Raw genomic sequence first — 1,121,085 nt, 5'->3', positions numbered from 1 at the left:
CGTTTGTTTCTACTTTCACCGTATTGCTTTTTATCTACTTTTAGAATATGATTTTTTACAGTGGAACTGCCTACAGGAAAGGTGCTTTTAATTAAAACGAAAGAATGGAAGGAATTTCAGCTAGGCCTCTCTAAGAGAGTAAAGCTTTGTGAAAGGTTTTTCAGCTGAAGTTTTGATGAGAATGAGGGTAGTTGGCAGATGTGAAATCAGAAGTTTTTTTAGAAAACAAGAAAATAATACAACTCGAGTGAAAAGGAATGGACTGGAAATCAGAAACAGTTCTATACCTTAATTACCGTAAGAACCAAAGACGGGAGGAAAGTTTTTCCTATCCTATAAAGAAAAATGGGGACCTCCCTCCACCAGCCAGACCTTCCAAAAAGAGGAAAAAATAAAAATTAAAAAACTCTTTCAGATTCTTGTAATGATTTGCTTTTTCTTAGGAGGCCTTCTTCAGGGTAAAAGACATGAAAGTTCTTCTTTCGGCACCTTCTAAAGAAATACTTTTGTAGAAGCAGAATTTCTGAAGGGATAATTTTTGCTCAAGCAAAAAACCATTAAGTAAGATAAGAATCCCTTTTCCTTTGTTTCAGTTTTGCTAAGCCTTCAGGCTGAGGCAAACAGATTATCATTAAACCTTTATTAATGTGAATCCAAAAAAAGATAAAATCTTAAATGCTGGGAAACCCTTAACCTAAAGGAACAAGAAAACCAAGGCCCAGAAAAGAGAGAAAGAGATTAGGAAGCTTTTCTAAGGGGAACCTTTGAACTGTGGGCTGTGAAATGAGTGTCTGTGACTTGCCTTAAACAAATAGGCAATACAAACTAAAGCTGGGAACTGAGAAGATCTGGTCATATCAAATGAAAAGCTTACCTTGTGTGAAACACTGTGGTCAAAGAAGAAAATTCCCTTCATCTTAATTGGAGACAAAAACGTGTATCACTTGTTTTGTGTGTGCTCATAAAACACCTCGATCACCTGAATCCCCTTGGGTGCAATTTTTTGTTGGAGTTGGCATTCCGTAAACTGAATCTTGACTCGGGTTTTGCATGTGAATTTATCCAAAGGCAGATTGTGAGTAATAAGTGTTTGCTTTTAAATCACTTAAATCCATCATTCATTAATGTTAATAATTTAAATAAGTTAATATTTTATTAAATAGTGATTGGCTTTTCCAGGTGTTTTATAGAGTATAAGTTATAATTAAATTATACCAATTTGATGATATTACAAGTGCCTCGTATACAATTGAATTTAACCTTAGTTTGCTAATTTGATTTTCATTTAACATTTCATAGACGATTATATTGGAAAAGATTGTTTGGATTTCAAAAGATATTTTTCTCTCTAATATAAAACCTCAGGGTAGTGAGGATTTCCTGCCACATTGTTACATTACCTGTTGCTAAATCACTGCATAAAAAGACGCAATAGTTAAACAGCCAAATAGCCTCAGCAAATTTATAGTTTTGGAAACTAATTTCAGAAATTCCTCTAAAGACTGTGTCAAAGCTGAAGTGTGGTTGCCAAGATTACTTAACCCAGCTTATTAAGAGGGGACGGTCTTAAAAAATGCAGACTCTTCGACCTAACTGCCAACCAATGAATGGGTAGAGAAATGTGATACATTTTTTATATATATATATTTATTTTATATGTGTATATACACAAACGCACACATATATACATATACATGTCTGTATATATGTATGTATGAATACACACAGACACACACACTCCATGGGATACTACTTAGCTGTAAAAAAGAGTGAAACATTGTCTTTTGCAGCAACTTGAATGGAACTGGAGGCCATTATTCTAAGTGAAGTAACTCGGGAATTGAAAACCAGATATATGTTCTCACTTGAAAGTTGGATCTAAGCTATGGATAAGCAAAGGCATACCGAGTGATATAATTGATATTGGAGACTCAGAGGGGGAGAGAAGAAGGAGGGTTAACGATGAAGGATTATCTGTTGGGTACAATGTACAATCCTTGAGTGACAGGTGCGCTACAATCCTAAACTTTAGCACTATACAATTCATCCATGTAATCAAAGACCACTTGTATCCCTGAAACTACTGAAATGTAAAAAATGTTTAACATTTAAAAACTAAATAATAAAAATAGTAATAGGGAAGATAGAACTCACCAAAAACAAAAAACAAAAGATGGAGATTCTTGTTTTTTTCTCGTCAACCATGTATATGTGTTTATGAAAACTTATGTACATATTTTAGAAGAGGTCTATTTGAAACTATTCAAATCCATAGCACTCTAACCTTTTTAGATATTTGAGGTGGGTTTAAGAGTGGTCACCCTATGTTTTTAATTTTTGGAAACAACTAGACATTCTTAAGTAATTAAACATTACTTTTGAAAGTCCTTTTTTCCATTTTTTATTGTGGTAAAATACAACATAAAATTTATCGTCAATAATTTTTAAGTATATAGTTCAGTGATATTAAATATTCATAATTATTGTGCATACATCACCAGCATCTACCTTTAGAACTCTTTTCATCTTATAAAACTGAAACTCCGTACCCATTAAACAATTAGCTCCCCATGTACCACATATTGATTATCCATTCATCCTTCTGTTAACAAAAGACCAATGATGTCTGTGGAAGCAAAGGAGAAATTTATTTTCTAAAAGCAATCTGTGGATTGGGAAGATGTAATCTCTGGTGTAGATTGAAAGCGTGCCTCAAGGAGGGGTCAGAGAGTAGGAGATTATAAAGGCAAAAACGACAGGATGAGGGTAGGGTGGGAATCAGGTGCCAGGTTTGGACTGGATAAACTAAGCAAGACATCACAAGTGTCTCTTTTTTGGCTGGCCTCAGGTGATCTGTTTGTGGTCAGTTTGAGAACTTCCAGCTGCAATCTATCTCGGTTCCAATAACAGGAACTGGTTTGGCTTGATTGCAAAAAGAAAGACTCTGTGACACTTTTACAGCCTCTTTCTGAGAACAAAGAGTACATGGCTATTCCTTCACCCAGCTATGGTCACCTTGCTCTATTTTAACACAGAGTGCCTCAGCCACAGGGAATTCATTTTAACTGTCAGCCAGTAGCATACTTTAACACTTTGATGGACACTTGGATTGCTTCTATGTTTTAGCTATTATAAATAATGCAGCTGTAAGCATGGGTGTACAAATATCTTTCTGAGACTCTTTTTTCACTTGTTTTAGATCCATAACCAGGAATTGGAATTGCTAGATCATATCGCAATTCTGTTTTTATTTTTGTGGAACTACGATAGTATTTTCCACAGTGGCTGCACCATTTTACATTCCCACCAACAGTGCAAAAAGTTTCAACTATACATCCTCACCAACACTTTTTATTTTCTGTTTTTCTGATTGTAGCCATCCTAATGGGTGTGTAGGGATGGACAGATGTGATACCTTTCCTCATGGCCAAGATTCCTATAACAAAAGAAAAGTAACAAGACAAAAGCATAACAAATTTATTTAATGGAAGTTTTACATGACACAGGAGTCTTCAGAAATGAAGACCAAAAACCTAGGGAAAGCTATTTTTAGGCTTAAGTTTGATTAAGAATGGGCAGCCGTGTAGAATTGCAGTTAGACAAAAAAGATGTGATCTGTGATCTACAGACACGTAGAAATGTGACTGGACTAAAAAAAGAAGAGGATTGGGACTTTCAGTCACACACACCCCACCTTGGGAGAGAAGAGGGGCTGAAGATAAGTTTGATCACCAATGGCCATTGATGTAATCAACCATGTCTACATAATAAAGCCTCCATAAACACCCCAAAGGACAGGGTTTGGAGAGCTTCTAGATAGTTGAACACATAGAGTTTCCTGGAGGATGGTGCACCTAGGGAGGGCATGGAAGTTCTGTGCTTTTTCCCACACACCTTCCCCTCTGTATCTTTTCCAACTGGCCATACATCTGTATCCTTTGTAATATTTGAAAATAATAAATGGGTACACATAAATAAGTGTTTCCTTGAGTTCTACAAGCCATTCTAGCAAATTACTTAAACCTGGGAGTTGTGGGAACCCTGATTAATAACTGGTTGATCAGAAGCACAGATCATAACTTGTGGTTGCAACTGACTGGCATCTGAAGTGGGGAGCACCCATGTGGAACTGAGCCCTCAACCTGTGGGATCTGACACTATTACCAGTTAGATAGTTACAAATTGAGTTGAATTATAGGACAGCCAGCTGGTGTCAGTTGCTGAATTGTTTGTTTCATGGGTGGGGAGAAATTCCCACATACCTTAGTGATTAGACGTGAAGTATTCTCTGTTGTATTGAATGTATAAGAAAAGGCAAAATATCCTTTTTTATATATGTATCTTATACTGATTCAGTTTTGTTAGTAGCCGTAGGTCTACTCAGTGTTTTGTATTTCTTTGTGATTTAGTTTCCATGGGTTTTGCATTTCTAGGAATTTATTTATATCATTTAGATTATCCAATTCGTTGGCATACAATTGTTTATAGTACTCTCATAATCTTTTTTTATTTCTGTAGAATCAATAATAATGTCCCCACTTTCATTTTTGATTTTAGTAATTTGAATCTTCTTTTTTTCTTTGTTCATCTTGCTAAAGTTTGTCAATTTTGTTGATCTTTTCAAAGAACCAACTTTTGGTTCCATTAATTTTCTCTATTTTTTTATTTCTATTTTGTTGATCTATGCTCTAGTCTTTATTATTTCCTTCCTTCTAGTAGTTTTGCATTTAGCTTATTCTTTTTCAAGTTTCTTAAGCTGTAAAGTTAAGTTGTTGATTTGAGAACTTTCTTGGCTCTTGACGTAAGCGTTTATGGCTGTGAATTTGATGCTTACCACTTCTTTCACTAGTGCCATGAGTTTTGGTGCTGTGTTTCCTTTTTCATTTATCTCTAACTTTACCTAATTTTCCTGTGATTTCTTCTTTGATGTGGTGGTTGTGTAAGACTGTTTAATTTCCTCACATTTGTGAATTTCTCCTGCTGTTATTGTTTTCTAACTGTAACTCATTGGGGTTGGAGAATATACGTTTTATGCTGTTTGTCTTTTTAATTCTATTGAGACCTAATTTGTGATCTAACATATGGTCTATGAAAATGTCTCGTGTACTCTAGGGAAGAATGTGTATTCCATTATTGGATAGACTGGAAGGTACATATCTAGCGGATCTAGTTTGATGTACTGTGTTAAGTCTTCTACTGTCCTATTCCATCTAGTTGTACTGTCCATTATTGAGAATAGGATGTTGAAGTCTCCAATTGTTGTAGAATTGCCTATTTCTCCTTTCAATTCTGTCTGGTTTTCTTCCAACATTTGATGGTCTTATATAGGTGTATAAATATTAATCATTGTTATATCTTGTTGTATAAAACTTATTACTAATATGTATTATCCTTTATCTTGTAAAACTTTTTGATGTAAAGTCTATTTTGTCTGATTTTAGTATAACCACCCTTGCTCTCTTTTGGTTACTATTAATATTTGCAGGAAACATATTTTTCCCTCTTTTCACTTTCAATCTATTTGCATCTTTGGATCTAAAATGACTCTTTTGTAGACACAGATACAGTTGTGTGCCATATAATAATATTTTGGTCAACAGTGGACTAAAGATATGATGGTGGTCCCATACAATTAGAATACTTTATTTTTACTACAACTTTGTTGTAGCAGGACGAACTGCAGACAAAACCCCTCAGACACCGAGATAGTGAAGGGAGTGACTTTAATCCGCTGGGAGCATCGGCAGGCTAGCGTCTTAAAATCCGAGCTTGTCAGGTGCTCAACTTCTGTCCCTTTTAAGGGCTCACAACTCTAAGGGGGTCTGCGTAAGAGGGTCGTGATCGATTGAGCAAGCCAGGGGGTAAGTGACAGGGGCTGCTAGCACTGGTGGTCAGAGTGAAACAGAACAGAACGGGAGGTTTCACAGTGTCCTTCCATACAAGGTCTGGAATCTATAGATAACATCAGTTGCTTGGTCAGGGGTCGAATTTTAACTATCAGGCTTAGGTCAGGCAGGCCCAGGCCTGGTTTTGGGTCTGGTTCCTAGGCGCCGTTCTACCTGCCTTTAGTTTTGCTTTTGTTTTCTTTTCTGAGTATAGAGTAATATAAAACAGTATGAGAGGGTCTCTCTCTTCCCTCATTTCCTCCCTTTGAGACTCTCACTTTTTATTAGTGGGAGTTCTCACTCTTATTTTCGCTATTTATGTCTTCTTGTGCAATAGATTGATAGTGATTCATATAGTACACTTGTGCTGAAGCATTCTGGTGAACTAAGTTAGCAATGAAGCTTTTTATCATTTGAAGAAGTACAGGTAGCAAACAAGGGAGCAGTAAGCAGGTTTCTGTTACTATTATAACTCCTATTAAAAGAGTTTTAAATCTTCCTAGTGCTGAGAACCACCTTTTAAACATGGCTTCAGGGTCGAATCCATGCTACACTTGTACAGGCACATGTGTCAGTTTTGTCATATTTTTAACTATACCTCTAACTACTTGCCTTTGATGATCTATGTGTAGACAGTAATTAGGTTAAATTTCTTATAGACCTCTCTTTCATCTGCTAGCAAGTAGTCGAGAGCCAACCTATTTTGATAGATAGCATTTCTTACCTGAGTTTCTTGCCAGGCCAGAATAGTCAAGCCTTGACTGGTTTTATTAGTGATGATTTCTGAAACAGCTTGCAACCGTATGATTCGATTGAGCATGTAAATGTGGGTCCAGTATCCCAATGAGCCATCTTGTGTCTAAGTGGCAGGACTACAGTATTGCATAATTTTTTTAGGAGGCCATTCGTCGTCTTTTTAATTATCTATGGCTACGTTTCACTTTTCTCAGGAAGCATAGACAGGGAAGCCCAAGAGTTTGCCAGTTTTTATGGGCAGTGGGAAGAATGATGGTTTAATAGTGCCAATAACACAACTACCTGTCCACTGGTCAGACAACTTAGCGTAGGCTGTATGTCTGTATATCCAGTATAGCCCAGTGGGGGCCGTCCAGTCCCGGTGGGATTTTGGGTGGGCCTAAATGGTCTTCAACTTTGGAAATTTACTGAATGAATTTTTATCTGTATGATTCGAACGCCACCATGTAACTGTTTTTGTGGTACCATTACCTAGTTTTTGTCCTAGGCAACTAAGTCATCCTACAGAATGAGTGAATTCTTTCTTTTTTTTTTTTAACTATGCAATATTGTCTACTAATTGAGACTTTTAGAACCTAGAAATTATCATGGTGATTCTTTTGGGCCAAGAATTCATCAGGAAGTCTGTAGGCACGAATTCTTGGGCTTCTTATGGCCATTGATCTCTTATTACAATTTCTCCACAAACATAACATGAAGTGACATTTAGAGACTGGGCTACATGCTTGGCTAATTGCAAAAACAAATTTCTGGTTTTTTCCTGGAGTCCCTGGTACTAGCACATTTAGTTCATCATAGAAAGTCTGAAATACTGGTTCCGGAGAGGGTTTACGAACCTCCTTTTTTACTAAGATATTTACTCGGGATCTAGTCCTTTTCTATTGATGCCTAGAGATACGTGTTCTCCTTTTTTCTACCTTGAGTTTAAGGGATTTGTAATTACTAATTTCAAGGGGTTGCAGCTTCCACTCGTACCGGAGGGGCTGCCTTCTCCTTTTTGGAGCTAAACAGGATCTTTTTCATCCTTTTTTCAAGTAGTCTAGATGACACAAGACCAGTAATTACACACATTTGCACATGAGCTTAATTCATGGCAGACATACTTATTTCCTGCCATGTAACTTTTTTTTTTTTTAATTTAAAGAACTGCATCTTATTTTATGCCGATTGCTATTGATAGTGGCACAAGCATTAAATTTTAGGGTTATATGCTTGGGGACCTCTCTTTCTTCTGTCCTAGCTATTACTTTACTTGTGTCGCCTAGAAAAGGACCAGTCCTTAATTTTATTTTTAAAACTGTGATCATGGGAGGCTTAAAATGGGTCATAACGCGCATCAGGTTGGTTATTTCCTGGATAGAATAGTATTTTCCATAGATAAAATAGTATTATACAAACAAGTTTCTTTTAGAGTCCTGGTACACTTATAATAACTGTAAAATAATAGGACTGTAGCAATCTTTTGTCCTACCTCAGTGACTTGATGTATATACGGGGAACAGTCCTCCGTCTGAGGAAGGTCAGTTGAAGTCTTTACTGTACAAGTCTAAGTTTTAAGGAAAACGAATCCTGCGACGAGTTTCTTCATGCTTCAGCTGTGCATGGACCAGTCAGCTTCTGGGTGTGACTGGCGCAGGGCTTGTCATCTTTTTCAGAGTCACTTTGCAGGGGTTGGCAAAGCTGCTTCTATCACGTGCAGCTCCTAGTCTACTGATGTTTAAGGATGGGCTTGGAGGTTGGGCCCGCTAGAATAAACTGAGTCCAATACTTCTACACAGTTAGGTTTAACTGGGATCTCTGATACTAGGAGCAAGGTGGCGGGGTTTAGGGTGTTGCAAACTTCAATGGTTATGAGGGGATTTTCACAGAGCAAGCTTTGGTATCTAGTTAGTCTAGCATTTCTTAGCTAATGGTGTCCTTTGGTATTTATTAAAGTCACCACAGCATGGGGGGACTTTATGTTTAAGTTTTCCCTAAGAGTTAGCTTATCTGCTTCTTGTGCTAACAGGGCTGTTGCTGCCAGGGCCCTTAGACATGGGGGCCAGCCTTTCGAAACATCGTCTAGTTGTTTTGAGAGAGAGGCCACTGGCCTTGGCCAGGGCCCTACAGTCTGGTTTAAAACTCCAACTGCCATTTTTTTTTTTTTTGACACATAGCAGGTAGCCTCAGGGCTGGAGCCAACCTGAGTTTTTCTTTTAACTTATGAAAAGCTTGTTGCTGTTGGTTGTAATAGATGTAGTTTATCTAATTTATATTTTTATTGACTGTCATCTACCAAAATATTGACTTAAATCCTGTAACTATTTGATTTCAAGCTTTAAATTGATCTGGTATTCCTTGTGGGGCTCCAATTGCGTCTAAATAGATATGAGAGTTGAAAGACCTATAAGTGGCTTCTCTCACTTTATGATGTCTTATTTTTTTTCTTCCTCCGGTTGATGAAATGCCAGGGTGAAAAGGATAGCCAAATGGACTAAAGCACAAGTGCCACTCTAGTTATTCGGCAGAGTGCCTAGTAAAGGTCCACCACAATACCACCACACATCTGCTTGGGGATGAACAAGGGCTGACTAATTGATAAGCTCTTGAAAATTCTTAAGCTCACTGCATCCCTCAGGTCTCTAAGGAATGCTAAGTTTCCTCCCTGTCGTGAGAGACACGAAGTGAACTTAGTGTTGGGAGACAGAGGCTGGATGGCCCTCAGGGGCTGACCCGCAGGGGGCTGGACTTTGGGATATAGCAGAGAGAGGTGGACACAACTTATTACTCCAGGCTGTAGAATCCTGGAAAAGAGCTACCATGGAGCCCATGCTTGGTTGACTGGAGGACCACCTTAGTGGAAAGGGGACAATCTGGTCCTCTGGCCTGCCATATGCACAAGCATAATTGCTTTTGTTTAATGTGAGGATGGAATATTTGATCCATTCTAACTAGGCATTTGCATCTTGGTATGCTGTCTTAATTTCCAAAGCTTGTTTTAAGTCTTTAATTTCTATGATCCTCTAGTAAAATGAATGTTTCCTTTAGCACCAATTTTTATTAGTTTTTAGACTAAAGAAAGCTAAACACCATTTTCTATTTAATAATGCTTCTTGTATGATTTTTATACCAGATAGCTAAATTTTACCTTTATATTAGTGTGTTATTAATGTTAAACTTAATTTTAATAAAACCTTATAGACATATTTATCTAATTTTTCATGTTTGACCGTAAGGTAAAACATGTTTGACCGTAAGCATTTTATAGACTCTTTTTTAACTTTTTATAATTTTTGTTAAAGAGCAGGTTGGTGCTTTAAGAAAAACCTGCTGTGTTTTTACTTTAATGTCTAGTTCACAGAAAAACTGGATGATATCTTTTTAACTTTAGCTAATATGTTTACACACAGAATTTTCTTTACAATTAACGTTTTAAAACTTGCTTAAACTTTCAAAACAATGTATTTTTTAATTTTTGAATGTAGGTAAAAATCCACATTCTTATGCCTCCTTATAATCTTTTTACCAAAGGTATATTTTACTTTCTTTATATACCTTACACATAAACTGTTTGTTCAGTAGTACTCAGGAGACCTTATTACTTTTAAATTATACAACAATTTTTGCGTAAAATTTTCAATAACTTTTTTTCTTTCACAAGTTTGGCAGACAATTTTTTGACATGTCTCAACTTTCTGACTTATTACAAACATTTCTTTCTTTAAACAACCAATTATTTTATTTCAGGACAAGAATTTACTGTATGACACTCTTTTTACATAAATTCTGCCTCCTCCTTTTTTTTCCTTTTTTTTAAGATAAACTTTTTTTTTTTTTAAAGCAAACTTTATTTATCTACTCTGTAGACTAGACTGTCTAAGGCCACAAGATTAGAAGTTACTATAATACATGTTACACTGTTAACTTTTAGCAAACTTTACTTTTGTTGAAAACCTTGTAAGTTTGGGATTTCAATTATCCTTTACTATCAATAAGACCTTGTTTAGTCTAAATTAAGTTAGAATTGGTATAGATGGCCCCTTTTTTTTTTTTTTTTTTTTTTTTTTTTTTTTTTTTACTTTTTTTTTCTGTTAGCAAAGCAGCTGCTGCTACAGATTGAATGCATCTGGGCCATCCATGGGTTACTGGGTTAAGGATGTTTGATAGGAAGGCCTCAGTGCTTTCGGGATATGCCTTTGTTTATACTGACAACAAAGTGGTATTAGAGTGTTACAGGGTTATTGAGAATACCTTTAATTATCAATTATAGTTTTTAAATTTACCTTGGCTTTTAAAGGAATAGGGTATACTCTTTTTTTCTTAACTACTTGTATATTTCTCTCTCTCTCTCTCTCTCTCTTTGCCTTTCCTTTTGCCTCTATCTCTCTCTCTCTTTCTGCCTCTCTCTCTGTCTCTCTCTCTTTTCTTGACTCCTTTGCCTCTCTGTCTCTTCCTCTCTGTCTTTTCCTCTCTCTCTCTTTGCGTCTTTTTCTCTCTGTTTCTTTCCTCTCTTTCTCTCTGCTGGTCTTTCCTTGCCTCTGCCAGCCGCTTATACTGCCGTTCTCTTAACTACTGTGGGGAGTAAGGTGGTCTAAAACCAGCTGTAACTAAGTGTCTATGTACGGAAACTGGTCTGGGTGCCCTGGCTTACAGGTTACCTTGTGCCATACCTTTGAAACAAGGGACCTGTCCAGGCTTCCTTCTGACGGCCAACCTACCTCTAATGCTGGCCAGTCTATGTCACACAAAGTTCTAAGTTTTCCTGGTGTCATAGTAACACCATAATCTCCCTTAAATCCTTTCTTGAAATTTTTCAACATAGTTCTTAGTGGGGTGGGCTTATTTGTGCCTGGCCCATGCTTCTTCGAGATAAAACACCATGTTCACACCACACACACACCACAAAACAAAGTACAGGTAAAAAGGGCACACACACACTTCTGCAGTTTACACCAAATCAAAATCAAAACCAAAATCAGAGTATCCAGAAATTCAAGCCAGGTCAAAACCAAAACCAAAGTATCAAGCAATCCAAATCAAGTCAAAAACAAAAACTAAAGTGCTGGCACAGGCACACCATGGGTGATCAGGCCACGCTTCCACTCAAACAGAGTAGACAAGTTCCTAAGACCAGTCCTGTCAAGCAATTCAAACTAAGTCAAAACCAAAACTAAAGTGCCGATAAAGGCACACCTTGGATGATCAGGCCAAGCTTCCACTCAAATGGAGTGGGAACGTTCCTAAGACCAGTCCTGTCAAGCAATTCAAACTAAGTCAAAACCAAAACTAAAGTGCTGATAAAGGCACCCCGTGGATGATCAGGCCAAGCTTCCACTCAAATGGAGTGGGAAAGTTCCTAAGACCAGTCCTGTCAAGCAATTCAAACCAAGTCAAAACCAAAATCAAAACCAAAGTGCCGATAAATGCACGCCGTGGGTGATCAGGCCACGCTTTCAATCAAATGGAGTGGGCAAGTTCTAAAGACTACTCTTACCAAGTTTTAGATGTCTGGACTCCAAGTGCCAGTTCCTTCCCGGTGTTCAACCACTGCATTGATCCTCCATGGGGGCCTGTGACACACTGCTCTGGTGAGGCGTCCCACCAGGGCAAATGCCTACCCAGGAGCCTCTCAGGATCAACATTGCTTTGGCTGGTTAGAGTCCCCCGCAGGGATGTTCCACAGGGCAGGCTAAAGCCGCCTAAGGAGGTGCCTCAACCATCCATTAATCACCTCATTTCCCAGTCAGGGAACCAAGAAATGTAGCAGGATGAGCCACGGACAAAACCCCTCAGGCACCAAGATAGTGAAGGGAGTGGCTTTAATCAGCTGGGAGCATCGGCAGGCTAGCATCTTAAAATCTGAGCTCGTCAGGTGCTCAACTTCTGTCTCTTTTAAGGGCTCAAAACTCTAAGGGGTTCCACGTGAGAGGGTGATAATTGATTGAGCAAGCCAAGGTGTAAGTGACGGTCTGCAAGCACCAGTGGTCAGAGTGAAACAGAACAGAACGGGAGGTTTCAGAGTGTCCTTCCATATAATGTCTGGAATCTATGGATGACGTCAGTTGCTAGGTCAGGGGTGGAATTTTAACTATCAGGCTTAGGTCAGGCAGGTCCATGCCTGGTTTCGGGTCTGGTTCCTTAGGTGCCGGGCTACCTCCCTTTAGTTTCGCTTCTCTTTTCTTTTCTGAGTTTAAAACAATATAAAACAGTATAAGAAGGTCTCTCTCTTCCCTCGTTGTTATGTTTGGATATGTTTAGATTTAAAAAATACCTATCATTGTGATATAATTGCCTGTGGTATTCAGTACAGTAATATGCTGTACAGGTTTGCAGCCTAGGAGCCATAGGCTATACCTTATTGCCTAGGTGTATGTACACTAGACCATCTAGGTTTGTGTAAGTACACTCTATAATGCTCACAGTGAGAAAATTGCCTAATGATACATTTCTCAGGACAAATCCTGGTTGTTAAGCAGTGCATGACTGTAGTTGGGTCCTGTTTTTTATCCATTCTGCTAATCTCCATCTTTTGATTGCAAAGTTTAATTCATTTGTGTTTAAAGTAATTACTGATAAGGAGGAACTTGCTTCTGTCATTTTGCTATTTGTTTTCTATATGCTTTATAGCTTTTTGTATTTCATTTCCTGCAATACTGTCTTCATTTTGTTGAGTTGATTGTTTCTAGTGAAACATTTACATTCCTTTCTCATATTTTTATGTGTATATTCTATATCTACTTTCTTTGTGGTTACATTGGGGAGTACAGTAAACATTCTAAAGTTATAATAATCTTATTTTAATTTATACCAGCTTAACTTCAATAAAATATTGAAGTTATGGTCCTTTAGAGCTACTTTAGAGCTGGGCCTACTCTTTTTGTATTTGTCGATATTATGAATATATATCTTTATAAATGGTGCACCATAAGTGTTCATAAAACATAAACAGATAAAATTGGAAAAGTTATTTTAAAGTTGGGTAATCTCCCTGTCATAACTCTGAAAGTACTGAAGTTCACTATTAAGAATTCTTGCTTAGTAATTAAACCATGGATTCAATCTACATCTGTGTTGACTATAAAGATATATAGTATTTGAAAATAATAGATAAGCCCTCACACATAGATTAAGATTCGTTTTCATTTCTAATGATTTTAAACTTCAGAAAAACAGAAATATATGCATAAATTTTAGTGCATTTTATGATAATATGTTATACAGAGTTTCTAAAAGTTACTATTTTTGATGAAAACACTGTATAACAACTATTCATATTTTAATTCTATAATAACTGAAAAAAGTATTAAATTACCTTTGAATCACAGACCCAAATTATTGACTACATGAAGCTTCTACTACTTTCAGCACATTTTTGGAAAATTACTTTCCTCGTGAAGAATTCAATAGGGAAAAAAAATCCATAAATTAGAATCACCATGCTTGCAGTGTTTTGAGTTTTTTGAAAAAAAATGTATTTGTAAAGAAAGTTATTTATCTTAGAAAGTAGTACTTAGGAAGTATTGACAGTGTGTGTATGACTTCTTGAAAAATAATCAGCATGCAGAAACTATTATTTTCACTAAAATCTGTGTGTTCCATGCGTTTGTCAACCACCTTTGCAGTTATATTAGTCATGCGATTGAGTTCTGGCCAATGGGATGTGGGTAAAAGTATGCCATGCTCTCTTTATTTGTGAATTAAATGTAGAAAAACTCCAGCAGAGGATCCTAGTCTTGGGTCTTTTACCATCAAGTCAGGAAAAATAAATCATGCTTTTTATTCAAAGAGAGGGGATTTAATATCAGAACACTGATTACACAAGTGTGTAATCACTGAAGATGAAGAAGCACAAAGTTACTTTTTAGTTCCGAGATAATAGCAGGAAACAGCTACTACCCTAGGGCTGGTTGTAACAGAGAGCTTATTCAATGGTCTCCAAAACCCCCACTTCCTGATACTCATGTCCTGCATTCATACATGACCCTCCCCTAAGGATAGGCTGGACCTAATGAAGCTTCTAATGAATAGAACTAAGCAGACATAATAAGAGGTCAGTTTAAATATTAGGATATAAAAATACTATGGTTTCTGTCTTGGCATGTTCTCTTTCACTCTTTGTTGGATTACTTACCCTGGGGAAAGCCAACTGACATGTTACAAAGCAGTCTAGCAGGGAGAGAGGCTCATGTGACAAGGAGCTAAAGCCTGCCAACAACCATGTGAGACAGCTTTGAAGCTGATTTCTCCTCTACCAGTCAAGCCTTCAGATGAGTCCACAGCCTCTGCCAACAATTCTAATACAGCTGCATAAGAAAGTTTGAACCAGAGGCATCCATCTAAACTATGTCTACATTCCCAGCCCTCAGAAACTAAAATAATAAACATTTGCTTTAAGACACTAAATTTTGGGTAATTTGTTATGCCCCAATAATAACAAATACATCACGGAAACAAAACGGAACAGGTGGGTTACAAAAACCTAGGAACTCGGAAAATAATTAATCACAAATTATTTGGTCAGTCCTCTGAGAAAGGGCTATACATATTGTCACCATTAAAGGTGGTATAGATCCCCTTCCTATTAGAGATATGATGTAGATGCTGCAGACATTCCACACACCAGATAAACTTGAGAAAACGTTTATTACTCACACAGTGACTCCTAAGGCAATAAGAACAGGCTGTTATGCTCAAGGTTAGGGTCCAGCCCCAGCTGAGATCAAAGGGGTGTGGGTAGATGTGGGGCATGCAGCTGGAAGAACACTCCAGAGACAGCAGGTAAATGAGACATGGCTTTATTCAGCAGCTTTCTCATCAGCAGCTCTCTTACACTGTCCTCTCTGTCATGGCTGCTTGAGCCAGCCGCTCCCATGCACAGCTGCACAGCCAGCTTTCCCTTGCCTTCAGGGTCAGCAGCTTAACTCTTTCTCTCTCTGGGCACAAGTGAGCTGAGCTGCATCCTGGCTTCCCCTTGGTTGTCTGCAAGACAGACAGCTCTGACTCTCTCTTTCTCTGGACACAAGTGCACCCTATACAGTGTCAGCAGGGCAATTATACCTTTTACAGACAATAGTGGCTTAGAGCTAAGTGATGGCCTTCCCATGTTATGGCTACACGGCTGTGATAACAAGTGGAGTTATACACCTGTGCTCTAAACTTGCTGAGTCACTCTGGATGTTTATCTCGGCTTGTTCTTTACCAAAGCATTGTGATCCTTACACAGGCACAAGCAGGTTCATGCTGATGTAAGTCAGGTAGAAGGAATGGGTTAAACCATAATGATGGCTAGGGAGTGGGAATGGGGAAAAGTTCCTATCCATAGGCTGGCTACTTGCAAGGTTTGAATTTTCCACCCGTGCCAAAGGAGGAGGCACAGGTTTTCTTATCAGCATGTTTAGATGTGGGGCCAAATGGGAAGGGGGAGGTGAGGCTAAAATAAGTTAAAAGTCAAACATAAAAAAATGAAGTCAGACTCTATTAAAGGGTGTCTCCTAGCTACTTTCTGTACTTCAGGAGTGCAGAGGAGAGACCCTAGAGGATGGTGCTGTGACCTCTTAACACAGAACACAGTTGGCTGCAACTGATCCCTCTGAGAGAATGTATGACCAGTTCTGAGAATAGTAAAAGACAATTAAGATGGAATCTAACTGCTTCTGCTCAAACCATGCTGACAGGAAAAAAGGAAGTCCTTTTCTTTTCCACCTTCCAAAATCCCTTTAGTGACAACCACCTATTAGCAGAAATTAGTAGATGTCTCAGAAATGTACACCTGTGCTCCAGGTATACTCTAGCACTACAGAAAACACTATGGAAGCATAGATTTGGAGCAAAGTCAATGGGCAAAAAACCTGTACACTCTTTACCTCTGTTATCTCAGCATCTGTGCACATCTTCCTTCCTTCCTTCCTTCCTTCCTTCTTTCCTTTTTCTTTTTTCTTTTATTTTCTTTTCTTTTCTTTTTTTTTTTTTTTCTGAGACAAGGTCTCTTTTTGTCGCCCAGGCTGGAGTGCAGTGGCGCAATCTCGGCTCACTGCAACCTCCGCCTCCCAGGTTCAAGCAATTCTCCTTCCTCAGCCACCCTAGTAGCTGAGATCACAGGTGCGCACCACCACACCCAGCTAATTTTTGTATTTTAATAGAGACAGGGTTTCACCATATTGTCCAGGCTGGTTTTGAACTCCTGACCTCAGGTGATCCACCTGCCTCAGTCTCACAAAGTACTGGGATTACAGGCGTGAGCCACCACTCCCAACCCTCCTTTCTTATTTTTTAACTTCTTTAGCAACAGTTTCATGATTCTGCATTTATTCAGACAAAAATACTTTCACCCTCTCCTCCAAAAGGGGAAATATAGATAAAAATGTTAACATCACCCTCTTGATCTATCAGTTAGCTCAGTCCCTCTACTGATTCAGTCATAACTACCTCAGATACTCTATAACTGAGCCACAAAGTAAAAATGCTAATCGTCAACACTAATCCTTATCTAAATTAATGACATAGAGAAGAAAGAGGGAAAATACTATGTGCAAAGTTACTAGTCCTTGTTTCTGTAACTAGTCAGAAGAATTTTTTTTTCCTTCTTCTTTTTTTCTTTTTGAGATGGAATCTTACTCTGTTGCTCAGGCTGGAGTGCAGTGGTGCCCTCTCGGCTCATTACAGCCTCCGCCTCCCTGATTCCAGTGATTCTCCTGCCTCAGCCTCCCAGGTAGCTGAGATTACAGGCACATGTCACCATGCCTAGCTAATTTTTATATTTTCAGTAAAGATGGGGATTCACCATGTTGGCCAGACTGGTCTCAAAGTGCTGACATCAGGTGATCCACCCACCTTGGCCTCACAAAGTGCTGGGATTACAGGCATGAGCCACTGTGCCCAGCCAAGAAATGTGATAATTATAACTTTTCCCACTATCCACGACATGTTCCGTTGACCTCAGCCAGTGTCTCTGCTGGTCGTAGTTATTAACCTGGTAGAGTAACATCAAATATTTATATCGGAAGATCTAATGACTCAGTCATTTTGTCTTTATTGGACTTCTGTTGTTTTTCCTTAATTTTTACTGTTGAATACGTATATACTAAAAGGTAACTCAGAGAGTCCACTTGTTATCCTCTCTGCCCATTATGTAGCAGGAACTTAATTTTTCCCTGAAAATCAGAGTCAATCACTTCAGCCAATAAAGTATCCCCTTCTTTGACAGTTAATTCATTAAAAATTTATGAAAAACCCAACATAGCTATCTAGTAGTCTCAACATCCGGTTTGATGGAACATGGGTTGTGTCTCCTGGTGGAATTATTCCTAGTTCCTTTGGGAACTGAGGTTGCTAAGTTAGCAGAGTCGAAAGTTTCAGGGATGGAAACTAAACTTTTGTAAATGGATAATTAGATTTAACAGTAAGGGAAGCCACTTTTATTTCTGCCTCTTGACTCTCTGAGCCATGAATTCTGGCTGTGGCAGAAATAGCACTGTATGTGTTCAAAACATATATTGTATGCTATAGCAGATAATCTAAGTCAGTGGCATAGGCGGAAAGACCTGTGACATAGGGGGAAACACTGTTTTTGTCATAAAACAGTGTTGAGTGGGACTTCAAGGTAATAAATTTTGGCATGTTGGAAGTCTATGAATGGTAGTGCTGGCCAAAGCATTGCTGACAAGTAAAGCAAATTCATATCCAGAACAACTGTGCATTTTTGTGAGTTCAAATCGCTGACCTCTCCATGGAGGAGAAACTAGATAAGAAGAGCGTGGGTCCTTGAGTTCTTCCTTAGCGGTTAGACACTAGGAGAGCCACTGAACCCAGAACATCTGTTCTGGACTTTGTGTATGAGAAATAAATGTTTATTACTTTAAGCCACTGAGATTTTGGTGCTGTTTATAACAGCTTTTAGCCTAGTCTGACTATTTCAAGTAGGAAATTTAAAATTTCCCTTCAATGCAAAATTAAAGAACTCTGAAGATCTATGAAAGTGTTAAAGACTTAACAGTTTTATACACAAAATTTTCATTTCTTTAATGTAATATTTAAAATACACATATTTCCATATTAGATCTATGCATTGAATGTTGTTTTTTAAATTTATTTACTTTTTAAAATAGAGATAAGGTCTCACTGTGTTGCCTAGGCCAGTCTTGATCCTGGGCTCGAGCAGTCCTCCCACCTCCGTCTCCCAAAGTGCTGGGATTACAGACAATAACTACCATCGTGCCTGACCAAATTTTGTATGTTCATTCAGAAATGAACTTCCATGTCTGAAATAATGAGGCTAATTTAAAATTTTTGTTACTACAATTACTGTTGGTATGATTGATTGATACATGTATTTTTAAATTTCAAGTAGCTCAAAGAATATCTCCCTCTCTGCCCAAAAGACATGTTTGATTTTTTAAAATTAGAGAACTATTCATGAAATCAAAATCTTAATTACTCAAAAAATTAAAAGTGAAGTGTTTTTTTCCTCCATTCCTCATTTTTTTCTTATGTGGGGTAAAATTTTCTTCTTTCCCCCTTGTGTTTCTGATCTTCCTAAATGGTTTATTTACTAAAAGAATGAACTGTATGATTGCCAATTTTCTTTTTCATCATGTTACAAAGCTTTTAAAATATGATCACATCTTGAAAATCTATTTTTTGCAAAAATTACTGATACAAGGCCAGACTATAAGGTGGAAAAGAGACTTGAGAATTTCTCTCTCCCTGCTGTGTCAATATACCAAATGAACCGGGAAAAAATATTAAATGGTATGTGCAGCCCAAGCTCTGTTGGGCTCTGGCTTACCATGAATATCCGTGAGGATTTTTCATACCAAAGAGTATCTTAAATAACTACAGCAAAGCATTCCTAAATATGATTTAGAATCCACTTTGATATCAAAATACAATGATTGTCTAATGATTAAAAAGAAAGATGACTACTAGAATACAGAATGGTTTTAATGACTGCCTTAGTCTGCTTTGTATGGATGTAACAGAATACCTGAGACTAGGTAATTCATAAAGAAAATAAATTTATTTGTTACAGCTTTGGAATATGGGAAGTCCAAAGCTGAGGGGCCACATGTGATCAGCTTCTGGTGAGGACCTCATGCTGTATCATACCATGGCGGGAGGCATCACAGAGCAGGAGGGGCACGTGAGAGAGAACCAAACTGGATTTTATACAGACCCACTTCTGTAATACTACATTAATCTAGTAAACCATTAATCCACTTATGGGACCAGAGTCCTCATGACCCAATCACTTATTAAAAAAATTTATATATATATATTTTTTTATTTATATATATGTATTTATTTTTGAGATGGAGTTTCACTCTTGTTGCCCAAGATGGAGTGCATCCATGATCTCAGCTCACTGCAACCTCCACCTTCTGGGTTCGAGTGATTCTCCTGCCTCAGCCTCCCAAGTAGCTAGGATTACAGGTGCCCGGCAAATTTTTTGTATTTTTATTAGAGACAGGGTTTCACCATGTTGGCCAGGCTGGTCTCGAACTCCTGACCTCAGGTGATCCACCCACCTCAGCCTCCCAAAGTACTGGGATTACAGGCATGAGCCACTGTGCCCAGCTCCCAATCACTTCTTAAAGGCAGTACCTCTTAATACTTTTACATTGGGGATTAAGTTTCAACATGAGTTTCAGAAGGGACAAACATTCAAACCATAGAAATCATGTATTAAGCCTTGTATAAACAAAGGCAAAATAATCCATCCCAAATATTACATAATTTTTTTCAACTTTCTTTATATAGTGTATATGTTTGAGGTTTCTTCAGTTCACCAATTTCATGATTTTCTACATTAAGTATAAAATTGTATCTATTAATATAACTTTCATCTCTTCCATCCTGACACTCCAGTCTGTGCAATGTATATCTGTTACATTTCTTTTCCTCTGCAATATGTCCTCGCCTTTGGGGAAATGGTTTTCTCTACCCCATATGAATGTGCTAGGACTATCTAGAAAAGGGCCCTACTCTCCATCACCACAGAGGCAAATTCGTGATCTCAAAGCCCCGATACTATATATATACACACACACACACACACACATATAGTCTGTGTGTATATATATGTGTGTGTGTATGTGTGTGTATATATATATAGGTTTTTTTTAGACAGTCTTGCTCTGTCACCCAGGCTGGAGTGCAGTGGCACAATCTCGGCTCACTGCCACATCCACCTCCCAGGTTCTAGCCATTCTCCTGTGTCAACCTCTTGAGTAGCTGGGATTACAGGCTCCTGTCACTATGCTGAGCTAATTTTTGTACTTTTAGTGGAATCGGGGTTTCACCATGTTGACCAGGCTGGTCTCGAACTCCTGACCTCAGGTGATCCACCTACCTCAGCCTCCCAAAGTACTGGGATTACAGGCGTGAGCCACTGTACCCAGCCCCAATACCGTATTTAGGGGAAAGAGAGTTGCAATTATTTATAATGCTGTACAGGCTCTAGGCCTAGAGCTGCTGACAGCCACGTTCCTCACTTCATGAGGAGTCTCTTGAGGAGAGCAGAGCCAAGACAGAAAATGTTCCCATGACACAGTATTAGCTGCCACCTGTGTCTACACCCTTAGACCTCTCAGGTAAGTGAATCATATACTTCCTGGTTTTCTTAAGTGGATTTCTGTCTTTTGCAACCAAAAGTTCTGAAGTTAGAGCCCTCATGTACCACCTTGCACTGCTTATCTTGATGAGGAGTCTTTTAAATTAATTTTATAATATTAAAAAAATATGATGAAGGAATCACAAAAATAAATGTACAATTAGTGAAAGAAAAAAAAAACATGCACAACGTCTTTATACAAGTCTAAGATAAAAAGTATTTTCATTAATCCCAAAATAGGAAAGGGTGAGGCCAAGTTCTTGTTTGGTATTACAAAGCAATGTTGGCTGTGCTTACCCATACTGGGTATCATAGCTTTTAGGCCCTTGCAGTGTACAGAGCACTGATTTCTAATCCAGTACCACATGACTCATTCTAGCCTTTCTCCCCTGCCTGTCTTCTGTCACCTCCCAGTCCAGCACTCCAATCTGCTCTGGGTACAGCATTCCCAGGCTGTTTTCTGTAAGCCTCCCTCCCTTATTGATTATGGTGTCTTCCCCTAACCCTTGCCCTCCAGGTGAGACAGGCAGGATGGATAGGACTGGATTGGGTAAGAGTTGCCCTTTGTCATGGAGAAAATTCTGGGAGGGCTTCACAATGAATACTCTCTTTCTTTCTCCCTGGCAATTCCATGAGGGGTCTTTCTCAGAGACCTCCTCTAAGAATCTGGTGGTTTTCCTGAGGAAAAATCCAAGTATGTAAGGGGCTGTCTTATACTATTTCTCTTGAATGCCCTTCACTGTTATACCAGCATGCACTAAGCCTCCAGCAATTCACTAAAAATGTTACGTAAGTATTTTTACCCCTGCTTTGGAGTCCAGTGGTTTCTGCTTCGGAGAAACAGATCTTGGTGGCTTTATGTCTCTGGATGTACCTGACTCTAAAGTTTACAAGGTGGTGTTTTGCCTTGTGCCCTCTTCCATTCTCTGATGGGTCTAACTTCTTAAGTCACATTAAAAAAATTTTTTTTTCCAAAAAAACATAGCATTAAAAATATAATTATAAAAGTAATTCATTTGCATTAGAGATATTTAGAGTATACAGAAACAAAAAGAAAACTAAAAATCAACCATAATTTCAACATGTAGATATGATGACATATATTTTGACGTCTATCCTTCCCCGAGTTTTTCAAAAATATTGAAAACATTAATTCACTTATGTATCATTAAAAGATGCTTCTAATTTTCCACTGGCCTATGTAAATGCAGAAGAATCTCCTTAGAGCAGATGATTTTATCCCTACATTGACACATTTGGTTGTGCACATTGGTCACAAAGGCAAAGCCTGGGAGTATCATCCTGGAATCTTGAGTATGGTGCCCTTCTGAAGCCTGTGCTGGAACCTGGGTGACTGAGGGCAGCAACAGAGGGCAGAGGTGCTCCAGTTTAGGCAAGACAAAGTTTATACAGCAAATTTAAGTGACAGCAGTGGGAACAATGGCAAGCCTAATGTAAGCCCTCTTAGGGGACTGGTCACAGTTTCCGTTTCTTTCTCTGCCTAAGGTTTTGGATGGTACATAAAGAGATGAGCCTTCAGAAGGAGATCTTGCACTTCCTGATAATGTGGACATTGGAATTCCCAGCAACTAAATAAAAAGAATAGCTCTGTTATCAGTTGTTCTTCTAGGATTAAATGGGTCACATTTATAGTCAGATGCTTTTTTACAAAGTTTACTCCTGTTTTTATTTATTAACATTTCTAAAGACTTTGGAAAATTTAAAGCCATGCCTGCATTAATACAAGCTTCTCTTACTGATATGGTTTGGCTGTGTCCTCATCCAAATCTCATCTCGAATCATAATCGTCATAATCCCCATGTGTTGAGGAAGGGACGTGGTAGGAGGGGATTGGATCGTGGAGGGTGATTCCCCCCATGCGGTTCTCATGATGGTGAAGGAATTCTCACAAGATCTGATAGTTTCATAAATGGCAGTTTTCCCTAGGCTTTTCTGTCTTTCCTGCCACTTTGTGAAGAAGGTCCTTGCTTCTCCTTTGCCTTCCACCATAATTGTAAGTTTCCTGAGGCCTCTCCAGCCGTGCAGAACTGTGAGTCAACTATATTTTTTCCTTTATAAATTACCCAGTCTTAGGTAGTATTTTTATAGAAGTGTGAAAATGGACTAATCAACTTACTTTGGGAAATTCTTGCAAGAGTTTAAAAATTGTAAGTAGTAGAGAAGACCTCAAGTCCTAGAATTTCAGAGCTGGTGTTCCTAGAATGAAGTGATCACAGGAAGCACCAGGAAGGGAATGGAGAAATAAGAGAACAAAGTAGAGGATGCCAAAACAAGTGTGTTGATGAGAAGATTGCTTCATTGGGCAACTGGTGCTCAGTTCCACTGGGACTATAGGGGGGTTACTCCCTGGTCCTCCTAACCTACCCTGTGAACAGGTTGAGAACACTCCTATGATCAGAGAAAGGCGAAAGTTGCAAGAACTTGCAGTAAAAAGTCATCCAAATGAAACCAAAAGGTAAGTGCCTGCAGAGGGGATGTGACTGAGGCACCAAGAGCACCCGCTACACCTAGGATGTTGTTTTCCAGTCCAATTCTACTAAAAGGCTCTGAATGGGAAGTTCTTGAGCCTGGGCTATCTATCAAAAGGTGCTTTTTAAAATTTCCATTGGGCTATGTTTCTTTGCTTACAGATGCCTTCATTGGAAGGGCTGATGGCTAGCTAGCTCTATGCTTGGATTGCACTTGCTCAGAGGCAAGATTCTTTTCAAATGTGTGGACAGAGAGCATCATTTCCCAAGATAATTTCCTTAATAAGGATAACTTCACTCTGGAAATGGAGGTCTTTAGTTTAAATCATTCCTGGTCAGCAGTGTCCTTCCTCCGTCTTCAGCCCTAAACATCTCTCAGTTTATTGTGGAAGTCTGGAATCACCTCAAGCTGTTGTATGATCTATCTTAGGACCCAATATTATAACTGGGTGCCATTACCCCAGCAAACATCCCATTCAATGAGCCTATTTTCTGGCTTTATCTTGGACACAAAAGTTAAGGTATTTTAATTTAACTAATTATATAGTATTTCATATAGTGATAAGTTATGTAACAAAATAAAGCAGGATAAAGGGAAATGAAAGTCTTCTTGGGAACTAATTTAGAGACCTGACATGCTTTTGTGTGGCCAGCGTCAACCTTTCCCTCATGGGTCCACTAGGATCTGAATGCGAGTCTCTTAACAGGATCCAGAGATTTCTGGTCCTCACTCCCAGGCTCTGTTCTAGAAATGTCTACCAACAAGGTGAAAAGGAATGGGAAAAGGCGAAAAGAAATACATCAGACTGGTGTTTCTCCACCAGGGCCCTGTATTATTTAGGCTGCAAGGTAGGCTACTATAATAAAGGGACCAAGAAACTTCAACAAGAAGAAGTTTACCCTTGTCCATGTAATAGTTTAGAGATAAATAGGCAAACTTGTCCTTGTAGTCATCTCTGCCATACTCAACTTATAGCTGTGACCTTCCTGTGCAACTCTGGAAAGATCCTCCATTGATTCTCATCTGCTCACCAGTGGAAAGAATGGCCTATTCCCAATCATTTTTGGCTGTTGAAGTCTCAGAGTGGTACACAGTACCTTTCATTTTCTTACATCCCTTTGAGCAAAGCTTTGTGATGTGGTTACCCTTAACTGTAAGATATCTGGAGATTATAAACTTTGGCTGGGAAGATATGTGACTACTTTCTACTCTATTATATGAAAAGAGAATGGATAGTAACAGATAACTAGCAATCAGCTGCAAATCTCAGCAGAGCCAGAGGCTTTACCAGCACTCACTTGGCTATTAATATCAGTTGCTTCAGACTTGAAGTGTAAGAAGTGGAGGGAAAGAAAATGGCCGTTAGGTCATTACGTTTCTTACATTTTCTGTTTATCTCTATTATAGGTATTTTATGAAATAAACAAAAAGCATCCTAAAGATTTTTAGAAGTAGGAATACTGTACATTGTAACAGTTTTAAATTATTGATATTAGTAGTATCAATGTTGTGGTAGATTAAATTGTCATCCACAGATATTAACTTCCTTATCCCTGAAGCAGAAGTATACAACCATGCCAATTGCTAGGTGAGTTGCAGTGCCTCCCCATGTAAACAATATACATACCTATACCATTCATGCTATGCTTGATCATGCAGATGATATATGCCACATCCAAGCAGGAGTTTTGAGAACCATGTAATAACAGTGTGTCCCAAATAGGGGCTCAGCCCCACATCCTACTCACAGACCGTCAGTTGATATGAAATGCAAGTAACTCATAAACTTTTGTTTGTGTAAGCCACTAAACTTGTGGAATTATCCTTTACCTCAAATCCAATCTGATGAATGTGATAATTATTATTGTATATGAATCTGCAACTTAAGAATAATATATGGGAATGAGTGATATTGACTAGGGAGGGGATGTAGTAGGATGAGAAAAGAGGAGCATCAACGATCACCAACATTTAAGGAATGCAGAGAGGAAATAGATGCTGCAAAGGACACTGAGAAAGAGCAGACTGAGATGTAGGAGAAGGATCAGAATAAAAACCAGAGTATTTTTCATGTAAGCTGACTAGTAAGGCTTTCATCAGAAAAACATAAACATAAACACCTCTAATTATTTTAATCAGAAAGAGATTTATTATAACTTATTAGAAATTTGGACAATTGCTGTTAATAATCACAGCTGACTACGTGTTTGCAGAAGCCTTTACTGGTGCCCATTGATTCCAGAAAAATAATTGATTTTTGCTTCCTCTGTGTTTCAAATCTTAAGCAAGCTCTCATTGTCAAAATGTAAATTACTGCAAAATTCTGGTGGGAAAGAATTTTGAAAATTTAATTCCTGGTGTTTCTAGCTCCAGCAATAATTAGAAGAGAATAGAAAGGAGTGAGGATGAATGTTTACTGACAAAAGAAAAAAAAACACATAACAAGAAAACAAAACAAAATCTTGCACAAAAGCTAATAGAGGAAAGCATTTCAGAAAAATAAGAAAAGTGTCAATGATGCCAAATAACTTAGAGAGGTAAAATGCTATATAAACTGGAAGTAGCCATTAGAATTATGAACTAGGGGGATTATTGGAAATCATTTCCAAAATAATCATATTGAGAAGTTATATATGAAAATCTTATTTGAGTGACTTTAAATGGATATGAGAAATGAAGAAACGTCAACCACTCTTTCAAGATAGGAATAGAAATAAGGATAAGTAGAGAAAGAAAAAGAGATGGCAAAATAAAGAAAAGAGATGATGCAGGATTAAGAAAAAATAGTTTTAAAGTGATCGAGACTCATGTTTCAGGTAGAGAGGAAGTAGTAAATAGAGAAGGAAGGGCTGAAAGTACCAACAAGAATATAGTTAATGTAGCAAGTCCCAGAAGAAAATGTGCATGTGTATAGGCATCAGATTACAAGTAGTAGGCTAACCTCTAAGAGAAGGAGGGATGTCAACATCCTCTAAGACTTAGTTAAAGGAAAGAAATGAAGATGGGTATAATTGTAGATATCCCTGTAGCTATGAAAAGAAAATAGAATGTAAGGAATTTATGCACGAATGATGTTTCTTTTTCTCATAAAAAGGAGGGCAGAGTTATCTGCTTATCAAATGAACAAAAATAAAAATGAATAGTTCTCAGTGCTGGTGAAGGTATTTTAAACTAGAATCTTACACGTTGTTGTTGAGAATGTAAATAATCTATTTTCCTGGTAGTAATATGGCAATCTGGATTGAGAAATTTATGTAAACACTTACCTATAACTGGGCCTATATGTCAACTTTGCCCTGCACCCGCATTGAAGACAGTTGAGGCATAGACTTGCTGAACCGAAACCCCAACAAATTTAAGTACAAACGCATTGGCAAAAAAAAAAAAAAAAAATGCACTGATGAGAATTACATTACAGTCACAATGCAAAACTTTCTATAAAGTTTTTGACTTGGGGAAGGCAATAAAAACTCTTCACCTAATCTTTTGATGCCCCTTAGAATTGTTACAGACCTTATAAATATTCAAATATAAAGAAATGGAAAGTTTGAGTGAAGTCACATAGTGCTTCTTTCCACCTTCTCATATCATCCTTGAGTACTCAACAGACCCAAGTTCAAAAAATGGTACATAATCACCAGATGTCCAAAGCATCTTCTCGCTAGGTTAAGAGGCAGATTTTCTAAACAGCTATGAATGCTAGAACTTGATGGACAGCATATGTAGGACATGCAGACAGTGGCCTGAGAATTTCTTCCTGATCACCAGACTAGTCTACAGCTCTACTTATAGGACAAATGTATGTGTGGGACAGATTTTTTTAAAAGCAGCAATAATAACATTGTATGCTTATTGCACATCAGGAACTATTCCAACTACTTCACATGTGTTAACTCACTTATTTCTAAAAATAACACATTTGAGATATTTATATTGTCGTCTGCATTTTACAGATGGTGCAACTGATCCACAGAGAAGCTAATTAACTTGCCCAAAGTTATGCAGCTAAGGAATGGCTTTAGAAAGCAAAAGAAAATTTTGTATTAAGAAATGAAAAAAAAAAAAAAAGACAGTATGGTGAGGCCCTACGTACAATTTATTCTACAAAAGAAGGTGGTGGGGATCAAATGCAGTATGCATTCATTGAATAAAAAACAGTATATATTGTTGGTCTTTCCTCAGTGCTTTTTAAATTCTCCTGTTCTTTGTCGTTATGGTCTAAAAGAACCTTGATCATGTGGACATGTTACAAAATAATGTATTGGTACACTAGATTTATGACATCTTATTAAGTGAACCTGATGAGCAAGAAATGGAAAATACTCTGGGTACCTTGCTAAGATATATGTTTCAAGAGGTGGGAGATAAACTCTATATAGTTTCAAGGACATGATCATTCGCTGAAGTTTTTAGTGATCTTGTCATCTAGGGCATCTATTCCAAAGTAAACAACAATTTATCACACTACCCACCAATATGGAATAAGTACAAATCTTGGTAAGTTCATTTGGATTTTAGAAGTAGCATATTTTGCACCTGAAATAGTGCCCAAAACCTTCTGTTGGACGGTTTGGGAGTCTACTAGTTTTGAATGCAAACTCAGAGCAAGTAAGGGCTCTAACTGTGGGCTCTGACATGTTTTGACTGTGGTATAGGTAGATCTACTTGGACCATATAACCCATCATGTACAAAGGTACTAGAGAAAGATGCCCTCTTGAGCCTCTAGCAAAAGTGAAAAGCAGAGTCAAAGTGTACACTCTTACATTCTAGAGCAACAGCATGCCACCTGTACTGGCTACCAGTTGATTTATTTTTAGCTCCAAATTTATGTATTTGCCTCCTCTGTATTAATGGAGCTAAGTCCTTTAAATATTTAAATATTTTCCTTTGGAGACCAGGCACGGTGGTGCACGCCTGTAATTCCAGTACTTTGGGAGGCTGAGTCTGGTGGATCACCTGAGGTCCAGAGTTCTACACCAGACTGGCCAACATGGCAAAATCCCGTCTCTACTAAAAATAAAAAACATTAGCTGGACATGGCAGCAGATGCCTGTAATCCCAGCTACTTAGAAGGGTGAAGTGGGAGAATGGCTTGAAGCCGGGCAGCGGAGGTTGCTGTGAGCCAAGATCACACCACTGCACTTCAGCCTGGGTGACAGAGCAAAACTCCGTCCCCACTGCCCATCGTCCCGCACAAAAAAATGTGTGTGTGTGTATACACACACATGCATACATGTATTTTCCTTTTGAAAGGTGGCACTGATTTCTTAGCTGAGAGCATTGGAGAGACATTGCAAGGACAAAATGGTTTTGCTTCCTGTTTCCCAATGCATGGTTGGTTTCCAAACACTCCTGCAGCACACAAAACTTCCCCTGTACTGCTGCAGCATATGAGGCTTCTCTAGCACCAAACTCTTGCAACACTTGTAATTTCTTCAGTGCTGGGCTCCTTCAGTGCACATTGGCCATCATCGTCACCCAGCGGCCAGCAGCTCCCTGCAGAACCTCTCATAGCGGGAGTTTGTGGTAAATTACCTTCATTAAGACACCTTCCTATTCTGTGTTATTTGTCTTTGACTCTAGCATCTCGTGTTGTCTGCCAGCATCTACAAATCTGTTGCAGACTAACTGGTTAGTTGTCAAGGAGGACAAACATCAGACCCTTCTCAGTTCCTGACATAAGGTCTAGATCTCATCTCTGGGTGGAGGGTGAGACTCCTCTGGGTGTTTAATCTCAGCCCTAGGAATAATTAATGTTCCTTTATTTGCTTCTCCTATATTCTGTTAATTTTTCTTACTCTTACTATCTAATCTCTTTATATTCTAATCCCTTATTGTTGCCAATTTTTATATTAAACTTTTCATGTTTAAATTACTCTGTTGTTTTTCTTTTGATAGGACTCAGACTGATAAACCATTTGCATGAGAGAACTATACACCATTTGAAAAAGAGCTTTTTTGCAAGGTGTGGTGGCTCACTCCTGTAAACCTGGCAAATCGAAAGGCTGAGGCAGGAGGATCACTTGGGGCCAGGAGGTGGAGACCAACCTGGGCAATACAGCAAGATCCTGTCTCTAAAATAAATAAGAAAATAAAAGAAAAAGAAAAACAGCTTTTGATATACTACTGTACTCACATAGAAGCCAGTCTTCTGAACCTAGAGCATCAAATGACCACATAATAAAATTATCTGTCTTCAACTGAGTTAGACCATTAGTTAACAAGTCATAACTTTAGGCAACCTCAGCAGCAATCTGTTATAAAATGGAAGTATTATATTAAGTTTTGGGCTCAATTAAGTCCAGAGAGCTTAAGTAAGCTGCAAGAAAGATGACTTGGACCTCCATGTCACCTGAAAATGTTGCATTAACAACACTCCCTCAGCCTCATGGGAGGAGTTCTCCATTACCAGCTGATAGAGAAAGAAAGTTTGAGTTTGATCTATGGATAGATTGGGTTGATACATGGTTACTGGTAGAAAATGAACTGCTATTTTACTATACCCCTTACTTGGGAATGTCTCTGAAAGACAGTTGTGAGGAAAATCCCTTAGGCTGAGTATCTGTCAGTTCATCTGGTCCTTCATTTGTATAGTAAGAAAAGTAGTCCAAACTAAGGGTATGCATGAACTCTTAGGCAATAGTTAATGGTTTAGCTCTCTGGTGAGAAGTCAGGAAGGAGTAAGATAGGAAGATTGTGATCAAGTATGACTAGAAAAGAAGCATATATTTAGACCTATGTATTAGATCAAGTAGGACTAGAAAAGAAGCATGTATCAGACCTATGGGAGTAGGCACATCATGTGAGCATGTTTGTATTGTATGCTAAGTCTCCCTACCTCCTTTTATGCCATTTCTCATTACAGCTACCAAATCATTTGTACTGCAAAATCTCTTATATTTTTCACTAGACTGATTATATGAATGTGGTATTAATTAACATGTTTCTCCACATCCATGTTTTTGCAATAATTTGGCAGTAGATCCAGACTTGATTAGATTCATCTTTGCTTTTTAACTTTTTTGGTAACAACAGACCATAGAGAGGTGATATAATCTGAACTTCCTATTGCATCTCATCAGGAAGAACATAATGTATTCTCTTATTTTTATTTAGGTTAAGATGGTTCAAGTGTTGTCATCTATCCATTAAAATTTTTCCCATCAATCTTCCATCCAATAGTTTTAGCATTTATTATTTAATTCCGGGTGCAAAGTGGTGATGTTTCAATTCTAATATTACTCCTGAGTTTAATTAGTTGTTATTCTTCTCTAAAGAGGAAATTTCATACATTTTTTGGGTGTTCTGAAATATAATCTCAACAGGAAAGCAGAATAAATGTTATCTTTTCTTCTTTTATTATTATAATAATGAGTTCTTAGTAATCATCAAATCTAATGTATGAATTTCCTTTTGAATATTATGAAGTTAATCTTTATGAATATCATTATGATATTTACATATATCTATATCTGTATATCTATATCAAGACATATTTTGATCTATTGCTGTCATCTTTTTATTATACTATTTGTTTCATGTTTGGCAAATGATGTTGGGAAATAAATTTTTTTTTGGAAATAAATACATCGAAAATCTTAAATTTTGGTTTATTTCATTATTTGATTTCATAATTGTATCTCTTTTTCTGTTTGAGAATCCTTATTTTATAATGACATAAGTATATTATTCATTTGCTTTATCCTACCATAAATATGTGTGTACATAAGATATACAATAATGTACATGAAAGTTTCAAAATAATGTAAATTAAAAATGTTAGGCCATCACCAACTAAAAGGATCCCTTTTTGGTCAAGAAAAACCTTAAAAACTGAATTCCTGTCTAAGACAGGAAGGGTGGTCAGATATATGGAATTATACCCCTTCCCTTTTGGAATTTAGGCAAAACCACCAACCAGCATTAATGTTAAAACAGAGATCATAAGACTAACATAATGGACTTTTTGTGACAATAAGATACCCAATTATAAACAGGACCCGAGGCCATGCCAGACAAGGCTGAAGTCACGCACGCTTACAGGTCACTCTGACCCAGTCTATTGGTTAACAGACTTTCTTATCATAAAAATTCCTTTCTGCTGACTCCAAATTTTTACACAAAGATTTACTTCTTTACCCAATTGCAAATTGAAGAATTTCTGAATCTATCTATAACCTATAAGCCCCTACTTCAAAATATCCCACTTTTTCAGACCAAACTAATGGATACCTTCCATGTATTGATTTATGTCTTTGTCTGCAATTCCTCTTTCCCTGAAATGTATAAAACCAAACCGACCACCTAGGGCACATTTTCTCAGGACCCCTCGAAACTGTTTCCAGAAGCCATGGTCACTCATACTGGCTTAGAATAAACCTCTCTAAAATATTTTACAGAGGTTGATTTTTCCATTAACAATAACAGTACCAACAAACCAAATACTGAAATAACGACACCAACATTAATACTAGCGTAATACCACCGAACACAATTTCAGTGTTTTTTTCAGTGAATTTTTCTTAGGATACAAGGACGTAGAGTCAGGATATTATGTTTTGGGATGTAGAGTCAAGCTAACATGTTTGAAAAGTATTTGAAATAATTCTTATCCATGCAAGAATGGTACCAACCAATATATACTTAGGTTTATTTATTTATTTGTTTGTTTATTTGTTTATTTATTTATTTACTTACTATTTTGAGATGGAGACTCGCTCTGTTTCCCAGGCTGGAGTGCAGTGGGCTATCTTGGCTCACTGCAATCTCTGCCTCCTGGGTTCAAGCGATTCTCCTGCCTCAGTCTCCCTGAGGCTGGGATTACAGTCGTGAGCCACCAGGCCCAGCTAATTTTTGTATTTTTAGTAGAGACGAGGTTTCGCCATGTTGACCAGGCTGGTCTCAAATTCCTGACTTCAAGTGATCTGCCCGCCTCGGCCTCCCAAAGTGCTGGGATTACAGGCATGAGCCACAACACCCGGCCTACTTAGGTTTATTTGTTTCACTCTGTTTTCTAATTTTGGGGATGGTTTGTTCTGTCATCCTTTGGACTTATTATTTTTCTGAAGATATGTGTGACATTTACATGATTCTGAATTCAAAACTAGCTTCCACCCCTGGGTTGCTTTTCCTATTCTCTCTTTTCTTATACAGGTAAACCATTTTTACTCATTTTTTGCCTTTTATTATTTTGTATTTGAACTCAGGTAGCATGGTGCTTTAGTTTATAGTCTTAAACAAAATGTTAGACTTAAACTGCCTCATTAGAAATTATCAAACCCTTTTTTACAGGAAAGTGGGTGTTGTTGAAAATTGCATATATTTGTATCCAGTTCTCCTTAACATCTAAACTTGGAAACTATCATTACAGGCCTTTCCATAAGTCCCACCCTCTACCTCCTCCTCCCAAATTTAAAACCACCAGACAGTAGCTAAAAGCCTTTTTTAAGGCTTTTTGTGTTCCAAAAGCTTATAACCTTAACCCAGATACCTACTTTATAGATTCATAGCATGCAAGCTTTGCAGATATGCTTTTGAAGTTTGCATTTATAAGCCTTTGTGTACCAGCCTTAGTAAATTTCCATGTGACCTGTCTGAACTTCTTGAAGACAGTGTGAACAAACATTACAAGCTTTTTGTGAAAGAGAATGTAGGTTCCATAAAAATTTTTCCTAAATCCTATTATATTTCCTTTAAATATCCCTGTTCATTCTCACAAAATTTCACTACCCCTGGTACTATTTACATCTCTTTCCTTTCCTACTTTTGCTCTTACTATTCCCAGCATTTCTAACTTTGGGCTTCTCAAAAAGTTCATTCAGTTCCCATGGCCCACTCAGCATAATAAAAGCCTGAGAGCCGATGGATGGAATAGCTTTAGATAAGAAAAGTGCCAAAGCCAGGGTTGTTAGCAACATTTTAACCACCTATTGTTCTTTATAAATACCCCTGGGAGTGCTCAGTTTATCCAATTACAGTCAAAATTTTTCATGATATTTGACCTCTTATCTTGGGAATATAGCCTAATGGAGTAATTCAAACTGGTACAATGAGTAATGCACAAAAATGCTTATTGCAAAAATTTTACAATCATGAAAATGTATTATTACACAAACATTCAACAAATGGATGGATAAATTTATCCATTTTGTAAATATGCAGTGCATATTTACATTAGGCTATTAAGGATTAGTTATACTATAAAGACATTTTAATAACATCTAAAAATTTGGAGGATGTACTGTTAAATGATAAAGTATAAAAAAATCTGAACAAAAATGACAAAACACTAATGGTGTTGTAGAGGTGAAGGGAATTTTCCCTTCTCCTTTTAAGGTGCATGTTGATGAAGAGTCAAACTCTGTAAAATTTATTCTGAGCCAAATATGAGTGACCATGGCCCATGACACAGCTGTAGGAGATCCTAAGAACATGTGTCCAAGGTGATTTGGCTTGGTTTTATGCATTTTAGGGAGATACAAGACATCACTTAATACACGTAAGACGTATTATGTATTTGTTTGGTTCGGAAAGGTGGGACAACTCAAGGCGGGGGTATATGGGTGGAGGGGTTGTGTGCAGGTCATAGGTGGATTCAAAGATTTTGTGATTGGCAATTGGTTGAAAGAGTTTATCTAAAGACCTAGAATAGACAGAAGGGAGTGTTTAAGTTAAGGAAAGGAATTGTGGAGACCAAGGTTCTTATTATTTAGCTGAAACTTCCAGATAGCTGGCTTCAGAGAGAATAGATTTTAAATGTTTCTTATCAGACTTAAAAAGGTGCCAGACTCAGTTGTTCTCTCCTGGATCATCACAAAGATCTGGAAAATGAAGAGGATTCTATATAAAATGTGTACTTTCTTCACAACAGATAGCCATTTCAAAATGGGTCAAAAAAATGTATTTTGGGGTAAAATACTTTAATTTCTTTTAGGGCCTACTGTCATGTTGGTGTCTTATTGCTTCAAAGAGTCTGTTATTGTCACTCTTATGGTCTCTGTTTTAATATTAATGCTGGTCAGCTGTGCCTGAATTCCAAAGGAAGGAAGGTAGAATGAGGCATGTCTGACCACTCATTAGTCTCATGGCCTGAACTATTGTTTGAGGTTAACTTCAGAATGCCCTTGGCTAAGAGGAGGAGTCTATTCAGTTGGTTGGGGGTGCTTAGAATTTTATTTTTGGTTTACATGTGAGTCTGCTGAAATCAACAGTCAATAGACTAACGGGAGAAAAAAAAAGCAAGTTTATTATGTGCACAGGGAAATCACAGGGAAGTGATTTCCCAATAACCCCAAGGTTGAGAAGGTTGTATGCCCTCTTTCAGAGGAGAGAGGAAGATGGCAGAATATAGGCAATTTTAAGGAGTACTAAATGAATTTTAGAAAATTGAATGGGCCCAAAACAAAGAACAGACAATAATGTGTCAATGATTATTTTAGGAAATTGTATGGGAACTATAAACAGACAATAGCTTGTGACAAAGTCTGTTTAGGTGTGGTGACACTCCTCAGTCTTCCTTCCTGCCATGTAAGTTTAATCTTTCCTGGTTAATGAAATTTCAGGAGGGGATCGAAGGCAATTTTCTTCCTTCTGAAGAAGCTTCAGATAAGGGAACTTCAGAGAGAGTTTCAGCCCTCACTTAGGGAGAGAAACAGGAGAAGGTCAGAAAGTCTTTGGTTCTGAGGATGCTTCTGAAACATTTTCATTTCCTGTAGTTCAAAGTGCTCAGCATGCCAAAGTGCCATACTTTGGGGTATCATTTTTCTGGTCCTCAACAATATTGACAGTAGTAATTTCTGTATATTCAAAGTATTCAAAAATGGGTGTATATCACTTTTATTAACAGTACACACACACATATGAACAGTAACCACAAGAGTATAAGGCTGTGAGATGGATGCTCAAGCTTTTTATGACTATAAGAGACAGATCTGAAGGACAATGGTCTACAGAGAAAAAAAATGGGACTTATAGAGTGTTATGGTTTGAAGATGTGAACTTCAAAGAAGACCGATTTCAAATGAAGGCAGACAAAGAAAGTCAAGATCTGGAAAGAATAATGAGAGAGAATACAGTTGATACCTTGTCACCTCCTGGCCCTATGGTAGCTGGGATATGAGAAAGTAGAACATACACTGGAGAAGTTATAGTGAAATTGGAGTTTTCAATAGAAAATTAGTTTTACATTAAGATAGCACTTTTGAATCATTAGTCATTCAAGATTTTTGTCATTCCTACTTTCTATGTATACTACTGATTTCTCATTGTTTTTCTTTAAATTAATTTCTCCCTTCCTCCCTTTTTTCTTTAATCAAAATACTTCCTTTAGTTTTAACCTATGTGACAATATATGTGCAAACATGACTGATATATATTTTTTGAATATACATTAAAATAAAATGCCAAGTATTACAATTTAAATATTTATACATGGATAGTCTGAAATCATCTTTGGGAAACATTGCTTTAGAATAATAATATGAAGATAATTTTCTCTGAAGAGAATGAATATGCAGAAAAAAAAAAATTGACAGTGGAATGTGACCCCAGAGAACAAAGAAGGGTTTGGAAGGCAGTCAACAATAAGAAGATGAAAGATAGCTTCTATTGAGCAGAGTAGATTTTCAAATGAAAGAACCGAGTAATATGCCAGGAAAGTCTGTGTTTTGGGTAGATAAAAAAGCATGAATAAAAGTATCTGATTTATAACCATTCAAGTTTGGCTAAAGTTATCTTGGACAGTGCTAGGTCTAAGAACAGGTAGCATGGACCCTGCAGATATTATGTCCTTAGAGCTTGGTGGGAAATGCCTTTGTGGCTGAATGGTACAATGACTCCGAGTAGCAACTGAGCCCTGAGCTAGTCAAAGGCAATGTCAAACTGTTGGCTAAAATTCTTACTTGTTTCAAATTTCCTCCCAAGGTATTTATTTCATAACATAGCTAGGGTCAATATTTTACATGGTCCCAAGAATATGCAGCTAATTTTGAAATGGAGAGGAGAGGAAGGTTATACCCACCTGGATATCTCAGTTATTTACCAAAAAATGCCAGAGGTTTCTGGTTTCTGGTTTTCTATATCCTGAGGTACTATTTTACATATGTGACTAAAAGATATGGGAAGAAAAAGTAGGAAGAAAATGAGTGATACTCCCCATATTAAGTAAAAATTTTCTTTAAAGCTGTTAATGGTATTTGAATCCGTGACCTAGAGCCCATCTCATTAGGGAACAAACAATTTAGTAAATATACTTCCACAGTCCATCAGCCTAAAGAGATAAAAAGGAAATCAATAATGCAGCAAAAAGAGAAACCATAGAAATTCACAATTATTTCTGGCTGAAGCCCTCAATAAATAATTTCAAGAATTGTAGTATTGCTCAAATCACTTTCTTTTCTAATATGCTGCCATTTTCGTCCTTACTATAGCTTCAATACAAACTTCTTTTCCTCTGTGTGAGTGACTCAAATATGATCACATCTCTGTTTATCACCACCTTAACTCCATCCTTTTCTTTGAATATGGGGTTTCTCTCTTAAAGTGGCTGATGCCATCAATGAGTGTTACACTGAGCTACTGTGTGTTTCAGGCTCAAGATACAGCCATTCTCCCCTCAGGCTAGTAAATCAGTTCAAGCCACTGAACTGTGACTAAGCCATGCAATGATTTTTCTCAGCACTGTGAGACGAGACTGTTAACACCCATCTTCATCTAAATGCTATGGCAAAGATGAGGCTGCCTTCCCTCTTTTGGGGGTTGGAATATTTTTACTTTTCTCTCATTCCTATTGCCTTCCGCTGTAATCTTCTTCCCCTAAGGCTCAGGACAAATCCCTGGAATACTTCTCCACCATTTATTTAATTATTCACTTAGTCACCTAACAAATATTTATTTATTGAGCCTCTATTCTGTGTCATCTCCTCTTCTGGTTAATGAACACACAGCAGTCAACAAGACAGAAAATTCCCTCCTCACAAGAAAATTATATTTCTGTAAGCAAATGAAATAATATTCAGTGATATGAACAAAGTAAAAAATAGTGCCTGCAAACGGTCAATAAATCAGCTATTAGGCCGGGCACGGTGGCTCATGCCTGTAATCACAGCACTTCGAGAGGCTGAGGTGGGCGGATCACCTGAGGTCGGGAGTTCGAGACCAGCCTGACCAACATGGAGAAACCTCGTCTCTACTAAAAATACAAAATTAGCCAGGCGTGGTGGCGCATGCCTGTAATCTCAGCTACTAGGGAGGCTGAGGCAGGAGAATCGCTTGAACCTGGAAGGCAGAGGTTGTGGTGAGTCGAGATCACGCCATTGCACTCCAGCCTGGGCAACAAGAGCGAAACTCTGTCTCAAAATAAATAAATAAATGAATCAAATCAAATAAAAATAAATCAGCTATTTTAACTATCTCGTTTCTATAGTGTTTATTTGTGGCTCTAATCTATTAAAGTTAATATTCATTTCAATAGATGAGTAGATAAAAATATTTGGGACTAGGTGTATTTCTTTTATTTGCCCATGAATTAGATTGGGCTTTTCCCCTCATGTTTCTTCTTGCAGCTGAACAGTGGCATTTATCTTGGTAACTGAAGTTTCCAACTCCAAGATTACTCTGGAGTCAGTGCTTGCAGGATCTCTCTCTTCTTGTTAGCTCTTCAGGTGCTAGGGTTTCCTCTGTTACCAAAACTTTCCCTGTTTGTGAGTCACTCACTAATCTGTTACCACTATTTGGCTCTATTACCTGAGGCCCAGCTTCTTCCCCCTTTCTACCCGCAACCTCTTTTGTTTCTGGTTTAACATTTTCTCTTTTGAATGGCGTTCCATTGAGATACTTTCACCTACCAGCACCTTTTGAAGACATGTTCTAAGATCAGGAAAGGGGTATATAGTACAAGCAATATTATAGTAATTCTCTTTTCCATGGATACAATTCTATCCTCATTCTCTCCAATGCCTATCTCTTTAAAGAACAGTGTAGCTATCTGCGTTAAAGAGCTGGATGGCAAATGTTAATGAGTACTGGTTATGGACTCAAACTGAGTGGGTTTCAATTCCATTTCTACAACTTATTAGATATGTACATTTGAGTGGAAAAAATAAGTTAGCCTTTTTAAACCTCATTTACCTCTTCTGTAAATGGGATATATATGCCCTGGGGAATGTTGAGAACTCCAAGTGGTGGAGAGTAAGCTTTTCTCCAATCTCACCCTCTAACTAGATAACTCCTAGGTGAGAGTAAAGAGAGAAGTAAAGGGGTAGAGTATAGGCATATTCTGCTTTCAGAACAAGAATGCATGAGGGCTTGTCTGCTGTTTGTAGCTGAATAGGGTACATAGTTTCCAGGATTTCCAGCAAGGCAGAGAAATAGAGAGTATGAATGACCTGAGGAAGTCAGGTGGACAGGAATATAAGAGGGTAATGACACTTTGGTAAATACTGGCATGGATACAATATTCAAAAACACTTTGGACTGTCCTTCACTGCTTCTGTGCTTTAAGCCAGCATTTGAGTATGTCAGGTATCCATCCAACTTCTAGAGGTAGATTGCCTGGGTTTGGATTTGGACTTTGTCATTTACTGGTTCTGTGACCTTAGACAAATAATTTATTCCCCTTGTACCTCAGTTTCCTGATTTTTAAAATAGAATTTATCACATTCCCTACTTCAAAGAATGATTTTCAGGATCTCTATGGTTCTAATGTTTTGGAATTTTGAACACAAATTCCAAATTTCATGTGTTGGAAACTTAATCTCCAATGCCACAGCATTGGAAGGTGGGGCCTAATGGTAGGTATTTGGGTCATGAGGGCTTCACCCTCATACATGAATTAATGTTGTTGGGAGTGGGTGGTTACTGTGGGAGTGAGTTTTTTATAAAAGTAGGTTTGATCTCACTTTGGCCTCTTTTGCTGTCTCTTGCCATGTGATCACAGCAAGAAGGCCCTCGCTAGATGTGTCCCCTTGATCTGGGCTTTTCAGCCTCCAGAACCATGAGCCAAATATGTTTCTGTTCACTAAAAATTACTCAATCTATGCTATTCTATTATAGAAACATAAAATAGACTAAGACAAAGATTAAAAGGGTAAATATAGCTAAAATGCTTAGAACTGTGGCTATAATGCAGTAAGCACTGTATAAATGTTAGCTACTATGTTAGGGGTCCTGAAGACTACCCTCAAGACTCAGAAAAGCTGTTACCTACACAGTCACAGTTTGTTACAGTGAAAGGAAATGGATTAAAATCAGCAAAATAAAAAGTTGCCTGGGATAAGGTCTAGGAGAAGCTAAGTACAAATTTTCTGGTGCCCTCTCCCAATGGAATTGCATGGATATGTTTAATTATCTCAGAAATGGTGTATGGTAATACATATTACTATGATTTGAATGCCTTTTTCAAAACTCATGTTGAACTTTAATTGTCATTGTAACAGTATTAAAAGGTGGGGTTTTTAAGAGTGATAGGTCATGGGGGCTCTACCCTCATGAATGGACTAATCTCATTATCATGGGAGTGGCTTTGTTATAAATATAAGCTCTCTGTATCTCACATGTTCTCTTGCTTTTCTGCTCTTCCATCATGGAACAATGGGCAAGAAGACCCTTACCAGATACCAGCACCATGCTGTTGGACTTCTCAGTCTCCAGAGCTGTGAATCAAGTAAACTTGTTTTCCTTACAAATTTCCCAGTCTCTGGTATTCTGATATAGCAATAAGAAACAAACAAAGGCACATGCAAAGTCTTGCCAACCAGGGAATCTCACCAGAACCATGACGTCCAGGATTTCTATTGGAAATCAGTCATGTATGGATGTAGTACCTGAGTGACCAACCACAGATACTGACTTAGACTACAACATCCCAGAACAAAAAGGGGCATTTACCATAGATCTCATTTTTAGCATAAACTATCTCATCAAACTGGTACTGTGTTGCTAAATGCCTCAGATATACAAAATGTCTTTTATTAGAAAGAATATTTCCAGGGGTCAGAGTTCATATCCCAGGAGTTGGACAAGGGCCAGTCTTGAAAAGATATTTGGGAATGTACAGGGTTAGAGCAAGGCAGGCCTGCAAATCACATTTGCACAATAGTTTTCCTGCACAACTACAATTACTATTATTGCCATAATGTTACCTAGTACTTTGTCTATATCTTGAGGAAAGGAAGAGCCCCAAATGAATTGTTATAAAATTTCTGTCATTCAGGTGGCAGAAAGTTTTAATAAAAAAATGAGTTATTGAAAAGATACAGATTTTTGAATTATGAGCTGCTACACAAACTGTTATTATTGCTATTCTAGGATTCCTGACAGGTGGGAGACAGTTACCCTAGTTTTTAACTAAGATAAAGAATTCTTTGGAAAACCTCCAGTAACAGGGCTCATATATTTCAAATCCTCCAGTCTCATACTTGGGAGAAAAGGGAAAGGAGAAGCTTAACCAGCTCTGTGAGTGTGCTCAACTTTCTTCTGCCTGAGAGTCTTTGAACATACTATTCTGTCTCTTTCAAGTTCCCTCTTTGCTTCACTCTGTTAAAGTGTTGTACTATTTCTTGAGTTTCAGGCCTTGGCTTTAGGGAAACTTCCCCTAACTGTCCTCATCATTGTCTTCTTTTCCTACACCTCGTCTGCTTCATAGCACTCATCACCGTTAGTAATTGTATACTTATTTGTTTTCTTGGTTATTTTCTATCTCTCCCACTAGATTTAAGATCTGCCTGGTAGACAGTCTGTCAACATTTTTATTCTCTTCTCAATAATCAGTGTTCATCATTGTGCCAGGCCCAGAGGTTCAATAACTTTGTTCATGGTTTTATAATAAGATAGGCCATTGCCTCACATGAATTCATACTACATCAATCCATTTTTCTTAGATCAGGGACCAAAAGGATTAGTTTTGCTTTTTAATCCAATACATTATTATTACATTTGCAGGACTAGACAAGTTACAAAAAAACAGATTTGGGTGACAGGTGAAGTTTGAGGGAGTTCCTAGCTAAACTGTAGTTAAACAGATATAAAAGGCAGTGTTTTCCTATATAAAATAACTATTTTGCTTCCAGTGATGTAAAAACAATGTCTAAATTTAAAGAAAAGTAAATCGATAAAGTTATAATAAAACAATGTTTGACTGAAAATTTAATATGTTTGTGCACAGAGCATTTTTAAGTCAGAATAATTTTACATTCCATAAACTGGGGTATCTAGTTGAATGTTTAACTTAACAATGTTTTTATCAAGTTAATGCACTTTTATACACATGCACATTGGTACACTATTAATTTTCCCTTGATGTTTTTATTCCATAATGAAAACTGGGGCATGTGTAGTAGGTAAGGATGAAAGAAAAGCCATGGAGAGAAAATTATTTTGTGTTCTCATTCTCTGTATCTCTTAGAATACTTTTACTCTTCACTTTCACTAGCAAATACAAGTAAAAATTATTGGTGAAAATATTAATTTGTATTTAAATGTCCAAATTTATCCTCTCCTTAATTTATCAAATAATTCACTATGATATAAGCTACAAAATGTTAACAGGAATTCCTGACTGTGATTCTTGGATAACAAGAGAGAATATTTTCAATTGAAATATCATACAGTGGATCTTTTTTTCACTTTCTGTTCTCTTGATGGGAACAAAGGACTAAATAGCAATTGCAGTCCTAGGTCACACCAGCAGCACCTCCCTAAGAATTCCTGTTATACAATGGTGGCTTTGTACCCACAGCTCTGGAAGGGTAGAAAACAATCTGAATGTGTATTTAGAAGTCAAGGATAAATACATCTATCATTTGCATAACAATGATATTTCATGAAAACTGTAACATGAAAACTCTCATATTAAACAATTTTTCCTTTAGTTTAAATGGGAAAATTTATTATGTGTTCCATCTCATCCCAAGGTAACCAAAGATGCTTACAAATAGGAAAGCATTGCTGGGCGCGGTGGCACATGCCTGTAATCCCAGCACTTTGGGAGGTCAAAGGGGGCAGATCATGAGGTCAGGAGATCAAGACTATCCTGGCCAACATGGTGAAACTCCATTGCTACTAAAAATATAAAAATTAACTGGGCGTGGTGGCACGTGCCTGTATTCCCAGCTACTCGGGAGTCTGAGGCAAAAGAATTGCTTAAACCGGGGAGTCAGAGGTTTCAGTGAGCTGAGATCGCGCCACAGCACTCCAGCCTGGCGACAGAGCGAGACTTTGTCTCAAAAAAAAAAAAAAAAGAAAATTTAAAAAAAGAAAAACATGTCAATTAAACAAGTTAATAACAGTAACAATAAAAAATTCAAAAGCAAATATAGTTTGTACCTAAATGCAATGCACTAAGGTTTATTGTATCCGCCAAAAGAGAGAAAGAAAACTTGATCGAATAGTAGGAGAGTGCAAAAAAATAATTATTTGGGGGGTGCATACCATTTTTAAAAATCATTTTTCATAGTTTTCCTTGAAGAGATCCTTCACTTCCCTTGTTAGCTGTATTACTAGGTATTTTATTATTTCTGTGGCAATCGCAAATGGGAATTCATTCATGATTTGGTTCTCGACTTGCCTGTTGTTGGTGTATAGGAATGCTTACAATTTTTGGACATTGATTTTGTATCCTGAGACTTTGCTGAAGTTGCTTATTAGTTTAAGAAGCTTTTGGGCTGAGATGATGGGGTTTTCTAGATATAGGATCATGCTATCTGCAAACTAAGATAGTTTGACTTCCTCTCTTCCTATCTGAATACAATTTATTTCTTTCTCTTGCCTGATTGCCCCGGCCAAAACTTCCAATACTATATTGGATAGGAGTGGTGAGAGAGGAAAACCTTATGTTGTGCTGGTTTTCAAGGGGCATGCTTCCAGCTCTTGCCCATTCAGTATGATATTGGCTGCAGCTTTTCATATATGGCTCTTATTATTTTGACATATGTTTCTTCAATACCTAGTTTATTGAGAGTTTTTAACATGAAGGGGTGTTGAATTTTATCAAAGGCCTTTTCTGCATCTGTTGAGATAATCAAGTCATTTTTGTCTTTAGTTCTGTTAATGTGATGAATCACATTACTGATTTGCATATGTTGAACCAACTTGCATCCTGAGGATGAAGCCTACTTGATGGTGGTGGATAAGCTTTTTGATGTGCTGCTGGATTTGGCTTGCTCTATTTTGTTGAGGATTTTTGCATCAATGTTCATCAAGGATATTGGCTTGAAGTTTTCTTTTATTGTTGTATCTCTGCCAGGTTTTGGTATCAGTATGATGCTGGCTTAATACAATGACTTAGAGAGGAGTCCCTACTTCTCAATTGTTTGGCATAATTTCAGTGGAAATTGTGCCAGGTCTTCTTTGTACCTCTGGTAGAATTCAATGTGAATTTGTCCGGTCCTGGGCTTTTTTGGGTTGGTACGCTATTGATTACTGCCTCAATTTCAGAACTCATTATTATTGGTGTAGTTAGGGATTCAGTTTCTTCCTGATTCAATTTTGGGATGGTGTACATATCTAGAAATTTATCTACTTCTTCTAGATTTTCTAGTTTATGTGCATAGAGATGTTTGTGGGATCCTCTTCATGGTTGTTTGTGTTTCTGTGGGGTCAGTGGTGATATCCCCCTTATCATTACTGATTGTGTTTATTTGAATATTCTCTCTTTTTTCTTCATTAGTCTAGCTAGTGGTCTATTTTGTTAACAATTAAAAAAACAGCTCCTGAACTTGTTGATTTTTAGAAAGGTTTTTTATGTCTGTATCTCCTTCAGTTCAGCTGTGATCTTGGTTATTTCTTGTCTTCTGCTAGCTTTAGGGTTTACTTGCTCTTGGTTCTTTAGTTCTTTTAGTTGTGATGTTAGTTTGTTAACTTGAGATCTTTCTAGCTTTCTGATGTGGGCAGTTAGTGCTATAAGTTTCCCTCTTAACACTGTGTTAGTTGTGTCCTAGAGATTCTAGTACATTATATCTTTGTTCTCATTAGTTCCGAAGAACCTCTTGGTTTCTGCCTTAATTTCGTTATTTACCCGAGTCATTCAGGAGTGGGTTGTTTAATTTCCATGTAGTTGTGCGGTTTTGAGTGAATTTCTTAATCTTGAGTTCTAATTGATTGTGTTGTGGTCTGAGAGGCTGTTTGTTATGATTTCCATTCTTTTGCATTTTCTGAGGAGTCTTTTACTTCTGATTATGTGATCAATTTTAGAGTAAGTGCCAGGTGGTGATGAGAAGAATGTATATTCTGTTGTTTTGGGGTGGAGAGTTCTGTAGGTATATATCAGGTCCACTTGACCTGGAGCTGAGTTCAGGTCCTAAATATCTTTGTTAATTTTCTGTCTTGATAATCTGTCTAATATTGTCAGTGGAGTGTTAAATTCTCCCTCTATTATTGTGTGGGAGTCTAAGTCTCTTTGATGGTCTGTAAGAACTTTATTTATAAATCTGGGTACTCCTGTATTGAGTGCATATACATTTAGGATAGTTAGATCTTCTTGTTGAATTGAACCCTTTACCACTATGCAATGCCCTTCTTTGTCTATTTTGATATTGTTGGTTTAAAGTTTGTTTTGTCAGAGATGACATACACAAATGGAAAAACATTCCATGCTCATAGATACGAAGAATCAATATTGTGAAAATGGCCATACTGCCCAAAGCATTTTACAGATTCAATGCTATTCCCATTAAACTACCATGGACATTCTTCACATAATTAGAAAAAACTATTTTAAAATTCATATGGAACCAAAAAAGAATTCAAATAGCCAAGACAATCTTAAACAAAAAAAAGAAAAACAAACCTGGAGGCATCATATTACCTGACTTCAAACTATACTACAAGGCTACAGTAACCAAAACAGCATGGTACTGGTACAAGAATAGACACATAGACCAATGGAACATAATAGAGAACCCAGAAATAAGATCACGCGGTTACAACCATATGATCTTTGACAAACCTGACAAAAACAAGCAATGGGGAGAGGATTTCCTATTTAATAAATGGTGCTGGGAGAACTGGCTAGCCATATGTAGAAAACTGAAATTGGACCCCTTCCTTACACCATACACAAAAATCAACTCAAGATAGATTAAAGAGTTAAATGTAAAACCCAAAGTATAAAAACCCTAGAAGTATATCTAGGCAATATCATTCAGGCCATGGGCACAGGCTAAGATTTCATGATGAAAATGCCAAAAGCAATTGCCACAAAAGCAAAAGTTGACAAATGGGATCCTAAACTAAATAGCTTCTGCACAGCAAAAGAAACTATCACAAGAGTGAACAAACTACAGAATGGGAGAAAATGTTTGCAATCTATGCATCTGAAAAAGTTCTAGTATCCAGAATCTACAAGGAACTTAAACAAACTTACAAGAAAAAACAAACAACCCATTATAAAGTGGGGAAAGGACAGGAACAGACACATCTCAAAAGAAGACATACATGCAGCCAACAAACATATGAAAAAAAGCTCAACACCACCAATCATTAGAAAAATGAAAATCAAAACCACGATGAGATATTATCTCACACCAGTCAGAATGGCAATTATTAGAAAGTCAAAAAACAACAGTTGCTGGCAAGGTTGTGGAGAAAAAGGAGTGCTTTTACACTGTTGGTGGGAGTGTAAGTTAGTGCAACCATTGTGGAAGACAGTGTGGCAATTCCTCAAAGACGTAGAGACAGAAATACCATTTGACCCAGCAATCCCATTACTGGGTATATATCCAAAGAAATATAAATCCCATTACTGGGTATATACCCAAAGAAATATAAATTTATATAAATTATTTTATATAGATTTCATTGCTATAAATTATTTTATATAGATTTCATTTATATAAATGAAATATAAATATACCCAAATCTAACAATGTGGGACAATTCTTGGTTGTGTAGGACACCTACAGCCCTGACTTCGACCCAGTGAATACTGGTAACTTCTACAAATTATGGGACAAACTACTTCCTCTGCCACTTCCCCCACAGTTCCAAAACATTCCCTAGAGGGCAGTACTGCTTTCATGAAAAACCAATGATTTTATCCACAAATGCCATTAAGAGCAGTAATAATTAGATAGGCAAGATATTATCAAGAGAAGAGAAGAGTGCCAAAATAGCATAAGTAAATTATGTGGATTAATAGATCTCTGATCAACATTTTCCCTCACTACCAAGAAGAAACAATAAGAAACACTCTACTTTGTACATAGACATTGTCTTGGAGACGTGTTTGGAACGGTAACACGTGTCTGAGAAGCTTGAAATTTTACTGATAAAAAAATGAGACCTAATGATATTGTTTAAATTGTCACATAGGACTAAAGTTACTGTACTGGACTGATTTACTTTTACCACTACACATTAGGTGAGGACTTTCGTTTCATACACCTCAGCTCCCCTGAAAAAATAGTTATTAAAAGTTGAAATGTCCCAGGGAATAACACAAAGGCAAATTACTATATAGAGGCTTCCTGTGACTTTAGGGAGCACAGTTTTCATGGAGTTATGTGTTGCCATGGGAGATGTGCTTGGGAGATGAGGATATGGAGCCAAGCAAGCCTGACTGTGAAAAGTGGAAAAATAGTAGCATACTAGCTAGTGAGAGCTAAGAAGCAGGGAAGTATATTTTGTTTTTGAAGATGGGAAAAACGTAGACATTTTTATATGCTAAGGGGAAAGAATCAGTAGAAAGGAAATAATTGAGATAATGAAGAATTGAGCTCATCATTGAAGAGTACATTCCTTGGACATACAGTATGATGAGATAAGCCATGATGAAGAAAATTTCCTTGGATCACAAAAGGGAGCAGACATGGGAACCAAACAAAAATATTTAGGAATTTGAAATCAACTAAACGAAAAAGCTTGGGAATTTCCAGCACATTTAATCATCAAATTTGAATTACATTTTGAGTAGATCTTCAGTAGGTTTACTAACATAGTTTCAAGTAATTCTTCATACTTGAATTGATTTAATTGAACTTTTAAATTATATCACATATAAATAAAATAGCATAAATCATAAAAGTACAGCTCATTTTATTTTTAGAAACTGAACAAATGGTCAAGAGACAGAATGCTACTGGCACCCCAGAAGTTTCCTTTTGCCCTATCCTAGTCACAACCTGTCGCCAAGGACAATCATTAATCTGACTGCTAACCCATATATTAGTTTTGCATGTTTTTGAACTTTATAAAACTCATAGAATCATAAAATACATATTCTATTTTAAGTGACTTCTGCTCAACGTGTTCTGGGATTTGCTGTGTGTAGTTGTATTTTTTTTTTTTTCTTCATTTTCTTGCTGCATAGTATACCACTGTCCATACTTACACCCAATGTATTTATTCATTCTACTGTTGACTGGCTGGCATTTGGGTAGCTTCCAGTTTGGGATACTACAAGTACCACCACTATGAACATTTTAGGTCTTTTTTTTTGGTTTACAAATTTACACATTTCCATTCAGTCTACACTTAAAATGGAAATGGAGGGTAATTAGGCTTTTCTAAAATATTTTTTAGAGACAGGGTCTTGCCATGTTGCCCAGGCTGGCCTCAAATGATCCTCTCACCTCAGCCTCCCAAATAAGTGTGACTACAGTGGCATACCATCATTCTGGCTTTTTGTTTTTGTTTTTTTTAACTGCCAAAATTTGCTGATTCATTTTACTAGCACGGAGAAACAGTGACATCTGGTGCATGAAATAACAAATTTCAGTTCTTAGTGTATATTTGAAATTCAAGGAATCTACTCTTAAAGGTAGTCTGGGTATTATAAGAATCCATACATAGAATGAGTTTATAGTCTGTTTCTACTATTTAAATTAATCTAAATTTCTTTTTTCACTTTGAACACATAAAGAATTTGGGAATTTTAAATCTTTTCACATTTATAGAGACAGGGTTTTGCTATGTTGCCCAGGCTGGTCTCAAACTCCTAGTCTCAAAATACCCACCAGCCTTGATCTCCCAAAGTGCTAGGATTACAGGTATGAGCCACTGCACCCAGCCCAGAATTTGATGTATGAGTCAGCGTTCTCTAGAGGGACAGAACTAATAGGAGATATATACACACACACACACACACACACACACACACACACATATATATGTGTATATATATATTAAGTATATAATAATAAACTCCCATATATATATGTGTGCGTGTATGTGTGTGTATATGGGAGTTTATTAAGTATTACCTCACACAATCACAAGGTCAAACAATAGGCCATCTGCAAGCTGAGGAGCAAGTAAAGCAAGTCCGAGTCTCAAAACTGAGGAACTTGGAGTCCGATGTTTGAGGATAGGAAGCACCCAGCACAGGACAAAGATGTAGGCTGAGAGCTAGGCCAGTCTAGTCTTTTCACATTTTTCTGCCTGCTTTATCTTCTAGCTATGCCGGCAGCTGATTAGATGGTGCTCACCCAGATTAAGGGTGGGTCTACCTTCCCCAGCCCACTGACTCAAATGTTAATCTCCTTTGGCAACACCTTCACAGACACACTCAGAATCGATACTTTGCATCCTTCAATCCAGTCAAGTTGACGTTCAGCATCAACCATCCCAAGTCCACCCCTTGTCAACTTGAACCCATACACATCTCCTGAGATCATACACAATCTTTCAATGGAGGCAATAATGTCATAATTATGCCTAACATAGCACAACTATCCTTTATACAACCGGAATTGCACCAATCCCCAGCCCAAATGCTGTTACATAAAGTTAACAATACTTAAATGCTGATATGAAGTCAATAATCTTATGTAACATGACAAAGGAAAAAGGAAATAAAATATATTTTCCTAATATAAATGTATATATGCACAAACGTGTTTTTAACAAAAGGAGGAGGAAATGCTCATGACAATTACAGTCCTCATTTCTGCAGCTGGTCATGTGGTTGTAGCTGATACTGACGATTACCTTCTTCTACTACCCATTCTGTATTCCCTTTGTCTTCAGCAAGCACCTCAGCAGGTCATGGTTTTTCTTCTGGCAGAGTGACCCAAACCTTCATTCATGAAGGACCTGGGTCATTTTTAGTCCTGCCTGGATTGGGCTGTTGTAATTTCCCGTTTACCTTAATCACATGGCATGATAATACTAAGAGACACCCTAATGGATCTCCTGTATTCCATGCATACTCTTCCTTACCTCCATTGTGGAGTAATGATTTCATTTTGATAGTCCAGGTTAATCACCCCAGCTAACACTGTAACTCCCTTCTTAGCCTGTTGACTTAAAAGTAGGAGGAGCCCAAAGTGTTCAGGTGGCAATCTTAACTTCCAGTTTAATGGAATCATTGTTATGTCACCTGGTGGCAGCATTCCTGCCTCTGGAATTAAGACTTCTAGGCCAGAAGAATGTAATGCGTTGGGAATACGAAGCAAACATTTTCCTAGTGAATCATTAGGGGTGATGGTGCCACTTCCACTTCCACCCCTTGATTCCTAGACTCGTGAATTCTGACTATGAGAGAAATAGTACCATATATAGGATGCTGATTCAGAACACACTACCTTCTGGAGAACTTTGCCCCAGTCCTGCAAAGAATTGTCACTGAGTTGGCTTAGTAATTGTGACTTCAAAAGGCCATTCCACCATTCTATCAATCCAGCTGCTTCGGGATGATGCGGAACATGGTAAGACCAGTGAATTCCATGATCATGAGCCCACTGCTGCACTTCTTTAACCGTAAAGTGAGTGCCTTGGTCAGAGACAATGCTGTGTGGAATACCATGATGTGGATAAGGCATTCCATATGTCCATGGATGGTAGTCTTGGCAGAAGTATTGTGTGCAGGATAAGAAAACCCATATCCCGAGTAAGTGTCTATTCCAGTGAGGAAAAACTTCTGCCCTTTCCGTGATGGAAGAGATCCAATATAATCAACATGCCACTAGATAGCTGGCTGATCACCCCTAGGAATGGTGCCACATCGAGGGCTCAGTGTTGGTCTCTGCTGCTGGCAAATTGGGCACTCAGCAGTGGCCGTAGGCAGGTCAGCCTTGGTGAATGGAAGTCCATGTTACTGAGCCCATGCTTAACTTCCATCCTTGCAACCATGGCCACTTTGTTCATGGGCCAATTGGGCAATGCCAGGAATGGTTGGGAAAAAAGGCTGAGTGGTATCCACAGAATGGGTTGTCCAATCCACTGGATTATTAAAATCCTCCTCTGCTGAGGTCACCCGTTGGTGAGCACTCACATGGGATACAAATATCTTCATGGTTTTTGACCATTCAGAGAGGTCCGTCCACATGCCTCTTCCCCAAATTTCTTTGTCACCAATTTTCCAATCATGCTTCTTCCAAGTCATTGACAATCCAGCTGAACCATTGGCTATAGCCCATGAATCAGTATATATTTGCACATCTGGCCATTTCTCCTTCAAGCAAAGTGCACCACCAGATGCACTGCTCCAAGTTTTGGCCACTGGGAAAATTTCCCTTCACCGCTGTCCTCAGGGATGTCCTAGAAAGGGGTTCTAGTGCTGCAGCTGTCTACTTTCGGGTGGTGCCTGCAAATCGTGCAGACCCATCTGTGAACAAGGCCCTAGTCTTCTCTTCCTTTGTCAACTGATCATAAGGAAGTCCCCATGAGGCCATTTTCGCAGGCTAGGGGAGAGAAGGTAGGTGGCAGGAATGGAGACCATGGGCATTTGAGCCACTTCCTCTGGTAACTTACTTGTACCTTCAGGACCTGCTTGAGACCCATCACATATATGCCACTTCCATTTGATGATAGAATGCTGCTGTGTACGACCCACTTTATGACTAGATGGGCCAGAAAGCACCCAGTTCATTATAGGCAGTTCAGGTCACACGGGTGACTTGATAACCCATAGTCAAATGTTCAGTTTCCAGCAAAGCCCAGTAACAGGCCAAGAGCTGTCTCTCAAAAGGAAAGTGGTTATATGCAGAAGATGGCAGGGCCTTGCTTCAAAATCCTAGAGGCCTTTACTGTGATTCTTCTATGGAGGCCTGCCGAAGGCTCCAAAAAGAATCCCTATCTGCCACTGACACCTCAAGCGTCATTGGATCTGCTGGGTCATGTGGCTCAAGTGGCAGAGCAGCTTGCACAGCAGCCTGTACCTGTTGCTGAGTCTTCTCCTGTTCCGGACCACACTAAAAACTGGCAGCCTTTCGGGTTACTTGATAAATGGACTGGAGTAACACACCCAAATGAGGAATATGTTGTCTTGAAAATCCAAATAGGCCTACTAGATGTCGTGCCTCTTTCTTGGTTGTAGGAGGGGCCAAATGCAGCAACTTACCCTTCACCTGAGAAGGAATATCTTGATAGGCCCCACACCACTGGACCCCTAGGAATTTTACTGAGGGAGAAGTTCCCAGAATTTCAGTCAGATTTATTTCTCATCCTCTGGCATGCAAATGTCTCACCTATAAGTACAGTGTTTGTGCTACTTCTTGCTCACTGGATGCAGTCAGCATAATGTCATCAATGTAATGCACCAGTGAGATAGCTCGCAGAGGGAAAAGCAATCAAATTATCTCTGAATAAGATTATGACACAAAGCCAGATAATTGATATACCCCTGAGGTAGGACAGTAAAGGTATATTACTGGCCTTGCCAGCTGAAGGTAAATTGCTTCTGGTGGGGCTTATGGACAGGAATGGAGAAAAAGGCATTTGCCAAGTCAGTGGCTGCATACCAGGTACCAGGACGTGTGCTAATTTGCTCAGGCAATGAAACCACATCTGGTACAGCAGCTGCAATTGGAGCTACCACTTGGTTAAGCTTACAATAATCCACTGTCATTCTTCAAGATCCGTCTTCTGCACAGGCCAAATGGGAGAGTTGAACAGGGATGTGGTGGAAATCACCACCCCTGCATCTTTCAAGTCCTTAATGGTGGCACTAATCTCTGGAATCCCTCCAGGGATGCAATATTGTTTTTGATTTACTATTTTTCTAGGTACAGGCAGCTCTAATGGCTTCTATTTGGCCTTTCCCACTAGAATAGCCCTCATCTTACCAGTCAGGGAGCCAATGTGGAGGTTCTGCCAGCTGTTTAGCATGTCTATGTCAATTATGCATTCTGGCCCTGGGGAAATGACCACAGGATGATCCTCGCCCCCACCGGACCACTGTAAGTCTGACCTGAGCTAAAACTCCATTACTTCCTTGACCTCCAGAATGCCCTGCTTTAACTGGAGGACTACAATGACATTTTGGGTCCCCTGAAACCAACATCGGCTCAGGATCAGTGTCCAGAAGTCCCAAAAATGTCTGATCATTTCCCTTTCCCTAGTGCACAGTTACTCTGGTAAATGGCCAGAGATCTCCTTGGGGAAGGAGAAAGATTAACAGCATAAATTATTGGTAGTGTGGTGGGGTCCTTCCTCAGTGGGATCTGGTCTCTCTTTTATTCAAGGGGTTCTGGGACTGTAAACTGGCTCAAGTTTGGAAATTGATGGAGGGCCATGAGTCTCTGACACACAGAGAAGAGCAATTACAGAGCTCTTCAAAGATGCGGGTGCTGCCCTTACAAATCAATTTTGCAAGGCATTGGTCAAGGATATATCTTCTGGACCCTCTCAGCTGGGATGAGTAGGTCTAAAGTGACTAATCCACTCCACCATCCCAATCTCCCATAGCCTTTGGATCCCTTCCTCTACATTAAACCAAGGGAGGTTAGGCATTTCCAACACGCTCACAGTGAGCCATCTTTTAATCCATATTTCAGGTAACTAAGCAAATAAATTATTAGAACATTTTTAACTCCCCAAGCTGCAACATTAAATGCAGTGTCTTTACTTAGTCGGCCCAAATAAATAAATTCAGCCTGGTCCAACTCTATGCTTCTTCCACCATTATCCCACACCCTTAATAGCCATCCCCATGCCTATTCTCCAGATTTCTGCTTATATAAGTTAGCAAACTCAAGCAGTTCTTTTTGAGTGTAGCATACCTTCTCATGGGTCACACTCTCAACCTCACCTCTAGGACCCCGCCAGGACTTTAGTCTAGCCACAGGTCTAGAAGAAAACAGGGGTGTTGGTGATGGCTCCTAAGGAGAATCAACATTATCTTTCCTGGCAACTGCCTCAGGGGAGGCCATCACTGTTGCCTCAAGCAGCACAGGGTTTATCTCCTCAGACAAAGGTAGAAAGGCTGATGGCAGCAGGGGTCAAGGAGAGTTGCCGCTACTGGGGATGGGGAAGCTGTTTCTTCTGGCAAAAAGTTACAAACTTAGTGTCCCCAGCTTTATCAGGGTTCTCTCACCACATCCCCATTCCAAGTCACAGTGTTCCCTTCTTTTCCAATCAATATCCTCGCTTTAACAGTAGACACCTGTCGACGCTGCGCATGCACCTTTCATTGCAGGTTAGCCACTCACATGATAAGATCTTGTGTCTGTTTTTCCATAATTTTAGCTCTTTGTCTAAAGAAGATAAGACTCTCGCTCAGGGCAATCTCAGCAGATTTGAGGGTCAGTATCTGAAGCCTTCTGAAGCTGGGAGAAAATCCCTGAGTTCATCATTTTTTTTCATCACTTTGTCCACTGAACTTAGGAGCAACCAACCAGTTTCATTAGGTTTCTTCGTTCTCCACATATGGTTAAAGGTATTATATACATAGTCATTAAATTCCTTGCCTCTCACGAGCCATGAATCAGAAGTGCCAAATGCATTTATTTTGCATAATTCTCTGAACAGTTTAGGTCAAGGATTATCAGTGTTCTCCATACTATTAGAAGTAGAGTCCTTAGTATTTTCAGGTCTAATCATATTAAGCAGCCAATTCCAAAAACCCCAAAACCAACAAAAGAACTCTATCCTTAATATTCTCTTCCTCTATAACCACTCCTGGTGGTACCTAAATCTGTATTAGTTAGGTTCTCTGTAGGGACAGAACTAATGGGATATATACACACACACACATGCACACTCCTATATATAGTTAATATATATATATTAGTTAATATACATATAGTGTGTGTGTGTGTGTGTGTGTGTATATATAAACTCACACAATCACAAGGTCCAACAATAGGCCGCCTGCAAGCTGAGGAGCAAGGAAAGCCAGTCTGAGTCCCAAAACAGAAGAACTTTGAGTCAGATGTTCAAGTGCAGGAAGCATCCAGCACAGGAGAAAGATATAGGCTGGGAGGCTAAGCCAACCTATTCTTTTAACGTTTTTCTGCTTGCTTTGTATTCCAGCTGCACTAGCAGCTGACTAGATGGTGCTAACACAGACTAAAAGTAGGTCTACCTTCCCCAGCCCACTGACCCAAATGTTAATCTTCTTTGGCAACACCCTCACAGACACACCCAGGATCAATACTTCGCATCCTTCAATACGATCAAATTGACACTCAGCATTAAAAATCACATTTGGGAAGTTTATAAGTAATAGATAAAACCAAGTAATTCGACAAGATTAACAGAAGAAATGCTATTGTGATGTGCATTAATGACATTTTTTTTAATGCAAATCACTGCCCTTAAAGTTGTCATATAGTGAAAGATTTTTAGAATTGTGAAATACAACATTTGCTTTCTAAAGTAACCCAGTGGGCCAGGTGCAGTAGCTCATGCCTATAATCCTAACGCTTTGGGAGACTGAGGGGCAAGGATTGCTTAACTGCTTAAATTCATGAGCTTGAGACAAACCTGGGTAACATAGTGAGACCCTTGTCTAAAAAAAAAAATTAAAACAAAACTAACCCAATGAAATATGAACAAAATGAAATATAAATTATGAAATGTGAATTGTATGTTTTTAAGGTAACCAGAAAGTAAAACAAATTTATATATTGGAATTCTTCGGAATTCAACTAAAGGAGCTCTCTGTTCTTTTGTAAATTTCCTACCTTTCCTGAAAGAGATAAACTTTTTTTTATTACAGTATATGATTAGGAAAAATGTATGTCCATTCCATTTTGTGGTTTGTCTCTGATCTTTGCTGTTAACAAACAAACAAACAAACAAACAGGTGGATGAGTCATGTGAAGTATGTCCTTTAAGGCATTACTTGGATTCATGTTTACAGTTCTTGAAAGATAATACTGTTTTCTTCTTTGACATCACGAAGCTCATAAATCAAGGCTTATCACACTGAAACATAATGCTCTTCAATATTTATTTCATAAATGTTTATCGTAACCTCTTATCTGCCAGGCATATTAACTAGTGGCATCCCAAATGAAGTTTCTTTCTCCTCTCATCCTCTCTGACACCCTTCTTTTCTTCTTTCCTTCCTTACCACTCTCTTTCCTCTGTCTCTCCTTAGGAAATATGGAGTAACCTAAGCAAAATTAAATGCTGACAAGAAACTTGATCATGGAAGAAGACATGAGAACTAGAGTGACTGGTGGAGAAGAGAGAGATAAACGCAAAGATAGAAGTCATTTTCCATTTAGTTAAGAGAAACAACCCCTTACTAATTGTGTCAGGGAAGAAGGAAGAAAGAACGAAGGAGTGTAAAATGAAAGTAGAGTGGTGGGAGGCTGAGGCAGGTTTGGCTACTGTTTCCTAGGAAGTGATGATTGAGATCACATTCTGAAAGTGATGTTGGAAGAGGTGCCTTGGTAGTTTAGAGAAAATAAAGAAAGCTTCTGTTAGTAATTGTTGTGAATTAGAGTAAGATAAAGAGAAAGTAACCAGAGGAAATACACAGGATTTCTGAGGCACATTGAAGGCTCAGTGGAGGCAAAAGATCTTGAATTTGTAATGGTGCTAATCATCATCAGTGCTCATTCAGCAAAGTTTAGTCAGAGAGAAGGAGAATTGGTGAATTGAGCTGTTGGTTTTTAAAATTTATACACACAAATGCACACAGACACACAGAGACACATATAACCAACATCATATGTATATATGTACATGCTTATATGTTACATATGTTATTGGTTATATACATGATATCATATATATATGACAAGAGATAACGGTCTAATCTGAAGGATGATTATCAAAATATTTCATGGAATTGATGTGGCTCTGAAAAGGTGTTTTATAGACAAATTATATATAGCTTTTGACAGAGAGAGGTTGATATTTTTTAAGTATGTGGCAATTAGGTAAAGACAAAGTATTACAGTAATAATGAAAGAGGAGAGCTGGGATAGTGAGAAAAGGTCAGAGAAGTGTTGGAAATTTAAGTCTTCAGACTACTTGTAATGATGGCTAAGGTAGGAGAGGCTGAAAAAAATGAAGTGGAGGTAGAAGTCTATGGAAGAAAGGAAGTCAATAAAATGACAAGCAAAGATATTAGATAGATGTTGATAGATAACCAGCATAATTGCAGAAATTAAGAAAGTCTAAATAATTTCACAAAGCCATTACTTAATTAGAAACAGTTATCAGGATGTTAGTAAATGGGAAGAGTGGTAGTTAGGACCAAAAGGAAATGAAAGACACTAATAATTTTCAATAGAAGAAAATTAATTGCTTAATAAACCTATAAAACAAAGTCCAATTTTATAATTAATGAACTAGTAACTAAATTAAAAATTTAAATTTAGCTCAAGACCTGAATTGAAATTTGTTCAATTTAATTAAATAGAAATTAAATTTAGCTCAATAACTAGATTGAAAAAAATGAGAAACCATTTATTTTGTCCATGAAATTAGTGGAGTTTTTAAAAAAGTATTTTCATAGGTATAAAGAAAAACACACTCAATAATGTGAATGTAAAGTATCAAAACATTTTGGAAAGCAATTCAGCTATATTTATTAAATATGTATCTTTGACCAGACAATTATGTTACCAGAAAAAGCGGTCTCAATGCAGATCCCCAAAGAGGGTTCTTGGATCTCCTGCAGGAAGGAAATCAAGGAAAGTTGCAAAGTGCAGTGAAAGAAGCAAGCTTATTGAAAAGTACTCTCGGCCGGGAGCGGTGGCTCAAGCCTGTAATCCCAGCACTTTGGGAGGCCGAGACGGGCGGATCACGAGGTCAGGAGATCGAGACCATCCTGGCTAACACGGTGAAACCCCGTCTTTACTAAAAAAAAAACCCAAAAAACTAGCCGGGCGAGGTGGCGGGCGCCTATAGTCCCAGCTACTCGGGAGGCTGAGGCAGGAGAATGGCGTGAACCCGGGAGGCGGAGCTTGCAGTGAACCGAGATCCGGCCGCTGGACTCCAGCCTGGGAAACAGAGAGAGACTCTGCCTCAAAAAAAAAAAAAAAAAAAAAAAAGAAAGAAAGAAAAGTACTATGTTACAGTGTAGGGCATCCTCAGAAAGCAAGCAGAGGAGTGCCTCTCAGTGAGAAGAGAGTTTATTGAAAGCTACATCATTATAGAGTGTCCTCAGAAAGCAAGGGAAGGAATGCTCTATCTTTTAAGTTTTTATTATATAGAGGTCTTGTCTATGTAAAGACTAAGCTGTGACTATGTGCAGGTGAGGTGACAGCACGACAAAATTTATTGTTCTGTTGATTTAAAGAAAACTGTCCTTGACATTGTACTGTGTGAGTACATCAAAACATAACTACAATTATATATATATATAAAAAATATTATGATGGGTATTTGGATATCTGGGTTCTTTTGATGTAAGAGTGTGTCCTTGTAGGTATCCTTAGGCTGTTTTCTCAACTATAAACATCTTATGACCATGAGTTATGACTAAAGGAATGTGCCTGATTTGTCTCAAGACAGAGCTGAACTTAAAATGGCCTTATTCTGGCTCTCCTAGGTTCACGCATCCCTGACAATTCTACCTCTAAAGGAAGCCAAAAGTACAAAATCACTGCAGAGGCATTTAAAGTAAATAAAACTGAAAGAACATGAATGTTTAACAAGAAAGAAAATGCTTCTCGAATTATGTTAAATGGATAAGTATAATAGTTTACAGTATGATCAAATTATTTAAAACCAAAAATTGTGCATACAAAAGAATATTAAAATAAAATGTCCTAAGATTTTAAGAAAAAGAAAATTTTTTCTTTTGTGTTCCTCAAATTTTTCCTAAATAATGTTTTATCAATTTATGCTAGAAATATAAAGCCAAATGTATTAACAACAGGATCAGCTACCAACAGCCCCACCAACAAAAATTCAAATGGGTTAAAAATATAAAATAAAATTAAAACAAATATAAAACATTTAAATAAAGTAAGAAAACAATATTCTGAATTTAATTCTAATAACATTTAAAAACTGAGTTTGATAAGTTGATTTTAAACTTAATCTTGAAGAGTAAATGAAACAGGACAACATATTATGTAAAGTTGAATTTGGTAAAGGCTATTTGTAAATATCTATACAAATTTTAAATGTTTAGACCCTTTGGCCCAGCAATTTCATTTCTGAGAGCCAAATGTACAAAACAGTTAGAAAAGTAAAAAATACATATTTATAGTATATTACTTATTTAATATTTATTATAACATTATTTCTAATAGCAAAATTTTATAAATAATCATCTTTCTTGAAAAATGGTTAAATAAATCATATTGTTTGTGTTTTGAAACACTATGCAAGCACTAAAGAATGAGCTGTGATAGGCAACATTGCTGAAAAAGATCTCTGAGGCCAGGCATGGTGGCTCGTGCCTGAAATCACAGCACTTTGGGAGGCTGAGGCAGATGGATCATGAGATCAGGAGTTTGAGACCAGCTTGATCAACATGGCGAAACTCCATCTTGACTAAATATACAAAAATTAGCCAGGCTTGGTGGTGCATACCTGTAAGCTCAGCTACTTGGGAGGCTGAGGCAGGAGAATTGCTTGAAACCCAGGAGGCGGAGTTTGTAGTGAGCCAAGATTGCTCCATTGCACCCCAGCCTGGGTGACAGAGCAGGAGTCCATCTCAAACAAAACAAACAAAACAAATATATGTATATATCTCTGAGACATTGTAGTTAAAAAACAAATATAGGATCCTGGCTTATATTAATAAAGGAGTATCAGACTCATCCTCCTGCTGATAACAATTATAAATTCTGGGGAAAATATTCAAAACAGGCCTATTTAAATGCAACCAAAATAAGACAGAAACTGGAAGGATTTGAACTTTGGAGGAAGGAAACCCTGTTCAGATTACGAAAACTTCTCTCTGGGTAGCTCTTTCTCTGAACTCTGAAAAGTGTAGCTGCGTTGGCTTCCAGTCTGTGTTTTCTCAATTCCATGAGATTTTTGTACTCTTTTTTTGGTCTGCTTTCCCTGTGCCAAAATCTGAAAACAGCTTCCACTCAGAAAGTCACAACAATGACAGGACTCACCTCATATGTTTTCAGTTTCTCAGAGATCAGAGTCCTGTGATGCTTATTGCCCCTTGATACAGTTTGCACATGTGTCTTCATCCAAATCTTGTGTTGAATTCTAGTCCCCAATGTTGGAGGTGGGTCATGGTGAGAGGTGATTGGATCATGGGGGTTGATTTCTCATGACTGATATAGCACCATTCCCTTGGTGCTGTCCTCACAATAGTGCATGAGTTTTCATGAAATCTGTTTGTTTAAAAGTGTGTGGCACCTTGCTTGCTCCCTCTTGTTCCTACTCTGGCCATGTGATATACCTGCTCTTCCTTTGCCTTCCACAATGATTGTAAGTTTCCTGAAGCCTCCCCAGAAGCTGAGCAGATGCCAGGATCATGCTTCCTGTACAGCCTGCAGAATTGTGAGCCGATTAAACCTCTTTTCTTTAGAAATTACCCAGCTTCAGGTATTTCTTTATAGCAATGCGAGAACGCATACAGAAAATTGATACTGAAGAATGGGGCATTGTTATAAAGATACCTGAAAATGAAGAAGCAGCTTTGGAACAGGCAGAGATTGGAAGGGTTTGGAGGACTCAGAATAAGTTGGGAAAATGAGGGAAAGTTGGGAACTTCTTAGAGACTAGTTAAAGGGTTGTGACCAAAATTCTCATAGTGATAAAGATAGTGAAGGCCAGGCTGACAAGGTCTCAGATGGTAATGAGGAAGTCATTGGGAACTGGAGCAAAGGTACATGTGCTATACCTTAGCCAAGAGTTTGGCTGGATTGTGTCCATGCCCTATTAATATGTGGAATTTTGAACTTGAGAGTGATGACCTAGGGTATCTGACAGAAGAAATTTCTAAGCAGCAAAGTGTTCAAAATGCAGTGTGGATGCTTCTAACAACCTATGCTCAGATGTGGAAGCAAATAAATAAGTTGGAACTCTTATTTAAAAAGGAAGCAGGGCATAAGAGTTTGGAAAATTTGCAGCCTGGCCATGTAGTAGAAAACAAAATCCCATTTTCAGGCAAAGAATTCAAGTGGGCTGCTGGGCAACCACTTGCTAGCGAAATTTGCATAAACAATTTGTCTTGGCTGATAGCCAAGACAATGGGAAAAAGACTTTGAAGGAATTTCAGGGAACTTTACTACAGTTCCTTTCATCACAGGTCCTCAGGCCTAGGAGGGAAGAATGGTTTTGTGTAATAGGCCCAGGACCCTGCTGTCCTGTACAGTTTCAGGACACTGCTCCCTGCATCCTAGCCACTCCAGCTCCAGCCTTAGCTCAGAGGGGCCCAGGTAGAGCTTGTGTAGCTGCTTTGGAGAGTGCAAGTTATAATCTTTGGTGGTTTCCACGTGGTATTCAGCCTGTGGGTGCACAGATTGCAAGAGTTTATGCTTGGGGGCCTCTGCCTAGATATCAGAGGTTGTATGGAAAATCCTGGATGTCCAGGCAGAAGTCTGCTGCATGTGCTCTGCCCTCATGGAGAACCTCAACTAGGGCAGAGGGGAAATGTGAGGTTAAAGTCTCCACTGGGACACTGACTATTTGAGCTGTGAGAAGAGGGCCACAATCCTCAAGACCCCAGAGTGGTAGATTTACTGACAGCTTGCACCCTATACCTCAAAGCCACAGACACCCAATGCCAGCCTGTGAGAATAGCTGCATAAGCTGCACCCTGCAAAGACACAGGGACAGAGCTGGCCAAGGCCTTGGGACCCCACCCCTTACACCAGTGTACTGTGATTGTGGGAAATGGAGTCAAAAGAGATTATTTTGGAGCTGTAAGATTTAATGACTGTGCTGCTGGGATCTGGATTTGCATGGGACCTGTAGCCCCTTTCTTTTGGTCAATTTCTCCCTTTTGGAACAGGAATAATTACCCAATTGCTTGTGCCCCCATTGTATCTGATATGGTTAGGCTTTGTGTCCCCACCCAAATCTCATCTTGAATTGTAATCCCCATAATTCCCATAATCTTCACATGTTAAGGGAGAGACCAAGTGGAGGTAATTGAATCATGGGGGTAGTTTCCCCCACATTGTTCTCATGATTGTGAGTGAGTTCTCATGAAATCTAACGGTTTTATAAAGGGCTCTTCCCCTGTTGCTTGGCACTTCTTCCTGCTGCCTTGTGAAGAAGGTGCCTTGCTTCCCCTTTGTCTTCTGCCATGATTATAAATTACCTGAGGCCTCCCTGGCCATCCTGAACTTTGAATCAATTATACCTCTATTCTTTATAAATTACCCGGTCTCAGGCAGTTCTTTATAGCAGCATGAAAATGAACTAATACAGTACCTTGGAATTAAATAATTTGTTTTTGATTTTACAGGCTCACAGGTGGCAGGAATTTGCCTTGTCTCAGATGTGACTTTGCACTTCAGATTTTTGAGCTGATGCTGCAATGAGTTAAGACTTTGGGAGGCTCTTGGGAAGGCATGGTTGTATGTTGCAATGTGAGAAGGACATGAGATTTGGAAGGACCTGGGGGTGGAATGATATAGAGTGGATTTGTGTTCCCACCCATGTTGAATTGTAATCCCCAATGTTGGAGGTGGAGCCTGGTGAGAAGTGATTGGATCATGGGGGTAAATTATTCATGAATGGTTTAGCACCATCCCTTGGTGATGTCCTCGTGATAGTGAGTGAATATTTGTAAGATCTGGCTATTTAAAAGTGCAGCACTTGGCTTGGCTCATTCTCTTTTGTTCTTGCTCTGGTCATGGGCAGTGCCTGCTCTCCTTTTGTCTTCTGCCATGATTGTAAGTTTCCTGAGGCCTCCCCAGTAGCCAATCATATGCCCACATCATGTTTCCTATACAGCCTACAGAATCATGAGCCAATTGAACCTCTTTTTTAATAAATTACCCAGTCTCAGGTATTTCCTTCTAACAATGTGAGAACAGACTAATACACCCACCAGTAAATTTTTTATTTTCTAATTGACAGAAAGAGCTAATTCAAGATTATCTTATTTTTTTCATGGAAGCAAGTAGAAGTCTCACCTAGAAATCTAGATTCGGCAAAAATATCTTTTGAAAATGAAAGCAAAATGTTTTCAGAAAAATGGAAGCTGAGAGAATTTGTTGCCAACTGTAAGAATTTGCTACTGTAAAGAAATGTTAAAGGAATGTCTTCACACTGGGAAAATTGATACCAGATGGGAATTCAGATATACAGGAAGGCATGTAGGATACCAGAAATATTAAACATATAGGTAAATATAAAACATTATCTTTTATTTATTTTTAAAATTCTTAAGCCATAGACTATTTAAAACAAAAGTAAAAACAATATATTGTGAGGTTTATAATGTGTAGAAGTAGAATATATAGTATAACATTACAAAGAATATGAGTGGCGAAAATTGGAATTTACCAGTTTTTACATAAAGTGGCATAATATGAATTCAAGAAGTCTGTGATTAATTAAGGATGTACGTTGTAATCCACAGAGGTAATAATGACCCCCCCAAAACTGTATTAGCTAAGCAGCCAATACAGAAGATAATTTGGGCTATTAAAATTTTTATTAACCAAAAAGAAGACAGAAAAGGAAGAACAAAGAAACAAAGAGCAAATAGATAGCAAATGACACTATAATAGACTCAATGTCACTTATGTCAATAATTTAAATTCAGAGTTTATCAGACTACATAAGAAAGCAAAACCCAACTATTTGCTGCCTACAAGAGATCCACTCTAAATATATTGATAAAGACAGATTGAACATGAAGGTACAGAAAAAGGTACACCATGCAAACACAAAGCAAGTGAAAGCTATTGTGCTACATCAATGTCAGATGAAATTGACTTCAAGACAAGGAGTATTACCAGACATAAAGAGGATCATTTTACAATCACAAAGGGTCAATTCATCAATAATATGTAACAATCCTAAGGTGAATACACCTAATAACAATACTTTAAAATTCACGAAGCAAAAATGAATAAAATTAAAGGGCTAAAAAGATAAATCCCCAAAGCTAGAGACTGTAATACTTCTCTCAGTAATTGGTACAACAAGTAGACAAAATGTCAGTACAAATTATGGTAGACAATTTAAACCAACCTATCAATCAACCTGATCGAATTTATGCTTATAAAACACTATTCCAACAACTGTGGAATACACAATCCTTTCAAGAGTACATGAAACATGCAGTAAACTATATGCTGAACCACAAAACAAATATTAACAAATTTCAAAGTTTGGAATCATGTACTCTGTCTATAACCAAATTAAATTAGTAATATAAGCAGCAAAACAATATTTATGGTATGATTCTATATATGTTAAATAATACTAATCCAGCAAACCAATTGCTATGATCTAAATGTTTGTGTCTCCCCAAAATTCATAGGTTGAAATTTTAACCCCCAAGGTGATAGGACATGAGAGTTTGGAAGGTGATTAGGTGATAAAAGCAGAGGTTTTATAAAGGTAATTAGTTCCCTTATTTAAAAAGGCCACAGATAAATCCTGATATGGTTTGGTTGTGTTCCCACCCAAATCTCATCTTGAATTCCCATGTGTTATGGGAGGAACCCGGTTAGAGGTAATTGAATCATGGGGGCAGGTCTTTCCTGGGCTGTTCCCATGATAGGGAATAAGTCTTATGAGATCTGATGTTTTAAAAAACAGGGGTGTCCCTGCACAAGCTCTTTTATCTTGTCTGCTGCCAAGTGAGATGTGCCTTTCACCTTCTGCCATGATTGTGAGGGCTCCTCAGCCACGTGGAACTGTAAGTCCAATAAACCTCTTTCTTTTGTAAATTGCCCAGTCTCCTGTATGTTTTTATTAGCAGTGTGAAAATGGACTAATACAAATCCTTTACCTCTTCTACCATGTGGGAACACTGTGAGAAGACATCCTTTTATCTATGAAACAGGGAATGGGCTCTCACTAGACGCTGAAACTGTTGGTGCTTTGATGTTAGACTTCTTAGCTTCCAGAACTATGAGAAAGAAATTTCTGCTTTTATAAACCACTCAGCTTATGGTGTTTTGTTTTAGCAACCCGAACAGATGAAGATATGAATACATTTTAAGTGTACAAAAGTATGTATGCACATATATAAAAAAGAACTAACAGAATATAGATCAAAGATCACTTCTTAACCGGAAAATGGAAATGAAAAAGGGGATTAAAGAGGGATATCTATGCTTTATTTAAGTGTGTTTTATAATTCTTATTCCTATATTACTTGTGTGTTTAGAATACATAGAAGAAGCCTAGTGAAGAATCAATGCAGGGACTAGCTGACACAAATTTTGAAATAGAAGACTAGTGAAGGAAGATTTGCTCTGCTATTATCAGAATATTTTGTACAGCTGTGGTAATGATAAACTTGAGGTACAATTACAGGAAGCAACAAAACTAAATGGAATAAAATACAGACTGGTAACAGATTCATTACATATGAGATTTTGGTAGATAGTAAAGGTGACATTTAAAATAACTGGGCAATGGGAGTAATCTTTAATAAATGTTGTTAGAAAAGTTGGCTAAGTGCTTAGGGACAAATTAGACCCTGCGGTGGTCATCAGTGCTGTCCATCGTATACTTTTAGCTCTCTATTTTGGGGCCATAGTACAATTGTATTTCCTCACCACCTTTGAAGTTAGATGTGGCCTTGGGACTTGTTTTGGCCAATGAGATACAAACATATGTAGCAGTTGTCACTTTCACATAGAAATAAAATGTGCTTATTGTGGTAGGACACTAGATTTTGCAACCCCAGCATTACCCAACTAATGTGAAAATTGGTGTCTAGAATGTGGGGGATAGTGTAATAAAAAATCAAAATGTTTTGCATTACAGAATGGACTCTGGGAAACAGTGGGGAAGAAAATATTGAAGGTCAGACTGTTTCTCTGTTCTCCATAGTAGAAAACTTTTGATAAACTGTTGCTCTCAATGATGTGGATGGATGATGATGTATCTAATGAACTTTTTGTACTAGGAGAAAAAACATTGCAAAATAGAATGGTGGCAGCATGCTTTCAGAGACATAGCCTGAGTCCAGAAAAAATATTTACAAGAAGGTTAGCTGAAATAGAAATTGCCACTTTGCAAGCACAGATGAATCTGAATTTTTGGATTTTTAAGGATAGAAGCAGCAACTGAAAACCTCAAATAGTTAAAGATAAAGTTGAAAAATAATTCGAACAACAAAAGTGGTTTAAAACTCAGTGTTAGTTTATTTGTAAATGCCAAGGACTGGAAATAACTCAAATGCCCCTCAACTGGAGAATGAGTAAACACATTCCATCCTGTTCGGTGGAACACTACTAAAAAGAACAACTGATACATGAAACAACATGGATGAGTCTCAAATCCTTTTTATTAAATAAAAGAATTCAGGCTTTAAAGGTTATGTACTGTATGATTCCATCTATATGTATCATTTCCAAAGGCAAAACTATAGGAACAGAAAACAAATTAGCAATATTCAGGAGCTAGGAATGAGGGAAGATGCAGAAGAATTTTGGGCAGGTCGGGGTAGTAGTGATTGAATTTTTACATATTTATTTTTTCAGTGGTGGTTACATAACAGTGTACATTTGTCAAGAGTCATAGTACTGTACAGCAAAAAAACAAAAACCAAAAAACAAAAAAAAAACACATTTGTACATATTGGTAAGCCCAGGAGGAGCCTGTTGTGAATGATTAAAAGCTGAGAAAGAGTGGAGGACATTTGATGGTTTTACAGAAGATAAGAGAAATTACCTTTGGTGAGGAAAGACACTTTCTCAGAGACGACAATGACGATGTATTGGACACATTTGATATGCCAACTAGAGCCAATGGACTAAGCACACTTAGTGTATACTTCTCTACAGAGAGGTATCTCTAATCCTTCCAGCATCCTGTGGGGAAGTATTATTATTATCATTTTAATGAAACTGAGGATCACAGAGATTAAATAACTTGCACAAGGTTGCTTAGCTGGTAAATAATGCAACTGGACACATTTGTCTATCAAGCCCTAGCTGCTGCTTCTGTACAATGAAGAAAGTAGAATCTGTGATGATAGAAATTTTCAGGCAGAAATGGAAGTTGAAGAAACTATAATCAGGAGACCTTATTATAGCAACATTATAAGATTATACCATCTGTATGTAGCCAGGGCATTAATGGAGTGACATGAGGTTGAAAGCTTGAGTAGAGTGGGAAAATCGAAGGAGGTTGTGATGATTTCTACATTTATTTCTAATTTTTGTCCTTGTACCTACCATAGGGATAAAGTACCATCCTATCTTCAGTTAGATTTAAGTTTAGGAGACAGAAATCTTGCTACAAGATACAAGAGACCTACAATAGTATTGATTCAGTGTAGATTATCATAAGAATGTGCAACTTGAGAGCTTCTTATTTTACAAAGACCAATTCTTATCTATTTTCCAAATCCCATTTATTTTTGTGTTATGTTTATAAAGAATATGTCTTTGAAATTGTAATGTATTCCTGATGGTGGGAGAAGAACTTTAAAATATATAAAGAAATGGTAATTTGCAGATGATTGTCATACTCATCTCTAATGGATGGATTAATTTTGATTTCTCACAAATTCTTTAGGAACTCAAAAAAGAAGTGGAAAACAAAAGGTAAGATCATAACTTCAAACCTTAAATCCATAACTTCAAACCTTAAATCCGTAACATTAATGAAATAGAGGCTGGGTTCAGAAAGACTTTTTCTATGAATGGCACTCCATTAAATTGTAAAATTTATGTCAATTTTCTTATATAAAGGTACATGCTTTAAGGGACCAGAACATACCACTCCAAAATGTGCCTCTTTGGCGTCAGGATTATTTTGAGAAACAGCAGCCACAAGAATAGGATTTATTCTTTTGTAAGAAACATTTACTTCTATAATGGAAATCTCCATTTGTAAGGGTGTCTCCCTCTCAGTTCCAGGAAGAGAAGGATGACTCTAAGTCACGAGAGACTGTTATCAATGGAGAAGGCATGGACTGAAATCTGTATAACAAACCTTACCATTGTTTGCTGTGCTTTTCCTGGTCACCTCCTCATAACCAGTCTCTGTTCTAACTAAAAATGGTATTTAAGCCTGATTTCAAAACTGTCTTTCTTATATTTACTCATTTCTCTGAGTATCTCCTATGTCTATATGAGGTATATGAGGTATACATGTCAATAAACTGTTTTCCTGTAATTAATCTGTCTTTCATGACTGAGGTCTGTCCTCATTAAGAACAATAAAGGGTAGAGAGAAAATTAATCTTTTTTCCTTCCAGTTCCACCCCAAAGTCCTACATGCTTTCATGGTGAATATGGTGATAACGTTAGCGTGGAAAGCACAAGGAAAGCTTTCATAAAACAAAATTGAATTGGTTCAAGCAGTGTTAAAATGGTGCAAGGGAGAAAAAAAATTGGTTCCTTCTATTCTTCTGAGTTCTTGGCTGGTCTCTGGATTAAATTGGCATAAAACAGATTAACAGGAAAAAGCAATTTTAATTATATATGTATGCACAGGGGTCCTACAGAAATATGAGACTTAAGGAAGTTTAGATAACTGAGACTTTTAAAACAGGGAAGTGGGGAGATAAATTATGGGAAGGTGAGGGGAGGGAGGAAATATAGGGTGAATGAAGATTGCCTGTTAGGCAGATAAAAATCTCTCAGCTGATGAGTAGCTCTCTTCCCGGTACAGATTTACTAATGAAAATTTTCTTTACTAATGAAAATTTCCTCTATAAACTAAATTTATTTTTACAAAACGTGAAATTTATACTTCAGTAAGTTGAGGGGCAAGTAAAGAGCTTTTCTTGTGTTAAAAGAAAAACCTTAAACAAATTAAATTTAACAGAGTTTAACTGAGCAAAGACGTTGCAAATCGGAAAGCCTTTCAAGTCAAAGTAGGTTCAGAGAGACTCCAGTTCAGCCACATGGTGGAAGAAAATTTTTAGAGGGAAAAAGGAAAGCAAGGTACAGAAAGCAGAAGTAAGGTACAGAAATAGCCAAATTGGTTACAACTTGGTATTTGCCTTATTTGAATATGTTTTGAACAATTGACCCCTGTTGATTGGTCAAAACTTGATGATTGACACAAAAGTACATTACAATCTGTTTACACCTCCATTTAAGCTATAGTTACCTATGTACCCAGGTCTTTAGGCTGAACCTAAAATAGGTAAGCAGGCAGCTTTAGGCTAAACTTGATTTAACAACTGTGTTTGTTGGTCCTCAATTTCTTTTAGCTCAAAATAATACCCCAAAATGCTATATATTGGCAAGACATGTTCTAAAACCTTTTAATGGAAAGGTATCTCACAAATCCTCTAGTTTAATTTCTTCATTTTACTTATGAGTAAAATGATCTGGCTTAAACAAATTTCTCTTAACTTGTGAGAATTTATTAACCAATTACAGTATTTCTTTTTAAAAAAATTGTGTTACATTTACATGGGTTCTTATTCCTTTCTTATATTGTGCCTACAAGGTGATAGAAGTAAGGATATAAAAATTAAAAGACAAAATCACTCTGACTAGTAATGGATGAAGGTATTTTAAAATACTATTGTGATATTTTTGTTCACTTTTGAGATGGCATATTATACTGGAAAGAATGAGTTGGCAATCAGAAGATGGAATTTTAATCCTACTCACTCTTTTAAGGATTCAGCTTCTTCATTTTATGTCCCAGTTCTTCCAGAAAATAAAAATCCTACAGTTTTGAAATAATATTATTAATATAAAATTTTTAGAGGGATAACTGCAAGCAACTTTGTAAGTGGAATGATAAAAATCTTAAAAATTATGGAATCTCTGTCCTGCAACATCTTTATGAAGAAAACAAACAACTGTCAGTCTTGAATGGTATTGAAATATTTGAAGAGAAGGGTATAAACCTGAAAGTCTCTGGAGATTTCTTCAGATCTAAAGTCTAACAACTATATCCCCAACATAGTAGGCGAAATGTCACTTAACATGTGAGTACTCATCAGGGCCGAGTTTATTAATCATCGTTTCATGAAATTTTACTGCATTGCTATTGGTTCACACATGTGTCATAGCATCCTGCAGGTACTATCAAGTCATAAGTAGATGATCTTCTGAACTTTTATAAGAAAATAATTTAAGTAGAGCTGAATTGAGTAACACAAATTGAGTATTTACTATATTATAGCAGGTGTATTATTTAGAAGCAGTCATAAGATCATATTTAAAAGTTTCCAAACAAAGACCCTTGATAAAATGGAAAAAGAAACACCTTTAGACATATATATTTTTTTCTTTACACAGGAATGATAATGACAACAGCACTATTCCTTTACAGTCTCTCTGGAGTTATTCTTACCATGGCAGTTGCAGAAGAATGAAAGCTTCATGCTTTGGGAAGGCTGAATTTTTATGTCTGGAGCTCTTCTATTAGGTCGCACTGTTAAAGGCATAGTTCTTTCCTAAGGGAAACTTTTCCTGCTTCATAGCAGTCCCATGTATTCTGCCTGCGGCTGCTCTGCTGCCCTGCACTCCATGCATACCAACCTTATTAAAACAGGGTAAAAATGGTTCTTATGGAAAGTGTATCGTTGTTGCTCAACTGGTTATTATAAATTTTAAAAATATAGTTCTGATTTTCAGAAAAAAGAAAAAATACCATACAAGTTGTATCTGGACATCTCCAGAAATGAACAGACATAAAGCAGGTCTGCTAGAATTTGCACAGCATTTATGTTTGACTTCCTCTCTTATGGTGATATTTATTTCATGGCAAGGTACATATATAATGCCACGCTCCTTGGAGGACACAGAAGGAAAAATTCCAGGTACCAACTCCATTCTCTTTTACCTGCATACTCAACAATGTTAGAATCTTCCCATAGAAGAAAGACAGACTAAAAGTATGGCGATTCTGCACTCTTTTTAATTTTTAATTACTTATATTTATTTCTCTTTTCCTTTTTAGTTGTTCAGGTTCCCAAAGTGTAAAATATTATCTTGTCCTTCTTCAGTCAATGCGAGTTTCCTCTAATGGGATGATAGCTCTTTTCCTTTATGACTCAATGATGTAATTCATCTGAGTTTTACCTTCCTTTTTCTGCTTAAAATCTGTGTACTTTGTGAAAATCACTTTGTTTTTTGAAATATATAGTAAAGCCTTTTTTGTTGTTGTTGTTATTTGTAGTCTTTTTTGTTTGTTTGTTTTGAGACAGTGTCTTGCTCTGTTGCCCAGGCTGGAGTTCAGTGGTGCAATCACAGCTCACTGCAGCCTCAGACTCCTGAGATTAAGGGATCCTCTTGCCTCAGCCTCCTTTGTAGCTGGGACTACAGGCATGCACTACCACACTCGGCTAATTTTTCTGATTTTTAGTAGAGATGGGGTCATGCTATGATGCCCAGGCTGGTCTCAAACTCCTGGCCTCAAGTGACCCTCCTGCCCTGACTTCCCAAAGTGCTGAAATTACAGGTGTGAGCGACTGGACCTAGTCAATAGTAAAGGCTTTCATTTATGAAGATGGTGGCTTGAATATTTCCCTCCAGTCCAAATCAATGACAAACTGTCTTTCCTGAGCCAAGCAGCTGTTGGACCAGCTCACAGGAGTCTCGAGGGTAGGAGCCAGGCGTTGGTTCTTCCAAGAACAGATGGAGAGAAAAGGAATACCTTTTCCCCTTCTGCTCTTAGGGATGCCTTCAGAGACCAGTAATGGAGAACTACAAGGTGCTGATAAAAATTCTGTGAATCCTGAAGGGAGCTTGCCCTACAGAGATCAACAAATCTCCAGGAGGAAAATGAGTGTTCCTAGAAAAATATGCTTGTCTCCTTCTCCAGCAGAAATAGCCAAATGGGTGATAAAGGTCCTTTCTAATGCCAAGGCTTGGAGAATGCTAGCTTTTACACATAAGGAGATTTTAAGCAAAAATAAGTTTCTGTGATTCTTGGATAACAATGTTTCATAGATGGCGCTAAATACTTCCTATTTTATCACCTCTGTAGGCAAATAATATGTAGTTGTACCACTTTTTTCTTTAACATTATTGAATGAATTCAGGTTTTGTCTGTCTAATCAACCTGCCACTGTTCATCCAAAGAGTTTAGTATCCATTGATGATCATTGCTTAGATCCATTATTTAATTAGGGGCTTTCTGGTTAAATATATTTTTTACATCTATACCATGAAAAAATATTTTGCACCTATTATAAATAATAGCTAATGCTTCCATGGCTCTTACTTTGAGTAAGATGTGGTTCTAAGCATTTTATACAGACTAATATATTGTGCTTAATAACAACCCAAGGAAATAGTTACAATAATTATGCCCATATTACAGATAAAAACTCAGAAACAAAATAATTTGTCCCAATCACTGCTACTAAGTGATAAGTTGGGATTCCAAAGAATGAATGAATTATACATATATATATATAATGAATGAGAGAGATAAATATATAATGAATGAGATATATATATATCATATATATGTTGGAAAAAAGAAAGATGTGAAAGAGTTGCATGTAAGATGATTATGCTTTTGTAAAATAAACAATGGTAAATTGATAAATGTGCTTATGAGAAAGATAAACACCACATTATGAATTGGTTACACAGTGACGGAGGGAGATGTAATATTGGGAATGTATAGAGATAGAGTGGGGGACTAGAGGGAAAGAAGAGAGACAAGCAGATGTCCCACAAAAGACAGCACTTACAAAAATTCAAAGTAAAATAACATATACAATATGATTGATTTTTAATATAAAATTATGTATATGTATGTTTATATACACACACAACTACATATGTGTGTATAGATTTATGTTGATAGAGAAATGCACAAACATATGGCTACTAAATTGCTTATGTTTTTGATCTCAGGTTGGTGGGATTTTAGGTGATATATAATCCTTTCTTCACCTTTTTATGTACCACTTAACTATTTTACAATAATCTTATATTTATATAACAAAAAACTCATAATACATCTTTTTCAATTGTGGAAACACACTTAAGAGAGTTAGGAATGAATATTATCTTTTATTTTTATTTATTTATTTATTTTTTGGTGGCAGAAGGACAAACTTTATTGAGCCCCTCATCACTAGTTCTCTTTCTCCTGCACAGTCTCAGCTCCCCGGAGACGTCCAGTCTGGCGGGCAGCAATGCGACCCACTTTATGGCCAGCAGGGGCATCTCTGCAGATGGTGGAGGGCTTGCCGATGTGCTGGCGTTTGCCACCTCTGAAACGATGCTCCACAAGGTTCATGGCCACACCCCGTACTCGTGGCCAGCAGTTTCTCTTTGCCTTATATTTGTGGTGGGCCCGGCCAGCCTTCAAGATGGCTTATGTCAATTCGGCCACCTGTGGCCACTACACCACCCGCAGCTCTGTTGGCTGAGGAGATAACCTTCTTGGAGCCAGAGGGCAGCTTCATGGGTCTTCTGGGTCTCAGGGTTGTGGAAGATAATGGAGGCATCGTTCCCTGATGCCCGGGCCAGCTTGCCACAGTCTTCAGGCTTGGCCTTCAAGCAGCACACGGTCGTACCCTCAGGCATGGTGTCTACACTGCCAATGTTGAGCTGGACCTTCTTGCCGCAATACACACACTGACCCATGTGAATACCCTCAGCGGCAATGAACAGCTGCTTCCACTTCTTAAACCGGTACGAATCCCGGAAGACCACCTTGGCGAGGGGCGCACCGCAGCCCAGGTAGTGGATAGCGTCCTTCACTGTGCTCTTGTAGCAGCTGGGGGAAGTCCATGGCGTGCAGGCGCGCGATGCCCTGGCGGTGCTTCACCTGGGCGGGGAACGCAGACCCGGCACCCTTCCACTGTCCTCAGATCATGCGGCCCATGGCGACGCGTCCCGCTCACAAGCCCGGCCGAAAGACCTAATATGAGTTTTTTTGGTTTTGTTTTTGTTTTTTGACGGAGTCTCGCTCTGTCGCCCAGGCTGGAGTGCAGTGGCACCATCCTGGCTCACTGCAAGCTCTGCCTCCCGGGTTCAAGCAGTTCTCTGCCTCAGCCTCCTGAGTAGCTGGGACTACAGGTGCACGCCACCACCCCCAGCTAAATTTTTTGTGTTTTTAGTAGAGATGAGGTTTTACCATCTTGGCCAGGCTGATCTTGAACTTCTGACCTTGTGATACGCCTGCCTCGGCCTCCCAAAGTGCTGGGATTACAGGCGTGAGCCACCACGCCCCGTCGAATATGACCTTTTCAAACTACTAATATATCAGTTATATAAAACAATTTTACTATTTAAACTACAAGTATAGTTCAAACCCCTCAAAGTTTACGGTTATTAAATACTGAAGGTAATAGCACAGAATTTGAACCAGTAGTAAAACTTCACCAATTAATAGTATTTGTCAAGATCTATCTAAATCCCTGAAAGCACCGAATTATAGAATGTGAAGAAATGACATTTTGTTAGCTCCAAGCTATTTAACAAAAGAGAGAAAGCATCAGTTCAAGAAGAACAATTGCATTTATTCACTGTTCTGTAGTTCATTATAAGAGAATAAGACTTTGTGCTATTGCATCTCAAAATGAAGACTTCTGTGCCTTCCCTAAGACCTTACCAGTTGAACAAAGTTTATGGTAGATTCTTATGTTAACTAAGTTTGAGTCACTGTTTTTTGCATTTTTTCAGATTGTGTAGTACATCTAAATAATTTAATTATCACAGACATAGCAATCCAACATAGAAAGATAAATGACTTGTTTGCACCATTGTTCAAAAAAACTTGTACTATTTTATATTTTTAATAAAATTTTTAGCTTCATTAGTACAAAAGTCTAAACATCCATAGATATGAATGTTTCTGGGACTGAAGAAGTTTCTTCAAATATCAAGTGCATACATAATACTGAGTACCGTTTAAGCATGTTGAATTAATTATCTCTTACAATATACATGATACAACTTTAAGGTAGTTATCTTTGCCATTTAACAGATAAGTAGGTGGACATGTATAGAGGTTACGTAACAATGCTAGAAAGTGATTTACACAGTGTGCATTAATATGTATGTGTGTATATTTACCTACATATTATATTCCACAGATTATTTTATACAACAACTGGAAGAATAAATAAGTAAAAATAAATGTTATCTGCTTTCCTTGAGCCTGTGACTAGGTTCCTTGACTCCTTGTTCAAGAGGATTGCCTGCTCCCTATTTCTTCTATTTAGTTTTGCCTCCTCCTTTTCCTTGTGCTGGATACCAACTCTTGGACCTAGTGCTGTTAAGTCTTCTAGATACTGAACCTACTCAAGTGGGCAGGATGTATAGTGGCAGTCTTCTATAACATGGGTGGAACTGGAGACCATTATGTTAAGGGAAATAAGTCAAGCACAGAAAAATGAGTATCACATGTTCTCACTTGCATGTGGGATCTAAAAAGAGATCTCAGGAAGAAAGAGGGTAAATTGGTGGTAACCAGAGTCCAGGAAGGGTAGGGGAAGAACATCTTTAGGTAAATAGGCAGGAGGGGAGACACATGCCCTTTCTTGTCTGAAGACTCTTATCATTTTTAAACAATCAAAGATTAACAACCTCAAAAATTCAAACTCTGAAATACCTCATGTGTGCAAAAAAGCAGAGATTACAATAATTGGCTTTGGAGCGTGACAGACTTTGGTTTGTAAGTGGGTTCTACTCACTAGCTATAGATGAAACCGCTATACACCCTTTTTTTAAATCTGTGGAATGGGGGATCATAGTTGTTTTTACATAAAACATTTCTTGAAGGATTAATGAGATAATAATGCATGTTATGTAGAAAGCACGAGTCCTAGAATATATTAAGATCTTAATTCGTGTTAGCAATTATTAAAATTAAGATTATTATTACAGTGTTCTCATTGTCCCTATCATATTAAAGTCTGTATTTTCTCCAAATTTTAAGTATCAAACTATAATAAATTGTGTAGTCGATTCTATGTGAGATGGTAGAAATGTTTTTTTTTTCCTAAAGGGTTAAAAGCAGTTCCAAGTGAAAAATGAAAACATTTTGAAATCTTTTTGATAAAGAACAAAATCCTTTAACTGGGAGAATATGAACAAATATTCACACACACACACACACACACACACACACACACACACACACACCCATTTATCTTTGAAGGATGATGCTTGGTAAGCCCACAAAGAAAGAAGGCCTAGAAAAAAAGGGCTTATATCCTTCAGTGAAGTTCTCTTCAATTCATTATCTCCAAAATTATTGCTTTTCCAGGTTAATATTAGGCTTTTTATTTATACCTAAAAATAAGTCATAGTTATTAAAATACTAGTAATAGTATCTAATATTATTAAGTGACATTGTCAACATTTACTAACATACATTCATTAGCTGTCGACATAATGCATGGTAATGGTAAACAATTTGAAAATATGGGACATATAACTAAGAAAATAAATTACTATATTCTAATTACCCAAAGATAATTGGACAAATATTAACATTATAAACTATTCATTTGTATGCCAGTTACTGTCTTTTGGGGAGCCATATGCTACACACTGGAGAGCAATATAGATCCTTCACTGTAAATCTTGGTGAACTTTCCAAGTTAATACATGTAGGTAAACTTTATGTTTAATAGCTACTTAGCATTTCATCACATGCATATAATGTATCTAACCATTTCTACCATATAGGAAATTAGCTGTTTTCACAGTTTTACTTCATCTAATTAGATAAGAATGTAATGTTAATGAGGATAGAGACTTTTTCTATGCCCTGATTCCAGCTTAAAATAGCATTTAAAAGTTAGGCAAACAAGAAAAATCTTGCAGAGTCTGTTGAATAAATAAATAATGTAATATTTAACATAGTTTTAATATTTTTTGAGTTAAAATATATATATAAATTTTACCATCTTTACAGTTCAGTGGTAATAAAAACATTTATATTATTGTCGTCTTCTTCATCCCCCCTTCTTTTTCTACCTTTCCTGGCCTCTGGTTACCACCTGTTTACTCTCTATCTTCATGAGATACACTTTTTAGCTCCCACATATGAGTAAGAACATGTGATAATCATTTTTCTGTGCTTGGCTTGTTTCCTTTAACATAATGATCTCCAGTTCCATCCATGTTATTGCAAATGACAGGAATTCATTGTTTTTATATGGATAAATAATATTCCATTGTATATATATATGTATAACTTTTTTGACAGGCATTTAGGTTGATTACCTATTTTGACTACTGTGAAGAGTGCTGCAATAAATATGAGAGTGCAGATATCTCTTCAATATATCGATTTCCTTTCTTTTGGGTATATTCCCAGCAGTGGATTTTCTGGATCATATGGCAGTTCTATTTGTAGTTTTTTGAGGAACCCCCATACTGTTCTCCATGGTGGCTGTGTAAATTTATATATTTATATTCCCACCAACAGGGTTCCCCTTTCTCCACATCTTTGCCAGCATCTATTGTTACCCGTGTTTTGATACAAACCACTTTAATTGGGATGAATTGATATCTTATTGTGGTTTTAATTAGCATTTCTCTGATGATTAGTGTTGTTGAACATTATTTTTATAATCCATTAGCCATTTGTCTTTTTTCAAGAAATGTCTATTCAGATCTCTTGCTGATTTTTAAATCAGATTATATATATTTTTTCTGCTATTGAGTTGTTTAAGCTTCTTCTATACTCTGGTTATTAAATTCATTTTTAGATAAATAGTTTGCAAATATTTTCTCCCATTCTGTAGGTTGTCTTTTCATCTTGATAATTGTTTCCCTTACTGTACAGAAGCTTTTTAGCTCCATGTAATCCCATTTGTCTATTTTCTCTTATGTTGTCTGTGCTTTTTGGGTTTTATACAAAAAAATTTTGCCCAGATCAACGTCCTGAAACACTTACCCAATATTTTCTTCTAGTAATTTCATGTCTTAGATTTAAGGCTTTAATTTATTTTGATTTGATTTTTGTGTGCGGTGAGAGACAGGGATCTGGTTTCCTTCTTCTACATTGCATCATACAGTTTTCCCAACACTTTTTATTAAAAAGACTGTCCTTTCCTCCATTGTATGTTCTTGGTATATTTGTTGAAAATGAATTGGCTATAAATGCATGGATTTATATTGGTGGTCTCTATTCTGTTCCATTGGTCTATGTGTCTATTTTTATGCCAGTACCATTCTGTTTTGATAGTTTATAGTTAATTTTGAAGTACCTGTGATGTCTCCAGCTTTTTATTTTTTGCTCAGAAATGTTTTGGTTATTTGGTTTTTTTGTGTGGTTCCATATACATTCCAGTATTTTTTTTTCTGTTTCTGTGAAGAATGCCATCGGCATTTTGATAGAGATTGCATTGAATCTGTAAATTACTTTGGATAGTGCTGTCATTTTAACAATATTAATTCTTTCAGTTCATAAGCATGGCATATCTTTCCATGTTTTTGTGTTCTCTTCAATTTTTTTTCTTTAAAAGTTTTATAGTTTTTCTTGTATAGATCTTCCACTTCTCTAGTTAGATTGATTCCTAGGTATTTTACATTATTTTGTAGCCATTGTAAATGGGATTTCTTTCTTGATTTCTTTTTCAGATTGTTCACTGTTGGCATATATAAATGCTACTGATTTTTGTTTGTTGATTTTGTATCCTGCAACTTTACTGAATTTATCAGTTCTAACAGGCTGTTGGTGAAGTCTAGGTTTTTTCTAGGTATAAAATCATATCATTTTTTAATAAGGCTAATTTGACTTCTTTCCATTCTGAATGCCCTTTATTTCTTTCTCTTGTCTAATTACTTTGGCCAGGACTTTCAGTGTTATGTTGAATAAAAGTATTAAAAGTTGGCATCCTTGTCTTGTTTTGGTCTTTAAAGAAATGGTCTTCAACTTTTTCCCATTTATTGCAATGTTAGCTATGAGTTTGTCATACATGACCTATATTATTTTGAGGCGTGTTCCTTCTACAGCCATTTTGATGAGAGTTTTTATCATAAAGGGATGTCAAATTTTATCAAGTGCTTTTTCAATATCAATGGACATAATCATATGGTTTTTGTTCTTGGTTCCATTAATGCTATGTAGCCTGTTTATTGATTAGTATATATTGAATCATTCTTACATCTCTGGGATGAATCTCACTTGATCATGTTGAATGATCTTTTTAATGTGTTGTCAAATTCAGTTTACTAGTATTTTGTTGAGGATTTTTGCTTTATGTTCATTAGTGATATTGGCCAGTAGTTTTCTTTTTTTGTTGTTTTCTTGTCTGATCTTGGTTTCAGGATAATGCTGGCCTTGCGCAATTAGTTTGGAAGTATTCCTTCCTCTTCATTTTTTTTTTAACAGTTTGAGTAGGATTGGTATTTGTTCTCGTTTAAATGTTTTGTAGAATCCAGTAGTGAAGCCATCAGATCATGGGCTTTTCTCTATTGAAAGACTTTTTATTATGGCTTCAATCTGATGACTCATTATTGGTTTATTGAGGTTTTCTATTTCTTCATGGTTCAATCTTGGTAGGTTGTATGTGTCCAGAAATTTATCCATTTTTTCTAAGTTTTCCAATTTGTTGGCATATAGTTGTTCACAATAGCATCTGATGATTCTTTTTATTTCTGAAGTCTCAGTTATTATGTCTCCTTTTTCTTTCTGATTTTATTTATTTATGTCTTTTCTCTTTTTTATTAGTTAGTCTTGCTAAAGTTTTGTTGATTCTGTTTATCTTTAAAAAACCCAACTTATTGTTTCATTGATTTTGGTTTAGTGTCCATTTATTTCTGCTCTGATTGTTATTTCTTTCCTTTGACTAATTTTTGTTTTGGTTTGTTCTTGCTTTTCTAGTTCCTTGATGTGCATCATTAGGTCGTTTATTTTAATTTTTCTACTTTTTTGATATAGGTGTTTATTGCTATAAACTTCAATCTTAGTATTGCTTTTGCCATATCCCATAGATTTTGGTATGTTGTATTTCCATTTTACTTGTTTCAAGACATTTTAAATTTTTCTTCCTAATTTCTTCATGGTTTATTGGTCATTCAAAAGCATGTTTTTGATTTCTGTGTGTTTGATAATTTTTCATATTTCCTCTTGTTATTGTTTTCTACTTTTATTCCCTTTTGTTTAGCAAAGATACTTGAAATTATTTCCAATTTTTTGAATTTGTTCAGTTTTGTTTTATAAAGACCGTTCCTTAGACATGGTTTATTCTGAAGGATGTTTTATGTACAGATGGAAAGAATGTGTATTCTGCAGCAATTAGGTGAAATATTCTGTGAATGTCAGTTAGGCCTATTAGATCTAATGTGTAGTTTAACTCTGCTGTTTTGTTGTTGTTGTTGATTTTCTGTCTGGATGATCTGTCCATTACTGAGAGTGGGGTAAAAAGTCCCTTACTATTATTGTACTGAATTGACTCCTTTGTAGTTGTATGTTGATCTTCTTTGTCTCTTTGCAGTCTTACATTTGTTGTTTTTTCTGACATAAGTATCGCTACTCTTGTTTTTTTTAGTTTTCAATTCCATGGAATAGCTTTTTCCACCTCTTCATTTTCATTCTGTTTGTATCTTTATGGGTGAAGTAGGTATCTTGAATATTGTTGAGTCTTGTTAATTTATCCATTCAACCACTTTTTGTCTTTTACTTGGAGAACTGAGATCCTGAGATTCAGTGTTATTACTGATGAGTAAGTACCTACTGCTGCCATCTTATTGCCTGTTTTCTAGTTGTTTTGTGACAATTTTCTTTCTTTCTTCCTTTCTTACTGTCTTCCTTTGTTGTTAAGTGGTTTTCCTCTGGTACTGTATTAGTTTATTCTCACGTTGCTAATATAGACATACCCACAACTGGGGAATTTATAAAGAAAGAGAGGTTTAATGGGCTCACAGTTCCACATGGCTGTGGAGGCCTCACAATCATGGTGGAAGGCAAAAGGCACATTTTATGTGGCAGCAGGCAAGAGGGAATGAGACCCAAGCAAAAGGGGAAACCCCTCATAAAATCATCAGATCTTCTGAGACTTATTCACTACCACAAGAACAATATGGGAGAAACTGCCACCATGATGCAGTTATCTCCCACCAGGTTCTTTCCACAACATGTGGGAATTATGGGACCTACAATTCAAGATGAGATTTGGGTGCGGACACAGCCAAACCATATCACATAGTATGTTTTAATTTGTCACTTTTTATTTTTCATGACTCAGTTATAGTTTTTTGTACTGTGGTTACTATGAGGCTTACAAAAAACATCTTATAACAAGTTATTTTAAAAGGTGACAACTTTTCTTAAATCACAAATAAAATAAATGAAACAAAGGCAACAAAGAAAAAAATATACACTTTAACTCCATTTCCCTCATTTTCACTTTTCATTATCTTGCTCAGTTCTCTTTTGAACACTAATAATTCTCAGATTTGGACTCTTAAGCTAATTTTCTATCTTATAGGTGGTCTTCATTCCTTTTGCTTTTTCTTTTTTCTCCTCTGACTGTATTTCCAAATAGATGGTATTTGAGCTCAGTGATTTTTTTTCCCCTCTGCTTGGTTCATCCTGCTGTTGAGAGCCTCTAATGAGTTCTTCTGTTCAGCAAATGTATTTTTCAGTTACAGCATTTCTGTATGAGTTTTTATTATTATTTAAACCTGTTTGTTAAATTTCTCTGATAAATTTCTGAATTGCTTTTCTGTGCTATCTTGGAGATCACTGGATTTTCTTAAAACTGTTATTTTCACTTTTTGGGAAGAGAGCTCACAAATCATCATCTCATTAGTGTTGGTCGCTGGATATTTGCTTTGTTTTTTTAGGAGGTCATGGCTTCCTGTTTGCTGGTGTTTCTTGTGGATATATGTTTCTGTTTTTGCACTGAAAAATTAGTTGTTATTCTAGTTTTTTCTCTCTGGCTTGTTTTGATTTTTATTGGATAAATTGATTTAGCAAATATTTACTGCTAGGTCACTGCCTTTTTACTGCCCTAGTTGGTGCCTTAAGCCCAGGTTTGCCTTGGCTCTAGTAAATGATCAGAGAGCTGTCTATTTTGAATGGGGGATAATATCTTTGATTCCAAAGAGAATCAAAGTATGGATTCTTTGGAGTATGGAAAGGCTGGCTAGGACCTGTGAAACACCTCATCTGCATATTTTGAGTTCTGGGTTGTTGCTGATGAAAATCTTGATACTGTATATTTGTTTTTTGTTTTCAGTAGGGGGTGGGGAGTGAAGCTTGCTTCTATGCCACATTTTTAAAACTAGAACTCCCATATTGAGTATCTTTATATAAAATTCTATGTATATTTCTGATTATTTCTTTAAGGTTTTTGTTGTTGTTGTTGTTGTTGTTTTTCCTTAAAGCTAAACTTCTTGGTCAAATAGTCAATAGTGTAGTGCTGCTGTGGAGCAGCCACTCTGATTTAGCATTTCCTTTGGCCAATTTACAGAGCAGAGTTTCTGGAGCTGGGGATGTTATTCCTATCTACTCTCCTTCTCTCTGCCTGTCTTCAGGGATATTTCTCCCTTCAGGCAGTCACAATGTTCCCATGGATTATGGCAACAGGTCTCCTACCAGGGAACCCAAGATGGTGGGAAAGCTAGTTGACCAACTCAGTCTCACCTTTTCCAATGTAGAGTCTGTGAATTGGAAAAGATATTCCTCATATTTGTTGCTTGGCAGAGAAACCGGGGAAGGACCTCCCAGATATGTAAGTTTGATTCTCCTACCATCTGCGTGGAGTTTCTTCACCTGTCTGTGGCCCTGGGATCTGCCTCATGTGCATATTTGAGTTCTGGATTGTTGCTGATGAAAATCCCCATACTGTATATTTGTTTTTGGTTTTCAGTAGGGAGTGGGGAGTAAAGCTTGCTTCTATGTCACCTTTTATTTAATTAATTAATTTATTTATTTATTTATTTTTGAGATGGAGTCTTGCTCTGTTGCACAGGCTGGAGTGCAATGGCGCCATCTCGGCTCACTGCAGCCTCTGCCTCCTGGGTTCAAGCAATTCTGCCTTAGTCTCCCAAGTAGCTGGGACTACAGGTGCGCACCACCAAGCCCGGCTAATTTTTGTGTTGTTAGTAGAGACCAGGTTTCACCATGTTGGCCAGGCTGGTTCCAAACTACTGACCTGTGATCCATCCATCTCGGCCTCCCAAAGTGCTGGGATTACAGGCGTGAGCCACCGCACCCGACTTATGCCACCTTTAAAAAATTGGAACTCCTATATTATCTTTACATAAATTCTATGTATATTTCCAATTATTTCTTTAAATTTTTTCCTTAAAGTGAAATTTTTTGGCTAAATAGTAAGAACTCCATATCTATTTCTTATCTTAGGCACTTTACAGTCTCTATAATTCACTTAAAAATGTTTTAAGTGAAATAAAATAAAAGTATCCATGCACATGGCAAAATGTGCAGAATGTATACTGCTACATACTTACTTCAACCATTTGCTTAGTTTCTTGTTTATGTATAAAATCTGAAAAAGTGGCATACATTATTTAAATGTACTCTAAATTATTTTAAGAAAATAATTATTTAAAAAGGAGATAAAAAGCACACAAAAAAAGAAAGAGCATTAAAGTATCTGTCCAGGAAGACTAAGTCCCAGCTAACATAATTATCAAAAAGTGAAATGATGAAACATATTAATGAAATAACATAAGCAAAGTCCTCAATATGAAGACTCCTATAATCTTTCTTTCACTTTAAAGGCCCTTTGTTTCAGTCTTTACTCAGCAATATTGTCTCTTGTAAAGTTTGTATTATATGTGGTTAATCTCTCTTTCAGTCCATGAGTGTATTTTAGTTCCCTGCTTTATAATATTTGAGTTCTCTCCTTCTCGCTCTTTTCATTTTCCTCATTTCTGCTGCATGCTACAAACATGTGTGTTCTCCTCAAAAAAGAGCCACTCTCCACTCAACCTGGAGATCAATGAGCAGATTCTACTCAAGGATCTGGCTCTTCAGGATTGTTTTCTCCTTGTTGAGATCACCCTTTCCCAATTTTACCTGCAGAACATTTCCAAGATGTTCCAGAACATTACAGTGTGGAAAGGCTGGCTAGGACCTATGAAATACCTCATCTGCATATTTGAGTTCTGGCTTGTTGCTGATGAAAATCTTGATACTGTATATTTGTTTCTGGTTCTCAGTAAGGGGTGAGGAGTAAAATTCGAAATTTTCACCTATTCCAAAGATATCAGCTTAGATCATGTTTTCCTATTATTTTTATCTATCTTTACCCAAGAGCTGTTATACCTGGTTCCTGTGGGATTTATATACTGAAGATACATCTTAAGCAGAATTCAGGATTAAATAGCAGAGTAATAATATAGTTGCCAATCCCCAAATTTACATCTCTTGAACTTTTTCACTCAAGTTCCAAGCTCAAACATCCAACTGCCAACTGTTTTAGCCATGTCAAACCTGACAGGTTTGCTAATTATAGACCTCCTCTCTCTACCGTCTAACCTATTTTTGTCCCATTCTCTTTGTGGTTCTTTACATTCCTCCCATACTGGCCTTCTTTCTTTTACTAGAAAACACCAATCTTGTTCCATATCAGGGCCTTGGCACTATCTGCTCTTTCTGTCTCAAATACTCTTGCCTCAAATCTGTACATGACTGGCTCCTTCTCATCATTCATGTCTCAGCTCTAATGTTTTGCCTCAGAGGGGCCTTCCCTACTAAGGACCTAAGGCAGACCTATTCTCCATATTTTTCTATCCAACTATTCCTCTACTCTGTTTCATTTTATTCATAGCACTTTTTTTAAAAAATGTACTTTTTGAGTCAGGGTCTCACTCTGTTGCCCAGGCTAGAGTGCAGTGGCCCAATCATGACACACTGCAGCCTCCACCTCCCCAGACTCAGGTGGTAATCCTCCCATCTCAGCCTCCCAAGTAGCTGGGACTACAGGGAGTAGTCCCTGCTACTACTCCTACTACTACTACTTTTTGTATTTTTGTAGAGATGGGGTTTTACCTTGTTGTCCAGGCTGGTCTTACACTCCTGGGCTCAAGTGATAGGCCCACCATGGTCTCCCAAAGTGCTGGGATTATAGGCATGAGCTACTGTGCCCTGCCTAGCACTTTTACTATCTGAATTTTTTTTTCATATTTGTTTGTTTACTGTCTTTCCCTCTTCACTATGTACAGGCTCTGTGGGAGTCAGGATATTATACGTATCTTTATACAACGAGAAAATACTATGTGGTACATAGGAGCAACACAGTAAAACTTTTTCAATAAATGACTAAATGATATCATTTTGCAGTAAGTCCAACATAAATGTTTCCCTTTTCACCACAGAACATGTCACTCTTCTTGTGTTGAATATTTAAGAAGTCATTGGCTTGAATTTAGCGTCTATGTTGTACAAACAGTATGTGCTTTTAATTTCCAGACTCAAATGAAGTGTGATAAACTGTGGCATAAAGAATCTGAAACCCAGAGAATAAAAAGCAGACTCCTGTCTTCTGCTTCATTCTTACTCTGTGGCATATGCTTATTGTCAGGAATGGTAGAAAAAACTGATCCCACTATCTAAACTAATTCTCTCTCTTCTGAAAATGTATATGTGAACTAGAATATATTCTATTTATATATGATATTAATCCCCCCAAAATTTCCTAAGTTTTTCATTCTAAGTTGCACCATGGGCATTATTAGGGAACTGACAAACAGGCAGGGTTTCAACCATTCTTAAAATGTTGGTTCTTCCTTACAAAGAGAGCGTTCAATACTTTTCAATTTAAGAAACAAGAACTTTGATTCTTTTGGGCCCTCAGGTTACTTTAGAACCTGATGAGGCAGGGGTAGCAAGTTCGAAAGCTACTGTGCATGGCCTCAATCCATGTACAGTTGGAACAACTTTAGATAAGAGATAGATTTGCACCTACTTGGCTTACTGAGATGCCAAAATTTGACAATAAAATTTGGTTCTTCCTCTAACCTCTACCATCATCAGATTTCTCATCTAAGCTTTATTTTTAAAATGTTTTGTTTTAAATTACTAAGTACTGGAGCATTTCCATTAGAATGTGTCCTTTTCTTCTTCCTGAGATTAATTGTTATAGAGTCATACTTGGATATTAATTATTTTCACCACTATATGAGCAGAGATATATGGGATATTAATATTCAGAACACTGAAAAAAATGAGGGTGCACATAGTACTATAATCTCTAGTGGAGGAGAGGGTTTACACCAGGAATCCCACATATTGGCTTCAACTGGTCCTTTAGGTTTTCCCGCATTATCCTGTATACATTCCATCAAGTTTGATTGAAACTTACATTTATGAAGTTTTAACCATAAATTGGAATGATTTTAGATTTTCATAATCCAGTCACAGGAAACTACCCCCCCCCTTTTATTTTTTTTGCAGTAGCTAAATTTCAAAATCTCTTCTCTAATCCAGTTGAATATTCTACTTGTTCTGCTTGGCTGAAGCTCAGGAATGTCCAATAATCAAATTAGTTATTTTTTTAACCTTAGACTTTTTTTGCACTATAAATAAGACTCTCTTCAGCAAGCTCTTGGTGGTGTTACCAGCTGGTTTGTCACTCACATCTAGGACTTATGTTCTCTTGTGAACAGAAACAATTTCATAGAACCTCAACATATGATAAGACCACTCTGTGACCATAATTGATCAAAACAAAGACTGTTCTAAAATTATGTCTGGACACAAAGCATGAACGTTGTCCAAGCCACAAAATACTAAGTATCTCTCTTTGACTAATATGAATGACCACTGTGCATGTGTGTGTTTTTTCCAATTATAGTTCTAGCCTCAGTTTAGTCTGCCCTCTCTCTAAATAAGATTTATTGAGATACCCAATTATAAAATTATCCCTGCATTGAAATCACACCCAATTCATAGGAAAGTCCTACTTCATTAGACCCTCCTCAAAAATCTCTCAACCATATCCCAAATCCTTTAAGTCTTTTACTGAGATACCCAGGAGTCCCCATGATGTACATTCTCTCTTGAGGCAACACCCAACTTGTTCAACTACATTTGTTCCTGATGGTCTTTGGCTGGAAGGTACTGACAGCTCATTATATCTGCTGGCAACTGATAACATTTCACTTATTCCCAGACAACCTCAATAAAGGGAAATTCTGGGGCTTTTCTTTGGGTTACTTGACAGCAGTATACACTGTACTACCATGCAGACAGCTGCAGCTACTAAGATTGGCTAATAGAAATAAAACTTCTTTCTCCTCCGAAAGACCACAGCCCTGTGTTCTGAAGACAGTAACACTCAGCTTGTAACCTGCACCTGAATCACCTGGCAATCTGGCTTTAAACAATGCAACAGTGCAGGCTTCTCTTCAGTATGTCTGGGTGTGGTCTGAGGTCTGAGATTCTGCTTTTTTCTTTTTTCTTTCTCTCTCTCTCTCTCTTTTTTTTTTTTTTTTTTTTTTTTTTTTGAGGCAGAGTCTTGCTCTGTCACCCAGGTTGGAGTGCAGTGGTGCGATCTCAGCTCACTGCAACCTCCGCCTCCTGGGTTCAAGCAATTCTCCTGTCTCCACCTCCTGAGTAGCTAGGATTACAGGTGCGCGCCACCACGCCTGGCTAATTTTTGTATTTTTTAGTAGAGACGGGGTTTCACCATGTTGTCCAGGCTGGTCTCGAATTCCTGACCTCAGGTGATCCACCCGCCTTGGCCTCCCAAAGTGCTGGGATTACAGGCGTAGACCACCACGCCCGGCCTGAGATTCTGCTTTTCTAACAAGCTCTCAGGTGATGTTGAGGGCCAAACTTTGAGTAACAATTTTTGTTTGTTTGTTTGTTTTTGAGACGGAGTCTTGCTCTGTTGCACGATCTCGGCTCACTGCAAGCTCCGCCTCCCAGGTTCTCTTGCCTTAGCCTGGCGAGTAGCTGGGACTCCAGGTGCATGCCACCACGCCCGGCTAATTTTTTTTTTTTTTTTTTTTTGGTATTTTTAGTAGAGATGGAGTTGCACCATGTTAGCCAGGATGGTCTCGATCTCCTGACCTCGTGATCTGCCCGCCTCGGCCTCCCAAAGTGCTGGGATTACAGGCGTGAACCTCCACACTCAGCCCCAGTAACAAGTTTTTAATGAGCCCACAGGCTATAGATTTGAACTCCTATTCCCCCTTTTCCCACAGGTAGGGAAAAAGATGATGACAAGACAAGGTAGAGGAAGGAGGAAGTGATCCTAATAGGAGTGTAGGGAAGTGCCTTACTCATCTCGGGCTGCTGTAAGAAAAATACTACAGACTGAGTAGTTTATAAACAATAGACATTTATTTTTTACATATCTGTTGCCTAGAAATCCAAGAGCAAAATGGCGGCATGGTTGGGCTCTGGTGAGGAACATTTTCCAGGTTGCTGATTTCTCATTGTATCCTCACATTGTGGAGAGAAGAGAGAAGCAAGTTGTCTTGCTCTTATAAGGGCAATAATACCATCCTTAAGGGTGTCTTCCTCATGATCTCAGCTAATCCTAATTAATTCCCAAGGCCCCACTTCCTAATGCCATCATATTGGAGGATAGAGTTTCAACATATGCATTTCGGGGAGGAGATGGTCCATAGGAAGTGAAGCAGGAAAGGCAAAAAAAAAAAAAAAAAAAAAAAAAAAAAGCCAATAGAGGGCAAATTATCAAGCAAGTTCTGACTGAGGAACTGGAGCTCAAGGCTATTGGAGAACTCTGGGGTCTGGATAGACCATATCTTAGAAGCATCTCAAGAAAGGTGAGGATTCGTTATCAGTTGAGGCCTGACTCTAGACACATTAACTCCTCTCACTTTTGTCTGGCCTTGATAGCACCGTGCTACCAAGCCAAAAACAAAGCAAAACAAAACAAAACAAAAACATCCAATAGAGAGTTGTGTTTATTCATAGTGACCAGCCTTCAGCTTAGAGGTGAACACTGAGAAGATATGGGTGAGACAGGGACATCGTCTGTTACCTGAGTGGTGGGGCCTTTATTAACGCACAGGTGAGAAGCAATTCACCTATTCCCTCAAGAAACTGTAGGTGTTTCAGATGAAAGGGAGAGTATCCTTGAACTAGCTTCTGTCACAAAAAACCTTTTCCACTGTGGGTTGACAGGAGGGCCTCCTTAGGGACGGTGATGCATCATCTCAAGTAGATGAAATCTTGCTGGTCAGATTAAAAAAAAAAGCTCACTTATCTTTGTCCTCATCAGCTGTAACTGCTATCTGGCAATAGCCATTCTGCAAATCTAGCAAGGTGAACTCTAGGTGTTTTTACAAACAGCTAATTGATCACTCCTAATTCAACAATTAACAGTATAATAAGGCACATACTTTCAATTTTTTCTAGTCTCCTTTCTCACTATTGCAATTGGAGAAGCATATGGGCTATGATTCAGTAATGATCCTATTAACCAACAGTTCCTCAAGATGATCCCTGAGGTCATTAATCCCCCACAAAAAGCAATCCTCCTAGATTGTTCCAGAAATGCCCTTGAGTCATTTAACATGATGGTATGCTGCTCCCCTTGGGCACATCCCACAAGCCAGGCATGTAGGGATTGACTTCGGTTTTCATGTTAACCTCTTCGTCTGCTCAGATGCTAAAGAAACCACAAAATGCAAGAATACTAGGCTCAGGTCCTCGGATTTTCTAGGACATGGGTGTTTTTAGGGATTATTTTCTTTTTTTTGTCTCCGTATGTCATTAGACATTATACATTAGACATGTTTGGTGTGACTAAATATCTCTTAGTGGTGGCCATGGTGTGCTACAAGATGAAAAGAGTCATCCTTTCACTACCACCAAATCTAGTATAGGACACATCACATAGCTGCTTCCTAGATATGACTTGACAATCTCTTTGGGGGATTTTAGTACCACAATAATGCTCCTGTTAGGACAAGCTTATTTTACTCAAACTCAATTTTAGTAGATCAGCTGTTAACCCTAAAAGTACCTGGACATCATATTTATCCAGTTTTATATCACATGGCCTTTCTTCCCATTTAATTTCTGGGATGATCTATAATTCCTGAGGGTAAAGGCAACAGATTTAGGTTGAGCGTATTCTTAGGAGAGGCAGGGGTTTTCCACTGTTAAACTCCTATAGTAACTTTTTGATATTCCCATTGTAACCTCCAGTTCCTCTTCTTCCTGATTATAAGAGGATAGATTCCCTAGCGTTACAGATGATGTAGACTTCACTGAAATTTCCCTACATCCCTAGTGGGACGAAAAGTTCGGAATGACTAAGTCTTGTTTCTTTCTCTTTTTTTTTATTGGGGTGGAGGGAAATAAAGAAAATCAAGTAGTACTACGGGGAGAGGAAAAACCATCAGGCCACACATACTTACAAAAGCTTCTATGCCATAGACTTGATTCCAGGTCTATATCCACAGCAATGCCACCCATCAAGGACTGTGCTGGGACAGCTAGTTCTTACACTTGTTCCCACAAGATTCCAAAGTTACTGCTTTTGCTTTCTCTGAGGTAATATTTATTATTTGGGAGAAATGAGAGAAAGGGGTCAGTTCTTCAAGTGTCTCATGCACCCTTAAGCTTCTGAATTTTAAGTTTGAGATTGCCTGTGTTGCTGCTCGAAATGAGACTGATTTGCTAATTTTAATTGTTTTCTTTTCTTGATTACCCTTTACCACAGCTTTTCCAGCACCAAGGTTGAACTGAAGATCTTTCCCTTTCTGCCAGTGTTTTTGTGAATCAAACTTCTAGATCCCTGTCATTTTCACTCGTTTAGTTGACTTCGACCTAATAGGCTATAGTCCTAGAAATTCCCATAAGTGGCCCTAGCCATCCATCACACATCTAGTATGGAGACTGAATTCTGATAGATATCTGCCTCTTTGTACCAGTCCTCTGCTGTGAGAGTGACGATGCTTCATTTTGCTACTGATGCTATTGTGGCTTCTCAGTGCCCAGGACTGATGTGCCAGGTTATCACCTTCTGCACTGGACAGCCTTTTCCACTTCCATACCTTCCCTCTCCTTCTGCACCTGTCCATTCAGAAAAGTGGGTTGGGGATGACTCAAAACATCGCTTTTCTTTTCTGACCAAATACTGTTCACCAACATTTCTATCTGCTTTTGGCCTAACACCCCCATCCAATTTAATGAGCAGGTCCTGTTTCCAGATGTTTACCTCACAAATGTAGGTATTGTCATTGCTATGCTTTCTTACCTGTGAAGCTGGCTTATACTGTTCCCTTATTTAAAGAGTGTGCCATCGGCATCAATTAAGATCTACTGTATTCAAGTGGATCTTCAAGAACATCCATATTTCTACTCTTTTTAATCATGGCTTCCTTTATTATTTGAAATGTACTTTGATTTATCTCCTTCCCCAACTTGAAATATTGAAACTTAGGGTAATATTGTTAGAAGGAATATTAAAAAACATTTACTGTAACCTGTCCTTTCATAGGTGAAGATACTGAGGACTAGAAAAGCTGTGACTAAGCAAATGGTAAACAGCTGGCTAGTGGTGACACTAGGATCTGAATCCAACAGAGCAGATTGGCATTAAATGCCCTTTCCTCAAAGAGAAGCCTTGTAGAGTGTAAGCACCTGACTTTCTGTCAATATATGACACATCACATTTTGCTACTTACGTATCAATATTTATTTTTGTTGGCTTATGTTCCCTGTGAGATTGTAAGCTCTTCATAGGCAGAGGTTGTGTCTCACTCATTTATGTTATTTTCTCTATTATTAAGCATAATGTCCTGCCCTGGGAAACAGCTGGTGCTCACTAATTGTGTAACCAGTAAACAATGCATGAACAAATGAGTGAATGATCTTTTGCTAACAGTTATAAGGCAATATAGCTTAATAAGAAGTAAGGAGTGGTTTGGAATGCCAGTTGTTTTGCACCATGTTACCTAAACAGTTGGTTAATTTAAAAGTAATATGAGTGAAATCAATGTTTTATCATCACATAGACAAAAATGGCTCATTAATTGCATTGTTCACTTTCTAGTTTGTGGCTGTAAGATCATGTAGATAGAAATTCGTAGTGTTTTGTCTTGCTCTCAGATAAAGCAATTTTTAATTGGATGATATTGACCAGGTAAATTGAAATCTCCCTGGGTCTTCTCCTCTCCATCTGCTAAAATGTATAGTCAAGTCAGCCTGCTCACTGCCTCACAAGAAAGTTGTCATGCCAACACTTTTGTAAAAGACGACTTCCTGGAGAGAAATAAAAGGCCAAGTGGCTTAGTTCCTATCTCTGCTTAAGGAAGATTCTATAAATGAATGGTTTTATTCTTATTCATCAACCCAATTTTGTGGCAATTTGTGTGGCCTGGAACTCCTCCTCATCTTTCTCAATTTCACATTCACATTTACCAAGTAATATGATTACAAAAATTACAAATAAGACACTTGATGGATAGTCTGTGGTCCTTTTGTTCCTGTGGTTCCTTGTACATAAACACGCATGCACACAGACATGAAGAGGGGAAGAAAGAGAAAGATATATATATATACACACACACATATATGTGTGTGTGTGTGTATATATGATATATAATCTACAAATATAGATATACATAGCTATATATATAGAGAGAGAATAAGATATTCACTTTTGAATATCTTCAGGTTCTTTAGTTATTGAAACTTTTTGTCAAGAAAAAATACATTAAAAAATAAATTATTAACTTTAACACATAACTTATTCTTGTGAGTCTTCCAAAGGGAAACTTCTAAGACATATGATCTAAAAATCTGACATATTCATATTTGTTATATATTTCTTTTTAGTCTTCATGCTTTATACCATGTCTTCAAGTTCTTTAGTTGTCGAAAGTTTTTTCAAGAAGAAAAGAGAAATAAAAAATTGATTATTGACTTAAACACATAACCTATTCTTGTGAGTTTTCTAAAGGGAAAGGTCTGAGTTCTAAAAGAGATCAACATATGATCTAAAAACCTGACATAATCATATTTGTTATAGATTTCCCTTCTGTCTTCATGCTTTCTACCAAGTCTTTTGAGTCTTAGTCTTCTCAAACTTTCTCTGCCTGTTTTCTCCCTCCTCCAAATCATCATGTATATTACTACTATCATCTAAAAATTTGAAAACACATCCTCAGTTAAATCCTTCTCAAGCACTTTCAATCGATCACATACTATTGAGTACAGCAGGGGTTGGCAAGCCACGGCATGTAGGCCAAATCCAATCGGCTTCCTGTTTTCATACACAAAATTTATTGGAACACAGACATGCTTGTTCATTTACTTATTGCCTATGGCTACTTTTGTCCTACAAAGGCAGCGTTAAGTAGTTTCCACAGAGATAGTATGCCCCACAAAGCCTAAGATAGTCACCATCTTATGCTTTACAGAAAAAAAAGTTTAGCTGACTTCTGGACTGCAACATAAAATCAAAACTCTATAGCCTGGCATTTATTGCCTTTCACAAATTATATTTAGCACATAGTAGATTATGCATAAAACTGTAATCTAGGTGAAAATTCATGTTGAAAATATATCTGCACTATTAATTCCTAGCAAAGTTTCTTAGCTGTAGCAGTCTCCTGCCCTCCTGGGATACAGTGTGCAGTGCATTGTTATGGCAGGCACATTGCCCCTGCAGTCAGACATACAGAAATTCATAGTGTTTTGTCTTGTCCTCAGATAAAGCAATTTTTAATTGGATGATATTGACCAAGTAAATTGAAATCTCCCTGGGTCTTCTCCTCTCCATCTGCTAAAATGTGTTGCACAACATTTGAATGTACTAAATGCCACTGAATTGTACACTTTAAAATGGTTAATTATGTGTTCTGTAAATGTTACTTAAATTTTTAAAAGGCACTAAAAAGTCATGGACATTGTCAGAATGTGTGTATTTTTAAGTTTGCTTTATGATGTTTGAGCAAGTTAGTTTTCTTTTCTGGTTTTCTGGATCCTGATTTCTTCATTTGTAAAGTATTTTTACAAATGAAGGTTCTAGAAATAAACTAACACATTTAAAGTGCCTAGTACATTGGGTGGGGGTGGTGACTCACGCCTGCAATCCGAGTACTTTGGGAAGCCTAGGCAGGCAGATGATTTGAGGTCAGGGGTTCGAGACCAGCCTGGCCAACATGGTGAAACCCACTCTCTAATAAAAATACAAAAATTATCCAGGTGTGCTGGTGCATGCCTATAATCCCAGCTACTCAGGAGGATGAGGCAGGAGAATTGCTTGAACCTGGGAGGCAGAGGTTGCAGTGAGCAGAGATTGTGCCACAGCACTCCAGCCTGGGCAACAGAGTAAGACGCCATCTCAAAACAAAACAAAACAAACAACCTAGAACAATACTTGAAATATAATAATTCACACTCAAGAAATGCTATTATATGCTTTCTTGATAAGTCCAGGAGGTAGCTTAGCTTGGAAGACATGGAGTATTAATCTGCTTAGGCTGCCATAATAGAACACCATAGATTAGGTAGAATAAACAACAGAAATGTATATCTCACAGCTCTGGAAGCTGGAAAGTCCAACATCAAGATCTTGTCCAATTAGTTTTCTGGTGAGATTTCTCTTCTTGGCTTGCAAAACAGCTTTCCTTCTGGCTGTGTCCTCATATGGCAGAAAAAAGAGAAAGTGAGCCCTCCAGTGTTTCTTCTTATAGGGACACCAATCCTATTTGGTCGAAGCCTCGCCCTTATGACTTCATTTAACCTTAATTATCTCCTTATAGTCTCTGTCTCCAAATACAGTCACCTGGGGGTTAGAACTTCAATATATGAATTTCAAAGGGACATAATTTAGTCCATAGCATTTGACATACAGACAATAGTGGTTAATTATTCAGTTTGCACTGCTGGATTGGCCATTGTATCTTCCAAGGAATGGATTTCATTGTTAAGTGAGGTGGGTATTTGATTTTCAAATTTCAAAGCCATGTAATCTTGTTGATATAGTATGATATTTATGTATATTGTTAGGCTGCAAAAGCATATTACACAACCATGTATATGGTATGATTATGCATTTGGTAAAAACACAGAAAAAATCATCACAGGATATATGTCCACAAGTTCACTGTTATTCTTAGGTGGTAGAATAATGAACAATTTTAAGAAAAACCTCTTTTCTTTTTAATTTCTTGCTTATTATACAATGAACATAAACATATGTAAATATAAATATCTGAATAAAAACATCATAAAGCAAACTTAAAAATACACACATTCTGACAATGTCCATAACTTTTTAGTGCCTTTTAAAAATTTAAGTAACATTTACAGAACACATAATTAATCATTTTAAAGTGTACAATTCAGTGGCATTTAGTACATTCAAATGTTGTGCAACCACCACTTCGATCTCGTTTTTAAAAACAACTTTATTGAGGTATAATTAACATCTCATAAAATTATCCCATATAAAATGCACAATTGAAATATTTTTGTTAATACAGTTATACAACCATCACCACAATCCGGTTTGTAGAACCCTTCCATTTCTCCAATAAGATTCTTTGTATCCATTTAGATTTAACCTCCATTCTCACTTCAAAACCCAGGGAACAACTAAGAGCTGTCTGTCTTCTTAGATTTGCAGTTCTTGACATTCTACATATATGGAATCATAATATATGATCTTTTGTTTTTGGCTTCTTTCACTTTTCATAATATTTTTGAGGTTTATCTATGTTGTGTAGTATTTAATTCCTGTTTATTATTGAATAAAATTCCATTGTATGGTTACACATGGATTTGGATTAGCCACTCACTCATGGACATGGATTTTCTTCTACATTTTGTATATTAGGAATAATTCTGCTATTAATATTCACATGTAAGTCTGTATGGACATGAGCTTTCATTTCTCTGGGGTAGGATTTTAGAAGTGAAATTATTGAGTTGTATGGTAAACTTATATATACATTTTTATAAAACTGCCATATTGTTTTCTTCAGAACTAGGCTTTTGATTTACACAGACATGAGGGAAGAACAACTACACTTTTAACTTTTATAAATTATGCAGCATGGGCTAAGTTTCTTATGGCCTCTACATCCATTTCCTCTCCCATAAAATGAGGACATAAATAAAACTTATTTTGCAGAGTTATTGTAAAGATTAACAGTTTATAAAACAATTAATTAGAGGATTAAAGAACAATGCTTATATGTGTGAACCTTAAGTGTTAGCTGTTATTATGGAATATGTTCATATAACTGGGATTCCAAGTCAAATTTCTTGCATAGACATGATATGAAACATTATTTATCAGTTGCTTTTTATAGTTTTTTTTCAGTTAAATAATAACTTGCAGACTCTTATATTTTTAGGAATTTTCTTCCAAGTCTTCTCAAAACATTCAACTATAAAAGTATCTCACAAATTAATCTTCATAGAGACACTAACTTTTATTTATTTTGCACTCACATAGCATATTAATACTTCACTAGTTTATGAAATTATATGTCTCAAATGGCTGGAGCTGACAGCCCACTGGACGTAAGTGTTCGTGTACTGGGGATATTGTTAAGTTTTATGAAGGACATTTTCTGGTAAATCTGGTTGCCGTTTGTGGAAGTTGGCGAAAATCCTTTACTGTATATGACAGTGCCTGAGGAATTTCTACTAGTTGCAAAGTTAAAGAAAAGGAAATGACAATGCATGTTTGACTCTACATTCTGCAAAATCTGAACTAGAACTTAGCATATTTATTACTTAAGATGAAACATAGCCGTATAACCATGAAGCAGTATTTGGGAGTAATTATTAATGACAATGGAAAATATATTAAAATTAAAAAGTTTAATACAAATTAATCTTGAAGAAACTGTGGCTCTAAGTGATGGCATTATCAGTTGATATTTTTCCTGTATATCTCTATGTGTTTCTCCACTAAAATTTTATTACATGGGCAGATATTGCTTTGATAAATGGATAAAAAGTAAATAAAATTTCTGGATTCATCTCTGACATGTAAAACACTTGGAAATCTTCATTTTCTTGCAGCAAGAAAAAGGTAAGCAAATGGAAAACCACAAGTTTTCTTGAATGTCTCAAGGAACAGAGGTTACAGAGCAAACTGACACCTAGAAATCTGTAAAGACTGGCAAATCCGGAGTCATAACCGAGATCTGTTTATCTGGAGTAGAAGTAAGTGGAGCCATAACCTAGAAGGAATATTTAAATGATAATTTTAATGACTTGCTGGAGGCTGAGTGTATACACACAAAAGCTGCAATTGAATATTGGTAGTAGCATTATTCATAATCACCTGAAACTAGAAACAACCAAGATGTCTTTAAATAGATTAAAGAAAAAAAAAAAACCAAATTGTGGCATATGCATATAATGGAATATTATTCAGCAATAAAAAAAAATACCATTTGACAAAAAAGACACAGATGAATCTTAACTTTCTTTCCTTTCCTTTCTTTCCCTTTCATTTCTCTTTCCTTCCTTCCATCCTTCCTTCCTTCCTTCCTTCCCTCCCTCCCTCCATCCCTCCCTCCCTCCATTCTTTCTTTCTTTCTTTCCTTCCTTCCTTCTTTTCTTTCTTCTTTCCTTCCTCCTTCCTTCCTTCCTTCCTTCCTTCCTTCCTTCCTTCCTTCCTTCCTTCCTTCCTTCCTTCCTTCTTCTTTCTTTCTTTCTTTCTTTCTTTCTTTCTTTCTTTCTTTCTTTCTTTCTTTCTTTTTCTTTCTTCTTTTTTCTTTCCCTCCTTCCCTCCCTCTCTCCCTCTTTCTTTCTTTCTTTCTTTCTTTCTTTCTTTTTCTTTCTTTCTTTCTTTCTTTCTTTCTTTCTTTCTTTCTTTCTTTCTTTCTTTTCTTTCTTTCTTTCTTTCTTTCTTTCTTTCTTTCTTCTTTCTTTCTTTCTTTCTTTCTTTCTTTCTTTCTTTCTTTCTTTCTTTCTCTTCTCTTTCTTTCTTTTCTTTTCCTTTCTTTTTTCTTTCCCTCTTTAATCTCATTCTATTATCCAGGCTACAGTGCAGTGGCACAATCTTGGCTCACTGCAATCTCCACCTCCCTGATTTAAGTGATTCTTGTGCCTCAGCCTCTTGAGTAGCTGGGACTACAGGTGTGTATCACCATGCCTGCATTTTTAGTAGAGACTGGGTTTCATCACGTTGGCCAGGCTGCTCTCAAATTCCTGACCTCAAGTGATCCACCCACCTTGGAATCTCAAAGTGCTGGGATTATAAGCATGAGCCACCATGCCTGGCCTTAACTGTATATTTCTAAGTTAAAGAAGTTCATCTGGAAAGGATACATACCATACAATTCCTGTTATATGACATTTTAAGAAAGGCAAAAACTATAGCAATAGTAAGATGTTAGTGGCTTTCCAGGGGTTTGATAGGGAAGCATTAATCACAGAAGATAATTTTAGGGTTGTGAAGCTATTTGGTATGAGACTTTAATGGTGGATACATGACATTATGCATTTTTCAAAACCCGTAGAATTTTACAGCACAAAAGTAAACTTTAATGTATACAAATTTAATTTTTAAAAATTAGGAGGTTGATAGTTCCTAGGAAGGATTGCGCACTGTGACAAAATAATTTAACTGTATCATAAATGAATGAAATAACCTCCCTGAATTGGGTGGGAGTGGAGATACTGATCTTAGCACCTTTGAAAATTAGTGAAGTCTATAAGACTAACAGCAAAAGGAACTGCACGTAAGCACTGTATTCTACTTGATAAAGTTGTTTCCCATGAGGGAATGGGTTAATAATTCTGAAACTTCTATACATATATATTAGAACTGAACAATAAAGTAAATGGGTGCTATATAGTGGGAGCCAGATTTCTTTGTCAGAGTAGGAGTTTACAGATGAGCAAAGGGAGGAGGTTAGAATGATCTCTGTAATTGGTAATGGATTAGAGACAACAGTATAAACTTATATTTAAGTAATATAGATATAGATGGCTACATAAAGAAATACTGACAGCTATACATATATAAACGGTTAGTATATACAAATATATTTCCTTGTTGTGTCAGCTGAGAGGACCTAGAAGCAATGACATAGCTGGCACTCAGATATTTGTTTCTGATAGTGTTTTCCAATAAAAGGACCCAGGGCTGCTTGGAGAAATATTTGATTTGAGGAGCAGATGGTGCAGAAAATATACAAGATTATTCTGGAGAATCTAGTACTACCATAAAGCAAGGAAGTGTTTAAAAAAGAGAAATTAAAACCCACAATAATGAACAAGAGTATGCCAGTGTAACACAGGAGCCAAGTGAAAGAGCACTCAATGACCCAAACTGGAACAATTAATCACTAAAATAAGTAAAGTACTATTGAATTATAAAAGTATAAAATAAGTATGTCAGTTCATATTGAAATAACTTTTTAAAAAGGAAATAGATGAAGAATTTGGGGTAAAAGAATAAGTATAATAAAGCCCAGGGCAAGGTGCATACAAAAATTTTATAATATTTCTAATGTTCTTACAGATGGACTGAATATTCTTTGCTGAGTGTCCTAGCAGACAAAGCAGAGAATCAAGCAGGTCACAAGGTTCTCAGCATATGTATATCTCAAAACAAAAAGGAAGTACTTATTCAGAAGTCAGAAGAAGGTCAATTTCTCTTGAAAATGAGATTCAAGAAATGTTTCTTCAGTTTTCAAAGCAGAGATATTGATAAATGTAGTTGACTCTATACTCAACAACATCTTTATAATAGATAGGGATGTAATAACACCTTTCATTATCTCATAATTAATAAGAAGTTTGTTTAGTTAATTTCTTATGGCAAATGAACAGGATAATACTTATAGCTACCACATAATCTGTATTTATATAAAACCTGAAATTATTACTTGTCTCTAAAAGAAGAGGTTTTTTGAAATCATGATTCTTGAAATCCTAGGTGACAGAAACCAGCAAAATTAAAATGTTTAAATATTACTTCAAATTTTATTTTATTTTTTACTAATATTGACTTTTTCATGACAAGTAAAATATTGCATTCTTAAAACTACAGATTTCCCCTATCTATCATTGGTTTTACACACATGTATTTAAGGAACGGTTAAGATCCCAACTTTTAGAATTAAACTCCTGTTTTAATACTATTGCATCCTATTCTGGTCATAAACCTCTGGCTATCTCTAGTTACTCACACACCTTCATCTATAAGCCAAAGGGGTTATAGATCTATTTAGAATAGCTTGCTTATGGATTGAAACACAAGTATTTTCAGCAACTAGCAGCATTACTCTGAACTTTTTAATTATGATTAGTTTTACTTTCTAATCTACTGGAGTCACAGAACAAAGCTGCAAGATGTCACTGGAAGAGGTCAATTGGCACCCAACAGTGTTCACTTCCTTACGAAGAGCTCAGAGCACCAGTGGGGTTGCTTACACAACATTAGATCTAAATAGAAAACCATTCTATATCCACCCTATTGAGGATTAAAACTGGGAGGGCTAATTTGTTTCAAGTGGGGAAGAAACACTACAGACTCCCTGCTCCAGGCTGTGTGGGTCCTTGTCATTTAACTCATCATGGGGTCTCCCAGAGAATCTGACCTGGGATTGTTTCCGAATGAGGCTACAAATACAGATGCTTGTGTTCCTGTCCTGTGTAACTGTTTCCATCAGTTGTCACATTATATTGCATTATGTTTTAATAGTCATTTGAGTGCTGTTCCTGTAAATGAAGCTGCTGCTTAATTTGTGACACTTTTATTACTTGTAACATTTTATCTAAAATGGGAAGCTATATCTAAGGAGGTGATTGGCAAGTTTGCTGAGGCTCCTTTTCCTTGTGTTAAAAGACCAAGCCCCATACGCTCTTCACTATGTAATTTAGTAGTCTATGATTTCAATGGTTGTCTTAGGTACAATCATTTTGTCAGGTATCAAATAAACTCTACTTAAAACTGAACATTGCCCTCTTGGTGTTTGTCAGTAGGGTATTATTTAATTTAAGATAGCTTTAGCAATTTCTCTTTCAAAGCTTTAGCAGATACTTTGAGAAATAAATTTTCCCAAAGTGTGTCCTTCCCATCATCAAACTTCTGTTATTGTGTGTTTTATTTCCATGGAAATACATTTCTTTGAATATAATTGTGCTTTTTAAAGTGTGTTATCACTTGGGGACATCTTTTCTCATTTATTACCTTGGACTCTTAAGAGAACAAGATAAAAATACCAGATTATTCTGTGGAGCACTTATATAAAACCTAAATATTTATATTTAAGGCAGACCCTTTAAAAATATTTATTGATGAATAATAGTAAACATTGTGATACACTAGAATGGCAAAGGGGCATTGTACTGCTATTATTTTCATGTAAACTAAGCAAAAGAGAATTTCAAATTATAGCAGGGGTTCGTTTAAGTATCTAGAGTGGAAGGAAAACAGTAATAGCATAACTGAAAAGTTAATTGGGGAAAAAGGCACTCACTGACTCACTTTTACTTAAATTGTTATCAGATTCCAAATTTCGTTCTCTCTTGACACTTTCAGATGTTTGCCTCAGATATCCTTTTTCTTTTCTTCTTCCCTCCCTCCCTCCCTCCCTTCCTTCCTTCCTTCTTTCCTTCCTTCCTTCCTTCCTTCCTTCCTTCCTTCCTTCCTTCCTTCCTTCCTTCCTTCCTTCCTTCCTTCCTTCCTTCCTTCCTTCTTTCCTTCCTTCCTTCCTTTTCTCTTTTCCCTCTCTTTCTTTTAGAGACAGGGTCTCACTACATTTCCCAAGCTGGTCTCGAACTCCTAGCCTCAAGTGATTCTCCCACCTTGGCCTCCCAAAATGTTGTGATTACAGGTGTGAGTAACCACAACAGGCTTGGCCCCTTTTTTTTCTATCTTCTATCTCTTTCTCACTGCCAGACCCTTCTTCTGTAAACATTCTGTAGTAATTTTTGTTCAAACGCCATCTTCTTTTGAATCTTGTCCCTTCTTTCTATTACATTGTAACTGTCATCCCATTTTCTTATAAACATGGCAAAACCTTACTCATTTACCATTCCACCCTTTGCAAGCTGACATTTGCGACTCTTTGAATTATTACTATCTTCATATTGTCAAATCTCTTTAAATTGTTTTTTGACATAAACTCCATTCTGTGTACATACCCCATCTCCTTCCCACATGAGATGGCTTCTTTTTCTTGGCTTCTTAGATAGCATTCTATTTTTTTTTCTACTAAGCTTTTTCACTGTTAATGTTTTTGATCTCTCTCTCTCTTTTTTCTTTTTTTTTTTTTTTTGCCTTCTCACTTGCCTGACCCTAAAGCATTGGTTTGCTCTCTCTAGCCTTCTCAATCTGTGTTTCTACCAAGTGATCTCATCCATTACCAGGGCTGCAGCTGCCATTATGTGCTGTTGAATCTGAAATCTAAATGAATCAGCCAAAGGAAAGCTGGATTACTTTAAGAAGAAAAAGTGGATATTCTGGGTAATAAAAATAAAAAGATTTTTTTTTTGACAGATTATGAAAGAACAGTCAATACACGTGATTACAAAGTAGATTGGTAGGCTCTAGCTATTAAAGAAAAAAAATAACCCACAGCACTGAATTCAGAGGATGTAGAAGATAATGGAATTAGTACTTCCATTAAGATAAAGAGGCATAGTATGTTAGAGCTCAAAGATGGTCTTTCTTATGCTCTGGGTGGAGCAGGAAGCTCTTGCCCTACAGGTTACAGGTCGCTTGTACTAAATACCAGAAAACTATATCCTATGAATTTTTCTTGCTATCAATGCAAGGTATGGGGCTTGTGGGGCAAGGGGAGCAACTAGCAAACATTAACAAACATCAGGATTTCTGAATCAGTTGTAAACTATGTTATTACCACATCTCAAAGTGGCAAGGTGAGATGAATAAAAAGATAAGATATAAAGGTAAAAAGGCCAACTTCATTGCTGATTTACCGGGAGTATTAGGCTGGGATGCTGAAGGCAAAGCTTGAAAATATTGCTTGAGTCAGGAGTGGGCATTATGGTGTAGTTGTAGCACATTGGGTCTGTAGTTAAGCTTAAGGAGACAGCCAGAGTTTCATGAAAAAGATCATATACAATATAGCATTAATCTTCATATTTTAGATATAAAAGAAAATGAGAACTTCATTGATTAAGTAAACTGTCCAAAGTCAAGTCAAGGGTTTACTATCAGATCTAATATTTGAATTCAGACTACTGTCTTGCAGGCCATCATATCAGGCAGCCTCTAAAAAATGAGCAGAGATTAGGGACATTTAAGAAAGTTCTTTCTGTTTGAAAATCATTTTAACAATGCTTTGCTCCAATCAATTAAACATCAACATTTATTAAAGAAAGCACCACAATTCACAGGAAAAACCATAGGGTTTCAGGGTGGCTGACAAATATTTCATTGTTCCTTCTACTATTTTTTCCCTGGAGCCTGTTCAGTATTGTTGGTCGCAGGGACGATTCACTCCTTTCAAGTCTCTAAATTTAGTGTTGAACTGCTCAGAAATTCATTCATCACACATAAATGAACAGCCTGATTGTTATTTCCAAAACACTGAAAATCTTGCATAAGAACCGGAACACAAGCTTTCTTTGAAGAATGTCATATCTTTGCTGAGTGGACCTCAGCAGTTTAAGGGCAACTTGGCCTCTGCTTTAGATAATTCATAGCTTATTCCCATTTGACAAGTCTAATAGATTTTTTTTTCAGAGAGATTATTCTTTTGTAGACTTTTTTCTCATTTAGTTTGACTATTAGTAACTTAGAGACATTAAGAAATATTTCAAATGATCCAATATAATTAAAAATACAGTATAGATGAGCTGTATATTTTGAATGAGATTTTGTAATAAAGGAAGTCAGTCTTTGAATTAGAAAAGCCTACTTCATACACAGCCCATGCATAAATTGGCTGCTATCCCGGCTGTTCCATTCTCTCAGCGTAAGAAATTACTACACAAAGTGCTATACAAAGACTCAGGGCTTTAAGGGAATAGGCCATTTTGATTGGGTTTTAGCACTTGAAGTTTTTCATTTCATTTTGTTATGCTACCTGACATTTCTATAATTAAAATATCTGGGCTAAAAAATACCAAATAAAATTGCAAACATTTCTGGGAATGTTAAATGGTGTGTAGGCATTTACATGTTAGTATGAATTAATTTAATGAGATTGTTTGCCTTCTAAACTCAGCAAGGGCCTTGACAATATAAATTTGTTTGGAGAGAAGAAATCAAATAATGTGAAAACAGAGAACACTTTGTTGTGGACTAGGTCTGGGTGGGTCACGTGATGAGACAGGGAAGGGCACTGATCTATTTCAAGAAAAGAGAAATTTAGAAAACAAAACTGTCTTTGTCCTCATTGCATGCACATGTATGTACTCACATATACATACAAACATGCACACACAGAGAGGTTATATTCAAGATTTCTGGGTTGGACATGGTGTCTCACACCTGTAATCCCAGCACTTTGGGAGGCTGAAGCGGGTGGATCACTTGAGGTCAGGAATTCAAGACAAGCCTGGCCAACATGGTGAAACCCCATCTCTACTAAAAAAAACCCACAAAAATTAACCAGGCATGGTGGCACATGCCTGTAATCCCAGCTACTCGGGAGGCTGAGGCACGAGAACCACTTGAACCTGGGAGGCGGAGGTTGCCATGAGCTGAGATCACACCACTGCACTCCAGCTGGGCAACAGAACAAGACTCCATCTAGACAAACAAAAGATTTTTGTACCATTAGGACAAAGAACTCAGGGAATACTAATACCACCATAAAGAAGAGCTATAAGTGACTTAAACAGCTTTTATGGGCTGGCCTACAACATCTTTCTGACTTTCAAATTACAGACCAAATATAATAAACCATTATATTTTAAGTGATTTATATGTTTTAGAATCTCTGGACAAGATAAATAAATGTTCTCTGGATAATGTTTTAAACAATAATTTTTTGTTTTTAGAATTTCATACCCCAGAAGCCTTTCTCTCTTGAAGAAAAAGTTTCCTTTAATCAGGTAATGAGAATTTTGTACCTATTTTGTTCTGGCCTCCAGCAAATTCAAATTTGAGACCCAATCGCAGTAGCAAAACTGTTATGCCACTCACTCCTTCATATTACTTTGATTCTCAATTTCTATTTAAGCAGCCTAATTAGAAGAAGCCTTAACTCTCTATTATAAAAATGGCAACTAAGAAAAGACACAAGAAGAAACAGAATGTTTTTATGTATTATGTGGTTATACATGCATTATCTTAGTTATTCCTCCCAACAGGTTATGACATAGGTCTTATGATCCCATTTTTAAAAATCAGGAAGCTTGGTTCAAACAGATCTGAAGAGACAATGTTGACATTCAGACTTCTTAGTATCTAACCAGTTTATTGAATGAATGATATCCTGATAGGTTATAATCAGGACACAGCTTTATTTTTCTTCTGTGTTTGCATTCCAAAATGCTCCCTTGCATCTCCCCATCTGTTGAGGAGATTGCACAAATTTTGAGTTGCTTTTAACTTAAGGACACTTTTCATTTTCAGGTATTAGCAAATCTAATCTTTCTTAAAGCAAATCTTCAAACGCCTATCAACTCAAAGTTTTCCCCATGCTCTAACTGAGACCTCAGCTGAGCGTCAGAGATTTGAAGGGGTAAAGCCAGGGAAATGTAATATTCTTCTGTTTTCTAGGCTTTTCCACTTTTCCTCTCCACTTACTCAGCAGTTGGCTGCTTCAGACTCAGGGGAGGCTGGAGAGTGATGGAAGTAGGAGGAAAAAGTAACATCTTCCTTGCAGTATGCTATCTGTCAGTGCCCCTTTCAATGACGTTTCCAAATGCTGGCTGATACAGAGGACTCATTTTCTGACTTATGTCTTTAAACTTCACTTCCTCTACTGTGAGGCATGTTTTCAGTTTCTCCTATAGGATACTCTTTGGCAGGGCCCATCAGTATGTTTTTAACCCTACTTTCTGAGGAATCCATTTGGCATAAGGGAGTTCAGACATCTTTGACTGGCCAAATATATAAGTGCAGTCTGATCATTGCTGCTGTGCTCTCTACTTGTCTTGCCATTTAAATCAATTTGGCCATCCTTGCACCTTGAGCATTCTCCAGGTGAGAGGCAGGAGCTGCTTCCATGTTTATGTATGCCCTGCAACACAGGTCAGGTCCTCCCAAATAGCCAGCTGGGGAGTGAGATGCTAGAGTCCCCTTTTAGACATTCCTAATATTTATGTCAATTCTATCAGCAGTCTCCTCACTTACCTTGAACTAGAGAATGATATATACATCAGTAGGGCTGATAACCATACACCCCAATTAGCCTCTTTGATGAAACAACTTTCTTTTATACAGCTATGTTGAATAAGTTACTGGATGAATTTTGCTGCCTTAAGTTAGTCCTGCATGGTTGTGTCTAACACTTTCCTTTAGAATGTAGGGAATATATAGAGTCTATTTTCCTTAGTCTTGGGGCATCAGCTGAAATTCAGAAATAATAGAATAAGCCTCATTTAACAGTTTGTTATTTTGTTTATAAATTTCATAGTCTTTTGCCTATAACATACTGCTTCCAAAAATTCACATTAGGTAAATCTACTCACGTTCTTCACATCTTTAATTTAGAAGTTTATTATGACAAAACATGTATATTAATCTATAAAGTGAGCAGATCTTATATTGTAAAATTTGTTTCTACCTCTGCTGTCTTTTAAAAACATATGTTTTCTGCTACAAATATAAGACTAACTTTCAGCTATAGATTGCCAAATGTGAGTATTTGCCAAACTCAGGATACCTTTGGAGATATTTTCAAGCAAGGATTGAAACCTTTCTTGTTTTAACATGGCCACTAGTTGGCCAGTCAAATGCATTTTGCAAAGAACTGTTAATTGGAAAAAGGTGTGGGTCTTACTTTGGGCTTAATGCTATGTAGCTGTGTGAACCTGAGAACTATGTTAACCTCTTTTCCACTCAGGATTCCTATAATTAAAGACTCTTACTAAGTAATCTTTATAGCCACAAGAGGTTAACCATCCACATAGTGCTGAGATGAACCATTTGAATCAAGCACTGAAATCCTTCTAAATAAAGCCAGAGCCATTGGAGCTGTTGAGAAGAAAATAACCCCTGACTGATAAAATGTCTGGACAAGCCATTATCCAGGAGGGGCTTCTTTGATTTCAGTAAAGTGAAGTGCTGATCTAAGCAGTTAGTTTTTCAGTTTCCAGAGACTAAAAAGGATGCATACCAACAAAATGAGCACACTTACAGAGCATTTATTTGTTAAACGGCCAATACAGTGTGTGTGTGTATGTATGTTTCTGTGTGTGCATGTATGTGAGAGAGTGAGAAAGTGAGTAAACGTGTTTGTCTATTCACAAATTAATTAATATATAATATGCTGATAAAATTTCCACAAGCAATAAATAAATATTTATAAATAAGTAGGTCTCAAAATATAGATGAATATCTATTAGTTTCAGGATAAAAATCAAACTCGATGGCATAGGACTTCCATGGCCTGGCCTCTGATGCCCTCTTTATATTCATCTCTTGCTTTGCCCTGACTCAAATTCTATCATTTGATCATACTGAGCTACTTGTTCTTGCTAGAAAACATCAGGATTTCAGCTTCCATAGCTTTTCATAAGCAACTTACTTTATCTATTGTTCTAGTTATCTATTGCTGGATAGTAAGTCATACTAACACTTACTGGTGGTCCTGGGAGTTGACAGAGCTTAGCTAGGTGGTCCTTACTCAATGGAGTCACTTATGGGAATGCAGTCAGATGGTGGCTAAAACTGTAAATTGTCTGGGACTTGCTAACTCACATGTCTTGTACCTGGACTTGAAAGACTCAGACGGCTGAAATCTAGAACAGCTGGGCTCTTTGGATATTCCTCTCTGTGGTCTTTTGATATGATCTTTCCAGCGTGATAGCTTCAGCAGAGTCAGACTACTTACATGATGGCTCAGAGCTTTAATACTTGTCTCAGTAGAACAAGAGTCAGGTAGAAGCCATATCATCTTCCATGGCTAGTCTAAAAAGGCTTGCAATGTCACTTCTGCTGCATTTTATTCATTAGAAAGGAGTTGCTAAGGACGATTTATGTTCAAGAAGGTGGAATTAGATTCCACTTTTCTATGGGTGGAATGTCAAAGAATGTATGAACATGTTTTCAAATCACCATGTCCACAGAGCAAATACCTATTATTATCTTTTGAGACTCCTGTCTGCAGTCGTCTCTTTTATGAAGGCTTTGGACCATGTTCATATTTCATCTTACCCCTTACACTTTCTCAAATTGACCATTTGCTTCATTATACTTCTATTTTTTTCTGTTCTCTATTCTATTATTACAAGTATAATTTTTTAAATATCTGTATTAGTTTATGCTTGTCTGGTGTATTAGAATACAAATGCCTTAACTGTGAGAAATGTTTCTATATTCTCTTTGCTACCTGTGTTATTTAGCTCAGTATCAAAAAACAAGTCTGTTAACTGAATGACTAATTGAACTGAATAAAGTATTGAATAATAAATATAAGAGAATATAAAAAGCTTACATAAGCCAGAAAATTTATTTATTACAAAACAGACTTACTTTTAAATGATGTAAAATCATTTCTTTCAATGCTACGGACATTTTACTTTGGGCTTTATGAGAAATTACAATTTGCTTACTATTTTGTATATATAGATAAATAAGCGACCAGAAACTCCAAACTTACTTTTTTCTCCCTAGCATTATGGTCATTGAAAGCAAATTATCACATGCCCAGATTAAGAGCTCATGTCCTTAGTTTTGAGGCCCTGAAAAAAATTAGAGAATTCTGTGGAATATACTCATCTTCTTTCTCTCAGAACTTAGTATGCATTCCTCTTATGACTCCTACAGTGCTGATTACAAGAGCCATCAAATGTCCATAAAAACCCAATACAGTAATAGAAGAAGGAGCTTTTCCAAGATGAATTTAAGAAGTGATGGATTTGCAAAATGGTTAACTTCCTGGCAATTGTATAATGAATGATAAGCAGAAATTAAGTAATGCACTTCTATTTGCTCTAGATTTATATGTTTGCCTTTTGGGTACATGTTGGCCATTGAAATTGACAGCATTAATCTTTGGCATCTTTATTTCATCTCCTATATAAAAGATAGTTAAAAAAGATGTTGCAACAGTCACCCAAATTAGTGAAAGCAAGGTTATTTATATTTAATTTTCCCAAGTGCCAGACTTTTTACTTCTCATACAGTTCTATATCAATATTAGCACTTTAGATGTTAAGAAATTTAAAAAGTTGAATAGTTTACTGGCATATTTCAGCAACTCAAGATCTCTGCCACCCGCAATCGATTGTAATTGCATGGGGAATGGATAATTAGTCTTTAATAGTAAAAGAAGAGTAGGGGTCACATTTGGCTCAGAGTCATGGGTAACGTTTTCATTAAATATCACCCTGTAGTCATTACTCACTGCACACTTTATCAAGGCAGTTGATGAGGAAGGACATCAGAAACAGGGACATTTCCATCAACAGGCAGAGCACGCACATGCTCAAGAGTGTAATTTGGTTCAACTAGTACTTGGAGACACTTACTGTCACATTATGCCACCCTACAACTGAAAAGAGTTTAGGGGATAAAAACTATTGTTTAGAGAAAATGTGTGGTTATCCGATGGCACATACTTCAAATTCTGTTCACGAAAGCTAAGTAAGAGATTCTACCATTCTGTTGTTCCTTAGGTGAAATTTGGAACGTTGAATCCCACAATTTCATGTTTCATCAGGCAATACATGCACTAATGTAGATTATTCAACCAGAGTGATATGAAGTGAGAGATATTGCTCCATCATTATACAGAAAGCTTTAACATAAATGGAGATGAAAGCAGGACTCTTGTACTAATTTCTCTGTGCCTTTATATATAATATGAAGAAAATCTTTACACTTGATTTCCACCATCGTCATTTTTATTTATTTTTGCTTTTTCTGTTCAGAAATAGACAAAACTATGATCACTTAGATTAATTTTCAGAAATTTTAATCCCCATATCCTGGCTTTAATATTTTTGGTGCATTTGTAAAATGAAAAACAAAACCCCAGATCTCAAGAACCCAGTTATATGTAGTGTTTGGTGTTAGCACACATAGATGACTTAAGATGATTTATCCCTGTCACAGTCTATCAGCCACACTCCTCTCAAGTTTTCACAAAGCAAAAATACACTCCAATAAAATGGTGAGCGTACACGGTGAATACATCTCCTAGACAAGTCTCTTAGATCCTGATTTCAGCCAAAGTGTTACATCCCATGTCTTTTCTACTACACAGAAGTTCTCCAGTTGCCACTGGTTACATTATTTCCATTGGAATACCTGCTCCTATAAACACTTTCTACTTCTTCATTTAAGTACTTGTAGCGAATGAGAGAAATAACAAGCCTGAATAGTTCTCATTTACGAAATTCCATGATTTGAATTATCATGAAAAGGTAACGTCAGAAATCTGTTATCTCTCTGAGAGGTCTGGAATGAAAATTATTGAAAGAGAATAAAAGGGGCCAGCCATGGTGGCTCACACCTGTAATCTCAGCACTTTGGGAGGCCAAGGCAGGTGGATCACTTGAGGTCAGGAGTTTGAGATCAGCCTGGTTAACATGGTGAAAACCTGTCTCTACTAAAAATACAAAAATTAACCAGGTGTGGTGGTGAGCACCTGTAATCCCAGCTGCTCTGGAGGCTGAGGCAGGAGAATCACTTGAGCCCAGGAGGCAGAGGTTGCAGTGAGCTGAGATCTTGCCACTGCACTCCAGCCTGGCCGACAGAGACTCCATCTCAAACACCAGGCTGGCTGACAGAGAGAGATTACAGCTCAAAAAAAAGGAGAATAAAAGAATGGGTAAGATCATTTATATCTAGTAATAATACTCATTTTAAGTAATTTTAGGGAGTTTTATAAACATATTTTGGAGGAAATTCTCTGTTTTACTTCATGATTTTTCTAGTTACTGATCTGTGTGTTGAGTTAGAGTGATGAGTGCTTGTATGTGATTCTAGCCAGTGAGGGTTTTCTCTCACTTATTAGATGGAAAAAAAGAATAGGAAACAAGGCAAAAGATTGACTTCGAAACAGGAGTCATAATTTGTAAAGTGACAGATAGCAAACATAGCCTCTTTACCTTACCTAAGATTGTCTACCATAGCTTCCCTTTTCCTATCTATTTTTTTTTTAATTTGACTTCTGCCTTTCAGATATCTTTTAGCTCTGTGTAATATCTTTTATTTTTCCTTTTTGAGAAAAAAATTATGACACAAATAGTGCATAAAAGATAGTTCAGTTTAAAAAATAATTATAAATACCTTTTATCCACCGTTTAGGCTCAGTGATGAATCACACCTAGCCCCATTCCTCAATAAATTTACTGCTTATTTGGAAAAAGAAATAAGTGACTAGGTATAAGAAAATGTTACAGGTACTTTAAAAAGTATGCTTCTGGGCACAGTGGCTCATGCCTGCAATCTCAGCATTTTGGAAGGCTGAGGCAAGAGAATTGCTCAAGACCAGGAGTTTGAGACCAGCCTAGACAATATAGTGAGACCCTGTCTCTAAAATAAATAAATAAATAAATAAATAAATAAATAAATAAATAAATAAATAAAAGATACATGCATACATATAAAGTGCAATAAAAAAAAAACAGGCATGGTCAATTATATTTGTTGGGGAAAAAACAGAAGGGACAGGACGGAGATGTCTTCACAGATGAAATTAGAGCTGAAGCCAAACAGATTAATGGGTGACTGCCAGGCAGACCAAGAGTTAGTAGAGGGCTCTAAGCAGAGGAAGCTGCAGTAACAAATAGCAGAGTCATGAACAATACTGGCATATTTTGAAATCACAAGGGAGATTGTGGGATGTGGGGCAGCACCTTACAATTCCTCTGCAATCTCAGTTCTAAAGTTTGAATGGGACAAGTCTGGAAGTAGAGTGACCTGATAAAAAGCTGTTCGGGTAGCCCAGAAAGAAATTAAAGTCTGGATTAAGTAATACGGAGACACTGTGTAAGTTCAAGGAATTTTTAAGAAGTACAATTTTCAAGACCCGGTGATTAGTTGGATATAGAGGGTAATGGAAGGAGGGTTTACGAATCAATCCTAAATGTTTAAGTGATCAGGTTCATGACAGTTCTACTAGGTAAGATGGAAGACTCAGTAAAATTGCTCCCTGGCACAAATTTGGATGTAATGGTATTTGTGATTGGTTCCAATCTTCCTCTGAGACCCACATGTTAATCAAAGAAAGACTGAGGGAGGAACCAACTGGGGGGAAGAACATGGAGCAAGGAGTAGTCGAGAAGTGAGTGCCTTGTGATTATTTGGGGCTACAGTCAGGGTATGGTTCACTATATTTTTCACTGTCTTTATTTTTGTGCCTATTGCAATTTTATAACATGACTTTTAAATTCACCTTGTAACAATATGGCCTCAAATTTTGGCTGATACAATTCTTTCAATCCAACATATAGTATTTTGGTGGTTCTATGTGTAGTTGGAGAATTAGGTCAAAGATGTTGAGTTGAGTTTTGATATTGAATTCATGGCACTTATCAGGTATGGAGATGAAACCCATGAAAAGGAATATAAACATATGTATCCGAATACCAGAGCTATTTGAGCTGCAAAAACAGATTTTTTGGCCATCAGTATATATTGGTACTTGAAACCATTATTACACTTCCTTCGGAAACTGACATTTTAAAGAGTAAGCAGAAGAGGAACCCACACAGAAAACAGAAAATATGAGCAGAAATATTTCACAAGATCAAATGAGTGCAGAGTCATGGAAACTGAAAGAACAGGAGTTGTTTTGAAAAGGAAGTGAGAGAGAAACATTAGAGTGGAACTTTCCCTTGCATTCCATAATTAGGAAGCAATTTGAAACCTTGCTTAGAGCATTTTAGTAGAGTGCCAGGGGTGGAGGGCAGATTGCAATGAGACAAGAAATGATTGAAGCTAACAAATTGAGACTGAGCATATTCTTTCAAGATATTTGAATGAGAAAGAGAGAATAGAATTTGAAAGCACTCATTCAAATACATTGGGTTGGGAGGCTTTAGATGGAAGACACTTGAATTTGCTTATGACGATAGTAGCTAGAAAGAGGTCTAAGATTCAGGAGAGAAAGAGCGTAGACTGTGGAGCAAATCTCTGGAATATTGATGAGAATTGAAAAATGTGCCATGGCAAAGGCTTGGCCTTGAAAGGGGGGAAGCACCTCATTCTCTAAGGCTAACAAAGAGAAAACAATACTGCTGCCGATGGATGTGGGCAAGTGTGCAGATAGGGAATCAGAAGTATAGAATGACCTTGGCTGATGGTCTCTTCTTTCAAGAAGATGGAATGGAATGGTTGATTGATGATAAACCATCAAGAGTGGCTCTTGAATCTTAGTTAACACATGTTTAAGGCTGCTTGATGTGTGTTAGTGAGAATGCTACCAAAATGTACCAAAGTACTTTATGTTTTATAAATATTGTAATAAAAACACTCTGTTGTCTTTGTTACTAGAAGCAAGTAATGACAGAAGACTTGCTATTAAAAAGGGAGCGCTAGACTAAGAGTCTATAGAGCTGGCTTCTGATTAGAGTCCTGTCATATTTCTAACTAGCATGTTAGACAAGCCAATATAATGGGTTTCCCATCTGAAAAGGAGAGAATTGAATGAAATTGTTTCCCAACACCCTTTCCTAATACAAACCTAACATTAACAGTTTTTATTTTGAAAAATGCAACTAAAAAGTATATAGAATTGCCTAAGCCACACTACTTAATTTGTACACCCATGTCATGCTGTGGACCCCTGGTAGCTGAAGACTTAATCTGTAGCATCAGGTTTGGAATAAAGTTTTTTTATTTTTTAAAAAATATTTACAGCATTCTTACTTTGAGTCAAACACTATGCTAGGTGTTGTGTGAATAAAAAGACGTATTCAATGAGTTTGGGTCCTCAAGGGAGTTTACAAACTACTGAAAAAGTGGAATATACATCTTTCAAACGCTGAAACTATAAAACCAAGACATGAAGAGACAATAAACATTCCAGGACTGAGCAAAACAACACAGATAGTCTTTGTTACCAGGCTGTTGGTTAATTGCCAGAGACATTTGCTGTTAATTGGCCAGGACATTTTCCAGTTCAGTTCATGTGATGTGCTTCTAGTGCCCACTTGTCTACTAAATCTGTTGCCGCCATAGCCTGGAGAGATTCTAAAAGTACTGTAGAAGACTACAGAAATGTGATCTCCCTGCAGAGGGAATTGGTTTGGGCATGAACCCCTGAGCAGTTTAATGTCATTTAGCTTATGCTGTGTGTTTTCCTTGAGCTAACTAAACTCTGCCATCAGAAACAGGGTTGCTGCTTGGGGGATGGGATTTGGGGGTTTTAGGTGTAGTATTTTATTAAACTTGGCATTAACTCCTCCTCAGCATATCTAAAACCAAGTGAACTTGAACCTTCCTCTCTCCATCTCTCCCTTCCATTTTTTTTTCTGTTCTTTCCTGTCTCTCTCCCTTTCTTCCTTCATTTGCTCATCTAGTCTATAGATTTTTATCTCAATGTTGTTGGGCCCTGTAGTAGATGATAAGGATACAAAGGTAAAACTATGATTTCTTTTCTCATAGAACTTATAACCATGGGAAGAATATACAAATAAACAGTAATAATGCACCTCAATAACTGTTTGGGAGTATTGTACAATAAACAGGGAGAAGAGGGAGGGCAACAATAGTTGTCAAGAAAGACATTCTGTGTTGGGCCTTGAAACATAGCTGTGTTTGTGTGTATGTGTGTGTGTACGCATACATTTACTTTCTGGGAAGAACTTACTGCATGCTTAGAAGTCCTGAGGCAAGAAAGGGCCATGCATGGGGTTTGATGGAGTTTTGAGCATTCCACCTCCTCTCCAAATGGTGGAAGAGATAATGAGCTTCAATCTTACTTCTGCTACTCACCTGGCTAATTGCAGTATGTCCCTCCTTCTTTCCTATTCTATCACATTTACTTTCCTCTTCAAATGATAGTTTCATCAAGGAACAACTCATCCACAAGTACACCCATACGTCCCAGGACCTTGTCTTAGTCTATTTATCGACTAAAAGGAAAAGAGAATAACTTATTTTTGTTTTTGGTAGAGAAAGTGTTGTCACATATTTTTATTTCCCTGATGACAGCAGGGAAGGGTAATTGTGGAAGTGCCAGTGGCTTGGAAGGACTGTAGGATACAAAAAGGAGTGCAAAGTATGAGATTGGAAACATAGACAGGGGACAGATCCTGAGCTGCCTAGGATGCCACCCCAAAAGAATGGATCGCACCATAAAAGTGATGGGAAGCATCGAAGGCATTCAAGGAGGGGAGAGACACAATCAGATCTATATTATATAATGACCATGCTTCATGTTATATTTAATAGTGCATAGCAAAGAATTTGGCCTTGCCCACAGAGAGATCTCATCTTCAGCTTCTGGGAGGTAATATATGTCAAACCTGGTAGGATTATCTTTGTTCAGGATTATCATGCAAAAATGGCCCAGGGCCAACTCTCTCACACCCATTATTTAGGGTGGGGACTGGCCCACCATATCTTAGGGTGGGGCCAGACACACTCAGTAGTCTTGGGGTAGCGATTGGCTTTGTAAAAAGACCAACCTTATCATTTTGGGTAGGGGTTTTGGGTTATGTGATATCAGTCAGCCTGGAGGCTAAGATTAACCAAATGGGCAATCAATCAATCAAAAATTCCTTAGTGATGGTGCTCTAGTAAGAACTCTGCATGCTAAGACTTGGGTGAGTTTCCCTGGTTGGCAATGCTTCATGCATTTTGTCACACACTGATGCCAGGAGAGCAATGCATCCTGACTCCATGGGAAGAGGACAATGACAGGTCACATTTGGAACTTACCTAGACTCTGCCCTATGCCTCTCTCCCTTTAGCTGATTTTAATCTGTATCCTTTCCCTGTAATGAATCTTAACTATGAGTATAACAGGTTTCGGAGAGTTTTATGAGTCCTTTCAGAGAAGTATTGAAACTGAATATGGTTTTGTGAATGCCATCCCAGTCCCCTCCTCAACTTACAGTTGGTGTCAAAATTCAGGGCAGTCTTGGGAACTGTGTCCTCTAATTTTATACTTGGCTGAAACTTCTTGCATATAGTAATTAAAAGTATAGGCTTTGGAGTCAGACCTAGATTTAAATTCTAGCTTGGTTACTTTGCAATCTGTGTTACCTCTCAAAGCTTTACTTTTTTTTTTTTTTTTTTTTTTGTTGAGACAGAGTCTCGCTTTGTCGCCCAGACTGGAGTGCAGTGGCCGGATCTCAGCTCACTGCAAGCTCCGCCTCCCGGGTTCACGCCATTCTCCTGCCTCAGCCTCCCGAGTAGCTGGGACTACAGACGCCCGCCACCTCGCCCGGCTAGTTTTTGTATTTTTAGTAGAGACGGGGTTTCACTGTGTTAGTCAGGATGGTCTCGATCTCCTGACCTTGTGATCCGCCCGTCTCGGCCTCCCAAAGTGCTGGGATTACAGGCTTGAGCCACCGCGCCCGGCCCTACTTTTTTTTTTTTTTTTTTTTTTTTTTTTTTTTTAACAGTAGCAGATGTCTTTGGTGCTCTGTGTCACCTCTCCTTGGCTTACGTTGAATTTAGCTGCAGCTGTGGTGAGTAATTCCAAGTGAGCTTAGACTCGCCTTTCTCAGGCAATGTTCCAATTCAAGTGTGTGTGCTGTGTATCTTTTCTCCTTCTGTCTCTGGGCCATGGGCGCTTCTCAACAAATGAAAATATGGTCCAGGACCAATTCTCTAACAATGGGGATGGCAGCTATAAATAAACATCTTAAACTCTTATAGTTCAGATGGGCACTTCTTGGATACATTCTGTTGATCTCTCCAATATACCAGTGCCTGTTGCCTGTAGGATCTACCAGGATATTGGCATGGGCTTTTCTGCCCCATTCCCTCACTTCTTTTGACCTGAGACCTTTCACATTTTCTATTTTAGAACCTCAGTGAAGACACTATCACATACCTTTTATGAGGATTAAGTGAGATAACATATTTACTTAAAAGAGATTACTGTAGTACTTAATATATAAAGGCTGCTATTAGAAAATGACATAAATCAAGGCAATATTTATAGGAATGGTAAGAAGGATTGATTTGAGAGATTTGGGGAATTGAGTAGAGAGATTTATTTTTTTAATTTTTATAGTTTATTTTTAATTGATGCCTAATAATTGTATGTATTTCGAAGATACATAGTGATGTTTCAATACATACAATGCATAATAATCAGGTTTGGGTAAATAGCATATCCATCATTTTAAATATTTATCACTTCTTTGTGTTATGAGCATTCAATATCCTCCTTCTAAATATTCAAAACTATATTATTGTTAACTACATTCATCCTACAGTTGTGTAGAACACTAGAAGTTATTCCTCTTATCTAGCTATAATTTTGTATCATTTAATAAATCCCTCTGTATCCCTCTAGTGTTCTTTGCTGTACTTTTCATTTCTACGAGATCAATGGGTCCTTTTTTTAGTTTTTTGTTTGTTTGTTTTTGTTTTTCTTCCACACGTGAGTGAGAACATGAAGTAGTTAATTTTTGGTTCCTGGCTTATTTCCCTTAAGGTAGTGTCCTCCAGTTCCATCCATGTTGCTGCAAATGACAATATTTTTTAAATTTGTGACTGAATAGTATTGTGTGTATATACCAAATATTCTTTCTTCATTCATCTGTTGTTGGACATCTACGTTGATTTCGTATCTTGGCTACTGTGAGTAGTGCTGCAATAAACATAGGGGTGCAGATTTCTCTTTAATATACTGGTTTTCTTTCCTTTGAATAAATGTCCAGTAGTTGCATTGCTGGGTCATCTGATAGTTCTATTTGCAGTTTTTGAAGAACCTTCACACTGTTCTCCATAGTGGCTGTAACAATTTACATTCCACCAATAGTGTACAAGAGTTTCATTTTCTCCACATCCTCCTCATCAGCCTTTGTTATTTTCTGTTTTTTTTTTTTTTTTTTTTTTTTTTTATTTGTACTTTTAGAGACAGAATCTTGCTCTGTCACCCAGGCTGGACTGCAGTAGCATGATCATGGCTCACTGCAGCCTAGAGCCCGAGAGCTCCAGCAGTCCTCCAGCTTCAGCCTCCTGAGTAGCTGGGATTAAGGCACAAGCCCCTGTGGCTGTTTTATTTTATTTTTGATAATTGCCATCCTAAACAGGGTGAGATGATACCTTATTGTGTGTTGATTTGCAGTTCCCTGATGATTAGTGATATAGAGCATTTTAAAATGCATTTGTTGGCCTGATGTATGTCTTCTTTTGAGAAATATCATTTCGGATCTTTTGGCCATTTTTAAATTGGATTGTTTGGGTGTTTTATGTCTTTTTTTTTTTTTTTTTTTTTTGCTGTTGAGATGTTTGAGTTCTTTGTATATTCTGGATATTAACGCCCCATCAGATAAATACCTTGCAAATATTTTCTCCTGTTCTGTAGGTTGTCTTTTCACTCTGTTAATTGCTTCCTTTGCTATGCAGAAGTTTGTTAGTTTGCATAATCCCACTCATTTATTCTTTCATGCCTATGGGTGGGGACCAGGGAGTATTTCTTTCTTTTGTTGGTTTTCCTTTACTCTGCTCATGTTCTTACATACAATTACTTCATTAAATATTCTTCAGTTATCCCATTTGAATGTGTGACCTGTTGAGAAGCCCAAGAGAAAGGCAGCACATATAGGATTGAGACAGTAATTGAGATAGGGAGATAGATACTGAAAAGTTGAAAAAACATGATTTCAAAATCATTTTCTACCAAAAGTGGCTTTTCACATGGGTACCAGTGTTATTTCTTTAGTGACATGTGTCAGCTCATATCACTTCCCTATCCTCAAGCTCTTCAGGGACTTCACATGTTATTCAGAATGAAATCTACAGCTTTGACTGGGTGTAGTGGCTCACGCCTGTAATCACAGCACTTCGGGAGGCTGAGGTGGGTGGATCACTTGATCCCAGTCCTGGCCAATATGGCAAAAACCTATCTCTACTAAAAATACAAAAATTAGCCAGGTGTGGTGGCATGTGCCTGTAGTTTCACCTACTCAAGAGGCTGAGAAATGAAAATCTCTGGAACTTAGGAAGCAGAGGTTGCAGTGAGCCGAGATTGCGTCACTGCACTCCACCTTGGGCAACAAAGCGAGACTCTGAGAAAAAAAAAAAAGAAAGAAAGAGATATACAACTCCTTTCATGGTGACCAAGCCCTATGATCAGGTCCTCTAACTTAGTAAGTTCCTTCTACTCTCCACCTTGCTTACTCTAAAGTAGCCCTCTTGCACTCCCTCTTGCCCTCTCAACTGTCTTCCTTGCTATTCCTTAAGCAAGACAAGCACAACCCCTCTTCATAACCTTTTCATTTACTGTTCTCTCTGCCTGAAAGTGTATTACTTACTCATATCACTACCCAACATCACCTATCAGAGACAACTGTTGTGACCACTCCCTCTAAAATAACATCTTTCTGCCACTATCATTCTTTCTTTTCGTATCCAGATTTATTTTTCTTTATAGTCCTATCACTACATAGCACTTAAACTCTATGAGAGACAGCTATTTATCTGCTCTATTCCTAGAGCCTATAGTAGTACCAGGCATACAATAGATGATCAATAAATATTTCTGAATAAATAACGGGAGAAACAACTTTTGACGGTAACCACCTCTTCTCCTGAGATAGATACTTGTACATGTATACAGTAAAAATTGATATCTATCTATCTATCTATCTATCTATCTATCTATCTATCTATCTATCTATCTATCTGGCATCTTAACTGCAGAGTCCAGATGAAGACTTAGAGTATTAAAAAATCCCCAGTCTCTATTATCATCAAGATGAGTAATGCTCCATTTAACTGTAAAATGGCAATTTCATGGTATGTGAAGTGTGGTGGCTATGATAATGCCTCTCTCAGATCTCCAACTGGGGAGAAGATAATTCAAATATTAGCCCAGCTGCTGCACTTTGGAATTCCACACTGCATTCCTGACAATGCAACATTTCCTAGAGTTGTTCCCAGAACATGACTGAGTGCATCAGGAACACTAAGGCAGGCTCATTACTGGGGGATGTTGGACTAATATGACGGACAACTTTAGTTTGAGGACTCCCCATCAACATTACTAAACTTTTTCAGAAGTGCACACTAGTCCAAGACTCTTCCACACTACTTTCACCTTTTTCTTATCTCTTTTACAAGAGTCAGACTTGCATTAAAGTCTCTTGGTTCTTCCAATCCCCCTTAGTTTCCTCGTAAACACTCCTCTTAGAAATATTTTAGATGTTGAATTCTATATTGGCTTGTGCTTCCTGCAGGACTGGACTAGCAAATAAAAGAACCTCATCCCAAGGCTCAAGAGGCCTCTCCTTCTTAGGAAGGATTTTGATCACAAATTCCAACATATTCAGAAATTCACTATCCAAATCAATGAGTTCTGAAGAGAAATTTCCCCTCTTTGGTTTTTTTGTTTTTGTGTGTGTGTGTGTGTGTGTGTGTGTGTTTTGTTTGTTTGTTTGTTTTTGTTTGTTTGTTTTTTGAGACAGAGTCTCACTCTGTCACCCAGGCTGGAGTGCAGTGGCACGACCTCAGCTCAGTTCCACCTTTGCCTCTGTGGTTCAAGCTATTACCCTGCCTTAGCCACCTGAGTAGCTGGGATTATAGGCGTGTGCCACCACACCTGGCTAATTTTTGTACTTTTAGTAGAGATGGGGTTTCGCCATATTGGCCAGGCTGGTCTTGAATTCCTGACCTCATGTAATCCACCCACCTTGGCCTCCTGAAGTGCTGGGATTACAGGCATGAGCCACTGCACCCAGCCATTTCCTTCCATTTTTTAAGCTAGGGCCATTATTCTCTTTTCTGATCCTCTACACTACTAATTTGTCCATCTCTTCCACTCTAGTTCTCCAAGCTGTCAGAAAAAGCAAAAACATTTATCATAGCTTTAGAACATGCAAATTGGCCTGAATGCCTCTTCATTTGAGAGTCATATGATGAATCACCAGCAGATAATAGTGAACTATGCATCTGGGACTAAAATTTGTTATTTAAAGGGTGTGTCAATGATTTTTTGGCATTCTAGAAATGGCAGCAATGCAGAAAAATTTGATTTGATGTAGTTGTGATGTCAAGTTGTTGGACTTTAGTCCATGACCTGCTAACAAACAGCATATGGCCTCTGATAATTTCCAGTTTGGAGTGTTTCTTCCTTTATCCTGCACTTTGGGTTCTTTTCTCTGTCCTCCTCAGAGGTTTCGCTTTTAAATCTTTCCTTCACTCTTACATAGTACATCTGCTGCCTCTCAAATGGATTTTCTCTGAAGTATATAAACATGCTTAGTTATCTTCCATTTAAACAAACAAACAAATATGACACAAAAGACCATAGCTTCATACCTTCTCTACTTACCTTGCAGAAATGCTATGGGCATGAAACAGAAGTGGCTATAAACTCAATACAAGTAGGATTATGTCTAACTTAATCTGTGCTCTATTCCTAGTTCCCTGCCTGATGGCTAGATCATGACGAGAAAGAAAGAAAGAAGGAAAGATAGAAAGAAAGAAAGAAAGAAAGAAAGAAAGAAAGAAAGAAAGAAAGAAAGAAAGAAAGAAAGGAAGGAAGGAAGAAAGGAAGAAAGAAAGAAGGAAAGAAAGAAAGAAGAAAGAAAGAGAGAGAGAGAGAGAGAAAGGAAGGAAGGAAGGAAGGAAGAAAATGGATGAATAAAATGAGATAATGTGCTTTTTGAAAGATAATACATGTGCTTTGAAAATGGTGTACAATAAAGGCATGCATTATAATTAATTTCTATCTTTTTAAGCAAACTTTTACTAAAGTATAAAATATATGCAGAAAACTACATGCATTATAGCACAGTTCAATGACTTTTCAAAATGTATACACACTTTTGTAGCCAAGACCAAGATTGAGGAACAGCATATTACTGGCATCCAGTGACTCAGAGTTTCTCTTCTTGTTCCAGTCACCAGAAACCTCCACCCATCAAACTCTTTTGTGTCCAATTTTGTTCACTCAACATTTTGTTTGGAAGTTTTATCCTTATTATTTTGTGCAGTTAATTTATCCTCATTGCTATGTAATATTCCATTGTATGAATATACCACAATTTATTTGCCAATTCTACTATAGGCCTTGAGGCTATCTCCAGTTTTGAGCTATCATGAATGGTTCTTCTCCGAATATTTTTGGACTTATCTTACAGTAGGCATATTCATACATTTTTCAGTTGGGTTTATATCTAGGAATGAAATTTCTGGGTCATGTAGTTGTTTTTTAAGACTACATATTAAAATGTATCCTGTAAACACCCCTACAATGTTTAGTGAGGAATACAAACTCAAAGTCACTCAAGTAAAAAGAGTTTATTAAAGTTGCACAAACTCCAAGGAATAAAAAATAGGAAACTATCAAAAGGGGACACATAAACTCAGAAAGTATAGCATTTCATGTTTAAACAGCTCTACATACTTCAGTAGAGGAAGCATTTAAAATTTTATAACTTGGATGCTCAGTAGAAGGCCAATGAGTCATCAAGAGCAAGTTAAATTGGTAAGGGTGTATAACACATTCTAGAAAAAATTTTATTAAAATATTAAGATATAATTTGGTTCTTAATGAGAAAAATATTTAACAATATGGGAAAAATCTATCCCAGTACTGCTTTACTAAGGAGTCTGAAAAGCTGCTATTTAATTGAAAGGGGGAAAAAAACCTTTTTATATAATGAGAAAAAAATATAATGGGAATACTTAAATTTACTGTTAGCATATTTTAACTTTATATTAATATTTTCATATATATTTTATATATTCATTTTATGATGATATATACACAGAAACCATTTAATAACTGTATTCATAAATTATATGCTTTTGTGTAATATACATACAATGAAGTACAAGTAGAAGGACTTTTATTAAACTGTGTTGATTAAATACATAGTATATATAACATATATCATGTAAATTTTATATTTATCAAAAGTTCTCATTGGCCACATGGTTGCTCAAAGGTGACAAATTTATACTGTAATCTTTATTCTGATGTTCACAGTGATATACTACCTACACCATTAGGGAAATAATTACTGTTTTCTCTAGGTGCTTACACAGCTGACCTGGGGCTTTGTTATTTAACCTTCACTGAAATGTGTCATGAGGTTCAAGAGAAATCTATTATATTATTACATAAGCATACCTGTCCCCTGGTTAGTTCAAAATGATATTGTAAGAATTAACGAGACTGTATCATTAAATATCTTTAAATATTACAAAAAATTAAACTGTGTAAATGGTTTAACTTTATAATATGACCACCAAAGGAATATTTTGGGAATTTGATTGTATTCCATTTGAAAATTATTAAGTTAGTAAGTTAGCTTTATAAAGTTACTTCTACTAAATTCAAAGAATAGTGTCTTGAATTAATTTTTGTGAGAGAGACTTTTTATAAAGTGGGATCCTTTCAGTTCCAACTTTGAAAATCCAGCCCAAAAGAACTTAACTATTAAAGAAAATTGATTGGCTCAAGTAATTGTAAAGGCTGGGAGTGGTATAGCTTCAGGAATGATTAGGTATAGGGTCTCAAAGGATGGAATAAAGAAATAGTCACTCACTCACTCTCTTTCTTCTCAGTACTGCTTTCCCTTAGGTTATTATAATTCTCGAGCAAGGACTCCCTAGAGCGAATTGGGTCAATAGCATCTTAAAGAGTTTTTCAATCCTTGGGGGAAAACCCAGAGGAAAAAGAGAGTTTTTCTTTCCCAACAGTTTTATGAAAGTCCTTGGACTATTGCTGGCCCTAAATGGTGATGTGTCCCCACATGGTCAGTGCTATGTGGCCTCTGTTAGCTAGGAGTGGGTCACCAGTATAACCTGGAGTCAGGAGGTAGTTTCAGTATTATGTTCCATATGTTGACTGGGAAATGACTGACTTCCCAAAGTAGAATCAGGTGCTTCTACCAGTGGCCAAGGCTAAAGGCAAAATCAGCAAGTCGTCAAATTTCCTTTCTTACCTGTGTGGAGCCCATAAATCAGAGTTCAAAAAGAGTGTGCCTCCAAACCCAGCTTGTTTTTGAACATTTGTTGAAGATTTACAAAACATTTAGCAATTTGTGTTTAAATGTTCTTCCACTATAAATTACCTCCTTGGTTTGACAAAACTACTTGCCAATATCTTGTTGACCGTGTTTCAGAGACTCCTTGCAACATTTTTTCTCAGTGAGATCACAACTGTACACTTGTTAATTAGCATATTTGGGACCCATAATGGAACACTTAATGAATGTCTAAGATGAAATCATATAACCCTATCATGTTTGAGCAGAATATTAATTAGGAAGCTGTGAAGTTTCAGAGAGTGACACATTACTGCTCCAATAGTTAGAGGAAAACTAGAGCAGTCAACCTGATTTTATCTGTATAAGAGCTTCCCCACAAATAAAAAATTAAAGAGAAATTTAGAGCCCCAAGGGAAAAATTAAAGATCTTATAGAATGGCAGGAAAAAGTAACAAGGGCAAAGAAAGTCAAATTACAACAGATGTACTTTTTGGTGAGTCATTTGGATTTTGCTGGCGGGATAACCCCAGCAGGAGGGGTATTTTCACATCGTTTAGCAGAGGCCACAGCAGGGGTGAGGAGCTCTAATCACTTTATTAGAATTGCAAAGTCATTAAAGGAGGCATGGGCATGTGGAAACTATTTATAGAAATATTCAATGAAATGCTTGTGTGACCACAAGAAATAATGGAAAGTGAATGTTGTTCATGGACACATAAAAATAAAAACTTGATTAATTTTGGCTAAATAGATGGAATCATGGGATTTTCTTTGTTGGGGAAAAGAATTGTTCTGAGAATGAGGTCTTATTACCATAAGCTGGCAGCTTTAGTGCACAATCTTGGACCATCAGCTCCAATTAAATTCTTATACCTCTTTGGTAATAGCAATTAAAATATTAATCTACCTTATAATGTTGATTGTAACATATAATCTTGGATAAAGTTCTTTAAAAACACTTCAGACAGAGAAATTTTGGACTATTTGGGGGCTCTGCTCTTCCTACTAATGATTTCTTAATGAATTGTTTAACCTGGTTACAACAGGTCTTGGTGACTCTATGAACTTAACTCTGATATGTAAAATCTGATGGTTCATAACGCCAAGAGTTTCCAATGCCATTTATACACACAACTCAAGGAAATCAAAGTATACATAAGAGCAGCTGTGTTGGTATAACTCTAATTACCATAGGCAGAGTTACTTTTGCGTAATCTGGGTATGTATTAGTTTGCCATTTCTGCATAACAAATCACCATAAACTTAACAGGTTAAAAAAATAGCCACATTTGTTACCCTACAGATTTCAGGTCAGAAGTCCAGGCGTGGAATGAGACTGGGTTCCCTGCTTACAGTCTTGTGAGGCTGGAGTCAGGTTATTGGCCACCTGCATTCTCAGCTGGGGGCTCTGGGAAACCATTTGCTTCCACATTTCATTGAGGTGCATGGCTGAATTTAATTCCTTGTGGACATAGGACTGCTGTCCCTGTTTCTTTGCTTCCTATCAGCTGAGGGCTGCTCTTCACTCATTAAGGCTGCCTGTGTACCGCACCACATGGTCCCTTTCATCTTCAAATCCAGCAATGGAGAATCTTGTCAAATCTCTCTGATGTTTTGATCTCTGACTTTAGGGAGACCCCAGTCCCCTTTAAGGGTTCATGTGATTATGCAGGCTCACCCAGGATAATCTTTCTTAAGGTCAGCTGTCCCATATGTATAACCTAATAATGGGGGTAAGGTCCATTATACCCACAGTCTTAGAGATAATGCAGGATGTAGATACCTGCTAGTGGGCCTCGGGAGCAGTCATCTTAGAATTCTGCTTACCGTAGAGCAGGACACTATATTTCTTTAACCTAAATGTAGGTAGCCAAATATACAGTGGTCTATGTTTCAAATAAAGACATCATTTTTCAACAGTTTTCAACCTGTTTTCAGTTATCCATCATTGCCTGCTCCCTCCATAGCCATGAAAATTGCCAAACACAATATTAAGCCAGCACAGTATTAAGCAGTGGATTTTGCACAAGTGTCCTGGGGAAAATGTTGTTTGTAGATTTCTGGGTGCCATAGCTAAAAAAAATTTAGCTCAAAAAGTCTCAGAGAAAACCAAGGAATATGCATTGTCACAGTGATTCTGACATATGCAATCAGCATAACACAGTTCAAGAAACACCACTACTTTCAAATCTGTGTGTTGATCTGGCAGTCTAGTGTGGCCACATAAACTTCTCATAGCCTGGTATTCATAGCATTATTGTTCAAATGAAAATTGTGGGGTTTCTGAAAATATTCGAGAACTAAACTTGAGATCTACTTTATTCACTTCTTGAAAATACCAAACTATTTTAATGCGAAGCAACTTTGGATGTGAAACATAAAGCAGAAAAAAAAAGGTGCACATTACAAAATAATCACTGTTTTCAGAGTTTGGATGCGCTTATTTGAGTGTCATCATTAAAAAAAAGTCATTAAAAATATGCTGTATTTTGTTCGATTTACATTGGGCATTCTTCATTGAGAGAAATATCAAAAATATATGGCTGCATTTGTCTTTTATTCATATGTAATGATGATCGCGGAATAAAACATGAAAAAATGTGCTGTAGATTCTGCACTTATGATGAAATACCTACAAATTGTTGCATATATTTCATATGCAGTTTAAACATAGAACCAAAGGCTTAATTTATGAACAGAAATGATAAATAAAAGATGAAAAATACTTTTCCATAATAAAACGCACACTAAAAAAATAGCGTTTTTTAGACAACTGTAAGAGTTACTCTGAGCACAAAGTTGTTTCATTTTTTCTTAATTCTGGTGATTTCAGCTTCTTTGTAGTTTATTTTCCAGCCCTTTTAGCTCATCACTAAATTAAAATTGATTTGTCTCTGGGAAGTATTAAATACTTTAAAGAGGCAATTGTATATTTCAACTAAATCATTTGCAATCAGGCATGTAGTGAATTTCCCTCATGATCGTGACACTCTTTGAAAAACAACGTAGTAGATACAAATTCAGGTACTGTCTTTAAAAATTACAACACATAAACTGCTTACCTTGTCTTACCTGGGGAAATGCAAAGAAATCTTTTCAATTGCCATTAGTAACAATGATCGCTGAAATAAGTACATCTAAATATTCAGCTTCACTTCTACTTACCCATTCACATAAACCAGTATAATACAATTTTGTCACATTTCCAAGCCTACTAATTCTCCTGTTAGATAACAATCTTGGTTTTCTGAAAGCAGAATTTCATTGATACTAAAAAATTTAATATTGTTACCAAAATTAATACAAATATATGTAATGATAATATGTGATTACTGCTAAAGCAAGTGATTTCTAGAATATTAGTGTGGTTAATATAGTTAAAAATTGGTCATATATTATATATATGGGATTTTTTAATACAACTTTTTCATATGATTTTTTTTCCACAAAATAACTTTCATTATTTTTTGAAAAATTTATATCCTCCAAAATCATTCCTAAATGAATTGAAAGGCAGATCAGACTTCTCTAACTTCTCTCCTGAATTTCAAAACCACCCTTTCAACTGTGTTGTTGCACATTTCACAAGAATGTCTTGCCTCAATCAAAATTTCAGCTTGTCTGTAATTGGCACTATTATCACATCAACCAGCCACTTTTCCAATCTGGTGCTTCTTCCTGTATTATTAATCTTTACGTTTCTAAGTCTTGGCATTGGGAAACATTCAACATATGTTGAATGAATAACTTGCCTCCTCTCTATAAATGACCATTCTCTTTTACCTGTTACTTAAATTTAAGCCCATAGAATTTTTTTTGAAATGATTTCTCTTTTAACCAACCATGTGAAGATGGAACCAGACAATTCAATCTCTGTAATCTCTCATGCTGCAATAGTCTTCTTTCTTATTGTTTTTGCCCTCATTTACTAGACTATAAGAAGGCAGGAATGTGAGACTGTATTGTTCACTATTTTAGCCTGAGCACAGAACTTGACACATAGTCAGTGCTCAATAAATATTTGTTGAATTGAATTGAATCAAAGGTTTATTGATTTTTGCATGGACCACTGCAATAGACTTCTAATTGGTCTCCCTACATTCAGTCATTTCTCTAGCCCATCCTGCACACCACTGCCACTTACAAACCACTATTCCCTTGTCTTGGTATGGAAATTCTCACTTATTTGAGGCACATGCCACTCTTTATCCTGCCTCATGGCTATCATTGATCAACTCTTGACTATTCCCAACATTTAATCAAGTTCTGGATACGTGAAACACATTTTGTCTTTCACTTCAAATTATTCCATCACTGCAAGTACTTTATTACCTACATGTATGGCCATGCTATATCAAATATCATAGCTTCTAGTTTGCTGTATCAACCTTCCAGTAATTCTGGTGTATTTTTCAACTTTAATTTTATGAGGAATTTTTATACCATTTTCCACAATGGCTATACCAATTAACATTCCCACTAATAGTGTAGCAGTTCTCCATTTTCTCCACATTCTCACCAACACTTGTTATCATTCATCTTTTTGATAATAGCTATTGTACCAGATGTGAAATGATATCTCATTTTGGCTTTGATTTGTATTTCACTAATGATTAGTAATATTGAACACCTTTTCATATATCTGTTGGTAATTTATATGTCTTCTTTTGAAAAATGCCTATTCAGTTCCTTTACCCATTTTAAAATCACATTATTTATTTTTTTACTATCGAGTTGATTTCCTGATGCATTTTGGCTAAAAATCCCTTATCACATATATGGTTTGCAAATAATTTCTCCCATTTTAAATGCTGTCTCTTCACTTTGTTGATTGTTTCCTTGGTTGTACAGAAGATTTTTAGTTTGATATAATCGCATTTGACTATTTTTGCTTTACTTGTCTATGGCTTTGCTGTCATAACCAAGAAATTGCCAAATCTGATGTCTTGAAATTTCTGTCTATGTTATCTTCTAAGAGTTTTCTAGTTGTAGACCTTATATTTAGGTCTTTGATCTATTTTGAGTAAATTTTTATATATGTTGTTAGGTAAGGGCTACTTCTGCTGTGGACATCTAGTTTTCTTAGCAGTATTTGTCAAAGAGACTATTCTTTCCCCATTTTGTGTTCATAGCCGCCCTGTTTAAGATCGGTTAACTATAGCTGTATGGATTCATTTCTGCTATCTCTCTGTTCTGTTTCATTGGTCTATATGTTTGCCTTTGGGCCAGTGCCATACTGTTTTGATTACTGTAGATTTGTAATATATTTTACAATCAGGCAGTGTGATTCTTCTAGCTTTGCTCTTCCTACTCAAGATTTATTTGGCTATTTGGAATATTTTGTAGCTGTATATAAATTTTAGATTTTTTTTCTATTTCTGTAAAGAATGACATTAGATTTTTATAGAGATTTCATTGAAAATCTGTTGATCCCTTTTGTTAGTATGGATATTTTCTTGATGTTAATTGTTTCAGTCTGAGAACACAGGATATCTTTCCATTTATCTGTGTCTTAGATTTCTTCTGTCAAAGTTTTATAATTTTTAGTGTACAAGTCTTTCACTTCTTTTGTTAAGTTTATTCCTAAGTATTTTATTATCTTTGTCTTGATTGTGAATGAGATTGTTTTTCTAATTTTCTTTGTGAATAGCTCATGGTTTGCGTATAGAAACATGCTGGATTTTTGCATATTGATTTTGTGTCTTGCACTTTACTGAATTTTTATATTAGTTCTAACAGTTTTGTTGTCATTGAATCTTTAAGATTTTTCTGTGTATATGAGCATGACATTTGCAGACAGAGACAATTTTACTCTTCCTTTGTGTTTTGAATACCTTTCATTTTTTTCTTTTGACTAATGGCCCAGCTTGGACTTTCAGTACTATGTTGAAAATAAGCCATGAGGCCAGGAGTTATTGTCTTGTACCAGATCTTGGAGAGAATACCTTCAGTTTTCCCCTATTGATTATGATGTGAGCTGGGGAACTTTAATATATAGACCTTTTTGGATTGGAGTAGGATCCTGCTATAATTATTTTGTTGAGAGTTTTAACCACCAATGGAGTTTGAAGATTGTCAAATGCTTCCTGTGTTAATTGAGATGATCATGTGTTTTTTTCTCCTTCATATTGTTAATTTGTTGTATCATGTTGATTGACTTGCATATATTGAGCCATCCTTGCATCCCTGAGATAAATCCCTTTTAGTCATGGTGTATGGTTCTTTTAGTGTATTGTTAAATTTGATAAGCTGGTATTTTATTTAGTACTTTTTTTGGTCCATGTGATATTGGCTTGCAGTTTTCTTTTCTTGTATTATCTTAGTCAGGTTTCGGTATCTGGGTGATGCTGGCCTCATAAAATGAGTTTAGAAGTGATCCTTCTTCTATATTTTGGAAGAGTCTCAGAAGAGTTGGCATTAATTGATCTTTGAATGTTTAGTAACATTTACCCTTGAAGTCATTGGGTCCTTTTCTTTCTTTTGTTGAAAAATTTTTTATTACTAATTATTATTAATTCAATCTCCTGTTTTTTATTCATCTATTCGGGCTACTTATTTCTTCCTGATGCAGTTTTGGTCATTTAGGTTTCTATAAATATGTAAATTTCTTCTAGGTTATCTAATTTATTGGTGTATAATTGTATATAATAGTCTCATGATTCTTTTTTTTTCTGAGGCTTCTGTTATAATGTCTCTTATTCCTGTTTTTTTAAATTTTTTAATTATAAAAACAATGTGTGGGTACATAGTACGTGTATATATTTAGGGAGTACATGAGATTTTTGATACAGGCATGCAATGTGATATAAGCACATCATGGAGAATGGGGTATCCATTCCCTCATTCATCCTTAGAGTTACAGACAATCCAATTAATTCTTTAAGTTATTTAAAATATACGAGTAAGTTATTGTGGACTATAATCACCCTATTTTGCTATCAAAAAGTAGATCTTATTTATTATTTCTTTTTTTATACCCATTAACATCCCCAACTCCCCGCAAATAATAATTATTCTAAGCCTCTAGTAACCAATCATTCTTCTGTTAATACCTTCTATGTTCATGAGTTCAATTGTTTTAAATTTTAGTTCCCACAAATTAGTAAGAAAATGCCATGTTTGTCTTTCAGTGTCTGGCTTATTTCACTTAATGTAATGATCTCCAGTTCCATCCATGTTGCTGCAAATGTTTGAATCTCATTTTTACATTGATTAGTACTGCATTGTGTATGTGTACTATGTTTTCTTTATCCATCCTTCTGTTGATGGACACTTAGGTTGCTTCTAAATCTTAACTATTGTAAACAGTGCCACAACAAACATAGGAGTGCAGATATCTCGTTGATAGACTGATTTCCTTTCTTTTGGGTATATACCCAGCAGTGGGATTGCTGGATCATATGGGAGTTCAGTTTCTGTTTTTCTGAGGAACCTCCAAACTGTTTTCCCTAGTGGTTGTACTAATATATGTTCCCACCAACAGATATGAGGGTTCCCTCTTCTCCACATTCTTGCCAGCATTTTTTATTGCCTGTTTTTTTGGATAAAACCAATTTTAACCAGAATGAGATGATATCTTCTTGTAGTATTGATTTCAATTTCTCTGATAATCCATGATGTTGAGCATCTTTATATAAGCATGTTTGCCATTTGTCTTCTGATATACTCCATGGAATACTATGCAACCATAAAAAAGAACAAGATCATGTCCTTGGCAGGAACATGGATGGAGCTGGGGGCCATTATCCTTAGCAAACTAACACAGGAACAGAAAACCAAATACCCCATGTTCTCACTTATAAGTGAGCAGTAAATTATGAGAACACATGGACACGTAGAGGGGAACAAAACACACAGGGGCCTATCAGAAGGTAAAGGGTGGAAGGAGGGAGAGGATCAGGAAAAATAACTGATGGGTGCTGGGCTTAATAACTGGGTGATAAAAGAATCTGTACAACAAATCCCCATGACACAAGTTTACCTGTATAACAAAACTGCACATGTACTCCCTGAACTTAAAATAAAAGTTAAATAAATTTTTTAAAATGGAGATATATCTATTCAAAACTTTTGCCCATTTTTTGATTGGATTATTAGACTTCTTTCCCATAATATTGTTTGAGCTCCTTATGTAGTCTGGTTATTAATTCCTTGTCAGACGGGTAGTTTGCAAATATTCTTTCCTGTTCTGTGGGTTTTCTCTTTACCTTGTTGATCATATCCTTTGCTGTGTAGAAGCTTTTTAACTTGATGTGATCCCATTTTTACATGTTTGCTTTGGTTGCTTGTGCCTGTGGGTTTTTGCTCAAGATATTTTTGCTCAGACCAATGTCCTAGACATTTTCTCCAATGTTTTCTTGTGGTAGTTTTATAGTTTGAGGTCTTAGATTTAAGTGTTTGATCCATTTTGCTTTAAATTTTGTATGTGGTAAGAGACAAGGGTCAAGTTTCATTCTTTTGCATATGGATATCAAGTTTTCCCAGCACTATTTATTGAAGAGACTATCTTTTCCCCAGTGTATGTTCTTGGCACCTTTTAAAAAAATAAGTTCACTGTGAGTAGATTTGTTTCTGGTTTCTCTGTTCTGTTCCATTGGTCTATGTGTCTGTTTTTAATGCCAGTACCATGCTGTTTTGGTTACTATCACTCTGCCATGTAATTTTGAAGTCAGGGAGTATGATTCCTCCAGTTTTATTTTGTTTGCTTAGGATAGCTTTGGTTATTCTGGGTCTTTTTTGGTTCCATGTAAATTTTAGAATTGCTTTTTCTATTTCTGTGAAAAAATGTCATTAGTTTGTTGATAAGGATTGCATTGAATCTGTAGATTGCTTTGGGTAGCATGGATGTTTAACAATATTGATTCTTCCAATCCATAAACATAAAATACTTTTCCACTTTTTGTGACCTATTCCATAGGTCTGTTTGTCTGTCTTTATGCCAGTAATATACTGTTTTGATTAGTGTAGCTTTGTAGTAACTTTTGAAGTGAAGAATTTTGAATCTTCCAGCTTTTGTCTTATTTTTTAAGGTTTTTTTTTTTTTTGGTTATTTGGGCCCACTGAGATTCCATATAAATTTTAAGACTTTGTTTCTATTTCTACAAAAAGTGTCTTTGGGATTTTTATATGAATAGCATTGAATTGGTAGATTGCTTTAAGTAGCATGAACATCTTAATAATTTAAGTTTTTAAATTCATGAACATTAATGTGTTTCATTTTTATTTATGTATTCTTTAATTTATTTCAATTATATTTTGTTATTTTTATTGTATTTTTTCTTTTTGGTTAAATAAATTTCCAAGTATTTTATTATTTTTGATGCTATTGTGAATGGAAGCTTTTAAAAATTTTCTTTTAAGATGGTTTATTTTTACTTTTAAGATTATTTATTTTTAGTGTATAAAAATACAACTGAATTTTGTATGTTGACTTTATATCTTGTTACTTTGTTGAATTCATTCATTAGTGTTAATAGTTCCTTTGTTGAATTTTTAGTATTTTTTAAATGCAACATTGTGTCCTCTATGAACAGAGATAATTTTACTTCTTTTGATTCATTTCGAATAGTTTTTGTTTTATTTATATACCTTATTGCTCTGGCAAGGGCTTCTAGTACTCTGTTAAATATAGTGGTAAAAGCAGGAATCCTTGTCTTGTTCCTGATCTTAGAGGAAAAGCCTTTGGTACTTCACCATTAAGTATGATGTTTACTGTGTATTTTTAAATACATGGCTTTAGTTAAATTCAAGTAGTTTTCTTCTATTCCTAGTTTGTTATATGTTTTCGTAATGGAAAAGTGTTGATTCTGTCTAATCACTTTTCTGCATTGATTTAGATGATTGTATATTTTTTTACTTCATTCTGTTAATATGGTATATGACATTGATCATCTTTTGTGTGTTGAACCATCCTTGCATTCAAGAAATTAATCCCACTTGTATATAAGTTTGTTAATATGCTATTATATTTAGATTGCTAGTATTTTGCTGAGGATATTTGCATCAATTGTCATAGAGGATACTAGTCTAGAGTTGTCTTTTCTTCTAGCATCTTTGTCTAGCTTTGGCAGCAAGGAACTATTGACCTCACAGAATAAGTTAGGAAAATTTCCCTCCTCAATATTTTGGAAGAGTTTGCAAAGTACTGTTATGAGTTATTCTTTAAATGTTTGAAACAATTTACCAGTAAAGCCATTAGGTTCAGGGCATTTCTTTTTGGAGATTTTTTGTTTACTGATCAGATCATCTTATTGGTTACAGGTTTGTTCAGATTTTCTTGAGCTTTTTTGTGTGATTTAGAGTTGGTGAGCTTTGTGTTTCTGGAAATATATTCATTTTATTTAGGTTATGCAATTTGTTGGCATACAATTTTTCCTAGTGCTTTCTTATGATTCTTTTATTTCTGTAAATAGGCAATACTGTCCCCATTTTCCTTTCTAAAGTTTGTAATTTGATTGTTCTCTCTTTTATTCTTATTTCATCTAGCTAAAGACTTGCCAGTTTTGATAATCTTTTTAAGCAACCGATGTCTAGTTTTATTGATTTTCTCCAGTGTTTTCCTACTCTCTATTTTGGTGATCTCTGCTGTAATATATATTATTTTCATCATTCTTGTTGCTTTGTGTTTAGTTTGTTCTTCTTTTTCTAGTTCCTTAACTTGTAAAGTTTGCTTGTTTATTTTAGATCTTTCTTAATTTTATGTAAGCATTTATAGCTTATAGCACTTCCTGGGCACTGCTTTTTTATGTTCCTTAAGTTTTGATATGTTGTGTTTTTGTTTACACGCATCTCTAAGTATTTTCTAGTTTCCCTTTTCACTTCTTCTTTGATCTATTGGGTTTTAAAGAGAGGGTGATTTAATTTCCACAAATTTATAAACTTTCCAGTTTTAGTTTTGTTATTGCCTTCCAACTTCATCCCATTGTGGTTGTAGAATACTGCTTTATATGATATCTATTTAAAAATCTATTGATATTTAATTTGTGGCCTACCATATGGTCTATCCTGGAAAATGTTTCATTTGTACTTCAGAAGAATGTGTATTCTGTGCTGCTATATAGAGTGTTCTATATATGTCTATTAGATCTAGTTGTTTTATTGTGTTAAATCCTCCATTTCCTTACATATCTTCTGTCTGATTGTTCCATTCATTATTGAGAGTAGGATTTTGAAGTTTCCAACTCTTATTGTATGTCTCTATTTCCCTCTTCAATGCTGTCAGTTTTTCTTTGTATATTTTGAGGATGTGTCATTAAGTCTATTAAGGTTTATGACTGCTATATATTCTTGCTATATTAATATTTTTATTTATTGTTAGTATTCTTCTTTGTCTAAGTTTAAAATCTGTTTTGTCTTTGGTATAGCCAAACCTACTCTCTGTTGGTTACTATTTGCATAGACTATATTTTTCCAGGCTTCAATTTCAATCTATTTGTGTCTTTGGATTAAAATGAATCTTTTGTAGATAGCATATAGTTGGATAATGTTTCTTTTTATTAACCCCTTCTGTTAATATTTGTCTTTTAGGCATTGAGTTCAATTTATTTACATTTAAAGTAATTACTGATAAAGGGGAAATTCTGTCTTTTTGCAATTTGTTTTCTATATGCATTATTGATTCTTTATTTCGCAATTCCTGCATTACCCTCTTATTTTTTATTTAGTTAATTTATTTGTAGGGAAATATTTAAAATTATTTTTATTTTCTTTATATATACCATAGCTATTTTCTTTGTGGCCACCATGAGGATTACCTTTAACATCCTAAAGTTATCCCACTGTAACTTGAACTTATACAAGACTAACTTCACTAACATACAGAAACTCTGCTTCTTCTTTTTTTTTTTCTTTTTCTTTTTTGATTTTGAGGCTTTCCTTTGAAAAACCCTACTTTTTTTTTAGTAGATACTGTGTTTCTCCTTTCAATTGCTGATGTCACAAAATTACATCTTTACACACTTTGTGTTCAAAAATATAAACTAATAATTTTTGAAAAGCAGCAATCTCTTAAATTGTATAGAAAACAAAATGTGGATTTACAAAGCAAGGTTACAACGATACCAGCTTTTACTAACAGTTGTTTATTATTAAATTTATTAGTCTCTTAATGCTCATGCATTTACCTTTATTGAGATCTTTTTTCTTCATATGACTTCTAGTTACTGTCTAGTATCCTTTCATTTCAACCTGATGTACTCCATTTAGCATTTCTTGCATGGGGTCTCATGCTAATGAACCCACTTAGCTTTTGTTTATCTGGTAATGTCTTACTTTCTCCCTCACTTTTGATGGATAGTGTATTAGTCCGTTTTCTCATTGCTATAAAAAATACCTGAGACTGGGTAATTTATATGGAAACAACTTTAATTGACACACAGTTCCACGTGGCTAGGAGGCCTCAGGAAATTTACAATCATGTTGGAAGGGGAAGCAGATACCTTCTTCACAAGGTGGCAGTGGAGAGATAAGAGTGAAGGAAGAACTTCCAAACACTTATTAAACCATCAGATCTCATGAGAACTCAGTCACTATCATGAGAACCTCATCAGAGAAACTGCCCCCATTATCCAATCACCTCCCTCCCTCGACTCGTGGAAATTACAGGCCACTCCCTTGACATGTTGGAGTTATAATTAGAGAAGCAATTTGGGTGGGGACAGAGAGTCAAACTATATTAGACAGTTTTGCCAGACATAGAGTTCTTGGTTGACAGTTTGTTTCTTTTAGCTCTTTGAATATATTGGACTAATGCCTTCTGGCCCCCAAAATTTCTGATAAGAAATTTATGGATAATCTTATTAAGGATCTCTTGCAGATGATGACTCACTTCTCTCGCTGTTTTCAAGATTCTCTCTTTGTCTTTTTAATTTTTGTTTATAATATGTCTTGGTGTAAGTCTTTTTGAGTTTTTTAACTTGGTGTTTGTGAGCTTCTTGGATATTTTATGTCTTTCATTACATTTGGAAAGTTTTCAGCCATTATTTTTTCAAATGTTCTCTCTGCCCCTTTTTCTGTCTCTTCACTTTCTGAGACTCTGTCAATGCACATGTTTTCTGATTTGATGGCTTTCCACATATCCCTTAGGCACTGTTCACTTTTTTTGTTTCAATAGTTTTTGGGGTTCAAGTGGTTTTTGGTTACATGAATGAGTTCATTGGTAATGAATTTTGAGATTTTAGTGTACCCATCACCCAAGCAGTATACACTGTCCTCAATATGTTGTCTTTTATCTCTCACCCACTTCTCTACCTCTCCCCATCCCGAGTCCTCCCAGTCCATTATGTTGCTTTATATGTTTTTGCATCCTCATAGCTTAGCTCCCACATATATGTGAGAACATACAGTATTTGATTTTCCATTCCTAAGTTACTTCATTCAGAATAATGGCTTTCAGTTCCATCCAAGTTTCTGCAAAAGACATAATTTCACTAATTTTTATGACTGAATAGTATCCCATGGTGTATATATAACACATTTTTTATTCACTTGTTGGTCAATGGGTACTTAGGTTGGTTCCACATCCTTGCACTTGTGAATTGTGCAGCTATAAACATGCATTTGTATCTTTTTAATATAATGACTTCTTTCCTTTGGGTAGATATCCACTAGTGAAATTGCTGGGCTGAGTAGTAGATCTACATTTAGTTCTTTAAGGAATTTTCATACTGTTTTTGATTGTGGTTGTATTAACTTACATTCCCATCAGCAGTGTAAAAGTCTTCCCTTTTCACTACATTCATGCCAACATCTATTATTTTGTTGTGGTGTTTTTTATTTTTTATTTTTTTGACTTTTTAATTATGTCCATTCTTGCAGAAATAAGATGGTATCTCATTGTGGTTTTAACTTGCATGTCTCTGATAATTAGTGATATTGAGCATTTTTTCTTATGTTTGCCAGCTGTTTATCTTCTTTTGAGAAATGTCTATTTATGTCCTTTACTCACATTTTGATGGAATTATTTGTTTTTTTCTTACTAATTTGTTGAAGTTTCTTATAGATTCTTGTTACTAGTCCTTTGTCAGATGCATAGTTCGTGAATATTTTCTCTCAATCTATGGGCTGTTGTTTAATCTGCTGATTTTCTTTTGCTGTGCAGAAGCTTTTTAGTTTGATTAAATCCAATTTATTTATTTTTGTTTCTGTTGCATTTGCTTTTGGAGTCTTAGGCATGAATTATTTGCCTAAGCCAAAGTCCAGAAAAGTTTTTTTTCCATGTTATCTTCTAGAATTTTTATAGTTTCAGATCTTAGATTTAAGTTTTTGATTCATCTTTAGTTAATTTTTGTCTAAAGTGAGAGATGGGCATCCAGTTTTATTGTCTACATGTGGCTTCCCAGTTTTTCCAGTACCATTGATTGAATGGGGTTCATTCCTCAACTTATGTTTTTTATGTTTTGTTGAAGATCAGTTGGCTGTAAGCATTTGGCTTTATTTTTGGATTCTCTATTCTGTCTATTTTTATACCAGTTCCATACTACTTTGGTAACTATAAACTTGTAGTATAATTTGAAGTTCAGTAATGTTATACTTCCAGATTTGTTCATTTTTCTTTGTATTGCTTGGGCTATGTAGGCTCTTTTTTAGTTCCATATAAATGTTAGGGTTGTTTTTTCTAGTTCTGGGAAAAATGATGTTGGTGTTTTGGTGGGAATTGCATTGCATCTATAGATTCCTTTGGGTAGTATGGTCATTTATACAATATTGATTCTTCCTATCCATGAGTATGGGGTGTTTCTATTTGTTTGTGTCATCTGTGATTTCTTTCAGCAGTGTTTTGTAGTTTTCCTTGTAGAGATCTTTCACCTGTGATATGGTTTGGCTGTGTCTCCATCCAAATCTCATCTCAAATAACCATGTGTTGCGGGAGGAACTTGGTGGGAGGTAATTGAATCATAGGGAAAGGTCTTTTCCATGCTGTTCTTGTGATAGTGAGTAAATCTCATGAGATCTGATGGTGATTATAAGGGGCGGTTTTCCTGCACAAGCTCTTTTTGCTTGTTGCCATCCATGTAAGATGAAACTTGCTCCTCCTTGCCTTCTGCCATGATTGTGAGGCTTCTCCAGCCACGTGGGACTGTAAGTCCAATTAAATCTCTTTCTTTTGTAAATTGCTCAGTCTTTGGTATGTCTTTATCAGCAGCATAAAAATGGACTAATACAACTTGTTTGGTTAAGTATATTCCTAGGTATTTTATTTTATATTTTTGTAGCTGTTGTAAAAGAGATTGAGTTCTTGATATGATTTTCAGCTGGGTTGTTGTTAGTATATAGCAGTGCTACTGATTTGTATACATTGATTTTTTAAACTAAGACTTTACTGAGTTTGTTTATCACATCTAGTAGCCTTTTGAATGAGTCTTTAGGGTGTTCTAAGAATAACAATTATATTGGCGAACAGCAATAGTTTGACTTCCTCTTTTCCAATTTGATGCACTTTATTTATTTGTCTTGCCTAATTGCTCTGGCTAGGATTTCCAGTACTATGTTGAATAGAAGTGGTGAAAGTGGGCTTCCTTGTCTTTTTTCAGTTCTTGTGGGGAATGCTTTCCACTTTTCCCCATTTAGTGGGATATTGGCTGTGGGTTTTTCCTATATATATATTTTTACTTTGGTAAATCTCTTCTATGCCTATTTTATTGAGAGTTCATAAAGGGATGCTGGATGTAATCAAATGTTTTTCTGTATCTATTGAGATAATCATGTTTGTTGTTTTTAATTCTATTTATGTGAAGCATCACATTTATTGATTTGCATATGTTGAATCATCCCTCCATCCCTGGAATAAAACCCACTTGTTCATAATGTATTATCTTTCTGATGTGCTGTTGCATTCAGTTAGCTAGTACTTTGTTGAGAATTTTTGCATCTATGTTCATCAGGGATATTGGTCTATAGTTTTCTTTTTATGTTATGTCCATTCCTAAATTCGATATTATGGTGATACTGACTTCATAGAATGACTTAGGGAGGATTCCCTTTTTCTCTGTCTTGTAGAATAGTTTTAGTAGGATTGGTACCAAATCTTCTTTGAATGTCTGGTAGAATTCAGCTGTTATTCCATCTGGTCCTTGACTGTTTTTCTTGACAATTTTTTTAAATTAGTGATTTAATCTTGCTGTTTGTTATAGGTTTTCAGGACTTCTACTTCTTCCTGATTTAATCTAGTGTGGTTGTATGTTTCCATTTGAATTTATCCATTTTCTCTAGATTTTCTAGTTTGAGCATATAAAGGTGTTCATAGGAGCTGTATTAGTCCATTTTCACACTGCTATAAAGAAATGCCTGATACTGGGTAATTTATAGAGGAAAGAGGTTTAATTGACTCACAGTTCTGCATGTCTAGGGAGATCTCAGGAAACTCACAATCATGGCAGAAGGCAAAGGGGAAGCAGGCATCTCTTTACAAGGTGGCAGGAGAAAAAGAAAAAGAGTGAACAAACTAGGAACTGCTGAACAATTATAAAACTATCAGATCTCATGAGAACTCACTCATTATCATGAAAGTACCATGGGGGAAACCACCTCCATGATCCAATCACCTCCCACTAGGTTTCTCACTTAACATCTGGTTATTACAATTCAATATGAAATTTGGGTGGGGACACAAACCCTAATCATATCATTCCACCCTGACCCCTCTAAAATCTCATGTTCCTTTCACATTTCAAAACCAATCATGCCTTCCCAACAGTCCCCAAACATAATAATTCATTCCAGCATTAACTCAAAAGTTCAAGTTCAAAGTCTCATCTGAGACAAGGCAAGTCCCTTCTGCCAAGGAGCCTGTAAAATCAAAATCAAGATAGTTATATGCAAGATACAATGGGGGTCCAGCAGTTTCTCCCATTCCAAATGGGAGAAATTTATCAAAGTAAAGGGGTTATAGGCCCCATACAAATCCAAAATTCAATGAGTCAGTCATTAAGTCTTGAAGCTCAGAAATGATCTCCTTTAACTCTATATCTCACATCTGGGGCACACTGATGCAAGGAGTAGGCTCCCATGGCCTTGGACAGCTCCTTCATGGGCTGGTGTTGAGAGCCTGTGGATTTTCCAAGTGATGCAGCTGTTGGCGTCTCAAGGACCATGGCTTTTTTCTCAGCTCTACTAGGCAGCACCCCAGTGGGCAGTCTGTGTGGGGCCTCCAACCCCATACTTTCCCTCCACATGGCCCTAGCAGAGGTTCTCCATTAGAGCTCCACCCCTGTAACAGACTTCTGCCTGGACATCAAGGCATTTCCATACATCCTCTGAAACCCAGACAGAGGTTTCCAATCCTCAATTCTTAACTTCTGTGTACCTGCAGGCCCAGCACTATATGGAAGTTGCCAAGGCTTGGGGCTCTTGTGTTCTCTGAAGCAATGGCCTGAGCTGTATGTTGGCCCCTTTTAGCCATGGCTAGAGCTGGAGTGGCTGGGATGCAGGGCACCAAGTCCTGACACTGCACAGAGCGGCAGGACCCTAGGCCTGTCCTATGAAACAATTTTTCTCTCCTGTGCCTCTGGGCCTGTGATGAGAGGGGCTACCTTGAAGATCTCTGACATACTCTGGAGACATTTTCCTCATTGTTTGGCTATTAACATTTGACTCCTCAATACTTATGTAAATTTTTACAGCCGGTTTGAATTTCTCCCCAGAAAATGGGTTTTTCTTTTCTACCACATGGTCAGGCTGCAAATTTTCTAAACCTTTATGCTCTGCTTCTCTTTTAAACAAAAGTTCCAATTTCAGATCATCTCTCTTAATTTCAAAGTTCCACAGATACCAAAGGCAGGGGCAAAATGCTACCAGTATCTTGGCTAAAGCATATGAAGAATGAGCTTTACTTCAGTTCGTAGTAAGTTCCTCATCTCCGTCTGTGACCACCTCATCCTGGACTTCACTGTCTACATCACTATCAGCATTTTGGTCAAAACCATTCGTCAAGTCTCCAGGAAGTTCTAAACTTTCCCACATCTTCATGTCTTCTTCTGAGCCCTCTGAACTGTCCCAACATCTGCCTGTTACACAGTTCTAAAGTCGTTTCCACATTTTCAGTTTCTTTATAGCAGTTCTACACTCCACCAGTGCCAATTTGCTGTATTAGTCCTTTTTCACACTGCTATAAAGAAATGCCCGAAACTGGGTAATTTATAAAGGAAAGAGGTTCCACATAGCTAAAGAGGCCTCAGGAAACTTACAATTATGGCAGGATAGAATGGGAAGCAGGCACCACTCCACACGGCAGCAGGAAGAAGAGAGAAAGAGTGAATGAAGGAGTAAGCGCCACACAATTATAAAACCATTAGATCTCATGAGAACTCACTCACTATCACTAGAACAGCATGGGAGAAACCACTCCCATGATCCAATCACCTCCTACCAGGTTCCTCCCTCAACACCTGGGGATTATAATTCAAGATGAGATTTGGATTAGGACACAAAACCTAACCATATAGTAGCCTTGAATGATCTTTTGTATTTCTGTGGTATCAGTTGTAATATCTCTCATTTCATTTCTAAATGAGCTTATTTGAATCATCTCTTTTCTTTTTTTGGTAATCTCACTAATGGCCTGTCAATTTTGTATATCTTTACAAAGAACCACCTTTTAGTTTCGTTTTTCTTTTGTATGTTTTTTGTTTCAATTTTATTTAGTTCTGCTCTGGTCTTTATTTCTTTCCTTGGCTGGCTTTGGTTTTAGTTTGTTCTTATTTCTCTAGTTCCTTGAAGTATGACATTAGGTTGTCAATTTTTGTTCTTTCAGACTTTTTGATGTAAATATTTAATGCTAAGAACTTTCCTCTTAGCACTGCTTTTGCTGTATCCCAGAGGTTTTGGTAACTTATGTAACTATTATCATTCATTTCAAATAATCTTAAAAATTTTCATCTTGATTTCATTGTTAACCTCAAAATCATTCCAGAGCAAATTATTTAATTTCCATGTATTTGTATAGTTTTGAGGGTTCCCTTTTGAGTTGATTTTCAATTTTATTCTACTAGGGTCTGGGAAGATACTTGTTATGATGTTGGTATTTCTGAATTTATTGAGACTTATTTTGAGACTGGTCATATGATCTGTCTTGGAGAATATTCCATGTTCTGTTAAGAAGAATGTATATTCTGTAGTTGTTAGATAGAATGTTCTGTAAATATCTGTAAAGTTCATTTGTTTAAGTTCATTGTTTCTTTGTTGTTTTTCTGTCTTGCTTATCTGTTTAGTAATGTCAGTGGAGTATTAAAGTCCCCCTCTATTACTGTGTTGCTGCCTATCTCATCTGTTAGGCCTAGTAATAATTGTTATATAAATCTCAGAGCTCCAGTGTTGGGCGTTTATAAATTTAGGATCATAATATCTTGTTGTTGAATTGATTCTTTTATTATTACATAATGTTCTTGTCTTTATTTTTATTTTTTTAACTATGGTTGCTTTAAAGCCTGTTTTGTCTGATGTAAGAATAGCTACTCCTGCTCATTTTGGGTTTTCATTTGCATGGAATATCTTTTTCTACTCCTTTACCTTGAGTTTGAAAGAATCCTTATGTGTTAGGTGTGTCTCTTGAGGACAGTAGATATTTGGTTGGCACAATCCATTCTGTCATTCTGTATCTTTTAAGTGGAGCATTTAGGCCATTTACATTCAACATTAATATTGAGATGTGAGGTACTGTTCCGTTCATCATATTAGTTGTTAACCTCGATACTTTGTTTTCTTCATTGTGCTGTTGTTTTACAAACCTTGCATGTTTTATGCTTTCAGGAGGTTCTATTTTGTCATGTATCAAGCTTTTGTTTCAAGATTTAGAATTCCTTTTAGCATTTCTTGTAGTGTGCATTTGGTAGTGGCAAATTTCCTCAGCATTTGTTGCTTGAAAAAGACTCTCTCTCCTTCATTTATGAAGCTTAGTTTTGTTTCATACAAAATTCTTAGCTCATCATTATTCTGTTTAAGAAGGCTAAAGACAGGACTTCAATCCCTTCTAGCTTATAAGGTGTCTGCTGAGAAATCTGCTGTTAGTATAATAGGTTTTCCTTTATGGGTTATCTGATGTTTTTCTCTCATGGCTTTTAGAATTCTTTCCTTTGTGTTGACATTAGTAATCTCATTACAGTATTTCTTGGTGATGATCTTTCTTGCAATGAATTTCCCAGGAGTTCTTTAAAGGTCTTGTATTTGGATATTTAAATCTCTAGTAAGACCAACAAAGTTTTCCTCAATTACATCTTCAAATAAGATTCTAAATTTTAAATCTTTTTTTTTTTCTCTCTCAGGAACACAGATTAATCTTAGGTTTGGCAATTTTACAAAATCTCATATTTCTTGGAGTCTTTGTACATTTCTTTTGGTTCTTTTTTATCTTTGTCTGATTAGGTTAATTTGAAAGCCTTATATTTATGCTCGAAATTCTTTCTTCTACTTGTTCTAGTCTATTATTGAAAGTTTCCACTGCATTTTGCATTTCCCTGTGTCTTTCATTTCCAGAAGTTTCTTTATAATATCTATCTACAACATTTTTCATTAATATCCTGATTTTTTAAGAAAAATTTATTTATGTTGGTTTTCACCTTTCTCTGATAATTCTTTGAGTAGCTTAATAATCAACGTTCTGAATTCTTTATCTGTCATTTAAAAGATTTCATCTTGGTTTGGGTCCATTGCTGGTGAGCTAGTGTGATCTTTTGGGGTGTTGTAGAACCCTGTTTTATCGTGTTACCAGAATTACTTTTCTGGTTTCTTCTAATTTGGATAGACTATTTCTTCAAATTGTTATTCAATTAGCTTTTAATTTGACTGTTTTTTTCTTGAATTCTTTCTTTCCCTCTTAATTATGTAACTTTAATACTTATAGTTTATTATAGTCATATTTTATTCTTGGTGCTTTTGGTGGTGAAGGCTCTGTATGATTTCTTTGGTTATAGAGAGTCTTTGTGTGCTGGCTTTTTCACATGCTGGTTGTAGTAGCTATGCACTTAGTGTATAAGAGTTCATTGTCTCCAATGGAGTTGAAATGGCAAGAATTTCTTATCTAATTCCCCCATGGTGTGAACATTTTTTATTTGTTTAATTTTTTCCCCAGTATTGCATTTACTGAGTTGATGGTTCAGGCTTCAGGTCAGTAGGGGATGTATCCTTGGGTATGAACTGCTTGTAGCTAAAGCAGGTGGGTAGATGCAATACCCAATGGTGGGCAGAGGTCTCTGCCTTGATGAAAGTTGCTGAGGGAGCTCTCACTTAGATGCACTAAGTTTTATCAGGGTGAAGGATAGGAGCTACCGCAGCTCCCCCATCAGGCCAGCAGAAAGTGATCCACTTCACAGTCTCACTCCTATCTCAGTGTCCTGGCTATTCACATCAGATAGGGACCTCTTTTCATCTGTAGGGATATTGATGCTCCAAGTAGAGAGGGATCTGACTCTGCCTCTCGTGCAAGCTCGAACCTGGGAGTGCTTCTCCTGTGGGGATGAAATCACACTGAACTGTTCCAGGAAGGCCGTCTATAGATGCATCCATGCTGACTTCCCATGCAAGAAGCCCCAGCTTTGTCTGTGTGGTTTACAAGAGGGGAACAAGAACCCCTTCTCCAAGACCCTTCATGAGCACAAAGGCTGTCTGCCTGTTTGGGTAACAGTGCAGATTTTCCTTGCTCTGCCCAGCATCACAATTGTGTCTCTGCTATAAGATCCCCAGTGGAAAGATCTGGGACTCAAGGCCTACCATACAGATTCTTTTGTTTCACAGGATATTCCCATGATGTGGTGCTCTCCTGCTTCCCCCAGAAGTAGGAGTTCCTGAAAGCCTCACTACAGTGATTGTTATTGTTCTTGTGGGTCTAGCCACCCAATGGGGCTGCCACACTCTGGGCTGGTGTTGAGGAATGTCTGCAAGGGATCTGGTGATATGACCTGTCTTCAAGTCTCCCAGGAGTAGGTACCAGCACCAACTCTGATGGAAGTGGCAGGAGAGTGACATAGACTCTCTAAAATTCCTTGGTTTTAGATAGGCTTAGTGTATTGACTTTCTTGAATGCTGGTTATAATTGTAGTGAACTTGTCATGTGGACAGACTCAGGACCTCTGGTTAGCCAGGGTGTTATAGAAGGTGGTGATAGCTGAGGCCTCCCAGCCATTTTCTCCTTCTTGGGAACAGTGTTATTCTACCTGGAGATGCTGGAGTGGACTGTGTAAGTTGGCCTCCAGCCAGGAGGTTGTGCTTGCAGAAGAGCAGTAGTACTAGTGGGATTTCAGTTTGTCCTAAGTTGCCCAGAGGAAGTAATCTGGCTTCTCAGCCAATGAATGGGGCTATAAAGCTCCCAAAATTTTATGACCTTTGTGTTAGGCTACCAGGGTGGGTGGAGGGGTACCACCAAGTGGGTGCAGGGTTAGGTGGGTCTGCACTCTTATTCTCCTTCAGCAGTGCAGGCCACAGCTGCTGTGATGATCGGGGGTGTTTCTTAGGCTTCTGGGGTAATGTTCTAGAGGAGTGTACAACTACCTCAGCCTCATGAAAGAGTTCACAATGGGAGTAGGGAGTAGCAGGGGGAGGTAAGCCTTACCTAGCTTCCATGCAGTTGGCAAGGCTGATCTCACTCCTGCAGTACTCTGTGGACAGAACCAGGTTTAGATTCAGACAGTCTGCGTATAAAACTCAGACCTACCCCAGGCCATAAGCTTTCCAAGCAAAGATAGCAACTGTGGCTTTCAGGCCATGCCCCTCCCTGTCTGCCTGCAAGGCCTGGCACCCAGCTCCTGTGCTCATGTCTGCAGCACGCTTCCCATTCGTCCCTCCTCCCCCCAGGTTCTGGTCAAGAGAGTTCATCTCTGCTTGAGATTATATCATGAAATTCAGTTGGGAGCTTCTTTCACCGTGCAATCCATCCCAGAGTTAGTTGGCTGATTTCCCCCTAGATCCCCTGTGAGACATTCAGGTAAGGCTTCCCTGGTTCATACTGGAGACTGGGAATCCCTGCAAAGGACTTCCCATGGCTGCCTTTACTTTTATGTTTCTCATCAATCCCTAAATGTTATGTTCTCATCACTCCCTAAATCAGTTCCACCTCTGGGTAGGGTTAAGGCCTTCTCCCTTGGCCTGGATTTTCAGATTCCCCAGTGGGGATGTGTATTCTGGAGGTAATCTCTCTCCATCTTACACTGAGAATTTACAGTTTTTCACCTGTTTCACGGACCAGCCCTCTCCTTTCTTTCAAAGGGTCTGTGGAGTCTTGAGTTCCTGTACTGCTTCTTGAGAAAATAGATCTCACTGTGAATCTCTACACACTATTCTGTCTTTCTGAGTGGGAGAGGCAGGCCAACACTACCTCTAATCTGCTATTGTGGGGAAAACAAAACAAAACAAAATAAAACTGTTCACTCTTTTAATCTTTTTTTCTTTTTGCTCCTTAGACTACTTCATTTCCATTGTCCTGTCTACAAGCTTGCTGATTCTTTCTTCTGTCTGTTCAAGTCTGCCTTTTAATCTCTTTAGTAAAATGTTTGTTTCAGTTATTGTAATTTTGAGCTCTATGTTTTCTTTTTGGTTTCTTTCCAGGTTTTCTATCTTTTTATTGATATCGCCATTTTGTTCATATGCTGTTATCCTGATTTTTTTCACATCTTTGAGAGCTTTGATCATCTTTAAGACAGTTATTTTGAAATCTTTGTCAAGTAGATCTGGCATCAGATCTTTTTCAGGAGTAGTTTCTGTTTTACTCTTTTTCCTTTGAATGGGCCGTATTTTCCTCTTTCTTTGTATGACTTATGATTAAAAAAAAAAAAAAAATAGCCTTTTACAACTCAAATTCATCCAGTTTCCCAGGGTTTGCTGTTTTTTGTTATTATGTTTTTTTACTTTTTTCTTTTATTGCTGTAAGCTATCTCTGTGCCAACAATCAGTCAGTGGTGTAAATTTATGGTGAGTTTAGGTCATTTTTGAGTCTGCACAATTGTCTTCTCATTTCTCTGCATATAAAGTTGTTTTGAAATGCTCAAGTGTTTAATGTCTATTTCCCAAAAGTCCCCTTTACAATAGCAAAATGAAGGAGGAAAAGGGAACTTTAGCCCTTTAAATTCCTTGAAAGTCACTTCAGCCAGAGAGGGAGGGGTTTGCAACAATGAGGGGAGATGCAACAATATTAGCCACCCAACTCTTTGTCTGTATGCTTGTGCACAGATTACTGGCATTTGGAGTACAAGGTCCTATTTGCCTATCCTGGCTCCTGCGAGATGTGTGCACATCACTTCAGGAACATATGCATATCTGCCTGCTACAGGATTGGGGATGAAGAATAGGTTACTGCCACTGTCCTAAGAGCTGAAATTGGCTAAAATTAACTATAATTTATTGTCCAAGCCTTTCTCTGGAATTTTCAAACCTTGAATAGATCCCAGCATTACAAATTGGTTACATCAGACATACTCTGCCTGTGAAATTGTCTAGGTGGGAGAATGACTCCTGGTGCTTCTTACTCCACTATCTTCCCAGAATTCTCTCTCTTATCTCTGCTTTCTTTTGGCGACTATGTATATGTATTGGGGGAAACCCCACTCCCAATATTTATCATGGGTTCTTTTCTATTTCCTAGGCATCTTGGTTGGTTTGAGAAATAAAGGGGAAGGGCACAAGATAGAGAAATTTAAAGCTGGGTGTCCAGGGGAGACATCACATGTCGGCAGGTTCTGTGATGTTCCTCCAGCCGTAAAACCAGCAAGTTTTTATTAGCGATTTTCAAAAGGGGAGGGAGTGCATGAATAGGGTGTGGGTGACAGAGATTACATACTTCACAGAGTAATAAAATATTACAAAGCAAGTGGAGGCAGGGTGAGATCAGGCAGGGTGAGATCACAGGATCACAGGATGGGGCGAAATTAAAATTGCTAATGAATTTTCAGGCACGCATTGTCATTGATAACATCTTATCAGGAGACAAGGTTTGAGGGCAGACAACCTGTCTGACCAAAATTTATTAGGTGGGAATTTCATTGTCCTAATAAGCCTGGGAGCTCTACAGGAGGCTGGGGCTTATTTCATCCCTTCAGCTTTGACCATAAAAGATGGACGCCTCCAAGGGGGCCATTCATAGATCTACCCTCAGGGTGCATTCTCTTTCTCAGGGATGTTCCTTGCTGAGAAAAAGAATTCAGCAATATTTCTCCTATTTGCTTTTGAAAGAAGAGAAATTTGACTCTGTTCCTTCTGACTCACCAGCAGTCATAGTCCAAGGCCATCTCCCTTGTTCCCTGAAGATTGCTGTTGTTCTGTTCTTTTTTCAAGGTGCCCAGATTTCATATTGGTCAAACACACATGCTCTGCAAACAATTTGTGTGTTAGCGCAATCATCACAGGGTCCTGAGGTGACATTCATCCTCCTCAGCTTATGAAGATGACGGGATTAAGAGATTAAAGTAAAGACAGGCATAGGAAATCACAAGGGTATTGATTGCGGAAGTGATAATTGTCCATGAAATCTTCACAGTTTATGTTCAGAGATTGCAGTAAAGACAGGTGTAAGAAATTACAAACATATTAATTTGGGGAACTAGTAAATGTCCATGAAATCTTCACAATTTATGTTCTCCTGCTGTGGCTTCACCTGGTCCCTCTGTTCGGGGCCCCTGACTTCCCACAACATATATGAAATATTTTTTTTCCATCCCTTCATTTTCAGCCTATGGGCATCTTTAATTCAAAAAAAGGAGAAGTCTAAAAAAACTTTATATATTAATTGCTCACAGTGCACCACTCATCTTCCAGCAATTAAAGGAAGTTTGAAGTAATAAAATCAACATGTAGGCCAAGTGCAGTGGCTCATGCCTATAATCCCAGCACTTTGGGAGGCCGAGATGGGCGGATCACGATGTCAGACATCAAGACCATCCTGGCTAACACGCTGAAACCCCATCTCTACTAAAAAATACAAAAAAAACTAGCCGGGCGAAGTGGTGGGCGCCTGTAGTCCCAGCTACTTGGGAGGCTGAGGCAGGAGAATGGCATGAACCCAGGAGGCGGAGCTTGCAGTGAGCTGAGATCCCGCCACTGCACTCCAGCCTGGGTGACAGAGCGAGACTCCATCTCAAAAAAAAAAAAAAATACAAAAATTAGTCAGGCATGGTGTCATATGCCTGTAATCCCAGCTACTCAGGAGGCTGAGGCAGGAGAATTGCTTGAGCCTGGGAGACGGGGGTTGCAGTGAGCCAAGATTGCACCACTGCACTCCAGCCTGGGTGACAGAGTGAGACTCTGTCTCAAAAATAATAATAATAATAATAAAAACAAAAAATAAAAATAAAATAAAATAAATATGTAATATTGTTTTTTAATTTGATTTAAACAGCTTTTAAAGATAACTTGCTTTAATGGTAATTTAAAAGGTTTTACATATTTCATTTATTTAATATTTAAATGCTAAGCCATAGTAAATTTATTAATACGGAGGTGCCTATATATGTATTAGTCAGGGTTCTTTAGTGAGAGAACCAATAAAATAGATACATATTTATATTTAGGTTTAATATATTATATTTATCTTTATGTATATATACATATTTATATATGTTAAAATTTTGCCCTTGTTTGAAAATTGCTTTCAGTGTATCTTTTGCTTGTTTGATCTTTAACTTTATATTATTATTATCAGGAATCAGAGGTTCAGAAAAGTTAAAGAACTTCCCCATTCCTCAGCTTAAGAGGGTGACCTAGTTGCCAGTTAAACTCTGTTCATCCAAGGGCGCATTTTACAGACAACTTCTCAGGAAAGTGTCTATTCAATGCATATTTTATGAAACCTCTCATTCAGCCTTGAGAAGAAAAAGAAAAGTACCCAACTTCCTAGAACAAATCAACCAATTCCTAACAAGAACAAACAAATATATCTTGCGTAAACACACTTTATTGCCAGCACTAAGGTAATTTGTACTTCAGTTTCTCCAAATTTAATAAGGCTGAAACCAGAGTAGTATTATAGTGTTTCAGTTGATATTATATAGAATCTACTTGTAGCAGCATCATGTAATGGCATAGTGTCAGTGATTTCTTTTAGGACTGCTAGTTAATCACTTTTAATGTATCAGTTCCCACACATATTAGAGTGCGTAGAGTATAAATAGCCTAAATTCCTGTTGCCTAAGCAGTGGTTTCCAACCTTACATCACCAAGGACACTTTTTATAATTTATCCCTCTGCTGATGGTTCAGACAAATATTTTGTTTTCCAAATAAACTCTTTACTACCGTTCACTGTGACCTTATTTTGGAGAAATAGAACTTTTCTCTAAGGACTTTTCCATGTGTAAATTAGTTTGGGGACTACTGTGGCTACTTCTTGAATGTCTAGGTTCCAGGAATTCTAGGTTGTGTCACACCAAGGTTTGTCTTCAGGACCAGCTCACACATCCACACCCACAGATCAGGAAGCACCTCCTTGATGGGACTGGGGCAGTAATGATATCTATTGCTCTGCCCACACTCTCTGCCCTGAAATGCCCACATTTTCACTATTTCCTTGGGTGAATTGAGTATAACCTGTAGAAGGATCTTATTCTTTTAGTCCAGAGATAGCTTTGCATGAAATAATACTGAACAATGTTAGGAGTTAGAATAAAATTGTCCTGGGCATGAAATTGGAAAAGTAAAGGGAAGTTGACTAAATGAGAAGGGGTGGGATGTAGGGACGCTTAGCCTGAGGAGGCAGTCGGAAGCTTGAAGATGATATAAACAGTGTCTAAGTTAGACATTTGGGAGATGATGTTAAGATATTTAGTAGTAAGTTGTAACTTGTGTCTCTGAGTTTAGTTCAGTCCTATACTAAAACAAAACACATCTTTAATTTCATTTGACTAACTTTCAACCACAACTCCAAATGTAGTATTCTTCACAAAATACAAAGTTTTTTCACTCCTGCTTTCATCTTTATTCCTTATTTCTTGCAATGTTGATGGGATAAAGACTTACCTGTAATATCTAGGCTAAAGTTAAGACTGTTAAGAGTTCTCATAATTCTATTGAACTTAGTTTACGGATACAGATTATTAGCAACAGCTAAAGCCTTGAATTAAATGAATTAGCTGCATATTCAAATAAGATTTATTTTAGGTTGCATTATGGTACAAGCACCGCTCTTGGTTTAAGAAAAACCATCTCGTAGCTTTGTAGTCATGTGTATGTCACTGATATCATCTGTACTTTAGTTAGGGCTCTACTTTGGCCTGAAGCAGGGCATGCCTGAGGAAGCTATTGGAAGTGGTATTATCTCACATTTGGTGAGAGAGTACCAAGTTTCCTTGGTAATTTGATTGGGAGACCTTACAGAAGGCAGGTTAGAGGAGCTGATTAGGAAATGTAAAATTATATTGTGAAAAAAAAAAAAACAGAGGAAAATATATACAGTATAATTGTAATCAAACCAAGGAGTTCACGTGGAAATCCTCCTAGCTGAAACTGTGCTTCTTTACATTTATCCAGGTGTTAGAAATGTTTCTTCAATTACAACATCTTTACTGAAGCAGCAAAATAATGTGGAAAAATGTGTCTGTGCATAGTGTTTCTATATGTATGGTACTTTTTAATAGTGGAAAAACTTCCCTTGGAAATGCTTGTTTGGCTTTAGCCCCTGTTTCATATTGGTCAGAGCCATGGTTAGCCAACCAGATGTTAATCATAGTCTCTTAAGCAGTTCTTTTATTAAATTTTAAAAAACTTTTTATTTAAATGTTTAGTTATTATTTTTTTAACTTTATTTTTAGACTAGGTTTAATTGTATAGCAAAATTGCAAGTAGAGATATTATATGTTTTTAAGAAGTATAAAATATACATTCAAAAAGACATAAAACATCAATGTATAGCTCAATCAACCATTATGAATATAACACCCGTGTAGCCACCTCTCAGTTTAAGAAAAGAGAATGTGGACCTTCCCAGTTATAATTCTACCTCTCTCTTACAAGTGACTGTGAACCCAGCCTCTGGGTTCATTACATCTTTGTTTTGCTTTACAATTTTAATGCCAAAGCTTGCATTCCTAAACAATAGAATTTAGTTATGCCTGTTTATGAAGACAATATTTTTTTGGTTAGAAAAGATGTAGCATATGTGGAAGCAGAAGCCATCGCCACTGGGATTGATCAAGCACAGTCAATATGATCCAAAGATATCCTGAGAGACAAAATGTGTTCCCTCTAACAGCCTAGCTATTTTTTTTAATTAACAAGAAGTTAACTTATTTTAAAATAATATTTTTCCTCCATTCTTAAGTTACTATCCTCTTGGTTTTTCTTTTTCGTCTCTCTGCCTTTTTAAAAATGTCACTGGAAATAAGTGTTAAAACAGATTCATCATAATAATGCCTTTTCTTTTTAAAGTCTTGGACTATTTCTATATTTACAGCTACAGACTATTCCAATTATGATTTTGATTAAACTAACCAACTGCCGTTTGTCTATATAACAGTGTGATTAGCAGAAGCTAGGAGGTATTGATTAGTTCAATTTTACTGATATCTATAAAGACTGTTGAGCTGTTCGAAAGAAAGCTGTGGCTTGGACAGTTCTTAGAACCATTCTGCCATCTCCTGTGTAGACCAGTCTATTGATTTCATAAACCTTATGGATGTACTTCGAATTGTTTTACTTGTACAAACCAATCTAAGGAGAGTTTAGCCCTTTAAAAAGGATCTGCCAGGCATAGAGAGGCTAAGAGTTCAATGCCTCAGAGTATTTGGGGCTAGTAGAAAAAAGTGAAGTTATTTTTCTTCAGATCAAAAAAAGACTAAAGGGACAAAGACTGAAGCACATTAATAAATGAGACATGACCCTTTCCACTGATCCCAGTTATTAAAGTTGCTTTTCTAAAATAAGAGTTTTATTTTTCAAGGGAGACAGGATCATGTAGAAAAGACAAAGATCAGAAAATGAAAGGTGATGTTATATCAGAGTAGCTATAATTAATAACTGCTATTGGCAACATTGAGAAATGTCATGAAGGTAAAAAAAGTAATTTTAAATGACTATTATAAGTAGAATGTTGATTTCAAAAGAAAAAATACTTTCAAATATAAACTTGTATGTTTATATTATCAGATATACCTCAGACACAATTAGATTAAATATCAGACACATACCAAATGATTTCAGGGCATGTTGGATTAGCTTTCTAAGTTCATCATGTGGAAAAAGATAAGCCACTCTATGACCAATGTCTCTTTCTGATTTTCGGAATATTATGTAACAACATGTTGAAAGACTTTGAAGTATGGGAAATTTAAGTATATATAAAAATAGAATAATATAACGATCCCATGTTTATATCATTCAACTTCAACATTAATGAATTCAAGACCAATGGCGCCCTGTGTAGATGCTATACCATTTCATCAGCAAATGAAGTTTTAGCATGTGTCTCCAAATACAGAAATGTTTATGGTTTTTTCTTTTTACTTATCTTTGATATTTTATGTTTGTAAAATTATTTCTTTCAAATAATTATTCAACTTTTTCTTCTCCCTCATAATTGTTCTCAAACATTAGTCTGGGTGAGAATCACCAGGCATCCATCCGGAGTAGGAATCAGGTGTTATAAATACATATAATGGAAATATTGATATTGTTGATCTGTGGTGCACACTTTGAGAAACAGGACTATAGAAATTCATACCAGAGTTTCAAAGTAATTCAGTAAAGTTAAGGAAATGTGTTTCATGTGAAGTCCAATTTTAAAGATTTTTTCCATGTCCATAATATATATTTTGAACTCAGCAATATGACTTAATTTATCATATTCCCTTATGCTGATTCTACATTTCTTCTGTGTTTAATCATTTTTAAGTTTGATTTATGTGAAATCTAGAATGTTTTATATAAATTGTGGTTTTACCATCTCTTTAAGGAGGTGACTGTTTTAGAAAGCCGTCGTTTTGGATCTTGTGTATAGTAGTTGCTATAGGAATTATTCCATGTACATTAAGTTGGTAAAATGCACAGCTAATGTGCTCTTTGGAAAGGAAAGAGTAAATTTGGGTTTCTCTTGGAAAAAAGTAAGCAGGAGCTATATATAGAAAGTCATTTCTCTTCTTGATAAAAAACAGTTAGAAAAATCATTCTTCTGGTGGAGAAATGCTTGGGATGCTCTAGTTCCTCTTGCTGCTTATGGAGAGAGAGGTAGGAAAATAAAAGATGACTGGGAAAACTGAAAAGCCAAGCTAACTTTGGGTCAAAATTCTTGGATAAGAAGGATCATTGTGAAAGACAGCTAATGACGGCTCCTTTTACAAGTTGTCAGTAAGCTCTTACGGATTCTCCCTTGAGATACAATCAAAAGCTTTCTTTGTTCAAGGAAGGTTAAATAGACATTAAAAACACCCTAAGCATGCATTGTTATAAATGACTTGGATTTTTATTGGCCAAATGAAAAGATATATGGTTAACAAACATCCAAAAGGAAAACAAAAATCAAAGATCAACCTTCCTGCCCATAAAATACTCAAGATTTTGCCCTCATCCTGGCTGTCCATGCTAGACTCCAAATGAAAGGGCCTTCTCACCAGAGACCTAATTTTTCAGACTTACTTTACTGAATATCCCAGCAATGCATTCCATCTCTTGTTCTTCACTTGATCCCTCGTCTGGCCTCTGATCAGATCCGGGTAAGTTCTTGCTTCATGCCTTCAACTGAGGATAAACTTGAGGGTCTCAGGAGCATGATTCTATAAGTCTCCTCCCCTGCCTCAAATTCTGAGTAGATGGGGAAAGGAGGATAGAGGAGACATCTGGATTGCCTGCCCTAGGAAACTCAGGATTTTTAGGCTGACTCATATACTACTTCCCACATCCTTTCCCAGATATGGGGAGATGCTTTAGTCTTCATGGAATGACGACTTAACCAGTCTTCTAAGAGACATTCCAAATTTCAGAAAAAGAAGGACTTTTTCTACTGGTCCCTCTACAAGTTCGGATAAAGCACCATTTTCTGTGCAACATATGGTGTTTTCCCATCTTGCATTACTCAAGAGGGCCTCTGGAGTCTGAAGTATAATATATTTATGAATGATGACATGGAGATGCTTGAAGGGAGACAATTAGAATTAGAAAGAAAAAGGTTGATAGCTGCCATTATGCTCAGTTTCTTCTGCTTTTAGCATAAAGGTAAGTGTGGATATCACACAGGAAGGCCCAAAGAATATTTAACAGCCAAGGCTTGGTGCTGCTTAATACAATTCTTGTACACTTGAAAGTATATTTGAGGTCCTTCCAGTTCACTGGTTAAAGAAATCACCTGGAAGTTATTAATAGATGTAAAATATATGTATGTGGCACCAGGGTTGAAGGAAAGCGGTGAAAATGAAGCTCATTATTTCTATAGGAGAGAATATCACAGGTAGTGGAATGTAAGGAAGTATATTCAAATTCTATGGTATCAAAGTAGATGGGCCAAAAATGAACTATTATGCACTATAGGAATATAGATCCTCTGTGATCAGCAGATACGTTCCACTAGGACATTGTTTTATGACTTATGAGTTGGGGCTTTATTAATGTAGTCTGTGTCATCAAAAGCCATGAGATATTATAGAGAAGAAATCTCTTATTTTAGTGGATATACGCTCAAGCATTTTACTGTAAAATGTCATAATATTTGCAACTTACATCTACAAAGGTCATTGAAAAGAGAAACAAGTGTGACAAAATGTTAACAATTGGTGAATCTCAGGGAAAGATACAATTCTTTCAGTTCTTCTATGGGTTTGAAAATTTTGGAAATAAAAATTGGAGAGTAAAAGAGACAATACAAGCATATTTATAAATATGAAGGTAAACACCACATAAAATAATAGAAAAGTAGAAATTGATTGTCTCTGGTGATAAAAATCTGATAATAGTGACTGACTACTGTTTATCCTTATATGACTTTTAGTACTATGTGAGTCTTTAAAGCTTGTGAATGTATAACTTTGACAAAAACTAGACACTGACTTCAAAAGGAGAAAAAAAGCAAAAAGACTCACTGGGAGATTAGATTGCCAGATGCTTCATGAAGTCAGAAAAGCTCATTGATAACATGCTGGAACAGTTTTATCTACATGCGTAAGGGAAAAAATGTGCATCATCTAGATGAAGAACACAATCACTGCAAGAAAAGAGTGATGTCTATATCAGGGAACAAGTCAGAAATAAAATACAGGGAATCAAGGGGTCAGGAGAGTAAGCAACCATCTATACAGTCACTGATTTCAGCCTTTCTTAAGAAGTACTACAAGATAATTTATACATGAAGAATTACATGACCTTGGGCATTTCACAGATCAAATGGCATCATTATATGCTTTTACTGATTTGCTGCATCTTGAAGATTATTGTCTATTCCTTAGTTTCCTGGATAGGTTGTAGGTGCCCTAGCAAACTAGTTTAATAGTTAGTGGTTCTGGTTTAAGGGATCAGAGATCAACAAGGTATCTGAGGAAGAATTCCTTACGGATAAAGAGATGCAGGAGGCTACCGTGTTGATAGTGGAAGAGCTCACCATTCTGGTGTTTATATTTTTATTTTAACTGTTGTTTGTTTAACAAAAAACATCAGGTGCCCTGAGATGGAGGGAGATCCTCTGATGATGCTTCTTTGTGTCTCAAAGATTCTGTCAATATACTGACCTCATCCTTCATCCAGAATAAGCAGTAAACTCTCTGGTTAGAACAAGAACTCAGGCACTGATTGACTATGTGATAGTGTTATTCACTATAGGACACACCTGTTTGATTTTTTTGTCTGAAAACCCTTCCTTGCAGAGAGATTATATGTCTGGAGACTTGGCACAAATTTAGCAAGTGATATGATTATGGTGATTGGTTGGGCAGGATATCTAGGCAATAATGGTGATAGGTGGCAGAGATGGCACTGGTACGTGCTAGTATGGCACGCTTCCGCCCTATAGGAGCTAGTGTGGTCATAGGTCAGGGCACAGGGCCATTGAGTAGTTGGGGTAGTGGCCAAGTGGCAGGACTAAGTACGGGGAAATCAACAAGCTTAACTGACCAAGGTTTGGACCATGATGCTGCCAGATATTTCCAAATCTTGGGCCAGTGAATCTGGGTTTCCAGTCCTCTTTCTCTGTTCTTTTATTCCATTCTTGCTTCTGGGTGAGGTGCCAGAACTGCACAGTTTTCGTGATCACTGATCTTGCCTCCTGTCAAAGTTGATAAATGGCCTAAATGACCATTTTATTATAGATTTTTGGGTATAGAGCCAAAACTGGGTAAGACAATAATTGGGGATGAATCTTTAGGTGTAGGAGAAAAGACATTGCTGAGCTACTGCATAGGCCATGTGACCCAAATGGTTTTGCTTCAACGTGGAGGGAAGATCCTGACCCACACTAGACTGTGCAAGTGAGGAATAAGCCTCTATTATGTTAGGCCACTGAGAATCTGGTGTATCTTTATGGTGGCAGCTAGAGATGGTTATCCTGACCAAATGCAATATGATTTGGAGAACTGGAATATCTCCAGGTCCATTGCACAAATACAATGGCATCAGGGACTTCGTATGCATTGGTGGGATAAGAGTTCTTGCTAAGTTCTAAAGTCAGGGTGTAGACTCCACAACTGTGATTAGATTGTGGTTCCTGGCTGGCAGCATTAGGTGGAGGAACTCTTCAGTAGCTGCCACATGTTAGGCTCTGCAGCAAATCTCAATTGATGTTTGGGGAGAAAAATATTACTCACTCAAGAAGATATAGATTCATAAAAGCTGTTATTCTAGGGTATTCTTGTGTGTGGGCCTCAGATGTCTTTCTGAAGGACCTGTGGGGGAAGGATGTGAAATAAATGTCTGATCTCTAGTCCTGGGTAAAAACAAGACTAGGTCAGTTATTTAGTGTTTGCTCAGATCCATCTTCACACTTCTGCTCTACCCTCTATCACAAGGAGTTGGCTCTGGTGGTTTCTATTTTATTCAGCCTATGCATGAAATTGGCAGGATAATTGAAGGTAGAGAAGTAAAAAAGCCAGAATTTTCTTTCCCTTCTTGCTCTCTGACTTGGGAGATATTTATGATTGTGCTTCTTTTTGCAGAACCAGCTTACCAATCAGTACTTCTTTCTGTGGTTCAGGTTCTACTGGCCATCCCTGGCTCCTGCATTCTAGTAATTCCATGTTCCTTTTTTTATTCCTGAAACCCAAGGGGTGGTAGTGACTTTCTGCTATTGCAAACAGGTATTTTCTCATCACTGCTTCTGGTTTTGCATCTCTTCCAAGAATTTTGTAATTAGTTCTTTGTAATTAAGTCATCTTTTGAACTCCCTTGGGATGGTTAATATTGAGTGTCAATTTGATTGGATTGAAGGACACAAAGTACTATTCCTGGGTGTGTCTGTAAGGTGTTGAAGATTAACATTCGAGTCAGTGGACTAGGAGAGGCAGACCCACCCTCAATCTGTGTGGGCACTATCAATTCAGCTGCCAGCACAGCTAGAATAAGGCAGGCAGAAGAACGTGGAAGTACTTGACTTGCTGAGTCTTCTGGCCCTCATCTTTCTCCTGTGCTGGATGCTTCCAGCCTTTGAACATCAGATTCCAAGTTCTTCAGCTTTTGGACTTTTGGACTTACACCAGAGGTTTGCCAGGGGCTCTCGGGCCTTTGGCCACAGACTGAAGGCTGCACTGTCGGCTTTCCTGCTTTTGAGATGTTGGCAATCAGACTGATCCACCACTGACTCCCTCGCTCCTCAACTTTGTAGGACTTTACCTTGTGATTGTGTGAGTCAATTCTCCCTGATGAACTCCCTTTCATATATACATATATCCTATTAGTTCTCTCCCGCTAGAAAACCCTGACTAGTACATCCCTGGAGAGAATTCTGTTTTTCTGATTAAATCTGACTTACTTGGGCTGCAGAGCTTGCTGAGGTCTCAGGAGCCAGGATTGAGAAAATAATGCATGGGGATGAATCTTAGATGTGGAGATAAGACAGAGGGTGATGCTGTTTGGTTTGTTGAGAGATCTGAAAAAGACTCTTGGAAGAATGGAATGTTGAGAGAGGAAGATATTTTTTACTGGTTGTCCACATTTGAACCATTAGGCAAGGAGTGTGCATATTTTATACTCCGTTAATTACATTTTGGCCTCTCAATTTTGAGTAGACATATTTGGGAATTCCTCAGAGTATCTAACTTTTCTCCACCTGGCTTAGTAGCAGGACCTGAGTGTGGGTTGCTCTCCTAATGAACAACCATACTCACTATCCCTCCTGGCATCTAGGAGAAGACCTAGACCTCAGTAACACAGGAAAGTTATTTCTAGGATGTCTAACTTTAAAGGAAAAGCAGGTTTTCTAAGGTCAGCTTTCTTTTCCATCCAGATGGTTTGCTTTTTGCAGATGGTAAGGCCCATATGCAGATTCTGACCCACTTGCTAATAAAGGGATTGGTCTGTGCCAGGGCCTAAAAAACTTGGATTCAGGTTCACAGATGCAATTATTGAGGTGAAAAACAGAGACTTAAAAATAATAGAGCTAGTAAAATTCTCATTATTTTTCTGAACGAGTGAAACATTATTTAAAAGGTAAATGTAGAAAGCACTGCCTATTGATATAATCGACTTAATTTTTGATGAAACATGAAAATGCACTAGGTTCTGCTTGTAGTATTTAACATAGACTTAACCAATGTTCTTTTATATTTTGGATCCTTTCATTATTCTTCCAGCGTGATCTTTAAGCAGTCACTTAGGAACCGATTTACTATTGTTTTTTATTTAAGTGCATGTATGAATTTGCAAAAAACTAATGATGCAATAACAATATCCGTTTAAAAATTCAAATATAAGTATCCAGAGTTTCTACTCTTAGGAGTTCCGCTGTTCACACTGAAATATGAGAGGTAAAGGAAAGAAAGAGGTGAACTTAAGTGCCATGAACTTAAATTTGTTCTAAGCTTTTGGAGAGAAGATAGAAATTGCTAAGGAGGAACTTTAAAGACCAAACTGAAAAACACTCGATTTCTTTGTAGCATGCTTCATTTCATGCATTTTTAAACTTAACCAAGGCAATATATACTCATGGTGGCAGAGATGTTCCAGGATTGTTTGCACAATTCCACTCAGGCAAACTGGGTCAGACAAAAAGACATGATTGACATGACAAATCATTTTAGTTCTCTTTCTATTTTCTCTCCTCTCTATCTGGTTATCAGTTATCTATAATTTAAGGTCAACTCAAATCTCCTATGTGCACATTTCTGTTCTGGGGAAACTTCTGCCTTTCTAGCCTCCAGTTTTACTGTTGGTACCTGTAATTAGCACATGATACAATGAAAAAACTTTTTCCCATTGCTCAAACTAACACATTGTTTTCCTTCAGATATGACATCATTTAAATTGAAGAAAAATCAGAAGGGCATTAAATGCAGATGGGAAAAAAACTCAGTAATACCAAATAGTTATAGTTAAACTGGCAAGTCGTTCCATTTTTTTCTTTCCAGGGACTTTTCCTTCCCAGATGTAACCACCGCCACTCCACAGTTTTTCACATGTGCACCTTCAAGCTTCTATGCCTTTACCTGCCATTTTTTTTTTTCTCAACCAGGAATACATTCTCACATTCTCTGCCCATCTATTAAGACTCATAAAAGATATATACTCTGTACACTCTTCCTTGATACCCTCTGTCAGAATTCAGGGTTTTGTTCTTTGTATTTCCTCAATATGCTGCTTGTACCAGTATTTAACACCCATTTCATTCTGTCTTGTTTTACAGCAAGGTCTTTACCTATCAACTTCATCAAAATGCACTTTCTTGAGAGAAGGAGCCCATTTTCTTCCTCTTTGCATCTCCAATAAAATCCAAGCCAGTGTTATCACATGTTTAAGTCATTGGATTGAACATACACAATATGGTTTATTCATTTTCTGTTTCATGAAGAGTTGTCACAACCAGACTATGAGCATTTTGGGTCATTTACAGAAATCTGTGACTTTTTGATTATGTAATTCCGTAAAAATATACATTAATTAAAATGTTGCAACCAGTCCTGCTGCGACCTGAATGTCCCCTGCATTCATGCGTTGAAACTGAGTTCCCACTGTAGCAGTATTAAGAGGTAAATTCTTTTGGAAAGTGATTAACTCATGAAAGCTCAGCCATCATGAATGGACTAAATCCTTATAAAAGGTCTGGAGGGAGTGAGTTTCCTCTCTTCTGCTCTTCCACCATTGGAGAATATGTGTTTGTGCCCCTTTTCCCCCTTCCATCCTTACTTCCATGTGAGGACACCTAGATAGTGCCATCTGTGAGAAACAGGCCCTCATCAGACACTAATCTGTCAGTGTCTTGATCTTGCACTTCCCATTCCTCCAGAACTATGAGAAATACATTTTTATTCTTTATAAATTACCCAGTCTGTGGTATTTTATCATAACAGCACAAACATAACAATTACTTTTGACTAAGACAAACATTAATGCCAGAGCTGGATGCGGTAGCTCACGCCTGTAATCCCAGCACTTCAGGAGGCCAAGGCGGGCAGATCACCTGAGGTCAGGAGTTTGAGACCAGCTTGGCCAACGTGGCAAAACCCTGTCTTTACTGAATATAGAAAATTTAGCCTGGCGTGGTGGCATGTGCCTGTAATCCCAGCTACTTGGGAGGCTGAGGCAGGAGAATCACCTGAACCCAGGAGGCAGAGGTTGCAGTAAGCTGAGATCATGCCACTGCACTCTAGCCTGGGCCACAAAGTGAGACTTCTTCTCAAAAGAATAATAATAATAATAATAACAGAGAAGAAGGTGTTGCTATAACAAATACCTGAAAATGTGGAAGGACATTTCCAGAGGCTGGAAGAGTTTAGAAGTGCATGCTAGAAAAAGCCTAGATTACTGTAAATGGAGCATTAAGGGTGATTCTGGTGAGGGCTTAGAAGAAGAGGAAAAATATAGAGAAAGTCTAAATCTTCCAAATAATTATCTAAGTAGTTGTAAACAGAATGCTGACAGTAATATGAATAATAAAGGCCATTCTGATGAGGTCTTGATGGAAATGAGAACTATCTTGGAAACTGGAGGAAAGGTAATTCTTGTTACAAAGTGACAAGAACTTGGCTGAATTTTGTCCATGCCTGTCTTACAGCTTTGTGGAAGGCAGAATGTAAAAGTAGTGAACTAGGATATTTGCAGAAGAAATCCGTAAGCAAAGGGTTCAGGGTGCTATGTGGCTTTTTTTTTTTTTACTGCTTATAGTGAAATGATAGAGGAGAGAATCAAATTAAAGACATACTTTATAATCAAACAAAAAGCTGAATGTAAAGATTTGGAAAACTCTCAGCCTTGACATTTGAAAAATAAAAACGCTGTTTGGTAGAGAAAGCCAAGGGTGTGGCCAAGCAAGCATTTAATAAAGAGATTAGTATGGATAGAGAGAGGTCAGATGCTATTCATCAAGAAAATGAAAAAATGACCCTAAATATTCAGAGATATTTGAGACTTCCACTCCCATCACAGGCCCAGACTGGTAGGGCCTTGAGAGCAGAACAATTTTAAAGGAGGTGTACCTCAGGCTACCTTAAAATCTTAGCACTCACTGTCCTGGGCCGTCTCAAGTCTCTTCTCCCTGCATGCCAGAGCAACACTCATTGGCTGCCTCAGCCATGGTTCAAGCAGGCTCAGGTTTGGCTCAGACTGTGTCTCTTGAGAATACATGCTAGAAGTGTTATAACAGCACAAAGGGGCTAAAACAAGTGTTTTGCTTTTATCGACAGTTATTTTACATTCATTTATTCCTTGGAACTTTACAACATTCAGTACGCAGCAGACTGCATTAGTCTGGAGGAAAAACGAGTAAAAGTACTTTGGAGTCAGACAGACCTGACTTTGCATTCTTGCTCAACTACTTGCAGGTTATGAGATCTTAGGAAACTTTTTTTAACCTCTATAAGCACCAATTTTCTCATTATTAAAAACTAAATGTTAGTCCTATAGAATTGTTGGGAAGAATGTCTGATATAAGCATGTAAAGGTATGTATATTAGTTCATTTTCATACTGCTATAAACAACTGCCTGAGACTGGGTAAATTACAAAGGAAAGAGGTTTAATTGACTCACAGTTCAGCACCACTGGGTAGGCCTCAGGAAACTTACAATCATGGCAGAAGGCAAAGAGGAAGAAAGGCACCTTCTTCACAAGGCGGCAGAAAGGAGAAGTGCTGAGCCAAGCGGGGAAAAGCCCTTTATAAAACCATCAGACCTTGTGAGAACTCTCTCACTATCACAAGAACAGCATGGGGGAAACAACCTCCAGGGTTCAGTTACCTGCACCTGGTCTTTCCCTTGACATGTAGGGATTATGGGAATTATAATACACGGTGAGATTTGGGTAGGGACACAAAGCCTAACCGTATCAGTATGTGATACATATTAGACATTGAATATAAGTGAAGATTTCCTTCTCACCTAGGAGATAGAGGCTTAGGTAAGCTAAATGATCATCTAAAAACGTGGATGGCAAAGGGTTGCAAATGGTGGTAAAGCCAGGACTGGAACTGAGGTTCCCTAAATCTCTCTATATATACACACCTGTTCCCTTGTGCCTAACATCTAGTCTGAGAGTGAATATCCTTGCAGGAAACTGAAAACAACTCATTCCTATTATCGTCCTGCTACCATGCATACTCCATAGCCTAAGATATTACTGCAAACTGCTGCCTCCTGGCACTATGATGAAACTCAGGTTTGGCGAGGTTAAGTGACTTGGCCAAGTTCAATCAGCAATCTAGAAGCCATGTCCACCTTGTTCCCCTCACTCCTGCCCCAGAAGTGACTGATACATTGTGATTTAAATCTATATTGACCCTGTGTGGAGGAGACAGAGCTGCAGCAGTAGGAAGGTCGGGAGCCTCACAGAGAAAGACAACAACGTGTTGCCTAAACCAGGATCAAAGCACTATGAGGATGAGAGGGAGGAGTATGAAAATGAGGAGGATAGTAAAGAACGGAGGATGAGCACATGCAGGACATAGATGACTTGAATGATTTCAATAAGTAACCTGGTGATGGAGAGGTCAATGATGTGGACGTGGGAGGCCACAAACAGGATCAGGACAAGTGAACAATCTAGGTAGACAGGGCGGGATGGTCTCAGGAAGCTTCCATGCCAGCTCCAACTTTCCTACACTCCCTGAAGAGCAAACTGATGGCTTTTTTTTTTTTTTTTTTTAAAGAAACATCGCTACAGAAGAGATTTCTGCTTCTCTGCTCTACTTGTAAGGAAATACTATACCAAAGTCATCTCTGAGTAAGAAAATTTAGAAAGTAAAATTGAAAGTGATTTATTAAATTGCATAGTTTATCTGTTTTCCATGAATGAATCTCTCTCTTTTTTTTTTTTTTTTTTTTTTTAGTGTTAGAATTAATGTTTTATTGTCATGCAAATGGCAACTGGGTTTATGTCTTCATATTTTATATTTTCTTAAATTAAAAAAATTACAAGTTTTAAATAGCCAATGGCTGGTTATGTTTTCAGAAAACATGATTAGACTAATTCATTAATGGTGGCTTCAAGCTTTTCCTTATTGGCTCCAGAAAATTCACCCACCTTTTGTCCCTTCTTAAAAAACTGGAATGTTGGCATGCATTTGACTTCACACTCTGAAGCAACATCCTGACAGTCATCCACATCTACTTCAAGGAATACCACGTTGGGATACTTTTCAGAGAGGGAATGAAAGAAAGGCTTGATCATTTTGCAAGGCCCACACCACGTGGCTGAGAAGCCAACTACTACAAGTTTATCACCTGCGATGTTCAAGGCTTCCTGAAAAGCAGCCTTGCTCTCGATCTGCTTCACCATCTTTGCTGCTGGAGTCTGAGGAGTGGCTGTAAGGACCGATGGAAATGGATCCAAAGCACCAGACCGAGCTTCCCATGAATGAATCTCTAGTTAACATAAATTGGTTAAAATCATACACACAGTAATTGAAATTATTACCCATGAGGTGGAACCAGAGAGAAATAGATACTGAGCTGTAATGCATTTCACTCATCCCAACTCATTCTTTCTGTCAACTGTGCACCCTCTGCCTTCCTTTTTAAGATTTGTACAAATTTAAACAAAGTCAAACTAAGCTGGAATAAAGGCAATGTGGCATGTGTATAGTCAAGCAAGAAGTTTGTTTTGTGAGAAGAATCAGCCCTCACATGTATTCAATTACTGTGCTCCAGCATGAGGAGCCTGAAAACCCTTCAGATGATTGGCTATTTAGGATAGTGAAAACTGATCGAAGAATGAAAATAAATAAGAAATTTGGAGAGGCTTGGAGCTCTTATGATGTCAAAGAAATGTTGGCTGGGAGAGTTTTGAGGAAGTAAAATTAAAGCAATTTCTGAAGTGTTTGTAATTCAGATCTAAGCTTCTCAAGTTGCAATGTGCATCTGGGGATCTTGTGAAAATGCAGATTCTGATTTAGCAGGTTCATGGGAGGTCTCTACATTCTTCTTCTCCAACAAGCTTTCAGTTTGCTGACACTGCTGGTCCACAAATCATGCTTTTAGCAATAAGGTTTTAGTTCATATTGGCCATTTCTGGGTTACTGAACTACTGAGATCCCCTAAATAATGACTAATATTTATATTTTGAAAAAAATACATGTCTAAAATAATAGTGTTCTTACCTGGATTAATGATTTAGAAAACCAAATACTAAGTCCAAAGTGAACCCCAAGATGAGCTTGAAATCAGTGAAATCAGCTGTAGAACCAGTTTTAATCTATATGAAGATCGACATACGTTGTATCTCCTGTCTCTAAGTGTTGAATTATTCACATAAATGCTTCAGAGCAGCCTCCCATAAATCAAAGGGAGAGAATTAAATTGGGAATAGTATGGCGAACAATGGTGAGAAATCTTGAGCTCCTAACCTGATTTACCTGATTATTCTCCCAGTTATCTTTCTCTTGTTCTGACCAAATCATTCCTGGTGATTTGCTGGCCCCTAAATTTAGCCCCAGGGACTCTTTCATCATAGTATATGATTTTTAAGTTCTGTGATTTTAAAGGCTTTTCAGATTGATATTAGATTCAATATTGAAATGTCACAAGTTCTTTGTGAGAGAACTTCTGCAGAAGGTTGGCAGTGGTTTATCCAAATGCCTTTTATTGGTTAATAAGTTTGGACAAATGTGGCTCCATCATAACAATGATTATTTCTGATGAAAGTATCTGATCAAACTCAATTTACAGAAATAATGTTTTATTCCATTTAAAAATAATAAAATATTCCTTTTCCCTTCTCAGGACAGTTTGGTTATGTAAGGATTGAATTATTTGTATAAATAAATTCCATTTATTTTCTTCATTTCTCCTGATTTTCTTTTAATAAATGATCCCTGAACACTAGAGGCAAGAAAGTTGACCAAGCATCTTAATACACTGATTCGAACAGTAAAAAGTTAAGTCCATTACAAATTGTATGTAATGCTTTAAATGTAGAGTGAACTAGTCATCAATATGCTACAAGTGGAATTATGATGATACAAAAATAGGCTTTGATAATGCTTTGTCTTACCTGCCTCACGAGATTGCTGTGAGGATCAAATGAGATAGTCTTTGAAAGTAATCACTAAAGCCTAAATGGTATTTCTGGCTTTGTCCTCCTTTTTACCAATCCATTATATTTAAGGTTGCCAGATTAATCTTAAAGCATCAGCTTGATTACATTTTTTCCGGCTCAAATGCCTTCAATTTTCCTCTCAACCTCTTTCTGAAGCATTGGGTTTGGTTTCCCTTGGTATTTAAGAAACATCACACTGCCTTTCTAGTCTTATCTCTAGCTATTTTCTATTCTAACCTCATATATTAAGGCTACTGGGTTACATTATATATCCCCTAATTTCCTGAGTCAAAATTTTTATTGTCTCCTACACATTGTCTCTACCCAGTTTTTCCATAGGGACCCTATTATCAAACACGTCCAAAATTAGGAGCATGTAAGTATGTTCTTTATATATTTCCTATTATCCATTCCAGAAAAATCCATTCCTATTATCTAAGCCAGAAAATTGGAGTTACTGTCTTTCTCTTTCTCTCTCTTTCATCTTCTCTATCTCTGTGTGTGTGTGTTTCCTACACATTTTTTTCAGGCCCACCTTCACGTAGGAAATGTGTAATTTTTCTTTATCTGTTCTTCTCCCTCAGGATCACCCTCGATAGTTAAATGCAACCATTAATTCTATCAGATATTTTTCAAGCCGAATATCTAATGGCTCTTTAATTGGACAGATATTTATGGAGCACATGCCATGTGTTGATGGTTGTGTCAGTTTCCTATTGCTGGTATATTACCACAAGCTTAAAACAACACATTTATTATCTTATACTTCTGGAGGTCAGAAGTCCAAAATGAATCTCACTGGTTAAAATCAAGGTGCTGGCAGAGCTGCTTTCCTTCTGGAGGCTCAAGAGGGAACTCCATTTTCTTGCCTTTTCCGCTGTCTAGGTGTTACTCACATTCATTGACTTGTAGCCCTCTTCCATCTTATTTATTTATTTATTTATTTATTTATTTATTTAGAGACAGAATCTTGCCCTGTCACCCAGCCTGGAGTGCAATGGTGCAATCTCGACTCACTGCAACCTCTGCCTCCCGTGTTCAAGTGATTCTCCTGCCTCAGCCTCCCGAGTAGTCGGGATTACAGGTGCACACCACCATGCCCAGCTAATTTTTTGTATCATTAGTAGAAATGGGGTTTCAGCATTGGTAGCCAGGCTAGTCTTGAACTCCTGACCTCATGATCCACCCACCTTGGCCTCCCAAAGTGCTGAGATTACAGGCATGAGCCACCGCGCCCAGCCCCCTTCCATTTTTAAAACTAGCAACACATTCTTCCAACCTGGGCTTCTGTAGTTATATATCCTTCTTCAACTCTAACTCTCTTTCCTCTCTTTCACGTATAAGACTCCTTGTGATTACATTTAGGGCCCATCTGGATAATCCAGGGTAGTTTCTCCATTTCAGTATTCTTAACAATGACATCTGAAGTCACTTTTTCCATGTTCGATAATATATGCACAGGTTCCAGGGTTTAGAATGTGGACATCTTTGAAGGGCAGTGGTGGAATTATTCTGTCTACTATAGCTGTCTTCCTAAGTAGTGTAAACACAGAAAAATATTATGATGTAGTCCATGCCCTCAAGGAAATCAAAGAGAAAGCAGTCAAATGAGTAAGTAGCTACAATATGCTGTAATTATGGCTCTGGAATTATGATGAAAACTATATAAAATCTGGGGGGATCAGGGGAGTCTTTGGGAAGGAGGGTTATCTAAAACAGAGCCAAAATTCTATTTGAGCCTTTTGTTACATTTTAGGAGGGAGGATAATGGTACTAAAATAAGTTGGTACAATAACCTAGTTTCTAATAGCATCAATCAATCAATCTCATGTTATCACTTTTACAGTGGAACAGACTGGCTTAATATAGATACTAGTTCCACTCCAAAGATATAAATAGGGGTACTACGTGTATATATCATATTCATATACATATTCTCTCTTTTTGCCTTTAGAGACAAGGTCTCATTCTGCTGCCCAAGTTGGCATGCAGTGGCCTGATTATAGCTCACAGTAACATCAGACTCCTGGGTTCAAGCAATCCTGTTGCCTCAAAGAGCTAGGATTGAACTACAGGCGCACATCACCGTACCCAGCTAATTAAAAAAATTTTTGTTTGTATTAGGGTCTTTCTAGATTACCGAGGCTAGTCTTGAACCCCTGACCTCAAGCAATCCTCCCTCCTCAGCCTCCCAAAGCACTGGGGTTACAGGCAAGAGCCACAGCACCCAGACAACATATTCCTTATGTATATTTTGTATACCATTTAACATATATGTAAATGAGAGAACACATATGTACATAGAAAAGGATGTACTTTTCTATGAGTAAAAGGAAATAGAGAAACCAGGAACAAAATTTGCCCTCTGAGAGCTTATACTCTAGAAGGGGAATAAGACTTGGGCATAAATGTTTACTGAAACATAAGGCTGAGAGAGTTGACTGTCATAGAGATATAGATATAGTACTATGTGTATGCAGGGCTGGAAGTGAGTGTTTTCAGCTTAGAGAAAGTAGAGAAGACTTCACAAATAATGTCTTACTTGAGCTAAGGTCTCTAAGGATGGGAGGCTGGGTTTTGGTCATGTTGGTGATGAGAAAAAATAATATAAAAAATGACATATATCTCCACATTGCTATTAGGTAGAGGAGAAAAGAGTTCCTCCTGGAGATCTCTGGGTCTTTGAAACAGCAGTAGAAGAGATGTGAAATCCAATTACAATTTCACGTATACCAAACAGAATTATTCACATATCTCTACTGCTCCCACCACATCTTCAGAAAGATTTCTGCTGCAGTGCTCTAAGGGAAACATGTAGAAATAGATCATATACTTCCTTGTTGGAATAGGAAAGATGAAGAGATTCACAAGGGGGAAAACGTGCTGTGATTGAACATTTTCTAGATAAAACACAGAGAAGTTTATTGCTCTGAGAAATTATTTCACAATAATTCATTCAGTATATATTAAGCACCAGCTCTGCAAAACATTGTGATAGATAACATGAGGAATACAAAGATTTTAAAACATCGTTTCTACTTTTCAATCCATCTAGTGTGGGAGTAAAAACAGAGACTGAGCATATTACAAAGCAGTGTGTGATTCATGCTACATGATTAGGATACAGAAGAGTGGGAATTCAGATCAGTTCTAGTGGGTATCATGAGGGAATTCTCATAGAAGAGACAACACCTGAATCTGGCTGGAAAAATAAGTAGGATTTAATAGACCAACACGTGCACATAGGACTGGGGAGAGAATAAATTGGAAAGGATAAAATTTAGGCAAAAAGAATAGTATGAGAAAAATCACGGGGGTAGCAAAGTCAAGATATATTTAGAAACCGTACATGCCCCTTTTTTCCCCAAATATGAACTGAGCAGTGGGCACAAGGAGAATAACAGCAAATGAGATAGTTCCTGACTTCAAGGAGTTTGTAGCCTTGAGGGGGTACTGAGAAGCAGATAATTAAAATAAAATGTGATTTATATTGTGGCAGAAAAAAAGAAAGTCAAGATTTTACTTAGCCTAGGAGTCACCAAGCAGAGAGGCCTACCTAAGCAGAGCTGTCATCTTAACCGAGTCCTGCCCTGAGGGGTTACTGTGAGTTGGCCAAGGAAAGAGAGGGAAAATAGAGAAATCCATGCAAAGATTCAGAACAGGAAGATCAAGATCACAATGTGTTTGAGGGACTCTAGGCAGTTTCTTTGTGGTTGGAGTCCAGGCTACATAGGAAGAGAATAAGGAATTGGATGCAAACAGCAGCTGGGTCATACAGGACTTTTTGAGACCTCATAGGAGGCTATTTTAACATCTAGGTAAGAGTGGATGAGGGTTTCAAAGTATGAAATGGCAGTGACAATTAATGAAGAGAAGAATCCATATGAAACGATACGGGGCACATGGGAAGGAAATTCCTCAAATCTAGTCTCATTGAGAGAGATTTTATCACAAGAAATTTTCGTGAGTGTATTGCTACAGAGAACAGTGATGAAAGCACACTCAGGAGTAAAGCTAAAGGCTACACCTTAAGAAAGGCAAGGTGGTGAACGCAAAGACAACGGACAGGAAGTTTGTAAGTAAGAAAAGAAAGGTTGGGGGCTGTGGAGAGCAGAAGTGACAAAGGAAAACAGGAAACACTGGATTTGCAGTGAAATGTTATTTTTGCATAGAGGCTAGTGTAGACAAAACTAGGTGGAAGGTTGCCTTTGTAATCAAGTCACCTTAGTTGGGCAAATGCAACTTGATAGATCTTCTTATCTGATGTACAAAAGTATGATTATTTGATTTGGCCAAGATCTTTAAGGCTGAATTCTCATAACAAATTAAAAAATCTCAGGAGCCTCAAATCGCCACTCCACTTTGCTGTACTGCTGGTCTACATAGCAAAGAACGAAGGGTATATTTCCTGGTAGGAGAGTTACCCACATGCTACATGTATATAAATCTACAGTTTTATATTTCTTGGTTTTTTGGTGAGAAGAAAATGTAGTTTAACATGGGATTCGGACTGTGGAAAATTCCAGAGGACGTTGTCAAGATTTACTTGCTGCCAATATTATCTTCAGGACTCCTTCTTCCCTCCTAAGGTTTTTTTCTGCAAATAATAATCCTTTCAGCTTCAGCCCTAATTACTAGGGCCCTTAATCTTTTCCATGGTTTTATAGTCCTTGAAACAAACATATGTGCTTATTATTGAAGGCAGCTTTTGTTTGCCAGAAACAAAAATACTTAGAGATCGTCTTCTTTAACACATCTTTTCACGTCTGCTACACAGCTCAGTTCTCTCCTTCTAACTCATCCTTCACCCAACTCCCCCCAAATTTTTTATTGAAAACTGTTCACACATTGCTAAACTCTTTTGTTTTGTTTCTAAATACACTGTGTAGTATTCGTGTAGAACGGCAACTTAATATAGACTTAAGATATGAACATTTGTTAAATATACTTGACCACCAACTAAAGGGTTTCTTCGTATACACTCTTGCTTACATGGTACCCAATTAACCTTTTATCACTTTTCAAAACATGCATAGCTTTATGGCATAAGATCATTTATCTTTGCTAAAAGCCTTCATAGGAATCTGAACAAAAATAGTTTCTGTTAAATAGTCAACTCTAATGTGGAGCTTTTTATTGCATTTTTAACATTTTTTTCCTGTTCCTAAGCCCTTTAATGATTAGAGTAAAAATGTAGATAAATAATTCATATAGCAGAGTGTAAGCTCCAAGAGCCAGTCTCAAAAAATGATGACCAGAAAACCACAGATGCAGTAGCAATCTTGGACAATGGATGAAGAAATGATGCAAAAAACTTAAATTAGAACTTTCTAAGCAACCAAAAAAAAAAAAAAAAAAAAAAAAAAAGAATCAGAGGACTGCTTATTCTATTACTCTACAAGCTGGGAAGAAACCCAAAACCACCAAGTAGGGTATTTTTAAAATGCCAAGACAACTACTATAGTCTTTAATAGTACGTTACTTGGTGGAAATCACTGGCAATCTTACAGCAGCATCTATGAGACATTTGGTTTAGGTCTGTGACTCCAGGTGCAGGTGAAGGTATACCTCTGTTGTTGCCCGTTCTGACTCCAACCTAGTCAACACACTTACCCATCATAGTTCTTTCATTTCCATTGATTTTCTTTTGATCATAGGGCTGAGAACATTCTTAAGCTATTTTAGTGTTGAGTTTTTAAAATATGGTCTGTTGATGTAAATGTATGTACAGATTGTTATTGTTTAAGTGAGAGAGCCTTCCTTTCACTGGTTGGGTCATTTTCCTTTTTGGGATAGTGTTTGGAATTGGGAGTCACATACTAGGAGGGCAGGTCTTAGTTGTAAGCATGTAAGAAGACACTTAGAAGTAGTAATAAACCTTGTGTGGCTTGGCTAGCATCTTGCTCTTCTACAGTCTTACAGATTTCAGTAGCTGAAAATAAAAAGTCCTCAACTTTACAATAAAACACAATCCACTTAATTCAGGTCTGAATTGCATTCAAACCTTATCTGGGAAAAAATAAACCTAAATCCCTTTCTTACTGGTTATGTCAATATACATTTTAGATGGATCAAAGATTTAACTATAAACAATGAGGCTGTCCATACAGAAGAAAAGATGAATGAATTAAACGTTGAAACGGGGAAGGTCTTTGTATGCAAGAAACAAAACTCATAAAACACAAAGCAAACACTGATATATTTCAATAATTGAACACAAGAAAAAATTTTCTGCCTAGCACAAAATAACATAAAATTCAACGAAAAGTTGAGCAAAATTATTTGCAACACACATGACCAAAAGTACTGATTTTATTTATCTATAGAGAACTCTTATAATTTCATAAGAGATTAATAAACAAATAGAAAAAATATACAAAGTAAAGGAATACATCTAATATAAAAAAGAAATACAATGACTTATAAGCATAAGAAAAGATGTTTTACCTCAGTTTAAACATGCAAATTAATACAATAATGATATTACATTTATATTGAAATGGAAAATATAAAAAATTGATAACCACAGTTTTGATTAGAGAGTAGGGAAATAGATACTTTAATACACTGTTTGTGGAATGTAAATTTGAATAACACCTTTTTAAATCAATTAGGAAATCAGTAGAAAAGAAAACCTTAAAATACACTTTTTCCAAACTTTCTGTTTGTAAGAATTATCTGTACTTACATTCGTGTGCACAAATATATATTCAAAGATTACATTCCATTTCTTGTAGTACTTTCTGTTTTTCTCTGCATTAATAATTTTGATTTTGTGGTGTAGTTTCTACATTCTTTCCAAATTTAACAAAAAAAATGTAAAATCTATACAAATAACACTTTTTTCACTGATGAAACATGTCAGTTTTAATTTTGTTGTATAGATATTCTTTCTACAACTCCCCAGCTTCATACTCTGAGCTGTTCTCCAGTCTCCTGAGCAGTGATCCTGGTTTTTTATTTCCTCTCTCCCCTGAATGTATGCCTTTGTGGACTGATACAGTGAACTTACATTTTGTTTGAATATAAAATTCTATATGTTGATCATAATTCTTTCTTGAAAATATTATGCAATGTCTTCTAGCTTCCAGAGCCGACATTGAGAATTCCTTTTGTTCCTCTTAGGAAGCTTTGAAATTTTTCCTTTTTTCTGATGCCGTGACATTTTGTGATGGTGTGCTTTCACGGGTGGTTTTTCCATCCATTATACGGGGCAGTTTGTAGGCCCTTTCAATTAGTAAACTCATGTTCTTTAAGTCCGAAACATTTTCATGTATTATTTATTTTATTACAATCCTATTTATTTTATTGTAAAATATAATCCAGGTACAGAAAAACATCATGAAATAAATGTTTGGTTTAAAACATCATCATAAGGAAAATGCTCAGGTAAAAAACACCCAGATTAAGAAATAGCACTTTGCAAGCCACTGCAAAAAAAATTCCTCCACGTGGACCATCTCAATCACAGCTTATTTCCTTTGTTATCAATCAGCACTATTTTAGATTACTGCATCTTGCTGTCCTTTATAATTTTATCACCGAGTCGTACTTCCTGAAGCAGAAATTGTTTTAAAAGTATTTGCAAGTTTTTAAAAATCTACGTATTTTCTCTGTATTTTTTTTTTCAATTTATTTACTGAGGAAACAAGAAAATTTAATTGGGAAAATTTTAAATAGTGTGAATTGTCTGATTTCATATCTATGGTATAATTTAGCATGCTTCTTTGATGTACTTCCTGAACCTATATATTTTCTGACAGTTGAACCTAGAGACTTCATCATATACAGGTTTGGTTTTGACTGCAAGCCTTTTCAAAGGTAATCTTGTGTATATCTATCCAGGAGGCACATGATGACTGACTCATTATTTCTAATTTTGTGATGTTTAATACCTAGATCCACTGATTTACTGGAAGCAATAAAACAAGTGACAACTGAAATTCTAATACAATAATTCCCTTCTTTTGTTAGCTGAGATACTTCTACGAAGAGTGAATTCTCATCTACCATTTGGCTACCTTGATGTACAGTTGGTGGAGGAATGGCAGGACAAAATATTTAACTGTTCTTTTTACTTCTGAGTTTTCAAAACAATGAATTATTTTCCAGTTATCTGCCATAGGTGGTAGATGTTTTCTTTTTAATTATTATTCACTTTAGAATTTAAACTCGATTTGTTTTCAATTAATTGAAATTATCCTTATTGATGTTCAAATTGTCTTATCTTTAGATAGTGAGATCATCTTTGTATTGGTTCCGATGTCCTTTAGATATATTCCTAGAAGTCTTTGACAAGATATTCCAGGTTCACCTTCTACAGTTTGTTCCCCAGACCTCTCTTTCTATGTGTGTTTGTGTGCGTGGTGAATTTTTTAAAGTAGGAAATGTTCTTTTAAGACCACAATCTGGTCCTTAGGGATACTCATTGCTACTGGCTTGATCATAGTTTGCATAACATTTTTTAAAGTGTTCATTCTGACAGTTGCACTTTAAAATTGAAACCACAAGATGGGTTTTTACTTAACCTCTTCTACTCTGATTCAGAATATCCTTTCTTCCACATTAAGAGTGCTGGTTCTCAAAGACAGTGCAGTTGATAGAATTAGCATATCACAATATCCCTCTGCTGTATTCTGTTACACAGAAAGCAGTTTCAGAGTAGCAAGAGCACTGCTACCACTGTAAATATGATTATTGAACATAATGAAAATTTTTACCCATGATTTTTGTGTTATCTTTATATTTCTTATAGCTGTACTGTGTCTTCATTGTCAGAGCATGCAACCAGCTTACCCTGTACTCCACCATATAGCCCTCATTTAGTCTTAGCTCACTGGTATTTAGTGCCCATTATCAGTCCTTATGTCCATGTCACCCTTCTGTTTGTCTACAGGTCTTTTTCTGGTAAACTTCTCAGGAGGTGTTCATGGTAACAGTATTCCCTAAGTTCTTGAATGCCAGTAACAGTTTGTCCATGCCCTTTGTACTTGTAGGAAAGTTAGTTTATGACTGAATATAAAAATAACTTGCTTACATTCTAACTTCTTATCTTTCGTATGTTACTTTAACTTTTACTGGTATAAAGCATTGTTTCTGAAGTCTGATGATGATCTAATTATATAACAAAAGAGTCTTCATTTTAAGAGATTTGGTGATTTTAGCTAGATGTGAATGCTTGTATTATTTCTTTGATAGTCAATAATCTTGTTAACATATGTCTTGATGTTGGTCATTTTTGATCAGTTATTGCAGATATTCAGTGTGCTTTTTGAAAATGTGACAACAAATCTTTTTCTGTTGTATTGTAAAAGTGTCTTTGAATATAGCTTTCATTGTATTTGTTGTGTTCTCCTTGTTTTGGTTTTCTTTTTTGAAGGTTTCATATACATGTATATTGAATCTCCTTTTTCTATCTTCGTATCACTTATGCTTGATTTTTTCTTATTTCTCCCTTCCTCTCCCTCTCAGCTCACATCCTCCATTCCTTCCTTTTTGAAACTTTTTAGATTTTTTCGACTGTTTACTATTTATTCCTATTTCTTTTTGAATATTTTTCTGTCTCTTAAAGCATTCTTTGGTCTGCATTTCTTTTAATTTAGTCTTGATTTTAAAAATTATTTTTTCTTTTATTTATAATTCTTTCTTGAGTTATATTAAAGCATCTCTTAACTTTTCTAATTCTGACTTATGTTGTTATTTCATAGGTTGTATTATATTCTTAATGTTTTCAGTTTATCTAATTTCTATCTCTCAAAAACTTATTAGAATTTCTTACCTGCTATCTCTTTTTCTATTCCTTTTTGTTCTGATAAGTTTATATATTTTTTAGTCCTCTCCTTACATTTTGTGGAAATTAGCAACAGGGAAAAAAACACACATGTCTTTTATTCCCAGTATTTAATCAGCTCTATTTTCCTTGTGAATTTGTCCTTTCCTTATTTAAACTACAGGAATTTTCTATCCACTCATATTAATTAATCTTTCATTGCTGATATGTGTTGCAAATACTTACTTTCAATATGTGCTTATCATCAGTTTTTTAAAAATCTTGTTATCTGATGTTTTGACATTTTAATTTTAACTTGTTATTCTTTTTCTTTATTGTTTATGTTGTTTTATGTCTTGTTAATAAATTCTTCCCTACTTCAAGGACATGACAATGTTTTCCTATGCATTCTGAAACATTTAAAATGTGCTTTTATGTTTATATTTTTAATTTGTCTGGGATTGATTTTTGTGTGTAGTATGACATAGGGATGTTTTCTCTATGGGTAGGGATAGCCATTGTTAGCTGAGGCATCTCTCCTTTCTCTTGATTTGTATTTCCCTTTATATGCCATGTTCCTCTTTCTTCATAGATCTGTTTATCCTACACTGGTCTGTAGGATAAACAGACCAGTGTAGGATAAACTGGGTTCACTGTTATCCTACACTGGTCTGTCTCTGAACTGATGTAACACTCTTTTGATTACAATAGTTTTATAGTAAATAATGAAATATGGTAGACAAAGTATTTGCTGCTTATTCGTTCGATTCAAAATAATCTTGGCTATTCCTGACCCTTACTCACCTAAAGTGTGTAAACAAACAGTGTTGAAATTTTGATTAGAATAGCCTTGAATGTAAGGAGAAATTTGAAACTTATTTTTATTTTCTTCTGTTTTGTCCTTAGAGCTGACATATAGTGTCCTCACATGGAACATTTCCAGATAAATTTTAAAAAAGAATATGTATGTATGTGTGTATATATATATATGTGAATATATGTGTGTGTGTGTATATATATGAATATATATATAATGCCCCCCACATACATACACAGAAAATACACCTTTACACGTTTACACATGAATGACATATTTGTAGAGATTTATATACAAATTGGTGATAGTCAATGTCTTTGGGGAAAAAGACTAAGGGATTAGAATCTGTAGTAAAAGAGATGTCTACTTTTCACTTTAAAATATTTTGTTTTATCTTATGTATGTATTACTTTTTCATACAAGGAATCCCACTTTAAGACCACACTTGACTGGCCTAAATCCACATCTTAATTATGATAGGTGATTGGTGTGAGAATGATTTTTCTACATCTTCTAACATTTAATACAATGCACCGGGAACCCAGAAGTTCCCAAATGGAAAGTTTAGAGTAATTATCCAAGTTTTCTTACTAAAGATGACTATGATGTCAGGCAAATATTTCACATGGAAAAAAATATATCCTGCAAATGTATCTGATAGCGTATTTTGTGCTGTGTGTGTAGAAGAGAGGAAGAGTAATCAGTTGACTGCTAGTAATGTGAGAACAGGGACCACATTTTATTCACTTTTCTATCATTGACAACTAGCTCAGTTACATACATAATAGATGCTTAATAATAATCTTTTAAACAATGAATTAGTGAATAAGCACATCAACAGGTATTAAAGATATTTTGAGAGTGGTATGTAGGAGTTTGTTGTGGGGTGCGATACAGAACCTGGAACATAAAAGGGCTTAGTAATTGTCACCTGTTGCTTTTGTAAGTACTTTACACACTATCTCTATTACTATTATTTCAGAGATTTATCCTCAACCTGATTCTGCTGGTATTTTTTTTGTTAGTGACTGGTTGAAGATAGAAGTTTATCACCTTTGTTGATTTCATTACTCTGAGGTGGATAGATAGGTCTCCATAGGCTGTAGTGCTGTACCTAATGAGGTAGAATTTAATAGTGTTTAATATCTTGAACATACAATAAAACTCAAATGATCAAGGGCAGTAGAAAGACAGAATTTGCTTAACAATAGTGCATGTAGAATTTTTAAAGTTTTAGTAGAAAGTACATCTCAATCTGAATTATCAGTATGCTATGGCCAACAAAGAATGTAATAGTATTGCAAGTTAAATTAAAATAAATATAGTTTGTGTAATGAGGAAGTTGATAGTGGAACTCTATTAGGCAGTGATGAACTATACGTAAGTGTTTATTATGGTCAATCCTAGACATTAAACTTTCCAAGAAACTTAGGCTGGGGAGCAAATTTGGAGAACAGTGATTAGAATTGTGAAAAGACTGCACTATTTTGTATTGCAAGTGGGATTTTTTGCTTTGAGGAGAAAATAACTCATGGAAGATATGAAAGCTATCTTTAAATATTTGAGAGCAATTCAGGTGATGAAGACTGTATGACCATAAAAAGAAAACAATGGAGCAATAAATCAATATAAAAAGATATCTAATAGTCCAAAATGTAGCCAGCTGTTTTAGAATTCAGACCCATGGCAGTGTTCAATGGCAGACTTCACAATTACATGTTGAGGTTGTGGCAAAGGGTTAAGGAACCACTTATGGGGCTGGATCAGATGAGATTTATGCTGGAAATTTCATATTCCATGAAATTTGAATTGGCATACTGTAGCATGACTTCAGATAGGGCTGTATTTATTATTTGGAAAGATGGCTGCCAAATACCTTAACTGGTGAACTGGCTCAATAGAATTCAACTAACATTTTTTTTGAACTCAAGAAATGTTGATTTGTGTTTACTGTTTTGAGACATGTAAAATAGACAAAACGAGGAATTGTACAATGATTTGCTACAGAGTATAGCATAGAAAGTGGTCTAAATCAGTCCAAATGTTTGAACCTATTCCAAACTTGACAATGGTTGTATGTTAGTAAGTCATAGAATTGGCCACGTGTTTAATACCCATTATGTTGCCTGACACATAGTAGACACCATTTGTTGAAAGAAGAAATGACTAATTTCTTTCACTGCTTGATTGATGTTCACTAGTTTCTAACCTGCCTGAGGAAGAGAGGAAGCCAATTCCCAAGGCACCAGTTAGTCAGATCCCCTTTTAAGACTTTCAGCACAACTTTACCTCCTTGGAGAAGAGGCCATAACTAGTAATAGGATAAGCCATGGAAATAGGAGCCACAGTAACTGGTAAGAAGATCTCCTGTAGTACAGAGGAAGGCAGCTCTGAGAACAAAGTTGAGTATTTTCAGGGGAGATAGAAATGTTTTAACTAGATAGTCAATCAACTCTCCAAAATTGAGACAGTACTTCAAATTAGAGCATTCCATTAGAAAATACTGCTTTCACATGAACATTCACAGAGTATATTTGAAACTTTTTTTGAACTCAGAAATAACATCCTGCAAACCATAAGGAAATATAAAACTAGTGAAAATGTAATCATATCAAACAACATCAAATTTTACAAAACATCAAAACCTGTTTATGGAAAGTGAAATTGTTAGAATATGTTTTTTAACTGTTTAATTTATTTGGTGCCCATGGCCATGTGTGGCCACAGAGACTTGTAAAGCAATGCTAATTCTTTTATTTAGCCACTGGAAACATTTTTCTTTAGGCTATGTATGAGGAAATTCTATGATGTCCTCTTTGCTGTATTCTTAACTTGGGCTATATACAGATGAGAGATGATCTTACTTCACACAGTCTTCCTACCAAGATCATTACTGATTAGGTAGTATAGAACCATAAACATTTCAGTATAGGTTTTATTTTTATTTGTTTCTGGTGACACGATTTGATCAAGACTTGGATCAAGAATTAAATTTATGATATCTTCCTAGATATTATTAATTTTGTTCTCTAAGAATAATAGGTTTATGATTTAAAGAGATTTATTTAAATTCCTTTTCTCTTCTTTTTAAAAAACTGTCACACATCTCTATTTAAAACACTGTTTGGATGCAAAAAGTCATTAATTCAAAATTGAGAAGTTTTTCTTCTTTTTTTCTCTCTCACTTCCTCCTTTTTTCCATTCTTTTCTTTCTCCTTCTCCCACTTTCCCTCTCTCTTTTCTGAAAAATTGTGTCCAAGCTTCCCAAATCTATTCTCTAAATTCTTGCCCTGCATTCACCAAGAGGTGAAAAGATCAAAAAATATCATTGTTTCTATCAAGTGAGAACTGTCAGGTGTGGGTAAGCAATACAGATTTTTGTAAGAAAACACTTATCTTAGTAATGTTTTTCTGTGAGGCAAACAGAGAAGAAATTATTTCTGAGTTTAAAAATAGTCAACACAACTTGGAAAACATGGTAATATTTATTCATGATAATAAACATGTTTTTAATGAAAGACATAGATGTCCAAACACAAACTGAATCATGACAACCCAATGGTCTTTTTCACAAAAACCGTGACATATGTCCCATTAATTTGCTAAATGATATGAATGCAGAGAAAGGATGAATCAAAACCACTAAAATCCTTTTAAACACACCATCTAGTTTAGATGTCAACTCTGAAAATGGCATTCAAAAATGGTCCCTCTGTTTTACATTTATCTGCTGAGTTTTTGTTACTGTACCCTTACCAATTTCTTAAAAGCTTTAATTGTTATCATTCATTTCAACTCAAAACTGCTAGCAATTTGGTTTGACTTTCCATAGAGGACTAAATTCAGTCACATTAATATATATGTAGGTAGTTATACAATGTCATTTGTAAGTATATGGGTCTGAAAGGGTCATTATAAATGTTATATAAACCATATAGTATATAGGGTATATATACTATGTGGTGTATGTAATAGCTGACTAGAAAAAAATATATACCTATCTACTATATGATTATCTCTAATAGCTTCAGACTTCTTTTAAATTAAACTTAATATTTGGAACATTTTTAAAGTTTGTTAGAGATTTAAATTTTTATTCTTAAGTACCATCAAGCCAGATGCCTATATAATTGTCACTTTCAAAAATTTACCTCAATCTTTCCCAGAAGCCATTTAGATCCATCTGATATTATTTTAAAAATCAAATTAAACGTAAAAATGTCTAAATAAACTTGTCTTATTGGTAATTTATAATATAGTCTTCCTATTGTACTCTTTAAATTGAATTATCAGAATCTGAAAATTTTAAAAAAAAGCTAAGTTTTATAAATAAAATCTCAGGAGGAAAAGGCACTTAAGCCCTGCACGTGGTTATTCCTGTCTGTATTCTCCACAACCCTTATCAAATGGAATTGATTTCTGGCCTGCATACAAATACAGCAAAGTGCCAGAATAAAGTCAAATCAGAATGCTTATGAAAAAGAATCAAGTTGGTCACCAAATGTTTCACATCAGTAGGAAATTTCTTTAGAGACTTCTGATGGCAATTTGAAGGGTATGTTGCTATCAGATCAAGTGCAGGAGAGGTATAAGGCTACTGGAGAAATTCCCTTAGTTTATTGACCAGAAAGCTAAAACATTTGTCGTAACGGGAAAGCTTGACAAGATAATTAAATGAATGATAACAAAATCTCAGCAGGGAAGTGCCCATTAATTGAATGTGTTTGGAAGCATGTTTTCACAAGTATAACCAAATTATCTAATTCCCATTCACATTAAAAAGTGATAGTCTATACCAACTAATTACTGGAAATGAAGGAAAAGGCCAGTACTTTGAACCAATAACACAGAAGAAAACAAAATTACTAACATCAAAAGGCTGCCATATTTGATAGCTTCTTAAGAATTCAGTTCATCATTTCACCCTTTGAAAGTATTTCAGTGAAACTCGCCAAAGAAAAGAATCCCAGTAACTTCTATGTGGTAGTGTCTTTAAAGCTGGAACACATTTCTCACATTCTTTGTATCCTTTTTTGATATTAATATGTGTGTCAGGATGAGTGTGCCAAGAGGTGAAAAAACTGTTGTTATAGATATAACAATTTAGTTTCAGCATTTCACTTCTGTAAGAAAATTAGTGCCATCTGTTTTCCTTTTTAGTGCTACATATAGTTGATAATTTTTTAAAAATGTTGTTGCTGTTTTCATGTACAGATCAGGAAGTCTGAAATAAAGCATCATTTTGGTCAACTTTTATATTTGAAATAAGGAATAAAATAATATATATTCAGATTTTCTGCTTTGAGTTGCCAGCAAGATGTCTCCAAATTGGATATTTTTAATGCTTTAGCAAATTATTTTCCAATTTGCATAAAGTTAGTAATAAACTTTGTTATATATCTGTGGTAGCCAATTAGATTCTGTTCATAGTCAACATGTTCAATAAAGATTTAAGACTATGAAATCTGTCACTTTTATTTTTCTAAACCCATACTCTAAAACATTAATCTGTTGGTAAACATTTGGCAAAAATTTTATATAACAGCAAAACAATGAAATGAAGTTCACTTTAGTGTAATTTTTATATAAATTATAAGCAGCTTTGCCTAATTTTTAATCGGAGCCAGGAGAATCTGAATTAACAAATAATGACAAAAATATTATTTTAATTTTTTACTTATATTGTTTTTCAAAGAAAATTATTATCTAAATAAACACATTTTCAACATACTTTCTAAAATTTAGTAACAGTATTTATTTTCCTTGCATATAAAAATTATGTTTCAGCTTTAAAAACAGTTCTTAATGTTCTGTGTAATTGTGGAACATCCTTTTTCATTCAGAAAACTAGAGACTGGAAATTATAAAAGGAGCAACTAACACTCATTCACAATGACTTTATCACGTGACTGGTGAACAGCTATTAAACCTAGGCTGCTTTATCTTCCATAAAGTTATTCTACCCTAATTTAGAGAAAATAATAGGGCTATATTTTGTTTTCCAAAATCATTTTCCTAAATTAATATAAAGAGGATGACAGTTATGCTATATATAGGTAGATTGATAAATGCAGAGCAATAGATTGGTAGATAGCTATAAATATGGCCATCGTTAAAACACAATATTTAATAGAATGTTTGGTTTTGCCAAATGAAGCAATGCATACAAAAGTATTCATTCATATCTTATTTTGCTGTCATTTCTATTCTGTTCTAGTGTTTTGTTTAATTAATACAGTAAAATACAGTGTTCCAATTAAACAATACTTCAGATGCTAAACAATTATTTCTATTTGTGTACACTGGCAGTTCACAGTTTAAAAGCATAACCACCTCAGTCAAAAACTGCATGTAGATCACTCTGGATTTTGAAGACTTTTGCTTCTAACAGAGATTTTTTTTTTTTTTTTAAATTATGGAGGAATACATACATTTCATTGATAGATAACAATTGGGAGGGGGATTATAATCAAATAAATTCCTTGAAATAGATTTTTATCTTTTAGTGCCAGTTTAATATCTTGCTCAGCACGTTTACATTCTCTTAGCATGGCAACTTTCTATTCATTACTTTATGGTAGTTTAATCACTCCCATTTTATGATCCTAGCTATTTGTATTCCATGAAATATTGCACATTTCTTTTCAATAGACCTTTTCCTTGATGACCAGAAGTGGAACTTATGTTTCTAACTGAAAACAATTGACACTTTATTTCTACAACATCTGTACCTAAGAGATATTTAACAACACAAAGCTAATCTTTCTTTTTTTCATGAATTTCTGGAGCTTTTAAATTCATAACATTAAAGTTTTATGAGTTTCATCTTAGATGAGACTTGCCTTTAAATACATGTTTGTGTTTTCTGTGGAAGTTACCTATGTGTCTTCAAAAACCCGACTGGTCTAATCTAGAAAAATTACTCTTTGAGACAGTCATGTTTCTTTGTTTTTCTTTTCCTTTTTTTCTTTTTCTTTTCTTTTCTTTTTTTTTTTAGAAAAAAGAAAGACAAAACAGCAATAAACATTTTAGCTCTTTAATGAGCAAAGATCATGTTTCTTAGCATTGGACTAATAGTCATTATCCAGATTATCTTTATTTCACACAATGACCAGTGACATGGCCAAGATGTACAAAGTTGGTTCCATCAAGTAGTATACAATTTTTTTGTATAATAATCTTTCATTCTTGAAAAAGAGTAACTGAAAAGAAAGGTTTCTGTTACTGCAGTTAGTTTGTCAGAGAAAGTTCTTTGCATTATCTTATAAACTATCAAAATTGCTAGTCATCTGAAAAAATGTAAAAAAAAAATCACATAACTTTAGTCTAATAGAAATATAGTACAGGTAAGAGAGAAAGTATTTATCAGGATGTGCTCTTTAAGTCCATCTCATTTTTTTTAAATATAAATGTACATCTGATTACATATACAAACATTTGGAAAGGTCTGTGATATACTGTTACTGGTAAACAACAGGGGGATGAAGAGTTTCCTGTGGTCTGAGAATATTCATTTAAAATCACACGTATGTGTAAGACTAAAATCCTCCAGGTGTTGACTCTCCTAGGTTCTGTATCTACGTTGCACTCTACTGAGATTGCGTGAGTAAATTCCAGTGAATGAACCTCAGTGAGAAAGATAAGTGATGTAAAGAGGGACATAACTTTATAATGAATTGTTATTAGTAAACGTTTTGTCATGCAGCATAAGTAAATCAATGAACTCAGAACTATAATCAGAGTGTTAATACTGGGGCATCCTCATATCATGAAAGACTGTTGCAAGTAACTCTTTGGACACACTTCACCTTACCAAAAGGAACAAAATACAGAGTAACAAAAAAAAAAACACAGCAACTTATAGATCCTGTACCACATGTCCAATTAGGGTTATAGTTCTATAAATTATCTAGATGAGAATGAAAAGAACATTGAAAACAGGGAATTTTTTTTCTGGGATTCATATCAGCGAGTATTCACCACTATACCTATAGTTTCTTCAAATACCTTTAATAACTAATTCCTTCTATATTGAAACTACTGTGAATTATTTTATTGTAATTACTTTTGCCCCTTAAAATCTTTAGGTTCTGCCAATTGATGGAGGAAGCTTCTATTAAAAACTCCAATGGGATGAGAAGAATTTTAATTACGGCTTAATCAGCAGCACAGCCACCAAGCATATAAATTATCATGCACATCGTGCTAAAAATATCCAGTTTCCTTTATCCCCACAACTTTATACTGACAGCACTTATGTGATAATGTTGTACCTGCCAGTCTTTAAACTTCTTTGTTTTACTGGCAAATTTCAGCATGAGCCTTTGCTAAGGCCATTAACAGCATTGACGCTTTGTGTACTTATCCAAATATGTAAATATGGTCTACACAATAAAACGGCTCCAAATAAAAACTGGTGAAAATTATCTGACATTCCATTGGTGTGTCCCTTGTGCATATTCATAGTTTTTTTATTTTTATTTTTTATATTTCAGACATAGTTCTTTCCTGTTTGGTGTTCCACATGCCTAATTCCATTATGTAACTTAAATCTTCAAAAAATTAATTCTTGAATGTGAATGAAAAAGTATCATTCGGCACAATTGCTTCAAGCAATTGAAATTTGTTTTTAAAGTTGATTTGTATATACACAATTCATTTTTTTCAAAACCCCCAAAGTTCTTGATATGTATATTCACATAACATACCTCCTTATTTAAATAGTAAGTCTTGTAGGTTGAAAGCCAAGGAATCTTCAGTAATCGTTTACTGCAATCCACCAAAAAAATAGTTTGTTTCTGTTATCTGGCTATACCCTGGTTGTTGAATGTGAATGGGGGTGGGGATGGGGATGGGGCAGAGTATTGTTCTGTCCTCCGGTAAATGTGTTGAATGTGTGTAAGGGCTGAATCCCTGGTATGGTGTTGGGAATCATTGTAATGGTGTTGGGTGTCATTAAGGGAACATCATCAGGTGACCTCCTCATAGCTAGTGTGTAATCTGGGGGACAGGCGGTCCGAAGAACCACCTCATGTGGATGGATGGACTCACATTCATGATCCAAATCAGTGTGCTTCATTTGGAGGGACATGATTTCTTCTTCTTGTGCATGGGTTAGATCATTGGTAGTAGTGCGCTGAGGGCTGCATCTCCTGTGAACATCATGTCTCCTCTTATCCTTTTTGTAGTACAGGGCTGCAAAGGCCAAGATGTTCAGAAACAGCAGTGATGCTCCAACTGCAATAGTGACACTCAGCTCTGTTGAGTAGTCCCTTTGATCCACTGAAAATGGACTTGGTTGTTGTTTGGGATCATCCTGCTTGGCAGTGGGAAAGGCTGACGTGACAGGTACAGAATTTTTTCTCGTAGGTCTGAAAGTGATGTCAGTTGATGGCACTTTAGTTGTTGTAGAGGTATACTGAGAAATGTCATTGAGATTATGCAGATGAGGTACCAACTCCAACCAGAGGTTCACCTTATTGGCTCTGTAATGTTCTTTAACTCTTGGTTTTAATCCAATATGGAGATAAAGTTGGTCTTTCTGGGAATATCTGGTCCATGCTACTTCTTCAAAACGGTTGGGTTTGGTATGAATGAATTTCGTGTCTTGAGGGACTGGTTGATTTGGGTCACTAAAAAGGAAAAGATAAAGTTATTTTGTTTTTTACTTAAAATCACACTACTTTAACATATAATAATTAAAGAGATGACTCAGCAATGCTTTAGATTGTTTTTTAAATTAACTTGGGTCAATTTAGAAATATAAATCTCCTAGCAGGCAGATTGTTCGATGAATAATAATGTAAGGCAATAAGTCTCACATTCTTGTTCTCTCTGCCTATCCTGAGATGGGCTACTATCTACCCAAAGATTTTAAAGAATTATTTAAATACTCACATACGTATGAGTTGTCTCATAGGCAAACTAGCAGAGATGACACGGAATAGTGGAAAGGATTTTTGATTTTAAATTAGTAGATAAAGGGTTGAGACTAGGTTCTGCTATATACCAGACATGTGACCATCTCTATGACACTCCCAGAACCTCAGGTCTCTTTTTCGTAAAGTGGGATTAATAGTACCTGATCTGCCAGATTCAGAAAGGTAGTTGGAAGGATGAAAGAGTGTTGTGAATTACAAAGCACTATAAAATAATATTTTGTACTGCTGAACAATAGTAAGTCTTGTATAATTCAAAAACCAAAAGCATATGTAATTAAGTAATGCAATTGAGATATGTACTTTCTTAACAAGCTTCTAAAACACCAGAAATAATAAAGCAATGACTTTTAAAAACACCATAATGTAGAATTAATTTTGAATAAAGGATTGTAATATGTTGCAGGTATTAATCCAATATGAGATTATCTGGGCATAAATATCTATTATTTTAAAATGGTTAAAATAATATTTTTATTAAAAATAAACTTCATTCCTTAGGTACATACCCAGTTTTAGCAAAATTTGTCCAGTATGTCATTACAACTGCACTCAGCATCACATCATTTTTGGAAAAATTGCAAGGAAATAACTCTGTAGGACCAATCATGGGGATTCCCAGGACATAGGGAACCTCGTCTCCGTGGGCTGCATCAGCCCAAGCTGGAACCTGATCTGTTTGGCAATGATGGTAAAAGGCATAGAAGTACGTAGGTGAACCAAAGTTTGAGTGAAGATCTGCTGTGGCTACAGCTGGTGCCACCCACTGATGGTCCGTAAACAAAGCCAATAATGTCTTTCTTCTGGTTTCAGGGTTATGACGGTCAGCCCAGTCAGTATACATGAACTTAATGGTTTCTCTCAAAACATCTTTGCCTTCAGGATATCCGTATAAATTATCAACAAAATTTGAAACAGCGAAGTCAAAATCACTAGCTGATATACCATCATCGCTATCTACTATATTTTCAACAAATTTTAACCCTTCCCCTTGGTTCACTCCTAACATTATATCATAGTTGAGAAACTCTCCTTGCTCCATCAATATCTGAGGGTCATCTGGTATTACATCACCATCAATCACAGGTCCAAAGGCTATGTGGTATCGAGCTGGTTGAATATCTTGGTCAACAAGTTCTTTGTAAGGCTTCTTCTGTAGGCATTCCACTAACTCTACTGTATCTGAAACATTGCAACCAACTTTTGTGGCCAACATTCTAGCATATTTTGCAGGTTGAAAACTGACAGCCCAGCTGGAAAGGGCTGTTCCACTTTGAGCTATTGCTCGTTGAAAAAGTCCTATGGGAAAATCAACAAAGAATTTTAGATGATCTTTGAGTAATGTTGTGGTAAAACAGTAACATCTGATATTTTAGACATGTATATAAAAACCCAGATACAACTCAAGAAACAGGGAGATAGAGACATTTTTGCTTAAGGGAATTACACAAAGCCAACTGCAGGGTATAGTGGATTAGAGAGGTGGATCTAATTCTTCTGCTTTGAGTGGCACCTGCTTTAGGGATCAAGAAGCCTCAAAGAGGTAGCAGGCAAGAAGAAAAGGAGAAGATGTAGTGGTACAAAGTCCCAAATATGTTCTTCAATGAGTGTGTAAATACTTATCATCAACATTAACCAGATGGGGCCAATTCAATTCTCCTATTCAAGTCCTCAACAGACTCTACATTGACTGTTTGGAATATTTCCTCTAGCTTGGCTGTGCCTATCTTCCTTCAAAATAGTTCTATATATTAGTTTTAACCAGATGTTATTTGAAAAAGAATTCTTGAAGGCTCACACAATGACTGGGGCTGGCTGTTTGTTTATACCCTGGGGTTGGCCCTGAATTCACACAAAACAGAATATTACTTTAGACGTACTCTTTCCAATCTTCATGTCAGACATAGTATGCTGAATATTCATCTTTCAGAAGAAGACATAACATTTGAAGTGTTTTCACTAGGCTAAAGAAAAAACCATCAGCAGACAGATTTAGTGTGGTGTGATTTAACTTTTGCCACTGTTGAATGTACACTACTACTCTTATCATAAAAGATGAAAAGCACATGGTCCACTGCTTTTTACTTAATTGCATTTAAGAATTGTAAATGATGGTTCCATATGCAGTTTGTTAAGTGCTGCATGTCATTAAAATTTACAAATGCACTTTATCTTCTCATTAAGGTATTTTTCTGATAAAATTCCTTTTTTAAAAATATAGTTTATCTATTTGCTTTTAAATATTTAAATTTATTATCAATTTCCAAATACAGCTTTGTGCTTCAGTTATTTAAAAACATGCTTAATTATTCATATGTGTTAATGAGATAAAAACTCTTTTCACAAAGGTGTTGAAGCACTGTCTGAATTAGAAGGAGAGTTTTAGATATTTTTAACCTAATATGCCTATACATTCAACATGTCTGTAACATGTTCCCATACAATTCTAAAGCTATTTTAAAAATCTAACAGTATTAATATACATTTATTTTGGTTTTCTGACATCTTTATAAACATTTTTTAGTTTACTAGAACAAAGTATGCTAGAGCAAATGATACAAATGCAGATAATTTTAAAAATTATGTAGCTGTTTATTAACGGTTGCTCAGGAAAATATTTTAATAAATAAAAATTATATAACTAAAATAGATCTGGTGATTTCTATAATATTATTTCCCATTTCAGGGACTCAACATTAACTAAATATACTGAAAGAGATTTAGAAGGAAAGGCACATCATGTTCAATATATCCTAAAATATACCACCTAGATGGTATTGGGAACACCATATGTTTTATCATTAGTGAAAGTGCCTCTTGTGTGGATGCAAGATGGGGTTTACTCACGGTATATCCAGGCCTGAGCATTGGTGCAGCCCTTTGTGGGGTTTATTGCCTTTAAAGTTTACATGTACATTGGAGGCAGAATCAGCTTGATGATTTCAAGAGATTTTTTTTGAGCATCTCCTGATAAAATCAGGCAGCTCAGTCTGGAGATAGGTTTAGGCCAAACCTAAGTTCATGTCTTTTTCCAGAGATAGACAGATTTCCCTGAAGTGTATAATAAAATGTTGTATTTTCAACAGTTTGCATAACCATTTCCCACTGTTTACCACACCATCAGCTGATGACTAGCAGTGTTAGCTGATGAACTAACTGACTCATCTTTTAAACCGTGCTAGTTTTATACTAGTTAAAGGTGGCTTTCATGTCAATTTTTGATCAAGTGGCCCCGAGAAACCTATATAGGTGGCTTAGTGTTGCTTTAGTCACATAGTGGCATTAGGAAAAATACTGAGATTAGAACAATCTAAAGTATATAGGTGGCTTAGTGTTGCTCTAGCTACATAGTGGCATTAGGAAAAATACTGAGGTTAGAACAATCTAATCTGTTTAATTAAAAACCACTAAATTTATTATTTCAAAAGAAGCCATTTCTTTACAGATGAAATCTCTCTTGGAAATGTTCATCTGTGTTATTTTGTCATCTTGAATCAGAATTGTACTAATATAAATGAAATCTTATATAAACTGTGTTAATAAATTGAGTCTATATATGATTCTCCAAATATACAGATTCATTTAAGGACTGGCTATTCTTTTGAAATTCAACACTCATGTGTTTTTGATACCAAAAACAAATATCATATATCTGGTGTTCCTATCACAAAACTCAACCTTACAAATTAAGATGCTTCATGAATTATATTTGACAGTATATACTTTCTTCTTGGATATAAAATGACAATAAAAGATCAGAAATTAAAAGATGGTCTGCGTTTTTATATATCCTCTGTCTTCCTCTCTATTATACATAAATAATGCAGAAAAAGTATTTGCTTTGCAAATTTCTCCAGCAATACTCTTCTGTTCTTGTGAAATTTCCAATTAATAATGCAGTCGGAATGGGTGATTCTATGCATGGTAAAATGGAGATGGAATTCATAAAGAACAATATGGTAAGCCTTGGACAGGCACTTTGGAAAAAATATGTCAAAGCCAGAAGATGGAAATGAGAAAAATATTTCATGGATTTCAGTAGCCTCAGTACTCCATGCTGCCTTGCCAAGTTTAGGGAGGAAAATAATGCTTTTGGAGTTAAAAATAGAAAAAACACTGAATCAAATGTATTTTTCTTTTTAATCAAAAGCTCTACCAGTGACCTTGATGCTTTGACAATTTTGGATCATGCATGCAAAATAATCAACAGTCCATTCTGTACTCAGACAACAAGCGAAATCACATGTTTTCAGACAAACTAGCTTACGACTGCTTCGTTAGCTTCATACTAATAAAGGGTTTAAAATGTCTATTGTCTTGAAAATAGATGATATACAATCCCTGCATTTAAAAAGTCTCATCTTTGATTTTGATCACTGAATAAACAAAGATGACAGAACTGTAGAATGTCTTTGTCTGATTTTTTCCTCAAATCACCCTTTAAAGGAAAGAAGAGTAACTGTAATGCTAACTATTCTGAAGTGTGCTTGAAAGGGCATCCTTACCAAGCTCCACAGGAGACAAAGAAAAGAGTTTGACGAAAATTTAAACATGCACAGAAAAGCTGAAGAAACAAAGCTTTAAACAGATATTGAGTTCAACCTAACACTCAGTTTGAACAGAGAAATATACAGAGCATCACATACTATTGATGGTGGTGGCATGCAGACACCAAAATTGTCAAAATTTGCAACCTGCATAATACCTTTGGTTGAATTGCTCCAACGGTTACCTTCAGAATAATGGGATAAAGTCAGCAGATTGACACATGAACCCCCAGCACCAGATCCAAAAACAGTGATTCTTAAGGGGTCACCACCAAAGAATCCAATGTTTTCACTAGTCCATCTTAAAGCTTGTATGAGATCAAGGAGTCCATAGTTCCCCTTTGCAGCCTGATCCCCTGTACTCAAGAAACCTGAAAAATATAAATTTGAAAAACACCTTTTGAGCTGACATGAACCAAATAGACATCAAATTTAAATACAAATGAAGCCTACATTAATCAAGGTAAGGACAGTCCAAGTTCATTAGTAAAGATTATTTCCCACCATAATAAAAGAATTTACTTTAGCAAGAATAGCAGTGACTGAAATCTGAAAAATGACATTTATCTTCTCCAAATGCCTCCCAACTTATCCAGGTAACAGGTAACAGGGACAGATAAAGGGAATGCAAACATTCTGAAAACCTGAGGAAAGACATTCCAGGGGCCAAGTTACTCAGTGGAGACATTTGGATAGTATCATGGGGCTTATGTAAATGTGCATTTTGCAGAAAACACTATGTCTGTCCTCAAGTTGCTTGTCATCGAACGTGGTTGAAATGTTAGGCATGTGTGGCAAAGTAGCAGGATGGAAATGTGTAGAGCAGGCGGGTATTTCTCTAAGACTTGTAGAGAAAGATTTGGTAAACTCCATAAAATTATATAGAACTCTGCATGTATATGACTATGTACATTTTTATCAATGATGATCAATGATTAAGAAAGAATTACTGTGCCAGAGATGACTTGAAGACACGGTTAGGACTACTTTACATGTCAAACTGAGGGGAGCTACTCAGTTAGCAAATGGTGTAGAATAATTGAAGGTTTTTGAAAAGTTCAGACATATATTTCTGGAATGCTCAAAGCTCTGCTTTGTAGTAAATCTGAAAATGAGTGGAAAATGAGGTGAATCTGAAAATGAGCGGGAGAGAAAATGGAGGCAGGGGAGAGAATTTAAGGATCTGAACTGACAGAATGGCAAAGGCAATTGAAAAAAAGAAGACGGATAGAAAAAATATTGTGGCATTAAGATCTGAGTAACTGTTTTACCTATGAAAGTTGTAGAAGGGAGAGTCAAACATATTACTTAGCAATATCTTAAACATATTCACTCATTTAGCTGACCTAATAGCTTTTATAGTGTGTTTATTATAACTTGTAAAATAAACATCTATTCTCTAATATATTTTTGCATTTAGTATAAATGAAAATGTAGAAAGTGTTTCATAAAATACTCCATCTTATGGACTATTTTATATTATGTAGAAAATATTTAGAGTCCTATTAGATATAAATTGATTATATTCAGGGATATAATTTCCAATCTCAACAAATTTATAGAACCAATTTAAAAAAATTAATTCTGTTATTGGAGACTTATTATAGAAATTCAATATAATGGGTCAATGTGATAAAAATTATTTTATTCAATTTGAAATATATCTTTTTGAAAAATAAGCTAAGACATTGATTACATTTATGAAAACAAAACCATGATAACACTACCAATCAGGTTAGCAAATAAATCCATAATCAAACTGAATATATGGATAAGAAATTCTTTAGGATCATTATAGAAAGGAATAGATGAAGACAAATCCTCCTGAATAATTTTGAAAACTTTGAAGAAATGAAAGTGCTTAGTTATTCTTTTCCTACAAGATCAAAAATTCTAAGAAATAAAACTGCAGTCTCTAACTCATTGTGTGTGTGTGTCTCTCTGTGTTTGTGGAATCCTTAAAATGTTAACTTTCCTTAAGACTAAAATTGTAAAAACACAGTTCAAATAAACAAATTTTTCTGGTCATACCCATTCTCTTTTATTGAATTTGAATAATAATTTTAAAAAATTTTTATGGTGTCTTCTTAGATAGAAGTATTTGCAAATACTCAATATGCATATAAATTAGAGGACAATAAAATACAAAACAGAAGCATGGCAGGGAACTCTTTTAACTCTATTTGCTATCACATCAACTTTGGTATAAGACAGAATTATTAGTTTACATTTCTGAAAGACTCTCTTACAAATGTTTTGGTCTATAAAGACAGACTATTGGCAAGAACTCTGAAAACAATATTACGGAAGGATTACTGTACATTAGATAGAGAAACTCTTGAAGGAAAAAGGATGTGTGTGTGTCTGTGTGTGTGTGAGAGAGAAAGAGAGAGAGTGAGTGAAAGAATAAGAACATAATACTCTTGTTATTAGGTTGGTGCAAAAATAATTGCAGTTACGTTCAAATTACTCCACTTACTTTCAAATGAATCTTTACATCCATACAGAATTGAATTACTCATAAAATAATCATCATCCAATGTGTAGCATGTAGAGAACCATGGTAATAAGACAATTATTTCCACATTAACTAAATTGTATCCCCTCTATAATTCCAGTTATAGATGCACTCTTTAGTCAAATAGCTTTGTGTTTATATAACAGTGCTGTAAAAAAAAAGAGTTCCTCTGAAGAGTAACTTCTACTTTATACATAGTCTAAAGAAGTCTTGTAATACATTCAAGAAAGAGTTTTAAATAAAATAAATTCAGTTCAAAAATGTCATTATTAAACCACAGCATAGAAAATGGAGTAAACCATTGGGTAGAAGTTATTGTGTTGTAGCCTCAAAATGTCCAAGATTACTCAGTCAAGCTCCATTTTTACCCTTCAGTACTGAATTTCTCTTACTCCTGATTCTAGTGTATTTCATGTGTATGTTATCTATCTATCTATCTATCTATCTATCTATCTATCTATCTATCTATCTATCTGTCTGTCTGTCCATCTATTTATCCATCTATCCATTCATCCATCCATATCATCTATCTGAAACTAACTGATCATTAGAGTGAATTTAGAAGACCACGTTGGGTTTTATTTTATGAAAAACTGATAGCAGCTGTCTTTATTAAGGCCGCTGACCAAGCAAATAACATGTCTTCAGACCTGGTAGAGAGATATATACTTGCATACATTTTTTGATTACTGATGGTATAACATCCTGTGGCTAAATTAAAGGCACCAAATGAGGAAAGTTAAATTGCTGTCTCAAAAGAGATACAGTTTGCTAATTACCCAAGTGATGTACATTGGCAGCATTCTTTATACCTTGCTATCTAGTGAAGCAGTCATTTAAAGTTCTTTTTAAATTGACTTAGCTGTTATGTCCTTAACAGCACCACTATTTCAGATCACTCTAGCTGAAACTTTACATTGAAGTGCTCAACTATAGTCCAGTCATTGGGGAACTCAATTTTGCAGAGTCCTCACTTCATGATTACTTTGGAGAAGAAGGCTTTTCCTTTAATGTCACTTAAATCATTCTTAACAGATAGTCACTACTTTATCTGACTTTTCTTGACACTCATTTTAAGTTCCTGGGATGTGTGGCTAATTATTGTAGTAACACATTGACACATTATTGTTTTTGTAAAATAGAGTAATAATGACTATAAAACAAACTCTTTTCCTTTTCAGAAAAATGCACAGAATTATCCCCCCCAAAATTCAACTACTTAATTTACTTGACTCAGGAATATAAAACTTTAACAATTAGTAATTTTAAACTTAAGGCTAACTCTCAAAATTCATAATTGCAATTATGCTAAAAATTATTTGACTGATTCATCTATCTACTACAATTGTCATTCACCTATTTGTTCAAACAGAATTTAATACCAGTCTTCCCACCTAAAAACTCAGTGTATCAAAAAAACATTTCCATTTGTGGTTCCTACATGAAACTACTAGTTCTACTGAGTTGATTACATCTACTGAGCAGGCTTAGTTTGAGTTTTCTGTTTACCTGAACTGGCAACAAGAGTTAGTTTCAAGTGCTAGAGAGAAACCAGGTAATTGCACATGGGTGCACAGGCTCTTGTAATGGAAAAATAAGACCAGGCCTGAAATAAATTGGACAAGAGGAAAATAAATAAAAACAGATAATTACTGTGACCAAGGTATTGGCTTAGGTTACTGTTGTCTATGGAACTCAGATAACTCTCTGATAGGCAGATCCTAAGGAGTGTGAAAGGAGCTAATTTAAATTGTCAGGCAGTAGCCCTGCGGTTTATTGGTTGACCCAATTTATACTTAGGTCTTTTACAATACAATCAAACAACCATGTACAAATATCTTTAGAATGCTAAAAGCAAAAAAAAAAAAAAAAAGAATGCAGACTATTTACATTTGAGATGACAACTAGAATGTCAGAAATGTAAGATGACAGTGATTCTATACTGTAGCTGTGCTTCCTTCTTTTTTTAAGGTAGGAACATATTTGAGTGTCTATGTTTATAGTTGTTAATTTCTAGAAACACTGAATAGAATACAGTATTATTTTTAGCCCACATTATGTAGCTCAAGCTATAAGGTAGAAAAGAAATTTGCAGTGTTTATCAATGCTGTTGCCTGGATACAGATGACTGTGGTTTGTTCTTTGAGTCACATTGCTAAGTATTTCACAATAGAGACCATACTGAGTATTAAAGAGCCAGGCTTGCAGATATGAGACTCTGAATGATAGTGAGATGTCCTTCTAGGGACTTGGGAATACGGATCAAAAAAATAGCTCTTTAAGGACTTTGGATCTTAAACATAAAAGGATTTAAAACTGTGGAAACAAAACCTTGAATTCATCCAGCTAAAAATCCAACTAGAAATCCTGTGTGCTAACTCTCCTTATCTTTTCAGTTGCCAAGTTCAGTCATGTCTTCCTCTGCATTCTGCCTCTGTCTCGTGCTTTAAACTTTATGTCACGGACTTATTCCAGGTCCTCCTCCTTTCTTCTTAGACCCTTGAAATCATTATAACTAGTCAATTAACCTCCAAACTTTCAGCAAGTAAGTATTCCTTCTATCTGTCACTACTCACGTTTGAAAAATATTCTCTTCTAATGGGGTGACATGGCTATATGGAAATAAAATCCTCATGCTAGAATGTGATTAGTTTCCCTTTATTTCTGTTTGAGTCAAAATTGTTTAAAATATAATGTATTAAAATCCCTACAATTAGGCATATATGACCAAATGATTCTTGACAAAGGTGCCAAGACTATACAATGGCAAAAGAACAGTTTCTTCAACAAATGATACTGGGTAAACTGGATATCCAGATACAGATCAATAAAGTTGGACTCTCAGTATACACCATATAAAAATTAACTCAAAATGAAAAAATCCAAAACTATTATACTCCTAAAATAAAACATGTATTAAAAATTTCAGGAAATTAGATTAGGCAATGATTTCTTGGATATTAAACCAAAAGCACAAGAAACAAAATAAAAAATAAATAAGACTACACCAAACTTCAAAACATCTGCGCATCAAAAAAACAATCAACAGAGTGAAAGGAAACCAACAGAATGGGAAAAAACAATTGCAAATTATGTATCTGATACAGCATTAATATCCAGAAATTTTTACAAGTAAACAACAACAACAAAAAACCCAAATAACCTAATTAAAAAATGGGCAAAGAACTTAAATAGACATTTCTTCAAAGAGATATACAAATGGACAATAAACACATGAAAAGATATTCAACATTACAAGTCATTAAAAAATGCAAATCAAACCCACACTGTAGTATCTGCTCACACCTATAGGATGACTACTATCAAAAACTAGGAAATACTTAGTGTTGGCAAGGATGTAGGAGATTTGCAACCCTTGTTTTGGTAGGAATGTAAAACATGTAGCCCTTATCAAAAATAGTTTGGAGATTCCTCAAAAAATTAAACATAGGATTAGTATATGATTCAGCATCCTTCTTCTGTATATATATGTATATATACAAAAGAATTCAAAGTAGGATCCCAACACGAAATGTGTAAGTTCATGTTCATCTAAGTACTATTTATAATAGCCAAGAGGAAGCAACCCAAGTGTTCATTGACAGATGAACACATAAAGAAAATACAGATAAAGAAGATATACATATGATGCAATATCGTGTAACTTTAAAAAAGAAGCAAATCTTGTTACATGCTACAACATGGATGAGCCTCTAAAGACAATGTGCTATGTGAAATAAGCCAGTCACAAAAAAAGCAAATACTGTCGGATTCTACTCATATGAAATATCTAAGGTAGTCACAATCATAGAAAGAGAAATTAGAAAGGTGGCTACCAAGAGCTGTGGAGAGAGGGGAAGGGGGAATTAGTATTTAATGAGTATAGAGTTTCAGTGCTGTATGAGAAAGTTCTAGAGATCTATTGCTAAACAATGTGAATATACTTAATATATTAATATAGTTACTGCACTGTATATGTACAAATGGTAACAATGATAAATTTAATGTTAATTTTTTTTTACCATAATAATAAAAAAAATTCTCCAAATTGGACAACTTGGGGTCTGTGTGAGGGAAAAGAACACACACACAGCATTTAATTATTCGCCATATACAGCTAGCTTCCTTGCTATTGTGTTCCCTTGAAGGTTACTGTCTAAATTCTTCTTAGAAAGCAATGAAGGACAAAGTAAAAACAATTTCCTTTTCGTGTGTATCTTTTGGGAAAAAAAACCTGGCTCTGAAATGAGGTCAATATCTTAACATCAAACAACTTGGTGGTATTTCCAAAATTTTATGTTTTGGTGAATCTACTTATTAATTTGTTCTAAGATAATCTGCTCTTTAATGACTTGCCTCAGAAATAACACACTGTGTTGCTGCTCATGGCTTCTGATCACTGACAGCTGGACACGGGGGAGTACAGTGGGAAAGAAGAAGATGACTGTAAACAGATGCCTGGAAAGAAAATACCTATAGCTATTTCTTTGGTTTTCAGTTTCCAAATTCCAAAGTGTTACCATCTCCAGGTTAAAGAGGTGAGATTATTCCTTCTATATTACACTCAATTTTAACTTCTTGTGACTTCTTCCCCCAAATAAGACCAAAGTATTTATTTTAACCAGATTTCTTCCCAATTTAGGTTGTAATAGTTAGAAAAAAGGGTCCTGATTTACTTAGCTCTGCATCACATATGCCATTCCCATTTCAAGAATGCCCCAAGATACTAGGGAAAAAGTAATCCCCAGTTCCAGCTCCCATCACCAACCCCATATTCTTCACCACAATTTAAGGCTGTTAGTGTTTTCTGGGTCTGCATCTTAAGAAAAGCTTATCCAGCACTCCCTTCTTTAGGCTATTGTGTACTTCCTGTCTATGTGTATCTGGACAACAAACCTGGTATCAAAGTTCACAAAGTTCCTGTGCATTTTGAATAACTGCTCTCACAAAGAAGTGGAAAAAGAAGAACTATCCCTTCTAAAAGGACTTTTGAGTCAAAAGAAATCACATCCTTCATTTCTAATTGCTCTGATTGTGTGGGAATATGTCTAGTGATTTAAAGACATAGTGCACTTCAAAGCATGACATTAAAGAAACAAGAATGTCTATCATATGAGAAAGTTCCTCAGGAAATATATACTTCAGAATTATACTATGTAGCTTCAGGGACAATACAAACTAAACCTATTTTGCAATTTTCTAACTGTTCAATATTTATTTTTATCTTTCTTAAGTGTTCCTGTTGTAACCTGTGTGTATGTGTGTGTGCTTTGTAATGTAGTATTTATAAGTCATTCATATTCTTTATTTTTTTCTGGACTACAATTTCTATCCACTGTAATTGTCCCCAAATAGTCATTATATACATGTTTGCTGAATGAAGGACAGTAATAATGTTATAATTTTCTATTAACACATGAAGACTAACAATTAAACTTTCCAAATGAAGTAAGTCTATTATCTTTCTTAGATGGCAGCAGTGAAGTGAGAACTTAAGAAAAATCCCTCTCAGCAGCCAATCTTGAGGGAAAGTACTCTAAGATGCAGTGTGGGTGCATTAGCTTTGAAGAGAGAAAAATAGGACAATCCTGGGTGGGGCTTATCCGAGATGAGATAAGAGGACACGTGGCCCAGTAGGCTATCCCAGAATATTGGTCTAGAATACAGGTCAAGGTCCTAAAGTTTGAGAGACTGTTGAGATTCCCTCAACATTTAGTGTGGCAAAAAGACAGCCAGACTTAGTGGGATAACCAGGATGTTGGTATAGCTTGGATATCTGTCTCCTCCAAATCTCATGTTGAAATTTGATCCCCAGTGTAGGAGGTGGGGCCTATTAGGAGGAGTTTGGGTCATGGGAGCAGATCCTTCATGAATGGCTTGTTCCCCTCCTCATATGACACAGTGGTTCCTCTTTGCCTCCCGCCATGAGTGGAAGCCAGAGGCTCTCACCAGAAGTAGATGCTGGTGTGATGTTTCTCGTACAGAACTGCAGAATCATGAGCCAAATAAATCTCTTTTCTTTATAGATTATCCAGCCTTAGGTATTCCTTTATAGCAACACAAACAGACTAACATAGGTTTGGGAGCAAATTACTGTGTCAATTAGTTAGTCCCTCTGAGTTTTGGTTTTCTAATAGACAATATTAATAATAGTATCCATCCCATAAAATTATCATTATTAAAAGAGATAATGTGGCTGGGCATGGTGAGCTCACACCTGTAATCCCAGCACTTTAGGAGGCAGAGGCGGGTGGATCACAAGGTCAGGAGATCGAGACCATCCTGGCTAACACGGTGAAACCCCGTCTCTACTAAAAATACAAAAAATTAGCCTGGGTGTGGTGGCGGGCGCCTGTAGTCCCAGCTACTTAGGAGACTGAGGCAGGAGAATGGTGTGAACCTAGGAGGTGGAGCTTGCAGTGAGCCAAGATTGTGCCACTGCACTCCAGCATGAGTGACAGAGAGAGACTTTGTCTCAAAAAAAAAAAAAAAAAAAAGAGATAATGTTTTTAATATGCAAGGAGCTTAATATATGTTGTATAAAAATACTTTGGCTATAATTAACTAACTGAATTTGACATTTTCTTTATTATCACTTATTAAATAGAATAAACCACTCATCCATTTGTACTGAAAAAAAATATGAAGTCAAGAAGAATTAAAAGAAAAAAGTTTTTAAGAATTACAAAAAGTTAAATATTTATAATATACAAAATAGGGTAAAATTTACCACATTTTTAAACTATTCCATGGAAAGGAGTTGGCACGGCATCTCAAAATACATATATTCAAAAAATAGTATGCTGGCAAGGTTATGAAGCACAGGGAATGCTTATACACTCCTGGTAGAAAGTATATTAGTTCAGCTACTGTAGAAAGCAGTTTGGAGATTTCTTGAAGAACTTAAAATAGAAATACCGTTCAACCTAGTAATCGCACTAGTGGGTATATACTCAAAGGAATATAAATAGTTTTGCCATAAAGACACATGTACATGTATGTTCATTGCAGCACTATTCAAATAGCAAAGACATGGAATCAACATAGATACCCATCAGTGGTGAATTGAATAAACAAAATGTAGTATATATACACTGTGGAAATATGTGCAGCCATAGAAAAGAACAAAATCATGACTTGACATGCGATTTACCCATGTAACAAATCTGCACATACACCCACTGAACCTAAAATAAAAGTTGGAAAGAAAAAAAACAAATATATATATATATATGTATACACACACACACACACACACATACACGTATGCACTGAGGGCAACATATATATACACACACACACATATATATTTAATATATATATATGTTGCCCTCTTAGTTTTAGGTAGAGTAAGAGTATTTTGTTAAACAATAAACAAATTTAAGGAATTCTATTAAGGGTAAGGAACATGTTTGTATTCACTGTAGATAGTTTCTTAGAATTGAAACCAAACATTTAATTGGATGGTATTGTAATAAAAACAGTTTTGTGAACCAAAATACTATGATGATATGAAATAGAGGACATTGTGTCTTGATTTGCTGACAATTCATTACTTTAGAATAGTTTTTTAAAAATTTCTAATACACATAAGTGATGCAAATTTTAGGCTATCGGAAAAAGAGTAGAAAAAAAGCCATCTCCTCCAAAAACAGTGTGAGAATGAGGGAGAATGAGGGAGAGAGAGAATGCGAGAAAGAGAGAGAGAGAGAGAGAAGTGATATGTGAGAAATCTGATCATCATAAAAGAGGTAGCAAGGGTCAACTGCAAATAGCTGGGTCTGAGTGGGAAAGAGGGATGCTATGGTCTTTAATTTCACACTAGCTGATCCCTGAGACAGACACAAATAATAGAAAGATACAAGATAAGGTCTGGGTAATGTATAAAAATGACAAGATAATTTAGTAAGAATGTTGACTAGACTAGATTATTTTCCATATTTTATTTCTAGTATATCAAATTTTTTTGAGAGGATAAATATCTCCCTAATGAATGACTAGGAAAACCTGGTATTTATTATATGCTGCTAATATTATAGTCTTCTCCATTAAAAGCTATTCTGACAGATTTAGTGATTTTAAAGCTTTTGAATACTTTCAGTATTTTTAAATGTAAAACATAGTAGAAAGAACTACTGTCTACACTTCAACCGTATCTCCAACATAATACCTTTTACTCTCCCCTCTTCAACCCTCTCCTTCTTTCCCTTTCCTCCCTTCCCTTTCTTTTCTCTCCCTCTCCTATCAAACCTGAACTCACATGTGGAATTTAGTTTTCTCTTTGGTCCCTTTAACTTTGAACAGTTTGTTGGTCTTTATTTTTCTTGACTTTGACATTTTTTGAGGAATATAGGCTAGTTATTGCATATAATGTCTCTCAATTAGGGTTTATCGGATGTTTCTTCATAATTATATTCAGGTTATGCATTTCTGGTAAAAGATTAGTGAAGGGATGTTGTATCATCTCCATGCACTACAACAGGAGGCACATGATGTTGCTTTGCCCATTGACCATTTGGTTAGGGTGGTGATTTTGCCATTTCTCCATTACAAAGTTACTATCTTCCCTTTGCAGGGGATAAGTATAAAGTATACAGATATATTGAAACCATAAACATTTTCTTTTACATCACTTTTACACATTAATCTTAACATCTGTTGACGATCCTTATCTAAGAAAATTTAATGTTATCATTTGTTTTACTATTAGTTGGAATTGGCTGTTAAAAAAAGCTTTTTCTTCTTTTCAACTTTTATTCACTTTTTCATTTGTTTATATCATTATGGATTCATGGGTTCTTATTTTATTCTAGTGGTTATAATCTTTTACTGCCATATTTTGAGGCTACAATTGTCCCACATATGGCTAGTGGGAGCCCCTCAAAGCTGGTTCCTATGTCATTTTGACAGGTACCCATTACCTTTGAACACATCTTTTCTTTGGCACAATAAATACAGCAATTTTACAAGAAACCTCTAACTAGTAGTTAGGGGACTTTGGCTTTCCTTTATTTGTCTGGTTAAAATTTTTGAATAGTCTTCTCATATATAATTCCTAAATATTTAGTAATTATCAAATTAATTAAATTTACAAAAAAATTAATAAATGAGAATTAATTAAAATTACAAAAGCTAATTATAAAAATTATTACTATTTTTTCCAACTTTTAGTTTAAGTTTGGAGGTACATGTGCAGGATGCAGGTTTGTTACACAGGTAAACGTGTGCCATGGTGATTTGCTACACAGATCATCCCAGGATCAATACTTTGTACCCTTCAATCCAATCAAGTTGACACCCAGTATTAACCATCACACACACATTTTGATTTATATATAGCTAATCCCGATGCTCTCCCTTTTCCCACCTCCACTCTCTGACAAGCCCCAGTGTGTGTTGTTCCCCAACATGTGTTCATGTATTCTCATCATTCAGCTCCCACATATAAATCAAAACACGTGTGTGATGGTTAATACTGAGTGTCAGCTTGATTGGACTGAAGGATACAAAATATTGATCCTGGATGTGTCTGTAAGGGTGTTGCCAAAAGAGATTAACATTTGAGCCAGTGGGCTGGGAAAGGCAGACCCACCCTTAATCTGGGTGGGCACAATCTAATCAGCTGCCAGCATGGCTAGAATATAAGCAGGCAGAAAAATGTGAAAAGAGAGACTGGTCTCACCTTCCAGTCTATGTCTTTCTCCTATGCTGGATGCTTCCTGCCATCAAACGTCAGACTCCAAGTTCTTCAGTTTGGGAACTTGGACTGGCTCTCCTTGCTCCTCAGTCTGCAGATGGCCTATAGTGTGACCTTGTGATACTGTGAGTTAATACTTAATAAGGTCCCCTTTATATAATATATACATGTATATCCATGTCCCTGTGCAGGACATACCTCATTCCTTTTATTGGCTTCATAGTATTCAATGGCCTATATGGACCCCGTTTTCTTTATCCAGTCTATCATTGATGAGCACTTAGGTTGATTTCATGTCTTTGCTATTTGTGAATAGTGCTGCAATGAACATATGTGTGCATGTATCTTTATAATAGAACAATTAATATTCCTTTGGATATATAGCCAGTAATGGGATTGCTGGGTCACATGGCATTTCTGCCTCTAGGTTTCTGAGAAATTGCCACATTCTCTTTCACAACGATTAAACTAATTTACACTCCCATCAACAGTGTAAAAGCATTCTTTTTTCTTCACAACCTCACCAGCATCTGTTGTTTTTTTGACTTTTTAATAATAGTCATTCTGACTGATGTGAAATGGTATCTCATTGTGATTTTGATTTGCATTTCTCTAATGACCAGTGATGATGAGCTTTTTTATATATGTTTGTTGGCCACATGTATATCTTCTTTTGAGAAGTGTCTGTTCATGTCTTTTGCCTACTTTTTAATGGGGTAGTTTTTTTTCTTATGAATTGGTTTAAGTTCCTTAGAGATGTTGGATATTAGACCTTTGTCAGATGGATAGATTACAAAAATTTTCTTCCATTTGATACATTGTCTGACTTTGTTGATAATTTCTTTGCTGTGCAGAAGCTCTTTAGTTTAATTAGATCCCATTTGTCAATTTTTGCTTTTTTAGTAATTGCTTTTGGTGTCTTTGTCATGAAATCTTTGTCTGTGCCTATGTCCTGAATTGTATTGCTTAGGTTTTCTTCTAGGGTTTCTGCAGTTTTGGGTTTTACATTTAAGTCTTTAATCCACCTTGAGTTGATTTTTGCATAAGAAAATTACTTAAAAATTCTAGTAATTACAGGGAACAGAAACTGAAGCTTATTCCTAAGTTTTGGAGTATAGTGGTATTTCATTTCCAAAAAAGAGGCATAAAATGGGGTAAAACCACAATCTAGAACAATACTAAATAATCTCACATACATTGCATATAAAAGTACCAACACACCGCCACACACACACAAACACACATGCACACAACAAGTAAAAATTGAAAGCACTAATGTCTATAATTCATCCTAGCTAAAAAAATACTATTAATGGCTTAAATTTCATAGATTATGGAAATAGCATGGTAATATGAGTTATGTAGATTATGTCATTAGAAAAAATAAAGGTAATGAGGAGGGAAAGAAATCAGCTTTCTTTGAACATTTCCAATGTTGTCTGAGAAGTGGGACAGCATTTTGGAGAGATGTAGAGATGATTAAGCAACCAATCTCTGGATTTACCTCCACTGGCACTCTTGACATGTTGTTGTCACTGGTGTATTGGCCTACGTCCCCTGAATAAACACAGTATACCTTTGTGTTCCTGACACCTAGCTTAATTTCCATGGAATAAATATTTCATGAAATAATAAATAAAAAACGAATGAATCTCCTGGTAAGACTTCTATTATTATACTCTCTTGCCTGATGGAGCATGTAGCTTCACGAACTTGGCCTTTGACTTGATTATCATGATACCCTGGGAATGGGAGAACACTAACATACATTATGCTCAATATATTTAAAACTTCTTTTATAATTTTTGAATAAAAATTTTCTGTTCAAGAAGGCCAGGAGCAGTGGCTCAAGCCTGTAATCTCAACACTTTGGGAGGCTGAGGTGGGCGGATCACTTGAGCCCAGGAGTTTGAGACCAGCCTGGGTAACATGGCAAAACATCATCTATATAAAAACTGCAAAAATTAGCTGGGCATGGTGGTACATGACTGCAGTTCCAGCTACTTAGGAGGCTGAAATGGGAGGATCGTTTGAACCCAGGAATCAGAGGTTGCAGTAAACTGAGATTACACTATTGCACTTCAGCCTGGGCGACAGTGAGACCCTATCTCAAAAAATAAATAAATAAATAAATGAAATAAATAAATAAAAGAAGAAAAGAAAGAAAAAGACTTAGTTCTATAATAACCTAAATATTCTCTCTAAATCTCAAAAGCGATCAAAATATTCTAGTCTTTGCAGTGAGAGGGAGCTTGGCTGATTTTATCACTGTCACTCTCATTCACAGATTCCTCTCTGCAAAGTTCCGCTGCTCTTTGACATGTTTCAATGGTCAACTTCTTCTGTCTCTGAGGCTTGGCTTAAATGTTTTTGGGAGTACTTTAAACACAGTTATCCTACTTTCCTCTAAACACCCAGTTTAATCTAGACATTCATTTGTAAGCGTGTACCAACACTGACTTGGAATTATTTGTTTAACACCATCCCCATATCTGGCAAAGTGTCACACATATAGTAGGTGTATCATAAATCTTATGAAGTTAAAGGTGGTTATTTCTAAGCACTTTTGATTCTGGAAAAAAAAGTAATTAAAATATATATAACAAGGGAGAATTAGTTAATGATTTCTTTTTATACATAGCCTAAATACAAATATAGTTACAAAAACTAGAAATGAGTATGTGAGGCCTGTTTTATATATCTTTATTACATTTTTTGCAGTTAAAAATGCTGATTTTGTTTAGAAATCCTAATATTTCTAAAGGAAAGGAAAAACTGGACCCAATATTTTTTTGTATTGGTAGACATAATGGTAGATTGTATCTGCCATTCCCGACATTATGTAGATAAAATCACTGTGGAAAACCTAAATATCTATAAGATTAACTAAGTGAAGGTAATATGTTTATTTTCACCTAACACAATTATTCATGCTTATGGACATAATAATTAGACTAAAATGTGAGAACCAAAATTGGTGTAAGTATTCTACAACACACGATCTAGAAACACATGTAGAGAGAAAAGCCTCAAGTTAGATGTAGTGAAAGCTATAGAGGAAAGAAAATTACATTAAGCTACTTTTCAGTAATCAGGTCTCTGATAGAACTTGAAAGATAATTCAAGTTTCTCACTACCCCAAATTTTAAATTACCAAAAAAAAAAAAAAAATTAAAAAGGACTTTTCCTAAGAAATTACAATTAGCAGTTTTTAAGAGACAAGCTTGCGAACCCTAAATTAGGGCCATATGGTATGTATTTTGGTGCATCTGCTAAGTGCACATAAAAGCACTAGAACAAGGAACTGAAATATCCTGAGGCAAACTCCTTATTCCAGCAGCCAGTGTAGCAGTATCAGCAGCTAGCTTCAAGGAATCTTGTTTACTAATGCCAAGAGGATATATAATAGTTCTGAGTTAGCTGTTTACAATTAATCCACCTAATATTGAAAACTGGAATAATATTTGGCTTTTGGATTCCACTCAAGTTTAAGCAACATGGTGATATTGGCTTCCGCAATCCTCTGGAGGTGCTGTCTGAAGCCCCAAATCTATTGCTGTGTTAGCCAGTGAAGGCTCACCAAGGAGAAAATTATTCATGCAACTTGGCCTTCAGTTAGAGAAATTTTTCAAAAGTTTTCCCAGGGTTGGAATTACTACAGTAGCTAATATGGATCTTCAGCTCAGAGGGTCATGGAACGCTGTTCAGCAGAGAAGGAAATATTGAAACAAGTAGAAGGTCAATTTAGAAGAGGCAGTGATCTGAATCTCCCCCAGGGTGCCCTCACATTAAGCTCAGATTTATAATTGAAAATAAATCTTTCATGTCCGAGTGACAAGTCTGAGGTCCTGTTCTGGGTGCAGTTTTCACTAAGCATTGTATTTTCCTGCTTGAAGTCACTGTCCTTTTCAGCTGATTTGACCTGTAATGCCACAGTTGGATGTTGGCTGCCAAGTGATTAGCTATTCAAGAAAAAAAGTGAAACTAATCTTTGTATTAATATACATGAGGTGAAATGAGAAGGAATCTGAGACTGGAAGGCACGGAGACTGGTATTACAAACTATGCAGCGAGGCATACTCCCCCAGATACAGTAGCAGAATCACCCGAGAGGAAGGGTGACATTTGGCAGAGATGGTGCAAGAGACAGCTGCTGTGGGTTGAATTGACGGCTTGATTTTCCAGCACTTTACTGTAAAGAGTGAGTCCTTTTTCAGAATAAAATGAGCATATTGTTATTACGCCACTTACCAAAAAGTATACAAGTACAGAATTCATTTTTTTTCTTTTACATTGAAGATTGTAGGGCAGCTATGTTGAAAAAAAGAAATAAATTTTAAAAACATTTGCTAATTTTACAAAGCACTTCTACATCAATTTGTAGCTACTGAGCAACCTAGACTATTTTCCCTCTATTAGAAATAACTGGTCAGGCGCGGTGGCTCAAGCCTGTAATCCCAGCACTTTGGGAGGCCGAGACGGGCGGATCACGAGGTCAGGAGATGGAGACCATCCTGGCTAACACGGTGAAACCCCGTCTGTACTAAAAAAATACAAAAAACGAGCCGGGCGAGGTGGTGGGAGCCTGTAGTCCCAGCTACTCGGGAGGCTGAGGCAGGAGAATGGCGTAAACCCGGGAGGCGGAGCTTGCAGTGAGCTGAGATCCGGCCACTGCACTCCAGCCTGGGCAACAGAGCGAGACTCCATCTCAGAAAAAAAAAGAAATAACCCCTCGTTCTCTTAGAGAATCAGATAATGATGAAAATCAATTAAGATCATGAACATGAAAGAATCTTTTAATGAAAAATAATTCATTAAGTCAACATTTGTTGAGCATCTATTCTTTGCCAGACACTCTGCTAGTTACACAGTTTATAGTTTTAATAAGACATGTCTCCTGTTCTCCCTTTTTCCTGCGATCTCACCATGGAGACCGTATGTGGAAAATGATGCTTTGGAGCTTATGTACTGAATCAGAGTTTCTGGAGAGGGGCCTAGAATCTCTAGGGTGGAATCTGCCTTCTTATCAAATTCCCAGGTGATTTTGATATCCTAAAATTTGAGAACTCTAATGTCTTAAAGAATGTAAAGAATTCTGACAAAAATATTGGGCTGGAAGAGCCTTTAGTAACTAGTGTGACCATATAATTTTTCAAATGAGAAAACCGAGGATCAGAGAGGGAATGTAAATTGCCTGATTTCACACAGCTGGTTAGGATCCTAGTTTTTCTGTTTTCTAGTCCAATGCTAGTCAAGGAAAAAAAAAATAGGTTGTGGATTTCTTTACTCAAACAACTCACTATATTGTGTATGTTCCCTCTCTTTTTTGCTTTACTAGTAAATTATTTCTATATAACAATATTTTGTTATATACGAGTTTTACACATTTCCTGTCCTTTCCACTTTACTAATCTGCTATTTTTATGTAATGGTGTTTTTTGTTATAGAAACATGATGGCAAAAATCTAGTAATTGAAACTACCTACTCTGTTGACCTTTCCTCCAGACTACATTTTATCCACACTTAACTATTCTAGACAAGCAGGGATATTTTTCCATGCAAAAATCCATTTCTCTATGACAAGAAATGAGTATGTGAGGCCTGTTTTATGTACCTTTATTATTTTTTCTTGCAGTTAAGAATGTGATTGTATCTAGAAATTATCCTTATATTTCTAAAGGAAAGGAAAAACTGGGTTTTAAAATGGGCCAATAAAATGCTTATTCTTGCCTTTAAAATTCTATCTACCTTGAGAAAAAAAAGTTTTGTTATAAACTAATTTTATTATTCTCTTTGCCAGGAAACTTTTTCCAGAGCTGAAATATCTATGTAGCTTAAGCCAGTTTTCTTTTTTTTTCTGTACTCAGAAAAGATGGAAAACATCTGGCAGGTTCCTCTGGCAGGATATTCAAAGAAAATACTTTCTTTACTCTTCAGGAAAAGCAATCTAATTCTTTTTTGTCTGCGTTGTGTGGAACTAGTCTCCAACTTTTGTATAAGTGTATCAATACATAATGTAGATGGATATTTGTTGATCGGAGCCAAATTATAGTAGCTTAATTTGCAATTTATTTAAATAAAGTTAATTATAACAAAATCAATGTTATAAATTCTACAGAAAATAGTGTGCTCTTTAGGGTTTTCACCTGTTATCCATGCCAAAAGAAATACCATCATGCAACGAGCTAACTTTTTTTCAAGCGTGTCTTAGAGGAAAGGCCTGGTGGTATATTGCAGTTGCCCAGCTTTGCCCAGGTGCCACAAGGTAGCCCATGTAACAGGGCCACCTCCTGGTTGAGGAGATTGTAATGGCACAAGAGAGGCTGCCTCTAGGAGGTATGTTTTTCTAATTTGCACAGAGTTACTTTATGAATTAGTGGCAGCTCACCAAAAGGTCTACAACAAGCTCTGGCCAGGCGTTCAGCATTAGATTTGAATGTAAACAGGCTTAGACTTTTTTCCCTATATGGTAAGGAAGGTTATCCAACCATTTCTTGCAAAGAATTTTCTTACATCATTACTCATGATATATTGTGAACTGAAAATCTAATATTAAATAATAAATAAACGTGATTTGAAAAATGTTCATTTTGCATTAACCATTTCTGTGAATATTTTAGAGTTATAAATATAGCATTTTCCTATTTTTGTACATAGTTTCCTTTTAGTTTTTAAAATTAGAGTTGATTGATGTTGCTGTGATGGAAGATGGATTCCACCAGAGCACATGTGATGCACGGACTGATAAAAAATCATCAGCACCACTTACAGGTGCAAGTTTGACAATCAGAGGAAACCTTATTCCCTATTAGGCTAAGCTGGTGTACTCGTATTGTGCTCAACAGTAAAACAAAACAAAACAAAAAAGCCTTTTCCTTATTAAAAGCAGCATGTCAGATTCTGCCCAGAGAAACCTCACTTAGAGGAACAAGCAAGGCGCTAAGGGTAGAAAGTGTGATCAGTATTTGATTATCTATATATCCTGGGTCACAGCTTCTTCTTTCCCCTGAGATGGGCTGTAGTTTTTAAATTATTTATGATCAGAGGTAAAGAATGTTAACGTCTCAAACTCAGCTTCAAGGTCCAGCACCAACTCCGCTTCACTACTAAGACCTCCTTCTCCCTTCTTTTTTCCTCTGCCTCTTTGACTCAGGCAGAGCAGACTTTTGTTTCTTCCTTTTCCAGACCTCAGGGTCTTCCTCTAGGCTTTCAGTGATGCCAGTGTCCTTCTAGTTGTGTTTCCTTTGCCATCTTAAAGCTCCCCTGCAACAGATCCTCACTCTTCAAGCAATAATTTTGTTTTTTGCAATGCTTTCCCTCGAGACAATAAACCCCTTAACTGAAATCAAATAAATACAATTCAAATAAAAAACTGATTTGAATACATATATTTATCTGGTCTTTCCAGAATATGAACTAATTATATTTTAGTAATGCCCATTCTATCATATAGCAATTAATAATAATGGTGACTGTTCCTATGTTCTATCACTAGAATTTATTGAGACCATTACTCTGTGCTAGGCACTTGGCTAAGTACTTGTATACCATATTTCATGTAATTGATATAATAGCCCTGATCAGAAGATAAGAATTTAGGTTCCCTAGTACGTTAATGACAGAGTAAGACTTAAGGGCTTTGTCCTGAAAAAAAGTGTGCACTTAATATTTTAATAATGAAGTGTGGCTTTATGCATGATCTTTTTTTTTTGAACAAAATATTCCTCTGCTATAACGACCTAAAAGATTTCCTACTCTTCTCAGTATCTCTCTGCTGAACACTTAACTTTTTCTTCCTTAACAAATCATCCAAGCTACAACCTTCTATTCCTTGATAATATAATCTTCTCCTTTCCAGAGGTCACACATTGGAACAAATGCATGACCCATTTGTGACAATGAAACACAGCAGCCTCCTTCTTATAACACAAAGGCACAATCAAAGAAGAGAAAAATAACTAAGCAAAAAAGGAAAGTGAGAGAAAACTCCCCTGGTTTTAAACATAACTCAATAGAAAATTGGTCTTTCATCAAAAGTATTTCCAGGCTAACGACTTGTGGTTTCTTTAGCTTTCATTTAAGTAGAATAGGACTCACTTTTCACAAAGTAGGTAAGTGGATAAAGTACTCATTCAATTTTACATTAATTTTAAAGGGAATGTGAACTAGCTTCAGTTGATATGAGCACTCATCTCAAAGAAAGCGTTCTGTCAGAGCTCCTGGGGACAGAACTGTCTAGCCTTATTTCAAGGAAGGACCATATTCACTTGTCATGCAATGTGAAGAGACTGACATTGGATCTTTGCCCTGAGAGCTCCATTCTTTACATCTCCTGTTTAGTACTATATGATTCTAAGAGGGAGAAAAAACTATCTTAATTACATTCATAACATATCTTATAGTTCAGTTCAAAAGAAAAGTTATTGGCAGCATGTGACAGGTACCACAGAAGGCACCAAGTGTAGAGAGGCATGGCAAATAAGTAACTTGTGAATTAGAGCAATCATGTTAAAATGAAAATAAAGGAATAAATGCAGTTCTCAACTTATGGCTGCACATAAATGAAGCAATGACATAATAGAAAACATGGGTGAAGGATAGAACTTATGAAAGGTATGTTTTTAATATCTACAAAATAGGACTTGAGATATGCATCATTTTATTCAGTCTAAGGCTGTACTATTAAGAGACAAACACATGGTCACTAATGTAATTGTTACAGCCCCTTTAGGGTTCCTAGCAAATCTCATCTGAAACTTTTAATTAAATATAGCACCATCATAAATTTCCTGGATGTGGAGAGGCCACAGAGTAGGAAGCAAAGGAGCAGGAGTGGAGAGGATGACAGGATGGAAGTAGTGTAAAAAACTCTAATATGAAAATTGTATATTGGATTATAGTGCCCACTTTTGTTCTGATCTCCTACACTATATAGTCTTTATTTCAAGTTCTTTTTTTTTTTTTTTTTTTTTTGAGACGGAGTCTTGCTCTGTCGCCCAGGCTGGAGTGCAGTGGCCGGATCTCAGCTCACTGCAAGCTCTGCCTCCCGGGTTTACGCCATTCTCCTGCCTCAGCCTCCTGAGTAGCTGGGACTACAGGCGCCCGCCACCTCGCCCGGCTAGTTTTTTGTATTTTTAGTAGAGACGGGGTTTCACCATGTTAGCCAGGATGGTCTCGATCTCCTGACCTTGTGATCCGCCCGTCTCGGCCTCCCAAAGTGCTGGGATTACAGGCTTGAGCCACCGCGCCCGGCCTCAAGTTCTTTATTATAGAGCTGTAGCTCCAACATACAGTCTTTTATTTTATTTTTTTGAGACAGAGTTTCACTCTGTTGCCCAGGCTATAGTGCAGTGGCACGATCTCAGCCCACTGCAACCTCTGCCTCCCGGGCTCAAGCGATTCTCGTGTCTCAGCCTCGTGAGTAGCTGGGACTACAGGCACGTGCCACCACACCCAGCTAATTTTTTATATTTTTAGTAGAGATGGGGTTTCCCTGTTTTGGTCAGTGTGGTCTCGAACTCCCAATCTCAGGTGATCTGCCTGCCTCGGCCTTCCAAAGTGCTGAGATTACAGGCATGAGCCACTGTGGCCGCCTATACAGTCTATATTTAGCGCTCTTTATTATGCAATGTGTCCCTAGCACACTTTCTACACATATTACATGCTCAATAAATGTTTGTTGAATTGGTGACTATGCATATTAATGGTGGATATTCTTTATAAACAACTGTCTATTTGCCTGACTCTGTTCCCTATTACACTATAAACATTTGAGAAGGTTGAGGGGAAAGAAAAGAAATCATCCTTATATCACTTACCAATCTCTAGCACACAGTATGCCATATGTACAAATTTATAGAATAAAAAAAAATGTAAATGAATCTGGCTATCATTTTTCCCAAGTGAAAATGGGGTCTTAGCACTGTAATCCTCTCTACATGTCCCCTTACTTGCCTATCAGCTAGTTGAGTTCCACTTGCAAATCTGAAGTTGGAGCTAGAAATCTGGTGCCTATCAGTGCCAAAGCTAAACTGATTCTGCAGTGATCCATGTCAATTGCTAACATAGCCAATATGAATGAATTAGTCATGCCTGGTCTGCTTATTTTTTGAGTACAGACACAGGCTAAAAACATGTCCTGTGGATTAGTATCTTTTTCAAGAATCTAATTAATATACATCACACATCTGCAAACTTTCAGGCAGATTTATAGACCCTTTCAGTTCTTGTTCAGATGAGGTCAGACATTGGAGCAAAGCAGAGCGGGAACCATCACTGTGGAGCCTGAAAATGTCTTGTCTTTCACAGCCAGGGTGGTTTCCAGCTGAGAAGGCTGTTATTGGCTTCCTGGGATAGCTTTAATGGACTGTTGGCTTGGGCTCTTTATCTCATCTCCAGGCTGGGTCACTTGATGAGTGAATAATGAATGCAGGTTGGTCCAGCTGACAGTTGTCAACTACCAAGAGGCTATAGATAACTGTAAGTAAAGTTAAAGGATTGGAGAGACTTCTGGCTGAACTGATAAAATCATTTAGATGAGAGGTCTGAATACAATGTAGAGAGAGAGTGAGAGACAGCAGGAACGAGAAAGACCTGATAAAAGGCTCTTTGGAAGAGTTTTGAGAGACAGACTCTTAACAGAAAAATGTAGGTGGGTTTATCTTTCAAAGCCATCCACACTACCTTTAGCCAGATCATAATGAAGAACCTGTGTTAAATGGAAGCTCAATGAGTGGTGAGCCTGTTAAGGTCAGTGACTAGTTTTACAGCTTCCAGATGACATGTATCCTCAGGACCTGACACATAATAATCATTCAATGAATGTACATTAACTTCAACTGAAAATGGACACAGTTCTGTCAAAACTGGGGAACAACCTTTGATGTCGATCTCCAAGTAACACCGACAAACAATAATACCTCAAAAATGTTGTTGGCATTGTGAAGAGGCATGCACAATCTTTCCTAAGATAGGTTGAAATGAGTCACAGTAATTTAGAGAATGCTTAAGATGTATCAACCTTAAGATCTGGAAATATTCCAATATATAGGCTCTATGCTATTGGTTCTTAGGAATTATTTTGCTCTGTATGTCTACGTGGACCATAGCATAATGAGGCTAAGGATCAATGAGACCAATGGGTGTTTGGGGTGGATTAGTTTAATTTACTTGTCAAATTCCTAGAGTGGACCAGCTATGCTTGCTTTGGTTTCTGCTGATCCAGTCCATCAATGTGATCATCAGTAGATTATCAAGACCAAGTTTTCCCCAGTGCAAACCATTTAACCATCCATTCATTCATGAGTGTATTTCCTCTAAGCTTCAAAAACATAGCTTTATTAAAAATGGCATTAGGAGCTAAAAACAGTGGCTCGCACATGTAATCACAATGCTTTGAGAGGTGGAAGCAGGAGGATCACTTGAGACCAGGAATTTGAGACTAGCCTGGGCAACATTTCTAGAAAAAATTGAAAAACTAATCAGGTGTTATGGCATATACTTGCAGTCCTAGCTCCTTGGGAGGCTGAAGCCAAAGGATCACTTAAGCCCAAGAGTTTGAGTTTGCAGTGAGCTGTGATCAGGCCACTGCATTCTAGGCTAAGTGACAGAATGAGAACCTGTCTCTGTTTTTTAAAAAACGGAACTAGGGCCATCCTAGTAAGTTTTTCCTCAAGAAGAATGGCCTTGTCTATTCTTCTCAAAAATCTTGCATGTGTATAATAAGCTGGTTTTAGAATAATAAACAGTTGGCTTTAAAGATAAGATCACATACAGAGCAACCAATATACTGAAAGATTAATTATTTCATTTTCATTGAATTTGACTGACTCAAAATAGGTAAGTAAAAATGTAGTGGGGATGTTGCCATTTCTAAATTTCTTTCAAGTCTTTCTGCTTTCTTCTAGCCTCAGCAAGTATCCAGTGATGTCTAGAAACAGTACTACAATTCTCATTCCTAGAACATTTGTTTGAGACTAGCTAAATAATCTGTTAAATGAACTTATGCTAAATTATATTGAATGAATAAGGATCATGTAATGTGTCACCCTAGGGCTTGTCACATAATAGAAACTCAATAAATGTACATGGAATCAAATTGACAATGGGCACAATTCTATCAAAGCTAGAGAAAATCACCTTTGATGTCAGTCTCCAAGTAATGCCAATTAACTTCCACAATATGTTATTAGGTTACCATATTAGGTAACATTTCCATGTAATAGGAGACTTTCAGAGACAACATTCAAGGCTTTTCGTACACTTAAGAATGTGTAAGTAAGTGGGCAGAAATATTTGAGGTAAATTGATCAATTTGTTATTATGGAGACCTTATAAAATTTACTTTTAGAAAACACCTCTAGTTATATATAATCTGGGATATCGGTAATATTTATTAGTAATGTTGAGAATTGGGAAGTAATTTTATCAGCACATTATAGTCTTTGTAGAGATAATTTACATGTATCTATTTGGTTACAGTGTAATTAGACACTGGGTTTATTTTCTTCATGGTTTTTAATTCCAGGCGAAAACAAACATACCAAGAATATTTACCCAACTGATACTCATTAGGAAAAAACAGAAGAAGATATTTTAATTCAGTTACTTATTAATGTTAAACAGCTATTGGTAAAATATTTTTCCAATAGTTTTTAGGATTGGTAAAGTAGGATACACAGTAGAGTTCACTCATGTCGCCCTTCCCCACAATCTAGAAAGAAAGCCTAAATAATGTTTTGTATATTAAGCAAAAATAGCTATGTAGGAGACTTACTTTAAAAAATTAATAGGGTAATTGCCTTTTGAACTAAAAATTACAAAGACTGTAAATGCCACTTTAAAAAAAAATATGAGTGCTATTAATTTCCACTTCCCAAACAGAATCTAGGGAGATTAAGCCTCTGCCAGCAGCACATCTGTTACACAAAACAGCAGCGTACAATGGGTATAGATTAAAATAGAAATAGATTGCATAGATGCTCTTTTGGCTCCAGAACATCCTTATAAAACACCTAGTCACACACAGTCTCCCTCTAATTTCTAGCAACAATTTAAATAAATACAAGATGTCAGACAATAATCCCAGTTCAGGGAAAAAAGGGCTTCAATTCCACCCAAGTTAATTGAGGCTAGAATCATTCCTGCGACATCTATGGCAATTTCACATTGGTGCACTTCAATTAAGGAATAATAAGAGTGCAAAGTAATTTATACTCATAGATTAGATGTCGTCTGTGAAAAATTACCGATTAACTCAAAGGCGGCTTCTGGAGTGCTCACCAAGCATTTTAATGGGGGTCTCTCTGTCACCTCTTGTCCTAATATCTGGTCAGAAACTAGCAACACTTTAAATTTGCCTTTTAAAAGACTCAATATACCTATTTTACACATCCATGACTTTCCCTTTTTAAATTTCCCCTAACCACAATTCTTTGTAGTAAGAGTCAATTTTAATCATCTCCTTAAAAAAATTATTTTACCTACACTGTTTCCTTTTATTTTAATTATTCTCTTGTACTTAGTATTAAAGGGCATTTTCTTCAATAAAGTAAAAATTAAAAGACATTTATTTGAAAAACACTGTTCTGTATGGTATTTCCATCTCAGTGAGCATATGTAACTCTCAACAATAAGAAAATGCAGTGTTTATAGTAAAGAGAGGAAAGATTCTTAATTACTGTTTTCCCAAATTAAAATTTCATCTTAGTAGATGATAAGCATAATGCAGAAAATTTTGGGCATCATATTTGACATTTTTAAACTTCCCACAAATTAAACAGGAAGATTATCACTTGATTATCTGTTCTTAAATCAATACTTTCTTCTTTTAGAATCTGGAATGTATGACTAAGAACACAAACTTTTTAATAAATAAAAATAGCTTTATTGGAACTATTCTTTTCCCTTCTTTAGCCATTAGCTGAATTAAAAAGCACACTGAAATATAAAGAAATCCACATTTATTTTATTAGGAAAGAAAAGAGTCTACTTTCAGTTATGAGTTATGTATTTTTAGAGATAAAACACAAAAATGAAATAGAAGTAAAGCAAATTCAGCTTTTTTTCTTTCCCTATAATGAGGGAAGTGTTAGAGGCCCTGGACCTAAAAAAATCAGAAGATCTGAGTCCAAATGAGAGTTCTGTCACCCAAAAGTGGTATGAATTTCAGGTGAGCTCTTTGACTTCTGTGAAACAGTGTTCTCTGTAGAATGAGGCAACATCTCAGTAAGTTGTAAGGACTAAATGTGTTAATATGTGTTGATTGTGTATACTCAGGATAGCTGTCGTTTTTGTAGGGTACTTACTATTCAGATACAATGTCAGAAGAACTACTAAAATGTTTTATCTCTCTGTAGCAAGTATTCTCCAGCCCTTTTCTTAAGAGTAAGGAATTACATATACTGTAATTGATGAGAAACTGCAATATAACCAACCTCATGGGATTTCCAGAAAAAAAAGTTAGAAATGTATAAAAAGAAACTAGAATAGAAACGGAATTACATAGGGGAATTTTTAAGATTTTGTAAGAAAGAGAAAGCCCAAGCATAGAGACCTAGTTAATTTAATATTAACTAAAAGTTTCTAAGCTTACAGTCATTAAAATGTGGTTCTGTGTTTGGTTTAAAAGTGTTGCTTTGTGGCAGCAGCTTATTTATATTACTAGCACTGTTTATTTAAACCTGTCATTGCCATAGTGACTAAATCTCCAGCCTGGCCACCCACGAGCCTAACAAGCCACATTAAGTCATTTTGTGAGCCCTGGATCTGGGAAGTTAGACATGTTTGAAAGGAGGAATTTAAATATAATCTCCTTTCTTAGAGCAAAGGGTTATCAAAGCAATAGGCAAAGGGCATACTTTCTTTTTGAGTATTAGAAATGTCTGTATGTGAACATTTAAATACACCAGTGACTTGGGCCTGCTCAGATAATCTATTCAGTTTTCCAAGACTTGTGATTAAAAATGGTGTCTGACTGAATAACTCCAACATACCATTTCTCATCTTTGCTTCAAATTCAGAAAAAGGACATAGAAAAAATAAAAAGTTTGAAATGACAATGAAAATCAAGGCAGGGAGTTAAGCTATGGCAAGAATCTTTTTTTTGTTTTTTTCTAGAGTCATTATAAAGTTTATCATGCTGGATTTCATTTAATACCTTTAGATCATTTATGGCAGTGGTCACCGACCTTTTAGGCACTGGGGACCAGTTTTGTGGAAGTCAATTTTTCCATGGATGGGAGTGGGAATGGTTTCAGGGTGATTCAAGTGCATTGCATTTATTATGCACTTTATTTCTATTATTACTACATTGTAATACATAATAATTATATAATTCACCATAACATAGAATCAGTGCATCCCTCAACTTGTTTTCTTGCAACTAGGTGGTCCCATCTGGGGAAGATTGGAGACAGTGACAGATTATCAGGCATTAGATTCTCATAAGAAGCACACAACCTAGATCCTTTGCATGCACAGTTCACTATAGGGTTGAGGTTCCTATGAGACTCTAATGCTGTCACTGAATTGACAGGAGATGGAGCGCAGGCAGTAATGTGAGCCCTGGGGAGAAGTTGTAAATACAGATGAAGCTTCACGTGCTTGCCTGCAGCTAACCTCTTGCTATGCCACCTGATTTTTTTTTTTTTTAATTTTTATTTATTTTTATTTTTTTTTGAGACAGAGTCTCCCTCTGTCGCCCAGACTGGAGTGCAGTGTCGCAATCTTGGCTCACTGCAACCTCCGCCTCCCAGGTTCAAGCGATTCTCCTGTGCTGCCTGATTCTTAACAGGCCATAGACTGGCACGGTCCATGGCCTGGGGGATGGGGACCCCTGATTTATGGTGTACCAAGCAGTCTAATCAATTTACAACTGTTGACTCAGTCAATCCCGATGTACTCTAGTAGGCCAGTATTATCATCACCACATTAAAATCACACTGCTGGTAAGTAGCAGAGTCTTAATTCGAACCCAGATTCTCTGACTACAGAGTCCATGCTCAAAACCATTATGCTCCGTTGCTGTGAGAAAATAGGTTAAGAACTGCTTCATGAAGCAGAGAGACTGTGCTCTCTTGGCACACATCCACATTGATGAAGACATGTTGGGGCCGGGCGCAGTGGCTCACGCCTGTAATCCCAGCACTTTGGGAGGCCGAGGTGGGCAGATCACGAGGTCAGGAGATCGAGACCATCCGGGCTAACACGGTGAAACCCCGTCTCTACTAAAAATACAAAAAATTAGCCCGGCATGGTGGTGGCTCCAGTAGTCCCAGCTACTCAGGAGGCTGAGGCAGGAGAATGGTGTGAACCCGGGAGGCGGAGCTTGCGGTGAGCCGAGATCGCGCCACTGCACTCCAGCCTGGGCGACAGAGCGAGATTCCATCTCAAAACAAAACAAAACCAAACCAAACCAAAAACCAAAAAATATATGTTGGGGGGTAGGGGTTTATCAATTCACTATCTGTGTGCCCAAAAGATTGTAATATCCTTGAGAATGAAGACTGTGTTGATTTTATTCTTTTATATATACGGAGTATTAGGAAGGTGCTCTTTTATTTATTTATTTATTTATTTATTTATTTATTTATTTTTTTTTTTTAATTGGTGGATAAGTGCAGGTCTAAATGATGGCTAGAAAACCCCGCTTTAAGAATCCTGGTTCAGAAGTCCAAGGTCAACACACCTAACTGGGCATCCATATCTCTACTGTGGGAAAGCTATTATTAAAAATTTTAATGAAGTATATTTTTACTATAAAAGCAGTACACTTAATAAAATTTAAAACCTGGAAAAGAAAAGATATATAAAACAGGCAAAAATAAACTACCTGTTTCATATTAGAAAAAAATGACACTGGTTATGAATTAGAATTTTAAAACATCATAGAGAGTGATAATAAAATTTCCTAGCAGTTAAAATGAGTATAAAGGGACTTTATCTTCCTTGTTTTTCTAGGAGGGAAATAAATAAAAATGTAGGGTTCAAAGCTATTTTAAACTCTTGAAACTAAGTTTCGTCATTGTTAGAAGGGGTTGGATGAGGATGGCACCTGTTATGTTAAGTAGTCATTAAGTAAATTACCAGAGGCCATCTCAATGGTAAAGTAGAAGACTTGGCACAAGGAACAGATTTTGGAAATTTGTAGAAATGTGGAAGCAGAAAAGAAACAGCAAAGGAATACAGTAGAGCCATGTATATCCCCTGGGTCGCAAAATTCCCCTGACAGGAAGCAGTCCACCTGGATTCTTGAGTTGGAATCAAACAAAGAATGAGAAGACCCACAAATTCTCTTACATATAACCTGTGCTTGAACCACTACTTTGCTTTCAAAATGAATGCAGGGGTGGTACATATTCTGAGTCCTTGAATATTCCAGAATAGAAGTTTTCTTATGTGTAATATCCATGGGTCATGATGTTTTCTCCCAAAACTCTATGGTTGCTGCTCTATCATACTCTGCAATACAGTGGCAGAGAGACTGGGTGTGTGATTTTTTTGTTACTTTCTAGATATTCTATTGTTGGTTTTGTTTTTTTTTAACGAACTTTTTTTCCTATCTGGCCTGGGTAATGACAGCGTTCTTGGTAATTTAAAAATTTTTCAGAATTTATCTAAATGTAAATTTTTTTTAATCCTTGCTTATTATAAGGAGGACTCTTTCAATTTGGATATTTGAGCCAATTTTTCAACTCAAGAAAATTCTTCCATATTACATTTCATTATATTTATATTCCAATTTTTATATCTTTCTTTAGAAAATTCTAAAGTTAGATCTCCATATGTTTAATATCATATGTATTATGTTCTTTCTCTTCATTTCAACTTTGTTTTCTTTTTTTCTATATTACAAGTGAACTTTTTAAGTATGACCTGCATGCAATGAATCAGTTTTCTATTGTATTGATTCCACTCTTTATTAGCATCAATTTTTTTGAAGTTAAAATCTGTCATTACTGTTTAATTCTCTTGATATCCCTCCTTATTATACACACCCATTGTTAAATATTAACCTCATGTCTTTTTATTTAAATCTATTTTCTCTGATTTTTGCCTCTGTTTCAGAGTTAATGTAGTGTACATTCTATAAAGAGTGTCAATTTCTAAAAATTATATTCTGGGGTTCCTGTATTATTTTCAGAGTTCTGCTTTACTTTTACTAGGATAATCCATTTTTTTTGCTTGATAATATTTTTAAAAGGAAAAATATTATTTTATTTTTAATGTTTTCTTTTTCTTTATTTTCCTTGAGCAAGGTATCCGTCCCTGCAGTTTGTCAAAATATGAGTTTGACTTGTTCTTGGTCCTACTCAGTCAGCTTGTCAACTAGCCAAACCCTCTTCTTAGAACTAAGGCTGGATGTCTGATCCATGTACACTCTTGCTGACTCAGTTTTTAGCATTTACAATTATATCGACTACCCTTCTTTCTGCCATGCTAAAACACATAAAGAAATAATAACTATTGTTTTATCCAGGATTTAAAAAATTAATACAAAAGGAAACATTAAAAATGAATCAAGCAAAAAAGAGTAACAAAAGAAACTTATTGCATTACATGATGTAATAACTAAAATGCAATCAGGAATAGCTGAATCCAAATGTTTAACCCCTACTAACAGGACCTTCTCTTGCATAAATTCTAGATGAAAAGGGGCCAAGAGAAATACAGTACAAGCATGCTAGATGCATACATGTAACTTCTTAGAATTAGACAATATAGGCCAGGCTGGGTGGCTTATGTCTGTAATCCTAGCACTTTGGGAGGCCAAGGCAGGCCTATCATTTGAGGTCAGGAGTTTGAGACCAGCTTGGCCAACATGGTGAAGGTCCACCTCTACTAAAAACACAAAAGTTAGCTGGGTGTGGTGGTACATGGTTGTAATACCAACTACTTGGGATGCTGAGGGAGGAGAATTACTTGAGCCTGGGAGGCGGAGGTTGCAGTGAGCCGAGATCTCCACTGCACTCCAGCCTGGGTGACAAGAGTAAAACGCCGTCAAAAAAAAGAAAAAAAAAAGAAAGGAAAAGAAAGAACGGACTAGACAATATATCATTCTGCATTTTAGCTGTAGGTAAGAAACGGATACCTAATGAGCTCCCAGTTAGTCAATAATGACCGTCAAGACATTCCACCAACCCCATTGAGTAGGAAACATATAATCAGTATAGATGACCTTTTATTTAAGTATAGAAAATGAAAGAAAGAGAGAGACAGAGAGTTGATATTATCTTATTATCTGTACAAATAAGAGTGAGTGCTTATCTTTAAAACTGATTTACTACAAGGATTGGAAAACAAATAGAGACATACTATTTTGCATCCTCTGTCTATGAAATTGGGTTCAAAGTCATAAGGATAAATTAAAGCCTTAACTGAAAATGGAAACTGTAAGAGGGAGAAAAAAAACATAAGAAGTACTTCATAGGCTGGGCGCAGTGTCTCACGCCTTTAATCCCAGCACTTTGGGAGGCTGAGGTGGGCAGATCATAAAGTCAAGAGATTGAGACCATCCTGGCTAACATGGTAAAACCCCGTTTCCACTAAAACTACAAAAATTAGCTGGGCATGGTGGCACGCACCTGTAGTCCCAACTACTCAGAAGGCTGAGGCAGGAGAATTGCTTGGACTCGAAGGTGGAGGTTGCAGTGAGCTGAGATCATGCCACTGCATTCCAGCCTGGCAACAGAGGGAGACTCTGTCTCAGAAAAAAGAAAAAAAAAAAAAAAAAAAAAAAAGAAAACGAACTTCATAATAGAGAAGAAATGATTAAAAATATATATATAAAAGAAAGAAAAAAACAGAAAGTAGGGATTGAAGAATTGTCTATTAACCTTAAGAGTTTAGATACAGATTCCAGAGGAACACATTAGGGCAGCTGCAAAGGAGGCAATTAGCAAGGAAAAAAAGAAAGTACATGGATGACACTTACCTGAGTTTGAAGACAAAACAAAACAAAAACAAATGAGTATAGAGGTGAAAAGAACTGTCCTTATTCCAGTGGCCTAGTATATATAGATACCTACGGGAACAAAATATTTGATTCATGAGGATATTTAGCATATCCTACTGTCAACTATATAGGTAAAAATGTTGTCCACAAAGGAATTAAAAGTCTTACTAGCAACTGACTTCTTTGACACATGGAATATCTGGAGGCAACAGAAAAGGTGCTACAGAGTTTTCAGGGAAGGATATCAACTTACAACCTAAAAATTTTATCCTGGCCAGGCGCCGTGGCTCACAACTGTAATCCCAACATTTTGGGAGGCCGATGTAGGCAGATCACTTGAGGTCAGGAATTCGAGACCAGCCTGGCCAACATGGTGAAACCCCATCTCTACTAAAAATACAAAAATTAGCCAGACATTGTGGTGGGTGCCTGTAATTCTAGCTACTTGGGAGGCTGAGATAGGAGAATCGCTTGAACTCATACGGCAGAGTTTGCAGTGAGCAGAGATTGTGTCACTGCACTCCAGCTGGGTGACAGAGTAAGACTCTGTCTCAAGATGAAAAAAAAGTATCCCAACCAAATGTTAATTTACATATAAAAACAATAGAATACTAACTTCAGATATGCTTGGCTCAGATAGTTATGTTCATTTTGCAAATATTACTTGAAGGTGAATTTCAGCTGACCCAGAATGATGAATCAAAAGCAAGAATTTTAACATAGGAAAATTATGTCATTTTGGATTGGTGTGATATAAAATTGTTAAACATAATTAACAGTGTCAGTAATTGTAGTTTTGGATAGACAAATGAATAAAACAAAATGTAATATTGGAATAGAATCTGTATAAACTATGAATAAATATTAATGTAAGCTTTCAGGTCTAAACATGTAGATTGTATTGACAATAACTTTAAATTGGGATGGCAGGGAATAAAAATGAAGACAAAGAATTTGAAATTCCTTACACTAAATTAGAAAAGCAAAAAAGACTTTATTTAATTTTCGACTTTATCAATAAATTAATTATAAGATAATTATTTCTAATTTCTTTAAAGCAACTCACTAGAACACAAGTTCCATGTGTTGCGTATTTTGTTCACTGATGTATTTCAACTGCCTAGAATATTTTCTAGTATACAATAGGTGCTCAATAAATAGTAGATTAATGAACTGATGAACTTAACTTTAGGCTTAGAAGCAGAGTGTGTATAGATGGACTTACTTTTATAGATTTGAAAATTGTTATACTAACTGGGTAACTAAAAGTAAGCCCATAGAAACTATATAATAAAAACAAGGAAAATAAAGTTAACTACCAACAATGATAAATAATAAAATAACAAAAGTTAAAATAAGACTAAACACAGTACAGTTATAATAAATGTAACTGTTATAAATTTTAGTTTTAAATGGCGAAGAATTTGTGACTGGTTAAGAAACAAAATCCAAATACATATTGATTGAAAGTAACATGTTAAAGACATATAAAAATCAATGAATGGACAAAACTTCACAAGTAAACAGAGACTCAAAGCCAGCACTAAGAATAGCATTAAATCTAGAAAAAGTAAAATTCAAGAAAGACAATATAAAACAACTTAATTTTTTTAAAAAAGAGGGACTTTTTTGGATCAGAGTTACAATCTACAATGAAAATAGTTGTCACCAATCTTTACATGTCTCTGATGTTACATTAAAACACGTAACATAAGACTCTTAGAAATATAGTAACTTTAAATATTAATAAAAGGGAAACATCTGGAAAAACAATTATAGGAATTTCATCTAATGCTTTGAGCATTTAACAGACTAGGTAGGAAAATATATATATAGGCATAGAGAATTTGGATTTCATGATTTGAATTACATGTTTGGATCATAGGTTAAAGTAACATACTGGTATTGAACCACATGTATCCTATAGAGAACACAGTTCTTTCCAAGCACCGGAGGCATATTTATCAAAACTGATTGTACGGTAGGCCTCAAATCTTTATAGATCCCAAATAAGCATACTAGTAACATTCATTTGATCATGACTTATTGATATTTATTGAGGACCCACTCTGTGCCAGCACAATCTAAGTATTGAAGAAAGAGCAGTGAATAAGAGTCCAACTCCCTAACTACTTGGAATTTACATTTTAGGTGGAGGAAGACAGGAGTAAATAAATAAGCCAGCAAATATATTTTATATCAGATAGTAGACTATGCTATAGAGATAATAAGGAAGCATAAGGGGAATTGCAGTTGTGGAGTTTTAAAGAGTTAAATTCTATTTCTTGCCTTTTTTAGGTCACGTTCCTGAAACTTACTGGGAATTTGGTCTGTTCTTAGTTCTACTCTTTTAGAAGACACTAGTCTACTCATATTTAAGCCTTTTATGATTTTACATAATCTGTAACACAGAAAATATGTTAACAAATCCACAGTTTTAAAAGGAAAGTAGCAACTCTATGTCCTATTTGTAATCATAAAGAAGATAAATAGATAAAATAATATCAAGCCAGTTGAGAAGGGTGTTCTATTAAAACAGATCCTCTGTTTTCCTTTTTCTGTATCTTAGGAATTTGAACTTATGATGCATCTGCCCAGGGTATTATAGGGAAATCATTGGATGACATGTTCTAAAAATGGTTTGTTAAATCACTAAGCTAGAATCACATTATCTCACACAGATGTAGAGTAGAACTGGAGTGTGAACAAGTAACTGTATTAAGAATGATGTGCTTTCTGTTGTTCCTTTTTCCTCACACCAGGCTTGCTGAAATTAATTACTACTCCCTAGGACTGAGGTCTTAGCCAAGAGGAAAAGTTCAGGAGAAAAGAGATGGTAAGAGTGGGAGTTACATACTTGGTGTACATGAAGGAGTTCTTATTTAATCTCCTGTGTAATTGGGTTAAACATTATCAAGAGTAGATTTCTAAATAAATTTGGAAGAGACAACTACAAACTTCCGGACATATGAAATCTGATTTCTCAGCCCAAGTCAGCAGCAAAGTTAAGGGAATGCAGGTCAGATGCTCCACATGTTGGTTTGATGCTGTGGTAACACTAAAAAAACCTGACTGTCACTAGAATGGTGAGAGCAATGATCCTCTTATTTTACAGAGCCCAGAAGGATGAAATATATATAAAAAAAATGCAACAAAGGAAATATAAAAAAAAAATTCAAACTAAAATATTGGAAAAAGAGGATTTTCTTATATATTTTAAAATTGAGGTTATAAACTATATAATTTTGTTTTATATTAATTTGGTGCTAAAAGCATAACTGAATGATTTAGTGTGGAATGACTAAATTTCATATGCTTTTGTTTCCGTAGGTAGCTAGTCAGACATGAACAGAGCAGGAGAGGGCTCCCCCGACTCCCACCAGGAATGTCAGGCAACCATCAGGTGATAGGCAGTTCTTACATTGTTTCTCTAAAATAATTGCTTGCAGTCAGTTCCAAGAAAAGGCAGTCTCCCAAAAGAAAAAAATCTAAAACTAGTGCTCATCAACTTCATAGTAAGATCTTAGGAGTTTGGCAAGTGGGCTCAAGCACATGCATTAAGAGGTAAAAGCACATGCATTGGAGTTTAACTGGTACACGACCTTCTTGGAACATCTGGATGGTAAGGAAAGAATGCCTCAAGTGAGCATGCATACAACTCCAGTAAATACACTGCACATGCTTCCCTCCCAGTTGCTAGGAGGATGCTGTGAATGCAGACAGCCCAACCCAAGGGAAGAATCAGGGGAGAAGGGATGTAAGACTCCAAAAGCATGCCAACATGTAAAACCCCAAGTCAAAGGTCAAACAGTGCACTTGATCTCTCAAGTCACCTGCTTGGCCAAGTGTACCCTACTTCCAAGTGTACCCTACTTCCAAGTGTACCATATATCCTACTTCCAAGTGTACCCTACTTCCAAGTATATCCTACTTCCAAGTGTACCCTACTTCCAAGTATATCCTACTTCCAAGTGTACCCTACTTCTATGTATATCCTACTTCCAAGTGTACCCTACTTCCAAGTGTACCCTACTTCCAAGTATATCCTACTTCCAAGTGTACCCTACTTCCAAGCATATCCTACTTCCAAGCATATCCTACTTCCTTTTGTTCCTCCTCCAAAACTTTTTAATAAACTTTCACTCCTACTCTAAAACTTGCCTCGGTTTCTTACTCTGCTTTATGCCCCTTAGTTGAATTCTTTTTCTGAGGAGGTAAGAATTGAGGTTGCTGCAGACTCAAATGGATTCACTGCCAAAACACCTCTATTCACATGGAACTTAAAGTAGGTTAATGAAAAGAGCTATAGAAAACTAAAGTTTAAATGCTCATTTAAAGAATAAAAGAAAAAGAAGCTGTATGTCAACATGTAATAGGCACAACAAAAAATAAGTTAGAAATTAGCATGTAATAAATACCGCATTTTTATCACTACTAGAGAATTAAATGGCAACGGTGGTAATATTTTGTGGCAATACCTACATCTGTGGACTTAACAATACTGGTAAATTACATGTCACCTTCAGTGAACTAGTTCTGTTGAAGTTCCCACATCTTTAAGTCAATTCTTTGACCCAAAAAAGATGCTGTGGAGACAAAAGTGACTCCATCTTGGATGCTAATCCACCATGGTGACTTCTGATTAACCTCAGTCCCCAGAATGCCTCCTGATTACAACTTTATGGATGACTGTCCCTAATGTAAGACTATGCCAACCTTGATGTTATCACACAAATTATGTATTACACATATAGCATTCTTGTCTGTTCAACAGGTTTGCCTTTAACTGTTTATTTGTTACTATTATTATTATTATTATTATTTTGAGACAGAGTTCTGCTCTTCTTGCCCAGGCGGGAGTGCAACGGCATGATCTCAGCTCACTGCAACCTCCCCCTCCTGAGTTCAAGTGATTCTCCTGCCTCAGCCTCCCCAGCAGCTGGGATTACAGGCATGCGCCACCACTCCCAGCTAATTTTTTAATATTTTTAATAGAGACGAGGTTTACTCCATGTTGGTCAGGCTGGTCTCGAACTCCCAACCTCAGGTCAAACTCCTCCCGCCTCAGCCTCCCAAAGTGCTGGGATACTGGTGTGAGTCACCGCATCCAGCGCCTTGAATTTTTTTACTGGAGCACATACACCCTTTCCTTAAAGTACATAAGCCCAGAATCTGGGAATAACAGTGCAAAGATCTTCCTGTCTTGCTGCCACCCAAGAGCACCTTTCTGTCTGTAAGTCCCCTCAATAAAACATCCTTTACTGAGAAACTGGATTTGTCTGCCTTGTTCTTTGGTTTTGAAGGAAATTAAAGCATTTTATCCCAAAATACATTTCTTTGTCATATTTTGAAATGGCTGCCACTTGGCCAGCCTGACAGAAGTGGTCTTGCAAAGCTGTCTTAAGTTGGGGAAATTTGCATTTGTAGAGAATTTCCATTAAGGCAGCCTTGTTCCTTTCTCCTTTGAGAGTCTGAACCATTTAAAATCTGAAAGGAAACATTTACCATCTATTCTCCCTGAGGGAAGCTTCATCTACATGACAAGGCCACTTTTTGCTAGCCAAAATCGTCTTTTCTCTCTCTCTTAATCTGTCTTGCCATTAAACTTAATTTACCTGTTTCCGGCTTTTCTCTCTCTCTTAACCTGTCTTGACGTTAAACTTGATTTACCTGTTTCCGGCCATGTTCTGTGCCTGCGTTATTTACTGTGGCCTTAGGATGGCATATTCATTTCTGTAACTATTTGGGAAGTTGAGTCTTCATTCTGAAGGCTCCCATGTATACATGTTAAATAAATTTGTATGCATTTTCTCCTATTAATCAATCCACTTCATGTCAGTAATTTTTAGCAAACCCAGTTTCTTGGCTTCTTCGATATGTGGGGGCTGCTTTGCATATATAGTCCTTTCACAGAACAGATGACTATTTAAATGGTTAGCAATCACTATCCCAAAAGTTAAGGGATATGTAACTTCATAGAGGAGAAAACCTAGACTTAGAAAGGTAAAATAATTCCTCTAAACAACCACCCAGAAGAGGAACCTTGCAGAGTAGAGCCAATACGAAAAGGGAAGCAATTGTGAAAGCGTGTCAACACCAGCTAGGCTGGCTTGACTTGGGAGCAACATGCCAGGCTAAGATTCTGGGCTGGGAGAACGGCATGAGAGCCCTGGAAATTAGGGATCATGAGCCCAGAGACATTTAGATTTGGAAAAGGGCTGCTATGCAGAGAATTAGGAATTACCAAATCCTATCCACGTTGAAACCGCAAACTAAATAGGGCCTGAGAAGGACTCTATACTTCTATATTTGAGTCCTTGTGGATGAACTGTACTCTAGCTTAACAGTCAGACAAAATTGAAAACCTGGCTTAGTAGCATGCACCTGTAACAACAGCTGAGTGTTGGCCAATCCCAGTGACCATACTTCAACCACTCATAGACTGCTGAATGTTCAAACTGCGTTCAAATAAGCCCAACGGTGAGCTGTAACCAATCTCACTGTTTCTGTACCTCGCTTCCGATTGCTGTATGTCACTTTACCTTTTTTGTGTATAAATGTGTTCTGACCACCAGGCACCCCTGGAATCTCAGTGAATTTGCTGTGATTCTGGGGCTGTCCGATTCTCAAATCATTCATTACTCACTTAACTTCTTAAATTTAATTCGGCTGAAGTTTTTCTCTTATTACTGCCCTTTCAAAAATTATAACTGAGCAAATTATGACGGTAAAAGAGATCTGACCTAACTGACTCCATCTTGCTTCTAACCTCCAAGCTGTCCTTGTTCATTCCTGGATGTAGGCAGAACCCACTTTGGGAGGAACTTAGTTTACAGCTTAACTTTGAAACAAGGACAGTAACAGCCCTTTCTCAAAAAAAATCCCTTCCTGCCTGGGGACTAGATTGCCTTTGCAGGACTAACAAATTAGTCACAAGATTCAAAATTAAAAATTATTGTTTGAACAAAACAAGAAAACAATTCCCTACACCATTAAAGCCATTTACAATATACAATATAGTATGTAATGAGAGGATCATATTTTATCTTATAAATGTACTATAATTCGTTAATTTATTTCTCTATTTTTTTTAAAAAAATATTTATCCATTTAGAAAGGAGGATCTTGCTACGTGCTGGGCACAAACGATCCTCTTGCCTTCCCCTCCACCCCCTCAGTAGCTAGAACTACAGGCTTGTGTCATCATGCCGGGCTAGTTCTCTATTTTTGTATATTAGACCAATGCTTCACTAAAACACATAATGCCAAGGTGAATAATTTTGTAGATAATTTTTTTTCTATTCTCATTTTTTAATTGTTGATAATGAAAACACTGAATGAAAATCTATTCATACTTTAAGATAGATAAATATTACAACTTTTTTTCACAGAAAGTTTACACACCAGTAATAGTGAATGTTAGATATATACCATTGTACTACTCTTGGCACTGGGAATTATGCATTTTGTATTTGTCTTTAATAGATTCATTGGGGAAAATGACATCTCATTTTAATTTGTATATCTTTGATTTCTTAGTGAAATTACATGTTTTTCACAAATAAGTTTAAGAGTTCATGATTAAAATTTTCCTAGGAAAATATGCATCTCAATTCTCAGTCACCCTTTAAAGTTTCATGTTGTGCTTTTTCAATTTTGTAATTCCTCTCCCGGGTCGGGTCTCATAGGGCACCCGTCTCTGCATATAGTGGGTGCTCAATAAATCAGTGTGAGAGTCTTACTGCACTTCACCAAACTGCCATGTATGGACCTGTGAGACCTTCACTTGTAGGAGATTTCTCTTTAAAAATGCAGCTGAAGACAACAATGAAGTGGGGGTAAAAAAATAGTTTTGGTTGAGAAGGAATGTAAGGATTTCTCTAAATGTTTAATTAATCATTTTGGGATGAGTATATTTCCTGTCAGATTAGCAGCACATAAGAACTGGAGGCTCAAGTATATTTTATTCACACAGAAGTGGATAGATTCCATACACCGTCAATAAAAAGGAAGAGGCTTATGTAAAACAAGGCTAAGAAATTACAGTTACCTTCCCACCAAAAGAAATTATTTCAAAAGCAACATCACATAATCACAATTACAGTAAAATGGAATCTTGTTATATTCTCTTGCTTTATTCTGAATTAAAACTTCCTTAAATTCATTCACTGAAATTCCAATCATGTTTTAAGGAAGTTGAGCAAATCCTAGAAATACATATATCTGCTAGTTTTTTTCTTTTACTTTTTAGTATTCATTAGAAAGAAAATTTTGCCTAAGACAAAGATATGAAAGCAAATGATGTTCAAATTAAGTAAATGAAATTAAGTAAATTAAGTAAATTCAAATTAAGTAAATGAAAACAAATCTAACATTTCACTTTTATTAATTTGGGGAGGGCATAATTTGACGTTGGCATAAGCAGTAATATTCGTAAATAGACTTTATGGAGATGGGGAAAGAGAAGAGGATGAATGTGTATTATATAAGTGAGGTTTGATGTGTACCAGTCCTCATTTTTATATGAGGAAACTCAGATTGCACATTTTAGAAAATTTGCACAAGATCACACCACTAGTAAATGACAGATTCATAACCCAAATCTACTTCTGCCTGTCACCAAAGTTCACATTCTTTCTTTTTCACTTTTGGCATACTTGATCTTGTTATAAGTACTTCAGAAATAGTAGTGCATTTAGTTCTCTTAATAATTCTATATAACGAAAACTGTAATTACCATTGTTTTACAGTGAAGAAGTTAAAAGACTGAGAGGTGAAAAATTTGTCCAGGTTTACACAGCCAGGAAGTAGCAGAGCTGGAAATTAAACCCAGGCAATTTGAGATGTAAGTGTGTACATTGAAATACAACACGGTGGCATCTCTTGACGTGCTTTGGAAATAAATGGAATCCATACTGTCTTCAGTGGGAATATGATACTGTAGCCTAGTTTCTACAAGGTAATACTCTCCAGGAAGTAATCAATGTCTATATTATAATAAATATAATAGTCTACTTACATGATCAATATTTGTACTATTTCTTGGTTCCCACAGAAACCTAATAGAATAGAAACACCATTTTCTTTGTCCTGTCACTAGATTTGTATAAAAAGGCTTGTTTGTGGGCAGGGAATACTCTGAAGAAGAGTTGTGAAAAGGAAGGGAACATTTATTGCTGTAGTTTGAAATAAAACTTTTTTTCACCCAATTTAGATAAAGAGCAAATGGAATTTTATTTGCAGGAGCATATTAACATGGAATTAAAATGACAAGTATATAGTTACCTAGTGCTGAATAGCATCTATATCTAACCTATGTTCTAAAATACATTTTATGACCCTCTACCCTTGTATGCACAATACAGAAAATACATTGATGTCTCTAGTTCTGTTTCTGTAGCCCCTACCACTTAGTAGGTATTCTGCAAATACATGCCTTCGGGGATGAAGGAAAATGATTTATGCTAACAGAACTATAATTGAACCCATAATTGAGCCAAATCTCTTTTATGTGAAGTTGCATGCCATTTGATTTGCAAAAGTTGTTCTATCTTACTCTACAGGAAGATCCACTGATGATGTATCATTTTAATTTCTTTCATGAGCAGTCACTGGAAAAAAAGTGGCAAATAACGAGGTTGTTTATTTGTTATAGCAGTGCTCCTCCAAAATCAAATGAACAAAAGGTAATCTTAATTTCATGAATCAATTATCTTAATACATAATTAACTGAAGGATTCTCTTTGGAAGAACCAATTGAGAAACAATTTCAATGTAAAAAAAAAAATGGAGAGAGAAAAACACTATAACCCTGAGCTAATAACAATATGTCTCAGTATCAGATATACAAATTTTTCTAAGAATATGTACAAATATATATTAAAAGTCATTTAAGCATATATAATATACAAATAATATCAGATTTGATTCTATTATTTACGCTCATACAGTGAGCCAAATTTAAAGGCAATTAGCCAAATTATATATTTAACACACTTCATATATTTGCATAAGTCAAATAGATATTAGATGATGCTAACATTAACTTCTTTCTTTCTTGTTTGTACTTGAAATATACATCTACTTGAATTAATTAAGTAATGCTATTTCATAAACATTTTTGAAAGATTGTTGGAAATCTACGTGACACATTTGCCACCAGACATTTATGAATCTTTAGGAAATTTTCTTTGACTCTTTTGGTCACAGTTTTCTCATCTGTAAAATAAAAGGTCTAAAGTAGATAAATTGAGGGCCTCTTTCTGTTATAAAAACTACATTTACCTAAAATTATAGCTTTCCTGATAAATTATGAAATAATTTGAAGTAAAACCAAAATAGTTATATTATGTGACATGACTATTTGGGTACTAAAGAAAAATAAAAAGATATTAATAAATTGAAGAGAATTGTGTTTGAATCCTGCTGTAACTTTTACAACCTCTGTGGCCTTCTCTTTAACCTTTCTGAGTCTCAGATCCCTCATGTGTGAAATGGAAAAGGCAGTAAAATTTTAAATATTTTTTCCCCACTATGTAGCAAGGGTGAATATTCCCTTGGATTGCTTTCTTTTCAGTCTTATATTTCACAGGAATTTGGATTAACTTAATGAATTCATAGTATTTTAAGTTGACTTAGATGTTCAATTAGCTAATTGTACACGTAATAAACATGGCTTTGTGTTTTACACCTGAAGACTGTGTGAACGTGGCAGGTAAGTACAGTGATTTCTCCATTTATCAATTCATGCAAAGCTTATGCAATTAGTCCTCATTACTCTTAAAAACTCACCTATTATTATAAACCTTACTAGACCAGGCCTAAAATTATTTTTAATATTAGAATCACTAAAAGGCAACAATCTTATGCATTCTTGCTTTCAGTTTTTGTATACCAGTAATAAACAACCAGGTCTTTATATATGACTTCATTAAAACACAGGTACTCCTTTGTAGCTGGGGCAAATGGAAAAAGTCATCAACTCCAGAAATGAGTAATTCCCAGAACTGCCAATTTGGATAGAATGGTCATAATAAGGCAGCCCAAGGAACAGGGAGAGTATTCACAAAGGAACACCTCAGCAAGTCATTTTTAAAAAAAGTTTAGTGTTATTTTAAATTTCAGTGGATGGTATATAACACTTTTTAATTAAGTAAGAGACATATAGCACCTGGTTCTTATGTTGTAAAATACTTAAAAAGTAGAGGAAGTAACAATAAAATTCAGTGCATCACGAGTCTTTTAAAAGCTGAGCTTGACAAAAACTAGACTAAGAGCATCTTATATATAGTCTTTAATAGTTCCCCAACGTTTCAGCAATATGGAAAGGCATATCCAGTCTAGAACTTAAAATCATGACTTCTGTGTTATGCTACTTGTACCAGAAAAATGCAATAATGCCACCAAGCAAACAAACAACCCCCAAAACAACTGGAAAAATCCCTCTCAACCTATGACCTGTTTAGCTCACTCTTTATACTGAGCTCGTCCAGTCTTTGGCACTGTGTAAGAAATGGATGGTGAAAGCAAACCTAGATAACCGGGGGTGGTGAGTAAGGGGGTGGGGGAGTAGATAATTGTCTACCTCTTGTTCCTAGGACTATTATATGCCTTCAATTAGAACCCATGTACTTTTTTGGCACTCATAATTATTTCATAGCTGTGCTCATAAAGAACTTCCATGCTTTCTTCACAGATGAGGCACTTCTAGCCATATGTTTCCTAATCATCTCTTTGAATACATTTTGATGATCTGAGGCATAACTGAGTCTTGGTGGCCATTAGTGAGTTTCAATTTTGGTTCATAAAGAGAACATCACCTTCAGTACAGAAGGGAAAACTATGGAAATCTGTGATCATGACCACACAACTCCTAATAAAATTAGATCTTTCTGCTATTTTACTAGATGTTATACGGGTATTTCTGCTCTAGAATTTTTTCCTTGACTTGTTTAATAAACCTTGCTACACTAGATTTTAATTGTAATGATGCAAAACCAAAACAACCCCCCCCAAGTACTCCAAATAGTAAAGGTGCTTCATGGTCTTAATTATAAATCATATTTTTCTTCCCCCTTAGCATTTCTCTGACTTGCAAGAATAATCTAATGTTACGGGAATAAAGCCATAGTACAAGACTTGTTATATCACTTTGGATATTCATATTACAGGTTGGCTGGACCAGATACTGGTTGTTGAATTTTCTTTTTTCTTTTTCTACCACACAAAGTAAATGCCCATTAAGCCCTTAGGGCAGAGATTCTTTACATGAGATCCCTGGAAGGGTTTAGTGGGATCTGAGAAACTTTAAGGTTTCAGGTATATTTTTGTCTGAAAAAAGTGGCCATATGTTTTATTGATATTTTAAACAACATTAAAAACTTTGGTATTGGGATTTCTTGAGAATATTATGCTGTGACTAATACTTCAGGCCTCATAGGTAGCCCTTCCCAACCAAAGTACAGGATTACTGAGATACTTAAGATACTTGTATTTTTCCATTCTAGTGGTGGGAGGGAAGAGTAGGAAGGAAAGGAAAGAGTCTACATAAAGTCCAAGATAAAAACTTGGACTGTCTCTTGGAAGGTTTGAGTTTTCCTTTTGACTAAACCCCTAACAAGCTTCTAAATTTAGACCCATCAATTGACCTCTTTGACTTGTCTCTAAACTGAGTGTGTTGGACTACATCAGCATTACACAAAGCTTGTTTATTGAAATCCTGGGGATTCTGGAAAAGTGTTTCAGTGACCATCTCAAGATGAAAGCCTAGTGCAACAAAAGTTTGGTTAGCTTGATGCACCTCCTAGCAGGAAAGGTAGATGTGGTGATGGCAGGTGAGTGCATAAATTTCCTTTTTTTTTTTTTTTTTTTTTTTTGAGACTGAGTCTCACTCTTTCACCCAGGCTAGAGTGCAATGGCATAATCTTGGCTCACTGCAACCTCTGCCTCCTGGGTTCAAGTGATTCTCCTGCCTCAGCCTCCCAAGTAGTTGGGATTACAGGTGCCTGCCACTACACCCAGATAATTTTTGTGTTTTTGGTAGAGATGGGGTTTCACCATGTTGGTCAGGCTGGTCTTGAACTCCTGACCTCAGGTGATCTGCCCGCCTTGGCCTCCCAAAGTTCTGAGGATTACAGGCATGGGCCACCACGCTCGGCCAGATTTCCATTTTTAAGTGAGAAAATTTAAGCCATGTTAGGTGCTTCTTTTTGATTCCCATGTCATTCCTTTCTTGAAATGTTGAAATTGCTCAACAATTTGAGAACATTTGACAACTGCACTTGAATATCTTATGCTCAACAAAATAAGAACATTTTCTGTATGATATAGTAATTAGTTTATAATTATGTTTCCTCTACTGGATTGTAAGTAACTCAGAAGAAGCATTCTTTATTGGCCATTTCTAGAACCCTGAAAGTGGTTGCTCTATGGAATGAGAAAGATAAGCAAACAGAAGGTGATGAAAAATAATTTGTATACCAGTATAGAAGATAGACTAAATATTCACGAGATAGAAAAGAGATAAGCAGAACTATCAGGGTCATCATGCAAAATAGTTCGTGAAGCAGTACGCAAAGTTTGGGTTAAACTAGAGAGACATTTAGGAAGTAGAATGTTTAGGACTTTGTGGCTCTTTCTGAGAAATACAAGAGGGAGGAGTCTAAAATAACTTTCAGATTCCTACATTGGAGTCTCCTTGGGGAGGAAATGCAGAGGGAGGAGCAATTGGAAGGTAATGATTTGGTAAATTTTGGTCATGCTACTGTAGGCACCAAGTCATGTGGTGATTTCGGGCCTTTCGGTATACTTGGTGATTTGAGATGCAAATATGCATTTATTTCTGTGAGCACCAGGCGACAAAGCTTGAAAAACATTTGTTGAAAAGGTATATATAAAATATTCAAGTGCAGTTGTCAACAAAGTAGTTGTTCTGGATCTAGAATACACATTTAGAAGTCAGGAAAAGACATCCAGCTGCACACACTGATTTGAGAGCTGCCAGGGGCAGGTATTAGTTGAAGGCAGGTGAGTGGGTGAGATTAGGTAAAGAAAAAGTGAGAAGGAAAGAAATGCTAGAGGAATACCAATACTAAGCAACAGACAGAGTAAAAGAGGTAGAAAAACAAATGAAAAAGGTGTACTGAAATCCAAGGGAGAAGACCAAGCTTGTCAGAAACTTAATTGTGTTTAGTACTTTGCTTGCTTTCGTGCCAAAAAAATTATAAAGATTAGAGCTTTCCCTGTAGGGACTTCTCATGCAGGACCAAAAAGACCTGTTTGGTCTCATGAAGGATCAAAAAGACATTAATCAGAGTAAGAATAAACATAAAAAGCAGAATTGGCACGGTAATTTGGCACAAAGGGGTAGTGAGCTGGATAAAGCACATATTTAGGTAAAGAAGGCAAGGACGTGAGGTGAAGTGGGAGGTGCAACAAGGGATAACAAAATGAAGTTGTCAGCTCTCCTCTGATCATTGTGAGAACTCTGATAGGAGAGTTAAAGTATCCTCAGTGATTTACAGAAGAAATAAATAAAATCCCTGAAGGAGTTGAGATGATCTGCCCTCCTCTCTGGTGGCACAAAGCATGTAAGCATCCAGGGAAATAAATTAGATAAAGTGAGATGATTGATTTTGAAAATGTTAAAAAAAATATTAGTAGCACACTTTAAAATGTAAAGTACAACCTCAGAAGAGTAGAAGCAGAAGGAAAAAAAAAGTTATATTTTCAAATAAACACTTCCATTTATAACAATTGAACAACTCTATACTGTAAAATAGCAACTGGAGTGGTCTAATCAACACTTGGGAAGAAATGAATGAAATAAATGAGCCAGTGGTGTGCAGAAGGGAGATTACATTTATATGCGTCTTATAAACCTGAAAACTGGAAGAGAATTGCAAATTCAGAGAAAAGAAAACTTTGCTTGCCCAAACAGGAATGTTATTTTGCCAGATATATTGACTGAGCTGAATCTAATGAGTTTTTGTGTCAATGCAAAATAAACCCCAAACCTAACCTAGGAGTCTTTCATTCTAAAAATGATTAGCTCAGAGAACCATGTTGATTGTGAAATAAGAGATTATTTGATTTGTGCGACACATAAAACACCCATTTACTATATAAAATAAAGTGTGCATTGATTTGTGGTGGGGATAAAGGTTTAGAAAACTAATGTTTAGTTCCTAATTTTTCTAACCAAGATTAACATTTGCCTACCAAATATCTATATAAAGTAAAAAAAAAAAAAACAAAAAAAACCTCTTAATTCTAGAATTATTTTGTTAGTTGAAGTATTTGCAAAATAAACTTAGGGAAATAAATATGCAACATGCTTTTACTATAACTAAGGGGTTTCAGGTAACATAAATGCTTGTGGAATAAATTAACATACCATAAAATCACAGACTGCATGAGTGTGTATAACACATACATGTAATAACTCATTAATAGACTCATGATTTAAGTTATCTGAATGCTCACAACTACTTATCTCAAAATACTCAAAGATTTAGGGCTATGTAGGCTATGTGATTTCCCACTGGAGTTGGTTGAATAGAATCCCCCCAAAATTTATATGTGCAAGGAAACTGAGAATGTGAACTTATTTGTAAATAGGATCTTCTCAGACATTAGTGAAATTCAGATGGGATTATACTGGATTAGAAGAGGGCCAAAGTCTAATGATAGATGTCTCCATAAAATGACAAACGAAACAAAAAACATGAGCAACATTCAGATCCAACACAGAGACACAGAGAAGTCCAGGTTATAATGGAGGAAGAGATTGGAATGATGCAGCTACACGTCAAGGAACAGCAGAGATTACTGGAAGCCACTCAAAGCTTTGAAGAAGCAAGAGAGGATTCTTTCCTAGAAGCTTAAAAGGGTGCATGGCCCTGCAAGCAACTTTACTTTGGACTTCAGCCTCGGCACTTTGAGAGAATAAATTTCTCCTGTTTAAGCAACCCAATTTGTTATAGCAGCCCTAGGAAACTCATATGCCCCACTTTTTAGAAAAAAAAAAATTAACGTATGTTTATTTAAGTACCATTTATCTAAGAATCTGGCTTTTAATAAACTTACTGTTCATGATGCCAAAAATTGAGTGCTCAAGGTCATCTGGTAAGTCTGTGTCATAACTGGAACCCAAGACCAAGACCTATTTGGATTCTTTGCTGTAGTCACTGTCTCCAGATGTCTCTAACTTTATGAGGATAATTCTGTAGAAAAATGACTCCATAAATTTTGCTGCCGGTCAGTAGAAGCTGGCAAAGTGCTGGTGCTGATGGTTTTTGTGATTAGAATGCAGGGCAAACAGCCTTACACTCTGGCTTATAAAACAAGCTAAAGTGTCGCCTGCTTCCTCACCTCATCATTTCTAGAATGGTACTTATCTTTCAAGCCACAAAACAGTGCTGTTGCCAAGGCCATAAAAAGTATTATATGGTTCTGCCCGCCATCTTTTCAAGGTGGGCTGGCAAAACAGAGGACCACAGACAGAAAAATGGAGTAATAAAGTGTAAATAGTAGGCAATAATATTAATCTGCTGTGCTGCAGTGCCGATTAAGAGATTGAACCAACTCCCTGCAGTCCTAATTGGATTTTCCTGTGTTTTCTTCAACCTTTAGGGCTTTACCCTGATAAATCCTATTTTTTCTTGCCATTTATTCTCCATGAATGACTCTATGTAATGGAATTATCTGTAAAAACATACAAATGCTTGTATTGCTATAGAATTCCTTTTATGGCTCTCTTTGCAGATTGCAGACATGTTGCTTTCTAAAAGGCAAGTAATTAATACACTGAATTGCTGGGCTAATTGCTGTCTACATATTTCATATGCATAATAAGATATAAGGCTATAATTCAGGTACAGGGAAAGCACAACCATTTGTTAAGTAATGCCCTAGAAAACTATATTATGTTAGGATTCAAAAAATGGATCTACACACTGTTCAGCATAATGTCTGAGGTAACCAATGTAAAAATGAAAGAGGAATAAAGTTTTATACATGCACACATCAGGTGTATTTCTCAAGTATGTAAGGTAATTTTCATATGCTCAATTCACTATTATTTTTGAAATAATGTCACCTTGATCTATATTTGTCTTCAAGTATGTGTGTGTAGCCAGAGTATACCTTTGTTAGGAAATATTGCACATAAGGATGTAATTGCTGTTTGTTTATGATTCCAATAACAACCAGGTTAGCTCTAGTTATAAAATGTTAATTATGTATCTCTAAGCCTATACCAGAGTGTATGAAACAGTCCTAATAGGTTCACTTCTGTAGGAGATCTCCATATTGATTTAGAATCAAAATTTTGATTTTGTTGGTCTACTCAGTTTGTCTGATTTCATCACAGAACTAGTGATTCTGCCACTTTCCTTTGTTATGTTTTTAGTTTTGCCTTTGTCTAGTGCCATCCTTGAAACTATCTAGACTTTCCTACGAGAATCTGCTCACACAGTCCCAAACTCATCCAGGTGCTCAAACTTTCTGCTTTGGACTCTCAGGGCAAGGTCTCTGTTTTCCAGTTTTTGTTGTCTTGCTCTTTAGACTTTGTGGACACTTTTGTCCTGATTGCCAGAGCCTTACATCACCTCCCTGCCTGGTCCCTTCCCACTACAGTGTTCATTATATTGTCTAACTTATTTTTTCTGCTGCCTTCCCAACAGCTTCTCTCTGTCTGACACCTGCTGGCTGCTCTTCTGTACTAATGCTGACATCTGGAAAAACTGAACTGCAGCCAGCAATCTTGCTTATTTTCTGATGGCGTATCTTGCTTCTGTTTCCTATTTTACTTGAAGCAAACATTCCCTGACCATTTTGGTCTTTGCTTTCAGCTCTGACTAGTGATTTCTAACCATTCACATCAAAGAACGTTTATGGAACATCTGATTTGTGCCAAGGCATTGGACTATTGGGGATACAACAGTGAATACACACCAACCTGCTTTCAAGGAACTGATTATCTGTCCAGCGATAGATCTATTTTGTTGTACTCCTACTATGTACCAAGCAGTTTACACTTGTTTCATAGCTGCAGTTCTCTAAGCTTAGCAGGTAATCATCTGGAATGTATGCTAATATGTCAGAGGTCTAGGCCTCATTCCAGATTTATCAATCGGATCTTTAGCTCTGGGGTCTAGTAATCTGCCTTAGCAAGCAACCCCCGTGATTATGTCATTGATGGCCTGAGGACCATGCCTTGAAGAATACTGTCTTAACAGCAACTCAGTGGAGCAGATTTAATAAACCACAATTTCCAGATTAAGATGCTGAGGACTGGAACGTTATGTAATTTTCCCCACTGAAGAGTGGAAGAAGCAGGATTCAAACCCAGTCTATGTGGCTTGAAAGTCCTTGCCATTCCCACTTTACTGCTTCAGAGAACCTTTTCGCTGTATCTTCCATGGGTTCCTGGTTTCCACTCCAGGGTGGTCTCCCAGATAAACTGTACATACTTATGGTACCAGCTGGTGCTATTGACATCATTTGCCAGAATTTCAGAAAACAGGAAACCATTTTTTGGATATCTTGACAAGTTGCCTGAAATATACTTGGATATTTTGTCCTTATTTTAAAATGAGGAAAGATTGAATATGAACAAATATGGTAGAAAATGATCTAGGTCATAATGAATCACCAGCTGAACAGAAACCAGGACTGCTCTGTCAGAACTAGAGCATCATCCCAATCTCAATAAATGGCAATAACAGCCCTGAGGCAATCCTCCCACTTTAGGAAACTCAAGAAATGCTCCCAAACAATAGAAAATGGGCTACTGTCAGCTGGATCCCGGAACAGAGTGGGAAACATGGAGAATGTCAAGAGCCAAGAAAGCAAAATTACAATGAAGCTCATGAAGGGAAAGATAGCTTCACAACCATAGCTTGCTTATCTGATATTAGGCTCAACAAACAAGGCCTCAATTATGCTGTCCTGATACAATTTTCCAGAGAGGGGTCTCACTTTAAAGGGTCACTTTAGCCCGCATATAAGAGAGTCCCAAAGGAGAGGATTCCTTGTCTTGAAAGGGATCTGCTTCATGGACCTTAACTATAATACCATTATGAGGTGAGGTTCCTAAGGTTGTAAGAGATATTTATTGAAAAAGCAACTATCAGTTTGTGCTGAGAAGCAAAGAATAAGAATATTTGTGGTGGGAAAGATTATTGCGTAAATCAAGAAATATTTTTGACTGAGTGAAATAAGGCATCGTTTTACTTCAACCTTTTCTGATGATCTCCTTCCAATTCCTTAACCTCACTGAAGAAAAGATGATGCAGCAATACTAGAAAAAAAAACTGTACTGGGAACATTTTTATCGTCTGCCTTAAATCCTCCCTACTGCAATTTTACCGTATTACTCTTGGGAAGGTAAAGGGTAGTCAATGAATGGTATTAGTCATAGTTTTCTTAGTAAGCTATAATCCCCTGGTGGCAAATTCTATTACCATGAATACTTTCATTTTAACCTTGCTTGATTATTTAAAGGGAACTTAAGTGGTATGGATTCAACTTGTCTAAAGCATTAATTTTTCCCATGAAAAAGCTGGTATAAGCCATAAAAGAGCTGTGACTGGGCCAAAGACAATTTTCCAAGGAAATTATTCATCGACTTAATTTACTTTAAACCGCAAAACTCTACTTCTAAAGTTCATTTATTTTCTGGCTCAGGCAAGCTTATGAATTAGGTGAAGTTTGTCTTCTTTATCCCCTTCACTACTTTTTCTGGCATATTCTTTTGGTGCTTACCTCCAATGCCTAATGTTTGTATATAGTCCCCTGTTTGACCAAGGATTATCTGTTTTCACACCTTACTTAAGCCTGCCATATTGACTTCATTCTAGGTGCCTTCACCCTACTCTCTGTCTCTCTCATCCTGCCCCTACACTTCATCAAAACTGTTTTCCTCCAAAAGATAAGTTGAAGTTCTAACATTCACGTTAGGGACTGAATTTCATGTCCCCCACAAAGTGGAGCTTTTGGGAGGTAATTATGTCATGAAAGTGAGCCTTCGTGAAGGGGATTAGAGCTCTTATAAAAGGGATCGCACAGAGAGGTCTCATGGGATTTCTCTGCCATGTGAGGATACAATAAGTCAGTAGTCTGCAACCTGATAGAGGGTTCTCACCCGAACCCGATCATGTTGGTCCCCTTATCTTGGACTTTCAGTCTCTAGCACTGTGAGAAATAAATTTCTGTCATTTATGAGCTGCCCAGTCTATGGTATTTTGTGAGGGCAGGCTGGCCGATTAGGACAGTTCATTACTATAGATTATGTTTTCATTTGGAAATACGGTCTTTGCAGATGCAAACAGTTAACATGAGATCAGACTGGATTAGAATGGGCAATAAATGTAGCATGACAATGTAGCATGTGGTCCTTATAAAAAGAGAAGATTTACTGATGCATAAGGGAACAACCCCATGTGACATCAGAGGCAGAGACTGGAGTTATGCTGTTACAAGCTGAAAAACACCTGCCACTACCAGAACTGGAAAAGGGAAGAAAGAGCCTTATCTAGGGGTTTTGGAAGAAACATGACCTGCCAACACCTTATTTTTAGATGTCTAACTTCTAGACCTATGATATATGAAATTTTCATTGTTTTAAGCAGCAAAGTTTGTGGTACTTTGTTGCAGCAGCCCTAGGAAACTAGCACAGAGACTAACTTGTTAAATGTTTTTTCTGAATAACTTACATATGTCTACTATAATAAGGCCTTCAGTAGACAATGACATGGCAGAAGCAATACCACTAATGATGTGACTCAGGTAATTGACAGGTCAATGGGAAAGGTGTTTTGAGATGGAAAGGGATCTGGGGCAGTCATCTGGGGCAATTTCACATGACAGGTCCTGATTCCAGGGTTTTCTGAGCTGACCTAGCATTACAACCTGACATCTAAACTATCCTGTTTGGAACTTCACTTCCTAAGTAATGCAAAGACAGAAAGGAACATGGCAAAGGAGGTAGTTATTGGTTGAGAGTCGAGGGTATCTCTCACTCTGGTATATACTTGCTCTTGTCCTGCATTTTTGCTCCTCATACAGTCTTTTCTATTTCAGAAAGGGGCATGTCTATCTACTCAGTTGCCCAAGACCAACACACCTGAAAGATGGGAAGAACTGAGTTTCTTCCTCTTGAATCTTCAGCACCTTGCATAGTTCATGGTACATAGTATGTGTTCAAAAGCTATTTGAAAGAAAGAGTGAAATAGTAATTGATCCGTAAAGCCTGAACTGGCTTATCCTCGTGACAAGAAGTCACCATACATTGTAATTTCATGGGTTCTTTTCTAGGGAGTCCTATGTCCCTCTGCTTGTCTCTCTCACCCATTCTGTGAAGTCGTCTTTGTTTTTACAATGAAAACCCATTTGCGAGGACAGAGGGTGATGCTAAAGAGTCAGTGGAAGGAGTCCAGATCCTGGCCTCAGGTTAGCTACTAATGTGACACCCAAATTTGTAAAGTGCACAATTTAACAGGAATTATTAAAGAACACAGTAATGCAATTGAAAGTGGATTGGAAATCCAGTAAAATTGGATTTCTAATCTCTGTACTGCCAATAACCTACCCCTTGGGTTGTCATGAATCTCTTTTGGGTCACATTTTCCTTCTCTGAATATTAAGAAGATTTGACTGTTGAAAAGGGAGCAAGTATAAAGCCATTTGGCTCTGTGGGGAGAGGAGGTTTAGGAGGTAAAAGGAATGGAGAGAGGAAGGTTGTCCCACTGGGAGGCTGCTGTAGAAAAGATAAAATCACCATTTTATTTGGAGCCAGTGATGAGTGTAGAAATAGTTTTCTCTTACTGTCCTCAAATATATTCATTGGCAACACACTGCCCTTCTGTTAGATTTCCACAGTTTTCTGCGACCTACATTTGCTGTGATGTTTTACTGACTCGTTCATTTGAATTAGCTGCTTTTTTTTGCATGCTTCCAAATGCCATTATGAATCACTGAAGCTCAAGACCATCTATCACAGTTACAAGGCATATAAAAGATGACAATCATCACTCGAATATCTTCTCTCCGCCTGAAACAAAATTTTCTCAATACAAAATAAATACTTTCCCTCCTGCTGGATTAGTTAAGATTTACACTCCTAATATGCAAATAGTCCCTAAAGTTTCAGATGAAGGGAAGCATTCAGTGTCTCAGCTCAATAATAGGCAGGAGGGATAATTTTAAATAGATATTTCTGCTTTGAGGCTTACCCACAGGCTTTTGAAAGTGTCACATTTTTGTTAGTGAGACAGCAAGTGGCACTCTGTGTGCTCAAATATTTCTCCAAGAAGTTCTCAATTTATGTCTTGAGCATACCAGAGGCCTATATGATAGTAGTTAAATCTAAACACCATTTGTGTCTTAGATTAAATATAAATTGCAGTATGAGATTATTGAATTTCTGAACTGAATGAAACCCAAGAAATAATTAAGTCAGAGGGGGTGATCTGAAAATCGAAGTTTAGGTAACTCAACCGAGAAAAACTCCTAGTTAATAGTAGGTGGACTTGATATTCAGAAATTTTGACTTTGAGTTCCCTGTCAATTCCCTGACAGTTTCTAATTATTTAAATGATTAAATAAGTGTGGTAGAAACTGTTCATTGTCACTGAATACCCATTTTTCCCTTCTTTTACAGATTTTATTCTGGGTAGCAATAATGTAACTAACCAAACAAATTACATTGTTTCAGATAAATTTTAGACAGTTACCTATAAGTGTAAGTTTTTGGTGGAATGTCCTAAGAACCAGCATCTTGGACAATAAGATAGCCTTGAAGAAGGAACTCAGGGTAGGGATATGGAATGCTGGGTCCCTAATGACCACCAATACTGACCATTTGTGAACTCCTTTTACTTTAGAGACTATGATTAGCTATTTTAAAAGTCACTTTTACTCAGCTTTCTATACTATAATATGGAGAATTTTAACTGCACACAGATTATTGCCATAGTTAAAAACAAACAAACAAAGCCCAGAAGTCTCTCTAAAAACTAAGTAACTGAATATTTTGATACCTACCATCATGGATAACCAAAAAAAGGCACCAAAAGGACTTGTGAGTGTGGGTCCATTCTTAAAGGTATAAGCATTATTTCAGAAGACAACACTAAAATATGTGCCTATAAATAGGTAAAGCACTTATTAACATATTTAATAGGGAACACTGTTGTTGCATGAGCAACGAAGGCTAAGAATTCACTAGTAATTGCTTCTATAAGCTAGTTTCACTATAATTTACTAAGCATTTCAGAAAAGCTAATGAAAATCCAGGAAAATGACTGAATAATTCAGAAACTCAATACATGGCAAATACGATTCTGAAGAAACAATAAAAATAGTGGAAAAATTTAAATTCTGAAAACATAATGGATATTGCTTAATTTCATTTCTGATAATCGCTGATTTCTGTTGCAAAATTGCAACACAATTTATAGTATTGGCTGTAGTTTTGTATCTTTTAAAATTCCAGACATTAAAAAGATACAAAACTACAGCTAATACCCTCAGAGTAACATTTAAAAAACCCTTGCAGTAAGTCAAAATTCTTTGAATAACATTGTCATAAGCGATTTATTTTAAAGTACTAAAAAAGCATGTCACATATATTATTTCTCACATTATGGGAGAAAAAAGCCCTTTAAGACAAACAATTATAAATTAAATATGGTAAAATAGCATCATGAAACCAGTGTTTTATCCCTAATCTTACATCCAAGGAAGACAAACTCTATGAATCATCATCTACAAATATAATGGTTTTCAAAAGTAAATTATAACGTTAAAATAATTCAGTAATTTAAATTTTTCTTTTAATCCAGTCATTCTTCTTTTAGAATTTATTCTAAAATATTAAGAAAAATTATTCAAAACTTGGAAAGCAAGGGAATGAATGCAGTTCTCTTCAATATAATTGTTTTTACAGGTTTTTCTATGGATTAAAAAATTGTCTAAAAGAATTCAAAGTTCAGACACTGTAATGTTACATCTTAACTAGTAGATTTCTGCCTGGTAGAAAAGAATAACCCAAAGGTTATTGTTTTATGATTATATGGGATATTAAACAGTTTTGCTTCTTATTACTTATTATTATTATTGCTTACTATTATTATTTTGACATTGTTTGATTGATTATATATATCTGTTCCTCATATATTTCTTTGAAGCAGTCTTAGAATCATGGTTTATTTAATAATTAATAAGTTGAATGAAACATTTGACATGTGTTTATCTTAAATTTCAAGGAAAGTCCTATTTTTAATTTTCAGAAAATTACACTCTAACAAAACAATTGACAATGGATATGGACAACTATTATAGCAGAATTTATTAGTACCCAAAATTGCCCACAACTCAAATGGTACCGTATGCTCCAAAATTTAAACCACAGTTATTTTGAATGAGGGAAACATAGTAATTATTTTCATAATGCTTCTTGTGATAGGCAGAACAAAGGCCTCTGATGATGTTCACATCCTAATCCTCAGATTTTGTGACTACGCTACCATATGTGGCAAAGGGGAATTAAAGTTGCATATAGAATTAAGATGGTTAATTAACTGTTATCCTGGATTATCCAGGTGGGTCTAATGTAATCGCAGGGGCCTTTTAAGTGTCAAAGAGAAAGGCAGAAGAGAAGGTCAGAGCATTATGATATGAAAAGGACCGGACCAGCCTTGCGCATTTAAAGATGGAAGAAGAGGTCATAAACCAAGGATTGTAGGTAGCTCCTAGAAGATGCAGGAGGCAAAGAAATGGATTCCCCTTCAGGAAGGATCACAGCTCTGTTGATGCCTCATTTTAATCTAATGGAACCAGTGTCAGACTTCTGACATGTGCAATTGTAATAGAATAACTTTGTCTTGTTTTAATCCATTATATTTGTGGTAACTTACTGTAGCAGCTATAGAAAACTAATAAACATCTCTGTATGTTGATAATGACAGGGATACATTCTGAGAGATGCATCCTTAGGTGATTTGATCATTGTGCAAACATCATGGGATACACTTACACAAACCTAAACGATACAGTCTAGCATGTTACTGTACTGAATACTGCAGGCAACTGTAATATACTGGTAAGTATTTGTGTATCTAAACCTCAAAAAAGTACAGTAAAAAGAATGTGTTATAATCTTATGGGACCACCCTCATATACATCCTCTGTCCTGTTGCTCCGGCGTTGATAAAATGTCATTATGTGGCATGTAATTGTATGTTTTTAACTGCTACTTGATATAAAGCTAGGAAGAAAGTACAGTTTAGAGTGCCAAGCACTGAAGTTGAGAGCTGGTAGGGAGAAGAAAAACAGTGGAAAGACTTTGGATCTATCTCTGTGCTGCCAATTATTAATAAAGAGAACGGAAGATCTTGTTTTCTCTGGGCCTCAAGCTTTTTGCAGCTTTTAAATTCTGTGACATTCCAGGGCTTCAGAAAATCTAGTCATCATGGAAAATATGCAGTCCTGTTCCACCCCCTGCCACCATTACCAACACCAGTTGCCTCCATTAATCTGGCCTACTATACTCTTTGAAGGGCATATTCATTTATTCAGAAATACTTGTTGTACAAATATTGTGTACCAGATACACCTGAAAGTGCTGGAACTACATCAGAGAATAATATAGACAACAGCCTTCATCCCATGTATCTTTCGCAATGGGGAGACACAAATACACTGAGAACAAATAAGAAAGTAAATGTGCTAAATTCAGATAGTGATAAGTGATATGAAAACTTTCAAACAAGGGGATGTGACAAATAAAAACTGACGCTCGAGAGTGAGGATGGAGTTGGAGGATATAGATGATGTGAATTTTATGGAAAACGTATGTGAACTCAGACTTACATGTTAAGGGGAACCTATAATGTGATGATTTGGGGTAAGAACTTTCCAGGAAAAGGCATCAAAACATCTATAAGATAAAAATGATCTGGGTGTGCCTTGAAAGAAAGATAATGCCAAGGTGCTCAGGACATTGTGGTTTGGATGAGGGTGATAGAAGATGCAGGTAGACAGGTAGATAGACAGCCAGGCATGGTGGCTCATGCCTGTAATCACAGCACCTTTGGAGGTCGAGGTGGGAGAATCACAAGGCCAGGAGTTTGAGACCAGCCTAGCCAACATGGCGAAACCAGGTCCCTACTAAAAAGACAAAAATTAGCCGGGTGTGGTGGCGGGCACCTGTAACCCCAGCTACTTGGGAGGCTGAGGCAGGAGAATTGCTTGAAACCGGTAGGTGGAGGTTGCAGTGAGCCGAGATCGCACCACTACACCACTCCAACCTGTGCGAGAAGAGCAAGACTCCATCTTAAAAAAAAAGAAAGGTGGATAGACAGCAGTGGACATGTACCAGTGTGGTGAACATCATCCTTTCTCAAGTGACAATATAAGTCTACTCCAATAAATACATATTCTCATCTGACCTAACAACTTTGTTAGGCATTTACCTGCAGGGATTTGTTTGCCACTATGTGATGGAGATATCCACTGGAAAATATGGGATGAATATTATTTTTATGCTAATGAGTACTGACAAAAAACAAACCCTGTGATGCTCTATATACTGATCTAAAGTGTATATAAAGCATAGTGATAAAGTACAATAAGGAAGAAATAGAGTTATAGTGCAGTCAGAAGGAAGGCTGGAGGTATGTTTTAACAAATCAAAACAAAAGTAGCAATATTTAAGTGGAAAACACAGAATTAGGCCAGGCACAGTGGTTCACACTTGTAATCTCAGCACTTTGGGAGGCTGAAGTGGGTGAATTGTTCGAGTTCAGCAGGTTGAGACCAGCCTGGGCAACATGGCAAAACTCTGTTTCTATTTAAAAAACACAAAAATTAACTGGGCCCAGTGGCATGTTGCTATAGTCCCAGCTACTCGGGAGGCTGAGGTGGGAGGATGTTGAGCCTGGGAGGCAGAGGTTGCAGTGAGCCTAGACCATGCCACTACACTCCAGCCTGGGCGACAGAGCCAGACCGTGTCTAAACAAAGAAAAACAACAACAAAAAAGGAAAACAAAGAAAATAAAATACAGAATTACCACCTGCCTATATCACCACATCATACACATTGCTCCCTGCAACATATAATACTAAACACCCTCACAAAGGAATAAAAAGATAAACATTCAGTTCTTTTAGATCTGCTGATGATATCCTTTGAACCTTTGCTGATTCAATTGAGGTTCGAGACATTGTGTTTACTTTCTGGGCCTCATGATTGATAAATTATTGTTCTCCTTTCCTCCCCACCCCCATAATGGCGTTATCTTGCAATAATCGTACCTCTTTGAAGGCAACATATAAGTAGGCTGCCAGATTTATAAATACAAGCTACTTAGGCTAGCTATGTACCAGTAATATTAGACAGCATTAGAAAATTCCAATGAGAACCTGCCCTATATCTGACCCTAGACTTAGCTTTCTAAAGTAGTGGTGATCAGATCTAAATTGGGTGTTTGGAAGGGGGTCATGTCGGCTGCAATAATGGTGAGTCATTTACCTTCACCTACCATTTGAGTGACCACGTGCTGTTTTATCTTCTTATCTGAATAAACTTATTATTAAGTTACAGTAACAAATCAGATTATCCTCACCCCTGCTCTTTGCTTTGCAGATTTGGTATATCCTTTCTTAAGTGAAATAAAAGTTTGACCTAATCTAATTCAACCATATCTCCCTACCTCCCACAGATGATTCTCTGTTTGAATTGAGAATGTAAAGTCAGACTGCTGCTTTCCTTTGGGTGGTCATGCAGGAAGCATAGAATTGGAAATGAATGATATTTTCATGACCTGGAAATAATGGGGAGCAGATGCCTATTGTGTATCATTCACTTATGTCCCCAAAAGGCATTCTTAAGGAGTCTCTGTTAAAATAAATTGATTTGCTTTTTGCTAAAGCTTTGTTTTATAATGTGTCAACGGGTTTGAAAAATACAGGCAGTATTCAAAGAAAGCAAACCAAATACATGCAGTGTTTGCATTATTTACCAATTAGAACTTGGCAAGCAGTTCTAGTTTGCATGTATTTCAATTAAGAGAAATTCATTTGTACATCTCTAACAAGAATATTAATTCAAGTTTTACTGAAGGCCTAGAATGTGCAAATTTCTGTGCTTGACACCATGAGGGGTTGAAAGAGGAATAAGAGATTGTTGTTTGTTGAGACAGCAAGACACACAAACAAAAAATTATTAATAGCTATGAAAAGGTACAAGCAAATATCTTTGGGGACAATTGTCTCTGACTATCTTACTTGAAGAATGAGATGAGGAAAATATCCTAGAGTACAAAATATTACTATAGTGGAAATGTCTCGTAGCCTGTGGCCTCTGTATATAGAAGCCACATACATTTTGACTATCATAAAGTCCATTCAGTTCACACATTTGGCTTGGCAATATAACATGAATCAATTTCTTTGTAATGAAAAATATTCATTTTATTTTGAATTGAGCTGAGAATAAATCTGCAATCTGTCTGTATCTTAGTATGGGTGCATTCATCTGATAGAAATGTATTGAGTGCCTACTTTATGCCAAGTCCTGCGCCTGTGGCTAAAGAACCTGTTAGGGTCTTATTCTGTGCAGGATCTGGGCAGGGCCATTACACCAGAAGATGTAATGGGGAGAGAGCGGTACACCAGCCAAGCATGTTATCATTACTCATTTTTGCACATTTTGTTTCCAATGCTTGCCATTCTTTTTTTCTTTTTTTCCATGAATGAGCTAAACAAAAAAACACGGTATAAAACACCTCCAAACGTAAGTACCATTCAGTTTCAAAATCTCACCACTCTGGTAGAAGAAGAACAAGAAAGAGAACTTTGAACATTCTTTCACTTCTCCTACAAGTCAACTGTCAGTCTTTGTGGCTGGGCGGGGTTGTTTTATTCATTGTGGATCTTTGATTGATGTGTGTGTTTCCATGGTAATCCTGAGACCAGTCCAGGGGAAATAAGGCAAGTATGCAGGATATTATACTTCAAACTTGCAACCAGAAGTACCTACTCTTGAACCCAAGAGGCTCACTCCAATTGAGAGCCTTGTCTATATTTTGCCTGACCCTGTGCTGGGTTTTGCTGGGCAAACAAAGGCACACCCTTGCTTCCAAGAGCCTATCAGTTTCACAATGACAGGAACACGTGGTGCTCCCTAGGTAATAATGCTCTTTTCCCCGTTCCACACAGGTCTTCAGAATACCAGTTATGCTGGGAAGCACGGCAAACTGTTCTCATCAGAAAAGAACTTATCATACATTATTTTACTGGTAGCTGAAAAGCAAGCCCAGGGAGACTCTGAGAGGTAACTTCTATAGAGCACTGATAGGTTTGCAAAGCAGTTTAAAATGAACAGCAGTGGGGACTGAGTGTAGGACACAGGCCCTCGTTCCTTGTCTTGATTGGGGGCCTTGGTGGACAGTAGGGATGAGAGGTCTTGAGCAAATGAGGGGGGAGGCCTATGAACCCACTAGTGTACTATAAGGTAAAAGATAAAAAGGTGCTCTAGCTAAAACAAAATTCAGTTTTGCCAAGGATCGATCTGCTTCCAAGGTGCCTGATGTTGCCTCTTTGACCTTGGTGGCTTGAAGTTGGTGTGATCCTTGAGCCCAGTATCTGATTTCTCCCCTGTCACTGCATGCAGAGGAGACCAAGTGAAGAAAGGAACACAATGCCTCCTCAGGGATTTTGGAGGTACCTGCTTAGGAGATTATCTGTGATTATTTTGAAAATACATGCTGCATTTTGTTGATGTAAAATCAGAGTCCATGTTCTTATTTGCTGGTTTGAAACAAATGTTGTCATCTTATCAGGAGATTTTTGCCAGATTCATCTGGACTTTAATATTAATAATTGAAGTATTTTCTCAGTTGCTAAGTTTGATTTTGGGTTCTACAGTGAACAAATTAGTCACATAATTTTCATGTCTACTTCACCTATGTTGATTAAAATATTTAATACAAATAATCGTGGCCATTGCCTACTGAGTTCTGGTTGCTGGGCACTGAATTGAAGCACTTAACATGTAGTTATTTCAGTGATACTCATAAGAATCCTATAAGGTTGAACTTAGCAGTTCTGGGACATGTGCTTAAAAATAGGCTTTCTCTAGTATATATTGTGGAAACATATTAAAATAAAAAAGGTGTACATTGTCTAATCAGAATTTAAGTGCCACTGCATTTCCTATTTAATATATACAAATCAGTCATCTGTCTAGGTATTTTCTTTTCAGATGCAAAAACACAGAAATTAGATAAGGGACATATTTACAGGTGATTTAGTTCATTTTTGCTATTGTAAAGCTTCACTTACAAATGCCTATATTAACACAATTTAAAAATATGTACAAAAGACCAACACATATACAGATACTATGACAGCAACATCATTGGAAAGTCCTGAAGAGTTGAAAACCTTAAAAATTACTACCATAATATGCATATTCTTTTCAGTAATAACAATAATTACTTTATTTTTAAATGTTAACTAAAATTAAAACTTTTATTTTATATTACATTTGGAGAGTTTTATGTACTAATTATAAAAGAAGTGCTGAAGTAAGAGTGAGTAATGAAAATCTAAAAAAAAAAAAAAAAGAAAATCTAAACATCTCCATTTTCTTTTTGAAAATTGCAATGTTATAATATTTAACTTTAACCTCAAGCTAATTGTATTCTAAAAACAGAATATGATATAATCAATGCTAAATCTTCAAGTGTTTTGCTCTGACTATCTTAACTTTCTTAAGAGGAAACTTCAGTGGATTCCCAAGAGTAGAAAAACCACAATGTATTTTCATGTTACTCAAGATATTAGTTGAACATATAAAAATATTTTTTTAAAATTTTGAATCATATTCAAATTAATAAAAGTGCCACAATAGTTTGCTAACTATTTTGTGTTCAATACAGTTACATAATTTCTGGATCAAGAGACTTCATGATCCTGTGATCATGTGACTAGTTTTCTATGTTCTATTTCTGCCAACTCATTGGTGCCTATTACATTTAAATCCTTCTTTAATAAGCCCCTGCAAACTAGGATATGATAACTGGAAATGAGTAATCCAAAAGGATTTTCAGGTGACATCTAAAAAAAAACCTGTTTGAAGTTTAGTTAATATGCATTTTAATGTTTTACTTGCCTAGAAATTCAAAAGTTGAAAATTTGTGGTAGGTAATATACTAAGCTGTTTTAGAGATGAAAGAGTATCCACGTTAACGATCAAACTTTTCATTTGTAAAGTTTTTCTAGTGCATTAGTCATGGAAAGACCACAATCTTCTATAATTTACCATGCATAGATACAAATCCTGCTAATCAGATTACATTTTTGCTTCTTCATGAGCTTATGCTGTCTCAAGACTTTCACCCCAAACTTTATTATCAAAAAACCCCAACCCTATGTTTAATGGAGCAAATACCAACAGAATCTGACACACTCTACTGAGAACACATAGGACTTCAGTTAACATCCGTGGATGAGTTTATCCTATGCACTAATCCAGTGGCTGATCGGCTGGAACATTCAATGAAGATTTCTTTACATCAGTGGAAACACAATTAATCCATGCTTTTGCTTAATCACATTTTAGGTTAAATTTTTTTTTTGATATACAAAGAATATTTCTTCCTCTGGAAACAAGTTTAGAGTGTTGTACAATGTTAAAATCTATTCTGATTAATTGTCCTTAAAGAACAACAAAATTGCTCTGGAATTAGAAGTTATCAAGAAAATACTTGAGGTAATAATAGGTCAAGGTTGTAAAATTTAAAAAAAAGAAAAACAGAAAGCCCTACTACTCTAAAAGAAACATTAGAGATTTGGAGAAAAACACATATTTCATTAAAAATCATCATCTGATTTAATTTTACTTATGTAGATACAAGTCTGTTGTCTCTTATATTTAGTAGAAAGATATAAAATTATTATTTTTGGCATGAATTCATTATAAAAGTGTTAATATTAATGCTATGATAAAAATGTCTGTATAATAATTGTAATTTTAAAATAATGACTCCAATAGAAGCTCTATATTATCTGAAACAAATTATAGTATCTACCCAGGAAATTTGTTTTGTGTCTGTGTTGCTATGGAAATCTTTTTTTTAATAAAGAACGATTGGATTAAGTTTCTAATAATAACAGAATAGCCACAGCTATATCATTCAAATCTAGAAATTCTGTAGAAATACACCTTATGAAAAATATGTATCTATCCAAAAGATCCTGCTTTATGAGCTACAATTACACAAGTCCCAGTCAATATTCATGTAAGATGGCATCCTGGGTTGGTGATGCTGAAAGAGTGGTGATGGGATGGTGTTCTTTGATCTTTCATCCATTTTCTTCTTATATGTGGGTACCCTGGATGTATCAGATCTCTATCTGCCTTCTGCAGCTGTAGCACCATGCCGGATGATGGAATATCACTGCCCTGGGCAGCAGAGGAAAGTCCTGAGACAGAACACCCAGGACAGCATACTTACCATGGCTTCCCTGTCTCACAAGACTCATCCACATCGAACTGCCCAAGAACAAATGTACCACAGGCTAATCTGGAGGGGTGAGTGCTTATATTTCACAGAGGGAATGAATACACTTCCTCTGTTCATGGTGAAGTAGATCTTCCAATAATGATTTTAAACATCTCTTTTTGAAGGAAATCCTTAGTAGCAATTAGAATTTTTAACCTTTGAGACACTGCACAGGGCAGAAAATTACTGCTCTTGTCTAGGTCATTGAAGCATCAGTGAACTACTGCTGGTGTCAGCAATGTGAGCTGGTGGGTAGAAATAGCCAAGAACTCTCATAATCATAGGAGGAGAGATCTTAAGTTTAGCTTCAGTAAGCAGGCACATTACACAGACTCATCTTTTTGGGTCAGGTACCTTTCAATGACACGCTCTACCCCCAAAATAATCAATCAATCAATCAACCAATCAATCAATCAATCAAGTGTTTCCCTTTTAAGAAAAATAGTCCACAACCTCTAACAGAAAAATGAGGGCAATTCACTTGACCAACAAGATTTACCACTCACTGAGGACTAACAGCCTGTCCTCAACCACATGTGTGTATCTCTCATTGATTCGCATGGGTGAGATGGGAGCGTTGACCTTTATTATTATTGCTGCAATATTTCTTCTTGAATAACAGATTTTTTTGTATGAGTCACACACAAGTTCTTCTTTTCTTCCCCACAGTAACACAGAATTATTCATTTGCATCTCTGTTGCCATGGGAAAATGAACATTCTGAAAAGCAGTCAGGATTATGAGTTTAAGGAAAATCTAATAGTAAGGAACAAAGAGAACTCAGACTGAAAATATACACACAGCACAACTAATATTACAGAAAAATGACAACTTAAAAAGAACAAGAAAAAGAAAATAGAATTCCAGTGAATCTTTGACCTTTTGGGTAAAATACTCTGAGTCTCAAAACTATTTTTCAGGGTTTTATTTTATTTTTTTTCTAGTAGAAAAACACCCTCATGCTTAGGAATAAAGTAGACATGCTATTTTCACCACCTGGTGTATGGCTGGCAGACACAAAGGCCATTGTGTGCCAAATAGCAGATAATTGGATCCTATCGACACTGGGAACCTGCTAGGTTATTAGCAGACTTTTCATTTGGAAATAGACATGGCTATTTAAGAGGAGCAGGGAACAAGAATAAAATACCAACTCCTCTGTGTTTAGCTTAGTTGGGCAACAGGGTTTGTATTTGGATCCAGGTCATTTTATTCCCAATTCCTCAAGTACCATAGTACTGTGCACAGAAAACACATTTCAAGGGAGAGAGATAAGATGAAAGGTAGAGAGACATAAAGACTTAGAGAGACGGGGACATGTTGAGATATAAAGAAGTGAATTCAGAGCATAAAAGGAGATAAAAAGAAAGAAGGAGGAAGAAATGGGAAGAGAGGAAAGCATAAGAAAAAGAAAGAATGATTAAAGAATAAGAAACACAGAGAGAAATGAATGAAAGAAAATTTGAATGATAAAGAGAACATAAGGAAAAAAATCTGCCTTCAATAAGAAACTTCATCTAAAAGGTCAGGACAAATTAGGGAAAGGAGAACCATGGTGAGAGGGAAAGAAGTGCTGTGGAACACTATCATGGATTCTTAGATTCATTACATTGTCCATATAAATGAGGTTTCCTTACCTAGACACAAGCTTTATTTGGGAGCAGATGGAAATGCTGCTGGGTGACATTTATATGCAAGAAATTTGTTTCAATATTGCCCTCTCCTTTTACATTTAAGCTCAATGAACTTGAGAATTTTCTGACATCTTGAACTTTGCTTCTCAGTGGACCTCATTCATTTGAATTTGCAATTTCTAGATCACTAGGCTGTAATTTTTAATTTGCCTGTCCATGGAGTGAGAACATTGTAAGTGACCTGTTATTGCTGAGAGGGGGTGATGCTGTACAGGAAAGAGAAAGCAGAGCTGGAAGGTGGGAGACCCAGAATCAATCCCAGCCGTACCTCTAAGTAAGTAGGACATTAGGAGAGGCCAAGAGCAAACAGGGCCCAATTTCTTTTCTCTTTCTCTCTTTCTCTCTCCTTCCTTCCCTCCCTCCCTCCCATATTCCTTCCTTCCTTCCTTCCTTCCTTCCTTCCTTCCTTCCTTCCTTCCTTCCTTCCTTCCTTCCTTCCTTCCTCCCTCCCTCCCTCCCTCATCCCTTCTCTTCCCTTCCCATCCTTCCCCTTCCCTTCCCTTCCCTTCCCTTCCCTTCCCTTCCCTTCCCTTCCCTTCCCTTCCCTTCCCTTCCCTTCCCTTCCCTTCGCTTTCTGTTCCATTCCTGTTCCTCTTCCTGTTCTTGTTCTTATTCCTGTTCTTTTTGAAATAGGGTTTTACTCTGTAGCTCAGGCTGGAGTGCAGTGGTGCAATCACAGTTCACTGCAGCCTCAGCCTCCCCTCCTGGGCTCATGTTCTCCTTCTACCTCAGCCTCCCCAGTAGCTGGGACTACAGGTGTGTGCCACCATACCCAGCTACTGTTTTGTAATTTTTGTAGAAAGGAGGTTTCATTACGTTGTCTAGGCTGGTCTCCAACTCCTGGGCCCAAGCAATTCACCTACCTCAGCATTCTAAAGTGCTGGGGTTATGGGCGTGAACCACCATGCCCTGACAGGGTTCAGTTTCTACCCCCAGGCTATACACACTTGTATAGTCTGTGGACACTACTGCTCTAGGGTCAGAGAAAAAGACTAGCAGTGGTTTTTGTTCCATGTAATTAGAATATTTTTGCCTGATGGATAAGGAAAATATATAGTGGAGGAGGAATAACTGGTCTGTTTAGGGCCAAGTAAGATAAAGTTGCCCCGTTCAATAGCTGAGAGGGAGGTTGAAGTGAAATTTTGATCTTAGGTAAAAGTACATATAAAATAAAAAGTTTGTTAACATTATTGCTTTATGATGTTAATAGTTGAAATTAATATTACTGCAACATATAGCACTTTCCATGAAATCTAGCCTATTGAAGCATTTACCACTTTCTACTCTGGGTACTAGTTATTGATGGTCATGCTTAATCTTGTCTTCTAGACTGCAGGGACCTTCGGTGAAGAATCTGTGTCTGATGAATCTTTTGTCTCTCAAAGCATTTAAAACGAGCTTCATATGCAGTAACAACTCAGTTTACTTTTGGTGTATAAATGACAGGAACAATGAAGGAAGTCTTTCTAGATCAGAATGTGAAGACTCAAGCTTTGGGTTTTTCTCTGTGTTAATATTAAGGTTATAGAGTTGAGAACACAGTGTTCAAGTCTTAGAAGTTGAATAGCTAGTATTCTGAGCCATATTTCTGACTCATATTCTGAGTCATTATTTATAATGACTATTAATTATTCACTGCCTATTATGTGCTAGGAACTTTACAGCAGTTACCTTTTCTTCTTGCATGAGCACTGCAAGGTAACAGTCATTACCTGCATTTTACAGATGAGGAAACAGGAAATTAAGTAATTTTTCCAAAGTGATCAAATGAGTAAAGGGCAGAGGCAAAGGAGCTGAAGTCAAACTCAGGGTTCCTGGTCCATTATTGTTAGACCCCAGCACCCCACTGCTGATCACACCAGGAGCTATAAAACTTTCCTGTTAAATCTAGTCCCCAAGGAGAGCTCTCCAGGCCTAGATGTCCAGAAAAGGCCATTGGCAGGAAAAAAATGACAGACTAACTTGACTATAACTGTGGGCTTTGGGTAAATTACTAAGTTCCTATGGTATTTATTTCCTCCTCTGCAAATAATACTGCTCTGTAAATAACATTACTTCTTTCACATCCATTGGGTGTCTTTTTATATAAGGTTAAGATGAGATGTTTGAAAATCTTGTAGAACTGTGCTTACCACATGATAGGCACCTAATAAATGCCATTCCAACCTGAATTTCTGCAGAAGTAAAATGGAATTTTTGGCACCAAAATGATAATGAGGAGAAAGTTTCTTTCCAGGAGCCTTTCAGAGCATGTATTTGACTGTTCCTCTGCCTCTGTCCTTACTGCAGGCAAACCTTATCTAATCATTGTATTTATTTACTGATGCAAATATCTGTCCATTGAGAGGATCCTCTTGAAAAGGACCCTCAAAGATTGTGAGCTGTAGGTCAACTCTTCCACACTGTTCAGACTTACTCCCCTCTGTAAGGCAGTCCACATCCCCAAGAATTAGAAAATAGTGCTTTTTAGAAAAGATCACGTTGGCCACATATCCACCCTCACTCTTACTACTATTACCATTACTACGACTGATAGTAGCTAACATGGACCAAACACTTAAAATGAATTAAACATTGTTTCAAATCCTTTATGTTTTATTAAATCATCATAACAAACCTATGGGGTATGTGCTATTCTTGTCATTATCATTTTACAAATAAGGAACCTGAGGTTTACATCCTTTGTCAAAGCATTGCATACTCTCAGTGTAGCAAGGTTAGATTGACTCCTGGAAAAGCTGCTCATAAAATGAATATAAGAATATGCAGGATGGGCACAGTGGCTGACGCCTGTAATCCCAGCACTTTGGGAGGCCGAGATGGGTGGATCACTTGAAGCTGGGAGTTTGAGACCAGCCTGGACAGCATGGAGAAACCGCATCTCTACAAAAAATACAAAATTAGCCAGGCGTGGTGGCGCATGGCTGTAATTCCAGCTACTCGGGAGGCTGAGGCAGGAGAATTGCTTGAACCGGGGAGGTGGAGGCTGCAGTGAGGTGAGATAGTGCCATTGCACTCCAGCCTGGGAAACAGAGCAAGATTTCATCTCAAAAAAAAAAAAAAAAAAAATATGAAATCCAGTCATGAGGCCAAATCAAAGTAGATTCATGCACATTACCTTCGTCATTAAATAATACTCCAGGGGAGAGAAGTGTGGGCACTCAGATAAATATGGTTCAGTGAATGTCACTTAATTACCATAGAGGAAAAAGTAATGAATTGAAACATAGTGAGTCTCATTTTCAATTGAAAAAAAAAAGAATAAAAATAAGATCCCCTTACTTGTTTTTTTTTCAAATTTGAAAATTTAAATAATTTTATCCAATGATGGGACTACTGTTATGAAATAAGCATCCTCATATTCTGCCAGAAAAAATAGAAATGTATATATTTGTACAGGCAAAATGTATCAAGGGCTTTGTAAATGTTTAGACTTTGATTCAGCAATCTCCCATCTTGGAATTTATCTAAAGTAAATAAGCCCTGCAAATATTTATATGTAAGGATGTACACCACAATATATTTAGTAATAACACAGAGATACAACTACCAAGAACACAGGCTATCCAGAGTATCTGGGCTCAGATCCCAACTCTATAGTCACTAGCTCTTTGATCTTGGGGAAATTTATCTCACTGAACTTTAGTTTCTGCTTTAGTAAAATAAAACTTCATGTAAAGCATGTCACAGAGTATCTGACCCACATATGTACCTGATAAATATTAGCTGTTTTATTTTCTTCTCTGTTACTTACTATTATTACTTACCAACCTAAATATACAACAATGTAGAATGGTTACATATAGATGATTATCTATTTCATGGAATCATGTTCTTAGAGATTAATATATAAACATAATAATCAACTAAGTGGCAAATGTACAATATAAAATTACAGGAACCATCTCACATTTTAGTGTACAGTGTATAGATATATGTGTATGTATAACTACTTGTAGAAAGAAAAAAAGAAAAACATCAAAATGACAATACTAGACAGTTCTTGGGATTATAAGTGACTTTTTATATTTAGTTTCCAAATGTTCTACAGTGAATATGTGTTACTTTTATAATCAGAAATAAATCTTAACGAAATATGATTTTAAAGCAGTTTTTATGACAGATTAACTTACCTACACACACACACACACACACACACACACACACGATGGTGGGAATTATTTTGAAAGTCACAACCATGGATGTCTGTGGGCTTTTGACTGCCTGTACCTATTTTTACTTCCTAAGAGCAGCCTCGGTTGCATTTAGAAAAGTATTGTCCTCATTGAACATAGACTGACAGGGCTGTGTTCCAATCCCCTCCCTCTCTTAGTCAAGGAAGAGTTATGTTACCCAAGCCAGGTTAATTGGATTCTCGTTTTATAGAGTTTAAGTCTTGAGTAGAGCAGCAAATAGACTGAAAATATTTGGAATTCACTTATCCTAGTATGGCTCACTTAATCACTCCGTATCTGATATAAACTATACCTGTAGTTATTTTTCCTCTTCCACCAAGATGGCTTGGTTCCTGTTAGTTTTTAAGCTTGGTTCTGTAGGCTTCCTATAATTCTGTGGCTTTCCACTATTGTACTAAAACATTTTCTTTTGCTTAAGGTAGTCAGAGTTGTCTTCTGTTGCTCCTTAGAAGACAACATATACACTACATTGTTGAAATTTACCCTTGTCTTTTTAAATCCTATGTTCTATTTGTTAAAAATAAGCATATAAAACTTTCTGTCCTGTGGGCATGGGCCACCCAACATTTCAGCAAAGGTGATAGCTAAAAGATAAAGATATTTTTGCCATCCATGCATCCCCAGCAACAGGAAATGCTCCAAATGACTTTGTTATAAATTGACAAAATTAAATATTTATTAAAAGCACAGACTCCGGAGCTTGACCATCTGGGGTTAAGCCCTACTTCTACCACGGCAAGCTGAAAGGTCTTGGGAATGTTACTATTGGGGATAACAATGGTTCTTACAGAGTTGGTGTAAATATGAATAAAGTCAATAAATATAAAGCACTTCAAATACAATCCTGGCGTATGCAAAGTTCTACTTGTGTAAGCTATTTTTTTCTATACATTGTAGATCATGACAGCATTGATTGTTGGCAATTATTTAAAATGTAACTGATTTTTCAAATAGTTAAGTGCCATATGAGTGCTTGCTATAGAAAATAAATCTAGAAATATTTGTTGGTGCTTTTTGATCTAAAATCACTGAAAATGCTACAGAAACAAGGTTCACTCTGTAAGAACGCACCAAATTTCCAATGAAATAACATTTTTGTGCATTAAAGTTAAGATTATTAGCCATGGTAGATGGTTATAAAGATTTTCTAAGCATATTCTCATTTTAATTGGTGGCATTACATGCAGAGTGTATACAAGATGAATAAAACTCAAAATGAGAACTTTTGAAAATAGATTTTAACATAAGTTTACAAATGAATGTAATAGAAAATCTAAGTAAGTATAATTTTGCCTGACTTTTGGGAGATCCTGGGAAATTTGATCTTCAGATTATCAGTGCAGCCAAAAAAAAAAAAAAAAAAGCACAGATTTATCAATAAGTATTAATTTATGTTAGTTTCTGAGGCTAAAAACTGAGTATGACAAAGTTCTGGATTATGAAGAATTCAGACCCTATTGCCAGGCACATAATAGGCAGTTGTGAATAAAATTATGCTTGTTAAGTGAATGTACTAAACTAATAAAAACATTTCTAAAAATCAAAGTTTAAAGTGTGCCAGATTCTGCCTTCTAAAATATAGTCTATCTGAGAGTATAGGCTTACCTAAGATTCAATTTATAGGCTTAAATCTGTTCCCCTCCTGGCTTATCCTCATCAATCTTGACAGAGCGTTAAGGAACCCAGGGAATCCCGGTGACTGATGCCTAAGAGTTATGTTTACTCTCCAGGTGTGGTATTTGGTGAAACGAGTGAGCCCACACCCTAATCCATGTAAATGGTTGACCAATCTATGATAGTACATTTCTGCCTTGACCTCTGATTATACTTAATTTCCCCTGAAAAAGGCATTTTTTCCCCCCAAACTTCACACACTTCTCTAATGGTTTCCAAAAGTCGAATCAGGTTTCCTGTGCCCCTTGCTCTTTAGCAGCATCTCTTCCAACCTAGGTGAAACATGTAGCATCATGATACGGCAATTCAGGCAAGAATATTGTTTGTGCACAGACACTTCGGCTGCATTGGCTGCCATGGATTATGAATTTGGCCCCTAGAGAGATTTCTCTAATCCCTCACTAAGTCCAAGTCCAAGTTCAGAGTGGATTTGGCTTGAGGAGCAATCTCATACACAGATTAGCTTCCTAATCTAATTATTTTTCTGATTTATTAGTCTGTTTTTCAGATTGTCTGTTTGAGTGTAGTTAATAAACTCTTCATTCTTTGTAAGTCTGCTTACTGGAATTTTTAAATGTAAGTTTTATTAATAATTGATGTTAAGAATAATGCCTCTGAAATATCATCAAACATATTTTTTAAATATTCAATTTTCTAAAAAAGAGAGATCTTAAATTTGTTTGTATAGTCCATTTTGAACATAACTTTTCAAAAATTATTATATATGATGAGAAGGGAACTAGTTTAAAGGTCAAGACTTCTGTGTTTGGGTCTAGCTATGACTGTGAATAAAAAACATTATCTTTGGCTGGGCGCAGTGGCTCATGCCTGTAATCCCAGCACTTTGGGAGGACGAGGTAGGAGGAATCAACTGAGGTCCGGAGTTTGAGACCAGCCTGGCCAACATGGAGAAACCCCATCTCTACTAAAAATACAAAATTAGCCGGATGTGGTGGTGCATGCCTGTAATCCCAGCTACTCAGGAGGCTGAGACAGGAGAATCGCTTGAACCCAGGAAGTGGAGGTTGTGGTGAGTTGAGATCATGCCATTGCACTCCAGCCTGGGAAACAAGAATGAAACTCTATCTCAAGAAAAAAAAAAAAAAAAAAGATCTTGAGTTGGGTCACTGAAACTTTCTTCCTGGTTCTCATTTCCTTTCTTTTCTTTTCTTTTTTTTTAAGTGAATAGGCTGTATTTTCTTTATCCCAACATTCCTTATGGGTCTAAAAGATAATGTTGTATCTGTAACTATCTATGTCTATTATACATATATATATATATATACACACACACACACGTACACACACAAATATTTATTTACTTCTTAAACATATCCTCATTTTTTGCTAATTTTTTTGAGATAACTATATTTATCAAAACAATATTTTCTCTACAAATAGCCTGATGATTTTTGTACATCTGGGTTTAACTTAGACTGTAATCTAAATATCTTGATTTAGTTAGAAGTGTATATAGGTGGATTATGTCATAAAAGAATGATGGAGATTGTTTCTTTTTTTTTTTTTTTTTCTTTAAGATGGAGTCTCGCTCTGTCTCCAGGCTGGAGTGCAGTGGCGCGCGATCTCAACTCACTGCAACCTCCGCTTCCCGGGTTAAGCGATTCTCCTGCCTCAGCCTTCCGAGTAGTTGGAACTACAGGTGCACCACCACGCCCAGCTAATTTTTGTATTCTTAGTAGAAACGGGGTTTCACTATATTGGCCAGGATGGTCTCGATCTCTTGACTTCATTAACCGTCTGCCTCGGCCTCCCAAAGTGCTGGGATTACAGGTGTGAAAAATTGCGCCTGGCCAGAAGATTGTTTCTTAAATTTTGATTAAAATTTTGATCTTTTGGAAAACATGTGGGAAGTAAATATTATATCACAATAAAAAATATTGCAGTTTCTTTAGTAGTAAAATAACAGAAGTGGAGGAGGATGGTCATCTAGTGAATGAAAACACCATTCAGCAATGGTATGCTATGGTGTTCCCTTGGTAAATGTAGATAAAGAAAAATGATGAAATTTATTCTAAGCTCTGCAGTGACTATTGGTTTTTAAATTAATTTTTTAAAAATAAAATTTATAAAACAAATAGAAAATGTTACGATGATGTCAGAGAAAAATTTGTAATGAAAATATTCTAAACCAAGCCTTAAAAATGTAATCTTACACAAAATAGCACAGTGATGGTACTTTTAGGAATGAGAGATGGATTCTTTAGTTTTCTCTTTATAAAATAATTATTTATTCAGCTTTCCCATGTGGCCATCCACACTACTTTGCCATGGTAGAATGGAATAATCTTACTAATAGCTTATTTCTTATGTAATAGCAATTCCTCCATCTTTCATGAAAACATCAAGAGGCACAGGACGATCAATGGAGTTGTAAGAAGATTTTGGACTTGTAGGTGTGGCCTCTGACAAAACTATTTCCCTTGTTTCTGCTACTGCTTGAAACCTCACAGTTCGAAACCTACTTTTTTGGTTTAAGGTAATTTATTTCTTGTTTGGATTCAAATACTCCCAGAAAAAGTACCATCACTACACCAATAATCCCTTTCCCAACTTTGGCAGGAGGGTTTTAAGTGAAAAGCTTTTGAGGTAGAGAGTGTATGGAAAAGGTACTCTTGAAAAGTTGAAGAGCAGAGAGTTCAGAGAAAGAGGGATTTGGAAGCAATCGCAAGGCAGAGTGATCCTGCTCAATAGTAAGCAATGACTAATTGTTGGACAAAGCTGTAGCAAACTTTTTAAAACTATTGTATGCCATTTTATTTTGTTCCTTTGTACCAACTTGTATGTCACCTTATAAATGGTCTTACATGGCACTACAGATACAAAGAGGAAAATAAAATCATACCAAACCAAACTTTTAGTAGTTTAGTGACAGGAGTTGACAATTAGTTATATACCAATGTAATAAGTGCTTTAATAGTGGTACATTTAAAGGAGAACTAATTCTGCTTGGTTTGAAGGAAGAGTTAAGTTTATGGATAAAGGACATTAAAAAACAAAACAAAACACACAGGTGTTTAGTAATAGCAATGGCCCAGATAAATGGAAATGCAAATCACTCCAAGGAATAATGAACAGTTCTGTGTGGACAGAGTGGAAGTTGCTGGGGAGGGAAATTGGGAAAAAAAATGAGGGAAGGAAAGTAAGTTATAACAGATGCTTTTCTTAGGCAAATAAAACTATGTATTAATTGAGCTCTTTGTGGGAAGTACTTTGGGGAACTCATGATGCTATACAAATAGTCCCAAGAGCTTATAGGCCGGTAGAAAAGAGAAGACAAAAACACATACAAACTAAGCAGCAGTAAATCGTGACAGAACCTACATTGTTTTTATTACATATACATTTCTCTAGGAGCCAGTCCAATGCTAAGCACAAAGAGGAAACTTACTGAATGAATATTGAATGCAGATTATCTCATTTGGAGATAGATCTTTGAAACTGACAGCAACAACAAAAAAAAAAAACAAAAAAACCCCAAAGAAACAAAAAAACAAAAACCTCAAAATCTGAGCACATGTTTAAGCCATGAAGCCTGGGATACAGCATCTGGGTATTCTTAATGATCCCAATTCGTGGTGCTTTGTGGAAACTGTGATTTTACAAAGCAGACGACACCTGTTAGCAGCTTTTTCATAGCTTGAATGAAGTGGCCTGTTCACACAAGCATAGGAACACCATCAAACAGCATGTGATTTGTAGTTTCATTTTTGGCGAGAGATATTTTTCACAGAATGACAGGTCACAGAGTTGCAAACCAGCTTCATTCTTTGATCTTGGTTAAGAGACAAACTGTGTAGCAAATACAGCTTTGCTCATTTGTCTTTTGCTTCTTAGCTGTATAATTTGACTAACAGCTTAAAAGAAAGTTTAGTTGTACTACTCTACTATGTACTAAAAAAAATTATCTACTATACTTTGATTACTGTACTTTGATTCTCTTGCCTGCATAACAGAACAGTAGTTGTGACATTAACTGCTACTTTCTAACAGCAAGTTGAACCTTGATAGAGCAAAAATATGTTAGGGAGATCATTACACAGGTCTGTTAATTGCATATGAAAATCTTGCAATAAACTTGTGGAATCTTGAAAGTAGATTTTGAAGGAAGACTTGATCCTTGAATAGGCCTAACAAGCCTGGGAACTTTGAATGCCTTTCATAATGCTTGTCATTTTTATCATATGGAAAGGCTTCTGCTAACTGAAAAAAATAAATTTAATACATTGGGTGCAAGTAGGAAAATGGAAGTCACACACACACACAAACACACACACGCTACTGTCATTAGAAAGATGAGACAGGGGGGCGTGCCCAAGATGGCCGAATAGGAACAGCTCCAGCCTCCAGCTTCCAGCGTGAGTGACACAGAAGATGGGTGATTTCTGCATTTTCAACTGAGGTACCGGGTTCATGTCACTGGGGCATGTTGGACAGTTGATGCTGGTCCGTGGGCGCAGCGTGACCAGCGACAGCTGAAGCAGGGCAAGGTATTGCCTCACCTGGGAAGCACAAGGGGGAAGGGAATTCCTTTTCCTAGCCAAAGGAATTTGAGACACACAATACCTGGAAAATTGGATAACTCCCACCCTAATACTGCGCTTTACCAAGGGCCTTTGCAAACAGCACACCAGGAGATTATATCCCACACCTGGCCCAGAGGGTCCCACGCCCAAGGAGCCTCCCTCATTGCTAGCACAGCAGTCTGAGATGTAACTGCAAGTCAGCATCCAGGCTGGGGGAGGGACACCTACCATTGCTGAGGCTTAAGTAGGTAAACAAAGCCGCCAGGAGGCTCGAATTGGGTGGAGTCCACCACAGCTCAAGGAGGCCAGCATACCTCTGTAGACTCCTCCTCTGGGGACAGGGTATAACTAAACAAAAAGCAGCAGAAATCTCGGCAGAGGTAAATGCCCCTGTCTGACAGCTTTGAAGAGAGCAGTGGGTCTCCCAGCATGGAGGCTGAGATCTGAGAACTGACAGACTGCCTGCTCAAGTGGGTCCCTGACCCCTGAGTAGCCTAACAGGGAGACATCCCCCACTAGGTGCAAACTGACACCTCACACTTCACATGGTGGGGTACACCCCTGAGACAAAGCTTCCAGAGCAAAAATCAGACAGCAACACTTGCTGTCCAGCAATATTCTATCTTCTGCAGCCTCTGCTGCTCATACCCAGGCAAACAGGGACTGGAGTGGACCTCAAGCAAACTCCAACAGACCTACAGCTGAGGGTCCTGACTGTTAGAAGGAAAACTAAAAAACAGAAAGGACATCCACACCAAAACCCCATCAGTACATCACCATCATCAAAGACCAAAAGCAGATAAAACCACAAGGATGGGGAAAAAGCAGTGCAGAAAAGCTGGAAATTCAAAAAATCAGAGTGCATCTCCCCCTCCAAAGGAACGCCGCTCATCGCCAGCAATGGAACAAAGCCAGACGGAGAATGACTTTGATGAGTTGAGAGAAGAAGGCTTCAGTTGATCAAACTTCTCAGAGATAAAGGAGGAACTATGTAACCAGCGCAAAGAAACTAAAAACACTGAAAAAAGAAAGGATGAATGGATAACTAGAATAATCAATGCAGAGAAAACCTTAAAAGAAGTGATAGAGATGAAAACCGTAATACGAGAACTACTTGACAAATGCACAAGCTTCAGGAACCAACTGGAAGAAAGAGTATCAGTGATTGAAGATCAAATGAATGAAATGAAGCAAGAAGAGAAGTGTGGAGAAAAAGGAGTAAAAAGAAATGAACGAAGCCTCCAAGAAATATGGGATTATGTGAAAAGACCAAATCTACGTCTGATTGGTGTGCCTGAAAATGATGGGGACGATAATGGAACGAAGTTAGAAAACACTCTGCAGGATATCATCCAGGAAAACTTCCCCAACCTAGTAAGCAGGCCAACATTCAAATTCAGGAAATACAGAGAACACCACAAAGATACTCCTCGAGAAGAGCAACTCCAAGACACATAATTGTCAGATTCACCAAAGTTGAAATGAAGGAAAAAATGTTAAGGGCAGCCAGAGAGAAAGGTCAGGTCACACACAAAGGGAAGCCCATCAGACTAACAGCAGATCTCTCGGCAGAAACTCTCCAAGCCAGAAGAGAGTGGGGGCCAATATTCAACATTTTTAAAGAAAAGAATTTTCAACCCAGCATTTCATGTCCAGTCAAACTAAGTTTCATAAGTGAAGGAGAAATAAAATCCTTTACAGACAAGCAAATGCTTAGAGATTTTGTCACCACCAGGCCTGCCCTACAAGAGATTCTGAAGGAAGCACTAAACATGGAAAGGAACAACACCTACCAGTCATTACAAAAACATGTCAAAATGTAAAGTCCATTGATGCTAGGAAGAAACTGCATCACCCAGTGAGGAAAATAACCAGCTAATATCATAATGACAGGCTCAAGTTCACACATAATAATATTAACCTTAAATGTAAATGGACTAAATGGTCCCATTAAAAGACACAGACTGGCAAATTGGATAGAGTCAAGACCCATCAGTTTGCTGCATTCAGGAGACCAATCTCATATGCAGAGACACAACATAGGCTCAAAATAAAGGGATGCTTGAAGATCTACCAAACAAATGGAAAACAAAAAAAGCAGGGGTTGCAATCCTAGTCTTTGATAAAACAGACTTTAAACCATAAAAGATCAAAAGAGACAAAGAAGGCCATTACATAATGGTAAAGGGATCAATTCATCAGGAAGAGCTAACTATCCTAAATACAAATGCACCCAATACAAGAGCACCCAGATTCATAAAGCAAGTCCTTAGAGACTTACAAAGAGACTTAGACTCCCATACAATAATAATGGGAGACTTTAACACCCACTGTCAACATTAGACAGATCAATGAGACAGAAAGCTAACAAGGATATCCAGGAATTGAGCTCAACTCTGCACCAAGCGGACCTAATCGACATCTACAGAACTCTCCACCCCAAATCAACAGAATATACATTCTTCTCAGCATCACATCACACTTATTCCAAAATTGACCACATAGTTGGAAGTAAAGCACTCCTCAGCAAATGTAAAAGAACAGATATTATAACAAATTGTCTCTCAGACCACACGGCAATCAAATTATAACTCAAGACTAAGAAACTCAATCAAAACTGCTCAACTACATGGAAACTGAACAACTGCTCCTGAATGACTACTGGGTACATAATGAAATAAAGGTAGAAATAAAGATGTTCTTTGAAACCAATGAGAACAAAGATACAACATACCAAAATCTCTGGGACACATTTAAAGCAATGTCTACAGGGAAATTTATAGCCCACAAGAGAAAGCAGGAAAGATCTAAAATTGACACTCTAATATCACAATTAAAAGAACTAGAGAAGCAAGAGCAAACACATTCAAAAGCTAGTAGAAGGCAAGAAATAACTAAGATCAGAGCAGAACTGAAGGAGATAGAGACACAAAAAACCCTCCAAAAAATCAATGAATCCAGGAGTTGGTTTTTTGAAAAGATCAAGAAAATTGATCGTCCACTAACAAGACTAATAAAGGAGAAAAGAGAGAAGAATCAAATAGATGCAATAACAAATGATAAAGGGGATATCACCACCGACCCCACAGAAATACAAACTACCATCAGAGAATACTATAAACACCTCTACACAAATAAACTAGAAAACCTAGAAGAAATGGATAATTTCCTGGACACTTATACTCTCTCAAGACTAAACCAGTAAGAAGTTGAATCCCTGAATAGACCAATAGCAGGCTCTGAAATTGAGGCAATAATTAATAGCCTACCAATAAAAAAAGTCCAGGACCAGAGGATTCACAGCCGAATTCTACCAGAGGTACAAGGAGGAGTTGGAACCATTCCTTCTGAAACTATTCCAATCAACAGGAAAAGAGGGAATCTTCCCTAACTCATTTTATGAGGCCAACATCATCCTGATACCAAAGCCTGACAGAGATACAACGAAAAAAGGAATTTTAGACCAATATCCGTGATGAACATCGATGCAAAAATTCTCAATACAATACTGGCAAACTGAATCCAGAAGCACATCAAAAAGCTTATTCACCATGATCAAGTGGGCTTCATCCCTGGGATGCAAGGCTGGTTCAACATACGCAAATCAATAAACGTAATCCAGCATATAAATAGAACCAAAGACAAAAACCACGTGATTATCTCAATAGATGCAGAAAAGGCCTTTGACAAAATTCAACAGCTCTTCATGCTAAAAACTCTCAATAAATTCAGTACTGATGGAATGTATCTCAAAATAATAAGAGCTATTTATGACAAACCCACTGCCAATATCATACTGAATGGGAAAAAACTGGAAGCATTCCCTTTGAAAACTGGCACAAGACACGGATGCCCTCTCTCACCACTCCTATTCAACATAGTGTTGGAAGTTCTGGCTAGGGCAATCAGGCAAGGGAAAGAAATAAATGGTATTCAGTTAGGAAAAGAAGAAGTCAAATTGTCCTTGTTTGCAGATGACATGATTGTATATTTAGAAAACCCCATCATCTTAGCCCAAAATCTCCTTAAGCTGACAAGCAACCTCAGCAAGGTCTCAGGATACAAAATCAGTGTGCAAAAATCACAAGCATTCTTATACACCAGTAACAGACAAACAGAGAGCCAAATCAGGAATGAACTCCCATTCACAATAGCTTCAAAGAGAATAAAATACCTAGGAATCCATCTTACAAGGGATGTAAAGGACCTCTTCAAGGAGAACTACAAACCACTGCTCAGTGAAATAAAAGAGGACACAAACAAATGGAAGAACATACCATGCTCATGGATAGGAAGAATCAATATTGTGAAAATGGCCATACTGCCCAAGGTAATTTACAGATTCAATGCCATCCTCATCAAGCTACCAATGACTTTCTTCACAGAATTGGAAAAAACTGCTTTAAAGTTCATATGGAACCAAAAAAAGGGCCTGCATTGCTAAGACAATCCTAAGCCAAAAGAACAAAGCTGGAGGCATCATGCTACCTGACTTCACACTATACTACAAGGCTACAGTAACTAAAACAGCATGGTACTGGTACCAAAACAGAGATATAGACCAATGGAACAGAACAGAGCCCTCAGAAATAATACCACACATCTACAGCCATCTGATCTTTGACAAACCTGAGAGACACAGGAAATGGGGAAAGGATTCCCTATTTAATAAATGGTGCTGGGAAAATTGGCTAGCCATAAGTAGAAAGCTGAAACTGGACTTGGAATCAACCCAAATGTCCATCAGTGACAGACTGGATTAAGAAAATGTGGCACATATACACCATGGAATACTATGCAGCCATAAAAAAGGATGAGTTTGTGTCCTTGGTAGGGACATGGATGCAGCTGGAAACCATCATTCTCAGTAAACTATCACAGGAACAGAAAACCAAACACCACATGTTCTCACTCATAGGTTGGAATTGAACAATGAGATCACTTGGACACAGGAAGGGGAACATCACGCACTGGGTCCTATTGTGGGGAGGGGGTAGGGGAGAGGCATAGCATTAGGAGATACATCTAATGTAAATGATGAGTTAATGGGTGCAGCACACTAACATGGCACATGTATACATATATAACAAACCTGCACATTGTGCACATGTACCCTAGAACTTAAATAATAATAATAATAATAAAAAGACAAGAGAATAGTATAAAATCTCAGCTACAAGAGATCTCTGCCCCCAGTCACACCCTTAATATTTGCCTTTGGAAAGATTTTTCTTGCAGGGTTTTTGTTGGCTATAAGAAGAGTCAAACATGACATTCCTTGAAAACAGCATATGGAGAAAAACCCGTTTAGAAACAAAAAGTTCTAAAAGTATGTAGGTAATATTAAAGTGACGAGAAGTTATTCAGTTAAGTTATATACAGCTAATAAGTAAACCATGTATAAGTATAAAGCAGCATGCATGTAAACATAAAGAACTTTCCCTCTTAAATGTATACATACGCATATGTTAATATAGTAATTTTTGAATAAAGTGATTTTGACGAACATAGTTATATAAATAAGTCTAATATTTTTACAATAAGTCTATTAAGTTTAATTTTTTAAATATTTAAAAATATTTTATTTTTAATTTTAAGCAGATTTCATAGATACATCCCAAAGGATAAATGTAATTCTCTGAGTACCTTCAAAAATTACATGTTTTTTTTTTTTTTTCACCTTTCCTAATACTGTTTTGCGATACAATGGGTGTCAGCTCATCAGCAGGTTCATGTTCTTTGCTTTTCAAATTATCTAAACCTCCGGTAGGTGCTATTTCTACACTTGGTATTTTGCTTTAAAAAAGTATGGAGCAAATACTACATTTGAAACCACAAACAAAATAGTCTAAAACTCTTATTCACTACACTACTTAAATACAGCTCAACAAGGGATGAAATACGCTTTCTAAGTCATATAATAATTCCTTTTAAAAACTGAATTGTAGCACAGTGCTCAAGTGTTGTACCTTTTCCACCTTATGTCCTAAGTGATATCATGTTCTCATTTATTGAATGCCCCTGATATTCAAGTCATCTAGCTGTAAATTGACTTCCCTCCCAGCCTAATAACTTGGAGACTTTTTGTAAAACAATTGTAATATTAAAATTCAGACAAGTGGCCCCAAAATGGCCCTAGAGGGCAGCCCTGCAATTTCCTGATTCTCACTTCCCTTATACCCTCATTTGTTAAGTTTTGCAACATCAATTTTTATACTGTTGCTGTTTTATCCTGACCAAACAGTTGTTGAATTTTAATGAACTGTCTCCCTTTGAAAAATGAGTTATTATTTGATATATTACATTAGGGATATAGAAAACAAACTACTTATGGATACTAGATATTTGGATAAAATACATTTACATAATACTAGGCTATTAGTGTAATGAGTTCTATTAGTTGCAAAAAATACAATACACTGCAGATTTGGAAACATGCTGAAGAATGATGGACATATACATAATTTAAATCCCAGTAGCTCAAGTAAAATGGCAAATATTTTCACATTATATAACGTAAGTTTTTTTCCTCTGTTATGGCGCTAGGGACATTTTCATGTCCATGAAATAGATTTGAAGGTTGGGGAAAGGTTCTCTGATTACTGACAATTACTCAAATTGGGTGGTGGATGAATTCATAATGAAATGAAATAGATATTGATGAGTAACTTAAGATGTAGAAAACACTGGAGCTGTGCTCATCTTCTTCCATAATTCTTCTATCCAGTGAAGAAAGACGGGTTTATTTCTCTCATCTGAGGAAATAGGGGTTGGGTTAAGAGTACTCTTTGCTCTGTGTCTTTCATTCAGACCTGATTTCCAGATAATTTAGCTAGAAATTGTTTAGTAAAATAAAACATTAAAAACAAACTCCCACATGTCCAGAAGCTAAATGGTCCAAAGGTTCAAACACCCACCCTTTAAAAATATTATTATATGCTAATTATGTGCATGATAATGAGGCACTTCCAGATTCTGAAGTGCCTTTCTAATCATTGTGAAAAGAGGAAATTATATTTGGTGTGACTTTAATGTTAAGTGTAAGTACATTATTTCATTTTAACTATAGTAAGAACTAAATACAATGATTTTTTTTCCTAACCAAAATACTTAATTACCATTGATAGAAGATAGTGATTAAGGACCCTGTTGTCTTTTAAATAAATTTGGGTCCATTCTTTATTCTACCATGGCTAGTACTGTAAACATGGGCAAGCAGCCAAGATTCTTTAAGCTTCAGTTTTCTCATCTGGAAAATAGAATATCAAAACCTATATTGTTCTAGTATTATTTTGAGGATAAATAATTCACTAAAGGTCTAATACCTGGAAAAAAAAAAAAAGGATGAGTTCATAAATAGTCTTCGTTGTCATTATTTAGGAGTGGGTAGCAGTTTAGTAGGAGGGTGTGAAGAGCCTGGAGTTTGGGAGAAGACAAACTTGGGTTTCAATCCTGGTCTTGCTATTTATTTGCTTTATGATCTTTGATATTCTTTCTAAGATTTATAACTCTGGGTTTCCTTCACTGTAGCAGGGAACTTGCAGTAGTTCCTGTTAAGTAGGATTGTTGTGAGGATTAAATAAGAGGACACCTGTAAAGCACTGGTAGTGGCTCTGAAACATAGCAACTGCTCAGTGAATGGAAGCTCATGGTTTTGTCATCATTGTTATTATTTTTACTATTATTGGTTATTATTTTACACTTTTTCATTTCTCTAAACATTCTAGGTGAGCAGATTTTACTCAAATTCAAACATACCACATTTCATAAATGTACAAATTACAAAACATACCACATTTCATAAACATACAAATTACAAAACCAAAAACCAGGAAAATTATCCAAAAGATGTTTTTAGAAAGGTATAAAGTGTTATACAAATGTGGTAATATTATCATGAATGTTATTTCATCTTTAAAATCATTCAGCAGTTGTTAATTTTGCCTTTGAAACGTTACACCCTTTGATAAACATCAATTAGGTAATAACACTATAGAACTCAAGTAGCTATTTTTAAGAATTATTATAAAAGTCTTAATTTTACTACCGAGTAAGCACTAGAACATATTCATGCAAAATATGTTCATTGATTCATTCAATACACACGTAATGAGTACTTACTATGTGCTAAGAGTTGTGCTTAACGTGGAGGCAAAGTTAACTAAAACACAGTCCCTGACATCTAGCAGTCCACCCTCCCAACAAACCCACAGTATTACCTCTACCAATGAGAAAAACATGCTGTAGGTTAAAGATGGCATGATTCCCCAGGAACCTCTACTAGTTCAAAGACTCCTGTGAGAGTAGAGACCATTTATTTTGTGTCATTGTTCCCTAAGGCACCTAGCCTGGTACTTCATAAATTTTAGACAATGTCTCGATAAACATAATTGTGAAGAAAAATAACAATTTCCAATCTCCTGGCCTTGTGAATTATTGTGGATAGTTGATGCTCTTCTTTTCAGATTTTGACTTTGTATTTTCTATGTCTAAATCCAACAATCTTTCAGTTTCAGACAGAATCCACGTCATCCATACTGCAAAAGCATTATCTCTCTAAACTCTGAGAGCATTTTGCTTATAATCAGGCATTGGCTAAGCATTTTTATATGTGTGCCAGGGACAAAACAATATTAAGGTATCAACATGCTTGGTCTCTGTCATCCTCCACCAGGGGATTTGGGTTCATCCAGATTATAAGTCAATAATCCAGAGACAAAACCTGGTATCATTTTGCAAAAGAGGAAAGTAAAGCACAGAAAGGTTCATGTATTTTGTTTAATGTCACATAATTCCTAATATGGGAGTCAAAATACAAATCCAAGGCAGCTCTAAACCATTATGCTCTACAGTAGGCCCCCATGTCTGAGGGTTCTTCATCTGTGAATTCTACCAACCATGATTGAAAATTTCCAAAAAATGAATAAATAAAAAATAACAATACAACAATAAAAATAACACCAATAGAAAATAATGAAGTATAACAATTATTTACATAGTACTCACATTGTATTTGGTAGTATAAATAATCTAGAGACAATATAAAGTATACAGGATGTGTATAGGGTATATGCAAATAATATGCCATTTTAAAGGGACTTGAACATCATGGCAATGTAGTATCTGGAGGGAGTTCTAGAACTAATCCCACTCAGATATGGAGGAATAATTGTACTTAGCAATTGCTACTTCGTATCTATTACATCAGTATCTTATCTTTCAGTGATGACCATATTCTTGGAGGTCAGGTTCATGCATGATTCATCTCAATTTCCCTTAAAGCACTTAGAACACAGTTTTGCATAGTAAGTATGCAATAAATATCTTTAGAATGACAAGTACAATTTAAGCATCAGCAATCATAAACCTGCTCTTTTATTGATTTCTGAGCCACCTAGTGAAAGGGTAAAAGATATAGATGGTGGCCAAACTTGGCATTTCTTAAGGGAGATATCAAAGAAACCTGTTCTGACTCAGAGTAAAAATCAATGCTCTGAGAAGTGACACTGGCTGACAAATATAAAGCAGACTCTGATGTATCAGAATGATAAATCTGATATGCTAATCTACATGGTAGGTCTGAAGCAGAGGCATTAGGAAAAACTCTTGCAATTTGTTCTGATTAGTCTGGGGTGACATTTTCATACTTCTATACTGTTAACCTGCTACCACAAGGAAGTAAAGACAACTGTATTCACTCTCTTAAGGTAAAGGAAATACTAAAAGAAAATAGTAAAAGAGTCAGAGAGGCTGAAACTAAATTTAAAGCTAAAAGCAATGGGACTTTATAGAATGGCAGGTAGGAGACAGGGAGAATAAGACAGTCATGATTTTGTTTTAGGAAAAAGTTATTTGAAATAACACAGGTTTCTCAAACACAAGGCATAAATGCACACATAAAGTAGATGTTGCAGAATGCTTTATTGTTCACAGTCTTAGGATGTTTTCTAATAGCAATCTTTTCTTTCTGAACATCAACTATGCTAGTTTTATTAAAATAGTTTATTACCTGTCTTATTACTCATTTCACTCTCCCAGTAAAATTTATTGGGTACCTATTGTGTTCTAAGCTTACATTTGGAACTGGGTATACAGTGGGAATAAAAGTCCCTGTTTCAAAGAGGTCACAGTCTAGTGTTTGAAGACTTAGATATAATTAAGGCAGTATAAAATAATGCAAAAAGGCAGTATAAAACATAAACATACAAAGAAGATAGAGTATCAGCATTTCAACGTTTCTTTTTTTTTTGGTTAATTTCTATTCTAGGGTACCTTTACTAATATTTTTTAAAAAAGCAAACTACATTCAAGTCACACTATTTCTCTTTCTCATCTTTCAATAATTATCTTTAGGCACCATCAAATTTGTTGCTTTTTCATATGTCTGATCTTTATATTCATTACTTTGTCAACTACATACTATGATTCTTTCAGATTTGGCCATTTATTCAACAAAACTTTATTGAGTACATACTATGACTGACTATACTAAAGTATATGGATGATAATACATCACTCTTGCCTTCAGGAAGTTCATAGTATAAAACCATATGTCCAGTACAGTAGCCGCTGCCCAGATGCTGTTATTTAAATTTTAATTTAAATCTAAAATAAATAAAATTGAATTCCCTGTCACATCAGCCACATTTTAAGTGGTCAGTGGCCACATTTGGCTAGAGGATCTTGTTTAGGACAGTGCAGATATATTTCTATAATCACAGAAAGTTCTGTTGGTCGGTGCTGATTTAGACAATGTGTGGGATGAGGAGGAGTGAACAGGTAGGATAAAGATTATATGCAATGATTGATATATAATTATGGAATACGGATACATTGTTAATACATGTAGAATGTGATGGAAGGTTGGGGAAAGGGAAAGGCTTCACAGAAGCAATAACATTTGAGTCTCAAAGGATGGAATCAAGTGGGTACAAGGAAGCCAAAACAGCACAACAAGTTGAAAGAGCTGTATAGCAGGGTCTTTGCATCCTGTGCACGTTGTGCAGTTGCAGCTCTACAGGGTCCTATTCCTATATTAGTTGTGTTACCAGGGCCTGGCTGTGCACTATTATTCCTGCCCCTGGATCTGTGGTCATGTTTTTTTCCTGAATCTCAAGAGTGCAACATCTCCTCAGATCTGTTCACTCTGGACTTCACTCCATGTCTGTTCCTTTGGAAATCTTTTTAATCATTCCATCCCCAATTCATAAGACCATGTCCGAGTAGAACTTTTCTACTCTGAATCCTATACAGCAATTTTATCATGAACTACGTGATATGGCTTATGAACTGGCTTCCACAGTTTCTCACTGATCCCACTGTTAGCATTTAGCATTGTCTCCTGACTACACCTTAATGCCCAGGAAAGAAGACCAACTTCAGGCTCCCTGTTTCTTCTATTTCTCTCAGAGCAGTGCTGAGCATGTAGGCAGATGCTCTGGAAAATATGGTTGACTGATTGATACAGTTGCTGATGATAACTCACTTTTATTCAGCTTCAACACATATTGAACCTACAACCTAGCAAGCACTCACTTTTTATCTGGAGATTAAAAATATGGACACAAAAGATGATAAGAGAAAAGAGAGAAAAGTATTAAAATTTTGGGAGTATCAAATGACATTTAGTATAAATAACTTTAGAAGAATGATTTGATGTAATACTAAAGTTAATCCTTATGTAATATGACATTATTCTTTATGAGTAATTGTTTATTGATATTTCTATTTACATTAATATTTGGCTTAGTGTTTTTTGACACACTGAATAATTTTAATCATTTTACTCATTGCCAAGTTTCTTTTATATTAAGAGTGTGAGATTTCCGAGTAACAATAATGCTGATAGTCTAATTTTTTTCAGTATAAATGACAGTCTTTTAAATATTTCATTTGTTTTATTGCATATTATTTTGTCTAGTGTTTTTGACTTTTCTATTTCTTTATGGAGCAATGTTCTAAAGAAAATTCTAAAGATATCCTTCTCTTTTACCAATATGACCATTTAGGTGGCTTTCTTATGAGTTGTGGGGCATGATTTATTTATATTTAGGATTATCTTTTACTTGCTCCCTGAAATTCATGGTTGAGTTTTGCTTTCAACTGAAAAATAATAATTCACAAACATTGTCCATAAGCACAGCCATGCCATCTGTAAATAGGAGGAACATTGACTGCTCTCATCAAGAGACCCTCTTTCATTTCAGTTCAATCCAATATCTGAGACACAACTTCCAGTATCTAGGTGAATAATGACTGGAAAAGAAGGAGTATTAACACACTTTCCTGTCTTTTCTACTGCTTTCTGGGAATGAGCTAAAATTTGGTTGGACTTTTTAGGGCAGTTTAAATTATGAATGTTGTGTGTGCTCAGAAAAGACTTAACATGTAAGTAGTACACGTCTATTTTCCTCATTGCAGTGTTTCTTAGAATTTTCTTCCTCTGTCTTCTCTTTCTCTTTCCCCTTCACCCTAACATTTACTTCTGTAGTGAACTGAAATCTCATCACAGAACACGTTGATTTTGTTTATTAGCGCCATCATAAATTATTTCTTGGTAAAAAGGGATGTTGAGCAAATAGCTAGTTTTATTTATTTATTTATTCTTTTAACAAACAGTTATTAAAACATCTTTTACATTTTGAATATAGCCTTATGGGTAGGAGATGTGAAGAAAGATGAGATTCAGGTCCTTGCAAAATAGGGGCTCACTTGGGAGTGCTGAAATCAGTAGAGATAAATAGAACTCAATAATGTTTTATATGCTATGGAACTCAAAAGGGCATTGAAATACCTAACTCTGCCTGGCAGGACAAGGCAGGCCCTGTGGAGGAGGGAACTTTGGAGTTTCCAGTAAGAATGGATGCACTTTTTCCTAGTAGACAATGTGTATGGGAGGTCCAGGCACAGGCAATGACCTATGACAAGCAGAGGTAAGAAGGAGTGTGTTGAAGGTTGGCTAATGCAGGTGACATATGGTAGAAGTGGTGGAAATTGAGTCTAGAGTCAGGAAGGGGGTTAACTGAGAAGGGCTTTCCAGTGTGGAATTTACATGGCAGGTGATAGAAAGGAATTAAAGGACTTTAAGCCTAAGAGTGGCAAAGTCGGATTAGTATTTTAGAAAGATCTTTCTGAATGTATTAATACTTTAGAGCCTGAATAAAAAGGGGTAGAGAGAGAGCAGCAATGTGAGATTGTACCAGCAAGGTGAGATTGTGTCAGAAAGGCTTTAGAGAGAAGATGAGAAGTGAGTCATCTTATAAGCTGACCAGGAACAGGACATGGGCTTGCATTTTCTCAGTGTCCATTCTTTTCTTATCATGGAGAGTTGTCCATTGTATCATTTACTACTTTCATGAAGTCTGCCTGCACTTAAAATCTTCACTATGAGGTATGTCATATGGTATTTAATGGATTTTAATATTTTTTTCACTCAAAGGATGACCTACAGACCAGTGGCACCCACATCTCCTGGGGATTTGTTAGAAATGCAAAATCTCAGGCCTTGCTCAAGACCTACTGAATCAGTATTTTAGTAACATGCCTAGGTGATGCGTATACATGACGTACTTTGAGAAGCACTGTTTCAGTTCTCCCTGCCCACATGATAGTCTTGTGGGGGTAAAGTTGAAGTTTGTATGCTCTGCTTCTCCTGACTCCCTCATAGCACATAATAAGTTTGGAACATATTGTAGGTGGGCAGCAGGTACTTGCTAGTTGATTTATTTTCAAAATAGAGAGTGTTACTTTAAGCAATTCAACCATTTAAATTTAATAGACATTTATTATAACTGGGAGACCAGTTAAGAGGTTATTGCAATATTGTCCAAGTGAAAAATGAAGTCCCACATTAAGGCAATGATAGTAGAGATAAAATATAAGTGGAAATAATAAAAAATATTTAGAGAAGAAGATTGGTAGGCTCTGCTAATTAAGGATATGAAACGTGAAGGTGAGAGACAAGTACCGAATATATGGGTTAGGTGTGTACACTCACCTACTCATTTTGTTGAACAATGATAATGACAGTCCAAATTTATTTGGAGACATTTATTTTTTATTTTTTATATATTTTTTATTTTTATGAGACAGGGTCTCAATCTGTTGCCCAGACCGGCATGCAGTGGCGCTATCATGGCTCACTGCAGCCTTGACCTCCCTGGGCTCATGTGATTTTCCCACCTCAGCATCAGCTGGGACTACAGGCACACGCCACCATGCTGGGTAAGTTTTGTATGTACATATGTATATGTGTGTGTGTGTATTTTTTTATTTTTTGGAGAGACAGGGTTTCACCATGTTGCCCAGGCTGGTCTTGAAGTCCTGGGCTCAAGCCATCTGCCTGCCTTGGCTTCCCAAAGTGCTGGGATTACAGGTTTAAGCCACTGTGCCCAGCTGTCTACAGACATTTTTTCTACATTTTTATATCTGAATGTTTCCCAGTCAGCAAGTATTAATTGAACCTGGGTCTTCTGCAGGGCAGGCTCTCTTCCTGGTGTTTAATATTATTGTCTTTGCTATCAGAAGATTATAGTCTACAGGAGGAGACTGAAACACCTGTGGATTGAGATAGCATGAAGTAAGTGCTGTGATAGAGGTAACAGGGATGGGCTCTGTGCCCCTGAGGAGGGGTACTTAATTTAAACTTGAGATGGTAGCATTGGACAGAAGCTTCTCAGAAGACAGAACTCCCACAATGAGTCATTAAACTCTAATAAATAGCCAGGTATATGTATGTACGTTCTGTGGATAAAAAGGCAGGGAGAAAGTAGACTTACAGACATATAAGACACTAGGTAAGTACAGAAGGCCTGAGAGTGTGAACATATATGATTTATTTGATGAGTTTATATTGTTCCATGTGACAGCAGTATGCAGAGCCAGGAGAAGTTTTGATATTCTGAAAAGAATGCAGGACAATTCTAAAGTGTCCTGGATCTGGTTATTTCAGATCAAGGTACACAGTATTTTCTGCAACACAGGTCTCTGACATGGAGAACATGGCAATTTAGTGTTACCCCTGCTCTTTGCCTGCAGTGATGTAAATCAAATTTCCATCTGATTTCTCTGCACTCCAATCACTTTTTAGAATCTTAATAATCTTTCAAAACTGATTTAAATACCTCTCTTTTTTCCCCCAAAGAAGCCAGTCCATATCCCTTCTCTCCTGTCTATAGTTCTATATGGTTTTTGTACCTCATTTTTCAAGCATTTATCTTTCCTTTTTTAAAGTCTAAGTCTTCCACTTGATTGTGATCTGTGGGAAGTTAAAATGTTTATCTTATTCATTTTTATAAGCATTTCAGTGGATCATGCTTGGCACAGAGTAGACACACAAGAAAACATTTATCATCTCCAAAGAATTAACTGAATTCTTAATTATTGAACTAAGTAGATAATTAGTGGTAAAAGTGAGAGTTATTCCCTTTAAAATAATGAAGTTGAAAGTGAATTGTTTCCCCAAACTTGCTTAATATATATAAATCATTAATAACTCAGAACTGGCTTTAAGAGAGAAGATACTAGCAACCTTTGCCCCTCATTAAAGCCATTTGTACCCTTAAAATATTTCTAAATTCCACATTTGCTTTTGCAATAATTACATGACATTTCTCTATAAACAGCTCAAAAACAAAATTGCACTTGTTTATTCGCTTTGTTATCCAAATACAATTACGTAGCTAGGTCAGTCTCACACTAAAATTGGACCACACGTTGTAGCCTACAGGAAAGAGACAGAAAGTGATGAAGCTACAAACCTCCAAATTACTGGCAATTTGTTTTTGTGAGGGAACCATTGAAGGCAATATCTGTGTCCTTGATATTTCACTCCAACCTCCCTAATGCAGGCTAAGAGGCACTCTTGCTTTTGTATTGTTTCATTTTTCTTTCATTTGTAACTCTTCTGTGACTCTTCTGCCTCCTTAGTAAATTGAAGGAAGGGGCTACTACAGAAATAGCAGCTGGGGGCATAAATAGTGCCTGACAGCTCTTTTATTTTATTTAAGAAAAATAGTCTCACTGAATCAGCTTGGGATTATATTGCTATAATTCTATTACAATTCTATTACTGTTTTGCAAAGAATGACTCTCGCAATCTGGGGCACCATTAATGATTAACTAGGATCACAGATCGAAATCTGTCACCATATGAGATCTATAGGAAGAGGTCACAGGTTAAACAGTTTATCAGAGGGTAGTCTTGTGGATGCTGCTTCTTAGAGATGGATTTTAAATTAAAGTTCTGTTCTTCAACTATTAAGGGCCTTGTAAGAAAGTTGAGATCACATTTGGATTTCAGTCGTGGGGTAATAACCGCCAGAAATATTCAATTTTTCTAGAGTTCAAAAATATCCATTTATCTAAAATATATACTACTCTGGTTTTGCAACAGACTACATATTGTACTCCTTCCTCTACAGAGTTTACATGGAATTCTTTAAAAATCTATGAAATGATTTAAGTTAAAAAATACATTTATACCATACTAAACTTTTTCCCTGCCAATATCTAACAAACAATATTAAGGCAGTGTGATCTCAGTCTGGGAGACAAAAAATATCTGCTTGATATTTGACCTCAGCTATGTATACATCAGAAACTGTCTGAATACTGATGTTTTTCATTCTTCTATAGCAATACTGTAATATATTTTCATCCCATTGCGCCCTTCACTTTCTGAAACACACATATTCAACTTTACCTGACTACTCTTTTCTTCAACTACTTACATTTCTAAATATTTCTACAGGTACACATGGACCTTGGGATTTCTTTCTTTTTTTTAAAATCAAGATAATAAGCTGCTGTGTGGCCAATAACTCAATTTAATCTTATCTAGGCTTTAACTTAATAGTTTAAAATAGTATTCTATTATGAGGTAAAGAATTCATTTAAAAATAAATACAACATTTCTTACGTAGTAATCTTGGCCCAGGAATTGTTGGATATTTGAGAAATCTACTTACAACCTTTGGCTCATCACTATGATTATCATAATTTCACTGGTAATAATAACTACTGACTTAAAAACTAATTTGAAAAAAGATGATGTGGTAGTTAAAATGAGTTTGAATCATGTATTCTTTTTACTCTTCCCGGAGCTACCACAGAATGATTTCACAACCTTGAGAAAGTCACTGACCTCCTATATGCCTCTATTCTTATCTCTTTAAAGTAAAGCTAATATCTTCACCTTATTATCTACTTCAGTAATGAAGGTATAAAGACTAATAACCATAAAAAGCGCATCAGGCTTTCTGGAAGTCAGGCTCAGTATAAATATAAAGTATTTATGAAGCAGAGCACAGTATGAATTTATAAATCTAAAGACAAAGTTTTTATAGTGTATCTTGGAAAAAAATACACAGGGCAAATAAATCATCTTTGATATTCATTTTTCTGAAGGTACTCCTGTGTCCACTATATTCCTTGCATTGTTAGTCTGAATGAAAGGCCTGAGGAAATTTTTATGTCGTTGCACTTAACATTCAGTTATGGCTTCCCATTGCTAGGCAGTGAAATACTCATCTTCTACTTTAAGCACCGGATTTACTGCTCCTAATGGGAGATTTGCATTTGTTCTAAGATTACAAATAACAATTATGCCGAAGAAATTACTCTTAACCTCAATTTGTAGCTCTTGCTTGCAGCAGGGCACTTTCATCTGTTCCATTTATTTTCATTCTCATTTTGGCCTGGAGGTATTTCTAAATAAATCAATCACAGTAGATGTTGGAACAGGTCTATTGAATAACACCTAGGCTGACTACACACACTGTATTGGAAATAGAGAAAATTATGACTATAACTCAAATGAAAACAGAAGGAATACTTCTGGGGCCAGTTATCTGAATAAATCAAGAGAAAAAGCTTTTGCCCTAGTTCACTAGATAGAATGCATTCCTTCCCACTTATTCTTCTAAATAGTTAACCTTTGTCATAAACGTCCTACTGTGCCAAGCACTATTAAGCCATTTTACCTTTTTTTATTCCTACTTTACAGATCAAGAAACGGAGGCAAAGAGAGATTAAAGAGCTTGGCCAATTTTATAAAGCTAGTGAGTGCGAGAGCTAAGAATTCATCTCACACCTGACCCTGGAATCGATGCTCTTATCACTTCACTGTTCTACCTTCCCATGACGAGGCAAGTACATCTGGGGCAGTATTGCTATCTAGGTTGTTGTTACATTATGGTGAAAGACTAATTCCAACATGAAGAATAAATAAAAAATTTATTAATTATGACTATGCTTTAATGTCTATTATCAAGACCACTCATATTTCTTAAGGAGAATATGACACAATGAAAGGCCATGAGTAAATAATTATATTTTGACTATATGCATATATAATTGAATATAAGAATCTCGTATTTTTCTTTATACTAGGACTTGCTAATCTAGGAACAGTTCTTTAGCTGGCGTTCAAATTATAATTACTTTTAACTGTTAAACTGAAAAGAACTCCATTCCATAAAGTTAACTAATGTTCTTCCTTGCTGAAGACACTGACTTATAATTAGTTATTCCTTCACTTTTATTATATGCAATATATACTTAATGTAAAACTAATAATGGAGCTTCTGAACAGAGGAATCAAGCAGAATTTATTGCCAAAAAATATGGTCATCACTTCTAATCAGAATACTAATTAACATTAAACATTTAAGTAAATATTAAAATTTTGATCTCTAGTGATTTTCTGAAGAAGTTTTTCAAAGCTCATGAAATATGTACTTAGCATAGGAAATCAAGAAAAATAAAAATGTAGAAAGAAGAGAAAAAGTACCTCTATAATGCCCTCTGTTAGAGAAAAATAATGGGTTACCATATATCGTTTCAAAACTTTTCAATGAATATTTTAATAAGAAAATATTTATTGTTGAATTAGAATGTCTATACAGCCCAAATCTCTGAAACAGTTTCCAAATTTTGAGTATTGTGCATAACTAGGAGCGTATAAATAATATTTGTATATTTTCTCTTCTAAATCATTAACTTAGTTTTTTTATGATAGCCTTATTTAAAATTAAATTTTCAGTTTGTCAGATTGTAAATATCTCCTACACTATGCCGGACCAGATAACTCTTTATTTGACGCGTTCCACACAACTTAGCACAAGTATGTGTAGATTAACTCAGAGTCACCAAAACTAAGGCAGCCACTACTTGTTCCTTTTAGTTGAGGCAAGTCATACCCATTACCCATATGTAATGAACATAAATTATGACTAAAGATGAAGCCAAATGATATTAACTGTGTAAGTGCTTAGATGCATTCATGCAGTTGTGTTTAAAGATACATTCTAGATTTTTGAGTTCAATTAAAATGATGTTTCTGGCCCCTGTTCCCTTTGGACAGCAATCTGTATTACAAAGTTACTATTCACTCTTCATTCACTGTTCTGCATTTTAACAAACAGAACAATTTACATCCTTCTAGAAAAACAAAACAAAACTAAACTAAACTAAAGTGCTAAGCTAAAATGGTTCTTTCTTTTCCAAGGAGGCAGTCTGCTTAGTAGAGAAAGGGAGTCTCATCACTGATGGGCTGCAGAAAAACTGTTTACTGTAAATGCAAAGTTTTGTTGCAACATACATCATGGCTGGAACTTTTGAAAATACCACTGATGATTTTTTTTACATCTATAAACAACGAGAATTAATCAATGACAGTAAAACTTTAAATACCGTTTGAAGATTTTTATTGTAAAAATTCTAAATATTGGTATAGGTAACAGAATTGGGGAGACTTGTTTGACTACTTTCTACATTTCATTTAAATATATTTCATTAGACCTAAATTAGGTGCTCTAAAGGTAAAAGATTGATGATGTTTTGCACTAAAAATACATATAATTGTAGGGTCCAACTTCCCAACATGACTTGTAAATTACATAGTAAAATAAAGTATTCAACAAGCCTGATTTCAGGGCCAGAAACCTGACCTGAAAACAGAACTCATGGATGTATATTAAGTACAAAAGTCCTCCCAATTGTGTATGTTTTGAGTTGTTTATGTATAAGTAGGCAGATTTAATATGAAAAACATATGCTCATTGTGGTGAATGAAGACAAATCTAATATTTGCACCATAAATGTGAAGAGAGAAATATCCTGAAGACATTCTCAATGGAAATCATGCCAGTAATGAGCCTGGAAGAGTTATTAGGAAGGCACTGTGATATCTCTAGCATAAAGACCTACAGGATTGGTGTAGCTCTTGACTATATGCCAGGATCATGTAACCATGGGGAAATCTTTTAATCTCTGAGTCTAATTTTCCTCATTCTGAAAATGGTGAAAAAAAATTGTGGTACCTCACAAATCTTTAAAAATAATTACACATTAAGGTACTTTATAAATGCTATAGCACTCAGTGTGTGTGAGATGGAAAGAATCAATAGATATTAGAGGGTTCTAGGAGTAGAAATTGAATGACAATTTTCCATGCAATATTCTTGCCACTAAAATAGGGGTTGGATAATGTAAATGTCAAGAAAACTTCAATAAAGACACATACTGAAAATAAAGGGATTGTAAAAGATATTCCATGCCAATGGAAAGCAAGAAAGAACAGGAGTAGCTGTATTTACCTCAGGAAAAAATAGATTTCAAGACAAAAACTACAAAAAGAGACAAAAATGTCACTATACAACGATAAAGGTGCTAATTCAACAAGAGGATATAATGATTGTAAATATATACACACTCAACACTGGAACACTCAGATATATAAAGCAAATATTATTAGAGTTGAAGAGAGAAAGAGACTCCCATAGAATAATAGTGGAGACTGCCCCCGACCCGCATTCATCATTGGACAGATCTTCCAGACCAAAAAATCAGCAAAGAAACATCAGATTTAATCTGCACTATAAAATATATGAACCTAATAGATATTCATTCAAAAGCTGCAGAGTATACTTTCTTCTCCTCAGCACATGGATCATTCTCAAAGATAGATTATGGGTTAAGTCACAAAACAAGTTTCAAAACATTCAAAAAAATTGAAACAATATCAAGCATCTCTCTGACCACAATGAAATAAAACTAGAAATTAATAGTGAGAAGAATTTTATAAACTATACAAACACATGGAAATTAAACAATATGCTCCTGAATGATTGGGGGTCAATTCAGAAATTAAGAAGGAAATTGAAAAATTTCTTGAAACAAATGATGATGGAAACATTCTAAAATCACCTATGGGATACAGCAAAAGCAGTACTAAGGGAGGAGTTTACAGCTATAAGTGCTTATATGTTTTTTTAAAAAGAGAAAACTTTAAATAAACAACCTGATGATGCATTGAGGACTAATATCCGGAGTCTAAAAAGAACTCAAACAAATTAGGAAGAAAAACAATCCCATCAAACTGGGCTAAGGACATGAATAGACAATTCTCAAAAGAAGATATACAAATGATCAACAAGCATATGAAAAAATGCTCAACATCACTAATGATCAGGGAAACGCAAATCAAAACCACAATATGATATCACCTTACTCCTGCAAGAATGACCATAATCAAATAGTAATAATAATAAAAATAGATGTTGGCATGGATGTGGTGAATAGGGAACACTTCTACACTGCTGGTGGGAATGTAAACTGGTACAACTACTATGAAAAAGAGTGTGGAGATTCCTTAAACTAAAAGTAGAACTACCATTTGATCCAGCAATCCCACTACTCTGTTTCTACCCAGAGTAAAAGAAGTCATTATATAAAATGACACTTGAACACACATGTTTTTAGCAGCCCAGTTTACACTTGCAAAAATGTGGAACCAACCCAAATGCCCATCAATGAATGAATGTATAAAGAAACTGTGGCATATATATACAATGGATTACTACTCAGCCATAAAAAGGAATAAATTAATGGCGTTCACAGTGACCTGGATGAGATTGGAGACTATTATTCTTTTTTTTTTTTTTTTTTTTTTTTTTTGAGACAGAGTCTCGCTCTGTAGCCCAGGCTGGAGTGCAGTGGCCGGATCTCAGCTCACTGCAAGCTCCGCCTCCTGGGTTCACGCCATTCTCCGGCCTCAGCCTCCCGAGTAGCTGGGACTACAGGCGCTGCCACCTCGCCCGGCTATTTTTTGTATTTCTTAGTAGAGACGGGGTTTCACTGTGTTAGCCAGGATGGTCTCGATCTCCTGACCTCGTGATCCGCCCATCTTGGCCTCCCAAAGTGCTGGGATTACAGGCTTGAGCCACCGCGCCCTGCCGGAGACTATTATTCTAAGTGAAGTAACTCAGGAATGGAATTACAAACATCGTATGTTCTCACTCATATATGGGAGCTAAGTTATGAGGATGCAAAGGCATAAGAAAGACACAGTGGACTTTGGGGACCCAGGGTGAAAGAGTGTGAAGTAGGTGAGGGATGAAAGACCACAAACTGGGTGCAGTGTATACTGCTTGGGTGATCGGTGCACCAAAATCTCACAAATAACCACTAAATAACTTACTCATGTAACCAAACACCATCTGTTCCCCAATAAGCTTTGGAAATTAAAAAGAAAGAAAGAAAAATAATTAGATAAAAGAACATAAAAATGTAGATTTGCTTTGGAAAGAGTGCTAATTAATCTTTCTGATTAAATTAAAGAACTGAGAAACACACATACACACACACACACACACACACGATCTTCATTATGACCAAGTGGGATTTATGCCAATGATGCAAGGATGGTTCAACATATGTAAATCAATCAATATGATACATCATATCAACAGAATCAAGGACAAAAACCAAATGATCTTTTCAATTGATGCTGAAAAAACATTTCATAAAATTCATATCCCTTCATAATAAAAAATCCTCAGAAATTGGGTACAGAAGGAACATACCCTCCTATAATCCAAATTCGACAGATGTATATGCAACAGATACATAGCTAATATCACACTGAAAGGGGAAAAACTGAAAGCCTTTCCTCTAAGATCTGGAAGATGACAAGGATGCCCGCTTTCACCAGTATTATTTGACACAATACTGAAGTTTTAGCTAGAGCAATCAGATACGAGAAAAAAATAAAGCACATCCAAATTACAAAGGAATAAGTCAAATTATTATTGTTTGCATATGATATGATTTTATATTTGAAAAAAACCTACCACTCCACCAAAAATCTAGAGCTGATAAACACATTCAGTAAAGTTGCACGATACAAAATCAACAAGCAAAATTCAGTGGCATTTCTATATGCCAGCAGTCAACAATCTGAAAAAGATATTTTAAAAATCCTATGTACAATATCTATAAGTAAAATTAAATACACAGGAATTACCCCCAAAAGTGAAAGATCTCTACAATAAAAACTTTCAAACATTGTTGCTGCACGAAATTGCAGAGGACACAAAAATATGGAAAGATATTCTATGTTCATGAATTGGAAGAAAAATTATTATCAAAATGTCCATTCTACCCACAGCCATCTATGGATGTAATGCAATCCTTATCACAATACCAATGACATTCTTTACAGAAATAGAAAAAACAGTTATAAAATTTTTATGGAGTCTCAAAAGACCCTGAATAGTCAAAGCTATTCTAAGCAGAAAGAACAAAACTGGAGGAATGACATTCTCTGACTTTAAATTATACTGCAAAGCTATCATAACCAAATTGGCATTGTACTGGCATAAAACAGACACATAGACCCAGTAGAAAATAACAGAGAACCCAGAAATAAATTCATACATCTACAATGAACTCATTTTTGCCAGCGGTGCCAAGAACATACACTGGGGAAAGGACAGTCTCTTCAACAGATGGTGCTTGGAAAATTGGACACCCATATGCAAAAGAATAAAACTAGACCTCTATCTCTTTCCACATACAAAAATCACATCAAATTGGGTTAAAAACTTAAATGTAAGACCTTAAAATATGAAGTAGAGGGTAGGTATGGTTAATGGGTATAAAAAAATAGTTAAAAAGAATGAATAAGACCCAGTATTTGCTACTACAACAGGGCGATCACAATAAAAAATAATTTAATTATACATTTAAATATAACTAAAAGAGTGTAATTGGATTGTTGGTAATAGAAAGGATAAGTGCTTGAAGTGATGGATACCCCATTCACCCCAATGTGATTATTATGCATTGCATGCCTATATCAAAATATCTAATATAACTCATATATATGTGATCTATGACATATGACATATGACTGTGATCATATGAAAATTTAAAAACACATACAAATTAAAAAACATTTAAAAGCATCAAGAGAACTTCATAAGAGATACTTAGCAAACTGGAGAAATGGAGAAAACCTTGAACAAAACTCTTAGCATGCAAAGATCCAAAGATTTGAGTCTAAATTCTATCTAAGGATTATATTAGAATTTGGGTCTTAGCAAGTAAATATTGAAATTATTATTATAATAACCAAAATAATAAATAAGCTGTCAGATACATAAAAATCTGAGGGAGGACTAAGAGGATACAGTTATTGTCATCTAAGCTGGTGACCCTGACATGTGGAACCATGAGCTTCTCAAGGTCCCAAACTTGGGGTGAGAGGTGGGAAACTAATGACAAGGAAAAGGTCCTGCGACTGTTAAAGAAGAGTTAAACTGATGGAACTAAATGTTTCACAGACAGAGTGTAAGAAAATACCTAAAGATTCAAAATTCCAAACTATCGTATGATCTGTAGTGCTTGTATTATGACAACTCTGTAAAAATGCTTATGAACTCATTTTACCCAATTTTATTAGCAGCCTCAGAAGGAAATTAAAGACTTTAATATTTAATTTTTCAACATTAAAGATCTCTTTAAGACACTAAATGAGTTATTAGAAAAGGGTAGAAACTATTTTACAAGCTCATATTCTAGATCATGTTTTTCTTTGCCAATATCATAAAGTGTGCCACTACTTATTTTTAACGAGCAAATATTACATTTGGAAAATGATGCAGAAGGGGCATATTCACAATAATAGAAATAACAGGCTTTGTCCTATAGTTAATTTTGTTCATGGTGCTATTTAATTTCTTTTAATAAAGAAGAGAAATGTAGGCAAATTAAAATAAAAATTCAGTCTTTCAAATCTACGTTTTCCATACAGTTCTCTAATAACAACCAATTAGATACCTGATTTTAAGTTATTTTAGATAGAGTGGCAAAAGATATATATTTAAGTTGTTTGCAGAAATATTTGATTTATTACTCTCAAAAACATAACATTACTGTACATTTCAAACAGATTTCTTATAAAGAAAAAAGTGAACTTAGAGGTCTATTAATTCATTCGCCAATCTATTCTTTCAACAAACTTACAACCTTACTAAATTTCAAACATTGAGTAAGTTGATAATAGAGTTCATGATTTGTTTCCCTTGATATGAATGTAAATTTTCATTTCACATTTTTCATGTAAAAATATGTAAATGAATACATTCAAGTTCAGTGATAATTCTGTTATCTGACAAGGATATAAAATGTAGTGTGTGGTTAAACAAACATTTGGCTTAATAGGGCAATAGCACACATTATTGAAGAACTAAAATGCACATATTATAAAACCCATACTAACACTACTTAAATTTCTTCTTTGATTCAGATGATCTAAAATCTCTTTAGTATTTTATGGAATATTGCATTCATTGTGGTCACTGTTATGCACATTAGCTAGTGTCATATGTTTAAAATGAACAGAAAATTCCATCTTGTGAAGAACATTTTGGTAGCTGCTCTCACATGTACCTAATTCAATACAGATCTGAAAGGTATAGTCAGTTTTTCTACTCATCCATACCCATTCAAAACCATTTTTTTTCTTTCATTAAGACTAAAACAATTTATGAAAGAGGACTGTTTGAAGTACTTTCTTTCCTGTCAGCCCTTGGGCTGATGATGTAATGCAATAATTCATCATGGAGATAGGGAGCCCTGTTGGTGGATTACAGCGTGGATCACCCATGTGCTGCTGGGCCCTATAACATACCGTTACTGAGACACAAAAGCAAAGCAGCTTTGAAAAAAACTAAAACTTCCTGGAAAAGTGTTGTTTATAATTTTTTGAAAGTGTTATCAAAGATTGTAGGAGGTGGGAATTGTTGATGGATGAATTAAACAAAACTTAAAGGTGTTTTTTTTTTTTTCAAAGACGATAGATGAGAGGCTTTCAGCATGCCTCAGCCACCTAGCAACAGTAAGATAGTACATAAAGATCAACTCTGTGAGCTTTAATTCCAGAAGGACAACAGGAATCCACTGGAATCTTGAAGGATACCCCAAATCTTGAGAGGAAAACACCGGCAAACAGCTCCCCATGAAGGTGTCTGGTTGTTCAAAGTGAGTGAAGCCCCAATATGTGGGAGAGGCAGAGAAGCTCCCTTTGTGACTCACCTTTATGCTGGGAATCCAAGCAACCCAGGCCAAGGGAGAGTACTTTGCCTCTCCCAAGCCCTGGAATTTACTTAGAGAGAGGCTTGAAAATGCTGTGAGGGAAAGACACTGGGAAAAGCTGCAGACATTTCCCCAGATGTAGTAGGCACTGGAATTGCGGTCTCCCCCATCATAAGCCTGGGGCAAGAAGAGAGCTGCTACAGCTAGTTTCTCCTGAGTGATGAGACTCGTAGCCCTGGCCAGCTTAGTGACCTGGAACTGATCTGATGTGCCATTGCTGGGTGCCCCACTCTGTCTCCCTGAGATTGTGGTGAAGTTAGGCCCTTTCTACTCTACTCTCAGGCAGAAATTCAGGTATCTGGAGCACTTGCTTGCCTGCACCAGCAGCCTGAGTAACCCATCCTTCCTAATCCTTCCTAACACATTCATTGTGGTACAGCAAGACTCTCTCTGCTCCATGCCTGGGCATCCATAGTACTGGCTTACTTGTTTCAGCAGCCTGAACCACCTCACCCTTACTGGACACAGATCTTGGTACAGAGGGACTATCTCTGTTCTAAGCCCAAGCAGATCTTCAGGCATTAGGAGCACCCTGATCATGTGGTTCACCAGTCTGGGTTGCCACACCCTTCCTAATCATAGGTGTGGTACATCAAGGCCCTCTCTGATCTACATCCAGGCAGATCCTCTGGCATTCACAATACTTGTTTGCCTAATTCAGCAGCCTGAACTTCCCCACTTTTCCTGTGCAGAGATCCTTGTGCAGGGGTACCCTCTTTGCTACATGCTCAGGAATATCTCTCAACATTCAGAGCACTTGCTTGCTTGGTCCAGCAGCCTGAGTCACTCCACCCTTCTTGTACAGAGATCTTGGTGAAGGAGACCCCTCTCTGCCTCATGCCCAGGCAGATCATTAGGCATTCAGAGCACCCACTCATCTAGTTCAACAGTCTGAGCTGCCCCACCCTTTCTGGACATAGATTGTAGTACAGTGAGACCCTTTCTGCTCCATACCCAGGCAGATCTCCAAGCATTCTTCAAGACAGGTAGGCTCCAAGCCTGGTGAAGCAGACTGAGTCACCCCACCCCTCCTGTGTGGAGATTTTCGTATAGGCAGGCTTTCTCTGTTCCATACTCAGTCAAGTCCACTAGGCATCTGGAGGACTTACTCTCTTGGATTAAGAGCTTAGACCACCTCCTATCCCCATGCAGAGAACTTGGAGGTAAGGAAGTTTCTCCTGAGTGTTTGTCACACCTCTGAGTGTCTTAGGCTACCCACTGGCTTATTTCTTGGCACTAGTACCATGCTTGCCATCAGGAAACCAGCAGGTGGATATGCCCCAGTTAGCACCCCCTGTTTTGACTCCCCACCCACACCACCCAGGGCTGAGTAGGGAGCTCAGACTATTGTACAGTCTTCAAATCAGCTGATTGCCTGAGGCAACAGAGAACTTCTGCAAATAACCAAGAATCAAGTATATACCTAGTCACATTGGCTGCAGCCAGCTCTTACCTATAAGTGACATTTACGGGCTTGTAGGATGAACTGCCTAGCCCAATAGCCAATATAAAGCCTGCTTAAAGACGTGCATAGAGCTATATAAACAATGTCAAATGACCCTTCCCAGCATTCTCTACATTTCCATCCCCTAGGGAGGGGGAAAATAGAAGGGGAAAGAAAAAAAAATAATTAAAAAATAATATTATAGAAAAAGAAAGAAAAAGAAAATCCTACCTGCATAGAAATAATTACAAAAATTAGAAGTGCCAGCATCTCCAGATGAGAAGGGACCAGCATAAGAACTCTGGCACCACGAAAAATCTAAACGTAGTGACACCACCAAAGAATTGTACTAGCTCTCTGGCAAAGATCCCTAACCAAAATGGAAACTCAGAAATGACAGAGGAATTTGAAGAACGGCTGCAAAGAAGCTCAGTGAGATCCAATACACAGTTGAAAATCAACACAGAGAAATCCTCTAAAGCAGTCCAGGAAATCAAAGAAGAGATAAACATCTTAAAAACAAATAAATCTCAGTTTCTGGAATTGAGAAACTAATTTCTGGAATTAAAAAAATTAAGAAATTTCAAAATATAATTGAAAACTTTATCAATAGACTGGAAAAAAAAAACAGAAAAAATAATTTCAGTGCTTAAAGACAAGTCTGTTAAACTAAGCCAATCTGACAAAAAAAAATTTTTTAAAAATGTGTAACTGAGGAAAGTGTTTGAGAACTGTGGGATTTTGTAAAGTTACCAAACCTATTAATTATTGGTATTTCTGAGACAGAAAGAAAAAAGCAAACAACTTGAAAAACGTATTTGAGGGAATAATAAAAGAAATTTCTCTAATCTTGCTAGAGAGCTAGACATTCAGATATAAGAAATGCAAAGAACACTTGTGAGATACTATACAAAACGAATATCGCCAAGGCATATAGTCACCAGACTGCCCAAGGTCAATGCTAAAGAAAAAAAAAAATCTTAAGGGCAACTAGAGTTGAAAAAAAAAAAGGGTAGATTACATGCAAAGGGAACCCCATTAGGGTAATAGCAAACTTCTCAGCAGAAACCTTATAAGCCAGGAGAGATTGGGAGAGTAGTTTAAGCATTCTTAAAGAAAAGACATTCCAAACAAGAATTTCATATCCCACCAAACTAATTTCACAAATGAAGGAGAAATAAAATATAAACATAGAAACAAATGAATGATACCTGCTACCACCAAAATATACTTAAATGCATAGTTTGCAAACCCTTTAAAGCAAAAATAGAATAAAACACAATAGAAACTACAAAACAACCAGTTAACAACTTCACAATGGGATCAAAATCTCATATATCAATATTAACCTTAAATGTAAATGGTCTAAATGCCCCACTTAAAAGACACAGAGTGACAAGTTGCATAAAATAACAAGACTCATGTTTCTTCTGTCTTCAAGAGACCCATTTCGCAAGTAATGACAACCCATGGGCTCAATGTAAAGGGTTGGAGAAAGGTTTATTATGTAAAAGGAAAACAAAAAAGAGTAAGAGTTGTAATTCTTATATCAGATAAAGCAGACATTAAACCAACAACAGTTAAAAAAAGGACAAAGAAGGGCATTACATAATAACAAAAGGTTATATTCAATGAGTAGATTTAACTATCCAAAATATATACACACCCAACCATGGAGCACCTGTATTAATAAAAAACTACTTATAGACCTACAAAATTACTTAGACAGCAACACGCTAGTAGTGGGGAACTTCAACACCCCACTGACAGCATTAAGACTATTGAGGCAGAAAACTAACAATGAAACTCTGGACTTAAACTTCATATGTGACCAACTAGACATAATAGAAATCTACAGAATACTTCAACCATAAACCACAGGATATACATTCTCCTCATCTGCACACCAAAAATACTCCAAGATTAATCACATATTTGTCCATAAAACAAGCCTCAATAAATTTAAAGAAATCAAAATCATACCAACCATGCTCTTGGACCACAGTAAAGTAAAAATAGAAATCAATACTAGGAAGATCTCTCAAAACCATACCATCATATAGAAATGAAACAACTTACTTTTTTTGGGTAAACAATAAAATTAAAGCAGAAATCAAAAACTTATTTGAAATAAACAAAAATAGAGACACAACATACCAAAAGGTCTCTGATACAGAAAAAGCAGTGTTAAGAGGAACGTTTAATAGTGCTAAATGCCTATCTCAAAAAGTTAGAAAGACCTCAAATTAATCTTAGCATCACCTAATGGAATTAGAAAAACAAGAACAAACTAACCCTAAAGCTAGCAGAAGAAAAGAAATAACTAAAATCAGAATGGAACGGAATGAAATTGAGACCTCAAAATCTGCACAAATATCAGAGAAACAAAAAGTTCTTTGAAAGGATAAACAAGATTGATAGATTGCTAACTGTATTAAAAAGCAAAAAGAAAAAAAAGAAAGAAGAAGATCCAAACAAGCCCAATCAGAAATGACAAACGTGGCATTATAACCAATCTCCCAGAAATACAAAATATCCATAGAGAGAATATTATGAACACCTCTACACACATAAACTACAAAATCTAGAGGAAATGGATACATTTCTGAAAACACACCATCTCCAAGGATTGAATCAGGAAGGAAACACTGAACAGACCAATACTGAGCTCTGAAACAGAACCAGTAATAGAAACCTGCCAACTAAGAAAGCCCCAGACCAGATGGATTCACAGTCAAATCCTACCAGAAATATAAGGAAGAGCTGGTACCAATTCTACTGAAACTATTTCAAAAAATTGAGGAGTAGAGACTCCTCTATAACTCATTATATCAGGCCAGACTCACCATGATACCAAAGCTTGCAAAGACACAGTGGAAAAATAAAACTACAGGCCAATATCCCTGATGAGCGTAGACACAAAAATCCTCAACAAAATACTATTAAATTAAATTCAACAGCACATCAAAAAGCTAATTCACCTTGATCAAGTAGGCTTCATTCCTGGGATGCAAGGTTGGTTAAACATATGCAAATCAATAAATGTGATTCACCATGTAAACAGAATTAAAAACAAAAACCATATGATCATCTCAATAGATGCCAAAAAAAAAAAGCTTTAGATAAAATCCAACATCTCTTCATATAAAAACCCTCAAGAAACTAGGCTTCAAAGGAACATACCACAAAATAAGAACCATGTCTATGCCAAATCCAGAGCCAGGATCATACTGAATGGGCAAAAACTGAAAGTATTTTCCTTGAGAGCTGGAACAAGACAAGCATGTCCATTCTCACCATTCCTTTTCAATATAGTACTGGAAATGCTAGCCAGAGGAATCAGACCAGAGAAAGAAAAAACATTCAAATAATAAAATAAAAAGTCAAAAATAAGTAGCATTTCTATAAACCAATAACGTTCAAGCTGTGAGCAAAATCAAGGATGCAATCCCATTTACAATATACACACACACAAAATACCTAGCAATACATCTAACCAAGGAGGCTAAAGATCTCTACAATAAGAATTTTAAAGCACTGCTGTAAGAAATCAGAGACGACACAAACAAAAGGAAAAACATTCTATGCTCATGGATTGGAAGAATCAATATCAGCAAAATGTCCATACTTCCCAAAGCAATCTACAGATCCAATGCTATTCCTATCAAACTGCCAATGTCATTTTACACAGCACTGGAAAAAAGCTATTCTAAAATTAATATGGAACCAAAAGAGAACCTGAATAGCCAAAGCAATCCCAAGCAAAAGAACAAAGCCAGAGGCATCACACTATATAACTTCAAACTATACTATAAGGCTCCAGTAACCAAAACAGCACGGTACTGGTACAAAAACAAGACACTTAGACAAATGGAACAGAATAGAGAACCCAGAAGTAAAAACACACACCTACAACCATCTATGCTTCGACAAAGTTGACAAAAACAAGCAATAAAGAAATGACTCCCTATTTAATAAATAATGCTGGATTAGCTTGCAAGCTATATGCACAAGAATAAAACAGCCTGTACCTTTTGCAATACAGAAAAATTCACTCGAGATAGATTAAAGAGTTAAAAGTAAGACCTCAAGCTGTAGGAATAATAGAAGAAAAGGCAAAACAAAACCAAAAATTGACAAGTGGTACCTAAGTAAACTAGAATTCCTGCACAGGAAAATAAAACTATGAAGAGAGTAAACAGCCTACAGAATGGGAGAAAATATTTGTAAAGCATGCATCTGACAAAGATCTAATAGCCAGGAACTTAAACAACTGAACAAGTAAAAGCTAAGTGATTTCATTAAAAAATGGGCAAAAGACAGGAACAGACACCTCTCAAAAGAAGACATACAAGTAGCCAACAAACATACACAAAATTATCATCATCAATAATCATCAGAAAAATGCAAATCAAAATGACAATAAGATACTACCTCACACTAGCCAAAATGGCTATTAAAAACTCAAAAAGAAAAAACAACAGATGCTGATGAGGCTGCAGAGAAAAGGGAATACTTCTACACTGTTGGTGGGAATGTAAATTAGTTCAGCTACTATGGAAAGCAGATTGGAGATTTCTCAAAGAACTTAAAACAGAGGTATCATTTGACCCAGCAATCCCATTTCTGAGTATATATATTAAAAAACCCAAATCATTCTACCAAAAAGACACATGCATTTATATGTTAATTGCAGCACTATACCCCATAGCAATGACATAGAATCAGTTTCAGGTGCCCACCAATGGTGGACTGGATAAATAAAACGTGGTACATATATACCATGGAATACTATGCGGCCATTAAAAACAACAAAATCATTTCCTTTGCAGCATTGTTGATGCAGCTCAGCTCATTATTCTAAATGAAATAACACAGAAACAAAAAACCAAATACTGTGTGTTCTCAATTAGAAGTGGAAGCAATACATCAGGTACTCGTGGACATAAAGATGGTAACCATAGACACTGGGGTCTGCTAGAAGTGGGGAGGGAAGGAGGAAAGCAAGGGTTGAAAAACTGTTGGGTACTATGCTCAGTACCTGGGTGATGGGATCATTCATACTCTAAACCTAAGCATCACACAATATACCCAGGTAACAAACACGTATACATACCCCTGAGTCTAAAAGTTGGAAAAGAGTAAATAAATGAAACATTACAAACTAAGACGACCCTTCAAGATGTAACAAAACGGAAAACAAAAGTTTTCTAGGTTCTAGAAATGCCACTTATTTTTGACTTTTTATTTTGTTATTTGAATGTTTTTTTTTTTTTCTTTTGTCTGATTCCTCTGGCTAGCATTTCCAGTACTATATTGAATAGGAATGGTGAGAATGGACATGCTTATCTTGTTCCAGCTCTCAAGGAAAATGCTTTCAGTTTTTGCCCATTCAGTATGGTACTGGCTCTGGATTTGGCATAGACATGGTTCTTATTTTGCAGTATGTTCCTTTGAAGCCATGGAAATTTACTTTGTATGTTTAAGAAACAACAAAAGTTCAATGAGAGAAATTAAGTTTAGAAATATCCATGGGCAGTGCATCTCATGAAAGGAGAAAAAAATTTTAAAGGGGGGAACTTCCTAACCTGAAGAACAAGGTTGATGCTCTCGTTCTTAGAATATTTTCTATTCTACCTAGAAAAAAAGAAATCTAGTCTATTAGACAGTGGTATCCTGTAGCTAGTGATAACTTTAATATAAATAGTACTTGTTAATGAAAATTCTCTTTGTAAGGTTTAATTTCATCTTTTCTCCACTTTAAAATGAAGATCCAGGGAACTTGCTTGTGAACACACAGCTAAAAAATAGTGGCTAAAGATGTGAGTCTAAGTCTCTAGGCTTTAAATCTAGCATGGCAGCGTACAAAGGCTGTTTATATCTTCCTCTCAGAGTTAAGCGTCAATAAAAACTGATATTTAATTTACCTAATCCTGTGCCTGACAGAGAGTAGCCACAGAATTAAAGCAATGTTTTTCTTTTCTTTTCTTTTCTCTCATCCTCATTTAATCAGATGCCTCTTCCTTGAATTATAGGCTATGACAACACACTAGCTGACATGGGAAGCTCACATTTCACAAGATGGTAGAACAGTCATAGGACTGTTTTAAACTTGTCTCATTCCTTAGTGCTAATTCATGGTTAGGATCCACAGTCATTCTCTAATTGAGGGTAACCCAACAGCTTCTTCAGAAAATAAAAAAATAATGAATATAAAATCTAAATATAAAATTTAGAATAATGAATATAAAATCTTGATTATATTCAAGAAATCAATTGCACAGTACAGAATTGGACATAATTCACTTGATAGCAGTCGCTCCTAAAAGGCAGAACAAACATAATGATTTTATCAATCATTGTATTAATGAATGAAAAATGTCAAGCAACTGCTCTCAAAGTTGAGCCAATGGCAATAGTTTCTGATTAGCGAGAAGTTACAGTCCCTCCAAAGTCAATCCATAACTGGATTATACAGATTGCTTCTAGATGTTTTATTGACACAAAATAGAGAATGATGTTACTATCTGGAAACCATTTCATATTAGTAAGAGACAGAAGAACTGATTAAACAGAGCCTAGAGAAAGAAGAAAAAACCTAACAACATGAGAGTTCTTAATTCTATTTGTGTGTGAAAGGTATGATATAACCACATTTATATTGCTCAAAAAAACATATCTAACACACATGAATACAGAATTCTGAGGGGTCAGGTTGTTCCTCAATTTAGAAACTAAAATGCCCAAAACTAGTCTTGGCTGTATTTTTATCTAACTATCCCAGGAGTTAACTGTCATTGTTGAGTTAATGCTGACGATTCCTATATTAGATGGGATTTGGACCATCCATATGAGCTCTTCCAACCCTAGAATTCCCGCTTTTGTAGAAGCAAGTGGAAAGTGAGGCTCACAATTGAAACCAGTCCAATTGTCCCGCAGAACTGATATTTATGGTTTCTTTTAATACATATAGAAATTGATCCTCCCAGCCTTAAAACTTGAGAAAGTTACATTTGTCTTCTATCAGTCCCATTCTCAGGAAACTTACCACCAGACCCCCCACATAGTATTAAGGAGCTGAAACTTACCAGATCACCGCAACTGGAAAATGAGACGCTAGTCCTGTCATATCACTGGCCGCCTGCTTCCTGTTGACTAGCCTTTCTTCCTTACCCCGCCCATTCTTTCTTTTCCTATATATTGTTGGATTTCTTCCCTACTACAGAAACGACTAATTTTAGTCAGTCAGGGAAATGGATTTGAGAGTGATTTCCCATCTCCTTGGTTGTGACACCTGCTTAAAGCCTTTTTCCCTAGCAATACTAGTTGTCTCAGTGATTAGCTTTCTGTGTGGCAAGCAGCGAGACCTAAACTAAACCCCTAGAGTTTTGGTAACACAATCGTAGACATCTTGAATCACAATAAAACAAATTTTCATACAAGCACATAGCATGAATTAAATATTTTGCTCCTTCTCTCTGGCGCGCAAATAAAATAATGCTTTCCTTTGGGAGATGTAGTTCTGACATGTGAAATTCTAACTGTGAGTAACAGCTATATTATTTTTTTTTGTCATTGCATTTCTAGGCTATGATCCATTAGACTAAATATTATTCATAAAGTTTTCCATCACAGATTTAGAGCTGATTTCACAGCACTTCACGCAATTTAGTAGAAAAAAGGAAAAGGTAAAGAAAACACAGTCAGGTTGTTTAACGTTTGGTCAGTATTTTCTCCGTGAAAAGAGAAATGACTACAGAAAGACAAACATCACATGTTTCTGTGTTCACAATTGGTGGGTTCTTGGTCTCACTGACTTCAAGAATGAAGCCGTCAATCCTCGCAGTGAGTGTTACAGTTCTTAAAGACGGTGTGTCCGCAGTTTTTTCCTTCTGGTGGGTTCGTGGTCTTGTTGGCTTCATGAGTGAAGCTGCAGAACTTTGCAGTGAGTGTTACAGTTCCTAAAGATGGCATGAACCCAAAGCGTGAGTAGCAGCAAGATTTCTTGCGAAGAGCAAAAAAACAAACCTTCCACAGTGTGGAAGAGACTGCAAGCGGATTGCCCGTGCAACTGCAGGCAGGCTGCTTTTATTCCCTTATCTGACCCCGCCCACATCCTGCTGATTGGTCCACTTTACAGAGAGCTGATTGGTTTATTTTACAGAGAACTGATTGGTCCGTTTTGACAGGGTGCCAATTGGTGCATTTACAATCCCTGAGCTAGACACAGAATGTTAGAAAAGTTCTCCAAGTCCCCACTAGGTTAGCTAGATATAGAGTACTGATTGGTGCATTTACAAACCTTGAGCTACACACAGGGTGCTGATTGGTGCATTTACAAACCCTGAGCTAGACATAGAGTGCTGATTGGCACGTTTACAATCCCTTAGACACAGAGTGCTAGAGAGAAAAGTTCTCCAAGTCCCCACTAGGTTAGTTAGATACAGAGTACTGACTGGTGTATTCACAAACCCTCAGCTAGACACAGAGTGCTTATTGGCGCCCTCACAATCCTCCAGCTAGACATAAAGGCTCTCCAAATCCGCACTAGACCCAGGAGCCCAGCTGGTTTCACCTAGTGGATCCCACACCTTGGCTGCAGGCAGAGCTAGCTGCTTGCCAGTCCCACATGGTGTGCTGGCACTCCTTAGCTCTTGGGCAGTGGATGGGACCAGGCGCTGCCCTGCAGGGAGCGGTGCTGGTAGCTTGTCAGGGAGGCGCAGGAGCTTATGGTGTGACGTGGGGGGAGGTTCAGGCATAGCGGGCTGCAGGTCACGAGACCCACCCCATGGGGAGGCAGCTGAGGCCTGGCAAGAATTCGAGGGCAGCACGGGTGTGCTGACACTGCTGGGGGACCTGGCGCACCCTCTGCAGCTGCCGGCCCAGGTGCTACACCCCTCACTCCCCAGGCTGCTGAGCTCATGCCCACCCGGAACTCACGCTGGCCCGCGAGTGCCACGCACAGCCTCGGTTCCTGCCCGCGCCTCACCCTCCACACCTCCCCACAAGTAGAGGGAGCCGACTCCAGCCTTAGCCAGCCCTGAGAGGGGCTCCCACAGTGCCATGGTGGGCTGAAGGGCTGCACTGCCAGAGTGGATGCTGAGGCTGAGGAGGCATCAAGAGCCAGGGCTGCTAGCATGTTGTCACCTCTCATTTCTACTTACTTATTGGGATCCAAAAATCAATATAATTGAAAACATGGAGATAGAGAGTGAAAGGATGGTTATCAGAGGCTGGGCAGAGTACTAGAGGGGTTGTGGGCAGGAGGTGAATACGGTTCATGGTTACAAAAAAATAGAAAGAATGAATAAGACCTAGTATTTGATAGCACAGCAGAGTGACTACGGTTAATAATAATATAATTGGACAATTTAAAATAGTTAAAAGAATTGTTTGTAACACAAAGGATAAATGCTTGAGGAGATGAGTAACACTATTATATTGACTTGCAGGAAGGAGATATGATAAATAGTGGAAAAAGAAAAGTGTTCACACTCAAAGTTTTATGCTTTGCAGTCATTTCTTACAAAATATTTTATAGAAGTATAAGGATGAATATGAAGAAATGAGATGTTAGCAAATGAAGAAAAGCTCTTGTGGAAAGAATAATGCTAAATAAGAAATATTCTTCATTGTAAATAAGAAATTCATTGTTAGAGAATGCCAAATATTTTTAATAATAAAAATGTTTAAGTTATTCATTACCATGGTTATGTAAAAGGATTTCCTATTTTTTTGGCGGGGGGCGGAGAGGAATACTGATGTATTTAGGAGAGAGAAATAAGGATCTGCAGGTCTACAACTTCTTCACAAATGGCTGAGAAAAAACAAACGAGATAGAATGTAAATGTGGCAAAATTTTAACATTTGAAAATCTGGATGAATTTCTTTGTCTAATTTTTAAAATTGTTCTGTAAGTGTGAAACTATTCTAAATACAAACTGAGTAAAAAAGTAATGGCTTCTGTTTGTAGAGCACGTGTGTGTGTGTTTGTGTGTCTGTTTATTTTGGGGTTCTAGAGATGAACAAAAGAAAAATAATTCATGCTAAAAATCAGGAATATATTTAAAAACGGAATGTCTTTTGCATAAAAAAGAAAATCTCATAAGAAATTGATTTCATCTGGCTCACTTCAAGTACTCATGAAATGATACTGCTGTGTGGCTTTAATGCTGCATCTAAGAGAATGAAATCAATCCCCCATGGAGGCTGTCATGGCATCTTGTTAAATGCCTAGCGAAGGTTAAGCATAATAATAGCTGAAGAGCAGTGGCTAGTGGATAATTGCTGAAAAGCTCATTGGAATTTCAAAGGTTAGGGATAGCAGGTGATAACTTACTTTGATGACTATAGTACAAATACACTGTGGAATCCAACCAGCCGCCTAACTTGATTAACACATCAGCCTCATAGCCTAGGGAACTTGTCTCTTGCTGCTTGTCTCAATTTTTTCTCTTCTGTGTGATCTTCTCTTTATAAATATTTCTTTGTCTCTCCATCTCTTCTAGAAAATCTCTTACCTTGTTGGGCTTTCTTTCTCTTTTCCATTGCCCACCTATTCACTAGATCCTGTTTTTCTTTTTTGCCCATTATTGACTGTATAATCAGAGCAAACTGTACTTTATAAAATTTAGTTGTTGAGCTTAGTGAATATAATATGACCCTTAAAATATTATAGTCAGAACTGAGTTTTTCAAATGTTTCTCTCAATTAAAAATTGACTACAAATTGGTATTTCCATGGATTTGGCTCTTAACTAATTTGTCTTTGGTTAAGTAACACTTGAAAAATGGACCAAAATTTAATCTTACAGACGTATAGATATTAAGAGTAAAAAAACCTCACAAATATCTCATTTTTTAATTGGCTTTCAAAGTGCCAGGAATTCAGAATAAACTGTCTTACTTCTATGGTAGTAGCCATTTCCTAGGGAGCTGGTGAAGATATTTTACATAGATGCAATACTACCCAGGTTATACTGGAAGAATAGCAGCCTGGCTATTCCTGATTTGACTCAGGAGTTACTCAGTAAAGAATTCTTCTCTAATAACCAGAGAATAATTTTTTGTATCTCTTCATTTTGTACTTCTCGAAGACTGCAAAAACACAATTTTTAAAAAAGGAGACTGAAAAAAGTTAGGTGCACCCAATAGTTGTAAGGAGCTTACCATGGCCTGGATTAAAATAGAAAGTGATGGGGAAGTCCTAAGGAATGCAGACCGTTTGATAATAAGGTGGAGTTCAGGAGCCAGGACATGATAAGCTGCCATCTACACTAAGCCTTGATTGTTTGATTAATGGCTTTTTCAAACTATGGTACATATATCCGGTCTTGCCTCCCCTTATCACCTCCTCCAGTCTCTCACTCTATAAAACACATTTATACCCACACAAAATAACACTATTCCAATTAAGTGTTTCTCAAACATTAATGTACACACAGACACCTTGAGAATTTTGCAAAAACGCAAATTCTGACGCAGTAGATTTGGAACAGGGTCTGAGATTCTGCATTTATAACAGCACCAAGGTATGCCTGGGGCTTCTGATCCATAGACAACACTGAGTAGCAAGGTTATATATCACAATGACTTTCTAGGGCATTTCAATGATATTCTATTTTATATTGTCTCTAATGTTTATATGGTTAGAAATATTATCTCTTCTTTCACCCAGCTTTATAAACTTCTGGGATTTGGTTTCTACTTATATTTTATTTCCACATAATATACATTATAGTTTCAGATACATAGTGGGCATTCAAGGAATACATGCTCAAATAAATTCTACGTTAAATGTATTACTTTACGAAGTCTTTGAACAAAAGTTTTCTTCTTCACATTTGAGAAACTCATGTGTGAAATTTTGTTGCTTAGCTCCTGAAAATAAAAGCAGAGTAAAAACTATAATTGATTTGAGGAGTGAGTGAAAACACACTTAACAAGGTAAGTAAACACAAAGCAAACTGCTGTTCTTTCATCCAATCTTAAAGCCATTTAGACACAGCATTTCATTTGTCACCAATACTCTCTTCTACTTATGACCCTCCAGAAGCCCCATAATAGAAGGGACCTGTGGGCTGGACAACGTACTTTCTATTTAAGGCAGAAGAAAATAAGTAATTTTTGTAAGTGGTATTAGAATCCTGGTTGATGTTTAAGACTAAAAAGTATTAAAGAAAAATAGTGTGGGAGTGAGTTTTCTAAGGGTGGAAAGGAAGAGATCTAACGAAATAGCTTATATACACTTATGATGCTGCTTCTAAAGACTTTTAACACTCTCTGCCTCCAATCTGTTTTCAATCTCCTTGCAGAACTCTTTCCTTGCTTCTTCCCCATGCTTGGAAAAGAGACCACAGAAAATATGATCAAGACAATCAATTTCCAGCAGATGAAGAGGTTTAGGTTGCAAGTAAAAGTTCCCAGCAGCATTAGAGCTTAAAGAGACATTGCAAGTATCTTGTCCAAACTCTCTTTACTACAGATTTCTAACATTTACTGAAGACCATCATTGTATTAGGCATTTTGTTTCCTTTTAGTCTTTTTGAGTGGAGGGCGGTTAGGTCAACTATCGTTGGTGGAAAAATTCAAACACATTTTTAAAAAATGAATATCTGAATTATCTAAACCCACTGATGAGTTTTGTTTTTTTATTAAAAAAACCTTTCATCAATCATATTTAATAATGACTTATAATACTTATTAATAAGCACAAGTGGAGATGTCATATAATAATATACCACACTGTTTATTTTCCTTAATATGCTAATATGTAATGATGAGAAAGAGGGGGAAAAATGTATTCTAAGGTTACCAGTTATACTGGTTTTTGCGTCTATGTTTTTAGTTAAATAAGCATCTTGTTAAGAAGCATCCTTGAATATAAATGATCTAAAAATCTTGTTCACAGCACTTTGGTCAGATTGGCTTTGCGCTAAAACATCCGTTTCTTTCTCCAACACATCCACACATCCTCAGGTCCACCACTCACCAGGTGCCTTTGAAATTCTCACGTTAGTGTAATATGTAATTAAAATACAGGGCTTTTACATTTCATTTAAGGAATATATATATACACACACATATATTTCTACATATATTCCTTAAATAAGACTATGTAGAAAGACAAAGTTTAATTTTTAAAATCATGCAATTTAAAATGAATCTATGCAAATGATAGTGGGATATTTATATTTTCTAGCGTAAGTGGTACTATAGTGCAGAAATATAGTAAATGTAGTTTATAATTAACTTGCCACATAGCTTTGCAATAGTACTATTTTTGGTAATGTTTTGTTTTAAATTTTGACATTAATCACAAATTTTGGGCAAAAGTCAGACTTTGTTAATATTATCAACATCATACTTTTTCAAAATTGCACACTACAAACTGTATTTTACCTCTTAAATATGAAGACCTCCTTAAGTGAGAACCCCCTTATGTTTTATATTAGACTATTTTAAAATTAATATCATTCCTAAAACAATTACCTTTGATACACTAAATATGGAATCTTACTCTCAAATCTGTTAATTTTAGAGAAAAATCTCACACTTTTCCCTGACAAATGACTAGTTATACAGAGTCATTGCATGAAAGGGGTTTCTAAGTGTTCCATTGAAATTACATCGTCTGACTTTCATTTACAGAATGGGCAGCATTAAAAGAGCAAAACAAAACATAGCAGAACATTAGGTCAAAAAGAAAACAAAGGCAACAAGGCTGAACATATTTCTGTGAGCCCAGCTGACTATGCCAGAAATATCTCCTAGATAGCTTTCCCAGAGAAATACAATGTTCCAGATATAGCTGTTAGTTAAAAACATTTACTATAGTATTAAGTCAACTAACTGGCTTAAATGGTATTCCTAAAGTCACTATCCAGCAAATAACAAGTTTCAGCCACCTTTATCCCATATATGCATTAAAGTGGAAAAGAAGCAGGGAATGATGTTATATGTTTAAAAAGAACTTTTCTACCAAGACCTGTACCACTGCTCTTTATACCTTAACTAGTTAAATGTAGTAAATGTTCTTCTCACAGTCTAGGTACTTAAAATAAGCAATATGTGCCTTAAATTTAGCCTCCTGATAGTTTATGTTATTATGTAAAGGTGTTTCAAAGCATTGTAGCTAGATTATAAATGAAGACAGAAACACTTGTAAGGAAATAAATTAAAGGAATAACTTTCTTTCCTTTCTCTAAGGCTTACAAAATAGATTTCACTAAGATTGACTTTCGTCTCTGAAAACACCACAAGCCTTTTTTTTTTTGATTACAAAAAAATAATGTTAGCACATACACCCTCCAGTTCTTGCTACCCTTATTTCCTTATTCATTTTGATATTTCTTTATTCACTTTGCATGTTCTTGCTTATTTTCATAGCAATTTATGCTATATACTACTTCTATAATATAAAGCAACTTTAGCCAGGAAGACATTTCTTTTGTCTGAAAATGAGAACCAAATGGGGGAAAAAAAATCCATTATAACCTTAGTAGCTATGTTATTTGATATAGCATTGAAACCTGAAAAACACACAATAAGATTTCCCTATATTGTCTAATGAAAAGTTTGCAAGTATATTTTCACTATTTATTGTTCACGAATGCTTCAGTCTCCCCTGACAAATGGTCTGTAGCTAATCTCTAAATTCTTCTCTTGCAGTACTACAGCTTAAAAGATTCATACCATCAAACACTGCACCTCAAAGACTAATGTCTACTTTCCAAATTTCAAATACTGTAGCCTAATACAAATTTAAGGAGTCTGAGTTCCTCTCCAGGGAGCAGCTGTCAAGCATCTCTTGAAAGAAAAAAACATAAACAGCCTCCACCTAGAGGATCAATGTCTTGTCTTTGAGAAAAGACATAGTAAGGGCAAGTATTTTTAATAAAAAAATGCAAGTTATGCTATTTGATGTTAAAATGATGGGCTTTTGATCTCTCAATAACTGTGTAACAAAAGCATTCCAAATATTTAAGATGTTTTTATAAAATGAAAATCTTTATATCTATCTACAATATGTATACTGTATATACACATGAATGTATGAATGTATATACATAAAACATATGCACAACCATATACATACACACACACAATCTACTTAGGGGGCATTGTGGGATTTTTCCTATGTAACCGCTTTCATTGTCAGTTTTCTGTGCAAAGTCTGACTTATCTTGCTTATAGCTGTACTTCATTAAGTCATGACTGCCCTGGAGACAAAACAAAGTTCATTTTAGTTCAGCAACATTTCACATTTTGCTCTCATTGCAACACATTTCATCAATGATCCTTCATTTACACTTTCCAGTTCAGTAAAATTCCTTGTAGTAATATTCCTTCATAAAAACTTGATGTGAAAAATCTTGTGTAGAAAGGACCAAATCACTTACTTTATGTCACCTGCAGAACAATTTATTTGAGGACAGGGAGCCCTTGATTAAGTGGGAAATACTGTCACTCTCTTCCACAGAAATGCAGTCTTATGTTTTCCATTACAGCACTTAAAAGTATATTTATACTATCATCCTAAACAATAAAATTTATTTTTAAAAATTTGGTATTGAAGTTCTTTATAAAATGAAGCATAAACTCTTTGGTGATTCATTTTCTGTCCAAGATGCCTTCTGCTGACGTCAACTCTGAGAAGAAAAAAATGCCCATCTTAAAGAATGATGATAGTTCTAGATGTCTTCCTGATTCCATAATAACCCAATATAATTCAGTAAAGATGAGTTATCACCAAAATTTTGCCATGGGCCATTAACCACATATGGAAATGAATCACAATTACATTTTATTTTGGTTACATTGTGGTTCACTCTTTTGTGAATGCCAAACAATAAAATACATAAATAGAGAAATTCACAGCCATTTTGAACTGGCTAGTGTTTGGAAAAGTAGCAACTAAGTTAAAGGAGAGAAATTCAGTTGAATTCACTCAAATCACAGGCATGCATCACCATGTTTGGCTTAAAAAATTTTTTGTAGAGACAAGGTCTCATTATGTTTCCCAGGCTGATCTCAAACTCTTGGGCTCAGGCGCTCCTCCCACTTTCGCCTCCCAAATTTCTGGGATTATGGATGTGACCCACTATACCTGGCCAATTTTGGAATCTTCAGGGCTCAATATATAGCTGATTTAAAAAAAAAGTACTGTAACATATTGTGATTTTAATTATGTGCCAACTTTAACCCAACTTAAATTTAATAGAATCATAAACATTTCAAAGATGTTTCCTGTTTTAAAATCATGAAAACATAAGTGTATATATGAATGTGATTATTAAGTTGGAGAGTTGATGTTAGAAACCAAGATAATGCTTAAGACCTCTGGACAGACAATATGATATATTCATTGCAATTTTCTCTGTAAGCAAAATGCTACATCTATGTATACCTATAGGTATTTTAAATGTATATGGGAAAGTGAATATCATGTCTACCTTCATATTTGTTTCAAACCTAAGGAAAATTAGTTTAAAATTATCCTTGCAATGTTACCTTGCTTACGTTAGTATAATCATCACAATGACCATTGTCCTATGAATGCAACTGTCATAATCTATCAATATTATAAATTGTGGTAAATTCTATGAAGTGTTGAGGAAAAAGTCGAAGAAGGGAGTGACATCTTGAAGAGAGAAGCCTCTTCAAGAAGTGTCATTTTAACTAAGATTTGAAGCCTACGAAATCAGTCAATAAAAGAGCCTGGTTTCCCATGTAGAGGACCTGAGCTGGTATTTTATGTCTGCAAAGCGTAGTGATGGAAATGGGAGGCAGGAAGTAGTCAGAAAGGTAGGCAAGGGCTAGATAAGAATTTAGAAGAGACAGGCTTGCCTATCTATATAGAATAGACTGTACATTTTATTCTAAGTGCATGAAAAGATAGTGAAGACTTTTAAGTAGATGAATAAAATTATTTGATAAACTTTAAAAAGTGATCATATTAGATGATGAACAGATAATAGATGACACAGATGTGGATGGTTCAGCATTATCATGTTATATTAAGTATCTGGTTTTCTTAGTTGAAGATTAAATACAAAATGTTTCCACATAACATTATAGGACTCACCTAATGCTCAATGAATACTATGTGTCAGCCTAAATGATATGTCCTTTAAACCTAATATATTTGATAAACAAAGTACTACTAATTTTTAAATCTTTAAAAATTTATTTGACATTAAGAACATCTGTTTGATTTTCCTTGTGAAGAATCCAAAATACACTAAATATGGTTTAGATGATATATTTATATATATAGAAGGATAGACATACAGATATAGACATATACTATTTTAGTATTTGAATATTATGTGGTACACTTGAGATAATCCTAGATGAAAACTTTAGCTCTACTTCTCTTCAAATATTCTGAAGTTTTAGTTAATGATTTTTATTTCTCACCATTATATTTTGCAATTCAGAAGAAGACAAAAATCAGACTTGTTCTGGATGAATACTTTTGAATGTGATTTGTGATTAAAGCTAATGTTCTGATATTAGAACAGATACGCAAAAGTGCTTTGGTAACTATATTCTTTCTCTAATAGTTATTTTTTTTCTATTCACATTATGAGGTTCAAAAATTGGTATATGGAAGTTCATGGTATATATATTTTTTTCTCAGCAAACTTTTAACTCAGAAATGGAGTTTTAAAATATTTTTTTTCTGTCTATCTGTAGTGTGGAAATCAGTTGAAGAGCAAAAGAGGAACTCTTTCAAAGACTTTAGGAATATCTGTGCCTCATTTTTTAATACTCAAATGGTTCAGGCAGCACATTTGTTCTAGATCAGTCACTCAGTGCTAAATGCAGAAAACTTTGTAGAACTAGGTTACACAAAGGAAACCCATCAACATAACACAATGATCTGAGTAAATCTGTATCGAGCCGTGCATGTTTTCAGAAGGCTATGTAAAGATTTACAAAGAACAAACATTCTAGAGATTCATAGAAACTTAATCTGTCTGTGATACGTTTTTATTAGAACTTTATTTAAAAGGATAAATACATTCTAATTTAGAGGCCTCAGGGCATTCAACATTTCAGAGAAATGCAAGCCCATACTATGGCAAAGATGTCAGAAGAAATTTTAAACATCATGCACATGATCAGCTATTCAGTATTACAGCAACTGTTTCAAATACTCACTGATGGAATTAGGAGATAATGAAGGTAGAAAGTAAAAATTATGACTATTAACAAATACAGATTGATCCATTCATCAACAGATAGCAATCTTTTTATTAACAAACATCTTTTTTATCAGTTATAATACAAAAACAAGTTATTAAGCTTGTAGAAGTGAGGGTAAGTGAGGAATTAACTAATTTTATATAATCCAATGTTTCAAAGTGAAGGAGGATTTTTTTTTTTTTGGCTTTCTATGTGTAAAAGACACCACTCATCAATATATGATATTGCAGCTCTACTCTGTTAGATACACACACTTATATAGAAGAGAGAAAGGGGATTATGTGAGCTGTAGAGATGTTTCAGACTTGGGGGAAAAAAATTGTCTATAAACCAGAGAATTCAAAGGCAGAGGAGAGTGTCCACAATGAGAAAAATGCTATTAAGACAAACGGCCTACTAGATTGAGTACTGCTAGTTTGAGTGGACGGTAGTTTATGCAATTATTGTACTACAATGACAAGCATGCTGCAGGACTAATTTTTGTTCAGGAATTTTTATTATCAATAATTTAATCTTTGATTATTTAACGTTTTCCTATGCCACTGTATTCTCCAACATTACGGCTTTCTACTCTCCATCCCTGTACTTCCTGCTCCAAATAGAAGTAGTGATTTATCATTTCTTCCTAATATTTACCTTTTGAATCTCTGCTAGATAATGGCTATGACCTTTAATGATAGCTGCAGCAATGATCAGATAAGAGACTTCAGTATTCATATGGTTTCTTATTGGATTATGCTGTGCAACTTTCTTAACTTGGGTTTAACTGCAGCTCCCAATGTAATTCTAGGAAGGTAGGGTTGGCTCTGGAACAGTGGTTCTCAAATAGGGGCAATCTTACTCTATAGGATTCATTTGGCAACGCCTAGGGACATTTCTTGTTTGTTACAACTGAGAAGGTGCAGAGATCAGCAATGCTGTTAAACATCCTACAGTGCACAAGAGAGTCCCCTACAACATATAATTTATTTGTCACAACATGTCAAGAACGCTGAAGTTGAGAAACCCTGCACTAGACATACTTATTGTTTTGTAATAACTTTGTTGAAACACATTAACTTTGATACAGAAAAGAGAGGATGCAGAATTAATTATTTTTTATAGGTGCCAGTATATATTTACACTTAAAATATTAAAAATGTCCACTATGTGGTCATATTTCTGATATTTTAGAGAAATAACTAAGTTTCTATTGAATAGCTATGTGTTGTCCATGTTACTAGCTGTACAATGAATGGCAACTTCTACAATGGTAACTACATTGTGACTGGTTGGCTGATTTCCAATTATAGAGCAAAAGAAGACAGGAACAAATAATGTTTTTAAGATTCTTTCAGGGAACAGTAGGAAAAAGTTAGAGATTATGAATCAATAACTGGTGTAATTTATCCATGTGTTGAATAAACACACCTTGAGTTTCTTTACAGGAAAATATGACTTTTTAAGTCATACTTGACAGAATGCAACACCTGTTTAATCCAGCTTGTTTTCCTTTTTTCACCTAGTTATTCAAAAGCTCTCAAACCAATTTAATACCCAACCTCAGTGATGTGCTTATCCAGGTTTTCTACGCTAGCCAATTTTCTTTTCTATAGTCTCTATTCTGTGTTATTATTATCTATCATACCTTGTTCTAGTTTTAACTTGTAAATCACTTCAAATATTTTTAAAGATCTTTGGGTTAACATTTTAGAGTTTTATTAAATTTATCAATGTTTCTTTAATGGCTACATTATTTTCATAAAGTGGTGATAGTTTTAAAGGCCATAAATAATAAGAACCTAACTGCCCTTACATTCAAGGATGCTTATAATTTGATATGAAAATAAAGAAAAGCATGCTAACAACTACTGAATGAAGCATAAACATTAGAGAAGATAGGGACGGACTAAGTGTAGAGAATGCTGAAGTCACTTTTCTTTGTGAAGTAGAGAAATATTAAAGCATTGGAATACAGTTGACTGCTGAAATGTAGAACTTTAATACATGCAGAAGTCAGAAGAAGAAAGCATTTCAAAGAAATGGCATGGAGGGAGGCAGAGCTAAGAAATGGTTAGGTTTGGGTTACAATAAGAATTTTTAGCAGATTGTATTGTTAGCTTACTCCACAGTGCTGGCTAGTTATGACTGTGTGATTCAATTCCGGCCAATGAAACCTTGGGGGACATCAAAGGTGGGTTTAATGCTACTCTGAAAGTTTTTTCTCCTCATTAAATGTAAATGCATGAGAGCTAAGTGAAGTCATGCCTGTTGGATGAAGTTTTGCCTTAGGAACTTCTTTTTTACCCACTAAGAACTTCCTTGTTCACCATGTTTTGCAAATAAAAGTATTCTAATTGATAATGTAATCAGATGTGACCAGAACATTGGCACACATAAAAGAAGAGTAGGAAATAATGTAAGGAAAAAAGTGTCCTATTGTTAACAGGTTTTGAACGATACACTGCAATACCTTGCACTTCATTTGGTATGCCTGTGGAGGCCTGTAATAGCAGAATAATATAATTGTGGAAATGTGTAGTATAAGTAATAAATGCTTTACTTTACCACTGTATCATGCACATACTAGGGCCAGGGATATAGTAAATGCTAAGTAAATATTTGATGAATAACATGAAGGAAAGAAATCACACAAATAGTTATTATAGAGCCTTAATGGCCAACTATCTTTGATTTCTATTTAATAATTCTATTTAGATTTAGAACAAGTAAAGTTTATTCTAACCCACGTAAAAGTGTATATGATGCATTTATCAAACAGATTTACATACTTAATTAGGAGGAGACAATTAAGTGCTAGTAAATTGAGTTATGCTGCTGAGTGTTAATTACATGTTACTTAAAACAGATTTAAAGATAGGCAAGAGAGTGGGAAGGAGAAAAAATGCAAGTGTAGCTATAGGGTTATGGTAATTTGGGATGCATTTCTAAATTAGCAAAGGGGAATGCATATTTATATTTATTTAAGCACTTGTAAAATGGAGATGTACTTACTATATAGTTGTAATTACTTAACACCCTATCGTTTCTTTTAGGAAATGTATGACTTCTATAGGATTGTATTATCTAGGACATATTGTGTCCCCTTTTACATGTAATCTAAGCTACTAAAACTGAACAGAAACCTAACACATTCACAAGTAACACATTTTTCTAAGGACCTCTTTTCTTTTAAACCAGAAAAACAGTGCAACATCTACAAATGGGAAAATACCCATACTCCTTAATCAGATTGAAGAATAACTCATTTGTCACTGAGAAAGTTAAAAATTCATTTTTCAATTTAGTAGCTTGAAACTGTGTTATGCCATGTTCTTCACTGAATGACACACATTCTTTAGTAGAAGTGTTCTTCTGCAAAATGCACACCAGAATGTTGGTAATTGGGGCATGCAAATTTGTTCTGCAACTAAGAACAAGAGGAGGATTTAGAAGCTATTTTAATGTGGTAGTTCATCTATGTTTAAAGTATAATAATATTCATGTCATTATCATGTATTATTCATATGCAGTGTTTGAAGTGGAGGTCTTTCCAAATATATTAAGAAACTCTTATTCACAATAATCTAATTAATTCCCGCACCCTTTCTTCCTCTGATTTCAGCAAGTGTGAATCTTTAGGCTGAATTATATCACAGGTTTTAAACTAGCACGTTTTCGGCCAGATCCAGTGAGCAATGTGTTTTGCTTGGCCCACACAGTTTTTAATTTTCAAAAATTATTTTCCAGAATTTAAAAATATGAAAACCTATCTCTACTAAAAAAAGAAAAAAAAAATTAGGTGGACGTGGTGGCAGGCGCCTGTAATGCCAGCTACTTGGGAGGCTGAGGCAGGAGAATCATTTGAACCCAGGAGGTGGAGGTTGCAGTGAGTTGAGATCGCTCCACTGCACTCCAGCCTGAGCAAAAAGAGAGAAACTCTGTCAAAACAAAAAACAAAAAACAAAAACAAACAAACAAAAAAAGCCGTTACACAAAAATCCAGATTTTCCTTCCCTTTTGGAAGAAAATCAGAACTGGCAACAATGGACCTACACCGCATAGCAACAATTTGCTGTTGCTGGGTAGACCTGTAGGCGGGGTCCGTGCGCTCTGACTCCAGGTAACCTCACTTTTCGTTGGTCTCCTGGCGCCGGGACGGGAACTTTCACAGACGCTACTCGTGACATCCTTACACAAACCCTAGTTCACCTGGGTAGTCTAGGCTTAGCTGTGGTTTGGCATGAATAAAAAATATTGGCCGGAACTAGAATGCTTTTTCTATAACTGGTGATGAAGGAGGAAGCCAATCTCAGCTATCAGGGATTCACCGGGTATCTACATACCGATAAACCATCCTGAACAAAAGTTTCCATTCTGCTTGAAAGGATGTTTTTTATTCTTCTTCAAGCATTATTTTTATGAACGGAATTTTCTTCTCTTAAACCAGTTTTATGTAAACACTACTAAGAAGAGTGGTATACTATATATTGCAAATATTTTTAAACGTCTACTTTGTAATTAAGATTCATGTCAGCCTGGTGCAGTGGCTCACGCCTGTAATCCCAGCACTTTGGGAGGCAGAGGCGGGTGGATGCCCTGAGGTCAGGAGTTTGAGACCAGCCTGGCCAAGATGGTGAAACCCCACCTCTACTAAAAATACAAAAATCAGCCTGGCGCAGTGGTGGGTGCCTGTAATCCCAGCTTCTCCGGAGGCTGATGAAGGAGAATCGCATTGACCCCGGAGGCGGAGGTTGCAGTGAGCCAAGACTGCGACACTGCACTCCAGCCTGGGCAACAAGAGAAAAACTCCGTCTAAAAAAAAAAAAAAAAAAAAAAAAAAAATTCTTGTCAGATATTTTATAAAGAATTTTATTCGAATGATCTTTAAACATTTAAAATAATTTGCTTTTGCTTTCCTTTAAAAGTAAAAATATGTTTGCTGATCATTAACATTTATTGAGCAGTTACCAGTAATTATAAATTGTGCTGATTACTTTATATACTCTATCTTATTTAACCTCACAAAAATCATATTGTGTGTACTATTGCTATTCTCATTTTACACCTAGAGATGAAACAACTTGCCTAACAATGCTTCTTTAAAATCTTAAAATATTTGATAGACAACAATTGTATATACTCAAATTGTACAACGTGATGATTTGCTATACATATGTCTTACATATCCAAGTAGCATTCTTAACCACTTCAGAAGTGTAAAAGAATAAAAGGAAAGAAAGAGGAAGTGAGGGAGGGAAAGGGAAAGAAGGAAGGAAGGAAGGAAGGAAGGAAGGAAGGAAGGAAGGAAGGAAGGAAGGAAGGAGAAAGAGTAGAATAGATTAACAGATTATATTAAGGTACATGCATATATTAATAGTAAATTTTGATTCTTAAACTTTTGATGCAGTTACAAGGTTTGTGCATGCGTGTGAGCAGGCACAAGTGTGTGCACACACACTAGTCATGATGTAAAATATTTTTTCTAACTGAAATTTGGTCAAAAGAGTTTTAAACTACTGCACTATGGCACATTGCTGCCTCCTATTAGAGTTTGTAATATTTAATAAATTGTTGTTGATATTTTAGGTAAAAGTAGAGTTTAGATTTAAACAACTTTTAAAATGTATGCACCTTTAGCCTTACAGTGCTTAAAATTATTAAAATGTATTATAATTTTACTAATCAAGAATGATGGCCATGTCCTAGACTTTTAGAGCATTATCTAGTCTTTTAAAAAGGAGAATTCTATTGGAATACAATCAAATGTGCTGCAAAACACAAGTAGCAATGTCAAAGACAAGAATGATAATTCATTTTTAAAAAGCAGGCATAATGTATGTTTTTCAATATATTTTTGTTTAAATATTTTGTCTATTTTATTTTTTTTTTCCTTTTTTTTTTTTTTTTGAGATGAAGTCTCACTCTGTCACCAGGCTGGAGTGCAGTGGCGCAATCTTGGCTCACCGGAACCTCCGCCTCCCAGATTCAAGCAATTCTCCTGCCTCAGCCTTCCGAGTTAATGGAACTACAAGTGTGCACCACCAAGTTCAGCTAATTTTTGTATTTTTAATAGAGACGGGATTTCACCATGTTGGCCAGGATGATCTCGATCTCTTGACATCATGATCTGCCTGCCTCTGCCTCCCAAAGTGCTGTAATTACAAGCGTGAGCCTGACCGTCTGTTTTATCTTAAACATCTCATTTCTATAAATACAAAACAGGTAACAAAAACAAGCAATGGGGAAAGGATTCCCTGTTTAATAAATGATGTTGGGAAAACTGGCTAGCCATATGCAGAAAACTAAAACTGGACCTCTTCCTTACACCTTATACAAAAATTAACTCAAAATGAATTAAAGACTTAAATGTAATACCTAAAACCATAAAATCCTTAGAAGAAAACCTAGCCAATACCATTCAGGACATACGCATGCACAAAGACTTCATAAATAAAACACCAAAAGCAGTGGCAAGAAAAGCCAAAATAGACAAATGGGATCTAATTAAACTAAAGAGCTTCTGCACAGCAAAAGAAACTATCATCAGAGTGAGCAGCCACCTACATAATGGGAGAAAATTTTTGCAATCTATCCATCTGACAAGAGACTAATATTCAGAATCTACAAGGAACTTAAACCAATTTACAAGACCCCATCAAAAAACGGGCAAAGGATATGAACAGACACTTCTCAAAAGAAGATATTTATGTGGCCAACAGACATATGGAAAAAAGCTCATCATCACTGGTCATTAGAGAAATGTAAATCAAAACCACAATGAGATACCATCTCACACCAGCTAGAATGGTGATTATTAAAAAGTCAGGAAACAACAGATTCTGGAGAGGATGTGGAGAAATAGGAATGCCTTTACACTGCTGGTGGGAGTGTAAATTAGTTCAACCGTTGTGGAAGACAGTGTGGTGATTCCTCAAGGATCTAGAACCAGAAATACCATTTGACCCAGCAATCCCATTACTGGGCGTATACCCAAAGGATTATAAATCATTCTACTATAAAGACACATGCACATGTATGCTTATTGCAGCACTATTCACAATAGCAAAGACTTGAAAGCAACCCAAATGCCTATCAATGATAGACTGGATAAAGAAAATGTGGCATGTATGCACCATGGAATACTACACAGCCATAAAAAGGATGAGTTCATGTTGTTTGTAGGGACATGGATGAAGCTGGAAACCATCATTCTCAGCAAACTAGCACAGGAACAGAAAACCAAACACTGCATGTTCTCACTCATAAGTGGGAGTTGAACAATGAGAATATATGGACACAGGGAGGGGAACATCACACAGGGAGGGGAACATCACACAGCGTGACCTGTCACGGGGTGGGAGGCTAGGGGAGGGATAGCATTAGGAGAAATACCTAATGTAGATGATGGGTTGATGGGTGCAGCAAACCACCATGGCATGTGTATACCTATGTAACAAACCTGTATGCACATTCTGCACATGTGTCCCAGAGCTTAAAGTATAATAATAATAATAATAACTATCAATTGAAACAAGAATGCAATAAAGCATCCAAGTCTAAAATTAAAAAAAGTTGGTACACTAATTAATCAAGCAACGCTGCATTATTCAGCTTCATAGATGTTGCAATTCAGTAATTAATTTCTGCTATGAATAATTTGTTAACCAATCCTAAACTTATGTCTGATGGAAGAAAATATACACATTGAAGGTTGAAATAACTGACCATGATTTTATACATAGATGATTTCTCTGTGGGTTCGCCAAAGAGTGCATTGTGGGGAGATGCTGTATACCCCCGCCAAATCTCCGTCAGCACGTCATAAAGTCAACCTGAAGTAAATATAGAAGGCTAAGTTTTCATTTAAGAGAATTCTTTTTTGCTGGCTGCTTTTTAGCACAAAAACTGTTGCTCAGGCTATACAATCACTGATTCCACTTGGAATACAGAGATTATGAAAAGTGACGTCTTGAGGGAAAACAGATATGCCATTTGTTGAGGTAATAATTGTAAACATATGACCAAATAATAATCATAGCATCTTTGGTTTCTGTCATTCTCTTCACTTTGGTTTCATAACTTGAATGAAGTTCCTAAATAAAAATTTTCCAGTGGCTAACAGGGGCTTCACTTGTCTTTCTGCTCTATAAAATATGCAGCAGCCCATAAATTCCTTATTAAACAGTATTTATGTACTATTTAATATAAATAATATTACCGATTGATATGGTTTGGATGTGCCCTCCTAATCTCTGGGATTTGATTCCCAGTATTGGAGGTGGGGCCTGGTGGGAGGTGATTGGATCGATGGAGTGGATCCCTCATGAATGGTTTAGCACCATCCCTGTGGTGATGAGTGAGTTCTCACTGAATTAGTTCACATGAGATCTTGTTGTTTCAAAGAGTCTGAGACCTCCTTGTTCTCTCTCTTACTCCTGCTCTTGCCATGTGACATGCTGGCTTCCTGTTGCCTGCCACCATGATTGTAAGTTTCCTTGAGGCCTCACCAGAAGCAGATGCAATCACCAGGCTTCCTGTACAGCCTGCAGAACTGTGAGCCAAATAAACTTCTTTTCTTTATAAATTACCCAGCCTCACATATTTCTTTATAGCAGTGCAAGAACACACATATAATATAAATGCACATATATTTGTACCAAAAATTTAGTGTTGTACATAAAATCTTATGTTCTTCTTCCTGATTCCTATTTCAAATGTCCTATTATGCCCTGATTTAACCCCTTTTTTTTTTTTTTTTTTTTTTTTTAGCTTTTAGATGTCTTGCTATGTTTTAGTTCTTTGTCTTTCTTTCTCTTCCTAGAATATGCCAAGCTCATTCTTCCTCAGGGCCTGTGCTTGTATTCTCTGTGGAGAACATTCTGCTTCTAAGTTCACATTTCTGCTGTGAATCAGTACTGCTGCTTGAAACAAACCAGAAAATTTATTTAGAAAATTTGTACTAACATACTTTGTAACTCAGAAACTACACCTAGGCACATACCCATTGAGAACCACTTATACATATGTATGAGGTCAAAAGTGTGATCAAGAAGGATCACAGCTGCATTAGCTGTAATGGCAATTAAAGAGAAAAACAATCTGTAAGCAAACCAATTGCCAATCAAGAGTAGAATGGATAAATACACTGTGATGAATTCATATAGTGAATTATTATGCCTAGTATTGAAAAACAAACAAATATGCATCAACATAGATGAGTGTCTAAAACAAAATATAGACCCTCAAAAGGATGTTATTAAAAAAGAGTATGCTTTCATTTATACAATATATTAAATGTACAAAATGATACTATATATTTAGGTACAGGTATATGTAATAAAATAATTAAACACAAAAGTAAAAGTGGTGGCAACTTCTAGAGGTGATGATGGGGGAAATTTGAGATTAGAAGGGTATGTAGGGGATTTAAATGTTTTATTTCTTCACTAGATTTTAAGAGGCTGTGTGTTTTGGTTTTATATCTGTGATATACACATGAAATAAATAATATAAATGTAGTATTAAATAATAACATTTTTATGTGTTTAACATTTAATTTAAAAACTGAAATATAAACCATTAGTCCTTCTGTACCACATCCTGTTTTATTTTCTCATAAGTTACAATTGCCTGAAACGACCTTATTAATTTAATGCTGATCTATTTATTGTTCATCTCTCTCCACTTCTCTAGCAGACTGCAGGCTTCACAAAGCTGGCACGTGGACTCTGTGGTTGAGAGCTGAGGATAGGAGACACTCTAGCAATTAGTAGGTACTAAACATATTTGTTGACTTAATGAACCACTAGCATATATTTATTATAAATATAACTTCAGAGTACAACGAAGAAGACATTTTCAGGTACATATGGATCTTTTCCTTAAGTACCTTAGATTTTAATTAAATTTGTTCAACTTGCATGTTTTCAGTGAATGAAACCATTTTCTTATCGAATCAAATTTCCTAGACATGCACCCATTGCTCTTCCTTGCATATTTGGTCATTGATATGTGCGATTTTTTTCTTCTTCACATGAGACACTTTGGATTTTGGCATTTAAATGAATCCTAATGTGACAAGATGAAAGATTAGGAAACACTTCAGCAACCCTCCTCTCATTTATTTTATTACTGGATAGGAAAATTACTTATAAATTTCCTGAAGGATATAACCCTGTTCCTGTTAACTGCCTGAAAAATGATTTGCTTGTATTTAAAAAAAAGAAGCCTTTTTCTTGTTAATTTCTTAATATAAAACAGTGTAAAAATGATTACTTAAATGGCATGGAAAAGCCTGAAGTACTTAATTACTAAAGAAAACCAGAAAAATGTTAAGTGAAGTGTGACAATAATTATAAGAGGAGCTAAGAAGCCATTAAACAACATTTAACATATGCCTTTTAAAATTTTGCTTTCACTAAAATTGCACTATTTGGCTTTTAATTATTTTAGAAATAACAAATGATAATACACTTTAATATAGAGATTAAAAATAAATTTCTAACATCAATTCCCAAAATTGAGTCATTATCTAATATAATTTTTCCCAATCATAGAGTTATACAAAATTATTCAACTTTTGGCTATAAAATTTGTGAACACTTAACAAAAGAATAGCCTAAATGAAATGATAACTTTCACCCAGCTCTTTCTTCAAAATTTAATCTTTGTAAAAATCACTGATCTTTAAAAAATAATCCATGACATAGAAAACTAAGGAAGATATTGTCAACCAAGAGCAATTCAAGAATTTTAATGTTCCAGAAAGTGGAAGATGACATATAGTAATGTGGAGTAATAGCTAAGCCATTACTTGGATTTGTACACTATTTCTTCCACTCATGTATGGGTTGTATGACATTCAGAAATTTACTTTCTTTTTGCCTCATTTCCTCATCCATAAAACGGGGATGAAAATAGTATTCCCTGTCTCCTAGGGTTTTGAGGGCTGAATAAAATAATTCATATAAAATACTTAAAATATACCCAGCAAGTAATATATGCTCAATAAATATTACTACCATTTACCCAAACTATGAAAGTTTAAGAATAAAGATTAATTTATCTAACTCAAGTTCTGCATGAAATAAATAATGAATATATTACGAAGTATCTATTAAAACCTAACTCTAGGTAATGAACACATCTAAAAGAAATTTAGAAACTGTACTAGAAATATTCAAGTTAGCATATAAATTTATCTGGCAAAAAAATCACAGATCAACTCTATATTTAAAACCTTATAGGAAAATTTTGCTTGTCTAATATTACGAATGTTTTTTAAAGATGGATTAAATAAATAATATATAGCAAATCACCCTAAAAGTACAGCTAATATTTCAACAGAAGAAAAGCATCTGGTAAAGAGAAGACCAAAACAAACCACAGACTGAAAATACTTGCAAATGACACATCTGATAAATAACTGTTATCTAAAATATACAAAGAACTTTTAAAGCTCAACAATAAGAAAATGAGCAACACGATTTTAAAATTAGCAAAAGACTTAAACAGATACCTCACTAAAGAAGATGTTCAAATGGTAAGTAAGTATATGAAAAGATTAGGGAATTGCTAAGTAAAACCACAATAAGATATTTCTACATATCTATTAGAATGGCCAAAATTCAGAATACTGACAACACCATATGCTGTTGAGGATGTGAAGCAACAGGAACCCTCTTTTATTGCTGGTGGGAATGCAAAATGGTACAGCCACTTTGGGAGGCATTTTGGCATTTCTTAACAAACTAAACATACTCTTACCATACAGTCCAGCACGTTTCCTCTTTTTATTTATCCAAAGGAGTTGGAAACATAGGTCCACACAAAAAACTGCACTGAGATATTTATAGTATCTTTATTCATAATTGCTAAAACTTGGAAGTAAGCAAGATGTCCTTCCATAGAACAATGGATAAATCAACTGCAATGCATCCAGACAACAGAATACTATTCAGTGTTTAAAAAAAAAAAATTAAGCTATCAAGCCATAAAAAGACATGGAAGAAACTTAAATACATATCACTAAGTTAAAGATGCCAGTCAGAAAAAGCTATATACCGTGTGATTCCAACTATGTGTCTTCCTGGAAAAATCCCCAAACTATGGAGACAGTAAAAAAGTCAGTGATTGTCAGGGATTAGGAGGAAGGTAGAAATAAGCAGATATAGCAGATTTTTAGGACAGTGAAACTGTTCTGTATGTTACTACAATGGTGTACATATGTCCATACACATTTGTCCAAACCCACAGAATGTACAACACCAAGAATGAACCCTAAGGTACACCATGGACTCTGAGTAATAATGTGTCAATTATCATTACCTGTGCAAGACATGCAATATACTTAGTTTTAGTACAAGACAGATTTTAATTTTACTACAAAATATTTTGTAACTGGGTATTAAAAGTATGTTTGGCTTCTATATTCTTTAGCCATGATTATAAAACAACCAGATAATTAAGTTTAAATTAAAAAAAAAAAGCTTTAAGTTTACTGCCTGAACTTAATTAAACCAGATAATTTAATTTTTTACTTTGAGCACCACCTTTTCCCTCTTTTCTTTTTTTTCCCATTTTGCAAAGAGCCAAAAACGAGGAAGTAAAGATTGGTAAGTAAAGCAATATACTCAGTGCAGCTATGCATAAAGAACTAAATCTTAAGAATAGTAGAAGCCGGGCGTGGTGGCTCATGCCTGTAATCCCAGCACGTTGGGAGGCCGAGGGGGGAGGATCACGAGGTCAGGAGAGAGAGATCATCCTGGCTAATATGGTGAAACCCCATCTCTACTAAAAATACAAAAAATTAGCCGGGCGTGTTAGCGGGCGCCTGTAGTCCCAGCTACTTGGGAGGCTGAGACAGGAGAACGGTGTGAACCCGGGAGGCGGAGCTTGCAGTGAGCAGAGATGGCGCCACTGTACTCCAGCCTGGGTGACAGAGTGAGACTCTGTCTCAAAAAACAAACAAACAAACAAACAAAAAAATAGTAGAAAGCAGTACTAGTGAATGTAGAATAAATTATAACAAAATAATTCAATTATATTCTAAATTACAACTCAAATGAAGCCTTGAGAGGGTAAAAACAACATTATTGAAAATAATTTGCATACATTGTGGCAACCAGATTTTTTTCTGATAACTTGAATTGACTTACCAAGAGACCCTATACATTGGGGACTAAATTTCTATGCCAAATTTCAAATAACTACTATATATATAGTATATGGGTAAATTCCTTTGAGACCAAACATGCTGTTAAACTATTTATTTACCGCAATGCCAAGTTTTTAACAGTTCATCTAAAACATTATATTAGGGGACTTGTAATAGTCTCCAAATGTAGTGTCATTTCTAACTTAGAGTCAAATGGATTAGCAGAGCAATTGGAGTGATCAATTTCTTCTATGCTAATGGTGTTAACAAGTAGAGTGACACTTTGCCAAATGTTACCAGATAAATGGTTTCCAGAACAATTTAGGCACCATATGTGCAAATAAAGTCTGTTTTTGTTTATTCCCAGAAATCAGGAGCTGGAATAGATAGTAATGCCCCTTTCTACCTAATAAGACCAGAAGTAATGATTTTCCTTTTCAGATTTATGTTTTCCCACATGTAAAATAGATAAAATAATACAGAACTATAGGTATTTTCCCACAAAGACATATCAAAATTATATGGCTGTCTTGACTCATTATGCATATTTACAGTCTTTTCTTATCCTTAGGTATTAAATGACACATATAATTTCTGGTAGAGCATAAAAATAATCCCTCGATGTGAGAGTTTTTAAAATTGTTTCAATACCATGACCTTATTTGAGATTTCCAACAATTCAGCAAGTTTGCCAAAGTAGATTTTAGTACTCTCATATAAAAGATGAAAAACTAAAGTTTGGAAGGTTGACATTAGTTCTCCAAGGTCATATGGCTAGTTAATTAGGTAGAGTCTAGATTAAAACCTAGATTAGTGACTTCTAAACCAATCTTTACTATAAAATTATGTCATATGCAATCCTAATATTCGAATTTAAGGTTTAAACAGCCTTAGGAAAACGTGCAGGGGTTGAAATAAATATTTAGACATTTTGCTTGATGGTATATTCCATTTTCTATTAGATGGAAACACATAGAAACATATTTCAGGAAAAATCCAAGAAAATGCAGAGAGTCCTCAATTTAGGATGGTTTTACTTATGATTTTTCAACTTTACAATGGTGCTTTCAACTGTGAATGTTAATGGTGAGTGTCCTTATAACCATTCTGTTTTTCACTTTCAGCATAGTAGTCAATAAATCACATGAGATATTCAATACCTTATCATATATATAGACTTCTTGTTAGATGGTTTTGCCTCTGTAGACTAATGTAAGTGTTTTGAACATGCTTAAGATAGTCTAGGCTAAACTATGTTTGGTAGGTTAGATGTATTAAATGCATTTTCCATTTATGATATTTTCAACTTATGATGGCATTATTGAAATGCAACCCCATCATTAGTCAAGGAGCATCTGTAACATTTATGGCTGTGTTTCCCAAACTATGTAAATGGGACAGATATTCTGTAAGACAAAAATTAATTGCTTTGGGAAACCTGGCATATTAACACTTTTGAATAGTCAAGGTACCGATAAGTGCTGCAATAATGCTACCTGTTTTTAACATTGTTATGTCTGCAGGCCTACCTGGGCAGACATATTTTCAAATGAAAAAGAACTGGCTTATTCTTGGTAAATAGAGTTGCTTACCTTGAACCTAATGAACACAGTCGAGAAAACAGTATCTCTTCCTTACCTCTAGTAGAATCTCTTCAGCTTCCTCTTGGTAATCAGGTGGTCTGTGCTAGGCATGCATTTCTTTAAAAATTATAAATTGGTAATTTTCACTGTCAAAACAATGTTGCTCTGCCCACCCAATAAGTGTCAATTTTCTCCTGTATTTTATATAACTTTGTGACCTGACAATACAATGACCTAAGTCCCAACTTAATAATACTGAAACGTAACAGTTTAGGGGTAGGGTTATGGAAACAGGCTTAAGTATTTATTCAAACTTAGTTATTTCCTACAGTATCTGAAAGTGGGGGTAACAAACACCCAATAGTATGTATTGCTATGTGCCTTTTATTTTCCTGTTCTTAATATTTATGTGAACATTCCACCAATATATCAGAAATGTATTTTTGGAACTTACAAACATCTGTTGTATCCTGTATCTATTGCATCCTGCTGCAGATGTTTGGAAATTGAGGACTGTTCCAATCTTGCAACTTTGAAATTATTTCCAGATGAAGCAAAGATCAAAGCCCTCCACAGGCATGCATGGCTTTAAACATATTAGAAGATATATTAAGCCATGTTCAGGCAGAAAGAAGCAGCAAGAGGTAGAATTTTAAAATTTAATAACAGCGGCCTGCAAATAGTAGTCAGTTTTTACTTTATGGAATCTTAATTTTCAATGATATAGTAATAATAGTTTCCATTTTATTATTTTACTAGATTTGATCTAGGTCGGAATCTTAATGATGGCTTTTCCAAAAGGTACTAGCTTAAATGAATAAGGAATTATTTAGTCAAGATAGTTCTTGATCAGTAAATTTTGTGTTACATACATAGCAGTATATAAAATTCAATTTTTATTTTAATTAAACTAAGAATCAAATGACCACAGTGACGATTCCAGCATTGGGTCCTGTATTCCCTGGTATTCTATTAGGTCATATTTCAACTTCTGTAAATATGTAAATTCTGTTACACAGAAGATCTGGAAATAACCAAATATTCTTTTAAAAGTCAAAACTGTTAGCACTTCAAACCCATTTACTAAAAACTAGAGTGAATAAAAAAGTTTGCTATTTCAAAGATTTATCTGTGTTATTAATATGAATCATTAACATCTTTCGAGGGTTAGAAAAATATTTGCTTTAAGCCACATATTCTCTAGACAACCACTGCTCACTTTCGAGCATATTTAACTGTCTACCTTGAAACATGTTACACCTTTATGTCCTCTGCCTATCATTAGGATATAACCCAAAACAATTCTATTATATGTTCTAGTTAACTACTTACAATTTTGTTTGTCAAAAAATAAAAACAAATGTTTTTTACCTTATCAATTTGCTCAGTATATTCAGACATTTACCTAATAAACTATTTAAAATAAAGATTCTGAGAAATATAACCACCATGAAATTGCCTCAATAGTGGTTAATTTAGGATACCAAATGTCTGATTAAGATGCATTAGAAATCTTAAGAAACAATAATGTTACACGTGGGATGATCAGAATGATAGGTATTATACTAAAGACATTAGGAAAATGGTTTTAATAATCTCAGAACTTTGGTGGAACACTAAATTGCGTTTTTTTTTTTTTTTCTATGTCAGAAGTACCTACAATTGCTTCTGAAAGGAAAGCATAAATATCAGACAGGGTGCCAGCCCCTCCAGGAATACACTAGAAAGGCACAGCCTTAATCTTTCTTGCATATGCTTCCAAAAATTTGCTGGATATCTGGGAACATGGAATTAGACCTTGGCCTCTGCTTTTACCTGGGCACCCAGTTGTATCTCCAGTGGTCTGGTCGCATTTAAGTGTGTATGAGAAATTGATCCAGTCTTTACTTTCCTGGTGGCATACGAGAGTTTCCTCAGAATTGCCAGGGCCCACACTATCCAGCTTCAAGTCATTTACTTTGAAGTTGCAGGCTTTTCGGGGGCTATGTAGAAATATCAGGATGAATCAAGTTTCTCTCACTACCTCACATGCTTCAGCCTCTTCATGTAACGTCATTTTGGGCACCCACCATGAGACTGGTTTCTTAGTCCTTCAGTATAAAGTCAGGAAGGGGCCAGTATATCTCATTCAGGTTTGTAAAGAAATGTAGATTTTCTTTTCATCTGTAATGTGTTAAATACAGATATAATGTAAATTATAAAGTTCCCCCAAATGATTTATTTAATGTTTTGGCTAAATAAATTGTTTCATGTACATGAAAGTATTGAATTGATAACCAGACAAGATGGGTCATGCTGCTTTTCCATTTCTCTCTCAGTTTCACCCAAAAGCACTGTTGGTTTTTAACCTCACCAATTCCCCAGCAGCCAGTCACTCCTTAATGTTTTGCAAAGTGGCTTTCCCATCTGCCATTTTCTAAAATGATCCTTTGGATTATTTTCTTAATGTTTACTTAAGTCAGTCATTCTCCTATTTCTGTCCTTTAATCACAACTATTTCTTTTGATTTTGTGGCTACAATAAAATATAATGTGTCCTTTTCCTTCACCTTCAAGATTAAAGCTGAAGAAGAGGAAGGCCTTGCCTGAGACCTTGTTAACAGTCTAAAATCTTGTTAGCAGTGGCTTTAAAGCTTTGTCCAGGTATTGCAATAACTTAGAGTTATTCAGATCTGTTTCTAAATCTTAAAAAGGCTCAAGTAAAAAATGTGTGTGTGTGTGTGTGTGTGTGTGTGTGTGTTTTGTGGGGTGTGGTGGGGGACAGATAAAGAAAAAGCACATCTTGTTTTGTATGATAAGAAGACATACTCCATTGTGAGAAAGATAATCTTCCTAATTAAGAAGGCAGTTAGGCAAAGGTTTTATCTTATGGGACTGGACAATCTGTCTCCAAAAACTTACTGCTTGTCTTTGAGAAGTGTGCGAGTTTGCTCTTATAGTCAGAGGAATAACTAAGGCCTTCAGCTCATATGGAGAGAAGCCCTTCAAGGAAACTAGACAAGGATTGTCAAAGCCTCTTCCTCATCCTCAACCTCCTTGTCATCATACTGTCCACCCCCTTCCCGACAAAAGCCAAAATTTTATCTGATTTAAAGGACAAAATACCTCCAAAGATTGACTGGTTTGTTACCCAGGCATTAATTAATACTGAATTTCTTAGATTCCAGACTTACTCTGTTGGGAGAAAGAGGAATGGATCCTGAGGGAAAGATTAAATGGGAGGAGTTTTTATCTGAAAGATGATTGGAGATTCAGACATCAAAGATTAGAAGATATTTTCCAAGTGAGGCTCAAGACAAGAAAACAGGTTAGGATCTGGAAACTTCTATGAAGGAATGAATGGCTTGTGAAGGCTTTAACTTCTTGGCTACTTTTTCTTTGGTTTTACATTGCTCCTCTTCCTACACACTGTAATGTTATTGACCAAGTGATCACTCAGAAAAGTCTAATAAATGCCAAATATTCTTGTGTTTTCACACAAAATTCAAGGAGTGGGGCTAAGTGGACACAGAAGGAACAAGAACCACAAGGCACTATAGACAGATGATCTATAACTGATCATTTTTAATTTACTGGCAGTAGGTTAGAAGAGGCTGAGGTGGAATCAATGACATTCAAGATTTCACAGCAACTTTGGGGAGGGTGTTAAATTTTCCAGGAATCATGGATTAGTGGTTAAGCCTAATTTGTCACTGGCCAAAGGACAGAGTGACCCTAGTAGATCCTTGGGTTACTTACTTGGTAAACATTCTCCATGGCTCTTTTAATTCAGATGGCCTATTTCTGCAATCTCTTCCACTCCCTTGGAGAGCACTGAGTCTTGTATCTGGGACATACTCAATCATTTGTTGGATTGAATTTCCTTGTTGAGATCATATAAAATAATGTATTACTGGATAAAGAACAGAATCATTTTGCTGACTCCTGAGGTAGTGACTGCGTCTACCTTGAACACTGTTAAGCCCATGGTGACTAGTAGAGTACCTTGAACTCTGGGAAGTGCTTAGTAAATGTTTATTGATGATTAATCCAAAAGGTTTCAGAAGCTTTACAGGAGGTTATAAACAGACTGAAAAAATCCATAAATCCCTTAAGACAGGGCCAGACTTACAAGAGTGTTCAAACTGTTTTTTTTCTGAAGCAATCTTAAAAGAAACATGAAGGAAAAATTTTCAATATCCTATTAAAAGAAAAGAAACATGAAAGAAAAAATTTCAATATCCTACCTTTCTGAGATGGGTTTGCAAATGCAATCAGGATGTCAAATATTTATGGGAAGGTTTTGGCTTTTTTATTTAATCTTCTGAGATGACATTACCCTCAACTGTCTAGTTGTTTTATAAATATCTTTAGCCTTTAGTAATCAGAGGCATGTGGAGTTATATACTTCTCCAGGCTGCCAACTATTATGTTATAGTGAAAGCAAGTCTTAGACCAAACTCTCATTTTTATAATGGTTGATTAGTAAGCAGACACAAATATTCTCATACATCCTCTTCTCGTATATTCAAGGGAGCACACACCCGCTGTCCTCGGAACTCTTGAAGAATAACAACTATGAATGGAAATTCCTTTTCTGTTACATCCCAGGCAGATGCAACAAGGTGAGGCCAGCCACTGTTTGAGCTGCAGGCCATGAAATGAGACACATGGTACCAAACAGGCATCCAGACTGTGAACACTTTTCTGAAAGTATGAACCTGTTGAGATTTTACATTCTAGTGCCTCATTTAAGAAAGAGCAGTGATATCAGTACAACCTTTCTAGCCACTGACATATTTTAAACACTTGTCATTTTACCATATAGATTTCTAATATCTCTTGAGCTAATTGGCAAGCTTTCTGGTGTAATTTCACTAATAATATTTGAAGAACTCATGTAGCCACCCTGGAAGGTAGTATCCTGATTTGAGTCCTTCAGTGCTAAAGAATAGATTGTCGTTTACTTAAACAGACATACATAATCACACACTACACTGTTTATATTAAAGTTTTTTTAAGAAGTGTATTATCTTCATATAACATAATGGGTGACTTACTTACATCAATATTATCATTATAAGGCTCATTTTCCAAATGAGAAAACTGAAGTTCAGAGAGTTTAATGTAGAAAAAACTTTACAGCCACCATGTAAATCAGAATTCAGCTCTGGGCTTTTCCTCATCCACAATAAATAGGGAAACATGGTGGTTATGTAGCTTTCTTATGGCTAATAGAAGAACTCAGGGAACTAAGGAATATGTGTGAAAATGTTTATACAAATCTTTTTGTACAATGTTATGGACCATACACTTATTAATAGAGCAGTGCATACATAAAAAGTCTATTATCTTCAGATAAAATAATAGATATGTTACTTATTATTGCTATTAATACTATAATTTTTAATCTCATTTTCCATGTATTTCATACATTAGCTTTGGAGAAAGGCAAGGGCATCATAGTATCTGCATGAGGAATTTAAGTGTGTAATGATGCTTAAGTACTTGCGGGTAACCTGGCTTACTTTAGAGATGAAATTTAATAAATAGATAATTGATATATTCATTACACTATTTTTTTCTCTTCTCAGGAAAGGGGTATGATGAGAAGAATCACATGAAGATCTTTCACAGAAAAAAGTCTATATCCCTGTGACAATTGTTTTCATTGTCTCTGTGAGTATTTGGCAGGAACTGAATGGCAGACACTACAGAACATAATTGCTAGTAAGTAGTTTCTGCCATTGACTGAAGAATGATCTACATGCTCTTAACTTTCAGTATAAAAATCAAATTTTAAACTCCACTTTTCATCGTCTTCTCTCATTTCTCTCCCCTTCATACTCTACTCATTTTTCCATCATGAATGACTGCAACTCTCCTAATGAACAATCCTGTCCCTTTGCTTTTATTCTTGTTGTCTGCATCACCTGCTACACCTTTGCCATTTTCTCTCCTAGCCATCATCTCCCAAAAAGTTCATTTGCTTTTGTGTCTCCTGCACACCATATTGCCTGATATATCACAGGTCCTTTAAACTTTGTGGAGTGAATAAAGGGATGAATGCCTTTATTCTTATCTTTCATTATATTACACCTGGCCCATTTAGAGGACTTAGAGCTGTCAGGCAAGGAACAAATTTTGTTTTGGAAACTGGATCAAGGTTTGGAGGCATGGGGTGAGGGTGGTCTACTATACAGTTATTATTTTTTTTATTTTCTGAGATGTAATTTCACTCTTGTTCCCCAGGCTGGAGTGCAATGGCACGATCTCGGCTCACTGCAACCTCTGCCTCCCAGGTTCAAGTGACTCTCCTGCCTCAGCCTCCCGAGTAGCTGGGATTACAGGTGTGCACCACCACACCCAGCTAATTTTTATATTTTTAGTAGAGACGGGGTTTCCATGTTGGCCAGACTGGTCTAGAACTCTTGACCTCAGGTGCTCCACCTGCCTTGGCCTCCCAAAGGGCTGGGATTACAGGTGTGAGCCACCATGCCCAGCCTCCTATACAGTGATTTGATCTCAGGATAGTGCTATCTGATCCCTGCTCTGAAATTCAGTCTCTTTCCTGGTGTGGTCTGCAGCTGCATTCTGCAAGCTCGCAACAGACAGGCTCTTACAGGTGCTAATGGTTACAAGAGAAGTGTGGATTCAACGACCAACATAGTCTTATCAGTAGTAAATATAAAGATATTGTCATTTGAATATTACACATGAACTTTCAGTGACAAATGTGTTATATCAGAGAGTAAAAAATTATAGTTAGGACCCACTGCAACTTCTTTTACTTACATTTAGGTATCTTATTTTATAAGGCACATTAATTAATTTATCTTTGCATGCTTTAAAAAATATTATTAAATACAAATTTCCCTTCACATATACAATGATAAAGACTTAATTCTCAGCCCTAGGCTTAAAGATAAAGCTATACTGTTTCACTGGCTGGGGTATCCCACTCAGCAGCATAGCTAAAGTATAGCCAGTACAATTTTGAAAAAGTCAATGCCCTCAAAAAATCTAACAACCCCGTCTTAACCCAAATTTCGTATGTACTTTGACTACTAAATTCACCTTTAGTGAACTTTGAAAAATTCTGAGCTTTTCCTAAAAATAAATGTACATTGTGATTGTAAATTTTTTCAGCTCCACTTCATATGTTTTTCGTAGATACAGTAGAATGAATGAATGGATGTGTGTGTGTTGTAAAGCGGGGGTGGCGGGAGTGGGGAGATAGAGCAACAGGTGGTAAGTTGAATCACATTGATTCATCTGTGCCAAAGAAAATGAGATTCTTACCTCTTTAAATTATGAGCCAAAAATTGATTGCTTGGGCCTCAACACTTCTAAGTCTTGAATGTAGAGGATAAAAACTTTCCCTAGCCAACTGATATTTCTGAAACCAAATGAAGGTTTGGTAAGGAGTGGCAAGACAATGCTTTTATATGCTACTTATCTGCTTGTGTTAGGGCTCTTATCGCCAGATTTGACAAGCTAACCATATATGTTTGAATATGTGTTAATTGAAGCTTGTTACCTATAATGTCCAGGTAATGACCTGAACAGATGCAACGTTCTGTTCTCCACAGGACAAGGATGCATTCTGACGAGAAATTTCTCTCTCTAATTTCCTTTGTTTCCTGTTTCTATTTTGATTTCCTGGGCCTGCTGTATTTGGCAGGCAGACACATTTTCCAGATGAAGCAGTGAGGAGGGTGATAATCAGGACATGCTTTATGATGTTCTTTTCAGGTTGCTTTATGCAGCACCATATCTAAAGAACTCAGTCTTCCTGAATGTCCAGGCAGGTGGCTCCTTTATGAAGCCCACTGAAATAGCTTGTCCCAAAATGGACAAGTTACAAGCTACCAACTGAGAAGGTAAAAGCACCATCACTATGGGTTGTCTAAGGTCAGACACTTGGACTAAATGTACAAAGATGAGAACTACATGGACTTTGGGGCTGCTTTTAAAATGGCTCAATAAATAATCACCATTCAATCAGAACAGCAGTAAAGAGACTGGATGTATTCAAAGGCAGTAAAATGGAGGCAAAAGCTACTTTCTTTCCATTTAAGTGAGCCATTGTAAGGATCAAGTAAGGATCCAAATGAAGATATTTCAGAAAATGTTAAAATTTAATTCTTATCTATCCCACATATTATCTTTTCTATTATTATTTTACTATTTTTCATGACTCCAGCTGGAGGGAAGCTGGAAGTCAAATTTAAATTATTATACCTTTACAAAGTTATTAGAAATGAATTACCTCTTAAAAATGAATGTAGGATAGGTAGCACTCCTGCTGGCTCTCAGACTAAGCTTACTGTGTAAATCTATTTGGTCAAAAAAGATCTTTTGTTTTAGGGGACTGACTATCAAAATTAAAAATTCAGAGTGTTTCCAATAAAAATTTCATATTCCTCTGATTTATTGGAAAATTAGGAGGTTTGGTAGCAATAGTTTCTCATTTAGCATTAATTCATTCATTCAGTCACTCATTCAACAAATTCTCATTGAGAGATGGGCACTTTTATACACATTGAGAAAATGACAGAACAAAGTGGCAAAAATTAGCTAGAACTAGCAGGAGCTGCTTCTGTACACAGCTTTTTCTACTTTAGTTTTATCATAGTCCCTACTACCCCTGTATTATATTCAGACAACCAGGCTCACTATACTCATTTCTTTTAACTGCCTTGTTCCTATAAACATTTGTGTTTGTGATGCCTGGAATATACTTTCAGTGTGCACTCAGATTCTAGAAAGAGACCTTAAGTGGACCCAATTTATTGCATTTCAAATAATACATGAAGGATAAAGTTGGAAAGAAAATAGCCAGCTGTTATTACACTCAACTCAAGCCTGTATTAAGTACCTGCTATGTGTACCTTCTTTGAAGGGTTAGTATTGGAACTGAACCTTGACAGGAGAGGAGTTTCTACAGTAGGACACAAGGGGAGGGTGACATTTCAGGTGAAGGTAGTATGACCGACACATTTAAGAATGTTGAAGAGACGAGTTTGGCAGGAACATGGGAAGAAGGAGGGAGTAATCCATTTCAGAGTCCTACACCTGATGCAAAAAATGCAGGGGCTATTGTTACTATGTCAAAAGAATTAGCTATTACAAGTAAAAAATCTGCCAAAAAATAACAAAAGGATAACATAGAATCAAATGGTTTTAAAATATTATGCCCTTATAATGCCTAAATAATAGAAAATAACCACACACTTGGATCGTGTGGTTCTACTCTACTTGTAAAGGTTGAAAGGGGAGGAATACAGATAATTTAGAAGTTTTTAAATGTCTACATTACTTGATCTTATCAAACTCCCACACACTTGGGCATGATTAAACTGTTTAGATAAGATTTTTCACACAGTATTCCAAGATATTAAGCTTGATGAGTCATGATGGTAAAAATATTTATTAAGCCTCAGCTTCAGTCTAGGAAACATTTTTAGTTTCTTCTGGTCTCAAACATAACTGCTAAAATCATATTGTCCCCATGATATTTTCGAAAAGAATGAATATACCCTATTGTGCATGTGTATAAACTGTATCTATCTATCTTACCAATAGAGTTTAGAGCAGTAGTTAAGAAGTTAGCATGCCATGCTAACACATGACATTTTGTAGTTAAGAAAAAAAGCTTCTAATGTCTTTGGGGGCCAAGAAATCTCCTCTTCATTAACATCAAATTTATTTATTTATTTTTAGTAAGTATTGTGTAAATACCATGTGCCTGGTGCTAGATTAGGTACAATGGAAAAGGCAGCTTAGAAAAATCACAGAAGTTGTCCTCCAGGAGTTCATGACTTTCAGGGGTCTCGTTTTCCAATATGGCATTTGCACAGGTTTAAGGAAAGGCAGAATATCTTATTTTATATTATCTTCTCAGTTCCAGGTTAAGGCAAGTTTTCATATGGAGAGTGAATTGACTTCTAACTATATTAACAATTATGATGGGAACAATTAACTGAGGAAGAATTTATTGCCACACACAGTATCCTAAGAATTAAGTTACATAAATATTTAATCTTACTCTCCGCAGTGCATTTGGCTGGAAGGAATATACAGAAATAATAAAAGCCACATTCATTCAACACTTGGCTCATCTGTACCTGTCACTCCTCTAGACACTTCATGGGCATTATGATTTTTAAACTATGACCCAGGTCTGTCAGGTTGCAAAGTATATTTTCTTTCCTCTACACTATGCTCTGGTGCTTGCCCTCAGTGAACTCATAAATCTAATGGGAGAGACAGGGCTACCACACATAAAGCAATAAGAGAATAAACAGAAACTAGTTCTCTGGCCTTGACTTTAAAGCCCAAAGAAACAAACAAACAAAGAAACAGTGACAATACAGCAAATCCAGTTCAAGAAAGGGAAAGGTGAAGGCTCTAATGGCAGTGATAGAGTAAAAGTCTTCTTCTTTCCAGCATCATGCCTGGGTGAACAGATATTTGCCTCCACTCCTTCTTAATGCGTTACCTTGCACTCATATGCTCATTTCTTCATCTGCAACATGACAATATTACTTATTGCACTGTGAGACTAAAAATTTGATGTAAAAGGTCTTGTATGATGTCTGCCCCAAAGTAGAAGCTGTGTTGTTAAATTTAACAGGTATTTTCTTCTTTTTATGATTTAACCTTATAATAGTTTCTGACAAAGTGACTGATGACCACTCTCCGGAAATATTCCTCACTCCTTGTGGCCTAGGATGCTACAGTCTTAAAAGTTTTCTTCCTATCTCTTGAATACTCTTGGTTTTTTTTGGGACTCAGTGCTGAGTTTTATCTGCTTCTTTTATCACTGTATACTTTCTCTATATACAATCTCATGTACAACCATGACATGTACATGTATATTCTGCCAACTCACTAGGCAATATTTCAGACTTTGACCTCTCTTTGAGTCCCAAACTGGAATATGCAGCAGCCTATTCAGTATCTCAACTTAACCATCTTTCCAGCATCCTAAGAAGAGTATGTCCACACCTGAACTCCCTGTAGCACACCACCTCCCCCACCCAAACTCCTTCTCCCTTAGTTTCCTCTAGCTTAGTAAATGGCACGACCATCTTGCTCGTTGTTCAGGCTACACATCTAGGGATCATTTTTGATAATCTTCACCTCCTTGTGCTCATATACAGTCAATCATGAAATCTTTTCATGACTTCCTCTTAAATATATTTTAAATCAAAACAACTTTTTATCTTCCCCTGCTGCAACCTAGTGTAAGCGAACATGGCCTATAGACGAAAATATTAAGTGAGTCTTACTTTTCCTTTCTTCACCTAGATCATCCTACACACAGTCATCAAAGTCCTTTCAAATCTGAAAATCTACTCAGATCATACCTAAACTTTAAGCCTTTTAATGGCTTTTCATTGCTCTTAGAATACAGAAAAAAACCTCAACCTTTGCCTAAAATGCTACCTTATAATCTGGCACTTAAGTATTCCTCCAACTTCATCTCATGCCATTCTCCACCTACTCTCAATATTCTCCAGCTAGACCAGCCTTTGTTACATTCTTCAAGTATCCCAAGCCCGCACCTGAGCCAGGCTCTTTGAATCTGCTGGCCCTTCTGACATTGCCTGGTCAGTTCCCAGTCAAACTTCAAGTGTTAACTTAAACTGTCTCAGAAAACTTTCCAGGAACCTCCATGCTAAACTGGATCCTTTTGTTACATGCTCCCATAAAATTCTGTGTTTCTTCATCCCAGCATTTAGCTCATTCATAATATTCATACATATTTTTTATATGTGTGCAATATATGTATATCCACATATACATATATGTGTATAGTATATTTGTTTCATTTTAATCTCTCCCATAGAACAGGGACTATGGTGATTTTATTTATCAGTGCCAAGGTATTCCCATAAATTAGTACAATGCTCGTACAAAACAGGTGCTCAAGAGTATCTTTCAATGGAAGAATATTCAGTGGATTAATGTTCAATAAACGGTAGCTATTAACAGAGCAGTAGCAATTATATCAGTGACAATGTATAGTAGTCAGCTTAAGCTGTCATAACAAACACCATAGACTGGGTAGCTTAAACAACAAAAATTATTTTCACACAGTTCTAGAGGCTGGGAAGTTTAAGATTAAAATGCCGGACAATTTGGTTCCTTGTGAGGTCTCTCTTCATGGCTTATAGATGGCCACATTCTCACAGAAAGGGATCTCTCTTTCTTCCCCTTCTTATAAGACCACCATCCTACTAGAGTAAGGCCCTACCCTTATGACACCATTTAATCTTAATTATCTCCTAAAGACCCTACCTCTAGATACAGTCACACTGGATGTTAGGGCTTCAACAGATATATTTGAGAGAACATAATTCTGATCACAGCACAATGTTTTATGAAGATATACAAGACTTGAAATGCACCAACATATCTGGAGGAGCAGGCAGGTGAAATACATAGGATATATTAATAAGAGGTTCTAAAAGCTGGACAGATACGTTGATTAGTGAAGGAAGTCTTAGAAATAACTGCAGTTTCACAGGACGATTAGTATGGCATCTATGGGCAGAATAGATCAAATGGGTGCCGGCTATGATATTCACCAGTGTATGAGGCATGGAAGCAAGATCTTCAGTAATGGAAATAGAAATACATGAAAGGGAGTCATTCTAAGAGACTTGCATAGAAAGATAATGCACTATGACTGCTTGGAAGAAAAAAATATGTATTCATGACTCTTTGAAACAAGAGGATAGAAAGAACTCTATGAGAATGGGGGACTATGAAGGGAATGTTTCCAAACCAGGGAAGAAACCCCAAGGCAGAATTGTAAACAAAACAAAAGGTAAACAAAACAACAAAAACAGCCTCTTGACTACAGACTCAACATTGATTAACGCCCAGGCAGAAGTCTTTGACAACCACAGACAATGCATGGGCTCTCGGCTGTCTCTTTTGTAATTCGCCGGCAACAAATCCCAATGTTCTGCCTACTCTGGTGGCCATTAATTTTTCTGCCTTTGTCACTGGTTTTTATTTACAAAGCCTGCCTGCAAATGGCTCTCTGCTCTTTGCTTTGGGATTCTCAATTATGAATCCTGATGAGTTGGAGTCTATGCCAGAAATCTTGTGGTAGGTGAATTTACCTTAAATTAAGCATCCATGGTTTAACATTTCACTTGTCTTCTAGCTAAATGAGTAACTGGTAGCATTTGGCATCCTCTTCTTGGTGGTTCCAAGATATATTCATGTATCAGTTGATATTTGCATATACGCTTGCTATCTTAAAAAAAAGCTTTCTCCTTATCTCATTTTAAAGAGGAAATTTTTATTTACTTATTTATTATTAAATTTTATTTTTGTTAATCAATAGCATGCTGCTGAAACAAATTGACTTAGTACATCTCTGACAACCAAAAACACTGGCGTAGATAGGTATAGCAGATCTAAGAATGAGAAAAAAAAAATCCCTCTTCTGTCTGTTATTTAAAACCCATAAACTAAGCAAGGGTAGGAAACGATTTTCCATGTGAGGGAAAAACCAGAGCAAATGATCTTTGCTTTGGGAGGTCTAGCTCTGGGCTTTGGCTTAAAAACAATGTCATTGTGAAATCTGAAGGGCAAATTTGCCACATGATGATCATGGGGATGCGTAAATTGCATTTTTTCCTTCTCCCTGAAGAGGTTATTACAGAACAAGAATTATTTTGAAAATGTCATCAGAGAGGTAGAAAAAAAATAATCTCCCCCTCTAGGTAGAAGATAATAAAAGACCAAGGGATCCTGGTGGATTTTCAGCTAACAGAGGACATAACCTGTCTTTCAGTTAAAGCAAGAAAGTGTGCAGCAATGTTACATTTCCTTTGTAGGACACTGCTATTTTTATTTTATGGTTATTAAGCCTTTCCTTCATGCTCAGCCTCTTAGAGAACATGCAGAAAACCAGTCTTCCAAATGGGTTAAAACTTTATGTGAAAAAATTTTGATCTCAACGAGGTTACCTGCTAATAGGGGGGAAAATAATTAGATGCAGATGGCATTGAACAACTTACTATGTTTTTACGGAGATTGAAAATGGGCAAAATGACTGCTTGGGAAATACGTTTACTCATTTTTCCTATTATCTATGTTTATAAAAATTCTACAGGGGCCGGGCGCGGTGGCTCAAGCCTGTAATCCCAGCACTTTGGGAGGCCGAGACGGGCAGATCACGAGGTCAGGATATCGAGACCATCCTGGCTAACCTGGTGAAACCCCGTCTCTACTAAAAAATACAAAAAAACTAGCCGGGCGAGGTAGTGGGCGCCTGTAGTCCCAGCTACTCGGGAGGCTGAGGCAGGAGAATGGCGTAAACCCGGGAGGCGGAGCTTGCAGTGAGCTGAGATCCGGCCACTGCACTCCAGCCTGGGCGACAGAGCAAGACTCCGTCTCAAAAAAAAAAAAAAAAAAAAAAATTCTACAGGGTATGTTAAGACAGTATAATTGAAAGCCAGTCCAAAGGAGAAGGAATTTCAAAGCGGAGAAAGAGAAGTCTTTACTTAGGAAAGACGGAAAAACTTTCCACATATATGAAGTAAAGGAATAGATGGAGGAGAGCGTGGGTGTAAATTAGAGGCAGAAAAAGTCTGCTTGATTTACAGAAGAAAATGACAAGTGCAAAAATAGTGAGTTCAGTTTCTCATGTTTATATGCTCATGTAGGCTCAGCTCTACAAAGTAAAGAAATTAGAAACATACGTTCTGGTAGTATATTCTAGTTTATGATTTTGTCCCCATGAAATCCTATGTAAGTTAAATGATGAACGCTTCAATATATGGGCATATAGTTCTCATTGTGTAAGCTCCTGGAGGTATAAGAACTTGAAAGTTAAAACTTATTGTTTGTTTTTTGATAAAAAATACAGTGCTGAGAACTGGATATTTAAGCATCCAGAAGTGAATCTATTCCAAATGAAATTGTATGCCCATAGCTATGGAGCAAATATTATTTTTCTTAGTTTCCTGTGCTGGAAGTCTAGTTTAGAACTTATTCTAAGGCTACTTGAAGCTCAAGCCACAATTGCTGATTACATTAGCTAATTTCATATACTTGCCAACTTGTCTAGAATATAAATGTGGACCCAGTGTGACAGTGTTGCCCTGTGCTTTACGCACAGCATTTTTACACAAAGCACAGGTCACCCTGTTGGGTGGAAATGTGTCTGGTCACTAATCTCAAAATAAAATGCTGCTGTAGACAATAATATTCCGAGTCACATTCATTCCACTTAGGACCTATGGACAGACGAGGTCAAGTAGAGTTGAAAAGGTCAAGTGGCTCTTAGACAGAACTTGCTGCTTTTGTTCTTTCAAATGCTGTCACTAGTCACTGCTCCAAAGCAGCAGAAATAATGAGCATATGTGCTTGGCCTGAACTCTCAATGTATTACCAACTGTAGGGCACACACAAGTCTACCCAGTTAACTCTAAAGGTATTATTCAAGTTGAACTTGAATTTCCCTTGCTCTAAGGTAATTCCTGGTGCATAAGTTACAGAACTTTGAAAGCTGCAGACTACTAGCTTATTGAAGTGAATGGCTAACATAACAAGGCCTGTTGTTCTGCAGATACAGATATATTGAGGGTCAAATAACAGCTGCTGGGCCTCCTTAAAGCAAGAGTCAGGAATACAGCCAGTAGAGTCGTGAGCAGTGAAGCCTGGATTCAAAGTCAATTAGGTTTGAGTTTCAACGCTTTCAAGTTGTGATAACTTGGCCAAGAAACTATCTTATTGAGGTTTAAAACTTTACCTTTTGGGAGCATAACTCTCCTCTGTCAATTAAATCTCCATACTGCTGAGAGAGACAGGGAGAAAGAGATATGTTTCTGTAACTGAAATATGACCACGTCGTATCTTGTTTTGAGATCTCCAATTGTTTCTTAATGCCATAGGGTTAAATTCAAACTCTTTAAGAAGGCAAAGTGGGTCACTGGTAAATATTTTTTAAGAGTCAAATTAATAAATGAATTAATAAGATGACCAGGTGGAACCAGTAATAAATTAGTACTTTTTATTTTTATTTGTTTTGAGATGGAGTCTTGCTCTGTCACCCAGGCTGGAGTGTAGTGGCATGATCTCCGCTCACTGCAACCTCTGCCTGCCGGGTCCAAGTGATTCTCCTGCCTCAGCCTCCTGAGTAGCTGAGATTACAGGCATGCACCACCACGCCCAGCTAATTTTTTTTTTTTTTTTTTGTATTTATAGTAGAGATGGGGCTTCGCCATGTTGGCCAGGCTGATCTCAAACTCCTGACCTTGTGATCCACCAGCCTCGGCCTCTCAAAGTGCTGGGATTACAGGCGTGAGCCACCACGCCTGGCCATAAATCAGTACTTTTTTCAATACTTGCTATGTGCTTGATGCAATGTAAATTGCTTCACATCATCTCATGTAACCCTTAAAATCAACCTTACATTCATTTCTGATTATATTTCAAGCTCTATACTTTTGTGATACTCAGATGTTTGTCAATGTTTGCTATTTTTCATGTCAATGGACATTTTGTGAGGTATTTAAGCATCTATATCAGTGTTTTTCAAACTGTGAATAGCAGTATTTAATAAAATACAGCTATTATTTTAAAAGGAGCTTAGTACTCCTGTTAAATGCTAGGTAAAACAAAGATAAATAAATATCTTTACTACAGGAACTTTCTGGCCTTTAATATAAGTCACTGGACCATGAATATATAAGGGAAAATACGGTAGAATTGTATTATTTGACAAAGGAATTTCTTTGGGTTGAACAACTATTAAGATGTACTAGCATTCCACAAAACACAGTTTGGGAAATTCTGATCTAAGTAAATCTTATGATGGGTCCCAGGCAAATATTCCTAGAGCACTTTCTAAGTTAAGAAGCTAGTTTAGCTTCTAAGTAAGTTGTATAGTAACACTGTAGTCATTCCAGGAAGAAACTCTTGTTTTGAAGCAGTTTTAGAGACTCTAGAAATAGCATGTGTTATAGACTAGACGACCCCAGTGTAAGTCCATAGAATGATTAGGCACATGAAAAAGCTTTCTGATATCCATGTGAAATGAAACTATTTCACCAGTCTAATAGGTTTGCACAAAATTTTAAGACAAAGGGGATTTAAAAATAAATTCTAAAAAATCCAAGCTATGAGATACTTTGAAGTGGTTAAAAGGAGTAAGATAAACCTATGCATAATGTAGAGAATGTTGTCTATATCAAATAATTAAATGAAAGAGAAACAAATTGTAGAAAATACATTATATAAAGATTTTATTTATCATGTTAAGAAACATGTACATTTATAAATGCACAGAAGTGGGTCAGGAAATTCACATACAAAACTCTAATGGTGGCTTCTGAAAAGATGAATTATGGGATGATGCATCGTGGGTAAATGAAGACATTGAATTTTTACTCTACTAACCTTAGTATTATTTGAGATTTCAATAAAAAAGTATTACTTTTATAATAATTTTATTTTAATTTAACCATATATGTTCTAAGCATGAAGAAGAAAGCATATTCCACTGTTTTTTTTTCTATGTCCTCTGCCTTAACTAGAGATATAATACCAATTATTATTGCCTTTCTAGAAGATTATAGAGAATCATGTTGAGATTACATATGGTCATTTACTATATCACATGAAGAATGTCAGGCAATGCTCACCTTCAGTTAGGTAATCTGTACAAGTCAAGGGTGCAATAGGAAAAGCCATATTATGACCTTTAATATGTAATACAAAGCCACCAATTTCCTAATTTGCATTCTACTTGGACATAACATCTCCTCTCCAGACCATTCCAAATGCTTAGATTTTCTTATATTTCTTTTAGATCATGAAGGTAGGCAAATGCTAGAAACCTCCTTCTTCCTACTCCTCACCTATATGTACTTGCTGAATATCTAAGAATACTTCAAGAAGAACTTCAGAATTTTATTCTTTGGTGAAATGTTTCCTCACTAGCTCACTCTCCACCACAAGTGAATACATTATGCTTAAAAAATTTTAAATCTTAACACTTATTGCAACATACTGAAATTGTTGTAGATAGAACCTTAGCTTCTATTACTACATTGTGTACTCACAAAAACATTTCTTCTTCTTCTTCTTTAATTCTCAGAGCCTGCAAGACACAGGCTTTGGAAATTAATCTCAAATTAAGTGTTTCAAAAATCAATGGCTTTGGTCATGGAGTTAGGATGCTATGTGCAAAATATTAGAGTAAGCTCTCTGAGAACTCTGAAGCTGAAGCAGGCATAGATGCTTCCACTAGGTAAACAGGTGAAATAGATACAAATAATACTAAGAAGAAAGTGATTAGGGTCATGAGAAGAATTTAGAGAAAATGCTTGCTGCCCATTCCCCTTAAAAAAAAAATTCCCTGAGCACTGGTAAGTGGCAGTGGCTCAAACATTTTATGAATTTTGAAAAAAAAAAATAAAAATAAAAGAGAGAAAAATGACTGGTTTCTAAAGTACATGAAAAATCAACAACAAATAACTACTAATAACATGGCCTTCATTAACAGAGAGAAGAAACAAAACAAACTCCTGGTGAAGCACATTTAATTTCCTGCATATAGTATTTCTTTCTTCTCTTTGAAGCCAGATTAGTTCAGATCCTGAAATAGAGTATTGGACTTGAGTGTCTGTTAAGATTATATGTTAAATAAAGGACATTTTTTAATGAGTCACACAAACTAAAACCTGCTTTATGAAAATGACAGTAATAGAGTTTCCTTCTAATCTTTGGTTAAATCAATCATCTTTTCATGGATTTCAGAGCTTTCCAGCTGATAGGCAGCAGCACAATGATGTGTTGCAAAGAGGTTTCAGGTGTGTTATGGACTTCTTGACACTCTCATGGCCATTCCTCACCAGCCATAAGCAGGCTGGTTCATTTATCGCAGTGGTTTTTCTTTGTGTGCTGTGATATATATTATATATATAAAACAACTCAAGAAACATTGATCTACTGTCATTCGATATCTTCATTTTTTCACATGAACCAGTTTTTTTTAATAGATGCCTATTACAGACATAATGTAATTGAAGGGAATGATAGCAAAACAAAATAGGCTATAAAGTTAAAAATGTTAAATATCACTGAAAATTCAAGATTATCTGTACCCTTGAAGAAGGCATTTAACCGTTTTTACTTTTAGTGTGCCTGTGCATAAAATGAATAAAATAATATCTGTCAAGCCAACTTTTAAATGATTGTTACAAATATAAAATAAAATAATGGATGTAAAATGCTTTGAACCCTGTGTATTATTAAATTATAAGGCTGTCAATTACAGTATATACTTTCCATTCATGGAATAGAAATATTTTTTCATATATCATTTATTAAGTCTTCTAAGAAATGAGAAGATAGAATAAGTGAAAGTCATTCAGAACTGAAATGAAATTTAACTGAAATATGGCTCATATGCCTTCTATTTCAATTGCCATTATCTAAGAATATTTAAACTCTCCATTTGCACTGAGTTAATATTGAAGTTCATGATCAACATTCATCTTTGTGGTATGTGAGTATGTATACAGTTTCCAAATGCTATCTTAGTCTGTGAGTTCTAAAAATCTTACATGGTGGCCGGGCGTGGTGACTCATGCCTGTAATCGCAGCACTTTGGGAGTCCGAGGCAGGCAGATCACTTCAGACGAGAAATTTGAGACTAGCCTGGACAACATAGTGAAACCCTGTCTCTACAAAAAATGCAAATATTAGCCAGGCATGGTGGCACATACCTGTAATCCCAGCTACTCAGGAGGCTAAGGTATGAGAATCCCTTGAACCTGCAAGATGGAGGTTGCAGTGAGCTGAAATCATGCCACTGCATTACAGCCTGGGCTATAGAGTGAGATTGTCTCAAAAAAAAAAAAAAAAAAGATCTTACATGTCACATTTCACAATGCAGCATATAGAACTTGTGTTCATAAATGTAAGATGATAGTGATGCCGATAATGAGTGGTGTTGATGCTGGTGGTGTACAGCAATGATAATGGTGATAATAATAATATCTCATATTTGACTAAAACATACTTTCCAAAGCCTTTATATTATCTATTTTAGTATTTATAAAAGTGTATTACGGCCGGGCATGGTGGCTCATGCCTGTAATCCCAGCACTTTGGGAGGCCGAGGTGGGTGGATCACGAGGTCAGGAGTTCAAGACCAGCCTGACTAACATTATGAAACCCCGTCTCTACTAAAAATACAAAAATTAGCCGGGCGTGGTGATGCATGCCTGAAATCCCTGCTACTTGGGAGGCTGAGGCAGGAGAATCAACCTCCTTGAACCTGGGAGACGGAGGTTGCAGTGAGCCGAGATCAGCCCTCTGCACTCCAGCTTGGGTGACAGAACAAGACCCTGTCTCCAAAAAATAAAAATAAAAAAAGTATTAAACAAATTCCATGGAGGCTATGGGATTTGGGAATTGAATGGTTAATAATTTTCTTGTTGTAACGGACTTCCCAGTGTTTTAATATTCTCAGAGTTTTTAACTAGGAAATTTTAGATGATAGGTGGCATATGCACGATTCACTATGGGAACATTTTTAACTGTTAATGGAATAAATTTGGGATGCTGTCATCTAATGTAGAGACATATAGAACCTTAGTGCTTGAGGTGACCACAGTCACATGTCATATACTTCAACATCTTCATTGAGCAAATAAAGCATTAAAGCTCAGAGGAGTTAAATGGCATTTTTTGAGGCTACCCAGCAAATTAGTGATATAGGATAAACTGTAGTCCAAACTTTTAAACCCTAGAGTGTTGTCTTTTTTATTATGACATCTGAGATGTAAGAGTATCCCCAGGCTCCCTTTATCTCTACATAGTCTTTTAGGTAACTAACACGATCTCCCTTATCATCTCTTCCCAGCCTCATTTGTACCTTTTACTTCTGGGTCAGGATTCCAAAGTTATCCCCATTACTTCAACATTCTCTGGATGGAAGGACCTCTCCATGAATCAGTTATCTTAATATGGATTCTATAATGTGGTTTTATATATCTGTGTAACACATGACAAAAATAATATCTAGAGGTAAGATTTGCTTAGGGTAATGAAGCAGTCAGCGACATGGAGAATCAGGGATAGAACCTAAATAACAGCTGAGATCTAATCTTGTTTTCTCATGCTTCAATTTTTACAATAATAAAGGCTATTATATATTGTGCTTAAGTATCAGTCATTATACTTAACTAAGCCCTGCAGTTCTCTCATTTAATCTCATTGGAAAATGAGTAAACTCCAGGTGATCAAATCACTTTCCAAGGTCAAGCTGTGCAAAATTTGAACCCAAATCATTGACCATTCTCTACTTACTTTGATTTTTACTTTGAAACTACAAAAATCAAAATATAATTAATTTTGAAAGAGACTGTCCACAATCCCAGGACCATTTTAGATGTCAGTAAAGTCAATAGTCCTTTGTTAACCAGGCAGTAAAGATATGTCTATCAAAGTTTGGAAAATCTAGATTCTGATCCAGTTGTTGCTCTTTATTAGCTATATACTCGAAAGCAAATTACTCTGTAACTCAGTTTACTTGTCTTTAATAGATGCCTGCTATTTTGTAGGACAATATTGAGATTAAGGAATTTAGAAAGTCAGAGATTCCTGATACTTGGAAGAGCCTAGTCTCTTTGATGAGACCTATTATTGTTAGGAACCTTTGAATTGGGGTAAAAATGAACATTATAAAGAAAGATGCATTTTTTCGGTACATATGTGAGGTGGAAAAGTATAATATCTTACAGATAATGTATAATTGCATGTAAACTATGCAGCGTTAGACAAAGTATGACAAATATCACTAGAAGTTATGTGAGCAAAATTAGATTTAACAAAACTGTAATTTAAAAGGAAACATACTGAAAAAAGAAAAGATGCCTACTTTTTTTTTTGTATTTGAAAGATTAATAATTTTTGTGACTTGATCGGGTTGAGACTTAAATCCTCACTGAGTAAGGCATCAGATAAATTGGTATGAAGCATCAATTTTACAATATTTAGAGCACTTCCGGGAGTTTTGAAATTGTTTATATGGCATTTTAAAATTGAGGATTATCCATAATGAGAGAGATCATTTCTCCAACTTCACTCACATTACCGGGGGCTGTAAGTTGATATTCATAGGTTGGTATTTTAATGAATTACATAAAATCTTTCCTCAATGTTTATAAAATATATTTGCTACTGCAATCTTCATTTCTAGAAACTTGCATGTCTAAATACTTCTAGTGTTTCACATGGGTGAAAACAGCCAGCATCACATGGCATAAAAACCAAAGCCTGTGTATGCACGGCACTGAAAAATTAAGGCCAATAATCCAGCCTAGATAAGGATGCAGAAATATATTTCTGTCACACAAGAGGAGTTTTATTTAACATATGTTGGACATTCCTAGCTAATTTTTGTACCACTCAATCTAAAAATAGAGGAGGGGAAAATAAAGTTAGAGAAGAGAGTATCTGGTAAAATAAATTATTTTTATTAGAGTGGTTCCTACTACTACTGTGAGGTAGTTAAGTTCTATCTGTGCTACTGTTATCAGTCCTGATTTTCAAAGATTTCTGTTGTGACTATAAAAAGAGTTGATATAGACTCTTGCAATTATCGGCCTTGAACATTGCAGTTGATTCACCTATGTACAGTTAGTGATAAATAAAACCTTGACAACTAATCAAAATATCAGAAATAATAAAGTGTTATTAATTTTCTAAATATTAGGCATTATCTTAAGACCTATTCAAGAATCATTTTACTAAATCTATAGAACAGGCCTATGACATAAATAAGTGTGATTTGTGCCCATATTTTAAATCATTAAATCCAGGCTCAGAAAAATTAAGTGAATATTCTAAAGACAGACAGCTAATGAATGGCAACAACTGTTGCAAAATTCTCAGAAAAAAAAGGAATTCATTTTAGCTAGGAGATGTAAGAATGATAAGAAAGTTATAGTTCTACAAAGTTTTAAATCAGTTTTTACTGACGTGTTCCCCCAATAAATACTAGAGTAGAATACATTTGAATTGAATGGTGAAGACTATGTCTCATAAAACTTTGTCTTATTTTGGAAATAAATCATATTCTTCTTTTTGTTTTGCTTTCATTTTGTCAATCTTCCTTAGAAACATTTAGAGCTCAAAATCACTATAGGTTATTGCTTGATTTCTTGAAGATCAAATTTTGAAAGTATATAAAATTAGCATCTTAACCTACTGGCATGTGAAAATGTATTTTTTAGAGATTATATACTATTGATAAGTAAATGCTCTTAGAAGGAATGCATTCAAGGTAAGAAAAATGTCAAAGTGCTTACCACATAGAACATAAAAAATAAACATTAAAATCTAGTATGTGTGATGGGATTACTTTAAGTAGCCTCTTCTTCCTTTCCTTACTAATCCCTCTGTCCTATCTAACATTAATATTTCTTGAAAATGGAATTATAGAAGATACTATATATATGTGTTTATATACATAACCTATTAAAATAGCACATACACATATATTTCTGTTTAAACATAAAGACTTTTTATTTGTATCAATTTGTTTAGAGAGTCAACTAAAGGCCAAGCACAAACTCATGAATTCATTTGTTCACTGACTATTCATTGAGTACTTACTATATACTAATCACTGTGTCAAATTCTTTAATCAACAATGGGTCTAAAATAAAAATATATCATATTTTCATTTTAATCTAACATAGTTTTAGAAACATGATGTTATTGGCTTATAAATAAGGACTTCTAGATCAATTTAATCTGGTCTTCTACTATATGAATTCATCATTTTAAGCGGAAGTAATGAGTGACATTTTAAAATGACTTTTCAATACAACAGAAGATATAAAATACATTCTGCATCCAACCAAGGCAGTTAATCTGTGTCATGGATCTATTGAACAGTGAGTAGAATAGAATGATATTAGCAAATAACACTGAAATGGCACTGAGTCTAAAAGGGAGAAATAGAAATTGCAGTGATCAGTTCAGAAGAAAAAGAATAGTGGTTTCTCTCACATTTATTTTCTTGATTCTATCCAATAAGTTCAAACTCTATGTTGTCAATTTGTTGTCATATTATTAACAGTAGTCTGATGCATTGAGAAAGTTTTAAAAAATATTTATAGATATGGTAATGGAGAAAGAGAAATTTTTAATTGATTTCCATTTATTAATCAATCAACTTATCTATTTCACTATCCAGTGACTTCAATCTAGATATTTCAACCTTGCAAAGTTTCATATATAAACTCTTCGTACACAAAGACTCAGTTTTTATACTCAGGCATCTTTCTAAGCCACTAGAAGTTTTCCTAATTTATAATCTAGTGCCAACTGCCACTATATTAATTTGGTAATTATTCAGATATTATTTTGTGACATTTTTTGAGTCATTCTGTTGAACTTTGTCTTATGCATCAACTTCTCACTCACATAATCATCTTGCTGGCTGGGTTTCTGTCTTAGAACAGAAGTTCCAGTAGTCGATACGTTTAGCATGTTTCAATATATTTTTAAATTGGATTTAATATGCATAGAACTTAACCCTTGCTTCATGGCATACTTTCCTTGCAAGTTCATGTGTTGCTCTCTTTTATTTAGTTTTCATTTAATTGATTATTTTAAATAACATAATAGCACCCAGTAACCCTCCATTCAGACCATAAGGCAAAACCATAGTAATAACTAATACTTCATTCCCTTCCTTCCCCTACCAAGTGTAATTACCATTCTATATCCTTGTGTTCACTACACTATTCCTTTGCTTTCCTTTTTTTAGAGTTTTATTGCATAAATATGTATTAATTAAAAGTAGATTTTATAACTTTTAACTTTACCAAATGTAACAGGCCATTTTTATCCTATGATCATTTTAAAATTTAATATAAATTTAATATATGTTAAAATTAACCTGCATTTAGCATATTCCTGTAGCTTATTTTGATCACAGTGGATTTAAAAGCTTGTGAAATAATTGGCAACTTTTAAAAACTGGGAAAGGAGGGTTCATATAAAAATCCAAAGTTCTGGCTTTTATTAAATTTAAAATCTTAAAATTGTAATATCTGGAGAGTTTCGGTCTCCATTCTTACATACGATCAATTTGAGATAAGAAGTAACGACTGGGGAATGGTCTTTCTGGGCCACACCAGTTTCTACAGTCCCATTCTTAGCCTGCTTCACTAGCTTATGTAGCCATACTGTGGAGTATGAATTGGTACTTCCTCTCTTAGACTGGCAGATTAGTAGTTAGCAAAATGTAAAATCTAATAATTATGAAAACTACAAAATGTTAACTCTTTAAGATACCTTTCTCTTTGGATTAAAATAATTATTTAAATAGAGTGTATTCTGGCCAATCCATGAGAAATTTCTGTTGCTTAATGCTGGACAGTGCCCAAGTGTGTATAAGGACTGACGATAAATATTTCTGAACACTTACTTTGGGTGTTTCTGACTGTGGCCTTTAAAAGGCAGCAGTAACTATTTACCAAAGTCCATATAGAGAGACTGTTCTCTGAAATCACATATTTCTTATCTAGTGCTTCAAATTGGTTTAACTTATCTACATTTTACCTTGGGTTTCTTTGGATTGAAAGAAAATATTCTAAGATTCTATGTTTACATATACAAAACATAGTTTAAAATGAAGGCATTTATCCAGATAATTTAGGGAAAAAGTCATCATGTTAGAAAAATAATTCCTTGGTCAGAATTATGTATTTTAACAGACTATATCAAGCAAATGTTCTTTAACCTTTTTCATTATTTACTTGTTTGTACACTGGAATATTTTTAACTACCTACTACGCGCTTGGCATTATCCTTGGGGTTAGTGTCATAATAGTTAACTCTTTTAATAATATTCATTAATTTTTACAATGTACTTAAACCCAACGAAAAATGCTTGAAGAGTTAAATAGCAAGGACTAAAATCATTTGTTTCTTATTGGTTTCAGGTTTTAAGCTTTTTCTGGATGTCAGATCCAGGCGACAACAGGAATAATATCTAACTTTACCTGAAAAAATAAAATGAACATCCCCTTAAAACAGCCAGATAGAGATAAAAACTAAACACAGTAATAATGCAAACAACCAAACATAATGTTATGATTAGTTCATTTGAGAGGTAGAGATGTGGAAAACCTGGAAAAGCAAGCACAAATCTACAGGGAAATATAGCACAGTACCCAGTGGAATAGAGAATTAACTACAAGTCAGGGAAATGTTCACTGAGGAGAAGCCACCCAAGTGAACATCTGTAGTTTCCAGCTTTAACAAGTCTTGGGAAGTATGTAGTGGCAGGATGTTCACTTACAAAAAGGACAAATCAAGTGTATACCACTCTAAAAACCTAAAAAAAAAAAAAAAAAAAAAAAAAGAAAAAGAAAGAAAAAATGAATAAAGGAAGAAAGAAAGAAAGGAAAGAAAAAAAGTGTGGAACATTCTACAGAATTCAACGAATATGGTGATTTAGGTTTTTGCAGTTCTTTAAAATGTCTTTAATTACCAATGGGGCATTTGCATTGGCTCCTTTTCAGTTGACCACACCAGACATAGTTGAGAAAGATGCGGATGGCTTCTGATTTTGCTTCTGACATAAATGCTATATTATCAGCACACACTGAATCCAAATTTAAATTTCAAAGGATTTGTTCCTTGAAAGCAACATTAAACATAACACTGGAAGGAATCTTTATATGCCTAAAATATTTTCACATCTTTGCTTATAATAAATATTCCAATAAGGTACAGTACCTTAACAGCCAATACCTTTTTCTATGTTGGATAAAAATTCAACTGAGCCTAAATAAAGAAGGATAAAAGAAAACATTTAATATGTTAATTTCTTGATGGAGTTATAAGGTCAGATATAGAGAAAAACATTATTACATGAAAAGAGAAAGGATCCTCTTGACAGTTGTAGGTCAAATAAAATGTTCATGAAAATTATGTGGTTCAGTAAAATGCTCATGATCAAACATGAGGAGGGAGTCCTTATAAGTGAGGAATAGAGGATAAAAAATTGAGAAGCAAGTCCAAAAGGCAATAATAACTATTGAGTACAGCGTAACAGCGACTTTATGTGCAAACTAGAAAGTAGTACACAAAATATAATGCACAGTCATAGGAGGGCGCAAGTAAGTATGAGGGAAAATATTTTTAAAACTGAAGGCAAAGGAACTTATTATTTTAAAAATTATCTCAAAAGGATATATCACTACAAAAGTATAATAATATTACTTTAAAATAATTAGAAGGCACTTGTTTTAGATTGCATTATGCTATTAATTGTTTTTCATTTTTCTCTTTTTAAATAAACTAGTTTACTCTAAAATTTTAGCAAAGGAAAAAATTTAATAAGACAATTTATTGTGAAGGTTATTTAAAAGTATTTAGCCTGTATCTTTTCAAATAGTTCTTTAAATTTTATAGGGTACTTTTTGCTGTATAAATATATCTAATATTCACATTTATAAAAAACCCATTATATATGTGTGTGAATGTCTGTATATATGTATATATATATGTATACATATATATATGTATACAGACATACACACACACACACACATATATATATATGTTTCACACACACACATAGAGACAGAGAACAGAGAGACAGAGAGACTGAAAGATGAAGAGCAAGCAGATCAGCAGACCAGTTAGGAACCTCAGACCCAAGAAATGACATGCTGATGACTAAGTCTCTTTCCTCTGTTTAGCCAGGCTCCTCTGACCCGTCTGCTCAATTAGGCTTGCCTTGCCAGACCTGCGTCACTCAGTTTTATTTAGCAAGAAACCTTGCAAGTTGGTTTAGCCAGAACTCCCCCTTACTCCTGATGTTTCCTCTTAGTAACTTCCATGCACTGACCCCTACCCTGTTCCTTGGCTATTAATCTCCCTTGTCAATGCTTTATCCAGAATTGAGCTCAGTTCTATACTGAGGTCTCTTTCTTTCCTATTGCAATAGTTCTTGAATAATTTTTTTTCTTCACCTCTTTAAGTACTGTCCAGCTTTGCTTTTTCTAACAATGGTGAGTTTGCTGTGTTTTCTCTATGCCTTATATAGTCCAGGCTTGGTACTGAAAAAGAGGTACCCGGAAATACCAGGGAGTGCAGACAAAAAATAGTCCCCAAAATGCCTGCTCTCTTTAGTCAAAGGACCAAGAAAGGGGCAACCAAGCAAGGAACAGAAATCTAAGTTTCACATCTTATACAAAAATCAACTCAAAATTGGTGGCAGACTTAAATGTAAAACTATAACACTTTTATAAAAGAATGCAGGAGAAAATCTTAGGGATATACAGTTAGACAAATAGTTCTTAGACATAATACAAAAAGCACAATGTATGAAAGAAAAAAATCAATACAATAGATTTTATCAAAATTTTTAAAAATTGCTCTGGGAAAGATGCAGTTAAAAGGATCAAAAGACAAGCTATAAAAAGAAAATATTTGTAAACTTCATATTTAATGAAATATTACTATTTAAAATGTAAAAATATGGTACAAGGAACTTAAAAATTCAACAGTAAAAGAAGCAAATAATTCAATTTGAAAATGGGCAAAAGACATGAAGAGCCATTTCCATTGAATAGGATATGTTGATAGCAAATACACACATAAAAAGACGTTCTACAGCTTTAGATGTTAGAAAAATGCAAATTAAAGCAATGAGATGTCACTATTCCTGTTGAAATGGCTAAAATAAAAGAGTTAAAACAGCAAATGCTACTGGAGATGCAGAGAAATCAGATCACTCATACATTGCTAGTGGAAATGTAAAATGGCACAGCCTCAGCTGAAAAACAATATGGTACTTTATTTAAAAAATAAAAATGCAACTATTGTGTAATCCAGCAATGGAACTCTTGGGAATTTTTTTCTCAGAGAAAAGAAAATTCATGTTCACCTCAAAATGTGTTAATGAATGTTTATAGCAACTTAATTTATAGTCAAAAACTGAAAGCTATTTAAATGTCCTTCAATGGGTGAATGGTTAAACAAACTACAGTGCATCATTCTATGGAATCCTACTTAACAAGAAATTGGAAAGATCTATTAATACACACAATCACCTAGATAAATCTCTACAGAAATATACTGAGGGAAAAATGCCATGCATAAGTCTTACTTACTTTGTCTTACTTACTTTGTGGTTCCATTTATATAACTTTCTTGAAATGACAAAATTATAGAATTGAAGAACAGATTAGTGGTTGTCATAGGTAAAGTTTAGGAGAGGGTGGAGCTGGAGGAAAGTGGCTACAAAAAGGCAACATGAGAGATCCTTATGGTGATGGTAGTGTTCTTCACCTTGGCTGTATCAATATCAGTATCCTGGCTGTGATGTTGTACTATAGTTTCACAATACGTTATCACTGTGACCCGGGTAAAGGCAACATAAGATCTTTGATGGTTAACTTTATGTGACAACTGAAGTAGGGGATGCACAGATAGATGGTAAAGCATTATCTCTCTCTCTTTGTGTGTGTGTGTGTGTGTGTGTGATTCTTGAAGAGACTGTCATTTGAATCAGTAGATGGAGTAGAACATCCACCCTCACTAACGTATGTAGCCATCATGTAACCTACTGAGGGCCTGAATAGAAGAAAAAAATGGGGAAAGGGTGAATTATCTTTATCATTTAAAACTGGGACATGCATCTTCTCCTGCCCTCAGACATCAGAGCTCTTGGTTCTTAGGCCTTCAGAGTTGGGCTGCATTATACCACTGGCTCTCTGGGTTCTCCAGCTTGCAGATGGTGTATGGTGGAACGTCATAGCCTCCATAATCACGTGGGCCAATTCACATGTAAAAATCTCCTCCTATGTATCTCTCTCTGTATCTCATTGGTTCTGTTTCTCTGGAGATTTCTGATTAATACAGGTCCTGTTCCTTGGCTATTAATCTCCCCTTGTCAATGCTTTATCCAGAATTGAGCTCAGTTTTATACTGAGGTCTCTTTCTTTCCTATTGCAATAGTTCTTGAATAATTTTTTTTCTTCACCTCTTTAAGTACTGTCCAGCTTTGCTTTTTCTAACAATGGTGAGTGTGCTGTGTTTTCTCTATGCCTTATATAGTCCAGGCTTGGTACTGAAAAAGAGGTACCCGGAAATACCAGGGAGTGCAGACAAAAAATAGTCCCCAAAATGCCTGCTCTCTTTAGTCAAAGGACCAAGAAAGGGGCAGGATCTCTCTTTGCCATTTCTTACAATTGCATGTAGATCTATAATTATCTAAAAATAAAATGTTTAATGAAAAAATATAGTATATAGAAATTCATGGCTTTTAATTTATTAGAATAAGTGAATACAATTAATTCTTAAAACCATAAAGACAAGAAGAGAATATTTTGTTGAGGAAGCCTGACCATGGGTGGTTGGAACATTTTTGTATTTTTGCTTCAAGACACAAAAATATTGAGAGAAAAGATCAGATTTAAAAATCTAGATTTAGTTCATAATAGAAAAGTATAACTGATCCTGAAATTTTGAGAAACTATTATATACATACAAGCATAATGCTATATTCTTGGAGAAACAGCATATATTAAAGAGACCCCTAACCTCAAAAGTTAACAGTGAGTATGTAAACTTTATGCCAGCTCTAGATTCTAACATAAGTTAAAATCTTTCCTGGGTGATTCTAATTGAGGCTTTGATCAAATGATTTAACTTTTTTGAACTTCATTTTACACATCTGTAAAAGAAGGCTTATGGTTCTTACTAATAATTAAATAAGATGTTTTGTGTAAAGGTATTATCACTGGGTCAAGTAAAATATAGATTCTCAATCGATGATAATTACTGAATTATTTCCAGGGGCTCCAGCATGTCAGTCAAAAAATGATGCTCTGCTTTATTGAGCAATTAACCAATGTGACCTCAAATAAATCCCATGGCCATGGGATATTGTAGCCATTCATATAATGGCTCCAAAACCAACATTGCTAACAGTATACATTTCCATGGGTCCTTAAGAGTCTTGTGCACTATTATTTTCTATTGGAAAAGGTAATAGGATTTCATTAGGTAAAAAGCTAAAATGTGGAAATGCTAGAAGAGTCAGAGAGACTTATATATATATATATAAGGAAGGATATCTCTCAATATGGTGAAGACAATTGTCCTGAATAAACATGATCTGGTGTCACTGATTTAAAAGAAAAATTCTTTGTTTTCTGGTTTTGTTTGCTTGTTTGTTTTGAGAAAGGGTCTCACTTTGTTGCCCAAGCTGGAGTGCAGTGGCCTTATCATGGCTCTCTGCAACCTTGACCTCCCTGGGCTCAAGTGATCTTCCCACCTCAGTCTCAGCCACCTGAGTAGCTGGGATATGTGTGCGTGCCACCATGCCTGGCTAATTTTTGTAGTTTTTGTAGAGACAGGGTTTAACCATGTTGCCCAGGCTAGTGTCAAACTCCTGGGCTAAAGTGATCCACCTGCCTTGGCTCTCAAAGTGCTAGAATTACAGGCATGAGCCACCATGTCAGCAAGCCAAATTCTTTGATCCAAATAATGAAACTCAACTTCAATTCCTCCCCTTCTTACACCTTTCATATCCAGTCGTAACTTAAGTCCCATACATTATGTCTTTCTAGTCTACTTCTTGGTCTCCCCTTTCTTAGCTATACCCTACTTGGCTAAAACACAAGCATATATTATTTTCACTTGTATTTATGCAATAACTTCCTCACTGAACTCTGTGATGACTCGTTGTTTTTCATGCCTGCTTCTAGTTATAATCTGAGAACACATCCTTTTCTACTCTTGCCACTAGCCATATCCTGAAAACTCATAAGTCATGTAATTTCCCGATTAGAAGCCATCTTTGGTGGCTTCTTATTGACCCCAGAATAATGTCTAAACTCCTCAGCATGACTCTCAGTACCTTCTGTAACCTCACCCTAAGTTCCTGTTTCCTATCTCAATGCAACCTACAACCCTGCCAAAGAAAATATTAAACCTAACCCTGCTGACTTGCACACCTACATGATCATGAGCATCTCTCCAATTCTTCTCCACTTAACAAAATCCTGTTTATCGGTAAGACTGAATTCAAATCCTATCTTTTCTTTGAAACTCTTTTTTTGTCTTGAGTTAGAACAATACAACAAAAATTCAACTTTTTCCGTACCACTATAATTCAAGTGTATGTTTTTATATCATCTCTTTTATTCTTATTTAGATTATATTTAATTTTCCTACATGTCTAACTTATATGCTGTATTTTTAAAACAAGTATTACAAGATACTTAAAGGCAGAATCTATGCCTAGTAAGGCAGTCTTTGAATCCCCAGTATGTTTCATGGTGTTGAGCACATGCAGAACACACAATTCTAAACATTTAATAAATATTTTTGAGTAAAAACATGAATTACTGCACACATCTGAATCATGGTATAAATATACCCCAGTGAAATACATCTAACAGGTTCTCAATAAAAGCCATTTGAGTAAAATAGCTTTGAGTGAAATATTATTATAACATATTAAAGCTCACAAGTCAATTTAAGTGAAATATTACTATAATATTTTTGAAACTCAAATAGCCAAGCCATGGGACATGGATAGAGAGACAAATAACCAAATAACTGCAGAGGAAATAAGGACAAAACAAGGGCTTAAAGAAGGATGATTTGAAACCTGAAAGGAGAAATGAGAAGCTACTGCAAAAGACTGGGAAATGAAAAATTGTATTAAATGTATCAGAGTAAATAAAAGATAAAGTAAAATATCATTACACTATGAGGTGAGAAGAAACAGCCAGGTGTTCTATTTCTCTGCTTTTATACAGAAGATAAACTAGGAATGTTACCAGTAATCTATATAGAAAAAAAATAATAAGTAGCAGTAGTGTGAAGTACATAGTGTTAGGTATAACAGAGAAATGAAAAAAGTAAAAAAAAAAAAAATGTATATGCTCTAGTTATTTTCCTAAAAAACCTTTAGAGACTATTTATAGAAATTTAGCAGGTAAATGCATGACTATGCCATACAGTAAAAACTATATTCAAGAATATTGATGGTGAGGAATTTAGGTGTGATTCTAATAGGTAATAATAATATCTTTATGTTTTGTGCAAAAGTTTACCATACCACTAGTTCACTGCAACATAACAAAAGGCCTCTGATTCAAAGGCACATTTTCTTTAAAAATGCAGGTGAGTTATATTACTTTACTATATTATAATGGCATATTAATACCTGTCACTTCACTAGAACATTTAATTGCCAATTAAAAAACCCATTATCCCATCATTATGTTTAAAATAAAATCTACTCCCATTCTAAAAATTAAGATGGCAAGATTCTCTGGCTATGTATGATGGTCTTTCTTATTGGATAATTTTTAAAGTGAGGAAAAAGATATTTGTATAAGCAAAAATAAGCCTTTATCTATACAATTAACAACTTTAAAATATTTTGAAGGATTTCTGAAATACAGCAATTATTACTCTTTAGAATATTTCCTCTTTCCAGTCCAAATTTTTTTGAAGGAAATTGCTTATCTCTAATCGGTTTTATGTTTAATCAAAACCTTTCTTGAAACATTTCAATGAATGTGACACATGGAACTTCTATGTAGAAAAATGCAATGTTACTCACTTTGACTTCTAATGCAAATAAATCCAAATGTCAAAACAGTGTGAAAGTTATAAATACAACTGCAAGCTGAGAAAAAGATTTACAGTTCTTCCCAGTCCTCCATTTATTGTACAGTTGCCATATGAGATTTTATTTCTGCATGAAAGCTGCATTGATAAAAAGGTTTAATTGTCTGTCAGTGTGCCTTATGGTAAAGTTGCTTCATTTACTTCCAGTGTGAGTCTCATTACCAGTTCAATTCTCCAGACTCCCCTCCATCTTAAGGTGGTGCTTAATTAGTGTAAACCGTAGCAATGACGGCAAATAGGCATGCTTATTCTTCCCCCACTTTTCCTGATGAATCTAGTAGACTATTGATTTTCCATCCTCAAATAGATCAGGCACCATTCAATCATGATATTAACTGTCCATTAACTTGAATTCCCTGGGCTGTCAGAGAATTCATGGGCTGTGTACACTATCAGGGCCATCCAATCAACCAATCAACAGCCAGGTCACACCTGCAATTGGAGAGCTTTTGAAAACCATGCCTAAAATACTATTCTTCGTTATTTTTTTATCCAGGAGAGTTTTTATTCCTATCGTCATTTTTCTTATTTAGCATTTGAATAAGGCTCTCATTTCCTAACTATTATGCTTGGAAAGAGGTGTTTGCGTTTGAAAGGTTGATTGTGTTATCTGCCGACAAGCCATAATTTTACTCAAAACTAATTCTACCCCTTTTCCACATCTGTAATATTTTGAAAATAATCTGACACTATAAACAGTTAGAATTTGTCAAAGCAAATAGATCCTTCTAATTTTAGAAAAAAGATCTTTATTAATTTCAACTTTAGTTTTAAGAGATAATTATCATATTAAAAAGCAAAGGAGAAAAGAACAAACATCTTATACCCCCCTATGCACGAACGTGCAAGAGTTAAACCAAGAGACGGAGAAAAAAAGCTGGCTATGATTTTTTATACTACATATCAACTTAAGAGAAATCACACTCAGCAGTACATTTGTCAGTGAAAAGAATGGCAATCACGAAGGCCACTTTGGAGGGTGGAAAATCTAAACTTTTGCATATAATTGTGGAAATACTTTTTTTGTTATTTTTAAGTACATATCATTCATTAACATATTTATTGTATGATGAAAATATGGTGATCATGCCCTCTGTCTGAAGTACTATTCCATAACACATCTTTCTTCCTAATGAAGCCCTATTTCAACGTCATTTCCTCTGTGAATATTCCCTGATGTCCTGATTGGAAATAGGGTAATTTCTTCACTGTTTTCTTTGTCCTTTTGGGGAGCACTTATGACATAAAGCGTGGCTTATATTAAAAGTACCTTTCTTCCTTTGAGGACAGATAGTATGTTTTCTTTCATTTTTTAGTCAGTCAGTCATTTTTCTAGTCATTAATCCCTTTGATAACTATTTATTATGAATCTATAGTGTGGGCACTACTGTGTGAGGGCCTGAGGAAAAATACATAAAAGACAAAGACACATTTTTGACTTTAAGAAGTATACAGTCCTGTGAAGGAAGCAACATATCATTAGAACACAGTGCTATCATTAAGTTTTTTAAAAGATGTGATTCATTGAGAGTTGTTTACAAAATTAATTGGGAGGCCATTAGGCTGAGATGGCTCCAGCACTTTGGGTTCAGACATAAGCTCATCAAACCTAACTCAGTATAAACAGTAAAACAAAACTTCCGCTGAACCAACCAGAAACTGCCAAGTAATCTCTAACTAGAGACCTGAAAGCTACTGTTCCAGTTTAAACAAGCAAATAGTTTCTGTGTATTAATTCCTCAAACACCTTATACAATTGTTCCTCTCATGCTCCTTTGGTGGAGTCCAAACTGCTTATAGTTTGATTTGCCTGATTCTTGAATCCTTGTCTGAAATAGCTCTTTAACATTGTAATGTGCCTATATTTACCTATTAACAGAACCTAAAATGTACCAGGCACTAAGCTATGTAACTTACTTGCATGGTTGAATTTAAAAATCAGAAAGTACCAGAAGTTAGACATCACTGTCCCAATTTTATAAATAAGAAAATCAATGTCAAAAATTTTCAGCAACTACGTATGTTCAAATCACACAGTTGACAGAGGGAGAAACAGGTTTTGAAAACAGGCCTGGCTGACTCCAAAACAGTTATTGCTCTTGGCCTTGTACTTGCTGGAGAGGGGAATATGGAGCCTCCAGAAGTATGATGGCCATGGAGTGTATTATCCAAACCAGGACAACACACCCCATTGTAAGTGAAAGGGAGTGCTAAATAAATGAAATGATGAGGAAATTGACATAAATTGCAACTTTCTCTGGTGAACCAGAAAAAAAAAATGGTAACTTTACTTAGAAGGGGCACCTTTCTTACCCCTTATGAAGATCTTAGAAAGCAGGAGGCAGAAGGTGACTTCTTAATTGAAATGAAGGGATTTTGAAGAAGAAAAAAACAGGAAAGTGCCTTTTTAGTGATAAACTGCAGCCTATGTGAAGCCTGGTGGCTTAAGAGAAGATGGCACATTGGAAAAACTATTTTAGAATTCAGTGTGGCTGGAAGCCAGCATGTGAAGTGATGGGGTGAGGGGAGAAATTGGGTTATACATCAAGCAGGCAGAGACAGATCCTAAGGGGGCTTGTGGGCCACACTGAAAGGGTTTAACTTTAGGCAAATGCCTTGGGAAAGCAAAGGCATTGCAGGACTTTAAACCAAGAGAGACAAGATTAGCCTTGTACTTTTGGAATAGGTTTCTAGCAGTGGAGTAGAGCTCAATAAAATAAGTTGAATTAAATTGCTAAAAATAAACGAAAATATACTTTATGGTGAACATTATAGAGTAGCTAAAATTAAAATAAAGTTTTTTTTTACCATAAGTATTTATCGATACACGCAAAATTTCAAGCCATGTTGAGAGATTCCTTAGTTGTCTATAGTCTCTGGCATCATGTAATGGAAACAAAAATAACAGCACAAGATTACATTTTGAGTTTTCATTTCAAGTCAAACTCTGAAATTTTTTTTTTTTTCCACCGTATTTTGCTCAGTAAGGAGCACAAACCCCATATTTAATTCATGTAAAACCTGAACAAACTAAATTATACTTTCATACATTTCACAGAAAAATCAACAAGCCGCCAAGGGTCATGGCAAAGTTCTAAGGCACATCTTTAAAAATGATGCATCAACAGTGACAGCTGCCACAAGAAATCCCTGACTCAGCAAAACACATCAGAACTGCATCCTGTCCATACATGAACGTCGAGAAACATTCTATTCCCTGAGAGAATTAACTCTACAGGTATTTTCACAGTTTATCTCTCTTTGAGATAAAAGTATTGACTAACAATAAGTTTTCTTTTCACAAGAGGGCCTATTTTTACTAGCTCATTCTTTTGAACTTTTTTTTCTGAATTAAGCCTTCCCTTTGAATTATTTTACCATGTCATACTAAATGGCTAAAATGATGGCACATAGACCGCCAAGTTAAAATAATCACTGATTTCTATCACTAAATAAGCTTTAATCACTTTCTATAACTGTTTACTCAGATTTGGAATTATATTCTCACCTGTAATCCTCAGAAGTCCAGGGAAAGCCTTCAATAAGAACTAATATTGTTACATATTGCTATAAATTTCAGTGAACTCTGTGCATTTAAATCTATTTTTTGCAGTGAAACTGGGGCATTGTTAAAAATGCAATACCAACTAAAATTGACCACACATATCTTAAAACCTGGAGATCATAAATAGCCTTAAACACTGTGAATTAGCATATGCATGGTATCTACAGCAGAAAATAATATTGCAATTCTAAAAAATGTCTTAGGTATAAGTTATAATTCATTCACAATGCTTACAAATGAATTATCAACTACATATTTAAGAGATTTGAGCCAGGTGTTTATCATCTTCAATTTATAAATAATGGAAACGGGTTTTATGGCAGAACTGGGACTAAAACGTCTGTTTCATAACTTCTACTGTTTTCCCTTGGACATGGCCATTTTGATTTATACATTTGTTGTTAATGACTGTTTTGATTTTAATAAACATGTCCAGTTTTAATAAAATGATTTATCTTTAATATGACCATCAGAATTTCACAGCAGGGAGACCAACTTAGTTGATATCTTAATTTTGTGACATTTTCATTTGTTTCATGAGATCTCATTTAAGTTAACAAAGCTAAAATCTCATTAAATGTATAAACAGGCTCCTATGTAATAAATTTTCTAATGGCTTATGCATTTTTAAGGCATTGCTCACTTTTTGGTGTTTGCTTACAACATGCATTTGCTTTATATTCAGTTATTTAAACTGAAAGTGAGTTTATCTATTAGTAGTTTAATAGATTATACTCTTGTTACTCAAGGTGTGATTGATTTGTGGACCAGTGGCCTTTGTGGGATGTGGTTTGAAATGCAGTGACTCAGGCCTAACACTGGACTGATTAAATCAGAATCTGAATTTTAACAAGACCATCAGGTGATTTCAATGCACAAGAAAGTCTGAGAAGCACTATTCTATACTCTAGTGAAATCAGTCCTCAGTAGGACTGCAGAAAGATGAGACAGCCAGATGTCCAATATCTATTTATTTTCTTACTGTCTACTACACTGGAAAAAACATTTGAGGCAGCAGATTTTCTGAATTTGGTAAAAATGTTTCCCACTGACCCTCCTTTTACCTTCACCAATTTGCTAAGTGGGTATAGAGGTAAATGCTCATAGACATATGTATTATAGTAAGAAAAGTGTGCTCATGCACAAGATTACTCTTAAATTTTTTTCCTTTTGTTGTAAGAACACATTTTACAAATTTGCACAAACTGTGAATTACAAAATGTGAAATATAGGTAATGGAATGTAATAAATGCACAGCCACAAACAAAGGAAAAATGTTCGGGAGGCAAATGAAACTCTCAATGGAAATAGTCCCAATCCTGGATAATCTCATTAAGAACTTTACTGCAAGTAGCAACAAATTAGTAACATTATGAAAGTGATTTGTATGTAAATTTTCTTTTTATTTTTCCCTTAAATGTGTTTGCTGTGGTCCAACATTTATGGAGAAATGCTTTGATTTTATCAGATGAATGTTAATACCACCTCAGTGATATACTGCAGAGAAGCTACTGCAGGAGGATTAACTGATAAAACAGATAATCCAGACACATGCTTAGAGCTACATGAGTTAGTTAAATGGTGGGCAGTTATTTTGCTAACTATGCACCACTCACCCACTAACAATGAATCACCACCTTCTTAGGGTGAACTGGTGTTGGAGTGATAATAAGCAGGTATCCTTGTTCATAATTAGAGACTGTGCCACACCTCTGACCACATCCCTGAGGATTTGATCTCTGTCAAACTCCAGGAGCTATTCCAGTAACTCTTTATAACCACTTTCTTTGTAAACTGGATCAGACATTTTTCCATTACATACTATGTTTTTATTAATAGCTGGCTGGACAAACTCACTCCAAAACACTACATAATTGTGCCCTACATTCACATCAATTGAAATAATTTTAGATTTAATGATTGACTATTCAAAAGGTTGAGTGAGTGACTGGCAGAATTATCTGTTTATAACACAGACTGGATAGAAATGACTCATGCACATTATATTAATACATAAAAATGATTCTTTGCAGCTCTAAATTCAAATAATTTTAAAGGCTCTCTTTTGGGCCATGAATATTCCCTTTGACAATCTACACTGATCAAATAAATTGAACAACTGCCAAGTTTTCAGTTTGCTGTTTGGTGTGTAGACAGTCCAAAGATATTCATATCCATTCACTAATTTTTGCCCTGAAGAATAAATATGAATGATTTCTAAAGTTATTTGAGTTCTAAGCAGAGCTATACTTAAAATTGTGAATAGTTACAAAAATGAAATGATTACGTCTTTGAAATTCTTTGCCATGAACAGAAATATCCCATCTGCTGATTAAGAAAACATTCAGAATATTGGATAATTATAATCATTTATATCTAGCTAGCCTCTTTCTACAGTGGCACCCGTAGTCCTATTGTCTTCTTAACCCTCAAATCGTTCCCAAAATGAATAAATGGAAGCCTTTTAAATATTCAGTTGTGGCAAAAGCCATTAGTTAAAAAAAAGAAAAAAAAAAACTTACAGACACACACGATTACACACATACATACATATACAAAAACTTATTTATTGTCTTAAATTTCACTCCCAGATGTTAATTCCAGTAATATGTTACCTTGTCTTCTGAGGTCACTTATGAAAATCTTTGTTTTTAAATACCACTGTCATCATTTCTACATGTTCAATTACATTAGAAAAATTCTAATATTCTTAATTATAAAAAGAAATATTGAGGGTACTCACTATAATAATATATATCAATATGATTTCTAAAAATTATCACATCTAATAAAAACTTAAATAACATAAAAGAAGCCAGGTGGTTTTTTACTGTTACAAATCACGTTATAATTTGTTTTTTAAATTTATAATGTATTACCAAAAATATCATCTCATTTAAACATTCACCCTGAAAGGTGTAGGTATTTTGGGGAGAACTTTCCCATGTAAAAGTTATCCATTTTCAAACCGACCTTCTATCTACTTTTGTATTCTGATGGTAGAGGTATATTTATAATCTCTTTTAGGGAATTAATGCTCTATAAAATGACATTTCCATGATTATATTGTTTAAGTTAAATGCATTTTAGAAAGTTTTACACTATTACAGTATAACTAGGTTATATCTGTACTTAACTAAATCAAGCCATGTTCCGTGGAGAACCCTTCATAGGTCACCAAGGGAGATGGGAAAGACAACCAAGTTTCTGTTCCTAGTTCCTCTCAATAACAGTATGTTTATATATTACATATATTATATTTATGTGTATTACATACATATATACACATACACACATATATTACATATGTTTTATAAATTATATACACACATATCACATTAATTCCATTTTCATCTATTATATACATTATGTCCATTAAAAATGTTATATCAAAAGCTATTCTGCAGTTAAACATGTTTGTAAACTCACTCTTTGTAAATAAGGCTTATGATAGTGTTTATAACATTATTTTAAAATTACATTTTATTTATTTTTTATTTTTGAGATGGAGTCTCGCTCTGTCACCCAGGATGGAGTGCAGTGGCGTGATCTTGGCTCACTGCAACATCTGCCTCCTGGATTCAAGCTATTCTCCTGTCTCAGCCTCCCGATTAGCCAGGACTACAGGTGCATGCCACCACATCTGGCTAATTTTTGTATTTTTAGTAGAGATGGGGTTTCATCATGTTGGTCAGGCTGGTCTCGAACTCCTGACCTCAGGTGATCCACCTGCCACAGCCTCCCAAAGTGCTGGGATTACAGGCATGAGCCACTGTTCCCAGCCTAAAATTATGACTGTAATATATATAGTAAAATGTGTGTGTATATATGTATCTATAAACACACGTTTACATATGTATACATACATATACACACACACACATTTTATACATGTATGCATATATACAAATACATTTATATATATGTACATATACATTACATATATACACACATTTTATTATATAGATAGATATATTATGGATGTGTGTGTCATATCCATAATTTTACACACACACACGTGCATACACACACATCAGCTCTTGCACAAGAAAAGTGACTCCCTTATCATGTGTACAATTTAATTTAGCATACTTTTTTACAACTGCTAGTGACTTTCTGGGAAGTTAATCTATAAGATATGTGAGGACTGCTCTTAATTTGATTTTCATTGGCTACCTGTTACTAAAATCAGATCAGATTTTTTTTCTTCTTTAGCCAAATTTAGCTCCACACCTATATAATTTTTTTTCATAAAGCACCTTTACGGGTTTTTTTTTTTTTTTTTTTTTTTTAGTTTTTAAAATTTCTTCCACACGTACAAAGTCTATTTGTCTACTTTTTGGACACTGCCAGCAACCTAAAGATTATTTTGCCAGTCATGATGACTATAAAGAAACATCATGAAACAGGTACTGAGGCAGGAAAGGGCTTATCCAGTCCTTGATCCCTCCCCCCTTTTTTTTTTCCATAAATGCCCCGAAAATGGTGCCACAAACATTCGATACAATGGCGGTATATGATGCCATTCTCTTTGACCTTTCCAGGACAGACAGAAATGGCTGGGTGCTATAGTCCAATCTGTGGTCAGCCTGCTTTCTATGCCTCTTCCTACTTATTAGGTCTGCGAGTTTTCAAATGGAGTGACCTGCTGTTCAAGTCCCAAGGCTGATGAAATGAAATGAGAAACAGTATAGTCTCTGTGTCTGGCTCCCTATGGTTTCCTTTTCCCAGCTGAAATATGCTTGACTCTTTTTTTTTTTTTTTTTTTTTTTTTGAGCGGAGCCAAGGAATGATGAGCAGGAAAGCAATTTGTTTTTTCTAGAAACACAGAAGAATATTTATCAAGGTTTAATAGGGTATAACATGGGAGTCCTAAAGAATAAATAATAAATACTATTGTTTATGCCCTCAGGGCAGACTGCCTGCAAGAGAGAAAAGAATAGGCTTTGTAGGTTTTGTAATGATAATGTCTGAATGATTACCAAATTAGTGCTAAGTTAGGAGACAAGGGTTTTGAAGATATCTTGTGAAGCAATGTTAAAAATATATCATAATTATTACAAATTATAACTTTGCTCTGCATAGACATTGCAGAAACTAGTGAATCTTAGGAGAAGTCAATAAACACGCAGCCAGAATTGGCCATGTGTGTATATCACCATGTTAGGAACTGTGATAATAAAAAGAATCCCTGCCCTTAGTATGTTTATAAACTAGTAGGGGGTATAAGCATGTATATAAGAATGGACAAACTCTGGAGAATTGAGATTAATGAGGAGTTCATACAACTTCATTTTCAAATGAATATGAAATAAGAATAAATAAAAGAGACTTTTGGAGGAGAAAACCTATTTGGATGTATGGAGTAAAGAAGATGAAGGACCTAAATTTGATTCCCAAGATTACTCTTACCAGGAAGTAGATGGAGTCATCACAGGAAATAGGCAGAGGATTAAAGATAAGCAGGCTTGGTGGAAAGTACAGAGTGGAGAAATGATGAGTTGAGCTTAAGGCATGTTGAGCTTAAAATGTTAGCAAGAGATCCACAAGAAGTTGTTCAGCCAGCAATTAAAACCACCCAGTGTAATTTTCTGAGATGGCTGCTCTGGACAGATATATTTCATCTGTTGCTTTTACTAATTTATTCATTTATTCAATAGCTATTTATCAAGTGCCTTCTATGTACTAGACAATTTGTTAGGTATACAGAGATGAACAAAACAGACATGATAATCCTCTCTCATGGAGTATATAGTAAACTAGAATAGGCAAACAACAAATTATTAAGTAAAAAGATATATGTACTTACAAAATGAGATAAATGCTATGAAGGGAAAGGAAATAATAAAATAAGTGAGAAGTATTTTGGATTAGGTAGTCAGGAACATTCTCTTGGATCAGGCGACATCTAACCTGAGACTCAAAAGATGAGAAGAGCTGGACATTCCAACATTATTTGGGGCAAAAATAATAGCATGTATAAAGATATTGGGGTCCGTAAGAACTTGTTTGTTTTAGGAATTCAAGAACACTGTGGTATGAGGTGAAATTGGCAGACACATTAAGTTTGCCATGCCCCAATTCCATCTGAATGGAGATGTCAATTATGTGTCCAATAAGAAGTTAGTTTTGTCCAATTACTAGAAAGAGGAGGGAAGTTTACTTTGAAAAGATAACTTTGTTCTCTTGATTTCCATTTAACTATCATCACTCCTCTACCAATTTTATACTATCTCAGTAAAATGAAGCAGAGCAAGCATTCATTAAAGAAAATGCAGGAGTAAATTCTCCATCAAACAAGTAAGTCTGTGCTATGACACAAGGAAGGTGATATCAACATGAATTTTTGTTGTAGTTGTAAAACTACAGAAGTCCATGTGTTTAAAAATACTACCTAACAAGGATTGCATATTTTTTAAGATTTGCTGATTCTAATGGGAATGCAGAATTTCAAGTTTGCTATTTAAACACAAAATAAAGCTCACAATGGCATGGCAATTTCCTCAGTGATATTTTGATTAACATGTGTAGCACAGTTTACAATTTACCAACAACTCATTACAGGATCAATTATTTCTTACAACAACCTAGTGAGCTAGAGCCTGTAATTATTTTATCAAAGAGGAAACTGAGTCTTAGCAAAAAGACAATTGCCTAGGATATTATACTAATCTATGGTTAAAGCCCAGACATTCCTAGAATCCCATATTTATCCCTGAAACAATTATGCCTCACAATGAAAGTTACAGAAGAATCTTTCACAGAGATTTATCATGGTTTAATATAAACTGTAGCCTTCAGATATGAGTCCAAAAAAAATGAAACTGAATGGATATAAATTACATCCTAAAGAAAAATGGTGGTAACAATGAACCTCATTTCACATATGGGAAACTAAGGCAAAGCGCTATGAAAGGACTTGAGCCACAGCTATACTTCCTCCCATCAAACTGCAAGATGATAACTTCACTCTGTAGCAGGGGCATCCAATCTTTTGGCTTACCTGGGCCACATTGGAAGAAAAAGAATTGCCTTGGGCCACATGCAAAATACACTAACACTAGGAATAGCTGATGACTAGAAAAAAATTGCAAAAAAACTCAATGTTTTGAGAATGTCAGCTACGTGCAGTGGCTCATGCCTGTAATCCCAGCACTTTGGAAGGTCGAGGTGGGCGGATCATGAGGTTAGGAGTTTGAGACCAGACTGGCCAACATGGCGAAACTCCATCTCTACTAAAAATATCCCCTCCCCCCAAAAAATTAGCCAGATGTGGTGGGAGACGCCTGTAATCCCAGCTACTTGGGAGGCAGAGGCAGGAGAATTGCTTGAATCTGGGAGGCGGAGGTTGCAGTGAGCCAAGATCATGTAGCCTGGGTGACAGAACAGGACTCCATCTCAAAAAAAAAAAGAATGTTTACTAATTTCTGTTGAGCCACATTCAAAGCCATTTTAGGTCACATGCGGCCCACCAGGCCATGCGTTGGACAAGCTTGCTGTACAGCTACAAGTCTCTAAATAAGATAATGAGTATTTAAGACATAAATGTACAAACATATTAAATGAAAAACAAAAGGTAGAACTTATTTTTTCACTTATGTGTCTATCCTATGCTATTTTGGGGACATAACTTATAAATTGCTTTTTAGATAATCAAATGGTATATCGATAAAATATAAAGTAAATAAACAGTTTAAGAAAATATATAGAACCGGAGGACAGAGCAAGATGGCCAAATAGGAACAGCTCCAGTCTCCAGCTCCCAGCGTGAGCGACACAGAAGACAGGTGATTTCTGCATTTTCAACTGAGGTACTGGGTTCATCGCACTAGGTAGTGCCGGACAATCGGTACTGGTCAGCTGCTGCAGCCTGACCAGCGAGAGCTGAAGCAGGGCGAGGCATCGCCTCACCTGGCAAGTGCAAGGGGGAAGGAAATCCCTTTTCCTAGCCAGGGGAACTGAGACACACAACACCTGGAAAATCAGGTAACTCCCACCCCAATACTGCGCTTTACCAAGGGTTTTAGCAAACGGGCACACCATGAGATTATATCCCACACCTGGCCGGGAGGGTCCCATGCTGATGGAGCCTCCCTCATTGCTAGCACAGCAGTCTGCAATCTAACGGCAAGGCAGCAGCAAGGCTGGGGGAGGGGCACCCACCTTTGCTGAGGCTTAAGTAGGTAAACAAAGCCTCTGGGAAGCTCGAACTGGGTGGAGCTCACAGCAGCTCAAGGAGGCCTGCCTGTCCCTGTAGACTCCACCTCTGGGGACAGGGCACAGCTAAACAACAACAACAACAATGACAACAACAAAAAAGCAGCAGAAACCTCTGCAGACGCAAACGACTCTGTCTGACAGCTTTGAAGAGAGCAGTGGATCTCCCAACACGGAGGTTGAGATCTGAGAATGGACAGACTGCCTGCTCAAGTGGGTCCCTGACACCTGAGTAGCCTAACTGGGAGACATCCCCCACTAGGGGCAGACAGACACCCCACACCTCACACGGTGGAGTACACCCCGACAGGAAGCTTCCAAAGCAAGAATCAGACAGGTACACTTGCTGTTCAGCAATATTCTATCTTCCGCAGTCTCTGCTGCTGATACCCAGGCAAACAGGGTCTGGAGTGGACCTCAAGCAATCTCCAACAGACCTGCAGCTGAGAGTCCTGACTGTTAGAAGGAAAACTAACAAACAGGAAGGACACCCACACCAAAACCCTATCAGTACGTCACCATCATCAAAGACCAGAGGCAGATAAAACCACAAAGATGGGGAAAAAGCAGGGCAGAAAAGCTGGAAATTCAAAAAATAAGAGTGCATCTCCCCCTGCAAAGGAGCGCAGCTCATCGCCAGCAATGCTGGATGGAGAATGACTTTGACGAGATGAGAGAAGACGGCTTCAGTCCATCAAACTTCTCAGAGCTAAAGGAGGAATTACATACCCAGTGCAAAGAAACTAAAAATCTTGAAAAAAGAGTGGAAAAATTGATAACTAGAATAATTAATGCAGAGAAGGCCATAAACAAACTGACAGAGATGAAAACCATGACACAAGAAATATGTGACAAATGCACAAGCTTCAGTAACCAATCCGATCAACTGGAAGAAAGAGTATCAGCGATTTAGGATCAAATGAATGAAATGAAGCAAGAAGAGAAATCTAAAGAAAAAAGAAGAAAAAGAAATGAGCAAAGCCTGCAAGAAGTATGGGATTATGTAAAAAGACCAAATCTATGTCTGATTGGGGTGCCTGAAAGTGAGGGGGAAAATGGAACCAAGTTGGAAAACACTCTTCAGGATATCATCCAGGAGAACTTTTCCAACCTAGTAGGGCAGGCCAACATTCAAATTCAGGAAATACAGAGAATGCCACAAAGATACTCCTTGAGAAGAGCAACTCCAAGACACATAATTGCCAGATTCACCAAAGTTGAAATGAAGGAAAAAATCTTAAGGGTAGCCAGAGAGAAAGGTTGGGTTACCCACAAAGGGAAGCCCATCAGACTAACAGAAGATCTCTAGGCAGAAACTCTACAAGCCAGAAGAGAGTGGGGGCCACTATTCAACATTCTTAAAGAAAAGAATTTTCAAACCAGAATTTCATATCCAGCCAAACTAAGCTTCATATGTGAAGGAGAAATAAAATCCTTTACAGATAAGCAAATGCTTAGAGATTTTGTCACCACCAGGCCTGCCTTACAAGAGATCCTGAAGGAAGCACTAAACATGGAAAGGAACAAACGGTACCAGCCATTGCAAAAACATGCCAAAATGTAAAGCCCATCGAGACTAGGAAGAAACTGCATCAACTAACGAGCAAAATAACCAGTTAATATCATAATGGCAGGATCAAGTTCACACATAACAATATTAACCTTAAATGTAAATGGACTAAATGCTCCAATTAAAAGACACAGACTGGCAAACTGGATAAAGAGTCAAGACCCATCAGTCTGCTGTATTCAGGAGACCCATCTCACATGCAGAGACATACATAGGCTCAAAATAAAGGGATGGAGGAAGATCTACCAAGCAAATGGAGAACAAAAAAAAAGCAGGGGTTGCAATCCTAGTCTCTGATAAAACAGACTTTAAACTATCAAAGCTCAAAAGAGACAAAGAAGGCCATTACATAATGGTAAAGGGATCAATTCAACAGGAAGAGATAACTATCCTAAATATATATGCACCCAATACAGGAGCACCCAGATTCATAAAGCAAGTCCTTAGAGACTTACAAAGAGACTTAGACTCCCATACAATAATAATGGGAGACTTCAACACCCCACTGTCAACATTAGACACATCAATAAGACAGAAAGTTAACAAGGATATCCAGGAATTGAACTCATCTCTGCAGCAAGCAGACCTAATTGACATCTACAGAACTTTCCACCCCAAATCAACAGAATATACATTCTTCTCAGCACCACATCACCCTTATTCCAAAATTGACCACATAATTGGAAGTAAAGCACTCCTCAGCAAATGTGCAAGAACAGAAATTATAACAAACTGTCTCTCAGACCACAGTGCAATCAAACTAGAACTCAGGACTAAGAAACTCAATCAAAACCGCTCAACCACATGGAAACTGAGTAACTTGCTCCTGAATGACTACTGGGTGCATAACGAAATGAAGGCAGAAATAAAGATGTTCTTTGAAACCAATGAGAACAAAGATACAACATACCAGAATCTCTGGGACACATTTAAAGCAGTGTGTAGAGGGAAATTTATAGCACTAAATGCCCACAAGAGAAAGCTGGAAAGATCTAAAATTGACACTAACATCACAGTTAAAAGAACTAGAGAAGCAAAAGCAAATACATTCAAAAGCTAGCAGAAGGCAAGAAATAACTAAGATCAGAGCAGAACTGAAGGAGATAGAGACACAAAAAACCCTCCAAAAAAATCAATGAATCCAGGAGTTGGTTTTTTGAAAAGATCAACAAAATTGATAGACCGCTAGCAAGACTAATAAAGAAGAAAAGAGAGAAGAATCAAATTGATGCAGTAAAAAATGATAAAGCGGATATCACCACTGGCCCCACAGAAATACAAACTACCATCAGAGAATAGTATAAACACCTCTATGCAAATAAACTAGAAAATCTAGAAGAAATGGATAATTTCCTGGACACTTACACTCTCCCAAGACTAAACCAGGAAGAAGCTGAATCCCTGAATAGACCAATAGCAGGCTCTGAAATTGAGGCAATAATTAATAGCCTACCAACCAAAAAATGTCCAGGACCAGATGGATTCACAGCTGAATTCTACCAGAGGTACAAGGAGGAGCTGGTACCATTCCTTCTGAAACTATTCCAATCAACAGGAAAAGAGGGAATCCACCCTAACTCATTTTACGAGGCCAACATCATCCTGATAGCAAAGCCTGGCAGAGACACAACAAAAAAAGAGAATTGTAGACCAATATCCCTGATGAACAATGATGCAAAAATCCTCAATAAAATACTGGCAAACCGGATCCAGCAGCACATCAAAAAGCTTATCCACCATGATCAAGTGGGCTTCATCCCTGGGATGCAAGGCTGGTTCAACACACGCAAACCACTGCTCAGTGAAATAAAAGAGGACACAAACAAATGGAAGAACATACCATGCTCATGGATAGGAAGAATCAATATTGTGAAAATGGCCATACTGCCCGAGGTAATTTATAGATTCAATACCATCCCCATCAAGCTACCAATGACTTTCTTCACAGAATTGGAAAAAACTGCTTTAAAGTTCATATGGAAAAAAAAGCCCGCATCTCCAAGACAATCCTAAGTCAAAAGAACAAAGCTGGAGGCATCACGCTACCTGACTTCAAACTATACAGTAGTTTGGCTACAGTAACCAAAACAGCATGGTACTGGTACCAAAACAGAGATATAGACCAATGGAAAAGAACAGAGCCCTCAGAAATAATACCACACATCTACATCCATCTGATCTTTGACAAACCTGACAAAAACAAGAAATGGGGAAAGGATTCCCTATTTAATAAATGATGCTGGGAAAATTGGCTAGCCATAAGTAGAAAGCTGAAACTGGATCCTTTCCTTACTCCTTATACAAAAATTAATTCAAGATGGATTAGAGACTTAAATGTTAGACCTAATACCATAAAAACCCTAGAAGAAAACCTAGGTAATACCATTCAGGACATAGGCATGGGCAAGGACTTCATGTCTAAAACACCAAAAGCAATGACAACAAAATCCAAAATTGACAAATGGTATCTAATTAAACTGAAGAGCCTCTGCACAGCAAAAGAAACTACCATCAGAGTGAACAGGCAACCTACAGAATGGGAGAAAATTTTTGCAATCTACTCATCTGACAAAGGGCTAATATCCAGAACCTACAAAGAACTTAAACAAATTTACAAGAAAAAAACAAACAACCCCATCAAAAAGTGGGCAGAGGATATGAACAGACATTTCTCAAAAGAAGACATTCATACAGCCAACAGGCACATGAAAAAATGCTCATCATCACTGGCCATCAGAGAAATGCAAATCAAAACCACAATGAGATACCATCTCACACCAGTTAGAATGGCAATCATTAAAAAGCCAGGAAACAACAGGTGCTGGAGAGGATGTGGAGAAATAGGAACACTTTTACACTGTTGGTGGGATTGTAAACTAGTTCAACCATTATGGAAAACAGTATGGCGATTCCTCAAGGATCTAGAACTAGATGTACCATATGACCCAGCCATCCCATTACTGGGTATATACCCAAAGGATTATAAATCATGCTGCTATAAAGACACATGCACACGTATGTTTATTGCAGCACTATTCACAATAGCAAAGACTTGGAATCAACCCAAATGTCCATCAGTGACAGACTGGATTAAGAAACTGTGGCACATATACACCATGGAATACTATGCAGCCATAAAAAAGGATGAATTTGTGTCCTTTGTAGGGACATGGATGCAGCTGGAAACCATCATTCTCAGCAAACTATCGAAGAACAGAAAACCAAACACCACATGTTCTCACTCATAGGTGGAAACTGAACAATGAGATCACTTGGACTTGGGAAGGGAAACATCACACACCAGGGCCTATCATGGGGAGGGGGGAAGGATTGCACTGGGAGTTATATCTGATGTAAATGACGAGTTGATGGGTGCTGACGAGTTGATGGGTGCAGCACAGCAACATGGCACAAGTATACAAATGTAACAAACCTGCATGTTATGCACATGTACCCTAGAACTTAAAGTATAATAATAATAAAAAATACATATATAGAGAGAACCATCTTGTTATGACTAGTTTTTGGTTAGTGTCACTAATTCTTTAAATCTAGTCTATACTATGCAGCACACTAGGGTATACAGATTTTTACTTTTTTGGATTATGTTCAGATTTGTAGATTTATATAATAAAGAAAATTTTCCCCAAATTAATTTCAGTGGAAAGCAAAATTTCCTCACTTAAATTCCCAAACCGTGATACTAAATTTTATTCATGAGATATATGAGATTATATGCAAGAAAAACCGTTAGAGAGGAAAAAAAAGGAAATGTATAAAACATTTTAGAATGCATATATGTTGGAGGTGAGAGGAGCAAAGAGGTTCAATCTCTGTATTTGTAATAGATAGTGACTATTAACTAAATTATAGTGACATTGGCTAAAAGGATTGCCTGAATATTAAATGTACACCAACTAGCAGAAAATAATTATATGTGTGGTGTGAACAATTTAATTATAAGGTCAACCTTGGGAAAGAGGCAATCACACTATGAAACTCACAACTTAAATAAATATTTCCTGTGGTTTCATTTATATCAAATAGGCTAATGTACAGCATTAACCTATTGGTAGGCATTAGCATTATTGATGAGTCTGTGTGTAACTATTAATCAGTTTGCTTCAGAGAGACAAACTACTGTTTTAATTTGTTTTCTAAAATATACTGAGATGAGCCTTTACTTCCATCCTCTAACTGGTATCTCATGCACAGCTTTGAAATGTGTTGCAGCTGCTTAGCTGGAAGCTGTGTGCTTCTAAAATACTCTCATCTTCTAACAGCTGTGTAGAATTTTAGTAAAGAAAGCACTATTCTGTAAACAGGTATCTTTATTACTTGCACTTATTTAGCCATAACAGAATTTTTGTATCTGGTTGAATTTACTTCAGATAGATATCTTAATTCTTGCTTTTCCTTCTCTCCTGCAAAATTGTATTTGCTGAAAATAAGGTTCCGTGTTGGCACAATACCTTTCTGGCTAATGCAAATAAATGGAAGATTGTATTCCTTTAGATCCCTGATATGCCAGGCAAGGTTAAAGCTTCATTTTCATAAGAAAACTAAGCTTTTTAAAGTCATCCCAGAGTTTGATTTATTCTTTGCATTCACTGTTGTTAGGTATGGCCCATGGGACTGGCTAGCTCAAGGGAATGACAATGAGCTACGGGACTGCTTCTTTCTAAATCCTGGTGTGGATCCAGTTCATTTTGATAATGGCTTAGAAAATTTAAGGACTTGATGAATTAAACACTGGAGGGAAGGGAGACAGAGAACAGATTTGAAGTTAGAATCCATGGTCCACATTTGAATTGGCAATTGTCCATAACTTTTGAATAATAATTAAGTTGAATGTTCATATTCTCTTTAGGGACACCTGGAATGGACTAACTATATATCTTCGTGAAGTGGCCAGTATTGTCATGCATCAGAGTGCATATATGGTGCAGATATGGGCCCCAGAGACCCAATTTCCCTGCTGAAGTAAAATAATTATAATAATAATAAGAGAAATGCTATAATGTTATGAATAATGTCACTCTTTGGTTTATCTCAAAAATGGAAAACAGAATTCCATCACTGGTATTATTTTCATTTTTTTAATAATTGCCAAATGGCAAATTGTTGTGACAAGAGTTTTTAATAGGAAGCAAACATAGCTCTTCAAGCATATATGAAGAAATGAAATCTTTTGTGCCCAAATCCTCATTTCATCTTTCACAAAATTTTCCCTTACATTGTTAAAATGACTCCCAATCTTATGTCTATACCTACGGTACCCATTCCCCATTTTTTGGTGAGATTATTCTTTATTTTCTATCATACTTGGATATTTTCCTCTACATGTCTTCTTTCCTCTGGTTTAGCTTATGTGTCTCTCCGCAGCTCATAACTTCCTCCTTCCATTCACCAATTCAGTACCGTCTTACAAGCTCTGAAGAGTCATCTGTTTCTCGTGACTTCTCAGTGCAACTCCATTTTATAGTACATATTTATGGGCTAAGAGGAATGCTTTGCACAAACATATTCCTTTTATTTATCTCTTCATACATATTTATATTCTATATATTTTTATTTGTAATAGTAATTTGGACATATTTATCTTTATATGTTGAAAGATTTATAAGCTCGGAGAGGGTAACAGATTTGTTTTTAAAATTCTTTTACTACAAAACTTCCTTAGTGCAGTACTCTTAGAATAGATTTGATTGATTGCTCTTCCCTTTGGGACTTGGCCATGCTTGGGGAGGCTTATAATAGTAGTAAAATAATCAAAGCCGACATAGCAGGAAGAGGCAGAGGAACCACTAATTAGTAATTAATGAATTAGAAATTATCTTTTAAACATATCAATGTATTTAACTTGTAACAGGAAGGATTTGAGTTTTACAGTATCTTAAATGCAAAAATGAAATACCCTGAACTTTATATATTACTTTTATAAAACCAGGCACTGTAACAAAAGTATGTATTTGGTTCCTGAGAAGGAAAATAAATGATTCATCAACCTATGTTTAAAAACAACATTTTTGGATTAAAAATCATGGTAGCTGCAGCATGACCTCTTCGTTAGCTTGTTGTGAATGAATAAACAATAGTTCCATATCTATTTTGGAACTAGCATGGTCCCTGACTAAATACTATAGTACATTAGTTAAAGAAAATGCTTGTGCCACAGGCAAAGTTTGAAGGCAAGCCCATTATTAGAGTTTTTCTTTTAAGTAACTGAAAGGCATTTGCTTTCATGAGGTGTTAAGTCAGCATAAATCACTTAGAGAAATTTTTAAAAACTCAGAGTAGAATGCATTCTATAATTTTTGAATAAATATAGAAACCACCTGATGATTACAAGAGAAAGCTATAAACACAAAGAGCTGTTTTAAAAGGTTTCACTAGAGATGACTAATGTTGAAGCCCTTGAATCATTCATTTGACAGATTGATTCAAGATTAACTCAAATTTCATCTTGATTGTACAACTCCAGGTTAATTTCCTTCAGGCACCTGGTCACCTAAAATCAATTACTGCCCTGGGAAGGTCAGAGTTGTCTGAAAAAGAGAAATTCTGCCTCCTGGCTGCAGCACTGTACTTCTTCAGCTGCAAGAGCTGATGGTCTAGCAATGCATCAGTGTCACAAGTTTATTTACAATTGTGAAAGTCCAGTGGGCGTGGCAAATATCTTCGAAGGCAAAAATTACTACTCTTAGTTTAGAAGGAGCAAGAATCCCGTGGACGCGCCAGAATAAAGCCTGATGCCGGCATTTCTAAGAACCTCCCTGACGATATCTATACTGCTGGTCTGAGAACCACACTTTGAATAGCAAGGGTCTGAATCATCTGTGGCTTTCTGGAAGATTGCTATAACATCTCGGGGGGGGGGGGGGGTGAGGGGGCGGGGGTGGACAAAACCTTGTTTTCTTAAATTTCACCATATGTCATGTACAAATATTGCCATTTCTCTCGGAGTTTTGATCCTTATGTGTCTCCGTATTCAACCTGAGTTTTACTGGTTGGGTTACAGACAATTTTTCAATTTGGTTCTCAAATGACCAACCTTCTCAGTGTATGAACTGGTCCAAGTATTTTTTCTCCCTTGAAATATCTTTGTGGGTGGGACTTTCTGGAGCAATAAACAATTACTGTCTTAGTCTGTTTTTCTTTTTTCTTTTTTTGAGACAGAGTCTCGCTCTGTCCCCCAGGCTGGAGTGCAGTGGCGAGATCTCAGCTCACTGCAAACTCCACCTCCCAGGTTCAAGCGACTCTGCTGCCTCAGTCCCGAAAGTATCTGGGATTGCAGGCGCCTGCCACCACGCCCGGCTAATTTTTTTGTATTTTTAGTAGAGACGAGGTTTCATTATGTTGGCCAGGCTGGTTTTGAACTCTTGACCTCAAGTGATCTGCCCGCCTCGGCCTTCCAAAGTGCAAGGATTACAGGTGTGAGCCACTTCACCCGGATCTTAGTTTCTTTTTCTTTCTTTTTTCTATTTAAAATTCTAACACAAAATAATTTACATTATGTAAACAGAACACTTTGCTGGTTCACATACACAAAAAGTGATTACATTTTTTGAAAGGCAGTTCAATAAATAAAGGTTTGCTTTTCATTAAGATACATTTCATTATAGAACTACCTTTTGGCTGATAAAGAGTTAATGAGTTAAAATAAACTGATGACTCTAGATAAAGTGATTGTACCACCACTAAAACCTAGGTCTGCCAAATAATATGTTAAAACAAAAAAAAAAGTCTGTTGATGCAGTCCTCAAGGCAAATATTATAGAGCTTACTTTGCCCTCTGAATGCATTTGTGAATTTGCCATAGAAATTCTGGATGCCCATCAATGAGAGAATTACTTCTTCAACTTAACTGGATTAAGTGGATCTGGAGCACACTTCACATGAATACTGTAAAGCTCTCTCTTGAATGATTTATTGGTGGTCTCGCCCTTCATAGTAAGAATAGAAGTCTTGCTGAAGGATCATTTGAATTAATATATATTAACTACTTTAAATTTTTTTAAAGTAGAGGTCCCTTTTACTGCAAGGGCACATAAATACAAAGAGTAAGAAATATTTTCAGGTACTCCGAAAATTCGTTATGCTTCTAAAATTGTGTGTTCCTTTACGCTAAGGAAAGTGTGAATGTAAACTTTTCTTGTATCCTCTCTTATTTTCAAGGAATGCTGCTGTTTTTGTGGACTCTAGGTTTTATGTCCTCAAACCTGAGGCAGAGACTTCAATTTCATGATTTTCTGCTCAAGTTTTAGTAGAAAGAAGGAAAGCAGTAATAAAGAACAGGTTAGCGGAAGAACGACATACTGAGAATGGCTAGATAAGTTTCCAGAGAAAATATTTTAAGCAAATAGTATCCAAGACGGGTTATATGTTTATTTATGGGAAAATCTTCCACGTCTTCTACTATGTTCTGAAGTGAATGAATGCTGATCATGCTCCCGTCCCTAGAACTATATGCATTTAAATTAAAAATATAGAAAGTACGATATACACTGAGGTGGGATCTATTGACTGTGTCAGTAATAGCACTGTTTTCATTTTTCCTTTTGTAATAGAAGCCATTGTGTGTATTCAGGATGGATTCTTAGTGTTTATTAATCTCAGAAGTGGGAGCATTTAGGATTTTAAAACCTATTGATTTTTAAAAAGAGATCGGAGTCTTTATATTCTATGATATCCCCAACTTCTATTTCAAATCTGTCATAAAATAGGTACTCTGCAGAGACCAACACTTAGTGTGATGAATTTCAGGCACCTTCTTTAATGTGTCTTGAAATATTTGGATACTTCTTTATTTTTAAGAAATGAAAAATATTCTAGGTTTTTTTTTTTTTTTTTTTTTTTTTTTTTTTTTTTTTTTTTGAGACTAACTCTCGCATATCGTCCAGGCTAGAGTGCAGTGGTAGGATCTTGGCTCACTGGAAGCTCTGCCTCCGGGGTTCACGCCATTCTCCTGCCTCAGCCTCCCGAGTAGCTGGGACTACAGGCGCCCACCACCACGCCCAGCTAATTTTTGTATTTTTAGTAGAGACGGGGTTTCACCGTGTTAGCCAGGATGGTCGCGATCTCCTGACCTCGTGATCCGCCCTCCTCGGCCTCCCAAAGTGCTGGAATTACAGGCATAAGTCACCGCGCTCGGCCAAAATAATCTAGTTTTAATTAATGATTTTTAAAAATCCTATTCTGTCTCTTTTCTTTTGACAGTTTGATAAATAACGCTCTCAACTGCGGCAATAAAGGCTGTAAAATGGGAAATTGTAACAGGTCCTTCATTTGCATATTCTCCAAAGGCCTCCTGCGTAATCTCTTACTTCCTCTTCTAGTCACCTTTTTATTGTCACTTGCCTTGCTTCTGCACCTTACTGCCTTCTCTCGTAAAGTATCTGAAACTTTGCTAGCCTCTGATATTAATTGCTTACCTTCTGCAAATTCGTCATTTACTTATGTTATTAATGTCAATACAAAATAAGTTTTGAAGCAAAAGAATTTTTATTATTCTATATTACTTTATTTTATACCTTGGCATTTGAACAAAATGTAATATTAGCATATATACGTTATATATACACACACATATATATTAGCATATATACCAGGCAGCAAAACCTATTAACACTTTAGAAGTCTCTGCCTTGAGCAGCAAATGATGCCATATTGCAGGAATACAAAGCAAAAGACAAACAATAAAAAATACTTCTTAAAATGGAGAACCCATTTGCTTTCTTTCCCTGATATGTAATTGAGACTAAGAGAAATTAAATACATGACTGACTGCATTTCTTATTCATAATTAATTATTCAAAAAGGAAATTCATTGAGTGATGGATCCTTACGATCCATTATGAAGTGTCAAATAATTATGTGGGCAAATATAAACATACTAAAATTCATTTTGTAGTGGCCACATGTACAGCTTTGGCATAGAACTTTACATTATATCTAAAGACCAGGATATACAGTCATGAAAAAATGCAGAGAATGTATGTATGCAAAGATGTGAAACCCAGGTCTGGGTTTGGATTTAGGGGTGAGAGTGCGGGACATATTTCGTAGTTACTTACTACTTTGGAAAATTATGCAGGTATGTGTTTTTCTTTCATGGTATAATTGTGGCTTAAAATAATAAAAGCACTTTTCATCAAACTGTTTTCTGAGATACCAGTAGAATATGCATGCATTGGCAGCTTTGTAATTTTACAGTTAACTGCTCCAGAAAAGTTTATCAGCTTGTTATTACCAGGTTAGATATAAAACAAAATGGCTGTAAGGAAATGAGTGCTTCTGACAAACATCCACATATTTTTTTTAATTTTATTTAAGGTTCAGGGGTACCTGTGCAGGTTTGTTATATGGATAATCTAAACTCATGTCATGGGGTTTGTTGTATAGATTATTTTGTCACCCAGGTACAATGCCTAGTACCCAACAGTTAATTTTTCTGATTATCTCCCTCCTCCCACCTCCACCCTCAAGTAGGCTCCAGTGTGTATTGTTCCCCTCTGTGTGTCCACGTGTTCTCAGTGTTTAGCGCCCACTTGCACTTGGGAATGTGCAGTATTTGGTTTTCTGTTCCTGCATTAGTTTGCTAAGGATAATGTCCTCCAGCTCCACGGTTTGTCTATGTAAAGATAATAGTATTCCTTCAGGAAATATTTTACACCACATTTCCAGATTAATTACATTTTGGATGCTAAAAGAGTCTGAGTCTTGACTTTGGGGATTTATAACAAGAAAAATAGAACAACTGCACAAAACACAAACAACTTTGTAGAGATTCTGCTGTAAACTTTTAATTTAAAGTAAGAAAAAACCCAAAGGTTATATATTATTTTAGGTTGTATTATTCAAATATTTATTTTAAATATAGTAATATTTTGAATATTTTTGAAAGTTTTGGGATAGTTTTGGGTGAAATGGGTGGAAAAAAATTCCGTAAATTTCACCACAGAGGTACAAAGGCTATTAAAATTTTTTAGTTTCTCTTTCCAATCATCTTAAGTAACTATATGTTTTATATAGTGGCTTATACTGACTTACAAAATTTATATTCTTTTCTGAAGTTAACTTATGTTATATTCACTTCTCCATGTTTCTACTAAGGCTCATTTTGGAGGATGTAGTCAATATTTTTATATATGTGATTTCTTTCCTTAAGACTGCATATTAAAGCTATTAATAATGTCTCAAGATTAGGCAAAAAAATTAAAAAGTATTTGTTTAACAATCATATAATATAATCTAAAAACTGGTCATATGCACTTAAACATATATATATTATAAATGTATATATGTAATATGTAAATGCATATATGTATATATGTAAATATATATATAAAAACCATTTATAAATGAGTCATCATAGAAAGATAATTCAGTAAATGCAATGAAAGCCTAATAAATGCTATTTTTCTTAATTTGAATAAGGAGTTTTAAACTTCTCTGTTCTAAGAAGCATATTTTTCCCAAGATTTTATCTGGAAAATTTTCAAATATACAGTAAAGAGAATATAATACATATTCATATAACAACTACAGCTAACATTTTGTTACATTTGCTTTATCACATTATCTATCCCTCCCTAAGGAGCAAATTTTAAGAAATACTTTTTACATTTTTATAATTTTAACTTTTGTGAAGTTAAATCTCATTTCACAACCAAAATATATTTTAAATATGGTAATGTTTTCCTTTCAAGAATTTTTACTAATTTGGTAATGATTCTTACAATCAAATATAGTTTGCAATTGAAGAAATATAGTCTTAGTTTTGATAAAAAAGAAGAATTATGGTTCAGTCTTCCTATTGAGTTTCACTTTTAGTTTTTAAAGAAAAATATTTCACATTGTTTAAGTATTTGGAATTAACTTTAGCAAGATATCAAAACTGAAGCTCATTATTCCAATATAAAAACATGAATCATGATTGAATTACAAAAGTGTAGACTTTTATGACATATAAAAGAGTGGAACAAAGATTACAGGAAGAATTTGGAGTATTAAATGTCAGGAACAGTATTTTCTCAGGGAAGTTATTAGGTGGTTGTTATCACTGTATCATTATTTAGGCCAGGATAATCCCTTCTTACCATTTTTTGACTTCTGAATAATGATAAACACAATTATAATCTCTCCCTTATTTTGGTTATCTGGTTTATATTATATTCTGAATTTTTAGAGGACAAAGATTAAATGAATATAATTTGCATCTTTAACTTCTGTTGATTTTTATTCCTCATTTTTCACTTTGTACTGTCTTTTTAGAGAGCAGGAAGGCTTATTTTTTCTTCAATGTAAAATCTGGAGAAAATTTCTATGTGAAGATACGTCAATTTTTGCTGCAACGTATTCACTAATGAATTTTCTTCTTCAATAACTGTTGTTAGTTAGATTGACTCAGCTGTAATGTAAGTGCCTGTAGAATATTTTTTAAATATTTTGAACAGTAAAGGAGGAAAACTCTTTTTTTAAAAAATTGTGATTTAGAATCTCTGTATTGTTACTCAACTATCTGAAATGGTTAAGGAATAAGTTATTTCATGCAATTATTTCTTTCCATAGCCCATCCCACACAAAAGTACTAAAGTTAAAAAAATTCTTTTAAAATGTGTGAAAAAATACTCCTGCTTTCCAAAACAGTGAGTTCCAATCATAACAATAATAATAATTTAGCAGAAGCATCACCTTTTTGTATTCACTCTACAGCAAAATACAAAATGATATTTTCCATCTAAAGGCTGCTTGTCCCTCTACAGAATGAACAGTTCTTGGTTTTGTTGTGGTTGTGGTTTTGTTTCTTTATAATATGCAGCTGGTCTGTCTCTGTTCCCACCATGTGGCTATCAGCTCTTTTTTTTTTCACTGTTGTCAGAGAGACTGTTTCCAATGGCGACCATCTTTTTACCTGTCGCTTGTTCACTGTGGTTATAAGGGGAAAAAATTTCTATATTAGCCGGATATTAGCATTGGAGGCAAAAGAAGAAGAAATTCTCTGAGTGAGAGCTTGAGACTATGTGAAGAATGAATCACATGAGCATCAGTTTATTAACTTTCTGACATTTCTTTTTAAAAAAATATTCCAATACCTAAAATCTATATTGTTTACTTTCTTCCAAATAAAGTTGTTAAGCAAGTAACCTGAATATATGAGATGTTGTTATATATTTTAAATTAAATTCTAGGAATTAATTATGTGTTTTCAAAGAACACCGAATATTAGGTTGTCTGCAATTTTAAGGTGTTTTCATTATAGTATCAATTTCATCATAATAGCTAATACATATTTACTACCTACTATGTGCGAGACACTATTTTAGTTCCATTATATACATAAATACATCTGTTCCTAACAATATATTTATCTTAATTCATAAATTAAGATTACTTGTGTATACCCATTTTATAAATGAATAAATGGAGCTACACAGAGTTGAGCTAATTTGCTAAGAGGAATCACCGTCTAAGTTCTGCCAGAGTCCAGAATCTACAGGATTATTTCCCTATGCCGTATAGCTTCATATTAACATATGTTCATCTACTATACATGTCATTTTCTAACATATATGTTGTATATCTAATATTTATAACATTTATTAGATGCTAATATGTTAAGAACATAATCTATGTTTATTAAATAAAATGATAGAGAAAAAAGTAGAAAAAACTAAACAGGGCCGGGCACTGTGGCTCATGCCTGTAATCCCAGCACTTTAGGAGGCCAAAATGGGCGGATCTCCTGAGGTTAGGAGTTCAAGAACAGCCTCGCCAACATGGTGAAACCCTGTCTCTACCAAAAATACAAAAAAAAAAAAAAAAAAAAAAAATTAGCCAGGAATGGTGGCACGCACCTATAATCTCAGCTACTTGGGAGGCTGAGGCAAGAGAATTGCTTGAACCTGGGAGGCGAAGGTTGCAGTGAGCTGAGACTGCACCACTGCACTTCACCCTGGGCAACAAGAATGAAACTCTGTTTCAAAAAAAAGAAAAAAATGAACAGAAATTCTGTCACACACATAAAAATAAATACTACCAATGTGTTTATATATTTTTGTATTAAAAATATATTGCTTTTTAAAACAAAGCTCCAATCTTATTTAGTAGTTATTGTATATATTCTTTTACTATTGTATATACAGTATATACTATTGTATATATTCTATTTACTATTATATCTTAAACTCTGTTATGTAGTGTTTTTTGTCATTATTTTTAATGACTGAATAACACACCGCCAATTGTTTGCATTTAAAATGGTCTCATTTTAAAGGAAAAGTCATAGAAAAATGATTGCTAACGCTAGTGTTAATAAGCCAAGTAAAATATCTACCCTCCCTATTTAAATTATTATTATTTTTAATTGACTTTTCACTAGCCCAATGATCTAAGTAGGATCTTAAATAAAATAACATTAGGATGGGCACATAAAAAGTGAGTGCTAGGTAGTCATGTCAAGAAAGTATTGGGAATATATGTATATATCTTACATAAATGTGTGGTTTGCCTCATCAGAGAATTCTCAGATGGAAGGCTCTATTAAAGTTGTTTGATATTTTCTCTTGAAATAGAGAAGCAGTTACAAAAGCTCACTTTGAATAATGAAATCAATTTCTTAGATCTTCATTTTAATGACATCACTAGGAAAGTAATAATTACACTGCAGCCACTGCACATTTTTCAGTATCAGTCTTACAGCCTAAATGGCTCACATTGGAATCATCAACTGTTCTCTCATATGGATAAACTGGATAGTAGAAATGTCCCCAAATTCGATTAAAATAATTCAGGGTGGATGGTAATGTCTGAATGTCTGTGTTTCCCACAAATTCATATGTTGAAAACACGGTGGCTCATGCCTATAATCCCAACATTTTGGGAGGCCGAGGTGGGCAGATCACCTGAGATCAGGAGTTCGAGACCAGCCTGGTCAACCTGAAGAAACCTCGTCTCTACTAAAAATACAAAATTAGCCAGATGTGATGGCACATGCCTGTAATCCCAGCTACTCGGAGGCTGAGGCAGGAGAATCGCCTGAACTCGGGAGGCGGAGGTTGTGATGAGCCAAGATCGTGCCACTGCACTCCAACATAGGCAACAAAAGCAAAACTCTGTCTCAAAAAAAAAGAAAGAAACAAAAGAAACAAAAGAAAAGAAAAGAAAACATAATCACCAATTTGATGGTATTAGGAAGTGGGACATGTAAGGGGGGATTAGATCAGGTGGGCGGAACCCTTATTGATGGGATTAGTGTCCTTATAAGAAAGGTGCGATAGAGCTGTCTTGCCCTCTTCTGCCATGCTAATTCTCCCTGAGAAGACACCTTATATGTAACAGGAAGTGGGCCCTCATCAGACACCACATTTTCGGGTGCCTTGATCTTGAACTTCTCAGCTTCTGGTACTGTTAGAAATAAATTTCTCTTGTTTATAAGCCACCCAGTTTATAGCATTTTGTTATAGCAGCCTAAATGGACTAAGACTGGAAGCTTCTATAATTTAAGTATCTCCATTTCACCAAGTCATAAATAAATATAATATGTGTCTTTCTGTCCCTCCAATGCACACCAACATGGAGCAATCCACACTTTTTCTTGTCTAAGTTATAAGTCATGGTTAAGTATATTCCATTACTTGTAAACTGGATTAAGGATGCAACTTATCCACTGATGAACATGAGTTTTAAGTTCAGCAGCTCACCCAACACAGTAACTAGATTTCTGACATTTAATTTTTACTAGAACTATTACAGTAGGTAGCTAGTCAGGTATGAGCAGGGCAAGAGAGGGCTCCCCCTATCACCACACACACACACACACACACACATCAATGTCAGGCGACCATCAAATGATAGTTAGGCAGTTGTTAACTGTCTCTCAAAAACAATAATTGGTCTCAGCCAGCACCAGGGAAAGGCAGTCTCCCAATAGAGAAAAAAACAAAAACAAAAACAAAAAAAACAAAACAAAAACCTGAAACTGATGATCAGCAGCCTCCTGATAAGATCTCAGGAGTTGGGCAAGTGGGTTTAAGCATGCACACTAAGAGGCAAAATGTGGAGTCTAACTTAGATGTTCTCGGAACGACTGATAAGGGAAGAATGCCTCAAGTGAACGTACCTACGACTCCATTAAACACACTGGCCACTGAATTTGCGGACAGCCCACTGCACATGCGCCAGCCCACCCCAAGGGAAGAATCAGGTGGAAGTAATGCAAGACCTCAAAAGTACGCCAACATATAAAGCCCCAAGGCCAAATGTCAAATGGCACACTTGATCGCTCAAGTCACCTGTTTGGCCTTCTTCCAAGTGTACTTTACTTCATTTCTTTCCTGCTCTAAACTGTTTTAATAAACTTTCACTCCTGTAAAATTTGTCTCAGTCTCTCCTTCTGCCTTATACCTCCTTGGTCAAATTCCTTCTTCTGAGGAAGCAAGAAGTGGTGTTGCTGCAGACCCGTATGAATTTGCTGCTGGTAACAGAACTATAAGAAAGGGCTAATTTATTCTATGTTATGATTGAGCATTTCCATCCCATTGGGTATATATTTTGGATGCAGGCACTGGTGAAATGTTTGATTGGACAGAAATTATTACAACAAAGGGCCAAAAGAATCAAATGTAATATATGGAGAGTATGTACAGATTTTTCCATTGTTTATCTTTTAATATTTTTTATTTGACTTTAATTTTAATTTCAGGGGGACATGTGCAGGTTTGTTACATAGGTAAACTTGTGTCAAGAGGGTTGTGGTACAGATTATTCCATCACTCAGATATTAAGCCTAGTACCCATTAGTTATTTTTCCGATCCTTTCCCTCCTTCCATCCTCCACCCTTCAATAGGCCCTAGTGCGTGTGGGTCCCTTCTATGCACCCATGTGTTTTCACCATTTAGCTCCCGCTTATAAGTGAGAACATGCAATATTTGGTTTTCTGTTCTTGCTTTAGTTTGCTAAAGATGATGGCCTCCAACTGCATCCATGTTCCTGCAAATGACAATCTCGTTCTTTTTTATAGCTGCATACTATTCCATGGTGTACATGTCCCACATTTTTTTAAATCCAGACTACCACTGAAGGGCATTTAGGCTGAATTCATGTCTTTGCTATTGTGAATACTGCTGCAATGAACATATGCATGTCTTTATAATACAATGATTTATATTCCTTTGGATATACACCCAGTAATGGGATTGCTGGGTCAAATGGTGTTTCTGTTTTTAGGTCTTCAAGGAATCAGCACAATGTCTTTGACAATGCTGAACCAATTTACACTTCCACCAACAGTGTATAAGGATTCCTTTTTCTCTGAAACCTCTCCAGCAGCTGTTGTTTTTGACTTTAAATTTCTTTAACCATTCTGACAGGTGTGAGATCGTATTTTATTTTGATTTTGATTGACATTTCTCTAAAGATCAGTAATGTTGAGCTTTTTTTCATATGAGTGTTGGCTGCATGTATATCTCCTTTTGAAATTTTTCTGTTCACATCCTTTGTCCACTTTTTAATGGGGTAGTTTTTTTTTTCTTTTTTTCTTGTAAATTTTTTTAAGTGCCTTTTAGATGCTGGAGAGTAGACCTTTATCGAACGCATAATTTACAAAAATAATTTCCCATTCTGTGAGTTTTCTGCTTGAGAGCATATACAGTCTTTAGCCAAATGCAGTAACATTGCAATCTGAGACTAAAGGGAAAAATATATCCACATTTACACACACACACACACACACACCCCGTTGTATCATGGTACTTGTTTCACTAAAAAATAAAGGATATATAATCTTCGTTTATAGAAATGCAGCTAGTATTAAGGAATCATTCTTTAGATTTGTTGGTTTGGAAAGGACAGGGTAAATGCAAGATATTTCCAAAGTAGTAAGTTGCAAAACATGACTGAAATAAAGTTTCTCTAAAATTAACAGATCTGATGTTTCTTCTAATGTGAAACAGCGGTAAACCACTGTGGTTGTCAGTCCTTTTCTTTTTCAGAGACTATTTTGCAAAATAGAGGAAGTAATTTCCAACCTTAAGATCACCCTATGAAGAACGAACCTGCGTCTCAAAAACTAAATAAATAATCCTAATGCTACATAGGTAGGAAGTGGCATCATAATGATTTAGGAGTTACATTTTGGCCTTTGTGACCCCAAAGAGTAAAAGCCTTCCATTAGGTCATTACCTCTTTTTTTTTTTTTTTAAATGTCTATATACTTTTGTGTGAGAAGAAATCTTCTAATCCTATACACGTATAACAGGAAAACAAAATTAAGACAACATATAATTTCAGAGTTGTAAGATACTTCAGAAACAATCTAGTCTAAATTTCTGCCTAGAACCCTTCCAATGGATAGTTGATCACTATTAATACTTCTAATAATGCTACTGAATTCTTCTTTGTTTCCACACTGTGCAAGCTGTGTGGATTCAGGAAACTACATTGACATAAGGATGAATCTGACACATACTAGTCATCCTTTTCCAGCATTACATGCTATAAATTAATTAGCAAATAATCTATCTTACCTATGTTCCTCTCCTTGAAAACCTCACTAGTGATTTTTTTCTAAAAATATAATCGAGACATCATATAGTATGGTTTTTGAAATATTCTACTTAAGTTTTAGCAATATTGAGATTTGTTTTCTTCTGTAGACAAAACACTATGTGGCATATATAGATACATATTTAACTGTTTGGTTTTGTTCCTCCATTTTGTTCCCCCACCTCCAATGGATTAACTTCAGGAAACAGTATTTTAACTCATTAGAGAGTAACTGCACATCTGTGAAATTTTCTGGTTTTTATTCCCTGCAAAGATTAAATGTGTCTTCCTTAGCTGGTATTATTAAAAAGACAGAAGATAGGCCAAGCACGGTGACTCATGCCTGTAATCCCAGCTCTCTGGGAGGCCGAGGCCGGCAAATCATGAGGTCAGGAGTTTGAGACCAGCCAGACCAACATGGTGAAACCCCATCTCTACTAAATTACAAAAATTAGCTGGGCGTGGTGGCACACGCCTGTAGTCTCAGCTACTCAGGAGGCTGAGGCAGAAGAATCACTTGAATACGGGAGGTAGAGGCTGCAGTGAGTCGAGATCATGCCACTGCACTCCAGCCTGTGGAACAGAGAGAGACTATCTCAAAAAAAAAAAAAAAAAAAAAAAAAAAAAAGAAAAGAAAAGAAAAGAAAGAAGATAAAAGTCTAAATATATATATTTCTTCATGTTGTCCAAATATTTTCTGATCATCATATGCTACTATTTATACAATTAATTTCTCTATTATAACAACTTTAAAAGTAAACTGCTTCCTTTAAACAACACAAGTTTTACTTAAAAATCAAGTTAGTGAAGATATTTCACAGATTTCCATGTTCTAATAGTGCATTAAACTCCTATAAAATTAGTCAGGGTATCTAGGTTGATGCATTTGGATCTTAATGGAGCATTACTTTCTAAGTACTATAATGCTTCATTTCCTCCCACAATGTATTCTACATAATCTCATTTTAAAAGTGGGAATAGAACTTTTTTTCCTGGAAAGAAATATATTTTTATCTGCTATTTGTCACTTGATGTGTCCGTCAGCATATTGATTTAGTAGGAAAATATGCATGTAAGATACATAAGGTTAATTTCCTATTGAGAATCAGTTTTAAATGTCCAGTTATTTAAACAAATCAGGATTTATTAACGGCTGTAGAGAATTCTGTATTTAATTGTTTACAAGCTGAACATACTTGGAGCTGCTTTGGATAGGAGAAATTTGAATTATTTAGGTACCATTGTTAGTGATTTTCAACGGCCACAAACAATTTTAACCAAGTGGTGACACTCTTTAACCCTTTAAAAGTAACAGCCGCATAGACAGAATTCATTAGCCATCACCTGTATACAATCTTTGACAAGCGCTGATGGTTTTAGAAACACACATATGTACATACACACATGTGAGGATAAACACACACACACCCGCGCGCACACACACACGCACACACACTCTTTATGGTCCCAGAGGAGAAAGGAACTATTAACACTCTTTAGCAGCTTCAGGAAAGGTTTCATAGAGAATATAACAATTTAATTGGATTCTGAAAGATGTATAGGAATTTATTAGGCAAAGAGAATATGGAAAAACATTTCCAGTTTAGAGGAAAGCTTTGGTTGAGCACAGAGGAACACTGTCTGGGCCTCTTCAGACGCATCCTGAGTCCCCAGAATGCAGAGCAGATTCAAACAAACTGTAAGTGTTCAGGAAATAGCACTGAGGTTTGAATGGAGTGATGCAAAGAAGGGAAAGGCCTTATTTCCCTATGCTCTTCAAGCGGCTAAACCAACAAAGGAAACTGAGTCTAATGGTTATAGACTTTTAAAAATAAATAAATATCTATATATAACATGTGATATTTCATAACATTTCTTTTCATATATACATAGATGTAAAGAAACGTTAAATATATTTCAAAAACTTAGAATTATGTGATTGTCTGTATCACTTCTAAATGAAACAAAATTTATCGGAAAATAAATTATTTTTAAAATGACAAAATGTCTTGCTTTAAAACCACTGGTCAAATTTTGGACACAAAATATCATCTATATTGGACACATAATTAATAAAAATCAGAATTTAATTGCTTTAACAATTATAAGCTAATTGAATGATATAGTGTGGGCAGACATGTGTAAAATAAAGTGATGTTGCCTAGTTTAATTACTTAGATGTTGTTACACCCACAGTGATTCTTCATATAACAATGTAAAGTGTATACTTTTAGTGTTAAATTAGCTATTTTCATGCATGATTTGATACTGATAAAATTAATGAAAGCAATGAAATGTAAATATTAATAGCTTATTTTCAGTTCCACTGAAATTTATATCTAAATGCTGACATGCTGAAGAATCAATAATCCACTTATGCATTATTTTATGTCCTTTTCATTTCTCTTTTTAGCTCTAATGATGAAACATACATATCCGGAAGAAAATTTTATTTTTCCTTAAGACATTTTTTAATATAAAAATGCTTACCAGTCTTACTGTTAAAAACTGAAAAAAGAGTCATATAAATTTGCAGAAATGTCTATGCCTATCTGGCTCCACTCTGCTCTCAATTAGAATGTGCAATTCCTGGGCAAGTCATACTGTCAGGTTGGGCATCAGGAGGAAATTCCGTTCATTTTGTGACATTTTCAATCATGTCTGGCATTTACTTTAAAGGACCGCTTCATCAAAATTATTTCTAATCTAGGAGCTCTGATTATCATTTAAATAGATTTGCTAATTTTTATTGAGTAAGGATCTGAACCAATCAATATTACGTGGTTTAAAATCATTATCTTCATGTAATAGCTTATCTTGACAGTATGCTTTCTTAAAATAAATAATTGTTGATTGTATCATAAATTTCCCCAGTTCCTATGATATGGAAATATATTTCTTTACAAATAGAATAAAATTGTATTTATTTGTAGAAGAGTTAAAAATTAAGTTAGACTATTATAAGAAAATATTTTAAATGCCACCAGAATTCAGGATGCAAATTTATGGTAGATTTTGTACTCTCCTGTCAAATAACATCTATAGCTCATCCAAGGGTCTGTTAGACGCTCCAAGAGATGTTTGGCTTGCTCTGATGCCACAGCACTAGATTCAGGAATGTATTGAGTCCAAGTAAGATAATCTTGGGAAGACCAAGAGTGGTGGATTCGAAGTTTATTCCAAATTAAGCGTGTCTGTTATACACTAGCAATCACATTGTGCAAGGTAGAACTCTAAGACTGACTAAGAAGGCCATGGCTCAGGTGTAGTTGTGGCCAGCATGTATCTGGGCAAGACTGTGTCACAGACTGCTTAACTTTTGTCTTTTTAAAGCTAAGCTGAAGGGAGCAATTGAACTTTCAGAAGGTCTGATGTGCCCCTTACTCGCTAAGAATCATCCACAACTACGTTTCCACTAGTGAATTGGCACTGGGAAGCTCAGAAACTTATACTGATGTTTGTGGTAAAATAATGTTGCTGATTTCTCTGCCTTCAAATTTGATTGTACTGGCTTCCCTTTCTATCCTTTAGAAAAGTAAACCTTGTGTAACTTGCCAAAGTAACGTCCGTGTCTGATCCTAAATATTATGACTTGCATTTTATTCCAGATTTTCAATATGTTTTTAACAAGAAAATAAGTAATCACCCAGAATTTAAACTTACCCTTGTCATCATATAGTTGGTTATTACTATAAAGAACAGTTTGGAATTAAATAATTCCTTTTGTACATTTATGTTTCTACTAAAGTAAACATCATTTAAATTAGTGTGAAATTATAATCACAAACAATACCCAAACCACAGAAGCTTAACCATAAATATTAGCACATTATCATCTTTGCCAATAGGAAATGGGCAATAATTGTGATTTATAAAGTCTATTTGATTCTCTTAATTTTCCTAGGTATTTATATAGAGTTAGTCTTAGAAACACATGAGAGTTATTTACATCTTCAATTCTCCATTTGAAATCAATCCTTTTATTTTGAGATGCTCCCTCTACACTGGATTCCAAACAAGCTTATGTTACAAACATTCCCAAAAGAATCCTATTCCCAACCTTTTCAGTTTTCAATTTCACTGACACCCTTCCTGCATACTGTAATAGACTCCTTTCTGCTAGTGTATCTGATAAATCAATCTCCATTTTTATATTAGATGAAAGCTAACAATTTCCTTATTACCTTATTCCAGGAAACATTTACATTTAAGTCAAGATATTCTTAGTGCCTTAAATATAGTACTTATCATTTATTTAACTAAAAGGACCACTTTATTATTCCTCTGTGGATCTTATGTTTTGAAAGATGTTGACTGTATTTTGCATTTGTGAGGAAATAACTGATGGATATGGGTACTGTGATCGTCAGACATGTGATTCAGGTAAGTGTGTCTGTTCTATCATCATATTCCAGAAGTTTTGGTGATATCACCAGCAGTTAATCTGAGCTTCTGATTAGCATGAATTTAGAATTGTGATACTTTCAACCAAATGGGAAGAAGTAAATTAAGATTTACATTAGAATTTCCAAAACATTGAAAATAATCTTTCAGGCTTCATTGCTACATATAGACTTTTAGAAGGAAAAGAACTCAAACAGAGAATCAGTGTCTTAATCCAAAAAAGTGATGCCAAGATTTGGAATGTTCTACCAGTGGAGGAAATGATTTTAGTTAAACCTCATTAACTCTGTTTAAAAGATGTGCTGCTCAATGTTCATCTTGAAACTATTTCCCTCCCAAAAAAGAATTTCTGAAATTTTGTTGTTCAAAAGTTATTGAAATATATGCAGCATAACCTCTTAGCTAATTTTAATTAAATATAAACTAAAACTTCTAGAAGTTGTATATAAACTTTGTAATTGAATGGAATAATGTTCTAAAAGAATGCCTTCTGTATCCCTAGTATGACTTAATCCTGTTTCTTCACTTGAAAAAAAAACTGATTTTCTTGAACTCATTATATCTAAAATTTTATTTTTATTGGTTCATTATTCTCTTAAAAATATGATTAGATAGTTGTTATATATTTTATATCAATACCATACAAACAAAGTCTAACGAGTTATTTAGGTAATGAAGCCATTTGGTATTTATATGGAATTTCACTCAAGAAAATTCCACTCAAGAAGGCATGTTTTACTCAGAGTCATTTAATTTATTAATCTGAAAATATGACACCCTTTACATTGGGAGTGGCAATATATCTTGCTGTCTTCAAGCTGAGTCATTTATGTTTCAAATCCACTTCATAGGTATGGACATATTAATACGGGCAGTGATTCACTCAGCAATTCTCTTTAGCTTCCTCATTGCTACTCTGCTATGAACTCATTTTGAACTCCATGGTCAGTTCCTTCCGGAGGGGATCCAAAATGAATCTTTGACCTTTTATCTTATGCTAAAGTGGCAAACACCAATACCCTTTTCTCCGTCACTCACTGCGTCTGCTTGGTCGGCTCCTGCTCTGCACTGCAAGCTTTGTGGGAAGTAGTTAGCTTTACAGATGTAGCTGCCCTCACATTCCTGTTGCTCAATTTTAACTCAGACCTCATTATTATGCCCAAATCCTATATTTTGCCATCGGTATCCTTGATGTGCTCCCCATTTTCATGGTTTTATTAACATAAGTTAAAACTCCTGAGTCTATATTTTCCAATCTTATTTTTGTTCTCCTACTGGCACCTGTCAAATAACCATTTCAGCACACACTGTTTGTCCTCATGCCAAAGTTAGTTCTCTGTTGGCTTTCTCCAGTCCCTATCTTACAATGCCATCTTTTAACTCACCCAAGATCAAAACCTTCTCTGCTTCCTTCCCCAAGTTCATAGTTTCTCCTTAGGATGGGGAGTTCTTATATCATACTTTCTTTTTAAGTGATTTTAGGCAAACCCACGAATTCTCTGGTTCATTTGTAGAATGAAAAGAGCATGAAATTGCCACTCAGTGTAACTGCGAGGATAAATACAATAATGTGAAAGTAGACTTAGACTTACTTTTCAAAGATTCTCCCCCTGATTTTCCCTTTTCTGCAATCACGTAACATAATTACTTTTAATTCTCTGTTATCAACTATGCATTTTTCCACCCTTTAATTCATTCTGGTCCTTTCCACATGAGGTGCCTTCTACTCTCTGCCTTCTGAAATCTTCTGTTTTGAAGGCATTCTCAAGGTTAACCTCTTCAGAAAGCTTTCCTGATCTTGCGACTAGATCTTACTTGGACATAAGCTTCTTGAGAGCAAACTATTGTCTCTGTATTCTTGGAAATACTTAGCACAGTTTCTCACAGAACATATGTGCAAAATAAATAACTGAATGAACTGAAAATATTTCTTACTCATTTGTCTGATTCATATTTCCAAATGAACACTTGATTTTTTTTTTTTTAAGACAGGGTCTCGCAAAGGGTCTCGCTCTGTCACCCAGGCTGGAGTGTAGTGGTGCAATCTTGGCTTATTGCAATCTCCTCCTCCCAGACTCAAGCGATCCTCCCACCTCAGCTTCCCAAGTGCTTGGGCCCATACCACCACGCCCAGCTAATTGCTTTTTGTTTGTGCTTTTGTATTGTTTTGTTAGAGAAAGGGTTTTGCCATGTTCCTCAGGCTGGTGTTGAACTCCTGGACTCAAGTGATCCACCCACCTTGGCCTCCCAAAATGCTAGAATTATAGGCGTGAACCACTGCACCCAGTGCCTATTACTATCAATGAATATACCAACTTCATAGTAATTTATCAGTTTATATATTTGGCCAGCCCTGACATTCTCATAAAAATAGTTTTATAATGTTCTAATATTTAAAATGTGAATTTTCTATTTAAAAATGTCAGAGATAAGACGAGGTGCGGTGACTAACGCCTGTAATCCCAGCACTTTGGGTTGCCGAGGTCGTCAGATCACAAGGTCAGGAGTTTAAGACCAGCTTCGCCAATATGGTGAAGCCCCATCACTACTGAAAATACAAATATTAGCCAGGTGTGGTGGCGGGCACCTGTAATCCCAGCTACTCAAGAGGCTGAGGCAGGAGAATCACTTGAACCCGGGAAACAGAGGTTGCAGTGAACCAAGATTGTGCCACTGCACTCCAACTCTGTCTCAAAAAAAAAAAAAAAAAAAAAAAAAAAAAAAAAAAAAGGTCAGAGATAGTGAGGTATATGTTATGAATTATCTTGCAAATAATAACCAAGTATAAGGCATAGTTTCAGGCTTTTATTCTCATTTTAATAGAAAAATATGAGGTAGGAATCTTCTGTCTGGGTTCACTTCAATTTAGCCTTTCATACCCTTAGTTTTCTCTAGAGCTGCAGAAAAATATCAGACTTGCAACACTGATTCTAATTCCTTCCAAAGCTATGATCCTGTGTTCTTTTGGCCATTTTATAACATCATCACCGTAATAACAGCAACAGTTAATATTTATGTACTGGCTAATTACTATACGTCAAACTCTCTCCTAAGTATTGTACATTAGCTATCTCATTTAATCCTTACAATCAAACTATAAAGGTCACTTACTGTTTCTGTTTTACAGATGTGGTTACTGAGATTTAGTGATGCTTAAGTCACTCAACCCAGCTCACATAAGTATTCAGGTTTACAGCTAAATAGAACTCAAAACCTGGTCTTTCTGACTCCAAGCCTATGCTAATAACCATTTTACCCTACTGATTTTCCAGAAATAATATCAAGATTGAAGACTGAATTACTTTCTGGTACTTATCTGACACCTGAGGTGGTTTCCTCATCTTCTTTTTACATTCAGGGCAAATGTTGCCCTAACAGCTGAACAATCAATGACCCCTTATACTGTACCCTGTGTGGGCAGTTTCACAGCTCATGCCCAGCTGTCCACAACTAAGTGTGCTCTGTTTTTCCTTCATCCAGTCTTAAAGTGTTCATTTGCTTTGAAAAATATATGTTTTGATAACATAGGTTTATATAAACAGGTAGTCTCATTAATTACTTTTGAAAATTGTCCCTAGGGCATTCCTTTCCTTATCATTCTCTCTATGATCATCTGTCCCGTCACTGCAATATCCTTCTAATTGGTCTCCCTCATCTGGCCTCCTCTCTCCTGTCTCATGTGGCCTGGGCACAGCTATCAGAGTTACAGTTCCAAAACACTACTTTGATAATACCACACGCAGATTCACAAACTACAGGAAAAACTTTTTATTATTTAGCCTCATATCCAAAGCAGTTAAATTCCTCTTATGCGCTTTACCTCAATTCCCATGAGGTTCTGCTATAGATAATGTGTTACTTAATCTATGATTTATAAAAAGTCCTGTCTATTCTGGCTTCTAAACCATGGGGCTTCTCCTGGATCTTCAAGAAAAATTAAACCCCATTATTTATATCTCTACAAAGTCTGTGCAACATTCTTGTCTTCTAATATGACCCCTGCCTTTGAAACTCTGTTATCCTCCTTCATTCCACCACACAGATTGGCACATAATTAAATACTACTATGTTTAACAATAACTCTTTTCATCCACCAACTCATTTCTCTCTACATGGCATGTTACAGGTGTTAAATAAATCTCTCGAATTAGCCCACACCATTGGCACACACATTAATGTAGAATACACTTGCTATTCAATAAAATGCTTTCTGTTCACATTTTTATATTAAAAATAAAAAATCTATTTGACCTCACCTGTTATCTTAGATAAATATCATTAAAAGTTTTAAAAATGAAGCAGGAGATGATTGAGATTGATTAAAGTGAAATTGTGACTCTAATCATTTTATATCAAATATAACTTCTTTTTGAGGTGCTCAACATTCTCTAAATCCATAATACTTAAAAACAAATTTTGAAAGCCTGCAAATAAAGTCGGTCTAAGGCAAATATTTCTGTTAAGCAAATAACATTTAGCTAATTCTGAGTACAAAATAGACTTAGGTTCAAGTCAAGTACATGGGTAGAAAGCGGGTGACCTTGCCTTAACTACTGGAAATTGGCATTTTAGGCACTGTGAAGATAGCTAAGAGAAAGTATTTCTGAGTAGTAGTAGCCTTTTAGAGCTCCAAGTTCAGCATACAGCTGGCTGCCAGCTCTGCCTAAGCATTCCGGGGTTCTACTATTGGTTTAGAAAGGAGATGCATAGAGGTCAGAATATCTAGCATACTGGGCTGACGGTTGCAGGCTGGAAAGGAGTGGAACAGACTTGAAGCTTTCCTATGGATACCTATGTATTTTATACAACATTTTTGCTGTGCTACCTAATGTGTCCTCAAGATAGTAGAGGCCCAGAGTACTTAGGCAGAGCGCGCAGCCAGCTCTATGCTGAACTTGGAGCTCTAAAAGGCTACTGCTACTCAGAAACACTTTCTCTTAGCTATCTTCAGTGCCTAAAATGCCAATTTCCAGTAGTTAAAGCAAGGACATCCATTTAAAATGCAAATGCATATTTATTGCTAGAAGGAATGACACAAGTGGGAAAAAACACTCCAGTCTCACCTACTTCCCAGTTTGCCTCAGGCCAGCCTGCTGAGAGGCAATCTTATATTACTTCAAAGAACTAGGGTGTGCTATTCATAGAACAAATACTAGAAAACTTTTGTGTCCTGATTCTCAAGACAATTCTCTGTACTTGAACATTCCACATTTTACTTTCTTTAATATTTATGTCCTTTTGAATTTTCCCCAGGTGCCCCAAAGTATTTTCTTCAAATAGAAGATGAATTTGATCATTCCATTTTTAAAGGATATCTAAGTTTAGTCATCAGGGGGCCCCGGCACAGGGTATAACAGATGACTTAAAGTACTAAATAGAACTGATCTGCAAAGATTTGTGAAAACTTTGTCCAATGAAATTCCTCCAGTAGAACATCCTGTGCCCATCAAAGTAGAGGAGACCTGAGGACAGGTATTTTCATAGAAATGTACTCAGATCTGCCTACATTAACAGCAATTAAGACTTCATCTGACTCAGTAACCGTAGAAGAAGGAAAACACCGACTTTCGAAGCAGGTGTTTAAGCTGCATTTTGTAAACAAATGCCACTGTAAATACCTTCTCTAATTTAACACAGAAGGAAATCAATTCTGGGTATTGAATTTGTAATTATTGATCTACTATTTCTAAATACTTGGTAGAAATAAAAGTTACTACAGTTCAGACTGCTTTTATAATCAGCAAAAATATACCCCCTCAAATATATTCTAGTTTTGCTAAATTCCCATTTGTATTATGATTAATTTAATGGAGCTTTGGAGGTAGAGAGGTGGATTTATCAAATTTATTTCAGTCTCTCAGCAACGGAAGAAAAATGATCAGGATTTGCCAAACCTGACAATTTTCAACATAGTATCATATACCTATAATTCCTTTGTGAATTTGTTTTTAATTTTTTTCTTTATCTGAATGAGTTATTTAAGGTAACTTCTCTCAGTGAAACAGTTAAATATTTATGAGGTTTATTAAACAACAAACTCAGAAATACAGAGAAGCAAAAGCTTTTGAGATTAAGTATGTCAAGTAAGTTATCTTGTGTTAATATTATTTTTTTTAATCACCAAGAGCATCACAGGCTGAGAAAAACACTTTAGTTTCATTGAGAATATTTGAAGAACTTACTTACTATTAAATTCCTTTTTTATCAAACACCAGAACAGTCATTTGAACAAACTGTAGATTCTAATCCTTTGTGTATTGGTCATAATTTCCAACATTAACAAGTCATTTAGATTTAAGGTCCTGCCAAATCACACCTTGCCCATAGCAAGGACCCACTTAAGTTTAGCATTTTAAAAAGAGCGTCACCGAGACATAATTTTACCTTTACATCATGTAATATATATTTGTTGATAACACACTGGTTTACTTCACTACAGTGGAACTATCTATAACCTAAAAACAACTAAAATTATGAGATACACACACACACACACACACACACACACACAGAGAGAGAGAGAGAGAGAGAGAGAGAGAAAGAGAAATAGATTTAAATACATCCATTTAAAAACTGTGGCTAGATGAAACTGATATTTGGGTCAAAAGTGAAAGGAAAATAAGAGAATAAACTTTTGTAAAACCACACTTAACCTTGGAATAGGCTGACAGTTTACTTAAAAATATTTGAGATAAATACCTTATCGTGATATGACTTCAGTTTTTCCTTTGAGGCAGATAATTTTAGAATCTTTTAAAAAAAAGCTGTCCATAATTTTCAAGTTACTTTAGTTATCAGATTATCTCTTCTAAATGAGGGAAACAAGAAAATAAGGAAAATAAACTTTCTCTGAAAATTTGTATTAGTGAGACCATAAATAATTAGCCTGCAAATTATTTGTATCGTGGGAAAGCTGGCATCAAGTCTGTTGTAATAACCCTTTTTTAAGGTCTCAGAAATGTCATTAAGTTATTTAGCTCTTTAAATTTGCTTTAAAAAGCAGTCTTACAAATCCAAGTGCATTAGTAATGCTGTGTAACAAATTAACCCAAAACTTCAACTATATTTATTACATCATCGTTTCTATGGATAACAAATTTTGGTGCTGCTTAGCTGGATCTTCTGGCTCACTCGTGTGATTGTTGGCAAGATTCAGTCCCTTGCACGTTGCGGGGCTGAGGGCCTCGTTTCTTGCCGGCTATTGGTCAGAGACTGCCTTTAGTTCTGTACTTTATAGGCCTCTCCAAAAGGAAGGTTACAACATGGCGGCTGTCTTCCTCACAGCATGTGAGAAGAGCCAGAGAGGGAGAGAGTACGAGGGAAACAGAAATGTCATTTTTTTAATGTAACGTAATCTTAGAAGTAACAATTCATCACTTTTACCATATTCTATTCACTAGAAGCAAGTAAGTACATATCAGAAGAAGTGTCTACACACACAAGAACAAGAATATCAGGAGGCAGGAATCGTTGAAACGCATTTTCGAAGCAGGCTATGACACTACACTGAGGAATTCAAATCAATGTCTTAAAATGTTTAAATCATGCTTCAATTATTCTTCTACACCAAGAAAAATTCTCTTTCAGAAGTCAAGATTTGATTATGTATTTTGAGAATATTTACCTAATATATTTCAAAAGATATGATCAAATAATTGACAAATAGTGAATGACAAATTTATACATATAAATTATACATATATCCTCTTTCTCCCTTAATCGCTGTCTCTTTCTGTCTCTCTCTGTTTGCCTTTCTCTCTCTCTCAGAAACACGCATTATCATTTTTATTAAGTTCTTTGATAATACATTTTAGGACTTATATAAGAACCTCACAACATAATTTCATTTATTTTCTCATCATTTGTGCAAATGCTGTCATATTTTACATCTACATATGGAAAAATACACAACATATTATTATTATTTTAAAACAGATAGTAGTCTTTCAAAAAATAAGAAAACAAAATGTTTATCTCTTCTGTTTATTTCAAAAATTAATTTTTTTTCTTTTTAATTTAAGGTTTATATACTGTACTTATTTATAAAATACGTGACACCTCATTGAATATAGTTTTCTTTAAGATATTTTTAATGTTTTATAAGACAGTATAATAGAAGCTGACATTTATATAGTACTATGTGACCACCACTGTTATAAATATTATATATAATATGTATCCATATATATCCTCACATTCTTACTTCTTTTTTACTCTTAATAATTGTCTAATAATTAGTGCTCCAGGAACTGCTATTTCTTTTACTTCTAACTTTTTTATTATTAAAAATTTCAAAACTATTGAGAAGTTGAAAGACTAATGTGATATCTGTAACTGCTTTCCCTAAATTTATACATATATATACATATTCACACATATATCCTATCATACATATACATATTCTCATATATCCTTCTTATTAATATATGTATCATATATTAATATCATAATTAATATTAATGAAATTAATAAGCATTGTAATTCAATTCATTTGAAACTAAGGCATAGAGAGGTTAAGTTATATGTCCAAGATTACACAGCTAGTAAGCAGTGGGGTCAACATTCAAACCCAAACTATTAATCTAGCTCCAGAATTCCTGCTCTTGACCACTGCATTATATGTTAATGTAGTTATGATGATAGGCTAACATTCCGAATTATTTTCCTTTTTCTACTCTTTCACCTCTCAAGTTTCTGTTCATTAATAATTAATAATTCACCAAAAAATATTTTACACTAAATTCCATCACTATATTAGGTGTTGGGAAAAAAATGTTGTCTTCATGAAGCTTTCTATATGCTTTTCCTAGGATCTTCCCTGTTTTTTTTTTTTTTTTAATTGTTGTTGTTGTTGTTGTTTTGTTGTTGTTTTTTGAGATGGAGTTTCACTCTTGTTGCCCAGGCTGGAGTGCAATGGCGCAATCTTGGCTCAGTGCAACCTCTGCCTCATGGGTTCAAACGATTCTACTGCCTCAGCCTCCTGAGTAGCTGGGATTACAGGCGCCTGTCACCATGACTGGCTAATTTCTGTATTTTTAGTAGGGATGGTGTTTCACCTTGTTGGCCAGGCTGGTCTTGAACTCCTGACCTCAGGTGATACACCCACCTTGGCTTCTCAAAGTGCTGGGATTACAGGCGTGAGCCACTGCACCTGGCCCCCTTGTTTTTATTTATTTATTTATTTATTAAATCCTTTAGGATCTGCTTTTCCTTTTACTTCTAACCCTTTTACTATTAAAAATTTCAAAACCATACTAAAGTTAAAAGAGTAATGCAATACATGCCTACATATGTTTGTCCTAAATTTATCAACTGTTAAAATTTTAAAACATCCTTTTTCTCACTTAATCTGTCTCTTTCTGTCTCTGTCTCTCTGTTTCCCTCTCTCTCACACATAAGTACACACATTATCATTTTTGCTAAGCCAGTTGATAACAAATTTTAGTACTTTATATAAAATATAAGAACTTCATGACATAATTTCATTTTTTTCTCATCCTTTGTGCAAATGTTGTCATATTTTACATCTATATATGGGAAAATTCACAATATTTTGTTATTATTTTAAACAGACATTGGTCTACCTAAAAAAATAAGAAAATAAAAGAAGTTTATCTCTTCTGTTTATCTCAAAATTGATAATTTCCAGATCAGAATTTCTATAGATGTCATTTCCCATAGCATCAAGAACTTATTTTAGTTTTTCTTGTAAAATGGGTCTTCAGTGATAAATTTTGCCAGTTGTTATTTATCTAAAAATGTATTTATTTAACCTTTAATTTTGAGAGCTATTTTCCCTGGAAATAAAATTCTGAGTTCAGTTGTTACAGTCTTTCAACATTTTTCAGATGTCATTCCATTGTTGTCCATACCCCATTAATTCTCATGAGAAATCAGCTGTATTCCATATTATTGTTCCTATGTATGCAATGATAGTTTACATCCAACATTATCATGTTAGATTGAAATTGTTTTTCTACATATTTGGTTCTTTGCTAGAAAAGGGAATTTTCTTTCAGAGGAAACTTTCCGAAGCCTGGTATGGAACAATTTCTAAGGGACTGTTTGATGGATGAGTAAATGAATGAATGAGATTGGTACCATTGCCATGAAAAAGGTTCTAGTTGTTATGATCAGTATCTAATATAGTGTTATACTGAGGGAAGAACATAATAAATGTAATATTTTTCCACATGACTATTATATTTAAATCACAGTAAAATTAATAATGATAGTATTCTGAGTAGGTACATTTTAATAGAAAAAGTCGTTTCTAAAGAAATAAATGTATTAATAAATATTGTTTCATCACAAAGATAGCAATTTCAACAACATTTTCATTTTAGAGAAAAAAATTAGAAACAATAGTTTCATCCTCTGAATAACTAGGCTATAGAATGAATGATATATATGACATAGACTATTCTGGTTCTAAAGGGCTGTTGTATAATATTCTGGTTCATATAATTATAATTAATTATATAATTATAATTCTTAATTGGCATTTAATCAGAATTTTTTGAAAGCGAAAATTTAAGAGATGTTGAGATTATTATATATGAACAGCGACAAAAGATTAACTCCACTTGATACATTGGCTATTTAGCCAACATATGGTATTGATGAAGAAAAAAATTAGTTTCTCTATAAAACAGGGTGCCACCTATGGAAAAGAGAACTATATGTAGTCCTTCTACCTTAGATTATGTGCCTTAATACTAAAATACTTGATAATACAACATAATAATTAAATAGAAATTGTCAGTAACCTCCCATTGTCCCTCACTCCCAAGCTTCAAAAGCTTTCTTAAAAGTCACTTTTTCTTTTTTAAAACCTTTTAAACACTCAATTAAGACCAGTGGAATTGAATTAAGTTGAAATTCCTAATAATAGTCTTAATTTTATAAGCCATATCTTAATGACTTTTATCCTTCTACAGAAAAAGCCTTCTTACACTTTCTTCCCCCACAAGCATTCAAATGTATGAATTTAGAAAACACATTAAACTAGTCTTGTGGAATAACTAGGCTTCCGATTTACTTCCAAGTAAAATTCAGAGGGTTGACTTGAGTCAACAGATGGTTTGGGGCTTGTTTAAAGAAGAAATTATCTCACTCCATATGTAAGCTTGTGAGACATGCAATCAACTGCTGCACTTTTACACATAATTTCTAGAATCCCATTTTAAGAAACTGCAAACAGGGAATATTCAATGGAGATCCAGTAGCTGGAGCTTCTGCACCTTATAGAGTAGCCAAGCCCATATTAGCTTACCTTGCCGATCCTTTCTAAATAAATTGACTTGAAGTTGCTGTTATTTTGATGTTATTTTTATGTTGTTATTTTAATTAATTCTGTTGGTTTCTATTTTAAGCAAGTTAATTAGCTATTCTTGTACCTCTGAGCCATTAAAGTTAAAAAAAGAGTCCTTTATATCCTTTAAAGAATTGAAATAATTACTTATGCAAAGTTCTTATCAGACAATTATTTTATATGGATTGACAATACTTCTCAGAGTAGCAACCAGGAAGGCTGACATGCTTTATCCCTCTAGCTCTGCTCTTCTTTTGGCTGGTCTATCTACAGTGCATTTACCAATTCTACCGGCTTTCCTCTGAGTGTAATGACTTCCCTTGTACTCTGTTAAAAATATATCCCCACAAATCAAGAAGAAGCAGATGCAGACTAAGTGGCTGAGAAGATTTACATTCTATTGCTAACCCAGTTATTGCTCTGCTGAAAACCCCATAGCATCAATATAATGAATCCCTCAACTTCTGCAGCAAGCACAATTTTTCTTCCCAACTTCATTGGCTCCCAACTTTCTGCTTGACCTTTTACAATCTGTGTGCAGCAGAACTTCATTACAACCTTTTAATGATGCACAAATGGCACACAACACCAAGGTCACAGAAGATCCCAAGTGAAAACTTTTCAAACACCACCAGAATAGATATTGAGACCTCATTAAAGAGGCAAAATAACCGTATGGAGAAATCATACCTTAGAATTCAGTCTATCTCCCCAGGGCTGATAAGGCAAAATGTTGACAATATGGTAAGCTGAATAACTACCCTCAACAAACCTTTTTTTAAGAAGAAAAGAACTGATTTTCCAACCTGTAAGTGGCAAAGAGATTCTAAATGGCTCCTTAGGTGCCCTAGCTCAGTGCTAGAAGGATAATAGCTTTAGGATTCCAATCCAGACAGGTTTCATTATACAAGTCACAACACTGATGTAAGCTCAAGAAGCCAACACTCATATATTTTTTTCTTATCAGCTTGAGCCAGCAAAAAGCACCTCGAAATCCCATTGTAACATAAGTTGAGGATGTGAAAAGCACAAAATTATAGCATAGCTCTTCACATGATTGATTGACTGAAAGTGGGGGAATCTTGAAGGTGTAAGAGTAAGCAAGTTGAATTGTAGGGCAAGATGGGATGTGGCAAGAGAGAGGTAGGAAGAGCTTGATTCTGATCAGCAATCTCCTTCAAGAAAATGAATATTTGCTTAGGGAGAGACAAAGTAAAGAGAAAAGTTTTGTTCTACTTGGTTTAAATCCTACTGTTCAAGGAGGGTAAAGGGGGGTACATGTTCTGGTTCTTCTTTTTGCAGTTTTAAATCAGATCCTGAGTTGTTTCCCATTTTCTCTTTTCCTGTCCTTCTTCTTCCTCTTTCCCTATTCTTCACATCAACTTGAAAAGTCCAAGTTATGCATGGCTGAGGCTGCGTGATCTGTTAACATATGAGATGGGGCAGTCTGCTCAGACTTAGTGAGAAAAAAGAAAACATTCCAATTCACTGCCTTCCCCACCATTTTCATCAGCTCAACCCCCAATTTTAAAAAATATATATTTTAAAATATTTTATACTGTGGTGAAATATAACCATAAAATAAGTACCATGTAGAAACACAAAATTTTTTTTTAAAGTCTCTGAATTTAAGATCAACATTGGTCCAACATTGGTGGTGCCATGATGATTGTCCTCAATGCCCTTAGAAAATTTAATGACGTTTTTGAGTGCCCCTCTTCCCACTCACAAATTCACCTGCAGCTTTATAAAAAGTGAAGGTAAGAATCCAGAAGCTGCAGAAATTGGTTCCAAACCCATGAGAGTCTTGGGCTCTTAGATGCAGAGTGTGAAATAAATTAAGAATAACTGTTATGCTGCCAAATGCAGCCAGGTTCAAATCTCTAGCACAGAAACTTGCTAGCCATGTAAATTCAGCACAATTACTTAACTACTCTGAACCTAGGTTCCTTCCTGTCAATTTGTAATAGCATTTAACGTGTGGAGTTAATACAAGAATTAGCTATCGTAGGACTTTTTGCACAGAGCTTGCCACATAATGGATTCTCCATAAATGGTAATTGCAGTCATCATAAGACATATGACTTGATTCAAATATTATGAGAAGTCATGGATGTCCATTTTCATCAAGAAAAGCCTCCATATCAGTGAAAAATGTCTATAGGCTTAAAAAGCAAAAGGCCATCTGGTTTAGCTTGGCATACTATTTGATAGGGAATGAAACTGGAAATTGAGGCTGATGGATTTTATATCTCATCCTCTAATTTGATTACTTAACTCCTTTCTTGCCCCACCCAAAACCTTTCATTTACAGTAGTTTCACTTTTAAACCATTTCATCCCATGTGCACTGAAAAACACTGCTAAATGGAGTTCTGATATAATATCCTTTCCATTCGAAGTTGCCTTTCAGGCTGTGACAACCCATGGCTTTATTTCGTAGTCTAAGTCAATGCTGAAGACAAAGTAATCCATTTACTAGATTAACTAGCTAGGCTAGCCCAGGAAGAAGTACTAGATTGCATCATTTACCCTGTCAGGCTCTCTGCCATAGGCTCGGGGGCCCAAGCAGTATGATGGCTGGCAGCTTTGGTAGTGAGCGCAGATGGAGAATAATTGAGGTGCCCAGTTAGCACCAAACACATGATGAAAGCTCAGAAAAGTATTAAACAGCAACGGGAAACTGTTCATATTCTGTCTACATACAGCTGTTATACACATTTGTGAATGTATTTGTAGATCAGATTATTCATATTTCATCCTCAAGCCTGCAGAATTGAGTGTAAAATAACTGGCATTTGTTTTGAGTTCTCAAGATCTTGACCAAGGAAATGCTGAACGTTTGGCAACAGAAATTATCTATAGACAAGGAAGTACTGACAAATTTAATGCTTTATGTATTTTCACATACAAATATGCCTCTTAAAAAATCTCAGTTAAATGACATGGATTACTATAAGGAATGATTTTTTTCACAATAACTACACAAGGTACATGTCTACTGCTAAATACCCTTACAGGTTCAGGCAGAAGTAGGTCAGGTAAAATAATAAGAGATTTGTTAATATTTTTATTAATTTTCAAAATGTATATGAAAAATTGATTTATGATGCAAATTCTTTAAATAGTTTGTAATTAATATTCATCTCTTCACTTATGAACTTTTCAACACATGTATATGAGTATCTACCTATTGTATTTCAGGCAATTTGATAGGCACTAAGAAAGGGTAAGAAAGAAGCAAGATGAAGTACAAAAATCTCTCTGTGTTGTAACATGGCACCCCTTTTGCTCTTTTCTACAATCTGTAAAAGTGAGATTCATCTGCAAGGGGGTGGGAAGTGTGTCCAGTTCATGCTTTTTTCTAATTTAACTGAATCAGGTACTCTCCAGTATAAATGCTTTACCTTGTCATAAACTTTTGTTACAGAATGTGTCAAAACAATGTACAAGCAAATGGAGTTAAAGAAGTTAAGTTTTCATAATTCTGAAAGTCATCTGTGAAAATAAAAACTGCCTCTCTGGCTAATTCCCCATGCACAAACTGCTTATCCATGAATAATGATATGAAAGGCTTTGAAATCACTCACTTGACAAAAGAAGCACAAAAAATACTGGGGAATATATTCTTACCTGCCTTGTTACCACTTGCCATCTGAATTGTTACTGCATTTCTACAGTCACTTCACTGAAAATGCAAAGAAATCATCTTAGCTACAACTGTCTCTTCTCTCAAAATCACAACCTATGCCAATCTTAAATCTTATACTCTTCCTTCTGTATTTAACTCTGCAAGTATTTCTCTTCAATATCTAAGACTATTTCTCCTCGACTGTAAAAGAGGTAGAGTAACTTAGCAAATTATATAAAATTATCTACTCCCTACAAGCAGAGCTAGTTTTGAAATTATACACATAGAATTCAACAACATGACTAAAGATGATTTCTGCTCTTTATAAGGGCATTCTTTTTGATTGAGGTTCGGGAGAGATGTAGATGGAGAAAGAAAGGAGACCCCTCCTACCAAGTCATGAGCAAAATCAATGGAAAATCAATGGGTGATATATGTGGCAACCAGATTGCCCTTCCATCTACATCCGCACCAAAACCATGGCAAGATCAATGTTACTTTCAGCCAAAGTTGACTCATGGTGGCAACAAAAATACACATGGAAGATTAGAAGACTTATCTTATGGAGGGAGGTTTCTCAAATTCTGTTAGAAAGCAACTCATTTCTATGCACCATGTCTTGCTGGAAGATTTTGTTTATATATTAAATTATGCTTTCACCTTTCTGTTTAGTCACCCCCAGACCTAAGGTCATACTGCTACTATGGGATTCCCTGGAGGCCCTGCTGCCACATGCAGGCTCATACACATCTCCATAAGGTGCTGGTTTATTTTCCCAGTAAGAATTGCAGTAGCATTCACACGTCTAGTTATCAAGAAGTTTTCCCCTTCCCCATCAAAAACAGTACCGTGTCACATGGATGCCTCTACATTTTGTTGTGACAAAAAGTACTTAAGTTATGACTTACTTCTCTTCTCCTCTAATTACAATTTAAGGGCAATTTAAAACCAATTAAGTTCTTGTTTTTTTTTCCTCCTCAGTCTGCCATTAATAGGCCCTAAACTACAAGACTATAAGAAGCTGTGGAACATCAATCTATAGTCACAATACTTTCAGTAGAGTTGTCATGAAATTACAGAAGGATAACAAAATGATTGGATGTAATTAGGCGGGAGGAAAATAAGACCGAACTCAAAATGTCAATCAGCAAGTAATTAATCATAATGTAGAAAAATGAAAAAAGTATAGTATATATATGGCTTAAAAGTTAGATTATAAAACTATATTTCCTAGGGGAATGAAAACATCCAAAGATGAATTAGAAAGACTATTAATAATTTGATTGAGTTCATGTTTACCATAGTAAGTGACAAGGTTTCTCTATTAAAACTGCCTGAAAGGAGAATGATTTCCTTAAGTTTGAAATACAGTGCTTGAGCGTATTTGTAAATGGCATACAGACACTTAATGTTTTATTAAATGGTTCATTATGGGAAAATAAAAACATAAATGGCCTTTATCTTTGAGGAATGACTATAAAAATCCCATTATGTATCCTGGTATTAGAGAACTTCCATGATACAAACTTTGGATTCTTGTTTGCACTGAAAGTAAAACCTGCTCCAATGATAGATTCACACGTTACTCGTTTTTTAGGGAAATTATGTCCCTGAGTTAGGCAAAAAAAGTAACAAATAGGTCTGTTTGTTACAATGACATGAGAATAATCATTTTATATGACATACAATTCAATGAAAAGGAAAAGAAATTACTTATTTCCAGTGGGAAAAAATATTATTTAAAAAGAAGGTTTTTTTTGGGGAAAAAAAAAAACAAACAGCCTACATCACACTTTGATAATCTGAAAGAGGAGGAACAATAAAGTATGAAAGAAAGTCAGATATGAGGAATCACCAAACACACTCATTACATCACGGCAAAATATAAAAATTGTACTTCTGGATAAATAGCCATAGAATGTTATGGTTAGGAACTTGCTTTCCGGGGATAGACCTCTGCTCAAAATCCTTTGGACAAGTTACTTAACCCCTCTAAGCTTTAGGTTATACGTCTTTAAAGGGAAGTAATAATAGTATTGGCTCATGGAGCTATGAGAACTAAATAACAGAGGTAACACATGTAAAGCCCAGAGCACAATACTTAGCATATAATCTGCTCTCTTATTCGATAAAACAATTTATTTTCAGATTCTACTAGGACAGAGACAATGGGCTATAACCTACTTGTAAAAATAGCAAAAAAAAAAAAAAAAAAAAATTCAACATCCACTTTTATTGGATAGGCATACCTGACATTAAGAATGTTGTAAACTTATAAGATTAAAAAATAACAAGTCAGGTATGATAATGATTATTGCTGACAATTATTGAGGGCTTGTAATATGCCAAGCATTGTTTTAAGTGTTGCACACATTTAATTCTCACCAAAAGTCTTGAGAATGGTTTCATGTTGCTTGTGTGTCTACTCCACTAGCTGTTTGAAGATGGGGATTATGCTTTAGTAGCAGGACCAAACATAGTATATGGCATTCAGTTGTTGCTTAGGAGCTGTGGACTGAACACAGGAATGAATTTTCCTAGAGTGCCTAAAATCTTTAATGATTTCACACATCCCACAAGTTAAATCTAAATGCCTCCCTCTCCAGATTTTTCTTCAGCCTTATCTGCCAGAGACTCAACATTCTAGTCACATAAGACAAGTCATCGTTGCTTGATCAGATCATAATTCAATGCCCTTTTTGCCTCTTTGTCTTTTCTGCAGCCTAAAATATGTTGTTCCTTCCTATGCCTGCCAACTTTCTCTTCTTTCAAGCGTTAGTTCAAAATGTTTTTTCAGCGACAACTTTCCCAGTTCCCTCAACCAGAATCAATATCTCCCTATTTTGTGGTTTCAGACATGTCTTTTGGTTCATTTGATTATTAATTTATTCAATAATTAGATATTAAATGTAAATGATGACCACAAGTCATTTTAGGCACTGGACAGAAAAAAAAAGCAAGCTCCTTTAAGGAGTCGATATTCAGAAAATTGAGCACACATGTTCAGATCCAGGCAATACGTGCTGTGATATATGCAGAGGATAAGCATAGTAATGGAGTTTTGGATCAGTCTTGAAAGGCTTTCTGGAGGAGGTGACTCTAGTGCTAAGTCTCAACAGACTAGTAGAGGATTAGTTGGGAGCAGAAATAAGGGTCATTACAGGAAGGAGAAACCAAAAGCAAAATGGCAGGGGGCATCAACTGGCTTGCAAACTGCAAGTAATTTAAGAGTGCGCTGATTGGTGGAGAGTGATCCACTAATTCACTGTCAGACTATGCATAGATATAAGATCGGACATTGCAAATAAGTGCTTAGAAACTTTTATGAAAAGTTGACACAGTTATAACATCAACATATCAGTGAACTCATCATCATGGCCTTGAAAATGGTCTGGACCAGTTCTCGTATTGTCATGTGAAATGAGCAGTGTACTAGTCACATGCATGCAGCAGTACCCATGCACACGTCCACAGTGGATTAGAAATGAAATATTCAAACAATCAAAAGCAAATCGTTCTTCCACACAATTTGAAAAGCACCAGTTCAGAACCCCTAAAGCATAGAGAGGAAGGATGGCAAGAAACTGAAATAGAGAAGAAAGAGAGGATCAGATCATGAAGGGTTATTTAAGTCAACATAACAATTTCTTATTATAGAACTCATTGAATTAATCTTTCAAGATTGTAAACTCTTTGTTAATGATTGATTTTATTTTAGATATCACTGTATTTCTCACAACTGCCCAGGTCTTTACTGTCTAATAATTCTTGAATAAAATTACTTGCATGTGAGTGTAATTTGCTGCATAGCAAGAATCTAGTCTGTCTCCATGTAGCAATTGGGACTACACCAAGTCTATTTACCATTTTGTTTTAGTTACTCAGAGCTCCAAGCTAGCAACTAAGTATTTAGCCATAAATTAGACCAAATCCTTGCTCTCTAGTTGCTCATCATGCAGTCAGTGGAAACACTTGAAGCCATACCTATAGTTCACAAAGAAGCTATATTTCGAGCAAATATACTGTTTTATAGAAGTCTGGCAAACTGTTGTTATGTCCCTAAAAGTTCCAGTGATTTTTTTCCCAAGACTACTTAACTTTTAGGAACTTGCTCAGATTTGTATTTGATAATAATAAAAAAAAAAATTCAAGAAGCTTGGCATAAATAAATTCCTTATATTGAAAATTTCAGAAATCCTTATATTGAAAATTTCAGAATTTTCAACATAGGGAATATATTGAATATAAGCAAAGAAAAACAAATTTCTAAAGTAATCAGTGTGTAATGTAATGCCGTGAATGTTTTTTCCTAATAACTAGACACCCAAGGGAAAGGTAGCAAATGAAATGGATGAATTAAAGAGTAAAAGAAGGAAAAGGGCAAGGATTAGGGAATAGGAAAAAAGAATAGAGACAAGATGGCTTGAGTAAGAAAGCAGGGAATGGAAGAGTCAAAGCCAAAAAGGGACGCAACTGTTAAATGCTAGCACCTAAAGGACAGGGATCATTTAGTTTTACCCATTACTTACTGCTCTTTTCCCAAACACCAGCCCATCAAAACAAAAATTTTAAAAATATACAAATGTTTATTTGTAACAGTTTCAAAGTAACTGAAGCTTGGGTAAACCTACTGAAAAAAATATAATAAATGAAATGTGATGTCAAAACTGTATAGATAGTTCATTTCAAATGGTACATTTGTAGTTAATAAAATTGTGTTTACAAGACCACCAGAAGCATACATTTTAAAAATATAATTATGGCCATTGGTCTCTTGTCCTACAGTTTACAGAATACTTTTCATTGTCATTTTTAATTATCATAACAGTCCTGAGAACTGAGTAGAGCAAAATATTTTACTATTATTTTGTTGAGAAGCACACTAAAGCTCAGGGATATTTAGAGATTGGCACCGAATCACCTGGTAGTAAGTTTTAAAGGCAAGAAACTCACCCAATGTATTTATTTCATTTTGGGGGGACTTTCTTCAACACACCACTATCCCCCTAAAAAGATAATATTGCTCTGACAATATGATAACTCTAAGAAGTCCTACACATGTGCTTTGGGATAGTATAAGAAAGGAGTGCAAATAACATCATTCCATAACAGCCTTCATGGGAACAGGTGGCAATTAGCTAGTTGTAAAACATTTACTGCTGCATCTATTTTGTAGGAGCATTTTTGATAGAAAGAACATTGTTGCTACTTGCACAAAGCAGTTGGCTTTGTAAAATAATAATATCCACTGATTAAGCCAAACTGTGAATCCTCTTGGAAATCCACTGACAGTGAATTTTGTTGTCTAATTTCCAGTACTGAAAATCACACAGATCCCTGCCATTAGTGTCAGTGACACAGACAAAAGCACTGTACACTCTCAAATAGAAGCACCTAATTACCTCACTTTGTCCTATTAAATAGACTAGTAAGATAAGATTTAAATAAATGATACAGTAAAATATTAGCCTCAAGGGTCCTATCACATAAATTTGGTTGGTTCCAGTTGATTTTTATTGCCACAATTAAATATACCAGTACATCACTATTTAGTGCATTGAAATATAATGTTATGGTAAGAAATATGAAATGTATTCAAGTTAAAAATTGAATAGGTCAGAATGAACTTTGCTTGTTGTCTTTATAAAGTGTTTTGATGCTTATTTATTATGAATTACGCATTCTCAAGTATATTTCTTGCTTAATTTGAAAAAAAAGTCAATAATCTTGTTGACTCTTCAATGAAATCTCAAGGGAAAATAAAATAATATCCTTATTTAAAAAGTAGAACATGCTATCATAAGGGTCCCAAATCATCTGAATTTGTCTTTGCATTACAGACTACTGCATTGAGTAGTTTTCCCCTATACAACACATGCCCTGCCTTTCACCCCAGATTGAAATGATGACCTCATTTTACATCTCTCACTTGGCACATTCAGTAAAATGGTTCATGGAGAAAAAAAGCCCGGTGACATCTCAATATGGGTGTGAGGCTGCAAGTAAAACAGGAAATTAACATTTTACTGAAGAATCACTTAGATTTTGTGAGCCTTGAGCTAAGTGTTAAACAGATGATGCCACATGAATAACTAATTTTTTTTCACAGAGAGGAGAGGGGGTTCCTTGTTGGTACTGGAAAGACAGAGAACCCAGGGCTAGAACTATTACTGTCCAGCACTGAATCCACGTCCTTTTTCAATTGTATTGTGCTGCATCTTTATTCAGACAAACAGAAAATTAGAGCAAAAACATATGAGACCCGTTTGCCTGTGAGGGATATGCTTTTCTCTTTGGTTGGATGAGGTAAGGATTTTGATGGCACAGAACGTAATTCCACAGTCTTTTTGGAATCCTCACACAAGCTAATGTCACTTGCTCTCAAGAAATATTTTATTAGTTTGATCCCATTAGTTCTTCCCATAGCCCTAAGTACCATAATTACTCTCTAATTTCAGTTTTTGTGACATGCCCTCATTTATGAGCTTTTTAGTCCCATTTATGTCCTCCAATCCCTAAAGCATCCCCTAGGCATCCATGTAGACTTGATTGTCATACATAAGGGTAAGAGCAAAGAGCCATGCCAAATTGATTGTAAGAAATCTACCTTGTAGCCAGTTAGCACTGCTACAGCAAAGCCAGTTCACACAAAGCAAATGGGAGCTCTCCTTGGTTTAGGTGGCAGCTGATCAGCACACATAGGTGAGAATGGAACTGTCTCATCAGTGAAATCTAGGGCTTGGCAACCTTTCCTACGTGGTATGCCAAATCCTCACTTAGCCTCTCTCTTAAATTGAGGCTATGAAATTGAAACTACTTGAGAGTCTCTTCACAAATCAACATGGTAACATGGTGGGTGGCACCCTGAAATTGGAGACAAGGGGAAACTTAGGTGAGTCACTAAGTTACTTTATCTCCCTGAATTCCAGTTACTTTATCTAAGAAAATACTTTTTAAGAGTTAAATTAGAATTCTTAATGTAATAGCATCTGGGATCCCATTGCCTAAAACAAATTAAAGCAGAGCTGGTACAGTAGAACCAGAATTAGGGAGCTGGAGGCCCTCTTGTTTGGTCTCTTAGAAGTACTGGCAAGGACATCCCTTCACTGATTGTATAATTCCAAAGTTAACCAAACCTTATTCCAACAGCTAACCTCTCAGCCCAGCACTCTCTTCTCTCATGGCTGGAATCATCATGCTCAACTGGCCAGACAAATAGACACGAGTGATACTTCTTGCCCTCAGAGCAATACCTCTAGTCCTCATGTCACCATTAGAGCTTTGAATTCTAGAATGTTCTTCAACACTCATATGTTCACTTTAATCTTAAAACTATCAGCTAATAGGAGGAAAAGCTTTAAAGACATTCTAAGTGGGAAGGAGACCAAGCAGCTAGTGTGGTAAGGTTTCAATAAAGGTGGAGGGAAGGGGCCTAAAAGACCAATTTAAATTTATTTCTTATCCTAATCCAAAGCAGAGAGTCCTCTCTGCACCAGGCCATGGCATTAGTTGTCAAACTGTGACATAACTTAGTTTATGCTAAGTGATGTACTATTTTCTTTTTCAATTATTATTTTTTCAGTAGCTTGAGAAAACAAGAAAGTGATACACTATTTTCTAATAGTTTACCATAGACTTTTCATCTATGTTAAATGCTAGGTCTATCTGGTCCATAATCCTGGACTGAAAACAGAAAAAAAAAAAAAAGTTTCAAAGTCCAAATTTCACTGTCAGAATTCTTTCTTTTCATGGCTACTGTTATAGGTAACAAGTAAAAACATGATCCTAAAGTGATCTCTGTGTATTCCAGAGAAATTGACACCTTAATGTCAATGCCATAGTAGCCTACAATGGTGCCCACCCTTTTGAATCCTAGTCACCTGACTTGAATCACTTGAACTCTACAATTCCAGTGACTTGTCTTTGAAATCAAATGTTATTCTATAATGCATGTGTGTATGTGTTGATCACTTTTGATGCAAAATTCAGAATGTACATCGACATACATAACTGTTCTTACAACTTTTTAATAAATGTTACAAATGACCTCTAATTTTCATTTTAAACATTTTTTCTTATTACTTTATAATACTGAACACTGAACCTAAAATACTCACCTTTTCTTTTGAAATTATTTAGTGTAACATAGCCCGCTTTTATCAGTCTTAACTCCCAAATGCATTATCCTCACCTATTTCCCTTCCACTCAGAATCCTTCTATCAATGTCTTTAGCTCTCTACATTAAAACACTATATTGATTACTTAGCTTATTTCCCTCTCAATATTCTTAAACAGTTCTCTCACGTTGGCTAGGCACATCCATCATTCTGTATTCCTCTTTTACACGTAATGAATAATCGTATTTACATAGTGTCCAGTTCCAAAGAATTAAAGCACTTTAGATTACTTTGGACAAATATGCATAATCAATTCTGACAGCATCACTGAGATAGGTAGAAGCAAAACACCATAATCCATTTTTACTAAGTAAGAAAGATGGCAGGGAGTTAGGGAATTAGCCTTAGGGCCCAATGTCATTTGCCAGTAGTTACACACTGACATTCAGTTTCTGCCCAAGTTTGCTAGCCCTCTGGATCTTTTCATTTCTACTGTGACTTCTCCAGTTCAGGCCACCTACACTATTGCCATGGTGTAATGAGAACTCCCATCCCAGCTTATCCCTGCTCAATCCTTTTCTCCTTTGTCCTATCCATAACTGTCACATGCATCTTGCTAAGGGACTGCCCTGATCATGCCACTTACTGGCTCAAAAATCTTGAATAGCTTTTCATCATCCGACATATTAAGTATAACTTTTCTTACTCTGGAATTAGAGGGTCTCAACTTAACTTTTTCAAAAATATCAATAGCTACTGCATTACATATACTCTATGTGAACTACATAGTTACTAGCTGTTTTCTGAAAATCCCAGACTTTCCTATGTCTAAGCCTTTGTCCGAGCTTTTTCTGACATTCAAAAATACTTTACTCCTCCTCCCTTCTTTATTCTTGTCTCTTTGTCTTGTAGGGGTAATTTTTAATTTTTTTCCTTAATTGAACCCACCATGGATGGTTGGCTGAATGTAACCCATCTTTATCAAAAGATGCAGAAATTTTTGTTTATCTTTGGGTATTTGTGATACTCTAGCTTATGATCTGATTATTTTTTACTTACTGCACTTTGTTCCTATAACATATTTTTGAGAGCCACAACTCTATCTTAGAAAAAAAATTCTGTGGTACCTAGCATCTATAGTTACTAATATAATTTTCTTTATGTGTTTAATTTGAATATATCAATTGTATTTCAACACATCTATTATTGTATTTTATCTTCAAGTATTATCTTTGATGATAATTCATACAATTATCATTTATCATTATATACTTTTTAAATGCTTGATTTCTGTATTTCTCTGTCACCTCGTTGGCTCCTCTTTCATTTTGTGACTCTTCTGTCATTCTTTATGGATTAGCTATTGTCTTTTATCTACAGATTTCCCCCAGGAGAAATTTTTTTTTTCATATCTTTAATCTTTGATATGTAGCACTGACCTACATTTATTTTTTCAGCTTCAGTAATTATCTGAGGCCTTGTTTCCAACTGTCTCCTTGAAGTTTCTGCAAAACTGTCAACTTGTCCGTGACCAAACTCAATACCTCTTTTTCCTATCCTTCTTTGCCATCATTGACACCAATGATTTCACCTCTCACGGGCACTTAAACTATAATTTCTTCTCTAAATCATCCAATCAGTCTAATTCCCTCATTGTGCAGATGAGGAAACTAAACTTAGAAACTAAACTAAAGCTTATAAAGGGCAAGTGACTGGTCCAAAATTACACATCACAACTATCTCCAGATCAAATTAACATTAAACCAGCAGCCCATCTGGAGGGATGTCATCAAAATAATCCCATGAAATCTGTTATGTTTATAGCAATGATGTGTTGAGAATGTTGAGTCTATCCCACAATGTTCTCTTTTTGAGGTTAGATAGAAAACAATTCTCTCCTTGCTGAGTATGGAGGACAGATAAGTCCCTCCTGTGCAACTGCTCTATTTAGACTTTTAAAATGACAAACCTAATCAGATCTCCCTTTAATTGCTTTCTAGAAAGTTCATACCTAACAATTTTGCCTACATCTATGAAGTGCTTAAGATTGCAGAACATCCATTTTGAACTCTACCGTCCCTTTGTTTTTAAATTACTTTTTCTAGCAAAGATTTTTCTTCACATGTGTATCTGTGTGTAGAGTGTGTGTGTGCCTGCCCATGTGCATCTGTGCATGTGTGTTTAAGATTTTTTCATTTATCTTATCTCTCCTATCAGATTGCAAAATCCCCAAGGACAGTAATTGTATCAAAATATTTTTTTCGAATTTCTCTAGCAAAAACAATAGTATGTGCATATGGTGGCAACTCAATAATGGATTTGGATGTTTCCAAATTTGTCGCTAAACTCTAATTCCTAATTCAATTCTCAGTCACAATCTCAATTACATATAGAATTGTCTATTGGACCTTGGCTAAAATTGAAATCTCTTACTTGATAGAATAGATATGTAATCCTAGGGTTTACTGTACAATAAATTTCTGTTAGTGGAATCTTGTCTTTCCACTAACTTGTGGAAAATGGAAAAATGTACACTTTATGAAAATATACTATTAGTGCAACCAATATTTAAAATTATGGTGAATTATGGTAAATTCATGGTGAATTATGATAAAATTATAGCCTTCAAATAAATATTAACATTTAAGATATCAGCAATATTGTTTTGTACTTAAGTTAAATATAATAAACATAGTAACTTAAGGCACAGAAAAATGCGACAATCTCTGACCTAATGAACATCTATTTTATACTCTCTTAAAACTTTAGAAATCTTACCTTTTCATCATTGATAACTTTCCTTAACAATTTAATTTACATTCAATGTAAATTATTTTATTAGTAGATTTATTTTTAATACTTCCAAACCTTTTATAAATTTTCTTAACTATACTATACTGCTCTCATACACATTCACTTTTCACTCCTGTAAAATTTGTTGGATGAATGGCATAACACTAAATAAAATTAAGGAATAAGAAAGCAATTCCTTGTTTAGTAATAGAATCTGCCCGTTCATACTTCACAAATATACATTACTTAGCTATTTCATTTGATCCTCTTCTTAATTTTATAAATAAGCAGGGTCTAGGAAGCCCCATTATGAGATAGAACTATAAATCTATTCTTCTACACTTCTAAGGTATAAGCCTTAGGAAACAGTCACAAAGTTGCATGAGATTGTTATCTTAATTCCTTCTAAGCACAGTAAACCATGTGTTTGTTGAACCTAGCAATGTGTGTTCAAACACAGATACAAGTGGTAATTGGAGTTCAACAAATGTCACACTGAGGGAGGGGATTGTGCTTGCAAGATCAAGAGCAAATCCCAGAAGTTCTTCACAGCTCCATTTGCTTTGTACTAATGTAGAACTACAAGAGGCAAAAGTGAACAAACAAAGTAATACAGTAAAATAAAAAGTTGCCTGCTTCTATTAAATGCAGCCATGACTGCTCTTAATAAAGCAGGAAGGAGTATCTTATTGTACCAATTTTCAATTTTCCATTATTATTTAAGAACAAAACCCTTGTATTCAAATCCATTTGAGGAAATACTATTGTCATCTTTTTGTATATGAAAGCAATTTCAAATTACTACTGAATTACATTTAAGAAAATATAGTATGGAGCTTCAGTTTTTTACATGCTCTTGCAAAATAGTTGGTACAATTCTCCTTACGAAGGTATTTGCAATAAATCTCACATATATTAAGAGAGCACCTTTGTCTTTAGGTCATTATTGAAACACTAGGAGTATAATGACCAAATATTTTCTGAACAAATAGGCATGTAGCTTTTGCCCTAGTATGACTTTAAATCACAATGCTTTTCCTCAGATTTCTTGAAACTAAGAAAATCTCATCTGAGATTGGAGCTCTTGTTATAGAAATTATTTCAGAGGACTGAAAAGCCTGTTTTGTTTCAACTGATAAGGAAGAAGAATTTTAAAAGCTCAGCTTTCCATACTTACTCTTGGCTACTTTTATATTACATTTGCAAGCAGATTTATTCAAATACTGTCAGTAAAATATAGAGTAAAGAATAAAAACATAAGTCATTAAGAAAGTGAGTTACCATTTCGAGGAATACTGGTCTGAAATTCCAGTTTCCTCAGGGTAGCACATAGAATCAAATATGCTTATTTTCTATGTAGTAGAAGCAGTCTTAGCTAATGTCTCAGTTACTTCCCACAAAGTAAAATGTATGATTGGCACACTGATTTTCATTAAGGGACATAATATAGTCTGGCTCTGTATCTCCACCCAAATCTCATCTTAGATTGTAATCTGAATTATAATCCCCATGTGTTGTGGGAGAGGCCTCCTGGGAGGTGATGAGATCATGGGGGCAGTCCTTCCATGCTGTTCTCATGATAGAAGTGAGTTCTCACAAGATCTGATGGTTTTATAAGGTGTTTTTCCCCTCTTCACTCATTGTTCTCCTTCCTGCTGTCATGTAAAGAAGGACATGTTTGCTTCCCCTTCCACCGTGATTGTAAGTTTCCTGAGGCCTATTTCTTCCTTCCAGCCCTGTAGAACTGTGAGTCAATTAAACCTCTTTTCTTTACAAATTACCTCTTCTTGGATATGTCTTTATTAGTAGCATGAAAATGGATTAACACAGTCAATTGTAACTGGGTAGTAGGGCATTGCTGTAAGGATACTTAAAAACGTGGAAGCAACTTTGGAACTGGGTAACAGGTAGAGGTTGGAACAGTTCGGATGGTGTATTAATCCATTCTCATGCTGCTATAAAGGACTGCCCAAGAATGGGTAATTTATTGACTCACAGTTCTGCCTGGCTGGGGAGACCTCAGGAAACTTATAATCATGGTGGAAGGAGAAGCAAACATGTCTTTCTTCACATGATGGCAGGAAGAAGTGCCAAGCAAAAGGGGAGAAACCTCTTATAAGATCATTGGATCTCATGAGAATTCACTATCATGAGAACAGCAGCATGGGGGTAACCGCCCCCATCACTCAATTACTTCCCACCAGGTCCCTCCCATGACATGTGGGGATTATGGGAACTACAAATCCGTATGAGATTTGGATGGGGACACAGTCAAAGCATATCAGAGTTCTCAGAAGAAGACAGGATGATATGGGAAAGTTTGAAACTTCCTAGAGACTTGTTGAATGGCTTTGACCAAAATGCTGATAGCGATATGGAAAATGAAGTCCAGGCTGAGAGGCTGAGGTGGTCTCAGATGGAGATGAGGAACTTATTGAGAACTGGAATAAAGGTGGTTCTTGCTATGCTTTAGCAAAGAGACTGGTGGTATTTTGCCCCTGCCGTAGAGATCTGCTGAACTTTCAACATGAGATGGATGATTTAGGGTATCTGGTAGAAGAAATTTCTAACTGGTAAAGCATTCAAGAGGAAGCAGAGCATAAAAGTTTGGAAGGTTTGTAGTCTGGTCATGTGATAGAAAAGAAAAATCAATTTTGTGGGGAGAAATTCAAGCCGGCTGGAGAAATTTGCAAAAGTAATGAGGAGCCAAACGTTAATTACCAAGACTGTGGGGAAAATGTCTCCAGGACATGTCAGAGACCTTCACAGCAGCCCTTACCATCACAAGCCCAGAGACCAAGGAGGAAACAATGGTGTGGGCCAGGCCCAGGGCTCCTCAGGTGAGTGTAGTCTCAGGACATGATGCCCTGCATCCCAGCTGCTTCAGCCATAGCTAAAGGGGGCCAAGATACATCTTGGGCCATGGCTTCAGAGGGTGCAAGCCCTAAGCCTTGGCAGCTTCCTCATGGTGTTAAGTTTGCAGGTGCACAGAATTGAGGTTTGGGAACCTTTGCCTAGGTTTCACAGGATGTATGGAAATACTTGGATGTCTAGGTAGAAATGTGCTGCAGGCTGCAGGGGCAGAGACCTTATGGAGAACCTCTGCCAGGGCAGTGCATAAGGGAAATGGGGGTGTCAAAGACCCTACACAGCATTCCCACTGGGGACACAGTCTACTGCAGCTGTGAGAAGAGGGCCACCATCCTCCAGATTCCAGAATGGTAGATCCACCAACAGCTTGCACTGTGTGCCTGGAAAAGCTACAGACACTCAACACCAACCTGTGAAAGCAGCTGGGAGGGGTGCTGTACCCTGCAAAGTCACAGGGGCAGAGCTAGTTAAATCCATGGGAGCCCACCTCTTGCATCAGCGTAACCTGGATGTGAGACATGGAGTCAAAGGAGATCACTGTGGAACCTTAAGGTTTAATTAATGCTCTATTGGATTTTGGGCTTGCATGGGGCCTGTAGCTCCTTTGTTTTGGCTAATTTCTCCCATTTGGAATGGATGTATTTACCTATGCCTGTACCCCTATTGTTTCTAGGAAGTAACTAACTTGATTTTGATTTTGCAGGCTTATCGGGAGAAAAGACTTGCCTTGTCTCAGATGAGACTTTGGACTTGGACTTTTGAGTTAGTGCTAGAATGAATTAAGACTTCAAGGGACTGTTGAAAGTGCATGATTGTGTTTTAAAGTGTGAGGACATACATGATATCTTGAAGGGGCCAGGGGCTGAATGATATGGTTTGGCTGTGTCCCCATGCAAATCTGGTCTTGAATTGTAGTTTCCATAATCTCCATGTGTCGTGGGAGGGATCAAGAGGAGGTAATTGAGTCATGGGAAAAGCTTCCCTTACACTATTCTCATGATAGTGAGTGAGTTCTCACAAGATCTGGTGGTTTTATAAATATCTGGCATTTCTCCTGCTGGCACTCATTTTTCTCTCCTGCCATCCTGTGACGAGGTGCTTTCCACCATGATTATAAGTTTCCTGAGGCCTCCCCAGCTATGCAGAACTGTGAGTCAATTAAACCTCTTTTCTTTATAAATTACCCAATCTTGGGTATTCATTCATAGCAGCATGAGAAGGAACTAATACATCATAGCACACTGGTTGGGAGAGCCATTTTTGGATTCAGACAGGCCTCAGGTCAAGTTTTGGTTTTGTTGCTTATGAGTTGTGTGGCCTCGACACATTCTACTACTCTGAGCCCTAGTTTCCTTATGTCTAAGTGGACATCATAAAAATGTTTATTTTAAAAAAAGTTTACTTAATAGAGTTTTACAAATGAAATAAAATAATCTATGCTAAGACAATTATCACAGTGACTAGTAAGTGTTGGCAATTGATAGTATTATTTTTCGTTAGGTAAAATTTGGAAAAGAACCCAAATGGCCTTATCAATCAAACATAAGTTCGGACTCATGTCCCTTGATCCACTAACTGAAATCTTGGACAACTTATGTAAAAGTCTGAGAGAAAAGGCAAAGCAATGCAATAGAGAAAGAAAAGTGTTTTCACAAAGGGTAGTCGAATAATTAGATATCCATATGGTAAAAAATAAATCTCAACATCTACCTCATGCCACACACAAAAATTAATTTAAAGATTGACCCAATTGTAAAATATGAAACAGTAAATATTTTAGAGAAAAATGCAGGGGGATGTCTGTATGGCTTGGAGCTAGACAAAGCTTTCTTAAACAGATCATAGAAAAGAATAACTATAAAAGAAAAAAATTAAAACATCAAAATTTAAAACCTCTTTGCATCAAAAGACACCAGTGAGAAAATGAATAGGCAAGCCGCAGTGTAGAGGGAATACCTGTGAAACATATATCTGATAACGAACAGGTGTCTAGGATATGAGTAATTTTAAAATTTAATAATAAAAAGTCCAATAACCTAATTTTTTTTAGACAGAATCTCGCTCTGTCACCTGACTGGAATGCAGGGGCACAATCTCAGCTCACTGCAACCTCTACCTCCTGGGTTGAAGTGATTCTCCTGCTTCAGCCTCCCAAATAGCTGGAATTACAGGCACTTGCCACCACACCCAGCTAATTTTTGTATTTGTAGTAGAGACAGAGTTTCACTATGTTGGCCAGGCTGGTCTCAAACTCCTGACCTCAAGTGATCCGCCCACCTAGGACTCCCAATAATTCAATATTTTAAATGGGAAAAATATTTGAACAAATTTTGCAAAATAATATATGGCCAATATATTAATACAAATGGCCATTAAACACACGAAAAAGTGCATGAAATCAGTAATCATTAGAGAAAGGAAAATTAAAGGCACAATGAGATACCACTCCAAACCCCACCAGAATAACAAATATTAAAAGACTGACCACACCAAATTTTGGTAAGGATGTGAAGTAATTGCAACTCACATCTATTTTTTTGTAAAAATGCAAGATGATACTGTCACATTGGAGAAATATCTCACAGCAATTCCATTCCTAGGTGTTCACATAAGGAATTTAAAAATATGTAGTCACAAAAATATTTGTACAATAACACTCACAGAAGTTTTATTTATAATAGCCTCGGCCGGGTGCGGTGGCTCAAGCCTGTAATCTCAGCACTTTGGGAGGCCGAGATGGGCGGATCACGAGGTCAGGAGATCGAGACCATCCTGGCTAACACGTTGAAACCCCGTCTCTACTAAAAATACAAAAAAAAAAAAAACTAGCCGGGCGAGGTGGCGGGCGCCTGTAGTCCCAGCTACTCGGGAGGCTGAGGCCGGAGAATGACGTGAACTCGGGAGGCGGAGCTTGCAGTGAGCTGAGATCCGGCCACTGCACTCCAGCCTGGGCTACAGAGCGAGACTCCGTCTCAAAAAAAAAAAAAAAAATTAATAGCCTCAAACTGCCTTCAGCCTAAGTATCTATTAATAATAGAATCAATAAGCTCACTGTGGTGTAATAACACAGCGGAATAGTAGTAAACACTGAAAAGAAAAAATACTAACATATTGACAACATAGATAGATCTCAAAATAATCGTGCTGAGTAGAAGAAGCCTTACAGGAAAAAGTGTACACTATTTAATTTCATTAACAAGAACTTCTAAACAGGCAATATTAAACAATCGTTTTAAAAAAATCCACACAGTAGTTAAAACTTTGGAGACAGGTGTCAATGGCTGGAATGGAGCATGATGGTGATGACAATGGTCTGCATCTTGAGAGAAGCTTGGCTTACACAGGTATGGTTTGTATTTTTCAACACTGAGTGAATAAACCTGAGATTTGTGAATTTCATTGCGTACACATATATGTGTGTGTATATTTTATATCAAAATAAAAAGATACATAAAATATTGAATTATAGTTAATGACATACATGTTGAGGTATGTGGGGAGAACTGTACTGTTATCTGCAATTTACTTTGAACTATATATTAAAAATAAAATAGATTGGTGAATAAATTTGTAGTAAAACAAGAATAATAAAATGTTAATGACAGAATCTAGGCAATAGATATATGAACATTTACTGTAAAATTCTTTTCACTTTATTAATGTTTGAGAATTTTGATTAAAAAGTCTCTGAAATTCAAAACCTCTTACTTTCTAAAAGAGGAAAACTATAATTCCTAACACTCCAGAATTTTCTGAAGTAAAATGAGACAATGAGGTCTCAAATACATGTTTTGCAAATATTCCTTTTTATTCTCTCTGTGGATTGCCTATTCATTTTCTCAGTGGTGTCCTCTGATGAGCAGAAACTTCTAATTTTTTTGTTGTTTATCAATTTTTTCTTGTGTAATGTATAAAATGAGATGTCCTACACAAATGTGGTCTTTAATGAGTGGCAGTTATTTTTTCCTTTATTTTGTCTACATTCCCCTTCAAGGTCAAAGATAGCTCCTTTCAGAAGTTTCGAGAATTCATTTAGATTGTCTACTTAACTTTCATTCTTCATCCATTCTGTACATAGTTGCCAAGCAGTCACTTGCTCGGAGTTTCTTCTGAAGGATGTCCTTGACCTCACCTAGTAACAGACTTTGCTCTCTCTGTCATTCCCCTTATGTAACACACAGAGCTAATCAGAAGACACGTGGTGGGCATTTAGCCTTCTTTAGCCCCCAGTCCCTTTTCTCTGAAAAGAAGGGAATAGGGCAAAACAGAAAAACAACAACAACAACAACAACAACAACAACAACAACAGAGGAATGGGCATCCTGTATGTCAAATTGGAGATTACCATGAATAGTGGGGAGCTGAACGCTATGGAAAGTCAAAGATAATTAGGACAGAGTAATGTCTTTGAATTGCGAGAATTTTGAATATTGGCCTCACACAGATCATTTTCAAGGAGGTGGTTGGGGCATCAGAGGGTTGGCCTTATTTCCATTCTGGGCTTATCAGTAGCTCAACTTCAGTAAGCTTTCCAGCTACCACTGCTGCAACACGAAAGTCCTACTTATTTTGCTGTCACTTCTCACATTCTTAGGCAGAAAATTGTTACCTCTCAGCGTTTCTTATCTTCCTAAGCACAGGCAGTCACAGGCCTACAAAGGCACCACAAACACGAATGATTCCAAACACATCTTCCATCTCACCCTTGCTGCCAGAAGCCCTGACTGTGTTGGCCCTGGAAATCACTCTATTGCTATTTTCACTTTTCAGGTGTATATATTTTGTCCTTTGCAATGAGTGAGCGCCAATAACTTCACTAATTTACTGAGTCTTATCTCCCTTACCTGGTGCCTTTGAATGCTTCATCTTCAAAAGATTTAAAAAAAAAAAAAATCATGGAGAGCCAATGAAAACATTTTGGAAATACAAGAATTAACTTAGACATCTTGGATAGTTCTTCCCATAGAGGACTTAGAACACATGGACACAGGCAGGGGAACTTCACACACTGGGGCTTGTCAGGGGTAGGGGGTAAGGGGAGACAGATCATTAGGACAAACACCTAATGCATGTGGGGCTTAAAACTTAGATGATGGACTGAGAGGTGCAGCAAACCACCATAACGCATGTATACCTATGTAACAAACCTGCACATTCTGGACATGTATCTTGGAACTTAAAGTAAAATTTTAAAAATTAAAACAATATATCTATATCTATATCTATATCTATATAACGTTCTGTGTCTGAAGATAAAATGTGTGAGGTAACTAGTATATGGGACTGAATGCCTCCTTCCTAAATAACTGACTCCTAAGGAAATCTCTCTTGTTTTCTCAAGCCTGGGGAGTATCACGCTATGGGAAACAACTTCCAGTGAAATTAGAGCTCACTAAGCGAATTGCTTTTATATTCAATGAGCAATTTTTGATGCTCAAGTCTATGGTAGATCCTGTGGAAAATACCGCATGTTCTTTCCCTGAGAGTTATGTACATGAAACGATTCAAACCCCAAAATAGCTAAGCATCACTGGTTACTGTGGGTATGGAAGGAGAGATATTAAGAGGGCTACGATACATTTTCTTAGTTCTTCAAGCTTCCCAGAAAAGAAGAAGGAAGCCACTCTGAAGAGTGTGAAGGGTTTGTGAACGGCCACCTGGACAGTCAGGAAGTAAAACTTAAGGCAATTAGAACTTCTGAATACCCAGAACAAAATATTTCTCTAAATCATAAATTTAACTCATTGTAGTAGCTGACTTTGCTTATTTGGAAGGAAGGCATTTTCTTAAGTTAACCAGTTATGGACTCAGGGGGGTAACCTTAGAGTGAATATTCCATAAGATGTAGCACATAGAGGAACATTCTGAACAATTCTTAAAGAAGAAAGATGTGGAAAGGTTAGCATTAAACTTTATTTTTAGTATGCACTTAGATGATGTAAGGACCATCATTAGGGTAAGTTATTATAGAAGTGGCTTGCTGCTGAGAATCTTTTTCTGAAAAGGAGTTTCCGGTAAAGATCATGTCCCACGTCACAAGAAGGGCAAATGATGTAGACTCCTTGTCAATCTGGTGCATGAACTGAGAGCCAAGTGAGAGATGGAATGACTGACACCTCATAAAATCAGCCCAGTACACTTGATAAAAAAAGGCTGTCTGTTGGCTGCAGAGCAACTAGCCATGACATTAAAAAAATTTTCAGTTTTGACCAAAATCTAGCAATTCAATGAGGCAATGAAGTTCCATGACTTGCTCATAGCAGCTGAGTGAGATTTACAGAATTAAAAGTAAAAACCTGACAAGAATTATACTGCCTGGATTCACAGCGACTGCCACATTCTCTCTCTTTATTACCTTATTTTAGTTCATATTCTTCAGCAGGCTTCATGCCTCATAACATTCTTTGAATAAGAAACATAATTTTCCATATTTGTGAATGTATTTGTATCATAAAATTCATTCAATATATTTTTAATCATTACTGGAGGCATTAATATCAGGAACCATCTCTGCCCTTTTTGCCTCAACACTTTCTCCTGCAACCTATTAAACCATAGTCCTCAGAATATCCTGCTTCAATAATGTTTCACCACACCGTCAATTGTAATTTTTTATTATTTAAATTACCACCCAACTAATATGCTCAAAGCCACTGCCTTAGCCTTCATCAAAGGCTATTTAATTTCTCTTTTCATGTGTTTACTTCAGAAAAAGCAAAAGGTGCTACAACATGCAAAATAGCATTAGTGATATATTTATTCTTTTAAAATTAAGTATCCTAAATTAACAGGTAACAAAATCTGTCCTTAACTATCAGCCTCAGCAAATATCTAAATAGTTTTCTTTCCTATTTCCTCACCTGTGTTTGTTGGTAAGTAATACTTTGTGTGATGGCACTATGTAAATATACTTGCTCCACAGAGCTTATGTTCTTAACCATTTTGCTTTGAGGGCTATTATATTGCTAGCGCTTTCATCAACATCGTGTTGTCTAACATCAAAAGATAGTTTTATCCAGTATAGCCACGCTAGTAGAGAGAAGCACCTTTGACAGTAAGGTGGTTCACTTGTTCCTGGGGCATATCAAGAAATTATCACTGATGATTATTTAGTTTTTAGATACAAACAAAGGCAAATGAAAGTATACCTATACAATGTGAGTTATAGGTTAAAACCCCTTCCCTTAAAAAGTCAAAAAATAACAGATGCTGATGAGGTTGCAGAGGAAAAGGAACACTTATACATTGCTGGTGAGAGTGTAAATTGGTTCAACCATCGTGGAAGACACAGTGGCGATTCCTCAAAGACCTAAAAACAGAAATATCTCTCAAATCAATAATCCTGTTACGGGGTACATACCCAAAGGAATACAAATTATTCTATTATAAAGAGACATGCACACGTATGTTCACTGCAGCACTACTTACGATAGCAAAGACATGGAATTAACCTAATGTCCATCAGTGGTAGACTGGATGAAGAAAATATGGTACATATACACCTTAGAATACTATGCAGGTATAAGAAAGGATGTCATCACGTCCTTTGCAGGAACATGGATAAAGCTTGAGGCCACTGTCTTTAGCAAACTAACACAGGAACAGAAAACCAAATACTGCAAGTTCTAACTTATAAGCAGGCTAAATGATGAAAACACATGGACACATAGAGGGGAACCACACACACTGGGGCCTATTGGAGGGCACAGGGTGGGCAGAGGGAGAGGATCAGAAAAAATAATTAATGGGGACTAGGTTTAAATACATGGGTGATGAAATAACCTGTACAATGAACTCCCACGACACAAGTTCACCTGTGTAACAAGCCTGCACATGTACCCTTGAAGTTAAAATACATGTTAAATTTGAAAAACAAAAACAAAAACAAAACTATTTCCAAAATACCAGGAGTCACTAGATAAAATGTGTTTGGGTTTTTCCCTACTATCTCTTCCAAGGAATTCGTGGCCTCCAAGCTTGTAACTTAAATGTTCTCATGTGTAATAGAGTTAGAATTACACTATTGATCTTTATTTGCATAGAAACAGTCAACTGAAAAGTAAGAGAATAAGGTTCATATACTAGGAGGTATCCAAGAGCTTTACTTTTCCCACTAAGTCAGTGGTTCCACCTCCATAAGAATCGCCTGAAGAACTTGCTAAATCACATAATCAGTACTACATAAGAGTGTGTTAAATAAAACTAAAGTGTATAAAATAAACTTCAAAAGCCAGGAAGTGTGAGGACTATGACACTGATCTTGATATTAAACTATTTGCTAGTTTGTTTTATTTTGTTTTTAATCTGATCTAGATTTTACTCGTAAAGTCCTTAGTTGAAGAATAATATTTATAATGTAGCATTAATATTTTTCTGCATAATTTAATAAATTGCCATGTACCTTTACAAATGAAGATACCATCTATCTCTTTATTGTAAAAGTATAATAACTCATGTCATTTCTCACATCAGACCAAGTAATACATTGTCTATTTTGTAAACGCAGAATGTGTAAGGTTGGTGGTGCAGAAGGTCATGTAACTTGGAATGAGGTTAGTGGACTTAAACACTAATGTACAGGGCAGTGATAATAGGATCTAGACTTGCCAGCACCTGGATTTCTTCAGGCAGTTTCACCAGCAATACTATAAGCTCTTTTTTATTATGAAATGGAATTGCAGATCACTGACTACAAGAACCTGGACTCCAGCCAGCTCAGCAACACGAAGTCATGCTCCCTCTAGCTCTGCTCTGCAGGACGAGGTGTTTGCAGATGATAAACGGTAGCAGGACACCAAGGCAGGAGGAGCTTCATTATGTGGAGCAAAACCCAACTTGGCAGGCAGATAAAATGTGCTAAGTGCATACCAAACACATCAACCCATGTGGTAAAGCTGTGAGACAATAAAAAGCAGTAGAAACTGCCACCAGGATTACATGTGAGATCACATGGCATCAGCAGCCTGTGAGACAAGATAGCCACAAACCACACAAGACAACAGGCTGGTATAGAAGGTTCTACTGATACGCCTCTTCCTGAGTCTCTTGCCTACCTGAGCAGCAATAGTGTCAGCAGTTTTGAACAGGTTCATATGACAATAATCAATGAAATATACAATTAACCAGTGAAATGGTGTATTGAGTTCCTGTTTGCACCTTTCAAATGCTGATTTTTGTTTGCTGTTGCAATGTAATATAGTTAACAAAAGGAGACCAATTCATAATGCCATTATTCACAGTTTATTAATTTTTAAATCTTTAAACATAGAGTAAATACCACCCACCAATTGTATTTTCAAGAGGGATAAATTAAATAATGTAAATTTAAAAAAAATTGTCATGGTGTTAGACACAGAGCAGGTGCTTTATATGAAATATCCCTCTTAACCCCTGAAAATTGTTCCTTGTCCTGATGTTGGCTTCCTCTGAAATTAACATAGCTACTCCACTTTTCCTTTGATTAGGGTTAGCATGGCATATCTTTCTCCATCCCTCAACTTTTAACATGAGTCTATAAACACATGAGTCTTATCTTTTTTAATCCACCCTCACAATCAGTCTTTTAATTGGTCTGTGTAAACTATTCACAAAACGATTATTGATATCATTGAGTTAATATCTACCTAATTTGTAACTTACATTCCATTTGTTACATTTGCTGTTTTTTTTCCCATTTCCTCAAGTATTTTCTGCCTTGTCTGGTTTTAAACAAGCATTTTATATGATTCCTTTTTATCTCCTCTTTTAGTTTATCGACTGTATTTCTTTAAAAAATTAGTGTTTAGCTTAGAGTTTACAATATGCATTTTAAACTATTGTAAGTCTACCTTCAAATAACACTATACCACTTCACATGTAGTACAGGTGATTTATAATAGCATATTCCCAATTCCTCCTTCTCAACCCTTGTGACATTGCTGGCATTTTACTTATCCATGTACTATAATCACCTAAAATATTATTACTACTATTTTTAATAGTTATATTTTAGGTCAATTAAGTATAGGAAAAATAAAAGGTTATATTTTCCCTTCATTGTCTTTCCTTCTCTAATGCTCTTTTTAAATGTAGATCCAAGTTTCTGACATATATGAATTTCCTCCTGCCCAAACATTTTTTTTTAACATTTTTAATGTAACATTCTTATGTCTGCTGAAAATGGATTCATTCAGTTTTTGTTTGTTTGAGAAAGGCTTTAATTCTCTTTCATGTTTGAAGAATAATTTTGCTAGATAAGAATTCTAGATTTATGAGGCTTTTCTTTTTCAGCACTAAATGTTTCACTCCACTTTCTTCTTCTTTGCATGGCTTCAGATGGGAAGGTTCATGTAATTCTTATTCTTGTTCTTCTATATATAAAGTGTTTCTGTCTGGCTTCTTTCTAGATTTTGTCTTTATCTTTGGTTTTCTGCAGTTTGAATATGACACTCTTAGTTTATTTATTTAGTTAGTTATTTGTACCTATCTTCCTTGGTGTTTGCTAAATTCCCTCAATCTGTGTTTTGCTGTCTGTCACTAATTTTGTAAAGTTCCTGATCATTATTACTTTCAGGATATCTTCTGCTCCACTGTCTCTTTCTTCCCTTTCTAGTATTACAATTATACATGTTTTACACCTTTAAAAATTGTCATATGATTTTTTTGAATATTCTGTTTTGCTTTGTAAATTCTTCTCTTTTTGCATTTCAGTTTGGGAAGTTTCTGTTGTCCTATCTTCACGCTCATTGATTCTTTCCTCCACTGTATCAAGTCTACTCATGAGTCCATCAAAGATATTCTTCAACTTCTCTTAAATTGTTTTTCATTTCTAGCATTTCTTCTTTATTTTTTCTTAGAGATTTAACTTCTCTGCTTATGTTTCCTGTTTTTCATGTTGTCTAATTTTTCCATTAGAGCAACGAACACATGAATCACAGTTATTTTAAAATCCCCATTTGATATTTCCAACATCTGTGTTACATCTGAATCTTGTTCTGATGATTGCTTTATCCTTCTTCTCTTGGTTTAGGTATACATTGTAAGTTTTCCTTGAAAGCCAAATACATATCAGGTACTAGAAACTGAATAAATAAATCCTTAGTGTCAGGATTTATGTTAATTTGGTTAGGAGTTGGGTGTTTTAAACATTTGTGTTTTTGTTCAATGTTCGCAGTAGTTACAGTTCCAGAGGTCTTTAATTCCTTTGTCCTTGTTTTTGTCTTCACTCTCAACTTTAGAATTCCCTAATTAATCCTCAAAGAAAGTCTGTGTGTTGCATCTTTTTACCTGTAATCGTTGTTCAACTAGAGCCCTGTGGTGTGGTGGTACAGTGTGGGGGAGAAGAAGTGTTTTATAATCTTATGATTTAATCTCAGTTATTTGGTGGGCTGTCTTGAGGCTGTGACCTTCACAAGTGATTCTCTAGTAATATATCTTTCTGCTTCTGTCCCCTACTGTTTTCTCTGGCTGCAGCATTCCAAATCTATTTCCTTGAATCTCTGATCCCTGTTGGGGTCAGAAAATGGGAAGGTTAGGGAAAGCTAGCCTGGCTTAGAGTAGAAATAATGCCCTTCCTCCACTGGGATAAGCCTCTGTCAGTCTTTTCCCCTGGGGAGTTGGCCCTCGTTGTGGAGAAGGCACTGGTGTTTTTACATGATTATTCTTCCTTTCCTCTGCTGGAGGCACAAGGACATCATCTTTCTTGGATTTTCACCATAAGATCTTAGTGGAGTTACTGGAGGTAAAGCCCATGAGAGTATGGATCTTTCCCTTAAGACTGCATCCCCTAGAATTTTCTCACTCTTACAGTAGTCCACACTCAGCCTCCAGCAAGTCTTTAAAACATATTTCCATGTCCCTACGATTCCTGAGATACTTCATTTCTAACAAGTTCCCCAGTGATGCCAATGGTACTGCTCCAAGGAGCACACTTCGTACAACAAGCCTCTACACCAATGGTTATCAAACTTACCTATGCATTGATACCACCTAAAGAGCTTTAAAAAATCTGATGCCTGGGGCCCATCACCAGATTTTCTGATTTAATTGGTTCAGTGTGTGGTCTAGCTAGTATTTTTCAGTGTAATACTTTAAGATCCTGTTAAAACATTTCCTTCACAGATTTCCCTTCACATTAAACTGGAAATTCCCTTTGTTCCTCTCTATTGCTGAATTCTTTGTTACTGAATCCTAGGTCTTCATATTTTTTGGCTTACGTTCTTGTTTTGGTAGAGCACATACTCCAGTGGCTTCTTGTGAAAGTATGTGTGAGTTACATATTTTGAGGTTTTGTAGATCTAATTACTCTTTACTCTTACCTTTCAACTTATTAACACCATGCCTGGTTATAGGACTCTTCCTTGGAAATCGTTTCTTTCTTAGAATTTCTTGTTTTTTTAACTTTGAATTTTGTTTTTTAACTTTCTTATGATGCTAAGCAAATATATAATAACTATTAAGTTTTTTTTGTTATTAAATCTGTTTCTTTTCTGAAGTTTTTATAAGTTTTTATTCCTCTTCTAGTCTTCTAAAATTACACAACCTAGGCCTTGTGTAGACCTACTTTCGTCCAGGATACAAGGAACTAAATTGCCTTCTGAAATCTGAAAATTCCTATCCTTAAATTCTGGCAACTTTTCTTAAGTTAATTATTTGATATTTCCTCCTCTATATTTTCTCAATTCTCTCTTTCTAGGACTATCATTATTACTGTTCTTTCTGAGATATTTCTTAAATTCTGTATTCTAAACCTTCCATTAAAATTTTTATTGATTGATTTTTAAAAATTTTAAGAGGTTTTAGTCTGTGAATATTCCTTTTTTATGCCATACAGCTTTTTCTTGTTTTGGAAACATTATAATCTTTTGCATCTCTGAAGATATCAAGTATGACTTGTTGTAGTTTTCTCCTGAAGAGTCTCCTTCAATTTGCCTCTTTCTTATTGATGTTTTTTTAATCACAAACCTTTGTCTCAAATATCTTTTGATCATTGGCATTTGTACACTTATAAACAGAAACTAAAGGTGATGAAAAGCTCAGTGGATGAGGCTTGCCAACTCTGGACTTCTCTTTAGGATGGACCATTTCAATGAAGAACCTTCCTCTCTGAATCTATTGGGGTCAGGAAATGGGAAAGCTAGTGAAAGCCAGCCAGGCTAGGGGTAGAAATAATGCCCTTCCTCCACTGGGATAAGCCTCTGGCAGTCTTTTCCCCTGGAGAGTTGGCCCTGATTGTGGAGAAGGCATTGGTGTGGAGAAGCTTTCTAGGACTGCTTAGATTCTCCCAAAGAAGGATTTCTCACCCATCTCTCTGGAGGGTATAAACTTGACTGCCAGTATTGGGCACTGAAAGCAAATGAATGTAAAGGTTTTACTCTTCCATATGTAAGCCTTCCCTTAAATTTCTTCACCTTCTAACCAGTTTTATACCATAGGCCAGGGGAGAGTTGTGTTCAGGTACTTTAGATGTATGGCAAAAAGAAAGGTTTAACATGGATCTAAAGAGTTTTGACCAATATTTCCTTTTTTCATCCCAATTTTGTCCTCACTTCTAGAGATGACTAATTTGGTAATGTTCTGAGCCTTTGGGGAATTTTGCAATGTAAATTGGGTTACTTATTGGCTTAGAACTTAGTTTCCCTGGTATTATTTAGTCATTAAGTAGATTTGCCCATCTGCTTTCTAGTTTCCAAAATTTTGTTGTTATTTTACCTCTACCACACTGCGACCGCCTGTGGATTAAGCATTTTTAAATATCCCATTACTGCTATTTTACATTTCAGGAAGGAGAATAGGTAAAAATATAAGTTCAATCTGTCATCTTTAACCAGAGGCTAATTCCCTGAGATTAAGAGTCACAATATGATTTAAAAGCATATTTCAGAATCAGACACAGTTTACATGGAAATTTAACTTGCTCACAAACTACACAAATGTTTTTGGGCAAGATACTGAGTCTGAATGTCCTCTTCTATGGAATGTATTAAGAATAGCTAGCTGGGTATGGTGGCTCATGCCTGTAATCTCAGCACTTCGGGAGGCTGAGGCAAGTGGGTCACGAGGTCAGGAGTTTGAGACCAGCCTGGCCAACATGGTGAAATGCCACCTCTACTAAAAATACAAAAATTAACCAGGCATGGTGGCACACACCTGTAATCCCAGCTACTTGGGAGGCTGACGCCAGAGAATCACTTAATCTTGGGAGGCGGAGGTGGCAGTGAGCTGAGATCGTGCCATTACACTCCAGCCTGGGCAACATGAGCAAAATTCTGTCTCAAAAAAAAAAAAAAAAAAAGAATAGCTAACTTAAAGAGTGGTCATAAGGATTAAATGAAATAACCCATGTGTTATCCAGTGCCATAAAATTGTATTGATACTGATTATAGCCAACACTTATTACGTATTTACCATGAGTTATTGTATTAGTCTGTTCTCCCACTGCTAATAAAGACATAGCTGAGACTGGGTAATTTATAAAGGAAAGAGGTTTAATTGACTCACAGTTCAAATGGCAGGAAAGGCCCAACAATCATTGTGGAAGGCAAATGAGGAGTAAAGTCACATCTTACATGTTGGTAGGCAAGATAGCTTGTGCAGGGGAACTCCCATTTATAAAACCATCAGATCTCATGAGACTTATTCACTACTATGAGAACAGCATGGGGGAAATCATCCCCATGATTCAATTATCTCCACCTAGCCCCATCCTTGACACGTGGGGATTATTACAATTCAAGGTGAGATTTGGGTGGGGACTCAGAGCCAAACCATATCATTCCACCCTGATCTCTCCAAAATCTCATATCCTCACATTTCAAAAGCAATTATGCCTTCCCAACAGTCCCCCAAGCTCCTAACTCATTCTAGCATTAACTTAGAAGTTCAAGTCAAAAGTCCTTTCCACCTGTGAGCCTGTAAAATCAAAAGCAAGTTAGTTACTTCCTAGATACAATGGGGGTACAGGCATTGGATAAATACACCCATTCCAAATGGGAGAAATTGGCCAAAACAAAGGGGCTACAGGCCCATGCAAGTCCAAAATCCAATAGGATAGTCATTAAACCTTAAGGTTCCAAAATGATCTCTTTTGACTTCATGTCTTTCATCTAGGTCATACTGATGCGAGAGATGGGTTTCCATGGTCTTGGCCAGCTCTGTCCTTGTGGTTTTTCAGGGTACAGCTGCCCTCCCAACTGCTTTCACAGGCTGATGTTGAGTGTCTGCAGCTTTTCCAGGCACACAGTGCAAGCTGTCAGTAGATCTACCATTCTCGGTTCTTGAAGATGGTGGCCCTTTTCTCACAGCTTCAGTAGGCAGTGCCCCAGTGAGGACTCTGTATGGGGGCTCCAACCCCACATATTTTCCTTCTGCACTGCCCTAGCAGAGGTACTCCATGAGGACTCCACCCCTGTAGCAGACTTCTGCCTGGATATCCAGGCATTTCCATACATCCTCTGATGGCCTGAGCTCTATGTTGGCCCCTTTTAGCCATGGCTGGGATGCAGGGCACCAAGTCCTGAGACTGCACAAAGCAGCAAGGCCCTGAGCCTGGCCCACGAAACCATTTTTCCCTCCTAAGCCTCTGGGTCTGTGATGAGAGGGGCTGCCATGAAGACCTCTGACATGCCCTGGAGACATTTTCCCCATTGTCTTGGTGATTAACATTTGACTCCTCGTGATTTATGCAAATTTTTGCAGCTGGCTCGAATTTCTTCTCAGAAAATGGGTTTTTCTTTTCTATCACAATATTAGGCTGCAAATTTTCCCAAATTTTATACTCTGCTTCCATTTTAAGCATAAGTTCCAATACCAAACCATATCTCTGTGAATACTTAAAACTGAATGCTGTTAACAGCAGTCGAGTCACCTCTTGAACACGTTGTTGCTTAAAAATTTCTTCTGCTAGATGCGCTAAATCATCTCTCTCAAGTTCAAAGTTCCACAGCTCTCTAGGGGAGGGGCAAAATGCCACCAATCTGTTTGCCAAAACACAGCAAGAGTCACCTTTGCCCCAGTTCCTAGCAAGTTCCTCATGACCATCTGAAGCCTGGACTTCGTCGCTCATATCACTATCTGTATTTTTGTCAAAGCCATTCAAGAAGTCTCAACTTTGGGGAAATTTCAAACTTTCCCTCGTCTTCCTGTCTTCTTCTGAGCCCTCCAAACTGTTTCAACCTCTGCCTGTTACCCAATTGCAAAGTCACTTCCACATTTTTGGATATTTTTACAGCAACACCCCACTCAACCAGTACCAATTTACTGTATTAGTCTGTACTCTTTTTAAAGAAAAGAAGTTTAATTGACTCACAGTTAAACATGGCTGGGGAGACCTCACAACCATGACAGAAGATGAATGAGGAGCAAAGTCACATCTTACATGGTGGCAAGAAAGAGCTTATGCAGGGAAATTCCCATTTATAAAACCATCAGATCTCATGACACTTATTCACTAACATGAGAACAGTATGGAGGACAACATCCCCCATGATTCAGTTATCTCCATCTGGCCCCACCTTTGACACATGGAGATGATTACAATTCAAGGTGAGACTTGGGTGGGGACAGAGCCAAACCATATCAGCTAAGCACTGATCTATGAGTTTTATGCAAATCAACTCATATGATCCTTGAGTATTGATGTACAGGACGCCATGCCCTCATCTTCAATTTCATAATTTATAAAGCTATAAAAATTGAGCTTTTAAAAATTCATTAGACAGCAAAACTTGAGCCATTCTGAATACATTTGGGAGTAAAACGTGACCTGAACTGATGTGTCTCTGCCTTATATAGTGTGACTATAAGTCTTGTTGCAGTAATAATAATGTATCATTACTACATCAGTGCTTCCCAGTCCCCTTCGTGGTGTTTATTATGCACCAAGTTTCTTCCTAAAACCTGAAAAATTTGGAATTCCAAAATACATCTGGCACCAAAGAGATTGTGGACCTGTGTATGTATGTATAGTCTTTCCCCTGAATCTACTTGCCAGTCTTTTATTTTGGTGATTAGTAGTGGTTAGAGTTCCAGAGCTCAAAATGATAAATAGAAATAGCTACATTAGGAAGAAAAACTAAACAAATTCAAAAGCTGGAGAACAGGGTATAAGAGAGAAGGGTTGGAGCTTCAGAGAGAGTCCAAGATGATAAATTTTGAAGAGAGCAGTTTGCCAGGATGATAGAACTTTGGGTAGACAGCTGGATAAAGAACATTTTTAGGAATTCCTTCTGTGAGTATGCGAGAACCTCAGTATAAATTTATATTGCTTTAAAGGCTTGGTGAAGATGGATTTCTGTTTTTAGTGCTTTTTTTTCATATTTTTTTTTCTTTTTTAAAATAATTGAACTAGACCAAACTTAGTCAAGCTTTATTTGGCTTATACGTCTAGCTGTGTTGTCCTTGAACATCTAAGACAATCAATCTTTTACATATAATTGCTGCTTAATAAACGTATTTGAATTGAATTACAATATCCTCATTGCATGAATATATTATGTAAATATTTAGTACAAAAGCAGTATGCAATATAAAAAGAGAATAAAATTAGGAACAGAAATTCTTGCAACTTTGCTTCAAGTTCTGCCTTTGCTGCTAACAAGCTGTGTAAAAGAAGTGGTTTTGTTTGATTGTTGGCCCTCAAGTGCAGAGAATTGGGCTAACCATTTCTGATAGTGCATGGGACATAGTCATGATAAGTATTCTAAAATCCTGCTCAAGTTTTATTGTTTTCTTCTTTTGTTCCTGACCACCTGTTTTACCCAACCTCTCCCCCACCTCATACTCTATTAAGCTTGATATATGTTCTGAGTTATGCTTATAAAATATATAGTAATGTTGTGTGTTCATCTGCTTTCATTTACATGAGTTGTGGTTGTGCTGTATTTCTCATTTGAGCTATTTTTTTTCACTTAGCATTTTTAAGATTATCCATATGACTCTATGTATATGCAAGATATTAGGATTTAAAAAAAAATCATCTAGGCCAGGTGTGGTGGCTCATGACTGTAAGCCCAAAACTTTGGGAGGCCAAAGTGGGCAGATTGCTTGAACCCAGGAGTTTGAGATTAGCATGGGCAACAAAGTGAGACCCTGTCTCACAAAAAATACAAAAATTAGCTGGCATGGTGGCACATGTCTATAGTCCCAGCTACTTGTGGGGCTGAGGGAGAAGGATTGCTTGAGCCCATGAGATCAAGGCTGCAGTGAGCAGTGATCGTGCCACTGTGCTCCAGCCTGGGTGACAGTGAGACCTAGTCTCAAAAATAAAAGTAAAAATAAAAATAAATAATCCACATTAAATTTTTAAATTCCCTTATTCATACACAGCTATTTATTAGTATCAAATACATTCAATGCACAATAATGAACATAGTCTTTGGCCTCTGGAAATATAAGCCTAAATAACTATATCTGAAAAAAAAAGACCCTAATTTTAATTTTTAGTTAAGAGTTTGAAACTACAGATAAAATGGCTTCCTTTCCCTCTTATAAGTATTTCCAAAAAATACAAATTCCATCTCTTTGTGAATATAAGAATTTTACATAGCTAAATTCTACCATGTAGCCAATGTCATAAAGCTGCCATATAAATTCATCTCTACAGTGACAATCATTTCCAAAACAGCTAATCCAGTTTACATTCTTATCAACAGTGCATAGTGTTTCCAGCTTCCTACATCCTTAGCAGTCCAGATAATTATACATCTTTCTAATTTTTGTCTATCTGATTGATAAAAAATATATTGCATTGTTATAGTTTGTCTTTTTTCCTATTTACTAGCAAGCTTAAATATCTTATTACATGCTTGTTATCCATTTGGGCTTAACTTTCTGCATCCTTAATTTCATTCTTTGTCCATTTTGTCTTGGAGTCCCTGAAAATGATTATTGATTCGTTGATTTGAATGCATTATCTGTCTATTTGATATAATATTTCCTTTATCAACTCTAGATGCTGAATATATCTTCTCTTAAACTGTTAGCTTTGTATGCAATTTCCTTAATTGAACAGAATATTTTAATATCCTTATAGTCATACTCTTAATTTATTTATGTTTTGACAATTTGTGCACAATTGGTTTGTGCTTTTGAAGTCATGTTTAAGTCATACTTTTAAAAGCAATCCAAGGTTAAAAAGATTACAGGCTAGATACTTAACCATTCTCAGCCTTAGTAACCTCATTTGGAAAAACAGATTTGGCCTAGGTACTTGTGAATTTGTCTTTTAATGCTAAATTTAGAAAAAATTCTACATAAATTTGTGATTAACCAGAAACGAAAAATGCAGTTAAATGAAATAAACATTGGTAAAGCATTTTTAATTCTTGGCCCACAGCAAGCATATACTAAATGGCAGTTATTGCTATTACCATTAGAAACAATTAGCCAAAAAGAACTAACAAAGAACAGCCTAGGCTCATGAAAAATGATGACTGTGATTTAGAGGTGAACATTTAATTTTTATATTTTGAGCTTGTACAATTAAATGCTGATGAAACTGAATATGTTTAATTTATATTTTAAAGATTTAAAGTGGAAGATGCCACAAATCCCAAATGGCATCACTATTAGATCCAAATATTTAATGACAGATTGACAGAGCAGTGGCAATTTTATATTGTCAATGAGCAGATGAAATAATTCAAGAGTCACTGATGTTTATGAAAGACTGAGTCATGGTGCCCCTTCAGGCAATCTGACTTTTTACCTGCATATTCAATGCTTTGGATAGAGGACTTCAGAGCCTTCCATAGCTCTGAATGATGACTATTTTTTATTTATTTTATTTGTTTTTCAGAAATGCCTTGGATGAGTTCTACAGAGGGCCACATACAAATGACACTCCTGGGTACAAAGAGAACATTTTTCTTAGTGGGATATAGAAAATTTAACTCTGTGCATTGTTGTACATAGACCATAAATCTAAAGTGTCCCCAATCCTAGCTTTTTTCTTATTCCTTACAATATAATTGATTCTAGCAGATAACCTATTCCTCTGAGGAGGGATGCACTCCTATTGTCCTCATTGCCTGCATTACTCATTTGGCATGCTAACACTTATGGGGCAAAGTTCTTAGTTGTCTTTTCTTGACAAGCGTAATCTCCTTAACTCGTCTGCAAACTCCTATTGATAGGAATCACGAAATCCCTTTGTTCTCCCCTAAATATTAGCTAATTGATGGATGATCTATGCTCTGCTGTGGCAGTTTAACTATGGTTCAGCCCATGTTTTTTTTTATTCTTAATTTTATTTTTTTTCTAATAGGACTCTAGGAATACCATGGAACCATGGACTGGAGATAGCGGACAAAGCCCTATTATTCTGTTTGGATTCTTGCAATGAAAACTAGATTTTGCTTCTCTCTACACCAGCATCCACATGTACTTACTTGCACCCTGTGATGTTACAAGTGTGTTTTATTTCCTAAGCTTCTGCATGCAATCAGAGGTATACAAGGAGTGGGGAGATGCACTGAACAAACCTCCCCCCAAGGTGTTATTGGCAGTCAGCTCTTCCCATTTTCCAGATCAGTCTGCCCTGCACATAAAACTCACAGCTGCTGACTGCAGGGCCTGTCACTGTTACCAGTTCTGCCTCTTCATCACACAGTCAGCATGACTTTTTTGCTCAATCAAACTTACTCCGACTTGGATTGTTCCATTGGAGTGGTCTGGCTGCTGCTACTGCTATTTCCCAGCTATTAACATAGACATTACAGCGCTCCAGCCACTCAAAGACTGCAGCAACACAGTCATCCTGGATGGCAGCCACTTCAGGGAGTTCTCAGACAGATGGCTGTTTGCAGAGGGCAGAGAATTTAACAGCAGTGCCTCTCCACACTAAGATGATGGATTTCCACCTCAAAGGAAGGAATGGGCATTAATCCCCTTGAGATTTTCCAATACTCATTCTATGCCTTTCTACCCATATCCCATTCTTCACCCTTGCAAACAGCAAGCAGATGCCAGCATTTTTGGAGACCTGAATAAAGGGAGTTCCTATGACTACCAAAAAGCATTACACATATCCTAGGAGAAGCCTGCCTCCAGGCAGACCCCCAACTCCTGCAGATCCTAGGTTTGTGAGCCTAGAATCATATAACTTGGCTGAACTCTTAGTTTCTCATGTGTAAAATGGAAATGATACTATTAAACTCATGAGCTAAGTGAGATGTTACATGTAGAGCACAGAGAATAGTCCTGGCATTCAATAGGTACCCAATGTGAGTTGCAGCAGGGACATGCGAGGTAGGAATGGCATATTGTCTATCTTGCCTCATTTTTCTTTCTGCCTTTTCTTCTTTGTCTCATTGAATCTCTCTTCCAATAATTTATGGATGCTATTGCCTCTGCTAATTTTTTAAATCAATAAAGCTTCTTTCTAGGTATTTTTTCTGTTTAAGTAAAATTGTATTGAAGTATAACATAATTCAGAGAAAAGCACTCAAATCCTAAATCTACAGCTTGATGAACTTTTACAAAGTGAATAAACCTTTGTAATCTACACCCAGCTCTAAAAGAGACCATTACCAGCACCTCCAGAAACCCCTTTGTGTCCCCTTTTGGTCCTGCAAGGTTTGGAAGGACAATGGTAAGTCAGTAAGTGCAGATTCAAAGGCTCTTAGGAAACTTTGTACCAAGGACAAAAGATATCCCCTGCATCAAATGAAAATTCTTCCAGAAAAAAATCTAGACCCATGATTTCCCCAGTGGCTATTTCCCCAAAACAGCCATTCCAACTGGTGTGAAATGGTATCTCGATGTGGTTTTGATTTGCATTTCTCTCACGATTAGTGATGTTGAACATTTTTTCATATGCTTGTTGGTATATGTGTCTTGTTCCACCTACCACAGTACTTGTCAATAGGATTGTTTCAACAACTGACTCCAGGACATCTACTTCCAAGATTTCTTTTCTGCCTTTCCTGAGTCACTATTATTGGCTGTGTTTAAAAGATGACTCTCTCTTTCATCTTCCACAAGCTATTCCATAAATGGTGTCTTGGCAATGGGAACTTCGTTACCAAGAGGCAAGATAAGCCATCACTGGCCAAGACTGTTGGCCTTGTGGCCATCATTAGACATGGATTCTGATGTAAGGCTGTTAAGTAATTCAGAAAAGTGTAAAAGTCTCTAACCATCAGGTTTTATCTGTAAAGACAATCTTAAGATTTTTATGATGCATGCACTCAGATGTGTTAGTACAACTTTAATTATTCAGTTCAATTTGAGGTATAATCGATGAGAGTGACTGAAAGTTTAACTTTTAATTATTACTACAGTGCATGTATGATTACCAGCTTGTTGTAAGATATTTCACAGAACAAGTGTAAATTAAGTTTAGTGCCCTAAAATAATCAGTATATCAATAGTCGGTATGCACATGCAGGTTTATTATATACATATAATATATATATGATATATATGATATACATAATATATTCTATATATTTTATATATATGATATATATATCACATCCAACTTTTATTTTAGATTCAGGTGGCACATGTGCAGGTTTGTTACATGAGTAAATTGCTTATCACTGGGGTTTGGTGCACAAATGATTTTATCACCCAGGTAGTGAGCATAGTAATGAGCATTGTGCTCAATAGGTACTTTCCCCCACCTCACTATACTCCCACCATCCATCCTCAAGTGGGCCTGCTATCTATTATTCCCTTCTTTGTGCCCATGTATACTCAATGTTTAGTTCCCACTTACAAGTGACAACAGGCAGTATTTGGTTTTCTGTTCCTGTGTTAATTCATTTAGGATAATGACATCCAGCTGCATCCATGTTGTTGCAAAAGACATTATTTTCACTTTTTTTTCTTTATGGTTGGATAGTATTCCATGATATATATGTACCACATTTTCTTTATCTAGTCCACCATTGATAGGCACCTAGGCTGATTCCGTTACTTTGCTATTGTGGATAGTGCTGCAATTAACAGATGAGTGCATGAGTCTTTGGTAGATCAATTTATATTTATTTGGGTATATACACAATAATGGGATTGCTGGGTCGAATGGTCATTCTGTTTTAAGTTCTTTGAAAAATCTCCAAATTGCTTTCCATAGTGACTGAATTAATTTACATTCCTACCAGCAGGGTATAAGTGTTCTGTTTTCTTTGCAACCTCACCAACATCTGTACTTTTTTGAGTTTAAAAAAATAGCCATTCCCACTGGTGTGAGACGGTATCTTGATGTGGTTTAGCTTTGCATTTCTCTCACAATTAGTAATGCTGAACATTTTTTCATATGCTTGTTGGCCACATGTATGTCTTCTTTTAAAAAGTGTCCGTTCTTGTCCTTTGCCCATTTTTCAACAGAGTGGTTATTTTTTGCTTGTCAATTTTTTAAATTCCTTACAGATTCTGGATAGTAGGCCTTTCTTGGATGCATAGTTTGCAAATGTTTTCTCCCATTCTGTAGGTTGTCTGTTTACTCTATTGGTGATTTCTTTTCCTGTGTAGAAACACCTTAGTTTAATTGGGTACCCCTTGTCAATTTTCGTTTTTGTTGCAATTGATTTTGGAGTCCTTGTCATGAAATCTTTGCCAGAACCTATGTCCAGAATGGTATTTCCTAGGTTTTCTACTTGGGTTTTTATAGTTTCAGGTTATACGTTTAAGTCTTTAATCCATCTTGAGTTTATTTTTGCATATGGTGCAAAGGAAGGGATCCAGTTTCAATCTTCTGCATGTGACTAGGCACTTATTGCAGCCCCATTTATTGAATAGGGAGTCCTTTCCCCATTGCTTCCTATTATTGACATTGTCAAAGATTAGATGGTTGTAGGTGTGCAGCCTTATGTCTGAGTTCTCTAACCTATTTCATTGGTCTATGTATCGGTTTTTGGACAAGTATCATGCTGTTTTAGTTACTGTAACCTTGTAGTACAGTTTGAAGTAAAGTATTGTGATGCCTTTGGCTTAGTTCTTTTTGCTTAGGATTGCTTTGGCTATTTGGACTTTTTTTGGTTCAATGCGAATTTCAGAATAGTCTTTTTTAAATTGTGTAAAAAGTGGCATCAGTAGTTTGATAGGAACGGCAATGAATCTGTAACTTGCTTTGGGAAGTATGGCCATTTTAACAATATTGGTTCTTCCTATCCATTAGCATAGAATGTTTTTCCATGTGTTTGCATCAGTTCTAATTTATTTTAGCAGTGTCTTGTAATTATAATTGTAGAGATCTTTCACCTCCCTGGTTAGCAGTATTCATAGATATTTTGTTCTTTTTGTGGCTATTGTGAATTGAACTGCATTCTTGATTTGGCTCTCAAGGTTCATGTTATTGGTATATAGAAAGGCTACTGATTTCTATTTATTCATTTTGTATCCTGAAATGTTACTGAAGTTGTTTATCAGTTCTAGAAGACTTTGGGCAGAGAATATGGGGCTTTCTGGGTATCAAATTATATCACCTGTGAAGAGGGAGAGTTTGACTTCCTCTCTTCCTATTTGGATGCCTTTTATCTTTTATTCCTTTCTCTTGCCTGATGGCTCTGAAGATGCAGATTTAAAGTACTCCAAAACTTCAATAGCACCTTAATAATCATACTTATTCATTTTCTCTGTAAAAAAATTTTCCCTTTATGAGAGTGAAGATACATAAATTTATGATAAATTATCTTACTACAAATTGTGTATTACTTGAATTTGAATTTTTAAAGATTTATAATTTAATTGACATTAAAATAATAGAAATATGGGAACTATATGTCATTTGAAGAAAAAGAGGAAAGACAGAAAAATGGAAATAAATACTAGATATATTTTAATAAGCAGTTATCAGGATATAAAATTATACAAGTCTATGTAAATAATATGTTAAAATCATAAAGACCCTTGGTCTCCTCATTTCTGTACTTACAGTTTTTGAAAAATTAAATGCTCATGTATTCCTTTTCATTTTGCAATTCTGGGATTTTCTGGAGTGTTTATGCCACGGTAACAAACATGCTAAATTTCAACTCAGTTCCAGAGCAAACTCTGTAAGGCAAACTGAATAAGCAGAAGCAGCAGCTTTATTCAGACTAAAGACAGACCAAAGGGTTGCCCACTGACTGCTAGGGAGTGCTGGAAATTAAAAGGATATTTATTCTTAGTGGGAGTCAACCAAGCATGAATCAAGAAACTCAGGGAGATAATGGAAAAACGGAAATTTGGTGAAGTAGCACAGATCTCCACCAACTAGAGGTCATCGGCAGAATACCAAGGCAACACAGCCCGGAGCGGGGAGAAGAAACCACAACTGAACCCTATTCTCAGATTTCTGCCACTTTAACTCGGGTCAATAATCGCACTTCTGTATCTCACTGCAGACCTTGCTCTTGAAAGAAAATGTTCAAGGATCCTTCACAGAGAGCTGGAGATTGCCCTTTCCAGAAACTCCTTCATCTGGATGCTTTCATTTGTAAGTGACAGAAATCCAACAGAAACTATCTCATGTAAAAAAGGAATGTATTATTTCCTATAAGTAAAATCAAAAGAAGATAACAAAAATGGAAACCTGATGACTTCTGTCTCTCTGTCTCTTTTCTCATTCTCAGCATGCAGCTTTAATTTTCTCAGATGTGCTTATACATAAGGCTAGAACCGCGTGACTGGCAGTTCCCAGATGTGCTTCTTCACTTGAATACAGAGAGGCACTGCTTTTCTTCTCTTCGTTTCTATTATACTACTTCCAAGATTATTGTGTTTCATGGAATCATAAGATTAAAACGTAAAAACATATATTTGGGAAGCCAAATTATAATTTTTGTCTTATTGTTTTCCCTGGAAGACAAATAAAAAACAAAACTAACTACCTTTCTTCTAGTAACACCATTTAGTTACACAAAAGGATATTTTTAACTAAGAAAAGAGGAAATTTTATAATCTTAGAAGAAAATAAAGTTCTTTAAATAAAATATAGTTTGCTTTATGGAAACTTTATTACTTGCCCTTACTTTTTTCCTTTCACCAATGAATGTATCATCACTGGCCAGCACCAGTCCTTGTATATTATTGTTTAAAGATACCAAGAGATGGAAGCCAGCTGTTGTGGGTACCTGGAGTACTAACATATTTCTCTCTCCACACAATCTTGTTTTAAGTTTCTTATCTTTACCACTAGCCACCCTCCTCAACCATTAGTTTACCAGAAACCAAGGTCAACATAGATTCATTAACAGCAAGAAATCAAGCGGAAAAAGCAAGAGAGGAGCAATAACTGAGTAAAGGGATATACTCAGTGGCACAGTTACTTATGAGAAAGGAATGAAGCTCCTTGTCCTTTTTGAATTATATCAATTTAAATTTTTTCCTGTCTTTGAATTTCTACACAATATGAAAACACAGAACACATTTCTAAATGCTTTTAGCACCAATTAGAGGGTACAAAATTACTTTGGATTCCAGACATTTATGTAAGACTATACATACTAACTTGCTAGTATTGTTTTCTAATTGCATTTTACCCATCTCTCCCATGTATTCATAAACATAATGAAGTCTTTAAACTGAAGATTTCTCTTCACCACTAAAGAACATAACACAAACTACTACACTGAAATACATTCAGTCATTCAACCACAAGTCAAGCTTTCAAATTACCATTTGCATTAGTGAATGACTCCAATATAACATAAACTTAATCATTTATAAATTTATACAGGCATCCTCAACCTGTTACTAAAATAGATTTCTTTAAGAAAGCACATTTATTACATCTTTTTAAGGAGAGTAGCACATCAGGACCTAGACATCAATGTTTTTTAAATTAGGTAACATTTTCAGTGAGAAAAAAATATAAAGTAAGAAGTAAAACAATATTACAATTATCAATATAATTTTCAGTCTTCATAAACACCTGATACAAGTTTTCCATCAATCACTTGGGGACAATTTTTAGAAGGAAAAAAAACTTGTCTTTCCAAACTTGTTGCTCAAGTCTCAACCTAAAATGTTCCTCTTTGAGAAAGAATTATGTCATATTCATTTCACTTCCTCAAACATTTATTACAGAAGGAATCAATTAACAGTAAAGTTAATTGCAAACTATAAAGTTGCTAATTGAGACAAATCACACATGATGGTTCTGTAATTTGGGTAAATGAAAGGTTCAGATGGATGTGTGACCTACAAATGTGTGTGATACAAGTTATTTCTCTTTTTAAAAAATTTTCAAAAGAAATGTGCATTAAAATACAAGAGGAGCAGAATCTACTATAATACAATGTATTAGAGCACAAAGTTAATACATGAAGACTCTAACCTAGAGGCTTTTTTACTTTAAGTTTTAGGAGCAAGTCATTGAACGCTGTTAAATTAATCATACCATCTTGTGACATAGACCTGAGGGCCAGATTTTAGTGAGAGTCAAGGTATACTGTTTAAATGGTTTCTATAATGCTTGCTATTTATATATTACTATTTCAGTTGCAGTCAATCATTTGTTCTAGTGCATAACTATGCAAACCAAATGCTAAGAGAAAATAAAGCTGTTTATGAAAACTAACTTTTCCCATTCTTCTAAGTAGCAAAATAATGCATATTATTTGTAGAAAATCCAAATGAATGAGAAGAAACAACAATTACTGATAATATACTATGCAGAGATACTGTTAAGATGTTGGTGCCTTTCTCTCTACCTGTCTCTAATTATATTTTCATATTTAAAAGTATTTACTTGCAATGAAATATGATATCATACTTGTCTTAGTCTGTTTTCTGTTGCTATAACAGAATAGCACTGGGTAATTTATCAAGAAAAGAAATTGATTTCTTACAGTTCTGGAGGTGGGCCAACCTTGAGGGGCCACATCTGGTGAGGGCCTTCTTACTGCTATAACATGGTGGGAGGTATCAGATGGCAAGACAGCAAGAGTGAGCCAGCTCAGGTCTCTCTCCCTCTTCTTATAAAGCCACCAGTCCTATCATGGCAGCCCCATTTTGATGACCATATTTCATATTAATTATTCTCAAAGGCCCCATCTCCAAATACCATCAACATATGAATTTAGGGATTGAGTTTCCAATACATGAAATTTGAGGGCCACATTCAAACCATAGCAATACTATACACATAATTTTGTAAGCCACTATGTAGTATATCAATATACTAGGAATATACATGCTTGCCTAAATTCAACAACACATACATGTTTTACTGCTGCTTGTATTTGGTGGTGTTGAATACCTAATTTATTAATACTCCATTTTGTGACACTTGGAAGTTTTTATTTTTGATACAATGAACATTGTTGTGATCATCACCTTATTAGCTATATTTGTTTATATTTGGGGCTATTTTTCAGTTTTTCTTCCTTATATTCCAAAATAAATACATTTGCATTTTTATTGGTTTGATTCTAGTTTTTAAAAAATACAATATTAGGTTTAACACACACACACACAATCCACATTATAGTGATCTAAATGATGCACAGAAGTATTTGGATACTTTAATCAAAGGCAGTATCAACTCCTGAACTTTCTGGGTTGCAAATGAGGTTGCAGAGGAAAAGGAAAAGTGGGGAAATCAATGAGCACCACTGGATATTTCAGTGACCTGTAGGAAGCACCCTTGTGTATGATGTCTTCTAAAGGGAATTTTAATTTTGTTTTAAGAATGTTTCTAGATGTACCTGTAGAATCTTATTGTTCAAAAAGTCATGTAGAACCTCACTAAACTCATCCTAAAATGACCACAAACTACCAATTCCTATGATTCCACTAAAATGACAAATGATATGAATGGTTCCGGATTCATTAAAAAACACTGATAGGCTGTCAAGGAAATTATTTACTATATACATCTCAGCAATTAAGGTATATGTGTCTGCTTCATACACTTGGCTTTGAATAAAATGTTCAAAAAGCAACCACAGAGCAGAGAATCTTTCCCTTCTCTGCTCATTCCTCAACCCAATCCAATGTTTCTGGCAAAATAAACCTCCAGTGATAATTCTTCTTTCTGGGCTGGGAGTTTCTAAGTTTCTATTGTCCCTCGTGAGGAAGTCTTCTTGGCTGCTATGTGGCTTCAGGTATTTACTCCTCTCTTGCTAAGGCCTGCAATTAAGATATTCTTTATATTACTTTTAATACAAAAAAAAATAATGAAAATATTCCTTACTATTGCTTTTAATGGTAAAAACTGCAATTACTTTTGCACCAATTTGATAGTTTCTCATGCCAAAAACAGCAACCCAATTATAAGCATCTACAGAGAGTGCAGTCATTTCTTCTGGCATCAACCCTGTCTCCCGATGCTCCTATATTGAGGGTGTTACTCCCTATGCCAAGAAAATTGGCTCCAGCGATGGTTGCTGGTCTCAATCTGCTAATGTCTTGTGCACTCAGTGTCCTGTGGTTATTATAATAAAGCAGTTCTTTCCGAGATATACTTATTCTTTCATTGCAATGCTGTATGAATCAGCCATGACTCCATAGGGACTAGTCATAAGACAGTCTGAGTAATGATTGCTGTCCTGTATTTGTACTTGTACTTTCAGACTCTGGCCCATATACATCCAGTCTCTTTTGCTTTAGAAGAAGTCATAACCCAAAAGTTTCTCTGGTGCTCACTCTAAAAGTCTTCTGGCAAACTGACATTTCTAGGCTTCCAATTACTTTGGAATCTTAGATTAAGCACAGTTTAGACTCAAAATGGAGCATCTGTTACTATAGAGTTGTTAGTTATTAATCAGAATACTTGGAGACTCCATTTTTGTGAGTCACATTATTAGAACCCAACACTATCTACTCTAATTTCTGGGATGTTAGAAATGTTGCTATTTTATATAGAATTCTGCCTTGTCTGCCACCCCTTCAGTGCTGCTTTTGTCTTCCAGATACTGTTCTCTTCCGTTTTCCAATCTCTTGCCACCGCTTTGATGATCATTTTCAGTCCCCCTTTTATTTTACTATTTTCTAAAACGTTCTGTTCTATTTTCTTTACTCTCACTCTGCATGAGCATTTTTAGTGGTTTGTGCCCATGTGTCACTTTATCTGCCACTTATATGTTGAAAATACTAGTTAAAAAATCAAAGAATCTAATTCTACTTTCATTTTGTCTGTTAATTGGTGTAATAACCTTGGACAGGCCATCTAACCCCTCCTGTTTTCTGTTTTCTCCATTGTAAAAAATGGGGAAATTTGGCTAAATGTAACTAAGTCTCTTTAAAATCTATGGTTTTGCTGAGTCTACAATTAAATATACAAATCTTTTTATACACGGTGCAATGAACTGAATTATGTTCCCCCAACATTCATATGTTGAAGTCATAATCCCCAAAGTGATTGTATTTGGAGATGGGGCCTTTGGGAGTTAATTAGCTTTACCTAAGTCCCTAAAAATGGGGCCCTCGTGAGAGGATTAGTGCCCATATAGAAGAGACACCAGAGAGCTTAATTTTTCTCTCTAACTCTCTGTCATGAGGGGGACACAGCTAGAAGGCAGACGTCTGTAAGCCAGAAAGAGAGACCTCACCAGAACCCAACCATTCTGACTCTCTGACCTCAGAGTTCAAGTCTCCAGAACTTTGAGAAACAAATTTCTGTTGTTTATACCACTTATTCTGTGGTATTTTGTTATGGCAGCCCAAACTGACGAAGGAACATAGCACCCAACTTGATAATAGCTTCTGTAAGAATATGGAGTGCTACTTCTTAACTGATAACCATAAAATTAAAATAATGACCTAATGTATTTTATCATAAATTCTATAAGAATAAATATAGCAAAATAGAATTATAAAGATAAAACCACCACTTTGAGACATAAGATAAATAAGACTATGCTTTTCTCCACATGAAAATCACCTACGTTTGTGTTGGTAGAGGCTTCCTACAGCTGTTCAGTTTGTCCCCTCACCCTGTCCCTACTGCTCATGGCCACTCAGGTGGACTTGAAAATAAATGACTTTTCTTCTCATACCCCTTCCTTCAAGAGTCCTGATTATCATTCATGAAGCTGCTACTTGGGGTCAGGAACTGAGCCAAGTGCTTTATATGATCCCTCGCTTGATTCTCACAACAAGCTTGAGAGGAAGGTTACTATCTTCCTTTCACAGATAAGCAAACAGAAGGTCAGAGAGATTGAATAACTTGTTCTGGAACATAATGCTTCTGAACTAGGATTCAAAATCCTACCTTGTTTGTCTAACTCCAAAACGTCTGTATTTTATGACATGCTATTGAGATTAAGGAAAGGGACGAGCCGTGTCTTTTTCTCCTGGAAACGAACAATTTAATGAATGAGATGCATGCAAAGAGCGCAATATAACCTCATATGGGGAGATGGTAAGAAGTATTTCATAGAAGAATGTGGCACAAGTAGCCATTGAGGGTGAGTGATTCTTTCTTCCTAAAGTGGTAACATTTAAATAGTGCCTTGCAGTATAAGTAGAATGTTGAAAGATGGTGAAGAACAGGAACAAGCAATTATCAGATGTGGCAAAAGTCTAAGCAAAATGAGGTCAAATCTGAAAAGCCAGGTAGGCATAATAAAGTAAAAAGATTAAAATGGTGTATTAAGAAGGCTGAAGTTTATTGTGTAAGAAAAAAAGGGCTAAATCAGATGTTTGCTTATTAACACAACAATGTAGTTTACATATCGTAAGATATTTGGAGGCCATTTGACTATTTTTTCTTTTTACATGTTTCATGGGACTTGGGTTATTTTCAATTTTGCGAACCTCTGTTAACTTATATTGTTAACTCTTCAACACTTACAAAATCTTGGGTGAAGTTTCCATTTACCTAAGACATGGCAGTATCAACCATACCTTCGTACTATTGGCAGTATCTTTAGAAAATGCTAGATTCAGCCGGGTGCAGTGGCTCACGCCTATAATCCTAGCACTTTGGGAGGCTGAAGAGAGAGGACCACTTGAGCCCAGGAGTTCAAGATCAGCCTAGGCAACATAGTAAGACACTGTCTCTAAAAATAATTTTAAAAATTGGCCTGGCCTGGTGGCATTTGCCTGTGGTCCCAACTACATGGGAGGCTGAAGTAGGAGTGAGTGAGCCCAGCAGGTTGCGGCTGCAGCAGTGAGCCAAGATCTCACTTCATCTCACTCCAGCCTGGGTGACAGAGTGAGAGCTTGTCTTAAACAAACAAACAAACAAATAAAAAACTCAAAGAAAAGAAAACACTAGACTCAAGATGAGAAAAGTAGAGATTTATTTTTGTCTGGTTTAACAAAAATGTATGTGAGGCATCACATATGCTTGGATTCTGTTGACTAGTCTGGAATTATAAGTTCTATTCAATCACCAATAATTTTAAACAATAGCTAATCTGAAGTTGACCCATTATATTATTGAATTTGATCCTTCTGAAGATAAGCTCTCACTCACTTACATAACTGCCTTTGAGTAATTAAAATACTATTATTTTGCAGAAATATTACTTTATGTTTTCCTTTGTTCATTTTTCATTTCAGCCAGTTTTGAGGATATTGGTCTTAAATCCAATTTGTGTTATTTTGAGGGGGAGTAACAGTCAATTGCAAATCATATAACATTAGAACCTTTCAAAATCTTTATGACAAAATATTACCAGTATGAGGATGGCTAGAGTAAGGACTTTTTCAAGAACACTCAGAATCCCACGTATCTATTATCATCTCAAAGAAAATACCCGTAACCAAAAATTGGACTCACTCAGGATTCACTGCTTTGTGCAAAATCTGGAGGAGCTATCTGGAAGACTTCACCCATTATGTACATTACAGTTTAAAGTTACTCTCATTTCTGAATTTACTATTCTCTCTCATTTTTGCAAAAGCTGCTTTACGTGTTTGAAGATGACAGTTTTGATGATGTTATTGTCCATGTGTAAATATCAATACAGCACCTGCTTTCCCTCCTCACTATCTGATTCAATTTTGTTGCTTTAAGCTCTATGCTCTGCTTCGGCAACTTAATATCAGATCAAAACCCTCAAAGAAATTGAAGCTCTTGGTTAACTGTTATATCCAAATTTAACATCTCTAGTACATCACTTGAAACTGGTATCTACAATCTCAAACTTATTATATATATGACAAGGAGAATGTGGTCCTTTTTGGAGCTAGATCAGTAAAACAGAGTAGACCATCTGCTGTTATCTTTTTAGGGCTCAGCTGTGACCAATATTTGACCCCAATGTCTTTGAAACTATGATGGTGAGGATAGAATGCAAATCTTCAAGTAGCTGGTTTCTAAAGTTAAGGCAAAAGGCAAAGACTGCAGGAATAACCTGTAGAATTCCTCTACTAGAAGATAAACAGTAAAGAGGATGTGGACTGGGCAATAGGTACCCTTCAGATAGTGTTAGTCAAGAATAAATGATAGAGGATGCTTTGTTATATTCTACTAATTATTCGCTCAGAAACTGAAGGTGAGGACTTGTGCCTTTTGAGTGGGAAATGGCATTTCCTCTGAAATCAGTGAGATTTCACACAATCACTCATACTTAAAAATAAGATCAACCTAAGGGACAGAAAATACGAATTAAAGAAATAGATCTCTTCAAGAACAGAGCAGGGCATAAATTCTTCTTCTGTCTAGAGCAATATCTAGGCAATATGTAAGGCCAGGTGAGCTTAGCATTTCCTGAAACTGGGGTGTAAGTGTGGGAGATGGGTGGTAAGGGACACCTTGGGGGCCTGTGCAGGGCCATTCCAAGTACAAGTGCAGTGGCACAAATTTAGCAGCACAAACTCATTGTCATGGTGGTCTGAGGAGGGAGAGAAAAGGAGAGAACTTGAGCCGTTTCTCTGAGCTTACATTAGACTGCTCCTTGGGAGTTCTGAGAGTACTGAAGAAAGCTTTGAGGAGAAGTTGTGGTCTTGCATCTATCAAAATTTGCTATTTGAAAGAATTGTCATTTCATTTTGTTGTTATAGGCTGAAAATATCTGGGAATAATGAGCACCTCCTTTATACCATAAAATTGCATTTTGTTTTCTTGTATGAGAAATGATAAATTCCAGGAGAGAAGGTTTTTTCCTAGGTTTTGTTCTCTCATGTAATTCGTGCCTAGACCAGTGTCTGGAACAATATGAATTTCTATAAATATTATTGAATATAAAATTTTTTTCACCTTTACAATAACTCTGAAGGTAGGTGGTAGTATCTCCATTTTACAGATGAATAAATAAGATTTGGAGAAATTAAGAGAACTCCTAGGGCCCCACGGTTTCAGAGAGAGAGAAGCAGAGTTTACACTTGAACCCAGGTTTCTTCAGTGCAATTACATACTTACAACCATTTTAGTATAGTTATGGGTTCAAGAAACAGAAACTAAAACTTTGATGATTAAATGTAAGCTTTAAACCTCAAAGCTTGTTTGCATTTTGCATTTATATTCACTGTTCTAAATTGAAACTGTGAATATAGATACTTTTTTTTTTCTCTTAGGGTACCAAGTAAATGAAAATAAATGGGCCACATTCACTAATGTGAAATTAGAACCACCTTCCCTCCAGTCAGTTAAAAAAATGAAGGCACATTATAAAACTCAGGAAAGCAGAATGGCTGAAAGAAGGGAAAAGCCAACAAACACTAAAGCCAATTTATTACTCCAATAAATGTCAGGGCAGTAATTGTGTGGGACATAGATTAATACTGAAAAGAATAGATTTGTGCCATTCTTGAAATATAAAGATGAATGCATTTGACCACAGAGTTAATAAAAGTATGTTGTCCACAGTGACTGGTAATTGATATGAAACAGTTACCTTTACTTTACCCTGCAAATGGAAGAAACAAAGCTTCCACTGAGGGGGCTATTCATACGTAAATTGTATTTAATGGTTTCCTGTTAATGTGTTCTATTTCTATAATGAAAGTCTAGCCAAATTATAGGAGAGATGCTCTTAACTCCTTTACTGCTATCAAACTGAGCAGTAATTGAATCGAGCAAGAAATCCCTCTTTGACCTTGAAAGCTGAGATTTAGATTTTACCTTCTCATCCCATCATCAAATTTGAGAGACATGATATTAATTTTTCTAGCCTTTCATATTTTTTATGGTAACCTAAGTGGCACTAAATATAATGCTTCTAAATGCAAAATGCAATGAATCATCAACAAGCTCATCAATTTTCATGCAGGGACAAGAAATTTTGATGCAGCCCAACTTTAATTCACCAATTCAAGTTTTTCATTCATCATTTTACCTGTTATAAAATATTTAATGATAAGCAATTCAGATGTTACGTAAAACCTTCCATAAGAAGAATTGTGACTATATGTAGAACATATTAACAATCAAATCAGAAAGAAATGTTGTGTATGGAATATGTAATATTAAGTATAGATGCCTTAACAAAATTATTCCTGAAGGATTTTGATAATATTTAATTCAACTGGAAAGAGTTTTATGCCTCTGTATTATTTTGTAGTATATCTTGAAAATAAACAGCAATATTTTGGGGGAAAAAAGTGTCAGTAATTGGGATTAACATGTTGAAAGGACTGTCCCTTTACATAACTTAAGTGATTTTCAAGTGAAAATAATTTACATGCAATTGGCAAATTACAAACTACATTAGACAGATCTACCCTCATTTTAAGGGAGCAAACAGCTAATTGCATTTATGCTCATTTGAGCTTCAGAGACTGAGTTGGCCTGAAGCATTATAGAGTTTGTCTTCAGAGGTATTATGTTTTGATTTGAATTTTTTTTTGAATACTTGTTTTAAAGCCATTTTAAAGCTCTCATTTCACGTTCTCAAGAATACCCACTTAAAAGTTGATATTGATTTAGAAGGGAAGTAGTTCTGTGTTGACTTCCAAAATAGTTCAAATTTGCTAGTATAATGATTAAAGTTTTTTTGTAATCCCAATCTTCTCTCTAACCTTACTAGGTTAGAGAGATGCTCTTCACGTAGCATCACCCAGATCCGTGCCCTGTCCCCTATGCATGGCAGCATTTCTCTGACTTTGCTTAAGCTATAAATGCTCTCTGCCTATTGAAATCCCACTTACCCTTTTTGCCCAGCTGAGCCATTGTCCTCTAAAAGAAGGTTTCCCATGTTTCCCTTCTGTTGCCTATTGGAATTAATCACCACTACTTTTCTCTTTTCTCCTGTGGAACTTTGATTATAAGTACATTACTTTGTTTCTACATTTTATTTAATGGAGATACTTAGAAATTCTACTGCCACTCATCGGCCAATTAGATAATAAAGTTCTTGAGGGAATATATCACTGTGTTTACCGTGTGGTTAAGAATGTGAGCTCTGAAGTCAAAGAGACCAGGATTCATGTACTCACTCCACTGATTTGTGGCTAAGTGAATGTGGCACAGGGATGTAGTCTCTCTAAGCCTTTTTTCTTTTACTATAAAATGGTAATAACTATCCCTTAGGATTTTGTAAAGATGAAAGGAAATACTGCATCTTGTAATGCATTTATTGTAGTGACTGACATATAATAAACACTCAATCGTTGTTAGATATTTTCATTAATACTTGCTATGACCTGAATGTCTATTCCCCAACCCTAACCCCTCACTTCTTCCCACCAAATTCATATGTTAAAACCCTACTCCCTAATGGAATGGTATTAGGAGGTAAAGTTCTGGGGAGGTAATTAGAATATTAGATGATGTAGTGAGGGAGCCCTCATGAATGGGATTAATGCCCTCATAAGAATCTTAAGAGAGCTTGCTCCTTCTCTCTGCCATGTGAGGACACAGTGATGATGATCTCCAACTATGAACCAGGAAGCAGGTCCTCACCAGACACCATGTTTGCCAGTGCCTTGATCTTGGACTCCCAATCTCCAGAACTATGAGAAATAATGTTCATTGCTAAGTCACCCAGCGTATGGTATTTTGTTGTAGCAGCCTGAGCTGACAAAGACATTAGTAATTTAGTATCTTTCATGTCAAACACAGAATATAGTACAGGGCAGGTGCTCAGTACTATTAAATGAATGATTGAATAAATGAATGAAATCAAACCAAAAAAAAAGTAAAGGCTTTAATTTGAGAATATTTTTTTTTTATCTCTTTCCAAGAAACACTATCTATACATGCAAGATTGTGAAAGGACCTTACATTTTGTGAAGACATTTGCTTACTCATTGTGCAGGCGATTATCTGGGGCCCTGTGTTCCTGATCTTCCTGGCAAACATTAACGTGCACTTCTCCCTAAATCCACAAAGCACAATCTGAGCTGTAGAGTGAGGATCAGTATTTTGAACACATTCAGGACATGTTCTCCTCTTTCAGCAAGGGGTTTACTATACAAGCAAAACTGAGTACCTGTCTGAAGAGTCAAGAGTGAGGTACTCTTGCTTTGTGTTTAAGGCAAGGACACAGGTGAGGAACAAACAGAAGAAAACACAGGGAGGAAATGATGCTCTGGGAAGCAATGGGAACCTAGGAGTTTTCTTTAACTGCCTAAATGTTCATGCATTTTCCTCAAAATTAAGTGCCTATTGATAAAGAGCTCCTCCATGCGGGGAGGGAGGGATATTATTCCCATCTCAATGACAGCAGGTTTGCCTATGTAACATTCTTTGGCTAGTGGGATGTGAGCAGTAGTGACATATGCCACACTTGAGCAGAAGCTTTAAGAGATATTGTGAGATCTTTCTATTAATCTTTTCCCTCTACCTGGCATTTGCCTGGCAGAAATGAAGAAGAAATGGAACAGAGGCACAGCTAACCCACAAACTTTGCTGTTGCCAAGAATACAGATTTTGGAAGTTATTACTACAGCAGAAGCCAGCAGAAGCTAATGGATACTGAACTCTTCTAAGAGTTCATTCTTAGGGCAAATACCTCCTTCTGCAAAATGCCACAGTAGCTTCTCCCCATCCTCACTTACAACACACACACACACACACACACACACACACACACACACACACACGCACACACACACACTTAGACTGGTCTGGGTCAGCAAAACCAATGTACTCACTTTGGAGAACTCAGCAATTAACAATTGCTACACATCTATCCAGCCTCACTATGTTTGCGCAAGTTCACAAGTCAATGTGTGTGTGTGAATGTGTGTGTGTATACAATGTATAATTCTAACAGCATATTCAGATATGCACTATGATAAAACACGATTCCTGCTTTCTAGGGTTTACAATATTAGTGGGATTACATATGTAAACCTTGAGAACGTAAAAAAGTAGTTATCATTTCACTATGTTGAGCATACTTCATCCAGTGCAGCCTGCTAAATATGCATGTCTTGTTAGATCTGGTTTCTGTTATCAAGAAAATTATCTCCTAGCTGGGGATATAAGTTTGCACATCATTGGATATAACCTATCCTAAGGATATAAACGAAATATTTCCATAAAGGAGGGTGCAACAGAGTACTGTGGGAAGTCACAGTCAGGAGAGATTCAGGCAATGTGGTTTTGAGAAGACTGTTTATTGACAGGACAGTTGCAGCATTTGAGAATGAGAAAAAGGCGTGATTGAAAGCACAGAATGGAAAATCATCACACGTTTTGATTAAAGCGTGGGACCATAAAGGACAGAAGTGTGTATGAGTTTGCTAGGGCTTTCATAAAAACATACTACAGGACAGACCGGATGGCTTAAGCAACAAAAAATTTATTTTCTCACTGTTCAGGAGGCCAGAAATCCTAGATCAAGTTGTTGATAGGTTTGGTTTCTCGAGGCCTCTCTCTTTGGCTTGCAGATGGTCACTGTCTTACTGTGCTCCACATGGTCTTTCCTCTGCGTGCATGCATCCCTAGTGTCTCTCTGTGTGTCTGAATCTTGTCTTTTTGTTTTTGTTTTTGAAATGAAGTCTCGCTCTGTCACCCTGGCTGCAGTGCGATGGTGCAATCTCGGCTCACTGCAATATCTGCTGCCTGGGTTCAAGTACTTCTCCTGCCTCAGCCTCCCAGGTAGCTGGGATTACAGGAACCTGCTACCACCCTCAGCTAATTTTTGTATTTTTAGTAGAGACAAGGTTTCACCATGTTGCCAGGTTAGTTTTGAACTCCTGACCCCAATTGATCCACCCACCTCGGCCTCCCAGAGTGCTGGGGTTACAAGCATGTGACCCCATGCCTGGCCTTGATTTCCTCTTCTTATAAGGATAAAGTCAGATTGGATTAGGGCACACCCTAACAGTCTCATTTTAACTTAATTACTTCTTCAAAGGCCCCCGCTCCAAATACATTCTGAAGTATTCTGAACCGGGGGTTAGGGCTTCAACATACGAATTTTGTCCACAACTGAGGTCTATAACTAGGTGAATAGATAGAATAAAATATAGGTTGGTTTGCAACTAAAATAAACTGAACAATTGTAAGTAGGAGAGAGGGACACACAATTTGAGCTCTGATTTAGAAAGATCATGTCTCTGCGTCAAGTGTCTAGGACTGAGGAAGAGATTGGATAGATCTTTTCAAAGGCACACAGCAGGTGACCCAGTTAAAAAGAATGTCAGTACAGACAGAAAGACAGGGATACATGTGGAAGCCAATGTGACACATAATGAATAATTCCTGAATGAGGGACAGAAAAACAGTAAGATGAAAACATAACTTATTCATTCTTGTGATCAATGACTATATACTGATGGCCACAAAAGGGTGAGATTTATTTGGAAAAGAGTACAAATAGGAGTCTGGAAAATAGAAACAGAGTCTAGAGAAGTAGAAACGTCCTGGAGTGAGCCAAGAAATTGGAGAGGGAAGTTTTTGCAGTCAGTAATAGGGTCTTTATAACTATTTATAGGGCAGAGAGATTGAGAAGAGTTAACTCTGAGAAAGACCATTATATTAGGCAACGAGGGGATGAATGTGTAACCTTATCAAATAGTCCTCTTAGGTTTGGAGGGGGTGAAGGCAGAGGCAGGAGAGGGCAGTTTGATCGTGTAGTAGTAGAGAGAAGTATAGTACATAAACAAGGTCTTAAATATAGTAGAAAATGTAAGAATAAAGATAACTTTGTTAACTATTTGATGAGTTAATCTTTACAAATCTAATGAAGTAGATACTATCACAATCCCCATCATACAGATGGGAAAAATGGGTCACAGATAGATGACACATTTTATCTACTGTTACATAGCTAGTAAATAAAAGAGATCCCAGGCACCTCACTCAGGAATACATATATTAAGTGCTATTCTTTTATTTCTCTATGTAAATTTAGTTTGGTGGTTAAAAAAAAAAGTTCAATTAAGGTGACAAGAAAAACCTGAGCAATTGCATGCATGAACACAGTATTGTGTCTGCTTGTAAGGGGTTGAGGGATTATGTAAACTGAGATCAGCACAGATGCAGCAGAGGGCTTTTGCTGAGTACTCATCACAAGAAATAAGATAGGAACAAGTTGTCAGAGTAAGTATAGTTTATGTATTTGAACTTAACAATAGCAGGCATTTCCTACATGACAGTCATATATATTACATTTCATTGGTACATTCATTTAATGAATATTTATTGAACACCTACTACATGCCAGGCACTTACATTAGAATCTAGAGATACAATGGGAAGCAACACACACAAGGTCCCAGAAATTATGGATTTTCCAAATAGTAACACTTAAAGGGATCATCAGCAACTTTATAAGCAACGGAACTAAACATTTGATATTAGAGATCATAGATTATAATAAAACTACCGTCATAATTAATGGGACATACAATTCAGGGAAAATCATTACACCTCTGGTATCCCAGTTTGTCCATCAATGAAACAGAGATCAAATTATAAGAGGCTATTATATCCTTGGATAAAAGGTACATTGAAGAGGCAAAGTCATATTAATAAATGAAGATAGCATATAATACTATTTAATAAGAAGAAATCTTCATTTTATTTTCATTAGGAAAATATTAATTACTGGATTTGACCCAGACAGACTTGTTATCTTAAATATATCAAATAATCTTTAGAGGCTTTTATCATTTCCTGCAGAAGTAATAAAGACACAACTTGTAAAATCAGAAGTTAATTAAATAAAATATATTCTATAGTAAAATGATGTTATGATTGAGATTTAACATGAACATAATTTAAAACATTGTTATGACTCCCACAGTAACCGTACCTGGCCACACTTAATCATCTCTCTGCATATAACATTTTACTCTGTTTAAACAATAGATGCTAATCTGATGCTTTTACACTTTGATAATTTCCATTCCATTTTAAAGTTTAAGTAGAAATATTGCTTTTCCTATTGCTTATCAAATTATCATCTTTGAATTCAGAAAATAACCAACGACAAAGAAGCCAACATAGATCCACAGAGATTCTTCTTCCAAATTTATCTAATTTTGTTAAATAGAATTACTATATTAGTAAATGAGAGTCCAAGAATGTTTTTATTTTAGCAGAGCACTCCCTTGTGTTGAACCACTTGGGTCAGTTATTTAAATAAGAATAAAAAAAGATATATAAAATTTGAAGATACTACAAAACATGAAATGATAGCTGTTGCAAGAAGTGACCAAATCAAGATTCAAAATTATCTTGACAAATGCTAACAAGCTACTCTAAATCTACACGATGGATAACCTGACAAATAGGCTTTTACTTTCAAAATACCAATTGTGTAAGCCTAGTTTTGTAGTTAATCCTATTAGTAAGAATTCATGGGAAATTATCTGATAGTTTGTACTAATAATATATTTTTAAATGATTCTAACTAATGTTAATAAAGATGCAGTAATAACAAACCTGACAGGAATCTTTAGGCTACACAAATTGAAGTTCAGATTCCAGATTATTGGAAGTGATCACTGCTTGTGGATCTGATGCTTGATTCAATTCAGAGAACTATATTTTAAGTGACACTGGAAAACAAAACCCAATCCACAGACACGGAAAAATAAATTGCAGAATTGGATGTATATTGTTTTAACTCACTTATAAAGTTTATTCCAGCATTAAGATTCTGTGATTTCATGCAAAATATATACTACTATAGAGTATGCTTTCATCAAACAAATCCGATTAAATGCATCACATATAATCTTTGATTATATACTACAGTACTTCTAAAATCTGAGTTTTGCATTGAAAATTATTATTATTTTGATACATTCAATTGCAGAAAAATACCAGTCCTTATCATATTAATCCAGGAGAAGGCATCTAATCCTTTAAGATTTGCAGATAAAATAGATAAATGTCCTTTCCTTAAGAGTCGAATTTTCCATATTTTTTTAAAATAAAAACAAATCCTATTTTTATACTGAAATATACACAGAGAGATATGTTAGAGTTTTTAAAAATTCTTTCTATTCTTGTAGAAAAATATATCTATTGAATTAAAGTCTTTTAAAATTGTTTCCAGGCTAAGCAGGATTCAGAATATGAAATAAAAAGTTTCCACAGATCATTTGGTTTGAATGCATATCTTGACTCCATAATTTACAGAAGTGCTTCTCAAATTTTAATGTGTGTACAATACATTTACATATTTAAAGTGGGCCTCACATTATGTATTTCCGGCAATCTCCCAGGTGATACTAGTGCCACTGGTCCATGGACCACTCATTAACTGGCAAAGATTTAAGAACTCTGCTTCGGTGAAGCTATCAATTAAATTCAAATAATGCCTGCTAAATATATCAGGTAAACTGAAATAAGTTGTTTTCATAAAAAGAAAATAACCTTTGCAATAGTCACTTTCTTGCAAGTCCATAGTCCTTCTGATATTATTCTTCTGAGTAATGTCACTATTATTTCTTTGAAATACTATTATTTCCTCTTCTTTTCCAGCTCCTCCACCTAAAAGTGTGAGCTTCTCCCTGAGCAAACTTGAGCTTGTTCCTTGTTAACCCATTGCCACCCAGCCTTACTCATCCTCAGCTTTCTGCTGTGTTCCTTCGGTATGATTCTCGACTCTTTTCTGCATGCCTTTGAAGTTATCTATATACTTATCTAATTTCTCTCTGCCAAAGCATTGACAGTTGATGGATAAATGGACTACTCAAGACTTTATCCTGACCTAGCTTAAAAATCTTTACTTACAAGTGTAAAACAATTTCTATTTGCAATGAATAGCTTGCAGCTGCCTGACCCGAACGAAGTCACGAATGAGAGAAACTGGAGCAGCACCAGTCTGTTTTACTACCTACCTCCACTTTTCCATCCTTTTTTTTTTTTTTTTTTTTTTTTTTTTCCCAAGGGATGCCATAGAATGACTTCTTCGCAAGGCAAAAAATTTCACTAGAAATTCACTGTGGTCTTTAACATTTGTCAGTTTCTAAGAGATACAAACTAAAGGTCAATTTCATACATTGTTCTACCTATTAGTTATTTCATGAGGGGTAGCAGTTCTCAACTTGTGGTACCACTAGAATAATCTGAGAAGTTTAAAAAAAAAAAAAAAAAGACTGATTCCTGGAAGTGTTAAAAAATACGGATTACAGTAATCACTGATTACAAGTCATAAAGTAAAAATGATTCACTTAACATTTTAAGTGTTAAAAAATACTGATTTTCATCCGAGCATAGTGGCTCACACCTAGAATCCCAGCACTTTGGGAGGCCAAGGAGGGTGGATCATTTGGGTTCAGGAGTTAGAGACCAGTCTGGCCAACATGGTGAAACCCCATCTCTACTAAAAATACAAAAATTAGCCAGGCGTGGTGGCGGGCGCCTGTAATCCCAGCTACTTGGGAGGCTGAGGCAGGAGAAATGCTTGAACTCAGGAGGCGGAGGCTGCATTGAGCTGAGATCATGCCATTGCACTCCAGCCTGGGCAACAGAGCAAGAATCCATCTCAAAAATAAATAAATAAATAAATACTGATTTCAACCTCCTTCCCCATAAAAGTCTCAGGCCTTTGAGTAGGGCCCTAATCTTGGTATTTAAAAAAAAAAAAAAAAAAAAAAAAAAAAAGGTCTGTCTAGGTGATTCTGTTATCCTAACTTAGCCTAATTTCATCCAGGACTCCCATATTTCTATGGCATCTTTTTATCCATGTCATAGCATTTCTTTCTACATCAGGGTTTCTGAAGTGCAGCTCTATGGTCAATTTGGGATGGGAAAATTGTTTGGAGATTATTCTGTACATTATAAGATGTTTTTACACGAACTGTCTCCAGAAATTGGCAAATGTCCCCTAACAAGCAAAATCACATTGAGGACCACTGCTGTACATCATCATCATCATCATCCCATTTCCTTGTCACCACCACCATCGCCATATTAACCAATGCTTTCCATATGCCAGGTACTCAGCTAACTGTTGTACACAGATTATCTGTTTTATTTAATCCTCAAAGTATAGTAATGAGGTACATATACACACTATTGATAAGGAAACAAGGTCAGAGATGCACGGGTGTAGAATATAGACCAACATCCATCTGCTTTTGTCTCAGGGGACTATCCTCTTAACCCCTACAATACGTTTTTCATTGTAGACTTTTCATTACTGATCTCTTCTCAAGACTATAAGCATTCTGGAAGTTTATCACATAATGACTTAACTTCAATTCCTGACACAGAGTAGGTGTTGAATTAATATTGATCAAATTAAATGGATCGAAAGGTGAGTTTATGTTTCTTATCCAAAACTTACTTCTATTCCCAATTTTCTGATTTCTTTTTTCAAAGAAAAAAATCTGTTTCTAGCTCTAGTACTGAGTCATCATTTAACCTCCCTCTCACTGATCCTCTCAGTGTTCAGTCTGTCTTGCCAGTCCAACATTTTTCTGGTCACCTCAGACCTTTGAAATTAAACCAGAAAATGTTAGCTTGGCAATTCAAAAGCCCATTTCAATTTTGCTCTCATCTGTTCTTCCCTTTCTCTTCCCTGAAAAATTTTGTAGAGTGTTTTTTCAAAAGTCTTTTGCTGATGCATTCTCTGTACAATTCAATCTTTCGTCTGAGCCCAACATGCAAAGTATAATTGAATTGTCCGTGGAGGTGGGTGGGGAGCAGGTAGTGTGCATTCATCTGGAGTACCACACCATAGACAATACATGTGGAGTCCTTGACTGAACTCCCAGGATATCCTGTGGTTCAGAAAAAGTCAGGAGAAGACCAGTGTCCACCCATCTGTCCACTCAGCAGAATTTAATTCTGGCGCACTGCTGATCTGACACATGTTTGGATATGGACATGTTGCCACAATGAACAGGTCAAGTCTTACCTTTTCTCTCTTCATCTCATGTATCTATTTAAATCTATCCATTATTTAAGTTCAACTAACCTCATGAATTCATCTTTACTATCCTCCAACAAAGGGATCTTTCCTTTGCCTTCTTGCCCTCATTGTGTGACTTTCACATTTGGTGCTGTATACATTTCACATTATACAAGATGTAAAGATAATTTCTTAATTAATATACTAAAATTATATTAACTAACCTTGATTTACTCAACTGCCTGGATTAACTATGACTCTCTGTTACTCTGTAAAATCTACTGACTGCTTTTCAATACTAACAGAATCCAAAAGGAGGTAGGATTCGCTCGGATTCATCAACTCATCTTTGCCTCCATATCTGGAGTTGTCTGTTTGCCAAAACTATTTCTGACATTGTTTATGCCAGTTGAATTTGTTACATATATAAATTAATTATTTCTTACAAAGATGAAAATGAATGTGAATAGAGCAGTTGTTATGAAAACTAAGTTAAATGTTTTGCAAAAATTCAAGTTGCTGTAAATTGGATGTGAAGGTGCAAAAAATATAAGTAGAAATTCTTGATGATAAATTTTCTTTAAGGTTTTACTCTAAAAAAATAGAATCTGGAAATGTGCAGTCACGGTATTATAGATGAGAAACAATGAGAGGAACCATCATCAGTGGACCAAATCACAGATGAAAATACTCAGTCCTGAATCAAAGATTGGTACAATAATATGTACTTACATGTTTCGAAATAATAAAATGTTTAAGATATCCACCATGTAACCCCTTATTATGATTCTCTGCTGTGATGGGCTTGCAAGATCTAGTTATATCAGAAAAAAAAATCTGTTATTTCTTCAAATTAATGACTCTAGAAATTCAGGCAGTTACGACGTTGTTTAAGACAAATTTTTACTCTTCTTTTGGAAATGCTGTTGTACTTTGAAATGTTTTGCAGAGTTTACTTATTAGTAACATGTTTTCATTCTTTAAGAGTGGATTCAGGTCTTTGGAATCTTTCAATTGAAAGGTCAATTGAAGCTACTTTCGGGAATAAAATAGTGGTCATGCTGGGTAATACCAGCTCTGGGCAAAATGAGGTATAACTAGAAAGGAAATTGATGTCTTTGCCTTACAAATTGGTCCTGCAGGCAAATGAAGAGGTAGCTTCCCAAAATGTTATTGGGATTTTGTTAAAAATGAAGTGGCGTTTGGAGAATAAAGGTCAGTATTTTTTTCCAAACATATTCTATGAAACTTCCCTTACTTGTATCATCTAAGTCTCAGCAATTTTCCCATTATTATAAGATGTACAGTTGAAATTATATTTCTGGTTTTTTACAACATATATTTAGAGGTATCAAAGGTAAAATCATCTCCTAGAACTCCTCTAATGTTATTTATGACCAAGTACTTCAGATGAAATTCAGTCCTAGAATTTTTAAAGCCTTGCTGAGTAAAGTTGGAAAAAAAAAATATATCATCTCAAAGCTTTCTTGAAAACTCCTTGAAATCATTTTGGGGCAAATTGTTCTTGTGTTCCAGGAAAACCACCAAGAAGACCTTTTATTATGAGAATATAAGCAGTCATCTTCTTTGGAAATGGATGAGACTTTTATTCAATTATAGCTCTAAGGAGCTCATCTGTTCTGTCAGGTAACAAAGAGGTTATTTTATGGAGCATCTAGAGTTTCACTGTCGTTCTAGGGATACTAACTCCCATAGAGAGAAGTTTCTAAGTTGGAGAAAACATGCTCTACGCCTGAAGATTATTGCTGATCCTTATAGAAGTAAGTGTGTTTCCTTTGTTGGTGTGTGCAACTACGGCTAAGAGTTTAGAAGCTGAAGATCAACAGGTGAAGGAACTATTTGAAAAGGATGTTTATTAGACTATAATGGGTAATAACACTTTCAGACCCAAGTGATGGCATTCAGCATGAAGTTGGAGGGTGCATGTAAGTGAATAATGTGCAGACCTCAGAATCACACCAATATTTCAGGGGTTGATAGCTTTGAGAGAATTGGAATCAGCATGACCACTGGTATCCTGAAAGGAGCAGTCATAGAACAGAGTGACTCTCTCATGAGAATAAAACAGTGCAAGTAGACTTATAAGAATAAAGTCTTATATGTTTTATTGCCTCATGAGAAGAAAACAGTGTAAGCAGACTTAATTCTTAACACTTGGCAATGTTTTGAAGACTCTGAAACAACTGAATTCTAGGCAATTAAATTCTTAGTGGGCAAGGAAGGATGAAAATATCATAATTTGGGCTTTAATAAAAGTGATGTTTTTTATTTGATACACAAAATCAAGTGAAGCCTCACATTGAAGTTACATTTTATTGTTTCTTCTTAATTTATTTGAGCCACATGCTGAAGGGAATCAGAGCATTACGAAGTACCTCCTCTACTTAAACACTCAAAGAAAATGGAAGTTTCCTCCTAAAGTTGTAACAGTGTGTTTTAAGCTTGGATAAATTCCAAGCTTGGATAAATGGAAAAGCTTCCTTTGAAGTAGGATGTTCTGATTCCCAAAGTAATGTGGCAATGGGGGACCTGGCCACCGAAATAGCGGTGGATGAGGTGAACAGAATAACTGCTTTGAAAGCAGGTTGTCTAGGATGGAAAGGCTGCCTGTGACCCTAACAGGTAACACAGGAAGAGCTATGCATCCTTGTTGGGATTTACTTTTCTCCTTCATGAAACAGTAAGAACAAGAGTGCCTGTCAGGAGGTTTTGTAGATTGTGAAGGTTAGCCATAGACAAATCCTTGGCTAATCTCAAGTATTGCTCAGTCCATAGAGAAACATGTATTGATGTTACCCAGTGTACTGACAATGGGCAAGATCTTGGTCAAATGCTTGTTGAATGGGAATAATATTAAACAAACTGAGGGATCGCAATTCTAGCCCTAAATCTACTACATCTATGGAGTCTGGTTCTAGTATTTTACTTCAGTAAGCTATAAAAACCTTTATAATTAAGTGGCTAGAATAAATAAGGATATTTCTTAAGTGGGTGTTTTTTGAGCTCTGTGGTGGTTTTGCTAGGAGAATTAGAGTATAATGGTTAGAACACAATCTGGAACCTTAGCAATTTACTTAAACTCACTATGCCTTTGTTTCCTCAACTGAAAAATGGGGTGATAATACTACCATCCTTAGAGGATGATTATGAATATTGCCAGGAACATAGTCAGAGCTCAGTAAATACCATCAACAAGACTTAGAATCAATTTGATAAAGAGCTTTAATTCAAACAGGACTAGGGACTATGAGCCCTGGAAATCTCAATAAAACTCTTAGAATTCTGTAAACGTATTTTAAAAGTCACCATAAAAAATGATTCTGGATGTTCCATCCAGCTCAAAAATGCAATGAGTTTTGAAATATTTGAAAGATGCAGAATCCTAATCAATTAATATGGATCAATTAATATAGATGTCTGGTGCCTCCTCTGTTTGACAAATTATCTATAGCCTGGCTGTAGAATGAGTATGGTGGGAATATTGTTTCTCCATCATCATCATTTTGCACAAAAGTGTACTGAGGTCCCATTCCAAGTTTAATTATGTTTTAAAAATAATTAATAACTATTATCTCATCCACTTCAAAAAGTTATTGAATGTAGTTTGCTGTAAATGTTTATGACCACGACCTATATTGTACAACATGTTTCATACTATAATAATTGACCTAAGTATAAGATTTATTCTGCTATTTTCCATTCTATTCAATATTTAAAAAATAGACATAACCCACTAAATTTATTTACTCACTCACTAATAGGTCACAAATCACTATTTAAAAGACATTGTCTTGTATAGATGTGGGACTTCTACTATGCCCTGTTAAAGTGGTTTTGCCAAGGAAATTCCTGGTGTCCTCCACATAAAGTCTCATTGATAGTCACTTCTCACTGACTCAAAGAAGTCATCTCTTACAGTGGTCCCCAACCACCTCCCCTGCCAGAAAATAAAACATAACACAAAGTTTGCAATTCAGATTACTTTGTTGCATATTCTCTTCTTTATAATTTTCCCTTGATTTAGAGTGATCCCTTGGTTACACAGTCTGAAGTAGTCCAAATCGTAGTTCTAGGAACGAAGGTAAAAATTATGAATGATTTGAAATGTTCAAGCGTACCTGGTGAGGCCAGTGTTGTGGAGAGAGTTGGTGTTAGTGTGTAAAACAGTCTCTCCAGGGAAGATCAACTTTAGGAGGGCAGTGGTGAGAACTAAGACTTTAACCTGGAAAGCCTTATTTCACTGGCCAGCTTTGGAGAAGTTGAACTTAATTTTATTTAAGGCAATTATATCTCAAATTGTGGTCCAGGACTAACATTCTCTAACATTCTCTACCACTAAGTTACAAATGGTAACTTACTGGTAAAGGTGCATTACTGGGGCTCCACTCCAGACTAACTGGTTCGGAAACTCTGGGTGTGAGTCAGCAATCTGTGCTTTAACAAATTCTCCAGGTGAATCTGAGGCACCAGACAGTTTGGGAAGCACTGATTCAGGAAAGCAGCATGTCCTTGCACTATATATACAGCAAGGATCTTAAAATAGAAGTAATTTTAAACATGTGGACTAACAAGAAACTATTATGTAAATTATAGATGCTGAGTTACCACCACGGAATAGAAGCAGGAATTAAGAGTTTTCTATCTGGCACCATTCATAATTTTGAAGCTTACTTTTAAATTTGAAAAACGTCAACGAAGAAATACATTAATGCTTAGACTGATACTCTGCTCTTTGTGAGCTTTCAGTAAATATTTGTTGATATTTTAAAACAAATTAAAGTGATTGTTGTGGTTAAAAACAAAACATGAGGGCTGGGTGCAGTGGCTCACACCTGCAATCCCAGCACTTTCGGAGGAAGAGGCAGAAGTATAGCTTAAAGCCAGGAGTTTGAGAGTAGCCTAGGCAACATAGTGAGACACTGTCTCTACAAAAAAATTAAAACTTAGCTGAGTATGGTGGTGTGCATCTGGAGTCCCAGCTACTTGGGAAACTGAGGCAAGAGGATCACTTGAGCCCAGGAGTTCAAGACTATAGTAAGCCAAGATGGAGCCACTGTACTCCAGCCTGGGCAATAGAGTGAGACCCTGTCTCTAAAAAAAAATTAATAAAAATAAAAGGAAAGAAAGAAAAAGAAAAACATCAAAAATAGTCTAACACTAATTGGGGCATTTTGGAGTGACTGATCAATTCACAATACTCTTTCCCTATTTCCCTCTTCACTCAGGGCAGAAAGGTTTCTGCAGCCATTTTGTGCAGTGGGATACCATCTTGACATATTTGATAGAACTAGGAAGAGCACTTGACCTATTTCAGCTCAGTCTCCTTTTTAAAATTTTGGGATTAGGATTCATAAAGATTCATTGTACTCCCCCTTTATGCAGCTGTATTTGCAACATATAACTCAAGAACTGAGGAGTGGCCATGTTTTCTTCCATGTCTGTGTGAAGGAAAGAAAGCCAGTCTACAGAGAGGACAATGAGGCCGGTGGACAGAGAGAAGCAGGGAGCAGAGATGGCAAAGAGTTCACTAGGCTTGAGGCCCCTGATTCTAGTTTCTTCCTTTGGAACAACTGAATTCTGGCTCTTAGGTTTCAAGACACGTGAATAACCTTTGGATAAAATGTTTCTTGGCTTCACCAGCTTTAGTTTATTTCTCTCATATGCAAGCAAATTTGCAAACCTCGGGCTAGCAGGCCGGATAATTTTTAAGAAACTAGCAGCAGGAAAAATGAAATGAATTCTTTGGTCCAAGAAAATCCACAAAATTAGGTGTGTAAATAATGGGAGACAAATATAAACAGAAACTTATACTGACAACCATTTTATATATATATACTAGTTTTTGAGGGTTTGGTGCCTAACTCCATTAACTTTCATCCTTCTCCTTACGTGTCCTCTTTGCAAAGGTAAAGTTTCAAACATTTCTTCTGGAAAGCTGTTGGTGTTGGTCTTGCCTTATGCTTGGTAGTACTGTAATTATTTGACATTTGTAAAATGCTCATGGTGTTCCAAAAACTGTTCAGAATTTTAAAAACAAAAATATCAGTAGCCTTCAGGCAAAGCATATGTGCCCAAATCTAACCTAAAGCCAAAAAATTAGACGCTAGTAGAGAGAAATAAAAGATTAATGCTGTCACCTAATTTTGCCTGGATCTTTGCTAAACAAAATATTTCAAAGTAAGAGAGACATGAATCACGCATGAGCTTAAAATTTTGCCATCAGATGTAAAATAAAGAACTAAATTTTAATAGGTTTTAAAATAGAGCTAATGCATTACTAATTAGGCTCTCTTTTGCTCTCTCTCTCTTTTTTTTTTTTCCTTTTTCAAGGTTAAATTAAAAATTTTCATACAAAAGAAAATCTCACTGAGAATTATCTACCAATACATGCTGGGCACAGTGGCTCACGCCTGTTATCCCAGCACTTTGAGAAGCCGAGGCAGGCAGATAGCCTGAGCTGAGGAGTTTGAGACCAGCCTGGGCAACATGGCAGAACCCCCCAAAATACAAAAATTAGCCAGGCGTGGTGGTGCACTCTTGCAGTCTCAGCTATTCAGGAGGCAGAGGCAGTAGGATCACTTGAGCCTGGGAGGTCAAGGCTGCAGTGAGCTGTGATCAGGCCACTGCACTCCAACCTGGGTGACAGAGTGAGATCCTGTCTCAACAACAAACAAACAAACAAAAGAATTATCTACTAATACATTCTCTGTGTATTTCACAATTTTTAAGTGAAACATTAAACTTCATATTTTTCAAATTTAGGTTAGTTTTCCATAAAAGTTAAACATTCAAAATCCTTTTGGCAATCTACTTATATTGATTGATCTGGAATATTTACTAGCGATAATATGAGACGACAAAGAATTTGCCTTAAATTGGGTTCCTAGTTACTATATATACACATACACACATATGTATATGTGTATGTGTGTGTGCATATATATATAATATATATATAGTATATATACACACATATACACACCAAAATGCATGGATGTATACATTTTGTTTTTGTGCAGGGTAAAGGAAAATATTATATATATACAATACTATATATATATATACCATTTATATATATACTTTATATATGTACTTCATTATTAAATTAATGAATGGAAAAACTGAAGTACTGTTAGTTGGCTCCTGAACTATACATCTATCTATTTATCTATCTATTATCTATCTATCTATCTATCTATCTATCTATCTATCTATCTATCTTTCTATCTATATTCTGTTTTGAATAAGGCCAAAGTATCCAAAAGAAAATAAACATGTCCAGGACCCGCAACTCCATCTACTGACCAAAAGTTACCATAGCATTGTTAGGGACACAAAGAAAAACACACATCATTCTTAACATCTGACCTACACACTAGTAGCTCTATTTACTTCATGCTATGATAATTTGTATCTGCTCTGGAACAAAGAGAGTGAATCATATCTCCAAATTCAACCTGACATTGTGCCACAAATACATCTAGCGCAAAATGCACCATTTAGTGGACACATGGCATGTCTTTTACCAACCGCAAATGGCAACATGAACAACTACATTGGTGATTTGCTTTGGCCACGTACAAATAAACCCATGAGGCATTGATCTTTAAGATGGTTTACATGCTTCCACAACACATTTAAGACATTTCTATGAAGCTGCTATATCACTGAATACAGAATTCCAAGTGTGTCTATGCCATTCATAATGACAGTATTAAACTGTGTCCCAATGACATCAAAAAATAATGAAAATGCCTGTAAGCTGTCCCTCTTCTATTTATTTACATATTTTAACAAGAAACAGGAGGATAATAAATGATAATGAAGAACATTTATCCCCCAGGGATTAAATAGCCTCTTGTACTATTACTCCACACAATCATTAATTTTAATTGCTTCAGATTTGTAACCCACATGGATAAAATTAAGATCCATTCCAACAGGAGAAAAAAAAGAAAAAAAAATAGACTAAGATTGCTGTAAATGGAAATCTCTTCCAGGTTATTTTTAAACAAGCACATATATTGCAGTATTATTTGGCGTAAGGGTCTGTAATAAGTATTTAGGTTCATACAAAGAACAGATGTATAGACTATATGTGTGCTCTCAATATCTTCTTGTCTTTTCTGGGTCTATAAAAATGAAAGAATACATTAAAAACTAACATTACATACCCTGAGAGTGCCTTGAAACTACTCACTTACTGTTCAGCATGAAAAGTCACCACAATATCTATTTTTGGACAAAATCAACATCATACTTTAAAAAGATAAGCTTATTTTACTTATAAAAATAACTCTTTCATGGGACATTTGTGTTTGATTTTTATGGCAGTTACATCATAAATATGTGGTTTATTCTTGAATCATTTAAAAGAAAAAAAGAGCCACTGGTACATTTGTTGAATCAGACATTTCTTAGCCATGGGAGAAGGGTGGAGCAAAAAAGCCTTTCTCAATTTGTTCTTTCTATATCTCTGCCCTAGAGTCTTGTGTGCAGCCTCAGGGCCTGAATTATGGCTTTTCAGCACAACGTTTTTTTGATTTGAGTCCTGACACATTTTATTGGATCACTACCAGATTCTGAAAAATTAAATAAAGTAAAATGTAATTTAAAGGATCAGAGTTCACATAAAAATATATGTATACTTATGAATAATACACATATATTGTGTGCATGTGCGGGTAACAATAAATCTGTTTCTTACTATGAATTGTGAGGAAAAAGGCAAATATGTTTGAAAGTCGTTATTCTAGTGAGAGTGTCTGCTGCTCATAGTCCCTATGGACAGGCAGGGAAGAGTATATAGACACACCCTAGAAAAGACTTTCACAGAGTGTGGTTCTGAGAACCAGTATCAAAATCACATGATCTTAGGCTTTACCCAAAGTCTATTGATCAAGCATTCTGGTGCTGAGGATCTTCATTTAAACCAATTCTCCTTTGGTTTTACATGAACATCAATATATTTTGATTAAGCATCTCTGGTGTTGAGGATCTTCATGTAAAACCAATTCTCCTTTGGGAGGTTGAGGCAGGTGGATCAGCTGAGGTCAGGAGTTTGAGACCAGGTAGACTGACATAATGAAACCCCGTCTCTACTAAAAATACAAAAAATAGCCGGACGTGGTGGCTGTCACCTGTAATCCCAGCTACTCAGGAGGCTGAGGCAGGAGAATTGCTAGAACCAGAATCGCTAGAACCCAAGAGGCAGAGCTTGCAGTGAGCCAAGATTGTGCCATTGTACTCCAGTCTGGGGGACAGAGGGAGGCTCCAAAAAACAACAACAACAAAAACAACAACAACAACAACAACAACAAAACACCAATTCTCCAGATAATTCTTCTGTCCTGATGTTTGCAGACCATTTTATTAAAGAACATCTCCATATCCTGAGAAGGGGCATCCGGAGCCTTCAGTGAGGTATGAAAGAAGAAGTATTCTTTCTCCTACTTTATACTTCTTTCTAAATCTGTGATATCCAATGTAGTAGAACAAGTCAGATATGACTCTTTAAATTTAAATTAATTAAAACTTGATAAAATTGAGAAATCTATTCCCTGGTTACACGAACCACATATCAAGTTCTCAATAGACATGTGTGGCTAGTAACATTGTATTCAACAGGGAAGATATAGAACATTTCTTTTATCACAGAAAATTTAATTTGACAGCCCTGCTCTAGAGGTTTTCAATGAATTACAAAATTTGTCACACAATGTTTTGTCATTGAATATATTCATATGAAGTGAAGAATACTAAATCACATAAAATTTCTAAAAGGTATAAAAGTCATATAGAAAATACGTTTTTATTGATGGTAAAGGTGTTTTCTATTAAATTATATCAATTATTAAGGTTTTTTAGCATTTTAAAAATCAATCTATGGGCAGAAGGAAGGGGTAAACAGGTGGCACACATAGGATTTTTATGGCAGTGAGGTTACTCCATATGATATTAGGAGGCTGGATATATGTCATACGTTTGTTGAAACTCATGGAATGTACAACACCAAAAGTGAGCCCTAATGTAAACTATGGACTTTGTGTGATAATAATGTGTCAATATCGGTTCACCAATTGTAATAAAGGTACAACTCTGTGGGAAATGTTGATAATTGGAGAAGCCCTGCATGTATGGAGGTATATGGGAAATCTCTGTTCCTTCTGCTAAATTTTGATGTGAGTTTAAAACTTCTATAAAGTTTATTAAAATATGTTTAGAAAAAATGTTTTAATGAGAAAATGAAACACAGTCTTAAAAAGTATTTTTATATTCTAATAACCATTACAATTCTTTCTTTTAAAATATGGAATTAATATCTTTTATTGAGATAAAATATTTATGAATATGAATATTCATAACTACGCATGCACATTTCATACCAAAACAGCTGTGGGTTGTTTACTAATTTTCTCTTTAAATTATAATGACATTATCTGAAGAAGGCACATACTGCTTGAACTGCCATTATAATTATGGAATAATCAAGTTGCCAATAAACAGTTTTCAGTATACTGGCTGCATCAAATGATATTTAAAATAGATTAAGACCCTCTGAAAAATTAAACTTTAAAAAGATAGATGATTGCTAACTGGAATTGTTTTGCAAGTGATAGAGTAATATAAAATTTGCACGCTCATTTGCAAAAAAATTTCAAATAAGTTGCAATATTAAGTATGTTTGCACCAAACAAAATGTATTTCTCTATAAGGTACTATTGGTTTACCCTTTTGTGAATGTCTTCACTCAAGATTAGGAGAATAAAGAAAATAGTCAGCAAACAAATAATTTGTAGAGAACTTTTTGATCGAGAAAGGTACCGTAAGCAGTACATGGGGAAAATGGTGAGTTTGCCTAGCACCCTAAGTACTTGCAAATATAGAAAGTCATATAGATAATATGTTTTTATTGATTGACTATCAATAAGACTTGTCACCACGTTGGTCAAGCTGGTCTCAAACTCCTGACCTCAGGTGATCCACCTGCCTCGGCCTCCCAAAGGATAATTGGTTTTACATGAAGATCTCTGGTGTTGAGGATCTTCATGTAAAACCAATTCTCCTTTGGTTTTACATGAAGATCCTCAACACCAGAGATGCTTGATCAATAGATTTTGGGTAAAGCCTAAGACTATCCTAATCACCCAACAGAGTATGGTGTGATAATCTCTGTTGATTGTCTATTTAACAGCCATTCCCACTTCTTGCTTACTAGGGCAACAACATCCTCCATCCCCACCCAAGACAATGTGTCTAGCTGCTGAGGATGGATCATGATTATTCTGAGCCAATACACCAATCTTATTCTTCTTGGCCAGTAATTTTTCCATAAGTGAGCTGGTGATCCAGGTATACCCAAAGAGAAGTAAACTGCAAGGAAGAGCTTGGGCAAGGTAGAGTGCAAAAATGGCTCTGATAAGAGAGTGCTCCGAGATGAGAGAGGCTTTTTATCCCTTCCCTCCCTTCTTGGTTTGTGTGTTGTTTTCTGAGGTCGTAAAGCTATGACAGTCATGAACTCCGAAGCCAAAATGCTGAGCATGGGGAAAAGGAAGGGTGGGGGGAGAAGGTCTTTGATTACATAATTAAGCTATTTGCTGCACCTGCCGTAAGACTGCAAACCATGGGTCTTCTTTGTAAATGTACTTTTATTTTAAGCTACTGTGAATAAGATTTTCTATTATTTTTAGTTGAACACCATCTAACTATTATAGTGAGTGAAATCAGAGATTTACAAAGTCATATTAACATTACAGGAGACTCCTAGATTGGACTATACCTTGATTCATTGCACCATCAGAATTTTTTTAAATATGTTAATCCTAAAGGAGGCTTCTCAGACATGGAAGTATAGAAAAAGAAACATCAGAAATAAAAATAAACCCTGACTTTCCACATTTAAGTGCTGCCCACGGGAGAGGAAATTTTGGCCAAAGATTTGAAGTATTATTATTCTGTGGTCAAAGCTATCTTTATAGTAGACAAGAGTTTTTCAAGGTCCCTTAGCTGAGGATTACTTCTTTTTAAAAAACTGACTTAGATTGTTCTGAGTACAAGCATGCGATTTCCCATGTAGATTTGCCCAATGGTAAGGAATGTGTAAGTCACGCTGATGCTGTTTTATCAGTTGATGTGACCGTTAAGTTTCTCATTCAGAGATAACAACTGCCTTATCCCTTGAGCTCTATGGGTTTAGTTACTGAGTAACAACCTTGAGAGATGTGACAGAATGAAATTAGCTGAGGCAAAGTCTGGTGAATTTACCAAATTAAGTGCCAACTCATCAAAATTATTCTCAATCTGCTAGCTGTTCTCTCCCACCTTATCTTTCCTTCAGCCTCCTAAGTGTGTAAAACAAAAGTGGATTGGGCAACAGAGAAAGAGAGAACAAGGTTGAGAGGGGATTAAATAATATCACAATGATGGTAAGTAGAGATGGCAGGGAGGTTGATAAGGTGTTTAGGAGAGAGTAGTGGTATTAAAGGCAAGAAGAATAAGAGGTGTACATTTAATAAGAAACTTAAAGTAGGATCAATCAGTTCAACTGAAGAAAGTACTAGATAAAAATTATTTGGAGATTAAAAAAATAACTATTTGTGTATGGAATTCTGGGAAGTTAAACATGGAGCAAAAAAAGTAGAAGAGAAAAGGTTAATTTCTGCCTGCATAGCTATTCTTCCAGGAGGCATTATTAATAATTCTTGGGACAAATAGTATATCTTAGAAGTCATGATAGGCAGCCTTGTGCTTAAAAAGTAAGGTCTTGCCACCCTAGTTACTCCTGTTAAGGTCTGAGCAACCTGCTATTTTCCTTCATTCATCCTGAAATGGACTAAAAACAGTGGCTATAGGAAACCCTTAAAAGAACCCGATTATTAATAAAGGATTGGTGATGACATAAACATAGTAGAAGAAAGAATGAAAAACTTTGTACCTTCATCTATTTTGATAGAATGAACTTGTATCTAACACACACAAAACCTGGATCTATACAAAGAAAAAGCATTTAAACAAGGGTCTGTTTTTGGTTGTAACTTTTCTTATATAGAGACAAGTAAAATGACTTTAGGCCCAGATTCTAGTCCCCTGACTAGGGCTATTAGATTATAGACAGATTGTATTTCGTGGACTTGTTCTTGTTTACTCTGGCCTTTGTGTCCCCAGATACATTATATATTTGAAAACTAAATAAGAAATGCACTCCTGTATGAGAAGCTACATTTTAAAAGTGGGCATATTCCATAATTGAGAATCTTTTTATTTTGGGTGATAGAAAAAGGGTGAGTTTTCCCAAAATGTAGCTATGCATCTTTATATTGTTCAAGTAATATGATCAGAGTACCAAACTACTGGCTTTGATAAAATGAGAATATACTTTAAAGTATTACCATTGATAAGGAAAGGCATTTGGAATATTTGACAGTAAAGACATGACTACAATTGACAATTTCATTAGTTGTCAATACAAGTGAGAATTCAGAATTAAGACTTCCCTTACTGAAAAATGCCAAAAAGAATTAAGTCATTTGCTAAGTCCAACTGAACCACAGTATGGCATATTCTCAATACAACTAAAAGTAACTACAGGGTAGAACTGGGTTTAGGCATTGCCTTTGCACAGTTTCAGAAGGGTACCGAGTGACTTTTATTGGTGAAAATGAAGTTAATCATGATAATTGTGGTGTGTAGATGATGATATTATTATTCTATGGTAAGCTGGATTGAAAGAGATAGAAAGAAACTATAAACAGAGAAAACATAAAAGTGGCTCTAATTTTCACAGAGTTTTGGATTCAAGCCTTATTATTTTTCATATTATAATTATTTTCAGATTTTTGTTAACCCTCTTATATTGAGATTAGTGCTAAAGAGAAGTTAAACATGGGCAATGAATTCCTTTTCTAGCTGCAAAACATAAATGGTGACCTAATTTTCCCTGTTCGTAACATTCTCACAGTTGATTTCCTCAGATCTGGATTTCTTGAGTCAATAACAGAGCCAAAGTGAATTTGAAATAACATCTGAACTAATTAGTGACAAGAACAATTTGACTCTTCTCTTTGTTACAAGTGCCATTTTAAAGCTCTGACCTCTTAGTGTTAGGCTGAAGAGGTATAAATTGCATTAGACTGGTCCTCAAAGAACAGTGGTAATGGTAGCAGTAATTTCAGGGAAGATTCACTTCAATTTTTCTATATTACCTGCTTCTAACATCCACTTTAAAAATCTAGGCAGTTTTGCCCAAAATGTTGTCTGGTCAACCTTACAGGGCTGTACAAAGTGGGTTTCAAAGTAATTTATTGCCTTTTATCTTTCCAAATATTTGTAATTTCTTCCAATCTCTGCTTAGTATGACTGAAACAAAATACACTAGAACAGTAAAGGAAGATTCACCAAAATGTTATTAAGAAATCTGCTCCAAGACTTGAGCTAAACCAGCTACTCTAGGGCACGAGAACTAAATAAAGTGGTCTGAGGAAGATTGTTCACTGTCCTGCTCTGTCGTGTCCCAAGACTACTCAAACATTTGGTAGTCTGGAAGGAGGAATTTAGCTGGCAATTGGATCGATTTCTATATAGGTCCCAAAGACTTGATTCCAGCATCTTGACTGTATTCATTTGCTAGGGCTGCTGAAACAAAGCACCTGAAGTGGGCAGCCTAAAGAACAGAAATTCATTATCTCACATTTGTGGAAGTTAGAAGTGTGAAATTTCGGTGTTGGTAAGTAAGGATGATTCCTTCTTGGTCATCTTCTTTCTGTATATCTTTATATTATCTTCCCTTGGTGCATGTCTGTCTTGGTGTCCAAATTTCCCCCACCCTTTTTATTTATTATTTATTTATTATTTTTTTGAGACGGAGTATTGCTCTGTTGCCCAGGTTGGAGTGCAGTGGCCTGATCTTGGCTCACTGCAACCTCTGCCTCCCGGGTTCAAGCAATTCTCCTCCCTCTCAGCCTCCTGAGTAGCTGGGATTATAGGCACGCACCACCATGCCCATGTAATGTTTGTATTTTTGGTAGAGACAGGGCTTCACCATGTTGGTCAGCCTTGTCTCAAACTCCTGACCTCGTGATCTGCCCACCTCGGCCTCCTAAAGTGTTGGCATTACAGGCATGAGCCACCGTGTCCAGCCCAAATTTCCCCCTTTTTATATGAACACCAGTCATATTGGATTATGGATCCACTCTACTCCAGTATGACTTCATCTCGACTTGACTAATTACATCTGCAATGACTCTATTTCCAAATAAAGTCACACGTTGAAGTACTGGGGATTAGGATTACAACATGTGAGTCTTAAGGGAACCATAATTCAAACCACAGCAGCCCTTAATAGTTTCTCTCTTTCTTTCTTTCTTCTTTCTTTCTTTCTTTCTTTCTTTCTTTCTTTCTTTCTTTCTTTCTTTCTTTCTTTCTTTCTTTCTTTCTTTCTTTCTTTCTTTTTCCTTCCTTCCTTCCTTCCTTCCTTCCTTCCTTCCTTCTTTTTCCTTCCTTCCTCCCTCCCTCCCTCCCTCCCTCCCTCCCTCTTTCTTTCTTTCTTTCTTTCTTTCTTTCTTTCTTTCTTTCTTTCTTTCTTTCTTTCTTTCTTTCTTTCTTTCTTTCTTTCTTTCTTTCTTTCTTTCTTTCTTTCTTTCTTTCTTTCTTTCTTTCTTTCTTTCTTTCTTTCTTTCTTTCCTTTTCATTGTTTTTGTTTTTGAGATGGAATCTCTCTCTGTTGCCCAGGCCGGAGTTCAGTGGTACCATCTCAGCTCACTGCAACCTCTACCTTCCAGGCTCAAGCGATTCTCCTGCCTCAGCCTCCAGAGTACCTAGTATTACAGGCATGCACCACCAAGCCCAGCTAATTTTTATATTTTTAGTAGAGGCGGGGTTTCGCCATGTTGGCCATGCAGTTCTTGAACTCCTGACCTCAAGTGATCCACCCACCTGGGCCTCCCAATGTGCTGGGATTACAGGCATGAACCACCGCACCCACACAATAGTTTCTTTTTAAAAAATACTTTATTACAAAACGTATGACTTCAGGGGTACATGAACTTTCCGGCGCAGAGTTATTTAAATCACCTCATGTATGACAATATTGTGCCAGTGATGGTCAAAGAAAAGCTTTTAAAATTCCTTGTATTGTTTACTCAATGCATATTTTCTATAGACAAAAACCAAAATGCTTTCTGTTAGTCTATCTCCTGGCACTAGATTGGGTTCCTGCTACCAAGATAAAAGTTCTCTTGGCCTGAATCCCTTAGTCTTTGCATAGCTTTTTAGATGTAGGACTTGCCTGGATGGAGTGAGAAGGTGGTAGGTAAAGGTTCTAATGAAAAGGGGTTGATCTCACACAGAATGACTCCAAGCCTAGGGAATGCTGATCAGTGATTTCAGCATTGAAAGCAAAAAGGTTCAAATTGTCATAAGTCTCTATTTCACAAATACAGCAGTGAATAAGACAGAGAAACGTTATTGTGCTAGTGGAGTTTCAAATCACCATAATTCTCTATTTTGCAGATGTGAAGCCAGCCCCATGGGGATTACAGAGCTTCTAGAGTAGAATAGATAGCAAACATCCTTGAAATTTAGGACCAGGCCTTTTTTTTTTTTTTTTTTTTTTTTTTTTTTTTTTGAGACAGTCTCCCTCTATTGCTCAGGCTGGAATGCAGTGGTGCTATCTCAGCTCACTGCAACCTCCACCTCCTGGGTTCTAGTGATGCTCTTGCCTCAGCCTCCCAAGTAGCTGGGACTACAGGCACATGCCACCATGCCTGGCTAGTATTTGTATTTTTAATAGAGACAGGGTTTCACCATATTGGCCAGGCTGGTCTCGAACTCCTGACGTCGTGACCAACCTGCCTCAGCCTCCCAAAGTGCTGGGATTATGGGTGTGAGCCACCACCCCCAGCTGGCACCAGGCAATTTTTAACCCTAAGAACCACAATATATAGCATTGAGATAATCTAGTTCAGCACTTCTCATGCTGAATTTTGTGGAATGCTACTGCATAGTTTGTACAGGGTAAAACAAATGCTGTGATTAGATAAGTTTGATAAATGTTGGGTTAAATAAGTGTGAACAAATTTATTTCCTGGAAGATTGTTAGTATTTTAGCACTGCAAATATGTATTGTGAATCTCCAAGTGAGAAAGAGACATAGTAATTTGAATCTCCAAGAGAGAAAGAGACATAATAATTTGAATTTTTTGACCATATGAGCTTTTGAAATATCTTGCATTATTTCTAGGGAGTCAATATTTAGGTCTCAATGAACTAGCATTTTGTAGAACCTAGTATGGGAAATATTAATCTAGTCTCATTCTCTTATTTTAGATATGCAAATATGTAGGCCCCTAGAAGTAAAGCATCTCAACAAAACCCTGAAGTCCATAATTTTTGATTGTTTGGCCTAAGGAAAATACATAGTAAGACGCAGAAGCAGGAGCCAAAGCTATAGTCCCCATCCCAGCTCAGCAAACTTTCACACTGCCACAGGGTTTCTTGATGTAACTAAGTACTCTTGGAGGTTTAGGTTAGATTCATTTGCCTCGGAGAAGAGCCACTTAACCAGATAATTAAAATCACCTGGGGCATTGAGAAACATATGCTAGTCATCCTGAGACATCCTCTAGTCTTGTGCTGCCAAATTTGAGGGCATGTGACAGCCACCTGAATTTTTGTTTAAAAATTCAGTTAGTTAATCCACAAGTATGTATTGGAGTGCCTTCTGCAAATACAGCAGTGAATAAGACAGAGAAAAGTAATTGTGCTAGTGGAGTTTCAATTTTAGTAAAAAGTGACAGACACTAAACGTTAAAAATAAAACATATTGATGTGATAGAAAATGTTATGGTGAGGATGGGGGTTGCGTTAGCTTGGAGAGTCAACGAAATATGGTCTGTGGAGGTGGCACTTGAACTGAGGCCTGAATGAGGGGAACCATTCATGAAAAAGTTGGAAAATAAGAGATCCAGGCAAAGGAAGAGATGTGCATGGCTTTCTAATGGAGACATACTTGGCACGAGTCAGAGACTAAAAGAGGCTGGAGCATAAGGATCAAGGAGTAGGTAGAGAGACAAGCACTGAGGTTAGGTTCCTGGAATCCAGCCCCAGAGACTGTGATTCAGTAGGTCTGGGATGGACTCAGGAATCTGCCTTTCAAACAAGAATCCACATGTTTCTGATTCAGGATGGAAAAAGTTTAAGGAAATTCTGCACTAATCCTTTGGGTGTCTGCCGGACTCAACCAGAAGCTTTTCCTGAGCACAGTGGGATCAGTACTCCTTCACTTACAGCCCATAGATCCAACTCAATAACTGACTTGGGAAAATTAAAGAAAAGGAGTATCCTGGAGTTATGCTATCTGCAAATAATTACAAGTTACTTCTAGCTTATGGCATTTGACATTTGGCATTGACTAGTACATGGCATTGACAATGCCCAACTAAAACTAAGTAATGTGCTGCCCTTCAAATACGAAGGTGAACTAAAAGAAAATTAACAATATTTATGAGAAACATGATAACTTACCCAAAATAGTGAGAAAAAAACAGAAGAACTTGAAAACTTGTATTTTAAAACTTAATTATTCTATATTAGCATTTTTTCCTCGAGAGAAAAAGAATAAAATGGAATAAAAATGTTTTTATAAGAAAAAATGTGGAACTCTATCATACTAATTCTGTCTATGATCTTTAGATGACTATCCACATTCTACCCATTTGTCTAATGACTGATACGTTTTCTAAGATAGGGACCTGGGTATGGAGATGCATCATGTTGGCACACAACAAAGAAAACTTTTTTAGCCACAAGGGAATGTAACACAAGACCCTAAATTGGGGCCTTATATGTTTTATGGTAAACTGCAATCAAAAAGCACTTAAATGTTTCTGGTACATGTCTGCACTGTCTTCACTGAAACTCACAGCAGCAGCAATAGAAAGGAAAACTGGATCAACCTAACCAATATGACAAGAAATTTGACTCAGAAATTGATACAGAGTGTATCTAGCTGTGACCATCAATGCATTCACTGCTTTTCATTCTTAAACTTTTATATTCTCCAGAATGATCAATAATCCTTTACCTTATAGAGTTAACTGCCCTTATTCTAAATTTACTATGTCCATGATATACTCTGGCTCCTTATCTAGGAGGTCTATATTTCTATGGATCAAGCATTTAATAATACATGGTAGAGTTAGAATGCTAGAGAAGCTAAGAGAATTTCATTATTTTCTCCTGTTTTTTAATCAGCCTTATTCTTTCTCTTTGTCTCAAGAAAAAGCAAATATGTAATAATTAAATATTAAAATATAAATTATCCAATTACTTTTTTATCTGTTATTTTAGATAAAGTTTCCTGGTATGTTTCTCAACAGAATTAAATATTTTCTTTTTATCCTCAGAAACAAAAGTGCCTCTGTCCTGGAGTTAATATTTACACCAAACCAAAGAAAGGCACATATTAATGGTTAGAATAAAGCTGATGGTTAAAGACCTAAGTTCTAGCCGTAGTCATTTCATCTTCTATTCATAAGACCATACAAAATGTCAATTAATGCTGTGGCATCTTAGTTTCCTTACTCATAAATTAAAGATACTAATAGGTTTTCTATTCCTCAAATGTTTGAGTTGAATATCAAAATAGATTTTTTTCAAATGTGACAGCTAGTATACTTCAAAAATCATAAATATAATATAAAAATATCAGCTGTTAAAATCATTTCACTTGAAGAAAAAATAAAGCAGTTTGGAAGTTGATTGCTAGATTATGACACTCATATGCATATTACTTAAGTTAGGCAGCGTATATTAAAGAGAAAATGAAAATTAGTAAAATGAATTTTTAAATGGTAAAGTATAAATATGTGTGTTATTGTTAGAATATGATTATATGTAAGAAAATATACTTGGTATGATGATGAATATGAAGAATTGTACTACACAGAGAGGAAACACTATTATATAGGTATAAGATATTTCTCTATACACATATATAAAAATACAGCCCCAGCAAAATTAAACAGCATATCACAACATGGCCTTACATAGCAATACAAGAAACAGAAGACATATTCAGGCAATACTATTAAACAAAAATGTAATGTACCAGATAAAATGAGATCCCTGCTTTAATGTAATATAGAAATAGTTGGAGTTATGTGTTACACCAGTGATACCTGTGAGCCATGACCTCAACTCTTCCAGCACTTTGAGCTAAACCAACTTCATACGGAAATTTATTTGGTCAATATTCTTACTAAAGATTTTACCAGTCTATGTTTTATTTCTGCTGTGAAACCACCCAAATATTATCAATTCCAAAATTTGGTGAATCTACAGGCAGATGAGAAAAATAAAATAAAACCAGTATCCTGGGTTGGCTGATAATCTAAATCAACAAATAGCCGAATATTGTTAAGCACAATGTTTAAATATTTTATATGTAGTCCTCACACAACTGTCATGCTGTTGTTATTCTTATTCCCACATGAGGAAGCTCACAGGATTATGTCACCAGAAGGACAATTAGAGAGGCAGAGTTGGTTTTCAAATCAAGTTTCTCGTGACTCCAATGCCCACAGCTTCAGCTACTAATTTATTCCGACATATAGCTGTAATTAGGATTTGGTATAAATTTATGTAAGAAAATATTTTATGTAGAATTGTATGTAATAAAAATAACTGAACTAAAATAATTGGGAAAGTCTGGACTGAAAAAATATGGATCAAAGGATCAAATTACAAAGTATTAATTTCTCTAAAAGATAAGTCAAATGGATAAGATATAACTAATATTCCTCAAAATCTAAATGGGTCAATCAAAGTACTCAAATTTTGGAGGATTAGTCACATGAGTTTGAAATAATTTCCCCCCTTGCCATTCCATATATATTAAATTAAAAATTTTTATACCTGATGCTGACAAAGATAAGTTTGAAGCACTGATATTGTGTCATTATACAATCTTTTTTGAAAGCATATCAACTTTCATGTGAATGTCTTTTATCTTTTGATTGGTAATCCCAACCATAGGTATGTATCCTAAGGAAACAATCCAACAAGAAATAACTATATTCCCAAAGATGTTCATTAAACTATTATATTGAGGAAAAAATAGAAATAAACTAAATGTCAAACAAAAGGGGAATGGCTGTGTACATTATCATGCATCAACCCAGTGGCATTTTGTGCAGTCATTAAAAATGATAGATATAAAAGACTATATAGCAACGTGGAATAATTTTACAATTTAATGAAGAGTGAAATAAGCTGTAATATTTTATATATACTATGATTAAATGATAGAAAATATGAATGAAAGCTGAAAATAACATGAAGTAAACTTAAAAAGAACATACATTAAGATAATGTTAGTTTTGTTCAGTGTATACATTTTTTACTTTCTATTTAATACATAATATTTTTAATGAGGAGTTTATATGTTAATGCTTTAGAATAATTTTTCAAATTTATTTTTCAGTGATTTAAATTTATCCAACAGGCATAACTGCCTGGTACAACCCAGTGTATTTGTATTGAGTAAGTTGATTTAAACAAGGGGCAACACCTTGCTACTTCTAAAACTTCAGGTCCTTAATACGTCATGCTTCAATCCAGAAGATGAGATGTAAGCAAATGCGTGCTACTGCTACCACTTGGGAGCTGAAGATTAATCACAGGGATATAAATACAGTTATTGATAAGGTGCCAAATGGAAAACTTTACCTCAATCCATTGAACATGTTGAGTATTCTTATATTTAAAACGCTTTGGTAGGCTCAAAGAGATGCTCTAGGGGCTCATAATCTACTCATCTAGACAGATACACAAGCAGTCAGTAACAGGATATGGTGATAGGACTAGTATAGTGACACAAAAGTACTATGGATGTATAGGAAAATAATGTGTCCCTCCAGTAGCAACCTTCAGAATACTCCCAGTTCCATGGTAATCTCAAAAAATTCTGCAATGTGTACCAGGCTTAGCATATGCTATTAATGTTATAACAGATCATACTTTACATACTGGCGCTCGATTACACTAACCATAGCTGTTGTTAATCTCATTGGTGTCTTCACATTGTCACTTCTTTTTACCTCTTACCCATTTGCCATTCTTATCTTCACACCCTTTCTCTTCAATCTAGAGTCTATCAGCCATTATTTTAACAAACTCTCAGGCTTAATAATCCTCTTACTTGCACCTTGTGCTCACCTTGTAAAACATGTACTCTAAATTTCATTCTTTCCCATTTATTAATACTTCTTTTATTTTATGTATCTTTAATATTTACCTGTTTCTTGGATTATTCCTGTCATTCTTTAACATGCCTGGTGTTTCTCATCAAACAAAGTCACCTCTTGCTATCCCACTTTTTCCTTTAGCTATTGCTCTATCTATTTCTCTTTATAATCTGTTCTTCTGGGAGAGTTATCTACATTGCTAAAAAAAGCCCTCCACAGTTCTTGTTTCACCATTCACTCCTCAATTTACTCTAATGTGACTTAATCCCCCTTCCCATTACTTGCCTCCTTTGTCCTTAGTATATCAATGAAACAGTTCCAGACAAGATCACCAATGTCCTCAGTTGCTCATTAATATAGATATTTTATTCATTCTTGATTCATTTTTTCTTTTTTTGAGACAGAATCTTACTCTGTCACCCAGGCTGGAGTGTGGTGGCATGATATTGGCTCGCTGCAACCTCTGTCTCCAGGGTTCAAGTGATTCTTGTGCCTCTGCCTCCCAAGTAGGTGGGATTACAGACGTCTGCCACCACAAGTGACTAATTTTTTTTTTTTTTTTAATTAGAGATGTGGTTTCACCATATTGACCAGTATGCTCTCGAACTTCTGACCTCAAGTGGTTCACCTGCCTACGCCTCTCAAAGTGCTGGGATTACAGGCATGAGCCACCATGCCTGGCCTCATTTTACTCAGTTCTCAGGAATATTTGACAAAGGTTGACCACTGCTTTCTTGAATGCTTTTCTTCCCTTGGCTTTAATGACATTACATTCTTTTGATTTTTCTTCCTCCTGACTGCTACTTTTGGTCCTTATTAATTGACTGTACCATGTGGACCCGCTCCTTAAATACTGAAGTCTCTCAATTCTAGATGTTAAGCCCCCTTAACTTTCTTTGTATGTTTTTATAGGTATTTCCATGAACATTCATGACTTCATTTGCCAGTTTCTTTAATTTTATCTATGTACTCAACATCTGCACTTGGATCTTCACATATCTTGCAAACTTAGCATGCCCATAACTAAACTAAAAATGTCCCTCCTAAACTGCTCTTTCTCTGTATTATTCATCCAGTGATTACACCAATATATAATTATATAATCACTTATCTCCCATCCAATCTATCACAAGTAAAGACAGAGCCAATGCCAAAGGAGGCAGAAGGGAAGAGACATTTGGTCCTTAGTGGCATTGTCTGATGAAGGCTTAAATGAAGTCAGACTGATGCTAGACATTACTATTCCCTGAATCAATAAAAACCATTTATTTGTTCCTTGTAAAACAATGTAGTCATGACCTATTATCTTTTCCTTATCTCTCATAAACATTGACATAATTGATATTTTCTCTTCCCTTGGCTTCAAGGCAATTCTCTCCTGGTTTTCCTGTTGTTACCTTGCCTCTCCCTACTACTCTACTGCCATTCTCATTCCCCTTCAAGCCACAAAATGTTGACATTCCTCTAAGGTTGCTACTCAGCATTCTCTCCTTTTCTCATTTGATGTTTTCTCCCAAAGTGATCTCATCCATGCTCACAGATTCAATTATCATCTAGTCACAACTGATTCATACAGTTATATCTCTAGGCCATAATACTCTTTTGAGTTCCAAAGTTGTTTAACCAACTGCCTACTTTACATCTCATCTTAGGTATCTTACATGCATCTCCAACTTAACATGGTCCAATCTGAATGCATGATTTTCCTTCCCTTGCTCTCCCAGAGTTTGGGCTTTGTCCATAATTTTTTTTCTACGTCAATAAATAGCACCACTAGACTTCCAGGAACACAAACCAGCTTGTTGAAGTCATCCTTGGAACCTCTGTCTTCTAATATAAAGATTGTTAATTCCTCCTTAAAATCTTCAGTGATGGCCGGGCGCGGTGGCTCAAGCCTGTAATCCCAGCACTTTGGGAGGCCGAGACGGGTGGATCACGAGGTCAGGAGATCGAGACCATCCTGGCTAACACGGTGAACCCCCGTCTCTACTAAAAAGTACAAAAAACTAGCCGGGCGAGGTGGCGGGCGCCTGTAGTCTCAGCTACTCGGGAGGCTGAGGCAGGAGAATGGCGTAAACCCGGGAGGCGGAGCTTGCAGTGAGCTGAGATCCGGCCACTGCACTCCAGCCTGGGCGACAGACCGAGACACCGTCTCAAAAAACAAACAAACAAACAAAAACAAACAAACAAACAAAAAAAACTTCAGTGACTACCAATTTCTTCGGGGCTTAAGACACTTCTTAATGTATTATACATGATCCTGCAGATTCCAATTTCTACCTGTTTTGTCAACTCAGATAAAGCTCCCCTTCACTTTTTGTACTCTACCTACCGTTACACTTGTCTTTTGTCTACCCTTCACCATGATCCTTCACATATTACAGAGTTTATGTACGTGCCCTTCCCCCATCTCCACTCTCATTTAAGACATGCTTCCCCCTCCTATTTGCTTAACTGCCATCTGGTCATATTACAGATTTCAACTGAAATGTTGCTTTCTCAGAGAAACCTTTTCTGACCTACTTGGAAATGTCAAATATTCCTATCATAGGTTCACATAGGATGAATATCTTCTATTGTAGCATTTGTCACAGTTGCAATAGTGTGTGTGTGTATGTGTGTTTGTGTGTGTATTGTTTTTCCTCCACTTCAGTAGTCTGTAAACTCTTTTATAAAGGAAGTACTTTGACTATTTGCTCACAATTCTGTCTGCCATACTTAGCATTGTGCCTGGCACATGGTAGGCATTCATATTTGTAAAATGAAATAATGCATGAAAAATGAATGAGTAAATTTTTTTTCTGTAGTGCTTAAAAGGTTGAGTGTGAACCTAGATACAAGTCAGTGAAGTGAAAATATGCAAACTGAGTAAATTGGCAAGTGGCTAAAAATATCAAATTATTAAGAGGTTAGAAAAGTATCTATGAGGAAAGATGGATAGACCTGCCAATGTTTGCTTGAGGAAATGACAGCTAAGAAACATGAAAGGTCATAGACTCCTTAAGGGCAGATACCAGGGAAAGAATCATTGGCTTGTAGAATCATGCTCTTCAATACAGCTGAGAAAAACAAAATGAAATAAAGACAATCAGAGAAATAAGCTCATGGTAAGACACATTTATTCATGGTAGTTAATCAGCAAAAATAATAACTAGAACTTGTAAACACTGAGGGGAAAAATGCTGATTGAGAACCAGAAAATCTGGGTTTCAGTTCCAGCTCTACTATTACCTCCAGCTTGATTGGTCAAATCACTAAAATATGCTGACCCACATCTTCATCAGTACATTGTCTGTAATTGCTCCAAAATTCTGATCCTGGTACTCCAAAAGAGTTTTACATGCAATTAGGCTATTAGCTACCCAAAACTAGGGACCATAGTACATTCATTGTTGTGCTCCCCAGGGTCTAGAACGGAATCTTGTGGAATCTCATACTTAGCTAGTCTGTGTTGTTAAGCCTGTAGAATAATTTATCCTATAGCCAATACTTAAGAATACCTTGGGTCAATAAATATCTTATAAGGGTATATGCAAAATTTTGTGGTGTAGTTTAAATGGGCATTTTTCAGGAAAGGAGGAGAGCAATACATTTTGCAATATAGTTGAATAACACAATAAAAACCCGAATGTAGAGTTGTGGAATATTTATGTTATCTTCACAACTCCAATTGTATAGAGCGCATATCACTCAGCTGGAATTACTCTGATTTATAACCACCTAGCCCACTTTGTATAGTAAATAAATAGTCAGTTAGTAAGTGTATATTGCAGATCTACCAACGCTGTATTAGGTGCTGAGGATACAGCAATGGTAATCAGATTTAGAAACATTAGTGAACAAGATATATGACTGCCCTCAAGAAACTTCATTTCTAGTGGACAGAAACTAAATAATCTCACACATGAGAAAATCAATCCTACAATAACATGAACAAAAAATGCCACCAAAAATATGATAAAGGACAATTAATGGAGCAAGAAAATGATAGTGTGGGAGGGAGTTGGTAGGGTGTTCAGTGAAGACCTGGGCATTCTTGGTCTGAGTAAAAAATGCACTACAAGAGGAATTGGAAAGTATTATCTCAAGATAATATCTCACATAGGCCATGCAATCTTGGGTAATGTCACATGCTCTGTCTGAATCTTAATTTTCTCATCTTTTAAAAGAGATTCTATACTCATCTTTATATACTTCAAAGAACTATTACACTTTGAAGTTTTAGTATTAAGGTATTCACTTTCCTTGAAAATCAATTGCATTTTTGTTCTGTGATCAATATTATCTTTTGGTTTGCACAGCACCAAACTGTCAACTTTTTCTGATATAATAATTCTTGTCTTGTCATTCTCTCCTTCCCAGAGCTCCCTTCCCCAATCAACCACCCTTCATTGATCGGAAAGGGAGGTGGAAGATAGGAGTGAAGGGCAACGAGGAGAGATCTGGAAGAGATCCCCAGTGTTGAGACTACCCAAAAACACCCAGGTAAACTCACTCCCTATTTTCCCTGAACCCCCAAATTGGTGATACATAAACTAGATTGCCTTTAGCCCAAGGCATCCAAGAAGAGACAATTAATTTACCTAAAGACAGCTGTAAGCATAAATGTGCACATCTTACTATAGTGGTTCCAATCCATTTCCATGATGCTGACACCGCCACAGACCCCAGCCCTAGAAACATGTGAACACAATTAAGCCAATTTTCTCTCTGTCTCTAGACTGGTGGGTCCTTGGGTCATTACTATATTTTGAACTCATTGAACCTAGTAATAAATATTTAGGGTGGCATGTGAGAAAAGGGTTATTGGCTCTTGAATCAAAATAAGACTTGAAAGCCTAATATTTATGATTTATGACTCATGGCTTTACTTCTAGTTTCATCCATCTAGGAAATAAGACAATAAGACTATAAAATCAAATATATGCTTTCAATTATAAAGACGATATGCTGGGACTGACAAAACAGAAAATAGGGCTCACTGTAAGGAGTATTGTAAAGCAAAACATTCCTATCTTTGCCAACATATGTAACAAATTCTTCAAACTTAAAAGACTCATGAAGGAATCTTAAAGCTTTCTTTGAAGCCCCCCCCCGAAAGTAATCACTTCTTCCTTTTAATCATTCAAATATTTTATTCATATGTTTCTAAAAAGCTGTTCTACCTCTTCCCACCTTAAATCACAAATTTTTAAAAAACATATTTTAGTTCTCTACTAGACTAAAATACTAAAGGTCAGCATTTGTGACTGTTTTACCTTTACTTTTTTTTCCTCTTTGGAGACTTGTATATAGTAAGTGCTTAATAATTGTTTGTCAGATGAATGAATGAGTCGAAGTTCAAGGACTTATTTAAGTAAATGTGTGTTATGAAAATACCAATGTAATATGAAGAGTCCTAAAATAAATGTTTCTTAAGCAATGTTGAAAAAACATGTATGAGAATTTCCTTTTTCAAAAGTTCAATTACTACTCCAGAATACCAAAACCTTTTTTCTTTTTTTTTTTTTTGGAATGAAGTAAATCTTTCATCAAATACCCTCCTAAAACAGTTTTATCTTTCAACCTTCTTAATCCTAAATGCACAATAAGACTTTTATTAACTCTAATTGCTCTTTGATCAGACTTTTGATTATTTATCCTGAGGCTACATTGTAGATTTCAAGTTGTTCTGCACAGTTGTAATTACCATATGTTTTCATTAATCTAATTCTGTTAGCTGGCTGTTTACTGAGCGGTCTTAGTGTCAATCAATTATCCTGCTAGCCCATGCATCAAAGCAATTACAACAGGGTTTAGTTCTCAAGGTGTAGTCATTAGGGTATTTTATTACATATTTTCAGCCTATTAGGGTGTAACCAGAAAAACACAAATAGTATACTTTTGAATGTGGTTTTATAAGTAATAATAAGCAAAAAACTACTGGGGACTCATCTATGTAGCCAACATTATTACTATCAAATTATTTGGGTCTTGGAAAATATCATTAAATACTTTAAAAATGAAGCCATATAGATCTAAGTAAATGAAAATATAATCAATTTAATTAGACATTTCTTTCAAATGCACTGGAAACCAGATTCTCTAGATACCAAAGAATTTGTCTTTTACCAGGCTACTATATTTGATATGGCTTCCTAGCATTATTTCTCAAAGAAACATTTAAAGTGTTTCCAAAAAACAAAAAACAAAATTTTATTCCCCCAAAATTTGTTATCATATATTTATTTGAAACTCCTACAGAACTTGACTAATTCAATATGCATTTCCCTGCACACATTACTTTGCTTCTTGGTTTATTCTTCCTCCTTTCCTCCATTTCTTTCATCAAAGTAGCCTTATGCTGCTGAAGATGGTGCAGAAAAAGGAAAAGACAACAGGACTCCCGGATGGGCAGGCTTGTGGCAAGGGACTAAAACAAAGAGTCTTGGCTACTAAGGGGTAAATTGTCACAAAGTACATACAGACTAATCAGAACTACCATTGTCTTATATGTATACTTAGAAATTTATTCCATTTTTCCACAATGATAATACACATTTGTTAATTATTATTTCTTTTTTTTTTTTTTTTTTTTTTTGAGACGGAGTCTCGCTTTGTGGTCCAGGCTGGAGTGCAGTGGCCGGATCTCAGCTCACTGCAAGCTCCGCCTCCCGGGTTTACGCCATTCTCCTGCCTCAGCCTCCCGAGTAGCTGGGACTACAGGCACCCGCCACCTCGCCCGGCTAGTTTTTTTTTGTATTTTTTAGTAGAGACGGGGTTTCACCGTGTTAGCCAGGATGGTCTCGATCTCCTGACCTCGTGATCCGCCAGTCTCGGCCTCCCAAAGTGCTGGGATTACAGGCTTGAGCCACCGCGCCCGGCCTAATTATTATTTCAATATGGTAGAGATTCTAAAGACTTCCAGCACATTGAGTAATATAGACTTTACAAAAATACTATGAGTATGTTATTGCTAGGTATCCTCATTTTACAGATGAAGAAACTGAGACAAGGAGAGGTTAAATATTAGTAATTTGCAAAAGACCATAAGTGGCAGTGCTGTGATTTAAACATAGAACGTGTGCTTTAAATCACTAAACTCTTACAGTGGTTCTTAGACTCTACAGTGTGCAGGAGAATCATCAGGAGGGCTTGTTAAAATACAGATTGTTGGGCTCCACCCCTAGAGTTTCTGATTCAAGAAGTCTGGTTGAGACTTAAGGAGTTGGATTTATAACAATTTCGCAGGGGATGTCTGAGGACCACACTTTGAGCACCACTACTCTGTTTCATTCTAAACCTCTCTCAATTTTTAATCTTCCAATCTAATCACTGCCTCACCAGGACTGTTAACTCACAGAAGGGAAGCTCATCAATTCCCAGAAAAAATAAGGCTCATCAAGTCAAATTTCTCCTCATTTATTTCTGTTCTTTTAGCTGTTTGCTCCAACGAAATTTTATCATTATCTTTTCTCATTTTTATCGCTTTCTCTTCTACATTTGTGAAAGTTTGCTATTCAAGGTCAGTTTTCCTAAATGTGGATTCTATCCACTCACACTTCTTTGGGACCTTACTGAACCAAATGTACCAGAATGCCAAATAAGTGTGATTTGTATATTATTAAAATTTAACTGTATTTCTACGTTCTTCTGCACCTTTGCATTTATTCTACCACCACTGTAGAGCTCTAAGCAGTCTCGTGACTTTTCTGGTCATTTGCAGGTAGTAGAAAAACCGAATCACTTTAAATTACGTATAATAAATCATAAAGTAGTAAGCCAGTCCTAAAGAATAATCAAAACTCTAAACTTTTCTCCAAGCTGATGCTTCTGCTGCAAGCAAGCAGGTTTCCTGCCTTCAGGAAGGGGAATGTGGTAGTCTCACTTTTTTACTCTCTGCTCTCCCATTAGGAAAAGAAAGGTGGGATACTCTTACTTTGTTAATGTTCTTTTTAAGTTAAGAGGCTTGATGCCCCGTAGTCCTGTTATATGCTTAAAACTGGCTCTTTCTTGGTGGCGCCTTCTGTGGGCTCTTCAGAAGCTGCTCCTCAGCTGGGTACTTTCCACTGAACTCCCATGCTGTGAACTGCACTTGTGTACTCCTGGTTTCCTGGAGCCCACTCCCCATAGTCTTCTTTATCTCATTACTGTCCTAAGCAGTCCACTTGCACAAGAGTCAGAATGACTGTATAACAGTTTTCAGTTGTAGTCCCTATCTGGTTCAAAGGTAATCCTTACATATCCTTGGCCCTGACACATTCTGGAAAGTCACTTACTTTTTATATGTGCACAAGTCTTGGCTTTTTGGTATGAGTTAGGCACCAGCCCCTTATGGCTTGTGACTGCAAGGAACCCATGTCATGGTCCCGTGGAAGCCCAAGAAACTTAAATCAACAATTCAGTCATCTCAGTGGTTTGATGCCTTACTTTAGCATTTCATATATACTGTTTCTCAGTGTTTGGGGGAAAATTTTTAACTAAAATTTCTATTACAAAATTATTCCCCATTTTCTTGTGTACATATCCTCCTTAATCAACTCTTTTCCTGCATGCAATGTGATAATATGCTCAAATTAAAACTAAAAAGTCCTTAAGCTCTCCTCTCAGTATCATCATCATCATCATCATCATCATCATCTCTCTCCTTTTCAGACAAATCTCTAGACTCTCCATTTCTTCTTGTCTCAATCACTTCCTATTCCACTGAAACTCGATTTTCCCTTTTCCTCTCTGAACACTGACAGTGACTTCCAGTGACTCCTTCTTGTGAATATTTTCTAGCATTATCAAAACTGACATCTCATTGGCAATCAGTATGATAAACAATTTATTTCCTGGAAATCTTTCTTTGACTTTTGTAACACCATTTTCTCTTATATCCCTTTATGATTTCCTCTCATTCAGGGATTTTATTTTCTTTTTCCACATCATTTTCAAATAATAGTGAATGCACGCAGTTTTTCACCTTTGACATCTTCTTGTCTATCTCCTCTATGTAGGCAGTTTCGTCATTCACTCATGGTTTCGTCTGATACCTCATTTGCTAATAGCTCACAAACTAGCATGGATTCCATTGGATTTGCACTTTCGGTTTCAAATTGAACATGTCTAAAATACCAAAATCCAAACCCATTCTTCTTCCTACATTTCTAGTGAATTCTCCAGTAGCACTCTACTCCTCCAATACTGCCAGTATTCAGTCTTCAAGTCCACTTTTTAAGAAGTGGAAGTAGCAGCCAGAATCAGCAGCAACAGCTACTCTTTACTGCACAATAACGACGTACCAGGCGGGTATTTTGCAGATAAGAACACTCAGGTTTAGAGGTTAAATAACATGCTCAAGTCACATAACTCCTAGTAGACAAGGCCTAGATTTATTTTTTTTTATTTTTTTATTTATTTATTTATTTTTTTTTTTTGAGACGGAGTCTCGCTCTGTCGCCCAGGCTGGAGTGCAGTGGCCGGATCTCAGCTCACTACAAGCTCCGCCTCCCGGGTTTTACGCCATTCTCCTGCCTCAGCCTCCCGAGTAGCTGGGACTACAGGCGCCGGCCACCTCGCCCGGCTGGGTTTTTTTTTTTTTTTGTACTTTTTAGTAGAGACGGGGTTTCACCGGGTTAGCCAGGATGGTCTCGACCTCCTGACCTCGTGATCCGCCCGTCTCGGCCTCCCAAAGTGCTGGGATTACAGGCTTGAGCCACCGCGCCCGGCCGACAAGGCCTAGATTTAAACCCAGGTTTAGGCAGGTCCTTTTAGCTGCTATGCTATACTATGTTCTTCTAATAGCTCTGGAATCTACCCCCTCTATAAATCCTCAAGCTTTAATTAACGCCTTAACACTTTGGATAAAATCCAACTTTTCTTTATTGTAAGCAAAGTCCTTCATTATCTGGCTTCCACATCCTTTCCTACTTAATCTCCTCCTACCTGCCCATAAAACATCTGGACTGCAGCCACACTGAACTTCTTGCATTTGGATTCAATACTCCTTAAATTGCCATTCCTTCTAGTTAAAATGCCCTTCACCTGATTAACAACTAAATGGCCTTCGGGACTCAGGCCAATGAGGTGATTGTCCTCTGTTTTCACAATGCACCCTGTACATGTTCTCTCACTGCATTTATCACAAAATATTTCTAGTCTTTACTAATGTTTACCTGTTTCACTCTCCACTAAACAAATGCTTTGTTAGTCTTTAGCAACAAGGACTGTGGTTATCACATCATAGGTGCACAATAGACTAAAGGACTTGTTTAAATAGTTTTGTATTGGGAAAATAGCAACCTTAATTTTATTCCTTTAGATGTTAAAATATATGAAAGTAGTTAAAAAAGAAACGGTAACTATCAGAAATGCAACACTTGATATGCACATACTTAATGCATATCAAGTGCATATAAGTGAACTAGTATACAGTTCACTTAAAAATATTACAGTTATATAATAAAAATAGGCAATTAAAGGTTATATTTATTTTGTGGTTAGATCTTTTTTTTTTTTTTTTTTTTTTTTTAAGCCCAAATATCTTCTCCATACAGAACTCTGAGATTTCAAATAAATTAGTGGGCAATTACTTGGAATGAGTCAAAACTCTTTTTTTGTAGCAATTTTAATTCTACATAGAGGCACCTTTCTATATGAAAGTAGTGACAATAAAAATCAAGTTGCCAGATTTTCATAATAAATGTAAGTTCTGCCATAGATTTATATTAGATTTAAAGAATATGGATCGCTTTCAACAGCATGGAATATTGGCATTCCAGATAGTCATCACAGAATCCAGCCCTGAACTGACTATAACTTAATCCTGAAACAAGCTCACGTAAGTCAAGGATATTTGAGATAGACTTCTCAATGGGCAGGCTAAACCTTGCTCTAGTTTTATATATGTTGTCAATGTATTAATTTAGCATCTAAATTACCTAAATTCTGGATAGTGCCCACTATATTTGCTAGTGATATTTAATTTGTAGTGTTTATGGATGGGTAAATGTAGGAATATTAAAATAATTTTTCTTTTTCCTATAAAATACCTAGCTAATTATGTTACTTTAAAACCCTTTGTAGAAATTTATATGATGGATTTTATTTAGAATTTAGTACTAGGAAAAATCTGTTTCTCCAAATGAACTGGCATGCATTCCTTTATCAAATAATTAAAATCATATCACGTGGCATATTGTCCTTATGGCCCTGACTGAAGGAAAATCAAAATATCTTATAATTTATTTCTGGTTCCTTTTGTTTGGGTCACATTTTGATGTTGAACTCATCCTTAAATCTTTTTTTAGACAATAAGTAAAATATAAAAATAAACAAAATAAAATAATTTTATCAACAAATTAAAAGTAACAAAAAATATTTTTAAATCTTCTTGCATATTCTTTTCTCATCTAAATAACAAACTGGTAATGTTAAAGATGATTTTTAGGCCAGGCGCGGTGGCTCATCCCTGTAATCTCAGCACTTTGGGAGGCTGAGGTGGGCGGATCATTTGAGGTCAGGAGTTTGAGACTAGTTTGGCCAACATGGTAAAACCCCGTCTCTAGTAAAACTACAAAAGTTAGCTAGGTATGGTGGCATGCATCTGTAATCTCAACTACTCAGGAAGCTGAGACAGAAGAATTATATTAACCTGGGAGGTGGACGTTGCAGTGAGCTGAGATTGCACCACTGCACTCCAGCCTGGGTGACAGAGGAAGATTCCATCTCAAAAAATATATATATATGATTTTCAGTAATTGTGGGATGTTAGAGAATGTGAACACATCAAACTTTATTCTGTGATAATTTTCCAGAAGTCTTAGGACTCAATAAAGCATTCATTGTATATATTCTTGCTATAAAGTTTTTTTTTCTGATTAACACACTTAATTATAAGCCTCATCCAGTATTTCTGTCAAAAAAGCAAAAATTGTCATTGACTCATTTTTTAGAACTGCTAAATGTTCTATAGGACTATAATTGGTTGAGGGATAGATATAGATATAGAAATAAATATAGATTCAGATATATCCCATAATCAGTTGTTTTTAAAATTAGGTTGAATTATTTCTGAAAAGCAAAACTCCAGTAATCAAATAGCTTGTATGGAAGATAAAATAATAGTTCAAAATTAAGTCATTATTTAAAATATTCCTTTTCTATAGGGTGAAAAGATGTTCTTCATAGTAACTAAACAAGAACAGGTGTTATGGACTTGAGAAATATGTCAATCATAAGATCTATTCTAAATCTCTACAATTCAAAAACTCCATGATGTTTTCAAGGATTGTAGAATTCTTAAAATGAAATTTTATACCTTATTGTAACTTAGAAAAGAAAAACACACAAGTCTGAACCACACAACCTTTCAGGGATAAAGTTCAAAACTACAGCAAACTCTAGAGAGTAGCATTTGAATTATATGTTACTGGAACATGCATCAGCTACCATCAAAGCTCAAAGGCCCTGAATCCAGTTTGCTTAATGGGATAAAATTAAACTTGAATATGTTCTAATCAACTTTACTGGTTTGGGAAGCCTTCATGCTAGGGCTAAGCTTTATGTCAAATTTCTAAAAAAGACAAATGAAATATATAAAGAAATGGCAGTGAGGATAAAGCACATAACATGTGTTCACTGGATCTCTTATTTGTTTCTTGGCTCCTGTGAAAGTAAAGGCTCATTGAACTGATAAGTTCATAGACAGAATAAAGCAAAAGGAAACAGGATGAAATGCATTTCAGAAGGATTGAGAATCACAGTAAACCTTGAAAATAAGAAGTTAGAATTACAGAGAGCATGCCAAAGAAAACAGAAACTAACTAAACATTTCTGAGAAGCTAAATTATATAGCAATGTGAAAATGTAAAGAGAGGTTACAGGATAGTTTGGGGTAACTTAGGAGTGAAAAATCACTTGTGAGGACCCTAAGGGACAGATTTTGACAAGAATTCTTTTGTAGTAGAAATATTAGTTGTGTTCAAATCAATGCAATAAAGACCTAGCTACATCTATTTCAAAAGGAAAGCATGCCATTATACATCTCTATACAGCTACCTTATTATAGTTCAAGCAAAAGTCCTAGAGTTTGCATAGCACAGTCACTAGAAGGCAGCCACACAAGTTCTGATTGCTGTGCACCAGCATGGTCTGTTTGCTGCTACCACTGTCCTCCAGTCTGAAGTTACGCCACATTGCTTAAAGGCCTTAGAGTACTTCTTTTGCCTACTGTGCTTACAGTCACTCCATTTCAGCAAGTCTATCAGCTGCTTCGCCACCCTGCTGATATCCATCTTCCACACACGTCTAGCCCAGTAAATCTGAATTTCAGTGAGCTTGACTTCCATGCTGATGTCCTGGGATCCCGCTGTTGTTGACCTTGTCTTACCATTAGATGTTAAGTATGACTCGTAGGCAAAGTTGGTGAAACTGTACCAGAAACTATATGAATTTTTTTCAGATTTTAGTCTCCAATTCATCTACTAAAGATATTTGAACACTGTCATCGTTTATAGACCTTTCTCTCTGAATAAACATAAAAACTTAGTTCATGTCATAGGGTGTACACTGACCTTGCAAAATACATCCTGGTTCAGCAAACCACTTTCAGTTTGGGGATTTTACCAAGGTCTGTTACCAAGAGTGCGATGCACTACAATGATGCTATTTTAAGAAAAAAAAAATGTCTATTTTTATATAATGCTTTATTCACTTTGGCATTTCTAAATATATCAAATTATCAAGGTTGATACTGCTGATTAAGCAAGCATCACAACTTATCAAGTTCACTTATCACTAAGTCTGGCTATGCATGGCAGATGGAGTCTGTAAGAAATGGTAGGTGCTTTCAATGACTAGCTGGGGCATCTGAATATTCTTAGACTGATATCTACAGTTTTCCATATTGTTTTATGCAATTAAAAAATAGATGGCAGAAATAATTCATGCACTTTCTTAGTTTATTGTTCAATTATCTTTATGTCCTTTGTTAGATGACACAGTAACATGTTTCAAATGCTAGCCCCTTCGAGATGGACCTTCTACTTCAAAATAGTATTTCAAATCAAAACAAAAGCAAATCTCTCTTGGCATCTTTAGATTAGTTACATGTTAGATTCTTTTTGGGCTTAGGAAAACACGTCACCATTTGTAAGAGGAGTAAGAGGAGTGTGCTGAAGTAAGCTTTGAAAGGCAGAGCTGTGGACTTTTACTGGGCAAATATTTAATATTAAACATGGAAAGGAGAGATTTTAGGCAACTGGTCATTGGCTCTATTGTTACAGAAAGGATAATAAACCAAATTATTATGGAAATAATACTTATTTTGAATATCAGTTGGTGATAACCAAAGTTAAAATCTTTCATTATTATAAAGAAGGCAAGGTAAATACCAATGAGCTATACAAAATTTAGACATTCCCAAAATACGAACAAGCCTAATTAAAAAATAGATATTTGTACTGATAACACCTGCCCCACAAAATGTACACATAAAATGTATACACACACAAAATTTACACATAATGTACATTATGCATATAATATAAAATATATATATTTATATACTGAAAAATTATATTTTACAATGTTAGTATTGATAGAATATAAACGTACTATAGCAAAACATGTCCTTTTTTCTCTTTAGCTGTTTAGCTCTTAGCTCCTTTAGTGTGGCAAATGCACGTTTATTTCAGAGAAAGATAAGTATTTGTGTTCAACAGATGTCTTAAAAATTTGGATACTGAATAAAAGATCCTGAAAAAGAGAAAATCCAGTCTAGAAAATTCTCTGCCAATTGTGGAACACTTTTACTCTTGAGACGATAATAAATGTTTTAGGAATGGACCAGCACGTTGGGTGGTTCACATCTGTAATCCTATCACTTTGGGAAGCCGAGGCAGGTGGATCAGGGAGGTCACGAGTTCAAGACCATTCTGGCCAGCATGGTGAAACCCTGTCTCTACTGAAAAGAAAACAAACAAAAAACCGGGGTCTGGTGGCACACATCCGTAATCCCAGCTACTAGGGAGACTGAAGCATGAGAATCTCTTGAACCTGGGAGGCGGAGCCTGCAGTGAGCCAAGATCACACTACTGCACTCCAGCCTGGGTGATGAAGTGAGAATCTGTCTCAAATAATACTACTACTAATAATAATATTAATAATAAATATTCTAAGGGAAAAAAAGGAAGACAAAACAAAACCTTGCTTTGTGGTTAAACAAGTTTGGAAAACATGGATTCACCAAGATAATTGGAATTCTTAGATGTCTTTAGGTCTTCTACTCTGTAGGATTATTTAGATCTTTAACTTTGCATTGTAATTTTCAAGTAGGGGTAGGAGAGGATACAGTGAAAGTATGGCAAAATTTGACCACAGACTTCTTTATTCAAAAAATACCTATAAGCAACTTGGGAATCAAAATTTGGAAAGCAATGACTCAAATATAAACCAAATTTCAGAATACCACTATTCAGAATTATACTGCATAGCTACTTATGACTGTGAATATTTTTACTCAAAACAGCCTTGAAGGTCTCATATTTGAACAGCTACCACAAAATTCCAAATTTCCTTACTTATCCATGTGATTTCCAATCCCATCCTCATGTACTCATACCTGAAAATGTTTATTTTCCATGCTTGTTTTTCAAGAATATTGGCATACAGTTTCAAAAATATGATCGTTATTTAGATTTGAGAACATATACATATAAAACTATCATGCAAAATCAAACTGCCGTACATCTACCATTTTTAATCCACTTTGGAAGAACCATTATTAAAAATTAAAAGTCCAAATTACAGTTGATTCATACAGATTTCAGGAGTAGGGCAAGTTTAGAAAGCAAGAAAAATTAGTTTTTCTAGTCCTCACCTCAATAAAAGGTGAATTCAATACTCAGGATGCTGTTAAGAAATGCTTTGATATTCTACCACCAGAAAGTATAAACTTGAGTCTGTGTTTCCTGGTGTACCAGAAAGAACATTGAATTACAAATCAGAACAAAATTCCGGTCTTGCTTCTGTCCCTATGTAGTTATCCCACCCGAAGTAAGTCCTTCACTTTCCTGAATATGCACAAATATTACAGCTGGACATTGCCGTAGATAACCCTAAGGACTTTTCTATCACGGACATTGTGTAATTTCAGTATGGTAACAAGACTTTGTGTTGTCTCTCACCCCTCCACTCAGTGCCCTGCAGACGATAATCTGTGGCAGCCCTTCCAGGACAACTTGAGATTTATGCACTGGACTTCCTTCAAGCATCACTCTCCTATCATCTGTCTGCCCTATGTCTCAATCTTCTCTCTCTCTCCACACATAGATGTGTTTAAGTTTCTTTAATAAAAGTTTTCTCTCAATTCTAGCTACTGACCTTTTAACCTCTGCACACCCTGGCTTTTACACTTTCCATTCACTTCCTCACCTACCCACCTACCATTCACTCCTGTGCAGAGATAAATGTGTTGTAGTCTCTCTAATAAAACCATTTTCTTGATTTCTAGCTACCGACCTCTTAATCTCTGCACACCCTTGCTTTATAGAATTTCCATTCACTTCCTCACCTACCCACCTACCATTCACTCCTGAATACACCAGAAAACTGAATTCCAAGTGTGCCCACCTCTGTTCACCAGGAATGGGTGTCTGCAGCTGACTAATTGGTGAGCCAATTAGATACCTTTCAAGCTTCATCTTGCTTGACAACATAATTCAACATTTTCAGCTATTCTCTATCTCATATAATCTTTATTAGTTTTGATCATAACACCCTGTCCTAATTATACCATTATTTATCATTTTAATTGCTTTTTGAATATCCAAATTCCACAATCATACCCTTTGTCCTTTTTTCTTCTCAGTTCACAAAGCTCTTTTAAAATGTCTTATCCATACCTGAGACTTCAACTTATATCATATACTGATAATTTCCAAAGCTATAACTCAGTCAGACCTCTCTCCTGAATTCCAGATCCCTACATAGAAGGGGTAGGCAGTTTCTGGAAATTTCCCACTCATGTAAAATGTAACCTGTGAAGTGGAGTTTATGATTTTTATTTTCTTATGTGTTGTGCTTCGTCTTTCCATATCATCTAAGGCACATGTCTACTACTAAGGCAATTTTAAAACCTAAAACAAATGTTATTACAATATCTTAAAAGCTTTTTAATGAATCCTCTTTTCTGATTGCACCTTCCACCCAATCACTCAACCCCCTGGCGCCCATTGCTTTGTTATTGAAAACCATCCTATTTTCTCACCTCAGCTGCTTTAACTATAGAATTGATGTGATAATTCCCTCTTCCAGTTGTAGCACAAGTCAGATGAGATAATGCATTTTAAAGGCCTAGAACACAGCAAGAGCGAGAGTGTAATAAATGGTAGAATATTATTATTGTTGGAATTATTATTTTTATTACCAGTAAGATTATGAGGTTCCATAAATTGCAACTCGACCATAACTACCACTAACTTTATTTGCTATAGTAATAATAGTTTAGGATTGAACTTGATCTGATTTACTAAATTAGCATTTCTTCAACTGCTACATAGCAGTGAAAGAAGAGATTATAGACTAACTCAATATAAGAGATCCAGCTTAATTTTGAATTGCAGACAGATATGGTAACTGAGCATCAACTTTCAAAATTTTAATTAGAAAGCACCCTTAGGTTATTCTGTATCAGAAGGATAACTTTGTAGTTATTGAGTCAAATCCAAGAATGTATTTGTTAGTTAATGGAAATAACATGCCTTTATATTAATAGAGAATTTTCTAGCTTATTACATTGTAAATTCTTTATCCTTTCAGAACTTTAATTTGGGAACTAAATCTCCCATTCAAAATAATAAATGACAAATTTAGGAAATATTTGACTCAATGTAACATTTGTTTTAGAATTCACAACTATGTTCAAGAGTTTTTAGGTAAAATTAAGAAATACAATGTTCATGTTGAAAGCTTTGAATAAAATGTGACAGTCCATGATAGAGTATTTACCAAACACACATTTGGGGTAACTAAGCCCAGCTTGAAAAAGATGTTTGACCTAATACATTATATTATAGAAGAAAGAGTGAAATTCTCTCTTAATGGGGCTTTCAACTTAAGGTGATGTTTGTCAAAGACACTTCTTATTTAACTTCTTCCTAATATGACTTTCAAAATGTGTCTGAAAACACAGAAAATAATAAAATTCACCTAATATGCAGGCTAAGCTTAATTCACAAATTGCCAGACTGTGGAAGGAAATCCTGCCAACTTTTGATGAAGGCAGACTAAGAAATACATATACTTCGAATTTCACTTTGTTGTGTACTCTTTGTCTTGTGTTTGATTTTCAAAGACCAAATTAATTTTTTTAACTCTCTTCTCAGTAACAAAGGTCCATGAACTAAAAATAAGACTTTTCAAAACTGGACTTTTTTTTTTTTTCATCTCCTTAGCACTTTCTACTTAGAGACCAGAACAAAGTTAAGAAGCAGGAAGCAGAAAAGACAGCTTGAGGAAGAAGATATCCATGGGGGACAAATTAGCCCAGAGTTACTTTTGCGGGGAGAGCTGAGTAGGCAGGAGAGACCTCCCTGTTAAAGTTTAAGGTAGAATTGGTTGATAAAGCTTCTCTAACTTAGGGTAGCCTATGTGAGGTTATGTTATTCATTGATTATAATAAGAAAAAAGAGGAAGAATCATTAGAAGCTTGAATCCTAATATCTGACATTCAAGGTCTAACCTTCCTCATTTGCATAAGGGCACCCGTCCACATTTTTGATGTACTCTGAGTCTTCTATCTTGTCTTATGGTTTTTCTTTAAGACTACACAGAGTTATATCCACTTTATACTTAACACCTATATCTAATGTCCTTCACTAATTTCATCTTAAGTAGTTTACAAAAATGAACTAGTTACATATGCATATATTCCAATGAATATATGACTTCTTTATAATCTTTTCAAAAAATAATCCATATGCATAAACAGTATTTTCACAGCACTCTTAAATCAGCCCAGAGATGAAAGAAGAATCAAATTATAATACATTGTAATTAGTAAAGTTGTAAGTAAATTCAACATGTCCCCAAAACCAAGCTCTGCTAGATGTCCTCAGCGTATGTTCTGGGCACTGATTTTTTAAGGACCTCCTACAATTGTTTCTACCATTTTATTTTTCTGCCTTCATACAGAGCCAATAGGTCTAAAAGGAGAATAAAGCAAGAAGGAATGGGGCAGAAGGTCAACAGACTGGCTGGAAAAAACATATACTGTATATTTTATATTCTATACTTCATGTTTCTGAGGAAAGTAAATTATAAATAGGAAATAGCCAAAAAAAAAAAAACCCACAAAAAATTGGAAAGTAGATTATCACATTGGTTTACAAAACCAAATCTAAATGCTATTCATAAAACCACACCTAAAGAATGACTCACAAGAAAATTAAATGTAAAAAGACAGATAAAGACATATTACTCAAATTCAATGTGAAAACAGGGATCTCAAAAGTATAAATTTAAGTAGTATTTCAGACATTAATGTTGCATCATTGATAATCTGTGAAGTATATATTAAAGATAGATCAGACATAAACACTTGCAAAATGAATAATCTTGCATTTAAATATATAAAGATAAACCCTTTAGAACTTTCAGTGTAGATGGACAGAAATATTAGAGGACTGGGAAAAAAAAAACTTGTCTTCCTATCTATTTTAACTTAAATATGTAACAGACATTGTTACATAATTGTAACCCTCTACAAATATCTAAAACTTAAAAGAAAAAGAACTCCCCGAAGTTACACTGGAGTAAAGGAGAAACAAAAATTCCACTTAGATATTAGTAGAAAAATGACAGTGGGAATAATATATATCAAAAATTTTTAGAATGATCAAAGGTTTCATCAGAAATCAAAATTTTTATCTGCAAATGTTTTTCTTGTTAAGCAAAAAAACCTACAAATAAGTGAACTAACCAATCAATTCAAGAAAATAAAAACACAAAACAAGAAAAACAAAAAGAGAGCCTGTATTGTAGGAAGTAAGTGAATACATTGTAAAGAAGAAAAGTCAGTGGAGATTATTTGACAAAGACAATTAAATATATAAACTTCAGTCTTATGTAATGCCGAGGAAACAGTAATGCGTAAAACTGAAGAGCACTATATTACGAATGAGAAAGAAGATCAAAAATCTGAGAAAATGTTTTTGAATGTCATATACAAATCTGTGTAATCTGATATACAAATCTCAGTATAATATGATTTTCTAAAAACATATGGTTGATTAAAATTGATCAAAAAAAAAGGAAGGCTAGGAATATCAATAATTATGTAAGAATGGAAAAGTGGGTGAAAATATTTAGGCCATAGTGGTTTAAAAGCAATTTCCTTAAAGTTTTCCAAAAACCAATATTTACCTCACATATAAATTATGTAGGAGCACAGAAAATATGGAAGATTCTGAAAATTATTTTATAAATCTAGCACAACTATAATATCAAAACAATTAAAAAATAAAAATTTCAGACTAATAGCACTTTTGTATATTGATGTAAATAGCTTAAATGAAATAGAAACAAACTGAATCTATTGCAAAGTTGACCAAGTAGAGTTTTAATCAAGAACGCAAAAATATTCATTCTTTGATTATTTTATTCAATGTTTATGTAATTCCTCATATTATTAGATAATGGGAAAAAACCATATGGTCATCTTGATAAATAACAAAATTTGAAAGTTAGGGTACAAGAAGCAAAAGTTTTCTTTCGTTCTCATGTATCAACATAAGCATTGTCAGTCCAGGATTCCTATGGTGACTCCAGGCATGGGAGACCTAAGACTCCTTTTCTCTTTTTACTCTGCCATTTCTAGGTGTTTCCTGCTTCTAGTTTGATAAATATGTCTCATTACTGATGGCAGCAGCAGCCCATCTGGATCAGCCACTGCAAAAACACTGGCTGCAGTGGGAAGGAGCAGCTGGGGCTGTGGGCTCCACAAAGCAGGTAGGAGCCCTGCTCTCCCAGGTGCAGCTGCAACCACCAAAGCTGTAACTGTGGACCTGGGCATCCCTGTGCTCTTGGAGGCTGGAAGTAGGCAGGTGTCCTGCCCTCCCAGGCATAGCTGCAGCCACCCAAACCACAGCTGCAGATCCAGGCATCTCTGCACTCTCAGGCGCCTGGGAAGTCACCCCGTTCCCTCATAGGCTCAGAAGTGCCTGCTCCTACTGCCTGGCCTCTCCCTGCTCCTGACACTTGCTCTGATCTTGCAGCAAAGTTGAGACTGAGCTAGGGCACTGTCACAACCTGGCCAGGTGTGTGCATGCTCAGGGCAGTACTGACATGAAAACCCCCTGCTGCCTAGGCCCCCTCCAGACGTTGGGCACCAATGAGCATGGGAGAGAGGCCAAGGGGGTGCTGAGGACAACTCAGCACTGGCCTGCAGGCATCTCTCAGCATGAGCAGCCTGGGTGCTATGAACAGTGGTAGGAGGCAAACAGGCACCAGGGCAGGAAGGGGAGAGTCCCAGTGAAGCCCTGCCTTCAAGCTGGGGAAGGCCTGAATCTTGGGGGACAGGCTGCCAGTCTCACAGACCAGAGTGGGAACTTATGGTGCTTTTTCCAAGCCTACCCATGGCTGCCCTTGGACCAATTGGCTCACACTTCCTCCCCTCAGAAGCCCATAAAAACCCCAGACTCAGTGAGATTCAAGGAGAAAATGGGATGACCTCCCTGCAGAGAGGAGCTACCCATGCCAGGGTCTCCTCTCTGCTGAGAGCTGAGTAAATGAACTGACAACCAGCCGCGGAGAGGAGCTACCCACTCCAGGGTCTCCTCTCTGTTGAGAGCTGAACACTCATCAGGATGCCCTGCCAGTGGAGAGGAGCTATCCACTGTGGGTCTCCTTCCTGAGCTGTTCTGTCATTCAATAAAGTTCCTCTTCACCTTGCTCAACCTCCACCTGTCCATGTACTTCATTTTTCCTGGATGTCAGACAAGAACTTGGAACCTGTCAAATGGCGGGGCTAAAAGAGCTATAACTAACAGGGCTGAAACATGCCCCTTGCTTGCCATGTTGAGGGTGACAAGAAGGAGAGAAGGAGAGAAGAGCTATAGCCCCTCTAGGGATACCAGATCTAGGAGCTCTCCAAGCCAGAGCTGTTACACCTTGTCTGGGGCTCTGCAGTTCTTGGTGTCTCCAAGCTTCTGATGCCAACCATGGAAGCTGCTTGTGGTATGCCTGGTCCAGCTGCAGCCTCACAGGGAGCCAGCACCTGGTGTGCCTGGCTGTGTGCAGTGGCTGGACCCAATGCTCACTCACTCACACACCCCTTGCTGTTTCACGCTTGACTTTCCTTGGCAGGTGTGGGATTCAGGCCAGTAGCACAAGCCGAGCACAGCCTGCCAGGCTGAGTGGACAGAATGAGCCCAGCAGGCCCAAGCAAAACTGAGGCACAGGTGCCACTGGCTACAGAGGTTTCCAGCTGGTGAAGCAACACCCCAAGAATCTCATGACAATACCAAATCTACATTCAGGCCCACAGGAGGGAGCAGAAACTATAAGTAAGATTTATTCTTTCTCTTAAGAGTCCAACCTGTAAGGAGCACATAGCATTTTCTGCTGTGACCCAGTAGGTCAAAATAATGCAGATGTCTCTTGAAATGATTGTTTAGCTGCCTAAAAATTATTGTTTATGAGTCTAAATAATATAGCTGTTATTCTGGGCTAAAAGTCTCAGGTTCTCCAAGAAGGGGAGAATGGATATTGGGGGAAAACTAGTTTTAAATCATGTTTCTTTTACATGTCAGTATTTAGTTGTAACTCATGAGAGAAAAATAGGCAGAGCAAAATAATAATTTTTAAAAGTGTGTAATAGACTCCAGCTATCTAAAATATAATGAGCTATGCTATTTATATCTGCATTATGATGTGCAGAGTTTGAGCAGCTGTTTGGGGAAGAAAATGTTCATAATATTGCCCTTTTTGCTGTAATATAGATAATAATTAATAAATGTTGATTAATATTTGTCTGGATAAACAATTTATCCAGTCAAATAAATACATTTGATTTTCTCAGAAAGACATATACTTTTACCACTAAGATATTTAAAATTTATCTTAAATAGTATTTAATTCTCATTAAATCACTTTACTCTCCAAATATTTTTGCTATATTGTAATATGCATCATAATTCTGTAGATATATCTCTATTTTTGTTATTGATAGCTTTTCATACATGCCTAAAATCACCATTTTATAATGTTCACCATATTATTAACTCATTTAAAAAAAAAATCCAACTCAGTAGGAAACTGTGAGTTCTCTGAAGAAAAGTTCTGATCAGTGGGAAAAATAAATTTTCCCAACTCCATAGAAGTCTGTGAGCTGTTTACTATGTAGGATTTTACTAATCTTTCTTAGGAATCATGAGTGGGAAGATTATATTTAATGTTATTTATCAATAAAATGTTTCAATCATGACTGGTATCATTATGCTTTGTTCTATTTAGAATGTTTACACTGACAACCCTTTAAGAAAACTATCATATCCATACATAAAAGCCACAATTTTAAGTGCATTTAGTACATCAGAAATATTACACCATACAGTTCGTACCACCATCATGTCAGAGTTAATGTTTCATAAAATATAATTAAATTGAGAACACATAAAATTTTATTTTTCATGTTAGCAATAATTCAAATCATATTTATTTTTTCCCAGAATAACATTTAACTAGCTTATGAAGGAAGAAGAGATAAGGGAACAAGGAGGAAGAGGAAGGGAAAGAGGAGGAAGGAGATTACAACAATAAAGAAAAACCTGTTGGTCAATTTCAAACATTCTTATTTCCTCAGATCACAAGCTAGATTTCTCTTGCTTCCTTTGGTTATAGAATATTGTAATAGAAAAAGGCTGTATTCTTGTCTTGATTCACTGCTAATTTGCTGTGTAACCTTAAATAAGTCCCTTTGCATCTCTCTGCTTGATTTATTTATTTTAAAATGACAGGCTTGGACAAACCACATGATGAAATGAAACATTTAAACTCTGCCTTATCAAATTTGGATACTTTAATATTAACATCTTTGAAGATCTACATAAGCTCTAAAAAAGCTTATTGTATGAAGTTTTGTATTTTAAAATATTTATTCCACTAGTAGGAATATAGCATTAATTATATTTTTTGCTAATAATTGATATCAGATTATAATTTATTCTTTCATACATTAAACTATATTTATTCTTATGTATTCTGAATGACCTCTAATTGTACCAAAAATACTTATATTTGTAATAGTGATCTATTTAAAATGACCCATTTGACTAAACAATAAATTAAATAATAATAGAAATTTCCAAGGTTCTTTCTCTCATCATTAGATTACATCTTGACAGTTACAGAAGAAACAATTTTTAGATAATTTCTAATACATTCATGTTAGTAATATTAGTCTTCTTCAACAATTTTTATCTGAAGTTTAAGTCAAGCAATTATTCTCCAGTTTCTTGTTTATATTCCATATTCCAACCTATCAGTCAAAACTGATTATGCCTGAACATAATGTCACACCTATCTATAGTATTATTTGATTGGCAAGGAAGCTGGCTATACATGAAAATGACATCATATCTCTGTATAACAAAGCATTGTTCTGGAGGTGTATTTATCATGGACTCTGTATGTAAAATTAGAAACTGTTGTTTTCATAGCACTTTCCTAGCACTGTAATAATCTGTATTTTCTAAGGGGAAAAATGTGGCACCTCATTTTAACAACATTACATGCATCTTAAAGCATATTTGGGAACCTTTGCTAAATGCCACACACAATTCTTTATTTTTTTCTCCCTGAGAGAGAACTGTATTAGTGCTCTATGAGCAGCATCAGCAAAAGATGGTTCACATACCAAATTTTGCCCATTGACTTATTTTTCCATGGCCTATGAGCTAAGGATGAATGATTTTTATATTTTAAGTGGTTGAAACATTTCAAAAAAAGCATTTGATTTCATGACTGATGATAATTCTATGAATATCACATTTCTGTGTTCATGAATAAAGGTTTTTATGGAAACACAGCCACACTCATTTGTTAGTGTTTTGTCTGTGGCTGCTTTTGTGCCACAATGGTGGAGTCAAATAGTTGTAGCCAAAATCATATGGTCCGCAGAGCCTAAAACTTTTACTACCTGGCCTTAGACTGAAAATAATTGCCAATTCCCTCTCTACAACCTTTTCATACCTAATGGAGATTTTATGGATTTTACAAGTACTCAGTATTATTTCCAGATTCAATGACTAATTCTCGTATTTGTGAGTTAGCCCACTATCCCTGTATGTGTGCATATATATGTATGTTTATGTTGCTATTTAAGATACTCTACATAAAATGATGCAAATAAATTAAAAAGGAGAGTCTGGAAAGAGCAACCTTGGTTTCAGTTTGTCCTCTGTGTCTGAATCTTAGTTTAGTGACCATATGAGCAATAGTCAGTTCTACCTAATCAGTGATTATTTCTCTTATTGCCTCAGAAGTACATTGGTTCTACTGAAAGAACATACACGAAGAAAGTGGGATGTGGGAAGAAGCAACTCAAGAAGTGACATTTGAAATGGTAGGCAGACATTGTGAAATGCTGATTCCACTTCAACTGAACAGTTTATTCAGGAAGCTAGAACTGAAATTTATCTTGCAAAGCAAATTTCCTACAAATTTCAAATGCAGGTTTCCCTATGACAGCAGTTACACTTCTATGCACTTCAACGATAATGATAATAACAATAATAAGCTTTTACACTTCCCTCAAGATTTAAAATTTAGAAAGATTTTCTTATTGATGACTACTGATGTAGATGATTGCACCTGTGCTTCACCTGGCACCAAGTTTTGCTACAGAATGCATAGATATACAGAAGCCATGTGCTATCCCTGGGTCAGGCTTGATTGCTATTTCTGAAGAATAGTTCATTGAGGGTTAGTGGTGCAGCTAAATTCAGCAATAAGCATATGCATTGTTTTTCATTTTTTCTTGTCAATAAGTTACAGTAGCCTGATGATGATAATATTTGGCATTTTTATTGATTTTACAAATTCTTTCCCTATTTACCATTGGTAGTTGTAAAATGTCTGTCAGATACCTCATTTATTTTCAAAGTGTTACGAGTTCATCACTATATCATTTTCCTTTATCATTTAACTTTAGAACATCTTTGGTGGCCATACTTGGGATGAACACATAATTTTTCTCATAACTGGAACACTTTTGATAGCAAAATGGGGGACCATTAGCAATTACATCAGGAAAGCAGATATAAATAGAGATGAGTCAGGTACAGTGGCTCAAGCCTGTAACCCCAGCACCTGGGAGGCCAATGTGGGAGGGTAGCTTGAGTCCAGGAGTTCAAGACCAGCCTGGACAACATATGGAGAACTTTTATCTATAAAATATTAGCCAGACATGGTGGTGCATGCCTATAGTCTCAGCTACTTGGGAAGCTGAGGTGGGAGGATCACTTAAGCCCAGGAGGTTGAGGCTGCAGCGAGCCATGATAGTGCCACTACACTCTAGCCTGGGTGACAAAGTGAGACTCTGGTCTCAATAAATAAATAAGTAAATAAGTAAGTAAGTAAGTAAAAAAATAAATAAATAAAATGGTCCCAGGCAGTCCAGGACTGTCTACCATTAATCAAGATAAATGTTCACCTTAGTTTAGTGCCCAATTGGATAACAAGCAGCTCTAAAATTGAACAGAGCTTAATTCAGAAACATAACAATAACTTTTTTTCTTTTCCATGAAGTTTTTTCTGCAGGAAAATCAATAAGTATTATTTTTTGTTTACACAAAATTCATCTTTTTGAAAAACACCTTAGGTAATGATAACAAGATTTGGTAAGCATCAGGTAAGAGGACCAGGTATTATAACCTGTTTTATAAATGTGAATTGTTTTCTCTGACAGTCACTTATATGTTTAAATACAATAAGTTGCCTTTTATTAGTAATTTTTAAATAGATAATTCTAAGCCTCTCTGAATGCTGATAAACAGCAGAGTAATCATGGAAAGATATAGAGGTTAAAAGTAAATTTTAGGGCCGAGCATGGTGGCTCACACCTGTAATCTCAGCACTTTGGGAGGCCAAGGTGGGTAGATCACTTGAGGTCAGGAGTTCGAGACCAGCCTGGCCAGCATGGTGAAACCTCGTCTCTACTAAAGACACAAAAATTAGCCCAGTGTTGTGGTGTGTGCCTGTAATCCCAGCTACTCGGGAGGCTGAGGCAGGAAAATCACTTGAACTTGGGAGGTGGAGGTTGCAGTGAGCTGAGATCACACCATTGTACTCCACCCTGGGTGACAAGAGCAAAAACTCTGTCTCAAAATAAAGTAAATTTTAACCACTTAAAAAAACTAGTAGTAAGACAAAAAATAAAATGAAGGAAAATAATAAACATTTTCAGTTTATCTTGATATAATAAACACACGGGATCTCTGTAATTAAGTTCATGCTCTTATACATATAGACTGATTTCTGAAAGGGAAATCATGCAACAGCTATCTATTCCAGTCCCTTGCTTTGTAGATGAAATAACCACAGTACAGATGACTCTATTAATCAGGCTTCTTTAAGTTGCAAGGGTTATAAATACAATTCAAGCAAGCTTAAGGAAAAATAAGGCCATTTGTTAGCTTCTATAACTGAAAAATCCAGGATAGCACTAGATTAAAACGTGACAAGATTCAGGAATAAAAAAATGTCACAAAGACTATTCCTTGCCTCACCTCTTGTGTACATTCTTAGGCAACAGCTCTCTTCTGGAGGGCAACATGACTGCTAGCAGCTCCAGGCACACATTCTTCATCTCAGTGACTCTGGAGAGAGTCAAGTCTGGGATTCCAGGCTTGTTGCCTCTTACTGGGAAATGTGCCCACCTTTAAACCTATCTTTGTGGGATTGGCTGGACTGACTGAACAGACCCATGCTACATGCCCATCTACAGACCTGGAGGAAGTTTGCTATGCTGGAAGTACACAGACTGATAAATGGAACAGTGTTTTTCCTACCTGCAACCCACCCCTCACATAAAAATAGTGTCCTTATGAAAAGAAAGGGAAATAATGCTGGCTATAATATCAGGTGCAATATTAAATGTTCTCAACAGTATGCCTTTGTTCACAGACACGTACTTTTATTGCACTACGTGTAAGTTATGCTGTGAAAAATCTAACCAAAATGGTTTAACATTAAGCCACAATAAAATTATGTGAAAATGCAAGGCACACATTAAAATTTGCAAGAATGGTATGGGATATATATACATGAAATGTCGATTTTACTATTTGGAGGACACTAAGATGTATGATATAGGATACAGAGATAAGAATGATACCTGGTCTTGGCCTGGTGCGGTGGCTCATGGCAGTAATCCCAGCACTTTGGGAGGCCGAGGAAGGCAGATCACGAGGTCAGGAGTTCGAGACCAGCCTGATGAACATGGTGAAACTCCATCTCTACTAAAAATGCAAAACATAGCCAGGAATGGTGATGTGTGCCTGAAATCCCAGCTATCAGGAGGCTGAGGCAGGAGAATCACTTGAACCTGGGAGGCGGAGGTTGCGGTGAGCCAAGATCGCACCACTGCACTCCAGCCTGGGTGACAAGGCAAGACTACATCTCAAAACAAAGAAAAAAAAAAAAAAGAATGATACCTGCTCTTAGAAAGTTTACATCTAATAGGAAAAAGAAGACATAAGGTGGACGATGTTGTGGCTTCAGAATTATTAATAAACTAATCAAAATTGCTAAAAAGTTTGAACACAAGTCTTAACCAGAGTCTGATTTTAACAGATGACATATACATGTATTCGACAAATTTTAACAAATTGAAAGACTACCATATAATTTTCCAAAGAAAATTTTCTTCATTTTCATTTTTTTCCAGTCAGGTAGACAAAGAATTGTGCTGAAACTCTCTTTGTATAATTAATAACAGGCCAGGCATGGTGGCTCAGGCCTGTAATCCCAGCACTTTCGGAAGCCGAGCCGGGTGGATCATCTAAAGTCAGGAGTTGGAGACCACCCTGGCCAACATGGTGAAACCCCATCTCTGCTAAAAATACTAAAATTAGCCAGGCATAGTGACTTACTCCTGTAGTCCCACCTACTTGAGAGGCTGAGCTGGAGAATCTCTGCTAAAACTACTAAAATTAGCCGGGCATAGTGGCTCACTCCTGTAGTCTCACCTATTCAAGAGGCTGAGCCGGAGAATCACTTGAACCTGGGAGACGGAGGTTGCAGTGAGCCAAGATCACACCACTGCACTCTAGCCTGGGTGACAGAGCAAGACTCCATCTCAAATAAATAAATAAATAAATAAATAAATAAATAAATAAAATAACATATTTATTTTGTATTGTTTAGGACCTTTTTAGAATAAGTTTGAACATCAGTATATTTTCTTAAACTCTCCTTTGCATATAAACATATGTATTTGTTAGTTCAGTGCTTGCCATTGAAAGTAATGGCAAAACTGCAATGACTTTTGCACCAACCTAATGATAAGATTAAAGTTCCAGCATACACATCAGTATTCTGATACCATATTTTTGTAAATGTGAAAACAAATGTTATAGTTCCCAGTAAATATATTTTTATGTCAGCAAATGCTTACATAATATTTATATGTGAGCTAAAACAAACTTGGCTGAATTAAAGTTTTACATTCACAGAAACAAAATTCCAAGGTGTTTACCAACAGTTCCATTTGTTCAATAGTTAAACGTTTTAGTATACATTACTCTATTAACTACTCTTTGAAGCATTTATAGATAGTAAAGAAAAACAATAATTTTACCAAATTTTTTATTTTTGTTAACTACAAAAGGATACTAAATCTCATTATAAAGTGATCATGTGGTCCCAATGTTTGTCTATGTCACAGTAACCACAGAACTATATCTGTCTTTCAGTTGCTAACAGCTAATAAGTACTCAGTTGAAGCATTTTCCAGGTATATAAATGGAAATCTCTCCAGAGCAGATGGTTAAACATCCATGAAAATCAGAAGACGAAATTTATTAGAGGCCACAAAGGTAATTGATCCAGCAATGCCAGACATAATGATTTCCTCCTCTGACATCTTAAACTCTAGCAACGCTGGTAAACTCACTGTAATAAATTTGTATAAATTCTAGTTCTATTAAATTTTCATTTTAGAATTATGACAATGTCATGCTTCACTTTCTGACATAATATTATACAGATATTTTTTAGTATTTTCAAACTGAATGTTTATAGGATGTCTTCATTTTTTAAGACTTGGTTTTACCAGCTGAAGATTATTTAACAATTCATCACATTCAGTCTGAAAGTAGTAAAGACAAGGTCTCAAAAGCACAATCCAGATGCCTCTTTTACCCCAGAGTCTATAAATTGACATTTATGCATTGGCTATTAGGGGAATTTTTCTGAAAATATAAATAAGCAGAGGAAGAACTTTAAAAATGCCCCAAATCATATAAGAAGATACATCTTTCTAATTATGTCTTATTTACAGTTTTGCTCTTTTCCACTCTGTAGATTAAGAAGTTTTCTCTTTCTTAAATATATCACTTCTGCTAGAAGAGAAAAATGACTAAAGGCTGAATCACACATAAAGCCCCTTTTTGCAACCAATTATTGAACTATTAAGGAATATATTCAGAAAAATATATTTACACCTTGAGATTTGCAAGTATAGTAAAAGACATCTAAAACATGCTATTTTTATATAAAGAGAACTGTGTGTTCAGAAAGACTGTGCTGCGAGCTTTTTATCTAAATTCTCATTTATACTGATTATCTTGTTTAGCTGTTTCAATTTATGAGTTAATATATTTTTACATAGGTTGACCCTAGTTAAAAAAAAAATGGAGTGAAGAGAGGTGTCTGCATATAGGGCAAACTTTTTTGGAGATATAAAACATTATTTTTTTTAAATTTACTAAATTGTATCTTCTGCTTGTTAAAAAAATTCTTTAAAATATATTATTATGAATTTCCCCAATTCTCTTTATTTCATCTAAAGTCTGTCTGGGTTGCCACAAAATTTGAGTTTATCATAATCAAGTATAATGTCCAATCACGGAATCATTCAAAAATAAAACTTTAGGAATAACCAGGCAGGAAAGCATTAATGTTTAACACTCATAAGCACAGGTACTGGAGTTTCAGAACAGTTTGAGACAAACATGTAAATATTCATGCATCTATCTGTACCCATCTTGGTCTATCTTTCTGTTACTATGGCATAGATGTCCTTCTCCCTGTTTATGGAATGTATCCTCTTCCTTTGTCCTAGACACTATTGTCTCTCACCTTTTCAGGGGCAATCTTTCTCCTAAAACTTCTATCCCTGTCCATTTACTCACCCTTCTACAGAGGACAAATTATTTCTCAAACTCTGGTCTTTCCTGTGAGTTTCAGACTAAGAAACCTATGTGTCTTCTGGCCGTCTCAACTATTTTGTCCTGCAGATACTTCAAAGTCAGGTCTTGCACATCAATAAAACACGTGTTGAATAATCTGGCATTGTCTCTGCTGTAATGATAAAATCAACAGCTAACAGCTTAGTTACATGTTCTTGGCCCTGTGCTATGTGCTTGACATTTCTTATTTCATTTAATTCTCACATTAGCCTCTGAGGTAAATACTCCCATTATATAAATAAAGAAATTAAAATTTGGAGAATTTAACTAACATTCCCAGTGCCAACCAACTCTAAAAAGGAAACCTGTGGTTTGAAGATAGGTTTTCTAACAATAAAATATGTGTTCATACCTACACCTCTGTGCTATAACATTGTATCATAGAGTCCTGTGTGTTGATGCTAACCTTAGGAAACAGAGACTCACCTCACTTGAAGCCAAATGTCAGGCCATGAAGAAGCAAATGAACATGGTTAGCTATTTTACCATTCAGTTGCTTGACCTCATATAGCAGCAGGTACAACCATACTACCACTCAGTGAGATGAAGAAATCATTCATTTTTTGATTGTCAAATAAAGTCCCTCTATTACTCCAATTGGTTAGATATTTACTTAACTCTATACTTAATTTGTATATTTCAAGTATGGCTAAGAGAGATATTGGCATTTGATAGTTCAATAATCATTATATTACTTAAAAACCTATTTTTAAACATCTTATAATTTCATCTTACATTAAGCTAAAAATAAATTCTAAGTGAATGTTCATGGTACTCAATGCCTGTATTGTATATTTTAAAGGAATTTAATGTTGATGATTTGAAGATGTTTTGATAAAATTAATTTTCATCCATAAAATTAATCCATGTGCACTTTTGGCAGCACATGTTATCAGAAAAGTTTAATTATTTAAAAAATAACAGTTAACATGTATTGAGAGTTTACTACCTGACAAGCATTGTGCTAAGAGCTTTATATATAGCTTCATAATACAGTAAAAGAGTTAAAATATACAAAGGGCTAAGGACAGTGCCTGGAATACAGTAAATACTATGGAGATGTTCAGGCCATTATTATTTTTCTTATCACTATTGTATGTTAAGACTTGATTAATCCTAACAACTGAGCCAGGTGTGGTGGCTCACACCTGTAATCCCAGCACTTTGGGAGGCTGAAGTGGGCAGATCACCGGAGGTCAGGAGTTCCAGACCAGCCTGACCAACATGGAGAAACCCTGCCTCTACTAAAAATACAAAATTAGCCAGGTGTGGTAGTGCACGCTTGTAATCCCAGCTACTCGGGGGGCTGAGGCAGGAGAATCGCTTGAACCCGGGAGGCAGAGGTTTCGGTGAGCTGCGGTCATGCCACTGCACTCCAGCCTGGGTGACAAGAGCAAAACCCTGTCTCAAAAACAAAAACAAAAACAAAACAAAAAACCTAACAACTGTTAGATAGTTAATCATAACAATCTGTGATTTCATTTCCATTACCGATTACATTATATAGACAAGTGAAGACAATTCCCAGTCCACATGAATTGGGTGAAGTGTTGTGGAGGACCAGGTTTTCTGATGCCCTAGAGCCCTCACTTAAACATGATACTGTGATGCTTCTGAAGTTGCATTTTCTTGTTTGAATGAAGTGACCATTAAACATATGATAAGCATTTGTTCTTGCCGGTGTAAATTAAAGAAACAAGATTCCATATTTCAATGGACATATTGGCAGTGACTAAAGATAATGAGAGACCCATTGAGTAGAGGACAGTGCATAGGAAGAAACTTTCATTCTTTGCTGGTGGAAGTACAAGATTAGTTAATCTTTCGGTAGGTCAATTTGCGATTGCTATAAAAGATCCAACATGTACATAGCGTTAGATCCAACATGTACGTAGCGTTTGATCCAACAACATCATGGCTAGGAATCTATACTAAATACATAACGTGAACTGCACAGAGATAATTTATGAATAGCAAAAACTGAAAAATAACCTAAACATCCATTAATAGAAGATTAAGTAAATTATTTTATTGCCTTATGCTAGAGTGGTATTAAAAATAGTGCTGTAAACAATACTATTGACAAAGGAAATGTTCATAAACTATTGGTAAATAAAAATACGTGCTATGAAAATAATATGCAAAATGCAACCTTCCTATGAAGAAAACAACAAATATCTGTACACACACACAACCAAACACAAATCATTACATAAATGCCCAAAGAAATGCATTAAAATATTAAGCTGGTCATCTCTGCATGATTGATTAAGAGGTGATTTTGGTTTATTGGGTAAAATTCTGTGAATTACTTACATCCTTCACATTGAACGTGTATTACTTCTTTTATTAGAAAAAAAATAATTTGCATTTCTAAATTCTAATTTAACAAAACAAAAAATATTAGGTGGGCCTTTTTCTGTTGTGTTAAAGTGAGTCTGTGTGGAAAAAGCTGATGACATCTCTAAGGAAAAGGGCAGATGGCACAGACACATAAATATGTGCTCAACATCAGTTTATGGCACCAGGCAAAAATCATATTGTATTTGACTCAAAGTTGTAGGGCTTGGACCTACCCTGACAGCCTGGATATACCTGCCTTAAGAAGCACAGTCTGTTTTCACAGGGAGATTGCAGCTCATCCTTGTCCTTTCTTTACAAATGCAACATATAGAGTGGAGGATTGACAGCTTGTTAAAAGCTAATTAGGAAGAATAGGAAAGAAGCAAACCTTGTGCAACCAAGTAGGTACATTTTCTTCCTTCAATTATGCTGACGACTAAACCTCTCATAAATGCGCGTGGGGAAAAAAAAGTACATTTTACATACTGAACATATAATGTTAATATTTGTTAAGAGTAGACATTCTGGTTTCAGAAAAATAATATATGTATAAAATAAACAACTTTTCACTGGCATTGAAAATATGTGTGTATTTCTTACAGTGGAAAATGGCATTCCAGCTCATTAAATTATGTCAAAAATCATAGCTAAAACTCAACACAGACTGTCACCAAGCATCACACAAATAATATGGCATGGGTTGGCAGCTGAATACTACAGACTGCAAATAATGACAAGAAAAGCCTTTATTCCCAAACCACTTAGAGCACATTCCAGCCAGCTCTGCACACTCCAGAGGCACTAGCATTATGCACAGGAAAATTAGGTTTACACCCACATCAAAAAATGTATTTGTTAGGATAGAGGTGTAGGAGGAAACACTGATAGCTGCACAGATGTAACCAACATCACCAGAGAGCAGAGTTTTTGGTTCCTGTTCCCACCACCCCCTCTAAAGGGAGCCCAGGCACGATGGAAAACACCCACCTTTTTCCAATTTTCCAAAGACTTTTGAAATCAAGCAGATGAGGCATAGATTAAAGTCCTTCTATCAAACCGTGTTATTGACTTTCAAATCAGATCAAATGAAGCCCAGATTGGATGAAAGCAATCCAATCAAATTTCCATTTAAGTCCAGGTAAAGGGGGCTTAAGGGTCCAAATTATTCAGTAAGTGGCCTCCATCTCATTTTCTCTTCACCATCAAAGTTTGTCAAATATAAAGTTACCCAAAGAATCCTAGCCAGACAGAACAAATAAAATTTTTGGTTAAAACTCTTCTTTATTACACATCCATTTATACAAATCATGATCACTGAATACCAACTCTCTACACCCCATGTGAATTTGGTAAGACCATTTCCTTCAAGGAGCTAACAGTCTACAAATTACACAGTTAACATAGCCAGCATTAAATTTTCAGACTAGAAAGGAGCAAAGATGTACTCAAAAAGCCGGGCGTGATGGGAAAAAGTAAAAGACAGCCTTAGAGAGGAGTTTCACACTTTCCAGTTGAACCTGAGTTGATGATAGGAAAAGTTATTAAGAGACTTGATTGGAATCATCGTTTTTTCTAGCTCAAATCATATCTCCATTCCTTCTTAGCCTTGCCAGTCAGACTATACCCTTGAGAGCAAACGTCCTAGGTTTAGGACAGGGATAACTGACTGGTAACATTTCATCCAGTGAACTTTTCCAGGGCCAGAGAAGGTTGCCACTCCCAGTTTCTCTCTTCAGTTCTAACATAGAGCACCAAGTAAATGCTGCAGAGATGGTTTCTATTGACTTCACGTTGCCTATATAAACAAAGCTTCAGAGAGAAATTCAATTTCTCTCCTTTTTTAATATGGCATTTTTCTCCACATGTTCATTTGTGATTCATTTTAAATAGGCTCAATTGGGAATTACCGTAAAATAAAATACGAGCATACATTATATTATAAAAAGGAGGAAGGTGATACAATGCTTCCTTTCTGGAAGGTTTCTAATCCTCCTTGCATAGGGACAAAACACACACACACACACACACACACACACATATATACACACACACACACCCATACTATTAACTGGACACTTAAAATGACATTTATAAAACATTATACAATGTTTGAGTTCATTGTTTTGTATTTTTCTTTGTCTAATATTGGCTGGCACATTTGTACATGTCTGTCAAATAGTCGCTCATTATCTGCGTTTCTTGTGACTTCTTTAGAAAATATAAGCAAACATATTTATTACTAATGATGTTGGGAAAGGATTGTTTTTTCTCTGTTTTACTACTTTGTAAATAATTCTTTAGCAGCTGCAAAACATTAAATGTTAAGTAGAAATAAGACGTTGCTTTCTGAAGTGGTTCTAGAATAACAAAATGTCACAGCTTCACACTTGGGAAGCTTTGTTAGGCTTCCTAAATGCTGTTCTCACGTTTCAGCAATAATGCTAAGAGATGTGCAAAATAAAATGGCAGAGAAGAAAATCTGCCTGTAAAACACAAAAGCACAGACCTACCCCTCCTCCCACAAACCAAGAAGCCGAATTCCTCCAAAAGCTTCAATCATTGATTCATTATCAAGTCTTAGAGCACTCTAACAAAATAGATGACACGATATGTTACCCAATTCAAGGGGAGCAGACTCGCCATTACCTAACAAAGAGGAAACAGCTCAAACATAATTCATTCTGAATGTGCTTTCATTGAAGTTGAGTTATAGACTTAGGTGCTTTCCTGGGCTCACTTGTTTTCCAGATGAGAGTTGTAGGGGCAGAACTGAAGCCTTAAGAGCTGTTTGGTTCTGAAATCCAAAGAAAGAATACTTGCCCCCAAAAGGACAGTGTTGGAGTTGCAATAATTAGATAAATTTATAATGACCCATTTAAAAAGTAATTAATATTAAATGCTCACAAAGGAAAAATATATTTTTATATCCTTCATTACTTTTTTTTTTTTTTTTTTTTTGAGACAGGGTCTTCTGTCCCCCAGACTGGAGTACAGTGGTGCCATTACAGTTCACTACAGCCTCTACCTCCCGGGGCTCAGATGGCCCTCCAACTTCAGCCCCCTGAGTAGCTGGGATCACACGCATGCGCCACCATGCCCAACTAATTTTTTGTATTTTTTGTAAAGATGGGGTTTTGCCATGTTTCTCAGGAGGGTCTCAGACTCCTAGTCTCAAGCAATACACCTATCTCAGCCTCGCAAAGTGCTGGGATTACAGGTGTGAACCACCACATCTGATCTGTCCTTCATTACTTTTAGGTCTACCAATATGTTACACTGTCGGTCCAAAAAGAGAATAACGAGTAAATAAATTGTATGTTTAATTAAATTAATATGTGAAAATGTAGTTTTACCATTAACTTACGGGTCTGTATCTTTTACTTCCCTGGTTTTCATAAATATTATTATTTCAGTGGAAGATTTAGTCAGTCATGGAAGGTAATATTTGAGACTGTCATTAACTATGAAAAAAGGGATAACAAATACAACTTTGTTCTCACAGGCATCAGAAAGTTGCACACATCTTTTGACTGTATTTTGTTCTTTTTTGGTTGCATTTTGCGCTTAAGGAATAAAAACTGTTTTTTTTCCTCCAAAGCGAAAAGAAAATGTTGAAACTAAACCTTGAACTATGAAGTCGATGCCACATTTTCAACTCTTGTTGGCACTATTCTGAGCTCAGGATATGCTGGTAAAATCTGAACCATGTAATAATGATCTGAACTAGTCTGAGGTACCTGATTTTCATCCTATAATGGCTACTAGGTCAGTCTTCACTAAATGATACACTGCAGGTTTACACTTATGATCCTGCTTCAAGCCAACACTATTAGAATGGGGTGCTTTTCCGAAGTTACTTTTATAAATTAACTAAGTAGATGTGACCTAAACCTGACCTACCACAGATACTGCTTGGTTCTCAAACAGTACAACAATCATTATAAGATGACAAAAATACAGGCAGTGCTTCACTATGTATGTATATATGCGTCTCTCTGTGTGTGTGTATATATATATACACATATTTTATATATATATACACATACATACACACACATACACACACATATATATACCCCCCAACAGCCAATATTCCTGACCATGATGTTTTCCTGGAAAAATATTCCAAACACAAGAACACACTTAGTAGTAAATAAAGAGGGAACATCAATAGTGGACATCTCTTAGTGTCAGCATTGTAGCTAGGAGTAAACAGCCAGTGCTCCATAGCATCTGTGGATGTCACTTGTTCATAAACAATATGTTTTTAAGATGGATAATGGACATGTATTCATGGTTTGGTGTTAATTAGAAGCTCATGATGGCATGTGATGAATAGGGAAATGGCCAAAATGGGAAAGGCTAAAATCTAAGTAATTCATCAAATGTATAGTTAGTTCCTGAATAATTGCAGAAGGACAGTTAGTTGTAACTTTAGTTCGTTTCCTATAGCAGTTTTTCTACAAATGTATAGTATTTTTATATATATATATATTATATATATACATATTTTAATTGATCTATTATCTATCTGTCTCCATCCATCTATCTAAATAAGCTCTCAAAATCTTTCGTTTTTGTTTATTTGAACATCCAGCACAATAATGTGTTTTGAGGTGGTTAATGTAATGCATGGAAATGAAAGTCAAATCCAGTCAACCTTTTGAGTCGATTGCCTTGTTTAGGCCTCCAACCATTGGAAGGCCGGGGGTCCAACAGGATGATCTGAACAGTCACTCTAAAACATTTGGTGATGCCTGATTCTAATTAAGCATATCAGCTCTGATGCCTGACTTCAGTAAGACAAAGGGTGCCATAATTTGATAAGACTCCGCTAAGCAAGGTTTAAAATTAATTCATAATTTCCTTTATGTTTGTCATGTGTTGTGAAAATGAACTGCCATTCAATTTTTATAAGCCATGCACAAGCAGAAGATTTAATTTCAGGCGGTGTTCTGGAAGGCCTGAATGGTTTGAAGAGCAAATTATGATTCTGTACTATGATCTTGGGATAATTGGAGCAGCAAGCAAAAACTATCTGGCATGTAGATATTGACATTCACTCTCAAAGTATTTACACATTTACACAGTTAGAGAATTCTCACCTGTTTTCTCTTCATAATTAATGTATGAAAGCTACACAAAAGCCTCTTTATAAAACTGTACCAAGTGTAACATTGAAAACTTTTCTTTCTATAATTATGGAAAATGGGGTAAGAATCATGAAGTTTCAGAAGTGGGGAAAGTAAATGGTGACCATTAAGCAATGCATAGTTAGTATTTATAAAATATAATAAAAGTATTTACTAGTATGAAATTTATAACAATAAGCAGTTGGCTAGTTCTAAGAATACGTCATAGACAAAGGCACATAGATACTCAGTCATCTTAAACTACTTATGAGAAATATAAAACTATCAAATATCACTGGGGGAGAAATTGTAAGGCAAATTTATGAAATGAGGAAATAACAGGATATGATTATTGGAAGATCTCAAGGAAATTTTGACATTCTGTCCCCCTATGTGCAAACGTTCTCAGACGGGTCAGACTCCTTCATGCTTGTTTTTGGCACTTGGAGGGAAAGATCTATTTCTAAATTGAATTTTTTCAGGACAGTTTTTCTGAATGACACATACAAATCTGTAGTTTTATATAAATATTAAACGTTTTGAAACAAAATGCAGAAAGATAAACTGGTATTGACTGAGTTAATGACTTCCATTATTTCCTCAAATGAGAACTAGGTATACACTGTAGACCAGGAACCCTGCCTCTACTAAAAAATACAAAAATTAGCTGGGCATGGTGGTGCATGCTTGCAGTCCCAGAAACTCGGGAGGCTGAGGCAGGATAATCGCTTGAACCTGGGAGCCGGAGGTTGCAGTGAGCAGAGATTGCGCCACTGCACTCCAGCCTGGGCAACAAGAGCGAGACTCCGTTTCAAAAACACAAACAAACAAACAAAAAGATATAACTATTTGAGTGTAAAATTTATAAAGAATAGTTTTAATTTCATTGAAGGTTTTAGTTTCTGTTTTTAGTCCAGTGCCTGAAACATAACATTCAATATTTTTAGTGGATTATACACAATGTCCTTTCTGTTTAAGACTAATCATTTTTGAATTAAAAGTGCATTAAATCGATTTTAAGAATCCTAAACTAATGTCGTTCAACTTCTTTTGGATAACAAAAATGGACTCTTGATTAGATATTTTAGGCATTAGTGAGGCAAAACAAAAACAAAAACAAAACCCAGTAATATTCCAAAGGAGACAAAAGGCATGTTTCATTATTATTTGGGGAGAAAAGCAAAACAAGCATTGAATTCTCTATTAAAAGAAATTTTGAAATGTTTTTTTTCATTTTTAATATTATTATAGTGAGACAAGAAAAGTGGATATGAAAACCAAATGTTAAAAACATTTTCCTGCCAGCTGGAAACCCTTCTGTCTGTTTTGACAATCCTATCACACATATACAGACTGTCACAAAGGGAAAATCTTTCAATTTCCTCTCAGGAAGATCGTTATGTGCCTTTTTTATTGATTGTTTCCTGTGGTATATATAATCCTCCTTGTGGTTTTGTGCTGTCCAGGGAACCTGTTGTGTGTAAACAACCACAGGTGATTAGCGATCAATGAATGATTTTAACCCACGAGATAAATGCAATAGGACATGGACCTTCATGTAAAGAGCTGTTTAGTTTTCATTCCCTACAGATTTAACTTGATTCTTTTCAGTTGAAGGGATAAGAACATGGAAAATCAATGTTGCTGGTTGAGTCCAGCACAGTTGAGCTCTTTTCAGGAGAACTCTGTTAGATAAACATTTCTAGCTGAAATTTTAGGGCTATACATATATACATACACATTACATATTTCTGGAAGCATGCAAAAACTATGTACATTAACTGATTTTTGGAGTAAGTCTTACAGTCTAGGTAAAGAAAGAGATGTATGCTTTACATTGTGTAACCTTTTGCTATGGCTTGCATTTTTTCTCATGTGTTCAGTAACACTTTAAAATATTTTTTCAATTTTTTAAAATAGGTTCCTCTGGTCATTGTGTTGACAAGTTCGGTTTGGAAAACATTGATTTACTTATTTCACCCCAAATTATATCTCTGATTCAGTTAGGTTGTAGAATGTTGTGTGGGTTATAGATCACCATCCCTAAATCCTGCTCTTGCCACTAAGAACGTCTGTCATAAATCACTGATGCTGGGAGCCGCTGAGTTGATGCCTGTTCTCAGTACTTCATTCTGTAGAAGCTGATCAGATAAGAAGCAGAGTAGAAAAGAGGGTGCGCTAAGGGCTTCCTCTAATCTGGAGGGTGTTTATTCTAGTCTTCTTGTCAAGCTATAGCATTAGAGAAGCCAAATTAATGATTAATTACTCATTTGATCCTATCTATTACAAGCTTGAGCAGTATGCTCACAAATTTTTCCTTTGTACCTCCTTGACATTTTGTAAGTGCTAGCAGTATATGTCAGCAAGGGCTAAGTCACACTGCAGTAGCAAAGAACTCCAAAATCTCAGTGGTTTAACACAACAAACATACATTTATTGGTCATTATGCATGTTCACTGGAGATCACTAAAAGGCCTCTGCTCATTCTAGTAACTCAGCCACCAAGACCATGTTTCCATGGCAAATAAGTGCTTCAGTACTCAGCATCAAGAGCAAGGGGAAAAAGAAACACGCTGAGTCATGCTCTGGCTCTTACATTTTCTACTATGGAGGGTCACTTCCTCACGTTTTATCATCTAAAACAATTAGAATGGCCATACCTAACTTTGAGGCACTGGGAAGTGTAATTCTACTCCGAGCCTGAAAAGAGGGGAACTGCAGTTCTTGTGAATACCATTAGTGACTACTCAACCATACTCAAAATATGATGCAATTTCTGTTTTCCCTGCTAGAAAATGAGCTCCTTGAAGGAAAGCACCCTCTTTTAATCATCTTTGTATTCCCAGTGTTTGACAATTAATAGGTGCTCAATAACTATTCGGTAACACAATGGCCTATTTATGTTTATCGTTATAAGTTTTATATGTACTTAATATAAACCCAGATAGATTTTTTTAACATCAGAACAACTACATTATTGGGTCACATTGACAAATATTACATTTTAAATTTTGAAATATTAATGGAGCATCTAGGGTTAATGTTGAAAATGTAAACACTAATGTATATTTTCTTACATAATTGACCAGAGAAATTGCCTTGCATTTTTTGATGAAAGACATTTCCTTCTACTATCTTATTTTGCATTAATCACATTTTGACAAAACCCCAACATTTTAGAGATATAATGCAAAGATGTTACAGGTGATATGAATAAAATCACTTGTCAAGTGATTAGTAGCTATTAGTAATTTATCTGTAACAATCACTTACTAAGGGATATGGCATAGATAAGCTGCAGATTATACGTTTTCTCTTGCATACAAGTCCTGTCTAATTTTTTCCATTGTAATTAATTTTAAAAATTCACAGAGTTCAGATTTTTAATTCTCAGTAGTAATAAATAACTTGCAATATAAAAATTTGATCAAGTTATACCTGTTGTTTGAAGTATCATCATTTTCTGAACTCAATGATAAATCTCATCTCCCAATTTGAGCCACTAGTAACATTCATGAAGTGTATTAATTTGTTCTCTGAACTATAATCTTCACTCCATTTGTATATATCTCAACACCTCTCATTGATGGGTGAATTATTTCATAATCTCAGTAATCTGAAATCCAGTTTATAATTAAGAAAAAAAAGTACCTATGAAGCTAATATCATCACAGAGTTCATTAGCTGAAGTTTATGTACACATAATTAATAGCTCATGTTCTTACTCAGAGTCAGTGAATCCTAATTTTGGTCACATTTCTAAAAATCTTTTTGGTCTGGTTGCTCACCGAATGGTCTGAGGCCTATAGGTTGGGATCAGAGGAAGCTGAGGGGGATGGAAGAAGGAAGGAAAGATGGAAGAAGGAAGAAGGAAAATTTCCATAATTTGAAATTTTAGTTAATTTAGAAAACTTTCATTGTGTTTCTGTGTATAAATATGTCCCTGTGTTCAAATGAGTTTCATTTTACATGGTCTTTACATGCTACTTTAGTTAGGGAAGAAACCTGATTATTTTCTTGCATTTCTAAATAGTGAAAATAAAAATATTAATCCAATACAGATACAATAAAACCATTGTCAATTCAAAATTTTCTAATTTTTAAATATACTTACTGCCTAGCACATAATGATGAAAGCTGAAGCAAAAGCACCAATTTTCAAGTGAAAAACTGATACCAGGAAGTCTGCCTTTTCAGGTTATCATGTTATAACAGTGTATTACAACTAAATAAGACATATACCTTGAGGACTTAAAAAATGATAGAATCAATACAGTAATTAATGAAAGCTTATGCAAGTTATTTCATTCTGAAGGTCCTATCTTTAATCTTGTGTCACCCTTTCAGTTGAGAATTTTAATGTAAAAACTTGTGAAAATGCTACAGTAAACTGCAGTTATAACGTCCAAGGGTTGCCATCTGCCATTGTAATCCTAGCCATCCAAGCAAATTCACAGTGGTGTCACACTGCTTAGATGTAATTGCCCTTATAATGCTAGAATAAATGAGAGAAATACTTCTTATAGTGTTTACTGACCTGAAATTTCTAAACCCGTGGTGTAGGGATCTGGAACAATGCAAATTAAACACACAGTAATAAACATAATATGCATGGTACTTATGAGGAAGTATAGGAGGTAGGCATCTACATGGCCATGCTTAAGATGAAAAATGGTGCCCTTAAGGAGAAAGCAGATGTAGAGACTGAATTTATAAACTACAAAACTAGAATAAATGTTTGAAACAATACAGAAACCAACTACTTATTTTAAGTCAATTTTGTGAGAACCTTTACATAAGATCCATGAAAAAAAAAATACTTAATGTGGAAATCCAAAGGTCTTTATAAAAAAATGATAACTTTGCACAACAGAATCCATGCCTATGAAAAGTTTTGGTAACTAATTCAATATTCTCCATGAGGTATTATCCTTGAAAATATGCTTAAGAACTTTTAACTTGCTCAGAACAGCTTTTGCTGTAGGCTTCACACTGTCCAAGGGGATTAGTAGGTCTTAGCGTCTCAAAATCTGTATTAGCTATCAACTTGCCTCGTGATATTATTCAATATTTTCTCTTAGTTTACAAATTCTAGTGATTTTTAATCATTGGTTGCTAAACATTGTTTCTTTCACCAACAATTGGTTTAAAATATTCAAAAATACATACATACAAAATAAAACCAAAACACACTTGTTAGTGTATCCAAAATCTAATTTCTGGTTTTAATGGATTTTTATTGGTCTGAATCAATTTAACAGTAAGAGAGAGAGAGAGAGAGAGAGAGAGTGTTTGTGTGTGTGTGTGTGTTTAGACTATATTCTCATGACAAATGAAACCTGCCACTTTGAACTTCAAGATTCTAGAATGGGCCAACTTTGTGGAAGAGTGTCATTATTGGATTTTTTGTTTCTCTTGGGCTCCAATAAAACTAGTATCTACTGACATGCAGGGCAGGTAAAACAAATCCATATTTTCATGCTGGACTACATAAAAGGAAAGTTTTAGATTAGACTTTAACTATTAATTCTCATTACAAGATTTTAACCAAGAATTGTACCTTTCATTCACGAAGCTGCAGCTAAACTTCATCTCTGATATTTTTAGCTGTATGATCTTAGGCAGGTCCCTTAACCTTTACAACCCCCAGATAGTTTAACTGTAAATTAACTGACATGGGCAAGATTGTGATAGGCTTTGCTTGCTAAAATCTAGGTTGGATTTGATGCAAAATGATGATGGCCTGAACCAAGGCAGTGGGAATAATAACGAAGAGAAAAACTCCAGAACTCCCAGAAGATGGGAACATACCACAGAATTTAAGAGCAATGATTAGTCTGAAAAAGCAGCTTTGCTTGCAAATAATGGAGTGGTCTGGGACAGACAATGTAATCATTAAGCCTTACTTTCCTCATCTGTATAATGGAAATAATAATACCTACCTCACAAAGTTGCAATAAAATTTTGAAACAGAATACTAGGATAGAGACTCTTTTATTAAGAAATTTGCCACAGGCATACATAATATCTTATGTCTTTAAAAAGATATTATTGGTTTTTAAATCAGCCTCATGAAATATTTAAATAGTGACATGTGAGTGACAAAGGTATGGCCTCAACTTGCCTTGTGATTTAATTCTTACCTAAAGGCTAATTTTGTGATGAAGATGGATTCATTACGAGGTTTTCTGAGAAAATACTTTGAGAATGCTCATAAAAGAAAAAAACAAAGAAACTGCTTCTTATTTACAGAATATGGTTTTTCAGGGTGTAAAGGTTCAGGGGAAGAAAAAGTGTGAAATTTGACTTCTGTTTTGAGAAAAGTCCAGAAAGCTAAGAAGCCCAGTGATAAGTGGATAGTTACACAAAGTAACAATTCTTATCCTCCATACAAAAAGTCACCATTTGAGTTTTATCATAATATTAATGTAATCTGTGGTTTGCACGCAGTCAATAAAATATTTGCTTATAATTCAAACGCAAATTTTTACTATTTGCATCACTATTCACTTTTTCTTGAAACCTCTTCATAAAACAATGAAGTGAAATAAGTTAGATATCAATTATTGTATTATTATATAACATAATGGTTTATTATTAAATCATATTAGTATATTAATACTAATACTAATATTAACACTATATAGTATTGTACACTATAATAGTACTGTATTATTATTATTATAACTTAGATATTAGTGTTTTTTTACCTGCCACAGAATGCAAAACATCCCACATTTTTTAATGATTCTGGAAAATTGTCAGATGTTATTTGAAGTTATTCATTTACATATAGTTATTTTATTGCACATACGGTTTTTCTCTAATGATATTATACAGTTTTGCAAAGCAATGCAGTGTCCTTTGCACATCTCCTAATACTAAGAATAGCATTATGCATTATTTAGGTGTTAAACATTTCTCCTTCAATGAGAGGAATAGTTCTTTATTATATTATTATTTAATAAAAGATCCTTATTCACTTATAATATATATTGATAAAAAGAAGTGTGATCTGACAAATATCTTAAGAAAAATTTACCCAAACCAAACTGAACCTTTCAGGTTGAGAGATACATGTGAGATTAACATTTATGAAGTACATTGAGAATTTGCTTGATATTATTCAGAACAAAGAAATAACCTAGTCACTGCCTAATGGGATTTGTATCTAAATCAGGGGAAAGTAAATAAAATATCAGAAGAAAGCTCTGTTGATTTATCTGATAGTCATTATCATTTCATCATATGTTTCTGAAAGAGGAAATAGAAAAGACCAGAAGGAAGAACTATGTCAAATCTGACTCCTCTCAAAATCCTTGGGGTCTTCCCAAGCACCACGGATCTGAAGCACTTGCCATTTGTGGCAAGCTAGATAAACTGTCTCAGATACCTGCTGTCTTTAATTGTCAACCAATTAAAATGACCCTCTGGTCATTTTTCTAACATTTTATTACACTCTAGAATCCCCATCTGTACTCATCAAACTCCCTTAATCCACAGATTCTTTGAAGTTCTGGCCTTAACTGATATGGGGCTTATTGAAAAGTCTCCCACTAGTGGAGGCTCATATTTACCTTTCAAAGATCTAGTAGTGGGAATCAGTCCTTCTCTCCACAATGAGGCTTTTTTTTTTTTTTTTTTTTTTTTTTTTTTTTGAGACGGAGTCTCGCTCTGTCGCCCAGGCTGGAGTGCAATGGCCGGATCTCAGCTCACTGCAAGCTCCGCCTCCTGGGTTCACGCCATTCTCCGGCCTCAGCCTCCCAAGTAGCTGGGACTACAGGCGCTGCCACCTCGCCCGGCTATTTTTTGTATTTCTTATTAGAGACGGGGTTTCACCATGTTAGCCAGGATGGTCTCGATCTCCTGACCTCGTGATCCGCCCATCTCGGCCTCCCAAAGTGCTGGGATTACAGGCTTGAGCCACCGCGCCCGGCCACAATGAGGCTTTCTAATCATTACTTTTCTACCTCCTCTCTCCTGCTACTCTCTGAACTTCTAGTGCTTCACCGGAGGTGCCCTTCTGAATAGTTAATTTGTTTGTCTGCTTTCTTATCTCTTTCATATTGATGCCTATTTTTCCCATTCAATTACTTAATGACTCTCAAGATAACATTTTTCACACTCCACTGAGGCCCCTCCTATTTTCTCTAAAGGTTTTCTGAGCCTTTCTGTTGCCTGCCTCAGAGTTTGTTTGTTTAGGACTTCTTGTGATTCTTTGAGTATCTTCCAATAAATCCCATCCTTATCCACCACCCCGTTACCTTTATACATAAATTAATATTTTCTAATTTCAGATGGCTTATGCCAAAAGAACTGTGGCAGCTATTCTTAAACTTACACAAGAGCTAAGCTATAATACAGCACCTCCCTGGGGCAGCCAGTGTCTGCCATGAGTGACATCTATCTGACTCTTCATATATGCAAATCAGCTATTCCCTGGCACTCAGCAAGTCACCTGGCCAGAAGCCTTCAAGAGTGCCAACAGTTTAATTCTCTTTAGCCTCTAAGAAATTTGATGAAACCATCGCTCTCATCAAGATTAGCAAAGAAAGAACATTTTAGTCATCCCACAAAAAATCTGGTCACACATCCTACCTTCTCAGTCCCCATTGGTGCTGTTACTATCTGGACAATTCTCCTGAGCAATAGTATTAAAGCTAATTTCTCTCTTTCTGTTCTTCTCCAAATTTAATTTGTAGACAAATCCTACCACATCCTTTTTTTTTTTTTTTTTTTTTTTAAATAATATGCACTTCCTTTCTCTCTCATAGACAGATGTCCTAGTTAAGTACTGGTTTGCCTTCTGCTTACACACAACCCATTGCTCTTCAGCATTCTTGAATTAATCATATCAGAAAATTTCCCTATATAACTCTAGCTTAGTGTTAAATAACATGATATGAAAGAGGAGTTATAGATCAATTTATTTCTTCAGAAGCAACTTAAAGAAAACACTGAGAACTAAACTATTGCCACAATGACATAAGACAATTTGAAACAGTACCATTTTTACCTTGATCACAGTAGAAACAGGACAACTGATTACAAATAACTGAAAAAAAATAATCAAATAGCTCATCTAAGATTGATCCTGTGTACCCACATGCTCACCTAGACACAAATGCATTGAAAGAAGAAAACAAAACAAATAAAATAATTCTCCTCTTTCAGTAACGGAAATGCAATCCTTCCATTTGCTCTGGAAAACAAAACAGAACAGGAAAAAATATTTAAAAAAAAAAAAAAAACACACAGAAAAACACCTTAAAGTCATCTTAATTCTGCTTTTGTCTGACACATCAAACTGTGAATAGATTATTTTGGCTGTACCTTCCAAGACAATTTATAGTCTCAGTGCTTCTTACTACTCTTAATGCTACTACCCCTTCCCAATTCACCATTTTCTCTCACTTGGACTATTACAATAGTCTCTTAACTGGTCACCTAATTCCATACAGAAGCCAGAATGATACGGTTAAATGTAGTTCAAATCTTTTCACATTTCCTCTCAAAACTCTTTAGTGATTTTCTTCCTTCTACCCAGGCAAAGTAAAATTCTTCGATGATCTAAAAGTTCTTATGCAATGTGGCTTCCTACTTTCTGACTCTATTTCTACTCACTCTTTCTCTCATTCAGTTTTCACTCCCTCAGTTACTGCTGTTCCTTCAATATCCAGGACACACTCCTGCCACAGGGTCTTTGCAAGTGTGATTTCTTCCGCCTGGAATGCTGTTCCCTAGATAGCCATAAGACTTAACTTCCTAGCTTACTTCAAAGCCTGTCTTTAAATGATCTTTCCTCATTGAAGCCTTCCATGACCAGTCTATTTGAGAATACTGACCCAAGCCCCTCCACCCCTGTAACCCTCCATGTTCCTTATGCTGCTATGCCACTTCCACGCTTTGTTTTTTTTTTTTTCAAAGCACTTCTCACCTACTAACATTTTAATTTTTATGTATTTATGATGTTAGCGTCTTATTGACATCCCCTGAATAGGACATAGCTCCATTAAGGTGGAGACTCTCATTTTGTTTTGTTTATTGGTTTATCTAGAACCCCTAGAATGATGCTTGGAAAAATCATAGGTTTTCATTCAAAATTTATTGACTGAGTTTCAAAATTCATGTATTAATTCATTCTTTACAAAAAGGAAAATAGAAGCAATGAATGTAAAAATGTCAATATAACTAAGCAATCATAGAGATTGAGATTAGGCTCCATAAATGCACTGAAATGAATACTAGCAAATTACAATAATGGATAGTTTCATGGTGCTTTATAGTTTACAAAATACTTCTAAATATACACACACTCTGTCTTCTCAACAAGACTATGTGAGTGAGGAGGTTGTACTATTTTCTCTTTCTAGGTAAGAAACAACATCAGAGAGCTTAGTGACTTACTGGAGGCCACACAGATTTTAAGCAGGCCACCTTGACTTCTTGAACAATGCTATCTCCTGGAGACTGTATTTCATTATCTACTCCGAGAGAACTCTCTAGACCTTCAAATCTCCTCCCAAATTCACATAATTATAGGGTGTTTAAAATACACTGTGTTCTCTTTTATTGTGAAGATTGGACTTCTGAGCACCAGGATGAATATGACAATTGAATTAACACTTCATTTTCTTAATTCGTATTTTGGGGTACAAAAGACATCCTCTAAACTCTATCCTTCTTTCTTAGATTATCTCAGTCTATCCTGGTTTCTTAGCTAGGGTAAAATAGCTTTTCACCTACTTGTATTACACTACCTTAAGTACTTAAATTTCATTTTCAATGAAACCCTGTTTAATGAATATTTATGAGTATGTCCCTGCAGTGTTCATTCAATGTGTAGACTTCCCTTCACAGCAGGCTGCAGTTTTACATTTTGCTTTTTATTGCCGAAATGTTAGTCATACAAATTGATGTTGCTTAGGAAATATGAAAATAACAGTTCCTCCTCTAACTTGAACATTTTTTGCCAGAGTTACCTGGTGCAGCACTGATGGTGCTAAAAAATAATAAATAACAATAATTAGAATAATCAGCCCCAACCTGGAATAATATGCAATTTACATTTTTAATAAATGATATTAAAGTATAACTCTCCCAGTAGGTACGGAGTTTCCAAGCTAAAACATTCATCATTTATAAAAGCATCAAGTGGAGATGCTGAGATAAATATTCTCTTCTCACCGTGACTAGCACCTACTAGTTTTTTGTTTTGTTTTGGGTTTTGGTTTTTTTTGCCATCAGACGTCATCAGAAAAAACCATTGTAGGAAGGAATTTATTTGAAAAAGCTTGGCCGCGCGGTGGCTTATGCCTGTAATCCCAGCACTTGGGAGGCCGAGGCAGGTGGATCACCTGAGGTCGGGAGTTCAAGACTAGCCTGACCAACATGAAGAAACCCCATTTCTACTAAAAATACAAAATTAGCCCAGTGTGGTGGCACATGCCTGTAATCCCAGCTACTTGGGAGGCTGAGGCAGGAGAATCGCTTGAACCCGGGAGGCAGAAGATGCTTGAATCCGGGCGGCAGAAGATTGTGCCATTGCACTCCAGCCTGGGCAACAAGAGTGAAAATCTGGCAGGAAGAAAGAAAGAAAGAGAGAAAAAGAGAGAGAGAAAGAGAAAGAGAGAGAAGAAAGAAAGAGAAAGAAAGAAAGAAAGAAAGAAAGAAAGAAAGAAAGAAAGAAAGAAAGAAAGAAAGAAAGAAAGAAAGAAAGAAAGAAGAAAGAGAGAGGAAGGAAGGAAGGAAGGAAGGAAGGAAGGAAGGAAGGAAGGAAGGAAGGAAGGAAGGAAGGAAGGAAGGAAGGAAGGAAGGAGGGAAAGAAGGAGAGAGAGAAAGAAAGAGGAAGGGAGGGAGGGAGGGAGGAAGGAAGTGGAGAGAGAGAGAGAAAGAAAGAGTGAGCTTATTGGGTAGACATACACTTTAATAAGGAGATTTGTTCCACTCAGAAAATATCTGGGAAATTTTAAGTTGTTTTCTTTCCTTCTTCCTTTTTTTTTTTTTTTTGTAAATGACAGTGATTATAAAATATTCCATTGTAACTACGGAATCTAAAGTCACATAATACCTATCCACTCAGCAAAAGGTAACTCCAATTAAATCTCTCTGTGGGTGGTTTGACTTCAGATATTGTGTGGGCAAATCTGACAACCTGCCATATCCTTTGAATTTCTTTAAGGTGAACACACAACTTAGCTGGTAATTTTCAAGAAAGAAAGAATGTGCAAGAATGCAAAATAAATGACACCAACCATATGGTGCTCAGATTGTAAACCCCTGATAATAAGAAGATAACTGATCATCCTGCAACTGTTACAAGTTTTTCTTCCATCTGAAGCCATCCTGAGCCATTGAATTATGCAAGGAGCACTTTGCTCCTTTCAAATCAGGGAAAAGTAAGAACTTCATGTAAGTTTTGTATATTAAACACATATTAAATGGAATATATCTAATTTTCCCAGTTGATATAAGATGTTTGGATTGGATACATAGAACCTATTTCACTAAAAAATTTAAAAGTTCTTTAATACTGAATTCTACAAGAATAGGATTTATAATAATCGACCTTTCCTTTTTAAATTTTCATCCTCTCAAAAATTAACTATGTCAGGCCAGGTATGGTGGCTCACGCAGGTAATCCAGCACTTTGGAAGGCCTAGGCGGGTGAATCACTTGAGGTCAGGAGTTCAAGATCAGCCTGGTCAACACGGTGAAACCCCATCTCTACTAAAAATACAAAAAATTAGCCAGGCATGGTGGTGCACATCTGTAATCCCAGCTACTCGGAATGCTGAGGCAGGAGAATCTCTTGAACCCAGGAGGCAGAGGTTGCAGCTAGCTGAGATCATGCCACTGTACTCCAGCCTGGGCAACAAAGAGACTCTATCTCAAAAAAATAAGAAAAAAAAAAAAAAAAAACCTATGTCTAATCTATTGTGAGCGTACCTCTAAATATTATTTAATTGAAGGGAGACAGAGAGACCTCACACCAAATACAAAGTTGAAAATTAAAGCAAAGACCTTTTATTTAAATCTGTGAGACTTAATTCAATTCAATGAATATTAAGTGCCTTTTATGTGTCATGCACTATTCCTATCTTTAGGTATTATAGACCTCAGTTATCCCAATACATCTTTTTTTTTTTTTTTTTTTTTGAGACGGAGTCTCGCTCTGTCGCCCAGACTGGAGTGCAGTGGCGCGATCTCGGCTCACTGCAAGCTCCGCCTCCCGGGTTCACGCCATTCTCCTGCCTCAGCCTCCCGAGTAGCTGGGACTACAGGCGCCCGCCACCACGCCCGGCTAATTTCTTTTTGTATTTTTAGTAGAGACGGGGTTTCACCGTGTTAGCCAGGATGGTCTCGATCTCCTGACCTCGTGATCCGCCCGCCTCGGCCTCCCAAAGTGCTGGGATTACAGGCTTGAGCCACCGCGCCCGGCCATCCCAATACATCTTTGAGGCAAGTATTTTTAAGATTCTTTTGTTTTAAGAGATAAGATAATTGAGACTCAAAAAGTTGAAGTGCTTTGTCATGATCACAGAGGATAATGTACCACACAGTTGAGGCTCAGGTCACTCATGAGGCAAAAAGGAAAGTTCCCAGAGAGGCTGTGTGGTGATCCCCAAGAACAGAGCATCAGAAGACTCTGTCACTTAAAAGTGTGTGACCCTGGACAAATTAATTTTCCGAGTCTGGGTTTCCATATATAAATAACACTAGCCAATTTATAAGATTAACAATAGGTAACTCACAACTTAAGTTGTAAAATCGGAAGTTTATATTAAAGTTGTTAAGAATAATCCCAATAACTCTTTTTGGTCATGGTAATACAAACAAATAATGGAGACTTAGCTACGCTTGTATTTCAGAAAATGTGTGTGTAACTCTGAATGTTAGGGAATTTCAACTATTCAGAGGGGTGTTCTACAATTCCTACATAAAAAGCACTTTGCCAGACACAACCAGATCTTCAGAGAAGTAAGGACTCTTGGAGCCCCTCTCCCTATCACTGAAGAAGCATGCTACAGGGATCACAGGGCCCTTTCTGCAGCTGCTCTCGGGTTCAAAAAGAAGAAAGCCTGTTTCTGTGACACTATGAATGTACATGTATGTATGTATGTGTGTACCTGTATCTGTGTGTGTGTGTGTGTATGTGTGTGTGTGTGTGTGTTTTCCGGAGCAGCAGTTGAGAGTGGGAGAACAAGGTCCCCATTGTCTCCTCCAATCCTAAAATGATGCCACTTTTGAAAAATGTGCAAATGCTAACTTCCAAGGGAGGTCTTTCTAACTTCACTCCCCATCTTCTTCCTACACTTTGGAAAGAGCCGGAAGCAGCCTGGGCCGTGAATGGGAAGAAGTGTATAGCATCCAGGAAGAGCAGGAGGAGAAGCTAATTGTGCCCCCATCCCTCCCTTAAGTTTCTGAGCCTACGTCACAACTAAGTTAGAAGGGGAGATTCATACTAGATGAGAGATTTTGGCTTAGATATTAAGCTAAACTCTACACTTTTAAATACTAAAAAATGAGGCAATTCAGCCAGGCGCAGTGGCTCATGCCTGTAATCCCAGCATTTTGGGAGGCCGAGGTGGTCAGATCACAAGGTCAGGAGTTTGAGACCAGCCTGACCAACATGGTGAAACCCCATCTCTACTGAAAATACAAAAATTAGCCAGGCATGGTGGCATGTGCCTGTAATTCCAGCTACTCAGGAGGCTGAGGCAGGAGAATCCCTTGAACCTGGGAGGTGCAGGTTGCAGTGAACCAAGATCATGCCACTGCACTGCCTGGGTAACAAGAGTGAAACTCTTGTCGAAGGAAGGAAGGAAGGAAGGAAGGAAGGAAGGAAGGAAGGAAGGAAGGAAGGAAGGAAGGAAGGCAGGCAGGCAGGCAGGAAGGCAGGCAGGCAATTCATAAATCAGAAAGTGTCAAAAAAATCATTTGCCACTGCACTGCCTGGGTGACAAGAGTGAAACTCTTGTCAAAGGAAGGAAGGAAGGAAGGAAGGAAGGAAGGAAGGAAGGAAGGAAGGAAGGAAGGAAGGAAGGAAGGAAGGATGGAAGGAAGGATGGAAGGAAGGAAGGAAGGAAAGAAGGGAGGGAGGGAGGGAGGAAGGAAGGATGGAAGGAAGGAAGGAAGGAAGGAAGGAAGGAAGGAAGGAAGGAAGGAAGGAAGGAAGGAAGGAAAGAAGGGAGGGAGGGAGGGAGGAAGGAAGGATGGAAGGAAGGAAGGAAGGAAGGAAGGAAGGAAGGAAGGAAGGAAGGAAGGAAGGAAGGAAGGAAGGAAGGGAGGGAGGAAGGCAGGCAGGCAATTCATAATTCAGAAGGTGTCCAGAAAAGCAATGCGAAGTTTGTTGATCATGGGGAGAAAAAATCATTTGCCACATCTGGATAAAAGAGAAAGTGGTAAGAAAGACTCAATTGGCTTTCCAGTTACACTCTACCAAGATAATTCCAGGTAATAGCGCAGTTAATAGTCCTATAACTTTGAAGGTGGTACTAAATTGCCTAAGGGTATGGTTAACAGTGGGTGGGTTAAGGTTTATATTAACATTGGGACTGATAATATTTCCTGCACTTTCCCCACCCACTCCCAAACACAGTTTCTAAAAGTTTCTAACTTGGATGGATGCATATCCTGCCTTCATGGAGCACGATGCCACATAAACATGGAACATTACAAGGTGAGATAAAAGATAGCTGCAGGTAATGAAAATCTTGTGAGGTAAAAGAAATGAGACTCACTGTGCTCTAGCCTAGATAAAGAACTCTGTAAAAGTGGGTAGAATGTGAATAAGTAGTAGAGAATGATAAATATATGCATGAATACACTGGTAGGTTTGTTGGAAACAGACTATTCTCACAATTTAGTGGGAAATAAGGTTGGGATCAGATCATGCGACTCAGCAAATCGCTCAGGTGAACTTGATTCTCTATGGCAAGCTATGAGTTATGCTTCAGTTTTGTGGTTAGGGAAAATGATGAAATAAAACTGTGTTATTTAGAGAAACTAGAGTTGGAGACTTAGACTTCTTTGAGATTTCATAGTATACTTAAATCATAATTAGTAAAATTATCTTTTCCAGAATAGAGATAGTTCTTTTAATAGTTCTTGAGACTTATTTTAAGTTGTTAAGAGTGGTAGTCTTTTTTGACACAGTTATCTTTTTCCTTAGATAACATGAAAGCAGAAAAAAAAATACTATTTAAAGTTTAAAAAAAGTATTTTTAAAAAAATCTTTAGACCTGAAAATCTAAATGTATTTCATTTTTTAGTCACTAAATTTTTAAAAAAATAGAATTAGATTATAGTAATATCTTAGAGTTTTTAGTATACCAAGATTCTAATGAAAATGACAGCACTAAAAATAAGAATGAATGACAGCTAAAGAAGTTTTGAATGACATGTATGCTCTTTGAAAATCTTTACTTTCTAATTGGAGTGAGAGAAATCAGAACAATGACATAGATTTTATTTTTAAAATAATCAACTTTTTAAAGGTAGTGTAATGTACTATTTCTTAATCTGGGTGCTGATTCATTATTATTCTTTAAGCTGTGAATATATATATTTATATTTTTATATCTCTGGTCTACTTTTAAATAATTAATCTCTTGGAATACATTTACATATATGTTTGTCAACAGATCCGCTTTTTGGGAAAAGATACCCAACCTTATCTTCTCCTATTCTGCAGACAGGGTCCCCGGCCTTTGCTCTGGGAGCAGGCTCTTCCTTCCTGTCCTGGTTCCACACCCAACAATTGGACTGTAATTCTTCCAGCTCCCAGGTCAGCAGAAAGTGGCACAATGGTTCCATGAGGGAGGCAGGTAAACAAAACATCTGGGCAATAGTAACTGTTACTACGCTACCCTGGGTCCAGGTGGATGCCATTCGAATCATTCTGAATCGGTGAAATTAAAAAAAGCAGCTGCGGTGGTATTTTCTTCCCTTATTTCTCCCATGGATTGGGCTCATTTGTCAGAAGGTTCCTACTCTGAATTCTTTAAATAAACTTTTTTTTTTTTTTTTTTTTTTTGAGACGGAGTCTTGCTCTGTCGCCCAGGCTGGAGTGCAGTGGCCGGATTCAGCTCACTGCAAGCTCCGCCTCCCGGGTTCACGCCATTCTCCCGCCTCAGCCTCCCGAGTAGCTGGGACTACAGGCGACTGCCACCTCGCCTGGCTAGTTTTTTGTATTTTTTTAGTAGAGACGGGGTTTCACCGTGTTAGCCAGGATGGTCTTGATCTCCTGACCTCGTGATCCGCCCGTCTCGGCCTCCCAAAGTGCTGGGATTACAGGCTTGAGCCACCGCGCCCGGCCTCAAATGAACTCTTTTTTTTTTTCTTTAAAATGTTATTAGTCCAAAACTTGCATCAAAATACCAACATCTCCAAAAGATCCTCAGTGGCTTATTTTCATTATCCAGGTACAGCTTTATAAAATGTCACTTTTTAATTAAGTACTTAAAAATGGATAACATCATTAACATCTACAAATGTGAATTTCTACTACACTAAGTGGTGCTTTAATTAATATTCCTGCATTTTCTCTTCCCCCACCAAAAGAAAAAAATAGGTTTGATACATTTTGTGTTTCAATGTTAGCGTGTTCTTATTTCTTTCATTAACTTTTAGAAAGAATATCAAGATGCCAAAGAAAATATCCACAGGCAAAATAAAAAAAAAAAAAAAAAACTCAAAATTGGTTTTTAAAGATCATACTCTAAATATTTCTAAGGAATTCTAGATAAAAAGTTAAGTAAAATGTTAATAAATACACCAAGCAAGTATTTCATTTTCAAAATAGTCATGCAATCTTAGAACCAGATGATCTTTGAAAGGGTTCAAGTTAGTGGTTTTTATGTATTTTAACCCATATACCTTCTAAAAGAATATTTTAAGAACCATACAACTTAAATGTCTTCTCATAAGTTTAACATTTAAAAATAAAAAATTCCCAACACACAGTAAATATTGGCATGTTATAAAAATTGTTTTGACTCTTTTATTTGTACCTAATTGAATTTTTTTTTTTTTTTTTGGAAACAGGGTTATAGTCTGTTGCCTAGGCTGAACCGCAGTGGTGTGACTATGGCTCACTGCAGCCTTGACATCCTGGGCTCAAGGGATTCTCATACTTTGGCCTCTGAAATGCTGGATTACAGACATACCTAATTGACTCTGAAGGTCACATCAATTTAAGACCTACTAGCATACATTACAAAATAGAATGCATCAAAAAGCCCTGCACAGTTTAAATGGTTTGCATTGTTTCTTTCTCTCTTTGGACTTTTATTTCACCTTTCCCGTAACATTATATTTTAATGAAATACACTTTTCACGTTTGAAAGACCTTTATAAGGTCTTAAAATTTTGTGCAATGAAAATATGTATATAAATAGAAATTTAAATTTTAAAAATTCCTGTGATGACAATCTAAGTGTTAGTATATTTCTTTCAGGTTTTTTGCATAATTATTATTGATATGCATTTGATCCAAATAAAGAAATACATTTGATAATTACTAAACAATTTTTTTAAATGTATTGGGAATTGAGTCCTTAATGAGATGGATGACCTCTGCTCCTCCAATCAGTTTTTGTAGTCAGGGGTGAATTTGTTTGCATTGCTATAAGGTAATATTAAACATAGGTTTATGCTTACTTTTTATTTTTATAGATGTCAATTTTGAGAAAATGAATTCACATAAAGTAAATGAGAATGGAAGAAGTTTTATTCTAAAAAATGCCATTCAATTATTTGAACTTTTTCCAAGTTACATGCCAAAAATCACATAGAGATCTATGATAAAAATTACTGTTAATGATCTCTCAGCTGACAACTCAATTATCATCACCTTCAATTTTGTTGAAAAGAAATAAATGAAGATTAACTGACTTGTCAAAGGATTTTTTACTCAGCCATTCTTTTTCTAAATACAATCACCAATATTTTAAATTTTTTCTTTACTTAATGATCTAAGGATTTTTTTTTCAATTTATTGATCAGATTTATACTGAAAATTTAATGAGATATGAGAGGGAAATTATGTCATATATCATTCAGATAAGTCTAAGAATATTTCTTCAAGATTACTTCGTCTTGGAAGATGTTTAACCCACACCAGCAATTTTTAAATCACAGAAGCAGTAAACTTTAGGAAGAGAGAGATGTACACCATTCTTTATGAAGTGCCCTTCTAAAGAGGGAAGAAGAAAAGGAATACAGTGTAATAGTTCTCTGTGGCAGGCACATTCTCTAGCCAGTTCATTTTAGGGTGGGGTATGTATGACCATTCAAGATGCAGATCTCAATTCCTTTAGAAATGCTGATTCTGAAACTTTTGGAAAGTCCTTTTGAAGTTCCAGAAGTTTAAGAAGAAAACAATTACCACAAAACAGACCCTTCTACTAAGGCTCCTATCTCTGCTGCCTTTCCCACTGCCCATAGCAACCATGGTAGTAAAGTGACTTTTTTCCACCTCTTAGCTTCCTATTTCCTCTTCACTTTTAAGACTCACAGACTTAAAAATATAAAATATAGTCAAATAAATTTTGAAACTATTAGATTAGGTATCTTACCTTTCAGCTTTGTAGGTAAGATTGCTGAAAAAATGTTGATGAAATGTGATACGAAGTTACAATGACAATGATGATGATAATAATTATATCGTACATATGTGCTAGTCATTAGTACAGAAGCTTTTCATACATTAACTTATCCAAATCTCAGAACAGCCTTATGAAGTGGACTCAATTTCTCTTCCCATTTTCAGGTGAAGAAACTGAAGAATAAAGAATTTAATGGAATTGCTCATGGAATTTAACCCCAAGCAGTCTATCTGCTATGTCAGTTCACCTAACAAACACTATTCCATTAAAGTATTATTCTATCAGTTGGGGAAATTGCTTTCCAGAGAAGATACATGGCACTAGAAAAGAAGCCAAAGTAGTTAACTGTTTCTAATAAAGAGCTTCAAGCTTCCTTTTTATCAATAATCCTTACCAAAAATCTTCCATCTCCTCCATTCTGAGAAGATAAATATGCAGTTCCTGAAGTGTGTAAAATTAATATAAATAACCAGCTTTAAAAAAATGTACCCCAAAACTCACTTGGGATGAAATTTTAAATAATTTTATGAAAGTATAATAGTCTTCCAAAACATAATATTTAATATTTTTATTTCCTAGGAAAAACAGAATGTGAACAAATATGTTCAGATACATGATGAGAAATGGCTTTTTAAAAATTTGAGCTGTATTTCCCAGCAAAGGTAACATTATATATAAAAAGTTGTTGAGAAATAATTAGCCATAGCCACTAAGTTGTGACTGATTGGTTTTAAAGTGAATGATGTGATATCTGTACGACATTCAGTTTTCTTATCAATTTTAATTGGAGCACATTTTCTCTCTTAATATTCATGTGGGAATTATAATTAGTTAAAAGCTGTAAAAGGAAAGTATTTTAAGTTCATAGTTGTTAAATGGTCAAAGAAATATATGCAGCTCCTTGGTATTTATACATCATTTTTATTTTGAAGGTTCTATGAAACACATAAAGAAAACTATAGTGAATACAATTGCTTATGTAATTATGATATGAAATCTTTATAAATCACTGTTAGAACTTAAAAAGAGTATTTTTAACATAGTAATACTAGCTTTCATATATTCAGTTTTTTTTGGATTTTGGTTGTATGATGTTGAATTATCCTATCATGTCAAAAAGCTCTGACAATCTGCAGAATATGGTTTATAAGATGTTTATTGTTCAGAAATTTAAAATTTCTAATCTGCTCCTTTTACTGTTGTTATGGGTTAATATTAATAAACAGGACCAGCCATAATTAAAATAACTAAAGATCTATGTCATCAGATAAAGTATAGTATATAAAATTAAGTATGAATGAGCCCTTGTTAGAAAATACAGCTTTGAATTCTTCATGTTTTGTCAAAATAAATCATACATATTTTTTACTGTATTAAATCCGTAGTTTATCTTAAAAGGCATACAATGAGAAAAAAGGTAGTGACATACTTTATCTTAAAAGGCATACAATGAGAAATAAAGGTAGAGAAATAAAGGCAGAAAATCAAATTTGAAAATATATAAAAGTTTTGAAAACTACACGTTTATACAATAATTATAAAATCTATGTTCACATCATTTAAAAAAATTCCTTTCTGTTGGTAACAGGCAAAGGTCTCAAGCCCAAATATTTACAGTGGCTAGGAGGCTAATAAGTATACAGAGTGTGGGGAATGGAGTTTTCATGCCCTATCTAAAAGAATCAGCTATTACTCAGCTGCAGGGAAGGGTGGCCAGAGCTTCCACTGATCAATGGAAAACAGAAATGCAGAATTTTAAAAATGTAAAATCTTTCAGTTTTTCAATATTGACCATTAACTCCATTTCTTTTTAAGCCATAATGTTAGCTTACCTCCATGATGGCCACCATCAACTCTTTATGCCTCATATGCACATGCCTTTCCCTCATGGAAAGTTGCCACAGGTGACTCTGTGTCTTTACACACACACACACACACACACACACATTATGTACATATATATGATGTAAAAATTATGATAAATATATTATATATATATATACTTGTCAACAGATCCATTTTGGGGAAGAAATATCCAACCTTATCTTCCCTATCTTGCCCTATCTAAAAGAGTCAACTGTTACTGAGCTACAGGTAAGGGTGACCAGAGCTTCCCCAGTAGATATGTCTCTAAGTAGCTACAAGGCCAGTTTCAAGGGCACGTAACCTGCACAGTCACACAGGACCCAACGCTTAGAAGGGCCTCAAGCTTGGTTTAATGTTCTGTTCTCACTGTTTTGAAGTTTTTAATAATTGTGGAACATGGGGCCCATATTTTTATTTTGCACTAGGCTCCACAGATTACATGGTGGCCCTTTATAGGACAGTAATTCCTGCTTCCTGGCTCATATTAAGAAACCTTGGCTTAACCTGCTGCAAAACACACTTCATAAAGGAACACAGAGGTATCTAGTATATGAGTAAAGAAGCCATTTTCGTCTTTAAACCCAGTAAAGTTTTCACATGACTTGAAGCACAGACACCATCTGACTGAAAACCCATGAGGCTAAAGCGAGGACTACCCAGTTGAGAACAGTCAACCACAGAACCAGAACACAACTCAAAAGTAAATTGTTGTAAGCCACTACATTTTGGTTGGCTTGTGATGTAGCAATCGATAGGCAGAACAGATAATATGTTGGCTATACAAACATGTGTCTTTGGGCCTCAAGCTTGTGACCTCTGGTTCACTGTCCTTTGGCCACCAGGGTGATTTGCAACCCAGAAATTCAAAATATATTAATAATATATAATTATGTGCATAATTATATTCAAAATAAAATCTAGAAATATATTTAAAACATAATTTTATTTGAGTGTTTTAAAGTTTTATTAGTTTGATTATCTTGATTGAAGGAAGAGTTCAGACAATAGATTTTATTTTTCTCAACAGAGCTGTTTGGTATTAGATAAAAAATTTAAATATGATGTAAATTACTCAAAAAAGTTGCTATAATTTGCCAATTACTTGATATACATCTAATTAGCATATATTGCCAATTCAAAGTCTTTTTGTTGCTGTTTTTATCTGAAGATAACAACTTGAATTGAAGAAATTGCCTCATTACTGAGTCACTCCAGATACCTTTCACAGACATATGCCTAGCAAATCATCAAATCCTCCCTTGAGTTCCCAGTTCCTAAATGTACCTAATATTATTGCATTCTTCCATAAGGCAATTCCTCCACACCTTTAGGCCATGTACCTTAAGGTGCCATGAAAACAAAAGACTAAATAATTCTCTTCAAAGTTTTATAGTATACATGCAGCTACAGGTATACTGTCTAAACTATATTTGTCCCTTTTTCTTCTACAGTGCTTGGCAAATAACATATATTAGCCTGATTCTGTCTACTTAAAGTTCAGGAAACATTTATTAATAAAAATCGATCGAACATATAAAAACATAAATATTTAGTTCTTTATACAAATTTTAAAATTCCAAGTCATAAAAAATATAGATTTCTATATTATTCCCTTAATATGTATAGTTGTATTAACCTGGATCAATGAGCCTGTTTACTTAAAACATTATTTAGAAACGGATTAAATTGCCCAATAACCAAGAAACACCACCACCCCTAAAAGATATTAGGTAAAGTTTAGGAATTATGTAGCACCACCCTGGGTTGCTAAGACCCTGAATTGGGCTCTGCTGTAGCTGTTGGTATAATGTATTCAGAGTGGCACAAAGAAAAACCTTCTGCCTAGAAAATGAGTGGCAAGTTAGAATAAGCACGCCCTAAGGGTCTGTTTCAGTCAGCCAGTGATTCAAATAGCCCCAACTACTACATAGCAATGATAAACACCACTTAATTCTTCATGATGTCAATTTCTGATGACTGTATTTTCAAAGGTTATATACATAGAAGAAGTAACAACCTCATGAGAATGCATACTAGTTGCTAGGAGGGTTCAGCTCATTTCAAGTTTTAACACTCATTAGCTGTATGACTTGGGACAAGTCAAAGAACTCATACACATGCTAATTGTTTCCTTCAATGAGGGTAATATAATCTTGTTGGAAAAATATCTTGATAATCTCTTAACTAAAATAAAAATTTAAGTTAATAAATTTAATTAAGTTTGAGTTGCTGAGAAATAATATTTTCCTAGGGTAAAATAAATGAGATTTGATCACAATCAAAACAGTATAAATGAAGCCTTTAGAGAAAGGAAAGAAAAACCTTTTTTTTAATGTCTAGATGCATTGCTTGTATGAACTGAACTTGAACACAGAAAAAATAAATTACTACAACTGAAACAATATATTACTAAAGTCAACTGAATTATTTTCTACTATATATAATATATAGTAGAACTATATACTGTATATTATATATACTATATATAACATACTATATATACTTAATATAGTATATATACTATATATTATATATAATATTAATTATATGTAGTATATATGCTATACGCTATATGCTATATTTATATACAATAGATAGTATATACTATATATAATATATAATTATATATAATATATATTAATATTATATATAAATACATAATGTATACTATAAATAATTATATATATTAAGGACCAAATTCTAGTGAAATCTATTGCTATGAACTTCATGTAAATTCCGATTGCTTTGGAGGATTTTTGAGGTTTAACTCATTTAAACCCCCAAAACATAAAGCCATCTTAAAAAGTAAGTTGGATAAGTCAACAAAAGATGTTGAAATTGAAACACATATGCTGAATTCCAATTCATTGTTTATATTGTGTTCCTTGAATTTGTGATTCAAAATTTGAAACTATAAGCTTCTCATTTTAAACATATGTATACATTTGTCAGCCAACCACAAGGTTCTAGAACAGTGATTTTCAAACATTTCTCTCTCTCTTTTTCTCTCTCTCTCTCTGTCTCTCTCTCTCTCTCTCTCTCTATCTACCTAAACAAGCTAAGAACTGGAAAGTTCTGACTGACAGAGGTTGAAACACCTGAAGCACTCAAGTCTTCTATTATTCGCCTATCTTTTCTCCTTCAGCAGGTGACTCCAATATTTAAAACCTAGAGGTTGAACCAGGGGTTGTGAATGTTTAATAGAGTGTGATGAGCTACTGACTCTTAAACTTTGAGTTTCAGAGGAAGTTAACAGCAAATGTGATGGCTCATATGCATTCTCACATGTTTGAAGGTGGCTGAAGATGAAAATAACCAAACTAGCAGGTTGGTAGGTGTTATGGTAGCATCTGTCCCTTCAACTAAGAACAATCTGCACCTGTGACATTTGAGTAAACTTTGTGCTAGCCTGTGTCTTCTATTTTTCTTATATGATGTGATACAACATATGGCCCAAATCTGAAAAAAAACAAATTATATTACACTTTTCATTATTTTATGAGCACAGTCAATGGCAGTATAACATTTACATTTGCACTTTCTTTCTAACACACCTGCTTTAGGAGTCCATGAATCATTCAATCCAACGAGCCATTTATTTGGTACTTCATATGCAGTAATCTAGTCTAGCAGTAAGGTAGAACACTTGATAACCATAAGAGATAATCCAAGCCTTTTTTTCTTTCTATCTCACATAAGTCGTCTCAGAGTATCTGTATTTAATCTCTCCTTTCAGCCTGAAGATTAATATTAGAATTTTCAGTTTCATAAGACATTAGGTTTGCTCCTTTTTTCTCAGTGTCTCTCTCAACCTTGCTCTGGGCAGTTTGCAATCTAAAGTCCTAAGACTAAAATTAAAAAAAAAAAAAAAAGCATCCCAGCATTCTCCTTTGATTAAATTAAGTACAAAGCTCTTCAGCATCCATGTTAATATTTTAAACATTGATTGCATATATTTTTAAGATTTATAAAATTTTTAGAAAAATATATATTATCTATTAAGAAAGAAAAATGAGTCCTCTATAGCAAAACTGTGCATATTTAATAGCTGTATATATGTACTAGAACATTTCTGTTTGCATATTTTTCATTATTAGTTCAATAGAAGATAAAATCATGGGTAAAATGTACAAACAATCAGCCATTTAATGTGACGTAGAAATTCTTAAATATTTTATTCATATTTTAGGAATTCTTTTAAACTGTTCTAGCTAAGATACAATGAGTTATAGACAGAGCATGACCTACTTAAGAGTGTGGATTTTTGAATTGGCCAGGCTTATTTCAAATCCTTAATTCTATGATTAACTGGATGATTTTTGACAAATTTTCCTAGGAGTCCTGTTTCCTCTTCTGTGAAATGTGGCTAATTAAGTGAGTGTGGCTTAGACAATTTAATGAAATTGTGTAAATTATCTCGCATGGATTCTGTCATATGGTAAAAACCCAAGAAAATGTTTTTTTCTGCTCTATCCCCTTTGAAATATGCTTGTAAAGTAAAATATGAACAACATTAAACTTGAATCTTTTCCTTAATTTGTCCTTTATGTCCTCAAGGTGATAAACAGCTTTTTCCTTCATCTTCTCTGTAGCAGATAGAAAATGGCCTCCCAAAGATGCTTGAGTCTTAATCTCCAGAATCTTGAATATGTTACTTTACAAATACATTTGTCAGGTGATTTTGCAGATGTGATTAAGTTAAGGATTTTGAGATACAGAGATTATCCTGTATTATCCAAGTGGACCCAGTATAATCACAGGAGTCCTTGTAAGGAAAGGAGAGAGGTAGGAGAGTGAGAATCAGGATAACAGATGTGGTGACTTAAGCAAAATGAGAGAGAGAAAATGACAATTGAACATGCTGAACTCCTAGTTTATTCAAAACCAGCAGAGGAACTAGCCAAGGAATACAGGTAGCCCCTAGAAGATAGTAAAGGCAAGAAAATAGATTCTCTACTGGAGCTGCCAAATGTAATACAATCCTGTAGACACATTGATTTGAAGACTATAAAATAATACATTTATATTATTTTATAACACTAAATATGTGGTAATTTGTTACAGCAGCAATAGGAAACTGATACACTCAATAAAGGCAATAAATGGACTAGAAGATGCTACCATTCTATATATATACATATATACACACACACACACACACACACATATATATATATATATATTTTTTGAGACGGAGTCTCACTATCACCCAGGCTGGAGTGCAATGGCGTAGTTTCAGCTCACTGCAACTTCCACCTCCCGGGTTCAAGCGATTCTCCTGCCTCAGCCTCTCAAGTAGCTGGGACTACAGGCACATGCCACCACATGGGGCTAATTTTTGTGTTTTTAGTAGACGGGGTTTCACTGTGTTGGTCAGGTTGGTCTCGAACTCCTGACCTCGTGATCCGCCTGCCTCGGCCTCCCAAAGTGCTGGGATTACAGGCGTGAGCCACCGCACCTGGCCCATTCTATGCATTTTAAAATTCAGGTGTTTGATACATTTTGTAGATGTGTAGCAAGCTACAGAGAACTGTAATGATAATAATAGTGAGGTCATTTCATGTTGCAACACTTAACGAAGCATTAAGTAAGCACAGTTGAGATTTCACATAAATACGTTTAAAGAACTACAAATTTCAAACTTTGGAAGACATTAATAAGAAATGAATACATTACTTCTATTAATAAATAATAAGAACAAGTACTATAATTGACTGAATACTTAATAGGTGTCAATATGATAACCATCTTACATACACTATCTCATTTAATTCATAAAACAGCCTTAGAGGTAAGTGTTCTTATAAGCTGCAGTTTTACAGACAAGGGACTGAGTTTAAAAGTTTAACTTACCAATGGACAAACTGAAAGGAAGTGAAATGGTTTAAATCATAGCCTGTTGATTTAAAGTCAAGCCATTCATCAACAATAAATCCAGATAAGGGCCAACACACACACACACACACACACGTGCACGTGCGCACGCGCAATGTTGCTTTGTAAGAATTTCAGAGCGCCCTTCCTAAGTTCAGTTGATAAAATTTCGTCGTGTCATGGATATGAGACTTCTCAATCAGATGGAGGCAGTTATACACTGTGTCTGCTGATGGCCAGTTTCTCCAGAATTTCTGCCTTACTTTTGGCTTAGACATCTTACTGACTAGGAAGTAATTGATATAACTATCACTAGGGGACTTAGGACGAGCCATTTTAGGTCAGGGTTTAGAAAAATGTAGAGGCAAAGAAGGATATGTTTACTTTTCTCTTGTTTTAGTAAAATCACTTTTGTATTCAATCTAAGTTCTGGTTTTGCTATTTTCTTAAGAAAAGTATCAGTATCTGTATTAAAAATTTAGGCAAAATTAAACTAATATGTAATGAATATTGATTATGTTCCTGGTGTTATGCCCATCACTACTGAATATTTTATACATATGAATGTTCCCATTTTTACAAAAGAAATAACTAAGACTTACAAGGTTTGTCTAAAATTATAGTCAGTTTAGTTTCATATGTGACTGATTCCAATACCCGTGATAAAGATAAATCCAGAGAAAGTATAAAGTAATCCAAGAGATTATTGTCTCTTTGTAATCTTCCTTTATTATAAAATCCATGAAATCCCTTCTCATATAATGAAGCAAAATCAGATTCTGCAAATTAGATCTTTAAATTTGTCACTAATTTCCATTATATAGTTTATCAACTTGACTTTGGAGTGCACGGATTCAGGTTTTCTTGCTAGAAGTAGTTTTTAAGCAATGTGTGCCTTCTTCCCTTTCTATGCTATTCTCACTTGATTGAGTAGTAAGCTGGAAACTAGCTTATTCAGCAATTGTAGTCTGAAGTTGGAAAACAAAACAAAACAAAACGCCCACATTTACATAAAACAAGTCTGCTTTTCTACTTTCTGCTTCCTTCGACAGTTTGGTCCCATCACAGGAAACCATCCAGAAAAGTTCATTTGTTCTTATTTTTTTTTAATTGTACTAGTTAAGGCATTTTAGATTTGCTGTCAGTATTCAGCAAGATCCAATGAATCCTTAACTTCAGAATATTAGGGTATCTTTATGGATAAACTGGAACACACATCCTATATTCCAGTGTGGTCAAATTTAAGCACTTTTATAAAAAGGTGGCCTCATCTGAAATTTTCATGTTGTTTGTGTATGCCTCACTGGAATATGTATTTCTTTAGGTATTACAATAAATGAAAATAGCATTAAAAGAGTCATTCTACTGAAATTGCTCTCTGGAAGGGCACAATATCTAATGTCTTTCATGTAGTCCTAATTATTGTTATGACAACATTTACAAAAAACTTTGACATGTATCTAAATTATTTGATATAAAATATTATAATTAGGCTATATTGCAATAATGTGCCTCTCCTATCTATTTCCTTAAGCTATAGCTTATATTCTTGTTTCCAGTCCTTCCACTTATGGTGATCAGTAAATGAACGAGAGAATGAATGAGCAAAATATTTGGAGCATGCCACAGCCAATTGTGTTTTGAGCTCTGTACTCCATTAGAGGTCACTCATGAAACTCAGCAATAGTAGGGTAGCTGAAAGGCAACTGAACTTAAACTCCTCATTATCTGATGATCATAGTAAGACATCATAATCATACTAACTTTTAGTATGTGCTACATGCTAACACTATGCTAGTTTATATGATATGCTTATCTAGTCTCATTCTCACAAGAAATCTAAGATATAGGGGATCAGTACCTACATTTCACAAATGTAAAAACTGAGGCTCGGAGGAGTATGACATGCTCATGCTAACCCATTGCAGTGAAAGACAAGGCCTGCTTGGAGCTCCACATTAAAGTCCATGACCTAAAAAACCCTGCTACTTTTCTCACACAATCCTGATTCAGCCTAAAATGCTACTATAATCTAAAAAAAAATAAAAAATAGAAAATAATAAGAAAGACTAGTATAGGCTTTGCATACGAGTATTAATATGAAAAAAAAGCTACATGATCCTTGAAAATAAAAGAATACAAAAATATAAGTACCATGGTTTTTGAAAAAAAAAAAAAAGAGTATTCAATATCTGAATAAGGGACTACCCCATGACAAGAACAGTTATAGAATGTGAGCCTCTAAAACTGTGGGTTTCCATGACTATTTCTAGCAAACCTACTTTACCTCACAACTGTATCTGTATAGATTACAGATAAAATCGGCCTTCTTCATGATATTATTTTGAATAGATTGTATCAACAATGGTGAGAATGATTCTATAAGTTACCTGGTTAGTTATAAGGCAAAGAATCCTTGATAAGGGATATGTTTTCCCTCTCAAATGCTCTTGGAAAATGTTGAAAAGCTTACTTGGACATTATTCAAGAGCAATACATTTTCCGCCTGCAGATATAGACTTCAGACTACTGATCTGTCAAGAGTAAACAATGTTTTTAATGTAAATTTGTTTTACCCTGACATCCTTGTAGACAGCTCCATTTGAAAATGAATTAATTAATTATGTTTCTTCATATGCAGAGGTGCTGGTTACTCATGAGATATAGGTCATAAAATTTGAGTTTTTTCCAATAGGAAATCGATTTTTATCGATTTGTTCATGTGTTCTTACAAAATACTCCTTGATACCAGAAGAATGCATTTCAAAACTTGCGGGCTGAGGTTAGAAGTACAATCCATAATCATGAAATAGAGTCAGCATAGCCGGCCCAAGATCTTCAATGCCTGTGATCTTGGTCCTGTTAATATGTTGCCCAAATCAGCTAATCTTAAGAGCCCAAGTGTAACTGAAGGTATAAATGATTAAAAAGAAAATAATGTCATAATTAATGCTGTTTGTAATGGCAGCAATTATTTTAAAAACCACAAGGATTATTTGCCATTCAAAATAAAATCTTGTGCTCCATTCAAGTACAGGCACATCTTCTAAGGAACACCACCACACAAAGTATGGCACTGTTTTAACTTAAAACAAAGTCAAAACACAAATCTTGAAACAGTTGATTTAGGAATCAGTGATCTTTAGAGCTGACCTAGTGTGAAGGGCCTATGTCAGGAAACTCAAATGGTTACTCCGCTCAACCTGGTGATTTTGCCTCTATTGATTCATGTTTGTTTTAGTGTCTTCCCGTTTCAGTGTCCCTGTGCCTTGGGGCTTCACTTTTACATAATAAACCCATCCCCTGCCACCACACACATACCCTACAAATTCTCTACCTTGTACTTGGTCCCAGAGCTGCTTGACGATGTAAATCTTCATCAAATATATGTGTGTGTGTGTGTGTATGTGTGTGTGTGTATGTATATATATGTGTATATATATACACACACATATATTCATTAAGGCTTATTGTGTGTGTGTGTATGTGTGTGTGTGTGTGTTTCTCTCTATTATCTCCTTTCCCTTTTGCCATTCAAGTAGCCTCCATGCTTCACATTCTTCATTTTCTCCGGGTGAGTATAAGGCTGACCACAAACCAGGCAGAGCCTGTAAGTCTTGCTGGCTTTTGTTTCACAAAAGCCTAAACCCTTTGAAGAAGAGGCAAAGTGAATGTGAGAGGTGGTAGTGGGGCAGAGGCTTCCTTCAGATCCAAGAGTGATTTCTTTAAGGATGTGGGGGAGGGGAGACTTCTGTCACGAAAACAACAATGGGAACTCAGCCACAGGCTAGAGAGTGGTGAGACCTCAAAGAGAGATGGCTGTTGGAGTATCTAGGGAGGCAGAACCACAGCCCAAAGATATCAACTGTGTATTGTAAGGAAGCACAGAGCAACCAAATTTCATGTGATCACTTTGACTTGCTAATGAAGACGCCAGTTGCGACCACACTAGACTGGAGTTTAGATGTCATTTCCTTGTTTTGAGTATACCATATAAGTTTCCTGCAGTGTAGTGTGATTTTGACTTAGTAGGGAACCCTAACAATGACTAACAGAATTTCCATGAAGACCAACAAGATGATTTTCAGTCTATATTTTTAATCGTTTTAGTATATGTTTTTCTGCTTTAAAACAGCAATACTCTTTAACAGAGACTGGTAAATTAAGAAACCTCATAGTCAGGAGCAGACCAGTTGAGATAAGAAGAGTGTAATAAAGCATCAAGCACTTTTCTTTGGCTGTTCCTGAGTTCTTCTGCTCGACATACTTTTTGCATGAAATGAAATGTGGCCTGTCCTTGCTGGAGTAGATAATAGTTCCTGGACACTAGCCAGTTTAGCTGGGATGTTGAGAGAGGAAAGCATGTCAGCATTCACTGAGAGACCTTCCCAGCTGTCCCTGTCAATGTCTTCTTATCTGCCTTCCTTGCTCCATCCTGGGCTGTCAGCACTGAACCTGGCCCTCAGTGAACTGCTCAACTGCCACTTAAAAAGACTCAGCTAGAAAATCCTGTGTCTCTTAGTTCTTGTGGCCATTAGTTCCAGGTTATAATGAACTTCCAGTCCTATGGAAAAGACTTATAGCTGCTCTTCCCACATGCCAGGGTGTCGAACATCTAAATCTTAAATTTGAACACAAATTCATTCCAAAGGTGAACCACACCTTTTAATCAATCTTGCAAATTGCTCTCATTCTCCCACTTTTCTTCCACTTACTCTTTCTTTGTTGTGTAATTTAGAATTCTTTCACACAGGGATTCTTTCTTATAAATAGTTTTCTGTTTTTTCCTTGAGGCAGTACTGGTCACAGAATATCAAGAACATGCACAAAAGTGTTTGCAGAGCCATATTTAGTTAACTTTGCCTCTGCCTCCCATGCACTTGCGGTGAATGGGTATTCTTAAGCGGAAGATAAAGAGGGATTTTAAATGCATTCTAGTTGCTGTTGGTGGTGGTGTAAGCCATTGAAGACGTTCCTCTCACCACTCCAACCTCTATACTGTTTTCTTTCCTTACATTTTTAATGGAAAGGACAGTGAAGTGCCTTAAAGGAGAGATCAATATTAACACAGTAATCACTTGTAATCATAATTTCTATAGTATTTTCATTCAGCCAGTTGCCATCTTCAGACATGTGTATTTTATATAGTGATAGAATATTATAAAGTCCATAATTTTACTTGTGCTCTTTGTAATAGTATTATTTTTGTTATATCATAAAATTCCCCTGTAGTCATCTTTTTAATCAAAATTTTAAATGATTAGATCACGCTTAATTCTGTTGATACATCACATTTATAAAGTTTACTAAGTCATTTTTCTAATTTTTCTCATTTTTCTAATTCTAGTAATACTGATTGTTTCTCCAGTGTTTTTAGAGATGATACTGCACTTAGAAATACCACATACTGAGAGCTCTGGAAGATACAATGGGTATATACCAGATACTTAGCACGTATGATTTATAAGGCTCCTGAACACCGTTCAGGGGGGATACTCTCAAGTCTGTTTTACAAATGAGAAAACTTGAAGCTCATGGAGGAAAAATACTTCCCCAAGGGCAGTCAGTGAGCGAGTGGCAGAACCAGGATTTGAAATTCATATCTGACTCCAAATCTCATTCTTTCTCCTCTATGACATAGAGCTATTCCTTTAGTGAGGTTTCCCCAAGATAAAATCACTCTTTGAATCAAAGAGTGTGACTATCTCCGTGGCCCTTGTTACTTGCTCATCAATGAAAATAACAGCGAAAAGGAGACGAGAAGAATAAAGTGAATACTTATTGTCTACCTTCCTTAAAGATCTCATGCTCTCTTCACATCAGAGGGGAACACTGTCAGGCTCCATTTTTTGCATTTGAAAAAATTATATGCAGGAAATTTAGTTACTGGCTTATATTTCATGCAACCAGATGTCTTGTGATCTTATGAAATACACTAGAAAAAGTTCTGTAAAAAATTTAGTGCATTGTAAATAAAACATTATTATTATCTTGAAAGATTTAAATGCTTGTTGTTTGCAACTCTATTGGCATAGATAGAATTCTTAGTAAACAGAGGGACATATATTTAATCTGTGAATAAATAAGGGGTCTTTGTGTAACAAACATTAGAGGGATCCCTTTAGCCAGCTTAAAAATAAACTTCGAGGAAACAAAGGGATGCTTTCAGGGTTTGAGATACACTATTATTATTATGCCTTTTCAACAAGTATCAATGCTCTCTCTTCCTTTTCACTGCAAACAGTGGAACCTTTGCTGAACTGACAGTCAGTTAGAGCCAGTCAACAGAAACTGCTTTGGGTCACATGGCACCAAGAACTGTTGTTGCCATCGCAACTGCACTATGATAAATTAGCCTGTCTCCACTAAGTATTTGGTTTGCCTACATGCCCCAGAAGGTGTCGTTTTGATATTCTCCTTGACAGTTTTGAGCTAATCTCTGATTCAACCTTTCATCAGGCTTGCTAACATTTACATGTATTGAAGGAGAGAAAAAGGAAATTAATATTTTTGACTCATTAGACATGTGTGTCAGTGTTTCTGGATGATTACAATATTTAAGGAGTATTTTTGCATTCTCATAAAGTTTGATCATTGTTTTAGAAGCCATTCTATACAAGGTTAACATAGATTTATTTCACCTCTTAGATACTTACATATTACTGTCACTTAATAATTGAGATAAACTACTAAATTTAGCAAAGCTAGAGAAAAGGATATTAGCTATAAAAAGCACTGGAGCTTGCAATAGCTTAAACAATTATTTTTCCAAAATTAGTACATTTTTATTGTTTGGGGGATTGCTTTCTTAACAAATTCTCTTTGGATATTGTAACAGTTTGTTTTCTTTCTGGAGATGCAGTGAGTTTAGGAGAATTTTCCCAAATTTAGTCTCTTATCCTTACATTTAGTAATATTCATAAATATTGGTGTGTGAAATGCAATAAAACATTGTGATTTCAGGCAAGGTACATGAAAATGTAATGAATAATTAATAATTAGCAGCTATTTAAAGTGTCTTCAGTTCCCAAAGCATTTCAAATAATTTGTTTTCCTTTTGACTTTCCAACACCCTCTGATATAGTTATCATACCCATTTTATGGATGAGGAAGAACACTTGGAGAAGATAAGAAAATGGCCACAGTGACAATGAGATTAAAACAGCTCCATCTTAAAATCAAGTCTCTCACTCCAAATGGATATTTTTATGCTACATTATTACTGAAATATTTTTGTTTCTCTTTTCCTCAAGGAAGCACACACTTGCTGAGAGCATTATATATTACTTATTAAAATTTAGTGATTTTAGAATCTTAAGAAGTTTAGTAGAATATAGTTGAAAATCTGCATACCTTGTATAGATCTAAATAAAAGGGTACTAGAAAATACGAGCTATATAAAGGGATTACTTAATTATTCTTATTTTATCCTATGTGAGATTAGAAAAGACGAGAATCACTGTAAAGCAAAATAAAATGGTAGCAAAAGTTCAAATTTCAGGCTTAGAATGATCACATGTATTACTGGAATGGGCAATGAACACTGATATCCAGTCTTGTTTCTTGTAGGAAAAGTGTCATTTTTTTCCTGTCCTTGTCCTTCAAGGTTTAGCTCATTTCCCAAGCTCAGTTCCCAAGTATCAACAGATACTAGAGATAAATAACACAAGCAGCAGCATCAAAAGGCTTATTATAATTGCAGAATCTGAAGCCTCACCCCAGTTCTGATGAACCAGAATCTGCATTTTTAGCAGGATCCCAGGTGATTTGTGTGCACATTAGTATTTGAGAAGCAGTTCATCCTCTGAAACTTCTACCAACGATCAGGAAGGAGAAGAAAGAAACTGAGCATGAACAACCCAGTCGTTTCAAGTGCCTGGAATAAAGTCTGAGGAGAGTTTAGGGTTTAATATTAGAGACTCCTGGGTTAGCAAATCTCTCCCCTATTGACCTAACATGTCTTCACCATAAGAAATGTTGTGGAGGCCTGGTGTCGTGGCTCACGCCTGTAATGCCAGCATTTTCGGAGGCCGAGTAGGGCGGATCACCTAAGGTCAGGAGTTAGAGACCAGCCTGACCAACGTGGAGAAACCCATCTCTACTAAAAGTACAAAATTAGCCGGGCGTGGTGGCGCATGCCTGTAATCCCAGCTACTCCGGGGGCTCAGGCAGGAGAATTACTTGAACCCGGGAGGCGGAGGTTGCGGTAGCGGAGATCGTGCCATTGCACTCCAGCCTGGGCAACAAAAGCGAGACTCTGTCTCAAAAAAACAAAACAAACAAACAAAAATGCTGTGGGGAGGGTGGCTGCATCGAAGCTTCCCTTGAGAAGTCCGTACTTAAATGTAACCAGGGGAAGGTGAGAAAATAATATAATCTCCCAGCAACCATTAGCTTCTCCAGGCAAACTGATTGCTCAATAGTGGAAATGGAATAAGTGAGTCTTCATTTCAAATTGTAAGGTCCAGGACACCAGGGACTGTGACTGTGCCTGGCACAGGATACACACAAATCCCTATTTGAATTACACTGTTTTCAGGGAAGGGCCCGAAGGATGAGATGCTTCTGTTTGGGAAAGTCCTCTGATAAAGGATGATTTGCAGTGTAGGTCCCTGGGGAAAATGTATCATCAAAAAGATGGCTAAGCCCAGGGTTAAACTGAAGTTCAAGTCGCTTTTCTCTTCTAGGTGCCAAATGCCATTGTCTGGGCTTTTTTTTTTTTTTTTTTTTCTTTAATATATCTTAACTGAACCTCCCCCGAAACCAAATCTGACTTTCCTTGAATCATTCCACAAGGACTTCCTGACTTAATGACTAGCTAATAGAATGCAATTCATACGCTAGTTATTTCCTTAAAACGAATAATGTTAATCTTGGGAGACAATGTTCTAATACAAATGTTTGCCAGTAATGGAAAAATGATCCATTTTCCCACCTCACTGGAAGAGAGGGAGCCTTTGTGATAGTAAAAGACTAATGATTCTTACGACACTGGGTTTAGGCTACTTGAGTCTGGCCAGTTGATGTTATCACATTTCAATCTTTAGATAAATTAATAAAGCTAAAAACATCTTTAGCCTGCCAATAATTCCTATTAAAAATGCTTTTATGGACATCAAAATTATGTTAACAGAATTCAAAATGAAAGAAAAATAACTTACCCAATGCCATTATCTCAACAAGCCAAATTATTTTCATTTTTCTCTATTTCCTTCAGTTGTTTACAAGCAGTGTCTATTTTTTAACATAATTTCCACAATTACATCAATATTAATTGCCCCTGAGTTTGCCAGTCCCACTAGAGTTATAGACATTGCTACACGTAGGCTGTACCATGCCTGATTTCATAGTCAACTCTGCACTAGAAATACTTTAAAACCAGCATAGGTAGGTGCTGTTATATTAGTGAGTATGGGGTGATGGGGATAGAAATTACTATATTGCACATTCAATATTTAGGCTGTTTAAAATTTTAAAAATAATAAACAACTCTGAGCTTTTCTCATGCAGCTTTTTCCTAATTTCCAGTTTTTTAAAGATAGCTTACCACAAGTGAGATTCTGAGGTTTGAAAACACAAACATTTTTGTGTGGCTATTTAAAGATATTATAAAAATTACTTTTAAAAAGCATCCTTTGTGTTACTCCATTACTCGGAATTTGAGGTTGAGGTGGAAGGTTGGTATTGGTAAGTTGCAAAAACTCCCCAGGTGGTTCTAATGCACAATTCTGGGTTAAGAACCACTAGCTATGTGTGATGTTTTTACTGCAATCAAACTAGCCTAGGTATTACCATTTAAATATACATATTTTTCCAATTTAGTTGGTATAAATGGTCCCTTATTTGTGCCTTATTTTTAGAGTTTTAACTAACATGCAGTAATTAATATTTCTATAAAAGTTGTCCTGTTTTCTCTTTTAGCTCTATAGTAGATTGAAAGGTAAAAGAGATAAAGCTATCTGACAGGCACGGTGGCTCATGCCTGTAATCCCGGCATTTTGGGAGGCCGAGGTGGGTGGATCACCTGAGGTCAGGAGTTCGAGACCAGCCTGGCCAATATGGTGAAACCCCATCTCTACTAAAAATACAAAAATTAGCCGGGCATGGTGGTGCATGCCTGTAATCCCAGCTACTTGGGAGGCTGAGGCAGGAGAATCGCTTGAACCTGGGATGCAGAGTTTGCAGTGAGCCGAGATCATGCTACTGCACTACAGACTGTGTGACAGAGCAAGATTCTGTCTAAAAAAAAGAGAGAGAGATAAAGCAATCTAAGTTACAACTTCTCCTGGATCCTCATTTCTTTCATAGTCCCTAAGAACTCTCTACATGTGATAAAAAGAGAGAGGAGAACTCAGCTCTAATACAGAAATGTAGGGAAATGGGGAAGTAGAGTGCTTGTTCTTAACTCTGAAGAAATTCTCTGTAGAATCCTGGACTCTTGGAAATACCACAAATGAAGTATTCTCCACTAACTGGACAAAGCTATAGGTAGGTATTTTAAGTGATGCCTCACGGTAAGAGGAAATCAACTTTACATAACATTTTGATATGAATAACAAGGAATTGCTGGGGAAAATATCCTTACACTTAAATATTCTTTCCAAAAGAAATATGAGAAGTGCTGGTGGTGGCGTTTCTTTATAATGAAGCAGAGCTTTAGGCTTCCTGACTTTTGACTCTTTCCTGCCTGCTGAGCTTGACCAGGAACAATAAGATGTGGATATTTCATGTCACTAATTATACTTCTTTAAGTTTTAATGACTACCAGGCCTGGGAGATTGGCAAGATCTTCAACTGTTTCTTGCAGGAAAATGCCCAAACCCATAGAAGTAGATAGTTTACAATTAATTTAGTAACTATTTGAGGCTTACAAAGACCTTTTCAAGCATTTATTAATTAAAGAGAGCCTCAGTAACGTGGCTTGCTTGCTTGCTTGCTTGCTTGCTTGCTTTCTGTCTGTCTTTCTCTCTCTCTCTCTTTCTTTTTTTTTGTTTGTCCGTTTGTTTGTTTAAAGATGAGGTCTCACTATGTTAGCCATGCTGGAGTGCAGTAGCTATAGGCACAATCATAGCACACTGCAGCCTGGAACTCAGGCTCAAGTGATCCTCCTGTATCAATCTCTTGAGTAGTTGGAATTACAGGTGCACCTATTATGCCTGGCTAACATTTTTAATATTTAATTTAAAAAGGGAGACAGAAGGGAAATAAATACAGTGTTATAGAAAAAGTAGATTTGAAATAGCCCAAAGAATCACCCAGTTTTGCCTCCATCATGGGAAAGATGAAAAAAATGTAGCAATAATTTTATCACAAATTTGTTTACAAAAATGTGACAGGTTGACTAGATAGATGGAAGCACTGGGCTACTCTGGAATTTTTCAGGGCAGGGGTGAAATTTCTTTTATATCCTTAGAGACTATCCCAAAGTAGGTACACAATAAAGGTCATAAGGCATTGAGTTTCATCAACTGTTAATATAAATCATCAATTAGTTTATCAGAATCTTACTGAGGTCCAAAGTAGAAGAGATCAGATTTCAGTAGAGTAAGATACACACACAGTAAGTGAATGGGATAGGGAGGAGAATGGATGGAAAAAATGCTAATGAAAGAGAACAATGCGATCAAGTGCAAAGGGCACATAGGTTTAGGCACCAGATAAAGTTGGATTCAAATTCTGATTGTGGTGCTAACTTAGCTGTGTGATGTTAAACACAATACTTAAACTCTCTACAGTTTCCTAATCTATAAAACAATCTACAGTAACTAGTGAACAAATACTGGTTCTCTTTCCCCTTGAAATTAAAGATAATTTATTGGTTAAGTTGCCTTTGTTTCCTCAACTAGAAAACAATAGTATTAAAATCCATCGCCCTTGTGTCTGTTCTCAGTCCGAGTTCTTTAATTCTACATTCTGTTTACACAGTAGAGCTCAATCTCCTAGTATACTACAGGAATACATCCCCTGTGATTAAATTTCAGGGACTACCCACAAGCTGATGAAAGAGATTTTTATTTCTGTTAGACAGAGTTGTCAGAACCCCACAAATCCTACCATTCAGTGACAGACATTTTGCTTCAAGGAAAGGCTATGCCCTGAGACTTCTTTTGGAGTTATAGAGGTAAACCTGCTAGGGAAAGTGCTGCTGGATCCATGTCTTCTGTTATTTTCACCAAACATTTCTGTGCTTGCTTGAAATGCCCCAAGTGATGTATTTCTTATCACATCCACCCTTTAAGAGAGAAGGGAGGGCCACATAAGAGGTCTCTCTTCTCTCTTAAAGATTTAGGATGGTGCTAGACCAGGAAAGGGAAATGTCAGGAATGCGTGCCATTATTCCCTTCCCTTGTCTGTGGAATACATAATGGACCAGAGCTCTTTCTCAGTGAACCAGTATGAAGCCTTGAAATCATTCTTAACGTCTTGCTTTAAGTGGGCAGTACAAATTGGGGTTGGAAGCTAATATGGACTCTTTGGCTCTCCTCACTCTAGAGTCTTTTTAACAAATCAGCTGAAGTTGCAAATTTAAACTGTGTACAACAAGAATAAACAAATAACAAGACTTTGCAGTGCCATTCATCTGCAAAAACTAACAGAAGTTGGCATCTGCGGGACTAGACCTCTGGCAGGCCCAAGGCCTCACGCTGCTATGGGGATAGTCCACATGGGAAAGAGAACCCAGGTAAACAGACAGGGCAATACTGAAATTGTTACCTAATTCTTTGCATCAGGCAGGTAGCCAGAACTTTATTGTCAGGAGGAGCCACAAAGGTTTAAAACCCCATGAAACTAGAAAGAGGAGCTTTTCCAAAATTTTGATAGGATTCTCACCTCAAGAAGAGAGCAGAAGCAGCAATATCAGGCTCTTTATGGGCCTGGAAAGCCAGGGCAGGTTGGTCCTCCCACTGGGAACACTGCAATATCACCAGTCTTGTGGAATCAGTGTGTGCTATTGTAAGCTTTTCCTTTACCTACCTGAAAATAACTTGCTCTTGTTCTGTATCTGTTGGCATTTTCTGTCAAATCTTATCACCATCACTTCGTTGACCAGCAAGCAGAATCATAAATGCAAACATATCTTTGTGTGGTCAGAGCTAGTCTAGGGCATTCCCTCTTAGAAAAAAAAGTGGCCCAGAAAAGAAATATGAGCATCTCTTCCCCTGAAATTCTGAAGACATTAGGATGGGTATTTCCCTCAAGTTATGATTCCATATCCTCCTCCAGCTGCCATACTGAAATGGGAACATTCAATGGGCCTATTTATCACATATTCGTGCTTGTGTACTTGAAACTAAATGAAAAAAAAAAAGACCACTTTATTTTCACATATACCCAAAAGTATACTTCATTTAGGAGGAAAAAAAAGGAAGAAAAATTAAGCAAAATAGAAAGAGGTGAAAGTTAAGAAGAGAGAAGCCAGGACAAAGAGATTCTAACCCCTTCACCCTAGAGCTATCCTCCTACGTTCTTTGTGTTTCCAGGGCTAGCACAATGCCTTAAATGTAACTAGCCCAAGAGTAATTTTTTGCTAAACTGAAATTGGAAAGGGGAAAGGGAGAGATAAAAGGAGAGATTAAAAAATGAGAAAGGGAGATATTTACATCATACCTCTTTTATTTTAAAAAGGCCATGCAGGCCGGGTGCGGTGGCTCAAGCCTGTAATCCCAGCACTTTGGGAGGCCGAGACGGGCGGATCACGAGGTCAGGAGATCGAGACCATCCTGGCTAACACGGTGAAACCCCGTCTCTACTAAAAATACAAAAAACTAGCCGGGCGAGGTGGCGGGCGCCTGTAGTCCCAGCTACTCCGGAGGCTGAGGCAGGAGAATGGCGTAAACCCGGGAGGCGGAGCTTGCAGTGAGCTGAGATCTGGCCACTGCACTCCAGCCCGGGCTACAGAGCAAGACTCCGTCTCAAAAAAAAAAAAAAAAAAAAAGGCCATGCAATAATGAAACAAAAGGAGTCCAAAAGAATTTATATGCAAACCAAGAGCCACTGATAGTTTGACTTTCCAAATAATAAAATAAAATTGGCAGCCCACAGTCCTATAAGTTGAATCTATTACGAAGTTCTTAAAAGTTTAAATTGTACTGTCATACAGGAGTCCTTCAAAAATTTCTTAGAAAAGTAAACCTTTACTTTAAAAGTAAACTTTGTAGCTGCTTGGAAATGGAAAAAAAAAAAAAAAAAAAAGAGTCTTCTGAGTCTGTGCTGGGGAAAAAAGACTACAATTATTTTAAAGCCAACTTCTAGAGGGCACATCAGGATTTGAAAGGATGCAATAAAAGATCTCCTTACAGCTCCCTGAAATATATGACAGTATTTCAAGGAATTTGGCTGAGACTGACACCAACTCTCATTTGAGACTTTAAAATAGAAGACTAACTGTCCCAGCTTTCAGCAATCGCTTCATTGTTTCAGGAGGCCCTCCGACGCTCCTTGCCCGCAGGTATACCTTCCTACCTTCTCTTCTATATTCTGTACCTATAGCACAGCTACCTTGATATGTAGGCCTAGCCTCACCAATAGATAATTCTCACTGTTTAATCACCTCTTCCCAATCTGCAGCTTCCATCTGTCCCCTCTAGTAACAAATAGGTAAATGCAGTAGTATAGAGCATTACTTGTTAAATAATTGAGAGAAACATGTTCATGTTTTACATAAATGTATTTCAGATCATCAAAGTACAAAGATTAAATTATCTTTACCATACAAAAACTCTTCAACATAGAACATATGACCAAAGTTAAAAGGTTCATCATCTGTCCACACCATTCTTGACCCTGAGTACTCCATTTCCATCACTCCCTTCATTCAGTCAGTAGCCGAGTCTGGTCTGTTCTCTCTCCTGATAATCGTCTGCTCCCCATACTAATCCCTTTTCCTTAGATCCAGTCACCGGTTTTCCTCCTGGATTACTGCCGATCTGACCTAATAAGGCCGTTACCCTCCAAAAAGCCCATCAATGCTCTCCATTTTTCCCCGGGATAAATTCCTAACAGAACACGCAATGCCTTTTCTGACCTGTCCACTGTTTACTTCACAAGTCTCTTCCTCACGTTAAACTTTTCCAGACCTTTACAGTGCCATTCATCTGCATAGAATGCTGTGACACACCCAAGCCAAGTTGGGTGGTAAACCCCCAAATTCCTATAGCATTTTTATTATAGCAGTAAACACACGGTACTTTTATGTGTTTATCTGTTTTACCCCATGAGACCTCTTTAATACAAATACTAAGCCTCCCTTTGATGCTCTGTTTCCAGCATCAAAACAGTGCCTGGCACACAGTAGTTCACAAAACTCATTTTCGCTAAATGAATGCTCCTGGTATCCTCTCTAGACTTAATGCTGTGGGTTCACAGAATAGTTATAGTCTCATATAATTATAATCATGCTCTCTCTTGGCCCAGAAATAAACCAAAAATCACTATTCCATGCCTACTCTATGATTATCTCCAAGTAATAAAAAAGAATAAGACTATAAAGTCTGTTGAAATAACCACAATCAAATATTAACATATAGTTGCCAGAGGCTTGCCAACTTGAACACTGGGTTGAGTAGCCACAGGTTACTCAAAGTTCATGTGTAATAATAAATGTAACCTTAAATTATTCCATATTGTGGAGAGAAAGTCTATGTAAGAATAACTATCATGAAATGTTGTTATGAAACCAGGTTGACCTGTAACTTTGGGATATAACATTTTTAAAATTCTTATATAAACTCTCTGAAAAATCATATTTTCAGTGTCAAACATAAGCTATGTCTATGTCAATTCTGAAATCCTCACCAGTTGAGGAAATAAGTAAGACATAGGCCAGTCATGTGTGTATTCCTATGGAAAGGTCAGGACAACAGACAGAAGCTGTGACCTCTAAGTGAACTCACCTCCTTTTAATGGATCCTATTCAGGAGGAGTAGAAAAATTATGAGATTTGGAAAAGTTAAAGAAAAAGTATTCAAGCTCAAAGAAGTTAGGAGTATGGGATATGGCAGAGTGCAGGAAATTAATTTTCTTCAAGGTTTCTTGAAAAAGTGTGAGTACTGATTTGGATAATCAAATAACATTCTGTCAAGGGCTATCTTTGTAGGGAACCAAATTTTGGATGCCAAGCAAAGTACTAATAATAAAATCCACATCAGAAGATCCAATCGTCAGTTTTAATACTAGCTTGCCATTAAAATGACTTAAATGTAAAAGCTGTATTTTAGACAAGCAAAATGTATCTGAAGTCTCAATATATACTGTGTAATGTTGTGAGACAAATGGCTCTGACTCTGACACAGCAACTGCAGTACGTCCTTTCAATTCAGCTCAGATTTCTTGAAGGGCAGTGCAGTGATTCTTAGAGCAAATCAATAAAATTCAACAGCATTTTAAGGCCTATTCTCGAAAAAGAAATTAACTCTTCTGTGTAAATTCAGATCATTTCCCAATAAAGTTTCCAAAATGAAATTATCAAATCAGGATGTCTTGAGTACCACAAAGAGAGATATTACTATTTCATACTTCAGTTTTGCAAAACAGAATCCTTTATCATTTCGTATGGAATCTTAGAAATGAGGATCACACATACCGAAGTCTTACATACAGAATACGCATATCCTGAATAAGCAAAATAAGAAATACTCTTTAGTGGCAGCTAACAAATGGAATAAACTCCAAAATGAGATCGTAAACAGATTTAAGAGTAATTTTATATTATCCAAATCTAATATGCAATAGGGAGAAATGCCAAGCCACTGTTTTTAAACACACACACACAACCAAAAAAATACTAGTTTTTCAAATATTCTGTTTCTATTTCTATTTTTTTAGTTACTGGTTTCAGAAACATGTCTATGTATTAACTGTACTCCTCATCTCCTTCCTCCAGCTATAGTGGATTACGTAGCACATGCAAATATCAAGGAGAGCATATATATGTGAGCTTCTAACGCTTTCTTAATCTCAATTCCGTGTCAAACACTAGCAAAGGGATTTTTTTGGAACGCAAGAAAAAATAAATCTGTATTCTAGATTTTTATAGGCCAAATAACATTAAATAAATATTATTTAAATTAGATGATCAAAAAAGTCTTAAGAGTATTCTTAGGTGCTTTTCTTGAACTCTGTGATGTTTCCTTAAACAGTAGTTCCAAAAGACATGAGTCTGGAGTCAGAGGACCTGGCCTTAAACACGGTTACATTAGTTATTACTTTTGTGACTTTGAAAACGCCATTTCATAACTACTAGTTTTATTTCCTGCCATGTCAGGAAAGAACATGCTCCCCTATCAGAGGTTCTATCAGGGTAAAATGTTGAACAAATGATAATTGAGCCTTGATTGTTTTACTGACATCCTAGGAGATTACTCTACTGGTGAAAATAAATTTTGCACCATCCCGGTGTTAATAGACCTCTCTCTGGATCTTTGTACTTTGCATGACCGTCTTCTCCTCAAACTCTGAAGAACTCAAAGTCATTTGACTTTTGAACACATAATCTTAAGTAAATCTTGCCTGTTAATAATTGTAAGTTAAATTCCCTTTTTCTCTGCTCCCATACTTATGAAAACCTAAAAAGAACAGAGATAGAGATAGAGTTATTCTAAACCATATTTAATAATACCATATAAGAAAAGTAATTAAAGGGATTCATGGAAAAAAATCCATGAGTTTTCAAAATCTATTTCTGTCTGTGTTTGGCCAGTCTTAATCTGGAAATAATTACTTTCTTTTCCTCTGGGTTGTTACCCGAACTTGCATATCAGCAGGGCAATGATATTAGGGCATATTCACATCTCTACTGTAACAGATGCACCCAAAGTCACGGTCAGGTCCTGAGAAGGTCCAGTTAATTCCAATCATTGGAAGTTCTTGGTATTTAAAAAATGAAGTAGTTGGCCGGGCGCGGTGGCTCAAGCCTGTAATCCCAGCACTTTGGGAGGCCGAGACGGGTGGATCACGAGGTCAGGAGATCGAGACCATCCTGGCTAACACGGTGAAACCCCGTCTCTACTAAAAAATACAAAAAAAACTAGCCGGGCGAAGTGGCGGGTGCCTGTAGTCCCAGCTACTCGGGAGGCTGAGGCAGGAGAATGGCGTGAACCCGAGAGGAGGAGCTTGCAGTGAGCTGAGATCCGGCCACTGCGCTCCAGCCTGGGTGACAGAGCAAGACTCCGTCTCAAAAAAAAAAAAAAAAAAAATGAAGTAGTAACAAAACTTGGGCACATTTTTTTTTTTTTTTTTTTTTTTTTTTTTTGAGACGGAGTCTCGCTCTGTCGCCCAGGCTGGAGTGCAGTGGCGCAATCTCGGCTCACTGCAAGCTCTGCCTCCCGGGTTCACGCCATTCTCCGGCCTCAGCCTCCCAAGTAGCTGGGACTACAGGCGCCCGCCACTGCGCCCGGCTAATTTTTTCTATTTTTAGTAGAGACAGGGTTTCACCATGGTCTCGATCTGCTGACCTTGTGATCCGCCCGCCTCGGCCTTCCAAAGTGCTGGGATTACAGGCGTGAGCCACCGTGCCCGGCCAACTTGGGCACATTTTAAAGTGTACATTTGACAAGTTAATGTTTTTAGCACTCAAAAATAGAACACAGTATAATTATAAGTTCTTTTTATTTTCTCTGTCTTGAGCATTATCTTTGCTAACCTCTTTTTAATAGCTTCTAAATTTCGCCCTTTTATCCTCTCTGTTCTGGGGAGGAGAAGCAGAAGATTCACCAGCTGCTCAACAGCCTTTGGCTGGAGATGATTGAAAGGAAAAAGGAAAATCTGAACACATTATCTCTTATGAACTCAGTTGATTGCATATGCATCATTTATTTCTTTGTTTACATGTTTCATAATTAACATGTAGCTATTTAATATCCTTAAGAAAACTGTTGATCTCAAATTTGATTCAAGTTAAAGAAAAGGAATTTAAATATCAAATTAAAAATAAGTGTCATTTAGTCCATGGGTAAGCAAACTTACACTGTAAAGTAGCAGATAGCAAATGTTTCCGGCTTTGTAGGCCATATAATGTTTGATAACTACTCAACACAGCTTTTGTGGCCTGAAAGCAGCACAGATGACATGTGAAAGAATGGGTGAAACTATATTCCAATAAAACTTTATTAATGGAAATTTGGATTTCCTATAACTTTCACATGACAAAAATACTATTCTTTTCATTTTTTTCTCAACCATTTAAAAATGTATAAAAATCATTCTTAAATCAGGGGCTGTATAAATCAGCTAGGTGGCCAGGTTTGGCCTACTGGTCATAGTTTGCCCAGCCCTGGTTTAATCTAGCTGGACTAATTTAACTAGAAGTGGTTTAAAAAATTGCCAAGGTTTACCTATGTTCTCAATGATAAAGTTCCATTAAAAAATGTTCTACGCTTATTCTAAATTGTTCTTAAAAACATTGAGTATAATCTACTAATGTAAGTCAGTCCGAAAATTTTTTACTAGTTTGAAAAACTTTCAATGTTTTGATTGCTCTGATTCTATATCAAGTTCAACAAAATTTAAGCTATCTAAGACCCCATTTTAGGTTTTTAAAATGTATTTACCCCAGAACCTCTAAAGCTTCTGCCTTTGCTTAATTAATAGAAACCCACAGTTTGATGGAGGTGGGAATGGTACACTGGAGGAAAAGTTGAAGGACTAAAATTGGGTGCTTGCTTGTATTATTTTGCTAAAAGATCCAGAGATGTACATGTTTAACATTCTGTCTCTGACCTGAATTACTTTAACACTTAACATTTTTAAATAATTTTATTATTCTTAGAAACCACTCTATCTCCTTACCCCAGATCAAGCTTCATTTTTATTGTTGCTATTGTTTTGGTGTTCTCTTAAAGCTCTATCTGAATGGTCCATAGAACAATTTCATTTTTTCCTTTAAAGTTTGTGTAAAGTCATTGGGACAGCTTTAATCCAATGTAGTTTATGAGGTCTCTTTGAAAGTGTGTTGATCCTGTGGCTGATACTCCATTTACTACAGGGAATATTTGTAGTTGGTACCTTGTCAAAGTAGCATACAACCCTACTACTAAAAAAGGATTCACAGTTAATGGTGACAGTTTTACTACAGAAATGAATAAGTCCCTAGTTAACTGTAAAACATACACACCCAACAACAACAACAACAATCAGTCCATTTGACTCCCCAGAGCTAGAAGCTACTACATTGTTATAGAAGTTGTATGTATGTTAACATGCAATACCAGTAGTATGCTGGTTAATGCTTAATACCAGGTCTCTGGGATGAAAAGCCCTGAGATTTGGAGCATTTACTGATTTCTATGGTGTGAATACTTTGCCATGGTCTATTTCTAGCAACCAGAGTGACATCTCTGAATGCACAATGGGAAGAGATGCATACTATTTGCCTTTTAAAGCCAAAATCAGCTGGCTTCAGCACCTCACTGCCTGGTACTAAGAAATGCAGTATTTTTCTCCTGATACCTAAAAGAGAAACTGAACATCAAAACTCTATCCTATGTTTACTTTCTGAAATATTGTATATTTCCACAATAAAATGAAATTATCTCAATGATTAAAAGATTACAAAATGTTGGATTTAAAGCACATCTTCAGGATAACTTACAATTAAAGGTCTTAACACGAGTACAATTTAGAATTGTTAGAAGTAACAGGGAGATGCCTAAGCAGAGAAATTACCATTTATAAATGTCAGTGAAAGCTGATTTTCAAGGCAGAAACTTTTATTAGGATTTTTTTTTTTTGCCATTGAATCATGATAATTCAAGTATAATCTAGAAAAGCATTTCTTTTACACGTGGCTTTAGAATTCCTTAATTTTTCCATTGTTAACTTTTACAGTACACCATGGCTTTTACAAATGCAAATCTGATTGATTGCAATGATTCATGTTGTCTAAAGGGGGCAAGAACACCATGCAATTCTATTAGCATTGATTTGTAACATGAGTGGTAGATGTTCATGACAAAGAGAGAAGAAATCTACGGCTTACTTGTAGAATTGAGTCCCTAAAGCTTATCTGGTTCAGTGAACAGGACTTTCCTCTTACAAGATATCTGTTGTTTATCTTGCCTTCATTAGTTAGAACAAGAATGCCTTATTTGTTTTACATCCAAATGAGGGTATCAGTATAACATTTTACCTAACCTAGACATAATGAGATCAAAATGTAAATTGTCATTGGATTTTACTCCAAAAGTAAAATTGCTTATATTGGGATAAGCCATGCCTACTGGTGACTGAGACTATAGTCTTAGTAGCTCAACAACTCATTTAACCTCAGCTATTTATATTTTGATCTCAATTTCTGTTTCTACAAAACTGCAGAGGACATCAGTGCAGGTTGTTTGTTGAATGATATATTTACAGGAACTAAACAAGGCAACAGCAATATGCCAATGTCCTCTTCAAGGGAAGATACCAAATTTTACTACCTTAATTTAATGGGATGGATATTTGGGAAGATAGTAGATATTTTATGATTTTATTGCAGAGGCATCAAGATGCTAGTCAGGTGATGATCTCTAGAGGGATTGCCTGGAAAGAAAATCAGTGAAAGTGAATCTTGGGGAATCTTATTGCACAGCGAAAGAGTAAAAAATGTGGTGAAGATTTTAATAATATGTAAACAATCATGGGATCAGTGGAATAGAGAGTTTGAAGAAGAAAGTAGCTAAATTTGAAAGGGAAGAAAGTTACTTACTTCTGGATGAAAGAACATTGGTTCTGACAAAGAATATCTTTTGGGACCCTGGTAACAGGTTGAATAAGAAACAAGAGTAGTGTGTAGTGAAGGATTGAGGGATGTGTTTAGTAGTAAGGGTGGTAATCAGGGCAGTTTGTGATCACTAATTGACAGTCAAGTTCAAGGGAAAGGAACAATGAGTGTGGCAGGGAAGAGACTATTTATTTGAATGAAATGATAATTGAGTGTCCAGGTCTCTAGCTGAGGGAAAGGTGATTGGGTGAGAAGAGTGGATGGGAGTGGCGCTAGATAAGGAGGTAGCATTGAGAGAGCTGGAGATTTCAGGGCTGGCTGGCATCTTATAATGAAGCATGTCAGCATCTATGGTATGAATGAGAACTGTGACCAGAGACTGGGATGAAGAAGAGAATGAAAAAGCATAGGTAATGTCAGAGAATATATGCTAATAAAGCATACACCAACTTTATTCCAGATGTTCATATTTTGTAGGATCAAACTAACAAATGTCAAATAAGGTCATAAATACTATGAAAGTAAAATGCCTTCCCAGGGCATGAAGAACTCACCCAAGCAATTTTAAAACTGCTACCGTAGAAATGCAAGTCTATTTCTAGCCTTTTCACAGACACTGCACAACAGGGTGCTCAGAGAACTCAATCTGAAAGGAGAGACTCTACTTCCCAGAACCAGAGAAACTTTTATTCTACATTATCAGGATTCTCCCAGCTCACAGCAGGATCAGCTAGACAGTAATTATTTGGTCCTATGTATGACAGACAGGATCTTTTGGGAAACTGGAAACAGATTAAGAAACAAGCACTTATCAAAGGATGTTGCCATTATAAGCATCATTATCATCATCACATAGCTAGTGTATTCCTCCTAGAGGCCAAAATCAAGCACACTACCTAGCAGAAATCTGAGTGGAACCAATGGAGCACGGTGACTTACCAAGAGGTAAAAGGAAGGCAACCAAGCTAATTGCCAGGCGTAATTCATCTCCAGAGACTCAAGTTGTTAGGAAAAGTATAGTCATTGAGGCCAGGTGCTGTGAGGCCAGGTGCGGTGCCTCACACCTGTAATCCCAGCTCTTTGGGAGGCTGAGGCAGGCAGATTACCTGAGGTCAGAAGTTTGAGACCAGCCTGACCAACACGGCAAAACCTATCTCTACTAAAAATTCAAAAATTAGCCACGTGTGGGGGCGCATGCCTATAATCACAGCTACTTGGGAGGCTGAGGCAGGAGAATCACTTGAACCCAGGAGGCAGAGGCTGCAGTGAGCCGAGATCATGCCATTGCCTGGCACCAGAGTGAGACTGTCTCAAAAAAAAAAAAAAAAAAAAATTGGAATCTGGCAGGTTTTCCTTCTCTGTAAGGTCTTCTTTGGGGAAAATTAATCTATCATTCAAAGAACCAAATGATTACTGGTCTCTGGTCCTTCTGGAAGCTGGGAGGCTCCTGGTAACATGGAATAAAAGCCTCTCTGACACTGGGAAGTTGAGTGTCTCCATTCAGGTTGAATTCTCTGAGTACCCTGTTACATGGTGTCTGCAAGGACATATTTTAAAAATCTTTACCATATTTTGGACTCTTTTTTTTTTTTTTTTTTTTTTTGAGACGGAGTCTTGCTCTGTCGCCCAGGCTGGGGTGCAGTGGCCGGATCTCAGCTCACTGCAAGCTCCACCTCCCGGGTTTACGCCATTCTCCTGCCTCAGCCTCCTGAGTAGCTGGGACTACAGGCGCCCGCCACCTCGCCCGGCTAGTTTTTTGTATTTTTTTTTTTTAGTAGAGATGGGGTTTCACCGTGTTAGCCAGGATGGTCTCGATCTCCTGACCTCGTGATCCACCCGTCTCGGCCTCCCAAAGTGCTGGGATTACAGGCTTGAACCACCGCGCCCGGCCATTTTGGACTCTTTTTGCCTCACAGTAAGATTACCCAAGTTTCAGTTTCATTGCTTTCCTTTCCGGGAAATCCTGGTAGAGATCATCACCTGCCAGCATCTTGATGCCTTTGTAATAAAATCATGAAGTAGTCTCCCAAGAACCTGTGACTATCTTACCTTACATAGAAAAAGGGACTTTATGGATGTGGTACTCAGATGGATCAAGTCTAATCACATCAGTCCTTAAAAGGACTGTGTTCAGAAAGATGCAAGAGGAAAGAGGAGGCAGGAAGGATACAAAGTGGATGTGAGAGGCCTCTGGAAGCTGAGGACCCTCCTCAGTAGTGCAACTACAAGAAACTGAATTAGATCAACAACTCCCCCCAACAAAAAGCAAGGAAACAGATTCTCCCTGGAACTTGTGGTAAGAAATGCAGTCTTTGTGATACACTGATTTTAGCCCAGTGATACCTGTGTCAGACTTTTTAACTATTTAATTATAAGAAAATAAATTTATTGGCTGGGTGTGGGGGCTCATGCCTGTAATCCCGGTACTTTGGGAGGCCGAGGCGGGTGGATTGAGGTCAGGAGTTTGAGACTAGCCTGACCAATGTGGTGAAACCCTGTCTCTACTAAAATTACAAAATTAGCCAGGCGTGGTGGCCCACACCTGTAATCGCAGCTAATTGGGAGGCTGAGACAGGAGAATCACTTGAACCCGGGAGGCAGAGGTTTCAGTGAACCAAGAATGTGCCATTGCACTCCAACCTGGGCAAAAAGAGCAAATCTCCACCTCAAAATAAATAAATAAACAAACAAATAAATACATAAAAGAAAGAAAAGAAAAAATTTGTTATTTTAAACATTTAAAAATGTTTAAGTTTGAGGTAATTTGTATGGAAACAATGGAACCCTCATTTACTATATGACTCTGAAGTATCTATGAGACTGTATCTTTAATAAATATCAAAGAAAAGCAAGACTCAATTTATGTAAATCATACAGGAGAATGAATGACTTAGAGACTCCTTTCTCCACCCCAGGAGACTTGCAAGCTTCCAATAATTATTCTTTTACTATCAACTTGAGTCTCTGGAGATGAATTATGCCTGGCAATTAGCTTGGTTGCCTTCCTTTTACCTCTTGGTAAGTCACGGTGCTTCATTGGTATGACCTAGGTTTTTTGCTAGGTAGTGTGTTTGATGTTGGCCTCTAGTAGGACTACACTAACTATATGATGATGATGATGATGATGATGATGATGGTGATAATTGTAACACCTTGTGAAAAGTGCTATAATGGAAGTCTATACCAAGCCCAACTTGTATAAAAGAGAGAGCAGCCAGCTCACCCCAAGGGATGGCAGGAGAGAGGAGGTGAAGGTGCTTCACTGAGTTTGAAATAGTGAGTAAGGTAAAGTGTGAAAGTTGGACAAACTGGCAGGACATTTCAGGTAGAATTACTGTCACAAAAAAGGCATGAATAGGTGAATGGGAATAAAGGATGCGAGTAGCAGGAGGTCAAAGATGTTGTAACGTAAGTATTCAGGGTCCACACATGCAAGACTTGCTAGGACATAAAAAGGATGTTGGAATTTATAAATAATAGGCAAGCTACCACAGAGTTTTAAGCAGAGGAAAACCAAATTGTATTTATGCTTCTGGGGCAACACAAAAGACAAAGGGAGGTGAGTTAAGTAGGAGGAAAAAAAAATAAAAACAGGTTTGAAGCCCATACAATAATAATTATGCAAAAAATTAATTAGGGTCTAAGACAAAGTGATAGACATAAGGTAAAGATCTGAAAGTATTTAGTTAGAATGTGCAGGATTTGATGCCTTTAGGGTGAAGGATGGTTGAGGAAAAAGTCAAGTATCATCATTAATCATCATGATCATCAGTGTAGCTAATTTTTCCTGTGTCTTAATACCTGCGTGCTATTTCATTAAACACTTTACTTGGATTATATCATATGGCCCATACAACAGTGCTATGAGAAAGGTATGATTGATACAACCATTTTATTGATTAAAAAACTGAGACTTCAAAAGGTAAAGTAACTTTCTCAAAGTCCCAATTTTAGTATCAGAGCTGAAATCTAAACCTTGGTGACTGAACTCAGAATCAACTTACTTCGAAAGCTATGCTCTTAACCACCACATGTCATTGCCTTCCCACAGCTGACATCCAGATTTCTGGCTTGGGTGACTAGACGGATGAATGTCTTTAGTTAGGAAGGTCATAAAAAGAGGGATGAGTAGCTAGAAGTTGGAAACATGTTCAATTTGAGATATGTTGGGTTTGAGGTGCCTATGAGAGGGCCCCTGATTTTCTGGGCCTGATTTCTCAGAAAAGTGTGGATAGGAGATACCTGTTTTCTGTCTGAGTCTCTTGCTGGCTCAAATATTAATGTAATTAGCAGGTATACAAGAGGCAAGGGCTCAGAAGATGCATAGTTATAATACAGATTAATTTTAGATATTAAAAAAGGGAAAAGGCTTCCCCAAGTCTCCAAGGTAGTACAATATTGCCACCTACTGCAATGGCTGTCAAGTACAACATAGCTTCCAAGTCAGGTTAAAACCTAACTGTGGGGTTATGATGGTGCCTCTCTGGCATGCCTTACTTCCTCTTCTCGTCTACCTGCTGCAGTCAGCTTCCTCTGTGCCCTCACATTCTCCTGCCCAGTGACTCCTGAATCACAACTTGGATATAGAGCTGGATGGAAGCCCCACCATCCAGTGTCTGGCAATTGGATATCATGGCAGTGTTCCAGTAGGTAGTGTTAAAAATAATGCTAGTTTAATATAATCTCTTATTCCTCATTTCTTAACTGTCTTTTTTTTTTTTTTTTTTTTTTTTTTTTACGTTGCCTTCTCTTCCTGGTTCTGAATATGATGCTGACACACATTAGCCTGCAGGAAGTGATCTACTTTCTGAGACTCAGTTTTCTCATCTGTAAATTGGGGCTACTCATCCTTACCTTACAGGGCTATTGTGAAAGTGAAAAGGAAAATGATGTATATAAAACATATATAGGAAAATCTGAATAATGTTTTGTTCCTCCCAACCTACATTTAGGAAGGTCCTGAAAAAGAAGTTGCATAAAGTAAAAACAGAGAACAGAGATGCCAGGATCTATTGGAGAATATGACATAGAGACTTATAAAGTAATAAGTTTTCACAGGCCCAAGCAGGACAAAGGATCTAACATAAAAATACATAAAAATAAGGGAAATGCAAAAAAAAAAAAAAAAAAAAAAAACACACCCTTAAATATACGTGAAAAACTCTTTCTGTTTTAATGACATAATATATACTTAACAGGAGTAAATGCTTGTAAAGATAGATGATTTCTCTCACGTATCAGGATTCCATGACATACAAAACCATTTCAATGATGTGCTTAAGTAGAACAGTAATTCAGGTGATTGTTATTTTCCTGTGACTCCTGCTTCTAGAAACATAATTGCTGTGACCTTGGCTGTGGAATATACTTTCTGCCATTTAGTGCACTTGCTTGCATATTCATTCATCAAGTATTTATTACTCACCGTAAGGTGCGAGGCAGTGTGTTAGAAGCAATTTTGTCTTTTCTGCATGATGGGCATTATTGTGACTTGATTAGGACAGAGCTGGAGAGTTTCCTGTATAATTAGATTTCTTTTGAGCACAGGGTATGAGAAAGACCCTGTTGGGTCTAAATTTGATTATGTTGGATTTGAGAAGTGTCCCAAGGATCCCTCAGCGGTGGCCACTCGTATCCACTGCCTTGGTAAGTTTTAGAATTCTGCTGGGGAGGTTGGCAAATGGCCCTGGACATTGGCCAGGAGTAAATCATCCTCAATGTTTAAGGTTTGTGGATGGTTCAGCTAGGAAAACATGGGTTTGGAAACTTTAGAAGAAGAAATAAAGGCCAAACTAGGCATAAGGGGAAGGGAGGTAGACTGGGCAAAGGGCATAACACATATGGAAAAGAGGAACTATTTTAGGATGGCATCTTGCCAGATGCAGTACTGTGAAGAGGTTTTTGCTGCCTAAATATCTAAAATGACTTTCTGACTATGCAGATAGCTTGAAAATCTGACAAAATACCACATTAGGTTAAAGAGAATCTAAGGAGATATTATCATCAGCCCATAATCTTTCCACTTGGGAACTGAGAGATCAGGCTATATATTTGCTATTTTGATAATTGAGGCCATTGCACATGATCAATAATTCAAATAATGAGCAGTGCACAATATTAGCATTGTGTCCAAAGTGCTTTGCTGTCATTACCTGTCAACCTGTATGACATCTCTATGTTGTAGTAAACCATGTGGTTTGTATTATCCTATTTTATCACAGAATTAAACGTGAATAGAGAAGTGCCTTGCTTGAATCAGAGCAAGCTACTTCACCATAAAGAATAAACACGGGAGAGGTTATATCTGCTGATCTCCACTTGTCTTCGGTCCATACATTATTCCCTTCAAGATAAACACTCAGTGATGAAGGATTCAATATTTAATTTCCTTCTAGCTTTTTTCCAAGATCACTTAATTGAACTCTCATTACAGGTGCAACCAATTCTTTTTCAATTTGTAGCTGAGAATTGCCATGGCACATAGATTCCAACCATATTTTAATGAAGGCTTTTATTAGAGCACTGGCTCCTATTGCCATGTGTGAAGGAGCTCTCGGATTTTTCCATTAGAGACCACGCTTTGGATGGGTTTATAACTAGGAAGTAAACCTTTTCGTCAGGTTGAAGTAGGGCAAAAAAGGTTTTAGCCTTAAGAGTACTTTGTTATTTCATAATAATAAATCAATTTTCCTTCAAGATCAGAGTGCAATAACAATTTTCTTTCAATGCTATCTCCTTGTATTTCTCCAGGTTTATATAAATGACCACCTTTCACACATTTATATCTTCAGCAAACATTCATTTGAGGTCAGGGAAAAGGGTGCAAGAGTAAGGCAGTTGAACATTTTGTGCACGATGCTAATGCAATATCTGTAAAGGCCAGTTAGATTTTGCACCAAAGAGAATCTGTGTACCAGAGGCACACACTGCGGTCTCCGGCCCAAGCAGCCTTCTCATAAATGCATTCTGTTGGTCACCCAGGTACTAAACAAGTGTGTGTGGGTGGTTCTGAACAAACCTCTGACCATTAGCTGCAAAACAACTGAAGGGACAGGTCTTAGAAATGAGAGTCAGAATTATTATCTGAACACCTGAAAGACAGTTCTCTGTGTTAATGGTAATACCTTCAGTTTCATAAGGGAATTTCCTCCTGTAACCCAATTTAATGCATGTAGAATTTTAAAGGGAATGGCTTTTGGTTTCAGATTTCTATTCATTGCTCTTAACAGCTAAGTGTGATAACTGAAAATGATTACTGGGTCATCAGAAAATGCTGCAGAGCCTAAATGAACTTATATAATTTTACCTAATGAAACACACACACATGCGTGTGCACACGCGTGTACACACACACACACACCCTCATGCATACAGAAAAGAGTAAGCCCTTATGTTTAGCAAAATCTCTACCAATTCCCACAATTTATTGCATTCTTTATTATGTCTGTAATCTTGAAGAATTTAAACGTTTTCTTTGAGTCATTCAACATTGAAGTTCATGGTGGTGTTTTTAAAAGTATAAATGTATGCACTGTATCTCTTTTGAAGGATGCATATTTTTTTTTTTTTGGATGCATCTGAATTAAACAGCTTTCTCAACCAGTACAACTAGTCCTTATTATTGCTGTTGGCAGGCAAACAACTATCATGGTCGTTGCCAGACCTTATGTTTGCCATGTTCTTTTATTCCTTTTCATGTATCACTGTCTTTTAGTCTCAACCTCCATAGGTACTTTCTTTAACATAAATTGGACAGGATTTTAAAACATCATTTAACAACAACAAAAACCCCTTTTTACTTCTTGACAACTGGATTCTTTTAAAAGGAAACAGACTACCTTAAAAACGACATGTCACAGATAAATGGTCATGCCATTGAGCTATGTAGTAAAAGGTATTAACTCCTTGGAATTCCTACATTTGCCTCTATTTTGCTCTCTTTGTCACAGTTTCTAGTAAAGCAGTGGAAGGTAGCTGGCTAGAGGCTACAGCTATGCAGAAAGAAAGGTCAGAAAGGCAAGATGGCTGCAAAGGTGGGCAATTCACATACCCTCCTCCCAATAACCGTCTTGTCATACTGTCTACAGGCAAAGCTCCTTTTGCTTATATGCAGCTCTGAAAATTATGCTTATTAATGCCATGATCTCAAAAAGGCAAATTATTATTATTATTCATTCTCATGGCCCACTTTCATGCTGAACAATTATGACTTCAGATGAGAAATAACAGTTTCATGTCAAAATGCTCATACATTTATGGAAATACATAGCTGTCACTCTGCATAAAATTAGAAGCCTTCAATTTTCATTTCAAATTATTCTACATGGAGATAGTGAATACAAACAAAAAACTTGTATAGCTGGTTTGAAATGTAGTATTCTACTCTAATAACAGAAAATCTCCAGCCAAAGTGATTAACAGCTTAATTATAATAAATCTGTCTTTGTGCATGTCTTGTAAATGGTGAGCTGTCAATAGTCCATATTCAAATGACAATAAAGGTAACAAAACAAAAACCTCCGAGCTTTCATTTTTACTGGGATATTGCAGAGTTTAAATACTCCTAAACATTTTAATGTCTTCTTCAACACTCAAAAAAGATGTAAATACATAATGTTAGAAAAAAATACATCATGACAAACTTTCCCTGGTTTATATATAGAAGTTTTGGGACATCAAATATTCATATTAATAAAATGTGATAAGTTTATTATATATTCAAAAAATTAGCATGTATTAATATGAACATAACATGAAAAATATGCTCATTGCTATTTAGTTTATGATGTTTTAAAAGCACTTCAGAATAGTTGGCCTCTGTATCTGCAAGTTCCATACCCACAGGTTATGCATCGACAATTCAACCAATGGCCAATCAAATTTATCGGGAACAAAGAACAATAAAAAAATAATAATACAACAATAAAAATATTTTTTAAATTATAGTATAACAACTACTGATATAGCATTTATATCATATTAGGTATTATAAGTAATCTAGGGATGATTTAAAGTATAAGGGAGGATATGCTTAGGTTATATGCAAATACTATAGCATTTTGTATAACGGATTTGAGCATCTGGGGATTTTGGTATCTCTGGGGTCCTGGAACCCATTCCCCCACGGATACTGAGGGATGACTGTATCTCACTGTGCTTTAAGCTATCTATTATTACATCAATTATATTTGGATTAGTAGCTCCAGATATGCCTATAATTGAGAGACTTGGGAATAGAATAAAGGGAACATTGTGATTCACAAAGATTTTATTATGTGCATTACATGGGTGATTCATATAAACCATGTTTCACTGTCACTACAAGCATTTCCTATTGGTGCTAAATATCTGCATTATTTTAAGGAATGGGATATAATTAAAGATCAGTTAGAAATAATTTAGAAAGTTTCAATTAAAGTTTATAATTTTATTTCTTGAAAAGGATCCATATTTAAGTGATGATAGTAATGGTAGAAGTGATTTTCTTTTAGTGTTATTTTTGTTGTAGTTAAATTTTCTGAGTGAAAATTTTACTAATACAGGTTGATGGTTTAAAAAACAGTTATTAAAATAATGATAATGCTTGAAAAGATCCCTTTTAGAGCTGGTTATTTTTAGAAAGCAAAAACTGTTTAACTAGTATATTTTAAAAATGATTGTATTTTAAAACTAACCATGGAAAATTAGAATTTAAACTATCCTAAATAGCAACACAATATATTGGTTAAAGCATTGGAAATGAATCAAGAGACTTAGGTTTTCTATTGGAACTCTGCCTCTAATTAGCTATGTCCCTTTAGAACATCACATATAGTTTTCAAAATTTTAGTGAGGTGAAGAGTGAGAATTAGATAATATTTTCCACGACTTCTTTCAATTCTAAAATTTAAATTTTTTTGATGTTTTAGAAAAAAATTCACCAAGCATTTGTTTTCATGATCACTAAAAATAATAGGTTCGTATTTCTTTTGGACTGAGTCATTATGATCGAGTGTTTAGCTACAAAAGTGAAAGAAGTTGAAAAAGAAAAGACGCCGGGCGCGGTGGCTCACGCCTGTAATCCCAGCACTTTGGGAGGCCGAGGCGGGCGGATCACAAGGTCAGGAGATCGAGACCACGGTGAAACCCCGCCTCTACTAAAAATACAAAAAAATTAGCCGGGCGCGGTGGCGGGCGCCTGGTGTCCCAGCTACTCAGGAGGCTGAGGCAGGAGAATGGCGAGAACCCGGGAGGCGGAGCTTGCAGTGAGCCGAGATCGCGCCACTGCACTCCAGCCTGGGCGACAGAGCGAGACTCCGTCTCAAAAAAAAAAAAAAAAAAAAAGAAAAAAGAAAAGACATGCAATCTAAATTCTGAACTCTTTAGGATTCTAGAATCACTGTGATCCAAGAAATATAGCTAGAATTCCCCCAAATAAAAGCATTTTTTTACTGTGATCAAGTACTGAAAATAAGAAAGGTAGATATTTTCACTCTGCAGTAGTGTCTACAAGCTTTTCAAATGAATATTGTTTAAGAATCACAGAGGTCAGGTAAGAAATGTACTTTATTTCCAATGAAAGAAATAGGCTATACCTTACAATAACTAACGGCAATGATGAATACTGACTATTTAAATTTAGACTTACGTGCTGAAAGGTGAATATCTCAAGGTTGATTGGTATGACAAAGAAGTGTAGAGATATTTTGTCTCTGGCAAATTATGAAATCTAATCAGAAAAAAGCGATATTTTTTAAATCAATTTTTTCTTGAACTCTCCTATATTTATTCTATTTTATAGTGCAAGGAAAATCATAATATGGAGTGATTACAAAGACATGTGGTGGGTTGACGGTTATTTTTATTGGTTTCAGCAGTCTCTGGTCATGCACTTATTATACCTCCTATGGAGTCAGGAGGCCACTCTTCTCCCTAGGAATTGCCTGAGTTGAAGCACCAAGGTGAAATTTTATGACTGACATATTTCTTCATTTATTTTGATTTTTACACTCATCCGTATTTTATATTTTACTGGTAAAATGCATTGTTAGAATTAATTTTCCTTTTAAACTATTTTTGCCTTATATATAAGTGCTCAGTTTATAATTTAAGAGCTGTAGGAATCCTGAGAACCAGACAGATGCTTGCATTTGCCCCCCATTGAATATTATTTGTCTTAATAAAAGAAAAATAATAATTAGTAAAATGGATGAAACTACTGCTGAAAAAATGCAAAATGTACTTTAGAGTATTTCTAGCTAAAGAAGCACATTTTCTTCTTCTTCTTTTTATACCTTAAACTTTTTTTCACATTTGAAAGGCAGTGTTCATGTAACAGTAAATTTGAGGACTAGAAAAATGAGAAAAAAATACTAACAGTCTCTTTTTCATAATGCAAATCACCTTATAATTTTGAAGTACTTACTTTCACTGTTTTTTCATGAGTGTTCTACTTTTGCCTTGCTATAATTATACTATTTTCCCCGTTTTAAATGATGACTTTTCATTGAACAGTAAACATGTCGCCACGATCTTACATGGTCCATATTTGTAGTGGTTACATAATAGTCTGTGTGTGCCACAATTTACCTGAGTACTTATCTACTGATAGGCCCCCAGGTGTTTGGGATATGACCGTTTTAAATAATGTTGAAACAAACATCCCTATAAGTTTCTTCATGTTTTAGATTCATTTTTACTAATAGGTTCTGTAAAGAAAATGTGAAATACAAGAGGAGTTACATAGTTACGTTTTTCATAATTATCACTTCGTGCCTTTGTCCATATATCTTCTGGGTTTTAACATATTCCAGTATTCATGAATACATTAAGTAATGAAGATTTACACAGTTTTTCGTATTTGCTGAAAATGATGTCTCAATTTTTTATTTCTTTCTTCCCTGAAGTTTATTTCTTCTTTGCGTTTTCTCTGCTTCCTAAATTTTGACATTCAGCAGTATACAAATATTCAAGTGTTTAACTATTTAGTGAATGGATTATGGTGGCATAAATTTTATTTTATTTTTTTGGACACTTATCCCTTAGCCAGTTATTGAATATCCTTCCTTTTTATTATAGATACATAATTCCTATTTATTATATATTAAAATAGCAATATATCAAATTTTTATCTGTAAGTGGATCTATTTCTAGCCTAACTATATGGCACTTCACTTACTATGTACAGTATTTTCGTTATACAAAATGTATTAAAGTGTTTCCCTTGACTTTACACTTTAATATAGTAGTGAAAATAAATAACTTAAAAGAGATTCCTTTCACTTCTCAACCACCTACTGTATACCAGCACAGCTACTTTGAGTTTCAATTATGTAAGGTGCCTCAAATCAACTAGGCAGAGACAATATATGTTTGAAAAAAATTACGGCACACAGTATATGAATATGTTCTAAATTGTGCCGATTTGATTATAAAAATGCATTAATAAAATTCAGGGTAAAGACAAAGTATACAACATAATTTCTACAAAATATCAATATTTGCTAGATTGCTCAGTAAAGACCCTCAGATCTATGGAGATAGTGAATTTTCAACTGAATCTTACCATTTTGGTTTCTGTGGTTTGAATGTGTTCTCTAAAATTCATTATATTGAAAAATAATCACCAATTTTATACTATTCAAAGGTGGGGCCTTTAGCAGGTGATTAAGTCATAAGAGTGGGCTTGTATGTATGAGATCAGCATCCTATAAAAGGGCTTGAGAGGGTAAGTCCCTTCCTTACCTCTCTGTGGCCACGTGAGGACAATTCTCTTCAAAGGCTACTCAACAAGGGACTATCTTGGAAACAGGGAGCAGCCCTCAAGAGACATGAACCTACCGGCACCTTAATCTTGGACTTTCCAGCCTTCAGAAATGTGAAAAATAAATTTCAATTGTGTATCAATTATCCAGTCTGTGTTATTTTGTTATAGCAGTACAAATAGACTAAGAAGTTGGTAAATTACATATGTGTTCATCTGATTTTAATTCATGAGATTAAAAAAAGTGTATAAATATAAAGTTTAAAGTCGCATGTATATGCATATGTAGGAAACTTTGTTTCCTCCATATACTATCAGTATGTGTGGGTGTAAAAATTTCGACTAAACTCAAAGTATGTAGTTTCTTTTTAAGTAATCTAAATCAGTATCTTCCGTCACTCATTGTCAACAATATATTACCAGGCACTACAGAAAGTGTTATACTTATGCTACTTACTTAAAGATCATTATGAACATATATAGAGCACATCATAAATCAAAAGTCACCTAAATTCTTACTGTGCCTCATTACAAATAGCACATAAGGATAAAATGTTAAGACTAGGACAGGATGTTTGCACATGCCTAGAAATAGAAATTAGGTGCTAGGAAATCAAATCAGAAATTGCAGTTGATTCCTTATCTCTAATGTTTCTGGCTTACTTTTCATTTTTTTAAAACATAAATTTATAGTTTTATCTCCCCCAGATAATTCTTGTCAATTATTGAGCAGAGAATTCCTTTCAAAGATGATGTAAGTTAGTAAGGCATTGCAAATAAAAGTTTTGGGTCAGCACTTTAGAGGGCAAACAACATCCTAAGATGATTTAGTTGCTAATGATTCTTTCTATTAAAAAAAAAAGTCAACAAGAAATCTTTAGTTTGCCCTACCCTAAATGCAAAAGGAAAATATGTATTCAAAGGGGAGGATAATTTATTATGGTTGAATGGTACTATTCAAGGAAAGAGTAAAAATGCTAGAATGACAATTTTTCATGTGAAATATCAATGTGATTGTGTCTCCATTTCTATCACCAAGCTGAGAGAATTTTTACCTTTAAAGGTTATGGAATTCTTAAAAAAAAAAAAAAAAAAAAAGGTTTGCCTTTAATCAAAACTAATAAAACAATTATTTTGAAAATATCATGGCTCCTGATACCATCATGTCAACATGGGTAATTACAAATCAATATATATAGTACAGGGATTTAAATCAGAAACAGGCAATGACATAATGTATATATGTTTCAAACACATTGTGCACCATAAATATACAGGCATACTTTATTGCACTCTATTGCACTTTGTAGATATTGCAGTTTTATTTTATTTTTTTTAATATAAATTGAAGGTTTGTGGCAACACTGCATCAATCAAGTCTATCAGCACTGTTTTTCCAACAACATGTACTCACTTCATGTGTGCTCACCTCTCTGAGTCACATATTGGTAATTAGTGCAATATTTCAAGCTTTCTCAATATTATTATTTGTTATGATGATCTGTGATTTTACTATTGCAATTGTTTTGAGGTGCCAAAAACCACACCCATATAAGAATGCAAACTATACCAATAAATGTCATGTATGTTCTGACTGTTCCAATTGCTGGCCATTCCCTCATCTCTTCCCCTCCTCTTCTGACTTTCCTATTCCCTTAGACACAGCAATGTTAAAATTGGGCCAATTAATAACTCCTCAATGGCTGCTAAGTGTTCAAGTGGAAGGAAGAGTCACACATGTCTCACTTTAATCAAAACCTAGAAATGATTAAACATAGTGAGAAAGACATGTTAAAAGTCAAGATAGGGTGAAAGCTAGATCTCTTGCACTAAACAGCCCAGTTGTGAATACAAAGAAAATGTTCTTGAAGGAAACTGAAAGTGCTACTCCAGTGAGCACACAAATATCAGTAAGTGAAACAGCTATATTGATGATATGGAGAAGGTTTCAACAACAGTCCCTTAAGCCTAAGCCTAATCTACAGTAAGTTCCTAACTCTCTTCAATTCTATGAAGGCTGAGAGAGGAGAGGAAGCTGCAAAAGAAAAGTTGGAAGCTGTCAAAGATTGATTCATGAGGTTGAAAGAAAGAAGTCACCTCCATAACATAAAAGTGCAATGTGAAGCAGGAAATGCTGGTGCAGAGGCTGTAGCAAGTTACCCAGAAGATCTAGCTAACATTGTGGATGAGGGTGGCTACACTAAACAACAGACTTTCAGTGTATATAAAAGAGCCCTATACTAGAAGAAGATGCCATCTAGGATTTCATATCTAAATAGAAGTCAATGACCGGCTTTAAAGCTTCAAAGGATAGGCTGACTCTCATTAAGATATTTTGCAGCTGGTGATTTAAGATGAAGCCAATTCCCACTCCAAAAATTCTAGGGCCCTTAAGAATCATGTTAAATCTACTCTGCCTGTGCTCAAAAAATGGAACAGCAAAGCCTGGATGATAGAACATCTGTTTAAAGCATGACTTATTGAATATTTAAAAGCCATTGTTGAGACCTACTGCTCAGAAAAAAAAAAAAGCTTTCAAAATATTATTGCTTATTGTCAAAGCACCTGGTCACCTAGGAACCATGATGGAGATGTACAAGGAGATTATTGTTTTTTATGTCTGCTAACACAATACTCATTCTGAGGTCCATGGATCAGGAGCAGTTTAGACTTTCAAGTCTTATTATTTAAGAAATACATTTCGAAAGGTTATAGATGTCATAGACAGTGATTCCTCTGATGAATCTGAGCAAAGTAAATTTAAAACCTTCTAGAGAGGATTTACCATTGTATATGCCATTAAAACATCTGTGATTCAGGGTAGGAGGTCAAAGCATCAATATTAACAGAAGTGTAGAAAAAGTTGATTCCAATCCTCATGGATAACTTTGAGAGGTCAAGACTTCAGTGGAAGAAATAACTGCAGATGTGATGGAAATAGAACAAGAACTAGAATTAGAAGTGGAGCCTGGCACTTTGGGAGGCTGAGGTGGGCTGATCACGAGGTAAGGAGATCGAGATAATCCTGGCTAACACGATGAAATCCCGTCTCTACTAAAAATACAAAAACCTAGCCGGGCGTGGTGGCGGTGCCTGTAGTCCCAGCTACTCGGAAGGCTGAGGCAGGAGAATGGCATGAACCCGGGAGGCGGAGCTTGCAGTGAGCCGAGATTGCGCCACTGCACTCCAGCCTGGGCGACAGAGGGAGACTCCACCTCAAAACAAAACAAAAAGAAGTGGAGCCTGGCCAGGCACAGTGACCCATGCCTGTAATCCCAGCAATTTGGGAGGCCGAGGCAGGTGAATCACGAGGTCAGGAGATCGAGAACATCTTAGCCAACATGGCAAACCCTCGTCTTTACTAAAAATACAAAAATTAGCCAGGGGTAGTGGTGTGCGTGCCTGTAGTCCCAGCTACTCTGGAGGCTGAGGCAAGAGAATAGCCTGAATCCAGAAGGCCGAGGTTGCAGTGAGCCGAGATCGCACCACTCACTGCACTCCAGCCTGGGTGACAAGAGCAAAGCTCTGTCTCAAAAAAAAAAAAAAAAAGTGGAGCCTGAAGATGTGACTACATTGCTGCAATCTCATGATAAAATTTCAAGTGATGAGGAGTTGCCTATTATGAATGAGCAAAGAAAGTGGTTTTTTGAGATGTAGTCCACTCCTAGTATAGATGCTGTGCATATAGTTGAAACGACAACAAAAGATTTAGAATTTTGCGTAAACTTAGCTGTGGTACATTTTGAGAGCACTGACTTCAATTAGGAAGGAAGTTCTACTGTGAGTTAAATGCTGTCGAACATTGCTGAATGCTACAGAAAAATGTGTCATGAAAAGAAGAGTTAATTGAAGTGGGAAACTTCCTTGTGGTCTTACTTTAAGAAATTGCAACAGTAACCCAAGCTTTGGCAGCCACCACTCTGATCAGTCAGCAGCCATAAACACTGAGGCAAGAGCCTTAGTTTAGGCAAGAACAAAATAGTTTACAAGTTTCTAAAGGTTCACATGATTGTTAGCGATTTTTAGCAATAAAACATGTTTAAATTAAGGTGTGTATATTTTTAAACATACTTATATTGTACACCTAATGGACAACAGTATAGGGTAAACGTAACTTTTAAAAGCACTGGAAAATAAAAACGAAATTTGTGTGAATCACTTGATTGTAATGCTTGCTTTATTGCAGTAGTCTGGAACTGAAACACAATATATCTGAGCTATGCCTGTATACTATTTTTATTTATTAATTAAAATAAATTAGTAAAAAGAAAATGGCAATGGTACAGTTAAAAAAATTGTTAGAAAACATCTACATTCATCACTTTCTGGCCTTTTGGTTAAGATCAAGTCTAGAAAAGGTCTACATTTGATTTTATTTCTTTTTACATTCTATCTTGACAATAACACAATTTACATATGAGCTATATATTTCTTCAGTTATGTATCATTCAGCTAAAGTTATCTAAAAACTTCTGTAGCTCACTTTAAGTTAGGTATTTACCTAAATTTATTTTTTTAAGGTTGATCTACTTTTACAAAGAAGAAAATATTTTTGGATTTTCACACACAATATATTTTTAAGATGAGAAAGAAAAACAAACTATGCTTACTTATAGGATACAGCTACAAAGAAATGAAATTTAAACAAAGTTTAAAGAACTTATATGTCCAAATAATTTTCTGTCTGCAAAATAATACTCTGATGCTCAACGTATTTTAAAATGCACTTGAGAAATGCTTTTAAGAATTCATTTACATGAAATTTTATTTCTCATCATGACTAAGTGGCTCCTATTGGAACAACTTTCTCAAAGATGACAACTAGAAATTCTAGAAAACATGCAAAACTATCTGAAGACAATGGACAAAACTACAAATGGGCAGATTCCAGAGGGTTCAAGATTCCACACATTTGGAAGAACATAACTAAATCCAGAGTCTCCACAGTGTATCATTCATGATGCCAAGGATATAATCCAAATTAGATAAAAACAAACAAATAAACAAAAAGAAAGTCATCAATATTCAATAAAAGAGGCAACTAATGAAAATTGATTCTAAAGTGACCCACATGTTGAACTTTTGTAGACAAGTATTTTAAACAGCTATTATAACTATGCTCAAGGATGTGAGGAAAACCATGCTCAGCATTAATACAATGGTAAGATATTTCAGCTGAGATATAGAAACTATTTTGAAAATAAATCTTTTAGAACTGAAAAATACAATATTTGAATTAAAATTTCAGTGGATGAGATTAACAGCAGATTGAAGCTGGCATTAGACCCAGTGAACTTGAAGACAGATCAATAGAAATTGTTCAGTCTGAAGAACAGAGAGAAAAAGTATTGAGGAATCAGTTTACCTGAACTCAATAAAACATTACTTTTCCTTCTCCCTCCCTCCCTTCCTTCCTTCCTTCTTTCCTTCCTTCCTTCCTTCCTTCCTTCCTTCCTTCCTTCCTTCCTTCCTTCCTTCCTCCCTCCCTCCCCCCCCCCCTCTTTCTTTCTTTCTTTCTTTTGAGACAAAGTATCACTTTGTCACCCAGGCTGGAGTGTACTGGTATGTTCTCGGCTCACTGCAGCCTCTGCCTCCCAGGTTCAAGCAATTCTCCTATCTCAGCTACCTGGGTAGCTGGGACTACAGACATGTGCCACCAGGCCCAGCCAATTTTTGTATTTTTAGTAGAGACAGGGATTCAACATCTTGGCCAGGCTGGTCCTGAACTCCTGACCTCAGGTGATCCACATGCTAACGCCTCCTAAAGTGCTGGGATTACAGGCGTAAGTAACTGCACCCAGCCTCAATAAAACATTTCTGATGGAACTGTCAATTTCCACCACTTTCTTAGGCAACAATATGCCGAGTGAGTCAAAAGGTGTAAATATCCACATAACTCTTGATTCCACAATTCCATTTCCAGGAATTTATCCTATGAAATATGAGATCCTTGAGTTCAAGGGATGATTGTTTTCTTCTCTGCTATATCCCTAGCACCTACACGGAGCCTGAAGCACAGTAGGTTAAATATATATATACACACTTGTATATGTATATATACATAATATATATACTTATATATTTATATATTTACTTATACATATTTATGTTCATTTATATGAACTAATAAAAGACTGATAAATGCATGAATGTGAACAGAAAATGATACAATAATTTGTACACAATGATCTTCATAGCAGTATTTTTTCTGAGTAGTAGATACAATTTTTCAAAAATATACTTGATTATACGGTCTTATATATTCAAGCAATTAAATTTTTTCATATTAAAAATAATGCAGAAGATTTTTATAGATATAGAAAGATAGTCATGATATAATGCTTAACAAAAAAGCCTGCTGCAAAACAATATTACATGTTATGCATTTTGGCTGGGCGCGGTGGTTCACACCTGTAATCCCAGCACTTTGAGAGGTCGAGGCAGGGAGATTACAAGGTCAGAAGTTCGAGACCAGCCTGACCAACATGGTGAAACCCTGTTTCTATTAAAAATACAAAAATTAGCAGGGCGTGGTGGCATGCACCTGTACTCCTACCTACTTGGGAGGCTGAGGCAGGAGAATCGCTTGAACCCGGGAGGTGGAGGTTGCAGTGACCTGAGATTGTACCATTCTGTCACTCCAGCCTGGGTGACAGAAAGAGACTCCATCTCAAAAAGATTAAAAAAAAAAAATCCCCAAGGTGTTTAAGGTAACATATTATGGTAACTGTATTCCTTAGAGGTAGGTCAGTTAATTTGAAGACCATATAACAGTAGTTAAGAGTACATATGCCAGAACTAAAATTCCAGGTTGAAGTCCCAGCTGTACTGTAAACTCTCTCTGTTTGCCTCAGTTTTCTCATCTATAAAATAGTGATGTTAATGGCAGCTACTAATGCAGAAATTATATAAATCAATATATGTAAAGCATTTGTAACAATGCCTGGTACATACTACTACATAAATGTTAGCTATTGTCTTAAAATTAGATATGTATATTTTGTTATAAGAGCTTTTATTTTAAAAAAATTTAATGTTGAGATAATTTTAGACTTAATAGAAGAGTGGCAAAAAGTACAGAAAGTTCCCACATGCCCTTCACCCAGGTTCCCTTTATGATAGCATCTTATATAACCATAGCCTGTTGATCACAACTAAGAAGTTAGCACTAATACAATACTACTAGTATTAACTAGAGTATAGAACTTACTCAAGTTTCTGCAGGGTTTTTTTTTTCACATTTTTTTTTTCTGTTTTAGTATTCAATCTGGGACCCCGCATTGCATTTAGTCGTGATGTCTCCTTTGTCTCTTCCAGTCTCTGACAATTTCTCAATCTTTCATTGTCCTTTATGTCTCTGAAATTTTTGAATAATAATGGACAGGAATTTCATGGACTGTCCCATAATTTGGTCTGTCAAATGTTTTCTCATTATTAGATTGAGTTTAGTTATTGTTGGCAAGGCTATCAGAGAGGTCCTGTGTCCTTCTCTGTACATCATATGAGAAGGTACATCATATCAATAGGTAGTACTAGTAATTAAAATTGATCACTCGGTTAATGTAGTGCCTGCCAAAATGCAACATTGTAGGGTTATTTGTTCCTTTGTTATTACCCATTTTGGGAGCGAGATACCTGGGGACTATGCAAATATCCTATTCTTATTTAAACTGTTACTCACCAATTTGAATATCCATCAGTAGATCTTGGCTAAAGCAATTATTACTTTGGTGTCCAAATGCTGATTTTCTATTTCCTTCATTCTTTTTGTATTAATTCTTTGCAATTCCTTGGTAATGAAGAGTTCTCACTTCCATGGCATTTATTCATTTATTCACCTATATATTTTTGTCAAAATGTATTCATAGATACTTATTTTAGTTTTTGAGTTTAATCCAAAATTTTCTATTTGCTTATTTTATGTTTTTGTTTATGCTATTTATAATGTTGTTTAAGTTGTTCCAACTTTGGCCACTGGGCGCTCTTTCCCATTAGCATCTAAGCCTTTTTGGAATGCCCCATTTTTCTCTTTCAGCACATTTTTATTTTCTGGCAACAAAAGATGCCCCAGGCTCATCGTATGTTTCCCTGCCCCAGCTCTGGAATCATAGAATAGCTTTTAAAATCACACTATTTTTAGCAGTGTTCCATATTTTTCACACAGCAATGTAAACCAACAATTTCCCTTTAAAAATCTATAATTATTGTTGAATTTAGTCTCCTCATTAATTATTCCGAGTTGCAAGAAGTGTTTCAGTTTGATGAATGCAAACAAACAAAGCCTGAACATTATTTTGATTAATTAGAATTAATTAAATCTTGCTAAATTTTTAAAGTAAAATGAAGCACACCCAAATCTTTTAAACTATGATAAATAAATATTCGGTGGTTAAGTTACTAGGGCAAAAACACATTTTGTAAAAGCTAATTGACCTGTTCCAACTCAACCACCCCAAAAGCGCTGTCAAAATTACCACTTCCACAGCCATCATAACCTACTGTTCAAAAATTATACATCTTGTTTCCTTTAAGAATCCCTACCAACTTGATATTTCTTAATATGTTACTACCTTCCAGGGGAATCAGTTTGATTTTTCAATTCTTTATCACTATTGCTATACTTAGAATTTATCACATTCATCAATCATTATCTTCAGTTTTAAAATTTTCTCAGGGATTTTTTTTGAGAGGTTTTTAAGGCATGTGTTAAGCTTTTAAAACTCTTATCTACCCCAGCCTGACCAGCACTAAACTCTTTGTAAGCATCTCCAGCTTCTTTCTGAGTAGCTGTATTTCATCTACAAAGTCATATCTGAGGTTTTGCTTCCTAATCATGTGAAAATAAAAACTGTTATTAGATTAGATAAAACGTTCAACTGAAGTGCTGAATTCTTGCTAGAACTTCAGAGAGGAAGAAGCTTCCTTATATCGAGGGTCTCTATCCTGTTAATATTATAAGCCGAATTGAAAGCATAACTCTGTTTAAAAACGCAGGGCATTATGAGGATTCTGTTTTTATTAATAAAGGTTTAAAATCATAATATTTTCTCATTTAAAAATAATGGTACTTTTTTAAAAAAAAATATTTTGAATAAATAAAAAGTCTTGCTACATTAATTTGCAGTTTCTAGTATTATGTTAACTATGTTTACTTTACATGTATTATTGCCTTACATTAGTATTGCACTTCACCACTTACATTTAATGGCTTTTGCATGTGTTTCTACATTTTATGCTTTAAACAAATGTTTTTAGAAAGCAGATCAGGTATTTTTATTATACCCATTTTACAAATGAATAAACTAAAGGTAAAAGATATTCAGTTTCCAGTGGCAGAGTCAGGACTTGAGTGTAGATCTTACGAATTAAGGCTCCAGGCACAGATTCTACCTGGCAAGTAAAGTTCAGATGGCAGAGGGTCACTGTCATGTGTAGAAATAGTAACTGACATGGCTTCAATTTTTATACTGACCCACCAAAACATGCATTCAATGTCCACAGCGGTCAAACACCATCTATGTTCTTCCTATCCATGGTATGTCATAAATGGCAAAGTCTAACAGGAAGTGAAGAGGCTTGTGAAAAATTCCTTGCTCTGCTACAGGAGTAACAAAGGGGATGTGATTTATACCCCCAATAGTATACTGCTTTGAAAACCAAAGCCTAAAGACTTTCTAAGGTTACTAAACGTAAGTAGTTGCATAGCCTGTAGCCCACATCTTCACCTAAGCACTAATCATAAACGACAACAGTCCTACGGCTCAGGTTAGGTTTTCTCTATGTCTAATCTCAGATTACTTCCTTCTTTTCACTTCCTTGCAAATACCTACCACTAGTCACAAAGGTGAATGATTAAGAGATAGAATAGATCTGTGCAAATTTATCACCCAAAATGTACATTCTACTTGGTGGTCTGTAATCCTAAGCTTTTTTCACAGTGGAGATCACGCTGTTATTATTTCTCTAAGACAAGGATTCTTAACTGTGGAACTTGGATGAGGGGGAAAATTACTGATTATCATCACTAACCTCTAATTGAAAATTTTCATTTTCTTCCATTTTGAACGTTGGAAATAAACCACAGGAGGATAAATAGTACTTTTGACTTTGTCTTTAATAGAAACCACAGATATTTTCATATTATATTATAATTATAGCCCCAAATATTAAAATTATATTCACTTGCTAGATGTTATTATTCACTGGCTAATAAGAATGCCCATATAACTTCAAATCTTACATGTAAAAAATATTTTGAAAACTGTATTTCCATAAAATTGGTTCCCTTTGTAAGTTTGTGTATTTTATTTTATACATTGAAATATCACTTTGAGAAGGGATCCATAGGATTCATCAGACTGCCTAACAGGTCTATGGAACAAAAAGCAGTTAGAATCCAGCTTAAGGAGGAATAGCTGGGTTCTAACTATAGCCCAGTCATCCTCCAGGATGAGACTAGAAAGTCTCCTGACTACCCAATATGAAAAGATAGTCACTGTATTAGTCTAACAGTGCTGCCATAACAAAATGACACAGACTGGGTGGCTTAAACAAGTGAAATTTATTTTCTCACAGTTCTGGAGGCTGGGAAGTCCAAGATCAGGTGTTGGCAGGTTAGGTTTCTTCTGGTGCCTCTTTCTTTGGCTTACAGGTGGCCATCATCCCACTGTGTCCTCACATGGCTGCCCGTTGGTCTATGTGTTGTCTGTATCCTACTCTCATTTTCTTATAATGGCACCAGTCATATGGGATTAGAGCCTACACATTTGACCTTATTTTACCTTAATTATCTCTTTAGAGGTCTTATCTCTAAATAGAGTCACATTCTGGGGCACTGGATGTTAGGTACTTAACATATGATTTTTTGGGGGAAACAGTTCAGCCCATAACCATCACTGTTCAAGGTCTTTGGTCCAAGAGACAGGATGTGCAGCTGAAGGAATACCATATCTAAAATGAGGTGATGACAATTAAGAGAAGAAGCTTTAAGAGATGATCAGGCTATTCTAACTTGATTGAAAGACTACTACAAAAATTTATGCAAAATGCGTAAACCATCTTTTACGACTAAAAAAAAGTAATAAATCCACACCGAAATACAATAAAATTTTTAAATAATTTCTTGTTTTATGTTAACACCCCCCCAAAAATCTACACTTACACATGCTTCTGTCTTTTAAATACTTTCTATTTATAACTTCAAATAGTTATGTTAGTTTTTCTTATACTGACAGAGAGTATTTTTCAAAAATCATCTTCTTAGCTTAAAAGTACAATATTTAAAAATTCATCAGGCTGGGTGCAGTGGCTCATGCCTATAATCCCAGCACTTTGGGAGGCTGAGATGGGCAGATCACTTCAGGTCAGGAATTCAAGACCAGCCTGGCCAGCATGGTGAAACCCCACCTCTACTAAAAATACAAAAATTAGCCCGATGTGGTGGCATGCACCTGTAATCCCAGCTACTCGGGAGGCTGAGGCATGAGAATCACTTCAATCTGGGAGGCAGAGGTTGCAGTGAGTTGAGGTAGCACCACTGCACTCCAGCCTGGACAGCAGAGTGAGATTCGGTCTCAAAAAAGAAAGAAAGAAAAAAAAAATCCATCATACATGCATCCCTGCGTTTAGCAAGTAGTTATTGAGCTCCTTCATGTGCCAGCCCCAATTGACCTTAGGCACTGGGAACATTTCACAGTAATTACTGTGTATGTGACATTATATCGTCAAACTCTAAGATCATTTCACATCCTTTTTCATCTGCTTGTCCTATATCCCCTGTGTGTCTCCTTATGTAATAAAGAACAAAAAACAAAGCTGAAAAATGGGGGTGGGGAGAAGTTCCAGATATTATTCAAATGAAAGCCCTTTGTGTTGAAAAATAAACTATGGATACTTAGTGAGATTAAAAGCTTTATAATCCACTTCGAAACTACATTTAGAAAAGCTAGATAGAAATTTGAACAGTAAAATCCTTGAAGCAAGTCAGCAGGACCTCAGTGGGAAAGAAAAGCTGTCATTCTGATAGCTCTGAAGAAACTTTAACTTACTTTAAACACTAAAAAATCCTGTGAAGTGGGGCTTCTGTTTAGCCTGAGGGAACTAAGGTGCTTCAGGGGCATTTGCATGTGTGCAAGACATACAAACTCACACCAAAGTCTTTTCTATAGTAAAAGCAGAAGAATACATTTTCTATTTAAAACAAAACTTTGTTTTGTCAAGATCATTGGAAAAATCCAGTGGTCATTTTTTTTTTTTTTGTATTTTTCTAGTGCGTGAAGAAAAACAGGGAACATGGCCAAGAAGCTATTTGCCATTCTAGATTTCTTTGACCCATTTTAGTTCAGACTACATTGCAGTCTAAATCACATTTGTTCAATCACTAGCATAGGTCCACACTGGGGACGCATTAGAAAACCTTTTATTGTCCACATGTTCAATTTAGACTAACTAGCTAGTCAGTCAGTCAGTCAAATCAAATTGTCCTCCTGCCTGTTTGGCCTAGACACGTGCCTGCCACTTACCAAGGAATTTCCTTGGCCACCCTGTCCTCTCTCAGTCCACGAGAGGGAGACAACTTCCAATACTCTTGCCCATGAGATGCATGTTTTCCAGTGCATCTTTTGTGACCCACCCACCTTCACTGCAGCTAGCCCTAACTCCCCTCCTCACGTTGGGTCATCCAACCAGTCTTCATTATTTAAGTTATAAACAAAGATGTTATTCTCATGAATTCCAGCTAACTCTTAGGAATGGTTGAAATAGAAAGGTCCTATCATAACAAATATTTCATATTTTCTTGAATGTCACCAAAATCTTAAAAATGTTTGTATCCTAAACAGTGTCCTAAACCCTCCTGGCTCAAGACAATGACTGGACATATAACATCTTCACTGAAGTACCCAGGCCTGTTCCTATGGCCTTTGTCTAGACCATTCTACTAGAGGAAAAAGAACCAAAGCACGAATATGCAGGCTCCAGCCAGCTGGGAGTCACTCTTGATGTATCATCAGCACTGTGTTCCAGGCATGGCCTTGTACAGTTTCTGGGTTTCAGGGATTATACATAAATTTAGCCACCAGTAGAGCTATGCTATCTTTCAGAGAATTAAAATCAGTGAAATATCTTCAACTTGATTTTTAATTGAGCTTGACATCTTTCCATTCAGGTAACATTTACTGAGATCCTCTTAGGTGCCAGGAATTTTGACGAGCCCTAGGAAAACAAAGATCAAGATCTATCTATGTCTAGTGGCTCTTCAATGTAAAATCTTCACTGAGTAAACATTTAATTTCATACTTCCTGTTATCATTAAGGGCTAATACAAAAACTATAAAGATTGTATTTTTCCTTTTTGAAAAAAATCATACATTCGCAACTCTATTCCAGCTTGATACATATTTTTTTTTCACATCTACTGGTTTATTATAAAGTATATAAGAAAGAATACAGATCAACAGCCAGATAAAGAGGCACATAGGGTGAAGTCTGTGGTAAGGGGTGTGGTGCTTCTAGCCTCTTCAGGGCACATCATCTTCCCTGCCTCATCGCATGTTCAGCAGCCCAGAAACTCTCCGAACCCTGTAGTTTAGGAATTTTTAATAAATGCTTCGTCGTGTAGACATGACCTATTATTAACTCAAGCTCCCCTCCCCTTCCCGGAGAATGGGATAGTGGGGTTGAAAGTTTCAAGCTCTTAATTATGGGTTGGTCTTTCTGGTCACCAGCCTACATCCAGGAGTCTACCAAGAGCTGCCTCATTAGAACAAAGGACCCTCATATCACTTAGGAAATTCTAAGGTATTAGGAGTTCTGTGTCAAGAAATGGGTTCAAAGACCAAACATTGGAATATAAGATGCACTTAGCATCCCCATTGCTCAGTAGCTCTGTGCCAGGAACTGGGGGCAGAGATCAAACAGGTATTTTTCATTCGATAACAGTATCATAACCTGCCTCTCAATTGCCTCAAGTACTTTTTCTGCATGTATTGAACACCACAATGAATGTTATAAGTTTTGCATCAACCATCAAATCAATCACCAAATATAAATTAGGAAACTCAGAAGGAGAATTAATAGTCTATTATACTTACTTCTCTTTTTAACCATTCTGTTGCCACATTCTTAAATTCAGAACCAGATGAATTTCTCACCCTGGATGCTCCTTTTACTGAACAGTCAAAACCAAAACCAAAACAGTCCCCTTTTTGTTGAAACTGTCAGAAAACTCTGAGATAAATTTGGTGATAAATTTGTAATCTAAAACCAGCTTCCAGGCCCTGTTTGCTTTTCTAGTTCTTTTTAATTTCCCATGCTGCCTCAAACTGAGCAAGTATTTATTCTTTCAACACTTAGTCATTAAGCACCATCTAGGGAAGATGTACTTTATTAGGTTTTTGTGAAGATATAGCGCTGAATTTCATGGAATTTATAGTTGTTGGATTTGAAAGCAAGAGGAAATATATGTAAATGAATTATTTTAAAACTGAGATTTTAAATATATAAATATAAGGGCAAAATATAAGTATGCAATTTAATAACAGATTAGAAGAGATAATGGTAACATGTATATTAATTACATGTATAATAATTATATTATTTGACACAAAAGTAAGGATCTCTATTAAAACCTAGGAAGGCTTTCTCTAAATATACTTTCTGATAATCTAGCATCCTTCACACATTGAAATGCATTTGCACTGGTCAGCATTTCCTCTCTTCCAGCCTCTAGATCTATTGCTGAACATCACAGCTAGCAATGAAGTCAGCCGTGTCTAGAATAAAAGACTTTCTTTCAAATGTGTGCTCAATTTATCTGAATCAGATGCCTCTGTCTGCTGGAATTCTTGATACAGTCTGAAACTGTAATTTGTCCTCTGTTGAACATCTGATGCAAACAGCAAGAAAAAAAAAAAAAAATTCAGTCAAAGAGACAATGAATTAAAGCCTCATTTGTGTGACATATATTTTAATTCCAGTAAAAGCCAGTTAAAAAAATTGGGGAGTAGAAGTTGAAGGAAATACTCTCTTTTGTGCTATATGTCTCCCAATACCTGTGACAATTTCTTTTTCTACACCAAGAAGCTTTTGTTTACAGTAATGTGCTGAGGTTAGGTTACTGAATACCAGCAAACGTGGCTTACTACAGACAGATATTTTCACCCATTTCTTACTTGAAATACAGAAAAGCTGACCTTTTAATAGTAGATTTGGGGTATAGATTTAAAGAGACCTTCAGTTTTTCTTAAAATAAAAGATGACTAGTTCCTGATGTCCGGGGAATAAAACCAAACCACCTTTGCCATAGGCCATTAGATTGCATGCATATGCAATCCAAAATATTATCCTCTCACAAAGCTAAAGATTATCATTTTCATTAAGTTTATGGATTTCTTTACTAATATTTTATATGTAGAACTTGTTTTAAAGGCATATATTAATTTATATGTTAAGAAAATTAGATCATTCTTGTCAAATAGGAACAATTGCTAATTGAAAGGTATTATTTTTATTTCTTTCTAGCAGTGCATGATTATGTCATTTAAACTACAAAGTTAGGATTTAATGCTAATTGCCACTTATCTGCACTTAAAAATTATGATGTAGCTTAATAATATCTTCTGCCATTGGAATTAACTTTTTCTGATTTATTACTATGTTCCTTAAAAGTATGGAATATCATTTAGCAAAATATACTCAAAATATGAAAAATAGCAGTGAAGTAGAGAAGAGACAGTACCTTATACTTTTTGAAAACTTACTGATAACTTTTATTTTAGAGTCAAATTCAGAGTGTTTATAAAGTTTTTCTTTTATTTCTCTCTTTGTTCTCTCTCTCTGTGTCTGTCTGTCTGTCTCTCTCTCTCTCTCTCTCTCTTGCTCTCTCCCTACTTTTTAAATACCTCATGTAAATATTGCGGGTTTAAGCTCAACTAGAGACATGAAACATTAGTCTTAGCCCACCTGAGATGCTTGCTAAAATTTCAGATGTTGTGTCCTAGGACCTAGTGAATCAGATTCTTTGGGAATAGGGCCCCTACATTTTTACTAAAAATTAATATGCCCAGTGAAGTTTGGGAGCCACTGGTGTAGACTTTCTTTATCTAGAACTTCTAAGCAGTCAGGCCCTGCCAAATTTCCAGTTGAATCCCTCCTTTCACTATAAGCGGAAGTATTTTACTCTCACTCCACGGGTAGGGAAACCTGGACGAGGAGGAACATCAGAGGTCTATGGACTGTTTATTCACCAATGAATGAATAGTAGTCAGTGTAACTTTATTCTGAGACTTATCGCATACTAATTTTTCAAAACAATTATCTACCACACAAACCCTGTTATATTCCATATTTGCCAGACTATCTGGGTGGCTAAACCACAATATTTTTCAGTCTCTGAATTATATCGATATAGTCACAATTGTTGATTGAACATATATAGATGAAACAATCAAAATAGGACTGCCTTCAATAGCTCCCCTAACATCTTGGTCATCCAATTCCCATGACTTTTCCTGTTCACTTTCTCTCATGCCCATACTCACTTACTCATCTTGCTTCTCCCTCCACTAAGTAATCAGCCCACCAGGATTCTGTAAAGGCTGGAAAGTTCAGAACTCCCCAACAGTTACACTTTTCCTTCATGTGAATGAAAGCCATAGATATAAATTGGATGACATTGACTAATGTAACTGGGAAATATTTAAAAGTTACAGGTTTGTAATATATTTTAAAACGTTAAGATATATAGAAGATCTGGGCTATTTTCTTAGTGGAGATTAAGATTTTCCAGTAAATTATTTTAAAGGCAATAAGCCACATGAGAATATTCTCCTACGGGGCTGTAGCTGTTATATCTAAAGCAAGTCCAATTTTCAATTCAAAGTGAAAAAAAAAGCAATGGCCTGTCTCACTTTGAAAATATTTATACATTCATTTACTTTTAGTAAGTGGATTTTAAACTACCCAATCTATCACATGTTCCTCTTACTTTGACTCTTCAGGTGATTTTTCTAGGGGACAAATGTGACTGTATTATCACAATTGAAAGAGCAGTTGAAATGTACCCTTCATCACCACTATCATACAATAATGATAAATCACCTTTTTATTCATTATCAGATATTGTCTGACAATTAATATTAATTAAATAATATTTTAATTTACTAACATGCTATGAAGTTAGAGAACATACCAACATTATGTTTCTTTAAAAACTGGTATAGTTATTTAACTTATGGAAAACAGATTCTCAATATTTAGATTTGAAAAAGAATTATTCATAAAGTAAATACAGTAAAGCTCAATTTACCTATCAAAGATAATAAAAGTCAGAACCGTATTATAAGTAACACAAATTGCCAGTTCCAGTAACTCTGTATTTTAACCTTGTGCAAATCATTCTAAAGTAGCCGATACAGAAAAATGTACATTTCTCTTTATTTAATATAACTAGTTTATTAGATGTATAAAATCAAGCTATAGGCAAAGATTGTCTCTACTTTCTGTATCAATACAGGAAACACATTTGTTGCTCGGATGAAACTAAATTTTGGAGAGAAAATTAACTGATTGCTGTGCTGTAATCTGATATCATCTAGGCATATTTTGGTCAGGAGGGGGTTACATTTTAAATTTTATTTGATCGTTTTTACCTAAATCAGTTTTAAGAATGCTTAGTTGATCAGAAAAAATTATCCTTAGTGTGCTGCTAGATCTTTCTAGGAGTACAGACAGACAGACTGTGCTGTTGGAAGATAGTACTATGCCATTTATGGCTGTTTTAAGCCATACACATTCAAAGATACAGAATCACACTTACAATTCTGAATGGCATAATTCTTGCATTTGTAACTCTTCTCCATCTTTGACCCTCCTTCCCCACAAATACATTAGAAACATCATATATCTTTATGGAATGATTTCAACCCTATCACTTCTAATGATGAAAGGATGACCATCCCCAAAAGGCTGCTATATAACTAACCCCACAATTATCTAAATCTCCACTGCCAACCTAATGAATATATAAATCAGAAAACATGGCTTTATTGAAAAATTGGTCTTTTCAGTGGCTATGTATTAACAAAGGCACAACATCTTCCATGAGATTCCTTTTTGTCTAAAACCAACAAATCAATTGGATGCTGCTGAGGTTTCAAATTTGATATTGATGTAAACTTAGTAGAGAATATAAAATCAACTGTATATAAGTCAATTGGTAAAAATTCAATTCTAAAATAGTTTTGCTCATAATAGATTATAGCAAACGTATGTCCAATTTCTCAACAAAATATCACTGTTCTCTCTCATTCATTTGTTTATTTTTAACTCATGCAGAGAGACATACATTAGTTTCTAACAGGTAAATAATAAATAATGCAGAAAAAGAATCACTGCCTTTTTTTTTTCTTTTTTTGAGATGGAGTTTCGCTCTTGTTGTCCAGGCTGGAATGCAATGGCACAATCTCAACTCACTGCAACCTCCGCCTCCCAGGTTCAGGCGAGAATCACTACCTATCTAATTACTGTCATTATTGTTTTCAAATGCCTGTTCCTAACATCAGAAATGTTCAAGGTACTGAGCTGCCTTAATTACCTGCTTGCAGTTCACAAATACATTCTTTCGACCACATCTTCCCAAACTACAGAAGTACCCTGATGAAAGAACAGGTGTCAGGCTCAAGGGAAAGAAGCAGATGTGGTCACAGGTGTCTGGTTCCTTTAGGGGGCTGACTCAACTGTGCAGATCTAACCCCGCTGAAGTAGAGTTAGTTAAAGAGGAAGGCTGCCTGGTGCCCTCCACTTCTCAGATTCCAGGCCCATGTGGTTAATAGCAGAATAAAGTGTTTACACATTTTTCTAATGAAAGTTTTGAAGTAAGGGTCTTATGTTTATAAGATTCTAGCATCTCAGTTCTTCATCATATTTCCTCCCCTAAAAATGATCTCTCTTCCAGTGTCAGGTTTATGCACATCAAAGCCTTCTTTCAGATCATTCATTTTGAAGCATAAATAATGTCAAATAACTACATTTAAGATCACTTTTTCCAAGAAGCAGCTTTACTTTTAAATATCAAACCTCTATGATCAAGTTTCAGGGCAATGTGTCTGGAATCAAGTTACCTGGATTTAAACCTCAGTTTCTCTACTTCCAAGCTGGGTTATCTTGATCAAGTTTCTTTCTTTTTTTTTTTTTAAATCTATCAGTGCTGGAAGTTTTTATCTGTAAAATTGTGAATATAATAGCTTTGAAATCATAGAGATTTATTGAGGAATAAATTACTTAGTACACATAAAACACTTCGAATGGTTTCTAGCACATACTATGTCCGATAAATGTTGGTTATTATTATGTACATGAAAGAACTAAGCAAACTACTGGAAATGATTCAGCGTTTTGGAGATAAGGATGTATCTTTCCTAAAGATATCAAAATGACAGTACATATGCAATCAAATAATATACCATGATTTTAAGGTCTTAGGAGATTAAAGGGTTGAAGGTAAGTTCAAAATTGAGATTTTTTTAAAAAAACAAACTCAGTGAAATAAACATAAAACACACAAAGAAAGGCTTAATACAACTGTGGTTACATTTACTTCACACTAAACCCCTAAAATAAAGCTAAAGATGCCACCTAACGGGGAGTAGCATTCTCTTTGACAAATATGCTGAATTCACAATCGTACCCTGGAATTAGTACCAGAGGACCACACCATTAAGTTGACAATGCAATCAGAAATATTTAAATGAAGTTTCACTGTTTAAACATCATCTAAATATACTTTTTGTTATATTCCCAGCAGAAATGGATGACAAGGCATATATCCCATCAAAACCATCTTTTCCCCTCTAAAAGGCAGTTTAGACTTTCTCATTCTAGGTTTGCCATCTCTCTCCTCCACCACTCCGATTCCCAGAGTACCTCTACAAATATCCCTTTTTACCAGTAGAACTATTTGCTTTAACAATCTTTCTATGGGTAAGGAGATGCATATGCCAATGTGAAAACCATGGACGGGACTCCTGCCTTCAGAGTTGACTAGAAACATTGAGTTATAGCCTTCATGTAAGTTTCAGTTGCCTACATAAACAGAGTATAAATTTAATCAAACTTTTCATGGCATGGTTCCAAAATTAATGGTAAAATAGTAATAGATTTATGGTAAATAGCAAAATTAAGAATGTTTTTGAGAAGGCAAATGTGCAAATATCAGTCACTTAAAATATGTTTTATTATTGTGTTAAAGATGCCAGGTAGTCTGAAAATTCAAAAGCCAAATGATCCCAGTTACGATTTCCCCCTTCGACGTGTAATAATTTTGGTAAAAATTGTCTCATGATAAATAAAGATTTTGCTTTAAGGGAAAGAAATTTGTCATCCATGATGTAAATAGATTAAAGACAATGGAAGATCACATTCTAATTAAAAAACTGACAGTAAATGATAATCTACTAAGCAAATTGCCAATATGTACATCTATTAAGTGTCAGACCCTTGAACTAGGACAAATCTATAATATGTTACTTATATCTCATTTCTAAAATGGAGACAAAAGGTTATTTTTCCTGTCATATTATGCTTGTGAAACTAAGGGGCATATTATCCTATTTCATGAACACTTCACTAAATTCTTGCATTTAAACACGGCATTCAACAGTCCATTATTGGGTTGACAATTTTATTTACAACAAAGTCAAAATATTTAAATGTTTCCTTTTTTATCATAGCTTTCCCATTTGAGACAGATCACTATTCTTCCAGTTTTCCTCTCACCACCATCATCCAAATATGGAAGGCAGCTCTGTCATGTTGTACTTGGGATCTGAAGGAAGAGTTAATTAACTATGTCTGCTGCAATAGATTGATCACTTTTTCTTCATTAGTACAATATGAAAGCTCAATGATGGCCAATCAAGCTCTCTTCTACCTGCAGACTTCCAGACCCCACTCTATAGGGTTCTGTATTATGGTCACTATCATTCTGTGGCATTCTAGTCCTGCCAGTAACACCACTGATTTGCATACAGCCACATCAGAGCAAGGAAGAAACTTAAGCCTCTTGAATATTCTTTTGCTTTCAGCTTTAGTCCAAACCCTGAAGGGAAAAAGAAATTCATCGGAAGCCATAACCATCAAGTTAGTCCATGTGCACATCCTCATTTTTCCTCATTCTGTTTGTGACTGAGGCTTATCGTTTATTAAAGATATTCAGAATGACTTCATTGACAACTTTTAGTGCATTTACAATGAAATTAATTGAGGAAGTAAATGCCATTATATACTCATACTAAAAAAAAAATTGTAGTAATAGGACTTACAGAAAAGAAACATTATTCTACATATTAGCATTCAGAAACCTAAAGTAAGCAAAGATTTCTGCTGCTGCTTTACTGATACGAAAGATGATAATGAAGAAGCTTTAGGAAATGTATATCCATTTTAGAGAACTCTGAATTAAGTATATGAACCACAAAGACAGCAGGTATATGTCATGGAGAAAAATATAAAAGTCATAAATGAGAAAGTTCTGGTTAAACCAGAACAATCACATTAATTTTTTATAGCTTTTTAATTTAAAAAAGCAACATATGTACAAATAGGTAATTTTTAACATAAAATAGAAGTTTTTTGTTGTGTTTTTTTTTTTTTTTTTTTTTTTTTTTTTTTTTTAAATCAGCCATCGCTTACATTGCTATCTCTGAACAATTTTCAAATTTTATTATTCAAAGCTATTAATTCTTACTGGGTCACATAGACTATTAACAAAACAAAAGCTTTAACATATTTTAGCATACCTACTATATGGCATCTATTATATTAAGGTAATTTGTGACATTCATTAACTCACTACAGAAATATTTGCAGAGGTTTTTATCATGGGTATAGGGGTTAACCTGGCCTGGAGGCAGAGATTAGAGAAGTGAGCAAGGCACAGATAATTCCCATACTCACATAGCTTCTTACTTGAATATTGGGAGTTCAGAGTAAATTAAATTAAGTAAGATATCTTGCCAACCAAATTATCTAGGATATCAATGGTTTTCACTAATAAAATTTTATTATATTATCAATGCACTGAAGTACTGATTATATACAATACAAATAAATACAAAATAAAATGCTGTCTAAATAGTCACAATTATTCACTTGGTGTTTCCCTTTCTAGATGTTTTTAGACATTGATTAATACAAACATATATGCATACCCTCTATTTTTACATATTTGGAATCTATAATATACATAATTATATGTAATATGTTTTCATTTTTAATTAATATATTGTAGTTCTCTTTCCATATCAGCAGATGTAGACATAGTTAGTTATTGATTTGAACTGCAATCCTTTGTCTGTATATAGATTCATTTAAAAATTATTGTAAGTTATGTGCATGATTTAATATTTTTAACTACCTAGAGTGGTATAAAAGGAAAAATTGGCCGGGTGTGGTGGCTCATGCCTGTAATCCCAGCACTTTGGGAGGCCAAGGCAGGCGGATCACCTGAGGTCAGGAGTTCAAGACCAGCCTGGCCAACATGGTGAAACCTCGTCTCTACTACTAAAAATACACACACACACAAATTAGCTGGGCGTGGTGGTGTGCACCTGTAATCCCAGCTACTCGGGAAGCTGAGGCATGAGAATCGCTTGAACCCAGGAGGTGGAGCCTGCAGTGAGCCAAGATCACACCACTGCACTCCAGCCAGGGCAACACATCAAGATTCTGTATAAATAAATAAATAAATAAATAATAAATAAAATGAAAAATTTAGAAACACACACAAACTCACGCACATACTATCCCCACAACTTCACACTTCAAAAGTTTCTGGTAACCATTTTCATTTTATTAATATTTGTTAAATATTACAATTGCAATGATATGTGTATATATACATATATGTGTATATGTGTATATATGTATATATGTATATGTATATGTATATATGTGTGTGTCTATATATACATATATATACATATATGCCAATTGGCATATATGCCATATGGCATAATTGACATATATGCCAATTACTGGAATTGGCAATCTATTAACTTACCAGTATGAAAAGTAAGTACTTTGGGAGACTAAACACTGTTTCACCCTTCTTTCCATCTCCCAGTTCTAGATTCTGTTTTGCTCTATTATAATTTTTTTCAAAAAAAATTTCTAGTGGTTGCCATAAGGATTTTAAGGCTTATACTTTCTTCCATTTTTCTTGGTTTTATTAAAATTACACATTGACTTTACAGTATGAAAGATAAGAGAAAATTAAATACTTTTCTCCAAACTCTCATCTATTTTCTATCATTTAATTTGTTAGCTTTATAATTATTATTGTTTTTATGTCATCAAGTTTTAAAGTGTGTATTTAAATTTCAAAATATGATAAAGTCTTCTTTGAATTTATAACAGGCTAACTTTTGACAAAGTAAAAACAGAACCAGAATTTAGAGTATTAATCATGTACTGTGATACAGAAGGAAAAAAACCTATAATATAAAAACTTTTCTCACTCAAAGATTTCTCTTACTCCTTGTTTGTCCATATTTATGTTGACTGGTATAGGCAATTGGCATGAGTTCCTTGACGGTCTCATACGTCTGTCCCCCGCAGGCCTATTCCTTGAATGCTCACTCTGACTGAGGTGTGCATACTCTCCCAGGTCACATGAGTAGGTAACCTCCCCTTCATATTTTGATATAGAGGAAGCAGGTAGGCAGTTAGAGGCAGACACTGTGGAAGGTTCTTCTTTAAGAATAAGGTTATAATGAATTAACATTATTCACATTTCATTCTCTAGAGAGCAGTCCTCAGTTCTCTTTATTAGAGACTAGAGGGTTGGATTCAAACCTCCCTGCCTGCTGGATTCTTTAATGACTCGACCCTATCACACTGTTAACAAGGGAAGTTTCTTCGCTCTTTTAAATGTATTTTAACTAATTTACTGATGATACTCATTTTTCTTCCTATTGTAACATTTACACCTGCGTCTTGATTTATTAATCTTAGAAAGTGTTTTTGACTTTCTAGAACAAAATAGGTAATTAGTTAATAGCTAAAATGGGCCACCAAAGAAAATTTGAACAAAGATAAAATAATTGATAGTCTATAGTCTACAATTAGAAAAAAATCAATAAAATTAGAAATGTAAAAATTTGGCAACAATGTTCAGAAATTTGGAAACTCCAAATCACACTTTTGATTAATATATGGGTCAAAGAAGACAAAATAATTGAAATTTATAAATGCCTAGAACTGAACAACAATCAAATACTACCTATAAAAATATTAGGATATGTCTAAAATAGTATTTCTGTAAAGGTATATGATGTTAATAACTTAATGAAAAAATAAGTTAGAAATAATGAGTTCAGCATTCTTAAAATAATTTTCAAATATGACAAAGTAAACCGAAAACAATGCAAAGGAAGAAAAAGAAAGATAAAAATGTAAATAATGATAATGACAAGGAAAACAAAGAAACAAAATAGGATTAATAATATCAAAAGTTATTTTTAGAAAGATTTATATAATAGATAAACATCTGGGAGGATTTGATCAAGAAAATAAGAAAGCACACATTTTTTAAAGTTAGAAATAAAATGAAGGAATACTAGAACAACAAACACAATGGAGATTTTAAAATTTACTTTATACTCAAACTTTTCAAACTTAGATAAAATGGATGATGTTTAGTTGTGTACTCTTGAACAAGAAAACTTCTTGAACAAAACAACAATCTTGAATAATAATTTCAAATTTATAAAACAAATTGTTTAGACCACCTCTAAAAATTATTTGGTTCCACTCCCCTAATATATAGATGAGAAAGCTGAGGCCTAGAGAGAAAAATTCAATTTTTCAGTGAGGAGAAAACACTGTTTTAATTAACTGATTGTATTTACTGTAACAATAGTTTCAAAGAACCCTATCAAAATGACTCTTGCTGTTATTTATTTAGTTCATATCACACAACAGTATAATTTCCTAAAGAGTGAAATAGGGCCCTTATAAATACTTTCCTAGATTCTTACAGGCATCGGGGTTCTCTCTAAGAACTAATATACCAAAACAACTTTGCTAGGTCACATTTATTTATGTCTGAGAGGCAGAAAAAATAATGGTGGCCCAAATATAACTCCATGCAAAGGGAGGTCAAATAAAAGTGAAGTTAAGCTATATGGAAGTAGAATATTAAACGCAGATATTTTAATACAGAGAGAAACATCATTAATTTACATTATGATTTTCTCTAATACAAAAGCTTAGAAAGTTTTATTTTAGATAAAAGCTGTACAGGCATTTCAAACTAAGACTGCTGACATTATTAGTGTGGCTTGTATGGTTGTGAAGAGATGAGTAAATGATTTGAAGATCATTTTCAGACCTAGGAGAAGTGTTTTGCAGGAATGTGGTGGTAATGAAAAATCCAGTGCTACTTATATAAACTATCTATGCAATTTAGGTCAAAGATGAATAAGGCATCTCATATAAAAATTTCATTTAGGCTCAGTACTTAAAGGTTGAAAACTGACATTCCAAATAAAATGAAATCAAACAATGTATGAATTAGAAATTATCATAGAAACCATCCACACAGACTCCTTTTGATATTAAAGTTGTGTGTTTACAATGGGATAAGCAAGGATAGAAATCATGACCCATTTTAATCAACAACTGTGAGGAACAAGAAAATTCAGAAATTGGAAACCTATCCAAATGGCAAGGCTCCCTAAAATAATTCAAATCTTAGCATTTTACCCAAAACCTACATAGGCTTGATTATTAGATTATAATTTTAAAACAGAAGGTAACTGTTTTTCAGACCTTGAAAAAAGCTGTCTGAAATTAAACATCCTAGAAGAGAAAATGACAAATCAGTCTATCCTTCTGTTTTGTCTGGTGCACGGATTTAGGGAAAATATATGACTCAGTCCAAGGCAGAGAAATCTGACAGAACTCATTTTTCTTCACTCATGCATCTTTTAAAATCAAGCAAAATATTGCCCTCTGAGAATTCAAAATGGAAGAAAAGAGGCTGGAATTCTTTCCAGACTCACTGTGCATGTGAAGACGCTAAGAAAAAAGTAATGGCAAAATGAGGTTCTTGAAATAGTGAGGTTCTTGAAATAGTTCTCTTCTTACAAAGAGAAATGGTTTTGTATAGGACAATACTGAAACTTAAGCATATTTTAAAACATATTCTTTCTAGTAGTAACTTTTAGTAATTGTTGACTTAGTAATCTTTTAAGTGGCCTTGGGATGGGGAATAAAGGGATTCTGGATCTCTTGGATAGTAAAATAAAGAAAGAGTAACACCCTAAAGATGCTCAATATAGCCCAATAAGTAGCACTGATTTTAGAACCCACCTGCTTCTATCCCTCTTTTCACAATCCAGGAGGCAACATGACTTTCTGCAATTTTTTTATACTAGTGGGTTGATTTTCAGAACTTGTTCAATATTGCTATTATCAATGCAAAACATACTATTTTGTGTCCATTGTGTTGGGTACAGAGGTGGGAGAAGCAGAAAAACAGTTGAACAGTTAAGTAAATTGGAAAATGTATCGGGTTTTGAAAAAAGAAAGTGATAAAATCTCAAAGATAGACCTGGGAGGGAGTTTTAGGTTGAGAAGGCTCTATGCAAACCACGAAGCTGGGGATATTTACAGCATAGAAGAAATTTCAGGTCGTCTAGTCTTTCAGGGTTTGAACGTAAATGGTATGCAAGTCCCAGCATGTCAGGGGTCACTTATCAGTGGATTCAAATTCTATCAACAGTAACATTTGTGTCCAGATTACTGAATTACTAGCTCTTACCTTCTATCTGCTTGACTTAAGGACATGCTACTCCAATCCCCACCCACTTCAAAGCTTTTGCCAGTTACTCCTTCGTGTGTCCAGGTGGTATTCCTCTTGTGTTCAAGAGTGAGTATTGAATAAAATGAGCTACACGATAAATTTTGTTTCTTAATTTTTTTCATGCCTTTTTAAAATTTATTTTTTATTTTATTTTTTTACTAATGCCCTTTGCAAATGCCAAAGGTACCTCTCCAGTTCCTGGATTCCCTGGTATTCCAGGAGCCAGGGCACTGTTGGGTTCTGTATGGAAGAATGGTGATATTATCCCCTGCAATTTTACTTCCCTGTGAAGCTGAAGCCTAAAGTTTATTCTGTACTGAGTCTTATAAAACCTATCATAAAATTTTACCTGTCAACCTCTGGCTTTATGATAATATTTTAAGCCTTGTGCAGTTCACTTTTCTCTCTAGTATTTTAGGCCTCTGTGTAAAACAACTCTCATTTTCTTTAGAAATCTCCTTGGAATATTATCCATGCATTTACATTTATGCAAACAGGCCCTAGGAAAGATCATCAACCTTTCTGTTTCCCCAGATTTGGTTTTGAATTCCAGCTTGGGCCATGCTGTTACACTACAACATGTTGCTTTTGCTGGACAATAGCTCCTAATTAGGAAGGAAATTCATAATAAAGAACTTTTCAACCTCTGACAAACACAGTTATTAAATATGAAGTTTATGATTTATAGTCAGTTTTTACCTGGGAGAGACCTGCCTTATATTCTCAATTTGACTGTTTCCAAACTTGTGACTTACAGATTTTTAACGTTCAGTTTACGCCCATTTGCCAAATAAATGTAATACCACCTACAGCGTAGGTTGTTTTAAGGAATACATGAGATAATCTGAGCAAGGTGCACAGCATAGCAGTTAATATACAGTAAACCAGCTACTACTATTTTATTAGCAATATTTCTATTACTACTACTGCAAAAGCCTGAACATGCTGCAACAACATTCCCTAGAGGTGAAGTCTCTGCAGCATTCAGAAAGTGGCTTTTGTAATTATCCACGCTTAAAGAAGAAGCTGTACACTTGACGAAGTACCCCAAAAGGAATGCCTCAAGATCCTGATACACAGCTGAGTAACTTAAAACGCTGTTGCTAGAGGCTTCAGAAATAGCTCCTTTGCTTCTTGCTTTTAGGAGAGAAATAAGTCCTGAGGATGAAAATCCAGAAAGAGGGAAGATTCTAAACAGTACCATTCTTTCACCACAAAGTAGCTAGAGTGACGGGTAAACCTGAAACCAAGCAGTTGTTTAAAATTATGGTAGTGATATGGTAGTGTATGATCCCCAACCTGCTACCTGGCCACCATAATATTATAAATTATAAGACTTGGAATATTTATTTATAGAGTTGAATTGTGATATCGCCTTTCCTCTACTGAAGGCAACTGGCAATACTCAGAATTGTTTAGAATTTTATGTCAAAATTAGTTACAGAACTATTTGAAATTCAAATCATGTATTTTGAATAAAAGACGTTTGTTGGAACTGTTAGTATTGGCAACTTTTGGAACCGTTGTGGTCATTCTTTATTTTGTTTATGATATGTCTCTCAGTGTATGACATTTAGCAAAGATTCCAAAGTGTGGCACATCTTGGAAGACTACAAGAATACATTATGTTGCCATAGAGGCATCTAAAATTAATGTTTCAAATATGTAGGGCTTGGTGCAATAAAACTTTTTTGCCAAGTACATCTCAATTTAAAAAAATCAAGATCATTTTATTAGTTGATTTCTAGTTAATTGAGCAAAATATATAAGAGAATATTTAGAGTCAGTTATTTCTAAAAGTTAAAATATTTTTAAGAATATTTTAAAACATAATTTTATTTTATTTTATTTAAGCATACACACTTGAAGGACAACATATAAACATCTAGAAAAAAGCATGAGTGCAGAAAATATTTTTACATTAATTGTAATTATCTTTTAAAAGATTTAACTTCAGTCAGCAACTTAGGATTACATACAGATATGACTAAATTTTAAAATATAAATTCTTAATATCACCACTCTTATGAACACCATAGTCAATTGTTAATGATAACATTCTTAGAAGAATTTACCTACATTTTGTCAAACACCGTTAAAGTGTCTAAAGTGACAGACTATGGGACATTTTCTTTTACTCCTTCTTTCTAACAGTTAAAAATGTGGCATTGTACGTTAATAATATAAAAGACCAGGAGAGACACACTGCTCTATAAAAATTAATTCTTTGTGATTTTGAACAAAACATTTACTAGTTTTTGTTCTAACTTTTTTATCTTGCAGTATGATTTTTCAAAAAGCCTGGCAAGGACTGGCACTTTTTGTTCAACTCTTATACCCACTAGATGTAATGAAAGATGTAAGTTAACCCTGCTAAACATCACCTTGCACAGTGGGAATAATGTCATTCTCCTTGTCTCCTTCTATTTCAATGCTACATGTTCTATGAGCTCAGTTCAGATATCAATCTGCAATAATGTTTTCCCCAATAAATATGACCTTTAACGGTAATGCACTCCTTGAACTTCAATATTTATAAAAATCAGTCAACAATTTCAAATTTACCATGCAACTTTTCTCTTTGGCTGCTGTTGTGACCATAAAAAAATCAATGCAAACATTGATTTAAAAAAAAAAAAAAAGGATATTCATTATCTTGTAGATAAGAAGAGAAGTTAGTCATTCCTCCCCTGGTTATGCTGTAAATGAGTATTATTGTAGACACAGCCACAGAAAGCTGAGAATAGATTCATAGTTACATAACCCACCCTTTTTCCTGCATAATTTTTATATAGGCTTCAAAGGAAATGATTTTCCTGGGCAAAGTTAAAAAAAATCAGACTTATAGTTGGCATCATTGTACTGTTTTCATTTTAATATATTGAAATGGCACAGTAGTAACAGGACAACTAATTTAGGTAGCAAATATGATTACTTTAATTAAAATGAGTTCCTAAGTGGCTATTTTAAAAAGCTATACTGAAATACTCTTCAAAGGGAAATGGGTATTTGAATTGTGGATACAGTTTTGTTGTTGTTGCCATATTAAAAGTGTACCTTGCTTAAAAAAAAATCTAACATGAAATTCTATAAGCATGAAACTGATAAAATGAGAGATTGATGTTTGAATTTTAAGAGTTTAGCTACTATTTTTAAGATTTTTTAATGTTTGATCAGAGTGTTATAATTAACATTTCAAAATATGTTAAAGGTATAGTATTTTAACATATAATGTGCAAAAATATTTGGGGGACTATATCAATTGCATAAAATAAGATTGACCACCATCAAATGCATATAAATTTTAATAAATAATTTATAAAATGATTACCATGTGATTTTAATTTAAACTCAAAAAAGATACCGTTTTTATTACTGCTGACCATGAGAACCTCTCATCATTGAATTATGTTGGTATTTAAATCATAATATTCCTAAAACCATGAGCAAAATCTTCAGAAAATATGAAGCTTATACATAGTCAATATTTTTAAATAAAGCAAACTTTTATGGTTGTGTTAGTTTGCCAAAAGATATATTACAAAGTCAAATACAGTAAGAAAAATGCACTTAGTAAGCACACATAAGAAATAGTATACCAGTTTAATTCAATCTATTTATGAAGTTCAGCCACCCATAATGCTACATTATAAATATACAATTTCCTTAGTGTTACCAGACACTTTGGGTACTCTGTAATGTATTTGTTATACTTATTTTTATATTGAGTTTAATGCTTTAAATTCATGAATTCTTCATCCGAAAAGATGACTGAATTTGGGAGAAAAACAAATCTGTTATGACAAAATGGAACATTGAATAAAAATCAGGTCTCTGACTTTCAGATGCACTGAAGCTAGTTTATGATAAGTTCATACTTAATTCTTCTCTTTAATTATGCCCCGTAAGCATCAGCAATGGGAACATCACAAGTGCATGAAAAATAAAAGTATGTTTTCCATATGCTACAAGTAGTTTGCTATCTGCCAACCTTATAAAAGTAGCATTTGTCATTATCCTATCTGTGCTGGCACCACTATGCTGACAAGACACACCTGAAACCTGAGAAGTCTAAAGACGTGACTAATGAAGCAGGTCACAAGTGATTATGTTGATGTCTTAAAGACAGAGTAGTGTGCAAAGCGAGGGAGACGTGTATAAATATGTGGAGGACTGAGTCCATTTCTTGTAAATCTGTGATAAGCAATCATATTGAAATAGCAATAACAGGCAGATTTGAAGACTACCAATAAACCCACTTGAGAGTACCAGGAAACATCTTTAACTGTGCTCTATCAGTATCAGGCTGATGAGTTAAAAGCATGACTTCTTTCAAAGCAAAATGACACTGTATTTATGAACATCTCTTAGTAGATCTAGATTGTTAGTGATTGCTTTAAGGATATAGAAGACTTTTACAAATTTAAGCAAGAATATTAAAGCTCCACTGGAATATAGAAAATGTATAGAAAGAAAAGGAAATTTCTTATTTGCTTTTACAAAACCAACATGTCGGTGGTTTTAAAACTTCATAAATATAATTGGTGAAAAATATGTTATAAAATAATTTAACATTAATAGTGATACAACAAATATAAACATATTACTAACAATTAGGGTTAACCTAGATATTTAATGAATAGTATGCCATGACCAAATGAGATTTGCCTCTGAAATACAAGATTAGTTATATATTAGAAATGTTTTAATTCACCACAAGATGTGGAATTATTCTGAAGCTGATGAACCCTTAGATTCAGAACACTTTACTCCTATTGGGGCATTCCATGGCAGCTTTTACATTTCAATCTAAATAACCACTTACTTTTAGTCTCAACTTTACATACATAATTTTTTATGACACATTCCTTTGTCAAAGAGGTTCCTCAAATTATGTGTTTTAAGTCCCACATAAACAGGAAACACTCTGATTTGCCGTACTAATAATGAAAAAGAAAAAAAAAAAGTGACATAAAGACTGTATTTGACAACATTTTAAATGCTTTATAAGAAGACTCTTAGAATATAAGAAATGAATGTATAGTTTCTTAACATTTTAACATGAATACGTTATGACTTCAACTCAAACAGAAAAATTCTTCAAACCTATGAAAGCAGATGCAATAGAAGGGTGCTCCCTCTCTGGTTTAAATCCTAAGCCAGTACTACGAGATCAAAATTTTAATATATCCCCAGATACTTATTAAGCATCTTCTAGGTATCCGGCACAAGAAGGTGAAATGGATAATATTAGCAAAAGAAACCTGGGTCTGGTCCTCATAAGCTAACATAAATATAGAAAGAAGGGGATAACATTATTAATAGTTTCAAATGTCTTAGTTGTTTACCTGGAAAATTTAAGGTTTTGAAAGTATAAGATCACTCTTTAAACTGTTTGGCTATGAATGACTTCAGAAAAGTAAACATTTGTAAAATATAAGTTAAAATTGTGTCAAATGTTCCCTTAAAAAGTATCAAAATCAAGGAATACACATAATCATAAAGCAATACGTTTTGTATGTTATGTATGTCTATTGAAATATACATCAAAGACTTAAACAATAAAAGAGACTTTATTCATGTAGATGAATGACTTATTATTGAAATAATTGTTTATCTTCATTAATTTAATTTATACTTTCATTACAAAAGAATCCTGTCATGATTCTTAGGAGGTTAGACTTGATGAAATGTTCTAAAATTTGTCAGAAAAATAAACTTGTGCAAATTGCGAGGAAAAAGAATAATAAAAGTAATGGGTATGTGGAGAGTGGTCTTGATCAATTGGATATCAAACCGTATTATGAAACTAAATAAAACATGATGGTATAAGAAACATAAAAGTTTGAAAGATATGTAAGTCAGGTGTGTGGCTCATTTCTGTCATTCCAGCACTTTGGGAGGCTGAGGCAGGAGGATTGCTTGAGCTCAGGGGTTTGAGACCAGCCTGGGCAACACGGCAAGACTTCATTTCTACAAAAAGTAAAAAAAAAAAAAAAAAGCCAGATATGATAGCGTGTCTGTGGTCCCAGCTACTCAGGAGGTTGAGGCTGTGGGAGGATACCTGAGCCCTGGGAGGTTAAGGCTGCAGTAAGTCATGATTGTGCCACTGCACTCTAACCTGGGTGACAGAGTGAGAAAGTGTCTCAAAAAAAAAAAAAAAAGGCAAAACAACATTGAAGGATACAGTAGGAAAAAATAACTCATTCTTTACACTAAATTGCAGATAGAGTAAAAATAAAACGCTACCCTCCCCAAAAGAAAACCACAAGGGAAGTGCCAGAAGAAGCTAAATGTAAACACGCTTCTAATTGTATGATTAGGAAGAGTTAAGCATAACCCAGAAATCGCAACATAGTGATTTTTAAGAAGAGAGAGAACTTGTGCCCCAGGGACCTATCAGAATCACTATGGGTAGTTATTGTATGTTATTGAATGTCAACATTAATACGTATAGTCATTACCATAAAGAGATGTCCTATTCTGTTAAATCCAACATCTCTATATACACATAATCACACATATATATACACACATACATACTAAGATATATATGAATAAATGGAAGTTTATGTAAAATTTTATGTCACTTAGTAGGTAGTAATGAAAGAATTGGTACTTGGAAAGGTGTCCACCAAACTATTTCTGATTGCTGCCTATGAATGGTGAGACTTCTTGAGGACGTTTCACACTCTTCTCTATATATTTTCCTGTATTATTTGAATTTTCTACAGCAAATATTACTTTCATATGAAATCATGTGTATATAAGTAATAAATATAATTAAAGAAAATACATTAATGCAGAGAAAACATTACCTCAGATAAATATATTTTATTACAGTGTATTACTATATTACATTTGAACTCACAAACAGTGATATCAATGAACTATGAATCACACTTATGAAAGAACACATCTATTAAATGGTTAGATTTTTCATAGTCACAGTATCAGAGAATTGCATCACAGGAGGAACATGAAGTCATCTGCTCTGTCATAATTTTATTTATGAAGAGCCTCAGATAGTTTAAATGAGTTACATAAATTTATATGAGAGTCTAAAGCCACAACAGAGTTCCCTGTTTATCACAACACACTGTGTTCCCACCACTACCCAGTAGTCCTTGACCAGGGATAAGTAATTAGCACTGGCATAAGCAGTGCTTTAAGATAGAATGATACTCATACCTAAATGATGCTGAATGATTAACCCTAAAAACTACTTAACATTTTGCACACGACTGATTTTGTATTAGTAAAATATAATAAATTTTCAAACAAGTTTCTAGTAACATGCGACCTCTACTAATGTTTATATTCAGATGTAGGACACACTGTTACTCTGCAGTCTCTTGTTTTGCCTAACTGGTCCTATGATTTTTAGATGACTGACAGATACACATGGAGGCCTGGTTTCTCAATGAGTCAATATGGGATTAAATTTGTCAAACATTTTGTCCCAGGATGTATATAAAGTTCGGTAGAGACAGAAAGGTAACTAACCAATATGAATTAAAATTAGGTGCAAATCTATCTACTACCACATATGGAGTAATACAGAGAGTAATCCAAATAAAACAATGCCTTCATTAATTTAAAAGAAAAGATATAGCACTACCCCCAAGCAAAAGAAATTTTTTCTTTTTTCATTATATGGTAGTTATATCGCAAAGCTTATACAATATCTCAAAAAATTATCTATAGTCCAAGGAAAATTGACAATGAGCTGTACATAAAATCGTTAGCTATATCCTACATATCTGGTGCATTTTAGAAGGTTATGTGGTCTCCAGTTGGTTTCTCAGCTCATATGCAACCCTTCACCCTCCACATACCTTATGTCTAGAAAATTGCTTTGTAATTCCTTATGAGTTTTGTTTAAAAAGAAATCTATTGCAGGTAATTATAGTTCATTTTTAACATTGGTATATCCTATTTAATTCTGTAATAGTTAGAAAATAAAATAGTTCACATCTCAAAGCTCAATAGGAGGTAAATCAATTCACATGAAGATTGAGTAAAATATTCACCAAAAATAGAAGAAAAATTAGCTAAGAAAATCAACAAGCATTCCAAATTGGAAGGTGATTGTTCATACTTCAGTAAATGCAGGCCAATATTCCAAAAGGCCTATTACTTACTTCAAATGTTCCCTTTCTTAGTAGTTCAGGGGAAAATGGCATTACATTGTTGTTATTTTTCAACGAAAAAAGCAATGGGGAAGTAAAATATTTTAGCATTCAGAAAGATGATATATGCAGTAGAAAGAAAAAATAATATTGCTGCATATTATTACTCCTTATGAAAGAAATGACTTGAAGGTGTCTCAATGTTAACATTAATTTGAAAACCAGTTTGAAATGAGTGGAAAGGGGAGTCTGTTTATCTGAATTGGGACTGAATCATATCTCTGCTCTCTTTAAGGTGCAATGTTGGGAAAGTGATTTGACTGCTGTAAGGTTCACTGTCTATCAGAGATTATAACACCTACCACATAGATGTGGAATGAGGATTTGGGTTATTAATGGCTACTATTGAGTTCATGCTTACTGTGTGCCAAGTATTCCTCTAGGGTCTTTACCTTTGTTAGTTAACTAAATTGTCATACTACATTAGATACTGTAATTATCACTATTTTTCAGGAAAAGGAAGCAGGGGTTAAGTAACATGCTCCAAGTCTCACAGCTAGTAACTGGAGACTCTATAATCTGAACCCAGGTAATACAGCTGCAGAAATCATGCCCTGTTATTAACAAAATAGGTGGCAAGTGTAAATGCTCAGAAGAGGAAAAAAGAATATATTTGCTTGTTACTGATCTCCATTCATTGGACTGTGAGGAAAAGGTGAAAGTAGACGAATTTCAAAATATAGTAACTTTATTTTAATTTAATTTAATCAATTTATTTATTTTTTGAAATGGAGTTTCACTCTGTAGCCCAGGCTGGAGTGCAGTGATGTGATCTGGGTTCACCGCAACCTTTGCCTCCCAGGTTCAAGTGATTCTCCCTCGTCAGCTTCCCAAGTAAGTGGGACTACAGGTGCATGCCACCACGCCCAGCTAATTTTTGTATTTTTAGTGGAGACAGGGTTTTGCCATGTTGTCCAGGCTGGTCTTGAACTCCTGACCTCAGGTGATCTGCCTGCCTCAACCTTCCAAAATAATAATATAATACGTTTTAAAATATATTTTTATCTTCTGATAATGAAAGCAACTTTTAAAAGTGCGTAAAATAATATAAGAATACAGCTTTTTAAAAACTTCTCATTGTAATAAGCCAGTCTTTAAAGCTACATTTTTAATATAGCTGGTAGCCATCATTGTTGGAAACATTTATTTGAAGAATTGAGCACTTGATCAAAATGTCTGGTTTCCCTTTGTGTCTAATTTGCATTTGGTAAATAATATAAAAAAATACCATCTTTAAGATGTGAGAAAAAGGCATTGAGAGATCTAAGTGATGTATAAACAATCTTTCTGACAAAAAAAAAAATAGCAAAACAAAGCTATTCATCAGTTGTCATCTTAGAATACAATCCCAAAATATCTTTTAAACAAGCTTCTCATTGCAGTATTTTTCAAAGGCAAGAATATATTTAACTGTCTGGAAAGTTAATCATTTCAAACAGTGGTTCTTTAATTGTTTAATCAGATAAAGGAATACATTTAGGAGAGGCATCTTTCATATACTTTTTAAGACAACCACCTTGACTATTATTAAGCATCATGGGCAATTTAACATTTTATTTTCTTGTGCATTTGCAACACAGTAAAAAAAAAGTATTCACTAAAAGAAGGCTTTAAAAATGTTTTAACTATTGATACACCAAGGAGCTATTTACTACTGTGATTCCTTGATTTATTTACATATAAAGATAATGCTTGTCCACTATTTACATGGCAATTAAATGAAACACTTCCATTTAATTTAGTAACACATCTCTATGTAATACTTTGGTGTGAATTCAGCCATACACAGGGAAGGCAGAGAAGGAGACACGTTGGTGTGAATACTGTAAGCATGCATGCATAATTCATTTTTCTCTTGAGCAAATGATTTAATCTTTCCATACCTCGATTTTCTCCTCAGTAGAGTAAAATGTCATTATCAATCTCTTCCTAAAAGGATGACCTGCAATTCATTTCAAGACATTTGTGGAAATGGGGGTGGGAGAGGGAGCAGATGGCACATCGTGAAATCACATTCCCCATTTCTCCAGGTCAGAGTCCTAGATGTAGCATAATTAAGAAACATGCAGCTTATTTTGGTGGGATTTAAATCTAGGGTTAGGTCCATCCCATACTCCACACATGTTCCCTCACCTCTGCCACTCTGAGTAATCTGAATGTCTTCTGTTAACTTCCATTGTACCCCACATGGGAATATGTCCCTCAGAAACGTCCCAGAAATACTAGGGATAGCTTACTTTATACAAAAGCACTGAGCCCTGGGTCATCCATTATCTACTGAGACCTTGTAGGCCTGAAAACCTAAAAGAGTAGAAAAGCCTTTTCTCTCCAATAAGTCTTCATTTAGTAACACTGGATGGAATTTTAACTGGAGAATTTAGAAAAGAGGGTTCATTCATTCATTTATATTAATATTTAAAATTAATCTACCATGTTTTAGGAACTATGCTTGTACTGGGGACACAAATACTTGTACTGGGGACACAAAGAAGCAAAGTGTAGCTCCTATTTACCATCCTAGCCAGGAGTGGTGGTGCATGCCTACAATCTCAGCTGCTCAGGAGGCTGAGGCAGGAGGATTGCTTGAGCCCAGGAGCTGACTAGCCTGGGCAACATAGCAAGACCCCATCTTTAAAAACAAAAAGAAAGAACGGAAATTACCATCCCAGAGATGAGTAATGCATAAATAAGTAAACAGGTGGTTATATGACAAGGTACTGAATACTATGATATCAAAACAATTGTAATTAAAAAAACACTTTAAAAAAACTAAGAACTAAGTATTATTGAAAAAAAATCTAAGGGTCAAGATAAATGGAATCCAGCTCATTTCTTCTACCAATACCTTGCCTCAGTTTTTCACCTATAAAATGAAGAAACTAGACAGATTTCTGTTTAAGAATCTACCAGCTTTAACATCTTATATTTCCTACTGAGTTACTCCTGGAATAATTCATCTATCTATCTATCTATCTATCTATCTATCTATCTACCTATCTATCTATCTATCCACCCATCTACCTACCTATCTGTATATCCATCTATCTTAAGTAAAAATTATTGAGTCCTAGAGAAATATCTGAAAATATTGAATTATTTCTCCACAATAGAAATTTATCATTGCATTAAGATACTTCTGAGTGTGTTTTTCTGTTTGTTTATGTTGTGTCTTTCTTTTTGCTTCAACAGAGGATCATTCACTCAGATGCTCTATAATAGAAAGTAGATGGCATTTGGCTTATTGTCTCCCAGTACATACAAGCCATATATTGATGGTCCAATAAGACAGGCCCTATTATGTACTAATTGTGTAATAAAACTCCAGGATTCAACTACTGAGTTAGACTCATCTTACACATTATGGGACTACCTCAAATATATATTTGTTCCACTATAATTAGTTTTATGAGCCTGCTAAGTATTAGAATTTATTCAACAATATCAGCAGGAATGGTGGGAATATGGAAATAACAAGATGAAAAGTGAGATGCTGTTTTATGAAAACCACTATCTTTTAAGGTCATTGATAAAACTTATCACCTAATCCAGTGGTATTCCTCCAAACCCATCAAACCAGTTTCCTCCTTAGAGATACTGTCTTAAATGCATGGCATTTTATGAGTACAAAGAACTTCCACAGATCATGACATAATGTCTTCATTCGCATGTCAGAATTTTCTTTCTATTATAATGGCTGGTTATTTAAAAATAGAAGACTATGAACTCCTTAAATATAGTGACAACGTGTTTTCTCTCTAGTACAGTGTGTAATCCATACTACAGGCTCAATACAATCTGTCAAATGAATGAGAAAGTCAATGAACGATCAAGCAACAAAACTCTAGAACTATGCTTACTTTGTTCAAGAAATGTCTACAATGAAACAGTCACAAACATTATTCATTGTCCCCATTGTCCCTTCCTTTCTTACAATATTCACACCCTAAATCAAGAACTCTAAATGCAGAGGAGATGAAACCAGCTGAATTTTTTTTCTGTCTCTGCTGTGAAGTCTGAGGAAACGGTCTTCTGATTCCATGCTTAGGTACCTCACCTTCTTCCTTGTGTTTCAGAAACTTGTTCTATTAATTATACATTCCCTTATCAAACTTTCATTCTCAACTGTTTTTGTTTTTATTTCAAAAATTTTCATAAAAACGTGCAAGATCAATCCTACAGATAGACCTGACTGTAGAAACAAACCCACACATTTTACCAATAAATAAAAACAAAATAAGTAAGGCACTTTTTCTCAACTCTGTTTCTCCTCAAAACACCCCCTCTGTCTTACTCTACTAGACAACTTCTTGAAAGAACAATCAACAAGGGCTGTGATACAGTTTGGCTGTGTCTCCACCCAAATCTCATCTGGAACTGTAACTCCCACAATCGCCCTGTGTTGTGGGAGGAACCCAGTGGGAGGTGATTGAATTATGGGGGCAGGTTTTTCCTGTGCTGTTCTCGTGACAGTGAATGAGGCTCATGAGATCTCATGGTTTTAAAAATGTGAGTTTTCTTGCACAAGCTTATCATTCTTGCCTGCTGTCATCCAGTAAGATGTGACTTGTTTCTTCTTGCCTTCTGCCATGATTGTGAGGCCTCCCCAGTCATGGGGAACTATGAGTCCTATTAAACCTCTTTCTTTTGTCAATTATCCAGTTTCGGGTATGTCTTTATCAGCAGCATGAAAATGGACTAATACAGTAAATTGGTACTTGTAGAGTGGGGTGTTGCTGAAAAGATACCCAAAAATGTGGAAGTGACTTTAGAATTGGGTAACAGGCAGAGGTTGGAACAGTTTGGAGAGCTCAGAAGAAGATAGAAAAATGTGCAAAAGCTTGGAACTTCCTAGAGACTTATTAAATGGCTTTGCCCAAAATGCTGATAGTGATATGGACAATAAAGTCCAGGCTGAGATGGTCTCAGATGGAAATGAGGAACTTGTTGGGAACTGGAGCAAACGTGACTCTTGTTATGTTTTAGTGAAGAGGCTGGCAGCATTTTGCCCCACCCTAGAGATTTGTGGAACTTTGAGCTTGAGAGAGATTATTTAGGGTATCTGGCAGATGAAATTTCTAAGCAGCAAAGCATTCGAGAGGAGACTTAGGTGCTGTTAAGGCATTCTGTTTTTTAAGGGAAGCAGAGCATAAAAGTTTGGAAAATTTGCCGACTGACAATGCAACAGAAAAGAAAATCTCATTTTCTGAGGAGAAATTCAAGCCCTCTGCAGAAATTTGCATAAGTAATGAGGAGCTGAATGCTAATCCCCAAGACAATGGGAAAAATGTCTTCAGAAGGTCTTCATGGCAGCCCCTCCCATCACAGGCCCAGAGGCCTAGGAGGAAAAAGTGCTTCGTGCACCGGGCCCAAGGTCCCTGTGCTGTGTGCAGCCTAAGGACTTGGTGCTCCGTGTGCCAACCACCCAGCTGTGTCTGAAAAGGGCCAATGTAGAGTAGAGCTTGGGCTATGGCTTCAGAGAGTGTAAGCCTCAAGCCTTGGCAGCTTCAACATGGTGTTGAGCCTGTGAGTTCACAGAAGTCAAGATTTGGGGTTTGGGAACCTCCACCTAGATTTCAGAAGATGTATGGAAATGCCTGAGTGCCCAGGCAGAAGTTTGCTGCAGGGGCAGGGCTCTCATGGGGAACCTCTGCTAGAGCACTGTGGAAGGGAAATGTGGGGTTGGAACCCCCACACAGAGTCCATACTAGGGTACTGCCTAGTAGAGCTGTGAGAAGGCCACCATCCTCCAGACTCCACAATAGTAGATCCACTGACGGCTTGCACCATGCACTTGGAAAAGCCACAGACACTCAATGTCAGCCTGTGAAAGCAGCTGGGAGGGAGGCTGTACCCTGTAAAGCCACAGGGGCGGAGCTGCCCAAGACCATGGGAACCCATCTCTTGCATCAGCATGACCTGGATGTGAGACCTGCAGTCAAACGAGATCAGTTTTGGAGCTTTAAGATTTGACTGCCCTGCTGGATTTCAGACTTGCATGGGGCCTGTAGCTCCTTTATTTTGGCCAATTTCTCCAATTTGGAATGGCTGTATTTATTGAATACCTGTACCCCCATTGTATCTAGGAAGTAACTAACTTGGTTTTGATTTTACAGGCTCATAGGCAGAAGGGACTTGCCTTGTCTGGGATGAGACTCTGGACTGTGGACTTCTGAGTTAATGGTGAAATGAGTTAAGACATTGAGGGACTGTTGGGAAGGTTTTGAAATGGGAGGATGTGAGATTAGGGAGGGGTCAGGGGTGGAATGTTATGAATGTGTCTGTGTCCCCACCAAAATCTCATTGAATTGTAACTCCCACAATTCCCTCATGTCATGGAAGGAACCTGGTGGGAGGTGATTGAATTATGTGAACTGGTCTTTTCTGCACTGTTCTTGTGATAGTGAATGAGTCTTACGAAATCTGATAGTTTTAAAAATGGGAGTTCCCCTGCACTAGCTCTTCTTTTTGCCTGCTGCCATTCATGTAAGACGTGACTTGCTCCTCCTTGCTTTCTGCCATGATTGTGAGGCCTCCCCAGCCACGTGGAACTGTGACTCCAATTAAATCACTTTCCTTTGTAAATCCCCCCGTCTTGGGTATGTATTTTTCAGCAGTATGAAAATGGACTAACACAGGCTGCTTCCCCCTGCCCCCTCCATTAAGCATATATTCCTTAATCTTTTGAAATACTGTCCCTACTATTCTATAAAAATGAGGTTCTGAACTGTCACCCATGACTGTCAAAATAACTAGCATTTTTCCATTGCCTCTCTAAGGAACTAACCACTCCTTTTCATCATATTTCATCCTTTGACTCTCCTGTGCTATTTCTTATAACTCCAGTGTTTCTCATGCTGATCCATTTTCTTTGCCATGACTCCTCTACTTCTACGGTTTTCTCAAAGTTTCTACCTCTATATGTTTTGTTCTCCAGTCTTCCTTTTTAGCAATTTCATTTGCTACTGAGACTTCAGCTGTGCCCTCCCTCCACGCATGCCATCCAAATGTACCTCTCCAATCAATGGCTTCCTGCAGAACTTCAGAACAGGGTTTGTCCTTGCTCATGGAGGGAATATTATCACCTCACTATCTCACGGCAGCCTTAAATGAACGAACACAAATGGCTGAATTCATCCTTTATTCTCCCTTAACAACCTCCTCCTGTTCCACATATTTTATGAATGCCAAGAGTCCTCTCAATTTTGGATTTTACTTCAGGTGCAAGATTCAAGACTTTTCAAAGATGCCTAATAGAGAAATAAATATATTCTCATTCAAGAAAAATGAGACAAAGTTTTACCAGATCATCTGTATTTGGGGAAAATGTATAAATTAGAAGTAACAATCCACTTGTAATATTGCTACAAATAGTTTTACAGACCACCATGAAATTGTCATATTTGACTAGTACATATACATATATATATATGTAGCTCTAGATATAATTATTTATTTGGTAGAGTTTTGAAGTATTTCTAAGAACTTTAGGATTACTTAGACATTGAGAAAAAGTGAGGAATAATCATGATAAAGTTAGGAGCTTCTATGTTCACAACATGAAATTGTCTATATGTTTGTAATTCCTAAAGTGGGTTGACAGCTACAGTATTTACATGGATTCTGGAAGAAATGAGGTTGTACAGGTAAGCTGAAGTTAAGTTGTGAGGATGTTAAAATGTGAGTTAGGGTATTTCTTATATTTAATTTTGCCAGCAAATTAAGATTGGAAATCTAGTAAAAGCTTTTTAGGTAAAAAGTTGTAGCTGGACTGTGGTTAAGAAAATAGTGACAGATAATAACTAGGTACATAAAGACAGGAGACTGAAAAGAGGATACACAATATCTGTGACTGCACTAAAAATGTGAGTATGAGAAGAAAGGAATATTTTGTTGTTGTTTGTGACAAAGACATTAAAGCACACCTAATGATTGGATGAAGGAAGGAGTCATCAAAGATGAAAATATGTTATTTGAAGCCTTAGCCCAGGTTTTAATAGCCTTACAACTTGACTTCAGCCTACCTGTACATACTCATTTCTTCTAGCATCCCTGTTAAAATGATAGATGTCAACCCACTCTAAGAATTACAAAACAATTTCACACTGTGAGCATAGAAACTACTAACTTCATAATGATTACTCTCTACTTTTACCTGCTTTTAATCTTGGAAATACTTGAAAACTCCACCAAATTAGTTATCTTTATATTTATATCACCATCTACATCTATATAACCCAAATCAAATACTAGTCAAATATGATAATTTTATGGTAGTCCTTAGAACTACTTGTTGTAAGTTATTATTTCTATTTTATACATTATCCCCAAATTCAGATGATCTGAGAAGACTCTGTCCCCTTTTTCTTGAACGATAGTACATTTGTCAATTAAGGCAGCTCTGGAGTCTTGAATTTAGCACCTGAGGTAGATGAAATCAGGACTCTGTCCAATAAAATGCAATAATAGTATTTAGAGTCACATATATTGCCATATGTGTTTCTTGAATATGTTGATGCTGCAATTTGTAAAATAGCACAGTGGTAAAGCTGGAATCTCTGGCTTAAGTTGTCTCTAGGTTTAAATGTCTGCATCCACCACACTAGCCACATGAATATTTCAAGTTACTTACATATTTCTGTGCCTCGGTTGCTTTGTAAGTTAAGTTGGGAAAATAATAATAGAGCTTTTAGCTATATCTATAATACCACATTTCCTAATGCAATGCACTAATTTTTCCAGATGATTTGAATTCCCTACTCCTTAATTGCTGCTAATATTTCAGTGCTTTAAGCATTACAAACATAGCCCTTTAATGAAAGTTTAAAGTGCACACTAGCTTTAAAAACTTCTCAGCCAGGTGTGATGGCTCACGCCTGTAATCCTAGCACTTTGGGAGGCCGAGGCAGGTGGATCACGAGGTCAAGAGACTGAGACCATCCTGGTCAACATGGTGAAACCCCATTTCTACTAAAAACACAAAAATTAGCCAGGCGTGATGGTGCGCACCTGTAGCCCCAGTTACTCAGGAGGCTGAGGCAGGAGAATTGCTTGAATCCGGGAAGTGGAGATCACCCCACTGCACTCCATCCTGGCGACAGAGCAATAATTCGTCTCAAAAAAAACAAAACAAAAACAAAACAAAACAAAACAAAAACGTCTCTGAGGATATTGAGGATCTTATCTTGCTGAGAATGTGGCCTAGTTCATCGCTGTGTGAAAACTCATTGTTTAAGAACCTGACAATTTTATATGCACATAAACATTCTAAATGTTCTCCAAATTAACTTCAAACTAAAAGAAAAAGTAGGAAAATGCTAGAGCAATGAATATTATAACTATTGTCTTACATAAATTTAACAAATTAAGAAAAGGGTGATGGATTTTTGTTTACTATTCACATTAACCAAAGGTGAAGTTACCTGCTTGTTTGAATCCTAATCTGTAAAATAGCCATCCAATTCAAGAAGTTAAAAAAAGAAGAGTGTGAGGGTCTACATTTCTCTTCCAAATTTGCTTTCTGATGATATAAAATTAAGACAAGAAAATGGCTTTCTGAATAAAAAATAATTTATACATTCCAGCATGTTGAACTGGATTAATATATACCAAAAAAATACACTTCTATATCAGTAAGACTTTTCATGTGAAACATCAGTTAAACGTAGACTGCTTGCTCATCATATTTTTATTCACACATTCTCAGGATCCAAACATAGAGACAATTTCACTCTATGAGTATAGAATCCATTGCCTCAGCAATCATAAGTCCCATTTTTCTCTTTCTCTAAGCAATTCAGAAGTTCTTGGAAATATTCTGAAACTCTACCAAAATCATTACCCACTTTTTCTCACAAGTTTCATACAAAAGCAGCAGTGATTCATTCATTCATTTGACAATCTTTTTTTTTTTTTTCAAAGGCTCTCTTTTGACAGGCAGGGATTTAGAGGCTGGGAGTCCAGCATGGAAGCAGGCAGATAAATTCCCAATTCTTATTAAGTGTATGTTCTAGGAGAATGAATTTAAGACTAGGGTTGGCAAACATTATTTACTGCGCTAAAGAAAAAACTTACATTTTTACGGGTACACAAAATTACTAAACAAAGTTTTTCTTGATAAAATGGTAACCTAAATCAGTAACTAAACAAACCATTATATAGTGGTTAAATGTTAATTTCCAAGATAAATATTTCAATGAACCTGCAGCTGGTCAAATAAAAAGCAACACAAGTAAATGTAAATTATCAAAAATTTGGTTATCATATCCATTTTGTAAGGCTATCCACTTGGCCAAACTTGATGTTAAAATAAAGATAAAATGTTATTCTTATACAGTAGATTATCAAATCATTTTTTTTTTTTTAATTTTCCTTGGTCAGTGTAGAAAGTTGACCAGGTTACAAACAATTTAGTGTTTACACTAAACAAATGCTCAACTTAATCAGACACTAAAAGGAACAAGCCTTGAGCTGGGAATCAAAAAAATCTCATTCTGCACTCAATCCTGCCCTCACTTAATATCTCTTACCCGTGAAACACTGTTTCCTATTCTACAAAATCGAAATTAGACTAATAAAATATTTTTCAGTTTTAAGTGTGCCATTTGTAAAATTTCAAAAGTACAAGTTTATATATCAATTTTTGAAGCTATATAAACATTTCAAATCAGTAATACTGATTCTCTAGTACTGCATACAGTCTCCACCCATCCCACTTCCCTCCAACTGCAACAACATTCCCCATGGCCACATGCAAACATTTTGGCAAGTTATTCTTTTATATTTTCATGCTTTGCCATAGTTAAAAAGAAAAATAAATGTATATGTAAGTATGCTTGGAAAAATCCTCTGCAGTAGAAAGAGTTAATTAGAAATACAATGTATGTATACAAATGTAGACCATCTTATACAGTGGAATTAGTGGAATTAAGATTGGAATGTTCAGTTTGCTGGTTTCATTTTTTCCTGCTAAGATTCAGAAACCAGAGAATCTACTTCAGGTGACAGCCGTTTCTTTTGCTCAACATATTGTACATTAATGAATATCATTATGAAACAAAAGGCTTTTCAGAGTCTTCAGATACTTTTATAATAGACATGCTATTAAAATTCAGATTGCCTCATAAAGAACAAAGCCTTGTCTATGTTTACTGTCCTAAAGCATATTTTCCTTTATTCTATAATAATTATGATGAGTGTATTTAAATATAGATAAACCACTTTTAAATTAATGAAAATGTTACCCTAAAGTATATGTATGATTTTACTTAATTTTATATGTATTAAAAACATCTTTTGTCTTTTTAAAAAAATATAGTAGCTGTAGTCTGAGCCAGCAAGGAGATGAATTAAGAATGAAAATTGCATACTCTTAATTTCCTGTTTCTTCTCATTTTTATGTTTAGTTTGGGGAAAAAGAAGAAAATTGTTTCTTCAACCTACAATTTTAGTATTATCAGTCCATTGTGTAAATATGTAAAAGGGATCTGTAAGTTCCAAAAGAGGTATTAACATCTATTATGTAAATATACTTAGATGATTTTCATAACCCATATTATAGTGTTTTTCAAAGATGAATGTCATGTTACCCAGTAGATCAATATCAGGCCTTTAGATAAATTTAGGAAGCAATTACATATTCAGCATCCCTTTACCCATGTGAGCATTATCATTTTGTTGATGGCCTTAGAAAAATCCAAACAAGAAATGCTCATTTTAATTTGAAGTTACATGAAATGCCACACTGTTCTAACTTTTGATTCCACTGATAAGATTGTACCAGACTTTGTGAACACAGAAAGATTATGCCACATGGATGGTGATGGGCATCTGAAAAATCTCCTTTCTCAGTAATGGGGGAGATGGAAGTTGAGTTTCAAAAATCAAGGAAGTTTTTCATGAATCATAACACTACATTTAAGAGAGAAACTAACAATATCAACTAAATTCATGTACCCTGGAAGAAACTGTTGAAGAAAATCTGATAAAACCTTAATTTATTTTCCACAATTATATTGTTTCATTGACAAGAGCATATTGTGAGGGTTTTATACATTTTTCTCTTAAAAGTAAAGTTACAAAATCCTCTGATTTGCATGTAAATTAAGGTCCATAAATCAATAAACTATTATTAGTAGTAGTAGTATGATTATTACTACTATAGAATTAGTTGTAGTGATAATTGCAACAGTAGTTGTGATAATATGGTGCTAACCCCAAGGAATAATTGTTTTATGAATAAAATCTTAAAACTCCAATCTGTCTTATCATAATGTTATAAGACATCAAAGTCATTATAGAATTATCATAATGTTTGATATTTGATATACTAGGCATCATAAAGCTAGGGTTGTAATCCAAAATACTCTGAGGTCTTCATATTTCCTATAGTCAGGATGGTATTGGTTTATGTTACAGATTCATTTTAACCATTTTGAAGTTATATTTTTAGCCAGAGTGAAGTTACCTGGTTGCAAGTTCCAGTGCTGGCATGCAATAACTACCAGTGGAACTTTCCTTGTAACATCACAGAGTCTCTGACATCCTGCATACAAAATGAATTTATTAATACTGTCCTTGTCAACTTTACAGTGCAGTTGTGAGGATCAAGGGAAATAGGAATTGTAAAAATAATTCACAAATGCTAATGTATATGTAAAGATATTATTTTTCAAATTCCCTTGTCTGTTGATTTATGTTCATTGTGATTGTTCTAAATTTCTCATTCTCAAGATTTAGCCGATGTTCACCTCTTCTTTCACTCTCCGAAGGAAACATTTAGTATTCTTGGATTAAGGAAACATTTATAATCTTTGATGGCAATTCATAACTTTAATTCAATATTTAAAACTTTGAGTTTTATATGTCTGTTGTATCCAAATGTTATTTTAAATCTTCTTGGAGATAAACAAGGGCATAGATGAGAGAAAAACTGTGTGTGTGTGTGTGTGTATGTATTTTTGAACATATTCGTATCCATATATATTACATATACTAATGTGTATTTTCAATATATATGGTTTATGTCTATTAAATATGAAATATTACTTTTCTTAGATGATTGATAATGAAATATGTATCCAAAGAAAACAATTCAGCCTTAAATTCTGTTGTAAATTTCAATGATCACAGCAGGAAAATGCAAGGTAAGTTTTATTCTCTTATCGAGTGCAAAGTAAACTAAAAATATCTTTTATTAAAAAGTCTTTCCTCTTGTTTTGCTTGTCTACGCACTATCAATGCATGATATATGAAAGTCCAGAAAACAATTTCAAGCAATGTTTAAAGCAAAGTAATAAATTTCTGATAAACTATAACGCTCAGAATCAACTGCAAAAATCACTACCAACTTCAAGTGAGATTATGACTTTACAAAGAAACAAAAGAAATAGGGGGGAACTCTACATATTGTTATAAAATAGTTTCTCCTGTGATACATTTAGAGGGATTATTAGTTATCAGAAAATTTGGGTAGGAATTCATTGCCAGAATTAGGCAGCACACACAAGTTCACTGTCAACAGAGCAATGGCCTTTATTCTGGCTTGTTGCTGGTGTGATGAAGAGCGTAGAGATTACGCCTCTTCTTAAGTGAAGTTCACAGAATTTCTCCTCTGTTACATCCCCTGTTCAGTTTCGTAAGTGCCCTTTTGCCCTTGATGAATGAAAGTGATTACATAGAGATAAATACAGTTTAGCATAGTGAGGGAGAGCATGATACTTAAATTTGTGTGGGCTTGAGTTTGATAATCTCCTCCTAATTCTATGACCATATGTAAGTTGCTTAACTTTTCTGATGTTCAATTTCTTCATGTATTTGATTGCATGGGGCAAGAGATAAATGAGATAATATGTGTAAAGCTTGTAGCATAGTGTTTGGCCAAGATGTAATGCACCCTGAGTGGTAAGCATTGCTATTATTATTATCATTATCATTATCATTATTATTACTATTAGAGAACTTAGAAGAATTTTAGGTCACTTGTAAATGGGAAAATTCACTTAACCAATAAACTTTACTTGAATAAATGGAAAACACCTGTTTTCTAAAGAATAATTCATGTTGTGAAAGGTCAGTTCTTCCTAAATATTTAATGGAATTCCAATAAAATATAGTAAAATTTTAAAACTAGAGGAGCTGATTTTAAAATATGTAAAGTAAAAATACCACGTGAAAAAGATCAAGAATTTTCCAAAAAATTAAGAGTAATAAAGGGCAGAGTTTGCCATGCCCACCATCAAAATGTATTGTAATGCCATATTAATTAAATAAGTTTGATAGAAGTAAAGAATATACAGCTAATTTAAAAGATAGAACAGAATGTCTGGAATATAAGAGCGTGACTATAATATGAATGTGTAATATGAAAAGTTAACATTTAAAATTAGTGAGAAATGGATGGATTAATGAATGACATTGGGCCTACCAATTAAGAAAAACATGGTGTTGAAAGAAAAAGTTTGATTTTTTTCTTTCATGTACCAAAGTAAATCTTATTTTCTACATACTAAAATAAATCCTAGACAATTTTAAGTTTGAGAAGTAAACCACAAAAAATAAGGGGATTATTAAAAAAAAAATCTGAATGACTTGAAAACACCCAATAATCTTGGTCTTTTGAAACAAGACATAGAATCTTGAAGCCATATAGGAAAAAAATGTATATTTGACTATATAAAAAAGTTTAAACTCCTATAGGAGAAAACATGTCATGAAAAATTAAAAGATGGCCAGGTGCAGTGGCTCATGCCTGTAATCTCAGCACTTTGGGAGGCTGAGACCCGGAAGTTTTAGAACAGTCTGGGCAACATGGCAAAACTCCATCTCTACAAAAAAATACAAAATTAGCGGGGCGTGGTGGTGTGTGCCTGTAGACCCAGCCATTGGGGGGCTGAGGTGGGAGGGTCACTGTGGCCCGGAGGTTGAGGCTGCAGTGAGTGGGGATAGTGCCACTGCACACCAGCCTGGACAAAAAAGTGGGAGATGATCTCCAAAAAAATAAATAGATACAAATAAAAGATAGAGGATAAACTGTGACTACTTGCAGCATGCATAGACAAAGGACCAAAAAAGCTATTTTTTTTTAGTATAGATTAAAAAAAATATCCAAAATGTAATTTTAAAAACTGACAAAAGGTATAAATAAGCAGTCCATGGAAGGAAAAAAGTATATTAAATTCTATACAGATTATTTTCCTCATAATTAAATAAATGCACATCAAATTGACACATATTTTAAACCAAACAAAATGGTGTGGTGCACACAGTTTGAAAATACAAATTAAAAGGGTTTGTGAAGTTACAGACTCGCATATGTTATTGAGAGCAGGTAATCTGGTTCAATCTCTTGCAATGCACTTTGCCAATCTATATGAAAATTTTAAATGCACATATACTGTAACCCAGTAATACCACTTCTCAATTTTTTTCTATATTCAGCAGTTTGTATAAAATGTAATGTGCAAGATTTTAAATTTATTTTATTGTAATAATATGTAATAGTCTAAATATTTATCACCTGTGAACACATACGGTTTCCTCCACATATGGAATACTCTGCATCCCGCAGTGAAATGGAAAGGTTCTGGGTATACTGACCAGAAAAGATCTCCAATATACATTCATTGAGAAAAATTAACAAGACTTATTTGTGTAAGAAATTTTTGGAGAGAAATAAACAAGCAAACAAAAATTTTTTCCTCTAAAGAAGACCAAACCTAGGTTGAAGAGAAAATTGCTTTTCCTAATATCTCTTTTCTAGGCTTTATATATTTATTTATTTAAACATGCATATGTATTACTTTAAAAATAAAAACTAGTTAAGTATAATGATATGTTTTTAATGTGAGATAGAAGTAACTTTCGTACTTTCCTAAGTTAACAAAATTTGACAACACAAGGAAATAGCTTTGATGAATGGGTTCATCAAAGAAGACTATTCAAGATATAGAATAGTCTTGAATAGTCTCAAGATATTCTATATCTTGAATAGTCTTCTTTTTCTTTGAAGGAAGATAAGGATTTCATACATGACTTTTTGTTTTTAATGTTTACATAAACTTCTCTAGCAAACATCATCCTCCAATTAAGAGATTTCTCTTTGCAAGGGCAGCAGTATAAGACTTCAGATGGCTACAAATTGGCATGAAATTAAAAGAATATTAATCCTGTATTATCCAAAAACAATAAATCCAATAGTCAATATAAGGGAAGTTTTCCAGTGATAATAGAATATTAGATATGCATTGGAAGAAACATGAGAAATTTCGTGATTCACTAGTCGGGGAAATAATTTTCTTTTAAGAATAAAGTAAAGGCCAGGTGCAGTGGATCACACCAGTAGTCACAACATTTTGGGAGGCCAAGGTGGGAGAATTGCTTGAGCCCAGGAGTTCAAGACCAGACTGGGCAACATAGGGAGACCCTGTCTCAACAATTTTTTTTTTTTTTTTTTAATTTAGCTGGGCTTGGAGGCGAGCAACTGTGGCCCAGTTACTTGAGAGGCTGAGGTGGGAAGATCGCGTAAGCCTGGGAGGTTGAGGCTGCAGTGAGCCGTAATCGCACCATCACACACCAGCCTGGGTAACAAAGTAAGACTATGTGTCAAAAAGAAAAAGAAAAAGAAAGTGGAATATAGACTTAGATGTATGAAAAATAATAATTATAAAGATGGCCTGTTTACTCAATCTCTAAAGTGAATAAAGAAAAGAACAAAGAGAAAGAGAATCTAAATATTTCTCTGCCGATTATGTATGTGTGTCTACTGAATTATAATGAATGGCATATGACTGTAACATCCAGTTCTAAATCAAGCATTCTCAATTAAAAAGTTTTTAAAAATTGTGGGTATATTTTTAACTGATACAAATTGGGCCACACACCCATAAAATGCATGTGATTGTCATGAAAAAACATTTTCCTGTTTTCACATAACAAATTTTTAAAGAAGTTTACAGCACTTTGTAGAAAGTACAAACATTGTACTTTTTTACATGAAATTTAAGCAATATGTTTATACTATCTCAGGAAATATCAACATCCAATGGCAATGCCACTGGTGGTAACTAAGCCATCAGTACAATGCACCAGTGTTTATCATCTCGCCACTGTAGTTGTTGTGTTCATAGTGGTTCCATGTATATGAGGAGGCATTTGTCTACTTCACTATGCCTTGTAGCACAGTCCTCATCCAAAACCTGCACTTTGAAACACACATTTCTTTAAAAGTTATTTTCCTTTTATCTTCTCTTTTACTTTGCAGATAAGAGATGTGGTTGATATATACCTTTTACAAATGTATGTGCAGGTAGGTAATATGATACTAAACTGGATTTTTTTTTTCAGGATAGTTATGAGGGATTAAATTTGGAAGCAACCTAAGTGTCCATCAACAGATGAATGGATAAAGAAAATGTGGTACATATACACAATGGAATACTATTCAGCCATAAAAAAGAATGACATCCTGTCATCTGCAACAACATGGATGGAACTGGAGATCATTATGTTAAGTGAAAATATTCCTTTTAAAGGGGATTGACCAAATTGAGAGCTACAACTGTAGATGAAATCTGAAATGATCTCCCTATTATTTTCAAAGAAGGCTAGAAGTCAAGTGTATTCTTCATCGATGTTATTCTGTGTTAGTCTCCTTAAAAATCCTGAACTTCAATCTCAGGTGGAACTAAGACTTAATAAAAATCTAGATTAGAAGTACAAGGTAAACATGGACTAGTTATTAACATGATTTCTCCAGAACATTTTCTGACTGACTAACCTTTCCAGCTAGCACATATGACAGTTAATTCATCATTAGTATTATTTATGGGTGTAATGCACATAATATATGAATAACACTAGCATATATTATTTTGAATTCTAGAAGATTTCATTTTATTTTTTTCCTGAATTGTGAAAATCCAAATGCCACAAGAGATATTTTTTAAAAATATATTTATGTGTTTCATTTATTGTATGGATTGCATTTCCTCAATATTTCCTGTCTATAAGGTGTCATATTTTAAAAAATAATAAAGCAACCATGTGTCCCAAATAGATGGATAATGCCAATCTATTTTGTTGGAAAGGACATAGAAATGAGATTCAGACTATACACGCTATATATTTTCAAAAGGCCCATTTCATAAATAATTTGCCTGTTGTGCACTGCAATTGATGCTGTTAGGCATACGAAGCCATAACCTATTGTTTATTATAGACCCATTTTATCATTTTGATGATACACATTCAAGTATGGCAATCTTCTTTCCTCTCTCTGCTTCACTGGCTATGTGACTTCCCTTGGCTAAGACCATATCGAAATGTACACTTGAATGTCATAAGTTATGACAGCCTGGAGGTTGAATGGGAATACTATTAACTGACCTATGAAATTAAGGAATTATAAATCTCAATGAATACATATTGGGCTGTGTGCATAGCTTACTATATTAAAACAATATCTCTTTCACGTGCTCAGATAAGTTCAACTAAACACAATTTAAATGGATGAAAACATATTGATAAACTGAGTGGACACAAAGACTTCTTTTTATTCCTCCCCTCCCCCACATACTCTACCCACTGTAATTCTATAACCTACCCAAAGTCACTGAGCAAATATTATGACCACTCAACAGGGCATGTTTGGATCAATTAGTTATTTACCGTAGGTAAGAAGGAAACATCACAGATGATTACTTAAAACCTTTTAGATATGGCTATACTCAAGGCCACATATTAAGATGGGCTGAATGTCAACTTTCAGAAGGCAAGAGGGCAGAAGAATCAGCGAAAATGTGAATGAAAGGAAATTGAGAGAACAAATCAGGTAAATCCTACCAGAGCATATATGTTGGTCAAATGGTACAAACTTTCAGTTATAAAATGAACTAAGTTCTTGGGATCTAATATATAGTATAGTGACTATAATTAATAATATTGTATTGTTTACTGGAAATTTGATAAAAGAGCAGTTTCTTTAAGTGATCTTCACACACATACACACACACACACACACACATGCACACACCCCACACACAAAATTTTAATTATGAAGGGTGATACATGAATTAATTAATTTGACTGTGGTAATCAGTACACAATGTATACACATGTCAAATCATTACATTGTACACATTGTATAGAATTTTTATTTGTCAATTAAATATTTTAAAGGGAAAAAATCAGAAAGTCATGCATATTTGGATTTTGGATTTTTCTCTCTAGCCTGACCTCTCCTCTAACCTCTAAACTTGTGTATCTGATTATCAAATAGATACCTCCAGTTTGATACTTAATAGGTATTTCAAATTTAATCTACCCTAACTGGACGCTGTCTTGCCAAAAAGTTGTTCCTCCTGCCATCTTCTCCCACTCAGAATACAAAAGTTCCCTCTTGCAGTGGCTGAGAACATAAAACTACTTCTCACTGCTTCCACGCTCACCATCCTGGTCCAAGCCTCCATCATATTGTGACTGGATTATTGCAGTAGCCTCCTATCTGGTCTCCTTGCTTGCATTCTTGCTCTTCTCCAAACTGTTCTCAATACAGAAAGCCAAGGGACTACTGCTAGGAAGTCATTGAGGTCATGCCATTACTGCTTAAAATTAATCAGTGCCTTTCCAGATTAATCCCTCCCCCCGCTCCCACGCAAAGCAACATGTTCCTCCCAATGCCATCTCTACAACATTTGCCACTACCCTACTCTCATGGTCTATCTGACCTCATTCACAGGCCAAGTTCTATTTCACAACCAACCTAGTTCCTATCTCTGTTTAATTCCTTTGCTCTTACTTTTCCCCCTGCCTGAAACACTTTTCCCTCAGATATCAACATAATATATTTTCTCACATCAATCAAGTCTTTACTCAAAAGCCTTCTCTGGATACCCTACTAAAATTTACCACCACTCTTCCAAATTTCCCAGCCACCTTCCACGATCTATTTTTCTCCTCAGCATCTATCACTATCAAACACACTTTGTATTTTATCTACTTATTTATTACTTGTATCTTCTCATTGGAATATGAGGTAAAAAAGGTAAAAGAGGAGTTTTTTATCTTGTGTTTGTTGCTCTGTCTCCAATACTTAGATCGGTATCTAGCATGGAAGGATATTCTGTGAATATCTGTTGGATGAACACAGAAAAACTCTTACATCCTGGGACAGCTCCCACTCATCTGCCTTTATCATTAGAAGGGGACCCGTGTTCCTGGACATATACTTTCCAGTGTTTTAGATCTCCTAGTTTGTAACAATCCTACAAAAATGTTTAAGTCATGAAAAAACATTAATGGATTCACACTATAGAAAGAAATCTGCATTGTTAAATTTGATAAATGTTTAAATCAAGTATCCAAGTGATGTGGCAGCAACTCAAATTACACTATTATATCCATATATAATCAAGTTTAAATCATAGGAATAAAATAAATAATTTTAGCAAACTCAAAATTATGAACATTATAAACCATCCTTTAGTTTTATTTAAGCAAGCAGAATATTAATATGGAGTAATGGCTAATTTCATGGGTCAATGTGACTAGGCTAAGGGATGCCCAGGTAGCTGGTCAAACATTATTTCCAGGTGTTGTCTGTGAGGGTGTTTTTGGAAGAGATGAACACTGAAATCAGTATATTGAATAAGGAAGATCTGCCCTCACCAATGTGGGCAGGTGTCATCCAGTCCTTTGAGGGCTCAGACAGAGTTAAAAGGCAGAGAAAGGCTATTTGAGCAGGAATATCTATTTTCTGCTCTTGGACATCAGTGCTCTTAATTCTTGGCCTTACGACTCACACTGAACTACATCATCAGCTTCTCTGTCTGGTTCTCCAGCTTGCAGATGGAAAATGGTGGGACTTCTCAGCCTCCATACTTGCATTAGCCAATTTCCATAATAAATGTTATTCATCTCATTCACACACACACACACATCATAAATATATGATCCCTCATTAAGATGAGGGTCTTAAAGTGCTGTCCCTTTGTTTTCTATGCTTCTAAATTCTTGGCACAGTCAAATATATGCTGATCATTGCTTTCTTATTTTCAGCTCTGCTATTAATGTGCTGCTAAAATGTTTTCTGCATGTACTGACCCTCAACACTTCTTGGCCAGCTGACTCATCCTCATTTAAAATCCAGCTCAGGAATCCTCTCCCCGAAGCAGTTTTCTTCTCTGATCCTCTGCCCAGCCTTAAGATAACAGAACCAATTTTGTTCCCTTAAATATCCTATGTTTATTTATATCTCGTCACTAGAATCTTTACCTCAACCTACAGACTCTACATAATCTGGATTTTACCTACTTCTTCAAACTCATCCCTTACCACTCTGTTCCTGATATACTATGCTCCAGTGCCACTGGCCTGTCTTCTAAAGTCTAACTAATTACAAGAGAAGAAACTTGCTGCTTTCTCGCCTTGACTCCTAGAATGCTTTGTCCCCAGACCAGATCTTGAAATGCATGTGCTCAGGTAGCCCATTAGTGATCCCATTTTAGAGCATTCTTTCCTAATCACCTAATCAGAGATTTTCCAGCTTCCTCTCTGGAGATCACAATGTTTTATTTTCTTCACAGTACATATTACTTTCTGATGAAATATGTTTCTGTTTTGTTTCTTGGTTTCCTATATACCTCCTCCAACTCCCATCTAAAATATAATCACTACAAACCAGAGACCTTTTTCTGCTAAGTCAAGCCCCCATTAAAAGACCTGGCATCCCATAGGCAATGAATAAACACTTGTTCAATAGATGGGAGAATGCATTTACCAGTATAATATATATGTTTACACACCTTTTTTGAAAACTAATCAGTAAACTCCTTCAGGTCAGAAGCACTGCATCTCCCTCCTCTTTGTATCCCCAATGTGTAGCCTAGGATAAATTACCCAGTTGTTTTTCAACTGAGTGAATCATCATTAACACCCTCGGCAGAAGCCCTTAGTTTCAGAACACTGCAAACCAGCATTTCAAGAAAAACTATTTATACGGAACTTCAGGATAAATCTCTGAGAAATCAGACATGAAAACTGAAATATTCTGTTTATGATCAAATGAGTAACATCATGGCTGAGGCAGCAACGCTCATAACATGTTCTAAGGATTTCCTTCTATTTCCCAGTTCTGTTGCAGTTAAGTGGAGCTGTTATCTCTCATTTTAGCCAATGTTATGGGTTCTTTTTGGCTGAGGCAATGAAAGGGCAATGTGGAATCCTGTGACTACTCTTTCTCTACCTCAGGAAATGAGGAAGCCAGGTATTGAGATGGCAGAGATACAAGATTAAGATCAAGGCAGTCTAAGTTACAGAAATGTCACACAGAGGATAGTTGATCAAGAGTTTTCTGTATCTCCAGAGGAAACTGAGTGTGCAAGAAGTAGTTTTTGTCATTTTAAGCCACTAATATTTTGAGTTTGTTATTCCCGCAGTAGAATGTTGCCTATCCTGACTAACAGAGAAACATCCTCCTACACATACAGACACACACACGTACACACACACACAGAAAATGCACTTTTAGTTGTTAAAAAAAACACTACATTTGCTAGTTTTTTGCATTAGTATGTCTCATAGGTGCAGGTATAAACTAGAAAATGAGCCACCATTTTAATTGAGTCTTGGGGGTAACTTTGCCTGTTTGCATCTGAGCCACGACTCAGAATGAACTCTACTTTGCTCTACCACAAGACTTAATTAAAAAAACCGAAATCGGCCGGGCGCGGTGGCTCAAGCCTGTAATCCCAGCACTTTGGGAGGCCGAGACGGGCGGATCACAAGGTCAGGAGATCGAGACCATCCTGGCTAACACGGCGAAACCCCGTCTCTACTAAAAACACAAAAAATTAGCCGGGCGAGGTGGCGGCGCCTGTGGTCCCAGCTACTCGGGAGGCTGAGGCAGGAGAATGGCGGGAACCCGGGAGGCGGAGCTTGCAGTGAGCTGAGATCTGGCCACTGCACTCCAGCCTGGGCGACAGAGCGAGACTCCGTCTCAAAAAAAAAAAAAACCGAAATCACAGTTAAGGATTAGGCTATCTTAGTGATGTACAGAGAACATATCTTACCATTTCTTAGATATAATCCTCTCAGATCTACTTCTCATTAGTGGAAAGGAGCTTATCAACTACCATGTAAATAAAGATCAGGTTAAATAGAGGTAAGCATCCACTAATTTAGTTGGGAACTACATGAGCTTTGGAGAACACAGTGTAAGCATCAATTATTTTCTAATAATAATTATATACTGTGGGAAAATAGAATAAAATGAAAAATCTTAACTAACAGAATACATCTTATTAATATTAATCACTACAAAGCCTGAGCAAAGGATATAAAAATCAAAATCAACGTTAAAATTGAACAAAATGGCATATTCTCTTATCATTTTTTCCACTAAGAATTACTAAATATGCAAAAAGATATTTCCAATTGCTCATTATTGCCATGTCATTTGAAAATAAATGGTCCAACTTTAAATTTACTTTTAAAAATAAATGAAAATTAACCATGCTCTCAACATTTCAAAAATAATTTTTGCTGAAAAGCTTTCTCAATCCCTTTCAGCAGAGTGTCATAGTCTAAAATTTAAAAAAGCATAACTTGAATTCTTATAAAGTGAATGGAAATGAGAAATATTTTAAAAATAGAGACCTTAATTTCTTCATTTTTTCACTTGTTCTTTGGCTGGCACAGTTTTCTGTGCTTTTCTCCTGGGCACAATTTGCCAAGGTCTAAGTGGCTATTTGGGCCCACTTTAGGGCTGCCAGATTGTTGGATATGATTTTTACATACTCAAAGAACTGAAAGAACCTATATAATGTTTCTAATCTGCTTTAGGAAAATCATGGTGTTCGATGCTAGTCAATGAAAGATATTTCTAGTTACTTCCACTAGATATATTGAAATGGCTACATATGGTTAATAAAAGGAAAATCTTCAAACCATATCAGTACACGTCACCAAATCATATTGATAAGGAGCATTTTAACTTAGATTAGTAATATTCACAATGGTTAAGTGCTTAGTCAAGGGAGACACAGCATGATCCATATGAGTGTGGGAGAAAAATATTAAAACCTGTATTTATACGCATCTTTCATAAAAGAAAAAAGAAATCAAACTTTGAAAATATACATACCCTTTCCTGGTTATGTAAGTCAAACATGTCATGTAAGTGCACATGTCAATACATACATGTCATACACAGCACATGCAGTCCCCTGAGGGCATGGAGATGTCTAGCAGCCCCTTACACCTTTGTTCACTTTTATTGTTTTAAAGCATATTGCTTTATTTAATTTGTTTATTTAAGTTTTAAAAAACAACAATAAACAAGGGCATAATTGATTACATAAGCCTAGTTAAGTGAATTTAGTGTTTAGGTTATCCAATTTTAATAAAACTAGCATTTGCATGGAGCAAGTGGTTCAAAGGATTTTTGCAAATAAACCACAGATTGAAGATTGTACAAGTACCAATGAGTCACATAAAATGGCAAAGCTGACATTTTTTTCCTTTTTGCTATGAGAATGAGCTTTTAGCCAACCACATTACAAGGTAGAAACCATGACAATTTAATCCTATTTTACAAGTATTCAGCTCTCAGAATTATCTATAAGACTATTATGTGGATTTAAATATACTGTGATTAACAATGAACTGCTCCTTAAATGTGTTATTGTACTTTTGTGTCTTTGTGAATCATCTCTTTCAGCTGTAACAGCCATTAAAACCAAACATTAAACTGATCTTAGAAACACTCTTCCAACCCTCTGGATGACAAAATGTAAAATGAATATCTTAAAAATAAGGAAGTGTTTTCCTAACACAGTGCATTAAAACAGATTTGTTTTTCTAATAAAATTAATAAGAAAATAACATTATTTTAAAATACTCATTAATCTTCAAAATTTCTGTCTTCTATTATTTTATAGCATACATAGTATATTCATATCATGTACATGTATATAATTTACAAATACTTCCATGAATTGAGGTTTCTTGTTTCATATATTTCTCCCAACAGGTGTCTATAATTCAAAACTTTAGTTACAACAGTGTAGAACTGTGTGTTGTCCAATCTGGTAACCAATAGCCACATGTGACTATTGAGTACTTGAAATGTGGTTCGTGTTACTGTGTTACTGCATTTTTTACTTTATTTAATTTTAGTTTATTTATTTTTTTTTTAATGAAGCAGTGCCAAACAGTGTTTTCTGTTATGCACAACTGTATTGTTTAGTAGGACTACTACAGATGCTGTTGAAGATTTAGCATGTGAATTGAGATGTTCTGTTTAGTATAATATAAAGTACACAGCATATTTCAAAGTATAAAAATGTCAGAGTGTACCAGTAATAATTTTGTGTTGACTCCATTTAGAAATGATAATATTTTGCATATATTAGTTTGAATGAAATAAATATTTAAAATGAATTTTATCTATTTCTTCTTACTTTTCTTTAATATGGTTACTATAAAATTTCAAATTATGTATGTGTATTGCAGTATATTTCTGTTGAACAGCACTGGTCCTCAAGTAGTAGGTGGTGCATAGAGAGATTTATATAAGAAACATTTAAGAGAACAGATTCATAACTTATGACAGATTCAAGTTAGACTAATAGACCAATTATTAACCTACAGAAATTGTATATATATACATTTAAAAATTATATGAGAATATCTTTAATTGGGATTTGCTGATCTTAACGCAACTAAGAATTTCCACTGACATCTACTGTATATCACTTGAGTCATATAGAAAAGTCTTAGAGAATTAACTGACATGATTTTAAATTGCAGTTACTCAATTTTAATTTTATTTCCAAAAAAAGCAGGTTTTTAAAAACTATTATATGAAGACTGTCACAGAAGCATAGAACAAAAAAAGAAAAAGAAAAGGAAAAGAAAGGACAATATAGCAAGTAGATCTTTTTTAAGGGAATAAGAGAAAACAAAAAAATGGCTTTCTTAATTACATGGTACCATTTTTAAAAAGAAAAATAAGTAAAGTATTTCTTCTTCTTAAATATAGCTGATGAACTTGGCAAGCCACGGAAAAGCTCTTTTTTATTCAAACCCACGGATTCAGACTTCCTATATTAATGGATCAGAAAGTGAAATATAGGTTGCGTAACAGTTACCCAAAATGCTTGGGGATCAGAATTGTTTTAAATATCAGATTTCTTTCAATGTTGGAATATTTGCATATGCATAGTAAGGATCTAATTCTAAAGACAAAATCTGTTTCATATATACCTTATACACATAGCCAGAAGGTAATTTTAAACATCTGGATTTTTGAGCATTTCAGATATTAGATTTTTGGATTAGAAATGTTCAACCTATAATCAGTAGTTTTCTCATCAAAACAATATTCAATTAGAACATTTACCTATGGAATACACACATACATAGAAATCATTATTATTTATTGATCACCCCTGCTGGGTCTTTTGGCCGTTGGAGTCCCTGAGCAGTTCCATTTGGAGGCTGACTAGGTAGAGAAAAGCTAATGCATGGAGTAGATGGTTACAGCTAAATAGAGTACATGGAAGTACGGATCGTAAATAAAATTAAATGACACGGCTTTGGCTTACTTACATTTAAAAGCATTTTTATCATAGAATTCTGTTTTTGTAATTGTCCCCAACACATAAAGTCCCACAGGGGAAATTTCTTTTGCAGAGCTTAGTGCCTAGAATAACTTTGATTTCTCTGAAGACTTTTCATGTTTCACAACCTTCTGATCTTAAAAAATGAATAAAACCTGGTAGAGTTTCAATTCATCAACTTGGAAAATATTTTGAGACTTTATTCTTTGCCTTTTCAAGTCTTCTGCTTTCCCTAAACCTGATTTATTTTGTATATCTCAACATAATGTTATAGTATATGCTCTCACAAATACTTTCTAGCACAAGGAAGGGTAAAAATAGGTAAATGAATTATTTATTTATTTACTTTCCTAAATAACAAGATTGTATGAATTATAGTGAAATATCACTAAGGGACGATGTAGATTTTGCTCATATAGATGCAGATCAACCTGGAATCAGGGAAAAAGTTACATATGTCTGATCTGTGGTCTCTGTAAACATGTCCAAAAAATAAACCCAAATATGAATTGTGGACTATAAATTGCTTTAGTAAATAGTACAGATTGATATTAAAACAGAAGAGCCTAATGTATTCACTAAAATCCCAATTTCTTGTTACTTAAAGCAGATAAAACTGTGGTATATTTTAAGGAAAAACACTATCTACGGAAGCAATTGTTTTATTTGTATTGAAAAAGAATAATAAGTATTTCTTAAAGCTTATTTTCATACAAAGTCAAAAACATAAAGAATTCTAGCATAATTAAATAACATAAGAATAAACTCATCTCTTATTCCTGTCAGAAAATTGCTCCTAATTATGGTGATATTACCACAAATAATCTTTTTTAATAACTTACTTCTGTTCGAGCATGTTGCATATTCTCTGAGAGAACTGATTTCTCCAGTAAAGATGGCTTTTTTTCAAAGCTCAGATGCAAGAAGCTAGCAAATACTAGAACAGAAATTAGTGTATCTCTTAGATATGTTTCATCTCAGGGATATGCCTCGCCTCTTAAAAAGGTTTGCAAATGGTGAAATTACCAATATATAAATCAGTCGAGAAATGTCTTTCGTTCCATATTTGGGGAAAAATTTTAAGAATACAATTAAATGTATGGTCCTGACTATACTGTTATAAAAGATGAGTGGGTGTGAGGGTAATCAAGGATTGGTTTAAGATTGCACCCAAATCTCTATTTGTGATAATAGTTGTGCACCTGTAATTCAAGATGGATGAAGTATCAAAAGGCAAAATTAAATAAACTACAATTTCCTTTTATTTCTTATCTTTACAGAAGAACAACATTAAGCTGAGCCTGAAAAAGTTACAGGTTCCAAAGCCTATTATCTATATAAAGTGAATAGTTATCCTTTCTGCAATATCATATGCATAGCAGTCTTTCCTCATTCACCGTTTTACTCTCCAGTTACCTCTGGTCAACCACGGTCTGAAAATAGGTAAATATCTTATAGTAGAGTAGGATATTTTCAGACACAGACTAGATTTACATAACTTTTATTACAGTATATTGTTTTAATTGTTCTGTTTTATTATTCTTTTTGTTAATATAGTACTGTGCCTAATTTATAAATTAAACTTTATCATAGGTACATATGCATAAAGAAGTAGTTTACTTAAGGTTCTATACTATCCGCAGTTATAGAGTCACTGAGCGTTTTGGAACATACCCCTTGTGAATAAGGGAGTACTATTGCATTTTAATTCAAAAAGTAGCATTTCAACACTGTTTTCATGTTTATCTAATGTTTATGAGCACCAACGTTTTCACTTACCACATGCTGAGCAGGAACCAGAAGAATGCAAACATTAAATACATGGGAAATGTAGAAATAGCTGTTCAATTTAAAATAAATTGCAGCTTTCATGCATTATAGTCTCAGAACAAGGAATATTTTTCTAGAAAATCCAGGAGACTGTCTTGCCACTGGTATTGAGATAAAGGATTGCTACTTTATTTTTTTTTTGAGACTGAGTCTTATTCCGTTGCCCAGGCTGGAGTGCAGTGGCGCGATCTCGGCTCACTGCAAGCTCCGCCTCCCAGGTTCAAGCCATTCTCCTCCTGCCTCAGCCTCCTGAGTAGCTGGGACTACAGGCGCCGCCACCACGCCCAGCTAATTTTTTGTATTTTTAGTAGAGATGGGGTTTCACCGTGTAAGCCAGGATAAGTCCTCACCTCATATATTTGGGACTTGAAAGGTAGCTTGTGCAAGCACATGGTTAATACACTTTACTACCCACATTCCATACCACCAGCCATTCTTTTTACCTGCTCTGTATTCCTAGAAATGCATATCCTGAGAAGAGCACACAGTGAATTCATTTATATGTTTATTGATGACTTTTGATTATGTATGCAGAGCAGTCTGTTGTCTTAATAAAATTAGAAAACCAGATAAGATCCAGTGTTTACGTTTTAATTTGGGTGGTGAGTCATCTACCATATTAAGCAGTTAATATACATAACCATAACAAGTAGGATTGCTATTACGCATACCAAAGTAAAGACTAAGCTGCTTATGCCACGGAAGCAGAGAGAAGAGAGGGATCAACGAAGCCCAAATAATTGAAGGGAGAGAGATAACCGGGCTACAAGGATTGAGGAAATGGGTATTTGTGGCAGGTCAGCTGTTGGAAAGGATTCTCCTAGGCAGTGAGGAGTCTAGTATGGCCTGCCTGAAAAGGATTTCTCAGAAACCAATAGAAGGTAAAATTTGACAAGAAGAAGAGCAAAGTAATTCAGCAGATCTGGAATGACAGGAAAACTGTGGAATGGATCCCAGAGTCAGCGAGAACCGTATAGAGATGTGGAGCAGAGGAAAAGCTAAAGAAAACTGGTGCTCTGGCATTAAAGTAATCTGCCTGGTTGTGGTGTGGGATGAAATTGGCATGTGAATTTAGGTCTGGAGGATGAGGGGTCAGCCGAAAACCCACTTGGTAATCCAAGGTGAGTAGGTAGTAGCAATGGGAGTAGTTTTCTTCTGAAAACTAACATAAGGTGATTTTAAAAAATGAACTCTGCAAATTAAAACTTAAAAGACAAAGAAAAAGAAGCAGTATCCATATACTTACAGAGCAAGTGGTTCAAGGAAAGACTTTAGAAATCCCTTTCTAAAGGATTTCAGAAAAAGAAAGAACAAACAAGATGTCTTCGCATATGAAATTGCACTATATTTTAAAGGCAAATCAGTAAAAGTGGGCAGAACATCAAAGATCATGACACCAGGTCATGGGAAGGTAAGGGAGTACTGCCTTAGTTCCTTATTGAAAAAAAAAAAAAAAAAAGAACTATTCAAAGGCAGAACAAAATTAAAAAGCAAAATCCAAGCCCTCATTGTCTTTTTGTAACAGAGAGAAAAAAACTGACCCTGGCTGAAGAAAAGACCTATATCTTTGTTATTAAAAAGTCAGTAATGCAGCTAATTTATTACATTTCATGATTCTCAGAGTTATAGGCAGGTGAATAAAAGAGAACCTTTTATTTTCTCTGCAAAGTTCCAAGGTTACCCATCCATTCCACAGATCAAATGTCTACCTAAGGGCTAGTCACTCTCCTGGGATATTTTCCCTGTATATTTTCGATTTCACAAACCAGTTTTGCTCATTTAATTCAGATAGAGAACTTTGCCTGGTTGGTTGTGGGTGGTCTGTTTGTTTGTCTGAATTTTGCATTTTTCCACAGTTGCTTTTTTTAAATGATTTGTTTTGCTTCTAATTATTTTACAGCTTTAAAATTATTTCAAAATATTTTATCTGTCTTGTAATATTTAATTTTGTAAATGCATGCAGGAAAAACTCATAAAACTGTGCTGAAACCCTCAGTCTACATTTCAAAAAAATTCATTTTTGCAGCACATTGTTCTTTCAGAAATACAACTTATCAAAATTTGTATTAATGTTTTGTTTATTTGCTTAATGTCATTCAATGTTGTGTTTATTTGTTTAATGTCATTTTTTCTCACTCACTGTGAGTTCCAGAAAGGAAGCATTGAGGTTGACTTTTTTAACATTGTAAACACCAATAATTAGAAGGCTATAGTGGGTGCTTAATAAATGTTTGTGGAATTAACGAAAGAATAAATGAATGAATGAGTTAAAAGGATGACTTCTGCTCTGAAAGAAAGCTAAATATATTTTTGTTTATTGTTTGATTAGTTGTAGTCCTATCAATACCTGGAAATGGTTGTTGAATTCTAGTCCTAGAAGAATGCTTTAACTAGGAATGAGGGAAATTTTGATACTATGTTCTGTAGTCTTATTCCAAATCACTGATCTTAACAACTTGAGAAAATCATAAACCACATATTCTCAAATTCCTCCCAGAATTTGCCCAAAGACTATCAAGACAATAATTAGAAATAATAAGATATCCTTTTTAGGACAACCCAAAACTTAAATGAAGCCATATTAATAACATACAAACATTAAGAAATAAGGAGGCATGAAACAAGTTACTAACTATATTATAATCTCTCATATTTGCCAGTCTCTGAAATATAACTGATATTGATTCTCACTCCTTCAAAGCAGGCATTCAGAAGAACTCTTCACAATGCTGGTTTGATTGACTCCATTATCAAGATAAAGGAAGAAAAACTGCCAAAATCTCTGTTGCTTTTTGTGTAAAAAATAGATTCTTATACTTACCTGAGTGAGTCCAGCCTCAGCAGGTCCCTCAATCTTCTGTGAGCAAAATATCTGCCTCATCCATTGACTACCAACCGTCTCACTTTAATGAGGTATTAGCTGGGCTTTTTGTATCCACAGCAGAATGTCAACTTTGATCAAGGTCTAGGCCTACTAAAACATTTTTAAAATGCAGATCTAATCATGTCACTTACCCACTCAGTCTCTTATAATTGTTTCTGATTGTTCATAGAAGTCCTAAATCTTTAACAAGGTGCCGCACAGCCTGCTACGTATGTTTTTAACCTTATTGAACACTGAGCATTCCAGCTGAGTTTGCTCAGCTCTGTTAACATGCAAAACTGTTTCCTTCCTCTGGTTTTCACCCAGACCCTCTTTTCTACCCACAGCTCTGCCTCCTCCACTTTATGACCACATCGGATCAACACCTATTGACCCTTGAGATCCAGTTTAAATTCATTCACAAATATTTTCTGATAAAATATCCTATGCCAGAAACTATTTTGGGCTTTGCGGAGCTAGACAATAACAAAATGAACAATACCAATATAAACAGAAGATAATCAGAGATGATAACTGTGATGCAGACAATTTTTAAAGGGAGATGGCACGAAGTGATGGCTCTTGTTAGACTGGATGAACATGGATGATCTCCCTGAGAAGATGACATTTAAACCACAATGAGAATGATAAAGAACTGGCCCCACAAAGATCTGGGGTAGAGGAAACACCAGGCATGTAATACCTAAAATGGGAGAAAGTTTGATGTGTATGAAGAATAAATGACTGCTGGAACAGAGAGGAAGAGTGTTTTGAGATGAACTAAGAAATGCAGGCCAGGACCACTTCATGAGGGCTTTTGCCAGACAAAGCAGTATTTAGTATAGTATAGTATATACTATACTATACTTTAGTATAGTATAGTATAGTATAGTATTTAGTATTTAGTATTTAGTATAATTTTATACTAAATTAATAATGGGAAGCCACTAGAGTGGGTTAAGCAGAGAAGTGAGCTGTTATAATGCATGTTTTTAAAAGATAATTTCACTGATTTAAATCTAGCATTTTAGAAAACATAGAAAAATAAAGAGTTTTTACTTGATCATCCAGATGGATAAGGCCAATGATATCAGTACAGTGTTGTTAAGAGAGGTTAGAATCCTGTCTCCACCACTGAATGCTGTTTAGCTTGTGTGACTGTAAATACATTAGTTAGCCTCTCTACTCATTTGTTTCTGCATTTATGAAATCTGGAAACTAACCATGCTACCTCATAGAGTTGTGAGAATTTAATAACGCAATCCATGTAAACTTCTTAAAACAAACTTTGGAATATAAGTCTTCAATGAATGTGTCCACTATTGCTGTTGTTGCAATGATTATCAGGTTATTATTGACTTATACAACTAGGCTATAATCTTATAGTAATTATAATTATAGTATTTGAGAATTATAATTAGATATTATAGATTTAATTATAACTATTGTTAAAAATTTAAATATATAATTATAGTATTTCATTATTGACTATATTATATTTATTATAAATTATATTTATAATTTTGTAAATATATTTAATTGACCATTATAAATAATTATTATAATATAATTTAAGGATTTTCACAATATCCTTAATAACTAACAGAATGACATAATAATATTATAACCTAGTTGTGGAAGTCAATAAGAAAAGGAGGCCTGAGAAATTCAACATATTTCAGCCATGTTAAGTTTGAGATATTTATTAGACATCTACATCAGAAGGGTTGGTATACAGAAGTATATGAAAGGCTGGAGTTCTGAGGAAGGGTTAGTCTTGAAGATACAGTTTTGAAAAGTCACTTCCATAGAGATGGCATTTAAAGCAATGCAAATGATTCCTTAAGGCATATCATGGAGAGAGAAGGATAGAGAGCCAAGGATTATGCCTAACTGCACAACATTTAGAGGTCAGGGTAGGAGAGCAGGAGTCAGCAAAGGAGACTGAGACGAAGCAGTCAGGGAGGTAGGAGGAAAATCCTGGGTGATGCCACGAAACAAGCAGGCCAAAAAAGGAATGGTTAACTGTGTCCTGTGCTAGGAAGTGATCATACAAGATAAAAACAGAGAAGTGACTAATGGAGGTGGCAATCGAGAGGTCTTTGGGAATCTTGACAAGGACTTTCTCGGCAGAGTACAAGAAATGGGGCTGGGTGTGGTGGCTCATGCTTGTAATCCCAGCACTTTGGGAGGCTGAGGCATGCAGATCGTGAGGTCAGGAGATTGAGACCATCCTGGCTAACATGGAGAAACCCCAATTCTACGAAAAATACAAAAAATTAGTGGGGCGTGGCACACACCTGTAGTCCCAGCCACTTAGGAGGCTGAGTCAGGACAATCACTTCAACCTGGGAGGCAGAGGTTGCAGTGAGCCACTGCACTCCAGCCTGGGTAACAGAGAGGGAGACTCCGTGTTAAAAAAAAAAAAAAAAAAGAAAGAAAAAAAGAAAAAGAAGAAGAAAGGAAGGAAGGAAGGAAGGAAGGAAGGAAGGAAGGAAGGAAGGAAGGAAGGAAGGAAGGAAGGAGGAAGGGAGGAAGGGAGGAAGGGAGGAAGGAAAGACAGAAAATAAATGGAAACTTGAAAGAAAAGAAATGGAAACTTGAATGTTACCTCCTCAGGGAAACTGCTCTGTGTTTCTAAAATAAAGTAGCTCCCTTCTCATTGCACGATTTCTCTAGAATTTATTATATAGGCAATTGTTAAGAAAATTAACTTTTCATTCAATCATTATCTAGCAAACTATGATTTGTTTAATTATTTATTTTCTACCTTCCCTAAAGCTAACAATCTACTGATAGCAAGGATCACATATAGCTTATTTTTCACAATACCCTTAATAGCTAAGAGAATGACATACATAATATTGCTCAATCTATAGAGAATAAGGGAAAAAATGGCTGAAAGAATAAATGAATGAATTACCTAAACCACATCATTTTTCTTCTTTTAACTAACATCCACAATAATTGGCATGCTTACTTTCAGATTTTTTCTATGTTTTGGGCATAAATAAATAGCTGCTTTTACTGCAGGCCACCTGATACCATTTTGGAGGGAGTAAGGGAATAAAAATAATGAACAGTCAACTTTGCAAAATATCATTACCTATCTAAAGTTGTCCCCCGCACCGGCCGCTAAAGGACAAATAGTTTCTCTATTCCAGGAGCTCATTTTAGCACTCAATCTAAAATTGATTACCATCTGGCCCTTATTAAAACCCAGTTGATATAACATATTTGAGAGAAGAAATCTATGGATCAAATAAACCATCCATTGCTCTAAATTGGATTTTAGCTCTATCCTATTATAAGTGAAATCACCAAATATCTTACCCAGATTGCATTTGGTTAGCTCTTTGCTAAAATGACATTATAGAAGTTATGAGCACTTATGAAGTTATGATGCTATGGGGTGCCGCTCGTGGGCGAGACACATACCCTGAGTGAAAGCCAGGGACCCCATGAACCCCACGGGCCCGGCGCAGGGGCTGCTGGGAAGTCAAGGTCGTCCATGGGAGGACACAGGCCTAGCTCTCGGCCTCGCTACCTTTTTTTTTCCCAGCTGCTTTTACTATGTCTTTGGCTTTTACAGAAGGTTACTATAAATAATCATATACTGAGAATATTTTTTGAATCTTATAATGACACAAAGATCATCACACAATTCCTATATTGTCACTTGTTTCAAATAGAAGCAATACAACCCATATGATAAATTCTTCTGTAGTACAATGTAAGAAAAACTATTATTTGTGTATTTTTTTCGAGTTAATATGTTTGTTTCCTTTTGGGGGTTATGATAATTATGAAATTTAATCCATTATAGTTTACTATGCTTCTAGAAAACTAGGAAATGCATCTATGTTCAACTGTTGTACATATTCATGACCTAACTTTCTGTATCCTTTTCTCTATAAGCATTACTATTCAACTATGATTTTACCAATCTATTTATTTGTGTGCATTGTCACAAATTACTTCCACTTTTTCAAATTAGTATGAATAAATGAAAATAAAAATGAAGATTGTCTTTCTCCCTTTACTTCAGTCAATACCAAGGATAATCCACTCCTCGTGGCCTTCCTCAGGTACAACCATTTCCTTGAAAACAGTCTGGACTCTATAGACAAACTGACTCCTTCTCTTTCTGTCTCCCAAGAACACATTTGAATGTGTTGTAGAATATTAGTTTGTTTTGGAGTTTGGGACTTTTGTTTTTTGTGGTTTCTTTTAAAGAGTCAGACAGAAGGCCGGGCGCGGTGGCTCAAGCCTGTAATCCCAGCACTTTGGGAGGCCGAGACGGGCGGATCACGAGGTCAGGAGATCGAGACCATCCTGGCTAACACGGGGAAACCCCGTCTCTACTAAAAAATACAAAAAACTAGCCGGGCGAGGTGGCGGGCGCCTGTAGTCCCAGCTACTAGGGAGGCTGAGGCAGGAGAACGGGCGTGAACCCGGGAGGCGGAGCTTGCAGTGAGCTGAGATCTGGCCACTGCACTCCAGCCTGGGCGACAGAGCGGGACTCCGTCTCAAAAAAAAAAAAAAAAAAAAAAAAAAAGAGTCAGACAGAAACAAAAACAATGCAATAAACAGGAGTAACAATGACAAAACATTGTACCACTTGAGGAATTAATACGCTTCTCTCTTTAAATCACGATCAATGCACAGGCTTTAGCAAATTTCCTTGATCCTCGGCCAATCAGATTCAAATATAAATATCAATTACTATATCCTTACTAATCCATCAGATATCCTACCCTTCCTTCCTTCCTTTTCTCTTGTTGTTTTCTTTTATATATCAAGTGAATCTATTCACACAGATCAATTAATAAACCAATATATTATAAATATAAAGTAGAATATCAATTATTATTCTCTACTGTTTCTCTCCTCAACTATATTGAAAACTCTTTAAAGATAAAAACTATACTGTCCTCACTTTTATCCCTCAGAAAAGGTGTATAATGCTGAAAACAAGTGTTATTGATTTGATGACTGACCACACTAAAGTTATATATATATATATATGTACATGTATGTTGTGTGTGTGTGTGTGTATACACAAGTACCCTTTTTAAGACAAGATCTCACTCTGTCACCCAGGCTGGAGTGCAGTTGTGGGATCACAGCCTCAACTGATTCTTCCGCCTCAGTCTTCTGAGTAGCCCGGAATACAAGCACATGCTACCACATCTGGCTAAGTTTTTGAAAATTTTTTATAGAGGCACAATCTCGCAATTTTGCCCAGACCCGTCTTGAACTCCTGGGCTCAAGTGATCCTATTGCCTCAGCCTCCCAAATTGCTAAGATTACAGGCGTGCACCACCATGCCTGGCCTAAAGTTATACTTATTGTTGCCATTTATCTAATAATACTTGAAGCATTATTATTGCATAGTCTAAAATTTCATTAACCATATCTAATAGAATAAAAATAAAAGTGTTCATTAAATGTATATGTAGTAAAGTTAACAAAAGCTTGTTTTAAACAATTTAGCCCCACATAAAATTATAAAGTAAACTAAATGTAATTGTTTAAATACAAGTAGGTGAGCTAGCACTTTAAATTATTTTTTTCCATGGATGGGTGGTGTAATATTCAATTACTAAGTAAAATATTTAATTAGATCCTTTTCCAAAAATGTGCCAAATTTCCAGATAGATATCAGTACTTCTAAACTATTTAACACTTTTTTTCTAAAATAAATCACATGGGCTAGAATTATGAATTGCAGAATTGCCTCCAAGATATTTATGTCAAGATAAAAGTAACTGATTAAATTTCCACCAGATTAAAATCTTGTTTGCCCAAGTAAGATCCTCACAGGGGTATTAAAATTTTTCTTTTACTCCATAAGTAATTTATAGATTTATTCTAAATTTAAATAAGTAGTTGAAACATTTTAATGATAAATTACTTAACATATTTTTTTCATTTTTGAGATTTGTCAATATTATCATTTAAATATTTTCTATTTAAAAAAAAGTTTAGTGTACAACACCTCATCTAATAGTGACTTATTTTATATTCTCTTTCAATTCTTATCTTATATATTCTGTAATTCTTGTTCATAAGAATATGTTTATCCTAGTTATAATCAGAACATTTAATTTTGATTATTTCCCCCTTTAAGAACACATCAATATTTCTCCCTGCATTTCTTTTCTCTTTTCTTTCTTTCTTTTCTTTCTTTCTTTCTCTTTCTTTCTCTCTTTCTTTTCTTTCTTTTTCTTTCTTTTCTCTCTTTCCTTCTTTCTTCCTTTCTTTCTTTCTTTCTTTCTTTCTTTCTTTCTTTCTTTCTTTCTTTCTTTCTTTCTTTCTTTCTTTCTCTCTCTCTCTCTCTCTCTCTCTCTCTCTCCCTCCCTCCCTCTCTCTCTCTTTCCTTCCTTCCTTCTCTCTCTCCTTCCTTCCTTCCTTCCTTCCTTCCTTCCTTCCTTCCTTCCTTTCTTTCTTTCTTTCTTTCTTTCTTTCTTTCTTTCTTTCTTTCTTTCTTTCTTTCTTTCTTTCTTTCTTTCTTCTTTCTCTCTCTCTCTCCCTCCCTCCCTCTCTCTCTCTTTCCTTCCTTCCTTCTCTCTCTCCTTCCTTCCTTCCTTCCTTCCTTCCTTCCTTCCTTCCTTCCTTCCTTCCTTCCTTCCTTCCTTCCTTCCTTCCTTCCTTTCTTTCTTTCTTTCTTTCTTTCTTTCTTTCTTTCTTTCTTTCTTTCTTTCTTTCTTTCTTTCTCTCTCTCTTTCTTCTTTCTTTCTTTCCCTCCCACCCCTCCTTCCTCCCTTCCTCCCTTCCTCCCTTCCTCCCTTCCTCCCTTCCTCCCTTCCTCTCTTCCTCTCTCTCTCTCTTTCTTTGACTGAGTTTCGCTCTTCTCGTCCAGGCTGGAGTGTAATGGCGCAATCTCAGCTCACAGCAACCTCCACCTTCCAGGTTCAAGTGATGCTTCTCCTGCCTCAGCCTGTGATTACAGGCACCCACCACTGCGCCAAGCTAATTTTTTGCACTTTTGCTAGAGATGAGGTTTCACCATGTTGGCCAGGCTGGTCTCGAGCTCCTGGCCTCAGGCCATCCACCCACCTTGGCCTCCCAGAGTGCTGGGATTACAGGCGTGAGCCACCGCACCTGGCCATTTCTCCCTACATTTCCAAGATGATTATAAATCATATACTAGAATGTTAAAAAAATACCCTACTAACAATAATTTTAAACGTATTTAAGGACTATGTAACAATGTATCAAATAATAGATGCTGAAGAAAGCAAATATGGAAAGTTTATGTCAAAACTGACTGAGGACAAAGAATGTGTATAGCCAAAAGTGAAAGAAAAGTTAAATATTCAGTGTATAAGAAGTATGAGGCTAAATAGTAGGAGGTCTCTGGGAGCTCTAACATGAAACTAGGGAATGAGGTTAGCAGGCAGAGTCCTGCATTCCCTTCCCTCTTTGTCAATCTTATTGGCAGTTTTTCCTATCATTTTGAATAGCATTTCCAGGGTGGGTGAAAATCATACACAACACAGTAAGAGTGATATTCTGTGTTACCATTCCAAAGGAAACCACTAAAGGGTGTTGGTAGAAGAACTAATTCTGACCTGTTACTAGCTTCTTCTGAGGAACAGTGGAGGTATTTTTTTTTCTTCTATTCTATTCCTAGTTTGTAATAAACAAGTTTTTAACATGAAATCTCTAAACTGAAAAATTGGCAGCTACATAGCTGTATGAATCTTCTAACTGAAACATTAGCACATCTCTACTCATCACTAAAAACAAAGTGAAAAACAAAACTTGTAAGATTCCCCACCACCTCCACATGGTAAGTTCAGATCGACACAAATTGCACTACCTGTTGCAGACATCCTGATTGTTCCAGCCAGTCACCTCGAATCAATGATCTTATAATTACCCATTTTGTCCATTGGACCCCCAAATCTATTTCTTTCACACCAAAATACCCCAGTGAAAACACAGCTCAGGATTTCCTCAGATGTGGGATCATATCTTATTTCCTACTTAATCACTCAAGTGCAAATTAGACAGCCGTAGTCTTGGATCCCACACCCAAGAAACCTTGGCTTATCTTTTTACTGTTAGACAAATTATTTACAACACCAACCTCAAAAGTCTACAGTCTTTATTGTTGCAGTTCTGTCAGATGAGCTGTTGATCTTGCTGTGGTGCAGCACTCATGCAAAAGATGCTGAAACACATGTTCTGATAATTTCTCTTTTATGAATTAATTTATTTAAATATATGTTTACAATACCCAACACATATTTTTCCAAAAAAGTGACCAGAATACATCTGTTCGAGAGCTAATGTCTTAAAGTCTACCTAAACAATGTTTCACAGAGTTTATGCTTTGTCACATTGAGAAGAGGTCTATCAAGGACAGCCTTTGGCTTGTTATCAGTGTATAATGTGTTTAAGAGAAATAAAGGAGAAAAGATAACTAAATGTTACATTCTAGGGTACAGTAGAGCCAGAACAAATACTTAACACTGGGAAATCATACTTCGATAACATCAACACTGTCTGCTGTCTGCTACTATCTAAACCAAGTGATTGAGTTCTTTATATTTTGGCGAGTTAATCCATTGCCTTGCAATCTAATCCTCACAGTGTGGCATTTAAAATGGGGCATGGGCATGAATATAGGATTAAAATCAGGTCAAAGTCAAGTCCTCATCAGTTCTGAATACATAAAAAGAAAAAGAATGGGTAAAGTTTATATTAACATAACAACAAAGTTTATTTTATGAAATCTTGCTTTATATAATCAAAACCAGTAACAGAAAGAGGCAAAAAAAAAAAAAAAAAGTTGTGACCAAAGCATTTCTTAAATAAAATAAATATATATGACTAACTGGATGTTCAAGTCCTTAAAAACACTGTTACCATAATTTAGCATTTCAATTTAAAGTTTCATCTGGCAAACTGGTCACTGCTCAGGATTTTTCACTTGAAAAATTAGAAAAATAGAAGAAGAATAATCAACAAAAACAACTGAGCTCTCAACAATACTACAATTAAAATTCAATGCATTAAAATATTAAAAACCCTCCTTCCGATTAAAATGTTCCACAGGAAACAAATGACAACATTAAGATTTAAGAATTCAAGATTTAAGATTCAAGAATTATTATGAGCAATCATTTGTACGTCTTCTAATACACAGAATTTTCATTGGTGGAAAGACACTCATCCCAGCCCACAGAAATCATGTGAATGTTTGATGCAATGGATGATTAGACACTATGGAGGATCTCATGTGTATTTGATCAATGCTACAGAAATATTTTATACCTATACTGATGCAGCACATCTATGGTCATTCACCACACTCCAAATTTCAAAAAAGCAAACTAGAAAATGATTGAGACTTAACCTTCACATTGGTAAAATGTCTCCTTCCTCTAGACTATAAACTTGATTCACAAAAATTATTCTACCTTTTAAAACTATTCTACCTTTGTGATAAGCTTAAACACAGAATTATGACTGCATAGGAGTTAGGATAACACTGAAGAGGAAAAAATTCTGATTCTTAACATGGATAAAAGATATGATTCTACCAATTATTATAAAAAGGAATATAATTCAAAATCCTTTTCCAGAATATTTGAGATAATAAAATGAAAGAGTGAGGTGCTTCTTTGTGTAGAAACAAAATTATAATTTATACTTCTTCAAGTATATAGTATGGGATAAGACTTGGAGAACAATCAAGAATAAAAATTTAAATATTTTGTGGATGCATTATGCTCTTTTAGCAAATTCTGTTAAGTACATCACAGATAAAGATGTTTTACTAAATCATACAGTAATTTTACTCCTCAAATTGTGGCAACATTATAACAAACATATACTAGAATAGCAAGTTTATCTTTTAAAAACTGATTATTGCATAAGATAACATGCCTATCTCAGAGTACCTAAGTTATTTTATAAATCATATTTCTCTCATCACAGCTAAAAATCTCCACTTCGTGTTTATTTTATCATTCTTTTGGCAAGAGTATGCATCATTGAACTGAATTCTTTCTTACTTTATAAAATCCATGTATGCTTTTTTCAAATTAAATAATTCAATCAGAATACATTCAGAAAAATATTACTAATTATCATGGAACCAAAATAACAACAACAAACCAAAGAAACCTCCATCACAATGGCAAACAATCATTCCCAAAAGCGAGTCCATATACATACTCCAGAAGATAATGTAAACTTACATCTTAGCTCACACCAAACCTCAGGCAATCTTACATTATTGTAAATAGAAAAGCAGAAGAAGGAAATATTTGTTCAAAGACGAACTCTTCTTCAATAAGGCCCTACTATTTTGCCTTTCAGAGTTTTATAAACCAGGAAGTACATTCCATGACAACATAAATAATTTCATCACCTTTTAGTTTCACATCATAAAGCCAACCTATAGAGTTCATTGAAAGTATAAAAAATTTGGGTTCAAGAACGTCAACAAGTATAAAAACATGGGTGAAACAAAGCAAAGCAGAACAAAACAAATCAAAACAAAACCATCATATACTTCATGGATTCGTCGTGAAAATGATAAAGAGATTCTTCTTACCGAGTACCCCAAGTCGATAGTTGACTGTGATGACGATCACATTGCCATAACTTGCCAAGACACTTCCATCATATAAATTTCCAGTACCTTCCATATATGAGCCACCATGGATATACACCATCACTGGTTTGGGACCCCCACTGTCCCGAATATCTGGAAAACAAATGGTTGACAATCTTTCTTATCCTCAAAAATAACACACAGTGAAGTAGAGAATACATTTTCCATCTTAGAGAAAAGAGGGCATAATTTTAATATAGTTCTTAAACTGCTGTTTTTATTAAAGTGTTTCTTAAGCAACTCAGATAAATAGCTATTGTGGAAATAGCAATAGGCATCCATTGTTTTCTATCAAAATTTTGTTTACAAGTTGCAAACTGAGTTATAAAACTTAGACAAATTAAAATTAGATATGAATTTTAGTGCATTTTGATTAATTCCTCAAGTGACAGTAAAAGCAAAAGAAATAGAATGGCAATGATTCTTAGGACTACTTTTTAAAACTATTATAGACTTCACATGACATTTATGAGCCATAAACTAAAGACAATGGTATTATTGCTATTGTGAATAAAACAATCTGTTTATCCTTTCTTATGTACTGTAAAGCTTTGTGTCAAATGCAACATGATTACATCAACTCATTTATGCTCCAATGTGTGAACGTAATTACAGTATTGTGTTATGCAAGATGTTTCAGTTTACTACCTAAGGAATTTCAGATGAATGTTTAGGCAGTAAAGTCATGTACATCTGTGCTTCTCTTGTTGCATTTAGGGGAATGTCATTAGAATGACATTTTTTGGGAAATTCAGGACATCCACTATATCCAGCGCCCCTTACCCTTTGGAAGAAGAGAACAGACAAATATTTTTTTTACTTTCTTTGTGTAGCTAATATACTCTTCTTCTTCACACTTTGGCTCTATGTTTTATCCTGTAGACATGGGATGGGATAGAGCTAAGTTCAAATGTAAAGTGTAAAAATTTAGGGTTAATGCCGGGCGCGGTGGCTCAAGCCTGTAATCCCAGCACTTTGGGAGGCCGAGACGGGTGGATCACGAGGTCAGGAGATAGAGACCATCCTGGCTAACACGGTGAAACCCCGTCTCTACTAAAAAAATACAAAAAAACTAGCCGGGCAAGGTGGCGGGCGCCTGTAGTCCCAGCTACTCCGGAGGCTGAGGCAGGAGAATGGCGTGAACCCGGGAGGCGGAGCTTGCAGTGAGCTGAGATCCGGCCACTGTACTCCAGCCTGGGCTAGAGCGAGACTCCGTCTCAAAAAAAAAAAAAAAAAAAAAAAAAAAAAAAAAAAAAAAAAAAAAAATTTAGGGTTAAAGTGATTTCTACAGCTCTGAATTTTATTAAATATATTTGCTTTTTTCATACTTTTCCTCAATTATGTAATTTTCAATAAGGATCTAGAAATAATATATAAATAAAATAAGATAATTTTAATCAATATGAAAAATGTACTGGTTTCTGTAGAGAAGTCTAACTGTATATCAGCAAAAATAGTTTTATCTATGAATTATACAGATTGAAATATTTGAAATATTATATGTATCTATATATATGGCTCTGAATATATACATAAATAAAACATTACTATTATATAATAGCCCATGATCTCTTATACCCACAATTGAAACAAATTACATCAAGTGTATTATCTTTTTTATGCCAATATTAAAAAGTATAATTTAATAGTATGTTTTTGTTCCTTTGTTTTTGAAATTTTTTATCAAATTTAACTCTCCAACATCCTTATAATCGAGGTGCCAATTTTCAGAATGGACTAATAGAATACAAATTTATTGAAAGAACTAGTGATTACTTAGAGATTGCTTTGCATTTTTTGTAAAAAATAGATTGTGTAATGTAAATGCCTTGATTTCTCTAGTGTAATAATAAAGTGATTTCTTTAAATGAAGAATCATTTTAGGTTCAAGAATTGCAGTTCAGCTTGGTTAACCAGATTTTCGAATTGGGGAAATAGCTCATTGCAGAACTTACAACCTTTTTTAAAAGACTATTTAAATTTGACTTAATACCAGTGTATAAAGTTACTCATACCCCTCTAATACCCCAAAGGTATATTTGAGAAGAATGTTTTGTTTTTAAGTAGTGAGGGAAGGATATTTTGACATAGGAACCATTCACTAAACACAGACACATTTAAGAGGAAAATCTAAATTTATTTTCTCCTTGAAACCTTGGGAGAAAAAAGTAGTACTCATTCACTTATAAGGATTTGGGGCTTGTGGAGATGTTAGGCTGACTTACACAGAGAAAGTAATCCTTTTGAGATTGTTAAACCATGCACCTTAAATGCCTGTTTGCTACATACAGTTTCAGTTTCTTATTTTTCTAGTGTGGCTGGCACTGAAGAAGCAATAATAAATTATTAAACTGAAATCATTAACTGACTGTTCACAGCAGACACTGTACTCTGCTAATTGTATGCTTGGAGGTAGCACAGAGGGAGGCTGTTTCAGAATTCTTCTTTAATTAAAATTACACAGAATTACAAAGCACCAACTGTGAACAGTAATGAAATCTTGGTAGAACCATTCTGTTCACCTGGAAAACAATACAGGCACACATTGAGAAGAACTGCCACGTTTTATATTTAATAACGGAATTAAGTGGACATTGTCAGAAAACACTGAAAATATGACAGTAGATTCTAGGAGCTATTTTGAGTGGTATCTTTTTATTTTCCTTTGAAAATTTGACTTGAAAGAATTACTGATAGTTTGGGTTAATCTTAATTTGAATTTGCCTTTTCAAACTTTTCACATTTCAGCCTTGCCTAATAACTTAAGATATTGAGCAGTTCTTTTAAATACAGTTCTCTGGGATTCTTATGCTGTGTTCCAAAACATATTTTTCATTTGAAGTAACCCTGAGATTTATGTTATAAAAAGTATTATTAGGTTGGTGCAAAAGTAATTATAGTACTTACTAAAATAGGTAAAATTCTTGGACATAACAAACCTTTATATTGCTAACGAAGTTTGAGAAACCATAGAAACTTTGGACATTTTCTGTTACAAGAAAAATTGGAAGCCTTTAATAGTGCATTGTCAGAGTGGTCCATCTTAGACCTTTTAAATTTTGTTTTTATTTTTGAGATGGAGTTTTGCTCTTGTCACCCAAGCTGGAGTACAGTGGTATGACCTTAGCTCACTGCAACCTCCACCTCCAGTGTTCAAGCTATTCTCCTGTCTCATCCTCCTGAGTAGCTGGGATTACAGGTGCCTGCCAACACGCCAGGCTAATTTTGCATTTTTAATAGAGATGGGGTTTCACCATGTTGGCCAGGCTGGTTTTGAACTCCTGAGCTCAGGTGATCCGTCCTCCTGGGCCTCCCAAAGTATTGGGATTACAGGTGTGAGCCACCACGCCTGGCCAGGCTTTACTTTGTATAATGTTTTATTACAAATTTCTATCTTAGGCTTAACTTTTATGCTTAGTTTATAGAGTTTTTTTTTTTTTTTAATGTAAATAGCAAATATAAAGAGCTTCAATTATAAGTATTTATTTGTTTTTAGAAAGAACCAGACTCTTTATAAATAAAACTAATATATCAGACAGACTACCATTGAATACCATTTTCTAATTCCATCATTTTAATAATAATGTTGAGGTGGGCATTCATCTTCTGTGCAAATATATTAAATGCAGCTTATTAATTTATAATTAATTTTTTAGAACCAAGTTGTCTCTTTAAACCTCGTTACATATTTAACCACCTATAAATATGGTAGAATTTGTGAACTATGAATTTTCACTTAAGATTTTTTACTTTGCTTAAACAGCATCTATTGACTTTACTAAAATTTCTAAGAACCCTCTCAGAAATTTTAAAATACTAACTCAGTTCCAGTAAAAGTACAAATGTTTGCCAGGCATGTTTATAATTTCTGTTATTTGCAATGGTTTTAAGCCTTGCTAAACATAAACAGTTTAAAAAAAAAATTGGAGTCTGAGTAAACACCTTGATTTAAAATTTTAGTACCTATTTAGTCTTTCTTATAGACTCAAATTTTAAGCCAATGTAGCAAGTATCAATAGATCTAGAGCAGTTAATGGGGATTTATTTGTGCCTGGCAACCAGGGTTTGAAATCACAATTTCCATTAATGATCCTAGTGTATAATTATTAGTGATATAATCATTAAATATGTTTACTGGGTTTTTTTTTCCATCTTAAAGGACTTATGAAGTATTTAATTGCCCATATTTTAGAGTTTTTAGGATTAACAGTTTTGAAATTGTGAAGTATTGCCTCAATTATATATTTCTCTATTATAAAAAACATTTCAAGGCAGACTTTCATGCCTCCAGTCATTTTTATGAACCTCAGGTTATCATTCAGAACCACTGAATGAACATAGAAGCGTTGACTGAATTTCTCCTTGTTAAACCGGACATAACAGAATTAAACATATCTTTTTAGTTTAAAAAATTCAAAATCTACAAAAAATTGTCTCAAAAGGAACTATACAGGATATAAAATTGCATTTATTTTATTTTTAATTTTTTTTTTTTTTTTTTTTTTTTTTTTTTTTTGACGGACTTTCGCTCTATGGCCCAGGCTGGAGTGCAGTGGTGCAATCTGGGCTCATTGCAATCTCCACCTCCCAGGTTCAAGTGATTCTCCTGCCTCAGCCTCCTGAGTAGCTGGGATTATAGGTGCTCACCACCATGCTGGGCTAATTTTTTAATTTTTAATAGAGATGGGGTTTCACCATGTTGGACAGGCTTGTCTTGTACTCCTGACCTCAAGTGATCTGCCCACCTTGGCCTCCCAAAGTGCTGGCATTACAGGTGTGAGCCACCACACCCAGGCTAAATATTGAAATGTTAATATGAAGATACTATTAGCACCATTAATTTTTTTTAAAAAAATACTTCTTGAATTTTTAAAATAAGTTGATAGAAATCTGGGATGTTACTTTGAAGCATTTTTGTCACTTCAGATTAGTCTTGTTTGTAACTATGGAATTATCTTAAAGATACACAATTCTGGACCGGGCGCGGTGGGTCAAGCCTGTAATTCCAGCACTTTGGGAGGCCGAGGCGGGCAGATCACGAGGTCAGGAGATCGAGACCAAACTGGCTAACCCGGTGAAACCCTGTCTCTACTAAAAAATACAAAAAACTAGCCGGGCGAGGTGGCGGGCTCCTGTAGTCCCAGCTACTCGGGAGGCTGAGGCAGGAGATTGGCGTAAACCCGGGAGGCGGAGCTTGCAGTGAGCTGAGATCCGGCCACTGCACTCCAGCCTGGGCGACAGAGCGAGACTCCGTCTCAAAAAAAAAAAAAAAAAAAAAAAAAAAAAAAGATACACAAGTCTGCCAGGCATGGTGGCTCACGCCTGTAATCCCTGGACTTTGGGAGGCTGAGGTGGGTGGATCACCTGAAGTCAGGAGTTCGAGACCAGCCTGTCCAACATGATGAAACCACGTCTCTATTAAAAATACAAAAATTAGCCAGGCATGGTGGCAGGCGCCTATAATCCCAGCTACGCGGGAGGCTGAGGCAGGAGAATTGCTTGAACCAGGGGGCGGTGGTTGCAGAGAGCCAAGGTCATGCAACTGCCCTCCAGTCTGGGTGACAGAAGGAAACTTCGTCAAGAAAACAAACAAACAAACAAAACAAAAAAAGATATACCATTCTTTTAGTTGTTATAAAACTTAAATGAAAAATGATATAATTGTGTTTGACAAAATGTGGCAAAAGAGTGATAGCAGGGACACAAGAATTAGAAGTAACAAATAATGCTCCATAAAGAAGCCTTCCATCAGGGTAAGTCAGTGAGCAGCAAGCCCCAGCAATATGCCTGGTGGCCTCACTATTCAGTGGCTGAGATTGGGACCTGAAATCAAGCCCATAATAGGTAGAGGGGAACTGGGAAGTAATGGGGAATTTCACGTAAGTCATCTGATGACCTGACTTCTGACTGATGTAAATGAAGTTACTTATCAAGTCTTTCATATTTGTTGCTTTATGTCCAGTGATGTCGAGTCAACATTTGGAACAAATTCAATGTAGATATTGAGCACAGTTTTTATTCACAGCCACATCTACAAAATAATAATAAGAAGAATTGAGTTTAAAATGCTCAGACATTTCTATAAAAGGTTTCTTTTCCCCTGTAGGATATCTGAATTCATCTTTTTTGTTTCAAAACAATTATCCAAAACAACACAGAGGAAGAGACCGAACTGGAATTGACTGCTTTGACATTCTATGCTTTTGATTACTTAAAAATATTTATTGATTCGATAACTCTTGTGACTGAATGGCTTAGTACTTAACCTGAATACTACCTGACATTTTAATAGGGTTTGAGAATATTTTAAATGGCTATTTAAAAATGTTAAATGTGCTTCAAAACATATCTATAAAATAGGTTCAGGTTTACATGGCCTAGCTATGATTGCTCAGACTTATCTACTCTAAATAGGTAAATTCTTCACTTGATGCTGTTTTAACAAAAAAAAAAAAAAAAAAAAACATATTAAATAAGCAATCAAAATATTTTTAAAATAGGAAAATAATGTATTTTAACCCTTTGCCTAAATTGGGAAAATTTGGCCTTTACAAAGATACACATGAAGAAGTCCCGAATGCTTTCGGTATTATTTAGATAACAAATTCTAGGAGTTAAGGGTTTTCAAGGGGTCCAAAAAGTCCCAAAGCCTGAAAGTGGAAGTAGTCTTCTTATAGCTTTGGAGACAGTGATTAATGTTCTACAATGTCAAAACATATCCTAAATGTTGGAATACATCAAATTTCAAATAGTGTTTAAAGAAATCAGAATTTGCATCTTCAGACTATAAGTTTATTTTTTGCTATTTAACATTCAGAATAATAACTCTTGGACAGCGATAATGATTTATTTCAAATATTAATGACTGCTTTGTGTTTAATCTTTAATCCACTGCTGGTGTTCGTGGTAAATAAATATTTAATCAAATGTCATACGTTTCATTTAATCAAAATAATTCTTACATATTTTAAAAATATTAACACCAAATATAATTTTTAAGTTCTCAATACTCTACCTCTATAATTTAATTATCTGTTGTGAATGACTTTATTAAATGTATATATGTCAATGAAAACAATGCAAATATTTTAGTAAAAATTTATTTACCCATAGTTCCCTTGCAACTCATGGAACAAACACTTCTGCTGGCCTGGCTGTAGATTATTTTATTTTGGAAAACTTTTCTTACCACATTATTATTTTCGTTATGAGATTTAATTTCTAGATTTCTGGCAATTACTTTGAAACCTGGGATTACAAAACATAACAAAGCAAACAAACAAAAAACATAAGCTTTAATCCTGATTGGAACCAAAAAAGATGAGCTAACTTTAATAACATGTAAAGGTACAGTGAAATCAGAAATGTCAAGCCAATCTAGGTAGTGAGTTCTTAGGTTTATAGAGTAAATCAGAATTGTATATCAAATGAAAGTTGTAAGGAGAAACAATTTTGATATTAATGAAGTAGAAAATATTGTATTGCTTATAGTTGCAATGTTTGAGAATCAGAATATTTTATTTGACAATCTTGAAATTATGTCTCTTTGAAATTAAAGAATACTCATTAAATCTTGTCTAAGAAAATAGCTACAAACTCTATCAAAAGTACTATATGAGTCCAAAATACTTAAATGGCTGTACAATGTTTACCACAATTTTCTAAATAGTTGTAATGCCTGTTCTTATGTATACAACTTAATTGTATTTATGCGACATTTAAGCAAACCAACAGAAAACAGTATTTTTTCATCTAAAATATATTGCTCAAGAAACACTTTATATTAGCTTTCAGCTTGTCCTTCAGTTTATTGGGTGTCTGTGTTTTTTTAAAACAAATATCGAATGTAAAAATGAAACACATTTTAATATTCAGGAAAATATTTACATAGATTAGAAAACATGCAAAATGGGCACAGAGAGACTACAAGGGAGAGATTGTTAGTTCAAAGAAGGTGGACAAAATTCAGTCAAAATGTGGGATGAAACATATCAAAAGTCAGTTCAAGAAAACAAAACAAAAAAAAATGCCCCTCTTTTTAAAACATTTCAATGGTTGGTATCAAAATGTAAAACTTAACATTCAGTTTTTAAAAAAAATTAATACTCTATATTTGTATGTAACAACAAGCAAGAAGACAAAACACATCAAAAATGGGAATTAAAAACAACTCTTCAAAAAAAGACAAGAAGTTAAAAAAATAGAAAGGGGTGGAAAAAGTGATTGAGGCCCTTGTCATGCAAATAGATTTGGTGAAAAAAAATACCTTCATCTTCAGCACCGTCATTATCACCTAAATCATCTGTCTGTTTCTTTGTAAGGGGACCTAGGATTGAGAACGGAGAAATGGAGGGAAAAAAAAAAGACAATTCAAGAATAAACAAGACTGAGGGGAAAAAATAAATATAAATACTAAAATTCTCAAGGATATTTCCAAAAAGAGTGGGGAAGTGGTCACATCATAATTGATTACCTATTTTCATTTATGAAAAAAAAAATCCCTTTCCCCAAAATATCTCATAGAAGATTTGGGTTGTAAATATATCCAGTATAAAAAATACATTATGGCTTGAAACTCAAGTCATGAGCAAAGAAAATGTTTTTATTAAAAAAAAAATCATTGCCTACAAAAAGGTAAAGTTTTATTAGTTTTATTTTATTCTTAATTTATTCAGTGTCTTTTCTAATTTAAATTGGGGACAACATTAAAAAAAAAGTAGGTCAAATTCATTCTTAAATTTGAGAAAATATAATAACCTTAGAGAAGACAGAGACATGAATATTTGAAGTTGTTCTTTTTCTATTTTCTTCTTTTTTTTTAAGAACATTAACATTTGGTTTTTACATATTTTTAATCCATAATTTTTCAAAACTGTGACTTTTTAAAATTACTTGTCATTACACAAATATTTCCCCATGTGTTTTCATTTAAATATTACTTGTGGATTTAAGACATTTGCAACCTGCACAAATGTATCACTAGATAGTCTCATCACTCGGCAGAGCAAAGGTTCGATCAGTAGAAGTCGGTGTTTAGCTATTAAGCTAGTTACCGAGTCACGGCTTATATTTCATAATCAATTTAGTAATATAATGGAATTATGCCTTAGTGCAGTTTCATGCTCAGTATAGTTATTTATAATAGGATCATGTTTGAGGAGAATAATTGTATTAAAACACTGTGAATGTTTAATAAGTGTTTTATTATACTCAACAATGCTAATTTGCAAGAATAAAGGAGCATACCAAAGGGGACATCAAAGGGCATATGAAAGTAATTTTAAGTGTCACATAATTGACATACTCAGCACACAAAAAAGCAAGTGAAGTCCCACGTTCTTTTTTTGGTTCCACAACCATTTAATTTGTATGACATTTAATAATCCTCATGCAAAAAGCAGTCACTACAAACACAGGACACTCAAGTTAAAAGACAGCCAATCACACAGCAGTAAGCAAGAGAATTTTGTCATGCATAAAATAACAGTCATAGAAAAAAGAGGGAAAAGGGGACTGAAAGTCATGTACTGATTTCAATAACATAAATAGCAAAGAAGCAGGCATAAGCCTAAGCACACTTCATAGGGAAGGATTGTTAAACATTTTTAGAAAAATTTCTAAGTCTTTTCCGAGATCATTATTCATTATATTTGTAATTCCAAAACTAAATTTACTATATAACTCCCAAAGAATGAAAAACACAATCCCAGAAACCAGAAGGGAAAAAATAAGATATAATACAGTTATGTTTCATCAGCTCAGGGAGACAGCCTTGAAAAATAGTAATAACTGGTCAAAGATCAGAAGATTGGAAAGGCAGAAATGGATGAAGTAATTGAAGGGAAGTGGTCACATTGACTACTCTATGGAAAAGTCATGGTTTCAAGGTCATTTCAAACACAGACAGGGAAACGGTAAACAATAAATTAAGTGATATACTTTTATAAACACACCTGCAAGCAATCATTCTATTAACAGAAAACCTAGATAAAGCAATAATTTACATTAATTGACACTCGGTTGCAAGTTCACAGAAATCTACATTTCTTTAACATGACCCTGTTTAAATGCAAAAGGCACTCTTAGGATTGTTTGACATTCATGCAACAACATAGTTACATTTCTGAAAACTATACATTTTTTAATTTAAATTTTAAAATTGCCGAATCAGAATATTATATTTAAAATATTTCCAATTTCAAAGCATCCCTCAAAATACTAGACTTAAAAAATTATATTTTCAAGCTTTTAATTTTTCTGTAATTTCCTAAAGATTGCAAAAATATATATATTTTTCACATTTCTATTTTCTAGACTGCTGTGTAGAAATTATGATTTTATTTACTGGTTAGCAACACAATTTAAATGCAGTGGCATTTATTGCTGCCAAAACCACTATCTACTTTCCAATTTTAGTTAAATTACTTAATTTGCTTAATTTTGGGCTATATTAAGAAATCATTAATGTGAGCTCAAAATTTTTTTCCTGAATCATTAGTTTGCTAATATTTGGAGGCATGTGTAAAACCTATCACAATTAAATCACTTCATTTTGTTCGGGACTCTATAAGATCTCTCTCTTGAATATGTCAGGTGGAATTGTCTTTCTTTCCCCTCCTAGGGTACCCAAGTCAATTTACATGATTTCTATGGGGAATCATTCAGCTTATATAGCCATCGAGCCAGTGCTTTCCATATACTTTACATGCATTTAGAACTGGCTAGCTCTTGGGCCTACATGAGTTGCAACAGTAAGAGAATTGTTGTCAAAATATCATCTTCCACTTCTTTGCATGTGGGACAAGGTTCTCAGTTGCTATTTGAGGGCACATGTAGAGAAGTCATGGACAGTATATACAGAGAGAGTTTTTCCGTGGATACATGGTTGATGGATCAGTTTTTTTGTCTGTTAGTTTGATTTTGTTTGCTACATTAGTTATTTTTACCTTCCTTACTTAGGAAACTGTGTGTCTCTTACCTGATGTGAGATAATAATTGCATGTATACTTTGTATAGGACATCTTTTATTGTAATAAATCTGAAGAATTCGAAACAAATACAAATATTGCTTCAATATCATGTGGATGTGATTATCCTGGAGGAGGATTAAGTCCAGTTCTCACAATACACTTCATTTATTGATACTAAATAAAATGTTATTATTAGATGATAGTAAGTTTTCCTATAGTACGAATTACATCAGTATTTCAGTGATTTCAGTACATCTGGGTGTTCTTAACCTGAATAATTTTTTACATATCTTATTTCAGAAGGTGCCCTAGGAAGAAGAGGGTTGGTAACAGTTTTGGGCAAAACTGATTATAAGAAGAATGAAAACAGATTTCCTTTATCTCTATGCCTAAAGGCACTGAGAATAAGTATCTACAGAATTCAGGGCTGCAAACGGAGAAACTCCACACCGGCTTCTCAAGCCTCAGTGAGGTAAACATATGCTTGTGGATTACCAACAGATCCCTACATGATCTCGAGATTCCCTCTTCCCGTGCTGGAAACAAAACACCGCCTCTGCCTAGAGCTCCCTTCTTGCCTAGGGCATCCGGCTGTCTGGCTCATTTTCCCTTTGTTCTAAACTGTTACAACTGATGTAGTCACTGATGTTAAAACATTTTAAATAGAAAGAAAATATTGTAAAAGGTAATTGGCATTATTTTTTTATGAAAAGTAGGCAGTCACATTTTACACATTTCCTATGTGTATTCCTGTAAATTGAGCAACATCATTTCCTCAAAGGGTAACATACATTCATCCTCCAAATAGAAATACCAGTTATTAACAACATTCTAACCACAGCTTATGTTTCTTTTAAACAACAAATACTGCATTTTCAATACAAGCAGTTTAAATGGATATCTCAAAGCACCAAAATATAAAGCAAATGAGACCACTAAAACCAGTGTGTAGAAGTGATTTATTCTACCTTGAAACTCTACTGGGTCTGTCCTCCCTGAGGAACACACACATAACTCTCATTAGAGTTAATAGGAAAGTAGACCTCCTGTCATTTTGAAAGGGAGTGAGAGTAATTACTATACTTTATATCTCCTATGGGCAATAAATAAATTCAGTGGTGAAACAACAGGACTAAGCAAGGTAAAGGGAACTCCTAACCATGAACTTTGAACTCATTTAATTCGAAAATAGTTCCTTTTCGATTAACATGAGCATAATTCAAAGCACGGGTTCTTGTAAAGGACGTGCAATGCATTCTTACATTTCAGAATCCGACCAGAGCCTTTTATTTTTTAAAAAAGGAGTAAAAATATCAGCATTTCTCTGTAGTTAACAGGAGAATAATTATGAGCTCTGAAATAATTACTATCCACCCATATTAATGCTGCTTTTTATCATTCCCTTTGATGAAAGGCTAATATACTTTGGGTCTCAAAATACATTAGAAGTGATTATAAATTCCTTCATTACGGGTTCAATTCAGCAGAAATTATCCATACTTTGTGTCACACATATCTGCAAAAGGCAAGTAGGTTGTGGGTATTATTAGCTCCTGACTTAGAAAAGCTGGCCATAAGAAATGTGTCCTTCTCAAGGGAACAAGTCTCTGAATTTTTAAGGATTATTTAGAGCTTCTGGCTCCAGTGGTCCCACCATGATAGATGGAAAGCCCTGGCTAGTGATCTTGTTCTTTTCCCCTGTCCTCTTGACCCAGCAGCCTTTGAAGTAAACTGATTGTAAAGCATCCCTAAGGCCATTTCTACACAATGAGAGAATTTAAGATACTGCCATTGTTGTTCTAGAGCAATTGGAAGCAGGCTAAATATTCTCAAGGTGTATTCTCTTGGGGTAAAATTTAGTTTATAAAACTTGAATAGAGGATATGAAAAAATCTGTGTATTCCATATGGAGAACAATGCCAGAATTCAATGCATTTTAAGTAACAATAGGACTATATTATTATATTTGAATTTTTCAAACTGACAAACATTAAAAAATGGTTTTAAGAAATTAGATATCATGACAGTTGTTGTCATTGCAAAGTTACTGAATTTTACCCATTGAAATTTAGTTAATTTTATATAACTAAAATGAGTACATACCTTTTGAGAATACAGAAATGAGTAAAAGTGACTGATTTGGAATCATTCTCGCTAACTTGATATTACTATATTTATTCCACAAAACGTTATCACACTTTTAAAACTATTGATTATATGACTAGATATAAAGAAATCATAGCCAAAAAATAATTTTCTTTCTGGAAAATGTTTCAGTTAAAGGGGAATTACATTTTTGAGAATGTCATACATTTGTATTATGCTAAACTGAAAATACAATGCAAGCCACTCCAATGAGATATTGGAAGTGAACTTTGGAACACTTGATTATTTAAAAAAGAATCCATATCAGTGCAAATCTTGGTGGTGGTACTCTGTCATTCATGACAATGAGTGTCATTTAGGTGAGCTGTCTGTTTAGGCTAATGGCTCCTATGTGAACATGTTTTGGAAGGAAACAATTTCCAAGGGTCTGAAAGCAACAAACATACCCTATGTTTATTTTTGTGTTGGAAGAAGACACGTAAACACAAAATATATTCCTTCAGACAGTTTTTCAGAGGCAAGAGCACAACTTAAAACATAAAAAAAGGAGAATCTTATGTTAAAGTCAGGAAAGAGGAAAAGAGAATTTTTCTCTGGTCTTGTACATTGAGAAGAGCTCATTTGTATTTATTTAAAAAATAGTTTTTCTCCATAAATTACCTTGATTACATAACACTTTGATGCCAAAAGCAATTCCATCTAGAATAACAATGATAGCATCTGGGGAAGAAAGAATTTAAGTGGATAAAAAGTAAATAAAATAGGCTAACCCGTAACATGAGCATCAGCAAATTTACAAAGCTCATTATTTTTAACACTATATTTGTTTGATTTTTTTTTTTTTTAAGTGCAGATGCAGTATTTCTACAGCCTGAAGAATCTCAAACTGATGTTCCTTTTATTCTGGAGAAATGCTTCTGGATACTCTATAAACCCTTTCCCACTTTGTGAAGACACACTCTCCATTGCCCTGACTTTCCAAGTATTATCCAAAGTTGCATCTAGAGCAGGAGTCATGTGAGGACACAAGTGCCACTAGACATCCAGAGCTATTTCAATGAAGATGGGATTGGGATGGCATCAATAATCCAACCTCCCTGCCATGGTTTCAATATTCTGTCATCCAGCTGTTTAACAAATATATGGTACATTAGGCAAAAAGGATAAATGGAGGAGCAAAACAGACAAGACAACTACATTCATGAAAATTAGACCTCAGCAAAAAGACCTGAAGCAAATATACATACACATATACTTAAAAATTGTGATGAGTGTCAAGGAAAAAGTCTTGGTGCTATGACATGTTATACAAGGTGACCTGGCTGAGTCTGGGAAATCTTCAGTGACTAGGTGCAATGTGGCGTGGGGGCTGAAAGATGAGTAGACACCAGGCAGACAAAGGGCTGGGTATGAGGAGGTAGGGGGGAAAGAAGATTTCAGGCCAAGAGAACAGTACATAGAAAGGCCCCAAAAGAGAGGAAGCCTGGAGGTCCTGTGGCTGGCATACAAGAAGTAGAAAAGAGAGTGGTGGGTGATGAGGACGAAGAGCCAGATAAGACTCAACTAGAACATGCAGCCCCTTCAGCTGGAGGATTTTTGTCTTAATCTTAAAAGCAATGGAAGCCATTTACAGGGTTTAAGCACACACTGATAAACTCTGCCCTGAGTCTTAAACACAAGAATCAAAAAGAGGCAAAATCATTCTCAGAAATATGACAGGGAATATTTTATACAGAAGCCTGCATTATGTTCTCATCAGACAAGAATAGCTTTATGGAAGTGAAATTAGATGATGAAAAAGGAGCCTCTGAGGTCTTATTCCATTTGTGTTTGCAAGTAAAACTAATGTCACCAAAAAGTAAAATTCAAGACTCTAGCACTTCTGAAATTTTATAAATATTTCTAAAGTTTTGATTAAATATGTATTTAAAGTTAAATTCACTTTGCCTGATAATTAACATATTTTAATTAATGTTATATTCATACAAAGATACAATATTCTGCAACAATTTCTACTTGGATATTTCACCAACATCTCAGTACAACAAGGATGACCATCGTCTCCACCTTCAAAGCCCATTTTCCTTCCAACATAGGTCTTGCTTCAGAGGTGTAACCCTTCCCTCTGTCTCTAAACTCTAAATCTAGAAATAATATGTAACTATTCCCTCTTTCTTCCTTTGCTCTCATCATATTTCATCAGATTTCCCAGGGAAATCTCATTCCTGTCATTAAACACTCCCTACTGTTAGCCTAGTCAGTGGCCACCATTACCACACGATTGAATTATTATAGAAAGCTCTTGGTAGCTTCCACCATCATGCAGACTCTAGACTCTCTCCCAATCCATTTTGTATTCCATAGGTTTTTTGAAGTTGTAGTTATTAATAGTGGCAAACCCAAAGCGAAAAATGATTTAATCATTGTAAATTAACATCAGCTAAAATGTGCACACATTCAACTCCTTCTGAGACTAAAATTGCAAGCACTCTAGGAGAACTAACAGGAACTTAAAAACCTAAAGTCTTACTTAGACATAGTGAATCTTGTACTGTGAATTTTAAAATAGCTAAAACAAGACAGATGAAAACTAAATATGGTTTAACACTAGTTTTGATGTTTTCAAAATTCATGAGCAAAAATAAGATATTTTCTATTTCAAATGGAAGCTAGTCATGTAAAATACATTTTTAAAAATGCAGTGCAGATTAATGTAATTTAAACATGACTTTCATTGTTTCAGTACTCTCCTTAAAAGTCTTTACTATTTCTTTATTCATATTGTCATATACTAAATGCTCCAATCCAGCCCATAAGACCCTCTTACTATTTGCACATTTTATCTCTAAGTTCCATTGCTTTCCAAAATACATCTTTTCTTTTCTTTTTTTTTTTTTTTATTGTGAGTCTTGTGCTGTTGAACAAAACAGTGACTTCATCCTTAGACCTTGTGTGTTTTATTCCATATGTCTGATTCCTTCAAGTTCTCATTATAATCAACTCACCTCAGAGAGGAGGAAAGGTGTTAGTGCAAACATGGAGAGTCTCCTCTAGAATAATGTGTAAGAACATTTATCATTGAAAAGAAAGGAGTATTACTTTGTATTTTGGCCCAAAATGCTGTCTTCAGGATATGAATGAGAGACAGAGTTCTCTACAGACCAACAAGACCTGACTATAAAAATATCTTAATTTTTTGGCATTACTAAATTTTATCTTCATAAGTGAGACAAAAAGATTGAAGCAGTAATTATAAAGATCCTAGTTTCTCAGTGGGTCTCACTGGAAATAAGCCAGTGAAGGATGAGCTCTCTGACAGTGAGCGTCTATTCCCCTGAAATGACTTCTTAACAGTTTCTGGTCTCACACATGCCTCTCCTTGCTAAACATCTTTGATTCTCAATGAAGCACAATTTCACTCTTTTCATACTTTCTGTGCTATTCCACGTGAGTTGATCCTCTTTTACCATGCAGGATGGAGTATTTTGGGTACACAATCTCTGCCCCTTTCTCTCTCTGCCTCTGTCTATCTCACATGATGCAATAAATGTTAAGCATATACTACATACTGTAGAAACACTTGGAATCCAGTGGTCATGTGCCCAGATTCATAGAACACTAGAGCTAGAAATGACCCTACTGAGTGACTATGGAACTCCTCATTTCCCAGGTGGAGAAACAAAAGTAGAGTGTGTAACAGATTTTGCCCAGGACTCACAGCTAGTCAGAGGCAGAGCTAGGTGTAGATCTCAGTTTTCCTCTCACCCAGTCTGGTTAGCTCCTATACAATAAGTCACATAGCAGTAAAGACAAGCAGAGAAAAGGAAAAATTGGGTGTGGGTGTAGCATAGGCCTGTTTTAAGCAAACTATAAATCAACTGATTTTTTATAATCATATTACAACTGGAAAGCCTTTAGCAATACCCTAAGCAACACTTTATCTAGATGCAATTGAAATTTAAATAAAAAAAAAAGAAAAATATTTATTGAAGTGCCTTTAAAAGAAAAAAAAAAAAAACAAAAAACAGAAGAAACTTAAAAACAAGCCAATGGTTTTGAAAGGACAAAAGATCCTAGAGTTCAAACTAAATAAGTAATATCCGTTAAATCGGATAATTTTTCAGTAGTGGATATTATTAAATTGGGTGGTATGTGGAATAAATATTAAAGCTTGGAAAAATTAAATAATTAACCAGATGTAAAATAAGGGCAAGAGTAGCTAGGACTAATGGATGGTCATACAGGCCAATGAGAGAGTGAAATGCTTGTACAGGTTGGTGAAAAACGACTGCCCAGAACTGTCAGAGTCCTTCTACTCAAGCACCCAATTTGCTTTGTCTGGGCCCATTTCCCAGGGTACCCTTACTGTAGCATGATTAGGAAACTAAAGAGTTGATGTTTGACATCGGTGGGGCTACCACACCCAGTCACAGTACGCTATGCAGATTCCTTTTTAACTACTGTAGACAACTTATATGTTTGTTATCACCTCTGAATTATTCTCAAAGATATTTCCAAATCTAGAAGTCTAAGACTGTAAAAGATATTTCCTAAATTATACGTTAATACTAATTGATAATTTTTCTGTGTCATAAAGGGCTTAGAGACAGATATATACATAGGTTTGGATCTGGGGCTCTTTCATATGCTAGTTGTGTAACCTTTGACATGTTTTCTAATCTCACAGCATCTCAGAAGACAATGCCATGCTCTTTAAAAAATATTGTGATAATAATTAAAAGTGCCTCCTACAAGGATTAGCATAGATAAGTTTAGTTAAATATTTGTTTTACCCTCTCTTCTATCCATCACCTCAAAGCAAATCCTTAATACACACACACGTTCACACACAACCATACTCACACATGTACCTTCTGGTATGATATGCACTTAAAAAAGAAAAACTTTATAATTATGTTGTTGCCACTAAATTACCTGCCAGCTATATGACCTTGGTAGTTTTCTTATCCTCTCTATTATTAGTTTCTTTAAATGTAAATCAGAATAATACTTGCATAATAACATTTTCATAGCAATTCAATATTCTGAACGTGAAATACCTAGTATAATGCCTGATCTGTAAAGAGAATACAGTGAGAGTCATGATAATTATCACTGAATTATGGGTGGTTGAGAAGGAATCTAGGGCTTAGAAAGATGACAAATTTGTCCAATATCCTCTATCTAATACATGGGAAGTCAGGATATGGACTCAGCTCTGTATTACTTTGGAATTCACACCATTCACACTATTCCGTGCAACCACTTTAGGGAGAATAATAGAATAGCAGTTTAAATCCAAGAGGAGTGCTTCACTGGGATACATACATACACACATACACATACATACATATATTTACACACACACACATACACAGACATATATATATTTCAAACTCTCTAACCACTCAGGGTAAATCTGTTGCTCATTTATTACATGGCATAAGATACATTGAAATGATGAGAAAAAAATAAAAGAAACAATTATAAATGTAGGTGGAAGGTAGAGAGCAAGATGTACCTTCTATGGTATGAGGAAAGAAAGGCATGGTTATGACAACAAAGGATTAAAAAAAGACATGGGTAGGGACTGTGCTCTGCAGAAGGAATGAAGCTCACAGGTGCCATCCCCAAAAGAGATGCTGAGAAAGCAGAACTAAATTAGCTGCACGGAGGTGAGACAGTTGGGAAAAACAAAGAAAATGTGTTCTATTCAAATACAAAAGTTTGAAGGTGAACTTTAGTTTATTGCTTAATCCCAGGAAGGATGGGTGGAGTGTGGACCACCGTACACTATGCCCAGACTGTGAAGCTGTGAGTCAGTTGCTCCCACAGTACACAGGGGCCTCACCAGCATGAGAGGGTTCATCCCTAAATTACAGATGCTAAATTCTGTAGTCAAAGAGCCCAAGTTATTAACAGAAGCCTTGGGGTCTAGTTTGAACTCTGCCTCTTATATCTTAGGTAATAATCCATATGACATTGTTCAAGTCATTTTCTATCTCTGAGCCTTCATTTCTTTGGCTATAAAAAGGAAGAGACAATGTGTTCTATCCACCTTGGGAGATCGTGGTAGGATCAAATATGATGGTGTTTGTGAAAGCTCTGCAAAGCCTTTTCACGTGTAATGTGGAAGTTTAATGTCATACGTACTAAGTGAGCTGGAAATAGTGGGGACTACTAAAGAAAAGAAGCATGGTCACAACACAAAGGACTAGCTGTATTTGTATTTGTATTATTTTCAGGAAAAAAAGTGCATACACACTTCACACTTCTTCTTAATGAAAACTTTCCTTTTTTTTTTTTTTTTTTTTGTGATGGAGTCTTACTGTGTCGCCCAGGCTGGAGTGCAATGGCGAGATCTCAGCTCACTGCAACCTCTGCCTCCCAGGTTCAAGCAATTCTCTTTTCTCAGCCTCTTGAGTAGCTGGGACTACAGGTACGCACCACCATTCCTGGCTAATTTTCTGTATTTTTTTTAGTAGAGACAGAGTTTCACCACATTGGCCAAGTTAGTCTCGAACTCCTGACCTCGTGATCCACCCGCCTCGGCCTCCCAAAGTGCTGGGATTACAGGCATGAGCCACCGTGCCTGGCCAAAATTCTTTGTTTCTTATTGGCTATGAAGAACACAGGTTCTGCAATCAGGTCTTTTTTTTTTTTTTTCCAGAATGGGGTCTTGCTGTGTAATCCAGGCTGGATTATTGTAGTGGCTATTCACAGGCGTGATCATGGGTCACTACAGCCTCCAACCCCTGGGCTCAAGTGATCCTCCTCCCTCAGCCTCTCCAACAGCTGGAACTACAAGCTCAAGCCACTGCATTCAGCTGGAGTAAGATTTCTCGATTTTGCTTCCTGACTCCACCACTCTACCTGCTGTTAGACTTTTGGCCAGTTACTTAACAACTCTAGTTCTTGATTTTTTTTTTTTTCATTAGTTAATTTGGAATAGAAATAATTTATATCAATTTCATACGGTCATTTATGAGATTAAAGGCCGTAATACATCGAGACCATCCTGGCTAACACGGTGAAACCCCGTCTCTACTAAAAAATACAAAAAACTAGCCGGGCGAGGTGGCGGGCGCCTCTAGTCCCAGCTACTCGGGAGGCTGAGGCAGGAGAATGGCATAAACCCGGGAGGCGGAGCTTGCATTGAGCTGAGATCCGGCCACTGCACTCCAGCCTGGGCGACAGAGCGAGACTCTGTCTCAAAAAAAAAAAAAAAAAAAGGCCGTAATACATCTATAGCTCTTAGAATAGAGTCTGGTATATGTTGAGGACACAATAAATATTAAAAATTTTTACTACCACACAATAAATTAAAAACTAAAAAAAAAAAAAAAAAATAGGTTGACAATGGAACAGCTACAGTAGAAAATCAATTGATATTTTGTGTTGCATTTTAAAAAGTGAAGGTTCTAAATGTATTTAATATTTTTTTATCCATTTACTATTTAATATTTAGTCATTATACATTTGAAATTGATTACCAGCAAATGAAGATAAGATAAACTTTTTCTTTTTTTCTTTTTTGCAAAATGTCAAGTCTGGGTTTATAGCATTAGAAAAAAAATACAGAAAATTTAAAGGTAAAATGTCACAGAATTCTTTATTTCCATTGTAATAATACTCATTAAGGAGAAAATGGGCAGCTTTGGGACAAAGCTGTACTTCTAAAATTTTATGCAGTTAAAAAGCCGATTTTTTTTTTATGGAAAATAAGAATGAGATTCTGGATGATGCTATATTTTTTAATTATTTGACTATTAAAATATTTTTGCTCATTACTCACCAGCCTCAATGTTCTAGCCCTATTTTCATAATCTGTGATAATGTTTGAAAGGCATTTATGTTCACCAGCACTGCAAGAAGCAACTGCTTGAGCATAATTTCATTTACAATGCACCTTTGCTGTGATCAGCTCAAAAACATCGGAAACATTGTCACTGAAAGCCTACCTTCTATCTTGTGTATTAATTGTGTTTGGGAAACCCATGAACAAATTAAAGTATTTGATCTTCAAAACATAAACATGCCATCTTAAAAGAGTCTTATTGAAGTATTTAATGGTTGCTGGATTACAGGAATCAATATGGGATAAGAGGCCCCATGCTTCATTGATTTCTCCTTCCTTACATTTTCATTCTTCCCTTAAAGCTACTAAAATGTCTCAGATCAAGCTACTTTTTGTAAGAGTCCAGAATAATAACATTTATCAAATATACCATATTTAATACTAATATTAACTACTGGCAGCCAAGATTTCCTTTGAAGAAAAATATCTTTACCAATATAAATACTTTTCCATTTAGTCTCCAGTATTTCTACAAAAAAAAGTATATTTTTAAGAATACGTGGAAATCGGCTGGGCACAGTGGCTCACACCTGTAATCCCAGTACTTTGGGAGGCCGAGGCGGGCGGATCATGAGGTCAGGAGATCGAGACCATCCTGGTTAACACAGTGAAACCTCGACTCTACTAAAAACACACAAAAAAATTAGCCGGCAGTGGTGGTGGCACCAGTAGTCCCAGCTACTCGGGAAGCTGAGGCAGGAGAATGGCATGAACCTGGGAGGCAGAGCTTGCAGTGAGCCGAGATCGCCCCACTGCACTCCAGCCTGGGCGACAGAGCCAGACTCCCTCTCAAAAAAAAAAAAAAAAAAGAAAAGAAAAAAAAAATATGTGGAAATCGCATTTGATTTTGTGAAATATTTCACATTTAAATAAACAGCCATATCCTGAATATCACAGACTTTTTATTTTAGTATAGAAAGATAGAAACAGCTGTATTAAAATTTAAAGTAATAAAAATATGCAATTTACTTTAGGCAAGAGATGTTTTTAAAACTTTGCACATGAATTAATGTTTGTAAATTTTAAATACACTAAGAGAAACTGCAATTTTGAGTACTCAATGCTGAATTATTTGGGTAAATAAGTCTTATAAGGGAATAATCACTCCAGCATCTGTTTTTTCTTTTCTTTTCTTTTCTTTTTTCCTTTTTTTTTTTTTTGAGACGGAGTTTTGCTCTTGTTGCCCAGGCTGGAGTGACATGGTGCGATGTCGGTTCGCTGCAACCTCAGCAGCACCTCTCCTCCACTCCGCCCTCCCGGGGTTCAAGTAATTCTCCTGCCTCAGTCTCCCAAGTAGCTGGGATTACAGGTGTCTGCCACCATGTCCGACTATTTTTTTGTATTTTTAATAGAGACGGGGTTTCATTATATTGGCCAGGTGGTCTCCAACTTCAGGCCTCAGGTGATCCACCCTCCTCGCCTCTTCGGCCTCCAAAAATGCTAGGATTACAGGCATGAGCCACTGTGCCCTGCCTCATATCTGTTTTCTACGTTACCATTCCTATACATATTTTCTTTGCATATGAATGCGTCTGTATTTACTTAGTATTAAAATTCATTTTTTCTGATACAGGTTAAGAAATAGTATCTAATGTTTTAGTTACATATAATTAGGCCAGAATGATTCATATACTATTAAGCACGGCAGTAGTGTTTGATTTATAAATATAAATACTATACATATTTATGTATATGATTGTGTGTGTGTGTGTGTGTGTGTGTGTGTGTGTGTATTACACACATATGATACATGGGTTCACTTCTCCTTTGCGAATCACCTAAAGATAACTTTCCATTGAGAAAGAATGATTTTCAATACTATTTTGTTGAAATGAAGTAGAAATTTGTTTCTGTTGGCAGCTTAATTATTCTGGACATTTCTCGTTAATCAGAAGGGCAGTAAGAAAACATATGAGAACAAGATCATAGATCAAAATGGTTTGGTACTTAAAAAAAAGTAGGAAAGAAAAGGAAATACATAGGGATATTCAGGGCAATTTTAATGTACAAAATTCACAGCCATAATACTTTCCCACATGGCCCTCCCTCTGCATTGGTACATAGCTTTCAGATTTAATCCCTGTACAAAAATCAATAAAATTCCATTCTCTAGACTACTTCTCCACATGATGTGCATAAAAAATACCTAGGGAGCTTATTAAAAATGACATTTCCTAACCCTCTTATCCACTGAGGTTGGTCAGAGTAGAGCCTAGAATTCAACAATTTAATGTTGAATGAGGTCTATGTACCACATTTTGAGGAAAACTTGAAGTCCAGACCCTTTTTCTATTTGTAAGATTTGGACCCTTTCCTCTTTTACCTCTCACTGGAGAGTAAAATGAAAAGTTGTACATAAATATATAAAATTGATCACATTGTGTACATGCTTAGCTATGAGGCACAACAGCTGGAAATGTTTGACACTGTAAGCTCAACTCAAATGATAACTTCTCTTTGAGAAGACAATGCCGGGAAGAAACAGTACAGTCTACTCCCAAACAAAGCTTTATTTTGTAAGAATACTGCAAATAGATGAGAGATTATACATATACCTTTACAGATAAACACATATATATTTTACATATATATGTATATATATAAACCCAACTATGCATACGTATATGCCTCTGTATGCCATTAAAATATCTATTTACTTAGAAATTTAGTCAATAAATAATCTCTATCTCAAAATATTTTGTACCATGTTGGTTTAAAATTTATTTAATACTGACAATATTTTAGATTCTTTGGGGTCCATATATTACCAAAAAATGCCCACCCTACTATCTTGTACAATATTATATCAGACTTTAGTAAAACTAAGACTGGGAGAAGAAAATCATTTTTATTTTTATTTTTATTTTTATTACTTTTTTTGAGACGGAGTCTCCCTCTGTCGCCCGGGCTGGAGTGCAGTGGCGGGTCTCAGTTCACTGCAAGCTCCGCCTCCCGGGTTCACGCCATTCTCCCGCCTCAGCCTCCAGAGTAGCTGGGACTACAGGCGCCCGCCACCTCACCCGGCTAGTTTTTTTGTATTTTTTTTTTTAGTAGAGACGGGGTTTCACCGTGTTAGCCAGGATGGTCTTGATTTCCTGACCTCGTGATCCGTCCATCTCGGCCTCCCAAAGTGCTGGGATTACAGGCTTGAGCCACCGCGCCGGCCCAGAAGAAAATCATTTTTAGATAAAACAATGAACCCAACCTGCAGTGATTTAGAACATATTTTTAGAAAAATTAAGGAATGTATTGTAAGGAAGATGTGGAAATTATCAAGATATATTGATGGGGAATAAATGCCAAGGAGTGGGAGAAATAGGCTCACTAGAACATAATGAAATGAACAGAAGTAGAAAGACACAGTAAGAATGAGGCACCATGATCCAAGGGTGATGGCGCCTTCTGTGACCTGGGAAACAAGGAATTCTTGGCCTCCTGCCGAGTGCAGAAGCCAGGGAAGTGGGGCAGCTTTTGAATTATTATTATAGCCAGAAATAAAGTCTGATTCTTATTGTTGTCAGACTATGGGTATCTATGTCTGTCTTGTTATGTGTGTGTATGTCTATGTTTGTGTGCATAAATGTCATTTCTGCCTCTGTCTATGTATTTTTGTGTGTGTGTTAATGTGTGTTTTCTTTTGTCTAGTTTAACATGTTTCATTCTTCCCATGTGGAGGCTCATACCATTCACTTTGTTTTCTGTGCATATGTCTCTGTATGTATAAGACTGCCTAATTGTGTCTTGCTGATGCTTATTTGCGTGCCTTGCTCTGCCTTGTTTATCTCTCTGGCCAGATGTGTGCTTCTACAATGTTTTCTATCTGTTGTGTGTATTTACAAATCTTCTTTTATGAGTCTCTCTTCTTCTTCAGAATGCTTTGACACCATGTGATCCCTCTGTATGCCTGTGTTCCTTTCTGATCATATCACAGTGTCAAAGTCTCTGTAGTGGCTCTCTCTGACTTTGGGTTTCTGAAGGTGTCTTTCTCTCTTTCTGTTTCTCTCTCCTCTCTCTGTCTCCCACTCTCTTTCTCTGTCTTTCTCTCTGTCTGCCTTTCTGTCTCTGTCTCTGCCTCTAGGTACGGTCTGTGTGTGTGCATCTTTCTTTCTCCTATTTATATAAGAATTATGGGGTAGGTATCTCAGTGTGGCCACTTCCCTCTGTATGTCCCTGTTGAGCGTGCCTGTGGGACAGGAGGCAGGTGAAAGAAGCTCCCGTGATCTATACCCTCTCTCAGATCCAGTCTGTCAATGAAAATACTCCCGGAAATTACCTAGTCCTTTGTGGCTTCCAGACAGAATACGACTACCATTTTCCATGGAGAGATGTTAATATTCACTTCCTTATTTTTCAACATATTCTGTTGAAACTCAAGTTTTACACTTAGAATATCTATTCTATAATCTAAGTCTCTAAGGCTTATTTCCTCAAGTGAAAATGTAGACAAAAGCAACTTATTGTCAATTGGTGTGAAAATTATAGATGTAAAGTTCTGAGTACATTACCTAGCACATAATCAGTGCTCCATACATTTTATGACTCCAATCAGTGCATATTTATTAGTGCTAAAATTTTATTGAAAAGTTAAATTCCTCTAGGTAAACGTGCTACATAATCAAACATTTTACACAGATTATTTTAGACATAGTTTCTACCTTTAAGAAACATTACCAGAACACTATAAAACAGATCTCTTCGAAAAACATTGTAACATGCTTGTAATCCCAGCACTTTGGGATGCTGAGGTGGGCAGATCACTTGAGGCCAGGAATTCGAAACCAGCCTGGCCAAGATGGTGAAACCCTGTCTCTACTAAAAATGCAAAAATTAGCCTGGCAGGGTCGTGGATACCTGTAATCCCAACAACTCAGGAGGCTGAGGCTGGAGAATCGCTGAATCCCGTGAGGCAGAGGTTGCAGTGAGCTAAGATCGCGCCACTGCACTCCAGCCTGGGCGACAGGGCAAGATTCTGTCTCAAAAAACAAACGAAGGAATGAAAAACATTATGACAACTTTTTTTGGATGTAAAATACACTAGAACATGTTTCCATACTTTCAGTGAGTGGCCTACGGCACTAATCCAATAACTCTGGATTATGCACAATCTTAGATCAATTAAAATATAGCTCAGAATGACATCTAGGGCATGAGACAATCAGCTGCAACCTCCCCATCTGGAGCAGGTGAAGACACTGAGGCTAGGGAGAGTGAAAGTCTCAGTAACTTGTTCCAAGTTACAGGCAACAGTAGTAAATCTGCTACAGAAACCTCATGCTCCTCGGGTTTATAGCCAATGTTTTCACAGCATTTTGCTGCCTCAACTATGAATTTTTCAACGTTTTTCTCAAATGTAATGGTATCTTTTTAATATGTAATTCATTCACAAAGTTGAGAAATCCAAACAATAAAAACCAAAGTACGGTAAAAAAAAACATGCTTCTCCCTCATCCACCCTTACCTTCCCTGTTCCTACCTCTCATCCCCAATCCTATGACAGCCACTCTTTGTTTTTTGTGTGTGTCCTTTCCATGTCCTCTATGTAAAATGAAGGATATTATTTCTGTAGACATTAGTGATTATAAATTATACATATATATTTATTTACTCCCTCTCTTTCACAAAAGACAGCTTTCTGTATTCGCTGTTTTGCACATTGGAGATCTCTTTGTATTAGTATATGTATTAGTATATACATTTTTATACCTGTTGAGTGATTTCATATTTCTTTCAAAGAAACTTAATTAGCTGTAAGTACTTAAAGTGGGGGTGGGAGGAATGAAGCACAAAAAGCAAAGTGATAAGATATGAGGACATAGTTTGAAAAATTCTCATACCATTTTTAAATCATGGGTGGTAAGAACAATGCCAAATAAAAAGGTAAGCTTTGAGTACACAATAAAATTTGCCTGGCCACACATGTTCCCTTTCCTGTTCTCCCGGGGGCTGCCCAAGGCATGGAGTGAATAGATAAAATACCTACAGTTATTTTACTATTTTCTCCCAAGAGCATAAGTCCGTAAACTACATTCATAAAATTGAGCTTTTATTGAGGAATTGAGCTTTTTGAAAATAGTGCTCAAAACTAGCATATTATCAGTTTACCAAAACATACACACATACATGCACGTGCTTGTTTTTTCTTATAACAACATTTTTATGGTTTTATGGTAAAAGTATCTTGAGGAGAGATTTTTTTCTGTTTTACTATATTTACATTACCCACTGCCTTTACTGCATTTCAATTAATTTGCTGATCTATGTTTTTTTCCAGAAATTAATATCTGAGTGCCTGTGTGCCTGTCAGGAATGTTGTGAGGTGTTGTATGTACTTTTCCTGCTTAGCACTTTCAATACCCGATCTTTCCCAAATTGACCATAGCAACATTATTAGATTTCATGTCTAATTTGCCCTATTCCTCCCCTATCCCCAATATACCCTAGACAAAGAAAACTGAAAAGAGACACTTCCAAAGCCCTCCCAACAGCTTTGGTGAGACCCACAGGGACACTTTCAATAAAAGTAACTAAAACGCAAGGAGAAACAAATTGATCTACTCTACCTTGCATGTGCTTCAGTAGGACCTCAACCTTCCCTTAAATCTTAAATCAAATACAGCTTAATAAAAAAATTACTGTAAGGTTTTCCGTGATTGAGGCATATAACATTGACCAGTTTGAGCTAATAGTTTATGACTCTACCAAGAGTACCAGTGCCTCATATACTTTAAGTTTAAAAAATATTTCATCTTTTTCAAAACACGTCAACATATATTGCTTCAGTGGATTCTCCTGACCACCTCGTATGTCAATGTGCCTTTTAAAAGATATATTTGTCTTACAAATCCAATTACTGAGACATGGGGAGTTAACCCCTCCTATCCGAAGTGATATCACTAACTAGTGGGGGCAACTCCAGTGTCCATGTCTCTATTCAATATGTTTCATGGAGATCAACCAAACCTATCCTCAGATTTTAAATTGAACGACTGGCTTTGACAACAATGTATCCATTAAGTAAAAAATGGGTATGATAAAAGCCAAAATGCTAACTAAAATGCCCATCAAAGTTAATCCATAACAGTGAAACAAATTCAATTTTTGTATATTTATTAAAATGAATTAAGTAGATGCATATGTTCTGATATTTAGTTATCTAAGATGTAGGATTAAGAAAAAAAGGCAAATTTCAGAATAATCTGAAAAGTATCATCCTATTTGCATAGAAAAAAGTATTAGCCATATTATGTTTAAATACACATAGATATTTCCTGGAAGGATATCCAATAAACTATTTTAAATGCTTTTTCTCTAGGGTATGAGTACAGTGATATGGAGAAATGGGCTGGATTTTTACTTTTTCACTTACATGTTCTTCAATATTTACATTTTTAAAAACCATGGACATATATTATTTTTATCATTAAAATATGTGATCAGAATTTTTAACTTGCTGTTTAACATGGAAAAAGTCAAGTAAATACTCTGGGCACACCTTTAAATGTCTGCTTCTCTTGGATTGCTGCTTGATCTACAAACAACTTTATTTGTACACATATCTCTACTGACTTTTAGAATAAATATTTAATTTCTTTAACTAATTATAATACTCTACTGGAATAAATGAATTGGAATTTTACCTCATCAATAAAATAACTGCTCAGAATAACATTATGGTTGGATTAGCAAAATGCATGTTTTTATCTTGGTTGCTAGTACATGTGGCATTGAAGGTGTAGATGGTCAATTTAAGTGTGTGCATGAAACATTATTTGAAACTTTAAAGTCTTCCAGTTATTTGCACTTGTCGTAGCAATTATTTCAGCTGATAAACTATTGAGTCTTATTTGAGATTCATGTTTTGAACATAACTAACATTTTTAACACATTTATCACCCCACTGAGCATATATATGTACACTGACCATATGCAGGTACATGTATGCATGTAGTTATATATCATACAGAGAGAAACATATGCATCATCATTAAATACATGAACCAAGTGACAGCAGTAGCAACTGTAGATTACTACAATCTTTAATTCACATTATTATGTATGGAAGTGAGAAGCATTGCAGCATGAATTAAGGATAAAGTGTCAACTTTAAGTTTAAATATGGACATTTCAAAGAACAAATTATATATTCCATGGGCAGCCATCTAGAAAATGTATAGCTTTTTATGCATGTAATTTGGAAATTTTATTCATGTATTTTAATTCTCTGACTCACAGACCTTGTAGGTAAATGGATAACACTTTCTGGCAAAAGACAACTGACAGAATTGGAAAAAAGGGATAAAGGAAGTTGTAAAATGAAGAGTCAATGTATGAACATTTTACATAATCTTGCAAAAATAGCAGTTGATGAAGGGAAACTAGTAAAACATTTTTCATTATTTTACACCATATTCTGCCACTCATCTTTAAGGCCTGTTACCCAGTGCATGGGACTTATACTGTCAGATTTGTAGCTGACAACTTTCCTCAAAATCCACTTATCTGAAAAACAGTTTGATTTTCTCATTTTGTGGTAATATCTAGGTTTATCCTGTGTTCCATAGCAGTTAGTTCAAACCATATTAACATTAGGTCTCTGTCCCACTGCTTTCAGTTGGTTTGATGCTTGTCCAGTTTCTACAATAGACTTTAAATATCCTATGGAAAAAGACCAGGCCAACTTTGTCTTTATATCTGAGATCGTGGCCCAGGATTTGACGTAGTTTAGAACTCAATAAAATTTTGTTAAATAAATAAGGGGAGAATAAAAACTATGAAGAAAAATGACTTGAATAAAAACGTAACCCTCCACTTAATCTCCATGTCTTCTAATGATTCAGCCAAATATCTTCCATCCATATATTCACAGTTATCATCTGATATAAAAATAATTGATATTCAGAATTTTGGTCCTGAGGGATTTAAGAGGAATAAGAGGAAAATAAATATAAAACAAAAAATGCAGTCTATGTTCAATACTGTGCGCTCACTAAGAAAATTCAAATATTACTTCCTAGAAATAATATTTAAAAGTGTTAAATTAAAATAAAATTTTGAGCTAATATCTAGTTAATCAGATACTGAATCTCAAGGTTGTTTAGCTTATCAAAATACCAGTTTTTCTGCAATGCAACTATTTACTTCTACAGATTTGTATATAAAATATATTAAGCACAATGAACTCTAATTTTAGGAATGTTCTTATCCTTTAAAGTATTTCGTATTTTAATGAACAAAACATTAAATATGATTCTATGTCACTTATCTTATTTATTACAACAGGGATACATTACATATCCCAATTAAATTGAATAACTCCGTACTTACATTTACTGTGTAAGAATAATTTTACCACTGCAAATTAGTTAAATGATATCACAACCTTCTGTCATATCAATTAATTACTCATATTATTTTTTGTAATATGTCATCCAGAGTTCTACGTTTGTTTCTATATTCGAAGAACATGAAATGATTTAATTTTCATACTGAAAAAAAATTAACTGTCAGTTAAAAATAAATTTTCATGCATTTTTGGAACATTAACTTTATTGTTAAGAAAGAAAAGACTGAGAGCCAAAATCCGCTCAATAACTACATTTTGCTTTCATAGAAATTATGAAGGTTTAATATCATCTTTGTGTAGCAATTTTAAAGCGGAAAAAGAGAAGCAGGTATTAGTAGATAATAATGGCAAAAATTCGTTTTTAAGAGCGCTATACTAAATTCTTCATTATTTTTTAGGGAAAATCTGGCAAGTTTATTGGCTTTCCTCTGCCCTTATCTTCTGCCAGCAAGAGCCATCTGTAACAAGATGGAAACATTGGCACATGCAAAAAATTCACTTCTATTTCCTAAAACTGTCGCCTAATAAATTCTGCTGTAAATTATTCAAGACTCTTGTCTTTTCCTTAAAAAAAAAATTAACAATGGTAGAAATACTGAAGTACTTCATTTGGTTAATTTATAAATTTCAACTAAAAAAGAGGTCTCCAAAGCCAGAAAAGATAAAGTAGCTGCCATGAACAAGACATTTATATTTGTCAATGCAAGTATATAATTATACACAATGAAAACAAGGTATTTTTAAAAAACAGACACTAAAGAAATTGTGTGTTATCTGAAATTGTACCTTAACAACCCCAGTCAATTTGTCAGGAATGACCTTGCAGGTACCAAGGATGAACTTTAACACTTTAAGTGAAAAGTGAATTTGATGAATGCTTCACTGGGTTGTAGTATTTAAGGAATATATTACAACAAAAGTGAATCACCTTTACATAGTGAAGTACTGATTGCTTAACACAATGATTATTATCATTATCAGTCATAAACGTGCTAGATTTTTTAATGAATGGAATAGATACTTGGGAAATTTGTATGAGCCTTTTCAGACCAGCATGGAGTTTGGAAAAGAATAGAAAACTTTTCAAAAGCAGTCATTTCCTGAAATAGGTATTTCAAGGAGATATCTGCACTCCCATGTTTACTCTGGCACTATTCACAACAGGCAAGATATGAAATCAACCTAAGTGACCATCAAGGGATGAATGGATTTCTAAAAATGGGATGGATAGATAGATAGATTGATGATAGATAGATAGAATGAATACATTCTGGTCTTCTATTACACAGTAGGATGACTATTGTTAATAATAATGTATTGCATACTTCAAAATAGCTAAAAGGTTTTGAATGTTCTCACTACAAAGAAATGAAAAATATTTGAGGTGATGGATATGCCAATTATCCTGATTTGATCATTACATAATGTATAAATGTATTGAAATATCACCCTGTAACCCATAAAGATATACAATTACTGTATCTCAATTAAAAATAAGATAAAACTGGCCGGGTGCGGTGGCTCATGCCTGTAATCCCAACACTTTGGGAGGCCGAGGTGGGCGGATCACGAGGTCAGGAGATCGAGGCCGTCCTAGCTAACATGGTGAAACCCCGTCTCTACTAAAAAATACAAAAATTAGGTGGCACCTGTAGTCCCAGCTACTCAGGAGGCTGAGGCAGGAGAATGGTGTGAACCTGGGAGGTGGAGCGGAGCTTGCAGTGAGCCGAGATTGCACCACTGCACTCCAGCCTGGGCAACAAAGCAAGACTCCATCTCCAAAAAACAAACAAACAAGCAAAACAAGATGAAACAAACAAAAAAGCAGTCATTTCAATGTTCACTTACAGAACCTGCCACTTATTCATAATGAATCACTCACCGAATCCATATGATTGCTACTTTGGGCATTCAAAATACTGTTTCATGATTGTAATAACAACTAGTAAAGCTAACATGTATCTGTTATATTCCAGGCAGTGAGAGAAAAACCTTACATAAATGGCCTCATTTATTCTTTTCTAAAGTCTATTAGGTAGGTATTGTTATTATCCTCATTTTATAGATGAAGTGGCCGAATCTTCTAGAAAGATGAAATAACTTGCATAACCCAAGGAGTGAAGAGTTTGAATTTAAAGCAGTTGTTACATAGCTTGAGCTTTTAATCACTCTTATACCCTTCCCAAGTGATACAGTTATTCTATTTTGTCTGTGTGATATACAAAGGAAGATTGTTGTCTTGCATGGTAAGATTATGATGGTAATGAGATCAGGTTCACAGGTTTGATTTGTGTGTTCAGTTGACTTTTTCCTATGAAAGATAATTCCACTGCTACTCGAACATGTTCCAATTTTACAATAAGAATTAGTTTTTAGTCAGTCATAACAGAGGATCAGAGAGGTATCTCCATCCAGTTCAACCAAATCTGTCACCTTTGTCGAATTACTTTAAGGTCAACCAAATTACTTTTATATATGGAGGAAAATAAACATATAACAGCCAAGTCATTGATGTCACTTCCATACCTGCCCAATTTACATCAGGAAGTAGAGAGGTATGAGGAAATTCCTTTTAATAATTAATTGTTTTTTTTTCCTCTAACATTAAAGATATGGAAATGTGACATGCAAAGGCAATTACTAAGGGACAGGTAACTAAATCGATCTCCCCACACATATTCCTGAAGTAAGCAGAGCTGTATTAGGTTGTCAACATTACCACAGGTTGACACCATCAATGCCCATTGATTTTATTTATTAACAGTAGGGAAACTAAATCTTAATCAGGTAACTGATAATGTAAAATAATTACAATGAGAAAGGAACAATGCTGCAATAATAATTTTAAATAAGCCATGGTTCATTTAATCTATCTTACCCAACTCTTCAGAGAATCCAGATTAATTAGATTCCATTTATTTTCATATTGTTTACAGTCAGCTTAGGGGCTCTCTAAAGCCAGTTGGACAAAGTTTACAGATGATAGGTGGTATAAAATATTACAATTTCTAATAAAGTATTTTTGTTCATTACCCCAATATTTGGAGAAAGTTGACTTATTTAGAATTGCAGCGGTTTGAGACTGATAGCCAAGAAAATAAAACTTCAGTTAAGAAAAATACTAGTCAGGCATTTTTGCCTGGAAGGTTTAGTAAAAAGACGAAGGAAAGAGAATCTATAGCAATAAACAGTTTGTACAGACAAGCTAATGCTGATAGTAGAAAGTGAGTATAATGCACAGTAAAGAACTCCAGTAGAAAATCCGGAATAGACAAAAGTCTATGTTTTCATATCTGGACTGTCTATAATGATTGTTCCTTTTTAGCCTCAGTGCTGTGTAGTTGTATCACATAATTGTTGTCTCTTTTTCTGTATCTTTCACTTTATTTTGTAATGATGTAATGGGGATATATTTTTATAATGACCTAAGTTAACAAAATGTCACTCTAGTTGTATTTTCCCCCTTTGTATTTATTAATGCTTTATTGTTTTTAAGCTACTTCTATGACCTTTCTTTCATTTAGTTAACCTAAAAGTATATGCTTCCGAAAAGTTAAACTTGCCTATCTGTGATTACACAACTAATAAATGATAATTCCAAAATGGAAAGCCAACGTAGAGTCAGTAATGAGACGCTGGTAACTAACGTTTATTGAGAATCAGGCATGATGAAAGGAGCGTTACGTATGTTATATAACAAATTTGAAGAATCTCATGCAGTAGGCATGGTCCCAATTGTATGGTGGGGGAGAAAAAAGCATCAGAGAGGTTAATACTTTACCCCGGATAACAGAGTAACATGTCACGGTTCAAATTCATGTCTGTTCAACTCCAAAGACCAAAGCCTTAAAGGTGAATGGCACATTCCCATCAAAAGATGAAAGAGCACATAGGGAGGCGCATACATTTTAAAACACATATGAGTAATGAAAAACATAAAGTCATAAAATAATTTAAATTTTATAATCTGAATACATAATAAAGGATTGAATTTTAAAAAATTAAGTTCTTGCAATTTTACCTTTTAATTATTAGACATTTAGTGCAGATTTAGTAAATCCAGTATTTCTTATACTCAGAAAACAGAAGCATATTTGATTGTACTAATTTGCATTTTGATGAGAAAGAAACTAGAAATTTTTAGAAATAAAAAACTATTGACTATAATTGCATAAGCTTGCATAACCTTATAAAGGCTTTAAAGAATATTTTCAATACTTGGAGATTCAACTATAATGTATCAAATCTGAAACCTTTTCAAAACCAGTAGACACTGCATTAAAACTATAGTTAAAAGATTTGATTGGGTTTAAATGTGTTGTAATAAGGAAAAGCACTCTATGTTAAATAGACAGAATACAAGCCATACCTAGAATGTGTGTGTGAGGTGGGTGTGGGAGGCTGTATTAGAGGTGCAAATTCTCTCACTCCCCAAATACCTTGAAATTTCAAGAAAAAAATGCAAATGAGAGTACCAATGTACTCAGAAACAACAAAGAATCCTGGGAAGTCAGAGAGCAAATGATCTTAAACTGAACAAAGAAACTTTATCAAAAATACTCACAGAAAATTAACACAAAATCTAGATTCAACACCAAGGAAAGACCAGGCCCATAAGCAACCCATTCTAGAAGAAGAAGTGAGTCCAGAGAACCCACAGAAGAGTTATGTGGAGTGTGATAGCAGGGAGTGGTTCTGGAATCCTGTACATATACTCCAATTCACCTCTTGGCCAGACCAATAACAGCAGTCACTATCTCTTAATAAGACATTGAATATAGGAGTTTGTGTGGAAAAGATAGGATGACTGGGTAGTCAACAACTCAGAGCAATATTAGTGAGTGTCCAGAGCCAGAAGATCAACTATTGAAGCACTTTATCTGGTAGGATACCCTTCTCTTTCCCCACTTACATTTTAAATAAGTTCTTCCCATCTCTACTACTAAGAACCTGTGTGAGCCACTGACATTTCTTGCCCTGGCTCTCTCAGTAGCCTTATAACTAGGGGGACTATATATCAAAGGCTTGCCTGTGACCACTTCAGTTTACACATATGAAGTCATAAGCATTTCTGCTTAAAATTCTCCTCTTTCTTTCAATTGCTTTATAAATAAAAAAAATAGACTCTTTACTGTGGCCCACATGCCCTGCTGTCTGAATGCATCTGCCACTGTCTGCCTTCCTGGCTGTTCTGGCAACACTGTCCTTTCTGTTTCTTAGAAAGGACACATATTCCCACCTTATGACTTTAGGTGTGCTGCTTTGTCTGACTGGGATGTTCTCTTTCCTGCTCCTCACGTGACTAACTCCATTTTGAAGTACAGCTTAAACTCCATCCCTTTAGAGAAGTTTTTCCTCCTCCAACATCTAATTTCATACCTCAGTCACTCTGTCACATTACTACATTTTGTTTACCTCATAGCATTTATTAACTTCTGAAATAACTAGTTTCATTTATATATACAATTATATGTGTGCTTTTAAAATGTATGAACCTACCCACCTCCTCCCACTACTGTGTGAGAAGGGAGACCTTTTGTTCCTACCATTATATCCCCAGTGATGTAAAGAATTTCTAGCACAAATAGACACTTAATTTAATTATTATTCAATAAAAATTGTATTTATTAACAAAAGTTATCTGCCCAAAATATATAACAAACATCATATCAATGATAACGTATTACAAACAGTTAAAATCAGTAATGGCACTACACTTTTTTAAAACAACATATGAATAACAACATGTCTCAAACAAAGCCAAGCACAAAACAATTCCAAGGTGAACTGCTAGATCATTGGTGTAAATCTTTCAAAGAAGATGACCAATAAGCTGCCTGTGAACTTAGTCCAATGCTCACAATATGAAAATAAAAGATTAATAAAAAAGTGTTTTTTGGGGGAGGATTTCTTTGTAGAAAGCTGTATGTTGAAGCACATTCCTTCCCCTCCCCATTGAGGGAGAGAAATAAATGCTTCACCTCACTTCCAGTCCGGTATGAGAAACTTTAAGGAGTTAGCTTGGATAGCTTGATATGTGTGCCTTGAAGCTCTTTGAGCACAGTGGGGAAAAGGCAGACAAATGTTGACTGAAGTGGGTTACGGCAGTGGGGCTGGGTGTTGTGTTGAAAAAAAAATTACTGCACTTTCACTGATAGAGAACTAAAAGTGAATATGTCTGGAAAGATGCATATGGAATTCATAGTAGGAATGTTGGTCTGGAATAATTTGAAAAGAAAATCTAACCCAAGTAGACTTCTGCCAGAGGAAGGTTGCTTTTGCAAAAAGAGTTTGGGGTGATGCTTTTGGATGCAAAAGCGAGGTGGAATTATAGCCTGCTGGCTGAAGGAGAGGAAGCTGCAATTAAGAGGAGGAGTCTGGCAGCCTAGGAAAGAACCAAATAATACACTCAGTGAGTACAGATAAAGGATGGGAGTCACTGAGGAGCAGGAATGCGAAGAGAAGAAGACCACCACATCCCATTCTTTGGTCCAGGCTTCTAAGCATTAACAAGTTGAAGGAGAAGAAAAGCTTAACTTTAAACAAAATGTGGGGCATATCAAGTTTTTGTTGCTGATGTTTTTATTGTTATCTAGGTGTGACCTGCCAAAGGTTTCATCCAAAACATAAGAGCTAGTCTACCAAGTGGTATAAGATGCACAGAGAGGGAAAAAACTTCATTTATGATTATGACATAAATCACTCATTCTATGGTTTTATTCAATATATTCAATACTGGGGAATTTTATGCCAAAAAATAGGAACCCAGCCAAAAAATGAAAGAAAGAAATTGTGTGTGTGTGTGTGTGTGTGTGTGTGTGTGTGTGTATGTGTGTGTGTGTATTAGGCCATTCTCACATTGCTATGAAGAACTACGTGAGACTGGATAATTTATAAAGAAAAGTAGTTAAATTGACTAACAATTCCACAGGCTGTACAGGAGGCATGGTTGGGGAGGCCTCAGGAAAGTTACAGTCATTGTGGAAGAGTGAAGGGGGAAGCAACCATGTCTTTACATGGCAGAGTAAAAGAGGGAGAGAAGGGGGAAGTGCTACACCCTTTTAAACAACAAGATCTCATGAGAGCTCACTCTCTATCATGGGAATTGCAAGAGGGAAATCTGCCCCCATGATCCAATCACCTCCCACCAGGCCCCACCTCCAACACTCAGGACCATAATTCAACATGAGATTTGGTTGGGGACACAGAGCCAAACCGTATCTCTGTGTATGTAGAGAGAGAGAAAGAAAGAGAGAGAGGGAACATTTTCACTATCTGTAGAAAATATGAGCATTTAAGAAGACTTAATAGAATGAATGTCAAATAATAAGAATGAATTGAACAGGTTGACATATAAAAAGCAGAAGCTCTCAAATATAACAATAGTGAACAATTAGAAAGCTTTATGAGAAAAATATAGTTACTAAAACTATGAGCTAAACTTAAATCTATTAAAAATTTAAAATGCACTGTAGATAAAATTAACTTACTAAATACAAGACAAAAAATAAAGAAAAAAATTCCAGGACATCTGTATAAAGTATTTTTAAAAATACACATAAAATGCTGTTTCAATGGCTATGTGTAGGAATGTAAATGTATAGGAAGTGATGGCAGCTGCACTGATCACACTGGTTGTTTCTGGGAATCGAAGGAACTGGATAAGACTAAAGGGTGATTCTAACTTTACCTACAGGATTTGAGTGTTTATAACCATAATATAATATTTTTGTACATATAGTTTTTTAAAGTAAAATAAAATAAGAAGATTCTACAGTTTATAATGCATTAAATTATTAAGAAATAAGTGAATTTAAATATGTAAGAAAATTTTATTTTGTATAAATTTGAGAAGTACAATGATTATAAATTTATAAATTTGTATTGTTTTTTCATATTAATTTTTACTTTTTTTTTTTTTTTTTTTTGAGACAGAATCTCACTCTTGTCACCCAGGCTGGAGTGCAATGGTGTGATCTTGGCTCGCTGCAACCTCCATCTCCCAGGTTCAAGTAATTCTTCTGCCTCAGCCTCCCAAGTAGCTGGGATTATGGGCGCCTGACACCATGCCTGCTAATTTTTATATTTTTAGTAGAGACGGGGTTTCATCATGTTGGCCAGGTTGGTCTGGAACTCCTGACCTCAGGTGATCCTCCTGCCTCGACCTCCCAAAGTGCTGGCATTACAGGAGTGAGCCACTGTGCCCTTCATATTTTATTTTTAAACTGAATAGCTTCTAAAACTTCATGACTCAATATGAGAAAATGTGAACAAATTTGATTTTAACTTCATTATAATAAAAATTGCTCTTTCAAATTAAAAAAAAAACCCTACCATACACTATTAAAAGTAAGAATAAATTAGTCAAAACTTTGATTAACATCCAGAAAAGGGAAAGTAAAAATGAGCCAATAATCTTTTAAATCTTTTCACTTTTCTCTTTAAATAATTGAAAAACACATTTATGTGACTAATAAAAATATGCCCTGGGTTTTGTTCCTTCTCTGGTCAGTAGTAATGATCAGTATATTCATCAAAGAGAATTATATAATTTTTAAAAATAAAGTTACACTTTTCTGTTTTTTGGTTAAATTCAAAGTTGAAAAAGACAAGTTAACTACAACATGTTAACGTTAGAATGCTCAGCTATCTTGAGGATCTCTACATGCATGTATATGTATATTTTTATAATTATAATTATATTTTAATTTGTTTCTACATTTTCTGTCCGAAAGGCTTCCACACTACAATATGGTATGGATGAAATAAGTTTCATATATATAAACATTTTTTATTAAAAGTTGGCATAAACATACTAATGAGCAAGTCTAATGTTGTTACTATTACAGGTATTAACAATATTCAGAGGTCGTTCTTAGTAATTTGTCTAATTCTAGAGTCCTGATAAAGATTCAATAAACTTTAAAAAAAAAAAAAAAGAATAGATGAATGAATGAATAAAGCTCGAATTTTCTGTGTTTACTAGCCATTATTTTAAAAATATGGTGGTATATACAAACCTCATACAATTTAAGGTGTTAGTTATTTCCTTGAGTACTTGCTCATTCAAGAAGCATTTATTTTGCCCCCTCAATTAAAAATGAGTGAGTTTATCTTGCTCTTCAGTCAATAAAATTACTTCCTCTAAGTTTTTCTTGAATTATAAGATTCCTCAATGTGCTCAAATACCCTAATCATCACATCTGCTTATAGGTTTGATTTTAAATGATGGCATAAGATTGCAAAATTCAGATGAGTCACAAAAATAATGTAGTTCCTTATTTTCTTTTCAGTTTAGTTTGATTTTACAGATGTCATTTGAAAGAACCTACTATGCACAAAAATTGTGCTAACCATTCACCATGTGATCACAGATGTTATCATATAATGGGAAGACAGACATGCGGCCAATTTTTAAATCAGGTGGTTAAAATAAATGATTTAGAATTAATAGAAGTAAAATACTATGGGAAGAAAGAGAAAAAGAAAATGAGATTTCTCTGTGAAGTCTCAGTGAAGGCTTCTTTGTGGAAGTGCATTTGAGATGAACCTTGAAAAAAGATAGGGATTTTGAGAGGTGAGAGGTGAAAGAACACTGCGAGCTGAGGAAACAGAGTGAGCATAGGATTTCTGCTTTATAAGCTGTATAAGCCTTGGGTTCAGTTTTGAAAGGCTATGTTATTGGCAGTATGCTTTTTGATTCACAAGCTCTCCTATAAAGGTTGAAAGGCTCTTCATGGCAAAATAGCAGGATTTTTTTTTTTTCATTCTATTGAGTGCAAATTATATGTTAATTGAATCACATGCGATTCAATCCCCTTCAAGCCTTTTTTGGGAGGCACACTACCATTTTCATTTCACAGATGAGGAAACTGAGACTTTGAAAGGTCAATACATTCATCTGAAATTGTATTTTCTGTAAATGAAGGACCAGAGCTGTGAATCAAGTGTCTCTCACTCCAAAATCTATTCACTCCCATTCACTCCCTCAAAGAAATTAGGAATCTATGAGGAGAAGCACTTAATTAAAATTTTAGATATATTCCAGTAAATATTTATTTAATATTCTACCATGAGAAAAGTACAATATCGGGGGTAGCAACAAAGTAAATAAAGTATCCACATGACTCTATAACTTATAAAACTTTTAAAATCTATTAATTTTTTTTTAAATGTCAAGGGCAGAAATTATGACATATCATTTGTACCCTCCTCTTGAGATCAGCCAGCGTTATCTGTGCACATAACCTCAGGAAAATCAACTCACCTCTGTAGCCCAAGTTCTGTAAATGTTTTACATGTCTAATTGTCTTATTATAGGTCATTATTTCTAACTAGACTATGAATGCCTGAGGAGCAGCCAGTTGACTCATTTTTATTCCGGCACCAGGCATTTTCCTGGCATTTTCCACTACAGAATAAATGAAAAAGCAAAAGTTTCTTTATTTGTAAAGAGTTGCTCTAGATCTCTGAGGTTCCTAATGGCTTGCGAATTATCTTTACTAAGATAGGACATTTTCCAGAGCTCTAGGAAGAGGACCGTTTCCAAACTTTGCTGCATCCTTGGAATATAACAGAAAATTAGGGGCCTCCATTAATTGCCTTGAGCTTTGAAAGTTATAGATTCTGTACGCAGAAAACATAAAGCAGGAACACCTGATATTTTTCTGCTATCCTGTAGGGGAAATACTACCTTTTAGATATTTCCCGTGGGATGAGGTAAGGGAAGAATGTAGCAGAAGCTAAGAGACACTAAACTCTTTTTTAGATAGCTCAAAATAAGACCCTCCCTGTTCATTTATTCACTGGCATATGAATTCAGAAAGTTGTTAAGTAGATGCACTCAACTTTATACTCTTTTGTGTTTCCAATCCATGCCTCTATCTCCAGCCTACATTCCATCTCCAATCCTGCCCTCTGTAATTTGTGACGGGCCTTGGATGGATTGGCATAAATACAAAATTCTTGAGACATAGACACACCTTTCAAAGAGATAATCACCTAGAAGGGCAGACAGTTTCATGCATAGCATGTACTATTACTCCAGGCACATGCATGAGTTATCAGGGGACCACATGCTGAAAAGTTCGAAGGAGATTCCTGAGGTAAATGTTGGGCTATGAGAAAGAGCGTGACTGGCAGGAAACACGTGGCCCTCATATGTGTGTTTGGGGGAATGTTGGGATATGAAGTGTGGAATAGAAGGCCAAGTAGTTTACAGTCATTTGAGCATATAACTCATACAATGGTGGAAGATGAGGGATGGACTGTCCTTGTAAACTATGTTAATTAGCTTGGTCTTTCTCCTGGAAGAAACAGTGAACCACTGAAAAATCTTTGGCAGAGGAGTTTCATTGTAAATATGATATTCTGACAGCTGTGGAAAAGATGTATAAGGGGTAGGAGGTGATGTTCACTATTAATGCTTCCAAAACTATGCCTCTTAATTTGGACTTTCTGGGCCCTGAAGATTCTTGAACAGGGTAATGGAGACCAATCTAGGTCAGTTAAAATGTTAATTTGAGGCTGGGCCTGTAATCCCAGCAATTTGGGAGGCTGATAGGGTGGATCGCTTGAGTTTAGGATTTCAAGACCAGCCTGGGTAACATGGTGAAACCCTGCCTCTATTAAAAAAAAAAAAAAAAAAATAGCCGGGTGTGGTGGCACATGCCTGCAGTCCCAGCTACTTGGGAAGCTGGGGTGGAATCATAGCTTGACTTAAGCCTGGGAGGCAGAGGTTGCTGTGAGTTGAGATCACACCACTGCACTCCAGCCTTGGCGACAGAGCAAGACCCTGCCTCAGCAACAATAAAATGTTACTTTGGTTTTGGGGCTGTTTTGCTTTTGATAATCATTTAGTTGTAACATTAGGTACTTCACATTTCTTTTTCATTGGCTATTATATGTGTTTGATAAGTAAAATAAAACAATTAATTAAAACATAAATGGAGTTTGATAGAAAGGTTGTTTTTTAACACAAGTTCCAAGGGAGAAAAATTTAAAAGATGGCCTCAGGAAATATTTGACATATGTGATACATAAGGTGTAAACTTATGTATCTTGAATTGGTGACCATTTCAAGAGTTTGGGCATTTATGAAAGGGGTATGCTTGGGACAAAAAATCTCAAGATCCTAAGAGGCAAATCTACACTGGATTATTTACTATGATTGGGGAGAGGGCTATTGATTTATTAATAAGCTACTGAGTGCATGAACTGTCTCACCAGGTTTTCTCTTAGCTCCTGTGGTACCATCTTAAGCAACTGACAACTGAGGAGTAACTCCATTCTTGATTAGCGAAGAAGAGCTTCATGAAGATTATCTCTGAACTCACATAGTAGGAAATAGGTATTCTCTAAAATTCAATGAATTACTTTTCTTTCAACATTAACAGTAACTTTTTTTTCCCCCAGACTCAGGTATTGGGAAATGAAATTATTTTATTACATATATTGGTTACCTAATTTCCATTTTCTAACTTAGATAAATATCTTAAGTATTTCATGAACACATATGTATTTGAGAGAGAATTTCGGGTAGAAAAAAATAGAAATCAATATAAGAAACTTGTTTCTGATTAACAACTTATTTAATGTTAATATAAAATAAGAAATTTAAATTAAATTAATTTTTATATGTTCAAAGGAAATTGTTAAAAACTACAATTCAAATTACAAAAATGTAATTATTCAAAGGCAGAGATTAAAATGATTTGTACAATTGCATCAAAATAAAAAGTTCCTTTTAAATGTTGAATTTTCTAGGAATCCAACTTACAAGGGATGTAAAGGACCTCTTCAAGGAGAACTACAAACCACTGCTCAGTGAAATAAAAGAGGACACAAACAAATGGAAGAACATACCATGCTCATGGATAGGAAGAATCAATATCGTGAAAATGGCCATACTGCCCAAGATAATTTATAGATTCAATGCCATCCCCATCAAGCTACCAATGAGTTTCTTCACAGAATTGGAAAAAACTGCTTTAAAGTTCATATGGAACCAAAAAAGAGCCCGCATTTCCAAGACAATCCTAAGTCAAAAGAACAAAGCTGGAGGCATCACGCTACCTGACTTCAAACTATACTACAAGGCTACAGTAACCAAAACAGCATGGTACTGGTACCAAAACAGAGATATAGACCAATGGAACAGAACAGAGTCCCCAGAAATAATACCACACATCTACAGCCATTTGATCTTTGACAAACCTGAGAGAAACAAGAAATGGGGAAAGGATTCCCTATTTAATAAATGGTGCTGGGAAAATTGGCTAGCCATAAGTAGAAAGCTGAAACTGGATCCTTTCCTTACTCCTTATACGAAAATTAATTCAAGATGGATTAGAGACTTAAATGTTAGACCTAATACCATAAAAATCCTAGAGGAAAACCTAGGTAGTACCATTCAGGACATAGGCATGGGCAAAGACTTCATGTCTAAAACACCAAAAGCAACCGCAGCAAAAGCCAAAATTGACAAATGGGATCTCATTAAACTAAAGAGCTTCTGCACAGCAAAAGACACTACCATCAGAGTGAACAGGCAACCTACAGAATGGGAGAAAATTTTTGCAATCTACTCATCTGACAAAGGGCTAATATCCAGAACCTACAAAGAACTCAAACAAATTTACAAGAAAAAAACAAACAACCCCATCAAAAAGTGGGCAAAGGATATGAACAGACATTTCTCAAAAGAAGACATTCATACAGCCAACAGACACATGAAAAGATGCTCATCATCACTGGCCATCAGAGAAATGCAAATCAAAACCACAATGAGATACCATCTCACACCAGTTAGAATGGCAATCATTAAAAAGTCAGGAAACAACAGGTGCTGGAGAGGATGTGGAGAAATAGGAACACTTTTACACTGTTGGTGGGATTGTAAACTAGTTCAACCATTATGGAAAACAGTATGGCGATTCCTCAAGGATCTAGAACTAGATGTACCATATGACCCAGCCATCCCATTACTGGGTATATACCCAAAGGATTATAAATTATGCTGCTATAAAGACACATGCACATGTATGTTTATTGCAGCACTATTCACAATAGCAAAGACTTGGAATCAACCCAAATGTCCATCAATGACAGATTGGATTAAGAAAATGTGGCACATATACACCATGGAATACTATGCAGCCATAAAAAAGGATGAGTTTGAGTCCTTTGTAGGGACTTGGATGCAGCTGGAATCCATCATTCTTAGCAAACTATCACAAGAACAGAAAACCAAACACCGCATGTTCTCACTCATAGGTGGGAACTGAACAATGAGATCACTCGGACTCAGGAAGGGGAACATCACACACCGGGGCCTATCATGGGGAGGGGGGAGGGGGGAGGGATTGCATTGGGAGTTATACCTGATGTAAATGACGAGTTGATGGGTGCAGCACAGCAACATGGCACAAGTATACATATGTAACAAACCTGCACGTTATGCACATGTACCCTACAACTTAAAGTATAATAATAATAAATAAATTAAAAAAAAAATGTTGAATTTTGACAAATGATTTGTCTAGACTCATTTCAAGACCTTAAACTATAATTTATGTTGAAGAAAATTTAAAACTTAAATATATAGAATTAGGATAAAAATAAATATGTGTTTTACTAAGATTTCTTCAAATCGAATGGGTCATTGTTTACTCTATGTTCTCTGTACTTATATAGTAAACAATGAACATATTTATAAAACAAATTGCATTATTTAATGAATTGGCTGGACAATTTAAACCACAGAATACATTTGTCGTGAAAAGGTCTTAAAAAGTCAGTATCTTAAACCTTCTGGATAATTCTCTGTTGTTATGATCATTTAGTATTTATTATTTTCTAATATTTATTATTATTATTACTGTCTGGTGAAAATGCATATTCCCCTTATAAATTTGTACTTTCCAAGATTTTGGCCAATATCCTCTACATATAATAACATATTTTTAATGCTAAGTACAAACCAACTATCAGTATATTTTGTCCATCACTCATCTACCTAACATATGTCAGACACCAATTAGATGTCAAATAGGTGTTAGATTCTTCTTGTTGGAAGAAGCAATGAATATAATTTGGTCATCAAGTATAAGAAATCCCTTCAGACTTAAAGCATTGTTTTAAGTACCAATTTTACATTTCTGTTTCTGTGTCTATTAGAAAATACTCATTATTGAAGAAAAACACACCAGTCCCTTCTTTTGTTTTTCCAGATTATTAATTTATATCCACATTATAATTACACATTAAACATTTACAGCTACTTACAGTTGAAGCTTTAAAATACCCTCTCAAGAAAAATTGTAATTACTATTTATGTTATCATTACTGAACTAGAGAATGGCAAATCAGTGAAGGAGATAATTTTAGGGAGAAATACAGCAGATCGTTTTAAATCAAATTTTCAAAATCATTTATCTAGATAAAAAATTGTGTAATAATCATTTTGCACATTAGCTTGTAACTTATTTAATGATACTCTTTGTATAAGATGACAGCCGTAAAGTTCCTTTTATTCCAATCTGGCCTTGATTTAAAAACTTATTCTTATATTATAAAAATGAAAAAGGCAAAACAAGTTTCCCTTTTTTTCTTTCAATATTCATTGAGACCAGTTCTCCTAACTTTACAAATTGTGAAATTTCAGATTCAATACTATTCTAACACTTAGGATAATTCAATGCAGGGGTCCTGCTCCTCTAACTGTATGACTTAAACTCTTCCTGTTTCCAATCTTATAAAATAGAGAAATAACATAGTAGGGGCATTTTAGGATTATGTAGAATATATGTAAGATGACAAGCACACAACTAATATAGTCAGTGTTCAATAAGTAGAAAATACCACTCTTCTACCACTACTAGTATAACAATTAATATTGATACTAGTACTACTAATAGGAGAACATGGAGGAGGGAAAATACGAAAGAATGAGAAAAAGTATGAGGAAAAGAAGATGAGGGTGGGTGTGGTGGCTCACACCTGTAATCCCAGCACTTTGGGAGCCCAAGGCGGGTAGGTCACTTGAGGTCAGGTGTTTGAGGCCAGCCTGGTCAACATGGAGAAACCCCGTCTCTACTAAAAATACAAAAAATTAGCTGGGCGTGGTAATGGGTGTCTGTAATCCCACCTACTCAGGAGGCTGAGGCATGAGAATTGTTTCAACCCAGGAGGCAGAGGTTGCAGTGAGCCGAGATGGCACCACCGGATCCAGCCTGTGTAACAGAGCAAGACTCTGTTTCAGAAAATAGATAAGAAGATGACAAGCCAAAACATAATAAGGAAGATTCTAGATGTTTTCATGCATATGTGCATGCATCTGTATAAAAATATGTGTTTAATAATCTAGAAAATAGAAAAGCTTCTCCTCTACCAAATTTTACTATGCTACTATAACCATGAGCATGACCTACCTTCAAAGGATATAAAGGATAGAGGAGATGGTAGGGAATGAGGGAAGGAGTGGTAAATGACAGAAGGAGATGATGAAGTATCATCCTGAAGCAGATGAGTATGTATGAGAACAAAATGAGCAGAATGGAAATGGCAGTCATTCTGTTTTTCTTTCCTTTTGAAGCCAGCAATAAAAGTGTGAGAAACAATTTCCTTTGGTATTCTTACTGTGTAATATAAGCTTGGGGCTCTGCATGGTGGCAATGGTCATTCCAAAATCCCAGAAATTGAAGTAAATTGGACTAAGTTTATAGAGATAGATCGGAACAATAACAATGGGATATATGGCTTGAAGAGAGTGTGTAACATTCTCTAAGGCAGGATGCCATACCTCCCAAGGCACTGTCTCAGGTTACTGAGAAAACTATTACTGAGAAAAGAGGAAAAATTGAAATTTCAAAACAGAAAGGCAAGGGAGTCCAGTTATTTTTTCTCCTTCTTGTCCTACTGGCAGATTTCCTTTCGGTTTTTTATTTTGCATATCATTTTACCATTTCTCCAGAGAAAGTATCATTGGTTTCTCTGAATCTGCTTAGACCACAGTGCAGAAAAAGTTCTTGTCTATCTGGTCAATTACCTTTTATTATCAAGCCAATGAAATTTTCATTCTATATTGTTTTAGATTCTGGCAACACATTGTTCTATCCATTTTTCTTCAGTGAGTTAAAGTTTTTATACTGCACCAGTTTTCTTGCTTTTGTTCTTTTTAGTCCTCATGAACCAGAAAGACTTCTGGGAGCAAGAAGGAATTATCTCCTTGAATAAAAACCTCCTCCATACAAATGTGTTGTGCGCGCACACACACACACACACACACAGCAATTAGCAACTTCTGGCACATTTATTCACCTATCCATCTTTTCAAAGCCTATCTAAAGATGGACATAAAAATATTTTCTTTCTAATAAGTTAGACATGGAAATTATCCAACAAGAAATATCAGATGGCATCCTTGTAGCATTATAAAAATAATACAAATGTCTGATGAGTACATTGACAAAGTAATAAGTTCTTTATTCTAGAAAAATGATACTAATATGGTTGTTTATAAATATATTTTTGATAGGCTGGAGAGATCTATATTTATGGTTTTTTATTCCTATTCAGAAAATTGTGTTTTTGAGTAGAAAAAGAACTAGAAATCCTTTCATTCAACTATCCATTTGGAAAGTGAATCCTTCAACAAATTCTTACCAGGTAGTTATGCAGATTATGCTAATTGTGACTAATGGAAATTTTGCATTAAAACTTTTGTGGTAGCCCAATCTGTTATTGGCATCTGAGAACGCCATCCCGTCATCTGAAAAATAAGCTGAGATATACTTCTCAGAGTCTTCCTAACTCCTTGGGAACACAGGAGCGAAGATACTTCTTCCACATGGCAGACCTTCAGATAAGTGAAGGCAGCCATTCTGTTCTTTTTGATCCTGCTTTCATCTTGCTTAAGGAACAAGTGAACCTTACAAGAAGCAGTGATTCAGTCACACCCCTCTGAACATAGCGTTAGTCTGTCCATGGCCCTTCATGGTGAAACCTAAGGTAGATCTGATCAGATAGATTATACTTATCACCTACTTTCTGCACATTATGCTTCCATGTCAGTTAAGATGCCATTAGCTTTCCTGGAGACCACATCCCAGTTTTGACCTATTTTTAAAAACCCTCCCTACTGCAATCTAGTCTTTCCCATCCTGAGCTCTTCTTGAACTTCTCTCCATCATGAAGTGTACAGGGTTTTTGCTATTTGTTCGAAATTCATCGGTGAGAATATGAAAATTTTACAGGCAACTTCAAAGAGTGATCATACCCAAAGAAAACAAGGTTTAAAAAACAATAAACGAACAGTATGTTTATAACTTCTTCAATGCAATGTTGCAGATACTTGTTAGCTTATTGAGCACAGTACAGATTTTGTGGAAAATGTTTGAATATAAAATGATCTTTTATTTCACAGGAAACTGAATGAGTATGCTTGATGTGTGAAAGGGTAAGTGGGTTGTGAGGTTGCTTCCTTCATTAACATTCCTCATATTGTTTCCTCACTTTGAACATACTTTTCTCTTCTTTTTCTTACTCTTTTTTTCCTCCTCTTCATCTCTCTTCCATTTTTTGTGTTCCCTTTTCAATATTTTTCTTCCTCATACCTCCCCTTTTTCTTATAGCTCTAGGCAGTAGAAAAGAGGAGTTTGCTCGAGAGCTGAAGGCATAAGGCAGTTCTAGATTCAGTTAACGAATCTCAAACTCTGCTAGTTATACCATATATACAAATTAAATGAGAAGCTTCATGTATCAAAACAAACTTTTACGGGTCTAGGAAAAATTCAAAATGAATGAGAAATAAAGTAAAATCAAAAATGTCTTATCAAACCAAAATTATATTTGTAATACAAAAGCAAACCCAAATCATGAATTTCTACTGTGCTTTCCATTTTATTCAAGAGGGCATGAAATTATATGTCTTTCTTCTCTCAATCACTTACATTTTGTCTGGCACATAGTAGATATGTGAATAAATATTTGTTAAATGAAGAAATAAATTCAATTAGACAAAAGAATATGTATTGATAGATGCTAGTGGGGGTTAGGACAAAAAAGGGGCCAGGTACTTCCTTTACATCATGTGCTGGAATAACGATGTTCATTAAATAATTCACAGTTAATCATCTCTGTCCTTGGCAGTATATGAGATATTGACAAATTTTCTGACCTAATGAATTTAACAGATTGGGAGAAGATGAAGAATGAAGCTCTCAAAGCTTTTTCCATTTCTCCAAACATTTAAGTATCAGGAGTTGTAATAAGAAAAAGGGTGCAGTCTGTCAGAACATGAAACCATATGCCTCATGACTGTCAAAGATATGTGTGTGTGTGTGTGTGTGTGTGTGTGTATCAGAGACAAATTTACACAATCCCATTGCTTGGAGAATTCCACAACAGTTACTGAAATCGATGCCCTAAAATATCATACAATTAGCATTTGGAATTTCTGTTTTAACGAGTTTAACCCTTTCCCCCTCTTTCTCCTTTTATATTTCCTGACATGCTCCAATCTCACCCCAAACTTTATCCTAATCTTGGCAGAATCAGCATCGATGAATAAGCAGTCACTTTTCATGTCTAAGTTACTCTCTTATAGTGAGCTAAGCACTTAAAGAGAAACATTAACTTCCAGGCCGCTTGGGTACTATTCAGAGTAATGGTTTATAACAGTTAATAATGTATAACATAACTAGAGAATGCCTTAGGCAGGCTCATTGTGTAGTAAACATAATAAAACAGTCTCTTTTTAGTATCAGTTGGAAGTACATTATTTCCCCCACCATTAAGACATAAGAAAGTGAAGAAAAAAATCACATTATTTGCATACTTTCTATAGCTATAGTGTATTTCATCACATCTAGATTTTAATCACTCAAATGTTTTGTTCTCCATTTCTTTTTATTTATTATCATTTTAAAGGTACAGATATTTCTTTGCATCATCACTTTTATAGCAGATCTCAATGTTAGCAACCTAGTGTTATAGTAAACTGCTTTTCCTTTCATTAAAAAACAACAAAAATGTACTTCATTATTGGAGAAGGCAAGTCACACTCAGTGGTTTGTATATCAGAGAACATGATTCCCTGGAATCTACCATCAGCACTGTCCTTCTGTTATTTGTTTCTCTTCTTATTAAGAGAGTTTCTTCTCTGCCTCTGTTTTCTAAGCTCAGAACCATCTAAGCTACCTTTTGCTTATTGCTGTCCTGGAAGAAATAAATGAAACCATCAGTTTGAATCAGAATAATGCCTTAATATTGCTGAATAGTATTAAAATCACCAGCAAGCTGTTAGACTCTTGCCCCTGAAACATTCTGTAACCCGTCAATTGCTTTCTTGGATTATTTCTTTGCTTTGTATCTCTGAGAACTAGAGTTCTGTTGGTTCATTCCCCAAATGTAACTGAAGTCTCCCAGACTGACGATCCTTAGCTCCATTTTATTAGCTTTGCCTTATTTACCGATTTTTCCCTGGTAAAAATTCTGCATTATCTATCTCAATTGAGAAGTTTAAATCAGAGAACAAAGGCTACAAGAACAAAAAGAGCATCCAATGCATATAATGGTGGCTAAGGTCTTATTTTCTCATTTTACTGATATTTGAAGCTACCAGGCTAGAAGAAATATTTCTGTAGGAAATGCAGGTTATTAAAGAAGTCCATTAAAATGGAGGGCCCCCTAATCTCTGAAATATTATGGTCTATTTAATAAGAAATCTCATAAAATCTGCCCAAAATGAACTAAATAATCATATTTAAAAGGTAGTGATGCTCTATATATCATGCTAATCTACCTGCCTCATCAGAATCTTTCAGCTTTTCCCTCAGTTGAACTGTACTTCGGAATCACACTTGCTTGTGGACACTGGCTCCCCTACCTCTTACCCATCGACTCCATGTCCATCTGTCATAGCCACTAAACACAGCTTATCTAATTAACCTTTCTTCTGAGTTTGGGACCTCTGCCAACCTCCAGGGAGACAACTTCTTTCTTTCTTTAATAGAAGAGAAAGTAAGAGGTCACTCCAGTGGGCTTTGAACTCTCTACCAGAACAAGCGATTGGGTTGTTTTTGACACAAGAACTGCATCTCAGTGTTCTTTAGCATTATATGGTAATATGAGTATTAAAAGTCATTGCACACTAACTCATACTCAGTTTATATGTTGAGTACAAAGACATTATAGCAAAAAGGGCAAGACTGGGTCGGCTGTCAACATTTCTCATTGTACTACACAAAACAGCTGGAAATGAAGCAGAATTTCCTCTTTTATTTTACCCAGAGGCTATCACAATCAGTTTCTCTAAAAATTGTTATAGGCCCAGAGTTAAAACTGCATGATTGTAGGTAGCTCTAGGTAAACATCTTCTAATTGCTCTATTGTGCTGACTTAACTGGGATGATTTTTGTGATACTAACATATTAATGAGTTAGAAATTTTAGTTGCTGTGTCCTCTGTTTTATTGTACTACAGGAAAATCTGCATCTTAAAACCTGTGACTGAGGTCAAAATATGAATAAACTGCCTTTTATATGCTTTTCTCTCATTTGGTTTAATATTATCAAAGTTTCCTGGCTCTCGCAGATCTATAAACTTATCTATACCATTCATGGCTTTAAGTAGAAAGAGTAAACATAAAACTAAATTAGACTGAGCTACTTACTAAATGTTCATACAGTACAATAAACTATGCATAAAAGGGTAGTCTGGATTTATGATTTATGTACTAATGAATAGGACATTGAGAGATTACATAAATATGATTTTTTGGTTTAACTTCATTCTTTGTTGCAAGAACTTATAAAGTAAAACAAGAATAAAAACTGCCACGTCTTGAACAGAATCACCCTCACTTCCGGTTTCTAAAATGGTATGAAACTATTACGATTCTCATAATATTTATTTAAGTATTAGTATATTTATTTAGTGAATAATTATGTATTCAATAACCATGTCATAAATTTCTAAATTGCTCAAGAAACTGTGAAGCATACAAAGACAAATTCAGTGTGGATTTTTCTTTCAGGGATTAGACAGTGAAATTCAGTAGGCATATAGATAAAAGCAACTATAATTTGAGATAGGACGTGGTCAAAGTAAAAATAAAGTGCTATGGGACCCTGGAGCAAGAAGACAGAATTTCCAACTAGTGAAAGATGTGATTTTATAGGAATGCAAAAATTAAAAGCCACTTGCAGAGAAGCACACATGGTTCAGAAATAGAGCACAGTATATTTTGGAATGTAATGGATCACTAAGGAGGTATTTCAATTCGTTTGAAAAGGATGGTCTAATTTAGTAAATGAATGTTACAACTGACTATCCACTAAAAGAAAACGCATTAGATCCTTGTGTCACCCAATTCCAGTTGATTCAAGATGTAATTATAAAACAATAAAGCCCTCAGAGGACAATTTGGGAGATAATAAATAATGAAATAATTTAAAAATAAAAATAATGCAGATAATAAAAATATTTTGTATGATATACAAAAGATTTTAAAATTGATAAAAATGCTGACATCCTAGTAGAAAACTTGAAGAAACTGAGAAGCTGTATTATGTAGATACTGAAGAAAGGGCATTTTTGGCAGACAAAGCAGCAATTAAAGACTCTGAGGCTAGAGGGTGCCTTCTTTGAGGTAGAATGAGAACACAGTGACTAATGGGCTGAAGAAGTGAGAGAATAGAAAGTAGATGACTCAAAAGCAACAAAGGCTAGACTTTTTGAGGCATGGTAGGCCACTGTGTATTTGGTTGTTATTCTGGACGAACGCAGAGTGACTGGAAGATTTTAAGGCAAGAGGCAATATGATATGACTTACTAATGTTTGAATATAATCACTCTGGATATTGAAGTGATAATAGCCCTAGAGGTACAAGAAGAGAAAGAGAAAAAACAGTTTGGGTTGTTGGTTTCATCCGGGTGAGACACGACAATGTTTTGGCCCAGGGTGGATTTAGTAGGAAGACAGCCTATTCCAGATCTATTTTGAAGGTATAGCCAAAATAACTTGCTGGCAAATTAGATATGGTGTATGAGAGGAAGACGAAAATCATGGATGATTTCAAGTGTTCTGGCTTGAGCCATTGGAAGTTTGGAGTTGCTTTAACCAAGACAGGGAAAACCATGAAACAAATATGGAAGAAAGAAGAGTTTGGGCATGTTGAGTTTGAGATGGCTATTGGATATCCAAGCAGAGTTGGAGAATAGGTAGAAATATTCAGATCTTAATTGAGGTAAATGTCTGAAGCAGAGATGTAAATTTAAGCATTATAAATTCAGAGACAGTATTTAAAGCCAGGAGTCTGAATGAAATGAATAAGGCAATGAGTGTGGTTTAAAAGATAAGTAAAAGGATTGAGACCTGTAGCATGTTCCCATGCTGATGAGAACAACTTAGTAGACAGTGAAAAGTGGATGGTACTGAAAAGAGGGGTGAGTAGAATGTTTTTGAGCAATGTCCATAAGTTGGCAAAAGAGAATAGTGTCTAATACATAAGTCAAGGGTTTGGCCTTTCTTGGAGTATAAGGGAAGGGATGGGGTAGACGGTAGGTACTGGAGGAGAGTGGACATTCTCCTATAATTGCTTCTATGTTTTCACTGAACTGGGAAGCAAAGTAAACAGCTGAGATTGAGGACTGGGGAAAAACTGTTGAAGATTTGAGAGGGAGAAGTTGACTGGGAAGTAGAAGGAGAATGGACAGGGGAACTGTAATAGAATCGCTGGGCAGTCTGAAAACCACTTAAGTTGGCAGTATATTTCAAGTGGTGACCCATTCAGTGTGGTTTAGTTTTCTTGCCATGTTTAGTGTAGTAAGTGGAGAAGGAGACAATCAAGTTCCAGAAAGAGAGAGGAGCAAGGAAATTAATTCCAGCTATAGGTAAGAAAATAACAAAGATGAACTTTGAACTGTTTAAACAAAGGAAAGAAGTATTAATGCTATGAGAAATAAGGAAGAGTTGGTTGATTCAACAACTACAGTGCTGGGTTGGAGTGAAGAATATATTAGACTTGGAGCATTGAGGGTGAACTGGGAAAAAAGCAGCTGGTGGTTAGAGAGTGGAATCCTTGACAGCAAGATCAGGGAGGGATTTCTGCTTATGATGAGGTGTAAGGTATCCCGGTGGGTGTAAATGACTGTATAGGGCAGAGGACAAAAAGAAAGAAGGTATGTTCAGGAGGTTAATATTTGGCATATTAAACACTGGGTACATTCTGCATATTATAAGTCGTCAAGAATACAAATCTGTATTTTTAAGATACCAGTAAGGTTTTGTTATTTGTCCTTCAGAAGTCTGGCAGAAGAGGCATTTGGCATTACAATAAACCTGGAAATAACTTACATTTGTGAACACAATTTTGAGAATCAGAAAAATACAAATACAGGGCATATGTCCACAGGCCTTTACCAGCAGCCTAGAAAAGAGTTCACAATTCTGCCATGTTTCTCAGAGGCCTCTTCCTCAAGCTGTGCTAAACCACTCATGTTAAGATTATGTTTTAACAAGTACCGGCCTCAGAGTCAGAAAAAGATTCAAATCACAGCTCTGTGATTTTCTAGATGTGTCAACTGAGTCAAGCTAATTAACTCCTTAATCCTTAGCATTGTATCTGTAAAATAGGAAAGGTAAACCTAACTTGAGGGATGGTTGTGGGAATAGTGTAAGATAATATAGGTACCGCTCTTAGCACAGTGCCTGGAACAGTGTTTAGTAGCTATTACTGTATTTTTTTCCCAAGCCCCCTTAAACCTTCACATTCTATGGTTTTGCTGTGCTGTTATTCTATTTTAAGGATATTCTCATTTTTCCTGTACACAACAAAATTGTTGATTTGCTTATCTAGACTGTTCATCCTTGCTTGGAAATCTCTGTCTTACTCTGTCTGATTATTAACATAACAGGGCCTCACTTCCAAAGGTAACTTACTTAAGGCCTGTTTGAGTGAGTTAGGTAAATAGATCCACCACACTTATATTTAGGGAGAAATAGTAGCTATCCTCACATGTTTTTACTTTTACAACACATGGCAAATAAAGATGGATTCAAGTAAAACTAGTTTGTAAAGTTTCAGAAAATTAATCAATGTTAGATTAAATCAACAAGTTATGGCTATATCTCTTTATATATTAAATAATTGATAAATATACTACATGTTTCTATGATCCTCCATGGCAAGGAACAGGTGGAAATGAAGAATGCTTAGGACATTTGAAATTGGATTATATCAGTTATTTTCTTTTCAAAAAAAGCAAATAGTGTATCTACGCACAAACATTATCTTAACTAGTATAGTCCTATTATAGATGCGCCCCTACTCAGGTGACCCTGGAATCATATTTCAAAACTTGAAGCTATACTTCTACTTCTATAGTTTGTGACTACAATTCACAGTTTCAAAAAACACATCTGTCACACGGCTAAACACCTGACCTTTTATTTGTTTTTAGAAATATGCTCCTGTTATACCCTGCAGAAATAGGCTAATAGTTTAATGTGAGTTTTTAAATTTTTTGGATACAACTACCTTAGTTAGCGCTTCTAAAGCACTATTCTTACTACCAGCAGTTAAGTTGTGCTGAAATGTTCTAATGATCCCAGGGTCAAGTGCATTACAAAGAACTTTTTTGGCTTTGAATTTTCTTCCACACATCATAACTGAGCTGGAGTTTAGACCTTAATGTACACTGCAGGAAGACAAGCATTTGCATAAAAGGATTATGCATCATCTAAAGAATTAACAACAGAGAAGTTGATTTATCTGCCTTTCTATCAAAATAAACCTCTACTAACCACTATTTCTGCAGTGTACAACAATAATTAGTGTGCATAATGATTACTTTGAGGCACAGAAATGCATTCTGAATTCTCAATAGACATAAAATTATTTTGATACATATCCACGACTACTTGTACCTGTGTTCATGTTCTTAGAAAACTGGCAAATCCCATTCAATCTGTAAGCTAATGTTTTGTTACATTTTGTTAAGCACCAAATAGAATACTCTGACAATGCCAAGGAAATGAGTTTTCTATCTTAGCTCAGTAACCTCCAATTTGCAAAGGTGATGTAATCCAGTGACATACTCTCACCAGAAACTTCATTACCTGAGTTTAAAACAAACACAGGAATCATAAGGGTATGGTGTAAGCCATGAGGACAGTGTTGCTATGGTAATAAATTATCACTAATATGAAGTAAAATACAGCCACATAGCCGGGACAACATGAAAAAGGCTTCAGTAGAAAGTCCAAAATAATGAGCAGGGCTATAAGGGATAGGAGAGTGTAGATCTGCCTATATGAAGAGAGACAAGGAGCTGAGGAAGATTGCTTTGGTACAGGGCAAGTTAGGGCAGGACAGCATCCACCAGGGAAGGAAGCCTGTGATGGGATAACAGAATTAACTCCATTTAAGTCTGCAGATTTCCAGCTGGACAAATTTCTGACTAGAAGAGGAAAGGCACAGAGGCATGAACAGAGGACAAACTTCATCACACTTTTAATTAGTTTGGGAACTGTTTACCTTTGCATGAGAGTGAATAAGTGAAAAGTATCCAATAATTACCAGGAATATGTTTACTATGTTTACGGCTCAGAGAAATTAACGTGCTTTACGAAGACTGGAGTGTAATATAGTCACCCTGTTACAAAGGGAGTTATTCCCAGAAAATCAGGTACTAGAAGAGCACGTCATTCTGTTTTCAATTAATATGTATTAGTCATCACTAAAGAGTGACAGTAATGTTTAATAGGTTACAATAATTTTTTTGTTAGAAGAGAAATATTTTACAACGTATATGTGTATATGTTAATATTATTTTTTGTTGTTGTTAGAAGCACTATTTAAGGAAATGATGTCTTACATGTGGAATAAAGATCTCCGGTATTGTTTCAAACTGGAAAGCTGACCTTTTATTTTGGAAGGGGAGTCTTTCTAGTTAATTAAATTAACAGTTATGGTTTGATTGATTGGCATTCAAGCGATTTGTCTAGATTGATTAAATTTGTCAGCAAAGTGCCAAATGCTCACATTATGTAACCAAATCAAAAATGTTTATTTTATTTAGAAGAATATCTTTGAGATTATTTAGCTAGGACAATCTTCTCATTTTATAAATGAGGAAACTGAGGCCTAGAAAGACAAACTGATCTGCCTGGGGCCAATAGGGCTCCTAACACCTGTTCAGTAGTCCTTTGACTGAACTATTTGATCATAAAAAATTACTTTGGAATCTAGCAGGCTGTAAGTCATCTTGTTATTTTAAACTGTGGCTTTATGCTAAGTTTCCTTTCTAAGTTATAGCAAAAAGGTCTTTAGGTTAAAAAACAGAAAGGGTGAGTGAGATAAACTTTTTTTCAAGACAGTTTGTACACTTAATCAAATTATAGGGTTCTCTGCACTACAGTTTCACTGTCTTCACCGATACATGATGGCATCAAGCCTACAGAAAATGCAAATGAGACATAAGCATGCATTTGAACAGATCTGCTTTTTTTCCCTTCATAATGAATTCAATCATGCTATGTGCATATAATGATTTCACCTACTTTGAAATCATAAGACCACTAACAACCTGAATTCTCAATATCCAGGATTAGCACCGAGGCGTAGCCATCTTGTTATTTCAATCAGTTTCACCTTGCTGCAACCCAAACTTCTTCAACTAAATAAGCAACCTTACTCAAACAGTAGGCTGATATACAAATGTAGTTTTCAGATGAACTACTGAGAGGCTAATCTTCCAAACTGAGAGACAAGAAGATATCTACATAGCTGAATACTTCAGATGAAAAGTAAATAGAACAAGACCAAAGACAAGCAGTTTTCAGTAACTTACCAGTGATGTTATGGAGAAACCTTTTGTTTGTTTTTTTACATTACATCTGGATGTTGTGATAATATGTAAATTAGGCAGTTACCATGAGGCCAATTTCTTGCATTCATTCTTTTTCATCCTCCCTTATTTAGATACTGAATGGCAAAAAATGTATGTTTATACAGAGATTTTAAAATCCAACCAGTTTCTTCTTACACCCATTGTGGACAGCTCTAGGGAAGACCTTTCCCACTACAACATTTTCTTCCCGGAAGTTGTATCACAAGTCCAGCTGTTCTGCACATACTCAGTAGATAGTATTTCTCCATTGTAACTTCCTCTGCCCCTATGTGTTCAGATGTAATGTTCTGCCTGTACAGACAAGGAAGTCAGCAGCAAGAGTAAATCTAAGGGATCAACTGTTATCTATCTTCTGCACTTGAAACTTTCTTTTACCTGCTTCCTTCTTGATAAAATCTTTCTTGATTCTTACAACAAAAGTAAAACAATGCAGTTATTTCTGGATCAGTACTATATCAACAAATAATATTTACTAGATTTTAGGCTCCTAAATAATATGTTTTCAGGCCAGGTATGGTGGCTCACACCTATAATCCCAGCACTTTGGGAGGCCGAAGTGGGCAGATCACTTAAGGTCAGGAGTTTGAGACTAGCCTGGCCAACATGGTAAAACCCAGTCTCAACCAAAAATGTGGTGGTGGTGCACACCCATAATCCCAGCTACTCAAGAGGCTGAGGCATGAGAATCGCTTAAACCCAGGTGGCAGGGGTTCCAGTGAGCTGAGATCATGCCACTGCACTCCAGACTGGGTGACAGAGTAAGACCCTGTCTCAAAAAAAAAAAAAAAAAAAAAAAAAAAGAGAAGAAAGAAGATTTTGTTTTAAAACTCTCACATCATAGTCCAATGGTTGCTAGTCCCTAAATGAATAAGACTTTCAATTGCTTTGGAACAAAAAGTATATTATTCCTTTTTGAATACTCAATCTTAGTCATCAGGTAAAAAGGAAATGTGTGTCACTGAGTGAAAAGTGCATAAAAAGTATCTCCTAAAGAATGTGGAAAAGATTGTGAAGAAAAAATATACCCTTGAGATTCGAACAGGACTTTTGCTTGCCAATCAAAAATGCAGGGACAAACCATTCTAAGAAAGATGCATTTGCTTATGCAGACATTAACCAAATAATTTTTGATAGTCTAAATATGTGCCAGGCTCTGTTTTATGTACTAAATATATTATATATATTTAAATATATATATACTTAAAGATATATATATTAAATATATATATAGTGTTTTGAGACTTTGTCTCAAAAAATGAGACACATATATACATATATATATGTATATGTTTATGTTTGTATCTATCTATCTATAATTTTCTTCTTTTTGAGGCAGGGTCTTGCTCTGGAGACCCTAAGCTGGAGTGCAACAGCCTCAAACTCTTGGGTTCAAGCTACTCTCCTGCATCAGCCTCCCTAGTAGCTGGGACTACAGGTGCAAGGTGTGAGACACCAGGCCCAACTAATTTTTTGGGTATGTATACTTTTAGTAGGGACAAGATCTTGTTATGTTACCTAAGCTGGTCTTGAACTCCTGGCCTCAAGTGATCCTCTTGCCTCAGCCTCCCAAAGTGCTGAGATGAGCACCCCCAGCCTGAAGGTGTTATATTGAATAAAAAGATGATTACTGTTTCATGGGGATTACTTATCTTCTGGTAACAAGGACAGATCTTGAACAAATAATTACATAAATAACTGATTTTTATATCTGTGATTGTAGAGGACATGTCAGAATGTTCTATAATACCATATGACAAATCAGACTAATCTAGTGTAGACGGTCAAGAACGGTTTTCCTGAAGGGCTTTAAGACTCAGACTCGAATTCTGACTCATTAGTCAGAATCAGCTAGTGTAGAGGAAACACCATGGAAGTCCTGATAAAAGCTAGAGACAGGGACAAGCCTTGCATGACTGGAGGTCAGTAAGTGGAGGAGAGAGGATTAGGAGATGAGTCAGGAGTGTTGAGAAGCAAAGGGCCAAGTGTAAAAGGTCATATAGATTCTAGCTAAGCATTTTAAACTTTATCTTGAGAATAAGAACAGAAAATGAAATATTTTATATGAGGATACTCATAACCTGAGATGAATTTTTTTAACTTTGTTTTCTTGTTTGTTTTTTTTTTTTTTTTTTTTTTTTTTGGTGATAGGGTCTCACTAGATTGCTCAGGCTGATCTTGAGCTCCTAGGCTCAAGGGCTGCTCCTACCCTATCCTGCCAAGTAGTTGGTATTAACAGGTGCATGCCACCAAGCCCAGCCTAAGATTAATAGATGGGTATAAACTTTTCATTCCTTTCTGCTGCCTAGGAACCAGGAAAACAAGCCGTCAATCCCGAGGGAGAAAATCCTTGTAATTACCTTTATAATCTGCTGTCCAGTACAATGCCTCACTTAGAGAGGGCATTCAGTGAACACTGAGGTAGTTTTGAGTAAGTCCAGTGTCCTGATTGCAAACTAGTTACACACTCAGATAACTGACTGCAATGATGCGAGCCTCAGTTTCCCTACCTGTGAAGTGAATGTTTCTAACTTATAGTTATCTGAAATTCCTTTTGAACTAATAGCCCATGATTCAAATTATCCTTTGTCAATGGTAAATAGAGACATAGAAATGAGACCTCTTCTTTCTGGAGTACCTGTTTCCTGGAACTAGGTAACTGGGCCACCAATAGCCATGTCATATGCATCCAAACACCTAGCCTGATGCTGGGAGATTTCCCTAAACACCTGCAGTGTGATCTAGGGCAAGTCACATAATCTCATCTATAAACCATGAGGCGTGGGGCTGATGATCGCTAACATTCCTTTCAGTCCTCAAACAAGATCTCTTATCTTCCTCCCTATTCTCATTACTGATTCAACACAGGTATTTCTAAGTTTGCTTGAACTTTTATCTGTTTAAAATAAATAAATAACCAACTCTTTATCATAAAAAAAGCTTTAGATGTACTTATGTAAATATATAAGCTAATTAATTTACTTAATTAAATTAGTATATTGCTTAATACTAATTCAACTAAGCATAAACTATTTAGGATCTCCAAGGATCCTACTTTAAAAGAAATGATGTCTTGTAACTTTTTGGAGGTGAGTTCATGGAGATAAGAAAGGAAAACAATGTTCTTTTGGTGGATGGGGAAAGCTGTCATCTGCTCTCCGTTTCCCTTTTGTCTTCATTCAATCTGTAATGAGGACATTAGTCACAAGCAAGGCATCTCTGAGCACAGAAAATATGGCAAGAGCTGACATCAAGTCACTAAGTGCTACAGATACTTCACAATAGATGAGGAAAACAACTGTCATTGTGCTTGTTCGCCACAGTCTGCTCCATACATAGGGCTCATCAGTTCGGGTTAAGGATGAGCCATTCAGAATGTGTATCACGGATCCAACTGTACCTCCTGGTTTCAATTAAATGCAAGGAAAGATAGGTGGTCTATTAACAATGTCGGGAAAAACTGAAGTTGACAGTGTGGGCAAAGAGTGATCGGTGTGACTCTGCTATTGGTATACACAGTAGTAGAAGAAGATATAACAGATCCATCCCAGCAGACCAACAAAGATGTCAAAACAAAATAAATAAATAACAGCTTTTTCAGTATCACTGCCAATCAGTGGCCTCCACAAGAAAGCAAAGGCGAGGTCATAGGGAAAGGCAGAAGGAAAGCTAAGGATGTGATACATAGCAAAATTTAATGATTTACAAAATTTTTGGCAGGTTTTACTTCTCTGAACAATTAAAAGAAGCTTAATGTTCACACAATCATGCATTCTAACGATGGTGGTAGTAAAGATAATAATGAGGTTGATGACAATGGCTCCTCACTCCCTGCCTTGCCTAGTTAACTCCTGCTTATCTCTCAGATTTCAGCTACATTATTACCTTTTCAAGGAAGTCTTTCCAGATCTTTGTGACAAACTCAAATCCTTCTAAAATATGCTGTTCCCTGTCCCTCCTTTCTGCAGCACCTGCTCCAGTGAGAGTGTGCCAGTATTTTCGTGATTGTTTCTTTATCATAGTTTTCCTTATAGGAAATATGCTCCCAGTGAGCAGAGAGTGAATCTGCTTTTGCTTATCATTGCCTCCTTAAATTAAGCATAGTGTCTGGGCACTCAATGAATGTTGTGTAAAGGAAGAGGAAGAAAAGGAAGGGAAGAAAAACATTTTTTGAACACCTATTGAGTAGCATCCATTGCCCTGATGTGTTACATATTTCTCATGACAATCCTTCAGGTTGAATCTTCTTATTCCCATTCTATTGAATTTCAGAGAATAAAGTTGATGGTTTTAGGTTTCGTAACTAAAGTGGATAAAGCGCAGATAGAAATATTGATTAGTTTGGCCCCAATCCATGAAATTTTTACCCTCCCTTACCATAGCACACATCTTTATGTCTTTATGTCTGAATTTTATCTGAATTTCTAACTAGTTATTTTGAATTTATAATGAGCTATTTGTCTGAATTTATAAAGTCATTTTAAATTTTAAAAGCTGTGATGTGTAGTGTTCAGAAATTGGAGTATTGACAACCGCCTTCTCTGACATGTTTTACTGTATAAAATATTAAACTTAGAATAAATGAAATTCAACTGTCTATCTCTGAACACTGAACTCTGTAGGCAGTTAAAGCAATTACATGGACTGAAGTTAACCCTGAGGGAGAAATAGAGAACCCTACCCAGAGTGCCAGAGTCAGTTGAACAATCCCCACTCCCTCCCCCTCGAACTGTCCAATGAAAGGCCAGTAGCTTGCTGTTACTGTTATTTCATCCCTGTAACCTCAGAAAGGATGAAACATTTTCCACTTAGACATAGAAAACAGAATGTTAGCAATAGCATTTTCAAAGGCTGAAGAAAAAGAGGAAATTCTAAAAAGAAAAAGTCCTGTTTTTCTTTTCTTCTCAAATTCTATGTGAAAGAGGCAAAGATGTGAGCAAATGCTGTGATATATTGGTAGTAGAAAGCACTGACAGTGACACTGAAGTAGTATGAATAATAAGTAGCAGCTGTTCAAAGAAGAAAATATAATATAATAGAGTAAATGGTGTATTTGTCCCTTGAGCTGCTGGTGCTTAGTCACTACGAAATCATTCTCACAGAAAACATAATTTAGACTACACTCCAGGACAAGCTACTCAGAATTCTGTACATGTTACCACTTGTTAGATGCTTGCATGATTTTAAATATTAAAGTCATTATCAAACATTAATGATAAAAATAAATCAAATTTAGAACGTAGAACTCAACTGTTGCCATCCATTGCTGAAGTGTGAATTTATTATGAGTCTTTAAGGGTCAACAGTAGAAAACTTCCATCAAGAGAAATGTCTCAATAGCTGTTCCATGCAAGTTTGGGTAGCCTCAGCATATTGAGGAAAGTGAAGATTCCCCTACACTAGTCTTCTGTAGCAACATAGTTGTTATTAAAACATAGGTGTAGCCAGGCAATCTATATTGAAGATTACGGGTGTATGTATTTAAATACAAGTACATGCAAATAATTTTATAGATATAATACAAACAACCCCCTCAAATCTGGAGGAATAACTTAGACAAAATAGCAAGAAAGAAATGTATTTTCTGCTTTTCTTAGGGATAAACAATGGAAACATGTCCCTAAAACCTCAACTAATACTAGAAAACCAGGGCCACTTTCATGGGAAACAAATTACAACTTTTGCTCCCTTGCACAACTGTCTAGCACAAATCAAAAGTAAAAAAGAAATGTAGGCTGAACTCTCAGGGGAAATTTGTTGCATCAAAATGTCATATAAAAATGAAATATTTGTTTTCTTAAATGACCAAAAACATGTTATGAAGGAAAATATAAAGGCTTAGAATATATCCATAATATATATAGGTATAAGAAAGAAATTAAAGAAATCTCTTAATCTTTCTGACACTCAGCTTCTTCATCTATGACATGGTAATATACTAGCTAACTAAAAAGATCATAATAGAGGTTGAGACATTGCATATAAAATGTATAGAATGTAGTAGAAGCTTGAAAAATATTTCACTTTTTTTCATCAGGCAAAGAAAGTATTTTAGGAAAGGTATTAATTACATTTAATCAATTGGGGTAAACAGAAAATTTACATATTTATTACCTACTACAGTGACATCAGCCTTAATATTAAAAGAGAATCTCAGTTCTCCTAGTCACATCCCTCCCTCTTCTTCCCCAATGTCCTTGTTGATAATTGCATGAGTTTTAGCTTCAAAATAAAACTGCCTGCAGCTTTGTAAAGGGAAAATAGATATACTACACATTCCTAAGAAATTGTAATATAGTTATCCTTGAAGAGAAGGAGAAGAATGGATTCCTGGAAAAGCAGAGGGAAGAAAGAAACAAATCTTATTTCAGAAAAAAATAGAGAACATCACAGAATGAATTGACATTTCTGCAAGTTGGTTGATGTAAAAATTAGAGTGAGACTGGTTTTGCTTATTCACCAGAGGACCTAGAGGGGGTGGGAAGGCCAGCTTGCAACAAGGGAGCGTAAATTAGAGGGATGCAGTATATGAACACATCCTCAATTTCCTCAGTGATAGAAGTTTTCTTAGTTTTCTCAATCTTTGTAACTTGGACTTTCTTAGCTGGATCATAATTACGTTTTCATGAGTAAGAAAGCTGATATAGAATGGTTGAGCACGGTGACTCACGCCTGTAATCCTAGTACTTTGCGAGGCCGAGGAGGGTGGATCACCTGAGGTCAGGAGTTCAAGATCAGCCTAGCCCACATGATGAAACCCTGTCTCTATTAAAAATATAAAAATTTGTCGAGTGTGATACGTGCCTGTAATCCCAGCTACTTAGAAGGCCGAGGTAGGAGAATCACTTGAACCTAGGAGGTGGAGGTTGCAGTGAGCCAAGATCGTGCCACTGCGCTCCAACCTGAGCGATATAGTGAGACTCTGTCTCAAAAGCAAAAACAAAAACAAACCCAGAAAGCTGATATAGAAGACCACAAGTTAGTGGAAAGATGCTAAGGAGCTCACGTATGTCACTTCAAAGACTATCAGGTCCCTGGAACTTCAGTGTGTCCCTTTTATGTGGCACATAGTAGGTATATAAGAAATATTTCCTGGGCGTTAAATCTATAATATCACTTTTTCTATGATGGCCCTGGGCTAGAAATTATATGTTAACTCAAGAAATGGCTTTTGATTGTCTGCTCTGTGCCAGACACTATGCAAGGCAACAGAACAAAATTGATACCACTTAATGGAATCCAAGTAGCAAGTAAATGGATTATTACTGCATTGATTCTAACAATATTTAAGATGTAATACATATGTACTGGTAACTGTCTTCATTAGGTTCTATTAGTTTATAAAATGTTGACTAAATCAAACTTCTGTGTATTTAGTCATTCTGATAACTAATTGTATACCTATATGCTAAGAGTTTTCATAAACGTTTACTTTGCTTTGCTAATAATACTTTGCGTGTTTTATAAAGTCAAGGCTATTTTTTTCTGTAGGCTTTGAAATTGTCATAGAAGATAATCTGACTCTTTGATTTCACATCTAATCTACTTTCATTTGATCCTTCTTTGTCAGTGCTAGTAAGCCCTTCTCCACTTTATGCATGGCTTTTCTAGTTTTTGAGAACAATTTATCCTTTCATTTTTCAATTCCAACATCTTCCATTATCCAAGAATTAAACGTATGATTACTTCCTTGTCTATAAACTACGGTGTGAGCAAAAACAAGCACATTTTCATTTTAGACGTCATTGCCTGTCACCATAACTTTTGTTTTGCATATTCTCAACTTTCTAAACCTCACTGTAAATTTTTTTACTCCTATTCTTAAAATTTTTCTTTCTGTTTGTCTATAATTATTTTCTTCTATTCTCTTCCTAATCAGTACTTCTTTGGAATAGGGGTATGGGAGGGCATGAGGGAGAATTTTGGCCAAGATACAGGTTTTATATTGGCAGGTCCGGACTTGATCAAAAGAGCCTTATTTTTTCTGTGCAAAATACTGTCCTACAATGTGCCATGTGCAAAATATGGTCCATTCTTTTACTGTTTAACTTGCTTAAACAGGTGATAAATGTAGGAATCCAGTGTTAAATAACAGAGAATTCATAATTTTTCTATTATCCCTAATGTATGATTAGACAATATAGCACAAAATCACTGAGTTCCTTCTAACTAACTGTCTAGTTCCGCGTATACCAGTAATTTCCATTGTTTGGCTCCTATGGCAGACTCCAGGGATAAGTACTCTGTGCTAATTTACTGTCTTTTATGTTTTATGTGCTTATTGCAATGAGTTGGACCCATCTGGAAGGAATATTTTTGAATCTTAATAGTCTCTTCTGAGGCTACACAATCAAAATTTAAACTAGGGTTTTTTTCCCTCTCCCCTACACTCTTTCTTTTTTAAATAAATAAACTAGGGAAAATGGGAAAACAGTTACAATGATCTCATCCCCAATATATTTTAAACTGTCTGTTAGGAAATGAATCAGTAGTGTAGCAATCTGTTAAGCTTTTTCTAGTCCATCAACTCAGAATGAAAGAATTCCACCCAGAAATTAGGAATTTCTATGGGCATTATCTTGCCAAGCAAAGTTGAAGTGCACTTACAACCTTTGTTTTGTTAACAAACGGTCTATTTACTGAGGATGGTTAATTGAAAGTCTAGAGTACTAGGAAGAATGTCAGCCTTCTTTTAAATAAGGCACAAAAATATTTTGACCAGACATTTATATTTTGCCATTTTCCAAGTAGAGTCATTTTTTTTTCCTCTGCCCTTGCCATGATGTGACATTTAATTATGGATTCTCCAGAAACCTTTCCCTGAGGTCTTTTACATCAGAAGTACCTTTTCCGGGAGGACTCTAGTGGCGTTTTTCATTATGACAGCAGCTCCCTATGGCTTAGCTTGCTATTAAATCCTGAATTAATATAAGCAAACCCCTTCCGTTGACAAGACAAGCAATGTTTCCTTTTGTTCCAGAAGAGGATCTAGTAGGTTAGTTGTCACAGCCTGGACCTTTCGTTGGTAGCCTTTTGTTTGGGTTAAAATATTTACAGATACATGTGCTTTTCATCTAACAGATTTCACAAGCTAGTATTACAGCATATCCTCAATCAAAATATTGTGGAGGTTTAGTAATGCCTACCAAGTAAATGCTAAGCCCCTTATGCTGGTTTTTCTGCCCCCCACAATATGGTCTCTTTATTTGAGCAGAATATTTGACCACTTTCCTTAACATATCCCATTCTCCAGCCAAACTGAACTGTTTGATGCTCCATGAATGTGACTCATGAGTTCCTGCTTGGGGAGCTTTTGTTTGTGCCATCCTGGATATTCTCACCAAGCCCCTCTCTTCCAATACAGCCTGATGAAATCCTAGACAACTCAAGGTTTACATCATACTACTTGAACAGCCTCCTCCATGAATAGTCTTTTTCATTATCCATGTACAAAACCTTCTCCTTTTAACCTACAAGGGGGTTTCATTATACATCTTTTATGCCACTTATATTAAGCTACCTCAAATTATAGTTTTCCATGTTCTAATATCAAATGTTTTTGCCTCTTCCGGTAGAATGTGAGTTCCTTCAAGGCAGAAGTTTGTTGTGCTCATATTTGATTTCCATGCAAGACTTAGAAAATGGCGTTCTTCAACATATATGCTGTAATTTTGTACTGCTAGGTAGATAGACGATAGATAGATAAATAGATGATAGATAGATAGATAGAGATTTATACCTACATCTGTATATATACCTATATATTGTTTCTTATCTAACAATGGAAGCCAGTACTTCATCTTTCTAGAACATGTAGATTCAGATTTTAAAATATTTTATTCTGTCTACAACCTGATGTTTAGGATTGCAATGATTTTGGTATTTTATGTTTGTCTTTAGCTATGCCACTAATGTACCAAGTGCACTAAAAATACGAAATATTTCACATCTTTTTTTTGAGACAGGGTCTCTCTCTGTCACCTAGGCTAGAATGTAGTAGCAGAATCATGGCCTACTGCAGCCTGGACTTTCTGAGCTCAATCAATCCTCCCATCTCAGCCTCCCTAACAGCTGGGACAACACGCACAAGCCACCATGCCTGGCTACTTTGTATTTTTTGTAGAGATGACATTTTGTCATTTTGCCGAGACTAGTCTTGAACTCCTGGACTCAAGTGATCTACCCACTTCAGCCTCCCAAACTGCTGGAATTACAGACTTGAGTCACCATGCCTGGCCTTCACATTTCCATTTCCTTGTTTTTGCTGCAGATACCAAACATGTTGAATGAAAATAAGACAAGGATAAATGCATAGTCTGTTTTTTAATGATCTGTCAGCACAGTTTTTATAAATGTTTTGCATTGTAAATGTGTGGATGCTCTGACACAAAATCGTATCAAACGTTATCAAGTAACGTATGAAAAGTATTATCCATTGTGTCCAAGTGAAATTTATCTCAAGAATGCAAGGTTGGTTTTACATTCAATTAATGTAAGATATCATATCGATAGAATAAAAGACAAAAACAACATGATTACCTCAGTGTATATGAAGCCTAATATGTGAGTTTAGCAATCTTGCATTGTTGAAGATCAAAATGCAAAAATAACTTGAATTTCTAAATGCTAGCAATGAATGATCAGAAACAAAACATTCCATCCAAAACAAATTTAATTATAAAATATTTAGAAATAAATTTAACAAAAGAAGAGCAAAACGTATACTTTGAGAATACAAAACATTGTTGAAATAAATTAAAGGAGACCTAAATAAAAGGAATCATATTGCATATTCATGGTGAGAATATTTAATATTGTTAAGATGGCAGTACTCTCCAAATTGATCTACAGATTCAACACATTTTAATCAAAATTCCAGATACTCTCTTTACATAAATCTAATCCTAAAATTCATGTGGAAATTCAAGGGACCCAAAATTGCCAAAACAATCTCAAAAATAAACAGAGTTGGAGGAATCATAATTCCCAATTTCAAATCTTACCCCAAAGTTGCAGAAATCATGATTGTGTGGTATTGGAAGAAGTGTAGACATATAAATCAGTGGAATAGAATCAAGAAACTAGAAATACCTTTTTGCATTTACAGTAAATGATTTTTGTCAAGAATTTTCCCCAAGAAAATTCACTGGGGAAAGAATAGTTGTTTAACAAATGGTCCTGAGTCAACTGGATATCAACATGTAAAAAAATGAATTTGGACTCTTTCCTCACACCATGCACAAAATTAACTCAAAATAGATTATGAACCTAAATGAGAAGACAAAACATATACAATTATTAGAAGAAAATATAGTAAAATGTCACAACCTTGGTCTAGAAAAAGCCTTTTTAAACATGATGCCAAAAGCACAAATAACCAGAAAAAAATGATAAACTGGACTTCATAAAAATTTAAAAATTTTATATCACAAAGAATATAATAAAGAAAATGAAAAGACTACACATGAAATGAAAGAAAGTATTTGCAAATCACGTATCTCATAAAAGACTTGTATCTAGAATACATAAAGTTCTCTTACAATTCAATAATAAAAATTAAAAAAAAAATTTAAATGGGCAAAGAATCCAAATAGGCTTTGCTTCAAAGAAGATACAGAAAGGGCCAACAAGCACATAAAAGATTCTCAACATCATTAGCCATCCGGGAAATACAAATCAAAACCCAAAGAGATATGATTTCACATTCATTAAGATGCCCATAATGAAAAAGACAGATAAGCAAGTGTTGGTGAGGATGAAGGGAAGTTGGAATCCTCATACCCTGCTGGTGAGAATGTAAAATGGTGCATCCACTTTGGAAAATAGTCTGTTGGTACCTCAAACTGTTAAATATTGGGTTATCATATGATGCAGCACTTTTACTTCTAGGTAGATAATCTGAGAGAAATAAAAAAACATGTCCATGCAAATTCTTGTACATGAATGTTCACAGGAGCATGAGTTATATTAACCAAAAAGTAGAAAAAACTCAAAGTCCATCAACTGACACTGATAAATAAAATGTACTATATCCATACAATGTAATATTATTGTACAATAAAAAGGAATTATGTACTGATACATGCTATGATGTGAGTAAATCTTAAAAACATTACACTAACACAATAAGCCAAAAGGTTGCACATCATATGATTCTGTTTACATGAAAAGTCTTGAAGAGGCAATCTATAGAGACACAGATTAGTGGTTGTCTAGAGCTGAGGGGTTGAAAGGAAATGGGTAGTGACTGTTAATAGGTATGGGGTTTCATTTGGGGATAATGAAAATTGTGGTGATGGTTCCAAAATGCATTACAGTGATGGTTGTACAACTCTGTGAATATAGTAAAAAACACTGAATCATACATCTTAAATAGGTGGATTGTCTGGAAAGTGAATTAAATCTCAATAAAGCTTTTTTTTTTTTTTTTTTTTTTTTTTTTTAAATGAGGAGGCTTTATATTAGCAATCATACAGGAAGTTGTCATGCATTGTCTAGTGTGGAAACTCAACTGACACATGTTTACTCTATTTCTCTAGGTAGTAAGACCTAAATTCCAAATAAACTACCAGTGGATTTTTGCTTTTGCATTTATCATGTGATCTACTAAGTAAAATGGGTTCTGTTTAGTAATATGAGTATAATTAGAAAGATTCTTTGTAAAAATTAACAGCCATTTTAGAGTAGGTGAAATGAAATAATAAATAGATCCTCTCCGATTTACTGCCACCATTAAAATCTCAGACACATTTTGAAACTATCTGCACCAATATTGCTCATAATTAAATAGAAGTATTATGCAAACGTATACAGTTTTAATTTATCAATAATGATCAATTTTGGCCAATGTTAGTGGCCAGGTATATGAAAAATATAAATATATATTTCTACTTTGAAGTCATAATCATATTGGAGGTGAATTGGGTTGAGATTTTAAGGTTATTTTATACCTTAATGGTTTACTAGCACCTTTAATATTTTGTAGGTACTCGAATTTCCAAGATGAAATTAATTTTTTTTTATCTGCAACGGCTCTTTTCTCACACTGCAACTCTCTCCAAGCCTCCCTTCTAAAAAGACAGAGGACTTCATCAGAAGTGACAAAGGAACAATTTTTGTTCAGAAATAAAAAACAAGTCAGAAGGCTGAATCTCATCTACCAACTATGTTCTGGTCCCCTTCTATGTTTATATTTCTCCTCCATTTTTTTTTTGATATTGGTTCTGCATATCCATCTGTAAATCATATTTCCCTGGACTTCATGCTTCCCAGAACATTACATACAAAATGTGCATATGTTTTTCCTAAACTTAGCAATCACATTTGTAGGACTGGTGGAAGGAGAGTGGGGGACGGGAAAAATTTTCTCCTTTCTTAAGCACAGAAATCAATCAGCAATTTCACTTCTGTGAGTTAGAAGTGGAGAAAGGAAGAAAGGAAAAAGAAAAGAAGGTAGGTAGAAAGCATTCTCACTTCTATATACTGTATTAAGTAGCCAACATAAAGCCCAAAACAAATCAAGCTGAATTCATTTTTACTCTATTCTCACAACGCTGTTATCTTGTCTCTAACCTAGGGCATCCACTTCCTTCAGTCTGTGCCTACCTCCCAAACGTGAAGTCTTCCAACTTTTCTGTGCTTCCATCTGCTTGGTGTCTGCCTGAGAAAGAGGTTTCTAAGAGCTACTCCAAAAACCAAAATCACCCTAAAGGAAAGCATGAAGATACAAAGATAAAATATATATTTTTATAACATGTTTGAATAACTCACAACACAAAAAAGCATTTCAAAATGCCACCTGTAATTGGAAACATAATATTTATATGCAAAAGGTATTTTTTTTAAAAAAAATGTGAATGTCACCAGTCCCTTGTGCAATATGAGTCAACTTTGGCCCTGAGAGTGACAAGCCTAACTAAATTGTCAATCTTTAATGTTATTTCAAGACCCTAGGCAGAAAATTATTATACAGCCTCCTGTGAAAAAGGAATAACAAAAATAGCAAAAGCAAATTTCATCCCCAAAGGGACTCTGCTCCTCTCCAACTTATCTCTATGCAGATTTGAGACAGAAGAGTTTGCCTGGTGTGCGAGAAATCAGCCAGCTGACAACAGCTTTCTATGTTGCAGAAGAATGAGAAGTTAAATGTATTTCATGAACTAGTAAGAAATGTTAGTCTTATAAACTTGTAAGAAGGGTCTTTTTCCTAATCCTTTGAGTTTGATTTGCAGCACTATGAAATGTGAGAAAGAATTGCTTCATTAGTATTTTACATTGCTCTTCTCTTCTCTATAAATTCATGTGGCCAAAGATGTACTGGGAAAAAATAAAAGTGTTTCAGTAGTTCTATGTGCAAGGGAGAAAATGAATGAAAATAAACTCCCGTGTATTAAATGAACAAAATATTCACTTTTTGGACTAAATATTGCTAGGACTTTGAATTTTGGTTGTTACTTTTTTCAATAGTAGCTGGAATTTGAATGACTCATCTTTACTTTTTGTATCTTTACTTTTTGTATCTTATGCTCATATATTACTATGGACATGCAAATTAATAGAGCTCATAAGGGCAACTGAAGTTCACTCCCTTCATCACAGTCCTAGTGGAACCTTATTTGCATAGCTGGATTTATAACTGACAAATACTGTATTAAGTTTAATTCTTAAAGGAAAAAGAAAAACCTTTGTAGAGAAGAATGTTATGCCACATTAGTCATAAAGATGGAGACCTGTACATAATCTAAGGAAAGGTCCATTATTCCATTCTCTTTATTTGCCATTGCTAATACCAATTGTCCTGATCACTTTGAGTCAGAGTTCAGAAAAAAACAATTACAATAATTTGTTGAAGATATTAACTTTGTCAGGGAAAATTCCTACAGAGGAAAAATAGAAGAAAAAGAGTTTCTTAAGGGGAACAATGTGATTTATTCAGATTGCTTGTTACAAGTGAATTAATAAGGCCAGGTGCAGTGACTCATGCCCATAATCCTAGCACTTTGGAAGGCAGAGGCAGGAGGATTTGCTTGAGGCCAGAAGTTCAAGACCAGCCTAGACAACACAGTGAGATCTCATCTCTACAAAAAGAAAATTAAAAAATTAGGTGGGTGTGGTGGCACACTCCTGTAGTCCCAGCCACTTGAGAGACTGAGGCAAGAGGATGACTTGAGCCCAGGGGTCTGAGGCTACAATGAGCTATGATTGAGCCACTGCACTTCAGCCTGGGCCACAGGGCGAGACCCTGTTTCTTAAAAAAAAAAAAAAAAAGTTATCCACAGAATTTAATTATCTGATATAATTCACAATAGACTGAAAACACAATACACATGTTACTTTAGGAACGTACAGTGGTTATTATCTTAAACTAAAATGTCACAAATGTGATTGGTCAAATAAATTAGGCTCTAAGGCCTTAAAATGATCAAATTCTAAAGCCATCAATATTACAGAACCAAATGTTATTAACAAAACCAATAAAGGAATTTCCTAAAATGAAAAAATGTAATTATAAGATGCTTTCAGATTATTTCTGCAGGAATAGCAGATATCCAGGACTTTTATTAGCTTTAGTATTTAATAATCAAAATATAACAGTAAAGTCTACTTGATGTGCTCATAGAAAGAAGTAACACTAGATAACCGGTAATATTATATTTTTTGTCATTTAGGTTTTATGCTCATTCACTAGATTTAGTACATCTAAATTGAAAATGCACTATCCATCAAAAAAACAATGCTTTTATTTTCTTGTTGAATTTGGTTGTATGGGCAATGCTTTTCTGAAGTATTTTTTACACAAACAGCGTCAATCCCCTGTGACAAATGTCAAAGGCCATAATTTTATTACCTTTGGGACCATACGTGTTTTTGAAGATTGAAGAAATTAGTCACTATTAAGAGATCTGCATTCTAAAACACAGCGAAAATGGTTTATGTACAGGAGAGTGAACTTGAAAAGTGGTGTCATAAACATGCATCAAAATTTCAAGGTGAAGTTAGGAACCTTCTTGAATCTTACCCAGGAGAGAAAGTGGTACACTTGCAGGCAATATGCCTGAAGCTCTCCTGGATACCCGACTGCAAGAAAAATATACTCCACTTTCACCACCTAGGCCCTCTGTTGTGGAGAAAAGATTGTATCCTTCCTCCCTGACAGTACAGCTGCTGAAAGCTACTGCAGAAAAGGGAACAATGATTAGAAAAAAGGGAAAGGGAAAGAGAGAAGGAATGAAAAGGCATTAAGCTTATCAATTCCAGTGATAATTCAGAAGCTCTAAATGATATGTTCCTTCTAAAACGTAATTACCCCAATAAAATAGAAAATAAGAACAACCATTCCTGCAAGTTGTGCAAGATTGTCAAAAATCTCTATTCTAAATGCATTTATAACTCAAGCACCACCTGCTGGTTCAAATTGGATCTTCCTACTCACTCAACAACTCCAATCAGCCAAGAAGACAATTCAAGTTTTCATAGGAATGAAGCAAGAAGACTACTAATTTTAAAACCAGATTTAGGTTGTTTTGCTAAAATATATAACCAAAACCATTAACAATGTACTGTTATAAAAATTGAAAGATAACTTTTAATGTAAAAGTTCTTCACTAAGAGCCTGCTGTACATATAATATTTTTATTTATTTCTGTGGTTCATCACCAATACTCTCATTAACTACTGTTACAAACATAATCTTGCTAATGCTTATTTTTATTATAGTAATAATTTTATAATACATGAAATTTTCAAATATCTTACTAAAAATAAACTGATATGTTTTACCACAGAGACTAAATAAAAATCTACAAATAAAAGTCACTATCAAATGAAGGGGCTTGTAGAAATGACTCACTGTGATTTAGCTAGTTACCTTTTCCAGTTCTTCAACAATGAAAATTTAATTCGTTGAGAATGTGTCTTCGAATTAGGTCACTGAATCAATTTTGCATTTGTTTAAAACACAGTCACTTTTTGCCTCTTTCACAGAAAAACTAACCTAAACTAAAGTAAAAATAACTATTTTCACTGTAACTACTGAAATATACAGCTGGTTATCTCATGAATGAAACTGCAACTACCCACCCGGAACCCAGCTGCAAAGTATCCCTGTTATATAAATGTTTCTACTGTATTAAAAGCGGCTATGTGCAGCACTTACAGACATGGCCTCAAAGCCTAACTGGTAGCAGCATCTTAGGGCTACATTAACTGTGTATCCTAGGCAACCAAGTCATGGCTAAAGCACCACAGTGTTTGTTTAAAACGTGATGTGGAAAGCAATCAGAGGAGCTTCAATTCCAGGGAAATTCCTTTTCAATGTAAGACTCACACTGTATTAGAGTGGTGCTGTTTGCACCATTATAATTAAGAATGTGTCACCATATTCATTATTTTCAAGGTTTTGTAACTCAGCTGTAAAAAATTAGTCATAGTAATTAAAAGACGGAAAACATCTAGCTATGCTAAGATGTCCTACTGGGGCATTTAAGGTCCTAGTGAAGGGGGTTTAAGCAATTTAAATGACAGATAATATTTTATCTGAACTACCTTAAAATACTATCCTAACCACTGGCATATTAGAGGTGTGTTTGAAAATAACTGTAAATAGCAATTTAGTTTGTACTTTTCTTGATAAAAATATACATCAGCTATTTTAACACCATAATGATTTTTATTATTTTACTGAGTTTATTCCTGTGAGTTTATCTTTCATTACTCTGTTAGCAAACAGCAGTATTGTTCTTTACAAAAAAAAATCTTTTTAATTTTTTGACCACTTCATGAACTCAGTCATAATACAAGAACCTAAATCCATGTCATTTTGCACATCTCACTTATATATTTATATTTCTATGTAAATTATAAGTGCAGAATATTGTTCTTGGTGAATTATTTTTTAAACAGAATTTGTATTTTTCTTTTTTTTTTTTTGTTTCCTTAAGCAATAATGAAAAATGTTTCTCATGCTGTTTTTCAGATTGAAGAAGGAACCGGAATTTTTTAAAACAAAAGGAAGCAGTAATTGTGGTAGAGGAGAAAAGATAACTAGACTTCACTAAGAGCCTGCTGTAATAGCTACACAATACTATTTATCACATATTTATTTCATTTAATCCTCTCAATAGTTCTGCAGAATAGATAGTATTTCCCATTTCATAATGAGGAAACTCACAATATTAGTGGGACCCGGATCCAAAGTCCTAATATTTTATACCATTTGTACATTTCCAAGATAAAAACTTGAAATTGAATACAGTCCATCTTATATTTAAATGATCTTACAAAATATTAGAAACAAAATTATAAAGTAACTCCATCTTTCTTTCCATTCTTCAGATTTTATTGCTATGTTTCATGGTCATGTTTAATTAACAAATGTATAAAACTTACCGGAACTCAAGAATAAAATGAAACTAAGGGTTTCAAAAACCTATTTCCTTTAAAAATCTGTCTAGTAATAACATAACTTAAATTATGCATAAAATAGTACTAAATTTTTTCCCTAGAAAAAGAGAAATTGTCATCTAAAACTCCATGTGAATGATATCGGAATGAAAAGAGTCACAGATTATACAGTAAAATTATTCTGCAGAGCCGCTCCAAGAGAAAGAATAGCCCCTTGGTGATGGCCAAGGGATTTCTCAAGGCACATATCATGGCCTCTTTGAAGCCTTGCCCAAATTGATATGTTTGCTTTCTCTTTAAAATTCTGAAGTTAGAAAATATTATTTCCTCAATTATTTTCAAAGAGAACACATCAGAGATTTTATTATCTTCTACTGGTGCCCAAATCTGATATTCCGTAAGTAAGCTTTAAACATTTTGTTCTATTAAAAAAAAGACCTTTAAATAAATAGCTATATTTTGTTTTTATATTGGAATAGTTGAGAAAACAATTAGCCTGTTTCCCCATTTTTTTTATTTGTAGCGTGTGAGAAAAAAAGATATGAATTACTTAATACTCCCATTTCAAATGGAAAAGACAAGGCAAACAATCAAGGCATTAGATAAGCGCTGTCCAGTACAGTGACCACTAGCTACCTGAAACAGCTATTGAGCAACCTGAAATGTGGTTAGTCTGAAATGAGTGTAAAATATCACTGGAATTTCAATGCTTAGAATGAAAAAAGTGTAAAAATCTCATTTTCACAATGATCGCTTGTTGAAATGATAATATTTTGGAAATAAAATATGGCCATTTACCTATTTTACCTATTTCTTTTCTTTCAGTGTGGCTACTAAAAAATTTTAAAATTACATACATGGCACAAATTTGTAGCTTTCATTCTAATTTTTTTTTGGGGGGAGCGGTGGGGCAGTAGTGTGTTAGACCTCAAAACATGAGGCATGAAAGTTTAGATCTGAAATCATTGATATTATCTACAAGATATTTCATATTACAAATTTGTTTTACTCTTTCTCTTATATCCAGGTATTTCTAATATAATTGATAAATTTATATATACAATGTACATTGATATATAATAATATATAAGCATATATGCACTGAACCCCTTTCCAATGTTATATTTTCAATATCTAAAATAATGCCTGGTCAATAGTAGGCACACAATAAACATATTTTTTTTACTGTATTTTAAATTAATGTATTTTTCTAGCACTAAACACAAGTCAGAAGCAGAGGGCAAAAAGAGGAAATTCTGCCTCACTGACCTACTCAGAAATTTTTAAGTCCCATAGGTGAAATGTCTGAAACAAATAGATATGCAAATGTAAAATGGAATTTTTGAAGCATTTGATATAATATGGAAATTGGTTATCAGTAAAAATTTTCTGCGATTGGATTACAAAACCACTAATGTATGGGTGGCACCACATACACATTTATATTGTGGGTGACCTGGACATTTAACAATGCATTCACCTTTGCCTTTAATATGTACAAGTATAACGATAAAGCTATTTTTAAGCTTTTATCAATGTTGTCAATATTTCTCCTTAAAAATTAAACTTAGCAATATTCTTATTTTATAAACAGCAGAAATTCCAAGTTGTGGATTTGCATTCCATCAAAGGCATTATAATAAATTAAGAAGAATCATTAGAAAAGCTTATAATTTTGCATATTGCTTCACCAAGACTTCAAATCTGTGTAAGTGTGTGTATTTTAAACCATCCATGCAACTTATGCCCCTGGGTAAAATAATTTTAGAGATTATAAAAATCTTTAGATACCAAAGCCTAAAGAATTAGGATAGATGGAAACAAAATGAAGTTATTGTAACCCCCAAAGACTCAGAGGCTCACAGAAGACCAAGGAGTCTAAACATAGGAACAAGAAATATTATCTAGGTTAGGAATTCTTGATCCATTGATGAAACTGAACTCAACAAAGAATGTTTTGTTTTGTTTTACGAGAACTTTAAAGCTGAAAATACATTTCCTGGGAATTGCTCAGCAGTGGATGGAATGACTGAGAGATAACTTGCTGGTGGCTCTTAAGTACAACTGATATTTTAAGAATCCTGGTTTCACCAGTTACTACCAATATGACCTAGGTTAATAAAACCCCTCAAAGTCTTAGTGTTTTCATTTTAAAAGTATATGACAGTCATCTCAGCAAAATAAGATTCCATCAGGTAATCTGAATAAAGCATTCAGTACAGTGTCTAGCAAACACTGATGGTTCAATAAATGTTAATTATTATTTCCTGTAGTTCAGATATGTTATTAATTTCCTAGGGCTGCAGGAACAAATTACCACAAACTTGGTCGCTTAAAATGAGATAAATTTATTCTCTCACAGTTCTGGATGCCTGAAGTCTGAAATCAACCTTCAGGCAGGGCCATACTCCCTCTGAAGACTCCAGGGAAAAAAAATCCTTCTTTGCATCTTCCTAGCTTCTGGGGGCTTCCAGCAATCTTTGGCATTGTTTGACTTATAGCTACCTCATTTAAAAGTCTGCTTCTGTTTTTCACATGGTGTTCTTCCCTATACGTATGTCTCCATGTGGTTCTCCTCTAGTCTTACAAAGACACCAGTCTTTGGATTTAGGGCCCACTCTAATCAAGCATGACTCGTCTGAACTAAGTACATCTTAAAAGAACCAATTTTCAAATCAGGTCACATTTTGAGGTGCGGGGTTGATATGAATTGTGGGGGGGGGGGGGGCGGCACTGTTCAACCCACTATAGATATTTAGCCCATTCTAAAGCTCACGTAGCTTTAATCAAAACAAGGGAAGATCAGAACACAATGGAGTATAAAAGAGGTAGTCACCTCTGCTATATATTGTCTTCTCATACATATATGCAAAGTCCACCTAGACTGGTAGTGTGAACATATTATTTTTCCATATGCCAAAATTTGCCTGTAATATATCTTCTACTAGTTTGTTTTTTATGTTTCTTAGGACTTTCATAGTCTTGCCATGTCTTATTCATTTGTCACATCTTGTCACTAAGTCTAGTCGTTTTTCTCTACTACACATCTCTCACATTCATTCTTCTCTCTCACTTCAAATTCTACCCAACCTTAGTGCCTCACACTAACATGAGTATAACCACCTTCAAACTAACCCTTGCCTCAAGACTTTTCAACCATAGGGAAAACTACTGAGAGATTAATTCCCTATATTTCTTTCATATAAATTCGTATTCCGCAAGCCATCAATGATTTACCATTTACTTAGAGTAGAATCTACATTCTTCACATCAGCTGCATAGACTTTTATGATCTGATCCATTCACTTACCCACAAATACTACCTTCTGCAACTCAGTGGGAAACATCGCCTCCAGTAATACTGGTTTATTGTCTCCATTGCCTTCCTGTACTTCTTTTTGATTACAAGAGGAAATTCCTTCTTAGTAGCATCAAAAAATAAAGAGAATAATTCTGCCTTCATTTCAAAAGGCACTTTAAACCAAAATTCTGAGCTATAAAGGATTTGTAAAAGAGCCAGAATGTTTCCTTCCATGAATAAAGGATAAAGAATTTGTATATATACGCTTGTTGTGAACTGGAACCCTACAGTCCATGCAAGGTGTATGGGTTGGGCAAGAGCTGAAAGGTTAAAAATTGGCTTTGGCTAGAGTGAATTTCAACACAAAGAATCTTCATTTGGAAATGCCCAGCAAATGGTGAGAGCCAAGCCTAGGCTTTGTGCCAGTATTATTTCCAGGAGATAGTTTTAGGTGCTAGAAAGGGATATAACTCTAGCACTAGATAGGTCAGTGGTAGGCATAATGAAAGATATTTGCAAGAATCTATTATTTTAAAAGAGTAGCATTGAAAGATGTGCTGTATAAATGTTTTCCTACTTTTTAATAATTGAAAACTAGACATTGGTCTCCAAAGGAAAATATGTTTCTCTCCTGGGAAGTCAGCTCTGTATGTTACGTAAGATTTCTGGGAATGGTCATTTAAGCTTGCCACTTACTAACTAACTAATCCCATGAAATACTTAAACACTACTAGACTTTGCTGTGCCTTAGTAAATCTGTTTCCCCCTCTGATGTTTCACTGTTACTTTTTCCTCTCAACAGTGGCAATGAAACTTCTGTTGATAGAGGGACTATCCAAATGAAGCAAATGCCTGACTCTCTTCTCAATTGACAGATGCTGCCTTACATTTAGAAGTTTTCCTTTTTCTTTCTTTCTCTCTCCTTTTCTGTTGCTGCTTTGATTAAAAAAACACCAGAAAAGTTCCTGATTTTTTTTTTCTTCTCCTTCTTTTTTTTTGGGGGGGGGGGGTTAGGAAATGGAAAGTGAATTGCAAGTTGCTTCTGAGGCAAAAAAAACATAACTTTTATTATCTCTACTTCCTGTTACTACTGACTGTTATTAATTTTAAACTTTTGTTGCATTTTTCAGGTAATAAAAAAGCAATAAAGTAGTCCTTTAATACAAACTGTACAACACTTGTGGTTTGTTTTCAAAATCAAACATACTTTATAAAGAAAGGTAAAACTATTTATGGTTCCCTTGACGAACAAAACTAGATATAAAACAAATGAAGAAAAACATGTGTTATTCCTTCAATAAGTATTTGAGAGCTTCCTGCTGACAAGATTTAGAGAAAGGTGACAGGTCACAAGCCATTTACAACATTGCTTTGTCCTTCTAGACAGCTGGTGAAAAGTTAGAGAACCAGAGCATAATGATAATAATAATAAAGGGTATTATCATGTGTTATGCCACTTTATAGCTAAAAATTCAATTTTTCATAAAATATTTTATATCAGTTTCTTGAGAATCCTGTGAGAAAATATAATGGAAAGATACTTGTACAGCCATTTTAAAGATGGGAAAACTGAGGTAATGACAGATTAATTACCTTGCTGTATTCCCATGATAAAACAGAAAGTATTAAGAATAGTGCTCGTGTCTTCTTACCCCTGTTCTATTATTTATTATTTCGTCATCAAGATGAAGACCAAAATTTTACTCCTTCCTACAAGTTCCAGTAAGAATACCTTGGATAAGAAGAAGACAAGCAGAAGAACAGGCCCTAAGATGACTCCCAGTAAGTCAGGTCCTTATGTAATCCTTTCCTTCTGAGTATGGTCACAACAAATGACTCACTTCCAATAGAGTATGGAAAAGGTGACTTTACTCCTTTGATTAAGTTATGTTATATGACAAAGGTAGTGGGTTGTCATCCCTATTATAGTTTATGTTACATAAGACCCCAGCTGGGCATACTGGAGCTTAAGAGATTCTTATGCTGTCCTTGAAGAAGTAGGTGGGCATGCACTGAACTGCCTACAGAGAGGGTCACATGGCAAGGAACAGCAGGCAGCATCTAGGAGGTAAGAGTGACTTCCAGCCAACAGCCAGTAAGATAGTGCAGAACTGAACTCTAAAACTATAAGGAGATGAATGGTGCCAACAACCTGAGGAGGTTTGAAGTGGATCTTTCCCCAGTCAAGCCTCTGATGAGTCTGCAGCCCTTGCCAATATCTGGCGGAATCCTGAAAAAGAGAACCCAGCTAAACTATACCCAGAGCTCTGACTCACAAAAACTGACATAATAAATGTATGTGGTTTTACGTAGACAAGTTTGTAGTGATTAGTTACACAGCATAGAAAACTAATGCAATACCTGTTTCTTTTTCTGTATGCTGTAATGAGTCCTCCAACTATGAAGCTGATAAAAACAAATCAGTAATATTTTTGGGGGAATGGAGCCCCCTTTAATAATACAAACTAACATTTATTAAGCATTTAATATGTGCTAGGCATTGCTGCAGATATTTGGACATATTGCATGAAGCAGGGCTCAGTTCTTGGAACTAATCTCTTCTCTATTCTCATTCCCATTCTGGTTTAGTGTTTTTAATCTCAGGAACATGTAGTAACTTTTGGTTTTTGAACAGAGAAAAGATGAGACAAGAAAAACAAAATGTATCATACCTATACAATAAAGTTACATTAAATAATACATATTTTTCCAGTTTATGTTTGTGTGATACCTAGTGACATGGTGATATAAAATGTTATTTTAAGTACAAATAGTAGCTGGGCTTGGTGGCTCATGCCTGAATCCCAGCACTTTTGGATGCTGAGGTGGGTGGATCACCTGTGGTCAGGAGTTCCAGACTAGCCTGGGTAACATGGTGAAACCTCATCTCTACTAAAAATACAAAAATTAGTTGGGCGTGGTGGTGCATGCCTGTAATCTGAGCTACTCAGGAGGTTGAGGCAGGAGAATCACTTGAACCCAGGAGGCGGAGGTTGCAATGAGCCAAGATGGTGCCACTGAACTCCAGTCTGGGCAACGAAGTGAGACTCCGTCTCAAAAACAGTGTGAATAGTAGCTAAAAATGGAGAAACACAATTGTAGATGATGCCATCCTGTTTCATAATATTAAACAGCATCTATACAGGGAAGGAGTCATTTTATGTCAAAGTTTTATCTCCAGATTCTACTTCTGTGAACTCTAGACTCATTTTCTAGTCACCTACTCCACATTTCTACTTGAATATCTAATAGTGAAATTCACATACATCATGTCCAACAGCAGATTCCTGACCCCCATGGATCCCTACCCATCTGTGTGCCATCTTCCCAGTCTCAAGCTAAAAACTTGAGTTATTCTGACTTCTTTCTCCTATCCCCTTCATCCAATTGTCAATAATCTTGTCATTTCTATCTTCAAAAGACATCAGAATCTGACCACTTCATGACACCTCTAAGATACCATTCTGAGCCAAACCACTACCATCTATCTGAATCGTTATTAATCAAATACATCTCCTGGCCAGCTCTCTGCTTGCACCTTTGTGCATTTCAGTCAGTCTATTCTTTTCATGGCAGCAAAAGCAATTCTTTAAGTGAATCATGACTTCTCTCAACACCTTTTTCTGACTTTCTATCTCATTTACATTCCACATTTAGATGACTATAATACACACTTATTTTTACATAGAAAATTAAAAAGTGTCTTATATTCACTGTCAGCCAGGTGGCAGTTATGACATAGTAATCATTGCTTGTATAGGAACAAACTTGGTCATCACTTCAGTTGAATTACAGGCACTATTGGGACTATACATTTGAATTGAATATCTTCAGTAAGTTTTGACTATGATTCAACATTGAAAAGAGAAGTTACCATGTATATAAAAAGAAAGAGAGGCAGACCAGCACAGCATATAAAATAATTCTTATCTAAATAAGACTAAATAAACTCTTTACATGAATACAAAATAAAAATCTATATGATTAGAAAGTATTGTGCCATCGTTTTCATGGCAGTTTTTGTTCCTTAGTTGTACATAGAATAATGATGAAGCTAACAATGAAAAATGTTTTAAATTCCATAACACAGGAAAAGCAATCCTTATAATGTTCCACAGGGCCCATATATTCTCTTAGCCTCTTGACATCTTTCTAAATTTATTTCTGAAAATTCTCACATAGCTCTAGCCACAGTGGCCTCCGGGCAGCTCTTTGAAAATGCCATGAACCCTTGTGTCACACAGCCTTTGCCTCTGTAGTTCATTCTATGTGATATGTCCTCATCCCCTCATAGCTTCAAGACTGACTTACTTCATTTAGGTCCCTGTTTAACCATCACTTTATCAAGGAGATCTTCTCTGCCTACCTTATTAAAATATTCTTGCCCATCTCAAATTAATTTTCCACGTTTTATATTTTTCGTTATCTTTCAATTATTGTCTTTCTATCTTTCATTGAAATGCATCATAGTGCCTGGCACATAGTAGATGTTCTTAAAATTTTGATGAATGAGTAAATGATAAATGGATCTTCACAACAACCTTATGATATTAACATTATCATTAATGTGGGTAATATTATCACTGCCATTAAACATTGATGAAAAATGTGAGGAAAAGGGAGATTAAGTAATTTTGTCATGATCATGAAGGTATTATGTGTGACAGACTCCGGATTTGGTTGGTGTGACTGCAGTGCCTGCACAATGAACCTTCCCTTATTGTTTCTCATGTCTTAATAGATGAATACAGATTTGAGGTCACTTATGAAGATAAAGAAAAAAAAGTTGGCCAGGTGCGGTGGCTCACACCTATAATCCCAGCACTTTGGGAGGCTGAGGCGCGCAGATCACGAGGTCAGGAGTTTGAGACCAACTGGCCAACATGGTGAAACCCCGTCTCTACCAAAAATACAAAAACTAATCGGGCGTGGTGGCACATGCTTGTAATCCCAGCTACTCTGGAGACTGAGAAGGAGAATCGCTTGAACCTGGGAGGCGGAGGTTGCAGTGAGCCAAGATTACGCCATTGCACTCCAGCCGGAGCAACAGAGCAAGACTCTGTTAAGAAGAAAAAAAAGAAAAGAAAAGAAAAGAAAAGTATGTTGATACAAGTTAATGACTTTCACAAGGTTACTGCAGAACTTCTTACTGAGAGAGCAAAGGCTATCAACCCATTGTGTGGACACCAACTTTGGAGCTCTTTTACAATCAATTCTGTTATTTTACTAATTCCTCAGCGGTGTCATCACTTAAGGTGTTTCTCCATTCTAGGGCACTTACAATTTGTAGCAGACACATGAAATAGAGAAGTACTTGAAAACCCTTATAAATGAATACGTAACTCCATTCCAATGGGGTCCCTTTTTTTACCAGCAGATATTTATGTTGCCCATCACGTCACACCAGCTTCCTTCTCAGCAACAAAGCATACTTGGTTCTTTATCCTGGCCAAATGGGGGCCACTTTCCTAATTCATTAAAATGATTAAATGGTCCTGCATAGCAAAGAGTAAGTCATGTGCTAGTGGCTGTACTATGCTGCAAAGATGGTAAAAATCATTTTATAACTTCCTAAGCAGCAATAAACAAAATTTCTTTCTTTTAAAATTCTCTACTATCTCCAGTCCTTCTTTAACAATCTCCATAAATAATGACATAAAATGTGTATAGGGTATTTTGTCTTTGAAAAACCCATTGGGTTGTTGTAAAATGAAGTGATAATTCATAAATATCTAGTAGAGAGTAAGCACTCTAAGACATTATTATCATTAGTGTTGTTATTATTATAAATTATTGTATATTTACATTTTACCTTAAGAGTGTGGTGACCAAACCTGAGAAATTTGAAAGCAAAAAGCAAAGAAGTGCTATGTGCAACAAAAACTATAGCGTTTACTTAGAAAATATACTTAAATGAGCCTTAGTCAATATACCAAAAAACATGCAGATTGGCCTGGCTATCTTTTTGCATATTAGAAATTACAAGTGATGCCAAATTTTGTGATGTACTTTTTGATTGGACACAAGGTCACCTGGGTGAGGACAGTCAACACTAAGCTCATTTTCACCTGGTGACTGGAGCCATAATGTAAAATGTTAAATTGCCATAATTTTTCTTTCTCCTAAGTAACTTGTAAACATAATAATGGCTTCATTGTTGAGGCTTGCAGCTTCTTTCAAAAGGAAAATAATTTTTAAAACAGGCTAGGATGATAGTGTTGTGCACATATGAGCACTCAAAAAGCAGTCTTTAAATAATAAAAAGCAGAGCCTTCATTTGTGCTGCTCTCTCTGCCTAAAAGCTTCCACCTGACTTTTTGCCTGATCAGCTACCTCTTATTCATTCTTCAAGACCACAGTAGTCTTCCTCTCCATACTCTTTACTTCTCCTCATCATAGCTCTACCTAGATACCTTAAAAATTAATTTTACAAATAAGCTTATTCTTAAAAATTATCAGCAGACACACAAGAGCAGGTATCACGTTTTTGTTTTATTACTTCATCTCCAGATCTTTGCACTATGCCTTTATAGACATTCAATAATATTGGTCTAAAGAATATATTAAACTCTCGTTTACCTTTGCTAGTAGGGAGATTCAAATGGAGAGGTAAGATCTGGAATATATAAAATGTATTCACATAGCAATACAAATAAATTGTTTAGTTTTGTTGTGTTTTCTCCTCAGTGGAATTAACTTACTGATAACATATGATATAATGAAAGAGATGTTGTTTCTAGAGCTGAAACAGAATTGAAATATCCACTCCCACCTTCTCATTTAACATATTTTGTCCTTCCTAAGCAAATAATGATATATTTGATAGTGATATAGTGGAAGCTGCTGTGCCTGTTATGCAGGCAAAGTCTTGACAAGTCTTGAGAAGTAGCCTAGAATTCTATGTAAGGTTCTATTGGTTAAACTTTGTTTTCATGTCACATAGTATCAACAACCATTTATAATACAGGACAAAAAATAAGTGACCTTCAGGTCACTTGAATAAGGGAAAAATGAAACTTATTTTCAAACAAGTTTCAAAGAAATAAGTTATCATAGACAATTTTCACCACCCCCTCCTCAGAAATATTTAAAATTTGTGACTCTCTCAAGAGAGTTTATTTAAAAAAAAAGATTTTGGTTACAACATTCAGGTATCCTGATTTAGTAGGCCTGGATTGTGACTCAGAAATCAGCATTTAAAAAAAAAAATTATTATTATTTTTTTAGAGACAGAGTCTTACTCTGCCACCTAGGCTGGAATGCAGTGGCATGATCATAGCTCACCGCAGCCTTGAACTCCTGGGTTCAAGTGATCCTCCCACCTCAACATTCAAAGTAGCTGAGACTATAGATGTGTGCCACCATGCCTGATTAATTTTTAAGTTTTTGTGGAGATGAGGTCCCACTATTTTGTCCAGGCTGGTCTGAAACTCCTGGCCTCAAGCAAACCTTCCACCTCTGGCTCCCCAAGTACTGAGATTACAGGCATGAGCCACTGTGCCTGGCCCAGAAATCAGCATTTTTAGGCTGATCTACAGCCAGTTTGAGAATACCCCATCCTAGACTGTAGAAAGAAAAATATATATACTATATACATAAACATTTCGACATTTTCAGGATTCCTTATTAACTTCTGTCTTCAGCACAGTGTCAGTATTTTCTGAGAAAAGTTCAAACATCAACTATATGAGGTTTTTGTGGGACACTGACAAAATAGCTACCATTAGATTTCCCAAATCTTTTTAACAGTGCGCTTAATTCCACTGTGCAATACAATGCCTTCTCCCAGTAGGCTCTGATGGAGATGTAAGTCCCCTTGGAAGGAGTTACACTATAAGCCATGAAAGAGATTTCTTCATTCCTTTGCATAGATTACTTTGTGTGTAACTAAATGATGTCTGAGGACCAGATACTGGGATGGTCACTTTTGTTTAAAAAAAAAAAAAATTGACAAGAGGGAGGTCTAGAGCTTAGTGCAGGCAAGAAGGTACTCACAAAAAGGAGTTTAAGGAAAATAAGATATCAGACTGTGCACATTTACTGACTAAGGAAATTAAGTCCAAGGAAGACAAAAAGAAAGGAAAATCAGAGATCGAAAAAATTTTTGCCATTTTTCAGTTACCTCGAGCAAGTCTTACTAAAACGAACTGATTGATCCCTCCACCCGCTCATTCATATTCATAGAATCAATAATATATCTAACAAGTGCCAAGGGACTGGGCCTGGAATAGTGCTTTGCTTTGAGGAAACAATGGATCAGTATGGTTGAACAACATGAATGGCGCCTGTCCTCATAAAGCCTCCGTGCCAGTCTGGTTTACTCTGGGGGCAAGGAAGATGACAGTGGTATGAAAAGTGGATTTCATTACATTAATTCCTTTCAACTATAGCTCAGCAATATAAGAAATTATTTTATTTAGTGATTCAAGAAAAGTTTTTCACATTCAGTTCACCAATCATAAAACCTATACATTACTGTTTAAAAATAGGAAAGTTTCTGGTATGTTTATAAACATTTTTGGTAATTATTTTTAAATGTTCTTTAAAAAGTTATTACATGTTGCCACTTACTTTGAAACAATTTGCGTCAGATAAAGCCATATATTGAATAGGACCATACCAGTAGATGATGCATATGTTGGCCTAACTCAGGACATTTATAACCAGAATTTGTCATATGACACTTAAGAATCATAATCTGCTGCATTTTCTAGTCAGAGTCATAGATTTTTATAGTTGAGTGAAACTTTTCGAAATTTATGGTGTGCCTACCTCCCTTCTAAGGATTGTAATTTGTGGTTGCGAGCAGTGTTTTACAAACTGAGACTCATTTATAGATTATAAAATCGATTTACTAATTTGTGACCGGCATTTTTTTCAGCAACATGGATGGAACTGGAGGTCATTATGTTAAGTGAAATAAGCAGAAACAAAACGAAAAATGTTGTATGTTCTCACTCATATTTGGGAGCTAAAATGGTTGATATTTCATGGAGGTAGGGAGTAGAATGATAGTTACCAGAAGGGTAGATTGGGGGCAGTGGATGAAGAAAGGTTGGTTAATGGGTACAAACATATAGTTGGATAGAAGAAAGAAGTTCTAGTGTTTGATAAAACAATAGAGTCATTATAGTTAACAATAATTTATTGTGTATTTCAAAATAGCTAGAAGGGAAATTGTTATTTCCTTGTTCCCAACACAGGGAAATAACAAATGTTTGAGGTGATGGATATCCTAAATACCCTAATTTGATCACTACACATTGTATGTAAGTATTAGAATATGACATGTGCCCCATACATATGTATATATGTCTAGTGTCAAAAAAAACACTAAAAAATGATATAGTGAAGTTCTAACATTCTCAAATGTTTGAAAATGTTCTAATTTGTAAGAAAAACAACACTCTTACCCTTGTACCTACATCATGCACCTTTTATTTTCAGTTTATTTTTAATTTTGGGGGGTACATAGTAGGTTTATATATTTATGGGGTACATGAGATATTTTGATATCTTTGTTTCCTGAGGGCCAGAGTTTATAAATCATTTTTTAAACCACTTTGTGGCTCCTGATGCTTGCAGAAAGACTAATATAATTGTAAAGTGCCACATACAGATTGAAAGCATTACTCACTCGTATCTTGCTAGCACCTAAGACTGTGTGTATTCCATATATAGTAGATATTCAATAAATTGTCATCAATTATAATAAAAAAGAAAATACAATTCATTGCCTTTACTGAGGTTATCACTTTGTGAAATTTTTGCTCTACTTTTAACCTACAAGCACATGTGAAATAGGTTATTAGCTATGGATCATAGCTAAAACAGTTTGAAACCCATTGGTGAAGAACTGTTACAAGCAAGCTGGATCAACACCTCTAGTTTCCAACCTCTTACTCACTCCCAATATTAACTGGCTTGATATATATTTCTTTTGTAAAAAATGGACATGCACCATGTCAATGTACTTTCCTTAAGAGATCTAAACAGCTTAAAAATAAAAACTAACTTTTTTTTCAAAACAATTTCAATCATATTAAAATCTGGCAACAGAATAAATAAAACACAACAATTTTAGAACAGATCACATCAACTTTTACTAAAGACAAAAAAAGTTCACTCTCAAACACCACCAACTTTAAGGATTAGCTATGGCATCACCATACCAAATTGACTGAAGCTTATTTTATTAAATGTTTCCTTAATCAGCTTCTCAGGACAATGCAGTGCAAGAATGGGCTCAAAAGTGGCTAAAAGCCATCTTCTAAAGCTAGAGTCACTTAATAAAAAGTAACTTGTAATGACTGCCAGAGAGGAAATTAAATACTAGACATGAATTCAGGTGCTAGGATCAAAGCTATAGTTTCATTGATTAATGTGTCAGGATAAACGGTATGAGGCAGATCCCATACCCCTTCAGCGCATTCAGTGTGTTTCAGTTGCTATGATATCTTCATAAAGATACATGACAAATATTCACCTTGGAACAGCAGGCAATAAATGAATATCAAAAAGTGAAAAATCATAATTAAAAGGCCAACATATCAAATAATAATCTAAGTTACATTATGCTTCATCCTGATTGCAGCTTTCTCTTTGAGACTTAAGGATACATTTGGCTCCCAGCAACACTAAAGCTCATTATAATCATCATTAAAATAACACTTTTCTCAAGTCAGCAGGAGTTGGGTGTCTTGCTGAAGCTGTGCATTCAGCCCCCGGGAAGAAGTAATATCAGGCAGTGCATCAACTGACCCCTCAGGATAAACCTGAATGGGCTCTGATGAGCTCCAAACGGGTGCAATCCGAAGGTCTTTTTGAGGTGAAGACCCTGCTGCCTCCTGCTTCCTGTATATTAGCAGCACTTAGTCTGCTGTAAAAGGGACTGAAGTTTAAGAAAGTTACGTTCTTAAAGATTATATACATGGTGCTTCAAATTGAAATTCTATCTCAATGCATAGATGGTATATTTTATGTGTATATACACACATACGCAAACACTACCCTATTGACAAGCACTCACGTGTTTAAGTAAAATGAATATACCTACAAAATCTGTGACCCATCTTTCCAAAAATAGAGAAATAGTTTAAATTCAGAGATTAGAAATGCTTGTAAAGATTAATTCCTTCAAATCCCTTTCCTGAACGTGCAAATTCACTGTCTCCACCAGCTCTTACCTACAGCCAACTTTGACAGGAAAGCAATAAAGTGGTAGATTTGCTCAATTTTATTTCGTGAAATAATTCAAAGTTTTTTCTATGAATGATAGAATTGTCTTATGAATATTTCTGGTTATCATAAGCATATTTATGTATTAGGTATTTTTAATATCATCCAAAAAATTTAAAATACAACTCTTCTATCTTATTTAAATATTTTTGTTCAGCAAGAATTAAAATACATTAATCAAAATCTAAATAATAAAATAATTTTTTTCAAAAGTCTGAAATCCTGTTTTCATAATGCTCTGACATAAAAAACAGTATAAACAGGACAAGGATTTTATTTTTAAATTTTAAGCTATCAACTACAGCAGTCTGTGACTAGTTTATACTTGCCCAATTAACGAACTATCTGCAAAACCAGATAGGATGCTGTGTGGAAAATAGCTTAAACATTGATGCTATTTATTTAAGTAAATTCATTTTTCCCAGCAATGTAATATCAGCAAGCATAATAAGAAGTTCTATCTATACACCATTCAATGGAAAGAGAATGAGGAGAAAATAAAAGAAAAATGTGCTTGTAATAAAAGGGATACAAAACCTCCCTCCTGATTCATAGAAATAGCTCACTAGTCCCTTTTTGCTACCTTGATTCTGTAACAGTGCAAAACAAGAATCCTAAACATTAAAGCTCTTAATAAGAGAGATGAATCACACCAAGAAAATCATCCATCACTTATGGAACAAGATAAAAAGAAGTGGCATATTTATTTTGCTTACTATTCTCTTACTATTGAAGCCACAGACTTAACAATACATTTCAGGTGGAAATATTCCACATGATAATTGTAGAATTGGGCATGAAAGTGTTTATTTAAAGGCCATGGAACATGAGTAGCATATAGTCTTACTGGACAAAAACAAGTCACAGTGTTCAGATCTTTACTCAAGAAAACAAGTGAAATGGCTATGAAATAATCATTTAAGCCAAGACCTGTAATCCCATTTTAAGAAGTGAAAAAACGTTGTCTTATTGATTCCATCTAAATATAATAGAGTCCATCCACTTCTCTCTCTCCCCCACTTCACGCCTTTTTTGAGGGGCTACAACCACTTCCTAACAATTTCTGTAAGTGATTCCAAAGTGGTTGCCTTCCTGGAAACTTTGCCTCCTTCCGTCTGCTCTTCATGTTGTATCAAAAGGCAGAGAAGATAACTCTTCTAAAGATCTAAGCTCTTCTGTTTATTCTTCTGTGATTATTTTGAAGAATCCCTGCAAGTCTAACCTCCCTAACACTCAGGACAAAACCCTTCTCATTTTACCCTGCTCACTTACCTCCTTTTTTTCTACCAGTTGCTTCAGTCTCTTCATCTGACCCCTACATTTTTCTCCCATAATACGAAAGTACTCGAATTTTCCCAAAACATTCTGGGCACCTGCAGTTCCCTCAAGCTTTGATGAACTCTTCCCCACTCCCTTTTCAAGTTAAATCTCATTCTCCCAGGATCCAGTTTAGAGATCACTTGCTCCAGAAAGACATACTTTATTCCTTAAAACAAATGGGTTCCCCTTAAATTGCTGCTCTAACAGCAACCTGTGTGTACCTCTAGCAGCTTCAGGACAATTTCCAAGCTATATTATAAGAGTCTGTTCACTCTAACTCTTCTTCAGTTGACTTCTGATCTGCATGAGACCAAAAACAGTGCCTTTTTCATCACCATTTCTCGTACCCTAAGAGTTAATCCAATATAATAATAGTTACACTTAAGGAATGCAAATATGGTGTCAAGCACAGTTCTAAGCCCTTTACCTGCATTATCCCAATTAACCCTCCAAAAACTTTTGCAATAGACATACTAGTGGCCCCAGCTTTAGATGACAAAATCAAGAAACAGAGAGGTTAACCAGAATTGTAGCTACCAATGATGGAAATACATTTTGAACACTAAATGTATTTCAGAGCCCATTTCCAATTCCAAGACTTTCTCAGCTGAGTTGGCAATATAACAACAACAACAAAAATGAATGTTTTCAAAAGACACTGTTACCATCATTAAAACCAAGTTAATGTTATAATTTAAACATTAAATTCTAGTTGCAAATGTATTTCTATTACACTTTGCATTCAAATATTTATTTTTCCTCTTTCTTAATCTAGTTTTCCCTTCATCTTTTTCCTTTTTCTTTGTATTCTTGAGCCATCTCTAACTTGTTAGGATGTAACCAGCCATAAACAGCATAACTCTTTAGTAATAAAGTCATATATCACTTTAAATATCTTTCAGGCATAACAATGCACCCTACAATATAGGGTACATACGTGATTTGTTTTAGAGAAAGTGAGCTAAGGAATGTAACCATACACATGATAGCTATGCTTATAATTAACATTTATTGAGTACAGATGGGTATAAGGCTCTATTCTAAACATTTTGCAATATTAGCCTACTTAATTCCCACAAGGACCCTGTACTATCATTAATCTCAACTTAAAAATGAAGAGTATAGAAAGGTTAAATAATTGTCCAAAGTCAATCATATAGTAACAGTGAAATAAGCTAGAAAATATCTCTACCGAACATAGGATTATTATAATTTAAAAAATGAAAATAATTTACATATATATTTTCAAAAGAATAACAATTATCAATGGCCTACGCACCAAATTTGAGAACATAAAGCTAGTGTTTGGTGCCATTCTTCTCCTTCTCTTAACTGTTCTATTCTTACATCACACTAACTCATCAGCACTTCGCTCCCAAAGATAAAGAAAAAAGTGAAGATAATTATAAAGACAAAAAAACTAGTTATGAAGTAATGTATCTTTGTAGTTTGTAAACCTAGGTAATACAAATATTTCATTGCATAAAGGAAACACTGATAAAGTACTCATTTATTTTTAGTTTTTGCTCATTTGGGACCTAACTCCTTTTCTTTATTCTCACTTCACATTATCACAGTCAGGTTGACCAATGATACTGTGAGAGCCATTTTTTGGAAAGCAATTTCAGCTTCCATCTGAGTAAATACAAAGAGAGGATATTTTTATGTATGCCCAGAATTATAAAAATGCAATCTTGTTTAAAGTAATAGTGTATTTGAAATCATGAGTTAATTGTATTACTTGATGAATATAATCTCTTAGAATGTCTATTTTCCTCTGTCTTTAAGTATATCATTATTTCCAACCTAGCTGCTACTACACAGATCTCTTTTTGTCTCTTCCTCCATGCCTATCCTTCCCCTTATTAATTTTTTCTTTCTCTTTTATATTTGTCTACACCCCAACCAACCTGTTCTGAAGTTTTACAATTAATTTGTTATCTAGCAGATTGCATATTTTTCATCTTTAAAAAATCAAATTTTAATGCCTCAAGTTTTAAGAAAAAACACAACTAGTTGCACTTGTATATAAGGATTTTGTTTAATATTCATTTGCAGAATTGTTGGTTTTCAATAACTAATAATAGTAATGATAAGATAATGACAGCAATAATGTCTCCTAGACACCACTTGTTCTGGGCACTTCCCATGTATTAACTCATTTAATATTAATGAGGCCCCTAGAAATTAAATTCTACTATTATTCTTATTTTACAGTAAGAAACCTAAGGTTGAAAAAAGTAGAATAACTTGTTAGGGAGCACACAGGTAGTCGGTGGCAGAGTCAGAATCTGAGTCCAGGCAGCCTTGGCTAGATCCTAAATGTTAACCACTGAGCTAAATATCTAGACAAACTTAGTAGTTAAGAATCTTGAGTATAATTAGCTTAACCATAGCTAACAAAGAATGGCTACCTTAGGCTTGGTAGTTAAACAGACATGGATTTAAATCTTCTTTCTATTACTTCATAGCTATATGCTCTTAGGCAAGCATATTACCTTCCCAAAGCTTTAGTATGTTTATCTGGAAATCCAAGTACAATATTTACCTCACTGAGTTAGTGTAATAATTAAATGAACTAACTAAAAGCAAAACAAAAAAACTGCAAAATAAAAACACTGAACACAGTGGTTAGCACATATCACACACCCCACACATTATTATGAAGCAGTCATAGAAGTATGTCCATGAATTTCCTGATCTGTATTCAGTTTGCTTTTTAAAGCTTACTGAAAACAGGAACCCAATACACTGTAGATGACAACAAACATCAGGTTCAAAAGTAAAATTACAAATATTGCTCTGTGTCCTCAGTTTCCTAGTGCTGATTCTGATCCACTTAGTGATCAGCGTTGGCCTCTGCCACTCCAGACTTGGAACAGTACTGTCCCTACTCTGGGAAAGCATAAAGAGTTGCTGCTCAGTATGTCAGGAGGCAACCAGACAGCCTTGTTGCCAGTCAGGTTCTGGTCTCTAACCTTACCTCCTTCAGTAACTGGGCTGCTATTTCACGGTGACTCATTATCAGCATAGTAGATCAATTCCAGTAACAAGCATAAGCAGCATATATGCTTAGTGCATGTCTTACCTCCTAAGAACAGGTAAGAGATAAGAATGATGAGAAGGCTCCCTGGGCAAAAGAAGTCCTTTCAGCTTCTATTTTTCTTTTAACCCCTTGGCTGATCTGAGCCTAGAAATATGAAAATAATGAGCCTTGATGCTTTTATGCATTAACAAAACAACAAAAAATGAGTGTTTTCAAAGGCACTGTTATAAAGCATCGTTACAACCAATTTAATGTTATAATTTAAACTCTAAATCCTAGTTGGATTTAAGGAAACACAGGTTTGCAACAGGTGCTAACAGTCTGTGTTTCATTGGTGACTTCTGTTCGTTCATGTTTTGACTTGGGATATTGTCCTGCTTCTCCCTGAAATAAAAACAACTTACATGCTGATTTTTCTCTCACTCTCAGCAGAAACAAATTACCAAGCCCACTGTTCGTTTTTAGCCATAAAGCATCTAAACTGAGGTATCTGTGAAATATTATTGTGAATTTTTTAAATCCAAAAGATGATCAAAATGAGGTTAACAAAACTATGTACCCATTACAAAATTAATACTATTTTTCTCTTAAGAATTTTGCATCTCTTGATTTTATGTTTTTTTCTGTTTGCACAATTTAGAATATGATGAATAATGGATCTTCTTCCCTGTGTAGACTAATATTGAATAATAAATAAATATGTGTGATAAACAAGAATCTGAGTCCTAGAGTCTCAAGCTCATAGACAGCTACTCAAATTTTGCCAATGAGAGTGTTTAGTTTCATTGGAATAATGCTTTAAAATTGTTCTAACTGGAATACCTTTAAGAGGAGCATGCACTCCCAGGTCTTCACAGAAATCTGTTTTCTTATGGACTGTTTCCCTTCTTTCTTACCCAGTTTACTCTTGCATGGTACTTGACTGGGTCTTCTTATGCTTTGAGACTGCTAAGCCTGAATTAGATGCCTCCAAAAGTATGCATTGCCTCCGAAGTGTGCCAGGTAAAAAGGAACTTTATTGTAAAAGATTCTCAGTTAATGAAAAATTTCCAGATGCAATTAAAAATTTAATTATTAAGGTTTCATTAATTTAACAAAACCCATGCTATCAAAGACATTGCACTCCTGTGCTGTGGGGCATTCAGTGGTTGTTGCAGGCATAGACTTACCAAGTATTCATAAACCAAGTCCTAGGAAATTAAATTACTTCTAAACAATATGACTTGCTTTAATAGGTAACAATAGAAAATAATTCCGAAACATTGCATTTAAAACTTATTTTAGATATTTAAATACTGAAAACTTAGGCTATGCAAGACAGCTAAGTTATAAAGAAATGCATAAATCCTGGGAAATCTATGTAGAGATTTTTTTTAATGTGAGTGGGAATACAGCTTACATTAGAATACTAAATGAAATGTTAAACACAGCAGTAGTGAATTTCCAGCATCTAAAGTGTCCCATAGAATTAAGGAAGAACAAACTGAGTACCTTACTGGTCCTTTTCCATTGTATATAAGTCTAATATCTTCTACTGTATCTTTTGGTGTGCTTATTTTAATTTTCTTACAGTATCTGAATATATAAATATTCACTCATTGAATTTTTAAAAAATCCATAATTGTGTCTACTGAACCATAATAGTGTCTACTGAATCTCAAGTTTAATTAAAGACGTCCATCACCATTTTGTCTTGTATGAAAGTACAACTAATGTTAGATGAACAGTAGGTTTTAATTTTCAATATATGCGTATTGCATTAGTATTTATACCTTTAAAGACTATTTTATAGCCTTAATTTAACAAATATTACAAAAGTACTGAAAAACATACACCAAGTTGTTAAAATGTAGATGTAACCTAGATTCCACCCTTAAGGAAACCATATTAACAATTTGGCATGTATGGTTCTTGATTTTTGTTTTCCTTTTTCTTTTTATTTCTCTTTTTTCTTTTTTTCTGAGATGGAGTTTTGCTCTTGTTGCCTAGGCTGTAATGCAATGGTACAATCTCTACTCACTGCAACCTCCATCTCCTGGATTCAAGTGATTCTGCTGCCTCAGCCTCCTGAGTAGCTGGGATCACAGGGATTACAGGGGTTTCACCATGTTGGACAGGCTGGTCTCGAACTCCTGACCTCAAGTGATCCACCTGTCTCAGCCTCCCAAAGTGCTGGAATTACAGGTGTGAGCCACTGCACCCAGCCATTTCTTGGTGTTTCTTATGCTTTCCTAGATGGTGTTTCTTATGCTTTCCATACATGTGTAAAATATACAAGATTAATCATTAGTTTTGATCAACAAATATTTTGGTTCTATCTCCCTCTAGAACACAGGATTGTTATGACTGTTTTTTGTCAATGAGTTATGGCCAGAGGAGCAAGTATTTCTTCTGGGCTGAGCACATAATGGGTAATGCAAGATTTGCCATTGTTCTCTTTTCCCTCTTTACTACAACTTGTAAGACCAAAAGGGTGACTGCTGGGTCTGGCTGAACTCCAGTGTTAGAAGGACCATGTTGTAGAAAACAGCCATGGGCTGACTCGTGATAGACATAGTGCAAATGAGAAATAAACCTCGGTATTTTTAAACCACTAAATTAGTGTGATTGCTGCCATAGCAAAACCTAGACTTTCCTGACTAACACAGACACTCATGGCTATAGTTATGTCTGTGTCTAAATTATTCGGTATGCTTGTGTCTTTCACATACATAATCTACATTTCTCAATAAAAAATTCCCTATAAATATGTCAAAAAGGAAATAATACCACACACGGAAATAATGTTTTGAGTACTTCACTTTTGAAACAAATTAATATACCGAAGAATGTATTGGTTTAAAATAAAACTTTATTTTTTCCTAAAGCATATATATAATTGAAAATCAATGTATTAAACTTATCAGTATCACTGATATATTTGAGCCATCATTTAATTGACATCTCTGAAATACACTCAAATGCTTAATGTATGATCATTACCACCCCTACATCTAGGCAAGGTGGGCCCCTGAGTCCTGTACTTCAGAAATCGTCACTATAGCTCTCTGCAGTCCTATATTTCTCCTCAGAGAACAAGGATTCTAGGGGGCCCAATGGATGTGTTCACCTGCAGTTTACAATACCTTTTCTAGGCTATTCTCTAGGTATAGAGATTTCTTGCCTTAATGGTCCTGAGTCCAATCCAAGGTCTATACAGGCCTCTCTCCTAGTCTATTCCCCTGAAATCAAATACATTACTAGTGTGTGCATCCCTAGACCAGCATGTTGGCTCAGACACAGACTTTTGGGGCTGAGAGGTGCTGATGACAGGGCTTAGACGTGTGACTCCATAGAGGTGGAGCACAGGATTCCCCGTGGTGCAGCAATGAGCTGGGGATGAAAAGGAAACTGATCAGGCAACAAGGGAGGGGCCTGCCGCTCTTCAGCCAAGGTTGGATGCTGGAGTCCAAAGGGTCAGAGGATCCCAAATTCAAACCTGGGCTTCTGGGTTATTATAAAAGTATATTTATTTATCAAGGTAGAAGGACATATTAAGTAGTTTATAGCTATTTTATAATTTTCATATTGGCTCATGCCCCACAAAATGTTAGGGGCAGGATTACATATGATGAGTACTCTTGGCCTCAATGTAAAACTGTGATGATGAAAATATAATTTTTATATAATTGCTAATATAAATTCAATCTGACTGTAAGGAGCTTTACCTGTCACTGTTAATTAAAATTGTGCTTTGTCAACTGTGATGATATATTTATGATAGTAAAAGGCATTAATTCTTGAACCAATAACAAATTACAAAATTTAATTGCAAGGGCTGTTTTATTTCTAAGGATAGGTAGCAAAATTGCCTTAATATTCAACAATGGTGGGGTAATTTTTGAGTGCTACCATATCCCTATCTCACAGTCCATTGGGTTTAGTATTGGCAGCAGTCATGCTGTAATTTTTCAGTTTCTTAATTAGATTTAGCCATTAATTTAACTATTCTATCATACAGGAAAGAGAGTGTAACACTATTTGTGAGCTTATTTTTCTTTCTGTTTTTACTAAGTAATTTCTGATGGATGCATATGGTCACAACATTTACATCCAGAATCTTGTTTTCCATTCGGTCTCTTAAGATTCATACCATTGGGCACCTGTTGGGAGAGGCAGACTCAGTCTTCTTATTTACTTTCTACTGACATAAGAATTCAGAAATCTTAGCTGTAATAATATATAATTATTATATTTATGTTTATATAACATTTGCAAAACACTGTCAAGCCAGTATCTTGTTTATTCTTCATTACTACTTTGTGATACGCTTACTACTTTTGAAGTATATTGTTATTCCCTTAATTTCACAGATGAATTAAACTGAGGTTCATATTAGATGAGGAACATCTTTAAAGCCACACAGAAATTAAGTGGCAAATTCTCTGACTGCATGTCTCATATTCTTTTCCAAAACACTGTATTTCTCAAAATTACTCCTTTTGTGGCAGACAATGGAAATCCATATGTACACAACACTGGCTTAAATACCTACCCCAAATCAATAAATATTGCCAAATCATAAAGTATTTGTGGATTTAAAAAAATAGGTCAGACATGGTTCCTGCCACCAAGGACCTTATCTATGAATACTGAAGTTGAGATATGCCTAAGTCAAATTAAAGACACAGCAGGATAAGTGTTATAGGAGAGTGCAAGGCACCATATAAGTTCTATAAAGGAATATGAGATTTCTGACAGCAGCAATAAAATATGGCTGTGACATGGTAGGGAGAGTGAAATCAGAGCTCAGCTTCTCGGGATACATCAAGTAGAATATCGAAAAATAAAAGTTTCTAGGTTGATGAAACAGCATAAACAACAACTTACTTATGGGAAAAGATGTGTGTGTGTGCATGTGTGCGTGCGTGCGTGTGTGTGTGTATATGAGTGTCTTTGTCCAAATCCATATCTACATCTATGTGTATAACCTTTTCTATAACCATATCAATAACTATGTCTACATCTGTATCTATATGATCTATATTCATATCTGTAGATTGATATCTATGTGTAGATATCCTCTGCTATAGGCTTGGTAATGCCTGCTCAGTCTGATGGCTGAAAAGACCAGCAATATGTTAATAACAAAAGGGAGCAGATTTTAAAACCTATTAGAGTTTTATAATTAGAGAAATATAGAACATAAAAGATGGTTAGGGACAATGCTATTGTGGGATGTGGAAACCAAAATTTTCATGAAGTATACAATATCTACCTAAGCACCTTTAAGCCAGCAAATCTAGTTCTAGGAACCCATACTAGTGAGATAATTGAACAAGTATGTAAAGACACATGAATAAGAACCTTTGTTACAAGAGTGTTTATAATAAAATAATTTGAAAAGTCTACATCTTAGTTATGCATAATTATTTTTTAAAATTACATCTATTTCTAAAAAGTGATAGCTTTAAATGTGTAAATAAGTCCTCCCCATATTATTAAGTGAAGAGGGGAAAGATAGAACAGTAAATACAGCATGTCTACATTTCAATAGATAAAATATACTTACATACGCATGAAAAGTATGGAAAGGTATACACCAAATAATAAACAATTTTTGCCTCTAAAAATAGGTCTACAAGGAACTCTCATGGTCTGTTTAACACTAACACTGTTGACTTACTGCAAGGAGCATGAAAATTATTTCTCTTTTACTTATTTAAAGTTTAATCATTTGAAGTTTAATTATTATTTAGTTGTCATAAACTCATAACACGCAATTCTTCCCAAACCTCACTAAATTTAAGGGGAAAATTATTCAAATAATCTCAACCTTATTTAGAATTTTTTCCTTGTTTGTTTCTGATCTTTCAAAGACTACAAGAAGAGTTATTGCTACAACTGATTGTCACAAGGTCTATATACTTTGAATATAAAAAATAAAAATTGTGACCAAAATGTTCAAAGCAGCATAAGCAAATGTAAAGGATCAGGCTCTCCACATATTAGGAAAAAAAAAAAAAAAAAAAAAAAAAGGAGGGGTAGGCTAGGCTTTCTCCATGACGACCGAATAAGTATTCCATTCATTTTTATGACAAAAATGTTGAATTATTTAAAACAAAACTTTCTACCTGCTAAGGTTATTATTAGATTTTCTATTTTCCTCATCTCTTTTCCCTAAAAGGGAATATTCTCTCAAATAATCTTTCAACAACATTTTAATTAGCCAATTTCTTATACAACTGTAAACCCTTCTTAGAATTTCAAAAATCTCGGGTGTGTTTCAAAGCAGCAATGTGCATTTTTACCTGTCTAACATAACAAAAAGGTGTTTTCTTGGCCCTCCCTTATTTAAAGGAGGAATTTAGGAAAATAAAGACAGAAATTCAGAAAATAAACATCTCAGTACCATTGGTTCCTATGAAAACATTTTACAATGACCTATTTCTTTATATCAAAAATGATGTACTACCCACAAGTAAATTTCTCTGTGGAGCCTGCGAGTTCATATGACATTTTTTTCAAACTTATCTTCAGGTTTGCCACAGGATGTAGGTCACAAATTCGTCTACCTTCTAGTATTTCAGTAAAAAAAAAAAAAAAAAAAAAAGTTTCCAAAGGAGACTAGTTGAAAAAAAATATTGATTTATACATGCATATGTTTAAGGCTGTCAGTGCCTTTTTGGGAGTGATACTATTTGACATTGTAGATCTGAATGAATGGCAAAACGCCTATGCAAAATAATTTTCCACTAAAGAAAATTGTCAAGATTGAAAGTATTTTGTTATTGATTACATAGTAGCAGGAGTATAGCTGCCTCAGAAAATGGTAACTGGCTAACATGTTGATAACACAGAGAAGATAAAACACTGCTAAATTTGTGTCAAACAGAACAGTAGACAAATAGGATTTACTGTAACTTCATGTGAGAACTTTGGAAAAGTGAACACCAACCCCTAACCACAATTTGACAAACAGTTCCAAGGAAATGCAATTTATGAAGGCATTCTACCATATCAATGGCAATTATTTTTATCATTATTAAATGATTAAGAATAAACTCATTGAGCCTTTCTGTGTCATGAAGAAAGCAAGTAGGCAGAGTGATCAAAATAATTCAGCCATTTTTTTCTTCTATAACACATAGTTCTCTCAAAATTATATTGAAACTTGCAACATTTTAGACAATACTTCCATCAGATCTCACCAGTTGGATCTCTGACTAATCATACCAATTGGGCTCTTTCGGAAATGAAACGTTGATTTTGATAACTGTTATGAGCACTTTTGAAAAGTGTCTCTATTATTTACCTCACCAAGGAACAATAATTCCCAACTGACTATGGGAAGCAAATAAATTATTCTGGTTGGAAAAAAATCCAATACATACTGAAAGACTACAACTTGGCCACCAATTTTGACCATCATTTTAAACAATGAAACTACCATGTCACTTTAGAGAATCATTACAGACTTGTTCTATAATTGAGAACATAATTATTTTGGGGACAATGTCAGACATCAGGACACATTTGTATGTGCCATACTTATAACAACTTTGTCTTCCTAGTTTATGCCTCCCAAACCAAGTAGTTTTTGCACTGGCTAACAATTAGTCTGTGTACTTGCAAGTAACTGAAGCGTCTGCATCTGCTACTGCAGGTAAAAAAAATAAAAGGCCGGCAATAACACAATATGTGTGTGATTTAAGGAACAGTTCCGCCACAGAGTCTAATTGCTCTCAGGATCTGAATTGGCAAAACCATAAGACATTCAACAAAAGGCTCCATGCAGGTAGGCCTATAAAACCTAATTATTTCTCACAAAGCAGACTATTCCATTTAAAATAAAAGAAAGCTATGAGCAATAAAGACCATGCCATTAACAATTAGTCTTCTGCACACATGATTAGACTCAGAGAGATAAAGGAGCCTCTAAATTTAATGACGAATCCCGTATTTCTGGCGTGGTTCAATATTCTGTGCTAATTATGTTGAAAGACCTTGTGCTACTTAAAAGTACTTAGACTACAAAGTATGACACTATCTCCATAGATTCACGGTTAACACTTAACATTTAGCTTTAATATTAAAATACACTTGAATGTATGAATTCAGGAGTGACATTTTAATTATTTTTGGTTTCTTAAAATTATTTTTAGAAGCGATTTTAAGCTTTTGCCAACTGTAATATTTATTGATACTTATGTAATCCAGCATTCACAGGACTTAAAAACCTAAACGTTAGTAAAACAGGGATTCTTATTTCAAGAAGAAGTTAAAATAAATAAAAAGTTCCCAGCAGTAAATAAAGCCAGTATAAAAAGGAAGTTCAAATCAGGCAATATTATCTGTTGATTACCAATTTTTAAAAATTATTTAAAATTAATGATGCAAAAGAAGACAAAATGAACCCATCAGGATCTAGGAAACAAACAATGATGTAGAATTTCTTTATTAAATTGAATTGCCGTGCCTCTTCTAAGTAGAAGAGATTTGTTCTTTCACATGGCTTTGTACTAATTTGGTTCTATAAAAGGTACTTCCCTGCTAGCATGCAAATGTAACTTCAGTTAATATAAATGGAAGTTATCTACACACCACAGCTGTGTGAAAGACCAAGGTTGAAGTTATTGATAGTGTTTAATGTATAAGTTTAAAAAAAAAAAAACTCTAGTAACATAATACGAATAACAATTCTAGATTTATAAACCACACAGAGGAAATACTATCTTTGCCATTGGTATGGGATGGCTAGGGAAGATGTCATTTTCTGTTGGACTATATTTAATTCATAAATGTTTTATAGTCTTTGTGAAATAAAAGATAATACTATTGGCATTCAAGTAATATTGCTCAAAAAGAAAACCATTTTAATTTTATTTCTGAATGTGTGGAATAGAAAGATGTAAAAACAGTTTAAAGCTACAGGGAAGCAGAGGAGTCTTTTTTTCCTCCTAACTGCACAATAGTTAGTGTCTCCATAGAAACTGATGGCATTGCTGTGAAGTGTCATCCACAAACCTGGGCTTCTAAAATATACACAAGTATGTTTCCAAAGACATTGAAAAACGCATGTATACATTCTTCCCCATAATAAAAGGTGATTATTATATCTTTACAGAATAAGAGTAACAGCTCAAAATCATATGATGTTCTTTTAATAAAATAAAATTCTTTTTAATCATCATCTTATTCAAAGTCAATATAGATTAAGAGGAAAACTCCTTGCATATGATAAAATCTTCACAGAACTTTGCTCCTTTAAAGCATTCTATTAATTCATTATAATTACATTTGTTTATGTTTGTCTTCCCAACAGGCACCAAGAGGACAAGGGCCATGTCTCATTGATTCACTACAGATTGCCTAATCTGTAACTTAGCAGGACGTATATAAATTCTTGTCATGAAGTAACTCTTCCCTTTCTCTATCCCTTCATCCTCACACCCACTTCTATTCCATTTCTTACCACACTTGAAAAATCTTAAACATGACTTTTGTATGCCAATGTTTTTATACCATGAAGCAAAGGCAGCATGGTAGACATTAAATATCAGTGGTCTGACAGTCTTGTGTAGCCCAATTCATCTCATCTCTATCACTAACTAGCTGTACTACCTTAAGCAAGTCATTTATCTCCACTGGCACTAGTGGAGTGCCATGGGCTTGTATCAATTTATATTCTAGTGCAATGGGCTTGTATTACTTATATTCTAACTCTGTTATTAGAAAAGGCATAAGCTTAAGGTTGTATCTGAATCACTGTGTTCTAATTCAAACCTCAGAGTTTTGTATTTAAAATTGAAAAGTCAGATTAATTACTGTGTATTAGTTTCCTGTTAACAAATCACCACAAATTTAGTTGTTGAAAATACCAGAAATGTATTATCATACAGTCCTGGATGTCAGAAGTCCAAAATCAGCTTCACTGGGTTAAAATCAAAGTATCGCAGGGCTACATTATTTCTGGAAGCTCTAGAAGAATGAGTTACTTATCCTTTGTGGCATCTAGATGCTGCTTACATGCCTTGGCTTGTGGCCTCATTACTCTGAGTTTTGCTTCCCTCATCACATTTCCTTCTGTGATTCTGAACCTCTTGCCTCCCTCTTATAAGGATTCCTGTGACAACACTGAGGCACCCAGATAATCCAGGATAATCTCCCCACTTCAAGATACATTATCACATTTGCAAAGTTCCTTTTGCAATGTAGGCCAATATGTTCACAGAATACGGACATTTTTGGATGGTGAGGGAAACATCATTTTGCCTATATGCTTCAGAAAAACTTTAGACCAAATTCAATGGCATTTTCTGGCACTTTTATGAGGTCTAGAGCTTAAGATTCCTATTAGCCTCTCTCAAACATACACATTAGCATTGTACTCTGACTTCTACATAATTGTCTTGCCCTACCATATATGAGTTATAACACTGATAGGAGAAGTTTCACATTAAAAAATAAATATGACAGAAATTAGATTCAAGTAATAGCTAGACACCAAAAACACAAATGCAGGTTTCTGCCTAAAGATAATGCATCAGAAAGCAGAAAACAGGCATTTAATTATGTATAGATTCTACGCAGACTCTATGAAAATACAACAGAATTTCCACATTCAATACAAGGAACTCAGTATGAAAACATAAACCACTACTGTTCAGCTTTCTTCATACAGTCTTAATGATTGAATTTATTTGTTTCTGCCTGTAGAGTACAAAGTACATTACAGTAATACAGAGATCTGAATACATCTTTTCTCACCTTGAGAAAGTTAGTAACCAAAGTTCACATAGATAACAAGGCAGTTTTTGTAAGACTTAATTAAAATGAACTAATCTGGCTCTTTTGATTGCTTTCAAAATTATCTTGTATTTTTCCAAGAAACAGAATGGTATAAAAAGTAAGAAAATAGAGCATTTCTGCAGTAGTGATTAACATGAATGCATTTACAATAATTTTTGTAGATACACAATTAACAATAATATTTTAGTATATTTCCCAAGAGCCTGTGGTTTTTGGCATTTGGGGAATAGTTTTCATTCTGCTGATTTACTCCATTGCCCATATCTTATCCAGTTATTTCCCAAAAGATGAATAACTAACTATGTGGAGTTTTGTCCTTGTGATGGGAAGAATGTAAATCTGCTCAGTTTGGTAGGTGAATTAGCTCTTTTTTGTCACAAAGGTCCACTTAATAAACTATGCTCCAGTGCACTGAATAGTACCTCTGTGACCAGAAAAGTTCTCTTTTCTTTTTCTTTTTCTGTCTTCCTCCTACCTTCCACTGGTGGGCAATTTTCTCCCCACTGGTGGGAGGGGAAAGCTCATTATTTGTGAGGTATATCTTACAGTGTCTCTATTCACCAGTCCTCAAAAAATTACCTGCTCCTTCTCCTGTACCTTTCTACATCCTTCTTCCCCCTAAACCTTAAAACATAAAATACTCTCTGCATTCTATAATTCCCATTTTCAATAGTGAAAACCAAGAAGTCAAGGCCACGAAGGCTACATGGTGGCTCAGTACTGGAGAGAGGGATTTGGATCTGTGACTTTTAAAACTCCCATTCTGTTGCTCAGTTCACTGAGACAGGAAGCTTACATTTTTGTATTCCCTGCAAGAACAACTTATTTTGAACAATCCTTGACAAAGCAGAACAGTTTTCACTGCTGCCCTGGAAAAGTCAGGCCATTTGGCTGCCCTCATGACACATTTGAATAAGAATATCAGGTTAGAAATTTAGGTCAAAACAAACCAAGAGAGAAGAGCTTGACACATTTAACGTCAAGAATAGGCTAACATATTTAACGTCCAGTTGATTTTGGATTTGCTCTAAATTGTATGGATGTGCATTGTTAACCTGTATTGGTAACATTTAGTTTGTGTTCTTTTATTTTATGTTCATGCTTGGTAAACCATAATAAAAATTTGGGTTTTGAAATGAGAACTGGTTTTGCCAGGATAAAGGGGGAGATGAGGTCCTAGACTTTTGTTTTTCAAAACTTCCTGGGCCAGGTGCAGTGGCTCATGCTTGTAATCCCAGAAGTTTGGGAGGCCTAGACAGGTGGATCACCTGTGGTTGGGAGTTCGAGACCAGCCTGAACAACATGGAGAAACCTTGTCTCTACTAAAATTACAAAATTAGCCGGGCATGGTGGTGCATGCGTGTAATCCCAGCTACTTGGGAGACTGAGGCAGGAGAATCACTTGAACCCGGGAGGTGGAGGTTGCAGTGAGCAGAGATCACGCCATTGTACTCCAGCCTGGCCAACAAGAGGGAAACTCCCTCTCAAAAGCAAAACAAACCAAAACAAAACAAAAGCAAATAAACAAAAAACTTCCTGTTTTCTAATTGCACAATACACAACATTTCTCAAAATTTCATCATTGGCATTCTCTTAGCTCCAAATAGGCAGATAATGTCAAAAGAGAACAAAATAAAGGCTTTTTGAAATTAATCATTTATTCATTTGGGAAAGCTTCTCTTGTGTATGTACGGACAACAGAATTTTAATTGCAGGTATTTTTTTCCATAAAATAGAAAAAAAAAAATGTAGCAAACATGTTGCTCTTTGAAAACCTATTTCTTTTGTATATTCCACAGGGCATAATATAGAATAAGGTATATACAGATAACTGAACAAATATGATGGTCAATTGATTCTATCATTTTAAAGCATTTTGCCACTAGTGGGTAAAGTCTTATACATCAAAAGGGAATATGGTTGTTTCAGTAGTAGAAGGCACATAAATGCATCAGATGACCAGAAGCTATTTAATGAAATGGTTTAGGTGGTCTCTTATCTCTCATCAGTGAAAGAATGAGTATTTGAAAGAAGACCACCTGAGTGCTGATTCTGTTTTCACATGGCATTAAAAAAAAAACAATAAAACAAAACAAAACAAAAAAACCTTCCATTTGATAATTCAGTATTGCAACATGATGCCCTTCTTTCCTGAATTTCTAATTCTTGGGAAAAAATACCATAAGCAGTATCATCAAATTCTTTTATTGAATGTCTAATAGCTGCAGAATAAATAAACTACAAACCTTCACAAATCAGTGAACAACATCTTCTGCGACAGAACAGTGATTCTCCTAAGGATTTATGATCCTAATGAACCAGAACATGGGAAAAAGTTTTTAAGCTATCCTGAAATAAAGCATATATAAATAAGTTTTTCTTTTTCATTTTTTAAGCCTTGTCCTTACGTGTTTAGGCCACTGGTTACCATCCATTGCAATGGAACATATGTTTACAAAATGGCCCCGATAATCTGAAAAAAATAATGTATTACTAAAAAGTGCATCATTTACCCCCTAATCACAGAGAGGGTCTGACCTATAAAGGGTAATGGTAATAAAAATAATATTAGATTGAAAATCTTTCTCTCGGCCGGATGCCGTGGTTCACGCCTGTAATCCCAGCACTTTGGGAGGCCGAGGTGGGTGGATCAACTGAGGTCAGGAGTTCGAGACCAGCCTGACCAACATGGAGAAACCCTGTCTCTACTAAAAAAGATACAAAATTAGCCAGGCTTGGTGGTGCATGCCTGTAATCCCAGCTACTCTGGAGGCTGAGGCAGGAGAATCACTTGAACCCAGGAGGCGGAGGTTGCGGTGAGCTAAGATCGCACAATTGCATTCCAGCCTGCGCAATAAGAGCGAAACTCCACCAAAAAAAACAAGAAAAAAAAAGAAAGAAAAGAAAAACGAAAATCTTTCTCTCTGTCCCTGTTACTCTAGCAAACAATATAGAAATTTGTGTGTCCCTCTCTAAATGTTTTAAAAAAACCTTTCATAAAATCAGGCAACGAAAAATAAAACCAGCCACTAATTTGCTTACTGTATCTACTTTATTAACAGATAGATGTAGAAACTGAGACTTAGAAAGGTAGGGAAGATTGCTTAAGGAAACATAGCTTGGAAAATATGTACAGAAAAAACACTTGAGTCCTTCTTTGACACACTCCCAAGCATATCCTTCTGACACGTCATGTTAACTCATCAAGTTGTTTTATGAGTATCTATGCAATGTTCCTGTAATTAAAATATGTACCTATATGTTAGTGAATAAAAGGCAGCACAAAAACTGGAAAGAAACATTTAACTTTCACTAGGATCAAAGCTAAAGTGGCAATACTACTTCTGATCATATTTTTAAAATGATGAGAAGGATAGCATTGTTAATAATAGGTAATAGCTATTATTACTTTCTAGCTTGCTCTATGGCTCTATCAGACTGCCCATTTTCAGAAGAGTCATAAATTTTTTCTTCATAAAAATCCAAATCTGCTGTAGCAATATATCTCTATGAAACATACTATTCTTGTTTAGGTGTTTAGTCCACAATGTCTGCAGAACACCTTGTAGGTGAATACAAAAAACTGTGATATAATTATGAAAAAGTGTGGTGAGTTCACAGAAATTTACACTTTCTTGTATATGTAGGGCAACATTTTAATGTGGTTAAAACCCATAAGAAAGAAAGAAACAAAAAATAAGCCCAGCTAGTGTTCTTTCAATTGTCAATAACCATATTCGTCTTACAGAAAAGAAAGAAAAGGAAGGTGAAGGAAAGAAAAGAATTAAGAAGTAAACAGAGTTGTTTTCCCAGTGCTCTCTTCCATTTTCTAGAAATTTTAGTCTACTCTCTCCTCAAAGATGCTAACCATATAACTCTTCACTGTTCAGAATGACTTCATAATTGGACCACAGATGATTGGCTCAGCAATGGGTTGGATCTCTTGATTCAACAAAAGGGTCACTCACAGTCCCTTTTCAAGTTTTAAAAAACTGGAGCTGAGAAAAAGAGTCTCTTGGTAGCCATACCTATAAAACATAAAACTAGGGATCTAAAACATAGCCATTTTCCCACTATGCCACAAGGAGAAGTTAGAGTGCTGAGGTAGACATCGGAGTCAAGAAGCCAAGACAAGCAGAAATAAAAATCAAAAGAGAATGTTGTCAGTATTTAAATCTTTGGAGGGCCAAATCCTCCTGTCACACAACTGTTATATTGTTCAATCTTTTCTTGAATTGCACATTCCAATAGATTTCCATTTTTAGCCAACTTAGTTGGAACTTAGTTTCTTCACCGGTACCATAAAGAATTACAAATAAGGCCAGGATCAGTGATTCACACTTGTAATCTTCACACTTTGAGAGTCCAAGGTGGGAGAGTTGCTTGAGATCAGGAGTTCAAGACAAGCCTGGGAAACATGGCGAAACCCTGTCTCTACAAAAAATACAAAAATTAGCTGGATGTGGTGGCTCACACCTGTAGTCTCAGCTACTCAGGAGGCTGAGGTCGGAGGATCTGCTTAAGCCCAGGAGGTCAAGGCTGCAGTGAGCCATGATAGCACCAATATATGCTGGGCACAGTGCCAGGCACTTCACAAACTTTCTCTAATGCTCACAGACATTCCATGATACGAGTATTATTATTCACACTTTATAGAGAGAAAAACAGAGGGGAAGTCAGAGAGATTAAATTGTGCAAGGTTTTGTTTCAAGAAGTGATGGCGATCAGGTTGAGTTATGCTTGTGGATATGCTTCTTACATTACTAGTTTGGCAAAAAGCTGTGGACTACTGCTAAGTATAAGGTTTTTAAAAACAAAACCAAATAGAAACAAAATATTTAATAGTTAGCATGCTAGTATAGTGTAAGTGGCATTTGAAAATAATAAGATTAAAAATTTGAATCTATGGTCTAGTTTTATAAATAAAATTTATTAACGACTCAGAACAATAAATGGATGGGAAAAAAATCCTCAGTATGAACATATATATCCTTGTGGATGTATATGGAAAGCCAATTATATTTTCCTACATAAAAATGTATTGTTTTTTATTTTCAAGTTACCCAGTAACAAATGGATTTCAGAAGACAACTACTTTGAAACATGGAGACTGACTGTATTAATAATGTATGATTTGTCAGAATATTTCACAGTACAGAATCATGCCTTCAAAGTACTTCTGGATACTGAAGGTAGATAGTCTTCTCTTTTTCTCCTGAAAAAGTTTATTTTTTAAAAGGAAGTATTTATTAGCAACTTTATTTAGGCCATAAAATATGGGATTTTTAAAAAATTGGCTAATTTTAACACCCAGCTGGAAGTCTTTGACTGTCAGGCTCAATATATATAGCTAAAAGTCTCTGGAAAAGCCTTGGATACTGAACATCTCAATACAATTATTAGAAAAGTCAAAGCAAATAAAGATAAATGCAGAACGTATTAATGACATCTGAAAGTTTCTGACACCTCAACTATCTGTCCACACTTCAGTGGAGGGCTGGTAGTGGGCCATATTTTTCTTCTCCCTCTTTGGAATTCATCTTCTGCTAATATTGTTTGCAGTGGTTGTGCACATGCTACATGTCATGTGTCTTGTCATAGTCAATACAAGGCAACACAAAATTGCACTTGTGAGTAATATTCCAATCAGGACCATTGCATAGATATGTTGTAAGTCCTAGGTTTAAAATCTTATGTTTCAATTTACAATGAAGGCTGGAATCTACCAGGTAAGTAATATTTTCAATGGCACCTATGAAAAAATGACAAGTTTTCACTCTGGGTATCAGGAGCTATGCACAAAAACCTGTTTCATTTACCCTACTGTACACTCTGACAAACAAACAAAATCTTATTCAGTTTTGCTTCTTTTTATCACACAAGGCAATATGAGAGAAAAATATATTCTGTTGAATCAGTTTGTAGCTCAATATATTGGAAGTCCTGGATAATGTACACGTCATTATGTCCCAATGAACCAAACACAATGAAACATTAAATGGGCCTTTATCACTGTTCACAAGCTTTCAGCACCACACTTGGCCCTCAAGTGTCCAAACAATTTTCATTCAGTTTAGCGCCTCTATATTACATAATGTTTTATTTGGTGCTCATCTTGTCATATATTGTTCTAGACTGCTCAGAGTGGATCACTGACTTAAACATACAGAAAAAATATAATTCAAAATTGACCTTATTTATTTCAGAACACAAAGAGAGAGAGAGAGAGAAAAAAAAAACAAACAAACCAGAGTTTCACAACTTTGACCAGCAACAAGCAATATACATCATACAAAATCACTAATAGAGCTGGTCAGTCTCATTGCTCTCTCTTTGTTGATACTTTGGGATTCAGTTTCCTCTGGGTTCTCATACTTTTTAAGGACTGTTTTCTTCCTATTATTTTCTTACACTTTCCTTTTATTTCTTCCTATTACCAGCAGTGTATTGTCCTTAAATGTATTATTTTATACTTTCCCTAAAATATTAATAATCTATTAAACTAATGAATGAATTAATGCATGAATTAAACTAATGTATGAATTAAACTAATATCTGTATATTAATAGCTTATAAACACCTTAATCTTATTTTACAATTCACTATCCTCAACTTTCTCCAAAAATGTTGGTTCTGGTTATTTTGGGTCTCAAAGACCCAAAATAACACAAAAAACCTATATTGTTATCTTTTAAGGAAAATTAACATTCCTTTTAATTTTTCATTCTTCTGAACACCATTTCCTGGTTTTTTGTTCATTATTTTTGCATTTTTCTCCCAAACATTACTTATTCATTAGCCTGCTAATAAATAAATAAATAAATAAATATATAGCCAATATTAGAAGAAAAACATCTCTAATTCATGCTACTACATTCAGGAGAGTGAATGCTAACATAAGTTAAAATTCTGATGCAACATGAATATAAGCAGGTTGTCAAGTGTGATACTTAGTAAAGAAAATTCTCTTCAATGAGTGGATAATTTTAATTTATAAATACCATATTAATACTTTAAGTAACTTCTTATGTTTGAAGGTATTGGTAAAGTTTTAGCTTTTTCACACATGCTCCATTATTCTCCATTGTTTTCTACTCTCACGTGTTACATATTTATGCTACCTCCCTATTCATGAAGGAACTTGCAATAATAGCATTTGCTTTCCATAGTTGGTAAGTAAATTTTATTTCAGTCCCTCCTCTAACTTCACAATTAAAAAAATTCTTGTGTTCCGAAGTATGTGAAGGACCAACTTTATAGAAGGTGCACATCGAAACACTTCCTTCAATACCACAAGATCCCCAGCATTTTATTTTATTCTGCTCTGTCAGAATCACTTGCTCTATTATTTTTCCACAAAATTACCTTACAAAGATTCCTTAACCAACTTGTTGTAACTCTAGTTTTTACTTTCACTTGTAGTGTACTCTTGAGGTAATCATGTAACAAATCTCTTTAGGCCACCAATTTGAACCATTCAAAACAGCAAGGATACTTGATTTGATTGAAATATCTCACTGGTGGAGAAACGGTTTGTGTGCTCAGCTCTATCTGACATCAGGTGTGTGCTTTTGACTCTACATAGACCCTGTTAATGGGAAAGTGACCCCTCCTTATTTCCATCAGTGTTCTTTCCAATGCATTTAACCCTGTTCACAGAGACCATTCTCACGATGTATTCTTAGGATTAGAGGTAATGCAGCTAAAGACTTCTAAGTATATTGCAAAAAAGTGAGCTTTTAAGTGTAAAGTATTATCATTTTTGTTCATATTAATTCAAGCAGCTCACCTTTGCCTTCAGGGCTCTGTAGCCTTCTGCGTACTTCCAAATCGTAGCATCAAACACATTTCTAAAATACTCAATATAAACACTAAAGTAGTATGTTACCAAGGATTTTCATCACCCACTGCAGGTATGAGATAAGTCCAGTCTTACCTCTGTACTTTAGAAAAATGTAGTTGAAAAAGTCATATTTTGCATTTATATAGTATTTTCTAATTTCAAAGACATAACTGATTATTTGCTTTATTATATAGCAGTCATATAACATTTTGGGCTACAGAGACACTTATCAGTTAATCCTCATGCCACAAATGTGAATAGATCACTGACTTTTTAATTGAGTAAAAACTTCTTCAAAGAGAACAGTGATAACTGCGAAACAAGGTTTAAAGCTTACTCCTTTTATATCTGAAGAGACGGTGACTACATAAGTGACGTCATAACATCTACCAGCAGAATAATTAATAGCAGAGTAATTTCCTTTTTAAACACTAGTGGGCTTAACAAAATATTGATTTCCAGTTGAGAATGCCTTATGTCTAACAAGTACATGAAAAGATAATTATAAGGATGCTATATTTTGATTTAATTAGTACATTGAATTTTATTTCCTGATAATTGCTACATGAAAAATAAATCTTCTACTATTTTCTGACCTATTAAATCCACAACATTCAAGATACCATGTGTATCTTAGTGTAATAAAATTAATTTTGCATTCTGTTATAAAAAGATGCATTGTGCAGTCAATTTTTAGCTTTCAAATGACTAAAGTCCTTCCACAGATGGGAATTTAATGTGTATTCTCAGGAACCACCCATAAGCCAATATTTTTTTTCCAAAAATCTTTAGTAGTAAAAACATTTCACTTAAATAAAATATTTGTTGCTGTTGTTTCATTTTGTCTGGTTTTGGAAGCCGTTCGATAGCATTTACAATCAAGTATGGTCAGTATCATATAGGATCCAGCTAGATAACACCACTGACAGAAAAAAAAAATGTGATGCATGCCCTTGGTACTGACTTCATATATGATCTCAACACAAGCTCTGGGGAGGACCTCTTAGGTCTCTCCTAACTCTTAAACGTTATTTCTGAGTTGATACTTGGGTTATAAGTTCTCCCACTTTAAGACACATATTAAACACACACGAACCTAGATGAATGCTAAATGGAGTACACAAAAACATAATATAAAGCCCCTGGCTTCAAAGATTTTATTTTCCTTATGATGCAAATAAGAACCTGCAGCTACTGAGCAAAACTGTATTTTAGAAAATCTTTTAAAGTGCCTATTATAAATTAAGAAGAGAGAATTCAGCATGATATTAATTTTGTAGTAAAAGCAATAAATGCAGAGGATGGAGAAACAGAGAGAGAGAGAGAGAGAGAGAAAGAGAGAGAGAGAGAGAGAACACATTGACTGGAATCATTGGAAAAGCTTCAGAGACAGAGGGATATGAATTAAGCCTTGAAGAAATGGGCTGAAGAGGGGTTTGGAGAAAAGGAAATCTTCCAGATGGGAAAACAGCATGAGCAAAGGACAGGAGTAGGAGTATTCCCTAAATGTTATTTCAAGTTCCCCCTCTTGGAAGCCAACAATGACTACCAATCATTCCTTGAATATAATTCAGACTGCTAATCACAAGCTTCAAAGTTTCCATTCCTCCCTCTCCTGGAATCCCCAGTTAATATTTCAGTCAGGTATATCAACTTAATATATTCTACCTAGAACTGTGTTCACCCATCTACAACCTCCGCAATTTTTACAGCTTCTCCTAAGGCACTTTCCCTAAGGCACCACAACCTGTTCAGCCTGTACTTCAAAAATGGTTTAAACTCAAGTCTTTCTGCCTTTGGCTTCTTTCCCTAACCACACTTGGCTCTGATCTCTCCATACACAAACTATAATTAGTCACATATCTATGTATCTTGCACATTTTATCTTTTTAAAAAAACTATGCCTCGTTGTGCTTTTATTCTTACATGCAGTCAGTACTGCTGTAAATGGAAGCAGAAACTATGTTCTTCATTAACTTGGTTATAGATTATGAGGTCCATGAACCATTCATCCACTAAGAGCTTCTGTGGAATCTGCCATCATGGACTTTCGTTACATAATTCATGTATTTGTTCACCAAATATTTACCGATAACTGTGAGCAAAGCACCATGTACATTTATAGTATATATTATTCTTCCCACAAAAGGATTCCAACTTAGTGAAAAACCAAACAGTAATTCAGGCAGTATGTGAAAAACGCCACAGAAGGTAATAGCAAGAGCTGACAGCTTATTTCTAGATGTGGTCATCATAGTTGGAATCATAAGTAAGGAGGTGTCTAAGCAAGAATAAAAATTATAATGCCTAGAAGTGAGAGTAAATGGCATTCTAGGACTGAAAAACAAAAAGTTTAAAGGTATAAAACATGTAAGTCATGATGGTGCGGTCAGCAGTCCAGCTCACTTGAGTAGAGACTTTAAAAAATGTTTTGGCACAATATTTAATACAAGCTGTTCTAACCTATATCCACACCAAGACCATAAGTTCATTTTCTTTTTAAAGTGTTGCCTATAAAATGGGCTCACTCAGTAAGGATTCTGGAGTCCTGCTACCACTTTTGACTGTCAGTAAGTAAATGATTAATATTTGGAAAATTCTAAGTCTCAGTTTCTTCAAATATAAACAAAAGACTAGAACCACTCAATTTCTTCAAACATCCCTATATTTGTTACCTTAATATTATGTTTACTTTTTTCATAACACTAATCCCCCACTTATTTTATTTTTTATTTATCTGACCCCCATTCCTCATGAATAGAACATGGGCTCCATAGAAGTAAGGGATCATGTCTATCCCCTCCACTATTGCATCCCCTATTTCTGGTTTATTCTGAAAACTATTGAAGTGCTTTCCTTGACTGCATTTCTGAGAACAAGATTTTTAGTGTAGTTCATCCAAGGTACCTAACTGAATGGGGCAAGGTAGAGTGGGAGGATCAGGATTCGTTACAAATAGAATGAAAAATAATTCAAGATAAAATTCAGCTTGTAATACCCAAAATATGATTTTGCAGCACATGGGAGCCTTGCAAACCAAGCCATTATCTTGAGGAATCTTGTTAAAATTCCTTTGGCTCCTTCTTTAGGATAGAAAAGGTCAGATTTAATAGTGCCTACAGGAAAAGACTGTGGGGTCAAATGCCATTTTCCCTTTCTGATCTCAGAGAATTTTGGGAGGCAGAAAGAAAAGTTGAACAGCCATTTCAGTGAAAGTGTGTTCAGATTTCTCCAGGAGATAGGGAGGGGCATTAGGGAAATGAGAGGAACTCTACAAGCAGATTGGGGCTGCCTCCTCCATTACCCAAGTCTCTGTAACTTCCCAGGGGAAGTCTCCTTACAAGATACCTCACACTGTCCTGTGGCAAGTGCAATCTCATACCCTTAGAAGCAAAAGTAGTCAGAGGGGGTGATGTTGGGTTTGGTTTTGCCATGCTGCAAGCACAGTCCCACATGTCCAGGATACTGAGTTGAGAACAAGCAGGCCTGCAGTACAGTCCACCAGCATAATCAGGAGAAATACTTGAGAGGCTGGAGGTGACTCAGGACATAAAGGAAGGCCTGACTTTTATGGAGCCAAGGCAGCCAGTGAGAAAAGATCTGGGTCTACCAGAGTAGGACATAAATGACATTAGCGGCAGATGATAGTCATAAATTATTAGTACACCCAAATGGAAAGTGACTAAATGTAGACACTAAATGTGACAGCAGGATGCCAAAACAGAACAACCCAACTTTTCGTCAGTCTCATATGTAACTCCCTTCCCCAATACTCCTTGGCACCATTTTAATGAAAGAAAAGAAAATTGGAGGAGGTTTTTGTTTTAGAAATTAGCAATGTTGTCCATGACATTTTGAAGACTAATTTTGAATGCTGACTACAAGAACTATTTTCTCATATTCTGCCTAAGCTTGAAAACATATTGGATACTCAGTTAATTTTTACCCAATAGGGGAAAGCAAGATTAGTTTTCTTACACATCCAGTTGCGGTAAGAGACCACGTGACTTGCCTGTGGTATCTTTAATAACATAGTGTCTGGCATGTGTTTAGTGTTCGATAAACAGCTTTATTTTAATGACTGAGACGGTAACAGGGCTCTCTCAATGGCTATGATTCTTTGATTCCAGTGTATTGCTGTGATTAAAAAGAAAATGTGAATGACCTTTTTAGTCGCTCTCCACTGCCCAAGCACACAGCACTCAGAGGAATACAAAGTCCTAAGAAAAACAGCATTGTTTTAGGAGGCCAAAACTCAAAGCCTAATGAATCATTAACTTTGTGTAAACTTACTTAAACTTACTTCCCTTAGGACAGCAAATGAAATAAGAGGATTCCATTGCATCCTCAGGAGCCATTAGCAAATCCTTGTGTCAGTATTTAAGAAAATCTCCATAATAGAATTGATAACACTCATAATTGGCTTAACGGTTTACAAAGCATGTTCACATACACCATGTCATACGACTTACAAGTGGAAGAACATGCAGTAGCATTAAATATTTGAAAAAATGCCTTTGAAAAGGCACATGAGGCCGGGCACGGTGGCTCACGCCTGTAATCCCAGCACTTTGGGAGGCCGAGGTGGGCGGATCACGAGGTCAGGAGATCGAGACCATCCTGGCTAACACGGTGAAACCCCGTCTCTACTAAAAATACAAAAAACTAGCCGGGCGTGGTGGCAGCCCCTGTAGTCCCAGCTACTCGGGAGGCTGAGGCAGGAGAATGGCGTGAACCCGGGAGGCGGAGCTTGCAGTGAGCTGAGATCGCGCCACTGCACTCCAGCCTGGGTGACAGAGCGAGACTCCGTCTCAAAAAAAAAAAAAAAAAAAAAGAAAAGAAAAGGCACATGACCAGTAGAATCTCATCATCAGACATAGTCTAGGTCTTTTTTTTTTTTTTTTTTTTGAGACAGAGTCTGGCTCTGTCGCCCAGGCTGGAGTGCAGTGGCCGGATCTCAGCTCACTGCAAGCTCCGCCTCCCGGGTTCACGCCATTCTCCTGGCTCAGCCTCCCGAGTAGCTGGGACTACAGGCACCCGCCACCTCGCCCGGCTAGTTTTTTTTGTAGGAGACGGGGTTTCACGGTGTTAGCCAGGCTGGTCTCGATCTCCTGACCTCGTGATCTGCCCGTCTCGGCCTCCCAAAGTGCTGGGATTACAGGCTTGAGCCACCGCGCCCGGCCTCAGTCTAGGTCTATAACTCAACTGAATACATACAATTCTGTGTATGAACTGCAGAATGTCCATTATATCAGGCATTTGAAACACTAGTATTATTACCTTAATATTACCTTCTGACCATTCTATTTAATTTTAGACCTTTCTTAGAGAACTAGTGTTTCCTGAAATTAACTGAGATTTTAAAACATGGTATTCTAGTACAGAGCAACAGTTTTTGCCTGCAGTGGCTGTGTTCCTTAGAATGTCTTTTGTTTGCTTTTTAATTTGGGAGGCTCTTTCATTGATTGTCTGGAAATACTTGCTAGCTGTTCTGCATTCAAGGAACATTCCTGTAGAGTGAAGAATTATCCTACATCTGACACGACTTTCAAAGACTTGCTGGACATACATACATAAGTGAAATAAATATGTATAGTTAGTTATCTGAGCCCACAACATGGACAACTCCTTTTTATATATCAACATTTAAACATTTTATTTTTCTCACTTTTTAGTATAAGTATAAATTATCCCAAAATACAACTGTTTTATAAATCCAGAGACATTTTTATTTTATTTTTCAGAATTATGTCAAGAGTAAGTTACCATTTAGGAAAATCAAGTGACTGACAGCAGGGCTGCTCCTACTATTTGAGCTCCCAACAAAGCACACCTGTATCTGTCTGCATTTTAGCTATTTCATCTTAGTGATTCTAGGTATAGGCATAAGCATCTGACTATTTCATCCACCTTCTAGTGAAGCCATACCCATGCATTTACATAATAAGGTCTATATCATTTTAAAATTACTTTTAAAAAATCACATGTGTGGGTAGAGAATATTATCCATTAGCTTCATTTTAGTAAAATGTGCATTGCAAAAGATTTTACACAAAGGAGTCATTAAGTCTATGTTATTGAGAACCACTGTTACAGGAGAATCCATCACGGCTCTACGAACATAGAGTTAAGTCTAGAATTTAAGGTAAACAACCTGATCGTGGATTCCAATTGGAGTTTCTTTACAACCACAGGAAAACCCAACATGCATAGACTACTACTGTCCCAGTGCTACACACTTTCCAACTCACAGTAACCTCTCCTCCGATACAAAAACGAGTATCACAGTAATACTCATTACCATACCACACATAATTCAGATTTCATATGAGGTTCATGAATATCTATTTTTTTTTTTTTTTTGAGATGGAGTCTTGCTCTGTCACCCAGGCTGGAGTACAGTGGAGTCATCTCCACTCACTGCAACCTCTGACGCCCAGGGTCAAGCAATTCTCCTGCCTCAGCCTCCAAGTAATTACAGGTGCCCACCACCACACCCGGCTAATTTTTGTATTTTTAGTAGAGATGGGGTTTCACCACGTTGGCCAGGCTGGTCTTGAACTCCTCACCTCATGATCTGCCTGACTCGGCCTCCCACAGTGCTAGGACTATAGGCGTGAGCCACTGCACCCGGCCACAAGTGTTTATTATATGCAGGATGTTGGAGTGGGTTATGGATCTTGTCTATACGACTGGGGGAAGCATGGATAAGCAATAGCATGCCTATGATTAGAAGTTGGGAAACATTTACATAGTGATGATAATAAAATTAACCACCCTTAAAAATCTTCAGAGGGCAAACTTTGATTAGATCACCAGGAAATGTCATTTCCCTTACTTTTCATTAGAGTCAGTCCTAGAATTCAAAAACTTTTATACAGTAATTCTAGTTTAAAGAGAATTATAATAAAATTAAAATGAAGTTAAAACTCCCTTTTGAAAATGAAAAAAACAGAGGAAGTAAAAGAAATTTTCGCTCATTAAACAGTTGGGGTAATGTTATTTTGTTTTTTGCTTGATTTTTTTTTTCTTTTAGTCAAGTACTTTGCATTTGCTTTCTCATCTTAATACAACATTAAGAGAACTATGAATTCAACAACTGAAGAATAAGCTAAAATGTCTCCACTTTCACAGTTATCTCAGTATTGCTCCAGAGTTATGCTATGAAAAATCAATTGTGTACTGTAACCAAAAGAACAAGTTCTTGCCTTGGGTTTTAACTCAATGTATTTCCTATAAAATGTTTAAAAATTTAAAAATAGTTGTTAGCCACCTCCCCAATGAGCAGGGTCATGATTGTTAGACTCTGCCATATCTTTTCTTCTCCCTCTTCCCTTTACCCTTCTTGTAGCTTGATAGAGTCCACATACTCCCACATCATAAATTCAGGTTTTGATCTTCTCAATCAAGTGAAAGAAGTATTAATTTTATTTTAATTGTAAGAGGACCTCTGATGTTGAAGGATAGTAAATGATATCTCCATATTCGCATTCAACCCTCTCATTGTGCTTACCTTTTTGACACAGCACATACAAAAAGCCCCGGTACCTGCTTCAGAGTTAAACCGGATCACACTATCTTGGTACTCTTGGGATCATTTACCAAACTTCCTGGATTTGAGTCCTTAGGTGACATAGCTATCTTTCTGCTATATCAACTTAGAGCCCACCATCTTAAATCATTGACTTCTAGCCTATCTCTGATAATTGAACTCTAATAACCTCTTTTCCTGGGATTTGATGACTGCCTGGCAGCCCTTGTTTTGTACAGGGGCTGAGGTATACAACAGTGGTAACTATTAACTTAAGGCCTTGAAAATCACCCAGCAATATTGTTTAAGTAGGAATTGTGGGAGCATTTTTATAATAGTGTTTAGGACAGTTCGAATTATTAACGCACTTAAAACACGTTTAGCTGTTAATTTTCATAAGATATTAGTAACCTCAACCCTCATAGCTCATAAAACCTGGGAATATGTCTTAACCATACATAAAAAATGATTTGAATCTGTTCTTTTCTTGTCCACAGAGCTCCTAATGATTTTGTCTCATAATTACTAATGACCAATAAGTTTAATTTTGTGTCTACTGTAATATTGGGAGCAACTTATTTAAATTGATTTTCAACTGGAGCAACTACCAGGCATCCTGTAATTATTGTTAATGTAACACAAACCATGCATTATTAAATGAGTTTCCATTATTAAAGAGAAAGGCCATTAAATGGTCTAATAATGAGAGCTTAACATAATGGTAAGAATCATCTGGTGCCATACTGTGCATAGAAGATTAAAGTGGTGGCACACATTAAAATCTATCAGTATGAAATAATATATTATCTACATGCAAAAGAACACTATTAAAAACAATAATTTCTGAATTATCAGATGTAGAGCAAGGATTATTTACCTTTAAAGGCCGTTGGAATAACATTCTACTGTTATGTATTAAGTTTTAAAATAGCTTAGTTATAATTTTAACTACTAAGGTCAGGAAAATATTAAATTGGGATGAATATACAGTTAATTTAACTGAAGTACAACTTTCAAGCTTCAGATATTTTCATCATGAAACACTTACTTCATGTAAATTCTCAATACGTAATTTGAACCCACAAACAAAAAAAGTGAACAATAACCTGATTCAGTGACTGACGTTTCCAATATGATGTAAACTGGACATCACATGAGCTCAGAGATTTAGTGGGACCACTTCAACACATTTTAAAAACTGGGTTCTCTGAACATCACAAGCAGGTTTTCCTTTGGTTTGGTTTTTCAAAGCCCAGATACATGGAAAGCTAATGGCCTATAAGTAAATTAGAGCAATGGACATCTTTTACATCTATTACCTAGGTACACTTCAGTCTTATAGTATCATAAAGATATGCACACTACTTAAGTTCTGACTTTTAAACTCACATTTATCCTTGCCAAATGTGCTTCATCTATTTATGGAGCTCAAAGTAAAAAGGCACTGTAGAGGCACATCAGTCTGTTTAAAACACATGCTGCTGGAAAGGTATATAGAAGTGAAGTCTTTAAAAATCGAGTCATATCTTTAATGATACTAGAATTTTTTAAAAAGGGTTCTATTTAAAAAGACTTACTGTTTCTTCAAAAGCAAATGATGTTTTTTGAAAAGTTAATAATCACTTCAAATTATTTTCTGTTTTGGCATGTTTGAATTTCAATACATTAAATAAAATAAGGTACACTTGTTATATACAATTAAGTAATAACAATATACTTTTGTTTACTATGTAAATCATAATCTTAAAATGATATACGATTTGCTTACTGTGATTAAAGAAAAACATTGGCTTTGGAATCAGCTGGATCTGCACTAAAATCAAGTCCAACAGTCATTTCCCAGCATGTGACCTGGCCTTACCCTCTGTTTTTTCATCAGCAAAAAGGTGATAAAATGCATCTCTTCGGGTTGAAATGATGTTTACATTTGAAAACATATGCAAAGCACGAAGCATTATACCTGACACACCCTTCCACACCTCACAGTTTATCATCTGTTTAATTTACATTATCTTATTTGATCATATCAACTAAGTGAAAGGAATTACTTGTGTTTTAATTATGTGGATGAGTTCTGAAGTAAAGTAAGAATAAATAATTTTCTCACAGTAAATGCTTAACTTGAAATTAAGTAATTAAGTGTTTTTGATTACCATGGGAATACGGAGTGAGAGAAAGAGGGTAAGAAAATCATATTTTGAGTTACTACCTCAAATCTAGTATTTTCTCTAATTTATACATGGCAGCAATAGTTGTGGTTCTGTCACTTGGAGATCCCCCAATATGTAGTCAATTCCATACCCTCAGTAGTGACAGGCTGAGGAGAGCTTAGTGGGATCTGGGGAAATTTCAACTCTATTTCCCAGAAAGATAATACCAGCACTCACTAAAAGCAGTGTTTTCAAACACAGTGCATGAAGCAGTATTCATGCCATGGGGGGAAGAGGATGGGGAAGGAAGGAGGATTTGAAATATGTAGGAATGATAGTTTCTTCCACTGAGAACACAAGGGGATAAAAATGAAAGAAAAGCAAATCAAATTAGCTCTCTATTTTATAAGGAGCAAAAAATAGATTCTTATACATCATTTATAAATACATGCCAGCTGCATTTTAATACTAAATGGGAGAAAGAAACATTTAAATTTATTTTTTAAAACTAACCACAAAAATGCACACTGTATACAGAATGTCCTATGATGAAAAGCACGGTTTTAATATCTGTCAACAGTTGCAAAACCAGTAACTTATATGACAACTTAATAAAAATCTCTAAATATTCTCTCATGCTGGAGTAAACTCCTTACATTACAATAGCTTTGGTGGCTTTCTTCAACTAAAGAGATATCTGAATTTGACGTGAACTTCAGGTTTCAACATCCATGATTTGCTAGTATATAATTCATTGACACCTCAGGCAGCAATTTAAAAGACTTGACCCATTTATGCCTGGTGTTCCATTATTGGAACGTGAAGCATGTGGGAGTTATTTATATCCTACTGCTCAAGGTCATCACCAAGGTCTGATTGAAAAAATTCACAAAATTGCAACCTCAGACATAATGGATTAACCCATTTATTTAAGTTCTTAGGTATGGAAAATCATGGCTTATGCATTAATACCTTTTTTTTTTTTTTTTTTTTTTTTTTGAGACAGTGTCTCACTCTGTCACCCAGGCTGGAGTGCAGTGGTGCAATCTCAGCTCACTGCAACCTCCTCCACCTCCTGGGTTCAAGCGATTCTCCTGCCTCAGCCCCCTGAGTAGCTGGGACTACAGACGCGTGCCACCATGCCTGACTAATTTTTTGTATTTTTAGTACAGACAGGGTTCCACTGTGTTAGCCAGGATGGTCTCTATCTCCTGACCTCGTGATTCACCCTCCTCAGACTTCCAAAGTGCTGGGATTACAGTAGTGAGTCACCATGCCTGGCCACCTATTGTCTTTATAGGTGGGCAAAGACAAGTTCATAAAGGCAATATTTGTATGAAAAATTTGAAAATAATAATAACAATAGTTATTATTTACTGAATTTAGCCACTAAATGAAATGTTGTGTATAAACTCTTTCATCTAATTCTTTCAAAACTTGGAATGATGTGGGTACTGCTATTATTCTCACTTTTTTTAAAAAATGAGAAAAAAGACAAGGGAGTAAAGACAAATTGCCCACAGAAAAACACTAGTAAATGGCATAGTCATGATCGAATCAGGTCTAACAGATTTCACAGCCCATTTTGCTACTAAATAAAGCTTACACTGTCAATTCTTAGTAAGTTAGTTTCACAAATCTCAGAATCCTTTAAAAATATTATGTTCAAGTGTTTTATAAATAAGGAGGTTGACTAGGATAGTTAAATGAATTCCCCAAACCATCAAAAGAAGTACAATAAGAAGTAATTACTGAGCATTTATTAGCACTGTATTGATGGCATCACATGCCTGAACATTCAATTTGATGATGTTCCTGTGAGGTGAGTTACTGTTTGTTCACTATTCTTGTGGTCAGTGAAGGAACACGGTGCAGAGAGCTTAAATAACCTGCCCAATTTTACACCTAGTAAGTAGTTACTAGCAGTCTGAGTCTGGAGCCTAAGTGCTTAATCAGGGCCAAAAATATGTCTTACTCTGAGAGTTCTCCACAAAAGCAGTAGCACGAAGACGTGCAGATTTCTCCCTAAGGGGTAGGCAGTACAGAGTTGTAAACCTCAAGCACATCAGCCAGGGAGGTTTGGAGAGGCCAAGGATGGATTCATCATGTAGGCTCCAGAGGACTGACTGTCACAAAAATACCTACTTACAATTACTGATAACAGCTTGAGCCACAGAAATATGTTATTTAGAGTGACAGTAAGGAAGCATCAGTGCAAATTCATCCTTGCCTTTAGAAGAGTGAGAACAGCTAACAGTCAATTATTATCCATCAAAACATCAATCTTCTATTCCTCTTTCACATCCAAACACTGACCATAAAGTCATTTTGTTACCTTAGCTTGGAAAAAACATTTCATGTTTCTATTTCTTCACCATATTAAAAAAAATAGTACTCTGAATATAAAACGACTTCTGCTTATCTCACTGGTCAGAAAATGCTGCATTTCTTTTGAAGGCAGTAAACTCAATCTATAAAAGGTTAACAGTCAGTCCAATCATCATGCATTTGATAGCTTAAAAAATTTCAAATAAAATTACGTACCTAAAATTCACTGTTAAACATGTTGAAAAACATAGTTTTAACATGAAGCAAATGGGAAATCTTTAAAATTAATTATTATAGGGTTTTTTTTTAATGTAGCCTGAAGCAGAAAGAAAATCTGACCCAGTTTCCCATGTCTCAAAATTCCAATTGCAAGGCATCAGATTACTTCAGTTGGAGCCAGAAAGGGTAAATTTTCATTAGTTCTTTGTCCAGAACATTCTGTTCTGCACCAAGAACTGAAACAAATAGATATTGTATATACCTCCCAAAGTTACTTCAGTTTCCATCCATGGTCCCTAGTGACAGAGGTCCAACTTAATTGTCAAACAATGTCCTCTCCTTTAACTACATGTCATTAATATATTTCAAAATGTATGCAGACATATCATCATTGTCATAAAACGGTATTAATGAGCAAACACAAGAATCGTAACCTTGTTCCATCTTGCTACTTGACACCTAGAGAATTAAAATTTAAACTGAATTTAGTTTTTTCAGAATTTTAAAAATTTATCACCTTGATAACAAAGAGAATATTGTTTTGGAAACTGATGACTCGCTACACTTCAAATTAATTCAAAATTGCATTTTTATCTTCCAATCTTTGCTTTTACCTTAGAATTTTCTAGAACTTAGCAGTGGTGATTTATAGGTATATAGATAATTTTAAAGTACATTTCTGATCATTCCAAAATATGGCACCTCCATCTTCAAATTATTACTGTTACCATTGCACAAATTACATTATCAAGAAAAATAAGTGAAATACTTAATAAGGCTGCAGTATATTAACATAAATTAGCACAAAGCTCAGCATCTCATACCGAATTCTTCAGGAGTTCCACCTAAAATATCTCCCATTATCCGTACCACGACCCCTGCTAAGAAACAAAACAAAATAAACTTTCAAAACTTCATTTTATTTTTTACAAAATAAAATATTTCTACCCTCATTTTCTTTTTCCTTTAGCCTCAACATATTCACTTTTCCAGAATATTTTTCTCCACTCATTTATTTCTTTTTCTCCAGTCAAAATCATATGCACTTTTCAAGTACTGGTCCAATATTTTCTCTTCTGTAGAAGATGTCCTGATTTATTTTCACAGTCATAATTAATTGTTTCCTTGGCATAAACTTTTCAAAGAACTTTTATCATAAAACATGCCATATTCTGTAGGACACAGAGGAGGTTTCCATGTCTCATTCATTAATGGCCATTGTCTAGTTATAAGCACATACAGTAGGTTTATCATGGTTAACAATTACTAAAATCAGATGCAGGGATTACTAAGATCAGACTCCAGGTATGTTCCTGGCATCTTACTTCAAAGTTCAAAATAGAATTAACTCACTCTTGAAAAAGTCTTTCCTCTCTGAGACCAACATTATTTTACTGTAACACCCTCTACTCCATCCTTTCATCATTTCTTCAACTGACCTACAGGTCATTTTACATTTGTAGAGAAAATTAGCTCTTGGCTTATAGTCTACCTCTCCAACCTAACTCATGAAATGGTATTCAGCAACTGCAACACAGTCGCTGGATTGGATAACCTATCCAATTTTCTAGCTTCTCAGTCTTTTTTATCCCCTCCCCTGCAGAACATTTATCCCCAAATCACTTCAGCAACCCACTCATATAACCCGAATCTATAGAATACCACATGATTCAGAATTAGTGCTGTCTGTAAAATCTTTACACTATTTCAGCTCCTTCATTCCTTTATCTTTTCTGAAATCCTGGAACCTCTAATTTCTTGAGCTGCACATTTTCTGTCCATCTATCAGTTTATTCATCTTTTTTCCTTTTTTTACTAGCCCTGGTGAATTATTTACATTTTTCTTTTACCAAAAATCTCAATCAACTAATCTATTTGCTGTTTATCAACTCTAAATCATTTCTAAAATCTCCCTGTACATTTTTACTTTTTTTTTCCACATCGGGGTTGCAAAATACAGATGAATGAAAAATCTTTACACCGACAGACTGGTTCAATACTAATTTGTGATTTCCAGAGTGTCCTCAAACTCAGTAACATATCTAAACCAAACTCATCTAATTCCCAACTAAACTCTGCTCCATTTACCATACTTTTTCTCTCGCTTAATGGAACCACCCAATTATTATAGACTCTTCAATTCCAAAAGGTTGTAAAGCAAAGAATTCTCCTAAATGTCTATAAAATCGGTCCACCTTTTCAATTTCTATATCACTTACTTAGTGGAAGCTCTCAATGTTTCTAACCTAGATTGGATCTGTGGCCTCTTAACTAGTATTCTGTTTTCAGTTTTTAAAATCTATTTTCCATGTTGTTGGCAGGGTAATCATTTTGAAATTCATATCTGACCACATCACTCTCCCAATTTAAAAATATAGCCTATGAATAGTTTTCTTTACCAAGACAAATGAAGTCTAACCCCTAGTGTACAAGGTCCTTTAAAATCAGACCTCAGAGGATCTCTTGTCTTCAGCTGCTTCTTCAACTTCTTTACTCTATAGTCTCTATAGCCATAACGAACCATTTGCAGCACCCTTGCAACCTCTATGATGTGGATCTTTCTGTTTAGAATGAGCCCCATCTTCTTTCCAACTGTTAATTCCTACAATTCCTTCAATACATATTCAAACATCACATCCTTTGTGAAGCCTGCCCTAGTTTTCCTATAGCTTTATGATAACAAGGCAAAATTAAACTCTCCTTTTTTTTGTATATCCAATGGCCTTTTCTCTTCCCTCTACTGCGGCATGTCCTTACTCTGTGTAGTAATTATTTCTAACATAGCCCTCTTAACAGTCTGTATGTTTCTTAAAAGCAGGAACCATGCCATATTCATCTTAGTCTTCCTAGTACATAGAACAAATCCTGATAAACAGCAAGCATTGAATATACATTTGTCAAATGACTATATTAGAGACTGTGAGAATAAACTGCCCTTGTCACATTAAAGGCCTGTAGACACTCAGGTTGACTAGATATATTGTATTTCAATTCAGAGGCATTTCAAAAGTGGATACCATAAATGCTTCCATAAACAGCCGGATAAGGGACAAACTGAGGAAATTGCACACACACAGTGCCACACACAGAACTGGACAGGACTGAAGAAAATTGCACCAGAAATTATAGATAACTGAAAATTAAATTGTATGACACTACGTCATTTGTTTTGGTCTGAAAATAGCTACTTGGTGTCAAAGAATGAATAGGGCTCTGCTGTTAGCCCCTAAGTTTAATCCCATCTTTAGTATTGCTGTAGGACTTTCAATCAACAATTTAATGTTTCCAAGATTTGATTGCTGTACCTACCTAATGTAGACATTAATACAGAATTCAGGAAGGACTGTTATGGAAATTATGTGAGTCCTTAACTATGGTGACTAGTTGGTTATAGACAGTTTATTTATGGTAGTTCATTTTGTCCCATGGAGCTAAAGATGTATGTATCTATATCTATCTGCATTTAAATGTTTTTTAAATATATGTTTAGAATGCATAAGCCTCATAGATGATAGGTTATAAATTTATCAAATCTATATAGTAGTATAGTAGTCTTTGCACAACAATATTTCTGCTCATCTGTGAAGAAACTGCCTTGGTTTAAAGAGATTATTATTAAGGAAATTAAAATCTATTTCTCCCCTCAATAATTTATAGGCAGCCTGAAGGTTTTCAATGACAAATTTATTAAAAATTAAAGTAAATAAAAACCAAGCAATGGAAGCAGACAAAGGAATGATTGATGGATGGAGTTACATGCAAGAAAGGCTAACATATTGTATGTTTTTCTCTACTAGCCTGGATGTCTGAAAGGTATTCTAGCATATAGTTCCAAGCAGGTGCAAGATGGCACTACCTTTGGGTCTGGTGGGAGACAATATTAATATAATTGGGTTCTGATTTGTATTCCTGGGTGTAAATCTTGTTCTTCAGATTATCCTTCTAGCCAGATAATAGCCAGCCTTCACTCTACAGCTGCCAAGGTATCTGTACAGCCTCTCTTGGTCCTTGTTGAAGTACTTTTCTGATGGCTACACAAATAGTCTTTCCCTAAGTCTCAGGTCCTTCATTTCTGACTCTATTCTCCTTCTCCGGAAATTTAATATGCTATGGATATTTATACACGCTCTATCACCAAACCTATTTTCCCACAATTCACTTTTAAATTAAGTCAACAAATATTAATTAATCATCTACATTTGCAGGGTGCTATGCTAGACATCAGGGCTGGGAGTAAAAGGATGGTAGTCAAAGTAAGAAGAGAGACACAAACAAAATAAGAAGAATTGTTCTACAGTCCAAGGACTCAATGTCTTATCAAAAGAGACATATGAAAACAAATAATTATAAGGAAATATGAAATTTTGCTTTGTTTGAGGTATGCTGAGATGTACAGTGGAAGTTTAGGCATTCTTCAGACTAAAGATAGATATTTACTTAATATTTCCAGTGTGCAGCAACTACATGTTCAAAATAAAAATTTGAATAAAATATATTTAAAATAAATTTAAATGTGAAAAAAATCTATTTTCCATTTTATGAATTTATATAAAAAGTACATCAAAGGTATATATATAAAATTATTTTATCCATTTACCATATTACCTTCATAGAGAAAAAAACCAAAAACTTTATATTATCTGAAACACATAGCATGCATATTCTTTATATTAGCAATTACTGGATACTAAATAGCCACTGTCAGGGAACCAAAAGGGTCGACTGGCTAAAATTCTTCATACAGTACTTGAACTGCTTTAGAATATAGCAGAGCTCTGGTCTCACTACTAGGGCTTTGTTTGTTCCAATTTCCATCTGGCCCTGTTGACCTCCAGTCCTGTTGATCTGTCTGCTAGACTGCTAAGATTCTACAGTCTGTCAAAGGCATCACTACCTCAGCTCTCTGGCCGTTTGGAAAACAAGGAAGAGCAGCATGCCTCAAAGCTCAACGAAGGATTTTCTTTCTAGTTTCCTTTTGCTATATCTTATTATTATTACTACTACTACTATTATTATTAACTCTTTTATTTTGACATTATTTGTATATTCACATGCAGTTTTAGGAAATATTACAGAGAGATCCTTTGCACTCTTTATCCATTTCTTAAATGGTAACATATTGCAAAACTATAGTAAAATATCATAACCAGCAAATTAACATTGATATAATCCACTAATCCTATTGAGATTTTCCCAGTTTCACTTATACTCTAGTGTGTGTGTGTGTGTGTGTGCGTGTGTGTATGTGTGTGTGTGAGAGAGAGAGACAAAGAGAGAGAGAAAGAGAGAGAGAGAGTAGTTCTATATACTTTTATCACATGTTCAGGCTCATGTGTCCACCACAAGAGTCAAGATACAAAACAGTTCCATCACTATTGGAAGGATAAAACAAGATCCCTTGTTTTGCATTTCTATAACTACATCCACCTCCTTTCTTCTCAACCCACACCCACTACCCCACACCTCTAGCAACCACAAAATGACCTTACATGGTTTCCTGGCATCAATAAACAATAGTTAATACAATATTATCAGCTACCAAGAACAAAATAATTGGCTAAAATTTTTGGGTGAAGTGCTATCTATTCTCCCTATTAGCAAACACTTTTTCCTTATTTACCTATGGTTTGATAATCAGATGAATTATTTTACATAAAGATTTCTCAAAGTTTTCTTTGTTTGTTTGTTCTAATAATGTATTCAATTTACATCTGCTACACGAAGCTCCTAGATGCATTAAAATGATCAATTTTGAAGATTGAGCTGACTGGTCAATTGAGAGATAAATGTGCAATGAAATGACTATGGAATTCTGGCATTTTGAAGACTACTTTGAAGACCAAAAAGTGGGGAAAAAAGAATATTTTATTGATGTTCATCTATGTTAAATAAAAACATTTCATTAAGAAGATCCACATAGATATCAGTGCAATCACTTCCAAATATTCAATCAACAAAGATTTTTTTTCCTTTCTGTTGCTTCTCTCTTCCTTTATACTACGTCTAATAAAGATTAACAAACACAATTTATTAATAATCAATGTGTTTTATAAATTAAAAGCATATAGCTGTCAATCAAAACTTCTGGCCAACATATGAAAAATAATGCTACCACACTGATTGATATAATTTGAGTAAAAAAAAAATTAGCCAAAATAATCTCATCATACAAAAACATGAAAAAACATAAATTTTTTTATAATGATAAAAATATATCCCAAATCCCTATTACTACAGTTACAGAATCCTGAGGGATAGAAAACTTAGCATAGGCTGAATTATTTTCTTCAAGTTCATAAATCTATGTCTCATCCCAAATGGGAATCTCTAAGCTCTCTCACCATGTTTTATTTAACCTAGAATTTGTGGGGGAAAGTAGCTTTAGGAAAGATCTTTCCACTCGAAATTTTAAAAGCTACCATAATAATTAATAGTCTCCAATCCTTAATATACTATTGTTGTGATTAACTCCTCAGTAATTATTTCTTACACAGATATAAAGAGAAATCTAATTTCTGAAAGGACAGCTTTCTATTCCTTTAACAAATTTTCCTGTAACTTTAAATAACATATTCATAACATTACAATTCTTTTTTTCTACGGGGCTTTCACTTTAGCCCAAGATATAGCATACTAATTAAGGGCACAGACTTTGAAGCCACCCAGATGTTGGCTAATTTTTTTTTTTTTTTTGGACAAGCCATTTAAACTCCCTAAGCCTCACTCTCCTCATCTGTAAAGTTGGGGTAACGACATGAATGCACAGTCCTTTGTACACAATAAGAGCACAATAAATATCCTTGGTACAATGGCTAATGCACATGTATTTTAGACAAGGCCATTTTACTATTGATTGTTCATATATTTACTTTCATGTTTTACATAAATCTACCAAAAGTCTATAATTTTGTGTATTTTTTCATTTACCTTTTATTACTTCAGAAAATGAAACAAAATTTATGTCCTTAACATAGATCTCTAGACATGAGTGATTATTGGATGACTATATGTGAGGCAGGAAAATAGGATCTGGAGGCAGGGAACGTAAGGCCGCTTCACCCTTCAGCTATGACAGGAAATATCCTCTCCATAGAGTGTAGGCCAAGTAAATGACTTTGTAACTTTACTTCATCCTCTTAATTTACACAGGGTGTACTCCAAGTAACCAACGGAATCCTCTAAGAGGTATTTAAACTCCCCCCAAATTTGTAAAAGGGCCTTTGAGCCCCTATGCTTGGCCCATCTCATGCTGTGAAGTGTACTTTCATTTTCAATAAGTCCCTTCATTCCTTCCTTGTTTTGTTTGTGTGTTTTGTCCAATTCTTTGTTCAAGACGCCAAGAACCTGGACACTCTTCTACCATTAACATATGTACTTAAAAAACAAAAAAAGTACATGGCTTTGTGGTTAGATGGAGGTTGCATTGTGATGTTTAACTAGTTGTATAACATTAACAACATATTTATCTTCTCTACGCCCCAGTTTCCTCATGCACACAATGGGATAATACCACTGAGCTCACAGCATTATTTTAGGAACTAAATGCACCATGCTTGATCCTCCTGCAACATCCCTGCAAAAATTGCATTTTCTATTACTACAAAAATCACGGTAAGCAAACTAGACCTTGCAAATCAGACCAGTGTTTCAAAAACAGTAAAATAGGCCATATTTTAATGCCTCTCCTTTTAATGTATATTCTAATGTTCTGATACTGATTTCAGAATAAATGCACAAGTACTCTACCATGGCAAATAGAAAGGCATTATTTTCCTCTTTGTGAATGACATAAGAGTTGTATCAGGGATTAACTAGTACTAGTAGCTACTTACTGCTAAACGAATGATTTAACATAAATTATGCTCAAATGATTTTAGTATTTTATATTTTACTATGTTACCCAGGGGTACATTTCAAAGCATCAAGAAAATACCATTCTGATCATATATGGTTATCAAAGATTTTTCCTGAGGGAAAAAATGGATGCTGATAATGTAAATCTTTGAATTACCAATATAATTTCCTAAAAAGTCTCCATTTAGTACTTAAAAGCATCAACCTTTAATCACAAACCAGTCTCCTTGTCATGCCATCGCAATTATTAAAAATATAACAGTCATTCTAAATCCCTCTAAATTACTCTGAGAGAGCAATTGTTTATTGACAAGGCTTAAAGCAGCAAAAACCTACAGTGACTCCTTAAAGGTCTATCTGCTGAAATATTCCCCAATTTTTGAGTAATGTATAACCATTTCTGCTGTTATAAAGTGACACTGACCTCTATTTTTCAGCAAGGGGGAGAAAAGTATAGTTGAAAGAGCTACATTGTAATAGGTACTTCAACTTGAGAATAAAATTACAAAATGCTATACATCATGATAATAAGGCTTGAATAAGATAACCTAAGCTGAAACAATGAAGAAGCATCTGACATGGTGGGGAGAGAAGAGAGAGGAAGACTATCTCCTTGAAGGTGTCAGTCTTCTTGTAGGAAATTTACATAGGCTCTCCCATTCAAGTCTTTGTCAACTCTATCCAAGAGGTGTCACCAGCGTCCCCATTGTATTGATAAGGCACAAAGCTCTCAGAGGTCTAATAACTTGTCCAAAGCCATTGAGAATACATCCTAGATTTAATCTTCACCTATCCAGGAATTCCTACATCATCAGGTGTCAGAACAGACTCTGTTGTAAACAATAACCTTATGCAAATCTCGTAAGCATTTCACCCAGTCTTTATTTGCCCTGATAGCAACCATCCACTATCTCACAGGTACGGATTAATAACAACTGAAAAATTTTCTGTATTCTCTTTGGAAGCAAGATAGCACATAAATCCCAAAGGTTACTCTGCTAAAACCTTGAAGAGAAGTATAGCTTCATGACTACAGGTAAACTATTCCTTTCTTATTTGAATTCTTATGAGCACTAAGTGCTCATTCTGCATTAAAAATAACATTTAAACTACAAAGCTTTGCATTGGAGCACTGATCTCTCGAAAGTCTAAATTGTAGTACCAGGTGTTTTACCTTGTGTTTGCCATTGGATCAGATACTTAAAATAACAGTGTCTCCATTTTCTCACCTGTCAAATGTGATTTCCTACCTAGCTTGTTTGCATAATGGGTGGAGAAAAAGAGTAAAGTTTATGCAAAAGTGTTGGGAGATTGACCAAAGTGCCAAACATAAAGTGGCAGAAGTATTGTTGCAAGTAAAAGTATAGTCAATTGTGAAGTTATTTCATATTGAGATCCTCTGTCTTCCAATGTGGTTAACCATGTTAAGGTAAAATGATTCAATTCTTTTTTTCTTCTTCTTTTTGAGACAGTCTGGAGGGCAGTGGCACAATCACAGTTCACTGCCGCCTCGACTTCCCGGACTCAGGTGATTCTCCCACCTCAGCCCCCCCAGTAGCTGGAACTACAGGCCAATTTTTTATATTTCATGCAGAGGTGGGGTTTCATCATTTTGCCCAGACTGGTCTCCAACTCCTGGGTTCATACAGTCCACCAGCCTGGGCCTCACAAAGTGCTGGATTACAGGCATGAGCCACCACGCCTGGCCAAGGGATTCAATTCTTATATTATTTTGCTATAGATTTCTGTTACTTCTTCTAATTGCTCAGAGTTTTGTCAGGGAAGCAAAACTATATTTGTCCAACATATGATTGGCCACATAAGTATTTAGGAGTGAATAGCATATATGTGAAGAGTGTACTAATAATCCACCATTCCTCAATTTCGAGTAATTAAAAGCCAACAGGAATCATTTTTATAAGAATAAAATTAAGACATTTGCCATTACATGGTTAAAAGTTATTTGTTACCTATGCACTTTTCAGGTAATTTATTTGAGTACTTTTTAAGTGCTTTTTGAGTACTGTGTTCTCCTTTTGTACATCTGGATTTATAGTACAGTAGATGCTTAACTTTTAGCCTTTATTTTTTATGCTAAGAACTTTAAGAACTTCTGACATTTTAAATCTCAACACTAATGATTAACATTGTTGTTTTATGCTGGAAGCTAAAAGCTGATAGGCTCCTGAATGCAGTGACACCTTCCAATGGTCCCCCACTCTAGCAGTTACTCATTTTTCAACCCAGTACCTGAAGATGACATTTTGATAAATTAGCAAAGAACGTTCTCAACAATGCATTAGTTCAATATATGAAAAAGTATACCTTCAGTAATGACATTTTGTTCTCAAAATAGCTTCATGTACTTTGTCTATTTTGAAATTTTTCAATAGAGCTACTTACAGAACTTCTGAAGAAAAAAAAAACACCAATAACTTACAAGTAGCAAATGGTACACTTCTATTTCTCATCTCATCATACTCAAAAGCATAGCATTTTTATTTTGAGTCTAAAAATGTTTTTCCAGAACAAAATCTGACATGATACTTCATGATCCTCCTGTAAACAAATGAATGACACATCTTTTTCTTTTTTCTTTTTTCTTTTTTTTTTTTGTCCTTACTCTAAGTTAAAAGGTGACTAAGTGAGGTTAAAGTTAACTCTCTTACTTAAATGTTAGACCTAAAACCATAAAAAGCCTAGAAGAAAACCTAGGTAATACCATTCAGGACATAGGCATGGGCAAGGACTTCATGTCTAAAACACCAAAAGCAACAGCAACAAAAGCCAAAATTGACAAATGGGATCTATTAAACTAAAGAGCTTCTGCACAGCAAAAGAAACTACCATCAGAGTGAACAGGCAACCTACAGAATGGGAGAAAATTTTTGCAATCTACTCATCTGACAAAGGACTAATATCCAGAATTTATAAAGAACTCAATCAAATTTACAAGAAAAAAACAAACAATCCCATCAAAAAGTGGGCAAAGGATATGAACAGACACTTCTCAAAAGAAGATATTCATACAGCCAACAGACACATGAAAAAATGCTCATCATCACTCGCCATCAGAGAAATGCAAATCAAAACCATAATGAGCTACCATCTCACACCAGTTAGAATGGCAATCATTAAAAAATCTGGAAACAACAGGTGCTGGAGAGGATGTGGAGAAATAGAACACTTTTACACTGTTGGTGGGACTGTAAACTAGTTCAACCATTGTGGAAAACAGTGTGGTGATTCCTCAAGGATCTAGAACTAGAAATACTATTTGACCCAGTCATCCCATTACTGGGTATATACCCAAAGGATTATAAGTCATGCTGCTATAAAGACACATGCACACGTATGTTTATAGCAGCACTATTCACAATAGCAAAGACTTGGAATCAACCCAGATGTCCATCAGTGACAGACTGGATTAAGAAAATGTGGCACATATACACCATGGAATACTATGCAGCCATAAAAAAGGATGAGTTCGTGTCCTTTGTAGGGACATGGATGAAGCTGGAAACCATCATTCTCAGCAAACTATCGCAAGAACAGAAAACCAAATACCACATGTTCTCACTCATAGGTGGGAATTGAACAATGAGACCACTTGGACACAGGAAGGGAAATATCACACACCAGATCCTATTGTGGGGAGGGGGTAGGGAGGAGGGATAGCATTAGGAGATATACCTAATGTAAATGACGAGTTAATGGGTGTAGCACACCAACATGGCACATGTATACATATGTAACAAACCTGCAGGTTGTGCACATGTACCCTAGAACTTAAAGTATAATAAAAAAAATCAATTTTTCAGTCACACTAGCCTCATTCAAGGCACAATAGCCACATGTAACTACTGGGCACCATTTGGATAGTGTAGGTGAAAAAAAAAAAGTTGGTTATTTATCTTTAGAAGCACTCTTAACAAGAGTTACACATCCACTTTGAGAAGAATCATCATGATTACGGTTCATTCTGTACTTTTTTTTTTTTTTTTTTTTTTTTTTTTTTTTTGAGACGGAGTCTTGCTCTGTCGCCCAGGCTGGAGTGCAGTGGCCAGATCTCAGCTCACTGCAAGCTCCGCCTCCCAGGTTCACGCCATTCTCCGGCCTCAGCCTCCTGAGTAGCTGGGACTACAGGCACCGGCCACCTTGCCCGGCTAGTTTTTTGTATTTCTTAGTAGAGACGGGGTTTCACCGTGTTAGCCAGGATGGTCTCCATCTCCTGACCTCGTGATCCGCCCATCTCGGCCTCCCAAAGTGCTGGGATTACAGGCTTGAGCCACCGCACCCGGCCCATTCTGTACTTTTTATGTCCCACCCATATAGTTCTGCTACTCTAAAAATTTGTTAAAAATTAAAAATAAGGAAAAACTAAGGAAAAAAAAAAGGTTAACTCTCTTGCCATCAAGAAATGGGCCAATAGTTAAAATAAAAATGGAAAGAATGCAATAACATAGTCCAGTGGTCTGTCCTTTCTTCATGCCACATTTGAGATGTGATATTAATAATCACATCAAGGCACCAGGCACCTATGTTCTCAGAATAATGATGACAATTTTCAAATTGCATGAAAATTAAGATTCAGAATTCAAAGCTTTCAGTTGATCTACTTTCTCCCTATTTACAGGAAAAATCAGCTTAAAGATAATTTTGAAATCCAAATCTTACCACTATACTAAAAACTAACACTTTTTTTAGTATATTAAATTTCAGACACGCATATTCCTTCCATAGTTTTAATTATGCTGTAAACAAGATTTTGTGTTTTTATTTTTTAAAACCTCACATCACATAATAGTTTTAAACTGCTTTATCCAAGAACGTATGCATAAGTAAACAGAAGCTCTATACACCCCCCTACATTTGCCCAGTGTTTGAATGGTGGGGTTGGTTTTTGATTGGCAGCAATGGTCAGTGGTAGCTAGTTCTATTAAAAAACTTGCATTATTACAAAAATGTAGTTTAAAATGTTCTTATCTGTAATCATTATCACAGTGCTAGGGAGCACCCAGAAAGGACCATTTAATGCTGAAGTTAGAAAAAAACAACTCTGTAAGGTAAATTGTGTCCCCACAAATTCACCTATTGAAGTCCTGATCCCCAGTACCTCAGAATGCAATCTATTTGGAAATAAGGCTGTTGTGGACGTAATTAGTTAAATTAAGATGAGGACTTAGTGAAGTAGGGTAGTCTCTAATCCAATATGACTGATATCCATATAAAAAGAAAGCCAAGTGAAGAGACAGTCATGCACACAGGGAGAATGTTATGTGAGGATTCGAGTTTTGCTGTCACAAACCAAGGATCTACCAGAAGGTAGGGGAGAGATGCGAACAGATATTTTCTTAGAGGGAGCATGGCCCTGCCAAACACCTTAACTTCAGACTTTGGGCCTCAAGAACTGAGGGACAAAATTTTCTGTTGTTTTAAGCCACTTAGTTTGTGGTACTTTGTTACAATAGCCCTGGGAAACTAATATAAACAATATAAAACAAGATTGTATTACATTGCCCTCTACACACCCAATAAATGTAACACCTTCCTAACAAGTCTCACTGTCTCTTCAAGTCATTCTACCTATTGTCGCCACATTGTTTTTTTCTTAAAGTAAGAACATACTCGTAGGCTTAAAACCCTGCAATGACTTCCCAGTGTCTACAGGAAAAAAAATAAACACTGCATGCAAATATAACAATTATAGCTTTACACTTACGATAATCCACTATGGACTATGCATGGGGGTTTGCCATGTCTATTACATCTTAACAGAATCCCCTAAAACTAAGTATTAGTATTCCCATATTAAAGATAAAGAAACTGGCCAGGTACAGTGGCTCATGCCTGTAATCCCAGCACTTTGGGAGGCCGAGGCGGGCGGATCACTTGAGGTCAGGAATTCGAGACCAGCCTGACCAACATGGTGAAACCCCGTCTCTACTAAAAATACAAAAATTAGCCAGGCAAGGTGTCTCATGCCTGTAATCCCAGCTACTCAGGAGGTTGAGGCATTGAGAATCGCTGGAACCCATGAGGCAGAGGTTGCAGTGAGTTGAGATCACGCCACTGCACTCCATCTAGCTTGGGTGACAGAATGAGATTCTTTCTCAAAAAAAAAAAAAAAAAAAAAAAAAAGGAAAAAGAAAAAAAAAAAGTAAAAGGAAACTAAGACTTAGTGAGAAAGTGAATTGTCCATGGCCACAACACTGAAGCATGGCCAAGCCTTTCACACAGGATTGTCTTCCTCAGAGACATACACAGATAGCTATCACATGAAAATAGCAATAATTCCAAATCCCTTCCAGATATGGCTTCTACTTGTGTTTTACTTCAATGTCATTTCTTCATTTTGCACCAGCCAGCCTCCACACTGCTATATTACCCTAAAATGCACCCATTTTGGTTTGTAAGCCTTTTAGTTGAGCCTGGTATTTTTCTGCTCATTACTTCTGCTGGCAATATTTTTTCTTCTGCCTTAAAAACCCAACTAAACTGATAACTACTTTCTCATATTTAAGACTTGGCAACTGTCTCTTCTTCTGTGACGTCTAGTTAGAGTCTCCCTAAGGAAATTTTGATCACTGCCTATTTTCTGAATGCATAATAATCTGGACAAATGCCAATTATAGTATTTAGACAATCATATTATTCACAGGTCTGTTTCTTCCTACTAGACTGTAAGCTTCTTAAGGAAATCACATTGTATCCCTTGTGCCTTCAACTGAAGATAAATGTTCATGAATTGCATGCAAGAATGAATGAGACATAATACATTATTAAATTAAGAAGTTATATATATTTCCAGGTTTTGCTATTATAAAAAAATGGGGTCAGGCACAGTGGCTCACGCTTGTATCCCAGCACTTTGGGGGGCCAAGACAAGTGGATTATGAGGTCAGGTGTTCGAGACCAGCCTCCCCAATATGGTGAAACCCCGTCTCTACTAAAAAAATATAAAAATTCGCCAGGTGTGGTGGCGGGCACCTGCAGTCCCAGCTAATCGCAAGGCTGAGGCAGGAGAATCATTTGAACCCAGGAGGTGGAGGTTGCAGTGAGTTGAGATTGCATCACTGCACTCCAGCCTGGGTGACAGAGTGAGACTCAAACTCAAAAAAAAAAAAAAAAAAGGGGGAATTTCAGAAACAACAACAACAAGCAAACAAACTGTGAAAACCTATATAGATTCCTGATACAGAAAAATATGTCACAGAAAAAAACTTGGTGAAATTCCATTAAAGTCTGCAATTTAGATAATAGTATCATACCAATTTAATTATTTGGTTTTATCATTGTAACATGGTTGTGCTAGATGTTACATTCAGGGAATCTGGATAGGGTGTGTTGGGTAAATCTCTGTCTTACTTTTGCCACTTTTCTGCAAGTCCAATATTAGTTTTTTTAAAAAATGTTTAAGAAAAGAAGTATTATTTACTATTCTCACAATTTTATCTGTTAAAATGTATCCCAAGGGAATAATCAGAAACACCCACACAGCTGTATGTGTGTGCGTGTGTATGTGTGTGTTTCATTATGGCAATATTTGAAAAATTAAAATGGAAATAACCTAAATGCCCAACAAATAAATCATGTTACATCACACAAAGCTATATTCAGCCATGAAAATTATTACATTTCTTTAGATTTATTGGCATACATGGGTCGTTGTAATCTATTATCATCTTAAAAAGTAGAATGCACTATATGTAAAGTCCAATGTGATTATGTTTATTCTTTTTTACTTTTTGTATCTCATGTCCAAAAAGTTCTTATCTCTGAATATGTGCAAAAGAACTGATCTTGAACAATATACAATGAAGTGTTAACATTTTCTTTTAATGTGAGTTAGCATAATGAGTGTTCTGTTTGTTAATCTGAGTTTTCTATAGTTCTAATAATACAATTAAAAATGATGTTGTTTTTAGAATTTAAGATGTCTTAATGTTGGGTACCATTAAAAAGCTATTATAAATAAAGTTTCTCATCTTTATTGTCATTTTAGTTAGTATTCATGCAAATGAACTTTTTTTTTAAATATCAAATGTGTTATTTTATTACTGCAAAATGATTTTCAACTCTTCTTAGACCCAAATAAGTGCCCAGAAATTCCAAAGAATCAAAAACATCATTGTTTCTCAATGCTTCCACCATCAATTCTATTTCAGGAGCCAACTGTACTCATTCTCAAATGGGGAGAATAATTGTATGCATTTGTAGGATTGAAACAGAGTTTCCAAAATATTTGGTGACGTTATTGAGGCTGGCTTTGTGGGATTGTTTTTTTTTTTTGGGGGGGCCAATCAATATCTCACGAGTAAATGTAGCATCAAATTGCATTATTTTACTGGCAGGGCTTCTAATTATGGTTCAGTTGATCAATCTGGTACTAAGTATGCAATAACCTTGCTCCCTTGTTTATGTTTGCCTCTGTGCTAATTTTCTTTTTAAATTGAACTCTTCAGAAGAGAACTTAAGGTGTAGAATTTTTTATTTCAGTTAGTTTTGGTTCATTCATAGTATATACCCAGCTCTCCTGGCCCATTGCCAGTCATACTTAAATGGTGGTTGAGCTAATCAAGATGGTTTGATCATGCCACGCAACTGCTCTACTGCCTCATAATCTCAGTTCATATAATTCCAAGCAAGAAATGTAGAATTGGTATACTATGCTGGGTAGATGGGAGGACCACTGCATGCTTACTGGGTCATTTCACTTGGTACTAAGACTTGAAGTTGTTAAGATTTTATCTGTTGGCTTGCCTTACTTGAGTCTCCCTAATTCTTTTTTTTTTTTTTTAATTTATTTATTATTATTATACTTTAAGTTGTAGGGTACATGTGCATAACGTGCAGGTTTGTTACATATGTATACTTGTGCCATGTTGGTGTGCTGCACCCATCAACTCGTCATTTACATCAGGTATAACTCCCAATGCAATCCCTCCCCCCTCCCCCCTCCCCATGATAGGCCCCGGTGTGTGATGTTCCCCTTCCTGAGTCCAAGTGATCTCATTGTTCAGTTCCCACCTATGAGTGAGAACATGCGGTGTTTGGTTTTCTGTTCTTGCCATAGTTTGCTAAGAATGATGGTTTCCAGCTGCATCCATGTCCCTACAAAGGACACAAACTCATCCTTTTGGATGGCTGCATAGTATTCCATGGTGTATATGTGCCACATTTTCTTAATCCAATCTGTCACTGATGGACATTTGGGTTGATTCCAAGTCTTTGCTATTGTGAATAGTGCTGCAATAAACATACGTGTGCATGTGTCTTTATAGCAGCATAATTTATAATCCTTTGGGTATATACCCAGTAATGGGATGGCTGGGTCATATGGTACATCTAGTTCTAGATCCTTGAAAAATCGCCACACTGTTTTCCACAATGGTTGAACTAGTTTACAATCCCACCAGCAGTGTAAAAGTGTTCCTATTTCTCCACATCCTCTCCAGCACCTGTTGTTTCCTGACTTTTTAATGATCGCCATTCTAACTGGTGTGAGATGGTATCTCATTGTGATTTTGATTTGCATTTCTCTGATGGCCAGTGATGATGAGCATTTTTTCATGTGTCTGTTGGCTGTATGAATGTCTTCTTTTGAGAAATGTCTGTTCATATCCTTTGCCCACTTTTTGATGGGGTTGTTTTTTTTTTTTTTCTCGTAAATTTGTTTGAGTTCTTTGTAGGTTCTGGATATTAGCCCTTTGTCAGATGAGTAGATTGCAAAAATTTTCTCCCATTCTGTAGGTTGCCTGTTCACTCTGATGGTAGTTTCTTTTGCTGTGCAGAAGCTCTTTAGTTTAATGAGATCCCATTTGTCAATTTTGGCTTTTGCTGCCATTGCTTTTGGTGTTTTAGACATGAAGTCTTTGCCCATGCCTATGTCCTGAATGGTACTACCTAGGTTTTCCTCTAGGATTTTTATGGTATTAGGTCTAACATTTAAGTCTCTAATCCATCTTGAATTAATTTTCGTATAAGGAGTAAGGAAAGGATCCAGTTTCAGCTTTCTACTTATGGCTAGCCAATTTTCCCAGCACCATTTATTAAATAGGGAATCCTTTCCCCATTTCTTGTTTCTCTCAGGTTTGTCAAAGATCAGATGGCTGTAGATGTGTGGTATTATTTCTGGGGACTCTGTTCTGTTCCATTGGTCTATATCTCTGTTTTGGTACCAGTACCATGCTGTTTTGGTTACTGTAGCCTTGTAGTATAGTTTGAAGTCAGGTAGTGTGATGCCTCCAGCTTTGTTCTTTTGACTTAGGATTGTCTTGGAGATGCGGGCTCTTTTTTGGTTCCATATGAACTTTAAAGTAGTTTTTTCCAATTCTGTGAAGAAACTCATTGGTAGCTTGATGGGGATGGCATTGAATCTATAAATTACCTTGGGCAGTATGGCCATTTTCACGATATTGATTCTTCCTATCCATGAGCATGGTATGTTCTTCCATTTGTTTGTGTCCTCTTTGATTTCACTGAGCAGTGGTTTGTAGTTCTCCTTGAAGAGGTCCTTTACATCCCTTGTAAGTTGGATTCCTAGGTATTTGATTCTCTTTGAAGCAATTGTGAATGGAAGTTCATTCATGATTTGGCTCTCTGTTTGTCTGTTACTGGTGTATAAGAATGCTTGTGATTTTTGCACATTAATTTTGTATCCTGAGACTTTGCTGAAGTTGCTTATCAGCTTAAGGAGATTTGGGGCTGAGACAATGGGGTTTTCTAAATATACAATCATGTCATCTGCAAACAGGGACAATTTGACTTCTTCTTTTCCTAACTGAATACCCTTGATTTCTTTCTCTTGCCTGATTGCCCTAGCCAGAACTTCCAACACTATGTTGAATAGGAGTGGTGAGAGAGGGCATCCCTGTCTTGTGCCAGTTTTCAAAGGGAATTTTTCCAGTTTTTGCCCATTCAGTATGATATTGGCTGTGGGTTTGTCATAAATAGCTCTTATTGTTTTGAGGTACGTTCCATCAATACCGAATTTATTGAGCGTTTTTAGTATGAAGGGCTGTTGAATTTTGTCAAAAGCCTTTTCTGCATCTATTGAGATAATCATGTGGTTCTTGTCTTTGGTTCTGTTTATATGCTGGATTATGTTTATTGATTTGCGAATGTTGAACCAGCCTTGCATCCCAGGGATGAAGCCCACTTGATCATGGTGGATAAGCTTTTTGATGTGTTGCTGAATCCGGTTTGCCAGTATTTTATTGAGGATTTTTGCATCGATGTTCATCAGCGATATTGGTCTAAAATTCTCTTTTTTTGTTGTGTCTCTGCCAGGCTTTGGTATCAGGATGATGTTGGCCTCATAAAATGAGTTAGGGAGGATTCCCTCTTTTTCTATTGATTGGAATAGTTTCAGAAGGAATGGTACCAACTCCTCCTTGTACCTCTGGTAGAATTCAGCTGTGAATCCATCTGGTCCTGGACTTATTTTGGTTGGTAGGCTATTAATTATTGCCTCAATTTCAGAGCCTGCTATTGGTCTATTCAGGGATTCAACTTCTTCCTGGTTTAGTCTTGGAAGAGTGTAAGTGTCCAGGAAATTATCCATTTCTTCTAGATTTTCCAGTTTATTTGCGTAGAGGTATTTATAGTATTCTCTGATGGTAGTTTGTATTTCTGTGGGGTCGGTGGTGATATCCCCTTTATCATTTTAAATTGCGTCGATTTGATTCTTCTCTCTTTTCTTCTTTATTAGTCTTGCTAGTGGTCTGTCAATTTTGTTGATATTTTCAAAAAACCAACTCCTGGATTCATTGATTTTTTGGAGAGTTTTTTGTGTCTGTATCTCCTTCAGTTCTGCTCTGATCTTAGTTATTTCTTGCCTTCTGCTAGCTTTCGAATGTGTTTGCTCTTGCTTCTCTAGTTCTTTTAATTGGGATGTTAGAGTGTCAATTTTAGATCTTTCCTGCTTTCTCTTGTGGGCATTTAGTGCTATAAATTTCCCTCTACACACTGCTTTAAATGTGTCCCAGAGATTCTGGTATGTTGTATCTTTGTTCTCATTGGTTTCAAAGAACATCTTTATCTCTGCCTTCATTTCGTTATGTACCCAGTAGTCATTCAGGAGCAGGTTGTTCAGTTTCCATGTACTTGAGCGGTTTTGATTGATTTTCTTAGTCCTGAGTTCTAGTTCGATTGCACTGTGGTCTGAGAGACAGTTTGTTATAATTTCTGTTCTTGTACATTTGCTGAGGAGTGCTTTACTTCCAATTACGTGGTCGATTTTGGAGTAAGTACGATGTGGTGCTGAGAAGAATGTATATTCTGTTGATTTGGGGTGGAGAGTTCTATAGATGTCTATTAGGTCTGCTTGCTGCAGAGATGAGTTCAATTCCTGGATATCCTTGTTAACTTTCTGTCTCGTTGATCTGTCTAATGTTGACAGTGGAGTGTTGAAGTCTCCCATTATTATTGTATGGGAGTCTAAGTCTCTTTGTAAGTCTCTAAGGACTTGCTTTATGAATCTGGGTGCTCCTGTATTGGGTGCATATATATTTAGGATAGTTAGCTCTTCCTGTTGAATTGATCCCTTTACCATTATGTAATGGCCTTCTTTGTCTCTTTTGATCTTTGATGGTTTAAAGTCTGTTTTATCAGAGACTAGTATTGCAACACCCGCTTTTTTTTGTTCTCCATTTGCTTGGTAAATCTTCCTCCATCCCTTTATTTTGAGCCTATGTATGTCTCTGCGTGTGAGATGGGTCTCCTGAATACAGCAGACTGATGGGTCTTGACTCTTTATCCAGTTTGCCAGTCTGTGTCTTTTAATTGGAGCATTTAGTCCATTTACATTTAAGGTTAAGATTGTTATGTGTGAACTTGATCCTGCCATTATGATATTAACTGGTTATTTTGCTCGTTAGTTGATGCAGTTTCTTCCTAGCATCGATGGGCTTTACATTTTGGCATGTTTTTGCAATGGCTGGTACCGGTTGTTCCTTTCCATATTTAGTGCTTCCTTTAGGGTCTCTTGTAAGGCAGGCCTAGTGGTGACAAAATCTCTAAGCATTTGCTTATCTGTAAAGGATTTTATTTCTCCTTCACTTATGAAACTTAGTTTGGCTGGATATGAAATTCTGGGTTGAAAATTCTTTTCTTTAAGAATGTTGAATATTGGCCCCCACTCTCTTCTGGCTTGGAGAGTTTCTGCCGAGAGATCTGCTGTTAGTCTGATGGGCTTCCCTTTGTGGGTAACCCGACCTTTCTCTCTGGCTGCCCTTAAGATTTTTTCCTTCATTTCAACTTTGGTGAATCTGGCAATTATGTGTCTTAGAGTTGCTCTTCTAGAGGAGTATCTTTGTGGCGTTCTCTGTATTTCCTGGATTTGAATGTTGGCCTGCCCTACTAGGTTGGGGAAGTTCTCCTGGATGATATCCTGAAGAGTGTTTTCCAACTTGGTTCCATTTTCCCCCTCACTTTCAGGCACCCCAATCAGACGTAGATTTGGTCTTTTTACATAATCCCGTACTTCTTGCAGGCTTTGTTCATTTCTTTTTCTTCTTTTTTCTTTTGGTTTCTCTTCTCGCTTCATTTCATTCATTTGATCCTCAATTGCAGATACTCTTTCTTCCAGTTGATCGAGTCGGTTACTGAAGCTTGTGCATTTGTCACGTATTTCTCGTGTCATGGTTTTCATCTCTTTCATTTCGTTTATGACCTTCTCTGCATTAATTACTCTAGCCATCAATTCTTCCACTTTTTTTTCAAGATTTTTAGTTTCTTTGCGCTGGGTACGTAATTCCTCCTTTAGCTCTGAGAAATTTGATGGACTGAAGCCTTCTTCTCTCATCTCGTCAAAGTCATTCTCCGTCCAGCTTTGATCCGTTGCTGGCGATGAGCTGCGCTCCTTTGCCGGGGGAGATGCGCTCTTATTTTTTGAATTTCCAGCTTTTCTGCCCTGCTTTTTCCCCATCTTTGTGGTTTTATCTGCCTCTGGTCTTTGATGATGGTGATGTACTGATGGGGCTTTGGTGTAGGTGTCCTTCCTGTTTGATAGTTTTCCTTCTAACAGTCAGGACCCTCAGCTGTAGGTCTGTTGGAGATTGCTTGAGGTCCACTCCAGACCCTGTTTGCCTGGGTGTCAGCAGCAGAGGCTGCAGAAGATAGAATATTTCTGAACAGCAAGTGTACCTGTCTGATTCTTGCTTTGGAAGCTTCCTCTCAGGGGTGTACTCCACCCTGTGAGGTGTGGGGTGTCAGACTGCCCCTAGTGGGGGATGTCTCCCAGTTAGGCTACTCAGGGGTCAGGGACCCACTTTAGCAGGGAGTCTGTCCCTTCTCAGATCTCAACCTCCGTATTGGGAGATCCACTGCTCTCTTCAAAGCTGTCAGACAGAGTCATTTGCATCTGCAGAGGTTTCGGCTGCGTTTTGTTATTGTTTACTGTGCCCTGTCCCCAGAGGTGGAGTCTACAGAGACAGGCAGGTTTCCTTGAGCTGCTGTGAGCTCCACCCAGTTCGAGCTTCCCAGCAGCTTTGTTTACCTACTTAAGCCTCAGCAATGGCGGGCGCCCCTCCCCCAGCCTCGCTGCTGCCTTGCCGGTAGATCACAGACTGCTGTGCTAGCAATGAGGGAGGCTCCGTGGGTGTGGGACCCTCCCGGCCAGGTGTGAGATATGATCTCCTGGTGTGCCTGTTTGCTTAAAGCGCAGTATTGGGGTGGGAGTTACCCGATTTTCCAGGTGTTGTGTGTCTCAGTTCCCCTGGCTAGGTAAAGGGATTCCCTTCCCCCTTGCGCTTCCCAGGTGAGGCAATGCCTCGCCCTGCTTCAGCTCTCGCTGGTCGGGCTGCAGCAGCTGACCAGCACCGATCGTCCGGCACTCCCCAGTGAGATGAACCCAGTACCTCAGTTGAAAATGCAGAAATCACCGGTCTTCTGTGTCGCTCGCGCTGGGAGTTGGAGACTGGAGCTGTTCCTATTCGGCCATCTTGCTCCGCCCCCCCTCGAGTCTCCCTCGCAAATGAACTTTTAAAAAACTTTTCACTGGAGCAGGGTGTTCACCTTCAGGACAGCAATGAATGAACAACACACCCAAAAATAACTGGGATCATTTTCATTTTCAAAGAAAGAGAGCATCACCAAGAGAGTCCCTGTTAGGGAATGATTGATCTGTTAATCATATTTCTAACATCCTTAAACTCTGACATCCTCTGATTAAAACAGGACTGTATCAACACAATTTCTAACAACGCAATTTCCCTTCAAAAACAATAACCTGTTTTAACACCAATACATTAGGCATGTTTTCAGCTCCCTTCATAATGTAGCTTTTAACTCAGACTGAAAAAATTGCATATAAAATTACACACATTTTGGGGAAAATATATCTGAGCTTATGGTTTGGTCCAGAATTACATTGATTGTATCCTATCAATAGGACACTTCATTTTCTAAAGGAGGATATTTAGGCTTGTATTTATCTACATCAATGGTCAGAGGTGGGAAAAGCTGATAGTGTTGAAGGGATTTTATCAGGAACTAAAAATTATATATATAGATATTTATATCTATCTATATACGTGTGTGTGTGTGTGTGTGTGCGTGTATATATATATATACTACAACACTATGATGTCACTTATCAGGAACTCAAAGTCAATTGACATATAAGAGAAGATGTAAGGCCAGAGCTTTCATGACAGGCATGATGCTTTTTCCAAGTATATCACAATTTATATCCTCAATCACATACAACAGTAAGGTAAAGTATGAATTCACCCATTAGATGCCTGCAGGGAGACAAGGATGAATAGCCATTTTCTGCCCTTCAGGTGTTCAGGAAAAGAGGTCAGGCATATAAAGAAAATGCATTTGGAAGCACTAAGTTATAATGCCGATGGAAGGCGAAATTAATACCAATTACAAATCCAAAAAACATGAATAATTATGACAAACTTCATATTATGGAAACAATGTACCAAAAGAATTTGGTCACTACTATTTTAGATCTTTCAACAACAGTTTGTTTTTTCTCTCTGCACATTAAGAAATGCATAAAACCACATAGGTAATATTTAAATGTTTCCCATTGAAACACATATCTTTTTAACTTTTTTATGTTATCCCAGGCAACTATTTCTGAATACATACCCAACACAATTTTTTTGATAACAAGATTTAAATTAGACAGAAGATTAGCACTGTTTACACATGTGAGATTCTTCAGTGTCAATTACGTAAACCTCATCATTTCAGCAGAAATATAATGATGCATTTATATAACATTTATCTTCAGAACGTCTAAATGGCTTGACAGGTGTGCCATTCTGCCACTGTACTAGTCCATTTTCAAGCTGCTAATAAAGACATACCCGAGACTGGGTAATTTATAAAGGGAAGAAGTTTAATTGACTCACAGTTCGGCATGGCTGGGAGGCCTCAGGAAACTTACAATCATGAATGAAGGGGAAGCAAATATGTCTTTCTTCACATGGCAGCAGGAAGAAGTGCAGAGCATAGGGGAGAAAAACTCCTTATACACCATCAGCTCTCATGGGAACTAACTCACTATCACGAGAGCAACATGGGAGAACCACCCTCATGACCTAATCACTTCCCATGAGGTCCCTCCTCCAACACACGGGGATTATAATTATAATTACAATTCAAGATGAGATTTTGGGTGGGGACACAGAGCCAGACCATATCAACCATCTTTTTTTGACAAATGAAGCAAGATGTATTTCTTGTATGTTGTCAGTAATGGAATCTATTTAACAAATACTTATAAGGACCAACCATATGCCAGTCACTAATACAGAATATATTATGAGCTCAGAAACATTCAACTCATTACCCTGACATTGAAGAACTCATTTAGCAGTGGAAATTAAGAGCATTTTGGGGAGTGTTTAAATTCAAACACATATAAAATAATAATAAATAATGCAAGCAGTGTGATTTAGAGAAAAGAGCGCTGAACTTGAGGTTTTACATCTGGATTCAAACTCAGAGCTTCTACTCACTAATTGAATGATTTTAACATTTCTGCTACTCAGTAATCTCATCTCTGACATAATACATAATAACACATAACACATAATACAGTTTCCACACCTTGCACGTGGCTCTGAGGATTCCATGAGAACATGTATGGAAGCACCAGAAGAGTACTTTACCCACAGAGGGTGTTCAATGAATGAAAACTTTGTTTCCCTTTGTGTAAGAATCACAGCAGAAGAAATTGTTAACACTGTCCAGTGCTCATTTTTTTTAACACTTTTAATTGTTCCCTCACTCAAGCTGCCAATTTCTTTATCATAAAGGTATCATATGACCATATTTATTCTAGAAGCATCTTCATGCACAATAAAGTGATTCTGTATTTCTAAAATTTAGATGCCAGTTCCATTTAGGATTCTTCATTACCAGGAAGAATCATCTCAGTCAAACGATAAGAGATGGTAGATACAATCTGTTCTAAATAAATGTGGTGGACTTTCTGAGAACCATTTGAAATTTTAAAGTTCATTTTAGGTCCAATTGGCAGAATAGCCCTTAAAATGTACTGATAAAGATTTTGAGTATTTTGCTTTTGCAAAAAAGTATGATTTTTATTATTCAGAAAATACCATTCTTTTAGCTAAGATATGTGCATAATTCAATAGGGATCCAGTCCAATTGTTTCACATTTTGGAGAAGTACATTTTTTAACAATTCACATTGTTTTGGCACAGAAATAAATTACAGTGCTGAAAGGCCTAGAATAAATATAATGACAGCATACCTCATATTGAATACTGCTCCATCTTCCCAACATTTTGCTAAAGGGGAAAAACACCTAAGAAGTACTTCTGTAGATCTTTCAAACAATGTACTCCTACTCATCAGGCACGATTCCTTTGGGAAAAAGACTGCTCATAATGAAAAAAAAAGTAGCAGTGATTCACAGATTTTAAACTGATAATCTTCAAGGAACTTGGCTTTCAGATATCTATGAATCCTCTGTCTACACTTGATCATTTTCTATAGTCATTGACCTTACTGGACACATTAGTGCCGAAAAGATGGAATGTTTAGAAATAAAGCATGTTGAAAACTGTTCCCAGCTCAGCTACCAATACATTTCTAGTCATCTCTCAACTGCAGCTTTTTTTCTGATTCATTTGTGGGTGGTTTTAATATCTTTAGGAGCTTCTCTTGTTCAACACAGTTCTTTACAATATCTTTCCAAAGCTATTTATTATTTTGGCACTAGCTTCTATATATGCAAGAACTTTCTTTTTACAGCATAAAATTTGTTTTTCTTATACTTTTTAAACAAAAAAAAGTTTTTGAAAAGTTGTTTTTGTCCTATTTTGTCCTAGTTTCAACAGAAGTTTTTATCAGTATTGCTTTTCTGCTATAAAACCTTAATAAGTTAAACAACTTTGTGCAAAGAAAATTTTGATTAATGGAATTTTTTAAGCAAATCAGCTATCATTGTTAACATAATCATTGTTGTGTGTCTGTTTTAAATAGCTTTTTCTTATAAGCACTCAACGTTCTATTTTAGGTCTTACAACAATGAAAGGAAGATATAATTAAACACTTTTTCAGATGAGGGCACTGAGACTCAAAAATGAGAAATAAGTTGTCTGAAGTCATATAACTATTAAATGATAAAGTCAGGATATGAACCCAGGTTCACCTACTCCAAAGTCCATGCATTTACCATCTAGCCCACTGAATTTTGAAATTGAAAATAATTATTTATAGCTAAGTATCACCTGATGCTTTTAAAATGCATAATAAACTGATTTATAACTTCCCTGCAGTGTGCTTTATATTTGGTATAAAAATAAGACTCCCAGACTAGCTCCTCTCTACTTTAATGTATATAGTTAGTTTAGGCTTTCTCCAAATACCTACGGAAAAGTATACTGTTGACAATTTGGGCAAGAAAATTTTGTGTTGGGGTTATGGAGCTACCTTGTGAATTGTGAGATTTAAAACAGCATTCTTAGTCTTTATGTAATAGAGATACCAGTAGCATCTCCCAATTTGTGACAACCAAAAATGTCTTATTTTGAGAACGTCAAATGTCTTAAGTTGAGAACCACTGATATGAGTTGAAGAAAATTAATGAAATCATAGGCTAATGGCTAAGGAAGACTCCAATGAAAACATCTGGAATCCTTCCAAAGATTCATAGAAAATCAAACATCTATTATTTCAAAAGGAGTAAGAATAGAAAACAATGTAGCCATCTTGAAACACATAGATACTTCAAATGGATAAATTATGAATCAACTTTAAGCTGCACAAATTATTCCAATAATTTTTAATATACTTTATGAAATTAAGCATAGATGAACAGATGGGTTTCATGACTGATAGATACCTTAAGTTGTACAACCTCCTCATTTCTTATGTTAGAAAACTAAGATAAGGTGATTTGGTCAAGGCTGATTTTTTTTTTAATGTAGCAGAATTATGTCTAGAAGCAAATTATTTTAGTCTCAGTTCATTATTACTTCCGTATATATTAAGTTTAGGATTCCATAAATAGCTCTGTAAGCACCTTTTTGGCAATGGAATTGGGCATTCATACTTTTCTTCTTAAGATAATGTTCTTTGTCATCAATGCTTGTGAGCTGAAAGAGGTACTCAGCAGCCATGGATAAAGGGAACGATAACTTGCTCATCCTTCTGTTGAAGAGAATTATAAGCCATACACGATGAGTCAAGTGATTAAGGAATTTACTATGTACAAACAGTTGTGCGACTCTTGTCATTTGAGTTCTAAGAGAACAGATCAATGCCTTCAGCAATCAGCCTACTGCAATTTAACGAACAAAGTCCTGCTGTGGTCTGATTCACCAAGGTTCCAAACGCTATTGCATGTACCCTGCTTCCTGCTCTGATTTGCCTGTTACCATGCTCATGGTATAAACAGATGGCTATTTATATTAACAATATGGGTAAACTTCTCTTTTAATCAATGAAATGGTATTCTAATGACTTTCACTAAGTGGCCCCAAATGCCAGATTATGCAATTTACTAATGATTCTATATCATTAGTGCTTATAGCCATGAATTGTTTATATGTTTATAGTCATAAATATGTTTATAATCATATAAACATACATGTTTATAGTCATTAATTGTAACTTTATTAAGAGATAGCTTAAGATAAGGAATAGTATACATTTCTCTAATCACAACATAAATTTATGTCTGATGAAACAGCTTATCAAGACACAGGTCAAATATCTAATTGAAGAAGAAATTCTTTTTTCAAATGGTGGAAAGTAAATTTAGTAGCCTAAGGGGAATTATTCCTGCTCTATAATCTCACTTACCACTATGTGGTGTAATAATAACTAGGTACCTTTACCACAATTTGGGAGGCTTCTTCACCCAATGCTGAGAACTTTGACTTTGAAGTCAGACAGATGTAGAGTCAAATCCAAATGCTCCCAGCTATGAGCAATGGAATGTTAGGAAAGGTACTTATCTTCTTTGACCTCAACTTATCCATCTGAAAAATGTGGATAACATCAGTCACCTTTTATTGAGACACATTGCAGTAAGCCATTAATAAACTTGAAGCATTATAATTATCAGTCATCAAACGAATTTCTTTTCTTAGAATCCTAGAGAAACTATACAAAAATTTTCAGCTCACTCACTACTCTATTTTGAAGTCCTTTGATCCTATTCGTCTACACATTTCTTTCATTAGTTCATTTCCCTCCATCTCGGCCACTAACACACAGAATGAAAGGCAGGAACAATCTCAAGTGGATTATTGGCACACACCCTTAGCTGGACACTACTCATTCACATTTGCTTTTCAGTCTTTTCAAATAATATTTTATGAATGCTCTCACACTCTTTTTGTTTATAGATAGGAAACTCAGGCCCAGGGAAGTTCATTAACTTGAGACCACATGAAGAGGTAATGTGTGAGTCTGAAATTGAGCCAAACGTCTTTTCAGCACACCATGGTGCATCCAAGTATAATGTGAAGAGGATGGCTTGGGAGCACTTAGATAAAATATGAACCAGTATTTTCTCACCAGTCAAAGGGACTTGATGGTGGAGAATGTGATATATTTTAGTGCTCATTTTTTTCATTTTATACTAGTAGTAGAATTTGAGCATTTTAACAGTGTTTAGATAAGAAGTAATACATTAAAGCAGCTTTTGTCCCGTGTAATTGTTTGGTTTTTACCTTCAGGTTGTAAAGCTGAATTAGTATTTAAAGTATTATATTCCAAAGATCACTTAGTATGGTATTCTCCTCTTAATTGACTATAATGCTTTTGATCTTCAGTCATCCAAGCAATTTAATAGTTTCAATAACTTTCTAGAGGTGAAAATAATGCATATATATTCAGAAACTTATAACATAGAATTTGAAAGTTGGGGAACCTGAATTTCAATGCATGAACCTAGAAAATGTAATGAATTGACTTCTAAGTTATGTTATTTATTTGGAAAAAACATAAGGAGATGATTGGTCCAGTGTGGTATTCCATCTTTCTTTGATAACCAGCTTCCCCCTACCAATAGCTGTGATAACTGAAACAAGTGTTCCTTGGATGTCAATTGACTTTAATGAGTGATTCATTGCACAATGGAAACTACTTTGCATTCCCTCTAGATGCTTTCACTGTGTGGAAAAGATAAAGCTCTATTTAGCTTGGGGCTGACATAGTGGAACATAATTCACCTGCCTCCGCTGTCTCTACAGAATAGCAAGAATAACCACTCATTTTACTAGAACATGTACCACATTTTCCCTCACTATGTCCTCAGAATAGGAGACTTATACAAATCAACAAAGTATAGAAGGAGGAAGCTTGAATATCTGCCAGTTAAGGACAAGTATGTAAATTCAGAACAAAACACCTATGACTTTCAGGAGTCACATTTAGCCTGCAAGATGACTATTAACGTAGTGGACTATTGTGATAAGGAATTTCAACAAAACAGAACCGAAAACATATACCTCCTCGCTAAAACCAAACACAAGCATGCAAATGATGAAAGCAGTGAAGAAACCACCACCCCCTTCTAAACACACATACACACACACACACACACACGCACATATGCGCACGTACGCACAAACACACACACACACACATACACACAGAGAAGCCCAGAAAATCGTAAATAAGCAACCATAAGGTACACACCAAGATTTGAAGCTAGCAGTGCTCTAAATTTGTGAATCAGAGATCAAGGCATCACAATGGTTTTTTATATATACATATATATAATAAACCCAATATGTTAGCTGGCAAAGACGACTCTGCGGCCCAAGGCTATTTTTTAAACTGCTGCTCTGGAAGTTTCTAAGTGCTAAATGATTCTGGTCATACTTACTTGCCTTTTAAATGACTCCCACATGGCTAATACTTCTGAAATATCCTTGTACACACTAGGTAAATGGTTATATCATGCAACGATTGTCATTTCAGCTGTCACAAAGAGTTGGACTCTTTAGCAAATAGAGGAGACAGCAAATAAAATGGTCTTAGGCATCACCATTTTGTTCATTTGAAAAAAATTACAACAGAAATGCCCTTTCTTTAATATGCTTTGTTTTTAATAGCTTACACCTCAATATTGAGTATAATATGAGAATGAGAATGCATACCTCTAAATTTGACACCTTCCTAAACTCTAAAATTCTTCTACATTTAGGTTTTATTTTCACTGGATATTTTATTATTACTTACACTGGTTATTTCTCTAAATAATGCTAATGGTAAGACAAGATTTTCTGGCAAAAATGAGTAGTGGCAATAGAAGTTAAGTGACTCATCTGCCTAATGAGATAATGCAAGGCTTCAAGCTTCTGTAGTTACACTTCTCTGTTGAAGAGAAGACCAAAATAATTGTGTGCTTATCTTCATAGAAGCATCAAATAAGGTTAACTGTACTCTTCAAATAATTTCCTTACTTTTTGGGATAGTTTTACAAACATTTTGAGGATGAACCTCCATTCCATGCATGTGTATAAACCATACAAATGTAGTGCTGTATGAATAGATTGTAAAGTACATTATAGAACACGCAAAGATATTTTGGCCAGTGGATCATTTGGGGCCTCTTCTTAGAGCAGTGCTCTAGCACTGGAATTAAACCATGCCTATATCCCCTTGAAAAAGGACCCTGGGAGAGACTAGCAAGGGCAACCCCAAGGAAGTCTTAGTTTAGCAGCACCGAGCTTTGAATGAACCAAAGCAAAGTAGCAAGAAGGCTTTGATGCCTTCACCTTCATACTGAATCATGTTTCCCAGTTCTGTAAGACTCTGCACAACTAAAAATGGACTCATCAGAAGTCATCTGAAGGAGCAGGATATTTCTATGCTATTTCCAAATTAAAGTTACAGTAGTCATAAAGCTTCAGTATAAAGATTAGAAGTAGGACTACCTGAGAATGGAACAAATTTGGATTATTGTTCTTGTATGTCATTAGCCTGGATTCCACTCTGAAGCACAATTGCTGTTCTTAATTCTCTTCAAAACTTGTCTATCCCAAGCTCTTTCTCTCTCCTGTAAAGCAATTAATGGAATTACACCCAACAAAGAATCAACAAAGGAGTAATTTAGGTTATGATAGCTTCCTAATCACATACTGGTAGCAACAGACCTATGGAAAAGGAGAAGTAGTTAGGACATCTATCTGCAAAGACCCAATATCTCTTTGATTGCTCATAGTTATATATAGGGTACCTTGGACTTACAATATAAATACGTATAGCCACAGCATCTACTAATAATGTAAACTAATAATGTAAACTAATAATGTAAACTAATAATGTCACCATGCCTGTTAAATTCTCTAACTACCATATAAAAGTTACACCATTTTCAGTTCTTTAATTACCTATGTTTTATTAATAGGGTTCCTAAAACCTATTTTTTCCCAAGTCCCTTTACTGGATATTGCTGAAAGTCACCATGCACTTACAAACTTAAGTTTATCACTCTCCCAGTACAATCAGGCATAAACTTGTCACATTCATCAGATTTTATATGAAAAAAGGAGAGTCATAAGAAAATCTAGGAAGTATTAATACATTGCTGACAAGGATCATCACCAATACTTTTCAAAATTAATATCCATTAATTCTGGTTTCCTTCCTACCTTCCTTCCCTCCTTCTTTCTTTCTTCCACCCTGCTGCTGAGAATAAAGTAACCAGATCTGGGGCTTTTGAGTGGGTGGCATGATTCCTCTTTTTTTTAGCTGAAGGCAAAATATATGCACCACATTTTAAAACATCATAAAACAAGAGTGTGAATCAAGTCTGCAACTAATGATTTTTTTTTTTTTTTTTTTTTTTTTTTTTTTTTTTTTTTTGAGGCGGAGTCTTCACTCTGTCGCCCAGGCTGGAGTGCAGTGGCACCATCTCGGCTCACTACAAGCTCCGCCTCCCGGGTTCGCGCCATTCTCCTGCCTCAGCCTCCCGAGTAGCTGGGGCTACAGGCGCCCGCCACCGCGCCCGGCTAATTTTTTTTTTTTTTTGTATTTTAGTAGAGACGGGGTTTCACCGTGTTAGCCAGGATGGTCTCGATCTCCTGACGTCGTGATCCGCCCATCTCGGCCTCCCAAAGTGCAGGGATTACAGGCGTGAGCCACCGCGCCCGGCCCAACTAATGATTTTAAGGAGAAAGCATTTACATTTTAAAAGAACAAAGCAAAAATATTGGGTTAGCTTTCCCCCTACTGCCCAGTACCCCTTAAAATGACTGCAAATAACTTCTGAAAGAGGAAAAAAATCTCACAATAACAAAAGAAGGGGGCGGGGAGAGAAAACAGCACTATTTTAGAAGCTAGACTGTAGAAAGACAAGAGGCAAATCCTTAGCTAAGAAAGTTGATTCCTAGGTTAGCAGTAAAGAAGGTCAAAAACCAATTCAATTACACTATACAACCTCAAATGCCCCAGGAATTGGCAGCACATGGAAGCGGAAGGACAGGGAGGGCAAATCTGAAGACAGAAGGAGTTTGAAATTCTATTTAAGAAGCAGAGGATCTCCAGATTCCCTGAGCCCCAGAATTTAAGGCTTTTATTTTAGATACCATAGTGAGTGAAATTCAGGAGTTAAACACCCCACAAGATCCCAAAGTTCTATGCCTAACAACCTCCTTATTAGATTTAAAAAACTACATGTTTTTCTTGATAATAATGAAAACTGGGTCTTCTCTTTTATAAAATGGTTTTCAAAGCATTTTTACATTTATTGTCTAATGTAATCTTTACAACAATCCTTTCTAGTAGGTAAGACAAAATGATTTCCTCCTATTTCAGATGAGGAGGAAGCTGAGGTAAAATGATCAACTTGTCAGTTGTAAAATCCTGCAGAGTAGTATGCAAAGTCTTCAAACCTTCACTTTCTTGTAGCTTAGATTGCCCTTTGATCCGTTTCCCACAGGTCTACTTGTCTAAGAAAGTAATTTGCCCTCTTTGCTGTTCATAACAATCCTTTGAGAGGCTTTTAAAAAATAACCCAGTCCCCAAAATTCGGACTGAGTAAGACCGAGCTGAGGACCTGGAATGTACATTTTAACACATTATTCATGTGATTTTAATTCAGGTAGTGGTGGGGGTCATCTTCTGAAAACAACTTCCTGAAGAGTTCTAACTGTCACCAGAGGAGAAGGCAACACATCCGGACCATGTCAGCTGGGTCTCACCAACAGCAAACCAACACACACATGAATAAAACAATCCAAAACCAAGCACCAACTTACATTTTCACTAAGTGACATTTGCCTAGTACACCTATGACTTTCATCAAGAGTGGGTGGGATGTGAGGGATGTCTCTGTATCTTCTGCAAAAGCTCTGCAGAGAGTATTATTTCTGTATAGGTAGGAACCGCCCAATGGATGCTTTTCAGAATTCAGGATGAGGAAAAGAAAACGGTTATGAGCTCTAATTAACTTGGAATACTTCTTTTAATCAGTGCTCCTTTTTGCCTTGCCTACCAGCAAGCTCAAACAAAATTTGATATTACAAAGTTTTAGGCATATGTGAAGCAGGAGAATAGGGTCTGGAGGCAGGAAACCTAAGGATTTCCTAAAACTAAATCAAATGGAAACACTTCAGCTATGACAGGAAATATCCTCTCCATTTACATAGGACGAACACCAAGTAAATGACTTTGTAACTTTCCTTCATCCACTTCATTTACATAGGGTGTACATCAAGTAACGAATGGAAACCTCTTGAGGATATTTAAACCCTGAAAAAATTCTTTAACGGGGCTCTTGAGTCCCTATGGTTGGGTCCCCTGCCACCCTGTGGAGTGTACTTTCATTTTCAATAAATCTCTGCTTTCCTTGCTTCATTCTTTCTTTGCTTAGTTTGTGCATTTTGTCCAATTCTTTGTTCAAGTTGCCAAGAACCTGGACACCATCCACTGGTAACATATGTACTTTTCCATTGAGAACCTCATGCTCTCATACAGTCATATACATGTTAGTGTCAGATTTTTTAAAAATTTTAATTGTCTTATTATACACGAATTTTTAAAAGCTATCTTAAAATCGTTTGGGATGTAGGTAGGGTGCAAAGTATAAATAAATACAACTGAGAAATAAGAAATAAACAAATTCATCCAGAAATAATTTCAATGTGAAGAAAGAACAGAGAACTAGAGGTTTGCAGTGGTAGTTGTTATTTTTTTTTTTAATAAGCATCATTCTTTCAGGCACAGTTGGTAAGTACACCTGTCATATATGCTTCCAAAAATGTACCTCAAAATGATAACATACTGAGAGAAAAACAAATCTTGGGAATAGAAAATTCATTTGTTATAACCAGTTTTGCTTACACTCTCTCAAAATAGCCATCTGTACTAAAATGTGTACATAACAGAATGACTTGCTGCAATACAAAAAGGTTCATACATATATTTAGGCTTTGGAACTTTCTAAATGCTCGAAAACTTTTCAGAAGCGCCTTTCATACTTTCTACAGAGATGCTACATATAAGTGAATAAGAATTGATGTAAAGAAACAACAGCTGTTTAAATAAATCATGTAACAGTGTTGCCTGTTCTATTTTTTCCTTTCTTTCTTCCTCTAAAATACTTATTTAGCTTTCCACCTTCCGAGGTCCTTCCTGCATTTTAATTTTATTTAACAAACTCCTGCAAGGTGCAAACTATATGCTATTACTTTCCTTTGTGCTTTATGAGTATTAGATTATTGAATACTCATAGAAAACGATAATGGAAGCAAAAATTTTCCAAGGTCACATGCCTACCATGGAAGAACTGAGATCTGAAACCAAGGAGTCTGGCTTCAGTATCTGTGACCGCACTGTATACACTACTGACTCTATGCTTATATACATGACTGAAAAAAGCAAGGCCAAGCAGAGAAAAATACATCATCCATGCATTAATTCTTTACTTCCTGTGAAAACTGGATATCTGTCTAACTACATTAGCCATTTCAAACTAATTTCCTGAAGAATCTTCTTGCAGCTCTCAGATAGCTATCTATAGATGCTAATTTTATTTTAGAAAAAAAGGAAAATGCTTTGAGATGTATACATAATTCTTCAATCCTAACATGTGATTTGACTTAGCAATAGCTTTTGGATGGTAGGAGAGTCACTACATTAAACATATATATCAATCACAAGAAGCATCCAAGTTGAGACATATTAAAGTGTTAAAAGGATGAAACTTAGAACCAAGAAAATAATGTAATAATGTACACCCTACTTTTTATAGGTTTCTCCTTCTATTTAGTTATAACAGGGACCTGATGCATAGATAGATTTTTAACTGCCTTGAACTCTTATTTGAAGTATGTAGGATAAGAGTAACAATTTATTTTAATTACTAGAAACTATTCATTTTACTAAACAAGTATAATGTTATGCTATTCAGGATTAATGTTTTATAAGATATTACTAGTATTATTAAGGTGTTTAAGGTAAAATGCTTATTTAAATAGACTGTATTACAATCCTCTCAACATTATTTTAATAGAATATGGTATAAAAACAAAGGTATAAAGAGTATATGATGGCAAAGTGGAAAGTTTAAAAATTATCTATCCAGTTTTAATTCTCCTAAGATAATTTTTCTGGCTTAAAACAACAGTAATCTTATTATTATTCAGTTTTTGTCAAACAAATCTGAAATTTGAGTAGGGCTTATTGAGGATGACTCAACTCAGTTCCATATAGCATCAGCCGAATGATTCTATTAGGACTAGAGGATCCACCTCTAAGAAGACTCACTCATGTGGCTATCTGGTTGGTAGTGGCTATTGACTCAACCAAGGTTGCTGACAAGGATATTTGGCTCCTATTCATGTGGCTTGTACAAGGAGCTGTTGGACTTCCTAAGAGCATGGTTTCTGGGTCCTAACAGGTTCCTGGAAAGGAACTTAGTTCCTAAAACTGAGGTTCCTAGACCGAGAAAGTGTCTATGAGGCTTTTTCTGCCCAAGCCTTTAAGTCTCAGAATGTCACTTCTACATTCCAATAGTCAAGCAAACCACAATGGCCAGCTCAGACTCCAGGGAGGGGAAATCAGATTCCACATCTCAATACATAAATAGTAAATAATTTATAGCTATCTTTTAATCAACTATATCAATATAAAAATAGAAAATAATATTTCTAAAAATGCTAAGTTTTCATTTTCTTAAGCTAAAAAGTTAGTACTAACATTTATGTCAATAAATGTAATTCATCATATAAACAAAGTTAAGGACAGAAAGCATATGATCATCTCAATAAATTCAGAAAAAGCATTTAATGGAATTCAGCATTCCTTCGTGATGAAGACCCTAACAAACTAGGCATAGAAGAAATATACCTCAAAATAATAAAGGCCATAAATGCTAACCCACAGTCAATGTCATACTGAATAAAAATAATTGAAGGCATTCTTTCTAAAACTAGAACAAGACAAGGATTTACACTTTCACTACTCCTATGCAACACAATACTGGAAGTCCTAGCCAGGGCAATCAGGAAAGAGAAAGAAATAAAAGGCATCCAAATTGGAAAAGAGGAAGTTGTATCATCTCTGTTTACTGATTATATGATGTTATATCTATAAAACCCTAAAGACTTTGCAAAAGAACCTCTTAGATTTGATAAATAAATTCAGTGAAGTTTCAGAATACAAAATAGATGTACAAAAATTACTAGCATTTCTATACACTAACGACAATCAAATCGAGAACAAAATCAAGAAGGCAATCCCATTTATAATACCTACCTAAAAATACCTAGCAGCATATTTAAACAAGAGGTGAAAGATCTCTACAAGGGAAGCTACAAAAATCTGAGGAAAGAAATCATACAGGACACCAACAAATGCAAAAATATCCCACACTCATGACTTGGAAGAATCAATATTGTTAAAATGATTTATATTGAATCTACAGATTCAATACAATTTCCAACCAAAATATCAATGTCATGTTTCAAAGAATTAGAGAAAACATCCTAAAATGTGTATGGAACCAAAAAAGAGCTCGAATAGCCAAAGCAACCCTAAGTAAAAAGGACAAAGCCAGAAGCAACACATTACCTGACCTCAAATTATACTATAAGACTATTGTAACTATAACAGCATAGTACGGGTATAAAAACAGACAAATAGATCAACAGAACAGAATTGAGATCCCAGAGCTTAAGCCACATATCTAGAGCCAACAGATTAACAAAAACATACACCAGGGAAAGGACAGCCTTTTCAATAAATGGTACTGGGAATTGCCATATGTAGAATAATGAAACTGGACCCCTCTCTCTCACCCAACACAAAAATCAACTGAAAATGGAACAAAGACCTAAATGTAAGCCCCGAAACTATAAAAATAATAGACAAAAACCTAAGGAAAATTCTTCTGGATATTTTCCCGGGCAAGGTATTAATGACTAAGATCTCAAAAGCACAAGCAACAAAACCAAAAATAAACAAATGGGACTCAGACAAACTAAAAGTTTCTGCACAGCAAAAGAAATAATCAACAGAGTGAGCAGACAGCCTACATAACGGCATAAAATATTTGCAGACTATGTATCTGACAGGGGACTAATATCCAGAATTTATAAGAAACTCAAACTCAACAATAACAACGAAATAACCCAATTAAAAAGTGGACAAAGGGGCCGGGCACGGTGGCTCACACTTGTAATGCCAACACATTGGGAGGCTGAGGCAGGCAGATCACTTGAGGTCAGGAGTTTGAGACCAGCCTGGCCAACATGGTGAAATCCCATCTCTACTAAAAAACACAAAAATTAGCTGGGCATGGCGGTGAATGCCCGTAATCCCAACTACTCGGGAAACTGAGGCAGGAGAATCACTTGGACCCAGAATGTGGAGGTTGCAGTGAGCCGAGACCATGCTACTGCACTCCGGCCTGGACGACAAACAGACTCTGTCTCAAAAAACAAACAAACAAAAAAATGGGCAAAGGACATGAATAGATATTTTTCAAAAGAAGACATTCAGATGTCAACAAACATAAAAAAATGCTCAACATTACTAACCATCAGAGATATGCAAATTAAAATCACAATGAGATATCATCTTATACCAGTCAGAATGGCTGTTATCAAAGTCAAAAAATAACAAATGTTGGTGAGGATGCAGAGAAAAGGAAACACATATACACTGCTGGTAGGAATGTAAATTAGTAAGATTTCTATGGAAAACAGTATGAAGACTTCTCAAAGAACTAAGAATAGAACTACCATTTAAACCAACAATCTCACTACTGGGTATCTACCCAGTGGAAAAGAAATCATTATATCAAAAATATCTGCACTCCTATGTTTATCACAACTCTATTCAAAATAGCAAAGATATGGAATCAACCAAACTGTCCATCAACAGATGACCAAATAAAAGAGTAATATATATATAACAATTTATTATATATACATATATATATATATATATATATATATATATATATACAAAACACATATATATGGAATACTATTCAGCCCTATAAATAATGAAATCATACACGGACAGAGCTGGAGGTCATTATCTTAAGAGGAAACAACTCAGAAACAGCAAGTCAAACACCACCCATTCCCACCTAGAAGTGGGAGCTAAATAGTGTGTAGACATGGACACACAGAGTGGAATAGTGGATACTGGAGACTTGGAGGGGTAAGAGGGTGGGAGACGGGTGAGGGATGAATAATTACTTAGCGGATACAATGTATATTATTCAAGTGATGGTTACAGTAAAAGCCCAGACTTCACAGATATATCCATGTAACAAAAATGCATGCACCCCTTAAATTTATACAAATAATAAAAAAGAAAATAAACAGAAAAATAGTTAGAAAATCCCTCCAAAAATTAACAAGAGGGGGTAACAGTACTGCCAAATATAAAAGCATACTCTATAACCTCTATAATTAAAACCATATGATGTTTCTCCAATGAACAAAACAGATTACCAGAAATCCACTTAAGAATGTATGAACACTTAGTGTATAGTAAAGGTAGCATCTCAATTCACTGTTGAAAACATAAATATTTGTAATAAATTATGTTGAGACAACTGAATACTTATTTCGCAACCTAACATTATTCACCACAATGAGTTTCAAATGAAACAAGAATTTTGGTGAATAAAAAAGTAAACCATATAGACACCACTCATTATCACAAAGATACAAATTTAACGCACAATGTGATACCATTCCTAACCTGTAGGATTTGCAAACTTTTAAGTTTGACAATCTATACATAGGAGGGAGTCAGGTATAGATTCTGGAGCAAGTGTAAACTACACAGTAATCATTGTGGCGAAATCTGTATTATCTACCACAACAGAACCAGTTCCCTTTCTAGGAATTTCCCCTAAAAATAAACTTCCTATATCTATTCTAGATCTATATCTACATTCGTATTTATCTATATCTATGCAAAAGTTTATTCATTGTGACATCATTCAGAAAGACAAAATAGTGAAAATTGTCCATAGGATGCCATCCATAGCAAAGGAATTTGAGTGAATAATGATGAGTGGAAAGTATGTAGCTGAAGATGAATGAAGTGGATACTCATGGACTGTATTACATCTAAGATGTATTAAGTTAAAAAAAATCAAACTGTACAAAAGTTGATAAATAAAGATATTGCACAGCATGCCACTATTTGTGTAAGAAATGAGAAATAAGAAATGAGTATGCATATACACACATATTTACATATGCAAATATTTAAAAATTTAGGTTTTTTTGGAAAAAGAAATTAAGAATATAGTTTCCTTTCTATGAGGTAAATGGAAATGGAAAGTGAAAAAGATTAATATAGGAGAAACATTTGAATATACATTTTCATATAGTTTTATTTTGAAAAACTATATTTTTAAAATAAGAACTCAAGTAATTTGAACATAGTTTTCTTATTGAACACTTTCAGTGTACTTTAATGGTTTATATCATATGGACCAAAAGAACTGCAAGAAACCTTTAATTTTTACTTTTAGGATATTCTTTTAGTAATAGTAGTATAGATACAACCCTAAAATCAACTTTCTCTCTCTCTCTAGGTCTGTGTGTGATCATAGTTGCCTGTGTGTTGTGAGAACAGAAAGTACATATTTTAATCATATTAGGAACTAGTTTTCACTGTGAGAAAAGGAAAATACACAGAGGGAATGTGGGAAGTTGAAAAAGAATCTTATGGCATTTCATTTGAATTTAAAATAACAATGTAGACTCAACATTTTTAAACTGCTTTGTTCAGGTATAATTGACATAATAAATTATGCATATTTAAAATATGTAATTTGATATGTTTTGACATATCTATTGACATATGTATGACATGTATATGTAATAGTTACATAGATATGTAACTATTAACTGCAATCAAGATTGTATTCTTATCTATCACTCCCAACGGTGTTCTCATATTCTTTGGAATCCCTCTCTCTCTTCCCCAGTGTCCCATCCCAGCAACCACTCATATTCTTTCTGTTACTATAGTTTGCATTTTCTAAAGTTTTATACTAATGGAATTATCCAGTATATACTCTTGTCAAGGACAGAATCTGGCTTCTTTCATTCAGCATAATTATTTTAATGTTCGATAGTTAATTCCTTCTTATTACTGAGTTGTATTCCATTTTATGTTTATTCCATAGTTTATCTGTTCATCTGCTGATGGATATTTAGGTTGTTTTGGGTTTCCTGCTAATAGAAATAAAGGTTCTATGAACATTCATCCACAAATTTTTTAATAGACACATGTTTTCTTTTTTCTTGGTTAAATACTGATGAGTGGGATGGTTGGATCTTATAATAGGGCTGAGTGTGGTTGCTCACGCCTATAATTCCAACGACTGTAATCCCAGAACTTTGGAATGCCAAGGTGGGTGGATCACCTGAGGTCAGGAATTTGAGACCAGCCTGACCAACGTGGTGAAACCCCATCTCTTCTAAAAATACAAAAATTAGCTGGGTGTGGTGGTGCATGCCTGTAAATCTCAGCTACTGAGGAAGCAGAGTTACAAGAATGGCTTGAACCCAAGAGGCAGAGGTTGCAGTGAGCTGAGATAGGGCATCTGCACTCCAGCCTGAGCAACAAAGTGAGACTTTGTCTTAAAAAAAAAAAAAAAAAAAAAAAAAGAGGAAGAAGAATCTACCCATTTGTTTTCCAAAGTGGTTGTACAATTTTACATTCCCATCTGCACACAAGAGTTCGGAATTCTTCACATCCTCCACTAACTCAGTGTGATCATCTTTTTAACTTATTTATTTCGCTACATGTAAAGTGGTATTTCATTTTTGCTGCCGTTTGCATTTCACAGCATGTGCTTATTTCTTATCTCTTATCTTCTTTGGTGAAGCATTGTTTAAATATTTTGACTGGTTTTCATTTTGTGTTTTGGTTTCTTACTGTGTTTAGAGATTTTGTTACACATTTTGGGTATAAATCCTTTACAGATATATTATTTGAAAATATTTTCTCTCAATTTGTAGCATGTCTGCTCATCCTCTTAATGAGGTCATTTGATTTAAATTTTGGAGATGTCCAGTTTATCAATTTTTTTTTTCTGGAATTCAGGTAGTGTTAATTCTACTTTGTTCTTTTTCAAAGTTGTTTTAAAAATTCTAGGTCCTTTGCATTTCCATATGACTTTGAAACTCAAATCGTCAATTTCTTTTTTTTTTAAGAAAAAAAGGCTGATTATATTTTTATTGGTATAATATTAAATCCATAGATTAATGAGGGAGAATTGATATCTTAATAATAGTGCCTCTTATGTTCAAAGACCCAGGTATTTCTCCATTTATTCTGGTCTTCTTTGATTTCTCTCAACAATACTTTTCCATTTTCAGAATATAGGTCTTTAACAACTTTTGTCATATTCATCCCTATGTATTTCCTATTTTCATGTTATTGACTTTGGCAGAATTTGCTCCTCTTCTTCTATAATAGTTTCATAAAATGAAGCTGATGCCTTTAATTTGAGACCTACCTTCTTTTCTAATATAGGGGTTTAGTATATAAATTTTACCTTATGTCTGCTTAGGGGAAATTCCTAAATTATGATATATTGAATTTTAATTCAGTTTAAAATACTTTCCATTTTTTATTCTGATTTATTTTTGATCCAAGTGTTATTTGGTTTTCAAATATTTGGGAATTTTCCAGAGACTTTCTTTTATTGATTTCCAATTCAATTCCATTAAGATCAGAAAGCACACTTTGCATGACTTGGATCCATTTAAATGTATTGCAACTTGTTTCGTGACCCAGAATATCATTTATCTTGGTAAATGTTCTGTGCAGGCTTGAAAAGAAGTAGTATTTTGCTCTGTTTGGGTGGGATGTTTTATATATATGTCAATTAAGTCAAATTGGTTGTTAGCATTGTTCAAAGCTTCTATATTCTTAATGATTTTCTGTCTACTGATTGTCAGTTATAGAAAAACGAGTATTTCAACTTCTGACTAAAATTTTTTATTTGTCTGTTTCCCCTTGAAGTTTGATCAGGTTTTGACTTACGTATTTTGAAGTTCTATTATCAGAAGCATAAGTATTTAGGCTTGTTATGTCTTCTTGATGGATTAACCCCTTTATCATTTTGAAATGAACTTTGTCATATAATTAAAGTAATATTCTTTGTTCTGAAATTGGTATAACTGACATTAACATAGCCATCCTGGCTTTCTTTTGACTAGTGTTAACATGGCATATATTTCCCATTCTTTTACTTTTAACCTGTGTTTTTATATAAAAGTGTGTTTCTTTTAGACAGCAAAAATGTTTTAATTATGTTTTTAATCCAGTTTTGACAATCTCTGCCTTTTAAATGGAAATGTTTAAAACATTTGCCTTCAATGTGATTATTGATATGGTTAAATTTGACTGTATCTTATTACGTGTTTTCAATATGTTCCATCTGTTTATTCCCCTTTATCTCTTTTTCTGCCTACCTTTGGATTAGTTGAACATTTTTATAATTCCATTTCATATCCTTTGTTGGCTTACTAGATGTAACACTTTGTTTTGATATTTTAGTCATTGATTTAGAGTTTATAGTGGACATCTTTTTATGGATATGTAATAATTGTACATACTTATGGGGCACATGAGATATTTTGACACTTGCACTTAATGTGTAATATACAATCAGGGATATACATCACCTCAAACATTTATTATTTCTTTGTGTTGGGAACACTTCAAATCTTCTCTTCTAGAGTCTGGGAAGAAATTATTCAAAAGAATTAAAGTGAACAGTGTGTGATACACACACAGGACTATAACCAATGCACATTCCTAACCAGAGAAAGTTGTGAACTCTTAATTTGTGAGGCATGGGGTAGTGTACTTAGGAAGTTCTTGCTTCAGTAGCAGGAAATGATTAGTCCTACTTTGTACTGGTGATTAATTATTCCAGCCTCCAAAAGGTCTTAATTTCACTGTAGCTATTAAAATATATTTGGTTGGGTATAGAGAATTCCACATTGATAGTTTTTGTTTTGGGGGGGGGGAGGTGGGGATTATTGTCATTTAAAAACGATCTATAAGAAGGGAAAGGCTAATTTCTACCTAAGGATCTGAGTGTGGTTAAGAAGAGACCATATACCATGGGATGGACCACTTTCTAACAGACCCCTCTCCTCAGGGAAGGGGGGCAGAGCTGAAAGTGGCTAGAGTGAGGATTTCACCTGCCTACTGCCAGCAATGGGCCTGTCACAAGGAAAAGGGGGAGGGCAGAACCAAGATGACAATGCCCATGAGTGTGACAGGGTTAAGACTGTTTAAGGAGCAAGCTCAAAGAATCTTCCTCCCTGGGAGGGAGCCAGGGAGAGGGGCAACCATGAGAATGCTCTGCCACAGCGCTGGGGGTATGGCAGAGCAAGAACCGATCCTTTCCCACAAAGGGTGCTCCAAAGAGCTTTCCAAGACTGAAGGACACCTCTTTCTTTCTCCCTCTTTCTCCATGAGCCTCTAATGCTGGATACCTCCCCCTCCATCCCCTGGAATGCTAGATTGATCAATTAGGTTGAAAATAAACCAGTTAAGAGTCCAAGTGACTGAGAACTCTGATTCTTCCCCACAGAACTAATTTGCCTCTAGGTTACCACTGTGAATCCACAAGGCCCATCTCGGCCTGACTGTGCATTGAAGGGCATCATTCATTCTCAGCTGGCCCACTGTGGAGAGGAGACACCGCCACAGCCCACTAGACCAAGAGTGGGGAGGCATAACCCAGGAATTCCCCAAGCACCAGGAATAGTGGTGCTAAAAGAGATAAAGTGGGAATAGTGGAGGAAAGCCTGCAAGAGATGGGAAGGCACTGTCATGGGGACTGAAACCCCCAAAAGCCCAAGGTTGGTGGGAATCTGGCACTATGGGGGGCCCCAAAGGCCAAGGGAGCTATGCAGGTCTGTGAGGGAGGGGAGAGGAGCCAAGGGAAGCTCTCCCAGCTTTTGTACGTTAACATTACTGCCAAGCAGCTTCCTGGCTGCCCAGTCTCTCTTACGCTACTGCTCAGCAGGTCCCTGTGGAAGTACTGGTTGCAAGCAAGAACCTGAATATTGCCTAGTGGAACCAGCCAAAGCCCAACTAAATCCAGATGAGAGGGAGGGAGGTCAGGCCTTGCCTTCTACCTGTGGCCCCATTCTCAATGTCCCTTACCTAGGATGGCCTGCTGCTTCCAAAGTCAACCATACGGTCCAATCACCCTTTACCCACAGGCCTTCCACTACCAGCCTCTGAGCTGGGCCAAAATCCATGTACCCTTCCCTATGTTCCTCTACTGCCTTGACATCCTGTCCCCCAACACCTGACCATGCCCCCTCAACACCTGTACACATTGGAGGGTATGGGGCTGTGTGTGCCCTACAGGGCTGAGGCCTGGCCAGGGCAGGGCTTGTACTGCACAGAAGGGGCAATACACCAGCTTGGTCTATTTGTCCATGAATTCCATGAGAGACCCCCAGAACCCCCACTCATCCCCCTCTACTCTCATTCAGTCTTGACATGGATGTTGGCCAGGGCCAGGGGTCTGCTAGGCTTCCCAGGCTGGGTGGCACTGAAGTAGGGGCAGAGTGCCCTGGAGTTGTTCCATGATGAAGGACTCGCAGAACCAGGGCACAGCATACTCCAGGGTGACAGGCCCATGAAGTCAAAGTGGAACTCGGAGTAGTTCCAGAGGCAGGTGTTGAACTGGTGCAGAGGCAGCAGGCGAGGAACTCTCATGAGTAGGCCAGAGCCAAAGCATGTAGAAGAGGCAGCACAGTAGCGGTGGGCAGCAGCCGTGCAGATGCAGGTACATGCACACCATGACAAGGAGGGAGGTGTTGTGGATGAAGAGGGCCCACATGCTTGCCTGGAACTTCCAGTTCAAGTTCACCATGGACTCCCACAGCAAGCATCACCTCGTGGAAGTAAGCAGTCTTACAGATACCAGTAGGACAGGACCAGGCAGATGCCAAGGTGCTGACTGGGGCTGGCTCCTTGCTTAGCCCTGGGATCTCAGCCCTGGGAAAGCTTGCAGCAGGAAGAACTGGTAGTTCAGTGGACATTGGGCCCTTTCTCTTGTCATACTGTTGAGTGCGCTGTTCAGAACAGACATCAGAATCACTGTCCAAGAGTGTCCCAGATTAACCTTTGTTGGCTGGTCCTTGGTGCCATTCTCAGTAGGTAAGCACCAGCCCCAGGGCTCAGGTGATCCGCAGTTGATGGACTGGCAGCTTCCATGTATGCCTTTTATTTGGGCATCCTGTTTGCTGGTTCCTCTGATGTGTGTTTTTATAATTAAAATAGAGAGAAAGGCAGGTGTGGTGGCACACACCTGTACCAGTGCACGTGATGGCGTATGCCCAGTTACTTGGGAAGCTGAAGTGGGAGGATCACTTGAGCCCAGGAGTTCAAAACCAGCCTGGGCAGCAAAACCAGATTCTGTCTCTTTCAGTGAGTAAGAGTCTTGTTTCCCCAACTCTGGTAGCCTGCTTACAAACAAAGAGGTCACTAGGATGTTTTCTCCCCCAGTATGCCCAAATAAAGCTCAGTAACTTTCACAATAACATTCTTATATGTCAATTGAGTGAATGAGGAATGAGCATCTGTTTCTATTGTAGAAATGTGCAAATTGCCGACAGCATTTTTTTTTTTTTCTTGAGACGGAGTCTCGCTCTGCCACCCAGGCTGGAGTGCAGTGGCTAGTTTTTGTTTTTTAAAGTAGTGTACTTTGAAGTACTTTGCTTGCCCTTATTTTCACTTACATTGTGTCTGATTAAAATTCTGCTGTTATTATCTTCTTCTGTATGCCCAGTGTCTTTTCCTTCTCAGATGATTTTCACATTTTCTTATGACCATTATTTTCAAGCAATTTCATTATGATGTGCTTGGTGTCATTTATTTTGTGTTTCTCATGATCGAGACTCGCAGAACTTCTGGAATCTATAAATGTATATTTTTCATCACATTTAGAATTCTCTCAATAATTGTGTCTTCAAATATTTTCTGTAACCCTGTCTCTCTACGCTGCTTTAGAGAATTCAGTTATGCACATATGAGGCCTCTTAAAGTTGTCCCACAGATAGGTCACCAAAGCTCTCTCTATTTTTCTAAATTTTCTTTTCTCCATTTCATTTTGAATAGTTTCTATTGCTGTATCTTCAAATTCACTTCTTTTCTTCTGCGATGCTAATCTGCTCTAATCACATTCTATGTATTTTTCATCTTACATATTATAGGTTTCATGTTTAGAAGGTAGATTCAGATGTGTGTATATATATATACACACACATATATATACACACATTTTATATTTAACTTAAAAATATTTAATACAGTTATGGCTCTTAATGTCTTGTCTGCTAATTCTAATGTATTGGTCAGTTCTAGTGCAGTGTCAATTGACTTAGTATTTTCTTTATTAAGGGTCATATGTAAGTACTTTTTTGCATACTTTGCAACCTTTGATTGGATACCAAACATTTTGAAATTTATCTTATTAGGTGCTGGATATGTCTGCAGCCCTAAAAACATTCTTGAGCTTTGAGCTGAGCCTGTGTTAAGGTATATTAAAACAGTTTGCAAAGCCTTTTGAATCTTGGGAACAGGGCAGCACTAGATCTAGGGTTAATTATTTTCCACCACTAAGGCAAGAACTTCCTGAGTACACTACCCCATGTCTCATGAATTAATTTGTCAGTTTAGCTGGTTAGCAGTGTGCATCAGTTCTAGTCTTGTGTGCACATCATACGTTGGTCAATGTAATGGTTTTCGAAAATTCTTTCCCTGAATTCTGATGGTTTCTTCACATGCATGTTTTAATCATTGTGCTTAATACTCAAGGGAGTTCCCTGACCCTGCCGCCACCCACCGCTGTACCCATAGCCACTTTGGTTGGCTGGAGTCCATCTCTCCAGTCTTGAGAGTCGGTTAGATTCCATCTGGGTCTGTCTTTCCTACAGCGTAGTCTGAAAACTCTCAAGGCAATAAATTGGGAGAGTTGTATGGCATACCTCGTCTGTTTTTTTTGTTTGTTTCTCAGGATTTGTTCAGTCCACTGAAAGCATCTACATAAAATACTGGCAAATTTCTTTTTCTCTTGTAAAGGGTAAGATAGCATATATTTTAGACTTTGCAGGCATATGGTCTCTGTTGCACATAATCAACTGTGCCATGGTAGTGTGAAAATAGAAATAGATAATATGTAAACAACAGGCATAGCTCTTCCAATAAAATATTATTTACAAAACCAGGCAGTAGACTGGATTTGCTTCACAGGCTCTAGCTTACCCACTTCTAATCTAGGTCAATGCCACCCCAGTAACAAAGATTAAACCTGCTATTAACATCTCGTTTTCAAAATATTATACTCCATTAAAAGAAATGAGGGTTTCTTCGGAAATGCCTTAATTTCAGTTTGAGGCAACAAAGTACAAAGTGAGCTTAAGACATCACGTTGCACTGGAAGGTAAGTAGTACCCAGATATGGGCCGGGCACAGTGGCTCACGCCTATAATTCCAGCACTTTGGATGGCTTAGGTGAGTGGATCACCTGAGATCAGGAGACCAGCCTGGCCAACATGGCGAAATCCTGTCTCTACTAAAAACACAAAAATTAGCTGGGTGTGGTGGTGCACGCCTGCAATCCCAGCTAATCAGGAAGCTGAGGCAGGAGAATAGCTTGAATCCGGCAGGCAGAGGTTGCAGTGAGCCAAGATCGTGCCACTGCACTGCAGCCTGGGCAACAGAGGGAGATTTCATCCCAAATAATAATAATAATAATAATAATAATAATAATAATAATAAAAAGATGTACTCAGATATTAACGGGATTAAAAGTAGCTAAAGTGAAGGAAATTCAAGGGGCCAACTTTAGATATTAGAGTATAAGAAAGAATAATGAATTAATTTACTATAACAAAATTAAATAGTTTTTTAGAAAGAATAATAAGTACAAAGGGAATCAAAAATTAAAAATTTGCCGGGCGCGGTGATCCAAGCCTGTAATCCCAGCACTTTGGGAGGCCGAGGCGGGCGGATCACAAGGTCAGGAGATCGAGACCACAGTGAAACCCCGTCTCTACTAAAAATACAAAAATTAGCCGGGCGCGGTGGCGGGCGCCTGTAGTCCCAGCTACTCAGGAGGCTGAGGCAGGAGAATGGCGGGAACCCGGGAGGCGGAGCTTGCAGTGAGCCGAGATCGCGCCACTGCACTCCAGCCTGGGCAACAGCGTGAGACTCCGTCTCAAAAAAAAATAAATAAATAAAAATAAATAAAAATTTGCATCACATCCTCTAGTGCTATGATTTAGTCACTCAATGATTATCAAGGATACTAGGAAACAGAGTAGTCACACTATCTTAAAATATCTCCAATACTTCAAAATATCACTCCATAGTTTGCTTACTAATCATGAAGAGAAAAATGTACTTTTTAAATGGTAAAATATGATGGACACTGTCTTAATCAAGTATTCAAATGTATAGTGACATAAATAATAGAAAGCCCTGATATGATTTGTTTCCTAACACAAGTAAGCAATAACCCCTAAGTAATAATCTTGCCAAAGTGTTTAATCTGATCTAACTATGACAAGATAATCAAACAAATACAGAACGTGAATCATTGTGAGCAACATTTGGAGTTGGCCATTAAAAGACAACAGTGTCATTAAAAAAAACAAAAAATTAGAATGTGTGGCAACTAATTTAAGATACAGTAAATGCACTGTTCATGGATTTTGATTGATTCCTGGATGGAAAATTCAAACACCGAAGCTATAAAAAACACTACTTGGGTCAATTAGGTCAATTTGAATATGGACTCTATGTTATCAGATTATTGTATTAAATAAATGTTAATTTTCTTAGATATGATAATAGCCTTATGGTGAAAGTCATTATTCATAAGAGATATGCACTGAAGTATTTTGTTGTGAAGTGTCCTGCTATCTGTTAGTTTAAAACGATTCAAAAACATTGTCACTAGATAGATAAAATGATAAATATAAATTATATGTATAAAAATACTAACAATGAACTTAAGTGAAGAATATAAAGAGTGTTTGAAGAATACACTATGAAAATGCCAAAAATTAAATTTTTGGAGAAAAATAGACCTTTCTTCTAAAATGTAAAATTTCCCTCATTAACATACAGGCTTCAGATGACTGACTTTAGAGTCTATCTGATCACCAGATTGTTTCTCTGAATAATTTTACTGAGAAATAGTTTTGGTAATAATTTGCAATTTATCCTTTATACGTAACATATTTGGTACATTATGCATCATTTTATTATGCACCCCATTGTCCTTGAAAGATGACACAGTAAGCATCATGCAGATAGCTGATTAAAAAAGTTTTTTTCAATAATGAATTAGAATATTGGAGTTTAGACCTTCAGTAAAAGCTAAACATGGAAGGAGTAAAGAAGGGAAAAGAAACGGGAATAAGAAAAGAGACAGAAAGAAAGGGAAGGAGATGAAAGAGAGAGCAAGAAAGGAAGAAAGGAGGAAAAAAGAGAAGAAAGAAAGGAAGGAAGAAGACTCCACAAACAAGAAAAGGAAAGAGGCAGACAGGCAATTGCTTAGTGAACGTTATAAAATGTGCAGCGTTCGCTGAGGACAAACTGTTTCCTTAACCAGATCCTGGGCTTCCAGTTGTGAACTCATTAAGCCCCATATTTCAGCATCAGTCTTGACTTTTCTCTGGGAGACTTTCAGGACTTCTAGTCTAGTAGTTCAGGAGAATCATTGCTAGGTCAAAACAATTGCTAAGTCTTGTTCTGATCATCTTAAAACATTTCTGCACTTAAGTCTCATTTTCAATCAGCAGATCCCGATAACAGTCCTCAATGTCTAAACATAGCCTGAGAACCTGTCCAGTGCCATTCCCCATGACTGGATGCCAGCCTTATCCCTATCAGTTTTCACAAGACCAGAAGGCTGACAGGCTACCCAGAAGCTGAGGTCTGGCCCAGTTCTCCTAGTGGTCAGAGATGCCTCAACAACTTGCTTGCTGCCAGACCAAGTTCTGTCCCCTTCACTCCACTGATTGACCCAAATTAGCTACCTGCCTCATTAAACCTCCAAGACTGAGACATCCCAAATGACTGCCTCATTCCATTGCTGCTTGGCAGCATTCCCCTAGGATGCAGCCTTAACTGGGCCAGAAAGAACATGCAGGCCAGGCAAATTGTTTATTGCTTAAATATTTTATTATTTGGCCTATTCCATTCACATTTAGGGTTAGAAAGCAAACACAGTGAAATAAAATTCTAACAAGTGAAGCATTTTATATCAAAGATTCAGGCCCAACAGTATAACTTCCTCACCCCTATGCTCACCAGACCTTCAGCATTCCTGTTGAGCACACAAAGCTGGCTAGACATAGTACAAAGGCAGAACAATCACTTCTCTTGTAGTTTCCACTCTTTTTTTTCTATTTCATAAGTACTTCTCCTTTATTTATTCATTGTTTTCCTATACTACATGTTGATATTATATATCTCAGAAACAATTAATACCTATAATTAGCACATGAAAATTAATACATGAAAAGAAGTCTTTCCTCCAAAGTTACTCTGACACATCTCACAATGAACTTGTAGGAAAAACACTGTGTCACCAGACTATGAATCACGTTTTTTAAATTGATATTTTAATAAAGAGAACTCCCCTCACAGAGATTCCATCTCTGATTAAACTAATCCATTATGTGAAAGGGGCCTTAAAGTTACAATTCTTGTATATTATCTCATCAAATTGATCATTAATCCTTGTGTGGTACGTACATTTTACAAAAGAGAAATAAAGATATCAGAGAAATTGAGCAACCTGACCTCACATGCTCAGCAGGTGATGAAAGGGAGTTTTTGTTTTTATTTTAAAAATAAAAACAAAATATTGACAAGAATATGATCATAAATTTCATTTTAACATTTAAATACGTCTTTTAATAAGACTTGCACACCTGCAAATTTATTTTTTTTCCATTTTATAATAATTTTTGCAGAACCTTTTCCCATTAAAGGATAAAATCAACATCTCTCCATTGAAGTTGACTGAACCATCAAACTCATTTTACACCCACTTCATTTCACAGCTACAATTACACTTCCTCAGCCTGGAATATCTAAACAGAGTCACAGCCAAGTTTTTCACCTTTATGGCTACATAAAAAAAAAAAAAAAAAAAAAAAAATTCTAACAAATGCATTCCCCTATTTATTCATTGGTTAAAAAAACAAAACAAAACTATACTGAAAAAAAGTGAACTGGCGTAAAACAGGAGTTTTATCATAGGTGAAAAAATCATATCTTAACTTCCAGATTTCTGGGAGATGGAGGGAAAGTAAATATCTCTATTAAAATCTACTAGCACACCTATCAGTATATATCTTCAATTGCAGTGATGGGTTTATTATCAAAGTTTCACAATTTTCGACTTCCAAATGTTGAAAGATAAGGGAATGAAACTCCATCTCTGGAGATTTTTATCTGGGTGTATAACACCAAATCCCAAGCACAGATACAAAGAAACGAAAATACTAATTGAAGTTTATATCATATGTAACCTATGGCACTCTAGGATGACTGAGGCAAAAAAGGAACCATTTTCATGGTTCTGCATAATAGTATACCTAGCGCATGAAACTTCCCATTGGTCTTTTCACCCAAGGCTCAATTCTATATTATAAAGTATCATAGAAGCTTCTCAGAGAACAAACATCTGGCCGGGCGCGGTGGCTCAAGCCTGTAATCCCAGCACTTTGGGAGGCCGAGACGGGCGGATCACGAGGTCGGGAGATCGAGACCATCCTGGTTAACACGGTGAAACCCCGTCTCTACTAAAAAATACAAAAAAAAAAAAAAAAAAAAAAAAAAAACTAGCCGGGCGAGGTGGCGGGCGCCTGTAGTCCCAGCTACTCGGGAGGCTGAGGCAGGAGAATGGCGTGAACCCGGGAGGCGGAGCTTGCAGTGAGCTGAGATCCGGCCACTGCACTACAGCCTGGGTGACAGAGCGAGACTCCGTCTCAAAAAAAAAAAAAAAAAAAAAAAAAGAACAAACATCTGTGCTACATAGACATGCCTCATAACATCATAGTATCTCAATATCTTAGCTGTAAAATAATGCCTGTGGAAGCAATTAAGAGTTATACAAACCAAATTCTCATTATATTGTGGGCCTTAAATAAGCATGCTGTCATTTGACTACTTTATTAAAAGATTATTTTCAGCATTTTACAGTAACTAGAACAAGAGAATATAAAAAGCTTACATGAAAGAAAATTATGTGGTAAAAATTATTCTCTATATGATTCACACCAATAGGGGTCATTTAGTTTAAATGTTACTCAAATGTAAAGAAGGGACCACTCTGTCCATTATTCCTTTTACGTGCCATAATAGCAGGACAGATGAAAAAGCAAGGAGAAACAAAATTATTCTCAATATTTTAAACTCTGCATATTTCCAAAGATATTTTCTGATAAACTGTCTTTTAGATACAGTTACCGACTCGTTACATAGTAGGCCTCTTTAATGATTTTCATTGACCCTCGGATTTTGAAGCTAGGTGAGTCCCTATACAACCAAGTTTTTTGTTTGGGAATAAAGAATGTTGCATATCACCCAGTGTTTGCTGTTCAGCCACAGTAATTATTTTTTTATGAATTTATCTTATTCACTATAAGACTAACACAAGGAGACAAAAAGTTCCCAGAATTTATCTTATTTCTATTTGCACTTTGCACAATAAAGTTAACAGCTAAGACCGTATTTATTTGTCACACTAGCTTAAGCATAGCACTGTCTTATAAGGAGATACCCCATTGTCTTTTCTTGACCTCTTTTCACGGCAAAATATTTTCATTCTAATTCTTTATGTTAAATTTCTGATTTTATTCATTATTACAATATTTTACAGTATAGGTGTTAATGACCCCTTTAGCGTCCAAGAGAAATGAGTCATTGTATTATCTACAAGATAATCTATCCTTAATGTTGTTTCAAATTAAAAATCCCCATACAACTATTTCCCAGGTAGTCCCAAGAGTGGACAAAAAGTTTAAAATAATCATGTTTTGAAATTCCAAACCATGAACTCAATTTTCTTGGCTAGGAAATTTTTAGTTATATCATACCAAAGAATATTCCAGTCTGAAGAGCAAAAAAAATGATATGCTAAGAGTAGAATAAGGAGTGATATGGTTAACAAAACAAAACAAATTAAATTAAAGTAAAGTACAGGTAAGAAAAGAGAGAGAGAGATGTCATCAACAAACCATGACTTTGAGGAAGATGCCCAGCTTGTGAACCTCGGTTTCCTAATCTGTAAAATAGTTATAATTTCCTTGAAGGAATAGAACCTCCTCACTGCTTAATTAGTTATACAGTGAAAAAGACAGTTGACAAAAACATTGCTTTTTCTTTTCCTTTCTTTTTTGGCACTGGTGGACGTACCCCAAAAAACCAACGTACAAATGGAAAGTTCTGTGCAGGGATGCAGCAGCAGTGGGGTAGGAAGAATCACAGACATCATTTACATATGGCATGTTTCCTCTTTTGCCAACTAATTACATTCTACTAAACAACAAGTTGATAAATACCATCGTTAAGTTCTTCTCTTACTTTTTATAGAACTGTAAAAACGAGGATAGGCAATTTACCAAATAACAAATTAAAATAATTTCAAAGCAGGAAATAAAACACTGCCACCCTGGATAGCAAGGCCAATAAATATACTACAGTCTCCTCTGCTGTGGAACTGCACTTAACGAGCCTGCCGAGTGTTCTTGATTACTATCTTCTTTCACATCTATTTATTAATAGATTCCATAGTAAAGAAAAATTCAATAGAAATGTGAGTCTCATTTTACTGGACATAAAACTCACTCCTTTCAGAAATGTTTTATCCAATTAACTTAAGTCCCCATAGACATATTTCCTAATCATTTTGAGGAAGAAGGAATGATACTTCAAAGTTTTCATTGATATAAAATATGCTTCTAATTAATAACAGTAATGAGAAAATTAAGATAATAGAAGTAAATCATTTCTAAGTATAGAAAGCACCCAAACAAAGAAAGAATTCAGATTTTTATTAGTTCCGGGTCGGGTGATCATTTATTTCCAAAAACGTGTTTCCTGAAATCATTTTCTTTAGAAAATGTTACCTGTTTCTTCTAGAAATACAGTTAAGACACTACAGATATTTGTGACTGTTTTTCTCTTTTGACAAACAGAAAAATGAACCTAGACCTTCAATACAAAACAGAGTAGATGAATAATAGTTTTTCAAAAATAGAGGTAGGGCTCTACTGCTATTGCCATTATACATTAATTTGTATTTGTTTGAGAACCAGTGAGAATGAATGCAGCAAACAGGAGCTCTCTTGTCCTTATTTGCAGGAGTGATATTGTTCCAAAGATAATAACTCCCTATAAACTGAAATTACTGAAATTACTTAATATCTCTGAGTCACAGGAGTAAAAATAAAGCAGAAATGATAAACTTGTGTCGTAAGGAACTGTAGGGAGTAGATGATGTGTATATAAGAAACAAACGGGCCGGGCGCGGTGGCTCACACTTGTAATCCCAGCACTTTGGGAGGCCGAGACGGGCGGATCACGAAGTCAGGAGATGGAAATCATCCTGGCTAAAACGGTGAAACCCCGTCCCTACTAAAAATACAAAAAACTAGCTGGGCAAGGTGGCGGGCGCCTGTAGTCCCAGCTACTCGGGAGGCTGAGGCAGGAGAATGGCGTGAACCCGGGAGGCGGAGCTTGCAGTGAGCTGAGATGCGGCCACTGCACTCCAGCCCGGGCGACAGAGTGAGACTCCGTCTCAAAAAAGAAAAAAAAAGAAACAAAAGGCAGGTGGAGAACATACAATACTCTGTAGCTATTTTGTTATTATTCATATTATTAATATAACTATTAATGTTTTTAGACAAAATAAGTGTTCATAGACCTGCAAAACATAAAGCAGAGTTTTATTATGAATGACTTTTTTTTTTAACGTGTGCTACATGTATTATATTTTAGAAGAGATTAAAAATTTAGTTAACCTAACCATGTCTTATAATGGTAAAATCCCTGCATTGTGGAGGAGGGCGCTCTCCCCTTGTCTGTTACACACCTACTTAGAGGTCCTATTGCCATCTCAAGGGCTCCTTCCCTGATGGTGCTTTCTGCATCTCTCAGCCTCAGTCCTCCTTCTGTCCTATCCTAGTCCAGCTCTCTCTGTCTCAGATCTAGATCACCCAGGAGAGAAACTATCTTACTCTTCTTCTCAGTTCCAATTCTGCCTTCAAGTGGATGAGCAATCCTCCCAAAATATAGTTCTTAGTAAGAACAGTAAATAGACTCAATTATAAATGCAATCAATAAAATAATACTATGCATTTAAAACTACATTTTCAAGGTGGAAATGATTAAATGAATCATGACACTTTCCTCCTACCACATATATATTACAAATTAGTCAAAAAAATATATGCATTATCTTTTTTTGACTGATGTGGAAAGAGGTCTATAATTTATTGCTAGTTGAAAAGAAGAAATTGTTTAATGGTATGCATTATGCCATCCCATTTTGTAAAAAAAAAAAAAGAAATTATGTACTAATGCATATAAGTATTTGAAATATGCAAGTAAAAACATATTACATGAGGCACAGCAATATACATATTTGTTCATAGTGATCATATATTTTGGATGAGATTCGGGAACTTGGAGATTTTATTTACTTATTTCTTTTATGGGGGACGAAATACTCATTTTAAATAACTTTCTTTTTTATTTTTAAACCACATTTTATCATATGTACTCTCAAGAAATTGTCTAGTGATTTTGAAGAAGTCAGTGGGAATTTTTTATTTATTTTATCCAATATTGTATTGTTTCCTTTCCTTTTTTAACAAAGAACATGTATTTCTTTAGAAATTAAAAAAAACCTTAAAATCCCATAATGTTTTTAATTAAAAATGTGGATTTAGGCAAGGTTACCTTTATTGGCAGATACAGCCTTCAGTAGATTGTTTTTATTCTGGTAGAGAATTACTTAGGCTAGTTGCAATTTATCACATCATCTCAGAATTCTATTAAAATGGGCAACAGAACAATGCCTTACAGTGTTGTGAGTATAAGCTAATATAAGTGGATTATATGTAAGAGGTTTAACAAGCTATGGGGATCAGAAAGGGTTATGGAACAAAAAATCCAGTTCGATATATTCTCTTTTCCTATAAATATTGTCCTGCTAAACGATAATTAGAAGATAAGGAGAATCAGGGAGTTTTGTTTTTTTACTGGTCTTAGAAGTCTAATATTCTTCACCCAACAGACTTCACCAGAAATTGTTTTCTTAGAGAAGCTGTTTCTCAGAAAAGCCCAAAGGGCTGGGCTACCTTCTCAGATGGCACTTTCCCTGCCTGTAACTGAAGGTGTCAACTCATTGGGTCATTTTTGAATGCTATGGTAAAATGTTTGAATTAGATATTTCTGAGATTCTTTCCATAGGATGAACTTCTAGGCCACCAAATTCCTTTTTCCAGGAACTTACAAAATCTTCTATTTCTTAAAGATCAGTTGTAAACACTTACCTTGTAGCTCAATGATATGAATGGCAGCTATATTTGGTTAAGAACACACAATAGGTGAAATTGCCCTAGGGAAATGTACATTAAAAACACTGAAAGCAAGACAAATGACTGCAGACCAGACATCAAGGCCACGTGTGGACACGAATAATGCTAGAAAAGTTTGCAGAGGCCAAGCCATGGCAGATCTTACATGAAGAGCAATTTAACACCATAGAAGGTTTCAAACTTGTTATGGGGTTCAGAAAAATGGTGAAATAATCTCAATTAGGATGTGCAAATGTCAACATAAGTCAGCTGTGTCAATGCTTGGCTCAGAACTCTACAAAGTCTCCTTGTCCCAAACAAAGTAAAAACTAAAGTACTTCTAGCTCCCTACAAAATGTTCTATGATCAAGGCCCCCATTTATCAGATTTTAATTCTCACTAATCTTTTTTACACAACAAACATTTCGTGGTATCACAAGAGAAAAATATTTTACGAGCAAACAACATTCATTTGGCCACCAAGGTAGTTTGCTTGAAGCAATTATATGCATATCGCTCTCAGGAAGCAGGTACTAAAGCAGTCCCATGTCATCCCTTTTTGAGAAGACAACTATTAAAACAAACAAACAAATAAACAAACAAAAAAACACTCAAGGAGGACTTCTCTAAAATCCTATCTGTTTATACAATGAATCCACAATATTAGGAAAACATAAAAGTCTGGCTGCTTTCCTTGGCTCTAAATCTCAAAAAGGAAGGATTGAAAGGTGGAAATCCAGTCAGCTACAGGAAATCCTGTCCCTTTGAGATTTTCAAGTGATGCAAATGTTTGAGTGCCCAGCTGGTATTCAAATATCTAACGATGAATTGACTGAATTCTCTGAACTTCTCATGAACATAGGTAGGACAGAGCTAAAAATAAACCAAGGCCATTTTTTTCTGCTGCACTTAATTTATGCTCATTATTTGAGTGTGTTCATGTTGACACAAGCATCCCTTCACATAAAATATACTCCCAGTGACTGCAGGCATCTTCCACAGATTTGGATGCACCAAAATTTGTGAAAGCGAAGCCAGATGAACTTCTTCACTTGATTCCCAGAAATTTCTCAGCTACTTTTCCCAGATACTCTGGGGGAAAATGAAGCAGAACAAATGTTTGCACAACCACCATTTGGGAAGCCCCATGTCACAACAAAAATATCTATCAAAATTCAAGAAGCACAAAGTGATATGTGCAGCATACTAAACCCATTTCCACTGATGCTGCCCTCAGCAAAATGAATATGTTCTTTTTTTTCCTCTAAGAGAGGAAGACACTTCATTCCCTACAATCTGGAATGCTCAAGATAGACACTGCAGATGTATCTGAAAACAAACTTCTATGTTGTCAGCAAATCACGAAGATTGAAGGCTGCCTCCTAGTATTGCTAGATGTAAAGTTATGGCAGCATTTCTATTATAAATACAATTTCCCAAGGGTTTATAACCCAGCTGTAAAAAATCTGCTACAGGATCATGTTTTGTAGGCTTAAGAAAAAAGAAAAATATTAAAGTTCATTATGAGAAAAAGAACATTTTAAATTTCATCTTGAAATTGTAGATTATAAATATGATTGAATAATTTTCTTCCAAAACTTAATTTTAATAAGTAAATTTTATTCAGTAAAATAAATAATGCATGAAAAATAATGACCAGAAATTTATGAGATGAAAATCTATTTTAACCTATTCTGAGGGCATGTTGGAAAATAACTTTGAGCAAATAACTATATCATTCTAGAGTAAATTTTACTTTGTTGGACTAGATTTACTCTTGTAACCATGGTTATAGATAATTATGAATATCTATATTTACCAAGTTGCCAAATGATGTTATACTTTAAAAATAACTCCGGGGCAAAAACCTGCTTCATGAAGTACAAAGAGAGAAGTAAAACCCTTACTCCTAGTAGCCTCTGTTTCTTTCTGATATATATACAGAAATTCATACAAACACTTGCCCTCCCTTCAACATACACAAATTCACATACACACAGATACACACACACCAAGTGCAAAGCTTTTGGTTGTTTTTTTTTTGTTTTTTGTTTGTTTGTTTGTTTGTTTGTTTTGCTGTTCAGGAGTAAAAGGCAAGTCAAGTCTCATAATAAATAAGAAAGGGGAAAAAAAGGAAAGTCAAGCCCTAAAGATATATATAATCTACACTTAGAAAGGATGGACAAATAGTGTTAACAATCTTTCGCAGAACAATACATTTGTATTCTCCACATTGTTAGAATCTTCCCTCTGCCTGCTTAGCAGAATATTCCTTACTCAGCAGTCATTTCATAGAGAGTTGATAATGATAATGAGTGAAACCACAAATTTAATTTAAAATAACCACTTTCAGGGTGAACGTGTTGTTCCTCAAAACATTTAAATCTGAAACTACCTACACAGTTACCAATCAGAAGAGAACGCAAAGAAGGCGGAGCAGTCACAGCAGAGCTTCATGCCCTGAGAAGGCAATTTGCCTTCTGGCTGTCTTCTTGGGACTTTCTTTGAAACTCGCCATTCGGACCAGCTTCCACTAGACCACACCTCTAGATGCTTTTGATTTTGTACTGGCCCTCTCAAGTCTCATCTCTCCCAAGAGTCTCTCTCTTACCAAATTTCAATAACTCTAATATTTGCATACACTGATAATTGGGGTACCAAATCAAGAAGTTTATGGCATGTAAAAGAAAATTTAAGTAAGGCATGTCAGAAGAATACTGTTCTGTGTTAAGAAAACATGTTAAGGGAAGGACTTTTAAAGAATATTGGTACCTAATAAGAGATGTCCTTGCAGAGATAATAAATAGGCCTCACAAAGGATTGAGTTTCTCTCTGTGGAAGAGAAGAAATTTTGAAGGATGATACTATTAAGTTAGAATGATGTTAAAAATAGATGACTGAAAAAAAAGTGAATCTGATTTTTAAAGGTCAGTAAGATATACCTAGAAAAAAATACTAGACCACTTGATTTTTAGGGAAATGTAGAACACTGCCATCCAGGCACATTTTAATAAAGCTTTTCTTTTTCCTTTTTTTTTTTTTTAATCCTTAGCTTATACCGAGCTTTATGTTGAAATATCCTTTGGTTTCTGTCTTCTTAAATGTTGCAGACTTATTCTCAAATTAAAGAAAATCAGGTAAGTATGTGATTATTACAGTTAGGGATTCTAGAACTTAAACATTCATTATATAAATAGAACACTGTTCACTGTTCAGGATGTCAATAGAGGGAAATATTAATTCTGTCCCTTGGAATTCTTCCTCATACCTTGGAAAGAATGTCAAACACTTAAGCTCTTTTCTCCTTGTTGTGTAGACTTGGTAATAACTTCGAAAATAGCTGAGTTTCCCAATTACACTTACTGCCTCTGCTTTCGTTCGTTTTCCCAGACATGTCTCATAAGTAACCTAGAAACATAGTTTATTCTAAAGACAAGCATTTTTCCCACTCCTTTCCTTTGTCTGAAAAGAGAAAATACTTCTCAAATAACTCCTGCCCTCTTTAACCTTCAGCATTTTTTAAGTTCTCCTCTATTTTTGGTGTATATTATTTTTTTTACAAAGGCTGTATAAAGGGGAATTTATTGAATTTTAAAGGCATTTTCAATGAAAATTGCACAAGTCTGATAAAGTCTGAAATGGAGATTGATTTTTTCAATGTTTTAACACAGCCGTTGCTCTCTTTTTTTTTAAGCAATGAAGAGACATACATTTATAACCAGCAATATTAAACAAGGTGTCAAGGAGCTAGAGATAAAGGCATTAGTTATGCATACATGATTCAAAGGGAGTTGTCTAGTAGAAACTTGATATACAACTTGCTAAAAGCCCTTTGTCTAAGGATTCCCAAGTGTCAAATAACCTTTCACTGGATATTTTATGACCTATTGTTACGTAGCTCTTCATTTAAATATAACTTACAATTTTTCTTTTACTAATAAAACCTAAAGCTAAGTCTCTGAATAAAGAGTATGTCTTTTTAATTTAAAAAGTATTGTTAATTCATAAAGGTAATTGTCTATTGATCATTTGCTATTCTTAATATTTAATTTTTAAGAAATTGGAAGCTGGGCACAGTGGCCCACACCTGCCATCCCAGTACTTTGGGAGGCCAAGAATGGAGGATTGTTTGAGCCCAAGTTTCCAATACCAGCCTGGGCAACATAGCAAGGTCCGTACTCTACTAAATAAATGATAAATTAGAGATGGTGTTTGCCAGACTAATTAAGATTAAATCAACTCCAGTCTGGGAATATGATCTATGCACAAATAAATAATTGGATCCTCCTGTTTAGAAGACTTACCAAAGAAAAAAGCAACAAGATAGTCTAAAACTCAGGCATATCCCTTCACCATTGTGATTAAATTGAAGAATAAAGAAAAAAAAAGGAAACTATGATAAGCATCCTAAAATTACTTTTACAGTAATACTATTTATTGGTATAATGCTGCACAATGTAGACAGTACTCTGATGTCACTGAGATGAGTAATAAAAATATTACATTCAGCATATAATCCCAGCACTTTGGGAGGCCGAGGTGGGTAGATCGCTCGAAGTCAGGAGTTCAAGACCAGCCTGCCCAACATGGTGAAACCCTGTCTCTACTAAAAATACAAAAATTAGCTGGGCATGGTTGTGCATGCCTCTAATCGCAGCTGCTAGGGAGGCTGAGGCACGAGAATCGCTTGAGCCAGGAGATGGAGGTTGCCGTAAGCCGAGATCACGCCACCACACTCCAGTTGGGGAACAAAGCGAGACTCTGTTTCAAATAATACTCCTACTAATAATAATATAAATAAAATAAAATATTACATCCAGCTTCCTAGGACAAAATTGTAAAGCTACATCAGACCCCAAGTAAGCTACTCTACTTAACAAAAAGATGGTGTAGCCTAAAGTATCTCTAAAACCACTCCCAGTTTCATTAGACAGTAACTAACAATGTTTAACATATTGATTTACTATATATGTAAAACTTTAATTTGTAGTATTCTCTAACTTCTCTTTTTATGTGCATATTTACATTGACTTCTTTATATTTATTCAGCCACAGTGCAATACCTCTGCACATGTGGCTGCTTATTAATGTCTACTGTAAAAGGCAAAACCTAAGGCATTTTCACATGCATTATAGGCAGAAAAAGTCAGTAGTAAATGAAGAATAAGGCGGGGTTGTTTAGCCTCCACCACCCAGTAGCTAAGTGAGCTCAACCTAAAGTTGACGTCAAATGACATTCTTACACCTATAAACAAGAACAGAAAACAGTCTCCTAAGAAGAACATGTTACAGAGCAAGGTGATCCTAGAGGTGACGACTCCAAGCCCTTAAGGGTAACCACAAGGCTCCAAGGAGCTTACTTATCCAGGTAGGACAGGCCCCAATCAGTACGGACTATTTTTCAGGGCTTAAACTCCCAGCTATGCAATGACAGAAGAGGAGAGCAATACCTGACAGGAAGAGAGCCAAACATTCACACAAAAAATAAAAATACAAAGGAGAGAAGTTCAGTGGACAAATACTGGAATGAGGTACAACATCAACATAAGCCTCATGGGAAGATGGCAAAAGAATTCAGATAATACACACAGATTTTGAGGAATAGCTTTTTTTTCTGAACAGCCAACATTTTAAAATGAAAAAGTCTCACCTGAATGAAATACAGTCAGCTGCTTGAATAACTTAAAGCAGAAGTCCTTTTAAGAAAAAAAAAAAAAAGCCAAAAAAGGTACTTTGATTTGCTACAATCAAAGAAGCACAGAACTAGGAGAGATGATCAAGTAATGAGTAGAATTTGGGCTCTAAGGATAATATGCTGGAAAATTACAAATTTCAGATGTTTCCATATAATATGCTCAACTTAAAACTATGGCAGATTCCTCAAAAAATTAAAAATAAAACTACCATATGATCTAGCAATATCACTTCTGGGTAGATATATCCAAGGGAAATAAAATCACTCTCTTAAAGAGAGATCTTCTCTCTCACGTTCATTGCAGCATTATTCACAATAGTCAAGGGAGGAATTAACCTAAGTATGCATTGAGAAACAAATGGATAAAGAAAATGATGTGTGTGTGTGTACATGTGTGTGTGCGTGTGTGTAAAATGGAATATCATCAGCTTAAAAAAAGAAGGAAATTCTGTCATTTCCAACAACATACGTGAACCTGGAGTATGTTATATTAAGTTAAATAAGCAAAGCCCAGAAAGACAAATACTGCATGACCTCACTGATATACAGAATCATAAAAAGTCAAATTTGTAAAGCACAGAGTTGAATGGTGGTTTCCGTGGGCTGAGGAATGGGAGGAATGGGAAGATGGTCAAAGGATACAAACATTGTACACGTTAAATGCATACAAATTTTGTTTGTCAATTATACCTCAATAATACTGGGGAAAAAAGCAAAAAACCCACGATAGATCACAGTAAAGAATAAAGGGAAACAAAAATTATATCACTTTTGATGACGTGAGTTTACTTAGGAGCCAGTCTTACGAAAATGTTTTGGTTTCCTAGTCAGTGACTTTCAAGGAACGACTTGAAAGTCACTTCGTTTTTTAAGGAAAATCTACCTTTTCCTCCTGCTAGGATAGTTTTGTTAGTTTTGACAACATCTCTTTTTCCAAAAAGAGGAACAGATTATGGATCATGAATATAGTCTTTAAGAAATTATTTGAAAAGTCAACAGTTATAATAATCTATTTTAAATCTCCTAAAGAAAAGGTGTGACAAGTTTGTAAACCAAGAGTCATAAAAACAACTAATGAAATATTTCCAAATGTTGACATCATTTTTCAGGGACCAGTTCTAGAATAGCCTAGGTATGTGGCCCACACTGGTCTATATCACTGAGAAAAAATATAGCAAACACTAGTTCCAGAAACAAAAATATAATTCTCACCTACTTTATATTTCTAAAAAATATTAGCAAAAGTGTCTTATATAAAATAGCCCTTGATATAACAGACTATTCTAAAGGAATTTTTGCTTTAATTTTGAAGCATTTGTAACAAAATTTCAACAAAAACTTCAAAGAAGTAGGTAAAATAAATTTTACATTGTCCTATTTTCAAAATGCCTAAAAGTAAAAATAAACCACATGTGACATATTCCATTTGAACAAGTACCTTTCTTGTGACAGTTTCTAGTTACTATTTTGTAAATTCACAAATATCAAAATGTAAATACTAAGATTTTACTCATATTTGAAAATCCCAGATCATTTTTCTCTTTCTCCTGGTAATACTAATACTCATTTCCAGCTGCACTGCCCAAAATGGTAGCAATTAATCATAGATAGCTATTTAAATTTTAATTTATATTAATAAAATTAAATCAAATTAGTTTCTCAGTCACATTAGCCATGTTTCAAGCACTTGATAGCCACATGGAGTTAGAGGCTACTGTATTGGTCAGAGAAGATATAGAATATGTCTATGACCACAGAAAGCATTATTGGATACCACTAATATACAGGTTATAAACAGAGAAGGGACATTATACATTTGAATGTATTATGATATAGCTGCTAATAAAAACTCAATTACCAAAGTGGTATTTAGTTTTACAAGAAAAATTACACTAAATTTCAAAACTGTTTCTATCATGTTTTATAGTGTAACAAAGTCCATACCCCAACAGAAAGTTTATTTCAATTTTATACTGAGCTCTTCAAACTAGAAATACGGTTTTAAATAAAAAGTCAATTGATTTGTATCTATAGACTACATAAAGACTTATTACATTAACATTCCAAGATTTTCTATGCAGATTCACGTGAATAGGTTAGCCAAGTTAACTGAATACTCCTTAACCTCATTATTTTATCAGTTAATATCTCTTAATGTTTCATCAGTAAATAATATATCAATTTATTATTGATCTATAACTAGTACATAAAATGTATTTAATAAACAGTTAATGATTTTTAACTTGAAACAAACAAGCCTCTTCTGTCTTATCAAACAAAAATGGGGAAGACAGAGACTTTCCCCACCTTTCCACACACCTTTGGAAATTATTTGGAAAAAGTTCAAAAGCATGAGTAAATGTACACATGTCACCATTGAAACAAATTTAGTACAATCAACTGGCAAACCTAAATTTCTTTATTCAACTGCAATCTAAGCAGACATACCAGGGTGGTGGTAGTGGTGGTATGTGTGTTGTGGGGAGGGGACAGGAAATAGTTCTTCCAATGTGTACAACCATAAAATACTTACACACATATATCAAAACACATCTTATGTCTAAAATACACATCATGAAAATTTTCCCTAAATTATAAAATGTCATTCATTTTCCTTACTTCTTTACCATTCTACTTTATCTGTCCATTTTTCTGTAAAATTAAAAAAACAGTAGGACTTCTGACAGTGGTATCCCCAGTTCCTTGATGACTCAAACTCAGCTAAGTACTGTTTAAATGAATTATAGTAAATCCAGAAACAATTGATGACTCTCTAGTTAAAATTAGGGAAAAGGCAAGTGGGCAGAGTTAAGAATATTTGACTCACTCATTCTCTACATTTGTCTGACCAGACTGACATGGATGAAATCGCCGTCAACTAAGTTAAAGTCCAAGAAGACTCTTACCATCATCCGAAGTCTTTTATGAACTATCTGAAAGTCTTTTTAAAAAAATTACAAATAAAGAGAGAGTGGATAAAATAAAAAATATATATAAATCATCATCTTCCTATTTTTAAAAAAATTAAAACCTATGAGCTGGCAGAGCACGGTGGCTCAAGCCTGTAATCCCAGCAGTTTGGGAGGCCGAGACGGGTGGATCACGAGGTCAGGAGATTGAGACCATCCTGGCTAACACGGTGAAACCCCGTCTCTACTAAAAAAATACAAAAAACTAGCCAGGCGTGGTGGCGGCGCCTGTATGTAGTCCCAGCTACTTGGGAGGCTGAGGCAGGAGAATGGCGTAAACCCGGGAGGCGGAGCTTGCAGTGAGCTGAGATCCGGCCACTGCACTCCAGCCTGGGCGACAGAGCGAGACTCCGTCCCCAAAAACAAACAAACAAACAAAAAAAAACCTATGAACTATAAATTAGTCCAGGTATACTACCATTGGTTGCCTAATATTGTTTACATTCTATAAGAATTAAGTAAATTAATGGAGAAACCTTATGCTCATTCTTACTGCATGTGGTAGCTGTCTTGTTTTCATGTTGTTAAACTACTACACAGTATAGTTAGCTGATTCAAATTATTGCCTGACAGATAAAACTAAGATATACCACTATCATACCACAGCTAATTTATTTAAATTGGTATTCTAAATCTTCTTAAATATAAAGAAGAAATTGTGTCCTTAATGTATCCTTAATTCATTGTAGGTCGTGGGAGCAGGCATATCTGCAAAAGTTGCCCTTCTTGGAAACAGGGAAAACAGCAGCAGTAGCATGAGAAGAAAACATTAAAGATGACATTTAAACTGTTGCAATAAATGAAACAAGCTCATGCTACATTAAATCCATGCATGAAGTGAAATCTTCAAACTCATCCTCCTTACTAGAATTCTTGACAAGTCAGTGAAATAGGCAGAAATTGCAGACAAATATTAACCCTGTAATCTATTGCGAGTCCCTTTGCTCCTAGAAAGAACCTGAAAATGAGAAATCTTGCAACACTGAAGGTCATGAAGCCCAAACCTTCATCTCACACAAGTGAAAACTGAGGCCCATAGCGATAAAATGACTTGCTCAAATACACGGCAACAGAATGACAGAGCCAGAACAGGAAGCCATGGGTCAAGCACTCTATCAACAGCTGATCTGTTGTTAGAGCCAGAGGGCCCTGTCCCTTTCATGGAGAACAACTTCTGAACTTTATACAGGTTCTTCTAGCATTCCTATTTTTATTTGAAAAAAGAAAAAAGGCTAACAAATTTCTTTATTGCCTATCTTTCCGGGCCTTTTAAATAGATGTCAATGGGACGGCAAGAAAATTTAAATATTTAAAAGATTTTTGAAATTACTGATGAACTTCTTGTCAGATGGCACAAATGCAAAAGTCTACTATTTTTCACAAAACCCAGTCTCTTGTATCATCAATCTAACCAAAGACAGCTGCCAAATTAATCTTCCTAAAACAATTTTAATCATGTCACTCTCTTATGCACAAACATCTAGTAGCTCCCCTTTGCCTACCAAATTAAAATCCTCACACTGACATTCAAAGCGCTTCACAATATGTCCCAATCAATCTTTCCTTCCTTGTACTTATTATCTGTTCCCCCGCTCAACTGCAGCCGCGTGATGGTTACAACTCTCGTTCTTTCCCAACTCAATGTTTCTCTTTGCCCATGCTATTCTCTCTTGTTGGCACGCATTCTCTCCTTTCATAGTGACCTGTCAAAAGTCTATATTATTCAAGGCTATCTTAACCCTCATTATTTTCTGATTGTTCACTTTAACCTCATCCAAACCACATTCACAATTAGATATTACCGCTCCTCCCTTTTAACTCTCCAACAGTTTTTCACTTTCACAAAAATAATCACGCTACCCCATTTTTACAGTATGTATGTACCTGTCCTAATTTCTTTTCCAATCAGACTGAGCTCCTTGACACAGTCAGTGGGCCCACTGCTGCCAGTATCCAACTAGTATTGTTGACTTGCGCGCCAAAGGGCTTTATGGACAGAATACACAAGAATGACTTAACCTTTGCTGAGGTTTATGTAGAGGCCACGTTAGAGGCAGAATGGGGGTTCTAAATAATATATGTTGCTGTCGAATGATTATGGAACAAAACAGGGTGCTGGCTCTTTGTGGTTTCATAGCCTAGTTCTTCATTCAGCTGAAGTTCCCTGGGACTCAACACTCTCTTGAGGGTACATAATGCATTTAGAAGCCCTGTTAACGATTTCTGAAGAATTTATTTGCTCAATGATCTGGAAGGTCATGTGCAGCTTCCTCAAGGTCTACATTTGTTATCGAGCAGGAAGTACGGCAACTTGTTGTGTTTACTAATTGGGTCAGTTAGTAGTTTTGTTCTTTATTTTTTGGAAATGCCAAACAATAAATAATTATTCTATTGGAATCATATTGTGGAAACTGTTGATTTACTTTCATAGTTTTTGCAACAAAAAATAGTTCTCAGTAATGCTAAATGTCATGGGTGTAATACCTGCCCTTTAAGCTACCTAAGGTGAAATAAAACCACTTCTCCAATGCAGTCCGGCATCCGCATAATCACCTGTCAAGTGGAAACTTCTATTCATTTTTCCAGAATCTTAAAATAAGTTTTGGGTGGTTTTTTTTCTCTTCTTTTCACTGGGACTATTTTTCTTCTTCTTCCAGCAGGTCAGCATCGGAAAGCAATTTGGGCATTCTATCATACTCTGATCTTTCCAGATGTCCTTGCTATTGCTTTCAGATAATTTTCTACTTCATGTCCCATATTCTGTATTCTCAGTCTTTCCCTGAGGTTTATGTGGTTTTGATGATCTAGGTGTATGAGTCTCAGGAAAGAGCCTAACCAGACGCATCTGTACTTCTCACAGCGAGACATGCGGCTTTCACTGCTTTCAAATTCTTTGGGTCCATTCTGCTTCCATGCAAATAAACACAGCACTAGATGGGAACAGTTAAATGCTCAAAAAACAAGCTGAGTCTGTAATTGGCCTTGTACACATTCCTCAATCTTGGCTTGTCATTGAAAATTATACTCAGTCTATGGCAGTGGGTAGCCTTTTTTTTTAAAAAAAAAAAAAAAAGGATTATGTACCCTATTCATTTCTCTTTTGGAAATCCAGAGCTATACACAGCCCAGAAATGACAGTAATAGAGAAATTTTAGTGTGTAAGATGTATCATCTTTTCTCCCTGCTTTGGTAAAAAATGAAAGGAAGATTTTTCAGTGCATTTCTTTGAATTGATGAGGTTAATATTTTATTTGAACACACTACAAAGACATAAATAGCTTTTTTATACCTTTATATTGATAAGAATAAAGGAAAGAATGGTAAATTCATTCCCATGATCAATTTTGCTGAAAATTTCACAAGCTCATCTATCCTCAGAGTAGATTTGGAAATAGGATTTATTAACAGCATCGTCTTCCTCCCAGCTGTTCCATTTCCAATCTGTTGTCAACCTTGCCAAGGCCTCCTTGTTCACTGTCCACCCCCATATGCAATCACTTTCCAATTCTACTAATTTCTGCTTTGAAATGTCTCTCAAATTTGTTATCTTTTTATTTCCACTGCCAGTCACTTTTCATACAAATTACATCTAGTCTCCTTTCCTGTAATTAATTCTCTACCCTGCCCATTCCCTGCCCACCCTTCACTGAAACCACTCTTGTTATCACAGCTCCTTGCCCAAAAACCATCAATGCATACTTGTTGATAGTAAAATGCCTCATCCTGACCCTCCAGGGTTTTGATATTTTACTACAATCAATATTTTATCAAAATTCAGTATTTTATGTGATCTAATCAACTTCACACTTATTGTCCCCCAACTTTACCAACTGTAATGCCTTTCCCTTTACCAGACAAAAGCCCTGCATCTCTGCCTGTTGAAAGTCTATCCATCACTCAAGGTTGATTTCAAATATTATTCTTCTAGTATACCTTTCTGATTCAACCTAAACTTCATGAGTTCTTACATTTTTATGAAGAGCTATAACATTTCTTCCTCCTTAATGACCTCTCTAGTCTTGTAGTGTACATATTTGATTATTTGTAATCTGCTTTCATATCAGATTTTGAGTACCCAAGTGCAGTACTTTTAGGCTTTTGCGTTTCACTAATTTGTAGACTTGATTTGTCATTCAGTACCTAGCATGAGGCATGCCACACAGTCAATGCTCAGAAATACACGTTGCATTCAATCAATATGCATTTTCTGACTTACCGGTGTTCTGAAAAATTATGTTCATTTGTCTAGTCATTAATACAAATCTACATAGATTATGCATCTGTCTGTTCTTTTCAGCAATTTACACTTCAACTAAATGATTTTGCTTTCTTTCCAGTTGACAGTTTATGATTTCCTGTCTCTGCATGTTTTTCTTCTCATTTTTGAGCTTACCCCAACCGTGGGTAAGCTGCAGAGTTGTGACTCTTTCCCAGCCCCATTTCTGTGTTACCTATCTCTGTCTCGTTCTGACATACTTATCTCTCACCCAAATTCTATTTTTAAAAGATGACTCAATAAAAGAAATCCATATAGATGTTTTATTTTCAAGAACTTACCTTTTATCTGGCATATGTGTGATTAAAAATTTGTTCAGATGCCGGGCGCAGTGGCTCAAGCCTGTAATCCCAGCACTTTGGGAGGCCGAGACGGGCGGATCACGAGGTCAGGAGATTGAGACCATCCTGGCTAACACAGTGAAACCCCGTCTCTACTAAAAAATACAAAAAAAAAAAACTAGCCGGGCGAGGTGGCGGGCGCCTGTAGTCCCAGCTATTCGGGAGGCTGAGGCGGGAGAATGGCGTAAACCCGGGAGGCGGAGCTTGCAGTGAGCTGAGATCCGGCCACTGCACTCCAGCCTGGGCGACAGTGCGAGACTCCGTCTCAAAAAAAAAAAAAAAAAAAAAAAAAAAAAAAAAAAAAAATTGTTCAGTATTCCATCCTGCCCTTCTGTTTATTTTCTGGTACCTTTCCCCCTTTTTCTCCTCTTTTCTACCTTTGACACTTTCCCTTTTCCCCAACTTATTATTTTTTTTTTAATTATTCTAACTCACTGTCTTCCCTATTCTGCCTTCTTGAGTTCTGGTGAAGAAGCCATGTTAGACAAGGCTGGTTAGGGGAAGTAGGGGCATCAGGTCAAGGAGGAAGGTACTGGACAGTGAGACATCTAAGAGTCATCCTTGTTTCCATTATTTCCCTAGTCTTGCCACCCCACAACGACCAGTTACTCCACAAACCCTATAAAGCTGCCAAACAGATAGCTCTTACCCTTCATTTCTTTATTTCTACCTCACAGTTATCGTCTTGGGTAAGGCTTTCATGGTCACTGACACACTAAGTTGTACTGAACTTCCAGTTATTCCCTATTGTGGTTCATCATCCTAGGATTCCATCATTTATACTGTTGTCAGAAAGAACATTCTGCAGTGCTCATCCGATTATGTCAAGCCTTTACTTAAATCCCTCAATGACATCCTATCATCTAAAGAAAAACTCCAAGCTCCAGAGACATCTGGATCCTGCCTAGAGCTCCAGGCTCATCTCTCACTGTACTCTCTGATGACAAGCTGTTCTCTACCTAACCAAGCCCTCTCCCACTCATCCCTGCACATCCTGTGCTCAGTGGATGGGCCACTTCCTCTTGTTCTGCAGTCATTTCAAGTATCATTGCCATGATAAAGTGTTTTCTCTCCAGCTCCCATCCAAGATAGAGATGTCCATTCCCCGCCTTGGGTAGCATTCTACCGTATGTAAATTTTACTTATTTCCCACAGCATCTCTAATGTTTGTTATAGTGAGTGGCTAAGGGCACAGTCAATGGAGCTAAACCATCTGGCATTGAATCCTGGTTCTGCTACTTTCCAACTGCAGAACCTTGCACAGTAACCCATCTGTGCCTCATATTTCTCCTTAGAAGAATGGAAATATTAATAGCAACTTTTTCATGGGTTTATTGTGAAGATTAAGTAAGGTAATATATAAAGCCATTAAAACAATGCTTGGCCTGTGGCATGCACTGTACAAATTGTAGCTATTATAATAATGACTTCTGTTAGTTTTGCTTGATTGTCCCCTATGACAAGTACCAAGTCTTCCTGCTTTTATCTTTGGGGTCCAGCATAGCCTCTAGGACTCATTAAACACTCAACAACTGTCTGATCAGATACTCAACAAGTGCATTAAAACAAGAATGATAGAATAATAGAGGAACAGACCTTTTATTTCCCAAAGTTAAAACATGTCTTTTTTTCATTTTTCCCCTTAGATGTGAAGGGAACTCTAAGGGTAAAAAATACAAGTGGTCATAGTGTTTTAGTTGAGAGTTTTAATATAATTATTCAGTGTGCACAGAGGGTTTCTATTCTATCATCTCTCATAATTACATGAACATTTACCGATGTGCACCATGGGGAAAATGCCAGCAAAACCGAGAAACAAGACTGGCTAAATAATTTGTAGGATCCAGTGCAAAATGAAAATGCAGGACCCCTTGTTCAAAAAGTATTATGAATTTCAAGATGGTGAATAAAGATTATTTAACCAAGTGTGGGGCCATTCTGAGCTCAAGGATCAGTCAGACTACACAGACTACCAGCCCACGAAGTCACTCCCACCAGAAATCCAACACTCTTTTCTCTATCACTCTGCAATGTGTTCTGAGGCATAGATCTAGTTGATCTCACTGCCAGCTTTATTTCTCACTCCTAGATTGAGATGTTATAGGTCAATAACATTCTTAGTATGCCTCTCCACCACCAACTCTCCAAGATTCAGCCTCCACCATCCACTAGAAAAGCCGCTGGCCACTCTTTTTTATCTCAATGATCTAACTGGCCCATTTTCTGCCATACTCAAAATGCTCCTTCATTTATCAACTGTTTTGGGGACACTAACCATGTTCCCAAAACTCTGCCTATGGTGATAAATATATAATATAGTCTCACTCTCTGGTTTGCTTCATTTGATAAAGTGATTTCTGGCTTGCCCTGGGAAATCTGTGGTTGCTAATATCTAATAAAAGAAGAAAAGACATAGTGGCTCATGCCTGTAATCCCAGCATTTTGTGAGCCCGAGGAAGGAGGATTGCTGGCAATCAGGAGTTAGAGATCAGCTTGGCCAACTTAGGGAGAGTGCATCTGTACAAAAAGGTTTAAAAATAGTCAGGTATGGTTGTGTGTGCCTCTAGTACCAGCTATCCAAGACACTGAGGCAGGAGGATCACTTGAGCCCATGGACTCAAGGATTAAAGTGAGCTACCATCTTGCAACTGCATTCCAGCCTGGATGATAGAGTGAGATCCTGTCTCTAAAAAAAAGAAGAAACAAAAAACAATGACAAAAACCCACTGAATTCATGTATATGTTAATGGTGATAACAAATGGAAGGCCAAGTCATAAGGAATGAGATCCCCACACAGGCCATTGGTGAAGCTATTTAATGCTATATAATCCCTTACACAAATACAATTAGACCACTTCTTAGATTATCTGGTATTTAGGCTTTTTGCCTCTTACACAATCTGAAGTAAAATGTCTTAGAGAAAATGTTAGCAAGAAGTCCTATTTATAGAGTTAGATGGTAAAACAAGGAAAAAAGAAAATAATTAGAAGATATATTTGTCAGGGGAGGGAAACTGGGGTTGAATAAGAAGAAAAAGATTAAAATAGAAGGTAGGAAAAGAAAAATGAAGCTTCTGGCTGGTAAAGAAAAATCATTTTCAGTTTTCCTATTACACAAATGCATTGTCGGCATCCTGTATTAAAATATAAATTCAGTGCAGAGGCAATAAGGCTGGCAGTAACGTGTACAGGCAGAAAGCCAAGAGCCCCGGCTGTTGGCAGCCACTTGGCCTCGAGAGCCCCTGCGACAGAGTCCAGGTTATATCTGTCAGACTCGGAGCCACTGAACACTGTTATTTCTTAGTTAAAGACTCTGATGTTGGCTTTGAAATTTACTTCATTTGGGGAGCACTGTGCCATAAACAAATAGTGACTGCATAGCAGAAAGGAACAGAATTTACTATGTCTGGTGAGCAATGATTGCAGGTGTAGTATTACTCAAATAAATGCAGATGGTGGGAGATGAAGGCTCTCTCCAACAAATTGCATTGTTTCTTAAGGCTGTTTATGTTTTCAATGAATATTTATTGAATTCCTTGTGAGTGCTGTAGATATAGTAGTGAGCAAGAGAAATGTTATTCTGGGGCAGTGAGAGAGTAAATATCTAAGCATATAAATAAACACAATAATTTCAAATGAAGATACAAATGTAATGAAGAAAATAACCACAAAGATATTAAAGAATAACTGGAGTAAAAGGGTAGGCTTACCTTGATAGGTTGATCAGCAAAGGCTGTTTTGACAAGGTGGCATTTTTCCAAAACTTGAATTACAAAACTTAGTCAGACATGAAAAGAGGTAGAGGTGCACTAAAAGTGAAGGATCTGCATGTGCAAAGGTCCTGAGGTAGGATGGAGGTTGACTATTCCAGTAACAAAAAGAATATCAATAAAGCTAGAAAGTAGAGAGAAGGGAGAAATATACAGAAGGATATTGAAACAGCAGACAAGAGTTACTACGTAGAGTCTTACAGAGTGTTCTAGACCATAGTAGGGAGTTGTACATTTATTTTAAAAGCAATAGAGAATCCTTGAGGGGAATTAAGAAAGAGGTGATATAATTTGATTTCAGACTTTAAAACAAAGATCACACTGGCTGCTATGTGTAGAAGAGATTGCAGAAGCAGGAATGGGAATAGGAAGAACTGTTAAGAAGCTATTACAGTGGTTGAGGCAAGAAATGACAGAGGCTGTAGATTAGGATGAGAGAAATGGAGAAGGAGGGAGGGCGTGCACCAGGGAAGAAGGATGGTGTCTGCAGGTGTCCTTAATGTCAGGAGTTAGCAATGCCTGTACACACCCCTAAAAGGTCTCCTCATGTCGGGAGGGTTGGCTTCTATAGATTCCCAATTAGTAAACACCTCACTTATTTGAAGCTTACGTCTTCAGTGGCCTGTTACTCAGAACATAAAACTGAAAAAAATATTACCATCAAACAAAGTCAATATATTTAAGTTCCCATGGGTTACAGATGGTGAAAACTCTCATTCTGAGTCCAGTTGTTTAACAAACAAGTTTTTCTGTTTGTTTGTGTGTTTCAAGTGCGGGCGCTCTGTTTTACAAACCGTAATCGATCAGACTCAGGACTACAGAAGTGAGCAGGTAGTGTTTCTAAAATCCTGGCAAAGTGAGATTAGGAAGAAGAGACAACTGATATCCATGCAAAAAAAAAAAAAAAAAAAAAAAAAAAAAAAAAAAAAAAGAGAGAGAGAGAGAGAACACACACACATATTTTTAAAAAGCACTCAGAAATATTTTAATCTCTGAAATATGGTCCCATAGACTATATTAGCCTTTGGAGGTATTGAGAGACTAAAGTATTTATCTGTAAGTGCTCATGTAAGGGGTAACTTTTTATCTTAAAATATCTCAAACCACAGATACCTCTCCTGTGTGTTCCCTCAATGCCCCTTGCCTCCTTTCCTTGGGGCACTTACTATATTGTTATTTTCTCTGTCTATATCTGCCTCCCCCACAAGATAGTGAACTCTTCGAGTGAGCTCTTTAATGCTTTTTTAATCTCAGTATCTCCAGGACCTACCCCAGGGCTCCGCACTGAGAAGACTTCCAACAAAAGTGAGAAAAGAGCCCTAGAGCATCAGCTGTTCATTTTTACTCTTGGAAGCAACTGCCTGTAATCCAGCAGCTGTTGTATCAGTAGCCAAAGCATTCCCCAGCTTTAAAGAGATTTGTATAGGTACACTTTAGGCTTTAAAAAAACCCAGATGGATGGAAAGTTTTAAATCATTGCTTCTTGGCAGAGCAACTAAGGTGGGCTCAGGCAACAGGGTTGATATAATTATAGTTTTGGTTATGCCTGATGTGTTTTATTCTGACGTGCATATTTTGTGCTCTATACACATTTAAAGATTTAATTAAATGTTTTATTATAGGAAACACAGTGCCAAATATCAGCATCATTACCTTTTCTTTTTTTACAGGAGCAGCTCTTTCCTCATTTTGTTTTTTGGAGATTTTAATACATATCAAACTTACATTTACTTAGTAATATTGACATGGACATCAACAAAAAAGCCCTATTTCTTGTTACTGAGGTTTTTGTTGCAATGTAAGCCCTCTGAGGGCAAAGGACATCTCTTTCCCAAAGTGCCAGATGGTGCACTTTGTCCACAGTAGACCATGGCTGAGAGAGACAGAAAACAGCCAAACTGGGAAACCTGAGGCAGCGACTCCAGGACACAGAACACATAACCAAGCAAAGCAACAACACCAAAAAGAACAACAATCAATCAATCAATCAATCAATTAATTGATAAAAGCACAACTTTCAATAGTCAGTTTCCACCTGACCACAGTGTGAGGCCCCAGTAAATATTATACAAAGTTTTATGTTTTCTTCCCCTCTACCCCCATAAGAACACCCTTTGCTAAACTGTGGAGGTGGCCAAAGAATTTCATAAAATAAATACAGATTAAAAAAAAAAACTCATCTCTGGCCTTTCAGAGTCAGTTGGAATACAAAATATTTTAAGTGGCCATTTTAGAAAATATTTTCTCCTTGGAATGCAAATTTATAAATATTTCCATTTTCACGGAAATGAAGTTATTCCTCAAATGAATGACCTCTAAACATTTTAATAAGGCAACAGAACCCCCCTTTGCTCTGGAAGAAAGAAATCAAGAAAGGAGAGAAAAAAAGTGAAAAAAAGGAAAGAAATCTTTCCATTGTAGGTGGCGTCTCCATATACACATGTGGGAGGGATGAGGGAGCTGTCCAGGTGGGCGGGTGTGGGAGTGTGGGTGTTTGCATTGGTGGGAAGTTGGGAATAGGTCAAGAGAAGCACTGACAGATTTCTCGGCTGCCTAGCTTGGAGCAGCTCAGAAACCTCAGGATCTGCCTCCTTGTAAATTACTGTGCCAAAGCAACATATCAGTTCTCTTTGATGAAAGCTCAGAATTGCAAGCTGAGGCCTGGCCTGCTCATTGTCAGGAAAGATGGTGAGCTGAGGCAGATGGTTTGTGGGAACTTAGCAGGGATGGAGAGTTAGAGGATGTTACAGGCATTCTTCTTTTTAGAGATCCTCCACAGAACATACCTGTTCCCAAGCGGTCTAGAAGTCCAAATTAGGAAGCACATATATATTTTTAATAATTTTAACCAGGGATCCCTCTTCCTTTACTGGGAGTAGCTATAGTTACTACTACTTGACAGGGTTACATTACTTGTCCTAGTGTCAACCTGTCCTGTTCATACTTATCCCCCTGCCCTTGCTCTTCCTTCTTTCATTTTCCAATTAGGGGAACTCAGAAAGAAGACTATAGAAGAGTCAAACCTTTTGGAGAAAAGAAAATGTGAGCACTTTTGTAAGAGGAAAAGGTAGATGTTTTTATATTCTTCTAAGACTAGGAGATGATGTAGTTTTTTTTTGTTTGTTTGTTTGGTTTGGTTTTATTGGAATAACTACTCCAAAGATCTTTGCCAAAAAAAAAAAAAAAAAAGAAAAGAAAGAAAGAAAGAAAGAAAGAAAGAAAGAAAGAAAGAAAGAAAGAAAGAAAGAAAGAAAGAAAGAAAGAAAGAAAAAGAAAAAATAGGAAGAAAAGGACTTGCTCCTTCACTCCTTCATTCCTGCAATGAGGACCAAAAAATTAGGACCACTGTTGATTAATCAGATTTTTCTACTTTTAAAAATTATAATTATGGTTACAATGACTCCAGATCCTTTTATTAGATTAATTTTGTTATTACTTAAATCTGATTTTTGCAACATTTTACAGGCTTTCATGAAAATTATGAGCTATGCTTAAATTGCTTTAATGTTATCATTTCATAGATACCAAATGAATAGGGTTACAGTAAACAAAGAATTAGGTCTTAACTTAAAAATTATTTTAAAAATAACTGTTCAATTCCCTAAAGTAACAAATGAAATGAACTGAAAAGCAATAATATTACAGTTTTAAATTGGTAGGATCTTCATTTTAACTTAAACCATGTTTGCATATAAGCAACCATCTGGATAAAATGTTTAAAATTCAAGAAATACATTAAAAAACTGAATCATTTTGTTGACACAAAGTGAAATACTTGGATATATAAAAGCATATGGACTAATGCATCATATCCTATCTTGATAGAAAAATACCAAAAAAAAAAAAAAATTAAAAGAACTTCTCAGGAGGACAGAGAAAATTTATTATCTGTAGGATGGGTCATCATGGTAAAGGGAGCTATCACATACAATTTGAGTTTTGATTTGAACAGGAGTCTCAGTAATTCCAATATTCACGTGAACTTGGGCAACTTATTTAACCCCAGTAAGCTATAGTTTTTCAACATTTAAAATAGACATAACGATAGAAACATTATGAGATCATTCTGGGGATTAGTTTGGAAAAAAGTGGCAATGTCCTTAGTGTGCCTCAAGAACTTATGTCCAGCTGGAACTTTCGGATGCGACAGTTACAGGTTGAATTGTGTCTCCCCAAAATTCTATATGTTAAAGTCCTAACCTGAGTACCTCAAAATGTGACCTTATTTAGAAATGAGATCATTTCAGATATAATTAGTTATGTTGAGGTCATTAGGTTGTGCCACAATCCAATATAATTTGTATCCTTCTAAAATATTGACCATTGGAACACAGACATATACACAGGCAGAAGGCCATGCGAAGAGACACAGGGAGAAGACGGCCATCGATAAGCCATGAAGAGAGGTCCAGAACTATTCTTCCTCACAGCCCTCAGAAAGAACCAACCATGCCCATATGCTGATCTCAGACTTGTTAGTCTCCAGAACTGCAAAACAACAACAACAGTTCTGTTGTTTAAGCCACCCAGTTTGTGGTACTTTGTTACAGCAATCCAGAAAACCAGTACAATGACCTTATTTGGAAATAGGTTTTGGAAATATAATGAAGATGAGGTCACACTGGATTAGAACAGGCCCTAAGGCTAGGGGCCAACATCTGTGTAAGAAGACTACAGAATGAGAGAAAATTTTTGCAATCTACTCATCTGACAAAGGACTAATATCCAGTACCTATAAAGAACTCAATCAAATTTACAAGAAAAAAACAAAGAATCCCATCAAAAAGTGGGCAAAGGATATGAACAGACACTTCTCAAAAGAAGACATTCATACAGCCAACAGACACATGAAAAAATGCTCATCATCACTCGCCATCAGAGAAATGCAAATCAAAACCACAATTAGATACCATCTCACACCAGTTAGAATGGCAATCATTAAAAAATCAGGAAAAAAACAGGTGCTGGAGAGGATGTGGAGAAATAGGAACACTTTTACACTACTGGTGGGACTGTAAACTAGTTCAACCATTGTGGAAAACAGTGTGGTGATTCCTCAAGGATCTAGAACTAGAAATACTATTTGACCCGGCCATCCCATTACTGGGTATATACCCAAAGGATTATAAGTCATGCTGCTATAAAGACACATGCACACATATGTTTATTGCGGCACTATTCACGATAGCAAAGACTTGGAATCAACCCAAATGTCCATCAGTGACAGACTGGATTAAGAAAATGTGGCATATATACACCATGGAATAATATGCAGACATAAAAAAGGATGAGTTTGTGTCCTTTGTAGGGACATGGATACAGCTGGAAACCATCATTCTCAGCAAACTATCGCAAGAACAGAAAACCAAACACCACATGTTCTCACTCATAGGTGGGAATTGAACAATGAGATCACTTGGACACAGGAAGGGGAATATCACACACTGAGTCCTATTGTGGGGAGGGGGTAGGGGGGAGGGATAGCATTAGGAGATATACCTAATGTAAATGACGAGTTAATGGGTGCAGCACACCAACATGGCGCATGTATACATATGCAACAAACTTGCACGTTGTGCACATGTACCCTAGAACTTAAAGTATAATAAAAAATAAAAAAATAAAAAAAAGAAGAAGAAGAAGAAGACCGCATGAAGACACGGGGATATAGGGAGGCACACAGGAATGAAAGCTATGTGACAACAGAGCTAGAGATTGGCGTGATGCAACTACAAGCCAAGGAACAGCAAGGACTATTGGCAACCTCCGGAAACTAGAAAAAAGCAGGGAGGTACTCCTGTAGAGCCTCCAGAAGAAGTCAAACCTTTCCACTCCTTGATTTTAAACTTCTTGACTCCAGATTTTGAGAGAATAGATTCCTGTTGTTTTAAATCACACAGTTTGTGGTAATTTGTTACAGCAGCCTAGGCAACTTATACAATATAAGAAGTGCTACATAAAGTGTTCTATCCAGTTACAAATGGCTGTGTGAAGATTTCTGATTAGAAATTATGCTTCTAAAACTTGTCCAGAGTTTGAGGTGATCAAACCCAGAATGATTCTGTGGAATGGTTACTAGCAAATGTCTATACTGGTGTGACGTTCTAATTCTGCCATGTCTTAAACTACATTAGCATGTACTGCCAGGGGAGGAAGAAAGAGAGGATTATTCATAGGAGAAATATTAAAGACCAGAATATTATCTACAAAATGTGTAATGGTAAGTAATATAGAACTCAACTAAACAAAACATTGCATTCTAATTATTATTAAGCTTATCGAATGCTATATATGTGAAAAGAATACATAAGGGAAGACATGACATATGGTAGGAGAAAGGATAGCAGTTTCTACCAAGAATTCATTTTCTAGCATAACTCTTTTTGCTGGTGGCATAAATCTTAAATGCTTTCAACTTCAACCCCAGTTTCTATAAGAAAAAAAATATTTATTCTTTGAAAAAATTGAATTGGACAGCTATAATGGTCTTTTAATCATCTGCTTCAGGAGACTCACTCTGCCTGTCAGTAAACAATGGAACAATTGATGTTGTTCTTTTAAAACTTTACAACACTTTATATCTACTTCATTTCAGAGTCCCAACTTACACTGTTTAGCTTTTAGAAGACATAACCACATCTGTCCACAGTTACTAATTCAAATATAAAGCCAAATCTCTGGTTCAATAGTTTTACGTTCATCTTCAAACTCTAAGTGAACTAGGCGTTACAAACATTTCAGTGTGTGGTGATTTTTCTACTAGCAAATTGGCCACCAATTTCATTTTCCATTTGTGATCTTAAATCCCATATAAACATGATTCTTACTGTTGCTTTGTGCTGTTTTTGTTGTTCTGTTTTAGTTCCTCCATTCTAAAACAGCCCCTTCAAAGGAAATAGTTGGCCAACAACAAATTATGAATCTTTGGGCAAGATAATTTAACTTCTTTGTTCCTCTATTTCTACATCTGGAAAGTGAGGGTGGGAACCTCACAAGGCTGTTGTGATATCAAATAAATTAATATGCCATGATGTCTAGATCATAGCAAGATCTCACTGATGTTAATTCTATCTTCATTTCCCTTAACATTACACATCAAACAATTGAAATAGAATCAGATAAGAGCAGAGAACTCCACTATACTTCTGCCCATGCACTCATACTCATGTACTGTGCATAGCAACATATTAATTTTTCTACCCATATTTCTTTAATTCAAAATCTCCAAATCCGACCTTTCTCACCTAATGAAGGATACTGTTCCAGAATTTCTACCATCTTTTGCCTATATTTAAGATTGCTCATTTCCTGCTGTATAAAAAAAAAATGCCTTTATTTCTTCTATCTTAACCTACAGTAACAAAAACAACCTCTATTTTCCTCACTCCTCATATTTTTTCTGAACTCTTTTTAAAAAGCAAAACTCTTTAAAATAATTATTTATGTTAAGCCACTCCAAATCTTCACCCATTCTCTCTTAGACACCCTCCAGTGTGTAAAACCCACACCACCCCACAAAAGTTAATTTGGCGCAGTTGATCACTATGTTCACTTGGAGACATTTTCTTGACTTAACTTCCAGGACAACACAAAAATCTTGGTTTACCTACCATCTCATACATAATTCTTTCTCAGTTTCCATTGCTTTCCATCTCTTCTTCCAGACCTCGTAATGTTGGAATGTTCCTATAAATTAAACCTTGGTGTCTTATTTCTTTCGTTATCTTCATTCACTTCCTTTTATTCTCTCTCAATCTCACGACTTGAAATCTTTACCTTCTATATTAGAGTGACTGCCAAATTTATATCTCTACATAAACCTTTATCTCTACCTTGATTCAAGATGTTGGTTCAAGAAACTGGCTTTTTGATGTCTTTACTTGCATGTCGAAGGGTCACCTCAAATTAAACATGTCCAAAACTAAACTTATTTTTGTACTCTGCTTCTCCCCAAACCCTTCTATGTTCTTCCTTTCCATCTTAATTAATGGCAAATCTATTCTTCCGGGTATTCAGATCAAAAATATAGTAATCTTCTTTGACTTCTCCTTTTCTTTCACAGCCCACAGCAAATTGATCAAGGAATGTGATCTTTAAAATATATGAAGAATCTATCACTTCCATGGTTACTACCCTGGTTTGAGCCTGGACCCTGACCAAGTCTTATCTGGAGCACCACCTCTTACTCTCCCCATTTCTCCATGCTCTCCTACAACCTACTCTCAATACATCCGCCAGAGTAACTTTTTTAAAATATCAAGTCAGATTATTCTGAATCTCATTGTCTCTCTCTCTCTTTTCCCCCTTTCCAGATCTGCTACATTCCTAATTGTTCCTTAAATATCTTTCTCTAGATAATCACCTTATCTCCATCAGATCCTTGCTCGAATGAGGTGGTCCTCATTTTATTTTTAACTATTTTCACTCTCCATACCAGCACTCTTAGTCTTTCACACTCTGTTTCAATTTCTCACCCTCTCACACCTTTTTAATTTAGTTTTTAATGTGTTCATCATTTACAAACTGTCTCTACACACTAGGTTACAAGCTTCACACAAGCAGGCAAGGTTTTTGTCTTCTTTTATTTACTCTACACCTAGAGCGATAGCCAGCACAGAGTAAGTACTCAGTAAATATTTGTCAAATGAATAAGTAAATGAGTGAGAAATGTATAAGCAAGAAGTAAGAACATTCTGGAATATAATCCCCTTTTAAACTCTTAAATACCTTGACAGTACTAGGAGTCATTGTTATACACATTAAATTAGGAAAAAATCAGTCCCTATGTTAGACAACCAAACAAACCAAAAATTTATGGAAAAGGCTCTTGAAAGAATTCAATATTATCTCAGGTAAAGACTATGAACCAGAGCATGTAAAAGTAAAACACTTTTGAAAATCACAAACAAAATGCTCAAAGAGTAAATGATTGTACTAGAGTCATCTACAAAGATTTTAATCTTCTGCACAATACCAATTGGGGTAAATAAAAAAGCAAGTTAAGTCTCACAAGTGCAGGAATGAAAATTAGTTCTATATCCTTCTTAGGAGAGCCATGCAAATAATAATAAAAGTGCTGGAGAAACACAAGACTACACAACTCTAGAGAATCCATGAGCCAGACAATGTGTTTGTGAATCCTCTCTAGGTCCCTTTTTTCTCCTTCTTATGTTTACTGCCTAATATTTGACCACTTTCTTGTTTGTTAGAAACTCTCACAGGAGAGCAACCTAAAGAAACAGAGGGAAATTTACGCAAATTAAAGCAACTCCTTAATAGCAGCCAGGAAGAATACGTGGGGATCTTAGTCTGGACAGTAAGAAGCATGTGGTATTATTAGATTGGCACAAAAGTAATTGAGGTTTAAAGTATTCACTAAATGATTACTGAATATATTTTTGGAAATTGGCTGCTAACATTAGCTTGATTCAATTCAATTAAGGTGAGCGTTAAGTCTGTCTAAAATATGGTCAACGGATAGGATAAAAAGAACTCATGACATATTTGAATGCGTAAAACAAAGAAGGAAAAAAGAGAAAGAGGAAGGATGGATAGATACAAGTCTCTGCTATGGAAATCATCACAGAAGGTAATTTAACATAACAGAAATCTATCTAACGTAAAAGAGAATTAAGGTCAAACCTCCCTCTGCCACTAACTAGCAGTCAGTGGTAAGGTTGGAATACCTAACTTTTCAGAGTCTACCTTCTTACTTGTAAAATAGAGATCAAAAATTTAAAATTTAAAAACAGAGAGTAATATACTTTCCTCCTAATGTTGTTATGATGATTAAATGGATACATTATGCAAAACACCTAATATATAAAACCAGGTATCTGTTCTCCACAACCAAATTCCAGTGTCTATCATGTTATCTGCCTGTTTGTTCAAGTGTTGACAATCATCTCATTTATGAATTCATTTTTCTTTTCCATTTTGTAAGGATAAAACTCTGAAGAACTATCTAGAGGGTAATTAACATATGGCTAAAACTATCATGGGAAATATTAAAAAACAGATTAAAAAGTACAACTGGGACCTGTTTTAAAATGAGAGGCAGCCTATTGATAAAAATGAGCTTTTTCTTAAATTGCAGGAAAATATTGTACATGCTCTATTTAAAAATTATAGAACAACATCTCTTGGAGGAGGGATAAGATTTCTTTCCTTTTATACACACCAAAGTACAGAAAATGCTTTGCTCTTTGTAAAGTTGTTTGATTATAAGTTCTATGGGAAGAGCGTTCTTTGTTTCATTTATTACTGGCTGACTTGAATAGTATGTGGCTTGTAATTGGCAATTAGGAAATAGTTTTGCATGAATACAGTATGCACAGATTATAGAGTACTTGGCTCAGGGATGGGGGTCCATCTGTCTCTGCAGGTGATCCATACACACATAAAAGAATAAATAATAACAAGACAGGATTTGAATGGCATCTAGATAAAAGGCAAAGCAGCTATTCTCACAGTTCCTGAACCATCATTCATAAAGTCCTGGCTAAGCAACTATTCTCACAGTTCCTAAACCATCATTTATATACTCCTGGCATTCTACTGAAAATCTCACAGTCCATATGCAGTATATATTAGTACATATATAAACAGATATAAAGTGACTAATAATTTATTGACTCCCAAAAATATGGTATCTTGAAATAACCAAAATACCCCCTTCATGGTAGAAAAATAATAAAAAACAAAGTAAAAGTTTGGAAAAATGATTTCTACCCCTCTACTTAACAGCTAAATTCTAAACCTTAGTTTTTGTTTATTTTAAAAGTACTGTTTATATAATAAAATTACATCAAAAATTTTTTGTTATTTAGACTTTAGGATAATGTACAAACAGCTAATAAATGACCACAATGTATTTAATAATAATAATAGGATATATTAAATTTCCAAGCCAAAATGATTTTTAGAATGCATAGTTAATAGTATGAATAAGCATAATATATTTAAACTGTAAACCATACAGGCTCAAGTGGGCATTGATAGATGTTGTCCTCATTCTAATTATTAATTAGTTCAGAGTTTGTGAAGGTAAATAGCATTGCCTACATGTCTCTTTGCCAACTCTCTTACTAGAGCAAATGAAACCAACAATACAAAGAACAATGAAAAATAATTTTCTAATAAATCTTTTATCCTCTAAAGTTGTTTGAGAAGAAAGGTCACTTTCTCACTCACTAGCTTACCTTTTGGTGCTCTTATCTTTTTCTTCATCATACATATTTTTATGTATTATGCTCTATTTATGCATTCTTCAATAGCATCTTTATTTATGACTTTGTGAATCAACATCTTTGTAATAGGAGGTGAAAGTCACTTAGCTAATTACACATGCTTGATAAGCTGCATAATAATAACTACTGCAGTATTGTACATTAGTTGAAGGTATGTAAATTACTGCAGTTATTTTCATTTGCAGAAAAAAAGACTTTTTTTAGTTGTTTAAAACACCCTTGTTGCCTCCACATCCATCTTCTTAAGTATACTGTGCTTTTAACCCAATTCATAATATCAATAAAGAATGAAGGTTAAATCCCACTCTACCAGTATTACCCAAGAAATAAGAGCAAAGACAAAACAAACAAACAAAAAATCCTCAATGTAATGCAAATACTTCTGAACTGAGTTACGAATTTTGTTATTTATAAAGTGTCTTCCACATAAATGCAATCCCATTAAAACAGAACAGTTTAGACATTCCCTGCCCCACAAGGATGCTATAATGAAATCTGATTTGGTCTAGTCAGGAGATTAGAAGTGCATAGAGAGATAGAATGTGCAGCATTAGAATATTAATGACTTCTGTATGAAGATTGGAAATTCTACAAAGTTATGAATAAGGTCAAAATAACACTTAGATGATTTACTGCCATAGAAAATCATACTCTCCTATGAGTGATTTACTGAATGTTATATAAAAGCGGAGTGTGGACAAGCTACATTCAGATGCAAGCTTGCAGCTGTCAGTGTCTACATTTGCTCAATCTGGCTAGAGGATGATTTGAAGGTTGATTTAATTGTAGCTTCTGAATCATGCACTTCTCTATGTTTTAAATTGTTTAACGTAAATATAAAAATGTTAAAGTAATTTTAAGACTGTAAATATTTAGTATCAAGTCTGCAAAATCTCATTCTCCTCTGGAAAAGTGACTGAAAATGAAAAGACTAAGAAAAAAACACTATTACCTTGATAACAATAATTGCTCAATAATTATGGAAAATTTACCCTTAGGATGAGAAAGTCCATAGAGTGTTCGGAAGGAATGCTGAGAATAAATGAAAAACTAGATTTGTGATCGAGTGATCAAATTTTAAGAGGAGCACAAATATGTATCTGTAGAAAAGAGTTCAGAGATCAAAGATCAAAGTTACCAGTTAGTAAGACAGCATTGTTTGGGCTCCTTGCAGGTATCATAATAGCCTAAATAAATATTCCACTACACACAAACTCAAAGCAGAGATTCAACTCTTACCGATGCTACCAGCACCAGAACACAAGACACAACCAATGAACCAATGTAATCTACTCAGCTAGAGCGCTCCTTAACCACCTTTCTATTTTGACAGACTTCATCAGATTTCAAATATCACCTAATCATTTACTTCCCAGCATCAGCAAATCATCCTTAAGGAGAATATCTTGTTCTTCCTCTGCAAGCCTTTTCCCCCATTTTTAATTTCCACTTTTATACATACCTCCTTTTCTACATATTTTCTTGCCGGGCTTTCTGGCACATTCCTTGGATATTCTTTTTACTGAAAAATGAATAGAAGACTAGAAAATAACATGGCGCTCCATCACAGACCGCCGGAACATGCAACACCACTATCTAACTCAATACGCTCCTGCATTTACTGAGTGCGAAAGATCCCCAATTCGTTGAGCCTGCACATGCAATGAGGAAATGTTGATGCATCTTCTCAGAAGTCATTTGGTAGGAAATGGAAATTAGAAACCCATTTCTACCTAAATATACGTGCTGTGGAGGAAAGAAAATGAGTAAGCACAGGAAAAAAATAAGTACAGATACACTGACACACATAAACAAAAAGAGCACCATGCACGCATGTAAAATATGTCTACATGCCAACAGGAAAAGCCATGCATACTACCAGTACACATGAATTAATATTGTTAGAACTTAGAATAGAAAAAAATATAAAACTATATCTCCCTGTTTTTCCTGCAATAAACTCACCATCCTCAGTTGGGACATATATATTTAGATATAGGCAGTCTTCACTCTGGTCTTGTACATATGATGAAACCACATCCAAGTTATTAGTAAACCACACAGGAAGCATGACTTCTGGCAGTCTGCCATCAATGATATTCTGAGGACACACAGGAGCAAATTGAGTGGCATTTCTGATATCTGACCAGGGAGATGGTGGTTCTGGAGGCTGAAAACGACGTTCCCCTGTTGGTGGGGCTGCATATGGAACCCCAAGAAATTGAATAACAGGCCCCAAAATTTCATTATTGAGTTCCTTCTTAATCCCTCTTATCTTTCCAAAGTTGGTAGTCACCAGTGGGTCCACATCATCCAATTTTTGTGATAGCACATGACCAGCCTGAAGCAAACATCCCAACATACAAAGAGTCAATGGGGCACCCAGTCCCCTGTGTACCACGCATGCCATCACTGCTCTCCAAACATAATTTTGCCACATGCATCTGGGCAGTGCCATGGTCCCACATTAGGTGTCTAGTTGTCTGGTTACAGTGAGGCAAACGTATTTATATCCACTTGAGAAAGACTGTATAATGGTAGAATATACCTCCGATTTCTTAAAGGGGAGCTTGTCGAGAAAAGTTCTGAAAGATCTTCAGACAGCAGGTATCTCCCATTGATTTCACATGTATTGGAGCAGCATCTTCAATCATCACTCTTTATCAGACCATATCCTATTCAACATTCTGTTTTCCATATTAGCAATGTGGCAAGAGTGGGCATTGACTGTAGTTTTCTCTCTTATAAATCAAATCCAGTTAGCTGCGGGTCTATATCCTAGAAAAAATGAAAATAAATCATGAGTTGGAACAAGCTAACATAGACAGTGTGATAACTAGATGTTTTACAATCTACAGAAATACATTAATAATGACTAGCATCAGGGAAGTTAAATGTTACCATAGGAAAATCATGGATTGAAGTGAGATGACAATTATAAGATTATTGAGAAATGTGTCTGCTGACGTCATATACATTTACGTGGAAGCAGGCCTTGTTAAAATACACAGTTTTAGAAACATGTCACAGTAAAGTATTTAAAAATACTGAATGTTAGTGTGAAATTTATACTTTATTAATAGTCTTCAATCACTTCAAGCTATAGAAGATTAATTTATTTCAATTTTAAAACCCAATAGCAGAAAATATTTTAAGAAACTGGCAGTAAACTAGCAGAACAGATACAAACTCTGTAAGAATGACTGTATGCATTGGAAAACACACAAAAAGGTGGTTCCCAACCCTATGCTTATTTAAAAAAGGAAGATAATATCAGGACAAGAAAACTAATATGAGTTCAGCTATGATTATTCAGATGAAACTACCTCACTTCCTTGCTGTATCTCAAAAATCTTCATAAAATTTTGCTTATAAGTTTCCTATTTGAAATTAAGATTCAATAATTTAAAAGAGAAAATGGCATTGGATACAATTTGTAAAAAAGATAGAAGTTTACATCTTTTTTTGCAGACAAGTTATTTTACCATCTTGCTATATATTATAGATATTAATAAATTTGCAATGCAAAAATTAATTTATGAGTCAAAGTCAATATATTTTAAATTACAATTTTTTTCTCACTGTCCGTTAGAGATCAAAGGAAGATTACAAAAAGAGAGTGTGGTGATTAAAAAAAACAATCGTCCCTAATCATGGCATCTTGCATATTAACACTAATCAAACATCTATCACTGTTTACAAAGTTCAACTTAAAATGCATCAGAATAAAATGTAACATTCGGTGCAATGCAGTCCTCGGAGTAACCTGGCGTTAACTGTTAAATAACGTACAGCTCAAAAAATGTGTCTTTTCTTGTTCAAGCAACCTTTTGAAGTGCTTACTTTGAAAATAAAGTGCTGATTTGTACTAGAGATGGTTCTATCCTGTATATTATGGGAAGATTCCTAAAGAAGTGTTGGTCTGGCAGTGAGACTGCCCTGACTTTCTGTTGTTTAAAAGGAGATTGTAAAAACTATATAGGGCAGCAGGAGATTTGGTTCTGGCCTAGTGTGTCTTTATCTCTGAACAATCCATCACAGAAGGCTATAAGGAGATAAATGTTTGTCTTTGAAAATACTTTAGTCTGGGTTAATTCACATACCTTTGCTGTGAAAGCACATTAACATACAAAAGACAGGCTTAGACCAATCCAATTCCTGTTCCAGAACTCTGGCATTTATCGAAGATTCAGCTACACAAACACATTTTTGTAAAGTGTATATCATGCTTATTCTTGTGCAGCATCATAGTGGGCCACAGCATGAACGAATCTTTGCAAGTTCCTTTTGGTGTTACAAATGCACTATTTGGACACCTAACCTAGAGAACCTGTGGTGAGGTCTTAAAAGTCTCCATCATTATTTTTTATTCAACCTAATTTTCAATTACTCTACAGCAGTTTCCAAAAATTTTTCTTCGCACAACTGACATCAAATACTTGTTTTGTTATTAATAAAATAACACTCCTTTTTTTGTACTTAGAGATCCCTAACTGTGTTAAGGATAAAGAAGCTCCTGTTTCCCACTGATGTGCTGCTTTAATGCAAATTGCAGAGGATTGGAATTCTGCATGCCATGATGGATTTTCAAATTTGAATGATGTTTAGCTCCTGAGGTTACAAAAATACCCCCTTTTACATGTTGTATGTACGGAGAACTATAGTATTGACCCCCCAAAATTTTCAGAAATTGCTACTATAATAACAGCAGTCATCCAGGTCAAATGTAAAAATATGGCTTATTTAAAGTACTAAAATTTAAAATACATATATATACCTAAATAGAAAGTCTCAAATTTGCTGACAATTTTGCCCCTATTTATTGATGCTTCCTTAGTGTATACAAAATCCTCAGTTTTCATGCATTTATGTCTCATTGACAACAACCCTATGAAGTAGATTCACAGTTATCACCTTCTTACTCATGAGGAACTCAGACTTGAAGAGGTGAATTTCACCTTGGCTAGAGTCTCTTAGCTAATTGTTAGCAAATCCAGGCACCCACTGCTATCTGATTTAAAGGTCATCCTTATGATCACCATACATGATAGAGTCTCTCAATTCAAAATGATCACTTTTTAAGAAATTGATCCTAGTGTATTTAAAATTGAATTGTAAAACTATTTTATGTTTCTTCAGAAGATGAAGTCTCAGTAAATATTCTGACAATTTCACAGGACAGAGAAATAAAAAATGGTCTACCCTATTCTTATGGGAAGTTAATATTTCATTTTGCTATATATTTTTATACATATTTTACTAGCTTTACCCTATATTGAATGTGGTGATAGGTTTCTCTTATGTCATTACACAAAATCATGTTAAAACAATGATTTGTGTAATAATTTGTTTAATAATATTTATTCGGAACCAAAAAACCCCCAAACTATGACAACCTAATTGTCCAGCAATAGATATTGATAAATTAATTATGATGTATTCACAAATTCAAATTATATACATTAGTGAAAATAAAGGGCCTAAACCCAAAATATCAACATATATAAATCTCAAAATTTTTGACAAAACAAGTGACAGAAAATTAGGTACAGTAAATACTATCTAAAGAAAACTTAAATTATGTAAAAGAATATTATATATTATTCTCAAATACATAAATACATAGTAAAAGGATAGCTGTCATCTCTAAGTAAAAAGGAAAAAGAGTAAGGCTTATTCTAGCAACTAATAAATTAATTGGGCCAATTATTTAATTGACATCTAAGACAGATAACCTGTGGTAAGGCCCTAAAAGGCCAGCAATGAACTACAGCAAGTTTGACAAAACCTTAGTATTTGAATTCTCTGTATTCTTTTGTATGTTTAAAATATTTCAGAATACACTAAAATAATAAGGCCAGAAAACTCTTACTCAGTAGACCAAATCATGTATTACCCGTAGATTAGCCTATCAATCCACATGCGACTAGCTTCGTCTGACTTAGAAGTTAATGGGGATACTAACTCATAAATTTCCTCATTATTCCTCTTTTTGACTTAAAGCATGTATAGTCCCACTAAAAGAATAAAATCAAAATAAATAATATCTAAAAGGGCATCATAAATGGTAATACATTTTCTCCCTTACATTAATTCATCAAAAGCTGGTCCCTCAACTAGTTTGTTTCTGAGAAACTCAGAAAAAGGAGTAGGGAGAACTGTATGGGATGTTAGATAATATTTTGGGTGGCCACCTTCATCCAATCTTTCATTCACTCAGGAAACATTAGATATTTACAATGTGTAAGCTACTGCACTGAATGTTAAGGAGAATTGAAAGACATGCACAGTCTACTCATTATTCCCAAGTAGCTTACGCCATTGTAAAGGAATAAGTAATCTAAAAAAATTACTCTAATGCTAGATGAAATGTTACATGTGTTCAATAAATACAAGATGAATATGGGAGCGGGACCTAGCAGGAAATATCAAACTTCTAACTTTTTTTATTTCTACCTTGCTTTGTTTTATTGTTTGCATTTATTTGTTTTCTTGTTGAATTCAACTCCTCCCTGTTAAGTTTCTTACTTGGGGCAAGATTTTGCATGTGTGTTTTAAAAAATAACTTTATGTTTCCCATAAAATCTATATGAAAATTTGTTACATAGTGCAAGCGTGGTTAAATCTCAGTTGGTCTGGATTGACAGCATGCTTACTGTTAGAGCTCCCTGGCTTGATGGTGACCCTTAACCAACGTTATACAATATACAGTGGATCCTTGTTATTCATGGTAGTTATGTTCTATAAAGTCATCATGAACACTAGATTAGGGAACACAGACCTTTTGCTTTTAAAAACATACACATGTATATGTGTGTGTATATATATGTGTGTGTGTGTGTACACACATGTACATAGATATACCCACATATATAGATATATAAATCTCACATAGATAATAGGTTATAATCCATAATGCTTGTAACTAGTAGATTCTGTTTTATGTTATGAAAGAAAAACTGAGGTTCTAAAGCATTAAGTGCCTGAGTCCGCCTCACTCACAGGTGCTAGAGTTGGGATTAAAATGCCCCCAAATTGGTCCCAAAGATGAAGCATCTTGCACTGCACTGCACAGCCTCTGCCACTGCACAGTGTCCATCCTGTGTCCATAAAGTTGAAAGAAGAAGGCAGAGAGATGCCTTGTTTGACTTCAGCTGGCAAGATGCTCATAGGGTGACTCAAAGTTTTGCTGCTTTGCTCATGTCTGTGGAATGACTGTAAACGTGCTGTAAGTGTTGATTTTAGGATTACAAATACATTTTAGTGAATAGACAAGTTTGCAAATACAGAAACCAGGAATAATGAAGATCAACTCTACTAACTAAAGACAAATAATGTTTTGCACTTATAGATCTGTGAGTTGTTTGAGTCAGGCCACACTAGCTTGTCAACTATATATGCTAATAATAAATGGATATAAAAATGAACTTAGTAATACCAATATAACAAATAATGCAATTTAATAATATCTGGTTTCAGCAGAGTGTGGTAAAATTTGATAACCAAAACTAGCCATATACCTGAAATATATCTACGTGATCAGTTCACTGTAAGAGAACCTGACCACTGACAGATACTGGGTTTCCTGTAGCAAAATGTTTCATATACACACTAGTGGTGGTTAAAGACCTGGAGACAAAAGGATATTCTTTGTGACCCAGGAGTGGGAGAAAAAAAAATCCAGAGTCTGAGATTGTTTAAATTCAATTTAACGCATATCCTTATTCTGCTGTTGCCATACTGTATTCTTTGCCTGTAATAAAGCTGTCCAATGAGTATAAACTGTTTGACACCTTTCAGCAAATGAATACTTAGAGTAACTAATGTGTAATTAACTCACATAGTAAGTACTTAAAATGGGATGAATATACAAATGAACACAATTTTACAAAATGATATTAGGCTTCAAAAGAAGAGACAAGTCTACCTCCAGCTAGCGAATTAGAAACGAGTTCATGAATCAAGGGAAATTTGAGATGGACTTAAAAGAATGAATACGATTTGGATAAACACTGATGGTCACAGAAGGGATCCCACAGTGGAAAGAATGTTCAGTAGACACTGTGCTGCTCACACTTCCTGAGAGCACCTTCACATTTTAATGACTGGTTTCTGCCAGTATACAAAGGCCTGGCCTCCTTTTCTCAATACAGAATAATCAGAGGGGCTACTTCAGCCCCAAAGCTCCCCATGAAAATGAGGAGAGGGAGGAGTTGGTTGAGATTCTCTTACTCCCTTACAGGAATTGTTCCCAATGGCACATCCCAGGAAACTTCTTGTAGACAAACCTTCATCTCAAAGTCTTAATTTTTCCTTTGGAAGCCTGACTTATGAGAGAAAGAAAAGTCAAGCTTTTTTTTGAGGCAGGCACAGTCTAGTTTGCCCAGAACGCAGAGTAAATGAGGATGAGCATTGGATAAGATTGAGATGGCAGGCTACAGCCAAATCAAGCAAGCCCTTCATTAAGAGGCTAAAGGGTTTGGATTTTATTCTCTAGATGATGAAAAGCCATTACACATTCCTAGCAGAAGGAAAGTATTATCAAATTCATTCACAAGAAAATTAAACCGGCAGCATTTTGGGACAGAGATCTCTAAAGCAGTGTGTTCACACCCCACCACAAGATGACTAGATAAGTGAACTAAATGGTTGAATTTCTATTTGCCATTTTTTATATAAAACAAAAAGAGAAAGCAATTAAAGTTTGCTAATATGAATATATGACCTAACACTAGTGTCATCACATGGCTATTGATGCACGTAGCACTTACAGTGTTCTTGGGAAGGTAGATTGGTCTGTAGTGCAGCTGGTTAACCACCAGCAGCACTTTGTTATTGTCCATTGTTCAGTTTCAATGTGCAGTGATGCATTAAAGTTTACATCATTGGATAAATAGATTTACACATTTGTGTCAAGTTGTAATTAAAGTAACCCTTAAAAACAAACTACTGGATTAAGTTTTTATCAAATATCAAGGAAAGGGAGTACTAGAAATACAATCATAAATAAAGAACTGTAAAAAGGCAAAATGAAATTTCTACTTTTAGGACAAGCTCTTCTTCAGCTATATCACAAGATTAAAAATAATGGCCATCTAATCAGATATAATAACAAATCAGAAAAATGTTTGAAAACCTCAAGAAGATAACTTGAAGTGTGAATGAATGCCCATTTTATTCGTTGTGAACTGTGTCCTAAAAAATCTCTGTGCCTTAAGATATTAGTGAATAATGCAACGAAGTCATCAGTATTTATAAGACATTTTAAAACACTGTTAATTTTATCTTTCTTATCTTCTTAGTGCCTATTTTTGTGTATATTTCATGATCTGGTGATAGAAATATTTATCAAATATATATATGTATATTCATACATAAATTTTATTAAATATATATGTATATTCCTACATACATTTTTGATAACCAAACCATATTTTTTACTAAAAAATAACATATATGTATATATGTATACATTTTTCACCTTTAGCAAAAATATGGTTTGGTTATGAAACGCACAGACTAGATACAAAGGTGTGGGAATCGTTACCTTTGTGAATGAACTGGTGCAAAAGAAACCTGAGAGAGTCTTAATTCCAGGTTCAGTTTGAAATATCAGCTGTTTTCATCCACAATTACGTGAAAATGGCAACAAAAACAACTACTATTGTAGGTCACCTTCTACTTGCCAATCACTGTCCAAAACACTTTACATAGTTCATATTACTTAGCCTTCACAACAGATTTATAAGCCAAGCCCTCTTATTTGAGGTGAGAAAAAGAAGGGTGAAAGTGGTCAGATAACTCTCTGAAGGCCACAATGCCAGGAAAAGGCAGATCCAAGAAACAAATCCAAGACTGCCTAACTCCAAAGAACATGTCCTGAACCTTTGTGACACAGGAGTTTGTGCGCTGCACCTCAGTGAGACCAATTCAATAAAGTCCTATGCTCAGGTTGAGGAACTGAGGAAGGTGAAACACATAGAATATCAACAGAAGCAAAATAAAAAGGCTGCTCATCCGCTTGCTGGGATTAGTTAATAGTCATAATTTGCAGCAGCCCCAAAGAGTGTGGTATTGAAACTTTTTTCCAGGAACGTTCCACAGCCTGGGGCAGAGAGTAAATGATAGAAGTCAGGGTTGGGGATAAGGAAGGAAAAAATGGTAGAACAGCAAAGAGCAAAGGTTACAAGAAATGGTAATCCTAATGTAGAACAGATCAACTAAATCTAAAACAGAGTTAAGCAGTACTAGAAGGACACAAAGGGGAAAAATATAAGACAATTAAAACCAAGGCCAAAAAGGGTTTACTCTGAGATGAGAATATCAAAGTTCAAGATCTTGATCATGGAGAAGTTCCAAGGGATGCCAGGACCCATGTCATGGCCATATTAACATAAGGCTATTGAGAACTAAAGTGATGACAAGTTTATTCTGCCATGAGCATCATTTAATAATAACTGGATTAATGACAAGCACCAAATGAGTAAGTACTGGGGCTAAACATTGAGCTAACTGCATCATCTCCTTTATTGTCTCTAAGTACCATGAGGTACAGATCATTATCATCTTCTTGTAACAGATAATTAAATTGAAGTCAGAAACACAAAGCCACAGTAACATCCTTCAATAAAACAAGAGCACATTTTATGGATGCAGCAAGCTTCAAGAAATAGAAAGTGACACGGCAGAAGAATTAACACTCTCTAAAGACAAACGCTGCCTCCTTCTTAATTTTGCCCAGAACCTCCTTCTGGGAGAAATTGTGGGCAGCCCTCAATAGTTTTCCAGAGTTGCATGAAATTTCCCATTTCTCTGCAGAGTATACAAATGGTTCTATTTGTTCCCTTTCCCCTTGGGCTACTTCCACACTAAATGTACCTCTCCAATAACAATAAAAAAAAAGAGAGAGAAAATAGAATGTGAATGAGAAAAGGCCAACTAAAACTTAAATTAATTGGAGAAAAAATTTTACCAATAAAATACTTTTTCTTTAAATAACAAGGAGTGAAACATGAGCACATGGTAAAAGTTATACCTGGTAGCAAACTAATTTTGCAAATAAACAATACTAATGTAAGGTAACACACATGATACAGTTTGGCTCTGTGTACCCACCCAAATCTCATATTGAATTGAACTCCCATAATTCCCACTTGTTGTGGGACAGACCCAGTGGGAGATAATTTGAATCATGGGGGTGGTTTCCCACATACTGTTCTCATGGTAGTGAATAAGTCTTATGAGATCTGATGGTCTTATCAGGAGTTTCTGCTTTTGCATCTTCCTCATTTTCTCCTGCCACCACCATGTAAGAAGTGCCTTTCACCTCCTGCAACGGTTCTGAGGATTCCCCAGCCATGTGGAACTGTAAGTCCAATTAAACCCCTTTCTCTTCCCAGTCTCTGATATGTCTTTATCAGCAGCATGAAAATGAACTAACAAAATAAAATGGTACCAGTAGGGTGGGGGCACTGCTGAAAAGATACCCAAAAATGTGGAAGCAGCTTTGGAACTAGGTAACAGGCAGAGGTTGAAACAGTTTGGAGGGCTCAGAAGAAGACAGAAAAATGTTGGAAAGTTTGGAACTTCCTAGAGACTTGTTGAATGATTTTGACAAAAATACTGATAATGATATGGACCATAAAATCTAGTCTGAGGTGGTCTCAGATGGAGATGAGAAACTTGTTGGGAACTGGAGAAAAGTTGACTCTTCTTATGTTTGAGCAAAGATACTGGTGGCATTTTGTTTCTGCCCTGGAGATTTGTGGAACTTTGAACTTGAGAGAGATGATTTAGGGTATCAGACAGAAGAAATTTCTAAGCAGCAAAGCATTCAAGAGGTGACTTGGGTGCTGTTAAAGGCATTCCATTTTTTAAGAGAAGCAGAGCATAAAGGTTCAGAAAATTTGCAGTCTGACAATGCCATAGAAAAGAAAAACCCATTTTCTGAGGAGAAATTCAAGCCAGCTGCAGAAATTTGCATAAGTAACAAGGAGCCAAATGTTAATCCCCAGGACAATGGTTAAAATGTCTCCAGGGCATGTCTAAGGTCGCGGTCTTCACAGCAGCCCCTCCCATCACAGGCTTGGAGGCCTAGGAGGAAAATACGGTTTTGTGGGCCAGGCTCAGGGTCCCTGTGCTGTGTGCAATCTACAGACTTGGTTCTCTGTGTCCCAGCTACTCTAGCCATGACTAAAAGAGGCCAAGTTACAGTTCAGCCCATGGCTTCAGAAGGTGCAAGCCCCAAGCCTTGGCAGTTTCCACATGGTGTTGAGCCTGTGGTTGCACAGAAGTGAATAATTAAGGTTTGGGAACCTCCACCTAGATTTCAGAAGATGCATGGAAATGCCTGGATGCCCAGGCAGAAGTTTGCTGGAGCAGCAGGGAGCTCATGGAGAACCTCTGCTAGGGCAGTGTGGAAGGAAAATGTGGGATCAGAGCCCCCACACAAAGTCCCTATTGGGGCAACATCTAGTGGATCTGTGAGAAGAGGGCCACCTTCCTCCAGACCCCAGAATGGTAGATCCACCAACAGCTTACACCATTCACCTGAAAAAGCCACAGACACTTAATGCCAGTCCATGAAAGCAGCTGGGAGGGAGGTTGGACCCCGCAAAGCCACAGGGGTGGAGCTGCCCAAGACCATGGGAACCCACCCCTTGCATCAGCGTGACCTGGATGTGAGACCTGGAGTCAAAGGACATTATTTTGGAGGTTTAAGATTTGACTGCCCTGCTGGATTTTGGAATTGTGTGGGGCCTGTAGCCCCTTTGTTTTGGCCAGTTTCTCTCATTTGGAATCGCTGTATCTACTCATTACCTGTGCCCACTTTGAATCTAGGAAGTAACTGGCTTGCTTTTGATTTTACGGATTCAGCTGGAAGGGGCTTGCCTTTTCTCAGATGAGACTTTGGACTATGGACTTTTGGGTTAATTATGGAATGAATTGAGACTTTTGGGGACTGTTGGGAAGGCATGATTGGTTTTGAAATGTGAGGACATGAGATTTGGAGGGGCCAGGGGCAGAATGATATGGGCTCTATGTCCCCACCCAACTCTCATCTTGAATTGTACTCCCATAATTCCTATGTGTTGTGGGGGGACCCAGTGGGAGATAATTTGAATCATAGGGGTGGTTCCCCCACGCTATTCTCGTGGTTGTGAATAAGTCTCATGAGATCTGATGGTTTAATCAGGGGTTTCTGCTTTTGCATCTTCCTCATTTTCTCTTGCTGCCACCGTGTAAGAAGTGCCTTTCATCTCCCACCATGATTCTGAGGCCTCCCTAGCCATGTGAAACTCTAAGTCCAATTAAACCTCTTTTTCTTCCCAGTCTTGAGTGTGTCTTTATCAGCAGCATGAAAATGGACTAATACAGCACAGCACTGGAAGCAGCGCTCAGTTAATTGGGCTCAACTTGTTCACCAAGATTGTTCGTCCTGGAGAATGCTTTCCCCATCAATTTTCTTCTGAAGGGACCACAGCTAGTACCTTTCAAGGCCTGGGTCAAAAGTCAGTAAGACTTCCTTCCCTAGTCCTTCAAGTCATAAAAATACTCCCTTCTCTTACCTCTCAAAACATTTATTACATTTTTTTGCAACTAAACACACAGTACTTTTTTCCACAGTAATTTGTAATCTCAGTTTCCATTTTCATTCGCATATTTGGCAAATAATTAATACTAGGCATTGGAGAGGACAACATGAACAGGAGAGGAATAGTGCTAATATTCATGAAGACAAAAAAGTAATTATTGGGTAATAGGCTTAGTACCTGGGTGATGATATAACCTGTACAACAAACCCCCATGACATGACTTTACCTATATAATAAATCTGCACATGTACCTTTGAATCAAAAATAATTGTTTTAAAAAGATGGAAGTTCAATGGGGGAAGATAGACTTTAAGTAAGTCTATTACACAGACAGCTATCTAGTAATAAACACTATACCAAGAAGGATAATGCCAGGTATTTTGAGGGGAGATTTAAGAATATGGAATTGGAATGATGATCTTCCTGAAGAATTAATCTGGAAACTGGGGTCTGAGATTGAGTAGGAGTTGGCAATTGAAAACCAAGGTATAGAATGTGCCAGAAGTAACAGGAAACCTAAATGCTGTGGAGGTTGGGGCTTTCCAAAGAAATCACTGTGAACTGAGAGAAGGGTAACCCATCAGACTGGAGAGGAGAAAGGATGTGACAACTCAAGAATTTGCTAGCCATTTTAGGAGTGTGAGATCTTATCCAAAGTATGATGAGAATCATTATAATCATACAAATGACTTGATCAGATTGCCCTTACACTTTGAGAGTGGAGGCTGTGTCTTTTGAATTGTTGGTTTTTAACAACCAGCCCCAGAACAATGCATTACATTGTAAGTCCTCAGAAAATATTTCTTGAATGAATGACCCATTAATTCATTATACTATTTTTCATCAATTAACACAACCCTCAGATTTTATTTATCCATCTGTGATGCTTGACCTCCGTGAAGGCATTAGCTTAATTAAACTTGCAGCCACGGAGAATGAAACATAGAAGAGGTGGAAACAGGTTACAGTACAATGGAAATTTCTCATCATGTAGGAGTGTGCACAGATATCCATACAGACTGGCAGCTAATTCCATTATTGTGTGGCAAAAAAGAAAATAAAATAAGATTCTAAGATGCCATAATAGCTTTTCTGACAACAAAAAGAGGAAAAGATTAAGGTGACAGCATTGTCTTCTGCATTACACAACTGAGTATTTCTGCTATAACCTTCATTACAACTAATGGCTAAATATTAGACAGATTCTTATTTTGTTATTCTGAAGAGAAGGGGGGCTGAAAAAATTAACATTAACTATATAAGTTTTACTTTCTATTTATTCTGAAACTATTTTCAGGTGTAATCTCCAAATATTAATTGTTACATCTAGAATCTACTTAGGAAGCCCGACTTCCAAATGAACAGGAAGACGAAGGGGGCAAGAGGGGCAAAAATCAATGAGACTGAGTGTTTTTCAAAAGTCATGGGCAACAGTTTTAATGTATATGTAAAATACCACAGGATACATTTTTAAAACCAATTGATGACCCTGTGATCCCACAGAAGAAAATGAATAATCACTCAAGAGCTCAGAAGAGACAGCCTGGTAGAGCTGATTACTTCCCTTGATATTAAGTTGATGCTTTTGTCTGGAAGGGGCCACCTTTGGGTCACAAGTCATTGCTTCCAGAAGCAACTTAATTATGCCTGTTAGTATCTTTATAGAGAAGTTAACACAACCTAAAAAGAGTGCTACATTCTCAACTCACTCTTTAAGCTTATTTTTGTTTGTAGTGAGTTGCTGATGCCTGGGAAGAGTGGAAAATTGCCATTCCTGGTTCCCTGCTTAATTAAAGTCCAGTTTAAAAAATCCCTTGTTGCCAGAGAATAGCTGTGACTTTGGCAGGGCCAGTGATAAGTCTGAGTATGGCCCTGTGCCAGGGTGTGTCAATCTTGACCCCTTGGAGGATGATCAGCAGAGAGAGGGTAGTTAAACCTTTGTGTCCATTCAGTCCCAGGCTTTTGCTGGAATTGGCAAATAGTGTAGTGACTATTGTTTAAGGAGTAGTTGTCTACTAGGAACTGGACTAAGACCACCAACTCCTTTCACATAAGGCACTAAACAGCAATAATGGTTTCCTGTCACTTCTGACCTGGCTTAGAGCTCAACCAGTGATCCAAAGGAGAAAGAATATCACACTAGCAATCTTCTTTATATATCTACATCGTTTTCTCCCTTCATATAAAAGTTGCATTAGTACTAATAAAAATAACAAAATTCAAAACAATGCCCTGTTCATAGGCCATTTGTGTAACACAAATAGTATATCAATATATTAATGTATAGAATAGAATATTAACAAGAATTTAATATACTCATGGAACATAAGTTGCCAAATAAAGTCACCATTTAAATTCAAATTTTATAATAGGGAGAATGGGATCATAAAGTTTTACAAATGAAAAAAGATCTTAAGTAATGATGAAAATCCCCAACAGTTATATTTTAAATCTTACTGTCTTATTGTTCATGTTCTACCTGTTTGAAATAACTTGTAGTAATTCCAGCATTCTCTGAGATATCACATTTTCTTCATGGAAGAAAATAACTCTAATGTACCTTCAGTAAATTATAACAACATAAATAATCCTAATACACTTGTAAGTCTTGATCAAATAATTTATCAAAGTGAAGTATATAAACTCCATATGAAATCACTAAAAAGCTTCAATTACTCTGTCTTTAATTAATGTTCAATTTTTGAATAGAATCATTCCTACCTTTGGAATTTTGTATGTTATTTAAAAAATTTGTCAATTCAAATAATTACTGGTTATACATTTTTTAAAAAGCAAAAATGAAGATCCCAGGCATTCACTACATAAAGAGGTTACATGTTTAGTTACTAACATCCAAGGCTAGAACATGAGTCGATTTTCATTTATTCATTGAATAAACACTTATTGATCTTCAGTTATGTACCAGGTACTGTTCTAGGTGATGAAGAGAAATACACTCAGCTCCGAACAAACCAGACAAAAATCCCCTACTACGGTGGAGGTTATACAGACTACTAGTACAGTATTCCTTCAAAACAAAAAACATTTTCCCTCTTAGATGGTGTTATTAAAGACCATGGCATGAAATATAGGGACTTTTGGCATCAATCTTGTAGTAACATATGTATTAGAACACTTGGCACAGTTAAACAGGTAATGAAACTGGTGACTTTTTCTACCCATAAGAAAAAGAATAGATAGTACTGTCACTTGTGTGTAAAGTGTTGGACAGTAATACAGATTTAAATTAGAAATGACAGATGCACTGACTTGAAACATAATGGTTGCTGAAGTGAACTTTAATTCCTTTTAGCTCTATAGTTAACTATGAAATTGCTCAAGTTTTATTTTCAAGGTGTGACTATTGTGACAACCATTGGTCAACGTTCTATGCTGTAATCACTTTTTCTGGTCAGTTCTGTCATGGAAGTGGTGGTTGTCATATGGAAAAAACTTATACCAATGATAATCTCAACTTGGATTTTATCAAATCAATATTACTTGATTACATGTTTGAACTTGTTGATCTTCCAAGCATAGAAAGTATTCCATATGACAATATGAGAGTATTCATTGTGACTATTTTTTAGAAAGCACCGACAATGTTCAATTCATTTTCAAACACTACAAGTAACCTCTTTTCTTCTCCTGTAGATCCACGATTCATCGGGTGTGTCAGGGAAGAAAAAAGAATCATTATGGTTACACAAAACTGATGACAAACTTTGGTATAAAAAACAGTATATCAGTTGGATGTTTCCCAATAGGCAGTTGTTGAGAACCATATATATACAAAAAGACTTTCATATCATTGCCTGATTATTTACTCTTTTTAGAAAGTGTCTGTGTTATTTCAATACAGGCAAAATATAAGAAAATCATATTCTAACAAAATATTTGCCCAAAATTCAATCTCCTCTCCAACTTCTGCTTTTGCTCCGCACACACTGCCACTCCCAAAAAAATAAATAAATAAAAGTAAGGAAGCAAACACATTAGTCTATCTATTTTCTAAATTATGCAAAACATATACAGAATTATAGGTAGAGGAAAGTTGATGACTATGCAGTTCTATTAATGAAGCACCAACTATAGCACCTCCAAAGAGATAGCATGGGCCTCAGCAGGTAGCTCTAATTGTAGGCATATCTAGCATTAGAAAAGTAGGCCACAGAAAAAGAAAAAGTTACTGTATGGCCTGTCACAAGTGAATTAATATCATGTACATAAAGTGTGGCTGGATACACAGTGAAAATACTAAAGTAAAATTTCTATACAAACCAGGAGAAAGTAAAAAAAGTACATATTCTTCTGTTTCATAAGTTAAATCAAAGTTTGTCCACTTAAAGCTAAGTCCTAAGATGTCAACTGCATTAGGTAAGTCTAGTCTCAGGCTGGAACTTAATTTCCTGTGATATATCACTGTGGTTTTTGAATTCACATCTGTAGTAGTAACCTAACTTGCATTTGTTCCAAAATGAATTTCATGCTCAACTTGTTTTTCTTAATTAAACTTCCTTTAGCAGTCCCTAATATGTGTATTATTAAAACTCATTAGTCCCACTCACAATTGCCTGTCATTTTTTTGACTACACATTCATATATTGAAGTGCTGTGTTGCTATATATAGGAAGAAAATTAAATAATAAATATGAAGACTTGAACGTTTTATGAGTGTCAGGATGAGAGAGTGCCGGCAAGGCCCATAAGGTTTCACACAAAAGAGGCATTACTGCTAAAGCTAACATGCTGACACATCTCTGATCTATAAAGTCTGCAGTAATGGCAGCAGTAAAGCGTTTTGCCATTGACTAGAATTTCTCTTACATGTAACAGAAATAGGCACAGAAGAGATTATACTGACTGTTATAAAAAGAATTCATATAAAAATGCCCCAAAAGTTTAATGTCTAATAATTTCAAATGCCTGGAATGATTCACTAGTTTTCCCTGACTTCACTTAAGCTTTGAGTTGACAGTCATTCTCTATCACACAGGTTAGCTACCAAATGGCTGTGGGGTTTTTTGTTTGTTTGATTTTACTTTGTTTGGGGGATGACTCCTGAAGGCAGAGATTATTCAGATCATTTTATACCAACATAGTAATGTTTGATATTATCAACATTATTTCATTAATAATAGAACAAAAGTGACCAAGCAAATGTGTTACTATTAAGGAATCATTTTTCTTAGAAACAGTTGGGAATGTTGCTATCCCACAGGATTATATGGTTAGCTACCTCATGATGTTTTAAATTATCTCTTAAAAAGCAATAAAAACCTTAGATTCATCATGAGTGTTCACAAATTTGATATTTTTCAATGGTTGGCAAATTTAATACGTCAAAAACTTGAATTTTAAATTAATTGAAAGTTGAGTTTTGTTCTTTTTTATTTCTCAATAAAGCAAAAGAGTTGGAAGATTTGCACTTGGAAGTGTCATGTGTTAAATTTCAACAAGTCATTTAAAAATAATTGCCCTTATCACTTTGTTTCTAATTAAGAGTGTGTTGCTAACTTCTTTTTAATGTAAAATAATATTTAATGTAGTTAATCATCTCAAAATCATAGAAAGAATCTATAGCAAATGTGTTAGCTTTTCGTGAATGTTAGGCCAGTTACAACACATAAAAGGTTTTTGAGGGAGAGGTGCAGCTGTCAAGCAAAACTCCAGTGAAAGAAACATCAGTTTTTCCATAGTGATAAGCTTAGGGGAATCCAGTGTTATTTCTTGTCACTTATATCAGAAACTGTGCTTGCAAATTTCCAGGGCTAATTGAGAGCTTCCATCTCTTCACCCCAAACTACCACATTTTGTGTTACTCTATAGAATATTCACAACTCATCAAGTCTACCATGTTCTTTTTAATAATTATGACCAAAACTATGTATCAGGTAAGATAGAGCTAAATGTAAATAATTTTCTCAGTGAACTCCTCAGGTTTTTCAATAGTTCTTAGAACAATCCGCTCTATTAGGGAGAGCATTTATCTAACTGGGTACCTTGCTCTTTGTTTACTGGCCACAATTTAAAAAAAATTTTTGGTGTGTATTTTGTATATACTTATTTCCATTGTTATTGGTTTTCCAAAGTGGATTTACTACCTACAATGTTTACCAAAGTTTTGTGTATGTACTGCTTGTAGAAACAAAGGATACAGCCCCTCCCAAGTAGATTATAACAAAGAGTAGTTCACGTTCTCCCTTTTCATTTTAACTGACAAAAGAGAACATAACAAGGGAGTAGAAAGGATTGTTTATTCTGACAGAAACATATTTTCCAGGCACTACAAAGGCACATTAAGTTAAGTCTTCCATTTTAACACTGTGGCACAAGCAATGACTACTGATTTAACGGTTTTGGAATATGCAAATCAACTTTGAAAAGGACCTTCTTTTTCATGTTTCACATTATCCATCTATTTTTCTATCAACAGCCATATTCTCTATTAGCTTAAAAAGAGAAATTCCAACCCACTTACCACTCACCGTCATTACTTATTTGCTATTACCACTTAAAGTTATTTGCTAGCTGTCTTTTAAAAATCTGTTTAAACTTTGAAAAATATTTTAAAAACTATTAGACAGTGTGACTGGGATCAGTGGCTAGACTGTGCCAGTACACAGAACGTCCATTCTTCTGCTTTCAGCCTGCACAAGAACCACGTGACTTATAGCAGAGTAAAAAGAGACTAACCTAGCTTCTCCGATATCTCCTTAAAACTAACAATTGGGTTTGGAGAAACTATTTATTATTATTTCTATAATCTCTAAATAATCTTATACGATGCCTACTGAAATAGGAAATATCTACCTTTTCTACTTAAGAATTCCTGGGAGACAAAAGTTTTACATTTTGCTATTTCATCTTTAAAAAACAAATCTCACATGCATGCTTCAAAATTAGATTTCAGATGCACACATACACACATCAATCCAGGGAGAAAGTCTGGTGAGACTAATCTTTCAATAGCCAGAATGTCGCATGTAACTGGAATTCCTGAAAAAAAGTACTAGAGAATGAGTGTGCTTCAGATGACATTGAAGAGTTGCCTTTTGATGAGTTCACACATAACAGACTTCAGTGGTAAAACCACAAAGGTACCTGCATACACTTTATAATCTGTAAACCAGAAATCCCTGAAAAAAGGTAACACTTTTCTTCTAAAGATTAAATCGTACAAAATGTATGTTTTATCTTTTATCTATCTCCACTTTATTACAAGGCATTCGAATGTCTAAAAGTTTAAAATTAAACGAATTGGCGTTAAATTAAAAAAGAAAGCCAACTAAAATTGTGATGTTGAAGTCTCAGATTCGTTAGCCTACTGAACACATTTATATACATCCCTCAAATAAATCAGTTCTTTGTATGCAATTGTTCTGAAGCTACGTGGACTCCAAAATGAGTTCAGAATAATATGCTTTTCTGGGTTCCAAAGCAACTTTTAGTTGCCTGAGTCAATTCATATTCACTCATTTGAGTGATTAATTATAGCTGCTGAAATTGATTTCCTTCTGCAAATAAAGATGAGTTTTTCTTGGGAGCTACAAAAGTCTTTTTAAAAAGAAAAAAATCCCTGAATTAAGCTGCAAGAAAATGTCTGGGAACGCGCGCGCACCGCTCAGTTGGAAAGAAAAGCCAGTAAGTGGCGAGGCAGGCAGGTCAGGGATGCATCAGAAACGCAGCCCTCTGCCTGGCGCACTGGCTAGCCTGGGCCCTCGGCAAAAAGCCTGCAACGTTTTCCTGGGCTGCACCAACTCGAAGAAAGTTACCTCGGACTTGTATTATGGAAAGTCCTGCAAGCGAATTACAAGATAACATGTGTGGCCAGTCACCCACTTCTACTGTCTCTATACGGTGCAGTGACCCTGTAACTCTTTAGTGTCTGGCTGAGAGAAGTGGGAAGTGGGAAGCGGTAGGAAGAGAGGGGTGGGGGAGGAGACAACATGAAAACAGCCAATTCCCACTCCAAAATATCCCCCTAGAAGCCACGACAGCCGCCGAAACGGCGGCCGAAGCACCAGCGATTTCTACTTGGGCTTTTCCGCTCTACATGCAGGTTGTCCAAGGCACCGCCGCCTCCTCTCCTTAAAGTAGTGCTAGGAGAAAGCACTGGATCTGGGAAGCATCTCCCAACTGAGAGATTTTCAATGCAAAGTTGAGAGCTTGGAGAGCTGCTTGGCTCCCCCACCGACGCCACAAAAATAAGGTTTTTAGCTCGATCTAGGTAGCTCCCTAGCGATCCTCCGGGGATGCGCGAGGTGGCTTTACATTCCCCTTTCTCTTCCCGTTTCACAGGCACCGCGTCCGCATCACCTTCCGCGCAGTGGCACAAAACCCTGTCAGCCCCCTCCCAATAAAAGAGCCACAAACTTACCCTCAGCAAGATAAATCCACAGAGGGAGACCCCTCATCTTTCCCCGGTCCCTTTGCAGTGATTCAAGGAGACCGTTTCTGCAACACTTCGCCGTCAAATTCAAATTCAAGCTGAAATGGTCAAAGTATTTACCAGTTTCTAGACGCTTTTTTGAAATCTCGAGCACCCAGTAATTCTTGTTTCAGGATTCACGACGCTTCCTTTTCTCTCTCTCTCTCTTTTTTTTTTTTTTTTTTTTTTTTCCTTTAAGCATCCGCAACCCCAGTTTTGCCCCCCCCCCCTCCTTTTTTATTCACCCACGGACACTTCCAAAACGTGTCGATTGATCCTTTTTTCTCTCCAGATGCAACCACGATCCAGAATCCTGGGGACCCAAAGCCACCTCCATGTAAATCCGACCATCAGGAAAGAAATACAAATGATCAAACAACGTTACTTCTTTCGGCTGCAATCAGATAATCCTACTAATCCAATAGATTTATCTCGATTGGAAATTGACCTCAAAAATGAATTCCCGGTGCTGATGTCCACAAGAACAATTTCATAACCCTGTTCGGATGATTGAAAAAAACTCTGGTTTCTTTCTTTCTTTCTTTTTTAAAAAATCGTTTTTGGATTCTGGGTGCACTCCTTGCAAAAAAAAAAAAAAAAAAAAAAAAAAAAATGCCGAGGACCCTGTTTTTACCCTAATACAGGTTTCTACTCCAAATCGGTGCAGGATGAAAAATGGTACAAAGATACCCCTAGTGGCTCCAGGCGATATTGCAGGGATCTCACTTTTTTTTCCCATCCCCTCTCCTCACTTTTTTTTTTTTTTTTTTTTTTTTTTTTTTTGCCCCTTCAGATAACTGACTACTGTAGTAGTTAAAGAAGGTTGAACTGCAATTAACATGAATAGTATATGACTGCTTGAATACAGCATCTGATGTTTCTTTGTTTTATGTTTAAAGACTGAATCTTCTGTGCTTCTGTCTCCTCTGGATTCTTTTTTTTTTTTTTTTCTACAACATTTTCCCCAATGGCAGTTAGTAGCTAAAATGCCAATTTGAGGCAACTCGGTGATTTCAAAGCAACTGTATTTGTTTCCTGAATAACTATCGATCTAGAAGAAGCCTCAATCATCCTGATATGCTGCTTTTAGAAAAACATTTAAAATTTTATTTCCTTTGAAGGACTATGATTGTGTGTGTGTGTGTGTGTGTGTGTATTCTTAGACAATTTCTTCTTATTTTGGACTTTTAGTGTTCATTCAGCAAAGCAAGTGATAGTTCCTGTACGCCTGTGGTCACAGAGCAAGGCCTAAGAGTCATTACATAGGCCTCAATGTTGCTTACCTGAATGCTTTGAAATTCAATGACCTCAAGATTAACCCTAGCATTTCGGACAGACTCCAGAGAGAGTCAATGCAAGGAATTTCAGGACTTTGTTTTCTCAAGCACTCTAATCACACTTTGAGGGCTTGAAACACAAATTGGGCCTAGTAAACTAGAGAAGTTGAATTCTCTTTCATGGTGAGGGGTTCTGTAGCTGCAAGGAGTCCAAGGTATTCTTTAAATGACTAAATAATTAAGCCTTTTTAGTGTACAAGGTGTTAAGGAGTCAAAAGACCTTTCTTCTACCACTGGTGTTGCTATTAATTGGCCATGTGACTTTGGGCCATCACTTTTTGGCCCACAGTTAATTTTTCTATTAACACTAAGGGGTAAACTGACATAAATCAACAAATATACATGTTCCTGGATGGGAGAATCAATATGGTAAATTAACCTATAGAACTAATGTAATTATTAATAAAATCTACTACAACTTTTTTGTGGAACCTGAAAAGTTAATTCTAAAATGTGTTTGCAAGGGCAAAGAGTAAGAAATTATCAATACAATCTGAAGAGCAAGGTTCAGGAAGTTCCCATACGAACTATTAAGGCTTAACATAAAATAACAGTAACTGAGGCAGTGCAGATTTGGTTCAGGGCTAGAAACTAGTCCAATGGAACAGAATAGAAAGTCCAGAAAAATATTCATGCATTTATGGAAACTTGATAAATAACTGGTGACATTAGAAAACACTGAGGGAAGATGACATATTCAGACATTGAATTAGCCACATGAAAAAATGATAATACAAGATTGCAACTTCACATGTATGTATGTTAAGGTGGGTTAAAGAACTAAAGATGCTGAGCAAAATTTTACAACATTTAGAGGGAAATCACTTTGTGATTTTGGATAGATGAGAACAGAAGGGTTTACTAAACAAGATAAAAAAACCAAAGTCCATAAAGAAATTATGTTAAATTTGATATATTAAAATAAAACAATTATATACATCCAATTTACACTCATAAAAGATATTTGCAATGCATATATCCAAAGAAGGATTATAATCCAAAGTACATAAAGGGTCTTATAAAAGATAAAAAATATGATAGGAAAGAATGGGTTAAGGAAATGAATAGTTCATTGAAAGAGCAAGATTCTCAATGTCCAATAAGCATCTGAAAAAGGTCCTCAGTCTCCCTAGTTATTAGAGAAATGAAATTCAAAATAATGAAATTTTTGTTTCCCAGTCATGAAATTGGCAGAAATTCACAAGTCCAGCAAAACTTAATATTGATGAAAATGAAGAAATTATGGAGAGTATATGATAGTACAAGTTCAGAGAGCAGTTTATCAATAGTTGAACATTCTTATATCCTATAATCCAGTTTTTCCACTCCTAGAACTATTCATTCCAGAATTATTTGAAACAGAAAAAAACAGTAGGAGGGAGAAATCTAAACACCTTTAGATAAATAACTGGACAAAATATTTATAGAATATTCATATACTGCAATAGCAGAAACGGTAACAAGAAAAATGAATATGACCTTAGCTCTTTGAGTTGATATACATTAATCTCAAAAAATATAATGTGGAGCAACAACAACAACAACAAAGGATGTCGTGGAAAGATGTTTATAGAATGATGCTATTTGTATATAAAATTCAAAAACATGCAAAATAATTACATCTATTGTATTTGATCAGATACACTTATAGAGCAACCTATATCAGCAGGCATGATAATTATAAACATGGTATTCAGGGTAGAGGTTACTGTGGGGAGGGTGCCAAGTAAGTGAAATTGGAAAGGCATCACCAGAAGCTTCAACTGTATCTATAGTGCTCTATTTATCAGCCTGAATCTTGAGTACACAGGTGTCTACAATATTACTATATAAATTGTTTATATGCTTTAAATATTTTATTTTAATTAAAGATTTAGACTACATGATTTCCGTGAATCTTTACCATATTATAAAATTTTCTCATTAAAAAATGTGTATGTGAAAAAAATTATGAAATTTCAATATTTCATAACGTGCTTTTTATATGGAGTTTTTTTTTAAAAACTGTACTACTGAATATTTCTAAGAAGTGTAAATGGAATGGTGTTTATTTATTTCTATAACTGATAATAGAAATCCTAGCTAGGAAGCAAAAATTACCACCTAAATGGGAAAATGTGGTTGAAATTGAAAATATATATATATATAATCCTCAGCTAGCTCTTTCTTGTATTTTCCTTTGATCTCACAAATAATAACGGGGCCTTTGAAATTGTGAAACAGTCAATCAACTGATTGATTATGTTCAGTCTGAGCAGTTAACTATAAACTACCAAAGCCAGTGCAGCCATAAGCTGAAATTACAACATGAAAGAAAATTCACCCAGAATATTAAAATATGTATGTGAATTCAAATAAGAAGACTTTGTTGATATGAAATATGAAGGCTGGAAATCTCATTTCACAATCACTAGGCATTATATTTCATAATCCATGCAAAAGAGATACCAAATGTTAGAAAAGATTTTTTTTTTTTTTTTTTTTTTTGGTGAAATGGAGTCTCGCTCTGTCACCCAGGCTGGAGTGCAGTGGCGCGATCTCGGCTCATTGCAAGCTCCACCTCCCGGGTTCACGCCAGTCTCCTGCCTCAGCCTCCTGAGAAGCTGGGACTACAGGCGTCCGCCACCACGCCAGGCTCATTTTTTGTATTTTTAGTAGAGACGGGGTTTCACCGTGTTAGCCAGGATGGTCTGCATCTCCTGACCTCATGATCCGCCCGCTTTGGCCTCCCAAGAAAAGACATTTTTTATAACTCAGTTGAGCAGTTAATACTATTCCATGCACCCTGGACTCAGGAAAAATGCTTGAGTTAATTGTCAAACAATCAACTTTCAACTATTCTGAATAGATTTCCTGGAAATAACCAAAACAGATTTGTGATGAGGAAATAGTGGTATGCCAATTTGGGGAGAAGCAGCAGATGTACCATTATATTTCTGAAATTTGGAGAGGTTGACATTCTTTCAGCAACCACTTGTTGAATACCTCCTGTATACTGGGCATAATCCAAAGTATATCATAGAAGAGTTGATTTTAAAACAGCCAACCACCACAAACCCTTAGTTTCCCATTGATGATTGATTTGTTGATTGTAAATGGCTATTACTATTATAAATTAATATTTCAGCATCCATACTGAACAAGTATTAGATATTAATATAGAACTGAAGGTTCATTTTTCAGTGTATTTAAGTGTAAACTGGGTTGACAGAGTAAGGTAGTTAATGAAGGAAGAGGAGTAAAAGGAGGAGAAGTGAAAGGAGAAGGAGGGATAGAGGAAAGGTGTTTGAGGATAAAAATGTGAATCAAATTCATTTATCTCCCTGGTGATTTACTGACAGGATAGAAATATATTTAATATTTGTATCCCTCATGATACAAATTATTAGTAAATGACTGACTTAATAGGTCAAACAATAAAACTAGTTGCTATATGAAGAGAATAAACTCTCTAATGAAGCGAATCTCTTCATTAGATGGGCCTGCTAATTTCTTCAGAAAACGAAATCAATACAAGAGGGAAGTAAGAATTAGTATGAACAATAATAATGGAAATAAAAGTCAAGATTGGCAAACCCGAGCACTCTAGGGCATTCCAATTTTACCGTGTTATTAAAATTTCAGCTTTCATAAAAAAACATGTTAGAATTACATATCTTATTTTGGTTTCTATGCCAAATAGAAAATGATGGATTGATTAATACCAAATGGATAATGTGAGGAAATAGCATGGTTTTCGTAACAAGTAGATGAGCAAGTATTTCATTGTTGCTTTTAGTACAAAAGAGTTATTTTGGGAAAAGGATTTTTTGTTTTTTTGATAAATGATATAAATGCACATCTTTTATGACCAGGTCAAATCAATTCAGTTCTGGCTTTTGATAAATGTTTTAGGATGTTGTGAAAGATTGCAGGTCAGTGTCTGAAAAAGAAGAAATAACCTAAATATTTCATGTATCCCATAAACATATATACCTACTACATACTGACAATAATTTTTTAAAGATAATTTTTAAAATTCTGAAGCTGGAAATAAAATAAAACAGAATTGTAAAGCAAGTCTGGAGGAAAAAAATCCTCTACTATCTTCAGAACTCCCCTGATGGAACCTCATATTATATGCTCAAAACTTGAATCTAAATGAACGGCAATTGGGAATTATGAAAGAAAAAAAATAAAAAGTGTTGCAACATTGTAAGTTCTAACTACTGCAAAAGTGACTGTTTACAAAGATGTTCTTTCTACTGGGAAGAATCTACTCCCACAAGCCTGCTTAATTAGAAGAGACGACTTAAAATGCTTGACTGGTACTGACTATATTTCAGATACGTATTGGAGGAACACATCTACCTGGATGCTGAATATACCAGATGTATCTTTATATTCCATAGAATACAGACTGGTAATGGAAGCTAAGGAAGTGATGAGCAAGACTAGACATTTTGTTTGTATATTTATTTAATTATCTTGAGACCTGGTCTCACTGTATTGCCCTGGCTGGAGTGCAGAGGCACGATCACGGTTCACTGCGGCCTAAAACTCCCTGGGCTCAGGTGATCCTCCCATGTCAGCCTCCTGAATAGCTGAGAATACAGATGCCATGCCATCAAACCACGCTAATTTTTGTATTTTTTTCTAGAGACAAGGTTTCGCTATGCTGCCCAGGCTAGCCTTGAACTCCTGAGCTCAAGTAATAAGCCCACATTGGCTGTGCTGGGATTACAGGCATAGCCACTGTGACTAGCCAAGACTAGATATTTTAGCATGAGACTGCCACTTTTGAAATGGGGCTTTTTCATCAATGTTGGTTAGAGATGCTAAAAGATATTTACAGAGGGACTCTTAAAAGGGTTTAAATCAGAAATAAATCCAGATTTTTCAAAACAAACTTAAATAATTTTGACGTGTTTAAAACTTTCCAATAATGGTGCCATTATGCTAATAATTAAGATTGTTTTCTTTTAGAAAGAGGTCTTTTTTACATCTGTAATTTGTACATTTATTTAATTGGTAAAATTGAAAAATATAGAAATTTCCAATTTCAAAGGTTTTAGCTAATAATAGCATAATGCAATATTTTGCAGAATATTTTCTTCATATTTGAATGTATATTTGTGAGGTAGTATTCACGCTGATGCTCTAATAACCTCTGAGCAGGTTCTCTTGATATTTTGGTGGCTTTTAATTCCATAGTACCATGACTGATTTTGGCATGGCAATGTAGTTTAGAATGAGTTAAATTGTATAAAATTATCTTAGATATTTAAGTATTGAAAAAACACAATCAGGAAACCATCTTATTAAATATCATCTATTAATGTTTATTGTAAAATATTAGTTTATTTGAGTCTATGTTTCCAATATTAGCACAATATACTATAAAATTTGACCTAATAGGATGGGAAACCACATGAAAATTAATATTCCATAGTTCAAGATGAAAAGAGAAATTTTTACTTATATCTCAGTGGCATTGACATCTCATTGACTTCACAGACAAGAGTTGGGTATTCTATTTTTGGATAGGATTTTATGCTAATTACATAATTAAACTTGAACACCAGCCTGAATTTTCATTATTGTTCAATTAGCAACTTAATGAGCATCTTCTACCTGTCCCAAAATATTTAGTTCCATGATTTCCAAAATATTAAATAAAGGAACCCTTAAAATGACCTTCTCCTTCTCCTCCTCCTCCTCCTCCTCCTCCTCCTCCTCCTCCTCCTCCTCCTTCTCCTTCTTTTTTAGAGGGAGTCTCGCTCTGTCACCCAGGCTGGAGTGCAGTGGCCAGATCTTGGCTCACTGCAAGCTCCACCTCCCGGGTTCATGCCATTCTCCAGCCTCAGCCTCCCAAGTAGCTGGGACTATAGGCGCCCGCCACCACACTCGGCTACTTTTTTTGTATTTTTAGCAGAGACAGGGTTTCACAGTGTTAGCCAGGATGGTCTTGGTCTCCTGACCTCGTGATCCACCTGCCTCGGCCTCCCAAAGTGCTGGGATTACAGGCATGAACCACCACACCCAGCCTAAAATGATATCTTCTAAAGGAATGGTTATTTCTCTGTCTTCTTGTCTCTCTGTCTCTATCTGTCTGTCTATCTATCTATCTATCTATCTATCTATCTATCTATCTATCTATACATTAATCTGTTCCTTTAGTTAATCTTTGATTACTTACAAGAAACTGAAAAAATACATCACAAGTTTTTCAAAAATGATATATTTTTCTAAGATCATTTGTGTTTGGTTTTAGAGTTTGCTTTTGCTTGTATGTGAATAAAATTATTTCTGATGACCTAGAAACAAACAGTAGAATGATTTAATTAAACAGAATGACATAACTATGTTACATTCAATGCATAAGAAATTGTTCAATCTTCCAACCATCATAAAATTCATGACTCTCAGCCTTTTCTTGTGTCCTCTTCTCTAAAAGTTTCCCAAATCTTCCCTAGTGATAAACAAGCTAACAAATGGTGGATTTGTTACAAAAAAAAATTAATTTTTGACCCTTTATTTATAAATCGTACTAGGAGGAAGGGAGAGAAGGAAAGCAGGACATGGTAATATTTCAGACATAGTTGTTTACATAGATTAAGCAGAAAAGGTAATGTCAAAATAGTTCAAAGCATGATTTGTTATGTCACAAAATAGATAAGACTATGAGGATATATGGTTTATGTGTTAACAGAAAGTATACTCATTATATGATGGAATGAGAATATAATTCTTGGCTTATGTGTAATACATTAAACCAACTCACAATTCACATCCTCATCATTCATAAGTCTGGTGAAGCTACAAGAAATACCTTGTAGCTGAAATTCATCTTACAAGGGCTCAAAATAATCATTAAAACAACTAGAGTATATTTGAACAGTGGCCCAAAGAACTGCACTTTTAAAGTTCCTTCATAGACTCACAGACTCCTTTCACTAAACAGAAAAAGTCCAAGAAGATAAGTGACTTAACTAAGATCACATCGAGGTCAGCAGCATCACCCAGATGAGAAGCCATTGTGCCATGCCACACCTGACTTGATGTTTCTTATGATTATTTTTTGGTGTTACAGTTTTGTTGATCTTAAAATACAGGACCACAACCAAAATTTAAAAAATGAAATTAACAAATCAAGAAAGAATATCATTAAATATACTTAATATGGTAATTGGAATAATACCCTCCACCCCTCCCATAGATGTATTAATTCCTGGAATCTGTGCATATGCCACTTTACATGGCAAAAGGGACTTTGCAAATGTGATTAAATTGAGGATCTTGAGATGGAGAGATTATTCTGGGTTACCTAGATGGGTACTAAATAATCACAAGGGTTTTTATTAGAGGAAGGCAGAGGGTCAGGGGTCAGAATCAGAGTAAGAGATGTGATAACAGAAACAGAGAAGAGAGAGAAAGAGTCAGAGAGATTTGAAGATGCTACACTCTTGGCTTAGAAGACAAAAGAAGGGGCTACAAGCCAGGGTAAGCAGGTAGTCTCTAGGCAAGAAAATGGAATTTTTTCTAGAACCTCCAAAAAGAACACAGCCTTTGACAATCATTTTTGATTTCTGACATCCTAAACTATAAGATAATAAATTTGTGTTGTTTTAGGCCACTAAATTTGAGGGAATTTGTTATAGCTGCAATAGGAAACTAATATACTTAATTACAAATATTAAATTAAAAATATTAAAAATAGTCTGGGAATAATCAGTTCTGTCCATAGAAACATAATGTGAACCACATAGGCAATTTTAAATTTCCTAGCATCCACATGAAAAAATGAAGAATCAAGTTAAATTAAATTTAATACTTTATTATATTTAGCCCAATATGTCAAAATATTATCATGTCAACATATAATCAATATGAAAGACTATTATTGAGAAATTTAATTGTTTTCATATAAATATATTCAAAATCCAATGTGTATATTATATTTAGAGCACATCTCAACTTGGAATAATTCCTTTTCAATAGCTCAATAGCCACATATGGCTAGTGACTACCATAAAGAATAGTGTGGCTTTAGATTATAAGAAACAAGTTAAAAAGAAAATTTTACATATTATTCCATATCATTCTAAACCTGTGTCACAATCTAGATAAAGAATCACAAAGGCTTCTATAAATTATCAGGATGGTTTTATAGGCAAGTTTCTGATAACTTTGTATTTGAGAATTATATTTAAAAAGAAAGATCAGAAAAGAAACAAAAGTTAAAAAGAACATGAAAGAAGAGAATGATTACCTAATGATACTCAGTTGACTGGCGTTTGTAAAAATGCCAGCAATAATAGGAAGAAATTTATCTGGTACTTTTAGAAGAAAATGATAGCCAAGGATAGGATAAGAATAACATTGCTTGGGACCAACTACATAATATGAGCAAATGACCAAGAGAAAAGCAAAACTATTAAATCTCAGCTCCAATGGTGTTTGAACTGGAAAAGAATATGATGGTGAGGAAATAAGAAAACCTGAAGGTAACTTAAATTTGTTTTAAGATTTCAGGTACAAATCTGTTACCTAATTTAGAATACCAAAAGTATGTGAAGAAGTGTTCTTGGAACTAATATCTATTATTTTTAAGTCACCACGAAAAAGTGCCATGAAAATTAACTGTCCTAGTCTTCAAACAAGATTCCAGAAACTGAAGTTTACCAATCTTGGCATTAACTAAAATTCTAAACCTGATGCTCATACGTGTTTGCTAAGTGTAAAGTCATCATAACTTTTGTTGTTGTTTGTTTGCTTAGAATTACTGGAGCTGGGTGCAGTGGCTCACACCTGTAATCCTAGGGCTTTGGGAGGCCAAGGCCTTTGAAGCTGGAATTTGAGACCAGCCTTGGCAATATAGTGAGACTCAAATTTTTTACAAAATAGCCTGGCATGGCAGCGTGAGACTGTGGTTCTAGCAACTCGAGAGACTGAGGTGAGAAGTTCACTCAAGTCCAGGAGTTGGAGGCTGTAGTGAGTCATGGTTGTGCCACTACACTCTAGCCTAGGTCACAGAGTGAGATCCTGTCTTTGTTTTTTAAATAATTATTGGAGTGGCAGATCAAATGTGTCATTTGCATTGTTTATCTTAACTGCATCCAAGGGCTTTTACAAAAGTCACCCATAATTTTCTTATGGACAAAGCTATGACATATAGGCTAAATGATGGTGTAGTTGAATAAATCCTTTAAATGTTGAACAATCATTCTATTGTAGTATTCAATATATGTTCTCTCATGTTATCGTCTCTATTCCTTTTTTGAGGCATAAAATTCCTAAAGGAATTTGTTTTGTAATTGGGCTTGTCCATTAAGTATGTTAGTTTCATGGTAAAATAGGAATGAGACACTTTAGTAAGCAGCCTGCCTTAGATTACAGACTTTACATAAATTATTTAAAACCATCAACTGCTTTGGAATTAGTATTTTCAATGATGCTTTAAAAATTATTTACTAATAAAGAGTTTAATTTAAATTATTTAAATATTAAATTTTAAATTGAATTTCAATTCAATTTAGTCAAAGTTTAACATCTATTTTCTCTCTGTGTCCTCAGTTGAAATAGAGAAATCAAGATCTTATATTTGGGTTACTCCTTGCTACACAAATATTTCCATTTAATCAATGACATTTTTGTTATCAAAAGGTATTTCTTATTGACAGCATTTAATTGATTTAAAAAGACTTTACCTTATAAAAAGAGCACATGTAATAAAAACTTCAAAACTTCTTTTTTTCTTTTTTTTTTTTTTTTTTTTTGAGATGGAGTCTCGCTCTGTCGCCCAGGCTGGAGTGCAGTGGCCGGATCTCAGCTCACTGCAAGCTCCGCTTCTCCGGCTTCACGCCATTCTCCTGCCTCAGCCTCCCCAGTAGCTGGGACTACAGGCGCCCGCCACCGTGCCCGGAGAATTTTTTGTATTTTTAGTAGAGACGGGGTTTCACCGTGTTAGCCAGGATGATCTCGATCTCCTGACCTCATGATCCACCCACCTCAGCCTCCCAAAGTACTGGGATTACAGGCGTGAGCTACTGCACCCAGGTTTTTCATCTTTTTTGACTCTTAATATGATCAAAAATTTTTTCTCTATCCTTCCTCTTCCCATATTCATTAAGAACTAGACCAGGAAGCAAATATAACAGACAAAAACAATAATAATAATAGCATAAAAATAATAAGATCTCAGGAAAGCCTGTCTTCTTCCTACACTCATTATCCTTTTTACTCTCCCCTACTCCGTTTCTCTTGTTTCAGCATACATATAATATACATAATTATATTATAAATGATTATCTATTAAATATACTGAATTAAATGTATATAATTAATATATATATAATATACATATGAAGATACATGTATCCTCATTTAGCCATTACAAAGACTAACATTTTTATCTATGTATTTGCTTTCGCAGCTGACTTGAAGGCATGCAAACTTAATAATCAGAATAGCAAAAATAATATCAACTCTCATTTGTTGAATGCATCTTCTGTACCAATATTGTACTTATTTCTTCAGCTTATAGGTTTTTTTCAAGTTTGAAGGGTACATACAATTTTTCCTACTTTTACAAATCAGAAAACTGAAACCCAGTAACACTAAGTGACTTGCGGCTACTAACAACAGAGTAAACTGAGATTATATCCAAGTTTAAATCCAAGCCTCTTGTACTTCCTGTTCATTGTGAACGGTAGTAACTCAGTGCTGAAGAGAACGGATACTGAGGAAATAGTTTCAGGGTTCAGGAGCTAATATAAATGGAATGGATAGTTGGGAGGTTCTTCTAAAAAAGAGAGCATCACCTTGTAGTGATGGGATGCTCCAAGCACTTCTTGTGAGGCAGAAATAACACCGGGACTTGGTGTAGCTCTAGTTCTCCTGCCTCACATAGGGCACTCAGTTCTCATGCCTCACTCAGAAGATGAAGGTGTCTCCTTGTAGTGAGATACAGTGATTCCTCCCAGGGTGAAGATGAACTATGTATTAAGGCAAGGGAAGACTAGAGGAGGGCCCTGGTGAGACTGCAACTTGGGAGCTGTAAGCAAAATCCTCCTGAAAGGTCTGATCAGATGAGAGAAAATACCCAGGATGCCCATTCAAAACTGCATTAACAGCAACCTATTTGGTTTCCCTCTTTATCTGGGAAAGGGCACTGGCTCGAAATCACAGCTAGGACAACCAGAGAAAGGTGTAACGAGAAGCACCACGAGAGAATGACCAGTAAATATGAAAGCAGAAAGGTCAACTAAAATCAAGGAAACAGATCGCCGAGGACTTGGTAACAAGATTCTTAACCCAGAAATTGAAAGCAATATTGGGAATTCTTGGCATGGACTCAGATTGGTTCATGGCTGCATGGCTGTGCCAGCCTCACTGGCCTCTGCCCTCCTCATCTAACTTTCATCCAATCTATTTCTCACACTGACACCAAAATAATATTTTTTATACTACAAATCTGAACAAATCATTTATCTGCTTAATTTTTACCAGAATTAGTGGTTCTCACTATGGTTGCACATTAGAGTTCCTTGGATCCCTTGGGAGGAGAGTAAAAATGCCAATGTTTGGTCCCCTCCTTCAAGATCAATTAAATCAGAATCTCTGGAGCTGGGGCTAGATCACACCTTCAAATCATTACTACATGCAGCCTGGGTTAAGAACAGGGGTCCAGAGACATATTTTAGACTCTGTCGAATGGTAACAAAGTCCTCCTTAAATTGGATCCTGATAGCATGTGGAGATGTGCACAGGATTTGCATTCAGAAAAACCTGAGTGATATTTAACTATATTATTCCCTCTGAGTAATAACTTCTTAGAGGGAAAAATTATTCTTTTTCCTCATCTGCAATGTGAAAGTGGCTGCAATATTTGTAGAAAGACAGAATTATCTATTTCCTTCAACCTTAATTTTTTACCCTGTTCACACTGTGTAAAGGAAGATCTTTTAACCTAACACATACCTAAGTTTTGCTTTTGAGAATGGGCAGTATGATTAATAGGAGAAAGGGCTGTTGGATTTGAAATGCTCCTTTAAAAGATCACTACCACCACCAACAACAAAAAACAAACATCTAACCTACTTCTCCTGAGTTTGTAATGAAACTACTATGAAAGAAGATTCGTAATATTCCAGCCTAATGCATGCTCTTAAGCACAGTGAATAACTCAAGGAAGCATCCTGGGATAAAGGTTACCATCACTTTTCAATGAAGTTTAAGTTGATGATTAATATTTATTTTTCTTTTAATAAAACTTATTCTGATAAATCTAGAAAGCTATGGAGAAAATTGTCCAGTACAGAGATTTTTATCTCACTTTTAGGTAGGGGAACTGGAGCCAAGAAAAACGTAACATAAGAAGTGTGACACCTCCATTAAATAACCAGATTCATCACGCCAAGGGCATCTTTTATATATTAGATACTCATACCTAGAGACAGCTTTTAGCATAGGTAATATTTTCCTTAAGAATAACAGTCATTTTTAAAATACCTCACTATTCACTAAGCACTTCAACATATCTGATTTTATTTCAGTTTTGGAAAAAAATTAAGACAAGAAGGGCAGATAATATTTGTTCCTCTTTTAAAATTAAAAAAATCGACTAAGAAAAATTGGCTCCCTATGGCCACACAGAGGTCTGCCAACCATAAAAATCCAAGCTTTGAACTCCAGGTCTACTGTTCTTTCTAATAGTACACATTGCTATTTTTCCTTAAGTGGTGTGGTGTACAGAAAGACCTCAGATAACTTAGTCTTGTGGCTTTCAAAATATTTTTTGTGGTGGGCCAGTTTTCCAAAAACAATAAATAAATAGGCTGGGCATGATGGTTGTAATCATTACAGGGTTGTAATCTGAGCACTTTGCGAGGCCAAGATGGGTGGATCATGAGGTCAGGAGTTTGAGACCAGCCTGTCCAACATGGTGAAACCCCATCTCTACTAAAAAATAAAAAAAAAAAATAGCTGAGCTTGGTGGCATACACCTGTAATCCCAGCTACTCGGGAGGCTGAGGCACAAGAATTGTTTGAACCTGGGAGGTGGAGGCTGCGGTGAGCCGAGATTGCGCCACTGCACTCCAGCCGGGGCGACAAAGTAAGACTCTCTCTTCAATAAATAAATTCACTTCAATTTGTAAGCAAATAATTCAGGTGAAAACAAAACTGATATAGTGTAAGTGAAGGAGGCAGGGGACAAAGAGCTCTGGCCACCAAGTTCCCATCCCCACCTCGCACCCATTGGAGGACTTCCTGGAGTGCTAGTTAAAAATCACACGCTCCTTTTACAGAGAAGGAAGCAGAGGCTTCAGAAATTAAAGTTATGTGGTCAAGCTCACTCAGTTAAAGATTTCAGGTCTCTGGATTCCTAATGAAATGCCATGTTATAGTGTCTCCCAGATCACTTGGGTATGAATAGCTCCAGATACCACCCCCAAGCTGGCCACTTCCTTTCCTGACCAGCAATCTCTCTTCCCACACACTGCCTCTCTAAGCATGCTGCACTACTTGTAGCTTTTTAAATCTACCTTGCTCTTTCTGAAACATTTCACCTTTGCACATGGTTTTCAATCTGCTTGACAGGCCCTCCTTTTGGATGCCCTCTTTCCTAATCAATCTATCTTTCTAATTTCCATAGATCCATCAATTCTTACTTTAGTCAGCACTGCCTCTATTAACCCTTCAGAGATACAATCTATCCTACCTCATTCCTCACTGCCATTCTTGACCCCTTCTCGCCCCCACTCCCAAGTTAGGTTAGGGTTAAGCCTACTTAAACTATGCTTATCCTTATCTTTTATCATACTTGGTTGTATTAATTGTTCTTTGGGAGAGAGAGTTTTATCTACATTCCTACCTTTGAATCTATGAAGTATCACAATCAGAATTTGTTAAAAGAAGAAATGCTCTCCTTGAAGAGGTCCTTTACATCCCTTCTAAGCTAGATTCCTAGGTATTTTATTCTCTTTGAAGTAATTGTGAATGGAAGTTCATTCATGATTTGGCTCTCTGTTTGTCTGTTACTGGTGTATAAGAATGCTTGTGATTTTTGCACATTAATTTTGTATCCTGAGACTTTGCTGAAGTTGCTTATCAGCTTAAGGAGATTTTGGGCTGAGACAATGGGGTTTTCTAAATATACAATCATGTCATCTGCAAACAGGGACAATTTGACTTCTTCTTTTCCTAACTGAATACCCTTGATTTCTTTCTCTTGCCTGATTGCCCTAGCCAGAACTTCCAACACTATGTTGAATAGGAGTGGTGAGAGAGGGCATCCCTGTCTTGTGCCAGTTTTCAAAGGGAATTTTTCCAGTTTTTGCCCATTCAGTATGATATTGGCTGTGGGTCTGTCATACAAACCACTGCTCAGTGAAATAAAAGAGGACACAAACAAATGGAAGAACATACCATGCTCATGGATAGGAAGAATCAATATTGTGAAAATGGCCATACTGCCCAAGGTTATTTATAGATTCAATGCCATCCCCATCAAGCTACCAATGACTTTCTTCACAGAATTGGAAAAAACTGCTTTAAAGTTCATATGGAACCAAAAAAGAGCCCGCATCTCCAAGACAATCCTAAGTCAAAAGAACAAAGCTGGAGGCATCACGCTACCTGACTTCAAACTATACTACAAGGCTACAGTAACCAAAACAGCATGGTACTGGTACCAAAACAGAGATATAGACCAATGGAACAGAACAGAGTCCTCAGAAATAATACCACACATCTACAGCCATCTGATCTATGACAAACCTGAGAGAAACAAGAAATGGAGAAAGGATTCCCTATTTAATAAATGGTGCTGGGAAAATTGGCTAGCCATAAGTAGAAAGCTGAAACTGGATCCTTTCCTTACTCCTTATACGAAAATTAATTCAAGATGGATTAGAGACTTAAATGTTAGACCTAATACCATAAAAACCCTAGAGGAAAACCTAGGTAGTACCATTCAGGACATAGGCATGGGCAAAGACTTCATGTCTAAAACACCAAAAGCAACAGCAACAAAAGCCAAAATTGACAAATGAGATCTAATTAAACTAAAGAGCTTCTGCACAGCAAAAGAAACTACCATCAGAGTGAACAGGCAACCTACAGAATGGGAGAACATTTTTGCAATCTACTCATCTGACAAAGGGCTAATATCCAGAACCTACAAAGAACTCAAACAAATTTACAAGAAAAAAACAAACAACCCCATCAAAAAGTGGGCAAAGGATATGAACAGACATTTCTCAAAAGAAGACATTCATACAGCCAACAGACACATGAAAAAATGCTCATCATCGCTGGCCATCAGAGAAATGCAAATCAAAACCACAATGAGATACCATCTCACACCAGTTAGAATGGCAATCATTAAAAAGTCAGGAAACAACAGGTGCTGGAGAGGATGTGGAGAAATAGGAACACTTTTACACTGTTGGTGGGATTGTAAACTAGTTCAACCATTATGGAAAACGGTATGGTGATTCCTCAGGGATCTAGAACTAGATGTACCATATGACCCAGCCATCCCATTACTGGGTATATACCCAAAGGATTATAAATCATGCTGCTATAAAGACACATGCACACGTATGTTTATTGTGGCACTATTCACAATAGCAAAGACTTGGAATCAACCCAAATGTCCATCAGTGACAGATTGGATTAAGAAAATGTGGCACATATACACCATGGAATACCATGCAGCCATCAAAAAGGATGAGTCTGTGTCCTTTGTAGGGACATGGATGCAGCTGGAAACCATCATTCTTAGCAAACTATCACAAGAACAGAAAACCAAACACCGCATGTTCTCACTCATAGGTGGGAACTGAACAATGAGATCACTTGGACTTGGGAAGGGGAACATCACACACCGGGGCCTATCATGGGGAGGCGGGAGGGGGGAGGGATTGCATTGGGAGTTATACCTGATGTAAATGACGAGTTGATGGGTGCTGACGAGTTGATGGGTGCAGCACAGCAACATGGCACAAGTATACATATGTAACAAACCTGCACGTTATGCACATGTACCCTAGAACTTAAAGTATAATAAAAATAATAATAAAAAAAAAGAAGAAATGCATGAATGAATGAATGCTGTCTGCTAAGTAATTTCTTAGAGAAAGCATGAATGTGGGTTAGGGTAGTACACATTCCAAAGAAGTGGGTCTCAGTTGAACTTGGTGCCTATGCTATATCATACCGGCAGAAAATGAGTCATGGACCCCAGCAGCTCCCAATCCCCAGCTCTTAAAACTCCCAGGACCATAAGACAGATGTCTTGCTAGATACCTACATTAAGCACCCTAATCTTTTATTCATGAATTTGAACAGAAAAAAAGAAACAGCAAGCATTTGGAAAAAAAAAAAAAAAAAAAAAAAAAAAAAAAAAAAGGATTAAAAAAAAAAAACAAAAAAACCATGATGAGAAAACAGATATTTTCGGAAAAAAGAAAAAAAAAATTTAAATTTAACCTATTACTCTTAATGCGATTTGAAGGACTATTATTTTAAGAAAATAAAAAATAGCCTTCTCAGAAAATATGCCTATAATATAGTACAGCATTTTGATAGAACTTGAATATTGAAAGTTAAAAAAATTAATAAAAGCCCTGAGTAACCAAATGCATGTGACTGCAGATTAATTCATAAGCCAAAAGATGAAGGGAAAATCTCTCACTTAAAAAGAACTGGTATTATAATAGATTTTGAAGTAATAAGTAAATAAATTAAAGCTCACAATCCCAGGTATCCCTGTTTTATTTTACTTCTGCTGGTTTCAAGAAAAACTAAATATAATAATTTTATTAAAATTATGTCTAATAAAACACATTTTCAAATTGTGCCTAATGTTCTCCTAGAACTGATAGGATAAACTAACTCATTATTAGTGTAAAATCCTTTTGAAGAGTAATTTTACTGTACTTTTTAAGAATCATGCATTTCCCTTGTGCTACAGTATTTTTTTTCCCTGGGGAAAAGCACTGAGAAAACAAACACAAGACTGTTGAAGAAAGAAGTCCTAGGTCGGGCGCGGTGGCTCATTGGGAGGCCGAGCCGGGTGGATCACGAGGTCAGGAGTTCGAGGCCACCCTGGCTAGCATGGTGAAACCCCGTCTCTACTAAAAATACGAAAAAAATGTTAGCTGGTCATGGTGGCAGGCACCTGTAGTCCCAGCTACTTGGAAGGCTGAGGCAGGAGAATGGGATGAACACGGGAGGCGGAGCTTGCAGTGAGCCAAGATCGCGCCACTGCACTCCAGCCTGGATGACAGAGCAAGACTCCATTAAAAAAAAAAAAAAAAAAAAAAAAAGGGTCCTAGACACTCCCTTCCCTCCTGAAGTTAACTTTACTTTCCTAATTAGTTTTGTTTTTGTTTTTTTTATTTCTTAAATACTTTTGTTCACTGTTGCTCAACGAATGTAAAATTTCAATTAGATAGGAGGAATAAGTTAAAGAAATCTATTGAGGCCGGGGGCAGTGGCTCATGCCTGTAATTCCAGCACTTTGGGAGGCCAAGGCAGGTGGTTGACTTGAGGTCAGGAGTTCGAGAGCAGTCTGGCCAACATGGCTAAACTCCATCTCTACTAAAAATACAAAAATTAGCCAGGCCTGGTGGGGGGTGCCTGTAATCCCAGCTACTCGGGAGGCTGAGACAGGAGAATCGCCTGAGCCCAGGAGGTGGAGGTTGCAGTGAGCCAAGAAAGTGCCAGCCTGGGCGACAGAGTAAGACTCTGTCAAGGAAAAAAAAAAAAAAAGGAAGGAAGGAAGGAAATCTATTGTACAAGAGAGTAGATTTTAAGTGTTGTCACTACAGATAGATCATTATTTTTTGAGGTAATGCATATGTTAGCTTGATTTAGTCATTGCACAATGTATACATATTTCAAAACATCATGTGTAACACCATAAATATATACATTTTTGTCAATAAAAAATGAATAAAAATATTTTTCATCATTCATTTATTCAAATTACTGTCAATAGTTTAATATAGCTTCAGAGTCTTGATGTTAATAAGAGATTTCTTTACTAAAAAGGTAAATATTTTCCCTTTCCTCTATAGGGGTTTGCTGGAGATAAATCAAGTCCAACAGTTTAATTATCCTTCCTCTAGAAATGTAATCCAAAAGAATAATCCCAAAGAAGGAAAACCTATATGTGGAAATATGCTCCTCCCAAGAACTTACAGCAGCAAAATTGGGAATAATTAAAACACCCAGAAACAGTGAAATATTTAGGTAAAATATGCTACTACACTTGATAAACATTATTATATAAAAATACAGTAAAATGTTCAGCGTACGATGTAAGTGAAGAAAGGGTTCAAAATTAAATTTGTGCTATAATTTCAATTATTTAAAAATATAAGCATTTGAATTCCAGAAATTTGAAGGAGCACATAAAAATTAAAATGTTATTTTTTAATGAGTGTATATATTCCTTATTTCTATTTATTTAATAAAGCTAGTATAATAGACTTTTAAAAACGAAAAAACTACAAAATACTTCATTTTCTCCCTCAATATCTCAACTTTATGTGAGTTAAGAGTATTATTAACTATTTCCAATTAATGTTAAAATGTATGTATCAGTCATACATTCAATCCTAACTTCAAATGGGGGTTCTTGCACTTGGTGAATCTGCCCTCTCTAATTTATCTTATTTTTTAGAAGGTGACCATGTTAACGCAGTAATAGAAACTTACATGCATGCATTTTACAGTTCTCAGAATTTATACACACATACGTAGAATAATTCAATTCTCTTAACTACCAAGGTTAAAGTCAACAAGAGGAATAGGTATTTTAAGTGGAATAGACACTATTCTTTTTTAATAAATAAGGATAAAGAGGAAAATGAGGTCCCACAAAGGCACAGAATGAAACACATTTCCAATAGTTTACTCGACATTAGTGGCATCTCATGGTACCATTTGATAACAGAATACTTCATTATACATTGAGCTGATAGAGGACAAATCTCCTTTTCTAACGTTTTAAAAATAGAGGAAAACTTCATTTATTTACATTTTCTTTACCCTTTTTTACTCAATACAAATTTGAAGACATACTATGTAAAGGCAGTCTACCAAGTGCTAGAGATAAAGAAGTGCCCAATATACAGGGCATTTTTAAAGGATTTGCAGTCTTAAGAGTGAAAATGTACACAAAAATAAATATGTATGAGTCAACCTGATAAGTGCTGAAGCAAGGATCAATAGCAGATAGTTAAGGAAACATTTAATTGTTTGCAGGGTGAAGGTAGAGAGGGAGTCTGGAAAAGTACTTGAGAAAGACTAAGTGTGGAGGATAAATAAGCCTTAATGAAATAAGATGGGGCAGAGAGTGAGAATATTTTAGAAAGAAAGTATTTTTTTTAAATTTAATAATTTGACAGAATTGTATTAATGGGTATTACTAAATAATCAAATTTTGCAAGCATTATTTAATTCCCAAATCATTGTCTCAATTTGCATAAGATTTGTCCAATTACACATATTTGGGTGACCTACTAGCCCATATAATTAACCAATTTGTCTGAATGCTGTTGAAGTTGAGGTTAAGGAAGGTCAAGAACAATGCCTAACAATTAAAACCTAGAGAAGCAGCTCAGGTCTGTAGCTTCAATCTCCATGCTGAAGCTATTTCCTACTGAAACCGTGATGCATGAAATGTACGGATTGGTTAACCCATTTACTAACCAGATATAGTTATGAATATTTTCAAGCTCTTTTTTAGGTTAATTTGAAATAATAATGTACTGCTGTACAAAAATTACAGGCTTACATCTCACAATACCTCACTCCATATCAGTCTTTATCTAATCCCACTACACTCATCCCCTCTTCTTTCTCTACAAATAATTTTGCTTACTTTGAGTTTCAAGAGGATGAACATAGTGAGAGATTAAATCTCTATTTACAGTTAATGGAAAAATTGGTTTAATCCGCTGAATTTTCATATACCTAAACAGTCTTAATTGTTATTGTTTTCTTTCATACAAAGGAAATGCTCTTCAATACATGCATCTATGACCTTAATAAAATTTTCTTTCTATTATCTGCTTCATCTTCATTCCAATTAATTCTGCTCAACTAAAAAATGTCAGGTCTCAGAACATTTCTGTCTTTCAAAGCATCTTGGGGGTAGCATAAATTGGTTTACCTTTACGTGGTAATACATATAACTAGGAATTTGAAGACCCATGTCTGGAGCTGCTGCTTCTTTCTCTGTGGTGAGAGTTATCTTATAGTTTTCCTCTATTTTCCTATGCAATGTAATAAACCTACATCTCTGGGGAACTGCCAATGTTCTCATGCCATCTTTTAATTTCTACCCTCCCCTACGCCCATCATAATTATTAGAAGTAGATATCTAGCTTTCTGAATGCACTCTAGCTCTTTTCCTGGTTTCAGTGGATTAGACCAAATAGGAATTCAGCAGCACAAGTCTTGGGATTTAGTAAGGTTTGGAAAACATTTGGCTGTTCAACTTTCAAATCCTGGTCACTTCTGTTCTACTCTTCTCAATCTCCCTCTTCTCAATTCCATGCTGCTTCACTGCAAAACATCTGCTTTAGCTTTCCCAGTCAACTTCATTCTCCATCTGTAAGGCAGCCTATTTCGCTACATTTGGTCTATTCAAGGTGCCTGGAAGAGACTACTGTCTTGTATTTTCACCTGGCTGTCCTTCTCACAAGGCTTATTTCTAAGGACTGATTTCTGATGTTCCTCTGCTTCTTCCCAACCTTATACTGCATGTAACCCAGACTGACATCTGCTCTAACTTTGCCCTGTACTCCTTGTGTATCTCATCCTTATCATCCTGGGCAGAGTTTCCCTTTTGGCAGGATATTAGCCTCATCATTCCCTCTCAACACATTGTGCTCAACACAATCTCAACTTCTAGACTTTAAGCTCCCAGAAGACAGGAGCTATTGCTTATCACTATATTCTCAGTGTCCAGCAAATAGAGGTGGTTAGTAATCATTCACTGAATGAAATAATATATTTTTCTTATGAATTCCTGTTAGCTTAATGATCTCGTCACAGGAGATAACCCAGGTACAACATAAGGCAATAATTGAAAAGGATATCATTTAAAACAAGTTCACTTAGGCTGTAACAACAACTTTAAAATTCCTGTTGTTTGCGGCAACAATGATTGATTTCTTGTGTTTGCAACATGTCCAACGTAATTCAGTGGGGTTCTTGGTTCTCACAGTAACTCAAGGGTTCAGAGTAATAAAAGTTAAACCATCTTCTGAGGCTGCCATCTCCTCAGGAGCTCAGAGTTCACAAAGGGGAAGAGAGTATGGAAGATTATACACAGGATCTTACATGCTCAGTCAGAAGATCACTTAACATTGTCTCATACGATCAAGGCAAGTTATGTGGTAGCACTCAAACTTCAAGAGCACATGGCAGTGTAATCCATGAAGAGAACTGGAAATATTACTGAGGACTCATAATGTTTTACACAGGTAGTAACAAACTCTGATCTACTTAAATATTCATTTCTCAGTAGGATGGTTTTACTTAATGTCTCCCTAAGGTGGATAAATAAAAATTTGTATTCTTTGTTACTGATCCTTTATCTTTGTATCTTCCCTTCATCCAGGTCTATAAAGAGCATAGAGGAAAATACGGAAGCATTTAACGGAAACCTGTGCCTAAAATAGGTGGAAGGTGTGATGAGAAAGCTAACTTCTTTTGAGTAGAAAACATTCCAGGAAGATGGAACAGTGAGTGCAGAGGCCCTATGGCAGGATTGTAACTGGTATGTTCACAGAGCAACAAAGAAACCAGTGTGGTTAGAGCAGGGAGAGGAGGGAAGCAAGACAGGAGATGACACTGACAGGTAGTAACGGCCAGATCAGGTCAGGTCTTGTTTGTCTTTGTAGGGATTGTGGCTATTATCCAGAGAGAAACTGGAACCCCTTGCAGGAATTTGAGCAGAAGAGTGGAGGGAGTAGAGGAATACATTTTATTTTGTAAAAATTCAATTTGGCTACTGTGCAAAAAATGGTTGTAGAGGGACAAAGATAGAAACAGGAAGACGAGCAAGAAGCCTATTGCAGAAATTCAAATGAAAGATGCTGATGGGTTTAACTGGGGTGGATGTAATAGAGGTGGCAAGGAAAGGATGGGATTCTTATGTATTTTAAAGGTAAATCCCAAAAGATTTATAAGAATATACAAGAAAATGAGGGGAAAAAAAGATGGCCCAAGAATGACTCTAAGGTCTGTGGCTTTGTTGCAGACTATTACCACATTTTAAAAGATGTCAGTAAAATGTAAGTCTGCATGAGAGAGAACAGATATAAGCAGATCAAAGAGAATCAGGAGTTCTGGTAATGCTAGCGGGTCTGCAATTAAAGTTGTTTCTTTCTTACATTTTCAGCAATAAATTTAACTTTACTACTTCTCTTTATGGAAGATAAATCATTCCTTGGCTTTTGGGGCAGATTTACCTATACTTAATTTCCTTTAGCTTTTTCAACAGATACATTGGTTTATTCTGGTTTTCTCAGGTGAGCATGGGGCATATCTCAAAGGCCCAGTTGATGTTTATTAACTAACAAGTGCATGCATATTATCAATATTCTTATGTTTGTAAATTTTTATCTAAAAATACTATGAGCAAGCACACTGTGTTCTCTTTATTCAATATTCAATGACTGTAAAGCTACAGGCCAGCTCATGTCCTCAGATGCCCCCAATCAGTAAGCTAACAGGAATCCATGAGGAAAATGTATTATTTCATTCAGTGAATGATTATTAACCACCTCTATTTGCCAGACACTGAAACATTTTATAGCACAAGCCTGACTAATTCGAAGAGTGGAATCCCTATCATCTCAGGTGGAGAAGGTCGCAGGTGGAATAGTTTTTGTGTGTATGTGTGTGGGTAGTGGAGTTGTGGAGAGATAAATAGTTCAGCCTCGGACATGGTAGGTCAATTTTATTAGACATTTTGGTGGAGATAGCCAAAAGAAAGTTATTGTGTCCTTATCTACAAATCTGATTTTTGAAAGAGCTTTCTGGAATACAGACATGACTTTGAAAAACTGTGGCTCACTGGGAGGCTGGATGAAGAAAACCAAAGGAGTGAGTATAAACAGATAAGATGAGACCCAGTAATTGAACCTCAGATCAGTTGAATGTTGAATCTTAAATGTCTAGATGAAGAATATCCAACCAAGAAGACTATGGAATAATCAGTGGAGATAGCTGTTGATAAGATGAGTAAGGTGACATATAAATGTGCTTTGTAAACTTCAAAGTGTTATATAAAGTTACTATTGTCTTTTTTTTTTTTTTTTTTTTTTTCCTTAGACAGTCTTGCTCTGTTACCCAGCTGGAGTGCAGTGGCGAGATCTCAGCTCACTGCAATCTCCGCCTCCTGGGTTCAAGCGATTCCCCTGCCTCAGCCTCCCGAGTTGCTGGGACTACAGGTGTGTACCACTATACCCAGTTAATTTTTTGTATTTTAGTAGACATGAGGTTTCACCATATTGGCCAGGATGGTCTCAATCTCCTGATCTCGTGATCTGCTCACCTTGGCCTCCCAAAGTGCTGGGATTACAGGCGTGAGCCACAGCGCCCAGTCTACTATTGTCTTTAGTAGTTGAATTAAGTTCACTTGCAGCATTCCTCATGGCCAAGACACACATGCATGCACACACATACGCAGTTTGATCCCTGTCTAGGATTAGTTCCAGCTACTCTCTTCTACATTCCCTGGCATCTGGTCAAATGTGCTGCTTTTCATTCCTTGAACCTGCCTTTCAATGGCTCTCCTTTATTTTTTGGCTCACATCATTCTTGCTGTCTAAAATGTCTTCATGCTTCCCCACCTTCTAAGAAAAACAAACAAAAGAAAACAACAAAAACAAAAACAAAAAATCTTAACTGTGCTGATCTTCTATAGCACTATTTCTCCAATCCTGTATTTTGTTTAATTGTCGCACCATTAAACAAAATAATCAAACCATTAGAGCATTTTTCTACAATGTTTTCTAGCCTTCAGTATATTATACCTTGTACTATACCTGTTAATGTGCATGTTTTCTCTCTCCCATTGGATGGTTAAATTCATTACAGACAGGGATAGTGTCTTAAATAATCTCTGTATTCTTCGCAGTATCAAATTTAATGCTTGATATGGTATATGGACTCTTATTTAAAAATTTAATGAATCAGTTGATTAGTAAGGTAATAAATATTTATTTGGAGCAACGCTTCATTTCTTTTGCATAGAAAAGTTTTTAACTAATATTTATTATAGTATTTGGCCTCTAATTTTAATGAATTTTATATTATTACCACATATATTTAATTTTTGCCATTATGTTTTCTAAATTGAAGGGGAAAGTCTCTGTGACGCTTGTGTTTCTCAGGGGATCTTGTTGGGAGAGATATATCTACAGCCATCATGACCTCCGCTTCATCTCTGCCTGAAGATAAAAAGGCTTCGGGATGGGGTTTTGTACTAGGATTTAGGAAGCTATGAGATTTAGAAACAAAAGGCAGAAAAATGTTGAAGGGAGGAGGCAGATGCTAGAAGTCAACATCACAACCACATACGGAACTAAGGCATGCTGTACCAGAGACAAGAGGCTTTGGAAGTAAAGACAACGCTTCCTCAGACATGAGTTATATGATAGTTTTCTTGCTAAAATAGGATCAAATGACAGTTTTTCTAGACAGCAGTATGTATGTAGATCAGAAAGAGAATCATATGCTAAAACAAATGTTTGGGCCCTCAATTCTTGCCTACTGAATTTTATCAAGAAACCAGCAGTGGAAAAGGGGGCTGAAAATTGAGAGAAATCATGGTGTATTCCAAGCATCTTTGATTTTGAGGCTTTACTGGAAATGATTCCAAAGATAAACCAAATATCTGAAACTGCAGCCCAATGACTTCCAACTTCCAAAACTAAGATCAAAAAGGTAGAGGCAATATCAATGGTAGTTAGTACCTCTATTCATAGATGAATTCAATTTAATTAAACGTGAGTGCCATATCAGATTTATTCAACCAAAAAAATTCTGACAGAGGATTGCCACATCTTAACCACCAGGAAGAGAAAAGAGTTTACCTACTTGGAAAAACAACAGCAACAACAACAAAAATCAAATAAAGTCTTTACTAAAATATTCACTTTTGTATTATATATAATACTTAGGATACAAAAGAAAATTATGAGATATATGAAGAAGCAAGAAAATGTGACCATATTCAATTAAAAGTACAGTGAATTAAAGCAGACCCACAAATGGCCCAGGTAACAGAAAAGACATATTCTTCAAAATAACCATTATAACTATGATTTTAAAATATCAAGGGGAAATGGATATAATGAATGAAGAGATTTTCTGTTTCAAAAGAGAAAAAGAAACTCTAAAAAACTATCTAAAAATAATTCACTAGATGAACTGAATGGGGTAGGTCCGGTAGAAGAATGAGTAAACTTGAAGACGAGTCAATAAAAATTATTCAGACTGAAGCAAAGAAAAAACATTGCTAAAAAAAATGAAAGTGGCTGTGACATGTTTAGTGCCTGTGACACGATATTAACTACTTTAGCATGTAAGTATTTGGAATCCAGGAGGAGAGGATATATAGGATAGGGATGGGGGGGGATGCAAATGAGGAAATAATGACCAAATGTCTTCCAATGAGATGAAAAATATACATTTACAGGAATAAGAGAGTCAACAAACCACAGCAGGATGAATACAAAGAAAATCACACTTAGGGATATAATAGTCAAAGTGATGAAAACCAATGTTATATAGAACATCTTAAAAAGCAAGCAGTGAAAAATGATATTTCAATTAGGAAAATAATAATTAGAAAATAACATCTGATATTCTATTAGAAATAATACAAGTAAGAAGACAATGCAACTGTATCTTTAAGATGGTGAAAGGGGAACAAAGAATATCTGTTAATCCAAAATTATATAGAGAACAAAAAAACTTCAAAAAACAAATTTTAAAGATATTTTCACATAAATAAGAGTGAAAAAATTGATGCTACCAAACGTCACTTACAATAAAAATGCCAAAGGAAGCTCTTCAAGAGGAACCGATGCCAGGTAGAAATTTGAATCTACAGAAAATATGTTAACTATATGTGTAAATATAAAATACTTTTTTTCTTTAATTTGTTTAATAGACAACTGAATATTTAAGAAAAAATAATAACAAAGTGTCATGGGATTACTAACATAGGAATAAATGACAGCAACAGCATAAAATGTATGGAAAGGGGTTCTGGTATTACATGTGAAGTGGCAAATATTTATTCAAGGTAGACTGTGATGAGTTAAGAATTTATGCTGTAATTTCTATAGCAAGTACCAATAAAGGGGTTTAGATAAAAAGTTAATAGAAGATATAAAACAGAAGGCTTAAATACATTCAATTATTTAAAGAGCATAGAAAAACAGAACAGAATCAAGAAAATTAAATAGGGTAAAGACAAACCAATAAAAGAAAGTAGACTTCAATACAATCTTATAATTATATTAAATGTAAGTGGATTAAATAATTTAAAGACAAGATTTGAAAATGAGAAAAAAAGAGATAAGTCATATGCTGTGCATAAGAGACATACTTCAAATATAAAGACAGAAATGAATTAAAAATAAAAAGATAGAAACACAGGTGCCATACAAACCCTAATTACAAGAGATCTGATGTGACTGTGATGATAGTAGAAAAACAGGCTTGAAGACAGAGTTTTATGAGAGATAAAAGTAATGTTTCATAATTATAAAAGGTCAATTCATCAGGAAGACATGATAACTGAATATCTATATACCTAATAAATAAGCATCAAAATTTATTTCAGGGAGAAGTAAATGCATCCAGAATGACAGTTGGAAAATTTATCACTACTTTCTCAGTGACTGATAGAATGAGTAGACAAAACTTCAGTAGCCTACAGAAAATCTGAATAAACATATCAACCTAATGAATATTTATATTTATATATCCATATAGTCACAAAAATCTATAACTGCACATGGAACATTTATCAAGATATTCTATAATCTGGGGCACAAAATAAGTTTCAATAACTTTAAATATTAGAATAATAAATAATATTTTCTCAGGCACAATAGAATAAACTTAGAAATCAACAGCAATTTTTCTTTTTCTTTTTTTTTTTTTTGAGATGGGTTCGTGCTCTGTCACACAGGCTGGAGTGCAGTGGTGTAATCACAGTACAAGGCATCCTTGACCTCCTAGGCTTAAGCAATCCTCCTATCTCAGTCTCCCTAGTAGCTAGAACTACAGGCATGTGCACCAGGCTGGACAAATTGTTAAATAGTAAGAAGGGGACTCATATTGCCCAGGCTGGTCTTGAATAGGCTCAGGTGATCCTCCTGCTTCAGCCTCCCAAAATTCTGCGATTACAGGCATGAGCCACTGTACCCAGACAAAAAAAAAAAAAAGTGTTTAAACAAAAACATATCCATATATTTGGAAAATAAAAACACCCTCCTAAAAACAAATTAGACAAAAAAGAAGAAATTATAAGGTAATTTAGAAAATATTTTAACTAAATGATAATAAAAGCATACAATATTGAAATCTGTGATTTGCAACTAAAGCACAGATTAGAGAGAAACTGACAGCTAGAATCAATAAGTTAAAAAAAGAAAAGCAAATATAGCCAATGAATGTGTGTTTGTGCACAGCAAAATAATCTTTAAAAACTCAACAAAACCAAAAGTTTCTTTCAAGTAAAGATCAATAGCATCAAAACACACTTAGGAAGACTGATGAAGGAAAAAAAAAAAAAAAAAAGAAACACAAATTAGGCATGTCATGAATGAAAAAGAAAAGATCAACAAAAAATATTTTAGATAATACAAATAAAATATGTAAATAGTATCGATGTCAGGTGAATAAGGTAACAAGTTAGATGAAGCAGACAAACTGTTAATACACAGCTTATCAAAGGTGACTGAGAAAATAAAAAAATCTGAACAGCTTCATCTCTATTTTAAAAATCTAATTAATGATTAAAAATCTACCTAAAACACACTTCTTAAAATAGATCCAGAGGCTTCATTATTGAATTTTCAAACATTCAAGGAATAAATAATTTCAATCTTTTAAAAGCATTGTCAGATAATAGAAGAGTATAGAACACTTCCCAATTCATTTTATGTATAATCCTGATATCAAAATTTGACATGGGGCTGGGAGAATTTGCTCACACCTATAATCCCAGCACTTTGAGAGGCCAAGGCTGGTAATTGCTTGAGCCCAGGAGTTTGAGACCAGGCTAGGCAATATGGTAAAATCTCATCTCTACAAAAAATATATTTATAAAAATTAGCTATATGTGGTTACTCACACCTGTAGTTCCATCTACTTGGGAGGCTGAGTAGGAAGATTACGTGAGCCTCGGGATTTCGAGTCTATAGTGAGCCGTAATCGTGCCACTGCACTTAGGCTGGGTACAGAGTGAGACCTAGCCTCAAAAACAGAAAACAAACAAACAAACAAACAAAAACTTGACAAGAAACATGTAAGAAAAACAGATAAATATGAACTAATTCTCCTAAGATTAGACACATCAGTCTTTACTAAAATATTAGCAAATAGATTAACAACATAAGAAAGATTCCATTGGTAAGGTTTATTCAGTAATTTCAAGGGAGGCTTAACATTAACAAATCATTCAATGTAATTCATCAGTTAAAGGACAAAAGTCATACAACATCTCAACTGATGGAGGAAAAAACAAATCTTCCAAATGTTACACCCATTCGTGATTTTAAAATATATTTCACCAAGCAACAATAATGAAATTTTCTTCATCTGATAAAGAACTTACTTCTATAATATATTAAGAAATCAACAATACATAGGTAAACAGCTCAATAAAAATGGGCAAATATTTGAAAAGATAACTTATTAAAGAAGACATATAAATGGTTAATTAGTACACAGAATGGTGTTCAACATCTTTAGTCATTAGAGTAATGCAAGTTAAAAACCACAATGAGATACAATTTCTCATTCCCTAGAAGAGCTAAAACAGTCTAAAAATACCAAATATTGGCAAGATAATGGAGAAATTTGAGCTCTCATGCATACAGTACTTATGAGAATATATAACTTTTTCATAATAAATGAACCTAAAATTATTATGAAAAAGTTTGAGAGTTTTTTGTAGTTACATATTTACCCTAAGAACCAGAAATTCCACTCCTAGATACACACGAGAAATTTAAAAATCCATATCAGCTTTTTTCATAGGAACCAAAAACTGATAATAAGCTAAATGTTCATCACCATGGGAACTGATATATGGTGGAATACTATTCATCAATACAAAGGAAGAAACTGGTGATAAACTCAATCTGGGTGAATCTTTTAAATCCAGAGAAGCCAAACACAATTCATTTCTACTGAAGTTCTAGAACAAGAAAAACTAATTTAAGTCAGAAGAGTAGCTTTCTAGGTTGTGCAGGTGTTAGAAATTGACTGAAAAAAAACACAATAGGAGGAATTTTGGGGGATGATGATATGTTTCATTTGGGGATGATGGAAATAATCTACAGTGGGTATTTTTCATTGCCATACACTGGATTCTCTCTCTTACCACTGCAGTCCAGAAATGATAGTAACTTAACTTTCACTGTAGATTTAGTCTGAAAATAAACATACTTCTAAACACACAGAAACACATGAAGAAACTTCATACAGGTGTGTTTCTCTTCTAAAGTAATTCTAAATCATCTTTAATTTTTAGTTTAGGAAACTGCTAGTACTTTATTAATTATATTGTTTGGAAGCTTTATAGAATTATAATTCCCCACATAGATTTTGCAAATAAAGTTGATTCAAATATTAAAAAATAAAAATTATTTGCTGGTGTCACCATATGGTAGCAATTGAATCAACTGCTATTACAAAGATAATAAAAAATAAATGTCCAAGAGTCAAACAAGTTGCAGTTCTCATAAGCCATCTTAATTAACTTATCCTTGATATTTCTCACTACTTCTCTTTGATGTACAAATACCACCTATTATTCCGAGGGGGAAAATTTAGTCTCCTTTCCTATCTAAAAATCAGTGCCCTGCATATCAGCCAGCAGAGGGCTCGAGTGACTTTTCAAGTCCTCACAAAATAGCTAAGAGCCCTTCTGTTAGTTGGCTTTTCCAAACATGTAATTTGCCTCTTAAATCTGCACAGGCTGTGTAGCTGATTATTCTTATTAGTTGTTAAACCTAACCACTACTTATGTTCACTCAAACAGTTCTCTTTTCACTTGTCACATATATTCAATTATTCACAGGCATTTGTTATTCCCTGAGTGGGCAAATCCTGGAATTTCAGACTTCAAAGTGACCTCTGAGGTCATTCTTCTGTAGTCTTTCCGTTCAAATTTCTTACTTATAAAGTTCTTTCAACAGAGTCCATGACAGATACTGGGTAAACCTCGGCTTGAAGAAAGGAGATAAATAGATGCAATTTGTGAGGAAAAGGATTGCACATACAAATAGTTCAATTATCTGGCACCAAAATCTCTCTTCCCGCGAATTCTATTCGTTGATCCTAGTAATTAATTCTCTCTGGGTCTATAGAGAGTAATTTCCATTCCTATTCTAGTGGACAACGCTTCATATATTTAGAATCTCTTCTTGATGTTTCCTTAGGTGTTGGGATCAGGCTTAGTAAACAACATAATTTCCTTTTTGCATCTATCCCCAGGCAATTAGTTATCTTTTTATCTAGATTTATTTCCTAAGGTACTAGTTAACAATGGTGATCCCATAGTTTGGGAATTTAGATTTTCAAAGTGAATCCTCCAAGTATTTACAATTTGGAGTCATAAGTAGCTCCAAAGTCAGGAACAGCTTTGTGATCTAACCCACTGCCCCGTAAATTTTAATGTGCATTGAATTACCTGGGAATTTTACTAAAACATAGTATTTGATTTAATAGTTCTGAGCCAGGGACAGAGAGAATATATTTTTAGTAAGATTTTATGTCGCCAGTCCATGGATCCTATTTTGAGTAACAGGATCTAAATAGAATTTCTCATACAAATTTCAAGTTTCAAAAATATAGCATGTTTTTCCATACTACTGTCTTATATAAACACATAAGTAGGACAAAACATTAACAGTACCACACATGTATAAACAAACGATGTGGAAGACAGCTAGGCGGGAACGGCTCCCTGGCAAAACTGCAACTGGCCTGCGTGTAGGGGTGGGGGAGCCTCAGGAAGTTCATGCTGTTTGCAGCGAGGGGGAGCCTGGCTCCTCCTCTTCCTGTGCGGAAAGTGGAATTCAACCTGTGAAGTGGGAAGCCTACACTCGTAGGAACTGTGGCTTTGTGGAGCGTCCATGTTCCCCCTTTTTTCCTGTTTGCCCAATAAATCCCACTATTCTCACCCTTCAAATCGTCTGCAAGCCTAAAGTTTTGTGGCTGTGGATCAAGGACCCCTTTTTCAGCTGAACTAGGGAAAAGTCCTACAACAATGCCATTTAATGCAACAACCTCAAATTTGTAGGAAAAAATAGAGGCAATCATATTAGCTCTCCACTGCCAACAACTGTTATCTGATGCATAGATCCTTTGAGGGGGGGGAAAAAAAAAAAAAAAAAAAAAAACCTCAAATTATTTTTGCGTAGTTAGAAGACAATAATTGCTCAAAACTTGTCCTGTAATTGGCCGGGCGCGGTGGCTCACGCCTGTAATCCCAGCACTTTGGGAGGCCGAGGCGGGTGGATCACGAGGTCAGGAGATCAAGACCATCCTGGCTAACACAGTGAAACCCCGTCTCTACTGAAAATGCAAAAAACTAGCCGGCGTGGCGGCGGGCGCCTGTAGTCCCAGCTACTTGGGAGGCTGAGGCAGGAGAATGGCGTGAACCCGGGAGGCGGAGCTTGCAGTGAGTCGAGATCGCGCCACTGCACTCCAGCCTGGGCGACTGAGCGAGACTCTGTCTCAAAAAAAAAAAAAAAAAGAAAGAAAAAGAAAAAAAACTTGTCCTGTAATTAAAACCGCCATGACTTCTTCTGACCTGCCACTTGTTAATTGAGAGTGATTTCCATAAGCTGACTTTCTCTCCTCCCCAGTGGTCAGCTCTTACTATGGCCGTCAAAAAGATTTGTCCATATTTTCACGAGGGTGAAAATAAATTTCTTCTCCAAGGGATTAGGCACACATACTGCAGAAATTTTCTCATGTGTGATAGTATGACTATTCTGCAATAAGTCTATTTCAATATAGAGGAAGTAATTTTCTCTTCTCAAAGGAGGAAATCATCCATTTCTTAACAGTAGTCACCTCCTGAATGGCTTACAAAGAATATTTTCTATCACTTTTGATATATTTGTTTTACTTAGTTTCCTACTATTTACTAATAGGTGCCTAGGAACCATAATAGCAGCCACTACAAGTATTTTTGAGTGTCCGCCTCATGTGAATTACTGGTGTCAGCCAGGCTTACAGAATTCTGAAAAAGTAGGTATAATTGTTACCATTATATGAGTAAAAAAACCTAAGTTCAGAGATGTGAAGTAGCTTGTGTGGGGGTCACATAAGTTGTAAATGGGTAAGCTGGAGGTGGAGTAAGCAGATGATTTTGGTACCAAGATCACAATGCAACCCTGCCTGCCTTTGAAATAAATTTCATATTACCTCATAAAAGGTTTTCTCTTGAAGCAAGTAATTATAATAATCCTTAAAATTGAGGGATTCCATCATAGTAGGTTCAGAGTACATGTAAAAGCCAGAACGATCTTTTTAAATGTGAACTATCCTCTGGGCATAAATATAAGCCTTCTTAGGCTCAGAGATCATTAACAAGAATTTATGTCAAACACAATATTTTTAAAACATGAAACAATTGCTCAGCTTTTAAGCTATTTAAAGCTCACATATTAACTAAGTGGTAAAGAGTATACAACCAATTTAATGAATCCATAATACAGATATTAGGAGAACTAAGAGCTCCTGCCTTTAGCTTACACATTGAGCTGGTTTAGTTTTGTGGTTTGTTTTCTAAAATATGATGATCCTTAATTTCAACTCCTTCCATTTTTGCTTGGTATTTGGAAAAACTTTTGGCAAGATTCTGAAAATTACACTGTTTATCACTAAGATGCCTCTAATTTCTGTGAAAAATCACCTCACCTTATTTCCACAAATCCAGTCCAACTTAATCTGTGACGTCTCCACTGTTAAAGTTATCAGTGAAGGTGAGACAAGATTAGAAGTGATTAGAAGAAGCAGAATGAGCTTTCTCAAATAAGGTGATAATACAGTAAAGGCAGAAATCTGCTTAGATTTGTAAAAATGTTTGAGATGAGAGGAGACAAGCTGTCATGTGTATAGGGAGAAAAATTGGAAGCTCTCATGTGTATAGGGAGAAAATTCTGAAGAATATTTAAATAAAAATGTATCCTTTATACAATGTAGCCAAAAATGAATAGGTTGTAATGTATATTTTAATGAATCACAGCCACTCAATGTCTAAGATGTTTCTGAATAGTATCCTAGTTTGCATTCTGCTGTTCAAGACACTAGTGTACCATTAACACCTATGTTAGTAAAATTAACTTCAGTAAATAGTTGCCTAATGGTCTCAAAAAGACATTGCAGGTTACAAATGTGGTTTGTAAATGTTATGCATTTTCCGAGTATTTAGCAAATGCTATTTTTTTCAGCACTCTTAGGAAATATACTTATTATCAAGTAGCCACGTCAGAGCTCCTATGTGTTAAAGGGAAATGTAAGATAAATAGCTAACATAATTATTATGATGAATACATGTAGGTTCTTTCTTTACCCTCCTGCTTTTCTTGAACTTGAGTTCTTTGTGCAGATTGATGGAGGATATAATAACAGCAGATGATCCTTCCTTGACAACATGCATGTGTGCCCAAACATGCAATTCATCAAAACATGACATATATTGTATCCCTTTATCTAATCAAGAGGAGAATATTATGACTGAGTTTTGTTCTATCTCTCTGCATATATTTATTAAAAACAAAATTTTATTCATTTTAATTATCTAAATATAATTGGTATTCACATTTCCCTTAAAAAAATCTTTAAGATTGCTAAAGAAAAATTTACAACAAACTGCCATATTGTATGGCATGTAGGCAGCATGAAGACCTTCAACTGAGATATTAAAAATCAAGTCTTGACTGAACCAACAGGATTCATGACACTTTTACAACTTTCAGAGTCTAACTCAGTTGACACAGATCCTCATAATCTCATCATCATCTTCTACATTTTGAAAACCATCATATGTCAGTGACCTGTGGAATTCATCACTGAAGTAGAAGATAAGGTTATGTCACCAATAATGGTTCACTGGAAAAGGTTAACTTTTAGGAGAGACTTAGTGACTGACTTCCATAATAGAGTGAGCAATGTTGGATGACTTGTACGTAAAAGAAATCCTAAATAGCTTATACAGGATTGGCTTGTCCTTCAAATCCTAAGGGTTAATGTTGTCAGCTATCTAAATTTTGTTCAGAAATATGCATAGTCATCTTCCGCCAGTAATATAAGCATATAAAAAACTGCTTCAAACAACTTTTACAACAAGTATTGCATGATTTAGCATCCCTTCTGTAAATAAATTAATCTAATAAAGAGTAAGCCTTGTTTTTATTCAGGGAGAAAACAAATTTGGTTATAAAATGAGAGGTACCTATTTTTTTTATTAACACAGGAATATGGACCAATAAATGGAAAAATCTGCATGGCAACACTGAAACTATAGTAAAGCAGGCATACAGGTGAAATAAATCTAATCACTTTGTTTAATCAAAATGTGAAATGTTTTCTACATCTCATGTACCCCATACATATATACACCTATTATGTAGCCACAAAAATTTAAAACTTAAAAAACAAAAAGAATGAAAAATGAGTATTTTGGTTTTTGCTAAAGAATATTTAGAACTTGTAAATATGTTGTAATAACACTCTAGGAAGCTAGCTTTCATTTATTCAGGAAACAGATAAGTATGAGTGAAAAGAAAAATCTTGGTACTCTCAGACATATAATTTATCTGGATTTATTATCTAGTTGTGTGAAAAGGGAATAGTTACAAACTATTTCAGTCCACAATGATGGTGAACATATTTGTAGTCTTCAGTGCTTAAAAAAACCCAATGCTTAAACATGTTTTAACACAAATTTTTTTTGAAATGAAAGCAATTCTGGTAAAAATGACATAATATAGAAATACATATCCACAATTTGTAAGGAGTAACAATAGAACAATGTTTTTCAAACTGCAGTACATGATACACTAAGCATACATGAAATAGATCTAATGGTATGAGGCCAGATATTTGAGTTATTTTTTAGTGGTAGAGTGTAGAATAAATACTAGAATATGTCAGAGGACATTACACATAGCAAGGTAAGAATCATTTAATAGAATCTCCACTTCAAATTATATTCATATACAAATATATATACTTTCATATATATATACATATATACTTTCATACACACATGTTAGCATGTTTGTGTTCACTAGATTCTAATATTAAATACATATATTTCTTTCTACAGGCCTTGGTCAAAATAGTTTCAAGCTGTTTCAATAATATAAAAATCTAGACTTCATTACCAAACTAAAATCACATACTGTATTTTCCTTCAGAAAGTTGTCTTAAAACTCACTGATGCCAATTAGCTCTACAGGCAGATCATACTGCTTCTATAACCACTACAGAAGCATCACGTGATCTACAAACAAACAAACAAACAAACAAAAACTGAGGTGCTGGTATCACTCTGGGTTCCAAGCGGAGTTCCCAGTTTACTCTAGTTTCCTCATGCTTTCTCCTTCACCTTTTCATTATAGTAAGGCATACACGATTTAAAAGTCTGGCTGATCTATAGGAAGCATTTCAGAATCATTCTACATAGGTTTTTGTATCTTCGTCTGCCTTGGTCAAATGTCGTCAAAGCTTCTTTGATATATTGACCAGAAATTAATTTTAGAGAAGCACAATAGATTTACAGCCTCTGTTTGCAAAGACAATAAACTGTGAGGTCCAGAGAAACAATGATTAACAAGGTGGCTGCATATGGTAAATGAAGGGTCAAAGGTGTTTGGTTTTGGTAGGCACTGACTTGGAACAAGTAAAATAGAGACAATCTCAATGAACTTTTTGAACTTTTGAGTGCTAGAGAAAGAAGTAAATGAGTAAGTAAATTAATGAGTAGGTTATTATAGTGGGAGAAAATGATTGTGGGGAGGGAATGAAATACCTTAGTACTACTCCCAAGATAGTGCTTTGAGGAAAAAAAAATTAAAACATGTTCAGGTTTTGTTCCTATAAGCCAGTAGAAGGAGACATCTGGCCTTCTAACCAAGACTTCTGTTCCTGCCCCTTGTAATAGAAATTGTACTCCTTCCTGCTGGCCCAGAATTGTAATCAGACCACCTTCATTTTATATAGCTCCCAAGAGAGTACTAACTACTTCTGATTGCTGATAGCCTGGGAAGAATTCAAACCACTAATCCACTGTCTAAGTACTTTATTCTCATCCCAATGCCATAAACAATCTAATTCTCTAAAAGCTGACACGTAATACCTAGTATGAAGAGAAGAACTTATGTTTAGTAGCAACCTGAGGAAAAATAAGTACATAAAATCAACAAAGAAGCATCAGTGTGGTTCATTGGAGATCTGGGACTGCATATCTAGATATAATATTGGATAAATGGAGAAAATTAGGGCAATCATGGATCAAAAGTTATAACACAGCATTTTTGTGCATTGCAGAGACCCTTCAGGGAAACCCAGGCTCTGCAGCATGTTCATTTATCAAAGGGATAATGACCCGAAAACATTCTTCTGGAGACAGTGTGGAAACTATTTCCTTTTTAAAGGAAAGGCACCTGTGGAACTAATTAGGATGAAGTACTTCTTTCAGAGTATGCGCTGTAATCCTGTTGAGTGAATAAAAGATTTACAAGACTGTAGTTCATAATGATAGAGAACTCAAATGACAGTTGATGGTGGTCCGTGGTATGAAAACAAGATTTGGAGAGATTCAGACTAATATTCGCTGAAGTAGTCATGAGAAAAAAAAAATAGCGATTGTACCCAAGAATAATTTAAATAATGCAAGTCTTTCTATCCCCAAGTTTAATTAACAAGTAGTCCAAAGTGGAGTATCTCCAAAATGAATATCTTACTTACAGAATCATGGGAAGGTTCTGAAAAAATGGGTTCCTCCAGGGAGTAAGCAAGGGACTTATAATAAGAGGGCATGTTATCATTTTATAGTGTTTAATTTTGTACTCATTGCTTTTTTACGCATATGCACATATTACTTTCTAAGTTATAAATAATATTTGCAAGGAAATAGTATTTCTCATTATATTCAAGAATATAAGATATTTAATCATTTTCTTCTTCATCCAAGATATAGAAGATTGGTGGATACTGCTCAACTTTATGTGTATTATGTGTATAAGTAAAAGTCTGTATTAAGGAATGATTCTTGACCATTGTTATTATTTCATTATCAGTTGAAAAATAATGCATGAATTTAATAGCACAGCCCAACTGTCAAGGCTTATCATACCTATGCATAACAGAGAGAGGAAACATAGTGGAATATTAGAACTACAGCCTGGAAAAATTCAGAAACCTCAGATCTAGTGGAATCTAATTTATGTGCATTTATCATTTTTGTTACTCGTGTGAGAAAGCCTCAGATTATTTTCATTTAACCAATATATTTTTATTTAACAGCACTTCTCTAATAAAATTTTGTGCACTTAATAAATATATATTGCCCATCTCACACATTCCAGACAGTATTTTAGGGATTGGATGTACATCAGGGACCTCAACAGACAAAACATGACAATTAAAATGATTATATAGATGGTTCATGGTATGGGAAAAATATACATACACATCATACGTGATACAAAAAATAGTGCTGATTCAGAAAATCCCAAGTGCCAGGGGTTTCACTATTTCACAAAATAGAATGCAGTGGTGTATTTCTAAATATCTGCATAAATTTAATCATAATGATACCTCTACCCTATCAGTGTTATGCTGACATATTTTTTACATTGTACATATTTGAACTCCTTTCCATCATGGCTTCCTGTCTTTGATCAATACCATTTGAATTTTTAAAAAATATACTTTAAGTTCTGGGATACATGTGCAGAAAGTGGAGGGTTGTTACATAGGTATACATGTGCCATGGTGGTTTGCTGCACCCATCAACCCATCATCTACATTAGGTATTTCTCCTAATGTTCTCCCTCCCCTCTCCTAATGCTAGCCCCCTACCCCCTGACAGGCCCCAGTATGTGATGTTCCCCTCGCTGTGTCCATGTGTTCTCATTGTTCAACTCCCACTTAGGAGTGAAAACATGTGTTGTTTGGTTTTCCATTCCTGTGTTAGTTTGCTGAGAATGGTGGTTTCAAGCTTCATCCATATCCCTGCAAAGAACTTGAACTCATTCTTTTTTATGGCTGCATAGTATTCCATGGTGTATATGTGCCATATTTTCTTTATCCAGTCTATGATTGATGGGCATTTGGGTTGGTTCCCAAGTCTTTGCTATTGTGAACAGTGCTGCAATAAACATACGTGTGCAAGTGTCTTTATAGTAGAACGATTCATAATACTTTGGATATATACCCAGTAATAGGATGGTAGGGCCATTACCCTCAGATTTTTTTTAAAAAAATAATCTGTTTATCAACCTAGCATAATATACATTCTCTCCTGAAAAAGCTTCAAAGAAAGTATATTTCCACATACTTTGTTAAAGTTGTAAGTTTTCTGAAATGTACATTTGCTTCTATTTCTGCCTTTCTGCTTCAATTCATCTTTGATAATAAAAACTTTGCAGAGGGCAAGGCATGGTGGCTCATGCCTGTAATCCCAGCACTTTGGGAGGTCTAGGTGGGTAGATCATCTGAGGTCAGGAGTTTGAGACCAGCCTGACCAACATGGTGAAACTCCATCTCTACCAGAAATACAAAATTAGTCGGGTGTGGTGGCACATGCCTGTAATCTTGCTACTCGGGAGGCTGAGGCAGGAGAATCACTTGAACTTGGGAGGCAAAGGTTGCAGTGAGCTGAGATTGTGCCATTGCACTCCAGCCTGGGTGACAAGAGCGAAACTCCATCTCAAAAAAACAGAACAAACAAACAACAACAACAAAAAAACCACACACACACACAAAACTTTGCAGAGTCATCAATGACCTCCTTATAATTAAATACAATAGACAACTTTTATCCTTTATCATATATTGACCCATGAGTATCATTTCAAAGTTTTGGTTATTCATACCCTTTCTCTTGCAACAATTTCTTTTCCTGGTTTTTGTGATACCCCTCCCTCCCGTTCTTTCTCATTCTAGGGACTTCTTGGTTTCCCATGTCTTTAATGTTGAGCGTCCTTAGTTTTCTCTTCTGGGCCCTTTTCCTTTTCATCTGATAGTCTTCTTCTGGATTATATCATGAACTCTGTGACTTAATTTGCCACCTATGTACTGAAAATTCCAAATCTGTATATCTAGGCCAAATCTTTTTTTAACTTATTATTTTTTTCCTGGTATTTCTTATAATGACTACATATTTCTATTTGGATATCCCACAGATCATTGAAACTCAATATATCTCAAACTTGTCTCAAGGGACTTTTTTCAAATTAAATCCTTTCCTTGTAGTCCCATTTTCAGGGAATGGAACTGGTAGCCACTATACAGCTACCTAGTTGCCCAAGCTAGAATTAGGGTGCTTATTGAGTCCTTTTCCCCATTCATCATAGCCAATCAATTACCAGAACCTACCTATTCTATGACATCTACTTTTCTCTGTCATGAGTGCCACATCCTTATGTCTTAAATAAATGCATAGTCTTCTTTCTGCTTTCTCTGCTGCTCTCTGTAAACCATTCTCCACACAGCAGCCAGAGTAATTCACACACACACACACACACACACACACACACACACACACACACACACAATATAATCTTGGTACTTTACTACTTAAAAATAAATAAGGGCTTCCTTTTTTCTTTCTTTCTTTCTTTTTTTTTTTTTTTGGTTTTTTGTTTTTGTTTTTGGAAAAAGGCAAAGTCTTTATGATGACTTGGCATGCTAATATGCCTTACCACCTTATTTCACTATTACCCGCAATTCAACATAATACTCCAGGAACTCAGAACATTCTGTTCTTCAATTATACCATGGTTCTATCCATACTTCAGAATTTTCCATAGGAGTTTTCTCTGAAACATTTATCTTTAACCTCTTAGATGCCTGGCTTCTATATATCACTTAGATTTCATCTAAGATATTATTCCCACTAAGAAGTCTTCCCTGACTCCTTTCACTGCACTCAAACGTTGGTTTACTGTCATTCATCTATGTTTCATAACAAGTAATATTTTGTTGAACTTATCCTGTATTACAATTCTCTCTGCACTTGTCTCTAAGCTTCATGAGTGCAAAGATTGTGCCTATTTCTATACCATTTTATTTCTATCTTCTCCTACAGTGACTAGCACAGATTTAGAGTTCAATAAATATTTTAAATTGCACATATAAATAAAAGAATCATTATCAATCCTATAGAAGTTTTATTTTTAAAAATCCAAGGTTCTTTGGTTACTTTTGCAAGAATTTCACTTATAATATCTGGCTTTATTCAATCTCTTTTAGTCATGTTTCAGAACACAATATTAGAATATGCTTGCTGTCTTCTGATAAACTTTTCACTCAGTGGATACTGTCGGAATCACCAAAAATCCTCAAAACAATTACTCAAGAACTGTTTTACCTCAGTGTATATCCTCATAAGTATATATCAGGAGTTTATGTACGGCTTTAAAGAGACAGAATAATGCTGGGAATGAAAGATTGTCTTGAAAAAGCTGAAAGTTCTTTTCTGTTATGTTAGGGAAGCCCGACATTCAAGTGATAGATTCATTAGCCATACATCCATTTTTGCTATTTTTATACAACATTGTTAAGTGCTATGCTAATCTACAAAAGTAGAAAATCAGAACATATGTTGTGAAATTAGCTGGAAGCTATAAAAGCAACATTTCTGTAGGAAGATTTCTCGTTCAAAAACATAGTTTTACTACATTTTAGCATACAGGAAAAAATTTAATAATATGGTCCTAAAATCAAACAGAATTAAGCTACATCATATGCTCATCTGAGTTGTGCAAAGACAGGGTAACAAAAGAGCGAGATAAAATGCTATATTTCTTCAATACATTCTGCTACACCACCGACTGTGAAATAAAAGCTGAAGACATGGAACCTGGACATGATGGGGTAGGAAAGTAAGAGGAAATACTCAGAACTCTAGATACCAGTCACATCAGCTACAACTATTTAGATAAAAGGATATGTTCTATAGTTATTGAGAACTGAAAAGACAATAGACTTGTGGCATGTATTTTCAATCACTTTAAAGTATAACTGTCAACGATAGCAAAATCTTCTTTAAATATAAAAGACAACTGTATACAAATAATACCAGAGATGGGAGATGAGACAGGGGTTAGAATGAAAGCCTCTAAAGAGAAGTCCTCATACTGTAAAATACCCTGCACACCACTTATACTAGGTTAAAAGAAACAAACAAAAAAAAAACAAAACAAAACAAAAAAAGAAGTTTCTTCCATAAATAAAATATAAGAAGAAAACTTAAACATCTCACATTTATAGTCCCCCAATATAAGGGTTAGCTTCTTGCCTGTTTACCATAAAGACACTAATAATCAAATCTGTCTCTATCTATAGTGCTTCTAGGAAATATTTATCTACCTCACTTCTAACCATAAAAGGTGAGCAGTGATTGGTGATTTGAGGAAATCAAGCAATGGGAATGAGGGGGAAGAAGGCTAAACTAAGCAGATAAAAAAGTTAACTTTCAAAGAGATGAAAACACCCTTTAAAGAACAGAATAAAACTTTTTAAAAGTCTCCCCTTGTATATTTAGAGAAGATCTGCAGAGTCTGCATACATAAAACAAAAAGAGGATTCAACAAAAATGGAGCCATACAAGAATAAGACAGGACTTTTAGAAAGGGGAAGTGATTTTTTTTCAAAATAAAAATTCAATAGAAGAAATAAAGCTAAAATTTTATAAAATAATTTTAAAATAAACCAATTGTATTAAAAATATAAAGTAAGTAAGAGAAAACATTTAATGCAGGAGATCAAACCGAGAGGTCTCAGTAACTAATAAATCACAGTTTAAGTATGAGAGAATAAGGGGAGGGATGAATGTAGTAGAAAATTATCAGAGAAATATTACAAGATAATTTCCCTAAGTATGGGATTTAACTTTTTGGTTGATAGGGTCCATCAAAGGCCCAGCAAAATAATGAACAAAATCCACATCTACATACAACTTGTAAAAATTAACATCAAGCTCAAAGGTGACATCACAAATATTTTTAAAGAGAGACAAATAGGTCATCAATGAAGTAAACAGGAATCAAACCAGATTCCAGTAACATTAGATGTGTAAAAACAAATAAGACAAAACGTTCGAAGTAATGCACGACAAAAATAATTTCTATGTAAAGTGAAACTATCAATTGAGTATGAGGACTGAATAAAGACATTTTTAGATAGGCAAAGAATCAGAAAGTTTACCACTTCTGTTTCCTTTCTCACTAAGTTAATCCCCCTATCTACAAATAATTATATCTCTATCTTCAGTTCATCAACTGATGCCTTTACAATTTCAAACAGCATAGCTAAACCTTCATTTTGAATTTCACAAATCACAGACAATATGCACTGAATCCCCATTTTATAGAATAAGAAATGATGTTAATGTTCCTACCCTCTCTCTTCACCTTCTTTTTTGCACTACTCAAGTCATAAAGCCTTAAATACACCTTTATGTTTATATGGATTAGTTCCAAACTATCAAATCTAATAAACATTATTATTACAATAATGATACAAATATAATTGGCAGCAACCTTGAGTCATACACTAGGATTATATTTCATTCCCCCATGTATTCAGTAGCCCCTATGCCTCTATAAGGAAAATACTTGTAGTGTCAATTTAGAATGAATTCTCCTTAAGCACTCTATAAATGCCTTTATAATGTTCTCTATTGTGTACAAGCTGTAAAACATTCTTTATATCTTATAGATTCCTTATATACTGTTTCCTAGAGTGTTCCATTCATTGACCTCTAGGTCAGCAGTACAGCTATCATAGTGGGATTGCATGTCACTATACTTATGTATTTATCATCCTTGGTACACCCTGTTTTTTAATCCAAGTACATCTTCAATTAACTTCGTAAGAAAGCGTGATTGTGCGAGAAGAGGTTGGGTGCCAAGAGCAGAGAAAAGGTTGATGGCATGAATGAACTAAACCCTTCAGTGTTGTAGCAGGAATTGATACATAACATATAAGTTGATTTAGAAAAAAACATGTCAATGTGTCGTATTAAAATATGCACCAGAGGAACTAAACACAGAAGCAGAAGTAGTTGTCACCAGGGAATAGTGTCTAAGAGGAGGGAGGAGTTTAACAACAAGAACACTTGCTTTTCAATAGAACTTGCAGTCATTAGCTCTGTTCACCAAACATTCCCTGTTCTCTGACTCCTGAGAACATGGCAGGACTGCACTTCCTGGCCCTACTTAAGATTTCATAGACCCATGAAAGGAGCCACTGCCAAAGACTTGTTACTGAAAATGACATGTGTCACTTCCAGGTAGAGGGTTTAAGAGCCAATGCATAATGCACTACCTTCTTTTTCTGAAGGCTAAGTTGTTGCATCTGGCCCCTCCCATGACCACAAAAGAGGCAAAACACATAGCGGGCCTCTTTGGATTTTGGAGTCAACATATTCCTCATTTGGATGTGTTACTCTGGCCCACTTACTGAGTGACCTGAAAAGCTGCTGGTTTTAAGTGGAGTCCAGCAAAAGAGAAGGCTCTGTAGCAGATCCAGGCAGCTGTGCAAGCTGCTCTGCCACATGAACCATATGACCTAGCATATCCAACAGTGCTTGAAGTGGCAGTGGCAGACAGGGATGCCGCTTGGAGCCTTTGAAAGGTCCTTATAAGGGAATCTGAGCACAGGCCTTTAGGATTTGGAAGTAAAGCGCTGCCATTCTCTGCAGACGACTACCCTTCTTTTGAGAAACAGCTCTTGGCCTGCTGCTGGGCCTTCATAGAAACTGAACACTTAACCAGGAGCTACCACATTACCATGTAGTCTGAGCTGCCCACAATAAACTGAGTCTTATCTAACCGACTAAACCATTATAAAGTTGGCCCCACTCAGCAGCACTCTATCATCAAGTAGAAGTTTTTATATATATATATAACATATATATATAACATATATATATATATATATATATATATATATATATATATATGTATATGATGGAACCCAAACAGATCCTGAAAGCACAAGTGAGTTTCATAAAGAGGTGACCCAAACGTACATATCCCCACTCCTACTACACTGCCTTCTTTCTCCCCACCAGCACCTACGGCCTAATGGGAAGTTTCCTACTATCAGATGACAGAGGAAGAAAAGACCTAGGTATGATTTACAGATGGTCTGCACCATAAGCAGGCACCACCCGAAAGTAGACAAATGTAGCACTACAGGACCTCTGTGGGACGCCCTTGAAAGACAGTGGTGAAGGAAATCCTCCCAGTGGGCAGAACCTCAGATAGTTCATCTGATGTCCACTTTTCTTGTAAGGAGGTATGGTCAGATGTGTGATTATATAGTAATTCAGGGGCTGGGGCTGATGGTTTGTCCAGATGGTTAGGGACTTGGAAGAAACATGATTGGAAAAGTGCTGACAAGGAAATTTAGGGAAGATGTGTATGGATAGGACTTTCTGAATGAGAAAAAAAAAAAAAAAAAACATGAAGATATTTGTGCTCCATGTGAATGTTCACCAAAGGGTGACCCTAGCAGAGGAATATTTTGATAATTTAGTGAATAGCATAACCTATTCTGTGGATTCCACACAGCTTCTTTCCACAATTACTAGGGTTGAAGCTTAAGCATGGGCTTCACATATAGACTTCTGCTCACCAAGGCCAACTGGCTAGAGCCATTACTGACAGCCTAATCTACCAGCAGCAGAGACCAACTATGAGTCCCTGACATGACACCATTTCCTCAAGTGACCAGCCATTTACTTAGTGGTAGGTTAAATGTATCACACTGCTTTCATTATGGAAGAGGAAGCATTTGGTCCTTATTGAAATATACATTTACCCTGGATATAGATTTGCCTTACTGCGCACATTTCTACCAAAGCTATCATCCAATGACTTACAAAATGCCTTACTCACTGTTATGATAGTCCATCCAGCATTGTTTCTGCCAAGGAACTCACTTCACAGCAAAAGAAGTGTAGCAATGAGCCCATGCTCAGGGAATTCATTAGTTTTACATGTTTCCCACAACCCTGAAGCAGCTGGTTTCATAGTATGGTTTCTCTTCTGTTTTATCAAATGACTGCAAATGACTTAATATGTCTCAGACAGTAAGAGCTGACTTGATGGCAGTCAATGTTTTCTCAGTTCTATCAAAATTCATCTGTGCATGCCCTTGCCTATATTTAAATCATGTGCCCTATTTTGAAGTAAAAAAAAAATACTGTGACCATTTGATCTTCGTTTATCCTACTTATTTTGACAACTGAAAACCAAAGGCTTGTAATGGTTACTGAATAAACTATAATGAAATGTAAGCCAACTATTAAAAATGTATAAATCCATTATTAAAAGTGGGTCTTGTCCATCAAGAGTGAGTCAACATCTTATGGTCACAGTTTACACTAGTTTGATCCTCTCACTCTGTATGTGGTGGCTGATAATCTGAGCAGCCTAGATACAATTCTCCTTGCATTTCTTCTTTTATATATATATATTATGAAGCCTCAGAACACTGTCTGTAGTCTTGCCACTTATGACTTGATATCTGAATATAGCAGGAAATAATATGGGTGTTTGGCTGAGAGACAGAATGCACACCACTTAATAAGTGAGTTCTGTTACACTACTGGATCACAAAGCAAAACTTATCACGTAGCCATGCAAAAAGGAATGTTGTATTTAATGCAGGATGTTTTTCACAACATCAGAAGTGCCCTCATATGTTAACAAATTTCCTTAAGCAAACAGTTTTTTTCTGTATCAGGAACACTATATTTCATAGCTCATTGTGTTTCCACTTTACTTTGATGTAAAGAAGGTCAGCATCAGATTTGAAGTCTGTTCCAATTCACACTCTTCTGATTTGTATCCTTGTGGACTGACCATATCCATGAAATATCTGTTTCTTTTTCTCTTATTTTTCTTTACTCCATATTTTTACTCAATCCATTTTTATTCTGTTAAATTGTATGTGTTTTTGAAACAGGCACTCTCAGCATGCCCTGTGACTGGGGGAGAGTGGTATTATTCTCTGTAAGTTATTAGTGCTTTTGTTCCCTTCAGTGTTTGCAAAGAACATAACAGCTTCTTACTAATAAAAGTAATGATAGTTAAGGAAATTTTAATTTATTTATTAATCAATTAAAAGCATGAATCAAGGCATTATGTTGAATGTTGCAAGGGGTGGAGAGTTCCACCAGCGTTGGGCAGGTGTGAGGAAAGGAAATGTGGAAACTGATTTAAAACTGACGTTTTAGGTAGAAGTCAACTTGGATTTGAATCCTGGTTTTGCCACTTTGTATTGGTGTGGCCTTGGGTAATTACTGTCTTAACCTTAATTTCCCACCCCTTTGTGTCCTTTAGACATTTAAGTTGAGATAAAGGAATTAAAAAACTTAGTAGGGAATAGGGTTTCCAGGCATTTTAGTTGATTCTTTCTATTATAGCTCCTGCCCTAAAGAGTGTAATATTTAGAGAGCAATAATTCATGTATACAAGAGTATAGTTTAAGGGCATGTGTAATAATTGCCATGAAACTGGCAAAAGCAAAGTGCCCTGGGGGGAAAGGAGACAGAAATAAATGATCGAAGACAGAGACTCAGCTGTGGCCAGTTTGAAGAAAAGCCCCTAATGATTTGAATGATGGGCAACCTAATGAATTTGATAATATATAGTAAAGGTACCTCAAAAATCTGAGTAGAAGGGCAAATTGAACGTGATCTATAATTTCAAGATAAAGTGAAAACACTATAAAGAAGAAATTAATAATGAGGATACTCTTCGCAAAAGAATCTATCTGAAAAGTAATATGCTGTTTATGTGACCACCAATTAGGGCATGAAGCTACATTACAGTTCTTTTAAAATAGCTAGCATTTGCTGTGGAATTAATATGTGCCAGAAGAGTGTTAGACACGTAACACACCTACAGGGTAAGCATTATCCCCATTTTCCTGATCAGGAATAAGACTGAATAAGCCTAAGTACTTTGATTAAAGTCACTTAGCAAATGGTGCCACGAAGATGTTTTCTGGTTAAAAAGCCCAAGTTCCAAAGCCTTTCTTTTCTTTTTTTGAGTCAGGGTCTCACTGTGTGACCTATGCTGGAGTGCAGTGGCGTGATCACGGCTCACTGCAGCCTCCACCTACTAAGCTCAAGCAATCTTCTCACTTCAGTCTCCCAAGTAGCTGAGACTATAGGCGTGCACCACAAGGTCTGGTTAATTTTTGTATTTTTACTAGAGACAGGGTTTTGCCATGTTGGCCAGGCTGATCTCGAACTTCTGAGCTCAAGAGAGCTGCCTGCCTCAATCTCCCAAAGTGCTAGGATTATAGGCACGTGCCACCAAGCCCGGCCCCAAAACCTTTCTACAGGTAGAACCTGACTTCTATACGTAATTGTATCTTAAGGATATTTTTTGACGATTGTGTCAAACATGTCGTTTGGTCATTCATTTTCATGGAGAGTGGGTCTGTCATATAGGATTTCACAACTTTTCTCTGAGAGAGCCATGGAAGAACTTGAATAAATAAGATTACAGGCTTTATTTTCCAGAAGAACCAAGTGATCCTAAGACCTGTCACATCTCAGAGAATGGGGAGTTGCCTGTATACTCATGGGGTAATAAATAACTCAATTATTTTCTGTGTTTTTCCAGTCATTACAGCTTATAACAGTGTTAATTGCTATGAAGTCTCTGTTAAACTGGGCATACATCTCTGTAGAATTCTGAATTAAAAATCCTTTAATTTGAGAAAAATTATGAAGAAAACAATCTATAAGGGGATAAGTAAACACCTTCCAATGTTTGCTTTTATAAATTTTCTAATACAGATTTAATTGAAGTATAACAGCTTTGTGTGGGTTATCCAATAACTAAGCTCTAATCACAAATTGAAAATAATGTAAGGTTGTTCTAAAGATTAAATCTAATAATTACCATTATGCTAGAATAAATAATGGTATGATTGCCAAAACAGCATTTCTAAATAACTACAGGAAAGGACCATGGGACTTATTCTGGTCAGTGAATCAAGAATATGCATGCAAAATTAATCAGCTGGAGGCTACATCATTTCATTTTTTAATGCAAGATCCCTAGAGTTCTCTTTCCCTCTATCCCACTGTTGGCAGTCTTTAGACTATGGTTGCTCCATCAACTTGGGTTCAGGAGTAAGGAGATATCAAGCATAACTTTCAGCCAACCTGCAATAAACATGGAGGATCAGGGAGAATAAATATGTGTAGCTGTGAGTCACTAAGGTTTTGTAATTATGACTGTGGCATAACCTATACCCACAATGTCCAATACAAATAAAGTGTGAGCCATATATGTAATTTTAAATTTTTGAGTGGCCAACCTTTGAGATAAAAAAGAAACAAATGTAACCGGTTACATTTCAAGTGTTCAGTAGCCACACATTGCTAGTGACTACTCTATCAGCCTTTGCTTATTATGGTGAAACAGACAATTTATAGTATCTCCTTAATCACGAAGATTTCTTCAAGAAACACACATATACAAGTAAGACAAGTGGCTTAGAAACAGGAAGGAGTTGGCAAATTCTGGTTTGCTTTAAGATGGCAATGGGTTATCCTAGTGTATATGTTCACTAGGCTATATGAAAATACAAAATAAAGAGGGCATAGAACATTAGGAATATCATGGTAATTACAATTATCCTTTACTTTTCCAATCCTGGAAAATAACTATACCTTGAAATATCCACAATTTGGCCTAAGAGACCAAATAATATATATAGTTTTCTTTAAGAGATGTATCTCAAAGAGATGGCATCAAATATCTACCATTCTCTAGGGTTCTGGAACTGAAAGATACATATATAACAAATGAAGAGAGACTTTTAAATATATCTAAAGTAATCAAGAGTGAAAGAAAGACAAGAAGACAGTAAAAGCTCTGGGATTTTAACAAGAAATGATTATTAGTGACATTTGGAAGTATAGCTTTGGCGAATTCATGAGTTAAGAGGCCAAATTAAAGGAAATTCGAAGGAAAGCTAGTGAAGAGGAAATTGAAGCAATGAGTGAAAGGCAATAGTAATAGTAAGAGTTGAAATGCACTTCTCTAAAATAGAACTCCATTTTGGCTGAAGAGCCCAGGGAAACTTAATAAGAGAAAATAGCCATTCGTGAGTCTGTGTAAAGCTAATAATGAAATGCAGGATTTTACAAGGAGATGAGTGGCATGAGGGCAAAAAAGAGCAGAGGACTTACAAAAGGATCAAATATCCTTGCTGGAGGCTTAAAAGAATCAAATGTAAGGTAGAGCTTTAGACTGGCTGCCAATCAAAGGTGAAATCTTTGATCTGTTGAGAATACATGTTTAAATAATTGGTTACCTTAACTTTGAATATAAAGCATGAGATTTATAGGTAGTTGAAAGTTTAGCTGGAATAAAGAATATGAGAAATTGACTGACTAACAACATGATTTCCATAGAAATGTGTGTGCGTGTGTGTGTGTATTATATATATATACATATATATATATATATTTCACACAGGTAAAAATAAATACAATTTTTAAGAAAAATAAAAGTGAATAAAAAATCAAGTTCATATGTGCTAGAAATAGCTTTAAAAAGGAATAAAAATTTAAATAGAAGTAAAGATTTTTTTCTAAAAATTGAATACCATAAAGGTTTCTTGTACTTTTAAACAGCCTAGAGAATAAGCAATAATATAAAATTTAAAAAGAATTGCAATGTCCATCACAGCACCATGTTATTTTGCTTATACACTATTTTTCTACATTTATACCAAACTTTAAAGTTCTTGAAAAATCAAGGTCTCCAAGTGCTATGCCTCTGTATATTTTCACCAATTTTCTTGGCATCAAAGCATTTGAGGAAATAATAGCAATAAAAAGGGAAAATAAAATAGTTACCTAGATTTGTATGCTTAAACATAATTTATTTTTTATTTTATTTTATTTTTTTTTTTTTTTGAGACAGAGTCTTGCTCTGTCGACCGGGCTGGAGTGCAGTGGCCGAATCTCAGCTCACTGCAAGCTCCGCCTCCCAGGTTTACGCCATCCTCCTGCCTCAGCCTCCCGAGTAGCTGGGACTACAGGCGCCCGCCACCTCGCCCGGCTATTTTTTTTTTTTTTTTTTTTTGTATTTTTTAGTAGAGACGGGGTTTTACCGTGTTAGCCAGGATGGTCTCGATCTCCTGACCTCGTGATCCGCCCGTCTCGGCCTCCCAAAGTGCTGGGATTACAGGCTTAAACATAAAATTTATGGAGTGCATGTTTGTTTAAAGAAAAGTAAGTGTCACAATACACAGCCATCTTTTTTTTTTTTTTTTTTTTTTGAGACGGAGTCTCGCTCTGTCGCCCAGGCTGGAGTGCAGTGGCCCGATCTCAGCTCACTGCAAGCTCCGCCTCCCGGGTTTACACCATTCTCCTGCCTCAGCCTCCGGAGCAGCTGGGACTACAGGCGCCCACCACCTTGCCTGGCTAGTTTATTTTTTTTGTTTTTTTTTGGTTTTTTTTTTTTGTGTGTATTTTTTTTAGTAGAGACGGAGTTTCACCATGTTAGCCAGGATGGTCTCGATCTCCTGACCTCGTGATCCACCTGTCTCGGCCTCCCAAAGTGCTGGGATTACAGGCTTGAGCCACCGCGCCCGGCCCATTTTTTCTAATACAGTAATTGTATATTCTAAAAGTGAAGAGTAGACTAGGTCAAAGACTAGCAAAAATGACAGCAAGAATTTTAGAAGAAAAAAAGATTTTAAAAGGTTCAAAAAAATGGTAGAACTGGAAAATTATGTCAGTTAAAGCAAAGCCCAAGAAAATCAAAATACTTTCAAAAACTCATTTTAAAAAATGAGCATCGAACAGTAAAAATAGTTTTAACTAAAACAAAGAGCATTTAAATATAATTATAAACTAAGTAACTGACAAAAGAAAAATGATGAAGTATAAAGAGTCTAGAAAGTAATTATTTAAACTCTGTTTTCAGAATTAAAACAAAAGAGCAGGCATTTGCTTAGCATGAAATCAGATGTTTTAGTAGAAAGGTGAAAAATTAAAGAACCATTCGATTAACACTTTAAATAACAACACAGTAATGTTTTCTCTGCTGACAGAAGACCAACACCAACAGCTTTCAATAAAAAGTGCTAAATTAATTAAATACGATGAAAATTTTTATTTCACTCATGTGGTTAAATATCTGTAAGTAATTTAACTAAACTCACCTCAGAAAATTACCCTCACAAATAGCTTTTATGTTTGAGGGTGATATCTACTACTTTTCAACAGAAAATATTTCTCCCCTAGGTGAGTTTAACTTCTGTTTCATTCATCCACACCCTGTCTCTTCCAGGATGACAACACATTGAACTCATCAGTGTCCTTTATATTCCTTCCCCTCATTCACCAAAGGGGATCATCATACCTACCTCAGAGTCACAGTGGGAATGAAAACAAGACTGGAGCAACTAAGCACACAGAAAGTCCTCCATAAGGTCAGGCATGGTGGCTTACACCTACAATCCCAGCACTTTGGGAGGCCGAGACAGGAGGATCACTTGAGGTCAGGAGTTCAAGACTAGCCTGGCCAACGTGGTGAAACCTCGTCTCTACTAAAAATACAAACATTAGCCAGGCATATTGGTGTGTAACTGTACTAGCTACTCAGGAGACTGAGGCAGGATAATTGCTTGAACCCAGGAGGCAGGCGTTGCAGTAAGCCAGATGGCGCCACTGCTCTCCAGCCGGGGTGACAGAGTAAGACTCCATCTCAAAAAAAAAAAAAAAAAAAAGAAAGAAAAAGAAAAAATAAACTAAAAAGCGTTCCATAAGTTAGGAACATGGGAGTTGGGGAATTACCTAGTCCAGTTCTACACCACTGACACCTGACCACTCCACCCAGGGCTAGAGGCCGGTCAACCCAGCCAGCCAACTCCACTATAGCTAACACCCAGCTGCACGCACATCCTGAAAGGTATCCTCCCCTTCTCTACACAAAGTAGCAACATTACTGCACTGAAGAACAGGTTAGCCACAAAGCTGTCTTTATTGGGTGGAACAAAGAGGTTCCACCCCAAAACCATTCCTACTGAGAGCTGAAGGTCGGACATTTCCCACCGCGTTCAGCTGCACTGTGGCCTAGAGATAGATACACAAACAGTGTGGATCTGAACTAAGAGTCACAAGCCCCAGGACAGGGGTGTGATAAACAGATCACGTTCTTGCCTATCTAGGGCATGGAGCTGGTGCAGCCTCTTCAACCCCAGCAAAGATCTCAGTGCCTTTAACCAGGAGCCCCCAAGGTCACCCCCTTAAGTCTGGTGCTTGTGCTCTTCATTGGAGTATTCATGGGCAAGCCAGGTGGCCCAGATCTGCCCATCTGTGTCCCCTCTTCACTCCGAACACGGCTGCCCAGCCCATCACATGAAACAACAGAGAGCACCTCACAGTAAACAAGTGTCAAGTATATACTCACCTGCTTTTGCGCAACTGGCTCTAACCCGCAAGTGCCACCTACTGGCCAATAGGTCAAACTACACAATGCAATATGAAACCTGCCAACAGAAGCTCACAGGACCATAGAAACAAAGCCAAAGACAGTACAGTACCTAACGTACTGTACTGTCACACCCTCAAGGTGGAGTGGGGGAATAAATAAAATAAAGATAGATTTTTAAAGTTCCATCCAAACAAAGGTAACTTCAAAAGCAAGAAGTGTCAGCTTCCCTAGATGAGAAGGATCCAGTGTAAGAATTCTGGTACCATGTAAAATCTGAATGCTGTGAACCCATCAAAGGATCACACTAGCTCTCTAGCAATGGCCTCTAACCAAAATGAAAATTCGGAAATTACATAAAAATTCAAAGGATAGATTGTAAGAAAGTTCAATGAGATCAAAGAAAAGGTTGAAAACCAACACACAGAAACCTTAAAAGCAACCCGGGAAATGAAGGAAGAGATAGGTGTCTTAAAAACAAAAACAAACAGAACTTTTGGAAATGAAAAATCTACTTAAATGAGTTTAAAATACAGTTGAAAGCTTTAACAGTAGACTAGACCAAGCAGAAGAAATCATTTCAGAGCTCGAAGATTGGTCTTTCAAATTAATCCAGTTAGACAAAGTAAAGAGAAAATATTTTTTAAAAAATAAACAAAGCCTTGGAGAAATATGGAATTATGTGAAGTGACCAAACCTATGAATTATAGTTACACTCCTGAGAGAGAAGAAGAAAAAGTAAGAAATTTGGAAAACATATTTGAAGGAATAATGCAGGAAAATTTCCCTAATCTTGCTAGAGATGCAGAAATTCAGACACAATAAATTGAGAAAACAACTGGATGATACTATACAAGATGAATATCATCAAGGCATATAGTTATAAAACTATGCAAGGTCAATGTAAAATAACAAATATTAAAAGCAACTAGAGAGAAACATCAAATCATCTATAAAAGGAATCTCATCAGACTGACTGCAAACATCTCAGCCAGAAGAGACTGAGACCTATTTTTAGCCTCCTTAAAGAAAAAATTTTGTCAGTAAAGAGTTTTATATCCTACCAGACTAAGTTTCATAAATGAAAGAGAAATAAAGTCATTTATTTCAAGGAAATAAATGAATTAAGTCAAGGAAACACTAAGGGAATTCATCACCACTACATTGAACCTATAAGATATGCTCAAAGGTGTTCTAAACATGGAAATGAAAGGACAATACTCACCATCATAAAAGGACATGTAAGTACAAAGCTCAGAGAAGACCCTATAGAGCAATTACACAATTGAAACTTCAAAGCAACTAGCTAACAACACTCTTATAGGAATAAAACCTCACATATCAATATTAACCTTGAACATAAATGACCTAAATGCTCTACTTGAAAGACAGATTGGCAAATTGGATTTTAAAAAACTAAAGCAACATCAACAACAACAAAAACAAGACCCAACCATCTGCTGCCTTCAAGACATTCACCTAATGCCTAAAGAAACCTACAGATTCAAAGTAAAGGAAACCACCCATCTAACAGAGGATTGATAACGAGAATATATAAGGAGCTCAAACAACTCTATAGGAAAAGAATTCTAATAATATAATTTAAAAATGGACAAAAATTCTGAATAGATATTTCTCAAAAGAAGACATACAAATGGCAAACAATTATATTTAAAGGTAGTCAACATCACTGATCATCAGAAAAATGCAAATCAAAACTATGATGAGATATTTTTTCACCTCAGAGCAGCTTTTATCCCAAAATCAGGCCATTACAAATGCTGGCATGGATGTGGAGAAAAGGGAACCCTCATACACTGTTGCTGTGAAAGTTCTTCACTATGGAGAACAGTGTAGAGGTACCTCAAGAAACTAAAAATAGAACTAGGTATTCACCCAAAGGAAAAAGAATCAGCATATCCAACAGATATCTGCATTCTGATGTTTATTGCAGCTCTATTCACAATAGCCAAGATTTAGAAGCAACCTAAGTGTCCATCAGCAGATGAATGGATAAAGAAAATATGGTACATGTACAAAATGGAATACAATTCAGCCATAAAAACAAATGAGATCCTGACATTTGCAACAACATAGATGGAAGTGGAAGTCATTATGTTAAGTGAAATAATTCAGGTACAGAAAAACAAACTCTGCATGTTCTCACTTATTTGTGGGAGCTAAAAATTAAAATAATTGAACTCATGAAGACAGAGAGTAGAAGGATAGTTACTGGAGGCTGGAAAGGGTAGTGGGGAAAGTGGGGATATTTAATAGGTACAAAAAATTGTTAGAAAGAATGAATAAGACCGAGTATTTGCTAACAGCTAACATAACAGGGTGACTATAGTCAAAAATACATTAATTGTACATTTAAAAATCACTAAAAGAGTATAATTGGATTGTTTGTAACACAAAGGATAAATGCTTGAGGCAACAGATACCCCATTTACTCTGATGTGATTATTCATTGGATGCCTATCAAAATATCTCATGAACCCATAAATATATACACTTAATATGTACCCACAAAAAATTAAACATTTTAAAAAATTTAAAGGGACAGAAAAAGATATATCACAGAAATGGAAATTAAAAAATTAAAAAATGAAGAGCAGTAGTGATTCTTATATATATATATATATTAAAAAAACAGATGTTAATCCAACAACAGTTTAAAAAAAAAGACAAGGAAGGGCATTATATAATGATAGAGCATTCAATGCAACAAGATTTAACTATCCTAAATATATATGCTCCCAACATAGGAGTACTGAGATTTACAAACCAAATACTACTAGACATAAGAAAACAGATTGATAAGAATTTAATAATAGAGAAGTAGGGACTTCAACACCCCACTGACAACAGTACACAGACCCACAGATACTAAATATCTATGAATCTAATAGATATTTACATAACATTCTCCCCAACAACAGAATATACATTTTGCTCATTTGTGCATGGCACATTTTCCAAAATTGGGCATAGTTTTGGCCATAAAGAAAAGCTCAATAAATTCAAAAAAGTAAAAATAATATCAAGTATCTTCTTGGACCACAGTGGAATAAAATTAGAAATGAATACCAGAAAGGAACTCTGAAAACTACACGAGTACAAGAAAACTAAGCAACCTGCTCCTGAATGACTTTTAGGTAAACAACCAAAGTAAGAAATCAAAAAACATTTTTGGAATGAATGAAAATAGAGACACAACATACCAAAACCTCTGGGATACAGCAAAAGCAGTGATAAGAGAAAAACCTATAGCATTAAATGCCTAAATCAGAAAGATAGATCTCAAATTAAAAACCTAATGTTGCACCTCAAGGAACTAGAAAAACAAGAATAATTCAAACCCAAAGCTAGCAGAAGAAAAAAAATAACAAGGATCAGAGCACAATTAAATGAGACTAAAACCTAAAAAAGATATAACAGATCAATGAAACAAAAAGTTTGTTCTTAGAAAGGATAAATTTCTAGGTTAACCAAGAAAAAAACAAGATTCAAATGGATATGTATCAGAAATGATAAAAGTGACATTACAACTCATACCACAGATATACAAAGATCATCAAGGAATACTATGAATACCTCCATGTGCACAAACTAGAAAACCTAGAGGAAGTGGATAAATTTCTGGAAACATAAAACCTCCCAAGATTGAAGAAGAGAAGAAGAGAAATCCTGAATAGATCAATAATGTGTCACAAAATCAAATCAGTAATAAAACATCTTCCAAAAATAACAACAGAAAACCCGCCCAGGACCAGACAGATTCACAGACAAATTTAACCAAACATAAAAGGAGCTGGCACCGACTTTACTGAAACTATTTCAAAACCTCAAGAAGAATAATTCCTCTCTAACTAAAAACTTGAGGAAGAAGTATTCCTCTTATAACTATTCTATAAAACCAGTAACCCTCTGATCAGGTAAGAACACAACAGCAATAAAAAAACTGTAGGACAATACCCCTGATGAAAAGAAAAGCAAAATCCTCAACAAAATACTAGCAAACTGAATCCAATAGTACACCAAAAAGATAATTGATCATGATCCGGGGCAGAGGTTTTTATTACAGGAATGCAAGGATGGTTCACATATGCAAATCAATAAATGTGATCCATCACATAAACACAATTAAAAACCAAAACTATATAATCATCTCAATAGATGCAGAAAAAGCATTTAACAAAATCCAGCATCTCTTCACGACAAAAACCCACAACAAACTAGGCATTGAAGAAACATACTTCAAAACAATAAGAACTATATATGAAAAACCCACAGTCAACATTATAATGAATGGGCAAAAACTGAAAGCATTCTTCCTAAGAACTGAAATAAGACAAGAATGTTCACTCTTACCACTATTGTTCAACACAGTACTAGAGTGCTAGTCAGAGCAAACAGGCAAGAGAAAGAAATAAAAGGCATCCTAATTAGAAAAGAGAAGCCAAATAATCTCTATTTGCTGATAACATGATTGTATATTCGGACAACCCAAGAGATTCCTCCACAAAACTCCTCAACTAGGTAAATGACTTCATTAAAGATTCAGGGTACAAAATCTGTGTACAAAAATCAGTAGCATTTCTATGCAACAATAATGTCCAGGCTGAGAGTCAAATCAAAAACACAATCCCATTTACAATAGACACAAAGAAAATAAAATATTTAGGAATATAGCTAACCAGGGAGGTGAATCATCTCTTTAAGGAAAACTACAAAACTCTGATGAAAGAAATTATATGAGAAAACATCCTATGCTCATGGGTGGGAAGAATCAATAGTGCTAAAATGACCATACTCTCCAAAGAAATCTACAGATTAAATGCAATTCCTGTCAAATGGCCAATGCCATTTTTCATTTATAAAGAACAATCACAAATTTCATATGGAATCAAAAAAGAGCCTAAAGAGTTAAAGGAATACTAAACAAAAAGAAAAAATCTGGAGGCACCACATTACCTGACTTCAAATTACAATATAAGGCTATAGTAACTAAAATAGCATGGTATTGGTACAAAAATTGACACATAGACCAATGGAACAGACTAGAGAATTCAGAAATAAAGCCACATATCTATAACCCAGTAATCTTTGACAAAGTTGACAAAAATAAACAATGGGAAAAGGATACCTTATTCAACAAATGGTGATTGGAAAACTGGCTAGCCATATGCAAAAGAATAAGACTGGATCCTCATCTCTCACCATATACAAAAATTAACTCAAGATGGATAAAATATTTAAACATAAGACCTGAAACTATAAAATTTCTAGAAGAAAAACTAGGAAAACTCTTCTGGATGTTGGCCTATGCAAAAGGAGTATGATGAAGATGCCAAAGGCAAATGCAACAAATACAAAAATAGACAAATGATATTTAATTATACTAAAAAGCTTCTGCACAGAAAAATAAATAATTGACACAGTGAATAGAAAATGTGCAGAGTGAGAGAAAATAGTTGTATATTATGCATTTACAAGGAATTCAAATATCTCAATAACAACAACAAAAAGAACCTCATTTTTTAGAATATGGGCAAAGGACATGAAGAGACATTTTTCAAAAGAAGACATACGACTGTCCAACATGCATATAAAAAATGCTTAATATAACTAATCATTAGAGAAATGCAAATTAAAACCACAAGGTGATATCACCCTACACCAGTAAGAATGACTATTACTACAAAGTCAAAAAACAACAAAGATGTTGGCATGGATGAGGAGAAAACAGAACACTTATATTCTGCTGGTGAGAATGTAAATTAGTACCCTTATGAAAAACCGTAGGGAGATCTCTCAAAGGACTAAAATCAGAACTGCCATTCAACCCAGAAATCCCACTACTGGGTATCTACCCAAAGGAAAAGAAATCATTCTATTTAAAAAAAACAACAATGGCCGAGCGTGGTGGCTCACGCCTGTAATCCCAGGACTTTGGGAGGCCAAGGCGGGTGGATCACGAGGTCAGGAGATCAAGACCATCCTGGCTAACATGGTGAAACCCTGTCTCTATTAAAAATACATTAAAAAATTTGGCAGGTTTGGTGGCCGGCGCCCATAGTCCCAGCTAGTCGGGAGCTGAGGCAGGAGAATGACGTGAACCCGGGAGGCGGAGCTTGCAGTGAGCCGAGATTACGCCACTGCACTCCAGCCTGGGTGACTGAGCAAGACTCCATCTCAGAACAACAACAACAACAACAACACAACAACAACAACAACAACAACACCTGTATGCATATGTTCATTGCAGCACTATTCGCAAGAGTAAAGTGAACCAATCTAAGTGTCCATCAGTGGTGGACTGGATAAAGAAAATGTGGTGTGGATACGCCATGAAATACTGTGTAGCCATGAAAAAGAATGAAACAGTGTCATTTGCAGTAACATGAATGGGACCAGAAGCCATTATGCTCCATGAAATAACTCATAAACAAAAAAATCAATGTTTAACAAATGTTCTCACTTACAAGTGGGAGGTAAACAATGGGTACATATGGACATAAAGATGAAAATAGTAGACACTGGGGACTTCAAAAGATCAGGAGCTGGGAAGGTGTGCCGAGAGTTGAAAATTACCTATCGGACACAATGTTCACCCTTTCTGTGATAGTTACACTATAGTGGTGGGAGTTGGGTTTCTAGGGTAACTAGTAATTACCCGCTACTATGGTTACAACCTGACCATGTAACCCTTGAATATAAAATGTAATTTAATTTAAGAAAATGAGTAGAATGTATTGAAAAACAAGTAGAATTTATTGTGTTCTCCCAAATAATACATGTTTAAAATTTTAAAAATCTGAATCCAAATCCTGCTCTGTCATCAGAAGCTCTGTGACTGTTCTTAATGCTGTAGAATATACCTCATAGTATTAACTGTGAAGATTGAACGAGTATGTAAAGTGTTTAGAACGGTGTCAAGAAAATAATAAATGCTACAGAAGTATTTTCATTATTATTATCACTAGGCTCAGAGCTCCTCATTATCCTGGGAGGTTCTGGAAGTAACAGTGTCAATAAATGAAAGGTCACACTTTCTATGGGATCAGACATAACTACGAGGATCAGAAAAAGGCTCAGAATTCGTGATCTGAAAAATTAGTGAAAAACAAGGGACCAGGCCATAAGTACAGTGCTGATTCTAGGCTTTACTACTCTCTTTTTGAATCACTGCCTCATTTGGGTGTTCAATACTTTTAGGCATATATTGTCTACAAGGAGAACCCATGGTCTTAATAGGTAAAATTTGTAGGGATAGAAGGTTAGCACCTCTATGGAGATCTTACACACTTTTCTATGTGATCTGTGGCTTCACCAAAGTCTCAAATACCTTCATTCTAATCCTGGCTCTGTCATTCACCAGCTTTTGGCTTCAACAAATTATACAGTGTATGTAACCCTTCACTTATGAAATACCAATGTCTCAGGATTTCTGTGAATCAGAGGATATTATATGTATGGTATCTGCCATGCATTCAGCAGCAGGCTATGAAATACTAGATATACAGTCTCCCTATCTGAATTATTTCTTACATCTTATACCAGCAGAATGTGTTTATTCTTAATGCCTCTCTCTTCACATAGTATAGCAATTTTACTACTGTCTGTGATAAATGCCCATAATGCCCTATAAACTGCTTAGACTCTTGCACACACTGACCACAATCAGGCCTTATTATACCTGCTAACTTTAATTGCCATCTCAGTTTTCACCTCTCATGCCAAAGAAGGATGCTACCAACCAAGGTGGCAACATAAATGAGATGAGTCCTAAGTTTCTTTTCACCTGTTATATTCAATAATTGTAGTTTTAAAAGTAGCTCTCTAAAAATATGTTTTAAATTCAAGTTGGCTCTTCTTTTAATGTCTGGGTTACCTAAAACCATCTCTTCTGTTTGTTTGTTCCTTAACAAACTCCACCCAGTTGTTTCTCCAAAAACTTACATTAAGTTTTTGGTCTCCAAGCCAGATTATATGTCACTACCTGTTATGCATCCTGCAACTCCCTCACACATCCTAGGTTATGCTGGTCCCTGAGTTTTAATGGCCCTATTACTATAAAAGCTTTGACCACACTACATTATGACTTGTTGGCCATATTTCTGACCCACTCAGTTGTGTGCTTTTGAAGAAAGAAATAATGCCCTTTCCATATTCTCAGCCGCAGCATTAATTCAGTACTTAGTTTCTAGTGTGGGCTTTACAAATGCTAAGTGACTACATAGATTATTACTCCTTTTATTTCAGTGAAGTGGAAAAGATTATCAATAACAAGTCCCTACATTTGTTCATTCTCATCTCAACAAAATTTTGCATCTACTCCTATGATATTGGACTAGATAGTACAAATAGAATCCAGCAGCATGTTATGAGACTGTATTAATCCATTCTTGCATTGCTATAAAGAAATACCTGAGAATGGGTAATTTGTAAAGAGGTTTAATTGGCTCACGGATCTGCACGCTGTATAGTAAGCATAGCGGCTTCTGCTTCTGGGGAGGCTTCAGAAACCTTACAATCATGGCAGAAGGCAAAGGGGAAGCAGGCACATTTTACACAGCCAAAGCATGAGAAGAGAGAGATGAGGAAGATGCTACACACTTTTAAACAACCAATCCTCACAAGAACTCAGTATCACGAGAACAGCACCAAGAGGATGATGCTAAACCATTCATGAGAACTCCGCCCCATGATTCCATCAGGTCCCACCTCCAACACTGCAGACTACAATTTGGCATGAGATTTGGTGGGGATACAGATACAAATCATATCATCCCACCCGCGGCCCCTCCAAATATCATGTCCCCACACTGCAAAATACAATCATCCCTTCTCAACAGTTCCCCAAAGTCTTAACTCATTCCAACATTTACTCAAAAGTCTGAAGTCCAAACTCTCATCTGAGATAAAGAAAGTCACTTATAAGGCTGTAAGATAATAATTAAAAAAAAAAAAAAAGTTGGTTACCTCCAATATACAATGGGGATATAGCAATTCAGTAAATAATCCATCCCAAAAGAGAGAAATTGGCCAAAAGAAAAGGCCTACAGGCCCCACACAAATTCAAAACCCAGCAGGACAGTCATTAAATATTAAATAGGAAACTCTAAAATAATATTTGTCTGCATGTGCCACATCCAGGGCACACTTGTGCAAGGAGTGTGTTTCCAAAGCCTTGGGCAGCTCTGCCTCTGTGGCTTTCCGGGGTTCAGTCCCCGCAACTGCTCTCAAGGGCTGGTGTTGAGTGCCTGCAGCTTTTCCAGGTTCACGGGGCAAGCTGCTGGTAGATCTACCATTCTAGAGTATGGAGGATAGTAGCCCTCTAATTACAGCTCCACTAGGCAGTGTCCCAGTGGGGACTCTGTGTGGAGTCTCCCACCCCACATTTCCCTACCATGCTGCCCTAGTAGAGGTCCTCCATGAGGGCCCCAGCCCTGCAGCAACTTTCTGACTGGACATTCCAGCTCTTCCATACATAGTATAGTAACCTAGGCCGAGGCTTCCAAGACTCAACTCTTGGACTCTGCATACCTGCAGGTTTATCACCACATGAAAGCTGCAAAGACTTACAGTTTTGTACCCTCTGAAGCAGTGACCTGAGCTGTAGCTGGGCCCCTTTCAGTCACGGCTGGAGCTCGAGCTTCTGGGATAAAGGGAGCAACATTCTGAGGCTGTGCAGGACAATAGGGCCCTGGACACAGCCAACAGATCATTATATCCTTCTAGACCTCTGTGGGCCCATAAAGAGGGGCTGCTGTGAAGGTCACTGAAATGCCATCAAGGCCTTTCCCCCATTGTGTAAGTATTTGCCTTCCTTTTAGTTATGTGAATTTCTGTAGCCAGCTTGAATTTCTCCCCTGAAAATTGATTTTTCTTTTCTACCATGTGGCTGGGCTGCAAATTTTTCAAAGTTTTATACTCTGCTTGCTCTTTAAATATAAGTTCCAGTTTTATGTTATTTCTTTGCTCACACATATGAGCATAGGTTGTTAGAAGCAGGAGACACAAGATTCTCAAAAGTAGGAGGAAAAACTCCATGAACAAAGTCAGAAAACAAGAGATGAATGAGGGAAATATTTGCAACTCATATCTCACACGCACTACACACACACACATACACAGGCATGCATGTACACACACACACATATACATACTCATATATATAATACATGCATACATATATATCTTTATAATATATAAGTATATATAACTATGTATACACATACCTACATATAATTATAGTTACAGTAAATGTAATTATATATGTACATACATATAAATATTTATAACTCTGTATAATTTGGAAATAGCTCATCACAAGACCCCTAGCTCACTAGAAAAATAATGAGCAAAGCATGTGAACTCTTTACCAAAAAGAAAAAAAAAATGTCAACATATGGCTCTTAATCTTAGGAAAAAAATGTATCTTTCTTACATTAGCACAAATGCAAATGAAAATGAGATACTTTTTAATCAATTGGTTTGACAAAAATAAATTTGTCTGGTAACACACTGCATTGATGTCATTGCCTAAAGGCAGTTGAAGATCTAGCTGGTAGGAATGTGAGCAGTAGTGTAGTACAGTTTCTGATAAGGGCAACTTAGTAAAACCTTTCAAAATTAAAAATAGATACACCCTTTGATCTAATTTCTCATTTAAAGCCTTTTCTCATGTGTACCAGAAGATGATTGTATAAGAATATACATTGTAGTGATATCTTTTATTTCACAGGTTTGAACAGTCTAATTGTCCATTAGTGTAGAGCAGATTAAACAAAATATAGCACATCTATATATTGGAACTCCATGAGGGTTTAAAAATTAGGGCATGCTATATTACCACCATGGAGATAGATGTGATAGATAGACAGATAGAGAGATAGATAGATTGATAGATAGATAGATGGATAGATAGATAGATAGATAGATAGATAGATAGATAGATAAATTTGCCAAAGCAAAGTGCAGAAAAGTGCATTCTGCTGCTGACTGTATAAAATGTTTTAAAGAATCACATACATATAAACACAGATGTTGAGAATACATGGACTGTATATGGAAGGATGAAAAGAAAACTAATCACAGGAATTGTCCCCAGGATGGGCAAAAGGATGACTGGGTGACAGATGACACAAACAGATTAACTTTTCACTGTATACTCTGTTGTGCTTTTCAATTTTGTAGCATGTGTGTATATTAGCTAATGAAAATGAACAAAAACTACTTTAGAAATGTGAAGTAAAAACAAGAGACACTCCTTTTCTCCAACTCTTTTCAAACAAGTCAACAAACCAACAAACAAAATCCCTCCAATTATTCATATTGTCTTCTGTCTGCTTAGTTTTCATCCCCAAATTAAGAAAATATTTTTAAGTAGCTACTTCATGCCATACATTTTGTTCGACTTCAGGGACACAATAGTAAAAAGGGCCAAGGTCTGTGCTTTCATGGAGCTTGCCGTCTAATGGAGGAGAAAACTAACCTGGCACTAGTGGAACAGTCTGATAAGTTTATTAATACAGAATGCAAAGGACAATAGGGGAACCTTATAAAAAGGGCATCTTACATACATTTTGAATGCTATAAAGTTATCTCCAGAGAAAGTAACTTTTAAGCTAGAAAAGAAGGAATGGATCATGAAAATGAGTTCCATTCAAGGAAAAAATTACTGAAGTGTCAATAAGGGGTTTTAAAGAATTTGATAAGAGACATATATTTGAAAACAGACTGGAGAGAGGAAGACCAATTAGGAAATGATGGCAGATGGCAGCAATTCCATAAAAAGAAGATAATGATAGGAATTTTTTTTTTTTTTTTAGACAGGGCTTGGTGCTCTGTTGCCCAGGCTGAATTGGAGTAGCACAATTGTGGCTCACTGGATCCTTGACCTCCCTGGGCTCAGGTAATCCTCCCACCTCAGCCTCCTGAGTTTCTGGGAGTACACGTGCATGCCATCAGGCTGGCTAAATTGTTTGTATTTTTTTATTTTTGAAGAGATGGGTTTTTGCCTTGTTGCTCAGGCTCATCTCAAACTCCTGAGTTCAAGCCATCTGCCCACCTTAGCCTCCCACAGTGCTAGAATTACAGGCATGAGCCACCATTCTTGGCCAATAATGGGAATTTTAAAAGATGGGATAAATTGAATAGACTCAAAACATGTTGAGGAGTTTAGACACACAAGATTTGATAACTGGATTTTGGAGATGAGAAAAACAAAGGAGTTAAGAAAAATTCCAAATTTATCTGCTAAAGTAACAATATGATTATATATTCACTGAGATAAGGAACAAAGAAGAAAGACTAGACTTACAGAGAAAATCTTTGAATTCAACATTCTATACATTGAGTTTAGGGTATCTGAAAGATATCCCAGTGAAAATGTCCCATAAGCACTTGAATATACTAGTCTTCAGTTGCTAGAAGTATAGATGTGGAAATCATAACTATAAAAGCCAAAATTTAAGTCATGAAAGTAGATGCAATTGCTTCAGCAAAAGTTTACATAGAAAAAGAAGAGAACAAACTTTAAAGAAATGTCATAAAGGGTGGTACAATTGTGGAGTAAGAGTGAAATATACAAAACAAAGAATAGTGGAAATAAAAATTAGAGAATAAGGAGAGCATTAGTATCACAAAAGGCAACCCACAATACTTATATAAGTATTGTATACATGTCAAATATAGCTAAAAGAAAATATAATAAGCACTAAAAATTAGTCCATTGTATATTTTGAATAAGTGATTTTATCAATGAGTAATGGGTGCAGAATTCACACTGTGTCTGTTTGAGGAGTAAGAGAGAGTATTGAGATTCAGAAGACAGAGTGAGAGATATTTTGCAAGAAGTTTTCTGAGAGTGAAGGAAATGACAAACAACAGTAGCTATGAATAAACTTCCACAGTGAGTGGTCCGTGTTTGCCCTTCTTTGTTCTGCAACTAATTCCTCCATGCGTCTTCTATTCTAACTCTGAATTCCCTTCTCATTACTTCATTTAAGGGCCATGAGAAACTCATACTGGAATAGATAGATAGTGAACACAAGGAATTATAAAACAATGTGCATATATCCCTCTTTGAACAACTTGATGCATGTCAAAAATTAATTAACAGAAACTAGAAGAAGCTTTTATGAGAACATAACAAATGACTGATGAGGATAATTACATTAATAAATTATTAATTGCCTACTAAGTGGCAGATCTAATACTTAAAGATATATGAATAGAATGGTAATAAATTAAGTACATAGTGATGACAGATAGTAAGATAATATGTATATATATAGAGTCAGTCTTTTGAATCCTTAATATAATTATATGAAGTAGCTAAAGCTAATCAATTTGTATTATTCATATTACTACCAAACTATTGAAGTCAGGTTTTATACTCAGTAATTTATTAGCTCGAAAATCATGGTCTTCTGCTAATACTCTTTTGCTTCCTATGCCCTATTGGTGTCAGAATGATGGGAAGCGACATGTTTTATAGAGAGTACAATGAAAATACTGTATGAAGAACACACATAAAGTTGAACAGCTAGGCAGATTTCTTGAATGTGATGTTGAGAAATCTGGACTTTGTTTTCTAGGCAATGACGAGCCACCGAAGGGTTTTAGAGGGAGAAATAGATATAACAATGTTTACAATATAGAAAGATAATTCTTGGCATCTATGTCAAAGATAGAAGAGACTGGAGGTGGAAGGAAGAGTTGGAAGGTGATTTTAACAGTTTGGGTGAGAGTTCAAGAGAAGGGGCGAAATTACCATTAGCTGATACAAAAAGTTCAGGAAGAGGAGTATATTGTAGGAGGAGCATGAATTCTGTTTTTGTCACCTGGAATTTGATAAACCTCTGGCTATCTAGATGGAGATATGAAGACAGTGTATGAAAAGGTGGAGCTAGAACTCAAGAGAGCTGTATGGATTAGACATATTGATTTCAGTGTATTCAATAAAAAGGAATTAGAGAATGCAATACATAATAGTAAGTTAGAGTATCCAGGCTCTTACCCTTGTATTATTCCTTCTATTTTAATAATATGTGCTCCATTGAAAAATTTGTCACTATTATCAGGGATGATTTCCTCATCAGCACATTTTTAGAAGCACCCAAGACAGTACTTTCCATATATACAAGGTCAGTGACAATTTAAGAAAACTAAATTGAAGGTAGCAGTCAAAAAAATAAATTTGTAAAATTGAGTTCAGAAAGGATAAAAATCACTTGGTCTCTCAATAAATGTAGAAAAAAATTGATAAAATGCAAGACCCTTTTATGATAAAAATGAAGAATGTCAAAATAGTGTGCTACTGCATACAGGCAGATAATATATAAGAATGGAACAGAATAGTGAGTCCAGAAATAAACCCATGCATATATGGTCAACTGATCTTCAGCAGGAATGCCAATCTAATCTCCAGGAAATGAGGGCTACAAGTAAAAAAATAAAATATTAAAACCTAAAAAAAAAAAGAATACCAAGTTTCACAATGGATAAAGGATAATTTATTCAATAAATGGTATTGTAAAAATTGAATATTCACATGAAAAAGATGAAATTGGGCCCTTCTATCACACAAAAATCAACTCAAAATATATTAAACACTTAGATGTAAGATTCGAAACTATAAAACTATTAGAAGAAACACAGGGTAAAATTTCATGACATTGGTCTTAGCAATGGTTTTATGAATGTGACACCAAAAGCATGGGCAACCAAAGCAAAAATAGACAAGTGGGACTACAGCAAACTAAAATGCTTCTACAAATCAAAGGAAATTATCAATAGAGTGAAAAAGCAACCTACATGATGACAGGAAAGTTTTGCAAATCCTGTATCTGATAAAGGCTTAAACTCCAAAATATATAAGGGACTCAATAATAAAATAAGTAATAACTTGATTTAAAAATGGGCTAAAACCTTGAATACACATTTTTCCAAAAAAGACAAATGATTAACAGGTGTGAAAAGATGCTCAATATCACTAATAATTGAGGAAATACAAGTCAAAACCACAATGAGATATCATGTCGCACCTGTTAGGATGGCTATTATCAAAAAGAGAAAAAGTAAGTGTTGGTGAGGTTGTGGATAAATTGTTGCCCTTGTGCACCGTTGGGAGGGATGTAAACTGGTACAGTCACAGTGGAAAACTGTTTGATGATTCCTCAAAAAATAAAAACAGAACTACCATATAATTCAGCAATCCCATTCTGGGTATTTATCCAAAAGAACTGAAATTAGGATTTCTAAGAGACATTTTTTTCCATATTTATTTCAGTACTATTCACAATAGTCAAAATGTAAGACAACCTAGATGACTATCAACACATAAACGTATAAAAAATTTACTTTGGTATATGAATACAATAAAATACTATTCAGCCCTAGAAAAGAAGGAAAGCCTGCCATATGTGACAACATAGATTAAAGTAAGGACCTTGTACTAAGTGAAATAAGCCAATCGCAGAAGGACAAATACCACAATATTCCCCTTACATGAGATACCTAAAATTATCAGATTCAAGGTGGCAAACAATATAATTGTGGTTGCCAGGGCTGAGTGGTATGGGGAAACAAGAAGTTGCCAACCAATGGGCACAAAATGTCAGCTTTCCAAGATGAATAAATTCTTGATTTGTGCTGTGAGACATTGTGCCCATAGATAACAATGTTATATTGTATACTTAAAAATCTGTGAAGAGGGTAAATCTGATGCTAAGTGGTTTTACGATAATTAAAATTTAAAATAAATAAATAAATTCTAGAAAGTGACAGCTAAGCCACCAGAACACAAAGGCCTAAGAATGATATAATGGACTTTGGGTACTTGGGCTGGGGAAAAAGGGGAGGTAGTTGAGGGATAAAAGACTACATATCTGGTACAGTGTAAACTGCTTGGGTGACAGGTGCACTAAAATTTCAAAAATCACCACAAAAGAATTTATCCACATAACCAAAAACCACCTCTACCCCAAAAAACTATTGAAATAAAATTTTTTTTAAATCTCAAAAAATAGATAAATTTCAGGTAATTATTCTTCAGTATAACCCGGTATGACTTTTAAAAACATATTAATTAAATCTCATATGATTCATTCGGAATAGATTAGACTTATATATTGAGCATTGTTTATTTTATGTGTGCAGTCAGTATGTTTTAGAAGGGCAGTGAGTAACTTAACATGATCTCATGGTATCATTAGACATAGCAATGTTAATGTAACACATTACATTGTTACACAATATATAACACAACACATTGTTCACTGCAACTGCTGCCTACTGGGTTCAAATGATTCTCCTGCCTCAACCTCCCGAGTAGCTGGGATTACAGGCACCCACCACCATTCCCAGCTACTTTTTTTGTATTTTTAGTAGAGATGGGGTTTCATCATGTTGGCCAGGCTGGTTTTGAACTCCTGACCTCAAGTGATCCTCCTGCCTCGACCTCCCAAAGTGCTGGAATTACAGGTGTGAGCCACCATGCCCAGCCAATACATACATTAATGAAAGTGATGGAAGATTTCACCAAACAGTGAGAACATTTCTATTTTATTTATCAAACAATGAGAACATATTTCATTAAGAAAACTGGAACTTTTGGTTTCTACTTTGGTATGTATGGAGCTTAGAAGTTGCCATTCTGTGCTAATAACAAATGAGAAGCTGAACAAACAGAAAAATCCACAACTTTTCTTAGATTCGTCAGAGAAGTGAGGTTACAGGGCAAAACACTGCTTCAAAAATTAGCGAGAAAGGCAAATATAGAAAATCACAACTTACGTGAACAGAAATCCATGAAAACCTCCACTGGAAGCAGTGCTGGGGAAGGAAAACCTAAGCTGTAATTGACAAATTGCTGAAGGCTCAATCTGAACAAGTCTGAAAGTGAGACTTGTTCCAAAAAAGTCTAGAAAGGATTAGTCGTAGAGGCATACCCTTTCTTTTGCGAGTTTTACCTACATGAGCTCTACTACCTCCTCAGAGCAATTATCAAAGGAAAAAAAAATCTCATTTTCATCAGAGGGAGGGGAACTGTAGCCATTTCAAATACATCAGAACATTCTGTAACAAAGTCTGCCCTCAGGAGAAACTATTCTACCAGAACCTAATGTGCCAATGTTTATCAGAGCCTAACCCAGTTAGGGGAAGGGCAATATCTAACTTCAGCTTCCTCTAGTTCTCGTAGCACACTTTGGGAAATAGGGGACTCGAGAAGTGTTTGAAAGTTCACAGTCCAGGGATAGGGGTTCACCAAAAGACGGACATCTAATTATAAGACTTAAACATTTCCCTCCTTCCACGTCTTACTTTGCATTACTAAAGATATATTTACTGAAATTTCTTTTACCCATACATCAAGCTCATCTTTCAACATAAAAATTACAAGACATACTAAAGGCAAAAATGAAACAGAACAAACATCATAACAGAGTCAGATGTGATAGAAATGTTGTAACTGACAGTGACAGGTGCAGAGAAACTCTAGGCAGACAGGGGTGGGTCCCTGGCAAATCCCCACCTTTGAACCAAAAAGCCTGAAACTCGCAGTCCAAAGTGAGAACTTCCGTCCCTGTGTGTCCACTCTCTCCCAACTGGTTCTTTCTGAATAATGTCTTTTTATCAATCGAATGTTTCCTTTTCCAAAACTACCTATGGCCCACCTTGTCCCCATCCTGCGCCTATAAGACCCCAGACTGAGCCGGTAGAGGTTAGAAACAGCTGGACATCGGGAAGAAGCCCCTGGATGTTGGAGAGACATAGCTTGTCTTCAGAGACAATGGCTGGACATCAGAGAGAGGCGGCTTGACTTCAGGGGAGAGTGACTTCCGTTCCTGTCCCCTTTCCAGCTCCCTTCTCTGCTGAGAGCCACTTTCATCACTCAATAAAATTATCCACATTCACCACCTTCAACTCGTGCATGTGGCCTCATTCCTCTTGGGCACCAGACAAGAATTCAAGATGCACTGGGTGTGGATACCAAAAAAGACTGTCACACTGACCCTTTGCCCTTGCTGGCAGAAGGCAGCTGCCCCATGCGAGAAGGCAAAGGGCCCACTGAGCTGATAACACACTGCTGTCTGCGGATGGCAGAGCTAAGAGACCATTGTAACTCAGTCTCTGGGGTCTTGGGGTGGCAGGCGCCCTGACCTGGATGCTGCCATGAGCGTGCCTGGAGTTCACTTCTGCCAGCACCAAAGCAGCTGGTTCCTGCCCTTGTTTGTTTGCATGTTCTCACCCATGAGGGGTTGAGTGGGTGGGCTTAGTAAGTGATGCACCCCTGTCATGAGTCTTAGGAGGGGGTCAAGAAAATATCCTGCAATATAATTATGAGGCAAGGAATTTTTTAAGCTATGATTAATATGCAAATAACTTTAATGAAAAAAGTAGGTAATGTGAAAAATACAGATGGATAATGTGAGCAGAGAGATGAAAATTCTAAGAATTAAGGTCAAAAATGCCTTCAGTAAACTCATAATAGAGTGGACACAGCTGAGGAAAAAATCTCTGAACTTGAGGATATGACAATAAAAACTTCTAAACCTGAAAAGCAAAGATAAAAAAAGACTGAAAAAACCCACAACAAAACACAATATTCAAGAATTGTAGAATAACCAAAAAAGATCTAACAAGCATGTGATGGGAATACCAGAAGGAAAAGAAAGAAAGAAACAGAAGCAATATTTGAAGCAATAATGACTGAAAATTTCCCCACATTAATGTCGAAACCTCAGATCAAGGAAGCTCAGGGAACACCAAGCTGGATAAAAATCATTATACCTTTGTCTAAATCCACAGAATGTATAACACTTAGAATGTACCCTAATGTTAACAATGGACTTTGGGTGATATTGATGTATCAATGTAGGTACCAACTGAGTTCAGGATGTTTGTCAATAATGGGAGAGGTGGTGAGTGTGTGGGGACTGGGGACATATGGGAACCCTTTTTACTTTCTCCTTAGTTTTGCTGTGAACCTAAAATGGGTTATATAAAATAAAGTTTATTAATAACATAAACAACCTGCCATTTGCAAGTTTCAGTGCATTTTATTTAGCAGAAACACTGGACTAAAGGAATAACTGAGCTTTTTCTCTTTAACACAAAACCATATGCCTTCATATCAAATGTCCCCATGAATCCCTGTCACAAACTAATAGAATAATCATAAAATTATTGATATCATCTTAGCTGCATTGAAATTTTAAGCTTTCCTTTTCTTTCTCAACTATGCGCAAAAGAACATTTGTCTGTGCTAGAATTGGTTCCTGGATTTCAGATAAGTTAGTATGAGTAAAAGGAAAGCCTTAATCTTGAAAATTTGTAATAATCTATCATATACCAAGTAGTAACAATGAAAATTGTATGCTTCATCCTGGATTCTTTCCACATTCATTTCCAGACAGGACCCACAGCATACATCCTACATGTGATTTGTGAAAGGAAAAACTCCCTTTGTGCTCTCTAGGGCCTTCTCATCTCCTGTCAGGCTAGTGAACAAGATGAGTTTCTTTTTATAATGACAAGGCACAGAGATAATTTATCAACTGGAGAGCACAAACAATCCTTTATTCAGCAGTATGACAAAAGGTTATTTAGCTTCTGGCATCTACTATCATTCTTGCAAGAACTAGGCCCAAGAGCCAATACGATAATTAATACATTTCCAACATCTGGGCAATAAAACAATTTTTTATGAATGTTAAACAATGCCAATAGCAAATGAAAACCTCCCATTCTCATATTTATCTATCTGAACCTGTCACTGCAGAGCCAAACTCACCTGTGTTCTGGCTATAGAATGGGGATAGTGATGATATACCAGGAAGACACTACACAATTTGGAAAATCCATATTACTAAGTGTCATTTAATCATATGGGCAGTGATGATATCATCTGCTGAGCCTAATGGAGACTAACACTTGCCAAGAGTGCAGTAGTCAGTTAAATGGTCCAGGTGAGTGATATCAGTCATCACACTGAATAAGGGAACCAAATTTAAAGAAAGAGTTGAAGTCTCAGTTTCTCTACTTGTCCTCCAGCAGGCTTCTTCTATATTCATAAACAGAAAGAAAAATTGTGTTATGTGGAATTCTAAAATTTGGAAGATATTTAAATCCACCTTACATTCTGATCCTGCAAATGGAGAATTTACCTTGTACATTGCTCCATATGTAGATTCTTGTTACAGCCAAATGTGATTCCTATCAAATCTATTCCTGTGACTAAAACTGCTGTTCTGTGCACTGAAGCATACTCCATGTGCTTATCTCCTTCATATCCATTGAAATTGGATATTTCTCATAGTTTACAAGCAAATTCATTTTCCTGAAATTAACTCAGTGGTGCAAAAGACATCAAAACAATCAATTCACAATTCTATAGAACAAAATATACAATAATACTTTTAAAATTCAAACATGTAGTGTATGGACCTTATAGTTTCATATGGGTATAATTTTTGATGTTCTTAAATTAATCTAAGCATGTTGGCACTATTCTTATATAACTATGCTATTTAGTTACATATCCTGACTTATTGTTTGCCAGTGAAAAAAAAATCATTTAAAATCCATGAATATAGAAATACTATTTAAAATTTATTCATTTATTTTTTGAGACAGGGTCTCATTCCCTTCACCCTGGCTAGAGTGCAGTGTTTAGTGGCACAACATGGCTCACTGCAGCCTCAACTTCCCAAGCTCAGGTGACCCTCCCATCTCAGCCTCCTGAGTAGCTGAGACTATAGGCACACACCACCACACTCGGCTAATTTTTGTATTTTATGCAGAAACGGGGTTTCACTATGTTACCCAGGCTGGTCATGAACTAAATACCTTTTTGATATCAAAATTTGAAAAAATAAAAACAAATCTAGAAAGAGTAATGGGAACTATATATGGAAAAAAAAAATCAAATGAGATGCAAATCATTGAAAAATCCTTCAAAATATCTAAATGTTAAAAACATCAAGATGTGTTATACATATACTTACTTTGTAGCAACAAGTTTTGACTTGGAGCTGAATAGGTTATGTTAGAATTTTACTTAGAGCCTTACTTGTGGCAGTGGGTGGGTGGTGGGGAAGGAGACTTTATAACAATGAGATACTATTTGATGAACTTCAGGTTTCAAAATATTCTTAAATATAGACCCTGTAAGGAAGAAATTTGTATGTATTCCAGAAGTGCCATCTTTCTGATGGACTTGTGATGATGGAACTATGATGTGAAAATATCAAAAGAACATCAGGACGATGATGGAAACTTTTTGCATTATCAAAGAGAAGACACCTGATACAAATGGGCTGGTTGAGCTGGAGCAGCAGCGTCAGGGGTTAGAATGAGCAGTCAGACCAGGAAAAGAGTGCAGGCTGGGCTTGACCCCACTAGGAAACAACCTGCCTCCCTCAACTTCACCCTAGGGCTGTTAGCCCTAGAGAGGAGAGTTTGATATGACCGGAGAACTGTAATCCTTGAGAAGCAAACTGAAGAGCTGTGGACTTCTTTTTTAATGAGCAGGACAAAATCTCAAGGTTGCTAACTTGGGAGAAACTGGCAAATGACCCCCAGGACCAGCAGACAAAAAAGTTGCAGAGGGAAGGCAGGAGTAGAGGGCTCCAGAGAAGAACAACTATACAGCAAAAGGCACTTCCACGGGAAGAATCATGTACCTCTACCCCAACCTATTTTCTCCTGGCACTTCTAAGATGTAATCATGTTCCTGTAGATATACAACATGGAGAGCCTCGGGGATAGCGAAGATGACACAGGAAAACCTCCCTGGCTTACATTTTATTTTCCATGGTAGTTTCATGGTGTTCCAAACAAGATCAAGTGGAAAATAAAAGTCCTCGATGACATAAAATCACCTAAGACACAAAAGGATCTGTCAGAAAAAAATAATTACATGCATCATAATGTAATATATTAGCTCATTGATCAAATAGAATAGACATGTAGTAATACCTTTGTAACCTTGGCTGTAAAACAAAAGAATTGCTAATCATAACACTAAAACTTACAAGCCAAAATTACAAAGAGAAGAAGAAAAAGCCAAAGCAAAAATAAGAAAAGAGTTACAGGTTACAAATACTCTTAGCAGTGATATGTTAGCCACTAAAGGTAGACAAAAGAACCCTAAAATGGATCTTTCTTATAGGAGAAAACACCAAGTATTCAGTTGTCCTTAAGACAGAATTTACAACACATGAATTCTAATCACTACTATTTATTAGGTACCTGATATGTACTTCTCAATTAATGAGGTAGTATGTGGTGGCGTTAACATTACCCCTTTTTACAGTTGAGTAAACTGAGCTGTAGCTAAGTAAATTGTCCAGGGTCACAAAACTGCATGTTTAATAGAGGAGCCAGAAGTTAAACCCAGATACGTTGCTTCAAAGCCAATGTCTTCCCTAATACCAATGCCTGTTTGCATTTTTTCATATTCTAACAACTGTCAGGAAAAGTGGGTCATATTTAGAATAATGTAATACCGATAGTCACGATTAAATCATTTTTAGAATGTAGGCAGGAATATATATGTACACACACACACACACACACACACACATACTATTTGGGAAAGTAAGGAAAGATGTACTGCATTTTGAAATAATTTCATCAATACAACATATAAAAAATTTCTACATTTACATAAATAACTATTACCTGAAAACAATCACAAAGACAAATGATTAATTGCTAATTTGCTGAAGACCACGTACTATGGTGGACATACTAAGTGAAATCATAATTATTTCAATAGCAATCATAGAATTCAAATATATTCTCTCTTATTGGGCATTAGTAATGACCATAAGAAATGAAAATTTCCATTCAAAAACAAAACAATCCAGTTAAGAAGAGAGAGCTAATTGTGCTATCATTTTTTAAATTTTAATTGGATGGATTTAATTGTCCTTTACAGACCATGAAAAGATTCCTCAACCAATTCCTCCACTCTCAGTGTGACAAAATGTTAAGGGTGGTTCTTGGTTCCACCTTCCATTCAAAAGCATAGATTTGTGTGGTCCAGAATAGAGTAAACCTGAAGTTAATTCTTCCTGATCAGCAGCAAACATGTATTTATTCCCTACAGCAGAAGTGAAAAAATTTAATCCAAAATAATTATTTTCCTGCAGCGAAGTGTGAAGTAGCAAGTGTTCAGGGACCCAACCCTACTTCAAAATCTCGGTTTCTGCCTGAAGTGAGAAGGGTTTGGGGGTAAAGAAGAATAAGGATGAAAAAGAATACTGCACATTAAGGCAAGACACCTACACAATCATTTGAAAAACCAAGTGTTACAATTAAGTTTGAATGTACAACCTGTGACATTCTTTTTCATTTTGACCTTTCTTTTAAAAACTAGAGTCTCCTCCTTAAAAAGTTTTTCTGAACACTACACAGTTAATGACACAACTGAAAATATAGCATAATGCAGTAGTTCTTGATCATTTTGTGATAGGGACCTCTTGGCAATCTGGTGAACCAAGTCCTTGTCCCAGAATATTTTAAAATTCATTAAAAATAAACAAATATAGAATTCTGATGGAACCAATAATATTGTTAACAATTTTTGACTAAATGTAATATGGGTATTTATGTGTCTCTTAGCACATTCTGTAATAAAACATAGAAGCAGGTCTAATAGCTACCATAATTTCAAGGTAGGGATGCGTAAAAATAATATTTTAAAATGTCTGTAACAACTGTAAAATGATATGAAATATTTGTGTTTTCTGTAAGTGTTGAAGTCACAATTATAGCTAGTTACTAGTGTGGTGTGTTGTCTAAATTCATAATTAAGGGAAATGTTACATTTCAGCAAAGGACTATGAATTTGTCCAAGAAATATTCACAGTTAAAAAAACTAAAATAATGTGATGGTAAAATCAGTTAAATCTAAAAGTTGCAGAAAGTTTCACTCAACCTCATTTCATTAAAATCTGAAAAATATAGACTCTAACAGGAAGACATTTCCTAGGTATAAAATGGTAACCCTCAGCTTTAGTATGTCGAACTAGAAGCACTCCAACTTCTTTTCTCTGGTAAGTATGTTTTTAAGAGGATAGAAAATTCCTTTTGCCAAAGGAAAAAATAGCAAACAACATTTTGAAAATAAAAGGTATAGTTAATAACATGGTCAAAGTTCAAGGTTTATCAGGAACACTAAGCAAAAATGTATATTTTCATTATATTCACTGATTTATTTATAAATATTTACCTAGTGCCCACTTATGCCAGTGGTTTTAGAAATATGTGGTATCAGCTGTTGAAAGTATTACTTGTTCATTTGTTCATTAATTAAAAATATATACATACAAATTCTGTAATGGGCAAATTATTATTTTGGGTGTTGTACAGCAATGAGCAATATACATATAGTTCTTTATCCCATAAAGCCTCTATTATAGCAGATGAGAAAGACTTCAAACAGGTAGTTATTTAAGTCATTATTTAATTGTGCTAAATTCAGTGATAGGAATCGACTGCCCATGAGAGTTAGGATAACAAGAAGATCCTGAATGGTCAGGAAGGTCTTCTGAGGAAGTGACATTTTCACCAAGCTTTGAAGAATAGTTTAGGTAATGGGAGATGAGGTAGGGTACAATGGATGCAGAGAACATTCAAGGTGGAGGTAATGGAATGTGTCAAAGTTCTCATATAGAGCTTTGGCACCAAGTATACCAAGGAACAGTATACAAGGAGCTTGATATACTGAAAGACCCTTAGGAGAAGAGTGGTACAGAATATCAGAGTTCTCTGGAGAGCAGGCAGATATTAAATTCTAAATGGCATCATAGGCTATATTAAACACATGGTCCCTAATTTAAGAATTATAGGAAGCCAATGCAGAATTTTAAGTAAGGCAGTGGCATGATATAAATCTCTGTTCTCAAAAGTTCGCTTTGGCTGCAATGCAGCTCCTGGATTCCATGCAGGGAGTTCCATTACGATCTGCCAAAGCTCTAAGCCAGGTAGGGGTTAAAGTGACTTGAATTCAGGTTACGGCAATGGAAACTGGAACTAGGATAATTCAAGGAGTGTTCATAAATTAAAAGCGATGTCTTAATAAAGAGGATGAAAACGCTGGGCATCCAGAGTAAGTCTCTGTTTCCTGACTCAGGCAATAGTTGAAGAGGGATATCATTTACTGAGACACAGAATGGAAGAGGAAGTTTGGATGTGAAGAAGTCCATGTGTGTCGGGTGGGGGAAGGGCATATTTTGTTCAATTATAGACTTGTTAAACTTGAGGTGTTTATGAGACAGTCAACTGTAGATATCAAACAAGCTGTGAAATCTCTGGATCTGCTCTTTCGATTTGAGGCCTTAATTGTAAATATTTATTTAGGAGTTTTTCGTCTTGAGGAAGTCCAACACGAATAGACTTAAGAAGACAAGCCTGCAGGGAAAGAAGAAATGGGAATGGTAGGAAGAAAAGTTAAGGGAAAGAGAAAGTGGTCAATGGAGGTGAAATATTGCTGAGAGATCGCCAGTGAAGAGGACTGAAAGATGATGAATGGTGACATCAAGTGCTGAAAAAGTCTATTTTCATGGGGAGTTCGTGTGAAACCAGATTGGAATGGGTTGAAGAGTGAAAGAGAAAAGAGGACATGGAAATCTTGGGTATAAACAAGTCTTTCTTAACCTTGGTCTGTGAATGCAGTAGACGAGTGTGGATAGCAGATGTGAGGTTGAGATTTCAAGGGTCTTCATACTATCAAAATATTTTAATTGAAAGATATGTGCTTAGCAAACTCTATTTTTCCTCTTTTTAGGTTAGATTTTGAATTATTGAAGTTTAAAATGTAAATTTGAAGTAAATTCAATGTGGGGGGGGATTAAAAACACTATTTCTGAAAATGCTAAAGCACACATATGAGCTATCAGTTTAGAATCTCAGAATGTATTCCACCACATACATTTCCTCATTAATTCACCAAATGCTGTATACATATGCTGCAGATAGTGTATAAATAAGCAAGTGTGTGGATTACACTCAATAACTAGGACCAGCATTCCCGATAGCCTGCAGATAAAAATTCTGAAGGAGTGTGCCTACAGTGGTTCAATGAAACAGAAACAAAGATAAAAATTGTATGGACCATTGACATTTTTCTAAATCTTCTGAAGAGAGGCATTATTTGTAACTAAAGTTGATTATATTTCTCATCATCAAGATTAATTGGCAGTTTATGACACATATGTGCCATTATAAACCTCCTAATTATCAGATTTCTGATGTTGCTATTTTCCTATCTTTTTACCAATAACTAGTGTGTGTTATTTCTTCTCTTCAGCGAGCAAAAGAAGCAAAGTGCTTTAAATAGAAGATAATAAGAAAAGAAAATCCCTGTCAGGGTTCCCTTCTAGTTATGCATACAGAATTTCCCATAAAAGATATTATATATAATGCAAAAATTACCATCGAGTATCAGATTTACAGTGCTACACCCTGTAGCACCTTTGGAAATGGAGTTAAGTCTTTCAGGATAACTAGAGACTGGTAAACCAACAAATTAACAAACTATCTTCAGATGGTCTCAAAAAGATAATATGATTCCTACAAAGTGACAAGCATTCCCAGGGAGAATTGCAGGCACTAGGGATGTCTGGTCTATAACAGCTTAGTAGGCCAAATTTATCAACAATCTTTTAAGTGAAAAACAAAACATTTAATTTAAAAAGTAAAATCTTCTACAAATGATTTTATATAAAACATATTTATAGGAATCTTTCTCATGGACAACTTCATTTTTATAAATTATCAGATGTCAAGAATAAGCCTTTGCACATTATCTCATGCTGTTCAGTGTTTGGCTTGAAGCCCAGAAGAGGGTCATGCCTTTATGATGACGGAAAATGCAACTATAAAACACCCAAGGGATTTAGAACATGCTGCTGAGCCCTGAGAAAATGAGGTTCCCACACTGCTTTGCACACAGTAGGCACTCAGCAAATATTTGCTCAAAGATTTGTTTTGTTTCCATATTGCAGAATTCTTATATATTTACTTAGTAGATGTTAACTAAGAGTCTTAGTCTTCAAGTAATTGGATATGGTACTTAATACTTGTGAGGTCAGGTTAGTCATTCAACGTCCTTAAGTGTCAGTTTCCTTATTTGTAAAATAGGGTTAAATACACACACACACACACACACAAAAAAAAAAAAAAAAACATGCCATATACATACATCTATATGTCATGTTAATTGTGGGGAAAAAAGAAGATACTATGAATAAGGCTTTATAAGTTGCAAAAGGGCTATAAAATTACATATATAATTCATAAACAAAATGTGATTCATATATAATTCAACTTTAGTTTATGTAACTACAATGAACAGCAATTCAAATATAAGTCTTTCAAGACTAGGAAGTGCATTTTACCTGCTGCTGCTAGCCTGATCATTGCTTCCTCTGAATATTTTAACATCAAACCCCTTTGTGAAGGTTATATAGGAACTTAAAAGTATTGCCAGGGGAGGGGACGTCGATTAAAATTCAGTGATTTGTGCAGTTTGCTATTTCTCTTTCCCAGTTGCTCTACACTTAATATTTATATGCTGAATCAAATTATTAATACATGTCTTGCAGTGCCTAATTTCATATAACAAGTATTCCTACATATACTTTTCAGTATAAAGAATAAGTTTACATGTTAGTTGAAACATACACACATACATGCACACATATAAGTGAACTTGAAACATGTGTGCTCATGAAGAAAACATTAGCTAGAAAACTATATATCCCTTCTGTGAAAAATGAAATTCTGGCAACATCAGAACTATAGCTCATATTCTCTGGAAGCATTTATTACATACATAGCTTGACACAGCACAAACCTCAAATCAACCTAATTTGTGTCATCTAAGAGTTCACACACGAATAAAGGTATCACATTTCATTGAAATTACTCCTTTAGACCTGAAGATTTATTTATATACTTTGGAGATTTGGTATCGTAAGATCCTCTCTTACTGTCTCTAGGAAAATTGCCAAGAACTAGAATTTGATGTTCATGGCCAAAAAATTAATAATCACTTCTGAATATTGAAAAGTAGAATATCCACTCTTGATAATAGAGTTGATTGTTATCAAAATGAACTACTTACCACTTGAAATGTCTACTCTTGTAAAAATATTTGTGGAAAAAATTATTACAGTGTGACTTAACATATAGAGTCATAAGTGTCTAGCAACCTCAAAGTCTAGGTCATGACAAGCATTATTAAATCAAGCACGAGTGAGCAGACACCATGTAAGGATCTGCCATGTACTTGAAAACTGTGAGTACTCAGACACTGCCTTATTATTATAAGAACATGACTGTACCAAGATATGTGGGTGGGCTAGGCAGGCTAACAACTTGGAATCTTTCCAACCAATATTCTTTAAATAATTGTTCAGCATTTATTTAATAAGAAAGGGAAAAACCAATTCCCTTTTGATAAAAATCGTCTGTCTATATCTATTCTTTACATTATGAAATGTTTGTACATTCACTGAACATAAAAATAGAATTTATAGAATTTTATATATAGAAATTCTATATGTAGAGAGTTCTATATTTTATAAATAATTCTAATATATATAATTATAAATTTATTTACATAATTATCTGCTCCTTCACATTTTCCTTCCATCTCTCAAAACTGGACAAAAATCTGTTACTCCAAATCACTAACAACAATAGTAACATAAATGGTATGTAGTAAAGAGAACTACTGCATTATGATAAAGAATTTCTAAGTGGGAAGTAGATAAAGTCTCTGGGACTTTAAGTTTTGTTTTTATTTAGATGTTTGCTTATCAAAATTTGCTAGGTTCTTACAAAGTAATTGTTACTGGATGCTATGAAAGTCTGAGAGATAAGCCTTCGGAGGTCATCCAATTACCCGTTTAAAACTATGAGATATGCTTTTAAGTGGGAGCTGAACAATGAGAACATATGGACACATGAAGGGGAACAACACACACTGGAACCTGTTGGAGGATTGCCAGGGGAGGGAGAACATCAGGATAAATAGCTAATGCATGCAGGGCTTAATACCTAGATGATGGGTTGATAGGTGCAGCAAACCACATGGCACTATGTAACAAACCTGCACGTCCTGCACATGTATCTTGAATTTAAAATAAAATAAAAATTAACAAAATAAATAAATAAAACTCTGAGATATCTTGGAAAAAGATAAACAAACCTGGAGGATGTCAATTGGGAAGATACTAACACAGTCATTTGATTACCATAAAAACCCAGTAGTTATTTTTTTTAGTGTCTACCACGTGCAAGCATTGTGTTAGGTGCAGAGTAAATAATACCTGGTTCCTTCACTAATGAAACTCACAGAATAGCAAAGAATAAAAGAAGTTACTCAAGTAACACCATTATATGTGCTGGGTGTTGTGAAGTATAAGCCCAGGATATCTTGGGAGCTTGTAACAGGGAGACTAAACCCATGCTGAGGAGTTGGAGAAGGTCTCTCTGTGAAAATAAGGTATTTAAAAGAATGAAGCTACTCAGAGTTTAGAGAAACTGACATTTACCAGCCAAATACTAATTTGAGAGGAAGCATGTTGTTAATGATAGCTAAAACTTTATAAAAAGTGCCTATCTTCTGAACAACAAAGGAATTTTTATTGTGAAAATTATCAGATACATTCATATATAAGATATTTATTGCATTATTGTTTATGTAGACTATTTTTCTAGACACCATAAAATAACTCTCATAGTCAATAAAGATAATTATATTAAAGCAAATATTAAAAACAGCCTAGGCTACTTGGGCCTTGAATATTGATTTTTTTTCTAACGCAAATGTTCATTTTTATGGCTGAATTTTAATAGAATATAAATTTGTGAATCATCAAATGTTTTGACTAGTTATTTAGCATTTGAGATTTCTTCCAAATGCAAGAATTGATTTGAAGACGTTTTTTGTAGCTTACACACTACCTTGTGGTTGTTTAATAATTTTGGGTTTTTTTTAAGTGTGCTCTTAAAATTATGCTATGAAATAGATATATGTGTATATGTTTGTAATTTTAATCCCAAAACTTCATAGAAAGAAATGTCTAAATTATCTTGTGAGCTGATAATGCTAGTTTACTGGATAGCTATTCAAGTTTAAGAGAAGATATAAATAAGAATTTATTTATTTATTTATTTATTTATTTATTTATTTATTTATTATTTTGAGACGGAGTTTCGCACTTGTTGCCCAGGCTGGAGTGCAGCGGCACGATCTTGACTTACCACAATCTCTGCCTCCCAGGTTCAAGTGATTCTCCTGCCTCAGCCTCCCTCTCGAGTAACTGGGATTACAGGAGTGCACCACCACGCCCAGTTCATTTTTGTATTTTTAGTATAGATGGGGTTTTGCCATGTTGGCCAGGCTGGTCTCTAACTCCTGACCTCAGGTGATCTGCCCGCCTCAGCCTCCCAAAGTGCTGGGATTGCAGGTGTGAGCCACCGCGCCCAGCCTAAATAAGGATATCTGAAGAAACAATGGCAAAGTAATAGCCTTTGTCTACATAAAATGTAATCGTGATGATTCATCGAGAAAGGTGTCCTTACATCACTGCAACACTTTCTTTTTCTGCTGGTACTCTCTAATAAAAGATTAAACAATAGAAGGAGGAAAGTAAAAAATCTTCTGGAAGACTATAAGAAGCGCTAAGATTCAAAATCCTAGAGTTGGATTAAAAAGGAATTTAATAAATATTAATAATAAGATCTCTATTTACAACAGGAAATCTTATCTCTTTAAATCTTATCCTAATTGTGCATATTCTGTTTAAACACATGAGTAATATTAATTAGGTAAATCCATCTATTTTTATATATTCTCATTAAGAAAAATCCTTTATTTTGTCTCTCCATCAACCACATTTATATTCATATTCCAAACTCACAACCAAAGCATCTCTGTCAATTGTGATAAGCTAACAGACTAAATATGAATGTGCTCCTGATTGAAGAATCCATGCAGGTGATCTCTCCAAGGTTTGTAAATTCAATGTATCTCGGATATTCCCATGTTTTATAAAAACATTTATGAATTGAATAACCATATATATGTATATAAAAATTTAGTTCTGATCATCTGCAGTATAATCTGCTTTCTTGATAAATATAAATTTTAATATTTTGTATGTTTACATGAAATTACACATATTATTTGTATTAGATGAGGAAATGTTTAGTAATCTAACCTTCACCTGTCCCCAGTATTACAGAATATTCTAGACGCTATCTATTCAAATGTGATCCTTGAACCAGCAGTATTGGCATCACTTAAGAGCCCATTATGGCAGCCACAACATAGACACCCAATAAAGGACTGACTAAATGAATATAAAGAATATGAAGACATAGTCTCTGGTCTCAAAGTTGAGTAATGAAGGAGATGGAATCATATTAAGGAGAAACATAAAAGAAGGCATGGAGACAGGAAAATCCAAGTATAATTGGTAGCACAAAATCTGCAGAAGCTGACAGGAAATGAGAACAAGCATAGATAGAGAAATTAGCCATGTAAAAAGAAGAAACGAAAATTATCAACTACAGAGACATGCAACTATTTCTCAAAAAACCTTATACTGAATAAAAGAAGCAAGTTACAAAAGTATACAAACTCTATGATTCAAATCATATGAAAATACATGTCTTCTAGGAAACACAAACTTCATGTACAGAGACAGAAGCAGAGACTGGTATGGGGTATAAGAGAAATTTGTGGAGTTGTTTAATATATTGTATCTTGATTATGGTAATACACTTAAGATGGTGTATTTTGCTGTTTGTAATTTACACCTCAATAGAATTTTTTTTTTCCCCAAAAAGACTCTTAGAAAACCAGGAAAAGAAGAAAATTTCTTCAACCTGATAAAGGTGCTAAAAAATGCTGCAGCTAATATCTAACTTAATGGTCAAATATTGAACGTAATTCTCCCCCTAAAATTAAGACAAAGGTAATGGTGTATATTCTCGCAACTCACCCGCTGTTTTACTAGAGGCCATACTCATTGCAATAAGAGAAAGAAATAAAATGTATAAACATCAGAAGGGTAGAAGTAAAACCATCTATATTTCCTAATGATATGAAAATTTACATAGAATATCCAAAGGAATCTACAAAATTGATAGAATAAACAAGTAATTTTAGAAAGCTCAAGTAACACAATATTAATGTATAAAAAATGTATATATTTTATATACCAGGAGAAACCCACTGAACTATGAAATTTAAAAATCAATTATGTTTGCAATAGCATCAATAACAAATTTAGTCAAGTATGTAAGACCTGTAAATTGAAAATGATAAAATATTGCTGAGAGAAAGCAAAGAATATACAGATAGTTATAATCCTGAACTGAAAGAATTAACACTGTTAATATAGTAATGATCCTCAAATTACAAAAGATTCAACAAAATGTAATAATTCTAGTGACTATTTTATAAAAATTGATAAGTTGTTTGTAAAACTTATATGGAAATGCAAAGCATCTAGAATGTTGAAAGCAATTCAGTAAAAGAACAGAGTTAGAGGATTTACACTACTTGGCTTCAAGAGTTAGTATAATTCTCAATAATCATGACTGTATGATACCAGCCAAATAGATCAGTGAAAGAATATCAAGACCAGAAATAAATCCTCAATTATTTATTCACTAGATATTTGAAAAATATAAAAAAGTGATCAAATAAGAAAATGTAAGTCTTCTTTAAAAATGATGCTAGAATAACAACATTCGTATGGAAATTAATGAACTCTCAACCACTACCTCATATTATGCATAAAAATAATTCAAACTATATATCTTAACATAAAATCTGAAATAAAAAGCTATTGGAGAAACATAAAATGTATGCATAACTTGATGTTAGTCAAAGTTTCTTAGGCATGTCACAGAATGTAAGCAAAGAGAGAAAAACAAATGATATATTAGACTTCATCGAATCAAAAAGTTCTAATCATTAAAAAACACCATTAAGAAAATAAGTAGGAAAGCAATAACTTGAGATGCTATTTATAAAATACATATATATCTGTCCAAGGGTTAGTATCTAGGATATACTGAGGAAAACTACAACTCAATAATAAAAAGATAACCAATAAAACAAATGGGCAGAAAAACTGAAAACAAACAAACAAACATTGCACTAAAGAAGATACACGAATGCCCAAAAGCAGATGAAAAACTACTCAGTGTCATCAATCAGGAGACAAGTTCAAATTAAAACCACAAGATACCACTATACACCAACCAGAATGGCCAAAACTAAACAAAACAATAGCAACAATAGAACGAAACACAGCCACCGCCGCCCACCGTCCCCACACACAGTCACTCAACGATAACGCTAAATATTGACAGAGATGTGAAGGAATTGGAAAAACAGGGCACAGATGAAAAAGATCAAAGAAACCACAAGTAACCGGAGAAGTCTGGATTATACATTTTAGAGAACCATCAACCATTTTTGGTATGGCAAAATGCAGCAATTGCTGAATCTGAGGATAGCCATGTGGAAATTTAGTATAGTTTTATTTCAACTTTAACAAATTTTTGGAAATTTTCAAAAAAACCAAAATAAGGGTAAAAGTTCTGAAGAAATACTATATATATACATATGTATTCAATTAAATTATTTACTTTACATGTGTCAAATCTTTTTCTATGTGTATTTGTTTCATAGAATAGTTGTTGACTATCTAAATTCTTGTGCTACACTGCCTAAATTTTATCCAGTTTTCCACTTACTGGTTGTGTGAATGTGGAAAAAGTATTTGGCCTTCTGTGCTTCAATTTTCTCATCTGTAATATATAAGTGATGAGAGTACTATTTCTATGTGTCTGCTGTTAGTATTGAAAGAGTTTATGAATGTACAGGACTTGGAATTTTGCCCAGCACATGGTAAACACTTTAAAATGTTAGCTATTATAATATTATTAAATACATATATTAACTAACATACATCACCCACTCCAAATATATTTACAATAGACAAGAGTGCTTACTAAAGTTGAGTTACTAATCCCCAATTTTATCAGCAGCTTCAAATGATTAACACAAAATTGTAGTTCATTATTGCTTACTGAAATTATGCCATTTTCTACTCTTTGGACCAAGGAGCATGTAAAAATGAGTCCTCTCACTAGTAGGCAAAATCTGGCACACATCCAGAAGGCAGGGACTGTGGTTCATACCTCATAAACACGCCTGGATAGAATTCTCAGACAAGCGGCTCAACAGCTGTGTGACTTGGGGCATGATATTTAATGTTGCTGAACTTCAATTTCTTCATTTGTAAAACGAAGTTGGTAATACCCAATAGGCATATACTGAAGAATAAATGAAATTTTCCATAGGTAAAACTTTAATCCAAAGTGTGATGTATAACGTGAATTCAATAAGTGGAGCTCTCACTTTTTACTACTGGAGAAATATTCATTAACATATAATAATGATATGTTTCAGGGGCCACTGACAATGACCTGGAGCTGGAGGATAGACTCAAATATCCAGAAAATTCCCTCTACCCAGGATTCCTAAGGAGGTGCTAATATTTTCCATGTTAGAACATTGTAACTCCAAATTTTAAGCCTAAAGCATAGGGTTTCTCTAGCATGATTTATTCACACTATCATCTGCTTTAATAATTCAGTGCAAATAATTTAATCAAAGATTATAGATTCCTCTTTCCTTCTTTGGTTTTCTTCTAACCTATTCTACTTTTGTACTGCTACAGTAAACTATTGTTTTTGCAATGGATTCTGATTTAATATATTTAAAAATATCTCCCTTGCCAATTATATTTCTTGTTATGTAATTATGACTAAGTAATTATTGTATTCTAATCTTGTTACAATTTAATTAAATAGAAGCATGAGCCACATATATGCACACTATTTTAGCCTTGCCTAGAAAATATCCAAATATATAGGAAATTCTATTGTAACAAATATTATTATTTATAACATTCATTTTGCTCTTCAATCAAATACAGCTTGATTGACCCATAAGAAATATATACCTGCAGTATTGTGCATGTACCAATTACTATGCCTAGAACCCTAACCATAAATGAATTAAGCACTATATCTAAGAAGGTACATGTGAAATGCTCAGGCTCATTAAATGATTCTATGTGACAGGTCAACTTTATACAGAGGTATTATTGAATGTAGATGCAGGGTGACCCATTCCTAATAGTAACACAAGTTAACACTCATTGATACCTACTATAAGTCAGATACTGCACTAAACACTTTTCATGCATTTTTCCTTAAAGTGTTTACATCAACTTTATGATGTAAGTGTTATTATTCCACCATTTTATGTGAAGAACTGAGATTTGGAGAAATTATACATAGAATAAACCCAGAGATGTAAATTCAAATTCACTCTATCTTGCTCCCATATCTTATCTGTTATCCACTATCTTGCTTCCTCATCAGTGAGGAGGAATTACAGCATTCAAGTGAGAATAATAAGGGTGCTAAGGATCACAGGTGGGTCACATTACATAGTAGAATAAATGGAATTTGGTGAGTGATGTTACAGCGTAGAATATTAATGGCACAGTTGAGGGGTTAATGGCAACTTAGGATGACTCCTAGAACTGGCTTCAGCATGTGATTCTATAAGGAGCTAAATTAGGAGCAGATTCAGGAAAGGAAATGATGCTCAGTTTAGGAGTTTTTGAGGTATCAAGGCAAATACTCTAAGAATCATCCTAGAGATATAGATATGGAAGTCATAAATGCATGGGGGATAATCGAAGCCTAGCACAAACATGACTGCTTGAGACAGTATTAGCAGAAATGAAACCCAGAAAAATATTAATTAAGAAGGAAGCAGAAAAAGAAAAAGGCTAAGAAAGGAGTGAACAGAGGGTAGAAAAGAAAATTTAAAGCTCAGATTAGGTGTAGTTGAGGAGATATTAGTGAAATGAAAGTTTCACTAAAAGGATTTACCCAGAATATAATGCAGAGAAATAGAGATAGAAATTAAAAAAAAAAAGAAAGCTGAAGAATCACCTAATAATAAAAGTTTCAGAGGAGAAAAATGGAGAAACTGAAGGAAAAATTTTTGAAAGAAGCAATGACTGAGACTTTTTCATGATAGATACAATATATTAATGATCAGATTCAGAATAAATCCTAAGTAGAATAAATAAAATCAAACCTTAGACCTACCAAAATGATAGTGCAGCACATCAAGGAAAAGGAAAGAAGACAGCCGGGATAAGATTGCTTTTGAATACCAAGAAGGCAACACCAGATTTCTCAACAGCAATGATAGAGACCAGACTACAATGGAATATATATGCAAGCTGTCCCAGGAAAACTAGTGGTTACCCTAAAAGTTTATACTCAACTAAACCGTAATTAAAAACTGAGACTCAAATAAAGATATTTTCAGATAGTCATAGGCAAAAGTGTACCACTTACAGAATGTCATTGAAAGAAATGATAAAGAACTCACTCACATCAAGAAAAGATAATTCAATCCAGGAGGAAAGTGGGGGGAAATAAAAAATAATGGCTGGCAAATACATAGAAAAATACGTGCACATAGAGAAAAAAAAATGGCAAAGAATATGAACAAAGAATAGGTTTTAGTTTAGGTTGATTTAAACACAAATTGGAACTAAAACAAATGAAAATAGTATGAATATATAAAATGATTAGGTGAGTAGTGATTAGAGTAAAATAATATTCTGAGATTCTTATACTTTAGAAGATATAATTATGGTTTAATGTTAAACATTATTTTGGTAAATAAGAGTGTTAATAATCTAATGTAACACTAACAAATAGAAATAAAATGTATAACATACCAAGTAGAACAAAGAAAATGTCAGCAAACAGAAGGTAGAAAAGAAGAATGAAAAAGCAAAAATAAAAAAGCAATAACAAAATAAAACAAAAACTAGTAATTATAAAGCACATAAGATGAAAAAGAATAAATTCAAATGGATCAGTGGCCAAAATAAACATATATTAAATAAACGTAGTTCAGAGACAGAAACTTAAAATGCATTGAAAATAACAGCTGCATACTGTTTAAATAACTATTAAAACATAACAACAGTGAAGGTATTTCAAGAAAGGAATGAAGAAAGAGAAATTAAGCAAATGGAAAGGAAAACTGGCATAATTGCATTGATTTCATAAAAAACACTTTATGGCGAAAAGAAGTATTAGAGATAAAATGTGTAATTCACAGAACAATTCACTAGGGAAACAATAATACTTCATCTGTATTTCCTTAACAATATTGTTGCAAAATACATAAATAACTTGAAAGAATTATAAAGAGAATTTGACAAAAGCCAATATGGAATTCGACAATTTTAACATAGATATGTTAATATCTAATGTATTAAATGAAAGCAATACTAAGACATGAAATATTTAGAAAAAAATAATATTACTTAATAGATAACTACAAAACCCTAGGCAGAACAGTTAGTGGATCAATATTATTTCAAACACACGGAACATCTACAAGAACTGATCACCAAGTAAGTCTTAATAAATACTGAAGATTTAACAGCATAAAAACCACACCGCAACAAAATTAGAAATAATAAAAAAATTGTCTCCTAATTCCCATACTAACACTTGAAAATTTATAAATACCCCTTTAAAAACTGATGGCTTAAAGAAGAAATAACAAATATACAAGTCTGAAATGGTGAGAACGCTATATATGTTTTGTGGGGTATATCTACAGCAGTACTTAGAGGAGTACACATAAGCTTAAATGCATATATCAGAAAATAAGAAAAGGTTAAAAAGAATGAACTAAACTTGAAACTTAAGATGTTAGGATTTTGAAATATATATTAATTTATTAGAAAGAAGCTTCTTCTATTTGACCAGAAATTAAGGAAACATACATATTAGTTACAATAAAGATGATAACAGGCAAAAGTTGAACTGTTCTGTTCAGGTTTGCACTTTGAGCAGGAGACAGTCAGGAGTGTGGGAGGATAAAATAGTAAAGAACAAACCAAATTATGTTCTTGCTTCTTTCCTTCCATTTCCTTGAGCTACATAATGCTTGTTCTAAGAGGTGCAGTGACTCAGAGCTCTAGTTCTGACATCCACAGAACTAAATCAGGGTGGTACAGAGTCCTATGCTTTGTGGAATGATAAAAACTGGAAGGGCAACCAGCAAGCTTTATGAAGTCTTTTATCCACAGTGTTTGCTCCAAATCCCTAGACTGATAATTTCAGTGAAAGGTTCCGAGCGTTTTTTGTGCCATGAACTCCTTTTACAGTCCAGTGAAGCCTGTAACTTCACCACAAAATAACGGTGAACATTAGAAGCATAACTAGTCTGAGTGCAGTGGTTCAATCCTGTAATCCAAGCATTTTGGGAGACCGAGGCAGACGGATCCCTGGAGGCCAGGAGTTCGAGACCAGCCTAGCCAACATGGCGAAACCTTGTCTCTACTAAAAACTAAAAACTAAGAAAAAAAAAAAGAAAGAAAAAAAAAACAAAAAATAAAATAGCCAGGAGTGGTGGTGCGTGCCTGTAATCCCAGCTACTCCAGAGGCTGAGGCAGGAGAGTTGCTTGAACCCAGGAGACAGAGGTTGCAGTGGGCCAAGATCATGCCACTTTACTGCAGCTTGGGCAGCAGAGTGAGACTCCATCTCAAAAATAAAAATAAACATAAAGTTAGAAACTAGAAAAAGGTGCAATCACTAGCACTACTCAACATTACACTGTGAGGCCTTGCCAGATTTCTAAGAGGTTAAAAAACAAACAAAAAACAAAACAAAAAGATAAGACCTCAAGAAAGAAATGTGACATTTCCTGGACTATTTAGCCAAATTAATGTCAGAAAAATATATAAGGAAAGATATGAAAAGAAAAAACTAAATATTGTTATTTTCAGATTATTCGATTACCTATGTAGGAAAAAGTATCTGCAAAAAAAAGTATTACAAGATTCTATGTAAATATATAAAAATCAGTTGCATTTTATTAGGAAATATGCATTGTAAAAAAATGTCATTTCTAATAACAATTTTAAAAGATGCCTCAAAGTAAGTCCTTCAAAACCACATGACAATTCTTTGCAGAAAATTATGTAGCTGGATTGAAGGACATGAAAGATGAACTGAAAATATTAAGAGAGAAACCATGGTCATAAATGGAAAGAATCAATACTTCAGACAGGGCAATTTTTCTTACATTAATCTAAATTTCATACGACTCCCAACAAAATCCTAGCATAATTTTTTATGTGACTTGAAAAATCCTGAAATTCAAATGGAAGAGAAAGTAAACATAAGCACAACAATTTTTGAAGGAGGGAAAAGAGGATTATTAATTAATTATTATGTGATTTCCTCTAGTTTTTTATAACCTGTGTTATGTGTATATGGCTAAAGTCACTGATATGGTTTGGCTCTGTGTCCCCATTCAAATCTCATTTGTAGCTCCCATAATTCCCACATGCTGCAGGAGGGACTCAGTGGGAGATGACTGAATCATGGGGGCGGGTCTTTCCCAGGCTGTTCTGGTGATAGTGAATGGGTCTCACAAGATCTGATAGAGTTAAAATACGTAGTTTCTGCACAACCTTTTTTTTTTTTTTTTTTTTTTTGGCCTGCTGCCATCCAAGTAAGGTGTGACTTGCTCCTCTTTACTTCCCACAATGATTGTGAGGCCTCCCCAAGCGTGTGGAACTGTAAGCCCAATAAACCTCTTTCTTTCAGAAATTGCCCAGTCTTGAGTAAGCATTTATCAGCAAAGTGAAAACAGACTAATACAGTCACTGACTTACAGAGTGGAAGGGGCCCTTGCAGATCAACTAGTTCAGTAGAAAAACACAGAAATTGAGGATGAGACAAGTCATTTGGCCCACACCCCTAAGAAAGAAAAGCATCACATGTCACTCCTCTACCACTATCACTGTTCCTTTGAGCCACATAAATGAACAGATCAAAGGGTATGTCTATCTTCAGTTTCATTAAACTTTGCCTGAAATGTAAGAACTTATAATATGATCAGTAATACACTTTAAATTTTTACCAAGCTTGATGCTAGTAGAGTTAAATATCTTTTCATAGATATATTGGCCTATGTCTTTTGTTCCAACTTCATTCCCCTTTTAGAGTTTATTTCTTATTGACTTGAAGGAGACTTTTAATATGAATATTTTGCTTATTAAGATTCTAAGAGAAATATGCATTGCATCTACACTCAGTCTGTGAATTTTTTTCCCAGCTTTGCTTGTAGGCCCTTTAAAAATGTGTTTCGAGCATTTTAATGAATCTTATTTACCAATATTTCTCTTACACATTCCATCTTTTAAATTTTGTTTAACAAATAGAAAATTTTATAAGAGAATTTATAATAAATCCATCCCTCTCCCCATGATGAAAAAGATATTTTTTCCTAAAATGTTTCAAAGTTAGAATTTCACACACAGATCTTAAATCCATTTGGATGTGATTCTGTCATCCATAAAACATGTATTTTTCAATATAGGTGGTAAAATATCCCAGCATCATTTGTTCAGTGAGCAATGCTTTCTCCACTGCTTTGTATATTTTCTAAATACACATAGGTCTAAGGTTTTTTTCTGCTTAATTGGTCTACCATTTACTCTTATGGTGACACTATATTAATTTCCTATAGCCTTTTATAATCCGTGTTATCCGTAGAAACATTTGTAGTTAAACATATATGAAAAGATATTTAACTCTACTAGCATCAAGATTGGTAAAAATTTAAAGTCAGAAATAATTGGGAGAAATGATAACTCTAATGATTGCTGACTATTATAAACTGTTACATTTCAGGCAAAGTTTAATGAAATTAAAGATGGACATACCCTTTGATCTGTTCATTTATGTGGTTCAAAGGAATAATGATAGTTGTAGAGGAGTGACATGGGATGCTTTTGTTTCTTAGGGTTGTGGGCCAAATGGCTTCTCTTATCTGCAGTTTCTGTGTCTTCCTAGTGAACTCGATGATCTGCAAGGGCCCTTCCACTCTATAAGTCAGGGGCTTCTGCCATACATGTATCAGCAAATCTTTTTTCTCCAAGTGGAACAACGTCTCAAGACTTACAAAAATAAATTTTAAATAAAGTTGCTCACATTTTAAAAAGTTCAATATCATTAACTTTGTCTTTAACAGTTCATAGACTCTCTATTTTCTCATTTAAAAATTAAATGTATTATTAAATATAATATCTGTTATGTTTGAATAATAAACTTATCTTTTCATTTAAACTTGTGGGACTAGCAGAATAAAATTAATTATATTAATTTGTGTATTTTCCAATTAATGTTAATTTTCTATGCAATCTATAACAATGGCATCATACTGCTTTGACCTTCATGAAATTCTATGCCCTCCTATTGAGTTATAAAAAGTCAGAAAGTCTAATTTATGTGTTTAATGAAAAAGACTGTCATAAAATATAACTATTATAAGTGTGTTAACAACTATATCCTGACATGAAAACTAGAATCTCTTGGTATTTTTAAAATTACATTTTGGAAGTTTAGAATATGTTTTTCAAAAAGCAAAAAGGTAAACAACATCAAAAAGATGTGTTCAATTATTGAGGAGCTTTTTACCAAGAATATCTGTGTGATAGATAATCTATAGTTCCTACAACATGACTACCACAGAATCAACTACTGGAGGTTGGGAGATTTAAAAGACTGGATATAAAACAGGAAGTTAAGTAATTTGTATCTTCTCTAAATTCTACCACTGATTACGTGATCTATAACACATTTAAATTCTAAGCAATTTTATTCCTACTAATGAGAAAGGGTATCAAAGTGACGTTTTTTTGTCCTAAGTTTTCCTTCTAATTCTGGGAAACCTAAGATTCTGTCCATGTAATAATAGTTGTCAATAATTAAGGACATTGTCTGCCTATAGTTTTAGGCATTCGGGAAATTAGAGTGCTCTTATCAGGTTTCATAGTCTTTTAAACCCAGCTCTCATTAGATTGCTTTTCCTTCATGTCTGTTAATAATTCTGGTTTTCTCACTCACTTCACTCAGCTCCCTCTGCCCAACTGTCATCGTCTCAGAATGATCTTCCCTCACCGCTGTATCTAAAATAGCCTCCAAGAGAAATGTTCAAAAAACTAACAGATCATGTTAAAATATAAAGGGATTTAGCAAATTTTTAAATTGAAATTTCTATGTCATATTTTGAGAAAAATCAAGAAATGTTCCTATAATTTACAAAAGCAGGAAAATCTATCCAGGAAATTTCTGATAGTGTACTGAAAGTGTGGAGATGGGGCTGGGAGTGAAGGCAGGAATTTGAGAGTATCAAAACCTGAAGAGACAGATCCACCTGGAAACAAATTAATGTGTTAAAAAAAATTATATCACATGATAAACTAGTAATTTCAAAAATACTCTGGAAAAAAATGTTGAGGTTCTCCTTTCACACATATATAGGAGAAATGTAGGTGTATTAAAGTGTAATTATAAAAAAATGAAGACATACAAGCACTAGAAAGGTATACAGATGACTGTAATATAAACATGAGAAAGGCATTTCCATATATGTCATCAAAATGAAAAATAACACATGAAGGACCACTTGACTTGATTACATGCAAGTGAACATCATCAAATATTATCACAAACAAAATTGAATGATAGATGTCAATTTAGGGAGAGTGGAGAGGGATTTGAAAAACAAATTCCCTATGTGTAAATAACAAGAAAGATAAATGATAAAAGACCTCAACAGTTCATAAAAGAAACACAAACGAATAACAAACATAAAATGTGTCATTTTATTAATATCAAAGAAATAAAAGTTAAAGCACCAATAAAATACAATTTTGTCACTTACCAAAGTGTCAAATATTTTTTAAAATGAAAATATTCACGCTAATTAGCATGTGATGAGTTGAATACTGTCACACTCTGCTGGTAAGAATGCAAACTGGAACAATAATATTCCTGGAGAGCAATTTGTGAGTGTTTTTAAAAGAGCCTTAAAAACCATATGATTTAATTGAATAATTTCAACATCTAAGCAGCTACCTTAAAAAATGTTCAAAAGGCATAACAATGACCATAATATTATTATCTGATATAATAAATTACTTGAATTTTCAAAGTAAACAAAATAAGAGACTTATTTAACATATGATACATTCATATGAAAATATTACATCCAAAACAAATGACTTGAAGAAAAAAGTCATATTGAAGATTATGTAAAGAAATATTATTCTAATAAAATGTTAAGTGAAAGAAACAAAATATACAAGTTTATTTAAAACTTGATCCAAATTTTGTAAAATCAATTAACATATTTATAAGAGGGATGGAAGGAAGCAGATCAAAATGAATAATAGTTATTAGTTCTGCATTGCAGTTTATGTGTAATATTTAGTTTCCTTTCAATCTTTTCCATGATAATTTTATATTAGTCAGAAAATAATTTTTATTTTAAAATAGGAGACACTCCACAATAAATATTTATTTAGTTGTTATAAAACATTACCAAATCCTGTCAATTCTGAAAAATACCTTTAACCCTGTGTAAATAATCTCTCTAAAATAGCATATATTTATAGCATAACTATTGTGTTACTGGGGGCACAGATTCTGGAACCAAACTGCCTCAATTTGAATGCCAGCTTTCTATGCCTCAATTTTCTTATCTGAAAAATCAGAATACCACTAGTCTAATAATAACAATTATATCTCTCTAAAGGCATATTTGTGAAGATTAAATGAGTTAATGTATGTGAAGTATTTAGAAGAATACCTGACACATGATGAATGCAATTTAAGGGTTTGTGTAGACACACACACACACACACACACAAACTCATTGTGCTTATGAAGCACCTATTATTCATACCCAATTGATCTTACTTTACTTCTTCTGAGATGAGCAAAGTTAACTAAACTATGTGGATTTTGACTACAGTCTAGATAGTTTCAAAGAACCTATACTTAATAAATTCATGTGACATTTATCCAAAGATCTTAGAGATCTAGATAAGTGATTGACTAATTAAGTGGAATAATTAAAAAGCTAGAGCTATCACCTAGTCAAATTATCTAGAGATTTCTTATTAATGAATCAGAAAATTTACTACATTTAGTACCAATTTAATGAGACTAAATCTTGTTGATGTCCTTGATTGGGTAATTATGTAATGAGATACAGAAAGTAACTGCTATAAATCTGTCTTAGTACTATCCAGACCCCATGAGTAACATCTTGGACCTATTCCTCTTTTTATATTCTCCATTGGTTTATTCAAATCTGAGTGCATATGTGCAAACCATCACCAAAATAGCAGGATCATCTTTAATATATTTTAAAACTAGAGAAGGAAAAGTGAGTTTTGGTTTATTTTACATTTTCTATTCAGTGGGAGTTGGATAATTTCAAATAGAAACCCATTCTTCATTTCTTTTTCAGGAGGCAAGTCATACATTTGGCTTCTAGATCACTTTAGTGTCATTCATCTGATTCTGAGTCTATGACTCCATAATGCAATACCTCGTTTGTGGCTAGCACTGAGAATCATGTTTTCACATTTCATTTGTACAAATAAAAAAGGGGAAAAAAGAGGACCGGAGAAGAGATGTTGCCTAAACAGGTACAAACAAAATGTGGTAGCACTGGAATATACTTCAATCCGTCCTAACCAAATCTAGTGTCTTTTCAACTGTCTTATATCATAAATGCCCCAAATTGTCCACCTCTTTACATATCCAGGCCTGCTTTCTTTCTGGTTCTCTTCAATGACAGTTGGAAATCATCACCTTCTGCAAGTCCCTAACTTGACTCTGATCCTTTGCACTTTAACAACTTCTCTTTCTACTTTACAACCCTACAAAAAAAATAAAAATAAAAATAAAGGTGGTCGTGTGTTTACTCTCTCACACATAGGCCCTCTCTCAAATCGTATCAATTTTTTTCTTTATTGTTCATACCTGCTCTTTTTTACCTGTTGCTGTCAGTTTTTACTTGTTTTTCCATCCAATCTCCATTTCCTCTGGTCTTGTCTGGGCTCACTATAATGGTTTTTCACCCTCATCTCTGTGATCTGAGACAGGCACATGGCCAAGAAAGGTCATGCAGAGAAATCCTCTGGGTTGATATACCAACACTGGGAGTAGAAGAGTCTTTTCCTTGAGGCTAAAATGCGAGTAGAATCTGGACATGTGACTATCTGGACAGTGACCATCAAGCTAATGACACAAAGAAAGCCTGTCTACAAAATTAAGCTAGCACCGCCAGATTTCACGTTTGTGATAACTAGGCTCCTTTGGATCCAGCTCTATGGAAGCCAGTTCTATTCCTGACCTACCCAATTATGAGAGTCAATACAGTCTCTTGTTTGTTTATACATTCTGGCTTGGGATTCTATAATTTACATCAGTTGTGGCCCTTTTCCTCTCTTCCTCACTCTTTTATTTTCCTACTTCCTTCATCCTCACTCTTGCCCATCGCTACACATATAGCCACCTGTATTCTAGATCTCATGTCTTCATCTCCTCAGGAACCAAGCCATTCCATCATAGCCCTTATTTTTATGTCTTCAAATGATGCCTTTCTATTTAGTATTTTTCCACTGCGTGCAGAGAGGCTTGTTTATTTAACAAACAAACACAGCCATCTTTTATAGCATATCCTGTTCTACCTATTTCCTTCTCCAAGTAAGACTTTTGAAAGAATAGTCTATATTTATTTCCTCTAGTTCTTCAACTACATCAACCCTGATTATTACATTGAAATACCTCATGCAATAGCCAAATTGAAGTACTATTTTCCACATCCAATTTTCTTTCTTTTTCTTTTTCTTTTTTTTTTTTTTTTGAGACAAGCTCTTGCTCTGTCTCCCAGGCTGGAGTGCAGTGGTACAATCTCAATCTCAGCTCACTGCAACCTCTGTCTCACAGGTTCAAGTGATTCTCATGCCTCAGCCCCTGGAGCAGTTGGGATTATTTTTAGTAGAGACGAGGTTTCACCATGTTGGCCAGGCTGGTCTCGAACTCCCGGCCTCATGTGATCCGCCCTCCTCAGCCTCCCAAAGTGCTGGGATTACAGATGTGAGCCAACACGCCCAGCCCAATTTTCACATTTTTGTCCTTGTTTCACTTGGCCTATTTCTAATACATGATATTGTTCATTGTAATTTTTTTTAATTTTTATTTTTAAGTTCCAGCATACATGTGTAGGATGTGCAGGTTTGTTACATAGGTAAACATGTGCCATGGTGGTTTGCTGCACCTATCAATGTATCACCTAGGTATTAAGCCCTGTATGCATTAGCTATTTAACCTGATGCTCTCCCTCCCCACCCCCTACAGGCCCCAGTATATGTTGTTCCCCTCCTTTTGTCCATGTGTTCTCACTGTTCAGCCCCTACTTATAAGGGAGAATACCCTGTGTTGGGTTTTCTATTCTTGCATTAGTTTGCTGAGGATAATGGCTTCCAGCTCCAACCATGTCCCTGCAAAGGAATGATATCGTTCCTTTTGATGCCTGCATACTACTCCATAGTGTATATGTACCACATTTTCTTTATCCAGTCTATCATTTATGGGAATTAGGGTTGATTCCATGTCTTTGCTATTGTGAACAGTGCTACAATGAACATATGCATGCACGTATCTTTGCAATAGAATGATTCATATTCCTTTGGGTATATACCCATTAATAGGATTGCTTGGTCAAATGGTATTTCTAGTTCTCTATCTTTGAGGAATTGCCACACCATCTTTCACAATTGTTGAACTAATTTACATTCACACCAACAGTATAAAAGCCTTCCTATTTCTCCACAACCTCGCCAGCATCTATTTTTTTTCTTGACTTTCTAATAATCACCATTCTGACTGATGAGATGGTATCTCACTTAAACAAATTTATAAGAAAAAAAATCAACAATCCCATTAAAAAGTGGGCAAAGGTCATGAACAGACACTTCTCAAAAGAAGACATTCATGCAGCCAACAAACATGTGAAAAAAAAAGTTCAACATTACTTATCATTAGAAAAATGCATGATGAACTTCTTTAAGTTAATCTGCCTCTAGCTTCCATGCTTCAATTTTCTTTAGGTTTTTCTCTTTAATTATTCAGTTGCAGATCCCTTCAGGAGGTTCCTTTCTACCCTTTCTGTGCTTGTCCCTTACAACTCTGTCAGTACTAAAGGTTTCATTATTATTTTTTCCTTTTTTGAGACAAGCTCTTGCTCTTTCATGCAAGTTGGAAAGCAGTGGCAGGATCACAGTTCACTATAGCCTCAAATTTCTGGGCTCAAGTGATAAACTTCGGCCTCCTGAGTAGTTAGGACTACAGATACTGGCCACTATGCTTGTATTTTTTTTTTGTTGTTGTTGTTTGTTTGTGTTTGTTTATGTTTGGTAGAGACAAGGTCTCACTATGTTGCCAAGGCTGGTCTTGAATTCCTGGCCTCAAGGGATCCTCCTGTCTCAACCTACCAAAACACTGGGATTACAGGCATGAACCACTGCACCTGGTGAAGGTTTCATTCTTGGCCTCATCTCACTTTCTATGGCTTTGCCTACCACCTGTATGTAAATGACACCATTTACATTACATTGCATTGATACCCACTTACATTACATTGTTACTAGAAATGACATCCCCATTTCTAGTCCAGATCTCTCCCCTGAACTCTGAGCAATATATCCAACTGGCTGCTGATGCTTATTTCACTAGGACATTACAGATAACCCAACGTCAACAAATCAAAACATGAATTTTTTGTACTCTTCTACGATCCGTTCTTCCTCCTCCCTTCCTTATCTTAGTCAAAGTCGCCATCATCCTATCAATTGCTTCCACAACTACCTTGACTCAGTTAACAACCCTTTCTGTCACCAACACATAATCAATCTATAATGGAGAATGATAGATCTTTCTTCCATTCTACATTCAAATAAATGCATTTTCTATCTCTTGTAACATACTAAAATGTTGTCTCTATATCTAGTAAAGGCCCACCCACTTACCCTTCATGGAAATGTCTAAATGACAGTTCAAAATGCAACCGTACCTTGTCACATCACTTTAAGGATGGATAAAGCAGATTCCTTAGTGTAGCACAGGAAGACCCTTTATACTCTGGCCTTACTTCTTCAGTCTCATCTCTATCACCTATGACATCTACTCATTACACAGTTCCCCAAATGCTCTATATTCTTCTATGACTCCAGACCTTTACCAATTCTGGTTGTTCATTCTAAAACCTAGATTCCAGTGTTAACTGGGCTCACTTAAACCAAAAAAAAGGCCACAATTTTTTGGAGCAGCTTTAAAATAGATGATAAACAGATTTATAATTATGTATGTAGTTATCTTGCCTGCTTGCTTTAACTCCTAAAAGTTACAACATTAAACTTATCCAAATTTTTCTCCCACATACAGGATAACATAAGGAAACTCATTTTTTTTTTTTTTTTTTTTGAGACAGAGTCTCACTCTGTCGCCCAGGCTGGAGTGCAGTGGCTGGATCTCAGCTCACTGCAAGCTCCGCCTCCCGGGTTCACGCCATTCTCCTGCCTCAGCCTCCCGAGTAGCTGGGACTACAGGCGCCCGCCGCCTCGCCCGGCTAGTTTTTTGTATTTTTTTAGTAGAGACGGGGTTTCACCGTGTTAGCCAGGATGGTCTCGATCTCCTGACCTCGTGATCCGCCCGTCTCGGCCTCCCAAAGTGCTGGGATTACAGGCTTGAGCCACCGCGCCCGGCCTAAGGAAACTCATTTTTAAGCACCTTATTATAAAATTTTGACTTTTTGTTAATGTTTCCCTCAAAACTTATTTTCAGCTCCTAGCATTAGCACCATCTCTAGAGACAGAGTCCCCACTCAGGCTGCACTCTGCTGATCTAAGGAAACCAAACTTGCTTTTGAGTTGAATTATGTCTACCGGCCACATGGGATGTTAGTTGTCTTCTTAGCCTTCTCTTTAGGTAACTCTCCAGCTTGTCTTACTTTACTCTTAAATAATTAATATTTATAAGGCACTGTAGGCAGAGAACTACAGCCATAAAATATCTTAATACAATGTCAACTTCAATAATTTCTTAAAGAAGAAAATGACTTGCTTCCTTCCTTTCATCTCATTAACTGTACTCTCTTAAAATGCAGTGCTTGTTTAGTTAATAAATAGACCCAATTAATAGACCCAATTAACTGATTTTGAACAACATTTAGCAGTTGTTCTCTCTTAGAAACTGTCTCAAATGCAAGGATTTGAGTATTTACATTACATCCAAAAATTTTGTAAATCTTATTAAGAGTAATGTGCTTAGTCCAAAGAGATAAAACATACACTTGAGGAATGATTAGTAGTAATTGCTATGCAATAAGTGATCAGTCATTAATTAACTCTTGCTAAAAATCTTGCTAAAAAGATTTGTTGAGCTCCTACCATGTATCAGTCATCATATAAGGATCTGGGGATTCACTGGCAGACAAGATGTAGTATTTGCTCCCAAAAAGGTTTGTTTTTTGTTAGACTTGTAAGAAAAAATTGTGCAAACCATATAAGATGTTGCACTTTTGGCAAGCTGATTTTAAATCTTATATTTTGTTGAAGATTTGAAAATAAAAACAATAATAAATAACTTAAAATTTTGAGACAGCATGTTAAAGAGCTGAGTAATCAGATGCTAACTAGTGAATATATAAATGTACACATATATACACAGACTCTATATAGTTATTTCTTATAAAGGATTTTGTTAATTAGAAAACAAAAGAATGATTCATTTTAGACAAAAATTTAAAGCAGACACGAATAACTTGTTATTCATGTATAAATAGCTTTGACTACCCTAACAAGTCATTGAAATAACATTAGTAACATTAGTTTAGAAATTATATGTTTTTCACAAACTTTAGTAATTATTGAGGTGATGAGTTGGAAATTAATTAGTAAAACACTTATTTTCTTTTCTATGTTGGAAAATCCATTAGCCAGAGTATAAATTTATATTGGTAATTTTGATGCTGCATCTAAGATAATATAAAAACTATTTTTAGATTGTATATAGTTTCATGGTATCAGAATCATAGTAGCTTGTTATGTATAACTTCTGCCATTTCTTTTTTTTTTTTTTTCTTGAGTGAGACTCTGTGTTGTCTCCTTCTGTCACCCAGGCTGGAGAGCAGTGGCGCGATCTCCACTCACTGCAACCTCCACCTCCCAGGTTCAATTCTCCTGCCTCAGCCTCCTGAGTAGCTGGTATTACAGGTGTGTGCCACCAAGCCCAGCTAATTTTTGTATTTTTAGTAGAGACGGGGTTTCACCATGTTGGCCAGGCTGGTATCAAACTCCTGACCTCGTGATCCACCCGCCTCAGCCTCCCAAAGTGCTAGGATTACAGGCATGAGCCACCATGCCCAGCCCAACTTCTGCCATTTCTTAAGCATATTTAATAATAACACGTATATTTTATACTGAAACTAACCAAGGAAAACTGTGACAATCAGTACATACATATCAAACTATATGTCAGAATAACCTCATATTAGGCAAGTGATTCTCAGGTTTTCCTGTTCTCATAAATAATTTTGAGCATTTTATTGAAGTGCTGCATATTTGCATATGAGAATATATAGTTTATACACACACACACACACATATAGATATAGATATTCTTAAGAAATTGAAGGTTTTGGGGTTTTATTTTAGGATGATGCAACACTTCACAGAATAATTGCCGCTTTTCCAATCTGTGAATTTAAGTATTGTTTGTTAATTCAGGTTTATTTTATTTGTTCTCAGTTCTTAGAAGGACAAGTCTTTCATGAAGTACTGAAGACTCTACCGCATGATAGTTGAGAGTAGTCTGAGGACTCTCAAATAAAAACAGACTAGACTTCAGAAAAGGAAGGAGAAGGAGCAAGAGGAGGAAGAGAAAGAAAAAGAGAGGGAAAAGGAAAAGAACGAGGGGGAGGCTGAAGTTGAAGAAGGGGAGGAGGAGCAGGAGGAAGAAAAAAATTACACACAGTATTAAAAAGTTCAACTGAGACCTGGCCTAGGCTAACAACACATTTTCTTTCTAGCCCTGGGTTTGAGGCTAACACTGGCACTCTTTTTATTGCTACTAGAAGAAATTTAATAAAGTAAAAGCAGCCCTGTGCCAAATTACTGCAGAGACCAACATTCTTAATTTTCAGAGGTAGGAAATCTGCCACCTCATTAAAGAGGAACGCTGTGTTATTCGCCCACTAGCATCTAGCAGCTATAGTGCACACACAAGGCTTGTCCTTCTAACCAGCAAAATGATGAAGAGAAGTTGACTTAAGATTATTTATTTGAGAACTTAGTAGGAAATGCACATTTAAAATACACTAGAAATTAATGCCCAATGAAAAAAATAATGTATTGTTTTATTATACAATATTTTCATTTATAAACAGCCAATTGGGGATAGGGAGAATGAAGGGGAAAACAGAAAGAGTTTTCTGAAATAGATCATGCTGCTTCACTGTCTGAGAAGAGTACTACTCAAGGCACATAGTCCTCAAACTGCAGCTATTTTAGTGAAGTTTATAGTTTTGTCTTCCTGGACTTCGAGGTCCATATTTGAAGGTTAAAAAGGGGAAAGCTGAATTCATTCTAAACATCTTTTCTGCAAGTCAGCATTTCAATGCTCATTTCCCACAGTGGGGAATTAATCTCTACTTTTAACCCAATAGCCAACAATCCAAATGAACAGAGAAAATAATGTCTTCTTTGAAGTTATGTTTCATTACTCTAGAAGGGCCAGGTACTCTTGCTGAAACAGTTCATATTCTCAACTTGCAGTAATTATCAAAACATTTTCTATATTTTTGTACTGTGTAATAGCTTGAATTCACAAATTTAGAGACATAATATTTACATTTTTATAGGAAATCTTAATATGAAGGTTTTAAAAGCAGTAATGGACTTTTCCTGGATTTCTGTTGTGGGGTTACTAACATTTTGTCTATTAAGGATTTTGAATTCTCACTGCACAAAAAAAAACTTATACCTGAAAGTAAGCTTTATACACAATTGCCAGATTTGATTCCTCAATGTATTTATCTTTTGTGAAATAAATATGAATCTCTGAGATACTGTGCTTCTGATGGAATTTATAGGCCAACACTGTTTAATTATTCATGATGCAAGATTCATAAAGCCAAGAGACTCCTAAGGGAGCAGATGAAAACGATTCACTTATCCCATTTGGGTCAAATACTCAGGGTTGAGCCAAAATGCCTAACATAGTACAGACAATTCTTTTTCAGGCTGACAATTAAAAAATGCTAAGAAAAAAGATGCTATAGTCACAGTAATTAAATTCTTCAAGAACTTGTATCCTCATGATATTTTTTATGTATTCCGACCCCAGGTTAATAATATTCCTTTATTAGTAATAATAAAAGGGAAAGTATTAATTTCACTCAAAAATATTGAATACAAGATAATTTTAATAAGTCCAAGGGGGTTGGTGATATTAATAAATTCCTTCTACCCAAGGCACAATACTAGATACTGAGAGTTTCTCAAGGTTAACTCAAATACAATTTGATAAGTGAAACTATTCTCCATTTTAATTATTTAATATAATTTCTAACTCTGCAAATTGTACTCCTGAAATATACTTTCTAAGCAAGGAACATCATTTCTTATAAGGCTCACATTTAAACTTTCTATACAAGGCAAGATTTTAGAAGGTAAAACAATGAAATCATTCATAAAGACATTATGACTAAGGACAAAAATAATAGAAATGGCAGAAGTTTTTCTGCAGGTAAAACTAAAACAAAAACGTGAAGGAAACAGAGAGTAGAATACGTTTGTGGTCAAATTTTAAGAGATATTACCACCGGGCAGGGTAAGAAGCTAGGTATTTTCAAATTTCTTACTTTAATGTAATCAACATCCTATCTCTGTGTTTGAGAACTGAGAATAGCGTGTGCATTACTTTGGATATAATGGCTTTTTCTTAAGGGAAGGACTGAATGTTCCCCAAGTCCCTAAATTCTATGATACCTCTACTGTTTGTCTAAATATTTTACTTCTGGTGAGTTTTATATTAACCCCAGCACTTCCACCTTAATGATCAGATTTGAATTTCTAGAATTCATTACCTTCTTTCTTGGAATGTCAACACTGCTAAAATTTGCAAACCTGCCTGCTTCAGCAAAGTTCAGGTTACAATCATAAATCTATCTATTTGGATAGGAATTTCTCTAGTGCACAGGAATATCAAGTATCATAACTCTAAGTTTAGAAACATTCAGTATTTCCTCTTAACACTTAGGTTCTGGAAAGCAGCATCAAAAACAATTTTCATTAGAAGGACAGTGAAGAACAAAAGCACATCTATTGATATTCAATCCTTAATAAATGTTAAAGGCATTCTCTAAAAGTCTATTGTTATTAGTTGAATTATGTACCTGCCAAAATTCATATCGATATCCTAACCCCCCAGTATCTCAGAAGGTTATTTGGAAATAGGGTCATTACAGATATAATTATTTATTATGAAGTTGGGTTAGACTAGGTTGGGCCCCTAACTCAATATGGCTGACATTCTTATAAACAGGACATTTTGACACAGAGCTACATACACATATAGAACGCCATGTGAACACGAAGGCAGAAAATGGGTTGGTTTATCTACAAGCCAAGGAATGCCAAAGGTTGCCTGCAAACCACCAGAAGCTGAAAGATAGACAAGAAATGGATTGTTCCTCATAGTTCTCAGAAGGGCCAATCCTACTGATGTCTTGATCTCAGACTTCGAGACTCCAGAACTGTGAAACAAAAAATTTTTGTTGCTTAATCCACCTAATTTGTTGTACTTTGTTACAGTAGCCCTAAAAAACTAATATACTTGTAGATATATCATAGAATTTAGAAGCTTAATGCTGACCTGAGGCAACAGCAGTACTTCGAAGTATAATAAATTCAATAAATTTGCTATAAGGATGCAGGTTTTTATTGTTGTTGTTGTTTTCTGGAGATCAACTAATTCTTTTATTTGATCCATTTCCTAGAAAGATAATTAGAATTTTTGTTTGCTCATTCCAGCACACACAAGCAGTTACAAGCTAAAGATTCCTTAGTGCAGATTCCACCTTTCTTTTAAATTGTGTCACTTTGAAATGTCTCTTGTAATCCACTCTGTCTAAAGAAGGGCATTACCTGTAAGTTAGCAGTATTTATTATTCACAAGGTAGCTCTCCTAACAGCGAGGCTGGAGATATGAAGATGAATAAACAAGGGTTTTCATCATTAAGAATCCCATAGCCTGCCCTGGGAGATTGATATATAAACAAGTAATCAAAATATACTGAGCTGAGTCTTGCTAAAACTGTAGTTCACATGTTATTGAGTGTTTTCTATCTACCAAAGACTGTTTTAGACACTTGGAAGTGTTCTCTCATTTAATTCTATAACAGCTTTAGGAGGTGGGTATTATTATTATTCACACTTTACAGAGGAACAAACAGAAGAAAAGAGAAGGAAATCGCTCAAATTCACATGGCTAACAAGTGACAGACCCATGATTTGGCAAGACAAACCCATGCTGTTAGTCCCTCTGCTACAAGTGCTATGTGTGTTTGGGGATAAAGGATAAGGTCAAGGAAGTGAAAACAAAAATATGCATTTAAGCTGGGCCATGGGTGAATTTGACAAGGAGAGAAAGAGAGATGGATATATCTGGAGGAAGAAATCCCCAAAAATATGATGGTAGTCACTGGCAATCATAAGCAGTTCAGTGTGGATGAAGCTGACGAAAGATAAAGAAATGGGGACAGCAAAAGTTGCAAGACAGGATGTTAAAAAACACGGTGTGGGCACACTGAATGCCCTTGCAAAGCAGTTAAGAGATTTCTCTGTTCAAAAAAGAAGTCCCCACTGGGTTTTGAGCATATTAGAAATACAATCATCTCTGTGTTTTAGATGTACCCCTGGCAGCTACTGAAAGAGCACAAGTCAATTCTAAAGTTGAATCTGAGAATATATGCCCAGACCACACAAATGTCTGAGGGTCACCCTCAAATGGTTCAGAAAATAATTATACATATATATAATCATATGTAATTAACATAAAATTATAATTATTATATATTATATGCATATATAATAGAGAAGCAAATGAGGTAAATGTTTACAACAGATGAATTGGAGTAAAGTGTATGTAGGTGTTCTTTGTATTATTTTTATTTTAAAACTTTTCATAAATTTCAAATTACTTCCACATTAAAAAGTTTTGAGAAACACGAAATGCAGATTGGTGCTACCAGGGTCTGGAAGGAAGGGGAAATTAGGATAGACTGCTTGATGGATAAGGGGTTTTACTTTGATGTGTTGAAAGTGTTTTGGAACTACACAGATGTGGCGGTTACACAACATTGTGAATGTATTTTTTTTTTTTTTTTTTTTTTTTTAGTTTTTAAAAGTGCATATGCCAACTTTCTGAGGACTTAACTCTGCTTCCTAGGCATCACCCAAATGTCAGTTAGCATCCAGCTGATCCAGCTGCTTTAGGAATATTCTCCTGAATCATAAAGATTGTTGGCATAAGCGATACAAGCCAAGGAACATTTTGAAATGACAAAGATTTTAATTGGCCAACTAAATATGCAATGGCCTGTGTAATCAGACTGCTTCCCCAGGAACTATCAGAAAAGAAGAGGGGATCATCAGTGTAACTTGGAGTAGGAGAACTAATTAACAATCCGAGAGGTATTGCTATGTTTGGGAGGCCTACTTAGGGTGAAAGCCCAGTTGGAAATCAACAAAGGTGCCCTCTCTGAAGAGAGATTTTAGAAACCATTTTAAGGGTACATTATCTTTTATAATAAATAATAAATTATTCAAGAAACATTATTGTAATTTGAATAAAATTCATTTTACCAGTAAGAACTGGAAAAAAGTTTAAAAATTAAGGCTTTAGAAGAAGTATCAATAGTATATTATTTAAAATAAGTAGTGTTGCTCTAAGTATTGATAACATTTTTATTTCTTCTGAATATTTGATCTCAACTAAGCCTAATAAACTTCTGATGGGGACAGAACAGATATTATAAAACTTATTTTTCATATGAAGGCTATATATCTAGTAGTAGTGGAATCTGAAGTAGCTCATCCTACAATACCCTAGTTATACACCAAGTCAGATCAGTTCCCCAATTCCAGAATACAGAGTTTTCTATTATGCACTGGCTTTTAATTCCATTGCAGTGGATAACTCTAAGAACAATTATTTTTTATTTTTCAATTGAGTTGATTCAACTCACTTACTATAGATGTAGTAAGTGACTTTTTTTTAAAGTCATTAAATGGACAGAACCTTCTTGATATCCCAGGAACTCTCTGTTTCCTTTTATTCCAAAGAAGACCTGGTCCAGGAAACACAAAACATAGGAAAACATTGAATTCAAATATGCCAAATACTACTATTGAGGGAAAAGGGTTATTCATCATATGAGGATAATGCACATCCAGGTTTTTTTTCTTTTTTAGGTAACAGAGTATCTGCCTACATTGATTTGAAAATGTGCCTCACTCATTCAGATTTGTTTATTTGATGGCCTTAGTTCCCCAGAACATAGTAATGGGCCAGACAGTAAGGTAGTGTTGATGTAAATAAATTTTATTAATGTTTCTAAGCTTAACTACTTCAAGAGTTATTTTAGGCCCACAGATAGTTAATATTCTATTTTATATATACTATCCCAGAAGTTCCAAGAGGTTTAAAGATTAGGATAACTGGTGGAAGGAGAGGGAGACTCACTGAGAGAACATATGGCCACATGAATGAAACCACAAAAGCAGGCAAAGGAACAAAAAGTACATTTATTAATCCAGTTATTTATTCATTGACCCAATCATTATTTATTGAATATTAATAAGTGCCAGACACCATATCAAGTGTTGAAGAGACTAAGTTGAATCAAGCTCAGCCCATGGCTCTCAAAGTGCTTCTACCCTAGAGGAGTGGCAGACATTCAGTGTGCAATCATGAATCAGTATAATATGTGTTTGCTTGAGACATAAAGGTTATAAAAAGAAGAAAATGCATTACAATGGTGGCAAACAGGCTTACAATCTTTAATAAATCATGGGTGCATCTTTGTATATGAATAAAACAAAAATTTACTTGAATTAACAACTGTGCCTTAGATTGCCTGTGGTCACCACTAAACAGAAGTGAGTTTTGAAGCAAGGATTCTAAGGCCTTAAGTGATAGTGAAGCCAATAGGTGGAAGAAGCCTCGATCTCTAAAGGACTGCGTGGAGCAGACTCCTCATTGACTCACACTGAAATGTGAATGAGGGATAAACATTGTGCTAAGCCTCAACTTTGACCTAGTTATTTACTAACTAATGACTATGTGTCACGCAGTACTCTAGGTGTTATCTCATACATTATCTCATTAATCTCACTTATAAACATGATGATGACTGAATCATTATGACATGCAGCACATTGTTTGAAAACAATAATAAAGATGGCAATGTCTGCTGATGGCAAGGAACACAGAGAGATGGGTACTCTCATACATTCTAGTGAAAGTATTAATTGTCATACTTTTTCTGCAGGCAAGGTTTGACCAATTTGCACTAAAATTTGACCAACTTCATTAACTGTCTAAAACAACAACCTTATATTTTGACCCACTAATTCCATTTTCAGGAATTTATAATTAGAAATGTCCTAAGGTAGAAAGAGATATATGAGGTTGTTCTTTGCAGCACATTATAATTACGAAAAATGGAAGCAATGTAAATTACTATCAATAACAATATGTATATATTTAAAATGATTCTAGTGTGCATATTTGACAAAATAGAACTGCCATTAAAAACATACATTTACAGAATAATGATGTGAGAAATGCTTGCAAATAAATTCATATAACATATATTTGATTAAAAATATTTCAATTACTAAAAAATATACATGTAAGTAAGAAGATGAAATTAAATTAAATCATCTTGAAAACACTGGTTTCCTCTGGATGATGAGATTAGAAATATATTTTTATTTTCTCCTTTATATGTGTTTATTTTCAAATGTTATATAATGATCACATATTATTTTTAAACTCAAAATATGTGCTATAAAAATAAAGAAGGCAACAAATTTTCAAATCCATTTTTGAAAGGTTTCCACATAAACTTGTTAAAATTAAAAAGTGCTAATGTTTGAATCTGTAAGTTTTATTAGGAAAATTCACTTAAATGAAACAGCTCATTCCCTGAAGATGTTAGATAAGTGAGGTGTATTACCGCATTTCTAAAGTTGTCTACCATCTGTGAGTTTATTTTTGTCTATGTTTTTCCAAATCTAAGTTTAATATTGTTTTCATGTATAAATGTCTAACCATTTCACTTAATGGTGATTAATTTCATAGCTTGCATTTCTCCAGTTTTTGGTTCCGCCAAAAATATTCATCAATAAACAACTTCATAAAAGTTGCAAAATATTTTTCCTATTTTACATATGAATAAAATAAAGGTAGAAGTATGTTAATATCTAGCATACAAAACAAAACATGCCAGTACCAGCGCTCTGTTGCAGCCAGCTCAGGAGCCTATTCTGCACCTCCTTCCCAACTCCACACCAGTGGTATTATCTTGGTAGCTAGAAATTGGCTACAGTACAGGAATATGTACAACTAGGAACGCCTCAAATACTCTATCAAGGCTTTTTATTTTTTAATTTTTTTCCCAGTAAGCCAGATTACCAGCACATCACTGTATATAACACAAGAGCGTGTTTCTTCTAATAGTGCTTAATTAGCCCAGGGCTAGGAGCCTGTTAAATATTCAAAAAAAATCTCAGGCTCCACAGCTTAGATATCTAGGTTTTGATTTTTGACTGCTATGTTCAAGCACCTAAGAGAGCGTCTCTATACCACGATTGCTCAATGAATATGTCTTTCGTGTTTTTACTAGACAATCTGAAGATGACGAAACTTTTCCCTCAAGTTATGCATGCATCATCCTACCGTGAACTTTCAGCCTCACTCGAACCTGGTCTATTTATCAATTGTTGTCTTTCCATTAGTTCCTTAAGCTATAATCACATTTCTTTCTCATGTTTACTGCCATATCATCTAGCTCATGTATCAACAACTCACAAGTCACCAAGTATCTTCTCATTCACAAGCCAAATATTTTCTTCCTCTTTATTTCACTTCTCTGGAATATTTCACAATGTCGATGGAATCTTCTTTCCTGAAACTTCTTTCTCACTAGACATTGGAGGCACTGGCATATTCTAACTGCATGTTCTACCATATTTTTCTTTGCCATTTTTAAGTTTTACTTTTCTTAATCTCTCAGTGTAACAATAAGATTTATGCAAAGTTTAACAGTCATCTCTTTCAGCTTATTGCTTTGTGATTTCCTTTCAAAAAATGTATGACTTCATCTCTCACCTCTAATCTAGAACATTCACTTCTATGAATTTTGTCTTACTATTTTCCGATGTTCACTCTGACATTTCTAACTACCTACTTGGCATTTCCATTAAAAACATAGGCTTTACATCAAATTTGGCTAAAACCAAATTTATTATTTTTCTGACAAATGCCCTTTCTCAAATAACTTTTGTTTCTGTGTGCTAGGGGGTGGCGTTTCTGCCCTTTGCTGCCACAGTTGCTCTCACCTACCAGAATCTTTTCCAGCACAAGCATTACACATTGCTGCAAGATGAGTCAGTTGTCCTGCAAAGCTCCTTCCTCCAAGAAGTTCTCAGCAACAACTAAAATGGATTACTCATTTGGGTGTTTTTCCTAAGCATTACATCTTCAGTGTTGGCTCTGTCTACAAAAGCCAGAATCCTCTGTGATGCTGTGTCACTTTCCTGAGTTGCAGGACACGGCACCCTGCAAGCATGGCAGCAGGCCAGTTAATTGAACAAGGCTTAATTATGTACTGATAACTTTGAAAATCTTAATTCCTCTGTGAGAAATGCCTAAGCATATTATCAGGAAGTGGAATTATAAAATGTTTCCAGATCAAATTAAGCATCTACAGGTGAATTAATATAGAATTAAGCTTAGAAAGCTTAACTTAAGTAGAAGTTGAATGAATTGTGTTCATTATTTGAAACCTATTGATTTGCAGAACCAATATCCCACTGTCTACAGGAGGCAATTCAGACTGAAAATAATTTAGAAAAAAATAGTTCAGAAAAAACAATAGTTCTAGAGATAAATAGGTCATTTGAAGACTAACATCTGCCATTAGGGGTTTCTAAAGATAGGCTGACTCTATCTATTTAATAATTATTTTGTTCATTAACTCCTTGCGTATAGAATCGTAACTGATACTGGCCAGGCACGGTGGCTCATGTCTGTAATCCCAGTACTTTGGGAGGCCAAGGCGGGCGGATCACCCGAGGTCGGGAGTTCGAGAACAGCCTGACCAACATGGAGAAACCCTGTGTCTACTAAAAATAAAAAATTAGCTGGGCATGGTAGCGTACACCTGTAATCCCAGGTACTTGGGAGGCCAAGGCAGGAGAATTGCTTGAACACGGGAGGCGGAGGTTGCAGTGAGGTGAGATTGCGTCATGGCACTCCAGCCTGGGCAATAAGAGCAAAACTCCATCTCAAAAAAAGAGAAAACAATTGTTACTGATACCATGGGAGGTGGTTTGATGAATAATGTGGATTTATGCAAGATAGTGGTAAATATTAAGAAATAGCAGGGATTTGGAGTTAAGTAGTAGCCTAACTCCACCAGCATAGTTTCTGGGAAAACTTGAGGGATTCCTTAATTTCCCTAAACATCAGTTTCTGCGTCTATAAAATTAGAGTAAGAAAGTTAACTTACAGGTTTACTGTGTGGATAGAGATAGTGTACATATCATATCATGCTTCTCCATAGTAGACTTTCAGTAAATGCTATTTATTATTATTTATGAAGCTGAAGAGAATGAGCAGATATATATAACAACAAAATGCCGTTTATACCTTAATGCTTAAAGCAGTAATTCTCAAACTTTTTGGTCTCTCCATTTCTTTAGACTTTAGAAATACTTGAGGATTCTAAAGAGGTTTTTTTTTTAAATATTTAGAATATCTCTATGGATATTTACCATAATATGCTTAAATTTTGAAAAATGTATATTATGTATCAAGTTATCTTTAAGCAACAACTATAAACCCATTATATATTAATATAAATATATTTTATATAAAATAACAATATTTTCAAAAACAAAATCATTTAGTGAGAAGAATTGTGCCATTTTACACTTTTGCAAGTGTATTTAATGCTAGGATTAATATAAGACAGCTGGATTGCCATATCTGCTTCTTCATTCAATCTGTCGTGATACGGTGTTTTGCTTAAAGTATTAGAAGACAGTCTGCCCACACACAAATATGTAGTTGAAAGGGTACCAAGAACCCCGAGGCATCCTCTTATCACACTTTGAAAACTGCTTGCCTTAAGAAGTCAGCCAAGACATCTTCTTGGAAGAAGTGAGCCAATTCAGCAATGACAATGATGATGATAATTACAATAACAGCAATAATAAATGAATGGTAATTGGCAGAGACACGACAACAGAACATTCTAGGCAGTGCTAACATTTGTGGCTAAGGTTGGAATGTGGAACTGAATGTACCACAAGGTCAGCAGGAGCAACAGATCTCTACAGAAGAGAAGTGAAAAGAAATTGGAGATGGAATTTCAAGTGTGGGGAAAACACAGGGATACAATTAAGAATAAACACACTTTGATGTATATTTTGTATTGATTTGTTTTCAGTTTGTTTGCAATGAATAATGTTCTCATGTTTTTGAACAAGATGATCCTTTTAAGGGAAAGTATAGTTTCAGTTATTCAGAAGAGTGAGTAACACTGATGTTTGGGGAGAGAGTACCTGTAGAGTTATAGATCACTTGCATACATACTAGCATGCCCCAGTGATCTCTAGCCCATAGTCTGGGAACAAATGATTTCTTCTCAGAGCTAAATTGAGCAAATAAAGTGTCCCAGAGGGATTAGGACAAGGTGGAGATCCTGACTCTCCTATATAAAGCAATTCAGCATGACCAGAGTTACAAACAATCCTCAAGAAAGATGTGAGGAATTAAAAAGTGAGTGAGTGAAGGAAGCTAAGAAAAGACAGGCTGAATTTTGAAGAGAACTAAAAAGAGGACTTACTGCTGAAATAAAGTCTCAGCAGAATATAAAACACCTTTTCTTGAATTTGTTTGGTACTATCAGGTTCTCAATTCCTGACAGATTTTTTTTAAGGAAACAAATTAATGACAATTATTTTAAATGTAAGGCATTATCGAAATAGTACATAATAACCACTGCATGCAAAATAAGTTGAAACAGAAATAAATGATGGTAGAGAGAGCAATAGAAGATTGTTGAACTGATATGAAAGCAAGGTAACAAGGCCGAAAGTCAAAATCACCTGGGAGGCAGAGTTGTCTGAATTGGAGACTGGCTACGGTAAGACAGAAATCCTGGGGAGAAGGTGGTAGAGTCAGGGAGGAGGTGACTTTCTAAAGAAATGAAGAATTCAAGAAAATGCATGCAAAAAGAGGGAGAGCCTTAAGTTCAGGAATTAAAGGGACATTCAAAATAAATTAGCAAGAGGAACAAAAGCATTGAGGAGGATAGGGAGTAGTAAAATCTAATGAAGAAAATTTTGTGAAGACAGAGTGATTTGGAGGAGAAAATTAAAAAGTTAAGAAAGGTAAAAAACTAACAGTGTCATTGGTACCTTGCTTATTTTCAATAAAACTGCAAATATTTATTGAGCATATAATATGTAAAGGGCACTCTTTTAGGAGCTTTACATCAGTGGTGCTCAAAATGGGGCCAACGGACTATTGCCAATGAGCAAACTATTTGCTATCAGTTTGCAATGAGATAAGTAAAGAAATCTGAGCAAACTTTGAAAGACTTTTATAGGAATTCAACACAGTAGCAGCGCTGAACCTAATAATAAAAATTTGTTTCTGTTTTTTATTTAATTTATCTTACAATTGATTTTTGATATTTTATCAATCTGCAATTGATAATAACTTATAGAAAATGTTCATTCACCATAGATGGTTTGAGAAGCACAACTTCACATGCTTTATCTGATTTCTTTTTCACAGCTATGTCATGAAATAAATGTTATTCTTATGTGAAATTTATAGGTGAAGAATTGAGGCACTAGGAAAACTGTCACAGCTACTAAGTAGTAAGACATTTAACCTATACAGGTAAGTAAAATTTGAAAAACTAGGTGAGGAGGCAAAAGGAGAAACCAGGGAAGAAGAGAGATTTTTTTTGTAGAATGTTACAATATATTTTCAGGTTACGCCATATGAAGAGATAATCTTTCTAGTTTCTTTTGTGAGGAACCAGGACATGATTCAATAATATTTATTTACTAAATCACACGTACTTATAGGACAATGTCAAATGAAGTTGAAAGTTAATGGTATTGATGTTGACTTGAGAATTATTATTATTCTATTTCTCATATTATGTGTTGAAGGCCTACTACATGTACAATATCATATTATGCAGAATGGAGGTCACTAGGGTCAATGATGTTCAAATAGAGTAAAGTTAAGTAAGTTATTAGTCTTTCTAGACCTCAGTATCCAAGTCTATAAAATGGTCATAATAGAATCTTTCCCCCATTTGAGAATTAAATGATGTGGTCCACGCAATATTTAGCACAGTTCATGATTAATGCAAGAGGCAAAACAAACAAACAAACAAAAAAAAAACACACAAATGGGACTGAGAGAATTAGTATACTCAGGAGCCTACATTTTCCCCAAGAGGATTGGATAAACACATGTTTGGCCAGAGTATAAAATTCCCCTAGTGCTCACTAAAATCACTAACTGAATTTGGTACTTTACCACCCTTTTGATTCAGAATCAAGGATTTCAGCCATGCATAGACAGTTCAGTCTCCTTGATTGATTTCCTTACATCAAGGCTCATATAGGTATTAATTGTTTGGATTTGACTACAAGATATATCTGCCTTGCTTATAATAAACCACCCTGGTGCTCAATAGTTTCTAGAGTAAACTACTGTCTCTCCATACTACTTTCTCTCTGATTCATTCCTGTATGAGATACCATCCAGATGTAATCATGGAAATAGCCTAAGTCTCAGACCCACTCACACAAGATTGCTGAGTGTCAAAGACTGTGCTTTAGGTCTGGCAAGAGAGCATTCCCTAGGCAGCTCTTCATACTGTGAAGACATCAAAGTCAACTGAGGTTGGGACACTGGATCTAATGCTTATACCCCATGATTTATCCCGGAAAACCTCTCTTTTATTTCCATGTAGACATCAAAAAAATGGACTATAAACAAATTAAAATTTATTTAACATTCATAGACACAACTTCTTTCTGGGCCGAGAAAATAGAAATTCTGGAATATAGATTGTATCTAACTTTTGGCCACAATATAACTGCAAAGAATCCAAACAATTAGTTGCAGCTTCTAATGACTGGTACTTCTACTTCTACATGTTCCCAAAAATGATAAAAACAAAAACACAAACAAAAACCATGCCTTCAGTTCTTGAGCTCTGTCATAGTATTTGGGTGATAACATTCAACACTTTAATAGTTCAATATTAGCTCGTTGAACTATTATGGGAAGAAGGGATGCCAAGTTTCAAAGAAAGAACAGAGAATAGCAGTTTCTTCTTACTGTCCCAGCTCTTCATCACTTTGTATTTGTCTGATCTTCTAAGCTGTAAGCTTCCTGAAGGCTTACCATTTTCTGAGGGTCATGTGGGTAGCATTAGTTATGAAGCATGTTGCCTCCTTTAATTTAATATTATTTATTGGTCTAGCTATCTTATAAGTATTTCATAAATACCTACAACACACTATTATGAGGCCAAAGGGTAATTAGAGCACATATAAAAATTCCTACATGATTTATAAAAATACATATTACAACTGAAATTTTCAAGTAACTCTTATTAACACAGTGCCAGGCCTACACTAGTAGCTCTCCAAATATGTGTTATTAATATGTTAATTAATATTGATTTTTAAAATTATTGTCTATTGTATCCAAGAATCCTACAGCAAAAAATAATTCTGTATTGTCAATTTTCATTCATATATGCTATAAAAATAATTACTTCTCATAATATTTTTGTTGTAAATAAAACCTCAAAAATTCCTAACAACCCCTGATAACAGCTTTATAAATAAGGCTCCTAATTATAATTTCCTCTTTAAAAATATGTATTTGATACACAAAAATATGCTATTATAGTACTTAACTACAAATTATTTAGGACTTGCCTATTACTTAAACATATTATAAGGACTCTCTTGAAGTAAGTCTGTGCATGGCTTATCATCATAGCATAAAATTATAAATATATTGACGGCAATAGTTTTATTTTGCATCTTTAAGTTTAACTAGACATTAATTTCCTTCAGATTATTTCAGAAATTATTTTAAAATGTGAACCCAGAAAAAACTTCCATGGTTTCTCATGATCTTGTTTTCTACAATGAAATAATATCTCATTGACCTGGAAGCCAACTATTTGTCAATCTCTGCTTACCATAACAAACTCAAGAACTAGAAAATTAGCATGTATAGCCTCTGATTAACCAAAGAAATGTCACTGAGTTTATGCATTAGTTAAAAGAAAGCTATCATTGTTTCCAAGCATATTTGCAATTAAATTCACATGTGTATGTGCATGCACACATACACGCACCTGAAAAACTTGGGGATTTGTTTAATCCCTAACAAAGTGGAAACAGGAAATGAGAATTGTTGGTGTAGCTAATTTTTTTTTTAAAAAGCATTGAAATTTATTTGTGCATTCATTAAATAAGTATATTTTAACTGAGTTTAGCAATGGGCTGAGCGTTAAGAAAATGATGAACAACAAAACAAATTACTGCTCTAAGATCATGTAATTTAATCTAGAGGAAGAGATGGGCTATGAGCTGAGCATTAAAAATAAAATACTCTCTTATTTCTTATTTCTTGTGTTAACAGAGTGTCTCCCACCACTGAGGCTAAAGATGCTAGATCTTTGCTCTTTCAGACTCTCTGCGACTGGAGAATGGGTACATGTATTAGCCAGTGAAATCTTAGTGGCGTCTGCTAGTGTCTTCTCAAAGGGTGTTTCTTCCTTAATGTAATGTGAAATAGTGAAAAATAAACATCTCCTAAGTGCAGACACAATACTTAGAAATGCTGCAGCTGCCTTGCAACCATAAGAAAAAAGCCAAGGGGATTACAGAGCACCAACATCCCTGAATTGCTAAATTAAACAACCCTAAAACTTCCCACATGCAACCTTCTTCTCAATAGAAAAATAAATCCTCATTTTTTAAGTCACTTGTATCTAGATGTTCAGTAACTTGTTACCAAAAGAATCATAACTCACTTGTAGATTAGAAAGTGGGTAATGAGGAACTGGAAACAGAGACTAGACTGCTCTTGGATGAGAAGGAGCCATTGACGATGGGAGAAGTAGCTGGATCTGGAGTTTGGGGAGGAGTTTGTGGGATTTTTTGTTTGTTTGGGTTTGGTTTGGTTTTTAAGAGAGAAAAGATTTTAGCATATTTAAATAATTATTGGCAGGATCGAATACAGAGGAGAAGATAAATGATACAGAAAAGAGAAGGATCATCTTTAGGGTGAGATACCTGAGAATGAAAGAAGGTGGTATGTCCAGCACCATATTGCTCCACAGGACACTAGTGATCCCTCCCTCTTTCTAAAAACACTGTATTCTGATGTCCGGCCTTCAGGATCATGTAGAAACAAAACAAAACAGAGCAAAAGAAAAAAATATTTTCTTCTTTTTGCACTCATGACATAAACACTAGTGATTTCCCTCCTCTCTCTCTCTCTGTTTCTTCTCACTCTCCAGTGCTTTCTCTACTTTTGCTGAAATTCCTAACACAACACTGAGGTGTACCCGGGGCCTCAGTCCTTACTCCTCTTCTACTTTCCATAGTTCTAAATCCCATCAATATCACAATGACATTCAAATGTACATCTCAGGCCTTAATTCATCTCTGTACTCTGGACTGTCTCCTTAATATGTCAATTTGGATTCTTCAAATCCTGAAATCTCAGAACTCCTGGTTCTGCAACAATTACTTATCACCCATCTCCCTAACTCCTATTACACACACCACACACATGCATGCAAAATACATGCTTCTTCTACTTCCAGGATTTCACTCTTGCATAAATGCCAATCTTGTCCACCTAGCTGCCTAAACCAAAGACCTGGAATTATCCTCGGTTCTTTTCTTTTTCATCATCTCCACCTCCTCTTATATTCAACCCATAAGATAGCCTTATTGCTTTATTTCATACATACTGAATCTCAGCTTTAGGTCAAGCCACTATTACCTCTCAGCAAGACTACTGTGAGATCATTCCTGTTTCTTCTGCTCTTGCTTGCCTATAAGAATTTAACCTTCGGGTAGCATCTAAAGTTGTCTTTTGTAAATATAGATAAGATCACCTCTCTTCCTTATTTAAAATCCTCAAAGGGCCTCCTATTACATGTAAAATAAAACTCAAATTCTTTAGCATGACCTCTAAAAATCTAAATGATCTGAACTTGTTTAACATTACAGTTGCATCGCTCCCCCAATTTCCCATATTTGTTTCACTCAAGTCACACTTGTCTTTATGCTCTGTGAACCTAGCCTCTGTGTATATAACTCCCTGCACTTATGTGGTTCAAAATCTGCACAACCACATGTATCAACCCTGATTCAGGGCGTTGAAACTTGCTGTCCTCTGTTCTTGGTACTATTCCCCCTAATTTTGGAATGGCCTGACTTCTCAATACAAATGTCATTTAATAATGATGAAAATTATGATGATAATAATGATAATGATGATGATAATGATAATGAAGCTGAGTGCCTAATGTCCTCCTCAACTCATTCACAACCCTTGTGTGTCTTTCTCTGTGCCTCAGGATATCCTTCATGAACACATCTAGATTCCCTTATGAATTCTGATTGGATGTTCTGATAGTAAGCAATGCTAGAAGATTAAAAAATGGGAAGAGATAGGTTACAGTATCAACCTCCCATGTTTCTTCCCTGCCAAGCAACTCTTCTTTCATGGATGAGCTTCTTTATCACCACAGCTCTTGTCAGGGAATCCATATCCAAGAGCAGCTAAATCATACAGAAAATAATCACCTTTATGGTAAGATTATGGAGACTGAAGGAAGAAGATCATATGCTGAGCTCCAAAATACACCAGTGATCATTTTACACAGCTACTGCTCCCACCAAGCTCTGGTAAACACTTTCATTCTTTCCTTTTGCCTCGTCAGGCTTACAGGTAGTAATGGCTTGGCTTTCTACTGTTACTATTTTACCTGAGTGATTTTCCACATACTGCTGGTTCCATTAGCTAATCCTACACATCTATAAATGGCCCCTTTATTAAACTCTCTTCATTTGAACTCTTGAATGAGCCAATTGGTCTTTGACAGATACTATAGCTATATTTATTGAATGCTTCCTGTAATCCAGGTGCTATTCTAAACACATTGCACATATTTAAATCACATTGACACTAATATGTAAATACTGACAGGGCTTCAATTTTACAAATGAGAAAACTAAGAAACAGAGAGTCTAAGTAACTTGCCTGACGTTACTCAGGCAATAAGTGGTAGAATCTGAACCTCAGTCCATGTTCTCAACATGCTATATTGCTTCCAAGAGGTATCATTCCTTGCCACTCTAGTTCATGCTGCCTTCTCCACATCCTCACCTCCTGTCTTGTCACTGCTTCATGTCACCTCTTTACTCTCTTCTTAGAGCTTATCAGTTTTAAAAATATCATTTATATTTATTTATGATGATGATAAATTATATATGTCACCATCACTGGGGCAAGTGTGCCCAAATATCTGGTTAAACATTATCGCTGGGTGTATCTGTGAGGGTGTTTCTAGAAGAGATTAGCATTTGAATTGATGTCTTAATAAAGCAGATGGCCCTCCCCAGTAAAGCAGATGGTTGTATACCATCCAATCACTTATGGGCCTAAATAGCACAAAAAGGTGGAGGAATGTTGAATTTGCTTTCTGCCTGATAGTATGAGCTAGGCCATCATTCTTTCTGCCCTCCCACCTGTACTGGAATCTATACCATTATCTCTGCAGTTCTCAGGCCTTCACACTACACTGGCTTTTCTGGGTCTCCCGCTTATAGACGACAGATTGTAGAACTTCTCAGCCTCCATAACAGTGTAAGCCAATAACATAAAATAAATCTTTATAAACATATATAATATATATATACACACACACACACATACACACCCATATATACACGCAGGCTAACCTTGTTTTATTGTGGTTTCCTTTATTATACTTTCCACATAGTGCATTTTTTATAAATTGAAAGTTTGTGGCAACCACGTATCAACCAAGTCTATCAGCACCATTTTTCCAACAGCATCTGCTCACTTCCTGTCTCTGTGCCACATTTTGGTAATTCTCAAAATATTTAAAATGTTTTGATTACTATTGTGTCTGCTAGGGTGATCAGTGATTGATATGGTTTGGATATTTTGTCCCCACTGAATCGCACATTGAAATGTAACCTCAAATGTTGGAGGTAGGCCTATTAGGAGGTGTTTGGGTCATGGGAGTGGATCCCTCACGAATGTATTGGTGTCTCCTCATGACAATGAGTCAGATGAGTCAGTTCTTGCTCTTTTTTTTTTTTTTTTTTTTGAGACGGAGTCTCGCTCTGTCGCCCAGGCTGGAGTTCAGCTCACTGCAAGCTCCGCCTCCCGGGTTTATGCCATTCTCCTGCCTCAGCCACCCGAGTAGCTGGGACTACAGGCGCCCACCACCTCGCCCGGCTAGTTTTTTATATTTTTTAGTAGAGACGGAGTTTCACCATTTTAGCCAGGATGGTCTCGATCTCCTGACCTCGTGATCCGCCCATCTCGGCCTCCCAAAGTGCTGGGATTACAGGCTTGAGCCACTGCGCCCGGCCCAGTTCTTGCTCTTTCACATGAGATTTCATGGTTTAAAAGGGTGTGGCGTCTACTCCCCTTGCTCCAGCTCTCACCATGTTAAGCCCTGGCTCTCCCTTCACCCTCTGCCATGTTTGTGAGATTCCTGAGGTTCACAGGCCAAAATAAAGCTCCCTTCTTTATAAATTATCCAGCCTCAGGTATTTATTAATCACAATGTGAATGGGCCAACACTGTGATCTTTGATGTTACTTTTGTAATTGTTTTGGAGTGCTGTGAACTGCAGCCATCTAAGATGGCAAACTTAATTCATAAATGTTGTGTATGTTCTGATTGCTCCATCAACTGGCCATTCTCAAGTCTCTCTCCTTCTGCTCCTGCCTCCCTAGTCCCTGAGACATAACAGTATTAAAGTTAGGCCAGTTAATAACCCTACAATGCCCTCTGACTGTTCAAGTGAAAGAATAGTCACACATCTCTCATTTTCAATCAAAAGTTGGAAATAAGCCTAAAAGTGTTACCTACTGAACACACAAATGATAAAAAAGCAAAATAATGTGTTATTGTTGATACAGAGAAAATTTTAGTAGTCTGGATAAAAGAACAAAACAGCTACAACATTCTCTCAAGCTAAGCCTAATCCAGAGCAAGACCCTAACTCTCTTCAATTCTATGAAGGCTGTTAGAGGTGAGGAAGCTACAGAAAAGAAGTTGGAAGCAAGGTTGATTCATCAGTCCAAGGAAATTGGTTCATCAGTTGAAGGAAAGAAGATATCTCCATAACATAAAAGTGCATGTAGAAAGTGCTGACGTAGAAGCTGCCACCAACTTATCCGAAAGATCCAGCTAAGATCACTGATGAAGGTGGCTACAGTAAGCCTGGCTTGTAGGCTTTCTTCTAAAGAAACATGATACCAGAAGATGATACCATCTAGGAATTTCATAGCTAGAAAGAACAAGTCAATGTCTGGCTTGCAGGCTTCAAAAGAAAGACTGACTCTCTCATTAAGGGCTAATGAAACTAGAGAATTAAGTTGAAACCAATGATCATTTATCCTTGTGGAAATCCTAGGACCCTTAAGAATTATGCTAAATCTACTCTGCCCGTGCTCTATAAATAGAATATCAAAGCATGGAGGACAGAACACCTGTTCACAGCAGGGATTACTGAATATTTTAAGCCCACTGTTAAGACTTACTGTTCTGGAATAAAATGTCTTTCAGAATATTACTGCTTATTGACAATACACCTAGTTACTCAAGAGCTCTGATGGAGATATGCAAGAGATTAATGTTTTCATGCCTGCTTACACAACATTCATTCTACAGTCAATGAATCAAGAGGCAATTTCAACTTTCAAGTCTTGTTATTTAAGAAATACATTTCATAAGGCTATAGACAGATTGATAATGATTACTCTGATGGATCTGGGCAGAGTAAATTGAAAACCTCCTGGAAAGGACTCAGCATTATAAACTCCAATAAGAGCATTCATGAGAGGAGATCAAAATATAAACATTAGCAGAAAAAAGTCAATTCTAACCCTCATGGATGACTTTGAGAGGTCAAGTCTTTAGTGGAGGAAGTAACTGCAGATCTGGTAAAAACAGCAAGAGAACTAGAATTAAAAGTAGAGCCTAAAGATATAAATGAATTGCTGCAATCTCGTGAACAAACTTGAATGAATGAGGAGTTCCTTCTTATGGAGAAGCAAAGAAAGTGGTTTTTGGAAATGGAATCTCCCAGAGAAGATGCTATGAACATTGTTCAAATGACAACAAATGATATAGAATATACATAAATGTAGGTGATAAAGTAGCAGCATAGTTTAAGAGGATTGATTCCAATTTTGAAAGTTCTACTGTGGGTAAAATCCAATCAAACTGACTTGCACACTATAAAGAAATCTTTCTTGAAAGGAAGGATCAATCAATGTGACTAACTTCATTGTTGTTTTCTTAAAAAAAAAAAAAACTACCAATCCCAATCCCAGCACTTTGGGAGGCCAACGCAGGAAGATCACTTGAGCCTAGCAGTTCAAGACCAGTTAGGCAACATAGCAAGATCCCATCTCTACAAAACACACACACATACACACACACACACAACAGTAGCCAGGTGTGTTGGCATACACCTGTTGTCCCAGTTACTTAGCAAGAACTGCTACAGCCTGGCAGGTGGAGGCTGCAATGAGCCATGACTGCACCAGTGCACCCCAGCCCATGCAAAAAGAAAATATGAGACCTTTTCTCATAAAATAAAATAAAATAAAATAAAATAAAATAAAATAAAATAAAAATTACCATAGCCACCCTAATCTTCAGCAACTACCACCCTGATCAGTCAGCAGCCATCACCATTAAGACAAGACCTTCCACCAGCAAAAAGATTAAGACTCACTGAAGTCTCCAATGATCATTAGTACTGTTTAGCAACAAAATATTTTTAATTAAGGTATGTACATTTTTAGACAAAATGTTATACACTTATTAATATACAGTGTCATGTAAACACAATTTATATATGCATTGGGAAACCAAAAAATGTCTATTACTCACTTTAGTGTGTTATTTAGTTTATTGTGATGGTCTGGAACTGAATATACAGTATTTCTGAGGTATCCCTGAATCTCCTATTGTACTATTAATCATCTATCTATCAAGTAATCTCTCTCTCTCTTATGGACTCTGTTTCTCTGGATAACATTGACTAATGCATTTAAACATGAGTTTATGTTCTGTCTCTACTGTGGAATGATAGGTACTAGAGGCCAGGAAAACAGACCTGTTCATATCAGTATCCACCGTGTACAAACGATACATACTGTAAGTATTCAACAAAACATGACTTACATGTCAACATAGCAATAAGAAAATTTGAATGTTAAAGCCGGCAAGAAAATTAGGCCACGGACCGTGGTTCACGCCTGTAATCCCAGCACTTTGGGAGGCCGAGGTGCCTGGATCACGAGGTCAGGAGATTGAGACCATCCTAGCCCACACTATGAAACCCCATCTCTACCAAAACAATACAAAAAATTAGCCAGGCGTGGTGGTGGGCGCCTGTAGTCCCAGCTACTCGGCAGGCTGAGGCAGGAGAATGGCGTGAACCCGGGAGGTGGAGCTTGCGGGGAGCCGAGATCGCACCACCGTACTCCAGCCTGGGCGACAGAGCGAGACTCTGGCTCAAAAAAAAAAAAAAAAAAAAGAAAAGAGAAGAAAAAAGAAAGAAAGAAAGAAAATTAATGGAATTTGCATGTGATAGCTTTCATTTTCTCTGTAAAGCAAAACCGGGTAATCTGCTCATAGTAAAGGCGCGGGTGGATAGATCAAATGTCTGTTAGAGGTGGAGAAGTTTTGAAATCCTCATTGCACAAATCGGGAAACTAAAGAAGAGGAATCGAACTGCCAGATTCTAAGGCTGGTCAGTGTGAACTGAAAGTGTTCCCAAACTTTCCTGTTCTCTGAGGTTCTAAAATAATGCTTGGCTTCCCTGATGCAAGCACAGACAAAACCCTATGAGGGTCAACAAGAATGCAGAATAAGGCTGCTGATATGTGGAAAACACAATGACTCCAAAGTTTTAGCAATCTGAAGCCATTTAATGTGGAAGAAAACTCCAACATATCTCAGTGGGCTCTAAAAGCATTACTCTATTAGTGCAGGCGGTACCAGTTGAGCTTACTGTATGGGAAGAGCAAAATGTTCAGGAATTGCAGTCAGTTCAGCCACGCACTAGCTATGAGATCATTGGCAAATTATCTAACCTCTCCAAGTCTCAGGTTTTGCTTCTATAAATTGAAACAGGTATAAAGAGTTTTGAGCCTGGATACTAATCTTTAATGAACTTAAGCTTTAATTAACCATACCTATGGAACAGGTCATTTTACTATAATACCAAATAAAACAAAAGACACCAATCGACAGGAAACCATAATAGATCTTCACACAAGTACTTGTTTTTTTTTTTTTTAATATATGTCCTTGCAAATTGCATTCTTGAAGCAGCAGAAAAAAACACCAAAGAAAATATTTTCTGTAATGTTAAAGGGCTACAAAATGTAATATATGTGTGTGAGTTTGTGTGTATGTGTATATATACATACACAACTATATACTGCAGTGTCTATCTATCACGTGTATATTTATATATACACACATATATACACATGTATATATACACACGTATGTATATATGTAGATAGACAGATAGATAAATAGGTAGATAGACAGATAGACACTGCAGTATATAGTTGCAAACATCCAGCCATTGAGGCCAGGAAATATAAAAAATAAACTAACATAGTAAGGGCATTTTCAAGTTTTAACTTTTTTGAGAAATGTTCCATTTTCTTCAAGGAACCAAATTAAATAAAGTAAAATAAAGAATATATATATATATTTGAAAGACTAAAATCCACACATTTGTGTTTAAATTAATAGTTGTAATTTTTAGCTTATAAATCAGCTATGCAGAAGTTGCCTTATCGAGACTGGGAGAAAAGATGGTAGAAGGTGGAATAAATGTATACCAGACCTGCCTGAAATCACACCCGTGCTCATTTCATTCAAGCAGAAGTCTAAATTTTATCTTCCATTTTATAGATATTAGAGCCTATTCATTTTGATGAGCAGCATTACCTGCTCTCCTTCTGTTACACAGATATGGAGCCACAGACATCTCTCGTTTTATCTAGGCATACAACATAATATCAAATATGAAATTGATTTTATAACAACCTTAGAAGAGCAGCCGTTACACTTTTTAAAAAGATGTTTAAGTCAGGATTTTATAAACAAGACTATAAGTCTAAATTCCTATAATCTTAGTATTGTATTCCAGTGATACTGCCTTTTTAGAAAGATGCCCAGTATATGTGATATTTTTCAAACTATATTTTTTAGAGATCTTTTCAAGTTAAAATTATATACAAATATCACAAAAAAATAGAGTGGAGCAAAAATTATGAGCAAATTAATACCGAAGTATTGATACAATCTTATGTTGCTTATTATCCAAGAATGTATGTTCACTGATCAGTTAAGTGAGCCATTTCTACAATGATATGCTGTCAATGAATAAGCATGAGTGGGTGTAAATTATCTATTTCAAAAGTGTATTACCCTGAAAAATATGATCCCTTCAAGTTCTTTACAGCATTACAATTTTCAATATTAATGGTTATGGGTTTAACTAGCACTATAGTCTTTCTACTAAGAAAATACAATGAAATTGTTCTCTAGAAAATAATTCCAGCTTAAGAATAATGTTTACACGTTTTTCTTACTAAAGCAACAAAAATTCATAAATTGCCAGAAAAAGTACACATTGTTGAAAATTGAAAATTAAATACGAAAAGTCTGAAAGTAAAGTTTAAAAATGTGCTATGTGCATCCTTATTGATACTGCACATACAATATATATGTTTATTTACTTCTTTTTCCATTCTCATTAAATGCTTTCAAAAATAGAAAATAATTTTCAGTAAAATCTCAAAGCAACAGAAATCATAATCGATAAAGTTATATAAAATGGCATTGGGAGTACAGTTTCAAAAATTAATAATTTAATCACAAAGAGCTTCAATTTATCCTTTTGTGACTATATATATAGTCATAGTATATATATACACACACACACACACACACACACATATATATATATATATAAAAGTAAAAATATAAAAATTGGGCATTCAATTTTTTTAAAAAACTTCTATTTTTTTAGAGACAGGGTCTTGTTCCATCACCCAGGCTAGAGTGCAGTGACATGATCATAGCTCACTGCAGCCTCCAATTCCTGGGTTCAAGTGATCCTCCCACCTCAGTCTTCCTAGTAGATGCGATTATAGCCACTAGGCACAATACCTGACTGGCATTTAATTTTAAATCTTGTGTTTCCACTTTAAAATATACAGCCATTTGCCTCCCCTGGAAAGATTGGTGCCGTAAGTGTTCTATTATAGACCCCAACTGGCTTCAAACCACTCTGTCATTTCCTCTAAACTGGTTGTTTAGCATCATATTATATTTAGTTAGCACTATAGGTTGCTGGCTTACTTAAAAGATACACGTAATATGTGTATGTGTGTATCTTACTTGTTAGACCAAGTCATACTATAATTAATCAGGCAAAAGTATAAATTTTGAAAGATTTATTACTACAACTAACAGCAGGCAAGTTATTAACATCCTTAAATTCAGAAACTCTAGGCTATATTGTTTGCCATGGTGTTTATTATCAAATCCTGCAAACCTCTGATTAATAGAATTAATCAAACACCTTTCAAAAGTTAGTTTTTTAATATTTTAATATAATCTTGAAAATAATTTTATAGTTGTTTCTAGTCTAATATTAAGACTCAATAATTACTGAAAGTATACAAGAAAACTAGTGTAAAATTTAAACCTTTCAATACAAACACCCCCATCCAGTCATTTAAATGCTAACAAAGTGAAGTTACAAAAATTAGCCTGTAGGAATCTCTTTTTCCTTGGAGAATATTACACACATTGAATGTTACACCTTATTTTTGGCTGGATTCAGGAACAAAGTGATCTGCTTTATTAAAAGGAGAGATGAAACCAATTTAACTGTATAATGAAAAACTTGTTTGATAGAAAATATGATTAGTAATTTTACATGAAAAATAAACATTTGATACATTTTAAATACAATGGAAATAACTCAATACTCTTTATACCCAAAAAAATCCCACTTACTTTTTTATAGCATTAAGATTTTCATATTTAGGCTGGGCGCGGTGGCTCACACCTGTAATCTTAGCAGTTGAGGAGGCCGAGGAGGGCGAATCACGAGGTCAGGAGATCGAGACCATCCTAGCTAACACAGTGAAACCCCGTCTCTACTAAAAATACAAAAAATTAGCCAGGCGTGGTGGCAGGTGCCTGTAGTCCCAGCTACTTGGGAGGCTGAGGCAGGAGAATGGTGTGAACCCCGGAGGTGGAGCTTGCAGTGAGCTGAGATCGCACCACCGTACTCCAGCCTGGGAGACAGCGAGACTCCGTCTCAAAAAAAAAAAAGAAAAAGAAAAAAGATTTTCATATTTAATGATTTTAAAATAAAAAATAAACAGGTAATGCACTCAATACAAATCATTGCACATTAAAAACCGGGTAACAGATTTAAGACCCCAAATGTTATTGGCATTTTTCCAACTTGCAAAGACACATTCATTACTCCAAATTTAAGTTAATTGCTGTTTATACATATTTTTACATAATTTGAGTGCAAATGTCATGGTTTTGAAGTTAAAAGGGCTAATATGCACCTACAATACAAATTTTTCAGGTTCATTTCAAAATACTAAAATTAGATTAATACAGAAGGCAACCAGGAATTTACATCATGACCTGGTGGTTTAACAGATTTAATATATACTTCAAATACAGGCATACCTTGTTTTATCACACTTCTCTTTATTGGGCTTTGCAGAGAATGTATTTTTCACACATTGGAAGTTTGTGGCAACTCTGCATTCGCCAAATCTATTGGTGTCATTTTCCCAACAGCATGTGCTCGTTTTGTGTGGCACTTCTCATGTATTTCAACTTTTTCATTATTACTACATCTATTACGTTGATCTGTGATCAGTGATCTTTGATGTTTCCATTGTGATTGTGCCCGGGTGTTGGAAACCCCATCCACAAAGATGGCAAACTTAACCAACAAATATGTGTGTTCTGACTGCTCCACTAACCATCCATTTCCCCATCTCTCTGTCTCTCCTCCTGCCTCCCTATTATCAGAGACATAACAATACTGAAACTAGGCCAATTAATAACCCTACAATGGCCTTTTACTGTTCAAGCAAAAGAAGAGTCACATATCTCTCACCTTTGATCAAAAATAGAAATACTTAAGTTTCGTGAGGAAGGGACGCCTAAAGCCAAAATAGGCCAAAAGCTAAGGCTCTTGTTTCAAATGGTTAGCTAAGTTGTGAATGCAAAGGAAAAGATCTTGAAGAAAATTAAAAGTGTGACTCCATTGAACACAAAAATGATAGGAAAGCAAAACAATGCATTATCGCTGATATGGAGAAAGTTTTAGTAGTCTGGATAAAAGATCAAACCACTTACAACATTCCATTAAGCTAAAGCATAACCCAGAGCAAGGCCCTAACTCTCTTCAATTCTGTGAAGGCTTAGAGAGGTTATGAGACTACACAAGGAAAGTTGGAAGCCAGCAGAGATTGGTTCATGAGGTTGAAGGAAAGAAGACATCTCCATACGTAAAAGTGCAAGGTGAAACAGAAAGTGCTGGTTGGTGTAGAAGCTGCACCAATTTATCCAGAAGATCATTGAGGAGGTAGCTACAGAAAGCAATAGATTTTCAATGTTGGTGAAACAGCCTTCTATTAGAAGAAGATATCATCTAAGACTTTCAGAGCTAGAGAGAAGTCAATGCCTGGCTTGCAGGCTTCAAAAGAAAGACTGCTCTTTTGTTAAGGGCTAATGCAACTAGAGACTTTATGCTGAAACCAGTGGTCATTTATCATTGTGAAAGTCCTAAGATCCTTATGAATTATGCTAAATCTACTCTGCCTGTGCACTATAAATAGAATAATAAAGCCTAGATGACAGCACTTCTGTTTATAGCATGGATTACTGAATATTTTAAGCCTACAGTTCAGACCTATCCTTTCAAAATATTACTGCTCATTGAAAATGCACCCAGTCACTCAAGAGCTCTAACGTAGATGTACAAAATTAATGTTGTTTTCATGCCTGCTCACACAACATTCATTCTGTAGCCCATAGATCAAGAGGGAATTTCAACTTTCAAGTCTTATTATTTAAGAAATACACTGTAAAGCTACTGCTACCATAGATAGTGATTTATCTAATGGATCTGGGCAAAGTAAATGGAAAACCTTCTCAAAAGGATTTACCATCCTAGGTGCCACTGAGAACATTTGTGATTCATGAGAGGAGATCAAAATATCAACATTAGCAAAAATAAGTTAATTCCAACCCTCATGGATGACTTTGAGTGGTTTAAGTCCTCAGTGGAGGAAGTAACTGCAGATTTGGTTATTTTACAAAACAAAAAAAAAGCAAAAACACTAGAATTAAAAATAGAGCCTAAAGATATGATTGAATTGCTGCAATGTCATGAACAAACTTGAATGGATGAGGAGTTGCTTCTTATGGATGTCAAAGGCATAAAATCTACATTGTTGAAATGACAAGAAAGGATTTAGTACATCACATAAACTTACTTGATAAAGCAACTAAGAGAGAGAATTGACTCTAATTTTGAAAGAAATTCTCCTGTGGGAAAAATCCTATCAAACTAACTTGCATGCCACATAGAAATCTTTCCTAAAAGGAAGAATAAACTGATGCAGCAAACTTAATTGCTGCCTTATTTGAAAAAGTTGCCAGAGTCACCCCAATTTTTAGCAACCACCATTCTGATCAATCAGTAGTCATAAACATCAAGGCAAGACCCTCCAGCAATAAAAAGATTAAGACTCACTGAAGGCTCAAATAACCACTAGGATTTTAGCTTTAAGTATTTTTAAATTCAGATACATATTTTTTTTAGATCCAATGGTATTGCATACTTAATTGACTACAGTATAGTGTAAACATAACTTTTATATGCACCAGAGAAACAAAAAATTTGTCTGACTCATTTTGCTGCAATATTTGCTTTATTTCAGTGATGTGGAACAAAAAACCTACAATATATCCAAGGTGTTCCTGTACCTTTTTTTTTTTGCAGGTGAATAAGCAATCCTTTTAACAAAAAGAAATAAACTTCAACTTTTTCAAAGATGTGAGATGAGCACATTTTTCCTTGTGTTCTACACCTTGGGACACATTTTATGGGAATAGAAGCATAAAGTATTTACTCAACCTCAAAATAATTCCTCTATATAGTTTCCTGCATATTTCTTATTTGGCTCCCATTCATCCCTTGGATTAAATTTCACAAGTTTATAACCATTTGTTAATATAATACTCAAACTCAACAATGAGTCTCAACAGGTTTAGAAAATCATTCTCCAGGCTTTAAACCAGTGTCTCTTAACAGGTGTTAAGAGAAAAACTAAAGAATGTGGTATGTGCTATGGGGGAAAAAATTCTTCCCTTGTGCAAATAAACTTGGTTGCCTAAGCATTAAATAGACTCCAACAAGCTCTTTTCTTTCCATAAATTTTTCTTAAATATGCTAATCCAGATTGCTAATATCCAAGAGAGGAATTTAATATGAGACATTTGTCAAGCTGTTTTGACCAAAGAAATCTTAGAAAGTGAATATCTCTAATAAATTGTGTCTCCACTGAATTGAATTTGGAAAATACTGAAATATTTCCCAGATAAGTCTATCTTTAAGGAACTTCAGAAGAAACAATCCTAAAAATGTCCACACAGTAACTATCGTTTTTACTTTTCTTGCTAACAGATAACACTGTTCCCTCTTCTTACATTCCGGGGAAAAAAAAGGAACATCCAGTACCCATTAACTCCCTGAAGGCAATTGTATCTTTATCTTTTCTGTCTACTGAATAATTCTAATTCCTTTAATCTTTCTTTAGAAGTCCCATTTTAAAACATGTGAGTGACTATTAGTGCTCCCTAAATCTTCCACAGTTTTTCTGTATTTTCTTAATAATTTCAGCTCTAAACTTTGAAAACAAAAGTGAAAAATTAAATAAAACTTTTTTCTCAGTGATTCATAATTATAAGTTATCAGTATTAGAATCATATTATTTTGAAAAATAGGAGCACTATATTGCATACTGTTTAGAAAAGACTGCATATTGAATCTGTGAGCCCAGAATGCAGGGAAGAAATTCTGGATCAAGTTGGCATGTCTTTTAACTTAGTTATTTCCTTCATTTCTGTCATTTTTTTCCTTATATAGTCTTAATAGGAAAGACAATATGCATAAGGCTCATTTTTTCACCTTATTTAAACTCTATTCCTATCTTAACCAGGAAATTGGGTTTCTGGTATAGAAACTTTATAACACAAAATATTTATGCATCTAGGATATAAGATTTTCTCCATCATAAAATGAAAAGGGTTTTGATTTGGAAATACAGTCCAAAGGGAAAAAAAAACAAAACAAAAAAACCGCCATTAAAGTGAAATTTATCTCAAAATAACCAAACCATCAAAGGCTTATTTCTATTTTCTTAAGAGAAAAATATATTCATGCCTATCTGCTATAAACCCCAAATGAATGAATCCTCCAGGACTAACTTCCCTTGATAATAAATCTGCAATGTTAAAAAAAAAATCCAAAATAACAAATTGTATAATCTTTGGGGACTTGGATACTTGAAAACTCAGTCTAAGGGCTGAAATGAAAGAAACAGACCAGTAAATTGCTAGTTTGATGGCAGAGGGGATGGTGACAGTGGTTAAAGGGTGACCGATAGCAGGGAAGGCAGGATCAGGAAGGCAAAGATAGCAGACCTTTGTCTGTAACACAGCACAGCACGTGTGTGTGTGTATGCATGAGTGTGTGTGTGTGTGCATGTGTGTGTTTGTGGATGGGGGTGGTGAAAGTAATGGCAGCAGCAGAGGCAAAGCCAAGAGTGATGGTGGCAGGAACAGCAATGAAAGAAACAGCACACGATGCACAATACTTGGCATGTTTGCAGTCTGGAGGCAAGATTTAAAGAAAATCAAAAGTTGGTACCCAAATGAGAGGAAATCAAGTCCACTAAGCTGAATGAAGAGGCAAGTCAGACAACCAGCTCCAAGACAAGTACCACAGAATACAACTGGGATTAGACACACTGTCATATCCATCAATGTTCAAGAGCAGGAGGAGCAAGGGGCTGCACACAGGAGTGCTGGATAAATTCCAATGCATGTTTTATTGCAGCTGCAACTGTCTTTTAATATTGTAGCTGAAAAAGCCTCATCTTTCTTCATTCAGTCTTAAAGGGCTTCTGGTCACAGTGCGTAATTAGGTCTTTACAGTAGACGACCGAGTCCTCTCAGAAAGCAGTAGTTATGGTCACAATAGACACATGTAGTGTTGGGGGTGATGGATAATACCAACAGCTGAAAATCTACCTGTGATAATTAAGAAACCAGGGGATAAAGAGCAGGAGGAAGCAACAGTCAAATTATTCCAAGTATAGGTACTTTCTAAACAGATCATGACTTGGGAATTTTCCTCAGGTTTCTCATCTTATTTCTATATCCAAAAATGGAATCTTGACAGTCCAGTATTTTATGTAGTGCTTCTTATTGCTAATGTCTGAGTCAGTCATGCAGGAATCAGAATCTACTTCGAGAAGTTTTAATAAGGATAACTTTAGATCTGGACAGCGTGAAGAAAAATAAAAAGGAACATTGCAGCACCCAGGGAATGGCAACAGAAAGAAGTTACGACTGGTCTAAGGACAAGAGAAAAATAGTGTTACTGGAGTACAATTAGAGCTAGAGACATAGAAAAGAGCCACCCAACCAGGGTCACAGTGATAAAAAGATGTAGTCACTGCTAGAAATCATGGCTTAGAGCAGGAAAGAATGGCGGGGATGGGGGTATAACCCAAACTTTCTCTCTTACACTCTGTTCTCCTACCATTGTCTTGCATTTGTTGGATTTTTAAAAGAAGCCAACTATCAAGGGGGCCTGGGTGGATGTAGCTTATAGAAGTCAAGGTTAGCTTCTCAAGGCATAGAACAAGACAGAGAAGAGCAGAACATGGATCTGGGTGGGTTGAGTTACAGATAATAACCTGTAGATATGTTATGGAATTAATGGGATACATAGTTAAACCATGCCTAAAATTAATGCTCTTGGTCACAAATATAGAGTCTTCCCTGTTTGACTTCCCTAATGTAATGTCCTCAAATCATAAGAGATGGGTCATGAGTGGTAGGAAATTCAGAGTTATTAAAACATGTTCCAGAACTCATGTGTGTGCCATGTATTATTTGCCAAAGAATGGAAGTCACTAACCAGAATAAACAAAATTGTGTGAGGTACAGCAGTCTTCTGAAATAATTTTAATATTGGGAAATATATTCTAGATGTTTCCTTCTTAGTATATTTGGATGGTGACAACGAAACATTGTTTTGCTTTTAACGCTGGTCATTTAAAACTGATTTCTTAATTTCTTAGCAAAGGTTAAATAATCATTTCTGTCTCTTCTTCAACAAGTGCTGAGTTCACTCGGTGTTTGATAAGTTCATTTAAAAATGGAGTTATAGACACGCTCTAATAACATGCATCATGTGTTGTTTGATTCTGTTCTTGCGGTTGTCGGTTAATCAGTTTGGTTTGGGACTTAGTTACAAAGAACAGAGCCTCAGTTTGGTATCAGTGGTTCTTTCTGACCCAAAAGTCATTATTTCTTCTTTATAATATTCTCTCATTAAAACTGATGTCAGCCTTCCTTGTTGACTAAACGCATGGTACGGACTTTTACTACATTTTTTTCTTTCTTGCTTGCTTTTTTTTGAGATGGAGTCTTGCTCTGTCACCCAGGCTGGAGTGCAGTGGCACAATCTCAGCTGACTGCAGCCTCTGCCTCCTAGGTTCAAGCAATTCTCCTGCCTCAGCCCCCTGAGTAGCTGCAACTACAGGCGTACACTGCCACACTTGGCTAATTTTGTATTTTTAGTAAAGATAAGGTTTCACTATGTTGGCTAGGATGGTCTTGATCTCCCAACCTTGTGATATGCCCCCACCTCAGCTTTCCAAAGTGCTGGGATTACAGGCGGGTGCCACCGCACCCAACCTACTACATGTTTTTTTCTAAAAATGACTTTATTGAACTGATTATAAATATCACAAAATAATGCTTCCATGAATGTAAGATTTTCATATGTGTGTGTATGTATATACCATCAAAGAATCAAACTTTATAACATAAAAACATTATATATTTAAAGTGAAAATAATAGCTGAAAAGGGTAAAGAAATTTTCAAAAATAAAACCAATTTTTCTATGGCAGGTTATGGGCGTAGAAGGAGAAAAAGTGTGAGAAACAGTAGCCACACTCAAAGCATGGTTAAAGGATTATACCAGCCTGTCAAAATTATACTGCATATTGTATGGATAAAAGTATTAAAATTGTTCAACAGAAAAATCATCGGAACAAAAGAGGTAAGTCATGACTATGGTGGATGGTCAGGAAACACAACTGCTGTTTTTCCATCAGAGCTTTTGTTGCTACTTTTCTAACACTTCAATGATTGAAAAGAAATCAAACTGCGAGAACTTACTGCCACTCCAGTGAGCCCTGGGGGATTTGTCACAAATTTGGAACTTGAGTGGCCTCAAGCTTCACAGGTCTGCTCCTCAGAAGTGACAGAAAGCAAAGAGAAAGCAGAGCATTAGTTACATGGAACTGAGCACCTACATATTTTCAAATGGTGGGTGAACTTCAGGCCACCTTTTAAGTTTTACATTAGACCAAATGACCAAAAAATTTCCTCTAAAGCATGTGCTCTTCTTAGGAGTTTCCAACAACAACCATTATTTTGTAGCTATTCACAGATAATTCTGAACCTACTCTTGCCTAATAGAAAGCTTCTTAAACACTGAAAATTGGATAAATAACTACAATATAGAGTGAATTTACAACTCCTTTTAGACTATTTTGTAGGGTGTCATTTTACTAAAAACCTCAGAAAGGATAGGAACTTTCAAGGAATTTAGCTCTTGATCCTAGAGAGCTGGTGAACATCAACAGCTTATTCTGATAGTAGATTGTAGAGAGTGCAATTGACTCCAGCGACATGGTGCCCTGTATTCCCTGAATAATGATATAATCACTAGGAAAAGGTGTGTTTACTCTTTGTCTGCACTTTAAACAAAAGTATACCACTTGAAGCATTTATTCAAATATTGTTTCACTCTAAATCAGTGTTTCTTAAGTGAGGCCCATGAATTGTAATCACCTGCAGTGTTTGATAAAAATGCAATTTCCTAGCCCCCATTACCAGGTAATTCATATGCATGTTAACATTTGAAAACCACTACTACAAAGAACTCATGTATTATATTAGGAATAAGAATATGAACATTAGAATCTACTTTGCTATACTGTTTGATACTCTTAAAGATTTTATGAAAAAAAGGAAAGTTAAAGAGAAAATAGTTTGAGTAATTTGAATATGTCTAAAAATTATCTAATATAAACTATAACACATAGCTTTAAATTTCTAATTCCCCACCCCTCCTGACCCCCACTTTCTAGTTAAGGATTTTGGATTAAAGTCGATTCTAGAATTCTGAATAATCGTGTATTTTCTACTTCCACAGTCTAGAAGAAAAGAATCTAAGCTTAAAAAGCAAGCAATATTTTGGCTGATTCTTAAATACTTTTAAAAGGGCCTCACTATTCTATATTTCAGCATTTTATGTAGTAAATCATAAATCTTAATACTAATTAATGAATTTTTAGGGACATTTTTATTTAAGCAACTTGTTTCCCATAAATTATATAACCTAAGCCAGGAGCTTCTCAACTACAAAGAAGTATCAGATCAAGAAAACTTCCATTATGCATAAAGTGATAGAACAACTGATGTTTTAGGAAGAGCTCGATTAAATACATATAAGGAGGGAGCAAAATGATCAAGAAATTGGTTGGTTATAAATTAAACACTCAAAGTACAAATAAAAACTTATCTATGTACCAGCAATAAAGGGAGAAAATAGAAAAAAAGAAAATAAATATGCACCATACAAGCAAAAATATAAAATAGCTAGAAATCTAAGAAAGCTAACAATGAAACTGTAAATTTTACTGAGGGACATGAAAGATCAGTCCCTCTTCTCTTTTCCTTCTTTTTCCTTACTGAACATTATTAAACTAAACTAACTGGGTAAGACAGAGGAAAGTAGGCATCTTAATGGGGGAGGGCTTGCATCCAAGATGGCCCAGAGAAAGGGATCAGAGCCTGAGCATGGTGAGGAGAGGTTTCAGACAGGGAGGGAACACTGTGGGGAGCTAGGGGATTCGCAGAATGAGGAGTCATCCAAACAGAGGCAAGTTCAGACATAGACTGCTCAATCCCAAACAGGATGAGGGCGTTCCTGCAGGAGGGCAGCCCAATAAGGAGCATCAGAGCCCAGGTGGGGTGAGGAGGATGTCTGTCAGAGGAAGGCACAGTGGCAGCAATGGGAGACTGGTTCAATACAGGGCAATTGGTCAAATAGGTAAATATCTTAAGAATAATAAAAGCCGTGTTTCTCATTAACATAAAAATGTTGCAAATATGAAAAGGGAGAAAACCCAAATAATTATGTGGTATTTGATTAGAATTTTAGGTAGTAGTGTGAACTCATTATTTTTAATAGAAAGATATAGAAATATAAAGAGATATAAATTGGATAAATATATATTTCCCAACTCTGTCCACTGAGAGAGCCTGTGAGGAGTGGTTCCCAAATAGTAATGAGGATACCCAGCACCCAAATATTGGCTTCAAATATCACTGTCCTCTAAAAGGAAATGAGACTTCTAAAAGATAACATAGGAAATAAGTCTAGAGGACTTTGGGTTTGGCATTAACTTTTATACACCACTCCAAAGACACAATCCACAAAAGAAATAATTGATAAGCTGTACTTGACTACAATAAAAAAATATGCAAAAGACACTACTAAGAGAATGAGAAGACAAGCCAAAGACTAGATGAAAATGTTTATTAAAGATATATCTGATAAAGGATTCATCCAAAATATACAAGGAACTCTTAAAACTCAACAGTAAGAAAATGAATAACCTGATTAAAACATTGGCCAAAGTCCTTAGCAAACACCTCACCAAAGAAGCTATACAGATGTAAATAAGCATAGAAAAAGATGCTCCACATCGTATGTCATTAGAGAAATGCAAATTAAAACACTAACGAGGTACTTCCACACAGCTATTAGAAAGGGCAAAATCCAGAATGCTGACAACACTAAATGCTGGCAAGGAGGTGGAACAAAAGGAACTCTCATTGACTACTAGCGAAAATACAAATGGCATAGCACCTTTGCAAGTCAGTTTTTTAATTTCTTACAAAAGTACTTACACTTGTACTGAATGATCCAGCCATCACACCCCTTGGTATTTCCACAAAGAAGCTGAAAACTTATGTTCATACAGAAACCTGCACACAGGTGTTTATACCAGTTTTATCTATCATTTCCAAAATTTAAAAGAACCCAAGATGTTCTTCAGTAGGTTAATGGATAAACTATCATGTATCCTGACAAAGGAATATTATTTAGCACTACAAAGAAATGAGCTATCAAGCCATGAAAAGACATGGAGGAAACTTACATGCTTATTACTAAGTGAAAGAATTCAATATAAAATTGTTATGCACCATATGATTTCAGATAAATGACATTTTTAAAAAGCCAAAACTATGGAAATGGTAAAAAGCTTGGTGGTTGCCAGGGGCTGGTAGGGAGGAAGATATAAATAGGTAGATCATAGAGCCCTAGAAGATTTGTAGAGCAGTGAAACTATTCTGCATGATACTATGATGGTGGGCATATATCATTATACATTTGTGGAATCCACACACTGTATTACACCAACACTGAATCCTAATGAAAATTTGGATTTTGGATGATAATTATGTGTCACTGTGGATTCACTGTTCATAAAAATGTATCACTCTGGTGTAAGATGCTGATAATAGAAGAGGATATGCAAGAATGAGGGCAGGGCATATATGGGAAATCTCTGCATCTTCCAATCAATTTTACTACAAATGTGAAATTGCTGTAAAAATTAAAGTATATATTATATATATGTATATATCTAAAAATCATGGCAAAAATTGATTACTGAATTTGAAAAATGCTCACAGATACTGATTTCATCATATTTCATACAAATAAAAAGTTATATAAGTACAAGAAAGATTTTGTACATTGTATATGTGTGCTAGATTTGATAGGAAAAGTACATGAATAAAAAGAAATTGTTTGCTCCATATTTGCCCAAAACCACTCTTATTCATAAAGAAACAAACCAAAATGTAGATTAAAAACAAAAAAAAGGGAACACAAGGATCCTTGGAGAAATGGCTGGTTCAACAGCTAGAGAAGGAAAAGCACAAGATGATCCAGGAACATCTTACTGGGCCAGAAGGCAAGAAAGTCCTCTCAGGATGATAGGGTTATGGTAAAAGTTCACGTGTTCTACCCTAACATGTTTCTACTAGTGAAATAGGGAAAATTTTAGCATGAAAGAATAAAATGAGAGTAATAAAAACTGTGACCCATTTAGTGAAAATAGAATGAATACATACTGATACAGTCAATTAACTAATTAAAAGTTAGCTGGGCATGATATATTACAAAGGGGAAAAGAATACTGTCTTCATCTGTTTGTATTGCTATCAGAAATATCTGAGGTTGGGTACTTTATAAAGAAAATATATTTGGCTCACAGTTCTCCAGGCTGTGCAAGAAGCATGGTATCAGCATCTGCTTCTGGTGCTGCCAGGAAGTTTCTGCTCATGATACAAAGCAAAGAGGAGCTGGTATGTAAAGATCACATGGTAGGAAGCAAGAGAGAGGAAAAGGAGATGCCAGACTCGTTTTAACAAGTAGATGGCAAAGGAACTAAGAGTGAGAACTCATTTAATCCCATGAGAATGGCACTAAACCATGAGGACATATCCCTCATAACCCAAATACTTTTCACTAGGTCACACCTCCTATATTGGAGATAAAGTTTTAACAAGAGTTTTAGAGCAGACAAATATCCAAATGATATCAGACACCTTTACAGGGGAGAAGGCTGGCAGATACCACCTTAATCAAGAGCCACCTGATAGGATGCAGTAAGATAATAGCTTCACTTCTGTGACATTTTTCCAAAACATGCATCTTATAAAAGTAATCATGAAGAAATATCAGACAATTCCAAACTTAGAGACTATAAAACAACAGTTCTATAATCCTTAAAAGTGTCGAGAGAGTGATATTATCAAAAGGGTGGAGTAAGAGCAATTTGGTTTTACTCTCCCTCATAGGAAACCAAAATCAATTATCTAGAGCCAAGATTATCACCAGAGATATCCCAGAACTAAAAACTGAGGCTATGATGACTCCAGGTATCACAGAGAAGTGAAAAACCACAAGCAGGAGGTAAGAGCAACAAAACTCTCTGGCCACAACACCCTTCCCCTGGCCAGGCACTATGCAGAAAGGTTCTACCAGATTCAGATTTTACCCTGGAAAAAGTGAGATGAAGGAAGACTGACAGTTGCGTCACCAGTTAGGTTTCTTCACAGGAAAAACATTTCTGCTTGAATCCACAGGAAGCATCACAAATGCCTGTAGGGTGAAGGCTTCTAAGGGAAACTAGAGGCATAAAGTAGAGGTGTGGCTAGTACCAGCCAGTGAACAAAACTCAGCAGCTATTCTTCATCTGTCAAAGGAGATGCCAAATCACCAAATCTGTTCAGCAGCAACATGCTTCAGGGGAGGTACTTCAGGGGCTCTCTGGGCATAACCCTTAGCCAGCTTTCCCACACAGCGGGGATATACACTTTAGGATTCCCCCACGCCCAATCTGGGACAGGCAGCACTCTCAAGTTATTTGTAAGAATTGTGGCAAATCTGATCAAGGGTGCCATCTAGTGCAGAAAAGGAGGCAGTGTTCTTGGGCTGAGGGTACTCAAAAATCAACCTGCACAGGACTTCTAGTCATACGTACTCTAGTAAGACCAAACCAAGGCAGACAGCAAAGACTGAAATAAATAACTAAACCTTGAACGCAAAGACATAGACATACATCCATAAGAAACAAAATCAAACAGGTAGCTATGACCTCCACGAGAAGACAAAAAGGGAGCCAATGTCTGACCCCAAGAATATGGTGATTTGTGACCTCTCAGATCAACTACTCAAAACAGTAGTTTTGAGTGAACTCCAAGATAACACAGTAAATCAGTGCAGAAATTTATTCAGATAAATTTGACAAAAATAATAAAATAATAAAAGATAAATCAAACAGAAATCCCGGAGCGGAGAAATACAATGGCTAGATAGAGAAATACATTAGAGGTTATTGCCAGCAAAACTGATTAAGCAAAAGAATCAGAGAGTATGAAGACAGGCTGTTTGAAAACACACAGTCAGAGGAGAGAAAAAAAGAATGAAAAAGAAAAAAGAATGTCTACATGATCTAGATAGCCTCAACAGAGCAAATCTAATAGTCATTGACCGCCAAGAGGGAGTTGAGAAATGGCAAGGTGTAGATAACTTATTTTAAAAATGATAACATAAAATATTGCAAACTTAGGGAAAGATTATCCAGATACTAAAAGATCAAAGATCACCAACCTGATTTAACCCAAATAAGACTACTCCAAAGCATATAATAATCAAATTTTCAAAGGCCAAAGACAAAAAGAGGATTGTAAAACCAGCAAAACAAAAGAAACAACATATAAAGGAGCTCTAATTAAAGACATTCCCAGACACACAAAAGCTAAGGAAATTCATGACCACCAGACTGAGCTTATAAGAAATGCTAAAGGGAGTTCTTCAATATGAAAGAAAAAAATGTTAATGTGCAAAACGAAAACATCTGGAAGTATAAAACAATGGAAAAGGCAAGTACAAATACAAATGCACAATACTCTAAACCTGTGACGTATCAACCACTCATACCTTTAGTATGAAGAGTAAAAGACAAATCTATCAAAAATAATTACATAATTTCTTAAGAGATAGGATGTATAAAAATATAAATTGAGACAAAAAAGGTCAAAATGTGGGGAGATGGAGTCATTTTTTTTCTTTTCTTTGAGTCAAAGTTAAGTTGTCATCAGTTTAAGTTGTTATAATCATAAAATATTTTGTAAGCCTTACGGTAATCATAAATCAAAAATAATACAGATATGTTAAAAATAAAAAGAAATTAAAACATACTACCAGAAAAAAATCACGTAGCCAAAACAAAGACAGTAGAAAAGAAAGAAAGGAAGAAAGAACTTACAATACAACCAGAAAATCAGAAACAAAACAGTAGTAGTAAGTCCTCACCTATCAATAATAATATTGAATGTAATAAACTAAATTATGCAACTGAAATAATAAGACCCAATCATATGCTGCCTACAGGAAACTCACTTCACCTATAAAAATAAACATAGAATAAAAGTGAAGGAGAAAAAAAAGATTCCATGCAAATGGAAACCATAAAAAAAGCAGTAGCTAAACTTATATCAGATAAAATAGACTCCAAGTCCAAAACTATCAAAAGAAGGTCATTAAATAATAATAATTGGGTCAGTATAACAGGAGGATATAGCAATTGTAAATATATATGTACTCTAACATTGGAGCACAAAAATATATAAAGCAAATATTAACAAATATAAAGAAAGAGACAGACTGTAACAGTAATAGTAGGAGACATTAATGCCCCTCTTTAAGCAATGAACAAGTCCTCCAGACAGAAACTCAACCAAAAAAAAGAAAATTAGAGTTTCTAGACCAAATAGACCTAACTGATATTTATAGAATATTTCAGCAAACTGCTGAAGAATACATATTATTTTCCTCAGCATATTGAACTTCTCCAGGATAGACCATATCTTAGGTCATAAAACAAGTCTGAACAAATTCAAAAGAGTAGAAATCATATCAAGTATCTTTTCTGAACACAATGGAATAAAACTAGAACTTAACAACAAAAGGAGATCTTGGAAATTGCACAGACACGTGAAAATTAAACAACATGGCCTTGAACAACCAGTGGATCAATGAATACTTTGCAAAGAAAATTTTGAAATTCCTTGAAACAAATTAAAATGGAAACAGTACATACCAAAACCTATGCAATATAGAAAAAGTAGTACTAAGAAAAAAGTTTACAGCAATAAATGTTTACAAAAAGACTTCCAAAACCCAACCTAACTAAGCACCTAAAGGAATTAGAAAAGCATGAACAAATAAAACTGAAAATTCATAGAAGGAAAAAGTAATACTAAAAATCAGAGCAAAAGTAAATGAAATTGAGATGAAAAAGAAAATAGAAAAATAATCAACAAAATAGAAAGCTGTTTTTTTGAGAAGATAAACAAAATGGATAAACCTTACTGTGACTAATTAAGAAAAAACAAAGATCCAAGTAATATCAGAGAAGAAAAAAGGAACATTACAACTGATACCACAGAAATATAATATTAGAGACTATTGTGAAGAACTATACACCAACAAATTAGAAAATTTAGAAGGCATGAATAAATTCTTAGAAGCATATAATCTTACAAGATTGAATCATGAGGAAATAAAAAAACTGGACAGTCCATTAAGTAATGAGGTTGATTAAGTAAGTTTTACAATTTCCACAAAGAAAGTCCATAATCAGATAATTTCATTGCTAAGTTTTACCAAACTTTTAAAGAAAATACAATACTGATTTTCCTCAAACTATTCCAAAAAATTTGAAGAGGAAAGAATTCTTTCAAACTCATTCTATGAGTCCAACATTATCCTGAAACCAAAACCAGACAAGGGCACAACAAAAAGGCAAATTACAAGCCAATATCTGTGATGAACATAGATGCAGAAATCCTCAACAAAATTTTAGCAAACTGAATCCAACAGCATATCAAAAAGATTATTCATCATGATCAAGCAAGAATTATCCCAGGGATGCAAGCATGGTTCAATAAATAAATAAATAAATGTGCTATAGCACACGAACAGACTGAAAGACAAAAGCCTATTGTTTCAATGAATGCAGAAAAGCATTTGATAAAATGTAGCATCTGTTCATAATAAAAACTCTCAACAAATATAGAAAAAAACATACTTCAAAACATTAAAGGCTGTATATGACAAACCCATAGCTAACATCATGCTGAATGGGGAACATTTGAAAAACTTTATTGTAAAATTTGGAAGACAAAAAAGATACCTAGTTTCATCACTTTTATGCAACATCATAGCAGAAGTCTTAGTAGAGCAATTAGGTAAGAGAAAGGGAAAAAAAGCATGCAGATGAAAAAGGAAGAAGTCAAATTGTCCTTGTTTGCTGTTGACATAATCTTATACTTAGAAAAACCTGTTCCGCCAAAACCTGTTAGAACTAGAGTCTGCCAAAAACCTGTTAGAACTAACAAACTAATTCAATGAAGTTGCAATATATAATACTAAATCATGACACAAAAAACATTACTATTTCTATGTTCCAACAGTGAACAATCTGTAAGAAATCAAGAAGGTAATTCCATTTATGATAGTTACAAACAATAAAATACCTAGGAATAAATTTCACCAAAGAGGTGAGACAGCTCTGCCATAAAAACTATAAAATACTGATAAATGAAATTAGAAATGACACACAAAAAATTAAAAGAGATCTCATGTTCCTGGAGTAGAAGAAATAATATTGTTAAAATGTCCATACTACCCAAAGTGATCTACAATGTCAATGCAATTCCTATCAAAATAACAATGACATTCTTCACAGATTTAGGAAAAAAATTCTTAAAATTTGCAAGAAACTACAAAGGACCCCAAATAGTCAAAGTAATCCTGAGCAAAAAGAACAAAGCTAGAGGCATTATAATACCTGACTTCAGAGTATACTACAAGGCTATAGTAACTAAAACAGCATGGTGCTGGCATAAAATCACATAAACTAATGAAATAGCACAGAGAACCCAGAAATACGTCTATGCATTTACAGCCAACTCATTTTCAACCAAGACACCAAGAACATACAAGGACAGTCTCTTCAATAGATAATCCTGGTAAAAGTGGATATCTGTATGTAGAAGAATGGAAATAGACTCTTGTCTCTCACCATATACAGAAATTACTCAAAATGAATTAAAGACTTAAATATAAGACCTGAAACTATGAATTTATTAGAAAAAACACTGGGAAAACATTTTAGAACATTAATCTGGATAATGATTTTATGGTAACACAGGTGATAAATGAGATTCTATAAAGATTAAAAGAAAAAAAAAGGCCTCTGCACAGAAAAGGAAAAAACCAACAGAGTGAAGAGGTCATCTACAAAATTATTAACTGATGTGGTCTGGCTCTGTGTCTCCACCCAAATCTCATCTTGAATTGTAATCCCCACATGCTAAAGGAGGGACCTGCTGGTAGGTGACTAGATCATGGGGGCAGTTTTCCCCTTGCTGTTCTCTTGATAGTAAAGGAGTTCTCAAAAGATCTGATGGTTTTTCCTCGCTCTTTATCTCTCTCTCCTGCCACCTTCTGAAGAAGGTATTTGCTTCTTCTTCACCTTCCACCACAATTTTAAGTTTCCTGAGGCCTCCCCAGCCATATGGAACTGTGGGTCAATTAAGCCTCTTTCCTTTACAAGTTACCCAGTCTCAGGTAGTATCTTTATAGAAGTGTGAGAATGGACTAATACAGAAAATTGATACTGGAAGAGTGGAGTACTGCCACTAAGATAACCTGAAATGTGGAAATGATTTTGGAACTGGGTAACAGGCAGAGGTTGGAACAGTTTGGAGGTCTCAGAAGAAGATAGGAGGATATGGGAAAGTTTGGAACTTCCTCAAGACTTGTTGAATAGTTTTGACTAAAATGCTGATAGCAATACGAACAACGAAGTCTAGGCTGAGGTGGTCTCAGAAGGAGATAAGGAACATTTGGGGAACTGGAGTAAAGTTCACTCATGCTATGCTTTAGCAGAGAGACTGGTGGTATTTTGCCCCTGCCCTAGACATCTGTGGAACTTTAAACTTGAGAGAGATGATTTAGAGTATCTGGCGGAAGAAATTTCTCAGCAGCAAAGTGTTCAAAAGATAACTTGACTTATTCTGAAAGCTTTCAGTTATATATGATCACAAAGAGATGGCTTGAAATTAGAACTTATGTTTAAAAGGGAAGCAGAATATAAAGGTTTGGAAATTTTGAAGCTTGACCACGTGGTAGAAAAGAAAAACCCATTTCCTGGGAAGGAATTTGAGCCAAGCTGACTATAGAAATTTGTTCAAGTAAGGAGGAGCTGAATGTTACTAGCAAAGACAATGGGGAAAATGCCCCCAGGGCATGTCAGAGACCTTCAGAGCAGCCCCTTCCATGACAGACCCAGAGGCCTGGGAGGGAAAAATGGCTTCATGGACTGGGCCCAGGGCCCAGTGGATCTGTGCAGCTTCAGAACTTGGTGCCCTGCATCTCAGCTGTTCCAGCTCCAGCTGTGGCTAAAAGGGGCCAAGGTTAGAGCTGAGGCAATTGCTTCAGAGGATGTGAGCCCCAAGCTTGGTGGCTTCCACATGGTGTTCAGCTTGTGGGTGCACACAAGACAAGAGTTGAGCTTCAGGAGCCTCTGCCTAGATTTCAGAGGATGTATAGAAATGCCTGGATGTCCAGGCAGAAGTCTGCTGCAGTGGAGTCCTCATGGAGAATGTCTGCTAGGGAAGTGTGGAAGGGAAATATGGGGCTGGAGTCCAAACACAGTCTCCACTGGGGCACTGCTTAGTGAAGCTGTGAGAAGAGGGCCACCACCCTCTAGATTCCAGAAAGGTAGATCTGCTAACAGCTTGCATTGTTTACCTGGAAAAGCTGCAGGAACTCAATACCAGCTGGTGAAAGCAGCCGCAGGGGTTGTACTCTGCAAAGTCACAGGAACAGGGCTGACTAAGGCTGTGGGAGCCCACCCCTTGCATTAGTGTGCCCTGGATGTGAGACATGGAGCCAAAGGAGATTTTGGAGGTTTCAGATTTAATGGTTGCCCTGCTGGATTTTGGACTTTCATGGGGCCTATGTCCCCTTTTTTTTTGGTCAATTTCTCCCAGTTTGGAATGGGAACATTTACCCAAAGCCCACACCTCCATTGTATCTTCGAGGTAACTAACTTGCTTTTGACTTTACAGACTCATAGGCAGAAGGGACTTGCCTTGTCACAGATGAGGCTTCAGACTTGGACTTTTGGGTTAAAGCTGGAATGAGTTAAGTCTTTGGGGGACTGTTAGGAAGGCATTATTGATTTTGAAATGTGAAAAGGACATGAGATTTGGGAGGAGCCAAGGGCAGAATGATACGATTTGGCTCTGTGTCTCCACCCAAATCTAATCTCAAATTGTAATCCCGATGTGTTAAGGGAAGGCCTGGTGGGAGGTGATTAGATCACAGGGGCAGTTTCCCACATGCTGTTCTTGTGATAGTGAGGGAGTTTTCATGAAATCTGATAGTTTAAAGTGTGGCACTTCCTCAGTCTCTCTCTCTCTCTCCTGCTGCCTTGTGAAGAAGCTCCTTGCTTCTCCTTCACCCACTACCGTGATTGTAAGTTTCCTGAGGCCTCCCCAGCCATGCAGAATTGTGAGTCAGTTAAACCTATTTCCTTTATAAATTACCTAGTCTCAGATAGTATCTTTATAGCAGTGTGAGAATGGACTAATATAGAAACAATACTTGCAGTTTATCCATCTGACAAGGAATTAATAACTTGCATCTATAACAACCTCAAACAACTCAACAGCAAAAATTAAATCTAATATAAAAAAGACAAATGATCTAGATAGATATTTCCAAAAAGAAGACATACAGATGTCAACCAAGTACACAAGAAGTGTTCAACATTACTAATCATCAGAGAAATACAAATAAAAACTACAATGAGATATAATTTCACCCCACTTAAAATGGCTACGATCAAAAAGACAAAAAAATAACAGAGACTGGCAAGGAGAAAGAGGAAGGTTTGTATACTGATTGTGGGAATGTAAATTAGTACAGCCATTATAGAAAAACAGTATAATTGTTCCTCAAGAAAACAACAATAAAAATGCCATATGATCTGGCAATCTTACTATTGGGTATATCCAAAAGGAAATCAAATTGAAGTGATATTTATATTTCTATGTTTATTGTAGTGCTATTCATAGCAGCTAAGGTATGGAATCAGGATTGCTAGATCATATAGTATTTTTATTTTCACAGCCTCTGATAACCACCATTCTTCTCTCTACCTCCTTGAGATAAACGTTTTAGCTCTCACATATGAGAAAGTACATGTGATATTTGTCTTTCTGTGCCTGGCATATTTCAATTAGCATAATGTCCTCCAAGTTCATTCATGTTGCTGCATATGACAAGAATTCCTTCTTTTTATAGCTGAATAGTATTCCATTGTGTGTGTGCACAATATATATATATATATATATATATATAGTACACTATATATATATGCACACACAACTATATAAACATACATATATCATAAGTGTTTGAGTTTGAGATAATAAATGTTTGAATTTGATGGATAACCAAATTACTCTGATTTGATCATTAAACATTGTATATATGTATCAAAATATTACATGTATCCTATTAATTTGTAAAATCATTATGTAGCAATTAAAAAGTGTTGAGGCATAAAATCAAAGAATGACTAACACACTGTATCAGACTGAACAAGCCTAAAGAGACATAGCAACTAAAAAGAAAACATAATTCAAAATTGGGCCAGGTGTGGTAGCTCACGACTGTAATCCAAGCACTTTAGGAGACTGAGGCAGGAGGATCGCTTGAGCCCAGGAGTTTAAGACCAGCCTGAGGCAACATGGCAAAACCCTGTCTCTGCAAAAAATACAAAATGCATCTGGGCATGATGGTACACACATGTAGTCCCAGTCTTCTGCCTCAGTCTGTAGTCCCAGTCCCAGACTGAGGCAGAAGAATTGCTTGTGCCCAGAAGGCAGAGGTTGCAAAGAGCTGAGATTGCGCCACTGCACTCCGGCCTTGGTGACAGAGACGCTGTCTCATATAATAATAAAAATAATAATTATTATAAGATGGATCCTTTTTCTATAATGGATTTTGTTGGAACACCTGATAAAAACTGAAAAGGGTCTAAAGATTAGATGGGATAACATACCAATGTTAATTCCTAATTTTGATGGCAATTGTAATTAGGAAAGAGAATATCCTTATTTGTAGGAAATGTACACTAATGTATTTGAAGGAAAGATGAGCACCTTACTTTTAAATGACTTTAAAAATAGACATTTGTACTCTTGCAAATTCTAATTTTAAGATTATGTCCAAATAAATAACTTTTCTAGACATTAGAGATTATTTAAAAATAAAAAGTATATAATAAAAAATGATTTTTTAAAAACTGAGAAATAGACTAGGTTCCTGATTCTGAAAATCAAGAGTGTGAGGTTAACATTGCCTTATTAATTTATTATAACAATTATATTACTTTTTACTTGATGAATATTTTACAATACATTTAGAAGAAACAGTAGACAGAATAGTAAGAAAATATCTGAAAAAAAAAGAGTAATTAATGCATAGGACTTGTACTACCTGATATTACAAAAGTATTAGAAATACATAATAAATTAAAACAATGCAGCATTTTCACCCAATAAGCAGAGCAATGGCAATGAATAGAAATTCCAGAAGACTCAACTATGTGTAAAAATTTTACACATGAAAAAGTACACATTTCAAATTAGTGTGTAAAGATAGACTCTTCAATACTACTATTTTTAGGGTGTCCAATCTTTTGGCTTCCCTGGGCCACACCAGAAGAAGAAGAATTGTCTTGGGCCACACATAAAGTATACTAACACTAATGATGGTTGATGAGAAAAAAAAGAAAAGAAAAGAAATGAAAAGAAAAAAAGAAAACAAACTGCCAAAAAAAACTCATAATATTTTAAGGAAGTTTACAAATTTGTGATGGGGTCACATTCAAAGCCATCCTGGACCCCATGTGGCCCAGGGCCTGTGAGTTGAATAAGTGTGGTTTGGATCCTTATATCATACTTCATAACATAACACATTTTGAATGACAAAAATATGTAATTGTAAAAACTCAAGACATAAAACTATCTAAAGAATATATGGGTTAATATGTACATAATTTGGCTTCTCAGAATCTAAACTTGATGTTAAAGAAAGAAACAAAAAATGATCTATAGCTGTGTTTACATAAACAGAATAAATGAACAGTAGATTAGAAAAATTACATGAAATCTCAAAGATGAAATTCATTTGGCAAATACATGTTTTTTATAGTTTTATATCATTAACTATCAAAGACTTGCCAATTTATGCAATGACAAGAAAGATCATACCTATTGGATTGGAAAATATCAAAAAGAATATAACGTCTGTATTGCACAGGGCACAACGAACTTCTGCCTGAGACATTTCATTGGGCTATGACATTTATGGAAAGCACTTTAGGAACATACATTGAAAGAATTTAAAGTGTGCACATCTTTACCCCAAGAATTCATGATCAGTAATTTATCCTAAGAAAATAAACAACTGTGCATTGAAATATGCAGTTCATAGTTAACAGAAAAAAGAACTGAGAACAAAAAAAATTCAAACAATAAGTTGTTAAATTATAGTATACAATATTATATTGTATACTAATTATATCTTAAAATTATAACAATTACATATTCTAATTATATTATAATTATAATTATACCTTCTAATATTTCACATATTAATATGTTAAACAAATATATATATAACAGAGCATTAAAATATCATCTTTGTGTTATATATACTTATATTTTATATTTATGTATATATACTTTCAAATAATATGCGCACACACACACAAACACAGAAATAAAAAGAAAGAGAATGGATGAATAAAAGGAGCTACCTTGTGATGACAGAATTCTGTTTTTTCTTCCTATTTGCTCAATTGTTTTTTGTCTAATTATTAAGATGAATATTTATTGTTTAATAAAAATAATAAAAGCCACAAAATTTTGTGAGTAAAACTTACTCTGAGAAGAATAGGGAGGCAGAAAGTTTACATAAAAGTTTAGTTTAAGAAGACATAAAACACCTAAAAAACATAGTTAATTCAATATTTCATATTGTGCATTCCCTTTACACTTTGTATTACAATATCTGTTACACCAGTTACATGTACAAGAACTATTTATAAGTTACAAAATAACTGTAAACTGATAGAGACCTAAACATAATATCTTTGAAATTGCAAGTTATTGTTGCAAGCAATCTGTTATGAATTATTACATTTCTGTGCAGTGTATAATTAAGCAACTCAAAATAATTCCTATTAGTGTCTGATATGTATTTTCTAAGAGTGTTTAAATCCACATAATCATAACAAAATATGAATTACTCATTTTATAAAGAAAATTATTGTTTCCATTAAAGTAAAAATGCTTATATGATTCAGATAATTAAGCAAAATAGAAAATCATTATTTTTTGTAAATAGATTACTTAGAGAATTGAGTTCAGGTATCACATATCAAGACATTTTTAAAATAGTTTTAATATGTGAGCTTTTAAAATGATTATTTAATTCTATAGTCTTAAAACTGAAAAAGACCATTTTAAAAAAAAATCAGAAACTTTATTTTTATTTTCTACTTCTACGAACTCTCTTCAACTTCTATAGTATATTTAAGTTTAATGGCATGAATAACTAATTACAAATGTAATTTGTGAGACCATAGGTATTACCTTGAGACATGGAAGAATATGTCAAATGTAATACCTAACACAGAAAAGGTAGATTATTTTCTATGAAAAAATAACATGCAGTTTTAATTCCAAGTAATAGATTTCCAAGTTTACCAGTTTGTACTCTCAAGAGGTTTCAATTTTATAGTTACAAGAGCATATATTTCTATTATTGAACATAAGAGTTGAATTCATACAGACAGATGAATATTACAGTTTGATCATGGTATCATAAAGATTTATTTTATATGAACTTTCAAAAACATTATTTGTAGAAGATCTCAGAATAAATACTTGAGTTTCTTTATATCTCTCTCAAAATACATTAGACTCACTTTAACTATATATATTAAAGTGATGAAATCTTTGTGCTTGGGCCATAACAGTATCTATTTAATCATATCAAATTCTAAAGAATACAAATATTATTTGCAACTATATGTCTCCCACCTCTTCTTTCGAATCTTAATGCTCACATGCTTTGGAATATCTAAGTAAGAAATAAACACATTGTTTTGTAGGTATATTTTTGCATGTCTTTAACCTGAAAAAGCCTCAGGATTATATGTAGTAGGGGTCAGCTTTGTGATCAAAGCAGTATTTTCTGAACTAACTGAAACATGAAGTCTTTCAGAAAATAGAAAGCAAAAGAAATATGAGTTAGGGAAAACAACTCACACAGTTAAATTCATGAGGAAGAAGCTGCTCCTGGTTGCCCTGTTTTCCCTTTGGCCCTTCAAGGCCATCTCTGAAGGCTGAGTTTTCACCAAAAGAACCGAATGAAATCATTCCAATGAGGTGCTGCATATTCTGCATATACTATCTCATTAAACCCTCTCATTCTATGAGGAAGATATTATCTCTATTTTGCAAATGAAGAAATGAGGCTTAGAGGGATAAGGAGCTTGCATAGGGTTATGTAGTTTAGAAGTTTGGGGAATTGAATGCATATATTGAGCATCTACCTATGCTCACTCCTTTGGTGGTGTAATCTAATCTCATGGTTTAAATACCATCTATATGTCAACAAGTATAATGCAAGTGATGTAAGTGTTATATAGAAACAAAGTGCTTGAGCTTCAAGGTCCTTCCTTATCTGTGAAGCTCATGAATTTATCATTTCTAAGATAAATAAACTCAGTGGTGTCAACCACAATAATCACACCTGGTAATAGCTAATATTCATTTTATGTATGCACTCTTATTGTGTGTTAGGCTCTATGTCAAGCTCCTTTATCTCTCTCTCTCTCTCTCTCTCTCTCTCTATATATATATAAAACCTTTACTCCATGCAGTGTTCCACAGGTAGTACTCTCCTTATCTCCCTTTATCAATAGAGAAACTGAAGCATAGAGAGACTAAATAACTTAATGGCAGAGGTTCCTCTGATTCTAAGGCCTATGCCCTGAATTCATCCAATTTGACTCTACTACAATATACTACCATTTTCTCTGCTATACTCAATGGTATCCCATATTCATATAGAGTTTAATAGTATATAAAATGCCTTTTCAGACTTTGACTTACAGTCCTTTAATACTACTCTATGAAACAGGCAAGAATATGTTGTCTTTCTTATTTTATAGGGAAAAACACTGAAACTCAGCCAGGTTGAACAGCCTTCAGCAATCATTAGCATACAGCAAAGTCAAAGCTTACCTACGTCAACTTATATCTACATCATCCAACTTCAATCCCAGTGTACTATGCATAGCATCAAGCTTCTTTCCATTCTACTTTTCTGGGAGAGATTTGTCTTCTTACTGCTAAACTACTTGTTGAGAACTTAAAAAATAAGGATCAGAGAAAGACATAATGCCTGTCAGTTGCTTTAAATTATCCCCCCTCCTACTTCCTGCCATCTCAGATTTAAATAGCAATCCCTATATAATAGGAGCTGTAAATTTGCCTATTTTGCACTTGACAAAGGAGGTTTTTGCTGAAAGCCTTGCTCAAAGGTCCAGAATTTAACCATATACCATTGAGTTACTACAATTATTTGGAGTAGTGTTAAATCTAACTATTTGAAATCACCCTTTAATAATAATTAGCTTGTCAAACAAATGCAGTTTTCAAAACACTGCAAATGTTCTGACTTTGCTTGATTAAAGACCAAGGAGAAGTTTTGCTTAGTTGGCAGTTGCCTCCTTGATTGCCCTTTTGTCTCCATCTGCATCTTATTGTGGGTTCTTGTTTCAATTTATTTGTTTAGGGATTTCAGGTGGATTTCTCTGATGACGTTATTCATATGTGGACATCTTAGGGCCTCTTCCCTGCTCTTTCCCAAGATCATTTCTTGTCTGTTTCCTATTGTTTGTCATTCTAGGCTGTATAGCCTTGGGCCTTCTCAAAACCACCTACTTCACCTTTCGTGGTCCTGCTCCTCCAAATCTGATTTCCAAAGTGAGATGTTGCTCCTCAAATCATCCTGCCTTTCTCTCCCCAAAGACATGAATGTTCAGATCCTTTTCTTTTCAAGGGTTTTATTATTAAACACAAATGGACACATTGCTGTAGATCCCTTCTTCAGTAATGGTCCCTCTTTCTAGACTAAGAAGTTTTTTGTTTTTTGGGTTTTTTTTTTTTTTTACACATGGAGATGTTGCATATCATATAATGTAGTTCTAGTCTCTTAACTAAGGTTCTGAGTTGGAAAACTGAAGCCCCTATGTACACTGCTAAACAAAGCATAGCGGTAATTCTCAGATTACAAAGAAAGGACCACACTGATCTCTTACTTAAGTCCATTGGTTTCCTAGCTCCCTAAGGATTGCTTCTCCTCCAGTCCAATTCAGAGATAGCCATTTAATCTCCCTAAGTGGAAGACATGCCCTCTACTCACTCTGCTCCCTGCCCTTTCCCAGCTTTTTGTATACTACCAAGGAGAGTACTATATAATAAATATATCCTTTCTCACCCTCAAATCAATACTCAAGCATCATCTCTCTGTTAAGTTAGCAGCACAGCTCCCGATTTACTTGCAGACATAGCTTGAAACAACAACATGTGAAGATGATCATTTTCGGTACCATACATGCCCCTCTCCCTTCCGGGTCCCACTCCTGTTCCCCTATGTTCACATCCTAATACAACATAAGTATGAAGATGCTTTGGAGACACTTTGGGGTACTTTCCCGAACCCAGGATCATCTGTGCACAAAGCAGACATGATAATCGCTACAGTGTGGAACCACATGCTGGGGGCACCTTCTCTGGACATACAAAGCTCACGTCATCTCTGCAGCCTTCACTAGTCACCTGCTGTACCACAACCACTGCTGCTTCCTTTCTCATTGTTTTTCCAGGGAGAAGAAGGTTCTTGAAACCTTTTGCCCATAGGATAGCCAGAATCAGCTGATATATTTAGCTCCAGGGCTTCCCATTTGACCTGCTGCTCTGGCCCTGAACTTCTCTAGACATGTGGGGTCAAGGCTCCTGAAGGAAGTGATAACCAATGTCTTCCAGAGTTTTGGAAGTTAACAAAATTGCTGTAGATCCCTTCCTCAGTAATGGTCCCTCTTTTTAGACTAAGAAGTTTTTTTTTTTCTTTTTTAAATTAATTTATTTTATTTTATGTATTAATGAGATGGAGTCTTGCTCTGTCACCTAGGCTGGAGTACAGTGGCATGATGTCAGCTCACTGCAACTTCTGCCTCCTGGGTTCAAGCGATTCTTCTGCCTCAGCCTCCCAAGTAGGTGGGACTACAGGTGCACACCACCAGGCCTGGCTAATTTTTGTATTTTTAGTAGAGATGGGGTTTCATCATATTGGCCAAGCTGGTCTTGAACTCCTGACCTTGTGATCCGCCCGCCTCGGCCTCCCAAAGTGCTGGTATTACAGGTATGAGTCACAGCACCTGGCTGAGAAATTTCATTTTTAAAATTAAAATTAAATAGGTAGATGGATGGATAGATAAAACAAAAAATATATGAACTTCCTTGTCTCAGAGGCAAATTTGTGTTCTTAAAAGTTCTGCAGGCAGAAGGACACTAGATCACAGTCACATTGCATCCCCAACTTCCTTAGTCCATCACTTCCCCCACAAATGGATTAGGAATGGGCAGCCTGCAAGGGCAGCAAGTTGGCTAGGGTGGGCAAGGCAGAAAGAGAAGAAAGGACTCTTAAAAAGAAAGAAGGATAAATATCGCCAGGAAGTCAAGCACAAGCAATGTTTCTTATTCTCTCTTTTCCATCTATAGCATGAACCATAGTTAATCAAATACTTTCTTGAAGATAATTACTGTTACATGGAAAGGGACTTAAGAAAGCATTTGTTGTCAGCATTATGTACTGCAGGCCTTATCAAAATCAGGCCAAAAAAGTACCATTACAGAGCCAAAGGAGATCATCTCATTTCACAGAATCCCTTCTTGTGATTGTATGTTATTGGATATGCCTGATGCTGTCAAAGTGGGGTGGAGGAAGGCTGAGCAGTATTAAGAATACAACTTCTTTTGTTGTTGTTCAAAGAAGAACTATAGCAATTCTTCCTTTCCAAGGTTTTTATAATTTGTTTTAGAATCAGCCAAGATAAAACAAGAGAAGGGCTAGAAACCTCCCCTACAAGAAGTTGGAATCAATATATTTTCTTGAAATATTTTGTCAGTGTGGTAATTAAAAGAGTTTCACTCAGAACTTTATGGAATTGGCTATTTCCTCATTTAAAAAAATGGTCAGCGTGCTAATAAAGATAAATACATTCTATTTTCCTTTCAGTATTTTAATTCCCTCAACCCCATCATGGTACTCAAGAACAAGCCTAGCTGATGTCCTAACAGTAATCCTGGTTCTAATGCTCTACAACAAAATCACCTGTGCAAATATGTGTGCACACTGTGTGTGTGTGTGTCAGAATGAGAAAGAGAATGTATTGAGCACTGACATGTATATCTAAAAAGTTTTAGTCTTAATTCCTCATTATTTTTGGTAGCGTCATTAACATTACAAAAACAGCAAACTGGTATAGGTTTCAAACATGCAACCTTGCTAATAGTATTCTGCAGAGGGATAATGCCAGGATCAGAGAGAATACTTCTTGCTCCAAATACAATTTTACATTTTGAAATATGAGTTACTTTCTGGATTGCAGCCAGGCAATTACCATTCACAAATATTTCAAGTGGGAGAAATAAGGTGGTTGCTACTAGTCCCATAATTTGGAATTGCTGTTAACAGGTTTTACATATCATCTACTTTTCTGCCATTCTCTTTCAGAAAATACAATTAAATCTTAATATTTCCGCATTTTAAGTCTTACTGTCAGCTTCGTCACTGCTTAAAAACAAAAGCGTGTAAGTGGCTCCCTCTGGTGCTGCCACTAGTACTAATTTTTCTATTCACAACCACAGATGTAACCCAGATAAGTAGGAAAAAGTAGGTAGAAGCCCTCATAACTGGAAATGTCTCTTGGGATACAATCCCACATGGAATAATATTAGATAAGAGATGAGGGGTTTTTGGAGGGCGGGGTAGGAATCGATGCTTAATATCTTCCTTGGCCTTTTTTCCTCACTTCATACACACCAAAGGTAATTGCAAAAGCCATAAGAAAAGTCATGTTTACTAAACTCCAGCCAAAATCCCCATTCTTGTTGCTGCATACTAATGACCTAAGAAAGTACTTAAGTACTACTTCTAATGGACCTCAACAGGGCCATCAGTCACCAGCCCAGTACTCCACTCGACCTGCGGCCTACATAGCCATGATCAGAGCAAAAGTGGGATCATAAAAAGTCTCTTCCAAGTGGCAACCGAGGGCTCCAGAACAGCACCTCTGAATGGCAGTGGTGGAGGAAGCTGGCAAAACTTCCTTCTGTGGCTGTGATCCATAGTTCTCTCTGATGACCACTCTTTCAATGTAAGTCCTACTCACAGACAGACAATGTTTGAAACTTAGACTCCGTAAGGGAATGATCTGACTTCTAGGTCAGCCACCACAGTGTACAGTCCCAGTGATTAGTTTATAGCAATCTGCAGGCTCTCCCGTGTTGATCTTGTCCTCTTTTCTGCCAAAGAGGCAGCACATCTTCCCTGCTATATTTCTCTAAAGCACAGCATAGCCTCCACCACCAGCCAGAATGTTAATGCATTATCACTCTGTACACTGAGAAAACAAGTGACCATATGTAGCCTATGCCAGCGGAGCTGTAACTGTGAAGAACAATGGCTCTGAGTCAACAACAGAATTAAACTACTCCCTCTTGTGAAGCTCTTCTGAATATTTTAAGTGTTGCCTTGAAAGTGTGGGATTATGTGCAAGCATAAACATTAGCTTAATGCAATTTTTTGGTACAGAATATGCCAGAGTTTAAAAATCAGAATTGAAATGCAGAAAATAACTTTGGGATAAATTTAATTTTTTTATGTGTGATTAAAACATGATTGAAGTGGCATACTTTATGTATAATTAAAGTTGCTTTGTAATTAAGAGATTTAAACATGTATGGAAAATGATACAGCCTAGTTTGGAGATTTTACAAAGGCACCTATTAAATACTCACTCCCTAGCAAGCCTATGACTCAAATGTTTTCACATTCTAATGCTGATAGAGTTCTTGAATTTTCTAAAGCTGCCAATTTCACCATTTCTAAATGCTTTATCCCTCCTTCCATGTGCTAGTGAAATAAAAGCAGCCCGATCTGCCCTGCATTAGCAAAAACATGGATGTAGAACACTATATCTTAATGTCAAAAACTCCAGGTGAAAAAAGGATTGTCACAACTGAGATAGCGTTTGACTCATCTTTGCCTTCTCCATTGTGCCTAGCACCATGTCCCACCCAGTACTTAGGAAATATGTGATAAACGGCTATTAGTAGGTGAGCAGAGTGTGTCTGTGTTTATGTATAGAGGGTTCTCATGATAATGCAAACACTTCTGAACATTTTTTATGTGCCAGGCAAAAGTGCTGTTATTTTGTTTATTCCCATAACAGCCCTATACTCCTTTAGAGTTTTAGAATAACCTGGTGAAGGAATGACATTCAAAATAGACTAGCAGGACTACTCTCAGTGTATTTTTTACAGACAGAAAAACTAAATCAAAGAGAGGGGAAGTCCACACAGAATCATGAATTTCAGTACTAACTTAGCAGCAGCTAAGTTACCTATTAAGTTACCTATTAAGCTAAAGAATGATGCAGAACGAGTTTTTTTGTTTGTTTTCTCTCTTATCTTGCTCATTTGTTCAGCCTCTTTCCCAGACTCAAATTCCTCAATCTCCCACCCTCTCCAGAGATTGCCTCTTGGCCTCCCTACAGGTCCCTAAAACATCCTTCTAGTAAGCACCTGGCATTAACCTAGGCTTGTTCTCACTGGCAATGATCTTGGTTTAAACTGATCTTCCTGGCCTTCCCCAGCAATACTTGTCTTTTTTATGTTTCATTCTTTTTAGCCAAGTATCACATGGGGGAGGGAAATATTCAGACAAACTTATTCATATTAGAGTGTTGGTTGCTGATACTTGCATTTAGAAAGCTTTTGCAACATTTCAAAAGCACAATGGAAAATTTTGAATTTGGGTTCTGGATTTAGGTACAGAAAGGATGCCATGTAAGAGACATTGTTGACTGGATACAGGGATCAGGAGACAGGAAATCAGGAGTTGGAAATGGGGGAAAGAAATAATATTCATGAAGACAAGTAAAAAAATATATGGACTGATAGACGAATGCTAGATTTATTTTCCTGGTGGCCAGTGACATGTTTTCTAGTGTTTTTCCACATTCTCGTGTACAGTATATATGGAATATGAACAATTTTTTTCCAAGAAAAGTGATTGTTTCTTCTCAGGCTTTCTCATGTCAATCATTCGACTTTAATTTTCAATTTAATCAGATAGAGAGAGAGAGGTAGATACACATTTACATATTGATATACATGTATACATATGGCAGTTTTGCAAACCTGAGTGTAGCAGGATAAATAAAAGATATTGCAATGTTAAAGATGGCTCTTTATACTCTTTCTAATGCTCTAACAAATTATTCCATTTCCAGTGATTGTACCTTCGTTCCCTCCTACAGTAGCACCACCCCATGCTCTTTGTTTTTCCCAGATTTCTATGGTAGAGTGTCCCACGAGAGGCTGTTCTGTGAAATCTCAGGCTTCCTAGGAGTTCCAGAGAAGGCTGGTGAGGAAGTGGCATTCAAAATGGAATACCAGGACTATTCCCAGCGTATTTTGACTGGCAGAGTTGTAATGCACCTATTCTTTTTTATTATTTATTTATTTATTTATTTATTTTGAGACGGAGTCCAGCTCCATCGGCAGTGGCATGATCTCGGCTCACTGCAAGCTCCGCCTCCCGGGGTCACGCCATTCTCCTGCTTCAGCCTCCGAAGTAGCTGGGATTACAGGCGCCCGCCACCACGCCCGGCTAATTTTTTTGTATTTTTAGTAGAGACGGGGTTTCACCGTGTTAACCAGGATGGTCTCGATCTCCTGACGTCGTGATCTGCCCGCCTCGGCCTCCCAAAGTGCTGGGATTACAGGCGCGAGCCACTGCGCCCGGCCAATGCACCTATTCTTGAGAAGTTATAGAGGCCGTGTTTATGGAGTTCTATAGAAAACATGCTTATGCTCTTCTGAATGATTCCCTCCCTAATCTCCAGGTGCGGGTTATTCTAGCCACTGACTCCCAGAATGAGCTGCTGTTTTTATGAAGAGTGACTTCAAGGAGAGTCAGGAGGGATGTATTGATTTTACGTAGAATTTAGTAGAAACAGAAGAATACATCTCTCTTGAAATTGTCCCTGAGACCTTAAAAATGTTAAAAATTTTTAAGTGACGGTGAGTATGTCCAATGAGCATTAAAAGACAGATTAGCACCCACTAGATTCTCTCTCCCTTAAGCAAATAGGAATTTTTGTCTTGCAATCAGCAAATCTGGAGGGACTGCTTGGAATACCATGTTGAAAAGGAGCAAGGAAAAGAACACATATTGTGCAGGACAGAACATTTCTAGTATTTCTTATGAAAAGAGTGCTCGGGCTAGAGAACCATATGTAGGCAGGCTCGTGATAAGAAGAATCGCCTCATTTGATGACAAGCAATCAAATAATCTCAGCTTGATTTTGTATCAACCAGTGACACGAATAGACAATCTCAGAAAGTCATACTTTCCATTTTAAATAATTTATTTTTAGTGGAAGCAAACTCTTTCTGATCTGAGTAATATGAACCAATTTTTCTGAGGACTATTTATTCAAAATAAACGTATAATTATTATTTCTAATCTGCAGAGGTCCTAAACCAAAATACTAAATGCAAAATAAGATGTATGGTTTCAATAAGCATTTTTCTTTGCTTTCTACAATGGTATTTCTTAATGTGTTTGTATGTGTGTGTTTACTTTTGAAAGAATCTAGAATGGCCAACTGCCTCTGCTGCCTTAGTCTTGATTTTTATTGCTTTTATGCAAGCAATGCTTGCTCCCTCTTCTCTATTTATTCAAATCCTAATCTCCTTTAAATAACACCTCCTCCACTAAATTTTGCTAAAAATATGACTCCCCTTTTTTATCAGTTCTGGCGATTATTACCTATACTTCTAAAATTCTAGTAATTATGTAATCATGGTAACTTATATACAGAATATATAGTGCTGATGTATGTATTACTGCTCTTTAAATAAAACTAATGCATGAAGGCATTATGTGAAGATCAGGTGCTTGCTCTACCATTGCGTAAACAAGCAAATCATTTTTTTCCTCTGGGCTTCAGTTGTGTCACATGTAAACTAAGGAAGTGGGCCTATGTTATCTAAAACCCACCATGGTCCCTTCATTTTTTCAGCTGGAAAGACCATTGAAAATGTATTAAAGTTTTTAGAAATAAATTATGCCTTTGTACAATATTTTTACAAACCGCCTTAGGTCAAAAAATGTGATTTTGCCCATTTAGTCATAAAGATGTGATTACAATATGAATATAATCTCTGAACCCCATTTAATGGTCTGAGACTCTAAGCCATTAAATAGTACTCTCCATCTTAAAAACTAGTATCTTGAATATTTTTCTTATGGACAAAGTGACACAACTAGAGGATTAAAATAATTTAATTAATAATTTTATAGAAAACTACTTCAGTAATACTGTATCATATGTTTTTGATATCTTAATTGTATTATGAGAAAACTTCAAGAATATCTAGCCAAAATAAAAAAGAAGGATTTTCTACATGCTCCATAAATCAAATCACTTTTTAAGCAAAGCAGGTAGGTGAAAAGCAACACAGTGTTTTCTCTGTGGCGACTACAGTTACAATGAGAGAGAGTGGCACACCTCTGGAGAGCTTGTTATTCATCAGAAAGTAAGTGCCCAGCTTTCTGACCACTTAAGAGCAGTGGCAATTTTCAAATACAATACAGGGAAGAAACACTGTTGTCTGTGGAATTGCACAGTAAGAACTGTCAAGATGTATCCACAAATAGTAGCATCTGACTAGTCCAACCATAGGCTTCTTCTCTTCCTTTGATATATATATATATATGAAATATGGTTCAGTAATGATAAAATTAAAAAGGGAAACTTCATTTTTACCTGTCAATTTTCTCTTGCTTCTTGCTGATAACTCTTTTTAAGAACATTTATATATAGTGATAGTTAATTCCTTGCATAAGTTTTCTTTGTTCTTGGTGGAAATGCATTTTCTTCTTGCCTCCTCCCACTTTTACATCCGCTATTTGGCTGTGATTTATTTAGTAATCTTTCTCATCCAGTATATTTGAGAAGAGTTCCTAAGTCCTACTTTTGTTCCGTTGAATCCTCTGCATTGCTTAACAGTTATTTTAAAGAACAAGTAAGATATGTATGGACAAGTCTCCCAAAACATGTAAGATATTAAAGTTATACATGATACAATAAATCTCAAAGTTATATATGTTACATATTTTAAGCTTACCAGATTAGGGTACATCCCTCCACTATTATGTATTTATATCATACTAACTTAACATGTGCAATATATTATTATGGACTTTATTTCTGATTATCTTTATCCAAAACAGATTTTAGAGCCAGGAAACATGTTTAATTAGTCCAACCATACACTTAAAACATGAAAACAAAAGCCTAGAGTGACGGGATCAGGAGAAATGACACAGAGGGTTACTAGAAGAGTCTGCTCCCAGAAATTGGTCTCTTTCATTCCTGGTCTAGTTATCTTCGTTTGTTTTCATCCTACTATTATTTATTTTCTTAAGACTAGCTGTATTTTGTATATTACATAATTGGAGGACAAATAGAGAAAAAAAGAGAGAGGATTCGATTTTAATCATAGTTTCTAAGAATTATGCAATAATTTATCTAACTACTTGGAGATTATTAGGTTGGTTAATTAGTTATCGTTATTGCATTAGGTTGTTTAAAAAATGAGGATACATGTATATTTAAAGTTGCCATATTTCATTCACTCTGACACCTTTAACATATCTGAAATCAGGGTGCATTTTATAATTCCTTATGGCCAAGCAGTAGTGGAGGCATAGTAGCCATAGACTAAATATGTGAAAATTGTTTGTATTCTTCTTAGCATGACCAGACAACCACCACTCCTGACAGTTCCGGACAATTTAAGGAAGGCATATGAGTTCTGGTTGTTGTCTGAAAACATTCCATTGTCACATTCTAGTAAAATCAACAACATACCAGGATCAAATCATTCAGAAGGTATCAGCTGCTTGGAATTAAATTCTGAAGACAATCGCGAAGGCTTTAAAAAATAGTGCATCACCAACACATACATACTATTTTCTGTGGAAAAACATGGCTATGAATGAGTCAAAAAATGATTCAGAAGAGGTTATGAATAGGATAAATTTTTTTTAATTCTTAAACCAATGCATCTTGCTAATATTATATGTTTTATTCATGTAAAAGATTGATATATGTTAAAAATCTGTATCTATTTGTCTAAAAATTCTCCTTATAGAAATATAAAGTAAAAATTCTAAGTAGTAGGAAAGCATTGTGGAATTAATAAATTGGGGTGTTCTTTCCACAGTGTGAATAAAATGCAGTGTTCTAGAATCAGTGCTCCTTGGTTTTCATAAAATATGGTATATTAAATATAATTAAACATTTAACTCCCTAGCAGAGGTTTCAGGAACTTGCAGTAGCTTAGGCTCATTGCTATGAAACATAATGAATTCACACTGGATTTGTGAAATAAACCTTCTAAGCATCTACCTCTTATCTGATAAGAGGGTTCAGGTAGATGCTTAAAAACATACTTCCATGATGGTCATCACCTGACATAGGAGTGCCCACCACAATATAGATCTACTTAAACTCTATTTCACTATATTTCCACCTTCAAATCTATCTTCCATTAAAGCAAAAAGGAAAAGCATCTGTTCCTGACCCTAAACACAGATGGAGTTACTAATTACCATTTTAAGCTTGATTCAAAATCAATTCCCCTGGAGGCGAGGAGCCCAGTTCAGAGGTGGTTGCTGTGGTGTAAACAGTTCTAGGCATGGAGCCTGAAAATAGAGCACTGCCAATGGAATGATGAGATGCTCAGAAGGCACATTCTAACATACTGAAGGTAAGCCAAGAAGATCGCCAACATCCATCACAAAAGTTGCTTTGAAACAGAGATATCAAACTCATTCCTTTCCTAGTTTATGTTTCTTTTACATTGCGGCTTTGAGTCCTTTGTACTGTAGAAAGAGTTATTGCAATGAGGTTATTAGAATTCTAAAACTGGAGAGAAAAAAAGTTGAGACACAACTGATACCTGTTCATAGAGCAAAATAAATATAATGAATTCAATTCATTTATACTTTATCTCACCTACACTGCCTTAGTTTCCCACCTGTCTGCAAACTACAATATGTATCTCCATAAAAATAACTCAAGCACAACTGCTCTTTTCCCTGAAATCCTATTGCACCATATTGTACCTATTGCTCCTCTCATGCCACAAATTCAGCAGTTTACCGAACGTAGTATCGTCTAATTTCCAAACATATATTCATTCAGGGGGAAAACAGACATGTATTGAGTGATGTGTGATGGCACTCATTTGTTTGTGCATGTATTCATTACATTCTTTCTCCTTCCAAAAAATAATTTCAAGCAGCTACGATTTAAAAAAACTCCGAAATAATCAAATATTGAAACAAAGTTAAAGTTTAAAAATGAATCCAAATAATAAAGCCAAGTAAAAGAAGATGATTAAGGACATCTTTTTCAATTGAGCACAAAATTGGCTCTGAGCTTCCATGAAGTCAGGCAAAAGAATGAAAATAAAGCTTTCCTTGTTTACAAAAATGAGTCATAATGTTCAATGAGAGAGATGCTCACTGGTATGTGAGCTGAAAATTAGATCCCTCCCTTGAGCCCCTCAAGTAAATAAACCGTTATCAGAAACAAAGAAGTAATTTTTATTTGTGCAAAGCATATATGAAGTCCTTCTTTGTGAGAGTAACTGGCCAAAGGGTTCAGTCATTTCTCTTATTATCTCTGCATTATGATGGTGAAATCATATGACAAACATAGATAAGGATACGTGGTCTGTTTGGTAAGGTGGACATCCTCTGATTTAACTATGGTTTACATTATATGATCATATAGATAGGTATATGTTGACAAAGCAAGGTTTATAATTTAAACATGTAATATAGTATAATTTAGTATTTGCAATTTTATGCGGGACACATTCCTACATTTTCCAATTATTCAGTTTCTATTAAAAAAAAAAACAAAACTCTGTAACATCATGAAAGCATGCATTCTACATCAGAATCATGCAGCCAGACATATACACCATTTATTCCATGGATTCAAAGACCATGTAATTATTTTTTCATGCATTTAATTTTCACATAGGCATTCCATATTTTAAGAGATTTGAGAAGGATAGGCATTTTGTTTGTGGAACTCCCCATTAGGAGCCCTAGATTGTTATTGCCCCCTTCCTCCCACTTAACAGAGCTCTGATTTTTTGTGTGATGCAGTCAAGTCCACAGGGAAAACAGACCTCTCCCCCAGCCCTCAAGGGACCGACCATGATGATCAAAAACAATCGCACAACGCATTGTCTCATTGCCAGTTATAAATTAAGAGTGAAATGTGACATAGTTTTAGTCATTCAGGCATAAAGGGAAGTTTGCTGATATCTTCTGGGAAAAAGTTTCCTTATAGATAAAGTGATATATCCGTGAGAAGAAGGCTGCTTTTTCATTTTTGCTTTGAGTGGGGCTATGAGAAGAGGTGATATTTGGCTCTGTGATAACCATATTGTTTATCTTGTTTCCAACATAAAGACTCAAGAGATTTACAGTGAAGTTGTACCAGAGCCATGACATCCTTGAACTCCTAAGTTAGCCAACCCTGGATCAGCACCCCTCCAGAATCCTGGTTCTGTGAGATAATGAATGTCTTTTTTGTTAAAGCCTTGAATTGGATATTCCGTCACTTGCAGGCAAAAGCTTCCTAACAGACACCATCTTTTATATTTCTATATTCTATACAAAGTTAAACAAAAATTTGCATTCAACGAACTTACAGAAAATATAAACAAGGGTAGGAAGAAAAAATATTACAATCAATCAGATAAGATCATTGGTCATCCATAGCAATGTTAATATACCTTTGTAAGGTAGAATTATTTCCTATGATAGAATCCAAGAGTATTTATTGGTAGGTAGATGGTAGGTAGCTAAGCAACCCTACCTAAAGTTTCTATAGTCCATGCTAACACATCTGTACGCATTTTACCTACTGCCTTCACTAGCATGTGTTATCTTTCTAAATACAAGCGTTAGAAAGAAGTATTAAAACAATAGAGCTGCATTTTTATTTCCTTTGACATCTCTCACATGATTACTAAATAATTGGTACGTATAAATAGCAAACTCTATTGCTTTATTCAATAGACTGGAGGAGAAGGGAAGCTGTCTGCAGAGAAAAATGTTATGAAGCGCTATATGTTTCCATTCTGCCCATTTATTTTCCAAGTAAAATATCATCAAAAGGAAAAACGTCACAGTTTTATCCTAGTTACTTTATTAACATTTAGCATGTGGAAAAATTATATTGACCCGCTTTGATGGATGTTTATTTTGTGTTTACTCTTTCTCCTGAAGTATTTAGATGAATTTTACGTATTCATTCACTTGCCATGGCAAACACTAAGTTTTCAAACCCAAACCCATTTCCCCTTCTTTTCTTAAAGATTCTGATTTTGTTGAAGGTAGTAAAATGCCATCCTAAAAATCTATCTTCCAACCTCTCAGTTACCTAGAAGAAGCCAGCTGACACAGTCTGGCAGTGATATGAGAATGGAAGGCTATGGGGAGAATGTTCACACCATAAAAAAAGACACAATGCTCAGAGAAGGCTTGTTTGGCCTCTTCCCCTCCTCTTCCTTCTTCTTATTTGTTTTTTAAATCTCATCATGTGTCCTCTATTACTTATTAAACAAAAATCAAAAAGATCCTCGCCACCACCATAATGCAAGGGGGAACAAAAAAGAAAACAGGGGTAGGGAAGAGTAGGAAACAGAGAATTTCCTTCCTTCTGATCTCATAGCAATACTTCTCAACCTGGGACAATCTGACCTCTCAGAGACATTTGGCAATGAATGGAAATACTTGGGTATAACTCATGATGAGGTGGGAGTGGGGTGTGCTACCAGCATCTGGTGGATAGAGGCCAAGGATGATGCTCCACATCCCTATAATGTACAGTACACACCCCCATAACAAAGACAAATAATTATCAAGCCCACAATGACAACAGTGTCAAAGCTGAAAAATTCTGAGGGAGAATACTGTTATCTTTTTCTCCCCCATTTTGGGCCCCCAAAGCAAGCACGAGTTTGGAGGCACATTAGTGACCTTGTGCCCATGAGAAGAAAGTTTCCAAGATAATAGAAGAAGCGTGATAAAATGCTTAAACAACTATCCTCTCCTGACTTTTTATTATGTGAGATAAAGCTTTATTTGCTTAATCCACTGTTAGCCAAGTTTTCTGTTACTTCATAGCCAAATATATTTATAAATAATACACTTACTATTCATTTATGGTAGACTTTATGTTCAGACATGAAGCTAAGCTATCATTTCTGAATGACATGATAAATCAGGCATGTCTTTTGACCTCTGGCAATTCACCGTGCAGTGAGAAAGCCAACCATCAGAAGTGTGAAAGGTGGGCTACTCCCAGTATAAATACTGTGTTGTGGGAGCTCAGAGTAAGGGTACGGGAAGGAAGCAGCGTGATGAAGGAAAGACCACCCAAGGAACTAAAATGTTTTTCTGTCCTATCATTGGTGTATATTTGGTGAGGTGGGGTAGGTAGGCAGGGAATGGATCAATGAAGAAAGATTAACATAAGCAAACCACAAAATCCTAAAATGGTATGTAGTGTTGGGGAAAATAGTAAGTAAGAGTCTTGTGAATGGACTAAAGAGTAAATTCAGAAGGGGAGCCAAGAGGACAGTGTTTTAATCTACATAAGGAGGTTTAAGAATGAATTGTGAAAAGTATTGAGTGTCATTAGGGTTGTGGACTTTGGCATGTAATAATCCATAAAGGGCCACTGGCCAATGTTAATAAGACCATACCTATATTTCAGAAATAATAATATTAAGTCTAGAAGACTGGACTTTGGTGATTCCATTTACAAATAATTAAAACATAACTGAAAAATCGTATTTTCCTATTGACAATCCAATAAGATGGAAACCGACTGCAAACTTCACTTCAAAAAATAAGCCTTTAAAATGTGGAAAAGGTATATGTTACACAGTTGCAGTTTCTAATATTACTGTTAATTTTAACTGTGTTTTGCTTACACAAACTACAAATTAGTACTTGTTAGGTAATTTGTGAAATAACTCATTTGTGTAAAAATAATAAAGAATTATTGAGATAAACCATTACTATGTTAAAAACTATTTGTTTCAACCCGTGAAAACCCAGAGAGATATGTGTCCCTCATAGCTATATCTGTATTAGTATTGTCTCACAAAAAGTTGTCAATAACATTAAAATTTATGTGAAAAATTTTATAAAACACTCTTATCTTAGATTTATAACTGTATTTTCTAGTTCTAGCTACTTAATCATCCTATAAAGAAAACCCTAAACAGCCAGTTTAATGTAATTTGAAGGGATATGTAGATCCTGCCACTGGATAACCATGTGAAAATAGTAAAAGCGGAATAAAATATAACAATTTCAGAGTTGGAAGAGACTTCAGAGAGTGATCCAAGAAAGTCATCCAGGGATGCATAGGGTCATCAGGCTTTCCCTCTGCAAATGAAACCAACAGAGTTCTCAGCCTACCTTCTGTAAGTGTATATTTCACCTTCAACTTCAAAGCCATTCAAACCTTTACATTTGAAAGTATGTTATTACTAAATGTAAGTGGAAAATTTCACAAAGTAAAACTACACTGAGGGAATAAAGAAAAGATTGACAGCAAGTACTTTGGGGGTGGAAGAAGGGAGACAATGGGAAGGAGGGGAACTAAAGAAGCTTTTCTTACTCCACACTACTGGAACTCTAGTAGAATCTACTGAAAGATTGACTCCCTCAATTTCTGCTTATGTTAAGAGGATTGGGAAGACTAACTGCAGAATAGCAGGCTTACAGAAAACAGTTACTTCTTTTAATCAAACCATGTAATCAGAAGGCCTGAGTAATGATTAACTTCCACTTTCTCTGTGAATCACTCAATCACTCTGCAATGCAAGTAGACTTAGATTCATTCTCTGCCAAAGGCACAGTAAATTTAATGTTTTTGCATTTAACATTTAACATTTTAAATACATGAATGGCCCTTGCTTCTGAGCTCATTTCAAAAACCTCGTGTTCTGCTAGGTTACAATGGCTGATGGAAATGCTGAGACATTTTATAGGTTTTACACTCAAACATAGGTACACATACCCTTTCTCAGTGACATTTTAATATCTATGATCCTATTAATAATTGAGCACAATTAATTGTGAGAAATGCATTAAGACCCTGTAATTTTCATGTACAGCGTGACAACTCAATTGATTTAAGCAAAAATAGTCTACCGGAGTTTAAGTATAAAAAGAGGGAAAATGAGTATATTAACTACCTGTAAAAATGCAGAGTAACAGATACTGGGTTAACTATACGAATTCACGTTTCCCAAATCCTACATGTATCACTATGGCCCTGGAAATGCAAAAAGAAACAGTACCTTTGTGGAGGCCAACTGTTCATGATTTAGAATTATCACAAATGAATCAAATATTGAACATGCAATATCCCTCATCTCTATAACACACTAACAACCTCCTCTGGAAGAAATTATTCCCAATGCAAAATCTTAACCTAAATAATTTTAAATTCAGGTGGTTTTTCATTTCTACTCACAAGATATTGTGTTGAGGCGGGCAGGCGTCGATGGAGAACGGTTTAAATGTTTGGAATACCTTCTCTTCCCAGGAGAGCTTATTGCCCAATAATGCATAATATATTAGTTGCTCAACGCGGGGGATCTAGGGAGTGACATCTTGACCGGAACCACACAGATCTGAAAACCACCTCGCAGGAAACGTTGTGGGGAAGAAGAGCAACTTTCTTATCCCTGTCAAACTAACAGGCGGAACCAACCCCAGAACTAGCCGGAGGGCCTGGGGAGAGCAGAAGGCTGAAAGCAGCACCTCTGCGCTCCGCCGAGGGTTCAGGCAAGGGTTTTCTTCTGGAGGCGGCATTGTTCCTCCATCTGCTCAGCCTCCGTATTTCGCCAGGAAACCCTCCCCGCTTTCTCGTAATCTGTTCCTTATTTCTTTTGTACCTCTCAGCCGATTTCCATGCTCTTGGTCTCTGTGGTCCCAGGGCACAGCTCTAGGGTGAAGAGCTGCAGTGACTGGGGCGCCGCTCTAAGGCTTTGGAGGCCACTGCACTCCGCCCGGGCTCTGGCAGCGTGCGCGCCGCACACTCGCTCGCTCCCTTCTCTCCGGTCTCTCCGGCTCGGACGGGCTCTCCCGGCCTCTCATCACCCACTCCGGCTCGCCTTTCCTGCCGTGTCTCCCCACGCCAGCTCCGCACGCTCGGCGCTGGCCGCCCGGGCGCGCTCTCCGCGCCGCCGCCTGATCCTCTGCTCACAGCCGCGGCGCCCCCCCGCCCACCCACAGGCCGGGACTCGAGATTGAAGGGTCAACCCGCCGCGGGGAGGCGGGGAGGAGCGGCGAGAAGAGCTGAGGCAAGTGGGGAGTCGCGGGTGGGAGGACTGAGGGGTAAACGGGAGAGTGAGCCCAAGAAAAAAGAAGATGCATCTGCTCCGAAGACGCCAATGAAGAAAGGACAGAGGGGGCAGGAGTGGAGTGGGGGAGAAAACGCCCACCAGGAGGGTGGGCAAAACGGGCAATTTACAAACTGCCAGGGCTAGCGATGCCGCGCGGAGGAGGAAGGAGGTTAGAGGGACATAAGAAGAAATGAGGGGAAGTTCCCACATCTCCCCAAAAGGTCAGGTCTGAAAACCATGTCCCTTGAACGGGAGTTAAACAAGCGACTGGCCATGGTGTAAAATGTGGATTTAAAAGGAAATTTAGTGGCATGCACTTATTTAGACACGGCTTCGTCTCGCTCAACTCTGGCAAATTACCCTCCAAGTAAAATGTATTGGTTTTATGCAGAAACGGAAGCCGAATCTCCTCCGCTGTGGACTCCTGAGATACTGGTTTGTTTGCTGGTTATCTTTCTTTTTAAATGAAAAAAAAAAAAAAAAAAAAAAAAAAGCGTTTGGAAGCTTCCATGAACCCCAACGCTGGAAAAAAAAAAAAAAAAAAAAACCACCCAGTTTATTAAAGTTCATTATTTTTTATTGCTTTTATTTTCATCAGAGGATAGGGTGAGGGACTGGAACCTGCAGATGTTTAAAACACTTATTTAGGTAGCATTATTTTTTATAAAGGACAAAATTCATTTCCTATAACCACCAGAAAGGCGATTGGAAAACTCAGTTACTCGCCTGTGAAAGAGAGACGCATTTAAACTCTAATAGACGATTACACTTCCAGCACCCCCCACCCCCACCCCAATGGGATTGGAAAAGGGTTGAGTTTACAGAAGAGAGAGAGAGCAGGGAAGGGTGGGTGGAAGGTGGGGAAGGCGAAGGAGAGGCAGGGAGTAGGAAGTTCTCGGCAGTCCCCGGGATTAAGGTTAACGCCGGAGCTCGGCGGACGCAGGAAGCTCCCTTACCTTTCTCTCTAAGCCCCGTTTGCACCTGATCTGCAACCATAAATACTTCGTGGTGTTTAGTGTGCAGCCAAACGATGGCCGAATGTTAAACAATTCTTCACGCTCCCTCCCCCTTTTAAAAAACAAGCTCAAAAGAATGTTAATCGTGTTCTTGTTATCCATCGGCTCCAAAACATTCCGCTTCGTAGGGAGGAGAGACGAAAACCAGGCGCTTGGGCACGCGTATATGTATTTATATATTATGCGGTCGGTATATAAACATATATACGTTTTCTGCATGTAAATCCAAAAAGAAAAGCACCACAGATGCTTCTGTAAGCGGGAGGGGACAGCGAAGAGCAAAACTTGGCAAGCCAAATGTATCCAGAGATTTCGTACCAGGAGCCACCTGCTTCAACATGCAGAATTTCCGAGAAGATTTAGAGGGAGAAGGAAAAAAATTAAAAATAAAATACCCAAAACACACACTTGAAACTGGAAGACACCTATGAAGCTTGGAAATGGAGAGGATGAGAAGATCTCCCGGGGCTACAGATCCTCAGCTAAGTGAGCAATCGCCTCCGAAAATCACAGGCGGGGAGGTGGCTGCAGATGCGTCCCCTGCTCCGGTCCCCGCCGCCGCCGCCGCCGCCACTGCTACCTGTAGACACGCACACACACGTACACGCGCGCACACACACTGCCACCTTCTCTCTCTCCCTCTCCCTTCACTCCGTGGCGTTGTCGGGTGCAGGAGTCTGAATCAAGCCAGACCATCCTCCAGACCCAATCCTGCCCCCTCAGAGCCAGGACTCCCTCCCCTGCCTCCCCCTCCCCGCCCGGTTTATTGCACAGCGTCCCCTCCCCTGCGCGCCCCTCCTGCCGGTTGGAGGCGCGTTCTTGGTCGGGGGTGGGCTTCGGGGGCGCGGGTCCTGCGGTGGCAGACTTGGTGCTGGTAATGGTCCCTCCCTTTACAAGTTCCGCCCTCCTCCCTCACTCCTCCCGCGGTAGCGAGCGTCCTCCGCCCGCAGCTCCCGCAGCGCCCGCGGCGGCAGGAGGGGTGAAGGGCCCAGGGAGTCACGTGTGGCGTTCGCCAAACCACTCAGAGCGGCGTGTGAGTGAACCGGCACCGCCGTCCAGACGCGAGGCCTCGGACGCTCTGAGTTTCACTGTTCTCGGCGTCGTTGTGCTTGGGCTCCAGGCGTTTTCGTCTTGGTGACGGAGAGAGCGGAGTTGGAGGCAACAGCCTTCCACTGTGCCTCTTCTTCACCCCGCCCACCCCCCCACCCCCTCACCCCCTCACCCCCTCACCCCCCCACCCCCTCACCCCCCAGCTTTTTGGTAAATCTCTTGCCACCAAACTCCCCTCTGTTTCCTCTGCTTCCTCCAGCTAGAGGCAGAGTAATCTCTGAATTGAAGCGTTCGTTGGCTGTAGCCTGTTCCGTGCGAGTAGTGTAAACGCAACGCCACTGCCTTTGGCCTCTCCCTCCTGGCTGTGCCCACAGCTTCTGCCGCTGGATAGGTGATTTTTAAAAAATCACAGCTAATCATTGTTGGCTTTTGTGACAGGTGTGACTCACTATAGCACATTGTTTACACCTACCCGCCTCCCACTAGCCTCTCTGTGTGAATTTTTAAATGCAAGTGAGTTGAAGATAGGCCGGTGCCTACAGAACCACTAAGTTAACTGATTGCCACCTGTAATAATCATAACCCAAAAGGAAAACCTAGCAGTAGAAAATCGCTATAAGTGACACGTGAACTAGAGATATGTTTTTTTCTCACCATTTAAGAGCTTGCTTCATATTTCTCAATCTTACGTATGCTTTAATCTGTACAATTCAAGTAAAAGAAAGGAAGTTTAACATTTAGACTGCAGTGGCCCTTGAGTATCACTCATTTATTAATTAATACCAGTAAGTAAGAAACCAAGGTTCTACCATTTCCGCTCTGATTTTTAAAAAACAGTCTTAAATAAGACATGTTCCTTTGGCTTGGAGGAAATTCAGTACCACATTGTCTTGATATCGTTTTAGAATCCAGTCTATCTTGTCATTTTTTTTTCTTTTTTTTAAGTTTAAATTTTAGGCTATATGTTGACAAATCCAGCAGATTTCTGTAATGCTCCCAAGAAAGTGAGGTTTCGTTCTACTGAAACATGCATCTGATTCTTGGTAACAGGTGTACCATGCCCAACTTGCACAAGTTTGTCTCATTTGACAACCTGAACCCTTTGAAATTTGTCTGGAATTTCCTAAGAAAGTTGAGAAGTAAGTATCTATTTCAATATTTGTGAAAGTAGCTAAATGGGTCCTGTTAATTTTCATGAGATTACATAATTAACCTAACTTGATATAGGATATGATTTTGACAAGTGAAGAATAAAAAAGGATGATTCTATAAAGTTCTCCATTATAATTTACATAACATGATATTTTATATACTCTCTTGTATCCCAAGGCTGTAGGCACCACCTCCTAACTGTATTTGCTGAGGTTAATATCAGAATCCTAAAGGTAGTAACTAAGCATTTTTCACTTCCAATATTTGGTATTTTTAGTAGGAGATTAATTTTAAATGGTTCTATTGTGGGTTCTTTTTCATTATTTTCATGGCTACACTTTATCAGCTGGCCATTATTACCTCATTCCTATGAGTTAGTTTTACAAAAAGCCTAAGCATTTTAACAAAATGAATTGTCACACAAACAGCATTTATCACAATCTGTACATACAGTCGAATGAGCCAAACCTCCTTGCCCTTTTTTTTTCCCAGTATCCCAATCAAACCCTATTAAGGAAGTAAACCCATCCCCTACCATTTGATCTCAAAAGCAATTACATAGCAAGAAGTTTTGTTTTTTACTTTATTTTTCTTTTGTTGGTATGTAGTTAAGGGCTGGGACTCTGGAATCAGATTGCCTGAGTTTGAATCCTGGATTGACACTTAATTTGTAATTGCCTGGTCCATGTTACTTAATCTTCCTAAACTTCAAATTTCACCTCTGCAAGATGGAGATAATAATGGTCCCTACCTTGTAGAATTGTTGTAAGGATTATCCAAAATAATGCATGTGAAGCACTTGGCATACAAATTATGTAATTCGTAGATGTTTCTATTTTTAGTATCTTCATGGTATGTTTTCTCTTCTGATTCAAACACCAACACACATGCGTGTATGTGTATGGATATTTGAGATTAGTGTTAAAAACTGATAATGACATTTGCTGGCAATATATGGTATCTATAACCAGGAAGTCATTAGTGATTTTAGAGTGATTCCTAGGTCCTTCCTGCCTTTTTTTTTTTTTCTTTTCTTTTCTTTTTTTCTTTTTCTTTTTTTTTTTTTTAGGCGGAGTTTCGCTCTTGTTGCCCAGGCTGGAGTGCAATGGCACAATCTCGGCTCACCGCAACCTCCACCACCCGGGTTCAGGAGATTCTCCCGCCTCAGCCTCCCAATTAGCTGGGATTACAGGCATGTACCACCATGCCCGGCTAATTTTGTATTTTTAGTAGAGACGGAGTTTCTCCATGTTGGTCGAGCTGGTCTCGAACTCCCAACCTCAGGTGATCTTCCTGCCTCCACCTCTCAAAGTGCTGGGATTAGAGGTGTGAGCCACAGTGCCCAGCCTTGCCTTTTGTTTTTCTTATGGTATATTTGTCTTCTATTAATTAACCTTAATATTAGACTAAACATATTAAATGTGAATGATGACATAAAAAAGAAGACATTAAACATGTGAATAAGTGATGAAGGCATCAGTAAAATATAGAAGACTTGATCCAACTTACATTGAAAATCATGTGGCCTTCTAGGTTGTGACATTAATGGTGCTTGTGTGTACTGCCTTTCACCATGTCAAGAATCGTTTGAAATGAATACTGGAACCCTGGAAAGTCAAACACAAATAAAAACCCTATGAAGCTTGCCTACACATGTCTGCTCCTTTGTAAATTTAGAAGGAGACTTCAATATAGCAAATAGGCAGAGTGTTAGCATTTTCTGAAAATGTTTGCTCAAAAAGAATCTTAGTATGAAAATACATCTATTGAGTGAGAATAGGGGAAAACCACTAGAGAAGTAGAGAAATCAACTTTATAAGCATGTATCTATTACCTAATCATTGTGATGTTAAAATTTGTTTTTCCCAGGAATGAAAATGAAAATATTGAAAAAGAAAGCTAGGCTTGAGTGTAAATAGCATATTGTACCTCGGACACCTCAATAGAGTAGTGTGTAGACTCAGTATGCTTTCAGTCCAGAGATCATCAAGTGGAAAGATGTTTTTCTTTAGTAATTACTTATATAAGGAAAATTAAATAGCATATTCTCTTAAAGAAAAAGCAGGAATATTACTCATTCTTTGGAAAATCCCAAAGACCCACAGCAGGAGATTAGCATGTTGTTTTTCTTTCTCAAGGCATTTAGGAAGAAAAAAATATTAATAAAATGTGATGCTTAGATGAAATTATTTTGCAAGTTTCCTTATAAATTATATGTATTTTACTTAAAATTGGTTAAATATAAATAATATACTGAGAAAGAGTTTATAGGGCAATGACGGCTCATATTTCTGTTCTAAAAGAAAAAACAGAGCCAAATAGTCTTTGAGTTGTAGCATTGCCAAGTGGACCCCCTGCACAGCTTCCTGGTAATGTTTTATTATAACCTGGACAAAATATATAGATATTATTAATACTAACAAGATGGAACCTGACTTTTAGGGTCACTAACATTATATCCAGTTAACCAGAATCCACATGGTCTCCAGCTCTAGTCTATTCACACACCAACCCTCTACCACATATGGTTTATACAGCTTGGCTAAATCCATCCTGTTTTTATCTAGCCCTAAACAAGACAAACTCCATTTCTGAAACCCTTTAATAAACCTGTACTTTCTATCATGTGAAATACAAACTTCTTATCCTAAGAACCAAAGCTCAACAGGCTTTCAATCCCACATCTCTCTATTTTGGACTATCCAAATCACCATCTCTACCTATTGGAAAACTACCAAAAATGTTATCTTAAAGATCCCCTGAGCTGAAATTATTTTCATTTTCCCTTCTTCTGTCACTAATTTGCACCTCCCATAACGCAATAGCACAGCCTATCTTGTGTCATCATTATTTCTGGATCGTTTGTTTCCCTTGTTTACAAGGTATCAAATAATATCTCACTCAGGAGCTTGTACATATCTATTCCTTCTTCCCAGACCTCTCTTCCTCCTGATATCTATAGGCTCCATCCCAAATTCTTATAGGTCTCTGCTCAAGTGTTACCTTCAAAGAAATATTGCCGGGCATGGTGGCATACTCCTGTAGTCAGCTACTTAGAAAACTGAGATGGGAGGATGGTTTGAGCCTATGAGTTCAGGACTAGCCTTGAGAACATAGCAAGACCCCATTTCTAAATAAATAATTTTTTAAAATCTCCCTACTCTGTTATCTAAAATAGCATTCTCCTCCCCATTCACTCTCTGCCTTCTTAAATTCTTGAATTTGCTTGAACATACTTATTATAATCTGATTATATTTATTTGTTTGCTTGCCAGCTTTTTTCACCCACCAGAAGATAAGTACCATGAGATCAGGGACTTAATTTAATTTGTTTTGTTTACTGCTGTATGCCATATACCTAACAGTATGCCTGACTCATTTTGGTGCTCTAAAAGTAGTTCAATTAATGTGTGAAGCCAAATTGAGTCAATAATAAATTTCCAGGGCATAATTATAGACTATCTCTAACTTTAGCTAAAAATTGAGCATAAAGACATAGGAATTTTCTCAGATGTCCTTGGAAAACAATTTTTTTAAATGTATGTCTTACATGAAATACATTAAAGTTATACTTATGGGACATGGACCCCACTTTTTTGAGATAATTTTCAGAAAGAGTGTATATTAGCCTCAAATGTTTTCATAAACCAATTGTGCCATATTTTCAAAGATACTTTGCTCATTTAAGAGCCAATGGTACTTTATTATATGACAGTTTGCACATTTGCTCATTTCCCAGAGTTTTAGTTCTTTCAACTGTGTATCTAGGGGTGTGTGTGTGTGTGTGTGTGTGTGTGTGTGTGTATTAGGTTCTAAAGTACATTTTTGGTAATTATTTAAGAACTTGAAATGTATAGAAGCATTTAAGCCTAAAATCACACTTACAATGCACTATGTATATAGCTCTTAAGAAAGTTAAGATTGTGTTTTGTGTGTATGTATGCTAGTAAAGTTTATTTACACTACATTCTCTCATGTCAATCACATTTAAGTCCTGGAAGTTTGTATTTCTGTGTTTACATACAGAGTTAAGTACATTCCTGAGAAAATGTAATTCAGTAAATGAGTTTTCACTCATCAATCCTTTGAGTGCCTAACTGTACCTTTTACTGCATTATTGAAGAATCAAAGGAACTATGAGAAATGGTCTCTTCCCACTTGAAGTGTACAATATCTCTGAGGTAGCATCCTACCTAGATCTTATGATACCCTCATTCTTAATACAAAAGGACTTCCTAGGGAAGGATATTCCAAGCAGAAGACTAACATATTTAAAGAGATGAGCTCACTAGAGAACAAAATGTGTTCTTAAAGGCAAGCAGCTCAATTTAGCTACAGCACGGAGAGGTATGTAGGTGAGGGGAAATAAATGAGCTTGTATGTAACCAGGGTCAGATAATGAGGGGACTTGTGTATCAGACAATTAAGTTTGGACCTGACCCTTCAAACAGAGTCAGTGGGGGAGTTTTAAGCAAGGAAATTGTGTGATCATATTTGCTTTCTAGAAAAGTCTGTCTGTAGCAGCATGGGGAGTGGAATACGGAAGGAGAGGCAAAACCAAAGGCAGGGAAGCTAGTTATGAAATTATTGCAATAGTACACAAAAGAGATGAAAGGGTGTCTGAACTATGTAGCAACAACAACAAAAAAAAATCGAATAGTACATTACTATTTTTCTTAAAATATTCAATGATCTTCCATTTCATTGTAAAAAATACAGACATCTTTCAACATCACCCATCCTCTTTATAATGAAAGTGATAGAAACTCAACTCAGGCCCAATTAAGTAAAAAAAAAAAAAAAAAAAAAAGCAAACTCCCAAACTCAGTTACCTAACTGAGAAGTTGAGGGTGCATTTAGCTCTCACCCTGATTGTATTCAGACCCTTAACTGAAGTCCTTAAGTTTTTCTCCTTTCCTTTTCTTTATTCCTTGGCTTGCTTTTATTTTCAGGAAGCCTCTCTTCACCTTTGGGGCAGGATGCCTGTCAGCAATTCCAGACCTACTCTTCAGGGCAGCATCCCCAGGGAAAATTACCTTGTTAACCACAGAAAAGAAATCCTATGGAGGACTTAAAATGATTTTGCTTGGGTCACACATTCCTTTCTGTGACTGAAGATGGGGTTAATTTTATTGACCAAGTGCAGGACACATGATGTACCCTTGTATGAGGTAAGGGAGCCCAACAAGATTTACACATACAGTAAAGGCCGATGTAGGAAAAGCCTAGGGTGTTTACCAAAAGAAGAAAGGTGAAACAATTTGCTGGTCAAACTTTAACTTCAGCCATAATCATACTTCACCACATGCTACTCCCAGGTTTTCTCCTTTTAGCCTCTTTCCAGTTCCTTCAGTCTTGCAAAAGTGGATTCTTGAGTCTGCAAAACTACAAATCGTGGCTTCCCACCTCTGAATCTCTGTTCAATTTGTTTATGTTACTTTAATTCCTTCTCTATCCCTGCCTGTTAAGATAGAAATTCTAGAAATTAATGCCTTGTATATATTCTGTGCTTCATTGAAGAGACTTGTCCAAGCAATTGATTAGATATTCAGAAGACATAAAAATACACAAAGCAGAGATACTATCCTCAAATAACTTTTAATTAGAAGGTTAAACAAAACACATATACAAATAACCAAAGTAGGACACAAACAACACAAGTGAATTAAAGAGGGCAATGGAAACTTAGTGAAGGAAAGGAGCAAGGACTGACTGAAATTCAGTGCATATTTGTTTTGAAGGAATAAAATGAACAAATGAAGGAAGTGATGTAAATGAGTAAACTGATAAAACATAGAAATTTAAATCATCCAGAAAGATAATAAGATTAGGCTTTTCACCATAAAAGGTAAAGTCATCAAGAAAAAAATTATTTTTTGTGCTTTTGTTTTATTTTTATTATTATACTTTAAGTTTTCGGATACATGTGCAGAACATGCAAGTTTGTTACATAGGTATACACATGCCAAAGTGGTTTGCTGCATCCATCAACCCGTCATCTACATTAGATATTTCTCCTAATGCTATTCCTCTTCTAGTGCCCCCACCCCCTGAGAGGCCCCAGTGTGTGACATTCCCCTCCCTGTGTCCATGTGTTCTCATTGTTCAACTCCTACTTATGAGTGAGAACATGTGGTGGTTGGTTTTCTGTTCCTGTGTTACTTTGCTGAGAATGATGGTTTCCAGCTTCATCCATGTCCCTGAAAAGGACATGAATTCATCCTTTTTATGGCTGTGTAGTATTCCACTGTGTATATGTGCCACATTTTCTTTATCCAATCTATCATTGATGGGCATTTGAGTTGGTTCCAAGTCTTTGCTACTGTGAACAGTGCTACAGTAAACATACGTCTGTATGTGTCTTTATAGTAGAATGCTTTATAATCCTTTGAGTATATACCCAGTAATGAGATTACTGGGTCAAATGGTATTTCTGGTTCTAGATCCTTGAGGAATCACCACACTGTCTTCCACAATAGTTGAACTAATTTACACTCCCAACAGTGTAAAAGTGTTCCTATTTCTCCACATCCTCTTCAGCATCTGTTGTTTCCTGACTTTTTAATGATTGCCATTCTAACTGGCATGAGATGATATCTCGTTGCGGTTTTGATTTGCATTTCTCTAATGACCAGTGATGATTAGCTTTTTATCATATGTTTGTTGGCTGCATAAATGACTTCTTTTGAGAAGTGTCTGTTCATATCCTTTGCCCACTTTTTGATTTTTTTTTTCTCTTGTAAATTTGTATAAGTTCTTTGTAGATTCTGGATATTAGCCCTTTATCAGATGGATAGGTTGCAAAACTTTTCTCCCATTCTGTAGGTTGCCTGTTCACTCTGATGATAGTTTCTTTTGCTGTGCAAAAGCTCTTTAGTTAGATAAAATCCCATTTGTCAATTTTGGCTTTTGTTGCCATTGCTTTTGGTATTTGAGTCATGAAGTCTTTGCCCGTGCCTATGTCCTGAATGGTATTGCCTAGGTTTTCTTCTAGGGTTTTTATGGTTTTAGGTCTTACATTTAAGTCTTTAATCCATCTTGAGTTAGTTTTTGTATAAGGCTAAGGAAGGGATCCAGTTTCAGTTTTCTGCATATGGCTAGCCAGTTTTCCCAACACCATTTATTAATAGGGAATCCTTTCCCCATTGCTTATTTTTGTCAGGTTTATCAAAATCAGATGGTTGTAGATGTGTGGTGTTATTTCTGAGGTCTCTGTTCTGTTCCATTGGTCTGCATATCTGTTTTGGTACCAGTGCCATGCTGTTTTTGTTACTGTAATCTTGTAGTATAGTTTGAAGTCAGGTAGCGTGATGCCTCCAGCTTTGTTCTTTTTACTTCCGATTGTCTTGGCTATATGGGCTCTTTTATGGTTCCATATGACATTTAAAGTAGTTTTTTTCTAATTCTGTGAAAAAGTCAATAGTAGTTGGATGGGGATAGCATTGAATCTATAAATTACTTTGGGCAGTATGGCCATTTTCACAATATTGATTCTTCCTACCCATGAGCATGGAATATTTTCCCATTTGTTTGTGTCCTCTTTTATTTCGTTGAGCAGTGGTTTGTAGTTCTCTTTGAAGAGGTCCTTCACATCCCTTGTAAGTTGGATTCCTAGGTATTTTATTCTCTTTGAAGCAATTGTGAATGGGAGTTCACTCATGATTTGGCTCTCTGTTTGTCTGTTATTGGTGTATAGGAATGCTTGTGATTTTTGCACACTGATTTTGTATCCTGAGACTTTGCTGAAGATGCTTATCAGCTTAAGGAGATTTTAAGCTGAGATGATGGGGTTTTCTAAGTGTACCATCATGTCATCTGCAAACAGAAACAATATGTCTTTCTTCCTATTAGAATACCCTTTATTTCTTTCTCTTACCTGATTGTCCTGGCCAGAACTTCCAATACTATGTTGCATAGGAGTGGTGAGAGAGGGCATCTTTGTCTTGTGCCAGTTTTCAAAGGGAAAGCTTCCAGTTTTTGCCCATTCAGTATGATACTGGCTGTGGGTTTGTCATAAATAGTTCTTATTATTTTGAGATACATGCCATCAATAGCTAGTTTATTGAGAGTTTTTAGCATGAAGGGGTGTTGAATTTCATCAAAGGCCTTTTCTGCATCTATGGAGTTAATCATGTGGTTTTTGTCATCGGTTCTGTTTATGTGATGGATGACGTTTATTGATTTGCATATGTTGAACCAGCCTTGCATCCCAGGGATGAAGCTGACTTGATTGTGGTGGATAAGCTTTTCAATGTGCTGCTGGATTCAGTTTGCCAATATTTTATTGAAGATTTTTGCATTGATGTTCATCAGGAATATTGGCCTGATTTGTTATTGTTGTGTCTCTGCTAGGTTTTTGAATCAGGATAATGCTGGCTTCATAAAATGAGTTACGGAGTAGTCCCTCTTTTACTGTTGTTTGGAATAGCTTCAGAAGGAATGGTACCAGCTCCTCTTTGCATCTCTGGTAGAATCTGACTATGATTCTGTCTGGGCCTGTGCTTTTTTTGGTTGGTAGGCTGTTATTTACTGCCCCAATTTCAGAACTTGTTACTCTTCTATTCAGGGACTCTATTTTTTCCTGGTTTAGTCCTGGGAGGGTGTATATGTCCAGGAATTTATCCATTTCTTCTAGATTTTCTAGTTTATTTGCATAGAGGCACTTACAGTATTTTCTGATGGTAGTTTGTATTTTTGGGGGATCAGCGGTGTTATCCCCTTTGTCATTTTTTATTGTGTCCATTTGATTCTTCTCTTTTTTCCTCTCTGTTAACCTGGCTAGCAGTCTGTCTATTTTGTTAATCTTTCCAAAAAACCAGCTCCTGGATTCATTGATTTTTCTTGAAGGGTTTGTCATGTCTCTATCTCCTTCAGTTCTGCTCTGATCTTAGTTATTTCTTATCTTCTGCTAGCTTTTGAATTTGCTCTTTCTTTTCTAGTTCTTTTAATTGTGGCAATTTTAGATCTTTCCTGCTTTCTCCTGTGGGCATTTAGTGCTATAAATTTCCCTCTAAACACTGCTTTAGCTGTGTCCCAGAGATTCTGGTATATTGTGTCTTTGTTCTCGTTGGTTTCAAAAAGCTTATTTATTTCTGCCTTAATTTCATTATTTACCCAGTAGTCATTGAGGAGCAGGTTGTTCAGTTTCCATGTAGTTGTGAGGTTTTGAGTGAGTTTTTTAATCCTGAGTTCTAATTTGATTACACTGTGGTCTCAGAGACTGTTTGTTATGATTTCTGTTCTTTTGCATTTGCTGAGGAGTGTTTTGCTTCCAATATTGGCCAATTTTAGAATAAGAGCATTGTGGTGCTGAGAAGAATGTATATTCTGTTGATTTGGGGTGGAGAGTTCTGTGGATGTCTATTAGGTCTGCTTGGTCCAGAGCTGAGTTCAAGTCCTGAATATCCTTGTTAATTTTCCATCTTGTTGAGCTGTCTAATATTGACAGCGGGTGTTAATTTCTCCCACTACTATTTTGTGGGAGTCTAAGTCTCTTTGTAGGTTTCTAAGGATTTGCTTTATGAATCTGGGTGCTGCTGTACTGGGTGCACATATACATATGATAGTTAGCTCTTCTTTGATAGTTAGCTCTTTCATTACCATTATGTAATGCCTTTCTTTATCTTTTTTGATCTTTGTTGGTTTAAAGTCTGTTTTATCAGAGACTGGGATCGAAATTGCTGCTCCTTTTTTGCTTTCCATTAGCTTGGTACATTTCAATCCCTTTATTTTGAGCCTATGTATGTCTTTGCATGTGAGATGGGTCTCCTGAATATAACACATGGATGGGTCTTGACTCTTTATCCAACTTTTCAGTCTGTGTCTTTTAGTTGGAGCATTTAACCCATTTACATTTACGGTTAAAATTGTTATGTGTGAATTTGATCCTGTCATTATGATGCTAGCTGGTTATTTTGCCCGTTAGTTGATGCAGTTTCTTCGTAGTGTTGACGGTCTTTAAAATTTGGTATGTTTTTGCAGTGGCTGGTACCAGTTTTTCCTTTCCATATTTACTGCTTCCTTCAGGAGCTCTTGTAAGGCAAGCCTGGTGGTGACAAAATCTTTCAGCATTTGTTTGTCTATAAAGGATTTTATTTCTCCTTTGCTTATGAAGCTTAGTTTGGCTGGATATGAAATTCTTGGTTGAAAATTCTTTCCTTTAAGGATGTTGAATATTGACCCCCACTCTCTTCTGGCTTGTAGTGTTTTTATAGAGTGATCCACTGTTAGTCTGATGGGCTTCCATTTTTGGGTAACCCAACCTTTCTCTTTGACTGCCCTTAACATGTTTTCCTTCATTTCAACCTTGGTGAATCTGACAATTATGTGTCCTGGGGTTGCTCTTCTTGAGCAGTATATTTATGGTGTTCTCTGTATTTCCTAAATTTGAATGTTGACCTGCCTTGTTAGGTTGGGGAAGCTCTCTTGGATAACATCCTGAAGAGTGTTTTCTAATTTGGTTCCATTCTCCCCATCACTTTCAGGTACACCAATCAAATGTAGGTTTAGTCTTTTCACATAGCCCCATATTTCTTGGAGGCTTTATTTCTCTTCATTCTTTTTTCTCTAGTCTTGCCTTCACACTTCATTTCATTAAGCTGATCTTCAATCTCTGATATCCTTTCTTCTGCTTGATTGATTCAGCTATTGATACTTGTGTATGCTTCATGAAGTTCTCATGGTGTGTTTTTCAGCTCCATCAAGTCATTTATGTTCTTCTCTAAACTGGTTATTCTAGTTAGCAATTTGTCTAACCTTCTTTCAATGTCCTTAGCTTCCTTGTATTGGGTTAGGATATGCTCCTTTATCTCGGAGGAGTTTGTTATTACCCACTTTCTGATGCCTACTTCTGTCAATTCATCAAACTCATTCTCCTTCCAGTTTTGTTCTCTTGCTGGCAAGGAGTTGTTATCCTTTGGAGGAGAAGAAGTTGTGGTGTTTGGTATTTTCAGCCTTCCTGCACTGGTTTTTCCTCATCTTCCTGGATTTATCTACCTTTGGTCTTTGATGTTGGTGATCTTCGGATGCGGTTTTTGTGTGGACGTCCTTTTTGTTGATGTTGATGCTATTCCTTTCTGATTGTTAGTTTTCCTTCTAATAGTCAGACCCCTCTGCTGCAGGTCTGCTGGAGTTTGCTGGAGATCCAATCCAGACCCTGTTTGCCTGGGTTTCACCAGTGGAGGCTGCAGAACAGCAAAGATTGTTGCCTCCTCCTTCCTCTGGAAGCTTTGTCCCAGACGGGCATCCACCTGATGCCTGCAGGAGCTCTCCTGTATGAGGTGTCTGCTGACCCCTGCTAGGAGGTGTCTCCCTGTCAGGAGGCACAGGGGTCAAGGACCCACTTGAGGAGGCATCTGTCCCATAGCAGCGCTCAAGTGCTGTGCTGGGAGATCCACTGCTCTCTTCAGAGCCGGCAGGCAGGAACATTTAAGTCTACTGAAGCTGTGCCCACAGTCGCCCCTTCCCCCAGGTACTCTGTCTCAGGGAAATGGGAGTTTTATCTATAAGCCCCTGACTGCGGTTGCTGCCTTTCTTTCAGAGATGCCCTGCCCAGAGAGGAGGAATCTAGAGAGGCAGTCTGGCTACAGATGCTTTGTGGAGATGTGGTGGGCTCCACCCAGTTTGAACTTCCAGTTGGCTTTGTTTACACTGTGAGGTGAAAATCACCTACCTAAGCCTCAGTAATGGTGGACTCACCTCCTTGCATCAAGCTCAAGAGTCCCATGTCAATTTCAGACTGCTGTGCTGGCAGCAAGAATTTCAATCCAGTGGATCTTAGCTTGCTGGGCTCCGTGGGAGTGGGAGCCACTGAGCTAGACCACTTGGCTTCCTGACTTCAGCCCCCTTTCTAGGGGATTGAATAGTTCTGTCTCACTGGCATTCCAGGCACCACTGGGGTATGAAAAAAACTCCTCCACCTAACTCAGTGTCTGCCCAAATGGCCACCCAGTGTTGTGCTTGAAACCCAGGGCCCTGGAGGTATAGGCAACCGAGGGAATCTCCTGGTCTGCAGGTTGTGAAGACTGTGGGAAAAGTGTAGTATCTGGGCTGTTACTCATGGCACAGTCCCTCAGGGCTTCCCTTGGCTAGGGGAGGGAGTTTCCTGACCCCTTGCACTTCCGGGTTGAGATGACACACCACCCTGCTTCGGCTCACCCTCCATGGACTGCATCCACTGTCTAACCATTCCCAATGAGATGGGCTGTGTACCTCAGTTGAAAATGAATAAATCACCCACCTTCTGCATTGATCTTACTAGGAGCTACAGACTGAAGTTGTTCCTATTCGGCCATCTTGCCAGCTACCAAAAAAAAAAAAGAGATTTATTTTTAATTTGGAGGAGAACTGAGCATGTTTAACAAAGTAAGATGTATTAAGTTCATTAAGAAAAAAAAGTGGATAAACGTAAGTTTTCTGTCCAGAAAAGGAAAGAAAAATGAGATCCAGAAAATAAATGGAGTTCAAAGCTAACTCTAAAAACATATATTTAAATGACTTTTTAAAAGAGCAAGAAAATGTTTTAGGAAAATACCTCTTAAAATGATGATTGGCTTAAACTTAAAATGGCAAGAATTTGGTTCAGAGTAGATTTCCCTGCTTGTAATGAGTAAATTTTTCTTTTGTTTTCATATGCTCAATTATAATTTATGGACTACATTAAAGTAACAAAATACTTTTTTATACAATATCAAGTGCCGATTTCTTAATAATCTAGTTCAGTTCAAAGTATAAAAGTGTTCTTCCAGTCATTTATATATAAATAGAGTTGTTAAGTGTCCCTTACAGTATTAAGAAATCAATATAAATATTTAATGCAAAGGAAACAAGAGATGATTTAAGTATCTTAGGATTCAAGTTGGAGATAATTGCCCTCTCACATTTCTTTCTCATTTTCTCTCTTTCAGAGAAATAAATGTACTATATTTGATGCTTAAAATAATAATTATAATTTTTAAATTCACAAATCAGGTTGCAAGCCTGAAGTAGCAGGTTCACATTTATTCTAGTACTCTCACAATGGAAAATATATTAGACATACTCAATATGTGTGATGCTATTATGAAAAAGAGCCTTTTAGACTTTACCTCAAACCCATATTATTATATCTAAAATTTTGGTTTATGTAATAGCTGCTTTGAGCTAACTAAATCATTTTGATCACTAGAAGGTGATAGATATTTGCCTATTTGCCCCTACACATATAGAGAGGTAATGTGCAGCCTTGAAGGATTTCCTAATAGAAATTTTCCCTTTTGTAAAGATTGCCTGTGAATGGAGGAGCCAGGTGAAATGTGGCTCTAAAGTGGGTAGGCATGATGAAAATGTGCACATAAGAGCCATTTTTATTTTTCTGAGTCACACCTCATTCCTGAAGAGTTCAACTAGATCTCCTTCCTCTTTCAATTTATTAAGAATTTCAGATATGGCCCTCTCTATTTATTTATTTATTTATTTATATTTATTTTTAGTTGAAGTTTCACTTTTGTTGCCCAGGCTAGAGTGCAATGGTGCAATCTCGGTTCACTGCAACCTCCGCCTCCCAGGTTCAAGCGATTCTCCTGCCTCAGCCTCCCAAGTAGCTGGGATTACAGGCATGCACCACCGCGCCCGGCTAATTTTTGTAATTTTAGTAGAGATGGGGTTTCACCATGTTGATCTGGCTGGATGATCTTGAACTCCTGACCTCGGGTGATCCACCTGCCTCAGCCTCTCAAAGTGCTGAGATTACAGGCATGAGCCACCTCACCTGGACCTCTATTTTTATATGTTACCAACCAAATGCAATGTACAGAGGGGTGAAGAATGTGGGAATAATGCACCTCCATAAATTATGTTAAGTGTTTACTTCTCAGCCTCATCTTCCAATGAACTCCTTTGAGCACCCAGCCTGGATGCTAGATTTAGTGATGTGCATACGTGTTAACCCTACTTGCTTTCTTTCACTCTGGTTTCTTCTTTTTGAGCATTCCTTTTCCAAATACTTTTTTCCCTTTATCTTTTTAACCCCAATACTCTCAAGCCAAAAAATGTAGATTTCAGTTCAAATGTCTCCTCTGCCATGAAACGTCCTTCCTTTACCTTCAAGATGGAAGTAGTCCTTTTTCTTTTGAACTTCTCTGGCACTTCATCTGTAATACCTTTGTTGCAAGATCACCATTTGATTCCCAGTAATTTTTATTTATGCATTTTCATCTGCCCTATTTGAGAAGTGGTTCACAGATTTGTTTGTTTATTTTAATTCATTAGGGTGCCTGGCACATGGTTTATCTTGCACATGTAAATACTTCATAAATATTTTTAATCAATGAATAAATGAATAAAAAAATGTAAGAAAGGAAATTTATTAAAAGGTCATTGCACACATATCTGCAGCCAACTGACCTTTGAGAAAATTGCCAAAAATATACGGTTGGGGAAGGACACTGTTTTTAAGAAATAGTGCTGGGGTAATGGGATTGCCATATGCAGAAGAATAAAATTGGACCTATACCTTTCACCATATATGAAAGTTAACTCAAGATGGATTAAAGACTTAAATGTAAGATCCAAAACTATAAAACTACTAGAAGAAAACCTATAGAACTCTTATGGATATTGATCTAGGCAAAAAATTAATAAGTAAGACTTCAAAAGCACAAGCAACAAAGACAAAAATAGACAAATGGGACTCAGTTACACTGAAACCCTTCTGCACAGCAAAAGAAATAATCAACACAGTAAACAGATGACCTTTATAATGGGAGAAAATGTTTGCAAACTAGGTATCTCACAGGAGGCTAATATCCACAATTTACAAGGAAATCAAACAACTCAACAACAACAATAATAACAAAATAACCCCATTAGATATGGAGCCAGAGGCAGGGGGAAAATAACCCCATTAAAAGGGGGGAACAAAAGACATGAATAGGCATTTTTCAAACCCGACATACAAATAGTCAAAAAGCATACAAAAAAAATGCTCAAACATTATTAATCATCAGAGAAATGCAAATTAAAAATGCAATGATGTATCATCTTAAGCCAGTCAGAATGGAATGTGTGTATATATACATAATGGAATGTGTCTGTGTGTGTGTATATATACAGATATACATATAATATATACACAGAAAATGGAATGTATACACACACACTGTAGAACACTATTCAGCCATAAAAATAATAAAATCACGTCTTTTGCAGCAATATAGATAAAACTGGAGGCCATTACCCTAAGTGAAATAACTCAGAAACAAAAAGTCAGATATCACGTGTTCTCAGCGAGAACTAAATAATGGGAGGTAAATTATTAGTAGGAGCTAAATAATATGTACACATGGATACAGAGTGTGGAATGATAGACATTGGAGACTTGAAGGTTGAGAGGATGGGTGGGGGTAAGAGACAAGAAACTACTTAACAGGTAAAATGTACGTTATTCAGGTAATGGTTACACTAAAAGCCTAGACTTTACCACTACTTAATGTATCTGTGTAACAAAACTGCACTTGTACCCCTTAAATTTATATATATATATTTTTAAAAAGAGGTTATTGCAGTCCTTCAATGGTGCTCACATTATTCACACTAGGATGGTGGTGGTGTAGATAGAATGGCAGCAGTGGAAATTGATGTAAATGGAAAATTATGAAAGTTATTCGGGGTATAGAACTGATAGGACATGGAGAGGAAAGTGAGAGAGACAAAACATTGGAGATCATTTCCAGATTTACTGCCTGAGGAATTGAATAGCTTATTGTACCATTTACTAAAATAACCAATTCTGAAGAAATAGCAGTTTGGGGAATAAAAAATAATTTGCTTTATTGGGATATGTTGAATTTTAGGTACTTGTGGGAAATCCAAGTGGAAAACAGCAGCTAGCTATTGATGATAGATCTGGAGTGAAGGGAAGTACTGTGGACATTGTGGATATTGTGGACATTTGGGAACTGTCCGCACGTGCACGATTGATAAGAGAGATAGTTCATCAGAGTGTATAAACAAGGAAGAGAAAAGGGCCTCTGACACAGCTGGGTGGAATAACAGCATTTTAAAGTGTACGTACCAAAGTAATCTTAAAAAGGAGAAAAAAAGGAGATGAAAAGCAGCAAATGCTGGTGAGGGGATAAGAATGAGAATTGTAAAGTGTCCAGTGGGGACATTGGTGGCCTCAGTGAAACAGTTGCTGTGGAAAATTCAGGGCAAAAGGCAAACTAAAGTGTGTTAGCAGTCAGTTAGAGGAGAGGAAATGAAAACAGTCATCATGAACATTCATTCCAGAAGTTTGACTGTGAAGGGAAGGATAGAGATCGATTTGTAGCTGCAAAGAGAAATTGGTCAGGTATTTTTCTTTTTGATTATTGTTTTTACTATTGGAGAGATTAACTTTGAATTGTTGATCGAAAGAATCAAGTAGAGAGGATCAGACTGATAACAGAGAGAAGGGAAGGTTGATAAGGTTCTTGAGAATGTAGAAGGGCCTGAAAACTAAAGAGGATGGCAATAAATGCAGACACAAGTAAACTTGCAGAATTTGCAGGGAAGTTGAAGGAACTTCTACCTGATAGTATCTATTTGTTCAATGGCATAAAATTCAAAGTCATCTTTAAATTATGTATGTGAGTATGTGTGTTTATCTGTGTTGGTGTGTAGTGTAGAGAAGCGTTGAAAGTTTGGAATGAACGATCAATATTTAAAGCAGCAAATATGTGTGTGTGTGTGTATATATATGCTTATATATGTGTCTGCATATATATATTATATGTAAGAGTTATTAAAACTAAAAGCTAATTGTAATGTCATATTATGTCATATTTAAAAGACATAATATAGGGCCAGGTGCGCTGGCTCACGCCTGTAATCCCAACACTGTGGGAGGCCGAGATGGGTGGATCAACTGAGGTCAGGAGTTCGAGACCAGACTTCAACATGGTGAAACCCCACCTCTACTAAAAATACAAAAATTAACTGGGCATGGTGGCAGGTGCCTGTAATCCCAGCTACTTGGGAGGCTGAGGCAAGAGGATTGCTTGAACCCAGGAGGCGGAGGTTGCAGTGAGCCAAGATCGGGCCACTGAACTCCAGCCTAGGCAACAAGAGCAAAACTTTATCTCTCTCTCTCACACACACACACACACACACACACACACACACACACACACAAAGACATGATATGATAAAGAGAATCTTTGTGTGTGTGTAAGTGTACTTGACCATTATTTTATGGATTTAGGTTTACAAGGCTAGTGGTAAAGAGCCTGGTGCACAATTTTTGCATCAAGGCAGCTGGTATAAGGAAAACAAACATACAGGGTAAAAAGTACAAGGCTATGACTGCGTAAGTCTAATTCCTATGCTTTGCCCTCGGAATAAGTAACTGAATACAAAGATAGGCATATATTCCATTTAATTTTGCATACATACACAAACACTGGTAATAATAATAGTAGCAGTAATAGACAACAGCTATCAAGAGCTTTCCATGTGTCAGACACCAGTCTAAACTCCTTACATGATCTTCACAATAATCCTATTAAATAGGTACTCTTTACTATCTCCACTGCACAGCTGAGGAAACAGACACTGAGTATAAAAAAAATGACATTATTTGGGAATTCATGAACTACCACATAGCTAGTAATTTCTGGAGCTAGGGTATATAGCAATATATAACAGATATACTCATTACCTTTTTAATAAATTTCTATGCATTATTGTTAACCATACACTATGTACAATTATCCAAGTTTATTACTAAATAAAGCAATAACATTTATTTGTTCTAGATTCCCAATGAAAATGGCAGAGTAAGTTCAATGATTAAGTGCTCTTCTCACATCAAACTTTTATCAATAACTTTTAAAAAATGATATGAAACAGTGTAGTTGTGATGGTGAACTTTACAAGTCAGTTTGACTGGGCCACAGGGCGCCCCAGATATTTGGCTAAACATCACACTGGGTGTGCCTGTGAGAGTGTTTCTTGGTGAGATCAACATTTGAATCCATAGAGTAAGTAAAGAACATTGCTCCCCTCAATGTGGGTAGGTCTCATCCAATTCATTAAATACCTAAATGGAACAAAAAGGTGGGAGAAGAGAGCATTCTGTTTCTCTGCCCACTGTCTTTGAGCTGGGACTTTAGTCTTCTCCTGCATTTGAACTTGGACGTGGGGCTTACACCATTAGTTATCCTGGTTCTCAGGCCTTCAGATTTGAATTGGAACTTTACAATTGGTTCTTTTGCATAGACTTGCCAATTATAGATCTTGGACTTTCAGTCTCCACAACTGCATGACACAATCCCTTACAATAAATATTTTATTAATGCTATTCAATACGCTTTGTTTCTGTTTATCTGAAGAACTGCCATACAGTCATTATGTTCAAGGACAAACATTTTCATTGGCCCAAAATAGAAGAAAAACACACAGTGGTAAGAAAGGTTAAAGCTACAGGCCTTGCTGGCTTCTAGGTCTGAAAGAATGTAAAAAGCCACAAGGAAGTCAACTGCTGCAAATAAAAGAGATGAAAAGCATCCAACACACAGCAAAGACCAGAATCAGGCTCCACTGTGACATCAGGGACTAGGACGGATGAAAACAGTGACTTCTGCCTAGGTCTGCTCTGTGAGCAGGGTAAGAGACCACTGTACAACCTGGAAATGGGTCAGGCCACCCACTGGCATGGAGGTGAGATATGCAATGTTGCCACATGTGTGGCAGAGAGATCATGGGTACAGAGAGAGAGAGATAAATTAACCATTCAGAAAAGGCTAGAAAGTAAGCATAAGTGATAAACTATTATTGAGAAAAATCAAATAATAAATAATATAATCCTAGAGATAAATTCACTCCCAGTGAATTGAAAATAATGGATCTAAAAATTACTTTAACCTAAGTACATTTAATGTTGTCAAAAAGATAGAGGAATAAATGGCACACTTAAAAAATAAAAATTGAGAAACCGAAAAGAACCAAATATAAATTAAGAAGAGAAAAAATACAGAAAATAAGTAATCCTGGAAGCAAGCTATAATTACTTAAAAAAATCACTAAAAAGTTAAAAAATGCAGACTGGATAAAGACAAATATAGTATGGAGGACCTCGTTCAAAACATAGGGAAAGGACAAGGTGGTAAATATTAAATATTAAGAGAAGTTATGGATTTTGGTGCTTCTGCCTAGAGTGCAGAAATACGTAAAGAGTGTTACTCCTACTCTGAGAACAAGAAAAAGCCAGAAAAACAGCAAAATCATAACTTCTCTTGAGCCCATCAGAGATCTAAGTAGCCTGAAATCCAAATCAAGACATGACATAAGCATGCTTCACCTGTGTTAGAGCCTGTAAGGAAAAGATGGATGTCAGGTACACATGAACAAGTAAGAGGAATCCAGCTGAAATGTGAACAAATTTCTAAAGGCTTAGTTTAAGCTTGGGTAAGAAAATATAATCCCTGAGAGCAACAGAGGTAAGTGGAATCCACACCCACTATTTCTTCTCTACAGGCTTCCTTCCAATGCATACTAATAAAGATGGCAGGCATGGAGACTATAGAAAGCTTCTCTCAGTGGTGCAGGCCTGGAGGAAGGAAAAGCTCCTTTCCACAGAAAAACCAGGAAGCCCCAGCTAGACCCTAGCCCTTATAAAACAGAAGTCTTCAGCCCCTGGAGGAGCATGTAGCAAACTATTGCTCCCAGAGCACAGTGGAAGAAGACCTATTACAGCTGAGAAATGGATATGAAAAGGATTTTCATATCCTACCTACATTGCAGATGATGCCAGATACATCTGACAAAGTGTTGGATTTTTCTTCTCTGATGTCAGATTTTAGATCTTTTGCTTTTTTTAAATAAAGATATAATACCCTACATTGCAGATGATGCCAGATACATCTGACAAAGTGTTGGATTTTTCTTCTCTGATGTCAGATTTTAGATCTTTTGCTTTTTTTAAATAAAGATATAATAATGTATAACATTGAATGACTTCTTGAATGGTTTAACTTAAATTTAGCTATCAAATAAAAGGTTAAAGAGATTTAGCCAACTGGTAGTGTTCTTACTCTTCAGAAAACCACCCTTTTCACTGTTACTGTATTATTATTTTGGCTTTTACTGCTGTTACTTTAAAAAATTATTATTAATTTAATATCAATGACACAATGCCCATATGCCTTCTTATTAGCCTGCATACTTATCCACATTTACATGTTATACTATGACTATAAAAAGGTAATATTCTCCGTCATGTAAAAAACTTCTGTTAGGGTGAGAAAAGTGTATTCCTAAACTATCAAAGTCTTGATCATTCCCTGAAGAGAATGCTGTACTACTGCTGACATGAAAACAGGCTCACTTTTCTCCAAACTCTCCCTAAGTCTGACTTTCAGTATAACTCCAGGCGCAAGTGAATACTTCCCCAGTGGCTCTTCCCAGTTGAGAAGAGGTTGGGAATGTTTGCAGGCCTCTCCCACTGAGACTGTTATTTTAGCCTTATTATTAAAACAGGTTGTACTATCTAAGTTGCTAGATTGTTTAGAGGTTAAGTGAAATAATGAGGTAAGAATTCAGAATGAAACCAATACCCATTAGGAACTGTAATTAAGGACTATTTTTATCCCAGCAAGTTAAATGCCCTCAATAGCTTGTTCTGAGTATTAAGCAACTGGGATTACACCCTGGAGGTTAACCTCAAGAGCCAAATATTTTCCTGCTATTGCCTAGGGAGAATTCACCACTAAAAAATTACCTCAAAGAACCAATCAAAACAGCAGAAGAATTCAGGAATGTACTCTCTAAATGCTGTCTAATAGTCTCGCCTGTATTTCTAAGATGGTAGCCTCAAAAAGTATCAGTTTAACTGTGGCCCATGCCCATTTCATTCTTGGTCACTGGACAAATGTAAGATGGCTCTAGTGAGCTAGTTGCTCAATCCTAGTATTCACACACAACCATGTGATTTCTTCATTTGCCTTTTTTTTTTTTTTCAAATTGATGTTCCTTTCAATCCAACCTTAATTTCTCTAGAATCCTAGTTTGTGGTAAATATATTTATCTACATATGATTTACTTCATGTTTTTTCAAACTCCCTACATCAACTAAAACCAAGTTGGAACATAGGTTCCCCTGAAGACAAGTCAAGTGGTGACTGTTCATATTCCTACACCCTGATTCTGTTACCTCAGAGTGCAGAAAGGACAAAATCTCTTAGCTCACCATTGCTGCCTCCAGATACATTACTTTTTCTCTTAAATGTAAAATATTTCCTCACTTGATGCATAAACATTTGTCACCCATTGACATTCTGTTCACTTCCCCTATTTGTTGAATAATTTGATAAAATGACTTGTGATTTTTCTTTTCATTACAATCCATGCTATCTGTATTAGCCCATTTTCACAGTTTTGTAAATAAATACCCAAGACTGGGTAATTTTTAAAGGAAAGAGGTTTAATGGACTCACAGTTCCACATGGCTGGGGAGGCCTCAGGAAACTTACAATCATGGCAACAGGTGAAGGGGATGCAAGGACCTTCTTCACATGGTAGCAGCAGGGAGAAGGGCAAAGCAGGAGAAAGGCCAGACGCTTATAAAACCATTCTATTTCGTGAGAACTCACTCACTATCACAAGAACAGCATGGGGGAACCTGGCCCCCTGATCCAATCACCTCCTTCCCTCGACACATGGAAATTACAATTCAAGATGTGATTTCGGTGGAGACACAGAGCCAAAGCATATCACCATCATCATAGGAAACCTCAAATTTTTCATGACTAGCCATCAACACTTAAAATGCTTAAAAATGTGCTTCAAAACGCTTTCCATAATTGAAAATTCTAGGAAAATGATACTTTTTAACAACTACCAGTAAGCTTATAGAATTCTGTAGCAATTATTACATGAAAAGAGAATCCATTTCCCTTTCTGTTTAAATATACCAAAACATTGTAAAACTATTCAGCAGTTGGACCGTGCTTATGTAAAGTGTAGCTCATTCAGCAAGGAATAAGCTGTTTAAAAGTAGTATCATCTATATGTAAATATATGAAGAAGCAAAATAATTAGTATAGGATAACAGAACACATAAACTACAAAAAAGTCACATACAGCACTCAAAAACTATCAGTGTATGAATGCATATCAAAAACTACAAATAATTACCTTGTGTGTGTGTACTCTTCAGGAAACCCTTTTCTAGGGGGCCAAAGGAAATAAGGAACTAGTTCTGTTTCCATCCATTTGGATTCTCCTCCTCATCATCTAGTGCTGCCATCTGCTGATCTCTTCTGCATCCCACACTTTTTGTATCCCACATTGGAGCAGAACTGAGGTTATTAATTTTAATAGTAGAGAATTATTCAACTCCCTGGATAAAGCTTCCTTACAGTCAGACTCCTTGGAGGCTTTATCAGTGGTATTTCTGTGTCCACTGATAGCCACTCCACTGTCTGCACAATTTAAGATTTGTCCTTCTTCCAAAAACCCTGAAAAATGCCAGGCTCAGCCACTTACTACCTGGGAATGGCCTTTCTGCCCTGCATGCTCTCTGCTCTGTGCCTTCTGACTCTTTCTGAGCCCATCTGAACTGTGTTTTTTGGAGCTTCCAGGCTGAGTCCTACCTCACAAAGGCTCCCTCTCTACTCAGAAAACATGAACTCCAGATTGCTTGATTGTGACATCTGATAGTGCTCCCAGCTTCAGTTACCTGGAGTTTTACTGCTTAGCTGTTTGTACTTGCTTACTATAGGCTGTAGGCATAAACGACACATGTACAAAAACAAAATATCAAGATTCAGAGAACTTCAATAATTGTTACAGGAAACAAGAAATGATCTGACTACAAAACAAATAATAGAGTTCCTAAGGAGTACTGACGAATCAGTTCAGGATGGGCACATATTCTGATCAAAAAGAAAACAACTAGCTACATGGTTTTCTCAATCAGCATTCATAAGAGCAGAAAAGGAAAGCCATTTAGTTGAGTTCATTCAGGTTTGCAGGTTGGCCAGGTAATTGGCAAGGGGGTTCAGAGTATTGAAAAAAGGGTGATTAAAATTATGGACCATGGACTCTGCTGTCTGAAAATACTGATGAGGTCAGAAAACTTGAGTGAAAGTAGACAAACAGATAACTTGAAGGTAGAAAGCTGTCATCTGACAGTAAGATATCTGAATTAGTGACATCACAAATGGAGCAGTCCAGGGCAATACAAATCAAGATTATGACCATAGAAATTGAGTGGCTGCTGTGGAGGGGTGAAAAATATCACTGAATGAGTATCTGAAAGTCATGGAGGACAGAATACTGAGCTCCTCTGTCTCTCAACTTGCACAGTGGACCATGTCCTAGCCATTAAAGAATGAGAAGAAATGGTCAGGAGGTTGATTAATAATAGCAATGAGGCCAGGCACGGTGGCTCATGCCTGTAATCCCAGTACTTTGGGAGGCGGGCAGATCACAAGGTCAGGAGATCGAGACTATCCTGGCTAACATGGTGAAACCCCATCTCTACTGAAAATACAAATACAAAAAATTAGCTGGACGTGGTGACACGCACCTGTAGTCCCAGATACTCGGGATTTTGGGAGGTTGGGACAGGAGAATTGCTTGAGCCAGGGAGGCAGAGTTTGCAGTGAGCTGAGATATACCACTGCACTCCAGCCTGGGTGACAGAGCGACTCTGTCTCAAACAAACAAACAAACAAACAAAAGCAAAGAAGTAGAGAAAGAAAGTGAGATAGCGTAGGAACCAAGAGTTGGGCAGTTGGAGAATGAACAGTGGTCTGGAAGCAGCTCATGGGAGCAAGGAGGACACCAATACCACGTGAGGTGAATGGGTTTTGAAAGTATTAGCCTTTTCCAAGTGAGGTGATATGGTTTGACTGTACCCAAATCTCATCTTGAATTGTAGCTCCCAAATCTCCATTTGTCATGGGAGGGACCTGGTGGGAAGTAATGGAATCATAGGCGTGGGTTTTTCCTGTGAAGTTCTCGTGATAGTCAATAAATCTCATGAGATCTGATGACTTTATAAAGGGCAGTTCCCCTGCACGCACTCCCTTGCCTGCCACCATGTAAGATGTGCTTTTGCTCCTCTTTTGCCTTCTGCCATGATTGTGAGGCCTCCCCAGTCATGTGGAACTGTGAGTCAATTAAACCTCTTTTCCTTTATAAATTACTCAGTCTTGGGTATTTCTTCACAGCAGGATGAAAATGGACTAATACATGAGGTTTCTGCAGAGCATATGCTATTCTCAGGGTATAGACAATTTTCAGTTAGGAAAAGAAATTTGGAAGAATATTCTGAGAAAAAATGTTCAGAAAATACAAGTTTTAATCCTGGAGTCCCAGGGGCTCAGGAGAAGCAGGGAATTAAAGAAAAATTATGTCACAGAAGAAGTACACACTTCTGTGTAGTTTTCTGTATGCAAAAAGTAGATGAAAGATGGACTAAAATGGATAGACAAAAATAGCAAAGCTAGGAATGGCGATTTCACTCTCTCAGTCTCTCATACCATTGAGGACACTTCAACCTAAATGAACTCAATTGCAGACCAAACTGAAAGCCTAAGGCTTGGGGCATAGGTTCAGGTATTTCATTTCCACATCATCTGTTTTTTTTTTTTAACTTACTCAACAAATATTTGTTGAGTGCATACTATGAACCAGGCAATATTCTGGGTGATTGGAATACATCGGTGAACTAAATAAGAAAAAAAAAAAAAAAAAAAACCTGCTTTCGTGGTGTTTCTGTTCAAGAGGGGGAAGACAGAAAACAAATGATAGATAGCTCTACAAAACAAAAAAGGACATGACATAGTATGTTAGAAAGCGATGAGCGAGAAGGAAAGAAAAAATATACAGTAAGGGGTGGTTATGTGTGACAAGAAGAATGAATTAGACTCTTACATAGGGTGATCAAGTTAGGACTCAAGGAGATAATTATATCTGAACAAAACTTGGAGGAGATGATGGAATTAGCCACATGGACACCCAAGGGAAGAGCATTCTAGGCAGAAGGAATAGCCCTTTCAGATACACTGAAGTGGAAATGTGCCTGGTTATGTTTTAAGAATATATAGAAATAAGTGTGGGTTGAGCAGAGTGAGGAAGAGAGAGGTCAGAAGATTGGTACTTCTCAAACTTCAGTGTGCATACAAATGAGTTGGGGATATTGTTAAGATGCAGAATCAAATTTAGTAATTCTGGCATGAGATTCTGCATTTCATTCTGCATTTCATTCTGCATTTTTGTTCCCAGGTGATGAAGATGCTACAGATCCTATGGCCTGTGTTTTGAGTGTCAAGACTTTTGGAACAGTGAAAGCAATTAAATTAGGGAAGCATTGTCTCATTACAACATGGTATTAAGGACTCACTTGTGGTTTGCGGTTATGAATGAACACACTGTGGCTATACATTTTTTCCAGCTGTACAGATACAGCCATGGAGTTGGTAAGGAATTGAATTTAAACAGGGTTGTGGTTTTGCCAAGTGTTTATGATGAAGGGAAAGTGTCCAGTGGACTCAAGCATTTATACAAGGAAGAATAATTAACAGCAGTATTTAATATGGGTAATGACATGACCTGAGAGAGCTGATGGAAGATAATAAGTCATCATGGGCCTTGTGGCCCATCACAGCTAATAGCACATTGGACTTAAGCCATAGCTACTAAGCATGTTACCTCACCCTTCGTTGGGTCAACGGTACATGCAGTAGTTGGTTTTAACAAAGTTTAATGGAGAGATACCACTTTCAAAGCAATTTGCATTGAAGTATCAACAGTTTCAGGAAGTTTTCAATGTTGATGCACAGATGCCATTCTCTCTCTCTCTTTCTCACACACACACACACACACACATACACACACAGAGTGATATCCTATACTATTTGGAAATAGAGTCAAGAATGAATTCATTATAGGAAATGAAAACAGTATAGGATATGAATTATTATTCTGATCCTTATTCAAGGCATATCTGGAAGGACAACAAATGAGAGGATACCTGGCTATTAGGGATTTAGGAATTCTACCATCATCATCATTGCATAATGAACACTATGTAGCTAACCATGCCTTTTTATTGCAGTTCACCACTATTGAAGTGTCTGCTGTCCACAGTCTCCAATTGCTTCATTAACATTTAGTCACCACTGTGGCTACAGGTAAACCCAGCACTGACTCTTCAAGCCATGCTTACTCACCATTGAAAAGAGCTCTTGGTGACCCTAAAAACAAGCCCTTAATGCTGCCGAGTTATAAACTATCACTCAGAACTCTTCCCTCTCTTACAGTAGATTTCAGTTGCTTCTATTCCACTTCACTCTGTGGTGAACAATTCACTTCAACATTGCTGTCCATATTGATTCTGATCTTGGTCTCTGACTCCTTTGAGATTGGGCATTTTTTCTAATCCTCCACTCATCTCCAGCAACTAAATCTTTTCTACTGTAGATTTTCTGGATTGATTTGCCCCTCCAGTGTTATTATATTGTTTTAAATTAAGATTCTCTGAGTCAATTATTGACCCCTCCTCTCCTTACCCTCATTTTCAACCTCAGTAAGAGAACCAGATACTATTAATTTCCGTTTCTCTCTTCCATCTTTCTGATTTTCTCCCTCCTTGTCTTTTTGTTTCCTGTTACATAATGAATGCTATTCTTTCTTTTTGCCAAAAAAAAAAATCTAATTTTATCTAGACTTATTCTTCCTTTCTTCATTTTGATAGACAAATCAGTTATAATGTGGAACTGTAGCCCTGGGATCTTCATTTCATCTAAGCTGGTTCTGTTGTGTATTTCAAATGGCTACAGGAAACAAGCCTCCAAGACAAAAAGGAAATGGGCAGAGGTGATCCTGTGTATGCATGTTTTCTCCAATTGTCTTCAGATCTGGACGAAAGCCTGGGGTTTTAGGATGCCTGGTCTCCAGATAGCCAAGCTTTACTGTAATAAGCGAATTGTACATAGAGATTAACACTAATAGCTACAATGGGAAATAACATTAACTTTGCAATTAAGACAAAAATGTTATATATGCAAGGAAATGGAAGGGTTTTTTATGGAATCATAACCATTTTTAGAGCTGGGTGACACTGACAGATCCTTCAGATAAATCCTGAGAGGAGAAAAGTTAAATATGTTCTCTCTTTCTCTCTCTCTCTCTCTCTCTCTCTCTCTCTATATATATATATATATATATATATACACACACACACACACACATACACACACACACACACACACACATATATACATAAAATCACCTCCCTCACGTGGAGACATTTTACCACAGGCTATACAGAAACGATAGAGATGAGCTATTCACTAATTAGCACGTCTGTTGCTATAGCTTTAAAGCATTTACATCTCTCTGTTTTGTTTCCACCACACTTGGTTCACATCTTTATTATTCTGATCCTTTTTCAAGATATATCTGGAAGGGCAAGAAATGACACCCAAGGAAATAAGGCTTGTCTCTGAAAGTTTACAGTATTTAAATTTACACATAATTTGGGGAGGCAATGTCTTCCTGAAACACCTACGTCTAATTTAATCAAGAATAACCTATATAATAAAAATGTTTTAATTTTTATTTTATTTGACCGGTTTTACACTTCTTCTAAAGACCCTTTAAGCAAAATAGCACAGAAGTGACAGCTGTCAGCTTTAGAATGAAGCTGCACTCCAAACCCAGTTCCTCATTTCTAGACTACAGGACTTCAGGAAAGTTGCTTAACCTCTCTATGCGTCATTTTCCCTACTTGTAAAATGAGGATACTATTTTCTGCCTCATAAACTAGTATTGAGGATTAAATGAGTAAATATGTAATCATGTATGCTCTATGAATGAGTAAATATGTAATTCATAGTATACTCTATGGTAATAATTTTGATAATGAGAAAATGAAATGATATGGAAAGGAAATGTGAATGTTCTCATCATAGCAAAAGAATATCTTCAATGATGTATCCACTAATGTTCAGAATGTAGTTACTGTTGTCTTGTTTGAGAGGTTGATCATCTCCCCTGAGTACACTGATTATCTAATTTCTGGAAATACCAGAGTGACCAACACACTCTGAACTGCATGATGGCCCATGTCATAAAATTCTGTGAGGCTACTTGCCTGCTGACCCTCTCCAACCTAAAGCTCCTCCACTTAATACACATACATTCACTCTACAGTGTATTTCTTACAGATTTTTCTGCCTCCACATTGGATTCTGTGTTCCATAGGGCAGGGACCAGATTTATTTATGTTGGTGTCACCATTGTGCAGGAGTGCTGTACTTGTATTTGGATAGAACTTGAATGTTGTTCTAGAATATAAATCTCTTGCAGAAATATAAATATATAACATCTCTATATCTTATTTATATTTACACTGCTAGTTTATAGTGTAAAGCCTTAACTGATAGTAGGCACTCTATGGCTGTTGGTTGAACCCAGCAAATATTGAAGGTCTTTTATGATGAATCTAGACAAAGGCCCAAGAATCCCAGGTGTAAGTATTAGAGTTTATAGAGTTCAGCTGATCAGGGCTCATTAGTACAACAGCCCACAGAAGCTACATTAAACCTTTTCTTCCTAAATAGAATTATTTAGTCACAGATGTGCATTATTTTATTTTAAAAATTAGAAAGGTTGAAATAAAATATGCTTTTTATAATCTTTTTAAAAATTATCATTATTTCCCTTTGTTCTATGATAATAAAATGGCTTCTACTCCTAAATAATTTCCTACCAAAATAAAACTTAGGATTAATTAAATGACATAAGCTTTAATAAGTGAAGCAAACGTTGGAACTTCAATCAATCTGAAGCAAGCTATCCTTGTTTTATGTTTTCTGTGCATAAATGTGTTTTCAAAGATTCAAGAAGCACAGGGAGAGGAGACAACTTTTTAAGTTGCACACTATTCCAAACCATAGCTGCTATGACTCTGGTAACTTCTACCCTCAAAATCTTCCAGCCCAAGTTCTGTTTCCTAATGCAGAATTTAGAAACATCATTGAGGATAAAAAAAAAAACCATTAATATTTTCAAATGCACCATTTGTTGAAGGACTGAAGTCACCTCTGATCAGGAACTGAACAGATGGAAGAATCTCAGTGAATGACCGCTTCAATACAAACCACTGGGATGGATGTTTGGGAGGACCAAAATGACAACTCAAGGGTCACGCTCAGAACAGATGAATTTCATCCTACAGACTTGACTAGACTTTGAAAAGGATGGAGAAAGCAAGACCAAACGTTAGTTTTGCACTTGCCATGTGTCATTCACCAGACTATGTCCACATAATTCCTGAAACACAGGTAATATGAACACATAATTAGGTACCATACCACAATGCCTCCTCTTTTAATCTAATGTGGTTCTGAAACAGATTTCATTAGTGAATACCAAAAGGACTAAAGGTAGGGGGGAAAAACATAATAATTTACTACATGAAGTGACTTGACTTATTATATTCCTATATTCAGTTACTTTATCCCAAACACTTGAGATAAGAAAAGATGAGAAGAGAAATAATCAGGCAGAACTGGAAGGATTATTTGGGACTGCCTGTAAATGAAGATTGTTATTTATATGTTGAAAATTGCAAACAGGTTTTTCTTCAAAACCTTGCCATGTCATTTTTAGGGATCATGGTCCCAAGTAGCCCTTCCAAAGATGTTCACATCCTCATCCCCAGAACTTGTGAATATGTCAGCTTATAGGGAAAAGGGACTTTGTAGGTGTGATTAAGTTAAATCTTGAGAGGCAGAGATTATTCTGGATTATCTAAGTGGGCTTAATGTAATTACAAGGGCCCTTATACAGGAAAGAGGAAGTGAGGGGAGTTAGCATCAGAGAAGGAGATATGGCAATGAAAGTAAAAGTGGGAGTGATGTAGACATGAGCCAAAGAATGTAGGTGGCCTCTCAGAAAAGGAGTATGAAGGAGCCATCAGAAAAAAACACAGCTCTCTGACACCTTGATTTTAGCCATGTAACACTCATCTCAGACTTCTGACTCCCAGAGTGTAAGAAAATAAAAGTGTGTTATTTTAAATCACTAAACGTGGTGATTTGTTACAGCAGCAAGAGGAAACAAACACAGATGTGATAATTAAAGTTCAGCTTTTGGTGAAAATGTAAAACTAGGTTTCTGGTTATTGAGAGGCCTCAGGGGAAAAAAAAAAAAAAGGAATACGGCATTAATCAAATTGATGGTAATGGGCCATGTAAGGGAATCCTGTAATCAAAGTTTACAAGGGACTAGGGAAGATGCCAAGGGCACATGATTCCCTAAAAGTAGTGCAAGGAGCATGTGTGAAAAAAGCAAAGGGAACAATGAGCTTTACGATTCATCCACGTTTACCACTTTTGGCAACAATGCATATATAAATATTTCTGAGAGGCATGGAAATATTACTATTTATCAACTAGCATCTTTGACTTTATAGCATATAATCTCACCCACAAGCACATATTTTATATCTACCATTTGATTACTGTTTATTAATCTCCATTCTTGGTTTGTCTTAAGCTATGAATTACCACTGTATCCTAAAATTACTACTTTCTGATTTGGCACAGGTCCAAAATGAGTAAGTAAATAGAGTAAAATTGTATATTTGGAATTCAGTGGGTAAAAAATATCAGGGAACACAACACAAAAGATCTAGAATTTTGCTTTCAAATAAACATTTTTTAAAGAAAAATATGTAAATGATTATGGCCAAGTTACAGGCATATTAATTCTGGCCAATATCCTTTGTTGTTGACTTTTCAGATATAAGCATGTTGAGCTTTATTTTGTCTTTACCTTCATAAAATACAATAGTTAAATGCGTATCTTTGAGTCCTTCACCCTTGGGTTTATATCCCAACTCTTTCACCTACCAATGCCTTGCTTAGCTGCCCTATGTTACTTAATATCTCTATGCTTTAGTTTTTTCATCTGTAACATGGTGATAATAATAGTACCTAGCTCATTAAAATAATTAAATGGAAAAAATAGATATCAAACACTTGGTAGAGTTTTACAGAAAACTCAATTAGAGGTAGATAGAACCAGCATTATTATTCACTATTTCATTGACATCAAGACAGCAAAGTTCCTAATAACTATTTACCATATTTTAAAAATAAATTCCTAATCAAGTATGTCTATAATGCATTTCATAAAAGGAACTCAAGTTATAAATTGAGTTTTATAATACCAGAGTCTTCCAGACCTTTCTTGCCCTTAATTAAATTAACTGGCCCAGTACAAAACAAAGAAACAAAAAAATAGAGTCGTATCAATGTTTTCCCCTTTGGAAAATTGTGGGGTACTTTTGCAGCTCAAATATGTTTTATTTCTTTCCATTTATCATAGTTATTTGGTGATGTGACAATATGAACCTCATAAGGGATCCTCTACACAAACTTTTTCCTACCTGCCCTGTGTTTTCATAGCCCATATTTCATACTTTCAAAGCTATTTGAAATGATAGTATTTATAAGTTGCTGCCCCCAATTAAACTGCTTACTCCTTGAGAAAAAAACACTAGTTTTATTTATGGTGAAATGCCACGCATATATCAGGGGCTCCAAAATCTGTGTGTTGATTAAATGAATAGAATTATTAAAAAATTACTTACCATATTCTGAGCCATTTCAACGCCTAATTCCTGAATAGTGAATGTATGATTTATGCTACTTGACTCTGAGCTAAAACAGTAACAGATTCTGCATTTTCTGTGAATTTCCCAGTAAAGGCTCTGACAGCGGACGCGATCACAACTTGGAGCTAGATGGTAATATATCATTTGTTGCAAATAATATATAGAAATAATACATAGAAATAATATATGCAAATTCAGGGATTCTAATTTTATTTATTAGCTGATTACATATGTTAAGAATATAGGTAATCAACATGTTCATCATCTCCTCTATAAAAAGTAAATTAATAGGTTTTTCAGCACAGAGTCTATTCCTTCCCTGTTCTCAGTACTTCCCCTTCTCCACTTCCCCTAAATCCTGAAAGCTCAGACTTGACTGGGCTGGTGTCCATTGGTTTGAATGGTCACACTCTTGCTTGCCAAAGAATAAATCATACCTCAAGCTGATAGACTTTTGATAAGCAAACCAGTGAACAGGAGGACACATTTTCAGTAATTGCACTGTAAAATTGTTGAGCTCTAGTTTTCCAATGACATTATTCATGTAAGTAAATTTATAAGTATTATAAAGAAAATTAACAAAAATATTTTTATCATTTATTGTCCGATGCTTATTAAAACACTTTGTCATAAAAAGACAATGTACACCAGAATATTTTCACATGACTTTGCAAAAAGCACTAGGTTCAATACATTTTAAAATTATCAAATACCAATAAGAGTCTTTTTATTTAGTCATCCTATGTATAATTTGAAATTTTAGAGAATCAGCAATCATGCAGTAACTTGCTAAGTAGAGTGAAAACTTGGAAAGTGAAAACCTTCACCTAAATATCTTTATTTCGATGCAGACAACAAAGAAAATATGGTTGCTAAGGGCAAAATACATAAAATTGCACGTGGTTGAATACATAATAGACCTTAACAATGCTGGCTATTTAAATAACAACTTTAAAAACATTAAAAAGCAGCAGAAATAAAAAACTGTTTTTCTCCTTTGAAAACTACCTAGACCACACTTTTCTTATAAAAACAGTAGAGGATGAGCTACCCACTAACATGAAAGCTTTGCTTCTTCTCTTTCACATATGGGCTCTCAATTTGATGAATACACTATTTTCTGAAACAAAGTATAAGAGAGTCGAAATTACCAGGTTGATTTTGCTCTCAAAAACACTTTTCTTCTACTTTGTTTTATAGTCTGCCAAGCTTATCATACTTTTGGCAGATATAAGCAACCTCTGTTGAATCAATCTCATGAAGCTAGTTAATGCCACGAGCAGCCACTGTTACCTGGCAATACACATCAGAGATGTTTATTATTGTTATTAATCAGTAAGGTGAACTGACATTTAGAATGTTCTTATAACATACTAAGTGACTCTCCCTATAATCAAAAGATTTTAAAGATAGTCGTAAGATATTTGAGAAGGATCTTGGCTTGTTGAAAGAGGCAAACATTTAGATTCAAAGTATCTTCATTGTTTTATTTACTAATTTAGAGATTGACAATTTTTTCTGTAAAGTTAGAGATAATACACTTTTTTTTTGCCTTTGAGGGTTATATATTTTTTCTGCTGCCTCTCCTTCTCCTGCTCATCCTTCTTTTCCTGTATCTTTCCTCTCTCTCTAACTCTACAATTTTTTGGCTTCTCACTTTGTGAGCTGTGCAAAAACAGCTGTGAGTTAAATCTGGCCCACAGACGTCATTTGCTGACCCCTGAACGAATATACTCAACAAGTGTTTTTAAGCAATATGGTCACTGTCCTCATATAACTTGAAGTCCACTAACAGAAATAGATGACTATAAAAACAGTTGTACCACAGTATGTCTGGTACCATGATATTGCACACTTTCCTATGAAGACACCTGACCCCAACGTCATAGATGGGGCAATTTGTGATTAAATGATTATAAGAAGGCAACCAACCAAGCAAGGTCATCCCACCTTCTTCTGCTTGCTTTGGTCTAGCCTCACTGGCAGTTGATGGCTGCCCACCCACATTGAGAGTGGGTCTTTCTCTCCCAGTCCACCAAATCAAATGTCAGTCTCCTCTGGCAACATGGTCACAGACACACCCAGAAACAGTACTTTACCAACCATCTAGGCATCCTTCAATCCAATCAAGTTGACAGCTAATATTAACCATCACACAATGGGAAGGCATTGAGTCAATTTAAGAAAGGATGTGGAATGAGCAAATCTGGATTTTTAAAATATCTCTTTGGTTGCAGAAGCGAGACTGAATTAGAGAAATTCAAGACAGGAGGGTGGTCACCATTGTGGAAGTGACAGAGAGATATAGAAAAATGGCTAAATTTGAGTAGCTACATATGGAAGGACTAAAGTTGAAATCCCGTTTCTAAAAATCACTTACCTTCACGACATCTAACAAAAACTAAATTAATAATATTTCCTCATCTATTTCTCCCAGAAGGTTTCTGTGAAGCTCAAGTGAGACGAAGTATGTAAAATAACTTAGCAAGCAGGAAGTACTATTCACTTCTTTCTATAAAGGTAGCAGTTTTCATTATTGTAGTCACTTAAATTCAAATTATTAAACACAATAACCTTGATAAAATCATAGCTTGAATAATATTCAATGAGGCAAGTGGGCATTTGCCAACCCTATTTTATCTTTTTTTCTAAGATCTGGAGGCACATAATTTGCTCCAATATAGTTTCCTGGTAATTTTAGGATCTTTCAGAGGCCAATCTATATATTGGGTCTTCTTGTGCCCTCCCTAGAGTTACTTTAAAACTGGAAAAATGGCAAATAAATTATTATCTATAAATACACCCCAAGATTTGTAGAGAGAGAAAACTGTCTTTGAGTTAGGAAAAAAATACCATAACTGCCTGGATGGGTCTCAAGGACATTCCAAAGGCTAAAGGCTTCAGAGCAAAGCATGGAGCTGGTCTTTTGGGACAGAGAAAGATATATATTTTTTTCCTTTAGAGAGGAAATGGAAGGGGATGAGGAAATAGGGGCTAGTGAAGAAAGGTATCTGGAAAGGACATAAGATGGAATGATACCTTGGGGGGAGCTAGGAGAGGAACCCAGAGGACTACAGAAAAAAAGGAATGTTTAATTTCAGTCTTAAAAGTGTTCACTGCATGATAAGCAAGACCTTTTCATCCTTTTTCATTACTCAGGTTCTCCAGTACTTAGGAAATTCTACCTTAGTCATGCCATATTCACAAATGTTTTGGGAGGTATGGATGTTGTTGATGATTGCTGATTGTGGATAGAAATTGCCAAGGAAGTTGGGTTTTGCAAAAGAGTAGCATGTGGAAACAGGAGGTTAGGTGATAAAGGAGATCATAAGCTTGTGAAGGCTTGCACTTCTGTAGAAAACACGAGAGAGCTCTGGATTCGCATAGGCCTTGGAGTTGAGGGCACTTACATAACCTACAGAATGCAGAAAGGGCCTCTCAACTGACATGTGGATTGCTAGTTTATCATGAGTTATCAGGATGGCTCAGAATACCAGACTTATTTCAGTAACCAAGTCTATAACTAAGAAAATTTGAAACCATCTATTGATGTGGGGTGCTTAAAGATAACCAACAAGTAGTTCAACTTAATTCTGAGAGTATATATTTTTTATACTTTGCTTATTAGTAGAGAAACGTATTAAATGTCCAGATAAAACTAAAGTTTTCTGTCAGTTCATGCCTTGTTTTAAAAAATTATTTGTTTTATCTTTCTTTCTATATAAAAATATAAATTTTTAAAATTTTGTTTTTAAAAATTATTTTTCTATATAAAAATATAAATCATTGGAAATATATGGCATATTTTCTGTATGATTATCTTAAAATTATAAGTATGAAGCAACATTTATATGACTTCTGGGAAGAAAACTGTTTATCCACTGTACTGATGGAACAATTAAATGTAGAAAATTTAATAACTGATGTAACATAGTAATGTAAAATGTAGTAAAAATGGCTTTTTCTTGCACACTGTATCTAC

At 35.8% G+C, this 1,121,085-nt stretch overlaps 1 protein-coding gene, 2 long non-coding RNA genes and 2 pseudogenes across 18 annotated transcripts; 2 read left to right on the top strand and 3 right to left on the bottom strand.

The window, feature by feature from the left end:
- Positions 1-72,964: 72,964 nt before the first annotated feature.
- Positions 72,965-73,720, bottom strand: LOC105489999 (large ribosomal subunit protein uL2-like; annotated as a pseudogene).
- A 91,668-nt stretch (positions 73,721-165,388) lies between these two features.
- Positions 165,389-165,773, bottom strand: LOC105490000 (thioredoxin pseudogene; annotated as a pseudogene).
- A 15,801-nt stretch (positions 165,774-181,574) lies between these two features.
- On the bottom strand, positions 181,575-1,107,981 carry LOC105490003 (neuroligin 1). 16 transcript variants are annotated; one of them, XM_011755195.3, is made up of 11 exons: positions 1,107,602-1,107,981; positions 1,097,691-1,097,753; positions 1,086,962-1,087,059; positions 1,046,784-1,046,852; positions 888,083-888,895; positions 887,580-887,639; positions 682,286-682,345; positions 673,960-674,112; positions 192,746-192,958; positions 188,550-189,339; positions 181,575-187,734 (listed from the first exon to the last, which is right to left on the bottom strand). In XM_011755195.3, the coding sequence occupies exons 5-11, from the start codon at positions 888,573-888,575 to the stop codon at positions 186,912-186,914; spliced, it is 2,592 nt and encodes an 863-aa protein (XP_011753497.1). In that variant the 5' UTR covers positions 888,576-888,895; positions 1,046,784-1,046,852; positions 1,086,962-1,087,059; positions 1,097,691-1,097,753; positions 1,107,602-1,107,981; the 3' UTR covers positions 181,575-186,911. The 16 variants fall into 16 exon arrangements, with proteins under 16 accessions (XP_011753497.1, XP_070947354.1, XP_011753499.1 ...); XM_071091253.1 differs by lacking the exon at positions 1,046,784-1,046,852; XM_011755197.3 differs by lacking the exons at positions 1,086,962-1,087,059; positions 1,097,691-1,097,753; positions 1,107,602-1,107,981 and adding an exon at positions 1,083,191-1,083,997.
- LOC139361918 (uncharacterized) lies at positions 517,134-520,140 on the top strand. Its single transcript, XR_011619898.1, has 3 exons — positions 517,134-517,290; positions 518,647-518,846; positions 520,011-520,140. It is a non-coding gene; the product is annotated as an uncharacterized lncRNA (long non-coding RNA).
- A 791-nt stretch (positions 1,107,982-1,108,772) lies between the features above and the next one.
- Positions 1,108,773-1,112,293, top strand: LOC105490005 (uncharacterized). The gene is made up of 4 exons (XR_011619371.1): positions 1,108,773-1,109,269; positions 1,110,701-1,110,894; positions 1,111,533-1,111,608; positions 1,112,172-1,112,293. It is a non-coding gene; the product is annotated as an uncharacterized lncRNA (long non-coding RNA).
- The last annotated feature ends 8,792 nt before the right edge of the window (positions 1,112,294-1,121,085 follow it).

Source organism: Macaca nemestrina, chromosome 2 (assembly GCF_043159975.1).
Source record: "Macaca nemestrina isolate mMacNem1 chromosome 2, mMacNem.hap1, whole genome shotgun sequence".
Classification (NCBI taxonomy): Eukaryota; Metazoa; Chordata; class Mammalia; order Primates; family Cercopithecidae; genus Macaca; species Macaca nemestrina.
This window is presented reverse-complemented; position numbering and strand designations above follow the sequence as displayed.

What these genes read in the sequence shown, in the direction of transcription:
- LOC105490003 (XM_011755195.3), bottom strand. Translation starts at nt 888,575, where the DNA reads ATGGCACTGCCCAGATGCATGTGGCAAAATTATGTTTGGAGAGCAGTG. An exon ending in GAAAATATGTAGAAAAGGAG is followed by an intron (nt 682,346 to 887,579) that starts GTATGTATAAAA and finishes TCTCAATCCTAG; the next exon opens with GTCCCCTTACAAAGAAACAG. An exon ending in ACAAATTTTGCTAAAACTGG is followed by an intron (nt 187,735 to 188,549) that starts GTATGTACCTAA and finishes TTTCCTTTTTAG; the next exon opens with TGACCCAAATCAACCAGTCC.